Source organism: Podarcis muralis, chromosome 2 (assembly GCF_964188315.1).
Source record: "Podarcis muralis chromosome 2, rPodMur119.hap1.1, whole genome shotgun sequence".
Taxonomy (NCBI): domain Eukaryota; kingdom Metazoa; phylum Chordata; class Lepidosauria; order Squamata; family Lacertidae; genus Podarcis; species Podarcis muralis.
The window spans coordinates 100,906,854-102,002,790 of record NC_135656.1 but is presented as its reverse complement, the minus strand read 5'-3'; the positions used below and the strand labels follow the sequence as shown (position 1 = coordinate 102,002,790).

Here is a 1,095,937-nt window from a genome sequence, read left to right as displayed (position 1 = left end):
TGACAAACTCTCCCCCCCCCCCTTTCACACACACATCCTCAAATAATTGCAAAAACTACTAACACATTTCAGTCATACTACATTTGGGGTCAGGGCTGCCTGGGAGTGGGTCCCAGCAAACAAAATGGCTGGGGCATGTTCCACAGGGGGGGATGCACTGGGACAACCGATCTCAGTGATCATGGGTAGGAGGAGGAGTTACGCTAAGACCAGACCATGTCATTACCGAGGAGGCAGGTTTAGTCGTTGTCTGAGGACTATCCCTGCCTCCAGGTCTGGTCCTGACCGGAAGGATACTGGATTCAGCAAGGGAAACCCACATGACCTGAAAGTGTTGCTGTGCAATGCCAGGTCAATGATGAATAAAACCACTGCCATCCACGACCTGATTGTGGATGGAGGATTTGACCTGGCATGTGTGACAGAGACCTGGTTGGATGAAGCAGATGGGCCTGTCCTTGCCGCTGCTTGCCCACCAGGTTTCTCTTACGCACAGCAACCCAGGTCATGTGGGCGGGGAGGGGGGGTTGCAGTGATTTTTAGGAAGTCATTAGTCTGCACCAGGCGTCCTATTGGGAAGACCCAGTTCTCTGAGTGCATGTTCTGGAAGTTGGGCAATAGGGGCAGTACAGGATTCCTACTGGTGTACCGACCTCCCCGCTGCACCAAGGATTCCCTGCCCGAGCTGCTTCAGGTCGTGGCGGATATGCTCCTGGAGACACCTAGCTTGGTTGTCCTGGGGGATTTTAACATCCATGCCGACACGACCTTACAAGGGGCCGCTCGGGACTTCGTGGAAAGCATGGCCTCCATGGGGCTGTCCCTGAATAAGTTTGGCCCAACTCATAGCCATGGACATGCCTTAGACTTGGTGTTCACCTCTATGGATGTTGGTGATCTGACACTAACTAAAAGCGAAACAAAAGAAGTGCCATGGTCAGATCACTTCCTGGTGCAACTGGACTTCTCCGCAACCCTTCCCCTCTGCAGGGAGGTGGGACCGATTCGGATGGTCCGCCCCCGCCACTTAATGGATCCAATTGGCTTCCAGAGAGTGGTAGGGGATGCTTTATCCCAAGTTGATGGCCTTTCAGCAGATTCCCTGGTGGCACGCTGGAATGCGGAGTTAACCAGGGCTATTGACTGTCTGGCTCCGAAGCGCCCTCTCCGATTGCATGGAGCCCGGACAGCCCCATGGTTTTCCCCGGAGCTGAGGGTGATGAAACAATCGTTGAGACGGCTAGAGCGCCGGTGGCGGAAAACTCATTCTGAATCAGACCGGACACGGGTTAGAGCTCAACGTCGAGCCTACCAAGTGGCAATGGCGACGGCGAAGAGGGCCTTCTTCACCGCCTCCATTGCATCTGCAGAAAACAGCAGCAGGAGACTTTTTAACACTGATTGGGAGCCGCCCAGAGTGGCTGGGGAAACTCAGCCAGATGGGCGGGGTATAAATAATAAATTATTATTATTATTATTATTACATTTCAAAAAAGGGACACCCCATAATGCAGCAGGGCCGTGCGTGTGTGTTTAAACATAGCTTTTCCCTTCTCCCTGCCATTTATCACAAAGAGGGGTGAGAAGTTGATGCAGAAGCTATGAACAATTTGGAGCAACTCTCCCAAACCCCACGAGGCTTTCTGGGGGCGCAGGTGGCTGGGAAAAAAAACTTTCCTTTTGTCAACTTGAGTCTAATTTAACTAGGATTCAAGCCAACGTGTTTAGAATCAGGGTAACGAAACTAAATATGAATGATAACATAAAAATAAATGGCTCGCCTGGAGTCATCAGTTAAAAAAGAGACAATAATAGAGATCAGAAGTTCTGGGCCTCTGTGTCCTGTAAGGCCAAATTGGAAAGCAATAACTTCAACAGGCTTTGGCTCTGGCCCAAACTGCCAATATTAAAGGGAAATGAAGATGAACTAGGATATATTTCTTAATATACTACCGCTGCTATTATTCTGACAGCCAACAAGCCTAAAAACAAGACCTGGCATACGAGTAAAACTCCCAGCAGAGCATCTAGAAGCAAAACCAAGCACTGAACCATGTAAATCTACTTGCAACAAAATGTCTTCACATATAACATGCCCATCAAAATAAACTCTTAGAGGGGAAATAGTCCACCTTTGGGAAACCAGGGTTTGGTGTAAATATGGTTCCATGTATCACAAAGGGCTGCTCTCATTAAAGTGCGAGAACATCCCAGGCCAGCGTAGAATCTCTCAAATCCAAAGAGCTGGAAGAAAGATTGTCTGAAATCACAGGGGTTAGGGCTACCCTTCTGGCAGGAGTCTGTTCCCTTTAAGTGACATGCAAATGCAGGTAGTGAATCACTTTCCCACCTGATGAAAATTATCATCAGAAACCTATAACAATATGCATTTCTGTACTCACAAAAGGTAAAGGTAAAGGACCCCTGGCAGTTAAGTCCAGTCGCAGACGACCCTGGGGTTGCCGCACTCATTTTGCTTTACAGGCCGAGGGAGCTGGCATTTGTCCACAGACAGCTTTCCGGGTGGCCAGTATGACTAATTTGCTTCTGGCACAATGGAACACCGTGATGGAAACCAGAGCACATGGAAATGCCATTTAGCTTCCCACCATAGTGGTACCTATTTATCTACTAGCACTTTTTGGCATGCTTTTGAACTGCTAGGTTGGCAGGAGCCGGGAGCGAGCAATGGGAGCTCACCCCTTCGCAGAGATTCGAACTGTTGACCTTCTGATTGGCAAGCCCAAGAGGCTCAGTGGTTTAGACCACAGCGCCACCCTTTTGTACCCATTACTACACTGGAAAACTAGTGCAATGGGGCCTTTACCTCCTCCTTGCACATACTCAAAACCCACTGTGGGGTTCGGCAGAACCCCAGAACAGCACTGGGGAAGAAGGAGGGATAGTTTGGCCTGAGAAGCAGAAATATTTGCATTGATGGAACAATTGTAACAGGAGGATGCAGAATTCCTTCCCTAGTAGCATTGTTATTGCAGCCTCCTGGTTATTTTGCTTGCTCTTTTCTGTATTTCCACCCCCACCACCAGTTCTACACTATCTTTTTTTGTGACGAGGAGTCTAGAAACATTCCGAGTTTGGAGCACTCTGCAAAGGAATTATACCCCCAGTGTGAATACCATCTGATTATTTCTGAAACTGATAATGAGCACAACTAAGTGAAAGAATTCATTAGGAAGGAATATATCAAACTTGTCTGAACTTGACGGATTCAGCAAGACTATTACTTCTGCTTCAATTTCTGTGGCACCCGGAAGGGCTTGAATGCTGGCTTCATTAACACATTGACTTGAGGAAAGCGGCGATGTTTCACTGCTGGGGGACTCGAGTTCAGGTGCCGCACGGAAAGAAAGATCAAATACAAAATACAGATATTCTAATGATAGAGAGCAGACAGAAGGTTGCTCTCACGCTCAAGTTTCTTAAGAACGTAAGAAGAACCTGCTGCATCAGGCCAGTGGCTCATCGAATCCAGCATACTCTTCTGCAGCCAACAGGGAAGGGAGAACATAGCCATTGCGCCTAGTAGCCATCAATAGCCTTGCCCTCCATGAATTTGCCTAAGGCCCTTTTAAAACCATCCAATTTGGCACCATCACTACTTCTTGTAGGAATATTTTAACTACGGGCTGCTTGAAGAAGCACAGTGGTATCTCGGGTTACATATGCTTCAGGTTACATACGCTTCAGGTTACAGACTCCACTAACCCAGAAATATTACCTCGGGTCAAGAACTTTGCTTCAGGATGGGAACAGAAATCGCGTGGCGGCAGCGGAAAGCCCCATTAGCTAAAGTGGTGCTTCAGGTTAAGAACAGTTTCAGGTGAAGAATGGACCTCCGGAACGAATTAAGTACGTAACCAGAGGTACCACTGTACTTTCTTTTGTCTGTCCTGAATAGTCCAACTGCTCTATGTGACAGTTCCTTGTCATTTTAATCATTCCTTTACAAACCATGTGTTGTTTGTGAAGTTGTTTATTCTATCATAGGCACCATCTATGTGGAGCCGTGGGGGCCTGGGCACCCACAAATTTCCAGCGAAGGGGCCGTCCCCCTCCAAAAAAAATTCTACTCTGCAGCGCGCACATGTTGTGGGGTGTGCACACATCAGCACGCTTCCGAGACATGCGCAAGTGATGTCAGCACGCCAGGGATGTGCCAACGTCACATGCATGCACACCATGGTGATGTCGGCACACCCCGGGCACCCACTGTCATGGGGGCAAGGTTGTGTGCCTGATCTATATCGTACCTTTTCTCCAAAGATTCTCTCCCCTCCCTGTTTGGTCCTCACATCAAACCTTTGTTGGTGTGTGTGTGTGACTGGTGCAAGGGCACCCCGTGAGCATCTTGGCTCCATGGGGGTTTGAACCTGCCTTTCCTAGAGTCCCAGTCCAACACTTTGTTGCGCCACACTGACTGTCATGTGTTAGCATGCAGAACGAGGACAAATGCTATGTTTAAGGATAGACCTTTTCCTCTGACAAACACACAAGTCTTTGTACGGTCATCTAGAGTTGTGCCAAGGCCATATGGCACTTTATCAATAGATGTTTCCTTTCGATAATTCTTTTTGCACATGCATCACTCTGTGAGACACTGCGTACACACAAATGTTTCATCTTCCGAAAGGACAAGCCTAACTACTTTTTGAAAGTTTAATTAGGAGTAAAAGCAAATTTATGTAGTAATAATAAGACATTGTCAGCAAGTAATAAAGACATAAACCTACCATGCATTATCAGCACTTAGGAAAGATAATCTTTCCAATATCACTTACAAAATGCCTAAAGAAACTCTCACACTGTAATGGACGTCATCTCGGAAGATTCTATTTGCTACACCAAGATTGCATTTAACCACTCATTTGGTGGGTAATTCAGAAAATGTCACTTTCATGTTCTTTTTCTTCCTTTCTGGCACATAAGCAAAGTTTGCAGTATATACTAAAATAATTGTATTTGCCCTTAGCAAACATGCTATTTGAGCTTTCAAAGAAAACATAGATATAGGCTGATAAAAAATTACTCCCGCTCAAAATGCATTGACAGATTTCTACAGAAGCTTCTTCAAGTTAAGAAAAGGCTTATTTAAATCTATTTAAATGTTCTAATGTGCAGTGCAGTGCTGTATTATGAAACTCATACAATAGTAAGATTATATAAAATTATGAAAATGGCAATCAACTCACAGGAGAACTGCATCTCCCATAGTTTTTGGGGAGCCTTTTGCCCTAACACAGAACAACCAGGAGACAAAGAGGTAGGAATATGACAGGCCTCTCTCATTCTTCTCTCTCTGTGCATGCAGTTTCAGTTCTGCCTCCACCATGTGCCAGGCAAGGGAAATGGGCAGTGAGGGCTTGGCTTGGTGAGAACAGGCAAGTTCTTCTCTGGCTCAGATTTTAACCTGAGGGGGAGAATAATTTGGGGGGCTTGTAAACCCTACCTCTTTATGAGTCCCTGAAACTTGTATCTAAGCCTAAACTCTGAGTACTTTGCCAGCCATTTCAGTTCCCTGCCTCAGTGTAACTGCTTTGTCTAAACTGATCCCTACGCCTTCCAGTAATCTGTTTAGCAGCTTTAGATTTTTAATGCTAATTACACTCTGATGTGTTATGATGGGATCTCTTGACTGCCTATAAGGACAGCATGAAGTCTGTTTAAAATATTGTTATTAAGGCTTATTAGTCACTTTTGTTTATGAAATATGAAGTCTCAAAGAGACTTGCAATATAAAATTATTCAGGTGACTCACCTTCGCGTTGCCTTCCTACAAAACTTCTCTCTCCCTCCTTCTCCCAAGTTTCACTTTACTTTGCAAGGAAAACCTCTTCATAGCTGTGTCTCTCAGCCTGGCTTGCTTGCTGGCTTTCAAAAACATCAACAGCTTCCAGTCCTGTAAGACTCAGGACTGCAGCCACTTTCTGTTCATCTCTGAATCAAAGACTATTGTGAAGAAGTTAGCAAGCCGCAGAGATGAAGCACTTAAAGATTCCATAGAAATCTAAAGCTCTCATGTACTGTGATGCTTCAGAATCTTCAGAGGACAAATAAAGCTGAGAAATATAAGAAGTTAGCAGATTGATGACGAGAAGGGAGATAAGCAGACGGTTTGATTTGAAGCCGCACTTGGTACTTTAATCCTGGCACCATGTCATGTTCTGCTTAATTCATATTCCTTAAACCAAGGGGCAATCTTCAAATAAAACTAGGTTTATTCTAAGAGAACGCATCTGTTGTGAACCACCTTAACCCTCCCTGTCTCTGCCGGCTAGGACCAACTAGAACGAGCTCTGAGTGTCAGCAGAAAGTGTGCTTCATAAATGGGATGCTTACATTCTCAACAACAACGAAGCGTATCCCTTTTTGTGAAGGATGCAAGAAAGGGAAGGCATGCCCCGTTTCACCTGTTGAAGCAAAATGGGAAGTGTAGCCCTGCCCTGCTGCCATCATACCTGCCGCCACACACTCTGCCGCTGCTGCCACATCTGCAGCTGGCAAAGAAGCGTCGCTGCCATCAGAACCAATTTCAAGTGAGAACATGCCATTTGGGGGCAAAATCTAGGGCTTTGCTTTTCAGCCGGAACTCACAGGAACTCAGTTCCGGCACCTCTCCGGTGAGCACCATTGCCATTACAAGAGAATAAGGGAAGCATTCATGGTGAGTTCCGGCACCTCTTTTTCTAGAAAAATAGCACTGGTGAAATCCCAACCCAAATGGACATGATCCAAATTGGCGGAAAAGGAAGTGTTGCTTCTTCACTGCTGGCGGCAGAGGCGGGACACCCACGGGAGTGCTAACCTGGGGGCTTCTGCCGCCTGAGGCAGTGCTCTCACCTTGCATAATGGCTGGGCCAGCCCTGCTGCAAGGAATTCTAAAAACAGCCACAGAAAAGGGCACGTCAGCCCCTGGTGTTAAAGGCAGAAGCTCTCTGTCATTCAGTTGACATGTTGAATGACATGTGAGCAGAGCCAAGCTAGCTAGCCTCAGTGTCATGTGTACATCACTAACACCCTTCCCCACACAAATGTTTGTCAAGGGGAAGCCTTCAGACATGGAGCTTATGAACATGCAGTTGGTGGGGATGAGGGTGGACAGGTGTTGCGAGATGGAGGAGGTAGTTAGTGTGGCCTCACTTTCCTCTTACGTGTGAAAGCGTAATGCTGGTGGTCAACAAAAGAGGTTTAAAGACTGTCTCAAGGAAAATCTAAAAAAATGTAGTATAAACACTGACAACTGGGAAACACTGGCCTGCGAGCGCTCCAGTTGGAGAACAGCCTTTACCAAAGGTGTCATGGGCTTTGAAAACACTCAAACTCAGGATGCATGGGAGAAACGTGCTAAGAGGAAGGCACACTTGGCAAATCCACACCGTGATCAACTCCCACCTGGAAACCTATGTCCCCACTGTGAAAGGACGTGTGGGTCCAGAATTGGCCTCCACAGTCACTTACGGACTCATTGTTAAAACCATGTTTATGGAAGACAATCTTACTCGGCTACGAGTGATCGCCAAAGAAGAAGAAGAAGAAGAGGAACATAGGAAGCTGCCTTATACTGAGTGACACCATTGGTGCATCTTGCTCAGTATCATCTGCACTGATTGGCTATGGCACTCCAGGACTTTAGACAAGGCTTCTCTCCCAATGCTACCTGGAGAAGCCTGGATTCAAAACTATGACCCTCTGCATGCAAAGTAGCTGCTCTGCTGCAAAGCCAATCAACACAACCCAAAACAGATGACGTCCTTTCCCAAAAGTACACTTGAGGGTGCAGGAGAAGAGTTTAGAAGGCTTTGCAATGAATTCAAACAATGGCCTTAGAATTTATCTTTTCCCCACCACCCTATAATATTATCACAAATCTAAATATCACCTTCAGCCTAAGGGTCCAAGGAGCCAACGAAAACCAACGATATTTTTACATCGGGGTGACACATGAAACTTATCCACAGAGGCCAAATAATTTTTTATGTTCTCCATGGGGCACCTTAGCAACAAAACTACAGAAGGAGTCAATAACTTCCACTTCACTTGAATAAAACATAGTTCAGGATGGAAAGCAAGAGAAAGAAGATCAAGGCACATCAAAGGCAATCACGAAGCTCCACACCAGAGTTAACATGACACTCACAAGGTAGACAGAAAGACTCTTTAATGTTACAAGCCGTTACTTCAGAGGCATACGTAAACGAAACGTATGTTCGCTCTCCATGCAGCGAGCCCAGAAATCTTGGGGGGAATGGAGAAAAGTGGCCAGACACCACTGAATCTTTCCCCCTCCCCTGCACCCCCCATTCATTAAAAGGGATGGAAACGAAAGACGAGGTTATCGTCTTGGAGTGCATTCATATGACCGCCATAGAGCTCAGTGAAGTTGTTCCCAAAACCCAACATGTTTCCCAGTTCCTCCCCTCCCCAGCTGTTCACATCAGCACAGCTTTATTCATGTCAGATTCATTTCTGATTGTGTATACACTAGTGGGGCATTGATAGGGGTGGCAATGCCTTTACCCTACGCAAAGGTGTTGGCAGCTTGGCTAGAGAAGATTAGGAATGGCCCAAGGACTCCAATTGCCACGAAGCTAGTTTGAATGACACTTTAATTCCAAAAACCAAGTTACTTTCTCTGTACAACTTTATTGTACATTGCCGTTTTCTAGCTATATTTGGGGCGCAGGGGGGCAGGTCCCTTATTATTCCTTCTGTTTTGTCTGCTTTTCTGGAAAAAAAAATTCTATCTATTTTAGCTTATTAAGCCAGGAACAATAAACCCAAAAAGGCCCATAATGTCATTCACAAGGCCTTACATTTATTCATAAAGAGAAGATGAGCTGTGGTGCTTTAATTCCTTGCATTTTCACCATTCTTTTCCTCCGGAGTTCTTCCGGTTCCTTGTATAGAACCACAAATGCAATAATGCTTGCATGCGAAACTCCATGTAATGCATGCTTGCATGTACACATTTTGTCAACATCACTGTAAATGATGCCGTTCCCCATCTTACATAATAGGTAACCATTTTGCTCTTAATTTCACTGATGAGCGCTCCTTCTCGTGCTCTCTGTTTCAGTTGCATTAACAAACGAGTTTAAATTAGTCCACGTTGCCTAGTATCAATCTTGATTAATTGGTTCTTATCTTAACAGATGTTAAGGCTAACTCCAGACTGCCTTGCACGAAGTGCATACGTAGTCCTCTGGCTATCCGGCAAGTTCCCTGCATAAAGGCTTGTCTAAAATGATCAGATATCAGAAAAGGCCAATGGCCCTTGAATGGAGGAAATGACAGGGGAGTTTGCTTCTAGGGTTCTTCTGCTGCATGTTCAAAGCACAGAACTCTCATTCATGAGACTGAGCACTTCCCGAATTAAACAAAGGAAAGGGAAATGCCTCTCTCTCAAGATGCCTTGAGATTTTGTGTTTCTGTGGTTCTAAAAGTGCATCTATCCAGCATTGCTCTGGTAACCACTTTGCTAAGGAGCAGAAAAATCAAGAGCTCACCTCTTAACACAGGTATTTCAGAAATGGCTCTTTGTGGACATTATTATGTCTAAAAAAAAGAAAAAGGGGGGGGATGACAGGTATTCTTTATGGGAGATGAGAGGCCTGATGGATTTGGCAAGGTTTTATTAACATGCTAAATTAAACTCCCCTGTTAACATGGGCTGTTTGAAACTGAACAGACGCAAGATTATTGAGGCTTTACAATGAGGGAGCAGCACTTTTAATTCTGTGCATTATCCACAGACAACATCAACATCACCATGGCAACTGCACAGCCATACCATGCGAAGCGTGAATGCGCCGATCGCCAAACGTGAACTTTGCGGAAAGCACTGAGCCTGTCAAAAAGGCACCCACGCGCTCCTGTGGCTGCAGACTTTCCCCCAGACCTGGTGCAAAAGGAGGCCAGTGCTTTTGCAGGCTGCTTGAGATGTGGTAGGAAGGCATCTGCCAATGAGAAACAGCGGGTGAAGCTGACCAAGCCCCCTAAGTGGGTAGAAGGCTGTGGCAGTGCAGGGGAGAGGACTGAGGCTGTAGCTGGGGGTTCCTGTGGTTCTGGAGCCACAAACTGGCAAGAAGCTGGGACAACTCAAGAGATAAACATATCTGAGAGCCAAATTAGACATTATATCAAAGGTCTCGTCCATTTACTTACACATTTTTTAAAAAATGCAGCTGGCATCAGATGGGGTGTGTGTGTGTGTGTGTGTGTGTGTGTGTGTGTGCTGATTATCTGGATCAAAACAGATTTGGAAGGATATTTATTTATTTATTTATTTATTTATGCCCCGCCACTCTGGGCGGCTTACAACATATCTGAAAACGTAATAAAAACATCAATCCTTAAAGACTTCCCTAAACAGGGCTGCCTTCAGATGTCTTCTGAAAGTCAGATAGTTGTCTATTTCCTTGACATCTGACGAGAGGGCGTTCCACAGGGAGGGCGCCACCACCGAGAAGGCCCTCTGCCTGGTTCCCTGTAACTTTGCTTCTCCTCCAATGAGGGAACCACCAGAAGGCCCTCGGCGCTGGACCTCAGTGTCTGGGCTGAGCGATGGGGGTGGAGATGCTCCTTCAGGTATACTGGGCCAAGGCCATATTGGGCTTTAAAGATCATATTTTCTTCCCCTGCTTTGATCAAGAGGAAAATCCCTCTTATGGAGCTAGTATTTGCCTTATGGCCATTGACTGTGCTGGCTCGGGCTGAGGTGACTTGTTGGAGTGCAACACCACCACAATTTAGCTGCCCCTGCTTTAGAGGGAATATATTTGGACTGAACAGGCAGATGATCTATTTGTTTTCTCAGCAAATCCCTTTCCCTCTCACACAGCTCCTTGGCTCTCATAATAATTTGTCTTGGAGGTACTAATTATGCACATGCACATAACCACGGCACATAATTTATTCTGACCACAGATTGTGAATTTCTCTTAGCACAATATCAAAGACGCTGCTTTCAGCAAGAAGTGTGCTTCCTTGATAATCTCTGTCAAACCACCAGGCTGTCAATGGCAACAGGTCCGCCTATCACCTGAAAACAGCACCCTTCATTGTAGGCAAGTCACATCAAAGCCACCTTTGGGAAGTATACCCTTAGCTGATTTTGTGCCCCAGTTCTCAGTGAAGTCTGAATGTTTACAAGGGCAATTTGAGTCTTCTAGGAATACAGCAAACTGCCTCATGCCAGGTCAAGCATTTTGTTAATCCAGTCCAGTATTGCTTACTCCGACTGGCAGAAATTATCACGGTCTTAGGCTTTTCTTGGCACCTGCCACCCCATCCTTCCTCCAGAAACCTCAAGGCAGTTAACTGCAAAGATAAAGCTCTAAATGAACCATTTAAAATACCCCTTGCAGCCTTACTCTAAAACAGCAGCAGGAAATGACAGGGTGTAACAAAAACTGCTATGATGATGACGCACTATTGAAAGCACCGCACCTATTTTCACTAAGAAATACTTTTCTTAATAAGGTAAACTCAAAGCAACTCCCCACCCCAAAAGTTCAAAAGACACAGTAAAACAGCCCAAATCACCTATTTATGGCCCACAAAGCTGAACACAGGGGGACGCGGGTGGCGCTGTGGGTTAAACCACAGAGCCTAGGACTTGCCGATCAGAAGGTCGGCGGTTCGAATCCCCGCGACGGGGTGAGCTCCCGTTGCTCGGTCCCTGCTCCTGCCCACCTAGCAGTTCGAAAGCACGTCAAAGTGCAAGTAGATAAATAGGTACTGCTTTGGCAGGAAGGTAAACAGTGTTTCCATGCGCTGCTCTGGTTCGCCAGAAGCGGCTTAGTCATGCTGGCCACATGACCTGGAAGCTGTATGCCGGCTCCCTCGGCCAATAAAGCGAGATGAGCGCCGCAACCCCAGAGTCGGTCACGACTGGACCTTATGGTCAGGGGTCCCTTTACCTTTTAAGCTGAACACAGGATATATATATAGTGCCCTCTGTGAGCCTGAAACATCCTGTTTTTACTGCAGTGCCCGCAAAAAAAGAGGAACCCCAATAAATCATGGCTGATGGGACTGTGTTTGGCAAGAAGTTGTGTTTGGCAAGAAGTTGTGCTTAGGTTTGGCTTAGGCCCTGCTCCGACTCCTCTTCAGCCTATGCTCCTGAAGAGGAGAGCTGATCTGTACCATGCTTGTGGAACAAGACTCAGCCCACAAGCAAATTTGCTGCTGGGAATCTGTGCCTGGCAAGCAGCTTAAGACCCTGTTGGTGCCAGTCTCTCGAGCTGCCAAAGCCATTGACAAGAAGCCCTCAGGATAGCACACCTATTTTAGCACAATAAGCATTGCATCCTCCTGGGCTGCGTTCCAGCTCTTTAGCTAAGATAAATTTCTGTTGCTTCCTCTGTGAGCCGTTCTAAAGCCAGCTTCTCCCCCTCCCTTGCAAATAAGCGGCAAATTTGCTTCTAAGCCCCCTGCCAAAGGAAAACCCCATCCTAACTCCTTCCCCTAGCAAGATTTATATGAAATATGCTGAGCCACACTTCCATGGGCCGTTTAATGCTTCTCCCTTCAAACCAAAATTACACTCTGTCACAGGAATGTTTGTTACTTCTGAAGTGGGAGAACAGCTTCGGTAAAAGCAACTTCAGCTTAGAGGTCCCCAGCGGTCCTGAGTGTTTCCTGTGCTTTGTCATTCAGTGTTATTCCAAGTGAACATACAAGGTCACTGCCTGGCTATGCAAAAAAAAGGGGGGGCTGAGAAACCAAGAGTTTTGACTGTCCTCAGGGATGCCCCTGTTTATCCAGTCCAGTTATCGGATACCTAGAGAACAGGTAGAAAAGACCTGGAGGAGGAGACTATCCATTTTTCCACAGATGGGATGACTGGATTTGCCCCAAAGACAAGACTGCTGTCCATTAGCAGATGAAGGTGAGAACGAGAGGAATTCTTCACCAATCACAAAAAAGAAAATTGCTGCACTCTTAATATATATATATAGTGTCCATATATTCAGGTTTTTAGCTTCCTGGTGTATAACATTCTTCCCCACTTATTCCTGATGCAGCTCTTCACTCACTCCTTTTCCCATAGTGGAGAGGGAGGCACCTTTTGTGGGTTCACCTCAGGTGCAAAAATGGCTTGGGTTGGTCCTGGGGTAACAGGAAGCAGTGGCTTCAGATAGGAGAGTCCCAAAGAGGGCATCATTTTATCACCAACAACCTCTGTGTGCGATGGAGGAGGAGGAGCAGCAGCTCTGGTGCTGAACAGAGTCACAATTGTAAGTTTTTCCTTAATATCTAAAGCCAGCATGGTTAGCTGCTATCCACACCAGGATTTGCAGAATTCACTTGCAATTTGTGGGTGTCGAGGAAACCTCCCATCTGAAAAGACCCTAACTTGTCGCATGTCTAGAACATTTGATCGTTAAATCTTGCTTCCCTGGTAGGAAATTTGAGGAACTAGATTCTTTTGAGGGAGCAGCAAAAACCTGCAGAGGAACCAAGCTGTTTGCTTGGCTTTGATCTAGCAACTGAGCTCTTGGATGCTTAATTACTAGTAGCAATGTGCAAAACAAAAAACAAAACTGCTGAGGTTAAACGAACCAGAAACAAATGACAAACTAGATTTATCAGCTAGATGAGGTGCAATTTAAAACCTGTACACAAGGCAGGTCTGAATCATGCATAAGTTCTCTGTGTGCTCGCATGTATTTGTGTTTTTAATAACAGGATTAGTGTGTTGTGTTCCAGTCTTCCATTTTATTTAAGTTCTCCCTGACTTCAGTACTTTCTTCCCCTTTTCAGTCATTGGCAAGTACCAATCACTTCTCTGGGCATCTATACAAGAAGCTGTCCTGAAATGACTAAGGTTTGAGAATTTGCCCTAACCGACAACAAAGTGGTCTGCCCTTGAGTAGATCACTCTTTAATCATAGAGCCTATCTAAAAATCCAGAGTAGTTTCTATTCTCTTTTACTTTTTTGCTCTCAGAAGCTATATAAACACACCGAAGCAGGCCTGTTTCACTCCCGTTGCTGGGTAAGCATCTCTATCATGTTCCACTTGTGACATAAAACTACATCCACTACTAATCCCCTTGTAATTTGCTCAAATTAATTCATTGTCTATTTCCTGCCTAATCAACTCCTACTTAGTGCCAAGTGTTAAGTACTGCAGTAAAACATCACCTTCATTCCGTCGCTGTACATTTACGACAGATATCATGTGACTTCCCAACACACTGTCACAACTCTTCCAGTTGCAGAGACTGAAAAGCAGCCACAACGATGTCTTGGCCGTGTCAGCGGCAAAGGTCAAGCTTAAGAGATTTGGAACTCCTTATGCAGAGTGCGTACCTTGGCAGCAATCGCCAGCTGTAGCTGTTCACGTAATAATAGAGAGAACCAGGCAAAAATACTAAGGAATGAGAAAGTACTGTTCTGTGGATGCTAGAAAATGTAGAATATCACCCCCCTTGCCCTATGCAGTGAAAGCTAATATGTCACAGTATTATTATTATTATTATTATTATTATTATTATTATTATTTAGAAATCTCCTGAGTTTTCAAAAGCTTACATTTCAGAGGGCTGGGGTGGTGTGGAATGCGTCCCCAAATCTCACGGTGTGTGTTTCTTCACTCTTTTTGCTACTATTGCTGCATGTGCAGTCACTGCTGTTGGGCACCACTGCTTTGTATTATTAGTATTGCTTCCTGTTTCTGTTTTCACTCTGAGATGGTTTCCGGAGAGGCACCGGAGTGAGTTTCCTGCCTGGAAAGAGCACTAGGGGTTTGGGGACTGCCAAGCAGCAGTGGGGAAAGGATGCTAGCACTGTAGGTAGGCTGTAATCCATCCTTGTTTGCAGTAGGGTTGGGGGGAGAAATTTGGTTCAGTTCATGTTAATGAGAACCAACCTAATCGGCACTTCCCAGGACAGTGCAGAATCCAAAATGCAGCCATTCTTTGAAATTCACCCTTCTCTGAATGTTGTGATTTGTGTGTGTGTGTGTGTGTGTGTGTGAGAGAGAGAGAGAGAGAGAGAGAGAGAGAGAGAGAGAGAGAGAGAGAGAGTATAAGGAGTTGGGGGGAATAACACTAGACAAGAATTTCAAAAAGCATAGGGGAAATGCAGAGAATACTTCACAAAACAGTGCCCTAAAATACATACCTGGACTTGTTTCGATTAATGTCTGCAGGAGACTTTGTGGATATTTAAGTTATAATTAGAAAAATCTTAATAATTATTCATAAAGGAAACAGTTTATAAGAAGTAAATAAGGAAGCCAGATACAGGATAAAGGAAGTCTTTTATTTGGTTGTTTGTATTGTTGTATGTTATGCTCACTGTATGCTATTCTCATGTTTAATGAGGGTGGATTTGTGTACTAGGGGTGGGGGTGGGGTTATGTTATGTTGTAAATAAAATTCCAATTTTAAAAAATGCTTTCTTGCAAAAGGTGTATACTAACAAAGATGTCTATATTAGGAGCAATGTGCACTAAAAAGCTGTCCAAAATGTACGTTTAATTTTAGCGAGGACTGTTTTTTTAAAAAAATAAAATAAAATAATCACCAGCTGATGCAGAAATGTGGATTGGGAAAAGGAGAAATTGAGGGAAACCCAAACTGATGCATTTGCTGATTCCTAGTTACTGAACCTGTCCCAATTTGTCTGTGAATTGGATGGGAAAAAATTGGGGGTGGGGGTGGATGAGCCAACCATAACATGGATTAATTCTTTGGTCATCAAGGTGAGCCGTGTTTTTCAAACAGAATGTAATGAGGCTTAAATCCCCAAACAACTATTTGCTTCTCAGCAGGATCTAACATGAACAGGGATTTCCTTTGCTGGCAAAATCTGGCTTTGGTACAAGGGTGGAGAGAGCAGACCATTCATCTAAAAAGCATGCGCAGGGCACCCACCTGAGGTTCGTCTCTAGGACTCCTCATGTAACCTTTTGTTGCTAAACTAGGATAGAGGAGAGAAGCCTTCAGCAATCACAGCGGGTCCATTGAGCAGACATTGTTTTAGTGATGACGGAGCGGCTCCTTTTCCTATCCATCAATAGAAACTTCCTTCAGCTACCGAATCTCGCTCAAACAGGTAGTTCTCTCTTGGAAGCTTCGCTGTACGCTTTCATTCTCAGAGGGCGCAAGGGGAGATAACAAAAGCAGTACCCTGAAGCAAAACTGCCTGGCTACAGTCAGAAAAATGGCCTCAGGTTACTCTGCAGCTCTTCTTCCTTCTCCCAGGAACAGCACATCTTGCTTTCATTGTTGCGGGGGGAAAGCTGTACTTCTGTTGAATATACGGGGCTGTTTGTTCACCACGGTAATTAGACATCTCTTACAACTAGGACAACTGCAGCTTCCCCCCATAATCCATACACAGCATGCTGGAAATAATATTTTCTCTCCAGTTAGGTGGCTATTTTGAGTGCGATATTTATCAGCACTGGGAAGCGAAAGGAACATGTAACAAAACACTTTAAAACATGCATCAAATAAACTGTGGGTGTTTCTAATCACCCTGGTGTGAAATATTCTAAACTTTAAGGTCGGCCATAGATTAATGTTGCACAATGGAGGCCTCCTTGAGCTTATGCATCGCTTGGGAATGCAGGGCCGCCTTGAGCTTATGCATCGCTTGGGAATGAATCCTCAGGACCACAGAATGCATATCGCACGCAGTTTTAAATGTATCAGTGTCAGAACAGCATTTTCAGGTAATGACCCTCACTTACATGAACTCATACATGGCCTTTCTAACAGCAACCCCTTCATAATATCTGAATATTGATGAAAAGCGAGATAATGGCTTGCATAATGCCACCTAAGTAATTCTGTGGCTGAAGTGATATCTTTCCACGACGCTACAGGTGTTGCCAACTTATTTAAGGCCCATGGACGTATTTTAAGTGAGGGTCACAGGCTCTGTCATCAACCAGGTCAGCCCCACCCCTACAGAGAGGCAGAACAAGAAAAAGGATGTTGTTTTTGTTGTTTTCCGCATTTGGTAGTCGCTTTATTTTTAAAAGGCCTCTAACAGACATAACCAGGTAGAATATAAACAGGTTAGGTGAATTAAAATTCCATTCCAAAGAAACAATAACCCACGTACAATTTGTTGTTGTTTAGTCGTTTAGTCGTGTCCGACTCTTCATGACCCCATGGACCAGAGCACGCCATGTACAATACAAAATGCCTAAATTGCTTGCCCAATGTTACAATAAAAGGACAAGTCTTAACCCACCCTGCTAAGAGATGAGCACCACAGTATTTGCCAATTTAACCACCACAAATGGAGTAAAAATATGTTAGCCTTGTACCTAAAAACTGACAATGATGGTGTTTGACGTGGTTCCCAGGGGAGCAAATTGCACAAATGGGGGAACATGTCACTGAAAAAGCCTGTTTTAATGAAACCATACAAACACACATACACAATCAGAGAGAGAGAGAGAGAGAGAGAGAGAGAGAGAGAGAGAGAGAGACCCCACTTTTACAAGGGATCTGAGTAAACACTGCATCCAGTAGAATTAATGATGAGCCTTGAAAAACACAGAGTTGAAAGAAAAGGAGCATATTCCAACTTCCTCCCTTCAGGTCTAGGTAATTATTGGGGTAGGAAAAAAGGACGCCATGCTCAGTGCCTTGTGACCAAATGGGTGGGTGGGAATCAGAGGCTTAATGTGTGCCAGAAGAAAACCACATGGTTGCCACACTGGAGACGGAAGCTGCATGTAGTATTACAGCCCCTAAACAAGTGTCAAGCTCCACTACTGGAGATCTACAGGGATCTCAAGGGATCTTTCCCTATCTGTCTATAGAGTGGTACCTCGGTTTTCAAATGTAATCCGTTCCGGAAGACCATTTCGAGTTCCAAAATGTTCAAAAACTGAGGCACAAAGGGCGGCCTGCAAATTTAATAGAGAAAACTGAGGGGGGGGGGTGACATATACACTCTGCGGAAGCCATTCAACTTCCGAGGCATGTTTGAAAACAGAAGCATTTACTCCCGGGTTTAAGGCGTTCGAGTTCTGAAACATTTGTCAACAGAGACGTTCGAAAACCGAGGTACCACTGTAACACTATACTAAGAAATTCACCAGCTCACATGGAAGATAACCCATCTGAGTGTTACCATATCAAGAGAGCAGGCAATGCTGTTTTGTTAATCTAGCAGCTCGTATTTTTCACCTGTCACTGTTTGCTATCCGTGTTTCTCACCCACTTACTTACTATTTTTATGCTCCATGCCATGAGGATACAATATATTTTTTTAATAATTTTTTTTAGAAGAGAGAGAAATACCTGTTTCAAAAGTAACGGCCGCTGACAAATATAATGGGCCTGAGAAATCACTCTCACACCAATTGAAGACAAACCGGTCGCTCCATGCAGGATGGGGGGGGCACAAACAACAGTGTAGCGGATGTTTGCAGAAAGGCATTCATGTGAGAAGGCATGATGTAACGTAACATAGCGGGCAGGGATGCACAAATCTACCAATTTCAGTTTCTCTCTGCTTCTCATTTTTGCAATCTTCAGTTCAGCTGTCAACACTTTCACCTCAGTTTGCAAATTTTTTTTAAAGAAAAAGTCTGCATGAAAATTCATATTCCCCTTTAATGCAAATATACAGACCCTTGCATGCAAATTTGCCTCATATGCACATTTTTGCAAAGTGAATTTGCCTAATAACATGCACTTTTGTTTGCTATTTTCATGAATATGTGACTTTATATGCACACTTTACTCTAGCATATGCATTTTTGTATGCATTTCTTGGCTGGGGAACTGCATTGAAAAATTCAGACACATGCAGATTTTGAAGAATGGCTGTGTTCCAGTTTATGCATTGCTTCAGAAAGTGTGAATTAGGTAGGTTCGCCTTCTGAAGAGGAACAGTAAGACTAAAGGGGAACCTGCAGTTCCATGGAGAAAAACCCTGTGCAGCAGACCTATGAAAGCTTAACTGGACCCATTTAAATTTCATATAACATCATTTTTTCTCACTTGTTCCTCGCACCCTATCTTCAGAATTATTGTCTTTCTTAACTAAATACATCCAGCATTTCTGCTGATACTGCTCTAGGAGATGCTGTGAAAAAAGGACTTTGGTCTCTGCACCTGGTTGGTTCTTACAGTCACCCAGACCCTGAAATATATGCAAATTGTTTGGTTTAATTCTGGGGGAGTCAGATCAACGTGGACTTGGCTGGCTGGCTGGGCTGGCTACAACACGCCTGAAAAGCCAATATCATTCTGTCAGATCCCAGACTCCTCTTCTCCCTGGATTTAGTCTGAACATAGTGACACAAAAACATCTCTGTCTCTCACACAACTTTTTGTGGGAATCTTCAAAGGCTCACAAAAGTTGTGCGAGAGACAGAGATATCTCTGTGTCACTCACTATGTTCAGACTGAATCCAGGGAGGAGGGGAGTGGGATTTGACAGAAAGATACAGTGGAACCTCAGTTTTCGAGTGTCTCAGAAGCCAAACATTTCAGAAGCCGAACGCTGAAAACCCGGAAGTAAACGCTCTCGTTTTCAAACGCACCTCGGAAGTTGAATGGCTTCCGCTGTGTGTTTTTCTTTTTTCTCAGTGGATTTTGCCGACTGCCCATTGTTCCTTGGTTTTCGAATGTTTTGGAAGTCAAAGGGTCTTCCGGAATGGATAACATTCGAAAACCGAGGTTCCACTCGGTTCCGACTTTTCCAGCTTGTAGTTAGCCAGCCATGATAGTTGTAGTCGGCCAACTTGTTGTAAACTGACAGCTAAGAAAGCGCTGTACACAAAGGGTGCTTGGAATTGCAACCCAGGAGGATGCAAATAGGCGGTGGACTGCAACCGATCCCACTGGCCTTAAAATGTGCAGGCCTTAAAATGTCAGGAGTCCTTTAGAAAGACATTGTGGAGATTGCTGGACGCTGAGGAGAAATGTGGGGGTGATTGGGGAGCTGGATGACCCAGGAAAGAGTGCTAGCAGGCTGGAGGATGAGAAGCAGGGTCCCCAAGAGGAGTTTGACCCACAGCAGGGGCCCTGTGGGCTGGGAGGCATATATCTAGATCCTTGGGGAGGAGCTTAGTGGGCTATCAAAAAGCACTCAGATCCACTGGATGTCTGAAGTCCAATATACTGCCATATCAGGTACCTTCCGATTTGACGCACCACACCTATACTTGCTAACACCATGGATGGAATTCAAAGTAGTGCTAAGGAGACTGCAAGCATTTTTCTCCCACAAGCTGCTCTGGGGTTATCCCGAACCCCTAGGACTAATTTCGGGGTGCATGGGAGGAGCAAAGGCAGGAAAAGCATTGTTGCTGTAGCAGGACTCATTGTGCTGGCTCCCACTAGTGCAACTTTTCAGTTGAATCAGGTCCTGTTTTGGATACTATATGCTGGCTGAGTTACTACATGGGCCACCTGTGTCCTGAAAGTGTCACTGCTTTCAACATTAATGAGCAGTGACCAAACAGGCAAGGTGGAGGACTGGGTTTCTGTAGGGTAATTTGCATTTCAATATTAGTTTAAATTTCCACACTATACATGAATCTGTGATTAATGCTAATCCATTACTTACATAGCAATCTGCATTCATCATCATTATCACTGGTTATAATACCGCCTTCTTTTAAAGCAACTGTGCTCTCTCTCTCTCTCTCTCTCCCACCCCTTTTTTCCAAATATAAGAACAGGCATAGGCCCTCCAAATGTTTTGGGACTACAACTCCCATCATCCCTAGCTAACAGGACCAGTGGCCAGGGATGGTGGGAGTTGTAGTCCCAAAACATCCAGAGGGCCGAGTTTGCCCATGCCTGGATAAGAATAAGCACCACTGAACTCAAGGCAAACTTATAGATGTCTAGCTAGAAGTTAGTTAGTTGGACAAAATTTCCCACTAAAAATCAATAAAAAGACTAACTTGCCCAGTTGATCATAATGGGGCCTAATTCTGATGAGTCCGAAAACAACCCGCTGGACCTGTGTGTTGTATCCAGAGGTTGCACAAGTGGAAACAGCTCGTGCAACTGACCCCATCTTCCTTTAACCCCCTTCACCCTGACCATGCTTTTCAGAAGTCACCGTTCAAATGGTGTGGAAAGGGGTGCTGTGTCACACAGAGCTGCAGTAAGAGGTGAGAAGTTACCTGAAACTGGGCAGAGGCAGGGCCACTTCACACAGCCCAGTGATCTGGGGAGGGTTTTGGTACAGAAGAAAGCAGTGAGGAGGATGAGAAGAAAAAGATCCCCCCAGTCTTCAAGTTGCTAGAACTCATTGTGTAGGGCTCTGCTGTCACGCCCTGTCCTATCTCCCTCCCCAAATATAAAAGCCTGACGTGATCAGATACAGGATAGTGGAGGAACTGCCGGGTAATCTCCTTGTATCACATATTCTGTCTGCTATGCACTGTGTTACTCTTCTGAGACAGCTTCCCAACTGGAAAGTGTGGTAGCTCAGTGGTAGAGCATCTACTTTGGATGTAGAAGGTTCAATCACCAGTATCTCCAGGTAGGGATGAAATCCTGTCTGAAATCCCAGAGACTGGCTGCCAGTCAGATCGAGATAAACCAATGGTCTGGCTCAGTATAAGGATGCTTCCTCCATTCCTATGACAAGGGTCAAAAGTTTCAGCTCTTGGGGAGGCCCTCTTGGCTATCACAGCTAACAAAACTGAAGAGTTTTCTCCCACTTCCCTTTATTTTCTCAGTACAGTCAAACCTCAGTTGACGAACGTAATCCGTTCCGGAAGACCGTTCGACTTCTGAAACATTCAACAACCGAGGCACAGCTTCCAATTGGCTGCAAGAGCTTCTTGCACCCAAGCGGAAGCCGTGTTGGACGTCCGGGTTCTGAAAAACATTCAAAATCCGGAGATTTACTTCCGGTTTTTTTGGCGTTTGGGAGCTGAAAGGTTCAAAAATGGAGCCGTTCGAGAACCGAGGTTTGACTGTAATGTGGCTATTCAAGCAAAACTGGGCAGATAAAAACCACGAATAAAGCAACGCAGGTTTGGTTGTTCTGTAATAAGAATAAAAGTTTACGGAGCACATGTGCCTTTAAAACAATTAAGCAAAGGAATAGCATTTTACAAGCTCACGAGCAAAGGCGGAAAAGAAAATCGGGAGGGAACAACCCACTGTTTGATGAAGCGGTCTGAAACACTCAAACATGTGAGCTCACTGACATAAATTGATTCGCTTTAACCTTCAGTATGTCTCTAGAAACCAAACGGTATTTCATAATTTATTATATAATCTATTAAAACAGTGAAAGGGGAAAAATCTCTGTCTCTCGCTCGCTCCCTGGCCCAGAGGCTATTTCTAACTTTCAGTTCATTCTCAAGTGGACAAAATTGAGAATTGAAAATAAACAAGACTGAAGGCAATGTGTCTACATTTCCTGGCCATCTATCAGTTTCCTATCATCCACCCAAATTACTTTTAGGCATGATGGCTCTTCCACAGAAATAGAAAAAACCTAATTAATCCCCAGAGAGAAGTACTAATAAGCACTTGGCCTTTCATCTCCAGTGGCCTTGATCGCAGCGTGTCCCTTGGTGAAATCCATCCAATCAGTGGGCATCATGCCACCCATCACCACATCTCCAAGTCTTAGTTCTCAGTGGAGTGAAGGTGCAAGTTAATTGGCGTTCACTCAAACGTCAGACCCCTTTGCTGGAATTGTGGACCATAAGTTAATGAAATTATGCACCAATTCAAAACCTGGCAGGTTTTCAAAATTAAATCTTGGAGATGCAAACTTTCACACGCTGTCAGACACAACTCGGCACGCTCTCTATTTTCTCCATTTCAGAAAAAAGCAGAGAATGGTTGGGCTCTATGCAAAACTAACTGACCCAACTCTTGATGGTAAAAAAAAAAGATTTAAGAAGGTTGAGCCATCCTGCTCTAAAGTCCGCCGAACCTTTTGACATACAAGAGTAGTCACTGATGATCAATCTATTTTTCATCATTCATGTAATGCCAAAGATGTAAAATACTGTGTCATCGAGCATCTCTTTCATTTAAGAGAGAGAGAGAAGACTTTACAAAGCTAAAAGAAGGTAAACAACCCTCCATGAAAGAAGGAATTCACCATGACAGAAACTGACTAAAGGGCAAAGTGGCAAACTGAGCTAGAGGGGCTATTTGCTTCCCACAATTTATTCTTTAATAACTTCTACTGTAATATTTCTGGGGCACATCAAAGGACAATAACAGGCTGATGCTGGTAATCCCTCTCACATATAAAAATTTTCATTACCGAGTGTTAAAGGCATCATTCTGTCTGAGAAATGGGAATTGATAGGGGGCTGCTTTTCTCCCTCCCTATCCTGGGGAAACATCTAAGCCTTTTTCTCATGGTGACACTGAGTGCTCTCGCCAGAATTTGTTCTGAAAGCTGCAGATGTGCAATATGATGAAAAATCTCTTTGATAAATGGGGGGGGGGGGGAGATAGGGGGAAGGGGGGAGGTTCAGTAGATCACTTTTCTGTATCAGGCACAGGAACTGCTTTCCATTCTAATTAACTTTAAATGCTTTTTTTGGTAAACACTTTTCTTTTCTTTTTACGAAGTTGTCAGGAACAATTTTGGTAAATAAGTCTTTTAAGACTTGATGCACTTTCCCTGTGTGTAACTAGAACATGGGGGGGGGGAGAAGAGGAAAGGATGATTTCAAGAAACATAACTAATAGTAAGAGTGACAACGACAACAACAACAACATGTAGGTAAAAGACATTTAGAAACTGGCTAAGCAAGTACAGTGGTACCTCTGGTTATGAACTTAATTCATTCCGGAGGTCTGTTCTTAACCTGAAACCATTCTTAACCCGAGGTACCACTTTAGCTAACGATTTCTCTGTTCTCATCCTCAGGTAAAGTTCTTAACCTACTTCCGGCTTACAGGAGTCTGTAACCCAAAGTGTTTGTAACCCGAGGTACCACTGTATAAATTTCAATTTGAAATACTTTCCTGATCTACTTCCATCCTGAGTCTAACAAATACCTAAAATTTATGCTAGAAAATCATGTATTTCAGATTCTATGCTGGGTTGACTGTATACAGTAAGCTTAAGAATGGCATTGGTTTTGTCACACAAAAGGCAGATATACTATTAACAACATTCTATATTGGACATTCATTTGCCATACAGAATACATCTTATTGCTAGCCTATGCTCTTATAGGCTAGGTGTGGGGAACCTTTGGCCCTCCAGATGTTTCTGAACCACAGCACCCACCAAGCCATAAAACATGGCCAATGGCCTGGCATGATGGGAGTTGTAGTTCTGCAAAATCTATCCTGAAATTACACTCCAGTTCCATGTCAAGCAGGAGACCAGCTCCTGAAAGCTGATGTCTGCCCCAACCCCACTTACAAAAAACCTATTAGATTGTACACAGTCTTTAACACTTGCGAAGACAGGGAATAAATCCAAGGGCTTTATTTATTTTGGAGTACTACGCAAGCTCTGGCTCCAGAGACAAGCAGATCATATCATCACGCATACCACGAGTGACTGGCATCTCCTGTGCAGAAATACAGATAACCCATTTGAAGCTTCCAGATTATACAGAGTGCCATTTAAATTCCAAGTCCTTCTTAGTCGCAATTTGTGAAGCAACCACCATCACTGGGGGCTCGTCCTGTCGACATATAGCATAGGCCGAGCCCCACTGTGCAAAACAACTAGCGTCCATGAGAGAAGAATACAACATCTCCCTATGTTTTATGAAGCAGATTAAAAACTGAGGCAAGACGTAATGTGACCTGGCAGTTTGAGAAACATACACAAATTTCCTCTTTCACTTTATGTCTAATTCCCATTTTAAAATGTCATTTATAACTTCACCGGCCAGTGTATATATTCAATGGTTCTCCTCTTCCTCCCTCTTTCTTGGTAATAATGTCACGGTCATCATTCACTTATAATTGCTGCATCAGAAGTATAACGACAGGGGACACATTTGTCTCTCTTCAGCCCCAGTTTACACAACTCCCAATGATCTCAGCTGAATCTGTCCTGAGTGATGAAACTCTTTGGGCACGATGCAGGCAAGCAAATGCAAGCACTTTTGAGCCCCTTTGGCTTAACGGAAAGAGTAATGCACATGTTTTAGGCTGCAAACCCCACTGAACTCCATGGGACTTACTTCCAAGTAGAAAGATATACAATTACAAGGCAGCACTGCGTCATCAGTACTGGTGTACTTTGACTGGGTTGTGCCCTAGGTATTCCAGAAATCCATTCCTAATAAAACTGTGTATGGGAAGAAACAGAGGGGTTGGGGGTCTTTAACATGTCAGAATATCATTTTCTGCACGCACAACAGCATCTTAGATGTGACATCTGGCTCTGCCTCACTCCAAAAAGGCAGGGCAGGGTGAAAGGGGTAGCTGCTGCTCTATATCATTCACAAATAAGCTGCTCTCTCAGCCCCTCAAAAATAAAAAAGGAACATAATAAACTCTTTAAGAATAAAACACACATCTTCCCTCCCAAGTTGCTAGATAAATAAACAAATGCCTTTCCTTCCAGCCCGTCTTTGTAAGGTCACGGCCTCAAGATCTGTGTTCTTCTGTCTACCTCTGATGTAATCATCAATAATATCTCACTATTTCCTGTCAGTCAACCACCGTGCTGTCTGTCAAAACTATTGTTAGCTTCCTGTGCGGTTCGGTGTCAAAGGCCTCGCAGCTACTCAGACATATTATGTGCGCGATGTCTGCCTTCTCCGCCCACTCAGTGACTATATTGGAAAAGGCTTTCAGGTTTCTTTGACGTGATCTGTATTTTGTAAATCCGTGTTGACTGTAACTCAATAAAGCCCCTCTACTACATATATCTACGGATCAATTCTCTCATTATAGTTCCTAGCATTTCAGCTCCTGTTTCAAGCAGGATCTGAGACTGGCAAGGAATATCCCTACAACAGTTGCAGGGAACCTCTGGACCTCCAGATGTTGCCGAACTACAACTCCCATCATCCCTAACCATTGCCGGTGGTTTCCTGAGCTGATGTAGTTCAGCGGCACCTGGAACACCAAAATGTTCCCCCACCCCTGCCTTCACACCATCCTTCCTGCCCTACGGAAAAGGCAGGATGATCACCACTGCTGTCTTGATGCCAAGCCAAAATTAAATCTCAGGCAAGGAGATGGCAATGGAAGGCTCCTGTATTTTTGACAGTGGTGTAGAACAGGGAATTTTGGTGGCCTCAGGTTGTCATGCATTGGTGAGGAAAGCTACATCCATTGAAATTCTCTCTTCAACACAGCTATTAAAGGTATAGGAAAGAATCCCATCTGCCTTTGCATCTCCAGCTCCAAGAAGGACCCTGGCGAAGGCAGAGGCCTTGCTGTAGCATATTTATCTTACAGTTCCCAGAGCAGAACATGTCCCACCAAGTATCCTTTAATGTAGGAAACAGAATCATGGGGAGAAGCATAGCACAGCCTTGACCATTGTGCCCTCGGCCCCATGCAATTCTCTGCCAAGGAACACCTGTCCGCGACAGAGTCCTCCTGGTTTCTGAGGGAACCTCAATCGATTTCATGATTAATATCACCATTATTAATGATATTAACATATCAAAGTGATTTTGCAATACAATAACTATATATACAAAACAATTGCATCTGAAAAGAACAAGTGAAAGCAAATGCGTATGTACAAATAAATTCAGATACTGAGAGAGACAGAAATCCCCATTTGGATGGTTTGTTGAAAGAGGGGCATCTTAAAAGACAATGGAGATGGCACCTGTCTGGGATGTAATGAGAGGTGCCACCACACAAAAGGCAATGTGGCATTTGCAGAGCACAGTGAACGTTTAGGTATGTATAGATATCCTGGTCCAAACCTATACAGGTCTTTGTATACCGCTACTACAACCTCGAACTTGGCCCAGTCACTAAGTGGCAACCAGTGCAATTCTTTCAGCAGTGGTGTAATATGAGGGTGATATTCTGCCCCCAGGGAGCACTTGAACTGCCACATTCTGCCCTAGCTGCAGCTTGTGGGTCAGCCTCAAGGGCAGCCCCACACAGAGCGCATTGCGGTAACCCAGCCAGGAGCTTACCAGCACATGCACAGCAATGTGCTTTCACTGTGCTTTTAGCGATATTTTAGCGGCATAAAGAATGACTTTAACTGCTTTACTCCATTAATTAATTGTGGTGATTTTATTGTCTCTATTTTTGCTTTAGCAACTGCTATAAAATTTATATTGTGATATATTTCTATTTCGTGAGCTGCCTGGAGCTTTTATAAATAGACACAGTGGATTGTTTTCCCCCGACAACAGTGTAACCTTAACTGCAAGGGGCCAGCTGGCAGGTGAGGGGGAGGGGACTATATATATAATCACCAGATATAAGATCATAGCCTCTTCTGTTATCATTTCCAAGAGCTAGCAATATAAATAAGCCTCTTATATATCTGTCTCCTTAAAGGGGTAATGAAGATGCTGCAAAACAAGGCACACCTATTCCTGGATCCTACCTATTAAAAACCTAACAAAGTTAAAAGACTGGTAGGAGATCACAGAAGTTCTTCTAGTGACTTCCTGGATTTGTTTCCTGATTCTCATTCAAAGCCCATAAGGAGTACATTAAATTCATCTCCTCCCTTTTCCCAACAATACGGGGGAGTTCAGCTGAACTTGACTTCTGGCTTTGCTGCCCGGGGAATTAATGGAAGCAAATGTTATTAAGCCCTCTGTCCTGCGACAAGTTGGAGCCAGCTTCCTATTTTCATTTTTCAATGGGTAGAGATTATTGGACAAAACCCAACGCTAATCATGAATGGCAGAATGTCTACGTTCTCTTTCTAAAAAGCAGTGCCTCAGATGTCATTGATGACGGTGGTTGCTTTCTTAAGATTTTTTTTTTAAAATCCCTTCCCAGCACAAGATACAGTTGGGCAAAGAGAAGGTAACAGATCTGATCTATCGTGACCAGTCTGTGGGGAGGTAGATCCTTTCTGGAGGCTGATCCAATGTCCATTGCACTGCACAGGTTTTTTCCCTTGCTCTGCCTTGACTCCTACTGCTCTTTCATGTTGTTATACCAGTTACCTTCCTTCTCTGTACAATGACACTTACGATGCATGGCCAACAGACCTGCTTTTGTCCTTACCGATCCTACTTGTCCCCATTCCCCTTCTTAATCTTGAGAACCATCTCCGCAGATTTCATTTTTATTGACGTAAATCAAACAAATCAACCCAACAAAACAATAGAAGTACAAACACACACACAAAAGCAGCGTATCTGCAAGAGATTTAAATCAGATAAACAGAGTACTTAAAACCATTAGGAAAGCCGAATTTCACATTGTACCATGGAGAGAGAGCCCTGTGTGTCTATATTGATTGTATACAAGATAAAATCCCAACCAACAGCATAGGCTTTTTCAGGATCCTCTGTGCCTTTATGAGTTGTTTTCTTTTTCAGCTGAGGGTAAACTCCACATATTTTTATACCAAAGCAAAAGTCGCAAGTCCTGTGAGCCTTTCCATGCAGATTTATTAGTCTTATCAGCCCTGCTGCTGAATTCCCTTCACACCCAGGCACTCCATCCTGCCGGCCTTCCCTGCCTCTCACCCTGCAGTCCTCTTGTGAATAACGTGTTGGCCTACTTCCCTTGGCTGACAGACATATTGTGAGATCGTCCTGGGGGAGCAGCACATTGAATGCCCTGTATTCCATGGGAGAATGTGCTCAAACATGAGCCCCAGTTGAAGAAAAGACAGGAAAAATACAGCGACTTCAGATTTACTGACCTGTGGCCCTTAACACAGGCAACACAGTCCCATGAGCTATCAGAGTGGCCACACCTTGTTTTTCTCCATGCCTCAGTACTTTCCAGTGGCATCTGTCATAAGCACCAGACATTTGGTTGAGTCCCAAGAGCAAAGCAACACCCATCAACCCCATAACAGCCGTAAGGAAGCAAACAATAGCAAACAATAACATCTTAGCCTATCAAAAGTCTGGAGGAAAGCTAAGTCCTTACCTGGCACCGAGAAAGCTGTCAACAAAGGCACCAGGCGAACTTTGTTGAGGAGACCATTCCACAGACAGAAAACCACAGCAGAAAAGGCCGCCTTGCTTCTTACCACCCTCTAGGCCTCAAGCGGGAACCCGGAGAAGGGCCCCAGACGAAGATCTAAGAGTCTAGGTAGATTCGTATTGGGAGAGGCATTCCGGAAGATATGGAAGCCCCAAGCCTCTAAGAGTTTTAAGGGCCAAAACCAGCATGTTGATTTGGGCTTGGAAGCATTCAGGCAGCCAGTGTAGTTGGGACAGAGTTAATATCATATGGTCTGTTTGCCTCAGACCTGTCAACAGTCAAGGCAGCCACATTCTGCACTAATTGAATCTTCCAAACCAGTCGCTCATGTAAAGCGTATTGCAATAATCCAACCCTGAGGCTACCAGAGCATAGATTACTATAGCCAATTTACCCCATGGTCTTAATTAGTCCACTAAAGGAGGGAGATGGCTACCCCAGGCCTAGGCTCCCCTCTTTCCTTCTCAAGCAGGCCAGTCTCCCTTCTCCCTCTGGGCTATTTCAGCTCCAGGTGTCTTTCATTATGCACTAGGGGTAGCAGCTGCTCCCTTCCCCATCGGCATTTGCACAGGTGGATTGGGGCCCCTCTTTAAAGGGGCAGTCCTGGTAGAAGCTATTTGGCCTGAGGTGATTCCCTGCTGATCCGACACAGAGACAATGTGACAGTATGTTTGAAATCCATTCAGCCCTATGATAAGTAGATAGCAAATGTTATCCTCTGGATCCTAAACTTGACACTGCATACTTACATATTTCAGTCACAAACAGGTAAAACAGTTTTCCTATATTCAACGTTGGAACAGGCATTATCGATCTGAACAAAGGTACCATACATCTTCCTCTTTCTGCAGCAGACAATGGAAACTCGTGCAGTTCAGGATCGTGACCACAACAAGCTCAGTTTTAATTTCATTTGAAGAGAGGGGTGCCACACTCCCAACTTTAGTCTCTTTGGGTTTGCATTCCTCTGTTTTCGTTTCCTCTTGATTACTACTAAAGGGCGTGTTCAGTATACTCATTAAAAATACGCTGTCTTCTTTTCAAGACAGGATAACCTCATTTGGGGGGGTCACTTGCACATCCCATGATGAATTTACTTACTGGCAATGGCTAAAACAGGATGCTGGCTGAAGCAAGAGGCTGAACCCCACAGGAATTATCTATCATGACCGCACCAAGAGTTGCTGGCATTTCAGCTCTTCCAGTGTGCAGAATGTTCTCATGCCATTCATTCACTTTTCACTATTTCAGCTGAGAGCAATTCCACCACCAACCAGACGTTCCCTTCAGCACTTAACTCAAAGCCACTGCACTTGTTCTTTTTCCCAGAAACAGTGATTGATTTCTGAGTAATTTAAAAACCAACATTTTAAATGGGCCTGTCATTTCTTCCCCATATTTTGAGCCATTCTGCCTTGTCAGACGGTGTACCAGCAGCCAAATTTTGAAACCAAGTGCACAGTACAAAATGCTTTCCACCCCACCCCAGTAAATACTAATATAGGTTTCCCTAACTGGTGCACTCTACACACAGTTATGTTCCAGAGCCCACCAGCAAGGCCAGATTAAGGTGGTTGTGAGTCCTGGTGCAGTTTCCAAAACAGCGTCCCCTTTTCCTAGAAAAGGCCACAGGAAGCAAGGTACCCCCAAAATAAGCTTTGTGCTGTCTTCAATGCTAACAAATGTATTATGGATAGAGAGAAGTTCTTTTCCGTCTATTGTAATACTGGAATTTAGGCACAGCCAATGAAGGTGGATGTTGGAAGATTCAGGAAAGACAAAAGGAAGTACTTCTTCATAGCTAAACTGTGAGATTTGCTTCAGGTAGGTAGCCATGTTGGTCTGACGCAGTCGAAATATATTTAAAAAATAAAAAAAAATGTCCAGTAGCACCTTAGAGACCAACTAAGTTTGTTCTTGGTATAAGCTTTCGTGTGTATGCACAAGGTTTGCCCTGATCTAGCATCACTCTTTTAACGTCCTTATGATGCTGAAATGGATCTCTGACGCACAGAACCATCTTCAGTCCCTCTGAAACTTAACTGTGGCAGTCAATACCAGCTACCAGCTTGGCGCAAGTGAGTACAAAAAAGTGTGTTTTGCAGGGGAGAGGAAATGCTGTGCAAATGCATCATTTAACTGCATGAATCAGAAAATGTTCAGCTGAACAAACAAGGGGTTAAAGTATGAAGAGGCAGGATGTGGTTGCAAACCATGCCCCCAAATGGGCTCTTCTCAGGTATTTGTGGACCAAGGCCTTATTAACACTTCTGCTTTGTCCCCATGGCTAGAAAACATGGGCCCAAGCAGTTCTAAATCGGAACAAATGGCAACACCAGGAAAACCCAACTGACGTTTGCTCCGATTGAGCGCTGAAGAACAGTTTCCCCCAGGAGAAGCCAGTGGAACACCCAGTGCATGAGGCCTGGGTAGCTCAGTTTGCTACAGTGTGGTGCTGATGACACCAAGGTTGCAGGTTCAATCCCCATATGGGACGGCTGCATATTCCTGCACTGAAAGGCATTGGACTAAGATGATCCTCAGGGTCTCTTCCAACTCTATGATTCTATGAAGACCTTACACGGCGTTCCAGCAGGATTGGGAGGAGGCATTGGAATGGGTCTTATGCCACCAACCCCTGTCCCTCTACACACTTTCACCTCTCATGTGTTCTGGCAAACATAAAAGGGGCTAAAGTTCAGCATTCATTGTGTGTGTGTGTTTTTCTGAATGAACATCTAGCTAAGGACAGTTTCCAGCATTTCTCCCATAAACATACATGCATACACATACACCCACTCCTCCAGGAACTCTCTCAAGCTATTGGATAAATCAGCAAAGGATCAGAGTGTCTCTTTGACTCAACTGCGTGTGCTCCGTCTTAACTATCTCTGCATGAATTTGCATCAGAACAGGGTCAGGCTACACATTATTTCTTTCCTTTTTTTATCCCCTCTCCACTAAATTGCAGCATTTAATTTCACCTGTCAACATGCCGAGACCTCACAGACAAGGAAAATTGGAAGCATAATTTAAATTAGGCAGAGTGGCAAAGCATCCAGCTCCTCCTTGAGCAAGCCAACTGTGCTAGCTGAAAAGACTTACTGGCAGCACCGGAAAGGGCAGCCAGCAGCACAACCCCTCCTGCCAAAGGGAGAAAGAGGAGAGAGAGAGAGAGAGAGAGAGAGAGAGAGAGAGAGAGAGAGAAATGAAGGCAGGAGTGAGCGATCAGCTTGAAGGGAGAACGAAGAGCAAGCGACCCGTCTCATCTTAAAACAAATCCATTTCTTCACCTTGGTGATTTTAAATATACATACACACACTCCAATATATTGATCTTCTGAGTGTATGCCAAGCATGGAGATAAAAGCACCAGTTCTTTGAATATTCTGCTGGTAGAAGTCCAGCTCCTTACAATGAGGCTTGCAGAGATAGAAAGTCTTTGAAGGAAGCAGGTTGCAGGTGACTGGGGGGTGGGGAGCAGTGGGGGGGGGGGGAGAGAGAGAAGGGACTGGGAGTCACAGTCGGGTCAGGCTTAAGCTACGAAGCACCAGGATTCTCTATGCCGAAGCAGTGATCAAGGTATTCTGGTGTCCTGGGCGAAATATTACTTTAGATTTATATAGGTCATGCTATGCAAAAAGGGCTCCGGGGTGGCGCAACAGCTACACGTTAAGAGATGAGGCACACAGTGTAGAAGAGAGCACAGTAATGCATTGGAACAGGCAGGCATCCCAGAGCTCAGGGATATGATCTTAAGGCAGATGAAGCAGCCAGCTTGCTGAAGCTAAGCAGGTCTGGGTCTGGTCAGTACCTGGGTGGGTGACAACCCAGAACACTGCATTGGGTTTTGTTTTATCTGTTGACTTATCTAATTTATATACTACCCTCATCCGAGTAAGGGATGAGGGTGGTGCTGTGGTCTAAACCACTGAGCCACTTGGGCTTGCCGATCGGAAGGTTGGCGGTTTGAATCCGCACAACGGAGTGAGCTCCCGTTGCTCGGTCCCAGCTCCTGCCCACCTAGCAGTTCAAAAGCACATCAAGTGCAAGTTGATAAATAGGTACCACTTCAGCGGGAAGGTAAACGGCATTTCTGTGCACTGCTCTGGTTCTCCAGAGCTTAGTCGCTGGCCACATGACACAGAAGCTGTACGCTGGCTCCCTCGGCCAGTAAAGCAAGATGAGCGCCGCAACCCCAGAGTCGTCCGCGACTGGACTTAACAGTCAGGGGTATCTTTACCTTTTTACCCTTATCCAAAGTGCACAATAATGTAAGACAATGAATAAAATCATAGAATCACAGAGTTGGAAGGGACCCTGAGGGTCATCTAGTCCTTCCCCCTGCAATGCAGGAATCTCAACACCCCCACCCGATTTGAAACCATACCAGACCCTGCTTAGCTTTGCAAATGTGCTGGCAGTTTTATTGCTGCACAATGAATCATAGAGTCTTAGAGTTAGAAGGGCCATCTAGTCCAACCCCCTGCAACGCAGGAATCTCAGCTAAAGCATCCATGACAGATGGCCATCTAACCTCTGTTTAAAAACTTCCAAGGAAAGAGAGTCTCCTTCCTCCGTGTGCTCCCTAAATCTGTTCTGGGGCTCACCGGACCCTCTGGGGAAGATCACAGGATGCGTGTGGGGGAAGACAGGGCAGGAGATCCCACTGCACAAACATAAATCCTCGTACTACTGGAACCAGAGCATAGGATTCCACCCAGTGTTTACAAGAAGGGATGTGTTTTTACAGGCAAAGCATTCATATACGGCATTTCCAGCCTGCATCCTGGTAGAAGGGCAGTCTCAGGTGGGTTGCCGTACCTCTGGGTTGCAGTTGTTGCTTTTTCCTGAATGTAAAAATACACTGTTCGTCATGCCTTTCCCTTGGGGTATTTGGAGTGATGTAAGCTGGAGAGGTTCAATTAGGATTTGGGATGGACTTTTCCTAGTTGCATGGCCCTGAGTGGCACAGATAAGAAATAACTTTGTTGCTGGGGGCAGATAGAAAATCCTGCAGTAGAATTTGTCAAGAGCCGGAAGGATTGAGGGAAAGCAGAAACGGGCATATTAGGAGAGGGGAGGGGAAGAAATCAAACGCTCGGAGAATATTGTTTTCTTCAATGTAAACACCAGGTATAAAAAGAGTGCATAAACCCCAACGAAGAGGCTAATTCTCTTTGAGGTAAAGAGGCAAGTTCAAAGGCAAGGCTGTCGGTGCTGTTTGAATTTCAGATGAGATAAAAAGCAGCAGCCTCTTTGGCATCGCAGTGCAAAAGCTTACATGGCTTCTTGTGAAAAGCAATTTATTTTAGATTATGGCACAGCAACTATCATTTAAACTGCTAGGGATTGTAATTGAACTCTGAAGATCCACCCTTTCGCCAAACACCGGCTGAAGTAATAGGTTTCCTCGGGCTTCTTCAAAGCAACAACCACGGAGAGCCCACTTTACGGAGGTGAAGGGAGCTGAGGAATGGCTGGCTGGTGGCATATAGTATTCCCAGGTCCAGCTTGCAGGTTACGCTTAGCATGTTCTCAATTTGGAACTTGGTGAATGCGAGATAAGTTGTCACGCACGCCATCAGTGGTGTTGCAAGGTTAAGAAACAGGGAGACCATAGGTGCTGGCTCCTAGGGGCCAAAGCACTTTCGGGGGGGCATTGGTTTTTTTTTGAGAGGGCTGGGGCCCCTCAATGTTCAGAGGACATTCAGCTCCACCCCTTGGATCCTCACAACATCACACCCGTGATTTCAGGACGTCACGTCGGACCCCCGCAATCTTCTTTAGAAGCTGGCGTCTAATACACCACATACAATATACCAAATAATTTTTCAACTGCTCTCTCTTTGACACTCTTTAGAGAGACCTATTGGTGACTCCTTTGAAGCTTAAAGCATTTATTTGTAAAAAAATAATAATATCTGTAATCCAATATCTGCTGAGGGGTGATATTCTCGAAACTACCGAGATTGTTTCAGGATATTTAGTTGAGATTTTAAAAGTCAAATTTAAAACCAAAATTAATTTTACTTAATGGTGGCTACTGAGTCTTATATGTTTTAAGCGTTTAATATGTCTGGATTATCAATGTTTTATGGATGGGTCTTTTTCTCTCTTTTATGATTTTTATTGTCTAAATTATGCCAATAAAGCCCAAATGAAGGATACAACAGGTGACCAGTATCAGCATTTTCTGGAAACGATTGAGAATATTATTGTTCTGAGAGGCTTTCCCAGCCTGATAAATGGGTCTGTACCAAGAGTGTCCTACTTGTCAACGTTTCGGTCTGCTTTTAAATGTATTTGCTTTTTTTTGTGCTTTTAACTACTTGAAACTATTTTATATTTAAAATGCCTTGAGGTGGTGGTTTAGAAGGTGATTAATATATCAAAGTTGGTGGTAGTACCGTAATAATAATAAATGGGGTTCATAGAATTTGAGGGCTGTAGCCCAATGGTACAGCACTCATTTCAATGGATCTAGGGATCCATCCCTAGAAATCACAGGATATCACAGACCCAGATGAAATCCCTGGACAAAGGGTAGTGTGGCTGATCCCTAAATTAGATGGATAGTCTAACCTTTGTTTTTTTAAAAAAAAAATATTTATATCTTGCTTGCTTGCTGGATTTATTTATTTCATGAAATTTATACACCGCTTTGATTGTAAATAACAACAACCCTCCAAGTGGTTTACGAAAGAAAAAACAGTAGCATCAAGAAAAATATTACAAATCTATAACATTTGAATGTTTGCATGCTAAAATAGATTAAGATTACTTCAACATTGTAAGCATCTGCGAAGGCGTGTACAAAGGAAATCTCCTAGGTAAACTGGTCCCAAGTTGTTAAGGGCTTTATATACCGTATTTTTCCGTGTATAAGACGAGTTTTTTTCACTCTAAAATAATGCTCAAAAACGTGCCTTGTCTTATACATGGATAGTGAATGGGGTGGACCGTTCACAGTGGCAAGTGGGTGCTTGATTGTCAGCTGCCGATGACGGCCATCATCAGTGCTGCAGGTGAGCAATTTTTGGCAATTATCGCCCCCCCCCCCCCAAAAAAGCTGTAAAACTCAGGTCAATCCCCCGCAAAACTCTGGTCAATCCTCCGCAAAAAAGCTCAACAACTCTGAGCCATTTCCTGAAATGTGAGTCCCCAGAAATAGGGGTCAACTTATACATGGGGGCATCTTATAGACAGAAAAGTACGGTACTCATAGTAACACCTTGGACAGTTGGAAATCAGCAACGGGTGCAGATCTCTGCGCTCAGGTATTATATGTTGACAAGGCTTCACTCCTGTTGGCGCTAACCACAGCTTTCGGATCAATCGTGAAGGAAGCCCTTGATCGTGACAGAACTTCAAAGCGTTTTACCATTAAGATGGGTGGCATATAGTTAATAAAATATTATAATTATAATTATTACCAAAATAATAAAATTATCAGCTACAAACAAATATGTAAAACGTTCAAAAAATGAACTAAAATCAATGATAAACCTAAAACCCAGATAAAACAGATTAGCCCTGGCATAAAGCAGCTTCCTGTTTTCCTAAGGGAAATATGGCAGTTTTGTAGACTCAGCTGATGCTGCCCATCCCAAACTCCTGCAGAAGTGTCTGTTTTGTAAACTTTTATGGGTGGGTGTGTTTTAATATCAATACCAGGGAAGATTCTGGAGCAGATCATTAAGCAAACAGTCTGTGAGCACCTAGAAAGGAATGCTGTGATCACCAATAGTCAGCATGGATTTCTGAAAAATAAGTCATGTCAGACTAACCTGATCTCGTTTTTTGACAGAATTACAAGCCTGGTAGATGAAGGGAACTCAGTGGATGTAGCCTACCTTGATTTCAGCAAGGCATTTGACAAGGTGCCCCATGATATTCTTGTAAAGAAGCTGGTAAAATGCGGTCTTGACTATGCTACCACTCAGTGGATTTGTAACTGGCTGACTGACCGAACCCAAAGGGTGCTCATCAATGGTTCCTCTTCATCCTGGAGAAGAGTGACTAGTGGGGTGCCACAGGGTTCTATCTTGGGCCCGGTCTTATTCAACATCTTTATCAACGACTTGGATGATGGACTCAAGGGCATCCTGATCAAATTTGCAGATGACACCAAACTGGGAGGGGTGGCTAACACCCCAGAGGACAGGATCACACTTCAAAATGACCTTGACAGATTAGAGAACTGGGCCAAAACAAACAAGATGAACTTTAACAGGGAGAAATGTAAAGTATTGCACTTGGGCAAAAAAAAATGAGAGGCACAAATACAAGATGGGTGACACCTGGCTTGAGAGCAGTACATGTGAAAAAGATCTAGGAGTCTTGGTTGACCACAAACTTGACATGAGCCAACAGTGTGACGCGGCAGCTAAAAAAGCCAATGCAATTCTGGGCCTCATCAATAGGAGTATAGCATCTAGATCAAGGGAAGTAATAGTGCCACTGTATTCTGCTCTGGTCAGACCTCACCTGGAGTACTGTGTCCAGGTCTGGGCACCACAGTTCAAGAAGGACACTGACAAACTGGAACGTGTCCAGAGGAGGGCAACCAAAATGGTCAAAGGCCTGGAAACGATGCCTTATGAGGAACGGCTAAGGGAGCTGGGCATGTTTAGCCTGGAGAAGAGGAGGTTAAGGGGTGATATGATAGCCATGTTCAAATATCTCAAAGGATGTCATATAGAGGAGGGAGAAAGGTTGTTTTCTGCTGCTCCAGAGAAGCAGACACGGAGCAATGGATCCAAACTACAAGAAAGAAGATTCCACCTAAACATTAGGAAGAACTTCCTGACAGTAAGAGCTGTTTGACAGTGGAATTTGCTGCCAAGGAGTGTGGTGGAGTCTCCTTCTTTGAAGGTCTTTAAGCAGAGGCTTGACAACCATATGTCAGGAGTGCTCTGATGGTGTTTCCTGCCTGGCAGGGGGTTGGACTCGATGGCCCTTGTGGTCTATTCCAACTCTATGATTCTAATATGAGAACTTGTATAAACCCAGTCATTTAAGTGTGAATTCGTATGGTCCTTTCTCTTCATTCTCTGTGAGATGACCTTCACAAACAAGTCTCTGCACTGACTAATTTTGACTTGCACAAACTGATGTATCACTTAAAAAAATAAAGAAAGAAAAAAGTACAGGGAGGGCGAAACAACATCCCCTTAATTCCTTCCTTTTCATGCCAAATCCCATTTGTCGCTTTTAATTTGCATTCTGCTGAATTTGATTTCTGTCTTTTCTTATTATTCAAAAGACACACACACACAAAAAGGCCACCCAACAAACAACAAAAACTTCACCAGATGCTTTCAGAATGAATATGCAAACAAAGTAAGAATATAAATTAGCAGAGAGAAATAGCAGGTTACAAGAATGGGGCATTCACATCTCTTCCCATTACGTTCAAGAGTTAATTGCTGGAATCAGACTTTGCATCTATATGCTGTGACGGAGCCAGGAAGGGGGGGGCGCTCTTTGAAACCTGAACTGGCATCCATTAGATATGAGGGGGCACATCTTTTTCCATGTCACCTTACAAGATAATTTTAGAAGAAAGGCTCCGGAAAAGAACGATGTGTCAAAGCGGGGAAAGCTCGTGACAAAAGATGTTCCTTTGGCATTTCAAAGAGTACGCGTGAGAGTGAATTGTATAAAGTGCACTAGAATCTCTTGTCCTAAACACCTCTGGGATAAACGCACACCCCTGTGTGCCAGGGGGATTGGCCTTTGTTCTCCCCAGGTAACCATTCTGTCCTTTCTGGAGTGGGTGATTGGCTCCAAGTTGCGGCGCGGAGGGAGAATAGCCTTTCTGCCATTAGACAAAGAGCCCTAGCTGGGCTGAGTACTGTCATCTGATAAGTAACTGGCTCAAATCTCTCTCACTCCCTTTATAAGGAAATACCTCCACAGGGAACACTTTGTTACGAGTGAGAACTAAACTAATGTCACTATAGCCAGAAGTCTGGATTTGAAAGTAGGGGTGGAAGGAGCTGTCCGTTTTGATTACCTGCTTCTCGTTTTCTCAATCTTAAATTTGGTTCTGCATTTCTGCAGCAATTGGAGTAAATATATATATACAGTGGTACCTCGGGTTAAGAACTTAATTCGTTCTGGAGGTCCGTTCTTAACCTGAAACTGTTCTTAACCTGAAGCACCACTTTAGCTAATGGGGCCTCCTGCTGCCGCTGTGCCGCTGGTGCACAATTTCTGTTCTTATCCTGGAGCAAAGTACTTAACCAAAGGTACTATTTCTGGGTTAGCAGAGTCAGTAACCTGAAGCTTCTGTAACCCAAGGTACCACTGTATATATTTATGAAAATGTTAGCATTTAAGTGCAAATTTCTCATCAGAAACACATTCTTGTATGCTGTCTTGATTGAGGTGTGAATTTTGGCAAGCAATATTCTCATATCTAAAGCATGTCTGTATGGTATTTCACCAATATATTCATTTCAGGGAAGTTTTTAATGTGTGACATTATAATGTATTTTTAATCATTGTTGGAAGCTGCCCAGAGTGGCTGGGGAAGGTACATATAATAAATTGTTGTTATTGTTGTTATTATTAATGTTATTATTATTATTATTTTATTTTCATGTTAGTCCAATGCCTGCCAGATTCCTTCTCCCTTGTTTCAGTGCCACCTGAGTCTCAGTGTTGCTGAGCAGGGATGAGGATGGAGAGGAAACCAGAATTATTTAACTGCCTGTCCTTGGGTTTGGCTCCACCTGCCATTAACACTGGCTGTGGCTACTGCAGGGCTCCCTGCCTTCTGCCATGTCAGACCATGTGTTCAACTAGCCCGATACTGTGTCCTCTGAGTGGGTAGTTGCTCAGCAGTTCCCTGAGATCCCCTTAACTGGAGATGGCAATCGCAGAACCAGGGGCCTTCTGTGTGCACAGATGCATCAGAGTCATGGCTTCTCCCTTGAGCATGATGAAGCTGTATGGACTCTGCATCCAAAGAAAGCCATTTTCTCTGGTGAACAAACACAACACCCACAGCCTGGCTGCAGGTAATGCATTTGCAGTTCCCTTGTTTCGTTTCCAAAATGATCATTGAAATATATTGTGATGAAAACAAAATCTGCTCCTTTTCCCTTATGGGGTATCCAGGAGCCCGTATAGAGTCCTTAAGTAGGTTCCCTATCGGTAGGAGAAAATAACAGAGGCCAACTAGAGAATATTGAGAAGCAAACCAGCTAGTAAGCCTGATCTTTATTAAACTGTTGCGTCGGGGTCCTCACTCACCACATGCAGGAGGGAGGAGGAACCCAGAACAATGGTGTGCAAGCCCTTATATAGACTTTTGAAATTGCCACCCTGTAGCTCAAGACCATGGGACTCGGGTGGCGCTGTGGGTAAAAGCCTCAGCGCCTAGGGCTTGCCGATCGAAAGCTCGGTGGTTCGAATCCCCGCAGCGGGGTGCGCTCCCGTTGTTCGGTCCCAGCGCCTGCCAACCTAGCAGTTCGAAAGCACCCCCGGGTGCAAGTAGATAAATAGGGACTGCTTACTAGCGGGAAGGTAAACGGCGTTTCCGTGTGCGGCTCTGGCTCCCCAGAGCAGCGATGTCACGCTGGCCACGTGACCCGGAAGTGTCTGCGGACAGCGCTGGCCCCCGGCCTCTTGAGTGAGCGCACAACCCTAGAGTCTGTCAAGACTGGCCCGTACGGGCAGGGGTACCTTTACCTTTAGCTCAAGACCACTTCCCAATACATCATACATGCATCACAGAAGGAGGCAGGCTACAGCAGAAATCCTGTCTGCCAGGATACCTGACAATGGCCAGTGACTGCTTGCTTGGGCAGCCTGGCCATTCTTTTGTGATGGTAAATATAGTGGTACCTCAGGTTACAGATGCTTCAGGTTACAGACGCTTCAGGTTACAGACTCCGCTAACCTGGAAGTAGTACCTCAGGTTAAGAACTTTATCTCAGGATGAGAACAGAAATCATGCGGCGGCAGGGCAGCGGCAGCAGGAGGCCCCATTAGCTAAAGTGGTACCTCAGGTTGAGAACAGTTTCAGGACCTCCAGAACGAATTACGTTCTTAACCCGAGGTACCACTGTACTTTAACTCCTGAATCCAGGCACAGGCTCACCCTATTCATACACAAAGATTCCCTAAAGACAGGTAAGCAAAAGACAATGGAGAGGCTTTCCCATTTCCTTCCTCCTTGCAGAGAAACATTTGAGGTCAATTTGGGAGAGTCAAAATGGTTTCAGGATTGCTCTCCTGTACTATTTCAGACATGTGGTTTATATACTTATGTATGTGTTTGCCTTGTAAATTTATGAACATTTAATTTATATACTTGAGACCTTAAATTATTATAACAATTACATGGCAAGGATTGGCCTACACTGGCTGGGGCGGATGTAGTCCTGAGCACCAGGTTGGAGAAGATGGGTTTAGACTGCAACAGGCTGGGACAGACAGGGCACCTGGAAGATGACGTGGGAGAAGATAATGTGATTTGGAAGGCACTCAAGGGCACAGTGCCCTGTGTACTGAACATTTGGATACTATATCCATTTGATTTGCCTCAGTCTGGCCCCCAAGATACAAGACTTCCATTGCAAACAGGACAGCATCTCCTGTCACAACAAATCAGGTTGCTGCATGGCTTGCTATTTCAATTAACACCAAGGAAGAAAATGCCCTTATGAACTGATCATATGTACTTGAAAGTAAGTCCCATCAAAACCCTACTTGCCCCCCAGTAAATGTGCTTAGGGTTGAATCGCTAGCATGCCTTTTCTGGCTCCACTTTTAAAACAGAAGACCCATATGCACACCCCCTCACATATTTATATTATTTATATTTATATTTATATTTATATTTATATTTATATTTATATTTATATTTATCACGAAGAGTCGGACACGACTAAGCATCTAAACAACAACATTTATATTTATATTTAATGTATAATGACAAGGCACAGAAACGATACACCAATTCTTACATCAATCGGGAGCAGCTTTCACTGTTGAATGAAGCAAATGAAAAAAGGAAGCACATGTTTAGACTTAAAAAAAAATTACAAAAAAACCCCCACAAGCAAAACAATTAATTCATCTATTCGTGAATCTATACTCTGTTGCCCTACTTCATCTTCCTATCGCTATTTATTAAAGTGCTCACATTGTCAGGGATCCGCAAACCTGATCATTAACAAAAGAGACAGATGCTTCAGTTCTGTTCACTGTTTTAAGAAGGCTTTGAAGCCTAAGGTGAAGACAAGTTATCAAGTTTCTTTAATTTAAAAGACAGGAGGAGACAGAACAAAATGGGTGAAAAACACCTCACTATCAGGAAGGCTATCCTTAAATGTCTGTCACCCATCACCTTCCTCCCTCATTGCATAAACTTAACACAGGAAGTCGTCTTAAAATGAACCAGAGCCAGTGATGGATTTACGTATAAGCTAAAAAAGCTATAGCTTAGGGCCCCACTCTCTTGGGAGCCCCCCAAAAAATTAAAGGGGGGAAAAACTGGATGTACATTTCCAAAATACAAGATAAAAAACAAATAAAATAAAACCTACATACAGCAACAGTGTTTGTGTTGTGTAGGCTCCTATGTTGTAAGTAATGGGCCCTGCCTGCTAGCCTGCTCCCTAAAATATCATGGTTTGCTCATTTCTATATCAATTACTTTGATGAAATACATATTTTGTTATGTGCAAATGGTTCTAGATACCTATTAGGTCCATAAATTACCATACAACATATATTCAACACAAAAAACTAGCGGCAATTTTTTGTTGACAAAGGACAGCTGGACATATAAAGGGCCCCATTACCTTCAGTAGCTTAGGGCCTCATCAAACCTAAATCTCGCCCTGATCAGAGGAAAAGTAGCTTTTCAGAGTTTCAGTCAAGTGGCATTCCTATCTTTACCTGGAGATGCCAGGGATCGAACCCGGGGCATTCTGCATGCAAGGCAGAAGTTCTACCAGGGAACCTAAACCCTGCTTTACATAATATAGAAAAGAGAGGAATGACCTAGAGCACAAATAAGGTCCTCACCTCTTCACAAACTTATGTGATGGCACGAGAACCGCTTCAACAAGATTGCAGTCCCATACCACTGAGGTGTATGTGCAAATACAGTCGTACCTTGGAAGTCGAACAGAATCCATTCCAGAAGTCCATTCGACTTCCAAAGCATTCAAAAACCAAAGCGTGGCTTCCGATTGGCTGCAGGAAGCTCCTGCAGCCAATCGGAAGCCACGGAAGCCCTGTTGGACGTTTGGCTTACAAAAGAACATTCGGAAACCAGAACAGTCACTTCCAGGTTTTGATCGGTCAGGAGCAAAAATGTCTGAGAACTAGGCTGTTCGGAAACCAAGGCATGACTGTACCACAACCCTCATGGGCAGAATAATCATGTGAGACTGCATGTGTCAATGTCACACTTTCCACAGTTGTAAGATGGCACCAAACAGTGGTGCAACTTTAGACTCTCTGGACTCTTTAGAAGCTGATGTGCATCGCTTTGCTGTCTTCAAAATACGGCAAGCTATCTCAGCTGCATTGGGGAAGCCTCCTGCTCATTCCACTGAGTGAGACCCTGGACTTCTATCCCCAAACCCAGCATTGGTGGTGCAACTTGACAAACATTTCCAATGCCATCCTTCCCTCACACACTGCTCTTTATATTGCAGCCAGGCAAGCAAGTATGGTGTGTGTGTGTGTGTGTGTGTGTGTGTGTGTGTGTGTGTGTGTAAATGGGGGCCACAACAGAGGGCTGGAGTGAAACAATTTCAAGCCACTTACTTATGTTGTTACTGGGCTAAGGACTGGAACAAAGGCGTCCCAGCGAGAGCCTATTACTAGCACAGTAGCGAGCGGAATTATAAACAGGAAAGGACTGCCATTTAAAAGCTGGCACAAGGAGAAATAAATCACACTGTTGCGAAATATGATGCCTTGTTCTTAGGCCTCTCGCCCCTGCCTGACAATGGAGCTCATTTAACTTCCTTTGAAATCAGGAAATATTGCAGACGTACAAAAGCCATACGAGAATGTGCCAGCATTTGGGGTGCTTTGCAGGGAGCAGCCAGGCTTCTGACGTGCAGAACCTCAAGAAACGTTCGTCAAGGCGCAGTGAATCTGTAATCACAAGCGCACAATGGCTATGACAGAAGCTAAATCATTGTTGTGTTTTCCCCACCGAAGAAAAACAATATGGAATAACGAGCTGTAATCTGATCTGTATTTTCTGTGCCTGTCGCAGGGCAGATGGGAAAGTCAGGCCACATGATCCTTTCCTTTCCGCCCCCCAGCCAACCATCCCATTGTGACTGAAGGATGGAAATTGGTCTGGAAGTGCTGAGTCTATAGAACTACCAAAAGCCTTCAGCACAATCCTTTAACTTCTGCAGAGAACAAACAAAGCCTTCATCAAACTTTCCCCCCAAAATGCTTTCAATGAAAGCATGAAAACCTAAAATTTTGTTAACTCACTACTACATTTTCACATATCATTATTATACTGTTGTGAGTTGGGGGGGGGCTGAGTACCCCCTTCTGACTCTTAGATACAGCAGGGATTCGATTGTTGGGATAGCCAGACCAGCCTGTTAATGGCCCTCTACAAATATGGATCCTTAAGAGAACAAAAGGAGTGGCGAGTGGGTAGACCTCTCTCCCTCAGCAGTCTGTTAGTCAGAAAGACAAAAGGCCAGGGCAGAGAGTTGAGTTATGTGAACTAGAAGCTGGAGGCAAAAAAAGCTGCCGACTTGAAAGTCAGACCTGATGTCTGTTTAAATAACAAAGAGGAATGCAGAGAGAAGCAATGTTGCAGCAGCAGCAGCAGCAGAACCAGACGCCTTCACCTGCCCCAGGTGCAGCAAAACACATCTCTCCCACATTGGTTCTTTATAGCCACAACAAGTGCATGCAACCTTCCAACAATTGGGACTTCACCCTCAAAAGGACACTCCTCCATTGTCACTCGAGACAGATGGATGCCAACTGGTTAACGACTATATTTATATACTGCCACAGCGTAATGAGAGATCGAAGTTGTTTGCAGTGTAGAAAAATTAAAACCAGCTCAGTTGAGCTTGGCTGACATGCCAGCCCTGTCAGATTTCATCTCCCTCAACTGTCACCCCAGAGCAGGCATTGCACCAGACTGCCTCAGTGGGAGAGTTGGGAAGCAGTTGGGATCCATTAGTCCGGCCCAGAGTATCTGCTTTGTTAATCTCCCATTACGTTCTGTTTGTTCTCTGTGATAGCTCTTCTCCTGTTAACGGAAAAATCCGAGGGCTCCCTTGGACAAAAACAAAGACACCAACCAGGATAACTTGGAGCAAAACAGCAGCCTGTAGGCTTGGGCTTTATTGATCTGTTGCAACAGGGTGCTCCCCTCACTTGCAGGAGAGAGGAAGGACCCAGAAAAATGGTGTGCCAGGTCTTATAAAGACTTTTGAAATTGCCACCCTGTAGATCAAGACCACCCCCTGAAACATCATACATACATCACAGAAGGGGTGTAACCTAAGACCACCCCTCAGATACATCACACCTTCATCACAGAAAGGAGGGGTTGAGGGACGAGTTGTGGTGGTACCCTGAGTGTCCTGTCGCCTGGCTGGTTCCCTTTCCCCCTCCCCATGAGTACTTTCCAGGTGACAGAGGGGAGTTTGCAGTTTCCTGCCCCCAGAGGGAAGAGCTGATTATTGTCCTTTGTTCCAGTCCATGCTGAATCCACTCCCATATGCAAGTTCTTTGTGATCTTGATGGTCTTCTGTCTAGGACCATCAGGGTTGGCATAGCAACTGGGCAGGGCTCCTGTGTATGTGCTGGTATGCTCAAGGGATTATGGCTGCCCTATATCAAACCTTCCCCATTTTGTAGTCCTTTCTTCATGGAGTACAATAAAAGTGGAACAGTGCAAATCCGATGTATGGTTGATTTTCTATGAATTTATAACAGAAGTGTAGCGTATGTAGTGTGTGAGTGCGAGTGTGTGTGAAGTTTGTACAAACTGAATGATTGGGGGGGGGGGTTCCTGCGACACTCCCAAGTGATTATCTGAGCATGCAAAAACTGATTTGGCCTGTTTTTTGACATGCAGGCTAACTTCAGCGTGTGGTAGGCCATCCTAATATTCCAAGCGTTGATTCTAACACTTACTAAATCCAGGAATTAGGGGTCTTTTGCCTTCACAAACTCTGGCACCCACAAACTCATAATGTAATAACAGGCTGGCACTATGCCACAAGGGGTCTCAATATGTTTTGTTCTAGACTCGAGGGTCACTTCAGCATAGAGCAAGACACTTGACATCGCCAGTTTTGTGGCATGTGTTTGGGGTGGGCGGGCAAGGTCTCTTCAACATGAGGCTGCTTTATCAGTCGACTCTCATACACAAGTTTCTTAGCATCCCTGCCATAACTCTCTCTTCACAAGCAAGTCTTCAGCATAGATAATACCATTCATTAGGAGAGTAAGGCAGACACAGTGGAGCCCCATCCTTAATCAATTTTCGTTGTTGATGCTTGAGGTTCTTGTTGCAAGGCTTAAAAAAAAGGCATCTGGATGAGCTCATCAGTGGCTCATTATTAGCATTACTTTGTAGGTTGCTATTTGAGAAGCTATTAAAGTGGGTGGTTGAGGCAATGATTACTTGTGCTGCTATATCTCCATCCTTCTGTTTGTTCAAGCGTCAAATCAAAGACACACAACCCAATGCACGTTTGCTCTCCCTTATGTTCAACAGGCCTTACTCCCAGGAAAGCATGCACAGGACTACAGCCTGTTGCTGCTTGGCCTAGCTGTGCATTCCCAAATGTTGTTCATTCATCCAATCAATGTTTGTCCTGGCACATACTTTTAAAAGCCTCAGAGTGGCCTAACGCCTCAGGGCAGCTTGTCCTTATGACAATGAATAAAAACAACATATAGGAAGAACATCAGCCCTAGGGAGTCTTTGACCTGTAAAAGGCACTGTAAACACCTTCAAGGATGGAGTTCAATGGGCCTTGCCCCCAGGCAAGTGGGTACAGGATCACAACCTTTTGGAAAGCAATTCCATCCTACTAGACACAGGGCATTGCTCCAAGAAAATAAGTATACTTGTTCATATGAGAGCAGTGAAGCCACCCCTTTTTACTTATTAACCCTGATAGCAAAGACTGATCAAAGCTTAGAGTCCCTGGGCTTAAAGCATATTTACCAAATTCAATAAATCATTACCATAATAAAAATGGCAACCAGGAACACCTACTCTATGGGGCTCAGGTCTCTACAGTCCCCCATGTCCTCTGGGATGAGGTTCAGCTCCCCAAATCTTGAGGGGCAGAAGAGGCCTGGAAGGAAGTCGTCCCGGACTGCACAGCATCAGGAAGATGCCACACAAACCACCACAGCCTGGCAGGCAAATGTGGTGTCCCGGTGCGACAGTCACACACGTAGCACATGACAACAGCAACAACAATGCCTTTAACAATGTGAAAGTATTGAACCTAGTGAATTGTAAAAAGTTGTTATCCTGTTCTGTGTTTTACTGCTACGCCTGTAGATTGAGCTCATGTCTCTTTTGTCCGGATTTGCTCTTCCAGGCTCAAAAGAGAACACCATAGACTGTTCTTTTCTTGAAATAGTTGAATAGAAAGGACTTATCTATTCTTAGTTATATGGGAAATATATCCATCATTCTCCTTTCCTTCCAGCAGAAGTATTGTCCAAGTTACTTTTATTATCTGGAATCTGAAATTGTTGATTCTTGCACCGATAGATGAATAAAGGCGGTTCCAGAGTGACAGAAAATAGAGAAGAATGATTCTGTCTGCAGGGCAATTTCAAGTTTTATGCTGACTAGTGATTATGTCAAAAGGCTGTCATCAAAAGCAGCAAAAGACCTACTACCCAAAGCAATAATCTAAAATGGAATATATTGTTTCCTTTCATTACTCCGGGGTTTGGGCTCTCTCTCTCTTTTAATTTAAAAGGGCTAAGCGGTATAAATGTACAATCCCTTTGTTCACTCTGGACTCTGGCTTGTTACATGTTGAAGAGATCAATCAGAAGCTGGAGATAAGAAATTCAACAATCTGCCTCAAAATCAATGGTGCCCATCGTACACACGAAGAGAGCTGTGAAATGTCACAAATGGAGCTTTTAATTTTAATTAATAATACCTCTCAATCATCATTTTCTCCTCCCCAACGCCACATAATAGCCATTTGCCCATTACAAACTTGTCTTGTAAACATCAGGCTGCCTTGAGACTTACGACAAACATAAATAAGCAAAGACACGTTGCTTACTTTTTTTGCCAGCCTTCCAGAACCTTCCAGCTCTCTTAATTATGAACTTCTAGACCACAAGTGTGGGAACCTGGTCACTCAGTAGGCATTTTAATGATGTGCATATGAAATATAAACTGTTAGCTCCAATTCTAAACACATTTACTTGGAAACGCAAAAAAACAAAGAAAGAACAAAGCCACATAAAACCTGAGGCAAGAATTAGGAGTGGAGAATCCTTGCCCATCACAGATTGCTTCAGACTCACAAACAGGGCATCCTTTGTTAGGGCAAAGTTGAATAAAGAGGCAGGCAGAGGAAAGATGGGGTTGTTTCCATGCAGACTGCCACATTGCTGGATCATTTCTTAGAATTGTAGATTTGGAAGGGACCACAAGGGCCATCTAGTCCAACTCCTGAAATGCAGGATTTTTTTGCCCCAATGTGGGGCTCAAACCCATGACCCAAGAGTCTCATGCTCTACTGTCTAAGTTATCCCTTGTCACATTGCCACATAAGAGACGACAACACACATCAAGGCTGGAGTTTGGTACAGTGCTGTGCTATGTCAAAAAACATGTAGCATCGTCTCCTGGTTGATATTCTACTGGCTCGCCTTATTTTTCAGTGGGTCAACAGCTGATGCTGACCCTAGATTTGGACCACGTGCAGAAGGTCTCAAGTTCAATTCCTGGCAGCTGCAACAGAAGCATCTCAGGCATCGATCCCTGTATGAGGCCTTGGGGAATCATTGCTCCTCAGAATAAACAATGCTAGAGGGAGCAAAGGTCCACCTCATTGTGGTGCCGTGTTATATTACAGCAGTAACAGGTGCCATAGCATCAAGGTTACAGGAAGAGAGGCACCTGAACCAAGTCCCTCCCAGTGCTGTCATTCTCCCCAACAGATTGACAAAAGCTCATATACTGCAGCTCCTATGGACAGCACTGTTCTGTTAGGGCTGTGAGGAAAGATGCCTCAACTAAGTCCATCTCTTTGTTCTCCACAACACCAACTCAGCATTGCAGTGCTGGTCAAGGTCAAGAGGGTGCACCTATATTGAGTGAGCCTATGTCAGGGGTAGGCAACCTAAGGCCCGGGGGCCAGATGCGGCCTAAATGCCTTCTAAATCTGGCCCGCGGATGGTCCGGGAATCAGCATGTTTTTACATGAGTAGAATGTGTCCTTTTATTTAAAATGCATCTCTGGGTTATTTGTGGGGCCTGCCTGGTGTTTTTACATGAGTAGAATGTGTGCTTTTATTTAAAATGCACCTCTGGGTTATTTGTGGGGAATAGGAATTTGTTCATTTCCACCAAAAAAATATAGTCCAGCCCACCACATGGCCTGAGGGACGGTGGACCTGCCCACGGCTGAAAAAGGTTGCTGACCCCTGGCCTATGTGGTCCATCCAGTGGATCCACATCTTCCTAAGAATTCCAGCACCACAACAGTGATCCGTTTTAGGGGAAGAGAAAGAGATGGGAATAGAGAATTAAAAAGGAAAATGATGGTAACTACAAACCATACTATATTAAGCTTGCAGAGATGAAAAAAACTCCCAACTAATGCACACAAGTACACACACTTCATCTCAATGGTCATATATGCCACTCATAAAAGAAAGGGACTTCAGTCTTTTGAAGGCTGGCTTAAGGTATCTTTATTCTCTTTTCAAAACAAAGTTGGCATTAGGGAGTAGAAAGAACGCTTTGAGGTCCTAGCCATGTGGCTATATTAAAATAATCCACCTAGCTTCTCTTTAATAAATGTGCCAACTGGATAATCAAGTCTCTCACTATGTTTGCCAGCTGCTCAGAATTAATACTTTTTCTTCCCCATTTTTTCACAAGAAGGATGCAGGAGGGTGGGGGAAGAAAGCTATGCGACCAAACTGCTGAGCTGTGAGATATTCTGAGCTTTCAGAACAAGGACATCCGTCTGAAGAAAATGCAGAAAGAACCATCGTTTATGAACCACAAGAGTTTGGGTCCAAGCATTTATGGTAGCAGGCCAAATCTCGGAAATTAGTTCTGACATGTGGCCTCCTCAAACAAAGCAAATGTAAAGGCCAAAGCATTAAGCAGCCTCACCCATGGATGTCTAATAGTTTCTGGCGGAAGGAAGAATAAGGATATTATTTCTACCTCCAGATACTCAGCAGTGGAAAAACAATGGGAAGCCCTTTTTTTAAAACAGGAAAGAGTTTTGCGGCACCTTAGAGACTAACAAATTCACAATGGCATAAGTTTTTGGGGACTACAGTCCACTTCTCCAGATGCATGAAGCATTACATATATGACATACATGTATATGAACATGGTTTGGAGGGGGGATTATAAAGGAGAGATGGAAATGAAATGTAGAATAGTACAGTCAAGTATAGTCGTACAGTGGAAGCTAAACAGCTTAGTTCCCGAACGTTATGGCTCCCAAACATCGCAAACCCGGAAGTGACTATTCCGGTTTTCGAACGTTCTTTTGGAAGCCGAACGTCCAACAGGGCTTCCGCAGCTTCCGATTGGCTCCAGGAGTTTCCTGCAGCCAATCAGAAACCACGCTTTGAATTTCAAACATTTTGGAAGTTGAACGGACTTCTGGAACGGATTCCATTCGACTTCCAAGGTACGACTGCACAGATAGTAAGTACCTTACTAACATTTGAGGGGATGCAAAGAAATGCCTGTGGAATGATCCTCCCAAAACATCAAGCAAGCACTGACTGTGGGGTGTTTCTGACCGCAACTGAAGATATATTTGTTCACTCAGAAGTTCGCTGATCATTAATGCCAATTTATGGGTATTCTTGTGGGACAAAGTTTCCCTGTGTGAAGAAGTTTCGCTCCATAAGACGCACTTTTTTCCTCCTAAAAAGTAAGGGGAAATGTGAGTGCGTCTTATGGAGCAAATGGCGCTGCGCAGAGAGGGAGAGCTGCGCAGAGCCCCTTCAGCGAAGCACCTCTCCTGTGAAGCGGGAGGAGGAACAGAACCCCTTCTGTTCCTCCTCCCGCTTCGCTGAAGGGGCGCTGCGCAGCTCTCCCTCTCTGTGCAGTGCCTCTCCTGTGAAGGAGGCATCCAGAGGCATGCTGCCTCTAATCCTGCACATACCATATAGTGATAATGACTGGTAGCCATTGATAGCCTTATCCTCCTGGAATTTGTCTAATCCCCTTTTGAAGTCACCCAAGCTAGTAGCTGTCGCTCAGTCTTGTAGCAAGTTCTGTCTTTTAACCATACATTGTGCAAAGTTCTTCCTTTTGTCTGTCCTGATCTCCTACCTAGCAGCTACCTTGGATGTGTGTGGGGTGGGGGTGTGATATAAGTATCTTCAAGGTTCAGGGTATCCTGATGAAACCCTTCAGTTGTTTATTAAATAGTTTAGTACAACATTTGATTCAGAATATTTTTTTCTCTTGTTTTCCTCTAAAAACAAGGTGTGTCTTGTGGTCGGGTGCGTCTTATAGAGCGAAAAATACGGTGATTTCTTTCGTCTGTCCAGAGACTTTCAACATCCAGTTTCCTTGGGTGCCCATGAGCTCTCGTGTTAAAAGAGAGGGACAAAACCTTTTCTCTATCCACTTTCATAATTTTACGTCGCCTGTTATATCACCTCTTAACACTTCTTATATCGCCACACAAGGCTTGTGAGTGGGAAGAGTCATTCTGTCATCGATGAAACATTTAATTTTAGCTGGGAACTAGAAGCAGCAACAAATTGTGTTCCATCATGGTTTTCTCTTCTAGATTGCTCCTGTATTTGGCTGATCCTGGGTGCCAGTTCATCTTTTTCACTTCCTTGCATGAGTCTTGTAGTTTGACAAATAATGTAAATTCTTAAGCTGTGGATCTTTGTCCAATGAATCTCAACATTCACAGGGCTTGGCTGTAGAGGATGGATTTTGTGGTGGAAGCCGGAAGCATATAAGTGTATAAAGCGGTCAGTTGTATTCCATCACACAATTGCTCAGTAGTTGTCCAGAAAGTGAATCTCTTGCAGTAGTTGTCCAGAAAGTGAATCTCTTGAGTGTGGTGGAGTCTCCGTCTTTGGAGATCTTTAAGCAGAGGCTTGACAACCATATGTCAGGAGTGCTCTGATGGTGTTTCCTGCTTGGCAGGGGGTTGGACTCGATGGCCCTTGTGGTCTCTTCCAACTCTATGTTTCTATGATTCTATGATTCTATGACAAGTCTAAGCTTTTGGTGGTGGTATGGAAATTATTAAGGGACGCGGGTGGCCCTGTGGGTAAAACCTCAGCGCTTAGGACTTGCCGATCGCATGGTCAGCATTTTGAATCCCCGCAGCGGGGTGCACTCCCATTGCTCGGTCCCAGCGCCTGCTAACCTAGCAGTTCGAAAGCACCCCCAGGTGCAAGTAGATAAATAGGGACCGCTTACTAGCGGGAAGGTAAACGGCGTTTCCGTGTGCAGCTCTGGCTCACCAGAGCAGCTTTGTCACACTGGCCATGTGACCCGGAAGTGTCTGCGGACAGCGCTGGCCCCCGGCCTATAGAGTGAGATGAGCGCACAACCCTAGAGTCTGTCAAGACTGGCCCGTACGGGCAGGGGTACCTTTACCTTTACCTTTATGGAAATTATTCAAGTCCTTGTGTAGCTGCTCAAATATTTCTCCTCCATGAATCCAGACAATAGAAGATTTGTGTGGAATTTATCCACAGGTACTCAGAATAGACAGGAAACTGACATAGCTTAATTGAAGAGACATTTCCTTCCTGTTTAATTAAATACATCAGATTAAGATTTCAGAATACTTTCATGGCAAGTATTGTTACCACTATCTTGTTTCATGAATTCATTAATATCACATTAAAAACAAAGAGATTATCCTTGTTAACAAGATGTACTTCAGCCTGCAAGCAGCTCAAAAGCACCAACACACACACACACACACACACACACACACACACACACGTAAGCGTTAGGGTGTCCCAGAAAAGTAGTGAATGGAATTAGTATTCCACTTTGCATGGATGATTGCTGACATTCTCCAATAAAAGCCTTAATTGATAAACAAGAGCTGGGAACGTGACCATTTGCCCCCCTCTCAGTTATTATGGTCGGTAATGAAAAGGCATTGCTCGATTCAGTTTCCAAAATCTAAACAGAGGATAATGAATGTGATGACAATCTGAAAAGAAGACCACGGGATGCCATGCTGGTAATGGCTTTTATTTGAATGCCAAGAAGAACAAGCCATTAATGTCTGGGACACAAAAGATGCTCACGGCATGATTATGAGAATATTGTGATTTAGCTGAATTATGCCGAGCCGCTGTTCAGGTACTGTTTGCATTTAATGGACAGAGAACCAGCAGGGCTCAATTCTTTTGTATAAAACAGGTATTTGGGGAAAATATCCCTAAGCTGCACTAAGACAATAAACTCCAGCCGTCTTAAGTCGCTGAAGAAAAAGCTTCCGTTGCACTGAAAATGAGAAAGCCCCTTCTGTGCTGAATTAAAAAACAGCAACCCAACAAATTTGGATTTTATTTTTATTAGGGCAGGTATGACCAACCCCTTAATCCCCCCCCTCTGTGTGTGTGTGTGTGTGTGTGTGTGTGTTTGTGTAGCGTACATTTTAGCACTGAATAAAGTTGAGAAGAAGGAATTTATTAAAAGTGGCAATGGACCGCTCCAATGAATACCACCACCCCTTTGTCTTGAACTCCACAAGGGACGATCACTTGACATCCTCTACACACCCTTGTTCTCCCTTCCTTACTGGTCTGGGAAGCCTAGGATATCATGCTCAGGCATCATCAACCAATGATCCATGTGGCTCAGTATATGCTACCCTGGCTGGCAATCGCTCCCCAGGGTTTCAGACAGGGGTCTCTCTAGGGCAGTGTTTCCCAACCTTGTGCCTCCAGCTGTTTTTGAACTACAACTCCCATCATCCCTGACTAGCAAGACCAGTGGCAAGGGATGATGGGAATTGTAGGCCAAAAACAGCTGGAGGCACAAGGTTGGGAAACACTGCTCTAGGGATTGCAGATGGTCCTGAGGTTCCATCCCCACCATCTCCAGGCAGGGCTGGGAAAGATTCCCTGCCTGATACCCTGCAGAGCTGCTGCCAATAGACAATACAGAAGTAGATGGGCCATGGTTTTGACTCAGCTTCTTATGCATACATTCTCTCAGCCCAACCTGAGATATGGGAATAAAACAATGGACAGTGCTATAGGGTTGTTGTTGTTGCTGCTGCTGCTGCTGTATTTCAGCCCAAAAGAGGAAGCTGCCTTGCACTGGGTCAGACCACAGGTCCATATTGCACAGTATTGTCTGCACTGACAGGCAGAAGCTCTCCAGGGTTTGAAGCAAAAGTCTCTCCCAGCCCTATCATGGAGATGCTCAAGATTGAACAGGGGACCTTCTGCATGCAAGGCAGATTCTCTGCCACTGAGCTATAACACTTACCCTCCCTCTGCAATAGGGACCTAATACCTCTAGACAACGCCACCAGGTTGTTGCAAAATCGGAGCCTGACCTTGCGGCTTCCATTTAGAACTGCGGTGCAGGTCTAGTGTAGGACACTCCCTCCCAACCATAGCTCCTTCTAAACTGCAACATGGGGCCAATGAACAACATTTCGTTTGACGTTTGCACTGGCAAGGTTACATAAATGTTTCAGACTAAATAAGAATCGAAGGCAAGCTCTTCCCTGCTATAATCAGCTTTGTACTTTGGGGGGCTTAGGGTGGACACATCTGCCCACTCCCCGCTATGGTTAAATTTTGGATTTCTCCATTCATTGATATGGACAGCTCTCACTTCCGTCCCTTGGGGACATTTAAAAACAGCTTCTCAGTGTGGCACAGGAAAGCACCGACTAGGGTGTCTCTGTCTCTTCCCCCTCCATTTCTTGCTCATTTTTCTCATAACAGGAAGGAAAAGGAGAGAAACGGAGCAAAGGGCAAGAGAGGAAGAGATGCCACAGAGATTTAACCATCCACCTTGCAGTTTCCTCACCTTTTGAACTTCTTGCTTTCTCTTAGTTGAGTCTTGCTTACTCAAGCAGCATCGAAAGCTTCTTGGGCTATTATTGCAACCATGTCTACCTCCCCAGCCTCCACCTCCAGCTAGCTAGCTGATTCCATTCCCCATTCTAGACTTTCTTTGCCAAATGACTTGGTATTCGGCACCTACCTAGAGTGCCCAGTTATCACCAGGCCCAGAATACCCAAGGGGTCGCCTGCTCCCATACTATAAAGTTACCATATTTTTTTCAATGAATCCAGGGACACTTTTCAATTTCCTACTAAATAGATGGATTTTGTCAGGGGACTGCTTGTAAATCTGGAGACTGTCCCCAGGAAAACAGGGACGTCTGGTAACCTTACCATACTATCCAGCCCTCTGCCTTAAATCAGAAGAGGTTCTTTTTCTGTTTACCAAATGGTGGGCAGTCCCACAACACCTATTTGGAAGCCCTTGATTCCCTCCTGGACAACAATAGGAGTATAGCATCTAGATCAAGGGAAGTAATAGTGCCACTGTATTCTGCTCTGGTCAGACCTCACCTGGAGTACTGTGTCCAGTTCTGGGCACCACAGTTCAAGGAGGACACTGACAAACTGGAACGTGTCCAGAGGAGGGCAACCAAAATGGTCAAAGGCCTGGAAACGATGCCTTATGAGGAACGGCTAAGGGAGCTGGGCATGTTTAGCCTGGAGAAGAGGAGGTTAAGGGGTGATATGATAGCCATGTTCAAATATATAAAAGGATGTCATATAGAGGAGGGAGAAAGGTTGTTTTCTGCTGCTCCAGAGAAGCGGACACGGAGCAATGGATCCAAACTACAAGAAAGAAGATTCCACCTAAACATTAGGAAGAACTTCCTGACAGTAAGAGCTGTTCGACAGAGGAATTTGCTGCCAAGGAGTGTGGTGGAGTCCCCTTCTTTGGAGGTCTTTAAGCAGAGGCTTGACAACCATATGTCAGGAGTGCTCTGATGGTGTTTCCTGCTTGGCAGGGGGTTGGACTCGATGGCCCTTGTGGTCTATTCCAACTCTATGATTCTATGAACATTACCGAAAAATATTTATATATATCTTCCTTTTTCTCATTCAGCATGTGCCCTCTGAATACCCATTGATTAGAATTACAGGGGCAAATATATTTTATCTCATTTGTTGTTACTATATAGGGGGGAAGAAAGACGAAAGAATCCTCGATGCGACTTGCTGATAATGACAACTGATTTAGATTTCTTTTTTATCAAAACAACCCTTTCAGCAGCACTGCATTGCTACTAAGTACAAGGTGGTGTTTGATTAAAACAGGCTACCTACGCTTGGAGAAGTTCTTTCAACACGTTCCATTCTGACAGCAAAAGGAAAACAAGAGAGGAGCACAAGGTAGAAAGGACAGCTGTGGAGGTGGCTTTGGTCCCACACACCTGGTCCAATTAGATCATCTGGCTCAAATACAGTTTATAATTACAACGCTGGTGCCAGCAGCAACATGCAGTCTTAAAAAAAAAAATGGGATGGAAAAATTAATTTTGGAATCTAACAAAAATGCCCAAGCCGGAATATAAATATTTTTCGGTGATGTTGTCCAGGAGGGAATCAAGGGCTTCCAAATAGGTGTTGTGGGACTGTCCACCATTTGGTAAACATTTGGTTCTACATCAACACTACACTGTTGCCTTCCTCCTGAATCACACAACCCAACATAGGTAGTCTACCTAGAACATGTCTCAATGCCTCGTGTATCTCCAAAGCTGCCAAACAAAGCTGGCCTAATACGAATTATCCCCAAAGCCATCCTGCAATATAATCTTCTGTACAATAATTCTATTTTATTTTTATTGCAGTGATTGGTGTGTCAACATATCATTGTTGAGTGCCAACTCTGCAGAAACATTATAGGATTGAAGCACGTTGGATAATGTGTCAATAATGGCATTAGTCTCGTCGCATCTTTGGGTTACTCCACTGTTTCCTTAGCTGCGGGATGAGTTTGCCTTGTGTGGTGTGCAACCCCTGAAGAGGAGGGTGCAAAAGAAGAAGGGTTAAGATTCAGACAGATAGAGGTTCCCTTACATACAAGAATGCCCCCTAGTAGAGAGTTGTCATTCATTCACACTGGATTTAGGGAATATTACTAGAATATGGATAATCATAACCAAGCTATCTCTATTAGGACATCATTAGCCTAAAGCTGTACCTGAAAAGACAAGGACTGATGTGGTATCATCTACAAACTATGAAGTTAATCCTTTAGGGAGAGTGTAAACCTATTCAGAAGGGCTGAACACCACTTGCCTAACCAGATGAGCTACTTGCCAACAGTGTCTCCATCTTAGAGTGCCATGCCAAAGCACACCTGCTCCATATCTTGGAAGTATTTATTGCTAAACTGCGCCAACTATACTAGGGAGACAATTATTCATAAGAGGGTCAGTTTGTGTGGCCAAAGACATTTCTGGTATCTTGACTGCTGCCTGGAGAATAGGGATAGTGGACGATTTTATGATAATCAAATGTGAATATGAGTTCTGCAGCTGTTCACTCATTCACCACCCTGCAAGCCATTGCTTTTCCTTGCCAACACTAGCTGTCTTTAAAGATACCAACATTACTCTATTTGTTGTCATTGTTTTGGACTTACCCAACTTAAATGTATATCCCATTGAACTTTCTTTTATTGAGGTGATGGTGGTAGCCATTAACATTCATTGCTACATTTCTTATCTTGTCTCCCTAGTAGTTTTATAAATGCTTTTAACTGCTTGATTTAAGTTAACTCTACTAATGCACTTAGTTGCATACCACGATTTTTAAATATTCCACAAATGTTCCCTACTCCTTAATAAAAGAAAATTTCTCTTGGTTTCTTACCACACCCATTAATTTTGCTATTTTTCATAATCCGTCAACTTAATCAGCCATTCTTCCTTAGTTGGAACAAAATCCTCTGTCCACCTCTGGGCAAATACTATTCATTCTGTGGTTGTAGCATGCATAAACAAATTTCTTAGGTCCCTCAGAATTCTTCTCTATTCACTATCCCTAAAAGAAAAGCTTCTGGTTTTTTACTAAAAGTTATTTAAAACATTTTCTTCAATTCATTATAAATCATTTCCTAGAAAGCTTTTGTTCCCTTACAGAACCACCACATATGGTAGAAGGTACCTGACTATTCTTTACATTTCCTACACAGATTTGATTTTGTTTGATAAGTTTTTGCAAGTCTGCTGGGAGATAAATACTATCCATATATCATTTTCATATCATTTTTTCCCCAATGTATAACATGCTGTCAAGTTTAAATCTACATTCCATAGCTTCTCCCACGCAGCCATTTCAATATTGTGAGCAATATCTCTTGCGCAACAATACAAGCATTCTTTTCTGTGGAGTAGAACAGAGACCATTACAATCCAACCCCATCCACCCACCCACCCAATCAATCAATCAATCAATCATCAGTGATGTTCTGTAATGCAGACATGCTTTGCATTAGCTTGAATGTTTAAAATGTGTATCTTACTAAAATAATAATTATAAAGTTGCATATTTATATTAATAAGTAAGCTTACGCTAAATACAATTTTTAAAAAAAAATATTAAAAAAATTAAAAAATTAAAAAAATTAAAAAATATGATTTTTGCAGTTTGCAAAAAGTGGAAGGGAGGTGAGGAGGTGAGGGAGTGGATTGGATCTATTGTTTTGTTAAAGGATTTTATCCCACAGGGGGTGTCTTGCTGATGATATGTGTCATTAACACACAACAATAATTTAAATCTTTCATTTTTTTGTTTCCTACCCCCTAGAGGGCAGCTGGCTACTTAATGATGGTCAATCAATAGCAGAATAAGAATAAGAATGTAAGAATATAATGGTATCTTCTATGTAAGAAGCAATCACACCATTGTCAGGAGAATAAAAAACAATAACCTGCTTTTTGCAAATCACCATACTAAGCTCAGAAAAAGCAAACCTCCAAGGACAAAGTCTGAGGCAGCACAATGCAATAAAAAGATGAAGAGGTACAGAAGAGAGAACCCCCATCCCTACTGGAGAATAAAGTTGGCCATTCCTGTACTAGTTACTAAGACCAGCATCTTCTAGAGATTGATTAAATGCCTTCGTTAACATAGTAGGGTTACCAAAGTATCCTGCTACTGCTCTGGCCCAAACCAGCCCAGCTTCCCTGATTGCCTCCTCTGAAGATGTCATTGAGGTACCAATCAATGACAAATGCAATGCAAAGTCAGTTCTGTGTTTTTTTCCATTCACTGTCCTCGCTGCTTCCAATTCAGCTCACTTCAGACTGAAGGCCTGCTGTAGTGTGCCAAAGCGAGTGACTAAGCAGATGTCTATCATCACTTTTCCCTCTCTGCTTTTATTACATTCGGTTCCTGCTTAAACCAAGACAAAACTCTCCTTATCGTTCTGTATATACAAATTTTGAACAGTAGAAGGGGAGGCATTCCAGGGAGCAAAGCAATAGATTCCACCCCCTCCCCTTCCCTCCAGTTTCACATTAACATTTATCTCCTTCCATTTCCTCTCCCTGATTAGACAGACTTCCCTGCTGCTGAAACCATTACAAAGCTACTTATGAGTCCATCAGATGAAGGAGGAGGGGTGCAGTGTGACAAAGCACTTTGAAAGAACTGTGCTTTGTTCTTTCAAAGAACAACAGAGGTATTATGCACCCCAAGCAAAATGCTTTCAGGATCAATAAACACTGGACTATGCATGAACTATGTTAGACAATCAAATCATGATGCGTGTGGGATTGAGTTGTTTCACCCAGTTTAAGAGAGACTTCAAACAATTCTGTTATCTCACTGACATTCTACAGACCAGGATGAGTTTCGCATGTCACAACTGGCGTGTCCAGTAAAACAGCCATCAAACCACACCATCTGTTCTATTGACAATTTGGGGAGCCCAGTGACCAATGGTGGTTGTTTTCAAATCAACCATCGTTGTTGTTTAGTCGTTTAGTCATGTCCGACTCTTCGTGACCCCATGGACCAGAGCACACCAGGCACTCCTGTCTTCCACCGCCTCCCGCAGTTTGGTCAGGCTCATGTTGGTAGCTTCAAGAACACTATCCAACCATCTCATCCTCTGTCGTCTCCTTCTCCTTGTGCCCTCCATCTTTCCCAGCATCAGTGTCTTCTCCAGGGAGTCTTCTCTTCTCATGAGGTGGCCAAAGTACTGGAGCCTCAGCTTCACGATCTGTCCTTCCAGTGAGCACTCAGGGCTGATTTCCTTAAGAATGGATAGGTTTGATCTTCTTGCAGTCCATGGGACTCTCAAGAGTCTCCTCCAGCACCATAATTCAAAAGCATCAATTCTTAGGCAATCAGCCTTCTTTATGGTCCAGCTCTCACTTCCATACATCACTACTGGGAAAACCATGGCTTTAACTATACGGACCTTGGTTGGCAAGGTGACGTCTCTACTTCTCAAGATGTTATCTAGGCCTGTCATTGCCCTTCTCCCAAGAAGCAGGCATCTTTTAATTTCGTGGCTGCTGTCACCATCTGCAGTGATCATGGAGCCCAAGAAAGTAAAATCTCTCACTGCCTCCATTTCTTCCCCTTCTATTTGCCAGGAGATGATGGGACCAGTGGCCATGATCTTCGTTTTTTTGATGTTGAGCTTCAGACCATATTTTGCGCTCTCCTCTTTCACCCTCATTAAAAGGTTCTTTAATTCCTCCTCACTTTCTGTCATCAAGGTTGTGTCATCTGCATATCTGAGGTTGTTGATATTTCTTCCGGCAATCTTAATTTCAGTTTGGGATTCATCCAGCCCAGCCTTTCGCATGATGTATTCTGCATATAAATTAAATAAGCAGGGAGACAAAATACAGCCTTGTCGTACTCCTTTCCCAATTTTGAACCAATTAGTTGTTCCATATCCAGTTCTAACTGTAGCTTCTTGTCCCACATAGAGATTTCTCAGGAGACAGATGAGGTGATAAGGCACTCCCATTTCTTTAAGAACTTGCCATAGTTTGCTGTGGTCAACACAGTCAAAGGCTTTTGCATAGTCAATGAAGCAGAAGTAAATCAACCGTCATTGACTGCTTAAATGTCTCTATTATTTGGAAGCTGAAGAGCTTGGGATGGATTGGCTATTCCAAAAGGTATCACATGATCAAACCCTAGGCTGAGTCGCAGCCACCTTGCCTGGGACATAAAGAGAGACAGTCTCAGAACTTGAACAATCTGCTGCTGCTGACCCAAAGAAAGGGGCAGTTATCCTCTCTGTGGTCAACAATGACACAACACCACAGTGCCATCTTCTCACCTGTGTTACTCATGTAGTTGTGAAATGTGGTGACTGGGCAAAAGCTGCTCAAGGAGCATATGGTGTAAATATTTGCTATTGTTACTGGTCATTCACAGCTCTTCATTATCCCACTATTATACTCGGACTTATTTGGTTCATTTCTGTGAACCGACTTTGACCCCAACTTAGATGTAGCTCATAGTGGTCTGCAGATGAAGAATAATCCAGGCACAGGCAAACTCGGCCCTCCAGATGTTTTGCGACTACAACTCCCACCATCCCTAGTTAACAGGACCAGTGGTCAGGGATGATGTGGGTTGTAGTCCCAAAACATCTGGAGGGCCAAGTTTGCCTATGCCTGGAATAATCCTATGGTGAGAGTAACTGAACTGTGGGGAGTGTGTGTGTCAGCAGGCCCTGGTTCCCTGATATAATTTCCTGTCCGTCCTCTATTTGAGGTTAAGGCAAGCACAGCTTTGGACTGGCCTCTGCAAAACCCAACTGGTTCAGCATGAGGGTACAAGTCAAGCCAAAACTAGGATCCTTCTGCCTCTGACTCATTGATCCATATTGCATGCCTCCCCCCCCCCCCCCGGGGGGTGGGACATGAGATCCTTTGTGCATTTACTAGGAAGTTAGTTCTGTTGAAACTAATGGGATTTGTTTCCCAATAAATATGTACAGAATTGAGCTGTGAGGCTGCAAGAAGAGCCAGGTGGATTCCATGGCCCTTTTGTGGCTGAACAACTGCATCTGCCTTATATGGTGCCAGTTAAATTGGTACGATTTGCAAGTGCAGTTTGTTCTAGTCATTTAAATTACTTGACAAATGGAAGGCTCAGAATGACCTATTTTACATTCAGTCTTGAACAAATCTTGTATAGCAGGTGAGTCTTGAATATGCATCAGTCCCCATTGTGGAAGCTCACAGTATCTTCCCTTTAAGCAGAGAAAGGAGAATGCCTCACCAGATAATTTCCCGGTGAAAGGATATAGGATTTCGGGGGAAGGGGGGAAGAGTGAGGGCTTTGCTTTTAAAGGCAATATAGGATGACTAATGCTTGGTTATAACGTTCTGGTCTATTTAGAAGAGATTTGGCCCACCAGGTATGTCAAGAGTGACAACCATTATAACGTTTTGTTAATTAAAAATTCAGACCTATCCACCTATTTGAAGCAAACTACTTAGAAATGGAAGTCCCCGTGGCTGTTAATTTTTACATGCCTACAGCCAGCTCCATCTTGGTACACAAGAGAGTAAACTATAAAAGATAAATGCTTTTCTTTATGCAAGGGGAGCTAACAATGAGTAATAAAGGGATATCAATTATTCACAGGGCTTCCCAACAGCTTAGAATTTCAAGTGAAAAGCCCTTGATAAATAGGTTGTTAGATGAGCTTCAAGTAAAGAATAAGAATTTTCTGGCGTAGGCCGTGCAATGCAAAGAGGGACGAGTAGGTTGCATTGCATATAACAGCATGAAGGAGGAACCAGAGGCAGGTTTGCACACCCTGCTCACACCTTGCCCCTTCCTATTTGACATCTGCCAGTGCTGCATAAAACCTGAAAATAGGAAACTGCTTTGAAATGAGCCAGACTGATGGTGAGAATTCTCAACTGTGAGTGGCAGAAGGGTCTTACGCAGAGGTCTTTCCTGATCTTTTCTGAACCAGAGGTACCTTAGAGCACATATGCTTTCCCATGGATGCCCAGCCCCAGTGGCGTGAAATTGCACGGTTTCTTTCCAACAGCAAACATGGTGCAGCAGGAAACTGGAGAAAACCATGCAACTCCACTCCACTTGCCTTCCTGCCAAAGGGCAGCACCAACCAATGAGCCCAAGGGCCATTCTGACAGGTGTTGAGAAGTGAAACATCTGCTTATGGTTGCCACTGTCACCGCCCTCTCTCTTGGACTCCACCAATGCCACGCAAGCGTGTGGGAGGTATTAGAGGTGTGAAGGACCGGCCGCCCTGGCAAGTTACTGTTATGCAGGCAATAGTTCCTGGGTTCAACAAAATAGTCGCATTCAGTTCTAGCTAGAGTTGGAACCCAATCCTGGGAGCTGCTGCGCTCACACTGTGGTTCATAGGACCAGGTTGTAAGACTTCAGCTTATCTTATTTTATTTGGTTCTTGAAATTGTGTGAAAATTTAAATAAGGAAAAGGTGTGCTGCTTTGAAATGCATCAAAAGTGTACATAGTACATTGTTGTCACTACAGTGGTGCCTCGCAAGACGAAATTTATTCGTTCCGCGAGTTTTGTCGTCTTGCGATTTTTTTCGTCTTGTGAAGCACGGTGTCGGGAAAGTTTTGGAAAAGCTTCAAAAATCACCAGAGTCTTTAAAAACCTCAAAAAAGGCTACCACACCGCGTTCTATGAGTTGCTCCTCGAAGTCAAGTCGCAACTGTATTAACGGTGTTAAGAAAAAGGAAACAAACTTGCAAGACGTTTCCGTCTTGCGAAGCAAGCCCATAGGGAAAATCGTCTTGCGAAGCAGCTCAAAAAACAAAAATCCCTTTCGTCTAGCGAGTTTTTTTGTCTTGCGAGGCATTCGTCTTGCGAGGTACCACTGTACAGAATTATGCTTCTGGGGACTTTTGTTCTAGCCTTATTCTTTTCCCTGCCCTGCTTGCCTGTTCAATGCCTTGCCTTGCATTTCCTGTCTGATTTGCCCCAAGCCTTGTTTGAGGTCTCACACCCTCGTGTGTCTGATTTCACTGTAACCCCCATCTTCTGATCCTTGCTTAGGCCCCGTCTCCTGGCTTTTGATGCTGCCGCTGTCCAAATCCCATCACTAGCTCTGACCTTCCTGGATTGGAGAGCTGTTTCCCACTCTGGCACCCTCACTTTTTGCAAATTTTGGTTTTCTATTTACTGGCTGGACAGTCCTTGGCTGTTGAACATTGCTCCGTTTTCTGTTGTTGGAATTTGCTAAGCAGGCTGGGTATTGCTCATTTATTATTTTGAATCTATACTGCATTTTGCTTGTAGGGGTTATATCTGATCCCCCCCCCCCCCCCCCCGTTAGCAGTCTTGAGTCTCCTTGGAGAAACAGGCAGGGTAGACATTTATTTATTTTTTTACAAAAAGGTATAAATAAACCTTGCATGTAATGCGAAGGCAAGTCTCACCAGACCTCTCTCATTGTGATGAGACTACTAGAAATTCCTCACGTATGCGAGAAAGCTTGCCAAAGTAAGTCCTTGCCATCTGCCAGAATGGTACCTCAATGCCATCAACTGAAAAGTAAGTTCCATTACATTCAATGGGAAAACTTCCTAGTTGAGTCACAGGGCCAATGCAAGCTTTCAGAGAGTCCCACAGTCCTGAGTGGGATCCCTTTCTGAGTAGGCTTAGCTCCACACCACTGCTATCATGGCTGCTCATTCACTTGCTGTCTTCCTCCAAATCTGGGACCAATGGACAGCCTCCCAGAGGCAGAGCAGAAGGTATTCAGAGTATACTGCTCCATCTCCTCACTTTTCTCACTCTTTGAGCCAGTGTGGTGTAGTGGTTAAGAGCGGCAGACTCGTAATCTGGTGAACCAGGTTCGCGTCCCCGCTCCTCCACATATAGCTGCTGGGTGACCTTAGGCTAGTCATGCTTCTCTGAGGCCTCTCAGCCTCACTCACCTCACAGAGTGTTTGTTGTGGGGGAGGAAGGGAAAAGGAGATTGTTAGCCGCTTTGAGACTCCTTCAGGTAGTGATAAAGCGGGATATCAAATCCAAACTACTACTACTACTACTACTACTACTACTACTCTTCTTCTTCTTCTTCTTCTTCTTCTTCTTCTTCTTCTTCTTCTTCTTCTTCTTCTTCTTCTTCTTAGATAAGACAGGCAGCAGCACTGGCAGCCCCTCCTCCCTGCTACCACCCCTTCCTCCTTCCTCTTAATATTGAATTTTTTTGCTGCAGCAATAGTGCTACCAACCTCTCCCCACTGCTCTGGCCGAGGCAGCCCAGGAGCTGGTCTGCAAAGCTCCCACTTAAATCTCAGAGACACATTGCAAGAAAAGTATCTTCAGGACTGCAGCTTTAACTTCTTTCTCCCTGATGAATGAAGTGGAAAACATAGCACGCTTAGTTACTTTTGATCACATTAAACTGAAAACATATTTCCCTTCCGTACTTGCCTTCCTCGCTTAGGAAGTGAAAATATAAAGAAATATGACAAAGAGAAACCAAGGCAAACATATTTCAAAATATTTAATACATCTCCTGAGACAGTAAATATATTCTGACAAATGAAGTAAACCTTTTACAGGAATGCAAGTTAACACATTTTATCCAAAAAGATAAATTTCATCCTTGACACACACAGAAAGCGATCGCACACACACACCTTTTTCTTTCACAAAATTAACCCATTCTGGTTGCAGATGGTGGTTGGGCAAACACTTTACTAACACGATCTGCTCACATAAGTATCTTATGGTACCCTCCCTCCCAGAACTAACAGTCCCCAGATATTATGCCTCTGACAGACAGAGATCAAGCAGTAAACAATTCCCCGTTTAATGAAACTGGACAGAGAAGGAAACTTTCAATGCCTTAGTCCATGTTTTAATCCACAGAAAAACTGAGGGGAAAACTGGAAATCTGGAGGAAGAAAAACATATTTGAATACTGTTCTATGAAAAACTGTTCTACACAATGAAGACCACACTTGCTTCTATTCCAATGTGATGACTGTCCCTTTTAACAGTCTGATAAATACGAGAAAAATCTGTTTTCAGGGGTGTATGAAGTGGGGGGCGGAGGGGGCGGGGCAACCCGGGTGCCACTCGGGGGGGGGGGTGACAAGACAGCCCCTGCCTCCCCTCAGCTGTAGAGTGGCTGAGGTCACGCACAGTCAGTATGGGCGCCGCTCGTGAGGTGTCCATATGGGCTGCAGCTCTCACGCGTCATCCGTACGGGTGTCCGTACAGGCTGCCTCTCACAAGGCAACCATACGGGCTGCCACGTATGCACACTCTGTACAGGATGCCACACATGCACAGTCCATACAGGATGCCGCTCGCATGGCAGCCTGTACGGTAGCCGTGCAAGCAGTGGCCCGTACAGGTACCCCTATGGACGTCACATGCGAGTGGCAGCCCATACAGTGCGCATGTGCGGCATCCCGTATAGAGTGTGCATGCAGAGCAGCCCATGTGGTTGCCATGCGAGTGGCAGGGTGCTGTGCGTGCGCACTCCGTATGGGATGCCACACATGTGCACTCCGTATGGGATGCCGCACATGCACAGTCCGTGCGGGATGCCACTCGTGCGCAGTCCATACAGACGCCACACATGCACCACTGAGCGGTTTGCCTCGCCCCTCGGTGTCCTGCCCCGGGTGCCGGAGAGTGTTCCCCTGCCACTGTCTGTTCTACATTATTCTGAGCTCAAAGTTTGTCAACACCCCCTTCCTGCATCCCCACCAGCAGCCCCCATCTCCCTGCTTTGCTACTGCTACCCCAGAAAGGCGAGGGGAAGATGCCACACTATCCCCGAATGACCCTGGACCCACCCGCTGCTGATTTGCAGGAGCTAGCCTGATGCCAGACTTCTGGGTGGGGAGGTTAAGGGTGAGGAATCTTGGGTCAATGTGAATGATTTTTGGGCAGGCAGTTGAGTTTTTATTTACCTGCTGATTCGTGGGTGGGAGCATTGCTTTGTTTATTGTTTCGAGTATTGCCAACAATTTTTTTATCACTGTTTAGGGGCCTGGTGTCTTTTTGTTTATCCATATGTTGTTTGGAAGATTAACATAGCTTATGACCCTTCTTTTCTCTATATTATAATGTATTTGTGTATACTTTTCTTTAATAGAAGCTACTTGGAGACCTTTGTGTGGCAAGTGACCATGAAGTAAATAAAACAAAAAACAATGACATATACTGAGAGCCAACATGGCGGCAGTCAATTCTTCATTCAAACATCTCTGGATGATATTGGGTAAGTAATTGCCTTTCAGCCTAATGTACCTCACAGGGTTGTTTTGAGGATAAAACTGGGAGAGGGACACTACCACCCAGAACTATTTTGAATAAGGGTAAGATATAACTGTAATGAGAGGGACGCGGGTGGCGCTGTGGGTTAAACCACAGAGCCTAGGACTTGCCGCTCAGAAGGTTGACGGTTCAAATCCCCGCGAAGGGGTGAGCTCCCATTGCTCGGTCCCTGCTCCTGCCAACCTAGCAGTTCGAAAGCACGTCAAAGTGCAAGTAGATAAATAGGTACTGCTTCGGCGGGAAGGTAAACGGCATTTCCGTGTGCTGCTCTGGTTCGCCAGAAGTGGCTTACTCATGCTGACCACATGACCCGGAAGCTGTACGCCGGCTCCCTCGGCCAGTAAAGCGAGATGAGCGCCGCAACCCCAGAGTCGGTCACGACTAGACCTAATGGTCAGGGGTCCCTTTACCTTTTATAACTGTAATGGATAAATACACTTGTAATAGGTATAGCTAGGCAAATGACTATGAATATATTTATATTCAAGAATATTTTGAAAATATTATGCAGCCTGTTTCACATGTAACGCTAAGCCACATCATGGCTTAGCGTGAACGAGCAAACCAGAACTGTAGCCACAGTGCCCCTCCTCCTGTCCTACTGATGTCATGCTAAGCGACGGCTTGATTCTAAATCTGAATAGAACTAGCTGATTTATTAGTACCTTAAGGGTATTGGTATGAGACATAACAGGCTAGACATCCAAGAGACAAAAACAGCAGTGTAGCAATAAAAAGAGGTTTATGGTTTGGTGGTTTGAGAATAAAAGTAAAAAGGTTATGGATACATGGGCATAATCGTTATCCTTGCCCTAGTTTAAGTCAGCAACGACCACTTTTTTTCCTGCGTGTTGCTCACTGTCAAAAGTGTATGAAACTTGAGTTACCAAAGCCCATTTCTGAAGAGAGTCCCTTACGTCAGGAATATTTGAATTCCAAAGACTAAAGAACATAATGACCTTCCATTTGGGTTCCAGTGGTCCTTATCTCATTTCATACATTTTGATTTGGCATCCTGATGTAACACGCAATAGCCACCACGGAAGAATTAATGCTTCATAAAGGCATATGAAGATAGAGAGATGTAGATAATACTTCAAGCTACAGAGGTCTTCTCAAAGAGGTTTGCTGTGTGCTTTGACTTCAGGCTGATAACTTGCATGTGTCAGAGCTAATTTACATCAGAATCTGCAATTTAATCATCTCACCTATCACATATGAAGAATATTAGAAATAAAGGCCTATGCTTTATAACTAAATTAACTCTGAAATTCTGCTATACAAAGTAATATTATTATCTCTAGTCTAATACTTATGTGGCTTGGAAGGAAATTAATTGCTTATTCCCCCCTTCATTGACATTACTGTTATACTTTCACATATCTCTGCATATGCTGAATTAAGCAATATGCAATAAATCCTGTTAGTGATGGGAAAGCCTCATACACCTTAGCTGCTCAGTTCAGAGAGTGACCACCCCAAAAAGAAATTACTTCGGACCCAATTCAAGTCAGGTTCAAACAATGTGTTTAAAGCTCAATCTCATTCCAAGCCAAAGCCCTGTCACAGTCCCAGTGATATCACCAAGGTACAGGGTGGAGCCTACATCTCTCCACCCCAGAAACAATCCTTCTATCCCCTTCTCTTACCTGGTGGCCACAGTGGAGAAGACTTGCCATTAGGTAGCCCCTAACAGAGGGCTCTGCTTTGAGCCTCTTCTACCCCTTCCAGATGAAGGAAGAGAAGGCAAATAGGTGGGGTCAAGTCCATTGCAAATTGAGCCCAAATCTCAAAAGGGTCTAGGACCAAATCATAATGGGCTTTTTTTTAAAAAAAAAATTTTTTATTAACCAACCAATCAAATCAAATCACATCACATAAATTCCGAATTACAAAGCTGAATTTTAAATTTTTGTTGAGGGGACCCATATTTCAAGTTCTGAAGGGGGATTCCAATCATCTTCTTGCTGCTGTGTTAATAACCAAATCAGTCCAAATAAAGTTCATAATTCTGTCCAGTCTTATCTTACTGTTTCCATATCTCATCTTGTTCGTATATTTTTTAATTTTTTTCTCTATGATCTCTTCTGATAATCTCCTTAAACAGATAAACCCCAATTGTAATCCCGTGTGAATTTTTCCGTTCGTCCAATCCTCATATCAAGATGGTTTCCATATATCATTGCTTTCATAAATAACACCGCTCTTTCCATCATTAATCTCGTAGATCTGTCGTTCTTAAGTCCCTCTGAGGAGTCTCACACACAATACAAAAGCAGCTCTATTTCTCCTCCCAGACTCAAGTCCTCCGACAGAGCTTGCCAAGATGGCGACGGTGTTTTTAACTGCGTCATTCCAAAGCTCTTATACATTCCACAGTCTTCTTAAAACATGCTTTGATTAGAAAATTTATCTCCACACAGTCATAAATCCACAGCTTAAGTCATTAAAACGACATTTCTGACTTGTGGGGGGGGGGGATTCTTGTTTAATCACATAGAGAAAAGAAAGGAAAGTTTTTTCCGCCTCCCCCATCAGTCCCTTTGCCATACCGAGTCTTGGCGTATCTTCTGATGATTTATTCTTGTTCCTCCGACTCGTCTTGATTTATCAGAGATCTCTTCTGTTAGCAGTCTTTACTCCCCCTCCTTCCTTGAAATATGTGCATTCGCTTCATCCTAATTGTTTCTTTTGAAGTTCTTGCAGCTAGCGGCGCAGATCAGAGACGGTGTCCAGGAGTGCCGAAATCCCACAGGAGGGCATTGTACCTAGTGCCCCCATCCCCACAAATTTGGGGGTGGTATAGGGCACAGCAGGCAAGGGCAGCCCCCCCCCACAACCTTGGGGGGGGGTAGGGAGGCTATTTTACTCCCATCACAGCCTCCTAATTACCTCGCGTGGGTCAGAGAGATGTTATTGTCAGCCATCTTCCAATGCGCCCCTAGTGGCCCCCCAAATCATAATGGGCTTGGAGGCACAAACCCCTATGTTCACCTTCCTGACCAATGCCAAGATTTCAGAGCCACCATTAACTCCCATTGTTAGACTAATCCATAAAATTCACTACTAGCACATTCAGAAACTGTAGAAAGAACTCTGATGTCCATTAAAATAAACTTACTCCACTCTCCCCATTTACCTGTGCATATAGGATTTCCACATGGTGATAATGTATAAATACCATTGTTGAAGGAACATGAATGGTAGAAAGGGGGGGGGATGACAAACCACAGTTTCCACTTGCTTCTCTGTGGACGTTTCCATTTGTAACCAAAGCAACTGATACATTTCACTAAATTATGTGTTCTGAAGAACAATCAAAGCAAGAATGTGCAAGCATAGCTAAGTTCAATGAATGCCTTACACATTGTTATTCTGCTTGCGCCATTTGCATAAGAGCTATTCAAATCATTTCCATCTATAAAGATGGGAATAATGTGCAATTTCCCCCTCTCTTTCAAAGAACTTTAAAAACAAATTCAAAAACCTTCATTTTAGTTTGTGGGGGGAGGTGTTGCATTGCTCAGAAGATGGCAATTAAGCCCATACAATGTGATCCCGTGATGTTGTGACGCTCATCAGATGAACCAGATCATCACAAGTGATCCAGAAAATAAACGAAAAGCATGGCCTATGTTGTTGTGATGTTAACAACAAGAAGGTGGCTTTCAGGATCAACATGGATATTAAAGATTAAACGCTAAACAGGCTAGTAGACATAGGCAGTCTAGGAGGGGCCTTCCTATGGGTTGAATGCAAATGCTGAATGACAAAATTTGAGGTCATGCCCTCAGACCCTCCAAGTGTCCCTATTTTCCAGGGACTGTCCGGGATTTACAGAAGCTTTCCCAGTTTCTGATTTGATCCCAGAATGTCCCACTTTTCCTTAGGACGTCCCTATTTTCAATGGTGACATGTAGAGGGGTATGGTAGGATGTCCATATTTTTCTCCAAGAAATGTTGGAGGGTATTAAGTTATGCGACCCTCAAGGCAAGGAAATATCTAACTATACAATCTTTAGAAGACATCCAAAGACAGCCCTGTATAGGGAAGTGGCTCATAAAAATGCCTTCTGTGTTCAGCATTCTGAAACAGCCACATGAGACAGTCTCACAGCCCCTTGGTAATGTAGCATTCAATGTGGGCAAACTTACACTTTATCGAGGAGAATCAGCCGCAGATCATGTGCTGGAGAAAAATGTTCAGGTCAGTCTGAGAATTTTGAAGAACATGGCAGGTATAGATGAGGACTGAGTTGAATTATATGTTAATGGCTTGGACCATAATAGTGACATGGATTCTTCATGGTGATTCTAGGCCGTTTCCTCCTTGGACTGACCTTGGCAGTTTACATTTGGATAAACTGCCAAATGCCAAATTAGATACTTATAATATTTCATAGGCTCCAGCTCCTAGGTGCCACCCCAATGTTAAATTTATTAAATGTGTTTCACCGTTACAAAGCTGCTGTGAGGGACTCTATAACATAAAGCCTCAGGTCACACAGTGCGCGCAAACAGTGAGCGTGCGCAACGCCACAAAACAGCATTATCTCCGGAAACCTCCTGAGAAAGAAATCTTGTCACCCAGATGTTCATGCGTAGAAATGCTTGAAAACACCAACACAACTCACATCACACATTGTGCTATCAACAGGGGTGCCAACAAGTTTTTTTTATGTTCCCAGTTTAATGAATATAGATTGGGTCCTCTGCTGCACTCACTAAAGAAGTTGAAAATTTGCATAAAATCAGCATATACGTTGTCACATGCAAATATGTGCCTTTTTTGCAAGTGGGTGGTATGCTGAAAATGAAGCCGAGGCCACACACAAATAATAAGATATGGAACAGACGTAAGTCCAACAGGTAAAACTTCCCTCATAACTATACAGTCGTACCTTGGATCCCGAACGCCTTGGTACTAGGTTTTGGCTCCTGGACGCCGCAAACCTAGAAGTGGTTTGCGAACGTTATTTGGAACCCGAACATCCAACATGGCTTCCGCGGCTTCCGATTGGCTGCAGGAGCTTTCTGCAGCCAATCAGAAGCCGCACTTTGGATTCCAAACATTTTGGAAGTCGAACAGATAGTACACTATAGTTAAAGGCATGAGAGCCACACTCAGCCCTAGTGCCTGCCCTTAACCATGCAAAAAACTCAAGTTTTGTGAGTTGTTAAATGAGTTGCATTACTGTAGGCCTTTCGCCAGCTGGTCTTAGGCTGACAGTTGCCTTGCAGGATATCTGAAGAAAAGATTAAGGAGTAAACTCTACACAAAAGCAGAGTAGCGTCCCTAAGATGGTTGGATGGTGCTTTGTACGCCTCCTTCCAGAAACTCCTGCAGCCAAGCTGATGCCAAATGTTTTGCTCTGCTTTCCTTTGGACCACATCAGTGAGGACAAGAGGAGGGTCATGCTTTCTGGGCAGCACAGGATGCCCACACACACTGCCCAGGCTTGTGCCCCAAACAGGTCACTTTGGTGCAGCTAACACCGTTACTTGACTTCACCCTTGGAGGCACACACACTCCATTTCTCTCTGTTCCTTTTCTTCTTCTCTTTCCCTTTTATCTTTTCTTGCTCTTCTCCCCCCACCCTTTATTGTCTTTTTGATTCTATTTGTTCTAGATACTATTGTATTGTGAAAACTTCAATAAAAATCTTTGGAGGGGGAGGGTGAGAGGAAGATGCCAACAACAAAAAATACTGCATTCAGTCCGAGATCAAATTCAGATGGAGAGGTTCAAAGGTGATTTAAGATTTACAGTGGTACCTCGGGTTACATACGTTTCAGGTTACAGACACTTCAGGTTACAGACTCCGCTAACCCAGAAATAGTACCTCGGGTTAAGAACTTTGCTTCAGGATGAGAACAGAAATCATGCTCTGGCGGTGTGGCGGCAGCGGGAGGCCCCATTAGCTAAAGTGGTGCTTCAGGTTAAGAACAGTTTCAGGTTAAGAACGGACGTCTGGAACGAATTAAGTACTTAACCCGAGGTACCACTGTACACCAATTATGTTCAGATGCTCGTACTCTGTTTAGTATTTAAGGAGTTAAAAAACAGAATCTGCAGAAAATAACTTATAAGGAGTACCTGATCACACAAAAAAGCACAGGGGAGTGAGAAACAGCAGCTTTTTAGAACCCCAGGAATGCCCAGTGTCTGAACAATTGACTCATCCATCACAGCTCTGACTTCACTCATTGGCTAAAAACGTCAAAAGGTCGCAGCAGCCAGGCTGGTTCATCTCACAGATATTGCAGCGGAGGTAAGGGATGGGGCGCTCCTATTTTACTCCATAACTTCCTTTCTAGGAGGCCTGGAGACTTGCCTTTTTAGAAAAACGAAAGCTGACAATTTCGTAACCCTTGTGGGCTATGAGGCCCAACACATCTGTACCCCATAGCTGTCTCTCAGCGGCCCTGACTGTATGCGCCAGCCGCTGAAAGCCAAGCCAAATGTTAGACTGCAGCTGTGTATACTGTCAGCCCAACTGCTGCTTCCACTAGAGGATTTCATTGGTTAAGAGAGGTTGCTAGAGTCAGCTCCTACTCCTTAGTAAGAGAAGAGCTACAGCTCAGTGACAGAACGTCTGCTTTGCATGCAGAAGAATCCCAGGTTAAATCCCCAGCATCTCTAGGTAGAGATGTGAATATCTCTTGCCTGAAAACCCTGCCAGTTAGTGTGGCTATAAAGGGGCTTTCAAACCAGCATGACTTGAACTGGATTGCAATAGTCCACAAATCAGTGTCTGCCAGCCTCAAAAGCTGCTGTTTTGAAGCCAACCAGAAGTTGGCCATGACACATCCAAGGAGATAATTCCTAAAATGTGACCTGCACCAATTGTTGAGAAATCCATTCGAAAATGAGGGGGAGGAAAGATATTATCGCTAATAAAAATACAATGAATAATACTTTGAATTAACGTTGCTCTTTCATCCGTTAATTAATTAACATATAATTTAGCTGGAAAACAAACACATATCTATCTGGAAAAGGATGGGGAAATAGCCATCTAATGCAAAACAAGCTTTTGCAAATTTGTTTTAGATATTCAGACGCTTTAAAGCAATTCCCCTGGAGACTTATGTGTTAATAAAAACACAGAGTTTTTTTATTTTAAAAAAAACACCCTTGTTTGTAGAAACCTCAAGTTTAAAAACGAAAGGGAAGCAAATTTAAAAAGTGTTAATTTCAACATCAACACTTGGAGACAGATACTATGGATAACAGCTGCCAAAATTATAATATATGTAAATTATTTTGACTTGGGATTCTTTTTAATTTTCTGGGTTTATTTTTTTGCAACTTGAAGAAAGTGAAAAATGAATCTCAAACAGCATTTTCAAAATGTATTCCTCTCCCATATTCTCCCCTCTGTGTAGGAATTGTACTTCTTAGGTATAACAACAAAAAATGATTAATGACCCCTGACATTAGAATTTAAAATGTCCTTCGTGCAAATATCCTAGTTCTTCAATCCTTTTGTAATACAATAGGCAGGCAGGAATTAGAATTGCAAAAAAAGAGCTACATGGAAATTACACAGTGAAGTAGTTCCATTGTGATACTGGGGAGCAAAATGAAATGGATATAATGCAGATAACACAGATACAAGAGTGCTGCAGGCCTTTTCCCTAAAACTATCCACTCGTTTACAATTGGGCTCTTTGCAAAAGGGGGAGAGAGAGAGAGAGAGAGAGAGAGAGAGAGAGAGATCAGTTAAAAAGAAAGAGATCAGACGACAGATTTGATCTTCCCACAAGGGCTTCAAAATAGTCAGAAAATGTGATTAATTTTTAATCAAGGAAAAAAAGTGCATCCTTAAAGAGGCAATACCAATTCGATGTGTGGGACCTAATTTACAAGGTATAGAAATACAGCGTTTCCCAGCCAAGAAAGGGGTCTTCTAAGCATTTACTAGGAACATAGGAAACTGCCTTCTACTGAAACCATTGGTCCACCTAGCTCAGTACTCAGGTTTCAGGCAGGAGTCTTTCCTAGCCAGAGGCGCCAACTTGTGAGGGAGATGGGGGGGGGGGTAAACATTGTGTCAGGATCATAGCTGTCAGCAGCCTCACCTGTCCCGGAGACAGTCTACGGGATATCTAACAATCCAGGATAACAGCGGGAAGCAGTGGGAAACGGTGCTGAAATAAGGGAATTTCCCGCAAAAAAAGGGAAGGTTGACAGCTCTGGTCAGGATGCTGGAGTTGCTAGAAATGGCTTCATTGCACTGCTTCAATGGCTGGCGGTGTTTCCTTCACCTCCTCCTGCCACCACCACCAGCAGGGGGCAGCTTTCCCCCTCCTCCCCCTCTGTGGCAGGAAGAGGAGCCAGCCTCCTCTGTGCTTGGCCCTGATTTATTTTTTTGGGGGGGGAGACTGGGGAGCCCCCAAAAGGGTTGGGCCCCCAGGAAATAGCACCCCTGCACCCAGCTATACTTGTGGATTGAACTTGAGAGCTTCTGCATGCAAGGCAGATTCTCTGCCACCGAGCTGAAATCAACTACCGTATTTTTCCATCGATAAGACTCCCCCCATATATAAGCTGCCCCCTATTTTTGTGGCAACAACCGATCGCCGGTCCATCCTTGGCACTATCCATGTATAAGACGCCCCCTAATTTTTGACATTTTTTTCCAGGGGAAAAACCTAGTCTATACACAGAAAAATACAGTAAACCCATTGTTTATCCAAATCAGTGCCTTATCCCAACATTTGACATTCATTTGCATTTATTTGCTAGAGTTACAGCCAACCCTACTTAGAAGGGGTCGCAGCAGCACCATTCACGGAATCAGAGATTTTCTCCACACCAGCACAGAAAAAGAAGATCTACATTGTTATGGGGAATCCATCAGATCCACGTTAGAAAGACCCATTGCATGGAGAAACCAGCCTCTACAAGACAACTGTAATTTTTGTCTTGGCCCCTGGTAGGCAGGTTTTCACAATAAGACCATAGCCAATTTTTCTCTTTCTAAAGCCTCAAGAGAACTGCCATTACAATTTATCTCCAGATGAAGGTCTTTTTACTTCGCCAAAGCAGTAAAATAAAAAAAAGGGGGGGGGAGAGACTCTGTATAAAAGTAAACCCAGCCTGTCTAATTAATTGCTAGGCTTCAGAGAGTGACAAAATATTTATTTTCTTGTATCTGAAGAATAATGAAAAGGATGAATCGTTTTGAAGAAAGTAAGAGCTGGAATAGGCACCTCCAGGCTGAGATCACACGCATGCCATGTTTTAGCCCAAAGCTAAGTTAACTGCTGAGATATAAAATCCTCATAAAAGAGACGTGCGCTTTCACGTCTAATCGTTTCGGTGTTGCACAAAAAGAAACCGTGTCTCGCAACTTGACACCCAAATCCCTTGGTAGGCGATCCCCAGGGGTGGCCAATGTGGTAGTCCAACAACGTTTGGAAGTGTGCCTTTCATCATCCCTGAAGACGAGCCATGCTAGCTGTGGATGGTGGGAGTTTTATTTTATTGAACCAACTTCATATACTGTTTGTAAACAGAACCTCTAAGTGGTTTACACACAAAAAACAACAAGAAAGCATTAAAATTGTCAATATCAAACTAAGTTCAAGAAAAACACTAGGTATATTAAAAATTCAAAATCAACAGGTAAGTTAAAAACTAGACGCGTCAACTTGTGTGTGTCTGAATAGGCTTACCTAAACAAAACTGTTCTTAGCAGGCGCTGAAAAGTCACCTGCCTGATGCCAGGGAACTTTAAAGCATAGGTGCTGCTCATTGTTCTATGCTAAAAATGTCTATGCTACAGATAGATGTCAAAGAGAACAACAACTACCAGACTTTTAGAAGACATCTGAAGGCAGACCTGTTTAGGGAAGCTTTTAATGTTTGATGGACTACTGTATTTTAATATTTTGTTGGAAGCCGCCCAGAGTGGTTGGGGAAACCCAGCCAGATGGATGGGGTATAAATAATAAAATTATTATTATTATTATTATTATTATTATTATTACTACTACTACTACTACTGCTGCTGCTGCTGCTACTACTACATGCCCATTCTCCCTTGGGTAATCTCTTTCCTACCCACCTTGAACACCAAAGTGTTAGCAGAAGAACCACGACATCTCCCACCCCCATGGTAGCAATGGGTGAAGACTTCATCAAGGAATGGACACCCAGGCAGGGTGACGGAGGCACGTCTCCCAGTGCTGCCCCAGTGAAAAACTGTAGGGGAGGCAGGGCAGGAAGTGAGAAGATGCAAAGCTTGTTTGCTGATATTTAAACATAGGCAGGCCAAGGTGGACTCTTCTGTGGCTCCTGACACATTAAGAATGTTAGAACACAGAAAAGGAGGAGGTAGTGAAAACGGGTGAATCCATCACCTTCCCTGTAAGATTCGAAGATCCGAGTGAAAGGCCAGATTCTGTACGAAGGCCGCAATACCTACGTTTTAAAGCTTCTGAAATAGAAGCCTGTCCTAGAATCCAAGAAAGAGATTCTACCGGGGGGCGGGGCACCAAAAATAATGCATTTGGAATTATGATGTGCAAATGCTTTTTTTAAAAAAATGTTTTGAAAAATACATCGAAATCGTCTTAGCTCACTCTCGCCATCTAGTGTCACATTTGTATATTGGAGTTCACAACACAAAATGTTTTATTTGCAGCTGTATAGCTGAGTCCCAGGAGAGTTTCCACGGTATTTAAAATTATTTGGCTATCTTCTTCTTTATACCCACTGCTTATACCATTTACCCACCAAGGGACAAGGTAAATCACCTGAAGTTGTGTTTTGTGCAGCTGGTCCCTTTTGCTCCATGCATGGCCTCAATGTATGCAAAGTAAAACAACTGGTCTTTCTGTTCCATATCATTAGTACCCAGTTAGAAATGTCACACCCACACCGCCACCCATTCTCCTTCTCTCGATGCATGTTTTCTATCAAGACACTTTTTCTAATGTAATGTAATACTAAAGGCAGTCTGTATGCTCATTAGGCTTCCCATCAATTACTTTTAAACACACAGAATTTCCAGAACTGACAGTTTTCCACTGGACGATATGCACTGATGTTCTTGGCTTTGGTACAAACAACATTATCTTGTCAGTTAAATTATTTGGCTGACTTTTCCCACATCTATTCCTTTAATTAGCTTATTATCTCTAATTTACTGGGCAAATTACTATCATCATAGCAAAATTATAACATATGGCAATGGACAGTCTTGTCTGGATCTCCTACACACACACACACACACAGAGAGAGAGAGAGAGAGAGAGAGAGAGAGAGTGTCTCCAAAAATTCCATTACAAACCCTTCTAGCACTTGCTAACCACTCTACAAGGTCTTATATTACAAACCCTACTACCACTTGCTAACCACTCTACAAGGTCTTACATACTTCCCAGTCTTTCTAACACAAGTCCACATTTTGGACCTCTTAAACGACAGCACACCCATTCAACTCAGTCAAACTCCTTTGTGTTGTTTGAAGGTATGGAGGGCAAATCCACAGCTTACATTTAAAGCCCATCCAATTGACACTTAAAGCATGTGACCTCCTTCCAAAGAACCCTGGGAACTGCAGTTTGTTAAAGATGTGGGAATTGTAGTGCTGTGAGGGGGAAACTGCAGTCCCCAGGATTTTATGAAGCAAGTCCTGTGCTTTAAGTGTCCATTGGGTGCGCTGTAAATATATGGTGTGGATCTGCCCGCAATTCCCCCTAAGAAAGCCTATCCTTCGTCTGGCACTAGGCTCCCTGCCATAGCAGAACCAAGCACAGAGGGAGGGGTGCCTTTCTTCCTTCCTCCTGCCCACCAATAGAACATCAGAAGTAAGGTAAATGCCCCAAATAAATTCATACAACCACATAAAGTGATACAACCACCTTATCCTTTAATAATTCTTTTCTGATAATGGGACAAGCCCTCTTTGCTTGTGATTATCAATAGCAAGGTTAAATACTTTTTCTGAATAACTGGTTGCAATTCCTATCTTTTAATGTTTTTCATAGAATCATAGAATCATAGAATCATAGAATCATAGAATCATAGAGTTGGAAGAGACCACAGGGGCCATCGAGTCCAACCCCCTGCCAAGCAGGAAACACCATCAGAGCACTCCTGACATATGGTTGTCAAGCCTCTGCTTAAAGACCTCCAAAGAAGGAGACTCCACCACACTCCTTGGCAGCAAATTCCACTGTCGAACAGCTCTTACTGTCAGGAAGTTCTTCCTAATGTTTAGGTGGAATCTTCTTTCTTGTAGTTTGGATCCATTGCTCCGTGTCCGCTTCTCTGGAGCAGCAGAAAACAGCCTTTCTCCCTCCTCTATGTGACATCCTTTTATATATTTGTACATGGCTATCATATCACCCCGTAACCTCCTCTTCTCCAGGCTAAACATGCCCAGCTCCCTTAGCCGTTCCTCATAAGGCATCGTTTCCAGGCCTTTGACCATTTTGGTTGCCCTCCTCTGGACACGTTCGAGTTTGTCAGTGTCCTTCTTGAACTGTGGTGCCCAGAACTGGACACAGTACTCCAGGTGAGGTCTGACCAGAGCAGAATACAGTGGCACTATTACTTCCCTTGATCTAGATGCTATACTCCTATTGATGAGGCCCAGAATTGCATTGGCTTTTTTAGCTGCTGCGTCACATTGTTGGCTCATGTCAAGTTTGTGGTCAACCAAGACTCCTAGATCCTTTTCACATGTACTGCTCTCAAGCCAGGTGTCCCCCATCTTGTATTTGTGCCTCTCATTTTTTTTGCCCAAGTGCAATACTTTACATTTCTCCCTGTTAAAATTCATCTTGTTTGTTTTGGCCCAGTTCTCTAATCTGTCAAGGTCGTTTTGAAGTGTGATCCTGTCCTCTGGGGTGTTAGTCACCCCTCCCAGTTTGGTGTCATCTGCAAATTTGATCAGGATGCCCTTGAGTCCATCATCCAAGTCGTTGATAAAGATGTTGAATAAGACCGGGCCCAAGACAGAACCCTGTGGCACCCCACTAGTCACTCTTCTCCAGGATGAAGAGGAACCATTGATGAGCACCCTTTGGGTTCGGTCAGTCAGCCAGTTACAAATCCACTGAGTGGTAGCATAGTCAAGACCGCATTTTACCAGCTTCTTTACAAGAATATCATGGGGCACCTTGTCAAATGCCTTGCTGAAATCAAGGTAGACTACATCCACTGTGTTCCCTTCATCTACCAGGCTTGTAATTCTGTCAAAAAACGAGATCAGGTTAGTCTGACATGACTTATTTTTCAGAAATCCATGCTGACTATTGGTGATCACAGCATTCCTTTCTAGGTGCTCACAGACTGTTTGCTTAATGATCTGCTCCAGAATCTTCCCTGGTATTGATGTCAGACTGACTGGGCGGTAATTATTTGGGTCCTCTCTTTTCCCCTTTTTGAAAATAGGGACAACATTTGCCCTCCTCCAGTCTGCGGGGACTTCGCCTGTTCTCCAGGAACAGGTTTTTGTTCTGGAGAATTTTTTTTAGCTGGTACAATCTTGCCATTTTACAATGCGTTCTCCCCTCCACGTTTCCACAGAGAAATAAATAAAAATCCATTACTTTCTGGAGAATGAATGATATCACATTTTAAATCCTGTCAATACATTTCACCGTTCATGACAAAATGAAGTCTTGTTATAGGCCCTATCTCTGCTAGCCAGCATCTTGACACGTTTCTCCTCCTTATTGTGGCAAGCTTTTAACATGCTGTTTTGTTTTCTGCGTGTGACTGCACATAACTCTGCAAACTGTCATTTCTCTCGGTGCAAACTGTTTTATGACATTTCATAGGAACGAAGCTACACACAAATAAATTGTATTTATTGTATAATCACCGGGAAATACATGGCCAACATACTTCATTGCCTAAATAGAAGTTTATGTTTGCATTTTAAAGGCAGAGCTTACTCCTGTTTTCTTCTGGATTAATATTCCTTTATTCCTGCAGTGAATTTGCATAGGTACTAAAGTGCTTGTTTTAGAAATATAGTTTGGTCTCTTGCCAAATAGTTTTGGGAAAGGGGTAGTTTCTTGCATGGAGTTTCTTGCATAGAGTATTAAAAATATGTTAACAGATTCCTCTAAGGAAGGAGAAAACAAATAATTATTATTTTGAGGTTTTAAATTTTAACTAACAGTCACAACAGTTCAATCGAATTATCATCCCAAATGCTGTTAAAAGCTGCCAGATAGATCCAATAATACATAAGGCGGCTTGCCAATTGGTCAGGTGATTCTTCATTCCTGGCAGTGACAAATACATGCTAGGAGTTGTTGCTGTAGAAATCTGTGCATTATAGTAGACACGGCTTTGCAAAAGGAAAGCAGTTCTCGTTAATTCTTCAGAACCATAATCTGATTATATTTAAATCTTTCTGGGCGATCCGTGTTCTGATAGCAACATGATTTTGTAAGGCAGCTGTTAAGCTAGTGACAGTCACCTAGACTCAGGAGACAGGGGGCTAGAGCATGAAAACTAGGCTCTGTGTGAATCTCCCCCGTGTGGTGAGCCAAAGTGTGGGATATAAAGCTGTCAGTCAAGTCCAACATTCCGAGAGGACTAACTGCCTCTATGTGGCAGGCAGTTTTGTCATTTGGTCAGTTGCTGCAAGGAGTGTTAATTGGTAACTGCTTGGATGCAGTCTTCTTATGACTCACTACTATTTAGTGCATGGATAGGGCAAACTAAGGCCCGGGGGCCAGATCCAGCCCAATCGCCTTCTAAATCCAGCCTGTGGACGATCCAGGAATCAGCGTGTTTTTACATGAGTAGAATGTGTCCTTTTTTAAAAAAAATGCATCTCTGGGTTATTTGTGGGGCATAGGAATTCATTCATTATTATCCTTTTTCAAAAAAAAGTCCAGCTCCCCACAAGGCCTGAGGGACAGTGGATCGGCCCCCTGCTGAAAAAGTTTGCTGACCCCTGATCTAGAATATAGTTTATCTGTTATGTAACCTAAGCCTGCCTTCAGGAACAACTCTGTAAACCTGAATGAATCTAATAGTAAAGTAGTTTATGTTAATATGATTCAGATTCATGTGTGTTTTCTTTAGGAGGGACAGAAAGGGATTATCAACCAGGAAGGTATAATTATTGAAAGGACTCAAACGAGTTAGCAACCCGCTTGTCACTGCATAAACTCAAACAGGGGATCGTTTAAACTCTGCTAAATTATATAAACGCTCCCACACAAAGAACTCAGGTTTGGAGCATCTCTCCAGACCATGAACTATGACCAGAGTTTAGATTGTTAAGTTGCGTACGTTTAATATTTGCATTACAATTTTCCAACAACAAATGTTGAGCTCAAAGTGGCTCGCAATGACTGCAATAGCGCTAAAAGACAGCAAACATTGCAATCGCCGAAATATCAAGCACAACAGCATAAAAAGGAAATAACACAATTCTGTGATTCTGTAAACAGAGAACATCTTCATCAAAATGGTTAATACAATTCAGTAAAGTCATAGTAACTCATAGTATAGCTAGGATACTTCCTAATCACACGGAAGCTTACAAAAAAAAAATGGATTAGCAGTTGGCTGGCGTTCCCCACCCGAGGCAGCTATTGTGTTTGTGTTTGGGGTGTGCCTTTGCCAGAGCCACAACAATAATGCACCCGGCTCTGGCATGGTTTAGTGTGTTCTTCAGGGGCATAAAGGAATGGGGTGCATGGCTCCCACTCAATGAAGAACTCAGATTGAGGTGATGGTCTCTACCAAAAGTTTTAATGCTCAGATCAGTGTGATATATAAGCAAAATGTGGGGTTCTGCATTGTGATACTGACTATAGCCTAAGACTCAAATAATTAATCCCTTGAATCGCATATTTACCTACAAATCCCCGTTTGTTTCAGCGTCAACTGAAAAGCCTGTTCAGGGTTTCAAGATGCACATCATGTAAAAAATGAAAGCTGTTCTAAACTCCAGCAGCAACTCAAGGCTGCAGTGCAATAATTCAGTGTTATGGGAAGAATCCTGCTATTATGACCGATTTATGCAGACTCGAGGAGGCATGTTATGCTACACATGGACGTGAGGTCACATGCAACCACTTTACATTTTCCTCAGTAGTACAGAGTCAAAGAGGTCACCAGTGGTAAAGGATCTTTTGGATTAGTCTGTTAAATCAATGCATGAATTAAAGGCAATTTACATATAAATGGCCTAATACACCGGCTTTTAAATTAAATGAATTTTTAAAAGATTAAAGTAACAGCAGAAAAGGTCAGGTAGGCATTAAGTACACATAATATGATTTTTTAAGAATTGCTGGATGGCTGTCTTGAAAGCTGTAGTCATATTGCTGGCTTGTTAATATTTTTGTATTTTTAATTCAGAAACAGCCGGACGTAAGGAGGAGGAGGAAGGGGAAATGATCCGATAACAACAGGACATCAAAGCAACATGATGTGTCGAAGCAAGGATGGGAGCACCTACTCTTAATAGGAACTTTATCTGCATGAACCCCTGCATCTTAATTAATTTTGCCAACATCTGGCCACAATCAAAACTTGAAACATATACGCCTGTGCATCCTGCTACAGGAAATGTAAGAGCAAAACAAGTAAACAACAGACAGTGTCCCGCAAAGATACAATCCATAACACACACGAAAACAAACTGTTCTCAAAAACAATATTGTTGTTGTTTAGTCGTTTAGTCGTGTCCGACTCTTTGTGACCCCATAGACCAGAGCACACCAGGCACTCCTGTCCTCCACTGTCTCCCGCAGTTTGGTCAAACTCATGCTGGTAGCTTTGAGAACACTGTCCAACCATCTCGTCCTCTGTCGTCCCCTTCTCCTTGTACCCTCCATCTTTCCCAACATCAGGGTCTTTTCCAGGGAGTCTTCTCTTCTCATGAGGTGGCCAAAGTATTGGAGCCTCAGCTTCAGGATATGTCCTTCCAGTGAGCACTCAGGGCTGATTTCCTTCAGAATGGATAAGTTTGATCTTCTTGCAGTCCAAGGGACTCTCAAGAGTCTCCTCCAGCACCATAATTCAAAAGCATCAGTTTTTCGGCGATCAGCCTTCTTTATGGTCCAGCTCTCACTTCCATACATCACTACTGGGAAAACCATAGCTTTAACTATACGGACTTTTGTCGGTAACGTGATGTCTCTGATTTTTAAGATGCTGTCTAAGTTTGTCATCGCTCTTATCCCAAGAAGCAGGCGTCTTCTAATTTCGTGACTGCTGTCACCATCTACAGTGATCATGGAGCCCAAGAAAGTAAAATCTTTTACTGCCTCCATTTCTTCTCCTTCTATTTGGAGGAGGTGATGGGACCAGTGGCCATGATCTTAGGTTTATTTATATACATCACCCTAAAAGTGCTACACCTGGAAGATCCCCTAGTAATGGTGGAATGTGTGTTACAGATGGTGTGGATACACATATTTCTGATTAGTCAGTCAAATTATGCATGAGCCCCATGCCCACCCTCTCGGTCCCTTTACAAAGGCTCTTCATTCCTCAGCGCCCGACAACTCAATACATCCTGCATTGCAGCGGGCTGGAACTAAAGCATAGTTAGAAGCGGGGTTCAGATCCTGGTCTGTTCCAATCATGGCAATTCCAAAACCACAAACAAATAACCTGGCTTGTTATACAGTTTGGTGTACAATTTCAAGTCCTTCTGTGGTGCTCTAGTCCTCCTTTCACTGCCCCCCCTCTTCATCATAACTTATGCAGGAGGAAAGATTGTAAAATACTTGGCACACTAAATGTGAGGAGAGGAAAGAGACAGCATACTCCGTGATTCTTGACCAGATAATGGGCAACAGCGATGGTTTACCCCTGCTCCCTGTATGCTTACAGTTCAATAAGAAAGCAGGAAGCTCGCTCACACTGTTAGATTGTTTGTCAGGGTTTACTGGCAGGGTTTACTCTCCAAGGTTTCAGACAGGAGTCTGTTTCCAGTTGAACTTGAAGATGGCAGCGATTGAACCTGGGATGTTTTGCATGCAAATAATGTATGCTACCAAGGGACGCGGGTGTCGCTGTGGGTTAAACCACAGAGCCTAGGACTTGCCGATCAGAAGGTCGAGGTTCGAATCCCCGCGATGGGGTGAGCTTCCATTGCTCGGTCCTTGCTCCTGCCAACCTAGCTGTTTGAAAGCACGTCAAAGTGCAAGTAGATAAATAGGTACCGCTCCAGCAGGAAGGTAAACGGCATTTCCGTGCACTGCTCTGGTTTGCCATAAGCGTCTTAGTCATGTTGGCCACATGACCTGGAAGCTGTACGCCTGCTCCCTCAGCCAATAAAGCGAGGTGAGCGCCGCAACCCCAGAGTCGGCCACGACTGGACCAAATGGTCAGGGGTCCCTTTACCTTAATGTATGCTACCACTGAGCTATGTGAAGCTTCATAAAGCCACATCCTTTGGTATGTCCAACAGAAATGCCAACGATACATTATAGCAGTATAAACCAGAAATATATATATTGCGCCATTTTAAGAGCCTTTTTCCTTTCCTGGAGAATCATAGGTGAGGGAGGAAAGATCTAGCTGGGAGAACTCGCCTTACATTCCTGTGCTGCAAGTGAAGGATAAAACAAAACTAAAACCCATGTAAAAGCAGCATGGAAGAAGAGAGTGACCTGTGTTGATTAAATGCGAGAAAACACCAGATTTTAAATGAAGATATGTTTTCCTTGAGGAGTGGAGTAGTTTTTCATGCATATCCCATGCTCACCTCGTCATAGTTGCAAGAAACCCATCATTTTGAAGAGGTGCGCTGTATCAGATAAGGAGGCAGTGTGCAATATTTCTTCTTTCTATCCTTCTTGCCAGCTAGTTTTACCTTACTGAAATCTTTAGGGTTTCAGTCAAGTCACTAATCCATCTAGCTTGGTAGCGAATGTGTTCTAACCACTGAACTGTGCCTTTCCACAAATATCCATTCACGGATTTCTAGCATGATCCACCAGCATCCAAACTGGACCCCAGCTAAAGCCCATTCCAGCCCGGGCCAAGGCCCAGCAGCCCATTTACCAGGCTTCCTCTCTGATAACCTTCAAGAAGCAACCACAAACGCTTTCCTGTAGGTTTCCATGAGGTTTGGTTGTTCTCACTGTTATCAAACTCAGTGGGCAGATTTTATCAGTTTTACTTTGTTCGATAATATCATCATCACTGTCATCGTCATCCATTTATTATAACATATAATTCAGTATAGAAATATTCAATCAACAGAAATATAACAGGTCTTGTTTGTCACCCTCTAAAACAATGACCCAAAATTTATTTCGTTGGTTTTACATCCTTGTAACGTAAAGTCCACCTAGCAATCCAACCAACATGGCATTGCCTGTGTTTAGTCACCATTTATTGCCCTAGCTGCAACTTGTCTTTTCATATTGACCTTTAAAGCCCTTCATGGCCTAGGACCCTCGTACCTACGGGACTGCCTCTCCCGGTATGCCCCGCGGAGAGCCTCAAGGTCCATAAATAACAACACCCTAGTGGTCCCAGGCCCTAAGGAAGTTAGATTGGCTTCAACCAGAGCCAGGGCCTTTTCAACTCTGGCTCTGGCCTGGTGGAACGCTCTGCCTCATGAGACCAGGGCCCTGCGGGATCTGATTTCTTTCCGCAGGGCCTGTAAGACAGAGTTGTTCCGCCTGGCCTTTGGCTTGGAGCCAATTTGATTCCCTCCCTCTCTTTCTTTTTTCCTTTCCTTCTCCTCCTGCGATGAGGCTACATTTTAATGTTTCAATATTTTAATGTTGTATTTTAATTTTGTTTTTAAGTTGTAATCATTCAACTTGTTTTTATTATTGCTTGTAAGCCACTCTGAGCCCGGCCTTGGCTGGGGAGGGCGGGGTATAAATTATTATTATTATTATTATTATTATTATTATTATTATTATTATTATTATTATTATTAATAATTATTATTATTATTATTATTATTATTATTATTATTATTATTATTAATTATTATTATTATTATTATTATATGAACCCTTAACAGTCTTAACTATGGTTTGCAATAAACCGTAGTTTATCACGGCATTCAAAAGCAGCCAACATTCTCAACTTCTGCTGCTAACGCTGAACGGCCCACTAACTTGCAATGACTGCATAGTTTCAATAAGACTTTTATTCCAGGAAAAAAAATCATACAAACTGTTCATTAACACATGGAAGAAGTTGTTGAACTCCAACAACCATCAGCCTCAGGTGGGAATTGGGAGTTGTAGTGCAGCAACATCTCCAGGGCCCCAGATACCTTGTTCCTGGCCAAATGCCTCTTCACCTCCCCTGCCTTCCTTCTGTGTGCCTTCACCTGCTCCCAGTGCCTCACAACTTCCCTAATCACGACCCCATCTCAACCAGCTGGTGAATATGCATTCTACTGACTTGACTATAGGTACCAGGGCAGATAACAAGAGCTTTGAATAAGGCATGTGATAAAATGGGAACACAGAAATGATGTGGAAAATGAGGAACTGTTATTTTGAAAAAAGAGCCCATATGTATTAAACAAGTCCCAAACATAACCCAGAACAATTAAGGCTGAATTTAAGTGCATAAAACAGCCTTTGTAGAAATACTTGGAAGTGTTTCTTTATTTTTATAATGGTGACAGCAGAAAAGTCATTTTAGCAAGCTCTTTCTACCAGGCAGAAATACTTAAATCCTTTTTGTCTTATTACCTTGCTGAATTAGTATTAATCCAGCCTTTAAAAATTAATCAGTTAAAAAGCTCCCAAGGCACTATAACCCACTTTCCTGAAATCTGATGGTAGAAGTTACGTTTTTCCATTTGACTTCTTCACAACTCAGCCACCCTCATCTATAAGAAATATCAAGAAAATAATTATTTTATTAAAAGATACTCAAGGTTATCACAATGGAAAATTCTCAAGTAATAATCTGATAGTAATCTAGCGTCGAGCATATTAGAGGGGCAGAGAGAGCTGTGCTCAAACACTTGGACCTTTATAATACAGATCTGCTGACTATTGCTATTAAGACTTATCTAAACTTTTACCACTTGTAAGCCTGATCTCCTTGCTGCATTTATCCTGGCTACTTTCTACTAAACTCTTTTAAAATGTTTCACTGAGGTTTCCTATTCAATGTTCTGAGCACCGTACTAAAACACTATACAGTGGTACCTCTAGATACGAACGGGATCTGTTCCGGAGCCCCGTTCGCATCTAGAGGTAAACGTATCTAGCAATGGCACGTCTGCACGCGTGCACGCGTGTCACTTTTTGACGCTTCTGCACATGCGCGTGGCATCATTTTGAGCGCATGCGCATGCGGCGAAACCCGGAAGGAGCGCAACACGAATGCGCTCAACTTGAAGCAAATTTAACCTGAGGTATGACTGTATGAAGGTTATCCTTGATGTTTACATACTTGAACTTGCAAGGTCAAGGCAAATCAACTTTGGGCACCTCTGCAATAATGAACCTGAGTTGCAAGTGCAAAGTTGTGCCCACACAACCACATTGTCCTTGCAGGTGAATTCAAGAAAGCTACATTGCTGAATTCAAAATAAATAAATAAATATCACAGCCTTAAAACCTGAAGCAAAGATCCAGAGCACAGCATGGCCACTTACATGTTGCCATAAGAGTCGAAATTCATTGCCAAGTGGACAAAATATGGCACTGGTCTGAACAAAAGTTGCATATGCTAATTTATATGAATAGATGCAAATCTAGAAATAATTAGCATAGTTTAAAAAAGGAACACTCCCACAGTGGGGAGTACTGTGACCAAGTGATCCTGCTCAGTTTGCTAATCTAGGCATTAACTGTTCATGGGCAACTTCAAAACCACCGCTCTCCGTCACCCTAACAGTGGTCTATCTATAGACGGGACTTGGATCAGACTGTGCTTCAAACTAAGGATTATCCTCTGTAATGCAGCCCTGGATGACTTCAATATCCAAAATTTGGTCTCACTATGGGATGGCAAGATGAAACAGGTGGTTGATGCAAAAAGCCTCATTTTGCAGCTTGCTGACAGATTGTGGATGGTGCAGAGGTTACTGACTCCCACTGCTCATTCCAATGGACCCCAAACTGGGATTACGCCCTGTGACAATTCCAAGCCTTGAATATGCCATGGGCTTATAGCAGCTAGGTCTCCATTCTAAAAGACTAGAAATTAGCTGGTTACATTTCCAAAGCACTGGTTACTATTCCAAGCGAAACAAAACAAAACAAGCGACAAAAGCAAAGGGGGGGGGGAACCAGCACCCCCATATAAAGTTATAGGCAATCGCGTCAGAGAAAAGAAAAAAGAGGGCATGAACTTAAGCGAAGAAAAGGTCATCCATTAAAAGGATTTAGGAGGAAATGCTTTACACAGAGAAGAGTTGTAACAGAAAATAAACCGCCTCAGGCAGCCTTTCCAACTACTGATATAAACTTTAAAAAGGAAACAAGTACTTGAAGGACAGAATTATTGTGCAGAGAGAGGTGACTGGCCTTTGGAAAATAGGATTTTCTAGTCGCGCTCCATCTTGAGAAGAGAGAGAGAGAAATCTTGCACATTTTACTCCTGTGTACAGCCCAGGGCGCCAGACAATATGCAGCTAGTGTAATGCCAATAAAAAGGACCTCTGACACGAAACTGAAATGAAGAGAAGTAATGGGGGGACTCCAGTCAGAGGGCTTACATATATGCCAGTGGTTGCCGATGCTTGCTGCTCTCCAAAGGGTTGACAACACCACGCCTACCAGTGCTGTTCGTGTTACTTCAGGATATGTACTGTTTTGCTAGATTTATACAGCCTTGAGGCTTCAGAACACTCCCTTGACAGACAGAATGAGCAGAGGAATCTGTTTTGGGAATGGGATCTGGAGGTGCACACTGAATAGTAATAATAATAATAATAATAATTTATTATTTGTACCCCGCCCATCTGGCTGGGTTTCCCCAGCCACTCTGGGCGGCTTCTAACAAAGATGAAAAATAAACTAAAATGTCACATATTAAAAACCTCCCTGAATAGGCGTGTCTACTTCCACTTGAGCCAGACCCACATGAGAACAAACCTTTGAAATAGTTTCAAAGCAACTACAGCACAAACCTAGACAGCATCTTAAAAAGCAGAGACATCACCTTACCAACAAAGGTCCATATAGTTCAAGCTATGGCTTTCCCAGTAGTGATGTATGGAAGTGAGAGCTGGACCATAAAGAAGGCTGATCACCGAAGAATTGATGCTTTTGAATTATGGTGTTGGAGGAGACTCTTGAGAGTCCCATGGACTGCAAGAAGATCAAACCTATCCATTCTTAAGGAAATCAGCCCTGAGTGCTCACTGGAAGGGCAGATCGTGAAGCTGAGGCTCCAGTACTTTGGCCACCTCATGAGAAGAGAAGACTCCCTGGGAAAGACCCTGATGTTGGGAAAGATGGGGGGCACAAGGAGAAGGGGACGACAGAGGATGAGATGGTTGGACAGTGTTCTCGAAGCTACCAGCATGAGTTTGACCAAACTGCGGGAGGCAGTGGAAGACAGGAGTGCCTAGCGTGCTCTGGTCCATGGGGTCACGAAGAGTCAGACACGACTAAACGACTAAACAACAACACAGCACCTTTTTTTTCCTTTTTTGCTAGCCTAGATACCACCCAGTTGCCAGAGACCTGCCACATTCCAACTTCCTCATCCCGGAAGATCTATGGTTGGGACTGCACCCATCATCAATTCAAATGCAAACAATTGGGTAAAACAGGAGAAGGGGCCTGTGGTCTTTTAGATGTTGCTGAACTACAGCTCCCATCAGGCTCAGCAAGCTTAGCCAATGGCTAGGGGTGATGGGAGTTGTGGTTCAGCAACATCTGGAGAGCCAAAGGTTCCCCACTTCTGGGCTAGAATTAATCTAATCCGGTGTGAGCCCTGTTTAAAATGCCAAACATTTTATCAGGGAAAGGGATAAAAAGGAATATCCCGCTTACTGATCCCTGAGTTAAATGCTCTACCATTTCAAATAATGTGTCCACCATTAGCTGGCAAAAAGAATAAGGCTGTTACTCTTTCCAAGACACACAGCCTTTTATTTTATCATTCTAAAGTGAATAGACAATGCTGTAGCATGATGCCACTCATTACTAAGCTCACTCACTGCCTGGTGCAGCTCAATCGTTGATTTATAGCCTTCTGGCTGACTTCCCTGCTTTCAGGAATGTAAAGACCCAGGATCTGTGAATAATCAGCTCCCAGGTCTCCCTCTCACATACTCCTCTGTTTGGTAAAAGGAACTGTGGAGTAGATTATGCTTGTGTTTACAGTCTCAGCTGCAGACCTAGAGCTTTGAGATAGCTTTTCGCTCTGGACTGCAAAAGCATTTTATGGATCTGGTGCCAGCCTGAGTTATATGAGGGTCCATTACCAGGCATCAATTGCAATCAAAATCTACCTCACAGTCCTATTTTAAAATGAGTGGCTCTGCGTAGCTACTTCACATTGCAAACCAGTGAGAGGTATTCCTTATTCTGTTCCCATGCCACCCTCCACGACACCTTTTTGCAATTTCATCAATCAACAGCTGCAAAGTAAACACTTCCCACGTTATGGTCATTTAGCTACAACTTCCAGAAGGGGTCGCAGGGCATAGCTTGTTGCTGAAGGTCCACAGTTCAATCCCTGGCATACACCAATTGAGAATCAATCAGGAAAGACCTCCATTTGGGCCCTAGACAGCTGTTCAGCCAAGTGACTTATAAGACAGTTCCATATATTCATGGCTCCCAGTTAGCAAGGCTGCCGAAAGTTCATTACTACATGGTGGAAAACACAGATTTATCCAGCTCGTAATTGTCAACTGTATTGTGGAAACCAAACACCATTTTCCTGAGCCAGCAGTGGGGTAGAATGCTGGAGGGGGGGGGACTCACATCTGGCAACCAATGCACCACTTGGGTTTCAGAAAAGGCTGGGACACAAATTTTCATGGCTCTCTAGCAGCTATGGTAGCCCATTTACCAGAAGTAATGTATTTAGCATTAACTCTGGAAGTGTGTACTCAATTTTGACCAAAGAAGCCTCCTAAACTATACAGCCCTATACCCACAGGTCTCAGGGTGGTTCACAACATAAAAATCACAATATAAAAATACAAAATACATAATAAAAGCAACCCAATAACCCTCCCTCCCCAACACATTTTAAAAGGACATTGGATGTCAATCAGCCAAAGGGCCGGTTAAAGAGGAATGCTTTTGCCTGGCACCTAAAGGTGTATAATGAAGGTGCCAGCCGAACCCTCCACTGGGGAGAACATTCCACAAGCGGGGAACCACTGCAGAAAAGGCCCGTTCTTGTATTTCCACCCTCCAGACCTCTTGAGGAGGAGGCACACAAATAAGAGCCTCAGTAGATGTTCTCAGGGTCTGGGGAAGTTCATATCTAATGGGGTGGTCCTTGAGGTATTGCACTCCTGAGCCATTTAAGGCTTTATAGGTCAACACCATCACTTTGAAGTGGTCCAAAAACTAATTGGTAGCCAGGGCAGTCAGGCCAGGATCAGTGTAATATGCTCAAACTGTCTTGCCCTGGTGAGCGACCTGGCTGCTGAGTTCTGCACTTCAGCTGAAGTTTCCAAACTGTCTTCAGAGGCAGCCCTATGTATAACACATTGCAGTAATCTAACCTCGAGGTTACCAGACTAAGCATCTGAAAGAACTTTCTGATGGTAAGAACTATTTGACAGTGGAACAGACTCCCTCAGGAGATTGTGAACTCTCCTTCACTGGAGGTTTTTAAGGAGAGGTTGGATGGATATCTGTCTTGGATGCTTTAGTTGAGATTCCTGCATTGTGAGGAGTTAAGACTAGATGACCCTCGCGGTCCCTTCCAACTCCACGATTCTATTATTCTGTTTTATGACCACCAGCCCATCCTGTTGCCTTCCTGTCTCTAGCAAAAGCCAGCCGTGGATACCATCAGTGGAAGCATCCAAGAAATAGTTTTGTGCTTGTTACCTTGGGTGCTGATGCAAAGTACCAATATAAATAATCAACTCTAACCATCCTTCCTGATTAAAAGGGAATAACAAGTGCTGGAGTGAGCAGTTCATTACTGTCTCTACAACAAGAGTTTGTGCTAACAAGTTACTCTCCGGTTGCTATCATTCAATCATGCTGCTAATAGGAACACTTTTACAGTAATTGGTGTGTTTCAGACAACATAAGAAGTTGAATGGTTGCTGCATTCATTAATGATTTGTGGCGACTTTCATGGTAAAGATGACAACGTATTAGTTTACCAGATGCCAGATCATGCTATGGGCCATTAACGAGAGGGTGTTCTCTGTATGCTCACAGAACAAATAGCAGCTGGTTTATTCTTCAGCATGCCGACATAATCACATGCATCTCATACCCAATTCACTACAATGCTGTCAGATGCATCATAAATTAACGGCTCCAAATGCTCATTAGCATTGCTTCATGTTAAAGCTGCATACTGGCCTGCAGAGATCAAGAGCACAAAGGCTCTGCTTTTAAAAAAGCAAACGAGGGGTAATACACTATTTCTTTTCAAATCTATGATATATATTTTTTTTCCTCCACAGCCATCTCTATTTACGTAACTTTTCTAACAAGTACACTCAGTCCAGAATTGAGTGCATTCCACGGTTTAGAACAGAATCTCCCCCCACCCACCTGAGAGTCAAGAGTGGTTTGAAAGCAAAGTTTTCTGCAGCGGGCTTAACAGTTTGCATCCAAACTCAACACATTCTTTATTAAAAAAAAAAAAAAGTTTTCAGCATTACTAGTAAATGACAGAACACCAGAAGTAGTTGCAAAATGCACTGCTTCAATGTATCAATCAGTTTCGTTTCCTAGTTTCTGGATTTCTGCTTCAGATTCTGTCTTTCACTTTCACCTATCACCATGCCCATTGGTTGCTTCGTTTTTCAAAACTGTATCTTGATTAAATGAAAAGTTGCATTATGTACTCTAAACTCCATGTATAATTCTTCACCTCTCCTTGCGTGTGACTCCCAGAAAGTGGTATTCAAGAGCTCACTGCCTCTGAAAGTAGAACACAGCCATATTTGCAAAATTCACTTTTGCGAATTTTAGGGTGACATTTGCAGACTGAACCCCTTTGAAGCTAAGTTGTTTGCATTTTGAAGTGCAACTCCAACGATTCCTGAAAATATCTCCTTCAAGGCGATAGGAGAGGGGGAGAGCTTTTTTCAAGTCCTAAATGCAGGCATCCCAATTTCCAAGTAGCTGTTATTAGCTTCTCTCCTCACTAAGTTTAGTGGCCTTTTTGCTCCCAGCAGCAATGGGGGAGGGGGGGGACCCAGCAACACCTGTCCAGGACAGCAGGGGATTTCCTTGCTGATTTTGTCAAGGTATTTGACAAAGAGCCATTTAAAATGGTTCCCGAAGAGCAAGCACCCCAAATGTATCATCTTATTGGCAGTTTTGCTCAAGGGTTGTTATAACTGATCTTAGTTGCTCATACTAAATTTTTATTATATGCATGCTCTGCCTTCTTCCATCATACAACTTGAGGTAGTGTGCCTAGGGTTCTCAGACTGGTCTCCCTCCCGGACAATCAGATCCTGCTTTGGTTAGCCCAATAAATGGCTTTCGCAATACCAAATGCTCTCACTCTCAAAGGCTGTTAACAAAGACACATTCATCCCACATTCCCCTTCTTGGGTTACATGTATGCAATATACACCAATTTGATAGTTTATACCAATTTGATGAGGGACGCGAGTGGCGCTGTGGGTTAAACCAAAGAGCCTAGTATTTGCCGATCAGAAGGTCGGCGGTTCGAATCCCCGCAACGGGGTGAACTTCCATTGCTTGGTCCCAGCTCCTGCCAACCTAGCAGTTCGAAAGCACGTCAAAGTGCAAGTAAATAAATAGGTACCACTCCGGTGGGAAGCTAAACGGCGTTTCTGTGCGCTGCTCTGGTTCACCAGAAGCGGCTTAGTCATGCTGGCCACATGACCCGGAAGCTGTCTGCAGACAAACACCGGCTCCCTCGTCCTATATAGCGAGATGAGTGCGCAACTCCAGAGTCGGTCACGACTGGACCTAATGGTTGGGGTCCCTTTACCTTTACCAATTTGAGAGTGGAAGAAAGAGGGGATGGGGAATATCCAGGTCTGAAATTCTGAAGAGCTGTTCAAATGAGAAGTGTCGGTGACTACCATGACCTTAGGGGAGCAGCCCTCTTCGAAACAGTTTTTTTTAAAAAGTACTCCCAGGATACAGGCATCCCTATGCTGAGAATATTTTTTGCCAAAAGCTCTTTGTCTCCGCTTCAGAAGTAGAACACACACTGAAGCTGCCAGGAGTATTGGCTTTATTATGTCATCTATTTTAGGTGATACCATGAAGGAGCTAGTTTGCTGGCCCGGCCACTTCAGGATCCATTATCGCTGAATGCATGTGAATGGGAAAGGACTGTTAGGGTGCAGGTGCCTGAGGATAATCTGACTTTGTCTCCATATCAACTTTAGAATTCATATAGTCATCTCAGCTGCATAATTCAGCTCGCCAGAGGATAATATTATGCTGACGGAGGGTGAGACTTTGCAGGGAGTGGGCCAGAGGCAGAAAAGCATAAGAAGAGACACAACTCTTTGAGGTATGAGGATTCCCATCACCTACCCAAGCATGTGAAATACAATCACGAACAACACATTCATACAGAGGCCACAAACCTAAGCATTCCACTTAGCAACTGAATGAATCGAACAAGAGAAAACTCACAGTTTGGTTTAGTTGTGCAAAGTTTACACATGTCATTTCTGGCTCAGATCAATTTCATTCTTATTTGTTCGCACAGGGAGATAAATGCGCAGGGAAGGGTGTAAAAGGTAAAGGACCCCTGACAGTTAAGTCCAATCACGAACGACTCTGGGGTGGGGCGCTCATCTCGCTTTACTGGCCGAGGGGCGCGACGTTTGTCCACAGACAGTTTTTCTGGGTCATGTGGCCAGCATGACTAAGCTGCTTCTGGAGAAACCAGAGCAGCACACAGAAACGCCGTTTACCTTCCCGCCGGAGTGGTACCTATTTATCTACTTGCACTTTGACGTGCTTTCAAACTGCTAGGTTGCCAGGAGCTGGGACCAAGCAACGGGAGCTCACCCCATTGCAGGGATTTGAACCACCAACCTTCCAATTGGCAAGCCCAAGAGGCTCAGTGGTTTAGACCACAGCGCCACCCACGTCCCCTCAGGGAAGGGTGTAAGGGGAGCTAAATGATGGGAGTTATTACATGCTTATATTGGGCCCATCCTGCCCCTGTACACACCTGCAAGGTGACTTAGATCATCTGGGAAAATTTTACTCAAGGAACCAGGGTGGTGACCCAAAAATGGAGATTTCCTGTCATCGCCCCTGCATTCCGAAATGCCCTTCCTTCTGCCAAACATGAGGCGCCATCCATCAGTTCCTTCAGACAACTTGTAAAGGCTCTCTCCTCGCTCACCTCCACTTTTCCAAGGCTTTCCCTGATTGGACACTGTTATGACTGTATTCCTGCTTTTATCCATTTTTATAATATGGTTTTGCTAAGGCTTTTTTCTGATTTTGTATCTCTGTTTTTATTATGCTGCTTTAATGTGTTCATGTTATATTTTCATAAGCAGCTGACAGGGAGGGATGTATGTACGCTTAAAGGTAAAGGGACCCCTGACCATTAGGTCCAGTCATGACTGACTCTGGGGTTGCGGCGCTCATCTCGCTTTATTGGCCGAGGGAGCTGGCGTACAGCTTCCGGGTCATGTGGCCAGCATGACTAAGCTGCTTCTGGTGAACCAGAGCAGCACACGGAAACGCCGTTTACCTTCCCACCGGAGCGGTACCTATTTATCTACTTGCACTTTGACGTGCTTTCGAACTGCTAGGTTGGCAGGAGCAGGGACCGAGCAATGGGAGCTCACCCCTTCACAGGGATTCGAACTGCCGACCTTCTGACTGGCAAGTCCTAGGCTATGTGGTTTAACCCACAGCGCCACCCGCATCCCTTTGTATGCTTAGAACCATTTTAAAACAAATAATAAAATACGTCCTGAAGAAAATGTCAGCTCCCTCCTATTGCAATTTAACAGATGGTGGTGATGATGATGATGATGATGATGATGATGATGATGATGATGATTTATACCCCACCCATCTGGCTGGGTTACCCCAGCTACTCTGGGTGGCTTCCAACAATAGTCCATCGAACATTAAAAGCTTCCCTAAACAGGGCTGCCTTCAGATGTCTTCTAAAAGTCTAGTAGTTGTTTTTCTCTTTGACATCTGGTGGGAGGGCATTCCACAGGGCAGGCGCCACTACTGAGAAGGCCCTCCGCCTGGTTCCCTGTCGCTTTGCTTCTCACAGCAAGGGAACCGCCAGAAAGCCCTTGGCGCTGGACTTCAGTGTCCAGGCAAAACGATGGGGGTGGAGACGCTCCTTCAGGTATACCGGACCGAGGCCGTTTAGGGCTTTAAAGTTCAGCACGAACACTTTGAATTGTGCTCTGACTCTGTTTCCTCTTTTGGAAAGAGAGTAAACTACGGAAGGAGACACCTGTGCACATTGCCTGTCTTGTAGGTGTTTAAGGAGTGATGTGTATCTCAGGTCTTGATTAAGGCAGGAATTTTGGCAAAAGTTCCAGCTAAAAGGCCTCCCCCCCACCCCACTTTGGCAGGAGCCTGATGTGGAAAATGCGGCCTGTGCAAAACAGCACTCCCATACATCTATATTTCTGATTACACGGTTGTCATGCCTGCTATTCAGGGCACATGGATGCGCGCTGGACGGATTAGTTTTTCGTTGCATCAAATCGTTTCGGCTCTAGAGAGGTTAGGGAGCTGAGCAGATAGGTAGACGAGGCCTCTAAAAGACACCTCACATGTTGTGCCAAGAATTAAGCAGCAGGGGAGCAAGCCCACGTCTTACATGTGGCATTTAGGATTCACCAGTACAAAGAAAGAAAGGGGAGGATGCCGTCTGCTGAGCCTCTCATGCTTGATAGAGAGAGGGCATCTAATAAGTCACTCAAACAAAAGGGAACCGATAGGAAGGGATGGCAGTTCTCAGAAGGGATTACTTGCTGCACAGCTTTGCTCTCTGAAGTGACGGTAAGCCTACACTTATTATAAAAGGTAAAAGCTGTTGCAGGGGTAATGCAGGAGATGGAACAGAATGCCACAAACATTCAAGCCAACCTGTCTGGCCTACACAAAATATCTGACGGCGCCACATTTAAGCAATGTCCGAACAGGGAATACAATCGGGCCACTTTGTTCTTTGCTCTCCTGGTGGAAATTCGGGGGAGCGGAAAGGGAACATGCTTTTAAACAATGTCCTCCTCAGCCGTCTAAAAGGAATTGGACCAAAAAATGACAACAACCAGAAAATCCCACCATTTGCCCTACAATAAACATAGCCACCTTGCACTTTTCTTTAAGCTTTATAATTTAAAAACGTGGGCACCTTAAGAAATAGGCTGAAGGTCTACTACATATGATTGTCTTTGCTTTCCTCCATTTAAAAAGAAGGCTGTTGTTTTACTCTTTTGCTATTGCTTTTTAAAAGGGGATTTATTCTCAACTTAAAAAAAAATTCCTTGCAAATTCTTTATTAAAAAGTACTGAAGTCTCCCTGCACAAGTTGAGGAGGACATTGGGTAAAAAGCATTTTATCCCTTCTGCCACCCACACCCAGGAAGTACCTCAACGGTTTTCTCAGATTCAGTTCCTACTGTAAATGGGGCTCCATGTTTCTGGTTTGTTTTTTGTTTTGTTTTTTAAACTACTATATATTCCAGCTAAGCAGGAGTCAAGAGCTACCAGACTGTATATACAAGTCATTATATATCATGGGATAAATTTGTGGCTACCATATCCCCACCCTACAGGTGAAGTTGCACAAGACTGGCCTGAAGCCTTTCCCTGAGTACTGTTTAATAGGCAGAGTACACCTGCATTGGCTGCTGTATCCTACAGTTGGTTCCTCTGAGGCAGCAAACTGTTAAGTCACTTAAATAATGCAAATGGGAGTCCTAACCTAGTGACACTTAACTGAGCAAAACTGAACAAAACACAGCGTATAATCTGAGGGGAAAAGAACAGAGATGTTATATATATATATATATTACCTCAAGAAACTTCAGGTGTTTCTTCAGGAGTTTCTTGAAGTATCTTGAAGTAAATAACATCAGACGGTTGGGAGACATTCAACCAAACATACAGAGGAGAAAACTCCCTCAGAACTGCACAGCCAACCAGGGCACCTGTTACCTCAGCAAACATCATGCTTCTCTGCCTGGATGCTAAGCAACATCTCCACGCATCCCCCTCTTGGCTATTTGATGTTAACATTATCACTAGCTGAGTTGCAAACTAAATGATGCCTGCTGTGTACAAGGCCTGAAGAAAGAAAGACAAACTCTCTCCATTTCTTTTGTCTCAGATTATACACTGTGGCTTGTTCAGTTTCCTCAGTTGAGTGTTATAAGGATTTCTTTTCTCTCTGGGCTCGGTCTACATGATCTTACTTTGCTAGCAGGTTGTTCCAACACAAACAGCCTGGATAGTTGGTAAGCTGATGAATACTCCTCATATAAAAGGTTTGGAGTCGCATCCTCATCATCCTCCGAGAGGAATATTATTATGTCTGAATGCAGCTATTGTGTGATTTATTTATTTTTAAATGCCTTGGGCACTAATGCTGCTGCAAAAGGATCTCTCCAGCTCTAGTGCAAATACTTATCTGGCTGAACAATCCATTTGCATGGTGAAGACATGGGAAGAAGCCAAACTTCTATTAACAGGATTCTTCCCCAGAGAGCAAACTCCATGCCCCTTGCCCCTGACCCTTCAGGCCATTGTGTCATAATAATAAGATAATCCCTAATTGCCATTTGATATATATGGCCATGTGACTCAAGGTAAATACAGCCCAGGTAACGGCCATTCTTCAACATATAGGACCTGGGGAAAAGATTTGTCTCCACACACAAAAAGGGGAACTGCAACAAATTTCAAAGCTTTAAGGCATATAATCTGAGAAGAGATACTTAAACAGTAGTAACCTACCAATGCCTGACATCCACACCCACCCCACCACCATAACTTAATGAGATACACACACACACACACACACACACACATATATATATATATACACACACATATACACTGCAACTCATTTCAGATGGGTGGCTGGATTTATTCCAAATTATATTTTGTTTAAGGCTCATTTTGGCTACAAATTACTGTTAATTATTCCGTCTATGTGGGAAGCAGCTTCTTATCTTATTTCAAATACAATATGCTTTGTTCCAGATTCAAACACAAAGGCTCAGAATCAGAAAATGTTGGTCTGTGTGTTCTCTCTTGCTTCCCTTCTCCCCCCCCCTTTTTTTTTTACTAAGTGACTTAATCATTACACATTTGTATTGTAAACCAATGCCTGCAGCTGCCAATGACATATTTGGTCTCCACTGTGTTAATAGCACGTTCAAATCCATAACCAAAATGGGGGAGAAAAAAAGACCTTTGTCTGCCTCAGAGGACTTTTAGGATTTGGACAAAGAACAGCAACAAAGGAACTGGAAAGATGAAATAGGGGGTGAGCTTCATGCATGCCTTTAGCCAGATTATTTTGTGATGAAGGGGCCTAAAAGGATGGGCAATAATTGCAGCATAGCTGGAACGTTAATTACAGCAGCCTAATATGTTGTTTTATTGCATTAAATATTAATAAAAATAAAATTTAATGGGAAATCATTCTGAAACGCGATGGTGATTTTGTTCCCTGGACTATTTTGTTGGACTCTGGGTCTCCTGGCATTTTAACAGTGGGCCTCTTGGCATTTTAATGATAAACAGAACAATAAATATCATTATTACTTTGTTAGCGGACTAGAAAACCCACTCTGTAGAATGCTGCAAAAAGCTGCATGCAAATCTCTGAGAAAGAAATAAGGTCTCATAAAGATCTGCAGACATCTGTCAGGGATGCCAGCTGTTACACATGTGCAGGATACATATAGCAAGGCAACACCTGACACTGCACACGGCCAGAAGGACCAGCCTTGCTCAGAAGAACGACTCACACAATCTATCCACATGTGTAAGACTCTGGGAAATCAGCTCCCCGCCCCCATGGCAGTAGATAAGCAGATCAAAGATAGGAACGTCTTACCAGTTAGAAACTTTAATAATCACAGCAAGAGAACAAAGAATACATTTCCTAGAAATGGCGGTGCTCCCAATTAAGGATCACACCCCCTTCTGTCCCTATTAATCTACGTCACTCCTGCGCCTTGTTAATCTGAGCTTGTACCCTCTGTGCTTTCTGGTTCGACACTTTATGAGCTCTTCTTGACCTTGGGTTGAGCAGAGGGATGCTGTCCAGAGACTGTGAATCTGTTAACCCTCTCTCTTCCAGTGTTTCTTCTCCTAGCTGTTCCCCATCCAGTATTTCCCAGCTTCTGCCTTCTGAACTATGTCCCTCGGCAAACCACTGTTCCAAATCTATACTGTCCTCCTGCTCCTGGGAAGATTCAAGAGTAGGAGCGGGGGGGGGGGGAGGGGAGGCTCCCACCATTCCTCATCTGTGCAGCCCTCCTCAGCACGGTCTCTGACATGTGACTAGTGAGCAGGGCTGCATGGACTAGTCCTGCTCCCAACATCACATGGTCCAACTGCCCTCTGCGCGTATTGCACCATCAACTGCAGGGAAGAAGAGGCTCCCTCTCTGCAGACCTTTATGCTGTACAGGTGGGTGCCAGGAGATGGAATAGTCCGCCCGGCTTCTCTTACACGTTGATACAATAGGTGAGTCAGTCTTCCTAATCAGTCTTCCTAACGGGAAGAGGAGGCACCAGCCTATGGGCTGCACATGCCCCCACAACAACGGATCAAAATAATACAGTGTGATAAAATTGGTCCATTAAAATTGTTGGTTGGTAAAATCAAAAACTTATTAGGAGATTATTTCCCATCTCCCTGAGATGTCAACTGCCTATGGGCCTCCATACGGTTTAATCTGGCACTGTTCCTAATGAGCTCCTGCAATGCTTTCCACCAGGGCCCATGAGGCAAGGTAAGGCGGTTGCCTCAGGGCGGCAGGCTCTGGAAAGCTGGGAAGGGTGGCAGATCTAGCCTCCATGAGGCATTCCCTGTGCTTGTCAGCTGCTGCCGCCACTTCCTCCTCCATGTGTCTGCCTGCCCACCACCACACATGCACCACACAGCAAGGGGAGGCACAGCGGAGCAGGAGGAGGGATCATAGAGGATGCACAGAGGTGGGGCTTTTCTCTGTTGCCTCTAGCAGCAAGACGTCCAGGTCTACTTCACACAAGGGGGGTTGCATTCCCTCACAGGCAAACCTCTGAGTTGGGGCAAATACTGGGTGAGGCCAGAAGCAACACCAGGTGCCGCAACAGATGTGACACTTACCTTTGCATACAAAACACTGCTGAACCTTTTGTTATGTAAATACAATACTGGTAACGGCACACAGGACTTAACAGGCAGTAAGTAACAGTATAACTTCTATTTCAAAAAACAATTCACCATATCATATCACAATATGTAATTCCATAGACCAACTCAGAATATGAGCGGAACATATTCTGAGAGATTAAAGTCCAGCGGATGGATTGGAACATATTCTGAGAGACTTACCTTTTCATAGCAGACTGCATTTAGGCCTTGCAGCAGTGAGGTTTCCACACAGACACAATCCACACAGGCAAGAAAGAGGCATTATCACCGTTCAAGGATACATTCCAGTGAGGCAAAAGCATTTGAGGTAGGTGTGGAGTGAGGTGAGGTTCAAGGCCCAGGGGGCCCTGAGGGCCAGATAGAGAGGGGGGCCCCCAGGCCAGAGGTTCCCCACTCCTGGCCTTAACATGGTTTATTATATATTACAGTGCCCACTTAACCTTCCCTACGGCTCCCAAGCATGTTTACACAGTAGTGCTGAAATCGAATGGGACTCTAACCATCCACAATTTTACAGATGAAAACAAGGACTTGCAGCACTGCTGTTCTCACACCAAGGATCGCTGCCCACCCCACACCTCTCTCGCACACACTGCTGAATGCCTTCCACACACTAAATTTTAATGTATGAATATGCAGTCATTGGGGGGGGGGTGTAAGGATCCGGGTGAAAGAACAGGTGTGTAGTCTGGGAGCACTCCCGGAATCCAATTTGCCACCGGAGTCTCAAGTTGCTTCCATGGCCAAATAGTGCTCATGGCCAATGAAGCGGCTTTAGGCTGCTTCATCTAAAAGAGCGAGTGTGGTGTAGTGGTTAAGAGCGATAGACTCGTAATCTGGGGAACCGGGTTCGTGTCTCCGCTCCTCCACATGCAGCTGCTGGGTGACCTTGAGCCAGTCACACTTCTTTGAGGTCTCTCAGCCTCACTCACCTCACAGAGTGTTAGTTGTGGGGTGAAAGGAAAGGTGAATGTTAGCAGCTTTGAGACTCCTTAGGGTAGTGATAAAGCAGGATATCAAATCCAAACTCCTCTTCTTCTTCACCTGCCATGACTTCTTTCTGTTGTTGTTTTTTAAAATTAATATTTATTAAAATTTTCAAAGTACAGAAAGTAAAGATAGAAGTACATTCAAGACCTTATTTTCATACATCCACTTTCTGGGACTCCCCCCTCCCCCGCCCCTACCATATTCCCCTTTCATATTGTTGGCTCCACAAGCTCTCACATCTAATTTAAAACTTAAATTGTTTACCGCATTATTCAAATTTAAATTTATACAATCCTCATCAATATCCTTAATAAAAATCAAAAGTTCTCTCCCCAAGGCCCACCCCCTTTTCCTTCCACAATTTCCCTTTCTTTTAATAATAAAAACACCCCACAAAATAGAAATATAAGAAATAGAAAGTATAGTAGAAAAAAGAAAACCAATTCAAAGAATAGTTGACAAGCCTTTGGATTCTAATTCTCCCCCCCCCCTCCCCGGTTTAATTTCCCCCTGTCCACCAATCTATGTTGTCTGCCTGGAATTCTTAAATCCATAAATCACATTTTTGCCCCAGCTCCTTGCAGGTTTTTTCTTTTTTAGAATTATTTTTAAAATTATTTTTATGACATTTAACTTCGAATCTCCAATCTAGAAATCTAGAAATGGCCCCATAGGACCTTTAATTCCTTAGTCTTTAATCTTTAAAACTGTAAAGTTCCCCCCATTGCTCTTTCTAAGTTGTAGTCCAGTTCCCTCTTGTTCCGCTGCTAAACCGTTCTAATTCGAAAGTTTAGTAACTCTGCAGGGGTCATTTGTTATTCAGGAACAAAAACTTGCGTTCAGTCCCTCTTCAATAGAAATTTCTATTGTCTTCTTTAATGTGGACACCCTGTAGACAAAATACTGTTTCAGTTTTGCAGCTTTCCCAGAAGATAAGGAGTCCTGTAAAATTCCGAAGGTATTTTTCCACTTACGACCATCTTTGTAATGTCCCGAAACTCCTCTAGGGGGATTGTTGTAACTTTGTTTTCTCTAGTCCAAAAGTCCGATTGTTATCCATGTTTTCGCCATTTTGTATCCAAATCTTAGCAAGTTGTAACAAATTGTATCCAATTTAACCAGCAAAGTCCTCGCAATAAAATCCTCTTTGAATTTCCGACTTTGACAGCTACTTTGACAGCTGTCAAAATCTCCGTCTCTTTTCACCAGGCTCTCTCCTCAATCCTCCCGGTTCCCGGGGGGGGGGGTTACGTTCTCCTTCTCCCTCAATTCTTCCTCCAGCACAGTTCTTGTAATTTCCCATCGTGGAATTCTTGGTTTTAGTCAGAAATACAGTTCTTTTTGGATCTTGGTTTCCCAATCCTTGTTTTAGAATGTTTACAGTAGGGAGGGGAACTGACTTCCTTTTTGGATCCCCCCCCCCCCGCTTGTATCAAATCCGGAAAAAAAATTCTTTTTTTCTCCTTTTGAACCCGGTTTCCAAATTACTCACGGGTTGTTGTTAAAAGTCCGAATTCTCAATGGAAGAAGTCAGCGCTCTCCGCCGGATGCCATGCGGCTTCGCTCAGCAGGGATAGCAGAGGACTCAAAGCACCACGCTTCTCCCCGGCACCCGATCCGTAGCCTTTAAAAAGGCTCCTTCACGAGTCGGGAGGGCGCTAACGGTGCCAGCCGAGTCTCCATGTCCACGGCCTCCGTGGCCGTGGTTTTTAAGGGTCCCCGCGTCGCCGGCGCGGTAGAACCCGAGCCCTGCCGAGCAGGCTCCCTCCGGAGCTCGGAGGGAGTCCGCCATTCGGCGATGGCGCCGACCCGGAAGTCTGCCATGACTTCTTTCTGGACCATTTAACGGCTGCAATCCAGAGATGGCAGGCAGGCAGATGTTTTCATTTTCACTGCCACTTCACCACGCTCTTCCCTCAAACCGCAAGCTGCACTTTCATACACAGGAGACTGAAATATTCCTGGAGTGGAATGGTTGGGAGTCCCTGCTGAAGCACCAGCGTAAGTAAAGGCACCCAGCTGCACAGGGCTCAGTTTAATTGCAGTTTTAATATTACAAACAGGAAAGTCAAGGGAAGCCGGTGTATGATAAAAGGACTAACTGATGGCAGATTAAAGGCTAATGACTAATACCTGAGCATAAATGTCATTATAAGGACAGGCGCTAACTTCATAAAAGTACCACAGCCATCCAGTTAACGGCAGGATTCACAGTGCTTATCCTTATCTTTGCCAAGCATTGTCAACCTAGTCAGTTTTAGAATATTAAAGATCAGGGTTAGGTGTACAGATCAAATAATGTGGGCTTGTTAAAAGGAATTAGCTAAGATGCACCAGGCAGTTTTTAACCTTCCTTAGTTCCTCTCCCCCAAACTGAAGTTCTGTTTTAACAGCAGAGAAATCATTTTTAGTTCCTTTGAGGCAGCCCCCCTCAATCTCTCTCCCTTTGGTTTTGCATTTTTTAATGTCAAGAAATGAAAGCAGAACTGGGTTTGTCTTTTAGATCACTAAAAAAAAATAATGCCAACCAAAACCTACCAGTCAATATATTTGCAGTTCATCCACCTGTGATAGGACAGCATCACAATAAGCAATGTTTGTCATATGGGTCTCCTTTTACTTCTCTTCTTCTTTGGTATCTGGAAGATGAGGGCTGTAGGGAAATCAACTCAGCTGTGTTGCATGTTCTTCAGATGCAGCCTGGGGGACAGGCAGCGTATAGCACTGCACTAAAAACGAGTACGGAAACTACACTCCATGAATTCTAGCACATGTCAATATACTGTTGACATAGCCATCATCTTGTCATGATTATCAGTCTTGCCATAATCCTGTTTTCGTTTGGAAGGAGCTGGTCCATAGCTTCGTGGTGTTTCTGGATCCAACGCGGTCACTGGAAGCTAAAGGCTAGAAAGTGCCTATTTCCGGCTACTGCTGGTTGGTGGTGGTACTCCATGCCCTGGCAATTTCTAGATTGTGGTTATTGCAATCCACTCTACACTGGGCTATCCTTGAAAGCTGATCGGAAACTGCAAATGGTCCAAAATGCAGTTTTTAAAAAAATGCAGTTTTCACCCCTGTTTTAAAACAGCAGCACTGGTTGCCAGTTCATTTCTGGGCCCCATTCAAGTTGCTGGTGTTAGTTGTGTTCCTAAATGTCTTCTTAGGCCTATTATCAGACCTTCCAAGTGTCTCTATTTTCCAGGGACGTCCCTGATTTAGAGAAGCTGTCCTGGTTTCTGATTTGATCCCAGAATGTCCCGCTTTTCCTTAGGACGTCCCTATTTTCATTGCAGAAATGTTGGAGGGTATGGTAGGATGTCCCTATTTTTATTGGAGAAATGTTGGAGAGTATGGAGTTATCTGACCCCCCAAGCCTTCTGAAGGCAATCCTGTATTGGGAAGGTTTTTTAATGTTTAATGTTTTCTTATGCTTTTCTATATGTTGGAAGCTGCCCAGAGTGGTTCGGGCAACCCAGTAAGATGTGTGGGGTACAAATAGTAAAAATATCATTATGGAATGGGACGTCCCTATTTTCATTGGAGAAACATTGGAGGGCAGGAAATATCTGAAAGGCTGCCTCCTTCCCTACACACTCTCTCTGGTGTGAAGTTCAACATAGGGGTACTCTTGGTAGTTCCACCACCCTCAGATGTTCAGTGGGTGGCAGTCCAGGGAAGGGCATTCTCTGTGGCTGCCCCAAAGTTGTAGCACTGCCTGATCACAGAGGTTCATTTGGCACCTTCACTATACCATTTTTGACAGATGCTAAATACATACCTCTTTACCTTGGTAAAGAGTTGCTTGTTTTGCAGTCCCAGGCAATTCGCAAACACATGGAACTTATGAAGTGTTCAGCATTGCTCTAAGGTAAAGGTAAAGGTACCCCTGCCCGTACGGGCCAGTCTTGACAGACTCTAGGGTTGTGCGCCCATCTCACTCAAGAGGCCGGGGGCCAGCGTTGTCCGGAGACACTTCCGGGTCACGTGGCCAGCGTGACATCGCTGCTCTGGCGAGCCAGCGCAGCACACGGAAACACCGTTTACCTTCCCGCTAGTAAGCAGTCCCTGTTTATCTACTTGCACCCGGGAGTGCTTTCGAAATGCTAGGCTGGCAGGAGCAGGGACCGAGCAACGGGAGCGCACCCCGCCGCGGGGATTCGAACCGCCGACCTTTCGATCGGCAAGCCCTAGGCGTTGAGGCTTTTACCCACAGTGCCACCCACGTCCCTCAGCATTGCTCTAGGATGTACTTTAGCAAACACAAACCCTTGAACTGCCATTGGCAGAAAGGTGGGAGGTTTATTTGTTTCCTCAAATGACTGCTGAGTCTTCATCGGTGGTAGCAACAATATGGAATTCTTGCCCCTAAGCCACCCACTTTTCTTACAAATTGTAATGCCTTGCTTACTGAAAGACTGAGTCCATATCCTTAGGCTTGCTCTGAACCTGAGATGGAGGTGAGCAAGAAAGTAGCTGAGAATAATAGCAAGCCGACATTAGTGGAAATTGGCCCAAATGAATTTTATACAGTGAAGCTTCCCCAACACCAATGTAGTGATTTTCTTCCCTCCCCCCAAAGCAAATGGGAGACGTAAAACTTGATCTGAAGATTTGGACGGCTGATGGTAATTCACAAATAACTATCTGAGTAATGTAGCATCTGCCTGGAATTTGTAAATGAAGAAGGTGGTTGAAATAGCCATAGATTTCCTCTCCAAATGCATTTGTAAGACTTTACGTCCTTGCTGATTTCAAAAGTATGGTAGGTCTACTCACTTGGAGAAAACATAATATAATTAATGCAGTCTTTCTTAGATCAGTCTGCCAATTATATGAATGCATTCAAACAAGCCCCTAAACAAACCATGATTTTAGACAATCAGGAACAAGTGCTGTGCGCCGAAATGTTTCCTCTCCCTATGACTTTTCCTTCTTTTGTGTGTAAGGCTTTCGTTCCTTAGTTCATGTTTGCATTAAACCACAGTTTGCCATGATACCTGAAACCAGCAAACTGTGGTTTGGAGCAATCCCTCCAACCCATGGAGAAATTGCTCAAACGAGATTACTGATTTAGACACAGCAGCTAACATGGCTTAATTCAAACAGGACACAAACAGTAACAAAACTCAGAACCTAAGAAAGGTAACTGCATTGTACTCATTGCATATAGCATAAACTACATCAGCGAAGATACAATGAAATGAAATGAAACAATGTTTTGAACTAAGCCCCAGGCATTAAAGGAAGGAAGGGGAGTGAGGAGGAGGAAGGGTTGTGAGCATAGCAGTCCCCCGTGGTTCTCCAGTGCCACGCCTTGAGCATTCAATCGATCGGATGCTCAAACACAAGTCTTTTGTGCTGTCTGCTACGGTATCAAGGCCATCTCTGCCTCTTCTTTCTCCTGCCAGAAGGCGAGGAAACTTACCTCCAGGCAAGCAAACAGAAAGGCAGGCAAAGTGGCAGCTGTGGATGTAGCAGCGGTGGAAGCTCCTTTGAGGTCTTTATTCATATTCACTTGGAATGAGAACAAAGCCTTGCCCCAATTCAGGCATCCCTGAATATAAAAGGAGGTCACATAAAGGACGGAGAAAGGTTGTTTTCTGCTGCTCCAGAGAAGCGGACACGGAGCAATGGATCCAAACTACAAGAAAGAAGATTCCACCTAAACATTAGGAAGAACTTCCTGACAGTAAGAGCTGTTTGACAGTGGAATTTGCTGCCAAGGATCGTGGTGGAGTCTCCTTCTTTGGAGGTCTTTAAGCAGAGGCTTGACAACCATATGTCAGGAATGCTCTGATGGTGTTTCCTGTTTGGCAGGGGGTTGGACTCGATGGCCCTAGTAGTCTCTTCCAACTCTATGATTCTATGATCCCTAGATCTTCCACCATGAGTCTTCCAACCCTTGCCGCACACCGCTGGCTTCCATTAGCTGAGCAGGAAAATGAACCGTGCAAATGACAGAACATGGAGACAATTGTACTAGATGGGGAATTCTGCATATGAGAAGTCCCAGGTTACTTAACATTTTGTTGATGCCCTAAGTGTCAGGGGTGTGGGGGCCATATAGATGGTGCATCATCAGTCTCCTGCGCCTATCAGTTTGCCTCCAGATCTTTCCATCAACTGCTTGCAGGCATTTTTTCATGCAGTTTCACTACAGACACATAGATAACTTTAACACTGTCAGCAGCATTGCTAATATAAAATTAGTTATTCACGAGATCATGTGCTTGCAGAATTCGACACTCCATAGCAATCCCAAATAGCTGTGCTCGCAATTTAGCATGGCCATGATCATGTTCATAATGCATTTTTTAAAGAAGCTTAATGTTTTATTTAATACCAAGGAAAATAATTGTCCCCCACCCCATCCCCAAACAGTTATAAGGCTCAAAAAACATAGCAGGGTTTAAAGGAAAAACTCAATTACATTCACTGAATACCCAAAGGAGCCTTTCCAGATTACTAGGTCCATCATATGTATTTTTTAGAATGTCCTAATTGCATATTTGCATGAAAAGACTATAATGATTCCAACAGAGCTGTTATAAGAGGAATGCACTAAAATATCTTGGAAATCTAAAAATTCAGATTGTGTCGGCTCCAAAGAACTCTGCAGCAATCCACATTAAAAGAAGTTAAAGACAGATAATGTAGTTTAATACTGTGGTATTGAAACCTTAATGTTATTTAAACATTTGTGTATGCGAGGCATTATTAGCTTACAGATGGGCTCCGGATAGGCTGCTGACATTTAAACCAACAGGGTGGAACATAAATGTTATGAATAACAATGTAAATTTACTTTTTTTCGGCTCTCTGTGCATAATTATGAAAATTATTCAATGCATAGGAATTAGACTTTTCAAAGCTACTGCATGGAATCATTTAATTTGTCTAAGTAACTACTTCTAATGCTCTTGCACATTGCAATAAACATTTCTGATTTAGACTGAACAAATGAAGTGTGAGATATTTTCCCATAAATACCACTGGAGGATCACACACATTGCAAAATTGTTCACTGTACAAAGGCTGAAAGTGCTCTGGGGCAGTTCAATTGATCTATAAGAGACAGCAGTATATCTATTATCATTGCCATTATAATTTAAATTGTTATTTCCCATCTTTAGTTTACAGCAGGGGGCTGTAAACCCCCCACCCTCAACTTAAGATAAAAGCTAGATAAGTGCCTCCGATCTTCCTTCAGTATTGCTAACACTGGCCAATGTTGGAGGCACTTTTATACTTTCATACACAAGCTATGCATGGAAGGAAGGGTAGCGCAAACAAGACTCTGGAGTCAGAACGGAAAGGTTTACATACCATAAATGTTCTTATGGCCAGCAAGGAATGGAGCAGACAACAAAAGGTTAACTCCTCCTCAGGAAAAAGGCAGAGAAAAACTTTATGTCCTTCCTGAAGAGGAGGAATTTTCAGGACTTGACCTCAGTTTCAGGACTTGACCTCAGCAAATAAATTGCTTATAAACAAAAAGCCATTAGCAGATTACATTGATCACCAACAGAACAGTAGTAAAGAAGAGAGAGAAAGAGAGAGGAAGGAGGAGTCCAAGAGTATCCCTATCAGAAATGCTGCTAAATAATACAAAAGAGATGCATAAACCACCCCACGTAATCTGGTTGTTCTAATATTGCACATGCAGGCCTGTCTGTTCCACTTCCTGCTGACCAGAAGAACGCTTCATGGCATGCCCAAATTTCTGTTCTCGGACAGCAGGGGGAGTGGAGCAGGCAGCAAAGGGATGTCCAAGAACACTAGGGTCAGAACAAGGTGGGAGGGCATCTCTTTGTCATACTTGCTGCTGGAAAAATAACTTTGCAAAGCAAACCTGGTAATCTTTGGGTACCACATGAAGAGGCTGACCCACTAACCACCTTATGGAAAGCTTTTAGTGGTCCGCTGAGCCTATGGATGAAAGAGGGCTGTCATACCCTTTATGGGGAGATGGTGAGCCTGGGCATAATATGCTTGGCAACATGTTCCCTAGCTCCTCTAATGATTACTGACTACAACTTTCCCCCCCTCTCAATGTGCCTCCACCCCTGCTTCACTCAAACTTTTGCCATTGTTTTAAATCTCCACTGTCCCCCCTCTCTGCCTTCTGTTCCCATTCTTGCTCCCACACCATGGATATTGCTGCAGCGCAACCTGCCTTCTCTTCCTCCCCCCACCCCACCCTGACTTCATACAAACACAGGATAGTGATGCAGCACTACTAATCCTCCAATGGGGGTGTGATGGCCTGGGAATCAGATTCAGAGGCTGAACCTGAGGAATCCCAGCCTGCACAGGAGTCCCTGCCTCCAGGACTGGCTGACCCGGGGCTGGGGCTTGAACCTGAAGGGCCCTCACCTGTACCAGATCCTCAGGAGCAGACACCAGCCGAATCTGCTCTGGCTCCAGAGGTGATCGAGGACCCATTGCCTGCAGGTGCTCCACTCTCAGCCCCGTCAGGGGAAGCTGAGGTTGCCTCTGGGTCCAGTAACCCTCCAGCCTCTCCTGAGCTGCAGAGGCTCAGGGCAGAGAGGCGGAGGGAACTAAGTTTTCGCAGGAGGAGTGCTCGCCTCCAGGCCAGGAGAGGCGAGTCACCTGTGGACCGGGACCGCCCTATGCCTCAGAGGAGATAAAAGCCAGCCAGCCCAGTCCCAAGTTGTGGGAGCAACATTGTTAGTAACCTGTTCCTGCCGGCACCCTGTCCTGCTCTTCTGCCACACCCAACTCCTTGCCTTGGACCCTGCTTCAGCCTTGACGGACAGCCTCCGTACCACACCCTTGACCTCGGACTGGATTTGGACCACATCACACAGTAATCCCCCTGGATCAGCACAGGGGGCTGCTTGATGACACTCCTACAATTTTGTTATACGGAAGACACATATATATTCAGGCGCTAAGGATATTACCAGAATGTCTTGGCCACAGGTCATAATCAGCCCTGTTCCTATCCAGCTTCACTCAAAGACAGGGAAGTGAAAGACCAGGTATGTAAAGTGAGCCTTGCATGCCTTCCTAATGTAACTGCAGATGGTACTGTTCTCAACTCATAATCCATAATGTGCTTAATGGTGTTAATCTGACGCCATGCTAATTTAATTGCTTTTGCCAGCAGTGGTTTTGTAACTTACTGTTTTCCTCATCGGTGTTTCAGGAAAAGTGGTCATACTTTGTAAAAAGAAGTATTTGTAAAAAGAAGTATAGAGCACAGCTCTATAGTTTCCTGAAAACTGGCTCTCTCTTTTTTAATGCCAGCTCCAAATAATCAATGGATTATATCCAACCTCTTTGCAAGAGGAAGGAGAGTTGCACTCACAGAAGGGGCCTTTGCATAAGTGGAAGGAGTCCTTCTGTGAGGAAAACTCTCCTTCTGTCAAAGGAAGCGCCTTCTGTTCAAAGATGCTCAGTATCACCCCTTGTGTCTTCACGTGCTATGGGTAAGAAATAAAGCGTGCTATTGGGGGGAAGCTCACCAAGGAAATCATTAAAGAGGGAGACACAGATAAAACAAAACAAAAAAACCCCCTGGGCTGGTAGAATTCAAAACGAGCACAATTCCTGAAATCACATATACTTATTACAGCAGCATTAAATCACTTGGTATCACGGAGACAGTGTTAGGAAGCAAGAAAGAGATTAGCGTAAACTTATGATCATAGAATAAAATGTTTCCCACTTTGAAAATAAATGTTTCCGCAATGCCTTGGCATTTGCTTAGTGGCAAGAGACCTGTGACAAGATTCCATTCCGGTGGCGACATGAAAAATGGATTAAGATAGATGTCCCAGTGGGGATGTTGAAACCCATTACATCCATCAAGTGCGTTACAAAGACACTTAATACTATTCCTACATTTACATGATCAAATCCTAATGATTGTGGGGGATTTCCCCCCTCTTGAGAACCATTAAGTTTAAACTTATGAAAGCTTGCAGCGCTATATGAATAATATGTGCCTCCTTCTGACAACAATGTCATTATCTGCTAATCGGGCAAATGGATCCTACTGTTTCTCTCTGAAAACATACACGGAAAAATATTCAGTAACGGTTCTGGATATCATTAATGGGGTGCTGTATTTTTTATTTTTTTAAAAGATTCTGCCCCAGAATCTTTAACCCCCTGCAAGAAACAGTATTTGTGTCATATTATCCGCAAAGCTTTGATGGAAGCATCCCATAGGAAGTGTGTGTGCTAGCAAAGCAAGGCAAACTATGAAGATGAAAGAATAACCATAACATTCATTTCCACACTTCCTCTTCCTAATGCTCTTGGCTGTTACTGTTGAAGACACCCACACACAGACACACACAGTCACACACATCCAATACTCAGCTCATTGGGGTTGTGGTCCAACAACATTTAGAGAATATCATGTTGGCTACCCCAATGTAACAGCTGCCTGGAGGCTGAACCCACTCTAGGTATGTATGCTTGGCCTCTCTCTCTCTCTCTCTCTCTCTCTCTCTCTCTCTCTCTCTCTCTCTGACACACACACACACACACACACAGATTCCTGGGTTCTTGCACACATTTTTTCTTATTAAAACCCACCTAAGTACCTTTTCCTAAATGGAAACTTCGACGTTCCAGATTCACATCACCATTTTGTGGCGCCATGAGCAACTGCATGATGTCAGAATCTGGGTATAAAATGCTACACCAAGTGTAAAGGTAAAAGGTAAAGGACCCCTGGATGGTTAAGTCCAGTCAAAGGCGACTATGGGGTTGCGGCGCTCATCTCGCTTTCAGGCCGAGGGAGCCGGTGTTTGTCCACAGACAGCTTTCCAGGTCATGTGGCCAGCATTTTTGTTGTTTAGTTGTTTAGTCATGTCCGACTCTCCGTGACCCCATGGACCAGAGCACGCCAGGCACTCCCGTCTTCCACTGCTTCCTGCAGTTTGGTCAGACTCATGTTTGTAGCTTCAAGAACACTGTCCAACCATCTCGTCCTCTGTCGTCCCCTTCTCCTTGTGCCCTCCATCTTTCCCAACATCAAGGTCTTTTCCAGTGGCCAGCATTACTGAACTGCTTCTGGCACAACGGGACACCATAACGGAAACCAGAGTGCACAGAAATGCTGTTTACCTTCCCGCTGGAGCAGTACCTATTTCTCTACTTGCACTTTCACATGCTTTTGAACTGCTAGGTTGGCAGGAGCTGGGACAGAGCAACGGGAGCTCACCCCGTCGCGGGGATTCCAACTGCTGACTTTCCGATTGGCAAGCCCAAGAGGCTCAGTGGTTTAGACCCACGTCTCCTTACACCAAGTGTATATACACCTGCTATACATATATTGCAAGTGAACACATTCACATGTCCAGGAGAACAGCAGCTGCAATGTTTCTTTTTCTCTGAGTTCAGCTTTCCTCCTAGGAGCTCAAGATGGCTTTTCCTAAATAAAATGCATTTTTGGAGGTTATTTTCACTAATATATGCAAATTTTGCCCCAGTATATGCAATTTTACACACATTACTTCTCTGGAGAGCTGCATTGCAAAATTCAGTGAAATGCAAATTGCAAAGGGTGTTTCGGCTCATGCATTGTTTCAGAAAGTGTGAATTAGGTAAGTTCGCTTTAAAAATGCATTGCAGGGGGGTGGACGAGATGACCCTCAGGTCCCTTCCAACTCTATGATTTCATGATTCTATGAAATGTGAACTGAATCAAATCTCTCCCCCATCCATACTTAGGATAAATCAAAAGGGCAGCGAACAATGAATAAGACTACATTATATAAATTGTTATCAGTTTGGGGGGGTTGGGGCCAACAGTTTAAAGTAAAAAAAAGAGAAGCCTTTTTCATTTCCAATTTTGCCATACTTGAACCTGCCCACTCTGGGAGGAATAATGAAAGCATGTACAAAAAGTGGGCTGCCTCAAGCACTAGAATCCATTTCCACTGACTACGTGGAACACATTATTTCTCTGGGTTTTCTAAGCAGCCCAGTTTTATCAGAAGAAGCAGTGTGTGCCAGTACAAAGTGACTAGATTCTTCCATTAGGGAGATAGGAAGGGAAAGAATAATAATTTCATGCTACTGTGTGAACTTGTCTCCCACTTGCCTTAGGTTTGGTCTGCAGGAGGTAGCAGAACAAACACCAAACCACTTCCGTCTGCAAGTGGTGTTCCCCTATGCAATATGCGCATTTTGAGTGTTCCTCTACACAAAACCTACTCCCTGAAAGTAGAAAACCAAGCTGGGCTGGAATTTTTCTACCTGTAATACTACGGTTTTTAATGGTTTTATTAAAACACTCACTCTCTAATTTTTATTAGTTTTTTTTTAACATCATTTTCAACAGTAATTAAACATACTTTTACATCTTATTCAAATTTTTGACTTCCATCAATCCTGTCTGAAAATTTTCCAATCTAATCTCTCAATATGCATTTCTTCTCTTCCCTGTTACATTTCAAACTCATAACCAATATCTCTATCTTTTTCTGCTTTGTAACACTTCGTATATTTCTCCTTACAAAACGTCTTGTAGTCCTACTAGCGTAATTTGTTGATTACAGTTGCTCTTCAAATAATTCATATACTTCTTCCAATCTTCTGTAAATCTCTGCTCCCGCAGGTTTCGAATCCTTCCTGTCATTTTGTCCAATTCTGCATAGTCCATTAATTTCGTCTGCCATTCTTCTTTTGTCGGAATTTCTTCTTGTTTCCATTTCTGGGCTGACAATACTCTTGCCGTAGTTGTTGCATATAAAAACAATTTAACATCTTGCCTATTAATGTCCTGACCTATAATACCAAGTAAAAATGCTTCTGGTTGGATTTTTTAAAACTCTCGACAGGAACGGGACGTCCCCCTCCCCTGAGTCGAAAGGGCCAGGTTAAAACGTATTTACACAAGGAAGTGCTCTAAAGGTGTAGTCACACCAAGAATAATTGCATGCAATTCTAGGCACCCCTTTCTCAACATGAAAAGTTATAAAAAGAGGTGAAAAAAAGTAACCAAGGCATTTTTATTTATTTAACAAAATTATATATGTCTTGTCCATGATAAAACCTCTACAGCTCTTTAGGAGGTGAGGTGAAACAGCATGCATGAACACAATGGCTAGAAACATGGTTCAGAAGGGCCATGAGTAATTCAACCACAGCCATTTTCATTAAGATTGCCTCCAACGGAAGCGTGCTTGGGTATTGCAGCTTTAACCATTTAAGAAGTTTTGATAATTCACAAGATGTGAATGGTGGGGAGAGAAAGATGGAGAGACATTCACTTGTTCCGTCTTGATTATTACCAGTATGTTCAAATGCAGAGGAGAGGATTTCAGTAACAGAAACAATTGTTGATATCAGCTGGGTAAGTTCAACCTTTACGGCAACAAACAGAGGGGTGAAGAGGGAGCCTGCAAGCGGAAGGTCATGGTCCAAAATCACAAGTGCTTCGTTAGAAGACTGGCATTCCCAGTAATTAGGGAAATGTAAAATACTGTTCCAAACTGATTGTATTTATACCCTGGCAGATGGCGTTTACTCAATTAGCATTACAGCTTTGTTCTTTGAAAGAGATATAGGCCAGAAAGAGACATGGCCTTAAGCAGTGCTTTTTTCCTGGGGGGACGCAGGGGGACGCATACCCCTAAACATTTTGTGAATCTAACAGGAGAAGAAACTAAAAAATGTAAAAAAAATATAAATAGTTTCTTCTCAAGCTCAGTGAATCGTCAGTTCCATTGCTACCCCCGATGGTGGCTTCATTTCCTGTCACGCTGTTTCCTGAGTCTCAGACGGAAGCGAGTGTTTAATATGTGAAGTAGGAGTTGGGCTCTAGCACAGTGATTGGTCAGTTTTGTTGTTACCACCTCCGATGGCAGCTTCATTTCCTTTCCCAGTGTTTCCTGAATCTCAGATGGAAGCATGTTCTTTGTACTTTTGCCCATTTACTCTATTTATTTCCCCCGATTTGAACTGTAAAATGGTGATTTTCTTGAGTCAAAATGAGAGTACCCATAAACATATTTTTTTTGGGGGGGGGGGAGCACTGGCCTTAAGGATTCCTTTCTTTCATCCAAGATGATATAATTTTTCTCCAAAAGTCCTGTGCCACAGTGAAGCATGTGCTCACACCATTGCTCAGTGGCTGCATTCCGACTATGGTTTACCATTATGAGACTAAACCTTGGTGAGCCTCATACGAAGAGCCCCGGTGGAGCAGAACCCTTCCCTGTTCTTAAACTCCTTGCCGAACATCAGATTTGAAGCAGCAGCTTACCATTGGGGGTAGATAAGCTATTCACAATGCGGGAGGTAGTGGAGGACAGAGGTGCCTGGCGTGCTCTGGTCCATGGGGTCACGAAGAGTCGGACACGACTAAACGACTAAACAACAACAACAAAAGCTATTCACAAAAAGTGTAAAAAGCCTTAATAAGGTGCATCAAGTTAATGACCAACTTTTGCCTTTGTTATATTTTGAGAACATGAGTGCCCCAAAATCTTCTACAAAGAAAAAACAAAACCCTGCATTACTTTAGCTTTGCTGTTATTTTCAAATGCAGAAGACACAACCTTTCCCTCTGTCCAGCACCAGTCCCAATTGCCATATACTGATTTCTGCAGAGCAAAAATACTGCATTTTTGTGTGTATAATACACACCCATGTATAAGACACCCCCTATTTTGGGGGGCTCCAAATTAAGAAAATGGGGGGAGATTGCCAAGAGTTGTTGGGCTTTTTTTGGAAGGGATTGCCCAGTTTTTGAGCTTTTGGGGGGGGGATTGCCTAAAATCGCTCACCCACCAGACCAATGCTGACAATAGCGCATGCACCCATGTTCAGCCCACGTCTTCAATGCCTTCATGGGCTGGGCGACGGGAGCACCTTCACCAACCTTCCAAACGCAGGAATGCAGGAACGGCAAAACAGCATTCCCGAGGAATAGGTCCTGGTGCTGTGGACTCACATCTGCTCACGTGAGCACCCAAACGCATTGGAGTAAACGGAAACAAAGCTGTGGAGGTTTTGTAGCATACCTCATTTATTTCTCCTAATTAAACAAATAAAAGAACATAACAAACATGTATGAGAGAAACAGCTCTCATACAGCCATCCTGTCTCTAGACAGATCAAAGGAAAAGTCCTGCAGTACTAGAGACGGAAGTCTCGAAGTGTAGCTTCCGCCCCCTCCTTTCTCACAGACTGAAAGTAAAACAACATGATCAGGTGATCCTTGCAATGGGAGGGATGAAAATACTGACAAAAGTCACCAATTGACTGCCCACTCACTGCTAGCAGCCACCAATCGCCCGCCCAATTGCCGCAACGCCAGCCTACCAACAGCAGCCCTTGATGTGGCCACCAATCACCCGCCCTATCACCGCTGACAATCTCCTGCACGCAGCAGCAACCAATCGCCAGTCCGCCCTCTGCACTCTCTGTATATAAGATGACCCTAAATTTTTTACATAATTTTTAAATTAAAAAAGCTCATCTTATACACGGAAAAAATTGGTAGATTCAACAGGGGTGGGGGGAGCCTCATGGGCTGTTTTAAAAAATTAATCTTTCTGCATTAATGCAATCACAGCAACATCACAAACTGGCACCCAAGAGCAACAATAAAATTTTGAGAGCGTCATAGAATCAAAGACAAAATAAACAGAGAGCATTCTTCCAACTATATTTATTCCATGAGATACTTACATTTCCGGTGTGTTTCCTTGGTCTGAGGGAATTGACAGTGTTTTGCTAGCAATAGAGAGACAAGATATCACGTTGCTAACTGATCTCTTACTAAAACCTAACAGCATAAAGCTTTAGCATAATTTATTAGAACAATTAGAATGCATCCTTGTCTTCTAATTAGATTATACTTTGTAGTGGTAATTACACTAGACAAGAGAGAAGAATAGTTTCAGATTTCCAAAATCATCTGTAGACTACTTGAGGAGTAAATGATCAATAACACTAATCTAGTGGAACACACATTCCCAGAAAGAGATATTTTATCATGATGGATCCACTAAATAATCACCATTGTTTCTCTAAGTCCGTGTAAGTCTCATCCTCTGTAAGAAATGCACAAACACACAGAGGATTACCTCTGAAGCAACTGTCATACATCAAGAACGGCAACATCTGCACTCAGTTTCAACTTAACTGCATTAGTATTATTGTTTCAGCTCAGCTGAAAAGAGTGAGGTCAGTCTGTGTCTATTTCACCACTGAGAATCAACAGCAGAGCTGTAATTCCACTAAAAGTCCTGCATGCTATCACTGCCTAAACAAGACTGGGGTCCCTAAACACAGATTCCTAAGAAAGTTCCTGTATCTGTTCCAAGAGTTGCAGAAGTGGGGCTTATGCTTGATAAACTATAGTTAGCAGCTCTGGACCAAGCAAAGATCTTCACCCCCAGTTTGAAGTTGCCCTTCAAACTACAGTGGTACCTTGGTTTAAGAACAGCTTGGTTTATGAACAACTTGGATTAAGAACGCTGCAAACCTGGAAGCAGGTGTTTTAGTTTGTGAACTTTGCCTTGGTATAAGAACATGTTTCGCTTCCTGTTGAGTGTGTTCCATTTGTAAATTGAGTCCCCCACTGCTATGGGAAAGCAGGCCTTGGTTTAAGAATGCTTTGGTTTAAGAACGGACTTCCGGAACAGATTAAGTTGGTAAACCAAGGTATACCACTGTACCCAGTTTAAGATCACTGTTTGTTCTGAAGCCAATAACCATAGTTTCCCAGTTCAGAAAGAATGGGAAACTATGATTAACAGGAGACTTCTGAATTTCAGTCAGGCAGCTATTATCATCTTAATGCAGACCTCGAGTGGAAAACAAAAGTTGGCCAAATCAGCATGTGGTGCAATCCTCTACAGCACTTTACTCAATCCACTAAGCTTTTACAGACCCCAGTGGAAAGTCAGTTCGAGAGAATCAGATGGAAAGTGGACTCAGAATGTCCAAACCAGAATAGCTACAACGCCCATGTCAGATATTGGAGCTGCTGGTTTTCTGTAGCATCCTTACAGTGGAGACATTATGTCATTTAAGTTAGTATTTAAGATAGTAGGAAAATAACAAAGGATGTTATAGTGAATCATCGCCAGCCAAGCCCGTCCATTTAGGAAAATAATGGATTCATCAGAACAAAATGGGATGAGCACATGTAGGGGAATTAGGAATACACCAAGAGCTCTCTTAAACATTTATGACCTCATCTATTACAGCGGCACGCAGATTTGTGAGAGCCATACTTGGTGCTGGTTCAACCACTTAGCATTCTGATAATCCTGCGCACATCATACAACACTGAATATTAACAGTTAGCATGCAAAGCAGCATTAAGCCACCCAGTACAGATATCTAAAAGCCAAGTTTTTAACCCAGGTTTCCCAAATCCTTGTCCAAGGAGTTGAGCAATTAATTCTCTTTCATTTTGCAATTATTACCATGACCCGTTGAATGATCAGGGCACGAATGAATGTACACTAATATTAATGCCTCTGAAATGAATGAGTGCTTAGGTGCACACAGCCAAAGATGAGGCTAGTGAATTCAAATCAGTATGTGAAACTGATCCTCCCAACTGCATTTTATTTTATTTTATTTTTCTTGGTGGCCTCGCTCTACCCCTTGGCATTCTGCCAGACAACATTCCCACATCCTCCAATGTTCTCTTCTCGCCCATTGCCTAAGAGCTCAATGGTCCACTACCTCGTTCTTGGTCTCTGCACCTTCAGTCCCCTTAACTCTGCCTCTGATCTATAGCTCCCTTTTGTCGACAGGATATGTTCACTTTTTATACGGGGAGCCAGGTTAACAATCCACCTGACGGCCTACCTTTCTCCTGGCTTTTGGTTGCTGGAACAGAAAACGCATTAAAACCTGGAAATTCAATGTGACGTGATGACCAGGTTTCTTGTAAACAGACTATATCATGCGCCCTTATCAACTTTGTGAAATCAGGGAGACATAGCTTAGAAAACCACCCTGCCACATTCCATGATAACAACTGCAGAGAGGAATTCTGCACCAGGTTCCCAGCCGTGGCATAAAGTCAATCTAGGTGCATATCAGAAGGTTGGCTATCACTTGAAGCCCCGGACAGATCCTTTTTTTTTTTTTATAAATTTTTTATTGCGTTTCTTTCCATAATTTTATAGATTACAACCAAATAACATAATTGCAAGAAACAAATTTTCCCTTTTTTTAACAACAAAAACAAACAACTTGGACTTCCCCGCCCCTTCCGATTCTGCGTTATTTAAATTAACAATGTCAGCATTTTGTTACCTTATTTCATGCCTTATTGTAACTTTCAAATGTTATGTACCCAAATTCGATATATTGTATCTCAGTTTCAATGCCTTTAAAATAAACATAACATGTTCGATTCAAATTGTCTCCTTTTCTCTTTTATCACTTATTTTACAATTTACTTAATCATGATTGCAAAAGCATAACTTTTCCTAATCATGCACTATCTTAAGATTCATACAGCTTGTAGTATTTTTGCAAATAGTCTTTAAATTTTTTCCAGTCCTCCTCAATTGTTTCTTTATCCAGATCTCGGATTCTGCCGGTCAGTTCAGCTATCTCCATGTAGTCCATCAACTGCTTCTGCCATTCCTCCAGCGTGGGCAAATCTTGTGTCTTCCAGCTCTTAGCAATGAGTATTCTTGCTGCTGTGCTAGCGTACATAAACAAGGTTCTGTCTTTCTTTGGCAATTTCTGGTCCACCATGCCCAGCAGGAAGGCCTCTGGTTTCTTGGGAAAGGTATACCTAAATACCTTTTTCAATTCATTATAAATCATTTCCCAGAAGGTCTTCACTTTTGGGCAGGTCCACCAGAGATGGAAGAAGGTCCCCTCTGTTTCCTTACACTTCCAACATTTATTGTCAGACAGGTGATGTATCTTAGCTAACTTGACTGGGGTCATGTACCACCGGTATATCATTTTCATAATGTTTTCCTTCAAGGCACTGCATGCCGTGAATTTCATTCCGGTGTTCCATAACCTCTCCCAGTCTTCAAACATAATATTATGTCCAACATCCTGTGCCCATTTTATCATAGCAGATTTAACCAACTCGTCCTGTGTGTTCCACATAAGCAGCAAGTTATACATTCTAGATAAAATCTTGGTCTTTGGTTCTAACAATTCTGTCTCTAGTTTCGATTTCTCCTCCTGGAAACCAACTTTTTTATCCATTTTAAAAACCTCTTGCATTTGAGCATAATGTAACCAATCTCGCACCTTGTTTTTTAGTTTATCCTGGCTCTGCAACTTCCAACTGTCTCCAATTTTTTCAATTAATTCCCAATATTTCGGCCAGTAGGCCTCCATATTGGGTCTTTTTCCAGCCTTGGCCTCCACCGGTGATAGCCACCTCGGTGTTTTACTCTCTAATAAGTCTTTGTATTTCGTCCAGACTGCAAAAATTGCTTTTCTGACAATATGGCTTTTAAACAATTTGTGAACTTTAACCTTGTCATACCATAGGTATGCGTGCCAACCAAAAGCATTATCAAAACCTTCCAGATCTAGGACATCAGTGTTTTCTAACAAAAACCAATCTTTCAGCCAGCAGAAGGCTGCAGCTTCATAATACAACCTCATGTCCGGCAGGGCAAACCCCCCTCTTTCTTTTGAGTCTGTTAATATTTTATACTTTATTCGGGGCTTTTTGCCCTGCCAGACAAACCTAGATATATCCTTCTGCCATTTTCCAAAACATTCCACTCTGTCCACGATCTGTAGGGTTTGAAACAAAAATAACATTTTCGGCAACACATTCATTTTTATTGCTGCAATCCTTCCCAACAAGGAAAGTTTCAATCTTGACCAAATTTCTAAATCCTTCTTAACTTCCGACCAACATTTTTCATAGTTGTCCTTAAATAAATTCAAATTTTTGGAAGACAAATAGATCCCTAGGTATTTCACTTTTTTTACCACATTCAGTTCTGTTTCTCTCTGAAACCCCTCTGTTTCTGTAAGTGTCAAATTCTTGGTCAAAACCTTGGTTTTTTGCTTGTTCAACTTAAAACCCGCCACCCGACCAAACTCAGATATAAGTTCAAGAGCTCTTTTTGTACTGGATTCTGGCTCCTGCAGTGTCAAAACTAGATCATCTGCAAAAGCTTTCAATTTGTATTGTTTCACTCCGACCTCTATCCCTTGTACCAACCGGTCCTTCCTTATCATATTCAATAGCACCTCCAGGACTGAAATGAATAAAAGAGGGGATAGAGGGCACCCTTGTCGTGTCCCTTTTTCAATTTTAAACTCCTCCGTCACCACATTGTTCACTATTAATTTAGCCTTTTGCTCTGAATAAATTGCTCGTAACCCATTTTCAAACCCCCGCCCCACTCCCATCCCTTCCAAGTTTTTCTTCATGAACCTCCAAGATATATTGTCAAATGCTTTCTCCGCATCAATAAAAATTAACACCGCCCTTGTGTTCATGTTGGTTTGTAAAAGTTCCAAAATATCAATGATGTTTCTGGTATTCTCATATAAATGTCTACCAGGGAGAAAGCCTGCTTGGTCTTTGTGAATTACTTCATTTAAGACTTTTTTAAGTCTACTTGCCAAAATGTCTGCAAATATTTTGTAATCCACATTCAGGAGTGAGATGGGGCGGTAGTTCTTGAGCTGAGTCTTTTCAGATTCTGTCTTAGGTATCAATGTGATGAAGGCTTCTTTCCACGTTTCTGGTGCCCTCTTCCCGTCCAAAATCTGGTTGCATACCTCCAACAAAGGTTGTATCAAATAATCCTTCAAGGTCTTGTAGTATTTGGAGGTAAGCCCGTCCGGGCCTGGAGATTTGCCTAGTTGCATGTTCTGAATGGCACCTTCAATTTCCTGAGTAGTTATTGTAGAGTTCAAGATTGATCTTTTATCTTGAGTTATTTTTGATAGTCCATTTATCTTTAAAAATTGATCTATCTCAGATTCTTTCTGAGGCCCCTGTGTATAGAGTTCTTTGAAATATCTGTGGAAGCACTTCCTAATTTCTTCTGGTTTCTGTACCATCCTTCCTTCAATCTCTAGATTTGTTATCGTATTTAGCTTTTGTCTTTTTTTCAGCTGCCAGGCTAGCAGCTTTCCACATTTGTTTGCTGATTCAAAAGATCTTTGCTTCATCTGTTTTATTTTCCATTCAATCTCCTGGTTAATCAATTTTGAATATTCTGCTTGATGGAATTTAATTTCTCTCAGCAGCTCCTTTGACTTTGGTTTGGTTCTCAGTTTTTCCTCTCCCTGGCGTATTTTCTCCAATATTTTATCTTTCTTTCCATTCCAGAGCTTCTTCTTAATTGTATTCTGTTGTATCAGAAACCCTCTCATAACAGCTTTGCTTGCGTCCCAGATTGTTCTTTTTTCTACTGTAGTGTTCAGATTTATCTCAAAGTAGTCCTTTAGTGTTTTTTTGGGCCTTTTTCACAATCTCTTGATCTCTTAGTAGTGTGTCATTCATTCTCCATCTGAAGGAACCGGGTTGAGTTAGTCTGAGTTCTATTTTCAGAGCGTTGTGGTCGGAGCATGTTTTTGGGCAGATTTCCACCTTTTTGGTCTTGGGTGCCAGCCCCCTGGAGGTCCAAATTTGGTCGATCCTTGACCAGGACAGGTGGGCCTCAGAGAAGAAAGTGCCTTCTTTACCTAGGGGGTTCTTTGTCCTCCATATATCAATCAAATCCAGATTGTCAGTCATTTCAAAAAAAGTTTTAGGCAGTCTGCCGTCTGATGTTAAATTTTGGTTGTAAGACTTATCCATATGTGTAGACACCACTCCATTCATGTCTCCCATCATTATGATGTTAGCATAGTCCAGATAGTCCAACAAAGTCTCATGCAGCTTCTTGAAAAATTCTGATTTCCCGTCATTTGGAGCATAAATTCCTAATAACAATATTTTTTCTCCTTGAGTCTGAATTTCAATTGCCAAAATTCTTCCATGTTCATCTTTAAATAGAAATTTAGGTGACAGGCTCTCCTTAGCGTAGATCACCACTCCTCTTTTCTTCACCTTATCTGAAGAGATAAACTCTTGGCCTAGTCTTTTGTTAACCAAAACTTTCCTGTGGAGCCTGGTTACATGGGTTTCTTGTAAACAAATAATGTCCAATTGCTCTTTCTTCAATATATGAAATAGCCTCCTTCTTTTCTCCGGGGAATTTCCGCCATTTATATTCCAACTTAGTAGCTGCAGAGGCATCCTGAACTATTCTGTTACACCTAGAGTGGTGTGTCTTCTTTTTCCTCTGGTTCCGAGGGTATAGGCGTCCCTCCGCCTGCTGGCAGAATGGGTCCTGGTTTAGGTAGAGGCCAATGGGCTGCTGCTTCTTTTTGGAGATCTTCTCCGTGGTCGTGCTGGAACTTTTGTAGGTCCTCTGGCGTTCTTATTTTAACCTTCTTCTGTTTGTAAGTAAATGATAGTCCTTGTGGAAACTCCCACCTATAAGGAATTGTGTTGAGTCTCAACAACTTGGCCAATTCTGAATAGGTGGCTCTCAAATCCAGTAACTGTTTAGGGATGTCTCGGTAAATTTCCACCCTTTTCTCTTGTATCTCAATTGAGTTATTAAAATGTAGGCCTAATATTTTGTCTCTCTCTTCTCTTGATCTCAAAGCTATTAAGCAGTCTCTTGATCTGTCTTTTCTTACCAATCTTCCCAATCGAAAAGCCGATACTATTTTGAAATCACTATCTTCTTTTAGGCCCCAAAACTTTGAAAACTCTGTTGTCAAAAATCCAATCAAATCTCCTTGTTCGATTTCTGGCACCGCCCTCAGCCTGAGGTTAGTCTGGCGATTTTTCAATTCCACCAAGGAAAGGTAGGTTTGTTGGTCCCCTACCTGTTTGTGCAGAGGCTTGACTTCTGCTTTGACTTCCTCAACCTCTTTTTTAGCTGCTGTTGCAATTTGAACGGCTTCCCCTGCCAATTTACGATTCTCTTCTGTTGCTCCTTGCAATTTTTCAATTGCTTGGGTATGTTGGGAAACCTGATCTGTCAGTTTTTGGATCGAGGATGTAGCTTGGTCAATTTTTATTGATTGATTATCAATTTTTTGGTTTAATGCTGATAATTGTTCCAAAACTTGTTTCAGTACTGCCTCTGATCCTCCTGATGCCATATCTTCCTCCTCAGATTTTTCAGGCTTTTCACTTTCTACTTTTTGTATTGCAAGCACAGCTGGAACTGATAGTCTGCGTCCCTGAGTTAAAGTTGTTTGCAAAAGCTGTGCCTGCTTTTTCGCTTTTTCTTTTTCCTTAGCTTCCTTAGCTTTGGCTGCTCTTGTCTTTCCTGTGCCACTCATCAGTCAATGTTCAAGGTCAAATGTTGTAATCCCATGGGAAAGACAAGCCCAAATTTAAAACAATCTGGAGAGAGAAGGTAAACAGAAAAAAACTTTTCCCAGGCCTTTGTTATCCCAATATCCTCTAGGGGGAGTGCCACCAAATTTTAGTAAGAAGAAGGTAACTTTTCCGCCATTAAAGTCCCTTTTGTTCCAATTTTGAAGACAGTTTTAAAAACAAGTTAGTTCCAAAACACTAAAAAGAAAGTCCTGCAGAGCACTTTAAAACACTTAACAAAGTTCCAGCAAGGTGCCTGCAATTGTATCCATTCAAACTAAGTAAGCTCAAAAGTTGCACTTCAGTTACAAAAGTATCTGGAAGTTTGTTACAGTTCCGCAGTTAAGCAACTTCACCCGGCCACCCAAAGATTTGGGGTTAGAGTCTTCCCTCACCCCTTGGGAGACCGCTCCAAGTCAGTTTTTAAGCGATATTTTTGGCTGTATCTTTAGCTGTATTTTTTCTTTAAAGATAGAGTTCAAATGTGCACGAAAGTCCCACTTTAAAGCCTTAAGGCTTCCCTGTTCACAGCGCTTTCCGCTCTTTGAACAGTCTGCTTTGATCTTGAAAGCAGTGCCGGAAGACGGACTTCCTCTTTCTCGTCTCCCGGTTTCAGCCGAATTTCTTCAAATTATTTTAACAAATCTTAAATCCTTACTCACGGGTTTGCAGTTTCAGGCTGGTATTTTTGGAAGAAAGGTCAGCGCTCATCCGTGACAGCCGCGCGGCTTCGCCTCCGCAGAAAGAGCAATGAACTCACAGCACCGCTCCCCCTCCTTCACTCCGGAGCCCCTTACGGGGTCCCTTCTGCGAATTTGGGGTCGCTCCAGGTGCCCGCCGAGTCCCACGGCCACGAACTCACTCTGTCCGTGGTTTATCTTGATGGGTTGCCGCTGCGCCGTAGCGAAACAACCCTTTTCTGCGGTGCCCCTCTTCAGAGCTCGAAGAGGTCCGCCATCACGGTTTCGCGCCGCCTCCGGAAGTCGAAGCCCCGGACAGATCCTGATGTATTTCCTCCGCTACCTCTGGGGCGTCGATTATTAATACATGGACCCTGGTGACATTTGCTAAGGCACTTAGAATCATAGAATCATAGAATCATAGAGTTGGAATAGACCACAAGGGCCATCGAGTCCAACCCCCTGCCAAGCAGGAAACACCATCAGAGCACTCCTGACATATGGTTGTCAAGCCTCTGCTTAAAGACCTCCAAAGAAGGAGACTCCACCACACTCCTTGGCAGCAAATTCCACTGTCAAGCAGCTCTTACTGTCAGGAAGTTCTTCCTAATGTTTAGGTGGAATCTTCTTTCTTGTAGTTTGGATCCATTGCTCCGTGTCCGCTTCTCTGGAGCAGCAGAAAACAACCTTTCTCCCTCCTCTATATGACATCCTTTTATATATTTGAGCATGGCTATCATATCACCCCTTAACCTCCTCTTCTCCAGGCTAAACATGCCCAGCTCCCTTAGCCGTTCCTCATAAGGCATCGTTTCCACTTGGGGGGTCTTCGTCGAAGACAATTCAATCTGTCTCTGTTTGTCTGCGTGTCGCATTTCCCTTGGGAGGAGCGTCACTTGGCGATGGCTGATCAGGTTCCAGCCGGGGTAATGGATGGTGAATTTCAAGATCAACCAAGGGGCTACTGGAGTGTCCTGTCTTTGACTTATCTAGGTTGGGCTGGCGTTCTTTATGTAACTGGCCTTTTTGCTCTAAAGTTTTCCTCTTGAGAGCCAGTGTGGTGTAGTGGTTAAGAGCAGTAGTCTCGTAATCTGGGGAACTGGGTTCGCGTCTCCGCTCCTCCACATGCAGCTGCTGGGTGACCTTGGGCTAGTCACACTTCTCTGAAGTCCCTCAGCCCCACTCACCTCACAGAGTGTTTGTTGTGGGGGAGGAAGGGAAAGGAGAATGTTAGCCGCTTTGAGACTCCTTAAAGGGAGTGAAAGGCGTGATATCAAATCCAAACTCCTCCTCTTCTTCTTCTTCTTCTTCTTCTTCTTCTTCTTCTTCTTCTTCTTCTTCTTCTCCGAGGGAGTGTTACAGCTGGGTGCATCACACGTATCTCCCTTTTGTCCTTGCTTCTCCTCCCACTCAGCTTCCCAGTCTTCACTGGCCTGGTCAGCCCGTGATGCTAAGCCCAAACATGTGTGTGTGTGTGTGTGTGTGTAGGAAAAATCACCGCCACTTTGCTGCTCTCCACTCCTGCTGCCTCAGTGCTACCCAGAACTAACCCATGGTTTGGATTAGTGTTTATGACAAATCTTGAGCTCTTGGTTTGTCTCATTCCAAACAATGAGCTGCAGCCAAGATTTGTTCTTCACTTAGCACTGCATTGCAGAGACTCCTGCACTGCAGAGAGTTGGACTAGATGACTCTTGGGGTCCCTTCCAACTTTACAATTCTATTATTCTATGATCCCTTTCTTCAGTGTGCTTTTTGGCAACCTCCCCCTACTGACAGCTCCCCCCTGTGCAACTAGAATGCTCACAAGATCAAAGATGCTCAGTCAAGGGGATGGGGGACTCGGCAGATTCGAAGATTCCTTTTTTAAAAAATTACATCAAATGCCAGTCTAAAAGGAATGCCTCTACAACAGTCTAATCTCTGCATCTATTCAATTTTTAAACGTATGAACATTTGCCTCTACAGGATAAAACATGACACCCAATTTGTGTTTTGTTTTGCATACAAGGTTGAATGAAAAGGGTGGAAATTTTAATCCTTTCTAATAAAATCAATTGAAGTCTTTCTGCCATACCCAAAGGGATATGGTTTGCAGAAGTATAGAGGGTTGTAAGCAGGGGGGGTGGGGGAGGTTCAGAAAGAATACTAGGATAGATATATTAGGGGGGGAAATCCTGAAATGGTCTCTGACATTGCCAGTTGAAACAAAAAGAAAACACTCTCTCGCATCATGGTTTTTATAATTTATTGCCAGGAGGATGAACTCTTATTCTGGAAGAATTTTTCCTCCGACTTCAAATCTTTCAGTCCTGATTTGCAATTGATGTGCTGGGAAATGCAAGCAAATGGCTTTCAAGTCTCTCCATTGAACTGCACTATACCCACACCTTGATGCTGTGGGATGTGAGCGTTCATAAATGCCAAAACTTCACCTAGGCATTTAGATCTGAAACGTAAAAGACCCACCGATTCTTTTAGTGCAGAGGAAACATCGCGAACAGATGCCTCAAGCATCTCTAACTACTGTCTGTTCTGGTTCTTTTGTTAGAACGATCATTCTTGTTAGAAAACTCTTGAAGATACACACACACACAATGCTTTGAATGCAAATGGCATCTTTTGGTGCGGCAGAGGACTCCATGGAATGTAGGGCCATGCTGTTTAGCTCCTCTGTTGGAACTTTAGCATATCAGGGCAAATACTGGTGATAGGGGAGAATAAAGCCAAGCTGTTGCTCAACTAAACTGGTTTATGGGCTGCTCAACAGTATTCAAGACCTGAAATCTAACATCACACCACGGTTTTGTCCTCCAAATCAACACAACCCTAAAATTACTTTTTTAAAAACCAAAAACCTGAATGGCAGTACCATTAAGAAGCACATTGCAAGTCTTCATTCTGCAACTATGGCAGCTGTTTAATTCAACTTGAAAAGGGATGCTCGCAGCCCCCCAAGGATTAAAATCAAGGACACCTAGAGTGAGGGGAAGAGTGAAAACCTGACTGAGCTATTGATAGCGCAACCCGTTTCCCCAGATGGGCTGCATACAGTTCTTTGAAAGCTTTGTAAAATTCTACATTTGTTTTCAATGGAGCGAAAAGAAAGGCATTCCTGAATTTCCCACGAGGCTAATGCAAAATCTAAAGCCTTCTGCGATAAGCAAATAGAACATGTCACAGACAGTGCAGAGTCAGAGGCAATCATTTAGCCAAAGAAGGTACAGAGAATAACGGTGTCAATTTGTTTATTTATTAAATGAGGTTGTAGAAGCCATGGCGTATTGTACATCGGTGTGATATGCCCGTAGACCCGTAAAACAAACACCCACATAAATCGTACTAATTGCACAGAGATTAATAATAAATTCCTATATCTTTTCTCCGCTCTTTAAGGTCTGCTGTTCAACCTCTGCAGCAAGAAATAGTGTACGTAGCAAAAAAAATAGATCGGCTGGTGAAATCAGAAGCATTATGGTCCATGAGCGAGTGAAGTCATATTGTACGAAATGCAGAGGACAGAGGAGTGATAATGCCAGAGGCAGGCTGCAGGGCAGAGATTCAATCTCACTTCAAGGCTTGATTTGGAGCTTAGCAAAAATGGACTGACACTATGAGGCATCAGTTGGCTAAGCAAAGGACAACTTGCATTGTAACCTGTTGTGTATAGTCTTGAACAAGTTAGCAATTATGGTATATTGAGCAATTGGCATCCTGACCTTACTAGTGACTGACAATTATTAGATCAGTGTTTCCCAACCTTGGGCCTCCAGCTGTTTTTGGACTACAACTCCCATCATCCCTAGCTAGCAAGACCAGTGGTCAGGGATGATGGGAATTGTAGTTCAAAAACAGCTGGAGGCCCAAGGTTGGGAAACACTGTATTAGATGCTAAATTTGCACTGGGTGCACTTCGAGCTACTGTATTGCTTTGCAGCGGTAGACCAATATAGAACCAGCGAGTTTTATGTCCCACTGTGCTCGATGAATGCGGCTTGAGAGCATAGGAAATGGAACACGTACGGCAACATTTTAAGTCACAGACGTATAAGACAACAATGATGAATTGCTATTCTTGTAGAACTGTAAACTGGAAGAGTCTGACAAGACACCAGGATGTAAAAATAGGATGTGGCATCATTAGAACATAAGAGCCCTGCTGGATCAGACCAGTGACTAACCTGATCCAACAACCTGTTCTTACAGTGGCTAACCCATAAGCAGCCCACAGCGTGGTGTAGTGGTTAAGAGCGGTGGACTCGTAATCTGGTGAACTGGGTTCGATTCCCTGCTCCTCCACATGCAGCTGCTGGGTGACCTTGGGCCAGTCACACTTCTCTGAAGTCTCTCAGCCTCACTCACCTCACAGAGTGTTTGTTGTGGGGGAGGAAGGGAAAGGAGATTGTTAGCCGCTTTGAGACTCCTTAGGGTAGTGATAAAGCGGGATATCAAATCCAAACTCAAATCCAAGCAGGACCTGCGTTCAACAGCCACTCTCGCTAAGTAGAACGAGCAATTCTGAAAATTTAAAGGCAATCCTTATGGTTTGTTGGTGCAGTACACCTGAGAGCAGAGAAGTTTCATTTCATTTCATGTGTTTATTTTTGGTAATGCCCGATAAAAACAAAATGAAAACGAAAACCCCTAACGGCTAGGTGTTGTCACACAGACTAGGTTTATGACACTGGGAGTGGGACACAGGACCACACATTTCCTCCCCCTCTTGTCCTTTTCTTCTTGGGAGCAAATTCTAGGCTTCACTGTGAACCGCAATTAAGCATTGTGCTGAAGTCAATGGGCTGGATCCAGAGAAATGCTAGTGGAGTTCCACTCACGTAGAAGGCTTTCACCCCCACCTATTTCCACAATCTGTGCTTCAGTCTGCATCACCACCACCCCCAAAAAAAAAGACCACTCATGAGTGTCTGGGGATCCTCAAGATCAAAACAAGATGTGGACTGGAGGCAGAACTGGTGAGATCCTGGCTCCTATGAGGAGTTAGCTTTAAACATGGTACTCACCCAGTGAGTACCTCTTTTGGGGGGGGAGAAAAAGAGGTGTCAGAACTCACCATGAACGCTTCCCTCGTTCTCTTAGAATGGCAATGGCGCCCACCCTTGAGGGGCCAGAACTGATTTCTGGCAAGTTCCCACTGGGGCAAAAAAATCCCTGTACTCACCTAACATTTGATGGTTGTTAAAACTGGAAATCGGCCCTGAGTGCACACTGGAAGGACAGATTGTGAAGCTGAGGCTCCAATACTTTGGCCACCACAGGAGAAGAGAAGACTCTCTGGAAAGACCCTGATGTTGGGAAAGATTGAGGGCACAAGGAGAAGGGGACGACAGAGGACGAGGTGGTTGGACAGTGTTCTTGAAGCTACCAGCATGAGTTTGACCAAACTGCGGGAGGCAGTGGAAGACAGGAGTGCCTGGTGTGCTCTGGTCCATGGGGTCAAGACAAGTCGGGCATGACTAAACGACTAAACAACAACAACAACCCTTCATCCTGCAACCCACCTTGCTGAGGAGTATGTCCACACCAGGCCAAAGAGGCAGAGTTGCTTGCTTTGCCCCTGCTTTCTTCTTTATTCCTTGCTTTGCTCTTTTCTTTTTCAAGTATTAAAAAAAACAAAACACCCCTCATTGGAACCGTGGCATATTGATTCTCAATAATAACCATCTTAAAAGTGCAAGCAAAAGCCTCTGTCTCCATTGAAATTACACTTATACATTCCCGATGATCTACACAACAAAGCAATAAAGCCATAAAACGCCTGTCAGTTTCTTTATGACCTTATGTATAATCCACATAATGTAAACAGCAGGCTTATGCGCTCTCTTCTTCTGTACATCTTTATTTCAGATTACTTCACTGAAGCATTAAAAATGGGTTAGCTCTTATGTATTTTAATGTATCAATTGCCTCCTTTATGGCTGCTAAATTATTTAAGTGTTTGTATGTACGGCGAAGTTTTTTCTGCTCATTCATCTTTGGGGGAATATAATGGCTAACAATACATGATACATGATCTTATCTAAATGTAACAATTCGAATTCCCATTCAATTTCTTCATGGTTTTCATTAAAAAAAAAGTCAAGTACAGTCATACCTCGAGTTAAATGTGCTTTGGGTTGAACGCGTTCGAGTTGCGCTCCGTGGCAACCCAGAAGTAACGGGGCGCGTTACTTCCGGGTTTCGCCGCTCGCACATGCGCGATGCTCAAAATGGCGCCACACGCATGCACAGAAGCAGCGAAATGCGACCCACGCATGCGCAGACGCGCCGTCGCGTCTTGCGTTCTGTTCCGGATGTGAACGGGGCTCCGGAACGGATCCCGTTCGCATCCCAAGGTACCACTGTACACAGAATAAGGTGTAATGGGCACTATGAGAACGTGGAATAACACTGTTTCAATCGCCTCAACAAAAACACATCAAAATACATTCTCCTGTCATATAAGGTCAACTATTCAGGTCTGGTTGCTTCTCATCTTCAAGGAATGGGCCAAGCAGCTCTCATTCCCTTCCATCCATGCCTATAGCTAGGAAGGGGAAGCCATCAAAATATTGCTTCCAGTCACGGCAACTGAAGCGGACCCACAGAACCAGGCCTCATCCTTCTGAAGCACATTAAGTTCCAAGTAACCATGACTGGGGTATGATTGTTTCATGCTGGGAACGAAACTGCTTCAGTCCTCATGATGCAAACACAATTTTATTTTATTTTTTAATGCACCCTGCCTACAATGGCTTCTGCATCACACAATAAATAGAGGCCCAACTCTTTCGAGCACCTGAAACCAGGCCTTTTCCATCCTTGAAAACATTTTTCTCAGAGCCTTTTTAGCAAATGCACCCAGTGAAAACTTTTATATATCAACTGTGAGATGCAGTCAGACCTCAGGGGCTTCTACAAAAGCCTTTCAATCTTTTTTACAGATGTTTTCCTTCACTGCTTTAACATTTATTTAGATTTACAGCCCATGCTATCTCAAAGGACTACGGATGGGTAGCAGAATTTTTACTTGGGGGGAAAAAAGAGACAGGCTTCTTGTTCAGTCTCCTGTCATAGACATGTTTTAGCTCGATTTTTAAAAGGCTGCAGAACCTGATCTAGTTAGAAGAACAAGCCATCTCAAGACTGTTGTCCTTGTGAGAGACTTTTAAAAGTCTGATTGATCAGGAAGTGAAACTGATCATCTTGAAAGACTTTGGGTACAATCCAGCCAAAGCATCTTCAAGTCCCATTGATTTCTGCAGGAGAGTTAAGCACACAATTAAATTCTCCTGTTTCAATCAATGGGACTTCAAAGTGCTAAACCATGGCTGGATTGCTGCTATTATGTTCCTGAGCACAGTATGACATGCAACAAGCTTGGAACACTCATACAGTTCTTCCCATTTAGGCAACCAATCATTCCTATTGCCCAAGCAATACTATTATCTATTATTCTGTTTATTTTGCTCTCTTCCTCTTTGAATACTAGACCCACATATGGCATACCAAAATCAACCTGTTTGTGTCTGTTGTACAAATGCATTTCTGGAAGCTGTAACTGGCTTGGTAGCCCTAATCTCAGTGGTGATCTTCCTGGGACATTGCACATTTTGTGCATTAAATATTATGTTCCCTTGCCCCATATGCTATTGATTTTCTTTTATTGTTGTTCTGCCGTTTACCCGGCTTTCAGTAACACATTGAATCCCTGATGCAACTGTGTACAATGCTGCCATATCCCTCACATTGAAGATATAAATGACTGCATGCAATTGATGCCATTCATTCCAATTACAAGCCCTTAAGGTTAATAAAGTTTGAAGTATTCACAGGAGAAAATTTACTAAGGTATCCAAATGAAGGGTGTCTGTTGCTGTTTTCTTATAATGAAAGTAGTTTCTTACCGAACAGAAATAAATCATCTGTTTCTCATTACATGCCACAACTTAAGTTTGTTGCAGCTGTTCTTGTTGCTCCAATTTTCCTTCCTGCGGATTCCACTTCATAATTGGAATGCTATTTAAGTTTAAAGAAGGGGATTGCAGGCCCACGAGTAATAGATATAAACAATCCATGCATTTGCCAGACCGGAAAGACTTAACCAGCTACACTGTACAGGGGTCAGTGCAACATCTAGAATGTTCCACATCTTCCATTAATGACGCGGGTGAAGGAGCAGACGATACACTTTTCAATGCTGACGATGTTATAAAACCAAAAGGGACTGCAGACTATTTAAGGGATGAGGCCTTTTGTTTTGTTGTTCAGGTACTAACATGGATAGCAGCGTGGACAGCAGCAAAATGAAATTCATCGAGAAAACGTAAAGCTTTTCACTGGTATAAAACCGATACAAAAAGAACTGATATAAAACTTAGAATAACTAAGTGGTACAATGAGTCCGTAAGTGACTGTGGAGGCCAGTTCTGGATCCACACGTCCTTCCACAGTGGGGACATTGGTTTCCAGGTGGGAGTTGAACACGGTGTGGATTTGCAAAGCATGCCTTCCTCTTAGCACGTTTCTCCCTTGCAACCTGAGTTTGAGTGTTTTCAAAGCCCATGACACCTTTGGTAAAGGCTGTTCTCCAATTGGAGCGCTCGCAGGCCAGTGTTTCCCAGTTGTCAGTGTTTATACTACATTTTTTTAGATGGGCGGAATTGAACTTACACAACAACTTCACAAGCTCATCGAAAAAATCTGGGAAAGAGAAGAGATCTCAGCAGACTTTAGGAATGCCAAAATTATCAATCTCTTTAAAAAACGTGACAGAACTGATTGCGGAAACTATCGAGGCATCTCTCTATTAGCTGCGGCTGGCCAAATTCTTGCAAGAATCACAACAACAGTAAGTGCTGGTCTCCACTGTCTATCCTCCTGTTTATGCCACAGGAGTCAGTGATGGCATTGTTAAAAACAGCCAATCCATATCTACTTGTAGAGATGCAACTCTGAGTTTCGCCACATCCCTCAGAAGATACACAATCACCTTGACACCATGCTTGAAACTACAAAGAACAAGGCTTAGGCATAAGGGCCATCTTGTTTCACCTGCGTTCCCCCACTACTGGATGCAGTCTCTGTCCCCATCATCTAGTGGCGGACCTACATTTGGGGGAGGGGCTGAAGCTTGAACGGTCAAGGGAGCCCCATTGCAACCAGCAATGATGTATGCGTGACCACAGTTATCTTCTTCAACGAGATTGCTCCACAGCAGATCACCACACCTTTACAACGTCTGTCCTACTGCCTGTCAAACTTTGGAATTGTTGAAATCTATATGAAAAATTAATCAGTTTGAGTCTTGCCACTCAGATTAGGTCTACTAGATACAAAGATTTTAAGCAATGTGAAATAAATTTGCCTCTGGGGCCCCTCCAGGATTAGGGACCCTGAAGCTTAAAATTCATTAGTTTCAAAGTAGATCAGCTCCTGTCCCCACCCATGAATATCGGCTTATAATGTGTACCCCTGCCACAGGTGAGCCGTGCAAGGGTTCTTGTGATTCAGTTAGGGTAACCAAACAGAAGAGAAGGGATAGTACATAAGATACAGTATGGTGGTGGCGTGTTTTCTGTAGAATACCACGTATGATTAACCTATGGCCATTGTTCAACATGGCAAGCTCACCTGTCGAGAAAGTCTGAAGTGGGGTAAGTGGGAACAAACAGCAAAGTAATCAAGAACTGAAAACAAAAATATATTCTGGCATCTGCTAAGATTTGAAAATGGCTCTGCTAATTCAGAGGGAAATTCCCAGGTTTAAAAAATACTATTTATGTACGCCCATGTCTTGTTTGCCCCAAAACGGAAAACGAGCGAGGTCCCAACCAAAGAAGAATGGCAACTTAAACTAATATGGAATATGCACAGCTTGCAGACTTAACATATAGAATAAGAGAAGAAGAAGAATGCACGTTTAAAGAAGACTGGAAAATGTTTACTGAATATATGGGTAAAAATTATGTTCCTTTAAAAATGCTGGTAGCATTAGGATAAATTAGGTTTTGATGGATGTAACAATGGATTATTGAATGGTTTAGTTCATGTGAAATACGCAGGGATGTATGGTATTTAAAATCAACCACTGAAGGAGAAGAAGGGAAGTCATTGATTTAAGGATGTTTAAATGAAATGTAATTTAGAAAATTTAATAAAAATTATATATGTCCACTGCATCTACCTCTTCCAGTCCAAATAACTTTATTGCACTAGCCATTGGCCACAACAAATCTGAATCAAAAATAAACATCTACCACTTAGTTTTCATTTTGGCTCCAAAAGTTAGAAAGCAATTGGTTTTATTCTCAAATCCAATAAAATAAGGATTATTCAATGCATTTCCACACGAGTTTATCCTATGGGGATAATGATTCTCAGTGCTTTACTTTTATGGTGAATCTGTTATCAAAAGTTGTATTGTCACATAATAGAAAGGGTCAGGATAATATTGTTTGCTACTAGAAAAGGCTATTTGAGAGACATTGGGTTAAAAAATAATAATTATGATCCATGTTTTAGTATTGGGGGAAATGGGAATCATACCTTTAAAAGGGCATTGAAAATGATGGATGTAGATGGGACATTGAGTTTGCAATGTGATTCACAGTGATGTCACAGGCACTGTCCAAAAGGTACCTGCAATTGTAGTGCACATGCCATTTCCATAGCATTACACTGCAGGTGGACATTTGGCAAGCATCACAGTTTTTCCAACACCTGCCCGTAGCTGTTAAAAGGCTGTCCAACAGCAATCTTCTGACAACAGAAGTGCTTCCTAGGAAGTCATCTGGGTCAATTACTTTTCCCTCTGGGAAAGTTCCAGTGCCTACAAAGGTTATAACTGTGTGCCCTCTCTGACATAAGGCACATTTCTTATTTCCTCAGTCCCTTCTTCTGTTCGGAGTACCCTGAGGTACATTTCATCCGCATTTAGTCTGGAAGGCCTCAGTATGCACTGCCAGAGCTCTAAACAGTGTTATTAATTTTAATTTCCACAATTATGCAAAAAAGTCAGCATAGAAGTCAGCATTCTGAATTAACAAAATATTTTAAAATTCTGAAAACACCCATTCTCAACGTATTCTTTAGAACACCTGCCCAGAATATCAAACATATGTGGCATCTTGAGATTGCATTATTAGAATTATTAACACCAGACACTCAACTCTACATATTACCTTCCTTAATTTGTTTTCATAGTTGTGTCTTGCTGTAAACTCGAGACTACCAAAACAAAATATCTTCTCACCTTATTGCTTAGAACTGCTGAAAGTCTAACGTTAGAGTAATTTACATTTAACACCTACATTGATCAGCTAAATAAGACATATTGGCTTGGCGGCGGGTGGGGGGAGTTCAATACATCTCTGCAGTACTTTTAGTGCCATAGAGAAGGCTGCACACAGAAGTTTAATATGTACAGTGGTACCTCTGGTTACGAACTTTATTCATTCCGGAGGTCCATTCTTAACCTGAAACCATTCTTAACCTGAAGCACCACTTTAGCTAATGGGGCCTCCTGCTGCCACCGCGCCGCCACCACGCAATTTCTGTTCTCACCCTGAGGTAAAGTTCTTAACCTGAGGTACTACTTCCGAGTTAGCGGAGTCTGTAACCCAAAGTGTCTGTACCCCGAGGTGTTTGTAAGCTGAGGTACCACTGTATAACATAATTTAGGATGGCTAGTTGTGTCACTATACTGTACAAAGCCAGTGAAGTTATTCTATATTTATACTATGTTTGATACCACTGATTGAGAAATAGTCATAGATACAGAAATTCGGCTGTATCAAAACCATACTCTCAGAAATGGCATTTTGTACTGATACCAGTATAAAATCGTGTTTTGTAAACATTAGTACATTGTGATTCATTTTCAAATGTCTGTAATCCTCACAAACGACCAATGTCATACTGCAAAAGGGATATAAAGTAGATTTTAACAAGGTGCTATGTGGCTTGAAATGTGAGTATGTAGCTGATTGTTAGAATGCAAAATTCACCTAATACCTTTTTCATATTTATTCCGTCATTGGATACCTGTGCACATGAACAAAATACAAATACCAGATTTGTGCACAGATTATCTAACTCAGCGACAGTAGCCATAGGCCTTTCCAATGTCCATAGGCATTTTTTTGGGGTGGGGGGGTTCGGAAAATGAATGCTCAATTTTTTTAGACCAAACAATAATTAGGAAATGGTAGAAAACTAATAAACTTGAGGGCCAATTTCAGTAGTAATTCAAATAATACCAAGTTCAAGCAAAGTATATGCTCCCTGACATTTTATTTATTTATTTATTTATTTATTTATTTATTTATTTATTTAATTCTTAAAGACCTTGACAAAAGTTGTCATGTGTGTAAGTTTGTCCTGGGCCCATTGTGGTCCAACGTCTTTATAAATGACTTGGATGAAGGAATCGTGGGGATGCTCACCAAATTTGCAGATGGCATCAAACTGGGAGGGATAGCTCTCCAGGATGCAAGCCTGGGCAGTGTGTATGGAGGTCCTGGGCTACCCAGACAACAAGACCCTCCCCCCGCCCCGTTCAGCCTCACTGATGTGGTCCAAAGGAAAGCAGAGCAATATGTTTGATGTCTGTAGGAGTTGCTGGAAGGAGGCAAACAAGGCCTCCTTGTTCAAGAAGGACACTGACAAACTGGAACGTGTCCAGAGGAGGGCAACCAAAATGGTCAAAGGCCTGGAAACGATGCCTTATGAGGAACGGCTAAGGGAGCTGGGCATGTTTAGCCTGGAGAAGAGGAGGTTAAGGGGTGATATGATAGCCATGTTCAAATATATAAAAGGATGTCATATAGAGGAGGGAGAAAGGTTGTTTTCTGCTGCTCCAGAGAAGCGGACACGGAGCAATGGATCCAAACTACAAGAAAGAAGATTCCACCTAAACATTAGGAAGAACTTCCTGACAGGAAGAGCTGTTCGACAGTGGAATTTGCTGCCAAGGAGTGTGGTGGAGTCTCCTTCTTTGGAGGTCTTTAAGCAGAGGCTTGACAACCATATGTCAGGAGTGCTCTGATGGTGTTTCCTGCTTGGCAGGGGGTTGGACTCGATGGCCCTTGTGGTCTATTCCAACTCTATGATTCTAAGGCGCCATCCAACCATTTTAGGGACTAAAATGTGGGGTTTACTCCTTAGCCCTTTCTTCTCCCGAAGGTAACCCCCAAGGCAATGGAGGTCTAGGATCAGTTTTTCCTTCTCCTAGGTGGGCTACCTTTCCAGGTTTAGGAGTCCCATCTACCCCTCACTTCCCTCTACAGCAGTGGTTCTCAACCTGTGGGTACCCAGATGTTGTTGGACTCCAGCTCCCATCATCCCTGACCACTGGTCATGCTGGCTAGGAACGATGGGAGCTGTAGTCCAACAACATCTGGGGACCCACAGGTTGAGAACCACTGCTCTACAGCAAAACCACCTTCCTGACCACTGGACCCACTGTTGGTCTCATCTGCTCCATCTGCTGGAGCCTGCAGGGGAAATCCCTAACTCACCGAAGGTTTGAGACCCACTGACTACCCTCACCTGGTTTAGCCAGCCAGCTGAAGCTGTTCCCGGAGTGTAGCCACTGTTGCATGCTGACAGCTTCTAGGAGCCAACAGGTGAGGGCTAAGTGAAAGGTGGAGGCCCAAAGTGGACAAACGACTGCAGAAGAAGCACAATGTGTCCTCCTCCCCTAACACCCTACACACCCTGAACTATTACTACCCGTACATTTAATATGGTGATCAGATAGGCCTGATTCGGAATATTATTTTCCCTAACACATATCTGATGGCATCCTTGCAGAATGGATGTATCAGGGTGGTCATTAGCCCCAGCCAGAATGGCTAATGGTCAAGCAGGAGTAGTCCAGCAACATCTGGAGGGCACCCCTGGATGAAGGTGGTCAATCATGCAGTTGACTCCAGCATCACCACACTCCTGGCTTGATGAAAAATATGGCAGCCCTGGAACAAATTAAAAGTATTGGCCCCAATCACGTTCTGCTGCAAACCCAGTTGGCTGTGATTACAGTAGCTGGCAAGAAAAGCAGATGAATCAAACCTCAGCTTTCATATTTTCAGCTGTATGACTTTATTGGCTAACACAATAGAGATTCAAGATAATTTTGTACTCAGGTGAAAAGCTTTTTACACCATCACAAAATAGCACCTTTTTTTTTTAACTGAACACTTCAGAGGAGCTTCCTTGCAACACTGACTATTTCCCCCCACAGGGAAATCTCAGTCTTGACAACAGAGTATTTTATTGCAGAACAGAACTGGCTCTTAATCTTTCATTCTTATAGGCAACAGGCTTTGTGGCTTGTTTGCGAGTGGGAGTGCTTCCCTTAAACATTCACAAGGTGAACAGCATCACACAGCAATTAATGTTTACTTTGCAGAAGACAAATGAAGAAGTTTGGGAATAAATCATAGATATGTGCGATTTAATATTTAGTTGTTTTCATAAGAGAAGGCAGTAGGTTCAGAAGAGAATAATAGTTTTTTTTTCCCCAATCCTGTCTAGCAGTGTACTTCAGCTAGATCCTTCATATGAAATCTAACACACACACACACACACACACACACACACACACACACACACTCTCTCTCTCTCTCTCTCTCTCTCTCTCTCTCTCTTCTTCACCCAAAGCAAATTGCTCAGGAATCAATTTGGCAAATAGGATTCTAAAGCATCTGTGCCCAAAGGCACAATCAAAAAAGTTATTTCTGCCTCTTATAAAGGAAAGGAAAGCTCCCAGGCAATAATTTCATGATATGCATAAACCCATTGCATCAAAAGTGCTCCTTTCTATCAGAAAAAAAACAACCTTTCAACATTTCTGCTTTCTTGGCTTAGGAATATTGTGCCACTGTGTACTTCAAACAATTTCAATATAGACTATCACGTACAGGTGGTATATAAATAACAACAGCTACTTTCAATATATTATCCTAATTCTGAAACTTCAGTGCTGCCCCCACCATATTTGTTGAAGCCCCTTACCTTAGTTTCACCTTTCAGGAAAGGTCAGTGATTAGCACCCTGATACTTCAATCCCATGCACACTTATTTCAAAGCTCTGCTGAGATCAGTGAAACTTAATACATGCAGTGCACATTTGTTCTCTTTACATTGGTCAAACCCTCTATTAATAAGTACTGGAAATCTTATAGCAAGAATGGGGAACATGTGGACCTCCAAAAGTCAGTTCCCATCATCCCTAGCCAATATGCTCCGTGGTCAAGGATGAATGGAGCTTCAGCCTGACAACAAATTCTCCATTTATGTTGTGGCCAATGGAGGTTGGAGACAATGCTGCACACTAGCTAAAGGCTTGAGGTTCTTTACACAGTGGGAGGGGAATGCTCAGAGGATGACCATGGTAAAATATCACCACAAAGGGATGGCCATTGGATTAGATCCAGTCCCAGTTAGGTCCTATTGAAATCAACTTTGTTTAGAAGTTTGTTATGACTAACCAAGCCCTATTAATTTCAAAAAGAATTAAGAGCCACCAGGTTGGTCTCGATCCAGCCCAATTTCTTTAGCGCTGTGCCAAAAATGCAAAAAAAAAAAAAAAAAAAGAATTCCATCATAAATCAGCTTCATGTTTCATATATATCAACATGGCATCTCCTCAGCTCAGGTTGCTGGACATATTGCCTGAAATTGCTCCCTTAGTTGCAAAATACTAGTCAGCTTCTGGGTGACTGGAATGTTTAAACAAAAACTTCTGCTTTCTCCTCCTAGTTTTATCTCATTTTTATGACATGTTGAGTATGAATGTGTCATCCTCCTCCTAAGATATTTTTGTGCCAGCTAATTTCTTCTTGTAGGATGATTGGTATTCTATAGCATACTGATTAGGGTGCATATATATATAAGAGTCATGTATATGTCATTCTCCTTTATTACTAACTTTCATTTAATTTCCATTTTATGTAAGATTGTTAAGCAAAATCAATAAAAACCTAAGATCACTCAGCTTTGGGGGAAAATATTGATGTACAAACCTAATCATCGTGAGAGTGAAAAGTTATAATGAGTTAGGATTGGTTTTTTTGCTTATTACCCTATTTCCCTGCATCAGTTCCTCCATGATGTTTTAAAATACATCTTTGCAGCTACGAGGATGAGACACTTAATGGGGGTGGGGCAGGGATGCAAGGTTGAATCTTAGTATGGAGCTTTATCGGGCAGTTAGTTCAGTGTAGTAACAAGCAAAGCCAATCACCAGAGCAGAAATCTACGGCACAAACCCTCAAATCCAGACCTAAGAATGGTTCTGTCCAAAGATCTGCTGAGTCACAGTCAGGTGACTCACAACCAACTGTCCAACTTGACTTTGCCTGCATAAAAGCTTGAGTCCTTTTCGAATCTGAGCCTGGCAAGCCAAGAGCTATGTACAGCAAGATACTGTTGCCCAATATTTGACAGATCCAGAATCATTCTGCTCTGCTCTTAGAGGTTGTCACATTCCTCTGCCAGCTGCTGGAGTGCCCAGCATGACATGAGACAACAGAGCTGTCAGATGCAATAGCTAACACTAGAGTCAAATTAGACAATGCTTTCTGTTACTGCTCCCCGTTGAGGAGCAAACATATGTCTTACTCTCTCTCACCACCAGCCTGCCCAACTTCCAACGCCATTGGCAGTTCAGGCATAAGAGGGACTTAAGATGGGGCGTGCATGACCCAACTTTAGTAGGCTTAATATAAAATGTATTATTGGAGAAATCAACCATGTTAAATGGGCCTACAGTGCATTGGACTGCCTGTGTGTGGGCACCATTAAAATGTTACATTCCTGCATGGTGGGATCAGAAATGGGGCAGGTGTGCCGGCTTGTGAGGAAGCGTAAGGTGTGCTCTTGCTTTCATTCCTGACTACATTATTCGTCCAAGCTGGCCCATAGTACAGACCCAACGCACAGACAAATCTGTATTCAGGCTGTGTTCAAAAACATAGCATCACACTCTCAGAAGACAGTCCTCTTGTAAGGACTACAGCAACATGGCTTCCTGGCACCAAGTTGCTCTCAGTATTATTATATAATTATTATATAATTGTTCTATATGATTTGTGCTGTATTTGTGATGTTCTGTTATGTCATTGTTATTTACTGTTTATAAGCCGCTTTGAGATTCTTCAGAATGAAAAGTGGCACAGAAATATAATAAATCAAATCAAACTACTACTGCTCAGTCACCGGTTAGGTCAAGTACCTAAATGTGCCCATTAGAAAGCCTATTAAATCATGTGTTTGCAAGGGTTAAATGAAGAGGGCACAGTCCATTTGAGTCCTAAAATGTGTCCTTGCCTTTGTCCTTCAGGTGCATGTGAAAACTGTGCCACAAAGCATTTGCCTGCTTAGGAATGTGCAGCCTTGGTGCAGTTTGTTGGTACAAAACATTAAGTCTATTACAAGGGTTTTTATAATGTCTTCAGTCCTCTTGAAGTATCACCCAGCCGTTCTTCCGTCAGGCCTCAAATGATGCAATTCATCAGCCAGTTACTGATGGGGCTTCGAGGAAAGTCCAATTCTGAAATATATATGGGACTGTGAATCTTTCGTTAGGTAATATAAATAAATCTAGTCTCAGAAGTGGTGCCTTCTTAATCATCTTTAAAACACAATAGGGCTGTCACTGCAGCCCATGACTCTGATTTTCTCTGCTGGAAATATGGCAAGGAGAAGCAGCCATTTCCTCGAAGAGAATGTGAAATGTGGAGGAGAAGGAAGAGCAGACTTATTTTGGGAGCAGAAGCAATGTTTACACGTGCACTGGCAGATTCCTCTTCTGTTTACTAATCTGGAGCAAATCACCCACCCAGACAAAACACAAAAAAGTCTAATAAGTGGGGAACAAAATGAGGTAGTTATTTAACCTATATTCATTTTAAAAAAATATTTTCAGGTTGATTTACAAAAACTAAATACACACAGACACAAACTATAAATGAATCAATGCCCAAGCGAATAAAAAGTCAGAAACTCTGTGAATCCATTCAGTTGGATGCACATACGGCTGGGGACAAGCCACCACGATCCAGCTTTTACACATTCACTTCACATGGTTTTACTATGTGAGTACAGTTCAAGTTTACAGAATCAAGTATCAAACACAGAAGCCCTGACGTAGAAGTATCTCAGAATGCAACCAGCTCTCTTTTCACCTTAGCACCTCTCACATATTAACACAACATGGATTCGATGCAACGTCAAAGGCTTCATCTGGCACACCATGGTACATGGACAGACATAGGCTAGATCAGGGGCCAGCAACCTTTTCAGCCGTGGGCCAGTCCACTGTCCCTCAGACCATGTGGTAGGCTGGACTATATTTTTTTGGGGGGGGTGAACGAATTCCTATGGCCCACAAATAACCCAGAGATGCATTTGACTTAAGAGCACACATTCTACTCATGTAAAAACACCAGGGAGGCCCCACAAATAACCCAGAGGTGCATTTTAAATAAAAGGACACATTCTACTCATGTAAAAACACCCTGATTCCTGGACTGTCTGTGGGCCAGATTGAGAAGGCGATTGGGCCGCATCGGCCCACCAGCCTTAGGTTGCCTACCCCTGAGTTTTAGGGCAGCAGCTGAAGAAGGAACAAAAAGGGTTTTCTTGTGTGAGTTTCTTGTGGCTGTTTAGCTGCTCTCTCTGTGCAAAGGTCAGAGGGGGCAGGGCTTCTGTTGAGGTAGGTGATTAGCTGTGGGAGGAGCTTATCAGAGTTTTAGGGCAGCAGCTGAAGAAGGAACAAAAAGGGTTTTCTTGTGTGAGTTTCTTGTGGCTGTTTAGCTGCTCTCTCTGGGCAAAGGTCAGAGGGGGCAGGGCTTCTGTTGAGGTAGGTGATTAGCTGTGGGAGGAGCTTATCAGAGTTTTAGGGCAGCAGCTGAAGAAGGAACAAAAAGGGTTTTCTTGTGTGAGTTTCTTGTGGCTGTTTAGCTGCTCTCTCTGTGCAAAGGTCAGAGGGGGCAGGGCTTCTGTTGAGGTAGGTGATTAGCTGTGGGAGGAGCTTATCAGAGTTTTAGGGCAGCGACGCGCGCCTAGCGGCGCGCGCAGTTTGATCCATATTTTAGATTTAGGGGAGCTAGTCTCAAACATTTGTTGGGGGAGACCTAGGTTTTTTGGGGGGATTTATTTGTCCTGTCTCCACACTTTTAATGATAGAGGACCACTGTAGTCACCCCCAACGACACGTTCTCAAGATGGAGGGTGAGGGAACAGCTGCAGTCGCCTGTGGTTCCTGCGCAATGTTTGCCATCTTGCCAAAGGTTGCAGGCAGCTTTACCTGCAGCAATTGCATGTTGATTGCCCTCTTAAAAGACAAAGTCCAGCAACTGGAGGAACGTGTAGCTACGCTCCAAAGAATTAGAGACCTGGAACTCTTCTTGGAAGCAACAGAGCACACCGTCTCCACCAAGGAAGAGACAGGGGACTCCCCTGAGAAGGTGGCTAGTTCACCAACACAGGAGCCAGATATATGGAGAAACGTGACTCAAAGAAGTAGGAGGCCCAGGGTTCGCTCTGATTGTTTAGAAATACGCAATCGCTTTGAGGTCCTTTCCCCTACCATGGAAGACGAAGAGCAGACTCCATTTGAGGATCTCTCCCTCATTACAGTCGATCAGGTATATGAAGACGAGCAGCAAAGGCAGTCCTCAGGGAATGTCCAGGCGACCTTGGAACGGACAGCTCACAGAAGAACCCCGACCAGACCTAAGAGGAGGCGTGTGGTGGTGATAGGGGATTCCCTACTGAGGGGAACAGAAGCAGTGATCTGTGGGCCTGACAAGATGTCTCGGGAAGTGTGCTGTCTCCCCGGGGCTAAGATCCAAGATGTAACTGAACGACTGCAAGGAATCATAAAACCCACTGACAAATACCCCTTCCTCTTGGTTCATGTGGGAACCAATGACACTGCAAGCAATAGCCTCCAGAAGATCAAAAGAGATTACGAGGCTCTGGGCAGGAAATTGAAGCAATTAAATGCACAAATTGTCATCTCATCTGTCCTCCCAGTTGAACGACGTGGCCCAGGGAGAGAGGGAAAAATAGTGGAAGTGAACAACTGGCTTCGCAAATGGTGTAAACAGGAACGGTTTGGATTCTTAGATCACGGACTGCAGTTTCTTGAAGATGGACTTCTGGCAAGCGATGGGCTGCACCTCACAACGGTTGGGAGGAATGTTTTTGCAAAAAATCTCAGAAACCTCATCAGGAGGGCTTTAAACTGACTAATGTGGGGGAGGGAGACAGTGCTCCTGAAGGTAGGAGTCTATCAATTGATGAAGATGATCATCCAAATGTCATAGACCGAATGGAGCAAAGAGCATGCAGACCTAGTGGTGGGAGGAAAAAATCCTTAAATAAGAGACACGGGGGAATGATTAATGGACTTCAATGTCTGTACACTAATGCGCAAAGCATGGGAAATAAACAAGATGAGCTTGAGCTCCTGGTACAGCAAACTAAATATGACATAATAGGAATCACTGAAACCTGGTGGGATAAATCCCACGATTGGAATGTAATAATGGAGGGATACAATCTATTTCAAAGAAACAGACCAGACAAGAAAGGAGGAGGAGTGGCGTTATATGTCAGGGATGTGTATACCTGTGAAGAGATCCAAGATTTAGAACCTCAAAGCCAAAGTGAGAGCATTTGGGTGAAAATTAAGGGAGAGAAGAATAACAGTGACCTCATTGTGGGAGTTTACTATAGATCCCCAAGCCAAACGGAGGACATAGATGATGCCTTCCTGGAACAGATGGCCAAGCATGCAAAAGGAAGGGAGATAGTAGTAATGGGGGACTTCAATTACCCTGATATTTGTTGGATGTCAAACTCAGCCAAGAGCATAAGGTCAAACAGATTCCTCACTGCCCTTGCAGACAACTTCATTGTCCAGAAAGTGGGAGAAGCAACAAGAGGAACAGCCATTTTAGATCTGGTCCTAACCAATGTTGATGACCTGGTTAGTGGGGTAGAAGTGGAAGGATCATTAGGCGCGAGTGATCATGCTCTTCTGAAGTTTACTATACAGCGGAAAGGAGCAGCCAAGCATACTAGGACTCAATTTCTCGACTTTAAGAAAGCCGACTTCATAAAGCTTAGGGAAGTGCTGGGTGAGATCCCATGGACAGTAATACTAAAAGGAAAGGGAGTTCAAGATGGCTGGGAGTTTGTTAAGAGGGAGATAGTAAAAGCACAACTTCAGGCAATACCAATGAGACGGAAACATGGAAGGTGCCTAAAGAAGCCAGGGTGGCTATCTAAAGAACTTTTAACTGAGTTAAGATTAAAAAAGGATGTGTACAAAAAATGGAAAAGGGGGGAAACCACCAAAGAGGAATTCAAACAAATAGCCAGCATGTGTAGACACAAAGTCAGAAAAGCTAAAGCACAAAATGAACTCAGGCTTGCTAGAGAGGTTAAAAGCAACAAAAAAGGCTTTTATGGGTATGTTCGTAGCAAAAGGAAGAACAAAGAAACCGTGGGGTCACTCAGAGGAGAAGATGGTGAAATGCAAACAGGGGACACAGAAAGGGCTGAACTCCTCAATGCTTTCTTTGCCTCAGTCTTCTCCGATAAAGAAAACAATGCCCGACCTGAAGAATTTGGAGCAAATGATTCAGCAGAGGAAACACAACCCAGAATAACTAAGGAGATAGTACAAGAATACTTGGCTAGTCTAGATGTATTCAAGTCTCCAGGGCCAGATGAACTGCATCCAAGAGTATTAAAAGAACTGGCAGATGTGATTTCAGAACCACTGGCAGTCATCTTTGAGAATTCCTGGAGAACAGGCGAAGTCCCCACAGACTGGAGGAGGGCAAATGTTGTCCCTATTTTCAAAAAGGGGGAAAGAGAGGACCCAAATAATTACCGCCCAGTCAGTCTGACATCAATACCAGGGAAGATTCTGGAGCAGATCATTAAGCAAACAGTCTGTGAGCACCTAGAAAGGAATGCTGTGATCACCAATAGTCAGCATGGATTTCTGAAAAATAAGTCATGTCAGACTAACCTGATCTCGTTTTTTGACAGAATTACAAGCCTGGTAGATGAAGGGAACGCAGTGGATGTAGTCTACCTTGATTTCAGCAAGGCATTTGACAAGGTGCCCCATGATATTCTTGTAAAGAAGCTGGTAAAATGCGGTCTTGACTATGCTACCACTCAGTGGATTTGTAACTGGCTGACTGACCGAACCCAAAGGGTGCTCATCAATGGTTCCTCTTCATCCTGGAGAAGAGTGACTAGTGGGGTGCCACAGGGTTCTGTCTTGGGCCCGGTCTTATTCAACATCTTTATCAACGACTTGGATGATGGACTCAAGGGCATCCTGATCAAATTTGCAGATGACACCAAACTGGGAGGGGTGACTAACACCCCAGAGGACAGGATCACACTTCAAAACGACCTTGACAGATTAGAGAACTGGGCCAAAACAAACAAGATGAATTTTAACAGGGAGAAATGTAAAGTATTGCACTTGGGCAAAAAAAATGAGAGGCACAAATACAAGATGGGGGACACCTGGCTTGAGAGCAGTACATGTGAAAAGGATCTAGGAGTCTTGGTTGACCACAAACTTGACATGAGCCAACAATGTGACGCGGCAGCTAAAAAAGCCAATGCAATTCTGGGCCTCATCAATAGGAGTATAGCATCTAGATCAAGGGAAGTAATAGTGCCACTGTATTCTGCTCTGGTCAGACCTCACCTGGAGTACTGTGTCCAGTTCTGGGCACCACAGTTCAAGAAGGACACTGACAAACTCGAACGTGTCCAGAGGAGGGCAACCAAAATGGTCAAAGGCCTGGAAACGATGCCTTATGAGGAACGGCTAAGGGAGCTGGGCATGTTTAGCCTGGAGAAGAGGAGGTTACGGGGTGATATGATAGCCATGTACAAATATATAAAAGGATGTCACATAGAGGAGGGAGAAAGGCTGTTTTCTGCTGCTCCAGAGAAGCGGACACGGAGCAATGGATCCAAACTACAAGAAAGAAGATTCCACCTAAACATTAGGAAGAACTTCCTGACAGTAAGAGCTGTTCGACAGTGGAATTTGCTGCCAAGGAGTGTGGTGGAGTCTCCTTCTTTGGAGGTCTTTAAGCAGAGGCTTGACAACCATATGTCAGGAGTGCTCTGATGGTGTTTCCTGCTTGGCAGGGGGTTGGACTCGATGGCCCTTGTGGTCTCTTCCAACTCTATGATTCTATGATTCTATGATTCTATGGGCTAGATTATCTGGCTGGACAAATCTTTCATGAGGAATAGGACTGCAAGTTCACCCAACATACATATACAGACTCCTAATAAAAAATAGGGCATGAATCCTCCAGCCATTCGCCTCATTCCCTCGAAAGAGATGGTCAAAGAATGCAATGTCTTGGCCAGCTGCTGCATGCATGAACTTTTACATCGATAATCCACTGCGCTGTGTGTTTGAGGCGAGGGAAGCAAACACGTTCCTCCACCATTTAAATTGTAATAGTGACCCAATAAATGTGTGAATGGTGCCCAAGAGATGACACATGAATTAGAAGAAAAGATGTGATTCCAAGTTATTTGCGTTTTACTTTTTGCCTTTGTTGGCAAAGCCAAAGATCTTTTGAAGCTTCACTTTGGCCTGGTAAATATCTGTTGTGAACTATTTGCGTCTCCCATGAGGTATCACACATTTTTTTACGCAAAGGTCTGTATTTCCTACCTTTTTTTGCTTGTCCTGCCTCAGGGCCTCTTCTAGCACTAGAAAGTCTTGAGAGAGAAAATTTTCTGCTCCTGTTGAGAGAGAAAAAAGAGAGGTAGTGTTGACCCTCAGCTTGTAGTTTTACAAAGAAAACTTTAAAAGAGAGTTGGGGGAGGAGGAAAAGCAGAAGAGAAAAGTCAGTGAAATATGGGGGGGGGGGGGTTGGAACATCATTTTCTGCAGAAGAGAGTTTGTAGTTTTAAAGGGGGGAAACGTCAATACACTTGGAAGACTTTCATATGATAATACACTGTGAGCCAGAGATAACTTTTTAATTTGTGAATGGTGTTGCCTAGTGCTGTTTTTCTAGAAAAAGAGGTTCTGGAACTCAACAAGAATACTACCCTTGTTCTCTTAGAATGGCAATGGCACCCACCTGAGAGGTGCCGGAACTGAGTTCCGTCCAGTTCTGGCTGACCTGGTATTGCCATGGGACACAAGTGGCTCAAAATGACATCTCCCCCACCCCCTACTCAAAGAAACATGCCACCTTTTGATTCCCCTTCACACCTTAAGTAACTTGAGAAGGGGAGCTGTCAATTATCTCTGCTGCTACCAAACCCTTCCTTGACTGTTCCACCTGCCAACATCACCAGCAAAAGCACTATTAATTTTGTGAATGAGACGGCAGTCCGGCATATGTTGCTGAACTACAACTCCCACCATCCATGACCACTGATCATGCTGCCTGGGATCTGGAGTACAGCAACATCTGGAGATCTGCAGCCTCCCCGCAACCCAAAATAAATGAATGCATATTCTTCCCCTGTTGCTCTTATCTCCATTTTCCTCTGCGCTCCTCTGTTGTCTCCCATATTTTGCACCTCAGACAGTTACTCATCTATGGAACTACATTAACAACACGAGCAATTCATGAAGTCTGAAGGGACCCAGATGCAGACTACCTTTAACCTACAACAAAGTCCGTGTTTCTTCCTACTGTTCCTTCCTATTAAATTGACCAGGGAGGGGTGGTAAGAATGGCAAAGGTTAGAAAGAGAGAAGGACAAAACTACAGTCAGCCTTCCTGTATCCTTCTTAGTGATCTTGGGGAGCCTGTCAAAAATTTTCCCTCTCTCATAGACTGACCTAGATACTGAAGTCAGGAAATGTAATAAAAATGAAAATAAAAAAAAATCCCCAATGCAGAATGCAAGACATAAGCTTTTTCTTTGTAAACATCCAGTGAGCACCATCACAAAGCGCAAGAGCCCTCATTATATTTAATAACTCCACGAACTCCAACTTAGCTGCTAGCAATTTCAGGGTGGTGGGATGTTAATGTTCACACACTGGATCAAATGAAATATTCTGCTTTTTACCTGCCTAATTAGCATTAACACAAAGACCTTGGGCGCAGCCAATTTTGTACGCAAAAATCCCCCCTAAACCCAATGCCAGTTCTCAGCAATATACCTTCTGGCTCTAACCGAGGAGAAAACTCATAACCTAGATCCAAACAAATAAGGGTGAAAATCCCCTTGGCCACACAACAAGGCATCCGTATTTGCCTGCAGTGCCGCCTAAAAGGGTTAGTGGCAGTAATGTTCAGTGGTTATGCAACTTTCATAGGTTGACAGCCAACCAAACTTTGACTTAAAGAGTAGGCCCACTGTAATTAATGGACATAACTTAGTCATGTTCATGAATTTCCATGGGTCTCCTCTGAGTAAAACTGAGTTGAATGCCACCCACAGCAGAATAAGCATTTTATTTTCCATACAGTTTTTTGAATCTTAAAATACTATGGATGAAGACTACATTTGGTAAGAAAACCAGCGTATATAATTCCACAATTTAGCTAGGGCTGTCATCAGAGCTCTGTTCAAATCAAGGCTGGGTCAGCTCAAAAGCATATGTCATAGTATACATTTTGATTTCAAAATCATTACCCATACTTGCACCCAAAGACAACTTGGAACTATTCTAGAAAATGCCAAACCCCCCAAAATGCACCATTCCAGTTCATAAAACTGCAAGTCTCTTTATTCCTACTGAGGCTGAAGCAAAACAACCACTGTGTGTTTGAAATCATTTTCATGTTCAACAACGAATATCACAAAATCAGCATAATAATTACACTGGAAGCTGCAAAATAAACAGAAGTCTGATGGAAACACTTCAGTTAATCACCAAATATATTATCTGGACAAATATTAGAAACAGCAGCAATTGTTATTTTAGGGAAGCTACACGAGATCCAACTATGGTTTTCCAAGTGGTAGTCTACACAAAGTGGGCTCAGATAACGGCTAACGAAATCAAAAGCTCCCCTCTTGACTTCCTTGCAAGCCCATCTGGGGATAACCTCTGATTTGTTTACATGAAACAAACAATACTTTGAGGACTGTGTAGGGAGAGAATCAGAGGGGAAAGCAGAATAAAAGCCAACCAACGGCTATGGCAAGATTCAGTAGCAGAAATTGGGCTCTGTGCTGAGGGAAGTTCCATTTTTTAAATAATGCTGTAAACTGAAATAAAGACTTTCTTTGGGGTCCTATGTCTGGGGCCTTCATTAGGGTCCAGAAATTACATACTTGCGGGGGAGGGGATACAGGGTTGATGGAGGACCCTGGGTAAGAGACAGAGAAATGTTGGTCTTCAAGGGTGAGAGGCTGTGAGTGGCAAGGTCCAAGAATTACTTTTAAGAGAGGACTCTGTATTTTAAGTACAGTGGTACCTTGGGTTACATACACTTCAGGTTACATACGCTTCAGGTTACAGACTCCACTAACCCAGAAATATTACCTTGGGTTAAGAACTTTGCTTCAGGATAAGAACAGAAATCACGCAGTGGCAGCGCGGTGGCAGCAGGAGTCCCCATTAGCTAAAGTGGTGCTTCAGGTTAAGAACGGTTTCAGGTTAAGAACAGACCTCCAGAACGAATCAAGTTCTTAACCCGAGGTACCACTGTATTCAATTTGTATCTTCTGTAGCTGCAATTTGTATTATGGGGAAATCTTAATAATAAAGCTTAATAATAAATCTTAAAAACAAAAGGTGCTGTTAACCAAAACAACCAGCAAAGACTAGTGACTGAGATGCCCTCAGCTTCCCTGGCCCAGATAAAGAGTGCTTGTTGTCTCAGCGCTGCTTCATCTCTCAAGATAGCAACAGTCCCAAGGGCCTCCAGCCCAAACCACAGACCTAGCAATATGGCCTGGTGTCTGTCAACACAGGGACCCGTGGGCAGCTGAAGCCCACAAACACTAGCACGTGCCCAGCCTGCCCCTCCATGAGAGGTAGCTGAGTGTGGGAAGCCACCAATTTTAAAAATCCCCACAGTACCCTGGAGCTCCAGACAAGTAGCCTCTTTCATAGGGGAAGAAAAGCTTTGAGAAACTTGGAGGACAAATTTCAGCACAGCACTACTTGGTCAACATGAAGGAGCATTCAAAGGTGACATTCCCCTACTTGTAATTTGAAGTGGTACAACCCACTCCACCAACCTCAGCATTCTACCACCTCGTTCTGTGTAGACCCACTCTCTGACCAGTGGAGGGTGGTCCATTTGGGCTGCCTTCTTACTTCCAACCTTCTTACAACCAATCATGGGGTGTTTCTGACTCCACCTACTGTTGGTCTCCTTTCCTTCTGTCCAGAGACAGCACATCCCGTTTACCACCTGAGGCAAAACAGGAACATGCCGCCGTGCCACCCCACACCACTGAAGCCTTCTTTACTTCCCTTATGTGCAGAAGTGGCAGCAGTTTCCGGTGAGATCTCACCAACAACTGACAGTGCGGCTTCTCCAAGGTGGTTGCTTCACCTCATGAGCAGGCCGGTCCTGCGTCTTTCCTACGAGTCCCATGGGCAACAGCCACCAGTGCCTAGGGACCTGCCTTCTCACTACTCTATGATGAAGGAATTAAACCATCAGTTTTTCCATTGACTTCAGACAGCTTGATGCTTGCCTATACAGTGGTACCTCTGGTTGCGAACGGGATCCATTCCGGAGGCCCGTTCACAACCTGAGCAGAACGCAACCCGCGTCTGCGCATGCACGGGTCGCTATTCACCACTTCTGCGTATGCGCGTAATGTCATTTTGAGCGTCTGCGCATGCGCGAGCAGCGAAACCCAGAAGTAACCCTTTCCGGTACTTCCAGGTCGCCGTGGGACGCAACCTGAAAACGCGCAACCTGAAGCAAACGTAACATGAGGTATGACTGTATTCCTACACATCTGAAATCTTTTTGTTACACTGCCTCACGGAGCCTTTGATTTTAATTCAGCTCTTATTTTCCTTGGAGCTTTCATCAAGGTTTCCTTAACACACAATTTCATCCCTTTCAAGACCTTTACTGTATAGCGCAGAATGTACATGGAGGATTATTTCTGTTTGTAAAGAAAGTTTAATTATTCTATCAAGAAGCTTAGCGGGGCCACCCCACAGAATGAATCTCACAGATTATCAGCTTCCACGATTAAAGCTAAATGTGGTGCTCTCTCTGAGTTCTTTTCCCTCTCTTGTTTGGTGCGATAAGCATCCCCTTAGAGAATTTTACTGGAATTTGGAGCAACACAATGTGACTAAAGGTACAAGTCAGAATGAGCCACACAACAAGCTGCCCATATATGGTGTGCAAAGTCATTCTGAATATTATTTAGGAATCTTAAAACTTAAGCGTCCTTCAGTTCCATTGCAAATCTGTAACTTGATTTGAATGCCTTCCTTAGGGTTTGAATCAAATCACATGGCCACAATCACACAGCACAAAGCACTGCTTGCCTTCCAGTGTGGTACCTGGTGTATCAGTGGCATATTGTGAATGGGGGGGGGGGAGGGGCATACCAGAAAGTTTCTAGTGTTGTGAGGTAAACTTGTAAAAAAACAAAAACCTAAGCAATTTTGCAAAATAACTGCTAGGAATCGATTCTCACCTCCTACCTACTAGGGAATACAAGCCCACCTGAGATTACTTGGACTTCATGGCTCCCTTGAGCTTCAGTTTCCCAACAGTCTCTGTAAGAAGCACCAGAAGAAGGTCACCAGTAGACTTATCAACAGTCCTTTTTTATTTAGACACCTTGGCTATGCTTCATCCCTTTGCTTTGCTCTTCCATGGACTCTTCACTGCACATTTGCCCTTAGTCTGCCCAGTGCTAACTTGATCCCATTTACACCCCACTCTAACAAGCTTTAAGCTTGTGGGGAAATTGCGGAGAGTGATTCCAATAACCAAAACAGGGGACTTTTTATTTCTTAACACCAGCGGACAGAACCAGATATTCTTGGACTCCAACTCTCATCAGTCCCAATCCTCATCAGCATGGTGAGTGGTAAGGGATGTTGGGAGCTGGAGTCTCAGGTGACTTAGAAACTACAACTGATCCAGAATGTGGCAGCTAGGCTGGTGACTGGGGGTGGCTGCCGGGAGCATATAACACTGGTCCTAAAGGATCTTCACTGGCTCCCAGTGTGTTTCCCAAGCACAAGTCAAAGTGTTGGTGCTGACCTTTAAAACCCTAAATGGCCTCAGCCCAGTATACCTGAAGGAGCGTTTCTATCCCCATTGTTCAGCCCACACACTCAGGTTCTCCTCTAAGGGTCTTCACTGCGAGAAGTGAAGTCACAGAGAACCAAGAACAGGGCTTTCTTGGCAGTGGCACCCTCCCTGTGGAACACCCTTCCTTCAGATGTCAAGGAGATAAAGAACTATACTTTTAGAAGACATCTGAAGGCAACCCTGCATCGGGAAGTTTATAATGTTTAATGTTCTATTATGTTTCTATATATGCTGTAAGCTGCCCAGAGTGGCTGGGGAAACCCAGCCAGATGGGTGGGTTATAAATAATAAAAATTATTATTATTATTATTATTATTATTATTATTATTACTATTACATTGTCATTACATTATTTCACACCAGTCATCTCAGTGCAAAGAAAACACAATGCAAATGGTTGTGGAGGAACATAATCAATTACTTATTGCTTGCATACTGAAAGCAGCAGCAGCAAATTCTGTTCCAGAAATGGGATGAATAAGCAAACATCAGCAATTTCCTCACCTGCTTCTGTTTTCATTGGGATTCTCTGACATCCCTACCCCCAATCCTACTTTGCGAGTCTATTCCACACTTTCCCATCCACTGTCTACGAAGATCCCCTAATCCCTGCTTCCTTCTCTTCCCAACCATTGCTACACGTCACAACAGAAGCAATGTACCCAAAACTACCACAAGTGGCCAAAATCACAACCACCTCTGACAATGCCCAGTGGAGACTGTACCTCATAAATCAACTTTGATTGAGTTACTAGATCCAGCAGTCAATTGCTATTTGCCTAAATCAGCGTAATTCCCAGGATTTCTTTTGGTCCTGTGACAATGTTGCAGAACTTGGATTTTTGATTTCCGTGAAACCAATAAGCTTGCTTATAAATGCCTTTATGTAGTCCTCTATTTATATACTAGCCAGAAACATTATTGGTTTCTCTTACAGGAGACCTTGAGTTTAAAGATTTAAGTGCCACTGTATAAGTTTCCCAAGTGTGCAGTCCCTCCCAAAAGTAAATTACCTTCTCCTTCCTTGGCTGTGGCTAAGAGAAGCACCGGCACCAATATTAATCAACCAGGGTCCTTAACTATATTTTGAAGACACGGTGCCAGCATGCCTCATAGTTAAATCAAAAGTTGGAAATTCATTTCATGCAGGAAAAGTAGAGAGCTCTCCCCCACTCCCAACCTATTCTCCCTATGGCGTGTCCATTGTTCCTTAAGATGTTTCTACTAGAAGTAAAGACAACAGTCCTATTCACACAATACAGTGGTATCTCAGGTTACATACGCTTCAGGTTACATACTTCGCTAACCCAGAAATAGTGCTTCAGGTTAAGAACTTTGCTTCAGGTTGAGAACAGAAATTGTGCTCTGGCGGCGCGGCAGCAGCAGGAGGCCCCATTAGCTAAAGTGGTGCTTCAGGTTAAGAACAGTTTCAGGTTAAGTACGGACCTCCGGAACGAATTAAGTACTTAACCCGAGGTACCACTGTATAGGTGTAGACACGAATGCAAGGAGCAAGGAGGCCGTTCCCATTCATGCTACATCATGTGCTACATCAATGGATTTGGATAGGAGTGCAGGAAGCTGAATCTGGTCCATCTGGCTTAGTATTGTTGACAACGGCAGAAGCTCTCTGTTTGTTCCGTGTCCAGGTCCAAATGGTTTCCCCCTTGTCCTGGGCTTTCTCCGCATGGGTCTGAGCAGTTTTACCTTTGCCCTGCTGTCTTACCCAGGAAAATCTGCTCCTTAGCGCTAAATCAAAACAAACAGCAACTCACGGTAAACGCGACTGCCTTCTGTTCTGATTCAGCACTATTCCCAGGGGAAAAGTGGGCCAAACCAAGGTGTGGAATGGATAAGCCCTAAGTTTTCAGTCAGGAGTTCGTTCCCAGCCCTACCTGGAGATTCCAGGGAGAGAATCTAGGATTCAAAGGAATCCATGCAATGAATGTTCTCTGCCACTGACCCCAAAGCCTCTTCCTCTAAAATGTCAAGGCTGGCAATCCGTCCCTCACCCCCATCTGCCACGCGCATTGAGATTCACATCAAACATGATTATAACAAGGTAGTAATAAGATTCAGGAACGTGGATATTTACATATATCTGTGCTCTTGTGGAATTTCCCCCCACTGGTTTAATCCCACCTTTCTATAAAACTTGGCTTTCTAGGGCAAAAGCAAGAAAGCTACAGTTAGAGTGCAACATACACAAATCTGCTCAAGCCTACATTCCACTGAATTCAATTAAGTGGGTATAGGATTGCAGCTGGAGATTTTATTCATTATGAAAGCAGGTGTGTATTTCATCTAAAAATCATACCCCTCTGCCTTTCTGCCTAAACTGAGTAACAAACAGGTAGTGAAGGGTTGGGACTCAGTTCTAGGTTCAAATCCCAACTCAGCCTAGCCTACCTCACAGCGTTGATGTGAGAATAAAGCGAGGACGAAGATGTAGACTACCTTGAGCTCTTGGGTGGAAGGGTGAAATTCAGGCTGAGCAAGACAGCCCCCCCCCCAAAAAAAAGCACTGTGCATGATAAAGAAGAAAAAACTGCCTTTCAGTCACCCATTATCTGAATTTATGTAGGAAATGCTTTTTAAAAAAGATTTTAAAATCCAGAACCACTCAAACTATGACTTGATATCATAACGACTTCTTTGACATTGAAATGTGTGACTTGTTTTAAGACTGCGTTAATTGTCAAAAGCAAATGACAGGTGTCAGTCCCTAGAGAAATGGCACTTCATGCATTTTAAAAGGTAGCATGAGTTAGGCAAAGCAATAGTGAGGGTATTTTCCATGTATTTTTTTTATTTAAAAAAAAATTCAGAATAATCATCAGTTTGTTTTCCACCGACGTGCTATATCACCCGCAGTTCTTTCGTGAGATTGTTACTGGTTTTAGCTCTGAAAATCCACAGATTCCACATTTTGATGGTGATTTGTGATGGCCAGCTGAGGATGTCATAGCAGACACTCTCCAAGAAGCCATACTGAAAAGTACAGGGGAAAGATTGACAGAGAGTGATAGGGAGTTGTGTAGTGATTAAGAGCGGTAGACTCGTAATCTGGTGAACCGGGTTCCATTCCCCGCTCCTCCACATGCAGCTGCTGGGTGACCTTGGGCCAGTCACACTTCTTTGAAGTCTCTCAGCCCCACTCACCTCACAGAGTGTTTGTTGTGGGGGAGAAAGAGAAAGGAGAATGTTAGCCGCTTTGAGACTCCTTAAGGGGAGTGAAAGGCGGGATATCAAATCTAAACTCTTCTAGATATTGTACTGTGAATTAGGAAGAGAAGGAAACTGCCTATAGGAGCAATGGGGGAATCTCAATTCCATGGATCTAATTAGGCCCTCCCAGCCATTTCAGCCATGTAATGTCCACCATCATATATCCATCCATAAACTGAAGTGGTCACCCCATGCCCTTTCAAAATAGCACTCAATGTTGGCCAAGTGCAACATATACGTTTGCCTGCATCTGTATTCCCTTGAAGGATACATGGTAAAGAATAGGGTAATCAGGCTTGCCTCCAGAAAGGTCCACTCTGCCCAATGTTCAGTGGACATGCCCCTCTTCCTTGACCGGGGTTCGTTCCTGCCAGCCCATGTTGTTGATGGTGGCAGCTCTCAGCAGAGCTCCAAAACAGATGCCAGGGGTGAGGTTTGCATCTTTAACATGGCAGTGCTGGTATATTTGAGGATATGACCTGTAGCTCTTCTCAGTGCCACTGCTGGGCCACCCCATCAGTCCCTGTGTGGCCAAGGGCCTGGCAGCAACACCGCACACTCCAGGCACATTCAAAACTTGTCAGCAACTCTGTCTTAATAGTCATTCCAGCCTTGATGTGCCCATGTGGCTGGCTGGCTGTTGTAGCAGCAGCCGCGGCAGTTGCGGCAGGAATGGTGGTGGACCTAACCATAGTGATGCTTACTGAGCCCCAGCACCTGCCCCCAATATGTCATGTGATGATGTCAGATTATATTTAGGCCATGTTTGGAAGTGCATGCAGAAAATCACAGCATGGCTGTTACTTGGTCTCAGCAAATGAATACTAATTCTAAAATATGTTATGGTAGTACTATGGTACCAACAAACTTAGTTGGTCTCTAAGGAGCTACTGGACAATTTTTTAATTTTTTTGTGTATGGTAGATATACAGATAGAACCTTCAACTCCTTTACCACCTATCACATAAATTGAAGGTTGCTAGGAGGGTAGGCTACTTCCATACTGATTGCTGGGATAACCTCTTCTATTTATATCAGAGATCTGGCAAAGGCAATAAAATCCAGCAATTGTAATTCTCAGTAATTCCTGTAAGCGAGGAACCATCATTGTTGTCGCCCTTAACATTGAAAGCTAAACATTAATATACAGCTCAGTTTGAGAAGACGTACTAAGAGTCCTTTTGCATCGCAAAAAGTCACAGACGGTTGCATATCTTGGTTCCACAGTAAACCCACCTGGAGAGAAAGAGGTCAGCTTGCTGCAATGTGTGATGTGATGAGACAGGGGAAAACTCATGAATTAATATTGTTGCTTACAAATAACTGCTCTGCAAGGTCACAGCTCCCTCTTCTAGGCTCACTCCAGCAAGAGGAGGAAACCTGCAGTTACAGGATGAGAGCAAAGTTCCCAGAAGCCAAAGGGGGATTGGAATATGATTATATGGGCAAGCATAAACAGTCCAGCATTAGAAACAAAGGTGAAAACGGTGACACCGAGCAAGACAACCTGGTGTTTTCAAAGTAACCTTGAACAGAACAATAGATTAAAGTCAAAAGGGACAAAAAGGCCCAAACCCTCGATACTGAAGGGGACAAGTATTGCTTCTCTCATGCAGCGAGTGTGGAAGCCTCATACAAACAGAAAGGATGAATTGAGAGAAGTGAAGGATAAAGATCACATTTTAATTAATAACTTGTTCATTAAAACCCCCAGAAAGGTCATTAGATCATTCCAGCAAGCAGCACAACAGATAGGGAATTAAAGGCACATGTTTTGAATATATCTGTTATTGATCACTGTAGTCACTCTATTAATTCCAAACTAAACACTAGCAACTACAATTTAGATGTCTGGAATTAAATCTTCTCGCTTATCGGTACAGAAGATACTATTAACCTTGATATTTCAAGGGCCATTCTACTATGAACGGCTGGATTGGAAGAAACCTAACCTCTTGCTCAAGATCCCAGATCTATATATATATATTTGCAGTCTTATCAGTTTGCTTCCAAGAGAAAGCCTCTGCTTCCTTTTTCATGACTGCTAAAATTGCAAGAGCAAACACACAGAAGCAAACAGCATATTCACTGTTGCAGCCCAAACCTAATTATCCATTAAAATCCTCTCTAGCAGCCATCACTAAACCCACCTACAAGGATTACCTAGTGAGTAAGGACGGAGGGAAAATTTGATTCACCCATAAACCTAATTTGGATCAAATCTTGTGGCTCTTATCAATTGGTTATACTCTTCAATAGTATAGTATCAGCCTTAAAGAAATCTGCAATGCTTTTGTTGTTGCTGCTGCTATTCCTGGGAGATTTTAAGGGCAACAACAGCCATAAAAATTATTTCATTTACATTGTACCTTGGTGATTTATTTAATTGCTGTAAACTATTCTGGGATCCAATCTGAGCTCAAACATGGAGTATAACTATAATAATAAGCAATAAATATAGTTATACACACACACACACACACACACACACACAATCAATACTTTCAAATACCAAACTATTTAATATTATAAATTACATTTCCGTCCTACGCTTCCACCTAACATCTCAGGGTAGCATACATGGTCCCATCATTTTATCCTCATAACATCCCTATGAGGTACAGCAGATTAAGCTGAGAGGTAGTGAGCAACATGTCTCAGTGAAGCTATGAGCCAGTATCTCTCCAGGAGCAATCCACCATTTTAACCACTATCAGGCATTGTGTTAATTATTGATAATTTTGGACATATACACCCCAATTCATTTCTGTTCTATTTCAAGGTGTGTGTTTTTAGGTGTTACTGTTTATGCAAGAGGACTACACAACCATGATCATCTCCACCCCATCTAACCATATCCAGAAGCAGGGCCAACCCAGGATATTTTGGCACCTGAGAGGGACTCCAAAATGGCACCTTCCTCCCTGCCAGGGAAGAAGGGATGAGAGATGAGGGCAGAAGGAATAAGATCTACATCAGGAACAATGGGGGAAGAAAGATCGACATCGAGATCTGCTGCCCCTATGGATCCTGCCGCCCGAGGCAGTCACCTCACCTTGTCTCGTGGGTGTGCTGGAGCATCGTGGGGAGGGGAGGTTGTGTTCTGTCAGCAGCGCCCTCCCCTTTCTTGGGCAAACCCAGTGCCTGGACATCTAAACACTCTTCGCGCAAGATGTTAGAAGTAGTTAACAGTCTTGACCAAAAAACGAGTAAGAAACTTAGCAGAATGCATGTGCTGCTTTTCATGACAAGTGCTTATTAAATTGTATTATTCCAATGGATAGAATATTGTGTTGCTGTTTTCCCTGAAGTTGTTCCCATTTGCATAACTTATGCATGCCGCGAAATGAATACAGCCTTTTGTGCCTTGAACTCAGCTAATACAGCTTGCCATTTTTACCTTTCTAAGATATGAGTAATGCGGTCTGAATGCCCAGAGGCTTCCCATAATGCATGCATATGATTTATTATTTCTGTGTTTGTTTCCCACCCACCCCCTCTCTCATACACATGGACGCATTAAATAAAGATTAATAAGACCTTTCCGGGCACCATCATCAGTACTGCAAATGACAGACGTCATGCTGATGGGGCTCGCATCCCATCAAACGACCCGACTTGTACAACAAAAACCCCCACGTGCACACACACACACACAAAATGGACTGAGTGCGTTTCAAATCAAACAATGCCTTGGAGCACATCACATTTAAGAAGGAAAGTTTTAAGAATCTTTTAAGAATGATGGCTGGAAAATAGATCTTGTGCCCCAGCTCTTTATTATAGTGCCAGCACAAGTCATTCTAACACGATATGCAATATGGAGGACTTCCAAAGGTTTTGCACCATCCGGGGACTCTTTAAATTCAGGACGAGAGTATAGAATAGAATGCCTTGCCACATATGAACCATTCAGCTCTCCCCTTGGCTCACGGCTCCATTCTAATGGTCCATTCAAGCCCTCTGCTACCAGGTGGAGTCCTCTGCATCAGGAGACGGGGAACCTGTGATCCTCCAGATGTTACCAGATGTCAACATCCATCCGTCCCAAGCAGTATAGCCAATGGTGAAGGATGGGGTCCGTTGGGGTCCACCAACATCTGGAGTACCAAAAGATCCCCATCCCTGTTCTGCCTAACGGGGAAAGGCCCCAGTCCACAGAAATGTGTTCCTTGGGGAAAGAAGGCATTCAAAGAAGTAGAAGAGGAGGAGGAGGAGGAGGAGGAGGAGGAGGAGGAGTTTGGACTTGATATCCTGCCTTTCACTCCCCTTAAGGAGTCTCAAAGCGGCTAACATTCTCCTTTCCCTTCCTCCCCCTCAACAAACACTCTGTGAGGTGAGTGAGGCTGAGAGACTTCAGAGAAGTGTGACTGGCCCAAGGTCACCCAGCAGCTGCATGTGGGGGAGCGGGGAATCGAACCCGGTTCACCAGATTACGAGACTACCGCTCTTAACGACTACACCACACTGGCTGAACCTACCATCCAATTCCCCACAGTATTTCACAAGACCGTTAATTGCAATTACATTTGCAAAGGGGGCAACTGAGGTTGAAATACACAAACTTGGTGAGTCCATGGATGATTTATTATTATTATTATTATTATTATTATTATTATTATTATTATTAATTACATTTATACCTCTCTTTTTTTTAGCAGCTCAGAAGAGCACACATCACAGTCTCCACCAGCTATTTTATCTTAACAACAGGTCTGAAAGGTAGGCTAGGCTGAGAGCAGGTGCCTGGTACAAAATCACCTGGTAAGCTTCATGGCATAAGTGGGAATTTGAACCTGGGTTATATCTCCCCCTTCCCACCGCAAGCCTGTTCAAAACTCTTAAGTGAGTAATGGCCATACAAATAATGCTCTTTTTAGAAACGACAAGCAGCCTCCACCCATCTTGGATGGTGGCTAAGGCCTTTTAGGTGAGCTCCTCTCATATCAAAGCGTAAGTCATTTTAGGATTATCTTTAGGTACAAGAGATGCCAGCATGAAAAAGAAGCACTGGAAATATGAATATATAACAATAAGGGAATGTTTGCTTGCATCAATTTTATGGCTGTGAAAGCCATTAAAATTTGAAAGGGAGAAGTCAACGTAGGATGATAGCAGGCAGCTTACAAACAAATGCCTTTTCTGAATGCACCGCTGAATAATTATGTTTATTAAGTTAATCTGGGTTTTTTGCTATTGTTTAAATTATTCTAATTAACAATAACAATGAAAATGAGGACGTTCTTTTAATATAATTCAGGGCATGCTTTAGAATTCTGATTTCCACCCACCCACCCTGTTAGATTTTCAAGGAAAATGTATGAAGTGGCTACATGCTTGAAAGCAGACTCAGTAGGGCAACATGTTTCTGAAACCATGTACAGGGGTGGGGTTAGGCCTGTCTTTTGCACTGTGGCTGGAAAAAGTGCACACATATGAACACATATGGCACATATGAACTCCCAGATACCATGATTACTAGAAAGTTCTGGATACTTTTGGTCTTCTACTTCTTCTTTGGCGATCACTCGTAGCCGAGTAAGATTGTCTTCCATGACACGGTCTTAACAGTAAGTCTGTAAGTGACTGTGGAGGCCAATTCTGGATCCACACATCAGTGGGGCCATAGGTTTCCGGGTGGGAGTTGATCACAGTGAGGGTTTGCCAAGCATGCCTCCTCTTAACATGTTTCTCCCTTTCGTCCTGAGTTCGTCTTCAAAGTCCATGGTAAAGGCTTTGGTAAAGCCTTTGGTAAAGGCTGTTCTCCAATTGGAGCGCTCAAAGGCCAGTGTTTCCCAGTTGTCAATGTTTATACTACATTTTTTTAGATTTGCCTTGAAAGAGTCTTTAAACCTCTTTTGTTGACCACCAGCATGACGCTTTCTATTTTTAAGTTCGGAATAGAGTACAGTGGTACCTCACAAGACGAATGCCTCGCAAGACAAAAAACTCGCTAGACGAAAGGGTTTTTTGTTTTTTGAGCTGCTTCGCAAGACGATTTTCCCTATGGGCTTGCTTCGCAAGACGGAAAAGTCTTGCAAGTTTGTTTCCTTTTTCTTAACACCGTTAATACAGTTGCGACTTGACTTCGAGGAGCAACTCATAGTGTGGTAGCCTTTTTTGAGGTTTTTAAAGACTTTGGTGATTTTTGAAGCTTTTCCAAAACTTTCCCGACACCGTGCTTCGCAAGACGAAAAAAATCGCAAGACGACAAAACTCGCGGAATGAATTAATTTCGTTTTGCGAGGCACCACTGTAGTTGCTTTTTAAGACGATAATCAGGCATCTGAAACAGCATGACCAGTCCAATGAAGTTGATGTTGAAGAATCATTGGTTCAACACTAGTGATCTTTGCTTCTTCCAGTACAGTGGCATGAGTTCGCCTGTCTTCCCAAGTGATGTGTAAAATTTTTCGGAGATACCGTTGATGGAATCTTTTGAGGAGTTGGAGACTGGCTTTATAAGTGGTCCATGTTTCACAAGCATACAGTAAGGTTTCGTAGTGCAGGGTGAGTCTGAGGCCCCGTGGAACATGTGTACTATGTATTCACGGGGCCTCTTTTAAAGGCCTCACCCTGTACAATGGTTTTGCAAGCAAGCATTTTGGTCTCCCCACGAATGTCCCGGTCCTCAAACACTCTTCACTTCAATTGGGAGAAAGCTGCAATTGCAGAGCACAGGCGATCAATGTCGGCCCTTGTGGAAAGATAACTGCCTAGATAGAAGTGATCGACACTTTCCAATATTACACAATTGAGTTGAATTTGTGGTGCTACAGAGGGGTTGTTTTGTGCTTCTTGGTGCAGCACTTTGGCTTTTTGGATGTTGAGTGATAGACCAAGCTTTTTGTAAGCTTCTGCAAATATATTTAGGATGGTTTGGAGGTCATTCTCTGAGTGTGCACACACTCCGTTGTCATCAGCATACTGACACTCTACGATGGAAGTTATGGTAACCTTACTCTATGCTTTCAGCCTACTCAGATTAAAGAGCTTTCCATCTCTTCGATATAGGATTTCTACTCCAGTGGTCAGTTTCCCTTCGACAAAGTGTAGGATCATGGCAATGAAAATAATAAATTGAGTTGGGGCAGTAACACAGCCCTGTTTAACACCTGATCCCACTGTGAATGGTTCATTTTGAGAGCCATTGTTATCTGCGATTGTTGCTGTCATATTATCATGGAGGAGCCGAAGGATGTTCACAAATTTATCTGGGAAGCCAATTTTCAGAAGGATAGTCCATAGGGCATTATGCTTTACAGTGTTGAGGCCTTAGTATGTCAATAAACGCCATATACAGTGGTACCTCGGGTTAAGAACTTAATTCATTTTGGAGATCCATTCTTAACCTGAAACTGTTCTTAACCTGAAGCACCACTTTAGCTAATGGGGCCTCCCACTGCTGCCGTGCCGCCAGAGCACGATTTCTGTTCTCATCCTGAAGCAAAGTTCTTAACCCGAGGTACTATTTCTGGGTTAGCGGAGTCTGTAACCTGAAGTGTATGCAACCCGAGGTACCACTGTACAGGGGTTGGTTTTGCTCTGAATACTTTAGCACCTAACTGTCAGCATTAGTGTATGAAATTTCATTCATAAAAGAGGCAGCATGGGTCAAGCATAGATCTAGCTAAGCTATAATTATCCTGTAGGGCTTCCCTCAACTCCTTCTATTTGAATTTCAGGGAGCACACACTTCTAGTGGTAGAAACATCTGTCCATGCTTGCTGCTGAATGCAAGCTCCATTTCCTATTATATATTATGCATTCCTGCCACTGATTCAATGCCTTAATTTTAAAAAGTTCTCCTCTCCATACCTTCTCTACGCAGATGCATTTACCTTCATAATGTAAGGTGTAACCCCCAGTGTCGCAATGGCTCAGTGTGTCTGGCTGTGGTGGTTCAAGCCCTCTCTAGAACTTCTGGACATCTAATGCAGCTGAATGTTGGAGAATCCAGAAAAACGGAAAGTACTTCTTCACGGACTAAACTACCCAACTCACTCCCATGGGGGGCAGTGATGGCCAGCAGTTTGGATGGCTTCAAAAGAGGGCTGGACAAACGCATGGAGGACAAGGTGATCAGTGGCTACTAGCTATGTTCTGCCTGCATGATCAGAGGCTTCTGGATGCAAGTTCCTTGAAATATACTTGGAGTCAAGAGTGGATTTCATGCTTTTTATTCAGCTCATAGTGGTGAGGAGGAATGGAAGTTCCCCCAGAATGTCTGCTTTATATACATTATTTACACGATGGGCTGCACGTGATTGGCTAATTCCGGGATTCTCCTGTAGGCCAATCAGGTTGCAGATTCACTTCCACCTGGAGCTGGATTGGGTGGCTCCTGTGGACCAATCAGACTGCTGCATTCTGGATCCTATTGTTCTAGGACCAATGAGCCTGCTGCATTCTGAATTCTATTGTTCTAGGACCAATCAGCCTGGTGCATTCTGGATCCTATTCAACTCAGTACATAACATTCTTGGAAGCCACAGGAGGGGAGTGTGCTTGAACCCTGCTTGCAAGTTTTCATAGGCATGTGGCTGGGCCACTATGAGAACAGGATGCTGGACATAGATGCCAACTCCCTGGGGCCCTGGGTGCCCAAGAGCGCACAAAATTCCCCATGAAGGGACCAGGCACCCACAAATTTCGGGGCCAGGGCCATGCACGCCGAATGGCACCCACAGCCCTGGGCACCACGGTCGCAGGGCCAAGTTGGCACTCCTGGTGATGGAATAGATACAGAACTAGCCCAAGATGTTTTGCTGCCATCCTCCTATGGTTCAGAAGGTGACTGCACTGAGAGCTGACTCTAACGTCGATGCTGGCAACAGGTTCACCGCACCTGCCAGCACACCTGAGGGCTGCTGGTTAGTTTAGGGGGTGTCGTGCAGGTCCCCCAGTATACCCACTCCCCAATTAAGGAGAACAGCCTCTGACACCTGAGGGGGCTTCCTCCCTCTGCTGAATGGCCATGTCAGCCCTGACCAGATGAGCCATGGGCCTGGTCCAGCAGGCTCATCTTATCTTCTTGTGGCTTCCAGATGTGAGCAACTATGACAGGCTCATCTTATCTTCTTGTGGCTTCCAGATGTGAGCAACTATGACAAAGCCAAGCTCCTGCAGCTGCTTCTGTCACTTCCACTGGCAAAGCATGAGATTCCAGCCTTCTGTGTGGAGCAGCATTTTGAATTAATGTAGCAAAAAGGAGGATTCAAATAAGTGGAGAAAGGAAATCATATGATTTGGTATTGCGGATGTCATCGAAAAGCACCCTTCTGTACAGCTCCTACCAGGCAACCTTCCTGATATAAAATAGGAAAATAGCAGAAGCAAAAGACATGCTCCCTTTGGAATTAGACCCAAACCCTTAAGATTTTTTAAAGCAGAGTAAAAAGAAATTCTCCACTTCACATTACATCTATCCTTGTTTAACCACTTTTTTATGCTGCACTATGTTAACCATAATAGGGAGCACTTAGAATATAAAGCTAAAAACCAAAGCATTGCAGGACTGCTAAACATTACAACAGTGGCCTAATGGCTAAACTAGGCAGAGATTTCCAACAGAGGACAGGAATAAAGATTGGGATTCATTGTATATTTTGACAATGGCTGGCCCACACTTTTTTCCCCTTTCTTTTTTTACTTCTTCTTATCATCCCCAGATAAAGCAATGGTCAGATCTATTTTAAAATGACACCAGGAAACAGGGGAAGGAAACATATAGCTTGTATTGCGAGAAGTGAGAATGGGCTTTTTCCAACAACAAAAGCCCAGCTCTGTGATGTTCCCATACAGGAAGCAAGGACTGGCAAAGACCAGCTTTCTCCATCATCAGAGACCCAAGTCATGTGTCCTTTCACCTCCACCACAATGGCCTTTGTGGCGTTTCACTGGGGCCTCCTGCTCGGCACAGATGCAACCTTGAACGCAAGCCAAAAACCTGAATATCTGAAACGAGCCTCAGCGTTAAAAGACCTGATGCCTTCTGCTCTCTGGTTTTGGTCGTAAAGGATGGGAGCCAACAACCCACATTTCATAGTGAGGCTCACTTCATGCATGCAAAAGAGAGTTTTCTCAGATTAAGACTTGGCAGGAAACTCTGAGATTTTATCCTTAGGCAGGAAATCCATCCTTACTCAAGAAACATTCAAAGGGCTGTAACACACATTACATCTGGGTGGTGTTCGTACTCAAGTGAATGTGTGGTAAACCTGCAGTAGTTGCAATATGTCCCACATCTCCTAGCTCTATATTACTTACACTGAGTGGCAGTGGACCTCCAGGGTTTCAGACAAAGAATACTCATAGTCTAAGGTTACCAGACATCCCCGTTTCCTGGGGTCAGTCCCTGGATTTACAAATCAGTCCCCTGACAAAATCTATCTACAGTGGTACCTCAGGTTAAGTACTTAATTCGTTCCAGAGGTCCGTTCTTAACCTGAAACTGTTCTTAACCTGAAGCACCACTTTAGCTAATGGGGCCTCCTGCTGCTGCCGCACCGCAGGAGCACGATTTCTGTTCTCATCCTGAAGCAAAGTTCTTAACCTGAAGCACTATTTCTGGGTTAGCGGAGTCTGTAACCTGAAGCGTATGTAACCTGAAGCGTATGTAACCCGAGGTACCACTGTATTTAGTAGGAAATTGAAAAATATCCCCGGATTCATTGAAAAAAAATCTGGTAACCTTATCCCAGTCCTATCCAAAGACACCACAGACTGAACCTTTTGTTACATTTCTCCTAATAATCATTATTAATTTTCCTTACAGACCACCCATTGCTTTTTACAGGCAACTCCCCATTTATGCTCGTTCAAGGCATGTGAGACCACGCACATGCGAATCACCACAAATCCAGAAGTGGCACAAAAGGGACAAAAATGGCACTAAAAAGAATGCAAAAACAGCAGAAAATGGTACAAAAACCACGTCTATCAGTCATGTGAGCCTTTGCAAGTACAATCCTAGGAGCCTTTGCATCGACCTTTGAGGCCTGTGAAGAGCTGGTGTTTAAGAAAGGATGTTTGGAGGGAGCAACGGTGGTGTCTGCAGGCTTCTTCAATTGTGTTCCCAATATAGGCGATTTCATTTAAACATCTGATGCCTCTAAATGTAACCCCTGTGTAAATGGGGAGTTGCCTGTACATATCATTCCAAGGCAATTGTTCCTCATCTATTTCATAGATACACAAAAATTATATAGTCCTGTGAGTTTTCATGTGTGTGGTAAATACCAGCTGCCATCATATGGGAGCCCAGGCACAAGTCATACCTCTACATGAAACTAATATGGTCTTACGTTGACGTGGCAAATCAAATTCAAATATCCTCCCCACATAAGGCAATGAGATTTAGCCTAGGAACTACCCCCTGCTATCTAACTGAAATAAATAGAGCAGAAGCACCATGGATTATAAGCTACAAGTTCAAGCAGCTGAGCAGGCTACAGACAAGGGAGGTTTAAGGCTGAGGTAGTCAGGAGCTTGGACAAAGAAGGCAGGTCACAAGAGGCAAAAAGCTAAACACTGCACCAGAAGCACCAACTGGTTTCCTCAATAAAAGTGAATCGGGAAGAACCTGTTTTGATCTCCAGTTTTCTCTGATCTCTTCTAAAGGTCTGAGCAGCTCTTTTGGAATCTGTGCAAGACTGTGCTCTGGACTTACTTGGTAAATGTATGTTTGGTGGTTCTGCTGAAGGGGAAATTTTCTCTGGGTGGCATGCACCTGGGATGTTGAATGGGTTTGATAAGGCACCCTTTCTCTATAGAATCATTGAATTGCAGAGCTGGAAAGGGCTGCAAAGGTCATCTACCCCCAACCCCCTGCAATGCAGGAATCTTTCACCCAATGTGGGGCTCAAACCCACAAACCTGGGATGTAGAGTCTCATGCTCCACATGAAACATTTTCTTCCTCTGCTGATGGGAATGGTGGATTTCTTAGAATCACTACATACCTAGATTGAAGATGTTGTTGCAAACTTCTGGTGCACCACTGCAATTTCCATGAGCATCTCCTTCCAGACAGTCCCTCTGGATGTGCCACGCGTGACAAGGAGCCTCTGGTATATGCAATCTTGGGGGGGGGGGGGGATGGCTCGTAACAGTCGTCGCCCAAGCAGCCTTTTGCTTACCAAGTCAAGCACACTAATAAAAAAGCAATATTACCATTTTACTTAGATGGAAAGGTTTGCCAAAGTGGTTTCCTACTTGAAGTTAGTCAACTGGCCATTAACCAAAACAGCGAAGGACCTGGAAGCCCCAAAGTAAATATTATTTGGGTGTCTTGAAAACTGTGACTCAGTGGCGTAGCGTGGGTTGTCAGCACCCGGGGCAAGGCAAGTAATTTGCGCCCGCTAACCCGTGGATTTGCACCCCCTAACCCATGGATTTGCGCACCCTAACCCTAATCCCCAGATGTTGCGCCCGGTGCGGCCGGCCCCCCCCTGCACCCCCCACGCTACACCACTGCTGTGACTCCAATCCACAGTGCTTTCCCTGACACTAAGTACATACAGATATGGGTGTCTAAACAACCCCTGAAACTAGGCACTCTTCCTAGAAGGCACAGGTCCAAGAGGTCTTGTCTTTGCCCTGCTGCTTTCTCCTGGAAAACCCATTCTTTAGTGATAAATCAGAACAAATGCCAATCCATGGAATCGCTCCTAATAAATATATTGTTGAAATTCAGCACTAAACTGCAGATTTTCCCTGGGGAGAGTAATGGGGCAAACAGAGCTGTAGGTGAGCCCTAGCAGTGAAGGAAGTATTCCATCCTGACAGGATTTTCAAAGGAGGGGGTGTTATTATTGGTAGGTAGTCAACACAAGCTCAGTATTCCGAACCTTGGCATTGTATCTCAGTTCAGCATCCCATAAGTAAGATGTGGGCCTAGCTACCTGTATCAGAGGAAAGGATTATGAGAATTTTGTTGCTCCTATTCTCTTTTGTGATAATAAACTTGCCTAAACTGTCAAGGGAGTTGGGGAACAAATGAGTTAAATCAATAAAGAAAAGTGTGTGCTTGCAATGATTTCATTTCACTGGTCAATGTACAGTGGAAACAAGAAAAAGGAGACCTTTTTAAGGAAAACATAATCTGTGTTTGATCTAGTTGAGAAGTCTTGGTGTCAGCATTTTAAATATCACAACAAAATGCTGATAGTCATTATGTTAATGTGGAGGTGAGGGATGGGAGAACAAGAAGTCACACTAAATAGGCCAAATTTGTTTTGTGTTTTCATGGTGGCAAAGACTTGGCAACAGAACCTTCAAACGGGGAAAATAATATCATGTTACTGGGTCATACAATCACTGCAATAAGAACCAGATAAGGAACTGATCTTCAGAATTATTTGCAAAACAAAAAATACCTGTAATACATTGGTGGGGAGCATATAAAGGAACTAAATCCTGGGACTGTGTCTTATGGAGAGATTTTAGGACCAGGAATATAATGAGCAAAATATAATCAAATTAAAATAAATTGCTTAAGGTATCAGTCTGTCTTTCCTGGTTTACCTGGCCAGGAAAAGTCTTTAGGGCTGTCTGCACTTAACATGAGACAAATGCTGAGAAAGTGAATACCGTATTTTTTGCACCATAACACTCACTTTTTTCCTCCTAGAAAGTAAGGGGAAATGTCTGTGCGTGTTATGGAGGGAATGCCTACGGGTGGCATGCCTACGGATTTTCCTCCTCTAAAAACTACGTGCGTGTTATGGTCGGGTGCGTGTTATAGAGCGAAAAATACGGTAATTAGAGGTGACTTGTACCACCAATGATAGAAACTTTTGCAAATGATTTCTAGGGCTGAGCCTAAACAGATTCCTCCCCCCACTTTTGCAGCCTTGTTCACAGTTGACAGACAGAGGCCTCCAGTTTTGTAGGTTTTAGATCTTAACCGTAATAACTCACAAGTCATGCTCATTTCAGTGAGGTTAGTGGGCAGTGTTATGGGTCTGGGATAGCAGGACCCACCCCCAATTTTCTCTGCATTCAGTGAAGGGTTAGAATTTGAGCAAAGTCATAAATTCATGAATGAAGCAAGGGCTGGAAATAATTCTTGGCTAGCTTCCTCATGAGGTCAGGCTGGCAACAGCTCATGTGGGGTCATTGAAGAAATAAAAGGATGGCAATGGCCTGGCTTGTTTGATAATGGCAAGCCATTGGCAAAACTAAGACCCTGTGCTCTGTAGCTTTTGGGGTAGGGTAGCAGTGGCTTGATGTAAGCAACTGGGGGAGGGGGCAGGGGCAGAGCAAGGTGGGGGTGGACCCCCGGGTGTCAATACCGAGGGGGAGGACATTTGGCGTGCCACCCACCCGCAACTCTCGCCTACCCCAAGCCGTCGGGGGAAAGTGAGACAGTTGCGCCACTTTTCGCCGCTTCGTTTTGACAGCTCCGCACTCCCGGGCTGCTGGAGGAGGCAGGCAGGCAGGCAAGGAGAGGACAGGAAGTAGGCAGGTGAGCAAACAAGCGGAGGGTGGAGGGAAGGAGAGAAGCAGAAGCTCTCTCAACTCAGGACCCAAACCCAAACCCTGCAACCCTAAAAAAAGCTCAACAACTGGTAATGACAATGGGTAAATCACAGCAAGTCTTTTTATACTGTGAGTAGATCTCTTGGGTCCCTGCGACGGGGTGAGCTCCCATTCCTCAGTCCCTGCTCCTGCCAACCTAGCAGTTCGAAAGCACGTCAAAGTGCAAGTAGATAAATAGACACCACTCTGGCGGGAATGTAAACGGCATTTTCGTGTGCTGCTCTGGTTCGCCAGAAGCGGCTTAGTCATGCTGGCCACATGACCCGGTAGCTGTACGCCGGCTCCCTCGGCCAGTAAAGCGAGATGAGCACCACAAACCCAGAGTCGGTCACGACTGGACCTAACGGTCAGGGGTCCCTTTACCTTTACTAGATCTCTTGGGAGTCCAACAAGATTTCAATGGGGGGGGGTGACAATAACTTTTCTGCACCGGGTACCACCTGACCTTGCTACGCCACTGGGACGGGGATGTGTTTTGCAATGAGCTTGAGAAACAGAGGTTACCGGCGGAGGGAGTGTAGGATGCAGAAGGGAAGGAGTTGCTTCCTGCAAGTTCTGCTAGGAATGAGAATGAGGAAATGGGCAGAACACCATGGAGCGACTGAAGAGAAGAAGCCTGGCTGACTGGCCGGAGCAGGCTGTTAAAGAGAGACGAGATGGTGCTTAGGGTGTCTCGGAATCCAATGCTGTGCTGCTGGGAAGGACAAGCCCCTCTTGAAATGTGAACACTGCAAACTCTCTCCATAAAACTCAGGTGCCAACATGTGTGAATAAATCGTATTTCTTAAAGACTCTGCCGTGCCTCATTCCAAAGGAACAAAAACCCTGGTTAAGTGCCAAGACCTCTGGAATCTCACACCGCTCAGCAGAGATTGGGGTGGCCGGTAAAAGGCAAGTCAGCATGCTTAGGATTTCAGACTGCATCTCTCATGTTCTCCATTCTTCTGCAGCTACACAGACCACACTGACCGAGAGAGGGGCGAAAAGCCACTGCTTTATAAATGGGATATATCTGGGCAGCTGTTAGAAAGGAGGAATTCAGACACAAAGTCTGCAGTGAGCATTGCAGGGTGGGCTCTCGGCTGCCCTGGCACTTGACAGCATCAGGAAATCAGTGATGGGGATGAGGGGGAAGAGTCCTAACCTCAGTTGCGTGTCAGCACATTTATGCATAAAAAAAAAAAAGATTATATCTGATACACTTCTGTCATCAGGCACATAAAAATATATTATCTGGCTTACAGTTGGCAGGACTATATATTCACAACAAAAAGGTTTACGCTAACAAACTTTACTGTGCATGTGTGTGTGTGTGTGTGTGTGTGTGTGTGAGAGAGAGAGAGAGAGAGAGAGAGAGAGAGAACTCTGTAAGCCACTACGAAAAGGTAAGTGAATCTATTTTCCCCCTTCTATTCATTATGAGGAAACTTGCAAGTATTCTTAAGCTAAAGCCTGTAAATTCTACCTCCCTTAGAAAGCTTCTTTTAAAAAAAAAAGTCACAGAGAGGCACTGCTAGCATGCAACTTGTAAATTTTACTCAGCTCTGCAGGAAATTGGCTCCTATTATGTTGGCGTCCCTGAATGTGTCAAACACTTGTTTATTACAGCAGTGCTGTACTCATTGAGTTTTCCTCCAAAAGGCTGAAATCAGTAAGCTGTGGCTTACCGGTTCTTCTTAGTGCTGACTTCCCCACTTTTTCCTATTAAAAAATATGCAATGAATATTTCTCAATAACCCCTACTGCTTTCATCTATAATAAGAGACAGAAATAATTCAAAAATGCTGCCTGGAGGCCTTAAAGTATCGTCGGAGCTGCCCCTCGGTTTATTTTTCCCACTGTAAAGAATTATGCAAGAAGTCCAGAATATGTCAGACTCTGTTCCCATGCAAATCAATGGTAGTGTGAGTCTTCAGAGACCAACAGCAGAACACTCCATTGCTCATACTGATAAAAGCTCAACCTTGAAGATCTTATAGCAGGCGATGGGGAAGCTGTGGTGTACCAGATGTTGTTGGACACCAGTTCCCTTTAGCCCTCAGCCAGCACTGCCCATTATCGGGAATGATGGGAGTTATGGTGCTATAAAAGTGCAAGTAGAAAAATAGGTACCGCTCTGGTGGGAAGGTAAACGGCGTTTCCGTGCGCTGCTCTGGTTCGCCAGAAGTGGCTTAGTCATGCTGGCCCGGAAGCTGTACGCCGGCTCCCTCGGCCAGTAAAGTGAGATGAGCGCCACCACCCCAGAGTCGTCCACCTGCAGAGAATAATAATGCTGCAGAGAAGGTGATCCTAAGGACCTCCATATGTTAGGTAAAGGTCGATCACCTTCTCTGCAGCATTATTATTATTATTATTATTATTATTATTATTATTATTATTACTACTACTACTACTATTATTATTATGTCAGCAAATCTCAAGGCAGATTCAAAACAGATCACAGTATCAGGCATAGGGTGAGTCCTAAAACACACATCTCAAGTTTCAGATGCCAGGGTAAATGGTTTGTTTATCTTCAGCATTCACCGAAAGTTATATAGTGAAGAAGCCAGACACACTTCTGCGGGGAGGGAATTACACAATTTAGGCGTTGTCCCACAGTATGCCCTCCCCCAGGCCAGCTACCCCCAAGCTTCTGAGGATAGTGGAACTACACTCTTAACATCTGGGAGATTTTGTAGGGCAAAAGGCAGTCTTTCAGATATTTGGGGCTTTAAACACCAGTGTGTTTACCTTAAATTACTCCCAGAAACCAACTGACAGCTGTTTCAGAACAAGGGTTATATGAGTTAGTAATCTGTGAGTAATCTTCCAGGGCAACCCCACAGGACTAGTTACAACCATCTAAAAGACAGCAGCAACAGCAACAACAACAACAACAACAACAACAACAACAACAACAACAACAACAACAACAACAAACCAGTTTTAAAACTTACGTTTAAAAATTATGGGAAGTTTAATGCTTGTGAATGCATCAGAAGGGTGGAGCAGAAATTCTCAAATAAATAAAATAATAAACATGGTACTTGTATGTTTTGCCTCGTGGGGCAAAGCTCAAAACCTGCAGGACTGCTTCAAGAAATCTTTCATTTCTCTGTGTCCAGCTTGGATGCTGCCAGCCCAGAACACTAGTTCCTCCTCTCTTTCTTCAATTCTTTCTGCAACGGTTCCCTGATGCTTCCAGACTTCATTCTTGCCCACATCCAGATGGGAAAATTCCTTCAAGTTCCCAGGATGTTCGCTAATTTCTCACTGCTGCCCTTTTCCAGGACAGGACCCTTCTTCAAACCAGTGAAAACCCAGTCCTGGGATCCAGGTCCTAGCACTCTTTGTGCAATTATCAAGCATTTTCTTTCTTTCTTTCTACCTGGCTGATAACTTATGGCTTGGGCATTCTAGTGAGTAATTTGAAGCCTTGGTATTTTCCACCAGCTCCCCTTTATCAAATCTTCAGGCTGAAGGGGATGTTGAATATCCAGCAATATTTAGGTAGGTAATGCAAGTTATACACTTTCGAAATATGAAGGCCAGCTAACTGCAGTGAGGCAAAATTTCAAACCGTGGAATAGATAAGGAGGTGCAAACATAACCTTAAAAAATGCAATAATGTTTCTGAACTGCAAAAAAAAAGGGTGCTATTTCAAGGATAAAAATCAACAGTAAGAAAAGTTCTGCAGCGTAGCAGATTAAGGTTTCACACACAGCAGAAAAGACAAATGGTGTGAGCAGGCACAATGCAGCTGCGAAGCATCTTTCATATTAATATATAGAGCAAAGAGCCAAAACAAGAGAGAAGGCTCCACGTTGGTTTCCTTTGTTAAAGCTCATGAGAAGCACTTCACATAAGACTCACCTTTCTCGTTTCCATCAGATGGAGGAGGTAGAGAGGGACAGGGCCTGGGGTGTGTGTTGTTCACAGTGTGAGCCAGTGTGGTGTAGTGGTTAAGAGCGGTGGACTCGTAATCTGGTGAACCGGGTTCGTATCCCCGCTCCTCCACATGCAGCTGCTGGGTGACCTTGGGCTAGTCACACTTCTCCGAAGTCTCAGCCCCACTCACCTCACAGTTTGTTGTGGGGGAGGAAGGGAAAGGAGAATGTTAGCCGCTTTGAGACTCCTTCGGGTAGTGATAAAGCGGGATATCAAATCCAAACTCTTCTCTTCTTCTTCTTCTCCTTCTTCTTCTCCTTCTTCTTCTTCTTCTTCTTCTCCTCCTCCTCCTCCACTATTCTGTGAGCCCAACTAGATCCATTATTTCTGTAAGCAACCCCAGTGAGTCGTCCTCTTCTATGCAGAGAACACAAGACAGGCCAATCCCCTCTGCAGAAGCCTGCAACTTATGGACAAAACTAAACATGAAATGCAAGGTGGGGGGAACAGATGAGAGGAAGCAATCCCAGCCACCTGGGAAAATTACAGTATATTTCTAAGTGTAAGCAAGAATAGGCGGGGGGGGGAGCAAGTAAGGGAAACAATTACCTTTGAAAGAAACAATGAATGGATGCACTGCAGAACTTTACTCATCTTCATCTCAGGTGCCAGTGTTTATTAAATTATAAGCTACTAAAAAGCCCCCTTTGAAAATGTCATTTTTCCCCTCTTTGGCAGAGAAATAAGAAAAGTAATAAAGACGCATTGGCGATGCACAGCTGTGTAAAAACACAGAATAAATTAAAAGATCCTGTTTACAAGAACTGATGGATGGCCCAGAAGTGAAGGCAATGCCTGAAAATGTCAGAAACCTGATTAAAACGCAGCAGCATTTGATCTTCAGGCTGAACACAGAACTCATATCTTTCATACTCTCCTTACTGCACAGGAGCGAAATCCAGTTAATCCAATTGTTTTGCAGAGGAAATGGCATTGGTGCAGTTACCCGGTGTTGCCTTTGGTTCCTAACAAAGCGTGATTATGCAACGATGGCTATATGTCTATAATTCTGTGCCATTCAGCATTATGGTAACAGAGCTGCCCCTAATGTCAATATCCAAGCTACTTTCCCATGGCCAAATCCAGCCATTCAGAAGACAGGGCCTCCAAGCTCATTTGGGGCAGATGGCCCTTAAAGTATTCTGGATCCAGGTTGTTTCAGGGTTTGAAGACCACACACCATAACAAAAGGTTGTGTGGCCATGTTCCTATAGGCTGTAGGAAAAATTAACGTAGCATCAAAATCCTGGTACAGTTATGTGCCCAGAACACTGCTTACCTTTGTTTTTGGGTTATAAAAAGGAACAAGCATCATTTATAGCTTAAAAAAAATACGGAGAGCTCTCAGCATATGGCTCAGCATGTATGCCCCTTTTTTCTGGTGCTTAACTCTGATTCCAATAGATGCTATACAACAAAATATATACCAAGTCGAGGCAGGTTCCTGAATGAAAAAGGTCTTTAATTCCTTGGTGCATGTTGCCTAAAAGTATGAGCAGAGAGAGCTCAATAACAGTGCGCCCATTGTTTGGTCACTAAAGAAGAGCTACCAGTCCATGGCAGCCTCAGCACAGAAAATACATTTGATATTCAGTATCTCTACTCGCCGACCACTTTATCATGCCAAAACACAGTGCAATAATTGTAATTTAATAATACAGACTGCAGAACCCAGTAACAGTTGAAAACTAGAGAAAACAAATGAGCTTTCCACTCCAAGCCAGATGTCAAGTTCCTCTGAATCCGGCTGTCTCTAGGCACGCACTGATAATAAATAGAAATGAATGGATATTTTTATTAAGGTATAGTGGGTCAGCCTCAAATGCTGAGGCCCTGAAAATGAGAAACTAGAGAGCATTCAAAAAGTGGACATGGCACATTAATTCACAACAGAGACTGCAGACAACAGAGAAACATCTGCATTTTCAACATATGCAGAATAAGGCAAGCTCCACAGTTTTTCAGTGAATCAGCTTGCAAGCTTTAACAGGCGCTGGAAAGGGGTGACCTGACTGCAAAAAGGACTGACTACCTTGTCAACAATGGCTGAGGTCTACAAAATTACTAACTGCGTAGCATTAGCAGCAGGGGACTGTAAACTTAAGATGGAGTGCATTATGCCTGCTCAAGGTGCTTGGATAGCCTTACTTATGGATGTATTGAAAAGAATTATATCCTGTCTTTCAGCTTTAGAGATTTCAAATTCAGTTTGCATTCAACTATACAGCGCCTTCACATTTAAGGAAGCTGTTTATTTTTACAAGTTTTCTACTTGTATGATTTTTAAACCACCCATCATCAAGGACAGGGGTCAGCAAACTTTTTCTGCAGGGGGGGCGGTTCACTGTCCCTCAGAACTTGTGGCGGGCTGGAGAGCGTGTGTGCGCATGCACACACACACCTTCCCTCCCTCCTTCCCTCAGAGATACCTCCACTCACCACGTTCAGATGGAGCAGACTGGGCTGGGCTGGGCTGGGGAGGGGCGCCCTGCCGGCATTGGGTCTCGGCTTGCACTGAGGGGCCGCAGCCACCCCGCCGGGAAGGGCCCCTACTGTGTCCATGACTGTGCTGCTAATGTGCCACCGCCAAGCAGCACAGAGGAGTCCTCCTCCTCCTATTTCTCCTCCTCCTTCTTCCTCACAGGCTCTCTGCTCCCACTTCTTCCCACCCCTTCATTCCTCCTCCCTTCTTGGAGCTAGACATCAACAAGGCGCCCGGCCCTGCGCCTCGCCCCAGTTGGAGCAGCGAGTCTCAGGAAGGGTCCCCCATTGGCCGCCAGCTCGCATCAAGCCGGCCAATGGAATGGAGGCCTGGGGTTGCTAAGGCTTTGGATTGGCCAGCGTCGTGGAAGTCTGAGCAACCTCAGAGCATGTCCAGGGGGGAAATCGCAAAAAAAAAAAAAATGGCGCCTGAAGAAAAAAATGGTGATCGAGCCGATCCAAGCGGCGATTGCAGAACCATTCATGGGCTAATAAGAACTATTTATGAGCCAATAAGAACTAAGCTCCTCCTCTTGATCCCGTCCACCATCACATCTAAGGAAGACTGTTTGAAATCGCTTCTTGTGGACGCAAATCCCCAAATTTCACGTGGGGTGGCAATCTTTATAGTGCAGGCTTTGAAACTCAGGGCTACTCTGACTGGGTAATGTGTCCTAGACCTGGACCTGTTTTAATTCTTTTTATTACCTTTTTAACCTAATGTGCCGAGCCTATTTTGGGCCATTATATGCTTTATATACATCCGCATTTTAGATTCCCGGCGCTGGCAACTAAATCTTTACATTATTGTCTTAGGGTAATTTAAATGTCATAACGCCAGTAATATCGCTTTGAATTTTGTTTGGTTGCTTGTCTCTAGCTTTTTTGTCTTATCCTGCTATGGCTGTATGCTAATGCAATAAAGGTTTGATTGATTGATACCATGGGCCAGATCCAGAGGGCAATTGGGCTGGATCCGGCCTGAAGGCCGTAGTTTGCCGACCCCTGATCAAGGAGATCCCAAAGAAGTTTGTACTTGTATACAATTAAAACATCGAAATGCATAATTAAAACATTGGAATATAAAATGTAAAACCAAACAGAAGTTCAGACTACCAATTTTGGGATGAAGACTCTAACTAGGGAACTCTGCTAGTCCCCAACTCTACATAGTCTCCAACCTTGATTGCCCACCTAAGAACCTGCTCCCAAGGCCCATGGATACATTCAGATCTGGAAACAACTTGCCCTGTCCTACAGAACAGGGGTGGGAAACTGTGTTCCTTCTGATGTTCTTGGATGATAATTCCCATTGGCCATGCTAGCTGGCTCTGATGGGTCAGGAGGACCCATTCACACAGATATTTTTGGCAGAGTGAGATTTCTCTAATAATGGTGCATGAGAATGATGCTTTCATGGGAACCTTAGGCAAACATTCTCAGGAATGGAGTGAAAAAAACAGTAATCTGAAATTAGGCTTGCCTTCCAAGGAATATTAGCACCTGTTTCTTATGCCTGATCAATTTCCCCAGCACAGTTCTGAGGTCATCCCATAACAGGGATAACGTCTGAATGGTCAGTGGGTGGGATCCTGTAGCATTTCCCAAGGCTAGGCAGAGATGCATAGGAGTTCTGGATGAGAAGGCTGAACACCTCCCAATCCATGCTTTTCAAATGTTAAAATATTATTTGTCTCCAAGAAAGGGGGAGGGGGGAGAATCCCACCTAGAATTAAAAGTAACCCTGTGAATTCAATCACTCTTCCCTTTCGAGAAAAATGCCTCCAAGGAGGCCATTTTTCCTGACCTTTGTATGTTTATGCATCGTCATCCATTATGTAAAAATAGAACCTCATAAATTAAAAATGCAGCGTGTCAGAGAAATATTAGTTTTTGAATATTATGCTGTAGACTTGCTATGTGTCTAATTACACTGTAGACACGCTCTGTTTTTCTGAGAAATCATTTCTTCTTTTGTCAAGTTAAGCTATTATCCATTCCAAATCTGATGCCTGGCTGCCAAAGAGTTGGTAGCTTGTATTAAACAATTTCCATTTACTTCACATTAAGTCAGTCACATAAAAAGCTTTGGCTTCCCTCTTTCTGAATAGCTTCGTGAAAAGCTAAACGTGTCTTCCCCTCTTCCCTCTCTCCCTCCCCCTGTTGAAAACCGATTTAAGGAGAATCTTGACAGATAACACAATGCCAAGTTTTATCACTTTTGAAACTAGTAATGAAATGTCATTGGAAACGCCTCATTAAAAAATGTGAAATATACTTTGCATCTTCCCAGTTGGGAGTCAATAACCACACTGTGAAAGGCACTTTTGAAGATGTATAATATATCCAGTTTAAGTCACATTTCTGAATAAAACACAGGTGCTGAACAAGCTTGTGGATGGCAACCGTATTTTATCTTTACACCATAGTCAAGAACTGATTTAACTACTCAAGAATTCAGCTAATGGCATTAATTTGCTAACTGGATACATTATTTGTGTGAGTAGGGGAAATATTTTTCCTGCACATCCCACTCTTCCAAACACACTTTAAGGTGAATTATTAAAACAGTTGGAAGTGAGAGCTGGACCATAAAGAAGGCTGATCGCTGAAGAATTCATGCTTTTGAATTATGGTGCTGGAGGAGACTCTTGAGAGTCCCATGGACTGCAAGAAGATCAAACCTCTCCATTCTGAAGGAAATCAGCCCTGAGTGCTCACTAGAAGGACAGATCCTGAAGCTGAGGCTCTAATATTTTGGCCACCTCATGAGAAGAGAAGACTCCCTGGAAAAGACCCTGATGTTGGGAAAGATGGAAGGCACAAGGAGAAGGGGACAACAGAGGACGAGATGGTTGGATAGTGTTCTCGAAGCTACCAGCATGAGTTTGACTAAACTGCAGGAGGCAGTGGAAGACAGAAGTGCCTGGCGTGCTCTGGTCCATGGGGTCATGAAGAGTCGGACACGACTAAATGACTAAACAAGAACAAATTAAAACAGTTCCAAGTCTAGCTTAGAGGCCATTATCGTTCCAGCTACAAATTTAAACAAATAAATAGAAGAGTACACAGAAATACAACAGACAACCACAAACTGCTCCCGTCTGTTTTTCTAAGAGTTGCTATATGTTAGTCCCTTCTGACCTGGGTTACCCTGAAAATATCTTGATGAGTTTTAATACAATGCAATCCCAATAACATGGGCATAATCAGGGTTTATGTTAGTGGGAGGCAGAACCAAGCCATCTACGATGGGACTGGTCAGTTAGTTATTTTTTTAATTATTTAGGGGGCAGCTGCCCCCCTGCCCACACCTAATCATATTGCTACAAGGCTGACCATGGTACTGTATGGATCCTGCACAGAGTTAAGAGGTTCGCTCTCAGCTTCTGAGCAGCAAAGTATGGTAGAGATCGGAAGCAGCAGAATGGACAGATCCACTTCAGTTTGCAGGGGGAGTGTTATATATGGGTTTTATAAACAAACAAACAAACAAACAAACAAACAAATAAATATTGGCCTACATGAAAGCTCCCTGCAAACAGTAAGGTAGCACAACAAGAAATGAGCTGTACTAAAAACAGTTCTCCTTAGCGTGCAATTTTCACTTGCAGATAGTTGGGGGGGGGGGAGTTAATATGGGAAAGCATTCTAAAAGCTGGTGTCCCTACCGGCAATTTGAAATGGTACTGTCCACTTTAACCCCTTCAGGATTCTTGCCAACTCATTTTGCTGCACCTTTAGACCAGGCCTTACATTACCATTGTGGGATGGAAACCGGTTCTTCCAGGGTGAGATAGCAGGATGTGGTGGAAAGTATCTGTTTACTGGGACTATGTGGGTAAATGCAAACGCCTGGGGCTTTTGTACTCCACCGCTGCCCAGGCAAGGAAAAGAATGACAGACTTTTTCCAATCTGCAATTCAACTTATTTCTGTATCAGTTTGCATTCAGAGAGAGAGAGAGAGAGAGAGACTCCAAAAATTCCATTACAAACCCTTCTAGCACTTGCTAACCACTCTACAAGGTCTTACATACTTCCCAGTCACAAAAATCTGTATTCATTCTCATGTGCATTTCGGCTAATATACACATTTTTGAAAACAGTTGTGCCTAAGATACTTTTTTTTTTTTTTACAGCCCGCCCCCCCCCCCCCAATATAATCCATTTTGTGTGATATTTTTATTGACATCCACTGTCTGTATGCACATTTTCTCCTAATGTCTGCACACATTTTTTGGTTGGCATTGAAAAATTCAGAGGTGCATGAATTTTGAAAAGCAGTTGTGTTTCAGCCTCATCCCTTTTGGTTGAGTGCTGTTATGGGTTGCTTCACCAAGAACTGCAGGATAACATTTTAAGAAAAACAACATCACATTATTCACAATACCTCCAAGGGCACAGAGATTTTGGTACATTTCCTCCATGCTAGGGATTTGACCTCTCACCTCCCTAGCATTTGCAAGGATGAGTTCAACGGTCACCCACATCAGCTGGAGAGAAAGCTTTTCATCAGCAGTTGCATTAACTAATTAATTTGACATTAACTAATTAATCTGCAGACCAGAGAGGGGGAAATGGTACCAGGAAATTATTCGTTTGGAGGTTGAATTAATTAAAACTACTACAGTAGTGACAGGGTTTAAGCTCACATTTCTCACAAGAGCATGGAACAGCTCACAGCTGTAGCAAGGCAAGAGAGACCGTTTCTTCACAGGGAGCAGAATTAATCTGTGTCACTCCTATAAGGACATGAACTTATTCAACGGCGCTGACATTAAAACATGGTCGCAGCTGCAGCAAATCTATACAAGCAAGCAAAATCTGCCATTTGATTTAGTGGGTTTGTACGTGTCCTCCATTTACAGGACACTGATTTAACTTACAAATTTGTATTGGAAATACAGAATAGGTTGGTAAATATTCCTGAGGTGGGTAAGTATCATTTCCAACCATATACAGTCATACCTTGGGTTACAGATGCTACAGGTTGTGTTTTTTTTGGGTTACGGACCCGCTGAAACCTGGAAGTACTGGAAAGGGGTTACTTCATGTGCAGAAGTGCTAAATCGCACTTTGCACATGTGCAGAAATGCAGAATCGCAACCCGCGCATGCACAGACGCGCTGCTCCGGGTTGTGAACGTGCATCCCTCACAGATCACGTTCACAACCCGAACGTCCACTGTAGTCATAAAAACCTTTACATGTTGGAATATAGTCCAGCGGCGCCAGGTTTACGTGGTGAAGGGGTTTTTAGCTCCCTTGGCAGGGGGCACTGCCCCCCCCCAATATTGATACGGCTGCCACCCCCTTCCGCCACCGGGCACCTTCCACGTGTCCCATACTTTGCCCAGCAGCCAGGAAGCGGCTGAGACAAACACAGGCAATCATTGCTTCACTTGTCCCCGTTGCAGCCTGGCTCCTGGGCTAAGGCTGGGATGAACAAACGCAGATGTCAGGGACTGGGCAGAAGAGGAATGGTGGAGATCGCCTCCCCATCCTGACACTTCCAGGGAGGAGGAAGAGGAAGACAATATAAATTTGCAACAGGGGTTTGAGGGAGGTCACAGCTCAGAGGCAGGTGAGGTCAAAAGTTGGGAAATCATGGGAGAGCCAGAACAGCCGGCTGACATGTTGTCATCAGAAAGTATTCCAGACCCACCATCTGCCAGAACCCGGCAAGCCTTAAAAGTAGGAGAGCAAAGAGCTCCAAGACAGAGGGCATGCGGCAGCACCCGTAGAGGACATGATAATGACGAACGAGGAAGTAGGGAAGACGGGGGGGTGGAGATTCACTCGGGACAACGCCATTATCCAAGAGGCTGGTTTCTATAGCCTCTCTCTGTAAAGATTGAAATAAAAAAGGACAGTAAGAAACTTTTCCTTGTCTTTATGTGTCTTTGTTTAGGGAAATTTTTAATGATTGATGTTTTATTGTGTTTTTAATATTCTGTTGGGAGCCTCCCAGAGTAGCTGGGGAAACCCAGCCAGATGGGCGGGGTATAAATAATAAATTTCTTCTTCTTCTTCTTCTTCTTCTTCTTCTTCTTCCTCCTCCTCCTCCTCCTCCTCCTCCTCCTCCTGGGCAACCAGCCAGGAGCTGCTGACAGCAGAGATGGCATCACATGACGCATCACATGACTGTGCCCCCTCAACATAGGGGGCAAGTCTGCGTCCCTAATATAGTCAGAGTGCTGTTTAAAGACATAAAAGTGCCACCTAGGCATGTGCACACCAAGATGGCAGTGAGGGGGGGAGGATGTTGTGGGTATCTGGAAACAATAAGCATGATGGTCCTCTCACTGTGTTCCCCTTAGGATTTTTAAAACCTTTCCCCCCTTCAAATCTCTGGATCCCCCTGAGAATGTTGATACTGCTGTCATATTGCTCAGTGGCTATATGGTCATGGGCACTGACCTCCTGTCTTCGCTATTACACAAAGAATGATGATGTTGTCAGGAATTCAGCCTACACTTGAGTAGGACCCTGGCAGAGGCACATGCCCGACTGGCATGTTCCCTCCCTCCTAGTCGATCGCTCGGGAGCTTCATAAGCTTTCTTTAGCTCGAACATCACAGTGACCGATGCTAACCAGCACCGGCACACTTAGGGATCCACAGAGTTTGCGCACCTTGCATGACAGACCTCAGCAACTCAGCATTTTGGCTAATCTACTTTATTTACACACACATGGAGCACTACAACATGGCTCCCTCTCTCAGACAGCAAAGAGAAAGAACAAAGGACAATAGTCCCACTTCACGGAACACAGTAACACAAACATCCTGTCTTCGTCACTTCCCACTCTGTGGAGTCAAAACATATACCGTCATGAGATAGACAACAATCCCATGACTGCAATCATGGAGCAGGAATTCTAACAGATGTATCCACATGTACCGTTGTACAGTAGCTGGTCTCCTGGAACCACAAAAACCAAACCAGCTACACATCACAGAGGCCTATAGCTGAATTAGAATGGGAAATGCCATGGGGAGGACCATGGCACTGATAGCACTCAGGTCAAAGCTATGCCTTACCGTCATACTATGAGCAAAAGGGAAGGAGACCCCCAAGGTGAGGATGTTTTAGTTCCATCTGTGTGCACTGAGAACAAATTAGAATGGATCCCAAACGTAACCTAGCTATAAAGTAACAACTCGATACAGGGAAAGCTCTGGGGAGAAGGGAATAAACTACTAGAATGCTGAGGAACAGAACTCTAATCATTAGAAAATTATGAACTGGCATATAACTATATTCAGGGTCACAGCTAAATTAAAGTATTGATTTAGATCAAGATTTCCCCTCCCCCTCTCCTTGCCAATGCTTCTAGATTTTTTTAAAAAACACACATCTGTATGTTATAATTTACGGTGAAGATCAATTCTGTTATCAATTGACCCTGCTTAGAAATCTGCACAATCTTAAATTAACTAACTTGAGATGTTTGAAATGGAGAGAAAGTATTCATTCCCCCCTAATATAATCTCATTTTAAATCACAGATATATATATATATATATATATATATATATATATATATATATATGGGTACTACGTATGCCCCCCTTAAAAATAACACAGCAAGGAAAGTCCCATGTTATGCCAAATGAGTAATGTCAGACCCGGGTCTGCTTACCTACTAAAATTTATTGAGATCTTTAAAGAAATCAATGACTTAACCAAAAACCAGTAAATAAAGTGTAGTATAATCAAAGCCTGGGGGATTAAGGTAATGAATCTTCAATTATTAAATCTATACCCTTTAATTACAGGTAGCATCTCTCCTTTTTCTCAAGCCATCTCTAAATCTGTCTTAACACCATATATTTAACATTCCTGGAAGCCTTAGGAACGTAAGATCAAAGGGACATCTCAGATTCTAAGATTTTCTGTTTGCAGCTGCAGCGAGATTGATGCCTTTATAATTTTACAAGCAGGGCACAAAAGAATCAGCACCAGACCTATATAGATACTGGGGAAGCCTATTAGTAACCTTTATTGCACAGGGTATCTATTCATTTCTACCCTCTTCCCCTCCCCTGCTTGGTTAAACCACTGACTTTTTTTTTTGCAAATCATCTTTACAGTATTGGTTTCTTTTAATTTACATTCATAGAATCACATTATAACATCTCAGTTCTCCGATGGCTAAACATGTCTTTCAAAATAATAATAAAGAAAACAAAAACATTTTTTTTTGCTTAATCGCTTGATTCATTCGTACTCCTTTTATACTTGACTTCCCTCCCCTTCTTACTTGGGTCCTCAGTTTTACTTATTTGAATGCCTCTCTTAACACGTTAAAACTTTTCCTGTTTTTCCACTATATTTTAGTATTTTTTTCTTACAGAAGCTATTCCAAACCAGTCAAAATTTCAATTTCCCCATAACAGTCTTTCAAATATTGTTTGAATATGTTCCAATCTTTTTAAATTTTTTGTTTTGTTTGATCGCCCAGTCAACTTGTCCATCTCCACGTACTCCATTAATTTGGTCAACCAATCTTTTTTGGTCAGTAAACATTCCCTTTTCTAGTTCTGTGCAATCACAACTCTTGCTGCAGTGGTGGCGTACATGAATACTTTCTTTAAATCTTTTGGAATCTCATTTCCCACAATCCCCAATAGGAATGCTTCTGGTTTGGGGGGGGGGGGATTAAACCACTGACTAATCCTAAAGAGGACCTGTTCTCTTATCATATGGCTGCTAAATGTATTCCAGAGACTTAGGTGATTTAATTTGCATGCAGCATTCTGAAAATCCAAAATCTTAACCATTGTTTGCTTTTTAATTTTGATGCACACCGCTGAGAAACTTCAGTCATTAAGCAGCATATAAATAGATTAAATAAATAAATATGCAATAGCTGTGCTCCTATTAAACAAGTAGCCTTGCTTTATTCAGCCCAAATGCTCCCTCCTATCTCCTCTCACATTGCTAGGTCAATGTTGGAAGCTATCTCTTTCAGTTTCCTGCTTTGTCTGAACCTCGGATTGTGGTTTAACACTAACTAAGGCCAATTTCAAAGCCAGCCAACTTCAAACAATAGCCATAGTTAGCATAGTTAAACCACATTACCTAATTCAGACAAAATAAGAAGCCACAGTTTGCTAAAAACTGAAAGCAAACCTTCTGAATTCTTTTTGAGATGAAGAGAAGGAAAGGGGAGCCCACAATCTTGTGGCTCACTGTGGTTCTTGTAGACCATAGTTTCTTGTTGCATGCACATATAACCATTGTCTACTGAATCATCTTTGTTTGTTTGTTCAAACTCTCAAAGAATTCTTAAAAGTTAGTGAAGCAGGACTTCCATTACTTTTATTATTTAATTTATTATTTATACGATTCCCATTTTAAAAAATGAAACATGTAAAACAGTCCTGGTGGCAGCACAGACCCTGCAAACAAATTCTCCTAACGGAAGTGCAGATTTCTAAGTCTGCTAAAATTGTACGCACATTTGAATAAATGCAATTAACCTTTTATTTTGTTGCCATAAACAGGATGGATGGCTTTCCACCAAGCAGCCAGCCCTCAAGGAACACAATGATTTTGAATAATTGTTTTTAAAAATCCGTACAGCTTCATTCTGCTATATAGAGAATCCCTGGGAGATCATCTCATCACCTCCGTGTTCTAAGATGACCTTTAAGATAGACACAGGATAAATACGCCACCTTCGCACCAAATCAAGTGCGAGGGTGCGCAGACAGTAGAACTGTGCAAACGTGCCTCAATCCATTTTGAGATTAATTCACACTTTCATCCAGTATTTTCTGTTCAGCTGCAGTTGGTTTATTTTGCTGCTGCAGATATAAACTTCTTTTTTTACGTATATCATAGCAAACTGACTTCCAATGTTGGCGGATACGGTAGATTAATTAGTTTACCATTACCCATCTTTAGGAGGGAGAGGTTGTAAGTCCAATATAGAAATAAATAAAACCCAGGGCATAGTCATGCCATCAGGCACTATGACAACAGGATGCCGGACTAAATTAAGTTTTGGCTTTATCCAGCAGAGCTCTCCTTATGTTCTTGTGGTGATCATTTGCACTTGGTACATAGTTTCCTTAACTATTTTCCAGTTATTATTTCAAAGGTTGTTGTTTTTTGTTTTGATTTTTTAAGTCTGACTAGTGTGGTTAACATATAATTTCACTCTGTTCCTATTGAGCCCAAATACTGTATTTTCCCATTAGACCACAATCAATCCAGGCTGCAATTATCTCCATACACAACAGTTGAAGCGTATGGGGTTTCTTTTCCAAGAATTCATTGTTTTGTGATGTTGACACATAGTTGTAATTTCCAGTAAGGCCTGCACTATATCAAAATGGCTTCACTAGCCTGTCCAGCTGTGGTTGATGAAAATTACTGCAGGGCAAAAGTGGTATCTGAGAAAAAGCAACAGGAACATCATTATAGTGGCCCATTTAGCAGGGTCAGGGATGCAATATCAGTATAAGTCTCTGAATGTGAAGACTGTCAGTGAATTGGATATCCTAAGGGGAAGTCTGGAAGACCTATGATATGAGCCATTTTGGCAAAGCTCTGCAGATCAGAAAATATCAGAGATCAATATTTGATGCTAAATCATCTCTTAGGTGAAGTGATCTACATGCTCACTGACATTTTCTACATACTAATATAACCTCATATCAACTAGATTATTAGTAGAGCATCTAAGCCCTTTCCCACAAGGAGTATAGCATACTAGGCATTTTGCCCCCCCTCCTTTCTCTGCTTGCAGCCATTACATTCACTCTTTTAACATATTTATTTATTATTTATAAAATGTGTTTATAAGCCTTCTGCATAGCCACGCCCTCAGAAAACAGCATGCATAGATACAAGTTACATTAGGTAGATTGGATAGATGTATAATTGCCAAGAGAAAACTGCTGTGAATCACATAAGGCATTAACACTCTTTAGGAAAGGCAAGAGTAAAGGCTTTCAAGGTGCTCTTAAAAGCCAATGTATAAGGGAGGCCCAAACACAAGTCATTTGGAAAGGAGTTCCATAACCATGGGGCCACTAGCAAGAAGACCCTGTATCTCATGCACACCAACCTTATCAATGAACATGCAAATTAGATGTCCAGAGCAGGCACCTCACCTTGGACTTCTAATCTGTTGTGAGGCAGTAGGTCTGCAATCTGGTAAGAATGTACCTATTGCTTGGCCCTATTTATAAATAAGCCAAATATTTTAAAATGCCCTAAGTCTCCAGCGATTTCTCTTTCAAAGGAAAGCAAAACCCAGTTGGTGCTGTCCCTGAAATTTTCCCAACATGGAACCATATTAATACACAGACACACACACCCCACGCTCACCAATGACATCCCCTCCAGGCAGGAGATGGTGGGGGGAGACCTGCCTACTTAAGCCCATCTTCTGGAAACATCTCCAGTTAGTATCTTCTGTGATAACTAGTCACCTGTACCAGTCACCAGTGTGGTGTAGTGGTTAAGAGCGGTGGACTCGTAATCTGGGGAACCGGGTTCGCGTCTCCGCTCCTCCACATGCAGCTGCTGGGTGACCTTGGGCTAGTCACACTTCTCCGAAGTCTTTCAGCCCCACTCACCTCACAGAGTGTTTGTTGTGGGGGAGGAAGGGAAGGGAGAATGTTAGCCGCTTTGAGACTCCTTAGGGTAGTGATAAAGCGGGATATCAAATCCAAACTCTTCTTACTCAATCAAAGAAATACTTTGATTGAATCATTGGTTGACATGGCTTGACCACATAAGAAGTCTCTACAGAATCCCATCTTACAAACACAAACTAATAATAATAATAATAATAATAATAATAATAATAATTTATTTATACCCTGCCCCAGCCACTCTGGGTGATTCCCAAAAGAATATTAAAAACACAATAAAACACCAAACTTTAAAAACTTCCCTAAACAGGGCTGTCTTCAAATGTCTTCTAAAAGTCATATAGTTGTTTATTTCCATCTGATGGGAGGGCGTTCCACAGGGCTGGCGCCACTACCGAGAAGGCCCTCTGCCTGGTTCCCTGCAACCTCACTTCTCGCAGTGAGGGAATTGCCAGAAGGTCCTCGGCGCTGGACCTCAGTTGGCTGAGCGATGGCTGAGCGATGGGGGTGAAGACACTCCTTCAGGTATACTGGGCCAAGAGAGTTTAGGGCTTTGAATTGTGCTCAGAAACGTAATGGGAGTCAATGATAAGCTTGGAGAGGACCCAAAGATATCCTCTAGGCTACCCACTCCAACCTACCTAATCCTGTAACAATATTTTTATGTTGGCATCCAAATGTGACCACACAATAGCTGGGATCCAAAGGACCACTTTTCAGTCACCTTCTTCCTCTTTCCCCATAAAGCTGCTCCTGCGGCTTGCAGACCTTTGGGTACAGCATCCCAGTAAGGGCTTAGAAAAGGGGATCGGAAAACTCCCATGCCCAAAAACAAAAGGGTCTTGGCTAGCATGTCCTAAGAATCAGTTCCGAATGTCTGCTGCTACAATCCAAGTAAAATGATTGCTCACCTTATTCATTCCAAGGAGTTAACCGTTCAGGACACTGAAAAGAGAAGAGGGAATCACTAACTCAGTCATTCAGCTCAAGAATTAATGCAAGCTAAAAATGCTTTTGTAAGCTTAAAACGAAACCAATTTTATTTTCTTTAAGATCATGCATTCGCCAAACGAAAACATAAATCTGATGTAATAACCTACCACAGAAACTTGACACATTTCCCTGTTACCAGATGCAAAACTGAGGAGATCTAAGAATAAAATGCATGTCTTCAAAGTCTTATAATTTTAAACACTGTTATTTGTCTAGTTCCCATTGAACATACGCCTGCTTAACAGAAGAGGTTTAACTGAAAGCTAAGTTAAACTGTATTGGATACAATAGTGGCAATCATATGTAAAACTCATTCCTTGTTAATCAAACAATTAAGTAATTCGTGATCCAAACATCAAGAACACACACCTTAGGTTTCTACAGGATTGTGTATTGTAAGTAGCCTACACATTTTTTACACTCACCACTTCTACCAATTATAATGTTCAAACACAGCATCACATTTTGAGATGGTATCTATTTTAAAATAAGTGTAATGAAGTCGGGGGAGTTTAAGACGCTTACTTAACACCCTGGACAAGACAACTCCATTCCACATTAGTTATATTCTCACAAGGAAGGGACACGGGTGGCGCTGTGGTCTAAACCACTGAGCTTCTTGGGCTTGCCGATCGGAAGGTTGGTGGCTCGAATCCGCACAACGGAGTGAGCTCCCGTTGCTCGGTCCCAGCTTCTGCCAACCTAGCAGTTCGAAAGCACATAAAAGTGCAAGTAGATAAATAGGGACCGCTGTGGTGGGAAGGTAAACGGCGTTTCCGTGCACTATGGCACGATGTCCCATTGCGCCAGAAGTGGTTTAGTCCTGCTGGCCACATGACCTGGAAAGCTGTCTGTGGACAAATGCCAGCTCCCTCGGCCTGAAAAGCGAGATGAGCGCCTCACCCCATAGTCGCCTTTGACTGGACTTAACTGTCCAGGGGTCCTTTACCTTTACCTTACTTTCACAAGTGTCAAAGAATTGAAAAGTCAACTGCTCTTTGTCTCCACTACGTTACCCATACTAAGGCAGGGTATTCACCTAATAAGTCCTATGGTGAAATAACAGTCCACTGGGAGAGGAAAGAGGAGACCATTCTGTATAGTAAGCTGAAATGTTTTTGCAGGCAGACTGATCAGAAGAGCATGACATCCATTTAAAGCACATTCCCCAAGCACCAATGAATCTTGGGATCTGGGAGCTAGGAATTGTAGCTCTGTGAGGGATTAACTACAGTTCCCAGGATTCTTGCAGAGGGAATGGGTTTTAAAGCTATGTTGCGTACACAACGTAAGAAGAATTAAAACAAAAGAACTAGACTTTAAGGCTCTACAGCAGACAGGATTTACAAGCAGTACAAAATAATAGTTTTAACTTAGGTTAGTTTAATGGCAAAGAATCTAATCAACTGTTAAGAAACTTAGCTGACCCTCCTTTGGAGAAAAAAAATAATAATTCAGGAGCAGGTAGCTAAAATGGTGGAATCTCTATATTGTTACTCTATGCAAGGTTTCCCAAACTTGGCTTGCCATCTGTTTTTGGACTACTACAACTCCCATCATTCCAGTGGTCAGGGATGATAGGAACTGTAGTCCAAAAACAGCAATAAACCTAAGTTTGGGAAACTCTGCTCTATTGTATTGCCCTATTAGTCTGGCTCTGAATAAGTCAACCCTAAAAGAGAGGCAAAAGATAGAAAAACATGACTTAAAACTGGATGCAGAATTCTGCTCAAGTTATTACTGGCTGCAAACTAGAAAAGCAGTCAATTTGAATTATTAGCAATGGGAAAGATGGTACATTAAGTTCTATTCATTTCAAACTTTTTTTTAAAAAATGACAATTTAATATGGTGACATTTACCCGAGACACAGCTGTTCACTTAGCTTTGGCTACTTAATACATAGATGTCAATGCTAGAGGCAAGCTCAAAGCTTCCACGGAAATGGGGGAGGACCATTTTGATACAGATTCATTTCTTTCCTGCAATGCAGTGCTTAATTTTGCCAATTAGAAAGCCTGGGGTTAAAGTGTGGTTTAAATCACACATGCTCCCAATTGTTGGCTACATGAAGACAGGTTGTACTACTCGGCAGTGGCGGGGAAACGCAACCTGCAAAAGAAGACTCAAAAAAGTTGGCACAGGTGAGTTAGGAGCAAGCAAATCCCCGCTTCAAATCTGACTTCAGTCTGGAACTCTCCGGATCAGGGGTCACCAAACCAGCACCCATAAAGGCTTTGTGACTTTGACCCAGTATACCTGAAGGAGCGTCTCCACCCTCATCTTTCAGACACTGAGGTCCAGCTCCAAGGGCCTTCTGGCAGTTCCCTCACTGCGAGAAGAGGGCCTTCTCAGCAGTGGCGCCCACCTGGTGGAACGCCCTCCCATCAGATGTCAAGGAAATAAACAACTATCTGACTTTTAGAAAGACATCTGAAGGCAGCCATGTTTAGGGAAGTTTTTAATGTTTGATGTTTTATCGTATTTTTAATACAGTGGTACCTCGGGTTATAGATGCTTCAGTTACAGACGCTTCAGGTTGCAGACTCCACTACCCTGGAAGTAGTACCTCGGGTTAAGAACTTTGCTTCAGGATGAGAACAGAAATCGCGTGGCGGCGGCGCAGTGGCAGCGGGAGGCCCCATTAGCTAAAGTGGTACCTCAGGTTAAGAACAGTTTCAGGTTAAGAACGGACCTCCAGAACAAATTAAGTTATTAACCCGAGGCACTACTGTATTCTGTTGGGAACAGCCCAGAGTGGCTGGGGAAACCCAGCCAGATGGGTGGGGTATAAATATTATTATTATTATTATTATTATTATTATTATTATTATTATTATTATTATTGGCTAATCAGCTGCAGGTGGAGCCACTTGGCCCTCTCCCCCTTCAGGCTGCTGTTCAGCAGGTGAAGCTGACCCTTGGCCCATGACAATTATACCTTGGATGCCATATATCACAATATGACTATAATAAAGTTGGGTACGCACCATACATCTGAAGCACCCCCCGCAAAAGAATCCTCGGAACGCTAGCTTCTTAAGGGTGCCAAGATCTACATCTGTGGGGGGTAAACTAAAACTTCCAGATTATTTGGGTGCATTAATGCACTTTCAGTGTATAGTGGCAACACAGAGACTGAATTGATCTCCATGCCAGCCAACACTCCCAGGGAAGGGAGGGGGCCGGGGAGAGCTCCGTTCTTTCTAGCCGATTCCAAATATAGTTAGATGACATTCATATGGCAGTATACCAATAACCTATGTTTGTACTATAGAAGGTAATTATTTCCTTCTAACTATACAATTACCGTCGAATAAAAATACTAGTGACCTTGATTTAAGCAACGCAGCCCTTGAATATTTCAAGATAAGCTTCCCACATCGGTAAAAGCTGAGAGGAGGGTCACAAGGGAGAAGCATTTAGCCTAAGTGCCAGCATGATTTTACAGCCCCCTTCTAAGATCCTCAAGCCTTTTTAAAGAGCTTTTGTTATTTGGAATATTTCCAGTAAGCACTAAGCATTAAAACAGCACCTGTGCAGCCGCTAAGTTGAATCACCTGTTCGTTGCCCTAGAGAATTAAAAAAAACATTTAATACAATATTATAGAAAGTTGACACAGAGAGAGAGAGACCAGAAGGGAAAAGAGAGGAAGCGGGGTGGGGAAGAACCTGTTTCGCACTTCTAAAAAGAATGTGTTTAATTTGCCACTGGAGGTAAAGCCCACTAATGTGGAAACTGAAAGCAGTATTCTAAACGTGAGGGAAGAGACTTTCCACACGCACCCGGGTTCAGCACCTTTCTGGCTTGTATCACCTTTCTGGCTTCCATCAGTTATGTCCTGCCTTTCTAAATGTGACTAAGGCTACGATCCAAGCTGACTGACTAGGAATAAGACCACTACATATATTAAACTCCTCTGATTAAATATTAACTCTGTTTCTCCCTTCCCTCCCTGCCTCCCAATACTTCTCTCTCTCACTCTCTCTCTCTCACACACACACCCTTGACATGGCTTGTTAAGTGCCAAAAGTGGAAGCAACACAATTTGTTGCCTCCAGTTCCCCGTGTTATTTACTGCAATCCAGAGGATGCAGAGTAATTGGAAAGCTGATAAGCTCCTCCACACATACGTTAAAATGAGATTTAAGTTAGCGCTTCGAAAGAGTCCTGGGGGATTCTAAATGAAAGTTTTATAAGCACTGATATATGCACATATTATTAACTCCAGTCGTAATACCTTATTTAAACAATTAGCCTCCACTCCAAAGAATCGGCCCCACTGAAATTTTGCAGGACGGCTCCTCGGCGCCAGGTCTCATTCTCACAGCCAACCGCAGCAAAACCAGAGCCGGTTATTATTATTATTATTATTATTATTATTATTATTATTATTAGAATTTATATACCGCCCTATACCCGGAGGTCTCAGTTAAGGGAAGGAAGCCACTTACATTCTGCTTGGTAATCCACTTCCCCAGTATTCAAGGCTGCCCCTTCCCCACTTTTTTGCGGGGAGGGGGCAGGGAAAGGAAACAGCACTCCACAGCCACAATCAAGGAGTCTTGTCTGGTGGGAATATAATTAGAATTCCCTGCCAGAGTTTCCCCTTCTGATAAAGGTGTACTCAGCATGTGTGTATACTAAAAAATTCCACATTGCTGTTCTTGGCATTTAATTAGGGGGTAAAGTAAAATGTGCAGGACTGGAATTTTAAGTGTTGGTTTAATAACCTTTATCCAGCTCATTTCTCAATGATTTTCTTCCTCTCTGGAGAGGCTTCTAATGTCAAACTGTGGTATTAAGGTGAGTCATGGTTACTGAAGAGGCACAAGGAAAGTACATGACAGAATTTCTTAATTTTAAGATTGCTGGCGGGCTGGGGAGGGGCGTTGTGCGGAAGAAGCTGAAGTCTTCCCTTCGTTTCAGAAATAACACAGGGAAAGCTTATACCTCATGAGCAGTAGGGGAAATGGGAGGTGGCACTCAAGACTTGAAAACCTAAGAATAGCCTACCTAATCCAGCATCCTGTTCTCACAGTGGCCTAACAAATGCCCTTGGAAAGCTTGCAAGCAGCACAGCTCTCCTCTTCTGTGGCTTCCAACAATTTGTCTTCGCAAGTGTATTGTCTCCCATTGTGGAGGCAGAGTATAGCCATCATGGCCAGTTAGTTATTGTTAACAAGTACGGAATCATAATCTTGCCCACATCAAGGACAAAATGTCGTCCACACCTGCTTTATCCTTTTATTTGTTGAAATTCATAGCTCATCCTAACACAGAAGGTTTGCTACAGTATCAGAAGATTTATAAAACAGAATAATTATTGATACTGGTTTTTTTCAGCTTTTGTTTGAAGATACAGTGGTACCTCGGGTTAAGTACTTAATTCGTTCTGGAGGTCCATACTTAACCTGAAACTGTTCTTAACCTGAAGCACCACTTTAGCTAATGGGGCCTCCCGCTGCCGCCACGCTGCCGGAGCACGATTTCTGTTCTCATCCTGAAGCAAAGTTCTTAACCTGAAGCACTATTTCTGGGTTAGCGGAGTATGTAACCTGAAGCATATGTAACCTGAAGCGTATGTAACCCGAGATACCACTGTAATGTAAAGCAGTCGGACGAGAAGGCAGCTAAAGTATCCCATGCTTCTTATTCTCAGCCTCTGAGGGCTGTATCAACGGTTGGTAAAATGAAGAGAAAACTCAGTTGGTAGCTCCATTCATCGAGTGGAACTTAGTTGAAATTAACAGAAAATGTTTGCTTAAACAAAAAGCCACTTTCACAATGTACTCTGGTCCAGAATTTGATGGCACACTGGAGGAACAGAAGGAGTCCCCAAACTGAAGGACAGTCAAATGTAGTACTTCTTTATACATTTTTCAATGCTCTTAATAAGCGGAGAGTATGCCCAGGATCGGGGACGCGGGTGGCGCTGTGGGTAAAACCTCAGCGCCTAGGACTTGCCGATTGCATGGTCGGTGGTTCGAATCCCCGCGGCGGGGTGCGCTCCCGTCATTCAGTCCCAGCGCCTGCCAACCTAGCAGTTCGAAAGCACCCCCGGGTGCAAGTAGATAAATAGGGACCACTTACCAGCGGGAAGGTAAACGGCGTTCCGTGTGCTGCGCTGGCTTGCCAGATGCAGCTTGTCACGCTGGCCACGGGACCCGGAAGTGTCTGCGGACAGCGCTGGCTCCCGGCCTATAGAGTGAGATGAGCGCACAACCCTAGAGTCTGTCAAGACTGGCCCATACGGGCAGGGGTACCTTTACCTTTACCTTTGCCCAGGATCAGAGTTAGTTACAGAAAGAGTAGATTTCCATGCCAACCAACAGAAAGACCACATTATCCACACATCAACTGACATCCCACACTGGAATGCCAAATAATCCCAAGTGAAGGGATATAGCGACATCCACTTTTTCCTGGGATTTTATGGAGGGGGGTGGGCTTTCCCTGCATGAGTGTTTGCAGCAGTCTGATGGTGCATGGGAGCATGGGAGGGACACAGAGGGAGGGAAGAAGAGCAGCAACACTTTCCCGGTCTTTCTCTTCCCTGAAAGCTGCAGCCATTAGGACAGCAAGCAAGTTAGCCCCGCAAGCGTCCCCTGCAACGTCTGGCGGTTCCATGCGGTGGTAGTTGTTAGGAACCTAAATTACGAATAATTTGTCATGTGTAGGCTCCAAACACAAGAGCAGAGGAGGCAGTTCTCCTGATGCCATGGAGAGGGTGGGGGGTAGATTTAAATCCCAGAACTTCTTTGTGAAACATGTCCACAGTCCAACACTCACTCAGTTTCTGTTTCCCAATCACCTTCTCCATAAAGGCCTTTGTTCTCACTTCTGAGGAAACAAAGCCTAAGGAACCACATTCATTCACTCCCCTCCCCCATTACTGTTACCTTTGTTTTCTTTCTACCCATTGTCTCCCTTTGTTATGGAATCTAATTTTGTGTTCATCTAGGTCGGGAGCTTTTTAAAAAAAGCTTATGCAACTCTGCAAAGTGCCAAGTACACCAATGGCCCTGTTTAAGCAAACAAGTGAGAGCTGGACCATAAAGAAGGCTGGACACCGAAGAATTGATGCTTTTGAATTCTGGTGCTGGAGCAGACTCTTGAGAGTCCCATGGACTGCAAGAAGATCAAACCTATCCATTCTTAAGGAAATCAGCCCTGAGTGCTCACTGGAAGGACAGATCCTGAAGCTGAGGCTCCAATACTTTGGCCACCTCATGAGAAGAGAAGACTCCCTGGAAAAGACCCTGATGTTGGGAAAGATGGAGGGCACAAGGAGAAGGGGACGACAGAGGACGAGATGGTTGGACAGTGTTCTCAAAGCTACCAGCATGAGTCTGACCAAACTGCCAGAGGCAGTGGAAGACAGGAGTGCCATAGGGTCACAAAGAGTCGGACATGACTAAATGACTAAACAACAACAAACAAACAAATCTGAGCATAATAGTTTTGCACACAATCCAACAATGAGATAGGGGAACTTTCTACCTTCCATACTTGATCTCATATGTGAGAAAAGACCAGGAAGAGAAACTTCAATGGCATGCCATGACTTTAATTTCTTTCCTGGCTGCTGCCCCACAGTCGTTGCTTTTCACATCAAGGTCATCGCGGATACCTGCTTGCCAGCCGCATTTCCATCTGCAAACGTCCCATCGGTTAGTCCCATCTTGTTATTCGGAATCCAAGCTCTGCACATCAGGGTAACAAACTGGTAATCACAATGGAGCGATTGTTTTGAGCAACAAACAACAAAAGCTGCTGTTCTTTCTTTGTCACAGTGACAGCTTGAAGAAGGCTCACTCAGCCTTACTCTTCCCTGAGATTTTAACTAAGTCGGGGGATGTTACGGAAGTTCGTCTTACAAAGTTTTCTTTGTATTCTATCTGCTGCCGACATCATCTACAAGCAGCGCACAAAAGAATCGCAGCCCTACAAATCCATTATTGAAGTTGATGAAAGCACAAAGCCAACAGCCTAATCTTTGTAGTCACAAACTGACCCCGCAAAAGGTAAGGGCAGCGAAGAGCATAGCATGTGATACGGCGACAATGCCGTTATGCTTACGATGCCACTCTCCGCCGCAACCCTTGACTTGTTCTTTAAAGCTTCCCTTTTATACCTTTTATTTGTGCGTTGCAACACACCATGCTTATTTTAAGCTTCAAGATGAAACGTACACAAAGCTTGGTTTTAAAAGCCACCGGCTCAGTTGTTGATTATTATTGGACAGAAATACAATTCACAACCTTCTTTTCTGGCAGGTGGAACAAACAAGGTGCATCGAAATGCAGACTGGATGGCTCAGTCAATAGAGCATGAGTCTCTTAATCTCAGGACCATAGGTTTGAGTCCCCACATTTGGGCAAAAATATTCCTGCATTGCAGGGGGTTGGACTAAATCAGTGTTTCCCAACCTTTTTCTGACCACGGCCCCCTTTCAACCTTGTTTCCTTCCTGTGCCCCCCCCCCCCCACGGGCATAGCCAAGAGGGGCAGGGAAGCAGCTGCCCTCACAAAAAGTAAAAATCAATACAAATCTGAGGTTCTGTCCCCACTAACAAAAGCCTGCCCCCCTAACAAAAAGCCTGGTTACACCAATCCCTCCTCCCCTCCGGTCCTCCTGGTAGAAAGGTAGCTATTGAAATGTTTTGTTCGTAAATATAACATTTTTATAATTTATAGAAAATACAGTTACATAAAATGATAGGAACATCATCATTATCATCATCAATTTTAATTATACCCCGCCCTCCCCAGCCAAGACCGGGCTCAGGTATAACACCAGGAATAAAAACAACTGATTAAAATACAACTTAAAAACAACTGATTAAAATACATCTTAAAAACAAGATTAAAATACATTAAAATGCAGCCTCATTTCAGTAGAAACTCAAATAAAAAAACTTTTTTTTTCAGTAGAAACTCAAATAAAAAACTTTTGGGGGATGAAAATGTCAAATCTTCACCAAGGCCAACTATCCAGACTGGGCCAGGAAAAAAGCCAGGGAAGTCCCCAAATACAGTGGTGCCCCGCAAGACGAATGCCTCGCAAGACGAAAAACCCGCTAGACAAAAGGGTTTTCCGTTTTTGAGTTGCTTCGCAAGACGAATTTCCCTATGGGCTTGCTTCACAAGACGAAAACATCTTGCGAGTCTTGCGATTTTTTTCGCTCCCCCCCCCCCTTTTTCTAAGCCGCTAAGCCGCTAATAGCCTTTTAGCTGCTAAGCCACTAAGCCTTTAATAGCCGCTAAGCCACTAAACCGCTAATAGCGCTAAGCCGCTAAGCCGCTAATAGGGTTGCTTCGCAAGACGAAAAAACCGCTAGACGAAGAGACTCGCGGAACGGATTATTTTCGTCTTGCGAGGCACCACTGTAGGAGTTTCATCACAGAAGGAAAAGGAAAGAGGGGGAGGGGATCAGGCTGATTCCCAGCCAAAGGCCAGGCAGAACAACTCTGTCTTACAGGCCCTGTGGAAAGAAATCAGATCCCGCAGGGCCCTGGTCTCATGAGACAGAGTGTTCCACCAGGCCGGAGCCAGTGTTGAAAAGGCCCTGGCTCTGGTTGAGGCTATTCTGACTTCCTTAGGGCCCGGGACCTCTAGAGTGTTGCTATTGATGGACCTTAAGGTTCTCCGCGGGGCATACCAATGAAATATTGTTGAAGCAGAAAAACACATAGAATCATGGAGCTGGAACGGACCCCAAGGGTCATCTTTTTAGTGCAACCCCCTGCAATGTAGGAAACTCAGCTAAAGCATCCATGACAGATGGCGAGCTAACCTCTGCTTAGAAACCTCCAAGGAAGGAGAGTCCAGAACCTCCCAAGGAAGATCCATCTTCCATGTATTATAAAAATTAAACAACACTTATTTGACCCCAGTTATTTGACACAGAGAGGGAAACCTACAGATACAGTCCAAAATGCGCACAGGGAGTTCTGTATATTTGGGAGGATTTTAAAAAGCAAGTGGTCCTCACTGACCTGCTGCAAAAAGATATTGTCATCTGGAGGAGCCCTGGCTGCCCAGGTAAAACATTATAGCCCCCCACACCCTTCCCTGGGAATAAGGCCCGTTGAACTTAGTGTGGCTTTCTTCTCAGTAGACATTTAGTTATTTACTAGATGCAAGTCAGCAGCACCAGACGACTCTGCTTGGCTAGGCGCTGGGGTGGATTGCACCCTGCGCCTTGCAGAGTCAGACCCAGGCAGCCACCAGGCCCAGCACTGGCAGCAGCAATAAGCAGCTCCAGCTCACCCAGCCCTACCCATTGCCACCCCAGCACCACACTTACATGACCTGGGGGTTCTGGATCATGGGCTCTACTGGTCAAAATGGGAGCCTCAGCAATCGCCCTCTCCCGCCGTAAACAAACCAGGACTGCTCCAAGAAAACGCACGTAGCAAAAAGGAGCACTAGGCCCTGATGGGCCGCCCCCTTACCCGCTTGTGATTGGCCAAGCGGATAGCCAGCCAATCAGGATTTTTTTTCTTCACTTCTCACCTCCCTCTGTGGCCCCTCGTCTCTTGCTGTGGCCCCCCATTTATGCATTTTTCACCTGGGTCCCCCTTAGAATCTCCTGGGGGCCCCGGCTGTGAAACACTGGACTAGATTACCTTTGTGGTACTCTATGATGCTATGATGCTATAAAACATTTTAAAGCAACGTAAGAGACAAGTCCAATCCCACCTAAGCAGAAGCAGTTCCTAGGGTAACTAAGATGGCAATCTATGCCATGGATTTTGATGCAGAGCACAGCTTGTTCACATCCTTAAACATTTCTAGATCAATTAATATATTAAAATATAAGGACTTGAGCACAGAAAAGGATGCCATCAGTATACATTCAATTAGGATTTCAGTCCAAGACAACTATAGTACCCGGCAATAAAGACGTTTCCAACAAAGCATGTACAAATTTACAGGAATAGGCCGTTTTCTATTTCACACACAAAAATTTCAAGTTAAGAAACATAGAAAGCTATGTTTCAAAATGCTACAATTGGGTTGTTTGTTTTTATTTCACCTACCTTAGCCAGTCTCGTTTACAGTAGAAAAAGAAACTGAAATACCACCTGTCCCAAAAACCTTCATAAAGAGTTAAGTAAGCTCAACTGATTTCAGTGGCACCTACTTCCAAGTAATTGTGTTTTCTACTGAGCTGAAGACAGTGCCGAGGAAATAAGAGTTCACAGTGACATCCACTGAAGAACTATCTCATTATCTAAAGAGGGGTTTCGGGAGATGACCCTTAGCCCCAAACAAGTTTAAACACTTACAATTAGGGTTAATTTGGTGGCAGTGAAAACCTATTTCTCCCTCTAATGAAAAAGATGACAAAACACACTGTGTGCTAGGTTATTCACACAGAATAGAGGTCACGAGTTTTGTCAAAACACGCCATATGCTTTTTTTTTTTAAGGAGGAAGAGTCGGTTAACAAACATTGTGTGGTTTATGGCAGCATGTAATCCACCTTAGTTCAAAATTGGGAAAGGAGTACGGCAAGGCAGTATATTGTCTCCCTGCTTATTTAACTTATATGCAGAATTCATCATGCGAAAGGCTGGGCTGGATGAATCCCAAGCCGGAATTAAGATCGCCGGAAGAAATATCAACAACCTCAGATATGCAGATGACACAACCTTGATGGCAGAAAGTGAGGAGGAATTAAAGAACCTTTTAATGAGGGTGAAAGAGGAGAGCACAAAATATGGTCTGAAGCTCAACATAAAAAAAAACCCCGAAGATCATGGCCACTGGGCCCATCGCCTCCTGGCAAATAGAAGGGGAAGAAATGGAGGAGTGAGAGATTTTACTTTCTTGGGTTCCATGATCACTGCAGATGGTGACAGCAGTCATGAAATTAAAAGATGCCTGCTCCTTGGAAGAAAGGCGATGGCAAACCTAGACAGCATCTTGCCAACAAAGGTCCATATAGTTAAAGCCATGGTTTTCCCTGTAGTGATGTATGGAAGTGAGAGCTGGACCATAAAGAAGGCTGATCACCGAAGAACTGATGCTTTTGAATTATGGTGCTGGAGGAGACTCTTGAGAGTCCCATGGACTCCAAGAAGATCAAACCTCTCCATTCTTAAGGTAATCAGCTCTGAGTGCTCACTGGAAGGACAGATCCTGAAGCTGAGGCTCCAATAGTTTGGCCACCTCATGAGAAGAGAAGATTCCCTGGGAAAGACTCTGATGTTGGGAAAGATGGAGGGCACAAGGAGAAGGGGACGACAGAGGACAAGATGGTTGGGCAGTGTTCTCGAAGCTACCAGCATGAGTTTGACCAAACTGTGGGAGGCAGTGGAAGACAGGAGTGCTTGGCGTGCTCTGGTCCATGGGGTCACGAAGAGTCGGACACGACTAAACAACAAAGATCCACCTTAGATATCAACAAGACAATTATATTATTTCCAAATGTGGAAGAGACACTGCATACATATGGAACATCTATTCTGCATGTGCAGCAGCATGTGGAATCCCACTGTTTGGGTACAAAAAGTGGGGTGAACAAAAGTGGGATCCCTGCTCTACACAGGCAATGAATGAAGGATGTACTCTGGACAGAAATCTGTTTCAGAATATTGCACCCACAGAAAGGGGAGTAGTGGTCAGGCAGTGTGATTAACCAGTAGGGATATAAGAAGATCTGGTTTTCCGTCCCAGCCTGTATTCATCACACACGGTTCTGTTTCCGTTCTGCTGCAGTTTGTTTTCTGCTAAAAACTATGTTGCCCAGAGGTAAAACTACACAGCTTGTGTAATTAGGTTCTCGTTATGTTATTCCATCCCAACCATTTCAATGCAAGTGAACTGTAATCAGTGCAGACCGAAAGCAACAGCAATAGTGAATACCAAACGGACACGGGCCATTTCCACTCCTGTTTCCGTCAGAATTCTGTGACATCCCTAATAACAAAATCTGTCCTCCGCTCCCTAGACAGGACACTTTTGGTGTTTGGGTGTTTTTGAATTGTGAATAGATTTATCTTATCAATGGATTTTTTCATTAAAAAAAATACTATTGTTACAGTTACCACCAGTGAAAATGCATCACAGTACTGTTACTCTTACCTTTGAATTAAGGCGGGGTGAATGAATCTATTTCGCAAATGACACATTTGCATTTGTTCACCCATGAATCTGTCCCACCCCATTTCTTTGTGAATCTGTGGGTTTTTTAATCTACGTGAAAATTCACATTTAAATGTATATCTCAATATAATGCATTTTAAACATCTGTGTTTTTTTATTTAAAAAATCAGGAACTCTGCTGGAGCACTGGGGAAGTTCCAACTAATTTCTGATCCACACATTAATCCAGGTGGTGTAGATCAGCTCAGGTTGCACCTGACTTTGCAAAGATCAAATCCCCTAAATAGCCCTGCTCATAGCTGTCAACTTTCAGATTTGAAAATAAGGGATCAGCAGCCTCACCTGTCCCGGAGACAGTCTACGGGATATCTAACAATCCGGGATAGCAGCGGGAAGCAGTGGGAAATGGTGCTGGAATAAGGGAATTTCCCGCAAAAAAAGGAAAAGGTTGACAGCTATGGCCCTGCTTTGCATCAAGTGCAAAGCAAGGTAAAAATTAAAGCGTCTGTCAATTTATCTTCCTTACAAAAAATGATGCAACCTTTAATCTTGTATTTTCTCTCGGTAGACATTCGCATTCCACCCTAGACCGCTCAAGTGCTAACAACAACAACAACAACAACAACAACATTATTATTATTATTATTATTATTATTATTATTATTATTATTATTTATTTGTACCCCGCCCATATGGCTGGGTTTCCCCAGCCACTCTGGGCAGCTTCCACAGAGACCAAAAATGCACTAAAATGTCACACATTAAAAACTTCCCTTATGATGTCTTCTGAATGTCAGGTAGTTGTTTATCTCTTTGACATCTGACATTGTTTAGTCATCAGCCAAAAAGCAAACATCATTAGATTGCAACTTTGCACACAATCTTGTACTGTTTGTGTTCCTAGCAAAAGGGGCTCGGGTGCATTTGGGCAATACTTGAAAACCACTTATGGGATTTTAGAACCTCATGGTAAAAAGTTCCTAGTTCATATTACAAAGCAAAGAGCCCCCTGAATTTTGTCCATGTACCATTTCACAACATGGGACATTTTTTTGTTGCCACAGTGTCCCTACTTAGACCAACAGAGGAGAACCAACTGATATCAACAAAGTTGCCACACTTTTTTATACACCATTTTGAGTATTCCTTGGTTAGAATTTAAAAAAAAAATAATGGCAACACAACTTTGACCTCAGAATTTATGGCAAATACCTAGGACATTCACTGAATACTGTCTGGAATAAAGAAAGATGGAAGCCGTGCATTTCTGAATTTTGTAAAATTACACAACTTTGTTTTTAATGAACTATCCAACCAGCAAAAAAATGGAGTTGTTTTTGTGTTTTTTTGAAATTTGGCATTATATTGTTCCCTGTTCTTCCTCTAAGCATTCATTTCTATTGAGAATTTATTTGGATTTAACTCAGCCGCATCTGGTTTCTGCCAAGCTTAAAACATTAATCCACACATTAACAATCCTCGGCTGGCTTAAAACTAAGCCAGATATTGCCTTTGTTAAAGCTACATAGGCTACCATAAATCTCCCTCCCCAAGGGCGAGTGGCCTCCCATTCCCCTTACATTTATTTATACCATGCTGAAGTCACTCAATAAGTTGAACAGAAGGAATATTAATCCATTGCGATGAAGGCTAGGCATGCACGTGATCACATAGACACAAATATAAGGTACGTTCTACAATTGAAGCCAATGGCAAAATTCCTATTGACTAAAGAGATGAGCCCCTTTCAGATGGTTCTCTTCAATATGTTGGCATATGTGTGGAGAAGGGAATAGGAACATGCCAGCAGACTCTTCTCCCAATATCACGTTCGGTGCAGCATCTTCAAAGGGCAGTCTATGTACGTTGAATGCCAATAGGCGTCTCGACAAGTGGGGAGCTCCATCATGCTGAGCTCCCAGCTACATGGAAGCAGACATACATGGGCTCCCATTTTCAGACATCACACGGACTTCAATTCCCTTTCTCGTAACACTAGTGGTCACCCAATGCAGCTGGAGGTGGGAAGGTTCAGGACAGATAAAATAAAGTACTTCTTCACACATTGCATAGCTAAACTATGGCATTTGCTCCCACAGGAGGCAGCAATGGCCACCAACTTGAATGGTTTTATAAGAGGACCAGGCAAATTCACAGAAATGAGGGGTATTGTAGAGACATCACCTTGCCAACAAAGGTCCGTATAGTAAAAGCTATGGTTTTCCCAATAGTGATGTATGGAAGTGAGAGCTGGACCATAAAGAAGGCTGATCGCCAAAGAATTGATGCTTTTGAATTCTGGTGCTGAGGAGACGCTTGAGAGTCCCATGGACTGCAAGATCAAACCTATCCATTCTGAAGGAAATCAGCCCTGAGTGCTCACTGGAAGGACAGATCGTGAAGCTGAGGCTCCAATACTTTGGCCACCTCATGAGAAGAGAAGACTCCCTGGAAAAGACACTGATGTTGGGAAAGATGGAGGGCACAAGGAGAAGGGGATGACAGAGGACGAGATAGTTGGATAGTGTTCTCGAAGCTACTAACATGAGTTTGACCAAACTTCCGGAGGCAGTGGAAGACAGGAGTGCCTGGCGCTCCATGGGGTCACGAAGAGTCGGACACGACTAAACGACTAAACAACAACAACAGCCAATTTGGCTATGCTTTGCCTCCACAGTTGGAGACAGTAATTCTTCTGAATACCAGTTACTGGAAACCACAACATGGGAAACTGTTCTTGTGCTCTGATCTTGCTTGCTGGTTTCCCACAGGCATCTAGTTGGCCACTGTGGGAACAGGATGCTGGACCAGATGGGCCACTGGCCTGATCCCTTCTTATGATCTTAATGGGTAGATACTGGGAGAGGGGCTACCAGAGTGCACAGTGTCCAGAGTGGCTCCAGTTCAACAGCTTTGGCCCCACTTGCTCATACACTAAAGTGTAGAAGACACCACCTGAAGAGTTCTTTCAACACTCTGAAAGCAGAATCTCCATATCAGGGATGGGCAGAAGACAATTTACCATTTCTGCAAGATAACTTTGCTACCCTTGAAAACCACTTCAGCCTCTCTGGGCCAATAAAAGTTAACCGTCCAACTATCTCCACACATTTATGGATTCATAAAAAGAACAAATAAAAGATGAAGACAGAGATAAGATCAGGATGCAATTGCTATTCATCAGCATGTAGTTTCTGCCTGGTTCCCCTGAACCATAGTTCTGTTTTTTTCATGAGCAATATCCATTTTCCCAGGGTTATGAAATGTAATCCACACCTACTCATCTAAGTCATTTTGGCAAGTGACTAGCATTTAATTCACTACTGCTAAAATCTGCACCACCAGGATTACATGGAACTGCTGAATCAGGAGTCAAATCACAGGTATGCAACCAATCACTCAAAGATAGTTGACATCTTGCTTTCAGGCTCACTGTTGAACTACAGATCTAGGACAAGGACACAGAACATCCCGGTGTTGTCGGAGTGCAACTCCCATCATCCCTATCCACTGGCCGTCCAACCATATCTGGAAAGTCATATGTTCATCAACCCTGACCTAGGGCTTTGGTCTTTAGCTGGTTGGCTGGGACCTAAGGTAGAGCTCAACAACAGTGCTACCACCAAACATATACATAATAAAGAAGTCGGCGGAATTAGGATGCAACCGTGAGTTCTAGCTCTGAAAAGTGTGAAGACTGCTGGTCTAGGAGACCTATCATGCATGGGCCTGTGGCATCAAGGACACCACTGGTTAGTTCACTGACTGACTTGTCAGCCAGGCCAATCAATTGAATTTCAGAGCAAAATATGGAAGAGCCTTTCTCTTACTTCAGTTTGTGGACACAAACAGTTCTCATGCTGCAAACGGCAGGGATTTTTTAAAATGAAATTTCACAGCAAACAGTTTTGTTTGTTTTTTAAAGTGGGGATTCTGTGGTTGGCAACTGAGGTGTGGGGCGGGTTAAAAAAACCACAATCATCATCACCTCGCTTCACTGTCTACATACACATTTGTTCTGAAGCCCTGTTAACCAACAAAGGTCCGTATAGTTAAAGCTATGGTTTTCCCAGTAGTGATGTATGGAAGTGAGAGCTGGACCATAAAGAAGGCTGATCGCCGAAGAATTGATGCTTTTGAATTCTGGTGCTGGAGGAGACTCTTGAGAGTCCCATGGACTGCAAGAAGATCAAACCTATCCATTCTGAAGGAAATCAGCCCTGAGTGCTCACTGGAAGGACAGATCGTAAAGCTGAGGCGCCAATGGCCACCTCATGAGAAGAGAAGACTCCCTGGAAAAGACCCTGATGTTGGAAAAGATGGAGGGCACAAGGAGAAGGGGGCAACAGAGGACGAGATGGTTGGATAGTGTTCTCGAGTTTGACCAGCATGAGTTTGACCAAACTGGGGGAGGCAGTGGAAGACAGGAGTGCCTGGCGTGCTCTGATCCATGGGGTCATGAAGAGTCGGACACAACTAAATGACTAAACAACAACAACAACAACAGAGTCAGATTTTTGACCAAAGTTCAGCCACTGTGAGAACAGGAGACTGGACTAGATGAGTCACTGGCATTGTCCAGCAGGCTCAAACTTTAAATTACCACAGTGCTATAAGCTGTAACTTTTAATACTTTTATTTTTATTAGCAATACTTTGATGAAGCAATCATGTTGCCGTGGTTAACTACTCAAGTTCTGAGAAGAAAACATGACTGTGTCCCCAGCATATGGGAAAGGCCAATGGTCTTGACTGGGGGGCGATTGGCCACGGGTAGCACACTCTTACCAGCCACAGCACTCTCCAGGGGCAAACTTCAAATTCCATCTTGGAGCCTCTCGGTTTGCTCACATTGCTCAGAATGTAATTATAGACAGCTTGATTAACAAATATCAGAGATGCCATATGGCCCGATAGCTAGCTGAATCCATAGTTATAGATCACAATCTGTTGCTGAAAGGCATATTCATAACACCCGTGATGTCACAACTATATACTACAGTAAATTCGCTGGTGCTAATTACCATGGAAGCATCCAGATCAATAGGGAGTGCTTTTTAGCTGCAATGGGAAATAAACACTGGGATATTAATAAATGCTGGAGCTTTGTTAGAAGCCTACTCCTGAATCAATATAATATTAAATAGTCATTTTGTTGTAAATGCCTATAAAGCTTAGGTGTTTTGTTTTGTTTTAAGCACTTGATATTAACTGCATGAAGAAGTTTCACTTTGCCGCAGTTGCTGAAACACGTATGGCACATTTTTGTTCCCAATCATTCTATTGCAAACAGAGACGCACTCTTAAAACCAAATCCATCCTTGGTCAAGGGCCACAAGGTGGGAAATCAGCAGGCAATAGCATTAACAATGGCCCATTCAGACACACTGTTGTGCAAATCTGTTCTAAATCTCCATCCAGCACTCTGTATGCTGTTTCAAAGTACCCACCATCTATTGTATTGTCCAGCTGTCCCCACGATATCTTGACTTGGTCTACAGTGGTTGCCCTTTCTGTTCCAGACACACTTTTCCCATCCCAGCAAAGCCAAAATTCAAAAGGCCTTTCTTCTGCCATCCTCCTCCATGTTGAAATGGGAACAATTTCATTCTGAAGTCCTAACCATGCCCTTCCCCTAATAAAATGGGAGCATGAGCGTCTGTATTTGCATCGGGATTGTATTCCAAGCTAGGGAACATTAGCTGCGATCCCCTGTCCTGTCCAACTTGTATGTCCAACTACGAGACTGATGGCCTCAGAGCTACAGCTCAAGTGAAAGGCCATCGGTCAGTGGTGGGAAACAGGTCTTGTGTACAGAATGTCCCAGGCCTTTTGGGTTGCCAATCAGAAGGTCGGCGATTTGAATATGCACAACAGGGTGAGCTCCCAGCTCCTGCCAACCAAAGGACCTGCCAACCAAGCAGTTCGAAAGCACACCAGTGCAAGTAGATAAATAAGTACCATTGTGGCAGGAAGGTAAACAGTGTTTCTGTGCGCTCTGGTTTCTGTCACCGTGTCATGCTGGCCACATGACCCAGAAAACTGTCTGTGGACAAACGCCGGCTCCCTCGGCCTGAAAATGAGATGAACGCCGCAACCCCATAGTCGCCTTTGACTCGACTTTAACGTCCAGGGGTCCTTTACCTTTACCTTTTACCTTACTCCCAGTAAGTGGAGAAAATACTGAACTAGATGAACCAATCGTATAAACTTGATTAATAAATAATAAATGAAAATAAAGAAAGAAATGAAATTGCAATATACTTTTTAGTCAATCTTTTTTTTTTTTTACAAAGGACCTTCCAATTTCCAAACTTCCTCAGCATTTTAAGCTTACCCACAAATTTATATTGTTTAACTAATTTAATTGGAAACCATTTTATTTCCCATCATGTATATGCCACTACAAAATTAGCATTTAATTGGAAGGCTTATTTTGCTTGTCATTTGTTTTAAAATAAATTACAACAGCAGGAGGAAATAGAGCCCGTTGAAAAATAAACAAATCAATAAAATGGCAGATACTCAGCTGTGCTGGCTGAAATAAGCTTCTGGAGATGATGATAGATAGATAGATAGATAGATAGATGATAGATAGATAGATAGATAGATAGATAGATAGATAGATGATATACAGTGGTGCCTCGCAAGACGAAATTAATACGTTCCGCAAGTCTCTTCGTCTTGCGGTTTTTTCATCTTGCGAAGCACGGCTATTAGCGGCTTAGCGGCTATTAACGGCTTAGCGGCTTTAAGAAAAAGGAAACAAACTCGCAAGAACTCACAAGACGTTTCGTCTTGCGAAGCAAGCCCATAGGGAAATTCATCTTACGGAACGACTCAAAAAACGGAAAACCCTTTCATCTAGCGAGTTTTTCGTCTTGCGAGGCATTCGTCTTGCGGGGCACCACTGTAGATAGATAGATAGATAGATAGATATGGATAGATAGATAGATGATAGATGATAGATGGATATGCAATAAGCAGGTTGCCTGGAAGCACCCTGTGATGTGATGCCAGACATTTAGTATTAATAGACATTACAGTGGACTCATGGAGTTGCTGGTCTTGGTAGCAGCCACACATTCTGCATAATATCTAGTCATGGCCTCAGATTCCATGTTCAGTGGTACCTCAAGTTAAGAACTTAATTCGTTCTGGAGGTTCATTCTTAACCTGAAACTGTTCTTAACCTGAGGTACCACTTTAGCTAATGGGATCTCCCACGGCCACCGCTGTGTGATTTCTGTTCTCATCCTGAAGCAAAGTTCTTAACCCAAGATACTATTTCTGGGTTAGCGGAGTCTGTAACCTGAAGTGTCTGTAACCCGAGGTACCACTGTACATGGTGTGCCGGGGGTCAGGGGCAGAGAAGAAGCTTCTAAGAGGGGAGTCCCAAAATTCAGAACTTTGATTCATGTTAGCAACTGCAGCCACTTGCTTCACACATCTGTTAAGCATCATTAGCTGCCTAGTGAGGCTGCACAAAATAGAACAAGTGCAAGTAGTGCACTCCAATAGAATAAATACAGTTGAAATTGGGGAATGTGTGAAACAGAACACACACAAAGATTGCGTGCACACTATACCTTTAAAGCACATTCAAAGAACATTTCCACCTCAAAGAATTCTGGGCACTGTAGTTAGTTAAAGGTTGCTGGGGATTGGAGCTCTGTGAAGAGTGAACTACAGTGCCCAGAATTCTTTGAAGGGGGAAATGTGCTCTAAAGGTATACTGTGATGGTTTCCTTTTTGGTTTCAAAAGAATGGAAAAGGGCTCCCTAGCATGCCAGATGTTTCTGCGTTTGTCTTTAATGTGGATCGACCTTCCAGTGTCAACACAAACATACCAGACATCATGAACACGAAGATGCCAATCTTTATCTAAGTCTTTCTTCTTCTTACCCACTGATGGGAAATGCTCTCATCACTCCTGGCCCAAAGACTTTCTCCCTTGGAGTTGCCTTGGATCCCTCCTTCACCTTCTCCCCACATTCAGATGATCACCAGTTCTGCCATTGCCCCTGCTTTTCAACATGCCAACCCACCTCCCCACTGCAAGGACTGATTTGTGGCCTGGGAAAGAGAAGGAGGGAAACGCCACGGCGGACACAGGAGTCCAAACCTAGCTGGTGCAGCAGCACAGCACTGATCTCCAGGATCAGAGTTGCTGGCAGCAGGTACAAAAACTTCCTGACGATGACGAAAGGGCAAAGGAAACTCCTGCAAAAAACATTTCCCTGAGCAAACTGGAAAACACAATGAACGCATCCCCGAACAATTCAGTAACTGTGTTGGGTTGTGTTTTGGTTTTTTTGGCTTTTTTTAGGAAGTGGTAATAGCCCATCCATAATTAATTTGCTTTATTCTATAAGTACATTTCTCTCTCTCTCTCTCTTTCTCTCTCTCTGTAATAGAGCATTACAAATAGCTGTCGCTGCAGCTTAAACCAAACAAACTCTCTTTGTTATTCTGCTTGTGCACCAAGGAGAGCCATTTTGCCTCTGCTACTATTAAAATCCACAAGCTTCATTGCAAAAAAACCCCAAAAAAACCACATTGTGCAGCTGTGAGACTGTACCCATGGATCGGTGTTAAGTAAGAAGCATACAGAATTATACAGCCAAAAAAAAAAAAAAAGGTAATGAAACAAAGCCAGATTTTGGAAGTTAGGCATCCCTGTTCAAGGAAACCTAATAAGCGATGCTCTTCATTTGCATTATGGAAATCATCTGGCATGCTGTTCACCTTTCATTGCCCCAGTAGGTCTATCTTTATGTCATCCTGCTGCTTATTACAGAGCCGCTGTGACACATTAGCTAACAGCACAGGTTGCTCATTGCTGTGAACGGAAGACCAGAAGAAAAACAATAGAGGCTTTAGAAAGCGCCATCCATTCCACAGAGGGCAGCATTAACTTTGGCGGCTGGTAGTTAATTTTATTGTAGTCACTCCAGTTGAAGCCATGCTGGGAAAATTCAATCTACAGTTTGGGTCAAGAGGACCATGTGAATCTTCATTAAGTATGGAAATAAAATCTTGTGAAGGCAGCAGTCAAAGCTTTGCGCACCAGCGCTGCTCGGAAGCGAACAACACTAAATATTTCGCAGATGGAAGACAAAATTGCATCCTTTCATGTCGCTTCCCCTGTTTTCAGATGTTTATAGCCACTGTTTTATCATTTAAGGGCTGATTTACACATACAAGCACATCAGGATTATTAAGTGCCAAAAGTGGAACGCCGGAACTGACGGCACATAAGAGGATGGCGTTTGAGGAGATGTCCGCTGTTAGGCAAAGCCTATATGACGTGTTAGTTCTGGGGTAGCTCATAAAAATAAGCCATAAATGGTGCCTGGACATGCATGAGCTAGCCTTTTCTCTGATAATATAACTTCCTCGAAAAAGATTTGCTTCACTAAATATTTTCCCCGCCAAGCTTATTTGCATGGGTCTCCAGAAAACCCTCATTTAAAAAAAATATGGAAAACCTTATTCAAGACAAATAAGGATTCTACATCAGAAGGTGGGAAACTAGATGTGTCTGAGATCCTTATCTCCTTCACTCTCCATGGGACAACTTTGGCAGGTGACATCATTGAGTGACATAATGATGTCAGGTGACTGACACCTCTCAAAGTTGAAAGAAGGCTGGTGCAACGGGCCAATCGGCTGATCATCGGTCACAGGGAAACCCCTTTGACATTTCTGCAGAGGGGGGAAACGCTCTCAAAAGGAAGCGGATTCCCTGACGCCATATGTGCCACGCAGAACTGTAATGAAAGAAACCTTTCATTATTCAAAGGGTTGGGGTTTGTTGAAAACACATTTCAACCCTCTCTGTCTTTCAATTATCCTCTTTAAAAAGATAAACAAATCAGAAAATGAAGCTGGCTAATGAGCTTCTATTTAATATAATCAGATACAAGCTCATAACATAAGGTTCTATGTTCAAGGAAACATGAACATTCAGTTGGCATTGCTTGTTGGCCTTAGCGCACAGCCACACATAGCGAAGCACCATGGATGCTCTGTGGTGTTGTTTGTGGTACTGCGTTTCATGAGAAGATGCAAGTCTCTTATCCCACAAGAGAAACACTCCAGGAAACTAGAAGAAGAGTTTGGATTTGATATCCCGCCTTTCACTCCCTTTAAGGAGTCTCAAAGTGGCTAATATTCTCCTTTTCCCTTCCTCCCCCACAACAAACACTCTGTGAGGTGAGTGGGGCTGAGAGACTTCAAAGAAGTGTGACTGGCCCAAGGTCACCCAGCAGCTGCATGTGGAGGAGCAGAGACGCGAACCCGGTTCCCCAGATTACGAGACTACTGCTCTTAACAACTACACCACACTAGCTCTCACCACACTACAGCCAATAAGCAGCATGAAATTCACCGCGCATCCTCTTTACCCTTCACATTCAGCACAGCCGTCACTGGGACACCAGTGAGCGTCATAAGTTTAAAGAATATCTGGATCAAATATCAAAACTTTGGGAGCTCTATTTATCCTGTGCTTAAACTGAAAACATTCACTGGGGTGAATAGGAAAGAAGGAATTGGAGGCCACCCTAACCCAAAGAGCATCATGGCATGGGTTATCTCTGAAATATTCAAGAGGATTCAGAGTAGCTGAAAGTACCAATCTGGAACTTGAATGCAATACTTAGCACACCAATTGGAAAACCCAAGCGCAATAGCGAGCTGAAGTCTCAACAAGGCCGGCCCACCTTTGAGGCAAGGTGAGGTAACCACCTTAGTCGGCAGGGTCTACCCAGGGCAGCAGATTCCAGTGTTGACCTTTATCCCCACCTCTTTTTCCCTGGTGTAGATGTTCCCTGACCCCTTCTTCCCTGGCGGGGGGGGGGGGGGAGGAAGACGCCATTTTGGGGTCTGCCTCAGGTGCCAAAATGTATTGGGCCGGCCCAGAGTCCCAACAATAGAAGCACTGTACACATTAAGAGGCGAAGAGAAGTTGGAGGGAGAAGGGAGTCTAAACTCTTTTGTTCTTTATGTGAGAGGAACAACAGCCTCAAAGAGCCTGGCCAGTAGTGCATTTCTGGCCTGACATTTTGTCTGCCCATTAGGCAGACAAATAGTTCTGAAAGGATGTGACACAAGTCAGGGTTCCGTATTTAGACTCTTACTTTACTTAATTGACTGTAAATTCTGAGAACAACCACAATCCAATAAAATCTATCATCTTGCTGTGTAGGAGTATTTTTGCCTATCCTTTAAAAAAAAAGAAGAAGTCTGCGTTATTAGTACCTATTATTGAAGGAATGTAAAGGAGGGATAGGACTTTAAACCCTCAAGCAGCAAGCAACCAATGTGGTTGTTTAACCAAAGTGAGCTATGAGGTATGAACCACCCAGACTGCTTATTTCCCTATTTTTCCTTTAAACAACTTTATCAGGATACAAGAAGTGCATCATTCTCAACTAACGCTCTTGATGTTCCTGCTATCAACATAGGACCAGCGCTACTTTTCTACAGAAAGAGGCACCAGAACTCACCACAAACACCTCCCTTGTTCTCTTATAATGGAAATGGCACCCACCTCAGAGGTGCCGGTACTGAAAAAAGCCCTATGTAGAACCCTGCCCACCCAGAAACTAGCTGTTTAAGAAATAATAATAATAATAATAATAATAATAATAATAATAATAATAATAATTTATACCCCGCCTATCTGGCTGGGTTTCCCCAGCCACTCTGGGTGGCTCCCAACAGAATATAAAAAATACAATAAAACATTCAACATTAAAAACTTCCCTCAACAAGGCTGCCTTCAGATGTCTTCTTAAGTCAGGTAGTTGTTTATTTCCTTGACATCTGATGGGAGGGCATTCCACAGGGTGGGCACCACTACCAAGAAGGCCCTCTGCCTGGTTCCTTGTAACCTCACTTCTCTCAGGGAAGGAACCGCCAGAAGGCCCTTGGAGGTGGACCTCCGTGTTCGGGCTGAACAATGGGGGTGGAGACGCTCCTTCAGGTATAAAGTCTGCATAATGAGACACACCTCTGCACACATTAATTATTTTCTCTGCACATGTGGAGCTTGTGGAGATGAACAAGGAAACCATAATTTTTGGGAGATGTCATCTTTGGATCCAGTTCCAACCAAACTCAAAGGAAAGGCCGTAAGAGGAAAGTGGAGTTATCATATGGTTCTGGGCCTTGGTTTGATGGCGTCATGATGCAGCAACCTTGCTGAAGCTAATCAGGTCTGGATCTGGTTGGTGCCTTGATGGAAGCTGACCTGTGGACCTCATGTGTGCTACCTTGAGTTCCAGAATGGAAGAAAGGCAGGGCAAAAATGTTGTAAAACTGTAATATAGTGCCTTAAAAGGGAAGGACAGAAAGAACGACCTTGGTGCACTAAGCACAAAGGAAAAGGGAGAAAAAGAACCATTGAAGTGATTTGAGAGAAGCGATACACTCAGACGCTACAGGAGAATTTTCCCTAGGAGCATTCGGATGGACTGCATGCCTAGCATTCCATCATACAGATATTCAGCTAACCATACACTCGGCACATAGGAATTGGCTGCATACTGTCAACATCATACTCAAGGGTCACTGTATGAGATTACATCCACTCAAACAACAGTAAAACTTAAGAATGAAAAATGGCACTGTCATCCAATTTAAATACGCTAGCAGTGTTTCCCTTGCATTGCACTCATGTCTGGTACCACTTGAAAGCGCTCACTGAACTGAGAAGAGGAACACAAATTCAAAGTGACAGAACAAAATACCGTGCATGGCTTACTTAGGAATGTTAACCTTTGAAAGTCTGAATGGCAGAAAACCCAGAAAACAGAAAATCTAAGCCTTTAGATGAAGACGCGCCTAGAATCTGCATTTCAAGAATCTGTTGTTGCCTTGGTTCTTTTCTAAACTCTTCTGATCTCTTTCCAGATCCTATCCATGTGGCGTCTATCCCTAAATTGTTAGATAAATCCTTGATTCAAAACTAGCGAGTCTGAATATTGGACTGCTGCATAAAACTAGGAGTCAGGCCTAGTCACTGCTCAAAATCCATAACGATTTTCTTCCCTCTGCTGCAAAATCGAGTGAACAGATGTTGTATGTGCCCAGAGGGCTGACTAGACAAACAAGACTTGCAAATGACTCATCCTTTGTTAGAAGACCATGGCGCGTGGATCCTTGTGGGGCTGAGTACAAAGCATCAAGGTTTTCCTTGGAATTCTTCTTCTTGAATGACAAGAAACTCTTTCCCACTTGTAGACTTCCTTCTGTCCAAATGAGAAGTGCCAAATGAAGGTCACATCCACACCATACATTATGACTTCCACCAAAGAATTCTGGGAACTGTAGCTTTGTTAAGGGGCAAGCTAGGTGTGATGACCTGGGAATCCGATTCAGAGGATGAACCGGAGGAATCCCAGCCTGCACAGGAGTCCCCGCCTCCAGGGCCGGCTGAACTGGGGCAGGGCCTTGATTCTGAGGCACCTGCACCTGTGCCGGATCCTCAGGAGCAGGCACCAGGTGAACCCATTCTGGCTCCAGAGGTAGTTGAGGACTCAGTGCTTACAGGTGAGCCTCCCCCTGGGCCCAGTAACCCTTCAGCCTCTCCTGAACTGCAGAGGCTCAGGGCAGAGAGGCGGAGGGAACTGGTTTCTCCCAGGAGGAGTGCTCGCCTTAAGGCCAGGAGAGGCGGGTCTCCTGGGGGCCGGGACTGCCCCTGGCCTCAGAGAAGATAAAGGCCAGTCAGCCCGGTCCCAGGTTGTGGGAGCAACGTCATCATTGTAGAGCTGTTTCGGCCAGCATCCAGTCCTGTTCCTCCAGTGTTCCTGTCCTTGCCCGGCTCCTCGCTGTGGACCCCGCTTTGCCCGTGGAGGACTGTCTGCCGACCCTCGACTCAGGTCCTGGACCTCGCCCCACGGTAACCTTCCCCCGGGACCAGCACACTAGGATTCTTTGGGGGAAAGCATGACTGTGCTATAAATGTACAGGTTGGATGTGACCCTAGATAGAAAAACTAGAAGAGCATCCAAAGAGAGAGGGGAGAGAGAGAGAGAGAGAGAGAGAGAGAGAGAGAGATGGCCAGGAGCCCAAGGATAAAAATATTGTTTAGGATATTTGTAGAGGTTTTTAGGGGGGTTAGGTGGCTGAAGGTTGGAGGATGGAATGAGAAACCTTATCTTCATTAGCATCCTTCTGTTCCTTTACCTTAGGATCTAAGCATCTGGAGTTTGCACCTGAGCATTCTTGGTGATGCAGCACATTTACAAAGAATGCATTTAAATCAAGTTAGTAGTAAGGTGAGTTCTGTACGTAAACATATCCCCATACAACATCCTTTCCCTCTAGTAATGAGGCATCCCTACGGAGCAGAGGGGGAAATATACTATTGTCTGATTAGGTGGCCTGAGTCATTACAGATGGGAGCTGCAGTTATTCAGAGTGTCTGTGTGAAACATTACAAGCCGTCTGTTCTGATTTCCTTGAGAATATCCAGCTCACGTAGAAATTGCCCTTGGGGAATCTCTCCTCAATGACCTCCTGTTTAAGGATTTAGTCTCCAAAATGTATGGATTTCTAAAGATGACTGTGCCTATAAAATTCCACTCCCGAGGAGTTTATTCTACACTTAAAAATCATCATAACTGAATAGAGCAGGGGTGGGGAACCTGCGGTTCTCCAGATGTTATTAGATCCAGCTTGTAGCAGCCAGCATGGCTAATAGTCAAAGATTTTTCCTGGTCTCTTCCCACCAGCATCTCCATGGTCCCAGGGACAGGAGCCTTCTCCAGATATGCTACAGCCCCTTTCTTCCCACTCATATGGGTTTGTTCCTAGACCACATCAGTCAACAACAGCAGGATGCTGTCCCGAAAGTGGGCGTCTTTAAGCTTTAATCCCTTAAGCAAAACCACTGAATAATGTTATTGTGATAGGAGCATTGGTTGCACTTCCCCACCCCAAAAAACTAGAAGCCCAGGAGTGGCAGGAAAGGCATTAACAGCATCACGATAGGAAGCAAAATTGGTTGGAGAATAGCAGAGAGCTCTGGTTGCAATCATTGTTTATGCTTTTGGGTACCAAGATTAATTCTGAAACACGAAACGTTCACAAAATGTAGCTGTTTGGCAAAAACAAATAGATAAAATGCGGTATCAGCTCACATTTTCATATTCGCTTTCTGCCTTGTACCTCAAAAACAGCAAAATCATCCTGTTCTCATTATATATATTTAGAAAAGCTAACAGCTTTTCTCCAAAATTCAATTACTGACCTCCCCATCTAAATAAACGGTTTCGCAATGGTCGTGCATGCCAACTGCACCTCACATGAAAATGTAGCAATATATTTTATTTATCTTTTTCATTTTATGAACAGACTATTCTACTCGCATATTTGCAATCAGGGCTTCAGGAAGCAATGCATCAACACATCCATAATTGAGAATATCATCGAGTACACCCTGTGTGAGCACAGGATGCAGAAATGATGCAAAATCCTCTGCATTGTGCCAAATGACAGAGGGGACATTGTGGAATAAAGAGAAGCTACAGGTCCCCATGCCTTCAAAGCATCTGCCCAATTTTGCTGCTGTAACAGGTGCTGAATAAAAAAGAGAGAGAGAGATACTTTCAATAAATCCAGCCTTTGTCATCTGTCGATAGGCTTTGAGTATTAGGAATGTGCTGCTTAACACTCGGAGTTGTATGAACAATCACACAGAGAGACACACACAGATGAATCTCATTCAAATCTCAATGCGTGAAGTTTTCTCTACCCTTTGTTCCCTTTCTGTGTGTCACTAGGCAGAGAGGCAAGCCACATAGCTCACTTTCTCCAAAGACAAAAAAAGAACTGATGAGATATGGGGTCCTTCAGAACCCTCACTTGAAATGTCATTCTCCCTGCAGGGGTGGAATAACAGAACATTCTGCTCTCTTCAACGTTCAGCACTGCCACACAAGAGCAAAATAACGTTGCTCTTTTATAGCTTTAAGGGGCGGGGGGGGGGGATGCTCTGTAAGAAATGGCCTTCAGAGAACAGGTTTGCTTGTTTTTTTGTATATATAACAAATTTCTTAGTTTAATACACCCTTACAAATCAAGAATGCTGAAGAAATCCAAACCTACTTATTTAGAAGCACCACTGTGCTATGAAATTGAAGGAATTACAAAAACGTGTGCTTAGGGTTGAGCTGTATTAAACATACAAAGTAAAAAAACGAGAGTTTCAGAAGACGTATGTGTCTTTAATCAAATTGTCCAAGAGAGTGTTTTGCTGCCAAATTCACAATTATCCCACACACACACACACACACACACACACACACACATTTCTTTCTCCATTTCGTAAGAACACAAGAGCAACCCTGATGGATCAGACATATGGTTAATCTAGTTCATCTTCTTGCAACCCCACAGTCGTCAACTTGCAAAACATGAAGGCAACAGCCCACTCCTGACGCTGGTCCTCAGCAACTGCTGTCAGAAACATACTGCCTCTGAGTGTGAGAGGAACTTATAAGCACCATGGCTAGCAGTCACTGATTGACCACTCCTCTGTGTGTTTTCCATTTACCTTTCAAAGTAATTAAACCCCTGGGTCAAACACATGTTGGAAATGCAAAGAAAAAGAAGGAACTTTTTGTCATATGTGGTGGGAAAGTAGAGAAGTTTAAAAAAATTGGGAAATGATATATAATGAATTGGAAAAAAATGTTTAAAATGACATTTGTAAAAAAAAACAACAAAAAACCAGAAGCATTTTTGTTAGGGATTGTAGGGCAAGACCTGCTGAGAAAAACAAAGAACTTATTTATGTATGCTACAACAGCGGCAAGAGTCTTGATAGCACAAGGATGGAAGAACGAGGAAATCCCAACGAAAGAACAGTGGCAAGAAAAATTGATGAGCTACGCAGAGTTGGCTAAAGTGACATACAAATTGCAGGACAAGGACAACTGTGACTTTAGGAAAGAATGGGAGCTTTTTACAAGGTTATCTAAAAAGACAACAAAATGAATTGGACTCCTTGGCAGGTTTTGAATAAACATATACAAATTTATTAGTAGATAACATGATAGATAGGTAATGTAAGGACTGTTGGTTTCTGCTTTCCTTCACTGTGCAGCGAAAGGGCTTGTCACGAGACAGGTGTTTACATTCCACAGTCTGTACTGTTGGAGTTTCTCACGGGAAAGGGAGACTGGATGTGACGTACACTGGTTTCCTGTTTTTCACTGTGTGTTTCTCTCCAAGCTGTCGAGGAGAGAGGATGCTTTTTCTGCTCCTGCAGAGGCAAGATGTCTTTCTGTAATATATCTGCTTTGAACTGTAAATAAAGCAATATAGAGTATGTAGTACGTACTCCTCATCCTTCCGCTGGGCACGGAACTCTGCTTTACACCAACACGTGGTTATGGGCTCCAGAAGTCGAATCGGAGTGCCGGCAAAGGATCGGAATGCAGAGGGACAGATCGGATTGGAATCTGCTCTGCGCGTAAACATGATTGATGAGGTATGTACTACTGCTCCGGGCAGCCTGCCAGCTTCTAGTTAATGGCTTTATGGCTGGACTTTGAACTTTTAAAGCCGTTTTTGCCGGGAATACGCAAAAGGCTCCCAGGCACAAGTTACTATGCTGGGGAAATCGAAAGTAACTTTTAAAAGCGCCTTTGGAATAAGGCAGCTGCAGCAGTGACGCAGCAAGATTTAAAGCAGCATATATAACGCTGAAGGCTAATGCCAGAGTCATGATGGCCCTTCAGGATGCTTGTAGGATTCCTAAGCTCAACAAGAAAAATTATATGGACTGGGTTCAGTATGCAGAGGCAATTCTGCGGAAAGAGGGTTTGTTTGAGGTGATTACAGAAACCCCCCCAGCTCCAGTTACAGATGCATGGAAAGCTAAGGATTCCAAAGCACGGGGAGCACTTACATTGATAGTATCCCCAGAAGAGCTCTGTCTATTGCGTGATAAGACCTCAGCCAGAGAAATTTGGGAATCTTTGAGAGAGGCTCACTTAAGGACAGAAGCTGGATCTACTATGTTTTACTTTAACAAGCTGCATAATATGGCTCTTGCTGAAGGTGGAGATGTGCGATTACATCTGATGGAGATGCAAAATCTGAGACATGAGCTGCAACAGAGAGGACTCAACTTTCCAGAGGCTGTGTATTCTTTCATGATACTACAATCTTTGGGTTCAGGTTGGGAGTCTGTTGCAACCCAGATTGCTGTGCAGCCAACAGCTCAGCTGACAGTGGACTTTGTTACTGCCGTGATTCAGAATGAAGCAGATCGCCGGGGTGCTAGCTGCATGGGCAAGGGGGAGTCTTCACAGACGTCATCCCATAGTGCAGTGGAACCACCAGATGGCGCCAAAGCTTTGAAGGCAGTGAAATGCTACTCGTGTGGACGTCTAGGCCATATGAAGAGGGAATGCAAATATCCCAGGGCCAAGACAGAGCAGCGCAGCGAAAGCTCATCGCGTGGAAAAGGCCGAGGCAAAGGCAAAGGTTCGGTGTCTAGGACAACGCAGCACAAGGCTATGGTTTCACGCTTCACTCCAAAGGTTGCAGAGGTCCAGAAGACATCTAGATCTTTCTTCGTTGTTGATTCGGCGGCGACCCACCACATGTGCAATGATAAAAGACTGTTTGTGTCTTTTACACCGCAGGAAGGTGCGATTCACCAGGCGGATGACCACACTATTCCCAGTAAAGGCTACGGAACTGTTGTTCTTCACAGTTTGGACTTATCGATACAGAATGTCCTTTACGTGCCAGACGCTAAACATAATCTTCTCAGCGTTGGACAGCTAATTGAGCGGAACATTGACGTGTCCTTCAAGAACAAGAAGTGCATCATCACAAAGAAAAATGACTATGAATTGCATGCTGAATATGTTGATCGTTTGTTTGTTTTGTATTATGATGATGTTGTGCAGGATGACACTTGTTGCATTGCAGGTTCTAACAAAAGTTTGCATGCAGAATGTATTCATGATTTTCATCGAAAATTTGGTCATTTGCATTTTGAGGCAGTATCTAAAATGCCTGCCTTGGTTGAAGGTATGACTATTAAACCCTGCAAGTACCACATGAAGTGCAAAGCATGCGCAGCAAACAAGGTGAAAATGGCTGCGAAAGGTAAGGTGTCTAGTAGGCAAGCTACGGAACCATACCAAATTGTTCATGCTGATTTGGTTGGACCACTATCGCCCTCTTTGGGTGGAAATAGGTACTTCATGGTTCTCATTGACGCATTTTCGAGGTATATTTTTGTGTACAATCTCAAGCAGAAATCAGAGGCTTTTCCTAGGTTCAAGGAATTCTGTGCTTGGTTGGAAAATGTGCATGGTAAGAAGATAAAGACTCTTTTCAGTGATCGCGGGGGAGAATTCACTTCTCAGCAGTTTGAAGCTTTTCTGACTGAGAAAGGAATTCAACACGATTTGTCTAGTCCTCGCTCGCCATGGCAGAATGGACTTGCGGAACGGGCAAATCAGACATTGCTTCAAGGGTTAAAAACCTTGCTGCATGATGCCAATCTTCCAGAGAGTTATTGGGCCGAATCTCTCTCGTGTTTTGTTTACAGTTACAATCGCAGGTTATCTTCAGCGATTGGTTGTACCCCCTATGAGAAGATGTTTGGCAAGAAGCCATACATCAAACACATGAAAATATTTGGTTCTGACATGTGGGTTCATTCACCACAAAACTCCAAGTTAGACAAGCGTGGATTGCATGGTATCTTTCTAGGTTATCAGAAAGGGTCTTACAGAATAATGATGACTGACTCTAAGACAATTAAGCTCACGAGAAGTGTTGAGTACAATGCAAAGTGGGGGGAGAATGTGGGAATTTTCCAATGTTATCCTGATGACGGTGATGAGACTGAGGATAGTCAAAAGCAACCACAACAATCCACACCCACTGATGAAGGTTCTGAGTCTGAATCTGAAACTGAATCAGGTGATTCAGAGGATTTCAAGAGTGCGAAAGCCTCTATGCGACCCTCTGAAAGCTCTGATCAAGAATTGGAGGAACCATTGTTCACAATAGGTCGTTTTTCTCCTAAGAAGGAAGAGGAGAGTGTTGAAGACTTAAGGCTAATTCGTAGGTCACAGAGAGCCACAAAAGGCAGACCTCCAAAGAGATTTGCTGATGAGTTTGCTACGATAGCAGTAACAGCTGTTAAAAGCTCCAAGAAGGTATTTGAACCTTCAAGTTTCCAAGAAATCCAGGGTTTGGAATCAAAGGAAGCTGAGCCATGGTTAAATGCCATGAAGGCTGAGCTTGATTCCTTGGAAAGGAACAAAACATGGGAACTAGTTCCAGTAGTTCCAGGAATGAAACTGCTTGGAAGCAAATGGGTCTTCAAAGCGAAGACAGATCAAAATGGCAAGATAGTCAGACACAAAGCCAGATTGGTAGCCAGAGGTTTTGCACAGGTACCAGGTGAAGACTATCACGAGACCTACTCACCCACAGTGCGGTATGAAAGCATTAGGCTTATGCTCAAGCTAGCTGCAGAAGAAAATCTACACATTAGTCACCATGATATTAATACAGCTTTTCTGTACGGATCTCTAGATGAATCACTTTATATGCTTCCACCTGATGGCGTACAGGTAAAACAGGGATTTGTTTGTGCTCTGAAGAAATCCCTTTATGGTCTCAAACAAAGTGCACGGTGTTGGCACACAAAACTCACTGAAGTATTGTTTTCTCTAGGTTTTAAGCAAGGGAAAGCTGATCCATGTGTATTTGTCAAAGAGGAGGGGCAAAAGAAACTGTACTGTTTGTTTTATGTTGATGATTTATTATTCTTTTGGAAAGATGTCGCAATGTACAATAACGCCCTAGCTCAACTGAAAGAGCACTTTGACATGAAAGATCTTGGTGAGGTAAACAACTACCTATCTCTGGAAATAGAGAGAGATCAAGATGGTAACATTCTAGTACACCAGTCACGGAAAATTGCTGATGTGTTAAGCAAACTAAACCTGATGGATGCTAACCCTGTAGACACACCGATGACAACAGGTTATCAGGTAGATGACACTGAAGAAGCATTTTCTGACACTACACTATACAGAAGTGTGCTAGGCAAGCTAAACTTCATTGCCAGATGTTCAAGACCAGACATTGCTGTTAGCTGTAATTTGCTAAGCAGACAAGTCAACAATCCTAGTGTCAAGGATTGGAAAGCTCTGAAACGCATAGCGCGGTATTTGAAAGGCACTATGCATTACAGACTGAGATTTAACAATCAGAAGTCTGGTGGTCTTGAAATATTTGCAGATGCAAGTTTTGGAAGTGACACTGCAGACAGGAAAAGTACGTCTGGAGTTTGCTACATGTACAATCAAGGTCTGTTTGATTGGTCATGCAAGAAGCAAACAACAGTTAGCTTAAGTACTTGTGAAGCTGAACTGAATGCACTGTCTTATTCACTTAAGGATTGTGAATGGTTGTTACAATTGTGCAAAGATATGAAAATTCCTGTCAAATGTCCAATCCAGGTTTACCAGGACAACAAAGCATGTTTGGCTTTGCTGAAGTCTGAAGGTTGTAAGCAAAGCACGAAGCACTTGCAATTAAAGTTGCAGCATGCTAGGGAATGTATTCAGAAGGGACTTGTAACGGTGTCCTATATGCCAGGTAATGAAATTCCTGCTGATGTATTGTCCAAGATTGTATCAAGGGATCAACACTGTACCTATGTGCAGAAGTTGGGTTTGTACTGATATTGTACGAACACGCTGCCCAGTGATGTTCACAGAAAGGGGGAGGATGTTGGTTTCTGCTTTCCTTCACTGTGCAGCGAAAGGGCTTGTCACGAGACAGGTGTTTACATTCCACAGTCTGTACTGTTGGAGTTTCTCACGGGAAAGGGAGACTGGATGTGACGTACACTGGTTTCCTGTTTTTCACTGTGTGTTTCTCTCCAAGCTGTCGAGGAGAGAGGATGCTTTTTCTGCTCCTGCAGAGGCAAGATGTCTTTCTGTAATATATCTGCTTTGAACTGTAAATAAAGCAATACTGAGTATGTAGTACGTACTCCTCATCCTTCCGCTGGGCACGGAACTCTGCTTTACATCAACAAGGACATGTATAATTTTATAACATGCAGAGAATAATATGGGCTGAGAAATCAGAGAGAGGAGCTGAGGGAATTCTCAGGGGGGTGTTGAAGGGGTGGGGGAAAGGGGGGAATAATGAATATGATATGTTTTGATGATTTGTTATGTGGAATTTGTTAATAAAAACTTTTTTTTAAAAACAACAAAGTAATTAAACCCACCAGCATCAAAACATACAATGAATTCCACAAGCACTTTGTGTAAATAAGTTTACTCTTTAGTCTATTCTGACTGTACTGACAATCAATTTCATTGAAGGACCCGAAATTATAGAGTTATTGGGGGGGGAGTGTCTCCACACACTTTTCCCACACCATGAATAATTTTATAAACCTCTCATCCCTCTCATCTCCCAGTCATCTTTTTATCTGCATATGGAAAAGCTGCAGATCTTTGAACCTCTTCTCACAGGGGAAGTTCTGCAAAGCGTGTTCTCTTTCATAGAGAGCACGTGTTGCGGTGGGGTCTGACAGGCCACTCCTCTGTTGCTGGGAGGGTTAGTATGGATGAGCATCCACAGTGATTGGGCAGTTGGGTTACTGGGCAAATTTTGGTGTTGCCATTTAGGGGGACGGACCAAAGGTTATAAAATCAAGTCACACAACAATGACTGGGATCACCCGCCCACCCTCCCTAATCTAAGGCTATTGCATTGACCTTCCTATGCCTGTCATGGGGTCGTCTGCTTTTAGGGCAGGGGCCTGGTAGGAATTTTGTCCATTTGGCTGATTGGCTGGTGCCATTTGGTTTTTGCCTACTGCGTAGCAAATTGTCACAACTTGTAAGGTTGCGGTTAGGCATTGGTTTAAAAATTGGTTGGTGGAGGGGTAAGGATTGGCGGTGCCTGCCCCTCCAATGCTGCTGCGGAAAGGGAATTCCGTTAAAGGAATCCAGGGGCTTGCCATTCTTTCGTCCGTACCCCTGAATGGGGCTTAGGGCCGCACAAGCCCCCAGGAGCATTGGGGGGGATGAGGGTCTGGTGCCCAGCTCCATGCTCTCCTCAATATTGTTTTCCCTTACTGGCTTTTGCTGGAATCCGGAAGTCAGTTCTGTCCCTGGGCATGGGGACAGAAAGTCATAACCAATGCCTAAGCAACCACTCACATTTATGTATTTTAATAAAGTTGTGGCCAAAATTATGCCAAAAACCTTAAGCAAAAATTATGTGTGAATTGTGAATTATTTAGGGGTGGCTTGGGGGACCTCGACACGCAAACCCATTTTGACTGTCCCCCTTTCCTTTTCCATTTTTGTGTCTTTTGCAGCTCTCCAATACCGTGGAACCTCAGTCGTCAAACATAATCCGTTCCGGAAGACCATTCGACTTCTGAAACGTTTGACAACCGAGGCGCAAGGGGTGGTCAGCAATTTCAATGGAGAAACATGCCTTGGAAGCCGTTCGACTTCCGAGGCGCGTTTGAAAATGGAAGCAATTACTTCCAGGTTTCCGGCATTCAAAAACGAAAACATTAGGCTTCCATGACCCTGGAAAACCAAGATTCCACTGTACCCTTTTTGAGAAAGAATGGCCAGGTATCTACATAGTATTACAAATGTGGATGTAATCTATTTTCTTCCCCTCTTCAGTTTATGCATGGAGTAACTGTAGTCATCATACTGGCATTATATATTTATTATTTATTCATATCCCGCATTTCTTCCAACGTGGAACTCAGTGGACATAAGGGTGCCCCAAAGTTCTCCCCCACTGAGGCACTCACTCCCAGATGCAGATCGACTTAACTTCAGCAAGGCTGCTGTTTTGTGTGCCCTCATCAGCCCACACAACGTGGCAAGAACAGTATTGATTTCATCAACAGGGGAACCTCCGTGCAATAAAAGGAACAGATCGGCGTTTCAACAGTTGTTGCCATAGTTGCATTACAAATTAGGCAGGGACCACTTCAGAAGTTCATGTTCCTCTTAATCTTGAATTTTAATTGCTTCGGTTTGCTAATCCCCCATGCGACTGGTAAGCAAGATGCACTTGTTTTGACCAGCTTCTGTAAATTTAGCTGCATGTTGTAGTAGCCAAGCTACTTGACCTCTGGTAAATAGGGGCAGGATGTATAAATATCCAAAGCTCCCTTCTCCCCCTGGAATACTTGCTGAAGAATCACCTGTCGCATTAAATGTGAGTCCTATGTGAAGCGGATATGGCAACAACCATAACATCGTCAAATTATAACAAAACAATGCAAGATTATTGCTCTGCATTTTATTGCTTTTGATATTTCTTTAGCAATCATCTTTGCAGCCTGTCTAAACAATTCCCAGTGCACTGACATTCACAATAATGTGTTTTCATCACAAAGTTAGGCACTGTCACTAGATTTAGCAAAAGGCTATATTTTTCCGTTCCCAAATATTTCTCACACTTCACTGGGATGGGAAATGCAAGTTTTTACATCTGTCATCTTTAGTTACACTGCCTTGAATGCAAGGATTAATAACAGATTATTAGAATAAAGAGCTGATGAGGTACAATGCAAAACAATATATGCAAACCAAAGCTCAGAAGTTATCCCTGATGAATTCAATGGGTCTTACTCCCAGGTGAGTATACGACTGCAACCTCAATTTATGCAATCCCAGATTGGGAATAGGGATGGGGGAGAGTTAGGCACACTTTCCTGTTATAGGAAAAGGTTTTATTGTTAGTCACAAATTTAGCTTCCACAGAATGTAAACTCGACATTCATACAGTTTTTGTTAATTCATTTCCACTGATTATATATATATATATATATATATATATATATATATATATATATATATATATTGTCCAGTAGCACCTTAGAGACCAACTAAGTTTGTTCTGGGTATAAGCTTTCGTGTGCATGCACACTTCTTCAGGTACACACACAAAAGCTTATACCCAGAACAAACTTAGTTGGTCTCTAAGGTGCTACTGGACAATTTTTAATATATATTTTGACTGCGTCAGACCAACACGGCTACCTATCTGAATCTAGATCTACTGATTAAATTGCTCTGCCCAACCCCATTTTTGGCACCCAATTATTGGGCCAGGAAGAAAGCTAGTTTATAACAATGTTCCTTGTTTCATCATCACCAGAACACATCAAACAGAATTTCTGATTTCTGATATTTGAAACTGGATTTATAATTATTACCCAAACCCTATTTTAACATTGTTATTTATAAAATAAATTTATATATTGCTTTTAAACCAGAAATTACTATAGAAGTTAGAATGTAATATTTTGCAACAACCACTACAGCCCCTCTGGACTGCAAGAATGAAATAGCATTGCAGAAGCACCACAGCTGAGTTTCCTGCATTGCACAATTCTGCATTGCATACGAACTCTGAGGACTGTGTGTTGCTCTAATGAAGTTTGTTAGCAAACCACAGCAATTAAAGTGACCCTGCTCCCCCAGCTGGTTTTCTCTAGAAGAGCTCGAATCAGTATCCACAAGGGCATCTTCCAAAACCACGGGCAACAAGAGATGTTCACAGGGTGACATCAAAATAATAGGCCTTTCCTGTGGTGTCCCCAATCGGCAACTGGGGAATGCTCTCCCCAAGGAGGCTTTCCTGATTCCAGCTTTGTCCCCTTTCTGACAAACACATTTTTATTCTCCTGGGCATTTGGAAGACACCAACTGTCTGTTTTTAAATTATTTTTATTCATGGGGGAGGTTAGTTTATCTCGCTGGGCAACATTTGTGGAGGAACGCTTTCAGTAAATTCGTTTTCTTTCATTGGATTTTTATCGTACACTGTGTTAGTTATGTTATTGCACATTATATTTTTTTGTGTTATCATCCCCGTACAGTGGTGCCTCGCAAGACGAAAAGAATCCGTTCCGCGATTCTTTTCTTCTAGCGGTTTTTTCGTCTTGCGAAGCAACCCCATTGGTGGCTAAGCGGATTAGCGCTATTAGCGATTTAGCGCTATTAGCGGCTTAGCGGGCTTAGCGGCTAAGCTGTTAAAAGGCTATCAACAGCTTAGCGGCTTAGAAAAGGGGGGGGGGAGCGAGAGAAAAATGGCGAGACTCGCAAGACGTTTTCGTCTTGCGAAGCAAGCCCATAGGGAACTTCGTCTTGCGAAGCGCCTCCGCGACGGAAAACCCTTTCGTCTTGCGGGTTTTTCGTCTTGTGAGGCATTCGTCTTGCGGGGCACCACTGTAAATCACTTCGGGGCTCCAGTGTGAAGCGATTCATAAATCAAGCCAAACATTGACTGGAATGGGTCCAGATCAGTGGCCCCAGCAGCCTTGAATTCTGACAATCTCCTCACGTCAGTAACCCCAGAGGTTTGGTGAGTATTTCCCCAGCCCCAACGACCCTGAAATCCCAATTCCTGACTTTAAAACGCAACGGAGCAATGAACAGAGCAGCTCAGTTGTCGCATGGCCTTTACTGACAATGATTCACAAGCGTTATTGAAATGACCACTTGAGGCTGCCTGTCTGACTTTATTCTTTTGTGTGCTGTTACAGTGCATGTTCCCCCGACCCCTTTGCTCATACACTGTCAGGAAGAAATTAAAATAAAATAATAATGAACTCTTGAAAGAGGGAGTGAGAAAGAAACTCGCCACTATTTAAAACGTGTCTTAAGGCTTTTTTTAAAAAAAATAATAATAATATTTTAAAAATCCCCACCGATTAGGTCCCATTGTCTGGCCTAAAAGGGCATTGTGCAGTTCCGCAAGATCTGAAACGCCCGATGGTTTCTCAGAGCCGTCGCTGAGTTCTGCTTCAGGTAAGAGCCGCAGTTGGGAGCTGGTGCCCTCATCAGTGGGTGTCATTGGCATCTCCTGTAATTCCCAAAGTGTTCAAAAGAACAAAAGAAGATTTTGACCCGCTGAGAGAAAAGGCCTTGGCAAGCTGAACATCAAACTAAGAAACAGGCCTTTGATGTCTACCTGATAGCTGTAGTGGTGTTTGCTCTTGCCGCCACACTGCAAAATTCTAATCATGAAAGGAAAGATTCTCACTTAGTCTACATAGTTGGTAATAAGGCCGTCAAGTCAAGTCTGAACTGACTTGGTTGAAAAAAACAGGCTCAGCAATATGAATCTCAAGCATTCAAGAGATCAGGTGTACTATTAACCTGTGCACACACCTGAGAATGAGCAGTGGCAGTTTCAGCCACTTACCCACCCAAAGCACACCTACCGATATGTACAAAGAGATGATAGCCCATGGCCAGCCGCCATGTTGCCTCCAACACCCATCAGCTGCAGGCAGCATGTCAGGAATGATGGGATTTGTACTCCAAAACATCAAAGGTGGCTATAGCCCGCCTTGCACAGAGCACTCTCCAAAGGGTTGGACAGATCTACATTCGAAGATTCAGTACTTCCCTAACATATGAGAAACTGTGGAGGCCTCATTCATAATGCTGTGTGCTCCTGCTGCCCTTGTAGGCAACTTAGGCAACTTTGTTGAATTTGTAATTTTGAGCCAAAAAGAAAGCAATACAGAAAACTTGCTGTTCAGTAAAGGTAAAGGTACCCCTGCTCGTACGGGCCAGTCGTGTCCGACTCTGGGGTTGCGCGCCCATCTCGCTTAAGAGGCCGGGGGCCAGCGCTGTCCGGAGACACTTCCGGATCATGTGGCCAGCATGACGAAGCTGCTCTGGCGAGCCGGCACCAGCGCAGCACATGGAAATGCCATTTACCTTCCCGCTATAAAGCGGTACCTATTTATCTACTTGCACTTAAGGGTGCTTTCGAACTGCTAGGTGGGCAGGAGCTGGGACCGAATGGCGGGAGCTCACCCCGCCGCGGGGATTCAAACCGCCGACCATACGATCGGCAAGTCCTAGGTACTGAGGTTTTACCCACAGCGCCACCCGCGTCCCACTTGCTGTTCAGTAGTTTGACCTAGATAGCACAATGCTTTCTGGCATAATACAACTGCAGGAGGGGGAAGAGTCCTTTCATGGACTCTGGGACTTGAACTAGGAACCCATTGGTCTGAAGCTCATGGCCTGAAGGGCCTAGCTTGGTGAGCTACCCAAACATGTGCACTCAAACCTCAGAGAGCTCGTCAAATACAGAAGAAATAGAACAAAGCCTTAGGATTGGCCAGGCCTGGTAAAAACACTAGGGGAATCATATAAATATGAGGAACCTATCTACCTGCACCTGCCTGGTTACTGGAATAGTTACAACAGGCTTGCTAAGCGTCCAATTGCAGCCCTTTAGCCTCTTTACAGGTTCAGCCCCCAAACGCTGCTTCAAGGACAACCAGCCTGGGCCCCCATTCAAGTCTACTCCTGGCAGTCTCTTTGGGTGATAGGACTGTACTCACAGTCAAGCAACACTGGACTGACTTTATATGACAGCACTGAAGAGTGGGCAATATTCTTGGAAAGTATCGCTTATATCAATCATTATGGATAAAGATTACGGACGTCCCACAAATTCAGCTGCCTTTCCTAAGAATAAAACTTGTCAGTCCTTGGCCCTCAGGTTCCTAGACGCAGTAATGCAAAATGCAGAGAATGCAGATGCTGTTGATTCTTTTGGACAACTCGGTGGCTTTCAACACCATGAGCCATGGTATCCTTCTGAGGTGCTGTCCAAGGTGGGTGTTGCTTTTCAGCAATTCCACTCGTACCTGGATGGCCAATTCCAGAAGGTGGTACTGGAGGACTTCTGCTTCACTCCTTGGCATTTATGCTTTGAGGTCTTGCAGGGTTCTATTTTATTCCCCATGCTTAAACATTGATGGGCAACTGCTGAGTGAAATCATCTGTGGATTTGGAGTGAGGTATGGTTCGCCAGAAGCGGCTTAGTCATGCTGGCCACATGACCCGGAAGCTGTCTGCGGACAAACGCCGGCTCCCTCGGCCTACAGAGCGATATGAGCGCTGCAACCCCAGAGCCGTCTGCGACTGGACATAACAGTCAGGAGTACCTTTACCTTTTACCTTTTTCCTCCATATGTGGAGTGGTGGGAGTACTGAGACAGTCCCAGGAAGTGGCAGTGGATGAGAAAATGAATGGAGACTCAGTCCAGACAACATGCAGGCACTGCCAGTGGCTCATTCACCTGCTCAACTGTGATGTTCAACCTGTTCTAGAGGGGAATGAATTTCCCCTAAAGCTCTAGCCTGTCACCTTGAGGTGCTCATTGAAAGGAAGGAAAAGATAGCTAAACATTCCAGAAACACTATGCCGCCCTATATTTTTATTATATAAGTAAGGTTTTTTAAAAAAACAAAACAAAAAACAAACCCTGCATTTTGAATTTATGGACTGTATTGGAAGGGGGTTCCCTTCGAGAAAAGTGACATGTTTTAAAGTCGAAATAAATTTAAAAATTAATAAATTGTCCAGTAGCACCTTAGAGACCGACTAAGCTTTCGTGTGCATGCACACTTCTTCAAGAAGAAGTGTGCTTGCACACGAAGAAAAAACTTAGTTGGTCTCTAAGGTCTCTTATTTCGACTGTGTCAGACCAACATGGCTACCTACCTGAATGTTTTAAAGTGAGTGTGTGTGTGTGTGTGTGTGTGTGTGTGTGTGTTTGTGTATCTGTCTGTCTGTCCTGAACTATCAATATTATCTCCATTGGAAAAACAAAAGTGCAGGAAAATCCTTTCTGCTTTCTCATATACAAACATTCACAGTGCATAAAGTGCATATATATATACTCTTCACAAATGATGAAATCATGCCATGAGAAGCATGTCAAAAGAAGTTATATACAAAGCTACCTCAAAAACTTTATCTAGATCTCTTTAACAACTTGAAAAAGACTTCATTATTTGGTACACAGAAGCTGTTCTCTGACCTCCCTAACGCAGCAATAAAATATTGAAGCGCTACTCAGAGGGAACTATGCCAAACCAACGTAGCAACCACTCTTACCACAAGAAAGAGAAAACCCCAATAAAAGAATGATGGCCCTTTAAACACAGGGCAATTTCTAAGCCACTGAGGTAAGAGGGAGAAACCTGTTAAAATCAGAGGCCTACACTTACTGGACTGCAGGAATGTCAATCAGCTCACAAGCAAGAATTTCACATGTCTTCACACTGCACTAACTATGGATGGATGGTAACTATTTCACCCCCTCACCTCCGTCTCTGTCCAGTCATGCCTGTGCCGCCTCCACCCCGCATCCTATTGTGAGAACCACAGGTGTGTATAGTTCCCAAAATTAGGGGAGATACTACAAGAATATCTGGTATTTTGTTACTTAAGATATTGGGAATTCCGCAGGCTGGTGCTGATGGGTGCCTACCCTAACAACCACTCAGTAAGACAGTGACTGACCCAATGCCATCCATTAATCTTTGTGGGTTAGGGAAGATTTTAGTTCAGGTTTCCCTGCCCCAACACTCTATATGCTGCATCATCACTATTGGCATACTCTCCTCTTATAGTGCAAGAAACACAGTTTGAAGCACACTGACTTTGCATTCCGCATACTCCATCCCAACTATTGAGAGCTACTGCCTGTGTTCAGTTATCCACTGGCAGAGGCATTACACCATCAAATACCAGCTGTTGGGAATCGCAGCTTGCTTGCAGGTTTCCCAAAGCCATCTGGTCAGCCACTGGCTGGACCATTGACCTGGGACACAGCTAAGGTAAAGGGTAAAGGAACCCCTGACCATTAGGTCCAGTCGTGGCCGACTCTGGGGTTGCGGCGCTCATCTCGCTTTATTGGCCGAGGGAGCCGGTGTACAGCTTCTGGGTCATGTGGCCAGCATGACTAAGCCGCTTCTGGCGAACCAGAGCAGCGCACGGAAACGCCGTTTACCTTCCCGCCAGAGCGGTACCTATTTATCTACTTGCACTTTGACGTGCTTTCGAACTGCTAGGTGGGCAGGATCTGGGACCGAGCAACAGGAACTCACCCCGTCGCGGGGATGTGAGCCGCCGACCTTCTGATCGGCAAGTCCTAGGCTCTGTGGTTTAACCCACAGTGCCACCTGCGTCCCGGGACTCAGCTATACGGCTGCAAATAAAACATTTTAAATGTGTTGCAAAGTGCAATATACAAATGTGACACTAGATGGCGACAGTGAGCTATGCCAAATTCAATGTATTTTTCAAAACATTTCCCCCCCCCCAAAAAGCATTTTCACATCATTTTTTAATATGTGCATAGATTCCCCCTAATCTAGGAAGCTCGTGTTATATGTAAACTGTTTATATGCAGGTGGGGCAGACAAACCCATACAAGCATTTGCATTGTGAAATAAGTAGCAGACAAGAAATATGTCGATTAAAAGGCTTATTCTCAGCTGGGCACAAAGCATGGATTCCAAAACCTTGCTTAAGCTGGTTCAGTAAGTGGTATCAGAATGCCTAGTTTGAATTGGGAGCTGATTGCAATTGGACGATGGCTCTGATGTCAAACACTTGAGGCTGACCCACCCCACCAACACCCCTCCCCTGATGAGCATGAGACCCCTTCAAAAATAAGAAATGTAATCGTTTTCACCATTGACGACACTTGACATTACAAGCTATTGTGGTTAAGTGGAGAGGAAGGCTTCCTTTCCCACAACAATGATCAAAAATATAGACCTTAGCAACCACCTGCTGAATGCATCAGGAAGCAAGGCAGTTTAGTTGGGTATAAAAAAATAATACGCTAACCTGTTCAAAGGGAATATTTGAGCGCTTTATCGTACACAGACAAAAAGGTGAGAGGAAGCTCCGAACATAGATCAGGTACATAAATGGCACCTCTATAATTTAGGGTGGAAAACACAAGGTGCTGGAATTTATTAGCTAATTAAATTCAGCACACTGTGCCATTAAATTCTTACTCACGTTTACTAGTCGTCACAGTGGCAGTACAACAGAAAAAACATCTGCTCCAGTACCAATACAGGCATGATATATGATCCTTCATGCTCTGAATTAATTCCTCAGCTATATGTAAGAAACATTTCCATTAATAATTCACTAAAGGGATTCGGCAAAAATATTTCCAAAGGGTTCCATAAAGTAACAGGCACATGTATGCACACTATATCACCAACAGCTTGAGACAAGGATGACATCCTGAAAAATAAATACGTTATTAAAGAGATAGATACATCGTGTCCTTATTAACCATGTGGATACAAAGCGGTCAGACAACGGATTATCACTGGCATGGGCCAAGAAGAAGAAGGTGACAAGACTGGCTATGAGATTTGTTTATTTGTATGTATGTTTTTTTATCTTAAAACTTAAACCACAATGTGGTTAATAAAAACAGTCGAAAAAAGAAACAGTTTGACACATATGTACCTCTCTGTTCTTTAAGATCCAAGTTAGATAACCTTTTGATGGTGCCATATTTATTGCTATTATTTATTTATTTATTTATTTATTTATTTATACCCCACCCATCTGGCTGGGCTTCCCCAGCCACTCTGGGCAGCTTCCAAAATAAATATTAAAATACTGTAATACATCAAACATTAAAAGCTTCCCTAAACAGGGCTGCCTTCAGATGTTTTTATTATTATTGAATTTCTACACCACCCTTCATCCAAGGAACACAGAGTGGTTTACGATATAAAAGTAGCAAAATGCGTAGTAATAGACAAAAACAGTAATAGACAAAAACTCCTCCACACAGTTTTAAAGGCCACAGATTGCTTAAATAGGCAAAGGCCTGGGAGAAGAGGAATGTTTTTGTTCATTGCCTAAAAGTATGTAACAAAGGCGCCAGGTGAGCCTCCCAGGAGAGAGCATTCCACAAGCAGGGAGCCACCACAGAAAAGTTCCTGTGTTGCCACCCTCTGGATCTCTCGCAAAGGAGTCACACAAAGAAGGGCCGCAGATGATGACTGCAGGGACCAGGTTGGTTCATATGGAGTGAGGTGGTTCTTGAGGTACTGCGGTCCTGAGCCATTTAAAGCTTTATAGGTCAAAACCAGCAGTTTGAATTGGGTACGAAAACTAATTGGCAGCCAGTGCAATCAGGCCCAGATTGGTGTAATATCCTCAAACCGGATTGCCCCAGTGAGCAACTTGGCCACTGAATTCTGCACCAGATGAGGTTTCCAAACCGTCTTCAGAGGCAGCCCTATGTATAATGCATAGCAGTAATCTAACCTCATCTTCAATCAGGTTGGTGGTTGGAAACATTCTCAGTGATGTGTGCCCCCTGCCATTATGGGACCCTGTGCCTTCTGACACCATAAGCATGCATCTAAGTACTATTAAACAAGCTTCAATAGCTGGCCTATTTGGACAGGACTTTAATAAGCCCAGCTGATCTTCATTTGGTTGTTTTAGCTGCGGCTCACTATTCCTTGGGTGCTTTTATTGAACTAGATTCTGTTTTCTTCTACTTGAGGATCTTTTATCAAAATATGAGCAGTACATTGTCTACATATCTGGTAAAGGAAATAAAGAAGCCTAAAATTGTGACCAGTATTACATGATTGGTTTTTTTTTCCCAATAATAATAATAATAATAAGATAGATAGATAGATAGATAGATAGATAGATAGATAGATAGATAAATTTATTGTCATTGTCTGTATATACACAGTATACACAACAACGAAAATCAAACACCCACCCAAAGACCGGGTTCACATACACATTTGCACGTATCTCCAACACTCTCATCCTATTCAGACATAATCTATAAAAACATAACATAATCCAGAATATAACATAACCTATTAAAGGCATAACATAACCTAAAACCTATCTCATTCCTTCCTACTCCCTGCTTGCTATTTCTTGCAACTGGCCCTGAGATCATTATTTAGTGCAATCAGAGCTCTTGGATAGAAACTATTCAGAAGGCGTGTGGTTCGTGTTTTCATTGTCCTATATCTTCTGCCCGAAGGCAACAGTTCAAAGAAGTTGTGAGCAGGATGGGTGGGATCTCTCAGGATATTGTGTGACTTCTTCAAAGTGCGAGACGTGAAGATCTCATCCAGGGTTGGTAGTTGGAGCCCAATAACATTCTGGGCAATTTTAATTATTCTCTGTAAAGCTTTTTTATCCGTTTCAGAGCTGCTCCCATACCACGATAATATACTATAGGTTAAGACACTCTCGATGGTACTGTGATAATAGGACAGAAGTAGGTGCTGAGATAGATTCAGTCCCCTGAGCATTCTCAGGAAATACAACCTCCCCTGCACCTTCCTCACAACCATATTAATATTTGCAGTCCATGAGAGGTCCTCAGAGATATAAATGCCCAGGTATTTAAAACTACCAACCCTCTCCACCTCCTCGCCATTTATGTGCAATGGTAAAAATACACTCTTCTTTCTCCTAAAGTCAATTATGAGTTCTTTGGTTTTTTTGGTGTTAAGCATAAGATTGTTTTCTTTACACCATTGAATTAACCCCTGTACTTCTTTCCTATAAGCAGTCTCATCGTTCTCACTAATGAGCCCCACCACTGTTGTATCATCCGCAAATTTGATGATTGTGTTGGACTTATACAGTGGGGTGCAATCACATGTGTACAGGGAATAGAGAAAGGGACTTAGCACACATCCCTGAGGGGCTCCTGTGCTTAATACTAGAGTAGAAGAATAGTAAGGTCCCATTCTCACTGTCTGCGGCCTATCAGTCAGGAAATTCCTTACCCACAGACAGATCTTCTGATGTATACCCAAATTGGTCATTTTAAGAAATAACCTGTCTGGCAGAATTGTATTGAAGGCAGAACTGTAGTCCACAAACAACAGCCTTGCGTAGGTTCCCTGTCGTTCTAGATGACTCAGTACAGTATGGACAGCGATGGAAATAGCATCATCAGTAGATCTGTTTCTTCTGTATGCAAACTGGAACGGGTCTAGAGTGGATGGAAGACCAGCCTTAATATGATCTAGCACCAATCTCTCAAAACATTTCATAACGACAGATGTTAGGGCTATTGGTCTATAGTCATTGAGAGATACCACCACTGACTGCTTGGGGACTGGCACTATAATCGATGTCTTCAGGCAGGTAGGGACAGAACCCTGCAACAGGGATAGGTTAAAAATGTCCGTAAATACACCAGCTAGTTCTGCAGCGCAGTCCCTAATAACCCGTCCCATGATTCCATCCGGTCCAGCTGCCTTCCTAATGTTAATGCTCCGAAAGGCACGTTGTACGTCACAGGTCTGTAATAAAAGTGGTTGTCTATCAGTAGTAGTTTCTGATGATGTGCTGGTAGCCAATGCTGTAGTGACGGTAGTTCCAGTTCCCTCCTCAAAGCGACTAAAAAATTGATTCAGTTGATCAGCCAGGTGCGCACTGCTGCTAGCCAGTTCGTTTTTAATATTTTGCCCTGTAATTTGTCGCAGGCCTTGCCATACTCGACGAGGGTCGGAGCTCTCAAAATGTTTTTCGATCCTCCGGCAGTACATAGCTTTGGCGTTCCTAATGCCCTTTTTCAATTTGGCTCTGGCTTCTCTATACTGTTGCGCATCACCAGAGTGAAAAGCAGCATTTCTTGCCTTTAACAGAAGATACACATCCCTGTTTAGCCAGGGCTTGTTGTTAGGGAACACCCGTATTTGTTTGGTGGTAGTGACAACATCAATGCAGCTTTTAACGTAGAACAGTACTGTTGAAGCGTATGTGTCCACATTATTCTCCACAAAAAGCGACCACTCGGTGCTCCGAAAGCAATCTTGAAGTTGCTCAGATGCACCTACTGGCCACACTCGTATCTCTCTAGTTGATGGTCTAATTCTGCGTACGAGAGGTCTATATGATGGTATCATAAGTAAAGATATGTGGTCTGACTGCCCCAAATTGGGCAAGGGCTTGGTCTTGTATCCATGCATGATGTTACTATATACTCGGTCCAGGGTATTTCCCCCCCTAGTGGGACAATCAACATACTGGTGGAACTTAGGGAGCACAGTCCTTAAATCGGCTCGGTTAAAATCACCAGCAACCACAAATGCTCCATCCGGGTGGGCCCGCTGCTGTCTGCTAATAGCAGTTAGCAGGTGGCCCATAGCTGTAGTAGTGTTTGCATCGGGAGGTATATACACCGCTGTTATTATAACAACATTAAACTCACGTGGCAAATAAAAAGGGCGGCACTTCACCACTAGGTACTCCAAGTCAGGAGAGCAATGCGTGTCCATTTGTTTAATGTCCAAGCTCCAGTTGTTATTTATATAGACGCAAATTCCTCCTCCTCTGCTCTTCCCGGATTCGGCGGTTCTATCCGCTCTAATTACTGAGCGTCCTTCTAGCTGCAGAAGTCCCTGTGGAAAGGAGGGATCCAGCCACGTCTCTAGAAGGACCATAACACAGCAGTCCCGGATACTTTTCTGCCGAGAGGTAATAAGTTCCAACTCCTCTACCTTGTTGGGTAAGGACCTCACATTTGATACAAGGAGACTTGGCAATGCAGGCTTGTGGGGATTTTTACCTAGCCTCACTCGTAGTCCAGCCCTGCAACCCCTCTTCTGCTTGCGCCCTCTCCGTTTTCTTTTCTTTCTGGCAAGGAGAGCAAGGGGAGTATCCCAAGAATGTGCAAGATATGGAGGCTCTCTGATAAGCTCAGCTGGAATGTTATAGGTTGAGACCTCCTGGCTGCAACCTTCTCCTCTGCCAATACTTAAGAGCTCTTGACGACTATAAATTACTTGTGCCTGAGTATTCACAGTCCATAGCAGCAATAAGTTCACAAATAAAAATAAAACACAAATCACTGAATACCGGTCTTCGGAGTGCCGAGCCGCTGCAAGTGCTTGCGCCGCCATCTTAGCTCCTCATTTGAAGAATAAAAAGTTGTTGGTTCTGTTTTTAAAAAAATGAAAACCAATCATGTAATACTGCTCACAATTTTAGGTTTCTTTCTTTTGAACAACATTTGAGCAACTTCAAATGTAACAAGGGCAGCCCTCACACACTCTCCCGGCTTTTCCTTCAATCACAAGTGTCAAGAGGAGCATGATCTTCAGAGGTTCAGCTTGACCTTTCTGACTGATCATTTCGCTACCTCAATCTCACCTGTGGCTTCATCAGGTGCAACCTGGCTGCCTGTTAGATATTATTTTAGCAAATCTCACACAGCTCAATGCAAGTTTTGCATGAGGAGCTCGTGCTCAGCCTCGACAGCTCAGTTGGTTACAGCGTGGTGCTGATAACACAGAGGTTGCTGGTTCAATTCCCTGATGGGACAGCTGCATAGTCCTGCATTGAAGGGGGTTGGCCTAGATCAGTGTTTCTCAACGTTGGGTCTTCAACTGTTTTTGGACTACAGCTCCCATAATCCCTAGCTAGCAAGACCAGTGGTCAGGATGAGGGGAATTGTAGTTTGAAAACAGCTGGAGACCCAAGGTTGGAAAACACTGGCCTAGATGGTCTTCAGGGTCTTTTCCAACTCTACAATTCTATGATTCTGTGTTGCTGGTTTTAGGCCTCTTCCAGATTGGCACTATATTCTGGGTGGAATTCAACTACGTTGTGGAAAATTCAGGTTGCACAATGAAAGGGGACTGGACGCTCTTATGCAACAAACCTGCTTCCTCTCTCCAAAATGAGACATTTTATAGTTATGGGGTAACAATTGTTTGACGTGATGTCATATGACCTCCCCCAAAGCAAACAGATGCTGTGCAACCTCCATGAAAATTTTGCATGAACGAATAAGAATAAATCCTCAGTAAACCAGTAATCTGGAAGCAACCACAGGTCATGCCAGCACCACATATTTAAAGTGACATGATGCCATTTTAAATGTTATGGCTTCCCTCCATTGAATCCTGGGAACTGTAGCTTACTGAGGGTGCTGGGAGCTGTAGCTTTGTGAGAGGCGTCCTATCAACTCTTTCCTAAAAATTTTGCAGGAGCTGCTTACATATTCTGTTCATATTACAGTTTGCTACTGCACATGCATGTGTTGCTGTTTTGTGGTTGTTTTTTTAAACCTAATTATGTGTCTAGGGCTTGCTGATCAGAAGGTCGGCGGTTCAAATCCCCGTGATGGGGTGAGCTCCCGTTGCTCGGTCCTTGCTTCTGCCAACCTAGCAGTTCGAAAGCACATCAAAGTGCTAGTAAATAAATAGGCAGAAAGGTAAACAGTGTTCCGCACACTGCTCTGGTTCACCAGTAGCAGCTTAGTCCTGCTGGCCACATGACCCGGAAGCTGCCTGCGGACAAATGCAGGCTCCTTCGGCCAGTAAAGCGAGTTGAGCGCCGCAACCCCAGAGTCATCCACGACTGGACTTAATGGTCAGGGGTCCTTTTACCTTTATGTGTGCTCTGAGCAAGATGAAAGACCATTGGGAGACTTAGAGAGAGGGCGGAGGAGGGAAGGCTATGCTATGCTGTTAAAGCATACGAACAAATTGTGCTCAGATTCCTTTTTTTCTCTGCCTGTTTTGTTGAAAGTACATACCTGCTTACTCCTCCATACCTTTAAAGGGGGGAGGGAACCTATCTTAAGGGACATGTTGCCAAGAATCTCTCAAAGTCTCCATTAATCAAGAAAGAAAGGAGCTTTCAGCACTTCACGACTTTCACAGCGGCAAAAAAAAAAAGTCAAGAGATATTTTTTTTAAAAAAAATCCACTCCTCTCCAGAATCTTGAAGCCTATTCAAAGATCTACAAAAGATGATGTTCACAGATAAAAATCACTTTCCCCAAGTCACCGTAGCTCAAAGAACAAAATGGTCCTCAGAAGGCTGACTTGGTGTTCAGATGTCAAAGAGAAATTTAATTTAGTGGTCACAATAGACAAGGCTTGTCAGTGTAAGAACTGGATTCTTTAAAAAAAAAAAAATCTCAAGAACTCCTGAAATGAAATGGTCTTTTTTAAAAAATCAATCAGACTAATAAAATAAATCAAGTTTTGATATCCCCACTGTAAAAAAACTACTGCCCTTCAAAGCAATTATGAAAGCCACCCCAGAATTGTGTGCCTTTCTCTTTCCCTTCGTACATCATTGCTGAAGTATTCTGTCTTTGCAAAAACACCCGAACAGTCTAGCTTATTGGATGTGTTTGTCAGCTTCCCTTCAAACAACAGCTGCCTTGTCACACGCTCTGTGATGCTCCTCTTGTCTGAACCAAACAGGAGCCTGCTAGATGGGCATCCTGTCAGAGATGTTTTCCCTATCACTTGCTGAATTCCAGTTGCTTTAAAAAAAAATGCAGTCAAATGCACTTCAGTGACTACAATATAAATACAGTATTGGAAGTAGCCCAGATGTTGCTCCAGGCAAGAGAAGCGTTTCAATTAACAATTTCAGAAGAGGACGATTTGGGAGACTGACCACGAATGTACACATTCAAATCCCACCCCTGGGCTCATGAAGCGCACTGGGGGTGACCTTGGGGGCCAGTAGCTGCCTTCTTTCTGCCTAGCCTACCTCACAGGATTGTTGTGGAGCTGGGGGGGGGGGGGCCACCTTAAGTCCCTTGGAGGGAAACATGGGATAAAAATATGGCAAACAGAAAATATGTAAAATAAATAAAAAAGATTCCGGGACAGGGGATATGTAGGGACCGTCAGAACGTAGGCCTGGCTTCCCGCCTCCTACTGCTGCCTCTTCACCTTAGCCATGTGGAGCCCTTCCGGCGTTTTCCGACTCTCCAGGGTGGGGGGGGGGCAGGGAGAGAAGGCCAGCTGCCTTTGCTGCCTTAGATTACACCTTTTTTCCAATAGTGTGTGTGTTCAATTCTGACCAATTTAAAACTTGTTCTGAGCCTCCATGCTGAACACCTGAAGGGCATTTCTCCCCACACCACGAACAATGACAACTGGAGAGCCACAGGTTTTCCATACCTGTCGTACAAAATGTCCACAAACAAACTGCTTTCCCGACCTCTCTTTTTGAAAAGCTTTTAGGAATGTCCTCCTGTGGCAACGTACATACCAACTTGCAGCTTTGACTGGAGATTAAAAGCAGAACACTAATTAATGGAATAAGCCATCTGGGCCATTACAAAGGCCCAAGGCACCATCCCTGTTTCCCTTTCCCTCCTCTTGGAACGTGCATTCATTCTTCCCCGACTGTCGCAGAGATCCACTGGAGCAAAAATAGCTGCCTGCCTGGACCCGTTTCTCCAAGGCAGCCCGACACAAGGTGACGTGCGAGCAAGCAGAAACAGCTGATGTTGAGAAAATGAAAAAAGTTCCAGCAAAATGATTTCCCTCAAATTTTAAGTGGTAGTTTTTAAAGCTTCAAGTGTCTAATTTCAGACAGCGGTGTAGGATAGGGGAAAGAAATTGCTTGACAATTTGTACCTCCAAGTGTTGGTTTGCATTTTCACAATTTTCGTTAGCTGTGTTATTGTCAAGGGAATGGAAAGCAGCAGCAATATTCCCACTGATATATCATTTCAGAATTACCTACACATCCTGCCACATCTCCCCTTTATCTTTGTGGTTTCTTCTCTTCAAAAGGTAGAAGTTGTTACCAGCTCTAAGGCTGCAGGATGGAGTGGAATAAAAATAGAAGGACAGAACTAGATGAGAGTTAGATGTGAACATCTAACATGAGCGAGTTTGAGGCTGCTCCCACTGGGGTTACTGGGGCACAGGCCACCCAGTCAAAATGCATAAAAAAACCCTTCAAAATATCAAATGCCACACACATTTTATACTTCTGTTTGAACTCAGGTAAGCTCTGCAAACATTTCTGTCAGTCTCCTGTTCTCTGGCCAATCAGGTTTTTGCACCACTCAGCCATGCCAAAGAGGTCCCTCCCATGTGTTCCGGGGGGGGGGGGGGCAAATCATGTGACTGATCAGACTGCTTGAAATCCAGCACCATGTGGAAGGCTCCTGCAGCATCTCTTGCTATGATGCCCGTTTATGAGCATTGCATAAATTTTCATCCATTGCCCGTAATGATGCAACTTATGAAGTGGTCTGCATCCAGGGCCAGATTTAGGTTTGATGAGGCCCTAAAGCTACTGAAGTCAATGGGGCCCTTTATATGTCCAGCTGTCCTTTGTGAACAACAAATTGTCGCTGTTTTTTTTGTGTTGAATATATGCTATATGGTAATTTATGGACCTAATAGGTATCTAAAGCCATTTGCACATATTGCCCTGCAACCAGTCCATGCAGAATATAGGCACCCTGTATATAGAAATGAGCAAACCAGTGAGATTTTAGGGAGCATGTTAGCAGGCGGGGCCCATTACTTACATCATAGGAGCCTACACAACACAAAACACTGTTGCTGCATGCAGGTTTTATTTTATTTATTTTTTTATCTTCTATTTTGGAAATGTACATCCAGGTTTTTTTCCTTTAAGTTTTTTTGGGGGGCCCAAGAGAGTGGGGCCCTAAGCTATAGCTTGTTTAGCTTATACGTAAATCCGGCACTGGCTGTATCCGAAAAACACGTATGCCATGATAGACAAATGGAGAGACAGAGAGATAGATAGCATTTAGGGTGCTAGTACTGTTCTTCCTGGTTTTTTTGTTTTGTTTTGTTTTTCCTAACATTGTACCACAGTCCACTTTACAGGGTTGCTATAAGGATGTGTTTGCAAATTTAAAATGCTATTATGAAAAGTAAGGTAGCACAAATGAGAGCACAGTGGACAGAGCCTCTGTGTAGTATGGGAGCATGGGTTGCACCCAGCCTGCACACCCCACCGAGATAAGTCTGCCCCTAGTTGTTCAGTCTCTGCTTGTCAGAGGCGGTATGCCTGTCTCTCAGGAAATCACAAGTGCAGCTGCACTCTTGGGGAAAGGACCCAAAAATTCATTTATTTGCAGTAAATAATTTCATTTATCTGCAGTAAATGAAATCTGATCAACAAAGAGTACAAACAAACAAAAGTTCAGGGAGCATGTCCAAAAGGGGGTAAGCTAAGCAAGTCCCCTGCAACTACATAAAATGTAATTATTTCTTTGACTCCTTGTCCTTTATGCTGGATTCACCTCTCCCATGGCAGTTGCTGCTCCCATGTAAAGGAAGATAAAGCCATACATTGTACAGATACAACTTTTCAAATCCAGGCAGGAAAAGAAAATTATGAAAGTGTGAAAAAGCTAATTCGTCTGAGGTGAAAGCATCGTGCTGGCAGAAGCTTTCAGAATTATGTACATATGTTAACAGATTTCTGTGGCTTGGAGGCTGGAAGGTACTAAAAAAAATGTTTCTAAAAAAAACAGATCAGAGCTTTCAGTCAACCAAGGGGGCAGAAGGAAGTATGTTTAGCAATGCCAGCTACAATGAAAATGTACACTTCTACCAAGGCAACGGGTAACTATATTTGTTGGCACTAAGCGTTCCTTGAATTACCAAGTCTTAAAAAGCCTTGCATTACATTATGTCTTGTGACATTAAAGAATTAGCTTTTCATGATCTTCTTAAACCATATATTGTTGACAGTGCGGGAATCATGAAGGATGGTTGTTGTGAAGTACAATATGGATTGCTGAATTTTTACATGAAATTTAAGTGATAGTTTAAGTGATCTGTTCACCCCTCAGCTGGTTACCTGGTTCACAGTGAGGGGTGCAAAAGACGGAAGCTGTAGTCCAAAGCATTTGCAGGGCATCAGATTAGTAAAGACTGACTTAGGAAACAAGCCAGCATCGTAAACTGTGGACTGAGGGCATGATTCATGGTTAAAACTAACCACAGTTTGCCAGGTTCCGGACGTAATAAACTGCAGTTACTTAAAAGCAAAGGCTTCCAACTTATTCCACACAGCTGTGCCAGAGGAGCTGAGAGGTGGGGAAAGCAGACAAACTCAAAATGTGTTCATGTAGGCCATATAGTGCTTCCAATTGTTTTGGAGTACAACACCCATCAGACAAGCCAGTGTTTCCACTGCTCAAAATAGTCCATGTTGGCTACTTCTGTACTAAACCATAATTTTGCATAACATCCAGATGAGAGCGTTATATTATTCTAAAACAATAAACAGAATTTATTTGAACTACCAGTGCTTCATTTCAGTTTCATATTTCAGGTACTTTATATACGTGAGTCTTTCTTTCTTTCTTTCTTTCTTTCTTTCTTTCATTTGTATACTTTATCAGTAAATCTCAGGGCAGTTCACAACATAAAAATACAAGATAGAAAACACAAAATGCATAATAAAAACAAGAACAAAAACAAACCAATAACCCCCTTTACTTATTGTGGCCATTTGCTCTAATTCTATAAATATAAATTTGCTTTATTGCTATGCCCATAATATTTTTGAATTCCCTTTTATTTCTCATCACTGATTCACTTTTTGACTTTTGTTCTTTTGGGACCCCTTTCTTCCTGCTTTTGCTTGGCAGCTAAAAATAGCCAGAGAAAACCAAAGCTGACCCCTTCAAAGTAGCACATATGTAACAAAGAAAACCTCAGGATTCGGACTGGCATTTAGAATAGCCTCTCCCGCGAAGATCACTAGTTAAGCACTGAGGCTGCAGCCCAACAAGGCTAAATGTATGGGGAGAAGACATCTACCTGCAGAACTGGAGGATTATTTGCACTGTGGAAGAAGCAAGCCACTTTTCTGTTCAAATTTATGCTTTTCTTTTCAGCAGTGAGAATAGGTAAAGTGCAAATTTCCAAAAAACTCTTGCCCAACAAGGGTGACATATCATTGTTAGATTGCAAACTAAATCAAGGTGAACAGCAGCAGCGATTATCCAGTGAGAGGGTGGGCATGTTCTGAACATGTGAACCCTGTATCCTTGGGCGGGGTGTGGGCAGGGGTCCTGATGCAATCAGTCTCCATCCTTGTCCATGTTGAATAGGGAAGGTATGCTGGGGACCACTCATTGACACTCACTTGAATGAGAGTAGAACTCTCTATGTCAGGCATGTGCAACCTGTTGATCGCGATCGCGGGGTGTCTGTGGTCAATTGTGGGATCCTGATTGATCGTGTGTGTCCCCCCCCCCCAAAAAAAGCTCAACTCTGGTCAATCCAACGGATAGATCACTGCCAGTTTATTTATAGTGGGAATAGATCACAGTCTCTTGGAAGTTGGATGTGCCTGCTCTATGTGATCAGAGACCCTGATAAAGTAGGGTCTCTGGTCACCTGAACTGTTCTATTTGCATTCAGGCAGACAGGTGAGCTGAATTTCCCTGCAGACCTTCACCACTCCAGACAGGAACTAACTGAATGGGGCTTGCCTGCAGGCCCTTGTCCACAACTTTGGCTTCACATGGTCAGATGAATGTGTGTACCTGCCTAACATGTTTAGTTAGGATGTCAATAAAATGTATGTTATCAGCCTGGTAAAATAATTATTGTAGTGTCACAACATAGGAAATGTATAAAAGTACACGACCTATGAAATTTAATATAAAAAAAAAAACAGAAGTACTTTATGGTTTTCTCATCTTAATACACTGCCTGAATCAAGTGATTTAGAAACCATTTGTAGTGGCTACTTCTCATTAGAGCCCAATAAAAATCAACATTTAAAAAGTTGTTTATTCACTTATTCACACCATCTAAGTAATGTATTCAGCCCTGTCTAAAGCTCTTTCACTAATAATTTAGGTTCAATGGAACACAATTTGCTTTTCCCGTTTAAAAGAATACTTATTTGCATGGTCTTTGTTTCCAATTAATATATATTCGGTGGGAGGGTGTGAATTTCTTCTTCTTTTTAACTAGCAGAGATTGCAGAGTTTTCTGAAGCATAATTTTTTTTTTGTTTAGCCTTCAGTCATTCATAAGATTTTCATCCCCACCCAGACAGTAAAAAATAATGAATGTGAAAATGAGAGAACATTTCAATCAATAGTTCTGAATGATGCACATTCGAGGGAAAAGGATTTCTGAGTAGAGGTGGCTGAAAAGCAGCGATGGGCACACACTTGATTACCGTAATAGCAAAACAATCTTGAAGGTGGCAGCATCAAGAAAAGTATCGCCCTTTGAATATTACAAACAAAGTGGGGAGGGTATGAGTTCAATCACTGATGCTCTTCTAATCCAACACTCAGAAAGGAACCATTGGGCTAGCAATGGAAGGTCATAAACATTTTTATGAGAACATCATAAGGTCACACAGGAGATAGTAAATGGTCCAAAGGATGATCCCACTTCCAAATCAGGAGCAGAGATTTAGGGGGAGTCCCTGCATGTTTAGAGGAGTAGATATTATTGTGCTATGATTCACCTCCATGCCTTCATGAGCTGTAATCAGGCTCAAGGTCATTCCTTAAGGGGTGAATGACAAATCTTTTTGATTATGGGTTAAGTCCCACTGCAATAAAAGACAAGGAAGTAGCAAGAAGCACTGCTCAGTGTGACGCCTCATGCATATTGTCCTTTGCCCACTCTTATCAATGGTGAGCCCATTCTCTGTAGAAATAAATCAGAGAGGAGAAAAGCCGCAGAGAAAACACAACAATTTAACAATTTCAATTTAGTGTTCCTGGTTTTGCCATTTCAAGGATTTCCCCCCCCCCCAAAAAAAAAAAAAAACCCCAAACAAACACTGGTGTAAGAGGAATCTAATTAAATCTGTGAAAGTTTCCAAACTACGAAATTATGCTTGACTGAGGTTGCTACAACACTAAAGGTCTTTATGGCTGCTGAGGGGTTACGTCTCTGCAAGCGGCTGTAAGCTGATCTTTTTTATATAAAAAAATGCTGGCTCTACAACGCTTTCTTGAGAACCATTTTATCAGTTAATAATGTCTTCTTCTCTAATGCTTACTCAGAAGAAAATCCCATTTTTGTAACATTACTTAAAAGCTTCCTGCTTGCAGCTTCTTACCTTTTTATCACTTCCTGGTTTAAAACAGTAGTGAGGTTACATATGAACAGGCTGTTAATCTCCTCTCTTTATTATGTAAAACAGCAGTGGGGGACTTTTTTTGCCACTGAGAATCTCATGCAACAGTTGGTGGGCATTTGGTAGATGGATTCAGCGCACTGGACATGGAGGCATCAGTGAGCATGACCAGAGCTTGAAGGATGGGGCTGTACACACGTGTGAGGAGGGTGTGTACCCTTGCAAATTTTGCTCCTCCAGCTCACCAAACAACACCCTTGCTATCCCAATTGCACTCCCCCCACAATTTATATGTGAGCTTTGGAGAATGGCATTCTCTGGATTATCTGTAAAAGGTATGTGAAAAATGGCAATTCCGCACCAGTGTTAAATGTGTGGTAGCAAGCCAAAATGAATGTAAGGCCATTAGGTTTTGGTGTCCTCGGGTGTCTTCCCGTGTAAAAGATGGGGTGTCTAGGCGACGTTTCGACGAGGTCTCACTCGTCATCTTCAGGCTGGTGCTTTCGGCTTCTTGTTACTGGAACAGAGCAGGATCTCAGTGTTTGAGTTCCTATAAATACTGTTGAGGGGGTGTGTTGTATAGCCTCCAATGTTCTGGGCAGAGAGGAAGTTCCCAGGCTAGTGTGCCTTTTCTTCTTTTGTTCCTTAATTACTTGAGGGATATCTTGAGTGATTTCTTGAGTGATATCCTGAGTACCACTTAGGTGGGTCATTAGGTGTGGATTAGTTGCTAAGGCCTTTGTGTCTTGACCTCTTGAACTTTGTGAAGAGTTTTTCTGAGAAGATGGCTGTACTGAAATTAGTTGTGCTCTGGCTTGGCTTCGTGTATAGGGGCGAGCTGTGGTTTTGTGGCCTGTGCCAGCCAGATCTGTGTAGGGATTGCAGGGGGGTGCAGCATCCGGAGGTGCCACCATGGTTTGGCTACTGGATGGTGTCTGTAATTTATCTGTGGAGAGGGTCTGGGTTTGGATCTGGTGTGGTTGATTGGTGATGGCGTTCTGTGTGCCTCTGGCTCTGGTGTCAGTTTTTGTGGGGAGGGCTAATTTCCAGATGTCTGGCAAGCGGGATGTGTCGTCACGCTTGTTCATGTTGTGAGGGTGTTTCTCTATCTCGATGGCTTCCATGATTATTCTCTTGTGGTGATGTTCCATGTTAAAGAGCAATTTGGAATCTGCAAAATTAATTTCGTGTCCTGTTTCTTTCATGTGTTGGAAAAGAGAGGAAGTTTTTTCTTCTTTTTTGACGGCATTCTTGTGTTCTGCAATACGTGCATTTATTCGTCTGTTTGTTTGTCCAATGTACGTGGCTGGGCAGACTTTGCAGGGTATTTCATAGACCCCTTGGTTTTCCAACTGGATTTTATCCTTGGGGTTTCTGAGGATATTGGCTATATATATATATATATATATATATATATATATATATATATATATATATATATATATATATATATAACAATTTGGTTATAATTGAGCAACATAGCAACTGGCTTTGGGCAAACACTTGGTACTTAATTTTATTTCTTGGGTTTCACTGCTCAGAGTTACTGAGTTTTTAAATAACCTCTCAGATACCTGAAACTGGAAGAAATTGGACTGATTTATTACCTGTGTGACACAACTGTCATACATACCAGTCTCAAGGAAAAAAAGAGCCTATCAAATCATTTAACCATAAATAAAAAGGTGGCACACTTCGCCGATTATGATCAAGAGTCATTTTTGATGCAGTACATTAATGACACCTCCTCTGGCACTGGCACTTATACCAGTTACAACATCTAAAGCAGCTGCGTACTTTTATCAGGAATCCAGTGATGAATGGCCCTGTCCCAATTTAACATGAAAACAACAGTCACCTTCACCTTTTAAAAGAGACCCGGTGAGAGAAGGCAAAGTTTCATTCTTCTGTCCCATGAGAAGGAAGGCACCAAGTAACAGGAAACAGAAAGAGGAATTAGCAAACATCCAGCCATGCCAGAGACAAGTGCTTTCATTACAATTTGTGAGCACGATGGTATTGGGGCAATGATATGCAATCCTGCTTTTAATACTGTATGTGCCTGCAAAAGTTGTGGGGTGGACACACTGCTTTACTTCCAATTGATGCATGTCCCATAACTTTCTGGCGAAATCCTGTAACTTTTTGTATCACAAACCCCTGGGACATGGGGGCAATGGCGCTGTCGTGCTTTCGATGCATTATATTGCAATAGCGCCCCTTTGGATGGCAATGATGCAGCAACACCAGAAGCCTTGTAGAATGGCGCATGGACAGCCCTGTATAAACCCACCACTAAAGCACTATTATAGAATAGAATAGAATAGAATAGATTCTTTATTGTCATTACACAAGTGCAACATTGCACAAGTGCAACGAAATTGGATGCCATCCCTTAAAAACAACAAAAGCAAAACAACAACAACAACCAAACAAACCCCATTCCAGCCACACCCACACCAACACCCATCAAACTCCCAGGTCACACTATCGAGTTACAGCATTCAAAAAGGCCACAGCTCTTGGATAGAAACTGTTTTTCAGTCTATTTGTCCTTGACTTGATGTTTCTATATCTCCTGCCAGAAGGCAGTAGTGCAAACAGACTGTGTCCCGGGTGAGATGAATCCTGCAGGATGTTATTTGCTTTCCTAAGACAACGGGAACCGTACAGTTCTTCCAAAGATGGGAGAGGATGACCAATAATCCTTTGGGCTGTGGTTATGACCTTCTGGAGCACCTTCCTCTCCCTAGCTGTACAACTGGAGAACCAAGCACAAATACAGTATGTAAGAATGCTCTCTATGGAGCCTCGGTAGAAGGACACCAGCAGTCTCTCACTCAGATTGTTCTTCTTTAAAAGTCTGAGGAAATAAATTCTCTGCTGGGCCTTCTTCACCAGAGCAGTGGTATTTGCGCTCCAAGTCATGCCCTGATCGATAGTTACTCCCAAAAACCTGAATTCCGCCACCCTCTCCACCCGTTCCCCGTTGATATACAAGGGCTGAATGTCCGCCTTTTTTTTCCTGTAATCCACCACCAATTCCTTGGTCTTAGCCGTATTAAGAGCCAGATTGTTCTCTCCACACCAAACACAGAGCCGCTCCACCTCGTCCCGATAGGCGGACTCATCCCCTCCTGAAATGAGCCCTACCACCGTAGTGTCATCAGCAAACTTGATGATTTTGTTGCTGGAATAGATGGCTGTACAGTCATACGTATAGAGAGCATAGAGCAGGGGACTCAACACACAACCCTGTGGTGAGCCGGTGTTAAGGCTAAGGGCTGTGGACATATGTGACCCTACTCTAACCCTCTGAGAACGTTCTGACAAAAAATCCAAAACCCAGAGACAGGTGGAGTTGGAGAGTCCAATCGCCTCTAGCTTGGACACCAGTCTATGGGGGAGGATAGTGTTAAAAGCAGAGCTAAAAGTTTTAAAGTTTATTTAAAATAAGTTTAAGTTTATTGTGTCAATGACATGTTGCAAAATACATCCAGCACAAACACAAACTCCACCAACCTTGACAATGGCTCACACAGTCATCCTCCTCCTCCTCCTCTGTTGTGAGTGCTTTAAAACTTAACAAAGTTCCCTGTTATTTCCGAACTTGTTGAAACTCTTGACTAGTTTAAACTGTGGTTGGTTCAAACAAGCCAAGCTCCAACCATGGTTTACGATCCTGACTGGTTGACTAACCTTGGTTAGGGATCTCTTGCTTGTGGACACACTAGAGAAGGAGAGGGGAGGGAGGAGGTCGTAAGCCTGAGCTTTGTCACAGATGTGGAAGGCACACTGTTGGGCTGTGTGTTGTCCTCAGGCAGAGCATATTCACGGCACACTGTACATCCCAACCCAAAGACTCTCCACTCCCACTCTCTTTTCTTGGAACGAGGAGAAAAAGATGCATGCCTCTTTAGAGTCCCATGAGAGAGCTGTATAAAATGTGATTTAGTATACCTGTTACACTCCCCAAACCAGTGAGGAGCCTGAATCACTAGGCAAGACAATATAGGCTGTGTAGGTGGAAAAACTCCATGAAGAAACAGAGCTACTATGTCATTCTGCAACTGCAACACTTCTTAATGCCAAAATGGACATACAGAACAGTTGCTGCCAGTGTCTTGACGTCACCCTCTTCCTACAGGAATCAAGGTATTGAAGAAAGGGACTCGCTACATCCACTCTTACACCTGAGCAACCTTGTTTTTGCTCATTTACACAACAAACAACGTGACACTCCACATTGGCTGTGTACTGCGCAGTGCAGGCATTGTGAGCAAGCTGTGAGGAAGCAGTAATCACACTGTATTGCTTGGGTATTCACCACTATCTTAATTGTTAAATATTAAGAACGCTTTTAGCCAATCTGCACCGAGATTAACAGCAGCGACAACAGCTCGCACAAAAAGGGCAGGGAATAATTAAAAACTACAGTGGCAACACTAGGGATGTGAGGAAGATTTAAACTCCACCCTCGGGGAATAATTGGCTGCTGTTTATTCTACAGATGGATGGTGTGTGTACAACAAAAAGCAGAGCAGATTTATGAGCTTTCCTCCCCTTTTCCCCAATTTTATTTTTCGGTCCTTGACATAGTTGCTGAAGCCTACAGAAGTAGCAAAGAGTTGAGAGGCAACTCAGAAACAAATTGTTGGTACTGCCAGGGCTTAATTTGTGCCAGGCCTCAATCTCACAATTCTCAAGCCTGGCACATGTGGAAGAGATTTTTATCCGATTCAGATGCACAGTGAATTTCTCTTAAACAGAAATTGGGGGGGGGGTACCCCAACATACATTAAGGTTTTCAGCTTAATTTGTTTGTGGCGTTTTGTACTCTCCAGTAGTTCTGTGGAGCATAAAATCTGGCAGCTATTTTGTCCTCACAATAACCGTGTGAGGTAAATTAGGCTGAAAGATAAGGGACTGGCTCAAGACTACCCAGTGAGCTTCATGGGAGTTCAGGGAATTCAACATAGGACTCCCATGTCTCAGCAAAAACACTCCCACCCCCACCCCCTGTGGGATCCCCCAAGCAATACATTGTTGAACCAGCGCAGTCTGTTTGGGGCAGGAGGAGTTTGCAGGCACTAGTGAGAGATGGTGGGCGGGGGAGTTATGAGATCCACTTGCTCTCCCACCTTCCACTGGTGGATTTTAACTAGAAGCCTTTCCCCTTCTGCAACAGAGACCAGAAAAGTGCCCAGAGCCCAGTGGCAGCAGACTATATTTAGCTTTGAGTTGTGTTTTGTAGTAACTCTGTAACCAGGCCTTTGGCTGATTAAACAATCTAGAGCAATGTTTTTCAACCACTGTTCCGCGGCACACTAGTGTGCTGCGAGATGTTGCCTGGTGTGCCGTGGGAAAAATTGAAAAATTCGAAAGATTTAAAAATAAAGTATTTTATAATTTTTCATATTTCTGTTTACTTACTATTTAATAATAAAGTAATTATAAAATACTTTCTTTGTGTTTATTTGATTCCTATTCAAGAGAATTACTTTATATATAGTCAATATAGGCACAGAGTTAATTTTTTTAACATTTTCTAATGGTGGTGTGCCGCGTGATTTTTTTCATGAAACAAGTGTGCCTTTGCCCAAAAAAGGTTGAAAAACACTGATCTAGAGGGTTATTTTTGTTTGTTTGTTATATGTATTTTGAGTTTTCATTTTGAGTTTTTATGCTGTAACCCATCCTGTGGTCTTTGGGTGAAAGGCAGTATACAAATTTAACAACAACAACAACAACAACAACAACAACAGTACTTTAACCACTGCAAAATAGTGATGGCTCTCAGATCAGAAGATCATGTTTCCCGATTGACTTGGAGATCCAGTCCCTGCCTCTCAAATTGTGTAAATAAACAGATGCTGCATAATGCACATAGCTAAGGGACACATGCTCTCGATTACAAGGGGCCATATTCAAGGAAATTGTGCTACTAGAAGAAGCCAGTGCAACGATTCACACGTCCCCTAACCCTTCCCCAACTTTCCTCCCACCACCTTCCCAGTTCTGCTCTACAGAGTTGGGACACACACACACACCCGAAACAACACGCAGAGGGAATAGAGATTGTTCCATCGAGCAAGCAGAAATGCTTGCACTGACTACGGTTTCCTTAACGTTACGTTGAATACAGCCCAATATTTTTCTCCCACCTTTTGGTGGAATGGGTCTCCAAGGTGGCTTACAAACTTAGAAAAAGATAAGACAATAATTAGGGCTGCTCTGATCTTAGGCCAGTCAATCGCATTTCGTGTGGGTTTGTTGTTTTTTTTTTGCGTTTTTGTAAAAAAAATAAATGTCAAAAACTTTGGTGTTTGTCTATAAAAAAGCTCAACCACTTTTGGGGTGTCCTGGCTTTTACTTTTTGAAACATGGCAATCAAACAATAATAAAATTCCATACTGGTCCACCAGTAAAAACCCTAGCAACCTGGTTTCTAACACACAATAGTTCATTCGGTATAGCACGAGACTCTTCATCTCAGGTTATGAGTTTGAGCCCCACGTTGGACAAAAGATGCCTTCATTGCAGGGGGTTGGAGTAGACAAACCCTCGTGGTCCCTTCCAACTCTACAATTCCACGATTCCATGACAGGGAAAACCCCAAGTCTCTCTGAAAAAGCACTGCCTTAGCCAACCACCTAAAAAAGGAAGGGAAAGACACAAGGAGGTTAAAGGGGCTTTCCTGAGAGTCTGCAGAAGTGCCACATTAATCTGATATTTCTGCAATGAGAAAATAGCTTTAAGGTACAAGCCAGTGTAACCTCCTATCCAAAGCAACTGCTAAGGGGGCTTCCAAAGAACAGTTTAGAGTTCTGGTGAACAATAACCTCAATTCAATAATGCAAGGTGTATTATGCTGTGAGGAAAGTGAGATCAAGCTCCGATTTATGAAATCTGCCAACAAATACTGTTTGCATAATGTCACCGTAAACAAAAAAGGCCCCTTCTCCTCCCAAGCAAGCTGACTTTGCCAGTGTCTAGCTTCAGTCATGCCAGATGTTTGCTAATGATGTACAAACAGTAGTCACTTAAAAAATTATTGTTCCAAAAGCTGTACACCTTTTCAGAAGTCTTCATTAATGTGCAGAAGCACAAGATGTGACCTGTATCCATTCAGCAGCTGGAGACAAATGTCAAGTAAATAATTCCAATTAAAGACAGCTATGCTAATTATAAATGAGACCTGGACTCTAGCCAAAACCACTGCTGCATCCCAATGTCGTTTGATTAAGCGGCGGAAATCAATCTTCAATGACACATCTCTCGATTAACAATAAAGAGCGAGGAATGGGGATCTCTTCCAAAGTTTCTCTCAGATGGAAAATGACATAGAGAATCAGACCTGCGGTGGCTGGCTACTCCAGGGTCCGTCACAGCTAACAATGCCAAGAGAAAGGTAGAATAAGCAACGAGGGGATCACCTGGCCAAAGGCTACATTTGTTTTGACTGTCACAGCATGGCTAATGAATGCCTCCTCTGCATGGGAACTTTCCATCACCTGTTAACCATTTTTTACAAGCCTGTGGACAGGGGCGTACAAAGGGGGGTGGGGGCGGTCCACCCCGAGCACCACTCTGGGGGGGTGACAAGATGGCTGAGGGTGCACACGCAGTTAGTATGGGCGCCGCTCACATGGCAACTGTACGGGCTGCCACTCTTGCGCGCCGTCCGCACAAGCGTCCGTTGAGGCTGCCACACGTTTGCAGTCCATACGGGATGCCGCGCATGCATCCTATCCCAGAGAGGGTTCCTTCTCCCACTGCCTGTGGAGAACAAGAAGGGGTAACTGTGACAATACCGATGTGCTATGAGTGTTTCACTGAAACCCAAATTCAGGTTCTCAGAGTGTTCAAGTGGACAGCTTGCAATAGCTGGCTTTTAATTTTCAGACCAGACAGGAGAAGTCATCACCTCCTGACTGCTTTCTGAACTATGCCTTGATTGCATCTTCAGCCTGACAGCGCTTTGTAACACCTGATATCAGAGGATTTGGAGAGATTACGGGACATGGTTACCGCTCGGTGCCACAATGAAGGTTACACCTCAGTTAGTGAAATAAGAAGGAGACATAAACTGATGTTTCATTGCACAACAGAAAGAAACACAGACTACAAGGGATTTGCTTACAAGGCTAGCACAGGAGAAGAATGGTTTGAGGCAACGGAAGCAGGAGATTCCTTTGAATTCTGGCATGATGCTTCAGGCGAAAAAGCATTGCAGAGTTATTGTTCTTTTATAAAAAGGTTTTAAAAGAGTGTCGCACTGATGCACAACAGAGACCAAACGTGTGAACAAGCAAATGGAGGCAAGCAGCACAGGTATTGGTAATTTACTCAAAATATGCATTATAACATCATCTTGTAGACACATCACCTTGCCAACAAAGGACCGTATAGTAAAAGCTATGGTTTTCCCAGCAGTGATGTATGGAAGTGAGAGCTGGACCATAAAGAAGGCTGATCGCCGAAGAATGGATGCTTTTGAATTATGGTGCTGGAGGAGACTCTTGAGAGTCCCATGGACTGCAAGAAGATCAAACCTCTCCATTCTTAAGGAAATCAGCCCTGAGTGCTCACTGGAAGGACAGATCCTGAAGCTGAGGCTCCAATACTATGGCCACCTCATGAGAAGAGAAGACTCTCTGGAAAAGACCCTGATGTTGGGAAAGATGGAGGGCACGAGAAGGGGACGACAGAGGATGAGATGGTTGGATAGTGTTTGCGAAGCTACCAGCATGAGTTTGACCAAACTGCAGGAGGCAGTGGAAGACAGAAGTGCCTGGCGTGCTCTGACTCATGGGGTCATGAAGAGTCGGACACGACTAAACAACAACAACAACATGCATTATAACCTCGGGAGGACAATGTCATTAGAAAACCAAAGTATCCTTCGCTCAGAATCAACGCATGGGGTTTATTCAATGAAGTCATTGCACGAGTGGAATGACTTCCACTTGTGCGATGAAACGGCCATTTCCTCTCTCTCCCCCACCAAAGCAAATCTGCTCCTGGGTTTTTCCCAACCCTTGGGAGAAGATGTGGGGAATGCACAGTGAGAAAAGAGGGAGAACAAGCTCCATTTGCAATGAGAGGAAGTCATTCCACCCACGGAATGACTTTGCTGGCTCCAACCCTGAATACCTAAAGCCTTCCCACACCCTCCTCCCATGGGGATGTTAGTTATTATTCTAAGTTGTCAAAAAAAATTATGCCCTATCAGTAAAAGCAGTGTCAGATGCTTATGGGTAGAAAATGGAGTTAAAGCATTGTGCAAAGGATTAACTGTGGGGGGTTTTGGGTGGGGGACAAAAACATATGATGAAGTGCAAGTGATAAACTGAAATAATAGCAATCCAAAAATGGGGTTACATTATCAAAGTAACAGGAGCTTTAAATGGGGCATCACAAAGGAAAAAACCAAACAATGTCAAGTTGAAGCCCTGCCCCTAGCTCAGTTCGTCCTCCCCCATTTGCCGGCCACATATTTGGCAAAAAGATAAGGGGCCCTTGTGAGCAAAGCATATCAACATTTGAATGTAGAGTTGCTCCACATGAGGAGGAATCTAGAAAATCTGGGGAGAAAAGAGATAGAAAGGAGGAGAAAGTGTTGTTGTTTAGTCTTTTAGTCGTGTCCGACTCTTCGTGACCCCATGGACCAGAGCACGCCAGGCACTCCTGTCTTCCACCGCCTCCCGCAGTTTAGTCAGGCTCATGTTTGTAGCTTCGAGAACACTACCCAACCATCTCATCCTCTGTCGTCCCCTTCTCCTTGTGCCCTCCATCTTTCCCAACATCAGGGTCTTTTCCAGGGAGTCTTCTCTTCTCATGAGGTGGCCAAAGTATTGGAGCCTCAACTTCACGATCTGTCCTTCCAGTGAGCACTCAGGTCTGATTTCCTTAAGAATGGATGCGTTTGATCTTCTTGCAGTCCATGAATTACAATACACAAACTTTACACCAGCGATACCGTTTCTGGAAAATGACAGACCTACTGTCATTTTTACCCAGGTATGGTGTCATTTGCACTATTCTCAATACTGGGAGAAATCCAATGTAGTGCTACAGCAATCATTCTGTCAGTGTGCAAGCTTTTTAGCTTGCCAGAAGGAACCCCCTCTCCTCTCTCCCATGTGGTGTTCTGGAGGTTAACCTCACACACACACACTCACACACACCCGAGCCATTTTTAGGGGAGGAAAGCCCCATTCTGCTGGTGGGCCTTGTTACTTGAAACATATCCGCTCTTGAAGATGGTTTGGAAATCTCTTCTGGTGGCCTTTGACACTAGGAAAAAATTGTCTCTCTTTCTCTATTGTTGTTGTTTAGTCGTTTAGTCGTGTCCGACTCTTCGTGACCCCATGGACCAGAGCACGCCAGGCACTTCTGTCTTCCACTGCCTCCCGCAGTTTGGTCAGACTCTTGTTTGTAGCTTCGAGAACACTGTCCAACCATCTCGTCCTCTGTCATCCCCTTCTTCATATGCCCTCAATCTTTCCCAACATCAGGGTCTTTCCAGGGAGTCTTCTCTTCTCATGAAGTGGCCAAAGTATTGGAGCCTCAGCTTCAGGATCTGTCTTTCCAGTGAGCACTCAGGGCTGATTTCCTTAAGAATGGAGAGGTTTGATCTTCTTGCAGTCCATGGGACTCTCAAGAGTCTCCTCCAGCACCATAATTCAAAAGCATCAATTCTTCGGCGATCAGATTTCTTTATCCTCCAGCTCTCACTTCCATACATCACTACTGGGAAAACCATGGCTTTAACTATACGGACCTTTGTTGGCAAGATGATGTCTCTGCTTTTTAAGATGCTGTCTAGGTTTGCCATCGCCTTTCTCCCAAGGAGCAGGCGTCTTTTAATTTTGTGACTGCTGTCACCACTCTTTCTCCATAGTACCCACCTTGTACTTCTCATTGTAAACTGTGTTCACTTTTGAGCTCTTCCAGCTGAAAGAAACCCAAGTGCAACAGCAACATCCGATGCCCTGACAAATGCAGCAGTAATATGAATGCCAAGGCCATAAATTAAAAGGCATTCAGTGTTGTTCCGCCGAAGAAAATACATATTAAATCAGAAGATCCTCCCAAGCTAGAGGCAGGCAAGAATTTAATTACGTGTAACAATAGAGTGAGTCTAATCAAGCTTTATATCTAGCCCAAGATGCAGAGTTATTAAAACCTGGAGAGATTTTTTAATATTTTTTTTTGCAAGGTTCTTTATTCAAAGCAAGACAATCTCAGGCACGGAAATTGTACGGAATCTACTTTAGAAAAAAAGGAAGAGCAGCGATTTTCAAAGGACAAGCTAAAAGTTAATTCAAGGTAATCAAAAGAAAGTAGCAGCAACTTCCTGATACAAGAGTTTGTTTACTAAGCTGGTGGTGGTTGTTTTTTAGCCTACCTCCATCCCAGGGGCACAAGATCGGAAACGATGGCAAATATTTTAGGATTAATGGCAACATGTTTCCCTAAGCAGAAGAAGTGGTGGTGGCATGTGAGACACTGCCAAGGCAGGCCACAGCAGCAGAAGCAGTAGATTGGGTCCTCCCTTAAAGAGGGCACGTATTGCGGTGAGACCTGGAAACCGACCCCCCTGTGTTGTGGGTAGGTTTGATTGCTCAGCCACAGCACCCAATTGGAGGTCCCTCGATGCTGGGTTCAATCGGGCCAATGGGGCAGAGTCTAAAGGGATCGAGGGACCTATTTATACCCATGCACATGACCCAGAGCTTCCTCTTTCGGCGCATGCATTTGGAACACCCGCCCACCTCTCCCTACTTTTAGAGCTTCCGCACTTGATCTTGCAATGTCGTCGTGTGTCATCCGTCGTTGGGACAGGGGCACGGCAGGAATTTCCCCACTTGGCTGATTGGCTGTTGCCATTTGGGTTTTGTCTGCTGAGTAGCAAATCGTCACAACTTGTAAGGTTGCAGATAGGCTCTGGTTCAGGTGATAGGGATAGGAGAAGCCTGCCACAATTTAAATATCCTATTGAGCATGAAGAAAGTACAAGGCACACAACACGGCACACACCTTAGGCTTCTCAATTTCCTTTGCACAACCACACATGCGTATTTTGACACTGCTGTTGCAGAGCAGTGGAAGGTAGTTTTAGCGAGCTTAGCATTCGGACGTACCTTTTCCTGGGGAGACACAAATCTGAATTCAACGGCTTGAGTCCAGCCACCCTAAAGCCCTTGCAGGAGGGAAAGCCAGTGTTCCTTTAAAAGTCAACCTTGAACTTTTGACAAAAAAAGTTTATGGCCGACTGAAGCACCGAACAGTCTGTGTGATGTGACACAAATTGGACAGAGAATTCCCATTACCATTAATGGAAGCTAGAAGGGTTCGTTGAATGCCCCGGCACAGCGCTGGACGACTGCAATTTGCTAATGTACTTATAATTGAGTAACGTCAACTCAATGCAAAAGCACAAATCTTTGAGAATTCATTTTTCTCTGTGTCGATATAATCTGTAATCCAATGTGATAGGTTGCTCAGAAGATTGCTATAGAGTGCTAATTGAGACTAAATTCAAAAGCATCAGCAACAGCTGTGAATAAAAGGGTTCCATGCACGGCATGCATTTTTAGAAATACCATCCTATATCATTCTACTTAAATGCTGCCAAACCCAATATTTATATCTAACATTATCAACTATCCATGTACCACTTGCCACACCACTTTCTCCCCTGCCCCCAAGCATTTAAGGTGGTGCTTATGTGCTCTATAAAGGTAAAGGTACCTTTAAGGTGGTGCTTATGTGCTCTATAAAGGTAAAGGTGCCCGTGCGGGCCAGTCGTGTCCGACTCTGGGGTTGCGTGCTCATCTCGCTTAAGAGGCCAGGAGCCAGCGCTGTCCGAAGACACTTCCGGGTCACGTGGCCAGCGTGACGAAGCTGCAACTGGCGAGCCAGCACCAGTGCCGCACACAGAAACGCCGTATACCTTCCCGCTATAAAGCGGTACCTATTTATCTACTTGCACTTAGGGGTGCTTTCAAACTGCTAGGTGGGCAGGAGCTGGGACCGAACGACGGGAGCTCACCCCGCCGCGGGGATTCGAACCGCCGACCATACGATCGGCAAGTCCTAGGCACTGAGATTTTACCCACAGCGCCACCCGCGTCCCTATTATGTGCTCTATAGGATCCTATGAATCCACCAGATGCAGCACAACAGTCGGGAAATGATTATCCTTAATAAACGCTGCATATGATGTGCTAAACCCTGCACAAAACAAGCCCCTCACGATGTACGGATCTGTAACTTTTTTATTTATTTGCAAAGCTTCTCACCCCTCTCCTCAAGAAGCAAGTTCCCAGATCAGCTAACAGAATTAAAAGTATGGGGGAGGAGGGGAGGGAAAACGTCAAGAATACAGAATCATAAAAGAACACGAAAAAATAGCAGGAAAGATAATCCCAGCACTAAAACTCATTAGAGCTGACAGCTCTAAAAGGGCTGTGCAAATAAAAAGGTCTTCACTTTGGGGTGTGCATTTGTTTTAAAAAAATGAAAAATGAAATGAATGCACCCACATTTGTTCAAAAGTAAAATGAAAGTAGAAAAATAAAAAAATGAAGATGGAAAACCAACATGAGTACATTCAGTTTTGTTTTCTACATTTTGCTTGCTTGTTTATCACATTTGTTTTGTTCCCTCTGCCCCAAAACAGACAAGATGCCTGCAAATTGCATGCCATTTAGGCAAAAAATGCCAAATATGCAGGGAGCAAAAGACCTGTGTGTGGGTGGGTGTGAGAGAGAGACTCCACAAAGCACCAATCAAAAAACAAGAATGGAAGGAAGAAAATGAAGGTAATCAAAATGAAGGTAAAACAAAAAGAGTGTGGCTTTAACATGAAAACAAAAATGAAATGAATTTGGATCATCATGTGACAGAGAAGCCTATACATCAGGTATAGGCAAACTCGGCCCTCCAGATGTTTTATGGGACTACAATTCCCATCATCCCTGGCCACTGGTCCTGTTAGCTAGGGATGATGGGAGCTGTAGTCCCAAAACATCTGGAGGGCCGAGTTTGCCTGTGCCTCCTATTCATACTCAAACGTTGTCTTCCCTGGTTCCCTAGGCCCAAGTCAAACCAACGTAAACTTCCAAAGGGGCCCTTTTGCCTTGCCTATGGGGAGAGAAAAGGGATTTGGGGGAAAGCAGGGTTTCAACTTCTATGTTTTTTGTCAGGTCAAAGCTTTCTCTTCGCAAGGTCTAGTCAATATTGTTCAATGTGTGGGTGGGGAAGGAGAAAGTCCTTTCATGGTCCTAGAGCAGGGGAGACAATATGGCCAAGTCCATGGCAGGAGCATCAGCTCCCTGGAATCTCATTAGAATAACTACAGCAGCAAAAGAAGACCTCTGGGTTTGGTTCACTTTCCTGCCTACCTACCATATTGGGCCGAATATAAGCCGCACTCCCCCCCCCCAAATTCCAACTGTGAAAAGTTAAAGTGCTGCTTATATTCGGAGCCGAGCGCCGGCACTGGCTTGGGGAGCGGTGCGCCGAGCGCTGGCACTGGCCACCCCTCGTCCCCAGTTCAGGGCGGTAGTGCCGGGAGGTGGACCGCACCCACAAATAAGCCTTGAATTTTAAAGGTGTAGTTTATTTGCAAGTGTGGCTTATAGTCGGGCCAATATGGTATAATGGGATTTCGTTTTGGCTGCGCCAGTTCCACACTGGTTCTGACCTGTAAAGGAAGGAGGACCTCGTATAAAGACATACAAAGCCAAGGTGGACAGTAAGCAGCAAAAAGGAAAAAAGAAAAGGTTGAAAAACAACATTTTCCCCTTCTCCAGGAACGCAATAACTCAAGGGGAAAGATAGTGGTTTTGTACCAGCGACAGGAATCTAGGTACAGCCGGACACAAACTTCCATTACCTAGCCAAACAATAGCATGAAAAGTGGCAGTGTTGTTTTTCTCCCTTAAGATATATCTTCCTGGTCAAAGAAACAGCCTGTTGTCTGTTGAAGATAAAGGAACAGAGTTGGCAAAGTGACTCAGGGGAGGGTCTGATTGATTGAAGGTTTATGAAACTTTTAAGACAACAGCCCACTGAGCTGCCGCCTTGATTCCCACACCATTTGCTTTGAATTACTGGTGCAGCCAGTATCTGATGGTTTGGCTTAAAACTGACTCAGCAATACGTTCGTTACCGCCAAGATACAGGCTGCATCAGTGATCCTTCACTCTCTTTCAAGCACAGTTTACCAGGTGGTAGGTTTAGACATTGGGTTATGAGCTACTCTTGCATTCTGATTCCCAAAGTATACATTATTTAGCAAGCACATTTATTTCCATTTCCTTCTCCAGCAAACAAATGAGAATTTCTCCTGCAGTAACTGAAGTTGCAGCTGGACAAGCATAGCAGCATTCTAATATGACCCTTTTTTAATTGGTGCGTCACCCATGAATCACCTACATCAATTTCAAAAAAGTTTAAATGTGTGTAATACAAGTTTTGCAAAAGACGCAAGAGAGACGGAGGTCCACTCTGTTATATCCCTTACACGAAATTATTATTTACTGGTAGAATTAATAGTTCAGATAAAAATTCAGTAACCAGCAATGAATTTTGTTACAAGCTGGGAAGGAGAAAATGAATAGACAAGTGGATACCTGCAGGAATTCACAGGGGCTAGAAGAGACTGAGAAAAGGAAAGAGATTGTCCATTCTTCTCAGTGTCCTTGGCCCTGCTTGTGAACACATCTGACTTAGCAAGCCAACTACGTCCAGACCATATGTCTATGCAGCTTGGGAGCTACCCATAAGTAATGTCACATCATCTCAGCTCATGACGTAGTGGCTCAAGTTTCAGGGGAAATCAGAGATCAAATCCCCTCTCAGCCATGAATCTCACTGGGTGATGTTTGGGCAGTCACTATCTCTCAGCGTTGTTGTGAAGATAAAATGGACAGGGCCAAACGACACACACGCTGCCATGATCTCCTGGGAGAAAGAGCAGAATAAAACGTTAACAAGCCTTTGTGCAAAGATACTTTTCTTATCAGCGCCAGCTTTAAAGCTACCATCACTGAAGTCCCTGAGATTTTGCCCAGATTCCCCCGGACCGGCGAAATTAGAACAAAAGGGATTTACTGGTAGGAACTGGAAGTAGTCCTGCTGAGCCAAAGGTTAAAGTATCTGTTTCAATTTCTCTCCACATTTGCATTTTGATTAAAAATTCTCTGTAGGGACCAAAGTTCACAATAATCTATCCTTTTTAAGTTTTGGCTTCTTCTGGTTAGACTGCCCATAAAGCAGACCTAACTCTGCCCTTGATATCTCTGCTGTGTCCAATGACAGCACATGCCCTAGATGCTGGGTTATGCAATCGGCAGCTTCGGAAACGTAAATAAGCTTTCCTACCCTATACTAAGGTGAATATTTGCTTATATTTCCCATGGGGTGCGGGAAGAGAGAGTTGCTTACTGAGGAAGCCTCCTCCTCTTCCTGCTACTGCTGTTGCTTCCAGCCCTTTCTGCTCACCTAGCTCCCTCCCTCGGACCAGGCACAAGATTCTTCCTTCTCTATGGACTCCCAGGAGCAACAGCAAAGGAGGACAAGGAGGCCTCAGTAAGCAACTCTCTCTCCTCGCATCCCACTCCCCCCCCAAATGAAGCCATTTCCAGTTAGCATGCCTCAGCAAAGATGGGGAATTCAGGACTCTGCACGAATAAGTGAGAAGCCGTAATGGCCTACAAGTTTTCACGACGGTCCTGGCATTTTCAGGGCAGTTGGAGACCATGAGCTTCTGTACATCTGCCCAATAGTGAAAGACCACATGGCCTTCTAAGGATTCACTCTTCTGCCAGGGGAGTTTTGGAAGGGCATATTAAAATATTTTAAAATATGTATATCTATGTTATATTTATTTTTTATAAAAAATAGTCTCAATCTGGATTAAGGAAGGGTGAAAGGTATGGGCTGGCATTTTGATGAGGGCAGCATTGTGAGGACGCTGAGAAAACCTTCTGAGCATCAGCCCCACAAACTCCACAATAAACTGCTAGGTGGAAACTAGTGCATGCCATGGCAAGTCCTCGCCAATGTATCAGCTGGGTCCTTCAATCAGAGCTCGGATTTACTAGTACTGGAGATTAACACTGGTAGACATGAGGCAAATAGTAGAAGCTCTTGAGACCACCAGGCAGTCCTTTACTTTGAGGTGAAGGGGCATAAGGGGAGCAATGGTCTATCAAGTAGCATTGTTCCATGTTTTTAGGGCTTTTGAAACAATTAGCAACACCTTGAACCTGGCCCAGTAACCTAAAATTAGTCAAGACAACTGCTTCAGCCAAGGTACAACATGTTGACAACATTTAGCTCCAGCAGCAGCCTCATAGCACTAACTGCAGCTTCAAGGGCAGCAATCAAGTCTTGAGATTACCAGTGCATGGACCACAATGGTGAGGTTATCCTGGCCCATGAATGAATGTTGCTAATGTACCAGCCAAATCAAGCTACTTGAGTCACCACTGACAAAGATGAATCAATGAGTATCCCCATAACCTTTTCTGCATATGGTATTGAATCATAAGATGGTATATCCAGCCACAGCAGGAGATTGTTTAACGCAGGCTTCCTCAATCTTGGCCCTCCAGATGTTTTGAGACTATAATTCCCATCATCCCTGACCACTGGTCCCGCTAGCTAGGGATCTTGGGAGCTGTAGGCCAAAAACATCTGGAGGGCAGAGGTTGAGGAAGCCTGGTTTAATGCTTCCATTTTCAGTTGCTCCTATTCCTCAGACTCGCATTTAAAGGATTTGCATCACACATTCTAAAAAGGATAATACTCACTCAATGAAATTAAGAAACAAATCAATATATACTACTCTGCAGAAGGAGTAAATGGACACAAACCTAATATAAATAGATAGAAGTATTCAGAAATCAGTGGGAGAACATTTCCATTCCCCTCCCCTACACACACTACAGCTGTTAAGCACACACCCACACCCCAAATTTTGAAAGAAACCTGTTGCCACCAATTACTACCATTGTAAATGGATGCTGTTGTTACCTTGCATATGTTTGAGCTTTGCTTATCACATTCTTGCATTTCATGGACTTCAAGTCCCAGTATCTGCACTTTCTTTCCTCCATACCTATGTTTGTATTTAGAACTTATATACCTGTCATCTGGGAATAATGTCATGCATCTGATATATGCACCAATCCACAAATGTTTGTGCAAGGAGACACCATATGCTCTGCTGTTTTGATTTCAGTAAAATAACATGGTCAACCATCTGGAATCAAGTATACCTCATATTTGTTGTCTGGTCACAAAACACACACACACACACACACACGAATGATGTATGTAGCCTGTAATAAGATACTGCTTTATTCCAGTCAGCTAATTAATTGGTTAAAAGAAAAAGACACAATAATCTATGAGGTTTTGGCAGTCCTCTATAATAAGTAAATACTATTGTTCTTTCCTCCCTCCCTAAAACAATGCACTTCTGCAATAAAATCCACTAATCTTTTTAAAGCGTTTCCAGTGATATATTCCCTAGTTGCGAGCTAGTTTATTATGCTAACATTAAAATCTGCAGTTTACTTAGGACACTTCCTTTTTAGCTCCAAATTTATCCATGCATCACACACACACACACACACACACACACACACACACACACACAAAATCAAATCAAATATGCTGAGGCAGCCAAATAAACCAAGAAAATTATGTATCTGTAATCTGCATCTGATTTAGCTACAAATGAGGCCATTCAGTGTGAATATCCGGCACACAGGCAACTGAATTTTCAAGGTCATTTGAGTCTGAAATTAAAGGCAGAGTTCCACTTGGAGAACAATGAATTCACAAGCCATGTGCCTAGAAGCCTCCCCACAGCCAAGTCCCCAAGCCATCAGTTTCAAAGAGTGCTTTACAGATTCCCTTTTGAACATTGGAAAAAATGTAATTTGAGCCTATTCCAACGCAGCTCCATTTACACGCTATGAACTACCTTCTTTTAACAAGTTAGATTTGCTTTCATGATATATGTACTCATGAGTGTATTCTTTCTACGTCAAGTATTGTAACACACTCATTTGTTTTCTCACTTTATAAGAGGCATTAAATGCCTCCAGTCAAGTTTCAAACCACGAGCTCAATGTAAAATCTGCATCTTCCCTTTACAGCCTGGTTTTGCATGCCTGCAATAGTGTACCTTTCGTTTCTGCACAATATACTAGTTCTAGTGCACCCCACTAAGTGACCTTATCTGGGCATCCCCACCAAGAGTTACTAGAGTGTAGACCAGGGGTAGGCAACCTAAGGCCGGGGGGCCGGATGCAGCCCAATTGCCTTCTAAATCTAGCCCGCGGATGGTCCAGGAATCAGCATGTTTTTACATGAGTAGAATGTGTCCTTTTATTTAAAATACATCTCTAGGTTATTTGTGGGGCATAGGAATTCGTTCTCCCCCCCCCAAAAAAAAAAAACCATATAGTCCGGCCAACCACATGGTTTGAGGGACGGTGGACCGGCCCACGGCTGAAAAAGGTTGCTGACTCCTGGTCTAAACCAAAGACACAAAATATCGATAAGCCTGGCCAGTGTATGGAACCACCGGTATACCACTTTGAGAGAGATCTCTCGTATATTGACTGAAACTGAAAATGGCTTGGCATACCAGATTTCCACCACCACTCCCAATAAAACTGGGTCTGGTTTCCACCAGCTTTCCCTTCCATATTGCCTTCAGACTTTCAAAAGAGGGTAGTCAGTGTCTCAAAAGTGATTGGTATAAAGCGGAATGGATTCTGAATCCATCCCAAACGTACTCGTTCCTTGCAATGAGGCTCTACAGGACTCACCTTTTGATTAAAAAACATTAGCAGCAATAAAAATGGCATCTACAAAAACATGTATAACGTCTAAGTGAAAGTGAAGATTAGAACTGGGTTTTCATTTATGTTAATGAACAATGATTATTCCAAAGTCCATAGAAACACTTTAACCAAAGTCAATTTATGTCATACTGGGCTCAAAGACTAAATTCCATAACACTGTGTAGAGTTTGTAATTTAATTAAGAAATCCCCTTTAACATTTTAATAGGATGTGAGTGTTTAGTTCTCGCATATTAGAAAACATTTCCTTTCCGTCCGTGCTTCTTGCTATTTTGTGCTGTTCTCTTTGCCCACAGCTGAGATCAGCAATAATGTCCCTAATAATACTGTATAGTTTATAATTTATTTTATTTAAAAGGATTTATAAATTGCTTAATATTTTTTAAAAATTCTAAGCGGTGCACAATATAAAAACAAACAATATCATTGCAACGAAAGTACAAGCCTAAAAGCTAATAAAACAGCAATATAAAAGCATATGTATTTTTTTAAAAAAAAAGGTATTGGGGGTTTCAAAACATATAAACTAGGGTTACATCTTATGGGTCAGGGAAAGTCTAGCTCAAACATATAAATGCCGGGGGGGGGGGGGCACACACAAAATGCAGAAATAACACAGTGGACCAAAATACTTTCAGGGACTTGGAACCAGAAGGAATCTGTAAATACAGGTGGGATGATAGAAGTCTTAAGAGAGGGTGAATAACACAAGCAATTCAAATTGCAATTATATGCACACTTTGTCGGTGGAGTTTTCTTGGCAGGGATACTGGAGTGGCTTGCCGGTTCCTGCTCCAGGTGGATCACATTTGGTCAAAACTCTCCACCATGACCTGTCCATCTTGGGTGGCCCTGTACGGCACAGCTCATAGCTTCTCTGAGTTATTCAAGCCCCTTCGCCACAGTGCTGGAGGAGACTCTTGAGAGTCCCATGGACTACAAGAAGATCAAACCTATCCATTCTGAAGGAAATCAGCCCTGAGTGCTCACTGGAAGGACAGATCATGAAGCTGAGGCTCCAATACTCTGGCCACCTCATGAGAAGAGAAGACTCCCTGGAAAAGACCCTGATGTTGAGAAAGATTGAGGGCACAAGGAGAAGGGGACGACAGAGGACGAATATGGTTGGACAGTGTTCTTGAAGCTACCAACATAAGTTTGACCAAACTGAGGGAGGCAGTGGACAACAGAAGTGCCTGGCGTGCTCTGGTCCATGGGGTCACGAAGAGTCGGACACGACTAACTGACTAAACAACAACAACGCACACTTACCTAGGTGGGTTAAATCTGAGTTGGCATGAATATGATCGCACAGCGAATGAACTCCTGTGAGGTTTCCTTCTTTTTACTACCGCTACATGCCAAGTTCATTGTATAAATCGGGTCCACCTCTTTGTGGGGACGCGTTGTGGAAGAGCTGCCAAGAATCCCCCCTCAGCGTGGGGGGCGGGACTGGGTCCTGCCTTATGCTAGGGAGGCTCGGCCACGCCAGTTAGCCAAGCAACCAGTTTCCTGGATATTGAGGCGCAGGATGCACTGGGAAGTTTTTTGCCGATTGTGAAGGCCAGGGCTGCTTCCTGGGGTGCCTCCCTCAACACTGATTGTGCAGCTGGGCAAGAACGATTTGCCCTTGCAGAAGGGCGCAAACTTGAGATGAAGCATTGAAAAGGACTTTGAGGAGTTGTCAACAACCTTCCCCAAAAATGACACTTTTGTGGTCACAACTCCTGGAAAGACATGTTTGGCGCAACAGTCTTTGCCCAGCTGCCACTAACAAAGCCAGGAAACTCTTGGACTGGGCTGTGACACGGATGGTGTTGGCACTGGGTGGCCGGGTGATTTGCCACCCAGGAATTGCTTACAACAACAAGGTCCTTCACCCTGCAGATGGCGTTCATCTTTCCGACGGCGGAAATGATGTGTGGTTGGCCGATATTATCAAAGGCGTAAGAGGTTGGTTGCAGGTGTGAGGGTATTGGCGGCGAGCGTTGGGCTCATGTGGCGGTTAGGTATTGGAACAGCAATGTGTGGGGGAGGGAAGGTGTGGCCATCACCTGCCCCTCCATGCTTAAGGGTATTCCTTTAAAGGAATCTGGGGGTGTGGATCTCGTCCGAAGCCCAGGGAGGGGCTAGGGCCATGCCATGACCGCTTCGGGAACCCAGGGGGTGATCAAGTCGATCCACTTCAGCAGGACTCCCCCTACTGGTGATTTACCCTTACCAGACTTCCTGCAAGGCGGGCAGGAGTCAGATATAGTCTGTTGATGCCAATGCCTAAGCCAATACTGCTCACATTCTGTAACCAATAAAGTTGTGGCCTAAATTTTGCCCATTAACCTAAAATTATGTGTCCTTGTGTCTTTATTCTCATGGGGGTGGCTTGGGGGCTTTGACACACAGCACGTTTACTGATATCACACACACACACACATTGAGAGAGAGAGAGAGAGAGAGAGAGAGAGAGAGAGAGAGAGAGAGAGAGAGAGAGAGTTCTCCTTCAATTGACTCAGAATAAGTCACCCTATTTAAAAAAAAGGTATCAAGAAATGGCTTAAAGGGATTTATTTTTTTCATTTGTGGTGGGATTGCAAAATTGTTAAGTACTGGGAAATGATTTATAATGGATTGAAGATGTTTAAAATAATTTTTGTTAAAAAAACCAGAAGCTTTCCTACTAGGTATTACTGGAGTGGATATACCAAGACCGCAAAAAGACTTATTTAAGTATGCAACGACAGCCGCACGAATACTATTAGCACAACATTGGAAAGAAGAAGGTGTCCTAGCTAAATAAGATTGGCAAGTGAAATTAATGAAATATGCTGAAATGGCAAAGTTGACTTTGAAATTAAGAGGAAGAGATGACAATGAATTTAAAGAAGATTGGACTTTATTGCATATATACAGAAGCAGTGTACACAAGTTAATACATAAGCAGGATTTTAAAAATACAGTGGTACCTCAGGTTACAAACACCTCGGGTTACAGACTCCGCTAACCCAGAAGCAGTACCTCGGGTTAAGAACTTTACCTCAGGATGAGAACAGAAATCATGTGGCGGCAGTGGGAGGCCCCATTAGCTAAAGTGATACCTCAGGTAAAGAACGGTTTCAGGTTAAGAACAGACCTCCAGAACGAATTAAGTTCATAACCAGAGGTACCACTGTACTTGTAAAGACATTATGGCTGGACAATAAGTAATTTTAATGATTTTATAATTTAAAATTGACATGCGGTATGATGATAAACAATGGAACCAGGGAAGGGAATAGAGGGAACTCAACTCTATTTCATCTATGTTTGAATAGGTCTTGCTGTTTTTGTTTTTGTTTTTTGTTTTTGGAAAATTAATAAAACAATATGTTATTAATTTATTAAAAGATAAATAAATATTATATTATTTATTATATAAATATTATTTATTAAAAGAAAGGAATGGCTTAACATATTATTTCAAGTCATTCTGAGGCAAAACATGGATTTGATACCTTCTCTAATCCCTATCCCCTGCCTCAGATATAAACCCATTTCCTTGACCAGTCCATCCATGTGCTCCCCTTGAGCCACTGTTTCACCAGTGGTGGTGTTGGGGTTTGAGTGTTTTAGGGAGAGGGATCTTCTTCTCCTCCATTGTCTGGCACTGCCAGAGAAACATACCAGGGGTGGTTGGAAATATCATTGTAGACTCCTAGCAGGGAAGTGAGCTGTTGAGACAGATGTCAGAGATGCAGAATTCTGCAGGTGGAATAGGAGATACCTTATTTGAACCAGAAGGCTATGGTTACCATCTTTGGAACAAGCCAGGATCCTAAACCAATCTCAAACTGTGGTTTTTGAATCTTGGCTTGTTCCAAAGCTGAGCTATGATTGTTCAAATCAGGCCACTCTATAAACCTAATATCACATGCAATCTAGCCGGTGCATAAACAGAAAATATGCATAGTATTAACTCAGAAACTAAGGTGTGGGTTAAATGAATGCATAGATGGCAATTTGCCTTATTTTACCTGGTGCCTTGATTGCGTATCTTTAGGCAAGGTGAAAACATCTCTCTATAACTAGACCTTTGTCTGATCAACATTCTGTGGTCTTTTAAATGTGTTTGTGTGAGGGGAATTATTGGTTTGTTTCTGTTTTATTGTGTGTTTTATGTTCTCCTTTTTTTATTTTCATGTTGTGAACTGTGCTGGTATCTTTGAATGAAGGGCATCATCATCATACATGTATTTTGTGCTATACCAAATTTCAGCTTTCTGAAGTTTCAGTAAGCCAACTTTTTAATATTCCATATTTGTGTTTAAAAAATGGTTCTAGAGAAGGGTGGGTTTATAAGTCTGCTCCAAAACATGGGGGGGGGGGAGTAAAATATTTCAATTTTTTGGAATAGACTCAAGCTCTCAGGGCAACTACATGGCATGGTGGTCAACCTTGAGGCCATATTAAACAAACTTACTTGCAGGTAATTTCCACTGACACCAATGGGGCTTGGAATCAATACCCATATAAGCTCAGTCCTCTATTTAACAGAGTCCTCTGTTGGAAGGGATGTGCAAGCCAAGTACAGTTTAAAAACAAATAACTGTAAGAAGGGAGAGCAGGGACTCTGAAGTTACCCACTGACAGTACCTGGGCAGCAGATGGAGCAGGCACACAGGCCACCTGGCCAGTGTCTTCCCTGCTATGATGACATATATTATATTTTTATTTGAAGTATAGGAATTATTTCTGAATTTGCATTTAGACATCTAATTGGTACATGGACATTTTGTGCAAATAAAAAAAACAAACGGTGATGCATTTTCTCTTTTTTTGGCAAAAGTACTCTAGCTGGAATGAACTTTTCAACTTTTTGAATGGTGCAAAGTTTTGTCTATGGGTTTTTGCAATTCTCCATTCATACTTAAAGCCAGCTGGCACATGTTTAAAATGCTGCTGTATGACATGGAAATATCATCAAAAAAAAGTTCAGAGTTTGTGTGGGAGGTGTCATAACCGACATTTACAAATTCTAATAAAAATAACTGGATCCTCTCTGTTATTCTCCCTGTAAAAAAAAAGTCAGTGGACATAAAACACGACAAGACATTTAAAGAAGCAGAAGGAATGTGTATTAAGTGTGAATGTGAACAATGTGAAATGATAATAATGACCCTTTATTTCATATTTTTGTGTTCAAGAGCTGTTTTCTGGAGACAACAGTTCTATTATTTCATTTTATAAACCTGGAACTGAGATTAACAGACCCAACCAGTCAAGAAACCCAAAGCTGAGATTTGAACTCAAGCTTCCCAGATCTACACTCAGTTCTCTCACCGATGAACTGCATTGGTATTTATATCAGCTATGGAAAAACAGAATTATTGCAAGGAGGTTACTTTCTTTTCAGCTACAAGTTTCCCGGAGTACAAGATAAAATGATAGGATGGAAATTAATAATGCTAGCTTAAAAACGGAAAAAAAACCAATTACTTTTTTTAATAATTAGTAATGGTCTTGTATGCTTTGAAAAGATTAATTATCCCAGGGCCAAATGAATGTTCCACAGTACTGTTCTCTAATGAGCAAATTTACATACAATTTTGTAAAATGTGTACAATATCATCTGCAACATAGTTTTATTACCGAAAGGGTTCAACAAAATCCCATTAATTCTCCTTTTGATCAAAGTGAATATTTAGTGTGCTTCATCATGTGCTTACTACTTGCTTACTTGGAAAATAAAAGCACTGAGAACCACTTTCAAAAGACACGGTTTCGGCGATGGATTATTAGGGGCAGCATCCTGAAGATGAGAAGATACAGCTGGTTGGGTATCAGAAAGTTAGGGAGTGTTGTATCTTTGCTTCAGAATGACAACTTCACTGATCAGGGAGTGTGTCACATATATATATATATATATATATATCCCTTGGAGAAGAAACAAACATAGCAACAGTAACATTTCACTGTCTACAGGCTCCACAGAGTCAGTTTCTCATTTAAAATTACCCGTAGACAGCATCCTTGAAAGAAGAGCCATCCTTCCACCCCTGCTGTCAGGTAAAATGCTATATATTTTATTTCCATACTTTATTCCTTAGCATAACAACACATACAAATTAAAAGACAATCCTCCTGGTTAATTTGCACCTGGGATCTAAGGAGAGTTCCATTACTTCCATTTCCTTCATTGATCTCAAGCTCAGAGTTAAGGGCAGTCTAACTGACGCTCCGTTTTCGTGTTAGTGCTGTCCGGTGTATTTACTCTATTTTTTTTTTCAGCGATCAATCAGGATCACACGATAGACCAGGATCCACCAGGGATGCCCCGCGATCGACCGGTAGATTGTGATCGACCGGTTGGACATGCCTGCTCTATTCCATTCTGGGCAGGCGCACAATTAAGTGGTGGATGCGGTCAATGAACCTGCAAGCTTTTCTAAGGGTTCCTTCCATTTTCTTGCTTCCTTCTATTCTCCTAGCTGAGCCTCATCACCTAGGGAAGGCTGACTGAGTCAAAACTTTATTTATTTATTTATTTATTTATTCATTCATTCATTCATTCATTCATTCATTCATTTATTACATTTGCTAGCTGTCCAGTCAACAAAGTCCTTTAGGTTGTTATTCAAACAGGTAGGAGTTTTTGTTTTTTAAAAAATCAAACATTCAATTTCCTGCCTAAAAAACAATAACAAAACAGGAATAAAAATCATAATTAATGAGTGATTCCTTCAGATACCGATTGGTTATGAGCAAAATAGGCTAAATATACACCATACAGTGGTACCTCGGGTTAAGAACTTAATTCGTTCCGGAGGTCCGTTCTTAACCTGAAACTGTTCTTAACCTGAGGTACCACTTTAGCTAATGGGGCCTCCTGCTGCCGCCACATGATTTCTGTTCTCATCCTGAGATAAAGTTCTTAACCCGAGGTACTACGTCCGGGTTAGCGGAGTCTGTAACCTGAAGCGTCTGTAACCTGAAGCGTCTGTAACCTGAGGTACCACTGAATATTTAAACCAAATCCTCCCTCCCAAATAATCCAGGGAGCTCTAGATTACAATTCACAGAGCTACAATTCCCAATACCCCTCACAAACTACAGTTCTCAGGATTCTTGGCAGTGTGTGAAATAAGCATTAAACATATGGTGTGTATGCATTCTGCACCATGTGTCTACTCATTCAAGACCTGCAGAAAGCCATATTCTCTGCATAATAAAGCCCCCTCAAGAAGCATTCATTTCTAACCAAAGTAACTCTGGATAGTCAGCCTGGTTTATCAATTTCCTAAGATGTGACACACAGTCTCCTGACAGACATTAAAGTCTTTGCCCTGCTCTGACACAGCACACCATTTTCCAGCTAAGCTGAGAGACCAAGACTGATGATTCTGACCAGCCTCTTTAAGGAACTGGAGCAGGTGTTGTGGTCTGCAAGATGGCGGACTTCACCTTTGGCAGGTCAATGAGAGAAGAAACTTTGGTGGAGTCTCTTATCTGTCTTCAAGTGGAAACTGGTTATCAAACTTTGTTATGCAGTGAAATCTCATCAGTCTGTTTATAGCTAGTTCCATTTGAACTTTATTTTATTTTCCAGGATAGGCAATATGCATCACAGAAAGCTGTAATGTTTTGTGTATCATTTGCATTGCAACAGGTAAAGGTAAAGGACCTCTGGACGGTTAAGTCCAGTCAAAGGTGACTATGGGGTTCGGCGCTCATCTAGCTTTCAGGCCGAGGAGCCAGCATTTGTCCACAGACAGTGTTCCGGGTCATGTGGCCAGCATGACTAAACTGCTTCTGGCACAATGGAACACGATGACGGAAGCCAGAGCTCACAGAAACGCCATTTACCTTCCCACTGCAGTGGTACCTATTTATCTACTTGCAGTGGTGTCCTTTTGAACTGCTAGGTTGGCAGGAGCTGGGACAGAGCAACGGGAGCTCACCCCTTCGCAGGGATGCCAACCTTCTGAATAGGAAGCCCAAGAGGTTCAGTGGTTAAGACCACAGTGCCACCCGCTCCTTACATTTGTATTGTAGATATATATAAACCTGCAAAATATTTGCATATGGATATTATTTTTCAGACAAAGGTCACAAGATCATTAATGGTCAAATAAGCCCTGTTCAATTTTAATTTCTGCCTTCTTTGCTAACATTTCTCTTTGAATCCTGTTGAAAATACTTCTGTCCCTCATGTTGTCATTCCACTTATATATTTCTCAATTTTAACAGAATGGAGATGTTCATCTTTGTTGCCAACAATTAAAACTAACCCACTTCATAAGAAAACACTAAGCAAAATTATTGTTTTAATTTACTGCAAAACAAGGCAGAACACCTGGCACATCATGTTATTTCATTTTACTGGGTGTGGAATACATGCAAGTGCCATAAATAGGTTTTATTTCCAAACTGTTCTACTGTCATGAAAACTCAAAACCCACACTGCTTAATATTTTTAATTACTTTATTTTCTTTTGAAACAAACACAAAACAAACAGGCACTGGGGCTTAAATCACTTCTGCCAGCCACCCCTTATGCTACTGAAAGTCCTGGCACAAATTAAGTCCTAATGTGGCTCTAAGTTGACCTCGTCATTAGGCAAGAGAGATTAGAGTGTGCTTTTCCTAAAGCATATGGTCTCTGAACAGTTGTCATCAACAGGAGACGTGACTAGATTTTACCAGTCAAGCACGCATGGGCCATTTCTGGACTGTGTACTAGATGATGTGATTACACATTACTACCACTAAGCATCTTCACCTTTGCCATATGTTGCAAGAAACTGCCTGGTAGTTGGTTCTGCCTAGCTGGCTAGTACAAATATCCATCTATCATGTCTGGTAAAATTATGCCACAGTTCAGAAGAATCAGATAGAGAGCTCTCTGCAAAATATGCTAAACATGAAGATTTCTTTTAAGTCAAATTATGGTGATGGTCCGTATAGTAAAAGGTCCATATAGTAAAAGCTATGGTTTTCCCAGTAGTGATGTATGGAAGTGAGAGCTGGACTATAAAGAAGGCTGATCGCCGAAGAATTGATGCTTTTGAATTATGGTGCTGGAGGAGACTCTTGAGAGTCCCATGGACTGCAAGAAGATCAAACCTCTCCATTCTGAAGGATATCAGCCCTGAGTGCTCACTGGAAGGACAGATCGTGAAGCTGAGGCTCCAATACTTTGGCCACCTCATGAGAAGAGAAGACTCCCTGGAAAAGACCCTGATGTTGGGAAAGATGGAGGGCACAAGGAGAAGGGGACGACAGAGGACAAGATGGTTGGATAGTGTCTTCGAAGCTACCAGCATGAGTTTGACCAAACTGCGGGAGGCAGTGGAGGACAGAGGTGCCTGGCGTGCTCTGGTCCATGGGGTCACGAAGAGTCGGACACGACTAAACGACTAAACAACAACATGGTGATGGTGATGGTGATGATGATGATGATGATCCTATCATACTTTACCTTACATAACCAGCTCCAAAGAGGCACAATGCAGCTGGTTCCCTGAGATGGACAAGGTTGACCTAGTATACTTTCTTCACTTTTCTCTGAGGGCCAATACATATAATTTATCCAATAATAAATAACAAAAGTAGCATATTGGGAGAATACACTGAGTGGACACACGCAGAATCTGGTGTGCATGGGAGAAGCAATGAGCTTGTTTCAGTGTATACCCAACTCTGCACATCAATCTGCACCAGCCACACCGTCCCTAAACTGCTGGAAGTTAGGTAAAAGGGCTAAAGTAAAGAGATGGTCAGATTTTGAAGCATTACCGTTGTGCACCAAATGACTGGAGACTGCAACATATTGCCAACTCAAATTACTGAAGGTTGGACTGGTTTATGTTTTGCCTTTTTTGGCAGTTTACTATTTTTGCGTTAATATTGTATTTTATTTTTTATAAATATTTTTATTGATTTTACAATTTTTTATACACAATACAAACAAATAAAAAGACAAACAAACATGTATAATTTCATAACCTTTTTTTCATAAACCTTACTTCTCGGACTCCCCCAAACCTCCCCTTTCTGCATCCAAAATTTAAAAATTATTTCAGCAAATCCTAATTTTAGACTTCTCAAATATATTCCTTCATTATTCTTTTCTTTAACTTAATCTTTTATCGCTGTAATCTCCTTATCTTTCTAAAGAACCTCAACATTTTAACATTCATCAATTTTGTAATATTTCTTAAGATAGATTTTAAATTTCTTCCATTCTTCTTCCGCCGTCTCTTTCCCCTGATCACGGATTCTGCCAGTCATTTCGGCCAATGACATATAGTCCATCACCTTCATCTGCCATTCTTCCAGAGTGGGTAAATCTTGTGTCTTCCAATAGTTAATATTGTATCTCCATGGAAGCGGTTGCAATACCGTAGCTCAGTTAAGTGCATTAATACAAAATATTATGTAAAAGCAGAATTGGCGTGCAACTGGAACTTTGCTGATTTATGGGTTAGGAAAGGAGGAATGCTAACTGGAGAACAGATACGCATGGGGAAACAAAACATACCTCGAGTCTCTTTTATCGCCCATTTGCTTGGCACTGGGAGCTGGGATTTCCAAAATCTAAATGCTCAACTAAAATACGTTAGTGCCTCCCAGGATTTGTTTTTTGTTGCCAAGGGGTTAATATAGGGAAGATGCACTGACTAGCTTGAGTGCAGTTGAACACCCTGAGGGTTATTTTGGCAGCTGTAATGGAAGGCCTCAAACTATACCTGCAAGGAGGCTCTCCTGTTGCAGGAAGGATGAAGCAACATGTCAAAACCTGCTCATAATAATCATGTTTTCCAGCCTCACAAGTATTTCTAGGATGACTGTGCCACAGACAGACTAGTCGCACAGTGACAGTACAGCCAAAGGCTATTCATATTCACCACAGAGGCAGAACTGTATAGGGAATATCAGCATTTTTTAAAATAGATTACCAGATTACAAATGTTAACACATTATCTGTCATGGGCTTCGATTGCTTGAAACCAGCAGCCCTTCAGCAATTGAATTGCAGACCTTTTTCTAACCAGTGCATGTACAGAAGCAAGGATTGACACCCAAAACATACATGTCTATGCAGCAATGACACAATGACAGCTTGTAAACTATATATGGAGCACCAACTCTACTCTGAAACAGCACGATTCACCTCAGTAGCATTGACTGGGCATTGACTGAAAAGAGACAATCGAGATGCAGGAAAGCTTTAATAGAACTGAAAACACAATAAGTATTTTAGCAGAGGGCTTCCTCTTAAACATGCTTGGAAATTTCTAATTAGTACAAAATGCAACTGCTAGGTTAGTGATGGGAACATATCTCTTCAGAACTTAAGCAGCTATACTTTGTTGACGGTCCATTTCCAGGGCCAACTCAAAGAACGGGCGATTAAATATAAAAGGGCTTTGATTGCTTAAGCCAGGCAGCCACTCAGCAATTGAATTTCAGACCTTTCCCCCTCAAATCATATATACAGAAGGACTGTCTCCCAAAACATACAAGTCAGTGCAGCAGCAACACTATTATCATTATTATAACCATCTCCTCTTCCCAGGGGAGCCCAGGGCACAGTTTGTCAACTACAGTGGTACCCCGCAAGACGAACGCCTCGCGAGACGAAAAACTCGCAAAACGAAAGGTTTTTTCGTTTTCGAGTTGCCTCGCAAGACGAATTTCCCTATGGGCTTGCTTCGCAAAACGAAGCTTGCCCCGGGGACAGAGGGTCTTCTCTTTTGAAGCAAGGGGCTGCGGGGAGATCGCTTCTCCCGGTGCTCCGAAGCGGGGTGGGGGGGCGGGAACACCTGCCCCAGCCGCCGGGCTTCGTAGCGCTGCTGCGAAGTCGGGCGGGGGGGCGGGAACACCTGCCCCAGCCACCCCGCTTCAGAACGCTGCTCCGAAGCGGGGTGGGGGGGCGGGAACACTTGCCCCAGCCGCCGGGCTTCGTAGCGCTGCTGCGAAGCCGGGCGGGGGGGCGGGAACACCTGCCCCAGCCACCCCGCTTCGGAACGCTGCTCCGAAGCGGGGTGGGGGGGCGGGAACACTTGCCCCAGCCGCCGGGCTTCGTAGCGCTGCTGCGAAGCCGGGCGGGGGGGCGGGAACACCTGCCCCAGCCACCCCGCTTCGGAACGCTGCTCCGAAGCGGGGTGGGGGGGCGGGAACACCTGCCCCCGCCCCCGGGCTTCGTAGCGCTGCTGCGAAGCCGGGCGGGGGGCGGGAACACCTGCCCCAGCCACCCCGCTTCGGAACGCTGCTCCGAAGCGGGGAGGGGCGGGAACAGCTGCCCCCGCCCCCGGGCTTCGTAGCGCTGCTGCGAAGCCGGGCGGGGGGCGGGAACACCTGCCCCAGCCACCCCGCTTCGGAACGCTGCTCCGAAGCGGGGTGGGGGGCGGGAACAGCTGCCCCCGCCCCCGGGCTTCGTAGCGCTGCTGCGAAGCCGGGGGGGGCGGGAACACCTTCTGAAGGCGGGCGGGGGGCGAAAGTCTTTGTCCCCCCCTGCCTGCCTTCCCAGGGGCTTTTAAATCGCCCCGGACAGCGGAGAAGTCCTCCGCTGTCCCGGGGCGATTTTAAAATGCCGCCCGCCAGCATTTTAAGATCGCCCGGACAGCGGAGAAGTTTTTTAAAATGCTGGGGGTGGGAAGAAAAGCCCTTGTCCCCCCCCCCCAGCCTTCAGAAGAGGTCCGGGGACAGTCTGTCCCCGGACCTGGTCTGAAGGCGGTTTCCCTAGGAACGCATTAATTGATTTTCAATGCATTCCTATGGGAAACCGTGCATCGCAAGACGAAAAAACCGCAAGACGAAGAGACTTGCGGAACGAATTAATTTCGTCTTGCGAGGCACCACTGTATATAAACCCTCCATTGCACACAGAAACTGCACATTGTAGCAACAAAACAAAACCAACCCATAGGGCTGACCCCATAGGTAAATGGGGCAGTCATCTTTCCCCCCCATACAATTCCCGTTACGGTGTACGGTCCCTTCCAGGAAGTATTTTGAAAGGCTTTTTATTGTTATTGCACAGCCGGTAAATACAAAGCTGCTTAAAGCATTTAAAGGGAGGAGGAGGCAACTGTTGGACCAACTCATACGTACGATACAGGCCCACACCTATGCCAATATCTCCAATGAACTAATTGTGATGGTGCAGGAGAACTGGTTGGGGCACTAGACTCTGGCCAAATCCTGAGGTGCTTAACTGAAGGATCACAGATGATTCAAACAGGGAATGCATCAAACCAGGACGTGGCCAGCTGGCAGCTTTCCCAGTGGTGTGAGTGTAATTTCCATCACCCCCAATTGCTGACCATGCGTTGGCCAAGAATGGGGAGTTCAGTAACATCTGAAGGGCCACAGATTACCTCAAATTATAATGTAACTTGAGTAGAATGGGGGGGGGGGTTCCTTTTTGCTTTGACCACCCTAGTTGTGATGGCCTGGGAATCTGATTCAAAGGCTGAACTGGAGGAATCCCAGCCTGCACAGGAGTCCCCGCCTCCAGGACCGGCTGGGCCGGGGCAGAGCCTTGAATCTGAAGGGCCTGCACCTGTGCTGGATCCTCAGGAGCAGACACCAGCTGAATCCACTCTGGCTCCGGGGGTAATTGAGGACCCATTGCCTGCAGGTGCTCCTCTCCCAGCTCTGTCAGGAGAAGGTGAGGCTGCCCCTGGGTTCAGTAACCCTCCAGCCTCTCCGGAGCTGCAGAGGCTCAGGGCAGAGAGGCGGAGGGAACTAGGTTCTCTCAGGAGGAATGCTTGCCTTAAGGCCAGGAGAGGCGAGTCACCTGTGGGCCGGGACCCCCCTAGGCCCCAGAGGAGATAAAGGCCAGTCAGCCCAGTCCCAGGTTGCGGGAGCAATGACATTGGAAACCTGTTTCTGCCAGCACCCAGACCTAGACCTGTTTTTCCGGAGTTCACAACCACGCCCGGCTTCTTGCTTTGGACCCCGCTTCGCCCTTGGTGTACAGTCTCCAGACCCTTGGCCCAGGACCGGACTCTGACCATGCCTCACGGTAACCCCTCCCCCCCCCCCCGGGACCAGCACACTAGTTTTAATATCCCACTGATCATCTTGTGCTTACCACATTGAGCCCCAAAATACCAACAGGCAATAGAAACTCATTCAGTACCGCGTGCATTGAATGTGTTTGGCCCATGCTGTGTCCTTTCAGGAAGGAGTCAAAAGTCTCCATTTTAAAAGGCTTCAAGCAGTACAGGAAACCTACCACACTGCCAAGATAGGCTGCTCAAGTGATGAATTGCCCTCACACTTGCCATCTGATTATGTTAGGTTGTTTACTGAAACCTCCATCTCACCAAGATTACTTTGGGTTGGCAATGAGATTTTCTTCTTCTTCCCAGTTTCCAGCCACACTCTTATTGTAAAGCAAGTTATGAAACTGGAGCTCTAACAGGCCTCAGTCACAACACTAAACAATTACAAGACGTATTACCTCAAGCCTTTTTACTGAACTGTGCAATTCCTAAAAGTCAAGAAAATTGACTTCGGTACGACAATAGCACCCTTGTACGTGTAGTTTAATTTTTTCCACCTACCAGCTAGTTCTTAGGCGCTAGAACCAATTATTGACGAAGTCACCTTGCCTAAAAATTAAGTTTCAGTACTCTCCTGTAGCACTCAAAGCACTTGGAAAACATATTAGCATGATAAAGGACTCAAAATCTGCTAAGCAGCAACTCTGCACAAGGTTTTCTCACTCTTGGATATTTCAGTCTGTTCTCCACTGTCTAAAATTAGGAAAGCATTATCAAGAAGCCTGTTCTTTCAATAGTTGTTGCAAGTTTGCCAGCAAACCAACCAAATATAATATTTCTTTTTTTCCTAAGGAAATGTAAACAGTCTGAACTGATTGCATTGCACAACACTGTGCTCAGAAACAGCTTATTTGTATTAGATGTAACAGCGTATCTAGACTTCTTGTCAGAGGAGAAAATACACCTGAGGACGCTGAGCTTTCCCCAATCTCTTTCTCCCAAATCAGCAGGATAGGCCATTTGCAACTCTCGGTCATAGCTGAAGGTCTTTGTTCATGCCAGCACCGACACTTCACCTTCCATATCCACCCACCCTCTCCTTAGTACATAAACTGGCTTTCTCCCTTATTTTTGTGGTACGGTATCCCCCCCACTCTCACTGCAGAAATGCAAGATATTCCTCTCATAAGAATCACTGTGTATCAGAAACGTAACTAGGGTTTGTTTATTCATGACGGCAGCAGCCCCAGGCTCTCTTGAAACTGCTAATTTAACCAAACTGCAAATTACTCCACTTTTCTTTCTGTTTTTCCCCACGTTGGCTTCCTTATACCGTTCCTTTAAAAACGCAATACTTATACCATGACTGCAGATAGCGTAGGAGCTATTACTTTATCACATTTGTATGGTGCCAGTAGCAACAAATGCGGCGAGGCAGACCTGCTGAGCCACCGTCATGACAAAGGCGCCTCTGGAAGGTCTGTAAAAGTGCAAGAAAAAGCGGGTGTCCGAGGTTGGGGGTGGGGGGACACCCAAAACACCCAAATGGGAACAAAACACGCTCAGTGGTTCTGACTGCTGGGGAAGGGTCAAGGGAAAGGAAAACCAGTGGGGAGGTGGAATGGACTGGTCCTCTTAACATCATGGTCCCAGAGAAAACAAAAGACACAGAGCACATGAGGAAACTGAGGAACTGACAAGAAGCAGAATGGTGGAATAGGAACGTATGACTGCCACAATGCAGAACTAAATTTAGTTAGAATAACAGTACCAAGAATTGGCCCTTTTAAAGTGAATACTTACAAAAGAGGGCCACAGGTTTCTCCATTTATGTTGCATGGGAAACACAGGTTTGAGGCACCCTGCATGTCCCTCACAGCATCCATTTCCACCCTCAGATGCCCTTAAATGTGAAGATGGAGGATCCTTTTTCTGCCTGGAACGTTAGGAGTTTATTATGTGCTTGTAAAGAGCTCTCGCCACAATAACAGCGCTCTTGGAAGAACAGCAGGCTGTGTCACAGTCGTGTGCCTTACACACTGTTGCTGCATTACTGTTAATGGCCAGCCAGAAAGGGAAAGCCAAATGGAATTTTCCTTTAATGCAATAACTTCGGGCCTTGAAACATCATTTGATATAACTGCCAAAAAAAGCAGGGCAGCGGGGTGGAGGAGAGGATCTGTTTTCAAATCAGCCATTTTGGCGTAAAAGTCAAGTGCCGCTAATTAGGAAAATGAGTGATGAATCATAATCCCAGCATCACTCATTAAACAAAACTGCATTTATCTTGGATTTACCAGACTGAGTTTTAATAGTAAAGAATATAAATTAATTCCGCCGCTAAAAATCTCCCAAAGTTTTCCACCATGAAATAACAAGGCTCCACATTACATACTCCTCTTCATCCAGGAACCCACAAACGTTTTATGAATATTAGCCCCATCCTGCAAATGAGGGAAGCATCGCAATTAAGAGGATATTGTCACTCATTCAAATGCGTGCAATAAACCCAAGGCAACACACTCTGGTGCTTCTTGTTCCCAAAACCACTGTTCTGAATACAAAGAAGGAAGGAAGTGCCATGGCAAATCCGAAAGGCAGGCCAGCAAGCTAAAAATTGTACAAGCCCCCTTCAAGCATTCAAGCCTTCTGCCATGTTGGAGGAGAGTGAGGGCAAGCCCTGTTTCCTCCATCACAACCCCACTGCTGGCTCCAATGTTTTCTACCTGTTCAGAAGGAGACTTCTATAGCAGGAAACCTTTCCTCCTCATGTATGTTTCCATGAAATTCAGGGTTCTAGATCGCCCAGGCTGCTCACCTGAAGAATGCTACGGATGTTTCCTTCCCAACAGGTGGAAAGCAATGGAGACAGCGATGAGCTGGTGGACTTGTCTCTCCTCGTGTTGCAAGAAGAATGACTTGGAAGGCTTTAGTCTCATCCTAGCCTGCCACGCAACATCCTTTTAGTGCAATAAGACAAGAACAACATGGTGGTGGGTGGCAGAATAACAACAGAAGGTTTCTCGAGCTTTGAAATAGGTTTCCTCTTCACAAAAAAACACCCTCCCCAGACTCCAACAACACCTAATACCTCATTTAACTCATGAGCACACAGGTGGTTTTTAAGAGTAACTAGAGACTAAGTCACAAGATTGAACTGCACAAATTTAAGGCACTTTCTTGGCTTCACCGGCTCTGGGGATGCTTGCATTGTGCGCCCCAGACGACAACATCCTATATCACAGATTTCTGAGTCGGTAACACAGCAGTTACCCTTATTAAAGCCATTACACGTACCCTGGTCTGCATTCCGGCACTTATTTGATTAAAATGGATGTCACTGGCTACAAGTAAGGATGTCACCCTGGGTTTCTGTTTCTAGTTCTGTCACAGCCTTCCTATGGGACCTTGGAAAGACAATTAACCTACATGTACTCTGCAAAAACAGAGGCAATGGCCCCTTCACAGCAGACTTTAATTCATTCATATCTGTGAAGTGCTTTGTGAAAAACAGATGGAACACAGGAGCCAAGGTATTTTTACAATGTTAAGTAAGCACTGTGGATGGAAGTTGGCTGTTTTGAAAAATATGCTTCTCTCCCTTTCCTTTATTTTAGTAAACCTAACATTTTCCTCAGCTACCAGCTGCATATCAAAACCACAGAAAAACAGAACTGTAGAGTTGAAAGGAACCACGAGGGTCGTCTAGTCAAACCCCCGGAAAAGCAGGAATCTTTTGCTCAACATGGCGCCCAAACCCACCATCCTGAGATTCAGTTTCATGCTCTACCAATTGAGCTATCCAAATTCTGTGGTTTGTGTTTAGCCTCTTTACCTTTGTTTGTTTTAGCTGTTCTTATTTTTATCTGTAAACCACCATGAGCCCAACAGGAGAAATGGTGGGAAATAGATGGATAGATGATAGATAGATAGATAGATAGATAGATAGATAGATAGATAGATGATAGATGATAGATAGATAGATAGATAGATAGATAGATAGATAGATAGATAGATGATAGATAGAGATAGATAGATGATAGATGATAGATAGATAGATAGATAGATAGATAGATAGATAGATAGATAGAGATAGATAGATAGATGATAGATAGATGATAGATAGATAGATGATAGATAGATAGATAGATGATAGATAGATAGATGATAGATAGATGATAGATAGATAGATAGATGATAGATAGATTGACAGATAGATGATAGATAGATAGATGATGATGACAGATGATAGATAGATAGATAGATAGATAGATAGATAGATAGATATAGATGATAGATAGATAGATAGATAGATAGATGATGATAGATAGATAGATAGATAGATATAGATAGATGATGATAGATAGATAGATAGATAGATAGATAGATAGATAGATAGATAGATAGATAGATATAGATAGATAGATGATAGATAGATAGATAGATAGATGATAGATAGATAGATAGATAGATAGATAGATAGATAGATAGATAGATAGATAGATGATAGATAGATAGATGATAGATAGATATAGATAGATGATTGATAGATAGATTAGATAGTAGATAGATATAGATAGATAGATAGATAGATAGATAGATAGATAGATAGATAGATAGATGATAGATAGAGATAGATAGATAGATGATAGATAGATAGATAGATAGATAGATGATAGATAGATAGATAGATAGAGATAGATAGATATAGATAGATAGATAGATAGATAGATAGATAGATAGATAGATGATAGATAGATAGATAGATAGATAGATAGATGATAGATAGATAGATAGATAGATGATAGATAGATAGATAGATCCATTCCTGGCACCACCGGGTAGGGTGATTGTCCCTTGCTTAAAATGCTGGAGGGCCACCCCCAGTCATTATAAACAATACCAAGCAACATGGACCAATGCTCTGACTCAGTAGAAGCAGTCAGTGGGGTGGTGCAGGAAGGGAGGGGTTGCCCACCTGCCTTCATAATCCCAAGCACAGCTGCCAGTTCCTCGCAGTGTGAGCACAATGGCAATACTGTCAGATTCAGGGCCGTCTTACCCATAGACACTAGTGTTGCGGGGCGCCAAGTTCTGGAGGGCGCCAGGCGAGAGTCCGGGAAACAGCGAATGAGCACACTGAGTGAGCAAGGGTCCGTGTGCCGCTCCTGCTGAGCGTCTGCTCGATTTTTTCCCTTTTAGCCTGCAGGTGCCGAGTTTTCGCCCTTGCTCACTCGGCGCAGGCCTGCTCACTTGGTATGCTCACTCGCCCAACAGGGTTGAGGCACAGGAGCACGTGGCGCCCCTCCTGCTAGCCATCTTCGAGCCAGGCATCAGGCGCTGTGGATCTCCACAGGGCCAGCTTCCCTGGCCCGCTCGCTGACCTCACTCACCTCCGCCATGCCACGCCGAAGCAGCACTGCGCCCGGAACCTCCGCCTGCCGTGGCCACTGCAGCACAAAGCAGCCAGCTGAGCCAGGAGGCGCCGCGTCCAGCCTCTGCCTCTTCCCCGTTGGAGGAGCCACCCTCCAGCCGCTGCCCGCCTCCTGCAGCCCCGCAAAGCTGGGCGCATCGCCAGCAGCGCCGTCCCATCCCAAGAGGTTTCCTCCGCCGCTGGTGGTGTTCCCTCCCTTAAAAAAGGTTGACAACTCTGGGAAATTGGGGTGATTGGGGGGACGGGCACTGGAGGGATCTTTGCACCATGGCGCCGGATATGCTTAAAACGGCCCTGGTCAGATTGGCTCTGCCATCATACCTACACTGCGCTGATCTCACTGCCCCTTACACCTCACACCCTCAGGAACCAGCCGACAACACTTGGTGTTGGGGAGACAGTGGAGCAACTCCACCCTGCCTGCACCATGCCACCACCTGAACTGAAAAGTGGTAATAAAACCACCAAATGCAATAGACATTTGACGCCCAAGTTCGTTAAACAACGAATTCAGCTGCACTGTTCTACTATGCCAGCACTTCATTCCGTCCTTTCCCCCGCCTTTCCTGCTTCTCATAATCTGATACCTCTACCTTGCTATTTGCAGAATTACACATAAAAAGACCACTGTGCTGCATGCAGTCTTCCCAGCCCGTGATACAATTGCAAGGCCACCCTCATGCCCAAAATACATTAAGCCGTTTCATATAAAATACTTCTGGCATTCCTGCAGCACATTTTAAAAGGCGACGCTTGACAACAGAATGGAAAGTAATTTAATGGGGAATGATTCACAATAAAAGGAAAGAACCTTTGGGTAAGAGCGGTTATTTCAATAGAAACAGATTTGGTTTTAAAGCTGGGGGGGGGGAAACAAGGAAGAATTTGGGGGCAAAAGCTGTGGGAGCAGGTAACGGCCCCCTCCCACCCCGTTTTATCCTGATAATAAAGATTAAAATACAAGCAGCAATTTCTGTGACAATATTTCAACCACTCTATTGAAAAGTACACATTATTCCAGTTTTAAAACATATATATATATATATATAAACATATATATATATATATGTATACGAAAGCAAATATATATATATATATATATATAATGGAAGATGAAAAACATTACTAAGCTAACTTTCATTTCGTCTTAATGGCAACAACTCCAACGAAGTGCTGGGTTAAACCTTAACTGCAAGCAGTTGGGCTCAAACTACACTATTATTATTTCTCCGCATTTGTCAACCCAAAGCTGGCTGGGTATGCTTGTCTTGCACTCCAAGCTACTTGCGGGGTTTCAGAGCCAAAGGGAAGAATGGAGAAGGAACAAGGATTTCCATAGGCCCAGGTTTGAAACCATAAAATGAAAACAAAGCGGGGGGAAGGGTCAACTTTTAATGTGTGCTTCTTATTGTGTATGTGCTTTTAGCGGGCGGAGGGGTGACTTATGACATGCTTTGAAACCCTGTTATACTTTTCTTCCTAAAAGGTTAGTGATAGTGAATGCTACCTTCCTGAAGGAAGCTGGATTAGATACTCTCCAGTGAACTTTGTGCCCTCTGGTGCTTTAACAATCTCAATCCTCACTGCTTAAATCATAAGCAATCCTATTTCTAGTACAGTTCACCTAGGCAGGGCTCCCTTTTCTATCCCATCAAGCTCACATAATACTGCAGTTATATACAGTATTTCTGGGGAGTAGCAGTTCAACTGGAAAGGCAGCTGTGGAAGACATTGATCAGCTGACCATGTGCAAGGACTGAGGAAAAACACAAAAGGAGAGGCTAAGGACCTCCAAGGAATCCCCAGCTTAATGGTACAAGGACAGCTGGATGAAAGGTAGACCAGGGCCTGTTCATACAATCCATTCACGGGGTAGTAAAGCTGTACAGCAGGACACATATGATGGCTGGATTGCTCCCAGATACTTGAACAGATTCAGCATCATTTATTTGTTTCTAGTCATCAGACCATTGCAAAACAAAGTTTAACACAGGCACAGAGAAAGTAATTCAGACATATAGATAAAACACGGAAAAATGTAGGATGCTGAATTTCCTTGGCAAATCACACCATCACATTTAAAAATGGAAAGATCATTACCCTTAACAAATGCATGAAATAAAACATAAGTTATGCATATCTGAATACAATTATGTAAAGTAAGAATAACCTTAGTATTCAGAATCTCCACAAAACACAGTATACTCTCTTTAAAAAATTCTTCTCTCGTCAATTACCGCCGATAGAAAATGAGCAGTTTTCAACAGCTGTATATATATTCATCTTGCCTACTCAGTATAAAAATTACAGACTCTTGGTCACCCCCATCTCTCCCTAAAATCTGTCCCAAATATTGGTCTTCACAAAGTAAAGGGAAGCAAATAACAACAACCTTCAATCTCAACTAAAATGAAAAACAAAACTTGTGACTAGCAAATAAGATGCCGGAGAAAACATGTTCCACACTGGTCTTTCATTTAACACAATAGGTTTTTAGATTCAGTGACTCTTTACTTATGAGCAGGGCTTTTTTTCTAGGAAAAAAAGGTGCTGGAACTTGATGAGCTTTTTTTAGGAGCGGAGCACCCAGCCCAAGTTGTTGAGCCCCTAAAAAAGCTTCTCTTCTTATGTCGCCACCCTCCACAGCGCCACACTGATCACCGTGCTGCTCATGGCCGCCATCACACAACTCAGATCTATGACTCCACCTAGCTCCTAGCTGCCCCTAGCCATGATAGGTCAAGATGCAGGGCCAATTCATATCTCCCTTTCTTCAATCCCTCTCCCGTGTAGCACCATTGGCCTTTCAGTTTTCCAGCCAGGCCTCTATCATTTCACGCATCGTTTCAGCTGCCCTAACCAACCACCTGAATCTAAGAGAACAAGGGAGGCAGGGGCACATTTATTTGACCTGCACAAGAACAAACCAGCGCAGTGGTAGCCAAACTTGGCCCTCCAGCTCTTTGGGGACTACAACTCCCATCATCCCTAGCTAACAGGATCAGTGGTCAGGGGTGGTGGAAAAACAGCTGGAGGACCGAGTTTGGCCACCACTGAGGGAGACAGCTTGCCGTAGTTTTTAGCACCTCCGCGGCTGGTGTTGTCAAACCAGCATCTGTTCAGGGCTGCCCTGAATCACCCGGCGACTTTACTGTAAGAACTTCACAGTGAGTTCCGGCACCTATTTTCTTGGCAAAAAGCCCTGGTGACATCCAATTACTTCTTTGCCAATTCCACCTCCTCACGTCTGCCCCCAGAGCACCTCAAAAATCTGGACAGATTTCCAGGGGTGTGTACTGGAGGCTGCTGGACAGATGAGGAGCATGCAAATATCATCTCTCCTCTCCTGTGAGTGGAGCCCTTCAAGTGGATTGGACATCACCCTATGGCCGGGATTCAACTAACCCGATGTGATAGCAGAAAGCTGTGCAAGGGCTCACACGAGCCCTACAGGGCTCTCTCCCCTCTCCTTCTGCCACAAACACACCCTGTGCTTCTCCCACATTGCTCTGTCTAGCAATGTGGAACGATCCAAAGAGTGCGATGTTGAATTCCTCCCTCTGTGTTTTAACATTAGATGTAAGCTGAATTTTTGTTTTCAAAGTAATTATGTAGCTTTTGATTCACCATTATATATATTATGCTGAATTACAACTGTTGATTTTTTATTTTTTTACTTATTTACTGTAAACCACCCAGGAGACTTTACGCAGTGGGGCAGCTTACCTATGACATAGAATAAACATACTTTTTCTAAGACTAACAGGACAATTATAGGGCAACAGTTCTCCACTGTTCTGAAATTGGCACCATTACAAACTGCTTTTAAGTTTGCTGCTTTCTGGTATTATTTCAGTGTTGCCCAATGTAATATTAGAAGCAAAGTTCCTAATGCTGGAACAGTGTGAATTGTCAAAGCAGAATGTGGGGAGGGGAATACTAATTTATGTCTTAGGCAGAGGGGAATATTTCGCTCCAAACAAATGTGCTGCTTTATATATTGCTACATACAAATAATTTACTCTAGACTCTTTGCTCTTTACACCTTGCTAATAAATAAAAAGGCATTGGCAAGGTTTATTCCGGCCGAACTGCACCATTTCACAAAGTGTTTGTTTATGAAGTCGTCCTTTGTCTAAATAGAAACAATGCTTTAAAACTGCAGCAGAAAGCGAACATTTTGTGGACCTAAACAGAGGGGTCAGCCGAGATGCTACTATACTATATCAAAAGCATCATTCTGAAGTTCACTAATCTATGGTTCCTTCCAAACATCACATCCCTTCATGACTTTGAATAAACAACATCCTTGATGTCTCAAAGACATATTTAGATAAAAGTATTGATTTTAAAAGCAAAAGAGGGAAAATGCACACCTACCTATGCTTTAATTTCTGGAAGTCTTGGGTTTGGATGGCTGCTACATGGTCACACGGCATCACAACACTAAAGAAAATTAGATTTTGTAGCTAAGATGCCCTAATGCCTCCCTTAAAGGAATTAGCTGCTCAGTTTGATCACACATTTTTAGGGTGTTTTCCCCCTCAAGACAGTTTGGAAGCCAGCAAATGATGATCTGTGAAGCACATGCTTTGCATTAGAAGGATTAAGAAGGAATCTGATTTGGTCCCTAGATACCTAGCAGCAATCCCTAGGGGAGATCAAATGTACCACTGAACCCTAGAGCAGTGTTTCCCAACCTTGTGCCTCCAGCTGTTTTTGGACTACAATTCCCATCATCCCTTGCCACTGGTCTTGCTAGTCAGGGATGATGGGAGTTGTAGTTCAAAAACAGCTGGAGGCACAAGGTTGGGAAACACTGCCCTAGAGCATGACAGTGTCTTGGGACTAAACAGAACGTTACACAGAAGACACCAACACCTACCTACCTACCTACCTACCTACCTACCTATCTTCCTTCCTTCCTTCCTCCCCCTCCTCCTTTTTTTCTTCTCCCCCTCCTCCTCCTTTTAATTGAATGCAACTGTGTGAATGGCGCAAAGAGGGACTGGTTAGCTATTGCCAGTCTAGTCATGCAACTGCTTAAATTCCTGTTCACACCTCGAAAAAGACGTAGTTTTCTACTCGCAGGGGCAATATCTGCTACTGTGCTACTGTGTACAGTATCTATTGTGTTAACATTTAGTTTGGGTCTTTATGTTTTATACTGCGGCTAGAAATACAATCTGATTTAATGCAAAATAAAAATATAAACCATGATTTTCTGGACTTCATTTGCAGCTGCAATAGTGCAGACATGATCAATGACTGTTTACTTAAGGACTAGGTGAAATAATCCAAAAGTTGTATCCAACTAAATTAGAGTCTGAGTGCACCCACAGAAATTAATGAAGCTACTTTTAGTAGGACTAACGTTGAATTCAACTCCAAGGGCTGGATTCAACTGGTCTCACTGGTGCCATGGGGTTCCCTCGCTCCTCCTATCCCTACCCACCCAAATGGCCAAGGGTTGGGAGAACTTATTCCAGGATGCTGGACTAAGATTTGCCACTGGTCTGATCCAGCAGCCTCTTCTTATGTTCTTAACTAACAAAAAGAAAATAAAAGAATGAACAACCAAATACAGTGGTACCTCGGGTTAAATATGCTTCATGTTACATACTGTCAGGGAACTGCCATCAGAGTCTAGAGGAGAGGGAAGTCGCCCCAATGATGCAGGGGAGGGAACTAGCAAGGAGAGAGAGAGAGCTTCCGCTGGGGAAGGAAATCAAGGTGACACCAGGAAGAAAGGGGAGGCTGAGAGTACTTCGGAGGGAAGGCTCCGAGACTCTTCCAGTGAGATCAGCAGGGAGAGCACAGGACCTCCGCTTGGCACACCCACTCTGCGCAGAAAGCTTCCGCGCAGGGAATCTAGGCGGAGACTTGGAGTCAAAGAATTCTTATGTTGGAAGAAGTTTAGGAAACGCCCACTGACGGATTCTGCCAGTGATTGAGACAGTCGCGTTGTAAGGGCTGTCAAACCAGGGAAAGGTTTAGCTATACAACCAGCTTGGAGCAGTCTGGAGTTTACGCACAAGCAACCCCAATTCCCATTACACATACACTTTAGGTTATAGACTCCAGTAACCCAGAAATATTACCTCGGGTTAAGAACTTTGCTTCAGGATGAGAACAGAAATCGTGCAGCGGCAGCACAGCGGCAGAAGGAGGCCCCATAAGCTAAAGTGGTACCTCAGGTTAAGAACAGTTTCAGGTTAAGAACGGACCTCCAGAACGAATTAAGTTCTTAACCTGAGGTACCACTGTAAGTATTCCTGGTTCTGTCTTCATTCACATTAACAAGGTCTGGGTTCTATCTCTTTTTTAATATTATTTTAAAAGCCATGGAACTAAGTTAATACTAGCATAACCTTAATATAGGACAATTGTTCAGTCGTAAAGCAAGAACGTGGCCGTGGCAGGGAGAGAAGACAGACAACAAGCGAGGCTTTTTTGTAAATGTTAGCTGAAAAGAACAAAGCAAAAAAGAACCCCACCTCCTAAGTGTAAGCTATGGGCAAGACACCACATTTTGGTTCATTAAAACAAAAATAAACCAGGTAGCATTTCATTAAAACACCAGGGAACAATGTTACTTTGAAATGTCACTTTCGCCTTTAATTAGTACACTCTAATGATACGTGTGTGTCACTCTTGCCTAATGAAAGTTAGGAGTGCAGGTGGAATCTGGGTCACATTTCACAACTGGGAGCCACGTAGGTAAACACAGAATAAATTATGTTCACTATCAAAAGAGGGAACAATTAAGGCAACACCTTGGTCGCCAGCATTCTGTACAGTATGAGGAACCACCTCACCCGCCCATCGTCACATTGTTCGAGCAACATTTAGAACTACAGAGACATTGAAATGGTCAGGATCACACCGTCGCCGCAGCTATTTTAGCCCCTCTGCGCAAGAGTGGCTTCTGAGGTCTGGCTAAGAAGTTCCGCGTGAACACAAAGCCCCAAACGAATTTTTCCAGCTATATCTCCGAGGTGTGACTTTGAGCAGGGCCACAAAATTTAAAAAAACGCCTGCTTCTTGGGAGAAGGGCAATGACAGGCCTAGACAGCATCTTGAGAAGTAGAGACGTCACCTTGCCAACAAAGGTCCGCATAGTTAAAGCCATGGTTTTCCCAGTAGTGATGTATGGAAGTGAGAGCTGGACCATAAAGAAGGCTGATCGCCGAAGAATTTATGCTTTTGAATTATGGTGCTGGAGGAGACTCTTGAGAGTCCCATGGACTGCAAGAAGATCAAACGCATCCATTCTTAAGGAAATCAGCCCTGAGTGCTCACTGGAAGGACAGATTGTGAAGCTGAGGCTCCAGTACTTTGGCCACCTCATGAGAAGAGAAGACTCCCTGGAGAAGACACTGATGCTGGGAAAGATGGAGGGCACAAGGAGAAGGAGGCGACAGAGGACGAGATGGTTGGATAGTGTTTTCGAGGTTACCAGCATGAGTTTGACCAAACTGCGGGAGGTAGTGGAGGACAGAGGTGCCTGGCATGCTCTGGTCCATGGGGTCACAAAGAGTCGGACACGACTAAACGACTAAACAACAACAACAACAAACCTTCTCAGAGACATATATTTAATAAAAAGTCACAACATGGCCACCTGCTTCCAAAAGGGGGGGGGGTGTCCTATATATCACCAGGTTGCAATCGGAGGAAAGAAGCCCTTGCAGAATAAATCAAACTCTTACAAAATGGACATAGATTCTTTTTTAAAAAGAAAGAAAGCATACACACAAACACAGAGTTGTCATCCTTCAAATAAAAAGTTGTAAATAAATTCTCTTTATTTGAAATACAAGGAAGCTGACAGGAGAAGGGCACAGACACAAAAGATTTAAAAGCTCTTTGTAGCAATGGCAGGAGATAGAAATCCCAGCGCCAAATGGGATGTTCAGGGTGTTTATTTGAATGTCAGAACCCAGGATGCTCTTGCTAACATTTCATGGCAGTTCCGGTGCTTAGGCTTTGAGAAAGACTGGAAGAAAGAAAGAGAGCAGAAACTGAAAATGGTTTTAGAGTGAGCTTTTAATGTACAAGCCATTCCTTTATGAGCACTTTGCATGAAGGATTTTGGGAAGCCTCTCACGGCATTTAGCCTCCTCACCTTTCGTGAATGGGGATTACTTATAGACTTCCACATCTGGACAACCCCCCCTCCCCCGTAATAAGTCTTGAAGAAATGCCAGTAGGGAATTAAACTAAGCCAAAATAAGGCTTTCTCTCTCACATACATACACAGAGAGAAAGCTGTTGGTTTCTTTTTACCTCATGATTACAACAGAAGCAAGATAACTAGAGTAGGAACTGAGCTAGGTATACAGCTTTTCACTTTTTTAAAAAATAGTGTCTAGTCCATCAACAAATATACCCTTTTCTGTGCATACATGTCTATCAAAGCCTACTTCCAATATTACACAGATCTGTTCCTATTTCCTGGTCAAGTACCCTCAAATTATGTTGTTTTAAAAACTCCCCCCAAGTCCTTGTCCTTTCATAATCCAATTTTGATAAGTCTTCCTCATAATGTCAGCTCGTCTTGGATTCTTTTGATGGAAATAAATAAATGATACTTATATATCAGTAAGGTTTGAAGGACATTTAGTAGTATGGTCCATATTATTCTTCCCTACTTCCTGCATAATTCTATGGCTTTGATTATGGCTTTTGTACTTTGTACCCTAAAGGGCCAGTTACTCATATAACAGATAACCCTGCAAGCATGACCAATATTTCATGAATGCTCATGGACTTCAGAATCAGATCTTTAAGAGCATGTCTCTATAATCATAGTTCACTGTTTTAAATTACTTTTATTCACTGTGTTTTATCTTTTCGTGTCACTTTGTGACTTTTTTCTTTTGTTTAAAGCAGCTGACAAAAGCAAATGAATAAATTTTCTATTTTTCTCTCTATAAGCACCCACCCACAAAGGCCAATGCAAGGTCAGTCTTCTTACATGATGTCAGGGCAGGTAAACCAATGATAGCCAGCAGGGCAGGAACTCTTTTGCCAAAACAGGCCCATTATGAGCTCTCAGGTGATCAGATTAAGAATTACAGGACAAGCATAGTGAACTTAGAAGCAGTATACAGTGGTACCTCGGGTTAAGTACTTAATTTGTTCCGGAGGTCCGTACTTAACCTGAAACTGTTCTTAACCTGAAGCACCACTTTAGCTAATGGGGCCTCCTGCTGCTGCTGCGCTGCCGGAGCACGATTTCTGTTCTCATCCTGAAGCAAAGTTCTTAACCTGAAGCACTATTTCTGGGTTAGCGGAGTCTGTAACCTGAAGTGTATGTAACCCGAGGTACCACTGTATAAAGGAGACAAAACACACAAACAGAACAGAAAACCAAAACTGGGCAAGAGTGGAAAAGATCAGTGGCATGGCTTACTTTATGAAATGGCCCCTCGCTAATTATCACATGTATACAGGTAAATTATGAAATGAATAGAAACACTAACAACAAACAATACTACTGTTGTTGATGTCCTTTAGCACAGGCTGTCAGTTCAAGAGCTTGCCATCATAGCACTAGGGATATACCAGTACCAATAAGCCTTTGCCCTTTCAACTTCAATTGCATTTTTCCTTAAAAGTTGTCCTAGAGGCCAACAAACTTCATTGTTATAATGCATCTCCAGTCTTTCACTAATATAGATAGGTTGCATCAATATGTAGCTAATGTTTGTTCACAACAATTTGCTTGCCTTTTTAATGGCACTCCAAGATCAACAAAGGATCATTAGATAGGCAGAAATGTAAAACTCTTCCCCATCCATAAATTCCCCCAGGTCTTGATAGGTTAAAAAAAGAGAGATCAGTCTGGTAGTATAAAACATATGCTTACCAACTGGGCAGCGGGGGACATACTTCTCCCACAATTACCTTGCTAAAATAAACCACGCAAGAATGTTGCAAAAAAAAGTGGATTTTGACATTTCATATTTTGTTGACTGCGATTACTGCACTGGCAATCACTGTCTCTTACATACAAATTAACAGCCTACCATCTGTCAAGTGTTTAGATAATCACAGGGTTTAATGCACAATATGGTTATTAGAATGTGACCCGACAAAAAGAAAAAGAACACAAACCTAATTTGGACTACAAAATCTATGATCTTACTTGCAAAAGACACTTTGACAAGCCATTATTCTACATTTTGGCTCCAACAGTAAGAAAGATCTTATGCATACGTAATTCTGTTAGTCATGCAGCCAAATGCCTGTGACGATCACTTTAAACTATAACATTTGCTTGGTCATACAGTATTTTGAACGGATCCTTACGCAAACATTTGTGCCTTGACTAAGTAATTGAACGTCCCTGTGTTCACAAGATTGAGAAACAGAAACCAAACCACTGGGTCATATATAAAAAAAACCCAGAAAGCTTATTTTGCAATTTGGTGTGCACTATTCTCCAGGACAGATTTTAAGCACCAGCTGTATTAAAGTTGTTAAAAATCATCCACAACGTAGAACCAAAATAAAAAGCTAGCAGATTTTCTGAAAAGTTGACATATGAAAGAGCATTTCTGTATCAAGTCTATTCCATACCAAGCTGTGTTGTATGCTAATGAGCATCATTAATATTGGTCATTTTTTAAGCGTAATGACACTTGTTTGGCACATCCCATATGGAGCACTAGCAATACTCGTTTTTACCAGCTTTTGAGAGGGTGTGTGTGGAGTACTGATAGCCATTTTTAAAGATTATTAAAACACATACACACAACTCTCTTTTGGTAGTATGCAGAAAATCTATCCAGTTTCACGCCTCTTTAATGCTTCCTTTTTCTATACGTCTGAGAAACATTCGTTGATATTCAAGGTTAATAATGCTCAGCGCAGACCCACTGAGATCCATGGACATAACATGACTCTGGTGGGTCACAGCTGCCAAAATTTTTGTGCTGGCTCTGCTATGACCATCAGAAAAGCTGGGATATGAATGATTTAAGAACAATGAGATGGGTTTTCAAAGCTTTACTTACACTACCGAAGAACTATTTCTATAATAGAGATTGTGAATGTCCCCAAGGGACCACAGAGAAAAGGTAAACAAGAGGGTTTACGCAAGGCCCGCAGGCGCTGTAAACGGGAAACGCTATTTACAACTGTATTGAACAGCACATATCCAATAGAGCGAAGCCTCCAACTCTGTATGGTGGCTGCAAGGAGGACAACAGAGTAGGATTAAATGTACAGACCATGCATTTTGCCGCCATTCCATATTTATGGCAGGGAAAGGTTTTTGCCTCTCAAAGGAAGCACGCGTCACTTTAATTATACAGCAGCAATTTTATTGCAGCACCAGAATGTCTATGACCGCTGAATGTTTCGTTGACCACACGGAAAATACATTCAGATACCACCTAGAAAGGAACAGTGATCTCAGAGAGGGAAGGAAAAGGAGAGAAATTTGTCATTGGACCTCTTTGAATACAATTTGTTACAAATCAACTGATAAGTTTGCAACACGAGAAGGCGATGACCACCATAGAAATACTCTAGGCCAGCCACAATGACCCCGTTTGATTATTAGTAGAAAACAAAAAGTATTGAGATATTTTTAAAAAGGAAGAAAGAAATGGAAAACGGCCATGTTCTGCAAAAAACAGAATGTTCAAAATTTAGAGAATCATAAATTGCGATTAAAATAAACTTATTCAAAGCAGAGAGACGATAAAAACAGGGTTTGCCTTTTGCTACATCTCTCATAATGCTACAACCTATAGGCTTCCCACATGTTGGGAAAGGGAAAGCAGGACTAGATGGGCCTTTGTTCTGATCCCAAAGGACTCCTCTTATGTTCGTATGTTATATTCTTGAATTTCTGAAAGAACGTTGCCGTAGATCAGAAGCCTGGTTCCCACCCCCACCTCAAGTTCCCTTCCTCATTTCCTTGAGGGTATGTAACTCATAAGCTGAAAGCAGCCTTTAAAGTCTCAAGCTCCTATAAAAGCGTGGGCGAAATTATTATTTCACTTATCATTTGGCTAAAGAAAAAGAATTCAAACTTTGGTGGGGGAAGGATTAGTGGGAAACTTGCATGCCATACTTCAGAGGGAGGGGTCCATTTACATAAAGCAGAGATTAACACAGAAAGACAAGGCCCACTATACGGGGATATTACACACACACACACACACACACACACACACACACACACACACACACACACACTAGAAAGAGTGATTCCTGCTTCCCTCTTCTATCCGCCCAAACTATGCCAGTATTATTGCCATCTGTACATTTGCTTCTCTGTGATATTCTCATCCCTAACGAGATCAGAGATGATGATTTATTCCACCCCCATCCTTCCTACATTTGAACACCATCCTATGGGACACTAGATTTCTGAATTGCTTTTGGCCATCTGATATTACATTACTGCAGCCTTCCTTAGAATAAACCGAAGGCGGGGGGAGATAGAGAATCCAAAATAATTGCATTCATGCAGGGAATCAAAGTTTATTGACTTTCCCTTGAGCAGTGATACCAAAAAAAGCTGGTTACAAAGGTTGCCAACTTATTTAATGATACTGCCTCCATCTCCCTGTACTTGTCAAAATACCTTTAGAAAACATTTTCAAAAAGAGAGGCGCTTTTTTTAATGCACAGCAATATCGTATCAGTTCGTTTTTTAAAGGCAGCTAGTTTTCATCATCTCTCTTTCTCCACCCCCCCCCCCCCGCGCTCTAGTACATCTGAATATTGAGCCCTTTTTTTATCTCCCTTCTCCCATTCCCAGTTGTCAGAGTTTAAGGAAGCAGATTCTGGTACTGGAAGATACTGTCATCATTTCAAAATCCTCTCTTTAACTAGAGCTTTGGACTGTCACACACTGTGTCACGCAAGCTGATATGCCATTTCCGTGGCTCCAGTGCACTCGTCTATTTTATTTATTTTATTTTATTTTTTTGCAACACCTACACACAAGGGCTAGATTTCAGCGCCACTATTAGCACCACCTGAAATTATAAGCATCCTTCACTCCCAGAACCGTACTCTGGTGGTAACATGGTGTGAAACTTCGCCTTTGCAGGCATGATGAAGTTTTCAGTAGATTAGCAGAAAAGGAACATCACAAAATTTCCTCTGGCCATACAGTGGTACCTCGGGTTAAGTACTTAATTTGTTCCGGAGGTCCGTTCTTAACCTGAAACTGTTCTTAACCTGAAGCACCACTTTAGCTAATGGGGCCTCCTGCTGCCGCCGCGCCGCCGGAGCCCGATTTCTGTTCTCATCCTGAAGCAAAGTTCTTAACCTGAAGCACTATTTTTGGGTTAGCGGAGTGTGTAACCTGAAGCGTATGTAACCCGAGGTACCACTGTATCTACCTATTTTGTATTGGAATAGGACCTTTTCACAGCAAGGAAAAAGAACCAGTAATTTGTTTTACCTGATTTCCCAAAGTTCTGTTGAAACATACCAAACCATTTCCACATTGTCACTAAGGAAGCAAGAAGGCAGTGGTTTCCGTTTTGAGCTCCCCCCCCCCCCCGCAATCAGGGCTGTTGCCATTCTTCAGCAGTTCGGTTTCTGCCAAACGCTATGTTATTCATCTTACTGTCCACTTACTTAACTTAAGTTATGTAAGCTAATATTTACATAACTTGCATTCATTTCAGCGTACAGGAAATGTTAAAACAATGTGGAAAAGTCATTAACTACAGATGGCTTGCGGACTTCAGAACAACAGCATGAACGAATACCGAATATCAAATTCCTCCAGGCTCCATTTGATTGATTTCCATTCCTGACCACAGACGACTAAGTGAACTGCAGCCACATCCATTTAGTTTCATCTGAACTCTCTGACAAAGGCGAAGTTGTCAGCTGACCTAGCGAAGCATCATGTTATAAGGAGAGGGAGAGATGGGACTCTTCATCAGCTCAGCCGAGAAATCAGCAGATTTAGCTGATTCCTTTTAATTGCTTCCACTCCAGCTGGTCATTACTTAGAACCCTTTAAGCAAGAACCAGTGTCTAAGTTTGCCTCCTCCCTCCCAATTCACTTTCCCTTTTGTGTCATGCCTTTTACAATGTAAACCTGGAAACAAGGACTGTCACAGTACTGGTATTCACAAGGCAATCTGGAAGCCTTTTTGTGGTCCAGCTGAAGGTCCGGGTAAAAATCTGTCAAATAAAACAGACAAGTTTTATTCTCCCTCCTTGGAGAAAATGTAAAGGGCAGTTTGGGAATTCCATGCAAGCAACTCCCTGCATGGCACACTCATGCTTCCAGATGGTAGAACAGCAGGTGCACACTTCTTCAATCTATCGTACATCTAATGGGCTCTCGCATGAAGGACCCTCTTTTGCAAGCAGATGGTCCCAGGTTCAATCCCAGGCAACTCTAGGTAGGACTTGGAATATTTTCATCCTGAAACCCTAGGGGGAGCTCCGAGAGACAATGCTGAACTAGACGAAACGGTGTTCTGAATTGGTATAATGTTGCTTGCTATGTGAGGAGGAGATGACATCCCTTACATGTTTGCCCCTATTTAATCCACAGGAGCTGTTTTTCAAAAGCTCTTACTATAGCAACAAAACATCTAACATAGGTTCATTCTGGGGTGAATATCACTATGAATTGAATTTCAAGTTCATTTAATAGCATTTGAAATAGGCTGGAGTCTTGAGCAGCCCATTCAGGTAAAGAGCACACCACTGCTTTAGGTTAATGTTGTAGGTATTGATTTGCAGCTTAACTTTGAAGGGTATAAACAAATCCAAACTGGACATAAGCAAAGCTAGAGGCATATGATGCAATATTTCTAAGTATTTCTGAGGACATTTCTAAAGACACACACACTGTCGAGTAATGCGAACGTATTGAAATTTATTGGGGGTTTTCTAACCGATTACTCACTTGACAGAAAAACAAATGTAAAATTATTTCTTGCTCAGTGAACGTAAGCAAAGGATTGCGAAAGATTTTTGATGTTATCACTGTAACTGCAGCCACACTAAGTGTTATAAAATCTAATTAGACAACTGACCACCTGCCTCCACCAAGAACTGGCACTGGGATATATTCAGGCAAAATACATCATCTACAGCAGCTAATGGATTTGCAGACTTCCTGTGCAATTCTGAGAACTATTCCAACACAAGTTCCATTCGGATGAATGGAAATTGCACAGTAGAACACAATAATTTAAGAATGGCTATTCTAAGTCTTTCCAGACATTGTCCTAACACAGAACTCTTTATCACCAACAGCAGGCAACAGATGATCCATCAAAGGTCACAAACAGAATATGATGTTGAGCAATCCTTGTTTGTTCTGCTATTAGAAGACCTCTCTTCAATGAATTTAACCCAGTGAAATGTGATCTGTAGTAATGGGAACCACAACTCACTTGTGACAGTGACCTTCTGGTAAATTCTGTATTGCCTTTATTTCTTTTTGTTTGTTCTCCACCTGTTGCCATCCATTTCACTGTATGTCCTCAAGATGTAGAATTTAAGGGGAGGTGTAGAATAGTGGTATAGCCAACAGCTCCTTCCAATCTCCCGTTAGGACCACATCAGAATGCAGAAGCTAGACTGGTGACAGGGAGCCGCCACCAGGGCCATATAACACCAGTCCTAAAGGATCTTCACTGGCTCCCAGTACGTAAAGCCTTTTAAAGCCCTAACTTCATAACAGGAGCAAGAAAAACACATATGATAAATATTATTTGTGTGAACAGCTTAGAGAATGAGTGAAACAATTAATAAAAAAACAAAATTCTTTTAAAAGATACTGAATATTCAGAATGGGCTAAGACTTTCAGTATCCTGTTAAAACCTGGTGCAAATTGAAGTAGCTTTAAACACTTCATTTCAAATTTAGGGCTATTCTAGGATGCATTATATAAACCAGATTAATTTTTTTAAAAACACCTTTCCATGACTACACAATGAGATTCTCAATTAAAGGGAACCAGCTTTTTATAACACTAGCACTCTTATGTCAATAGTATAATGTATGAAGAGAACAGACTTGAAAAAGAACTCTTTATTTGATCTGAACAGAAAGGTTAAAACTGCAATTTCTGAAAAGTTTGTTGAAGGCTTTTTTTAACTGATTGGCATATTAGCCTGTTGAGAAACTGTCCATTTGAATTAATTGCATGGTGTCTAGACACAGCAGAAATGAATAGTGTTCCTGGTCCTACTTCTGCCCAAAAGCCCATCAACACGATCCATGTTGATAATTACTATTTCTATATGATTTTTTAAAAATACATGTATGTCAGGATAAAGGAATATGAAACTGGCAACTTGGCTCTTTTCTAACACAGCTCTAACATGGAATAAGAAGTTTAACTACAAATGTTAGAATCGTAATAGATATCGCAACAGAAGGATCATCTTCACCTCCATCGTTCTGCCCGGACACTGAGGTCCAGCGCCAAGGGCCTTCTGGCGGTTCCCTCGCTGCAAGAAGCCAAGTTACAGGGAACCAGGCAGAGGGCCTTCTCGGTAGTGGCACCGGCCCTGTGGAACGCCCTCCCATCAGATGTCAAAGAGAAAAATAACTACCAAACTTTTAGAAGACATCTGAAGGCAGCCCTGTTTAGCGAAGCTTTTAGTGTTTAATAGGTTATTGTATTTTAGTGTTTTGTTGGAAGCCGCCCAGAGTGGCTGGGGAAACCCAGCCAGATGGGTGGGGTATAAACAATTTATTATTATTATTATTATTATTATTATTATTATTATTATTATTACTCATTGAGCTTGGATAAATAAAACTGGGTGTCCCAGCTACAGCAGTATTTTGCATAAGAGCAACCACTTTCTAACAATGTCCCTGGGAGAACCTAGGTTCCTCAGAGGCTTAGCAGGAGTTCCTTAGTGAGAAGACAATAATGGTCAAGGAGCTACCACAAAAGAGAATTTGCCCGGAACTAAAATATGCAGCTGCGCTAGAGTCTGCTGTGTTCTCTTACATGTTCTCCTAAACTGCACAAGGAAACAGTGAGGTGCCAAATACTCCTCCCTGCATGAATTGGGTATTTGTCACAGAGTTTCTTAGAATCGTCCACAACAACTGGTGTATGGAAGGCAAACTGCTAGGAAGCGAAGAGGCTGAAGTTTCCCTTAGAGGTGGGGATGGGAGACCTTTATGTTCCCCCCACCTTGTGGGCTAGCTTTGGCAGGTAGGCAGGGCCATCCACCTGTCAATCATAGCACATCAGGTGACTGCAATGTTGGCTGTCCCAAAGCAGCACCAAGCAGCTCGAGAAAAGGATGGCCAAGCCATCCAAAACTCACACACACCTGCAGATCCATGCTTTGAATAGTTTTTGACTGAGGCAGATTAAAGCAATCTGCATGCCCAACAATACACAAATACAATGCATACATTGCCTTGATGGCTGTGGTACAGTGGTACCTCAGATTAAGTACTTAATTTGTTCCGGAGGTCCGTTCTTAACCTGAAACTGTTCTTAACCTGAAGCACCACTTTAGCTAATGGGGCCTCCTGCTGCTGCTGCGCCACCGGAGCCCGATTTCTGTTCTCATCCTGAAGCAAAGTTCTTAACCTGAAGCACTATTTCTGGGTTAGCGGAGTCTTTAACCTGAAGTGTATGTAACCTGAAGCATATGTAACCTGAGGTACCACTGTATATGTTTGCAAGAAGATCTGAGGCACAAATCTACTAGGACTTACCTAAGGTAACAGTCCCAAATTAAAGCCACTGGAGGGTTGTGCAAGAGGCAAAATATGTTTTCCTGGGCGATGGTGCCCTGAAAAGAAAACCGCCTGTGGAATACTCACCTAGTAGCTGCATCTTTCAGATATACGAATGCCCTGGCTTTGAGCACATTTTGTTGTATATATATTATGCTTTCACCAAGATCGCAAGGCCCTTAAGAGAATATAAAAAGCTTGTTATTTCTGGATATGACTGATATGTTTGTGCCCTTAACGAAAACATCCCAGGCCAAAAATTATTAGAAAAATATCAGCATCCCCAATGGGCTTTGGCGCAATCTAATTAGGCACCCCAACATTCAATTTTGTCAGAAAAGACTCTGACAACCTAATAACCAGATTGTCACCGCATGACATTGAAAAATGATATTGTGTTTTCTGGCGCTGTGTTTTCTAGCATTGTTCTCTGCCAGCCTCCCATAAATCCCATCAAGTTTGCAGCAATATTTAAATCTCCTTTTTTCCCAGCTAACAAAGTTACCCTGGCACTATTCCTGCTTAATTTTCGTCAACATTCCAACTGAAACTTGGAAACACCATGCATCTAATTTCAAGCATAAAATCCTGACACTGCAATGGGCTTTAAGGCAAAGTGTGAATTTTGCTTTTAAAAAAAGCTAACAAGCAACATCTCCAATGGAGATGAAAAGAATGGACATTCATTGTAGAACTTCACTGGTTTACAGCCAGGTGATCCCTGTTAAATAGGTGATAATGAAAGCACTGCATGAATATGGTGTGATTATAGCAGTGCCAAAGTTCTGAAATAATAATGTGTTGATACCATAGGATTAAAAAAAAAGTCACTGGTAGATTAAGAACTGAAACATGTGCAGCACAAACCTATGTATGTCTACTAAAAAGTAAATAACACTTATCCCAACATTTGATTTAAATCTTGATCATTTATAAGTGCGCAGTTCACTCACTAGCTCAGAAGCCACTTATTTCAGAGTCACTGGGAGATTGCTAGTGAGTCTTGGAAGTCCATGATAATTTTATTAGTTATTTTATACTACATGGTTCATTAAAATAATTTTATATATTGTATATTTGACACACCTTTGAGATTACCAATGTTCCAGTTGCCTCCTTCAACCCGCCAGTGAAAATGCGGTGGAAACTGGTCTTCTGACTGCCCACCTGCCATGAATGTATCACCAAGCCAAGGTGGGAGGATATATGAGCAGAGAAGGATGACCCAGATGATCAGGAGTCTTGAAACCAGGGAGTTGGGTATGTTTAGCCTGGAGAAGAGGAGACTGAGAGGAGATGTGATAGCGGTCTTCAAATGTCTTAAGGGCTGTCACACGGAAGATGGACAAAGCTTGTTTTCTCCTGCTCCAAAGGCTTGGACAGAAACCAATGGATTCAAGTTACAAGCAAGGAGATTCTGACTAAACATCAGCAAGAACTTCCTGACAGAGATGAGCGCCGCAACCCCAGGATCGGCCACAACTGGACCTAATGTTCAAGGGTCCCTTTACCTTTTTATAACAGTTAAACTCGTGTAAGAGTGATTGGGATTCTGCAAACTATGGCTGGTGTTGGTAGCCAAGTCAAAATTGTGGTTGCCAGGGTCCTGCCCCTCATCTTATCTTACATTGCATCTCCATGAAAAGCCAGGGGCTTATTCCCAGCTTTCTTACTCACCTCCCAAGTTCAGAGAAGGGTGTGTGGCTTATCTCTGCAGTTACTCTGGGTTTCCTCTCGTAGAATCATAGAATTCTAGACTTGGAAAGCAGCCTGAGGGTCACCTAGCTCAACACCTTGCAATGCAGGAATCCCAACTAATGTATCCTTGACAGATGGCCACCTAACCTCTACTTAAAACTTCCAATGAAGGAGAGTCCACCACCTTACGAGGGAGTCCGTTTCACTGTCAAACAGCTCTTACTGTCCCACTTAACTGTTATGGCTTCCTCCAAATAATCCTAGGATTTAGCAAAGTTTGGATGCTGATAGTTCTCTGGTGGAGAACCCTAGGTATCCCTACCACACAGAGAACTACAATCCCATAGATTCCGTGGGGAATTTAACCAGTTAAAGTCTGTATTGTTGATATGCCCAAAATGTGAACAGGGTTTCCTCTTCTGATTTCCTCTTTCCCTCTTCCCTCCCCTTGCAATGCGTGCTTGGATCCCGTCAGGTCAAGTGCCAATCCTCATGCAATTTAAAAGATGAGAGTCTATGTGCCAGTTGTTGGTGCTGTCAAATCGATAAAACAATTCTTTGTTTTTTCACAAGTCTTTCCTTGCCCAGGAGGCCTTACAGTAAACAAAGTAGACTTATTTGTACTCAGTTCTCGCTTCTTTCTGGAAATCTGCTTGAATTAAGGGCAACAAACAGAAGTACGAAGATTGACAGACACACTATCCGTCTCGTTTTGAACTGAAGAAGCTTTGAGTGCAGTGGTACCTCGGGTTACATATGCTTCAAGTTACAGACGCTTCAGGTTACAGACTCTGCGAACCCAGAAATAGTACCTCGAGTTAAGAACTTTGCTTCAGGATGAGAACAGAAATCGTGCTCTGGCGGCGCAGTGGCAGCAGGAGGCCCCATTAACTAAAGTGGTGCTTCAGGTTAAGAACCGTTTCAGGTTAAGAACGGACCTCCGGAACGAATTAAGTACTTAACCCGAGGTACCACTGTACTGTTTAAAATAACCTAAGGAGCCTTACTAGGGAATAGTTTGGGAACTCTGGTTTTAGGGCAATCGTCATTTGGGAATCATTATTGTGGCTTTCAGGAATTAACAAACGATTTTCTTCCCTCATCTGCTATCTTGGTACAGTTCAAAAAGTAACAATAAGAAAAAGAGTGTACTAAGTGCGCTGCTATACTTTCTCTCCCATCCCCACACTATCACAAACTCTAAGACTAGCCTAATAGCTGCATCCTCAAGACCTCCCTGCTAATGGGAGCTAGAAACCAATATGGCATACAGCTTGAAAATTGCAAACTTCGCTTTCAAGTAGTATAAAGCATTAATCCCTAACCTTACCAATATGAAACGGGCTCCTGAAATCATGTGATAATTACGCTTTCGATGAAGTGGTTACTCTAAAAACCAATACAGGCTTCTAATCATTGAATGTGTAGCAGGGTCAAATGGGGGGGGGGGGTTGGAGAGAAAGCCTGATTTTCCTACCTGGTGGTGACAAATGTCCTGAATTTCACTTGGCCACATGCCCGCTGTTCTACAATGAGCAATGCCAATTGAGCAAAAAGGCTAGAACCCATTTGCTGCACTGTTGTTATTCTGTCTCTCACAGCTACAATAAACCTACCATTAAAATTATGGGCTGGTCATTTCTTCGTCAGAGGGGAAACGGACAAATTTAGCAAGGGATCAAATACTCCCCCCCCTCACTGTACATGTAGGATATGGAACCACACACCTCTCCCATATCTTGAAAAGGCTGGATATTACAAGGCACTGAGCAACCCATGAACTGATGATTTAATGGAATTGAAAAGCCAACAGCAGCCCATATCAGAATACAAAATCCAAGCATAATTCTTGATGCAGAAGAATGTCCATGTTGCCCCATAATCAGCCTGTTTGCCAGAAAGCCTAAACGTGAGTATCCCCCCAGACCTGGCCCTGCTTCACCTGTCCCCACCAATCCATCAGCACATGCTGTCACCCACCTGTTGACGTACTAGAAGATTTAATGAGCCTGCACACTTCTCACAATGACTGTCATTCATAACCAGTGGCATAGCATAGGTTGCCAGTGCCCGGGGCCAAGCAGAGGGAGGAAAAGAAACAGAGCATACCTATGCATTCAACTTCCTAATGGCGTCCGCGACACCCAAGAGAGTGCAGCCACAGAGATAAGAAAAGAAGAGTCATCCCATTGTCTGGAGAGGTCACTTCCTGGTTCACATGGAGAAGCTGTTTTCAATGGATCCCAGCAACGGAAGCGCACAACTGTATTGAAGCAGCCCTGGGTGTTGAAATTTTGCAACCAGCCTTGTAGCCCCCACCACACCATGCCACTGTTCATAACCAACACATGATAGTGCCACCATGCTTCTTTACATCAACAGCAGCCATTTTGAAACCTACATACTTTCACTCAGAAGTCGTAAGGCATTTGTATACTGCCCCTCACTGACATTTATCCCATGGCAGCTTACAATACAACTTCAAAAACCATAAAATATTTTTAACCGTAAAGCAATTAAGTAGCAAGGTGGGAACGCAACAATGGCAGGAGATAACTACCACTGCGGTAGATAGCAGGGGATGGCGGTGAAGAAAGCCGGTTAGCTGGCTCAGAGACCAACAGCAGGCTACACAACCTTCCCCAACCTGGTGCCCTCTAGATGTTCTTGAACTACAACTCCCATCATCCCCGGCTATAGGCCCCACGAGCTGGAGGATGATGGGAAGTTGGGAGTCCAAAATCATCTGGAGGGGTGTGGGAGGCTGATCTAAACAGACCCAAGAAACTAGGTACAAAACAACATCCATTTCGTCCATGTGCAATTGTGGTGAGCAGTGATGAAAGGAAATTGCATGCTTTTCTGAACTCCTAGACCATCTTGTTGGTAGTCTAAGCACAGCAATGAATGTGAAATGGATGAAAATTGTTCTGTATCCAGGTGAACCTGCCCACTTTAATCACCGGCTATAAGCCATCCCAAGCACAAAATATAAAAACAAGTTCCAGAAAATGTTGCCGGTGCTATTACTACATGTGCGGGCAACAAAATGTGGAAGCCAGGAACACGGGAGGTAGGGGAATATTTGCCTATTTATACTACTTAAAATGCACTGCAGATGAAGTACAGGATGTCTTTTCCATCACATCAACAAACTGAATTTCAATGTGTTCCGCACTTCCTTCCATTTTTTAATCACAGGAAGGTGCTTCCTGGGTTGGAGCATCTGAAGAAAAAACCAAGTGGCTGTGGCTGGTTTTCTTAAGATGATGTAATGGATATAAGCCATTGTATCAGGGAGTCTGGCTAAGCCAACCACTTCTAATATTGTTTAATTTCCTTTCTCCCCCCCCCCCCCAGTCCCCAATGTAATGAGGGAAAACCTCTGGGCTGGAAGGAAAAGCATGAAATATTGCTTTCAAGATTTCCGAAGGAACATTTATGGTGGTGAAAATGTGTTTTCCTCCAACTAATCTGATGTTTGAACTATTTCAGATTCCACATACACACAAGCACATAGGATTTCTGTCCAAGTAATTTAGACATATATATTGCCTTTGCTCTTAGACAGCAGACAATGCATCATTGACAGCTATTGGTAACTACGTTGAACAATTGTTGCATATAACTCTTCAATAGCATTCTTCACTACTTGTCAACACTGTCAACAGATCTCAGAGTTGTGGACTCAAGTGCCACATTGGGCAAAAAGATTCCAGCATTGCAGAGGGTTGGACTAGATGATACTCATGGTCCCTTCGGCCCAGTATACCTGAAGGAGCATCTCCACCCCCATCGTTCAGCCCAGACACTGAGGTCCAGCTCCGAGGGCCTTCTGGCGGTTCCTTCACTGTGAGAAGAGAGGTTATAGGGTACCAGGCAGAGAGCCTTCTCGGTAGTGGCACCCATCCTGTGGAACACCCTCCCATCAGATGTCAAGGAAATAAACAAATATCTGACTTTAGAAGGCAGCCCTGTTTAGGGAGGTTTTTAATGTTTGATGTTTTATCGCTTTATTATTAATATTAATATTAACATTCTCTTGGGAGCTGCCCAGAGTGGTTGGGGAGACCCAGCCAGATGGGCGGGGTATAAATAATAAATTAATTATTACTACGACTACTATACAATTCTGTGATCTCTATGAATCTATCAATGCTCTCTCTCACACACACAAACACAGCAGTCCACCTCACACATGTAAAGCCTGATTTTTTAAAAAAACAACTATGTGTCTGCAAATATAAACAGCCTATATTCTGTTCAATATGATTTTAAAATGCACCCTGATAAAGTTAGATTCCCACATTTAAACCTGGCTTTACACCAGAGAGCCAGTGTGCTGTTGGACCATGTATTACTACATCATAGATCAAGGGGCAGGATAGAGAAACGTAGGAAACTTACAAAAACGTGCACCAGGGAAAAGAGGAGGTCATTGGGTAAAAGGAGAGGTTATATAAAGGGGCTTCCTTCTCCATCACAATTATTTACAGGGCATTCATGTGACAGTAAATCTACCAGGGCAGCAAAAAGAAAAATATAAAATATAAAAAATGTTTAAAAGGAATTAAAAATGAGCACAAAAGAAGGACAAGCATAAAATTCAAAAGAGGAGATCAACTCTATTTCAAAATTAGACAATTCATTTTCAGGGCTTAAATGCCTAAACAAACAAACATACATACATACATTAGCTTGATGCCAAAAAAACCCCCACAATGCACTTGGCACTAGGAAACCCAGACTCCCTATTTAGCATGATCGTTATTAGGTACAGACTAGTCATCAGTCTTTCAAAAACATATTTCTGTTCCCAGAAGAAGCTGTATAAAAAGAAGCCTACTGCACGCTACAGGGGTTTCAAACTGGGAATTGTGGTGTCCAGAGCTTTGGGACCACTGGACTTCTTTTTAGCACCGCTAAAGCAGCAGGCTTTAGCTTGTAGGGGTGGATTAATACTTCCATTTTGGTTTCTCTAAGATTCACATTTTTTCCCATTCTCAAGCTGAGTTTCCCACAATTCCTTGCGACTTTACAGAAAACTCACCAGCATTGTAACACAGAGAGGTGTTCTTGATGGGATGGGAGCCCTAATCAGAACAATTTCTCTTGCAAGGCTGAAGGATGTAAGCGAACCTTATTGCCTGCCCATCACCTCCCATGTTTCGCCTTCCCCAACCTGCCAGCACCTACCCAACGCCACCTGGCCTTCCAAGCCCCCAATTACAAAGAGTAAACAGGATGTACAATTCACTTTCCTAGATTTTTGTGGTTGGTACAGCTCATGTTTGTGAATACAAAAAGAGAGAGAAAGAGAAAAAACAAAATCCCTGAAAGTTTTTAATGCACTGCAGCAGTCTGGATGTTTAACCCTACAAGCATAGTATATTAGTAAGAAAGCAAGCTTTGTATAAACCAAAAGGATATGCTTGGAGCAGTATTCTTCTTTTTAAAATAACTTTTTATTGGGTTGTATAAGCAAGGATCAAAGGAATAACATATGGTACAAAGACAGCGGTACCTCGGTTCTCGAACGCCTCTGTTGATGAAAGTTTCGGAACCCGAACGCTGAAAACCTGGAAGTAAATGCTTCTGTTTTCAAACGCGCCTTGGAAGTCAAATGGCTCAATTGAATTTGCAGAAAGCCCTTTGCGCCTCGGTTTTCGAACGTTTCAGAACTCAAACGGTCTTCCAGAATGGATTACGTTCGAGAACCGAGGTACCACTGCAAATAGACCAAAGTCTTCAAATGTCATTGGTATACCACAAAAATAGCATAATAAATTTGCAGTCTACAACATATGGTTCATTATTAGTGGTCAGTGTGTAAGTTCTTTGCTCGTGAATTGGTTTCAACAAAAACAAAGGGGAAACAGGATAGAACAGAGTTAACAGATAACATTCAACAACAGGAGCCCTTGTAGTTGGACTTAGATTAAGTATAAGCAATAGTCATCTTTCCTCTTACGTTAACCAATGAAGCAATATAAAATGATGGACATGAAGATAACAATTTATGTTTAAATGTAAATTCAGATCAACCAGACTGAGTCAAATGCCGATGGGGTGTGTGTGTTCATTTTCTGAAATACTGGCATATGTTATGACAATGCTTTTTTTCTTGAAGAATGTTTAGGGGTACTCTCATTTTGACTAAAGAAAATCACCATTTTATACTGCAAATCGGGGGAAATAAATACAGTAAATGGACAACAGATTCACAAAATGTTTAGGGGTATGCATACGCCTGCGTCCCGTCCCCCCCATCTTTCCTGATCTGACCACATGTCTTTGGAGCAGTATTCCAAATGGATTCGGTAAACACTTGCAATCAGCACACATACTGAGAAAATAAGTGCTGCTTCCTTAAACAGATCTTGGTGCATACATATTTTATTGCTCAAGTCTCTAAACATAGAAAACTGGTTGTTATATAGTTTGATTTCTGGATACAAATAAAAGATTAAGTATGGTTCCGCAGCCGCTGCGCCCCCCCCCCACCGCCCACATTTGTGTGTGTGTGTGTGTAGATGTGTACATAAGCTTGCCTTTTGTAGCATTTTAAAAGATTCTTATGGAGTGAGGGTTAAGCTGGGGCAAAGCAATTTGGCACGCTTGCCTTGGATTTTAACAGGGAAAGCAAAGCAGACCTGAGCTGACCTTAACAAAACTGAGGCGGAGATGCAACTTGTGGCTTGCTGAAAGCAAGCAAAAATTATTCAACAAACAGTTATCTTGTGTGAAATCATTAAGTCCTGTGATTACTGCATTTACAGACCGCCAGCCACATGCCTTTTATGAATACGGCGTGATCAAAAATCAAGCAAAAAACAGGATCCCTAGAGCTACGGACGCTGTACCAGCCCACTGGAATCCTGATTATTGCCTTTGCCTCCTTAAAGCACCTGACCTCAATGTATTCTCATAAATTGCTTTTGCTCTCAGGTTTCCAAAGCAGTTTGCCATGCAGCATGGATCTCTCAGCTCAAAAAAGAAGCATAGATGAGGGACGACTTTCTTCCCTATACCTAATTGGGAGTGTACTCTTAGTAACACTACATAGGGTTGTTCCTGGTAGGTGCCCTGCAACTATGAAATTTTCCTTCCTCTGAAAGGATTGCCCAAGTCTGAATATTATCCAGAAGCAGCACGAGATATGTATATTCTTGTTTCACAATTTGGGAACTAGCAGAAGACTTGTTCTGAATGTCTTCACCAACTCAGTGTCCTCCAGATTTTTGAACTGTAGTCCTAAACGCCAGGAGTGCAACGGCTGGGTTTATTAATCAGGCTTAATCCAGAGAAAAAAATCTGCTACCACAATGGGGATCGTCTGTTTCTTCCCTCCCCACTGAGTCTCTTGTGCCCCCCATCACCACCCACCCAAGTTGACTCTCCCAAACAATGTTGGGAATATGGTGCAGGTGGCAGCAACAAGGGGGCACAAACAGATGTGCTACCCACATAAGGGACCCTCTGGGTCGCAGCCTCTCCGCTGCAGTTCCAGGTTTAGCAACTGCAATACCAATAGCACTTGCTTTCTGGATATAAGGAGCAGAAAAGAGTAAGGGGAGGGGGGAAGGCACTCAGAAAATGGTTACAAGACAATCTAATTTGGAGATAATGAACCAAAGTGCATGTACTCACTCAGGCACAAGCCAGGAGATGCGAGTGACAAGCTATTATTTGTCTAAATGCAATTCCAATGCAAAAGATCATCAGCTTCTAAAGATTTTTTCCCCACCCCCACCCCTCTCTCTCTTAACTAATCAACACATAACTATATATTGGTGATAGATCACTATGAAAGGATTCTGGAAAAACAACACATTACAACAACAAAAGTCGGGGGGGGGGGGAGGATGCTATGAATCAGTCAAAGAAAATGTACTTAGGATGAAGTACAACTTTAAGAAGAGATAGTTTTCCCAAGCAGTGGGCGGGGGACAACAACAGCAACAACAACAACAACAACAACAACAGGAAACCAGATACAATATTTGTAATGCTCTATTTATATACAAGTTACAGGTTAAACAGGTATCACGGGGTTGCTAATTCAAGCCCACATAGGATGTGCCAGATTAAGGCAGCAGTCCCATGGCAAGATCTGCTGGGATGAACAGTTTAGGATGCCAGCAGTCCTCTGGTTCAGCCAGCTGGTTCCTGGCTCCGCTAAATCCTCAATCCCAGCTCAGTTGAAGAAATGCCAGAGTAACTTGCTCATCCTGGGGCTCCACCAGCTGAGCTGAAGCTGGTTGAAGCGAGTCCGGTGTAAATCCTCCCCAAAGGGTTATTTCAGCAGCATGGTGGGTGCTGAATCCGAAGCCCATTCTGCTCAGCCATGTGACCTGGCCTCTTGTTTTTTTCCTGCCAGGCTTAGGTAAAGCAGCAGCAGCAGCAGCCTCACCACTGAAAGAGGTTTGGATCTGGTGTGACTTTACTCCCAGTTAACTTACACCAGCTTGCTTCATGCCAGCTTCTTGTGAAAAGGGTTGCTCCCTTACTGTGGTATATTTTTATATCTTTGGCTATTTTGATCTGCTGCATACCACCTTAAGTGTCTCACACTGAGCCGGGAAGGAACATATAGAAATGTTTTAATAAAATAAACAGAAAGGAAGAAATTCAAAATCCAATTTCAAAGCTGGCGAACTCATGTGTTCCAACTACGCTCCACAGACTGTGTCCAAATACCGTTTCACTTCCTCGCATATTTTGCCCCATCAATAAGTGCTCGAGGATCTGAGATTAACTCTGGTGTCCTTCATCTCTATCTGCAGCCTTGTTATTCGATCAATCAGTCTCACTTTGCTGCATTACTATTATTGTATTATTAAACATGTCTGGGAAATGTAATTGGCGATCAATTCATAGATTGGCAAGAGTTTTCCAGCCAAGTCAAGAGTACAATCATACATCTTTGGGCAGACGTGCTAAGATGACACTTCTTTAATTGTCACGTGTTGAGACACACAGAGAAGTCCTAAGATATGTTGGCTGTTCAGAGCTAGTTGCACATCTCTCTGGATTGGGCCCAAGCACATAAGCAGCTGTTGCTATACAGATGTGCTAGTTTCTTCCTCCAAAGGTTTCCTTTCTAGATACATTTCCAACATACTACAACCTGTTCTTTTTTTGCTTCCGCCCATAGAACAGTCTGACTCTACATATAAACTGTTAAAAAAATCAATTTAGTGAACCATAAAATGCAAATATGCTTAGGGGGAAAAAATAAATACTGCTCACAGAACAAACCATAGCATGGATTTGCTTCCTGTCTATTACATAAATCTGTTGTTTAACCAATGTTTTCAGTCGTTGATCACACTAGTTTACAATTGATGGCATTCCAAGACTAATAACTCACATATCACTGCATAATGTAACAATCTTCAGTTTCTAAATCTGCAATTTATGTTTTAGGCTGCTTTAATTATCTCAGTTCCCAATTCTAACATTTACCTCTTTGGAGACCGAAAAGAAATAAGCTCACCACAGAAACAAAGAACTGTTGCTCAAGCTGAATACGAAATTACAGGATATTTTAGACCACTCTTAGGACTTTTGCCATGAAGAGGTGTCTTGCACATTACATAACAGTTTTAAGGACTCTGATAGCTTTGCATTTCCCCAATTTCCCAAAATACAGTGGTGCCTCGCAAGACGAAATTAATCCGTTCCGCGAGTCTCTTCATCTTGCGGTTTTTTCGTCTTGCGAAGCACAGCTATTAGCGGCTTAGCGGCTTAGCGGCTATTAACGGCTTAGCGGCTTTAAGAAAAAGGAAACAAACTCGCAAGAACTCGCAAGACGTTTTGTCTTGCGAAGCAAGCCCATAGGGAAATTCGTCTTGCGGAACGACTCAAAAAACAGAAAACCCTTTCGTCTAGCGAGCTTTTCGTCTTGCGAGGCATTCGTCTTGCGGGGCACCACTGTATACAACTTAGTGCTGCATTTCTGACAGGGCCGGCCCTATTGTTAGACGAAGTGAGGAGGCTGCCTCAAATAACTAATTTTTGATGTCATGGATGGGAAGCAAACTGTTAGTTGCTTTAAAATACTTGAATACATTCTATCAGAGAAGAGGAGAAGTCTATGTGGGGTGGCTGGGATATTTTTTCAGGTGGGGGGTTTGCCTCCGATGCCAAAGTAACTTGTCTAGCCTTTGGAACTACGCCCGTTGATTGGGAAGGGGCTGCCATTTGCTGCACTGCCTCAGGCAACAAAGTATCTTCAGCTGGCCCTGTTCTCCAGTATTTGTTTATTTGTCCTTTGGTGGCTTACTCCTTCCCATTTTAGAAAATACATCCAGCAATGTGTTCCCGAGCAGAGACGTATAGCAGCAGGACAGCCACCCATAGCTCACCTCCAGCGAAAGTTACTCCTCCTGCTTGTAATGAGTGGGCTGTTGTACGGTAACTCTAAGAAATCTCCCCGATTCGGAGCGCACAGGTTAGCTTGAACGAGTGGTCCGGTTTATTCCGATGCAAAGATAATAAAATTGCAGTCAAAAAACTAACATGCAAATGCTTGCTCCAGGCAACGTAACAGGCAGCTGCACAATCAGAAAGCCAAGACCAAGCCTTGGCTTTCAGATCGTGGATTGTCTAGGGTGAAACAAAGCCACGGTTCAAACATGAGCCAAATATTATGGTTTGCTGCTCCCACTCCCTGGTAGGGAGGCATGAAGTGGGTGAAAGTGGCCCACTCCGATTAAGCCATTAACCATGGGTTACCATGGCGTGCGAACGAGGCCACGGGGTGTGGTATAAGATAAGGGGAAGGAGCTTTTGCTCCAGCATCTATCCACAAATCAGTTTTATGTACTTAATGACCAGCTACAAAGCCAGGAGGACTTTGCAAGCAATAATCCCCCCCCCCTTCCTTTCTGCAGAGCTGTTCGCTATCCGATATTGCCTATCACAATAAATTAAACACAATCAGATTAAAACGCCACTCAGCAGCCCACTTTAAATGCATTATTTTGCCAGCTAGCTTTATTCCACTATTGACCAAGAGCAATACCAGTTCATGCAGGCCCTTTTGTTCTCTATTCTGTAGCATTAATCTTAGCGCGCGCACGGCTACACGGTAATATCTCAGCCACAGAGAACAAAGCGCATGTCAGCTAACAACCCGAAATTTGGCCATCCTCAGCACATCAGCGCATTTTGTTACGCTTTTCCCTCTAACTGCGGCGTGGCATTTTGTGCAAAGAGGGGACAGCCGTGTGGGTAAAAGAAGTTGTCCTGTCTGCTCTGTCATTAATCCGAGTACTTAAATCCCCGAATAAAAGAAAAATCAATGCGGCACGGCAATGTTTGCTAATGCAATGTAATAAACACACTTACCTTAGAGAGTATTCTCAATGGATTTCGCTTCTTTGCTATGTTTCAAGGCTGCAAAAGGATAAGAGAGGAAAAGAGGAAGCATTGAGCCGCCTGCCAATTAAACGGGAACATTTGCTCTATAAATTAGTAGCCACGTTTTAACCTAAGTCCAAGCTGAAGGAGTTTTCGGGGAAACAGAGCTCAGTCTTTCTACTGGTGCTTTTGGGGGAAAAATAAAACCCAAAGCCTATAAGTGCTAAAGAAGGGAACTTGAAACATTCACTGCCACTTTCCAACTCTTTCATCCCATCATCAGAGTGACAGACAATACTGAAGATGAGAGATAGGCAGGTGGAAGTTTGGAGAAAAGGCCCATGCCTATATAAATTTGTGCCAATATTCCACATACAGTGGTACCTCGGGTTAAGTACTTAATTCGTTCCGGAGGTCCGTTCTTAACCTGAAACTGTTCTTAACCTGAAGCACCACTTTAGCTAATGGGGCCTCCTCCTGCTGCCGCCACACGATTTCTGTTCTCATCCTGAAGCAAAGTTCTTAACCCGAGGTACTATTTCTGGGTTAGCAGAGTCTGTAAACTGAAGCGTATATAACCTGAAGCGTATGTAACCCGAGACACCACTGTATGTATAAGACATGCACAGCCGCTGCCCATGCAACAGCTTCACTGCCAGATGTTAACCACAGCATGCGTCACCATGGCCAGATCCAACTTTTCAAGGAACAGCCAAAGCTGGAGTGTTACCCCTGCCTCTCCTTCTTCCTATCTCAAGGCAGAGACAGGTTTCTTTTTTTTCTATAAAGTACAGTGTATATTATAATCAAATCCTCTCTCACTCTTACCATTGCATCAAAATCAGCCATTTAGCTTTGTTTGCAAAATGAAGCCACTGTTCTAAGGTAACAAAAGTGGGAGCTGTAAAGTGTTTGGGTGATAGTACTCTGAGTAGACCCACTGAAATCAAAGGACTTTACTGATTTCACCACTCCAAGTACTAGTGACAGGCACAAGGGAGAAACATTCTTAGCACTCTGCATAGTAGCCATGAATTATTTATGCATCTGAACATCTGAAGGCCAGAGGAGCAAGCAAACAATTACTTAATCGCATCTGCCTTTATTCAGATGCTGGACTATAAAATGGTTTGCATGCCTGAACCTGCTAGCTTCACAAGCCATGGTTTGTTTTTGAGTGGCTGACAAACCTGGATTTGAAGCCGGTTTGCAAACAGCAATTTGGACCAGCTGTGGTTTGCTGTTACGTCAGAAGCCATGGTTATTTATTTATTTATTTATGCATTCATTTTCATTTAATACTTATATGCTGCCTTTCTCGCAAAGTAATACAACCAAACTAGTTAGAAACAATAGTTAAAATGCAATAAAACCCATATAGAACCAGCATTGAAATGCCTAATGCCATGATAGCAGTCCAATGGTCAACATCGTCTGCACCTGGTTTCCAAAAGCCTGCCTGAAGGGGAAGGTCTTAGCCAATCTAACCTCTCTTGGGAGGGAATTCTACAGTATGGGAGCAGACACAGAAAGGACCGTCTCTCGTGTCACCACCTGTCTTTGATGCTTAGGGAACAGAGAGAAGGTGCTCACCCTTCTTAGCGCCTGGGCAGGTTCGTAAAGGGAGACAGGATCTTTCAGGTAACCCAAGCCTGCTGGATCAGACCAGTGACCCATCTACCAGTGGCAGATCTCAAATTTCAGCGGCGCCCTGTGCAACACTAAAATTTGCCCCCCCCCCCCCAGTGAGGATGAACTGGTTGTGCTACCTTAAAACGCCCTTTGAATCTATTCCAGCATCCTGCCAACCAGACAGCCACAACCAGGACTTGAGGCTCAATGATGAACAGATAGAAAATAAAGAGAGACAAGAAGGAACAAAGCATTGTTTGGTTGTTCTGCATTTGAAAGCTCAAGTCAACAATGTGGGCCATGGGTAGGCAAACTAAGGCCCGGGGACTGGATCTGGCCCAATCGCCTTCTAAATCCAGCCCGTGGACGGTCCGGGAATCAGCGTGTTTTTACATGAGTAGAATGTGTGCTTTTATTTAAAATGCATCTCTGGGTTATTTGTGAGGCATAGGAATTCGTTCATTCCCCCCCCCCGCAAAAAAAATATATAGTCCGGCCCCCCAGAAGGTCTGAGGGACAGTAGACCGGCCCCTTGCTGAAAATGTTTGCTGACCCCTGATGTGGGCCCTTAACTATGGTTTGGGCAAATCCTGGTTTGGTCTCCTATCTAAACTGAGTCAGTGGCAGGAAGAAGGGAAGAACAAAAGGTGTGGGATAATATCTGTAGCATATTACATCTAGAGAAAAATGAGGGGAATAAGTGACTTGGTGGCTTTTTATGCCAGCTTCCAGTCAAAGGTTGTCTGAAGTGGAAAGAGGTAGCATCACCGACATGTGAAGTAAAGGAAATAATGTAGATTTCACCATTTTTCTAAAGCCAAGAGATAGTACGAAGAACACTGAAAATCCTCAAGCACAGCCTTAGGCTCATGACCTGCAGGAGCCTTAAGCACTCAAAATATGCCCCCTAAACTCTGTGTTAAACCCTGGAACTTCAATATACACGCAAAAGATTTAAACTCTGGAGTACTGTAGAGTTGCACACCAGCAAGTTCTCATAACAAATAACTCTGCTACAGCCGTATTTGCGGGCTCCAGAGCAATACGGAATTAATGTGTGTTTTGAAGACAGCTGGTGGCAGTGCTGTATACAAGTTTAGTAGGGGTGGCATATTCAATTTGAGCCGTGTCTCATCTGGTTCCCGTTAAGATAAAAATTTGAATGCCTTTCACTGGAGCATCCTCTGATATGCTGGCCGAGTCTCAAATCAAAATATCTATGAGCATTTACCTGCATTCTGTAGCGTATTCACTCTCCTTCACACAGACTTATTGTTCTATTTGATTATGGAAGCATGCACAAAGCCCTTCAGATTCGAAGATGAATGCAGCTAGATAAAAACAGATTTACTCTGAATATTAAGCAGCCAGAGCATCTCAGCCAAGTCTGGGTTAAAGTAATTTAACTTCATTTTCTTCCCTTTTTTATAATATAATTTTTATTCAGAATAACGTGAAACAATGCAAACAACAAATAATGGGTTTTGGCCACCGGGTACAGTCATGCAAAACACAGCCATGACGTGTGTAAGGCAGAAAATAATAGAAGCATGTTAAGTTAAATTACTAAGCCAAAAAGACGTATGAGTTACAGGAGGTCTAGGTTCCTCCAGGCGACAGTTAATAAAAGAAAAAGAATAATAGAATTGTAGAATTGGTAGGGTCCCTGAGGTGTCATCTAGTCCACCCCCCTGAGAGGTGGAAATCTCAACTAAATCATCTGTGAGAGATGGCCACCCAACCTCATCCAAATAAACATAAACCAATCAGAATCTTCTTTTGTTTCTCCACGAATCCCTCTACACTACAGCATTGTGCAAGTTTGCCAGTCAGAGCCAAAGCACCAGACCCGTTCATACTCGTGAGAGCACTTGCGGTTGTCTGAAACCAGCTTGGTCTCAGTTCCTCTCACCGAGTATCAAGCTGTAACTTCATTTTCAAAGGCAACAAGTTCTTTCTGTTTTAATTTCGGGTATAACAACATTCCACTGAAAAATAAGCATGGGGGCTGCATACAAACAATAGGTTTAAAGCACACACAGAGAGACCAGATCCCTGGGCACTGTGGTTTGTTAAGGGTGCTGGGAATTGTAGCTCTGCTACGGGTAAACTACAGTTCCCATTATTCTTTCAGCGAGTGTCTAAAATGTATGGTGTGTATGCAGGCATTGTTGGTGCCGCAACCACAGCCCTATGTCGGATTTTTTTATTTCCATGCCATTCCACAGCATTTCAAGGGCTCGGCTTGGACTAGCTGCCATTCAGTACCTTCCCTCCCAGAACTCTCTAACAAAGCTTATTTTTCTCTTTCCTTATCACACCCTTTTCCATTTGTATTGTCTGTTGCACTATCTGTATCACTATATTAAATGATGAACTGCCTGGAGTGCCTTGTGCGAGATCAGGGGTGGGGAGCTTCCAGCAGCTCTTGTCACCTTTGACTTTTGGCCACGGTCGCTGGGGCTAATGGGGACTTGGGAGTCCAACTGCACCTTGGGACCGCCAGGTTCCCCACCTCTGAGCTAGATAGAAGAAAAGATGCAAATCAACAGCAGGCTGAAAATTTGGGTGGCACCTATTGTGCAGTTCTCATGGGCAAGATGCCTCCTTAGTGGTAAACAACGCAGGCATAAATCTCTGCAGAATCAGACCCCCCTAATTGAACTGATTGCACAAACTTAAGGGCCAATGAGGTAGGCAAATATTGATGTTGCCATATTTAATTTAGGAGGGAAATCAGAGTTAACCAGTTTATTGTTGTAAACAAAGGCATTTGGTTAAATGAAAGTTCCATCAAAGCTTAATAGCCAAATTCAAGTGAACATAAAGTAAAGGCTTATGTACTTTCTGTGGTTTCTATAACGGCTAATCTAATAACTCTAAATGGAGTGTTATTGTTTATTCCTTTGCCTCCATTCCATAAATTAGATAAAGCAATCTGACAGTTACAGTACTTGGGAGTTTTATTCTACTAAGTGATTTTAAAGGCTTCTCATACTCTAACAAAGTCATGACTTGAATGACTACTAGAGCCCCCCCCCCCCTTTTCTTAAAACACACACACCACACGACAAGAAACGAACCTGCGCACACTCCGCCCAGAATTGTCAGAGGATGCTAAAGCGCCGCCTCCTCTGTGAAGGCACAACTATTAATTGTGTTTATAGAAATTTAATTTTCAAAGTACCTCTAAGCATTTCCTGTGCTTTCTTACAAAGTTTTTGTTGTGTACATTTCTTCCTGCTTTAAAAATGATTGCACATTTTTTTATTATGTTCTTTAAAGCACTTGTGAGCTTTCAGTGTACAACCTAACCAAGCAAAAGGAGCTTACAAAAGACAATTGGCTTCGTAGGGATAGCAGGAACATAGTGCTTCCATGTATCTTACAGTACAATCCACCTGCAATGCTTCCAGTCTAGGCCACAATGATTGCTTTTTACCCATCCACCTGCAATCTCCAGTTACAGATAGGTAGCCGTGTTGGTCTGCCATAGTCAAAACAAAAAAAATTCCTTCAAGTAGCACCTTAAAGACCAACTAAGTTAGTTCTTGGTATGAGCTTTCGTGTGCATGCACACCACGAAAGCTCATACCAAGAACTAACTTAGTTGGTCTTTAAGGTGCTACTGGAAGGAATTTTTTTTCCTGGAAGGAATTTTTTTTGTTTTGACCTGCAATCTCGTTCACAATCGTGCTTGTTCAGCAGAATGTGACCTTGGTACCATTTCATAATCTACAGTGGTACTCAGGTTACATACGCTTCAAGTTACAGGCTCCGCTAACCCAGAAATATTACCTCGGGTTAAGAACTTTGCTTCAGGATGAGAACAGAAATCGTGCTCCAGCAGCGCGGCAGCAGCGGGAGGCCCCATTAGCTAAAGTGGTGCTTCAGGTTAAGAACAGTTTCAGGTTAAGTATGGACCTCCGGAACGAATTAAGTACTTAACCCGAGGTACCACTATATGTCCCTTTAAAAAATGCACAAGAACAAAACCAAAGAAAAAAGAAACCTAAAGCGTGGGGAGGGGCAGCTTCATAATTCAGTAGCATGAAATTCGGAAAACTTGCAGAGGGAGGAAACTGAGTGGAAAGGGAAAGAACAGAGCAGCCGGATGAGGAGGAGGGCAGAGGAACAAAGACCCCATCCACACTATACATTTACAGCAGTATCATACCGCTTTTTTAAAAAATCCTGGGAACTGCAGTTTGCTAAGGATGCTGAGGGTTCTTAGGAGATCCCTAACAACTGTGTTTGCCATTATCAGGACCTAGCCTACAATGGATAAACATAGACTGGTCTTTGCAATCCAAGTCGGTGCATTTCAGGGCTCTCCAAAATGTGGTTTGCAATCTTAAGTGGTTTTACCATTCAAGGATGGAATCCGTCATAGAATCATAGAATCATAGAGTTGGAATAGACCACAAGGGCCATCGAGTCCAACCCCCTGCCAAGCAGGAAACACCATCAGAGCACTCCTGATATATGGTTGTCAAGCCTCTGCTTAAAGACCTCCAAAGACGGAGACTCCACCACACTCCTTGGCAGCAAATTCCACTGTCGAACAGCTCTTACTGTCAGGAAGTTCTTCCTAATGTTTAGGTGGAATCTTCTTTCTTGTAGTTTGGATCCATTGCTCCGTGTCCGCTTCTCTGGAGCAGCAGAAAACAACCTTTCTCCCTCCTCTATGTGACATCCTTTTATATATTTGAACATGGCTATCATATCACCCCTTAACCTCCTCTTCTCCAGGCTAAACATGCCCAGCTCCCTTAGCCGTTCCTCATAAGGCATCGTTTCCAGGCCTTTGACCATTTTGGTTGCCCTCCTCTGGACACGTTCCAGTTTGTCAGTGTCCTTCTTGAACTGTGGTGCCCAGAACTGGACCCCACAAGGGCTCTAGTTACAAGTCTCAAGAATCTCAGCCGTCACACCTGTAAATTCTACTGGAATTTGCAGTTCAAGATAAATAACAGGAAACAAAATGTTTCTACAGTCTGTAGGTGGCACTCATCCAAGTTTTTACTCAGAGTAGGCCCGTTGAAAATAATGGCACTAATTTAGACCTGAATACTTAAGTTGTACACCACCTTCTGTTCCCCATCCCTTTTCTCTGTCTGCACTTATTCTGCCTTAGCCTCTTGGATTCCCTCTTACTTTATAGGTTGGCTAAGAGCTTGCAGATAGAACCGCACAGGGCATGTATGCCAGCTTGGCCTCTAGCAGAAGAACACAACCTGCACTCCAACAAAGACAAGCCAGCACTGTGCCCCTAACCTCTCTGGATTTTATCCACCACTTTGTGGTTTGATTTTGCTTGGGTTGTTTTGTTTGTTTTTTAAATATTACTAAGTTGTTCTTTTTTATTTCTTCACTGAGCTTTCATCGCTGTTCCTTAAAAAAATATATTCTTTTTAAAAATCAATAATGCTTCCAAATAATGCAATCTGGATGAATTCAAATTTTGGAACAACGGGTTCTAATTTTGCTTCATTCCATAATTGGCATTTGATCCTGCCACTTTAAAAAAATTGCCTACTTTAAATACACTTCTAATGTAACAGAACGTTTAGATAACTTGGGAAGATGAAAAATTGGAGAAGTACTGATATGCAGTTGAAAATAGAATCAAAAGGACCCATGTGAGGGACGGGGGGAATTCAGGAGATTCAGCGTAATCTCGATATTTGGATTTTATACTGTTTTATGTTTGTACTGTATGTTTATATTTTTGAAAATCAATAAAAAAGATTATAGATATAGATATAGATAACTGCCTAGTTATTTTGTTCCTATCTATTTATGAATTAGTGTCATGGTGTGTGGGAATCTCTGCTGTCCTCGTTTCAAGTATGTGGCAATCATTCAATAAATATGAGAAGTCAGCATCCTTGGCCTCTGTTCAACTGTGTGAGACGCTAACAAGAGCAAGACAAAAGGTGACAGCGTCTCATCTGTCTGCTCAGACAGTGTAAAAATAATCAAGGTCCTTCTCCCCAAATGAGCTTCCTGGGTAGCTCCAAGCCTTCTTTATTAAACCTCACAAAATGCCGAGCTTACTGGAGAAAGGCACACACTTGCATCCCTGAAGCCAAAACAAAATTTCTCAAATGAACTTCTTCTTCTTCCTCCTCTTCCTCCTGCCTATTTTGACTTCCACGCACATACAGTTTCACTGGTAGCCTAGAAAGTGAGCACCGGGGAGACAGAGAGAGAGAAAGAGAGAGAGAGAAAGGGAGGAAGGAACTCCCTGCACATTTCATTCACGTAAGGATCTGCAAGCTGTTCTGTATGACAGCTGAGCACTGCGAGCTAAAGCAACTTGTTCCGCCTGTCAGCATCCGAGAACCTACAGCAATGAGATACAATTGTGATGACACCACTGCAGTAGAACTGGGTCAAACTTACGGTCACTTTAAAGCAGAATGTCAACCGTTCCTTTCTACTTCAGTAATTTGATTCAGTGGCACTTGAAAAACCGTTAGAAACTATTAGCTTCATATCTAGGTTCAAAATCAAACTGTGACAAGTGTTAGAAGAATCCTCCCGTGAGCCCAAGGATTGCAGGAATGGTAATGCCAACATGAGTGGCAGATTCCATAGGTTTTCTCCAGCGATATCAAGTGCTTTTCACTCCAAACAGTTCCCTAGTGGGTCATGACGTCGGGCATCTTCCTTGCATCTGCTATCAGAGTTCTTTTCCACCGCCACCCCCAGCTGCACAGGGCAATTAAACCTTCCACAAGTAAAGATAAACATTATCATCAATAAAATCCAAACCTTATTCCCCCCAATTAGAAATTTGTATCTTTCACCGCAAACAAACTCTTGCAGCAATAGGAGAGATTTCCAAGAAAAGCCATTTCAAACAAGCAAATCTCCCATCTCGGAATTATTATTATTTCCTAACAACGCACAAATGCAATGTAAGGATATCTGAAACATACTCTGTAAAATAAACAGGCAAGTAATGCCGATAAGATTTACTTGGAAAAACACATTTGCTCCAACTGTGCCAGTTAATCTCACAGGTTTTGTTTCCATTATGTTTTGATAGAAGCAAACTCTTGTACCGAATACAACATTTGTACCATGCATCTGTTCACAGCAAGGGTAATTTGATGTAAACAGCTGATCAGTACAATTTATTAAATACTACACCATAGGTCTACATTATAACCTTCAGCCGCGAACACTTAAGAGGATAACTCTTTCCTAGCCGCCCTTAGAGGTGCAGAATACAGAACAGATTCAGTCACCTATTGCTTTGTTTTCAACAATTCTCCCTATCCAAAAATACACACTGGAATTTTCACTCAGAAGAATGCGTGATATACATTTGGAAAGTGCTATATGCCTTCTTCCATCGCTCAGCATGCTTATATATTAAATACACAATATATCCGCGACGTGTGTAGCAAACTGCAGCCTGTTGGCATGCCCTGACAAACATGTTTTGAACTATTTCTCTACAAGTCCAAAAGCACATTGTCAAATTGATGCAGCATACATTTGTTGTTGGGCATCCTCAACGCGGTCACAGATCTGGAATTTCACTTTTCAAAAACAGAAGATCCCGTTCTCATGTACAAGAGAAAGAGAGAAGAAAAACATGGCTTCAATGGGAAATTTATTTCAAATACTTATACAGCCATACCTTGGGTTACGAAGGTATGCGGGTTTCGCATTTCCGTGCCGAACCCAGAAGTACTGGAATGGGTTACTTCTGGGTTTCGGCACTCGCGCATACGCAGAAGCACAAAATGACGTCACACGCATGCGAAGTGCCAAATTGCGTCACGCACGTGCGCAGACATGGCACTTCAGGCTACAAACGCTGCGGGTTGCGAACGTGCCTCCCGCACAGTTCACGTGCGCAACCAGAGATATGACTGTAATCTCCAAGTCTACAAGGTGGCCTGTGGCCAAACTATCTTAAATTGATCTTCTCACATGTGGGGTGTGGGTATGTGCTCTTCAATCCAGAAGAGCAGCATGGCATTGGGGAGGGGGGCAGCAGCACTTACCCATCAGGCCAAGAAAGATCAGTACCCCGATCTGGGAGCTATTTGCTTGATGAGAGAAGCTGCTATCATCAGTAGCACTTTCAGCTGGGAGGGATTTTCATCAAGGCTATGACACAGGTGTAAAAGGTTAACACCACCATCTCTATCTGTGCCATAGTTCCAGGCTACATAAAGGCCATTTAAAAAGAATTCATGCATACATGCAAATCATAGAATTGTAGCATTGGAAGGGACCACGAGTCTCACCGAAAGTAACCTCTACAAGACTTTTCTTTAAAAACAAACAAAAAAAACTATCATACAGATGAAACTGAAAGCACAATGGAGATTTACAGGGGGCATACAAGAACATGGAATTCCCTCCAGGCAAGCGTGAGCGCTGCCAAAAGGAGACACAGAACAATGGGTCTCTCCTTTATCAACCCACTCAGTTTCCATCCTAGCCACAGAGGAAGGGTCTTCCCTCCCTCTACAGCCAGGAGGGATGCCAATGTTGGGAATCTATGTACGTGCAGCTACTCACACAGAGTCAATTAAGGTTTGGCAGACAGCCAGAAGGCAATCTGAAGGAGTAAGTCTGCCTGGTGATAACAGAGGCATGGAGACAGCTCCCTGATTGGTCAAGCTCTCTCAAGGGAGTGATAATTAATGGCCTACTAACTGGAATGTGTTAGTTCGCAAGTTCGTAGTTCAGGAGTTCAGTGTTCAGAGTTCTGTGTGTCAGTGTAGGAGCTGTGAGTCGTGTATGAGAGAGCAAGCTAAAGATCTGTGTTCTGTTCCTGTAAATAGTCCACTGTATATAATAAACACCTAACTACAAGTTCCTGGTTCCTGCTTCATCTAACCTGTCTGCAGCCAAGTCGCCAATTGCTTCCGTGGATTCTGCGTTTACTCTGCTAGATCTGGCTAAGGTCCTGCAACTAGTCAGAAAGTTGTGAAACACCAATAGGTTTTGCCAATAGCCAAGCAGGCTCGTGAACATGAAGCAAAGTACAGTGGTACCTCAGAAGTCGAACGACATCCATTCCAGAAGTCCGTTCAACTTCCCAAATGTTTGGAAACCAAGGTCCGGCTTCCGGTTGGCTGCAGAAGCCATGTCAGACATTCGGGTTCCAAAGAACGTTCAGCAAACCACAACACTCACTTCCAGTTTTACAGCGCTTGGGAACCAAAACGTTTGAGTCGCAAGGCGTTTGACTTCCGAGGTACGACTGTACTTTGTTCCTCTTTTGCCAACCAGCTTGGCTTCCATCCTGGATAGAAAAGAAGGGAAGCCCCTTTCCCCCAGCTTGACTGCAGAGGAATGGAGCAATCTGTGACTCTGGAGCCAGACCACTGTGTTTCTGGGTGTGACGTCCTGTCCTGCACATTTGGCATAGAAATTAAGCAAACGATCAGAGGTGGCAGACAGCATTTCATGCCTCAGGCCACCAACCTATCATGTTTCTAGCCTATCTGCAACATCTTTTTAGTAGTCTGCTTTAGTAAGGCCCCTTCTTATGGGTAAAAAGTGGGCGAATTAAAAAAATAATAATTGCGAGTTAGGTAACTTTGAGGAACCTGTAACAGGGCTATTTTGTCAATCTGTATTCTTAGACAGCGAAGATGGAGCTGATGAAGCTCGGCTAACAGAGGCTTGCTCATCCACACATGGGTGGTTTTGTAGGTAGGAGGATGCAAACAATGACTGAGTACCATAAGAGTTTCCCTCTTCACATATGCCAGATTCCTCCTCCACAGGAAATGTTTTTCCGTGGCAAAACTGGTAGATGATCAAGATCAAGCAGAGTCAAACAAAGACAGAAGACAGCTTGGAGCGTGCAAGGATCTAAGCAAACTCAACATTAGGAAAGCAAAATTTGTTTTGCAGTGTTAGTCATGTGAAAGACCTGCAAGTGACTGTCTGGTTGGACACGAGCAAACAGCAAATACCTAGACATGTGTTTCCCCTGGAGATGAATGACTGGACAATTGAGATGACACAGGCAAGTGCCTCTCTTTCCACTTCCCCCAGTAGTATTGTTTTGTTTATCAGTGAGGCTTACATGCTGCAAAGTGCTGCACAAAATTGTAAGAAACAAAGCTATTTTATGGTGATGTTTCTACAATGCTTATTCTGTGGCTGGCTTTTTAGTTTGTTCTGTTTTGTTGTTGTTAGGACTGCTCTTTTAATTCCAGTTGTGGTTCATATTTTGATTTGTAAGCCATCTTGTCTTTGATTTTTTTATCATAGAAATATGATATATAAATATTCCAACGCACAAGGAAAGAGGGGGTCAAGCTGTTTTAACATTTTACTTGAATGTAAAAACAGAGGTAGGTCAGGCTGAAGGGCATTCTAGTCATATGGTGGGAGCAGGGGGAAGGCAATCTTAAATTTAGTGCCTGTAGAATGAAGGGTATAGGGAGGAGCACACAGCAAAAACAACATAAATATACATAGAGACCATGTAGATAACTGAAATTAAATAAAGGAAGAGAGGGAAAGTCCACCGACAGCATGGTAGAAAAGACTGATGCCTGCCATCTAATTTTTCTCTGCTATGTTGCTCATATATTGTATTATATTTTTAATGTATGTAAGCCACCCTGGGTGACAGCAGCCACGAAATTAAAAGACGCCTGCTTCTTGAGAGAAAAGCAATGACAAACCTAGACAGCATCTTAAAAAGTAGAGACATCACCTTGCCAACAAAGGTCCATATAGTAAAAGCTATGGTTTTCCCAGTAGTGATGTATGGAAGTGAAAGCTGGACCATAAAGAAGGCTGATCGCCGAAGAATTGATGCTTTTGAATTATGGTGCTGGAGGAGACTCTTGAGAGTCCCATGGACTGCAAGAAGATCAAACGCATCCATTCTTAAGGAAATCAGCCCTGAGTGCTCATTGGAAGGACAGACCCTGAAGCTGAGGCTCCAATACTTTGGCCACCTCATGAGAAGAGAAGACTCCCTGGAAAAGACCCTGAAGCTGGGAAAGATGGAGGGCACAAGGAGAAGGGGACGACAGAGGACGAGATGGTTGGACAGTGTTCTCAAAGCTACCAGCATGATTTTGACCAAACTGCGGGAGGCAGTGGAAGACAGAAGTGCCTGGCGTGCTCTGGTCCAGGGGGTCACAAAGAGTCGGACACGACTAAACGACTAAACAACAACAACAACAACAAAGCCACCCTGGTAATTTTTATTTGAAAGGCAGGGTGGAAACCTATTAAACTGCAAAGCTTTAAACAAGCAGAAGCACCTAAGATGGAGGGAATTAAGAGTAGAAAGAGGAAGAGTAACAAGAAGAAAATGGCAATAATCAAGTGTAGGAAGTGAGAGAACACACCAGATGGCTTCCTGCAGATAGCATCTCCTTGGGAGGACCATTCTGTACGATGCAAGATTTGGGCCCTTGGCATGGTGACACATCCTTTTTCCAATTCCATCCCTTTTTGTATCACACAGAAACTGCCTCTACTGCCTTTTCAGTGCCTAATTTCTGAACAAGCCTTTTACACAGAGGTTTTATTCAAGCCTGCATCTGTATTGTTAGATTTGAAATTGTTTTTATATATGAAATTGTGCCCCCCCCCCCAAAAAAAATCATAGAATTGTAGACTTGGAAGGGCCTCTGATGGTCATCCAGTCCAACCCCCTGCAATGTAGGAATCTCAAGTGGCTCATGCATTGCAGATGGCCAGCCAACCGCTGCTTTAAAACCTCAAAGGAAGGAGGTGCCAAGGACTCTTGTGGGTCTGTTCCACTGTTGAACAGCTCTTACTGTTCTTCCTGATGCTCAGTTGAAATCTCCTTTTTCATAACTTGAATCCATTGGAGCAAGAGAAAACAAGCTTACTCCATCTGTAAGCTCCTTATGCAGCCACACTGGTTTCTTTAGGTGCCTCCCACTTTTCTTTCTTATTATAATTGTCTGCCTTTGTGCCTTCAATATTTCACCTTTAAGAAACTCCCATCCATCTTGGGCTCCCTTCCCTTTGAGTATTTCTGACCATGGAACTTCACTCATTCTTAAATAACCTTCTAATGTCTTATAGAAAGCAATTCATAAACTGAATGAGATAAATGAATAAATTAAATAACCACAACACTGGTAGCATCTGTACGAAGGCAAGAGTGAATTCCAGATGTGTCAATCAACTGAATATGTCAAGACTTGAGAAGTCCCCGGACCTAGGGAAAAGAGGAACTGTTATCAAAGTTATCAAAATGTTCCTCAAGCCTTTGAAGCTGAAGAAACAAACGACAAACAAGTATGAATCAAGAACAAGAGAAAGTGATGCTGGAAAACAGCTGAGAAGCAGGAGGCAAACGCAGAAAGTCAGTTGGCAAGAGTTACACCAATCTCTCCATACCTGGAATGGCAAATAGGCACCTTTCCATAAACATCGTATAGAAAGGTATATGCAATAGCTCTGACCTCAGCATGTCAAAAGTTAGTAATGGCCAAGTCCTATTGAAACTTCTAGAAGAAAGTGTGTCAGATACTTATGAATATATGCAACACAAACAACAGATGACTCATTTCAATGCAATTACATCCCCCATAAATGATATTGCCAGTGATCTAAGAAAGTCTGTGTTAGAAATTTCCTGGACTCGAATGATTTCTGTGCTGGAAATGAATATATTGCTTTGGTTGATGTTTATGTTTGTGAATTTAACTACCCCAATCATGTTAGAGTCGTTGGAGAAATTGTGATTTGATCCTTGCATTTTTCTGGGACAATAAACCACGCAGAGTTGTGGCTTCTCTTTTACAGAAATGATACAGTAAAGGTTTTAAAACTTTCTAAAACTCATGCTTCATTATACTGCCACATGTTTGGAAGTAATAACACAGAAGCTTAATGTGAAGGAAGATGCCCATGGTATGTTCTTGAGCCTGACTTCCAAAATACTTTTGGCTTTTTTATTTATTTTTACTTTGTTATATTGTCTCGAAGTTAAAACAAAACCCATCTCTTCTAATCCTACAAACTTTAGGGAAATGCTTCCCAAAATTTTCCTTCACTGCCATCATTTATTTTGGAATCACACTTTTCACTTGCCCGGCGGCTTTAATGTTTATTATTAAAAAAACCTAAACATCAGACTTAAGGTAAAGGTAAAGGTACCCCTGCCCGTACGGGCCAGTCTTGACAGACTCTGGGGTTGTGCGCCCATCTCACTCAAGAGGCCGGGGGCCAGCGCTGTCCGGAGACATTTCCGGGTTACGTGGCCAGCGTGACAAAGCTGCATCTGGCGAGCTAGCGCAGCACACGGAACGCCGTTTACCTTCCCGCTGGTAAGCGGTCCCTATTTACTTGCACCCGGGGGTGCTTTCGAACTGCTAGGTTGGCAGGCGCTGGGACCAAGCAGCGGGAGCGCACCCCGCCGCGGGGATTCGAACCGCCGACCTTTCGATCGGCAAGCCCTAGGCGCTGAGGCTTTTACCCACAGTGCCACCCGCGTCCCTCATCACTAAAAAGAAAAGAAAAGAAAGGCGCCGCTTTGTTTCACTGCCAACACTTATAACATGGAGTTCTAGACTAGGAAAGCTGGACCGAGAGAGGACTTCTTTTGAATAATATCTAAAAGGTGGGAGAATGACTATTAAGAAATTTTGTGTTGCGGGACCTTCGTCTTTTAGTTGATATTGTTCTTCTTTGCTTTTAAAACAGCATCTGTTTTATTTGTGGGGGTTTTTATAACTGGATATTGTGTTGTAATCCACCCTGGGACCGTGTGGTGAAAGGTGGGTAAGAAATCAGGGGAAACGCTGCCGACTGAAGTTCCACAATCTCTTTGGCACAATGCACATTTAGTGGAAGTTTGATGGTAATATAACTGGCACACTTCAACTGAACCTGCTTTGTGTCTTGTTGGGGTTCTTGCAGAGTTCAGTTCCTACATTTTGAGTTGGTATGAAATCTACTAACAGCTGCAAAAAAAAGCAAAAACAACCCTTAATGACTATACAATGACGAGAGTCTGAACAGCTAACGATTCATGAAAGGCTTCAAAAGACTTGGCATTTGGCTCCAGCGGCTGAACTCCGAATTCGTTCATTTGTGAGATGGCAAATGAAAATATGAATTATTTGAAAGGATTTGCGCTTCCTTTGTTTTTACCAGCAAGCACCGCAAGATTTTAAAGGCATTTTCACTCTTGTCTTCAGTTTACTTATAACTGTTTCTATGTATCATATATATATAATGGCGATCTTTTGTGACTATTTCAACTATTATTATTTTTTTAAAAAAAGAAATCAATGGAACAAATTAAGCCACAACTCTGGTAAACTCCAGTTACCCTTGGATCATACAGATCTATTTCAATCAGATTTCAGGTTATATGTTGGAAACTGCCTTGCTCACTCTGTGGGATAACCTTTGTCAGGAGAGAGGAGAAGTGTGACCCTGATGATTCTTCTAGACTTTTATGGTGGTTTTCAATACCATTGGCAGCAGTGTGCTGGACAGGCTCTCTGAAATGGGGTGTTGAAGGCATGCAGTCGCAGTGGCTCCCCTCTTAATTGAGGGCTGATTTTAGAAAGTAGAACTGGGAGATTACTGCTTGATCCCTAGACAGCTGTGCTTCAGGGCCCCACAGGGATCTACTCTTTCTCCGATGAGATTTAGCATCTACATGAAATTGCTGGTAGGGAGAGGTCATTCAGAGATTTAGGATGAGGGGTCACTAGTAGCCAAAGGACAAACAGATGTGAGGCTGTGCACAACCTGCTTGAGCACAACTATGGAACTGATAAGCATGAACAAACTTGAGACTTGATACAACCCCTGTACTGTTGGTGGGTAATTTCCAGCCAGATAAGGTAAAGGTAAAGGGACCCCTGACCATTAGGTCCAGTCGTGACCGACTCTGGGGTTGTGGCGCTCATCTCACATTATTGGCCGAGGGAGCCAGCGTACAGCTTCTGGGTCATGTGGCCAGCATGACTAAGCCACTTCTGGCGAACCAGAGCAGCGCACAGAAACACCGTTTACCTTCCCACCAGAGCGGTACCTATTTATCTACTTGCACTTGATGTGCTTTTGAACTGCTAGGTTGGCAGGAGCAGGGACTGAGCAACGGGAGCTCACCCCGTCATGGGGATTCGAACCGCCGACCTTCTGATTGGCAAGTCCTAGGCTCTGTGGTTTAACCCACAGCGCCACCTGTGTCCTAGCCTGATACACTCCCCCTAAAACAGGAGTCTTAAGGTCTTCTGCACAGATCTTCTCCAAGTACCATCTTTAACAGAGGTATGCTATGTGGATTTAAAGTCGGAAGGGGAGAACTATGTACACCACCTTGAGCTCCTTGTCAAAAAGGTGGGAGATAAATGAAATAAATGGAATTATGCTATTGCGGAGGCACTTCTCTGTGGTGTTGTCCCAACTTTAGAACTCTTCCCTAAAGAGCTACATCCAGTCCCAACATGACTATCTTTCCAGCACCAGGCTGAGATTTCACTGTTTGCATTTTTTATTTAGTTTTGGTGGTAACTGCTTTTCTTACTTAGCTGTGTTGTGCTTCAGCTTCTTTTATAATTTATTTCACCATTTGACTTTTTTTAAAATAAAAAACCATGTATTTGTGTTTTTTGAATTATTTTCAATTTTGTATGCACAACAGAAAACCTGATGACGTGCAGCCAATAAATACTTTAAATAAAAATCAATAAAATGAATATTGTTTTATTTTAAACGGTTGGGTCACCTTGCTCCACAGCACCCTCAGGAGATTCCTGCCCAGCAAGCAGGCAGAAGGAAACTAGAATTCTGCTGTTTCCCTACTTCAAGCAATCTACATGGTGCAGCCCCAGATGGCTCCATATACTACAGTTGCTCAGCAATGAAACTTTACTGGTACAACAGCATCTGGTGAAGCCTCGGCAGTAAGGCGAAGGCATTCAGGATTACTTCTTGCCATGGTGAGTTCGGAATGAATCAGTGAAATTATGTGCTAGCAAAATCTTCATTGTAAGTGGTAATAACTAGTCAGTGCGCAGAGCCTGATGGAGAGGGAATGCAACTGTTGACACAATAAGGCCATATGTGAGAAGCCATAAATGGATTCTCGATGCTCTTAAGAAACGAACAACCTGATCTTAATTACATTTCTTTTTTTTAACTTGGAAGTCAGTCCCATTTTTTTCTGCCAAAGTGTGCTTTGGGATTGTAGCCCAAGAGAGTCACTGGCTTGCCAAAGTGTTAATGATTTTGGTGAATGGATGCGGGGGGGGGGGGGGGAGTTGACTCTATACTCTATACTCTAACTCACTGACTCTATACTCTAACTCTCTCGTACCATCCTCTGCAATGCAACTTTATTCTCTGTCTTCTCCTCTTTATGTTGCCTCTTTCCCCCCAGATTATCCCCTGCTCAGGTCCAGCGCTCTGTGTTTCTCCACACAGAGACACTGAGCATTCAGACTCGAGAAAACCAAGCACTCCAATGGCCGAATGGAGAACAGCTACAGCACAAAGCCAGATTCAAACCATGTTTTAAAGCGCCATTTTCTCTAGACAATCCTGATATGAAATTCTAATCATTTTTCCATTGTACACATGGCAGGAAAAAAGAAAGGCTTTGCCCTATTGGACCTGTGGTTTCCCTTTTTCTAACTTCCGAAAATATTTAATTCAATTTCTAATTTGGGGGGTGGGGGTGGGATAAAGACTAATAGGAAGTAGTTTATGGGGCAGTTTCACTGGCATCACAAAGATCAGCTGAACAATATGGATTATATGAATGCATCCCAGCAAAGGAGGAAGAATGTGGACAACTGATTTTTTAATCCCTCCCCCCCCCCCCCCAGCTAGAAAAAATACCTCAGGAGAGAGGAACATCTAAGGGGTTCTGAACAAAAGTTTGGAAGAGCCAGACAGAAGGAAAGACAGCTTCAAAATGCCAGTCACAGAATATATTTCCGAATGTAACCCATCTGACGGTATTCATTCTAATGAGGGAAAGTGTCATTCCAGCCCAGCTTCCCTTAGCAACATTCTGTTGAAATCTCTGTTTGACGAGAGAAATACCATATCACCAATCGCCACAGTACAACTGCTCTGTCTCATGGTGTTTACAACAGTGACAGCTCCTGATGCTACCTTAAGGAGCACTAACCAGCCCAAATACCTTGCCACACACATTTCCACAGGACGTTAAATTATTTTTAAGAAATAAAAAATGCACTGCACCTGGCTGGATTCCACTTTGGGTGGGTGGGGGGGCTTTAAAAAAAAGGTATTGGTCAGGATTCAACAGAATGGTCATAGGTTTCCAGAAGGAGCCTCTTAAAAATAAATAAATCCCTGAACATCAGGGAGTTTCTGTTGCCGCAATCTGTGAGAGCCTATTTCCAGAAAGAAAAAAACGGCGAAGCACTGTGTATATACACATCTCTTTGGATAGAAGCCATTATATATTGTTGCGCATCATCCCAATCTCTGAATGGAGCAAGAATACAGGCGCTCCAGATGTACTTACCCAGGGTTCGTGTTTCCTTTTCGAAATGAGGCACAGCACAGATTGTGGTGTCTTTATGATATACGGTTTATTTACACATATATACAACCTGAGCCTATGATGGAGGGGTTCACACCACTGACATCCCAAGAGGGACCTATTTCTCCCATAGCTGCAGCCGTGGATTCAAACAGATATCAGCCATGGCTCTGATCCTCTCTCTAGCTTTCCGTCTTCAACAGCCTGCTATCTTTTCCCCCTAGGTCACATCATGGACAACTTAACTCTAAGACTCTACTTTAAACTCTCCTTTTTTGTCTTGAGTTGAGGGAGGGGCCCCTCCATTTGCCATCTGGCACAGAGCTCCGTCTCTTTCCTAATGGTTCATCACCTTCCTTTTGTCCTCCTAATGGCCCATCACCTCAGTTGACTTCCTGGTCAGGAAACTGGCTTATATTTTAACATTTGAATTGACTAAATTCTAACCCCTACTGGACCCAGGAATTTTGGAGAGTCTGGTACAAACTCTTAACAATATATAACTTTGAATAGTGTGAGAACATACTGCAAAACTATGGTTTAGCCATGAAACCCAAGGCCTGTTGCTTCCATTTTTTAGATTAAACCACAGTTCATTGTGTCCAGACAGACTATAGCAAATCTTAATGAAAATGAGCTAGTTCTAAAAGTATTATTTGAAGTTGTTTCATTTCCACTAACCATAATTAAGATTAATCATAGTTTGTCTGGGTTCAAATACCAAAGTCAGTCAGAGCAGGTGGAAGCCTAGATAGGGGAAAACTCATTTTTACCATGCTTCGCCAATGATTATTCTTGCATCCAAGCCCGCCCAAACTAACCATGATCAACTGCTTCCCCTTAGCATTTATAGATATTGAATGTGTATCAAAATAAAGAGACCTACCTAAAGGCTACGACAATCAGATACATCTGCTTTGGAGGCTGTATTGATATAATCTGCTTATCTGAATGCTGTTTTATCAGAATAGCACATCAGCGGGCCATTTTTAGCAGTAGATTGAGGGATTACCGAATCCCTCAAAGTATTTAAAATATTAAAAGTAATCTACCTTGGGGTCAGTGTGTGTGTGTGTGTGTGTGTGTTTGAGTTACATGTTGCCAGGCTATATACCCAACACATCCCTGCTGCCCACTCCTTTCAGTTTTCATTTGTGTCATTATTTCAGAGTTTAGAGTAACAAGAAGTCGAACACTGAGCCGCCTTCACAGATTAAAGATGCCAACCCAATTACAGCCTTGCCCCTTATGTTTTGCAGCATTATATAATTGGTGTTTATTTGCTTTGATTTTTAGATGTTTTCTTTGATGTCAAACATTAATATTCATTGGTCCTCTAATGTTGAACTAATGAGAACCTTAAGTGTTTATAAGGATCCATTTAAATATTATGCTTTGAATGCTCGGGGTTCTTGTGTGTGGAATTGGAGGCGATTTTGATCTGAACCTAGAAGCTGACACGCTATCAGGTTCAACTAGATCGTAGGAGCCGATAACTGTTTGAGTTTGAGGGGGTGTCTTCTGGGCTAACAGAGAATCACTATCCATTGTATTGCGATTAAATCTAAAACTTCACACTGACACGTTTGCACGGATGCCACAACAATAGCTGTGAAAGACTCAGTATTATGAGCCAAGGATCTGGCAGCAACTTTCTATGGCAGCACAGCAAAGGACCAGCAGCCAACACAATATGATCCAGTTACCACCCATAGAAGGTCAACGCTGCTATATTAGCAGGTACACTATGTGTATCACACAGCTAGCCTCACTGGGACTGGGGTTACGAGTCTCTAACGTTGGTGTAAAATTGTATGACCTAAATGCAGTGGCGGAGCTTCATGCTCCAGCACTGGGGGGCAGAGAGCTGGCGTGAAGCCCGCAGGGGTGTAACGTGCGTCCTGGGGGCGTGGCGCACCGCCTGTGGGGGAGTAGCGCCCAGCGCAGGTGGGGCGCAGCCGCAATAGCACTCCACCAGGATCGCACTCCCACGGGCGGGGCGCTCCCCCCACCCCCCTCTTCCTCTGCCAGTGCCTACATGGAAATTGCTAATTAATGCATGGCTCTTTGGGGTTCGTGGTTTTATCTTATTTCCCAGTTATATTACTTACGTTGTTGTAACCCAGCCTGGGAACGTATTATGGCGAAGGGCAGGTAAGAGATCCAAATTAAACAATTTCTAGACTTAATATTAATTATATTTTCATCTGGCACATCCCCAAGGAGCACATCTGTTGCTTTTCAAAATCAGCTTATATAATTTATTTATTTTTTAAAAACCCACACACAGTAAAAGCAGAAGACAGCAGCGCATAATTAAAACTGCCGTATTTTCCCCGTGTATAAGACTATGGTTTTTTCCAAATTTTTAAAGTTTAAAATTGGGGGTCGTCTTATACCTAGAAAGTTGCGATTATTTATTTCTTAATTTTGGGCTCAAAAAATAGGGGTCGTCTTATACATGAGGGCATCTTATACACAGAAAAATATGGCATTTAGAACACAGAGTCTTCTACTGTAGGGTTGGCCATATTTCAGAAAGTGAAAATCTGGACACAAAAGTTGTTCAGCTTTTCTTTTCTTTTCGTAAGAGGTTCTTTAGGTATTTTTTCCGGAATCCACCACTTCTGACATGGGCTCCTGACGGCCAAATCCCGTGAAATTTTAATGGAAAACACAGGCATTTGTTGTTGTTGCCATTATGTAAAGTTATGTAAGTTAGTCTGAAGGCTGCAGTGCTGCCTCTGTTTCTCTAAAAGAGATTCATGTTCTTTTTAAAAATGGGCAATCCAGCTGTAGTGGCTGTAGTGGATTAGTGCATGAGGTTGCCTTGACCCCACATGCTTTGAAAACAGATACAGGAATTCCCACTGGAAGCAATGGGGCTGGTTGGTGCTCCATTGCTAGAAAATACAGTGGTACCTCGGGTTAAGTACTTAATTCGTTCCGGAGGTCTGTTCTTAACCTGAAACTGTTCTTAACCTGAAGCACCACTTTAGCTAATGGGGCCTCCTGCTGCTGCCGCGCCACCGGAGCACAATTTCTGTTCTCATCCTGAAGCAAACTTCTTAACCCGAGGTACTATTTCTGGGTTAGCAGAGTCTGTAACCTGAAGCATCTGTATATAACCCGAGGTACCACTGTACATGTTTTTTGCCCATTCTGTTAATGCTGCAGTACCAAACTGATTTACCTGTGAGTTCAGTACACTTGAACCCAGTGGCACTTGTTCCTGAGCAGACATACATAGGCTTACAGCAAGGGGAGGTAGCAAGCACAGTGCTCTCTGTAAATTGTGGACTGCAACTTCCTTCATCCCTGACCATTGGCCATGCTGGTTGAGACTGATGAGAGCTGAGACTCCAACAACGTTTGGAGCGAGTTACCCCAGGATTACACTAAGTACATGATTTTGTTCCTGGAAGTTCTCTTTCCCGCAGACAAATCTCGGAGGGAGGTGGAGATTTATGTCAATTCTGATCTTGGACAGAAAAAAACAAACGTAATCCACTCATTAGGCTTAACAACAGAAACATCTTTGGAGACCTAACAGAAACATTGCAGAATACATCTGAAGAGCCATTACAGTTTGTCTTTAAGACTCTTCACTCACTTCTGTACCTTGCTTTTAAAACCAAAATCGATGCAAACAGCATCACGGGGGCAAAGGAATGATAACAAAATGCCAATGCAGAATGCAACGCTTATGTAACAGACTCCCTGTTTTTATGGCCAAAAAAATAAAATAAAAAATGCTAAGAGCCTTTCCGATCACAGCCTCTCCCTCCACACAAAATATCGCCAGAAGTATGTATTTAATAGAAACCTAGTTTTGTGCCAATTGTTGGTTGCATGATTGAAAACTGCTGTAATTAGCCATGCTTCACTGACTCATACTTGTATCCTTTTGTGGCTTTATTATTAGACCTCCTGAATTTTAATGAGCATGAATATTACAGTTCTAAGGGAATCTTTGTAATACACACACACACACACACACAACCAAGTTAATCCCAATATCTTCCAAATGAATTATTTTAACTGACTAATATTTTATATACAATGCAGGGCAAGTTACCATAGCTAAGTAATTACCGCAACTTTTGCAAATCCTTTGAAATAACCACTTCGGGCCATCTTTGGAAATAAACCCATCTGGTTCCTTTCACAGTCGAACACGTTATCCAAGAATGGAGTCCTCAACGTGGTGCCAATGGGCACCATAGTGCCCTCAGATGGAACCTGCTGGTGCCCATAAAGCCCTTCCATTTTTTGGTAGTGTTGTATTATTATTAAGGGTGGTTTTGGGGTGACAGAAAATCAAAATGCAAGCTTCTAAGCACCCCACCCTCATACTTCACTTTCACCAGAATACCTTTGAGTATATGGGGTGCTGTGACGCTCCCTGTCAGAAACAACTATGAATTCAGAGGTGCTATGTGCGTGTTGATGTCTAGAAACAATTGCGGGGATGATGTAGGTCATCACTGTGACCACTTGTTTCTTGAACTGGAAATAAATTAAGAATGAGGCACAATGGAAACAAAACTGGAATTTTATTAACAAGCACTCTCTGAAGGATAAGGCTTAGAGGTTTCGCTACTAAAGGCACAGAACGTGGTTTCAGTCACAGTTCCTTTTACAGATGTAATTAAGAACTTTGCTCATAACTTTCCTCTCTGTTTCTAATAAATCCAATTGCTCCTAGAATGGCTATCTGTTTTATTCTGGCTGTAAAATGCTTCTGGCTCCTTCCTGCAATCTATTGCTTTCCCTAAGGAAATTCAAGACATGGTTTGTCCTGCCTAGCAAACACTTAACCGCCCAGCTGCCTCCTTAGCCAGGCCCTATCTGCTACTTAAACGGTCACATTCCACTTCTTCTTCTTTTTTTTTTTTTTCTTTTTTTTTTTTTTTTGCTTGCTGCTCACTCCTGATTGGTTGCTTCATCTGTCCGTCACACAAGCTACATCAGAAGGGAGATTGAAGCACACACAAACAACATGTATCATTGTGCTTTGAGCAGCACTTAAAAACAGGCAGGACTCTTGCACCCCACCCAGTTCAAAACTGGTAACCAATGCTGATCGTTAGACCTTTAAAAAAACTGGTAAATTTTCCAATGCCGCAAGCAACTACAATTCTATCACCGCCACACTTTAAGTAACAACGTGGCACACACAAATAAAGAGAACTGGTTCAACTTAAGCGTTCAACCATCAAAGTCCACCATTGAATCAGATAGCTAGTTTTGACTATTGTTTCAGCTCAATAAAGGTTATTAAGGTATTAAACTGCCTTTCTCTGAATTCTACAAACCAGCTCTCCCCATGACCTTTGCAGAGTTTTAAGATGTATACATATGCAGAATAAACAATATAATCTCTAAGAATATCCACAGAGCGCACCTGACCTTTGAAAACAGCGCAGCTAATTTTAATCAGATTTGTATAGCGTTAACCTCTGTGTCGACCTTTGTCGAGCTTTGTATAAATTCATAAACAACGTAGGAAATAACAAGGAACTAAAAGGAGGGGAGAGATCCATAATCCTTAAGCAAAATCATTTCAAGCAAGCTACCCAAGGAGTCATGTACTCCCTTGGCACTTATGGAACAAGTTGCACAAAGGGTGTGATGTGGCCACATTGCTGCCAGGTTGACTGTCGTTGTTTGTTTGCCTACTAGAAAACCCAATATTACATGGCAAACACATTTGTTAAAAAGTGATGTTGCACCACAGCTGCCTAATCCATTTACAGAATTCTGCCACAATAGCAGGCCTCTTAAATTGCAGTGTTACAAATCTAAATATGAGTATTCAATCAGCACAACTGAATTGGCCTGCTAAGTGCCTTTTGGCTCCTAGGAATGCATCTCACTAGCTGAGGCATAGGCAAACTCAGCCCTCCAGATGTTTTGGGACTACAACTCCAATCATCCCTAGCTAACAGGACCAGTGGTTGGGGATGATGGGAATTGTAGTCTCAAAACATCTGGAGGGCCGAGTTTGCCTCTGCCTGCACTAGTTGGTCTCATAGCCCTGCCCCTAGGTAGTGGTTTGTACAACTGTACAACAACAATTGGGGTTATTGGTTTGTTTTGTTCTGGTTCCTGTTCTGTATTTTATTCTGTATTTTGTGTTTTTATTTTCTGTATTTTTATGCTGGAACCTCCCTGAGATCTACGGATGAAGGGCAGCATACAAATTTAACAACAACAACAATTTATATTCTTCTTGCGCAAATCTCAACTGTATGTACAAATTCATTTTAAGGTGGTTAGTTACCCCTTAGCATTTCATATTCATGAGGGGGAAAAGATGGAACTAAAAAGTTGTCACCCTGGGGTGAATGTGTCTCAAATTAATTTGCGGCGGGGAAAACTGCTACACTCAAGCAACTTCCACATCACAAAGGGTAACACAGGTCAAACAAAGCAGGCTTTAGGCTTAAGCCAGTGGTTCTCAAAGTGTGCTGTGTGCCACACTGGTGCGGCAGGAAAGTATGGCAAGTGTGGTGGGAAGATTCAAGATAAATCAAAGAAACATTTAAACATTTCAGTGTAGTATAATACTGTATAGCATGGTATGGCAGCAAAACATATATTTTTTAGTTGTGTTCTGTTATAAATATTTTGGGAGAAAATATGTTTCTAGAAAATAAGCATCTAACTGCCTATTTCCATGTGGACTTTGTTTTAAATAAACAACAACAACAACAACAACAGATTGATTCAGAAATGGTACAGAATAGACTTATGGATGAACACATGTGAAAGTGATACAGGCCAGAAATAGTTAAGTCTTCCATATGGTATGAGCAATGATCACAAAATACATGGATGTAGCATTACCCCTTGCACAATTCACAGAAAGATGTAGGTACAATCTACCCAGCCACAAGACCAAGAGTACAGTAAGCCACCCTTCTCCAAGATCTACCACACAGTTTATTATAATTTTGTTTGTTTGTGCCCCGCTCATCTAGCTGGGTTTCCCCAGCCACTCTGGGTGGCTCCCAACAGAATATTAAAAACATGCTAAAACATGAAACATTAAAAACTTCCCTAAACAGGGTTGCCTTCAGATGTCTTCTAAAAGTCAAGAAAGTTGTTTGTTTCCTTGACATCTGACGGGAGGGCGTTCCACAGCACAGGTGCCACTACCAAGAAGGCCCTGTAACCTTGCAGTGAGGGAACCGCCAGAAGGCCCTCAGAGCTGGACCTTAGTGCCTAGGATGAATGATGGGAGTGGAGACGCTCCTTCAGGTATACTGCCTTCCTTCAAACCAAGGCAGCAGACCCTTTCCTCCTTCCACTGAAACACGACTCTGAAATCTCACACAAGTGTTTCGTCGAAAGCAGAACAATGTCAATTTCAAAAAAAATATTAGCTGTGGATTTTGAGGACTGAATTCCTAGAGCCAAGCCAATTCATGTTTCCATTATTCAGCATTTCAGAGCGCTGCACCAATGCACAAACACAAAAGCCCAGAGAAAAAGCCTTCATTATCAGTTATTAGTATTAGTAAGGAGATCCACCAGCAAGATGAAAAGCGCAAATGATGAGAAGCAACAAGCTCCCCTCTGTCTCTCTCTCTCTCTCTCTCTCTGGCGCGCACACTTTTCCTTTTGTTACTATGGCAATTCGGAGTTCAGAACATCTGCCTTCATTATCCAAGGCTTTCCAAAAAAAGGTGAGAGTGTGTACTTGAAAATTGGCCTCCTGGCCTATCTTGTTCGAATTCAATTACTGAACAAGGTCGTTCTTAAAGCATTAAGTGAGTAGCCTGAACCTGATGCAGGGGCAAGAAATGCAACTGGAACAGAGATCAAGTATGAATTATTAGTGCGCAGGTGAAGCTATGTTTGGGGGAAGCTATTATTGCCCCAAATTGCTTGTGCTTTCTCATCAGAGGACATGAGCTCAAATTAGCTCCAGATTATGTGATGGTAAGACTGTAACTTATTTGCCTCCACGACACAAAGGATGTTGGCAACAGAGAACTGCCAACACCTCCAGAGGAGCCCTGAGAGAAGTGTAAAAGTAATCATTTAAACCACATTAAAAAAAAAAGTTGTAGCTGTCTCCTTCTCACAAAATTCAATTTTTATATATTGTACGTTTCTTCATTCCAGCAATTTTCACCAGCTTGTAATTTTTTTTTTATTTTTTTTTTAAGAGAATGGCAGTAGTTTTTGGCCCACTTTAAATTGTGGAGCAAGCGAAATAAGCCATTTTGTGAAATGTTCAACCTATTACCAAGTAACACGAAGTTGGATGAAAGCCTTTATTTTCAGAGCTATACCTGCACCTGTCCTATATTTGAACTTTAAATACCGACCCTTCTTCTTTCATTCGTACTCGCCTCCAAGGCAGTGCCAACGAAAACAGAAATGGGGTTATCCATAAGAGTCTTGGGCACAAAGGGAACAGCTACACCTGGCATCCCATCAGTAGCTCTTAAAGATGTTAACAGGAGTTAAAATCACGTATTTTTAGGACACAATTGGGAATCATTTTGCGAAAGCCTGGACCCAGGACTCTTAACATTTTTATTATTATTATCGTAATACAGCACAGTATTATGAAGCCTCTGAAAAACAAGCTTCGGAGCTGAGGGAACATCCATTATCAAGGTGCATTGCTCATTACAACTGTTACTGAACATTTTCCTATATTACAAACAAAAACCAGTACAGTCATACCTCGGGTTACAGATGCTTCAGGTTGCATTTTTTCGGGTTGTGGACCACTGAAACCCGGATGTACCGGAACGGGTTATTTCCAGGTTTTGGTGGTCGTGCATGCTCAGAAGCACTAAATTGCGCTTTGCGCATGCACAGAAGCGCCGGATCACAACCCGCATGTGCGCAGAAGTGCTGCTGTGGGTTGCGTACGTGCATCCCACACAGATCACGTTCGCAACCCGAGCGTCCACTGTATTAGAACAAAATGCACCCACCTTTCCAAAGATGTAAAGTCAGATAACATCAGAATTCGCATCCCTTAAATTGTCATATTCTGGTTGTGTGGCAGTTGCCACAAGCTAACACAGCAACCAATATTTTTATAATGTAGTGTAGGTCCCCCAATCTTCTATTTTGCACTGCACCACAGGATCCAACACCTAGGGGACAAGGTTCCTTCAGCTCCCCCCCCCTAAAATATTTGAGTGGGGTGCCCCCCTCCAAGTTGGTGGGCATTGCCATTCAAATGGTGTGTGTGCGCACCAGGTCATGTGATCAATGTTGAGGGCTGGAGCTTACCTACTTTTATTCAAGTTGGCACCTCTGCACTATACAGAATAAGGCAGGCATCCCCAAACTCGGCCCTCCAGGTGTTTTGGGACTACAATTCCCATCATCCCTGACCACTGGTCCTGTTAGCTAGGGATAATGGGAGTTGTAGTCCCAAAACATCTGGAGGGACGAGTTTGGGGATGCCTGGAATAAGGTATGCCAATCCATCAGAAATGTGTCTTTTCGCTTCATCCCCCCATGCTATTTTTAGTTTAGAAGTTACTTTTTCTATCAGCACTAAATGCCAGATTTTTTTATACCGTGTGGTCAATCTCACGGTCTCCAAGAAGGTCCCGTATGTATCGACTGGTCAGCTTGACGTCGATATCAGGAAAGGTTCTAGAATAGATAATTAAATGGTAAGTCTGTGAGCACATAGGATATGATGCTGTGATTACTAAGACCCAGCATGGGTTTCTCAAAAACAAGCCATGCCAGAAGAATCTCCTTCTGTAGAAGTGTATCTCAATTTCAGTAAGGCTTTGGACAAAGTCCCCCATGATATTCTTGCAGGGAAGCTGGTAAAATGTAGGCTAGATAAGGCGTCTTAGTAGACCACAAGCTTAAATGAATCCACAGTGTGATGCAGAAGTAGAAAATAAGCTAACGCTGTTCTAGGCTGCATCAACAGTAGTGTTCAGATCAAGGGAGGTAACAGTCCCACTCTATTCTGCCATGGTCAGACCCCACCTGGAGTACTGTGTCCAGTTACGGGTGGCACAATTTAAGAAGTATATTGACAAGCTGGAACGTGTGGAGAGGTGGGCAAACAAGATGATCAAGAATCTGGAAAACAACTTTGAGAAAGAGTTGAGGGAACTGGATATGTTTAGCCTGGAAAAGAGAAGAGATATGATAGGAAGAACCTTTTGATGGTAAGAGCTGTTCAACAGTGGAAGGCGCTCCCTTGGAAGGTGGTGGACTCTCCTTCCTTGGAGCTTGGATGGCCATCTGTCATGTTTGTTTTAGTTTAGATTTCTGCATAGTTAGGGGTTAGACTAGATGGCCCTCATGGTCCTTACCAAGTCTATAATTATATGGCTTTAGGTACGATCCCTTTGAATGTAACCACTTCATAAATTGTGGGCTTACTGTATATCAAAATATTGGAAACTAGAACAAACTTGATCAAATCATAGTTTCCCATTACAAATAAAGCAAGCCTAAAAATCTTAAATTCTCAGCAACTGTCTACCACTAGCTGAGTAATATTCTTGCTTTACCAAGTACCTAACTTTAAATTATCAGTGGTTTTAGGGGTAGAGGGGAAGAATGATTTGATTAATAAAAGAAAACAGCCTAAGAATATAACATGTTAGTAATAATTATTCATTATTAAGTAGCTAGGAATCATTAAAAAATATTTTAGAGGTAACGAACAATAAAGCAAGCCAGTTCTTCTGTGGCTTACAACTCTTTAGCTAGACAAGTGACAAAGCTATTGATTTTGATGAGTTAGATAACAAAGCAAAGATAATAATCAAGTAAGTGAATCCAGGACACTAGGAAGGAATACACACCTTTGGATATTTACCTTCAGATTTCATCTGCCCAGATGGAACGATTCCCTCCCCGCATCCTCCTCCCACCATGTGCTGCTCCAGAAGCTCTCCCAATTTCCAAGAGCCAATTCGGGACAAGGGGAGGAAAGCCCATTTGTGCAAGCGTAAGTCCTTGTGCAGGCCTTTCATGGACGGGGCTCATTAGGTGAATCCCACCCAAAAATATTTCCATCCCATATACAGTGGTACCTTGGGTTACATATGCTTCAGGTTACCTACGCTTCAGGTTACAGACTCCGCTAACCCAGAAATAATACCTCAGGTTAAGAACTTTGCTTCAGGATGAGAACAGAAATCGTGCTCTGGCGGCGTGGTGGCAGCAGGAGGCCCCATTAGCTAAAGTGGTGCTTCAGGTTAAGAACAGTTTCAGATTAAGAACGGACCTCCGGAACGAATTAAGTACTTAACCCGAGGTACCACTGTATAAACAAGTGGTCAGGGGATAACTTTTTGTTTTGCTTTTTATCCACCAGTTGAACACAAAGCCGGATTTCTGTCTCTGATCCGGAAGGCACATAACCGTTCCGAGCTGTTTCATAAACACAGAGACGACCTTTCTGCTCCTTAGTCCTGCAGTTGTCAAAGCATAAATTGTTCCTGATTAGGCGCAGGAAGTTGCTCAGGACCACTTCCTCCAGTGTCCCTCCCATCCAACTTATCCTTGTGTTCTGAAAGGGCCAGAAGATGATGCCCAACTCCTCGAATCAGTTCAACATCTCTCTGCATGTCCTCACCTGCTCCCCCTGGTACTTTGTTTACTGAGGTTGTTGTTTCAAAAGCCTGAAGAAACATCACAGCCCCCAGCCCTCTACAGCCCCCTTTTCCTCTTCCTCCAAGCTATAAACAAAATGAAAGCATCACTAGCGAGGAAGCTTCTTTTTAGATACAGTTGTACCTTGGAAGTTGAATGGAATGGAATCCGTTCCAGAAGTCCGTTTGATTTCCAAAACGTTCAAAAACCAAAGTGCAGCTTCTGATTGGCCGCAGGAAGCTCCTGTAGCCAATCAGAAGCTGCGGAAGCCCCGTTGGGACATTCAGCTTCCAAAAGGACGTTTGCAAACCAGAACAATCACTTCCGGTTTTGCAGCATTCGGGAGCCAAAACGTACAAGTTCCCGGGCATTCGACAACCAAGGTACGACTGTATTGCTACAAAAGCGGCATTCCCTTTAAATAAACCAAAACTCACTGGCCCATGTTTTCATTTGACTTCTTTATCTTGGCCCCATACATATTTCAAAACAGAATGCTTTCCAATGGTACTGGCCATTCGGCCTGTTAATTGGTAATTGCTTTAAAACAGCATAAGCAATGTGCAGCTATTAAAACCTCTTCATAAAATCACCTGACAACCTGCAAACAAGAATCAATACTGACTGTTTGGTCTAGCCATGCATGACAATGCATCATTAATTTTTACAGGGAGGCTGCTAACGGTGCTGCAATGCCAACATTACTTTGCAAAATATATGTGTGCAGAGCCAGATACGAACATTAAGATGATCATGATCTACTTAGTCACAGCGCTGGGAGCAAAGTTTGCACATAACCCTGATAACAGAGAAACAGCAGAGCACGTTCACCTGGGGTAAAGTTAGGGGGTGGGAGAAGTCAAGCATTTCAATGAGAAATGTCTTCAGGAGTATAAGCTAGGTTAGAAGAAAGCCAAAGAAATGTCCTCTAGTCTGTTACTTCTCAAAGTGCTCTGCTCTCATATGATGCTTGTGACCCACATTTCTGCTTTGATGCTGCAGTTTTTCATTTGCTTTCCAAAAGCGATGAAAATTCTTGAGACCGAGCGAGGAAATGGTGTGGGCATAAGAAAGAAAGCAGCCAGTGCTGTAGGTCTGTATTACCTCCATCACCACATTTTCCAAAGGCATGTAGCTCCACAAACTATGAACCCACAAATCTGGTTCCCCACACACCAACACCTCTGCCAGAGTTTGGTGCTAGTTTGGGGCTGGTGTTATAAAACAGGATGGTCAAACAATTATGCCTGGAGTTCCTTTGGAGTCCCTAGTGCAGCCCACTACACCTCTCTACACAAATGTAATAAATATAAATTCTATTATTATTATTATTATTATTATTATTATTATTATTATTAAATCATCATCCAAGCCAGAACCTGACACCCTTACTTGGGACAGTGAGGCTGAAGCATCACATGCACTTACATTTTCCTTGCCCCTCGCTTCCGTCCCATGACATTTAAATTAGCAATGAGGGTGGTTCAAGGAGTGTAGTGAGAATGAAATTTGCAACCTGCCAGCATTTGTAGCCAAAGGGGAAGGACGTAGAGTAGGTGGCGGCGGCCTTTGATCAGGCAGAAGGCAGGCTTGGATTTCAGGGGTGGTTAGGGTGACAGCATGGGCTGCTGCTTTCTTTCAAAGCTATTTTGGGAGGGCAAGCAGTGGAATGTGGGGGAAAGGCCTAGGTCAGAGCTTTCCAAACTTTTCGTGTTGGTGGCATACTTTTTAGACACGCATCCTTTCGCAACACAGTAATTCTGTTTTACTAGCAAACCAGAGGTTAAACTTTACAGCCCCTGGAAGAGCACGGGGTCAGTCATCACAACACACAGTTTGGAAAGCTCTGGTAGAGAATTGAAAGCTACAGTGGCGCACTAAGAACCAGAGGGAACAGGCGACTGAGGGTCAGAAGTAGTATTGGTGAAGGGAATTGGGGCAAGTAATGCACACTTTGATGATAGTTTACTGCGTATCCCAAGTATAACTCACCCATGAATTTCCTGTACCAACTCAAGAGCCTGAACTCCATGGGCCTGCTTTGAAGGTCTGCTACAAGGTTTTGACCCTGAAACCACTTCTGCTTCAGTCTAACATGGTTTGTAAACAAGCTTTTCTGAGACTAATCCCTAACCCTGCAAAAATCAGCTTTTTACCCCAGGAATTGGAGCGTCTCAGTAGCCAAAGATCATTAGCCATCTTTCAGGAGCTTGTTGCTTTCGGTACATTTTTTCAACACTTCATGGTCGCAAATGAAGACAGCAGAAATGATTATGTGAAATAAGAGAAGACTCATGTCTGCATGATCACTGAAGTCCCATACAACAGAACCACCACTGCACAAACTCAGTTTCACATATACCCCATTGCTCTTCCAAAGAACACAAAGCACTCGTGCAGCACTGAATACAATTCCTAAGGTCCAGTGTGTGATTTCATTTTTTATAAACCTGATCTAACTAAAAGAGGCTCCTCCAGATGGCCTGTTTATTGCACATTCAACATTATTTCCCTGCACGAAGCTTATGTGAGGTTACACAATGTCTCATCTATACTGAACACTTAGTCCTATTTGCAGGATGGTTATATGACAATGAGCTTTCATTACAATTTCATCTTAATTTGTTTACATGGCTATATGCTTTCGTAATAATCAATAGTTTATTCCTCATTTTTGGTGTATTTCCCTGTCACTTCCCTAACTACAAAAAGTTTTGGGTTTGTTTGTTTTTTAGGCGGAAGTGTTGTGCCAGAGCAACAGACTACTTTAATCCATTTTAATTGCGCAAACCTAAATTTCTGGTATGCAATTGAATCTTTCCCACAAAATACTGAGTTGACCAAAGGATAACCCACCCATCTCTTGCACAATTGGCCACTTCCTACATGGTGGCTCTACATACATACATACATGCATGCATGCATGCATGCATAACTTTATATGTATGTCCCCTTTCCACAGTTCAAAACATGCTCAAGGCAGCTTACAACATAAAAAATACATAACTACAACATAACGAAAGTAGTTATAAATAAATAAAACATTAAAAAATACACAACCAAACACTTTCCACATAAATCACAACAAGATCTAAAATAGATACAAAAAAACAAGAGCAACAACCCCTGTCCCAACAAAAACCCCTAAACAATGCACCATCCCAAGAGCCTGTTCAGTAGCCTCGGCTTTTGTAGCTGGAGTCAGTCAGGGCCCTGCCCACCCAGGCCAGGTGGAAAAGGCAAGCAAGGCAGGGAGCAAGTCTTCCAGGACTCATAGCCAAGATGGCATTTCAGCTGCGAAAAAGAAATATGAGGCTACCGAGAAGGCTGATTGGGAAACTTAAGCTTTCCTTAAAAATGACTAAATACTGGAAGCAACCCATTTTATTTATCTTACTGTATGGTATATCTACAGCATTTAGCAGAAAAATTCCCAAGTGCCTGGCAGAATACAAAAAAACCCCCAAACAAACCCAGACTATGTAATGAATATGCAGAAGAGGATTTGGAAGACAGCAGATGACAAATGGAGCACGAGTTTACAGCAACATAAAACAGCAAATCCTTTCATGTATATACAAGGTTATCACTTGCAAAGCGGCAGGGTAATCCTGCTTGAAGGGAAAGGTTGCAATAGATGACCCAGGTCATCCCCTACCCCGCCAACACCCCAATCCTATCTGCTGTGGGCCTTCTAGCAAGATATGTCAGTAATTCCAGGTAAGAGCTTTCTTAGTGAACTCTGAAAGCTAAACAGCACATGAAGCAATTAACAGCACAATCCTATCCATTCAGAAGCTTGTGTTCAGTAGCGCTTACAACCAGGTAACTGTATATCGGATTTTAGCCAGCATTAACAAAAGCTGCAGTCCTCAGCTCTATTCACACTTCACCATGCACTCACTCAGTTTCCAGGGCTGGGTTCTTAATCTGTGCTTAAACAACATTATCTAAAATGTATATGCATCCTGTATTTTGTTGTGATGCATTGTTTCATATCGATCGGGAGTCCTTAAACCATTCCCAGTTTGTCTCCGGCCGAGGCCTGAACCCCTTTACAGAAGGTGAAGACATCCCTGCCCATGAACATCCACTGGTGTGTACACAGAAACGAACTCGACACTTGGGTGTGCTGCAGGCCCTGCGTTGAGTGCCGCCCGGCATTTTGTCACCCCCCCTCAGTGGTGACACCCAGGGCAGCCCACCCCCACCACACCTTCCTCCACCCCTACACACACACACACACACACACACACACACACAAACACACAATGTCTAACTTCCCACAGGCAACCAGACAAGTGGATAGCCACAAGCCTCTTCTACAACACAGAGAATATTTGTATTTAAAGCAGACATATTAAACCACATTCGCTGAAACTAAGCTGGTTCTGCAAATGCTGTAATCCGTTTTCAGGGCTTTGTAGCTTGCATAGCGTATTTATGATTTCCAAAAGGTGAATGGAGGTTGCTCAGGTTTGCAAGGTAAGGCAGATTTCCTCAGCGTTTCCCAAGATAAACATTGTGAGAAGTGATCACTGCATCTCATCACCACTTCTTAATTTGCCTAGGGCTGCAACCATGCATACATATACTTACTAGGTAGTAAGTCTCAGTGAACTCTGTGGGTCTTACTTCTGAGTAAATATCCTCCAGATATCGTCATGCATATTTTACAACAGTAAAAACAAGGTAATGAATGATACAAAGTGCAGATCAACTTTCGCTGAGAGAACAAGATATTTGTATCCTTTTGTGATGACACACCAGAATCGGCACCACTTTTATATAAATTGATACAAATGGGCGACGGAAAAAAAAAGTGATGCTTTTGTATGAAAAGTGCCTCATAATGTGCTTTAAAAGAAACCGTGAAAATATTTATCCAGATTTATTACTGACAGTCTCTGTAGCTTTTTCTATAATAGACTGCACTTCTAGGGGATATTTGTAGAATGATGGCAGAAAGTGGCAATAGATTGACAACTTCTCCCCCTATGTTAAGCCTAAGATTGCATATGAGAACAAATGCAGATCACAACTAATTCAAGCAAGTTACAAACTCATAACTGGCTGATTCTTAAAGCAGAAGCAACCCAGATTCAACAAGCCATTTTCCAGCTGTTTCCCCCATTTTTCATTCTTCATCCACCTTAGGTCCTTCATAAACCACAAGGGGATGTGCAGAAGGAAGAGGAAGGAGAACAGACCTGGAGGCATCTATATCGATTCCCTTACCAACTTGCTGTTCCATGGGTTAACAGAGCAGTCAAAGTCAGTGTGAACAACCTCCAGAGAATACTCCACCTAGCTTCAGTAATCTCCAAAACCACATGTGAGTGTGTGTGTATACTCAGTGCAAATAGCTCCTGCCTTTGAAGATTGCTCTCTGGAGGCCACAGTGGAATACCTGAGTGAAACAGAAAAGTCTGCAGTTGAGAGTCAACTGCTAACAGATTCTTATTATCTCATGAAGTTTTGTAAGGCAGAGATATCCAGGAAAGACGTCCCAGTGTTTCTAATTCTGTATAATGAAATGTTAGCAACATTGATTCACAATGAAGCTAGGAATATAAAGTACAAGAGCAGGGTAAAAAATGGTAAAAATAGCATCGTATGCAAATGACACATCGCTGCCAGACATATGCAATGCTATAAATAAACTGGACCTCTGAATGATAAAAGCATAGCCAGGATTTCAGATAACACAATAAATAGATCTAGAAGAGAACTTAATACAGATTAGTGTAGTGAGAATTCAACAAGCATAAGAAAGAGTTATTGCTTTCATTAACAAGTTATCTGTAAGACATTCGGAATTATACTTGAGGCTTCCTTCTGGTATATCCTGTTCCACTTTCTCAACATTATACAGAACTCTGCTGTCATAATCAATCACCTCTTGCACACAGCAAGGGACACAATCCTTCAATTCCTTACATTGCCTTTGTCCCAGTCTTTCCCAATCAAGCACCAGCTTGTCCTATCCTATTTCTTTGCCCTTTCCCCAAGGCCTTCCCTCCTCCATGGTGAATTGGCACCTCCATCTTCACCACCTTCAGCCACCAAAATGTCTCCTGTTCCTATTAAAGGCTCCCCCCATATATTCTGTTACAAATTCCAAACTCCTTCTTAGAGCATCTGTGGAACAGTGTTGCCCCTCTCCTACTGCAAAGCGCTCCCCAAACAATTTTTCCACGAAGCAGTTGGCTCAATCCCATTAATCCTCATTTGTAAGGAAGATGAAATTTGTCTTACTGCATTCATAGTACTTGCATTTCTGCCTTTACTCGCCTCTTCTATTCCACTCCTTGCCGCTTTTGTCGTTTGTTCCTGGTGTCCATCTTTTTGAGCAGCTTAAGAAAGCTCTTGGACTTCAGACATGACATGCCACTTTCTTCAATATCAAAAACAATATTGTAGAAAAAAACAAGACACCCAAAAGCCTCATTTATCATTACTGAAAGAATAATTCAGAGTAGACCTACTGACGTTACTAGGCATGCCTAACTTAGATTCACCCATTTCAATGCATCTACTCTAAGTAGAACTTAGTTGGATACAACCCACAGTACAGTGGTACCTCGGGTTAAGTACTTAGTTCGTTCCGGAGGTCCATACTTAACCTGAAACTGTTCTTAACCTGAAGCACCACTTTAGCTAATGGGGCCTCCCACTGCTGCCACGTCACCAGAGCACAATTTCTGTTCTCATCCTGAAGCAAAGTTCTTAACCTGAAGCAATATTTCTGGGTTAGCGGAGTCTGTAACCTGAAGCGTATGTGGCCTGAAGTGTATGTAACCTGAGGTACTACTGTATGAACAAGACCGGCCCAGGACATTTTGCCACATGAAGTGAAACAGAAAATGCCGGGGGGGTGTCCTCTGCTCCCACCGTGACTGCCTGAGGTGACTAGAGGGGGCCTAGGGAAGCCCCACAGCACTGAACATGGTAGGGGAGGGGAGAAAGAGGCAGGAGAAGAAGGGGGCAGCAGCATGGTTGAGGCGGCAGTGGGCAACAAACACAGAAGGCAAGGAGTGGTGAACTCCTGGGCCCCCCATATCTACAGTCCCTCACTGAGCCACATGGGTGGGACAGCCCTGGGCATGAGGTGTGAACTACATCACAGAAAAGACCTAAAGGATTCCCATTTGTTATTAAATTTACATGTTTTTAGATACCTTTAAATGTTTTGAATTATGGCAGGTTATAAATTTAATAAATACGTATCAATAACCGATCAGTTGTGTATACCATACAGGAAAAAAATGTGGGGGAAGGATAACAGTAGACCAGTAGAGGATTGGATACACTGAGGAATTACGTAACAACTGAATGGTAAATCATTATCTCCAGATATACATTTCTTCAATATAAACTAATAATGCACTGGTATCTAACTCCCTAGGAGTTAAAAAAAATGATGTATGGATCACAACAGCGGAAGTGTTGAAGATATAATGGAATACAAAGGGGTTTTCATCCATATCTGATGAACTTGTCTTGCAGTAAAATATATTTTGCTTGGAAGAATGAAGTAAAACTATAGCAGTGATGCTGTACAAATTTCATATGAGAATAACCCCGCCCCCCAGCCCATCAAGCACTGGTGGCCCATTGGAGAAAGTATTCAGGAGGGATTGCTCTAACTGCCACAGCAGTTCAAAAATTCAAAATTCACTTCCTAGATAGATCCTCAGGAGCTGCACCTGTAAATTTCAATTTAAAGTGTAAATTCCACCTTAGTCCAAACATCTGTTTCCTCAAGTTATTTTCCTAATGGCGACCCCCAATTTTAAGTGTTCAGTTTCACTGCATTGTCATGAACATACCGGTACTTGCCTGAAGTGTGCTGTGGCAGTGAAAGGGGATAATAGTAATTATTAAGCAACAGAAGGTTGCTTGATCAGTCTCTGAGGCTTCCACAGTTCAGATCACTTCACCTCCAGAAAAATGTGGCGGACAAAAGATCAATGAAAATGATGAGGCAGATACATTATCTTCCTTATAAAGAAAAGCTGAACCAGCTTAAATAAAAACCAGCTTTCTTGGGAGATAGGGAAGAAGTGTCAGGATAGCAAAAAATAATATTACCAACCCCCCCCCCCAAAAAAAGTGTAATTGGGGTGGGAGGAGTCAGTTTAAGAAAGAATTTTTTCATTTCCTTTCAAAATATAAAAACACTGTTGGTTGATTGACTGATTGCCTGCGCTTCACCCTAAGGTCTCAAGATGGGTGACAACATTAAAAACAATTTAGAACAACTTGTCGTCCCTTGACAATTGTGCGTAAATGGATGTGAGCCCAAGGAATTTCTCAGAACACACAATTAACCTATGGAACGAATAGCCGCAGGAACTTTGTGGTGGGTACTAGTTTAAAATGCTTGTTTAAAATAATCAGATAAAACACAGAGAACACATCTGTTAGGGGCTGCTAGCTGGGGCAGCCAGAGTCACATTAACTATGTTTTAGAGACAACAAGCCTCTGATTACCAGATGTTAAGTACTAACAACAGGGATGGCCATCAATATCAAGCCCAGCTTGTGACTCTCCTTGTGACATCTGGCGGCCCACTCTTAGGAAATGGGAATGCTGAGCTAGATAAACTCTTGGGTGATCCCTGTGCTCTTAAGCTGCAGCTCCACGCAGAAACGTGAAATCAAGAGAGGCAGGGTTGAAAGCTATCATAAACGTGCAAATACATATAATCAGTAGCTATCTAAAATGCTTTCAAAGCATACTTTTCATTTCCACAGTAATATAAATGAAACACTAGCTATGTGACAACATAATTAGCTGTGTCAATAAAGTCAGTGAAACTGGCAAGATTACTTTCCAAATTCTGGAAAATAAGAGCTCTTGAGATTTATGCATGTTAATTCTTACACACTGCCACAAGAATACAACCCATTTGTCTCTGAATGTCTACATTCAATTAGATGCACTTGACAGATGTTTGCTCCTTAACCAGTGATTCATTTAGAAATTTGTAACCATTTCTAGGGTCTACAGTTCTCCAGAACTGCTGTCTATTCATTTAGGACTTGCATAAGATTTAAACAAATTAAAATTACCATTCCCATTTTTTAAGAGAGTTGATTAAGTAATTTAATTAAATCTAATTACTTTTGAATCTCCATTCAACACAATATCAAAGTTTAATGTGGAGTAAAAATCATAATATTCCACAGGGTATTCCCCTGGCCAACTGTCATTTCTTATCTGCTGAGGGGAAAATATACTGGTCAAACTGGGCCAAGTCAAACCAACAACTCAGTACTTCATATTGAAGGGCCACTTAAAACTTATGTACAGTATTTCCCATACAGAAGGGGTTTTTTTGTATAGGAAAAACATCAAAACCTTGAACAAATTTTGATGTGCAGTGATCACTCTTATGTCTATTTTGCTGCATGTACATGCATTGAAGGGGCGAACTGACAAGTTAATTACATTTAGCTTTCATGAGCACTCCGTATCTCCCATTCAGTGTTTTTTTTTTAAGGAAAAAAGGCAATTTAGATGTTCTGTCTCTTTACAGTGCACAGAATGTAACTTTAAAATTAGGAGTACCATTCAGCTGTCATTCAAAGAAGATTTAAAGGTGCTCTGAATATCTTAAAATGCATTGGAGAGGAATATGAAAAGCAGGTTATGCAATCAAGGAAACTAGTATCTGCTGGACATTGCAGACATTCTCCCTGGGGGAGAAAAAAGGTGAAATGCGTAATGCAATTTTTCCATTAAACATTTCAGTGATTCAATTGAAACTTAAGTGGCCAACATCCTACCACATATTTCAGAATGTCTTATTTAAATCACCAACATCAAATATTTGAAAATGACTTACTAGGAGATCTGCCTGGAGGTAGGACATATTGTTAGCAATTATTCTTCCACCTGAACTTTATAAATGCGTGCTTTGGAATGTTATGTTTCAAATTAATTGTACTGCTCTCTTTGTAACTAATTGCAATACATCCTAACTGTATCCCCAGAATGAGTGTTGCATACATCTAGTAATTTAATGTGTTATTTAAAACAAGTCACACCAAGGTCAGAATCATATATATATATATATATATATAACATTTGCCTAATGATACTGTTAATTTACCAAGGAAGGAGAATCGACACTGTACACAGAACGAGGGAAAACTATTGCAAAATATGACCTAGCACTGCCAAAATGTGTCAGCATTGTCATTCAGTTTTTGGCACTTACTCCCTCCAGATTTCTGGCTATTTGTCCCTGTGCAATTCTCATTTAAGAAGTGTATGTAAACAAATAAAACAGTAGGTAGCAAAGATACTCTATAGATTTTTTAATGTTATAATCTGAACATCTTATTCTAGAATATACATCTGGGCCACTTTTGCACATTACACTACAATAAACCATAGCTTAGCACAAACACAGTGGCTCTGGAGTATGTTCTCGGCTACAGATCTTGGTTAAGAAGGAGAGATCTTAAACATGATCCAGGCTTCAGACAACACACTAAGCCAAACCTTGGCTTAACTACCATCCCACACTGAGATGAAATGCCCAGGAAAAAGCAAAGCAGGCACGTGCTCCTCTATGGGAGCCGGCACACTTTTGCAGTTGCAAAATTTTGGCTTACCATGATGTGTGAACCAGGCCATAATGTCAGTGAATCTGAGTGGAAGGTTTAAAATGATCTAACTCAGTGATTCTTAACTAAGGCCATAAGCTCCCCCAGGTAGTGACCTATAAATTTGAGGGGAGCATTCAAGGGAGAACAAATGGAAGACATCAAGACTTTGAGGCAGTCCCTTGAAATGGCTTCTGGCAGCTAGCAGAAGAGAATTAAACCTCCTTTAGGATGAAATCTCATATCCTAGTTGCACATGGTGAAGAGGAATTAAACAAGATTGCTCCCTTCCTGCTAGGGGCTAAAGACCGAAACAAACAAAAATAATCCATCAATTTACAATCATACTAAGAATGGAAAAAGGAGAAACAAGTTATCAGAAAAATGCCAATCAAGCTCAAATAAAGACTGGCTCCTTTTTAAGAATGGAAGAGCCTGCTGGATCAGACCAAAAGCTTATCGAGACACGCATCCTGTTCTCACAGTGGTCAACTAAATGCCTGTGGAAAACCCACAAACAGGACCTGACACTCTCCCATCCTGTGGTTTCCAGCAACTGGTTTTTCCCTTCTCTGCGTACAGGGTGCAAGAAAATACCACCTCATTATTTCCTATTTCCTTACCTCTGCCATCTCTGCATTCCATTGGCCAAGATGAATTACAGGACCATCTATTTAGGCTTACTTGGGGCAGCGGGGGCAGAGAGGGGATTCAGTGATGATGTCATGTATTTTTGGTGGGTGGCAGTAGATTAAAGGCTAAGAACCACTGCTCCAACTTAACCCCTCATGTTGTCACCAATTACAAATTAACCCTATCAAGAAGACTATACAGTTCAACAACTGTTGCGCAGCAACAACAAAGTGACTCAACTTTGGAGGTGTACGCACAGTCCAAAGCACATAATAGTGGTTTGACTGCTTAAGACAGAGATGGGGAACTTGGTAAAAATCAATATAGAACCATTTTGTGCGCACACACACAAAAGTATGTACACACACACACATAATTAGCTACTATGTTATATGATTCCATTTATATTATTTCTATACTGTATCCCATTATACATTTATACCCCACCTGCTAACACAGGCACAGGCAAACTCCAGCCCTCCAGATGTTTGGGACTACAATTCCCATTATCCCTGACCACTGGTCCTGTTATCTAGGGATGATGGGAACTGTAGTCCCAAACATCTGGAGGGCCAGAGTTTGCCTATGCCTGTGCTAACTCAAGGCAATTATAATGGCTTGGATCCTAATTTCTAACGAGCAGAAATCAGCTCATGGAATATATCTGCAAGTGGCAATGGGGATGGGAATTTTTGCCACTTCCTTATTTCCCATACAGTCCTTGTGCCCTCTGGAAATCTGATCCAGAGGATTGGGGGACCCTCACCAGCAACATGGCTGCTAGAAGCTGTCGGAGCAGGGGACAGGAATATGTGGAAACTGTCTCCTTTTAAGCATGCAAGGAAAGAATGACCCACAGTCATTGAGTATTTCTCAAAAAACCGGTATCTGCACTCTGTGGATCAATACATATCTAAAAAAGCTGCCTCTGCCGCCTCCATGAAAATTACCTCCTCCTCCCATTCCAAGCCAATTTTGGTTTGGAGAAGCCAACGCATCTTTGATGCACTGTCTTCCCTCCTTGCCGAAGCCCACTCCTGGGCATCTGTCTCTTTGTCTAATTTGCAGCATGACAGCTAAGAAAGTGACAAAGATAGAACAATCAGATCTGAGCACAACAGCGCAGGATGTGACAAATAAGAAAAATAGGAAGGTAGAAAATGCAACTGTCTCTATACTAATAATGCGAGACCCAAATGGAAGGAAGAATGGGGAATGAAAATAACTTCCGAGCAATGGGTCACAATGAACCTCCACCTCCCCTCCTCATGTCAAACACCGGAGGGGACAAGCGCACCCTCATGCCAATATAAGGAATATTCCTTGCAACTGAGAACAGCACGCAGGCACTGGCCCTCAGCCAGTCACAGCAGGGACCTTATAGCTGAAGGGAGGCAGGAAAACTGCTGTGAAATCTGAGGAACATGTGCTCTGAACTCAATTGCAACCCCCCCCCCAAAAAAAAATAATAATTTTGAAGGCAAGGGAGTAATAGTTGGGACCAGAGGAGCAGAGAGAGGCAAGTGCCCTCCAAGACAAGTAGCTCACTCTGCCTCACCCCCATTGTTGGACCCTTCTCATTACTTAGAAGGAAAGGCACATTTCATATACAAAGTATAAGCATTAGCATACACTAGAAATTCAAAATATCTGAAGCATGATTACTTGAAAGTCAATAGGGATTACTGACAAGAAAATATATTCAGGATGGGAGAGTTAAAGTAATGTATGCCATTATTTCTGTTTCAGAAATCCACCATGTGGGTCACAACTCACCTCACTCCCCGAAATGCATTTTGCCCGTTCTATGCACACGTCAAAAATTTTTTTAAAAAAATTCAGGTGTGGATCACAGTTGCCCTTCATCACCAAAAGGTGGGAAGCAAATTAATTTATCTAAGAGGATGGTTTCCTTTTGGTAAAAAGGTAAAGGTACCCCTGCCCGTACGGGCCAGTCTTGACAGACTCTAGGGTTGTGCGCCCATCTCACTTAAGAGGCCGTGGGCCAGCGCTGTCCGCAGACACTTTCCGGGTCACGTGGCCAGCGTGACAAAGCTGCATCTGGCGAGCCAGCGCAGCACACGGAAACGCCGTTTACCTTCCCGCCAGTAAGCGGTCCCTATTTATCTACTTGCACCCGGGGGTGCTTTCGAACTGCTAGGTTGGCAGGCGCTGGGACTGAGCAACGGGAGCGCACCCCGCCGCGGGGATTCGAACCGCCGACCTTTCGATCGGCAAGCCCTAGGCGCTGAGGCTTTTACCCACAGCGCTACCCGCGTCCCTTCCTTTTGGTAGCAAGCACTAAATTCAGGGACTTAGTTTTTCTATATATATTTACGTTCAGTATTGTTGCACAGTTGTACCATCAAAATCCATTTCCAAAGCAAGTGCAATCGAAAGACGTGAGGATTCGGAATCAAATCATGTTTTTATGAGCAGCTGAGTGCACCTGCAGTCATCTGATTAGAGACCTAGCAGCTACCAGCAAGCAGGTGAGGCATGGACTTCCTTCATATAGATTAACTATACTTAACATATACATATAGATTAACTATATACTGTATTTGCATGACCAGAACTTGGTGATCTCTAATTGAGCAAAAACCCGGAAGGTGCAACCATGTGTGTTTTAAACCAGGACAACTGAAAAACAGGAGGCGCTGCTGTTGTTTCAGGGAAGAATTGGGGCAGTCTGTAGAATAAGTAAAATGAGCAGGCTTTTGAAGAGCCACACTCCCAAGGGAAGGGAAGGGGGACCAAAACTTTAAAAGTGGCAGGTGTCATTTACCATGTCGGGAAGGGGGGGGGGGCAAGTATAGCCACGAGACCACATTCTTCCATCATTATTGTTGTTGTTGTTGTTATTTTAGACAACCAGTCTTTAGACACAGAATGATCAAACCGCGGTAGGCAACCTTTGCAAAGGAAAAAGGGAGAGCTCGGTACTGGAGAGGGGGCGTTATTTATTGCTGGTAAATTAATCCAGAGTGGAAAAATATAAAGCTATTTGTGCAGATTTTCACAGATCCCAGTTCAAGATCATTATGCACCACTCCCCTCCCAGGGAATAACAAATTGCTAAACTAAGGATGCCATCGCACTTGGGGGGCAAGTGCCGCCGAACCCAGCAAGGCTTACTTCCGAGTAACCCTGCAAGGGCTGTGAGGAAAGCATCCGTTCTGTTAACCCTGCTGGTGCATATACTAGACTAGAGTATTGGAAGCGAGTATAGGAAGCTCGCTCGCTCGCTTGCAATGGCCAGCTGCCCCTCCACCAGCCCTCCCATCTCTCCCGAATATCCCCGCCGACCCAGAGGGCGAGCTCCTGCGGCGCGACATATAGGACCCACCCCCTTCTCTCTCCGCCCCGGTTCTCCACAAGGCGCGAGGGATGGGAGGGGGCGGCTAAGAGAGTAGAGAGAGAGGACGGCAAACAAAATGGAGACTTACGCTCACGCTCTGGCAGCTTATTGCGCGTGCGCCATGGAAACGTCAGGTGGGGGCTGGCAAAGAGACAGCGGCGGTTCGCGTTTTGGGCAGCGCAGGCGCACTCACGCTAGAAGAGGACCAGGAAAAAAACCCAAAAACGACCGTCGACCCTTTCTTGCTGCTTCGGCAATGCGCGTGCGCAAAAGCTTGCGCGCGTTTTTGCCTGCTGCCTCCTTGGTCCGTCCCCAAGTGAGAACCGTAATTGATTGATTGTATCTGAAGAAGTGTGCATGCACACGAAAGCTTATACCAAGAACAAACTTAGTTGGTCTCTAAGGTGTTACTGGACTCTCTCTCTCTCTCTCTCTCTCTCTCTCTCTCTCTCTATATATATATATAGATTGAAGAGTGATTTCCCCTCCTTTCTGTTGGTGGTGAACATGATATCATTATAAATAACATTTTTTATTATTATTACATTTATATCCAACCTTTCCCCAAGGAGCTCAAGGTGGTATACATAGTTCTCACAACAACCCTGTGAGGTTGGTTAGGCGGAGAGACTGACTAGCCCAAGGTCAGCCAGGGAGCTTCATGGTCAAGTTAGGAAAAGGAGCCCGATTCCCCAAGTCTTAGTATAGCACTCAATAACTGCTATGCAACACTGCCTCTCCAGTGGATGTATTACAAATGGAGATTGATGACTCCATTGTTTGCAGAAGATACTTCCTGGTTCTTGTTCACATGCACAGACACACACATATCACACATATATAAATGCATGAACAACACACACACAAACACTTCACGGGGTGGAAGTGACAGCAATCTATGAAGATAATACAACTGAAATGTCCATCACTGTAGCTGTGATTGGACAGCAGCCTGTACCTTCCCCTTACCTAGAAAATGCAAATCCAAAGACAGAAGTTTGTATAAATGATATATGTTATTACATAGTACATTTTTAAACATTTTCCTGTCATTCAAAGGCACATACAGTCCCTTGGCATTGTCCACAAGGGAGGGCATGGTTGGGAGACTTTTACAATGGTCCCTGCAATGTAGTCCAGTGCTATTTTCCATGGGGAAGAAGGTGGTGTGGAGAAGCAAATAGAAAGCAAAGCTGTTAAAGAGCAGTGTTAACAACACTAGTGTATTCCAATAGGGAAGGTAGAATAGGAGTGATTATTTGTGTGAGAGAGAGGCCTGTGAAGTCTCTTCAGTTATGGTACTCAAAAAAACAAAAACAAAACATTGGCTCAGAATTCTTTAATTCTAAGCATTTATTTTTATTTTTGCACCTTGCTTCTGTTGGTAAATCTCAGGCTTTGGGTAAAAACAAAGTGGATTCCACAAGCCTGAAGCCTTTCCTCCCTGGTCTGTAGCTTACTTCTGAGTAGACCTGTTAGTCTTTCATCATGGCATGCACACACAAGAGAACAAGAACTAAAATCATTCAGACTCCACACAGTTCTCTCAATTTTCTTAATCATTTAGCCACCCTGCTTATAGAGCAATCATAATCCTATTTAGCTAGATGTAGGAAGATGTGTATTTAGGATTCTAACCAGTCCTTTTTTTCTATTAAAAGAATGTTTAGGGGTACTCTCATTTTGACTCAAGAAAATCACCATTTTATAGTTCAAATCAGGAAAAATAAATGCAGTAAATGGACAAAAGTACAAAGATTCACAAAATGTTTAGGGGTACGCGTACCCCTGCATCCCCCCCAGAAAAAAGCACTGATTCTAACCTTAGAGGCCAGGTGGAACCACTGCAGTGACAGGAATTTTGGGGTGCAGATCCATACAGGTCCCTGCTCACTGCAATTTGCTGGATGGAACAATAATGTCTCTGTCCCTCTGCTTAACCTACCAAGCAACACTGGGTTTTATTTTTGTTATCATATTATATTTTTGCAATAATGTTCTTCAGAATGTTCACTTTGTAAAACCTTTTTTTTTCCATCCCACTCCCCAGAGGTTACATATTGCATAATTTATAACAGATTTGCTAGAAAGGCAGATTAAGGGATGGGATGCTGCTAGAATGGAAGAGTGTGTTTACCGGAGACAAATTTAGTACTCCGCTGTTAAGCAAGGAAAACAAATGCAAACACACGTAGCAAAATATGATGCATATTTACAGAGAATCTGTTCCCAACATTCAGCAGACCACGACAGGATTCTCTGAAACAGAAGCAGAGCAGGGATTTTGGAAGGAACATACTGTTACATACCACTCCAATCTCCGAATGGTGTGAGATTCCAGGGGTTCCAGGGGTCTTGCCTACAGTCCGGGTTTCCTTTTAGAAATGAGGCATGGTGGAGACTGTGGTGTCTTTAGGATATATGGTTTATTTACACAAATATACAACCTGAGCCTATTGGTGGAGGGGTTTGCAGCATTAACACCCCAAGAGGGTCTTGCTTCTCCCATAGGCACAGCTCTGGATTCAATGAGATGTCAGCGAATTCAGCTCTTGACTACTTTAAACTCTCCCTTTATCTAACTCATTCTGAGTTACGGGAGAGGCCCCTCCCATTTGCCGTCTGGCACTGAGCCCTCCTCTCTTCGACTTTCCTCATGGCTCATTACCTTCCCTTTGTTCTCTAAATGGCTCATCTCCCAGGCCATTACCCCATCGGGAAACTGACCAGGCTTATATTTCAACATTTGCCTCGATTAAATTCTGATCCCCCTGCTGGACCCAGAAATGTAGAAGAGTCTGGTACCCACAAACTCATAACAACACTTTCTTAGCTATTAACTGCTGCCATTTTCAGTAGGGTCTAAACACTCCCTCCCCTTCAAAAATATAAAGGATTACAGTGTAATCCTAGGGGTGCCTACTTTGAAATAAGTCCCACTGTGTTTGGAGAGGATGGCAGCCTGGGCTTCCCTTGCTTCTGCCTTCCCTCAAGTCACACAGATCTTTCTTAAACAGGGAAGGTGGGGAAGGGGCCTGCCCCCAACAATTTCTGCAGACTGTTGGTGGTTCTTGTAAGGGAGTTGATGGTTTGGCTTTCTCCTTGTCTGGGCATCCTGGCTTCTACCGTCCCTTAGGTCACACAGATACTTCTTAGGTAGTCCCAGGGAAGGTGGGGAAGGAGCTCCCGCAACAGTCACAGGCTGTGTGGTTCTTTCAGGTGCCACCAATGACTTGCTATTATTTCATTATTGCTACTGTTCACTCATATGTACCCTTTTGACCAACGAAAGGGAAAGTGGCTCAGAAAGGAATAACAAACACTTTCAAGTACAAAAAAGGCAACTTAACAAAAATTTAAAGACAAGGTTGGCGGTTTGAATCCGCACAACGGGGTGAGCTCCCGTTGCTCTGTCCCAGCTTCTGCCAACCTAGCAGTTTAAAAGCACACCAGCACAAGTAGATAAATAGGTACCGCTGCAGCAGGAAGGTAAATGGTGTTTCCGTGCGCTCTGCCTTCAGTCACAGGGTTTTGTTGCACCAGAAGCTGTTTTGTCATGCTGGCCACATGACCTGGAAAGCCGGCTCTCTCGACCTGAAAAGCGTGATGACCGCCGCACCCCATGGTCATCTTTGACTGGACTTAACTGTCCAGGGGTCCTTTACCTTTACCAATATTTCAATAAATCTATGCCCAATGCATTCATGTTCCTGAAAAAAGGCAAAGGGCCAGTCAGAGAGAACAAAATGTAAATCTTTAGGCAGCAGCTCCCAAGTGCACTGAAGGGTGGGGCAAGGCAGGTGGAAAACTTTACCCCTTGATAGTTGCAGCAATATGTGTGCTCTCTGGTCTGGGCATCTCGTCTTTTAACACATTGCCATTCCCCCTGTCCTTGACCTTTCCTTTCCACTGCTTTCTGAAAGTGGGTGGTTTGGGCCACTTGCCCAGTCCAAACCATTTCATCAGTAGTAGCACCAGTTCCCCATCACCGCTCCTTTATGCAGTCATCATTACCAGAGATGCTATACCCCACTCATTTCCCACGAATGTACCCTGAGCGCATCCACAAACGGCTCTGTGTGTGTTCATTAAGAGCACCACTTCCTTTCCCCTCCCCACAAGCTTTCCTCTTCATTTGTTCTGCGGCTGCTGACCACAAAACTGCGGTCTCTCGCTGTAGTCACTCTTCTGTACGCATGGAAATGAATGGTCTCTAAACAACATAGAAGGCAAAAGCAACAGTGTTGGTCTAAAAGAAGAAGAAGAATTCCACAATCCACAGTTCTGCAATATCGTTATAAGATAAAGATAGAATCTTAATTGAATGTTCGTGCTAGAAGGTACTGTATTTTTTTATTAGAACCAACGAAAATATCGCAAAATTGGAAGTGAGTCGACAAGCTGACTTCATGGCTTCAACATCCAATGGTGGTTTTTTTTGGGGTGGGTATTTCTTCTATCATCTATCTATCTAATCTCTCTATCTATCCGTCTGTCTGTCTATATCTCCCAACCCCTCCCCTGTATTGAGTAACATCTTGCCTGATGGAAGAGTTCTGGAGAACTTGAAAGCTGGCAACAATTTTGTGGTCTTTGATCATAATATAACAGGGTCCCACATAATAAGATATTCCCAAGCTGATTTAGATCATTATAGGTATTATATACACATATACAGGACACCAAACTGGCAATAAAATTTCAGTTCTCTCATTGCAGATGCATATCTGAATAAGGGTTTTTGATGAGCTCTAAGTGGAAGAAGCCGTATACATGCATGCATTTTTATTTTTAAAATGTGCTTAAATACAACTCCCAGAAGGGGAATCCAGTTCGCTATATCTGGTTTACATTCTTGAATTTTCATAACATGCTTAATAAAATGAATATATGCAAAGAGACTTTGAGAACGCAGTGATATTGGCAAAGCTCCTCGGTTGTACAGAATCTCATAATGTACACACACAGTGTATAATAATAGCACAGTACAAGGGATATATAAAATAAGGTTTGTTACAGCAATACTCAGGTTGCAAGAAAGAAAAAGGAATTTAAAAAACTAGTCCTGTTCAATGACGTTTTCCACAGCATTTAACAACATCCTTTATATACATCATTAGACATTTTGGTTTGGACTATGAAATCCCATTACGTGTGGACTGATCTTCAACAGCTCCCCAGAAATGTGATATGACAAGGGGTTGTGCTGTTGCTCCCATTGCTCGACAACCCCACCTACCCCCACCAATCTCCAAATTCAGTCAATTCACCTACCCTATCCCACTAGGCCTCTCCAACCTCCTTGTATTCACCACCCCTACCCCTTAAAGTTTGCCAAACCCCTCACCACCTTAAACCTCACGGAACCCACTTAGACATCACCAACCCCCCTTAGACCTTTGTGTTGCCACCCCATGCCACTGCAGCAATGCAGGATGAACATTTGGCCTGGCAGGAGGAGAACCACAGGAAGGCGGTCAGAAGCAGCAGCCAGCCAACCTGAGGATCTGCTGCTGCTACTTTACCTGTGTTGACTCTTCATCTTAATTGACTGTGGGAGCCACAGATTACCAAGTTGGCTGGTCACTGCTTCCTACTTCCTCCGCTCCCCCTCCTCCTTCTTGTTTGGCTATGGCCGTGGCAGTAGGAATAGCGGATCCCCAAGCTCACCAGGGAGGAGGAATTTGGCCAGCAGTGCCACCTACCACCTTAGTAATCTGGAGCCAGGGGACAGGGGCTGCAGACTGTTCTGTCTGTCCACCCATAGCTCACCTGGGCCACCTCTTGTCATGTTGTAGCTCACAGCACCACCTGTCTGTGGCCAAGTGAACTACAGTGCAACAACACACTTACATTTTTATTATATGTACTAGAGGAAGTATCTTCAACCTTTTCAGACCCATGACCCACTTATAACCCAAACATGCATTTAGGAATACATTTCTTAATATTTTACCATATATTTGTATGGTGGTAGTGCTCCTTGGATCAGGCCATGAACCACTACTGGGTTCCAACCCACCAGTTGAAAACCAGTGTTTGGCTGTGTCCCTGCTCACTTAACTTGTCAACTCCACCTATCACCCACCCACCATGCCAAAGCTACCCACCCCATCCCCTTAAAGGTAAAGGGACCCCTGACCATTTGCTCCAGTTGTGACCGACCCTGGGGTTGCGGCGCTCATCTCGCTTTATTGGCCGAGGGAGCCGGCGTACAGCTTCCGGGTCATGTGGCCAGCATGACTAAGCCACTTCTGGTGAACCAGAGCAGTGCACGGAAACGCCGTTTACCTTCCCGCCGGAGCAGTACCTATTTATCTACTTGCACTTTGACGTGCTTTCGAACTGCTAGGTTGGCAGGAGCTGGGACCGAGCAACAGGAGCTCACCCCGTCACGGGGATTCGAACCACCAACCTTCTGATCGGCAAGTCCTAGGCTCTGTGGTTTAACCCACAGCGCCACCCGCATCCCCTTACTTGTTGCCAAAGGCACCCTTTATGCCTCGCCAAAGCTACCCTCTCTGTCACAACCACCCTTTCCCCTTAGAACTTGCCAAATCTCTGTTCGCTGGCCGGGGCTGCCCACCTCACAGATCTGGAATGCCCACTTGTTCCATTGCCAGCTTTGGCTGCCCATTCACTCTCTCACTGATCTCAGTTGGCTACTTGCCTGCCAGCCTTTATCTCTAGTTCCCTTCTCGGCTTCCAATGATGCTGAGATGACCAAGGAGCTCTCAGAGCCCAGTTTATCATTAGGCTACAGTTTGCAGCAGCATCTGCAGCAGCCACACATACTGCAGTGTGACGCCATCCTTAGGAATGTATTTATTAGGAAAAATAGAAATGTATACAAGAAAATCTACTGGGTACGTTATATGATAACAAAAGGGGAAACACCTACAGCCTATCTTTAAATAGAGGAACAATGGGCCATCTACAAGAAAACAGATTCTATCCTCTGAAGATTTTAGAACAGCACATGAAATAGACTTAACATGAAAATATATCTCAGCACAGTCATTTTACTGAATCTGCAGCTAATGGGTGGTATTCAACTCAGAGTAGGCTCACTGAAATTAATAGACCTAAACTTAGTCATGTTCATTAATTTCAATTGTCTACTCAGAGTAAAACTTAGTTGGATACCACCCTTTGTAAAAATTAATCATAATTAGTTAATTTATTATTGTATTCATTTATTTTATCCTGTTCCTCATTAGGAGCAAGATATTCTTTGGACTCAACAACTGTTAGAGAATCTGACATGCCAAGAAAGTTTCCATGTAAATTATATTTACATTGTCATAAAGTACAGTGTAGACATGGAATTCTATTGAGAAATATGTCCCCCACCCACCCATCCCCTTTCAGCCCATAACAGGTGAAAAGGTAAAGGACCCCTGGACAGTTAAGTCCAGTCTAAGGCGACTGTGGGGTGCAGTGCTCATATCGCTTCAGGCCAAGGGAGCCAGCGTTTGTCCACAGACAGCTTTCCAGGTCATGTGGCCAGCATGACTAAACCTCTTCTGGCACAATGGGACACCATGAGGAGTGCCCATAATAGAGGGCAGGGGGCAAGATAAGACCTTGTTGTGCTATTTAATTGGTCCTTGAGAAATGCATATTTGTTATCTAGATGGGTATGGATGAGGGTGGTCAGGTGAAAAGGAGGAGAGGGTTCCTATATCCTTCATCATCGTCCAGAAGAAGGAATTCAGCAGGTATAGACTGTCATGCAAACTACGCCTTCTATGTATCTGCCTCTTGCTATCTCCTTCAAATAGCTTGTTATCAAACAGAAATAGTGTGTTTGTCCCAGCTCCATAATAGTCAAAGTGGTTGTAAGATGTTGTCAAAACATCCCAAGCCATTGGCACCAACCCACGCTGTGCAGCAATCTTCCAGGTGTGTTTGCAATACTAGTGCAATATAATGAATATAATGAAATACGCTTTTCTCAGAGCAGTCTGTCCAGATCAGAGTTCAGGATGAATACTATTAAGTATGTAATCCTATGCACACTTACCTGGCAGTGACTATTTCTGAGTGAACAGACCTAGGATCAAGCTATAGGAGTGCTATATATGTGATAAATGTACACATGCACATGACAAATGCACAGGCTACTTCTCCTTTAGATGTGTTGTGGTATTTGCTGTAGCTAAAATATTCTAAAAAGTCGTTTGCTGCATCCTTACTGGTCTGCAGTTTTCATTTCAGGTGATAAAATGTTCAAACACTGCTGGGAAGCCAATCAGAGGCAAACTTCATGGAGTTCGACAGTGCCTGATAAACAGTTCTAAGGTTTAACAGCCTACTGGGAGAAAGTTCTAATATTGGTACCCAACCCTACCTTTTGAAAAATAGACAAGCTCACAAGGCATCAGTTAAGAATAAATCAAACCAGAAACTTTCAGTCCAAGCTGTTTCTCTCTATATTGGTTTTAAAAATAACTCATAGGAGATTTATTTCTCCTTTAAAAGAGAGAGCAAGAGAAAGCAATGCTGCTCTTTTGCAAATTTGGATCTCTCCCCAAAAAAACCTAATTACCTTTACATTTGGGGAAATACTCCCATTTTGCTTGCTACTATACCAAAATGTTGCATCAAACATCATGGGTAAAGATACAGACTGTATAAGTCACACCTACAAAGTAATTTTCACAACTCCATAATCAAGATTGGAAAACAAAACAAATTGAGACAATAGAGAATTGTTATCGTGGTGGAATAGCCTGCTCCCTTAATTCACCAGGAAAAAAACACGATATTGAAAACAATTATTTTTGCACCTGGAGTGATTGTTTCTCCCCAACATGAATTGTTTCTACATTTAGTGTTTTCATCGTTTAGTTTCAGAGAAAATACAAATCTCTTTGAGATTATAACAATTATCCTACATCAAGGGCTCACCCTATTTACATAGTAATGCACGATTCCTCTTCTAATTCAAATGATAAAAAATAAAATGTACGGGCCAGAGATTTTCAGACGGTCCACTTGCCTTACGCTTCAAACTTTCCCGTTTTTATTATCAACTGTTATCAGAATCCGAGTCAAATTTCCAGTTTCATATCTGCAACTGATTTAACATAGACATGCGTTTTACTTTCAAGCCAATGAATTTTGCAGTGCAAATCAAGACAGCTCTTCCTCCTCCCACCCCCACCCTGCAGAAAACCAAATATATAAAGCAAACTCTAATTACAAAAAATACAGAGACAGTTTCCATTACATATAATTAGCTGAACAGCAGTAGGATACATTCCGAGGGTTACAACTAACCCACAAAAACAGTCATTAAATGCTGGGAAGCAGAAAACTGATGTCATCTTGGTCCAGTCTTCTTAAATGAAAAGCCTGCAGATTATATGACATATTCTCACACCTCAACTTTCCAAACATACTTGTAAATATCACCATCAATTGCATGACCTTCTCTGGAACCGGCAATGCATTCTGGGACTACATTTAGACATCTCTCTTACAGAACAGGGGAGGGTGATTTTACCTCCCCAAACCATGATGTGTGGATTTGTATGTCTCTCTTTTTGGACTGAATGGGTTTTGTTTTTTGTTTTTTTATCAACTGTATACATTACCCAAAATCTGTAAAACTCAAAACGCAATTGAGATAAATAAAAAGCGCGACTGCCTTCGTAAATGCCTTGAAAATGCCTCCTGGGAATATGATAATTCAATTTTTAACAACCCCTTTTTCATATTACTCCTCCTGCCTGCATGAAAAAAATAACAATAATGAAGATGCATTTTAATAGAAAGATTTTATTAGGGGGAAAATGAGTCATCTGGTGTAAGGAGTTCTGAACCTTTGGATCCAGACACAGATTGTTTAGGGCTACTTCTCATATTGCAAAGCTAGAACTTTGGTTTGTCATTCTTTATACTCAATACACAGCCTGCCAGATGTACTCAAGCAATTTTTCCATTGTCCAGATGCGAATCATACCATCATAGAATGACTGAGCTGTGGGGAGGACCTTTGAGAGATCATTGAGACTAAAGCTGCATACACACTATGTATTTAAAGCACACAGACACACAACACCCCACACAAAGAATTATGCAAATCGTTTGTTAACGGTACTGGGAATTTTGTCAGAAGTAAACTGCGGGGCCCAGGATTTTTTTTGCAGGGAGAAGCTTGTGCTTTGAATGTATGCTTTGTACTCCTGACAGTACAGTCATACCTTGGGTTACAGATGCTTCAGGGTGCGCACTGCGCTGAACCTAGAAGTACCTGAACGGGTTACTTCCAGGTTTTGGAGCTTGTGCATGCGCAGAAGCACTAACTCGCGCTTTGCGCATGCGCAGAAGCGCAGAATCGCAACCCCCGCATGCGCAGACGTGGCCCTGCAGGTTGTGAATGCTACGGGTTGCGAACGTGCCTCCCTCACGGATCACGTTCGCAACCCGAGCGTCCACTGTATTTTTATACTAACAGAAAATGCTGGTGCTATCACTAGGGTCAAGGGTGACACTCAATTATGCTCCATGACTTGGAGCATGGAAATCAGATTGAGAGTATATGAGTAACATTTGTAGGAGAGGGGAACAAGAGTGACTTTACCGTGGGTGTCTGCTTTAGACCTCCAAGACAGACTGAGGACTTGGTTGATGCCTTCCTAGAGCAGATTACCAAACATTCAAAAAGGAGAGATGTAGTCATGGGAGACTTCAACCACCCCAATATCTGTTGGAACTCAAACTCTGCCAAGAATGGAAGGTCCAACAAATTCTTCAGTTGCCTCACTATGTATCCAAAATGGTGCCACCGATGAAAAAGAGGGAGGTATCAACATGCCCTGGGCGGGGTTTCTGCAGTAGTAGACAAATTCTTTAAGAGGTGGCATAGTAGGGCCACCAAAACAGACCAACAAGGATTGAGCATGCTGACTGTCTGTTGGAGAGGCGGAAGGACAAAGAAACTTGTGGATGGGGATGGAATAATAATTATTTATTATTTATACCCCGCCCATCTGGCTGGGTTTCCCCAGCCACTCTGGGCGGCTTCCAATAAAAGATTAAAAAAACATTAAAACATCAATCGTTAAAAAATTCCCTAAACAGGATTGCCTTCAGATGTCTTTTAAAAGTCAGTTAGTTGTTTATTTCCTTGACATCTGATGGGAGAGCATTCCACAGGGCAGGCGCCACTACCAATAAGGCCCTCTGCCTGGTTCTCTATAACCTCACTTCTCTCAATGAGGTAACCACCAGAAGGCCCTCAGAGCTGGACCTCAGTGTCCGGGCTGAATGATGGGGGTACCCTGGAAGAGATAATGGCCAACTGGCTTGAATACCTGATCTCACTCCTCACTTGTCATTCACAAACAGCAGGCCTGTCGTGCAGGCTACCCTCTCTCTATGCACAAGCATAGCCTGGTTGTGGGAAGGGCTGTGATGGTCCTACTCATGCTGCAAAATATGAGTAGTCTGTACGGGAAGGGCAGGAGATGTTCTGGTGTTGATGGATGACTGATTGACACACAGACGTCTCCCACCATGTCGTAGAAACTGAAGTCCCATTCATTAGTCACCCAGCAACAAACACCTCAGAGGCATTACTGCTGAACAAGTAAGCTCCACTCACTTAATACCCAGAGTTCTGGCATGCCTTTGTTTTTAACTGTTTTAAAACATTTTAAGTAAGTTTTCATTTTAATTGTATTTTTATTTACTTGAGTGTTTGTTGACCTGGGCTGCGTTGGGAAGAATTTAATAAATAAAGCAAAATAAATGCATGGCATTCCTTCTGAATATCCCAAGGAGTTATATCATCCCATGAATGAAATAATTCATTATCTTTAAGATCCCAATTTAAGCATCATTTCTGACACAACATTTTGTATCTCTGGCTATCTGCACAGGATGAGATCAGTCCTGGATTCCTGTTAGCTCAACGGGACTCAACCTTGATGTACCATGAATTACATACTGTGAGGGAACATGTTCATACTGTTATAAGAATGTAACCTTTTATAAGAGCAGACATTCTAAGATTTTCCAGATTACCTGTTTCTTCAGCATTCATTCTCATTTACATTCATTCTGACCTACTTGTAAGTGTTTATATATTTTCCTGTTAATCATTTGTTCATATCACACTTTTTGGTACATTTCCCTGTCACTTTCCTAGCAGCAGCAAGTCCAAGTATTTATTTATTTACTTACTTACTTACTTACTTACTTACTTACTTACTTATTATTACACTAGGGTGTCAGAGTGCTTTAATCTACTTTAATTGCTCAAACCCCAAGTTGTGGGTGTGCTTCACTGTTTCCTATCTTAATATTTTGATTTTATATAAAACAATACAACTTTATCAGGGCGGGGGTTGTTCTGGTAAGCACTTGAATCACTCCTGCAAAATAGTCTGGCGGCACCCTTTGTGTATAAATTGATACTCTTTGTAACCAGCATGTTAAAATGAAAGACATACTGCAAATGATAGATCACGATACTCTGTTCATCAGTCTTCCCAAATATGTTTTTGTTGGGGGGGGTGGATCTTTCCATTTTGCTCATGGCATAAAAGCAAACAACATAGTCAATCTTAATTTTAATTTCAACTTTGTCTGACCATAGTTTCCCATTGAGGAAAAAACAATTAAATCACAATGTTACGCGAAACAGTAACCGTGCTGACGTCAAAGCAAGCTCACTTAACGTGTTTGAAATAAACTCTGCGTGCTATTGGCTTTGTGTATGAGCCACTCGCAACCCCCCAGCCATCAGAAACGGATTGATGACATTCTTATGTCTCTGGATTTATGGAAAAGAATAGATTGAGCACAGAGCGCCATGCTTTTTGGAAAAGCATCAGACACATTAAACTACTCAAGTTTTGCATCAAATCTTGCCTTAACAATAAACACTGCAGAAGAAAAGCCCATTTTAAGGTGCTAAGGTGGTAAAGAAAAATATTATGTAGAATGGAAGACAGGGAAGCTATAACACAATAGAGCTGTATGAAGCAATAAAAGAGACATGCCAGCAAATGAAACACATACTAAGAGAACCGAAAAAGGATGAAGAGAGAGTGTATAAATACATTTTTGGAAGGGAGGGGTGGGAGGAGCCAAAAGGAGTCCAATGCTCCTTCTAAAATCATGGGGAAGATTGAAATGTTGGCTCTAGAGAAGGCGGTAATACCGAACACCTACTCTTCTTGATATGGAGTACGAAGGCAGCACAAAGCTGAGATAAATATTAATGAGGCTCTGGGAATATCAAGCAGCAGCATTAATAAGGGACAGGTGAAAGAATATTTAGATGATTTAAATATTTATGATTCTGAAGAGCCAGCTCACATCCTCTGAAAGATTTTTTTTTAAAAAAAAGAACTAGTTGAGGAATGTCTGCAACTTGGCTACTCAGCTTTCAAAGCCCTGGTGGGATCAGGCAAAACGTCGGAAGAATTAAGATAGTTTAGCAATACAAAAAAACAAAAAACCCCACGGTTGGAAAAAGAAATAAAAGATGAGTAGTAATATTTGAACTAAGTCTTTTAGACCATTGCACCTACACACAAAGGCTGCACCATAGATCAGCATTGCCCCATACAATTCATGCGTGTTTTCCTTAGAAGTACTGTAAGTCCCATGGTGTTTAATTCAGATTACTCCCACGCAACTGTACAGTTATTTATGCATCTTAAAGTCCTGTATCTCCTGCTTCCAAGCCAGTTTGCAATGGCGTGTGTGCACAAATTGGTGTGATGGGCCATCCCTTTCCTTTCCACTTGGACATCCATCTCTCACTGCGTTCAGTGCAGTTTACTCCCGAGCAAGAGTCCATAGGGTTCTTGCATCCTTTATCTGAAACTGTGTGGCAATGCAAGACTGTGGTCCAAGCTCCACTTTATACATAATACACTTCCCCCTCACTGACAATTGCAGTTGAAGAATGAGTGACAGCAGGAGAGTGTGGTGAAATGATGGGCAGAGGCAGAGTGAGTGACAGTGGAGAAAGTTAGTTGAGAAAGAGGGTGGGAGAGGGAGGACTGAATGAAACTGAACAAGACCAGAAGGAGTTAAGGCACAGAGGAAACTCTGGGAGTCAGGGTAACTCAGCGTTCCCTAAGCTGGGGCCATCCAGATGTTTTGGATTCAGAACCAGCTTACGCATGGGGCAAGATAAGGCAACCGCCTCAGGCGGCAGTAAGTTTGGCCCACGGACGGTCCAGAAATCATTATGTTCTTACATGAGTAGAATGTGTCCCTTTTATTTAAAATGCATCTCTGAGTTATTTGTGGGGCCTGCCTGGTGTTGTTTTTACATGAGTAGAATGTGTGCTTTTATTTAAAATACATCTCTGGGTTATTTGTGCTGCATAGGAATTTCTTCTTCTTCTTTTCAAAATATAGTCCAGCCCACCACATGGTCTAAGGGACAGTGGACCAGCCCATGGCTGAAAAAGGTTGCTGACCCCTGCCTTAGGGCCATGGGTTCACAGAGAACACAGGATCTGAACCTGAAGGTAACAGAAAACAAAGAATGTAGTGTTAGCGCTGCTGGAGTAGACCAAAGGTGTAGCTTACCTGGCATTCCTGTTACACACAAAGACCAACCAAATGCCTATGAAAATACCACAGGCAGGACATAAGGGCAATAGTCCTCTCTCACTGTTTTTCTGTGCCACTTGGTACAGAGAAGTTGTTTTTTAAGCTATAGGAACATGGAGAATGACGACAGTCCTGCTGAGGCCTAGTGAGCCACATAGCCATGCATGAATTGTTGCTGTTTAGTCGTTTAGTCGTGTCCGACTCTTCGTGACCCCATGGACCAGAGCACGCCAGGCACTCCTGTCTTCCACTGCCTCCTGCAGTTTGGTCAAACTCATGCTGGTAGCTTTGAGAACACTGTCCAACCATCTCGTCTTCTGTCGTCCCCTTCTCCTTGTGCCCTCCATCTTGCCCAACATCAGGGTCTTTTCCAGGGAGTCTTCTCTTCTCATGAGGTGGCCAAAGTATTGGAGCCTCAGCTTCACGATCTGTCCTTCCAGTGAGCACTCAGGGCTGATTTCCTTCAGAATGGTTAGGTTTGATCTTCTTGCAGTCCATGGGACTCTTGAGTCTCCTCCAGCACCATAATTCAAAACCATCAATTCGGTGATCAGCCTTCTTTATGGTCCAGCTCTCACTTCCATACATTACTACTGGGAAAACCATAGCTTTAACTATACAGACCTTGCATGAATAGTGAGAACCATTCCCATGTTCATCTAGGGCCTCAAAATCTAAAAGTATAACTTCTAAGATTCATGGATGGGAGGTTTTCGGATCTCCTGCATGCAGACGTGGTGTACTCACGGAAAACACAGCCTTACACCTCTAGCCTAACAATATAAAACAAATGATACATAGGGGTGGAAGGGACAGAGAGGGAGGTGCAAATGAAGCGCTAGTTCTTATAGTGAAATATTAATTATTCTAATGACCAGCCAAAATGGAAATAGTTTGGGCAGGGGGTGACTGATGGATCTGGGCTTTCAGCAGAACTGGTTGAACAAACCCTGTTTCTCATCCAGACTCAGCTAGATATCACAGGCTGCTGATGGGATGATTGTCATCTCTGCCTATTAAATCTCATAGTTTATCTCAGTTATGTACATGTAGTACTTACTTGAATAATTACGGCATAGTTCTTCCATGGTCACCTTGAAAACTACTGTTACGACTTTTTGGAGCGTCCCAATGAAAGCAAGCTTAACTTCTTCTTCTTTTAATTGCTTTGTCTCAAAGGCTGTTATAAATTGGAGCCATCCTGCTTAGCTGCTGTTCCTGGGGTGATGATAGCAACATTCTTTCTATGAAAAATGTAATCAGAGCTGACTGCAGTACTACAGATGGGTCCAGATTTTAAACATTAACAATGGAACATCTTTTGATTAGTATTCTCTGCTTCTGCATTTTCATCCTTTCATTGATGCTTTTCAACTGTCTTTTCCCCCCCTCCTGATATGCTAGGCCGACAATTTCAAGGTCTTTTTGACAATAGCCCTTAAATTTTTTTCTCTTCTGGTCAGTATTCTGCATGACTGATCTTCCGTTTAATAACTACTTTCTAGCATGAGGGGCCTAGCGCAAACAAAAAGAATTTAATTTTAAATTCAGAGTTCCTTTCCTGGTCAGCAGATTAGGACTATTCCCAAAAGGAAGCAGCTGCGTACAAGATCTGGCTATTTCTCCAACCAGATCAGGGATAGCCAATGTGGTGCCCTTCAGAAGTTGTCCAGTGATACAGAGGACACTATGATTACTACCTTGGGCCAGTGTTGTTTATTCTGACTGGCAGCCCTCTTCAGGGTCTTCCCAACACCTGCTGCCTGATTCCCTTTTAACTGGAGGTACTAAGGATAGAGCCTGGGACTTGTGTATTTATTATTAGGTAAAGGTAAAGGACCCCTATGGGATGCGGGTGGCGCTGAGGGTTAAGCCACAGAGCCTAGGACTTGCCGATCAGAAGGTTGGCGGTTCGAATCCCCGCGACGGGGTGAGCTCCCGTTGCTCGGTCCCAGCTCCTGCCCACCTAGCAGTTCGAAAGCACTCTTAAGTGCAAGTAGATAAATAGGGACCGCTTTATAGCGGGAAGGTAAACGGCGTTTCCGTGTGCTGCGCTGGTGCTGGCTCGCCAGCTGCAGCTTCATCACGCTGGCCACGTGACCCGGAAGTGTCTTCGGACGGCGCCGGCTCACAGCCTGTTAAGCACGCAACCCCAGAGTCGGACACGACTGGCCCGTAAGGGCAGGGGTACCTTTACCTAAAGGTAAAGCACCCCTGGACAGTTAAGTTGAGTCAAAGAAGACTGGGGTAGGAGCGCTCATCTTACTTTCAGGCCGAGGGAGCCAGCATTTTTCTGCAGACAGCTTTCCAGGTCATGTGGCCAGCATGACTAAACCACTTCTGGTGCAACAGAACACCATGACGGAAGCCAGAGCTCACGGAAACGCCATTTACCTTCCCGTCACAGAGGTACCTATTCATCTACTTGCACTGGCATGCTTTCGAACTGCTAGGTTGGCAGGAGCTGGGACAGAGCAACAGGAGCTCATTCCATCATGCGGATTCGAACCACCGACCTAGAGGCTCAGTGGTTTAGACCACAGCGCCACCTGCATCCCTACTAATTTATTATTTTATTATTAAGAACATTTTAAACCCAACCTTCCTCAAATGAGCCCAGGATAGGTTGCAATATTATTTTAAAACAACAAAACTCCAGCAAAACTCTTATGTGCCTCCTCTGCAAGTGGTTCAGAGGGTGGCAACATGAGAATGGGCCTTTTCTGCAGTGGCTCCCCATTTCTGGAATACTCTCCCCAGTAGGCTCACCTGGCACCTTCTTTAGGCGCCAGGCAAAAACATTCCTCTTCAACTGGGCCTTGAGCTGATTAAAAAAAAATCTATGACCTTTTAACTGTGGTTTTGTGTGTGTGTGTGTAGCTATTAGGTTAAGTATTTATATATTGTTTTTATTTTGTGTTTTTATGTGATCTTCAAATGAAGGGCAGTATATAAATAATATAATAATAAAAAACGTGATCAGATACAAGTAAAATAACCAATTACAGTAGCAGGCTAGCATCCCATAAATGTCTGAGCAAGTAGATTTTAGCCACAAAACAAAGTACCAGCAATGTCAGTGCCAGTTGTACTTCCGGTGGGAGGGTATTCTATAATCAGGGCACCACCACTAAGAAGCCTCTATCCCATGTCTACACCAAATGTACTTCACTGGTGGTGGGACAATGAGAAGGCACCCCCCACAGCCAAGAACCTGGGCAGGAGGCTCGTACAGTAAGAGATGTCCCTTCGGATTCCTGGTCCCCAAGTCATTCAGGGCTTTATAAGCCACTACTAGCTTCTGCCTACGAAACATGAGCTCTACCATTGAGCTACAATTTCTGAAGGCCGTGTGTTTCAGCATGTATCCTAACTTATCAGAAACCACATGGTGCCTCCCTCGTGCTCTTGTGGTTGCCCAACAGGCAGTGGCGTAGCGTGGGGGGTGCAGGGGGGGCCAGCCGCACCGGGCGCAACATCTGGGGGTTAGGGTTAGGGGGCGCAAATCCACGGGTTAGGGGGCGCAAATTACTTGCCTTGCCCCGGGTGCTGACAACCCACGCTATGCCCCTGCCAACAGGTGGGAAAATCTGGGCACCTGCAATCAGGAAAGGGTAAGAGTTTGTTCCCATAGTTAATTAATAAAGTGAATATCAAAAATTGCATCTCTCTCTTAAAAAATAATAATACAAAACCTTTTAATTGGCCAGTTTCTTGCATCCTGAACATGTTAACCTTAAGTGGTCAATTTCCCCCTAAAGTTTCCAGGTCTCTAGTTACTATAAGACTACATTAACCTCAGCCCTCATGGCCAGTGGTATGATGGGAATTGTAGTCCAAAACACCTGTATGGTATCTTGTCAATGAAATAGGATGCTAGACTGAAGAAAATGGTGGTGCCATTCTGAATGACAATTTCTTTTTGAGACTCTGGGGGTGGGACTGACTGCTTAAGGTTGCAGTCTTACAGCCACTTGTCTAGGAGTAAGAGCTCCATTGAATTCAGTGGGACTTACTTCTGAGTGCAACTGCAGGGGATTCTGCTTCAGGGTTACTGAAGAGGACTGTGGTACCCACTGAGCCAGGGGCGTGGAAGCTTTTTCACCTGAGAGCTGCATTTCCTTATGAGGAGCCTTTCGCAGAGGGGCACAGGCCAGTGGAAGATAGGAGGACCAAAGTCAAAAGTGTGATGTGCAATGGATATGACTATTCCCTTTTTACAGTAGGCTACACTGACGCACTTAAAGGACGTGGGTGGCTCAGTAAACCACTGAGCCTCTTGGGCTTGCCGATCAGAAGGTCGGCGGTTCGAATCCCCATGAGAGGGCAAGCTACCGTTGCTCGGTCCCTGCTCCTGCCAACCTAGCAGTTCGAAAGCACGCCAAAAAATGCAAGTAGATAAATAGTACCACCCCAGTGGGAAGGTAAACGGCATTTCTGTGCGCTGCTCTGGTTTCAGTGTTCCATTGCGCCAGAAGTGGCTTAGTCATGCTGGCCACATGACCTGGAAAAACTGTCTGCGGTCAAACGCTGACTCCCTCGGCCTGTAAAGCGAGATGAGCGCTGCAACCCCTGAGTCGTCTGCGACTGGACTTAACTGTCAGGGGTCCTTTACTTTTTTACATTGACGCACTATGACTACAATTAGGTTGGTGAGTTAGGGTAGCCTTCCGTTTGTTAGTTTCTTGGCTGCTTTTCATAAGCTGAAAGGGGGCTCGGAGTCTCGGGAGAAGGCAGGAATGCAAAGAAGAAGAAGCCCTTCCTTTGTTTGCAAGTGCATCAGACCCTATAAAAGTACATAATCCATGGATCATTGGCACGATCAACCATAATGGCTCCAAAAGAGCCATTGTGCTAATGTGGCTGATGAGCATGTATACGGCTCCTGCATACTAAAAAAACCTCATGAAACTTTTAATACGATGTGCCGCTAATGCAACAAATGGCTATTTTCCCCTCTCTCCCTGTGTTTTTGCAACGGGGAATGCTTAAGGTTTGACTAGGCTGACAAAAAGATTACTTAATACTATGCGAGGTGTAATTGTAAGCAGAGGCTGCTAACTCTGGAAAAACAAGCACGGGGCCAAACCTCCTGTTAAGTAATGCCTATTGTTTTCCTGTTGTCCGCGCAGATCTCTGCAGCCATCTGACTGTCATTCTTCCCTCTACGCCTTGCAGATCACAAGCTGCTGTCCCTGCAATTATCTGGGGACAGCGCCCAGGCATGCATGACAGTTTTTGTGTACATCACAAATTAATTTCCTGCGGGAAATGAACTGAATTACATGTACAGATGGCTCACTTCCGGTGCATCCATAATGCGTCCAGATCAATACTGCATTCAAATTAATTTCATCCTCCAGAAATATGCCCGGTCCTGCTTCTTGTAGGCGGAAGCCCATTTGTAGTTTGTTATTTTTATTCTTTTTCTCTCTCTCTCTGTTACAAGGAAAGGTTTCTGTTGGTTTGTGCTTTTTTTAATGGATTTTTGTGGTTTTAATTGCTGCACTTTTAAACGTTGTGCAATGCTAGTTTCTGCTTTGTAAACCGCCTAGAGAATGTTCTTGGTGGGCAGCCATGGACGCTTAATTAATTAATTAATTAATTAATTTATAATGAGGCAGACATTGGTTATAGTGGGATCACTCTTCACTATCTATTTCTCTACGCTGTCAAGGATGTGTCTTGAATGTGAAGGGGTGAACAAGCTTTATTTGCTTACCTTATGGTGTTCTATTTTTAGCTAGGCCTCCAGGCTATTTAAATACTAGCCAAGCATGCCAATCTCATATTACTGAAATTTGCATAATTTAAAGTAATCATAGTGTTTAAATGGGGAGGGGAAGCAGATTCCAGCGCCTACCTAGCCAGACAGCTAGTCTAATCCTCTGACACACAGAACAGCTTGCAAGTATGGGACAAAGGGATGTGTGTTGTGTACAGCGGTACCTCTGGTTACGAACGCTTCTGGTTACACATGCTTCGAGTTACGAGCTCCGCTAACCCAGAAGTAGTTGCTCCTGGTTTGAACTTTGCCCCAGGATGCAAGCCGAAGTCGCACACCAGAGGCGCGCGCGCATGGGAGGCGCCATTAGCAAAAGCGCGCCTCAGGATAAGAACGGTTTCAGCTTAAGAATGGTCCTCTGGAACGAATTAAATTTGTAACCAGAGGTATCACTGTAATGTACACATAATAATAATAATAATAATAATAATAATAATAATAATAATAATAATTTATTTATACCCCACCCTTCCCGGCCAGAGCCGGGCTCAGGGCAGCTAACACCAATAAAATCGCAGTAAAAACATAATAGGGGGGAAAGGAAAAGAGGGGGGAAAAACACAATTTAAAATACAGGTTAAAATGCAGCCTCATTTTAAAAGTAGTCGATAAATCAAGACCATAAGGGGAGGGAAACCTAAGGGTCAGACTGAGTCCAAACCAAAGGCCAGACGGAACAGCTCTGTCTTGCAGGCCCTGCGGAATGATGTCAAGTCCCGCAGTCCCGGGACTTAAGTGAGAAGGTTTTTAATATGATTAAGACTGCAAAGCAATGCCCACTCACTTAGCATTGAGCCCCTTGATTTCAGTAGGACATCACAGAATCCTAACCATGCCTACTCAGAAGTAAGTCCTTGGAAAGCTAAAGGGTACTATTAACTAGTGCCAGAAACCCGCAAAAACTCAAAATCCATGCACAGTCCATATTCCTGGCTTGGTATACTATGTACATAAGAACATAAGAAGAGCCTGCTGGGTGAGGCCCATCTAGTCCACCATCTTGTTTTCCAGTGGTCATGCTTGTGGGAGACCACAAGAACCCTCTACCTTCTTGTGTTTTCCAGCAACTGGTATTCAGGAACATTGCTACCTCAAACTGTGGAGGCAGAGCACAGCCTGGCTAGTAGCCATTGGTCTTATCCTCCATGAATTTGTCTAATCCTCTTTCAAAGCCATCCAAGTTGGTGGCCATCACTGGCTCCTGTGGCAGTGACTTCCATAGTTTAACTATGTGTTTCATGAAAAACAATGGGGAGGCTTTCCCATTTCCTTTCTCCTTGCAGAGAAATATTTGGGAGAGTCAAAATGACTTCAGGATTGCTCTCCTGTGCTATTTTAGACACGTGGTTTATATACCTATGTATGTGTTTGCCGTGTACATTTATGAACATTTAATTTACCGTATTTTTCGCTCTATAAGATGCACCAGACCATAAGACACACCTAGTTTTTGGAGGAGGAAAACAAGAAAAAAAAAATTTCTGAATCTCAGAAGCCAGAACAGCAAGAGGGATCGCTGCGCAGCGAAAGCAGCAATCCCTCTTGCTGTTCTGGCTTCTGGGATAGCTGCGCAGCCTGCATTCACTCCATAAGACACACACACATTTCCCCTTACTTTTTAGGAGGGAAAAAGTGAGTCTTATAGAGCAAAAAATACGGTATATTTGAGACCTAAGAATTCTTATAAGAGGGGGAAGTTGGTTCCCTGCAGGTTCTCCATGGGGAGTGGCTTTTTAGCTCTCATTGTAAATGTGTGTGGTTCTGTCTATAAATATAATTGTTACTATGATAAAAAAAACAACTCTTTTTGACGTGAGCTCAGAATAAAATTAATGGAACTAAAAAAAACCCCACTATGTGTTGCATGACAATGTACTTTCTTTTATCTGCCCTGAATCTTCCAACACTCAGCTGAGAGAGAAAAACTTTTCCCCATGCTGCGCAAAATTTCATAAGCTTCTATCGTGTCGCCTCCTGCTCTTCTTTTTCTCTAAACTGAAATGCAAATGATAGGGTGCCTTACTCAAGTCTTCTCTGCCTTTATAGTCTCCCTCCCCACCCATTTTCTTTTTAAAAAATAAAATAAAAATAGACTTCATATTAGTCCACTGTGCAGCCCCCATTGTTTTCAAGCGAACCATATCAAAGTCAAAACATTTTTGTCATTACTTTTCCCAAAAAGCCCTCTTGACTTAATTATAAAACTGATGAGTCTGAAGATTTGCCAATAGGTTTTGCAAAGTTAAGACAAGTAGAAGCAACAGTGACATCTTATGAGAAGTGGCACTGCCAGAACTGGTTAGTACAGAGGAGTAGCGTAAGTGCTCTGGAGTTCATTGGCTACGGAACAGTGGCCCGCAGGCCAAACAAGCCCAGCCAGAGCTCCACGTGGCAAATGCCACATGCACACAGTTGCTGCAGTGCGCCAGTCCCCGACAAAGCGTCACAGATGGACTCTCTGGGTTCAAAAATGCACTCCTCTAGTACAAACGTCTGCCCAAATCAGCAGGTGTATATCATGCCTAAAACAGCATATTATGTTTAGGTAGCTGGGAAACTTCTCTGGCTAAGACCCTGGAGAGTGATTGTCAGTCAAAGTAGACAATACAGGGCTAAAAGACTCAGTACAGTGGTACCTCCGGTTACGAACGGGATCCGTTCCAGAGACCCGGCCGCATCCTGAAAACTTTGTAACTGGAGGCGCCCTTCTGCTCACGTGCATGGTGATTGAGCACTTCTGTGCACATGCGTGACACGCAGAGCTCTTCTGCGCAAGCGCGCACGGCGAAACCCAGAAGTATACACTTCCGGGTTTGCTGCGTTCGCAACCCAAAGTTTACATATCCAGAGGGATACGTAAGCAGAGGTGCGGCTGTATTAGGTAGGGCTGCCATACGTCTGGAATTTTCCAGACATAGCCAGGATTTGTCCGTTGAAAATGACGTCCGGGCAGAATGATTAAAACCAGTTAAAATGTCTGGGGGAACCTGGGCATATGGCAGCCTTCAAAACTTCAACAACTTTGCCAAATAGTTTGCCTAAATAAATAAATAAATAAATAACCTAACCTAACCTAACCGATGGCACTCTGGTGCCTAAAGCTGGTGGTAGCTAGAAGGTGTTTTCCTCTTTCTTTCTTTTTGCCAAATGAACTGGAGCTCTGCTGATAACGTTTCACAAGCTGCTACAAAAAACTGCTGGGAAATCTATAAGGGAAAGGCAAGAAGCCAACTGGGAAAGAGGGAGCTTAAGGCAGTTCTAGCCTACAGTAACTTTTTTTAAAACCTCCTGAACATGGGTAGGCAAACTAAGGCCCGGGGGCTGGATCCGGCCCAATCACCTTCTAAATCTGGCCGCAGATGGTCTGGGAATCAGCGTGTTTTTACAGGAGTAGAATGTGTGCTTTTATTTAAAATGCATCTCTGGGTGATTTGTGGGGCATAGGAATTCGTTCTTTTTTTTCCCCCCTTCAAAATATAGCCCAGCCCTCCACAAGGTCTAAGGGACAGTGGACCGGCCCCCTGCTGAAAACGTTTGCTGACCTTTGCTCCTGAATTAATGGCAGGATACCAAAGACTGATTCCACTGCACCATTCATATGACTGAAAGCCCGAGGCTGGTGTGGTGTTTTGTGACACACCCATGTAACAAGCATGCTTCCAGGTCATGCCATCTGAGCATGCTTCCAGCATGCAGAGTTAATAATGTTTTTGTCTCTTTTCATCACATTTCAATTTCAGCTAGATTTCCACTCTCATCCCACCCGCAGCTGGGCTCCTGGTTGCTTAACCCTCTGCTGTGCCCACCAGCCTTCATTGTGCTGCTTAATGCCAGATCAGAACATAGCAAGACCGGTAGATTCGTAATCTGGGGAACCGGGTTCGTGTCTCCACTCCTCCACATGCAGCTGCTGGGTGACCTTGGGCTAGTCACACTTCTCTGAAGTCTCTCAGCCCCACTCACCTCACAGAGTGTTTGTTGTGGGGGAGGAAGGGAAAGGAGAATGAGCCGCTTTGAGACTCCTTCGGGTAGTGATAAAGCGGGATATCAAATCCAAACTACTCTTCTTCTCTTCTTCTTCTTCATCCACAATTTGATCATGAAGTGAAATGCTGATCTGGCATGTATCACTGAATAGCTGTACTGAATAATGTCACAGGGGGAGCCCTGGCAATTCTTTTTCTACACTCCCCCCCCCCCCATCACTGAGCCCTGGAGACGGAGGTTAATTGGGAGAAGGGTGAAGTGAGCAGAGAAGGGCAGACCCCGCATGAGAATCTATGCCGTAATTTACAGTTGGCTGCTGCCAGCCTGAAACTTGCAAGCTGCACAAGTTGTTGTTGTTGTTGTTGGCACTCTAGCCCACCTGGAGATTCCATCTCTTCCACCTGCTACCTGGAGGAGACCAGACAAACCTGAAGACTTCAGGTCACCCCCCGAGGTCTGACAACCCTCTTACAGAGACTCGGTGGGTGAGCTGAGAGTCATTGATATGACCCAGCTGGGCTTGCCTCGATATTCACTTGTAGGATCAGCACAGGCTGCAACAACAAGGGAGGGGAGATCCTGCTACGGTCCACAGGGCTCCCATCTCCATCACCAGGAAACCCCTGAATCTGGGATCTGGCTAGGAGGGCCTGCCGCTGATGTCAGGCCAAGGAAGCAATAAGCTAGGGTTGATGCTACCATCTTCCCTCTTGCCCAGCAGATTTTCTGACTGAACTAGGTGAAGCAGTCTTGGGGCTGTTTGTTTTTACAGGCCTCTAGATTCTACCTCATAACATTGGGGTTGGTTTTTTTACATGTTGTATGCCGCCTTGTACATTTAGAAAGCAGCCTACATTGCAGTGTAAGGCCTAGTTGTTCTTACAGGCCTCTGTAAATTACCATATTTTTTGCACCATAACACTCACTTTTTTCCTCCTAAAAAGTAAGGGGAAATGTCTGTGCGTGTTATGGAGGGAATGCCTATGGGTGGCATGTCTACGGATTTTCCTCCTCTAAAAACTACGTGCGTGTTATGGTCGGGTGCGTGTTATAGAGCAAAAAATACAGTAAATCAAGGGGGGGGGGTTGTCTCTGAGCCATCTGTTGATATTGACTGAGTTTGAGATGTTATTGTTTCCTGCTTTATATTGATGTTGGGAGCACTATCGTTTTTAGTGTTTTACTGTGTCTATAAACCACCTTGAGGGAGAGGAGAGGAACGCTTTAAATCCTTGCATGCTGTCTGTTTTATGTCAGCACTGTGCTACTCACACTGCAAAACACAGGAGGTTCTGTCCAAAGGACTGACAACTTAGCCACAACAGCTGTGTGACCCTTTAAGACCAGATACGCTATCACAGAGCATCTGATCACTACAGAATCATAGAATTGTAGAGTTGGAAGAGACCTCGAGTCTCATCTAGTCCAACCCCCTATAATGCAAGAATCTCAACAAAAGCATACATCGTAACCTCCAGCATTTCTCTGATGAAAATAGGGACTTCCTATTCCATACCCTCCAACATTTCTCCGGTGAAAATAGGGACGTCCTAAGGAAAAGTGGGACATTCCAGGATCAAATCAGAAACCGGAGTGGCTTCTGTAAATCCGGGACTGACCCTGAAAAAAAGGTGCACTTGGAGGGTCTTGTCTCTGCCTAGCACTGAAAAGCTGAAAGCTTAAAGGCTTAACTAACCTTGGGCTGAGTAACACCAGGGTTTGGATTTAGTCTGTATTACCTTGAGCGTAAATTAAATAACAGGGTGCCTGCAGAATAACTTTGCCTACTTCTTTCAGGTTTTACATTTGCACATTCCTCATCCCCCCCTGTGATGTATTGCTTTCTTTCTGTTCCTTCTCTACTGCTACTTTATCTTTCCCCCTCTGTAAAACGTTCCATCTTTCCCTTTTTTTGAAGCAAGCAGTGACTGTCCAGATGGCAGCTTCCCCCACAGCTGCTTTAGTGGTGATTTCTTCTATTCTTTTGTCTTTGTGCATGGTTATTTGGGACTTTTAGAGTGCATAATCCAATAAAACGCTGACTGAGGGGGTTTAGGATTTAGTCGAGCCCTGTTCTACTGGAGGAACACCAGATACGCTGCGGCTGCGGCAGGTATGCCAACAGAACTTCCCCCAATATCCTGGCGGAGCACTCACTCTGCCAGCAGAGCTATTCCGCTGGCAAATATGCCCTTGTGGAGTGGCCAAAACAGGATGGAGACTCAGTACAATTGCCCGGTGCCCTATATTCCAGGGATGAGGTTCCTGTGGTCCTTCAGATGTTGCTGGACTCCAACAGCCCTGACCATTGGGCGTGCCAGCTGGGGATGATGGGCACTGCAGTCTAACAATATATGGAGGGCCACAGGTTCTCCATCTGTGCTGTGTTCCTACAATCAATGAACACAACCCTGTCAACGGTAAAGGTAAAGGGACCCCTGACCGTTAGGTCCAGTCGCGGACGGCTCTGGGGTTGCAGTGCTCATCTCGCTTTACTGGCCGAGGGAGCCGGCGTACAGCTTCCGGGTCATGTGGCCAGCATGACTAAGCTGCTTCTGACAAACCAGAGCAGCGCACGGAAATGCCATTTACATTCCCCCCAGAGCGGTACCTATTTATCTACTTGTACTTTGACGTGCTTTCGAACTGCTAGGTGGGCAGGAGCTGGGACCGAGCAACAGGAGCTCACCTCATCGCGGGGATTCGAACCGCCGACCTTCTGATCGGCAAGCCCTAGGCTCTGTGGTTTAGACCACAGCGCCACCTGCGTCCCCTTTCAACAGTAGGACTGATTTAAAAAGAAGAAGCTACCTTCACATCAACGACTGCCGGTCTATGTTGTCACCCCACCGAGGGATAGGATATGGCGGAATTCAGCATACAATCACAGCATACCCTTTCAGTGTTTTTTTAAAAAACAAGAACAACACTGTTGAAAGGTTGAAAGACTGTGGCAGGCACTAAACTGGAAAGTGAGGGTGGGGTAGTGGGGGGGGCAAAGCAAAAGAAAAGTACCAATCAGCATGGAGGTTTGGGGCTACAGTCACAGCCTGTGGTGGTTCTGTGGATTCCTGCTTTGCCATTTGGACTAGGGGCGATCAGCACAAGGCCTGTTCAAGCTCCCAGCTGCCCATGTGACATACAGATGTCAGGTGTGCTGCATCAGCGCAGCTGACACTTGAATACAGTCTCCGGTCAGAAGAAACTTCCAATTTGCAGAGAGGGCCAAAGAGTAACGGTGTAAAAACCAGGAGATAAAAACAACACTTTTTGTCAAAATGCCTGGTTTTTTCTCTTCCCCCTCCCCTCTTTCCCGTGATTATTTAGTGCCTTTCTAACACAATCCAGAGCTGAGTGATAGGATGTTAATTACGTACAAATTCATTATCACTATGAAATGAATTTTTGAACATATCATATATAAATATAATGTGTAAATGTAGGATTCAGTGATACACATTTTAATAGCCAATTTTTCCCCCAGCCCTATCAGCTAGTAGCATCTCATTATTCATGGTTTCCTGTTTCTTATTTTATTTGTATAAGAGATTTGAACGTATTATTATTCATTATGTGAAAATTGCTTTTTAATTTCACACTATTGTTGTTTGACTACTTTGGTTGCTTACAGTGCAGCAGATTTTTTTTAACAATAAAAAGAAATCAGTCCTCATTTAGTGAGGTTTGGTGCCTGTTATCTTGCTTCTTACTATGGAGGAGCTACAGAGGTGGGGGTGGGGAGAGACAGAGAGTGATGCTGCTTTATACCAGATCAGATCATTGGTTAATCTTAGCCCAGTATTCCTGGTACTGATTTGCAATGGCTTCCCAGGGTTTCAAACCTACCCACAAGCAGTGGAGGCTGGCCAATCGGAGCAAGTGGGGTGTTGCCCCTCCAATTTCAGTCTGTCCTAAGCCAGCCCCCAACAACAACAACAACAACAACAACAATAATAATAATATTTATATCCCGCCCATCTGGCTGAGTTCCCCCAGCCACTCTGGGCGGCTTTCAATCGAGTGTTAAGAACAATACAGCATTAAATATTAAAAACTTCCCTAAACAGGGCTGCCTTCAGATGTCTTTTAAAGAGAAGATAGCTGCTTATTTCCTTCACATCTGAAGGGAGGGCATTCCACAGGGCGGGTGCCACTACCAAGAAGGCCCTCTGTCTGCTTTCTTCTTTATAACCAGTCCAAGGGCACCACAGCCTGCCAGCCTCCTCCCCCTTAGTCCCAGTGTTGTCCTTGTAGACCACATTGAAGAAGAGGATGGGGACAAAACTAGAACTAGTTGGCTCTGGCTGTCACTGGATCCGGCACCATCTACTGTTGCATACCCCACACACAACATTTCTCTGATGAAAATAGGGACGTCCCGTTCCATAATGATGACTTTACTATTTATACCCCACACATCTTACTGGCTTGCTCCAGTCACTCTGGGCAACTTCCAACACCTATAAAAACATAATAAAACATTAAACATTTTTTATAAAAAAAAAACTTCACTATACAGTACAAGATTGCCTTCAGATGGCTCGGGGGTTGGATAACTCCATACCCTCCTTCATTTCTACAATGAAAATAGGGACGTCCTAAGGAAAAGTGGGACTTTCCACGATCAAATCACAAACTGGGACAGCTTCTCTAAATCAGGGACACCCCTGGAAAATAGGGACACTTGGAGGTTCTGCTGTCGGGCTCCATGCCTTCCACCCTACCGGTTCCAGTTGGGCACCAGTTGCCACTGCCCACATTATGCTTCTGTAGGCCAACTAACTGGGTCACATGGGGCCTCACGCTGGCTCCTGTAGACTAAGGTGATCAAGGGCCTAGAAACCAAGCCTTATGAGGAACAGTTGAGGGAGCTGAGCATGTTTAGGCTGGTAAAGAGGAGGCTGAGAGGAGATAAAATAGCCATCTCCATATATCTAAAGAGCTGTCACATGGAAGATGGAGCAAGCTTGTTTTCTCCTGCTCTGGAAGGTAGGCCCTGAGCCAATGGATTCATCTTACAAGAAAGAGATTCCAACTAAACATCAGGAAGAACTTTCATACAGTAAGAGCTGTTTGACAGTGGAACAGGCTCCCACGACAGGTGGTGGACCCTCCTTCCTTGGAGGTTTATAAGCAGGGGTTGTATAGGCATCAGTCATGTATGAACTAGTTGAGATTCCTGCATTGCAGCAGACTGGACTAGATGACTCTTGGGGTCCCTTCCAACTCTTACAATTCCATGATTCTTTTATTCTAATTACTCATCTGACCACATCTTATCAATTGGAATGGGAGAAAAATCTAACTCTAAAGGGGAACAAACAAACAGACAATTAGGCTATCTGGAACTACCAATAATTCAATCATTAAATACACACGGCCCAGGAATAGGCAGGCCTGGATTTGGGCCTCACTGCTTTCTGCTAGCCAGCAAAGCGTAGATGTGTCTGTTCTTATGATGGGGGAGACGAAGCATGCTTAGAACACTCTGCCAGCAACAGTGATGCTAAGGTTTGCTTAGATGCGTAACCCTTGAATTGAAACAGCCTGAGAGTTTGGCAGGCTGGTTCAGAATCTGAAACACCTCCAGCTACACTGTGCATTTGGTTCCAATACTGATACTGGCCAAACCAAAAATCTAGATCCAAGGCACACACAAACACCTTTTTCAATGCCTAGAGGACCAAAAACTTGCCAAGTTCCGTGGCTTTGGAACCTATAAGCCATTAATAGTAGCAATAGTGTTGCTACCATTTGCATTGTTTCATCAGACAATGGGGCAAGTAACAAGAGCTATGCTGTTCTATGGTCTGGTTTCCTGAGTTGCCCCTTCAAGGACATCAGGGGCTTTGAACCAGCAGAGGCTGCTGCTGGCAAAACCTGATGATTTTCACTTTTTTTGGGGGGGGGGGGTTGGCTCTAGAAGGTCCTGAACTTCTAGAACAAATTTTCAGAGGGAACTGGTAGTTGCAGTGGGATTGGGTGAAAATCACCTCCACTCACCTTCTGCCAGAGGCAAGTGACTGGCCCATAATATTTTGCTAGTAGCCAATCTGGTGGGATTGAATTATCTGCTGTGGAAAGGACCACTCAAAAGTGGAAAGTGGTTTGAGGGAAAACAGACCCACTCTGTCCTTCTGTGGCACTCACATCCCTTCCCTTTTAATTCTATTACTGTTTGAGATTTGGACTCATAGACATGGAACCAGTAGCTCTCCAGATGTTGCTGTGATGCAGCTTCCTGGCCATTAGCCATGCTGGCTTGGGCTGATGGGAGTTGTAGTCCAGCAACACCTGGAGCACCACGTTTCCAATCCCTGAGATAGGAGAAAGCCAGACCATTCCGCTCTCGCAACCCCTGCAACTTATCTATTATGAAAGTGGACCTCCTTAGAAAATTTGATGCTGACTATTTGATGCACACATGGAAAATTAGACACACACACCCCCCCCCCCACACACATGGATACAGACATTTATTAACAAATAATTCTGTGAAATTACTTCTTCCTCAGTAACTTGATGTTTTGTAAGCTGGAAAAAGCTAACCATCCACCCCTGAGTATGTAGTCAACAAATATCCACAAGCACCGGGGCAGCTGATCAGGTTTCCAAATAAGCTGGTCTTGTGGATTACGTTTCCTCATTAGGTTTTACCTCATCTAGTTCCTCTACTGTATTTACACACTGAAGCGCTTTGCAGTACATAACTGCCCCAGGCTGCGTGTAACAATGTAATGATTACCGTGATTAATATGAAGTTGACTAGTATCCAAGAAATTTTCTGTAAAATAAATCCAGCTGCCAATTTGTGTGTGTGTGTGTGTGTGTGCTATGAAGAATAGATGCTGCTACTCAAACTAATGTGGCTGGCAATAAATAAATATAAATGAAAACAGGGTTAAAGCCCTTTCAACCTTTCGTACAGCTATCCGTGCTCAATATTCTACTGAGTAGCTTAAATGTTGATGCTGCCAGCAGACCAGCATGCATTTCTAATGTGTTTCGAGCCTTTTTGCCAGAGGATTACATTTTAATGTTCCATTTTAGAGTGACTATTAAGAGGGGGACTTGACACAGATTTGACAATGCAAGTATTTTACAGTTATTCTTGCTCGCAATTGATTGCACCAGGGGAACCCTTGGTTTTACTCAATGTACTTGCTCACAGACTGATATTTGCTTCAGATTGGTTCAATGCGTGGGGGTTGGGGACGAAGGGACTAAATGTCGATACATGTAAAAGCCGTAAATAGTCATGCCAGCCAATATATTGACTAGGTAATGGGTAGAGATGTAACAGCGTGTCCCCATTTGTTTCCAGAAAATTGGAGCGGACCTGGAAAATTGGAGCGGGGGAACCCCCCCTCCCAATTTACCATGGTTTTCCAGGCTTTCACATCTCTAACAACGAATGGGATTTCTCCTCAGTGTGGTCTCTCCCCAGAGTATTTACTAAGTCTAGAAAGGGGAAGGGCCAAGAACATAATCAAAGAAAGACTCAGGGACATTGAAGCCCAAAATGACTTTAATCAACTTCCGATAACTTATAAACTTCTATACAACCCCCAAAGGCCCCATCTAGCAAACTATCTCAAAGTTCTAGACAACGCTAAACACCGATGGGCATTTTCCAGGGCCCGCTTTAACGCTCTCCCTTCAGCTCTTCTAGAGGGAAGATACAATAAAATACCGATCGAACAAAGATTATGTCCCTGTAACAACAACGAAATCGAAACCATTGGGCACGTCATCTTATACTGCCCATTATATCGAGACTCAAGAAAAGAGCTGATCAAACCGATTCTGAGGAAAATACCTCGCAGTACAGACGACACCTATATCAGACACCTCTTAGCTGACAAAGAGCCCAAAATTAACAGGTCCGTGGCAAAGTACTGTTACATTGCAACAAGAATAAGACGAGCAATGATGTCAACAACGGAGTCCAAATTGTAAACATCGAAGGAACGATAATAAACAGTAGTGACACCTGAACTGAATTTTTAAAACCTTAAAAGTCGAAACCTGGCCATAAATATAAGCACCAATTCTGTTAATTGGCCATATTTCTACTGTTATTTGTAGCACAATACTACTTTTAATGTCATATTTCTTTTTATAAATTGCTTTCTGGTCACTGACCGTATTAAAGATATTTGATTTGATTTGATCTCCTCAGTGTGGTGTGGAGGTTAGAGTGTTAAACTAGGACCTGGGAGTCCAAGGTTCAAACTCCCACTCAGTCATAAGGCTCATTGGAAGACCTTGGGCTAGTCATGCATATTGCGTAGGTCTGTTTGCAGTGGTATAGAGCTCATCAAGACAGTAAAAGCAAAAAAGCATGATTTGGCAATGGTTACTGTCATGTTGACCTACAGTAGCATGTCGGACTTGTGGGAGATTGTAATAAAACAAAACTAACAGGTATAGGGCTAAGTAGTGCATGAAGGGGTTAAGACAATAGAGCTGTGTTTTCTAGACTCAGATAGGTCCTGCCCTCTCTTCTCCCTCTGTGAGGGAGGAAGTGAAGCCTTTTCTTCCTGTTCCCTCCCCCCCCCCCCCCCGCACCATGTAACTGACCAAGGAAGACATGTCTAAGCAAGCTGCAGGCTTAGACCATGTGTTTGAAGTTCTCTTTCTGTATTTTCTACCCAAGACTATTATGCCTGTGTTCTCCTTGCTGCTGCTTGGATAAATGCATGAATCTGACCTTTGGAACATTTTGTGCATAAAGTATTGAGAACTTATTTAACAGTGTGCGGTCTGTTCATTGCAAGAGGGGTAGAAAGAGAGGAGCACGGTTCACACGGGATAAAAGGGTCTAACAACTATATAATTAACACTATACTGCTGCTTGGCTTTTGTGTGTTTAAATTCTGGGGGCTCGTGTATGCTGGAGAGTTGAGTTTAGCCCCATGTTTTGAATCCAGGCACCCAGCCAATTCTCTTAGTATTTACCCCACACATGTAGGTCACGAGGATTAATATTTTCCTCCCACAGAACTTTGGCTGGGGAGACTTAGGTTTGAATCCCTGATCAGCCAAGACGTTCACTGAGTGGCTTTGGGCCAGATGTGGTCTGAGCCTGGCCTACCTAAAAATGGAATCATGTTCCAGTGAGGACCCTTCTCCAACCCACCCAGGCTTACAACACTGGTGAACAGGGTTCAACAATAGCCTACTAGCAGGAGTGGTACTGGGAGGGTGAGGCAGCGAGGTCAGGGCTGTACAGACCAATGTGACACTCCTGCTGGTGTGTCTATGTAGGTAGGCCCAACCGCAGTTCACTATCCAGTCCCCACCCTTGACGTAGACAATAACTGCAAACTTTCTGCCTGTCCTTCAGCAGGTCACACCAGTTATGTTTAATTCAGAGCGCCAGCCACAGAATGGGACATGATAGTCTCCTTTTTATCACTTGATTTCCCTTTTGTTCTATCCCTTGTATGCCCTGTTTATATTGTAAGCAAGGAAAAGCCTTTTCCTTGCCTATGTCTTAGTACAAAGGAGCACTTTAATCTCATTCTGGGCTTCTAGACATGACTGCAGTTCAAAGGATGATAAGAATAAAGTTATGCCACCTAGTCGAATGTGCTGCTAAGCCTGAATCTGAATCTAGCAGCTTGTGCCCCCTGGAAATTAGCAATTGTCATACCTTGATAACATTCTTAGAGTGTTTTCCCCCTGTAATCTTATTAACATGATAAGCCTCTCCTTTCAATGACTGAGGCCTGTGTTGCCTCCAAATGAAGATACGATAGCATAGCTACTTCCCTGCATTTCAGCCTTATGGCAGTAGAAAAGAAACAATGAAGCTTCTAGAAGTTTTTGACTGACAGCCTCTGCTGCAAGGTCAGCAGGAATCCTGCACCGATCAGACTCCTGCAACAGAACCCCACATGGAGGGTGTTCACACTGCCCGTTTCCCACAGATTCTCCTGCTGTTTCTGTCAGAATTAGCTCAATTCGCATGCCATCATATGTTCTGTCTCATCTAAGCCTTTTCTTCTGGGTTCTGTTTTTTCCCCTTAAACAGGAATTCCTCACAAAACAATTATAGCGACGGCATTCTACTTCCTTGCCACAGGTATGGGGTCAAGTGCAAACCCTCCAAGTGTCCCTATTTTCCAGAGACAGTCCCGGATTTACAGAAGCTGTCCTGGTTTCTGATTTGATCCTGAAATGTCCCACTTTTCCTTATGACATTTCTATTTTCATCGGAGAAATTTTGGAGGGTATGGAGCTATCCGTTTTATTATGTTTTTATATCTGTTGGAAGCCACCCAGAGTGGCTGGGGCAACCCAGTCAGATAGGCAGGGTATAAATAGTAAAGTTGTTGTTGTGGAATAGGACATGACTAATTCATCGGAGAAATGTTGGAGAGTATGCAAGGTATGTGAGCCAAATGTGGTGTAGTGGTCAAGAGTGGTAGTCTCGTAATCTGGTGAACCAGGTTCGCATCCCCGCTCCTCCACATGCAGCTGCTGAGTGACCTTGGGCTAGTCACACTTCTCTGAAGTCTCTTAGCCTCACTCACCTCATGGAGTGTTTGTTGTGGGGGAGGAAGGGAAAGGAGATTGTTAGCTGTTTTGAGACTCCTTAGGGTGGTGATAAAGTGGGGTATCAAATCCAAACTCCTCCTCCTCCTCCTCCTCCTCCTCCTCTTCTTCTTCTTCTTCTTCTTGTCTTGTAGCCAAAGGGGTTATTTTTCCACTTGCTTCCTCCTTTCCCCTCAGCTTTCTCCTGGAACCCAGACCAATTTTCTACACATCCACATCCCCCCCAGCTCCATGTGCCTCATAAGGACATCTGTTTCTTCCTCCATTTTTCTACTGGTACACATGAAGTATTACCATGAACCTGCACTGATCGTAATAGTTAAACGACAAAGCTGAATAAGACTTGAGAAGCAGTAGCCGACTGTCTTCTCAAGTTCAGAATATATGTTTAAAAAGACAGGCATGTTTCTTCATCTCTTCGCATATTGCTTAGTGATAATAATATATATGTATTTTTTAAAAAACAAACCTCTCCATCTGCCTGCTCCACAGTCCAAAGGGGAGAGAGTAATAAAAGCAGAGCAATGCATAGTAGCTTAAGGGGCAATAGTAATTTGCCACCTACACAACAACTTGCTTTGTCCGGCCTTCTTTGCCATGGTGCAATTTCCTGGGAAAGATCATTTTATGGGGAAGGAATCATTAAATGCATTTAGAGAAAGGTTGGTCACTAAAGAACAATGGGTTGCAGCTCAGCCGCGTGTAACTGAAAATGAATTTCATCAGGGACGGATGCATGTGGGGGTTTGGGGAGCTGGAGAAGGACATAATCAGCCATAAGTGCCACCTCCATCACTAGGCCTTTGTCGGTTTGGTTAATTTAGAAATCAGGAGCTGGGGGGGGGGGGAACAAGGAGAAATCAGCCAGCATGAAGCCATGGTAGGCAGCAAGATTTCAATACAGAGCATTCCAGGTCCAATTTTCAGCATCTCCAGGTTTTGTTTTGTTTTAATGGATCTTAGATAGCAGGACTGGGAAGACCTCTGTCCATCCAGAACCTTGGTTACTTATTAATTGGTGGTTTGGGCTTTAGGGATATATTTTCTTTGCAGCTTCATGGATTCCTAGAAGACCTCCTGGAAAGGGCTCAGTGGTAGAGCATTTGCCTTGCATTCAGAAGCAACTCCAGGTAGGTCTGGGATTTGTCCAAAAACCTGGAGAGCTGCTTCCAGTTAATGTAGACAGTGTGCACCAATGATCCGACTCAGTAGAAGGCAGTTTTCTATGTTCCTGCGAGATCTCTGAGAACTTGTGCCAGGCAAACTACACAACCCTAGGCTAGATGGTCTGATTCCGTATGCGGCAGCTTCCTGGGCTTTTAGTCTCAGGCATTGCATGAAGGCTCTTGGTTAATTTCTTGGAAAGAACAGCACAGTCGTCCAAGCTGGAAGTCATCCCCTCTGGCATAGGAGCTCTGCCTCTTAATCCAAGCAAAGTGATCTGGAATGGAAGGTTGCCGTTTCAGAATATTAAAGAGTAAGTTCAGTGTGTTCAGTGGCTGAACTCTGGCATAGTCATAAAAAATATTCAAATTATATGCATTCGTGGGAGTATTAAATATGGTCTTCTAGGTCGAACCTGTGGTGTGCAATTTGAGTACCTGCTATGGACAGGGATGGGAAAATATGTCAATTTAGGTGACTCTCAATTTTTCTCTCCTTTTTCAATCTTAAGATCAGCTCTCCACATTTCTATATCAGATTGGAATTTTTTCAAAAGTCCTCATCCAGGGCTGCCATATTCAAACAGTGAAAATCTGGACAGAAAAGTTGCTAAGCTGTTTTTGGGGGGCCAAAGTTGTTGAGCAAATTTCCAAAAAATAAATAAATAACATTTTTTGAGCTATTTTAAAGGAAAATCACCAAAAATGACACTGCTGACATGAGTTGCCATATGTCCAGATTTTCCCATACATTTTTAGCGATTTCCACCCAGACACTGCTTTGGGCTCTGGTATTCCAGTCGTATGACAACCCTACCTCATCAGCATTTTAGAGTGAATTTCTCCCAGCATATACATTGTTTGTATGCACTTCTGCAAAATATTCATATGTTTGGAAACTAAAATTCACTGATATAATGAATTTTTGTTCGTTATGTTCACTAATATATGCACTTTTATGTGCACAAGTATATGCAATTTAGTACACACACACACACACCCCGATACAATGATGCATGCTCTGAGGCTATAGCATGTCATCCTCTCTAAATTAATTAATTAATTAATAAAGATCTGCATCTTTTATTCAGTCATACAGCATATTCCAAAAGTCTTGGACTGTCAGACTAGCCTCATAACTAATTTACACTTAGTGGGAACACTAATTGGTATTGGTCTCCCAGGAATCCATGAAGCTGCAGAGAAAATATATCCCCAAAGCCCAGACCACCAATTAATAAGTAACCAAGGTACTAGATGGACATTTTCTCAAAAGAAATTTCATCCAATTTCTGTTTTCTAAAAAATAGATGCCTCAAATGCCTTCTCCCCCACCTTTATCTGAATGATACTATGAAATTATCAAATCATAAATTTGTGAATTTTTTATAGACCCCATGAGGACATGCTGCATGAACTTACAAAACGTCAGCACATCAGCAGAATTTGACACAATGCAGTATTCCTGCAATTAAAAGTGGGTGAAAAAACCTTACAAACTTCTTTTCTTTTATATTACATGGCGAATCTAGCTTGTTCCCATTTAAAGTTAATGGGGATTACGTTGGTAGGAATTGTTTATTTTCTTCTATACACTCTTGTTATTTATCACTCTCCTCGCCACCACTTTGTGTACTGAGAAGCGGGGATGGTATTGTGTTGTGCGTGCTGTTCCACATCAATATATTGTTGGCCTTGATTGATCAATGTACTCAGGGGAAGGATAGTACCTCTGGTGGGGGACACACCTTGCTCCCTTCTGGGGTAGTTTGGTCCCCACCCTGCACTCAGTTCTCACCTGTGGCTCCTAGAAGCTGTCAGCGTGCGGCGGCAGCCACACTGCAAGAACGGCTTTGACAGGCAGCTAAACCAGATGAGGGTAGTTGATGGGTCTCAAACCCTCAGTAAGTTAGGAACTTTCACTGCATGTGAAGACAGGCTCCGGCAGATTGAGCAGACGAGGCCAACAGTTGCTCCAACAGTCAAGAAGGCAGTTTCTGCCTGTGCTGTGAAAGGGCAGATGGGGCTCGTCAACCTACTAGTCCACCTAGGAGAAGGAAAACTCTGATCCTAAACCTCTGCTGCTTTGTGGGATATCTTCAGTAGAAGAAAAGGTTAACACAAATCTGGAGTGGAGTCCCTAAGACAGTTGGATGGCACATTGTACGCCTCCTTCCGGCAACTCCTGCAGCCAAGTGGGCGCCAAATGTATTACTCTGCTTTTCTTTGGTCCAGTTTAACAATGCTGAGAAGGCAGTCCTGTCATCTTGGCTGCCCAGGACCTCCATACACACTGCCCAGGTTCATGCCCTGGTGAAGCTACTTCAGTGCTGCTAATGCAGCAGTTTGACTTGAGCCCCAGAGGCTCACTCTGTTGTCTCTTGAGACAGATGGGTGCCAACATTGGCTGAAATGAAAATGGTCAACAGACTGTAAGCAATCTCTGACAAACAGAAATGCCTACTAGCTCTGGCTATTATACCAACCTCTTAAGGGCTTCTTTAACACAAAGAGCAATCAGAGTTTGCCATCATAGGATCATAGTTATTCTGGGTTTCTAGTGAGATTTCAAACCCCAATTACATATGTCTCGGTGATTTTCAGACTGTGTGCAATAAGAGAGAATGAAGTTTAGTTGGGTGCTTTAGTTGAGATTCCTGCATTGCGGGAGATTAAACTGGATGATCTGCAGGGTCGCTTCCAGCTCTACAATTTAATGATTCTATGATTCTAAAAAAGCAGAGACATCACCTTGCCAACAAAGGTGCATATAGTTAAAGCTATGGTTTTCCCAGTAGTGATGTATGGAAGTGAGAGCTGGACCATAAAGAAGGCTGATTGCCTAAGAATTGATGCTTTTGAATTATGGTGCTGGAGGAGACTATTGAGAGTCCCATGGACTGCAAGAAGATCAAACCTATCCATTCTTAAGGAAATCACTCCTGAGTGCTCACTGGAAGGACAGATCATGAAGCTGAGGCTCCAATACTTTGGCCACCTCATGAGAAGAGAAGACTCCCTGGAAAAGACCCTGATGTTGGGAAAGATGGAGGGCACAAGGAGAAGGGGACGACAGAGGACGAGATGGTTGGACAGTGTTGTCGAAGCTACCAGCATGAGTTTGACCAAACTGCGGCAGGCAGTGGAAGTCAGGAGTGCCTGGCGTGCTCTGGTCCATGGGGTCACAAAGAGTCAGACATGACTAAATGACTAAACAACAACAACAGTGATTCTAAGTACGTCTCAAAAAGCTAAAGACACTAGACCCCTACATCGTCGGTCCTCCCCACGCTTTCTGCCAATAGCGTAGGTGCACCTTCTTGTTTCTTCTCTCTGTGCTCCTCCCAGCAGTCATTCCTCCTCTGGTTATTGTTGTGGACACATGACTTGAGTGTCTGCGGGCACCACAGTCATCTGCAAAGGATTCCCACATGGTGGGGCTGATGTTGCCAGCCTTCATGTCTCCTTTCCAGACATCTTTACAAGGCAGAGTTGGTCTGCCAAGAGGTCTGGTGCCTGAAGCCAGCTCCTTGTAGAGCACGCTGTGGCGATCACACAGGGTCCCCGGATGTTTGACTGTCTATTGATCCCTGTGCCACCACTGTGCTCGCGTCCCCGCTGCCACCAACCCATTACTCTCGGGTACACACTGAGTCCAGACAGTTGTTAAAATTAAACCAAATAAACAAGTTTATTTTATAAGCATTAACAAGTTTATGGTTTCTCAGATAATTTTCTTGTCAGTTTCTTAACCTTAATTTCTTTGCCGGCCTATACCTTCCTAATACCTTCTGACTGATTATATCAACTGTTTGACTGACTCCTCTTAATGGATTCTCTCACTCTCTCACATCAGACTAGCCCAACCCACAGACTTATCCTCCCTCTCTCTTCTCTAACTCCAGACTGACTACTTAACAACTCTAACTCTAACTCCTCCCCTTGGGTTCCTATAGGTTAGTCATTTTACAATTAGTTAACCCTTTCCTTATGGACCCAGTATGATGTCACACACCTAGGAGGGCAAACACCACACACGCCCTTGGGGATCCTGCCATCTTCCATTCTGTGGATATTACCAAGCCAGTGTTGTTTTTTGCTGAGACAGGAGTGCAAACATGCTGGGAATGTGGGCTTAGGACAGCACTTCTTTGTTTGAGACTCTGTCCTGCATTGTGATGCCCAAAATCTTCCTGATGGAAGGCGCTGAGGCCTTGCTCCTGGTGGTTGCAAGTTGCCCATGACTCACTTCCATAAAGTAGCGTGCTCAACACACAAGCCTGGTAGACCTTCATCTTGGTATTCGCCATTAGCATCACATTCTCCCATACCCTTTCGGAGAGGCGAGCCGTTGCCAAAGCTGCCTTGCCAATACGCTTGTCCAGCTCAGTATTGATGGAGAGGTTGCTGGTTATGGTGGAACCCAGGTAGTTCTGCCACCTCAAGCATGTGGTCACCAATGCTGGTGCATGGAGTGCTGGTGATGTCCTGACCCAGATGTTGGTCTTCATCAGGCTAATGGTGAGGCTGAACTCCTTGCAGGCTTGAGCAAGTCATTTGATACGTCTCTGTAGCGCTTCCTCAGAGTATGCCAAATACAGATGCCACCAAAGTCTTATTGTCTTTTGTGGGATTATGTTTGGAAATATTGCTAAGCAAGTATTTTATTTTGGTACCTAACGGCAGCTGCGACCCATATATTATGAGAATTTTTCAAAAAGGCACTATTGCGATTCTAGGATTATCAGCATTAATACAAAAAAAGAAACAAAACAAAAAAACCAGCAGCCTCCATATGGACAGAGTTTTGTGGACCTCCTTTCATGAGAGGATAAAAGGGATTGAAATCATATTGCTAGGAGGCAGTTTAAAAGGCTTACAATGGGGAGTGAGGGGAATCTTATGCAGAAAGGGGAAATTCTCCATCCTTAAGATGATGTGGTGGGATTGCTGCTTATTTTATTTTTTATTTTTAAAAAGGGATGCCAGGACTGGAGCCTTCCTCCCTGCCAGTTTTGTGGCTCCTCCAGGGGACCTGTTTATTGAGCATTCAACCCAACTTGCTTGCATGAAGATTTTGCAGAGGTTAGATTGTGCCCAGCATTTATTGAGCAGTCCTGATTGATTTGCAGAGAGGTTATAAGACAATGAGCATTCATCCTCCGCTAATCCTGATTTGCTTACAGGGTTTTCCTGTGAGTCATTTGCTCACCCCACACTTTTCAGTGCATTTCTCTGCCATGTTCCAAACAGTAAAAAGAATAAGTCTTTTTTTTTCTAACAAAAAATGGATTTGTCGTGCTACAGAATGACAGAGCACTTTTATCCACTTCAGTTGCAGAAACTTAAATTTCCCAATACGCACTTGAATCCCTCCTGCAAAATGCTGACCGTCTCAATGTGCCCTAATAACCATACCTTTAAGAACAGGGAAATGTGTAGGACAGAGACAGTTTTTAGGGTAGCACAACCGGTGCAGCCACACTGGGTGCCATGCTACAGGGGGACCACAACAATGCTGTAGAACGGAGCGAGAGAGGCAAGGGGCACCAGATTTTAGCGTTGCACAGAGTCAGAGTGAGCAGCTTCCAGTGAGATGCAGTTGCGTCATCCGCCTTCATCCCTCCCGAGATTCTGCAAGGCTTCAAGCATTTGTCGTCCTTACATCTCATGGGCAGGCTGGATCACAAAGCCATGAAACAGTGCAGCATTGTTCATTAGCAGGTAGACCAGGGGGCGGCAACCTAAGGCCCATGGGCGCTGGAAATCACATCTGCGCAGACGCAGACACTGGAAATCGTGGGCACGCATGCGATCTGGCCCACAAAGGGATCTCCCCTAGAGTGAACTGGCTCAGGCAAGGTAAACCTTGCCGATCCCTGAGGTAGACACTACCGGTAACCATACAGTGTAAATGCTACAATCTTTTCTGCAGCAGGTTAAAATTGATTACACACACATACACACCTCTGAAGCTCCTACACACACCCCAAATATGATCCAGAGGGCTGGGAGACCCTCTGTAGCAGATTTTGGAGTGGGGGGACAGGGCTGCAGGGAGGTATGAGTGGAGGGGAAAGTCCTGTCACATGAGTGGAAGTCTGGACACATCATCACCCTCAGTTTTCATTGCTTTAGTATTTTGCTTTTATTGTACATTGTTGTTGATGTTTGTTATGACGGTACACTGCACCAGGATCTATTTGGATTAGGGGCAGTTTAGAAATAAATAAATAAACAAACTGATATATAATTTCTAAGATGAAATCTCCCACACTAAATATTCTAGGCCCACACTGTAAACCTCTGTAGCATCTGCACTCTTGTTCTGAAACCAGGCATTTAGACAAAAGGAGAAGGAGTGAAGCCTTCAGCCAATTTGGGATTAGATCCGTTGAAATTTTTATTGTTCTGTCCTCTCAATCATAGTAGTGAATTCTCTTGCTGGCTTAAGCTGAATGGTCCTGTTTTGACCGCATTAGCAGACAACCACTTTGCAGACATATGCCACCAATAATGACATGCTAATGCAAGCTCCCTCTATGAAATTAAGGGGACTGTAATTGCCCAAGAATGCCTTGTAAAATACCAACTCTCAGCCACTTATTATGGGCATTTACTTTTGATTACCAGATCAATGTCTCTTTCATTATCTTACAAACATCTTCGTAGCAGAATTTCTTTGGAAGTGAGCAAGTACGCTGCCTTCCAGATTTTAAGGAAAAGTCTTCAGAAAGTTAGTTAAGTCAGACTTCCGGAGGCGGCGCGATCGGCAATGGCTGCCTTCTCCGAGTAAGGAGAGGGAAGCTCCGCTGGAAACGGGTCGTCCGCTACGGCGAAGCGGAGACCCACTTAGAAAAACCACAGGCAGCAGAAGCCTGTGGTCTCGGGACCCGGCGGGCGCCAGAAGCAGCCCCCGAAACGTTGAAGGGACCCCGTAAGGGGTCGCGGATCGCGGAGGGGGTAGCGGCGCTGTGGGTCGTTGCGCAAACAGCGGAGTGAAGCCGCGTTGCTGTTGCCGGCCAGCGCTGTCCTTTCTTCCTGCAACTTTCTAAACTTGGAAAACTACAACCCGTGAGTAATTTGAACTTTGAGAACTTTCTGAAACTTTTAAAGCTTTTTTTTTAAAAAAAAAGTTAAAATTTGGCTGAAAACGGAGTGAGGATAAGCAGGAAGTCCGTCTCCCGCTACACTGAACTTTAAAGCAAAGAGCAGGAGGAGTGGAGACAAAAAGTGATGTGTTAACCAACTGCTGGCACCCAACTAAAATAGCTTTCTGGGTGAAAAGACTTTAAGTTGTTGTTTTTCTTTGACATTTTGCTAATAGTTTAACATGTTAGCAGTGCAAAGGAAGACACGTATATTATTTATTAAAAAATAAGGGATACAGGTGCATTCTGAGAACCACTCTAAACTCTTTTTTCCCCCCAGTGTAAGGGCAAAACCTAAATATTGGGGTTTTTTAAGCAGAGGTTGGATGGTCATCTGTCATGGATGCTTTAGTTGATATTCCTGCATTTTAGGGGGTTGGACTAGATGATCCTCGGCATCCCTCCCAACTCTACAGTTCTATGATTCTATAACTGATGTGATCATTTGGACTATCTCAGTGATCTTCATTCAGTTTGCTAAGAAAAATACATTCACTTGAATCCTCACTTTCCTTTTGCGAATGGAACAAAGTTCCTGTAAAACCCACCCACCCCGTCCCCTCTGGCAATCCACTCCTGGGGATTGGGGGACCCTTGGGAATATGTGGGAAACGGTGGAGGGGGGCTCAGGGTGGCAGAAATGTCCCCAGGGGACAACTAAGCAGCCCAAGGGTTGTATCTCAATGACTTCCTAAAAATGTTGTCCAAGTGCCTTTGCATCAAGTCGCTTGCTTCTTGGAGCACGTCGCTGTCTCCCTCTGAAATATAGCTGTCCTTCAATTTCATGTGGAAGGATGGATATCAAGGGAGGAAGAGAAACTGCCAAAAGGCAGGCATTTGAATTGTAGCCTGCACAAATCCCGAATTAGCGCATTTCAAATTCACACTGCAAGTATGAACTGCAAAGTGGACAAATTACAGCTTTGAGGCATAAAATAGGAATTCTGGGTAGCCTTGGGAAACCTCCAATAGATATTAGGAGGCTACTACATTTCGATATTTACATGCAACAGATTTATCACTCCAGGTGTCACTAATAGCCAGCCCTCAAGTATGTCCTAAGGTAAAGGTAAAGGGGCCCCTGACCGTTAGGTCCAGTCGTGACCGACTCTGGGGTTGCAGCGCTCATCTCACTTTATTGGCCGAGGGAGCCTGTTTTGATGTAAACTAGGACAAGTATGTCCTAGTTTACATCAAAACAGCGTGCATAATGGTTAGAGTGTTGGACCAGGACCTGGGAGACCAGGGTTCAAATACCCACTCAGCCATGAATCTTACTGGGGGACCAGTAACCATCTCTTGGCCTAACCTACCTCACAAGGTTGTTGTGAGGATGAAATGGAGAGGAGGAGGACCATGTACACCACCTTGAGATCCTTGGAAGATAAAGGTGGTATATAAATGCAATTTTTTAATAATACTGATGGTAATGATGGTAATGTTTTGAAATTCATTATATTACTATTTGTCTGTTTACTCCCACCTCCACGCATTGACACCAGGCTCCACGGCAGATTTACTTCATTCAGATTATTCTGAGGGTCACTTTGTTGTTTTTATTAACTCAAGAGCCTAGGGACTGGTGGTGGGACAATGATGAGAGGTCAGAGGGAAAAACACTGGGAAGACGAGGTGTCAGAAGCTGAAGAGGTAAGAAGTCGTAGTGTGCTGGGGGAGCCTGTGGCAGAGAGAAGTCCAGAATCAGAGGAAGAAACTGAAGCAGAAGGGTGGGAGGAGGGAGGCCAAGAGCCAGAGATGAGTCCAGCTGGTGAAGAATCACATGTGTCTCTCGCTCCTGTTGCAACAAGCTCCCCTCTCCCTTGGTCGCTGAGAACCAGGAGAGGCATGAAAAGAGCAGAGGTGAGGTTGGCTGCACACAGGCGCAGTCTCCGATTGCTTGGGGGAAACCCTGGAGAGAAGGGGACTGAGGCAGCTGTGGTGAGGTGGGACCTTCACTCTCAGCATGGGGGAGGACCTACCAGGGACGAGTTGCTGTGGTAAGTCTGTGCAGTTCGTGCTTTTGCTAATAAAGAGTTAACTGCAGTTTGCACAGTTTGATTTACTTCCAGATCACTCCTAACTCACTGCCTCTAACTGCTCATACTCTTCCCCTTCCTTCAGCCCTGGGTCCTGCCTCACAAGTGGCACAAAACTCCATAAAAATCACTGGCCCTCTCTCCTGGGTCCCCTGCGTCCACCACCCACTTGACAGAGCCCTGCTAGTCCCTGACATCTGCCCAGACAGCCCTTCAAGTGGAGGATAGTCCTCTGTAAAATGGAATACCCTAGAATATACTCCTGTTCACCTATGCCACATAGGTAAAGGTAAAGGGACCCCTGACCATTAGGTCCAGTCGTGGCCAACTCTGGGGTTGCGGCGCTCATCTCGCTTTATTGGCCGAGGGAGCCAGCGTACAGCTTTCGGGTCATGTGGCCAGCATGACTAAGCTGCTTCTGGTGAACCAGAGCAGCACACAGAAACGCCATTTACCTTCCCGCTGGAGCGGTACCTATTTATCTACTTGCACTTTGACGTGCTTTCGAACTGCTAGGTTCCCAGCACTAGCTGGGACCGAACAATGGGAGCTCACCCCGTCGCGGGGATTCGAACCGCCGACCTTTTAATCAGCAAGTCCTAGGCTCTGTGGTTTAACCCACAGCGCCATCCGCGTCCCTATTCATACATACATACTATAACTTTAAAGCATAAAGGATTCTGGGCACTGTAGTTTACCACTCACAGAGACATGATTCCCAACAACCCTTCACAGACTACAGTGCCCAGAATTCTTTGAGGGAAAGAATGTGCTTTGAATGGGTTTTAAAGGTATAGTGTGTCTGCAACCTTAATTTCTAGATGAGGCACAAGACATCCCAGAAAGCACCTATTCAGGACTTGTGGTCCTGGCACCCTTAAAACATGGGTGTGGGGGGGAGGGAGAGGTTACATGTACATATCATAATTCTGTAGTTTTTTACTGAGGATGCTGCTTCTGCACAAAGGGCATGGGCTGTTTTGGTTGCAAGAACCCCCACCCCCGTGAGAACAAATTGGCTATGTTGAGTGATAAAATAGAAAGCTATTCCGGTTGCTCTCAGTGCATTTTAAGAAAGTATTTAATTCAGTAGATGTTCTATTAGTGGCTGGTGGGTGTAGGGAGGGGAGAATACACCCTCACACCCTGAAAAACATGGAGGCCTTAACTAAAAGGAATGCCATTTTTCCATTCACTGAGCCAGATCTTTTCTGTGTGTGAGAGGGGGCAGAAGCTTTCTGTTGTTGTAATATTCATCAAGTGCCTTTGTACATTACAGTGGGTGGGTGAGTGGGTGCTAGGGATAGAAAACTGTCTGGATTGATCTTTACCAGGTTTTCAGTCATTGCCTTTAGGCATGCAACTGAAATTCTCTCTGTTGCTCATTCCACAAAGGCTAGGTGGTTCCTTAGAGATTTGACTCTCCCGAACTGAACTGCATGACAATGACAGAATTGCCGCAGCAAGTTCCAGCAGCATTTCATACTGGCAGGCTTTCAATCCGGCAGACCCGTTGCTTCAGCCGGCCCTGCCATTAGGCAAGGTAAGATGGCCACTTCTGGTGACAGATTCTGGTGGGCAGGGAACAGTGGCTGAGGAGTTGGAAGGCGAGGGCAGTGTTGGCCACTGTGTCAGCTGCCCTGTGGCCCCTAAAGATGTTAACCTGTGAGTCTCAAATCTCTACACCAGGCGTTCCCAAACTCGGCCCTCCAGATGTTTTGGGACCAAAATTCCCATCATCCCTAGCTAACAGGGCCAGTGGTCATGGATGATGGGAGTTGTAGTCCCAAAACATCTGGAGGGCCGAGTTTGGGGGTGCCCACTCTGCGCTGTCTAAGCCTTGTTCAATGGCTCTCTCTCAGCTACACAACAACAATAGTTCCTCTCCCTCAAATAAAAAAGTTACTGAAAATCACATTCTGCAAAAAACCAGAAACATTCCTTTTGGGAATCATGACAATTAATATCCCAAAAGATAAGATTATTCCTTTATGCGACATCAGTGGCAAGGGTCTTGGTGGCTAAATATTGGAAAGAAAATCATATACCTACCAAAGAAGAATGGTTATGCAAGCTGACCAAGTACTTGGAACTTGCAAAGCTAACAGATAAATTAAGACACAAATCTAATACAATAGTTAAGAAAGAATGGGATCATTTAAACAACTACCTGATGAATCAAGATTCAGCACCTAAGATCTGGTTGTGCCTAGAATAGTGTCCTGATACCAAGATGAGGAACCAATTGAAATACAGGAAAGTATCATTACTAAGAACAATGAACTGTTGTGGTATTGGCGGAAGTCTTTATTTGTTGCTTTGCAGGTGGTGCTGTGGTCTAAACCACTGAGCCTCTTGGGCTTGCCGATCAGAAGGTTAGCGGTATGAATCCCCGCGACGGGGTCAGCTCCCGTTGCTCGGTCCAAGCTCCTGCCAACCTAGGAGTTCGAAAGCACGTCAAAGTGCAAGTAGATAAATAGGTACTGCTCCGCCAGGAAGGTAAAAGCTGTTTCTGTGCGCTGCTCTGGTTCACCAGAAGCAGCTTAGTCATGCTGGCCACATGACCCGGAAGCTATACGCTGGCTCCCTCGGCCAGTAAAGCGAGATGAGCACCGCAACCCCAGAGTTGTCTGTGACTGGACCTAACAGTCAGGGGTCCCTTTACCTTTACCTTAGGTAGCTTTGTATGTAGTTCTCTGTGTTTTAATTTAAGAATCTGTTTGTAAAATATTAGTCTAACAATGAATGATTTACTGTTATCACACACACATGTTCTTTTTTTCTCCTTTTCTCCTTTTCTTCTCTTTCATACTTCTCCTTTCTTTTTTCTTCTTCTATATTATAATTTTACTTTTCCTTATTAATTTTTGATTCTTCTTTTATTTACTTAATCTGTTTGATGACTGTAAGTTTTGTTCTTATTGTTTTTGTATGCAACATAATTCAATAATAATAAAAGAAAAAGAAATAGTTCCTCTCCCTCTTCTGGGATCTCCACCAGTTCCTCCTCTGTTGTTGTGCTTCATCAGGGCTTGCCCTAATTATTAATGCAGAACGCACTTGCAGCATCTCTCAACCAAGGACCTAGAACTGCTTATAAGCATTAATGAAGTGAAGCTAACAACACCCCAGAGAGGAAGGAAGGCCCTCTACTATTAAATTCAACAGTGACATGAAGTTAGCAAAGAGTGGAGTTTCATTAAGGATGAACTTAGGGCAGAAAGGACAGAAGGGCAAATGCAAGGACACCCACCTGCCCACCACGAAAGCCCTAGCACTAGGGCCCAAGAGGCTAGATTCCCTTCTTGCCTTGAGTATTTATGTTTATTATAACGTATAAACGAATCACAGGAGAACGTAAGAGTACCAGCTGAATTAGGTCCTGTGGTACGTTTTCATTCCACACGACTAGCTATACATATAGCCTCTGCTCCAAACACAGAAGTCAAGCTGTATGTGGGATACACAAGGAAAAAATAAAAGAAAGCAATCTGTGCCATCTACAGCAGCCAGTAAATGCCTCTCCCATTCCCTTCCCTGTTGTTCAGTTCCCCTGCTTATTAGATGCTCCTCAAATCTACTTTCCTCTTTCTGCTCTCTAGTTGTACTTGGTGGAATGAGAGATTATCCTTCATGGAGATCCTCTTCTTCCATCTCTGCCTCTGAGCTTCCTTAGCAGAGGACTCAATACCTAACCACGTACAAGGCACTGGGAGGATCGTGAGCCAAGGCCTAGCTAGCTCATGCACCAGCTGTGCTCTGCTCCCTCAGCAAACCATGCAGGGAAGCATCTTTGGATCAAGCGTGTCCTCCAGCGGATGGTCCCTTCAGGAGCTGATCAACATGAGCTCCCTGGCTTCATTGGCCTGGGCGTTGTCCCTTCAGCCTCTCCCTCAGGGCACAGAGGCCATAAGTACCCCAGGGAAGGTGGGTGAGGGGCTGTCACAACTGTTCTCTCAGTTCACTGGGACATGTGTCACCAGCTGGTGGCATCTGACAGAAGCTCCAAGTGTCCCTATTTTTCAGGGACTGTCCCAGCTTTACAGAAGCCATCCCGGTTTCTGATATGATCCCAGAATGTCCCGCTTTTCCTTAGGACGTCCCTATTTCATCGAAGACCCCCAAGCCATCCGAAGTATAGGGACATTAATGTCTAATGTTTTATTATGTTTTTATATGTGTTGGAAGCTGCCCAGAATGGCTGCGACAACCCAATCAGACAGGTGGGGAAGAAGAAAAAGATGAAGACGAAGACGAAGAAGAAGAAGAAGAAGAAGAAGAAGAAGAAGAAGAAGAAGAAGAAGAAGAATGGAATAAAGGTAAAGGTAAAGGTACCCCTGCCCGTACAGGCCAGTCTTGACAGACTCTAGGGTTGTGCGCCCATCTCACTTAAGAGGCCGGGGGCCAGCGCTGTCCGGAGACACTTCCGGGTCACGTGGCCAGCGTGACAAAGCTGCATCTGGCGAGCCAGCGCAGCACACGGAAACGCCGTTTACCTTCCCGCTGGTAAGCAGTCCCTATTTATCTACTTGCACCCGGAGGTGCTTTCAAACTGCTAGGTTGGCAGGCGCTGGGACCGAACAACGGGAGCGCACCCCGCCGCGGGGATTCAAACCGCCGACCTTTCGATCGGCAAGCCCTAGGCGCTGAGGCTTTTACCCACAGCGCCACCCGCGTCGAGAATGGAATGGAATAGGATGTCCCTATTCCTATTTTCATCAGAGAAATGTTGGAAGGTATGATTTAAGCTTGTGGATCTTAAGATGCTTAGAACAGATCCACCACCTGCTCTTGCTGGTCCGGGAACTCGCTCATCTAATCATTCATTCATTTATTACATTTGTATCCCAGCTTTCTTCCAAGGAACTCAGGGTGAAATACATGACTTCCCCACCCACAATAACCCTGTGGGATAAGTCAGTCAGAGAGAGAGAGAGAGTGAGAGGGAGAAACCCAAGATTACCCAACAAGTTTTGAAGCTAGGCAGATGGTTGAACCTGGGCAAGCCTGGGTCCTTATTTTACTTCCTTTGTTTCATCGGATGCTAGATTCTGTCAGATACACGATCCTGTTTCATTATCCCAGTGCTTTTTTCTGGGGGGGACGCAGGGGTACACATACCCCTAAACATTTTGTGAATCTAAGTTTGGCCTCATTGAGGGGCAGTATTTAAATATGAGTAGGAAAATGAGAGTACCCCTAAAAGAATTTTTTTTAGAAAAGAAGCATTGCATTCATCGATGGAGTGCATGGTCCGGTCACCCAGAGCAGAAAAGTACATTTCTTTCAAGATCACAGGGCTGGGCTGACCTTTAGACAGTGAGCATTTGTGCCACTCTTTATAACTGCTAAGTTTTTATTACTCATTTCCAGGTTGTAAATGTTGTTACGTGCAGAACTTCTCCCCTGCTTTATTCCTGCTGAATCATTCCACCCGTTAAATACTATCAAACTGCAGCAGCTTTGATTAGTTAAGAATGCAGATTTCTGCATGGGATGGTGGTTGAGTTCTCCGCAGCCCACGTCTTGTTGCCTCGGACGCCAGGATCAGAACCAATTGCCATATTCAGAATAGACCTATTGAAATCAATAGACGTGTGCTAGTCAAGGCCATTCATTTCATAGGATCATAGAATCATAGAGTTGGAATAGACCACAAGGGCCATCGAGTCCAACCCCCTGCCAAGCAGGAAACACCATCAGAGCACTCCTGACATATGGTTGTCAAGCCTCTGCTTAAAGACCTCCAAAGACGGAGACTCCACCACACTCCTTGGCAGCAAATTCCACTGTCGAACAGCTCTTACTGTCAGGAAGTTCTTCCTAATGTTTAGGTGGAATCTTCTTTCTTGTAGTTTGGATCCATTGCTCCGTGTCCGCTTCTCTGGAGCAGCAGAAAACAACCTTTCTCCCTCCTCTATATGACATCCTTTTATATATTTGAACATGGCTATCATATCACCCCTTAACCTCTTCTCCAGGCTAAACATGCCCAGCTCCCTTAGCCGTTCCTCATAAGGCACTGTTTCCAGGCCTTTGACCATTTTGGTTGCCCTCCTCTGGACACGTTCCAGTTTGTCAGTGTCCTTCTTGAACTGTGGTGCCCAGAACTGGACACAGTACTCCAGGTGAGGTCTGACCAGAGCAGAATACAGTGACACTATTACTTCCCTTGATCTAGTTGCTATACTCCTATTGATGCAGCCCAGAATTGCATTGGCTTTTTTAGCTGCCGCGTCACACTGTTGGCTCATGTCAAGTTTGTGGTCAACCAAGACTCCTAGATCCTTTTCACATGTACTGCTCTCAAGCCAGGTGTCCCCCATCTTGTATTTGTGCCTCTCATTTTTTTTGCCCAAGTGCAATACTTTACATTTCTCCCTGTTAAAGTTCATCTTGTTTGTTTTGGCCCAGTTCTCTAATCTGTCAAGGTCGTTTTGAAGTGTGATCCTGTCCTCTGGGGTGTTAGCCACCCCTCCCAGTTTCGTGTCATCTGCAAATTTGATCAGGATGCCCTTGAGTCCATCATCCAAGTCGTTGATAAAGATGTTGAATAAGACCGGGCCCAAGACAGAACCTTGTGGCACCCCACTAGTCACTCTTCTCCAGGATGAAGAGGAACCATTGATGAGCACCCTTGGGGTTCGGTCAGTCAGCCAGTTACGATGGGTCTCCCCTGAAAATATTGGATACGATATCGCAGGCATAGGCAAACTCCGGCCCTCCAGGACAAGGGGTCAGGGATGATTGGAATTGTAGTCTCAAAACATCTGGAGGGCCGGAGTTTGCCTATGCCTGCAATATTGGATCCAACCCAATATTCTTCAATTAGGTGAGGGAACCAAAACTCTAGTGGACATGCTCCCAAAAAATATTGAAATGATTGTCTTTTATTCAGTGAAAGAGCATTTCAGTTATAGATACACATTTCTTTAGTACCGTCAGGGAATAAATTTGATTCCATTTGCACTTGTTAGGGGAACCTACCCAATTCACTCTCCAAAACACTACGAGAATTGAAACAGCCATATTTAAAAACTCACACTTCTCCAAATTTTTCATTACAGTTTTCCAACTAAGCAATGTGTGGAAGACGAATATACTAGGGCAAAACATGCATATTAATTCATGCCATAGTGAAGATATACTAAAATTTGTTACCATTTGGGCAAATGATTTGCAAAAAAATGTGTAAATTCGCACTAGAATGCTAATGAATTTATATGAGGATTTTTGTACTGTATATTGCAAAATTGCAAACTGATGTGGAAATGGGGAGAACTGAATATTGGTAAAAACAAGAAGCTGAAGGAAACTGAAATTGACAGATTCAACCATCCCTTGGTAAAATGAATGTTTTCATCATATACCATGTGCGTTAAGGAAAGTTCCGTGTAGTGCTCAGTTTTGGGGGGTTGTAATCTGGAAAAGGGTTTTAATTTAGTGGTAGAACATATGTTTGCATGCACTGAACCTTAGGTTCTATCTCCAGTTAAAGGATCCTGTGGTACAGGCATGGGGAACCCATAGCCCTCTAGAAGTTGCTGAACTACAACTCCCATCGTCCCTAGCAAACAAGGCCCAGGATTACAACAGTTGCAGATCAGCAACATCTGGAGGGCCACAGCTGCTGTAGCAGGTGCTGGGAAAGACTCTGCCTTAGGTTGTAAAGAGTTTCTGATAGTCATTCTGATGTTGAGCTAGATGGACCCGTAGTCTGACTCAGAATAAGGCAACTTCACATGCAAGGTTAGGGTTAATCTCTCAGTTCAGGTGTAAACTCGCTTAGGAAGTTACCGTACATTCCTCCCTCAGACTCAGTCCTCTTTCTGTAGTAATTGGGAACATTAGCAGACTGCTTTATGAGTCATTGTGAGAATGATTAGGAACTATTACAAAGAGAACAGCCATTACACTGGCCTTTAGAGTCTCTTTCACTGCAACATTTTGTGCTCAGGGGGACCCCTCTTTAAACATGGCACATATGCACACAAATGGAGATGTTACGTGATAATCGGTTGCCCACATAAATTTTCCAGAGCCAAAGCTGTGAGCAGGAGTTGTAAGAATCTCGGATCCTGCCAGAAGTTCCCCACCTGGGGGAAATCACATAGATAATCAACTCCCCTCCAGACTCCTTACTCTTCCAGAGAATAGGCTAAAGAGGTTTAGGGTTGTTATTGTTAGGTCTGGGATTTCATTTTTTTCAGCCAACCATCTTCATATTTTTTCCTCCCAACTTCTTACATCTGATATATTCCCCTGCCAAATAGTCATGAGTCTTCCCTATTTGAAATTGTCCACTGTGTTTCCCTTCTGCCCTTTTCCTAATTTTCTCCTCATTTCCGTTTTCAGCTCTCATTTTGCCTTTTTTAAGAACTTCGGTTGTTTCCAAATTTTATCTTAGACTCTGCGTATTTGCATACTTATTGTCCTATAATCGCCACCATTCCCTGTTCTTCTATTTCTCATTTATTGTTAGGATCACAAGGCTGTAATCATATGCATGCTTACTTGGAAGTAAATCCCACTGATATCAGTGGGAGACTTTCTTCAGAGCAAAAATGGACAGAATTGGGGAGAACATAACCTGGGCTGCATACGTACCATACATTTAAAGCACACCCTCACCAGGAGCTGTAGTTTACCTCTGGATAGAGCTACAGTTCCCAACACCCTTAAACTACAGTTCCCAGCAGGGATGATCTGTCCCATTTCACTGCCTGAGGTGCTACTGCCCTCCCCCCACTCCGCCCCGTTGAGGCCTTACTTACTGGGGTTTTGTGGTGGCAGCTTCAGGCTACATCTTGTGAGATTTTGCAGAGCTCTCGCAAGATCTTATCGGAAGCTGCTGCCACAGCTGTGCAACCCCATTAGTGGGGGGCAGGGCTCCCCCAAGGCAGTTGCTTCAGGCTACCTCATGGGCAGGTTGTCCTGGTTCCCAGATTCTTTTTTGGGGTGTCCTTTAAATGTTATTTAAATGTATTACATGTATATAACCTTTGAGCAAACACCTGGGGATGTATCCAGCTGAACAATTTCACTAGTGCAAGGGCTTTTAGTTACCCAATGAAACTTCCCCACCTTCTGCTCTCCCTCTGTGACACCCCCCCCCCAGTGCTCTCATACCCCTAAACATTTTGTGAATCTAACGGGATAAGAAACTATTTTTTAAAAAAATAAAAATAGTTCCTTCTCTTGCACGGTGAATCGTCAGTTCCATTGAATAGCATGGTGAATTGACAGTTCCTCTGCTACCCCCAATGGCGGCCTCATTTCCTTTCCCAGTGTTTCCTGAGTCTCAGACAGAAGCAGACATTTAATGTGTGAAACAGTGTGGAATATGGATGTGTAGTGTTTATAAATAAATGGTTTTTGAAAGGACGACATCTGAGGTAATGCATGTTCTTTGTACTTTTGTCCATCTACTGTATTTATTTTTCCTGATAAAATGGTGATTCTCTTGAGTCAAAATGAGAGCACCCCAAACATTTTTTTAGGGGGGAAAAGCACTGGTGACCCCTAAATCTGTTCCAAGGGTTCCCCCAACCCTCGGGAGTGCATCTGGTTTAGCAGGGTCAGGTACCAAAAAACGGAAACAGAGAGAGTTGGATTGTATGGAAGGGTTGTTTCAGAATCTGCATTTATGGATAGTGATGTTCACATAGAATAGGTTATTCAAATAGAAAACAGCACTCTGCAAAGGAATGAGTATTGCAAAGGGTTTGGGATGGTCAGCACTGTGGGTTCTGGAAGAACGGGGTTTTTTCTTTTTCTCTGCAATGCTCAATTTCTAAAAATAAGAACGCCACAGCTGTTAAGCTGTATCCATGTCATGGGAGTTCTGCCAAGGATAGTTGTCAACCCTCACCTGTCCAGATCACTCAGGCTTGCACAGTTTGAATGAGTTCATTAGACTTGTGATGAGAAGTGAACCTAAACCAAACTGCTAACAGGACTGTGCCTCTTGGCTAAAACCGACAGTTTCAGGCACTCAGCACCTCAGAGGAGAGATGTAAAGAGAAAGCCATGTCATTCGGCTTCCAGTGATTAATTTTTCATCTTCATTCTGAAATACAGGAAGCCCAGGAATTTTGCACAAGAGATTGGGCATATGTTCAAGTCTTGAGGAGAATGGTCTTTACAAAATACAAATAAAAATTTAGCAAAGTCCTTGTTTTCTCTCTTGTGGCAGAAAATGCCTGTGTTGACACCTAACTGTATGTACTTTGTCTTTACATACATTGCAGTCTTGATGTCACAGATTTAATTTCAGACCCCTTAAGCTAGTGGATGGTACAATGTAAAGTTTGTGAAACGAAGGAATCCACTGCAACAGTTGTGCTAGTGGAAGCTGATTGCACGGCTGATTCTTGTGCAATCTTGTTGCGCAACAGTCTTTGGTAATGCACTTGAGTTTTCTGTTGCATGAAAACTAGCGCAACAAGGATACCACTAAGTGACTTTAACTTACATTGGAAACAACCCTACTTTCCCCCCTCTTACAAACAAAAGTCACTACGAATCTGCTCTGCTTGATCAATATCTATCTCATCCAGCTTTCATTTCCCAGCAACAGCTAGCCAGATGTTTTCACGAAGCTTACAAGCATGGCATGGAAATCAACACTCTCCTGTTTTTCATCCTCTGAATATGGAGTTTTGATTTAGCAGTCATGTAAATTCTAACATCACAAATGAATTCCAATCCCATCTCCAAATATTACCATTTTTCTGAGCCCCCAGCTTCCCACCTCACCAGTGAGTCATAGCATCTTCCCTTCCATTGTTGATACTATATTATCTACCCAGGTAGATCTATCCAGAATTGGCCTCCACAGTCACTGTTAAAACCACATTCATGGAAGACAATTTTATTCAACTACGAGTGATCACCAAATAAGACGAAGATCTACCTAGGTGTTGTAGTGGGGTAGGAGAGCTGAAAAAAATCTCACATGTGGCAACCAATGCACCCCTTTGGTTTCAGATAGTACAAGGGTAGACAAGTCTAAAAATCCTGGGACACAAATTTTCACAGCCCTCTAGTGTCTATGGTGGCTCATTTACCAGAAGTAATGTATTTAGTATTAACTCTGGAAGTGTATACTCAATTCTTACTAAACCAAGCCTCCTGGTGCACGGCCTTTAGAATGACAGCATCTGCCCTTTATACACTTACGTGGCAGTGGACAGTGTAAATTCAACAATAATATTACACTGATAAAATGAGAACAGAACACATCACAAACTGATTGATCAGATTAATATATCAACTTAGCTGGCCTACCCCACACAAAAATCCTGTGTGAAAAGATGAGTGTGTGGTCTTAGTGGGCATATGGCAAATCTCGAGAGCACTACAATGAGTGTATTTTTGGAGGATTAAAGTGTATCTGGTTGTACAATAGGAGGTGCAACCCGGTCCCAAGTTGCTCACGGCTTTATATGTCAACAGCAAGACTTTCAACCTAGTCTAGTAGTACAGTGGCTCATTGCTGTATAGGCTACTTGCTTCTTAAGCTACTGGGTCTCATATTAGGAGCCTCACTTTGGTATGTTTCTGACCTCATCTCCTCATCTCTTCTGGCACCTGGCGTTGGTTGCTTGTTTTAACTTACTCACAGTAGAGCCTGTCACGAACTCCGGTGGGCAGAGGGGGACATAGGTTTACCAAATTCATCATGTCACTATCACTATACATACCTGACAACCTTTGACCATTCAGAATTGTTCAGTGTAAACACTTTCTAGCAGCTTTGATCCCTACATCCCAATTACAACACCTTGGCCTTCTCTGAAAACTAGTTTATTTTTAACATGTACAGTGTTACCTCGGGTTAAGTACTTAATTCGTTCTGGAGGTCTGTTCTTAACCTGAAACTGTTCTTAACCTGAAGCACCACTTTAGCTAATGGGGCCTCCCGCTGCCGCCGCGCCACCGGAGCACGATTTCTGTTCTCATCCTGAAGCAAAGTTCTTAACCCGAGGTACTACTTCTGGGTTAGCGGAGTCTGTAACCTGAAGCGTATGTAACCTGAAGCGTATGTAACCCAAGGTAGCACTGTATTCAGAACATATGTCTAACCAGATTATACTATAACTACATCCTCCCCTTTCTTGGAATGTTTACTATATTTTTCAAAAGGTGGAATTATTTCCAAAACTGCCTTTTCTCCCCCTTTTAACCTTTTCTCTGCATTTAATCTTAAAACATTGACGCCTCTTATTCAGAGAGAGCACCCACTGACCGACATTCATAAATATCACTCATATACTGTAGTAATAAATACTTACTACTTCCTAGATTCTCACCTTTCCTTTGCCCTTTGCTGAGACCATCAATTTTTTAATCCATTTTATTTTCACCATTTTCATTGATTTCCATCACTGGCGTGTTTTATGAACGAGCCAAGCACAGGGTGTGTGGGTAAGGAGAGTAAGGATCATTCCATGTCATGAAATATTACCTAGGAACTTAAAAGCCAGGTGTCTTGTTTGCTGAGCAACCCAAAGATTATCCTTAAACCACAAAATAAGTGCCATTGATCGAGACATGGAGAGATACCCATTCAATAAGAAGTGTTTAGCAAAGTTTCCCATTTGCAGAGACTTCCTGTAAATTAAGGCTCAGCGAGTGTGCGCTGTAAACATGTCGTGTCAAATTGGGTGGCACTTGTGGAAGAAGCTGCTTAATTCCCAAGAGGGAAGAGCCACGGTACTCAAAGGAAATGTGTTAAGCAAAGATATAACAAGGTTTATGGAGTTGCTGAACTCCATAAACATAAGAAGCATAGGAGAGAAAGGGGAGGCTGCCACAGAGCTGGCAGAAGGCTCCAAATCAGTTGATCCGCATCCTTTGCAGAGCTACAACATAGGTCAGATGGAGCAGAAACATTCCAAATAGAAGAAGCGCCGGTGGCATGCAGAGAGCCCGCTGCCCATGGTGCCAGGCTCTCAGCCCCTGCCTGGGCTTATGGACAGATGTACCTAGCCAAGGACCCCTTTAATGGGATACCCTGACTTCTTGGAGGGGGAAGGCAGAGGCTTACAACTCTCCTCCTCCTTCCATGACTACGGATCCGACCCAATGCCTTATCCGCCACCTGAGCCACACCTCTTCTGCTGGCTCACCGCCAAACCACTCGCATATGCAACCAACTCAGGCCATATAGCTGTCAACTTTTCCCTTTTCTTGCGAGGAATCTTATTCGGAATAAGGGAATTTCCCTTACAAAAAGGGAAACGTTGACAGCTATGACTCAGGCCCTTGCAAATGTCCATTAACCATACAGTGGTACCTCGGGTTAAGTATTTAATTCGTTCCGGAGGTCTGTACTTAACCTGAAACTGTTCTTAACCTGAAGCACCACTTTAGCTAATGGGGCCTCCTGCTGCTGCTGCGCCGCCGGAGCATGATTTCTGTTCTCATCCTGAAGCAAAGTTCTTAACCTGAAGCACTATTTCTGGGTTAGCGAAGTCTGTAACCTGAAGCGTATGCAACCCAAGGTACCACTGTACTTCATTTTCCAAAGGTGGCAAGTGAACACCAGCTGGCCTGTATTGGAAGGAGATGCCAGAATCCCAACCGCCTAGCCTTGCAACCTTGCATCGCAATTCCATCATTCATATTCTAAGGGTGAATCGTTGGTGGTACGCGCTGTGCAGATGATCTCAGTAAAGCACTCTTTCCATTTTATGAGCACATAGCTACCTGCAAGATGTATCTGCTTGGCCTGTTATTTCAAGACACATTTTAAACAGTCACAATCATATGAATTGGATCTTACAGATCCCATACTTTGAAATTTGCTTCCCACCCACTACTTTGCAATGTGTGCGTCAGACGAGCACAAGACCGAATTGCAGAAAGAGGATGAGCACGATGGCATGCACATTCACAATCTGGAGCTGTGGAGGTGGCAACATACTGTTATGAATTTGGGGGCGGGGAGCAAGACCCCCTAAACCCAATAAATTAACGAATGTCAGGATCTAGCTAATACAGTGGTACCTCAGGTTAAGCACTTAATTCGTTCCGGAGGTCCATTCTTAACCTGAAACTGTTCTTAACCTGAAGCACCACTAATGGGGCCTCCTGCTGCTGCCGTGCCTCCGGAGCCCGATTTCTGTTCTCATCCTGAAGCAAAGTTCTTAACCTGAAGCACTATTTCTGGGGTAGCGGAGTGTGTAACCTGAAGTGTATGTAACCTGAAGCATATGTAACCCGATGTACCACTGTATTTGGAGTATTGGAGGGGAAATTACAGGGCAGTGGAAAAATACTGGCCAAACTTCCTTCCCAAGCCAGGGCCTCACTGGGATAGAGATGTAACATGACAAAAGGTGTTGATGACCCATCAAAGAGGAATCCTTAGGCCTGGGCAGGCAGAGGTTGCCAAGGAAGGTCTGCTGGGAACAAGAAGGCAGGACAATCTTGGCTAGCTAGCTGAAGGCAGGCAGGGAGAGATGCTTCAGACTCCAGTGGTGCACTGCTGTGTGGAAGAACCCCCCCTCCTGAGATAACCATTCTGTAAGATATGGACTCCCTCCATCCAAACTCAGGTGTAAATATATGAATAAATCATATTTCTTAAAGTTATGACAGCCTCTGCCACATCTTGATTCTCAAAGGAACACAGACCCTAGTTGCCTGGATTGCCCTTGGGATATTGCTACTGCTTGGCAGAGATCGGAGGTGACACCCAACTTTTGTAAGAATTTTGTTGTTGTTGTTTAGTCGTTTAGTCGTGTCCGACTCTTCGTGACCCCATGGACCAGAGCACGCCAGGCACCTCTGTCCTCCACTACCTCCCGCAGTTTGGTCAAACTCATGCTGGTAACCTCGAAAACACTATCCAACCATCTCGTCCTCTGTCGCCCCCTTCGCCTTGTGCCCTCCATGTTTCCCAGCATCAGTGTCTTCTCCAAGGAGTCTTCTCTTCTCATGAGGTGGCCAAAGTACTGGAGCCTCAGCTTCACGATCTGTCCTTCCAGTGAGCACTCAGGGCTGATTTCCTTAAGAATGGATGCGTTTGATCTTCTTGCAGTCCATGGGACTCTCAAGAGTCTTCTCCAGCACCATAATTCAAAAGCATCAATTCTTCGGCGATCAGCCTTCTTTATGGTCCAGCTCTCACTTCCATACATCACTACTGGGAAAACCATGGCTTTAACTATACAGACCTTTGTTGGCAAGGTGACGTCTCTACTTCTCTACTTTGTAAGAATACTATATGCAAAAAGCAATCAAGCCTGGAAAACAAAAGAGGTGAGCATTGTGCTCAGGGGTTATTAAATTAGCCCTCGGGCATACATAGTAACCACGGAACATCCCATTTGAAAGTGACCCAGGTAGTTCTAGGGTGAAATTGAAAACCAGAGGCATTGTCTTTGCAACATTGCATCCTACTGCAGGGGTCAGCAAACTTTTTCACCACTGTCCCTCAGACCTTGTGGGGGGCCGGACTATATTTTGAGGGGGGAAATGAATGAATTCCTATGCCCCACAAATAACCCAGAGATGCATTTTAAATGAAAGCACACATTCTACTCATGTAAAAACACGCTGATTCCCAGACCGTCCGCGGACTGGATTTAGAAGGCGATTGGGCTGGATCCGGCCCCTAGGCCTTAGTTTGCCTTCCCATGTCCTAGTGCTCCAGATTATTTCTCTCTGTGGCTGTGTCTTAAAGGTAAAGGTACCCCTGCCCGTACGGGCCAGTCTTGCCAGACTCTAGGGTTGTGCGCTCATCTCACTCTATAGGCCGCGAGCCAGCGCTGTCCGCAGACACTTCCGGGTCACGTGGCCAGCGTGACAAGCTGCATCTGGCGAGCCAGCGCAGCACACGGAACGCCGTTTACCTTCCCGCTGGTAAGCGGTCCCTATTTATCTACTTGCACCCGGGGGTGCTTTCGAACTGCTAGGTTGGCAGGCGCTGGGACCGAACGACGGGAGCGCACCCCGCTGCGGGGATTCGAACCGCCGACCTTTCGATCGGCAAGTCCTAGGCGCTGAGGCTTTAACCCACAGCGCCACCCGCGTCCCCTGTGGCTGTGTCTTACAGGATGGTAAAACATCAGTGATGAAATTGCATTTATGTACTTAACTTCATTCATGGAAACTAGGGAAGCAGGAAGAACAACACAAGTTCTGCTGGCTGGCTGTAGCTCCTGAGGGGCTTATTTGAAGACTGGGGATACAATTCTATGTACACGAATTTGGAAGAAAGTACCATTCAGGTGGGATTTACTGCTAAATCCACATGTATATGATTGAACTGGAAGGATGTGGATCTGAATGCATTTACTTGGAACTTGAACTCAGTGGAACTTACTTCTGAGTAGATGTGCTTAGGTTTGCACTGTAAGGCTCCCAACTTTCATAGGGCATAGAAGTCATTTCTAATCCTGGTGGTTGTTGGAAAAAAGCCTTGAGAATAGGATGTCAGTGCATGCTGAAGGTTTTAAAAACTGCATGAATTCTTAAAGAAAATGCACCTTTAGGGCAGGATTCAGCTATTGAGTCAGGCCAGTAGAAGCCTGTGCAAAGACTTCCACTAGTACCACCCAGTGGGAGGAGAGGACAAATTGTTCCATCAAGCAAGCAAAACTGGCCTGGTGGAGCAGTCTGCTTAGTGCTACATTGAGTTCCTTCCTATTTGTGCTTTTCCCATTTCCTAGCAAAGCCCATTTTGTAATATTGGAAGGCCCCCTTTAGCTTCTCTTCAAAATGGTGTCCCTGGGAAGAATTCAGGTTTGGAACATTTATTTGTTTCTTGTGAGCCTAATAGTTATTTCTTTAATTGTATGATAAAATATTGGCTGTTTTTGCTTGACCATCTTGTTCGGCTTAAATCGTTCTGGAATTTTTGAAATTATATATCGTGTTCATATTTCAGTTGACTAGAACTGGTAAATATTCCTAACCCATGATTGCATCAATGTCATCCATATTGTGCCAAGCAGCCGGATAGGCAGATATGCTTCTGCCATCTGGGTTCTGATACATTCATAATCTCACCTTTCACATGGAATAAGTTCTCTGCTGTACTTACTTATTTAAACATTGAGTTTCATTAGGAAGAAACCATGAACCAGAGGGACAAAAAATGACCTTAAGCAAAACAGCTCAGGTGCCCTGACAACCCAGGGTGTAGATATGGCGTTACCTGGAACAGAGGTAGATGCCAGTGGAGAAACTTCTCTAATCGGCAAAATACATTGTATAACTGATATACAGCGCTCTCCCAGGAATCACATTTAATGTTCCAAGATGCTGGCAAATGAGAAAGAAATCGGGTTGGTGAAGTGTTCTGATCACATGGGAGAAGCTAATACAAAACTACCTCGATGCAGGTGTCTTTCAGGAGGGACACAATCTACAGAGCCTCAGAGAAGATTTGTAGCGGCAAAATAGTCCCTGTCTTCCATTTTCTAGAAGCCCTTTTCAGGGTTCCCTTGTGGGCAAACTACTTGGGGCTTTGTGCCCAGAGTGGATGAGGCAAGAGGCAAAAGTAGCCTGGGGGATTGAGGTAGGCTACATTCCAGCCACAAATAAACCAAAGGTTCACACACACCTTTTCATCCTCCAAGGAAGCAACGTTGAAGGAAACCTTTCAGCCAGGCCAAAATAGAGAGGGCATGGAGGCAGGGGTGATAAGGGGCCTGGGATTTCTGAGGAAGAGTTCCAAGGGCCAGAGAAAGAGGCTTGGAGGGCCACATTTGGTCCCTGCGCCTAAGGATCTGCACTTTTTTTCCAAAACTAAAAAGAAAGAAAAACAAATGCTTGCAAATGCTTCAGTCACACTGCTGTTCTATTCTGCATGTGATGCTAAGCACCTCACCAAACGTGCATATCGCAAAAGATTACAATTTGGAGCCAGTTCTAATAATTAATACAGTGGTGCCTCGCAAGATGAAATTAATTCATTCCGCGAGTTTTTTCGTCTTGCGATTTTTTTCGTCTTGCGAAGCACGGTTTCGGGAAAGTTTTGGAAAAGCTTCAAAAATCACCAAAGTCTTCAAAAAAGGCTACCACACTATGAGTTGCTCCTCGAAGTCAAGTCGCAACTGTATTAACGGTCTTAAGAGAAAGGAAACAAACTTGCAAGACGTTTCCGTCTTGCGAAGCAAGCCCATAGGGAAAATCGTCTTGCGAAGCAACTCAAAAAACCAAAAACCCTTTCGTCTTGCGAGTTTTTTGTCTTGCGAGGCATTCGTCTTGCGAGGTACCACTGTATAGCATCTCCCAATACATAATGGACTGGAGGACTTCAGACCATCATAATAAGTTGAGCTCAAGGGGAACATATTTTGAGTCCCATGTCGGTTCTCTTTGCTTTGCTACAGCCTGGAGGGGTTTTCTTGCTTAGCAGTAGAAATTCCATGAGGCAGCACCTGTGACTTGAAGTACTCTAGGCCTGCAAATCTAAGACTGGAGATAGAGAGACAGAATGCAGTTCATCTGCCTCATCCAATGCCCTGCTTGCCAGCAGGGTGAAAACAAAGGTGGAGGAACGCTCTCCAAGCTTCCCCTGACTTTTCCACCCCTGAAGGTACCCTCTTCCATTGTCTCCTGAGACAGACAGATGCTTGTCTCACTTGTACTCTGTCACTGAGTATGGCCGCTACCAGCACAATGGACAGGGAAGGTGTAGTACTGCAGGATGAGAGCCAAATACACTTCAGCACCTTGTTTAACTATAACTTGAACAGAACATGCTTATAAATCAAATGATAGAGAAGCTTCAATTCAATTAAACCTGCTTGCCGCTTCTTTAGCAATGATGTCTGGGAGAGGCTTAACAGGTCTATCTGTCAACTGTCAAGAGAAGCTTTCCTCCTTGTTAACAAAGAAGGTGGGTGGGGTGGGGGAGGGGGATAAAGCTGCCCTCCCATACATAGTTATTATGGGTTGTTATTTGTTCCACCATTGTCAAACCTGCATCTTTCACCACCTCAGAATACAAATAGAATGTTTTGTGGGATCAGGATGCCGTAATGCAAGAAGAAATAATCTGTGGTGTGAAAATACTCTGGGTAGACATCTGGTCCGTCAAGTAAAGTATGAGTCCTTGGGAAAGTTGATAAAATATTTTTTTTCTAAGTTTGGCTCGCTGGATTGCTAGTGAGAGACTCGACAAGAAAAATATTAACACTCCTTAATCGCAAAGTTGTATCCGAAAAAGTCATCGGTGCAAGGACTTCCGCCTGCGCATGAAACTTCCTCTCCCTCTCCAAATCCACATGCCCCTGCGTTTCCACCAAATCTGTTCCAGAGGACTGGGAAAACCCCATAACAGATTTGGGGAGGGGGGAGAGAGAAGAAGGAAAGGAAATATTTTTGTGTAGGTAAAGTCCTTGCACTAACTTTGTTGGAAGACACCTTGGAGGTAATCTAATCCAGTGTTTCCCAAACTTGGGTCTCCAGCTGTTTTTGGGCTGGGATTATGGGAACAGTAGTCCGAAAACAGCTGGAGACCCAAGTGCTGGATTTGCAATGTAGGCTGCAACTTTAGCATCCCTGAGAGATGGCCATCAAGCCTCTGTTTAAATAGATCCAGAGAAGAAGAGCTCACCAGTTCCCATGATCATCTGTTCCACCGTCAAGCAAGCAGGTACCATCAAGAAGTGATGCCTACTGTTTAGCTGAAAACTGCTTCCATGCGATTTCCATCTATTGGCTGTAGCCCTGCACCCTGGAGCATCAGAAAAACAGGTCTGTTCCATCTTCCGGATAACAGCCCTTCAGCTGTTTGAAGACCACTATGATGTCTACCTTTAATCTTCTCTTCTCCAGGCTAAACATACCTGGGATAATGACTGAGGATGTTTTCCCTTAATAGCCTGCAATCTTCTCTCTAGCATTCACAGGGTGACACCCTGGAGCACTCTCCTTGTATATTTATAAATATCTCTCTTTTCAGGAGAGCCTCAAAACATACACACACACACACACACACACACACACAGGGTGGATGGATCCAGTCTTTTCCCAGGCCATGTCACTCTCAAATGTGTTTCATTTTGAAGTCCACTCCATCCTGTTTACACATTAATCTGCATTTTTTTTTTAAATCTGCACAAAGCGACATATTTAAATACATGCTTCTAAACCTATTTTTAATGCTTTTTTGAACTGAGAACAGCATTGCAAATTGCACCAAGGAAGCACTTCCTAAAAGTTAAAAAGTAAAGGTAAAGGTACCCCTGCCCGTACGGGCCAGTCTTGACAGACTCTGGGGTTGTGCGCCCATTTCACTCAAGAGGCCGGGGGCCAGCGCTGTCCGGAGACACTTCTGGGTCACGTGGCCAGCGTGACAAAGCTGCATCTGGCGAGCCAGCGCAGCACACGGAACACCGTTTACCTTCCCTCTGGTAAGCGGTCCCTATTTATCTACTTGCACCCAGGGGTGCTTTCGAACTGCTAGGTTGGCAGGCGCTGGGACCGAGCAGCGGGAGCGCACCCTGCCGCGGGGATTCGAACCGCCGACCTTTCGATCGGCAAGCCCTAGGCACTGAGGCTTTTACCCACAGCGCCACCCGTGTCCCTAAAAGTTACTTTCTTTTAAAACTTGTTTCCCATAGATTCATATTATAAATTGATCGGGAATATCTGCTGCTTTCTGGATGTGTAAAATTAGATCTCCATTTAGATGGTGTGCAATCAAATGCATAAAGTGTAACAGGCATCACTCTCCACCTGCTTGCCTGCAACATAAACCTGGTGCTTCTGTTTAGTTTTCTTTTTTGTTGTGTGTCCCCCCCCCCCGCCCCGCCCCATTCACGGTAGCTATTGTGAACGATCCTTCTCCCTCTTCTTCCTAATGTTCCTTCCTGCCATGTACCACAAAGATGGTGCTTTTTCTGCCTCTGTGCCTCAGATGTTGGGTGAAATTTAAGGTTCCTTTTCCTGAAATAAACCGTATGTGGGCAGATGGCTGGACTCACTGATTGTTTATTACAGGATGAGGGACCTAAATGGGCTTGTGCTGTTCAATATGTCAGACAAAGTCTGCCTTCCTAACATAAAATCAATTTGTCTATGAATCATTTCCCATAGCACTGGTCCACCCAAATGCTCGATACATTTGGGTCAATAGGGTTACTGAGACCAAGATCATGGTCTGCAACAACATATTTAGCTTAGGGGATCAAATTAAGCACAAGGGACATTTTAGGGGCACCATAGTTTGAGGGTTTTACCCCTGTGTTTCATCCCATGTGTGATTATTCCTCATGAGTGCCTAGCTCATACTAGGTTACTATTGTTACAAACATGTAAGTGGGTCAGTGTCTTAGGTAACGTAAAGGTAAAGGGACCCCTGACCATTAGGTCCAGTCGTGACTGACTCTGACTCTGGGGTTGCGGTGCTCATCTCACTTTATTGGCCGAGGGAGCCGCGTACAGCTTCCGGGTCATGTGACCAGCATGACTAAGCCACTTCTGGTGAACCAGAGCAGCTCACGTGTTTATATGTGTTGGAAATTACCCAGAGGAGCTGGGGCAACCCAGTCAGATGGGCGGGGCGTTGTTGTTGTTGTTGTTGTTGTTGTTGTTGTTGTTGAATAGGACATCCCGGTTTGCATTGGAGAAATGTGCTATGAGAGCAGGAAGCTAGACTAACAAGCCTTTGACTAGATCCAGCAGGGCTCTTCTTATGTTCTTCCGAAATCTTTGTCGAAAAACAGGAAGAGGAGGTGAAATGAAAAGATAGTCTTTGTTTAAGTGGTGTCTCTTTTCTAATGCTTTAGGTGAAAGCTTATAACCATCCACCTCCAGATGTTTTGCTTGACAGATTCTATCATCCCAGCCAGCACAGCTGGATCACTTCTTTTATTCTTGATGGCCAAAACTGGCTTATATCTTTTTCCTCCTGATAGGTTTAAAATGAACTAGCTTGGCTAGAGTCGGGGTCTCTCTGTTAAGAACTGAGCATTCTTAGTTGCTGTGTGTGTTATGCGTGGGTTTTAATGAAGCGGAACCATGCAGTGTAGCCTCTGTATTCTCACAGCCCATTACTCAGTAAATACAGAATAGAGGAGGCCATCATTAGAAGCAAGCAGTAGCTTCAGGTTTTAAGCAGGAGGAGGAACAAAACAGGACTTGTGCAAAAAAAAGGGGGGGTGAGAAGAAGCCACAAAAGGAACTTGAAAAAGAGCTGTGCCACTGTTTCATAGAGAAACTCGCTGGCGGCAGGGTGTACATGCAGCTGCCAGAGCAACTGGCTCCTTGCAAAGTGGTGGTGCTTACAGCTCAAGGCATCTATCTCACAAACTCAGATGTGAGAAGGCACAGAGCATTTGTTAGGAGAGTGGAAATCCACAGGTAGGTGCACTGGTATAGTGGCAAACAAACAGAAGAGGCTGAGAGGATCCCCATGGAGAAATAAACATGTAGAAGTTGATACAGTTTGCACAAAGGGTGGGGAAAACCAGGGAGTGCCTCAGTCTCTTCTGCCTCCATGGTTGAGGGCAGCAGTGCTTCTGCCTACCAGTTGCTGGAAGCCTCAGGAGAGGAGAGCATACCCTCCAACATTTCTCCAGTGAAAATAGGGACGCCCCATTCCATAACGACAATTTTACTATTTATACCCCCGATTGTGACAAGAACTCAACTCCCACCTAAATTTTGTACTCTGCCATTGCCATTTCACCAAAGCCCCCATGTGGTAGAGTGCATGTACCCTGTTTTATCTATTAGGGAATTACAGACAAGTTGGGATCTCATGTTGCTAAATCTCAACAAGCAGGATTTCCCTCTCATTCACGGCCACCAGTGCTTTTCTTCTAGAAAAAAATGGTGCTGGTACAGCATACCCTTGAGCACCCCCAGAAAAAGAAAAAGAAACTAAAGTGGTACCTCGGGTTACATACGCTTCAGGTTACATACGTTTCAGGTTACAGACACCGCTAACCCAGAAATAGTGCCTCGGATTAAAAACTTTGCTTCAGGATGAGAACAGAAATCATGCAGCAGCAGCAGGAGGCCCCATTAGCTAAAGTGGTGCTTCGGGTTAAGAACAGTTTCAGGTTAAGAATGGACCTCCAGGACGAATTCAGTTCTTAACCCGAGGTACCACTGTACATTTAAAGAAGATTGGAAAATGTTTATTGAAACTGTGTACACTTGAAAACGTTGGCAACTTAATAGAAATTCAGCAGCGTAAATATGTTTTGAGGGATGTAATAATGGAATACTGAATGCTTTAGTTTATGGAAGTATGTAACCACTGTATAGCTTAGTGGTGAGTTCTGTTTTGTTGTATTTCTATAGTTTTTCCTCCCTTTTTAATGGTTTTCTGTTTTATTTTGCATTTCAATTAGTTTCTTATTTTTAGTTTAAGGGGCACGGTATAGACATAACGAAGAGGCAAATAAATAAACATAAATGCTGGCGATGCGTTTCGGCTGAGCTTTTGCCAAACAGAGGGTCACATTTGAGTTACACCTGAAGCCCAAATACAGAAGTGCCCTAGAAAAACAACGGCAAAAGTTTATAGTAGACTAAATTGAAGGCACATCAAGAGTAATTGGCAAAAGAGCATAGGGCTATGGATTATTATAAGCTTAAGTGTTGAGAAGCCAGCATCATGCAAATAACCTCCGGGTAATTTATTTCCTGGAAACGGCTAACTTCCAGGCAGGAGGCACAGCAGTCGCATAGATAAATGCAGCCCTGAACATTCAAAAACCAACAGTAGCACCCTCCGACATGCAAGCTGCTCCTTCATTTATTTATTTGGATATTTATGTGCCATCTTTCTGCGATAAAAAAATCAAAGTCAAATAAAAATATAGACTGAGTAAAAACATACAGATTGAGAGCACATTTGTGCTCTCGCTCTTTGTTACGGTATTGGACATTATTATTAGAGCTCCAGTAGTTTACTGATTTGAATGCTATTAATAAAAACGCACTTTGTAATCTTTCCTTATTCATTCTCACAACAACTTGACAGCCTAGCTATAATTATTATAGCTCCCGTTTTGCAAAAGGGAAACGTAGATGAGAAATACAGTGGAAGGCTCCAAGGCCTGCCTTTGGGCTCAAAGTGCTTGAGTAGAGATTATTATTCTGATTATTTATTAAAGATGTGGACTGCGAGGCCCCGTTTCCGATGTCCTGGGCCGTACTATCTAAAAACAAATATATATCAAAATGAATATTTACTAAAGGCTGGGTAATGCCACAACTCTGTGGAAGAAAACATGGATGAAGTACTGCCATGACCATAGGATTAGAAGAAGAAGAGTTTGGATCTGATATCCCGCTTTATCACTACCCTAAGGAGTCTCAAAGCGGCTAACATTCTCCTTTCCCTTCCTCCCCCACAACAAACACTCTGTGAGGTGAGTGAGGCTGAGAGACTTCAGAGAAGTGTGACTGGCCCAAGGTCACCCAGCAGCTGCATGTGGAGGAGCAGGGAATCGAACCTGGTTCACGAGTCCACCGCTCTTAACCACTACACCATGCTGGCCTAAATTAAACTTATCGACTTTGGGGAATCAGACCACAAATGAATGAAGAATGTGAGACCTTGCAGCCAGACACAATGTCCCTACTGCCCTGGAAGCTCAGGTACAGAATGAGCCTGTTCTTCCAGCACCTTCATGGAGTCAACAGCTGCTGAAGCAGACAAGGCCCATTTAACCAGAGGAGCTTCTCCCAGAGGAGACAGGGGCTGAGGTGATCATTGTTGAAGCAACATTCTTAGCTTTCGCTGTCTTGGGTTTCACATGGAACTATCCAGCCATGACTTGACCAGGTTCTTCCATCTTCCAGGGTCATCTCCTGGAACACAGCAATCTACCGTGGCTCCTACTTGCTTTCCACATATATCTCCGCTGCCATCTTCATCACTTTCACCATGTCCACTTCCTGTTGGATTTTGATGACAGATCCACTTTCTGAGAGTCTTGTTGATCGACAACAGCTTTCCCTGACCACCTAGAGCCTTCCAGATGTTACTGGACTCCCAACTCTTGTCAGCCCTAAGACAGAATGGTCAATAGCCCAGGACGATGGGAGTTGCAGTCCACCGGCATGTGAAGGGCCTGAGCTTTGTGAAGGCTGATCTGCAATGTTTTCTTCTTAGAGCAAGTATGAATGAAGGGGAAGCTATCAAAGTTAGATCAAAGCAGATGGAAATAAATGGCGGGTCTTAGGGCCGCTTTTGCATTTATTTATTTTATTTCTTCAGATTGCGTAGGAGAGCTCATTTCTTTGTTCTAATTAATTAGCAAACGACTGCCAGCTTCATTCATTCCTCAAAAGTTATTTATTTTGTTTCACAACATTTATTTGCACAGTACTACTGTTGTGTACACAGATTACAATTTAATGAAGTTCTGAATACCCTCACTCAGCAGGCATTTCTGTTCAGGCCAGAAAACACAACGTGCCATATATAAGCTTCTGACTAAAATTAATCTCTCCCAGTTTTCCCTCTTTCTTTCTTTCTCTCCCCCCCGCCCTCGCCCCGCTTGATTACTTCTGATGTGTTCTTTCCTTCACTCCCCCATCTTCTTTGGCACATTATTTTTAGGCATTATTCTGACAATTCGTAATGATTAATAGTCATAATCTATTTACAATCCTTTTCACAGCTGTGTTCAAAGCAGTTTGGCCTACCTAATTAAAAATGAGTTTATTCTTCCAAAAAAAATTATAATAATCGAAGTTCTCCAAAATATTTATGTCCTGAGAGCCTCCATTAAGGAAAAACAAGACCTAAAAGCTGGATAATCATGTGAATTCTCAAGGTTCCAAGTAACATAAATCGGTTTACATTATCTTGCACTTTATTATTCCAGTGATATTAATTTCTTACGTTTGATTCTGGTATGGGCATTTCTTCCTATATGATTAGTTCTAGATATGCCCTTCAACTTTTGCTTTATTTTATTTCACATATGTGATTATACTTTTGCTATGTTTTATTATAAATAAATATGTGGGGAAAGCGGGTGGGAGAAATGAAGAATAAGCTCTCAGCAATGACACTGCAGGGGGGGAGATCATGAGAATTATCCTTTATTTGCATTAGTCACTAAGATTTCAGTTTTGAAAGCAAATGTACTGGAGAGGATCCTAACATTTAAAAATAGGACATCTATTTATTTATTCTTAAGTAAAAGAGCTGCAATGAGACAAGTACAGTGGTAATAATTAAAAACCACAGCAAAAAAAAGTACTGTTATAGATTTAGGGGGACTCCCCCCTCTAAACTTTAGAAATTAATAAATGGTGGATTTTGCTTATTTGGTGTGTGAAGGGAGAAATACAAGCTGTAGAGGAATTCCTGAGCTAGCCTATTCAAAATGACCTGGCCAAGCTAGGGCCATTAACAGACCCTCCAAGTGTCCCTTTTGGATAAATGTTGGAGGGTGTGCATTAAGAAACAATATAGGGTCATTGAGGGCAATTGGCATTGCAAGAGAACTTTGCCCTAAGGTGTGAACAGATACTGGGAGTTTGGAAGATTGCCAGGACAACTGGGTGTCACTGGTGCCAACTATAGAAGGCTCTGGGTGCTTGGCACCTACACCACGAGGCCTCCAATGTGACTTCCGGTGCTTCACGAGACCCTAAAAGTCGCAGGGACTCCGAGGTCTCCTCTTGCGAGGTCTCCTCTTGCGAGGCCTCCAACGCAACTTGCAGGAGAAACCAGAAGTCACGTCTAAGTCAAGCAAGAGTCATTGTCAGAGTTCAAGGTCACATTCCAGCCCGGTGAAAACATTCAAGGAGGACATGGAGCAGTCCAATGGGGGAGTGTGGCCTATAGAAAAAGGTTGTGGCTGGGGAGGGGGTGTGGCCTGAGAAAAATCCCAAGGGCTAAGGAACGAGAGGCATGAAGGACTGCATTTGGGCCCTGGGTCAAACATTATTGATTAACTGATTGACTGACTGATTGATTGATTGATTGATTGAATTTATATACTGCCTTATACCTGGAGGTCTCAGGGCAGTTCACAGGAAAAATTCAGAATATCAAACCACAAAGTACATAATCAAAATAAAACAACAACAATCGGATAACCACCACCCCCAAACACATTTTAAAAAGGCTTAGGACGTTCCCAATCCTTGCAATAAGGGAAGTAGGAGATTCTTTTGCCCACCATTTATTTCATTCATATACAGTGGTACCTCAGGTTAAGTACTTAATTTGTTCCGGAGGTCCATTCTTAACCTGAAACTGAAGGGAGAGATGTAAAGTATTGCACTTGGGCAAAAAAAAATGAGAGGCACAAATACAAGATGGGTGACACCTGGCTTGAGAGCAGTACATGTGAAAAGGATCTAGGAGTCTTGGTTGACCACAAACTTGACATGAGCCAACAGTGTGACGCAGCAGCTAAAAAAGCCAATGCAATTCTGGGCTGCATCAATAGGAGTATAGCATCTAGATCAAGGGAAGTAATAGTGCCACTGTATTCTGCTCTGGTCAGACCTCACCTGGAGTACTGTGTCCAGTTCTGGGCACCACAGTTCAAGAAGGACACTGACAAACTGGAACGTGTCCAGAGGAGGGCAACCAAAATGGTCAAAGGCCTGGAAACGATGCCTTATGAGCAGTGGCGTAGCGTGGGTTGTCAGCACCCGGGGCAAGGCAAGTAATTTGCGCCCCCTAACCCGTGGATTTGCGCCCCCTAACCTGTGGATTTGCCCTAACCCCAGATGTTGCGCCCGGTGCGGCCGGCCCCCCCTGCACCCCCCACGCTACGCCACTGCTTATGAGGAACGGCTAAGGGAGCTGGGCATGTTTAGCCTGGAGAAGAGGAGGTTAAGGGGTGATATGATAGCCATGTTCAAATATATAAAAGGATGTCATATAGAGGAGGGAGAAAGGCTGTTTTCTGCTGCTCCAGAGAAGCGGACACGGAGCAATGGATCCAAACTACAAGAAAAAAGATTCCACCTAAACATTAGGAAGAGCTTCCTGACAGTAAGAGCTGTTCGACAGTGGAATTTGCTGCCAAGGAGTGTGGTGGAGTCTCCTTCTTTGGAGGTCTTTAAGCAGAGGCTTGACAACCATATGTCAGGAGTGCTCTGATGGTGTTTCCTGCTTGGCAGGGGGTTGGACTCGATGGCCCTTGTGGTCTCTTCCAACTCTATGATTCTATGATTCTATTCTATGATTCAACCTGAAGCACCACTTTAGCTAATGGGGCCTCCTGCTGCCGCCATGCCGCTGGAGCACGATTTCTGTTCTCATCCTGAAGCAAAGTTCTTAACCCGAGGTACTATTTTTGGGTTAGCAGAGTCTGTAACCTGAAGCGTATGTAACCTGAAGCGTATGTAACCTGAAGCGTATGTAGCCCGAAGTACCACTGTATTCGTGAGTTCACCCACCTCTCAAGTCTCTCTCTCCTGTTAACACAAGTGATGACTGCCCCTTTCTGTGGTAGCCAGCATCCCAAACATACAGATGTGGGCAGCTGCCCTGCTGACAAATGTCAATAATGCCAGCCGTTCCTTGGTTTAAGTGTCTAGGGAGTGGCGGCAGCAGCTGCTGTTGCTGGACGCATTAAAAGCAGCAGCCGCCACCAAAAAAACAAAAAACAAAAAGCACTGTGGTATTTATCTTATTTTATTTACAGTAATAAGGTGCCTCTTGAACAGCCTCTAAGTGCAGTACAGTAAAATCAATAGAGAACATTAAAATCAGAAATAAAAACCAGCCAACCCGAATAGGTTCTCAACCAGAACCCAAATGCACTTAGCACAGGGGCAATTTTTTCAGCTCGGATCTTGACCAGTTAGCTCCATACCTGCCTCTCCGAGATCATAACGGGGCAGCTCCCACTTTACATGGGGCAGATTCTTGAACTCAGTACTCAGAATATTCTCAGCACAGACTGCTGCACTAAGAGAAGCTGGCACACAAAACCGGGACAAGACACTCTCTGTCACCTCACCCAAGGGATGGGGTCATAGCTTAGTAGTAGAGCATCTACTTTGCTTGCAGAAGGTCCCAACTTCAGTCGTAAGGCTGGGAAAACACTCCTGTGGTCTGGCTCAGTAGAAGGCTGTTGCCTATGTACATGTTAGGATCGTCCTACTCTCATGTAGGACCCTGGTAGAGACACATGCCCGACTGGCATGTTCTCTCCCTCCTGGTCAGTCATTTGTGAGCTTCAAAAGCTTTCTCCAGCCTGAGGCATCAGCACACTTATGCTCCTGCAGAATATTAGCAGTTTGCGTAACAGAACTCAGTAGCATAGCATTCTGGCTAATCTACTTTTATTTACATATAATACACTCGGGGCATTCTTCCTTAGCTCCTTCCTCTTTCTCATCAGCCAGCAAAGACAGAAAGAACAAAGGACAATAGTCCCGCTTCACAGAACACAGTAATACCAAAACATCCTTTCTCCATCACTTCCCACACTGTGGAATGAAAACATACACCATCATGTGATAGACAACAATCTCATGACTGCAAACACGGAGCAAGAATCCTAACAATATTTACATGTTCATCTGGGATCAAATCAATAACTAACTGATTTCTTCTTTCTCAAATGGGAATATCTGTTAGGGATATTATAGGTATGGTAGATCTTGAATCTCAAGGGGGGTGAACTTGGTAGGCTTTGGAAGCTCTGGGGCTTCCAAGAACTAAGCCCTAACTTTGGTGTGAGCCCATAGAACTGAATGGGACTTGCCTCTGATCAGAGATGTGGGCAGATGCACTAGGGTCTGGGATACCGAGCAGGTAGTAGTTCTTTGCGGAGCAGCCCTGCCAAGCGTAAACATGCTGAGATGCAGAACTAACTCTATGGCTCCCTAATGCTGCGTTTGCTTTCTTGCCATTTGTTTAAAGATTTCATTCCGTCGTATAAAATGGTCTGAAACATTGTTAAAGCTGGCCGTCGCGATTCCTGTTTTCGTTCCAAATGACCCGCTGTCACACACACCCCCCTTCTCTCTCTCTCCCCCTACACCTCCTCTTTCGCTTTTTCTGTAAAACGGAGTGGTTGATTGCTTTGGCTGCGGTTCAGCTGGCTCCGGCCCTCTAATTCTCAGGACCTTCAGACACAACGCTTGTAAACTCTTTTCGTTCCGTTTCAGCTTGTCTAGTCACAGTTCATTCAGAGGAAGGGGGTGGCAGTCCTTTGATGACTTTTCAGCAGTGACGCCGGCCAACATTCGCCAACAGAACATGCTGTTTCATTGGATCACGTCCCAGCAAAATAGCTGTGGACCACGCTAATATCATACAACAGTGAGCTGGGAGAAGTGAGTCACGCACAAGACGGGAGCAAAGACATCAAAATGGTTGTTGGAGTGCAGCAGCAAAGGCACAGCAGGATATTCAGAGGGATTTTGTTTCCTTTCCCCCCACTAAAACAGATATTTTATGTCTGTCTGTCTGTCATTCTGTCTGTCTGTCTCAGTATGAAACCCTGTTTCATTGCCCTAAAAAGGAAGCTCAAAGATACAAGCCCATATTTCTCTAAAGTGTGAGGAAATTCAGTGCACAAAACTTTTTCTCATCATAATTGCACCCCATCCGTCCGTAGGCGTGTCTCCTTTTCCTCTCCCTTTTGCCTCCCTCCTTCCCATTCTTTCTCTTATTTCTGTCATACCATTTCCTCTTTCCTTCTTTTCCTGTCCTTCCCTCCCCTCCAAATTTGCATACTACAGGGTGCCAGCTGTAATAAAATATTGGGGCAATGGCCCAGGTAAGCCCTGCCCCACATCACTGATCACATGAACATGGCACATGCACACCATTTGCCCGGCCCGCTCAAATATTTTATGGGGGGGACAGGACGAAGGGACCTTGGCCTCAAGGAGTTGACTCCTATCGCATACTACAACCTCCAAATGTCCCTATTTTCCAGGGACAGTCCTGGATTTACAGAAGCTATCCCAGTTTCTGATTTGATCCTGCAATGTCCCGCTTTTCCTTAGGATGTCCCTATTTGCATCAGAGAAATGTTGGTGGGTATGGAGTTATCTGACCCACGAGCCATCCAAAGGCAGTTTTTTAATGTTTAATTATGTTTTTATATCTATTGGAAGTCACCCAGAGTGCCTTGGGCAACCCAGTCAGATGGGTGAGGTATAATAATAATAATAATAATAATAATAATAATAATGGAATAGGATGTCCCTATTTTCATCTGAGAAATGTTAGAGGGCTTGCAACTCCTGATCCCACACATGCCTATATACTGCACATGCACTGTGGCCTTCCAGGTATTGCTGGACCCCAACTTCCATAATCCCCAGCTAGCATGGTCCATGGTCAGGGATGATGGGAGTTGTAGTCCAGCAACTTCTGGGAGGCCACAGGCGCCTCAGGTGATTTCTCAGCAGTTCTTGATTTGAAGGGTTCATGGCACTAAAACCGCCTGTCTTTCACACTAAAAAGTTGGCAATAAACAAATTATAAAACTCTGATTGATATCCCTTCCTCCTGAGACTACTTGCTACAGGGCAAGTAAAGTTAACAAACAGCTTAGTATACAGACTTCCTAATTTTTAATTTTTTTAAAGTTCTAGCATCTCTCTCTCTCTCTTTCTCTCTAATTCAAGCAATAGTATGAATATATATTGTGTCGTTTAATTTTTCTTTGTTTCGCTTGACAGCTGCTGGCAGAGACGAGCTAAAACAGCCGAGAAGAACCAAAGTTGCAAAAAAGAGTGGGGCGGGGTGTTGTTGTTTTAATGTGAAAAGGAGAAACTTCTTCACTCAAGCAGGAACTCCCCCTTGTGGTAGAATCAACGAGGGCTGATGAAGGCTGGTCCTAGCTATAGAGGCATAATAGTCACCCACAGTCCCTTAGCTATATAGAAAACAACAAGAGCCACTGAGTTCAGAAGCATCTACACTCCCGGCTTAAAGTTCTGCCACCTTAAGGATACACACCACGTTTTGTTTGCACAAGAAGTAACCTTTCACTGTTCATGCGCCTCCAGGAACGGTTATGGCATCTCAATATTTCATTGGTGTGAATTAATCTTTTACAACATCATGTTCAATCTCCCTCTTCCCAAATTCTCTTTAATTTGAGAGTTGACACCTTTGACGGATGGAGACACAATTATATTTTCACATTTATCAGCACGTTGTTTTTTTAAAAAAACAAAACAAAGAAACAATGTCTACATATAATTTCACTTTATGTTATTTTGGTTTTTTATAAGTGGCGCCTACATTTAAGGCCCCTCTTCAGCAGAGATTAATTGGGTTTCTCTTTGGGTCGCTTAGCTATGTAAAAAAAGATCTTGACAGTTATGATCAGGTAGGCTGATTGTAAGCCTCAAAGGGACATTTTTCTGTATATCTTTAGGAGAGGAGGACTGGGAACTTGGAACATTCTATAAATAATGGTCTATCGGTGATCAAAGTATGCGGCTGGGGCAGCCCGGCCAGATGGGCGGAGTATAAATAAAATCATCATCATCAGGGCCAGATTTAGGCTTCATGAAGCCCTATGCTACTGAAGGTAATAGGGCCCTTTATATGTCCAACTATCCTTTGTCAACAACAAATTGTTGCTGTTTTTTGCGTTGAATATATGCTATATGGTAATTTATGGACATAATAGGTATCTAAAATCATTTGCACATAACAAATAGGAGCCTACACAACACAAAACACTGTTGCTGTGTGTGGGTTTTATTTGTTTTTTATCTTATATTTTGGAAATGTACATCCAGGTTTTTTTTCTTTAATTTTTTTGGGGGGCCCCAAGAGAGTGGTGCCCTAAAGTATAGCTTGCTTAGCTTATATGTAAATCCGGCACTGACCATCACCATCATCATCATCCAAGTGACCTGCAGCAAAATGTTGCTGTATATTCTCCCACCTGAAGGGTTCCAGGAAAGCAGCAATTGAAGCAGAGTGGATGTTGTTTTTCTGGCATGGAAGGGGGAAGAGCCTTAGCTCAGGGTTTGAGTTTTTTGCTTTGCGCCCAGAATGTCCAGCCCACATTTACCAGCTTCCCTGCAAGAATATCATGGGGGACTTTGTCCAAAGCCTTACTGAAATCAAGATACACTATGTCCACAGCATTGGCAAGCTTGTAACTCTGTAAAAAAGAGAGAAGAAGACAAAGAAATGAGATTTGTCAGGCATGACTTGTTTTTGAGAAACCCATGCTGGGTCCCAGTAATCACAGCATCCTTTTTCAAGCACTCACAGACTGTTGAATTATCCGTTCTAGGATAGGACCTTCCCTGGTATTGCTGTCAAGCTGACCAGGCAGTAGTTACCTGGGTCTTCTTTTCACCCCTTTTTGAAGATGGGGGCATTTGCCCATCCTCGGTCTATAGGGACTTCATTTGTTCTCCAAGGATTCTCAAAGATTGTAGACAGAGGCTCTGAGATCACATCCACATACCCTCCAACATTTCTCCGATGGAAATAGGGACGTCCTATTCCACAACAACAACTTTACTATTTATACCCTGCCCATCTGACAGGGTTGCCCCCAGCTCCTCTGGGCAGCTTCCAACATATATAAAAACATAATAAAACATTAAACCTTTTAAAATTTCCCTATACGGAGCTGCCTTCAGATGGCTCAGGGGCTGGATAACCCTCCAACATGTTCCGCCAGGCCTTTGGTCGGGGTTCAGTCTGATTCTTTTCTTTCTGTATAAGAACAAGCATTGAAGAGGCCTCCTAGCCCACTCACAGGTCTTTTATAAGACCAGTGGTAACAGTTGGCCCTGGAGAATATTAACCCCTCTCAATTGTACCAGTGGGCTGCCATCTGTCCAGATTTTAACTTGCTCGGAACTAATTTTAAGTTATATTTTAATTAACTGATTGCCTGTTTTTATGTTTTTATGTTCTTTGTATACTGTGTTAGTTTTATGATGTTAGCCGCCCTGAGCCCGACTCCGGCCGGGGAGGGCGGGGTACAAATAAAAATTTATTATTATTATTCTCCAGTGAAAATAGGGACATCCTAAGGAAAAGTGAGACACTTTGGGATCAATTCAGAAGCTGGGATGGCTTCTGTAAATCCAGGACTGTTCCTGGAAAATAGGGACACTTGCAGGGTCTGCATCCACAAGCTCTTTGGATGCAGCTCATCAGGTCCTGGAGATTTGATTTCATTTTAAGTATCTAGGTATTCCCTTGCCAGCTTTTTTCCTGTCTTGAGCTGGGCAAGGGAAGGGTGTGGCTTGAGGAGAAAGTTATGGGAGAGTTCTGAAGGCCAGATTACAGGGCCTAGACCTGGGCCTGGGTTTCCTCACCCCCGACTTAGATGCAGCTTCTATGAGGTGACATTCCAAGTGTGGCGAGGACATTCAGTATAAGCACGCATAGGCTTCATTGCTACCCTGCCCTTTTTAAAAAGGACATTTTGGTATAGCAACTGCATATACCTGATCCTGCTGGGTCCCCCAACCCCCTTTAGAAGATTTGATGTAATGTGAGCTCTAGGGATGGAATTATATCATTTCTTAAAACCCTTGTCATTTTTAAGAGGATTTCGCAAGCTAAAGCAGTGCATGTCAACAACAGCAACAAAAAGGGGATAATGCACTAACTGGGAGAAATTCGCAGGAGCCACAATTCTTCTTACAGCAGAGGTGTAAAATCCTAACCATGCACACGACACACTCCACAATAAATGGAGAAATGTGTATGGCAGGCTCTGAATGTGAGGTAGGGAGTGAAACAGAAAAGAGCCTTGGCTCAAAGGTAAGAGAATATGGTGTGCATGCAAAAGTTCCCTGGTGCAGCCCGCAGAACCCCTTCCCCACAAACACTCCCGGGTGTTAGGATCAGCAGAGGGGCCTCTCTTAATATTTTCACTGCCCTCAGAAGTTCAGGGTGGCAGTGGCCCGGGAGAGGGCATTCCCTGTATAGGGTTGCCATATTTCAAACAGTGAAAATCCGGACAGAGCTTTTGGGAAAATATAATAAAATAGTGATGCTTTTGAACTATTTTAAAGGAATAGCTTTCCAACATGGGTTGACATGCATCCAGATTTTCCTGGACATTTTGCCCATTTCTGCCTGGACACTGCTTCCAACTGAGGTATTCCGGATATGTCCAGGAAATTTCAGACATATGGCAACCCTACTGTAGCAGCCCCTAAGTTGTGAAATTTCTTCCCCGCAGATGTGCGTTTGGCTTTTTTGCTATACAGCTTTCAGAGAATGCAGAAGACACACCAGTTTGCACTGGCCTTTGACACTGAGATGTGTGTTTTCAGGGCTCACCCTATTCCTGTGACTGTTGTATGTTATAAATTACTTTAATTGTGCATTTAAAATTGTTGTTACTATTATTATTAATACCTGCAACCAGCACATGGCAGTCTTGGGAAAACGTTGGAGCTTCAGAAGGACTAATACTGGACCTCTACATCACTTATTAACTGAGAGTTGCAAGAAGACAAAGCAAGACTGACAAATCATTTGTGATTTGGTATGATTTTATTCGAATCCCCGCTGCGGGGTGCGCTCCCGTTGCTCGATCCCAGCGCCTGCCAACCTAGCAGTTCGAAAGCACCCCTGGGTGCAAGTAGATAAAATAGGGACCGCTTTCTAGCGGGAAGGTAAACGGCGTTTCCGTGTGCAGCTCTGGCTCGCCAGAGCAGCGATGTCAAGCTGGCCACGTGACCCGGAAGTGTCTTCGGACAGCGCTGGCCCCCGGCCTCTTGAGTGAGATGGGCGCGCAACCCCATAGTCTGGCAAGACTGGCCCGTACGGGCAGGGGTACCTTTACCTTTACCTTTACTTATGATTTTATTAAACATTTTAACGAATATTTTCACAATTTGAACCACTATTTAAATTGGTTAAAAAAACAATTAAATAATGTCTCCCCCCGCCTCCTTTATCTCCCTTTCTCTCTCTTCTGTATACCACTGTCTCACTGTTTATAACACTCTATTTGTTACTGCATAAATACACGCAGTATTATCGAACACAATGCGTCCCTTGGAAACCTTTTGTTAGACAAGTGTTTGCATAACGAGTCCACTGTTTCCATTATTTCCTATGGAAATTGTTCTAATACAGCATTTGTCCACACCCTCCCCCCCCCCTCCATGGTTTCTTCCTGAAATGGCTGTAGCCAATAAACAAAAGAGAAACTAAGGGAAAAGACTGTTTTGTCCAATCTCTTCTGCCCCCTGATTCGTCCACTTTTACTTCTGTGGTTTCTGCCTGAAAATGGCTGCCACCAGCCAACAAAGTGTAAAACCCTCCCCAAGAAAATAAGGAAGTTGGCTGTTCAGATAAGTGAATCTGTGTATAGCAAGGTTTGGGTATACTTCTTTATCAGATTGCGATTGTGCAGATAGCAGGACCTGTGAGTATGCTCTCCATACCCACTAGTTTTTCTCATTTTTTTACATTGTATAAATTTCTAAGAACGTTGTTTCCTATACATGCAAATCAACATGTTTTGTTACAGTATTTTATCTTTAAAAAATTAATTTTAAAAGTTATTTTCTCTCCCTCCCTTTCTCTCTCTCTTTGGCCTCTGTGTCCTTTGTTTGTTTTGCCCAGTGCTGACAAGAAAAGCATTAGAGACAAGTACTGGATTTGGTGCAGCTGCCTTATAAATTTCCCCATAATGCAATGCTGATGATGCACATACATCGCAGACAACACATATTGTGGATAATTTAAATGGCATCCAGAACAGTGACTACTGGTGCACTACACCAAAAAGGGGGGTGGATACAAGTGAGAGAGATTATTTCATATCACCCACCAAGGTCTCAGTGACGCAAGCCCGTCCACTCAAAGTGCTACAATTCTCAGTACTCTTAACAGACAACATTTCCCAGTAACCTTGGGGTGGGTGGGAGACATAGGTGTCAACTTTTCCCTTTTTTTGCGAGGAATCATATTCAGAATAAGGGAATTTCCCTTTAAAAAAGGGAAACGTTGACAGCTATGGTGGGAGAGCCTTAAATGTACTTTAAATGCATACAGTATTGTATACACAGCCTAGAACTCTAGGACTATGAATTTTCGAAGTTGAAGGACACACAAAAGAAAGTACTTCTTCATACAACACATAGTTAAACTATGGGAGGAAAGGTGGGATGTAAATAAATAAATAAATTTATTATTTATACCCTGCCCATCTGGCTGGGTTTCCCCAGCCACTGTGGAAAAATATCTAAAAACATCAAGCGTTAAAAACCTCCCGATACAGGGCTGCCTTCAGATGTCTTCCAAAAGTTGTGTAATTCTTTATCTCATTGACATCTGAAGGGAGGGTGTTCCACACGGAGGGCGCCACTACCGAGAAGACCCTCTGCCTGGTTCCCTGTAACTTCACTGCTTGCAGTGAGGGAACCAGCAGAAGACCATCGGAGGAGGACCTCAGTGTCAGAGTTGAACACTGGGGGTGGAGACGCTCCTTCAGATATAGTGGGTCAAGGCCATTTAGGGCTTTAAAGGTCAACACCAACACTTTGAATTGTGCTTGGAAACGTACTGGGAATCAGTGAAGACCTTATAGGACTGGTGTTATATGGTTCTGGTAGCCACTCCCAGTTCCCAGTCTAGCTGCCGCATTCTGGATTAGTTGTCATTTCCAAGTCACCTTCAAAGGTAGCCCCATGTAGAGCGCATTGCAGTAGTCCAAGCGGGAGATAACTAGAGCATGCACCACTCTGGCAAGACAGTCCGCAGGCAGATAGGGTCTCAGCTCAGATGGAGCTGGTAGACAGCTGCCCTGGACACAGAATTGACCTGCACCTCCATGGACAGCTGTGAGTCCAAAATGACTGCAAGGCTGCGCACCTGGTCCTTCAGAGGCACTATGAATTCACTCTCACAAGAGGCAGTAATGGCCACCAGCCTGCATGGGTTTAAAAGAGGATTAGAAAAAAATCATGGGTCAAGACTATCAATGGCTACTAACCGTGATGGCTGTGTTCTACCTCCACTGTCAGAAGCTGCAAGCTTCTGAATATCAGTTGCAGGAAACTGCAGGAGAAGCAAGTTAAAAAAGGTAAAGGTAAAGGACCCCTGGATGGTTAAGTCCAGTCAAAGGCGACCATAGGGTGCGGCACTCATCTTCCTTCAGGAGCAAGCATTCTGGTGCTGAAGTCCTTTTCGTGGGTTTCCCACAAGCAATCGGTTGGCCACTATGAGAACACAATAGTGGACTAGAGACAGGCCACCAGCTCGACCTAGCAGGCTCAGTTTATGATCTTATGCTCTCTGAATCCTTTCCAACTATTTAACGTTTTCCTGAATGGCCGTGCTGAAATTTAACACATAAAGCGGATACACAACAGCTGTGCATTGACTGCACTTTTATCTATTAACATATTTTTAGTATTAACAGATCTTCCTCTTCCTTCCCCTACCCCCTATGGCCTGAAGTATTCTTCCTCCCTTTTATGCTGATAGTGAACCTTTGAGATGACGAATGTTGCATTGTAATGTTGAATAATATTGCTGCTGCTTGCCCTGAACTCTTTGTTAGCTTAAGCAGAATGTTTTGTGTGTGTGTGTGTGTGTGTGTGTTTCTTTGTTCCTCTCTGTTAAAGAAGCTGATCCAGTTTTTAGTTATATTCCAGCTGCCAGGAAAGCAACAGCAAAAGTTGTATAGTAGCTCCCACTGAAATTAAGTTTAGTCGTTTGTGAATGTATTCCTTTGTTTTATATCCCGCTCTATCCAATGGTTTACAGCCATTTCTTTAAAAAAATCTATATTAATGGCTCCATTGCTATGGGACTGACAATCTAAGGAAATTCAAATGGTTTGCAGGAGGAGATGAAATAACAAAAATATAAAACTCAAAACATAAATACTTGGATTCAGAGTTGCCGTGAGTTGGGGCCTTTCTCCTGTGGGAGGTAGTGGATGGGTGGTATCATGACCTTGAGGTCCAGCAGTGACCAAGACCAAGCGCTTTCAGATTGTTGCTATTTTGGGGAAGGATTTAATCACACACTGGCAGATTCAGGTTCCTCAGCTGAGAGATCCTCCACAACGAACCACTTTCCCCAAAGATTGGATATTTATTTATAATGTTTGTTTGTTTGCATTAAGGAAAGTGATAGGAAAACATATCCAAGCTTCAAGGTCTGCTAATGAGGACACAATGGGGGTGGGAGCTAATTGTTCTTCTGTCCTTGCCTCTTGGTGACAATTTGGTCACATCCACAACCATCCATTTAAAACAAACTAAGTGCACATTTTGAAGCACATGGTTTACCCCAAATAATTCTGTGGACAGTGCAGGATTTACATATAAGCTAAACAAGCTATAGCCTAGGGCCCCACACTCTTGGGGCCCCCCAAAAAATTAAAGGAAAAAAAACCTGGGTGTACATTTCCAAAATATAAGATAAAAAACAAATAAAATAAAACCTACATACAGCAACCGTGTTTTGTGTTGTGTAGGCTCCTATGATGTAAGTAATGGGCCCCGCCTGCTAGCCTGCTCCCTAAAATCTCACTGGTTTGCTCATTTCTATATATAGGGTGCCTACATTCTGCTTGTACTGGTTGCAGGGCAACATGTGCAAATGGCTTTAGATACCTATTAGGTCCATAAATTACCATATAGCATATATTCAACACAAAAAACAACAGCAATTTGTTGTTGACAAAGGATAGCTGGACATATAAAGGGCCCCATTACCTTCAGTAGCTAAGGACCTCATCAAACCTAAATCGGGCCCTGTCTGTGGACTATAGTTTGTTAAAGGTACTGGGAATCGTGACTCTGCAAGAGGTAATCTACAGTTCCCAGAATTCTTTTGGGGGGAACCATATGCTTTAAATGTTTGGTGTGGATGTGACCATAGTTTCCTCTCAGGTGTGTCCCAGATTGCAGCCTATTTTCAGTATCTTAGCAGCACAAAAGGCCCGCTGAACTAGAGCCAGGGCCTACACAGGGACTTTCCCCTGGGCCTGAGAAACTCGTGGTGAGCGAGGAGGAAAGTTTAGTCTCAGTTGTGATGATCCTTTTTAGATGTGGATTTATTTATTTATTTCCTTTTTTGGGTAGCATTTCATATGTGTGCACAAGACTGGTGTAAAAGGCTGTCAAATTAAAGCAGCATCACTTTAGGTACAATTTATATAGGCTTAAATATGCATGCAATGGGAACATTCAGCAATGTTAACTTCCAACAAGGATCTACTAACTAGACAAATAAAAGGAGCTGTTTAATGACTCCTCAGACCTTAACAAAAAAATACTCCATTGATTTCAGTGGGGATTATTTGGGTGGATATCTGCATTGCCACCACAGAAATAGTGGAAATGTGAAAATAACATATATAGCTAAAATCTATTGAGTTAACTTTGAGGTGGGGAAACTGAAATGGAATGGCATACTTTTAAAGCATGGGCTTGTTTAATTATTTCTGAAGCTTAAACTTCATTTCCTTTAACGATGTCATTTTGCAAAGCAAAATGTCTCCTGCCCACTGACAGGAGGGAATTGCTTGGTTTCACAATTTGGAGTTTAAATTGTCCTAACTTTATGCCTCAACTCTGCACTTAATAACGTGTTTTGGTCATTGAATTCTTGTCTAAAGTGCACTCTCCTTCTCATTTTTCAATCCTTTCATCAACTACCTCTTCCACAAAGCCTTGCTCCAAATCTTCCATTTGCCTGTCATGCGGCTAAACTAGTTAATTTGCCCCAAACCCTGATGTGCCTCCATTTTCTCTTCATTCCATCCATTCCCTCACTGCGCTTTGTCGATTCTTGCACTTCAGAACAGGGGCCTCTCGGCTTAAACTTTAAAGTGCAGGTGGCTTCTGGATCAAGTAATGGGAGTTACAGATTTGTCCCCAAGAAAGGCAGGGTTTAAAAAAAGAAAACAAAAGGTTTGTTTCACACATCGCACCATGGGTAGGAGAACTTGTAGCTCTCCAGTTGTTGTTGAACTCCAGCTGCCATTGGCTCCAATCAGCATCACCAATGGTCAGGGATGATGGGAGTTGTAGTCTAGTCAGATCAGGAGGGCCACAAGTTCACCATCCTTCCATTGCAAAGTAGTAAATGCAGGTTTGCCACTGGATATGTGCTCAAATAGGGAGCTGCAGCCAAAATGAATGATTTATATGTGATATGTGTGTTAGAAAAACTCTGTGCATTCACAACTAAATATAGACCTAAACATGTAACAGGGGTCCTTCCTGGACTACTGTAATGCACTCTATATGGGGATGTCCTTGAAGACAGTCCAGAGGCAGCAGCTAGTGCAGAATTCGGCTGTTAGCATGGTAAGTGGGGCAGCCAATATTCTGCCAGGCTTGAAAGCACTGGCTGCCAGTGAGCTACTGGGTCCAATTCAAGGTGTTGGTACAAGAGCAAAAAACCGCACCCAACTACTAAAGCTTAGATATCGGTAATGCCCACTTTCTGGACGTAACACTGTACTGGGAAACTGATCACAATTTATTTGCATGGTTGTGCTGAATTTTGGAAATCTAAACCACTTAGCATTTTGGATTGAAGATTATGTTTGAGAAATAATCTGCCCCAGTGGATAACGTGCCCAATATGCCTTCTGAATTGCAGGAAGATGCAGGGCTTCTTTTCAGCCAGGACTCACCGGAATTCAGTTCTGGCACAGTTCAGGTGGGCGCCATTGCCATTATGAGAGAACAAGGGAGGCGCTCATAGTGAGTTCCAGCACATCTCTTTCTAGAAAAATAGCACTGGGAAGATGTCTCTCTCCAAAAATCTTTGGCAATTACAGTGGATGCTCGGGTTGTGAATGTGATCCGTGCAGGAGGCACGTTCGCAACCCGCAGCGTTCGCAACCCACAGTGCCACATCTGCGCACTCGTAGGTCGCGATTCAGTATGTCTGCGCATGTGCAAAGCGTGATTTAGCGCTTCTGTGCATGCGCGAGCGCCGAAACCCGGAAGTAACCCATTTCAGTACTTCCGGGTTTGGCGCGGTGTGCAACCCGAAAACGGACAACCTGAAGTGTCTGTAACCCGAGGTATGACTGTAGTAGTATCAGAACCCGTGGAAGATGCTTGCTCATCCATTATTTCCTCATTCACTTGTATCAAAGATAACAAATTTGGTAAAGCTTTGCATGCAGACCATCCCAGGTTCAATCCTGGATATGTCCAGGTAAAACTGGGAGACACTCCCTATCTGAAACTCTGGGGATTCACTGCTTGTCAGTGTAGACTGGCCTTCCTCAATCTTGGTTCCCCAGATGTTGTTGGACCACAGTTCCTATCATGTCTGACCATTGGTCCTGCTAGCTAGGAACATCTGGGGACCCAAGGTGGGGAAAGGCTGGTGTAGCCAACACTGAGCTAGGTGGACCAATGGTCTGCCTCTGTCTAAGGCAACTTCATGTGTTCCTGAATCATACCCAGCAAAACAGAGCTGCATTAATATAAACCAGCCAAAGACATGATGCAGCGTCGCAAGGTATAATTGTAACAAGTTGTCCCTTTCCTCTTTATTCTCCCTCCATCCCCATCCAATACATTAACAGGCCTGCTTTAGAAATGATTAATGCCATTAATATCTGTCTACTTCAATAAACCTTCTCATCTTTGAACTCCCTGCAATATTTGCTGCTCTCTTTCCCAGTTTTTAGACTAATTCATACATATGACAAATGTGAATCTGAGTTTCAGTTTCCTATTATTTCCCTTGTCGGATCAGATAAATTAACAGACTTCCATCCCATTCCCAAGAGTGATGTCCATATGCTGTTGGAGGCAGCAGTAAAAGAAACAAAACACTCCCTCAGAGCCGCTTCTACAACTGGGAGGTGGGCCCTGCTGCCTTAGATGCCCGAGGAAGACACACCAGTGGCATTTACCCAAAGCCTGCTCAAACAGGGAAAATAAAATATAAGTTACCACATGTTCTCTTCACCCTTGCTTGGAAGCCATACAGAAAGAGATCCTGGGTTTATTCTGTCCACCTTGATGTTGCCACTGTGCTTCACGGTCAATAATATATCGCAACCTTTGCAACTTTCTCAATCAAGCTTGACTTTATTTTGAAATATTTTAGTTTCCTCTATCCCACCTTTATCTGGAGTTGGAAACTCTTTATTTTAATCTTTGGGAAGACAATTGGCTCACCCCAGCAAGAGACACTCTTCCCAGCTGCACAGCATCAAAGCTGTAAATGGAACATGGCCTTTATACGGCTTTCTCTATTTGGACAGTTAAAGGAACAATTTGTACCTACCTCTTGTTGATAGACAATGTGCCATAGGCAAGGAGATACTGGAAAGGAAACAGCTAACTGCTTAATCTTGTTTGCTTCCATTTGCCAGACCTCTGTCATATATCTTTATGGCTCCTCAACCCAACCAAATTGCTAATGCAAAAAGAAAAATGACTCCCATCATTCCCGATCTCAATCTGATATATGCCAATGATGTAATAATGATTGACCTATGGCTGCAGGGGAAATTGGGTTGTGCATGCTCTGCTCTGAGCCTCTGCACCAAAAGTACGTCTTTCTTAACTATTATGCCTTTCGAAATATTCCATAGATGTTAAAGCCAGAAGGAAAGATTTGATGCAGGTATAACACTTAATCACAGTTAATGCAAGCCTTGGTCTGCAAACATTTTTTCAAACCCTGGTTTTATATCCTGCTTTGTAGCCAATGCATAATTTAGGTTTTGTGGAGGTTTTATTTTTTAATTGTCTGCAATAGGGCTGCTAGGAGAGGCTGGCGCATTCCAAAGAACTCTGATGGCTGCAGCGCCACAAAAGTGGAGCATGAAGTTTCAAAATGTGAACCCAGACCCACAAAGCATTGTCGTGTCTCTCGCAGCGGGTGTGAAATCAAGTGGAAGCATGTGTCGTATAAAAGCCCCCTACATGGATCTGCGGGATCAAAAGGACTCTTCACACTGCTCAGCAAGATAGGATGACCACCTAAGCTTCACAAGATGATTGTGTCCTTCCACAAGAACATGCATGGCACTGTCCAGTATGGCAGTTCATCCTCAGGTGCCTTCCTTCTCTATGAAGAGCGGTGTGAAACAGGGTTATGTTCTTGCTCCAACTCTCTCTGGCATATTCTTCCCCCGGCTGCTCTCCTATGTCTTCAGCTCGACTGAAGACAGTGTGTACAGTACTTCCATTCAAGAAGCGACGGGGGTCTGTTCAACCTGACATGTCTCCACACCAAAACAAAAGTGTGGCAGGTTCTTATCCAAGAAATGTTGTTTGCAGATGATGCAACCTTGGCTGTGCACTTCAAGGAAGCTCTACAGAGACTCAGCAACCATTTTGCCCAAGCCTGCAGGGAGTTCAGCCTGATGACGACCAACATCTGGGTCAAGATGTCGCTAGCACTTGGTCTACCTGGGCTCTACCCTAATCAACAACCTTTCCATTGATGCTGAACTGGACAGACATATTGGCAAAGCAGCCACGGCAATGGCTCACCTCTCCAAAAGGGTTTGGGAGAATGCAATGCTAATGACCGATAATATCAAGATGAAGGTCTACCAGGCTTGTGTGTTCAGCATCCTGCTTTATGGAAGTGAGTTGTGGGCAACTTACAACCATCAGGAGCAATGCCTCTACATCGTCCAGATGTACTGCGTCAGGAAGATTTTGGGCATTACATGGCAGAACAGAGCCTCGAAAAAAGATGTGCTCTTCCAAGCCCACATTCCCACCACATTCGTACATCTTTCTCAGAGACGGCTTGGTCATGTCCACAGACTGGAAGATGGCACATCCCCAAGAACATGCTCTAAAGGGAGCTGGCTTTAGGCACTAAGCCTGTTGGCAGACTGACTCTGCATTACAAAGACATCTGCAAAGGTGACATAAAGGCTTGCATCATTAACCCTACTATATGGGAATCCCTTGCAGATGACCGCAGTGCTTGGAGACAATAAGTCAGATCATATATTAACAGCAGTGACCAGAGAAGAAATGACCACTGGGAGCTCAGAAAGAAGAAACGCCATGTTGCATCTGCAGCAGCACAAGAGGATGCCCTCATCTGCCCCAGCTGCAACAAAACATGTCTCTCCCGCATCGGTCTCTACAGCCACAGCAGGCGCTGTAACTCCAGTAGTTTGACTACACCTCTAAAGGTGCCCTCCTCCATTGTCTCATGAGACAGACAGATGCCAACAACATATTGGCTTACTTCATGAATAAAAAGCCAGGTAGCTTTTTGTCAATGGGACAGCAGTGGAAGAAGTAACACTTTACCAAACTCCTACCTCAGGAACATGGGAACCATGAGGACATAAGAGCTTGCTGGATCAGACCAATGGCCCGTCTAATCTAGCATCCTTTTCTCATAGTGGCCAACCACATACCAAGGAGGACCCTCTGACAAAACATTTCATTGTTCTTTATTTGGGGGCTTAACATGTCAAAATATTGGGGGCTAACATCAAAATATTGTGGACTACAGCTCACAGTTGGTTGGGACCCTCCCAAATAAAGGACATGGATACACCATCAGTTCCTATTCTCTGGGCTTCCAGAAAATAGCACAAATAGGGAGGGGGATGACCTCTAGCCTTCAAAATAAACTTTAAGGTAGTTTAGCCGCTTTGCTTATTTTTCCCCTCTCTAATTGGAGCCATAACAGGAATATCCTCATTTGGAGCATCAGGTCACCAACATGCCATTTCATTTCCCCCTGCCTGCAGCCAATTTGTTTGGGGGTTTTTTTTACACATCAAGGCAGAATTTTTGGACAAGAGAAAAGCACACAGGAAGCTGCTTTGATGGTAGCTTTGTCTGCTTGTCTGGCCTTGAAAATACGATTTTGTGGGAGAAAACACATACAAAGTACAGGTTACAGATGCTTCAGGTTACAGACTCCGCTAACCCAGAAATAGTACCTCGGGTTAAGAATTTTGCTTCAGGGTGAGAACAGAAATTGTACGGTGGAGGTGCAGCAGCAGCGGGAGGCACCATTAGCTAAAGTGGTGCTTCAGGTTAAGAACAGTTTCAGGTTAAGAACGGACCTTCAGAACGAATTAAGTTCTTAACCTGAGGTACCACTGTATAGATTGGGTATGTGAAGGAAGCACATTTTGAGGACGCGGATCACTGCTAATCCAGAACAATTACTTTTATTACCTTTTGGAGAAGTTTCTACATTGAATCGGGCCACAATCACACCATACATTTAACGCATTATGGTTTCACTTTAAACAGTCATGGCTTTCCCCCCAAAGTATTCTGGGAGCTGTAGTTTGTTAAGGGTGCTGTTAGGAGACATTCTATTCCCTACCCAGAGCTAGAGTTCCCAGAGCGCCTTAACAGTCAATCCAGAACAACAAACTGTTTCTCTTCACAGGGAACTTTGTGAGGAAAGTGACAAAAATAGGGGCCTCCTAACAGCTCTCAGCTCCCTCAGAAAACTACAACCCTCAGAATTCTTTGTGGAGAAGACACAACTGTTTAAGGTGGCATCATAAGGCATGGTGTGAACATGGCCTTAGAAGTATTATTTGTGCTAGTCAGCCGCCTGAGGCACAGTTCCAACAGAAATGGTGTGTGTGGTAGACAGGGGTCCATGTCTCTTCTCCTTCCATCACCAGTGTGGTTTTATAGCTACAGTGGTGCCCCGCAAGACGAATGCCTCGCAAGACGAAAAACTCGCTAGATGAAAGGGTTTTCCGTTTTTTGAGTTGTTCCGCAAGACGAATTTCCATATGGGCTTGCTTCGCAAGACGAAACGTCTTGCGAGTTTGTTTCCTTTTTCTTAAAGCCGCTAAGCCGTTAATAGCCGCTAAGCCGTTAATAGCTGCTAAGCCGCTAATAGCCGTGCTTCGCAAGACGAAAAAACCGCAAGACGAAGAGACTCGCGGAACGGATTAATTTCGTCTTGCGAAGCACCACTGTACCGTATTTTTCGCACTATAGGATGCACTTTTTCCCCTCCAAAAATTAAGGGGAAATGTGTGGGCATCCTATAGAGTGAATGCAGGCTCCTTGGCTTCAGCGATAGCAACGCGAAGCCTCCGAAGCGCAGAGGGAGCGCTCCCTCCGCGCTCCGGAGGATTCGCGTTGCTTTCGCTGAAGCCTGGAGAGCGAGAGGGGTCGGTGCGCACCGACCCCTCTCGCTCTCCAGGCTTCAGGGATAGCCGCCTGACGCCTGCGGAGCGTAGCACGAGTTCCCACTGCGCTCCGCAGGCTTCGGGTTCCTTTCACTGAAGCCAGGAGAGCAAGACTCTCCTGGCTTCAACAGAGAGGGAGAGCTGCACAGCACCCCTTCAGCCAAGAGGGAGGAGAAATGGAAGGGGCTCCGTTTCTCCTGCCGCTTCGCTGAAGGGGCGCTGAGCAGAGAGGGGGAGAATTTTTTTTCCTTGTTCTCCCCCTCTAAAACAAGGTGCGTCCTATAGAGCGAAAAATACGATACAAGGTACATCCTATAGAGTGAAAAATACGATATTTAGTGAAGCTGGAATGGTTTGCATCAAGGGAGCAACAGTTGCAGTCCATGTAGTAGGGCAGACCTGCTCTCTTGGCAGTATCACTGCAGCTTACCTGGGTGGGGGGCAGGCCAGTGGTGAGGTCTGGGCTGCACAAGTGCACTGTCAGACCCAACCTAGTGTGCCCACACAGCTCTGGCCTTGCTACCATGCTGTTCCTCCTCTTCCAGGTAATGTCAGCTTATTGGTCAAATAGTCGTACCTCGGTTTTGGAACAGCTTAGTTCCCGAACATTTTGGCTCCTGAACGCCACAAACCCAGAAGTGACTGTTCTGGTTTGCGAACTATTTTTGCAAGCCGAACGTCCAACGGGGCTTCCTGCAGCCAATCAGAAGCCATGCTTTGGTTTCCGAACGCTTTGGACTTCCAGAACGGATTCTGTTCAACTTCCAAGGTGTGACTGTACTAGGTAAAATGAACACATATTTGGCTGACAAAAGCTGGTTGCAGTGTTGCCTTGTCTCTGAGCTCAAGTTATCTTTGTGCATACACAAAATTACTCCTCCTTTCTCTGCCTCTCACAAGCAGTACCATACCACTTCACATAGCCACAGCACCCTGCCAAAAGATCCTTGGAGCTGTTAAGGGTGTTGAGAGTTGTTAAGAGACCCCTATTCACCTCATAGAGCAACATTTCTCAGAGTGGTTTCGCAGTCAATCCCCCTTTCCAGGGATCTCTGAGAATTTCATCGAATCTTAGAATTGTAGAGTTGTAGAGGGATGCGGGTGGCACTGTGGGTAAAAGCCTCAGTGCCTAGGGCTTGCCGATCGAAAGGTCGGTGGTTCGAATCCCCGTGGCAGGGTGAGCTCCCGTCGTTCAGTCCCAGCGCCTGCCAACCTAGCAGTTTGAAAGCACCTCCGGGTGCAAGTAGATAAATAGGGACCGCTTACCAGTGGGAAGGTAAATGGCGTTCCGTGTGCTGCGCTGGCTCGCCAGATGCAGCTTGTCACACTGGCCACGTGACCCGGAAGTGTCTGCGGACAGCGCTGGCCCCCGGCCTCTTGAGTGAGATGGGCGCACAACCCCAGAGTCTGTCAAGACTGGCCCCTACAGGCAGGGGTACCTTTACCTTTAACTTAAGGGGCACAAGGGTCATGTAGCAGGAATCTTTTGCCCAACATGGGGCTTGAACCCATAAGCCCGAGATTAAGAGTCTGACGTTCTACCAAATGACCTATCTGTAACTCTCTGTTGGAGGTATGGGTGAACCCAGAATTAAAAGGCACCAGAATATTAATAGAAAAGTCCTTTCCCATAGCATTTTTTTTGCTGGGGGGGGGGGGAAGGGGGGAGAAATCATTTCTTTTCAGAATGGCATGCCTTTTTATTTTTAAAGCAACATTTCAATCGTAGACCTGTTTACTCACAAGGCAAGCGCCATTCAGTTCAGATGGGTTTTAAGTGGATATAAGTTGGGTGTAAGTGAATGGGAGCAGTACATTCCACAGAGTATGAGAGGTTGTTTCTGAGTGAAGAAGCATATTGTTTTCAATTGTTCTGATTGTAATGCCGCATTTTGCATTGTTGTAACTTGCTCTGGGGCATCATGGTGAAGGGCAGGCAAGAATAATAATAAACCTGAACAATAATAGTGATGATATTCATATGATTGCAAGGCAGCCCTGCATCAAAACACCTTATCCGTATTCTACAATTGACAAATTACCCAGATTGCGGGTTAGGAGCCTTAGACTGAGTGAGACCTGGCAGGAGACATTCTCAGCCCTACCTGGCGTTGCCAGGGATTGAACCTGTGACCTTCTGCATGCAAAGCAGGTGTCCTATCACTGAGCTATGGTTCCTACCCACCCTTGAATAATTTGCTTTACCAAAAATGCATGGGGGTTGGGGTGAGAGACACATTGGCCAGCCATATGCATAATGTTCTGTATGAAGTTATAGAAATGCTCAGAATACATTTGGAACTCTCAAAACTCCAGGTTTTCAGAATTTTTTTTATTTTTTGCACACTTGCTGCAGCTGCATTGCATATACTAATTTTGCATTTAAAATAAATAAATAATAATAATAACAACAACATAACAACAACAACAATACACCAGCGTGTATCGAAGGTGGTATCATAGTACAAGTAGCTTCAAAGAGATACAATTTAGATAAGTGTGGGATGTGGGTTTTTTTTTTCTTTTAAAGAAAAATTACAAATGCCAAATTATCTTGACTCAATTATACATTTTATCCGGCAGGGGTGGGAGGGAGTCTCAGCTCCCAGGCACTAGTTAGGAGCAGCATAAAGGCAAAATACTGCGCTGCTTATAACTAAAACTCGATAAAATCTCCCAGTCTAAAGGAAGGGACAAAACTCATTACAGATAAGGCATTTCCTCCAGAACGCCTCTCCCGGATTGCTTTTTATTTAAACGTATGGGCTAAAAAGGAAATCGCTCCCTCCTATCTTTCCAGAGATCAGCCTAGCCTCTGGGCTCTGCTTCGTTCTGATCACAGCTATAAGGTTCCTTTTAACCTCTCCGCCACTGCTCATATCGCAATGCTGGGATCTTCCAAAAATGTTGTGGGTCTGGCTTTTTAAAAAAACCACACAACCCAACCACCCCCACACAGACGCATATGTCTGCATTATTTTATGATGCTCAATCGGATTAGAACTGTTTAGTAAAAACACACCCAGGTGCTAGCTATTGTATTGCACTTGTTAGAAAAGACCCCGGTGCTAAATGGATCGATATTGCTTTAAGTCCCCCTGCTGTCAGGAAATTGAAAAAATATGCAGCCGGCCTGATTTTGCAAAAGGGGCTGGGGGATGAATCCGCAGGCTTTTGCCATGCAGAAAGACACTCTCTCTCTCTCTCTCTCTCTCTCTCTCTCTCTCTCTCTCTCTCTCTCTCTCTCTCTCTGTGTGTGTGTGTGTGTGTGTCATGTGTAAGAGGGAGCGCGTTCAATATTTGCTTGATATTTGCTACCCCGTCCATTACAGCAAATGTGTATGAGAGAGAGCGTGCGAAGGAATATGGTTCTATGCATCCAGCGGGGATGTGTACATGAAAATAGTTTGTGTGTCTGCATGAGTGCAGGGAGTGTGTGTGTGCGAGGAAGAGAATAGGGGGAAACATTTCTGTGTGTGAAAGAGTGTGTGCCTGGAAGTGCGTGGGAGGGTGTATGTGTGTAAGTAAGTAATGCGTGGAGCGTTCAGCACAAAGAGGCGGCTGCGTGTGCACGCGTGAGAGTGGGAATACAGTACTCGTATGTGTCCGTGAGGCAGAAAGATTGTGTGTATTTGGACGGGGGCGGGGAGAGAGAGATTTCCCTTTTTCTGTTTGGTGGGTGGTTGCACGAGAAACAAAATGAATGTATATAAGGAAGTACCAGTGAAAGAGTATCACAGAATTGTAGAGTTGGGAGGGATCCCCGAGGGTCATCTAGTCCAACCCCTTGAAATTCAGGAATCTCCCGCTAGATCATACGTGACGGGTGGTACATCCAACCTCTGGTTAAAAACCTCCAAGGAAGTAGAGTCCACCGCCTCTCGTGGGAGTCCGTTCCACCGTCGAACAGTGACTTCTTCGTGGTGCACGGAATATTGTGCAATATATTCGCTCGTCTTGGCTTGATCTCTCGAAATACCGCGAATGAGAATATACCCTTTGTGTCTCCAGCGCCGGATGCGAGTGTGCGAAGCCGTCCAGCGTGTGGCAACTGAGGGAACGCGAAAGCGCTGTGTGCGCACGTGCGTGCAAGGACACGTGTAGGAATCCACCGAAGAGGAGTGCGAGAGAAGTTCTTGCAGGCGTGTGCCGCTGCCTGCCTCGTCCCCGGACACTGCCTGCACGTCTGGCAAGGGCGAGAGAGGCGTCAACGACGGCGGCTGCAAGAAACGTCCCTCGCTCGCAGAGAGGCGTGCTGGAGAGCTTTGAGAAACGCGTGCGCGAACGTGGAAACGAAATCCCTCCAGGATTTCCCTTCCCACAAAAGCATCGCTTGCCGGGTGTGTGTGTGTGTGTGTGTGTGTGTGTGTGTGTGTGTGTGTGTGAATGTGCACAGTGGAGACGTGCGCGTGCAAGGAAACGGCGTGTCTCCATACAAGCATTAAAAGGTCTCTCCCCGAAATGCACCCGTTCATTCACACACGCGCGCGTTCTGCCTTCCCTTTCCCTCCTCCGGCTCGCCGGCAGAACTGGAGACGAGAGCGAGGCAAGCGGGCGCTGCCGCTTTAAGAGCCTCGAGTGCGCGCCAAGCCGAGACCCCCCCTTCCCCCCCTCCTCCCCTGCGCGCCCCCGCCTCTCCTCTCCTCTCTCTCTCTCTCTCTCCCTTCCGCTCCCTCTCCCTCTCCGCTTTAAAGTCTCAGCCAGGATCTAGGCTCACATGTTACTTCCTGTATGGAAGAATGGAAAGCTTCCAGCAGCTCCTGCCTGACTGTTCCTCGCCAGCTTGCTCCGGAGCCCCAACTTCTAGCAGCGGGATGGACTAAGAGCTGCTCCGGGCAGCCCGACTCTTCGCCGCCGCCGCCGCTGCTGCTGCTGCAAGCCCTCGATCGCTGGGGCTGGGGAGTGGATTTTGCTACTATCGCCGCCGCCGCCGCTGCTCCGACTGCTGTTTGCAAGAATGCCTCCTTCCCTTTGGCCTTGCACGGTGCTGCCCGCATGAAGGCGAGAGGAGAGAGTCCGAGCCCAGCCGAGGCGCTCGCTAGCCACCGATCCCCGGCGCCGGCGCTGCTGCTGCTGCTGTTTTTGCGGGCTGGAGGGAAGTTGTGAGCTCTCGGCTCCCGAGTCCCGTCCCTCCGCCTCCTCGCCCTGCTGCCAGCATTTGCTCCCGAGGCCTGGAGCGGCGGGTCTGCTGAACTCCGGGACTCTTTTATCTTTGCACACATCCAGAGGCACAAATTCAGGGCAGAGAAGACGGAAAGGAAGAGGCTGCGCGCGCGCGCCAATTTGCTATTATTATTTTTAATAGCGAGGGGCGGGGGGGTTGGTCCATCGCTCCGGCTTCGCTCTTTTTCTTTTTCGGGTTAACCCCCACCCTCCCCCGCTCTTTTATTTTGTTCCAGAGACGGGGCAGGAAAGTGTGCAACTTTTTCAAAAAATACTATTTTCAACAAGTTTCCCACCCCCGCACCTTCTCTCTATCTCTCTCTCTCTCTCACACATTATTATAATTTTTTTGGTGTATGTGGAATCCTCATCCTTCTGAATTTTTAAAAATATACTTAAAGAGAGAACCCCCTTCTGTTTGTTTCGATGTGCGGCTTTGGAGATGCGGAGGCTACTGCAACCGTGTTGCTGGATCTTTTTCTTGAAAATCACCGTCTCCGTGCTCCATTACGTGGTGTGTTTCCCCGGTGAGTGGAAATCTTAATATGGGATGGATATTTTTTTTAAGCGGTTTTTTTTGGTGGGGGGGAAGACGGGGGCAATATATTTTCTCTCTTTCTACCTAACGATCCGTGTGTCTCGTCTTTCCGTTGCGCTTACACGTCCCCTCCAGTCGCCCCCATTTGTGGTGTGTGTGTGCTGTCACTGTGTGGACCAAAAGGGGGGCGGAGGGCGTGCTTCCCCCCCCCCTCAAACCGACCCAGTACATCTATAGATCTACCCGATCCCCCCTCCTCTCTCCCAGGAAGGCGTGTTTGGCTGCTGCTTGTTGGAAAATACGTGTGCGCGTGTGAAACTCGGGATCCGAGGAGAAGAAAAGGAATCTCGCTTTTTGGGGAAGCAATAGGGTACCCCTATTTGGATGGGGAGATTCTGGGCAATGGATGACAAAACCTCAAGCCCATTAGCACCACTCTTCGCAACTTCTCCTGCCGCCGCCACCACCTCTCTCTTTCTCTCCTTCCTCCCTTCTTCCTCCCCCAACTAACAACCAACCTCCGGTTTCTTCCCTCCTTACTCCAGCCCATCACCCGCTCTATACTTGTGGCAAATCAATGAAGGAGCGAGCGAGCGAGCCCGGCGCTCCTCCCGCAGTGCTCAGCGTGTAGCGGCGTAGTGTGATCCCATCCAGCCTTGCCTCGGTGATGAGTGGCTGTGTGTGATTGTGCCCGCCAGCGCTGTTCTCCCTTCCTCGACCGGGTGTGTGTGTGTGTGTTTGTGTGTCTAATAGGACTGCCACTATAATAGTACTGCCGCCTATCCGCTCGCCTTATCTCTACCCTTTTAGCAGCCACATAGAATCTCTCCAACCCCACCACCCGAAAAAACAACAACCCACAAACCCACTCCTGCTCGGTGAATTTCCAGGAGGAGCAGGCAGCCAAACCCCAAAATTCGGGGGTTGCATCCCCTCCCCTTAAACTCCTCCATCGTGATCTCTTTTTTGGGAGGGGGGTTAAGAGAGTGGACATCCCCTCCCCTCCTTTTTACACACACACCTTTCCCCTTTTGTAGTCTTTCCTTCGCTCTGCTGAGATCTCAGATTTGGTGCAGTGCTTCCCTAGGCATCGCAGGGTAGGAATGCCAGCTGTGTGTGTGCGTGTGTGTGTGTCTTTTTTTTGGGGGGGTGCGTTTTCCCTCCTCTGTGCTAAAGGCTGTGTGTGCACAGGCAGTAGGTTCCAGCCATGCCACCTGGGTGAGGAGAGATAACAGCTGGGCGTCAGCCTCTGACAGCGATGCTGGTCCTGATGATAAACCCTTTTCCTTTCCACCTTCCTGACCTCTTCCACCTTTACCTGCAGCCGTTCTGCACACCTTTCAGCCTGATAAGCTGGGCTGGTGTCACATCATTTGACCTTGATGGGGGGGTGAGTGAGGAGGGCGGTGTTAATGAGTTAGAAGTGGAGGAAGGTCAGATCCTGGATAAGGAGGTGCAGGAGAATTGGGGGTTCTGAAAAGCACAGGAGACGCTGGCCTAAAAATCTCTCTCCCCAGGGCGTTTACTTGAGTCCTTTGCCTCCGTGGTGTGTTGTGTTAAATGTGGGCGGGTGGAGGTGGGGGGAAAGATGATTGCATTTGCTGTCTCCCCCCACTTCTTAGGCACAGTGGAAAACCTTGGTTTAAGGAAAGATTCTCCAACAGTTGCAGAACGCAGCAAACTTGCTCCCCCTTCCCCTTCTGCAGGCTTGAGCCTGGAGCTGAGAAAAGTTAAAAATGTCAGGGAAGCTTGGAGGAGAGAGAGAGAGAGAGTTGTTCTCTGCCCCCTCCCCTTTCCCACCATATACAGTAACATAGACGGACCAATAGAGGCACTGCGGAGCTTCAGTCTGTTCTTGGATTTCGTTCAACACATATCCCCAAAGTCTCCCAACATATGCACACAGATCTCCTGAGAAAGAGCTGTTCTTAAATTTAGCATTAACCCTTCCAAGTGCTGTAAAGGTATGATTTTTTTTTAATCACACACCATATCCTTCTGCATTTCATTTCAGCGCAGTGTTGATTGCCACAGCTGGAAATAGGAATACCTGAAACCTGCCTATGTATTACTAACAAAGTGTAAAAAAAACAAACTGCCAATGAATTCATTTCCATGATCAACTTCTTTCTCTTTCTGGTAGGGGCGAGTAGCTAGCAAATTTGCCTGAAGGATGATGCCCCTGTTATACAAGGCATCTCATCACCATCCATATACATACACATACACACACACACACACACACACACACACATATGTGTGTGTATATTGTGGGATGTATATATATGTGTGTGTGTGTATATATGTATGTATGTATATGTGTATATATATACGTACATACATATATATACATACACACACACACACACAAATGCATATACACAATGCTTAAAAGGTTACCTGGTTGACTTGTTCACTTAAAAGAACAATCCTATACATGTCCAAGAGAAACCCAATTCAGATCAACGGAGCAGGCTGCAATTCTGTACCTGCTTAAGTGGGAGAAAGCCCCATTGAACTCCATGGCACTTACTTTATGTGCAGGATTGCTTTGCAGACATGCTCCAGGTAGGTGGGGACCTTCAAACTGGGTAGTAAGGGAACCATGTGAAGCGTGATATAAGGCATCTCTGTTAGGAATTGAAACCCAATTGAATCGAATGGGACATACTCTTAAGTGGGTATGGAATGGGATTGCAGCCTAACTTTAGGAAACCCTACAGTCACTTGATGTGACTCGCATCTACACCCCCTCTCCCACAGCAACTTCCACTATGCTGTGGCTTCTTTTTATTAGGCTTTTAATACTTTTTTTATTATTATTAGCACCTCTTTATAGCTAAGATTAAAAGCAGAAAGTTTTGTGACATTGACCTTTTTGATGCCATCTTTTTATCTTGGATCATTTTATGGGTTGAAATAAAAGTGTAACGGGGTGGGGAAAAGAAAGATGTTTTAAAAAACTGCAATTTTATACATGTGCATGCACACACACAAGCTGAGAGTAATCTCTATTCAGTACAGTGTGGTTAACTTCAAGTAAACATGCGTAGGATTGTGCTGTAAAAGACTAAAACTGGACATCTATAGAAATAGTTCAACTGCATCTGAAATTATCTCTTGAAGTGGGAGTGGGGACTCTTAATCAGCCTTGGCAAGCGTGGAGAGCTGGTCATGGATGAAGGACATCATGCATGGCCATTCAGATCTTGTTGGGCTACAGGTTCCTCATCCTGTTATAGTAGCTCCTTCAATTTGATTCGAAAAAGGTTGTAGAAAGTAGAGAAAGGGGGCTTGAAACTTCTCACTGTTTGAAATTCTGCAGCTCCCGAGAAGAAGCATTTATCTTCTTTATATTGATTTCTTCTCAATCTCGCCTGTACAAGTGAAGCCTTTTTTTCTGATTCTGATATATATTGTGCAGTAATTACATCTGGAAGGCAGGCTTACGGGATCGCTTTAAGAAAACACACATTGATGTAAGTTTCATACAACACCGTTGTAAGGGCTGCAGAATTATAAATGGAATTCGGACTATGTGACTCTTCTCTCATCGCAGACTCATGCAGATCTGTTCTGCTTGCACTCGTGTGTGGGAGATGTGGCTTCTGAGATGTACGGCATATTAACAACATTAATGGATAAAAGAAGGTTCAGTTTTAGGTTTGAGGAATCTTTGTTCAAAGGCAAGCTGTATCTTACGAAGAGTGCTTGTGGTTATGAATTAGAGAGGTTATTGCACATGTTTAGCACACAGATTCGATCCTTGGTTTCTCCAGTTAAGAGGACTTCCACGTGCAGGTCTGAGAAAAATATTTGCTTGAGACTTTGTCCTGGAGAATTGTCTCCAGAAAAGGTATACAGCATTAGTTTAGATAGGACTGTTGGCCTGATTCCTTGTGTGAATCAATTTAATAGGCCTGGTCCTCATATCTCATCAAACCATAGTTAATGTTTAACTACGGTTTAATGTGAATGAACAGTTTGCTGGTGCACACTGCTCAAAAGTCCCCTGCTTCGCTGCTCCCCTGTTCCTAGCTGTGCTGGGAGCAGCAGCGCTGGCTTGTCATGCCATTTGAACCTGGGCATGTAGGGGAAACAAACCACGACTGCAGGTTCTGACAGCACAGCAAACCAAGGTTTGTTGCGCCTGGAGGATCAGAACAGGAACATTTGAGCAGCTTGCACCACCAACAGGCAACTTGTTTGCATTAAATCGTACTTAAACAACCAGAGTGGTTTAACTTGATGTGCAGACTGCCATGAAAGTTAGTGTTTTGCTATTTCTTCAAATACAGTTGTCACACACAGCGGGTCAGGTGTGTTAAAATGGTAGGACGGTTTTCTGCATACCAGGGGCTTACAGATTTACTTGCCACACTTGCGATGGTGAATGTCCTTCCAGCCTCCTGGCAGGTCCTTCTCCGGAGCTCTCTGTGGTCACGTTACACTTTGGAAGTACTGGAAGTTCAATGTGGTGTCGAGGAAGAGACTTCTCCACATTGGTGGAACAACAGTGTCATGAGAGCTACACATTTGGGTGGGTTACCAGGACCAGCCAAAAACTCTGGATTCTGGATGCCACCTTTGTTGAGATGTGGTGCAAGAGGGTTGCTAGAGGCGGTAGCACCTGTGGAATCAAGATGTAGGAGAATGGATGCTGCTGACAGCCCTCAGCCTTAACATGCAAAGAGAGAGGAAGTTGAGGGGTGCATTTGCAAGCATCACTCCAAGGTACCTACATGCTTCATTACCAAGTCCACCAAACACGTACCTTCATTGAATGGGAAGATCTGAAGGTCTAAGCGTGCTGGCTTAATGTGCTTAGAAGCTCTTCCCTTTCAATGCAGGAAGGTTGAGGTTGGACTGAGATGAGCCCCTCCCTAGGGGAAAGGTTTAATTAATGACAATACAAACTTAAGGAATGCGTAATTTAAAATTGACTATGGATGATTTACAGAGAAGCTGAAGGAAGTCCAGAAAAGAGACAATTTGTGAAAAGTTGGATGTGGAATTTTTGCATGTTTTTGTTGTAAATTAATAAAAAATAATTTTTTAAAAAAAGATGAGCCCCTCCCTAGTTTTAGCCATTGGTGTGTTTGGGCTGAACACTTGAGGAGGGCTGATGTCAGGCTTTGAAGTAGCTATTAGTAGGGAATCTCTGGCCAACACAAGTCTCTTTCAGTGTCAGCATATCACAAAAGCAGGTATGTTATAATGTGCTTAGCAGCCCAAATTACAGAGAGAAGGGGTGATTGTTTCTCCTCTTAGCCAAGTTCTTGCGAGATCTAAAATAGCATAACAATGCCTTGTCCTGAAATGAGCACGGCTTTGGTTACTGGGAGGAAGGGAACTACGTGCTCACTTTACCTGATGTACATCGCCTGCAAAACATTTGCATTGGCTCACCTGGTGAAATGTGCTAATGTACCGCAGGAATTGGCAGGTTTTACAAGTGCATGGTAAGGTACGGGGCAGGAAAGGCAATGCAACGTAGAGACACACACACACACTGGTGGGAGATCCCAGAAGTATTTATGGGGCAGGAAATAGGGCAAGCCTGTAAATAAGCAATAGCTTGGTTGCTTGTGATGAGTATGAACTGTATCTGATGATCGCATTGGGAAACAATGTGCAAAACATCCCTCCCCCTATGTCCCTTAGCCTAAAAGCTAAAGGGGGCATACATGAGCCTGTAGGTTGTTTTGTTTTATTTTATTTTATTAGTAGGCTGGTAACTTATTTGCAAGGCTGCATCATGGCAAAGGACTTGTCACCATTTCTACATTCAAGGCTTCAGTTCAGCACACAGCTACCAGGGCTTAAGTCTAGTTGAACTTGGAACGGGGTGGGGGCCTTGTTTCTGAGGATTTATTGTTTAGGACTGTGCCGTAAATCTGTTGCTTAGAAGTTGAACAAATAAATAAACAAACAAACACAAATACTGATAGGCTATTTGTTCTGGCACGCATAACATCCTGGAAGTATATTCCTACCTAAACTATGAATAATAGTTAGGCATTTTAGGCTGTTTTGCAAATAATTTTGCTTTTGAAATTAGACACATACACCCCCCGCTAGTTTAAAAAAGAAGAAGAAGAAGCCATATTTAATGAAAGCTGATGACGCCTTGATGATGTGCATTTCAGCAGACCCCTATGCATGCTTGCACAGAAGTAAGCCTAACTTCGTGTTGGGCTGAAGCACAAGTGTTGTCTATCATGGATCAAATGTATCAGTCAGTGGCGTTCCTTTTCTCTCCCAGAAAGAAGCTACTTGGAGCAATAGTGTTTACTAGCAAGAGGCAAACACTGTTGGAAGTTCATTTTCCCTCTCCCATGTTGCATTCTTTATATAGGGCACTTTGTAGTAGGTACACGAATACCTGCAAAAAATAACTAGCATCGTACAGTGCATGGTGGAGAATGACTAAATTCTCCTGGCATTGGTGGAACATATGTAGTGTCCCGAAGAGAATGGCATATGCTAAGAGATAAGAATTTTTAAAAAGATGCCTGATTTGGACCTCAACCTTGTATATGAAGAAAGGACCTGTTTTTTCAGCAGGCATTCTGTAGCCGTCTGACAATGTTGTATATTCCATAATCCACTGTCATAATCCCATTGAAATCAATAGGCTTAAGTGCTCCTAAGATTGTGATAGATTATAGCCTGTGTCTGCATTTGTAAAATAATATTCATTGGCATGTGTGTGACAAGCAAACCACTTATCATAGTTGTTGTTTTTCTGCCCTGGGCTTTCTGATTTGGGTGCACACAAAATATACTTTGCGGAGCAGATTTATAATCATTTGATAAATCCTGCTTGGTCGGGACATTGTATGGTTTTCATGTCCTCACTGTATCCGTAAGCTTTTGAAAGGCATGATTTTATATCTTGCTTTTCATGTTTCTGAATGAAAACTTATTTTGAGTTTTATATTCTCCTGCTGGGTATTCTTTGGAGCCATAGAAGTGTCTCTCTGTAAATGTGTTTGGAAAACTGGGCTTATTTGCGTTTGTCTACAGCAAGTGTGTGTGTGTGTGTTGTCTCTTAGAAAGTATGGAATGTACAGGAGAGGGCCCTCCAAGACTTGCGTTAACTCCTATCGCCTTATGGAGATGAAACATCTTACATTTTAATGGTGGCTTTCTTTTCGATTGTCTCCCCCGCACCCCCGGCTCCTCGTCATACTTTATATTTCCGGTAGTGCCTAATGAAGTCCTTGCAGATTAAGAATGTCAAATGTCTCTCTTCTTTTTCCCAGGCAGTGGCAGATGAGCTGGCTAGCAGGCTTCAGAGGAAAAAGTGAGAGGAGAGTTTGATATCCACCAGCAGGCTTACAGAAGCTGGTTTTTCAGTTAATGATGCCAGGGTGTAGCTTTTGAAACCTTCAAGCAGTCTTGGAAACTGTGCATCCTTAGGAAATGCAGCGAGGGGGTTTGGAGGGAGGGGAAAATAGAAATTCGGCACATCCAGTGGTGGAATGAAAATAGTACGCTGTCAGTTTCTGGGGGAAATGGAGCATAAGATGTGTAACTGAATACCAGTGTCAGGGCTTTCATTTACATGCCCTCGTTTTGTGCACATTTATTGGGCCACTTAATGTGTGGAACAAAAGTTACGTTTGCATGTATGTATCTGGCTGAAGTGGACTCTGGCCCACAAAATCTTACACCTCAATAACTTAAGTCTTCAGCTTGCCTCTTAGGTGTTTTTGCTGTGCAACAAATTGATTACAGCTGGTCCTCTAGAAACAGAGGTTGCATCCAGCAGTGATGCTCAGCAGATGGAGCAACAGGGAGGGAAGCAGTTTCCAGCTGTTCCACCTCCCCTTTGCAGCCCTCCATGCTTCCCAGTCTGTTCTGGAGTGTCCCTCAACCCTGCAGAGCAGATTGAGAGAGGTGTGTGTAGGGAGGGGGCTGCTGGGGAGAGGGTAGCCAAAAGCTGCTTCCTTCCTGTGATTCTGATTTTTTTAAAAAAAGCATTGCTTTCAGCTGAGCAACACTATCAAATGCAACCCTTAAATGTAGGGACCCGCATGTGGAAATAATAATAAAATGTAAATCAGCTGGGCTGATATAGGATGAGAGTATTAGCAGAATCAGTTCTTTGGGGATGTTTTGGTTAAGTGGTTTTCCTTCTGTGTTTTTGGTAGTTTGTTTTACTGCAGTGAGGTGGGCTAAATCGCTTTCTGCTGCAGATTGGGGTAAGTGAGGGCTTTAAATGTGACATGTGTACATTAAGTAATCTTGCACAAAGTCTTCATGTCAAATGACCATTCTCCTTTGACTCCTGATGTGATGTTTTGACTGGCGCAGATGAAATACCGAGGAAGCTGTGAAGCTCCTCAGAAAGGAAGACATTAGCATCAGGGAGCTTGTTGTGGCATTGTCGACTTCAGAAATGCTTACAAGTCCTTAGATGTTTGGAGTGCCCAAGTTCTATTGCCAGGATTTTATTTAAAAAAAAATATTTCCTTGTACGTTTTTAATCAGAGCTTTTGGCTTTTCTTTGTAACTTGCACAACTTCTAGTCTTGGACTTTGCCTTCAGTTATGAAAAAGAATTTTAAGGCTCCGCACATTGTGATTAGATGGCAGTTTGGAAACTGTTCAGTTCTGATTTTAAGTGGCCTCCTACATTGAAAAGGGTTGCAAATGGCTACTCGGAAGCATCTTGTTCAGAGACACACATATACACACATATTTCAAAACATCTGGCTACCCATATGCCCATATCAATGGCCATGTGAATTTTGCGGACTGAGTTCAGTTGGCTAAATCAGCCTCTCAACCTTGGGTCCCCAGATGTTGTTGGACTACAACTCCCATCATCCCAGAGCTCTGGCCTTGCTAGCTAGGGATGATGGGAGTTGTAGTTCAACAACATCTGGGGACCCAAGGTTGAGAAAGGCTTCTAGTGGGAGACTAGATTGGGCCTTTAGCACCGGCTTGTCAGAGCTTTTTGCGAAAGGGCTATGGAAGGTCTTATTGCTCCTCCTTTCTGGGGTTTGTGCCTAACTTAGAAGAATTAAATTGGTGACTTAATTGAAACAAATGTGCTACTTACCTTCTTTCTTTGGTTCTTGAAGCTTGTAGTTTTGCATCAGGTAAACTATATAATAAAAGCTGGTGGATTTTTTCATGGTTTGGATTGTATTTTTGGGTTGGATTGTATTCTATAAACTAAACTAACTAATGCCTGGTATTCCGTCATTCATGCTATTATTGGGGTGTGTTGCTTTGTAGCAGCTCCAAAAGCACAGGCTATGAAATCCCCAGGCCCACTTGCTTTTGGAGTTCCCATAGGCTTCTGGTTGTCCATTGTGATAACAGGATGTTGGAACACACAGGCCATTTTCCTGACCCAGCAGGGCTCAGCTTATGTTGTTGTGTTAAGCTTTAATATCAATATTCAACATTTATATAGCTCTTTCAAACGATTCACATGCATTTTCTCAGTGTAATCTTACAACAGTCCTGGGAAGTACCGGTAATTCTGATTTATTATCCCACATATTGCAGATCTCAGGACTAAGACAGAATGGCTCAATTATTAAATATTGCCTTTTTAAAAGTTTGTTTTATTTGTAAGTTACCAATGGATACCTACTGATAGCCAGCTATATAAACGCAATAAACAAAGAAGGTGAGATTTTCATCTTCCCAATTGGAAGCTCAGTCTCTTAGTCACTATGGCACACAAGCTCCCTGAGGGTAGATTTCTTGAGTTCTGCACTCGGATATGGAATTCTGCAATTAAAATTAACCATGCGAGTCAAGAAGATCAGTATAGATGTGTTAAATGTCTTTGCTATATAGCTTGGTGTGTCCTCCCCCTTAATTTTAGTTTTGTAGCTGGGACTTGGCATATATGGGTAGCAGTAAGCCTTTAAGAAAGGGACACGGGTGGTGCTGTGGTCTAAACCACAGAGCCTAGTGCTTGCCGATCAGAAGGTCGGTGGTTTGAATCCCCGTGAAGGGGTGAGCTCCGGTTGCTCGGTCCCAGCTCCTGCCCACCTAGCAGTTCGAAAGCACATCAAAGTGCAAGTAGTTAGATAGGTACTGCTCTGGCGGGAAGGTAAACAGCGTTTCCATGCGCTGCTCCGGTTCACCAGAAGCAGTTTAGTTCTGCTGGCCCATGACCCGGAAGCTGTCTGCGGACAAACGCCGGCTCCCTCGGCCTATGGAGTGAGATGAGTGCCGCAACCCCAGAGTTGTCCGCAACTGGACCTAACGGTCAGGGGTACCTTTACCTTTTAAGCCTTTAAGAAGAGAGATAGAAATATGCTCTGTAGATGCTTTCGCTTATTAATTGGATGTGCCCCACCGTGACATTCCCAATCCTGTAAGGCACCACTGAGCTGAAAATGTAATTTGGACAATTTTATAGAAAGAACTACTCGTGTGTGTGTGTGTGTGTGTGTGAGAGAGAGAGAGAGAGAGAGAGAGAGAGAGAGAGAGAGATAGATGCAGGTTCGCTGTCTTAGAGCTACTTCACAAGATTCCTTTTTCCTATAGGTGTGTGCATGTACAGCCCGTGTGTGTGAATTTGACAAACAGGTGTATGCGAATATATGTATTGTACAGACATAGGCATGCCAGGGGTGTCACGATTGACTGTAACAACCTGTTGGTTGTGTATACTCAGTTGCAAGGATCAGCCTAGGATCACCTCTGAGTAATGTGTAAAATGGCCCTCATTTCCTCCTCTGGACTGTGCACATCTGCTTAGAATAAACCACGAACAAACCATGGTTTAACAGGAGAAGCAAACCACAATCTTGGGTTCAGTTGTAATAACAAGGTAAGGCATCATGGCGTATTGTTCCCTTTACTCGAGGGCAAGAGCGAAGTGGGAGTACTGGGGCAGTGCATGCTGGTGCTCTGCTCAATCCCAGTTAAAGGTAAAGGTACCCCTGCCCGTACGGGCCAGTCTTGCCAGACTCTAGGGTTGTGCGCTCATCTCACTCTATAGGCCGGGAGCCAGCGCTGTCCGCAGACACTTCCGGGTCACGTGGCCAGCGTGACGAAGCTACTCTGGCGAGCCAGAGGCGCACACGGAAACGCCGTTTACCTTCCCGCTAGTAAGCGGCCCCTATTTATCTACTTGCACCCAGGGGTGCTTTCGAACTGCTAGGTTGGCAGGCGCTGGGACCGAGCAACGGGAGCGCACCCCGCTGCGGGGATTCGAACCGCCGACCATGCGATCGGCAAGTCCTAGGCGCTGAGGTTTTACCCACACCGCCACCCGCGTCAATCCCAGTACTAATCTGTTAACCATCATTTATTGTTGCATATGTGTATGTTTTCTTAATAAGTGCAAAACCACAATCTGCTTGAGATGGTCAGGATTATGATCCAGATTTTGGATTCCGTCTTAGATGCACACATCCTGAGATCTGGCGCGCAGTTGTTGTTGTTTGGCTGTGCAGACTTCTGAGCCTGGGGTGTAAGTAATAAAGACTTGTCTCTAATATGCTGAAGCCTATAATGGGCGGAATTACGAGGGAGTCTAATTTCTGTTTGCTTTTAAGTTACTACAGTTTTCACTTTATTACTGAGAAATATATTATTAATTGCTGCTATGTTCACACCAAGCTGTGATTCTTTTATGATTATGTATTCCTGCTTGCAAGCTTTTTGTGTGCGTGGTTGGTTTTTTTCTTTTCTTTTTTCCAAGACTTAATTATATAGAGCTTTTAAACTGCAAGCCATGATTTTTTTTTTAAAAAAAACCTTGCCGCCGCTGTTATAAATCTCAGAATAATACAACATACAACACAGTATATAATAAAAAGCTTTGCATCTCTTATGTTTTCACTTCAAAGCTTTTCTAAGCAGCAGGAATATGCAAGATACCAATAACACACATTTCGCACAACATTGTGAAAGCTTGCTCTCAGATGTTATCTTGATGAAATCTTGGCTTCTGATAGCTCACGAATATAGGGCACTCATTTTGAAAAGACGGACCAGGTCTTAGCTTCTCCATCCTCACATAAATCAGTGCTGTAAAATCTAGTTCTGACTTTTCTCGGCACTATTCCACTATAAACTGAGGTTTTTGTTAGTTGTTATTATTTATTAAATTTGCATACCCGTTGATCTCAGGGTCGGTTCACAACATAAAATCACAATATAAAAACACAAAAGACATAATAAAAAAAAGCAAAGGCAACCCAATAACCCCCTTTCCACAACACGTATTAAAAGGGCATCGTATGTCAATCAGCCAAAGGCCTGGTCAAAGAGAAACTTTCTCGTCTGACTGATGCCTCAAGGTGTATACTGTTTTCCAGTTTTTTGAGGCTTAAGTTCCACTCCGTCTTAATCACTAAGTTACTCTTAATATTTCCATTTTCATCTTGCCCTTCCATATAATTTGAGAATCACAAGCTTCTCTCAACAGCGTTATAGTCCCCCCCCCCCAAGACTTTATGTGCTGCTTTTCTCCTAGTTCATTCCCCAAAGGCCTAATGTTACTGCATATTCACTGCCATATAGGACGTCGGGGTATCACACTAGACTCGCAGTACCAGGAAATGGAGGAAAGTGAATTGTACGTTTTACTTAGTCTTAACTAAGTAAGTGGTACCTTGGGTTAAGAACTTAATTCGTTCTGGTGGTCCATTCTTAACCTGAAACTGTTCTTAACCTGAGGTACCACTTTAGCTAAGGGGGCCTCCCGCTGCAGCCTCGCCTGTGTTGCATGATTTCTGTTCTCACCCTGAAGCAAAGTTCTTAACCCGAGATACTATTTCTGGGTTAGCAGAGTCTGTAACCTGAAGCGTCTGTAACCCAAGGTATCACTGTATTACCCTTGATAGTTTTGTCATTTATTTATTTCCCACATTTATGAATTCAATGAAGGTACTTGACATAAACTCCATTCTTGTTGATGTTACTGTTCTGATGGCACTAGTGTATTATCTTGCTAGTGAGTCTGCTCCCAATTAATCAGTTACGTTTGTAATGAGGAGTAGTGTCAAGAAAGCTTTTTTTGTTTTCCTAGTTGTGCCTCTTTATAATGACACTGTTGGATTCTGTGTATTTCCCTTATTAAACTTACCACCCTGAAGACGTTTCCTGTTTAGAAGAAATGTGGAAGTAAAGTGCTTTATTCTCACAGAACTTGCACCCTGATCTTGAACACATGCCTTGAAAGTAAATTGACATTTGCACTACAAGTCAACCAGCAGCTAAATGTTGCGACGCGTCGCAATCCTTTTCACCCTGTAAAATTGCAAGATAGCCACTTCTGTTTATTAAATTTGTATAGCACCCTTCATCCAAAGATCATGGGGAAGTTCACAACATTAAAAATACAAAATGAGAGCACAAGACACATCATAAAAACAAAAAACGAAGCAATAACCCCCCTCCTGCAAGCATATTTAAAAGGCTGTAGAATGTTAATCAGCCAAAGGCCTGGTTGAAGATGAAAGTTTTCACCTGGCAACTAAAGATATGTAATGAAGGCGCTAGGCAGACGTCTCTGGGGAGAGCATTCCACAAATGGGGACCCACTGCAGAAAAGGCCCATTCTCCATCCCTGGTTTTTCATTCCTGTTCCTTCAACCGACACTCAGCTGACCATCATTCTGACCACTGAGCATGCTCAGTCATCACTTGAGTTTTTCCCTACTTTATTTTTTTTTTTTTTTTTTTTGGTACTTCTGTAAATCTTCGGTTTCCCCTCAAGCCTACTGATAACATAACATTTTTTGTGTGGATTGTGCTGTTTTGGCTTGTATTAATTCCAAAGCTGAAAGTAACCTGCTGGGATTTTGTTTTTCTTGTTGGTTTCCTGTCCCTTTCTGACATCTTTCTAATGCAGGTTACTTGCTTTATTGATTGTAGCATTTAGCTGGCTGGTTATTTTTGATGACGGAAGTATATACTGAGGGCTCATAGAATATTGGTGTGGGGCAAAACAACATGTACAGAAAAGCATGAACCACCACTAAGGAGTCGACTGTATAATCTAGTTCAGGGGTCAGCAACCTTTTTCAGCCGTGGGCCGGTCCACCGTCCCTCAGACCATGTGGTAGGTTGGACTATATTTTGGGCAAAAAAGAAGAACGAATTCCTATGCCCCACAAATCACCCAGAGATGCATTTTAAATAAAAGCACACATTCTACTCGTGTAAAAACACCAGGCAGGCCCCACAAATAACCCCGAGATGCATTTTAAAGAAAAGGACACATTCTACTCATGTAAAAACATGCTGATTCCCGGACCGTCTGTGAGCCGGATTGAGAAGGCGATTGGGCCGCATCCGGCCCCCCCCCGGGCCTTAGGTTACCTACCCCTGATCTAGTTGTCTGCTTAGAAGATAAATTGATTTGTGTAGGGAGGGAAAAACCACCTTTGATTTTCAGGAAGGTGCTCCCAAGTAATTGGACATCATGGTTTTTTTAAAAGCTATTTTTAATTCAAGTAATTACAGAAACAGCAGGTGGTAATCATCTTGAGAAACATTAGCATGCACACAGAAGATGGAATGTCTCTCTTAAGATGGTGCCTGCTTCAGCAAATGCATACATCTAAAAACAAGGTCTGTGTTATGTGTGTGTTTTCCCCTTAGTCAGAACTGTTGTTTCACTTGTATGCAAATTTAAAGAAAGCTCATACAATTTATTTAACCCAGTTGCTGATCCTCTTAAAACCAAGGTGGCTCAATGATAAAATGGCAGACATTCCCTTCCATTTCTCTCTATGCTTCTGGGATCTAGTAGAGCTGAGGATATCAAATCCGAGAGATCTGAGCCAACCTGTGTGTGTAGTGTTTTGTATAAACCCTGGAGGACTGATCTGTCCTTTCTCTGATGGGCTTACCACTATATAAAATGATGTGCCACAGAGAGATGTAATATTTCTGCTTAAAGGTGGAAAGGAGCCTAAGATATAGAAGAACAAATGAGGGGAAAGAGACAGATGGTTGGTTGGCACCCAAGTAACTGTAAAACCCATAGAATTATTCTCTGCTTGTATTGAATGGAATAGCCTTGCAGCTATGTAAGTTAGCTGGCTTTCCAATAAAGCAGTAGTCTCCAGGCAAAACCTGGGATATTGTATGATGTTTTGCATGCGTTGCCCGCAACCGGAGAATACATAACCGCTCGGCGCACTTAGCAACCGGATTGTCTGAGTTCTTGAGCGTCACGTAATTGGAATGATGGGCCATTTGATAGAATTAGGAAGTTGGCTGCACCTGCTGTCAACCCTGACGTCTCAGTTGTGGCACGTTGTCCTTTTTTGCATGCGTGTGGCAGTAAATGATGAAGAGGTAGCAGTGTGTGTGTGTGTTTGTATACAATCTGCAAATTGCTTCTGAAATTAAGGTTGCTTTTCATCCGTAGTGTAGGGAACTTGTGCAAAGGAATTGCACAATGTTCAGAGGCTTTTGTGTTTAACCTACCTTTTTTATTTAAAAAAATCATTCTCTGTGCTTGCAGATACTAAATGAAAGAGAGCACAAGCCAAGATGATCTACACTAGTATTTAACAGCAAAATGCTGGGCATTATGTAGTCATGTGGTAGCTGTGTGTATGTGTGTTTTTTAGGCCTTTTTTGTTTGTTTTTTGTTTCCGCCTTTCTCATGAAGAGCATGCCTGTCTTCTTGATATAATGCTTTTAAAAGCCCGTCTTCTGACAGCTTTCCTCTTGGAAACCAGAATCAACTGGCTATCTCACCTTGTTTTTGCAGGCAAAATGAGACATTTGTACAAACCCTCCCTCTCCTCTCTGCACATGCTTTCGGGAAGGAAGAGATGCTGATACAATTCCTTTCACCTCTGATCGGGAGTCCATAGTGTGGCTGCACCTGATCGCACTTCGGCCACATCCGCACCACACATTTAAAGCACTGTGATACCACTTTAAACCATCATGGCTTCCCCCAAAGAATTATGGGAAGTGTGGTTTGTTAAAGGTGCTAAGAGTTGCTAAGAGACCCCTAGGGCCTCCCCTTAGTTGCCAGAGTGATTTAACAATCATTCCCTTTCCCCAGGGAATTCATCAACATAAATATTAACTGTTGGGTTCTTGGCTGCTCTGAAGTCCTAATCTTACAGGAAAAGGACTGGCTTTATCTGATGAGGAAGCTTAACCTCCTTAAGCAACATGGATTTTTGAGAAAATTTTGTTTGGGGCATGGATGGTTTGGAAAGAGTTTGAGCAAAGCATTCTGTCTTGCCTCCAAAGATCTGTTTGCCTAACCCCCACTGCCTATAGCTCCTTGTACCGCCGAAAAACCCATTTCTTAGGTTTAGGAGACCCTCCGAAGTGGCACATTATTGTAATCCCACAGGCAGTGCTTCAACATGGCTTCTTTCCATGCTGTCAGGACAATGTTGTGGAAGCCTAGAGCAGCGTAGACAGGGCCGGTGGGATGGGCCTGTCTGTCTGATTGGCCTCCTTCCTCTTGACGAGTCAGTGCTTGGATGGGCAGTTGCAGTGCGATGGACCCCACATCTGGTTCCAGATGTTAACATTTCCATGTGGGGAGAAGCTACAGCAGAGTGACTGCCACACTAGCCCAAATTAACTTGTTCCCATACCCAGGCACATATGTTCCTATACCTGTTCGCCCTCCCCTTCTCACATATCCCTATATCTGCAGCCTCACTGTGTTGGAAGCTGAAGATCTACAGTAGGGAGTCTGTTACACTGGAGTCCTTACCTGGAGTTGCCAGGTTGGTAGCATCCCAGACCCTGAGAATTCAGGGCCCAAACCTGAGACCCAGGGGTGGCCCTGGGGCAGGCCCTGGATACTGAGGTTAATTGGGAGCGGGGAGGGGGGAGAGAGCAGTTTCAAGCCCTCCACATGCCACCTGGAAGGAGCCAGGTAAACCCAGAGACTGCAAGTTGTACCTGGAGGTCTGTCAACCCTATACACAGCGCAGAACCCTGATCTTCTTTGTTATGTGAGGAGACTTCTCAGATAGGTCTCCTCATTGTTCCTCTTAAAGACTGAGGGTTGTGTCCAACACTAGCTGAAATGAATGGACCTAAGTTAGTCATGCCTGTTAATTTCAGTAGTCTACTGCTCTTGAGTGTGACTGATATTGGATGTAGCGCAGTCCCGAAAGTTGGGATAGAAATATTATTTGTTAACATCTACAATGGGGCTATCAAGCTGTACTTTTTCAGATCCTCTGAAAGTTTGCAGAGCAGAGCAAAGCAAACAAGACCTGTAGCGGGAGTCTTGTCAAGATTCACAAACTCCTGAAGACTGCCTCTGTTTGTATGGTGAAAGAGCATATTCTGTGTGTTCTCAATTAAAAATGAAAACGATAGAAAGAGCCCCTAGCTGGGCAGCTTGGTTCTTAAAAATTCCAACTGGAGCTTTTGAAACGATAACCTGAACATACCTGTTGATAGGCGTTGCATCATATTCTATGGAGTCCTCGGGATTCTAAAATTAGTTGTTTATTTTTCTTCAGTGCCCAAGGGTCTTACATCAGATTATATGGGTTATGTATGTCTGTTTGTATTCCACTGCAACACCTTTTGTGATTCTTTAACTATTTAAGTAAGTGTTAAGTGTGCGAGCTCAGTGACAGCGCTTTCAGAAACTGTGATTTGTCTTGGAATTGTTTCTTACTACATTGTTTATGCAGGGAAGAAGTGTTCCTCTTTTGTTTACTGTGAATAAATGCGCTGTTACCTTTGTGAAAACCTGGTTGCAAGATGTGTAATCCTGTTTGTTCTTTGGTGCTTTTGTCATCTGGGGCATGCGGTTGGGGAAAAAATTGTTTTGTGTTGAAATGCAGGACCAAAAAAAATCCATAACTTTCCACGTGTTAAAAATGACTAAGTATTTTGAGCCTTTTAAATTTTAGAAGTCCCAAATAAGCCTGCCATCCTTACAGAAGTGAATTTTCATAGCTTTGCCTTTGACATGTTCTCTATAACATAATCCTATGCACACTTAAAGGTAAAGGTAAAGGGACCCCTGACCATTAGGTCCAGTCGTGACCGACTCTGTGGTTGCGGCGCTCATCTCGCTTTATTGGCCGAGGGAGCCGGTGTACAGTTTCCGGGTCATGTGGCCAGCATGACTAAGCCGCTTCTGGCAAACTAGAGCTGCACACAGAAATGCCGTTTACCTTCCCGCCGGAGCGGTACCTATTTATCTACTTGCACTTTGACGTGCTTTCGAACTGCTAGGTTGGCAGGAGCAGGGACCGAGCAACGGGAGCTCACCCCGTCACGGGGATTCAAACCGCCGACCTTCTGATCGGCAAGTCCTAGGCTCTGTGGTTTAACCCACAGCGCCACCCGCGTCCCTTTACCTGGGAGTAAAGCCCCATTTTTCTCAGTGAAGCTTATTTGCACAGGATTGCACCACAGGTTGGATTCGTCGGAAACAGAAATCCAAGATAGTATTGGCAAGAGCACCTGGCCCCTACAAACAGTGACATGGGTTTTCTGGATAATTTTTGGGGAAATTTGCATAGGGTAGTTTGCATCAGGAAATTTCCCGGTGCACTAGACTGCAAGTGATTTAATTAAGCAGCTTTACTTTACTTGTATTTAGTAAACAAAAGCAGAAAACAATGAAGCTTGTCTTAATTTTATTTGCAGTTGGCAACCACCCATTCTTACTATTCATCCTACGTAATGCAAAAAAACCTCACAGAAAGTAAAGCCCCATATCACTGCCTACAATTCCACATACAGTCATACCTCGGTTTGAATGTGCTTCAGGTTGAGCGCTTTCGGGTTGCGCTCCGCGGCAACCCGGAAGTAACGGAGTGCATTACTTCTGGGTTTCGCCGCTCATGCATGTGCAGACGCTCAAAATGACATCACACGCATGCGCAGAAGCGGCAAAACACGACCTGTGCACACGCAGACGCACTGTCACGTCTTACGTTCCATTCAGGATGAGAATGGGGCTCCGGAACAGATCCCATTCGCATCCCGCGGTACCACTGTAGTTACGTGAAGGAGAGGAGGGTTTCATATGATTCCCACACATGCTGAAAGATGTTGCACTGCTGTGATCCCATCCCAAAACACAATGATAGCGGCTCTTACTTTTAAGTAAGGAAGATAACTTTTCCCAGGCTAATAGCAATACAGACTCAGCAGCAAGCACAATGCTTAACCATACTTTAGTGTTACAGCAATGAGCTGCAGTGAGCTTTGGGCTCACATGCTCCCACTTTTTATGGAGTTGCGAGGGCAGTCAGAAGCTTTTGCTTCTGTTTTAAAATAGCAGCAGTTTAGTGTGTTGCCCAAACTCTACATTGTGACTTAATGTTAAGTACGGTTAGTGAAAACAAACCAGCATCATAACCTGTAGTTTCAAGTTTGCTTGTTTCCATTCAGCATAGTTAATACCAACCATAATTTGCCTGGATGTCACAACAAGCTTACAGCTACAGCTTCTCCAGATGACATATTTATTCAGCACCAATCTTGATTTGCTTGCGCAAAGCTTATACACTGGTTAAACTATGCCTGGTCTTTATTGAGCGTTTGCGCTAATTAATTTACAGGGTGGTTATATTACGATGAGAATTGCAGGGCTTTCCTGTTAATTGTTTCACGTGTTCCCCACAATTTCCAGGACCTTTCACCATTACTTACGAAACCTCAAACCCCAAATGGATCCGCTGCCCAGAATTTTGCCTTAACCCACTTAAATCATGCAAACTTTATATTCTGGTGTGTGCTGCTTGAATCCTTCCTGTGAAACAGTGACAGCTCGGAGCACCCTCAGTCTGCTGTTCTGAAGTCTCCTAATGGTTGTGGGCAGCAGAAGAGTAAGTTGTATGTAAGCTTGAGGCTCACTGCAACAAACCCTCATAATGCTAAACCGCGGGTTGTCGTGTGTTTGTGTGCAGCCCCTCTGGGTCTTTTTGCTCTGCGTAGTGCCGCACATATCCCGCATTTTGGGTGGCTGCTTGTCATTTTGAAAGGTTGCCTCTGATGTGGTGGCATACTGTGTCTGTTTGACACCTCATGTTTTCCTTGTTGACAGTTGTTTATACAGCTGGGCTTTGTGTTAGGGGTTCCCCCTCCCTTTTAGTAGTGGTTTTTTTTGAAAGGATGTCTATTTTACCCAGAGGAAAGCAAGGTTCTAGCTGTTTTTCTTTCTTTAGAAGAAAGAGGCCTCTCTGAGGCAAAAAGTAGATTGTGAAATTGAATATATTGTTGTTCTTTGGTTTAACTGTGAAGGGGGCGGCATGTCTGCAGGTGTGTTGAGGAGTGTGGTCTTCAATTAAGAAGCCTTCCTCTTTTGATTTCAGGAACGAAATACTTGAAAGTACAAAGGCAATTTAATATGATTAATAATCCGGCACAACTCTACCTTCGTCTCAAGGGTGTTTCTATAGGTCTGCAACTGATTCAGTCCCTGCCCACCCCACGTCCCCATGTAGTGTTGCCTACAAGGCACCTATAACGCCGTCTGTTACGACTTTCTGCAACACAAAGCCTAAGAGTAATGGTAATGAAACGGCAATTCAATTTGTAAGCCAGTCGCCTGTGTCAAGACTGGACTCCTTCAGTTCCTGTCGTGTGCATGCATGCGTAGCGGTGTTGGTGCCACTCGAGGAGAACATGCTGATAGCACTTTAACATTTAATTGCTTCTCTTGATTCTGTTTGTAAATTAGAGCCTAAAATAATCCCAAAGAAGAACTACCGCAGCTTCTCAGTTGTGTGGATTGAAATATATGAGCAGAGACCCAAAAGCTTGCGCCGGCGGGAGCACGCAAAACTTCACGTTAACCCAGGCATGTGAAATGGCTTATCGCTTAAAAGCCCACCTGTTTTTGAGAGCCATCTCCATTTCTAGCGCTGCTGACCCCCACACCCCTCCAACCAAAGTTAAAACCAGTGAGAAGATCAATGTGAAGAAAATTCACTGTCATTTTATTGCAAATTTATCCTAATGTACAATTCTTCTTTTTACAACTTTGCATACTATATATGTATTTTTCCAAACTGGTTCTGCCCAAAATAATACAATTTTTCCCCTATGTTATTTTCACTAATATAGTCATTTTTTTTTTTGCACATTATATGGCTGCAGAAATGCACTGCAAAATTTGGAGAAGTGTGAATTTCAAAGGATGGCTGGCTGTGTTTTGGTTTACATATTGTGTAATTTGAATTTAAAGGCAACCTTACCCAAACTGAATTAAATTTCTCCCCCATCCCTACAATCCACCCCCCCTCCCAGTGCAAACAGTCTCATACCAGAGGTTTGAGAAAACAATCTATAAATAACATAACTGCTCTCTTCCCCCAGATTTCCTGCCTTGGAGGGGGTTGGACTAGATAACTCTTGGGGTCCCTTCCAACTCTATGATTCTATGATTCTGCCCAAAGTGTTCTGAAAGGGGCAAGGGAACACTGGTGTGAGGAGATCCCATGTTATAGAAGCTGATCAGAGGAGGAAAAGCGTAAACAGAGCTTAAATGAGCCTACTAGCTGCAGTCCCAATGGGGAAGGATCCTGGGGGAGTGAAGAAGCTTGTGGAAAAATAAATTGTAGTTTGAGTAGTCTGGTAAACTCAAGGCTTGTAGCACCTATTTGAAAGAGAACGATGGAGGGTTTGTATGCTGACCCCTGTCAGAAAGCATCGTTTGAGAAGGCTCTCTTCACATCTTAAAGGCCATCTGGACAAATTATAATTATTCAAGAGTATTGTTATGTATAACTTAATAATTGTTACAGTACTCTTCTAAATTCTGGTTCCCATTCTTTAGTTAAACAACTAAGGATGAAGGAAACAGACTTGCCGACAGACACCCTATAATGAGCGCAAGGCTAGGCTAGAATTTGAACATGTGTGCAAGTCTGCAGTTTTGTTCTGTGCATCACAGCAGCTGATTCAAGAGCCCCTTGCCATCAGCTGCAAACGTATTATAATTTTAGGTGCAGCGGTTTCACTGCCAAGGCCAGCTATTGGCCAGCAAAGATTCTGAACCTTTTTAAAAATGGCATCCTAGACCCACTGAGCAACAAAGGTCCATTCCGCATTGTGTGGTGAAGTAAACTTCCTATATCTAACCTCTCCGCTAATATCACACAGGTCTCCATTTAGTTCCTCTTGGAACTAAAGTTTGATAGAACCCTGGGATTAACAAGGAAAGGGTTTTTGTGTGTGTGTTTTAAAAGAAGTCCTTGTGAAAATATTCCCAGGCCTACTGGCAGAGCTGTGAGCATATCTGTGAAAGCTTAATGCTGTATCACCTCTGCGGATCAGTAGAGCCGTGTCTCTTGGGTTGCAGAGCCAACACTTTTAATGAGCTTCTTGTCTCACACTTAAAACACAAACTTGTTTTTGTTGTCCTTTTAGGGCTGCCACAGTTTAGGACTGTCTATGATCCACACTTCCTTTTTTAAAAAAGGAAGGAAAGACCGTGTGTGTGTGTGTGTGTGTGTGTGTTTGTTTGTGTGTGTTGTTTTGAACTAAAAAATAGTAATAGAAAAAGACAAAGCTTTGAATCCCAGAGTAAAGGTAAAGGGACCCCTGACCATTAGGTCCAGGTGCGGACGACTCTGGGGTTGCGGCGCTCATCTTGCTTTATTGGCCGCGGGAGCCAGCGTACAGCTTCTGGGTCATTTGGCCAGCAGGACTAAGCCGCTTCTGGCGAACCAGAGCAGCACACAGAAACGCCGTTTACCTTCCCGCCGGAGCCGTGCCTATTTATCTACTTGCACTTTGACGTGCTTTTGAACTGCTAGGTGGGCAGGTGCAGGGACCGAGCAACGGGAGCTCACCCCATCGCGGGGACTCGAACCGCCGACCTTCCAGTCAGCAAGTCCTAGGCTCAGTGGTTTAACCCACAGCGCCACCTGCATCCCAGGTGTAGATCTATTTAAATTAATAGGCATGACCAACACTGGCCCATTAATTTCACTGGGTCTACTTTGAATTTTACTTAATTGGATACAACTCCCAAGTTCAGCTGCTTTGGTTTAATAGCTGTTAGGGTTTCATTTCCTTGTTGCACTTGATTGGCTCCCAGTAATATTTCAGGAATGCTAATGGGAAGAGGGAGAGCAAGGAAGGGTCAAAGTGCAATATAAGATATTTTTCCACCCAAGTAATCAAAGTGGGTGTGCCTGTTTTCACCTACACATAAACTGAAAGCTGATTTCACCTTTCTTGCTAAAAGCAAGTGGTTTATAATGGGTTTGTAGTAGTACTAGTACTAGTACTAGTAATAATAATAATAATAATAATAATAATAATAATAATAGTAATATTTATTTATTCATACATACATACATACATACATACATACCCTGCCCATCTGGCTGGGTTTCCCCAGCCACTCTGGGCAGCTCCCTACAGAATATTAAAAACACAATAAAACATTAAAAACTTCCCTAAACAGGGCTGTTTTTAGATGTCTTCTATAAGTCAGATACAGTGGTACCTCTGGTTATGAACGCTTCTGGTTACGAACGCGTCAGGTTATGAGCTCTGCTAACCCGGAAGTAGCTGCTCCTGGTTGTGAACTTTGCCCCAGCTTTCGAACGGAAATTGTGTGCCGGAGGCCCTGTTAGCAAAAGTGTGCCTCAGGATAAGAACAGTTTCAGCTTAGGAATAGACTTTTGGAATGAATTAAGTTTGTAACCAGAGGTACCACTGTAGTTGTTTATTTCCTTGACATCTGATGGGAGGGCGTTCCACAGGGCGGGGGCCACTACCGAGAAGGCATTCTGCCTGGTTCCCTTTAACCTCACTTCTCGCAGTGAGGGAATCACCAGAAGGCCTTCGGACCTGGACTTCAGTGTCCAGGCTGAACGATGGGGGTGGAGACACTCCTTCAGGTATCCTTTAGAAATTCTTTAAGAATGTAAGAAATACCTGCTAGGTCAGGCCAATGGCCCATGTATTCCAGCATCCTCTTCTCACAACATCCTCTCCCACCAGATACCTGTGAGGAAAACCTTCATCTGAGCAAGTGAGCGCTTTGGTTTCCCACAACTGGTGTTCTGCCTCCAGCTGCTTTCCTTTCCTCTTGTTAAATCAGGAATGGCAAGCCAGTGGACCACCAGATTTTGCTGCTCTCCCAACTCCCCCCAGCCGGTATAGCAACAACATTAGGACATTATCCCATATGCCTCAAAAAGCCCCTGTTAATCTGGTTCTTAAAATGGAATGCCAGCCTCCTTCAGGAGCTGTGAGTAGTTTGCTGAGGGGCGGAGACGTTTAAGAATCCCACTTGGTTCTTGATCCCTTATTTAACTTCACACCAGGGAGATATCAATGCAGTTTGCAACATGGGAACAATGCCCTGGGTAACTCCCTCTTATCCTGTGTAGAGCTGAGGTTGTTTTGTTGTTGCCTTGCCTTCTTTCTTAAGGGTGCTTCTGTTAGGGATACTAAACGGCTGCATGCATTTTGAGCAAAGATGCGCAGCTTCTTGGAGCTGAAGTGACCAAAACATTCCTGCATGATCTCTCCCTTCCCGCAAAAGAAGGCTCTGGTTTTTTTTTTGGGGGGGGGGACTTTTCACTAAAGGAAAGTGTGTTCTCCTGTTGTGCGCATACATAATAACTCACTGCTCCAGCTTATCTCGTTTGGGCTCTATTAGTGTCAAGTTCACTTGCTAAAACAACCCTATAGTGCTAATCTTTAATTTTTTTAATTTGTCTGTCAATTGGGCCTCCTGCAGAATTGATAACCACTTGGAAGTGCTCAGCCATGTTAAAAAGGTGTTTGCTCTCTTTCCTTCCCAAAGACAAGTGTGTGCAACAGCCTCCGCTGAGCCGGAGAGCAATTTTCTCTGTTTATGTGTGTGGCGGATGCCGAACGTAAGGCTGCGTTTGAAATTTGCCACTTGCCACTCTGCACCCAGAAGACGTGTTGTTGGGATCTATCCATAGAGAGTTGTCTCATCTTTCCGATAAGCTAGAAATGAATTATGCTGCTTTTGCCAGCAGCCTCGATCCTCCTCTTCGCAGTATGGACCTCTTGATCCAGCGTACCATATAATGTATAGCAAAGCAGAGAATCAATAAAGCCATTAGCCAGCTCTCTGTCTTGCTAGAAACATTGACGAATCAGTCCATATTTCCCCCTGGGTCTATTTAGTGACTTATGTCAGTGGAGAAATAAGTAGTATAAACAAAGCCTGACCCATTTCAGTTGGCTGTCCTCCAGACTGTGATACACAAAGCAGATCAACGCGCAACGTTAGTTTTCACACCCTGGTTCTCTCTGCAAAGTGCAGAACTGCATGACTCTGTTCCTCTCTTCTTTGTGGTCCCTGGGTTACCTTTACCATAGTATTCCCCACCCCCCACCCCCCAAAAAACCCCAACAGTGACTGACTAAAGAAGTACAGTGGTACCTCAGGTTACAGACTCCGCTAACCCAGAAATAGTACCTCAGGTTAAGAACTTTGCTTCAGGATGAGAACAGAAATCGTGCTCTGGCAGTGCGGCGGCAGCAGGGAGGCCCAATTAGCTAAAGTGGTGCTTCAGGTTAAGAACAGTTTCAGGTTAAGAACAGACCTCCAGAACGAATTACCATATTTTTTGCTCTATAAGACTCACTTTTTCCCTCCTAAAAAGTAAGGGGAAATGTGTGTGCGTCTTATGGAGCGAATGCAGGCTGCGCAGCTATCCCAGAAGCCAGAACAGCAAGAGGGATTGCTGCTTTCACTGCGCAGCGATCTCTCTTGCTGTTCTGGCTTCTGAGATTCAGAATATTTTTTTTCTTGTTTTCCTCCTCAAAAAACTAGGTGCGTCTTGTGGTCTGGTGCGTCTTATAGAGCGAAAAATACGGTAAGTACTTAACCCGAGGTACCACTGTAAGTGGTATGTGCGTGTGTTTATATATGTATAAAACAAGTCAATATCTGAAACCGCAGACTAATCTTAGTTAGTTCTCACTAAGCATAGTTTAATAAACCAGCGACATCATGGGGAACTGTGCGTAGTTGAAAACCGAAGCTTTTGATCTTCTCTACTGTCATTGAGTTTGGGTGGGGGAGCATGTGAAACTGAAGCTCATTCACATAGTGGGAAACCATGGTTTCCTGTTATGTCTGAACCGGACCAGTGCCTCTCAGCTCTCTTTCAAGTGTGTACATGGGGCGGGGAGAAGAACGAAGCTTAACTTCATATTATGAAGTTGCAATGTAGACTCTCGGAGGACTCCTGGGACATCGGGGGCTGAGAAGTTAGTTTTTAGGAGGGTCATTGTGCCAACGCTTGTCAGTCTGCTTCTATAGCACTAAAACATAGTGTGCTAGTTAATTAAAGCCTTCAGAAGCCTTTGCTTTAGGGTAGCTATTTGTTGTCGTCGTCGTCATGTTAGGCTGCATGTTTTGTTTTTATGAAAAAGAATCTGAATTAATGTCATTTGAGCTCAGATCTGGGAATTACTTTTCTGTGTATACTGGCATCCCATTGATTTCAGTGTTCCTTCTTTCTCTGAATAATTTGTAAGTGCCTATTCAGCAGGTCTGGTTGAATGTATTACCACTTCACCACTGCTTCAGTAGTTAACTTGTTGTGAAGTCTTTTTAGGTTGGGGCAGTAATCTTTAAATACACCAGGGAGTAAGTAAGCCCTATTGCACACAGTGATCCTTGCTTCTGTGTAAATATGCATAGGGTTGCATTGTGAATAATCCTTTTTTTAGGCTGGAAAAATTAAGGTTGTTAAATAAAATGCCCTTTTAGCGCCATCAGCAGTACGCTTGCTTCATAGATTTACCGGTATATCTTTTCAAAACAAATATTGGATTAAATTTCCATTCTCCATGTTAAAACTATGCCAATGGGTGAAGTTGCTTAGAACAGGCTAGAATTTTATTCTCTTGAAAACAAAAGCACACACTCTTAGGCCACGTGAACTCCCTATTGTCTGTGTTACCGCAATTGTATGGAGTCTGTAAGTAATGCTGATGCAAGAATATGTGGGATTTTTTTTCTTTTAATCAACCTCTATGTATGAAAGGGCCAGTGGTTACAAGCAAAAGACAGCAAAATATCGAGCAAAATAATACTGTGAAATCAATGGTACTCAGAAGAAGTGAGTGACGCCTGGAAAGTTGGAAGGAGAAATAGCTTTCAGCAGCGGCAGGAGTAGGGTGTGTTGAGCTCATCACAAAGGGAGAGAAAGTACTGGATACAGTTGGAGAAACTTTGGGGTGCTTTTTATAGCATGGGCTAAAGCTATTTTGTCTCAGCTGCGTGACCGTTACTTTACCTCTGTTTCTTGCCTATAGCACAAGCACAGCTGATAAATCTTTCTGAACAGAGGCATGCAAAAGCAGGCTTTAATTTCTCAGAGTTGGTGAACAGCCATTGTTTATTTAACCCAGGTGTGTAACTTGATACCTGTAGCACCTGAGAGACAGGGATTTATGCAGCCTGCAGTCTCCATCTGTGAACTGAGACTGCAAGCTGAACTCCATGGCTACACCATCAGCCCAAGTTTTGTTTTTTCTTTGCTCGCTTCTCTCTTGCTCTGCCTTGTGTAACGTCTTCCCAGATGAAGAATGCTGGAGGAACCCTAAAGCTTGCCATACTTTTGTGACGTTTTGATTGATGCTAGTAAAGGTATTGTCCAACTCTGGATTTTAAAGGAGAGAGAGAGTGTGTATTTGCACACCATCCGAATCTCTGAGCAGTGTGACATTCCAAGGGTTCCAGGTGGCTTATACCCAGTCTGTGTTCCTTTCGGTTTACGTACACATATATACAACCTGAGCCTATAATGGAGGGGTTCACAGCATTTACACCCCAAGAGGATTTTGCTTCTCCCATAGCCGCAGCCTTGGATGGAAGCAGAAATCAGCCATGGCTTTTTCTCGTGCCTTTCCAGTCTGCAACTTTTTCTTCTAGACCAGAGATGTCCAACTGGTCTATCGGGATCCACTGGTTGATCCCTGGGAGATTTTGGTAGACCACGGTAGACAGCTGGCTAGAACAGAAGACGGAGTTTTCGCAGCGAAGCTGACTGCCTCCTTAGCGATCTATCACTTAGCGCCTTTTTTCATTTATTAGAGCCCCCAAAACGGGATGTTCCTCCCTAAAAAACAGCTCAACAAATTTGACCTGAACCCCCCCCCAAGGGGTAGATCACTGCCAGATTTTAATCGTGTGAGTAGATCGCAGTCTCTTGGAAGTTGGACGTCGCTGCTCTAGACTTTGAACTCTGGCTTTTGTTCTTCTCACTATCTCAGAGCTGGAGAAGGGGCCTCGCCCAATTGGTATCTGGCACAGAGCCCCCTCTCCTTGGCTTCCTTAATGGCCCATTACCTTTCCTTTGTTTTCTTAATGGCTCATCTCCCAGGTGATTTACCTCATGAGGAAGCTAGCCTGGCTAGATCCAGGGCTTGATTAAATTCTAGCACTTACTGGTTCCAGGAATTTAGGAATGTCTAGCACCCACAATCATGGCCACTGGTCCCATCACCTCCTGGCAAATAGAAGGGGAAGAAATGGAGGCAGTGAGAGATTTTACTTTCTTGGGCGCCATGATCACTGCAGATGGTGACAGCAGCCACGAAATTAAAAGACGCCTGCTTCTTGGGAGAAGGGCAATGACAGGCCTAGACAGCATCTTGAGAAGTAGAGATGTCACCTTGCCAACAAAGGTCCGTATAGTTAAAGCCATGGTCTTCCCAGTAGTGATGTATGGAAGTGAGAGCTGGACCATAAAGAAGGCTGATCGCCGAAGAATTGATGCTTTTGAATTATGGTGCTGGAGAAGACTCTTGAGAGTCCCATGGACGGCAAGAAGATCAAATGCATCCATTCTTAAGGAAATCAGACCTGAGTGCTCACTGGAAGGACAGATCGTGAAGCTGAGGCTCCAGTACTTTGGCCACCTCATGAGAAGAGAAGACTCCCTGGAGAAGACACTGATGCTGGGAAAGATGGAGGGCACAAGGAGAAGGGGGCGACAGAGGACGAGATGGTTGGATAGCGTTTTTGAGGTTACCAGCATGAGTTTGACCAAACTGCGGGAGGTAGTGGAGGACAGAGGTGCCTGGCGTGCTCTGGTCCATGGGGTCACGAAGAGTCGGACACGACTAAACGACTAAACAACAACAACAACAACAACAACAACAACAACAACAACAACAAAGCACCCACAAACTCATGTTATAGACATACACTTGTATAGAACACAGAGCAGAATAGATTCAAACAATAAGTGATTGAAGTTAGTGAAAATGTTAAAAGTGCATTGGATTTTAAAGTTTTCGCAAGCTCTCTAGCCCCCACTGCCAGTGTTAGGGAGCCTGTTCCTTAGTGACCAGAACGACCCTGAGAAGGGCAGACTATGCTCTCGCTGCAGCTTGGAATTGACAGAAGTGGAAATGGAGATCATTAAGCCTACGCTTTTCCTTGGCACCTAGTTTTCTAGGCTCAAGGAATTTGTTTTTACTGGGAAAGGCTTAAGTTATATGAGCCCCACACTGCAGTGTTACATGAAACAGGTCAGCAGAGACATACCACCTCAGGCCTAAATCTTAGTTGTGAGGCCCTTGATCCAGTCATGCTCTGCTAGCAACATTATTACCGTGACAACCACCTCGCTCATTATAAAGGCATCTTTCTGGATTTCAGGTGATATAATTAGTGCTGGGGGATTCCGGAACCCTGCCATATAACGCTGGAATTATTTGTCCTCAGAAGGCTGCATTGAGTCCTTTTGGCAATGTGGCATGCAAAATATTTCTCTCCCTTAGTTCAAATCTCGATTGGCTCGCTAAATAAGGAAGGAGAAGAAGCTGTGACGGCTCTAGGCCAACTCTAGGCCCAGCCCTGGGAGCGAGGCCATTTTGTTGCTCAGGCTCCTAGCAATTGCATGGCGGTGCCTAGGAATGTGGGAAATTTCTGGAGCCCCGTATAGAGCTGGAGTCTAAAAAGAAAACTAATCTTGATCCCCCCCCCCCCCCAAACTAAGTGGAAATCAGCACAGAGGGATATGAATGACTTCCTTAACTGGCTTGGAGAATTATTGAGTAAATTAAAAAAAAAAAATGGTTTAACTTTTTGATGTAACCAGAGATGCAAGAGAGGAAAGGGCACAATTGCCCACATTTGGGTGGGGATGTCTTTGAGTAAAAAGAAATTAGATATGCTTATGTTGGGGATAACTCAGTCGATAGGGTTGTGGGTTCGAGCCCCATGTTGGGCAAAAGATTCCTGCATTGCAGGGGGTTGGACTAGATGACCCTCGTGCTCCCTTCCAACTCTACAATTCTATTGATTCTCAGTGGCATTAAGGACAAATGTTTTAGATACTTATTTCTGCAAGCCTATCCAGTCACACAATTCCGTTATGTGTAGCTGTTTTTAAACTCTGTCTGTTGATCTTTATCTGTACATTATGGATAATTATTTCATTGTTTTTATGTACACCGCTTAGATATTTTCTTTGGATTAAGCGGTTCACTTCATAAATAAATAAATGAGAGATTTATATGAATCCCCAAATTCTATTATTGTACTGGGAGAAGCCAGGAGTACTTGCTATTAATCATAAATATGTGGATTATAGCATGCATTTTGCATGCTCTTTCCCCATGCACAATACCATATTTATAAGCCATGATCTTCTAAACATGTTCGGGAAGGAAGAAATAGCTCGGTAAAGATCTTTCTGGAAAACTAGTCTCCATATTTGCACTTTCGAATAGATATAGATAACTTTCTTTAGGGCCATTTTAACGATCTGATGTGGGGGTAAGTTTTCCCCCCTTTCTACTTTTGTAAAATGTGATACGAAGCCAAGAAATGTGAACTTGAGTGTAAATTCTTTTCGTTTCTCATGAAAATGATTTGATTTTGGTTGTGCTTTGAAAATAACAGTCTTTTAAAAAGCTTTTTGGTGTAACCTACATTTAAAGCACGTTCGTCTAAACTGATGGCTCTGAGGCAACTTAGAAGAAGCAGAAGCGTATTACGGCTTTGCAGAAGATGTGGGGGTGATGGATTTTCTTTCTAGTCATGGTGTTCCTTTCACGTTAATTGGATATCGCATAGAGAAAATAAAAGATAATCTGTGAGTGTTTCAGGCATAATGGCAAGGAGTGAAATGCAAATATTGGTATGCCCACGCAGTAACAAATCCCTCTAATTCATTATTTAGTGATCTAAAAAGAACCCCACGGTCCCTCCGGGGGCCCTTTGCTTTGTGCAAAGCAAAATATTCGCAGGCAAAGGAAAGTATTAATACCCTGCCAAGCAGGAAGAGCCAGTCCCCTGTATACTAAGTTTTCATTTTTTAAATAGGCACCATGAGGTGTTAAATATTTAGGTATTAATATTCCCCCAAGTCCTGATCAGCAATTTGAAATGAATTATCTGGCTCCTCCTTTGTCACAATTAAGAGCAAGGCATGCTGAGGCTGAAAAGGGATTGCCCAAGTTTCATGGCTAGCAAGAAGAGGTGCTTTGTGCATTAAAATTCTTATTGAAAACCATTCCAGCTACCAAACCAGGTAGATTTTGGGAGAGGAGAAAAACAGGCAGAGAGAAAAACAGGAGTAGATATGGGAGAGGGGGAAAGTAGGTCTTGAAGCAAAAAATACTACATTTTTCCGTGTATAAGACTAGGTTGTTGTTGTTTTTTAAAAAAAAAGGTTTAAAATTGGGGCTTGTCTTATACACAGGTGTTTTCTTAATTTTGAGTCCCCCAAAATAGGGGGCAGCTTATACATGAAAAAATACGGTAAGTCAAATGAGGATTTAGGTAGCATAGCTTCTCTTTCCAGCATACATGTCTACTCTTCATTTATGGTCTCTGGTTATATCCTCTTACCTTCATCGCCCTGCAAATGCTTATATCTCCCCTCCTTGGCGCCTTGCTGGAGAATTTCAGCTTTCTTGGTTCTCTGACTTTGAGGGAGAGACCATTGCTCAGCTGGTACAGCATCATGGTTAAGAGACTGTGCTATGGATCAGAAACACACACCCCCATTCACATGTTACCTGTGCTATGAACTCTCCAGGTGGCCGTAGGCAAGCCATGCCCTCTCAGCCTCATTCATCCCCAGCCCTCCGCAATGTAGGCCATAACGCTATTAAGTTGCCTTACGTCTTTCCTTTCCAACATGGCGCCCTCATTGTGTTGCTGGCCTACAACTCCCATCACCACCAGCCAGCAAGGATGATGGAGCTGTAGTCCAAGGACATCTGGAGGGCAAAAAAATTGGCTATCTCTTCCCTACAGGGTGGTTGTGAGGATTATAACTAGATAGTGCCTGTGAAGTTATTTGAATACCTGATAGAACTATAGCATGTCATATTAAATTATTGACACCCCTAGTTTAAAGGATCGGGCAGCAGATAACATTAAACACCTCTGCCAGAGATTGTGGAGAGCTGCTATCAGTCAGAGTGAACTAGATTGAGGGTTCACATGTGTATATTCTTCTTTCCCGCTGTATATCCAAGAAATTTATTTTTCCCCTTTTATGCGAAAGAGGAAGAGAGCTCTGTTTTGCAAAGCACACTGGTTGTGGATCCAGTATCTTCTGCTAAAAGGCTTGGGTATTCCAGAGCTTAGTTGTTGGCAGACTAGACAATTCAAATGTTTATCGCTAGAATCTAACGGACTATGTTCACACATGTAGAGGAACTAGTGTTTTTAATCAAAGTTGCTGGTGTATATCAAGAGCAGACACTTTGCTAAAATTAGATAAGCAGAATATGACAGTATAAAAAGAGACTCACTGAATAAAAGGCCATTAAACTACCCAGTAAAGTCAATACACATCTGTAAAAATTGAGTGCTGTTAGGACATTTAATCTAAGCCATTTCCCCACTTTATTACTATTACGAAGACGCCTTTCTTTGCCTTTGAAGATAAATAGTCTTTGTGTAATTTGACTTCAAGGTATGCACATGGTAATGCTGGAGATCTCATCCTGATACATTATCTGCTTTTCCAGTGCCCAATATTGACACAGTTTAATGTGCTTTTATGAGTATTATGGGTTCAGATTGCAGCCTTGTGCTGTCCTCCCAATCTTGAGGAATTCACCTTCGGGTCCATAATGATGATCGCTCTATAGATCTTGTCAGTGAGACAGGATCGCCTCTTTTCACTCGCTTCTTGTCAAGATGTACACAGTTAATTGCTCAGCAAAGGCTTCTCTCTTTCTCCTTTTTCGCAAGCTTACTTGTCTGCTGCAAAGACTGCTTGTCCGCTGTCATTTTTTAAAAAGATATAAGCTTGCCACAGGCCTTGATATAATGGAGAATCCAGAATATAGCTAGTTTAGCTTGATCTGAGAGAGGTTTTCTGGATTCTCTGAAGAACCATAGTTTTGCATAAACGGCATTTTACTGCTTTGGTAGGCCGAAAGCATGATTCTAGAATTCTGTAAATGCTAAATGTTGGGAATAATGCTACAGTATTTCATAACTGCTGTTATATTAAGGGTGAAGAATTTGAGGCTCTGCTTCTGCAGAGTTGATGTTCAATTTACTCGGTAGCTTTCCTACTTTATTTATTTGCCATAGTTGAACTGTTGCCCCCACCCCCCTTTTACCACCATGATAAAACCAGGGTGAATTTATATTGTACAGGAAGAGTGTGGTAGTTTGCAGTACATGCAGAGAGCAGCAGAAGAAGAAACAACTGCCGGAGTATTAAATTGCTCCTGCAAAGCTGACATCAATTAAAATGATATTGCTTGAAAATTGACGTGGAACTTAAAATGGGAGCCATATCTCGAAACCTGAATCTGAAGGATGCACTGAGCAAAGTCCATGTGAATGTTATGATTGTGGCTGTGTGTACTTGTCACAGAATCCAGTGTTTTGTGTTTGGTTTTTTAAAAAAGTATACACAAAGTAACACAGATTACCTACAAAGAAAAACAGGATTCTGCAACTTGTGTTAAGACAAATTAAGCAAAACCTTGTCCTCCATACAAAGATTATACCATGAAGTGCAGAATGAGACCTGTACCACTCAGTGCGGGAAAATGTGAGTTTACTATTGCATCCTCTTCCTTAAGAGTGCATAAAAAGTGCCAACTTTAATCTGCTAATGTTCTTTCAGCTTATTTTATGGGTTCCCATACTGCCCTTCAGTAAACATTTCCACAGTGGCTCAGAACAAGGTATTGTTGGGGGGGGGGTGAGGTATTGTTTGGGGTTTATTGTTGGGGGTTGTTGTTTTGTATCTTTATTTTAGAATTTGTTGTGATTTATGTGGAAATGGTTCAGTTTGGTTTTGTGTTTTTAATGTTTAATTTATTGTTTATGACTCCTGTACTTTTGTTATGTTGTTATACATTTTTTTCGTGTTGCAAACAGCCTTGAACATGGTTTGAACTGTGGAAAGGCAGCATACAAATGAAATGATGTGTGTATGTATGTAAGAAAGAAAACTGAAAAATAAAATCTTGACACACACACCCCATACCCAAAGTTCACTAAAACAGCTGGTAAAAATAACAGCCTTAAAAAATTCTGTGGATAATTAAAAGATTGATAGATGTTTAAAAGTATCCAGCTGTAGGTCTGTTTCAGGTCTCCTGTGTAATGTGTAGCTGTGCCCTTTGTGAAGTCTCAACTATTCAGCTACTGTGTTAGATCAATGTATTCATTTGGGTTTGTCAAATAAATGAAATTGCAAATATCCGTAAGTGTTCAATTATATAACTATTGCATTGTAAAAATGTTACTGTTAGCTTTATTTTCAGCGTAACTTTGGCTAACAGTCAGGGCTTTTTCGGCTGTGGGTCCAATCTGGTGGAATGCTCTGTCACAAGAGACTAGGGCCCTGCGGGACTTGACATCTTTCTGCAGGGCCTGCAAGACAGAGCTGTTCTGCCAGGCCTTTGGTCGGGGTTCAGTCTGACTCCCTCTCCCCTTTCATAAGAACTTGCATGAAAGTGGCCTCCCAATTTTTCTCACAGGCCCATATAAGTTCAGCACAAACAGTTGGGCCTGGTGAGCATTTAAGGTCCCCAACCCTAATCTGTGGGTTGCCATCTGATTGGATTTTATTCTGATCCTATTCTGATTTGAGGATGTATTTTAATTGATTGTCTGATTTTATGTTAATATGTTATACATTTGATGTTAGCCGCTCTGAGCCCGACTTCGGCTGGGGAGGGCGGGATATAAATAAAAAAATTTTATTATTATTATTATTATTATTATTATTATTATTATTATCATCATCATCATCATCATCATCATCAAAATATTTATTACCTTTTTCTGAGAAGAGAGTGCAGTATTTTTTGCCCCTTATGGATTTTGGTCTTCTGGGCTTTTTGGCGGTGAAAGAGATGCACGCCACACTCTTAAAAACACCTCCTCCATGCAAATGGGCTTTTCACTTGAGGGAAGCTGTTTAATTATTATTCATCGGATTATAAGGTAGGGAAAACATAGTTTTAAAAGCTTTGTTACAAACAGTCTCTCACTTAGCCATTTGGAGAGGCAGCAAACTTGGGGAAGCCTGAGCTTCTGCTAAATGTTTTTGAAAAGAGTGAATTGCAAGGGAGGCTTTGCTGTGTGGAAAATAGTTTTTCCACAGACACTCAGTGGCATTAATGAAAGGTTTCTAATTAGCCCTGCTAAGAATTATCTGTGTACACCTCTGAGAACGGACCCTCTGAATGATTGGCAGGCTCTGCCCCTGGAGGCCTCTCTATGCCTTGAAGAACCATAATCCAGAAATCATCTCTTTTGATCTTTTTATTTATCCTACCTGTTTTGCTGCGGATTGTTCTGTTACATTTTGTCACTGGACATAACGTTTGACAGGCCGACTTAATCGGCACAAGGCAGCTTATGCCTGGAAAATTGCATAAGGGTCTGAGTGCATAATGCTTTTAAAAATATACTCTGGTTTTGCAGGGTAATCTTTCGCTAAGCCTTGCTGACAAACATTACCCCACTATGGAAGTCTCTCTTATTTTCCCAACCCAACTCCAGCCGCCGATAATATGAAATGGCTCACCACTGATGCTTTCCACACCAGAGGTTGCATTATGTGGAGAAAGCGAGAAGCGAATTGTGGAAGATTCAGGGCCGTGAAGAACTATGGCCGCTTCACACATGGGTGATTAAACTGTGGCGTTTGCTACCACAAGAGTGGTGTCATGATCATATGTTTAAAATGGGGCTGGACAAATTCATGGATGACCAAATTATATATTGTGTCACAACTGTCTCAGGCTCACTTTCTATGCATAGGTATTGGGCCTTTTCTGTAGTGGCTCCCTGTCGATGGAATGAATGCTCTCCCCAGGGAGGTTTGGCCGGCGCCTTCACATTATACACTTTTAGGTGCCAGGTGAAAAAACGTTCCTATTTGACCAGGCCTTGGGCTGATTGTCACACAAATGCCCTTTTAAGATGTGTTGTGGGAGAGGGGATTATCGGGTTGCCTTTGTTTTTGTTTTTTATTATTAAGTATTCTGTTTTTTTTTATTATTGTGATTTTATGTTGTGAACCCCCCTAAGATCTATGGGTAAAAAGTGGTATACAAATGTAATAAATAATAAAACAACAACAACAACAAATTTCCTTTCAGAAATATGTTTGTCACAATCTCCCTCTCCCCTGTTTCCATTGCTTTGTTGACCCCTTTAAGAAGTATCTCACAATTTCACATGCTCAACTGCAGCTTACCTTGGTGAATTTCTTGCTAATGAAGACTAATGGAATATCACAGCTTAGTTTTTAACTTGTGGTGGGGAAATGGCTCAGAAAGCTTCAGGAACAGTGAAATGATGTTTAGCAGGGCTGTGAAAGGATTTGCTTGAGTGATGGCTTGCTTGATTTTTCCACACATCCTTTTCCCAGGTCCGTGAGTTCTGATAGACAGCACTGCAATGTCACTGGGGTAATATATAGTTGATAGCGGTGCCTTCATTTGCATTTCCTCCTCGCCCGTCCGCCTGAACCCTGTGTTGGGAATTGAAAATGCAGTTTGACTATTATACGTTGGCAGTAATCTTTCACATTTCTTTTTTCTTTTTCTTTTTTTACCCTCATAAAAAATGAGGCAGCAAACGTGAGCAGCCAGTGATGTATTGGGCTATAGATGGGAATTGAATTTGCAAAGGGAAAATGGGATTTGGTTGCAGTCTGAACTGATAATGATGGGAACCAAATGGATTTGTGATGGTCATTCATTCAGTCGTTGTTTTCTCCTACTGGGTGGCTTGGCAAAAGGGGAAAAAAATAAGAATATATGGACGCAGGTGACTGTGGAAGCAGAATAGCCTAGCTTGGTGAGTGCGAGTTAATGGCTAATAGCAAGTAATAGGTATGCAAACAATAGGCTTCAGCCTAGTCCCACTGACTTATATTAGACTCGGCGCAGGATTAAATGACTCACTCACACAGGGGGCATTTCAGAGGAGGCGGCTGCAGTTGAGGTGAGAGCAGACTGCTGTTTGCTAAGCCACACACAATCTTCCCGACAGAATGCAAATACATCTTTGCAGGCATTTCAAGAAACCACAGATCTGTTGTGTATGTCTTTATTTCTATTTAAATTTTATTTATTACATTTTATGTCCCTCCTTCCCACCAACTTCAGGTGGTGTACATGGTCCTTCTCCCCATTTTACCCTCACAACAATCCAGCAGGATATTAAGTCTGTTCACAACAATCCTGGGAGATGGGTTAGACTAAGAGACTGTAACTGGCCAAGGTTACCCGTAGGGCTGGGTGATAATCTGGTTTTCAATATCACGATACATCACTGACCATACATATCCTCAGTGGCGGAGAAGAGCCTCCCCATGCCTCCCCACAGAAGCAGAGCTTTGCTGGGCATCCCTGCAATGGAGGGCCTCCCTTTCAACTAATTTAATAATAGTTCAAGTGATTTCCTAGTCAAGTTGCAACTGCTTCCCCACTCAGAGCTCTGAGTGGAATCTGTGCATGCATAAGCCCCACGGAGTTCAACTAAACTTACTTCTGCTTTCCTGGGAGTAAGGCCCATTGAATTAAGTAGGGGCAGCCTCTGCGTTCTGCCACAACAATTCAACTGAACAAGTCTCAATCAAGGCGAGTGAGTGTTGACCCAGTTGCCATGCGAACAGGAATGTGTTGTTCTGACACCTGGCTCCTTTCTGAACAGTTTTGTACCGATTCACAAAGAGATGTGAGAGATCTCTGAAAGGAAAAGAAGCATGTTGGAGGCAGGCAAAAGTGTTGAGAAGGCTCTCTGCTTGGGTTCAGCGCTTGAATAAATGTATACTTAACTATTTGCAGTTAAGGTAACATCCATTTCTGCTTTTATCCTGGGTAGCTAGAGAACTTTCCTCCAGCCTTTCAAAGACTCTAAAAGTTGCATTACCCAGGGAATGTATAAAGTTCATTATTGAGAAGGATATTGGCCCAAGCTTGCACACAGGTATTGGTGGTGAGGGAATCATTGCAGTTTTCCTGCTGCTCACGTTGGTATATGTTTTTCATCGGATAACATTGCTGGAGATAACATAATTTTAAAAATATTTATCGTCAACGTTGTATTTCATCTACAGTGGTACCTCAGGTTACATACGCTTCAGGTTACAGACTCCGCTAACCCAGAAATAGTGCTTCAGGTTAAGAACTTTGCTTCAGGATGAGAACAGAAATTGCAGGGTGGCGGCAGTGGGAGGCCTCATTAGCTAAAGTGGTACCTCAGGTTAAGAACAGTTTCAGGTTAAGAATGGACCTCCAGAACGAATTAAGTTCTTAACCCGAGGTACCACTGTAGTGACCTAAAGAAAAGATATAACGAGGTTGCAAATTAATTTGCACTGGCAACATTTGTATATCTCAGAACTCTGCCCAACAGTGGTGTAGTGGGTCTATGTTTCTGCCTGTTAAGCAGAAAGTTGGTGGTTTGAGCCCACCCAGGGATGGCTATGGGAAGGATTCTTGCATTGTAGCGGGTTGGACTAAATGACCCTTGTGAGTCCCTTCCAACTCTACAATTCTCTGTTTCTGTGATTCTACTGGTCATCTGAGGAGATGGATGGGACTACATTTATCTTCTGTGGGGGGAGGCTTGTACTTCTGTGTGCATTCAGAAATGCTGCAGAAATACTTCGTTTTTTGTCTGACCCAGGAAACTGTAACCTCCAGTTTCAGAACAAAGCAGGATATTAAGTCTGTTCCAAAATTGCTAATCATAGTCTCCCAGTTCAGATGAAATTGAAAACTGTACTTAGAGGTTCCCTGACGTAATTGCAGGTCGATTAAATGAGATAATGATTGGCCAGACCAGCTCTGTATGTCGGAAAACACCAGGTTTTTCAAACTGGCTGACCCTCATCATTCGCCGAGATGCATCAAAGGGTGTTTTGTAAGGAGAAACAAAATCTTGCATACAGGATACTCAAGACCTGGAAGCCCATTTTGATTTGCAGAAACCTGCTTTGCCACCACTGCCTATCTTGATTGAAACTCTGTTTCTCCCAAAATGTTTAAGTCATGTGTTTGAAGTGCGTGTGCATCAAAGTGCAAGTTCCGTTTCCCCTTTCTCCGTCCCTTCACTGAACTCGACCCCCTCCCCCCAGGTAAGTGATCTGCACTTTCAAAGCGGAAAGTACTGACCATCTGTTCAGCGACCGAGGTCCGTATGCCAGCAGTGAGTCCAACAAGTCCAAGAAGTCATAAAATTCTCTCTCCATGTCATATAAAAGATCAGAACTGTTAGTATAAATAAAACAAAAATTGATTCTCACTCCACCCTGTCCCAATCTTTTATTTGTCTCGGTCCACTTCTATCTCTTTCTTCCCCAGAACATTGCTTACAAACTGGTATCGGGTCATTCCAGTGCATTCATTAAGACCAGCGAACTGCTCCAGTAATAACTTGAGTAGGATTGTACTACTTGGCTAGAGCCATTTTAGCAAAATGTGCATCTGTTACTTCACTAATTTCCTGCACAAGGCACCCCATATGTTCATGAGCATACTGTGAGGGGAAGATGTTCGCTCTCATCTAAACAAATTTTGCTTGCAAAGATCACTCTCTCTGTTGCACCCCCCCCCTCCCACCACTCCCTGAAGCTATTCGGTTGCTCCATTGAGGAAAAAGTTAACAAGGCAGTATGTATATACACAAAATCATAACCATTTTATTTTGTGCTGATATTTTTACACTTTTTAAGGGGGTGAAGCCTATCTTTTTGTGCCTGTTCCTTTAGCACCTGCATTAAACATGGGAGTTAATTAAACATTTATGGGGGCAATCCATTATGGGGAATACAAAAGCTTTGGGACAAAAGGGAGCCACCACAGTGTTTTGTTCAAATTAACCCCATTCTCCAGCTGTTCTGTATGCTCTGCTGCCATTTGTGATTGGAAAGTCTAAAAGGTCCCCGCGATGCCACGCCTGATACCTTTTGTGTGCGGAGCAGCTTGGAAGCAATCTTGAGTCAACAGGAAAGCAATATTTTCTTAAAGCTTGTGACTTATATTACTTTTGTGATCTCAGGTAGGAAGGAGATAAAAAGGGCAAGGGGTTTAGTGTAGATTCTCTGGAAGGCATGTAGAGTTCTTGAAGTAGTAATAACCGGCAGATTAAAATTGATCTTGGTGAGACTTCTGATGTTAACTGATGATAGGAAAGTAAATAATTTTAGCTTTTGGGCTGCTTGGTCAAACAGGTCAGGTTGCATTTTGCTGTCAAGAAAACCTGAAGTCTAGCAATATTTTGAAAAACCCATTCTGGGGGATTCCCAGGCTGATTTGCCCCTTGTTAGGGCATCTCCCTTTAATTTTGTTGGTTTGTTTAGGCTCTCACTGGGCATGGATGCAGATTGCGGCAGAGGGGGCTTTTCTCTTGGAAATTATACAATCTTGGTATGTGAATAAACCTCGCCCACCTCCTTTGCACATGCACAAGTTCTCCTTTAGATGTTGGAACAGAAGCAGAAGCCATTTGAACACTTCCTTGGCGTCTTTAGATTCAGACACACTGTCACTCGTCCAGTACTGCTTCCCCCACACATGCAGAATGCCAGATAACAAATATGAGTGTTGTGCGTGCTGAATCATGCATGTTCATCGCTTTTTAAATAGAACATGAAGCGAGAGTCCTTTGATGTCTGAGGTAGCCACCACAGATCAAACAGATCTTTCATATCACCTAATACAGGGAGGGAGGAACCATTTTCAGCCAGAGGGTGGAACCAACAAGAGCAAAACTGAATGGGGGTAACCATTGTAAATTTTACTGTTGTACAGTAGACCGGTATCTCCACACACCCATGCGTCCCTCTCTCTCTTCTATCCAGCAAGCAAAAGGCATTATTGGCGTTTAAGGACACAGGGTGTGAAGGACGGCCAATGAGGGGGTGTATCCTGTGATTAGTTTTCACTGTGGTTAGCCTGATCATGTCAACTTCCAGTTGTGGTTTACTGTGCTGGCTTGTTCAGATAAACCATAGTGGAAGCTAACAACAAATCTCACCTTGGACATAATGACAAAATGTGGTTAGTTAAAAATGAATACATCTACAATGGTACCTCGGGTTAAGTACTTAATTCGTTCTGGAGGTCCGTTCTTAACCTGAAACTGTTCTTAACCTGAAGCACCACTTTAGCTAATGGGGCCTCCTGCTGCTGCCGCGCTGCTGGAGCAGGATTTCTGTTCTCACCCTGAAGCAAAGTTCTTAACCTGAGGTACTATTTCTGGGTTAGCGGAGTCTGTAACCTGAAGATTCTGTTACCTTAAGTGTATGTAACCCGAGGTACCACTGTACCTCTGATCTTCTCCTCTTGGCCGTGCCAGCGAAGAAGGGGCAAGGATAAGGCTTATGAATGTAACACTGAATTATGGAATTGTTTTACAGGAGCTAAACCAGGACAGTAAGAAAACAATGACTTTTAAAAGATGCAGCCAATGCTCACAGTACAGGGTGTGACCTTTCACATTTTTATGTGTTCTGTAGCATGAAAACTGATTGTGTCTAAAACTAAACTCAATGGCTTTTTTTTTACTGACCGTGTTGAGTTTGGTTGTGACCATATGGCTATCTGCTTTCGATGTACCAACTGGTGTGAATTTGTCCTAGGGCTATGATTTACAGGGAGAAATTCAAAACAAAGTTTCTCAAACACTTGTGACAAGAAAAAAGATTAAGTTTTTGTCGTCGTTAAAACTGGAAGCTTTTACCACTATTCACACCACCGTGGCAAACAATGAAATCCATCTGGAAGTGTGGCAAAAGCAAAATAAAATATATTTGGACACTGGAAAGATTATAGTACATGAATTTAAAATGGAAACAAGAAATATGTGTGTAAAGCCAAAGCTTTCTAGTGCTCTATGAATGCAGATTGCTCTTACAAATCCTATTTGCCAGTGTTAGAAGCAGCAGCAGACGTTACTGCATCAGCAGAAAGAGTTAGCAAGAAGTCACATCTCCCTCCTCCTCTCTCTTATTTATTTCAGAAGCATCAGACTATTTCATCCTGAGGGACCCATCATATATTTAAGTACTGTCAGTCCTTCAGAGTTGGGTCAGAGAAGTTCGTTATTTTGGCCTCAGAAATCCATCTTTTGTTTTATTTATTTGTCTGCTGCCATTTCTAAGATTTCAGGTTTTGATGTTATAGACATTCCTTCATACTTAAAGCGCAACTCAGCTTATTTTATTTATTTGTTTGCTTTTGGGGCAAAGCCCGCGCAAGGTGGTTCACAAATATAATAAAAATACAAGGAGTACAAAACCGAGTTCTTAACAAAGGCTTGTTAAAACAATAAGCAGAGTCTAATAGAAGCAGAGTCTAATAGAAGAACTTGACAAAAATATATGTTCTGTAATATAACGTGAACATCCAAGGCTCTGCAGGACTTATGGGTTCTTGATAAACCTGAAAAAAAGGTTTCTGGCATTCTTGCCTTCTTCTGAGAGGAAGCGCAAGCAGGGCAGGACTGTGGATTCCCCAAGTGAAGGGGTTTGTGCATTGGAATTTTTGAGTAACTTCAGTGGTACTTTTTCATACATCTTCAGGTTGTGAGTTGAGAATGTGCACCTCTGAAAGGAGCACTTCCTAGCCTCCTATTCTTCTAGGCTTTCGCTTAGCTAAGTATTGATCTAGCACAAGAAAATAGGAGCCCTGCTGAATCAGGCCAAAATCCATGTAGGCCAGCATTCTGACCTCACATTGCCCAACCGGATGTCCGTAAGCAGGGCCTGGGCGCAAGAGCAGCGCTCCCCACTTGTGGTTACCAGCAGATTATTCAGAGGCATTCTTCTGCCTTTGACAGTGAAGATGGAACATAACCATTGTGGCTAGAAGTCACAATGGGCCAGTCTGGTACGGTTCCTATTTTCCTTAACAAACTGGGACATAGTCTCCATGCTTCCAAGCGGTCTGCCAGGTTTCAAAAGAAGGGTGAGCACACCACTGCTTGCCTTGGCGTACTACAAGATCAAAACCTGCAGCATAGTTTGTTTGTAAGAATGTTGATCTTGGATGCTTGAACCTGTGACTGCCCCTCAACCACATAACTGAGAGCCTCCTAATATCTGGAAGCCTCTATTGTTTTGTGACTTTCTCTGAAAGTGTGTGAGAGCCATCTCCAATTTGATGTAAAAACTTCTTAATCTTAGAATCATAGAATTGGAAGGGACCATGGGGGTCATCTAGTCCAACCCCCTGCCATGTAGGAATCTTTTGCCCAATGTAGGGCTCATACCTACCGACTGAGCTACAGTGCTACCTCTGGTTACGTACTTAATTCGTTCCGGAGGTCCGTTCTTAACCTGAAACTGTTCTTAACCTGAAGCACCACTTTAGCTAATGGGGCCTCCTGCTGCTGCCGTGCCACCGGAGCACGATTTCTGTTCTCATCCTGAAGCAAAGTTCTTAACCTGAGGTACTATTTCTGGGTTAGCGGAGTCTGTAACCTGAAGTGTATGTAACCCGAAGTACCACTGTATCTCCGTTAACCAAGTATTGTACCCTCACAAAATACTTCTCAACTGAGGCATTTCACAAATTTGCCACGAGTCAGCAAGGGATGGGAGACCACGTGATCAAAATGCACGTGTCAGCCAGCTTTCAGATGTACATACAACTTTCTGAATGCCAGTCCTTGCCTGCTGAGCTCAAAGCTTCCCATTTTGTTCTGTGGTCACTGAATGTTTCGGCAGCTTTTGTGGAAACCAGCAAACAAATGTGGCAGTGCAAAGTGGCAGTACTCAAAGCTAAATGAAACTTAGTAAAGGTAAAGGGACCCCTGACCATTAGGTCCAGTCGTGGCCGACTGGGGTTGCAGCGCTCATCTTGCTTTATTGGCCGATGGAGCTGGCGAACAGCTTCCGGGTCATGTGGCCAGCATGACTAAGCCGCTTCTGGCGAACCAGAGCAGCGCACGGAAACACCGTTTACCTTCCTGCCGGAGCGGTACCTATCTATCTACTTGCACTTTGATGGTCTTTTGAACTGCTTGGTTGGCAGGAGCAGGGACCGAGCAGCGGGAGCTCACCCCGATTCAAACCGCCGACCTTCTGATCGGCAAGTCCTAGCCTCTGTGGTTTAACACACAGCGCCACCCGCATCCCATAAACGAAACCTCCCCCTCCCCAAACTCAACTACTTTAATATCACATACATATGCTTTTATATTTAGCCTTTTGACTGTCAGGTCTCCATAGCTGCACGGTGCATGGCCTGTATCTTTTTGCCACTGAGTTGATAACATTTCATCAGTTTCCCACAACATTAGATTATCTCTGTGTGTGCTGACAGCTAAGCTGTAATAGCATGCATCTGTGTATGCTTATCTTAACATGATATCCACCTGGCTGTTTAGTAACCATAGAGAATAATGGGACTTTGACGGTTCATGTTGATACTAGCACAAATAGGGTAGCAAATAGATCAGTTCACCCTTTTCTTGAAGTAACAGAGAATTCATCTGTTTCTTGCATGCAAAGTTGATGCTTTCTTGAGCAGTACAGAGGGTTTTGTTTTTGTTTGTTATTTACCTTTTGTTTTTTAAAAATGTACTGGCCTCCATGGACTTTAATCAGAATGTCAACGATACACGATCCGTAAAGGAAACTTTTTCTAGCCCTCCTGTTTGCTGTAGAAAACAAATTGATTTGAGGGGTGTGTTGATTTTTTTTTTTTACAATCAAGTGGTATATAAACTATATGAAAAAATAAATAAATAAATAAATAAATAAATAGATAGATAGATAGATAGATAGATAGAGAGGTGGCCTTGTCAGGAAGTTGGCTTATTTCTAGTAATGTACTCATTGGACCCTGCCACCCCACTAAAAAGTCCAACCGTGCAACTCCCAAACCCTTTGATTTCTAAGTGAGCCAGTGAACTTTTCACTCCTGAGTCTAGCTTACTTAGAGGCAGCATCCATTGAGAACAAATAAATATAAAGAGAGAAGCCAAACAGCTAATTCCGCTTGCAGTAGATTGCTGTTTATTCTGCCGCCTTTGTCAACTCAGTAAATCCACCAAGACCATATACATACAAATGTTATCTAGTATGCACAAGCAAAAGAGATTATTAGGAGGAAATGGAATTGAAATTCCTAATATCAGGCATTCAGCCTTGGGAAACGAAAGGAATAAATTCATATTTTCAGGACTTGAAGATGCGGGAGCAATAGTGCTTTGTGTCAGTACTTTTTAATATTTTGGTCTTATACCTCTTTATATGTTCTGAAGGTCTTTGCAGTTATGTGTGAGTGGCAGTTCGGCAGGGACACACCTGTCACTGTGAATCTATGGGGCACCCTGGAACTGTTTTTCATTATCTCAATTCAGATACCTCACCAAAATATGGAGTCAGAATCGTGGAGTTATTTAGTTCAATCCTCTGCCATGCAGGAATCGCAGCAAAGCAGTTTGGCTGTGGTTTGCAATGGTGCTGAATTGACAAACCATGGTTGCAAACAACCCACAAACCAGAACGTGTGCCACAGTTTTCAGACATTGCTAACTAACTTCCTACCGGAAATCAAACTCTGCACTTGACAGAAAACAATTACCACTTTCAAAGAAGTCAGCTGTGTGAAAGTAAGTAAATTACCCACATTCCCTAATAGAATCCAGACTTCCCATTCTACCATAATAAAGCACTCACATTTAAACCCAAATTATCTGAGGCAGATTAGAAGGAACACTTCCACTCTCAGCTAGCAGTTAAATGCCTTTAGATAGGTGGCACATGAAAACCTAATTTAAAAAAAATTAAAATTGTCCAGTAGCACCTTAGAGACCAACTAACTTTGTTTTGTGCGCATGCACACTTCTTCAGATACACTGAAACATAAAAAAAGGTTTCTGTGGTTCCAGTATTTACCAGCAGCTTTCGTTCATAACTCGTAATGACAGAATCTAACCCTGGTCGAGTCAACTTTGTATTTAATCACAAAATAAAGTGAGGTTTGGGTGATAAAAATCATCCAGTCAACCTTTCCAAGCGTGTTCCTTACAGAACAGTCTGATTTGGGTGCCATTCAAGAGAACAGTGTAAATTAATCATCCCTTAAGAGGCATTCATTATCTTGTCATTCACCCCTTTTTATCATTCTTCAACAACCTTGACCTTTCCCCCCAACCCTTATGTTATATAACACTGAGCAACCTGTGGACTGAGTGTAGCTCTTTGCAGCCCCTTAAATTTTGCCACAACCAGCTTTTTAACCTTGCTGTTTGGTCCCCAGTGTGGAGCCCACTACCCAACCAGTTATACTCCTCCAGAAGGTAGATGGCTGCTTTTTATTGGTTAAACCTCCCCACCCTACCCGACGGCTACCGGGATCCTGTACATAACGATTATGACTGGTAGATATCTGTAGAGTTCAGAAGCACTGTCCCATGGAAGATGGAGCAAGCTTGCTTTCTTCTGCTCCGGAAAGTAGGACTTGAACCAACGTCCAGCTAAACATCAGGAAGAACTTTCTGATGGTAAGAGCTGTTTGAGAGTGGAACGGACTCTCATGAGAGGAAGTAGATTCTCCTTCCTCGGAGGTTTTGAAGCAGAGGTTGGATGGCCATCTGTCACGGATGCCTTCGCTGAAGGGGGTTGGACTGGATGGCAGTTGACGTCCCTTCCAGCTCTATAATTCTATGGTTTTGTGATTTTATGAAAATTGTATGGAAAATCTTATGGAAAAGTAGAGCACTGAATATACAAGGAGGAGGTAGGGATGCACGTCTGAGTGCCTGTTCAACAAAAACACATATGGGGATGGAATCTATAAAGTGGCAAGCATGGAGGTCATGACTTCTAGACTTGGACTATCCATGATGAAGGAGGAATCTCTTGCGGATAAATATTTTGGAGAAAATCTAAACTATGATTGCAGAATTCCCTTTTGCTCTCCCCCTTCCTCCCTTTCTGATCTGTTCTTTACTTAGTGATCATTGGTAGCTGAAATAGGGCTTCTTTACTATTAAGCGTCAGGCTTTCTGACCTTTCTGGCCCGGCCCTTGAGCATCCTGTTCACGTGGAAGAAGAAAAGTTGCCCAAATTGCTCGTAATTGCCGAAGCTCATGTTTGTTTTCTCCCTCTTTTCTGCCACATGGGACAATGAACTGTTTGTGCTTGTGACCTCTATGAAATTCCTGCCACTGGAGAGGGCAAATAAGCTAAATTAGAACTCTAGGGAAGCTCCTAACCACTTGAAAATAATTATTTGAATTAAAGCCACGTCGCTCTGTAAGAGTTTTACCTTGCAGTAGGATTTGTTCTTGTTAAAAGGGGCGATTGGCAATGCACTGCCTATATTCTCCACAAAAAAGCAGTTCATTTATCTTGCCCCATCTATAGAATTTCCAAGAGCTTGGCAAATCACAATGAAATATGCTTAAACATTGTTGTCAAACCCGTATGCTTAAATATTATCAAACCCTTCCTCTGACACTTGTGAAAGTGTCTCTGCGTTTCAGTGATGTTTACCAGTGCCTGATTTTGAAAGAAGGGTTCCTGTGCCTTTAATAAATGCGTGGATGTAGTGGGAAGATTTTTTTCTGTACAGCACAGCAATGGGTGAAGCCTTTTCCAAACCAAACAGCTCTTCAAAGGTGTTGCTGGTCAGGAGGTAGGAGCCTTAATGCGAGCGCCGCAGGTCTCAGTGATATAGGGTAGCCTGTAGTCTTGCACAGTGATGAAACACCAGATCAGTGCCTAGGGATTCCTTAAAGCTTTTCAGAGTTGTGGAGGCTTAAATAGGAGAGTTCTGGTGTGTGTGTTTGTGTGCTTTTAGTGCATGCTTCAAGGAAAGAAAAATAGGGTCTGTGTTTTACAAGGGTTCTGCGTGGCTGTGAACCTCATCTATTATAAACACTGGCTTTTAGATATATTCTCACTTTGAGATAGCGTGTGCAGTTGACTATTTGCAGGGCAAACAAATGCAATCAAATGCTGAAGCTTCAAGGAGATTAGAGAGCTGCCAAGGTCTGAACTATATCAACAGCTTGGAATTGGCTCACTCAACAAAGCTTTGACAGTATTACACTGGCAAAACAAACACACCACTGCTACGCTCACCACATATGGCACCATGTATTCCAGTAAACTCTTTTTGCAAGTTTCTGGGGCTTCACGTGCATGTGAATTATGAAGGCATTTCAGAAGGGGCAGCTGATGTAAAAAGCAAATGCTTTCAAATGCTGCATAACTTGGGCTGGGACTGCTGAACGTTTTCTCAGGAATTGTAAACCACAGGAACCTCTTATATACAGGAATAAATTTTAGATTTGCAAGTGAATAAAAGTAGCAGGGTGCTTCCAGGAGGGTGTTTATTGTGGGATTGATGTTCCTCACAGTGGCAAGGTTTTGTTTTCGTTTTTGCTGTATCCACATGATGTCATGGATATAAAAATGGAAGCTTGTATTCCGCCCCGCCCCGCCCCCTTAATCTGGATTTACCCTTTCCAAGGAAAATCCAGTAAGGGCGGGGGAGTCCTCTTACCCTCTCCTCCATTATGGTACAGTGGTGCCCCGCAAGACGAATGCCTCGCAAGACGAAAAACTCGCTAGATGAAAGGGTTTTCCGTTTTTTGAGTCGTTCCGCAAGACGAATTTCCCTATGGGCTTGCTTTGCAAGACGAAACGTCTTGTGAGTTCTTGCGAGTTTGTTTCCTTTTTCTTAAAGCCGCTAAGCCGTTAATAGCCGCTAAACCGCTAATAGCCCCTAAGCCGCTAATAGCCGTGCTTCGCAAGACGAAAAAACCGCAAGACGAAGAGACTCGTGGAACGGATTAATTTCGTCTTGCGAGGCACCACTGTATCTGAACAACCCATTTGCAAATGAAGCTTCCCACTCCCACTGTACAATCCTGAGCATATCTACTTGGAATCAAGACATACTGTGTTCAGTGGGGCTTACTCCCAGGTAAGTGTGCTTTGAGTTACAGTCTAAGAAGGCATGCCTTGAACTCATCTCCATCCACACTTTCCTTTTGCCCTGTACAGTGGTACCTAGGGTTAAGAACTTAATTCGTTCCGGAGGTCCATTCTTAACCTGAAACTGTTCTTAACCTGAAGCACCACTTTAGCTAATGGGGCCTCCTGCTGCCGCCGCGCCGCCGGAGCCCAATTTCTGTTCTCATCCTGAAGCAAAGTTCTTAACCTGAAGCACTATTTCTCGGTTAGCGGAATCTGTAACCTGAAGCGTATGTAACCCGAGGTACCACTGTACTTTCTTGGTATGTGTCCAAACACTTTCCCACCCCAACTTCCATTCCCCCCAGAAAATTGTGCCTAGAAAATGCAGAAAACAGGTAAGTGTGGATGAGCCCTGCTTAGTACATTAGCTTTTCAGGCATTTTCCCTGTTGTCAGAAGGCAATCAGTGATGTGAAGCATTAATCCAGAAAACACATTTAAATAAAACCTACTTATTTCTTCCAAGGTGCAAGATCATTTCTTGACAGTTCAGCATTGACTATGAACCACTTTTCTTTCAAACCTAATAACTGAAAAGTGCCGAATTATTCCAAAATCCATATTAGGGCAACACCATTCTTTTAGGCTAAGCAAAATGTCACAAAACAGTGTGCACGTTTTTTGAGTTCTCTAGAGCAGTGTTTCCCAGCCTTGTTTTTGGACTACAATTCCCACCACCCCGACCACTGGTCTTACTAGCTAGGGATGATGGGAGTTGTAGTCCAAAAAAAACTGCTGGAGACATAAGGTTGGGAAACACTGCTCTAGAATGCTTCATCAGTCTAGGGGGTGGCAAATAAAGCAGTGAGAAGGGCCAGAGGGGCGTAGAGAGGGAAGACTGGCTGGTGGCAAAACCCTGAGCCTGCATCTTGTACATGGGAAGAGGAAGCAGACATGCAAATGAAGCTCTGTAGGTGCTATGCAGATATTAAGTTGCACCAATATCCTTTAAAATGAGGGAAGGTACCAAATCCCCATCACTGGAAATAGAAAATTTGGCTGTAACCCCTGGTTTCTGTCCATTCCAAATGGATGGCAAATAGGTGGTAGGTGGAAAACTGGAATCAAGAGAAATTAGGCGTATAGTTAAAGCTATGGTTTTCCCAGTAGTGATGTATGGAAGTGAGAGCTGGACCATAAAGAAGGCTGATCGCCGAAGAATGGATGCTTTTGAATTCTGGTGCTGGAGGAGACTCTTGAGAGTCCCATGGACTGCAAGATCAAACCTATCCATTCTGAAGGAAATCAGCCCTGAGTGCTCACTGGAAGGACAGATCCTGAAGCTGAAGCTCCAATACTTTGGCCACCTCATGAGAAGAGAAGACATCCTGGAAAGACCCTGATGTTGGGAAAGATGGAGGGCACAAGGAGAAGGGGGCGACAGAGGACGAGATGGTTGGATAGTGTTTTCGAGGTTACCAGCATGAGTTTGACCAAACTGTGGGAGGCAGTGGAAGACAGGAGTGCCTGGCGTGCTCTGGTCCATGGGGTCACGAAGAGTCGGACACAACTAAATGACTAAACAACAACAAAGGCAGCTCTATTGCTTTCTCTTTACCTTCTTGTATGTAAAGTGAACCTTAGCACTTCCTGACAATTGGTTGTGGGTGGGTCGCTTTTTGTATCGGCTTGTTCACATGTTATATTGAGCAGTTAAATTAGCTGCACGTATACTATTATTTGTGTGAAAATACCTGTGTTGATGTGTACTATCGTGTACACAGGCTGTGCATCCATTGAAAGTAGCATGTGAATAACTGTGCATCTCAGCTATTTTGTACAGTGTACAGGAACACAGATTTTACTCTTGTTGAAGGTAATTTGTGAATACCCCTGCTGCTTTGGGTTTTCTTCCTTCCAATCAGGAAGTGAATCTTTGGATGAGCTCGGCTGAGTGTGCATCATTCTTACTCTAAAAGCGAACTGTTTTGTGGGGGTCCAAGACTGATGCTTCGTGGTTTAATTTGGGAGAGGGTGAAAATGTGGTTCTGCTGTTAGATTTTTAGGGAAAAACCTCTCTTGGAGCAATCATTTGGATAAACTTTTCAAGCCTATTGCTGCATGATCGCACTGGTACATTTACATGTGTGTGTAGTCTAATGAACTGTTGCTGATAAACAAGGGCAATTGCCAATCAGCAAGACTGAGTTTGAGTCCTGAGGTTGTATGCTTGCTGGAGTGCCTGTGCAGTGCATTTCTGAAGGCCTCGGTAACTTGTCAGGAAAGTTTAAGATTAAAGAACCAGTTTCCCAGTGACACACTTTCAGGAGCAGGAGTCTTCCTCACTTGAATGATTAGGTTTAGTTGCACCCTGCTGTGACGAGGTCAGAAGGAGAGGGTGACATAGATGTAACGCTTTCAGGCCCTAGGGGATTTCGATTCGCAAACACAACACATGTCTGTGTCTCGGTTTACATGGCTGATTTCAAGCAAATCACTCCTCTCTCTGGGAGTGAATGAAGTAAAACGCTTTCAATCCCAGTCAGGTAAACATCAATTTAGGCAGCAATCTATATACTGTTAAAGGTACCCCTGCCCGTACTGGCCAGTCTTGCCAGACTCTAGGGTTGTGTGCCCATCTCACTTAAGAGGCCGGGGGCCAGCACTGTCCGAAGACACTTCCGGGTCACGTGGCCAGCGTGACAAGCTGCATCTGGCGAGCCAGCGCAGCACACGGAAACGCCGTTTACCTTCCTGCCAGTAAGCGGTCCCTATTTATCTACTTGCACCCGGGGGTGCTTTCGAACTGCTAGGCTGGCAGGCGCTGGGACCGAGCAACGGGAGCGCACCCTGCCGCGGGGATTCGAACCGCCAACCTTTCGATCGGCAAGCCCTAGGCGCTGAGGCTTTTACCCACAGCGCCACCCGCGTCCCTAATATACTGTTACTTGGGAGTAATCCGAATAGAACTCAGTGGGACTTAACTCTGAGTTGATATGCATAGGACTGCAGATGGAGTATCACTGGGTTGCTAAGTCCCTCACAAAGCACTCATATTCCCAAATGATCACACAAGGAAATGGCTGGGTTTTAATCTTTAGAATACAAAAAGTATCTGCCATTCTGTAGTTTACAAAAAAAAGGTCTCAGTTTCTTGAAGTCCTTTAACAATCTAGTTCCTGAATAATCTTCTTGATTGGAGATTACTCATAGCCAAGTAAGATTGTCTTCCATGAACATGGTCTGAACAAATAAAAAAAAATGTCCAGTAGCACCTTAGAGACCAACTAAGTTTGTTCTGGGTATAAGCTTCCGTGTGTATACAGACTTCTTCAGATACCTTGAAGCGGTCTGAACAGTGAGTCTGTAAGTGACTGCATTCACATGTTCTTCCACAGTGGGGACATAGGTTTCCAGGCAGAAGTGACTGTTTGCCAAATGTGCCTTCCTCTTAGCTCATTTTCCCCTTTCATTCTGAGTTTGAGGATCTTCAAAGTTTGTGACACCTTTGGAGTGTTCGCAGGCCAGTGATTTCCAGTTATCAGTGTTGATGTTACTTTTTTTAGATTTGCCTTGAGAGCGTCTTTAAATCTCTTTTTCTTGTCCACCGGTATTTCGCTTTCAATTCTTGAGTAGTTGCTTTGGAAGACGATAAACAGGTATCCGAACAACATGACCAGTCCAATGAAGTTGATGTTGAAGAATCATTGCTTCGGCAATCTTTGCTTCATTCAGTACAGTGGTACCTCTGGATGAGAACGGGATCCGTTCCAGAGCCCCATTCGCATCCTGAAGTGAACGCAACCTGCGTCTGCACGTGTGCGGGTCACGATTTGCCACTTCTGCGCATGCACGTGACGTCATTTTGAGCGTCTGCGAATGCGTGAGCGACGAAACCCGAAAGTAACGCCGCGGAGCGCAACCCGAAAACGCTCAAACTGAAGCAACCTGAGGTGTGACTGTGCACTGACATTAATTCACCTGCCTTCCCAAGTGATGTGTAATTTTTTTTGGAGAAACAGTTGATGGAATCTTTCAAGGAGTTGGAGATGGCGTTTGTGAGTGGTCCATGTTTCACAAGTTGAAACATGTACAAGTAGGTAGTACAATAGCTTTCTAAACAAGCATTTTGGTTTCCCTGCCAATGTCCCGGTCCTCAAACACCCTGCACTTCAATCGGGAGAAAGCTGCACTTGCAGAGCCCAGGCAAAGCTGGATTTCGGCATCAGTGTTGGCCCTTGTGGAAAGATAGCTGCCCAGGTAGGAAAAGTGATTGACACTTTCCAACTAGTTCTGCCCCCTGGATAATAGGTTTCACATTAGTCTTAGTTTTATTTCCTAGTAGCTAACAATGGATGTGACACTAACGGTTCAATCCTATACATATATACCTAGAGGACTACTGCGTCCAATGGATCTTACTTCTAGGTAAGCAGGCATACGCAGGCTTGCAGCCCCTCCCAATCTACATACCCTAATAAAATAAAACTTTCCATTCCACAGTATGAAGGCACTAAAAATAAACCCAGTCACTGTCTGAGGCGGAGAAGGAAGCTATCACATACTAACTCAGCTATCAAACACTTCCAAGTAGTTAAAACACAAAAACAACCTATTATCATATTATGTAAGATGCTTACAATAGGGAGCATACTTTGTACATAGAAGGTCATTCCTCAGCATCTGCACTTAAAATACGGGTTACCAACCTCTTTAGGTGTGTTGGATTTTTGAGCAAATTCCGTGGGCACCACCCTGTTTGCACGCTTTCTCTCTCCCTGACATGAGAGAGAGAAAGCGTACAGACATTTTACTTTTCCAAGGGATCTGGGTAAAAGTCTGATTCAGTAGAATGAACCTGAGCCTTGAAAAACATAGAGCTAAAAGAGGAAGTGGGAAGAGCGTCACTCTTCCAACTTCCTCCTTCAGCTCTGTGCTTTTCAAGGGGTGGGGAAGGTATCTTATGACTAAGGGGGCAATTACTGGTAGGGTAGGGTAGCAACCATCCCACTCCTCCCCCCATTTTTTTTTGCAAGCAGCCATGAGAGAAGACAGCTGCATGACATTATATGTTTATGTTGGGAAGCTGGAATCTTATCAGGAAGCCTGGATTATAGTGCAGATTTCAGTCTTCACAGTTATCCTTCTAGTCATCAGTATTGGTATGTTGAATTCCACAGGCAATCGCCCACTTGGTTACACATGCAGTTGAAAGATATGTGGAGACCAGCGGCTGCAGACGAGAGAAAGCTCTTTGTAATTGCCAAGCACTGATCTGCAATTGCTAAAAAATATTTCATGTCTCTTCTGTTTTAGACTATGCACATTTTCATAACAGGATTAGGGATGTTTGCAGATGGGATAGAGGTCGCATCAGAACAGTGGAGTGGTTCCATCGCTTGCCTGAAGGCGTTGCTGGCTATAGCTGCCTCTGAGATTTGGCAGTCTGAGACTTGTGTGTGCGCATGCTTTTCCATGAGCCGTAATCCAGCGATAACACGCCAGAGCAAGAGAGAAGTCCACCAACTGTTAATAAATTTAATTATCTCCTCCGCACATAAACCTGTCTAGACTCTGTAAGAGATTAAGGAAGATCTCCCTCCCCTTCTCTTCTTGATATATTTGCACGAGAAACGAATTTTCTGTCAGTGTGGGATCAGGAAGATGGAATCAGCAGCTGGTTGCTCATGTCATCACCAGAATCCTAGTTGTGAAAAACACTGTGGGTCCCACTGTTGCTGCACTTGGTTGAATAAAACCCTTCTTTCGTATAGTGCCATTTCAGGGGTGAGGAATCTTTTTCACCCCAAGGGCCACATTCCTCTGGGAGAGACCTCCTAGGGGCCACATAAAAGTACAATTGGGGCAGTGGTGAAAAGTGGGGAAAGAAATGTGATTCTTTCCATTGTACAGTAGCCATGTAAATATAAGAAGGTTATTATTTGTATTTTTGTTGTTGTCATGTTTTACTGATTTCGTTAGCTGCCGGGGGGGGGGGTGCTTTTAAAGGACAAAACGGTGTGATATAATTTTTTTTTTACAGTAATAGTCATAATAACAATGCTTCTGAACATGAGAGTTCCATTTAGTAATCTTTCATGAATTTGTCTCAGGCCTGGCCCTTCGCTCCCCCAGCACATGGGTTTGTCTGCTGCCATTAATGAAATTCTGCATCCCCATTTTACTTCAATTATCTAATATTTCATGGCCAAACCAGGTCCAGCAACTACTAGCCTGGGAGCTATAGACCAGGGATTTCACACAGGCATGGAATTGTTTCTCACGTGAGTTGGTTGGCAGAGGAAGGATGGAGTACTCTGTCCTTTTTCTGCACCTAACACAGAAATCAAACTCCCCTTCCTCCTGGCCCTGTTTGGAAATGCAGCTCTTCATCCCTGTGCCTTCCCTTTACAAAGTTAGATTCAATATTGGTTCATCTACTTCAATCTAGTCTACTTCAGAGATAGAGCCAACAGGTGTTGATGCACTCCAGCTCCCATCATCCCTGACAGTGGGGACTGGGACTGGGACTTGATGCAAAGTCCCTGTTACTGATGACTGAACAGTTGACTTTATTTAAGTAAAAAAATATGTTCTTCCACTAGGTTGTGGGCCCTCTCCTTTATGCAAGGTGGGTGGAGCTAGGTACCCAAGTGATCCTTTCCATTTTGCATTCCAAATTTCTTGTTTCCTCTTAAGTAGCTCGTGCTTCTTGGCAGGGATGATGGAGAATACATTTTTCATGGACTGGGCACAATGCTTTAACTTGCTAACTTGGCCCACATTGTTTTTGAGATTCTGTCACTTCACTATAGTTCTTTCTTAGTCGGCATTGAAATGTAGAAGTATAAAGCTGTGTGCTATTTCCCCTTTTCGCTTCAGAATGTTGTTTTGAATAGCCGGTTAGTATATTCTTGCTTTACAGTGCCAGGCCGCCACAATGAAATGCATGGTCAACTTCCCATCTGTGATGGGAAAGAGTCTCGTTTATATTCCTGCACATATGGCCTGAAATAATACCAATTGTCGCTTTCAGCATGACAAAGATGTTCTATTCTTTCCAGAGTGTGTAGCTTGAAATGCATATTAATGTTGATGGAGTTGTGCTAGTATGTGAGATCACATATATTTAAGATGCTAGTGAAATCTTAATCAAGTGAGGCCTGGTTGCTCATGTTTGGTGAGGTAGAGTTGAAGTCCAGGATACAGAGAGAAGAAATGGAATTTACCTGACCATCACTTTGTAGCTGGACCCACTGCTGAAATTGTAAGCTATCTCTGGAAAGGGAAGATGCTGTTTGCGTCTTTAGCAAAAGGAACTGTTTGGGCTGGGGGTGGGGAGCCAAAAAAGTAAACATTAACTCTGTGCCTAAGCAAGAAATGTGTCCCTTTTAGGGGGATCCTGAGCTCTCTATATAAGGGTTGAGGGTCAGCGACTGGGAATTTGGGGTTCAAAACTGCCCTGCCTCCTATTGACAACCTCAGCACAAATAGGTGGTATTTGCGGCAACAGAACTTGCCGGCGGGCAGTTTTGCAGAATGGGAAACCTGTTGCTGATCTGTGGGCTGATAGGTGAAAAGTGCAGCGTTAAAGAAGCATTCACTTGTTCTTTCTGCAATACTAATGAAAAGTAATGTAGCTTCCAACACTTCCTCGGTTTTATTGACTTGCAGAATTAAAAAGAGTTGAGAGGAGAAAGCTAAATATCAAACAGATGTTGCAGTGTGTTTGGCCACCAACGATGGGCAAACAAAGAGATGGATGCAGCAACCTTATCATCATTAAGAAGGATTTTCTGTACTGGGTGCCAAAAATTAAGTAATTTTTTTATTATATTTTAAAATCCTATTTGTTTGGGATTATGCTGAATAATTATGCATATGTTCAAATATTATAAGTAATACATCCTTCTGGAAGTCTGTAGACATATGTTCAAATATTGCACCATTTACTCTGTTTCCTTCATTCGTTTTTCGAAAACGTTTTGGAAAAGGAATGGAAGAATAAAAGGACGGAAAGGTTGTTAACATTTGAGTAGGTAGGTGAGCTTGTAGGGGCACAGGCTTGCCCATACAGTGGTACCTCGGGTTAAGTACTTAATTCGTTCCGGAGGTCCGTTCTTAACCTGAAACTGTTCTTAACCTGAAGACCATTTTAGCTAATGGGGCCTCCTGCTGCTGCCGCGCCGCCGGAGCACGATTTCTGTTCTCATCCTGAAGCAAAGTTCTTAACCTGAAGCACTATTTCTGGGTTAGCGGAATCTGTAACCTGAAGTGTATGTAACCTGAAGTGTATGTAACCTGAAGCATATGTAACCCGAGGTACCACTGTATTAGTAGTGATTGAAGGGACAGAAAGTTGCTAGATAACTCCATTGAAATCCCAATGAAATCTTTCCTTCTCTGGAATGCAGGACAGTGTCAGTCTGTTTACCTCCAGCAAGGTAGGTGCGTTACATGCGTTGGACAATGGAACCTGACCATGGTTAGTTCTGCCCAGCCCCTTCACCAGCCACCACATTTCCCCCCACTGTAAGTTTCTAAAGTTAAAGTTCTAGTGGTATTAAATACAATGCACTGGTTCATCCGTCCCACATAGGCATGTATTTTGAATTCTGGTCTGGAGATCTTAAATAAGGCTCGCTGCAGTCTGGTGTTTCCAAGGTGTTAATATCGGTGCATAATACCTGTCTAAGGTCTAGAAAACATTAAAGTGTGTTCTACCACCTAATTTTAAAAGGGAAAATGTGCATGTTTAGAAGGCAGAGATGGCATACCAGTAAGTTGTTTGATGACATTTAATAGAGGAATTCGTTTCCAACAGAGAAGCATTGCATGAAGATGCCTTGCACAGAAATTTTATATATTTGTAACTAGAAATAAAAAAATTACCATGTTTAGAGCATTAAATGGATATTTATGTTATATTTATATAATTTTTAACTTCTGCCAGATGTCAATGCTGCTATGTTGCAGAAAGCATTGAAAGCTGAGGATAAAAGGCTGGATACCAGGGTGAACAGTGTCTTAGAGCAGCACAGTGTTGCGGACCCTCACATGGAATTAAGTCCTGCTGAATTTAATGCAGCTTATTTCATGGTGTTCAAAGGACTGCAACCTAGGCTAAATTAGTGTTGGAGGGAGGACATAGCTAAAGTTTAGCATGGCTTCACTGTTTTATGATTAGTGCAATGTTTAAGCAGTGTAAGATTGTGATTACACACACACTTGCTTAAGAGCAAGTTCTGCTGAGTTCTTTGAGACTTACTTCTGAGTAAGTGTGTTGGGATTGAGCTAGACTATGCCCTTCCGCTTTCCTGCATTTTGCAAAATGCAGGTTGTAGGTCCCAACCACAAGCAAGGCACAAAAATTGCACTTGGCCAAGAACAGTGAATCAGCAAACTTCATTTGTAAGTTGTAAGGATTTCTGGAAAATGCTGATTTCTTCCCGGATGTGCATAATTTGTGATTGTGTGTGTGTAGAGGATGTTCTAAAATTAACCTGGAGCCTCACTAGATACATTAATTAGATTTTCTAGCAGTATAATGCCCCTTTTTAAGTGTGTTTAAAAACCACAATGATTGCTAATATTATTATGGGATGTAGTACACAGTACTATACATATACAGTGGTACCTTGGGTAAAGTACTTAATTCGTTCCGGAGGTCCATTCTTAACCTGAAACTGTTCTTAACCTGAAGCACCACTTTAGCTAATGGGGCTTCCTGCTGCCGCTGTGCCACCGGAGCATGATTTCTGTTCTCATCCTGAAGCAAAGTTCTTAACCTGAAGCACTATTTCTGGGTTAGCAGAGTCTGTAACCTGAAGTGTATGTAACCTGAGGTACCACTGTACAGTATTTGAAGTTTTATGATGAAGGAAGCAAACACATTAGAGAGTAGAATGCTGTTCTTCTGTCTTTGGGACAGCTGGGCTTTGTATGGCTTTGCCTAGTGAGTCTTCTGATTCCATCTAGTACCTTAACAGACCAGTCAGGGTAGGATTTGGAGAAGTAATTCCATACACAGAAATGCAGGAAGCCCATAGCCCCACCCTTATTTAAGGTGAACAAAGGCAGGCACTTAAGATTTACCTCGCTTTCCGTTCTAACATTGGAACTGGGACTATAGAAGTCATCACTGATTATCCAAAACAATCACACACTCCATGGCAGCCTTCCTTGTGTTGCATACTACTTCTGCTAGAGGTGCTGATCATCAGCTGTCTCTCACTAGAAGTTAAAATAAATACTGTTTCGTGCTCTGTTAGTCTATGCAACTGCAGCTCGTATGTGTGGGTTGCCACTTCACTATATTTTTTTTGAGCATGTTGCCGTTTCTTGACTAAGTGTGACAGCAATTTGGCTCTCAAATCCTGCATTAGCGTCTCTCTCTCTCTCTCTCTCTCTCTCTCTCTCTCTCTCTCTCTCTCTCTCCCCTCCCCCTCCCCCTATGCTAGATTTGCAGAGCTCCCTGTTGTCTTTGTGTAACGGGGAGTGACCATTTCTATGCCTATCATGTGGATCTCATGCCCGCAGGAAACGGCAGAATCTGGGGTGCTGCTAGCAATTCTACGCCATCCATAATGCATGAAGCGGATAAAGCACTGTTTGCTCGGAAACGTTATCTACCTTCCTGTGGTTGCCTCTCCCCCCCCCCCCTTTCATTTTGATCAAATCAAGCCTTCTGCAAAAAAACGTTTCCCTGGAAATGTGTGTTGTAGACTTTCAGTGGTACGTAAACGTGGGCATCAACCTACAATCAATGGTAAATGTAACTGCGCGCCCTAAGTGCGCAGAGCGGCAAACACTTAACAGGCTAAAAGCCCTCTCAAATCCTATGCTATTGTGTGTGAGGGATATTTATGGCTTCTCTGGGTGTGAGAACAATATGCGGCACATTAGTGCCAGGCGGCATGGAATCCCTTAGGGTCACCTAATGTGGTATATGAAGGTTGAAGCAGCTGCATTGTATGGGACTCTCAGCAGTGTGCAGAGCTTCTGTACTTAAACCCTGTGGAAAGTCAGATGAGGCCATAATTATAATTATATTTTGATCTCGTACCTGCAGAATGAAGGGCACTTTAGTTTCACCCAGTAATGTCTTCCATTGTTCATTCAGTCTAATTCAGATACTTGCCATTTATCATTACGGATTCACAGGGGCTCTTCAGATAATGTTTTCTCTCTTAGGCATCCCTGTCTTCCCCTTCTATCTCTAGTTGTTCTCTTAGTGCAGGGAAGGGGAATCTGTGGTCCTCCATGTCTTGTTAAATTCCATCTCCCATCAACCCCAGCCAGAATGATCAGGGATCAGGAGTGATGGGAGATGGTGTCTGGATTCCCCAACTGTTGAGAGAGGCCCCACCCATTTTAATGGATTGATTAATTTCAGATCAATTAATTGATTACTCTTAGATTCCCCACCCATTTCAGTGGCTCCCTCTGCTGCCTAAGATTCCATGAGACCAGCTTATATTTGTAGTCACCAAAAAAATCTTAGCTGATTCTAGAAACTACCTATGATTGGTCCACTGCCGCCATTCCTTCCCTGCCACTGCTCACATCGTCCTAATACTACTCGTGTTTTATAGTGGTGATGATGAGTGAAGACAAATACAGTTTATGACATGGCAGACTCTCTTTCCACTGGGTGGGGGAAGAAAGAGAGGATGGTTTTCAACTTAAGTTTTACTCTGAGTAGGCACACTGAAATTAATAAACGCAACTAAGTTAGTTGCAGGTAGGTAGCCATGTTGGGTTGCCGTAGTCAAAATAAAAATAAAAATTTATAACTAATTTTTTTATAACTAAGTTAGGTCCATTAATTTCAACGGAGTAAAACTTCATTGAATACTATGCAGTGTGTTTGTGTGTTGTACACAGTACTGTTGTGTGATCTCACCCTCAGTTGCCAATTGGTTTCTGGGTTTCATTTGAGGAGCTCACATTGGTGTTTAAAGTCCTAAATGATGTAGGACATTCCAAATATTGGAGAGAACACCTCCTTCGCTAAGGACCTTCCTGGGTAATACGATTGGCAGAGGGGGGTCCTCTGGTTGTTCTCCTCTCTCAAAAGTTTGAGGGGCGGCAGGACTAATCACATTTTTCTCTACATCATAAGGTTTTTAAAAACAGGTGTCCACCCATTTCAAAGTACATTTGAAGCACTGAGCAGTGAACTTAATCTATCCAAGTATTTGTAGTTAATTAGTTTAACTGCTCTAGGTTAATTGATCTGGAGGAATAAAGCTTTGGATTAACACAGGATTGGGAGAAAGTTTACAAAGACACATGGGGGAGGGGAGAGTGGGATATTTTATTGTGCTTTTACCTTCACTTTCATTAAAACAAAGAGGTGCATTAAGTGCCTGCAAACTAGTTAACCTTTCTCCTTCGAATGCAGTTGGATGATGGTAATGTGCTTTGAAGATGGAGTTCTGAACTGAACGAGTACAGAACTGAACTGCAACTGGCATACAAGCTGTGAGTTGCATCCAAGAAACTTTGTGCAAGTGGAACAACTTCTGCTTGCACCATGGAACCTCTCCTCCTCCCATGCATCCCCTTATACCTGAATCTGCTCCGAAGGTTTCCCTACCCAGCCAGTGCATTTTTTTGGGGGGGGGGGGGATTAGGGGGCATTCAGAGGGAGGGGGGAATTCCATTTCATGAGGGGATGTTCTGCTCTTGCAATGATTTTGTTGAGTCCATACCTTGTCTTCTGCTCATGGTGGATTTGATTTAAATCACTAGTCAGTAAGACTTGATTTAAATTTATTTTTTTACAGAAAGACTCATTTTTGCTGGTAGAATCTTAATATTTACAACCAGACGAAGTTTCATTTTAGAAATAATAAATTTTCAGAGTAGTTTTTACAGTTATATCAGAAATTAATGATTTGGTTATACTGTTAGAAATACATCGACAGATAATTATACATTTATTGTGAAGTTTAATAAGTTAACTGTTTATATTTGGACAACTTTTTTGCTGTACTTTATTGGAAGGAGAAAAATAATCATTTTCTTAATAACAATTTAAACAATTTATTTAGATAAAACAATAACATTATAGCATATGTATACATGTTTGTTAACTGATGTGGTTAAAAGGCTTTAAAAAAACAACAACCTTAAACTGAGTTTTAGCACGCATGAAAAACTTAAAACAAATCCTTATTTCCTGATGAATAGCCTTTGGACTATAATGTAACTTAAGCAGAAAACAATCTTTAAAAAGATTTTTCCTCCAAAAGCATTTTATTTTAAAAATCCAATTTAAATTAAAAAAAATCTGATTTAAATTCTTAAAAAATCTGATTTTTTTATTTGTTTTTTTTTATCATTGATTTTTTATCCACCCTACTTCTGCTGCATGACATATACTAATCGTAACTTGTTCTGGGGTGACGCATGAAATGTACATAGTGAAGTAAGGCTGATCTCTTGTGTTGATACCTTATTCTACAGCATTTTGATAGTATTTCCCCTGGGTCACAGCCAATAGAAGGAAAACCCAATATGAGAGGGTTTGCTAAATGCATAAATATTGGTCCATTAAAAAAAAAAAAGACGACCAAACCATGACAGAATACATGGACAGAACAGAGTGTGGGGGTTTAATCTAGGTGAACTGGTAAAAAATAAGTGATCTGTATCTGAGGGCAAAGAGGAGTAATGCTAAAGCCAGGTTTGGACAAAAGGTGGAGTAGCATTTGAAAGGGAAGCATTAACAGGTAGACAGAAAGAGAAGCATTAACAAGACACAGTTCCTGCTTTTCACAGAGCTCAGAAACATTTGAAATTTATGTGTACAATCTGGAAGACCTTTTACCTATAGCCCCACCTGTGTGATTTCCTGCCATTTAGTGTCATGGAAAAGATCCTCTGTATGTGCTCAGAAGCACTACTTATTCGTACTCTCACATTACTTCGTTGAAAATTTAAAATAGATTCTGGGGCTAAGCTGGTGTGGTGGTCTACACGAAGGAAAGGGGTTTTCGTCTGGGGGGGGGGGGAGGGATTATCTAGGAAGCCGAAGTAGCAGCAATCACACTTGTTAGTCTTTTGGCACGACAGCTGATCAGCCCTGAATTGTTATATTGACCTATTTGTAATTAGGCAGCTAAGCCATTAGACAAAGACTGGGTAAAAATGAAAATGTAAAAATGACTAGTTCAGGCTGCATTGGTCGTGGTGGTACCATTTTCGCCTGCCACACAAAAATCCAGGGTTTGGTTCCTGACCAATGCAACTCAGATTTTGGAGAAGGGGTGTATCCCAGTGGATTCAATCCACTGATTCAATCACCAGCATCTCCAGGTAGGGCTGTGCAAGTCTGCCTCTGCAGCCCTGGAGAGCTGCTGTCAATCAGAACTGAGCTTGATGGACCAATGTTTTGACTTGGTACAAGGCATCTTCCTGCGTTCTTATCATGTGCAGTCCATCTCATTCAGCATCATTCTTCCTGTTATAGTCAACCGGTTGCTCCCAGGAAGTCCTCAGGCAAGATGAAAGGTAATAGCTCGCCCCTGCTATCCTTCCCTGCAACAGATACTCAATAGCACACCGCTACTAATCTTGGGAGGTGGCACTGAACCATCATATTTTATAGCCATTGATGGACAGAGTCTCCATAAATTTGTCTTAATCCCCCTTTAAGCTATCTAGAGCCTTATTTGGGTGTTGTTATAAGGCAGCAACTATGTACAGTGCAAATGTCTGAAACGGAAGAGTCTTTGTGTTCCTTTTCCAACAAGCCTTTTGAGTGGATATTTTTACCCTGGTCCAGATCGGACTCGGAATTGTTTCGATATGTGTTTTTATCATTGTTGTTGTTCCATTGTTAAATCTCTTCAGGATGTTTTGTGGGAAGCCCTTCATGAGCGAAATAAACACGCAATAAAATATAATGTGCACATAGATCTTGGCTTCCATTCAGAAAAGGCATAAGAGAGCTTTTTCTGTCCAGGGACCACATTCACATCTGGGCAATCTTCTGAGATTCTCATACCCGGTGATTGGTGGGTGGGACAGAGGCAGAATTGGGCAACGCAATGGAAGTAAATGTTACTTTGTGCAGAAATCTAGTTGTTGTACTTGCACACCCCTTTTCAGACAAGCAGGAGGCGTTATCAAAGTACATGGACAAATTTCAGCCAGGCAGGAACACTTAGGATATGAAGATGGTGTGTGGCTTGGGGACAGTTCTCAGGACCAGAAAGCATTCAAGGGCCACATTCAGGCCCTATGTTCTGCACCCCTGGTTTGAGGTATCACCTGATCTTGTATCAGCGGATCTCACAAATTAACGATGAGCTGTACAAAGAGAGAGAAGAGGGAATGCATCACGAATATCAGATCACCTTTTTTCCTTTTTTCTTTTTTTTAAAGCAATTTAGTAAAGGCTTAGTACACTCTGACCGAGGGATAATCCGTCCTGGGGATTGGGTGGACTATAGAAAGCGGTGAGTTTCAAATAATGGCTGCACAATCTCATAACATTTGTGTACCCCGTATTCAGTAGTGGGCTGTGCTGTTGACTTGACCTGCCCTCCCTGCCAATGTTGTGGTCCACAGTACTGGGAGTGGCCTAGCCAGGCCTCCATGTGCTCCTGCCACTGTCACTGCCTCCACCACCAATGTTGGGCTTTAGATGAAGGGAAGCAGAAGGGTGGAGGGTTGGCAATGTTTGTTTGTTTGTTTGTTTGCGGATAGACGGGTTGGGAGAACAACAGGAACAGAGGCAGCAACCCCCAGTATCCTTATATGTGATGGGGGAACACTCTCATGAAAATAAAACTTTCGTCATTCCCCAGTTTGCTTCTTCTTTTTTTGAGGAGAACATTATTTATTTTTATTTTATCTGTTTCCGGGGGAAAAACCCCAAACCCAAACATAAACCTCTTCACTGCTTTTTTAATTAGTTAAGCCGCATAGTTCCAAACTTTCTAGGTTTATACACAAACGAGAAAATAACTTGAATAGAATGATGGTGCACATTTTCTGCAACGCTACCGCCAGATTAGATTATTTGCCGTATCAGAGTTCTTATTCCCTTCGGAACAGTAGCTAGAAGAGAGTTTGGAGGAAGTGGCAGAATGGTCTCTTAATCTGAAGTTTTATCACTATGCAACAGGTTGCTTTCATTTTTATCATTTCCTGGGTTGACAGCACCCCATGATAGCAAAGAATATTGCTTTGCTTTCTTTAATTATTTTTGTTTAATGTAGAAAGGGGAACGACTTCATTTTTCCTTTTCCTTTTTCATAAAAATCAAATGATGAAATTTAAAAAATAAATAAATAAGAGGAACCTTAATTGGTTTTATCACCGTTCCCCAAAGGTTACTCTGTGAATATTGCTCAGTACTGCTTGTCATACTTTCTTGCTTGACACTTAATGAGATCTCAGAAGAAAATCACAGAAAAAATGTGCCTCTGAAGTATTTTCAAGATGTTTGCTATCTTGAAGTAAAAATATGTTGCACTACTCCAATCATTTATTAGCTGGATTCACTCCACCACACAAGCTTTTTATCTGAAATTGCTATAAGCTGTAATGTAAAGCATGTTACTTGCACATCTCTAATTGGCAGAATATTTATTTGGTGCATATTAAACTCAAGACGGGCCTGGTTTTGAAGGAATATTTATTGCTTTGAATCTTGGTACTTTCAAAATGTAAGGGTTGCTGTTTTATATATGTATACATAGACACACACACCCCACCCCTACCTTTCATTCCCTTGCTGGGGCTAATCAAAAATGCACCTGTTTGTTGCTTTATTATTAAAACTCCTTCCAAGTGTTGCTAATCAAAGTGCATACGGCAGTGAGGTATTATAAATCAGGAATGTTAGCAAAGCTGAGCCTTCAGTATAAATTATAGTTTGGTACAGAAAATGAAAATGGAATTTTCATTAGTCAGGCTTAACATTTTACTGTTTCAATGTCGCTGGAAGTCTTGTTGTACTGTGTAGATGCAGGAACTTTTCCACAATGAGAACGAGCTAGACTGAGTCTTTTTCTTTCTTTTCTTTAAGAGATGTCATTGTTTTGCCATGTCCAGGGATGCAGCTACTCACAAGCTTTTGTTTTAGAGTGTAAGACCTACCACAGTTAGTTTAATGTTCTCCTTGTGCCACGTCTGAACAGTGGGAATACGTATAGAGGTGTTCGTGGTAGGTGCTCTCAGCTTTACTCCTCAATTCCTCTTCCACAGGGCCCAAACCACAGTATATTTGGCAGAGACTTGGATGTAATGCTATGTATACTTATTTGTGAGTTGCCAGAAACCACAGGAGGGGAGACTTCTGTTGTGCTTCAGCCATACTTGTAGACTTGGCCACTGTGAGAACAGGATGCTAGACTAGATGGGTTGCTTGCTTATTGGTGTAAGCCCCATTGATCTGAATGGGATTTAGTTCCAAGTAAGCAATGCTCAGACAGTGAGGTTTCACAGAAAACAATTCTGGCTAAACACGCAGATACACACACTGATGCCACACACTTGTCTTAAATATCTGTAAAGATGAAAATATCTTGATTGCTGCAGCTGTTCTTTAAATTGCAGCTGTATTAAGGAAGTTAGTCTTAATTCCCAAGCTGAATGTGCTGTTTGCTTTCTTCATTTACACTAAATGTAAATTGGAAATGAATCCTGTGAATGCCTTGGACTTGCGTTGCATAATAAGCATGAGTAATACCACTCTAGAACCCCCCAAGGATGCCTGCAGGGTCCTGTTGCTCAGCCAATGTACATACGCATGCTCAGTCCACAAGTGTTGCCTGTGTCTTGTTTGTTTCTGCACAAAATTTCACCACATGGCACATTGTGTGTCACAGTGACAGCAGAAAGTGTGTATTTGAGTTGTCCTGGATTCCTGTCCTTGTTTGCTCTTAGTGCCATTGATGGTTATGCTTCGATGTCACCATGACCTTGGGCTGCCCATCAGCAATGTCACAATCGCACTGTTTTCTGTTGGCTTAGTTCTTTCGATCTTACAGGGAAGCTTGGGACATGTGCAATTCCGTATCTTTCAAGTCCAGGCCTCTGTGTATCAAATGGGGATGATAGCGATATCACTAAGACATTGAAGTTTGACCCGGTTTAGTTTCAGTGCTAATGGGCATGCAAGAATTTGTTCAATATGCAGTTACACACAAACATTTGTGCAGGTGTCAGTTTTGGTCTGGGATTCAGAATTCAGCTTTCTGGGCCTCACCCCATAATCATGTACAACTTTATAACTCGCACTGCTGTGGAGATAGGCTTGGAAAGTGTGTGGGCTCTTTCTAATTACAGTGGTACCTCGGGTTAAGTACTTAATTCGTTCCGGAGGTCTGTTCTTAACCTGAAACTGTTCTTAACCTGAAGCACCACTTTAGCTAATGGGGCCTTCTGCTGCTGCCATGCTGCCGTAGCACGATTTCTGTTCTCATCCTGAAGCAAAGTTCTTAACCCGAGGTACTATTTCTGGGTTAGCGGAGTCTGTAACCTGAAGCGTCTGTAACCCAAGGAACCACTGTAATGCCTATCATAGGCTCTGACTATCCCTGAGGAAATGTTCCTTTTGACAGAAAGGCAGAGGCGGGTCCTTAATCACTAGCTGAAGACCACTGGAAATCTCAAACAATTGCTTTTGGTATAAATTATGTAGTAGGCAATGCCTTGCATTTTTCAAAGCATTACCTTAAAGTGTGTTCAACTATCTAACCTTTCCTTTACTGCAAAAGTGTAACGTTTTTATATAAAAAAAGTCTGGTGCCAATTGTTCTTCTGAAAAACCTTCTTCTCCCCCGTGAATATTCTCTAGCATTCGTTTAAAGTGAATCACAGCCACCTTAGTGTTGCCACAAGAGCTGGGGTGCACATTGTCAACTTAATGCAAGTGAAACATTCTTTTTTTCCTTCCTTCTGACAAATAAATGAAGTAATAATCATCGCTTCCTTTCCCTCGAAGTTTCTGCGCTCTCTGTTAAAACTTCATTTTTAGCCCAGGCTGCCAAAACAGGAGGCAAGTCTTGCCTATTTTTAGTCGACTTTGGGCGGACGCTAGACAGGAAGGAAAGACAGGAACAGTAGAGCCACTTTAAAAAGCCTTGAAATAACATCTGGTCATCCAAGCCGGAAACTTAGAATGACTAGCCCTGAGCAATCAGAAAATCCTGACTGTGTCCTCAGGATGGCTGATCTTGGTTTAGGGACCTCTTCTGTGCATTTTCATGCAGTTTCCCATGGCTGGCTATCCTTACGGTTTGTTTTTTAAAAAATTACAGACAGGGGTTATTTATATGAATGTGCTGTATTAAGAGGTCGGACCTCTGGTATTGCCCATATTGTTACTGCTCATTGGAAGTGTTAAGTTGTGGGTGAACATATCAGACGACACAGCGATTCTTCAAACAGCTCTTGTTTATTCAGAGGCCAGAACAGAACTGAACTGAAGGGTTCAGTCAGCCTGCTTATATAGAGCTCCAGTACACATAATTGTAACAACTTTCTAAAACTATCCAATCACTGAACGTCACTTTCGATCCCTTATTTGCATAACCATCTACAGTATCCCCCTGCTGGCCCAGGGTGAGAACTTCAGTACATAACAGGAAGGAGCCTCTTAAACTTGAGTGGCCATGGATTGAACATGGGACATAAGAACATTACATGAGCTCTGCTGACTCAGGCCAGTTACCCACCTAGTCCAGCATCCTGTTCTCACAGTGGCCAACCAAAGGCACATAACAGTAATATAATAATAATAATTTATTATTTATACCCCGCCCATCTGGCTGGGTTTCCCCAGCCACTCTGGGCGGCTTCCAACAGAACACTAAAATGCAATAACCTATTAAACTTTAAAAGCTTCTCTAAACATAGGAAACCAGCAAGCCGGGCATCACAGAATCCGAGTCCTAGAGCTGGAAGGGACCACAAGTGCCATCTAGTCAACCCCCCCCCCCTGCAATGCTGGAATCTTTTTGCCCAACAAGGGGCTTGAACCCATTGTCCCAAGATTAAGAGTCACATGCTGTACCTGTGGTGGTCAGTGCCGGTGCAGAAAACATTTTGTTCCTTGTGGTGGTATCAGGGTTAAACTACAGGAGGGGAAGGGGGAGCAGGGAAATCTGAGATGTTGTGTGGTATGCCCTCACCCACCCATACTGGCTTGTAGTGTACTCCATGCAGTGCAGACAAGACTTGCTGCAGATGATTGCTGTTGATCCGAGGTAGACAAATGTTGCACCCTCCAGATGTTGCTGGACACTTAACTCCCATCTGCCCCAGCCAATATGGCAGAACGTCAGGGATGATGGGAGTTGTGGCCCAAGAACAGCTGAAGGGTGCCATATTGCCTGCAGGTGCCTGTTACAAATGCACCACGAAATCATAGAGTTGGAAGGGACCGTGAAAGTCATCTAGTTCAACCCCCTGCAATATGAGAAGAGGCTCCTTCATCCCAGAATTATCTCCTGTTAAGCTTTTCCACTTGGGTGCTTGACAGGGAGAGATGAGACAGAGAGGCCCCCTTCATTGGCCTGGCTGGTTCCTTCCCTCCCAGAACTTTGTCATACTGAGGCTCTATCATCTCAGATTACTTATATCTCATCCACCACCTCCTTTCCCCCCCTTTCCATTTCCCCATTTTTGTTACATGGCCATTGAACCGCAAGCCAGTTATTTACATCTGTGTGTTGGCAAAAAGGCTGTATGTAAATGTAGCAAGTGAAAAGATAAATAAGATAAAATAAGACCTATCACAACCTGAAGATATATCCAGTGAATATATAGCCTGTGGACTGTTTTCCATTTGGCTGGGTTAGCAGCTGACTTAGGCACATGTACAAATCCCATTGTACAGCATGTGATGGGCAGGGGAGTGACCCAGACTATTGTCTTCCATTGGGTCCTTGTCTGAAGGAGGCCATGTCATGCTACCCAACAGAAGGGCAGATAAGTAAGGGAGATTTGCAGACACAGGGATGATTGTGCAAGGTGGCTTTAATGGTGAAAAAGAGGAAAAGGGTGTGCATTGAGTGGCACCATCAAGGCAGGAATTTGGGGCAGAAGGCAAACTCCTCACTTGCGGAAAATGAGCAGAAGGGCCACCCCAACACAGCAGGGCTGGCCGAGGACATTTTGAACTGCATCACAATGTGAATTGGTGCTTTCAGTTCAACTGCCTCCACGTTGCAGTTCTGCTGAGGTTGGTACTTAGGTGAGTTATGGAGCTTTTATAGACCCACAGATGTCCTAGGCAAGCAGAGCTGTTGGACATGGATTTCTTTTTATAACCACCTTTCCTTTCCTGTAGGCAGTTATGCTCTGCATTAGGGATCTGTTGCCGCTTAGCAATTCATCTGCTCCTCCTATTACATATTCCTCGCACACTTGCAATCATTTCATTTGCAGTGACATAATCTTATTTATTTATATTTATTTACTTTATGAGCTTTTATAGCATCTGCTTCGCTTGCCATCCAAGCGCGACTGTAAACAGGATGTTGCAAATACAAGCCAGACAGACGCTGCCGACCAAATTCATTGAGATCTGCTAGCGGTTGTTTTTGTTTTTGAAAACCTTTCCATGGCCAAAATCTCACAGCCTGGTACCGCAGAGGAATAGGATTTCCCAGGGAAAAAAAGCAACCGGAGCATCTGAACTGTGGAGCAGCAAGCTTCCAGTTTATATGCAAATATTTGAGAAAAACAGATATGTATTAATAGCCCTGCCTCTGCAGCAAAACCATCTCATAATCCCACCCCCCAGTGTTCCTTGGGGCTTCAGCGGCATTTTTATGCAACTTGAGTTGAACTTCTAAATACCATGGTCCTGGGGTTGCTTTTTCTAAAGGGGCTGATTGGCAACCATGATGCTGAGTGGGCTTTTGTGAATTTTCTGGATATATATTTTCTGTTGCCCAGATCTGATAAACATGTTCAAAACTGAGCCCAGAGACAAAAGTACATCAGAGCTGCATAGAAACTAATTGGCCCTTTCCCCATAGTTACCATTTCAGCAGATAGTTACTGTTTGCCACAGTGTTTTAAGTCCTTTGCATGAATTGTCTGTAATAAATCCAGGGTTGCCTTTTTGTGCAATTTTCAAGGTGCAATTAGAAATCAGAGGCTGTTAGAAATCAACATGCATTGCTGTTTTAAATGTGTGTTTCGTTGAAACGATATATTATACATTTATTACGGTTTAATTGAATGGATGTATTGTACTTTTATGTTTTGCTTTATGTATCTGCCCTGGGGTACCTATTTGGATGACGTGTATGTTTAAAATACTTTAAACAAACAAGCAATAATGTATCCCAACATGGGAGGGAGACTAGAAATATTTCAAATAAGTTTTTTTTTTAAAAAAGAAATTATTTCATTACTGTTTTCAAGATGGTTTACTTAGCTAAGTGGAAACCACTGGTGTAGAAAGAGTCTACAGTATTCCTACAGAATCTATTCCACTGGGGGTGGGAACCCCATGGCCTCCCCAGAAGTTGTTGGACCCCAACTCCCATCAGTAGTCAGGGATGCTGGGAGTTGGATCTGGGAACTGAATACTTTGGGAGTTTCCACAGTAGTGGAAAATAGCTACTAGCTTAATTCTAAAGACATGGGGGGATAGGCTATGGAACAAGGAGAAAGTAACAAAGCATCTTAGAGCACCAAGGAACACAAAGACCAAGTATGATGTTGAAACTCTGTGGTATGTGTTTATTCAGTACACCGGAAAGGACAGTGCTGTCCCCTTTCCACCGCAGCTGTCCATGGCAATCTGTTAAAATGGAAAGTAGAAGATACTTAACTGATATAATCTAAACTATAGTACAAACCTGCTTAATGTTTGACAATATTATGTAATGTTTCTTGGAAGAGTATATGGGAATTGCTTTGCAATAAAATTTTTGAGAAGCTAAAAAATAAAGTTTAAAAAATCCACCACTCTCCAGCAAAAAACAAAACAAACCCAAATTATTATTATTAGTATTATTATTAAAATCCATAAGATAAAATATATGCTACAGACAAATATTACGATTGTATTTTCAAATTTTCTGCTCATAGGCCAAATGCCGATGAAAAGTGTGTGCTCCTCAATATTTGTCTATTTTATCTTCTAGTATATATATATATGAGTGTGTGTGTGTGTGTGTTTGTAAATCACAGTTGAATATTTCACCTTAATACTGCCCACCCCTACAGTACAGCAACCAAGGGTGTGCATGAGCCAGTAGCATGAAATAGCAAGAGTGATGCAAGAAAGTCAGGATGAAATTCATACTGGACCAAGTTCATTGGATGGGCTTGGCCGTGTCTCCCCCTCCCAGCCTAGCCTACGTAGCTGTGTTTTTTGTAAGGGTCAAGCATCATTCTGATCTGAGCTCCCTTGAGGAAGGGTGTGATACAAGTATAATAAATCTCCTTCTCCGATTATTGTTCAGATAGAAATTACCTGCTTCCTTTTCGTGTGTTCGCTGATAGCCCCGCTCTGCCAGCGTGGAAGCAGGGAGTTTCCGTTAGTCAGGAACCAGATGGGACAAAAGGCTGCATTTGTAGAGTTGTGGTTGCCGTGTCTGTGAATAGCTCCATTGTGGCGAGATGGTCAAGGCTATTTCCCCAGGAATGCACTCCTGGCCAGGTTTATAGTTCACAACCTGCTATTTTTAGTGTGAAGAATCTTAGTGGAGCAACTGCAGTGCTAGTGACCATCTGTGGAAAAGAGCAATGAGTTTTGTGTTGTTTTTGGTGGTGGTGAAGTCGGATGGAGGATTTGCTTTTGTTCTGAGAAGAATAAGAACCTATAGTTTAGTATTGGGAGAGATGATTCTTGCTCCCAAATGTTTGCGAGCAATGCCAGACTAGGAGGACAAAAAGCAGGTTTCTTTTAGTTTCTGACTCCCTGAAACTCAGAAAAAAAATTATTTCCTCTCTATTGTCCTCGGTTTTGCCATTCTGAAAATACCGATCATGTTCCTTCCTTGCACACTGTGTCCTGAAATCTATTTACTGACTTAATTATTTCATTTGCATCCTGCCTCTACACTGAAAGGTTCAAAGCAGGGTGCCCCCATTTATCCTCCCAGAACCCTCTGCAGTAGGCTGGGATCACATACAGTGATTGGTCCAAGGCCACCCAGTTAACTTTACAGCTGAATGGATAAATTAAAGATGGATTTCCCTGGTCCTAATTTGAGGTCCTCTAACCTCTACACGACACTAACTCTCAAATGTCTCGATAATGAGCAATATATGCACCTTGGCAAAAAATACTTTTGATTTATATGTGTTCGCTGGTTGGTGTTTTTTAAATCTATAAATCTGTTTAGGAACTTTTGACAGAAGGCATTAGCTTGCTGGAATTCAAATGAACAGCTTCTCTCTCTAATATGTTTATAAGAACCTTTCTGTGAGACTAAAGCTGGATGCGCTTAGCTCTCTATTACGCGACAAATGAGAGCATTAGGAAAACATTTTCAAGGTATTTTATATTAATATGCAGCCATATGTACTGCTATCTGGCAAATCAATTTGTAAAGTGTCTTTGCAAAATGAGACAGCTTAACTTTCCCATCTCTGATTAAATAAAATAAAACAAAACATACTGCACTCACCAAAACCTTGAAGCTGTCAGCTTAGGTGCATATTGGGAAGGGATTTGACAGAAGTAGATAATGGAGACCAATAATATCTACAAGACTCTGTGTTCTTTGTACTTGGAATGGCCCCAGCAAAGGACATGGCGATGCCATGAGAGCTTTAACCCTGCCCCTCTGCTTCAGTCTTAGATATTTGTTTTTCTACACACCTGGTACAAGTTTGTCTTGTGTGCTTAAGATAGGGAAGAGAAATAAAAGATGATGGAAAGAAGACATAGCCTTGTAAGAGACATAGGCCTGTTTGAGACATACTTGATATCTGACTAACGCTAAGAATGAGCATTGTGCCTGTGTGTTCCTTCATCCTTCCTCCCCTGTTTCATATTGCATGTCACAGTTTAAGAGATTGGGGACTTGTTAAACCACAGTTTCCTGGTTTGGATGTAACTGGAAACTGTAGTTCCATAGTTTTCAGTTGTGGAACAAAAGAAGGGGAGTGGCAGAAGAGAAGTGCACAGGAACAACACATATTCTTATCTAATAAACCATGGTTTAGACCAGGGGTCAGCAAACTTTTTCAGCAGGGGGCCAGTCCACTGTCCCTCAGACCTTGTGGGGGGCCAGACTATATTTTGAAAAAAGGAAGAACGAATTCCTATGCCCCACAAAAACCCAGAGATTCATTTTAAATAAAAGCACACAATCTACTCATGTGAAAACACCAGGCAGGCCCCACAAATAACCCAGAAATGCAATTTAAATAAAAGGACACATTCTACTCATGTAAAAACACGCTGATTCCCGGACTGTCCGTGGGCCGGATTGAGAAGGCAATTGGGCCAGATCCACCCTCCGGGCCTTAGTTTGCATACCCATGGCTTAGACTGATAATTGTTTTTATTATTTATAATCCCACCTTTCTTCTAATGAGCTGAAGGTGGCATATATTTTTCTCCTTTATCCTCCTCTTTCTTGCCCCCAGCAAGAACCCTATGAGGAAAGCTAGGCTTAGAGATAGTCACTGGCCCAAAAAGTACTAAGTGAGCTAAATGGGGATTTTTAGTCCCAACACAAGAATCACAACACCATATTGTTTGAATCCAAGGCAGACATGAGAGAAGGGAGTCAGTTTGGGCTGGCGAGACTTTTATTTTTACTAGCTGAAAGTCAACATGGTCATAGCAGGAGCCAGTTCCAGTCTGTTGAGTGTACCACAAGTCCCCCTCGTTGTGTGTGGAAAGCAGTATTTGAGTCAGGCTGCATCACATTTATATGCGTGGGGTGGTTTTCCAGCTAACAAAACCCTTATTTTCTGATGGGGAAGGAGAAAGGGTCCAGTGGTCCTGTGTACAGATCAAAGTGGCACAGCTTCTAGTCTCAGTTTGTAGGGGAGCACTTAGAACATCTGCTTTGCTTTGCAGGATGTCCCAGGTTTGGTCCCTGGTGTCTTCAGGGAATGCCCCCAATCTGAAACCCTGGAGAGCCACTGCCAGTCCGTGTTGCCAGCACTGATCTAGATTAGACAGACCAACAGGTTGACTTAGTACAGTGGTACCTCGGGTTACATACGCTTCAGGTTACATACGCTTCAGGTTACAGACTCCGCTAACCCAGAAATAGTACCTCGGGTTAAGAACTTTGCTTCAGGATGAGAACAGCAATCGTGCTCCGGCAACGCGGTGGCAGCAGGAGGCCCCATTAGCTAAAGCGATACCTCAGGTTAAGAACAGTTTCAGGTTAAGAACGGACCTCCGGAACAAATTAAGTACGTAAACAGAGGTACCACTGTATGCTATTTTGTGACATTTTGGTTGGCCTGCTAATCATATTGTTCTAATACAGATTTTGGAATTTTCCTTATGGGAAGACACAGCTACCTTTTGCTTTTTGTGTTTCCCCTATTTAATGTCATTAATTAACGGGTTTCTTATGCATGTTGCGCTCGACCCATTTTTTCTTGGAAGCAGAAGAAGACCAGGAGTGGGGATTTATTTATTTATTTCACTCTTCTTTAATTTAGATCCTGTGGATTGTGGGTGCTTGTCCTTGTGTTTAGAACCAGCATATTTAGTCAAGTAGAAAGGTGCTTTTTGTGTGTGTGTGTGTGGAAACAGACTTTCACTTCCAAGATGATAGTTGCAGTGCTTTAAATTGTCTGCCAAGCATCATAATAGAGTTTTACTACTGTAGGGAAATAAAAAGCACAAAGATAAGCCCAAGTCATTGGAATTTGAACAACAACTGAAAGAGAGGGAGAGAGAGTACAAAGGGAGAAATCATCAGCACAGCCAAGAAACATAGCAGAAGGCAGCCCAGGGATGAGGAGCAAATTCTATAGGAGTTAACTGCTTGAAAAGGGTTCTAAAAATAAGGCTAAAGCAAAACAACAACAAAAACGCTTAAGTTGTAGGTGGTAGTTGTTCTTGTTTTTTCTTTGTTTCTCTCTTTTCATTTCTTTTTTTTTTAAAAACTTTCTCTTTCATCATACATTTCTCATTCCGATAGATATTATTTTCTATAACAACAACCAGAGGCAACATGTGTGAACTCTGCAGAGCTGTGCCTGAATCACGTTGGAAGAGAATAGTTCAAGGCTTCAGAATGGTCTAAGGATTGCTTTATTCATGTGCCTCTATAATATTGATTGTTAATTATTAATTTATATATTGCTTAACGCCAAAATAGGCTCCTACGTGGTTTAGAAAGTATGAAACACAGTAACACAAACACTAGAATATAAACACCCATAATTAAAACACAGTGAACCAGTCTTCAGAAAACCCCACAGAATTCCAGTACAGGTGGGGTAATTACATTTCTTACTGTTTTACAACTTTGCTGATTATTTAGTAAGGCAGCCAAGCTGAGAAGAGCTATGTAGCCACCGTCTTTTGCTTTAACTTTGCTATAAGTTACATGGGATTCGTTTTTCTGTTCAGTATTTAGGCATGTCTTTCCATTTCTCGCTCTTATTTCTCTTCATTCCCCTCTCCCCAGTCTCCCTTCTTAATTCATTAATGAGCTTACATTTATAACCCATCTTTCTTATGTCACTGGACCCAAGTGCTTCCCAGGAGTTCTCCCAGGCATTGACCAGACCTTCTAAGCTTCAGCAAGGCGATGACATCATATGCCTTCTCTTTCCATTTCCACCTCCCCCATAGGAATCAATCAGTTCTATGAGGTCATCAGATGAAGCCCTTCTGGGTGTCCAGAAGTGGACACCAGTAGAGATGCACAAGAGAGTGTTTCCTGTTGTGGCCTCCAGTATATGAAACTTCCTATCCTGGGAAGTCAAGTTGTCTCCCACTTTGGAAAAGTTTTGCTGCTGCTTCCAGGTGTTTATTTTCCAGCAGGCCTTTAATTAATTAATTAGTTTTTTGGTTTTGCTGCTGTTCTGGCTTTTTCTTAACTTTTAAGACTTGAGATTTACTGCTGCTTCTGTTTTCATTCATTCGTTTATTATTATTACTTATTGGATTTATATACTGCCCTATACCTGGAGGTATAGAAAAGACCCTGATGCTGGGAAAGATGGAGGGCACAAGGAGAAGGGGACAACAGAGGACGAGATGGTTGGACAGTGTTCTCGAAGCTGTCAACATGAGTTTGACAAAACTGCGGGAGGCAGTGGAAGACAGGAGTGCCTGGCGTGCTCTGGTCCAAGGGGTCACAAAGAGTCGGACACGACTAAACGACAAAACAACAACATATCTGGATGTCATAGGGCAGTTCACAGAAAAAAATTATTCTGTTTATTTATTTGATAGTAGGGTTTTTATGTTTTGGCTGTGGTCTTTTCGATGTATGCTGCCTTGGGGGCCTCCATGTTGGAAGAGAAAGCGGGTTGCCCATTTGAGTGGAATATAGTGGGTTGTGAATTTGGGGTTAGTAAACCTAGAGCTCTTCCTTAGGGCCAAACTAGTTAGCCCCAGGGTTCAAGATGTTGTTTTATCTCATTTTTAAATAGCTAGTGTCTGGCAGGGGCTGAGCTAGACAGGGATTATGGTATGGAGCCCTATCGTGGTCCTGATCAGATTCTGCTCTCCCACATGTGCCTACACTTTGCAATGAGGGGAAAGCTCCATTAGATGGGTGACCAAGATTCCATTCTCAACTGCGTCCACTAAAAAGTTAAGTCCTATTTCATTGTCAGGCAATCCTATGGCAAAATCCAGTAGGATAAGCATCTTAGGATGCAGCCGCTCAGCTGAAATTATGTCCCTCGACATTGGTGTAAACTTGCTCAGTCAAAGCTAGCTGAGCCAAAAGGGGCATTCTAGGGCTGTGGTGTGGATGGGACCACAGAGAGGGGGAGGGTCTTAGGTTGGATCCTAAGCCTGTCAAGCTTGGTTCTGTGACCCAGCAACCTGGGGGAAATACTATTTGAAAGGCTTGCTTACTGTCCACTGGGTCTAGGCAGAGCAGCAGTAGCAGCAGCCCTGCTGCTGAATGGCATTTGGATCTGGTGTAAATTTATGCTGGATTAATTTACACCAGTTTGCATTGCACCAGTTTCTTGTGCAGAGGATTGTTCCCTAAACGGGGCTTGGATTTCAACCTAATATTGTATTTGTATGTGGAGTTTCCCATGTGTACAAAATGAGTATCAACGCCCGCCCGCCCCCTCCCGACTTCACATTGTTTGGGAAGCTTTCCTGTGAAATAAAAAAAAAGTGGAAGATAATCAACTCGGTAAGAAAAACTAAAACCCACAAACAGAAGTCTGCTAATGAAACAGCTTTTTTCGTGCATGTAATCCCCACTGAAGGCAATGCGATTTTTCTTTCTTTCTCCCCTGTGCAAGCAGATTAGCTGATTGGAGCTCTTGTTTGGAATATGTTGTACATTAATATAATCCTGGTTATATGGATGTTTTTGTAAATTCATGGGATGGGATCTTAACAGTGCAGTTCATTAAAGTGGCAAGTCAGAATCTGCAGGCCTATTAAGTCTGCTAACACAGTGTGTTGCAGTGAATTTATGGAGGGAATGCAAACACTTCCTGTTTCACAGAATAAACTGTTTTCATTTGTCTGGAAGGCAGCTCAAAGAGCAGTCCTAACTCTGCCCCCTAACTGTGCTCTGCTTTGCCGGCACCAATTGTAATCCCACCCTGCCCAAAGGTACCTGTGTCCTTCTACCTGCCCCCAGAGGCAGGTAGTTTCTGGTAGTACCAGTTTCTGGAAACAGCAGGAGGGGAAAGTGCTCTTGAGTTTGGGTCCTGCTGCTGGGTTTCCCATCAGCATGTGGTTGGCCACTGGCCTGATCCAGCAGGCAACTCTTGTGTTCTTACCTTGCTTTATTTCTTCCAGCATCATTTGTGTCCGTGTATTTGAAGTCAGTTCTCCCCCCACCCCCAGTTTATTTGAAGACAGCTCTTTGTTTTTTATTACTACAGTTGTACCTTGGAAGCTGAACGCCTTTGCTCCTGAACGATTGAAACACGGAAGTGAGTGTTTTCGAAGGATTTTTGGAAGCTGAACGTTCGACGCAGCTTCCACAGCTTCTGATTGGCTTCAGGACGCTCCTGCAGCCAATCAGAAGCCACGCTTTTGTTTTCAAATGGTTCCGGGAGTCGAACGGACTTCCGGAACGCATTCTGTTCGAAAACCAAGGTACCACTGTATTATTGGATGACCTATGAAATGTTATGTATGTGGTTTGCAGGCATGAAAATTGCATGCTGTTTATATCCCGGAAGAAGGATATTTAAAGGCAACTTAGGCTTTAACGGAGACAAGATTTCAGTCATTCTTGTGATGATAAGGATGAAAGCTTTCCAGTTTAGTGACAGAGAGTCCTAGCGTCTAATGACCTTCGGTAATTAGAAATATGCCAGTGTAAGCTCAGGCACCTAATGAATAATCTATAGGCATACATGCTGTACCGTTTAGGAGCTGCTGTTCTCTCCATCACACCCTTTGCTCTGTTCACAGCCAGCTACATATTTTCCTACTGTGTGCCCCTAGCAAGCTCTATCCTCACACCATATGGTTGCCTTCCTCTAGCGATTAATAAGATTTCAGACAAAGCCCTTAGATCTGTTGGGGGGATGATACTTATTTATTTGGAGGGCTCATGAGAGCATGCAGAACTCCAACATGAGATTTTGCACTTAAGTCATCCAAACAGTTGCAAATAATGATGGATTTGTCCTAGAATCTCTTTTTTAAAAAAAATCACACGTGGCTAACTTGGACCAAAAATAAAAATGCTGTTTTCCTAAGCTGTTGATTTTTTTTTTTTTTTTAATGCACATTGTTTGATTTCATGGCTGGGTGCAAGTTTCATGGATGCATAAAATCAGCTTCTTGGCAAACATATCTGCAAGCCAATTGTTATTAGTGTGTTTTATCTTTGCAGGGAAGCAAAGATATACGGTCCAAGGGACTGGGGGGCATGAGTGTCCACTGATCACATTTCAAGAATTTTATTTATTTATACGTTTTATAGGCTGGTCTATTAACAGAGTTCCCTGGGTAGCTTGCAGATATTAAGCTAAGTAAAATTACAGTTTTACAACAAACAGACCCCTGTACACCACCACTATAAAAATCGCAAATCACTTTTAACCAGAGAATAGTGGACAACTTTGCAACAACAAATTAATTTTGAAAATTGAGGGCAGATGAGCAGAACCCACAGAGCTAGGACAGTATAAAACCATAATTTTAAATGTCTGGGGAAATAAAAAGTTATCTACTTAGTGTCAAAAACTTTCTGGTTGTTTGTTATATTTCTAAACCAACCCCCCTCCCAGAGTGGTGAAGGATATGTAATGGATACAACAATGTGTGATATGTATTAGAATCACAGACAATAAAACCATAAATAGCACAGTTAAAAGTCATGACTGACAAACAATTGCTCAGTTAAGAAGTATGCCCAGACTTCCACTGCTCTGACTAATGGATGTGAAAGAGCCGATATGATCTTGTCTGAATGTGCTGAGAATTTCCCCCCTTTTAAAAAATACAAAAAACACCCCAAAATCCATTATAATTTATAGCCCAAAGTAGTTCAAAGTTAAGATAGAATTACATGCTTACATTTTGGTGATGTTGCATTGACTTAGAAGGCTCCCTTTGAAATTATCCGTAATGCCTCCACCCATTAATGGTTTGATGGGAGTCATTTGATTTCATGCAACTCTTTTCCACAGTAAAACCAGCCGTGCAGCTGTATCTCACATAAATGTTCCTTCCTTGCTTAGGTGGTAGCAGCAGGAGATTATACTAAATGCTGTAGTTTGTAGGTAGGGGTTGAGGGCGGAATAGGAAAAGCAAAGTCCTAATATAATGCATGATAATGAAAGGGTGGGACACGGGTGGCGCTGTGGTGTAAACAGCCTAGGGCTTGCCAAACAGAAGGTCGGCGGTTCGAATCCCCGCGACGGGGTGAGCTCCAGTTGTTCAGTCCCAGCTCCTGCCAACCTAGGAGTTCAAAAGCAAGTCAAAGTGCAAGTAGATAAATAGGTACTGCTCCAGCAAGAAAGTAAACGGCGTTTCCGTGCGCTGCTCTGGTTTCGCCAGAAGTGACTCAGTCATGCTGGCCACATGACCCGGAAAAAACTGTCTGCAGACAAACGTTGGCTCCCTCGGCCAGTAAAGCAAGATGAGCGCCACAACTCCAGAGTCGTTCACGACTGGACTTAATTGTAAGGTGTCCTTTACCTTTTTAATGAAAGGGTATCTGCGGCTTTTTGCAAAACCATTAGAAGCAAGCGTGTGATGGTGCAGAGCACTGAATCTCCCCTCCCTCCCCACATACTTTGAATCATAAGTGCTAGAAATTTTGTTATTTATTTATTTATTTATTTATTTATTTAATGAAAGCTATAATTCTTAGTAGGCCAAATTCTGCACTAGTGCCAGAATTACTAAAAAAAAATTTTGTGCATATGCATGGGCAGAGCTATGGAAGCTGCGCTGCTCCCAGTTCAAAATGTTGAGCTCTACTGGTGGTGTAAATGGGCAGGTGGAATCTGATATTTCTTTCAGCTGAGCTTAGTCACATGTGGCAGCCTCTATCCATGATACATCCAGATTTTCATCTCAGTGATGCCTGTGGCAGTTGCTCCCCTGGATCAGTACCTATCAGGTTGCTTTCCAAAGATGCAAAAAAAATGCCACAGGTGTCTTTAATGGCAAACACCTGTCTTATTCTCTCCCTCCCGCCCCATTTTACCTTATGCCTTTTCTGCAAGGCTCAGAGATTTGTGTGTACTCACAGCCGTCTTTGAATATTGCTTTAAAAGGGTGACATTTGCACCGCTCACCTTTCTAGGTGACTCCTCAGTTTGTTGTAGCGCATCTGTTCCAGTCTCCATCATACTCTTCACTATGTTAACAGAGGCTAGAATCTAGGCACTTACAGTATACCACAGCTTGGCTAATAAAAGCCCTTTTCTTGTTGTCATTAGCTAGGGTGCTTGAAGAACAGCAGGATTCAATAGCCTTTGCACAAAATTCTCCTAGTAGCATCTTGCAAGTGGTTCCGTACAAAATGGAAATGATTGGAAACCCAAGCTGAACTGAAACATCTCTGTTCACATTTTCTTCAAGGCATTTGCAGCCTTCCTTGGAAGGCAACTTCTTAAGTCCTGAGTATCTTAGAAGTAGATTTGCTTGTAAGTGTCTTTAAGCCCCATAAGGCTTTGGCCACTGCCATCTGGTCATTTCTGAATTTGTGATATGTAACAACATTAAACTAGCTAGAAGTTCTGTGTACTTAACACCAGTGTCAAAGCATTAACATCTGTTTGCCACCTGGTTTAAATAAATTTGCAGCTGTGAACCCCCACCACTTTAATTGAAAGTAGGCAGTAATATGTGCCTCTGTATTCTGATGAAGTGTAGTGAATGTTCCTTCTGGAAAACAAATCCAGTATACAGTGGTGCCTCGCAAGACGAAATTAATCCATTCCGCGAGTCTCTTCGCCTTGCGGTTTTTTCGTCTTACGAAGCATGGCTATTAGTGGCTTAGCGGCTATTAGCGGCTTAGCGGCTATTAATGGCTTAGCGGCTTAGCAGCTATTAATGGCTTAGCAGCTATTAATGGCTTAGCGGCTTAGCGCCTTTAAGAAAAAGGAAACAAACTCGCAAGAACTCGCAAGACGTTTCGTCTTGTGGAGCAAGCCCACAGGGAAACTCGTCTTGCGGAACGACTCAAAAAACGGAAAACCCTTTCGTCTAGCAAGTTTTTCGTCTTGCGAGGCATTCGTCTTGCGGGGCACCACTGTATTAGCAAGTTGGTATGTCTGTGTGTGGACATCCAGTATGCCTAACAGGGCTGGGTGAGTGAGGAGGAGGTGGATAGGATGCAAAGAGTGTTTCTTCCATGATGGAGATACTCTACCCTTGAATTTCTAAAACAAATGTGTGCCAGCAGCTACATGCAGAATGCTGCTGAGGAGATCTGCAATAGGAAATTGTGAACCTCTGATCACATGGGACTGGGATTTAAACAGGCTGAAGACAACCAAATGGCTTGCCACTTACTTCCCCTCATCACAGCTCATGGATAGGGGAAAATTCAGGCCTGGCGGCCTTACACAGCCCTTAAGGCCTCACTTGTGGCCCTTGGAACTTTCCCTAGGCCACACCTCCTCTTCCCAGGCCACACCCCTAACTAGCCTTCTTTTCACTCCAAGCATTTTTGCTTGGGCAGGATGTGCCTTTGGAACTCTGATAGCGCCTTCTGCTTTCCTGAATGCAAGTTTGAGAGGGCGCGTGCAACTGTGTGTAGAAACTAGTTCGCTGTACAAAGGTATGCTTTATATTCATTGCTCCCACTTTTGCTCCTAGCCCTGTCCACCCCTAGCATCTAGCCCTTGCAAGGTTGCCTGAAAGGGAATGTGGCCCCCGTTTTCCCTCTTATCAGTTTGTGGGAATGGGTGGTTGGCCTCCGAGGATGTCTGTTGTTGTTTAGTCATTTAGTTGTGTCCGACTCTTCGTGACCCCATGGACCAGAGCGCTCCAGGCACTCCCGTCTTCCACTGCCTCCCACAGTTTGGTCAAACTCATGTTTGTAGCTTCGAGAACACTGTCCAACCATCTCGTCCTCTGTCGTCCCCTTCTCCTTGTGCCCTCCATCTTTCCCAACATCAGGGTCTTTTCCACGGAGTCTTCTCTTCTCATAAGGTGGCCAAAGTATTAGAGCCTCAGCTTCAGGATCTGTCCTTCCAGTGAGCTGAGGGCTGAGGATGCCTAATACCCCTTTATTTACCTGTGAAATTTTCACAGGTCCACCCCCCGACTGTTAAACACAAGTGTATAGCAAAGTATGTATTACTCACCTTGATTAAGAATAATTAAACATAATTAAATATAGAAAACCACTAGCTCGTGTCGGTGATAAACAGAGGAAATGTTGCTGGGGGCAATTTGAAAGGAGCCCATCTGTTTAGGTACCATTTTCTCGCAACGCAGCAAATGCTGTCCAATCTTAACATTGGGACATGGAATGCTTGTCAGGGGAGCTGTTTGCATTGTCACAGATGGATTATTAGTATTTATTCCCTGCTGTCCCAATAGAAGACCTCACGTGGATTATGGAAAGCTGGCCAGAGACAACTCTGTGTTTGCCATCTCTGTTGTGGCTCCAGTTTTGCTCTTCGGTGTCCAATAAATGTCCAAACAATCTGGGAGCTGTAATGCAGTAGCCCGAGGCAAAGGATGCCATTTCAGGATATGCAGATGGCTAAAAATGTTCAGTTCCATGCTGTTGAATTGGTGGGTGGCTGTTCCACTGCTACCCCATAGGCTCCAAAATTGTTCACATATTAGCTGTTACTTAATATAAGAGTTTTGCTGCATTTTTAAAATCTCCTCTACCAATACAGGTCTAGATTCTTAGCTTTGAGTGCCAATAGGGAAGCTTCTTGTAAATATGTAGGCTTAATGTTTCTTTCACAATTTCCAGAGAGGAAATTTAGTCTTCTGCAGCTAAAAGAACTAAGCATTTTTTGGCGTTTTGAAGAGAAACAAAGTTATTAACAGCATAAGCTTTTGTGGACTACAGTCTACTATATCAGATGCAGGAACTGTTATCGTGAGTTACAAATATATGAACACACAATTGGGGTGTATGTTTGTAAATAGTGATGTCGGAAGGAAAGGAACTGCAAAAAGCATGGTGGTTTGCATTTGCTTAGAAATTTTATTTTATTTTCTGTATCTGGGCGACTTTCTTCATGAGATTGATAGATTTCCACTCCATATAGCTATATTTTGTGGCTTACATAACATCAGTTTCCAGTGCAGTAGCTACATTTTGCCACAAAAATGATTGTGTCTTAGGCCACCCATTAACAGTAAAAAATTTATAGCACATTGGCTTTATCATAAATTTGTTAGCCTCTTAGGTGCAATAAGACTCTTGTTGTTTCTTTCACAGTTAACCTGTTGCTAGACTGTCTGATACAAAAGCACTGGAAAAAAACGATTTTGTAAATGTGTCGCTCAGCCCAGTATAGTATAGGAAAAAACAGAGTAAAATGAGGGTCTCTGAAAATGGATCTTTTTGTTTCCTTTTGGATGGTTTCTTAAGAGGTTCAAAGGCATCTCTTGCCCTCCATTTTTTTTAAACTTAAGGAGATTGTATTGATTTTATGCTTTTGTTGTGCTTCTGTGAACTTAAGCCATGGTTTGGTTTAGCATTGTGTCCAAACTTGGGCTTGTACTGCAGCCAAGGTTTGTTCTATGGCTTATTGCTTGTGGTTTGTCTGAGAAAGTTTAACCATTAAAGACTCACTTTATCGATCCAGAACAAACCCTTAGCATCCCAGCAAATCTGTCTGCGATACACCTGCCCCCCACCCTGCATTCCCTGAGTCGCTGTGCTAGTGCAGGTTTCACTGCACCCAGATTTAATTCCAGAGAAAAGCATGACTTCAGATCAGTCTGCAAATGTAAAAGCTGATGAAACAAAGAAAATAACTCCATTATGTGTATCTGAAGAAGTGTGCATGCATATGAAAGTTTATACCCAGAACAAACTTAGTTGGTCTCTAAGGAGCTACTGGACAATTTTTTTATTTATTCCTTTTAAGTGGAGTTATTTTCTTTGTTTCAGTTTGTTCTGGGTACAGTATAAGCTATGGTTATTCAGTACCTGGCTTACAGTTTGGGCCTCTGGTTAAATCTGAAAACGTTGCCCCATCTGCATTCTGCATTTAAAGCACTATGATATCACTTTAAACAGCAATACAGCATCCTCAGGAAAATGCTGGGTACTGTGGTTTATGGGAGCTGAAAGTTGGAAGGAGTTGCTGTATTCCTCTCACAGAACTACAGTTCCCAGAGTTCCTTGTTGTAGTGGAATGATAGTTAAACCATTCTAGGAATTGGCTAGTGACCTGGGGAGGGGCTGGAATGTGGACAGAGTCCCAAGGGCCATGTTGAGAGACCTGGAGGGGCCAATTTCAGGCCTTGGGACCTCAGGTTTCCTATTCCTACTCTATAGTGCTAGGCCTTGTGCATGTTCTTGCTGCTTACAGTTTGCTTTGGAAAATTCTGTGCATTGGGCATGTAGAAATGGGAAGGCCATAGTTTGAAGTCCTTGTTCTGTTTTGAGCAAGACAAAGTCTTAGTTATGTGCCTGAAGTTCACCTGGGAGGATTAATCTTTGGAGGGAGTTCCACAGACTTGGGTGCCGTGCACTGAATTTATGGCCTTCTTGTCATTACGAGACATGCATCTGAGCCTTGGGGAACCCCCAACAGAGATGCCTCCCCAATATCTCAGTGATTGGGCCGAGATATAAGGGACCAGGCAGTCCTTAATATGTGGGCACCTTGCAAACTGCTGTTCCAGAAGGATGGCTCAAGTCATCTGCTGCTAAAGTTGGTTCTGCCTGTTGTAATTCATACGCATTTCTGGTATGATTATTTTTATAAGACCGCTCAGTGCTTCACATTGGACTGAGTTAAATTATGGCCCATATAAATCTTGCTCAATGTGTTAAACTTTAAAAAGATTTCATACGTGGACATTTATGCCTGCACTCGGGAGGAGGGACGATGGGTGGCGGGGGGAAGGCGACATGCAGGAGAGGGAATATGAGAGTTGTTTTCAGGCAATGGTTATATAGTACAATAGATATAATTAAATGTATATTGATTTAGAAGCCTTTGTCTGGAGCAGAATGGTTTGCTGATGGCATGGTTTATCTTCGCTTGTTTAAAGCCAGGCTTGCAGGAAATAACGCTAACCAAAAGTTATGAGCAGGTCAAAAACGGGCAGCTAAAAGGTTTTAATTAAAAAGTCTACAGACATTTCTTTTGATAAAATATACTTGTAAAAGGCAGCTCCACAACATAGATACCAACAGTGATCTCAATCCAGGCACTAGAGCAGTGTTTCTCAAACTTAGGACCCCAGCTGCTGTTGGACTACAAATCCCATCATCCCTGACCACTGGTCCTGCTAGCTAGGGTTGATGGGAGTTGTAGTCCAACAACAGCTGGTGTCCTAAGTTTGAGAAACGCTACACTAGAGGATCCATAAAGAAGGCTGATCGCCGAAGAATTGATGCTTTTGAATTATGGTGCTGGAGGAGACTCCTGAGAGTCCCATGGACTGCAAGAAGATCAAATGTATCCATTCTTAAGGAAATCAGCCCTGAGTGCTCACTGGAAGGACAGATCGTGAAGCTGAGGCTCCAATACTTTGGCCACCTCATGAGAAGAGAAGACTCCCTGGAAAAGACCCCAATGTTGGGAAAGATGGAGGGCACAAGGAGAAGGGGACGACAGAGGATGAGATGGTTGGACAGCGTTCTCGAAGCTACAAACATGAGTTTGACCAAACTGCGGGAGGGAGTGAAAGACAGGAGTGCCTGGCGTGCTCTGGTCCATGGGGTCACGAAGAGTCAGACACGACTAAACAACAACAACAACAACAACAACAACAACACCACTAGAGGATAGGGCACACTAAAGCATTTTGGTTGCAGTTCCACCTGTGTTTACCTGATGTTCATTTTTTTAAAGGAAAGGGGAAAGGCCACAGCACAGTCGTAGCAAACATACTTTTCACAGAGATGTCCCCAGGTTCAGTCACTGGAACCAACAATTTAAAAGGGTCTCAGGAAGCAAGGCTCATCAAGACCTTGAAAATCATTGGCACTCAAAGTAGACGGTATTAGATGGAGCAGTGGCCTGATGGAGCTGCCCATGTGTATGTTATATATTCCAGGCCTATTCTATGCACACTTCTTGTGGGTGCACTAAAGATTATGCAAACCATTTACTTCATGTGCCAGGAAAAGCATGTTTCTGAATAAACCAGGGTTGTGTGTTATTGATGTCTGTAAGGTGTTTATGGGGGAAGCAGTTGTTCTAAGGTGACTAGGGATGTGGAATAAGTGTGTGTGTGTGTGTGTGTGTGTGTGTGTGTGTGTGTGTGTGTGTGTGTCTCATTATTGATGGATTGTCTCCTGTGAAGCTACAGTTGTTAACTTTCTAAGCAGAATTATTTGTAACCAGGAATTGTCATCTAGGACATATGCGGGAGGATCCTGCACTGTCTTAATGGCACAAACAAGCTTGAAATGGAACTCTACAGGAAAATTACAGGGACAGTAGATTGCATTCTTCGGTTTATCTAAAGTAGTGTGTGTGGATGGTTTTTTTGTGTTTGCGTTCTTAAATTGCTAAGAGAAGTTAATTTTATTTGCTAGGCAAAACATTTTTTTTTAAAAAAATGTAATAAAATTTGGAAGCATTCTTGTACAGACTAGTAAAATGCGCATGGTTTGATGCTGCGGGCTAAACAGTCGCAGATGTTTCTAAGGCAGGCCAAATTCCATTATCAGTCCTTGCGCTTGCCACAAACCCATGAAGGACTGTGCTCAATTAGGGCAGCCACCACTCTAGCTTTCGCAGAGTTCAATTTCCCAACAGTCGGTCATTAGCCATTGGCTGATCGCTGACCTGTGCGAACATCTTTGGTGACATTGGAAGGTCAACGGGACGTGAGTTTGCCAGCACTGGTGAAAGAATGGAGTGTTTAACCCTATGCTGACTCTCTTCCCACCCAAATCAGGAGGAGCTGCATTGTTTGTGTTAGCAGACGTAAATTAAAAAACAAAATCAAGCGACTGGTGCAACTGACCTTTATTTTCCGACTTTCAGCAACAAGTTCATAGTATGTTGGGTGTTCTTCTACTCAGGGCTGACTGTGTGCCTTTAAGGTGGAGCTCTTAAAGGTGCCCCAGGACGATAGATCCTTTCCTTCTCCTCTAATGAAGCTAGCGAAAATAACTGCAGACTAAAATACCGTATTTTTTGCTCTATAAGACTCACTTTTTCCCTCCTAAAAAGTAAGGGGAAATGTGTGTGCATCTAATGGAGCGAATGCAGGCTGCACAGCTATCCCAGAAGCCAGAACAGCAAGAGGGATTGCTGCTTTCACTGCGCAGCGATCCGTCTTGCCGTTCTGGCTTCTGAGATTCAGAATATTTTTTTTCTTGTTTTCCTCCTCCAAAAACTAGGTGCGTCTTATGGTCTCGTGCGTCTTATAGAGCGAAAAATACAGTATATATGTGCAGAACTGTGAACAGATGGTGAGTAGAAAAAGTGCAAGTGTGATTCTCAGAAGGCAGCTGCAATTGGGGCCAAGCCTTTCCCACAATCTCTGGTGATTCTAGTTTTGTGGGGAAGGAGGGAAAGGGCTGGTCTTTCCCTCTCCCAACATGTCCTGCTGCTGCCTGTTCACTTGGAGCCATAAAACTCAATAGAAAAAATATTGACAATAGAGACTACAGTGGTACCTTGATTCTTGAACTTAATCTGTTCCAGGAGTCCATTTGACTCCCAAAACCATTTGAAAACCAAGGTGTGGCTAATAATAATAATAATAATAATAATAATAATAAAAAATTTTATTTGTACCCCGCCCTCCCCGGCCGGAGCCGGGCTAAAGGCAGCTAACATCATGAAACTAGGACAGTATTCAAAGAATACATAAAAACAGGCAATCAATTAATTAAAATACATCTTAAAATTAGTTCAGAGCAAATTAAAATCTGGACAGATGGCAGTCCACGGGTAAAATTGAGAGTGGTTAATATTCTCCAGGGCCAACTGTTAACACTTGTCTTATAAAGGATCTGTGAGCGTGTTAGGATGCCTCTTTAATGGTTGTTCTTATACAGAAAGAAAAGAATCAGACTGAACCCCGACCAAAGGCCTGGTGGAACAGCTCCGTCTTGCAGGCCCTGTGGAAAGATGTCAAATCCCACAGGGTCCTAGTCTCTTGTGAAAGAGCGTTCCACCAGGCTGGTGCCACAGCCCAAAAGGCCCTGGCTCTGGTCCAGGCCAGTCTAATCTCCCTGGGGCTGTGTTCGGCTTCCGAGAAATGTTCTCAAACTGGAATGCTTACTTCTGGGGTTGCGGGAGCCAATTTGTTCAGGAGCCAAGCCGTTTGAGAACCAAGGTACCACTCTATCATCTATCTATCTATCTATCTATCTATCTATCTATCTATCTATCTATCTATCTATCTATCTATCATCATCTATCTATCATTTATCTATCTGGCATTGTCTTGTCACTTTACTCCATAGTCCCATCTTGGGCTTCTTTCTTTGTTATGCCAGACTGTTGCAAAGAAAAAGAAAATATTTGGAACTTGCTATTTTATATAGAAATGTTGTGTGATTATGTTAACGGATTGGTGCCTTCCTGTGCATGGCCAAATATACAAATGCTAAATAAAAGTCATTGTGCGAGTTTTGTGCAACAACCCCATGGTTCTCACTCAGATAGCATTTCAAAAGTTTGATGTCTTTAATTTTGGGCCAGGCACTGCTATGTTCATGGGAGGGGGCAGAATGTGGTGGGGCATTTTTTAACCAACAAACTAACTAGGACCTATCTGGGCAGCTGTATTGGGGTGGGAAGTATGCATAATATTTGTGGGGGAATGAGAGCTTTTGGGGGGGAGAGCTTTTACCATTTGAATGCAATGGAGCTATTGGCTAAGTTTAATCTGCCACTTTATTTTTGGGTTTTTTTGTGGACAGATGGTTCATCACTGCATTAATCCTACTTTCTTTTCAGCATAATCGGATATTGTTGTTACTAAATAATGGGCTAATTGTTTTGGCCTAGTAGTAAAATGAATATCCTGCAATTGCAGTATGCTAATTAAATTGAGATTATTATTGAAATAATGGCATATTATTATTTTACTATAGGCATTTTATTGCCTTTTGAATATTAAACTGTATTCCATTTGCTGCTGTGGCTTTGCAGCAGCAATGGAGTAACCTCTACTGTTAAATTATCGACATTCTAAGGCTTAATTGGGTGGACGTGGGAGATAATTTCCCCGTACAAGATCTTTGCTTTGTGATTTATTAGAAATAGCCTTTAGGTGTAGAATTTTTATTTAGTAAGTTCCCCTCACTCTTCCACTATCTTCTCAAGAGAGTTCCAAGAAGATCACCAGAAGCTTACTTTGGCTTAATTAGGAGGGAATTTCTTTGAGTTACGGAATTTATATTGGTGCCCTCCAGCATCCTGTCTTTCTCAGTCTTGCTTGCTTCATCTGAGGTTCTGAAAGGCCAGTATTCATTCCCTTCTCTTCAAATGAGCTGAAAACACTCTGTAGGGTATGGTTGCTCAATATCATTAGCAAACTATTTTGGTATTGATTTCTTTTGCTTTAGTATTTTATCCGTTTGCAATCATTAGAAATCCCCTCAGAAACAAAACAGCAAAACAGAACCTGAAATAACCTCGCAACAGTAGCAGCATAGGAAACTGCCTTGCGCTGGGTCAAAGCATGGGTCTACCTATTGCTTACAGTGAATGGTAGAAGCTCTCCAGAGTCTGAGACAGGAGCTCTCTCCAGCTCTTAACAGGAGACTTGAGGGATTGGACCAAGACCCAGGACTCTACCACTGAGCCTTCTCCAAGCAATGCTCTGGTTCACAAAAGGGAAGTGTTAAAGATGGCTTCCTGTTCCCACTCAAAATGGGCTATCTGTGTGACATCATATAGCCAGTCAGATTATGCAGCACTACAGAGCCAGGTCAGAATGAGGGAAATGCTTTGCCCTCACTCTGCATGGGCGACAGGATGCCTGCCCATACTTCCACCCTGTTTAAAGCTGTCCTGAAAAAACCACTGCTTTTTTCCTCTCAGGTGTATGTGTGAAAGTGTTGCGAAAAGCACCTATCTCTGCTTTGGCTCAGCCCTAATACTGTAGTGTCGGTTGTTTTTGTATTAATTCATTGATCATGTTTTTCTGAAAAATCCATTTATATTGTCAGGCGTGCTAGATATTAGAATCTTGAAATCTGGTCACATTCCTGCAGCCATTTAGGAATGGGGAGTGCTAGACATGGTAATGTTGGGCTTTCTGTATGGCAATGATCTACTACAGGCAACTATTTCTCTAGAATGTTTGATCTGTCATGCAAAGATATTTAAGCACTCAGTGCAATTAGTTCAGATCTCCTTTTCCTTATAGCAGGAGTGCCATCTGTGGACCAGTGTCCAGGACCAGTCCTCTCTTTGTGATGGACACCCACCCCGAATTGATGGTGTTTCTTGAAATTTGTTGCAGTAGATCTAGAATAGTATCTTGACAATTTATGCATGGCACATGTTTGCCAATATTCAGCACCATTTGCAGCAAGGACTGAACCCATCCCTTTGCTATCCCTTGTCCTGTGAGACCCAAGGGATTGGACCCCAGCCAGCATGGCCAATGGTCAAGATGATGGGAGATGTTGTCTGACAACATCTAGTTAGGAACAGCTGATGAGCTAGACGAACCAGTCATCTGAAGGTTGCTTCCCATGTTTCTGCACCTCACCATCTGAAAGGGTATTTCTTAGCTTTAATGCTAATTTCGGAGGAGGTGCACTGTCTACAGGTAGGCTCACAACATGACCAGGAGGCAAACTGTGAAGAGCATGAGGGCAGGCATAACGTGAAACAGAAAATATTTTTCATCACCTTCCCCATTTGTGGGGCAGAATGCAAATTAAAATAGAAAAGATGGAGGAAGGAATCCACCAAAGGTTTTTTTATGTTGCTTTTGGGTATAAGGCTCAGTCAAAGCCCCTGCAAAATATTGTGCTGGGAATTGCAAGTGTTCTAATGTTTTCACCATATGATCTCCTTTTTACCCTGGCACTTCCCCTCCCCAACTCCCCTCTCCTCCAACAGCAAGCTGTTATCTGTCCCTGGAGAGTGATGAACTCTCTGGTTCCAGCAAACATAGAGTAATTTCACACCTGGTCACTTAAGCCTTATCTCCTCTGGTTGTGCTGTGTATGATAGATACTCTCTCAAGGGAACAAACTGTTCTTTTGCATACCTTGTATATACAGTACTGGTTGCATAACACTTCACTTGGCACAATGTTATTTAAGGGAAGTACAGAGCAGAGGCTGTTATTGACTTGACCACAGGGTTGAGAATTAACCTTGCTTAGGTCAAGTGCCATTTTGCTTCCCTGGTGCATTTCAACTATTTTAAAAATCAGTTTCTAATCAAACCGCTCTTGTCCAATGCAAACCAGGCTGGTGCTAGGTAAACAGTCGGAGTGAGCCACAGGTGTTACCTTGGTCGCCTCTGGAGAAGATTGAACTGTCAGGAGCTTTCGCTGCATCTCGTCGCAGGAAAGCAGGGTTTCTTTTACTGAGGACCGAAAGAGAAGCTGAATTCAAGGTTGCAGCGTTGAAGTGGAATTGGCTTCATTCAGCTTATTTGCAAAATATAGACGGCGAGGTTAAAAATAACATGCACAAATAATTGAGCTACTACTTCCCATTCCAGTCTGAGGCTGAGACATAGCTCTGTGTGCAGAATGCTAGGGCAACAGAAAGTATAAAAATCTGCTCAATGGCTAGAAAGCTAAAAACAAGTAGAGGGAGAAGGAAGGAAGCAGTGTTTGGCATTGCATGCTTCTGCTGAGAAGTCTCCTCCTGCAATTATGCCTGAAAAATGAAATAAAAGAAATGGTGAAAATGTCGGTTTTTACTTGTATTTATATAATTCAGTCGCTGCGTGATCCTATGCATGTCTTGTCAGAAGTAAGAATCTCTCAATTCAGCGGGGCTTACTCCCTCGAAAATGGATATAGGATTGCAGCCTTCTACTCCTCCTTTTATCGTTGAAACCCCTCCAAAGGCAGCGAATGAGTTAGGAGACAACAACACTGATTTATTTCAAGAAATCCTGCTTTTTGAAACGGAATGGTGTTTTACAAGAACCATGCTGATGGCTTTGACGTTTAAAGCTGCTTTCTTTTTGCCGTATTGGGGGGGGGGGGACCTGAGTAGGTTTCCTGTAGGATCTTTTTATTATTATTAGAAAAATATAGTGCTGTAGGGAGTGAATAGAACCTATTTATAGTAGGCACGCTAGATGCAGAGTGGTAAAGGAATAGTGTTACATTGCACAATGAAACGGGAAGAACAACTGCAGAAGCAGAAACCGTAATGCCTGAAAAGAAAGGGGGTGGGGAAGGAAAATTTGGGGGTTCTGCTAAGCTTTGCCCAGCTTTTAAAAAGCCTAGTATACATGATGCACATTGCAATGGCCACCCATTACTGAAGCCCCAGAAACTGCCTGTTTGGAACAGCCAGGTCCCTTTTGCCAGCTGAGTAGGCCATGCCAGTCTTCAGAGCAAGTTACCATATTTTTTGCTCTATAAGACTCACTTTTTTCCTTCGTAAAAAGTAAGGGGAAATGTGTGTGCATCTTATGTAGCGAATGCTGCTTTCACTGCGCAGCGATCCCTCTTGCTGTTCTGGCGTCTGAGATTCAGAATATTTTTTTTCTTGTTTTCCTCCTCCAAAAACTAGGTGCGTCTTGTGGTCTGGTGCATCTTATAGAGCGAAAAATACAGTATATAATGGAGACTTTCCAAGGGTAGCAGAGTACATTTGGGATGCTTTTTTCACTCAGGTGTGGGTGTGGGCGGGTATTGTGCAAAGTCCTGCTATAATTAAAACTCCAGCCCCAATCGCCTTTCGAAAGGAGAAGCCCACTATTGTTGACAGACTTGCTTGGCAGTGTTCCTGGCCGAGGGCTTTGGTGTGTGCAAAACCCCCGTTTATGTACAGCTATTTAACTGAACAGCAGCTCTGTGTTGGGCAAGAGTGAATGAGGCCTGAGGAGAGCCTGGCTGCTTCATTTAAGAAAGATGTGACTTGCACATCAAGCACGGAGGTTGTTGTGCGGGGGGCACGCAGTTCGTTAGCGCTATTTTGCAAAGTGAATTAAATGTTTGTAGCAACAACCAGATTATTAGCATTGGGGGGGCGGAACCCTTCTCTTTCGCTTTCCTGCAGAATAAAAGCTGCAAAAGGCTGGAGGAATGTTGCACCCTGCCAAGGAAATGAGCCAGCCTTCCCCAAACTACTGCCCTCAGGGTGATATTGGGCTCTGAGATGTTGTTGGACTCCTTCCACTCCCAGTTAGCACTGCCATTGGCTAGGGATGACGGGAGTTGTGGCCAGAAACATCTGGAGGTTGCCTGACCTAAACTTTGTGTCTCCCTCTTTCTTTCCCTCCTTCCCCGCCTCCTGACACTTTGGGAAAGGAGGAGGAGAGTGTTGTGTGTGTGTTTGTGGAAATTATGCAGGAAGCCACTGGAGGGCCACAGGTTCCCCATCCCAGCACTAGATCCCATTATTCCTTTACCTGTCTGGCTGAAAATGTACATGAATGAAGCAAGATGTGGTTTACTTGGTAGAATTAAAGAGAATGCAGGGTTTGAATTTTCTCCCTCTGATTTAAAGTGGTAGATCAGAGCATATAAATGAGAGAGTGCCTAGAACATACCCTCCAACATTTCTCCCATGAAAATAGGGATGTCCCATTCCATAATGATACTTTTATTATTTACACCCCACACATCTTACTGGGTTGCCCCAGCCACATTTGTCCTGTGCTTCATGCAACTTCTAACAACTCTTACAGTTCCCAGGATTCTTGTGCGGGCAGGAGGACCGTGTGCTTGAAATGTGTGATGTGTATTCAGCCTGGTTTCATTGATTTTATGAATTCTCAGAATTCATAAAAAGCATCATAATAGAATTCATGATGATCTTTACCTCTCTCTCTTCCCTGACCCCAGAGGTTCCAAAGTTGTTGTTCCGTTCAAACTCTTTCTGCACACCATTCTGACACTCGCTGTAATTTCTTTTTTCCTAGCGTTAAAAGCTTCCTAAGTAGCAATTTTCCATTTTATATCTACGCTGATGATTATTCCTCCCCAGACACGTAGCCTTGCATTTCTCTGTATTATACAAACTCACTCACATTTGCCCGATTCTCTGAGTGTGCCAAATGGTTATACATTTCTGATGCCTTCTATTCCTCCCCAGAGCCCACTATACCTCTTGATTTTGGCATCTTCCGCAGTTTTTAACGAACACGAAACAAATACTGGCCCCCATACCATGGTTGAACGTATAGAAAGAAACAGCCCACGTCTTCCCGACAGATGGCAGCGAGCATCCAATAATGGTCACCTTTCCACAAATTCTGTTGCTGACTGTCACACAGTGTATATATCTAACGTCAAAGCAGTTACTGTTGTTGCCTTTGCTCAGTGAGTTCTTCCAAGGCCATTTTTTGTTTTGTCCTTTATGTCCCTACTGCCAGAGGCAACATATCAAGCAGAATTAGCTTCAAGCCAGTTTCCATTGTCTGCCACAAAGACTGTTGTTGAGTAAGGACACTCCCAACTGTGTGTGACTTTCTGGTGGAGAGTTCCTTGAGTTCCCTTGGTTCTAGCCAAGGTTTTTACATAATGGAGCGTCAGCTAGATAGTGATGCTGCGGGCTTGTTTCATTAGGAGTGTAGGAATCTGCCTTATACCAAGTTAGACTAAAAAAAAAGTAGAGACATCACCTTGCCAACAAAGGTCCGTATAGTGAAAGCTATGATTTTCCCAGTAGTGATGTATGGAAGTGAAAGTTGGACCATAAAGAAAGCTGATCACTGAAGAATTGATGCTTTTGAATTATGGTGCTGGAGGAGACTCTTGAGAGTCCCATGGACTGCAAGAAGATCAAACCTATCCATTCTGAAGGAAATCAGCCCTGAGTGCTCACTGGAAGGACAGATTGTGAAGCTGAGGCTCCAATACTTTGGCCACTTCATGAGAAGAGAAGACTCCCTGGAAAAGACCCTGGTGTTGGGAAAGATGGAGGGCACAAGGGGAAGGGGACGACAGAGGACGAGATGGTTGGATAGTGTTCTCGAAGCTACCAGCATGAGTTTGACCAAACTGCAGGAGGCAGTGGAAGACAGAAGTGCCCGGCGTGCTCTGGTCCAAGGAGTCACGAAGAGTCGGACACGACTAAACGACTAAACAACAAGAAGTGTTAGACTGTGTTTGTCTACCTAGCTCAGTATTGTCTCTACATTGCACGGCAGTTCTGAGGGTAAGTTGCAGTCATTTTGCTACCAAAGAGTAGACCGCGACACATACCTGGCTGCATAGTGATTGAAATGCCTTTAGGATAGATTTGAGGTGAGTCGTGACTGGTCCTGCTCTTATCTTGCACTCTTGCTTGACAACACAGTTAACATCTGTCAAAGATGGCTTTTCTGCAGTACCAAATTCGTCCTGCTGCTGCTACTACTCATATTAACACGGGGAGTTTTGTTGACGCATACACTGGTTGTTTCTGTGTTGGATTTAAAATCGTCTTTTCTATATGTAGCTGTGTTTAATAGTTGCTCTTGTTGGTGTTTTTACTGTCATATAGATTCAAGATAATATGATGGAATCAAATAAATGCATAAATCAAATACAATGCGTCAAGTCCAGTACTATGCCTGTGATTGTTGCTTGTCATGGCACTAGCACAGGGATTGGAAAGGTTTACCGGACATGGGCTGGATCACTCCTGTGGGCCAGACCGGCGCAGCGAGATGCAAGAAATCACATCTGCACATGCCCAGATGTGATTTCTGACATCTGGGCATGCGCAGAAGCGATTTCAGGAGCTGCGGAAGAGAGTCCCCGCCTCGTGCTGCGCTGGTTTAGCTCAGCATGCAGGGACTCACTGAGCAGGAAGCTCGGTTCAGGGCCGGCTCGTGGGTCGGTTAAACGGCTGTTGTGGGCCGCAGGTTGGGGACCCCTGCACTGGCGCATAGCCTCTGGGCTTTCCTTTCACCGGCTGGCATCTGCTGTCTGGGGCCTCAGACTGGATTCTCTCCCAGTCTCAGGAATGCCTTGTCCGGAGGAGTGGAGCTGTAGCAGTAGGCTCTGGGCAGTGGCATCGCTGCCACTTACTTGGAGGGGGAGAAACAGTGGCAAATCAATGGCAAATTTGGGGTTGTGTGGTGGGTGGGCTCTGCTGGTGCACCTGTATATCCCCACCTGCCACTCTGTCTCCTGGTAAGTGGCAGTGAGCTGCTGCTGCCCAGTCTTTTCCAGATAAGCCAGGATTTGAACCTGGAACCTTTTGCATGCATAGTATGCAACTGTTACTGAGCTTCAGCCAATCAAACAAACCTCATGAAATTGAATTTGTATGTATCTAAATGCACTCATGCAGCGAATCGGTGGCAGCTTTATTTTTTACACGGGTGGTGGTAACCCCAAAATACTCCAATAAGATAGTGTTGGGAAAACTAAAGTGAATTCCCTAGGTCTTATTTACTCTTAATGGTGCAAAGGAAAGGGCAAAGAAAGTATGTTAAGGGTTAATTAGCAGGCAGTAAGCGATTTTGCAAATTGCAAGTCTGCAGAGTGTCTAAAAAGAAAACGAAGCAAGCATAAAATAGTTGTTTGTTTAAGGAATCTGGAGTAAACAAGGGGCATTTTGTGAATCTCCTAATAGTGAAAGAATGGGCCCATTCTGGAGCCTGTAGTATTTATCACTCCATTGGTATCTCTGGAGCTAGTCCCAATTTATATTGTATAAGCAACTTCCCTCTTGACATTTACGATTGCAAAATATATAAGCTCTATTTTGCTTGCTTGTCGAATAGTTCGGCTACAGTCTTAGCACCACAGATAAGAGGAAGGCTTTTGGCTAAGCACGATAATGTGATGTCAGGTTAATTTCTCATATCTCTTGTACTGGATGAAACTAATGATGTGTCCTTCCAAGAAGACATACGCGCAGAGTCTCTGGAGCCATTTCTTTTTATAATGTCCTTTTTATAATGGTTCAGGTCATAACTTTTAAGTATTAATGTAAGTTTTAGTGATGTCTTAAATTCTATGAGAGGAAGAGGGGTAACTCTATCCAGGGAGCTCTGAACATCTGGAGACTTGAGTGGGAGGGAGAAAGAACCGCTGGATCTCTCCCCAAAGACCCATGATCTCCTTGCAGTCTCGCTCTAGGAGGGGAGAGAGACCCTGTGCTTGTCTTGGGGTGGGGGGTTTCACTACCCTCAACCTTTGCTAGGAGGCAGCTCTTGGAGGAACTGGAAGAGGGATTGTGGAGTGCAGCTTTGAAATTTGAGGATGCTGAATGTTGTCATTTGACCTTTGGAGCCTTTCCCATCCTAGTGACCCCCAGAAGTTTCGAATTACATGTCCTCTTATTCCTGAATGTCGGCTGTGCTTGCTGAGGCTCATGGGAATTGGAGTCCCATTACACCTGGAGTGCATCAGGTTGGGGAAGACTTGCCTATGATATGTGTTATGCTCACTTCTTTTTTTACGTGGGAGGGGTGTTATTGTTTTCTTTTTGTTTTAACTATTTACCGTATTTTTTGCTCTATAAGACTCACTTTTTCCCTCCTAAAAAGTAAGGGGAAATGTGTGTGCGTCTTATGGAGCGAATGCAGGCTGCGCAGCTATCCCAGAAGCCAGAACAGTAAGAGGGATTTGTGTTTTCACTGTGGAGTAATCCCTCTTGCTGTTCTGGCTTCTGAGATTCAGAATTTTTTCTCTCTTGTTTTCCTCCTCCAAAAACTAGGTGCGTCTTTTGGTCTGGTGCGTCTTATAGAGCGAAAAATCCGGTATTTTGTGCTTTTATCCTGTATTTTAGACTTGTGAGCTGTCCTGAGATCTTCGGATGAAGGGTGGTATATAAATTTTAATAATAGTAATAATAATAATAATTTAAATGAATTGTTAATTTGTCAAACTGCTCATGTTTTGCTGCAGTGATGTGATAGATTTCGTTACATAATGTGATTACGTACTGTTTTTGTAGACTTACTCTCTGTGGACTTCTTTGAGTGCAATTGCATTTGTAGAAAGTGCAATGCACAAATATACTGACAGTGACTGAAGTTCCTGCCAGCATCACCACCATTACTGCTGCTGACGTAGCTCAGTTGGTAGAGCATGAGATTCCTAATCCCAGGGTTGTGGGTTCAATCCCCACGTTGGGTGAATGATTCCTGCATTATAGGGACTTGGACTGGATTAGCCTTGGGGTCTCTTCTAATTCTGTGGTTCTATGTTTCTATGATTGCTTTCTATTTGGCACATGAAGGGCCCAGCCCTTTCTAATCCTACAAAAGTTTAGTTAAATAATTTAAGGCTGGTTTCAGTAGTGCTCATGGCTCCCAACCAAGCCTGTGATGCAGTATCTGTGAAATGGACGTTTGTAGTAGAAGGTCGGTGGTTCGAATCCCTGCAAAGGAGTGAGCTCCCGTTGCTCTGTCCCAGCTCCTGCCAACCTAGCAGTTTGAAAGCACACTAGTGCAAGTAGATAAATAGGTACTGCTGTGGCAGGAAGGTAAACGGTGTTTCCATGCACTCTGGTTTCCATCACGGTGTTCCGTTCTGCCAGAAGCGGTTTAGTCATGCTTGCCACATGACCCGGAAAGCTGTCTGTGGACAAATGCCGGCTCCCTTGGCCTAAAGGGAGATGAGCGCTGCAACCCCAGAGTACCCTTGGACTGGACTTAACTGTCCAGGGGTCCTTTACCTTTACCTTTTGTAGTAGAGGGAGCCTGCTGAATTGGACAAACTATTCTCTACATAAGACAATGGCTTTAGCTCCCCAGCTAAGTACCCCCAATGGATGTTCCTCTTACATTTGTACAGCAGGCTGCATTCCAGCCCTGCAAATGGAAGGCATCATCACAGTTTGAGTCCACATTCCAGCCAGACAGAGGAACTCTGGGAAGGGCGCAGAGCAGAGCTGGTAAGGGGGTGGGGTCCGGGGCGTGTCTCAAGGGCCAGACAGGAAGGTTCCTTACACCTGATTTCCTGTGGCAGCATCCACACTTCCACCTTCCCTGGGTATGGAGCCTTAATATCCGTAGAGCATAATGCGATGTTCCTTCATTTCAGAACATTGCCTTGATCGTAAGCGTCCCTGGGACCTCCTTTGTGAAATATTTATCTGGTATTCTAATTTGGGCACTTGCGTGGCTGAGAGGTACGCCGTGATCACTGAAAACATCCCCAGCCACCTCTCTTTCTCTGTCCACCCCCTCAGACGCAGAATCTCTTCATTACATGTGGAGAACTGTACAAGAAGAAGTGATGCTGTATTCCGGGGTTCTCTGTGTTTGTGTGTGTTTGTGTGCGTTATTAGCTTTGTAGATTAAGTGAAGTGAGAAGAAGCTCCATTTTTGCAGTGCACAGAAAAGCGTAAATTGAAGCCACAGCAAACCCCATTAAGGTCACATTATTTTCTCTTCAGAGGTTGACTAGCGGTACCATATGCCGCACCACCTAATTACAGCAGGGTGAACTGAGGACAGAGGCCATGCTACCAGTTGGAGCTTGAGAATTCCTTTGCTTGGGCGCATTTGTGAAACTTCTAAGGTTGTGTGTGTGGGAAGGTAGAGGGGGCAGGGGGGCTGACCCTTTCAATACAGCCACTAATTTACTTACTTCGTCTGTTTGCTTCCACCCCCCAACTGCTGCCCCCTCCCCCTGACTCTGCTTGGAATTGGAGGAGACAGAAAGCTCCCTGCGCTTTACCTGCTGAGAAATAATTCTGTAGTGGCATTAGGCCGTTGCCAGGAAAAATTAATAATGGGTAACAGAAGATTCTCTTGCAGATGGCAATGTGAGATAACATATCACAGCAAGGTCATTAAGAAGTGATTTGATGCTTTTTCTCCTTCGAAAAGCCATATAAAGGAAGGCTTTTCCTTAACGCAGTTTTGACTTTATTTCCAAAGGGGTGGAGGTGGTCAAAAGGCGATGGAGCTTCTTTAAAAATGTTCAGCTAAGCATGCAGAATGTTCAACTAAGCATGCAGAATGACTAGTTTGGGATATTTTAAATTGTGTCGAATTACGAGGAATACATATTTGGGCCTGTTTGATAAATATAATAGTAGTAGTAATAGTTACAGATGGGTAGCCGTGTTGGTCTGCCATAGTCAAAACAAAAAAAATTCCTTCCAGTAGCACCTTAAAGACCAACTAAGTTAGTTCTTGGTATGAGCTTTCGTGTGCATGCACACTTCTTCAGATACACATCTGAAGAAGTGTGCATCTGAAGAAGTGTGTATCTGAAGAAGTGTGCATGCACACGAAAGCTCATACCAAGAACTAACTTAGTTGGTCTTTAAGGTGCTACTGGAAGGAATTTTTTTTGTTTTGAGTAGTAGTAATAATAATAGTAATAATATGAAAAGATGTCAGATGGGTATAAATACTTTCTTTACAGGATTCATATCAGTTTTCTTCGAGGTGAGTTATATTTAGAGGGCTAACTTTTTGGTCCAAGAGTTTAGATACCAACCTCTTCTCATTGTCGTTAGGCAAAAGGGATGATGAAACATGGTGGTGGAAGGTCAGAAACACGAAAGCCATAGTCACATTTGTAAATGCAATATTTTAGCACTGTAATAAAGCAGGTGTGATCTCCCTTGTGGGGATTGTAGCTTCCCTGGAACATGTTAATATTGTTGTTTTACTAAATTGTTGTTATTAGTTATTGAATTTGCATCCTGTCCTTCTTCCTCAAGGAGCGCAAATCTACCTTCTGTCTTACCCAGGGGTGCCATCTTGAATAAAATATTGGGTGGGAGGAGGTAAGCCCCGCCCCACATAATTGATCATAAGACACGGCACATGTGCACCATTTGAATGACAACGCCCATCAACTTTAGGGGGATCCAGACGCCTCAAAGTTGGGGGGGGGGAGGAGGCCAGAGGGACCTTGGCCCCTAAGGTCTTGCTCTATCCAGTGTCCTTTCCGCTGCAATGGGTGATTATGGGTGACAAGATACGTAAATTATCGCACAGCCAGGAGACCTTTCACAAATGCACATGGGCAGGTTTTATTTTATTTTTGAATCAGAACACAGTCAGGCTGGGGCATTCTTACATAGTTCAAATTTATGTGGTTACTTAATTGTTCTAAGTTTCCTACCATCACGTTTCCTACCTTCACTTTTTTAGTCTTCTGTAGACAGTAATTCCTTTATTATTATTAAAAAACAAAACAAAGGTTGGGGCCTCTGTTATGTAAAGATCCAGACAGAGTGGTTTATATAGAGCTTATCTGCAAGTGTCTGTTTTTATGGCTGCTCAGCATCTAATTTCAAAAATAGTAAACGTATGAATTTCAGAATTCAGTTCAAACTCACAGGTAAAATAGGGAATATTGACCTAGGCAAATAGGTGTTAGCTAGTAAGCGCCTTCCCTCTGAACAAATCAACTGTATACTTAATAAGATAGTAACTTATTACAGCTGTTGAGGTGGTACTGGGGATACTTTGTTCCTTTGGACAAACACTTGTATTATTGGGCTGCCATGGCTGAGAATCTGTTTTATAAACAGCAGCAAGTTTCAGATAACCACAAGGTGGAGGTGTAAAAGACCTTGTTAATGGTTTGATAAATCTGGGAAATCTTGATAATGATTAGAATTTATTCACAAAATGACTCTCGGTCCCCCACATTCTGGGGGAAAAGGGGGTGTTTTCCAACTAAACAGTTTCTACTAGCGCAAGCACTTTTGGAGCGTTCTTCCCTTCACGCTCCCTAAATATGTTCTGTGGGTTCCTTCAACGCTCTGGAGCAGATTTAGCAGGGATGAGAGGAGAGGGAGAGGAAGTTCCTTTGCACAGCCGAAAGTGGAACTGTTTTGTTGGATGCCGCCTACAACGAAAAATTATAAAATGCAGTTAAGGGGAGCAATGTGCAATGAGTTACAACAGAAAACATGTAAATTCCATCTCTCTCTCTCTCTCTCTCTCTCTCTCTCTCTCTCTCTCATAATTGAGGTTTAGAATGTGTGTTTTAAACTGGGCTGACTTATGTGTTTGACCTTGGAAAGCGGTACTCACTCAAACACCTCACAGCCCCTTCAATTTCTCTGTCAGAAACCTGCCAAAGGCTGTATTTTCCTTACATTGAAGGACATTTGAGAGAAATGCTTTCTAGGGAAGGCACTATTATGTAACTTACCAAGGTCCACTTCCAGCCTTCTTGTTCTGCCCCTTGTTAACATGGCAGCACAGTGCAGAGGGGATAGCTAAGACCTGCTAATGGGCTCCTGTCTATTCAGCAGGCAGTGGTTTGCCACACAACTTTGTACCTGTTTAGGTTTGTATAAGAATAGGGAGAGAAGCCTGCACATACCGTACTTTTTTGTCTATAAGACTCCCCTATGTATAAGACGCCCCCTATTTTGGGGGACTCAAATTTAAGAAAATGGGGGGAGATGGCACAGAGTTGTTTAGCTTTTTTGCGGAGGATTACCCAGGGTTGTTGAGCTTGGGGGGGGGGGGGATTGCTGAAAATCGCTCACCCACGCACATTGCTAAATCCACCTCCCGTCTGTCCCATCGCCAGCAGAAGATGCCAATTGCCCGCACAACTGCCAGAGCATCAGCCAATCAACTCCACCCATTGACACAGCAACCAATAACATGCACAATAGCCGCTGACAGCCTCAGCAGCAACCAATCAAACGTCCACCCTAGGCACTACTCATGTATAAGACAACCCCCACTTTTTAGGAAAAGTACAGCTTGTACATGTGCTGGGAAAGGATGGTTCCCTTGTAATGGTGTGCGAAGATTTTATAGGTTTTTAAAAAAACCAGAAGACAGGAAACCCCAACAAACCCTAGGTTTTCTCAGTTTTATGCTTAGGGAGTAGCAGATTTAGGCTCTTTGTTAATTGCAATATGTAGACTGTCAGGCCTCTGCCTGCCTGCCTTGGGAAGTAGGAGCACTGAGAGGTGCCTCTTTCACACATGCTCTTGACCCTAATGTGTACTAACTGATTTGAATGTCGCGTTCTTAAATTCTTCTAACAAGCTCTAGATGATGGTCATTTAATATGATTGTTGGAGATTCAAGAGCAAAGTTGCATTGAAAGAAAACAAACAGTGTTTTCTAACAAGCCGTTATGCTGGATTGAGATCCAGAAATCAGTTCCAGCGACTTACGAGGACCTGTATTTCTTAGCATGCCAACAGCGTGGGCTCAGTTTGGGCAGGAATTGACAGAGCTTTTGTTCAAAACTAGTTGTTTTTATGTTCTGGGATGTCTTGGGGTGGGGGGTGAGGGGGCTAGCATGGGGGAAAGCCAGTCACTATCCATTCAAACAAAAGCCTGAATTTCTCAGGTTTCGCATATTCACAGAATAGTGATACTTGCAAAGTGCTTATCTTAGGGAAGAAACTTGAGAGATTTATTTGATTATTATCTTGCCATTTCGATACAGAATATGGAATTATTCTGTATCGAAATGGCAAGATAATAATCAAATAAATTACTCTTGAATTGTTAGGATTCTTTTAAAACCCTTCCAATATTATTAGTTTTACAGTTAAAACTTTATTGTGAAATTAAGTTGAATGTAGTGGAGCAGCCTTGGAAAAAATCCTTAGCACTGATGTAGCTTACACTGACTATTTCTTAAACATTCAGTTTTGTCTTCAAAATTCAGGAGGGAGAATTGCTCATGCAGAGAACTGCGTGTCTTACCAAGGCATCTCCAGACTTTGTTGAGTGCTGGCTTTCAATGCTTTCTCAAGCTCCTAGCCTTAACCCCAATTCTTGGTTTCTTACTTCTTCCAAAGTTAGAATGTGGGCAAAATTGGCGGCTACGTTGAGCAAGTATATTGGTTATATTGAGCAGGGCCTTTCCTACATCTGATTTTGAAGCTTCTCTTTTGAAATTGTTGGCTTTCCATTTTTGCCTTGAATTTGGACTTCTGGTTTCCATGGATGTGAAACACTGGGTGAGTTTTCTCTGCTTTTTTACAGCAGCTTGTAACATATGATTCACAAATGCATCCTCTACATCAGTGTTTTTCAATTTTTGGGGGGCAAAGGCACACTTGTTTCATGAAAAAAATCACGCGGCACACCACCATTAGAAAATGTTAAAAAATTTAACTCTGTGCCTATATTGACTATATATAAAGTAATTCTCTTGAATAGGAATCAAATGAACACAAAGAAAGGAGTTTATAATTACTTTATTATGAAATAGTAAGTAAACAGAAATATGAAAAATTATAAAATACTTTATTTTTAAATCTTTCGAATTTTTCAATTTTCCCCACGGCACACCAGGCAACATCTCGCTGCACACTAGTGTGCCGCGGAACAGTGGTTGAAAAACACTGCTCTACATAGTACCCCACATGTAGAGAACTAGGTTGTGGCTGGATAAGCCCTCTATAATCTCGCCAGCCATGCCCCTTTCCAAGCTCATTGGCTTGTCGTGAAGAAGGCTGTATCTGCTGGCAGTGCCAGTGTTTTGGCCAACTGCAGACGTCTGCATTATTGGACTGCTTAGCAGGATAAGACTGGCCTTGATGTTCTTGAAATGGAGTCTTGACATCAGTCCAAGACTCCAAAGACAGTTCCGCCAGCTTTGAAGCCTCCTTTGGCACTTTTTGGTTCTCTAGACCATCATCTGTCACATCCTTTTGCTCAGTCTCTACTTCAAACACTATTTGGAACAAACTGAACCAATTCCCAGGAGGGCCAGAAGAAACCTCAGTTGATCTGCCAAAATTAGATTTTCTTATGGCGGACCTGTTACATCAGTGTTCAGTTATAGTTCTAAGAAGGATGACATCACAAGAGGCACAGTGTGCAGGCAGGTTGGTTGGCCAGTGAAATTGTCTTGATCTGGGGCAGCGAAGTCACAGGGAGCATTTCCTCAGCCTGAACAAAATTTAGACAAGTGCACCCTTCATATAAGGAGCTCAAAGGGTAGACGATGAGTCCAAATTCAGTTCTTAGACACTACTTCTTCCTCTCCATTTATGTGAACAGGGTCTCTTGCCTCAAATGCTGGACTACTATCCTAAGTACAAATCAAAACAGGATTCCAACCTCCCTATCATTTTGAAGCATTCTAGTCACCAGCAATCTAGCCCTTGTGATTTTTCTGTTCATGTCAGTGAGAGTCAAAACATTTCAATATAAAAATTGGGTGATGCCACCACGACGGATAAAACACATTTTTTTAAAAGCAAAAATGATTTTTATTAAAATGAGGTTTTAACATTTTCCTATTTAATGCATGCTCTTTAAAAATAGCCTGATTTAAAGTGAAACCTAAGTCTCTGCTCTCTTAAACTGAATCCTTCACCCCCAAACTCTGTCTAAAATTAAAAAAAATGAGCCATGGAACAAAATGCCTTGTTTTTTGTGGTCCAGTATTTATGAATATATATTATGTACGTGTAGGTTACAAAAAGCATTTATTATTATGAACTTCAAAATGGAACTAGGCACTGGAACTTCCTCTCCTCTTCCTGGACCCTGCTGTGCTCCTTCAATGAGCTGGGTGAGGGGCCCTTATCCTGAACCACATTCTGGGACTTCATACCCTGCACTGACCCTTTTGCCATTACTTATGCACACCGTTTGATAAAGACAAACGCATGGGGTCTGTTTAAACCCCATGCCTGCATGGTGAGATCAGAAGCAGCCTTCTGCTTTTCACACTCTGTCTCCTATCATATCCCCTTTTCCCTTTCCTCTAACGGTGAGTAGATGGTAGCAAACAAAGCGGGGCAATCCTACTTTTATGTGGATCAGGGAGAGGCCCAGCTCCTGATAGCCTCCTGAGTAAAATATTGGGGGTAATGAACAAGCTATTTTCCTGCCTCTTCAGAGGTGGCACTGTCTTTTTAACGTAAGGATGGCTCTCTTACGTTAATGTTAACTGTAGGGTTTAAAAAATAGTTCAGAGCAGAGAACAAGACTGGCACACATTTCACAGTGGGACATGCCAGATATTTCAACTGCATAAGGGGGTCCCAATTTGGCCAAATCCCGACTTTGATTTAAAAGAAGATGGGTTGTTGTTTCCCTGTTCCAGGAGATACAATTTGATCTCTCTTTGAAGCAGTTTTCAGAATCACATACACAAATAAGTGATTTCTGTGAGCCAAGCTAAAGTAAGGGTGTTAAAACCACTTACATGCCCAGATACTATTGGTGATAAAATGTGCCTCTAGCAAAAGCACACATCTTGTGTATGTTTATTTAAAGAGTAGTTGCAAGGGTGGTAAGTCTGAAATTATATGCTGTGCCATAAATATGGGTGTGGGGCAGAAATTAAATACTTTATGCAATTATGCTGATGCTACTCTGATCTAAGTGCCAACCACAATTGGTGTTTATGCTGGTAAATTCAGTTACGTTATGCAGGTTTAATTCATAATGACATGTAAGGTTACTGGTGCTAGAGGTGTGTGCAGAGACCAGTGATTTAACTGGTGCAAAATGCCTGTGTTACGTTTCTAAATTGGCTTAAGAATCTATTTAATTCTATCAGTGCAATTATTCTAAGTAAGGTATCATTTCAAGTACAGTTTGGCAGGAATTGTAGGTGGGAGTGAATCTAACATCAAGAATGAATTGTGAAATCATTTAACAGTAAAGGTTGAGTGATCAGCTTGAGGTTTTATTTTGCCTTTACACTAATGAGTAATTGATAGTGTTTGAATAACAACATCTAAAATATCAGACATGCAGATTTTTTTTGTTTATATGCAGAATAGATGTGCGTGGAGAAACCAATTTCTGAATATGTTTTTTTTCAGCAGGAACTCCAAATGTCAGCAAAGATATTCAGGGAGGAATTGCCTTATTGTACCTTTGAGGGCCACTTATCAAATGCATTTGATTGAAAATGTTAATATGAGATGAAGCAAATGGGAAGCCAATTAGAATGTTAAATAAACAGTGCAAAATTCCACCGCTTCTGCTGACTATAGACGTGTGACATGAGACAGAGTCATTTTAGACGGTGTGTTGGATCTGACATTTAATGTTGATTAGAATAAGGGGAAATTGGGCATGAGAAAAATACTTCAGCCTTTGAAATGTGAGGGGATCTATTGTTCCACATAAGCTTCAGTACAATATTTCCAGTATTCCAGTGCAGCTGGGTGTCCCCTTCTGTAAGTGCTTGGAAAAGAGAAGTGATTGGCCCGTGCAGTTCCTCAGCGGTGCTCTTGGACGTGGGAGGTGTGTTGCTATAATTGCGAGGGTTGCGCATACCAACACAGTCGCAGCACTCGTCCCACAATGTGCCCAGACACTACATGCGCTCCTTGCAACAGGAACAGTTCCCATCAACAGGCTGGCATTGACACAGCTCCTGTATTAAGCACTTGCTGACATCACTTGCACAGAGAGCGTTGTTGCAGCACATTGAGGATGGGATCCAGAAGAATGGCAGACTAATAAGTGCAGTACCACAACCTCATCTTTCTTGAAAGTGGGAGATTTCTGGAACTTTCAGACAGCACCCACAGCCAGGGCAGCAGCAGCGGCCCCTCGCCGTCGTCCTCCTCGCCTCCGCTCGGTTGCGCAGGGCCAGGCGGTGGCGGGCAGCGTGAGGCGACTTAAAGGGCCCCTGCCTGCCTGCCTTGCTGTGTGCCTGGCACTCCAGACCCGGCTGTGAGAGGGAGAAGGTGGCGGGAAAAGGAATGGCCGCCTCCGCCTCTTCTTCCTCCTCCTCCCTGCCATTCACATACATGCCTCACCGCAAGGCGCCTGAGGAGAATTCTCCTCAGGATCGGGCCTGAAGGGAAAGGCCTCGCCCTTTCTCACGGGCGGCACCAGCAGGGCGAAGGAACTGCCCTCGGCGTCGCTGTGGATGTTTGTGTGTGATGCCAATAAAAGGTTTGATGATGATGATGAATATTTCCAGTAGAGAGTTTTCGGAAAGGATGGTAATTGATAAATGTGGGTGTATTTGATGGAAGTGGAAGCATCTGACAGAAGAGACAGTGGCCTGGTTCGCACAAAACTCAGCAGTGAGCTGCTTGGCTACATAATATATACATTTTGTTGAACACTTATAGAAAATGCATTAGAAGAAAATTCCAGCCTGCCCCACCAGTCCGGTAGTGTTGTGTGTGTGTGTGTGTGTGTGTGTGAGAGAGAGAGAGAGAGAGAGAGAGAGAGCACGCGCACCCTTTGGCAGTATAGCATCCTTGTGTATTACAGCTGCTTACCTGTTATAAACTTAGATTTATTGTTGTTACAGGAGTCTATGGTAGAGGAGAGTGAAACTGCACATTTTCAGAAGAGCGTCAAATTTTTAATTGCATAAATAAGATGCTGACTTAAGCAAGTGCTCAATTTCACACCACTAAAGTAAAGGATTCATAAAGGCCTGGATTTGCATAATTTAATTTTCTGCACAGAAGATACTGGAAATCAATAGCATGATTCATAGCCATACCATAGAATTGCCATGCTGCCATTCTTTGACTACTCAGGCTCCCGAGTACAAAGGATTTTACAATTGATTAAATTTTGAGTGCTGACGGGAGTGTTTTCTCCTCAGAATCTATAAACTGTTTAAACCTGTTCTCTTTACCCTTGTGCCACTGAAATGTCTTTTGGAGGGCCTGTGACTAAGGAATTATTAGCAGCTGCATTTCCCCTTTCTCCGAAAAGTGGCAGCCATTTTACATGCCAGGTTGCGTCGTTTTCCTTTTGTTGGTGTGACAGGAGCATGTTCACGTCACATTCCTTGGTAGTTTGCTTGAATTTGATGTGGAGATGACGAGGCAGAGGGGAGATAAAGCTTGCCTACCTGTAAACCATTGCCCTGCCTTTGCCTCATATCTCCAGTTTATAGGAACATGAGAAGGCAGACCATATGGAGGGAAAATGTCCTACCCAGGCAGGCAGCTGCACCAGGAGGCAAGCAGGGAGTCAAGCTGCTGGCCCATCAAGGAACTTAGAGGGTGTATTTAAACAACTTATACTGGGGGTGGGGAGAGCTCCTAGCCATAGGAATCTACTTCTGTTTCCCCTTTCTTCAGTCCCCCCCCTCTCCCAGCACCTCTACACAACACATACCTGCTTAGCTAACAGAGGTAGTGATTGATTCTGAGTAGGACTTTGTCCACCCTGGTCCTTCTTTAATGCATTGATAATTCTCTGTTCCTGTTCATTAAAAACAACAACACACATTTCAGTTCATTTTGTTTGCACAATTCAGCCTTGGATGTGTGTTTCTCTCTCTCTCTCTCTGTGTGTGTGTGTGTGTGTGTGTGTGTGTGCGTGTGTGTGCGCCTGCTTATTGTGAGAGGGAGCTGCGTTCTGTTTTCAAGCCGGGATTCTGCCTTTTCAGAAGCCCGACACCTCTAGTTTTGTTCAGCCAAGTGTATAGAAGCAATAAACAAAGATTTGCATGCCTAAAGCAGCTCCACAAATGTGGGGTTCTAATTTAAAAGAAAATAAAACATGCTAAGTTTTAAACAAAAAGCCCAAGGAAACTGCAGTGAAGCACAGAAGGAACAATGCACCAAGTTTCCCCCACCCCTTAGTTTATTTTTTGTTACCGATGAATCCGGTTTATTTAATTCTTGAAGGCAAACTTGCCCTTTGTTTTTTTAAGAAGGTCTCAGAAATCTTGTCAAGGAACAGAAGCAAATCAGCAACAGAATGCCTCATTTAAAAAAAAAAACACAACCCACTAAAAGTGGGAAAATATCCACCTTTCTATAATGGCTAGCACTTGGGGCTTGCTGTTCCATCCTCCTTGATAGATTATATTTTATAAACTCTTTCTCACTTTTAAACCGCAAGTAGTTCTAAATGTGTGTTCATGTAAATGAATGAGTATATAAAAATTCACCATAGCTTCCCTTTAATAGGGGAGGCTTATAGGATTTTAGCTGTGGAGGACACACTGCAAGACTATTTATTGGGTTTGCCCTTCTGATCAGTCGCTGTAGGGAATGCTACCATCCTTATGCTCTTGTCTGTTTCTTTCCCTAAACCTAACACAGTGCAGGCCTCTTTTCCCTTTAATCCTATGGGGTTGGCCGTAGCAGACAATCCCTCAGTGCCCCATTAACCCTGCTGGTGATGTCCTTCGAAAAACTGGACCCTGCAGACTGATTTGGAGAGGAGGAATGGGAAGAAAACCGATTATGCTTTTGCAGTGGTGGTGGTGTGACTTTGCAGCAGACTGTCCTGTAGATAGTACTGTACAGGGTCTGTGCAAGGTTCCACATGTCTCCAAAGTGCAGATCAAGTTGGCATTGGGTCAGAGGACACAGAAATGCTCTTCCTAAAGTTATAGGAGTTTGCTATCCAGAGAGGTCAGCTTCCTAAAGTTATAGGAGGTTGCTGTCCAGCTGCCACAACCACGTCGTGTCCCCACATATACTTGGGGTCTACTGCCTGTGTGAGATGGAGTGGCATTCATGTTGACTCACACAAAGTCACTTTGCTTAAGAGTAGCTTTTCCTTCTCTTCTTTTTCCTTTTTGGTATTCGTCAGGAGAGTGGCTTTATTGCTAGTGGGTTATTCATCCTGCTGTGTCAAGGCGATCTGCGGAAGGTATCATGTCTGCCAGTAAGTTTTGTCTGGCGAGGGGCAGGCAGGGAAAGGAGCTCTGTCACATGATGATTAATTCATCATCGTAATAACTGTGCCTTGAGTTCTGTTATTTTCAGCTGTACAGAGGCTGTTGATCTGATGATCTAATGATTCCAATAATCCCTAAATGATTTAATTTTCAGTCAGTGGCTGTCACTTGGCTAATAGCTTGTGCTTCTTCCTTTCCCCCCTCAGCTTTGACTGAAGGTTATGACGGCTCCCTGCATGAAAGCAGACATGGCAGCTCAGTGCAAATCCGGCGGCGAAAGGCATCCGGGGATCTTTATTGGGCATATTCAGGTGAGTAGGGCCGGATAAGAGAAAAAGAACGTTGCCTACCTCATGCAAGGTAACGTGCCGAACCGTAAAATTTGCCAGTATCTAAGGAGGAACACGCTCTTTCGGGTGGAGACCCATGCATGCAGACTCGTTTTCTGTTGCATCCATTTTCCAGTGCCACAGAGACATGCTGGTTGCTTAAAAAGCAGCAAACGGCTCTGGCAGTGTGTGAAGATTGGTGGCGTGTGGGCCTTTGGAGGAAATCAGCTGATGCTATTTAATGCTTCAGGGTTTTGTTTGTCTGCCCTGCTGTATTTTATTAATGGTTGGTTTTAAGTGTTCTGTTTTATTATGGCTTGATGTTCAATGGAATGTATTATGTCAGGAACCAACCCTGTGATAAACGATGGCTTGGCAAATTTGGCATGACACAGGCATAACCTTTCATGTTTCTTCTTTTGATTCTGGTTCTGGCCATTGTGCCTCAATGAGTAATATTTCTGCAAACTAGGACTTGCCTTGGATGCAACCCATTGGAAGGAATTCAGTGCAGCGCTAAGATTGCTCCATTATCCATTGCTTGTCTGATGAAGCGATCTCGCCTCCCCCCTGCATCCTGTTCTGGGGGTTCTTCCAGCCCCTCCCCCAGACAATTTGGAGTGTGGGGGGGGGGGAGAGATATTGTGAGAGGAAGAGCTCTTTGTGGAAGCTTCTGCTAGCAGGACTGGTTAGTTGAATCCCACCCTTTGTCTCACCAGTGATCATACACTTCCATCAGGCCCAATCATCCTTCCTCTTGCCAGTTCCACCCATTAAAGGGATTCCTGGTACCCAAGTTTTTCTCTGTCTGTTTATAAGCCTGATCATCGAAACAAAGTAGGCTTCAGTGCAATTTGTCAACCAATTAGCTTCCACTTGAATCTGAAGCTAGTTTTAGTAAATGATTGCAGACAATCCAACTCACACTTGTTATACTTTGATTCTATGAAAACCAACGTGATTTAAATTAACTCCACTGTTTTCTGGAATTGTGCCCATTGTCATGATAAATCTACTTCACATCTTAAATGTATTTTGCTTTTCTAATAAAATACTGTGCAGCAATAGTTGAGATTTAAGTTCATAAACAGATGAAATGGATAGTATTTTTCTACCTTTTTTTGTCTTACTAGAATTAAAATGGAATCTTAAGTGATGAATGGGATATTTATTTAGCTTTTATTACTGAAAATGTGTTGGAAGATTCACTTCATCCTTTTATAGGGGAAAAAAGGGCTTAAAGAAAGCATTTAGCCACATATTTCAAAAGTCTTTTAAGTAGTATTTCACTTCTGGATGTTTTATTGCTAACTGGCAATGCATATTATGCAGCTTTGTGTGTGGCAGTTCTCTAGCAGACGCTCAACTCTTTTTTGTTTTGATGAAGCTACTCCTGCCCGCCACCAAACTCATTCATACACAGAAAGGAGGTCAGTTTTTATCGTCAAGTGAGACAGGGCCTTTCAGTTGTGGCCTCACAGTTTTGGAACGTCGTCTCTCGGCAAATACGATTGACAGATTGAACCCCTTCTTACTGTCTTTTAGGTGGGCCTTGAAACATTTTTCTTCCATTTTTCTTTTGTTGGCATCTGTCTCGAGAGACAGTGGGAGTGCATACCCAGAGGTGAAGTCAAACCACTGCGTTAGCAGCACTGAAGTAACCTCCTGGGGTGCAAGCCTGGAGGTTCTGGGCTCCCCAGATGACAAGACCTGCTACTCAGCCTTGCTGATGGGATCCAAAAGAAATCAGAGTAATATGTTTGGCAGCAGCTTGGCTGCAGGATTTGCCAGAAGGAGGCACCATCCAACTGCCTTAGAGGCTCCACTCTGGATTTATGTAGGGTTTACTCCTCAGCCTTTTCTTCTCCCAAAGATATCTCACAAGGCTAGACGGGCGATCTTTCCAGGTTGATGAGCCCCATCTGCTCCTACGTCTCTTTTAGATTATGTATTATTTTCTACTGAGTGGCCTGCTATAGCCTCTAGGTTGAGTGACTTGCTGAAATTGATGGTGTGCATTCACTCCTGCTTATTATCGCATGCTGCATTATTGAGATATTGTATATGTTTTTAGCTGATTTCATCAGATCTTGCAAGCTGCCTTTGGGTAGGACGGCATTTCGAAAGGCATCTAACAGATTTATTGAGTAAATAATAAATACACAAGTCCAACAAAATAATAACAGCCTCTTGTCGGTTATGCCTTTCCTGTACATGCCTAATCAGTAATTACAGTTTATTTGTTGGGCTTGGTAGATACACCCCCATTCTGTGATGATTTTTTTTGTCCATTGACTTAATCTCTAGATTCTACTGAGCAGAAAAGCGAAGAGAGGGAAGGCCAATCTTTCTTTGTTTCATATAGAACCGGTAGCAATTTCTCCGTTTTCAATCAAATGCAATTCCACCTGATTAGTGCAATCTATCTGAAATTCCTTTATGTCACAATTGTTGGTTGAAATAAGGAGTGAACGGGCGGGGGTGTGTGGAAGCAGGCGAGAGACACTGACTGGCTCTTGCCAAGGAACTGAGAGGATTTATTGCCAAGTTGTCCTCGTTGTGTCAGGTAAGAGCGGCAGCTTGGAATGGCCTTCTGTTATTTGGTTGATGGCTTTGCAATAATAATAGCATTAGAACAGCACGGCCTGTAACTTAATTCCAATGGAAACGCTTTCAACAATTGTCGGAAGACATGCTGGATGCTGTCCAGCTAGCACAGTGGACAGCTACTTCAGAGCCACTTAGTGGTGGCATATGAGGTAGGGCTGGATGAAGGCAAAGTGTGAACTGTGATTCCCAGCAGGAGTTGTTGTTTCCAGTTCAGCTGTTGAGCAGCTGCTGGCGTTTGCATCTACGAGAGAGACTGCAAATTTATTTGTTAATGTACGTTGATATCCTAGCCTCCACCCCCCCCCCACAGGACCTTAGTGTGGAGTGCTCAGGGTTCCCTAGCAATTTTCCATCCAAATGTTGGCTATGTAGTAAACATAGGAAAATAAAAAGTTGTCTTATGCTGAGTTAGGCCATTGCTTGCACTGACTGGCAGCATTTCTCCAGGGCTCCAGACACACGTCTGGTAATTTCAGTGGGTCTACTCTGAGTAGGACCAGCAATGGTTACAGCCCAATGTGTCATTGGTGGCAAATTAGAAAGAAGGCATATTGTTCCTAAACATTCTTTAGAAAAACACTGTTTAGAAAATTTAATGCTATAATATCTGCTGCCTGGGGCCTTTACATGCAGAAGGTCCAAGATTCAGCCACACCCATAGACACACTAGGTAAAGTAAAGGGTAAAGGGACCCCTGACCATTAGGTCCAGTCATGACCGACTCTGGGGTTGCAGCGCTCATCTCGCTTTATTGGCCAAGGGAGCCGGGGTACAGCTTCCGGGTCATGTGGCCAGCATGACTAAACCGCTTCTGGTGAACCAGAGCAGCACACGGAAACACCGTTTACCTTGCCGCTGAAGCGGTACCTATTTATCTACTTGCATTTTGACGTGCTTTCAAACTGCTAGGTTGGCAGGAGCAGGGACCGAGCAACGGGAGCTCACCCCGTCGCAGAGATTTGAACCGCCGACCTTCTGATCAGCAAGTCCTAGGCTCTGTGGTTTAACCCACAGTGCCACCCTACCCTTCCCCATACACCTTCATACAGATTCACAATTTCCTTTTGTCCACAGGCAAAATCGTTATCTGTGAGAACAAAGAGGTATCTGAAGGGGTCATTAATTCATGCCAGTCTTTTTTTTTTTTTACCATGTCCTCTAAGCTAATATATGGCTTGATTCCATGAAGGAAGAAAAAAAACGTTATAAAGACAAAGGTTAGGAGAAAGATACTATTTTGGCATTAAAACAGATTCTTCTCCCCTGTCTATCCCTCTCCTTGCTCCCAGTTTACATGAGAAATCTTTGATAAGATTTGTCTGTCATCCTTTGCCCATGCAGCAACTGGGACTAGATTTCCCATTAAGTTTCTCCCCCCCCCCCCCCATGTTGTGATGAAGAGGGCAGATGCTGGATGTATCTTTATTTGGAGCACAGGACAATGAGATGAAGTTGGCAGTTCTCTCTCTTCTGTCTTCTCAGTGATATTTTTGGGTACGTCCTCAGGCGGGACCTTCCTCGTCTTTTCTTAGCTTGTGTACTTATTAAGACTATCTTTAGAAAGTTTCGTGGAACATAGTGGTGACATTATTAGTATTTGTGTGTGTGTGTGTGTGTGTGTGTGTGTGTGTGAGAGAGAGAGAGAGAGAGAGAGAGAGAGAGAGAGAGAGAGAGAGAGAGAGTGTGATGGGCAGGACTGGATTTAGGTTTGATGAGGCACTAAGCTCCTGAAGGTAATATGTCCAGCTGTCCTTTGTCAACAACAAATGGTTGCTGTTTTTTGTGTTGAATATATGCTATATGGTAATTTATGGACCTAATAGGTATCTAAAGCCATTTGCACATGTTGCCCTGCAACCAGTCCATGCAGAATGTAGGCACCCTATATATAGAAATGAGCAAACCAGTGATATTTTCGGGAGCAGGCTAGCGGTCGGGGCCCCTTACTTACATCATAGGAGCCTACACAACACAAAACACTGTTGCTGTATTATCTTATATTTTGGAAATGTACATCCAGTTTTTTTTTCTATTTGGAGGGGGCCAAGAGAGTGAGGCCCTAAGCTATAGCTTGTTCAGCTTATATGTAAATCCGGCACTGGTGACGGGGGCTGTTTTCAGATATCATATATGTGAGGGATTCACCAACGTTTTCTATGAGAGTGTCACAAGATGCTCTCCCTTCAATTTGTGGCCACAGAATACACCCGAGGCCATGACTGCAGATTGCTGACATGGAGGAATGATGGTGTCATGCAGATATCTCCTCTTAATACAGTATAGCAGCTGCAGGCAAGAGAGAGCAATCAAATATCTCTAATCACTTTTACACCAGTCACTAAGCATCTGTGCATTATTGGGAGCAGCAAAGGAGACATATGTCCTGGGCAAATGGGGAACTGCTGGTCAAGAAAGTTTTCTGCTTCCACTGAGGACAGTAGTCTGTAGCACTCTGCCCTTTCTGGAGTACTAAGCCAAACAAGGCATGGGTGGAGACTGAACACTTCAAACGACTCTCCTGGATTGATTATTTTATTTTTATTTTTTATTTTTTTATATCCCACCTTTTTCTCCAAGGAGTTCAAGGTGGCATGCATGACTTTCCCCGCTCTCCATATCATCTCCGGGACAACTCAGTGAAAGATGGTGGCTGGCCCAAGGTCACCCAGAGAGCTTGATGGCTGATATGAACCCTGGTCTCCCAAGTCCTAGTTCAACTCCCTAATCATTACACCACATTGGCTCTCTTGGTTGCTAGAGAAAGGGACTGTGGAGGCATAGACAGATTTGATTATTATTAATTTCATTTCTATATCAATTATATGTGATTTCTTGTCAAGTGTAGTGTGTGAAAGGAGAACCCATGGGCCAAAATGTTGTTTGAATCGGTAGCTGTATGAATACTAGATTGTAAAATATGATTTCAATATTAATTCAACATAATGTCAGTAATAAAGATCTCTCACTCCCCAAAATAGGTCTTTCAGCAAATTATCAAAGTCTGCTTTTAAGACCGCATCAACCCAGAGCCATTTGGGGGAAAAGAATCCTCTGTTTTCTTTTAATGAGCTGTAATACTTTTATGGTGTTAGTGTTAATTGATTTGGTGTGTTGCTTGGACAGGAAATGGCGGCTAAATTATATAAACATATAAAAGGAATAAGAGGTGGTGCTTTTGCTTAAGGAACATGTGGCATACCACATGACTAAAGAATAAAGAATCAGTGAACAAACCAACCAAGAATAATTGGCCTGAGACTTGGGATGCTGTGAAACATAGCTGGATATTGTAGAGACCAGCGGCAGTTGCGGCATGGAGGTTTGAACTGTGTTATTGTAAAAATGTGAAAACTGAAGTCATAGTAGTGGGGGTTGCATTTAGAATTCAAAAACTCCCTTTGGGATGATGTGCACTTGCAGAAAATCAGGTTATATTTGTTGGTCTGGAAGAAAAACAGATGAAATCAGGGGAACTTGTGTACCTGCCTGGCATATTTTAAAAAAACAATAATTTAACAAACCTCATATTTTAAAAAACAAATAACATTCCAAAACAACATATACAACACAAACACATCCAAACAATGTAACCACACATCACAGTGCATGAGAACTTCAAATCCCAGGTGCAAGTGAAGAGAAGGATTTTTGTTATTATATTTTTGCATTTCTCTTAACATTCAGTCATCCTGGGAGCTATGAGCAGGATTCAGCTAATGATCCCCACTACCAGAAGCCTGCACAATAATTTCTGCTAGCGCAGTTGGGTTCCCCCGCTCACCCCTGCTGTTCCCCCAACTGGCGCAGGGAGGGGGTGTCAGGAGAATAGCACACAGTGGAAGGAGAGGAGAGATTGTTCCATCGGGCAAGCAGAGTTCTTCCCTATCCTTACAAGTTTCACCTCCCGACTCTGGCATACTGTTTACAAATCCAAATGAACGTTTTATGAGTTCCATATCTGTGTATACACCTGGCTGGAACGTAAGTTTCACCATCTTCCCAATTAACAAAATAAATAAAACCACTGCAAGTTGTTAGGAATCAATCTGTTGCCTTTGGGGTTTGTGGTGCCTTGTGGTAGCGTGCTAGGTTCTCTCCCACGACATATTTAATGATCTGAAGGGTCAACCAGAGGACCCACATTATTCACAAATCTGTAGAAATATGTATGCTTGTACCTATAGCGCATGGCGGGTAAAGGGCAGCAATATACATATAGGTGAGAAATTAGTGGCTTTCTTTTGAAGGCTCCAGTCACAGAGGAAGTGTGTCAGGCTATCCTTCAAAACAATTGATTTCTTCCAAGATGCTCTTCTCAAAACAAACATTGGATGGAAATTGAAGGCTTAGTAATTTTTTAAGAATGCATACATAATGGCAACAGCAGTCGTAGTTCTGTTAATATAACTCACATTTAAGCCCTATGTGGAAAGACAAGGCTTATCTCAGGGCTTGACTACTGTATTTGACTGCTTTGATTGTTTTATAACAAGAGATAAGAGACATCTTGGTCTTAATTCAATAGCTAGGAGGAGGAATTGTTAGCAGCACTACTAGCATGACCTTGTGCACATTTCAAAGCTTTGAAACATCTTTCTATTACAAATAGGCCTATTGGAGTGGATGGGAGTTAACCATAGAAATAGACGTTAACTTCAACCCTGAAGGTCAGCTGTTTGTCTGCTTGCATAAAACTGCTGAACTGGTGCTTAAATATGAATAGGAGAATACATGTTCAGGTTTTTGCCACAAGTGCATGCACTTCCTGGGGAGAGTTATGCTGTTAGATGAGGAATAGCCAACATGCTGCACTTCGGGTGTTGTTGCACGACAGTTCCTGTGAACACTAGCATGGCTAGTGGTCAGGGATTATCTGAATTGCAGTCCAGCAATATCTGGTGGGCATCTTGTTGGCTGTGCCTGTGTTGAACATTTAGCTCCAGAGCTTTCCTGACATGGATCCATCTGCCTTGTAGGATCAGTTTTGATCAGCTATGCTGTCTGACTTCTTTCTTTGGCGATCACTCATAGCCGAGTAAGATTGTCTTCCATAAACATGGTTTTAACAGTGAGTCCGTAAGTGACCGTGGAGGCCAATTCTGCATCCACACGTCCTTCCACAGTGGGGATATTGGTTTCCGAGCGGGAGTTAATCATGATGAGGGTTTGCCAAGTATGCCTTCCTCTTAGCATGTTTCTCCCTTGCGTCCTGAGTTTGAGCGTCTTCAAAGCCCATGACACCTTTGGTAAAGGCTGTTCTCCAATTGGAGCGCTCGCAGGACAGTGTTTCCCAATTGTTGGTGTTTATACTACATTTTTTAAGATTTGCCTTGAGACAGTCTTTAAACCTCTTTTGTTGACCACCAGCGTTACACTTTCCATTTTAAAATTCGGAATAGAGTAGTTGCTTTGGAAGACCATCATCAGGCATCTGCACAACATGACCAGTCCAACAAAGTTGATGTTGAAGAATCATTGCTTCAACACTGGTGATCTTTGCTTCTTCCACTACACTGGTGTCTGTATGGGGCAAGTGAATGGTGTTCTTGGTAAAATATACCCACTTGCCCAGTAAGATGTAAAGTGGTAATAAAGGTGGAGGTACCTTTGAGAAGGTATACTTGAGAGGGTGTTCATCGCTCAGAGAGAGGCCTGGTTGGGATTAAAGATTGCTTGTTGGAGAAAGGTCAGCAAGGAACTTGTAAATGTTCAGGGTTCCGTTCAAATAGACCTGTTAGCTTTCTTTGTCTGTAAGGAGGATGAGGCCACATGCACCGATGAAGCACATCTCTAAAGCCAGCCGCATCTCCAGAGCACAGGCTCAACCTCAGCTACAAATACATAGATGCTGACACAAATACAAAGGCAAGGCTGCAAGTTCAAGTAAACATTTTCAGAATCATAGAGTTGGAAGGGACCCCAACAGTCATCTAGTCCAACCCCCTGCAAATACAGGTTATAGTTAAGGGTGTCATACTTTCATTTTTTTTATTTATTGAATCCTGCCAAAGAGCCCAGGGTGGCACATAAAGAATCTGAAACAATTAGGTAAAGAAATCTTGGATTCCTGACCCTATACCTCTACAATTATATGATTCTGTGTTGTGGTTCCTGCGTTGCAGGCAATTGGACTAAATGACCCTTGGGATCCCTTCCAACTATGTGATTCTATGATTCTATCTTCAAGTTATGGGGCTGTTATCCATGCAACCACATAGATGTCAAATTGGGAGCTGAAAAGTGGAGGCTAGGGATTCAAAGATGTAATCCTGACTTCAGTGCCTGAGATGCTAGTAGAACATGTCAAATAATCTATTGCACCTGGAGGGAAAAGGAGGAGTTACTGGTATTCATTGAGGAATGATTAAGGACCACACTTGAATGAATCAAGCACTTCGCCCAGTCTGTAATATAAAAATAGCAATGAAGTTAATACTTAGCTCTGTCAGCTGAATAACGTTTTTAAAGTCTATGAACATCCTTGCATTTAATGGATTAATTAACCAATTAAATATTATATGATCTCAACAAAGATTAATTCTGGGATATGAATTGTGCTTTTACCTTGGCTGTACAACTAGGGGAAAGCGCATATTATTTGGGAATCTTAGAAGTCACTTTTACCAATGTGGAGAAGCACTAGGGAACAACCGCTTGTACAACTTGAAAGGTGTTGATGGGGCTACTATTTGGAGAAAGGAGACACACACTTCGTTCCGTAAGACAAATGTAACAGGATGTGCTGTGCCCATTATCTGAATCTAAAGGGCTCATATCACTTAGACTGACCTTCTGTATTTTTATATTTCCAATAAATATATTAATTGCAACAATTAAGCAGTGCTTTCAGCCTTCACGGCGATAACCTTCCTTCCTTTTTTTGTCAAGGTAACTACTTTATTCTGTCGGCCTATCTGCTTGATCTACCTAATTAGTCAACGACACGTATGTGGCTGTTATTAACTAAAGTGTCTAAATGCCTTAAATCTTTAAAGCTGTTCTCATCAAAGGTTCTTTTGAGGTAGGACGGTATTGCCTTCTGCATTCTAACTAACTGAACTCAGAAGAATTTATTTAGTCGCCTAAGGTCACATATGAAGGGTGTGACCAATTTTCCTTGGGAGCATTTTGGTCTTAGAGTGTATACCAAATCTTTGGACTTCCAGGTGTTGCAGGCCTACAAATACCACCATCCCTTATCCTTGGCTAGGCTGGTGAGGGCTGATGGAAACCAGCAACACCCAAAGGGTTACAGGTTCCTTAGCCCTGGCCTATAGAGACTACGAAGCTTCCACCCTCAGCATCTTGGTAGCCTCTGTCAAGCTAAGAACATAAGAAAAGCCAATGGCCCTTCGAGTTCAGCATCAAGTTCTCAAGGTGGTTGAGCAGATGGCTGTGGGCAGTGCTAAAAAAAAATATGTTTAGAGGTACTGTCTTTTTGACTCAAGAAAGTCACCATTTTATAGTTCAAATCGGGGGGAAATAAATACAGTAAATGGACAAAAGTACAAAGAACATGCATTACGTCATTTTATACAGCTACTTCACACATTAAACGCTCACTTCTGTCTGAGACTCCGGAAACACTGTGAAAGGAAATGAGGCCGCCATTGGGGGTAGCAACGGAACTGGAGATTCACAGTGATAGAGAAGAAACTTGTTTTTTAATTTTTTTAAATAGTTACTTCTTCTGTTAGATTCACAAAATGTTTAAGGGTTTGTGTACCCCTGTGGCCCCCCAGAAAAAAAAGCACTGGCTATGGGAAGCCTGAAGAAAGACAGGATCTGAGCACAACAGCCTCTTTCCACTTGTGATTCCCAGAAATTGGGAATCCTACCAATTGGATGGAGGGGTTTTACTACATATTAGAAGTAGATGGATGGACCATGCTTGGTAAAATGACCACTTGCGCTCAGCCTTTTTGTTGCTGTTTCCTTTTTGTTTGTTTGTTTAATCTTTAGCAGACTGTAATCCTTTAGGATTACCAACCCCCTCTGGACTGGCCCTGCTCTCAAGCTTTTAAATAGCAGCCTGGTGCACATAATTTTTTTAAGGCAAAGGGAACAGTCCAGTAAGAAGTTAGTACCCATCATTTCCTCTAAGTATGTGTAAACTGTGAGATGTTCAGGATTTGGTTTGGGCACCATCATACTTCTTGTCAGTTCTAAATGATGGATTATAGAAACTATTAGCAACCAGGATTTCTCAGTCTGGCCAAAATAATTTGTGTTTTGCTTAGTGGTGGGGAAATGGAGTTGAGTGTTCTGTTCTAAAATACAGTATACTTATTTAGAAGTGCATTCTGTCTAGAGTTGCTGTTCCACTCCTTCAATGGCTTTTGATCCAGTCAAAGTCTTCAAGAATGCAAGAGTAAGAAAGACATTTTTTGTTGATTCCCCTTTCCTGCTGCAAGCATCCTCCAGAGCAGTGTGGAAACAGAATAAGAATAAATGGCTCTGTCCCTGTTGGCTGTCCCTGTTAATAGAGGTGTCTGCTGTGGGCAGGTGGGGAACCATTCACAAACAGAATGGCAGCATTGAGCCCCCCTCATTGATTTAAATGGAAGTTGTTAAATCATGTAGGTGCACATTCCAATCTTAAATATATGGACTCACGTCTGTTCTGCTGTTGCTGCAACTGTCCATGTCTGGTTGAAGGTGCTTCCGGACTGCAGCTGGTTTCAGTCCTTGGCTTATTCGTCTTTCAAGAAATGGACAACCCAATCCGTAAATCCAGTCAATGGTTTCATTCTAGTTTAGTTCCAATACGTTTAGTGGAAACATGCAGGCTTAATGATTCTGGCTTTCCTGTCCCAATGATAAAAATCCAAATGTTAGAAAGATTTAACACCTTTTGTAAGACTGGGGAAATGAAACAAAACCATTGGCAGCTGGATCTTCTCTTCCATGACTATTTCACATATTCTTGATACTAGAATCCCTTGTGTCCTCTCAGTTTAAGCCTCGGTAAAAATGCTCCTTTTTAACCAAACTTCTCCCTTAAATCTTTTAGTGTTTTCTCATCCTATTGGCAAAAATGTCATACTGGTTTTTAAATCTGTGGCCTTATTAGAAAAATAAGTATTCACGCCTTGCAGTGTAGTCCTGTAACTTTTACTCTGATGTAAGTCCCATTCCATGTAGCGGGCTTACTCCCAGGTAAGCATGTTTTGGATTGGAGTCTTAACAAATTATAGTGTGAGGAGCAGCTATTTAGGGTCATTGCCCCCTTGATAAGTTTGGTAAGTAAGCATAGACTTACAATTTCTGCTGTAACTTAATACAGATGAAATATAGCATAAGCCTTTACATGTCTATTCAGACATAAGTCCCACTAAATTCAGAGGTGCTTACACCCAGGCATAGGATTGCTGCCTCAATATGTGGGTACAGGATTGCAGCCCTAATAATTGAGCCGTGAGTGTCAAGTGCCACAAAAGAAAAGAAAAAACCAACAGAGGTTTCACTTGCCTATGCAGTGACCGTAAAGGTAGCAAGCGAGCTTGGTAGCAGCACTATTACAATAGCCAAAATGTTAAATAATAATAAAAACTTAATAGAATCTTATTTGCACCAGAACTCTTGGGCCATATAAATACACTGAAAGAAGACAGCTCTGAAATAATTGAAGGTGTAAAATAATTGTCCTCATTTTGGGGACTAAAGCCTATCACTGTGTTACATCTCTGATGCACATTGAAACCTGCTAGATACTAATCTTATAAAGATGTGACTGGAATTGATTTTTCAATGCAGTTCTTTTCCTTCAACAGCAGAATCCCTATGGAAAAATACCTGCCAGAGTCGAAAATGCCCAGTAGGACTGGGCGATGTATCACTTCATCACCCAAAATCAGTTTGAAGTCTACATTTTGATAACAGTTTCATAATGTTTGACATTATCAATATATCTTGAATCACATTGTGTGTGTGTGTGTGTGATGTAAAAAACAGTGATATGGGAAAAACTGTGAAGCCGGTCATGACTTCTCTCATGATACCTGCTGCCCTTGTTGATCTAGACCCCTAAGTAGTAGCAGTTGCTAGGTAGGACATTACCTCATTCGCCTCTACATAGTTACATCCTTATTTCAGACATCATGATATATCAGTATATCGTGATATTTAGCCGATTATATATCATGATGTTGAAACCAGATATTGCCCAGCCCTAATGCCCAGTTAGCATTTAAAACCATATCAATATCTTTTGCATTCTACTTTTCCACAACAATGCTCAAAGCGGCTCTTGAAAATTTCCTTCTCTTGTGTAGGAATTTAACATATAAGTGAGCATTACATGTGAAAGAAAGCCGTGTGGATTTAGAAGGCAAGAGCTATAACTAGATAGATTTAGAAGGAAAGAGAGTCTTCCCCTCTCGGGTTTTGCCTGCAAATGTACCTGAATTTTGGATTCAGGTTTTAATGGGTATTCCTACATAGGTGATTATGACCCAGTTGGTCATTCCTGTTCTGCAAATTAGACAGATTCACTATTACTATTGCTATGAGCTTTGACTCTTCTTGGCCAGGTTAGTGGCTTGGAAAAGGGAACTGTTTCAAGAGCAGTTCTTAAGATAAGCAGGGTGGGGGGAATCAGTCATGCTGTTCTACTTTCAAGACTAACAAAGCCATCTTCTTGTCAGGTGACAATATTTTTAGATGTTTGATGTAGTTCTCAAAAGGTGGGTGGAACTGTCAGGCTGCTTTTAAAAGTGAACGGTGCATGCCTTTCAGATCCAGAGAGACAGAATTTACAAATGTTGCATGATAATGCCGCGCGCATTAGTCCTGGTTACCTTGGTGATTGCCACTTAAATGATAAGAGACTCGACTTAACAGTCTCTGTGACTAGGATGGGGAGCAGGGAGAATCCTTCAAATAATTTGAAGAAAAATGCATTTGTTGTGTTAGGGTGGATAAGTGAGATTGGGTTAATGTCCAGGTAATACAGCTGTATCTTCAGTGGGGGTGGCGTAGAAGCCAGAGAGCACAGAAAGGGATATCTAGGAAGATTCTCCCTATTTGACATTTTAAGCAGTTCAATCCTTCAAAACTGTTGTGTCCCAAACTACTACTACTACTACTACTACTACTACTACTACTACTACTACTTCCCACTGATTTTTCAATCACCTTCTAAAACACTGTCTCAAGGCTTTTTATATGGGGCCTACCTGGAGATGCTGAGGATTGAACCTGAGACCTTTTGCATACAGAGCAGCAGCTCTACCACTGAGCTACTTCAATGCATTTCAGGACTAGATGGCCCTTTGGTGTCCCTTCCAAGTCTACAATTCTGTGATTCCCCTAGGTTGTGGCCTTTCTCCTAAAGATTGAAGTTGCAAACCAGCCCTTATAATCTCAGTGTCAGAATGCTCAGCTTCGGAGTGTTCCTTTTTTAAACTGGTAAGTGCAGGTCACGTCCACACCGTACATTTAAAGCACGACGATACCACTTTAAGCAGTTATGGCTTCCATCTAAGGATTTGGGGGGGAAGAACCGTAGCTCAGTGGTAGAGTTTCTGCCTTGCATGCAGAAGACCCCAGGTTCTGCACCCAGGGCAGCTATCTACCAGCTCCATCTGGTACGCAGGCTGAGACCCTACCTGCCCGTGGACTGTCTCGCCAGAGTGATGCATGCTCTAGTTATCTCCCGCTTGGACTACTGCAACGTACTCTGTGTGGGGCTACCTTTGAAGGTGACCTGGAAACTGCAACTAATCCAGAATGCGGCAGCTAGACTGGTGACTGGGAGCAGGCGCCAAGACCATACAACACCGTCCTGAAAGACCTACATTGGCTCCCAGTATGCTTCCAGGCACAAAGTGTTGGTGCTGATCTTTAAAGACCTGAAGGCAGCCCTGTTTAGGGAAGCTTTTAATATTTGATTAATTATTGTATTTTAATATTTTGCTGGAAGCCACCCAGAGTGGCTGGGGAAACAAATAACTTCTTCTTCTTCTTCTTCTTCTTCTTCTTCTTCTTCTTCTTCTTCTTCTTCTTCTTCTTCTTCTTCTTCATGTCCCCATCATCTCCAGGTATGTCTAAGACAGCTCCTGCTGTATAAGTATAAGGCAGTTTCTTAGGTTCCTGTATCCTCAGAGCTGTAGTCCATTAATGGTGCTGAAAGTTGTTAGGAAGCTCCTATTCCCCTCCCAGAGTTACAATTCCCAGAGTTCCCTTTGAGGAGGGATTGATTGTTAAGCCACCATGAAAAGTGCAGTTCTGTGACACATGCACACCTAAGATACGTTTATCAGTTAGAGCTGACTGAACCATTGCCATAATTTTGACATCTAAACTGTTTTTCTTCATTGGAGGGCTACCCCTGCCGTGACCATTTCCTGTATTTTCCCTCCTTCCACCGACAGGTGGAGACTTTCTTGTTCCAACCGGCATTTGGGAAGTGGCTGCTTTTACTGAAAGGGCTGGTGCTATGCTGTTATTTATTATTGTAATTATTTGTATGGTTTTAACAGAGGATAGATAGATAGTTTTATTAGTTTTTATTGTATCAACATTTAATTGGTTTTTTAAATAATTGTTTCCTACCTGTTTTTAGTTGTTCTTACTCTTATCTATAAGATGCCTTGAGTCCTTGTCCGGGAAAAATGTGAGGTATAAATACATACATAATCATAATGATGATAATATGGTTTGAAAGCACATGAGGTTACCACCTTGCTGAAGTGAAGCAGGTCTGGATCTGGTCTCTGGCTCGATGTACGACTGTCTAGTAAATATATGATGGAAGAATGGAGGATATATATATATATATATATATATATATGGAGGATATATATATATGGAGGATATATGGAGCTCTGTTCCAGTAACAAGAAGCCGAAAGCACCAGCCTGAAGATGACGAGTGAGACCTCGTCGAAACGTCGCCTAGACACCCCAACTTTTACACGGGAAGACACCCGAGGACACCAAAACCTGCATACCTATACCCGTGAAAATCTACGAAAGCAAATATATATATATATATATATATATGTCAGAAAATAAGTAACCCCCCTCCCCCAGGCCTGTTTAAAACTTTAAAATCTTTTAAACTTTAAAATATGTTTAATCCTTGTTTTTTTTAAATATGTGCCTTGAGATTATTGTTATACCTCTTTCATGCTCCGCTGCTTATATTGTATCATATCCTTCATTTTTATGGGTTACAGCTGTATTGTAATGTCCTTTTCGTTGCTGTAAGCTGCCCGTGGAACTCTGTCATCGGGAGGCATCTCAATATTGCAAATAAATAAATAAAATGCCCCTTCTGACCATGTACACAGAGTTGATATCCTTAGCGTATATTTGTCTGTTGCCAGAGGAACGAATGGCACGTGGGAAAGGTCGGCCCTTTGGAGAGGGCAGAGTGTGGCTCGTGCTGATGGTGAGCATATTAGCCTCAAATACAAAAAAGTAGGTTACAGCCGCTCAGAAGTTCTCATATCACATCACATTTTGTGTGAGCATCTTCGTGTTTTTGGCGTCTTGCTTTTCTTTTCTGCTGCTGAGCTCGGGTTGCAGCTGGGTTCTTTCACGCCCTTGGGATGTGAAAAGTGACTCTGCTGTCCAGAAAATAATCTGTTGTTAAACAGAGGTGACATTATTTCCCCAAATGCTACCTAGTTGCAGGTTTTCACAACTCATAAGACTTTTCACGGTCTCTTTCTCTCTCTATTGATATTGATTTTTCCCCCCTTTCCGTAGGAAGACTTGAAATCAAGACACTTACCAGGGAGAATGTTACATTATGCTTTTCTTCCATAATAACGGTTTCCAAGGAGAATAGGTTTGTTCTCCTGTAAGATGAACCTCCTACTTGCGATGTCAGTCTCTGAAATTTGAGGCACTATTGAAGACTTGAGAGTGTGAGGCCGGTATTTCGGTTGTATCTTGTGATGCCTCAGGGTAGGCCCAGGCAACTGATGGTTGTAACAATGGCATTAGGAGGAGACCCTAATCCAGGCATAGGCAAACTTGGCCCTCCAGAAGTTTTGGGACTACAACTCCCATCATCCCTAGCTAACAGGACCAGTGGTCAGGGATGATGGGAATTGTAGCCTCAAAACATCTGGAGGGCCGAGTTTGCCTATGCCTGCCCTAATCCTTCAAAATAAACATATTCCATAAACTCCATATATGCTCCCTCTTTTCATGTGTTTGGATTTCTTGTTTCTTATTCCAGTTTACAGAACTGTAGTTTGTTGTGATGGCCAAATCAGACAAACCATTATCACCACTAACTAGGATTATCACCGCTGATCATGGCTTGCAGACTCCCTTCAAACACATATGAATTATCTGAAATTAAGGAAATATTACCCTAGAGAAAAGGTACTTGCCTCTCATTAGAGCTTTCTCTGAAAGAGAGGTACATATTTGAACATTTCTTGCTTTTAAATAACTTGATTTTTAAAAAATTCAGTAAGTACTTGAAACTTTTCATGTAATAGCAGGGGGGAGTTTTTTTTTTACATTCAAATGCACTTTGCTAGATTATTCAGTGGGTTTTTTTTTAAAATAAAAAAAATGTAAGTATGCATTAAAGTTTAAAATCAAATACTGTATTTTGAAACTTTCTCAAGGAAGAGGTTTTTAATAGGGTATGGATCTATGAATTGGGGCATGAAATGCTATGATTAGAAATGTAGCAAGTGATGGATGATAGCTTGTGTCTGCCATTGTGTGAAATATGGGTGTGTAAATACTTCATGCTTATCATCCCAGAAAGGTAATCAAGGGGTGGACAGTTTCTTAATGCATTGTCAGTCTGGGTAGAGAATCCAACATTGCAAAGTTTAATTTTGCTAAATCATAACTCACGCATCTGGGTATGCCACAGTGCATAGTCTGTAAGAAATGCTCTAGGTTTTTGAGCCACAATTTCCAAATGTATTTCCTATGTGCCTGCCTCATTTCAGTATCTCACTGTGCTTTGCACATATACCTACAAACACCTGAGGATATACAGCTGGGATATATTTAGTACTAAAAATCACTGGGCTGGTTTTGACAACCCTATCTCTAGCCCTAAAGTAGTAAACTAATATGAATTCTCCCCTTAGTAATCTTTAATGTTACAGTAGTCCTAAAACCTTTTCTATAAGCCTCATAAGCATCCATGCTCATGTAAGAGACTGGTAAGTAGAATCTGGGCATGCCATGGGATTCTTTCATTTGTCCATTTAAAAAATAAAATAAAAAGTGATGTGTGTGCACATGATCCAGATTTCTACCTGCTACTGGTTGTACTGCAAAGATGTAGGTACAATATACTGTTTCCTCTATCTGACCCTAAAACAACTTGAGTCAACTATTACTATTTAATAGTACAGGCAAGGGAAAGTGAGTCTACAGATTGCGTACTGGGAAACGTTCATCACCATTTTCACTCAAATTATTCCCACACTGGAAATTGTTGAGTTTATGCACAATTTTTAATCTGTAGTAGTTTTGGCCTTGGCCCTGGCCTGGTGGAACACTCTGCCACAAGAAATCAGGACCCTGCGGGATTTGATATCTTTCTGCAGGGCCTGCAAGATGGAGTTGTTCCGCCCGGCCTTTGGTCAGGGTTCAGCCTGACTCCCCTTTTCTTTTTGTATAAGAACTAACATGAAAGAGGCCTCCCAGCATTCTCGCAGGCCCATATAAGATCAGCGTAAACAATTGAGCTGATGAGCACTTATTGTTCCCAGCCCTAACCCTGCGGAAAGCCATCTAATTAGACTTTAATTTGATTTTGACCTGTTTTAGGAGGTAATTTAATTATTTTTTTATTTTATACTAATGTTATATATTTGATGTTAGCCACCCTAAGCCCGACTTCGGCCGGGGAGGGCGGGATATAAATAGAAAGTTTATTATTATTATTACTATTACTATTACTATTATTACTATTATAAATGGGATTTTTCTGTGGTGTGTGGCAGAAGCTATCAAAATGTGAACTTCCTTATATTTGTTAGAGGCAACATGAATGACAAGCATGCTATAGCAGGATGCAATGTTTTGAGTTAAAACAATGGATTATGTATTGCCTCAAATGGTGTCTAAACTCTTATTAATGAAAATTTAACAATCTCTGTGTTTAGCTTAAGAGAGGTTTTGTAATAAAGTCGTGACTGTGTGCAGTTTAGCAAACATTAGGTTCTCCATCAAAAGGAAAATTATTCAGTCAATAAGAGTTAATGCTTTGTTTTAACACCAATCTTTATCTGTTTTAGCATCAAATACGCCTTTTGGGAACAGGAAAGATGAGCAAATAAAGCTAATTGTAATGGAGATTTGATACATTACCCAAACACAATTCTTAGTTAACTATCAATGAAAACACTCCATAACACCTGCACATAACCCCATTCTGATTATAAGGGAGTAAAGAGCACTTGAATGGATGACTTTATTTATGCTTTGCCTGAGGATTTCAAACATGGCAAAGCCCTTGTCCAGATAAAGTATTGCATCTTGACACATTGCTTCCATTTGGACAAGTACATTCATTGGCTGTGGCTTGGAGACCACAAAATCTTGTCAGTATGCTTTATCATGCCTTTTAAAAGAGAGATAACCTTCAAGTTGGATGAAACAGGAGGGCAAAGGGATATGGGTCCGGGAGCAAATACGAACCAAGTGGAGAGTTCCTTGATAGTACTTCTGTATAGGTATTGGGACTGAAGTAGTTTGTACAGGTGACCTATTCCTATGTTTTTTGAGGTATAAACCTCCACAGTTTTAAATTACTATCAAAAAGTTGGGTCTGTCTCCTGTCCCTCAAAATTGGCAAAAAGTGAGAGGAGCCACACAATCCATTATTAATAATAATAATAATAATATAATAATTTATTATTCATACCCCGCCTATCTGGCCGGGCCTCCTCAGCCACTCTGGGCAGCTCCCAACAGAATATTTAAAACACGATAAAACATCACACACTAAAAACTTCCCTAAACAGGATTGCCTTCAGATGTCTTCTAAAAGTCATATAGTTATTTATTTCCTTAACGTCTGATGGGAGGGCGTTCCACAGGGCGGGCACCACAACCGAGAAGCCCCCCTGCCTGGTTCCCTGTAACCTCACTTATTGCAGGGAGGGGACCACTAGAAGGCCTTCAAAGGTGGAGATGTTCCTTCAGGTATACTGGGCCGAGGCCATTTAGGGCTTTAAAGATCAGTGCCAACACTCTGAATTGTGCTCAGAAACATACTGGGAGCCAATGTAGGTCTTTCAGGGCCAGTGGTATATGTTCTTGGTGGCCACTCTCTGTCACTAATCTAGCCGTCACATTCTGGATTAGTTGTAGTTTTTGGGTCACCTTCAAAGGTAGCCCCATTGTGTTCCACAGAAAGAAAAGAGTTGGGAGGGCTGAGGGGGAAGATATATTGGTATACATCTTCCAATACTGTATATGGGCTGTCTTGCTTGTGTTGTTGAAACTCACAACTGTGGTTTTGATCAGCTGTAATTGGTGCAAGATTAAGTATTGCACCAGGGCAATTATTCTAGAGCAGCCTTTCCTAACTCTGGGTCTCCAGATGTCGTTGGACTATATATCCCATCGTCCTTGACCACTGGCCCTGCTGGCTAGGGATAATGGGAGTTGTAGTTTCAATAACCTCTGAGAACCCAAGAATGGGAAATGCTGCAGATGGTTGTAAAAAGGATGAACCATCTTTAAGTCCATCCAGGTATGTCTAAAGTCTTGCTAGGCACATTAGTTCAGCCCCACTTACTCTGATGTGACACAATTTCTTTTGTTGTGGAGGTTCGTTATGGAGTCTATAAATACCTTACCAAAAAACAGGTCATTGTAACACGGAGTCTTGAGAAACGATGTAATTTTTCACATTGGGTTGTATTTCTTTAAGAAAAGATGTTGACTGAAGTTGATGTTTACTTGAACTGAAGTTTGGATGTTCTTCCAGAACTCTCTTGTCCCTTACCCTTCTCTCCCCTATTTCAAGAGGTAATGGAAATCCTTACTAGATAAAAAACAGTGGCATGGTGTTATTGATTCAGCGCTAAGACAACAGATAACTTGATTAGGATCCTGCCAATAAAGCTTGCCTCTAGTTAGATTAAGAAAAAAAGAGAGTAAAACACCCTGCAAAATCCACAGTTAGGGGAGTACGTTTATTCGGGCCAGCCAAAATATCACGAAGTAGTGCCAACCTTCAAGTTCTGTAGAACTTTACACTGGGGAAAGTATTAAACAAAACGGGGAGGGGTGTGAGAGAAAGACAAGGGAAAAATTAAAAGCACAAAAATTAGGCATTTGCTTAAGGCATGAGAAACATCTGGGAAACAGCTGGCCATCTTGTAGTCATTGCTTCTTAGTTGCAGAATTCTAGGTTTGTAACCTGATACATGTAGTAGGGTTGCCATATGTCCGTAATCTGGCCGCCCATGTCGGGAGTGTAGATTTTTGTGAATTTTCTTAACAACTTCAAAACTTTTGTGTCTCAATTTTCACTTTTTGAAATATGGCGACCCTAACATGTAGTATCTATCACAGACCTATCAAGTCTGAAAACTCCATCTTGGAACTGAGACTAAAAGCTGACCTCATGGCTATAACACCCACCCTAATTTTTAACTTTTTTGACTTTTTATTTTTCCTTGTTTCTTCTCACCCTCTGCTTTTTCTCATCCCTTTGCCTGATGAAGAACTCTGAAGAACTAGAACTATTATTGTGACACTTTGGTAATAAAATTATTTTCCAAGTGTGGATTTTGCAGTTGCTTTGTTTCTTATGAACCAGCTCGCACTTTTAAAGAAAGTAAAAGTAGAATATTTTCAAGCAAAAGCCACTTGCACATTACACTGAAGGCTTTAAAAGAGGGTTGAAATGTAAGGATATTAGCTCTGTCTCCATAGAGGCAGGTAGGTAGCCGTGTTGGTCTGACACAGTCGGAAAAAAAAAAGTCAAAAAATCATAAACACGGCTACCTACCTGAACCTAGAATCATTGAAGGCATCACTTTGAGCCGCATGAAATGGAAGTCCACCAACCACACAAGGTATCTGAAGAAGTGTGCATGCACACGAAAGCTTATACCCAGAACAAACTTAGTTGGTCTCATCGAAAGGTCGGCGGTTCGAATCCCCGCGGCGGGGTGCGCTCCCGTTGCTCGGTCCCAGCGCCTGCCAACCTAGCAGTTCGAAAGCACCCCCGGGTGCAAGTAGATAAATAGGGACCGCTTTCTAGCAGGAAGGTAAACGGCGTTTCCGTGTGCGGCTCTGGCTCGCCAGAGCAGCGATGTCACGCTGGCCACGTGACCCGGAAGTGTCTTCGGACAGCGCTGGCCCCCGGCCTCTTGAGTGAGATGGGCGCACAACCCCAGAGTCTGGCAAGACTGGCCCGTAGGGGCAGGGGTACCTTTACCTTTACCTTTTAAGGTGCTACTGGACAATTTTTTAATTAATTCATTTATTTCCATAGAGGCAGTTATGCTTCTGAATGCCAGTTGCTAAAAGCCACAGGAGGGGACAGGGCTCTTGTGTTTGGGCCCTGCTTGCGGGTTTCCCATATTGACAAAAAGATAATGGAATAGATGGGCCACTGTCCTGTTCCAGAAGACTCTTCTTATGGTCTTGCAAGTCTACCACTTGTATGAAATGTCATTTCCTGTACACATGCAAGCCAAGTATGTGTGGACATGATCAAGCCCAATTTTGTTATGTCTATGGAGCTGTGACAAAGGTGTTGACAGAGGACTGAGTGGAAGAAGGAATGGAGGAGTGCAGAGATTGTGTGAAAGCCATTCTTCACAGTGAAGTGAAGAAATAATCAGCTCATTTTAGTTTTGTAACGGTTGAAAGATAGCATTTTATATACCTCAAAAGTGACATTGGATGCTCCCAGGACAAGGGTCCTGGGACTTGTTTAGTCAAAGAACATAGTTCCCCACTGAAGAGGAAACTGACAAAAGAATATTTAGTTTAGAATTTAATTTTCATTTCATTGTTAGCTGCTCATGAAGCTGGTGAGCAAACGTTCTTGAATATAAAACTGTCTGGCTTATGCCCTACATGTTAATGTTTCAAGCAAAAAATCCAATATTTGTTTTAAGGTGCTTATTCCACAATATCAATAAGGAAAGTTAATTGAGAATTCTAATGTGATTCTCACTTTCTCTCCTCCTTGGTTTCTTCTGAATATGAATATTGTAGCAAAGCCAATTGCATGCACCCTTTTCCCTTTAAAGAAAAGATTAAGTGGGTTTCATGCCGTGGATAACTTAAGAAGGGTCTTTCAAGATCTTACACTTTAAACGAATTGGCCAGACTTGAAGATTCTTTTTATTGCTCGCTTAATCCAAAGCGGTGCCAATATCTCTTGTGGAAAACGATAATGTGGAAAGGATGTATGGGACTTCACTAGCAGGAACATGAATCTGAATGAATAAATGCAAGTGAAAGGGGAAGTTAGAGAAATCTTAATAGAAATCTTCAATTAGATAAATGGAGTGGGTGCATGTGACAAGACACAATGTCACTTGCTAGCTGTTGAATGTTGCATGAGTTGTTAAAAATACCGAATACAAAATGTAGCATATAGCAAAACAGGCAGTAGTAAAAACAGACCAAAATTTGGGACTTCAGAAAGGTTCTGGGGGTAATTGAATGTGGTTGCTCAGATGATGGCTGATTCGGAATATATAAAGTGTACTAGTCTGTTTTAAATTATCTTCTTAGATAAAAGGTTCAAGGAAGACCCCAGTTTGTGGTGCATGGGTACACTTTTGGAGATATGTGCCAACATGATTCAAACCATATCAGAATATGTTTGTGAAAATATTCGTTTGCAATGCTCTGCTCAAATGTCTCTTATTCTGTCTAATTTTGTGGGGTTGGCCCTCAAATAGTGTACAGTCTCTTGGTACTTCAGCTGTGTTTAACTGCTTTTACTCAGTTTTATTCCTTTCTGGGCTTGCAATCTTTTTAAAAAAATTTTAATTAACTTTGCTTCAGTTCAGTCAGGTGATACGTTGACCCCTTTTGTAACCTAAAGATGGAAGCTAAGTACCAGAATAGCTCAAGTTAAGCTCAAATATGCATCCCAGCAAGGCCAGAAACATTGTTAAAAAACAAAAATCTATGCAAGGCTTTTGTCCATCATGCAGACCATGGACCAATTACCATAGGACTAAGTGTGCAGGGTTTTGTTTTGTTTTTTAAAATGTAATGCTCTCTCCTTCCATTCAGACTAAAGATTCTAACCCAGGCATCCCCAACCTGCGGCCCTCCAGACGTTTTGGCCTACAATTCCCATGATCCCTAGCTAACAGGGCCAGTGGTCAGGGATGATGGGGATTGTAGTCCAAAACATCTGGAGGGCCAAAGGTTGGGGATGCCTGTTGTAACCTGCCACTTGGTGGTCCCATTCTTAATTGAATCAAACGGCTCTGCTCTCTAGGAATCTATTAATTGTATGTTGGTATGAGGGTGTACAAGGAAGGATGAGAGAGATTTAGGGAGCTGCCAATTTCGAGAGGCGACAATTTCCCTCAATAGTTTTTGAGAGGGAGGCTCACTCCCCCCCTTTTTTGGTTAGACACTTCCCATTTAGAACATAATCTTAAAGGACAGCACTCTGTCAATGGGGAGACTGACACTCAGCTGTTCCAAAATTGCCTTTAAGTCACATTTGGGAGATTTAAAGTTGTTGTGTGTTGCTTACTCAGAAGCGAAGTGTATCAGTGTACCTCTATTTTTCAAGTGTGTGAGGGGTTTTTTGCACCCACTTTGATGAAATACCCTTGTAGGAATGCTCCACAGAGGAAGCTTCACTAGTTTGCAGACTAGTTTACAGAACACAAAGAATACAGAGGGTCCATAGGATATCTAGCAAGTAAATCTTACAGGCCCTCAGCCAAGTTTTCTCACAATTCAACTGCTTTTTAGAGTGAAATGAAAAGCTGCAAAAAGTGCAGTGAGGTGGGGAGAATGCGATGAGATCATTAATTTTGTTTTGCATTGAAATATTAAAACTGCAAACAAACAAAGCCAACCACCCTTTTCTGATTTCTTTTAAAGGAGTACATGGAAATTATACCTTTCCTCGCTATAGTTAAAAAAAACCCCATTGCTTTATTTAATAATTAGAAGATCTAGTATATGAGATGTACCTTTATAGCAAGGAGATTTGATACGGCATTTCATATTTAAGGCGGGATGAAAAATACGTGTGGAAGTAATTTGAAGAAAATTGAAAATTCTCCAATTTGCCAGCAGCTTAAATATTGGATGATTAGTCATAGGAATAGGGATGGCACTAAAGTGAAACTAGTTCATTCATTGCTACACAGAGAATTTTATAACTACTGTACCTAATTTTAATGCATTAAAATGCCTCCCCCCCCCTTATTACTGTTCCCCCCTCCCCTTGTAAGATGTCAGCTACAGGATGCACTAATTCTCCAGCTGTGCTCTGTGAACCGTGTTCTAAGTTGGTTGAAGAACCACTTCTATAACAATTGAGCCATGACTATTAGTGGTGACCCATACTGCTCTTTGTGTTCCCCATGGATGGCCAGTGCTGGATTTCAGTGGTCTGTTTCAAAGTCCAGCTGAGCACAAAGCAGAGCACTGCGAACATTTCCACAAGCCTTTATTTAGTTGAAGCAAATGTAGTGATACAAACTTCATGGCTGATATGGGGCAAGTATCTCGGAAAATCTGAATCCAAAGAAAGGATGCATAGTTTCTAATTTCTTTCCAGGGCTGGATCTAGACACATCAAATAAGCGATTCGGTTAAACACGTTGTAAAAGTTAAATCTCATACGGGGAATTCCCGTTGGGGAAAAACAGGACTCCCCTCCGCCATCTGGTGTCACGGTGTTATAAGGCATATAAAGCGTTTTTCATCTTTGCGAATGTAGCTGAGTCCCAGGCCCAATGTGAAATGCTGGTTTTGACATGTGGTGATAAACTTTATTTATATAAATTCCAAAATAGGCATTGATGTCATTTTTAAGTATAGAAACCAATTGCACATGGGTTAAGGTATAAGCATTCATAGTTAAAATGCACAGTTAGCAGAGAGGCCACTCCCCGCAAGGCTCTTTCCACCTGGCCTAGGGGCCGAGGCCCACACTCACCAGCCCTACTGAAGAGGGTCCTCATGAGGTTGGAGTAACATAGCCCGGCTACTGTTTTATTGTTTTATTGATTTAATATGCTGTAAACTGCTTTGAGATTTTTAATTAAAAATATAAAGCAGTATATAAATGTAATAAATAAATAAATATCCCATTTTAAAATTGAGAAATAGTCTCTCTAGCACAATAGCAACTAATGGGTGTCTCATTTTAGAACACCTTAGATCCACAGTACAGTACAAGAGGCTGGAGGTATCATATCCACCTTCACTGAAAAAATTGATCAGGTTACCTGTGTAGTATTTCTCATGTATTCCCTGCAATGCATTTACCTGTTGCTGTTTAATCACTGCGGTCAACTTTTTAAAGTAGAGGCATCTGTTTTTTAAAAATGCAGCTGAAAAATGATGCAACCATTTCTTGGACATTACAGAGTCCGCTCCTTTTTTATCGTTGGTGCTTGGCTTAGAACCCAAAGCATTTTTAAAAATTGATTAAAAAAAGGAGCATCGTATAGTATGGTTTCTTTCTTACATGAATGCTGCTACAGATTTACTGTCACTCTCGGATTCTTCCTCACTTGAAACATAGGCTGATAATTTATATGGAAGCAAGTACCTCCACTTGATAACTCAGAACCATTTCGGTGAACAGAAAAAGTGTTCAAACCTTTGGGGCCAATTAGCACTCCTCTTAACAGTGCTGCGAAGTCTCTGAAGCACTTAGAACTGTAGCTTGTGGAGGGTGGGCAGATCTTGACAGTGATCAACATGTTCCTTTGGATGTATGATCTTGAGGCATTGCATCAGGCTCAAGGAACTGTTTGGCAGTTGCATTTTTTTCATGTGATATATGCTTGGCAGAAGAACCCCAATTACATATTATTTGTATGCTGATCCTTGTTTCGGACCCACATACACACATTGGCGGAGAGCACTTAAGCCCTTTCCGCCCCTTTTCATGATGTCTTTATGACGTTTTGGAGCTACTTCCAGGTTTGGCGCCATGTGTGCATGTGCTATCATGCATCATTCAGACACTCCTAAACTGGGAGTTGCTTGTATTAGCGTAGCATAGCCTTCTGGTGTTTTGGAGAGTGCTGTTGTGCTTAGGTTTTTGCCCGTGGACTTACCATAGACCTCTGTTGGCCATTGTGAGAATAGAATGCTAGACTAAATGGGTCTTTGGCCTAAGCCAGCAAGGCTCTTCCTATGGAGTATTGCTTCCATCAGAGTACTGCTTCTATTAGCCATGCTGGCTGGGGCTGCTGCAAGTTGTAGTCCAAAATACCTTGAGGTTGGGAAAGGCCAGTATACTCTATATACAAAGAACCTTTGTTGGAGGGGAGTGATTGTCTAGACCTACTTCAGACTGGCCTGGGCCCCTGGTCTTGTACTCAATGGCCTTGGTCCCCCTGACAAATGATCTCCTCTGGGAGAGAGACAGGCAGGGTGAGGTTGTGTTCGTTATCCTATTGTCTTAGCAGCCTTTGATACCATTGACCTTGGTACCTTACTAGACAGCTCTGCAGGTTGGGAGTCAGAGGTATGGTGGTTCTGCTCCTGCTTGCAGAGATGATTCCAGAAAATGGCATTGGGGGGTTGGCTAAATCTAGTTCCCAAATGATGTGTTCGGGGTTACAGCAAGGTACAGAACCCATCTGCTTAATTCATTTATTTCCTTTTCTAATGTGCACAGCCACCCCTTTTAGAGATTTTCAGCTGTGCTGGAATATAGAATTTATAGGTCGAACCTTTAAAAAGAAGAGCAATATTCTAAAATAACGTAGAGCAACTCATCTATAAAAGTTGTGTTTTAATATAAAAAAAACTTTAATGGAAAAATATTTTTAAAAATCTAATAGAACTGGGTTTCCTTCAAATAATATTTAAACAGAAAACCTTATTGTTTTTTCTCTTGTTTGGAGTGCTTTTAAGTTAACGCTCTTGTCTGTTTTCCCCATCCTGCTCTTTGACAGGTGCTTGGAGAAGTCATCAAATGCCTGTCATTTTTAATTGTTCAACAGCAGCAGAGGGGAAATTGTTGTTATGCCTCTGTGTCAAAGCTAACTCTAGTATGAAGTTTACTGTGCTTATATTAATCTAATGTGTAAAAATGCTGCATATATTTTGTATTCAATTATGAGATCATGGAAAGAAAGGTCTTTAAAGCTTAGGCTTGGTTTGCACATGACATGAAGCCAAACTGTACAAGCATGTCTGGGAGCATGCGGGCTCCCAGAGAGGAGGTTTGGCTTAGCATGTCGTCCAAACCTGGGACAAGCCATGAGTGGGAATTTATTAGTTCAGATTCATAAGTTTACTGTTCTAGCCAAAAGTCATGACAAACTTGCATTAGTCAATAGTATTAATAAAATAATACAGAACAAACATCCTTAATATAAAAACCCGTATTATAAAAAAAGACTTTGCCAGGATCCTGAGCATTAAAAAACACAGTTTCCCTTGTGCATCTCTGACAACTCCAATTCTAATATTATTTTACCTTTTTAAAATCCAATTTGCCAACATCCATGGTGTAAGAGAGGGAGGTTACCAGAGACACCAACAGAGACCCAGGAGCGGGAAGTTGTAGAACAAACCTTGGTTATAGCTCTTAACCAGCCAGATGGGCGGCGTATAAATAATAATAATAATGATGATGATGATGATGATGATGATGTCTGGAGCAAGATTTTGGCAAGACCCATTTAGGCTTTGGGCTATGATCATGCAAAAACGTCTGCTGTGTTGATTGATTTTTCTTGTTTAGTTCATATTTTTTATTTATTTAATCTTTTTATGTGCTGCTTTGGAACCCTGTGGTCAAAAAAGTGACATGAAGAAGTTTGAGGCTGCAATCCTAGGCATTCTTACCTGGGAGTAAGTCCCATTGAATTCAAGGAAGCTTACTTCTGAGTAGACACATGCAGAGTGGTCTGCCACTTAGTAGGCAGTGGAACTCTGTAGCCCAGTGTTTCCCAACCGGTGTTCCGCGGCACACTAGTGTGCCGCGAGACGTTACCTGGTGTGCCGTGGGAGGGAGGCGGGCGCTTTCTCGTTCGCGCCCTGCAGCGAGAAGGGCAGCGCAGCGCCGCAGAAGAGGCCCAGGAGGCAGCAGGCGCCCAGCGCGCGCCCGAGTCCCGCCCAGCTCGCCATGTCCGCCCGCAGCATTGGCGACCCGAGCCAGGCTCCGCGCGCGATGCCCGTCTTATGGCGCGCGCCTCTGCCGAACGCTCAGCCCCGGCGCGAGCGGCTTAGCAACACCGTCCAATCAGGGCGCATCTCGGCTGGGCGGCCGCGGCATTCTGGGAAATGTAGTCCTCGGGCAGCAGCGGCATTCTGAGAAGGCGCGCTTCTTCGCCGCTGCGCCTTTTCTTCCTCATTCCTTCTTTGCTGGCAACGCAAAAAGAGGCGGAGGAGGAAGAGCTGCTGGAAATGCCTGCGTGGGCATCGGTGCGCGCAGGAGATTTAGGCCGGGTGGGGTTGTTAGAGTCAAGATTTTATTTTGTTTATGTCCATCTTGCTGTTCGTGATACTAAACTACTCTTTATAGATCTCGTTATAACTTGTGTGGGGATTGCTTAATTTCGTTGTGGGCACTTTGATACGGTTTCTTATGAGTGCATTTGGGTAATTATGTAAATATTGCCATGTCGTAAGCCGCCTCGAGCATGGTTTTTAACTATGGAAACAGCATGCAAATGACGATGATATCTAGGGAGGTTTCAAAGGCTTTGTAAGCAGAGTGAAGGAAAGAAATCCAGATGTGATTGTTACGCATTGTTTTTTGCACCGTGAGGCCCTCGTAGCCAAGACTTTACCAGCAGACCTAGTTCATGTGTTGGATGATGTTGTGCGCATGGTAAACAGGCCCAGGTTGCGCACTGAATAAAGTATTTTATAATTTTTCATATTTCTGTTTACTTACTATTTCATAATAAAGTAATTATAAAATACTATCTTTGTGTTTATTTGATTGCTATTAAAGAGAGTTACTTTATATATAGTCAATATAGGCACAGAGTTAATTTTTTAAACATTTTCTAATGGTGGTGTGCCTCGAGATTTTTTTCATGAAACAAGTGTGCCTTTGCCCAAAAAAGGTTGGGAAACACTGCTGTAGCCATCCCTTTGCGAAACGGGCAGTGTGCTGAAATAGTAGCCTCTGGACTTAAAAACAATTTGGCAATATATGCTGAAATACAACACTCCAGATAAGAGGATGCCACAACAGACCACTTTCTTTCATGTAATTTCTCCCACCCACCCCACTTTCCCCCCAGAGTAAATAACACCTTATTGAGCCGTGTTGAAGTATGTCGACTTATCCTTGCTAAGGTGGTTGTGAAGTTGTTAATTACTGTGAAGAAGCTTAGATATTAATGGAATTTTACGTGCTTATCATTAGCTGGTGATGAGGATTTTAAGAGAGGGGAGAAGAGTTAATTTAATACGTTATTATTCATTCTCTCCTCTCTCTCTCTTTTTCTGGAGTTTGTGAAGAACTTCCATTCTCCCTTTCACTCTTTATTAGAAAGTGGGGGGGGGGGGATATGAAGGAAGGGTAGGGCATCTGCAGTGCAGGCCCAGGTTCAGCCCTCAGATGCTACCAGGCAGAGCTGGGAACACGCTCTGCGTGAAACCCTGGAAAACCCTGCCAGTCAGTGAGAACCATACTGAGCTACATGAGTTCTGACTTGGTGTAATATATTCCATTATATTTTTAGAAAGAGCCCTTGAGAGAGACCATAGCTCAGTAGCAGAGCATATGCTTTGCACACAAATATTTACACACTCTATATCCCTGGCCTGCCCGTTTAAGCACCCCCTTTGCTATTGCTGGGAAAACAACCTCTGCCTGAAGAGAGGGATCTCCAGATCCACACGGCCTTCAGATGCCCGCCCAGGAACCGTAGGATCACACCCTCCACCGAGCCATTATTGTACCTTCTTTTCATTTTATGTGTTAAATGCCTTGAGCAATGTAGTGGAAAATCAGTTATATAAATCTTTTTTCAAAAAAATAATAATCAAAAATAAATAAGCGTCTACTGGGAGGCCTAGAGCAGTGTATAATTGCATTCAAGGGTATTCCTAAATAAAAACTATTAACAGTGCATTCCCATTATGTTTAACTCACAATGTACCCACCATGCTTTAAAGTGTTCCATATGGTGCATCTGTTTACAAAGGGAGCCATTCACTTGCAGCAACTCACCATGCCGATTGGGCAGGGTTTTTTTTGCAGAGCTCTGCATATGGGTGAAAAAGTAAAAGAAGGCATCTGTAGCATATACGCTAGCTCTTAGACATAAGAGTTTTAGGAAACACTGTGGAATTAAAGTATTTTTCAGTGGATTTTGGATGCTGACTTCTATTTTTAGAAAATATCTGCTATCTTGACTGTGTGCCTTGATAATGCTCACGGCAACTATTTTTTTATTTTTTTATCACGGCGGCTGTGCCAGGTGAACAATAAAAGCGTAGCTTCTATCACTCAGGATCATCTTTCGAAATGGCTTTTATTGACTTATAAGCCATGTAAATAGACACCACTGCCCACTATAGAATCTTCTTGACAGTCAGAATAAAGAGCACCTGAGAACATCTCATAAGATTATCTTGTTCTTCACTGTCACCTTTATTTTTGTATTGATTGAATTATCTGGTCAGCAGATAAGTCTGAATAAGCTATTATTTATTGACTCAGGCAGAAAGGTGAGAGATTTGCTGAAACATCTCTCTCTCCTCTCCCCACTTCCCTCTGCCAGTTCAGATAATTTAAGTTAAAATCCCTTTTTCATCCCAGCACAATGATGTACAGCTTTATTAAGAATGTGAATACCATTTTTTTGTTGTTGCACAAATTAGTTTTAGATTTCCCTGTCCTATCACAGTGGCTGCGATGAAAGGCACTGCAGGTAATATTTTAAGTCTTCTATTTTATGTCTGTGGGTACAGCTTCGTGAGTTCAATTATAGATATGAGCAATTTAGGATGTATTTGAATGGAATCCATCTGCTCTTGCTTTCTCATAAGACTTCAGGATTCTGCACTAAAATTACATTTCCGATATAGCAAAAGGAAACCAAGAGAAACATTCAATGTGCTATTTATGTCTCATGAGTAGCATATGTTTGGAATGTTCTTTCGAGTGATGTTTCATTCAATTTATTTTTAATTTTTATTTTTTTAAACACTTTCTGCTCTAAAAGTGGTTCAAAGCCAGCACAAAAACTGATAGTTCATTTCTTTTCCCATTTTTCTCTTGGGACAGTTTCTTGAGGATGTTTTCTGTTCGTTTGTGATATTCACGCCGAGCAGCATGGTCTAGCCGTATACCTAACCTTCCTAGCTATTTCTTTATATTGTCATGTTAATCTCTTCTGCTGTGGGTTTTCAAAATGCTGCGTCCCCATCTTTTGATAGTTTTAAGTCCACAGTGTTCCGTTTACTGAAAGCTTTTTTACAAGGACACACGTTTGTGTTGCTCGAGAAGGTTTGTGCAGAAAGTGCTCTAAAATGGATTCAGAGCTATAAAGGCTAGTTTACTTCTGAAATTTGTGCTGGAACGAAAGCTGTAAAAAATTCTGTTGAATCCAGAGTTTGCTACCCCATGAGCAGAGCCGGGAGTCAGGGGAGAGATTTTTGCTGACTTCCCTTTTCCTTTGCAGCTGTCAGTATACCCTACTGTGCTTTTCTGGGGCAGATGTTTTTTGGAGCATAGCGGACTGCAGAGGTGGGGTGGAGAAATGCTGGTAGAATTCCTCCACCGCATCAGGAGCCTTCCATGGATGCATAATCTGTATCTAACCCAGTGTTTTTATAGTAAGGTAAAGATAGCTCCCTTGGCCAATAAAGCGAGATGAGCGCAGCAACCCCAGAGTCGGTCAAGACTGGACCTAATGGTCAGGGGTCCCTTTACCTTTACTTTAAAGATAAATGACCCCTGGACGGTTAAGTTCAGTCAAAGGTGACTAGGGGTTGCGGCGCTCATCTTGCTTTCAGGCCAAGGGAGCCGGCGTTTGTCCACAGACAGCTTTCTGGGTCATGTGGCCAGCATGACTAAACCGCTTCTGGCACAACTGTGACGGAAACCAGAGCGCACGGAAACTCAGATTACCTTCCCGCCAGAGCGGCACCTATTTATCTACTTGCGCTTTTGGTGTGCTTTTGAACTGCTAGGTTGACAGGAGCTGGGACAGAGCAACGGGAGCTCACCCCATTGCGAGGATTCAAACTGCTGACCTTCTGATTGGCAAGCCCAAGAGGCTCAGTGGTTTAGACCACAGCGCCACCTGTGTCCCTGTTTTTATAGTACTGATACATATAGGTAAGGGTACTGCAGTGGTCAATCCAGTGAATCATATGAAGCGTGGGTCTGCCTGTTTTTTATTTTTTTCAAATAACAAATTCTTCTTATGTTCTCTGGATTTGGACTACAGTTTAAAAGGTAGAAATGAGAAATATATTGTATGAAAAGTTTGTATACACACAGATGTTGCATATCATGGTGGCATATGCCACAATGGGACCATTTAGTGGAAAACTAAAACTTTCAGAACTTCCCAGAAACTTTCAGAACTTCCCAGAAGGACTTTGAGTAGGGCTGCCATATGAGGATTTCAAAGGCGGGATTTCAGAAGCTCAACAATTTGGGGCTCTAAAGAAAAGCTCAACAGGAAGTGTGCAGGAAGTGCACATAGGTGACTCAGAGCATGTGGCCCACAATCCCAACACCAAGCATGCCACAAACAGAAATGAGCTGTATGCAGGGTAGGCAGTTCCAGATGAAAAATTCCAGATACATTACATATTTCACTGAAGTTGTAGTTGTTCCCTTAGGAAGATCCTGATGCCATCTTGTCAAGTTGGATAAACACACTTAGCACTTGCTCAGATAAAATGGAATTAAACCAGCATTTTGTCAAGGTTACATTTGAATTTTCACTTAAGCACTAACAGACCGTACAGCTATTGCAATAGCCACTTCAACTGGCATTACAAATATTGCATTTAGCCACTTTATCAAGGTGCTATTGGCAGTTATGCTTGGGCACTTTAACAGAACATTGCAGATATTGCATTTAGCCACTTTGTGCATTTAATGATATCCCCAGAAAGTGTTGTACTTAGCCACTTCGTCACGATCTCTCTCTCTATCTCTCTTTTTTAAATAATTGCAGTTTGTCATTTTAGCTGACTGCTGGTGTTTCAGAGCCGCTTTATGTGGCTGCTGTGAAGGCGACCATTTCTTTCCACGTTGCAAGTGTTGTGCTTAACCAGTTTATCAGCAGAATATGGAGATATTGCACATACCGGTTGTATCTAGCTACCGTTTTGGAGCTAGAGTGGTGTAGTGGTTAGGAGCATTGGACTAGGACTTGGGAGATCTGGGTTCAAATCCCTATATAGCTAGGAACCTCACTTGGATGGCTTATTGTAACCCACATCACAGGGTTGTCATGAGGATGAAATGGATGAAAGGATGAAAGACGGAGAGCTATTTATGCCTCCTTGAACTCCTTGGAGGGAAGGTGGGATATAAATGTAATAGTATATAAAAAAATAAAAAAATAATAAATGGTGAGTGCAGCTCATTTGGCTACTTGATCCTGCAACCTTACACACTTTGTGCTAAACGCTTAACCCATAAACAAGGCACCAGCTTCTGTTAAAAAAAAAAAGCACCCTGATTTTTCTTTTTAGTCATTTTAAGAAACCCAAGTACAAATTGCGCTGAGGTGCCGTGTAAGTGATTTCAGCTGATTACTTTATCGGAGAGTGAAGACTTTGGGTTGCGACATGAGGTTAAGTTAACACAGCTTATAAACCTCTTCATATCCATATTAGATGTGTCCAGCGCTATTTTTCTAGAAAAAGAGGTGCCGGAACTCGCCATGAACGTCGCTCTCTTAGAATGGCAATGGCGCCCACCTGAGAGGGGCCGGAAGTTTCAATGAGTTCCAGCTGGGGGGAAAAAAGCCCTGGTAATGTCCATAGAGCATTCTACATGGATGAAACTGCTTTATACCAAGTCACTGGTACGTCCAGCTTGGTATTGTCTACACTGAGTGGCAATGACTGTCCAGGATTTCTGACAGGCTTCCTTCCCACCTCTACTTAGTCTCTGGGAGCTTCTGCATTCAAAGCTGTTGCTCTGCTGCTCAAAACCTCTTTGCCGCGTGTCTTTTTCTCATAAACAAAAACACATTTAAACAGGCTAAACCAAATCTTAGCATGTCTGACTGACAGGTGGTTAAGCCACACCAAAAATACTCTGCATCCCTTCTTGAAGAGGGTCCAGCTGTGAATAAGAGAGTTGAAAATAAGACTGGACTGGCTCCCTCGTGTGGGCTTCAGAAGGAAAACAAGTGGAACTTTGCCTAGCAAGTGATGCCCAAACGTTGGAGTTAGGGTAATACAGCAAGCATATCACAGTACTTAATTTGTACACACACAGTGGTGACACAGCAGTTATATCCTGCAAAAAACACACGTTTTAAAATTCGAAATTTCTTTTTTGCAGCGTTAGGTGCTTTCAAAATTGAGGCATGCAAGGGCTCTGCTGTTCAGTAAAGCGCAGTAGTGTTGCTGTTTGTAAACTGAGCCTTTTCTCTCCGACTGGAATTGTCCATAATCCCCACCGAGACTTCACTTGATGTGGCACTTAATGAGGGAAGTCTGTTTCTCCAGGGTAAAGCAAAAGAAGAGTGGCCCTTTCCTGTTCTGCTTAAGGGGATGGTTTTGTAAGATGATGCACTGTGCTAACCCAATTAAAGGTTTCTGCCCTGTTCCTGAGGAGGCTGCAACATATTGATGCCATATTGTTCCTTTTAGAGTACATTTGTGTTGACTTGGCTAGTGAGGGATATATATGCTTTGTTGGTGTTTTCATCCCCCCACCCCACATTCACCATCACATTCACGTTCCCCCCATGTATTGTTTGTCGTAAATAATCCACACACATTAATTGCTAAAACAAAAAAAATTCCTTCCAGTAGCACCTTAAAGACCAACTAAGTTAGTTCTTGGTATGAGCTTTCGTGTGCATGCACACTTCTTCAGATACCAGCATAGGATTATAGTTATAGTCTGGTATCTGAAGAAGTGTGCATGCACACGAAAGCTCATACCAAGAACTAACTTAGTTGGTCTTTAAGGTGCTACTGGAAGGAATTTTTTTTGTTTTGACTATGGCAGACCAACACGGCTACCTATCTGTAACATTAATTGTTGTTACAGCCATTAGGTGTTGTCTACACGTAGGTTGAAAATACACCATTATTTAGAGCTTGTTCACATATATAGGAAGCTGCCTTACACTTGTTGAGACCATGTGGTTCATCTAGCTCAATGCGGTCTACACTGACTGGCAGCAGCTTCTGTGTTTCAAACAGAGGCCTTTTCCAGCCTTACCTGTCAATGCTAAGGGTTGAACTTGAGACCTTCTGCATGCAAAGCAGATGTTGTACTGCTGACCTATGGCCTCACAGTGTGCTTCACCTTAAACAGCCAGCAGGAACATTTTGGAAACAAGTTGGGGTAGGTCGCGGGACAGACGTCAGCACCCTTGCTGTGTGGACTCAGATTTCAAGCAACCTTTATGTGGTAGCTGTTTATGCATAGTAGACCTAGATAAGTTGAATGGTACAAAGGTGAAAGGAGAAGATACATCTTGAGAAGGAACGAAGGGTTGGTGGTCACTTGACCACCATGTAGTGCTGTGGTATGGAAAAGTTTTTCAGAAGTCTTTTAGGTGAGACTTGAAGGGAATCAGAGATGGGAAAGTATGTGACTTGATGGATAAAAATGAGAACGTGTTCTATGCACTGATGTTGTTGTGGTGGAAGGTATATAGCTAGGAGTGAATGGCGGGAACATGGGGTTAGTGAATGGCAGACTTCATCAGCCAGGTGGCACAACTTTGTTAACTGGGGCTGATGGGCATTGTAGTCCAAAAAATATATTTATGTAATTTAGCAATATTTATATACCATGTATCTCACCTCTAAGCGGTTTTCATAAATGGTATGCATTTTTCATTTGAAAATAGACTTTAAAACAGACTTTAAAAACTGTAAACATAAGAGAAGCATCAAAATGTAGATAACTCAACAGATGTTGAAAAGCAAATGCACAAGATGAAACTACATTTCCGGGTAACCAAAAATGTTCAGAGTGTGTGTTGAAAACAGTACAACGAAGGCACCTGTGTAACAGAGGGCATGTGGTTGTCAAAGGCTGGTTCAGTAAATGGATTTTAAAAAAAATGTTTGAAAGTTGTTGTCCCAGAAAAAGAAAATTAGCAATTTGGAGGCAACACAGTATAATCATTCTGACTCCCTGGATTTGTATCTGAGAGAGAAAGCAGCGCAGCATTACAAGCCCCTTCTACTGAGAATGAGAAATCTTCCCTACTTTTCAGCTTGGTGTCTCTAGAGAGTAATGAGACAATGCAATTATATTGTGCATACTTGATTGAATGATATTAGAATGGAAGGTAGGGTGGTGGCTCATGGAAAAGTCAGCTTACACAAGCTAAACACTCTCTTATATTTTGGGCAACATTTCACATCAGACTGCTGTCAGCACAATCACCCACTGAGTCAAATTGATACTGAATGCTAAAAAAAGGAGACTTGTTCTTGCAGTTTAGAATTCAGCTACCTCTGTGAGCGGGTGAGATCGTCTAATTCCGCATAACAAACATGTGGTTGATGGACAGCTCTTAATCACTGCGCCTGTAATTGTTTTCCTTCCAAGGTGCAATTAGGGAATCACATGATGCGACCTTGTGAAAATGAAAATAAGCCATGTTGAATAACAGCAGGGGAAGTACTGGGCTTTTTTTTCCGGTGGTTGTTGTTTATATTATTATTAAGGGGCTGCAGAAGAAGCTAAGATCTCAGCAGGACTGATAGAGGGATGCCTCAGAAGTCATGAAAAGGTCTCTGTGTTGCCTGAAGACGTAGGCAGCCAGAACCAGTGTTGTGATGTTTAGACCGAATACCTATGGAAAAGATGATGAATTAAATATATCCACCATTCCATCACTCAACTGCTACCTTGTTTGCTGAAGTAATGTGTTGGAAAAATAGCCCAAGGAGGCTCCATTGTGTAATGCATGGTGCATGTAAACAGAGTGTGTGTGAAGGGTTTGGGCAGGAAAGCCTGGCTCAATAAAATGTAGTGATCTCATTTAATTTTACATAGCAGCATACACATTCTCTTTCTTCAGGCATCACAATAAGGGGAGCATGAAAACAAGGTGAGGATCAATGTGGGATGAGTGCCCCTGCTTCTGAGTCTCTGCCCTTGTTGCCTGGAAGAGATATCAGTGGCAGATCCCTGGGCATTTTAGAGCCCTGGAAAATCAAGATTCTAAAATGAACTGTGAGCCTCCATCGGTAGAAAAAGATCCCCATGGCAGAGTTGGAAGGCAGTGGGAACAGTGAGTAAGGAGAGCATTAGGGATGCATGTTCACTGTCAGTGCCCTCCTTACATGTTTAGGTTTAGCTCAGTGGCAGAGCATCAGCTTTCCATACACAAGGTCCCAGGTCCAGTCTCCATCATCTCCAGATAGGACTGAGAGAGACTCCAGTCTCAAAGCCTGTAGAGCTACCGCGAGTCAGTGTAGAAAATACTGAGCTAGATGGACCAATGGTATGACTCAGCATGAGGCTGCTTCCTATGCTTCTCTTGTATTGTAATACACTAAAGCAGCCCATAGGCTCTGTCATAGAATCATAGAATTGTAGAGTTGGAAGAGACCCTGAGGATCATCTAGCCCAACCCTCTACAAAGCAGCTGCCCCATACAGGGGTCGAACCTGCAACCTTGCTTTCATCAGCACCACCTTCTAACCAACTGAGCTAAAGTCTTGGTTGGCAGTAGCAGCCTGTGAAGTGGTGGGGTGGGGGTAGTAATCGGCTTCCACCTCTGAATGAGGGCTGGGGGTTATTTTTCAGCCCAAGGGCCACATCACCTCGCTGAAAACCTTCCAGGGGCCATGTACCCACATTTGGCAGGGCAGAAGCAAAAATGCACGCAGCAGTGCATGAGAGTCTTTTCTTTTTACGATAAGCTGCATTGCAGCCATGCAAAAGTTAGAGGTGTGTATACATGGACTCTCCACTCCACACACACCTTTCCACCCTCTTTCCAGGCAAGCAGGAGGTGTTATCCAGCACAGTTCATGGATGCATTCTAGCCAAGTCAAAGCACTTGTGGAGGGCGCAGAGCAGGGATGGTTAGGGGGTTTGATCTGGGGAGGGGAAGGTCCAAGGAGAATCTAAAGGGCTAGACAGAGTCTCCTGGAGGGTCACATTTGGCCCCTAGATCTGAGGTTCCATATCTTTAGTCAAAGACCTGTCCCAGTGGAAGGGGCCTCTCAGTCCTCCGCAGCAGAAGCTGGGTACAGCTCCGTCAGCCTGTATGGCGTTTAACTTAGCTGCTACCCCACAATCCACACTATTAAGGAACACTTATCTAGCTTGATCTGTGACGGCGCTCCCACCACCACCACATACTTCCTTCTGACCTGCTCTGCAAGATCTCACCCTAAATGGATGCAATCTTGCCCAAAATTGGTGGTGATGGCCACGACCCTTCTCTCCCACTGGCAGAGGAGGCAGGGCATGCGAGGCACTCACAGGCATGCTGCCTGGGAGGCTTCTGTCACATGAGGCCATAGCCTCACCCTGCCTAATGGCTGGGCCGGATCTGAACTTGGAAGTTGCAGAAAGCCCCCAAAAGAAGTCCCTTTTCTACAAAAGAGGCACAACTTTTAAATTAACTTCAATTAAAAAAGAGTGTTTTGATGTTTTTAAGTGTGTTCCTTTGGGATGTGGAACCTGAAAACATGAAGCTTTCTAGATTTAAAAAAGGCCTTCAAGGAAAAGCAAATAGCAAGAGCCCCAACATATTAAGCTTTTAAAATATTACTTCTGAGCCTATATCCCATTTTTTAAAGTCACAGTTTTGAATATTAAAGGGGCCAGCGTTATTCTTGGAAGGCTTAGCTAGTGAGTCAAAATGTGTCTGAAACTAGGGGTTTGATGTCTGTGTTGTGCATCTTGGAGTGAGCTGGAGAGAGGGAGGGGGAGTTGTGAAGTGCAAAGACATCTTCATTTCATGCATGGAAATGATGTTGTTTTATGTGCAGGCTAAATCGTTGAAGCTCACAGGTCAGGCAGCATTTCCAGTATGACCCCAAGTGCTGAGCATTAGCGTACCCTTTTCTGAACAGTTCCATATTTAATTGAGCAGACTCGGACCAATTAATTTCAATGCTTGATTAAATGTTTGTATAGGTTGTTTGCCTCATGCATAAAATGCATGGGGAAAGTGTTCTGTATTCCGTAAAAAAACCCCCACCAAACTGCAAAGTGCTGTGTAATTGTCAGCAACCCCAGTGCTTATTTGTAGAGCATGGAAAACATACCACAGTCGGCCAACACAAATACACAGGAAATTTAATGGTTTGCTGGAGAATAATAATAAAAAAAATGATCACACCGTTGAGAACATAGTGAGGGCTCTACAAATGTAATCAAGATCATAAATTGAGAATGCCTATTTAAAATAGGTTTGTCTTACTGAATTGCTCTCAGTATATTTTAGAATGGCATACACTGTTAATAGAATATTGTGTTCGGGGTAGAAGACCTGGATTTCCCAGGTACACTTTAGTAATCTAATTCCCAGTGACCTATGCTTGCATTGGCTCTGTTTGTGTGCATGATAGTGGCTCTTTCAAGCAGCTTTTCATTCTTTGATAGAGAAGAAATTGTTAAAATGATTAAATTAATTGCTTTACACATGGAAATGACTCAGTGGAACTTATAAACACAATAGAAAATCTAAAACCAATTACAATAAACACAATCAATAAAAAAACCTAAAACAAAATACGCAGCTCTACAAATAAAAGAAAGGTCTAGCAGATCTGCCCTGCCAAAACAGGCCACACATACTTTAAAACACATCAAAAAGTGAGGGGAAAGTTTGCCTGGCCCTAAACTAGACAAAGATAGAGCCGGGCGAGTCCTTGGGAAGAGCATCCCACAAGTGGGGAGCCACCACTAAAAAGTCCTATTCTCAGCCCTCCCAAAATCACCCTCTTCTTTAGCGCTCAACTGTCCAAGCAACCCTATCTTCAAAAAGGAGAAAAAGGAGACCGGTGACATTGATACAAGGAAAGGCCCTAGAACAGATAATTCCACAGTCGGTCCGTAAGCATTTAGAAAAGGATGCTGTGGTTACTAAAAACCCAGCCTAGGTTGGTTTCTCAAAAATAAGTCATGGCAGACCAATCTGATTTCTTTTTTTGATGGAATTACAAACTTGGTGGATCAGGGAGATGCTGTGGACATAGTGTATCTTGATTTCAGTAAGGCTTTTGACAAAGTCCCCCATGATATTATCACAAGGAAGCTGGTATAATGTGAGTTGAACAAGGTAACTGTTAGGTGGATTTGTAGCTGGGTTGACTGACCGAACCTAAAGAGTACTCATTTATGGTTCCTTGTCATTCTGGAAAAGGCTGCATCAACAAAAGTATGGTGTCCGGATCAAGAGAAGTAATAGTACTACTCTATTCTGACTTAGTCAGACCACACTTGGAATACTGTGTCCAATTCTGGGCACCACAATTTAAGAAGGATGTTGGCAAACTGGAACGTGTGCAGAGGAGGGCAACCAAGATGATCAAGGGTCTGGAAACAGACTTACGAGGAGCGCTTGAAGGAGTTGGGTATGTTTAGCCTGGAAAAGAGGAGACAGAGGAGATATGACAGCCATCTTAAAATATCTTAAGGGTTGTCACATGGAGGAGGGAGCATGCTTGTTTTCTCCTGCTCTGGAGCATGAACCACTGGCTTCAAATCGCAAGAAAGGAGATTCCGACTAAACATTTGGAAAAACTTTCTGACAGTAAGAGCTGTTCAGCAGTGGACCAGACTCCCATGAGACCTGGTAGACTCTCCTTCCTTGGAGGTTTTTAAACAGATGTTGGATTGCTGTCTGTCATGGATGCTTTAGTTGAGATTCCTGCATTGCATCCCTCCCAACTCTAAGATTCTATGATTCTATTATTTATTAAGTAGAACTTTGCACATAAGATCTTCTGTTTGATGTACTACATGGGAATGTTTGTCAAATAGTTCTCAGATTTATTTATTTTTAAGAACCACATTGCTGCGAAAATTCATTACGCCCCCAGGGAACCTACTTTTCAAGGTGATAACTTCTGTTTTTCTGTCATGCCATTTCAAACACTAGCTTCTCTCTAAAAAAAGATATTTGCTTCTGACAGATTTTTTTGGTAATTGTACTCTGGGCAAAGTCATCCTCCCCCCCCCCCCCCCCCCCGGTATCAGAAATCTGTGCTACAGTAGCTCCTGCTATCTGTGCCCCACCGGAGCAAACTCCCGCTGTGCAGCCTTCGCTGTGGCACTGCAGTTAATTTCCCCTTGTGGCCATTTGACTAATCCTCTGATAGAGAAGAGGGAGAGGTTCATGTGAACAACAAGAAAAGTGCAGGAGAAATGCTTTGACTCAGACATTTTGACTTGCAGCTCCCCACAAACTTGAAAAATATGCCTTTTGGAAAAGGTTGGCTTTTTTTGTGTGTGTGTGTGTGTCTCCCCACCCACAGTCTGTACAGCCCAGAATGTGAAATACAGGCCGTTTTAGATGGCTGGGAGACAAGCCTTGCGGGAAATGCATTAAGGAGCTCTAATATTACAGCAACATGGTGACTGCATGCTTTATTTTGAAAATACCATGAATGTAATGCCAGCTTCCTTCTTATGTCTATTGAAATGGAGACAAGTGATGGCAGACATAGTTGTGTGCCTTTTCGAGGGGAGAAGCATATTGTCTGAGATACACTCACATATTTCAGTATATTCATGTATCCTGTTTACTCTCACCAGACGTCAACAGCTCACACAGCACATACGGTATAAGGGGGTCCACACATAGAGCAAGGAGTGGGGCGGTATCCAAAGTTGTGTTGCCAGGCTAGCCCTGCCACTAATGTTCAGACACCGAGCATGGTCCTTTTTTCTTGATGAATCCAATTAGCACGCAGTCACTACTCATGAGCACCGTGTGTGGCCTCACATAGATGGTCTGTGTAAACCCCAAGGGAGAATGATTCTAGGTTAGTTTTCTCCTCAATTTGCTATTTTTTAAGGCTAGAAATTCCCTTTTTTTATTGGAGAGCATTCCATCATGTGAACCCCTTAGCTTTTAGCCTGAAGGTTCAGTCACATATTCAATGATCTCAGACAATGTTTGTGAGAACGAGACTCTCTCTTGGAGGAGGAGATATTGCTTTGATGATGCGAGGGAAAACAGCAGCTACAAGAATACTTTCACAAGCATTATAAGTTTGCAAATGTACTTCATGCTGTGATTTACTTTTTTTTTTAAGTGCATAGGAGATGTGCTTTATTTTTAAGACCTGTAATGACGTTTCAGCATGTTTTAAATGAATAGCACAGGAAACACAGAATAATTGTTGCTGCCTCCCAGCAGTTCGAAAGCACGTCAAAGTGCAAGTAGATAAATAGGTACCATTCCAGCGGGAAGGTAAACGGCATTTCCGTGTGCTGCTCTGGTTTCACCAGAAGCGGCTTAGTCATGCTGGCCACATGACCCGGAAAAACTGTCTGTGGACAAACGTTGGCTCCTTCAGCCAGTAAAGCGAGATGAGCGCCATAACCCCAGAGTTGTTCGCGACTGGACTTAACTGTCAGGGATCCTTTACCTTTACCTATGCTACAGGGACTTGCAGAAGGTGCTTTAGCATTTCCTTGTTTTTTCAACCACAATTTCTGCTTAATAAAATGACCTTTTAGAACAACATAATGACAAAGGAATTGAAGATAATCTGTACTGTTTATTGTGGTCCAAATTCTATTGTTCTGCAATCAAGAGGGACATAGATACCTGAATTTTGTGAAACTAGGGTGGCCAACTGTCCTACTTTAGAGAGGACAACCTTCTGTTGTGAAGGGTTATCAGAGAACAGCCTTCTATTAGAAAGCATCCTTTGTTTGAAGTCCAAGTTTCCCTAACCACTCTGGGTGACTTAAAAACATATATTAAAACATTAAAAAACTCAAACATTATAAACTTCCCGAAACAGGGCTGCCTTCAGGTATCTTCTAAAAGTTGTATCGTTATTTATCTCCTTGACACCTGAAGGGAGGGTGTTCCACAGGGAGGGTGCCACTACCGAGAAGGCCCTGTAACCTCGCTTCTCGCAGTGAGGGAACCGCCAGAAGGCCCTCGGAGCTGGACCTCATTGTCCGGGCTGAACGATGGGGGTGGAGTATATCCTTCAGGTACACTGGGCCAAGGCCATTTACGGCTTTAAAGGTCAGCACCTACACTTTGAATTGTGCTCGGAAACGCACTGGGAACCAGTAAAGATCCTTTAGGACCGGTGTTATATGGTCTTGGCAGCCACTCCTGGTCACCAGTCTAGCTTTGAGTGTCATAAATTCATAAATTATATTTTAATAACTCCTTACACTTCCATTTTAATAGGAAAGCTTGTGTTTATGGGACCTAAAAGAGTTTCTAAAAAAATCACGTTTGTATCGGATGTAATTTGCATCCCATTTCTTTTAAACGGGCAGTGGTGGAATAAGTATAAAGGAAGGAAGAATTAAACTTTACCTATGGCTATACATTTTAGTTTTTTGTGTTTCTTTTTAAAGGGGGAAAATATCTGTGCCTTGTAATGAAAAATAGCAGCTTTGAAAAAAGAGGAAAGATTCTGTGTATCCTCCAAGGAAAGCTTCGCATCTTTTCAAAGACAAACCAGACAAGAAATATAAATCATATATTTAAGGGAAAGGAGATAGTTCAGGAGCAGTGTCCTTCAGGGTATTCTGTATTTCACTTATGCTGTTAGGTCTAATGGAGCAGAGACTTTGATCTTAATTTTAGACAAAGAGTACGTTTCCAACTACTATAACTTGCCCTTTCTTTATAACCCCTCATGTGGCAAAATATTTGATGGCCTTTCCATACTGACCCTTTTCTGGTAAGAAAAACACTTCACTGGTGTTCAACATGCAACACTATTTTCTCTCGATTTCTGTCTCAGATTTTTATAAGATGGTTAAAAAAAGAATTCTTGGCAAATATAAATTTCATGTTTCACAGTGACAACTTGCTCAGGTTAGTAGCATATTTTTGGCACAAGATGTATTCACATTTGAAAGAGCGAATTGCTTTCTAAAGAAAATACTCTGGTAGATGGATAACTCCCTAGGTGGTATTCAGTAGCATGACACTGATGCAAATTCTGGGCTGTTTTCTCTTAGTGTAGCAGAGACTAACAGCACAATTCTGAACAAGTTATGCAGGAGTAAAACCCACTGACTTCTGTGACTGTTACTCCATAGTAAATGTGTATAGGATTACAGCCTCAATCAAATTTTGCAACCACATCTATTTCCTAATATGCAGTGAATTTAAAAATGTGGAACCATATTGCTTTATGCACTTCTTTCTGTGAATAGTGGGTATTTAGGGGAAAAAATCACAAGGTCCATTTCTTTTTAATCAGTGTGGGAGCTATTTTAGAGAACATCAGCATCCCAAAATACTCAAATCTGTCCCTACAAAGTACAGTACTTATTTCTTTTTTTTATGTCTGTAGCTCAAAATTAAAAACTAGATTCCACACACCCCAAAGCAAACACATACACACAAACTAACATGTGAGAAACATTCCAAGGCTTAGAATACCAAAAAGTCTCTAAAGGACTATTAATTAGGCACCTTTTAAGTACCAAGTTACACAAAAACCTAGAAGGGATGCTTTCTGTTTATATAACACAATGAAATAGTATCTCTGTAAGAAATGGAATGTGAAACCTGCTTTCTAGGTAGAGGCAAAATGCACATACCAATGTCTCCAGAATTCTTTAGTGGCTAAGATTGCAATCCTGTCCCCATTTACCTGGGAATAAGCCTGATTGAACTCAGTAGGATTTACTTCTGAGTGCAGATGGAAGTGGCTTGTTCACATCATTTGTTCTCCACTACTTTTCCAGATAATGGAAGTAAGTGCCCCTATTTTTAATCTGACAATTCTTGAAGGATATGATACACAGTATGTGAGTGTCTTAAAATAGCACTGAAGATACTTGCAGGCGAGGAAATCCATCTTTTGATGGAATCTTCTGCATGAATTGTTTGGTATCTGTGGAGACTTTTTTTAAGGTGGCAAAATATGTCTTATAACTTTGCAGATGTTAATTCAGTTGGCTAGAACCGGTTCTAAATTATGAATTATTAGGAGATATCTGTGTGTCTCACGATGGATTTGTGTTATAATCCAGATAAGACCAGTGTTTAGGTTGCTGGCAAATATAAAATGAAGCAACAATCTTATAGAGCATAATGGACCTTCTTCCTGTCATATGCCTCTGCTTTATGACCCTGCTCCCCTTCCAGTTGGTCTAAGCTGAATTTGAGACGGGGAGCCAAATCGCATTGCTGCCTCTCCTGCACAAGTCCGCCCCCCCCCCCCCCCCAATTTCACCTTGGAATGATGACAATGTGATTCTTTGAATACATCAACCTTCAAGTTTAACTGAAGGGAATATATTGGGATACAACAACAACAAAAATTATTTATACCCCACCCATCTGGCTGCGTTTCCCCAGCCACTCTGGGCGGCTTCCAACAAAATATTAAAATACAATAGTCCATCAAACATTAAAAGCTTCCCTAACCAGGGCTGCTTTCAGATGTCTTCTAAAAGTCTGGTAGTTGTTGTTCTCTTTGACATCTGGTGGGAGGGTGTTCCACAAGGCCGGTGCCACTACCGAGAAGGCCCTCTGCCTGTTTCCCTGTAACTTGGCTTCTCGCAGTGAGGGAATACATATTAGTAGTATTGCATTCAACCTTAAAACCTAAGGGAAAGAAATAAAACCCTACGCCCCATCCCAGCCCAGAAAAGTCGACATAGAATTGTAGAGTTGGAAGGGACCCTGAGGATCATCTGGTCCAACCCCCGGCAACTCAGGAATATGCAACATATGGGGAAGTAATTCAAGACACAAAGGAGTAAATGTACAGTGGAGACAAAATGTGAATGACAAGAACAGTGACGATGTAATACCACAGATAAGATTGCCTCAATAAAAAAGTCAGAAGGATAATATGGGAATTTGGCAATGCATATATGTAAAAAGTATACAGAGAGTAAAATAAAAGTCATATATTCCAACTTCTAGTGAAATGAGAGGCGGGTTGTTGATTGTGTTCCTCTTTGTTGACATATGTCATAAATGAATAAAGGTAAAGGGACCCCTGTCCATTAGGTCCAGTCGTGACCGACTCTGGGGTTGCGGCGCTCATCTCGCTTTATTGGCCGAGGGAGCCGGTGTACAGCTTCCGGGTCATGTGGCCAGCATGACGAAGCCGCTTCTGGCGAACCAGAGCAGCGCACGGAAACGCCGTTTACCTTCCCGCTGGAGCGGTACCTATTTATCTACCTGCACTTTGACGTGCTTTCGAACTGCTAGGTGGGCAGGAGCTGGGATTGAGCAATGGGAACTCACCCCGTTGCGGGGATTCGAACCGCCAACCTTCTGATCGGCAAGTCCTAGGCTCTGTGGTTTAACGCACAGCGCCACCCACGTCCCACCATAAATGAATACCACGTGATAAATAAACACATTTGTTTCTAAAATCCCCCGGAGGACTTTCAATTTGTGTATCATTTCATTTCATCAAAGCTAGATACCATACTTTATGAACTCAAGCAAGTGCCATTCTGTGGTTGATTCTCCTGCTTTTTTAAGCAGCTAGAATGTTAATCCCTCACAGGCCAGGGCATCCTTACTGGGTGGCTGCTGCTGTCTTTCACAGCCCCATGCATTCTGTGAGGTAGTTGGGCAACCTTGAAATTCTTGATATTAGAATGTCTAAGCGTCATTTGCTAGTCAAGGAAAACGTCCTTCTCCCAAGCGACAAGCTGCTGACGCTCTACTTATAAACAGTGGAGCCAGCAACAATCTTTGGCCCATTAGATGGAACATGACCAAATGATCAATCTTCATACTGAGGCTCAATTACAGTGTTGTCATCTTTTGCAAATGGTGGCCCTACACAGTTCATCAAGTGTTGAGTTGCAGATAGTCACATTATTGTGAGATAATCCCATCCCATGTAGCTTAGCATCATAAAGTTTTTAAAGTGCTTGTGCGTGTTCTCGTTTCCATTAGGCCATAATGCCTTAAACCGTTTTGAAAGAAATCCAAACAACATCTAGTTAGAGAAGACCCTAAAACAGATTTATAGGGCCTGTTCAGAACTTCCATCTATACAACAGTGGCTCTATTGTTATTCAAATGAGCTAGCTGATAGTGACACTAGGTTTCTAAAGGTTGTTGGTTGACAGTATCTTTCTGTTAAAGGAATCTGCTCAGCAAACTTTGCCCTTAAAAATGGAATTTGCAAAAGGACAGGGTGCTGTTTTTCATCAGTGTTTGAACCTACACAGACCCCTTCAAAGTTAATGTGGCTGCTATATCTGACACTTTATGGTTTGTGTTCAGAGGGGTGGTTGTGTTAAATTTGTTGCAGCAAAAACAATAGCCCTTCGGCATTTTAAAGACCAACAAATTTATTATGGCACACGTTTTCATGGATTACATTACAATCTCTGTTATTGGATGCATACAGTCCCCCCGCCCCCCGAATACGTACACTTGAATGAAACACAACTTTTATTTAAAAATCATACTATGTGTGTCAGTTCAGTGTCAGGACAGCTACAACTGCTTATAAATAGCTACTATTACGGTAATTACATAATTATCTCTATCTGTGCACTTCATTTCCCTCTGACCTCACTGTTTACAATCCCCGCCCCCACCCCACAACTATTCCTTGATACCTTGAAGTCTGCATAATCTGATCAAGTGTATTGTAGTCCAATAAAGCAATCATATTATTTTCCATAATAAATTTGTTAGTCATCAAGGTGTCGCAACAAACTTCATTGTTTTTTATTGCTCATCTAACTACTTTGCGTTATCACAGCACTTGTCCTTACTTAGGCATGATGTAGGATATGCAGAGCTGAATATCTCTAACCTCGAGCAAGTCTTGTTGACAGTTGCTGTTGTGTATTTCACAAAGCCAGATAGCAGTATAATATAAGCAGTTTGCTTCCAGTTGTCCTGACTTGCCACCTTAAAGCAGAAGAATCCATTAGAAAGGGTGTTGGAATGGTACTGAAAATAGCCCAGTGTCCAGCTCTCCCCTTCCTCCTCGTAACATGTATTTCAACCTATCTGGTATCCTGGTGGCCTTTTAAGGTGTGCTGCTCAGCTCCCGACACTCAGTTTTGTGGCATTCCTCCCAAGTATTTTTCTTGCTTACCCTGTGGGTGGGTAGGTTGGGTAACACATATACATACAGTGGTGCCTTGGTTTAAGAACAGCTTAGATTATGAACAACTTGGATTAAGAACGCTGCAAACCCGGAAGCAGGTGTTTTGCTTTGTGAACTTTGCCTTGGAAGCAGAACATGTTTCACTTCCTGTTGAGCGTGTGCCATTTGTAAATTGAGTCCCCCGCTGCTATGGGGAAGCATGCCTTGGTTTAAGAACACTTTGGTTTAAGAACGGACTTCTGGAACGGATTAAGTTCGTAAACCAAGGTACCACTGTATTGGGGGAAGAAGGGCAATCTTGATAAAGCACACTCCTTGCTTTTCCCAGTAAGAATTGAATATGAATGTACGTGTGTGTGTGTGTGTGTGTGTGTGTGTACGCTCATACACCCATACCCAAGTCTTGATAGCATATAAACTGAAACAGATCCCACAAGGTGTCTGGTTGGCCATTGTGGTAACTAGATTGTGAGAACTAGATGTGCCTGTGATGAAACAGGGCTCTTCCGTTTCGTTCTTAAAAGGCAGGCTGCATAAATGAGATGTTTTTCCAAGCTCTGCTAAAGGTGGAATACAGCTAATATCACGCTCACATTCATGGAGCAGGAATGCCCCGTGTGCATTGTAATTCTGTAATGACTGTTATTTATCACAAATCTGCCACATGTTTGTTCACCCTGACTAATGAATGACCTTTGCATTCCTACAAGCAAACCTGCACAGGCCCTTGGTTGCTGAAGTTGTAGAGTGATGGCTATTTGTCATGCTTCACTTATATTAATCACTGACTCAAGCCACCCCGGCAGGGAAAATATCTTGACCTTGTGTTATGATGCCCATGTGCTCGCAGCACACACAAAGTCAAGCTTTTTCATGGGTTACCGTATCAGAAAAGCTGCTTTTTCTGTCCTTAGTTCCAGTGATTCGGAGCTGACTTTGCTACTGTTTGAATCAAATTGCTGCCAATATTGTCATAGCAAATTTATCAGCCGAGGAATTGTTTACAATGTCTTAGCAATGCCTGGACTGATTTGTTGACTGTTTCGGTGATTCCTTTGTAAAGCTTCAATTTCTTAAATTGATAAATGAGATGGAATGCACAAATGAATAACAGCAGCAAAAAGATAAGTTTTCTTACAAAAAAAAGAAGCTCACCTAGCATTCAAACAAAGAAAAGGCAGAAAAGCACAAGGTTCTTTGATGCACTTTAACTTTTTTTAAGAAAAGAAAGAGGTGTATTGAAGGCTGCCATTGAATGACACCAAGTGCAGCTTAATTCAGTGACATGGGCAGGATTGGGCTATAAATGCCATGATGTAGTTTCTGGGCTCTTGAAAGGCACTGAATTCTCCTTATTCAGTTCTAGATTTGGTCAGTGCTGTAGTGGTAAGTTTTGAAGTGCAGGATCTTGTCATGTAAGCTACACCTTCTAAAGCAGCTTTTCTCAAACTTGGGTCCCCAGATGATGTCAGACTACAGTTTCCATCATCCCTAGCTAGCAGCACCAGTGGCCAGGGATGGTGAGAGTTGTTGTCCAACAACATATCGGGAGTCAAAGTTGAGAAAGTTTGCCTTAGAGAATCCTTAGCAAAAATATAAAAAAGACAAGCAGCTGACTATATACACATTCCCTAGCAGGGTAGAGGGAAGGGTGGTAGCTCAGTGGTAGACCGCATGTTTTGGATGCCAAATGGTTCAGTCTCCAGCATCTCCTGATAGGGCTGGGAAAGAGTCCCTTGTCTGGAACCCTGAAGATCCACTGCCAGTCATTGTTGATGATACTTAGCTATGGACTGTTGGTCTGACTCAGTATAAGGTACCTCCCTATATTCCTATGTTCTCATTTTATTAGAATCAGCTGACAGTCACAACCACTAGTGATTAGGATGACTGACTAGTTCACCTTGAGCCTGTCAATGTCTAATCATAGACTATCTAACAAAGGTCAAACCATCCTCCAACAACTTTACTCCACCCCCACAAGCTTAATAGGTCCAATCGTTGATGCCATTGCTCCTGCTGTAGAAAAAGTACCAGAGCTGGGCTCCCCTGTTTTCCTTCTCTACTACAATACTAGATGAAGTCCTCCAAATCATCTTACCATAATATGTCCATCCTTTTGATGCTCAGTCAGAAATCAGCAACATCTCACACACCATCTTTCTAGAATTCCAGAACTGTGTCCATCAGTACCAAATAAATTGCTCACCTCTAGCCTTCTGACCCCTTTCTTCTTCACCCCTGCAGTGAGGTGAGAATGCAAAATGCATCCTTAATGCTCGTGGGGGGACATGCGGCTGTTGTGAAGAATGCTGAATGCCATTAATTTATATAACAATGCTGTCATCCTGCTGTTTTACAAGCCAATAACTTAGTCCTTTGCTCATCCTAGCTGTTTATTTCCGTGAGGGAAGTGGATTATTACCTTGTAAACGGCACAATGGGATTAGGCTATGCTACTGGTGTGGCAAACATTATCACATTATCATCATCATCTCTACTAGTGTGTTTCCTAGTGCTTCATATGAAAAGTATAAGTTGCTGGGCTGGGAGGCTCAACTCTGTCTACAAGCCATGTCCTCTGACCTGGGATTCCTTACCCCATAGACAGAACATTGGCCATGGTGGTTAAGTGGTCCAGGAAAGTTGCACTGCTTATATTCAGAGGCAATCTCATTTATCCTATAAAGCGGCCTTATCCTGAATCAGGTCACTGGTCCATCCATGCCAAGATTGTCTATTCAATTACAAGTTGCTCTCTGAGACCTCAGACACATAAACACAATTCCTGACTCTGCTGCCTGAGATGGTGGGAATAGAATCTTGGATCTTAGATAGGTAAAAACCATGGACTTTGCTACCGAGTTATGGATGTCCCCCTAATATTGCTTTATGTTTATCCAGCATTGAAAATGAATTCTGGGACTGAAATCTGGTCCTTCCACTATGTTAGGGCAGTAGCTCCAAGGAGAGACATCATCCCAAGTGCTTTACATTTCTCTGGAGGCCACACTTGATGCAACAATATGGCTCATCCAAAAGGTCAGACTGTAGGCGTAAGGAGAGCTGTGTTTATTTTCCCATTTTCATTTCTATTGGAGGAGAAAGGCATCTGTTCTAGCATAGACCCCAGTATCCATGCATTATTTTGTTTCTTTCTATTCTTCCTAGGATGATGCAATATATATCCTGGCGTCATTCCAGTCAATTAATTAACCAGTTTAACAAAATTTGTATATCACTTGATTGTAATACAACCTCTAAGTGGTTTATAAGTTATGGAGCATTTATTCTCTAATTATTCTATTTATTACCAATGCTTGGGCTACCATAGCTAACTTAGGCCAGTCCAGGAATGACCATAGTTGGTTGCACCAACCAAAGCTGGAAGAAGACGCTCCTAGCCACTAAAGGCATTTGGACCACCCAATGTGTGTACCAATTGATGTGAACAGAGATGCATGCAATCATTCTGACAATGCAGTTTCACTGGTGTCTCATAAAAAGTACAGTGAAAAAATATACTTCCTGTTAGGTTCATCAGTTTCTTGAGTGATTATGGTGAATACAGTGGTGCCTCGCAAGACGAAAAGAATCCGTTCCGCGAAGCAACCCCATTGGCGGCTAAGCGGATTAGCGCTATTAGCGATTTAGCGCTATTAGCGGCTTAGCGGGCTTAGCGGCTAAGCTGTTAAAAGGCTATTAACAGCTTAGCGGCTTTGAAAAAGGGGGGGGGGCGGGGAAAAACGGCGAGACTCACAAGACGTTTTCGTCTTGCGAAGCAAGCCCATAGGGAACTTCGTCTTGTGAAGCGCCTCCGCGATGGAAAACCCTTTCGTCTAGCGGGTTTTCCGTCTTGCGAGGCATTCGTCTTGCGGGGCACCACTGTACAGTCGTACCTCCGTTTACGTATCCCTCTGGATACGTAAGCTTCAGGATGTGAACGTGGCAAACCCGGAAGTATTTTTCCAGGTTTTGCCACATGTGCAGAAGCGCTAGACTGCATCACGCGCAGAAGCTGTCCTCTGATTGTGAATTCCTTGGGATGCAGCTGGTCCTCCGGAACAGATCCTGTTCGCAACTGGAGGTACCACTGTATTACAATGCACACCACACAATTGAGTGAATTCTGATTTTTCTATAGTGGTGATTTGTAAAATGACACTGACTGATTGCAGAAAATAGTGACTTTGAAATGTTACTGACTGCTTGGAAAGTTATTTGCTTCAACAAATCTGGGGAACATGGCAAAGTCAGGAATGGGGTGTTGACAGGACTGGCACACACTGCGTCTACACACATTCTTCGGATACATCAATAGGATTTTAGGCCCACTAGTTTTGTTATTATAGGTTTTCAAAACCTCTGAACTACAGCATTCATTCATGTGAGGAAATCCATAAAATAAACAAGAAAGGAACAGAACTTTTTGGGATGGACCTTTGGCTCCATCAGTTTCCTTTCCACTGTTTTCTCTTTTTTCAGCAGTAAGTAATCATGTGGAGTTCAAGAAAACGGCCAGCAACCTGCCATGTTGCGTCTCCCAGGAAAACTTCCTTGTCCAACCCAATTGGCAAAGCTCTTTCTGTATACCAGGTGCTCACTGATTAGGGTAGGCCAATTACGGAAGTCTAATTGAGCTGAAGCTGCTGTAGTCAGTCAATACTGGATCAAACCTATCAAATTCCTCTTGCTTCAGATACAAGTGCCATTTAATCTAACTCTGAGCTCCCAGTTGAGACAATTTAGCACGATCTACCTAGATTCTTTCTTAAGAACCTCACATTGTCTGCTTGTTTGTTTCTTCCACCACAACAAGAAGCATTTGAGGTTTGAGCAAATCTAAGTAGTGTTTTTGCAGCTTTGTTTAGAATCCTTTTAATTGTTCTTTTCACAATTTGAAACAGATGACATCTACCTTCTTTTGATCTTGTGAATGTCTCTGCGGTAAGAGCTTTTCCGTAAGCACCCTTTACTGTGTTCTGGAAGGAGAAGTGGTGAGACAGTGCCATTCGATTTCTCCAACCTCAATTATTCAAACACCCCTGTTATCTGAAACAGGGTCATATTCTTTGACATCAGCTAATTGCATTGAAAATTGTGTTGATTGTCCACAATTCCTATTATCTTAACTAATTTGATGCTATGTGACATTTGGATAATCAAGGTCATTTTCTGAAATTCTGAGAGGCTGAGATCAATCTTTAGAAATTGAAGGGGCAAAACCCAGTGCTCATTTTCACCCATTTCATGTGTCCCATGACTCTCATCTCCTATCTTTCCCTTTTTTTTTATGTGGACTGTAAAAACAACAACAACAACACAACATCATGATAATAAAACATAGTGTCACTTATGCACGTGTGGTAATGTAAGGCATAAAACATCAATTTAAGCTGAATCAGCTTCTGTCCCGAAGTAGTGGAAAACATGAAGCATTGCCATAATTTTGCAAATGTGTAACAGCAATGCAGAGTTCGTACCTGCCAACAGAACCCTTCGCTAGCAATATGTGAACCCAGTTCTACCATGTATATATATAAACCCGGCAGCTTCCATTATTACTAACAGTTTCAGTGAGGCCGTGTCCCATTAATTGCCTCGGAGCAGTTGAATACTAATTGTGTGTGAACGAAGTCGAACCATTACAGTACTACTGTTCTTAGGTCATTCTGATTGATAGGCCTCCTGGCTACAGCTGCATTATTCATTCGTGTTTAGAAGCATATTTCTGTGATCTGGTATTTGGTAATGAGAAGGGGACAGTTTCAACAGAGTGTATAGGTGCCAGATTACAGGGCACCAGGGGAGGAACTGAGAGACCTGAGGCACTCAGAATAAGCAGCATGTCCTAAGAGTTCGGAAACGAAAATAAAAAAGGGAGGTTGACCAGTTTCAGACAGATGGCGTTCCATGATAAAAGTGGGTGGCCTGATCTGACTATCTGAACTGCGTATCTTACCATTGCCAAATTTAAAAGCATTGTAGGTATCTGTGGCATGGATTCAGCTTACGCACACACATACCCCTACACTCTAGCTCTCTTTTGTACTCAATATTTCAGCCCGCCTGGTTTCAGTGAGCTTCAGGGGAAGTGTTTGTCATGGCCTGGCCAATGGGTGTGGGCTATTCTATGGTGCTGCAGAATATGGAACAGGTGATGCCTTGCAATCAAGTCAAATCAAAAGGCGTATTTGCTTGGTGCATGGCAAATAGCTCTTTATCTGCAGCTGGCCCATGTACACTTAGGTCTGCTTATAAATAATTAGCACTGTACAGCGGTACCTTGGGTTACATACGCTTCAGGTTACATATGCTTCAGGTTACAGACTCCGCTAACTCAGAAATAGTACCTCAGGTTAAGAACTTTGTTTCAGGATGAGAACAGAAATCGCGCTCCTGCGGTGCAGCAGCAGCAGGAGGCCCCATTAGCTAAAGTGGTGCTTCAGGTTAAGAACAGTTTCAGGTTAAGAACAGACCTCCAGAACGAATTAAGTACTTAACCTGAGGTACCACTGTAGTTTTTTTAGGCTTTATATTGCTAGTTTAACGAAATGTCCTCAACAAGTGCCCTGCATGTGTATCTTAGATTACTATTTTAAAGCTACAAACAAGTAAATACTGTGGAAGTAATTTCAGAAACCCTCTTGTGCTGTATTCAAACATGGTTATTTCTGTCCCTAAAATCATATGCAAAGTGTTCACTATAATCAAAAGTGTTTTATCTGTTATCAGATTGCCATTAAACGGGCAAGGAACATTGTGTTTCTTTTTATCCAAAATAGTATATATACAGTGGTACCTCTGGTTACGTACTTAATTCGTTCCGGAGGTCTGTACTTAACCTGAAACTGTTCTTAACCTGAAGAACTTTAGCTAATGGGGCCTCCTGCTGCCGCCGTGCTGCAGCCGTGCAATTTCTGTTCTCATCCTGAAGCAAAGTTCTTAACCCGAGGTACTATTTCTGGGTTAGGGGAGTCTGTAATCTGAAGCGTCTGTAACCCAAGGTACCCCTGTATTTCAATTATTGCTTTTGGAGTATGGGCAGAAAGAAATAATGGTGGGTAATAAATCTGTAGGTGTAATGACAATCTAATCAGTCCTTAATGTGGGCCAGCCTTTGAAGTGCACACATCCCTAAATATTTTAATTTGGAATGCTTGTTCCTGAGGAAACAGCCTCTTTTGCAAGGAAATTGATTTTTTGAGAGCAAGTTCTAAAGCGTGATCCGTAAACAAGTTTGCTTATACAGTATAGCAGGTGGTACTGCAGTTCTCAGTGGGCATAAATTAGGAGCATCAATTCACTGATCCACTAAAAAAAAGATCTAGTTGTATATATCGTTGGGAAATGGCAATATCATATTGGTAGAACATCTGCTTTGCATATAGAACATCATAGGTTCAAATTACTGGCATCTTTGCTTTCTGTCTTAGTAGAAGGCTGGTTCCTATATTCCTATCTGCTGCTGATCCAGGAACTTTCAGAAGTTACTGTGATGGCAAATGTTCCTGTTCTCCCCCTTCCCCATCTCCCATTATACTTTTTAGCAGGGGCTTAAAAAAACAAGACAGCCAAGGAAGGAAAAGGTTGGAACCCACAGATGGGCTGTTTGAGTAAAGTGGAGATTATTAATTAATCTGCTTGTGAGTTCATACTGGGGGCATCTGTTGACCTAGGATAAGATACAGAAGACCTAAGGGTGACATGATAACCAAATGTAGGAGCTACTGGTACTGTGCCTTCATGTGGTGTGGAGGGAGGGAGGGAAGAATATTTTGCAGGCATTAACACAGGTTTTCTTAGGTTTGAAATCATCTCTTCCCATCCCTGCTTTGATGTTCAGAAACAATTTTCCAAGCAAGTCAATTAAGGACAGAAGCATGAGAAGCTCTCTGCTAGTGAAACCTTGAATGAAGTGCAGACAAGAGTTTAGAGTGCAATTAAAACCAACAAGAATTTTTTTTTTTTACTGTGAATATCAAGGAAAAGAAAAAATTAATTGCTGCTTGCATGCATAATGAGGCAAGCCCAGGACTGGGTTAAGACAGTGTGAAATCTTAAAGCTTTAAACAAAGTTAATTCATATCCTTCTAATAAAAATGTCTTGCAAACTGCTATATATATCTAGCTCTTGCTTCAATATTTATTGGGGCTGTTTTGAGCAACTAATAAAATATTGGTTTTTGTTACGGTGATCGTAATTAGCAGAAATCGTGTTTTACACAGACTTGGCATTTTGGAAGGTATACAGATTAATGGGTTAAATCTAGAGGGGTGCTAATAACATTTTGGCTTCCATCCATTATTCCCCCTGATTTCTGCACACACAGAAAAACTTGCAGACAAGAAGCTATTAAATGGCCTAATGGGGCATCGAACTAACCTAAGGCATTTTGTGTAGGGAACTGCTTCCTCCTTAACTTCTTATTAGAACTCCCTCAAGTATAACGCAAGGATGGAGGAAACCAAACTGAAAATGCAAACAAAATGTGCTGCACTTGGTTCTTGTATTGAATGGAAGGAGAAAAATAAACATCCATATTGTTAAATAGTGTTACTATGATTGCAGAATTTAAAACAGCAGGAAAACAATTGGGGATTGTACAGATTTGAGTCTATCGATTGTTATACCGGCATGAAAAAGTGAAATTTGCCAGCATTATAATGATCTCAGAGTGTTATTCCAATATACAATCATACTTGTTTTTATACTTGTAAACCACTTAGATACCTATTTTGGCACTAAGCTGTATGTAAATTAATAAATAATGATGACAGTTATAGCTGTAGAAGCCATTATGACAGTGATTTTGATGATCAGGGCTCTGGCATGAGGGCAATGGGAAAAGGTTTAGCTTTCCATTCACATCTGTTGCAGTTCTGTTGTGGTTTTGATGAGAGGATATCTATCATCTATCTATCAGATATAGATATAGATATAGATATAGATCCAAATATAGATACAGATACAGATACAGATACAGTGGTACCTCAGGTTAAGTACTTACTGTAATTCCACTTTAGCTAATGGGGCCTCCCGCTGCTGCTGCACCGCCGGAGCACGATCTCTGTTCTCATCTTGAAGCAAAGTTCTTAACCTGAAGCACTATTTCTGGGTTAGTGGAGTCTGTAACCTGAAGCGTATGTAACCTGAGGTACCACTGTATAGATATAGATATAGATATAGCTTTTTTTCTTTTAAAAAATGTTTAGGGGTACTCTCATTTTCCTACTCATATTGAAATACTGTCCCTCAATGAGACCAAACTTAGATTCACAAAATGTTTAGTGGTATGCGTACGCCTGCGTCCACCCAGAACAAAGCACTGGGGGGAGAGAGAGAGAGAGAAACTATGTAGATAGATGAAAGATATAGATAGATAGATGATAGATATAGATAGATAGATAGATGATAGATAGATAGATAGATAGATAGATAGATAGATAGATAGATAGATAGATAGTTTTATTGATATAATACAGTGCATTTTCTACCTCTGAGCATTTATTTTACACCTAGCATCTTCCAATATAATCAAAACAATCCAATATGTTCCTGTGTTCAACTCAGTTGTTTTTTTTAAAAAGTGAACACCTAAAAATGTAAAATGCAATGCAACAGATAATTTGCAAATGCATGTTTTACAGAGGTACACTAGTCAGAGAGCCACGAGCCATTTCTGCAGCTTTCTGCCAGCACAGTTCTGCTGGTGTGCTATAGGTAAAATGGCTCTTTAGAATGATGCTAGTCGGCTCAGTGACAATGTTTGCAGGAAGGATTGCAGCGAAAGCACTTAAGCTTGCTTAGGACTGGGAGGTTCACTGCCCAAATACACACAATGGCATATGAATGTCAAATCAGAAACCTGGAACACAGGGACAGAAAAATAATTACCATGACAAATGCATTTGATAAAAGGCCTAACAGAAGTACTGGTTGTGTGCTGCTACCCTGGAATTCCTGTTGTTTCCTCTCATTAGCCTAGAGAGCATTTGCTTCTTGTAGTTAGAGCCCTGCTTCCCACTTCTTTAACCTCTTTTTGAGCTTTCAGGTCAACAGCCATTCAAAACATTTGGCAGTAATGCCCACCAAAGTTCTTCCCATCATTTAGTCACTTGGCAGATACTGTCGAAAGCTCCAGAACTAACCCTGTTGTTGGTGTTAAATCAACCAAGAAACAGATACTTCCTCAGATGTCAAAAGGGCTGCATTCGGTTGTTGCCTGGTATACGGAGTGAGAGACATCACACTTCATTAATTGAAGGTGGGCGGAGGGAGTTGTTGTTGTTTAGTCGTTTAGTCATGTCCGACTCTTTATGACCCCATGGACCAGAGCACTCCAGGCACCCCTGTCTTCCACTGCCTCCTGCAGTTTGGTCAAACTCATGCTGGTAGCTTCGAGAACACTGACCAACCATCTCGTCCTCTATTGTCCCATTCTCCTTGTGCCCTCCATCTTTCTCAACATCTTTTCCAAGGAGTCTTCTCTTCTCATGAGGTGGCCAAAGTATTGGAGCCTCAGCTTCAGGATCTGTCCTTCCAGTGAGCACTCAGGGCTGATTTCCTTCAGAATGGATAGGTTTGATCTTCTTGCAGTCCATGGGACTCTCAAGAGGGAGAGGCATGGCTAATTTGGAAAAAGAGACACAAAACTGAATGCGCATCTGTCAGGGGTTCAGGAGCAGAGGCAAGGGCAAGGGAGGAAACAGAGAGCGAAGGGGAGGAGGCAGAAGAAAGGATGAGCGATGACGACGACCCGAGATCTCCGAGTCTCTCCAGTGAGTCGGAGGATTCACAGAAAGGAGCACCAGTGGCCAAGGCAAGGGGGGAGTTTAGGGGGGCACCCCAGGGAGATAGAGCCAGAGGGGAATCAGAGGAGAGCAGTTGGAGATCGGGTCCAGCGTCACCGCCAGAGAACAGGGAAGAGGAAAGGAGCCAGGGGGCAAGCGCTGGCAGCTCACAGCAGGAGGGAGGGCACGAGTCAGGGGTGGCCACACCTCCATCTGGGAGCGAAGAAACGGTTAGACGGAAGGTGGAAGGTTGGGCGCGCGCGCCAAGTTCAAATGCACAGGAAGGAGGCGCAGTAGGCAGCCCGGAAAGAGAGCCGGGTCCTAAAGCCCGGCGCAAGGAGACAGGAGAGTCCGGGGGGTCAGCGTCCGAAGAATCCCGGAAGGAAGAGACCCAGGGGGGCAGAGGGACCCAGAGAAGAACAGTCAGGCGGAAAAGGTGGAGCAGGGCTAGGATATTAAGTTGGTGTACGAGGGGCGGAGATTCAGACGGAGCTTCGCCGATCTAGCTACTAGACGTAGGGTTGCACGCAGCAGCTTGAGAATGGAAACTGTAACTCAATAAAGACTTTTACTTAATGACCGTTGGCTAGCGTGATCCTCTGTGAGCTAGGATCTTGAAGCAACCCTGACAGTAAGCTCCGTCACCTGTATTGTGGGCATCTACAGCCTCGAGGAGAGGAGAGAAGCAGGTGCCTACTAGTGAGCTCACGAACGGCAGCCGACATGACGGCTGAACAGCAGATAGCGGAACTCAGAGAAGCAGTGTCACAGCTGAATGCCGAGGCTCTCGCATCCAGGAAGAGAGAGGAGGACGCAGCTGCCGCCTACAGGGATCTCCAGGTCAGGTTGGAAGTGCTTACGAAGCAAGGGCAACAGACACCCAAACCAGAGGGGATTGGGTTGGGGAGACGCACAGGCGGTCTGGTCTCTCACTTCGATGGGAACCTGCAACAGTATCCCAATTTTAAAGCAGACGTACTGTGTGCACTGCAGCTGCTGAGTAAAGATTTTAGAGATGAGCAAGAGAAAGTGGGATTCATCATGTCTTATCTGCATGGGGATGCCAGAGCATGGCTGCGCAATTTATGGAGGGATAACGATCCGGCGCTCCAAAATGCGAATGCCTTTATTAAAGCGATGGATGCGTGTTTTTTATCAAGCATTGACGTGGATCTTGCTCGGCAACAGATTCATGGACTGAAGCAGGGAAGGGCCAGCGTACGGCAGTACCATGCCCGCTTTTTCGCCTTGGCCAGTGCCCTAGAATGGGACAGAGATGCGACCCCTGTAAGAGACCTTTTCTGGGAGGGACTAAACAGCTCTGTAAAAGATGAGATTGCGAGGGGGGAGAGACCCCGGACCACCCAGGAGGTCGTGCAGAGGGCGCTGGCAGTGGGGGTACGGCTGGAAGGACGTCCGTGGAGCAGGGACGAGGGGCGTGGAGGGCGCGAACCAGCCAGGGGCTCCTCCTTCTTTCCCAGAGAAGCAGCACGTACGCAATCCACGCCTCCGCCAGGGGGAGGAGCTGAACCGATGGAGGTTGGAGGTGCCAGGGCTCAGTCAGCAACCAGAGCCCTAGCACCAGCAGCAGTGAAAGCGAAGCCTCCTAGAGGGAACAGGAAGTGTTACGTCTGTGAGGAGCCAGGGCATATGGCGAAAGAGTGTCCCCAGAGGCTCCACAAGCTCACTGCAGCCTCAGCAATGGCGACTGCAGCAACGCAGCAAGGAGAACCACAGCAGGGAAACGACGCTGTCTGGCTGGAGGAAGAGGCACTGGGGCCCAGCCAGACGTATTAATGATGCAGTCCCCAGAGATTTTACAGCCCGTGAACCCCCTCCCGCCCAAACCAGTGGTGAGGCTCACCGCGTCGCTCCAGCTGCCCAATGGCATCACCATGGACGTGCCAATCACCATTGACTCAGGCAGCAATGCGGACTTTATGGGGCAGGACTTTGTCAACCAGCATGCTATACAGTTGCTGCCGGCCACACTGCCCCTGCAGGTGGTCACGGTGGATGGCAGGGAGCTGCTAGGAGGGCAAGTGGTGCAGCAGACGCCACCGATGGTGATGCGACTTGGGAATCACCAAGAAGTCATCAGCTTCAACGTCACTCAATTGTCGGACACGCCCATTGTGTTGGGCATGAGTTGGCTGGACAAACACAGCCCAACGCTGGCTTGGTACCAGAGGCAGCTGACCTTCGGCTCTTCCTTTTGTGCTGAACACTGCATCGTGCCCAGGCAGGAAGGAGAGGAAGAGGAGTCACAGCTACTGCTAGGCACGCTGCAAGCGATTCCCCACAAGTACGCAGAATTTTTGGAAGTTTTCTGCGAGAAGGAGGCAGACAGGCTACCCCCTCACAGGCCATATGACTGCAAGATTGACCTGCTGCCAGGGGCGGCGCTGCCTAAGGGGAGACTGTATTCCATGTCAGAGGACGAGCTGCAAGAACTCAAGGAGTTCATAGATCATAATTTGGAGCGCGGTTTCATCCGAGAGTCCAAGGCGGTGGGAGGCAGCCCGGTGTTCTTCGTTAAGAAGCGGGATACGCCCCAAAAGAGGCTCGTAGTGGATTACAGGATCTTGAACAGTGTGACTAAGCCGTCGGACTTCCCCATGCCCCGAATTGACGACCTCCTCGCAAAGGTGCGGAAGGGCAGAGTGTTCACCAAATTGGATCTGCGAGGTGCGTACAACCTCATTCGCATGCGGGAGGGAGACGAGTGGAAAACAGCCATGTTCACGCCACTGGGGACCTACGAATATAGAGTTATGCCTTTTGGATTGCAAAATGGCTCCCACGTTTTTCAAGCATTCATGCATCACGTGTTGGCGGGACTTCTCTACAAGACGTGCGTCTGTTTCTTAGATGACATCCTGATCTTTTCGGAGTCGCAACAGGAGCATGACAAACACGTCAAGGAAGTACTGAACAGGCTGAAGCACCATAGGCTCTACGCCAAGCTGGAGAAGTGCCAATTTGACGTGACGGAGGTGGATTTTCTGGGCTACAAGCTGTCTGACAAGGGGCTCGCCATGGACAGCGCCAAGGTTCGAGCGGTGTTGGATTGGAAGAGCCCGCGCAACCGGAAGGAGGTCCAACGGTTTGTCGGCTTTGCGAACTTCTATCGCAAGTTTATCAAGGGCTTCGCTATGCAGACGGCGGCCATCACTGACACGCTTAGCTCCAAGAAGAAGAAGTTCATTTGGACAGAGCAGGCGGAACAGTCCTTTCAGGCACTCAAGCGTCTCTTCGCGTCGGAAGAGCAGCTGCTTCATGTCAACCCCAGCAAGCCGATGAGGGTGGAGACTGACGCCTCGGACAGAGCCGTGGGGGCGGTCCTGCTGCAGAAAGACCCGCAGGGGGTGTGGCGACCGGGAGCGTTTTACTCCAGGAAGCTCAGCAAGTCCGAGCAGAACTACACCATATGGGACAGGGAGTTGCTGGCCATTCATGCAGCGTTCAAGGCGTGGAGGCACTTTCTGATCGGCGCCAAGCACACGGTGCAGGTTTGCACGGACCACAAGAACCTAGAGCACTGGCGCACGGCACAGTTCCTGAACCAAAGGCAGATACGTTGGGCTGAGTTCTTTGCGAACTTCGACTTCCGAATAGAGTATGTCCCGGGGGACACCAACATCATGGCGGACGCTCTCTCCCGCAAGCCACAATATCTGGAGGAAGCAACGCCAGCGGCCGCCATGCACATCTTCGCACCAACAGTGTGGGCGTGCGCCGCGGCAACCGTGGATCTGGAGGCGGTGCGACGAGCGTTGCAGGGGGACTCCTTCGCGCAAGCAAAGATCTCAGAGGTGCAAAGGGGCAAAGCAGCGGCCGACGGTTTCCAGCTAAGAGATGGATTGCTCATCCGTAAAGGGGCCATCTACGTGCCGGGAGACGAACTTCGCGCCAAGGTGCTGCAGCAGCTGCACGACGCGCCCACTGCAGGGCACTTCGGCAAGGAGAAGACGGTGGAACTAGTAGCCAGGGATTTCTGGTGGCCTGGAATGAGAAGGGAGGTCGCGGACTACGTGGCGAGGTGTGACACCTGCCAGAGGGCGAAGCCAGTACTTAGACCGCCGGCCGGACTGTTGGAACCGCTGCAAACTCCGGCCGAACCTTGGGAGAGAGTGGCCCTGGACTTTGTCACGGATCTGCCCAGCTCGAGGGGCAAGACGGCAGTGCTGGTGGTGGTGGACTTGTTCTCCAAGATGGCACATTTCATTCCGTGTGCGAAGGTGGCCACGGCGGAACAAACCGCCAAACTGTTCATAGACCACGTGTTCAAGGTTCACGGTCTGCCACGGTCTATTCTGTCCGACCGGGGGCGGCAGTTCATCTCAAATTTCTGGCAGCGGCTGATGGGCTTCCTGAACGTCAAGATCAACCTGGCGTCGGCGAGACACCCGCAAACCAACGGGCAAGCAGAGCGGGTCAATGCCATCATGCAGCAGTACTTGAGGTGTTATGCAAATCAACAGCCTGCGACGTGGGTGGATTACCTGCCGCTCGCCGAGTTTGCTTACAACAACACGAAGCACGTGTCCACGGGGGTCACACCGTTCTTCGCCAACAACGGGAGGCACCCCAGAACCTTCCCGGGACTGGAAAGGCAGGGGGAAGGGGAGCCGCAGACGGCAGATGCGTTCGCGTCGGAACTGCAGGAAGTCCACGATCAGCTGAGGCGCCACCTGGAGCTGGCCAAGCACGCATACAAGGTACAAGCGGACAAACGCAGAAGGGTTGGCGAAGAGCTACACGTGGGGGACTGGGTCTGGTTAGCAGCCCACGCAGTGCCGGCCAGGTCGTTGGCCAAGAAGAAACTAGGGCATAAGCAACTGGGGCCCTATCAAGTCGAAGAGCAGGTCAACCCGGTGGCCTTCAGGCTGGCGCTTCCGGAGGGTTCCAGAATGCATCCGGTATTCCACAGATCGGTGCTCACTCCCTACAAGGCACCGCACAGGTTTCAGGAACCCGGAACGGCGCAGAGTCCGGCCAGAGACAGAACAGGGCACGCAGGAGTGGCACAGAAGGAGCGCATCAACGAAGTCACAGAGATTTTGGATTCCAGATGGGGGGAAGAAGGGGTAGAATACTTTCTCGCCAGGGAGGGCACCCCGGCCAGTGCGAACAGTTGGGTGCCGGACTACGCCTTGGACGAACCTCTGCTCAAAGACGAGTTTCATGCCCTCTTCCCACATAGACCGATGCCAGCAGACTTTTTCGACGACTGGCTTTTCACACCCACGCTTTCGGGCAGCACGTTCCGGGGGTTCGACTCGGACGAGGACCCGATACGAGACGTCCGTTCCCCGGAGGGGTCGCCCTCGGGATCTGCCTCAGAACCCTCGTATTGGTGGGACGACAAACCAGAGGAACAGTGGCGCAGGAAGTGGCAAGAAGGTCCAGGCCGAGCAACGCCGCCTGGAGGAAGCGAGGGAGAGACGGACATGGACATTTTCGGGGACGATCCAGGTTTCGAGCACGGCGGCACAGAGATGGAAGCAGAGGTGACCGTCGTCGACGAGAGAAGGGAGGAAGAACCGGAAGACTTCGGAGGGAGGCCCGCTACGGGAACCGAACGGTACCCGACATTCGTCTCCTTGACGCAGAAGCACCCAGCTCCAGCACCGGAAGGAGGGGAAGGGGGAGTGGGGGGCTTCGAGGGGGGGATGGATGTCAGGGGTTCAGGAGCAGAGGCAAGGGCAAGGGAGGAAACAGAGAGCGAAGGGGAGGAGGCAGAAGAAAGGATGAGCGATGACGACGACCCGAGATCTCCGAGTCTCTCCAGTGAGTCGGAGGATTCACAGAAAGGAGCACCAGTGGCCAAGGCAAGGGGGGAGTTTAGGGGGGCACCCCAGGGAGATAGAGCCAGAGGGGAATCAGAGGAGAGCAGTTGGAGATCGGGTCCAGCGTCACCGCCAGAGAACAGGGAAGAGGAAAGGAGCCAGGGGGCAAGCGCTGGCAGCTCACAGCAGGAGGGAGGGCACGAGTCAGGGGTGGCCACACCTCCATCTGGGAGCGAAGAAACGGTTAGACGGAAGGTGGAAGGTTGGGCGCGCGCGCCAAGTTCAAATGCACAGGAAGGAGGCGCAGTAGGCAGCCCGGAAAGAGAGCCGGGTCCTAAAGCCCGGCGCAAGGAGACAGGAGAGTCCGGGGGGTCAGCGTCCGAAGAATCCCGGAAGGAAGAGACCCAGGGGGGCAGAGGGACCCAGAGAAGAACAGTCAGGCGGAAAAGGTGGAGCAGGGCTAGGATATTAAGTTGGTGTACGAGGGGCGGAGATTCAGACGGAGCTTCGCCGATCTAGCTACTAGACGTAGGGTTGCACGCAGCAGCTTGAGAATGGAAACTGTAACTCAATAAAGACTTTTACTTAATGACCGTTGGCTAGCGTGATCCTCTGTGAGCTAGGATCTTGAAGCAACCCTGACAGCATCCAAATTATTTCCAGGGAACAAGGGGGAGTTGGTGTTCTTATGATACCAGTGTAATTCAGAGCATCTACCTGAAGGTCTGGAGTTCAAGTTAATTCCTTTAAATATTTTAATATTAATTTAAACCTTTTGGGAATAGTGTTTTGCCATCTTCTTTGGATTGCCTTATGGAATTTGATTTAATATTGAAAGCATGATTACTACATGGTTAAAGCAAATAAAAAATGGGGAGGGGAGAGAAATAAAATCCAAAAATTCCCAACACTATCTCTTCCCTCCAGGGCCTACTGCAAGCCTTTTTAGCTTGTCTTGTCCCTTAGCAGTGAATTTTGAGTTGGCTACAATCAAATTTGTGGGTGTTTTGTCTGTTCATAGTGTTTAGGAAAGGGAAAAAACAACAACCTTATCACGGCTTTTCAGTAGATTTAGCATATAATTGTAGAGTTAACTAATTTTCCTAAGATCTTAACGTACTTGAAAATATGCCCTTGGGAACAATCTTGCCATAGCAGGAAATGCAGAAGATGAATGAACAGGTTCCTGCTGTCTCTTTGATTTCCACAGTCCCTTTTATAATGGCCTCTCTCCCCATGAGATTGCCCAAAATTCTGAAATATTAGTCACTTGGTTTTGTTTACTTATATTCTTCTCATACAGTTGGAAAAAATAAGAGTTGAAAATTGCTTAGGTTATTTTGTGTGTGTGTGTGTGTGTGTGTGTGTGTGTGAGAGAGAGAGAGAGAGAGAGAGAGAGAGAGAATATCCAGGAAGAGGGTTGTAGGGAGGCCAGGATGTAAACATATTCAACATTCTTGTGTGCCTCTTAGAGTATGGGTTGATGTAAAAATCCAGGTTTATTGTGGTTGGAGTGTTGGATTGGACCAGGAAATCTAGATTCAAAACCTTATTGGCCATTAAGCTCACTTCACTGAGTGACCTTGGCCCAGTCACATCCCATGGCTTAACACATCCCTATCATGATTGGGTTCTGCACCTGTAGCATCTTCCCCACTTGTGAAGTCCTTCTGCCTATCAAGCCACGGGGAGGTGTGCAGATTATGGGCCCTGCTTTTCTTTCCTGCTGTTGTTTGCATAAACTCAGATAGTCTGAAAGGATACTTTGGGAACTAGTGGCACTCCTGCTAGTAATGGACTCCAACTCCCACCAGTCCCAGTCAGCACTATGAATTCTCAGGGATGATTGGAGCTGTAGTCCAACAACTTTTGAAAGGACTCAGGGTTTCCCATCCATGATGGAGTCCAATTCCCTGCTCAGTGCAGCATGAGACCTAAGGTTCCCTGTCTTGCTTAAATATCTCCTGTGAAGGAGAGCCCACCAACTCCTCAGACAGCTTCTTACTGCCAATACTTACTTACTTACAGTCTCTTACTGCCAAGCAGCTCTTACTATTAGGACGTTTCTGTTCCTTACTTGGTCCTGCAGGCCTTTCCTTGGTTTATACTTCTACCCAGTGCTATTTTTCTGGAAAAAGGTTCTAGAACTCAGCATGAACGCCTCCCTTGTTCTCTTATAATGGCAGTGGCAGCTACCTGAGAGGTGCCGTAACTGAGTTCCAGTGAGTTCTGGCTGAAAAAAGCCCTGAAACTCAAGGCAGTGTCTGTAGAGGCCCCAGGTATGCTAACCAGCCCTATACTTGCTGATGTTTAAAAGGTAAAGGTACCCCTGACCTTTATAGGTCCAGTCGTGGACGACTCTGGGGTTGCGGTGCTCATCTCGCTTTATAGGCCAAGGGAGCTGGCATACAGCTTCTGGGTCATGTGGCCAGCATGACTAAGCCGCTTCTGGCGAACCAGAGCAGTGCACGGAAACACCGTTTACCTTCCCGCCGGAGCAGTGCCTATTTATCTGCTTGCACTTTGACGTGCTTTCGAACTGCTAGGTGGGCAAGAGCTGGGACTGAACAACGGGAGCTGACCCCGTCGCGGGGATTCGAACTGCCGACCTTCTGATTAGCAAGCCCTAGGCTCAGTGGTTTAGACCACAGCGCCAGCACACCCTTATCCCTATTTGCCTGCCCTCCATGGATTCTGCCCTTGGTCCCACCGATGCTCCTCATTTTGCCCTGTTCGTTCAGGTACCCTCACTAGAAGGGACTTGCCTGATTCACAAAATTGCCTTTGTTGGTATGGCTGGCTACTTAACCTCTCAAGCTACTCTTGGTGCGAAAAGGGACTGCTCAGCCTGTACTCATTTACAACAGGCTTCCCCAACCTTGTGCCCTCTCATCAGCCGCAGCGGCATGGTCTAGGTTGGAGACGGCCGCACTGCAAAATTAGCTGTCAGCCATACGTGATGAAACAGACAACCCTAATATCCAGAGCTTTAGATGCCTCCTGTCATTCATTTGCTACGTACCCAGTTCTTCTGCAGTACACTTTGGTAACATATGTTTGTCAAACCAGGCAGAGGAAACGGTTTGAAAACACTCCAATAATATATCACAGTTAGGGGTGGGGGAGACTGAGCTGCGGCAAACATGAAACAATTCTCCCGTCTAGCAGACTTCTTTCGTGTGTTGTGCTTGCCTTCAAACCATGGGAAAAGCATTTGTATTCTGTGCATATAAAACAAAAGTGTGATTTTATCGCTAAAGATTTAGTTGTTATTCTGGAAATATTCATTGTTTTATTTAAAACAGGACTTTCCTTTCTTTACAACTATATAATAAACTAATTGCTTCATTTCAGCTCTGATTTAAACAAGTTTTATTCAATGCAGGCAGTACACTTAAAGCTAATTTATTGCATCTAGATTAAAAAAAACCCTGTCATTTAGTTTTATGGCACTTCCTAAAAGAAAACAAATTTTAAGTTGTTTTGGTTGTTTAGATCCTTTGAGGAATAAAGAGGGCTACAGTTCAGACAAGTCCATTTCCTTCTGTAATGGGAAATATTCCAAGCATTTCTCTTCAAACAAAACCCAAAAGATTATCTTTACAGACTTCTGTTTAGGAGATTTTTGGACAACACCCTAGAACAGGAAGCCACAGTTTTCCCCAAATTTATACAGGATGGAAATAGATAATATTTCCATTATGAAAACACCCAGCTGCGACTAATGATTTCAGATTTTATAATGGAAGTTTTTGGCACACACTCTTTGGCTGTACCTGAAAGTTTAAATTTAGTCAACAATTCAACATAACGGGTGGAATCCAATTTGTAATTCTAAGCACTGTACCTCCAAAGATTAGTCAATAATTTAACAGTGGGTGAAATCCAGTTGGTTAGAGGAGGCAGGGAGATGACTTTGGCTGATTACCATTTCCACCATGCAACTCCCAATGCATTTGGAGAAGTGCGAATTTCAAGGTTTCCGGACACATCTTGTTTCAGAAAGTGGGAATTAGGTTTGCCTTGTAATGTGGACAGAATCAAATTCTCCCCCGTTCCTATGCAAAGCAGAAGGGTGTGTGTGTGTGTGTGTGTGTGTGTGTGTGTGTGTGTGTGTGAGAGAGAGAGAGAGAGAGAGAGAGAGAGAGAGAGAGAGAGAGTGTGTTTTGAGTTGAAAACCAGCAGAGTAGTGGTTGCTTAATCCTTACCCAATACAGTGGTACCTCAGGTTAAGTATTTACCTAATTCGTTTCAGAGGTCCGTTCTTAACCTGAAACTGTTCTTAACCTGAAGCACCACTTTAGCTAATGGGACCTCCTGCTGCTGCCGCGCCACTGGAGCACGATTTCTGTTCTCATCCTGAAGCAAAGTTCTTAACCCGAGGTACTATTTCTGGGTTAGCGGAGTCTGTAACCTGAAGCATATGTAACCTGAAGCTTATGTAACCCGAGGTACCACTGTATGTCACTAAATTTGCATAGCTTTGCCTAATACGTTGCCACATAGATTAGTCAATTATGTCAACCAGTTTGGGGAAAGTTGAACCCCACGTGGGGCAGGCATTCACCAAAGTCCAAGCGAGGAGGCAGAGGAGAATTTTGACAAAGAAATGTTGCCTCTGTGTTAGTTCCTTCTTCTGCCTATGGAATTAGTTTGGCCAACGTATATATAAAGGTTTTTTGAGCAGAAATGGTTGGCCGGGGGGGGGGGGGGAGCAAGCAAGTAAAATCCACTGACATTAATGGAACTTAACCTTTTAACACCTAACATTTTCTCCATGTGCGTCTTCAAATGGCATTCTAGGAAAGTAAACGATCTTGTTTAATATCTGAGGCCTTCTGTGAATGTGAAACAGTTAGACTAAAAATGTCCTTATTGTTATAATAAATATCTGGTTTACGCTGATAAGAATTGAGAGGGTTCATGTAGTGCCAGGCGAAAAAGCCAAAAGAATCAGTTTAATTGAATCTTCTTACTTAGAATGTCACAGTTCTACAGAATAGAGGTCTGGGGAATTGTGGCAAAACGCTGCCTTGGCACCTTCTTATTGGCTGCGTGGTTCCATTGTATTATTGCTTCTGGTCCCACTGAAACCAATTGTAGGCAAGTTGTTTTTTTATAGCAGACAAAATGTGTCTTTTGAGCTAACCTTGACTGTATAAATATATGGTTCAGGTTATATATCACTGAATTTATTGGGTCAAATAAGGGGAAATACATATAAAAAAGTTTGAAGCAATGGGAGATTTATTTCTTAATGCCTCTGTTTTCTTATTTTATTACGTTCTCAGAACTTGCATGCTTTGCATGGATGCGCCACTTATTTTATCTCTGACCTTGCGCGGTGCTTGGGAACACAATTTAAAAACAAAACCAAACGTTCTAAAAATAGTGCCATTCCATTTTTCACCAGACGCTCTTTAAAATGGTGTTTGTCTGAGAGTCATGTCTACAATCATGGGAACCACAAGCACTGGGGTCATCACAACTGTTAGGGCCTTGGCCCTAAAACAATTCTCCCATTTACCCACAATATCTGCCTCTGAACCCATAAGTTGAGCATCTGTTTTTAGTTTGTCTGGTTTGCTTCCTTGCCACGTCTGGAACTATTGGATCTGTTCTCTGATTACAGGGCATTTGTGTTATCTGGAATATGCGGGCTGATTTGTGAGACATTGGTGGATGTATGGGCATCCCATTTCATTATGTATTCTTTACTTTTATATCCCGACTTTCTCCCAAGGAGCCCAAGATGGTGTACATAGTTCTCTCTTCCCTGTTTTATTTTCCCAGCTGATGAGCTTAGGTTGAGACACAGTGAGTGGCTCAAGGTCACCCAGTGAACTGCAAGGCTAACTGGGGATTTGAACTCTTAAGTCTCCCAGGTAGCAGCCAAACGCTCTAACCATTGTGCCACACTGCTTCTCAGTGGCATGGGCTAGGATATGCTGACCCCTTCCTTTTCTGTGGTTCCATGACTTTTCTATTATCCCATTTTAGACTTTTTTTTTTTTGCCATTTACAGGATAGCTTTGTTCACTGTAGCCACTGAGAAAATTAGAAATATGCTGATTTGACTAATGTCCTATGACTCGGTGATAATTTGATATAAATTTACATTGAGCTTCCACTTCTAGATCAATGCTCCTTATTTCTCCCCCCCTAATAATAATAGCAATATTAATAGTTACTTTATTTTGATCTAAATTTTTATACATCACTGTGCTGTGGATGTCTCAGACTGACTGATTTCAAGAAAGATTAGGATAGTGTCTAATTTTGTGATCACTGACTCACTGGAGAATATCCACTACCTGCTCCATCCTGACCTTTCCATGGCCTTAATTCCTCAGCATCGGCAAATTAGGATTCTAAGGTCTCTGTTGCTTTAAGGCACACATGGGCAACTCGTGTTGCCTCTTCAGTGGCACAACAACCCCTGGGGATCCCCGCCTGATCAGCTGGCAGCTGGGGAGAAGTGACACTGCCTGCACTGATACTCCTAGAACAGGAACCCTGATCTTGACTGTATCGAGTGTCTTGCGCTGCAACAGGTCAAAGCCTCACCTTGTATTATCTCAATATTGCCAAACTCCACAGTTCCTGCGCTGCTCATTACTGTGCAGAGGCAGCAATCACAGCAACTTCGGGTCACTAGGAGGCATGGGAATAAAGGCCCCCTCCCCTCCCCAGCAATTTTAAAAGGTTTTAAACAGTTCTAATTTTGGTTCCTCTGTTTTGTTTTTGTGGGGTTGGTGTTGGTTAAATGTTTAGTTGGGGTTGGGGGTTATTTTAGTTTGGATATAACTACAAGCTTTTTATTGTTGTTGTTGTTGTTCTTATTGGTTTCTATTGATTTATTGGTTTGTTTGTTGCTTGTATAGGATATTTTGGTTTTTTTAATGTTTTGCTGTGTTTTTATATATGTTGTAAGCCACCCAGAGTGCCTGGGGAAACCCAGAATGTTGGAAGGGGTATAAATTGAAAATAATAATAATAATAATAATAATAATAATAATAATAATAATAATAATTACAGATGCAGCCTCATGCGAGTATGTGTGTCCATGGGGGTATGAATAAGAACATAAGTGCCTAAGCTCAGTGGTAGAACACATCCTTTGCATGGAAAAGATCCCAGATTCAAATGCTGGTATCTTCAATAAGGCTGGGAAAGACTCCTGCCTGAAACCGTAGAGAGCTGCTGACAGTCTGCATATATTCTGCAGATAAACCTTGCTAAATTCAACCAAACTCTGTAGTAGTGTTTTGTTCTCACACTGGCCAGATCGAAGCCCCTGGGAAGCCCACAACCAATAGCATGCTCTCCAGCCGCTAGCATTAAAAGGCATACAGATACTGGAGGCAACTTAGCCATCATGATTAAAATCCATTTGTTGCCTTATCTTACATAAATGGTCTAATCTTCTTTTAAAGCCATCCAAAGTGCTGGCCATTGCCACATCTTGTAATAGATTCCATATTTTGACTAGGAGTGTGTGTAATGAATGTATGTTAATGGAGTCATCAAGTGCTGGGATAGACCACCAGATATATTCGCTGCATGCAAACACCCAGCGCCAAATTTAACCCTGGGAGTAATTATTATTTTTATTTGTTTTGCCAATGGCCCCGCTTTAAGGAATATCCCTTGGAGTGCATCCATGTGCTATGTGTTAGAAGATCTGCGATATCTCAGGAGAAACTGGCCACTCTCCAGGCACCCGGCATGATCTCCTGGTGACCTCCCTGTCTGCATTCCCGGCAGATGCAGGCAAGGTCTCGATCGGCGATCCTCCTCAAACGTGAGAAGAACACACCACTCTTCCCTGCTATCCACAGGCAGGGGAAAGAGATAGACAGAAATGTATTTACATGCCTTTATTTCTGTCTTTGCAGCGTTACAGAGAAACACGTCTGCTCTCATCAGACTCTATCAATAGAGAGACAAAACTCCTCCTCCTGTGCTTCCTGTATAGGTCACTCTGAGCTATTTCCGGTGCTTTGCACTGAAAATAGACCCTCCCTCTGTTCCCACGGAACAGTTCCAACATTCCCATTATGTTTTGCTTTCAAGCCACCTGCTGCTCGCGGTCGCATTGCATCCATATCGTAACACTATGAACTTAAGATAAGAGCATAAGAACATAACATAAGAAGAGCCTGCTGGATCAGGCCAATGGCCCATCTAGTGTGGGAAACCAGCAAGCAGGATTTGAGCACTAGAGCAACCTTTTGTGGACTCGTATTCTGAACTGGTATTGAGAAGAGTTGCCCTCAATAGCCCTCTCTTTCATGAATTTGTCTAATGTATTAAAGCCATCCAAGTTAGTGAATGGCTCTTCTTTCTTTTCTTTCTTTTCTTTTTTCTTTTCTTTTAAAAATATTCTTTATTACATAAAAAACATTTTGCATCAAACATATACAAGCACAGTGAACAACATAAACAAACAATAGACACCAAATAACAACATGTGTTTTTTGACATTACACACACTCTAACTTCCGACTCACCTCATTGTACTTTTTACACTCTGTTATTCTATAGGCACTTCATTATGATTATTCTTTTCCGTTACTTATCAAAATAAATTTTTGCTATTAAGGTTTCCTTACCCTTCAAGATTCAATCTGAGTCTGTCAGGAGCATTGCATTATCTCAATATTTTTTAAGATATTTTTTGAATATCCAGTCTTTAATAACTTTCTGATTTGATTTTCCTCTTATTCTCCTAGTCATTTTCATAAGCTCAAGGTATTCTATCATTTTCACTTGCCAATCAGTTTTTGTGGGGATCAGATCACTTTTCCAATTTTTAGCTATTAAAATCCTAGCCGCTGTGGTTGCATACATAAACAGGGTTCTGAGGTTTTTCTGTATTTCCATGGACATAATGCCTAACAAAAAGGCTTCAGTTGTTTTTTTAAGGACAGTTTGAAGATCTTTTTGAGTTCATTATATATTGTATCCCAGAATTCTCTTATCTTTAGGCATTCCCACCATATGTGCATGAAGGTACCTACCCCATTTTTACATCTCCAACATACATCTGAGCTATTCTTATACATCTTGGCCAATTTGGTTGGTGTCAGGTACCATTGGTACAACATTTTCATTGCATTTTCTCTCAAATTGTAGCATGCGGTGAACTTTATGTCTTCTCTCCAAAGCCTTTCCCATTCATTCATATATATTTTGTATTCAGTGTCCTGAGCCCTGGACATTGAATGGCTCTTCTTTCACATACTGTATTTCCTTACTGTAGCCCAGTCTGGGTATTCAAAACACACACAATGCTAATCTACAACAGCCCCACTTGTTTGGGGAGGGGCTAGTGCAAGGTGTGACTGTGTGCCTCCCCCCATGTGATTCTATTTGCTTGTATTTGAATGTCTGAACAACCCTCTGCATTTTTCTCATGTATATATGTGTTCTGTTCCCCCTTGGAAATGCAGACTTGTATTTGTGGTTCTTTTTCTCATATGCATAAAATCCTCTTTCTCATAAAAAAAAACTTTGTAAAAGAAATATTATCATCTTCTATCTATCTATCTAATTTTCAAGTTTGGCTGATAATATTGAAAAATATGGAAGATATTAAATACAAACTGGATCTTTGACATGCAAACTTGTTTTCCTTGTTTGTTTGAAAACATTCAGTTAAGGAGCTTAGTAAAAGTTTTGTGTAAAACTTGTAAATGAGTTCCAAGAAAAGCAATATGGTCTGTGAAAACTGGAATGATTACTTGGTAGGAAATTGAAATGTGTAAAATAATAGGAACAGAAGCATGCTGTGTACAAAGTAGAGAGGCATAATACTGCCTCAGGGTATGCTGGGAGTTAAAATATACATGTTGAAAGCAGGCTAGAGCAGTAAGGAAGTCTTGCCTTTAAAAATAATAATAATAACCATTCAGACATGCCATATTTCACCTTTATTTTCCCTACATTTTTGGCTCTGTCGGATTTGACTTTTCTGTATTTTAAAAAATAAAAAGTATGAGAAACAAGTCCATAGCTTATAAAATGTGTTGTTTTATAAGCCCTCAACATGGCCACTGAGTCTTAGGGATTGTGTGATAGAGGGAGTGTATCTTTATCTGATACCTTAAGAATGAAAAAAAGCTTTAAAAACTCTTCTAAAAAGCAAAGAGCTGAGCATGTTGTAGTAGTGTAATGTGCTGTGTCAAATGGTTGGAGCGGATGTTAAGTTTTACCCTGTGACAGCTTTGCCCTCAAGTGTCGTTCCTAGACTGGGCTTTGAGTCTCGGGACTGTCAATAAAAACGGAGAGAAGCGATTTCTCAGTATGATGCTTGCCACAAGAGTGAGTTGATGCTGGATGGAAGAGGGACAAAAGAAGCAAAAACTTGCCTTGAGGCGCATACAGGCCTGCTTGTCTTAGCTTTGCAGTTTTTGCATTTGGCTGTTGTTTGTGAAGTCCGGTCCTTTTGCATCCCTCAAATATTGGTCAGCTGTGTGCCATAAAAAAGAAAAGTGGAGGTTTGGCTTCCCCCTGCCTCCCCTGTTTTTCTCTTGTAATAAAGTGGTGTGCCATTGGCTGAGTAATTTTCAGCTCCAAATGAGACGAGATCAGTCACAGTGGTTTTCACAGGATGGATGTAAAGGATGGATGGTGGTGCCACTTAATCAGAGATGGAGAGAATATGTGTCTGCAAACTCATTGAGTGTAACATTTCCTAAATAAGAGAACAGTGCTGCTGCCCAGACTTGCTATGGTGTGTGTGTGTTTTTAAATAAAAAACAAACAAACAAACAAACAAACAAAAACACAGATCTTTAGTTTAAATCATGGGTAGGCAAACTAAGGCCCCGGAGCCGGATGCGGCCCAATCGCCTTCTAAATCAGCGTGTTTTTACATGAGTATAATGTGTCCTTTTATTTAAAATGCATCTCTGGGTTATTTGTGGGGCCTGCCTGGTGTTTGTACATGAGTAGAATGTGTGCTTTTATTTAAAATGCATCTCTGGGTTATTGTGGGGCATGGGTATTTGTTCATCCCCCCCCCCCCAATATAGTCCAGCCCACCACATGGTCTGAGGGATGGTGGACTGGCCCACGGCTGAAAAAAGTTGCTGACGCCTGCTCTATCCGGTATAGCTCCTTGGGATTCCCCTCTACTAGCCCATCTCCACAAATTCCATATTTGTCTAGTTCTTTTGCTCCCAGCCTTCTTTTTCTGCAGTGACACTGCTCAAAGAACTTTCGCAATTTGAAATGTCTTTCCCTGATTCACGCTGCTTGTTTCACTCTGGACTTGATATCTTTTGAGATTGATCCACATGAATTTTGACCCTTAGATGGGATTAGCCACAATTTAAACATATGTGAACATTTTGGTAAAACTGTTGCCCTACAGCAGTAATGAATGGAATGCATTGGAGTCTTGTCTTTTGAAGGAAGTAATCTGCCAGATGATATGGGGGGGGTGGCGGGAGAGATAGAGGCAATTTTTAGTTAGAATCATAGAAGCATAGAGTGGGAATAGACCCTAAGGATCATCTAGTCTACCCCCTGCAATGCAGGAAAATACAGTTGGCCCTTATGGGGCTCAAACCCATGACCTTGGTATTACCAGCACCACGCTCTAACCAACTGAGCTAAGTGATGGTTCCTCCCCCTCCAGCTCCCTTGCAGTCTGTACTGTGGGTCTCCCCAACTCACCAGAGCATTCAGGGAAGGCAGGAAGATTTATTTGAGGGAGGGCAAATCATACTCCCAAATCTCCCCCTGTTCTGCTGTCAGATTCCATCCTTCAACACACAGACACCATTTGGGTACTACCCAGTGGATGTTATTCTAAAATGTGAGGCTTATGCGGGTTTATTCCCAATTTTTTTGGTAAGAAATCTCTTCTCATGTTTCAATTACTTACTTCAAATAAAATTATTACCCTTAAGCCATCAGTGCTGAAAAACAAAAGTTGCTCTGCATATTGAAGTCTTTGAAAATAAACTGATTTTAGTGGCTTTCATTTTATCCATAATTGCAGTTTGCTTTGGCACAGCTGTTTGAGTAAACCTGCAAAATGAATTAGAAATGGATTGATGAAGCTGTAAAACAAAATACGGAGGGATATGGTTAAGCGGTTTTCAAGAAAAAGCACACTTCATTCGATTGTCAGTATGTAATGGCTTTATTTTGAAAGCAAAACGAAATGAAACAATAGGTCCAATTTCTGTATTAACAACAAAGGCATAATTTTCTTACAAGCTTCTGAAGTATTTTAAATCCATATAATTATCTTTCAGTCGGCAGATTTTGTTCTTGTCATTTATAGGATAAGTACATCCATTGGCCTTTTTACGACGCTACAATCTAAAAGCATAAAGAACATGAGGGTAAGCTCAACATACTCACATAACTCCAAACATTGATACGGCATGGCAGATTCTATTATTTACAGTGCTCTGGCAATCGCTGCTGAAAGCTAATTGGGTTTCATTTATTTATTTACTGTTAATACTTTTATTGATTTTTTTAAAAAAAATCAAATTTAACAAATAAGGAAATAGAAGCAAAAAATAGAGAGGGAAAGAAAAGGGGGGGGGTGACAGAAAAAAACTCTTGTCAGCTCACAATAAGAATACTATAGCCATAAATACATCCAGCTCAATTGGGTTCTATTTATAATGGCATATTGAGCTGACGCTCCTCTTACCAAGGCAGCACTACATGTGGAAAAGTTTCCCACAGCCACTATTGGGAGTTCTAGCTGGTGAACCATTTTCCTGCTTGCACTCATCAGATAATTAAGGGCTGCAGCTCTCATCATCTCTGGCCATTGACCCTGCTGGTTTTGTTGTCCCAAACATCAGGAGGGCACCATATTGTCTACCCCTGCCTTATGCGATGGTCTTGGCAATTATAGAAAGCCACTCCTGTGAAGTTGCTTTTTGAGATGAGGGGATAAAGGAGACAAGGAAATCACTGCCATAGTTAGGACCGCTTTCATGCAGGCAACCTGAGACCAGTTTGCCTATGAAATCGCCTTATCCCACATGTTCCCAATCCACCGCTTCAATCGGCGGAATTGGCACTGCTACATAATACTCGTTCCACATTTGTAAGAACTCAGTTATTTAGTGTGGCAGCACCTGCACTTTGGAATTCCCTGCCTACTGAGATCAAGCAGGCACCTTCACTGTACTTTTTTCGGTGCCTGCTCAAAATATTATTGTTTAGACAAGGTTACCCAGATGCTTATGGCGTTTCCAAGATGCTTACAGCGTTTCTATGCGCTGCTCTGGTTCGCCAGAAGCGGCTTAGTCATGCTGGCCACATGACCCAGAAGCTGTACGCCGGCTCCCTCGGCCAGTAAAGCGAGATGAGTGCCGCAACCCCAGAGTCGGTCACGACTGGACCTAATGGTCAGGGGTCCCTTTACCTTTATCCAGATGCTTAGAAAGTTGAAGAAATTTTAATCTGTTTTAGTATGTTAACTTTGTATGTTTTGAAGTACAGTGGTACCTTGGTTGTCGAACTTAACCCGTTCCGGGAGTCCATTCGACTCCCATAATGGTTTGAAATCCAATCGGAAGCCACAGAAGCTGCGTCAGATGTTTGGCTTCCAAAAAACGTTCGCAACCAGAACACTCACTTCCGGGTTTGTGGCATTTGGGAGCCGATTTGTTCGGGAGCCATGCCATTCGACAACCAAGGTACCACTGTATGTGATTTCTTTCTCCGTTATATTGTTTTATCTTTTTGTAAAATGCTTTGTGGTTGTTGTTGTTTTGACAAACAAGAGGTTTATAAATTTTATCTGCCACTGAGATAGGGTCCCTTCCCTTGTTGCCTGAGGCCATACAGGTTAACAATATTAAGTTTAGATGTAGCCTCCAACACCTTTGCCTGTTGTGTTGGTCTGAGTGTTATTTATCCACTTGAGCAAAAAATAGAAGTATTGCACTCTCTTGCATTAAAATCATGACTCAGAAATCATTTTGTTACCTTTTTTATGCGTTTTGTGATATATGAATCAAATAAAACTGCTCAGAGACACACATATCTTAGATTTGGTGCACATATTCCATTTGTATATATATATCACAAAGATAGTCTTCCTTTCCTTCATGGAACTCAAGACAGAAAGGATAGTCTTCCCAATTAGTTTCCCATAGAGACACTGACCGGACACCAGACCTTCTCAGTTTCAGCACAGTTGGGGGGACAGGCCCTAATGGCAACACAAAATCAAATTGTATGTTCATCTTAACTGGAATCTGAAGGATTTTTGTAAGCTTAAATGTGAACAGGATTCTGGACAAAAGATTTTTAATTGTGTGACTCTCAAGTCATTGCTAAGCAATGGCATACTTTCCTTTTTCTGATATGCCTGTTCTCTTTCACACCTCATCTTGCCTCCTGTTTGTTTTTGCTCCTTTTCTGTTTGAGAAATGTAATCTATACCAATTAACTGTGTATCTGATTTCAAGGGATGGCATCACTCCTTTCCTAAAACCACTGGGGTTACCAATTAAGCAACATCCTGGCTACTTGGTTAGCATTTAATCAACCTTCACTTGGATTTTTCCTATTTCTTTACTTGGAATCACCCTCCCCTTCTATTTGGCTAAGGCTATCTGAATCATTAGCTCACTGAGCAGGGAGACAAATCAAATTGTTAAAGGTAGATGACTGAAAATTCATTTAACTCTTTTAATTACCTAGCCCGAAACAAGTGTAATGGTTTGGGAGGAGGCAGAGTTTCTTGTCCCTGCCCTCTGATTAAGAGCAATTTGTTACAGAGGAAGCCCTTCATTTGCATGAAATAGGTTGACCTCAATCTGAGTTGTTGAATAATTATGTTTAACTATAAAAACTCCATATTGGCATATACGTTTGGGACTTGGACTGCACTGGGATTGCAGTGGTTAAGCTGGTGATTGATGCTGGGTGTGTGCAATTGGACCCTGTTTTATCACTGATTCATACCCACTATTTATTATCTATCCAAATTGTACCAACTGCTAATATGACTGGAATTTTCTCTACTCGTCCCCCTTCCAACTTCTCTATCCCAGTACTTGGGTTGCAGCTTTGCTATCTGTTTCTCTTGCAGCTAATCATAATATTTACAGATTAAAACCTCGGGAATCCCTATCACTGATATATAGGTCAAACCTAGAAGGCAATAAGGGACTAAATTGTAGATACCTTATGTCCATTAAATATTTCTGTCAAATGTGTCTGCCCCGCTGTTAGAGCAACTGAGAAACTTACAGCTCAGTCTGTCAACATCACCCTTGCAAAATTAAGAAAACACATTTTATTCCTGTAAAGAAGTCCCACTTAATCACATGTCCTCCAGAATGCTAGATAGATGGAATAGTGTGGTTCCAACAGTCTCAGCAGATGAGATACCACTCTGGAGAGGTAGCACAGCTAACACTTTATCTAGGGTCACACACTTCTTTGACCAATCAGGGCTCTGGAGAACTCACTGTCCTTAAAAATGTGTGTATGTATGTATGTATGTATGTATGTATGTATGTTGTGTTAGAAAGACAAGGTTTTAGTGAAAAGGCAAGGTGTATCTTAGTATGTGATCTGTTTCTGTTCTAATTTCCAATTCATAGAAATGTGTGGTTGTGTTTGCAAAGGCAAGCTAGGCTTGTTGGTTTATCATAGTGCTTTGTGCATGAGCACTGTGGTGGTGGAATGGAAGAAACAAAACAGAAACGTGCAATTCATTTTGGCTTCCCCTGACATCCAAACCCAGGATTCTGCTCCTGGACTATCTTGAATTGCTAGCCAGCTGTAAACCATGGTTTGCCATTGGCTTACGAAGCCTGGCTTGTTAGGGAGCACCAAACCACAATTCCAGATTCAGATGGAAGAGAAAATCAAGCTAAATTGTGGCTTCCTGGTTTGTTCCTCCCACTTGCGCCCAGGGAGGAGTTGAGGAAGAGCAACTGGGAACAATAAACTGCAGTGAGAGGGCAACTTTAGCTTATTGTGACGTGCAGATGTGCCCAATTATTCCAATAGGGATGCCCCTTGGACATTCCTGATTTGTTGTCAGCAAACATCTGTGGGACGTTTCAGAGCTACTGCTCATATTTATTATTATCATTAACTTCGCTCCACGATGTAATTTAGAATTATAATACGGGGCATTTATTTTAAAGTTCTAGTTTGGATGTCGGCAAAGTGATTTGGGATCAACATATCTTAAAATTAACCTTCCTGCTTGAAAAGAACAGCTAAATACATGACTACAGAGAGGATATGCACTCTTTTGTATAATGACAAAAGACTCAGAAAAAATTAAAGAAGACATATGTTAATATAGCAGGCTAGGGAGCTACTAAATTAGCCTTCAGGGGTCACAGATTGAAATAATCATATGTAAAATACAAGAGGAGGAAGCCAAACCATTAGAGTATATATTACACAGCCAGTGAACAAAAAATGAAATACCAATCATATAAGAGATCTCATTGTTATAATACTCAACAAGGAGGTCAGAATCTATTCTGCGAAATGTCAGGGAATAAAGGGCTACCTTTTACTGAAGTGTGAGCATAATGAATAGAGGTGCAGATAAAACATGAAAGATTCTTTTGTCAGATTAACGAATAAAAGGCTCAAGATGCACTTAGTGAGCTTTTGAAGGGATTGGAAAAGGCTACTAACACTCATCAAAAGTTAATAGAAATTAATATGCTTTAACTTATGTGTATCGTCAGCCTTTTTTCCAAGCTGAGAGTAGAAAATCATTTACCAATAGTATTATCTATACTGAAAGAAGAAATCAGAAAGTTAGAAGTTAGCTGATTCCTTTCAAAGAATTCCTGAGGCATGTTGCTGAAGGCAAAGTGTGATATTTGATGGCGTTGCACTTGGTTTTTGGGGGCTTTTCCTCAAAAGGAAAATAGCATGGTTTATATTGGCATTCAGCTGCATATGTGACTGGAAAAGTCTATCCTTGGTCATTCCAATTTCTTCATGATCTCTTTGGCTGTGTACGTGTATATATACATACCCACCCCCCAAAAATACCACTGGAACATCCGTTGCATCCTCTTTCTTTATTGACTGAACTTTGAGGATCTTCTGAGTGACTTAATTCATAGGAATCAAGCAGCTTTGGTTGCCAGTAAGGTTAATTAATGAAATAGAGTGCCTTTGGTAGCCATTAAATAATGTTCTCTGCTGTGCTCACTCTATAGCTAGAGCTGTCAGTGTGACTTTATTCTGGAAGTGTAAGGTGAGCTTCTTACAGGATGTGTTGATAGCAGAGTATAGGCTGGCTCCATACTATGCAGCTAGCTACTATCCACGATGGGATGCGGGTGGTGCTGTGGGTTAAACCACAGAGCCTAGGGCTTGCCGATCAGAAGGTCGGCGGTTCGAATCCCCGTGACAGGGTGAGCTCCCATTGCTCGGTCCCTGCTCCTGCCAACCTAGGAGTTCGAAAGCACGTCAAAGTGCAAGTAGATAAATAGGTACCGCTCCGGCGGGAAGGTAAACAGCGTTTCTGTGCGCTGCTCTCGTTCGCCAGAAGTGGCTTAGTCATGCTGGCCACATGACCCGGAAGCTTGGCCAATAAAGCGAGATGAGCGCCTCAACCCCAGAGTTGGCCATGACTGGACCTAATGGTCAGGGGTACCTTTACCTCACCTTCCACGATAAGGAGAACTGCATAAATAGTGTGGTGTGCCCCCCCCAACCTTCCTTCAGAAGTAATTCACATGGTTCCTGATAAACCAGGGTAGCCTGTAACTTCACGTGACACACATTTGATGATGGTGACTCCACCAGTGATAGTTATATGCCATGGTTCAGAAACATGGACTGCTATATAAGGCAACCCTTCATTCCAGCTCTGTTTATGTTGATATACACTCGATCTGCAACTTGCACCTGATTCACCTATGTGATTGCAGCTTTGTGCAGGTGGTGGGGAAATGAATGAATGAATGAATGAATGAATGGGGAGCAGGGGGAAACAGCTGGAAGGGGCCGTCTGAGATTTTGTGAGATCTCACAAAGGCTCTGTGAGATCTCACACAACCTTCCCAGAATCTGGTAAGCAAGATGGAAGACTTAAAAAGCTCTTTCTGCACTGGGTTTTTATGCTGTGGGAATTCTTGAATCATTTCATCAGTTTTCAGGTTTTAATCACTACTGTGGAAGTACAGAAATCAGTCATTGGCCACAGATAATATCACACGCCAGATTGATTGTTGTGGTAGCAGTGTTGCGTTATGAATTCATGTTGGAGTTAGCATCAAACAATATTATTCCATTTTGAATTGTGGTAAACTTACAGGACATGTAATATCCCTTCCGATAGTTTACATCAGCATCCAGAACTAAGAGGTCTTGTTCAGTGAAATGGTGGTTTGGCCTGTGTGAATGGTCTTCAGGGTTGCACACTTACTTTATTGGCCCTAATATGCTTTGAGGCTTGTTCTGACTTCGTAGTTTGAATAAACCATAGTTTTATGCATTACATTGGAATTGGTAAACTGTAGTCTGCATTTCCCTCCAAACCAGAACTACTCTTTCCCCAAATTATAGGGCTTTCTCAGGAAATCAGGGAGAGAATCCAATTGTGTGATGGGAGTGGGGAGTGTTTGAGCCCATGACTTGCTGGCCAAATCTTGATTTGTTGATTATATCTGAAACTGTCTACAGTATGTAAGGAAAATAAGATCACTAGGATCAAGTTGCATTGGTTATATAGTGTGCATTAGCAGTCCACACATGAAAGGGAAGGGTATTCAGGAATGGAAAAGGATACTGGTGAAAAAAATACCACAGTTGTTAATTACTACATCAAGTGAACAGAAGTTCCAAGGTCATTCCTTCCACAGTGAAAAGAAACGAGGATTTACTATTTAATTGCCTCTCAGGAAGGGGAAAAATGCTAGGAAGTCCATGTTGAGTTCCAGCCTTGAACATTTTTATTTAGTGGGAACTGTGACAAAAAAGACCACATGTAATAGTAATAATTCGATATTGTGAATGCAAAGGGAACTGATGAATTTGCACAGTATTCCAGAAAGGAAGTCCAGGTTGTGCGCACGCACGCACGCACACACACACACTCTCTCTCTCTCTCTCTCTCTCTCTCTCTCTCTCTCTTCTTAAAATTGGATTAGCTGTGGCATCTTTCAATATTATGAAATACAAGTTGTATTCTTCAGGACTGAGAGCTGTTCTAATTGCTAGAAATACAGTAAATGTCCCCATCACTCTCTGGGTTTAATCTTAGCATAATTAGCTCCTTGCACAATAGAGTGCTTAATTTGAATGGCTGACAGGGCTCATTAACTTACAGAAGTGATTCCTGAGATTTTTTTTTGGTGGTTAAAATTGGGATTTCCGCCTGGGAGAATTTCAGGAAGTATCACATAGTTCGTTCCAATATTTCAGAATTAAGTTTTGAACATAAAGCTAGACATTTAAAAGTTAAAGATACAGTGATGAAGCCTTCTCCTCAGTGGTAGGAGACGAGCACTACAACTTAATCAGAAATTTACGCATGGCTTCTACAAAGCCATAAGGAATTCAGACAATAAGTGATTATTTGCTTTTGCAGCCAAATAAGTCTATCTCCCAGGGATGGTGGATGCACATATTTGTGTATTGTTTATCTCTTTTCTGCAGTACATACAAGGATAGCAGAAAATTGCTTGCATCCACATGATTAATTGCATGGAACATATCTATCTGTAAGGATGACATTTTTCTGCACTTCATTCTTCACTCCTAGTGCTACTAATTTCCTTGAATCTGATTAGCTATGTTGCAAAGTTTATAGGTGTGTTCTTTTGGTGGTGTTCTTTTGTGTGTGTGTGCTTTCTTTTTTGGAAAACATTATTGAAGCATTGCTATTTTGCTGCATAGTGCTATTCATCCAAGGAGTGCCCCAGCTTGAAAATAGGTCTTGACACATTGTTTTTAGAAGTCTCTTTCACAGTTATGAATACCAGTTTAACTTACGGCATTTTAACTTCTTTTTCAGTTAATATATAAATTCAGATGACGCAATTATTTATAAATGCAGCTTGGTCCACGTAGTGGCTATGTAAGTGCCTAACAGATAAAGAGTTTGCTTCCAACTTCATATAAGATGCAAGGGTTTAAATGATTATTGACTGGCCAGTAGTTTTAATGATTGTTTTGTATTTTTCTAATGGTGTTTTATTGTATGCACATTGTAGTGCACTGACCTGGTATTTTATGATAAATATATACTTTAATAGACAAACAAATGCCCCTGAACTCAGTATGTTCAATAAAGGCCTATTGTCCCCTCTCTCCCATCCTTCATATGCTTATTTTTCTGCTAAGTGCTGAATGTTAAAATGAGCTTTGTGTTGTTGTTGTTTTAAAAAATCAACCCCACTTTCTGCGTGTTGAATTTTTTCGTTTAGGAATCCATTGGCCATGGACTTTCTATTTGTGCTGTAAGGTCTGTGCATAAAAGGTTTAGAGAAATAGTGTGCCCATTTGTTCATTGCTAGACTGACATTTCAAAGTACGACACGAAATGACTGCACATATATACCTTGTCATTTATTTGTACTGAATTTCCCATCTTCTGAGATTTCACACTGCCAGCCTGAGACGAATGGTAACAGTTTCCATTTAAATAGCCTGACACATCTTGGAGCAACTTGCCTGTTTATTTCAATTTTACATTATATATAGGCAGGTAAGGAGATGGATATTTTAGATAGTTTAAATAGTATTAGACTCCTTCAAAGAGAGAGTGCCTTTCGCATCACGGGTGTCGCAGATTGAAGCGTTTGCTTTTAGATCAGTTCACTTCCCCCCAACCCCATAAATAAGCTGATGGAGGGAAATGCAGAGATAGGGATTCAGAATTCTGGTCTTCATTGGGTGGGTCAGGACCCATTGGTGGGGCATAGACTGCCTTAAGGTGTGGGTTGCAACAACTGCACTCTCACCAAATGCTTATCCAAATGCATGCTTGGGCAAAATATGGGTCCAGTGTTTGAAAACATTGGAAACAACTGTCCATCTAGGACCTGTATTTACTTGCATCAGTAGCCCAGCTGGCGGTAGAGCTTGCAAGTTCAATTTCTGGTTTCTGAGTGTAGGGCTGGGAATGTCCCTTTGAGAAATCCTGGAGAACCTCTGGCAATCAGTGTGTAGAGAATGCTGAAAAGGCAGCTTCCTTGCCACCTGCAGTCTGAATGGGTACACACTCCACTCTACTGCCTCATTAGGGTTCATTATGTAGTACAGTGTGGGATGCGGGTGGCGCTTTGGTCTAAACCACTGAGCCTTGGGCTTGCCGATCAGAAGGTTGGCAGTTCAAATCCCTGTGACAGGTGAGCTCCTGTTGTTTGGTCCCTTCTCCTGCCAACCTAGCAGTTCAAAAGGACATCAAAGTGCAAGTAGATAAATTGGTACTGCTCCGGTGGAAAGGTAAATGGTGTTTCCGTGCGCTGCTCTGGTTTCACCAGAAGTAGCTTAGTCATGCTGGCCACATGACCCAGAAAAACTGTCTGCAAACAAACGTCGGCTCCCTCGGCCAGTAAAGCAAGATGAGCCTCGCAACCCCAGAGTCATTCACGACTGGACGTAACTGTCAGGGGTCCTTTAACTTTACCTTTATTTAGTTCAGTTCCAAACTGAAGTTCTTAAGGCACCATTCTTAAAATGTGCATAACCACAGGCAATTTTATCAGTAAGGTGAAGCTTGTACATAGCTTCTGTAGAGTCATTCAACATTTTAAAAAACAAACAAACAATAGTTCATTCAACTCAGCAGCTCAGTTTGAATGTCCAAGCAAACTAAGCGTTGCTAGAACCCAAAATTCAGTTTCACGTTCCACACATATTTTAGCGCGTTATTGGAGGACTGTGGATTTTAAAAAGGGTATGCTTAAGAGTAGCTTGTGTGCTTTTCAGTCCTTGCATTTTGATAGGGCAGTGGCTCAAGTGAAGGCTGTAAGTATGATTTGCCAAGCTGGAGGTTGCTAAACTGTACTTAAGCTTTACAATCATGGTCTGGTTGTCATCCGAATTGAGCCGATGTTTCGCTTAACCATAGACGTGGAACTAATTACAAATCTTCTAATCTATCCACATCATTATAAGATGTTGGAGTAATTGAGGTTGACATACTGTAATGTCTTTTCACATCATTTCACACATTACTTGTGCAGCAACTGATATTAACTGGTGGGCTGAAGTTATGTTTGTATTTTGTGTATAGGGGTGGAGACTTCTCAACTTTTGCTGTTTTTGTTTATTTGTCTGTAGTTGTGGAATCTGCCAAATTTTGACTAGCTAACACTGTCTCTTTAAAGGTCCCCTTGGTGGATTCATATATATCATCTTGGATTAGCTCCATACTTTAGGGGGATGTGCATTAGCTGCTGAATACTGATTCAATTGGCTCAGTACTGTCTACACAGACTAGCTGCACCTTTCCAGGGTTCCATATTTTGGTAGCTCAGTCAGTAGAACATGAGACTATCTCAGGGTGGTGGGTTCAAGCCCCATAGAATCATAGAGTTGTAGAGTTGGAAGGGACCACAAGGATCTTCTAGTCCAACCACCTCCAATGCAGGAATCTTTTCCCCAAACCCACGACCACGGCTCAAATCCATGATCCAGGAGATTAAGAGTCTCATGTTCTACCAACTGAGCTAGTTTGGGGAAAAGATTTCTGCATTGCAGGGGGTTGAACTAGATCAGGGGTCTGCAACCTTTAAGACAAAAAGAGCCACTTGGACCCGTTTCCGAAGGAAAAAAAACTGGGAGCCGCAAAACTCGTCATTATAAAAATAACTTCTTTGTCACTTTTTTATTATTTCTTAGTTTGACCCCTCAGAATTACTCCTCCTCATAGAAATAAACGTTAAATTAACAAGTTACCTTTTTGTGTGTGTGTGTGTGTTCTTCACTCCCCTTCAAAACAGTGACCAGCGTACATGCCCCCTTTCAATGCAGTGACCAGCGTACATGCCCCTTACAATGTAGCGGGCAGGCGGGCGGGAAGGTGACGCCGGGACGGTGCGTGACTAACGCACGCACCGCCCCCATGCGACGTCACAGCCAGTACAGCGCCCGCCACAGTGGGGGAGTGTCGGGCCGGACAATGCGCCTCCTCCCCTCGCTAGTATCCGCCCCGGAGCCGCGGCAAAGGTGTAAAAGAGCCACATGCAGCTCCGGAGCCGCGGGTTGCAGACCCCTGAACTAGATGATCCTCAAGGTCCCTTCCAACACATCAATTATATGATTCTTTATAGGAGTCTTTCCAAGTACAGTGGTACCTTGGTTCTCAAACTTAATCCGTTCCGGAAGTCCGTTCCAAAACCAAAGTTTTCCAAAACCAAGGCACACTTTCCCATAGAAAGTAATGCAAAATGGATTAATCCGTTCCAGACTTTTAAAAACAACCCCTAAAACAGCAATTTAACTATCTTAACGAGACCCTTGATCCATCAAATGAAAGCAATAATTGATGTACTGTACTATAAAATAAATAAGACAGTATTGTAGATGATAAAAATTAAAATTGTTATTTTTTCTTACCTACACTGATGATAGTCATTGTTAGGATGGGGGGCTTTTATCCATTTCCGCAGTCACACAATCAATCAAGCAATCAATCAATCAATCAATCCATCCATCAGAAGCTGAACTGGGTTCCACACAGTCACAAAAACAAATTAACCAAAAAAGCCTCAAAAACAAAAACGCAAAATAAATAACAAAAACAAAAGCGCCAAACTTAATCCGTTCCGGAAGTCTGTTCTACGTCCGAAATGTTTGAAAACTAAGGCGCCGCTTCTGATTGGTGCAGGTGCACCGGAAACCATAGCCAACAGCTGCATCAGATGTTTGGCTTCCAAAAAATGTTGGAAAACGGGAACACTCACTTTTCGGCGTTTGATTACCAAGGTGTTTGAGAACCAAGGTACCACTATACTACGCTGACATGGGACCTTCTACATTCAGAGCATGCAGTAATGCCTCCTTGATTGACATTTATTTGTGTTTTCATAACCGTTCATGCCTTTGTTTTGTTTTTTCAGTACAGTGGTACCTCGGGTTAAGTACTTAATTCGTTCCGGAGGTCCGTTCTTAACCTGAAACTGTTCTTAACCTGAAGCACCACTTTAGCTAATGGGGCCTCCTGTTTCTGCCGCGCCGCCGGAGCACGATTTCTGTTCTCATCCTGAAGCAAAGTTCTTAACCTGAAGCACTATTTCTGGGTTAGCGGAGTCTGTAACCTGAAGCGTCTGTAACCTGAGGTACCACTGTATTTGTGAACACATCTGTCTTATGCAGAGACCTTGTCCCTGATTTGTTCCGTTTGATGTTGGGAAACCAGCTAGACCACCTAGTAGTACCTGTCCTTTCAAAATTGCTTTGCACGAGCATGCTGCTGAGCAGTTCCTTGCTATGCCCCAGTGTATTTCTTCCAGTTTCATCTGCATCCTTTCATTTCGGCAATTCGCGCTAATCTGCAATATGAAAAAGCAAAGCCTCAGAAGCAACACAGGCATGCCTTGCTTTCAGCAGAGGCACATTAAAGTGATAGGGAAGCATATGTACTTTTAGAATACGATTAGAGATGAGGAAATAAGGAGTCTGTATTTAGCAGCATACTCACTACAGTGAAGTGCCATAGAAATGCCTCAGAGCATCAGTGCTGCCCAGTTTTAGCACGGATTTCAACCACCACAGTTCCCAATAAGGGAGGTTGGGGAAGGGGGAGATAGTGGAGTAAAATTATTCACCGTGGAATAGGTTTCAGTGTGAGGAGGTGGGATAGTGTAAACTAGCTCTTGCTTCACTTCCTCCTCCTCCTCCATGCTAAAAGACTGAATGTTCCCGTACTGTTGTGATTCACACCTACTTCCGCTTTGCAATTGCCGTTCTCTGCTGGAGGCAGCCTGCATTCGCACTATCATTCTCTGTGGTGTGAAGATGGAGGATAACTTAACATGCTTGCCTCCTCCTTGAGTCACGGCGAACGAAACTGCAGGTTTAACATCCTGCTGGCTTTGGTAGGAAGCTGAGGAGCCACGGCTGGTTTTTCTCTGAAGATTACTTTCCCTCCTTTTGGCTGGCAGAACCAAAGTGGACAAGAGCAGAATATAGGTTAGCTTACATGCTAGGTTAGCATATATGTCAGGTTAGTTTGAAGCCAGTTCCATCATCACGTTCCTCCACTGTGGAGTAATACTCATGGATAGCACTGTGTCTCGTGAGTTGATTTCTGCTTGCTTCTTCTAATTGTGAATCAAGGCCCATAGCGGGAAGTGCAGATGCACAACTCCTCTCCTAATTTCCTGCAGGGATGCACTTTATCTAGCAGCCAGAAAGAGCTGCACATTAACTTTGCTCTCCACTTGGTTTCCCTGAAGTGATGGCAGGAATCTAGCTATGCAGTTTAATTATGGTGTCAACCTTGCCATGTAAAAGCGAAGATATGATCCCATCCTTCTGCTAGAACACGGCAGTCCTGAGTGAATAAGGTCCTGCTGTTTCAGGCGCTAAGGACTAGATTCAGACCTCATCACATTTGAATCTAATGAAGTTGGCACATTTCAACCTTACTGTGTTGCTAGCACTATATGCCCTTTAGATCAGGAGTGGAGAACCTGTGGCCCTCCGGAAATTGCTGGACTACAACTCCCATCCTTCCTGACCATTGGCTTTTCTGGCTGGAGCTCATAGAAGTTAGAGAAATCAAACAACGTTGGGAGGGCCACAGGTTCTCCATCCCTTCTTGGGATAGGTATAAGTAACAAACTAAGCTAAGGGACCATCAGTACAAGGGGTCATGTATGCCATCACAGTTGAACACAGCTCCATTGACTTGTGTGGGAAGGGAGAAGGATATAAAATCATGGACATGAATGAGTAGAGGAAGGGTCTCCTTGCTTCTGCCTTGCTATCCATGATTCATCTGCTGCTTCTCTCTCCTACAGCATCCAACCTCCATTGTTCCTGCTGGTTCACCAGTTTCCACCACTTTGTTCTAACTTTGTTCTTCCCTTCTTCCTCCTGGCTCTGTGTCTCCTGCATCAAATGACCCAGGAGCCCTTCAGATGACATTGGACTACAATCCCCACCACCCCGATCCTTGGCTATTTACCCTTGGACTGAGGAGAACTGTAGTACAACATTATCCGGATGTTGGCTACCTCTGCTCTGAATATTTCAAATATTATGAGTTCAATTTTTTCTCTGCAGGGATGTGATTTTTTGATTTTTTTTTTTAAATGAAATGTTATCACAGCTGTGTTGATACTACTAACAGTGCAGTTCATGTGGTGTCAATTCAGGAGTTCCCAGAAAATTTGAAGTGCTCTCTGAATCATAAGACCTAATTAATAGTTTGAATTTTCTGTTTAAACACCTAGAAAATTCAAACTATTAATTAGGTCATAAGACCTAATTAATAGTTTGAATTTTCTGTTTAAACACCTAGAAACATGCTGTTTATATTTTTTATTTTTTATTATTCATTGTTTTTTGTTTTTAAATTGAGTTGTCAATTCCAAGTTGATGTGAAGTTATTTGAGAAACTGGGTAAATCCAAGATTTACTGTGGCCTAATTACCAGGGGTCTGTGTAGAAAAGATTACGCATGCATTATGAGGCGTACATCTCTGGATACTGTGGTATTGCCTTGGCTATGTGCCACAATCGTCCAAAAGGGATTACATTTACTTGCCATTCATTCAGGCCTTGCAACAAGATTTATGTAAGGGTTGGAGCTTATTTGCGGTGTGAGGGAAAGAAGCTAATTGAGAAAAATACTGATAATCTAAATAATCTTAAATTATTTAGATTTCAACAGCTGAAGGAAGGAAGAGTGTTGTGTACCATCCAGTGAGTAGCAGAGGAAGTTTGCTTCTTCACCATAATCATTTAGAGGAGCATTGAGCATTTACTTAGCACACATTCAGATATTTTGAGAGGTCCTGTGCACCTCAGCCTAGGATAGAGGCCCAATGTATGCCTTTACACATGCCCCTCCTTCCAATAAGCATTCCTTTGAAGTTGGCATTACCTACCACAATGGTGGACCAGGTTGAAGAAAGAGGAAGCACCCAGCTTCCTATTTGCTGTCTCTTCAGATTGCTTCCAGAAGCAACTAGATGGTGTAGCATTGGTTTATTTATTGCATTTCTATCCCACCTGTTTTCCTGCTCCTCATTTTATTCCCACAGCCACCCTTGAGGTAGGTTAGGCGAGAGGCAGGTCACTTTCCAGTGAACTTCATAGCTGAACGGGGATTTGGACCAGGATCTCCCCAGCCCTAGACGGATGACTAGTTAAAGTTACAGAAGAGCATTAGTTCAGGTTTTGTAAATTGCAAGGGTGCTTTTGGTTGACACGTTGTCACTAGAAAGCATTCCAAACACCCCTCTATTGGAAAGTAGGAGAGCAAAGGGCTCGGAGACAAATGTCCCTAAGTGGCCACCGTAAGGTGGGTAGTGCTGGTGATGATTGAGGAGAGAAGGGCGTGGAGGTTATTTGAAGCAATGCCATTACTCCAAGCGGCTGCATTTCTATGCCTCTCTCTGTGAAGATTGAATAAAAGACATTGGTAAGAACTTGTTGATCTATTCCTGGCAGCCTACCATGGGGAGGGGGGGTCGGATTCCCTGACACCTGACAACAGCTGCCTTATACTATATTTTCCTGGACATTTCAGTGATTTCTGTCTGGACACTGTTTCCAATGGCGGGACATACGGCAACCCATGTCGTCAGTGTTTTTGGTGATTTTCCAAATCACTTTTTGAAATATGGCATCCCTACCTTATACTAAGACATAGACATTAGTCTATCTTGCTCAGCGGCTGGCAGAAGCTCTCCAGGATTTCAGACAGGAGTCTCTGCCAACTCTGCCTGAAGATGCCAGTGGGGACTGAACCTCTGCTTGCAAGGCAGAGATGCTCTGCACTGAGCTATGGCCCTTCCCATTGAATTCACTTTAATTGAACAACCGATATCTGTTTGAATCCCTCCAGCTGAATACCCAGAAATTCCAGAGGCAATCTTGGCGTTTTACAGCCTATTTCTCTTTACATTGAAGAAGTGGTAGGGCTCAGCAATACAGCCCTGTGTTGCGTTGCGTTGCTGCACTACTCATCTTGTGCTGTTTGCGCTTTCTGAAACTTCATAATAGCGAAGGGGTAGGCGCAGGGTCAATAAATCCGGGGCTGCTGAAGTTGCATCACTTGGGGACAGTTTAAAACAAGGTTGAACTTCAAATATACCAAAGGGAATGGTCCCCTGACGGAAATGCACAAAAGCAAGTGACCTGTCAGAGCTATTCTGCCTCTGGCTAATGCAAAAAACCGTGGGATGGCTGAGGCTATCCATCTCTAGCTTCCATCTCTAGGCTCATCTCCATTTAAATAAGACATTATGTTTCTCTGTGATGATAGCAAAGTGGTGGGGAAGTGAGAAAAATGTTTTGCTAGGTAGGCAGTAGATTGTTTTAAATTGGAACAGGCTCATAACAGCCTCAAATAGAAAGCACAGACCAGGCACAGAATATCCGGCAAATGGATTTATATAATCGTGGTACCTGATACTAATACCCAAAATTCAATTAGGAGCTTTGAAAATTAAAATGATCACATTGCCGCATTGAAGAATGTTCTCCAGAAATGTAATCCACCACGTATAAAATATTGGGCTGCGCCGCTATATTTACATTATAAAGGTGAGCCTGAAACACACTCTTAGTCCAATTATTTGCAGCTCTTTGACCTGAGACTGTGCATTTGGTTTCGCAAACCTTCAGTGGGAGAATTCATTAGAGCTGCACTTTAGAATTACACGAGAGAGAATGTTATTAATTCTCTGTGAAATACGACTTTACATGGAGAAAAAAAATTCTTTTCTCTGCTTTGTGCCCACATGGAAACACTTAACTTCATAGGAGCAATTTTTATATCATCCCAAGTGCTTGGAAATGACCTTATGGGTTAATGTTGGCTAATAGCGGAACAGAAGGTGTAACAGGGTAATTAAAAGTAAAATTTGATGTGTTCAAAAACTATGCTCCCAGTTTCCTAACACAGGAATGTAACAGATGTTATTACAGCATCCAGACTGTTATCTTGATAGGTGACACGTCATTATCAACAACTGTTGATGAAGTTGCTTACTCAGTGCCCTGGGGACATGCTGCGGTAGAGGTGAAGAAGCTCTAATTGGAACACACTTGCATCTCTCTGTGTTAAAATCTGTTTTTTAAAAAGAGCCCTTATCTGGGTTATTGGAACTAGTATATTTTGGGAAAGTGAATAGTTTTCCACTCACTGAAATCTTCAGTGTTAGAAAATATTATGTAGTGATAGCTGCTCTAGGCAAGCTTGGCAAAGAATCAAATCCTGCAACCCCCCCCCCCCCCCGCGTGAGACATTGTGTTTGTTCACAAGTTGAACTAAACGTGAGAAATATTCACATGGTTTCCTTCCTCATGTGTTTATTCCTCTTTCAGCCACTAAATTTATGACCCGATCCTAAACATCTGTACCATGTTTGTGCTATCAAAATATTATCCCTGCTAGGTTGATGATTAACATCATGGTTTGTGAGGCTCCACTGATGGAGAGGAACAGCCAATATTTTAAGGAAACATTTTCCAGTAAAAATAATCAAATTGGGCATTTATTCACTTAGTAAAACTGTTTATTGCCCTTCAACATAAGCTACAATGCTGGCATATATTCAAGGGCATACCTAGGGGTTGGCCAACGCCAAGAGCATAGGCTCAAGAGGGTGCAAAAATCATGCCTCTTCACTCTGGCTTGGAGCAGCCAGGAGCCCACCGATAAATTCTCTGGGCACCTTGGCAAAGGAGTCCAATCCCTGGCGTCAACTGTTGCTACAGTCTTGCTGTGGGCCAGCAGCGCTATTACAAGTGTGAGCTGAGGGGTGATAGATGGAGAGAGCTGGGAGAGTTGCAGGGCCAGGGGAGGGAGAGAGGCAGAAAGGCAGGCAGATGATGGAGATGGTGATAGAGGAGGAGGAGGAGGAGAGGCGGAGCAGAAGAGACCCGACCCCAATGGCCGTGAAGGAAGTCACTGGCAGAGTGTGAAAGGCAATGAAGTGTGTGTGTGTGTGTGTGTGTGTGTGTGTGTGTTTCTGGTCCATGGTTTCTCCTGGCTTTGCAGGTGTCAATACATCTCCTTGCCAAGGCACAATGGACTGGGTTGGGGGGGGCGGTGCTGATACAGCTTGCGAATGGCACAAGAGTGCCTAGGTATGCCTCTGCATAGATCTGAAAGGCAAGGAGAGAAAAACCGCAGAGAAACAGCAATGTCAATGAGAAAACTGGGCCAAACTCTAAGAACTATTAAAACCAGTTATAAGAGAAGCTGGGATGTCTGGGCAAATAAACAGTTTTTAAGAAAGATGTTTTCCTTGAGCCTGAGAAGCATCAAAGTGGCCTCAGATGAAGATTGAAAGGTATGGGAAGATTCATCTGGTAGAAGGCTGCCCTACCATATGTGGTGGGTGGTAGAATGGGGCAGGGGAGGACACCTGTCTATACACACACACTTTTGCCAGTCCAGATTAATTCCCTTTGAATAATAATAATAATAATTTATTATTTATACCCCACCCATCTGGCTGGGTTTCCCCAGCCACTCTGGGCGGCTTCCAACAAAACACTTAAATACAATAACCTATTAAACATTAAAAGCTTCCCTAAACAGGGCTGCCTTCAGATGTCTTCTAAAAGTTTGGTAGTTATTTTTCTCTTTTACATCTGATGGGAGGGTGTTCCACAGAGCCACTACTGAGAAGGCCCTCTGCCTGGTTCCCTGTAACTTGGCTTCTCACAGCGAGGGAACTGCCAGAAGGCCCTCGGCATTGGACCTCAGTGTCCGGGCAGAACGATGGGGGTGGAGAAGCTCCTTCAGGTATACTGGACCGAGGCCGTTTAGGGCTTTAAGGTCAGCACCAACACTTTGAATTGTGCTTGGAAACGTACTGGGAGCCAATGTAGGTCTTTCATGACCGGTGTTATATGGTCTCGGTGGCTGCTCCCAGTCACCAGTCTAGCTGCCGCATTCTGGATTAGTTGTAGTTTCCGGGTCACCTTCAAAGGTGGCCCCACGTGGACAGTAGGACCTGGGTAACTCACAGCTAAGCCTCATTCCATTACTTTCATCTCATTACTTGCGACTAACAATTGCTGGACTCTGGCTATAATATATATATTATTTCCTCTTACAGGTATAGCCTGTGATATAGCATGACCATTTGTGTGCCTGCAAAACAAGTATCCCCTCCCCCATTTTGACAACAGTGCACTGCTCTTGCACACATGACTGATCTACCTACGCAGAACTGACCTATGTGCTTCACTGGACAGTGGTGGACCTTAGCGTCTCAAATTTCAGTGGCACCCTGTGTGACACCAAACTCCGGTGCCCCCTGCCCTTCGCCTTCCATTGGATGTCACAGTCGAGGTGCCCCAGAAGCTTCATGCTTGGTGCAGCCACACTGGTCGTGTTCCCTTAGATCCGTCTTTGAAGTGGATTATGGCTCATAGCAGATCATGCTGCGGTGCATCATCACTGCAGCCTCCCTGAGGTTTTCTATATTCTATATAGTATTTCACCTCAATTATAACTTAATCCAAGGCAAAACTACTTCAGTCTACTGAGCGTGTTGAATATACTTTATTTAAGCAGCTGAATTCACTTTGATGGAAATTCTACATAGCCTGCTGCTGGCAGAAAAAATAATGGTTAGTAATTTTTCTTTTCGTTTTAAATGTTACATTTCTTGTCAAGTTCAATTTGTGCCTCGTGGCAAGTCCTCGGCGGAGCAGTTGAGATAGTTGGATGCAGAGGCCATCCAGGGAAGTCCTTAGGAGAAAAATGATATACTCTTGTGATTAATGAAACGGGTCTTGTTCCTCCTGCTTTTAATCACATAAAATGCAGTGTGTGTCGTCAGCGGTTCACATTTTGTAGAGTGTATCATGATGTTGAACTTTCCTTATGTCGATTGTGGATTTTTGCTTGGTTAGGACATTTAGGAAAGTAATATACTGCATGGCTCTTCACTATAAATTCAAATAAACCTTCATTCGAGCAATTTGGGGATAGAGATAAAGACATATTGAGGAGTAGAGCTGTGTTACACACTTAAGAATTGTGCCCAGATGCCTTCAAAGTAAGGTTTCATTTAAAGTAAGAAAATCACAGGAAACTCTAGTGTTTAAAGTTACAATTAGGGGCAATAAATCTAAATCCTCATGGATGCTCCATAATCCTGTTCTAGGGTCCTATGCTTAGAGATAAAATTCAGCCACACCTTTTATGAATCTAGTGTGGAAGACAGAAGGTTAGCCTTTTTTAAAAAAACAAATAAACACGTGTTCTTATTTTTATTCAGACAAACAAAGTCCAAGCAGTAACAATATCAATTGTGTAGGAGAGTATGCACTTGATAGTCCTGCCTCATGGGGCTCTTTTGGAATAAATCCTCCTATGGGGGCACTGCAAAATATGCATATGCACAAAGGAAATGGGATAGTGACGTATATTCCTCAATAAATTTGAAAACTTAATTTCAAATTACTTACGATAAAAAACTGCTTATGAAAACAAATGTACAAAAGTTTTTATTTATTTATTAAATTGGTATCACGTCGATCCATAGATCTCAGGGTCTTTCACAACACAAACAAAAGTTGTTTGCAACAAATGAAACTAAAAGCAGAGCAAACGTCTGAAAACCCAGCAACGCCTAACACTTGACTAATAAGGCCCAAAGGAGTTTAAAACTCCTTTCAAATATATAATGTGGTGTCTATATGGTAGTCATTTAACCAGATATCTGTATATGCAGTTGTGCATGAACATGAGCAAATAATACAGATTGTTTTGTATTGCAATTTCTATCAAGTGCATAAACCACATGCCACCCCAAATGCTGGCAGGCTTTAATGACCCCTACCCGGTCTATGATTTTGTAGCGCTTCTTGCCCCTGAATTTCAAGGGCCTTGTTAAAAGCAGCTCCTCTTCTGATCATCAGGGGAGTAATGATCCCATAATTCAGAACTCTATTACCTGTATTTCACAACAAGAGACCCTCCCTTAACCTCCCTATATCCTGTGTGCATCTTCAAAGGCAGGGATGCTGTTGAAACATAGCTTGCAGGATGGAACACAAGTGCCCTGATTATGCTATTGAAAATGGGACAAATGTTGTGGGTGAGGAGAGATGGGGATGCTTCTATCTTCATAGGATAGTAATTTTGTTCGGGCTACGCAGCCCTTCAGAGAGAATAGGAATCCCATTTTTTTGTACAAAGGGAGTTCTTTCCCTCACCATCCGCCCCAGTAATCTTGAAAGATCTCAAGATGGAACTTAGCGCTTCGTATTTCCACCTAACCAAAAGTGTGACCAGCAAACAGTTTTCTCTTGTCCTAGTTCTCTGATGCTCAGAACAGGCTGTTAAAACTCACTAACAGGAAATCATTGAATTCCAGTTTTTCCTTTATAGTTTTCCATATCCGTCACTCTGAACGATGCCAATTCCTGGCAGAATACCTTTAAACTTGTCAGGTTAGAGTGATGAATCTTGCTCGTGTCTTTTGGCAGTGAGGCCGGCTTCTGTAAATAGCTGTTCTGACATCTGCTTGAGGTTCTCTTTGCCTGCAGTTCAGGAGTATCCAGCAAACATAGGAGCAGTTGCAGCTGGAGAGCTTTCCATCTGCTTTGTCACCGCTTCTGTGATCGCTGTTGCCCTTCAGCTAGCTGAAACCTCTGGGCCACTGGTGCTTTCCTGACTTGAATACAGGTTGCCAAAACCCTCTCCTTCAACTAAGCCCATGGTAGTATAACTTGTAAGATTTATCTATACAAGGGGTAGCCAATGTGGTGACTTCCACATGTTGCTGGTGTTCAGCTCCCATCCTCCTTGACTATCAGCCATGCTGGCTGGAGCTGATGGGAGTTAGAGTCAAACATCCAGTGGCATCGCAACGGGGGTGCTGGGGGTGCGGTGCACCCCGGGTGCCGTGTCTGGGGGGATGACAAGAAGGAACCCCACGGGGGCTTGCCCCGCCATGGCAGCGCAAGCAGCCATCACACCACTGCAGCTGCATGTGGAAGATCCTCCATTTGCAGCTGCAGCTACAAACAGAGGATCCCGGCGCCGGCGGCAAACCGCTATGTAGAGCGCATGTGCGGCATCACACACATGCACTGTATTTAACGAGACCGCACATGCGCTGTACATAGCGGTTTACCGCCGGCGCTGCTCAAGTGCCGTACAGACGGTGGTGGGATCCCTCCCATCGCCGCTACAGCCACATGTAGAGGATTCTCCGTTCGCGGCTGAAGCTGCGAGCAGAGGATCCCGGCACCACTGGCAAACCGTTATGTACAGCACATGTGCGGTGTTCCTACGTACGTCGCATGCGTCATACGTAGCGATGCCGCACATGCGCCCTACATAGCAATGCCCTGCCCTGGGTGTCACAACGCCTTTGTTCTCCCCTGCCAACATCATCTGGGTTGCATTACATTAATGGATGTAAGCGACTGCTGAGATCTAACTGTTTTAAGATGTTTGTGTTTTGCTTTTGCTAAGAAGCCATTGGCTGGGACTGGGAAAAGGAGGGTGGTCTCTTTTTGCTTCCTTGGGGACAGTATGTAAACCTACTGGCCAACTCACCTTTTTGTTTTTTGTTTTTTTGCTTTGTTGTTCATATTTACCCTCTATTCTTTTATGGGCCTGTGGGTGAAAGCAAATTAGTTTCAGAGTTGTTTTAATAGGGGGTGGCATTCTGTTTTTGAAAACATGGTCACACTAATGAGCTTTCATCATATATTACAAACAGCTGCCTGGTATCAGACCCTGACCCTAGGTTTAAGATGAAGGCGAAATAATAAAAGTGAAGGAAAGTAGCAGAAATAGCACCTCACTGGAAGAGTAAATTGGGACTGTCCCAGAGAAGATGACTCAATGGGAACTGGTGTGTAGCACTATCTGAAATATTCCCTTACTGTAACAGAGTGATCCATGGCACTTCAAAGCTGGATCACTTTGAATATGTTTGAGTCCCGTTCATATCTTATTTCAACAGTAAGTCAAGTCCTCTGTCCCATGAGACATTTAGTGCTTCTTTAGTTAGTCTTCCTTTTCATGACACAGTTCAGAAATTAGCCCTGAGCACAAATCAGATATAGAGCAAATAGGAATCAATTATGTTTTATGAGGTTAAATGGACCATAATGGAAAGTCTGTTGATAATGGCACGTATTTATTCTCATTAATCTACATAAAAATGAACGATGCTGATGTAAAAATAATGTTAGCTATATCGATGTGACTTGAATCCTCAAATCCCAGTTGTAGACCAGGGCATGAAATTCTGTCTGCTTATCCTTTTTTGGTGGGATGAAGAACTGAACTGGTGTAAGCAAGGAAATGTAAAAGCATGTTTCAGAAATTCCCTTTTGTCATGAGTTCTAGCAAGCACGTTGATATTTACAAAGCAGGAAGACTAAAAGAAACCACAGATTAACAAGCTACAGTTGATAGAAATATCTACTTCAAAGCAGATTGCTTTGTACACCAGCATGCCTTAGATATTGTTTGTAATTTGCTATGAAAGTCCTTGGAACAGCAATAAATTGTAATAAAGAAAATTTAATAAACGTTAGAATGCCCACTCCACAGCAGTAAGGATTAGGGCTTTTCGTGTGGCTCCCTCTGTTCTGCGGAATAGCATTCTTGTTGAGATATGACAAGAACCTCACTATCTTACTCTCCAAAAGCAATCAAATTCATTTTTATTTGGACAGGCTTTCCTCACTGGAGAAGTAGGTCTTTGCTGTGTCTGTTTTGTATGATTTTTGCATGGTTTTTAATGTACTTTCTGTTTCTGTGTTTAACTGGGTTTTTTTAATTGTTGATCACCCTGAGATAATTGTATGTTGGTTGTTGATATCTGTCTACCCCTCCCTTAACACCACATAAAGGTAAAGGTACCCCTGCCCATACAGGCCAGTCTTGACAGACTCTAGGGTTGTGCGCCCATCTCACTTAAGAGGCCAGGGGCCAGCGCTGTCCGCAGACACTTCCGGGTCACGTGGCCAGCGTGACATCGCTGCTCTGGCTAGCCAGAGCCGCACACGGAAACGCCGTTTACCTTCCCGCTAGAAAGCGGTCCCTATTTATCTACTTGCACCCAAAGGTGCTTTCGAACTGCTAGGTTGGCAGGCGCTGGGACCGAGCAACGGGAGCGCACCCCGCCGCGGGGATTCGAACCCGCCGACCTTTCGATTGGCAAGCCCTTGGCGCTGAGGCTTTTACCCACAGCGCCACCCGCGTCCCTTACACCACATACACCTTGATAATTATATAGAAGGTGATTAATAAGAATACCTGATCCTTTTAACTGGTGATTCCAGTGAATGAAACTACCACCTTCCTATACTCTGACACTGAGCTATGGATATTCCTTCTTTGCTAGATGAAGACATTTTCAAGGATGGTTATTTTTATAATATAACAAGGGGCAGAAAAAGGCAGAATTTTCAAACCGGCGGTGCGCTAACTGCTTTCTTGGTAATGATTTTATTTAAGCATAATTGTGGCTACAGTAGAAGCAATTATAAATATTTAATTTTCTTTGTTTAAAACAATATTCATCTGAGAGGCAATTGACGTGCTGTACACAGTTTTTGCTAGCTTTTGGTTTTTAAATTAAAATTTAATTATGAATTAATGTACCGCAGTGGATGGCATATTTTAGAATTAGGTTTTGCTTACTGGTCTGAAGTTACATAGCTTGCTTACAGTACAGTCCTGCACATGTCTGCTCAGAAGTAAAGTCCCATTGAGTTCAGGTCGGCTTCTTGCCAGGTAAGTGAGCATAGGAGAGCGTCTTTAAGCTCACAGATCATGTATCCGCTTAATGTTAAACTAGTTAAGGTCTTGTAAGTATAAGGGGTCATGATGAGAGTAATCTTACATCTCTCCATGGTGCTGCACTCCTGTATACATAGGTTGAAATAAATGTAATTCTTCAATCCTAATACTAGAAAGGAATCACGCTGTGCTGTTTCAGCTGTCTTTTCTGATGCAGTTTTCTTATACCACCTGGACAGACCCTAGGGTTAAAGTGGAGCAGTAGCAAACTCTTGTTCTGTAGGGCCTCTCCTATCCCTCTCCACAACCTCGCAACCAAGGTTTGTCTTCAAGTTTACAGCTTGTTTGTTTTTTATGACATGCTAAGACAAACTGGCAACAGCAAAATGACCGGGGAGGAGTGAAGGTTGCTGCAATCTCCTCTTCTGAAGCCTGAACGCAGTTATAAAAAGACTTCAACCCCACTGAAAAGAACGAGGAGTGATGCTGCAGTGGTGTCCCACTCTGGATGTCACTCAGCCAGTAGGCTACCCCTGCTCCCGATGTTCTCACATTGAACATTGATATCTGAAGAGGAACCCTGGCACATGATCGAGGGCTTAGAGGAACTCTGTTATATGGGAAAGTTACAGCATTTGGGGCTTTTTAGTTTGGCGAAAAGTCAAGTAAGAAGGAGACATGACTTCATAGGCATCCATCTGTCTCGAGAGACAATAAAATGTGCCTCTGGGGGTGAAGGCAGACCGCGGTGTTAGCATCACCAAAGTGACCTCCCTGGGGCACAAGCCTGGGCAGTGTGTATGGAGGTCCTGGGCTTGCCAAACGACAAGACACCCCTCTCGACCTCGCTGATATGGTCCAAAGGAAAGCAGAGCAATATATTTGGCACCAATTTGGCTGCAGGAGTTGCTGGAAGGAGGTGTACAAGGTGCCATCCATCCGTCATAGGGACTCCACCCTGGATTTCTGTATAAAATTATACATGGTGTGGAGAACGTGGATAGAGAGCAGTCCCCACCCCACCCACCCCGTCTCATAATACTTGAACCCAGATTCATACAGTGAAGTTGAATGGCACAAGGAAGTTGTTCTTCACCCAGCACCTAGTTAAACTATGGGCTTTGCCATCACAAAAGGTAGTGATGTCCCCTAACATGGAAAGCTTGACAAATACAAATTTCTGGGAGATAAGGCTGACCACAACAGCCTCCAGTAGTTGCTGGAAATAACAAGTGAGGAGAACAATCATGTCCTGTTGGGGGGCTTCCCATAGGCATTTAGTTGACTGCTGTAGGAACAGGATGCTGAATGAGAAGGGACTTCTTTCTGATCTAGCAGGGCTCTTATTCCATTCTTGGGCTTAACTAGGTGTGGCATTTGCCTCCTAGGTGGGTCATAAGGAAAGGGTTAAATGAGTGAGAATGTGATTGGCCAGTGGGAATGCAAGGGGGGAGTAAAAGTTAGAGTGGGAGGTTTTGAAAGTCAGTTGAGGTTTGGGAGTTGAAGAAGGAAGAGGGAGGATTAGGTGTGGGTTGGTAGAGTTGTATTGTGAGAGAGTGAGAGGAATTGTCAGGTGGAGTCAGATAGATAGTTGGGAATAATCAGTTTGGAGTTGTTAGGAACTAAGATTTAAGAAACTGACAAGAAAAAATTAACTGTAACCATAAGCTTGTTCCTGCGTTTAAAGAATAAACTTGATTATTTGTTAATGTTAACAAGTGACTGGACTCCATGTGTCCCCGTGAGATACGGGGTGGTGGCAGCGGAAAAAGCAATCGCAGTGGTGGCACAGGGTCAATAGACCGTCAAACGTCCAGGGGCCCTGTGTGACTGCCACACTAGGCATTAACAATTGCAGGCTCTGTGCCTTAGAATGTGAGTCTGGGGTGTACATCCTACGCCTAAGGCATGTGCATCTTTACCTGAGAATAGGGCTTGCCCTTTGAACAACTGTAGCCAGTGGGCCTCAGAGTCTAGCTAAAAAGAAAGCAGGTTGCGAGGATAAAGCAAAGGGCAGGGAAAGAGTCCAGCACACCCACTTGCCCCTGGTTTGATAACTGCTCACACAGAGGCACAAGTCTTCTGATGAACCCGTACTTTGAAGCTATAAAGCTCAGCGGGCTGCAAAGTTTGCAAGTCAGGAGGAATTTTTGTGGCCGTACATCTCAGCAAAGCAGTTGTTCCCTTTCAGTCCCTGTTGTTTCAAGTAGGTTCGCATCTGCATGGCCGGTTGCTGAGGGACCACGGTGCTGAATGCTTTTGGGTTCCTTGCTGTGATGGAAGGAGCGATGCACTTGTGCTTCTCTCTCAGTAGCATAGGGGTAGCTTCTGGGCAATTCAGGGCTTGGGGATTTTGCCATTCCGGAGAGCTATTATTTATTTCCAGCCTTCTTGTTTGTTTTGGTGCCAGAGCGCTCTTCCTGCTGTTGAGCTGGATAACTGATGCAGCAGGAACCAGAGAGTTGCAGAAGAGGGATTTATTGTGCCTGTTTTGGAGCTCCAATCTGGCTCGGCTACAAGAATTCCTTCAGGGCGCATCATACCCTCCAAATGCCTGCCCTTTTCTCTCCCTGCAGCTTTACAGTATATTGCTCAGTTTGGATTTAAGACTGGGTTGAGTCAAAGAGACCAAAGCATCTGTACAGAAAGATATTGTTTATATTCCAGATATAAGATGCCGCTGCTTCTTAGAATGCCCAGCCTGCCTGCTGCATGGCTCTGCCTCCTCAACATGCTCATTTCATCTCCATCTTCCCTGGTCCTTTGCATCTCGCTGGAGAAATGGGCTGCACAATATTGCTTTGGGAGCTCAGGCATGGAGAGGAAAGGCTGTTATTTGGGGCATCACTTCACAGGTTCCAGCTTTCCTCGTTCTAATCAGCAGCAGCCCTTTTCCTGTTTGATTTTTAAACAAAGCAACAGCGAGTTAAAAGCAAGTTGTAGAAGCAGTGAAAGCTTTATGGGAAGCGTTAGATTCCATTGGCATAATGATAAGAGCAGAAAATCACTGTACGGAAGGGAATAAGAAGCGGCCATCCAGGCATGCAGCACTGACTTGCATTTTATCTGCTATTAAAAAACCTAGACTGGCCCATTAAGCAGTAAGCTTTCATTTGTGTAAAACCACCCAGTTCTAATTTTTACTCCAGGAGTGAAGATTCAGCTTGTGGTGGCTGACACCTCAAACCATTTTTACATCCTTGATAAGTGTAGACCATTAAACTAGAACTATTTAGAATGAAGATTGTAAGTAGTATTTGTCCCTTGGGCATCCTGGATTTGTCCCTGTGCAGGACATGGCACGATAAGCTTTGATACCTTGGTGATATTACTGATCAACTGTGTGCTATGTTAGCTGTGTCGCTGTGTCTTTAAGTCTTAGTTCGCTTACACAAATTGCCAGTGTTGACAGGCCAGATTTGGACTTGGGACCCTTGCAGGTGGAGGGGGGGGGGGCTATAACCACTTTCTCCTTTCCATATTCGCCATCCAGGTTGACCTCACACTTCTGCAGTTTGAATGGTGGGGGGGAATCTTGTTGGGAGTGCAAATTGCAGCTGTGTGACTCTTGATCCAGATTGGTACCACAGTGTGTGCATGTGCTAAAGGATGAAAGGCCCTTATCCTCCCTGCTAGGATAGCCCAGGACCTCCATGCTTACTGTCCAGGCTTGCACTCCGGGGAGGTCACTTCTGTGCTGCTAATGCAGTGGTTTGATTTCACCCCCAACTCTGACTAGAACTTACTTGGTTCCAGCCTATAGGGTGTGATTCACCTAACCTCTCTGGTCAAGAGGGCTTTCACCCCTCTTCTCTTACCATGCGCCCCATGAGATTGTGGATGTCAGGAGAATCTTCAGAACAGCAATGCAGGGGGAGAGCTATCTTTCCCTCTGGCAAGTCGATATGCTAGTGCAGACGGAATGCTTGTAATAACAGGATATTTAATTCTGCACACAGTAAGTGTGGAGCTGCTGTTTTATAGATGGGTGTCTTGTACGTTGTTTGAATTTCACCAAAAAAGGGGGTAAGCTGTAGTGGGTAAGCTGCTTTGAGTGAATTTTCCCCACTTCTGAATATTTCAGCTCAGCCTTAGATTTACAATGGTCCCTTGTTTGGAGTCCGGGATCCGTTCCGGAGCCCCGGACGCTCGACGAAAGGGGCGCTTCACAAAGTGCCGCTCTACGCACACAGAGCAGATTGGTTTGCACTTCTGCGCATGCGCGAAGAGCAAAACCGGAAGTAACCCGTTCCAGTACTTCTGGGTTTGCCGTGGACGTTCGCTGAAATGGACAGTTGATGGGGTGGATGTCCATGGAGGTATTACTATAGCTTGTAGGAATGTGGAAATGAAAACCCTTCATAGCCAGACGTGCAATGCACACATTCCTAACTACCCAAACCCTCCCCTTGGATCCATTGCTGCCTTTTCACCCATAGCTCCTAGCATCCTTGATTACCCTTTTATGACAATTGAAAACCTGGATTTGCCAGTTATGGGGAAATAGCCTTTATTTTCCTTTGCTGCTTATTCATAAAAAGAAAAACGTACACAGTGTTTCATTAAAAATAATAATTTGATGAAGCATGCTGCACTTCTATTCAGGCAAGCTGACAAATAATTAATTATTCTAATCCCATTGTTTAGTGCCCCAATTCTTCTTTGCATTGAAAAAGAGATGGATACCTGATTATGTGGGCATTATAGCTTCATAGCTCTTTTGCAGAGTTCCTTGTAGATTGTGATTGTGTAAGACAAAAATGGATGATTTACCTTGTGGTTACATTTGTCCTGAGCAGAACTCACAAGCAATAACTATTGTGTTCTAACTTTGGCTCTGACTCATCTTTCTCCTGGGAAGATCAGCCTTTGTCTGACAAACAGCTTTAATATTGATCCTGCAAATAATCCATTTAAAGGAAGACACGCATCTGCATTACTTATATAAGAATAAACAGAAACCCATTACTTTTATACTCAGGAGGGCAGAGTTCACCTTAATTTAGGCTTTCCTGCCTTCTGAGTTCTCAAGTAATTCTAAGCAATAAAGAGGGCTCATGCTTACAAATGTTTTCAAGCCTGAAAGCTGTGGGATTTGGGGAGAGCAGAGCAGGAGATGTTTACTAAATAGAACAAAGGTTTTGGGGTTTTTTTTTAATTATATAGATTTTGCAGCTCTTGTGCTAGAGGTGAACATATTAAAACCTTGCTAATCTTGCTTTAGAAATTGTGTACTGAGCTTCAGAGGAAAGATGTGCAATAGGGGCATCCTTTGTTTATAGTTATAATGAATGGAGTAAATATATTTATTATTTGTTGTCTGACTATTTTAAGCTCTGTCATGTCAAAATAATCTAATTTTCAGACTTAATGCTGAAATAATACACATAATGCTAAGACAGACAGTTTGTTGTTGTTTAGTCGTTTAGTCATGTCTGACTCTTCGTGACCCCATGGACCAGAGCACGCCAGGCACTCCTCTCTTTCACTGCCTCCCGCAGTTTGGTGACCAAGACAGACCATGGTTTAGTGCAGATATATGGGTTCCTGGGGAGATCACAGTTGCTGTGGTCCTCGGTTATCCTGCTCCCAGGGGTTTGGCTTAGCTGAGTATATATCTGTACCTTGGTTCATTGTTTGTCATGTTCCAAACAAACCATGAGTTATAACTAAGGTTTGTTCTTGTTATACAATTTGTGGTTTGGTTGGAGTGAGACAAACCGTGAACCCTGGTTCAAATGGTATGCTAAGCTAAGCCAAGCTGTGGTTCCGTCCCAGGTAGCGCAGCAGCAGGACAACCAGGGAAGAAGAATGTCACCTTTCTAGCAGTCTGCACACTTTCACATTCACTCCAAGCCATGTTTGACTTCACATTATGTGCAAACTGAGCGACCGGCTGCAGTCTTCCTTGCTCCGCAGAAGATTGCAGGGTGGCTCCCCCAGAGTTCCAGTATCACTCAGTCCTCCCAGACCAGGTGCTTGCACACACGACACACATCATTATTCCCTCCAATGTGATGCAACCTTGGGAGGCTTCTCAAGGGCAGCTCAGGCTCTCCTCCACTTTACCTAAAAGAATCCCATTGTTTCCTTTTCCCAAGACCCCTTCTCTTGGGAGTAAAAAGGTAAAGGACCCCTGACAGTTAAGTCCAGTCGCGAACGACTCTGGGGTTGCGGCGCTCATCTCACTTTACTGGCCGAGGGACCCGATGTTTATCCACAGTCAGTTTTTTCTAGGTCATTGGCCAGCATGACTAAGCCGCTTCTGGCGAAACCAGAGCAGCGCAAGGAAACACTGTTTACCTTCCCGCCAGAGCGGTACCTATTTATCTACTTGCACTTTGATGTGCTTTTGAACTGCTAGGTTGGCAGGAGCTGGGACCGAGCAATGGGAGGTCACCCCATCACGGGGATTCGAACCGCCGACCTTCCGATTGGCAAGCCCTAGGTTCAGTGGTTTAGACCACAGCGCCACCCGCGTCCCACACTCTCTTGGGAGTAGCAGGGTTCCACTGTGTGCTCTTCATTTAACATACACCAGGTACATTGGTAACTACAGAGGACCTTTAACAGAATAATAATAATAATAATAATAATAATAATTATTATTATTACAGAGGACCTTTAACAGAATCCCTCGGCAAGCTCTGTATAACCAGTGCTTCTATTTATTGCTATGTTTTGAATGTCCTGGGTGCCATTTTAAAAAGTGTTGCACAATGTATGAAATTAACTTGTTTTCAAATATGCAGATATCAAACAAAATAATTACGTTTCACAGGAACATGGAAGTAAGAAAAAAGCTTGTGTGTTCTTTCAGCTCATAAACGGGCTTAAGAACAACAACACAACCCCTTGTTTATTAAACCAGTGAACTATACTGATGTTCATAGCGCCTACTGTACAGATTGGCCAACAAGCTACATGACCTTGGTGTATAACTAATAATAATAATATTTTACCAGGTTTGTCCCCCACACCCATTTCATGTCAGCAGAGTTGTGGCAAACAGAGTGCAGTTGGTCCTCTTGCAAGAAGTTGTTTCCACACGTGGATTGTATCCCCTGGATAGATTTGGTGGACTTTCAGAAATGCTATATTCGCACATTTTAAAGCAGAGATTTCCCAACTTTTAGTGTTGGTTGCACACTCTTTAGACATGCATCATTTTGCGACACAGTAATTCAGTTTTACTAGCAAACCGGAGGTTAAACTAATCCCTTTCCAGCCCCGGGAGGAATGCTGGGACCATTCACTTGACATACCTACACACTGCAGCTGACACACTAATGTGTCGCGACACACAGTTTGGAAAGCTCTGTTTTAAAGCAACTGTGAACCATGTAGAGATGGAGAGCCCCCTGACAGGCCTTTCCTTGTAACTTAGTTGCTTTTGCCTGGCCGGAGTGTATCCTTTAACTGCGCTAATGACTCTTGTTTGTATAGGTCAAGGAAGGGTGTGTGTGTGTGTGTGTGTGTGTGTGTGTGTGTGTGTGTAGAAACTAGCTTATTGTACAAAGCAAAAGTTTGCTTGTATTGATTTGCCCTGGCACCAGCAATATGGCTTCAGCCCAGAAGACAGTGCGACCCCGGCTGAAAAAGATTTTGGTGGTTCATGCTTGCAGATGACAAAAGCATAAAAAAACACTTCCCTATAAACTTAAGAGTATCCTTATCAGATGTGCCCTGAATCCGTAAAGTAATTACATTCTAGCCCCTTTAAGCCAATAAAGGCAGCAACATGGAGCCGAAAGGTGGTGTGTTTATCCTTTAATCAGGTGTGTTGGCCGCTAGTACTTGCATTCCAGAATATTACCTAATGCTTTGTGGGCATATTGCAGCTGTTACTTCAAAAATGAATTTGGGTTAGTGGACTCGTGCCAAAGGAAGATGTGCATTGCCTTATTATGTTTCAAGCTTTCAACGAGCCTTCTGCCCTGCAGTGGTTCAGATCATTGCATTGCTATGTCATGCTGAATAATTCGCAGCATTTAGCACTTAAATTGGCTCATTGCAGACAATCCAATTAGAATAAAGTCTATTATCATTTTGGTACCTAGGAATAAAACCGAGTGTTTAAGTGATGAGCATACCGTGTGGACGCTGAAGTTGGGCAAGTTGTGGGGTGTGTGGGTGGCAGAACGTCTTGGGGTCTTGTTGGTTTCGTATCTTGAGTAGCAGCTGGACTTCGTATTAACAGAGTCTTTTCAGCGTGCAGAAGGAAGGAATGCAGTATCGGCACAGCAAGATGCTGTTGGTTTCCAATACAAGCTGTCTTTTCATCTTCACATATGTGGAAAGGCTATGAGAGATAAGAACTTTATTTTCTTCTCCCCCCCCCTTCTCCCCCCCCACACCCGACATTGATATTGACACGTACACTTTTGCTAAAGCATTAATCAAGGTCAGGAGCGTGCCAGTGCCTTAGAGTCTGAATCAAGGTGATTTATGTGGCTTAAACAGACTACTGGCAGCCTTTAAACATGGCTTCTGCTCTTACTTGAGTGTATGACTCGGACAATTCGACTCTGAAAGGAAAGGTGTTGAGTTATCTGTTGGTCAGGGTTGATCCTTGGGGAAAGGCTCTGCAAGGCATTAGATACTGAAACACCTTGTAAGACGAAACCAACATTTTCACTTGCGTTTACCTACTTGTGCAGCAAATTCCAGCATCTTACAGCCTCACATGCTTCCTTATAATTTTTGATCAAATTCCATGTGCTCTGTAAATTGCTTGCATGTTGTTATACCTGCATGAGTGTTTTGAGCCTGGAACACTTCAAATGGCCAGCTGTTCTTATTTTCTTTAGCTCACTTAAGTTTAGATCTTTTGAACAGGTTTTTGCATGTTACTAACATGACAACATGACAACATGAGCTCCAACTGATACGGTTACTCCCATTTTTATTTCTGCCCACCTAAATTCAATGGGTAGGCACCTTTTTCTTCTTCTTTTTTGGTTGAAGGGCATATTCATGTGTAGTATTCTGTTGGGAGACATATGCTGGACAGAGCCAGAGATCAGTTCTGTGGATTAAGTAGTTCTAAATACAGTCTTCCTTGCTTCATTTTTTACCACGGCTGCCTCAGATTAACATTCCCAATTCTGTGGAAGTCTCCTCAGAAGTCAGCCCCACTGAGTGCGATTGGGGTACTCTCAAGCACACAGAGGATTTTTAATTTATATTTAGTACCACAAACCAATGCAGCTATTGTTCTGGAAAGTAAGTGAAAGTAATTCCTTTCAAGCTTTAGTGTGCTACGCACACATATATGCACGGACATGAAAGATGCCAACCAAGTTTTCTTAGATAGCTAACTGAAAAGGCTTATTTTCCTCAAGCTATACAACCAGCAAAACACACACACACACACACACACACACAATTTTTTAAAAATAAATAAATTACTGACATTTCCTGTTGTTCCGAAACTACATAGAAAGAGGAGTAAAGTACTTTTGAAAGCGCCAAGAATAAAGAGGTTGTGATAATTTATTTTTTACGGAGTTAAAATTATCTGAATGAGAGGGTACAATTGTGATTGGGCTGAGTTGCATTGCTCTTAGCAGGGGGCATTCAAAGCCCTTCAGCAGAGACACTTAAAAACTTTAATTTATCAACAGAAACAGATCCTTGATATATTATGAATGATTTTAAAAAAAAATATGAAAGCATTTTTGCAGTGCCTGTCTGCAATGCCCGCGATAGCTTTCCTTTAATTATAATATTTTTATGACTATGCATTGGGTGCGAGGCAATAGAAACTGAAGCAAATAATGGTTAATATAATCCTGGATACCCGGCGGAAAAATATGCTGAGTAAATAAGCTCTTTTAAAATGCTGCTGCTGTGTAGTTACTTTGTACTGTGACAGGTTGTGGCTGGTCCTGTTCACATACAGATACATTCCTCGTGTCTTTGGGCTGATTTATATGTTAGCTGAGCAACCTTTAAGAATTGGGATGGCTGTTCTTTTTTCGTTCTGTTCATTTTTCATTGATAACCTGGTCATCTCCTATGAGGGAAATGCTGTTTATTATCATCTAGTTGCCCATGTGTCAGAACAAAACAGACGAGAACGTTTCCAACACTGTGTGAGAGGGAGGAAAAGTTGTGTTCATGTCTCCTCCACCCCCGGCACAGTAACCACCCAAAAAAGACTATTTTGGAGGCCATGGAAATCCATTATACATTGTGGGCCATGCCATTTGGCACAGGAGGTGGGTGGAATTATCCAACATTGGTTAGAGATACCATTGGTGCAAGACTGATCTGCCTCGTTCTGAATAAACCCTTCCCTGCCACTGCAGACCTGGGCCCTCTGAATAAGCTTTTTTTGGCAGGGGGAGAGGGGGGTACAGTGGGCTTCCATTCATGCAGCCTTGGATGCAACTCATTATTTTCTTCTTCCACTCACCCATTTCCTCCTCTCGTACGGAATAAGACCATTAAAGGCATATGCGTAAAGAACTCTTTGGATCAAACCAAAAAAGAGAGCGAGAAAAGGCTTAGCATTCAAGTGTGAGCTCAACTCTTAACTTCACACAGCTACCGCAAAGCCATAATGATGTCTCGGTAGCCGGCGCCGATGCAGTAGGTAATGAATCTTCAGTTGGGTATGAACTTTATTATCGAGCATGGGGTTTTCACTTTGAGCTTGCTTCTGCTTGTCACAAGAGCAGCATTTGCATAATTAAATAAATGATCTTAAAACTGTCTTTTCCAGTGGGGCTGTGAAATACAACACTTCTTCCTGTCAGAACTCAAGCTCACAGCCATGGATTATTGGAAAATACATCACAGAAAATTAGCATCAAACCTCTGCTTTCTGCAGCGCACGCAGGAAGCAGATGACTGTACTGAACAACTGGGTTCTGAGTTCTATTTCTCTTGTCTCGTGTAAATTGATCTTTTGCCCCATCATTCCACTGGAGAGACAGAAGCACAAAGGAGATCTTGTTTGCTCCCTCACTGGCTGAATAAATGTTTAAGTTGTAAATAAGACTATTGATAATAGTTTGCAGCATGTGATGATAAGATGAGACAGTCCTGAATTTTTGTCACGTCCAGGTCTTCCATCCAGCAGATCTTTTTGATGTTTATTGGAAAATTTAAACATGAAAAGCCTTCTTGGGGAATACATTGCCTCTGTTCCATTCCTGAATATATATATTTTATTTTGTTATACTTTTGCATTGCCAAATGAAATAACTTCTTGATAAAAGCGCTTAGCAACAGAGGACTAACAGGAAATGTTGTCACAATTCAGGCATATTGCAAAGGGATTAGCAAAAATAACATACTTGTGCTCTCTTCTTCCCATGCATAAAGAGCTGTGCGTATTGGCTACAGAGATCATTTTAAGGTGGGAGCAAATATTATACAGTGTTATGTGAAAACAACCTTAAATTTTCATCACCTGCTTTGTTGGTAGTGATTAATTTTAATTATTTATTTTATTACACATACTTACTAGACACCTATTGAAAATAATTCTCTAGGCATCTTACAATGAATTTAAAAACATAACAATGTAAAGTAAAAATGCACAATAGGACGTAAAATCCCAAGGCAGCACAAATCCCTCCACCCCTTTGCAAAGCCACAACTAAAATGCAATATAAATCAGAGGAGCTGAAACCGAGAATGAGAAACAACTAGCAAAGATATACTTGTTTATTATTCCATTTATGAATTGCTTCCTGTGAAACATCTCAACGTGAATTAGCCATACAAATACCAACAACAAAATCTTTGTGAAACATTTTCATACACACACACACACACACACAAACACACACACACAAAAAATAAAATAATAATTTTATGTATCAATACACTCATTTGCTCCTCCGATACTGGGGGGAAGGAAAAGCAGAGGGAGAATCACAAAATGTTAAAAGGATCAGGGCAGACCAGGCTTTGCAACCTTTCCTGTGTTAGGATGTGGACAAGTGGGCGTCGCAACCCACCTGACAATCAAGTGAGATCACAGTTATGCCATGTGAGTAACGTGGCTTGCCTTGCCCCCACCTGTCAATGTTGGCCCACATGGTGGGAGCCCAAAATGTTTCCCATTTCAGTCTTAATGGGTTAGTTGGGGAGGTTGACAAACGGTTGGGGTTGCAGTAGGGGCAAAGTTGTAGGTATGGTTGCCGAGCAGGGATGTGGCCCCTTCTGCCTATATATGTTGACCATCTCATTCATGTGAGTTTGTCAGCATTCCCTGGGTTTGGGGAACATTCAGAAGAAAATGTAGTCCTTTGATTGCCACAGGAATATTGATTCTCTTGACTTTCTTGCAAACAGACCCATTTTTAGGAATGGGTGGATGTATAGTCAGGTCTTCATGGAATTCTCTGACGCGGTAGTGTAATGAAGTACAAAGTAATAACAATCATTTAATGAAGCAGTATGCCCCCAAATAGCAGCCTAATAGATCATTTGTATGTACAGTTGACGCTTCAGGTTACAGAAATAACCCAGAAATAGTACCTTGGGTTAAGAACTTTGCTTCAGGATGAGAACAGAAATCGCGTGGCGGCAGTGGGAGGCCCCATTAGCTAAAGTGGTACCTCAGGTTAAGAACAGTTTTGGATTAAGAACGGACCTCCAGAACGAATTAAGTTCTAAACCCGAGGTACCACTGTAAAAAGAAAAGGGAGCCCATAGAAATATACTTTAACAGTATGCTTACAATTTGAGAATGTCCTGAAAGTGGCTTCACTGTATTTTCAGTCGTCTTGATATGCTGGGAGTTTTTTGTCCCCTTGCTTTAGATTAAAATGCACTTTAACCTATCCGTTCACTATTTCACTTCTTGTTGTAGAAGGGATTAGTCAGTTAAGTAGATGATTTTCATGGGCTTGCCAGCTGGCTGGCCCAGAACCAGCCTAACCCTGGGATATTGGCAGGGTTAACCTTCCAATTTTATTTTTTTTAAAAAATCTCTATGGTAAAGTTGCATGAATGTGAGTTTGTAAATAGTCCTCCTCTTCCATCACTTCTACACCTCTGGGGAAGGGCTGCAGCTCAGTGGTAGATCACCTGCAATGCAAGCAGAAGATTTCATGTTCAATCCTTGGCATTTCAGGTAGGGCTGGAATAGACCCCTGCCTGAAAACCTGGAGAGCTGCTGCCAGGTAGACAGTACTGAGCTAGACGGACCCAGCAGTCTGAAACAGTACAGTGGTACCTTGGTTTACGAACTTAGTCCGTTCCAGAAGTCCGTTCTTAAACCATAGTGTTCTTAAACCAAGGCGTGCTTTCCCATAGCAGCGGGGGACTCAATCTGCAAATGGAACACACTCAACAGGAAGCAGAACATGTTCTTATTCCAAGGCAAAGTTCACAAATCAAAACACCTACTTCCAGGTTTGTAGCGTTCTTAATCTAAGTTGTTCATAAACTGAGCTGTTCTTAAACCAAGGTACCACTGTAATGTACAGTGGTACCTCGGGTTACATACACTTCAGGTTACATATGCTTCAGGTTACAGACTCCACTAACCTAGAAATAGTACCTCGGGTTAAGAACTTTGCTTCAGGATGAGAACAGAAATCGTGCGGCGGCAGCAGGAGGCCCCATTAGCTAAAGTGGTGCTTCAGGTTAAGAACAGTTTCAGGTTAAGAACGGACCTCCGGAATGAATTAAGTATTTAACCCGAGGTACCACTGTATAAGATATCTTCCCAAAGAAATGTTGAATTGTTGCTGGCTACATTAACATGCAACATTAAGCTGGAAAAAACTGTGATTTATTGCGAATTACCAGCTTGCTGGTTCATGCTTCCTGAGTGCTCCCACTTTGCTGTTTCCCTATGGAGCAGGATAAACAAAGCAGGAGGCCTTAGCCTCCTGTGACATTTGAACAAGGCATCATGGTTGCTCCATAAGAAGCCTGGATAGCTCAGTTGGTTAGAGCATGGTGCTGATGATGCCAAGGTTGCAGGTTCGATCCCCGTATGGGACAGCTGCATATTCCTGCATTGCAGGCGGTTGGACAAGATCAGGGGTCAGAAAACTTTTTCAGCAGGGGGCCGGTCCACTGTCCCTCAGACCTTGTGGGGGGCTGGAGTATTATTTTTTTTGGGGGGGGGGATGAATAAATTCCTCTGCCCCACAAATAACCCAGAGATGCATTTTAAATAAAAGCACACATTATACTCCTGTAAAAACACGCTGATTCCCAGACCGTCCGCGGGCCGGATTTAGAAGGCAATTGGGCTGGATCCGGCCCCCAGGCCTTAGTTTGCCGACCCATGGACTAGATGATTCTCAGGATCCCTTCCTATCTCTACAGTTCTATGAACCTGCAGTTCATAAGCCAGCCTTAAGACATGATTTGCTCTTCATTTGCTGATGGTGCCTTCCTAGAGACCAACAAACTGTAAACCCTTATTTGTACAGAATGGACTTCCCGTTTTGTTTTTCTAGCTCACATGAAAGGAAGAGCAAGGCTTGCATCGGCATTCTGCTTTCTTGAAAACCTTGAAGCCAGAAAGTCTCGCCCGCTATTACATGTAAACACAGCCACAGGCTTCTCTTCAGTTTTCAACAGTCATGCAAGAACCTTGATTTCTAGGAAAACTCTACTTCTAAGGCATGTTATGCAACCAAATGCATTATTAGAATGAAAGAGTGGCACGGCTAGGGCAGCGCACAGTTGTGAAATCTGATTGCAGCGCTGGCTTCCAGTCTTCCCGTAGATGAAGTGAGACAACAAAGTTCAACAAAACTGTGGTTAACCTTCTTGATTACTGGAGCATTCATCCTGTTTTTGTGCAGGAAGCTGCTGCTGACCAGCTAATTAAGTTTGCTGTTGTAAAGCAGTTCTATAAAAAGCAAAGTTTAAATACTTGTTTTGTTTGTTTAAAGTCTCTCAGGAGGTGATGGTGCCTTGAAACAGGTGCACATTGGATTTAAAATACACTGGTCCCACGACCATGACCTGTTTATCACTTCTTGCATTTTGTGGGGAGAGTGTGGCTAATGTCGCCATTATACCAGCATTGCAGGGACATGAGTGATTGCCCTGGCACAAATGTTTAAGATTAATGTGTCCGATGAGTCTAATTTTAATAGTAGTGCTTTCGACTTTGGACTTAATTTTCTTATGCCCCCACCCCTTTAGATGGTAATGTGTAATTGTTCATTTATTTCATAATATAGCTGCATTTGGGGGGGTATTGCGCCCAGGAGTGGTACTATTGAGTCTGAAGTATGCAGAAACATGTGACTTTCCTTGAGAAGCAACATCTCTCACAGGGGAGTTGGCAGTAAAAAGGCCTTCTCACTGGTGTGTGGGGAGGCGAGCTTGAGATTTCAGAGAAGCAAACTCACACCATAAACGGCATGCTCCTCCCTTGAAATACTACGTAAGAATTTGAAGGCATCTGTCTCAGGAGACAATGGAGGAGGGCGCCTCTGGGGCGAATTCAAACTGTTGGAAGGTTACAGCAGCTGCTGTGGCTGTAGAGACTGAAATGGGAGAGACATGTTTTGTTGCAGCTGGGGCAGATGAAGGCATCCGGTTGTGCTGCTGCAGAAGCACCATGGCATTTCTTCTCTCTGCTCTCCTTCCCAGCAGTCATTCCTCCTCTGGTTGTTCTCACTGGTGGCGGGTGTGTGGAGGGACAAGCTTGAGCTTTCAGAGAAGATCAGGAGAATTACAATATAAACAGCATGAAACTCCCTTGAAACACTATATAAGGATTTGGAGGCAGTATTCTATTTTTATTTGTATTTTATTAGCTTTGCCCTACTGAAATTCGAGGGGCTGATAAATGCTTCACATTGGCTGCATTATGTCCTGTTTTAAAATAAGAAAGAAATACACATTTGAAAGTTAAGTTTTCAAAAAAATTCTTTTAGCGGGACAGGCAAGTTGCCAGGAACCATTACGTCTGTTGATTTTGTTTGAAACTCTGGTTTGGTGCACGTGCCTGTGGAACTACCTTCTCACTCGAGGCATAATGTAAAGCAGTATGTCACGCTAAAGTATATTGTAAAAGAACGTGAAATGGAGATGGAATGTAGGTTTGAGTCCTCTGCAAGCGTTTGATTTTGATGGAATGCGTGTGGACCTATTACATCCAGTTAGGCAGAATGGTTCTTTAGCTCGGTCAAAAGAGAGACACATATCTTTTGTTCGACAGGCCTCTAGCGTGACTGCCAAGATGAAGAGTGGTGTTTAATAAACCAAGATTCATTTAGAAACGGCAACGCTACCGTGTGTTTCAGTTGCTCACGGAGATTCCCCCCTCACCCTGCCTCGTCTTTGCAGGGAAATAAGTCACCAACCTATGGGGAACCTGGCTGAAATGGTCTCATGCCTGCTTTTGTGATAGGGCATATAGATGAGGTCACAAAAGCTACACCGCCTAGGGTTTTGTTTTTTGTTGTTAGCTTTGAGAGCCTCTGCACTTGGTAGAAGCCTTTTTCCTCCCCAGCTAGTGTGCATAGCTAACCCTATTTCCTTCACTTTATAGCCCCCACCCCCCTGAATCATGTAACAATCGCAGTGTGGGTTACAACATAAAACACACACAATAAAGAATCATTGGACAGTTAAGTCCAGGCAAAGGCGACTATGGGGTTGCGGCGCTCATCTTGCTTTCAGGCCCAGGGAGCCGCGTTTGCCCACAGACAGCTTTCCAGGTCATGCGACCAGCATGGCTAAACCGCTTCTGGAGCAACGGGACACCGTGATGGAAGCCAGAGCACACGGAAACAGCATTTACCTTCCTGCTGCAACACTACCTATTTATCTACTTGCGCTGGTGTGCTTTCGAACTGCTAGATTGGTAGAAGCTGGGATAGAGCAACTGGAGCTCACCCTGTCGCACGGATTCGGACTGCCGACCTTCAGGTACCCCTGCCCGTACGGGCCAGTCGTGACCAACTCTGGGGTTGCGTGCTCATCTCGCTTAAGAGGCCGGGAACCAGCGCTGTCCGAAGACACTTCCGGGTCACGTGGCCAGTGTGACGAAGCTGCTCTGGCGAGCCAGCACCAGCGCCGTGCACGGAAACGCTGTTTACCTTCCCGCTATAAAGCGCCTGCCAACCTAGCAGTTCAAAAGCACTCCCAGGTGCAAGTAGATAAATAGGGACCGCTTACTAGCGGGAAGGTAAACGGTGTTTCCGTGTGCGGCTCTGGCTCGCCAAAGCAGCGATGTCACGCTGGCCACGTGACCCGGAAGTGTCTCCGGACAGCGCTGGCCCCCGGCCTCTTGAGTGAGATGGGCGCACAACCCTAGAGTCTGTCAAGACTGGCCCGTATGGGCAGGGGTACCTTTACCTTTTATAAAGCGGTACCTATTCATCTACTTGCACTTAGGGGTGCTTTCGAACTGCTAGGTGGGCAGGAGCTGGGACCGAAGACGGGAGCTCACCCTGCCGCGGGGATTCGAACCGCCGACCATACGATCGGCAAGTCCTAGGCACTGAGGTTTTACCCACAGCGCCACCCGCGTCCCATGACCTCATTAGGCCTGACTAAATCAACAGATTCCAAAAGCCTGGGTGGAGAGGTACATTTCCAGCTTGTGCCTCAAGGTACACATTGTCAATGCCAGCCATGTCTCAAGGAATTCCATAAATGGGGCACCACCACTGAGAAGGTGTGTGTGTGTGCAGTGGAAATCAGCCAGTGACAGGACATTTAGAAGGGCCTCCCCTGCTGATCTTAAGACCTGGCTGTGTTGGTATAGGGATAGGTCTTCCTTCAAGTGTTTGGGTCCCCAAGCCATGTAAGGCTTTATATGTCAGCATTAATAGCTTGGATTAGGCTCAGTAATGCCAGTGCAAATTATTCAGAAGAGGTGTTAGGTGGCTGTGGCTGGCTGCACCACACAACACCCTAGAAGTTACATTCTAGACTAATTGTCGTTTCTGAATTGCCTTCAACAGCAGCCCCACAAAGAGCCCCTTGCAGCAATCTAATTGTGGCGTTACCAGAGCATGATTCAACATGGCAATGCTATTTCTAGTCAGGAACAGCTACAGCTGGCGAACCAGGTGGAGCTGGAAATAGGCACTCCATGCCGCTGTCTCACTACCTGGGCTTTAAGTGACAAGGCTGGATCATGAACCTGCAAGCTATACACCTGGCCATTCAAAGGAAATTATGCAATTCCAGAATGGGCCATTTACCCATTCCCAGATTCAGGAAGCACCAACTGGCACTGCATCTCTATCTTGGCAGAGGCCCATCAGTGCAAATGTCAATCCATACCGATCACCTTTTGCTAATCTCCATGTCTAGTCGAGCTGCCTTCGCCTGTCATGCTTTTCTAGTTTGCCTGGTTAATTTGCTCTCAACACATACTGGACGTTGCTTAGGTGCTCTGTTGTCACCACATGCCTTGCATAAGTCCTAAAGAGTTATTTTAGGCAGTATAATGTTGAGGTCCTTAGATGTACCATCGGAAATTAAGCCCCTTTGTCTATGGCAGTATGCTATGGGTTTTTGAACGCCACTTTGTGTAGGGGACGCGGGTGGCACTATGGTCTAAACCACTGAGCCTAGGGCTTGCCGATCAGAAGGTTCGCAGTTTGAATCCCTGCGACGGGGTGAGCTCCCGTTGCTCAGTCACAGCTCCTGCTAACCTAGCAGTTTAAAAGCACGTCAAAGTGCAAGTAGATAAATAGGTACCGCTCCGGCGGGAAGGTAAACGGTGCTTCCGTGCGCTGCTCTGGTTTCGCCAGAAACGGCTTAGTCATGCTGGCCACATGACCTGGAAAAACTGTCTGTGGACAAACGTCTGCTTCCTCGGCCAGTAAAGTGAGATGAGCACTGCAACCCCACAATCGTTCGTGACTGGACTTAACTGTCAGAGGTCCTTTACCTTTACCTGTGTAGGTAAATTGCTTGAGCAGTTTAATACTTTTAATCAGAAAGAGGCAGACATCATTTTCCCAGCTGAGACAAAGGAAATAGAGGGGTATGATTCTATGGCAAGACCTCGAACTAACTTGGGCATGTAAGAAGGACTTCTGGTTAGCATCAGGTGAGGTGCTGAGTCATAAGTCTTTTCTCAGGAGCACTGTCACTTCCCATAATAAAGAAGAAGAAGAAATGTTGAAATGCCATATATGTTTTCAAGCTTTATAAGTTTCTGTAAAGATATCAGCTGTACCATGACATTTTCCAGATATAATAAAATGTCACAGTTCTGCCCAAAACCCTATGATTGATTGCCAGCATAATCAAAGTCAATGTACACTCCTGTACACCTTCGCTCTTAAACTATTTTTGCCTTCACGCTCTCGCTTGTTTAACCTGACATTTCCTATTACCATATCTAGACACCTAAATATGTCAAATGTTTATAGCGTGTAAAGAGCGCTATTCTCTGGAAATAACACAAATCAAATGTGAATCTTGCATAAAAGGAATATCAGCCAGGTGATTCACCACTGTTGGGCATAATCCCCTATTTGGGGGGGGGGGGACTGCAATTTTATGTGAAATATATTGCCTCTGAAAGAGAAAGAGACCTGATTTATAATAGCAATCCAATCCCCTTTTAATCCTCTCTTTTTTATATTCAGCACCAATTTGATTCTAAAGTTATTTCCCTGGATAGAGGAACACACACTTATTTGCAAAGTGAGCAGCTTACCCTATTTCTGTATGTTTTTTAATTGTTTGTAGTCCTTTGAGGGAAGATCTTTAATTGAGAGAAATCGCCCTTTGCGCAGTTTATTTATTTAGTCCTTTGTGTGAATTAGCAGCCTGAAAGGTGATGATTTCAATGTTGAAAGCTCCTGTTTTGATGGCTGGCAAAGAAGCTTGTTTTCAAAACAGAGGATGAGTCAGCCAGAGTCTCAGGCGCAAACCTCCACTCCATACCTGTCTTATTTGAAATCGTTAGCAACAAGCATCTCTCTGGAATGCTTTCCCTTTCCCTTAGCCTTAAATGGGTGCAGCATCAGTGTTGGAATCATCAATGCATCAAAAGTCATTTAGTGCACCTGTTATGTTTTGCTGATCACCCCCCCCCCCATTTTTAATTATTATTTTTATTTTTGATTCCTATTAACGCGGCAGGGAGTGTGCCAGCAACAAACGGGAGCATCCACTAGGCATTCTGACTGCCAGCAAGGCTCTGGCTTTGAGTTGCAATAAAGCAATAATGAAATACAAGGGAATAATTAAATTTAAAGCCCTTAGTGAGTCTTGCTTCTTTGTTCTCATTTTATGCATCAACAGAACTTTATTGAAGAGACCAGGCGCAGTGTTTGCGTTCACTCGGTTTTAAGACTGTCAGTGGATGAAATGAGAAGAATTGGAGCATGCTGTGTGGGAGTATTTAATGGGTTATGCTTACAAATGTTCAGGCTGGGCTGACCAGACCAGAAGTGTTGCAGACATGCCTGAAATAATAAGCATTTTGATGCTCTGATGCAAATGTTTCATTCAGTTTCAGGTCCATTTGTAAAATATGTGGTGGTGTCCTTTTATTTACGTGTTCCAGTAATCTCACATTATGGGCCATCTTGCCAATAGGCTCCCTTAAAGAACTAAGCATTTTACTGCAAACATCAATGGCTTTGCTGCTCATTTTACAGCTCTATAGTGACCTAAGAAGCAGCAGAAGCAGCAGATCTGGGGGCTGCAGTTACTGTTAAAATGAAAATCAAGATCTCCTTATCTCATTTGAAAGAATGGCAGGTGGGATGGGAGACACTTTCTGGAGGAAGTTTAGTTTGTTCTGTTTTACGGACACTTTTCCAGTTGTTACCTCTTTCTTGGTCCTCTGCCATTGTAAGATAGTGTAGAAATATGGTGTTAGTTAAATTATTTTCAGGATTTTGTATCCCACTTCCCTGCATGAAATAACAAAGATCCATACAAATTAAAGCTTGAAAGCCTGACCTCACTTACTTGAGAGTAAGTCCCAATGAATTCAGTAGACACGGCTCAGATTGCCTTGTAAATTAAAACAGCGAGAAAAATCAAGGTCAGAATAAAAACAGCAGCAAGGAAGCCGCTGGGGGAAAAACACATTGGGGTCAAGGGCAAGGGGAACCCATTGTCTTGACTGCTCATTGAAAGGATGGTTAACAACGGGACCAGAAATGCTTCCCTTGGTGGCTGATTCCGCTCTCTGGGTGCCACCGCCACAGAACAGCCCTGTCTCTTGTCCCCACCTGCCATTCTTCAGATGACTGCAATATGGGCAAATATGTTGGATAGCGTATGAGAGGCTCTCTTAGCTTTTGCTGTTGTTTTTATCCCAACCAGGAGTGCTTTGCTGCAGAAGGCCCAATTCTAGTTTTGCATCCCACTGCCTCAGCAGCTCTGGGAGTAGGGTAGGTTGCCTACATAAAAGGTAAAGGTAAATGTACCCCTGCCCGTACGGGCCAGTCTTGACAGACTCTGGGGTTGTGCGCCCATCTCACTTAAGAGGCCAGGGGCCAGCGCTGTCCGGAGACACTTCCGGGTCACGTGGCCAGCGTGACAAAGCTGCATCTGGCGAGCCAGCGCAGCACACGGAAACGCTGTTTACCTTCCCGCCAGTAAGCGGTCCCTATTTATCTACTTGCTCCTGGGGGTGCTTTCGAACTGCTAGGTTGGCAGGCGCTGGGACAGAGCGACGGGAGCGCACCCCGCCTCGGGGATTCGAACCGCCGACCTTTCGATCAGCAACCCTAGGCGCTGAGGCTTTTACCCACAGCGCCACCCGCGTCCCTTAGGTTGCCTACATACAAGCTGCCAAAAAGTGGGAAATGCACATAGAGGACACAGGTTTGCATAAAAACTGGTGTGGGTGTGTGTTGCAGCTCACCACAATGGGGAATGGGAAGACTATGACCTGGAGAACTGTGTGCCTGCTCACCCTGCTGTCCAAGTGCTTATGGTTGTTGGACAACTTTGGGGCTCCTGCTTAGTTTTCCTATGGTTCTTTCCAGGGTGGATAAAAATCAATGATTTAAAAAAAAATCAGATTTTTTTATTTACCAGTAAATCAGATTTTTTTTTATTATTTAAATTGGATTTTAAAAATAAAATGCTTTTGGAGGAAAAATCTTTCTAAAGATAGTTTTCTATTTAAGTTACATTATAGCCCAGAGGTGATTCATCAGGAAAAAAGGATTTGTTTTAGGTTTTTCATGTGTACAAAAACCCAGTTTAAGGTTTTTTGTTTTGTTTTATAAATCGTTAAACCACATCTGTTAACAAACATGGATACATATGCTATAATGTTATTGTTTTAGTTAAATAAATTGTTTAAATTGTTATTAAGGAAATGATTATTTTTCTCCTTCCAATAAAGTACATCAGAAAAGTTGTCCAAATATAAACAGTTAGCTTATTAAACCTCACAATAATTTCATAATTATCTGTCAATGTATTTCTAATAGTATAACCAAATCAGTAATTTTTTATATAACTGTAAAAACTATTCAGAAAATTTATTATTCAAAAAATGAAACCTTTATCTGGTTGTAAATATTAAGATTATACCAGCAAGAATGAGTCTTTATGTAAAAAAGAAGAAGAAGAAGATTTAATTCAAGTCTTACTGACTAGTGCATGGGTAGGCAAACTAAGGCCTGGGGGCCGGATCCAGCCCAATCGCTTTCTAAATCCAGCCCGTGGACGGTCCGGGAATCAGCATGTTTTTACATGAGTAGAATGTGTCCTTTTATTTAAAATGCATCTCTGGGTTATTTGTGGGGCCTGCCTTTTGTTTTTACATGAGTAGAATGTGTCCTTTTATTTAAAATGCATCTCCGGGTTATTTGTGGGGCATAGGAATTCGTTCATTTCCCCCTCCCCCTCCCCCAAAAATATATAGTCCGGCCCCCCACAAGGTCTGAGGGACAGTGGACCGGCCCCCTGCTGAAAAAGTTTGCTGACCCTTGGACTAGTGATTTAAATCAAGTCTTACTGACTAGTAATTTAAATCAATTTGATTTAAATCAAATCAACCCTGCTTCTTTCTCTTTCAATGAGACTTGAAGTTGATAGCCCTTCCAACAGAAGACTGTTCCCTGACAGGAGAAGAAGTCTGCATGCACACGAAAACTCGTACCAATAACAAACTTAGTTGGTCTCTAAGGTGCTTCTGGAAGGAATTTTTTTTTTTATTTTGCCCTGACAGTCCGTCAAAATACAGGACTGTCCCTGTCCACTGTCAAAGCAGGACACATGGCTACCCTACTACCCATTTGAAAAATCCTCTTCTCAGCATATCTAGATGGATCGTGGGCTGCTTCTCTCTCCTGATGCTTCTGAGTAAATTCAGTGGAGTAAAAGATAGGATATATATATATATATATATATATATATATATATATATCTCCTAAGAGCAGATGGTAGGGTCAGCTGAGGAATGACCCAAGAATCAGAGAGCCCTACTCCTCTAAAGTAGGCAATGTGTGAGGAGCCAGCTGATATGCCAGGCATCATTACTGCTGAAGTGAGAAGGAGAAAGAGACTGGCAGCTATGCTGCTCCCAGCCACTTTTTTGAATTGGGTTGTGGGAGGGAAAGTGTGTGTTTTTTTTGGGGGGGGGGGGTTGCCAGTGTCTAACGTCTAAGAGGGGAATTTCTCTTTCTCCCTTCCCCATAAGATCTCTCCCCAAGACACCTTAGGATTTTGAGGCTGTGTGATAAGGAGTTCATTCTCCTTGGTGATCTTGCTGCTTTGAGTGAATCTGAGGAAAGGCTGGCCATGGCTGAGGTAAAAAGCTGAACATTGCAGCTGGTTTTGTAGGCAGGCAAATGCGGGACTGGGGGGGGGGGCAGGGAGAGGAAGCAAAAGCCTGGAAACCCAAGGCGAGAAATAATCAGGGTCTGTGAGAGAGAGTTTCTAACGGTGAGAAGGAAGATGAACAGATGGATGCTGGCGATAACCCAGCAGGATTTGGTGACCCTGTCGGTGCTCCGGATTGGGGAGAGGATGCAGTTTTCTGACATGCCGTGATGGCTTTTATGTAGGGCAACCTCCGGACCCAGTGATAATGCTAGTGCCATTTGATATTGAGCTTGTGTAAATAGATTAGAAGGTCTTTGCTAGGTCGCAGGAACCGAAACAAATCTGAAAGAGAGAGGTCCTTCGTGTCTCGCCATGGTAATCTCCTTTTTCGAATGGGGTGGCGTTGAGGGGGAAGGAACCTCTTGCCTGCAGGTGAAATTTAACTGCCACCTCTCTTTTTATGTTCCATCTGGGCCATTGTGGCTCTCCCTGGCTTCCTTTCGGTAGGACCCAGCCAAATGTATCTTTACACGTTTATTGAAATACAAATAGCAGCTGCTCTGCATGTGGATGGGTGAGATAGATACATAGATGATAGATCAATCAATCAATCAATCAATCATTAGATAGATAGATAGATGATAAATAGATAGATGTACACACACTGCTTTTCAGGTAAAAATTATAAAATTAAAAACAATAAACATCAGTTAATATACTAAAACAGCAAAGGCAGGTTTCAAGACATATTTTTATTTTACAGTATTTTTTAAAAAGGGCTTGTCTCTCTCCTGGGCAAGATCATCCTTAGACATCACTATGGTGGCAGTTGTGGAAGGGAGAGGCTACTTCTTCTGGAACACCAGGAGCTGGATCAGCCAAATTGCTGCCCTCCGGATGTCATTGGATTACAACACCTATCATCCTTGACCATTTGCCATTCAACATCTGGAGGGCACTGTGTTGTAGCCAAGCCCTGGGTTAGGTGGTGGGCCACTCTCCAGGGTGTTCCCTCATCTTTCTCTTCCCCAGAAGGCAACATGGTCATTGAATAGCCCTGTGATGGCAGTTGGAGTGGGAAGAGGCCGCCAAAGCTAGATGGCAGACAGCTCTCATTTGTGATCCTCACTGAAGCTGCTATTTGCAGTGGGAATAAATAAGTCAGTGGCAATGGGTGCTATTTACTCTTTTTAAAATTAAGCTGTGCACTTAAATTGCCAAACACATTTAACAACATATCCCTTTAATTTTATCCTTTACAAGCCATTCAACCAGGATTGGGATTTCAACAAGACATAGGAGCTAGCTGAAGATAATTTTTGAGGAGGTGGTCCCAAAGTTCATTTTTGTTCTCTTTAGTCAGTATCTTCTGAAAGAGTATGTGTGTCCACACATGCTTTTCTGATATTTGCACTCACATTTTGAAATATAAGATGGTGTCTGGCTAACATGTCCTGCCAGCACAAGGATTTCGACTTGTGCAATGGAAATCCCCGCCCCCTACTCTCCCAGTGCGCCCTCAAAATCTGTTCTAGGAGTTCCCCCAACCCTCTGAAACAGATCTGATGCATGTGGAGGAGGGAAGGAGAAGGGAAATGTTCTGTTGTACATGTGGAAATCCTTGGGCTGATGGGACATGTAACTTGAACCCATACTTTTTGCAACTATTTTTCTCCTGCAGTGGGAAAATCAAAGCTAGGATTTTGGCAAATGAGAAATGTATTTAAAGTGTGTTGAAGGTTTCGAGTAGCTTGTAGGCCATGTATTGCCTATTACACTGAATTTTATTCACTACAGTACTGTGCCACTTCTTTTACTTAACTTAGCTACACAATGAACCTTGGTGAAGATTTAAAAAAAAAAAATGAAGGGTAGATTCCTTGTGTTGCAGATAGTAAAAAAATAATAATCTCATTCCAGGACACAGGAGCTGTGTCTACATCATTTTTTACTATCTCATCTTCATAACTCTAAAAAATAAAAATAAATGATGTTTGCACAGGATATATGAAATCAAACAGGTGCCTTGACTGCACTATTTTCAGTGCCTGCTAAAAGCGTTCCTGTTTAGACAAGCCTACACAGATGCTTAGAAAGTTGGGCTAATTTTAAATGAGGGTTCTAGGGTTGCCATATGTCCTCTTTTTCCAGGACATGTCCTCATTTTCATGGGTGTGTAAAAAGAGAGTCATCATCCATTGTGAAAAGGAGAATTCTGCAAAGGTGTCCTCTTTTTGGCTCTTCAAAACATGTCAAACCTAGTTGTACCTTTTTCTTGATTTTAGTGTTTTATCTTTCGTAAACTGCTTTGAGGGCTTTTTCTTTTACAACCAAACCGTGTTTAAATTTTATTAAATAAGTAAGTAAGTTTCAGTTTAGGCTTTTCTGAATGTAGCTAGCACCAGTGGTTTGATGTGGTTAACTGTAGCCCACTTCATTGTCTTTCCCTTGTTTGTAGGGAAACCATTTGTGCGTCATATTTTAAATGTGTAAGATTAATTCAAAAAAGATATTGTCTTTGCCTCCCATAGCTGACTGTTGCGCAGATATATAATATTCTCATGCGCCCAGCTTGTTAGTAATTGATTAAAATAAGGTATATTAGCTTCAGCATAAGAGCCCCTTAAATCAATACCAAGAAGCCAGATTATTTCTGGCACTACTATGAGGTGGCTGAATATCAAGATGGATTGCTCAGGGAACTTCTCTAAAGCTATGATAGCTCTACTTTAATGCTACTGAAATTCTCAGAAGCAAAATAACTTTGGGGATCTGAAGCAATTTGTTTACTGCTTCTTGCATTCCTTACCATCTTCACTTTTTGCTTGGTCTGATAGCTGGTAGAGCTTCTGAGTTCATTCTATTTTATCATAATTTAGTTGTTTTTCCCAAAGAAATGGGACCCGGAGGATCATCTAGTCCAACCCCTTGCAATGAAGAAATATGCAGCTGGATCAAACCTGCAACCTTGGCATTATCAGCACTACACTCTAACCAACTGAGCTATCCTGGTGAATGGTTGCTTATTATGACAGAGTTGTATCTAACTAAGAGCCGCTGTGGTGTGGTGGATAGAATGAGGGTGACTAACCTATGGCCCTCCATATACTGTTAACCTATGATTCTCAAAATCCCTGACTGCTGAAGTTTGGAAGGCTGAAAGTTAGCCTTTCCTGAGGAAGAGTGTTGGAGTTTGGCCAGGGAGATATGGATTCAATTCCCTACGGAGCCATAAAACCAATCACCATATCTTAGCCTCACTTACTTTATTGGAAAGGTGAAATTGATGGACCATATATGTAATGAGTGGAGAAATTTTGGCCCTCCAGTAGTTGCTGAACTACAGCTCCCATCAGCTGTAGCAAGCATAGCCAATGACCAGGAATGATGGGAGTTGTAGTTCAGGAATACTTGGAAGGCCAAAGCTTATGTCCACATGAGGTCCCTGGGGAAAGGGTGGGTTAAGAATGTCACACATACATTAAATGTTGTGTCTAAAATGTTTGGGGTAGCCCCACACCCCATGCTTCATCCCTTCCCTCCTCTTTGGACATAGCTTCGGATAACTGGGATTCAGCTCTATTAATTCATGTTCCTGACAATGCCTGAACATCTGCATTTCCTTTTCACTAACCAAAGACGTGCAGCCATTCAACTCCCCGTGCCCCCACCAGGCATAGCCCATTGGAGCATTAAAACCACTTTGCTTTTGGAAGCAGCGTGCTGTGAGTCTAGAGTGCAGCATTTGAACTTCAGTGTGTAATGGACTTCATCTTTGTTTAATGTCTCCCACTGGCTCATCTTCCACTGCTACTGTTAGGTGAGCATTCAGATCATGCACAGCTGCATGTGCACCCAAGACCATCTGCTGAGATCTGCTCCATTTAATGTAGCAGCTTACAAATCCTCTTTGTTTATGTTTGTTTGGGCCCAGAATTTCTTTCTTGCAGAGTTAACAGTCCTATCCATCAGTCATGCCTGCATGCAGGTGTATATACCTCAAGGCCCCCTGTTGCTGCCTGTTATGCTGATTTGGCAGCAGAATTAAATGGGGTGGGGGACTTTAACTCCTACAAGCTCCAGTCTTTTAATTATAAAATCAAAGATCCTTTTTCTAGGAGTCAGCTCACTGCAGGTGGATCTGGAGAATTTATTCAAAAAGCTTCTGAAATCCCCTCCTTCTCTGCCACTGTTGATCTGTTTATACCACGCACATTGATATACCGGTATATTTTTTGTACTTTTCACAGTTCCAAGTGCACCTATCCTGTGTTGCTTTGTGCCATTTATGACCTATGCAAAGCTTTCTGCTTTAGTGTTTGCATACATTTCCACGTTCTACTTTTGCGAGAAGCTCATCTGATAACTGATACAATTCCTGAAGGCTGTGAATTAAACCTTTTCTCAGGACCATGGCAGGGTTCAGCGCCAAACTTATTTGTCAGCTTTATTCTCGCAGTAGAATTTGTTAAATTATGCATTCAGCTCCCTAACGTGGAAGAGATAAAATTGCTGTTTATATCTGATTCAGAACTTCAGGTCCCATTCAATCACTAGACAATCGTGCCTTGTAAGTTTCAATTGTAAAGCCAGTGTGAAAAATTTCCACACACAAGAATCTTCTGTATAGCAATTGCTGCAGGAAGAGTCAATTCGATACAAATAACAGTAGACAGCTGATCACATTCTTGCTTGTTTGTGGCCGTGCTGTCTTGGAAAGAATTTTCCTCTTCTTAGCTTGCCAGTATCCATGTTAGGAGTCTCTAATGCCATTCCAATTACCCATTAAGGACATGTTTTCATCTTTACAAATGTTAAGAAGCTTTTAGGCAATGCAATAAAATCACAAAAGAAAACACTCTTGATCTTAATTTTGGTCAAGGACTGAGGATTCTTTGCAACAAGTGATTTAGGATATGATTAATATGTAAGATTGCTGCTTGCCTTCCCTTATTACTTTCCTACTTAAATAAGGATATTGTATACTGCAATTATTTATCAGATGGTGTTTTACATAATGATTTCTAATGCTTCAGTTCTTTGTTTCACTGTGTACTTGATTCACGGTACACTTTGCCCGCAGTGAATTTTCTTGGACTGTTTTCCAGGGCAGATTTGAGAGTTAGAGCCAAATTGTGTAATAATCTTCTGTGTAGACAGAAAAGCTGTACGCAACACATGCAGAGGGTGGCATTTGCAGATCCCTAACAATGGGCAACCAGCAACTGAAAGTTGGCACCCCATTTCCTGAAGTGTTGCAAAGAATGGGAAGCGTCCAAAGTTTTAGGTGCTGTCATACCAATGAAATTTGGTGTTGAAAATCTTATGAGAAGGTTCAATTCCATCAGTAGAGGCCAGGAGGGATGCACTGCTCCCTTGCCTTCCAAACACACTGGCTTCCTGTCACTTACCTGAAACAGAGACGGGCAAGGCAGTGGAAGCTTAGTGCAGTGCAGGGACGGTATCAGATTGCAGATTTTTTTTTTTTTTATCTTCTTGGTATTATGCAGGGGTCAGCAAGCTTTTTCAGCTGTGGGCTGGTCCACCGTCCCTCAGACCATGTGGTGGGCTGGACTATATTTTTTGCGGGGGAAATGAACGAATCGGGCCCACGGGCCTTAGGTTGCCTACCACTGGTATTATGTATTTTGTGTTTTTATCTTGTATACTTATGTCATGAACTGCCCTGAGATCTACAGATGAAGGGTGGCATGTAAAAGTAAGTACCATATTTTTTGCTCTATAAGATTCACTTTTTCCCTCCTAAAAAGTAAGGGGAAATGTCTGTGCATCTTATGGAGTGAATGCAGGCTGCACAGCTATCCCAGAAGCCAAAACAGCAAGAAGGATCGCTGCTTTCGCTGTGTAGCGATCCCTCTTGTTGTTCTGGCTTCTGAGATTCAGAATATTTTTTTTCTTGTTTTCCTCCTCCAAAAACTAGGTGCGTCTTGTGGTCTGGTGCGTCTTATAGAGCGAAAAATACGTAAGTAAGTAAGGCCGTAGAATGTAAATCAGCCAAAAGCCTGGTTATAGAGAACAAAGGCACCAGGCGAGCCTCTCTGGGGAGAGCATTCCATAAATGGGGCGCCACCTAAGAAATGGCCTGTTCCTGTGTTGCCACCCTCCAGACCTCTCGTGGAGGAGTGACATGAAGAAGGTCCTCTCTTATGGGGAGAGGCAGTCCTTGAGGTATTGCAGTCCTCAACCATTTAAGACTATTATAAGTCAAAAACAGCACTTAGGGACAGAAATTAACTGGTAGCCAGTGTGGTCGGGCTAGTATAGGCATAATATGTTCAAACCTAGTGAGCAACCTGGTCACTGAATTCTGCATTAAAGTGTGGAATATGTCTTCTTTTATCACTTTCTCTTGTGACTGAAACATTGGGCAACTGTTTTACAACACTTTGATTGAAAATTTATAATGCTGCCAAGAGCTAGAGAAAAATTTCCTTGGTGGTCACATTCAATGCCAGTTGGCCATTCTTGGAGCAGACCAATTTGTATTGCTTCTGAGTCATTTTGATAATAATGGTTTTGGAAGTAATTCCTCCCACAGCAGAACTGATCTCATCAGTGGCTGGTTGACCAATAAGAGTGGTGAACTCTCTTAGGAGTGGTGGACTCTGTTGTTTTGACTCTTTGGTATTCTTAAGTGTTTCGCGATATGATCACCATCCAGAAAGTCAGCCAGTTCATCCAGGAATATACAATGGCCTTACCTGCCTTTGCTCACTATCTTCTAGTGTACTGTATTATATAACAGATAGGTAAAGGTAAAGGTACCCCTGACCATACAGGCCAGTCTTGCCAGACTCTGGGGTTGTGCGCCCATCTCACTCAAGAGGCCAGGGGCCAGTGCTGTCCGGAGACACTTCCGGGTCACGTGGCCAGCGTGACATCGCTGCTCTGGCGAGCCAGAGCCGCACACGGAAACGCCGTTTACCTTCCCGCTAGAAAGCGGTCCCTATTTATCTACTTGCACCCGGGGGTGCTTTCGAAATGCTAGGTTGGCAGGCGCTGGGACCGAGTAACGGGAGCGCACCCCGCCGCGGGGATTCGAACCGCCGACCTTTCGATCGGCAAGTCCTAGGCGCTGAGGCTTTTACCCACAGCGCCACCCGCGTCCCTCATATAACAGATAGCTCTTTACATAATCTAATATGTCTTTCAGAAACATCATTTTGTAGAAAAGAGAAGAGCTGGTATAGAAGAGGGTTGGCAGTTTGCTTAGGGGTGCAAACTAGGACTAGTGCCATAGTGATAAATACACATTCAGTAGCAGGCAATAGTTTCAAGGTTCTAGTATTCATCTACCTTGTCCTTTGTGGCTTGACTCATGGATAAGTGAGGCTCATCTCACTGTCATTGCTGAATTGATGAGTGAGGATGAGTCTGCGGTGCGGCAGTTTTTGTGTGTGTGTCAGTGGTGCTCTATGTCAGAGGGAGTGGACTATTTACTGAAGAGCCTTTGGCTCATAATTACTTTCCCTTGTTGGTTTGGCGGTGGCTGAATCCTTTGACATCAGGACAGAGTGCCAGGATCATATATCATTCGGGCTGGTACTCTCCAAGGTGATTGAAGAGATTGTGATCAACTGTAATCTGAGTTAGAAGTCTGTTTGATTTTAGTGGGGTAGGAAAGCTGAAAATAATGCCAATCTATTTCACATCTGGCAAGCAATGCGGCCCTTTGGCTTCAGATAGTACATGGGTAGACAAGTCTAAAAAGCCCAGGACACAAAATTTCATGGCCCTCTAGCAGCTATTGTGTCTCATTTACCAGAAATTGTGTATTTAACGTTAACTCTGGAAGTGTATACTCTATTCTGACCAAACCAAGCCTCGTGATGTATATTTTGCGCTGTTTAGGGAAGTTTTTAATATTTAATGCTGTATTGTTTTTAACACTCGATTGAGAGCTGCCCAGAGTGGCTGGGGAAACTCAGCCAGATGGGTGAGGTATGTATAAATGAATGAATGAATGAATATTATTATGAGACTTATGGCCAATGGTCATGGGTGATGGGAACTGAAGTCCAACAACATCTGGAGGGCCACAGGTTTTCCCTACACCAAACCATGGTTTAGTGTTAAATAATTGGATGCACCAGGGAGATGACATAACACAGACTGCATGGAAAGATTGCTGTGTTGTTTGCAGCTTGGATGCACCTAATTTTTCACTACCCTATCTTTAGTTGCATTTTAATTTCTCTAGGCAGCAAAGACAAATGAAACTTAGACATTTCCTTTAAATGAAAGTCATTAAACTGCCTTGGGCCGATGTGGGATGGGTTTTTGTTGTTGTTGTCCTTTTTGTATTTGGCATTCTTTAAAAGATGGATATATTCTATAAAATTATTATGTTTGTGGTTTCTTTTTATTTTGAAAATAAGGACTAAGTGGCTTACGTTTTCTTGTCAAAGGGTAGTCTGCTCTTTATGGATAAAGAAACAGATACATTACATCAGGAAAGGAAGCAGCCTGCTGTAACCTACAACACATGTTGTTATGAAGTCACAGTAGGCTTTTAGGTAACTGGAGTTATTCACACAAATTAGGCAGTGGGACATTCTTTGGGGAGCAATTCACCAGGCATTACTACTGTTCTGCCACAGTTATTTCATTGCGGTTTACATAGGGGGCCTTGTGGAAAGCTTGCAGAAGTGAAAGGTAGCTGGACAGCAGCTGCAGAGACTGGTGGCCTGAATCCCCTCAGTTAAGAAAATTCTCCTCCTTACATATATATTCACATAAAAAATAAACCAGTGTATAAAACAGAGAGAAATAACATCCACCATACCATTGTAAACAATGATAACTTACAAAAGCATAATTATGTACTTGAAACCCCTTTGTTTTTGTTGTTTTACTATGTCTTGGAGCAAAACGTTTACAGGAGGAAATCATTTTTTAATTGCCAGTTATTTCTGCCTGCATATTGTTACAGGTGCCTGCTGGCCAGCAGGCAGGCAAGTAACTGGACTTCACAGCGGACTTCCACCCCCAAGGCACCCCCTTTTATGTTATTCCAGGAACATAGGAAGCTGCAACATTCCAAGTCAAGCCGTTGGCCACTGAGTTCAAATATTGCCTACAATGACTGGCAATGGCTTCCCAGGATTCTTGGCAATGGCTTTCCCAGGCCTACCTAGAGAGGTTAGATGTTGAACCTGAGACCCTCTGCATGCAAAGCAGGTGCTCTCCCCTTGAACTAGGGCTATACCTGGAGGGCAAGCAGTAATGAGCAGAGACGCTCAGCTGTCTTCCACCCCCAGCTGCCAGCATCCAGATCATCTATTTAGAGCAAGGATATATAGCAGTGCAACGTTTGAGAAACGATAATGTATAGGGAGGAAGCTGCTATTAAGATGCTAATGACAAAGTGCATCAAGATCAGTTAAAACAGACTGTACCCTAGAGAGAAATATTCAAGAACTAAAAAAGAGAGGATATAATTAAATTTATGGAAGGCTTTAACATGTTTTTGGTTCTGCAGCAGACACTATAAACACTTTTATGGGGTTAATAAACACAATCAGTATTCAGTTTCTTCATACCTTGAAGGAACACGTTGAATTATGGACATGGTAATAATCTACTGCAGTTTTCCCCAACCCGGTGCCCTCCAGATATTTGTTCCCCTCAGACTCAGCCAGCATGGCCAATGGTCAGGTATTATACTAGGGCTGGAGATACATTGATGCTTCACCAGTGAAATAGCCACCACGGGTCCCTCCCGTATGTGCTCAGGAGAGGACAGGAGAAGGAAACACAACAGGAAGGGAATATTTTTTAATGTCAACCATGCTTACAATATCCTTGATAAGATGTTCACTGCCCAGCAATTTCAGGATGTGGTGGAGTATAATAAATATATATTATATACAAAACTTAAAACACATAATAAAATTCAAAACAGAGATTAAAACACTGAAAGCTAAGTAAGGTCCATGACTCTACCCAGTTCTAGCTGTTTTGCTAACAGAGGGTTCCATATGTGCAGTGATGTATTGTCATCACAGCATCGTATCTGTCATATGCCCTCAAAGCAAGGCTTCTATAAAATCCTAAAACCCCTCAGTCAGTGTAACATTTATGTTATTACGTCTTAAAAACCACACACACATACTATGACACCACCTTGATTAACAGGACAGAAATAGAACAAACAAAGATTCAACAGATGCCTGTCATGCATCAGACCAACAGCCCACCTAGCACAGTAACGTCAGTCCTGTCTACATCAGAAATCCATTTCTCCAAGGTCTCTGGCCCCAAATCTGACATGCTGTAATGAACGATTTCTTGATCATCAAGCCAGGGGCCTTGTACATGGGAAGCATGCCGTTTATCACTAGGCTATGGTCCCAAGACAGGTAGAGCAATGCGTTTTTCATGTCCAGGATGTGAAGCAGGTGGCCTGGTGAGCAAAATGTGTTATATACTACCTTCAATTGGGGCATTGGGTGTTAGGACTACTATGCACCAGATCATCAGCTTTTAGGAGAAGTTATTCTAGAAATTGTTACTCACTAGAATAATACAATTTAGAGTTGGAAGGGACCCCAAGGGTCTCCTAGTCCAATTCCCTGCAATGCAGGAAACTCAACTAAAGCATCCATGACAGATGGCCATCCAACCTCTGCTTTAAAATCTCCTAAGAAAGGAGAATCCACAACCTCCCAAGGGAGACCATTCCACTGTCGAACTTCTCTTACTGTCAGAAATTTTTCCCTGATGTCCAGTCAGAGTCTCCTTTCTTAGAGCTTGAAGCCATTGGTTTGAGTCCTACCTTGCAGAGCAGGAGAAAACAAGCTTTGGGTTACGTTTTAGAAAAGAACCTTCAGGCTATGTTTTGGAAATCCACTTTTTAAGGACTAAGGAATGTGGAGTGATGTCACCAAAAGTATCTTACAGCATAAAAGTAAAAGAATATCAGTACAGTATTGTAGTCCTATGAGATTGCTCTCGTTGTGATCAGTTGGCATGACTATACTTCTATTGTGCTGGGACCCGTTTACTAAATTTCTGTTTCTATTAGATGGCATTTCATGACTTGGTCTATATATAAGAGAAGGGACTCTTGATAGGACAGGACATGTGCTCTGCATTATAGAGGACAGTCCTCAGTGAACAGTCCTCTCTCTTGGAAAGTGTTCTCTACTGGAAGAGCTGCCTACTTCAAGTCTTGTTTAAAGAGAGAGAACCATAAGAAGGGTGAACAGTCAGGTCTAATTGGTGTCAGACAAGGAGCAAGTGAATTCCAACTCTGAACCCCAAATTGGCAAGAAGTCTTCCACCACCACCCCTCAATTCAAAACTTTTCAGGCTTCCTCCAAAGCAAACCGTGTTCAAGGACAAAGATTTAAAAAGTCCTTCCTACTGCATAGAGTAAGAAATGAAGACATCTCTCGGCTCTTGTGGTCTCTAGCTCGAATAAAAAAACATGTCAGGAGGGAGACTGCGAAGTGAATCCTGATGCCTGTTGACAAGGTGGAGAATCTGGCATCAAACAACATTACAGTAGCACATCTCTGTGTTCTGAAATGACAGTATCCTCCCCTAGGGGATATCTAAAGTTCTCTCACAACTATAAACCATACTGGCTCAAGGTCTTCTCGGTTCAGTTCTGCTCTCAGGGTGACTTCCCCTTCTTCCCCATCTCTTTGGCAGGAGGGCAATCAAGTTCAGGGTAGGCCGATGTTAGGGTTATGGGATCTACTTTGTCTTTTAATACAGCCTCCATCAGATGCAACAACTTAACTCAGGAGTAGATGAGTGGGTGGGTGAAGAGACCTACTCTTTACCATTAAAAAACGAGAGTGCCTCTGAGCATATGCTCAACCCAGGAATTTGTTCTCAGTACCAGAACTGAATTCACTAATTTTCTAACACACAAGAAAACTAGATAATGACATGTTTCAATTATCTATCCTGAATGTTGCTGTCGGAATGAAAGAAAGGTATCTGAACGGGCCGGATGAGAGAAAATCCTTTTTCCTGGCATGCTGGCTAAGCGGGAAGTGTTTTTGCATATATGCAGCTTAATGAGAGCCTGTAGGTTGTATTTGTTTTATTCAACTGTAATTTTAAATTTCTGACAGTTGCAGCTGTCAGAGAGCAACTGGGGTATGGATTTTTCAGTGCTTTCCAGAGCATTATGTCTCTGCATGTGCAGAACTAAATAGCCACTGTAAAAGCAGACTCCAGCGGAATAATTAAAAGCGATTCATTCAATACTCTCTTAAGCACTAAAATAAGCTCTAACAATTGCCCAATGAATAACCTGCAGTGAAATCTGATAGCCCTGAGGGGGAAAGTGTAGAAGGATTGAAAGCACAGGAGAGCAGCAGTCAGCAAGATGTGGGCTCCGCAGGTACTTAACAAATCAGGTGGGAAAGGGAAGCTTTGAAAAGAAATCAATTGGAGTGAAAAGAATGCATTTATCAATGGTTTGATTAAACAATGCAAACATGTCATGGGGAGGATTGGAAACTTTCCTAATAGCTCAGTGAATCAGCCTGCTATAACCTGTGGTCACCACAACATGCTTCCTACTAAAAGGATGAAGGGAACAAAGATGCTGAGCCCTGCTCCCTCCTGAACCTTGCTTGAGTAAGATAAGGCATAGCGTTTGAAGTTGAGGGTTGATTCCTTTCATTTTTGTGCTCAGGTGTGTATACTTTCACTCGTAGCAGCCCATGTGGTGGGGCTGCGGGGCCCATGCCGCTGGCACACCTGGCCAGACCAGACCTTGCCGCCAACCTGTCCCAGACCCAGGCAGGCAAGCCTCAGCTCTGGATACCTGAAGGAACCCCTCCACCTCCGTCATTCAGCCCAGACACTGAGATCTAGTTCTGAGGGCCTTCTGGCAGTTCCCTCACTGCGAGGCTACAGGGAACCTGGCAGAGAGCCTTCTCGGTAGTGGTGCCCACCCTGTGGAACACCCTCCCATGTCAAGGAGATAAGTAACTATGCAAACTTTAGAAGGCATCTGAAAACAGCCCTGTATAGGCATGTTCTTAATGTTTGAAGTTTTACAGTGGTACCTCGGGTTACATACGCTTCAGGTTACATACGCTTCAGGTTACAGACTCCGCTAACCCAGAAATAGTGCTTCAGGTTAAGAACTTTGCTTAGGTTCAGTTGAAGATAGACAAGGAAGGTGATGATGGGAAAGATCTCTCCCTGAGACTCCAGAGAGCCGTTTTTCTATAAGAGTAGACAACACTGGACTTGATTACAAGAGATACGGCCGGCTTCATATGAGGACCTGGTATGTGTTGCTCTGTGTTAAAAGTATGGTGAGAATTGGCTCTGAGGATATAAAGTACTATCCCTCTGTCATTGTTTCCTGAAACATTCTATTCATTACTGTCTTCTTCTTCTTCCTCTTCTTCTGCTTTTAAAAAAAATATAGCATTAGTATCTGAGAGAATATGCTAGATTGGATTTTCATTTGTTTTGTGACCTTGGGTGTGCATTACTCTTGCCTTTTCTCACTTTTATGTGCAGCAAATGTTAAATAAATTGAATTTTAATGTTTATCATCGCCTATTAGGAAGATCAGGCCATTAGCTAATGACTACCATGATGAACGTATTTGGAATAGTAAGCACCTTTTAAAATAAATAGAAAAATAGAAGCATGACTTAGGAATGCCTGATGAGTATGCTGCAAATCCTAATACAGCTGATTTTGCCTAGATGAGAGTTTAGATTCTGATAGTGACACAGACCTAGCTAGAGAACAAGAGAATCTGGTTAATTTAATTGGGAATGTCAGTTGTTATAGGGCTGTGTTTTCCTGCCACACCCCCTTTTAAGAATTTCAGCAATAGAATGATTCATAATTCAGATCTATACTCTGGGAACCAACTTTCTTACAGCTTACCCCATTCAATCTTTTCCCACATAAAAGGAGAAGGCTATGGGTGTCGTGTTCTACAGTGAACAGTAGTTATGCATTTTTAATATGTTGTTATAACAATGAGGCTTCGTGTTTCTGTTTTTAAAAATTAATTCTACATATGCTGCCTTAGACGTACACCACTATGGATTTGTGCGTGTTTTTTAAAGGAAATGAAACAGCCCAGTGATACTGCAGCATCTGCTATTAAGCCAACTTTTAGGGAAATGCACCCTCGTCAGAGTGCTGAAATCTGTAGTCAACCTTTCTTCCTGCATACAGGAATACAGAGTTAGAACTTGGAATTTCAGGAAAGTACTGGAGACACCTGTCCGGAGCCCTTGCAATGATAACGTCCGGCCTCTTGCACTTTCAAGTGTGAAATGAGAAGCAGTTAGTAGTTAGCCACTAAACTCATCTGCTCGCATGATGTGAGATCCGACCCCTCGCAGAGCAGTCACCACAGGCCCTCTTCGGCTCTACTCAAATTGCATTTAAATCCTTAATAGGCGACATAATTGGAACATAAGGCCTGGATCAGGCCAATGCCCTACCGTCGGCTTCACCCAGCACGCAGAGAGGAGACACTGCCAGGACACACTTATATAGGTCATAGTAATAATAATAGTAATAACTGAGACTGCTTTCACAAGAGTGAAATAAACGTTTAAAACAATATACAAAAACAGCTTATAGATTAAAATTAAAATAGTCGCATGAACACGAAAAGACCTAAGGTTAAACTAACATATAGGTCATAGTCACCATCTTATCAAGCCTCCTGTATGGGGGCTTTTGTTTGTTTTTTAAAGGTGTCCTTTCTCACATGGACAAATTTTAAACTTTTGCCATTTGCAAGCTTCTGTTGTATAGAAAGTGCTTGTAGTTCATCACAAGTGAAGAAATGTGGCTCGTTTCTACCTGCAAAGGTCGCAGGTTGAATTAGTTGACTGCTGACAGAGGTTGTCTTGTCCCATACATTTGAGTTTACTGTTTAGCAGAGACAGATTCATAGTCAGACACTGGGGACTCTTGAGTTAATTTGTTCCAGGAAGATCAACAATATATGCACCTTAAACTTCTCAATAAAGTCACAACGATGGCAAATCACTCATTAGCTGTGGTTGCATCGTAACGTCTTCATTCAGGCAAGCATACACGTATGCACATTGCAAATGTCACAACTTACTACTGACCTTCGAGCGGCATGATGATGGTTAGGAGCAGATAAACCCAGTTAGAGAACTTGGCAAGGTTTACATAGGGAGACATTCAGCCACAGGTTGAATGGGGTTGTGGATCTGTAAGCAATGGCTGCAGGGCCCAGCAGCATGGAAGTCCAGAATTGCTTCTGTCACATTGACTGCCTTCACTGCTGTACCCAGCTGCTTAAGCAACGCAGGCATTTTAGGGGTGCCTACAAAATAACGTTTTGTTGAAGAACCACGTCTCATCATGCTCTGTGGTCATGCAAAGGATCCTTCAGTAAGGTAACATGCTTAAGGTAACATGACTGATTTTCTTTATAGTTTTGCAGCTCCTGTTGCTATATCAGCAACCCCATCCCTCTTTATTCTCATAACTGTTAGGCAATAGGAGGTACTGTAGTCCTCCGGCAAGGCAAACCCTTGGGGTGGTTTGTTCCCTAAGTTTTCATTAGATTTCTATTTCTTTATTATTGCCAGGTTCCTAGGCCAAACCCTTTGACCCTTCTGTGCAGTGCTTCCTGCAGTGATCTTTGGCCCTCCTGTGCAGAACTGCCCCCTGTGTACTTTTTGTCACCATGTGAACTTTTGCCTTTCCTGTGCGGAAGAGCCGCTAAAAATCAAAAGCAACCATTTTACAACCCCAAGTTTTACAATCCAGAACTGAGCACAAAATGGCTGAAAGTCATATTTCTTCACAGTTGGCATGTCTACCACATTAAAGAATATTTATTACTCCCTCTTATATTGCCTTTGCCATCTTTGCAAAGGAGAAACTGGTCAGTGTCAGACTGCACTCCTCATGGCTTTGATGAATAACGCAAAAAGCTTCAGTCAAAAACACAAAAGCAGGCAACGGAAAGAAATCAAGGCCAGGGATTGCCGGGTAGTCCACATCCTGAAGTATTTTCTCAAAGCAGCAAATGCCTAAAGAAAATGGTGACAGTCTATTTGCTCAAGCGTTTAAAGAGTTACTCTGGTGCCTAAGCTACAAAGAAAAGCTCTTCCCTCTTAGCACTTCTGTGCGGGATTTATTCATAAGGTGAATCACACTGGTCCCTTCTGGTTCAAAAATCTGTGAATTATTGATTCCTACATTGTAGGGGTTTGTGTTCAAACGTGTCTGCAACCATTAACATGTGCTTCAATATCACTAAAATATGCAGAAATGTTAGCTGTCATCCAGGAATTGATGAACTGCCGTTTAAGTTAGATCACATCATCTCTTAAGCTGCGAGAAAGCAGCCTGCATGGGGATATTGCTGTTCTGTAAACGTTTGAAAAATCTGGCAAGTCAAGCTCTGGCTGTTCAACTGTAAGGAGTTTAAAGTTAATTCTAAATTAAAATATTGCCATACAGATTAGAACGGGAAAATGCACCGCTGCCAGCTTCTAATACCTTTCCTATGAATGTTGAATAATAATTATTTTATGACGATTGTGTGTTGCAAGTACTTACAAGCAAGGGAAATTAAAACCCATGCATCCACTTTGATGGATTTGGCTATTCATTCCAAGACTAGTTTCCAGAATCTCTGCACTGAGTATTTTCCTTTACTGTAATCAATATTTTGCTTCCCTTTCTTATTCTGGTATCTTAAGTTAAATATTACATTTTGGGAGCTTTGTTTGCAAAAGGGCTGATATTTATTGTGCTTGTGAAAGTCACATTTCCATGATGCACACAAAACAAACTATACAATATTTCAATATAGATTTTTCTTGTCAAAATAGTTACTGCCTCATTGCCAATTGCAAGAGCAATTAGGCATCAACTAATAGTTTTGTGTGTTAGATTTTATTCTGACCTGTTTTAAAAGTGCTTATCACATTAAATAGCTTCCTTCAATCAGAAATGTCTAAATTCATTCCTCAATTTATAAGTCCGGGCAAGAAATTTCTAATCCTTTCATCTTGGAGTGGGTTTCTTCATTTTTAGGTATATGTGTTTGTGAAAAGTCAAACCTGTAGTCAACCACAGTGTACAGCATTGGTATACCTGAAGACCAGAGATTCATCTGAAACTGGTACTTGTATTGCTTGGCCAGGGTGTCTTAAGAACATGAGGATAGGCTGCTGAATCAGGCCAGTGGCCCATCTAGTCCAGCATCCTGGTCTCACAGTGGCCAACCAGATGCCTGTTGGAAACCAGTGAGCAGAACATGAGCATTCCCATCAACTGGTATTTGGAAGCATAACCTTGTGGGGGACTTGTGCCCTCCAGATGTTACTGAACTACAGCTCCCACCATCCATTGGCCACCCTTGGTGGGGCTGATGGGAGTTGGGGTTCCTCAACATTTGGAGGTTCCCTGCCCCAAGTTTTTTGTTTTTTTAAAAAAATAAGGTTAAGTGTGCATTCAATTCCCGGTTTCTTAATCATCTAAACAGAAAACCAGCTGAGCTTCCCTGAGAGCAATCCCTGTTTTGGAAGGCATTCTTTGGTATTTTCTTCTTACCTCTTTGTTCCTTGATCAGATGACAAGTTTGCTAACAATGCAGAAGTGCAGACATGGTTGGAAACCAATATAACATGGCTGCTTGCAAATATATACTTTTAAAGCCTCCCGAAGCTGGTTTTTATTCTATCAAACCTTGGGTTGTTTCCAACTAAATCTTTTTCTGCTCTCTGAATGCCTTCTGCAGAACTTCCCTTTATTCCTCTCCCTGCAACCCCATGCAACACACCAAAATCTGTTCCTGGAGGTTGGGGAAACAGCAATCGTTTTCAGTTTAAATGTATCCTACATAAAGAAGGATGATCGTCAAAGAACTGATGCTTTTGAATTATGGTGTTGGAGGAGACTCTTATGGTGTTGGAGGAGACTTGTTATTCCAACCCAACACTTGAGAGTCCCATGGACTGCAAGAAGATCCAACCTATCCATCCTGAAGGAAATCAGCCCTGAGTGCTCACTGGAAGGACAGATCCTGAAGCTGAGTCTCCACTACTTTGGCCACCTCATGAGAAGAGAAGACTCCCTGGAAAAGACCCTGATGTTGGGAAAGATTGAGGGCACAAGGAGAAGGGGATGACAGAGGAGGACGAATATGGTTGGACAGTGTTCTCGAAGCTACTAACATGAGTCTGACCAAACTGCGGGAGGCAGTGGAAGACAGGAGTGCCTGGCGTGCTCTGGTCCATAGGGTCACGAAGAGTAGGACACGACTAAACGACTAAATAACAACACAGGAAGGGGAAATTTCTTTTTAGCTTGCTGACGCACATGCGTGCGCACACACAAACACACTATATCTACAGTATAGCTATATCTATATGTGGAATTAAAAGATTTTGATTCTTGACATTAGCCTGGAGGTGCTGCTCCTGGCAATGAAGCTGCCTTGCAGGCTCTGCTCCTTCCTGGCCTTGCGCTTAACAGAGCACTTGCTTCTTGCCAGCATTGTGCCAACGGGCACTGCTATTGCTGCCAGGGTCTAGCAGCCTTTTTTTGAAGCAGGTGAGAGCTAAAGGAATACCGGCACCAGTACATTTAGGGGCATCCTGGGCATGGTCAGATACTAATTCATTTCCACCCTGTTCCCTTCCTTCAGTGTGCATGATAAACAGGGACGGTTGCGGCATGCACCATTTCCTAAATTCTATCTCTCCAACATAGTCTGAGCATGACATGCTTTGAGCGTGACAAAGAGAATGAATGAATATCAAATTTGTTTTTGTTTACGTGCACCTCCAAGTGCCCTGTATGTTATCAGCACAGACTGGAAAAAACAACAACAGCAAACTCCTGGAAACAGGGTAATCATAGGCACACTATTCCACTCTCTGCACGAAGTTGCACACAGATAATCCAACTACAGAAGGCCTCTCATTTGACCGGGATCTACTCTAAAGCACTTTCACCTAGTAGTTCATTGTATGGCTCCATAGACTCCTGTTATTATAGGCTGCATGCATGCAGTAGTGTACAACATGTACAACACTTCCATTATGTGCACATATTTTCAATTTCAAGACTGCAACAAGATCAAGGAGCGGGAGCGGGCCTGTGAGATGCATGTTTAAGGTGTTCACTTTGATAACTCTGGGGGCAAGGTGATGTCGATATATTTCTTAGCAGCAAGCAATCTAATAAGCTGTGATTACTGATTTTCAAACTTGCCTGATATACCATTATATTAAAAGAATACAAGTCTGAAGCTGCAGACCCATTCCCTTTATAATGAAACTTCTTTTTTTTAAAAAAAACACACAAATCATTTCTTATTTAACTGATGTGGAAAAACAAATAAGCAATGAGCACTTACATTATCTTGCCTTATCTATCATGTTTCCTTTGGTACAGTGAGCTTTATTTCAAAATAATCTGTGTTGAATCAGGGTGGTGTTAAGAAACTATACAGTGAGTATTATTCTGGGAAGCTGGGGCAGATTATACCAAGGCTACAGCCATGGGGTATGGGATGGGTCAGCGTTTCATCTATCCATGGGAATATCTGAGTGTAACCAGTGGAGATTGCTGTGGCTGAAGAACTCACCTTGAAAATAATAGCAACTTGCCAACTATCTGGCAAGGGGACGAGAACCTCAGTTTATGCAATGCACTTCTCTGTGTTACACCAGAAACATTCCACAACTTCTCTGTTTGAAATCCTTCTGTTAAGAAGAATATTTGCTCAGGCTCTGTAAAAACCACATTTTACAAAAATGCCCCTCTGCTATTTTACACGGTATAGTATATTTGAGGTGTCACTTGGGATAATGGCACAGAGCAGGTTGAAATTTAATGAACTGGAGTGCCTCAGTTACTGAGACCCTTGGAACAGAGGGTCTGATCCAGCAGAAAATACCTAAAGTGGTTTGAACAGCAGATAGTAGTTGACATTCAGGGCATGGTATAAATTTCTTCTATTTGTTCAGGCTTTAGTCTGTGGTCTGCGTACCAAGCCTTTTATTTTATTTTTTAAGGGTACAGGCTTCTACTCAGCCTTTGTAAATAAAGTTATGTTTGATTTCTCTTCCCCCGGCTGCCCTCAGTACATGTGCTTTGTGGCTGATGTGCTTTGTAAAACTTTGAGTGAATTAATCTTGGCACATATGTCTGGAGAAGAAAACCAACCAACAAACCTGGAAAAACACCACTGGCAGAAGAAAAAAAAGGAAGAAACTCCACATGTGTGTAGGAAGGTGCGTTTTTTTCGTGCCTAACACGTTTCAGGAAAATACTTTGTTGGGGGCACATTTTGAATAGCAGTTCTCATCAAATGTAGAAGATTCTATACTCCTGGGGTTTCTTCCTATTTTCCATTCACATCTAGAAAAAAAAAGTGGAAGGAAAACCCATGGACCCATGAGGGCCCTGTGTATGCTTGCTTTGGAGTCACAAACCAGGTGATGTGTCAACTGATAAGATGCTGGGCAATTTGCAGTGGAACTGTTCGTGCTTTGGCTCAGGGAGAAGGAATCTGTGGCCCTCCAGAAGTTGTTGGAGCACAATTTCTATCATCCCTGACCATTGGCAGTGATGGGTGGGAGCTGATGGGAGCTGGAGTCTAGCAACCTCCAGAGGGGCAGAGGTTCCCCACTCAATTGCCCTGCTCCAAAGTAGATATACAAATGATACAACATACAATTTAGAAAAAAAATAGTTGAAGAAAGTGGAAACATTGATTCAAAGTCTGTTGTGAGGTCTGCGAAAACAAGCCAAAGCAGCTTGCATATATCCTAGCAAATCAATTCCTTAGCAGCTCTAAAACTATCCTCACAAAAAATTGTACTATAACAAAAGTCAGGATAGTTGCAGACCTTTCAAAGCTGGATGTCTTCAAATGGAAACAGATACAGTGGTGCCCCGCAAGACGAATGCCTCGCAAGACGAAAAACCCGCAAGACGAAAGGGTTTTCCGTCGCGGAGGCGCTTCGCAAGATGAAGTTCCCTATGGGCTTGCTTCGCAAGACGAAAACGTCTTGCGAGTCTCGCCATTCCCCCCGCTCCCACCCCTTTTTCAAAGCCGCTAAGCTGTTAATAGCCTTTTAACAGCTTAGCCGCTAAGCCCGCTAAGCCGCTAATAGTGCTAAATCGCTAATAGCGCTAATCCGCTTAGCCGCCAATGGGGTTGCTTCGCAAGACGAAAAAACCGCTAGACGAAGAGAATCGCGGAACGAATTCTTTTCGTCTTGCGAGGCACCACTGTATGTGTTCTGGCGCAGGGAAGAAACACAAGGCTTCCTTAACATAGTCAAGGAACTTCTACCCTAGAGATGCCCTAGTTCATACTGAGATAAAAACAAGTCTGAGCTCATTAATTTAGGTTGCCTGTGACATGTTTTTTGAAATCTTGTTTTCAACAAGGTTCTTACCTCTAAGAAAAATAAAAGAAATATGCCAAATAATGACAGCACTGTGCCTTTGTATTAACTAATTTATTTGCCTACACTCTTATAATATGTCAAGTTTTTCTGACTTTCAAACTAAAGAAAGTGGGACTACAAGGCACTGAAGCTCAAAGTCACAAGTGATCAATGCCTGCCAGGGAAAACTTTCGCCCATGGGCTAGGGAAAGGTGAAGCGGATAGTCTTTGGGGCAGAAGGAGATAGAGACTCGGAATATAAACCAATCTGGTGAGTGGGGCTCAATCTAATACCGGCAAGTACCAGTTGCACAATTACAGTTGATTGTGACTTCCCGGGTAACAAACCCGTTTCTGCAAAATATTGGAAATTGACCGGGAAAATGCACTGGAAAGGGTGAGATGTCATGTAACCTCCCTGCAAGCAGACAGAATGAATGCTCATTAAATAGCCAACATTGTCTAATCTTCCTACAAACAAATCTGGATGAATGCTCAACAAGCAAGTCATCTGGAAGCAGCTTTGGTGATAGATAACCTCTATTCCTTAAAAACTGCTGGTGCAAATGTGCCTAATTAAGGAATTTTCTGTAGAAGCACTGAAAAGGATGAACTTCAGAAGTAGTACAGTGGTACCTCAGGTTACAGACGCTTCAGGTTACAGACTCCGCTAACCCAGAAATAGTACCTTGGCTTAAGAACTTCGCTTCAGGATGAGAACAGAAATTGCGTAGCGGCAGCAGGAGGCCCCATTAGCTAGAATGGTACCTCAGGTTAAGAACAGTTTCAGGTTAAGAACGGACCTTCAGAACGAATTAAGTTCTTAACCCGAGGTACCACTGTATATTAGTTATTGGAATTAGTGAGTGAAATATTAACAGTTGTGCACAAGTGTGTGTGTCTGTGTGTGTTGTCTATTTCAGCTTTTGAGGACAGGGAATAGGGAGAAAGTTTTAGTGGCAATCAAAAGTCATGTTATTTTGCATTAATGGGTCTGATATCTCAAACTGCACTTTTCCTTTCAATAAGCATGGAGACTCCACATTCTTCAGAAGCCAAGGAAGTCCATAATCCTGGCTCAGGTGTGCACCCCTTGTCTGTTTTGCTTTTATACATCTGTCCCCCTTCACACATTGACCTCAAGGGTATATCTCTTATGCCTTGTCCTTATTATGTACCTATTCGTTTGTGTACCTTATTTTGCCTTATAGTCTATATTCATTCTTTCACTGACAGCTCTCGGTATATTCACACATTACACTTAAAAAATCCCCCACCAACCCCCAAACAGGCTTCTTGTGTTTTGAGTAAATTTGTGAGGTGTTGATTAAAATAAAACGCTTGATCGTCTTCCTGGAGCTATGTGGTGCTAACTTGTGCTGTTGTGTTGTTTCTCTTGCGATTATAAGTGTTTCTTAAAGTTGCAGCTGTTAAGATGATTTTAATAGGAGTGTTTTTCCCATTGTTTCTAGCCCTCGTGTGGTCACAAAGCAAAATTTTGGAGCAATGACTGCAGTGTAGGCACAAGGGCTTAAATCTGCCCTGAACCAAATTAGGGCTTATATGTACCTTAAAATGCGGCACCCGTGTGGTTAGTAAAACTGGGTTCCTTCCGCCAGCATTCAGGGCTGCACATTATATTCTGGCAACTGATTTAGGACCATGCATGTGAGGCAGTTTTGATAACATAAATCCTCTGTTTTGGGAAGGAGGAACAAATCCACACACACAAACGAAAACACCCTTCAGCAGGCAAAATATGCTGTTAAAGTTGACAGTGCCAAACATCTGGCGGGTTGGTTTTTATAAAGATCTTTGGGTTAAGTCCCATGTCTGTGCAAATGTAGAAGGCCCCTTTTCCGTGTAGCAAGTTGTCTAGTACTAAATGTCCTACCCCAGGGGTGATGATTTTTTTCTCTTCATTAAAGCTCTAGATGGTCTTCCTCAAATTACATTATTATTTTCTGGGCTGTTTGCCCAGAAGTTGTCATTCATAGCAACTTGCTCCACAGCTTAAATGACAGCTTGCCACAAAGCAATATTGCCACATTGGGAAGGAAAAGAAAACAGGGTTTTGTTTTTTAACCCAGAAAGGATACATCGTTGCTTTATGGACATCCAAGGAACCAGAATTTGCCTTACCACAAACACTATACAGTACTCATACAAAAATGTGCTATACTCTCATAGAAATGTGCTGTTCTCACGCAAAAATGAGCAACATAACAGAACAATGATCTAAAACAAGGAATTTCAAGTAACAGAAGTTTTCCAGTAAAGAGAAAAAGCTAGAATACCCAACTGCTTATAAACACATTTTCTTCCAGCAAGTTCTCCACTCACCCATCCCCCATGCATTGGGAATGTAGATGTTCATACAACCATCAGACCAAGACTATGTCTCACAATGCTTTTGGGATATTATTAATATTATTAATTAATTTATGTAGCATTGGGTTCCAAAATAGTCTTCTAAGTGGTTTTTTAAAAAGATAAAGGACCCCTGACAGTTAAGTCCAGTTGCGGACGACTCTGGGGTTGCGGCGCTCATTTCGCTTTACTGGCCGAGGGAGCCAACGTTTGTCCACAGACAGTTTTTTGGGGTCATATGGCCAGCATGACTAAGCCGCTTGTAGCGAAACCAGAGCAGCGCACAGAAATGCCATTTACCTTCCCTCTGGAGCAGTACCTGTTTATCTACTTGCACTTTGACGTGCTTTTGAAGTGCTAGGTTGGCAGGAGCTGGGACCAAGCAACAGGAGCTCACCCCATCGCGGGAATTCAAACCGCCAACCTTCTGATCGGCAAGCCCAAGTTTCAGTGGTTTACACCCCATCGCCACCCGCGTCCCTTCTTAGTGGTTTACAAACATTAAATATAAACCCCCACGCTTGAAATCCAGTAGACCTGCGACTTATGTGCATTTAACTTGTGCGCATCCAGGTTTACGTGCTTGGCAATTAAAAAGAAAAGCTAAAGGGCTGTCACATGGAGGATGGAGCAAGCTTGTTTTCTCCTGCTCTGGAAGGTAGGTCCCGAACCAATGGTTTCAAGTTACAAGAAAGGAAATTCTGAGATCAGGAAGAACTTTCTGACATTGAGAGCTGTTCAACAGTGGAACAGACTCCCACAAGAGGTTGTGGACTCTCCTTCCTTGTAGGTTTTAAGGCAGAGGTTGAGTGGCCTTCTGTCATGGGTGCTTTAGTTGAGATTCCTGCACTGCAGAGGGTTGAACTAGGATACCCTTTGTGGGGTCCATTCCAACTCTACAATTCTATGAGGGTTTTGTACTTGGTGGGATCTTTGAACAGGGCTGTTCTTATTGTTTAGTTTAGTGTCGCCTACATTGTCTGCCATCAGCTGTCCAGAGCTCCAGGCAGGCGACTTTCCCAGCCCAACCTCAAGATGGAGGGATTGAACCTGGGTCTTTCCAATGCCACTTAAGGCATTTCTAAAGCACCATATATAAATGTTAAGTTTTGCTATTTAAAGCTCCTGCAAGTCCTGACTGGCTGCATCAATATGGAGCTACCACCACCCCCACCCCCCACCCCCCCCGTCCCCAAAAGCAAATGCTTTCCTGGTGAAGTAAGTTTGTTTGATTGGAAACAGGGCTGCATACTTAACTACCTGGCTGTGGATTTTTCTGTGCCAAGTAATGTGTCAGAAGCTAGTGGAGCATGGTAAGTTAATTACTTGTGTGCACAGTGAGAGGCAACAACAAACAGCACGGCACCAGTGATAGGAAGAATGAGACTTCATTTCAGTCACCAGAGATTGGGTTGTTAATGAATCCACTCAGTCAGCTGGGAATTGGTAATGCAGATAAGGCCAGGTATGGCTGTGTACTGATGTGAAGATTAGCCTCTCAACCAAAACATTGCTGTAGCTTTCTGTTCTTTCTTCTTCTTCTTCTTCTTCTTCTTCTTCTTCTTCTTCTTCTTCTTCTAGTAAAGGCTTCCTAACAACAAATTAAAGCTGTGTTTCTCTTGCTTCTCGAAGAGCCCTGATGTGTAGGGGCGGTTTTTTGTTTTTAGAAAGAGGTTGAATCATTATGTCTGTCTGAAGGAAACATGATGGCAAAGGCAATCTTCTAATGTGTCCCGCAAACACCCTGTAAATCTAATAGGTTTAACTAAGTAGCCAGCAGAGCGTGGACTTGTACGGCTTGCTGGGAACACACTGAGCATAAGTCATAGGAGCAGCTTGCGTGAGGCTGGCAGCCAATTTTGTAGGCGCCAGAGCTGCCCAGGTCATTGATATTGTGCCAGAGGATGTATCCTTGGCGGCGAGACAGGAATTAGCTGAGGGATGCTGCCAGGCCTCTCCTGCTGTAGACCTGTGCTTCTCTGCAGCTGCACACCAAATGAGGAGGGGGAAGAAGTCAGGCAGCGCTCCTGGTGACTAAGGGAAGCCTTGGTCATGAGTTTCCCCGTTCCTGCTCTGTGCCACTGCTAGACTGGCCCTCCAGGACCCATCCATGTATGCCACCACTTCTGCTGCTGGTACCCTTTGTGGTGAATGTGCTGCAGATAAGCCACAAGAAGATAACCTGAGCTTATTAGCTTTATGCTGTGGGACTGGATGTTCCTTGGTTCCTCAGTGGTTTCTTAGTTATAGCTGGTATGAAGAGAAGGTAGTAGAGTTTCAGTTGTTTGCAGATTTGGGGAGAGCCATGTAGGAATCTCCAGCGTGGGGGAACCTACATTGTAGTCTTAAAAGAACAAGAATAGCTTGGTATTTGAATTAGCCAAATCCAAGCATTGTGTGTGTGTCCCCTCAAAAGGTCACAGCCAGGCATACATATGGAAAGATACTGACCTACATTTATTATGGCAGCTATTTCTTCATCCACCCCCCTCCTCACCAGTTGCCTCCCTACTCACTGTGCTATTTTTAGAATCCACTTTACCCACCATGGAAGAGGAGAATCTCAAACAAGCTAATTAGAAAAGGGAAGCAAGAGCTCCAGTACAGTTTTAATGTCAGCAGCAGGGCTCTGGATTGCAGAGAGAGAGAGAGAGAGAGAGAGAGAGAGAGAAGTCAGCTTGTTGCAGAGAACACTTCGATTTACTACTCTGACCTTAAAGACTCCCTCTGTGTTTGACTTTGATTTGCCCTTCTGTTAAAGTGATTTTGGAACACTTGTGTCTGAGATGGAGGAGCCGTTCAGAATCCAGAGAAGAGTCTGCAAATAAGTAATATTATATGGTCTCTTTGTTTAAACTCACCCTATTTTGGGAGGTGCCAGTTTAAGAAAATGGGGGGGGGGGGGACTATCCGTGTATAAAACAAGCCCAGATTTTGAACATCATTTTAGAGTAAAAAAACCATAGTCTTATACAAGAAGGTGTCTCTAAGTTGCAAGCTACTCTGGAAAACTCTGGTTCTTTTTCCAGTAAAATAGGTCAAGGGGGAAAACTTAAAATCCATCAGATTTGGTAATATGAAAAAAAAGAGAGTTCATATTATTTTATTGCCATCGATTTATTAATCGCCTTCTAAACAACTGCCTCAAGGCGATGTTCACTGAAGAGGATTAAAAACAGATAAAAACACAAAAAGCAGCACATACATTTAAAATGAAACTAAAACCATAAAAAGTGGACACCCATATATAAAAACAATTTCTAAATCCATTATAGATACAGATTCTATGCTGAAAAGGCTTGTTGAAAAAGGAAGGTCTTTAATATGCACCAAAGAGACAGCAGAGTGGATGCCTGTCTTGATATCTAACAGGAAGGAGTTCCAGAGAGTATGTGCTTGTCTCCCTGAAGGCCTGAGTCCACTACACTGTACGGAATGGACCACTGTACGGAACGGACGTCCTCTTCATAAAATGAAAAAAGGATAAATCTTTTCAGAGAGAGAAACCTTTTTTGTCTCCATCCATCCGCATGTTGGAGACCAACATATTGCTTCCAATATCTTGAGAGTTAGAGGGGGTGGGGAAATAGGTTTAAAATTATGCTAAGAGTGACCACATTAGGTATTGCTACTGTTGCATCTACTGTGGACCTTAAAGGAGTCAAAAATAAAGAACTGGAGTTATCCATGTGCTGTTTAGCATATTATTTGCTCTGGTTCCTGCTGCTTTCGCATTAATGGCAGGGCTGTGGAAGGAATGCTAATGAAAGGCTGGCTTAGGGAGTATTAAGTGTCATTAAATAAGAGCTGGCAATTGCTTGTAAAACATCTTGGGAACTATTACATTTCTGAATATTAGAGTGAGGGACAGTTGGACTGAATAATCTGTTGTCACATCGACACTGTTTAGAGCCCACAAGCTGGAATGAAAGCTCCCTCCCCACCCCGCTTAAAACTATCTGCTCGCAGTCAGGTCAATATTTGGCAAATGCTAATTGCTCAGGTGTTGCTTGTGATCTGTCTCAGCAATAACAGCCTCCAGTTGTCTGTTTTGTGCTACTTTGTTGATCTGAATAAAGACCAGCTGGAGAACTGCATGAGACAAGGCAAGCAGTTAACAACTAAGTGATCATTAGTTTGTTCCTTTTAAGAGAGAAACACCCGGCTTTCTGAAATGTTAAGAAGCTGCCATGCTAATAACTTCTTGATTTGCGCCCCCCCCCCCGAATTTGAAAGTATATCCAAGTGTTACTCTGTTTTGTCGCTTTGGTTTTTTATAATATCGCTTTGGAAACATCCATCAAATTGGTTGTTGCTTTTAAAGTGTGTATTAACAGATGGACCTACCGATTTAGGAAATGTAAGATAGCCAGGTATTAATAGAAACTGAATGACAACATATTCTGCATATGTTCAGAATTGGTTGCATATCCATTTAAAAAGGTAAAGGACCCCTGACAGTTAACTCCAGTCCCGAACGACTTTACTGGCCGAGGGAGCCGACGTTTGTCCTCAGACAGTTTTTCAGAGTCATGTGGCCAGCATGACTAAGCCGCTTGTGGCGAAACCAGAGCAGCACACGGAAACGCCGTTTACCTTCCCACCGGAGCGGTACCTATTTATCTACTTGCACTTTGACGTGCTTTCGAACTGCTAGGTTGGCAGGAGCTGGGACCAAGCAATGGGAGCTTACCCTATCGTGGGGATTCGAGCTGCCGACCTTCCGATTGGCAAGCTCCAGGCTCAGTGGTTTAGACCACAGCACCACCCACGTCCCCTCTGCATATCCATTTAGGTTAACAGAGAGGGGAAATAACAAAATGGTAGTATGATTTATTACAGAGTAGCTTTACTACCACTTTGCAATATTATTTGTCGTCTCTTGGAGATGAGAACATGGTGGATTGAAGACGAGTGTTAGGAAATTTGAAAGTGAAGGATGCCACAAATTTAGATTACTTACAGGAGCATTACAAAGATGTCTCTAAATGTAGCATGAAGGCTGGCATATTCAACCTCACCATGTAGGAATCTCTTACAGATGACTGTGGCACATGGATACAGGCAGTCAGGTCATATATCTACAGCAGTGACTAGAGAACAAATAACCACAGGGAGGAGTGCAGAAAGAAGGAACACCATGGTACATCATCAGCACAAGCGGATGCCTTCATCTGCCCCAGCTGCAACAAAACATATCTCTCCCATATCAGGCTGTACAGCCACAGCAGGCGTTGCAACTCTCCAGTGGTTTGACTTCACCCCCAAAGCTGCCCTCCTCCATTGTCTCCCAAGGCAGACGGATGCCTGCCTCCCAACCAACCAACCAATCAACAAATCTGCATTCAGAGCACTTTTACATGACATGAACTCCCATTGCTTTCTCAGAAAAAACTCTGTGGTTTTGCTTTGCTTTTTGGTATTTTATTTTTAAAGTCCTGGTACCTTTATTAAGAAATGCAGAGGGGTGGGAAATTGCACAGACACACCTCAAGAGACAGCTAGGAAATAACTCTGGTGAAATAATCGGGTTTGTATGTTTTTGCAAAAATGCAGGAAATTATGAAAAATAGATGCCGTAAATTGCTTTAGTCACAGTAAGTTGCTACTGATGTTCCTATTTGATGCAATAACTTATTCTCCTATTCGCAAAGTTCTGCTTATTAATTTTATTGCTACTTCTATGCAAGCATCGTTCAAATATGTGCACGCTCTGTGAAGCACAGACACCAGCTTCCATCTTTTTCATTGTTTAACGTTTGTGATACCCAAATCCACCACATTTCACTCAACTGATAATTATACAGCTTACCAGTGACCAGTGCTGGAGGATTTTACACTGAGGCAGGAACAGAACCAGTACATTTTTACTCCGCTTATATTTATGCTCCTCATAACTTTCCATCTTCCTTTGTTTGCCTCTATGGCTGGCTGATATAAGCACCAGAGAAGTATCATAGTATTTCCAAGACTTAAGCACATGGTCAGCTGCTTTGCATGACACGGTAAGCCCAGCTATGGTTTACAAGTACTGTCTGAATGTCCAGGCTCCTAGAGAAGAGCTTGCAGCTGCATTGCTTCTCACTAGTCTTCTTAATATTTTTTTATTTTAAAATGTGACACTAGACTGACCTAAACCAAACCAAACCAAGCCAACCTGAGCTCATGGTTAAGCTTTCTCCCCACTAACCATGAGCTGTGGCCAAGTATAAACTCTGCCAAGAATCTTGCTGCAATGGGATAAAAAACAACAACTGGGAGAAGCAAAGCAACTCCCTCTCTGGTAGCCAACACATTTAGGCAGCTTTGGAAAGCTATAATAAAAAGTGTGCAGCGCATCCCACTTTCTTGGGAACTGTATGATGCAAAGGTGCTATTGGCTTATGGAACTCACGTGACCTTTTTCTTTTAATTCAGTTGGAGAAGTATGCAAGCATAATAAAAGTGGAAAGTAATTATGATACAGTAAAACCCTCAATGGCATTTGTGGTTTTTAAAAATATTTTATCAGGAAAGCCATATATTCAGAGCTGGCTGCCTGGGAAGTAGGCTTCTCAAATAAGCATCAATGGCTTCTGTTTATCAAATCTGTTCTGCCTTGGGAGGCTTTGGGGACACACTCGTCAGGAGGCAAGGCTCTCAAAAAAGAGCCATATGATAGCAGGAAAGTCCTGGTTCCATAATAGTTTAACCAAGTCCAGTGCAGTCTAGCGGGCAAACTATATAAAAACACTACAGCCACACATTTTGTCTCCTAGACAGTAGGATCCTTATGCAAAGATCACGCCTGCTTTTCTGAACTTCTGGTTGTCACTAGAATCAGATGATTTGGATGGGTGAAGATATGAACTTAATTTGTTCCGGAGGTCCGTTCTTAACCTGAAACCGTTCTTAACCTGGTACCACTTTAGCTAATGGGGTCTCCCGCTGCCGCCGTGCGATTTCTGTTCTCATCCTGAGGTAACGTTCTTAACCCGAGGTACTACTTCCGGGTTAGCAGAGTCTGTAACCCAAAGTGTTTGTAACCCGAGGTACCCCTGGATACCCGAGGAATCCCAAAAGGGTAGTCTCTTTGATAATATTTGAAGTCTAAAAGAATTTTACATGCATGTTAGGAATTTTTATCCTTAGATTTAACTAATATAGCATTACTTGGCCTAGAGCAAGGTACTGATGTATCGAAATAAAGTTCAGATTTCAAGCGTGGTGAGCAATATAGCACAACCATCTCTGTTAAGATACTCTGAATGTGGTAGTAAGTAGATAACAAAGGGTGTGTGTGTGTGTGTGTGTGCCCAGGACAACCCACAGTGACTTACAATAAAACAAATAAATAGACAATAAACCCCACATGCATACATTAAAACCAAAAGGTAAGAGAAATAAATTGAAAACATCCCACCCACTTCTAAAAGGCCACAGATAGTTAAAGGTCAAAGGCCTGGGTATGGAGGAAAGTTTTTGGCTGGTGATATATATATATATATATATATATATATATATATATATATATATATTTGCTTTCGTAGATTTTCACGGGTATAGGTATGCAGGTTTTGGTGTCCTCGGGTGTCTTCCCGTGTAAAAGTTGGGGTGTCTAGGCGACGTTTCGACGAGGTCTCACTCGTCATCTTCAGGCTGGTGCTTTCGGCTTCTTGTTACTGGAACAGAGCAGGATCTCAGTGTTTGAGTTCCTATAAATACTGTTGAGGGGTGTGGTGTATAGCCTCCAATGTTCTGGGCCGAGAGGAAGTTCCCAGGCTAGTGTGCCTTTTCTTCTTTTGTTCCTTAGTTGCTTGAGGGATATCTTCAAAGTCAAAGGCTTTAGCAACTAACCCACACCTAATGACCCACCTAAGTGGTACTCAGGATATCACTCAAGAAATCACTCAAGATATCCCTCAAGCAACTAAGGAACAAAAGAAGAAAAGGCACACTAGCCTGGGAACTTCCTCTCGGCCCAGAACATTGGAGGCTATACACCACACCCCTCAACAGTATTTATAGGAACTCAAACACTGAGATCCTGCTCTGTTCCAGTAACAAGAAGCCGAAAGCACCAGCCTGAAGATGACAAGTGAGACCTCGTCGAAACGTCGCCTAGACACCCCAACTTTTACACGGGAAGACACCCGAGGACACCAAAACCTGCATATATATATATATATATATATATACGCGGGTGGCGCTGTGGGTTAAACCACAGAGCCTAGGACTTGCCGATCAGAAGGTCGGCGGTTCAAATCCCCGCGACGGGGTGAGCTCCCGTTGCTCGGTCCCTGTTCCTGCCAACCTAGCAGTTCGAAAGCACGTCAAAGTGCAAGTAGATAAATAGGTACCGCTCCGGCAGGAAGGTAAATGGCGTTTCTGTGTGCTGCTCTGGTTTGCCAGAAGCAGCTTAGTCATGCTGGCCATGTGACCCAGAAGCTGTACGCTGGCTCCCTCGGCCAATAAAGCGAGATGAGCGCCGCAACCCCAGAGTCGGTCACAACTGGACCTAATGGTCAGGGGTCCCTTTACCTTTATATATATATGTGTGTGTGTGTGTGTGTGTGTGTGAGAGAGAGAGAGAGAGAGAGAGTGAAGCGGGGGAGAGGGAGAGAAATTTACATAAAACCTTTCTTATGGTAACAAAACAAGTTTTGAAATGCAGTAGCAATACTTGGCTCTGGACAGTGGTCTGTTTGAATCCTGCTGCCACTTAATGATGAAAAGTGCCACATTTTGAGGCCTAGAAATAAGAGTTTTGTAAATTTGATAAATTCTAATGATTTTTTTAAATTAAAAATTGCCAGTGATCACTTTAACAGCATGCTTAAGTTGTACTTCCATGGTGGCACTTTAATGCTGCTGCTACTGTTGCTGTTGTTTTGATGCCACTCTGTAGAACTTCCCAACATGCAAAATGTTGGTATCAAAAGTGAAGACATTTGATTTTCTCATACTATTTGAAACCGCATGTTCATGGATATATTGCCAGAGTCACTGTCAGTCAAAAATTTTTGTAAACTGATATGAACATCTGACTTTTTAAACAGACCAAAAAAATGGCATTGCTGTTTCAGTGGGGGTTCTATCCACCCCCCCACCCCCCGGTAAATGGTACTGAGTATCTTTATGGTGTGACAGATCTGGCAGATACGTGGTAGATTATCTCAGCGGCCCAGATGGAGCGTCTGCCGCTTTATCAAGCAAAATGGTTGGACAGTTGCAAAGTTATGTGAAAGAAGGCTGCCATTTTACCATCCTGTTCTGCCAAACTAGCAACTGTACGTCCCCAGCTCTTGGCTTCCTCTAGACAGAGCCTTAAGGCCTGGTTGTCTGTGGATGCGCATTAGTGCAGCGGCACTGCCAAATTGAAACTTCAAAAATGAGAGGAATTACCGGACTGTGGTGTCCTCTATTGCTGAGCCTGCAGGGTGATGTGGAATTAGGCATGACCCTACAGCTGCAACCAAGCCACCTCCTGACAGCCTCCAGCTAGTTTTGATAGAGTTGTCCTTGCTGGTACTGCCATCTGGGTTCTAAGCAGCAGCACAATAAACCCATCTCCAAATGACACAGAGAGAGAACCAAAGGAGAAATAACTTGCAGTTCTTTTGTAGGGATGTTCAGGAGGCTTAAGGTAAAGGTAAAGGTACTCCTGCCCGTACGGGCCAGTCGTGTCCGACTCTGGAGTTGCGCGCTCATCTCGCTCTATAGGCCAGGAGCCGGCGCTGTCCGGAGACACTTCCGGGTCACGTGGCCAATGTGACTAAGCTGCGCTGGCGAGCCAGCACCAGCGCCGCGCACGGAAACGCCGTTTACCTTCCCGCTTAGGTAAGCGGTCCCTATTTATCTACTTGCACTTAGGGGTGCTTTCGAACTGTTAGGTGGGCAGGAGCTGGGACCGAATGGTGGGAGCTCACCCCGCCGCGGGGATTCGAACTGCCGACCTTACGATCAGCAAGTCTAGGCACTGAGGTTTTACCCACAGCGCCACCCGCGTCCCATTCAGGAGGCTTAGTGAGTATGAAATATGTTGCCGTTTTAGTCCAATTTTGTGATCCCGATTTATATTACTCCGATCTGTACTGCTTGCCCTAAGGACAGGCTCCCACTCCCACTTCCACTGGTTTGGCTTCCCCTAATGTAATAATTGTTCTTTAACTGTAGTGGTTGGCATAAAACGATAGGGCCATTTTGCCAATGCTACCGTTGTAAGCTGTTGTTCAATGTACAAGTGATTGAGTTATCCCGTTTCTAATGAGATCAGCATAAAAGGAGGAGAGAGAGTGGTCATCAGAACACCATGGTATTTAGAGCAACATTGTTTGTGCAAGCGTGCAAGTTAAATGGGAAAGAAATGCCGTTTCTGGGACTGCTTCCATTGGCAAATCTACGATCCACATTAGAAAGCTCGTGAGAAGTAAAAGATACCCAGTCACTTGGGAAATGAAGAGCTGCTGTTGTGTAAAGAAATGTTCAAGAGAAGAAACATTTTATATAAATACAAACAGATAATTAGAAAGATAATGGAAATGAAGAAAATACAAGTGTCTGGGTGGTAATGCTACTTTTAAAATTTATATATTTAATCTACAAGTTTTGGGGGAAAATATTTGACTAGGATGTCTAAAAAAAGCTCCTCAAAGGTTTATATTAGCTTTAATTAGATCTAGACAGAATTCATTATTTTTAATGGCTTTTCATCAGTGAGCTGAAGTCATTGTTTGAAATGTACATTAGCAAGTAGCAAAACAAGCTAATTTTTTTTGTGGGGGGGGGGGGGCTTCTATTTAAAGTCAGCCTATGTATTAAAGAAGCTATTATTAAGACTACAGTTAGAAAGATGATTTTATCTGAACTATGAACACTGGAGTTGAAGGTCTAAGCAAGGATTTTTCCCTCTCCTCCATATGGAGGGAAGCAGTATTTTTTTAAATAAGGAAAGAAAAACAGAAAAACAAAAGTTTGAAAAGAGTTTACAGAGGACTTGGAAAAGAAGAACAGCCTTGGTATATTAGGCCAATGGCTCATTGAGTGAGCTTGCTGCCTCCAGCCGCTGGCTGTGTGCTAGACCAGCCTATATTGAGGACGTGATCTGGAAACACATTTTTTGAAGCATAGCATGGGGACTAACAGAAGGACAACAAAAATGGATTTCACTGGCCGTTACGGTCGCTAAGAGACTTAATGCTTCGAGCCTGGAAGGATAAATACTCACCAACTATTACTCAATGGTCTGAAGTCCTTAGTGCCCTTGCTATATTTGAACATATTCTCTGTAAACACCAACTTCATTTGGATACCTATCCGGACTATATCAATCTGTATGTGTAAATTAAGGTGGATGCATTGATGCTTATAGTATTCGTAATGTGAGCTGACAATGTGAGCAGTGGGATATTTGAAATTCATTTCTCCTGCTGCTTTTTAAATGCTTTATTATTTTCCCATTCCCAGCTCCATGTCAGCAGAATGAGTTGATGGCTCCACCCCTTGATTTAAGGCAGGAGCAGAACCACTTTATTATTAAGGTTTTATTACTTTATCTATTACTTAACTTATAAACTGCCTTTAAGAGCGCAATTGCCCACCCAAGGCAGTGTACAAAATTCCATAAACATATAATAATATACAGAACCTTCAGTTTAAAGCCACTTTACACATACCCTTAACATTGAGCAATAGCAATGACCATTCATTAAATGAATAAAGGTGGGTTGAAATAAAAATGTTTAAAAGATTTCTCATGATATTGACAAAGATGGAAACACACAGGTTTCCTGGGGGTGTTTTAATGCTTTTCTTTTTTAAAAAATAATAATTATCAGAGTGATATTTACATACCTTCCAATGTCCCAATTTTCCAGGGACAGTCCTAGAATTACAGAAGCCATCCTGGTTTCTGATTTGATCCTGGAATGTAATGATTTCCTTTTTCCCTCCCTTCCATGTCTCAGAGAACAATTAAAAGTGCTGTGTGTGCGTGTGTGCTGTTTTTAACATTTTGAATACCCACTATTAATTTTCAAGAGCAAATGATTGGCAGTGTCATCCTGTGTACTTTCTCAAGTGTCTAATGCTGAAGAAATATATATATAGTGTAGAATGGCAATCGTACTTTGATGTAGGGAATAGGCAATCAATACCTGCAAACTAGAAAAAGCATTCTATTTCCTCCCCTAATGATATAGGGCTGTTGTTGTTTGGCAAGACAATGGTGTTTGGAGCATGAGACACTTAAAAAAAGAATTAATTTGAAATCTGTAGCAGAAGATCAGTTTCAATTAAAACTTCACTTGAGTGTTCATGGACAGAAAAGCTAGCCGTTAGCTCTAAACCTTCTAGCACTTAGCAGTGAATACATGGATTCCATTGCAACCAAATGTCTTGATTACAAACTTAATAAAATATCTATATTTATTGCTGTTATATAGTTTTGAAACAACAACAAACATTTAAAATTAAAATGAAGTCCCAAGTATTCCCCCCCCCCCTTATTTTTGACTCTTGATGGCGGGGGGGGGGCGGGATTCAACATAGCGCTGAGGAGATTGCTCTGTCAGTGCAAACATTTATGCATTTATGATTGAAAGGTTTTCCCTCTCCCGTGTGTTGTTCTTGGGGTTATCCGGACAAACCCCCAAGTCAGTTGAGGGGGCATGCAGAGGGAGGAGAGAGGGAAAGCCCCATTGCACCAGCAGATATCCCTATGTGGGCTTCTGCTTGCTGGACTAGTTAGTTGATTCCGCCCCTTAATATTTGTTAGCTGTAACAAAATGTCTGCTCATCAGTTGGATTTGTAAATGGCTTTGGTTCTGATCTCCATCAGTAGGCATATTTTTGGCTTTCTGTGGGATAAAAGTTTTAAACTAATTAAGAAGTGGTGGTGGAATGTTCTTAGAAGCGAAATTCCAATAATGATACAAAGTATATTAACAGCTGGAGAATACCTTTGTAAATACGGTGATAATTTATGTCGTGTGTTCGTTTCATAACTCAACTTTACCATCTTGGCTGAGCCGTCACTACAAAGTGTCCTTCCTCTTTTGAAACAGGTGCATATGGTCCTGAGCACTGGGTCACTTCAAACGTGGATTGCGGAAGAACTCAGCAGTCTCCCATAGATATCGTAGATCATCAGGCACATGTTGGAGAAGAATATCAAGAAATACACCTGGTTGGTTTTGATAATGAATCCTCTAACAAGACATGGATGAAAAATACCGGGAAAACTGGTGAGGACTGCATGATTACTTTCTTATGGTTGATTATTTGCATTTTCATTCATAGTTAATTATAAAGGCCATAATTATATGGCCAGCCATTCATCCACATGGCTAAGAACTGCATGGAGAATGAACGTGTGGCTATGCCTGCTGGCCCCACTCCATCAGCTTTGCCTTACTGGGCTTGACTCCCATCACCATTCACACATTGGGAAAAGGACATGTACCGGGCGAATCCCGTGCTGTGTGTTTGTGTGTGTGTTACGCATGATGTGGAAGAAGAAGAAGAGGAGTTTGGACTTTATACCCCACCTTTCACTCCCCTTAAGGAGTCTCAAAGCGGCTAACAATCTCCTTTTCCCTTCCTCCCCCACAACAAACACTCTGTGAGGTGAGTGAGGCTGAGAGACTTCAGAGAAGTGTGACTAGCCCAAGGTCACCCAGCAGCTGCATGTGGAGGAGTGGGGAAGCGAACCTGGTTCCCCAGATTACGAGTCCACCTCTCTTAATCTCTACACCACACTGGCTCCCTATGGGAGCATTGGAACCCTATGGAAGGCTCTCTTTTTACAGAGGTTTCCCTCCAACAAAGGGATGGGGTCAGCAAGTGTGGCTCTACTGTCTTGCTCTATGCAGTTCTTAATTGCAGGAGTGAACATCAGAATAGGAGTTATGAAGATCTCCTTTTCTTGTTTTTCTCTAGTTGATTCTCAATATGATGCCCAATCTCTACTGTAAATATATCCCTAGTTAGGTTGCTAATCTTTATATCATATAAGGACCTGGGGGAAAGACTATGCAACCCAATATCAAAGAGTGTAAGACAATGAAAAGACCAAAGATGTTCTGAAAGTTGGGGGTGGTTGTCAAAATAACTGTCTATAGTTGTGAAATCTTAAGGGATTTAAAAAACCAAAAACAGGCAGAAATAATATCCCTGTGCTTTTTAAAGATAGCATTGTTATTGCTTGCTTCTTTCATTGTTATATTCATAGGTTTTCGTCATAGTGCTTCAGTCGCACTCAGTTTCCTGTGCTGTCAGGTGTAAAACCTTTAATACAAGATGCTTCTGGCCTTGTTAGTGACCCACAAGGGGCTTAAGCCATGTGGCAAAATACTCTTGTGTCGCCCATACTATTGCCTGGAGAAAGCAGTGGCTTTTAGGAATACAGAGATAGGTTGGTCAAACAATTAAAAAAGTCACTATCCTGAGTTAGTATTTTTTTTAAACAGAGGTTTTATGTTTATTTATTATTAAAGCTACTCTTAAATGGCTAAATCTGAAAAAAAGATTTTCACATTAGATGCAACAGCTGCTTAGTTGTTTATACTAAAAACTGCAGTGAAATCCCATACCTGTCTCTGCAGAAATAAGTCCCATTGAGATAAATGAGGTTTACTCCCAGGTGGGTGGATGCTGGATAACATACCCCATTGAACTCAGCAGTAGGCTCAGTAGACAGGTATAGAATTGCACCATTAAGCACACGGAACCAAAGTATACTTTGTAGGAATTGTATACACTGAATTGCAGTGAAAGGGAGAAAACTTTAATGTGGGTCGTTAAATCTTTTTTTATTATTATTTCGTTCTACTTTATTGATTACTGCTAACTATACTTGTGAAAAGAGAAAAGCTTTAGTTGTTAAAATAAATATCTCATTTTTTCATGATAAAATTCAAGGTCACTTCCTGTTCTGCTTATTTAACAGAAGACCAACGAAGTAAGTTTCATGAGAGAAGAATTATGTATAGGGGAAAAGTTGTGAGTATAAGAGTGTGGCTGATACAGAAATAAATAACTGGAAGACAGTATGGACTCCTTATCAATGGAAGCTTTTTCTCCAGTCCCAAAACATTCAGCATTCTGTGGCCACTGATATGCTCAGTTCTCATTGGGCAGTTTTTGAAGTCTTAGCCCCCCCCCCAAAAAAAACCCCCAAGCCTCCTGGTACTAATGTGTGTGCATTAGTTCTGTATTAGAATATAGGATATGCATGTGTCGTCGTCCCTCCGTTGCCCCCACTTTCATTCCTCATAACTATGTTGTGTGAATAGAACTATGTGGAACAATTCTCTTTGGGTCTGTTCGTAAGCAAGTTCTGCTGAGTTCAGTGAAACTTCCCCCTATGTATTTGCGCATAAGATTATAGCTGTAGATTTCCACTCCTAAGGTCTGTAATGCTTTAGATCTTTTTGCTTGCACTTCCGGTCTCCAAGCAAAGCCCTGAGCTTCCTTTCCATATAGAGCTTGTAGGCTCAAAATGTTTGCATGCTCCCCACCCCCCGCTTTTGTAATTACAGAAACTGCTATTTGGATGTAGTGTGTGCTTCTAAATATTTATAGAAACTTCTGCATTAATAAAAATCCAACTAAATAGTTTACTGCTACGTGCCAGAAGAGTTTGCATCTGTATTGGCGAGAGTCCTTTTTTGCAGCAAAATTTTCTGCAGTGGAATTTTAATAGGCAGTCCAACATCCATTTATACAAGGGTGAGAGGGCAAAGAGAATATTTAGTGAAGCCACATGGGGCTTTCTGGAATCCCAAGGCATCAAGAATGTGAGAACTGAGCTAAGGAAGGTGCTTACCCTTATCGAGTGTTTCAGGTATTGCAGGACTGTGGTCAATGCAGCAGGTTTTTCTTAGCCCCTAAGCAATGTGAAATGAAGTCCATGTCCCTGCTGTGTGCATTGAGCAATACTGGCTTGGACATAACTGGCAATTATTCTACCCCCCCCCCCAATTGATCTGATGGTTCAGTGATTTCACTGCAGCAGTACCAAGTTGGCACTTTGATTTTATTTTTAACTTGTCCTCACTGCCTTTTGAATCATAAAAGAGTTGGAACAGACCACAAGGGTCATCTAGTCCAACCCACCATGGGGCTTGAACCCGTGACCTTGAGATTAATAGCAGGGGTAGGCAACCTAAGGCCTAGGGGCCGGATGCTGCCCAGTTGCCTTCTAAATCCGCCCCGCAGACGGTCCAGGAATCAGTGTGTTTTTACATGACTAGAATGTGTCCTTTTATTTAAAATACATCTCTGGGTTATTTGTGGGGCCTGCCTGGTGTTTTTACATGAGTAGAATGTGTGCTTTTATTTAAAATGCATCTCTGGGTTATTTGTGGGGCATAAGAATTCATTCCCCCCCCCCAAAAAAAAAATAGTCTGGCCCACCGCATGGTCTGAGGGACTGTGGACCAGCCCACGGCTGAAAAAGGTTGCTGATCCCTGCCTTAGGGCCTCATCAAACCTAAATCCGGCCCTGATCAGGAGATGAGGTGAGGAGGTTGGTGCAGTGTTAATGCTCCCGCAGGAGCACCAGATTGGCTCCACTGGTGCGTTTGTACCTCACCAGCCTAACTTCTCCTGGCAAGCAACAACAACATTACCACAGGTCCAGTGAGCTGTAGCACAGCAACATGCCATTTGCTGCTGCATTTCAGCAATGTAGTTATGTGCTTCTCCTTGCCAGAGGATAAGGGCTTGGATCTGATGTTAGGGAATACAGCCATAATAGAACTCTAAATTAAAACCACTAATAATGAAGGTGCACTGGAGTAAGATTGCTTATTATGTTGTTACCCTAAACGTATTTACTTTGAAATAAGTTCAAATTAAATCAATGGGACTCAATTCCATATGCAGGCATACAGACTTGGGGGTTAGGGTATGACAAAAGAGTTAGAACTTTAAGATAGTAATGTTAGCATGGATGGAAAAAGAAGGTCTTAAAAAATATTGGCAGGCTTTGCCCAGACACATAAAAAAACTGGAACAAATCTCTTTTCTAAGGTGGTAGGTTGATGAAGTTTGAAAATTCCAGGTTTGAAAGGTTGTCATGTAAACATGTTTAAATAGGGAATTCCAAAGCCTGGTAAAATTTCCATACAATAACAACGACAAGAAGAAAAATAACTTAAACGGGGGAAAGGAGACATGGATTCTCATTTCTAAGTTCAGTATAAGGTGGGCTCATGGCTAAGTGCCTTCAAGTGTGGGGGCCTGATATCAGTGTCCCCTCCATAGTGGTTAAGAGCAGCAACAGGACCATCTGCAGCAAATGCCTATGAACCACCCACCTTTTTTATCCTCCACAACCACAGAGCATCGTGGAACCATCAAAACAGCTGTTTTCCAACTGTCCACTGATGCTGTCCTGTAAATCAAAGCATGAGGACACGTAAGGGAGGGAAGGCCTGGTACAGGGTGGGTGTCCCCAGGTGGCCTTGTAGACACTCAAGAAAGTTGGGTGCGGACACCAGCTCTCCTTTTTTCCAGACCCTCTAAGGCAGGGGTCAGCAAACTTTTTTCAGCAGGGTGCCAGTCCACTGTCCCTCAGACCTTGTGGGGGGCCGGACTATATTTTGAAGGGGGGGGGGAGAACAAATTCCTATGTCCCACAAATAACCCAGAGATGCATTTTAAATAAAAGGACACATTCTACTCATGTAAAAAGCATGCTGATCATCCACAGGCCAGGTTTAGAAGGCAATTGGACCGGATCTGACCCCTGGGCCTAAGTTTGCCTACTCATGCCCTAAGCTACTGAAGGTAATGGGGCCCTTTATATGTCCAGCTGTCCTTTGTCGGCAACAAATTGTCGCTGTTTTCTTTGTTGAATATATGCTGCAGTGGTACCTCGAGTTACAAACGCCTCAGGTTACAAACGCCTCAGGTTACAAACTCTGCTAACCTGGAAGAGTTACCTCAAGTTGAGAACTTTGCTCCAGAATGAGAACGGAAATTGTGTGCCAGCGGCGCAGCGGCAACAAGAGGCCCTATTAGCAAAAGCACGCCTCTAATTAAGAACAGTTTCAGGTTAAGAACGGACCTCCGAAACGAATTAAGTTCGTAACTAGAGGTACCACTGTATATGATAATTTATGGATGTAATAGGTATCTAAAGCCATTTGCCACTGTTGCTGTGTTGTTGTTTAGTCGTTTAGTCGTGTCCGACTCTTCGTGACCCCATGGACCAGAGCACGCCAGGCACTTCTGTCTTCACTGTTGCTGTATGTAGGTTTTATTTTATTTGTTTTTTATTTATATTTTGGAAATGTACATCCAGGGGTTTTTTTCTTTAAATTTTTTTGGGGCCCCCAAGAGAGTGGGGCCCTAAGCTCTAGCTTGTTTTGCTTATATGTAAATCCAGCACTGCTCCTGATAAGTTCCAGCAATGCAGCTGACCAGCAGTCAGATGAGCAGCCACGCCATCTGTGACTGTTTAAATGACCATAGTACAAATAAGGTGTAATAGTAATAATTAAAGCTATCTTTCTAGCTTTGATATCGGAAACATTTCCTGATTATATACTTGCAAAGCTTTGTGGTTTTCTTCACTAACTAAAGAACAAAATGTGAGGAGGATCCTTGCCAAATGCTTCCATGGACTGGTTGTAGGTTCACTCTACATATCATAGGAATGGAAGCTTAGTGCTTTGGCAAGGATCCACTCGCTTTACAGCTAAGCGGAAACAATGTTTAAATACTTTGATTTTTCCCTTTCATTAGGAAATACCTACGGTCTTTGCCGTGTTTGCAACAGCCAGCATGTTTTATAGGTCATCATTTTTAAAGTAAAAAAGTTTCAAGGTAATTTTAAAAGATATTAGTGGTTAAATCTTGACAAAATTAACTAGCATTCAGTTTTTACTAATCAGAATTCAAGCCGTTCTTGCTGGGGGTGAGATTTTGATTGAATTATGGATATGCAAATTTGCAGCTTAAATTTTAGATATTAACTATCAAGTCAGATTTTTTTTATATTCAATGTTTTGTTAAATAGAGAGATAGTGTGTAAACTTTACAAATTTTCTTATGTCCATTTTATTTTACCAATTATTGTAAAACATATATCCCACACTCTTCAGCTAAAGGAAACTCACATTGCAACTTATGTAAGACCAGTACCAGGGCAGTAGTTGCCTTTGGACGTCACACCAAACCATAGTTTAGTGTGATGCAAACGAGCCCAGGTAAGACCTGGCGCACACACACATCAAAATGATACATAGCGCGTGGATATTCGGCATTAGATCATAACCATGGCTGCTCCAGAAGAGTTTCATGACCTTAAAACTGTTGGGATAGAGTTACTGGAAAAGGGAGAAGTAGGTTTGTGTGTGCATGCCTGTGTGTTTTTGAGATCTTGCACAGCCTAGTAAGAGACACTGTAAAATGAACAATTAGATGAACATTTCAGATTGTACATCCTCCTAATTATCCTTTTAATTATTAATCCAAAGCAAGTAAAATGACCCCTGACAGAGCCATAAATGATTTAGATACCATCAAATATTTATACAATGCAGCTGAATCCCGCCGTGCTTTGTAACAGATTCACGGGAGCCTGCTTTCTTGTGGGACAGCCCATAAAACATGTCACCTTTTAAAAAACCTCTTTAGCTGCCTTCCCTATTGCACAGACCATCGTGCTTGTACAAATTCCCCCTCCTGATTTTTCACCTAATATTGGTACCACACATTCCTTTTTTTAAAAAGTATGTCGCATCAATCCTGACCCATTCCCAGATGGCGTATTTCATAGAATCATGGCATTGGAGTGGGCCCTGTAGATCATCTCATCCAGGGCAGAGGAACCTTTGCCCCTCTGGATGTTGCTGCTGATCTACAGCTCTCACCAGGTCCAGCAAGCATGGCCAATGAACAGTAATGGCAGGAGTTTGTAGTTTGGCAGCATTCAGAGGGCCACTGGTTCTTCACACCTGATCTAGTTCAATCCTCTGCTCTGCGCAGAAAATCCAGAGTTTGAGCAGCCCCAACAAGTAGCCTCTCTAGGCTTGAAGACCTCCAGAACAGGAAAGCTCTTGGAAATTGGTTCAGTTGCAGTATCCATTTGGCGGACCGTTCTGTTATTTATTGTTATTATTTATTTTAATATGAAAATTTATACATTGCTTTTTCATTTAAAAAATGTTTAAGCGGTGAACAAGAAATCTGAAGACCATCATGAAAAAGACAATGCTGAACAACATGCAGCATTCCTTCGTCTACCAGGCAAAACTAACAATGGTTAGCAAAAGCCTTGTTGAATAGAGAGGTATTGGGCAGTCTCTGAGACAGAACATACAGTTGAAGGCGCCACTGCAAGCGCAATGAAATCAGTTTTGCTCGTAGTTATATGCCTGCCACGCGGCGGCACCAAGAATTTTTTTAAAAAATTCCTTAAAAATTTCATTCCTTTGCTATACACCGTGAGATATCTTTTGGTTTTTACACATAGAAACGTCCCTGAAAGTGACATTGAGGAGAATTGTTTACCCATTGCTAATCCAAAAACCCATGGCTGTTAAGGCAGAATGGGGTGGTTAAAGCTGCAAGCTTTACTGGTTACCAATAGTAATAATAATTTGTTAGTGCATTGAAGGGAATGCAGGTACCCAAACAAAATGTTAGCACTATGAGATATAACCACTGCGAATGAACAGTCTTCCTGGAGGTGTATCAATGAGCTGCTGCTGCTACCCATTGGAAGTTCAATATCCCTGGGGGCCAAAAAGCCTTTCTGGACATTGTTTGTCACTGGAGATTCATACATCTGAGAAAAAACAAAAAAAATTCCTTCCAGTAGCACCTTAAAGACCAACATCTGAGAAAGTTCTACATAGGTAAACCTTCCTGTGCCTCTCGCTACCCACTCACCTTTACTCAGATTTGTTCATGTCTAATGAACCCACCAATTAGGATAGTAAACCAAACACAGTCCCAAAACTTGGTATGGGTGCATTCATTTTATTGGGGCTGACGCAAGTGCTGGGTTGCGTCCTTTTGGCACATCACCACTGCACCTTGCAAATGGACTGGTGGATTAAGTTTGTAAAGAGAAACCGTGTATGTGTGGGTGAGAGAGATAGAAAATGTGTGTTTGTGTGGTTTTGTGCAATCATTTTATTCCTAAAGCCCTTGGCCAATGCATACTCACAGGCACGTATATTTGTTGATTATGCAGCTGGAAAGCTCAAATATAGGAAAAGATCCCTTTGAATTAAGAGTGGTGGAGTTTCATGCAAAGTGCCCTTTGATATAGCCAAGCAGGCTCCAGCTTTTTATCTCTGCTTGTTAATGCAGCTAGCTGCTATTAATGAAAATTGACTCGTTCACTGGAGAGATAAAACCATGTGAAAATCATGTTTGCAAACGGATGAAATAGACTCATTTTGCACTGTAGCCCCGATGCAGGAATGCAGTTTGAGCTCCTTAGTAGTCCTGCTCTTAGCCAACATACCTGCTTGCTAAGTTCTACTTTTTGCAACACTGGCGGGACCAGGCATAGGAGTCATAACAACAAATGATTGACCTGGGATTTCTGTGTTGCGTGAATCTATGCATCTGCTTGCAACTGTAATTTCTAATCTGCCCCTGCTCATAGCCCTTGTAAAGAATTACCTAAATACGGCATTTCCGTGTGTTGCTCTGGTTCGCCAGAAGCGGCTTAGTCATGCTGGCCACATGACCCGGAAGCTGTACGCTGGCTCCCTCGGCCAATAAAGCGAGATGAGCGCCGCAACCCCAGAATCAGCCTCGACTGGACCTAATGGTCAGGGGTCCCTTTACCTTTACCTTTTAAGACACTCTTGGATCCTTTTCTGGCTGAATAGCAGGGTGAAAAAGACACTTGATTAATTAATTGCTAGTATAGATTCTATAGATTCTACCCTCTGGAAACCAAGTATTGAAGCAAACACAGAGATTGACTCTGAAACCCAAGGCTTTTTTTCAGCTGGAACTTGCTGGAACTCAGTTCTGGCACCTCTCAGGTGGGCGCTATTGCCATTATAAGAGAACAAGGGAGGTGTTCATGGTGAGTTCCGGCACCTCTTTTTCTAGAAAAATAGCACTGCTGAAATCCCAGGGAGAAGGTCTGGCTAAGCACTGTGGGACTTCTGAGGAAAGGATTCTGCGACACAACTTTTAACATAAGGAACTTCAGCAACAGCTGGATCCTATGGGTGTGTGTTCAAAAATAACACCTGGGTCCTGCAACAAAACATTGCAGTGTGGATTGCTTCCTGTTTGGGTTTCCAGTCAGCCACCCATGCCATCTTCCAGGACACTCCATTCCATCTCCTTCCAGCAGTCAGTAAGCATTTTCTGGTCACTCAGCACGCCTAGTCCTCATTGGGCTGTTTTGCTTTGTTTGATGCTTCCCTCTTTAATGTTTTCTGGTTCACCGGAACCAAGAATATTTAAGCTTGAGGATTTCTAATGCTGAAATGTTTCTAGTATGTTAGGTGCTTTTTAAATGATAATAATGTAATATACAGTCAAAATAAATTTAATAAATAACAATGTAATATGCAGTCAAATTTTAACACAGCATAGACTGGCTACTAGTAATGACAGCTGTATATTACCTCCAGCATTGGAGGGAGATATACCTCTGAGTATCAGGTGCTGGGTAACACAAGTGGGAGAGAGTGCTGTTGTGCTTATGTCCTGCTTGCAGGCTTTCCATGGGCTTCTGGTTAGCCAGTGTGAGAGCAGGATAGTGGACTTGACAGCCCTGACCTAGTAGGGCTTTTGAACATCAGCTTCATCAAATAAGATGATGCCAGATAACCAGATATTCTTTCTAGACCATTTGGATTTCATTACTGTGCCACTTGGTACAGTACTAGTGACCATGCAGTCTAGAAAATACAGGCACAAAAAGCAAATTTTTTGGTTGCAGGAGTTTAGCTTCACTCCCATATTTATGCAGCTCCCTCCCAACCTGCCAAGTTGAGGGATAACCAGGGCTGGCGCAAGACATTTTGGCACCTGAGGCAAACCACAAAATGGCATCCTCCTACCTGCCAGGGAAGAAGTGGGAAGTAAAAGTCCACATCAGGAACAAGGTGGAGTGGGAAGGTTATTCTAGAAATGGAGGCGCCCTGTGGATTGAGAACGCTGGGCAATCAGGATTCTAAATCACATGGGAAGCCTACCTGTGTAGGACATGCTCCCTGCTTCACATGTCATACCCTAACTCTGAAGGGGAAGGAGCAGCCCAGATGACTATAGGAGGGGGACTAAACTGCAGCCCCTTTTACTAGCCTTGACCGCTTCACGTGAGTAACACCAGAAGGCTTGTAAGATGAGTAATTATATGACTAGCTCCAGGGGAAGAAAGTGTTGAAGGGCTGTGATAAACACTAAATTTTCACACTAAAGGAAGAGAATTTGTTAGGATTCTTCAGTAGCAATAATGAGATGTGTGTATATTGATCTTCCACTTTGATTAAATATGTGGATGAAATCTGCCAGTGGTGCCAACCTAGGAGGCGTTATCAATAGATATCTGTATTGGACAGTTATATGGGTGGCACTAAATGACCTAACATACTGGAGTTACAGAAATGCCATTTTGTCGAATATCATTGAGCATAAGGTCATGGATCTGTGGTTTAATAAAAACTTTGATATCTGTTGAGGTCTCGAGAAGGAAAGTCTCATTGAAAGCTCTGCCATGTAGCTGCTTGAAAGCCAAGTACAGTTTTGGAAGGCATTAGATGAGGTGATGAGGCGGTCAGTAGAAATGCAGAAATACTTGTCATCTTTTATTTCATTGATTGTCTTTAAAAAAAACATTTGAACATTTTAATAAAAGGAAGAAAAGAAATCGTGTTAAGTGGTATCCATAAAACAATATAAAATTATCATCGATAATGCACAGATAAAATCAGCAGATATTAAAAACAAGTATACATAACTAAATTATGTGCCTGGATAGACTTACTGAAATAAATAGCTTTTTAGCAAGAGTCTAAAAGCCTACCTAATGCAAATAATCAGGGAGTTCCAAATCTGTGATTACATAAGTAAAATAAGCATAATATGCTAATTACCTATACTTTATAAGAAACTGCACACCTGAGCCTTTAAGCCTGAATTCTTGATAGTGTGTTTATTTGGGTGCATATGCAAGCCTGAAGGATGTGGTCAGAGTCGTGCCACTGACCACAACCTCAATGTGTTCAAAGCTCCCATTTTCATGGAGCCTACATGTGAAAACACTTGTTTTGAAAGCACGTTTTCTAGGGGCCTGTTTGAACATATGAGACCCTTCAGCTCTTTGGACCCATGTGTTTAGGCTGCTTACCAACATTACCCTATGAATGAACAGGGGCCAGAACCTGCAGCTGTGACCTCTATGAGTTCCCTCCATGCATTCATCTGTACCCCAAAGAATTCCTGAACCAGGGACATAGCTGCCATGTAAACAACTGCAGACGTATGGTTGACATCAATGGCAGAAGTGTTTTCAATTTTGTTCTCTCCTTTCCCCCCTTTTCTTCTACTTTCAGTTGCTATCCTCTTAAAGGATGATTATTTCATCAGCGGTGCTGGGCTACCAGGCAGATTTAAAGCCGAGAAAGTTGAGTTTCACTGGGGTCAAAGCAATGGATCAGCCGGCTCGGAGCACAGCATCAATGGAAGGAGATTCCCAGTTGAGGTTGGTTGAAACCAAGTGCACTCGCATTTTAATGAAAAGTGTATTGTTTTAATATGAGACTTGTCAGAGGTGGAATTGTCAGAAGTGGAATTTGCAGATTGTATTAACTTGCTCTTTTCCCCATGAGTTTCCTTCTGGTGTTTTGCTGTTGCATTTTCGCTGAAGGTTTCATTTGCTGTTCTGAAGTTACAATTTAAAATAAACAGGAGATATATGGGATTATTTGGTCGGCAGTTGACTCAAAGTCTTATGCCCAGCATAGTGGCTGCTCCACAGCTGATGCCTATATATACTAATAGTAGAGAACCTCTGGCCCATGAGCCTCTTGCTTCAGCCCTCAAGGCTTTCTTTTTTCTTTTTGCTAAGCCACTTCTATCTGTCCTAAAGGTTGATATGCAACAAGTGGCATTTGCAGCAGTGCATGCTCAGATTTCATCAAGCCATTTGGGTTTCTTGTATATTTGTTCTTGCAATTTATAAGTGTGTGTATACATACATGTATGTTTGTGTTCATGTGTTTGTATCTGAGCAGAACCTGGAATATGCAGAAACTTCTATGTTGCTTGTGGATAGCCCCATTTTGCCACACTTATAGGTACAATGCTACTAAATTCTCTATTGATGATGCTGATGATGGTTTCAGCAAGTTTTAGTGCCTGTTTTTTGTGTCAGTGATCACCAGGCAGCACTCATTTTCTACCTAGACTAGAATTACAACCCTGCGATTTTCCCTCTTGTCATATTTGTGTAACAAGGCTGATACTGTATTCAAGTTGAGCTTTTAGGCCCTCAACTTTCTAAGGTACTGAGAGATGATTACTGAGCCACATTTTTCCTTTGCTTGACAGTATATTCTTTGAGGGAATGGTTTTGCATAAGCAGAGAGCATCATTGATGGTTTGTCATGAAACACTGACGTTTGGCTTTGCTTAGATAATTAGCAGAATCACTGGTGTGGGTTGACTTGCTCACAATTATGTATTCCTCTTGAAAACTTGGTTCGTTAATGATGTTTTCTCTTCTTTTTGAACTAGGATTATATGTTTCTTTTGAAAACGGGAGGGATTCTGTTCAGTTCAGTAATTTTAAGAAAAGTATACTCTGACAGTCCTCCGAGGGGGGGGGGTGAGGAGAACCCATTCACAGGCTTCTCTCCTTGCTGCTCTCCTTCCGCACAGCTAGGATGCAAACATGTCACTTATGCGAGGATTAATTGTCAGAGTGCATTACATAAACGAGTATGTGAGACTAAAGAAAAAACAGTACCTAGCATACATAAAGGTAAAGGGACCCCTGACCATTAGGTCCAGTCGTGGCCAACTCTGGGGTTGCGGCGCTCATCTCGCTTTACTGGCCGAGGGGGCATGTGGCCAGCATGACTAAGCTGCTTCTGGCGAAACCAAAGCAGCACACGGAAACACCGTTTACCTTTTCGCTGGAGCAGTACCTATTTATATACTTGCACTTTGTGCTTTCAAACAGCTAGGTTGGCAGGAGACCTAGCATGCATAGTTGAGGTAAAACAGTTACATGGATAGAGAAAAATAGTTTCATTTCACCATCCAAGAAACAACTTTTGAGAACAACTCTTTAAGAAGTTTGTGCTGTGCTCTTTAGGCTACTCCCTCAACACCTCCCAGAGCCAGGCCCCCAACGCATTATGTAGAAGAACTGCCTTTGTGTACTTCCAGCATTTTTGCCTAATTGTAGTTCAGCTTGCAGGGACTTGTTGCAGCGCTAATTACCTGACAGTGAAAATTCCCTGCCAAATAGGGTCTTGCCTCATGCTAGGGGCTGCATTTCTAGGAAACCCATAAAAGAAAACAAGAGCAGCCGTGATGGCTTGCTGATCTGTGGTGGCCCATAGACACAGGTCAAACATTTGTGAAGTGCCCACAAGTACTTTGTCCTCCAGGTTTGGCACCGTTCTGCTGCCGGAGCACTTGGAAGCAAAATGTGATCTGAACCTAATTGAGAAACCAGATGTGGACGGTATGCAGTGTGCATTAGTTCCAAGGATTGCCCCACTGGGGGATGCAGACAAATCTGCTTCATCCGCAGAGTTTGCTCTGTAAACACGGAGTTTGTATGTGCATTTGCTGGAAAACAAAATGCTTGTTGTTAAGGCTGTTCGTGGAGGGTTGGGGGAGAGCTCACAGAATAACAAAACTAATTGGAAATGTCAGATGTAAGACAGAACCTTATTGTTTGACCATGTTGTTTGTATTTTTATTATCACAGCTAATGTGTCAGATGGTAAGGCAGTGTGAGTTAATTGGTTTCCTTCATTGGAGCCCATCTGGATCATATTTTTGTGAGTGATTTATATGTTAAATTAGGGGATAGGATATACAAGAACATCCTTTTCATTACGTTCTCTAAAGAGAAATTGGATCAAAGGCAGTGCATTTATCTGACTGTTGTTACCCTTCTTTTAAAAAAATTAAAGCGTCAGTCTCATACACATGTTTGATTATGCTTTGTTTTCAGAAGGAAAGGGATTTAAGCAAAAAAGTTAACACCCTTCCTTCCAGTCCTATTCCTCTGTGGAATCAAGAGCAACATCCTTTTTCGAACAGACGAGCAGCCAAATTGCGGGGTGGGTGTGCTTCCGAAAAGCTACAGACAACTTCCCTTTCGAAATACCCTCCCTAACCTTTTCCTGAAGTCTGCCTTGGTGTCTAGCTCCAGATCCTTGCATCTTCTCACTCCACCTTCCCCACCCCACCCCAAGTTCAGTTAAAGATGAAGACCTATTGCCAGGGCTGGCCCAAGACATTTTGGCACCTGAGGTGAACCACAGAATAGTGCTTCCCTGCTGCCAGGGTAGAAGGGTTGAGTCAAGCTCTACATAAAGAACCAGGGCAGGGGAGTGAAGATCTAAATCAGGAGCGGAGGGGTGGGGATTCAAATCAACCTTGATGGTTGAAGTAGGAATCAAAAGTCATTGTGAGCGTGCCGCAGCTGTTGCTGTCATGGTGGCGGTGGCAGCAGCAGCAGGCAATGTATTCCTTGGAGGCTAGAACTGCTGCCGCAGTGGTCCTATCACCTGAGGTGGCTGCATCACCATGCCTGATGGGTGGGCTGACCCTGGCTGTGGCTCGCTAGTAAAACACTTGCTTTGTCCGCAAGGGTTCCAAGATTCAATCTCTTGGAGAGAGATCCCTTCCAGAAAACTTGGAACACTGCTGCCATTAAGTGTAGATAATACCGAACCAGATGGACCCAACGGTCTGATTCGGGATAATGCTGTTTCCAATAATATGATGATTTGCAAGGTTATAAGATTCTATTTAAAACTTTCATATTTGATTGTTTTCCCTTCGGGTTTTACCAAGGAGTTCTTTGCAAAGTCATAAAAGGCATGGGGATTTGGGGAGCATGGAATGTCAGCGAAGGGTTGGTAAAAAATTGATGCTACACTTTGCCTAAGCAGAAGCGCTTGCACAAAGCCACCATGGTATACCACCCAAGGACTTTAGCCACGTATGAAGGCTGCCGAAGTGTACTTCCATCTTGTGGCACACAAATGTGCTGTGTTTAACAACTCATTCTAATGTCTGTCTGGCAGCACACGGTGTCTTCAAGTGAAGTGGTCCAAGTTAAGAGGAGTTTGGAAAGTACTAGTTTGACATTTGATGGGAGACATCAATGTTGTATTCAGTATAAGGTTGGGGGAGAATCTGCAACCATAATTTGGTTGACAGCACATGAAATTTGACATGTGCCTTTCCCCCCTCTTTAGAGCCACCAGCAGATGCATATAGTTGAAAGAGGTCTGCTGTAAATAGTGTATTAAACCAACTTCTGGTAAGCTAATGCAGAATGCAGAGTTCCCTCATTAGAAAACCTGTTGATACTTATGAGACTCTTGAGAGTAGCAACTTGTGCGATAACTAATACGTTGCCCGCTGTTGCTGCAGAAGAACATTTGCACAGAAAGGACACAGTGTGTTCAACAGTCATAATGTAGGCTGGATCATGTACCTCTCTATTAGCAGAGCCCCCCCCCCCACCTCTGCCATTTTGCTCACTGGCTGCGATTTTGCTCATTGCCTATTCATTTCTATGCAAGATGCTGATTATGTCTGTGAAGAGCAGAAATCAGAAGAGTGATTTCAATCATGACTGTGTTAATTTGATGTGAGCTTTCAGCTGTTTATGAGCTTTCGTCTTAATGGTTCTAATTGTCAGTTATAATGTGAACACCATTATACAATAATGTACAGTAATTTACTTAGTAAATGAGAATCTTGTTCCAAGGACCATACTGCAGCATGCCATGGAGACCTAATCCCTGCAAATTAGCGTGCTTACAGTGGCTAGGGCTTGATTCTCTGACAAGGGCCTCTCTTGAAATGGCTTCTGAATTTCACCCAGGCAAGTTAGTGCACTTTCCCAGTCCTTTTTCTGCATGATGTTATTAACTTAGTTAGTAATAACAAAAACAATGCAATACAGAATTGCATGGTAACTCTTTGCTGCTTTGGCAGAATCCATATGCACAGAAAGGCCATGCTGGGCTGGTTCACGTGTAGCACCAAGACATAGAATCGTAGAATTGTAGATTTGGAAGGGACCACAACGGTCAGGAACATTTTGCCCAATGTGGGGCTCGAACCCACAACCCTGAAATTATGAGCCTCATGCTCTGCCAACTGAGCTGGATATGGCAGTACCTGAGCAAGCCTTGGACTTGCATATGTCCTCACCCACTCTCATTCAAGTACAGTGGTACCTTGGTTTACAACCCTAATCCGTTCCAGAGGTCCGGTTGTAAACCAAAACAAGTTGTAACCCAAGGCGCGCTTTCGCCAATGGGGCCTCCCCCCCAAAATAGGTTGTAATCCGAAAAAAGGGACACACACTTCTGAGTTTGACGTGGTTGTAATCCAAAACGGTTGCAATCCAAAGCAGTTGCAAACCAAGGTACCACTGTAGTTGCTTCCTCTTTAGTGCAAACCGTAGACAACTGTTGTAGCTGGAGTGCCAAACTGGCTAATTACTGGTTAAATTTATATCCTGCAGTTCTTCCATCATGGAACTCAAGGCAGCGTTCATGGGGTTCCTTAGGTGGTCTCCCATCCAGACGCTAACTAGACCTAAACCTGCTTAGCTTCAGCAGTGTGGCTTTCTCGTGTACTGTTAGACCAATCTGGGGGGTTTGTATGTGCCTTCCAAACAAGAATTGCAAGCCACTGCTTCAAAGCGTGATAGGAGGGCAAATAAAAAGGGACAGGTACACAAAGCTCTTCTCTGTAGCAAGGAACCAAAAGAGCATTGTGCCCAAAAGGGCTTTAGTGCTGTTTTCTTTCATGGAAGCCAGAGGTGCTGGATGAAGAGCAGCTGTTGAAATGGAGGGCAATTTCAATAGCAGTTTGTGACACTGTTTTTGAAAGACAAAAACAGCCAGATATCGCAGTAGGGGAGTGCAAGCCCTTGGGCAACAGTAAAAAAGCTCTTTGGATCTCGGCATGTTTTTTGAGTCTCACAAGCCTCACAAAGTTTCCAAGGGACAAAGATATGAACAGCGGCGGGTGGTGGTGCTCACCTGATCACCTGACGGCTGAGTTGCTGCTGCTGCTTACTGGGACATGGGGGCAGTGGAAACATGCCTGGCAGAACCAATCTTGCACTCAGCCAACCTCCACACTGCATCACCTCTCCCCCTCTCCTTCCCGGTAAGCAGCAGTGACTCAGCTGCCAGGAGGTCATGCAAACACCACCACTCTGACCACTACTAGATATGGGTTCTGCATTGGCTTATGGCAAACTAATTCAATGCAATGATGCGGATTTTGATTGCATTTTACAAGGAAAATGGAGTTTGTCAGTGGGACCTTAATCCTGCATTATCCAGAAGGTTACATGTGCAATACCTACGGGGATTTTATAGATCTACTCTTGAAATACTTGTATTCTCTTCTGGTTTCCAAATAAGATGCACTCTGGACCAAGGGACATGACTTTACACTAAAAAATAAAAAATAAATCTGGATCCGATCCAATATATCTTCAGTATAAAATAAACATTCTCATAATTCGGGTCAGTAAATAATAAATCAGCTAATTTCTGCTCAGTAGGCTTCAAGGATATTATTAGTTTCCAGCCATCAAGAGGTTGTTCTGGCAAAAGCACAGGTGAAATTGTGCAAATCTTAGTTTAAAGGGTGTTTGGTGAATGGAATATCTAAGTTTATTTTTATTTTATTCATTTATTAAACTTAACTACTGCTCTTCATCTGAGGACCTGTTTTATGGAGGGTTTCGTGTTTTGTGGAGTTTATATTTCAGGTACAACTTGACTGGTGATATACGCCAAGCCATGTTAGATGTATCACTCACTAGTTTGGCTTTCATTGTACTGTAAAGAGAAAATGTTTGTTGACTGGAGAGAAAACAGTTCAGTGATCCTTCAGACTTAATTTTCTGATGATTAGCAGTTTTATGCATTCATCCAGTTATACACGTCATATAATGTGTTAATCTAACGATGTGTTTTATTACGTGGCTCGGCCTACTGGTAAATCCTACACTCGCTAATAAGCCTTTGAGCAAGAGATGATAATCTTGTCTCCTTAGAGTTCCTCTACTGACTCATTCATTCCCCTGTACTCTGCCTCTGCTTGGAAGAACATCTTGGGATTGTCTTCATGAAGTATTCAGCGTGGTCTAATTTTAAGGAAGAAGGATGGCTATAATTCTTATGAAAGCTTGCCTTGTCTGGGCTTCTCTTCCGTCCAAGACGGTTGTCAGTTACAGCTTGTGTTCATGTAATTGTCTGAGCTGATGCACTTACTCTGTTGTGATTGTCTCTTGTGTTTCCCATCTTGTGACTAGGGAATTGGATATGTCTTTAATTAATGATTTTCTTGCAATAAAGTCTCCATTTTACAGCAGAATGCTTCATCTTCCAGTAGTGAAATATTTAATCTCCATCTGGCTGATCTTTTCTGCGAATGCCCTGTGATAATTAAGAGGAAATTGGGAGAGGAAGGTCTGAAATTAAAATGTGTTCTGCAGATGTATGGATGGTCTGCAGGAATGGTTTTGCATAGTCTAAGAAAAGAAGCTGTGGAGTAGAACAGCACAGTCTTATTTTATGGTATTGTCATCTTGCTGTCTGCCAGAGGCAACTAGCTTTCAATCATTCAAATGTCAGAGTGCATGCGGAATTTCAGTTTGAAGGATCCATCCATTGGGCACAGCACCATTAGACATTGATGAGAGCCTGATGGCAGCGTTTTCTTTTCCCCTGAGGTTCACCTCTAGGATGTGTCAGTGCTGCTTCACTGTAATTATGATATAATGATAGACTAAAAGTTAGGCATCTTATCTCAACATAATTCCAATTTTCTACAAGTTTAATCAGAGTCTTGTGGGGCAGGGTGGGTGTGTGCTGTTGAGATCAGGAGAGATTTGTTGGAGGTGATGATGTTAGATAAGACTGACAGCAAGTTCCTAGTAGAAAGAAGTTATTTTGAATTGGAGAAAAAAATCAATAAAGAGGTTGGAGAATTTGACAGAGTTAATGAGACCCATTTAATGGAAGGCAACAGATACAGTGATGCTAATGCTTTAAAAATTACCGTAGATTCTCCAGCTCTAGAAAGCTAGAAGTGGACAAAGACCCCCCCTTTAATTTTTTAATTTTTTTTAAAGACACATATCAGACACTAGGGAAATGTTTTTACCGTCTGAGTTTCTTTTTAAAAAGGTTATAAATAGTAACTAGGGTCGGCTAATAAAAGAGGCCGGATTGGGTTTTGAAATCATACCAAATGGATAGTTTTAAGATTCACATGAAATTGTGTGTACTTTTATAAAGTAAAATTGTGGCATGAATTGGCCGCTATTTCTTCACTCATATGCTGCCTACTGCTGTTAAATCTATAGGTTTTACAGCTAAAACTCCATATGGTTTTTCTTGCAGCATACAAACTCTTGCAGATTAGTCAACCCTTCAGAATTACCTACCCTAGACTAATCTTCAGGTGTATGGGTGTGACCTAACTTTGACATTCATTGATTACAGCAGCCCTAGGCTTATTATCTGTTTAATTGGGAGAGCTGTCAGCTGATTAAATACTTTTTAGTTTATTAATCACCTGGTGTATTTAAAACTGATCAATCAATCACATTTAAATAAACCTAGATATTACGAAATCTTAATTGGGGGGGGGGGAGAGAAATGAAGATTTGATTTTTCAACTCTATCATTCACTGGAGAGAAGGAAAGGCTACCCCAAATAAATCTTCCTTTTAAACTTAATTTAATTTCTATTTTGATATTCCATTGTTGTCTAGCTTTTTCATTGGTTTCCTGTCTAGATTGCTGACCTATACAAGATATATTCAGAAAGGTCGCATCTTCAGGTACTGACAGACCTGAAATAGTCACTGGAAAGACTATTTTAAATATATATTTTTCATTTGCTAGTATATTAAAGCGCCAGGAACAAAGAGCCTCAAAAATCAATAGGTGTGTCTTTTACCTACAGTCCCACTTCACCAATTAAAATCAAGTAAAGTTTTGTAAATTCAATCTACTGATTAAATCAGGGTTGGTGAACTTTTTTATTATGTGAATAGTAACTAGGTGTCATCCTCATCATCTCAAAAGATTTTATGGGGTGCAGCCTTTTAATCATTGATTCTAAATATGATTGTGTATGTGTGTGTGACCAGCTCCTCAAAGCCGTACAGATTTATTCACACCCACAATTACTGCAGCTTTTTCTGGCTCCCTACTAGTTCCAAATTCTGTCAAGACTGGCCCGTACGGGCAGGGGTACCTTTACCTTTACCTTACTAGGGACGCGGGTGGCGCTGTGGGTAAAAGCCTCAGCGCCTAGGGCTTGCTGATCGAAAGGTCGGCGGTTCGAATCCCCGAGGCGGGGTGCGCTCCCGTCCTTCGGTCCCAGCACCTGCCAACCTAGCAGTTCGAAAGCACCTCCAGGTGCAAGTAGATAAATAGGGACTGCTTACTAGCGGGAAGGTAAACGGCGTTTCCGTGTGCTGCACTGGCTCGCCAGATGCAGCTTTGTCACGCTGGCCACGTGACCCGGAAGTGTCTGCGGACAGCGCTGGCCCCCGGCCTATAGAGTGAGATGGGCGCACAACCCCAGAGTCTGTCAAGACTGGCCCGTACGGGCAGGGGTACCTTTACCTTTACCTTACTAGTTCCAAATTCTTGTCCCCATAGCCACTTCCTTTTCTTCCCATGGGCTTGAGTGAGCAGTCACAAGCACAGCCCCTCGACTGTTTGGAAAAGAGAGATTTTCTTCCCATGACAGATAAGAACGTACATTCATAGGGAGTTTATTGATCATTCATTTGTCACCCATCTGACTACGTTGCCCCAGCTACTCTGGGAGACTTCTAGCAAATTATAAAACCACAGTAAAACATCACACATTAAAAGCTTCCCTGAGGGCTGCCTTCAGATTTCTTCTAAAAGTCAGATAGTTGTCTCCTGAGAACGACCTCTGTTTGGTTCCCTGTAACCTCATTTCTTGCAATGAGGGAACCACCAGAAGGCCATTGGTGCTGGATAGCTGGACAATGGAGATGCTCCTTCGGGTATACAGGGCCAAGTAGGTCTAGGTAGTGTTCATGGTTCTCTGTCTCCCCATTTTATCCTCAAATCAACCCTGTGAGACAGCTTACACTGAGAGATAGTGGCTGGTCCAAGGTCACCCCTTGAGCTTCAGGACTGGGTTGGTACTTGGACCTTGGCTTCCCAGGTCCTAGTCCAACATTCTAAACACTATGCCACAGTTATCACTGCCATTACAAGATTTCCTTATATCTCAAGACAAGGACTTGAAAACCACCACAGCTACTAGTATGCTTGCTGTAGAAATCCATTCACTGTATACCACTATCCTAGGATACACCTTTCTTTCCTGCAGCTTAAGGTTGAGCTTTATGCTAGTTTAACACAGCATGAGTACATTTTAGCCTCTCTAATGTTTGGGAAGGAGAAAGTTATAATTCCTCCTTTCCCCCCTTTTTTTTCTTTTTGCAAGTGGTTACACGCAATAATCAAGTTGTCTCTTAACCTCATTGCCTAAAACTGATTTCATATAATTAAGCATATTAGGAATATTTGTTTCTTGGATGATTCTGCACAGGGCACTTCAAAATACCTCTAAAATAACTAACCCCGATTATCATTATAGAGAGTCATATGCACGTGTAGCAATTAGTAATTAAAGGCTTTCTCTGTTTACTATCCTAGCCCTTTTAGAGACTGGAATAATAACGCACATTCAGAATGATCTTGGGATGGCGAATCAAAACAGAAGGGCCTGTCACCTCACATCTCTTGCTTGTAATCTCAGAGGAACATCTCCAACAGTTCCTTCACATGTGATTGAGACAGCTGGTAGGGAAAAGTTATGGTGGAGTGAATTTGCAAATGTGGCTATGATTCAAAATCAGATAAACTGACTGTATTTGCTTATAATTAGTAAGGATAATTGTCAGAACTTATTGCCCTGCCATATCTTTATCTCAGCAAAGAGAGCTTTACCTGACAATCAGAGATAGCCATCGGATAATAGTGCTTAAAAATCAATTTGCTGATGCCTTATCCCTGAAATCGTGTTCTGTTCTCTGGCTAATTTTTATGTGTTTCGGCGGAGTGATATTAACAGTCCAAGATCCCAGAGATTGCCTTCGCTGTTCCATTATCCAAGCAAGCAGAACACCTTTTCTGTATTCCACCTCCTTATTTAATGTATCCAACTTCCAATTTGATGTTTCGCTGAGTGAGATTTATCTATGTGTTCTCTGTTTATAAAAGGATGATGATTAAAAGATTGAAATGAGTACCAGGTGTAATATAAAATATACTTGAATCAGTGATGCTTGCAGCAGCATGAAGTTAAAATGAAGAGAAGGTACCAACCTCATAAGATATCTAATTTGTTTACTTGGCAAGACCTAGAGCAGGTTGTACAGGCTGGGTTTGTACAGTGGCTATGTACATTACGTTTTTGCCCGAAATAGAACCTCTTCTCTTTTCTGCTTCTTATTTTTTATTTAATCATCAAAGAGATTATAAAATATTCGTTAAAATACTGATATAATTGTATGTTAAAAACAAGCTGACCTAAAAAATATTCAATCTATAAGTAAAACCAGCAGTTCAGTAAATAAAAATTGCATGTTAAAATTACATGTATTGAAATTTATTTATATAAAAGGATTTGTAGGCTACTTAATACTTCTTAGCTGAAACACTGGTCAGTGCTATGGCAATCTCCTGGCTTGGCTGCCCAGTGCTTGTGTAATATCATTCATCATTTTTCACACGTGGCACACCCTTTGTCCTTTTGAAGCTGTTCACCCACACCCTGCCATGCCCTTCTCACATCACAACATAAACTTGCCCACGATTGCTGCTTCTCCAGCTGCACAAGTGGCTTGCCAGGCCGGGCAGAGCCACTGTGCCATCTTTCCAGCAGGTGGGTCACCGTTGCTTTCTTTGGGGAGGAGGTTGGCATGGTGCAAGCACACCAGCAGGAGCACGGAATTGGCTCCACCGATGCATGTATACCACATTGGCTTCCCCACTCCCTTGCACCTTCCGTTCTCTCAAGAAGCAGCCTTGACTCACCTAGCATGGCGGCTCCATCTCACCTGGCAAGCTGCTTCTCTCCGGATTTAGGAGTCACACAGGGCACCATTGAAAGTTTAGACACCAAGGAGGTCGTCCCTAGTGCTGAATTCTGCATAGCAGTTGTGGATTCCCAAAGCATTGTCGGCAATTCTTTAATTCTACTCAGTCTGGGACAGTCTTTGGGGTTTCCGCCAGATGTTGTTGGACTACAGCTTTCATCCCTTCCAATTGGGCTGCCTAACAACTTTTCGGGAGAGGGTGATACCACATTGGTCGCAGAGGCAGATTTAGGGTAGCGCAACCAGTTTGCTCACACTGGGTGCGAAACTGAGTGAGTTGCACAGGGGGCACTGTAACAATGATGAGCGATGGAAGGTGGGAAGTGTTGGGATGCCAAATTTTGGTGTTGCACAGGTGCCGCTGAAATGTTAAAGTCCAAAGTCTGCCACTGATGGTTACCCCTTTGTTTTGTATTACAGTTTTGTAATCCCAGCACAGTAGTAGCTTGCCTCTTTGAAATACGTGTTCATTTAGATATACCCATTTATGATGCATGTTGTACATGACATCCCCCTTCCCCAAAAGTGCCACCCAAAAAGGGATATTTCTAATGAATCCAAATGTTCAAACAGTTCCGTTTTATAATTAAATGCTATGGACCTCAGGAAATTGTGACCAGCTAGATGTGACTTGTTTAACTTGCGTTTTTACTCTATATCTGATTACAAAAACAAGCCTGCTTTACAGTTGTGGGTGGGCAGGTGGGAATTCAGCCCCAGGTAGAGGAATAAAAATCTGGCCTGGCAGGTTGTCTACAGAATACCTTAGAAAGACAGCCCATCCCCCACCTGTCTCCCCTCTCCATTATTGATGGGCACTTTGCTGAGACATGCAAACTGACAGATATGATCCCCCTGCAGGCTTTACTGGAAGGTGGAAGGTTCAGCATTTCTTCCCTAGCAGGGTTTTCTTCAATTTAAGCAGATTATGGTGTGAAAGATGGAATGAGAGATCAGAGTTGGCAGGAAGCTGTGATTTGAATAGGACCTTCAATTTCTTTGACAAGAGTAATGTTCTTATGAATGGAGATGGACCCCTGGTCTGTGATGATAGGTAGGAGGATTGCCTTTAGGAATGATAGGCATTTTGGACAATGAGCAAATTGATTCGCTAAAAGCAGGTGTGGCACACCTTCCTTGGAATTAGAGTCACCTAGCTGCAACTTCTGTTTAACATGCTGGTAAGGCAGTGTAGTTTCTTGTTGTTCATTCTCGTTGAAGAAAAAGGTCGACGTGGATATAAAGTGGGTAAATATATTAAAAGCTCTGGTTTTCTACTGGTCTTATATATGATGCAAGCAGGACCAATTTACAGGCTTTCTCTGCAGCGGGAAGCAATTTGGGGGTTTCCCAGCAAGGACCACAATAAGTAAATAAAACTGTAGATTAAAAGTGTACGTGTTTTTCAGGTCTTTGCCTGCAAAGTATTAATTGCATCACTTTTACCAGAATTACATGTACGTTTTTGTATTTCACATGGCTGTTCAGAAGGATTTAGTTTTAGTTATGTCGAGACAGTAGCTGTAGGATATAGCAGTATAGCATTATTTTTATGAATGAATAAAAATAAATAAATATGTAGTGCCTATGAGCAGTGAGAGACAGGGTCCCCCACCACCTCTGGGTCCCCCAGCTACTACTCCTTGATCCAACCCAGTGTGTTCAGACTGGATATTACTATTCTGTAGCGCCCTCGTGTATACAATTCATATTTGAATGGGACATTAGATGACAGAGTTAGAAGGAACTTCAAAGGTAATCTAGCAAAAAGGTCATCTAGCAGCTGGTGCAGGAACCTCACTGCTAAAAAAAAGCCTCTGTCATCCAGTTCTTGGGCACCATGTGACTAGGGGTGGGGTGGGCATGCCAGGAAAGTGAGCTGGTTGGAGCTATGCTAGATGTTGTACCATCTACATAGGGCTGTAGTGGTGATCTGCATTTTCTTCAAATCACCCTTGCATGTGCCAGTGGTGTACAGAACTGGAAGCGCATATGGAAGGAGCAGCAAATGGACATTTTAGCTTTGTACACACACACACCCTTTCTCTAGCTCCGGGTCTCCAGCTGTTTTTGGACTAAAACTCCCATTGTCCCTAGCTAGCTAGCTAGCAGGACCAGTAGTCTTTTTGCCTGGGCAGCCCAACTCCTCCATTCACACTGCTCCATACTCCAGTTGGTTGTTATCAGGTTCATGTAAACAAGCAAAGTAGATCCTCAAGCCTGTACACCTGGCCTTGATTTAAAAGCAAGAGCACAGGAACAAAACATGTGATGGTGTTTTCGCCTGGCTGCCTCGCTGTCCTAATGTTCTCTCATCATAGAAGCATTGAGTTGGAAGGGACTATGAGGGTCATCTGGTCCAACCATCTGCAGTGCATGACTCTTTCACCCAACATGAGGCTCAAACCCACAACCCTGAGATTAAGAGTCTCATGCTCCACCAACTGAGCTATCCATCAGACGGTTGCCCTTGCGTAAGAGGTTTTCAACCTTTTTGAGTCCACGGCTCCCTTGACGAACTACATTCAATCTGCAGCACCCCTGGGGGGGTGGGTTCAGGAGCCCAATTATGTCAACCAATGCCCGCTTGCTTGCTTACTCCGAGGCACCCCAGGACCAGCCCCAGAGGCTCCATTCGCCTGGAGAGCTTGTAGCCAGGGCTGCTACAACAAACAGCTATGCAAGCCTGTGGGAGGCAGAGATGGAAGAGGGCATCAGAGGAAAGGAGGGAAGGAAAGAAAGAGGGACAGAGGCCAGTGTTGCCCGTGGCACCCCTAACCAAATTCCTATCCTACAGGTGTGGCAAGGAACATCATCTGAACAAGAAGCAGAAATGTCACAGTTTCTTTGCCTGCCTCCTTCTCTTTCCTATTTCTGCACACTGACCTATAAAGGAAACTGTGTTCGCAGCCTATTTCTGATTCACGGAGCATCTTGCAATGTCTTAAGTCTGAGACTTGCGGGCTTTTCATTCCAATCCTGTGGTGTGTGTGGTTTTTTCCTTATTAATATCAGTCCTAAGAACTGAGGGTTGTAGGCTGTGCAATGTATTTTTTTGGGATCAGAAGAAAAGGGTGTCCCCTCTGCAAGCCCTGGAATTCTGGAAGCTGTTACAGAAGCCTGGGAGTAAAGCTCTTCTTTTGTTTCAAAAATAAATAAATGTAAAAACTAACCTCTTTATATAACAGAATACAGGCAAGTGCTTCCCATCATAAGGGTGAGAAGCTAGGGAAGGAAGTGATTTATGGCCAAGAAATAGGGACATAAGATCAGTACAAATTCAAACCAGGTCATGGCTTCACCTCTGATTGAGTTTGAGATTATATAACCATAGTGATAAGATAGTGACAAGTATTCCAACAAGACTCCATTTTTCTGGGTTTCTTTGAAGGGAGTGATGAGTTTAGCTAATAAAGCATCAGTTTCTAGGTGAATCCTGAAAAGTAGCAGAAAGGTGTAGCTATAAAGTCAGTCATTGTTGACAAAACTCTCTCTGCTTCAAGCAACTGGATAATTTTTAGGTGCCTTGTTATTTAGATACGGGTTTTTTCTTTGCTGTCCTATGCAGGTTGAGGGCTGAGGGAAGGAAGAATTAAGTGGCTGTCAGGTTGTTGTTTTTTGCTGTATCCAATGGAGTTGGGCATACGTAGCATACATTCCTCACCAATGTGGTTTTCAAAACAAAGTTCTGAAGTTTTCAAAACAGGCAGGACCTCCTTTGCCATCACAAACACAAAATGATGTAGCAGAATTTGGACTGTGCAGTTCAAGCAATTGGGTGTCTGGGACGATCAGGATGATGGCAGTTTTTCTCCACTGCACTGGAAAATGAAATAAATACTGTACAAAATTCTGTCCACTGTTTCCAGATGCCCATGAAGTGTGGTTCTCCCCCCCCCCATGGTATTTAATATAACTGAAAGAACTATACTTTTCTCTAAATACTGTAAGCATTTCCATATTTTTCTCTTATACATATTGGTGCTGCTTTGGAAACGATATTGTAAATAAATACGACTCCTCCATTGTTGCTATGACGCTCAAACAATTTCCTAACCAATAAGGTTACCTATTGTTTGGGATAATCAATGCATTTAAGTAAACACTTACCTGTTTTAGAGATGCTTGTTCAATACAATAATATGTCCTTGTGTATTATAAATCAGTAACTCTGTAAAGATTGTCATGGTGGCATTGCTATTTGAGATGAAAGTAATATTTGGAAAGGAATGGTACTTGACAATGTATGGGATCTTGCCTTTCAGACTTACATTTAAAAGTCTCGTGTATTGACTATTTTTTAGCTCTGATGCAGCAAGGTTTTTATAACTCAGGTTTTTTAGGGGGGAAGACGTCAGAGATGAATATGAAGGATGGATTTCAATGGGCTTAAGCGTGTTTAACTGTTGAATTGTGGCCCAGTGTTTGCTTCAGGAGACAGCCGAAAATCTGATTACATTTGATTTATGCCTGAACAGGATAAAAACAGAGTGCAAACTCTTGGCGGGTGGGTATGGGTGTGTTTGAGCATGCAAGCACGAGCATGTGCATGTATCTATGTGGGGGTGGGGGGACTGCTTCTTTTATTTATACGACCCCTGTGCTGCAGAGAGCAATCCTCCCAGTCTATAAAGTGTGCCATGTTGGGCACCAATATCAGCAAACCTCCTTTTACAGTGCACAGACGCAATAACTTTCCGTCAAAAAAATTATCTCGCTTGCTCGGCTGCAGTGTCAGTTATTTAAGCCCCCCAGGCTCTCCTGTGAATATTGCAGGTGGGTTGCCAGCGTACAGGAGTGCAATAGAAGCTCAGGTGGGAGAAGTTTATCTGTTTACGTACGTCCTGCTGGGTCATATTCTTGCATTTCAGTGTTATGCCTTACTTTTGAAGGGGAGAAAGATTTTTTCTGGACAGCGAGCCAAGCTACATGCCCCAGTCCCTCAACGTATATTAGTAAAATAAATCTAAACTGAATGAGCATGCTAAGTATAAAGGGCTGGTGGGCTGAAACTTAACTTTGCAGGCGTTAGAGAAGTCCTTCTAAAGCAGGGGGGCAAGGGAACCTCCAGGCCCTTCATTCTGCCCCCTTCCTTGTTTCCCAAGTGCCTTTCCCTAGGCTTCACCACCCGCTTCAAGTGCCTTGAAGTATGACAGTGCTTCTTGCATGCCTGCCCATATGCAGGATGGAGAGAGGTGTGTGTAGGAAGTTCTGGTTTTTATGTGGCTGGAATATTGTACAAAGCTGAGTCACTGCTGCTTACTAGGAGGGGAACAGGGAGGCAACATGGAGGTCAGCGCAGTGTAGACGCATCAGCGAGAGTGCCAGATTGGCTCCGCCAGTGTGTTTGCAGCACACCAAACTCCTTGCCACCTCCCTGCTCCTTCCTAGTAAGCAGCAATAGCTCAACTGTTTGGGACATCTGATGAGCGTTGTCCAGCCACACTGTCCACTACTGGCTATTCCTCATGCCAACTCTCAGTCTCTGCCCCCTGGAATGTACAAGTGCCAGGAACAGGCAGTGCCTGGAGAAAGCAGCTTGCCTAGGGCAGTAGAGCGAGTTCAAATTTGAGCTGGGACATTTTCATTCACAGCTTAATCTTTTAACCAGAACTCCATTCCAGCTCTCTAGGCTTTGAGTTCATGTCTCTTGTGGGGAGTATTTGCTAGTGCATAAGACTCATACAGACACAAAGTGTGTGAGATAGAGAACCTAGCAATGGAAACATTGGTATTTAAGTAAAGGAAAAGTGTGAGTCCCAAGTATTATTCAGCTGATAACAATTACCTGCGTGCCAGGTGGGATTCACATTCTTTTGTGCATGTGGCACTTAGGTCAGGGGGAAAAATGGTGCTTAAATATTTTCACAGTTGCCTACTGTTTTATCTCGAGCAAGTTAATTACTGCCTGACACCATACAAAAGGTGCTGTATAATAGCAGCTCTGCCTAATTGTAATAGAATATTTTGCATTGCTAGGAAAGATCTGAAGACCACAGTGTGTATGTCACAAACATTATTAATGAGCTCCTTCTGATACAGGCAGGTGTGTTCTCATTCATTTTGGGTTCACTTACCCCCAATCCCATAAATTTGGAAGCACGTTTTCTTTATTAGTTCATCTTTTCCAGGTTTGAACTCTAGCAGTGAAAACAGATTCCACAATATGCATTGCCCCTGGAGGTGGTGGTTATTTGCATTCAGTGGTTGTTTTGTTTGTGGTGGTACTGTTACCACCTGACAATTTGCTACTGAACAGTTAGAATATTTATGAACATTCACAACATGACAAGCAGACCATCTAACGGGGAAGTTGCCATTATTATTATTATTATTATTATTATTATTATTATTAAAATGGAATAGCAGCCTACAAATTTAACAGTAAGTACATTTACATAATAATAATGACATCTTCCCCTGTTAGATGGTTTGCTTGTAAACCAAACAATACAAAACATAACATAACATAACATAACATAACATAACATAACATAACATAACATAACATAACATTATTTTAAAGACTCAAATAGTTGCTTAATTAGAATTAAAATCCATATCTCAAGTACTCTCTCAAAACCTGGAGGATTGAGGACCAAAAAAATTAACCAACTGCCTAAAAATGTCATTGAAGCAGATCAGTAATGCTGTTCCAGACTATCAGAGATCAAAAAACTAATTTCCGACAGTGCTGCCACCCAGGTTTCTGTGATACCAGAGTGTTCACACAGCAGCCCTGAATTTGGCACTATAATGTTGATATTAGTTTGTGTTCTGATGAGAAGAATTCTGGAACAGTCTTTGTTAAGGTAGAAGAGGAAACTGCTCTAAAAAGGAGTTGAATAAATATTTGATTGGTCAACTAGGATAAACTTTAGTGCTTCCTAGATAAACTTGTTCTTTTCAAGGTATCAGAAGTGGCTATGGGCAGATTTGGCATAAAAGGGCTCAAGTTACAGTATGTGGATCGTGATAGGAGATTTCAGGACTTGTTGAAGACTATGTTTTGGAATTGTGAATTCAAGTGAAGGCTTTTTGAAGAGGTCATCTGTGGAAGAAGTTGGAAAATTGCCAGATTTAAGAACTCGGAGAACTATCACTTGTAGCATTTCTGCAAGCAGTTGAACTAAGGACTTGGCTGTGGACTTTAAACACAGCAATGACTTTGAAGCAAATAATCCTCTCTGGGTTCAGAGAGGGAAGACCACTTGCAACATATGTAAAGTGTGTGTATATGTACGTGTGTATGTTGGTGTTGTCCTAGTAAAGACAGCTCTGCTAAACAGCTGTTTTCTCTGGTGAGCTTAACTGCTTGACTGAGTTTCCACAGCGCATACTAAAAGATTCAATCCGCCTCTCTTTTTTCATTTTCTATCTGTCTTTGATTTCTTGAGAAAATATTGCAGCTGCCTTTTGAGAGGCTGAAGGTAAAGCTTGTTTTCTTTAATTATATGATTGAAAATCATATGAAACCACCAGTCTGTTGCTTATTATTTGTATTTTGATGTGCTGTAATCATTTGCTTGGTACCTCATTGCACATCACCTAGAACTTTATATCACATAAGGCAACTGATGAATATAAACAACAATAGCAACAACATTTTAAAAATTGATTTGAATCTTTTTTCTAGAATGACATTCTACTGTGACTGTTTTCATAGTAATGTATGTGGAATACATTTCTGGAATAAAGACTATATATAATGCCTTACCTAGACCTGCTTTAATGATTGTAAGAGAAATAGTATTTCACTGTGGCCTGATTTGCACATCATGGGAAGGTAGAATATGAAAGAAGCCTTGGCTACAGGTCATGGTTAAGGACCACTTAATCACTATCTTGGGTTCAAATGACATACTAAGTCAAACCTTGGCTTAGCTGCCGTGCTGTATGGAGCTAAAGTACTGGACGGCACAATGCAGTGTGATATTTCCTCCCTGAGAGCTAGCACATTTGCTTCAAGCGATAGTTTGGCTTAGTATTACGTGTGAATGTGGCCTGTGTGTTATGTTTCCACTGGTTGGAAGAGGAATTGCCGTTCATTTTCTGCTCCTGGTGGTTTGTTCAACTTTCCCTGGAAACAGCCACTGGGAATAAAGGCTGAGGGTATCAAAGACGCTGTTGCAGAATACAGTGGTACCTCGTGTTAAGTACTTAATTCATTCTGGAGGTCCGTTCTTAACCTGAAACTGTTCTTAACCTGAAGCACCACTTTAGCTAATGGGGCCTCCTGCTGCTGCCGCGCCGCAGGAGCCCGATTTCTGTTCTTATCCTGAAGCAAAGTTCTTAACCTGAAGCACTATTTCTGGATTAGCAGGGTCTGTAACCTGAAGCATATGTAACCTGAAGCATATGTAACCCAAGGTACCACTGTATCTTGATGTCCTTTCATATTTTAAGCAATATTAATGTAGCCTACTTGGGGGGCCACCTAGCTCCCATTTTTTATGAAAGTGAAAGGGGGTTTGACAGATACATCAGTGTCCTGCACAGAAGTAGCCCATCGGAGAAGACTCCCGAGTGCTGAGAAGTTTCATATCAAAGCCGAACCATTGCATTGAAGGCGGATTCCTAATTTCTCTCTCCTAGTTGTTAGAACCAGCGTTGATCTTTCCAAGTGATCCCTTGCTAGTGTCTCGTGTGTTTTGTTAGGAGTGCTCCCTCCCCGCTCCCCAAATTCTGTCAGTGATAAACTAATTACACGCCATACATTTTTAATGCTTTAATCTCCCATCATTTTCCTAGAGAGGAGTAATCCCCTTTCCAAACAAATGCCATGCATGGCCAGGCACTCATTGTGAAATGTATGGTTTTCATTAAGCCCCCATTGTTAATAAGAAACTTAATGGATGTTTCAGATAGAAATGGAAGGGCAGGCAAGGCAGTGCAAGCAGCATGCTGAACGATTGCAGCAATAATACTGCACTACCAGTACAGTGCCAGTAGCAACATTTCACTAGTATTATGTGTGTGTTCGTTCATCTTAGACTTGGAAGGGACCCGTGGGTCATCTAGTCCAACCCCCTGCAATGCAGGAATCCCAGCTAAAGCATCCATGACAGATGGCCATCCAACCTCTGCTTAAACACCTCCAAGGAGGGAGAGCCCACCACCTCCTGTGGGAGTCTGTTCCACTGTCAAACAGCTCTTACCGTCAGAATGATTTTCCTGATGTTTAGTCGGAATCACCTTTCTTGTAACTTGAAGCCATTAGTTCGAGTCCTCCCCTCCAGAGCAGAAGAAAGCAAGCATGCTCCCTCCTCCATGTGACAGCCCTTAAGATATTTGAAGATGGACTCGTGACTGCAGTTGGTGGGGCCAGAGAAGTGACACAAACTCGTGCGCTCACTCACTTTTTTTTCTCTTACAGACAAATCCCTAACCCTCCCCTACACACACACACACACACACACACACACACCCCACCACATATCCTCTTTCTGTCTTCCCAACCACAGGACACAGGTTTTGTTTTATACTTTAAAATTGTTATGGGTTGTATCTAGCCTTAGTCATTTTTCACAGTAGACCCATTGCAATGAATAGACCTGACTCACTCAGGTCCCTCGACTGAGCAACGGTCTTTCGCCTTTCCTCCACGCCTGACCAGGCCCTCATTCCCAAGCAAACTGTTCCAGCTGAGGAGGCCTCCCTCAAGGGAACCAGACACCTAGGGCAGCAGACTGCTAGGTGGAGTTCCTGTTTCCCATGCCATTCCCTTCCTTCCTTAGCCTTTCATCCCTGCCCTTTCATGGACAGTGTCCCCACATGAAAAGTCTTTGGTGAGGTGAACATACCAAAATACCATATTTTTCAGTGTATAACACGCCCCCACATTTAAGGGGGGGGGTTTGCTCTGAGTTGTTGAGCTTTTTTTGGGACAGGGGATTGTCGACAATCACTCACCTGCCTGACCACACGCCTCACACCCGTCCCCCCGTGTATAAGTCGACTACCAATTTTGAACATTTTATTAAAATAAAAAAAAACCCATCGTCTTATACACGGAGAAATACGGTATATGGAAATATGTCCTTAGTATGGAAGTGAACCACTCAGTGAAAGGATAAAGCATAAGTGGCCATGGAGAGAAGCACAGTATAAATAAACTGTTTTTCAGTATACCTGATATTTACAGTAACATCTTCTGCTCTACCTTAGAAGGAGAGGGATAAAAGGGTACAGTACCTTGGGAGATGAAAGCCAATCAGAAAGGCCGCTTGTTAAACTCAGTGAAAAATGAACTCTGAAAAAGGCAGGTTGGTGATCCTTTGAGGACATTTTGGAATAATTGTACCAATAATGCATTAAAATGTCACCAGGGGAACTGATTAATTGGTGTTGCCTTCATTTTTCTCTTCCATTTGCTTGCATTCTTGTCCTGACGGCTTCCTAATAAAAAATAAAAATAGCGATGTTTGGCCCCACCACTATATATGAAGTCTTTTATTACTGCAGAATGACATATGTGAAACCTTGCAACTGACATTCATAGACTTAAATGCCTACTCCCTCAATTGCTTTATTAATGCATTGGCTTTCAGTGTAAAAACAAACGCACCGAAACCCTTGAAAAATTCCGATTATGACTGTGACATTTATCATTTTATAATAGAAGCATTAGTAGCTTCTGGACTGAATGTTGGCTCACACATTTTCTGCAATAGAAATCTCAACTTTCATTTATTAACTTAATGTTAACTACAGGTCTGTTTTCACAAGAAAAGCATGCCTCACTTTTCCATCATATAAAACTGATGCCACCTTAACGAAGGTGGCTGAACATGGGGCGCACTGCCTTGCTGCCCAACGACGTCATATGTTACAGCTTGTAATTATTTTCCATAAATGACAGTGACTGAGGTCTGCCTTTCCATTGGTCAGAGGGCCCTCAAGTAGTTAATTTTCAGTGACATGAAAGGGAAGCAAATGGTTCACTGTTTAATTTATTGTGGTGGTATTTTGACCAATGAGGGAACATGCTTGTGAGATTTTCTGTCCCATGTGCCAAAGGGCCTTGGGTACTATATACATTGACTTGGAGGTGGGGTGGGGAACCCAGTTTGCTGCTCTGCCTTGGGCAACAAAATGATTTGCAGCAGTTCTTCCAGTGGTGGTGGGCTGCTTCTCACAGCTGGCTTGCTTCTTCTGTGTATTCTTAGGATGCTTGTCAGGGACGCGGGTGGCACTGTGGGTTAAACCACTGAGCCTAGGACTTGCCGGTCAGAAGGTTGGCGGTTCGAATCCCTGTGATGGGGTGAGCCCCGTTGCTCGGTCCCTGCTCCTGCCAACCTAGCAGTTCGAAAGCAAGTGCCAGTAGATAAATAGGTACTGCTCCGGTGGGAAGGTAAACGGCATTTCCGTGCACTGCTCTGGTTTGCCAGAAGCGGCTTAGTCATGCTGGCCACATGAAGCTGTAAGCTGGCTCCCTCGGCCAATAAAGCGAGATGAGCGCCGCAACCCCAGAGTCGGTCACGACTGGACCTAATGGTCAGGGGTCCCTTTACCCTTTACCTTTAGGATGCTTGTAAAGAAGCAGGAGAAATGTTTGCATCTATGTAATTGTGTGAATAGTCAGTTGCATATCTGGTGGGAACAAAGGCCCACCCAGAAAGTAGTTGGAGTATGAAAGCAGGCAGGTCACCAAGCCATTCAGCAAGTGAACAAACGGGTTGGGCAGTTTTGAGCACAGCTTGGCCTAAGGAATCAGGCCACAGTCTGAAGCTTCATAGGAGGACCAAGTGGAGCCCTATTATCTTATTGACTCCCCTGCAGAGATGGTAGCCATGCTAACACTCTCTGGCATTCTGCAGCAGATGATGATCATATACCCTCCAACATTTCTCCAATGAAAATAGGGATGTCAATAATAATAATAATACCCCGTCCATCTGACTGGGTTCCCCCCAATCACTCTGGGTGGTTTCCAACATATATAAAAACATAATAAAACATTGAACATTAAAAAAACTTTCCCATACATGGCTGTCTTCAGATGTCTTCTAAAGGTTGTATAGTTTCTTATCCCCTTGGCTCTGGGGGTCACATAACTCCATACCCTCCAAAATTTCTCCAATGAAAATAGGGACATCTAATGAAACTGAAACTAATGGGGCAAGTTAGTCATAGCGAATTTTAGTCCCATTGATTTCTGTTAACATAGTCTGGGTCTGAAACTATGGCCTGGTTCTCATGGTGAAGTAGGCTGGACTGTGGTTCACTGAGACAGTACAAATGGGCCTGGCTCCCAGAGAGGAGCTCACAGCCATTTTGCTCCTCCCTGGCCCTTTTTTTCCGCTGTGCTTTGCCGAGCTAAGCCAAGGTTTGGCTCAGAGTGTCGTTGGAACCCAGGCTCATGGTTGAGCTCTCCTCATTAATCACAAGCAGTAGCCAAGAACCTTCTGGGTCAGACCTGCAGTGCATAATAAGTTTTAAAACCTACCTTTAAGTTTTCAGAAGGGAAATGCTTGTGACATCTCTGAATCATGGCCTCTGGGTATGGCACTTCTCTACTCCATCGGAAAACCTAGGAGTGATAGAAATACCCCCAAGAAGGCATGGTAGAAATAAGTAATCTGCTTGTTGCTTTGGGATGCATTTTTACTCATTTTACTTTGTCATTCACTTGATTCACTGAACTGATTCCATTATAATGGTTCACTTATGTATGCAACTACCTGGGAAAAATAAAGATAAAAATCCCCCTAAAGCATTTTATTGAGTTCTCGGTCCAGAAACAGGATAATAAATAAGCAGAAGCCCAAATGCAACTGTGTGATTGAAGAAGAAGGAAAGAAAAACTGTGGACTGAAGGGAAGGCAAGGAACATCACCAGCAAAATGGAAGGTCAAAAATAGCACCTGCGATCAAAGATCCAATTCAGTGTGTTTTGTCTTGTGTGTTATACAGGAGACAGTGTTTCTACCTGTCTTTATTATTATTCTTTAGTCTGTTGGGTTTTTTTTTCCAAGAAGCAATTTTGTGAATGAATAGTTTTGGAAGTGCAAGTAATTTCATCTACCTTTTGCCAAACAAACAGGCAATGTTAGCCGCAGGGAAAATTACATAGCCTAAGAATATTGCACAATAAATATGTTGTGTCACATAGACACCATCTGTAAATTATTCTGATAGACAGAACAGCTTGCCTGCCAAATTCTGAAACATGGTTTTGCATAGTACAGAAGTGTGGTAAAATAGCTCAGGGGGATTCTGGATCAGGTTGCATGAATTAAATGTTGACCTTGAACTTGCGTACATCACCTGCAAGATTGAGCAGAGTGCTTTGCCTTTCAGGTGGCAATTGGTAGACTGTTAACTCTTTGTTTTCTTTTGTGGATACATTTTTAAATGTTAAAAAAAAATCAAGCATAGAAATATATAGCTCAGATATTTCAGTTGTGAGGCTGTGCCAGTACACTTCAGTATATTAAATATTCTACGGGGTAAGGATAGCTAAAAGTGATAAGAGAGAGCATTGGCAATGGAGCTGAAGACATTTAGCACTCTAAAGAAATGTCTGACATCTCTTTGTGTCACTCCCCTGTGAAACAGATGATCAATCAAGGCATGCTATTTTTTCTCGTGCTGTGCTTTTTGCACCTTTAAGTGTATACTGATTTATTTAGACCCACTGAGTATTTGCATTTAGGAATTTCTTCCAGTCTTGACTCCGGTACTGCTATGTACTTTATAGATGAATCTTTGTACTTTATAGATGAATCTTTGGTACCCCATTTCAGTAACATGGAAAGGCCACTAATTTAAAAGCATCTGATTTTTTTGGTCTAGTCTTTGGTAAAAGCATGGAGTTTGCTCTCTCATGATCCAAAGGTGGTCATAGCTTTCTCTCCAGATGATTTGGTGAACAACATGATTGGCCATTGCTGCAACCTCGTTCTGTTGCACCAGCAGAGTTGGTTCTGTCATTTCCAGATGACAGGACTGGATAATTAAGGAAAATTCATTTCCATACATGACAGTATAGCCCCAGAGATCAAGCTGTAAGTGATTGACAGCTACCATGGGGCAAAATCACTAATTAAGAAGCTTGACCAGTTGAAGACAGTGTTGATGGGTGTCATGTCACGCTCCAATATTGTAAATAAAGATCTAGAGGAGGCTGGAACTATGTTGTGTGCTCTGTCATTAATTTGTATAATGGTGTTTTATCACACTTTAGTAGCACCCGGAATAAATTTCATGTGTTGGAGGCCATGGCAAAGTACATACACCATCCAATTGCACCAGATATCTTCAGCCTTTTCAAATCCAGGACCCACATTTAACCCAAACATGGAGGGGGTGCTGCTGTTTTGGCTCATCTTGGAACAGGCCCTGATCCACTAATGGGTCCTGATCTGCCAGTGGAAGACCAGTGAGCTACACAACATAAAGTGTTGGTGTTGACCTTCAAAGCCCTAAACGGCCTCGGCCCAGTATACCTGAAGGTGCGTCTCCACCCCCATCGTTCTGCCCGGACGCTGAGGTCCAGCGCTGAGGGCCTTCTGGCAGTTCCCTCATTGCAAGAAGCAAAGCTACAGGGAACCAGGCAGAGGGCCTTCTCGGTAGTGGCGCCCACCCTGTGGAACGCCCTCCCATCAAATGTCAAAGAGATAAACAACTACAGTGGTGCCTCGCAAGACGAAATTAATTCGTTCTGCGAGTTTTTTCATCTTGCGAATTTTTTGTCTTGCGAAGCACGGTTTCAAAAGAAGTTTTGGAAAAGCTTCAAAAATCACCAAAGTCTTCAAAAACCTCAAAAAAGGCTACCACACCGCGTGCAACTGCACCTCTTCAAGCAATGCACCCTGGGTATTAACGGTTTTAAGAAAAAGGAAACAAACTTGCAAGACGTTTCCGTCTTGCGAAGCAAGCCCATAGGGAAATTCGTCTTGCGAAGCAACTCAAAAAACCAAAAACCCTTTCGTCTTGCGAGTTTTTCGTCTTGCGAGGCATTCGTCTTGCGAGGTACCACTGTACCTGGCATTCAGAAGACATCTTAAGGCTGCCCTGTTCAGGGAAGTTTTTAATGTGTGACATCTTAGTGTATTTTTGGTCTTTGTGGAAGCCGCCCAGAGTGGCTGCGGAAACCCAGCCAGATGGGCGGGGTACAAATAAATTATTATTATTATTATTATTATTATTATTATTATTATTATTATTATTATTATTATTAACAACTGAGAAACCCCACTCCCTTTTAAAATGAAGTTGGCATGGATAACCCTCTCTTGGATTTGAGTGCCAGTGGATTAATCTGTCATAGAGATGGGAAGCAGCTTGCACTGAAGGAAAGGCTCTGTCTTCCTGTGGATAGGTCCATGCCCAGTGATTAAGTGACCCCTAGAGTAAGGGCAGTAATATATACCTATCCACAGGGTTGTTTTTCAGCCAGAACTCACCAGAACTCAGTCCCGGCACCTCTCAGGTGGGTGCCATTGCCGTTATAAGAGAACAAGGGAGGCATTCATGGTGGGTTCCAGCACCTCTTTTTCCAGAAAAATAGCACTGCCTCTCCATCAGCTTTCAAACATGCTTTCATGTTATTCTAACATGTATATATGCAGACAGGAAATTTATGGCCAAAATGATCATTACCCAAATAATGATCAAGTTGGTAACATGCTTTCCAAATGTCAGCATTGCTTTTTGAAAGTTATCTTGCCATTTTTGAAACAAATAGTAAAGAGGAGCACTTTCTTTCATGCTTGAAACACAGAAAGAACTATCTTAGGTCAACCATGGGACAGAAAATGGCTGTATTCATTTGCACTACTCTCGACTGAGAATGAGTGCTTTTGAAATATTTTAAGATATATTCCCAGTAGCATAAAAATACCATCATGCATTATGTAAAGACATTACGTGTTGTGTATATAAATAACTTCACCCTTTATCCTTTGCTGCCTCTTATCCCTGGAATTGCCTCCCAGAACATCTGTTTGAGGCCACCTCTCTTACTTATTTTCAAATCCATCCCCAAAGCCCATTTTTCAAGCATTTTTTTTTTAAGTGCCATCTTTGAAACAACCACAAAGTCCCCATCCCTGTGCTGTTTTCATGGGACTGTTTTAGTGCATATTTTAAATATTGATGTTTATATTTTCATGTTTTAATCAGGTTGTTTTAATCATGGATGTTTATAGTTTAAAGTATGTGTCATTAGTTTTTGTACTTGTAAACTGCTTAGAAGCCTATTTTGGAATTGTTGTTGTTGTTGTTGTTGTTGTTTAGTCGTTTAGTCATGTCCAACTCTTTGTGACCCCATGGACCACAGCACGCCAGGCACTCCTATCTTCCACTGCCTCCCGCAGTTTGGTCAAACTCATGCTGGTAGCTTCGAGAACACTGTCCAACCATCTCGTCCTCTGTCGTTCCCTTCTCCTTGTGCCCTTCATCTTTCCCAACATCAGGGTCTTTTCCAGGGAGTCTTCTCTTCTCATGTGGTGGCCAAAGTATTGGAGCCTCAGCTTCAGGATCTGTCCTTCCAGTGAGCAATATGGGCTGATTTCCATAAGAATGGATAGGTTTGTTCTTCTTGCAGTCCATGGGACTCTCAAGAGTCTCCTCCAGCATCATAATTCAAAAGTATCAGTTCTTCGGCAATCAGCCTTCTTTATGGTCCAACTCTCACTTCCATACATCATTATTGGGAAAACCATAGCTTTAACTATATGGACCTTTGTCGGCAAGCTGACCTTTGTCTCTGCTTTTTAAGATGCTGTCTAGGTTTGTTTTTGGAATTAAGCAATGTATTAATTATATCTACTGTAGCTAATGGTTGAATTTGTGTAATTGAAATTAACGTGTGTTCTCCCCCTGTTTCAATCCTACTTACAACTGTTGCTTTTGTCTCCTCTGTCCTGATTTCTAGACTGCAAAATCTGTCCTCTTTTACTATGTAAAATTCATGGTGATGTGTACATTGAAATATACAAAGAGAAAGCTGGTTTCTAAAATCTAACACCTAGTCAGTGGCAGCTGAACGAACAACAGCAACAACAACAACAACCAAAAACAACATATGGTATTGGTTTTTCAACATAGGGGATAGCTTACAAATTCACACAGTAATCATATACTGTACATGCCTACGCAGGAATAGTGAGAGTTACTCCTACAGGGTTTTATACATAGGATTATTAGACTTTAGTCCCCTGTTTCCTCAAAGTGATTTATCAGTTGCTGTCCCTTTAGTCAACATAAAGCCCTCCTTTGTCCTTGACACCCAGATGAACCACTGATAATGCTTGCATGAGTCCTGATGCATCTTTGTAGAATCACTGTGGATAACATTTGATTGATTCAGAGTGAGGTTAGATAGCACATTCTTATCTCCATTACTTCTACTATTGACGAGCATTCAGAAATCATGCTAGTGAAAGGAAACTGTTAAGAATTGCCACTGGGCTCTTCAAAATATGGAAGGTTTTCTGTGTCTGAAGAGAACTGTGGAAACAGATTACTGGAATACAGCTGTGGCTTTTCTATCACTGGAATGGGTGATAGCCAACTAAGTCATCCTTACAAGTAGACCCTTTGATATTATAACCATCAGAAAACCAATACAGTACTGTGTTTAGTGTGATGAAAGATGCCTAATTTAGGTATCTAGATCATCCTTCCTAGATTAAGGTACATCTCTGAGGGTTTCTTGCTTGGCATGATTGATTTTAGCGGATCTGCTTTGATAAAAACTTAGATACCACCCTTTGTGTTTAAAGAAGCCTTTTAGTCCTGTGCACATTTACTAAGGAGTAAGCATCACTGAAAGGGATGTGGGTGGCGCTGTGGTCTAAACCACAGAGCCTAGGGCTTGCCGATCAGAAGGTCGGCGGTTCGAATCCCCGTGACAGGGTGAACTCCTGTTGCTCGGTCCCTGCTCCTGCCAGCCTAGCTGTTCAAAAGCACGTCAAGTGCAAGTAGATAAACAGGTACCACTCCGGCAGGAAGGTAAATGGGAAGGTAAACGCCAGAAGCGACTTTGTCATGCTGGCCACATGACTCGGAAGCTGTACGCTGGCTGCCTCGGCCAGTAAAGCAAGTTGAGCTCTGCAACCCCAGAGTTGTCCACGACTGGACCTAATGGCCAGGGGTCCCTTTACTCTTTACCTTTAAGCATTACTGAACTTCATGAGACTTACTTCTGAATAAACATATTTAGGATTGTGCTACCCGCACAAATGTTTCCTTTATGTGTAAGGATACTTTAGGATCATAGGATTGTAGGGTTGGAAGGTATTCCAAGGGTCATTTAGTCAAACCCTTTGCAATGCAGGAGTCTCAACTAAAGTTCTTCCTGAAGTTTATTCAGAATCTCCTTTTAATTTGGTGTATCTGCCAGCAGACATGCCAGGTAAGATGCAGCATTCAGAGAAAAAATAGCTAAATGTTGGGACACACGAGGATTGTCTCCAGCGTATCATATTGTGTGGAGGGAAGCAGGTGGTAGAACTGAGAGACACCGCCACCCACCCAGCAAAAACAATAAGTAAGAAAGCTAGAAGAAAATGGTACATAACAAGTCTTTCTTAAGTGAGCAAGATTGTTCACCATTTTGCTTAAACTTACACTTATGTAGGACATTAATTTGTGTGGGACGCGGGTGGCGCTGTGGGTTAAACCACAGAGCCTAGGACTTGCCGATCAGAAGGTCAGCGGTTCGAATCCCCGCAACGGGGTGAGCTCCCATTGCTCGGTCCCTGCTCCTGCCAACCTAGCAGTTCGAAAGAACGTCAAAGTGCAAGTTGATAAATAGGTCGGGAAGGTAAACGGCGTTTCTGTGCGCTGCCAGAAGCGGCTTAGTCATGCTGGCCACATGACCCAGAAGCTGTACACCGGCTCCCTCGGCCAATACAGCGAGATGAGTGCCGCAACCCCAGAGTCAGTCACGACTGGACCTAATGGTCAGGAGTCCTTTACCTTTACTTAGGACATTAAAACCTTGCCAGATTATTACTTTAGATACTTCTGTTCCCATTTCTATGCTATAAACCTAGTGTGCAAGTGTGAAAGCATGTGTGTAGTTGTAATCATCACCATCATCATCTGTATCCAACACTGCCATTCCACTTCTGCCTGCACAATAGAACTTCTCCCTTATCCCCTGCAACTGCCCATCCCACTATGCCCCTTTGCCCTAGAGGGTTGGGGGAGCCTCCAAAACAGATTTTGGGGGTGTATGGGGAGAGGAGGAATGTCCTGTAGTGTGAGTGGAACCCCATTTGTGCAGTGTTGGATAAAGCCTAGTATTATTATCAGTGGGGGTACTCAAGGGTACGCAGTACCTTTCCATTCCCCGATGTCAAAAGTGTGGCCCTTGATGTAACAACTTCACGGTGAGTACCAGCACCTTTCCCCCTAAAAATTATTATTAATTCTATGGCGTTTTCAAAACAAAGTATGGTGCGGTACTTAAGATTAGGGACAGTCCTATATGCAGGCTTGCAGTTGAATAGACAAAGACAAATAGAGAAGGGATGCAGCTGGAGAGGAGCTGCTTCCAGTCACAAGTTTGTCCATGCGCATGTTGTCTAAGCAAACGAATCTCCTTAGGTCCTGATTAATGCACATGTCCAAGAAGGAGTCATTTAGTAGGAAGAACTGTCTCTTTTGCAGCAGATGCTCCCATTTGAAAACATTGCATTTTACCCATCCTGCAGGAACACACTATAACAAGAACTCTCATTAAGTGTGCAACTATATGTTGACAGTTGCCTAGTAATAATACAGTGGTACCTCAGGTTACATATGCTTCAGGTTACATACGCTTCAGGTTACAGACTCCGCTAACCCAGAAATAGAGCTTCAGGTTAAGAACTTTGCTTCAGGATGAGAACAGAAATCGTGCTCTGGCGGCGCGGCAGCAGCAGGAGGCCCCATTAGCTAAAGTGGTGCTTCAGGTTAAGAACAGTTTCAGGTTAAGTACAGACCTCCGGAACAAATTAAGTACTTAACCTGAGGTACCACTGTAATTATTATTATTATTATTATTATTATTATTATTATTATTATTAATACCCCAGCCACTCTGGATGGCTTCCAACAAAATATTAAAATACTGTAGTCTGTTAAACACAAGTTCCCCTTACTCCAGTGGGGCTTCCTCCTAGATTAGTGTGCATAGATTTATAACCTAAAGATGTGTTTGACTGGGTTTTTGGGAGCAGGGAGAACTATGGACTAATTCTAACAGTATGTAGTTAGTTATGGGATTTCAGTGCCACCCTTCATTTTTTTAAAAAATCCCAGGGCAGTTTACATAAAAATTCAATTAAAAATGTAAAATGCATTCAGCATACAACACAAAACACAAATTCAAAAAGCAGACAAGGGGTGGGTGAGTTGCAAGATTTTAGGATAGGATTTGTATAATCTGGGCCATACTAGATGTGACAGAGGCAGGTCGGATCTGCCCCAATCAAGCAGAAAATAGGAGGGGTATGTGGTCTATTTTAAGAAATAAAAGAAACACATGGGTCAGGATTGCAGTTTACTATTTTATAGCCCTCTTACAAAGTACCTGTATTCTGTTCCTGGGAACACACTTCTGTTTTACAGCTTTTTTAATATCAGCATTGGGCAGTGTGGGAAAGTAATCTTTGGAGAAGTCTCTGCAGTTTTCAACCATGCGTCCTTTTTGCTATTGATGGTTGACCCTTCAAACCACTTTCTATCTACATGATTAGGGCAGGTGTGTGTTTACACATAGGGAATCTGCTTTCATCATGTCCAGTGTTGCCCTAACTAGATATTAGTTTTTTATTTGTTTTGGAATTTTGCAAGGCACCATGTGAATTTATATTGAGGACAAGATCTAATTCCCAGAAATAGATAAGTAAATGAAGGCATCCTAGGTGTTCAGGCACAAGACGACCCAGGTTTGCAACTTCAAGAGACTTCAGAAATTAGATGGAACTGAATCTGTTGTTCTAGCACTGCACCCAGTCTCTGCACAACGGCTATTGGCGCTGGCAGCTCATTTTGCAGAGAGATAAATAGGGTGGGTTTTCTTCCTTTCTTTTTAAAGCCTGGAATTGTTTATTTTAGAGTCTGCATTTAAAAAGTGTAGTCCTCAGTTCCAAACTTACCACTTGATATCCAGGAGGCATAGTGAGACAGCAGAACTCATTTCCATTGTCTGTTTGATTTGATCCAGCAAAAAATGGAAAGAAAAAAAAGACAGAGAACACAAGCAAGCATAATATATTCTTCAATTATACTTTTTATATACGGTATATATATTGTATTGCAGATGGAGTGAAACTGCGTCCGATTTATTCTTTGCATTCCTCCCTCCCCCTTTTTAATAAAACGTTTGCGTGAAACTAGACATTGTGGAGGAGGAGGAGTGGCTGCCACCCAAAACAGCATCTCTGTGTCTTCTTGTTCATTCTCTCTCGCATAGCCTAGAAATATAAAATGGGTAGCATGTCATCGACTCACTCCAAGCCTCCCTTCCCTTCCACTCCACTTTATTGGAGAAAACTCTGTAGGTGCAATGATCGGCGTCCATGTTATTGCCAGGAAAAACAGGGAGAATGAGATAGTAGGAAGGAGCCACATTATCTCAGTAGCAAGTTTTCAGCAGCAGCTACAGCATGGTGGCCTCCAGACTCAGCCGCCATGGCCGTAGGTAAGGAGTGAGAGGAGATGTAACACGCCAACGGTGAGTCCCGTGTTGGCTCCTCCTGAGCTACACAAACTTGTGACCTTTGTGTGGGTTTTGAATATAAGTTTTCCCCCCAATAGAGTATCCTTTTACATATATACTGCAAACCAATTGGGGTTCTTTTGAGGAGTTTCAACCCTTTCTCTTACTGTGCTTCACTGCTGGTAACTAAGTTCGTAGAAAAACACACTGTAAATTTGTTTCTGCCAAAATTTGTTGGGCTGCATTTCTTGGATTGCAATACAGTGGTACCTCGGGTTACATACACTTCAGGTTACATACGCTTCAGGTTACAGACTCCGCTAACCCAGAAATAGTACCTCGGGTTAAGAACTTTCCTTCAGGATGAGAACAGAAATTGTGCTGCGGCGACAGCAGGAGGCCCCATTAGCTAAAGTAGTGCTTCAGGTTAAGAACAGTTTCAGGTTAAGAACGGACCTCCAGAATGAATTAAGTACTTAACCCGAGGTACCACTGTATAGGGATTTTAGCATGCCCTATTTGCAGGGCCTGTCCCTGGTGTTTGTTTCTGGTCCTTTGTAAAGCAGTGTCCTGGTTGTGCTTTTTGTAGAGATGCGGGCAATGCCTTCTATAATAAATGTTGTGACTAAGCACTGGAGCTCTTGCGGTTTCAGGTCCTTCTTCAGATATAAAGAAGACCTGATGGGAGGTCTTCTTAATCCTCTGACTTGGCCTGTGCCCTAAAAGAAGAGCATAACTGAATGGCAGTGTGCTGTAATTTTTAGATCAAGAGCCAGAAGACCCAGGTTCAAATCACCACTCAGCCACAGAGGTTACCGGGTCAGTCGCTCTCAGCCTAACATTCACCACAGGATAGTTGTGAGCATAATTAGATAAATGGGTTAATTGCCGCTGCTATTAATAATTTGCTGTTTAGTGAAAATTTAGAAAACTGTGGTATCTCCTGTGGAGAGAATGTCCAGGGGCAGAATTGTGTCCCCTTTCTCTTTGGGACACAAGCAGTGGCCCTTTGTGTGAGCACAGAGGTATTAGAAACATAGAAAAGTATCCTCGGTTTTTTATGGGGAACATGAAATTGTTTATTGGCCTCAGAGCCAAAGGATTCTGAGACAGATCGATTGAGTGTAGTTACTCTGGGAGAAGTTAAGTTGGATTAGAGTTCAGCCAGAAGTATTTACAATGAATTTGGTTGGCTGTTCCAATTTATAGTCCCTTCTACCACTTCAGAGACTACTGTATCTCTTCCCAGTAAGCATAATAAACATTCTTACTTTCAGTTAGCCTTGACGTTTCAGCTTTCCAGTGCAGGGAAGGCTTTTGTTTTGTTTTATCGCAGAGAAGGTCTAAATACATTGCCCCTAATTTCACACTTAAATGGTAGATCCCAGAAAGGAAGTTCCATATGTCTTTTTTAAATACTTGAATGCAGTTGTTTGTCCTGATCATATAATCCCATTTATATGATTTATATAGGAACAAGGAACTGTATTCATAGGAGCCAACTCCTAGGGGCTGAGGTCCCTTAGGCCCCTGAATAAAATATTTGAGTGGGCCAGGCTCCCCCAAGTTGATGGGCATAGCCATTTAAATTGTGTGTATGGTATTGCATCTTGTGATCGGTTATGCGGGGCAGGGCTTACCTTCCCTCCCCCAATATTTTATTCAAGTTGGCATCCCTGACTGTATTCATTGATCTATAGCAATGAAAGGTTTTTGTGACTAGGGATAAATTCTCCTGATTTCAGTTTAGAAATGGGAAAGGTCAGAGCAATGTTCTGTACGTTTTTTGATGGCCATTCCTTGGGTTGCACTTTCAATAGTGCTATGCACACACACACACACACACACACACACTCAAATCCAGCATAAAGGCAAGAGAAATTTGGGGTAAACCATAAAAGTTATGGGTGTAGCTTTTAAGTATGTGCTTTAAAAATGCCAATGATCAACACAGCTTCCAGTAAATGAATATTCATTTTAAAGCCATTCAGATTCTAGAGCTAATAATTAAATTTGAACTTTTCCCAAGTGTTATGCCTGAATAGGGAAAGCCAATGTGTGTAAGGGCTATATCGGCCCTGACCCCAGACAGGAAGAACTTTCTGATGGTAAGAGTTGTTTGACAGTGGAACGGACTCCCTTGGGAGGTGGTGGGCTCTCCTTCGTTAGAGATTTTTAAGCAGAGGTTGGGTGACCATCTGCCATGGATGCTTTAGTTGAGATTCCTTGTAAGCGGTTGGACTAGATATCCTCTGGGTCCCTTCCAGCACTATAATTCTATGATTTTATGACCTCAACCTTAGATGGCCCTGCAATTTCTTTGGCAAACTGCTTAGAGATTGTTTATATTAAGCAGTATATAAACCAGTATGCCTGTTGTCTTTCTCCATGGAGTTTTCTTGGCAGGGATACTGGAGTGGCTTGCCGGTTCCTGCTCCAGGTGGATCACGTTTGGTCAAAACTCTCCACTATGATCTGTCCATCTTGGGTGGCCCTGCACGGCATAGCTCATAGCTTCTCTGAGTTATTCAAGCCCCTTCGCCATGGCAAGGCAGTGATCCATGAAAGGGAGAAAAGTGATAATAAACCTAGACAGCATCTTAAAAAGCAGAGACATCACCTTGCCAACCAAGGCCCATATAGTTAAAGCTATGGTTTTCCCAGTAGTGATGTATGGAAGTGAGAGCTGGACCATAAAGAAGGCTGATCGCCAAAGAATTGATGCTTTTGAATTATGGTGCTGGAGGAGACTCTTGAGAGTCCCATGATCCCTGCATCCCTTCCCCACTGGAGGCAGGGCTTCCTTCCTCGCCAGAGGAAGAGCTGCTTCGCATGATCTTCAGAGGCTCCCTGTAACACAACTGCCCTTCCACCTCTCACCTCTGAGCTGATGGCAGTTCCCTGACATAAACAAACAAACAAACTGAGCAGGAAAATCTGAAGGGGGAAACTAAAGACATTCAGCTGAAAGTATGTAGAGGCCTCCACGATTTTGTTACTGGTCATCCACAGGGAATGTCAGGATTGGGCCAGTCAATGTTCACCCTACTGACATTGGCATTCCTTAACTATGCTTAACCGCTGAGCAGGGCTAGTATCCGTTACATTTTGGTTTAGAGGTTTGTTTTGTTTTCCCCTCAGTTCTGGAGGAGGCTTACCAGATGGAAAGATGTGAATTACTTATGCAGTGCTTAATTCAGAACTTACTCCCCATCTCAACCAATTAATGTTATTCCATTCCATTAAAAAAATGTATAGCGTTTTCTCAATTGGGAAATCACTCATGTAAGGAAAATTTAAATGAGTCCACAACTTGTGGGTTCCGACACTACTGTCAATTCTGATAGCTACACATTGAGCTGTAGAAGGCAGAAGGGCCTGGCGGGAAGCTTTCTTCCTTGGTCAGGGAAGAAAGCTTATTAACTGCTGTTGATTTGTTCAGTTTTCCTTTGTCTTCCCCAACCCCATCCCTCACCCAGGATTTGTGCTCTGGAAAAGCACTCAGCTGCTTAAATTTTGCAGTCCTTGTTTAATAATTCTTATCATTCCCTCCAGTGGTGAGCTTGGGTGGTTGAGTCTGCAATTTAGCCACCCAAAATAAAGTAGTGTGTGTGTGTGTGTGTGTGTGTGTGTGTGTGTATTGCCAAAGGTATGCAGAAGTACTTAATTCTGTGATGAAAAGAGAGAATACGAGACTGATTTCCCCATTGTCAAAAGTCTGAGCTTGCAAGTTCACAGTGAACGCTAAAGGCACGAACTCCTTCCTTTGTGTCTAGCTTTTTAGCATGCTGGTGGTGGGACACCTCCACCCAGCCAAAGGTACACTACCAGGGGCACCATTTTGTGATGCTTTGGAGCATGTGCCGCTGGTCTTTTGAACCATGTCCTAGTTCCAGGCTTTGCGGGGAAGTCAAACATAGGTGCCAGCCATCATCTCTGTGCCAGGATGTAGGAGGAGAAGTGTCTTACACCATACGCATGGGTACTGTTGCCACCATTCTGCCTCAAATGCCCCCTGGGAAACTCATTTCAATGTCCAAGGGCCTTGTTTCCAGAGGGGCAGATGTTTTCCCACACAACACCCCTGTTTCTCCACACAATGGAAACAAAAGTGATTGTTTTCCAGCAGGATGAGGTTTTGAATCTTGTTGCGCAGGAGTAGGTGCCGGGCCACTGTTTTAAAAGCAACAAGAAGAGTTTACCCAGGAGTGGAGAGCTGAAAGCAGGAAGAGCGCTTGCTGCTTTGCCACCCTCTGGGTACCTCCTCCTCGTGGTTAATAAAATCTAGGATTCTAGGGCTTGACCAGGTGGGTCCAGGGTGTGGTTAATGTATCTTTGCACAAGCAGTGGTGCCCAGTACCCTGAAAGAAGCAGTTGTGTGGCCACTGCTAAAGGACCCCCTCCCCCAGGACCAATAAACCTGTGATAGCTGCTATCTGCTTGCAAATACATTGTATTGGTTGATTCAGAGGTTGATGGTGGAGCAGCTGCAGCTATTATTGAGTGAAAATGATTACCTAGTCCCAGACCTATTCCAGTATAGGCTCAGACCTGGTTTTGAGACTGAAGTGGCCTCTAGTGTGGGTAATGATAAACTGTGGCCATTTCCCCACACCCATCATTACCTGTCTGTCTGACTAATTAATTGAAGGCAAGTGGGAGTTCTATACTGGTACGAAACTGAAAGGGAAAAAAAGGGGTAGATTGGGCCTAGGGCTGGGGCTGCAGTCTCCCCTGATATTGTAGAAACTTGTTTCTGGAGTTGGTTATATACTGTATTTCCATGTGTAAGATGCCCCATGTATAAGATGCCCTCCTTTTTTTTGAACCCAAAATTAAGAAATTAATACTTTAAACATCAAACAGAACAACTTTGAGCTTTTTAGGAGGGGGGGAGGTTGCCCATATTAGGGTTGCCCTATTTCAAGAGTCTGAGCCACCACAGTTTGGGCCCGGGCCCAAGCCCCATACATTTATAAGACGACCCCCAATTTTTGACTAATTTTTTTAAGCAGAAAGCATTGTCTTATACACAGAAAAATATGGAACACACAACTACAGTGGTACCTCGGGTTACATACGCTTCAGGTTACATACGCTTCAGGTTACAGACTCCGCTAACCCAGAAATAGTACCTCAGGTTAAGAACTTTGCTTAAGGATGACAACAGAAATCGCGCAGTGGCGGCGCAACGGCAGCAGGAGTCCCCATTAGCTAAAGTGGTGCTTCAGGTTAAGAACAGTTTCAGGTTAAGAACGGACCTCCGGAACGTATTAAGTTCTTAGCCAGAGGTACCACTGTACTAAAATGCACTATTGTAGTCCTCTTTATTTCTGAAAGCATGCCTTTATTATCAACTGTGGCATGGTCTGGGATCCAGTAGGAAGAGCTACATTGAATAAATCTAACAATTCATTTTTCATTAACCAGGATAAAAGGGCTCCCAGGCTTTTATTATGCAATTTATATTTGGAGCTGATAGAATTATAGTATGTCAGTTCTTTTATGTAGCAGGGAAAATGCAACATTACTCCTACTGATCGCATAGCCATGTTTATTCCAAAGGATTGGAGAGCTGATAACTGTAAAGTTGTCACTTTTCTTGCACAAGCCAACAGCCCATAGATACAACGCAGTCCCGCATCCACTTCTGCACAGCAGTTGGTAACATTTTTACTTGGTAAAACTGTTAATTGGCTGCAATTTTTTATCTTGCTGCTTTTATCACAATAGGATTAGTACAGCACTTATTTAGGAAAGTGTCCCGTGTGCAGAGTGCCATGGTATCGTCCTCTCTATCTCCCCTTCCAACCCCCACCCCGATTATCCCGATTATCCATTATTCTCTGTACATCAAAATGTCAAAACTCTTCTTTAGAAAGTAAGCCTTACCACATGACATATGTTTTTGAATTTATGCATTCATTGTGCCTGCACATCCATTACGGAAAAACCCCGACCCTACACACACACAAAATATTTTAAATTGTGAGGACAACTTGCTTCCCGTTGCATGTCATTTTTGTCTCACCCAAAATCAATTTAACTATTTGTTTTCCGAAACATTTTTTTCTTGAAGTTAAAAGAACAGAGTATTCCAACCAATACACACACACACACACACACACACACACACACACACACACACACACAAAGTTTGCAGTCAGAACCTATTTGCAATGTATGGTTCAGTTCTAAAAAATGTGACGTAATAATATTTGCTCATGTGCAGAGTTCAAAACACCCTCTTGCTTCTCTGGGCTTCAGAGAAACAGCTTTGGCTCAGAACCAGTACCTTAGTCTGATAAGTTAATATGACAACAGCAGGCTGTTTCTGAGGCAGTCCTTGACTCCTCCTGCATCTGCTATGAGTGGCTGTGCTGGACAGGCCTCACACAACAATGGCATGAAGCGCTTTCCTACAGGGACTAACTTTATAATTTGCATAGTTTTTCTGCTTAGAGAAACATGGGAGGGACTTCTTTGTCGTAGCTGCAGAGAGCTGATCGGCCAGAAAACAGTAGGTTGACAGAAATGTTTGCAGACCTTCTCTGAATTCAAATAGAATCATAGGATAGGAAACTTTTGCTTCAGCAACTTGAATAGGTGAATTGGAAACTAAGTTATAAGAAAAATGAGGTGGACAATATGAAATAACTATACTATGTTTATTTTTAAGGTACAAATAACGGAGATACAGTATTTTGAATTTAGAAACATAGTATTTGAAAGATACAGTAAGATATGAAACAAGGTAACAAATTGCTGATGTTTTAATTACAAAGAACGCAGGGTTCGGAAGATGTGGGGAAGTCCGGTTGGAATGGTAAAAATATTCTGGAAAGTTGGTTTTTATGTATTTCTTTTTCTTTTTATCTTCATTCTTTATTCTGTAAATTTCTGACTGTTTGAAAGTAAACTTAATAAAAATATTTTATAAAAACAAACAAACAAATAGAATCATAGGATAGTTGAGTTGGATGGGACCAGTATGGGGCAGAAATATAAAAGTTGGTGGGACAGGAAAGGCCACATGGCTTTGAGCATTTTAAAAATAAATAAATGCCCCAGAAGAAATGTACAGTGGTACCTCGCAAGATGAATGCCTCGCAAGACAAAAAACTCGCTAGACGAAAGGGTTTTTTGTTTTTTGAGCTGCTTCGCAAGACGATTTCCCCTATGGGCTTGCTTCGCAAGACGGAAACGTATTGCAAGTTTGTTTCCTTTTTCTTAACACCGTTAATACAGTTGCGACTTGACTTCGAGGAGCAACTCATAGAACGCGGTGTGGTAGCCTTTTTTGAGGTTTTTGAAGACTTTGGTGATTTTTGAAGCTTTTCCAAAGCTTTCCCGACACCGTGCTTCGCAAGACGAAAAAAATCGCAAGACGACAAAACTCGCGGAACGAATTAATTTTGTCTTGCGAGGCACCACTGTAAGGCCAAATATCAGGTTCTTTGGTCTTCCTTCCTTGCAATTCCCAAGCCTACAAGTAACCAGCTCTTATTTTGTATAGGTTTATAGACCTCCACCCTACTTTTCTGATTTTTGTTTTAAACTGTTCTTAATGTTTTGTTTTCAATTGTTGCACTCTGCCCTGGGACCTTAGGGTGAAGGGCAGATAATTAAGAACCAGCAATAATAAGCCACAACCCACTCACCATTTGAAATGCTTTCTTTGTGGCGCAAGGTAGGATTCAGTAGGCAGAACCAACATTGCTGACCCCACACACATTTGCTCAATTCAGAATGTAACCATTTTTATTTTGGGAAAAAATAATTGCCTTAGGTTGAGGTTCAAAGCACCATTCCATCTTCTCTTCCTGCACATGCCCTAACCCCGAAAAACTAATATTTATGCTCTGCTGCCGCAACACATAAACATGTTTAGGCATCTCAGGGCTGATCACTCCCTCTAAATAGCAAACACAGGTGATGAATTCCTACAGCATGGAGCCAGAAGAAAAAAGAGAAGGCATCCACATGTTTTGTTTTGTTTATTTAATTTATTTATATTTCTTTGCCGCCCTTCATCGAAAGATCTCAGGGCGGTTCATAAGATAAAGACACAAGATAAATGCACAAATAAATAGTTAGAACAAAAGCAAAGCAAAACAGTAAACCCATCCCACCCCAGCCAAACACATTTAAAAGGCTGTAGAATATTAATCCGCCAAAGGTCTGGTTGAAGAGGAAAGTTTTTGCCTAAAGATGTATAATGAAGACGCCAGAGCATTTCACAGATGGGAACCACTGCATAAAAGGCCCGTTCTCGTGTTGCCATCCTCCGAACCGAAGGGCCTCATATGTATATGAGGCACATATACATATGAGGCACTATCATCCCTAGCTAACAGGACCAGTGGTCAGGGATGATGGGAATTGTAGTCCCAAACTTCTGGAGCGCTGGAGTTTGCCTATGCCTGGTTTAGCCCATGTGTGTAGAATGCTGACAGGTGACTTAATCTGGTTTTTAGCTTATTGTCGATTTTATTTTTTGAATGTTTAAAATAGTTTCTAACTGAGAATGTCACTGTTCTTTTTGTAAACAGCTTTGGGGCTTTATTGCAGTCAAGCAGTATATAAATCCAGTGGAATATATAGCCAAATAAATATACGCATTGGGGAATATTCATGCGTGCGTCTTTGAAACAATTTGTTCCCAAAGTATTAAAGCAGAAACTAGCATAAAATGTACACAGGCATGATTCAAATGCACAAGTCTGTTTTGTGCTTGGCTTTTGTACCTCACGGAGCAGCACTTAATTTACACGCTCTCTGTGGAAAATCATAAAGAAGCCTATCACTTTGGCCTTGGCTATAGGTAGAAAAATGGCTACAAAGGTAGCCAAGCTCTACATGACAGAGGGGAAGTTTTATTTTGGAGTTTGCTTTTACCTACCAAGTAACTCTTTAGGTTTTCTACGCACAACTAACTTTGTGCATCTAATAACTGACAGCTCAGCCTAGCTGAAATGTTTGCTTTGGCTCAGCGCTAATGACTGCAGAAACGATACACCTAGCTTGAACTTTCTTCCAACATGCCTCACGCAACCAGAACCTACTTTATCGGAGTAATCAGGAAAGCAGCTTGCATACCTAATCGCCAGTCCTTTCAGCATCTGAAGCTGCTTACACTCAGCCTATAATGTCTACCAAGAGGAAGCCGCTGTATTTCATGTTTACTTTAGACAAGTACAAAAAGAAAGGATCAAGGGCCCGAGGAGCCAAACTCCTGAGGTGTCAACAGAGTGCCCTGAATAATACATAAAGCAGCTATGCTCTTATCCCTAAAACCACAGGTGTGAACCAGATGTCATGCTTATCTCCTCTTGAGATTACAGCAAGCAAAATTCGTGTCTGCTGCATACAAATTGAACTGTGGTTCAGGAAAGCCTGAAATACATTAAAAGCCTGGCACCGAAGTTCACAACGCAGGTAATGACTAACATATTGCCAGGCTCTTTGGAAAGTGTGAGAATGTGTATTTGATATCAAAGTTGGTGGTTTGGGGATTTCTTTTTTTAACTCCTTTTTAACTGCATTTCCACAGATTTGTTTGTTTCTAGATAGACGTCTCAGAATAGTTCTCCAGCTTTTGAAAAAAGCAGTGTAAAATAGTAAAAATGTGGGCGGGGGGACAATTAAAAGACCATTTAAAAACTCGAGATTTTTATTTTGAAAACATGGGGTAGGGAATAGGAGAGGAAATAAGTTTCCTGTGTAAATCCCAACTAGATCATGACTTACCTTTATGCCGTAAAGTGGGGGGGGGTGTGTGGACCCTACGGATGTTGCAGGAGCAACAAACAATTACCCACATCCCTAACCACTAGCCATGCTGGCTGAGGCTGATGGAAGTTGGAATGCAGCAACAGAAGGGCCATAGTTCAGTGGGAGAGTGCTAGGTTCCCCATCCCAGTCATACAGGTAAGACCAATAGGGGATCTTATATTTAGGATATGCACAGCATCTTCCTGCATCTTTGGGTGTTTCCCCAGTAAAAAAAGAAAACAAAGGGTGCTTAATGAAGCAGCCTGGCATTTGGAGTTCTAGACAGCTCTTGCATCCTGAAGGGGCATCCATGAGGTCGTTCAGCAGACATCATGAGCAACAACACCTGCTATATATGGCATGGGGCTGGAGTTTGTAGGTCTGTGTGCCTTTGCCACTTGGCTCCTGCTCTTCCCTACTCTGGATCATGTCTCCTTCTTTCCTTCTGCCATTTGCTCATTCAGAGGGCTATTATCATGAATTGTTGAGCTCCTCAAAGGGTGGACTGTGCACTCTATGCAGTGACTGTATGTGTCAGTTTCGGCGTCAACAGGCTCACCAGGTCCTCTCCAAATTAGATAGTCAGCGATGATTCCTGCCAAAAGGACTCGAACCAGAAAAGAGAGACGCAGCCAAGGATTCTATACAGCTGGCAGTAGTCCGTAATTGCAGCTACACAGTTTTTCAGCTCCTTTTTGTTGTTGTTCTAATAGCAATATCAGTCCCATACATCTCCAAGCTTCTGCGTATTTAGTAATAAGGTGATGACAATGTTTTACCATCTCGTCCCTGTGATTAATGTGCATCCAAGTTAAAGGTGATTTCAAGTGACCAGGCGACCAAACGAACAAATAAAAAGCACAGAGTCCTGTGAATCCATGCTAATTTCCCTGCTGTCCCTGGACTTCCTCCAGGTCTCTAATCCACTTAGCACAATGCTCTGAAAGCATTTCCAGCTAGGAGTCTGCTTTCCCAAATGGGGGATGTCCTTGTAAGAGAGAGGTTATTTTATGGGGTCCCCCCCCCCTCATGTTATACCCAACGCTGTTCTGCTGGCATAAAACTCTATTCTCAGGTTATAAAGATCTCCCCATAGTTGCTTCTTGTTGGGAAAGCCACCAGAAAAACCATCTGCTTCATTTGTTCCCAGAAACTTTGTAGCTGTAGTCAAATGACCCACGCTCATAGGCTGACATCAAAAGCAACATAAATGAGGTTCCCATATGCCTTTGGCAGAAGTATTTAGCCTTTGGTAAAGATGCATCTGTGCAGTGACTTTTGGGGCTATGGGCTCAGTGACCATGCATGGAACTAGAAGTGCAGGAAACTGGCTGAGAGTGCTTCCAGGCGTGTGTGTATTGTGGGATGGGTGCTTTTCATACATGCAAGGTTGCATTTTACACACAGCATTGTTGGCATCAAAACGCCAGCACATTCTCTCTTCCCCGCCCCACCATTTCAAAGTAAAATCTTGTTAAATAAACAACAACAACAAAAACGAAACTGTTGCCACCCACCCATTTGTGATATCTCAGGGACCTTTGCCAATGAAGCTGCTGCCTGGAAGAACCCTAAACACCTTTTGCTTTTTTATCATTCTACGTCTGTGAGCTGCCCAGTGAAGTGTACTATTGCTCATCCAGTATGAATAATAACGACATAAGCAAATAAAATTAGCACTGCTGTCTGAAGCCAGTGGAATAGTGTGCTTGGTGGAGTAGAATGTAAGCAACTTCCTTTTTGGTTTTTTCCAGTTGTGTTTCCCTGCTGATGGCAGGCTCTTTGATCTAGAGGAAGTTTCCCTGAGTGAAAAGGATGGGAGGGGGCCCTAGTTGGTTCCCCCTTGACTCTGCAAGCCTCTGCCTCCCATCTGTTCCAGAATGTTGCAGACCCTCCAAAACATTGTAGAAGTTTGTTGAGGAGAAGAGGTGCCGGGAGCAAGAGGCATTTGCAAAAGTTATCTCCTCTTCCTCCCATCTGCTCATGTTGGATCAAAGAGCTTTCCACCTTGCAATCCTTTGTGATTGGGTGCAAGATTTCATAAATTAGGGTACCTTGCATTTCTAACTAGGAAGCTTGTCTCATACCACTTTGAGACCTAGAGGAGGTGAAAGACAGCGTGTAAATTTTATAAATAAAATACCAAGTCAGATCTTTGGTCTCTCTTGCCCAGCATTGTTGACACTGTCTAGCAATGGCTTTCTAGGCAACCTTCCCTGCCCACACCTGAAGATTGAACCTGGTATCTTCTGCATATATTTATGTTGTGAACTGCCCTGTGATCTTCAGATGGAGGGCGGTATACAATGATAGATAGATAGATATAGATAAATGATAGATGATAGATAGATAGATGATAGATAGATATAGATAGATAGATAGATAGATAGATAGATAGATAGATAGATAGATGATGATAGATAGATAGATAGATGATAGATAGATAGATAGATAGATAGATAGATAGATAGATAGATAGATAGATGATAGATAGATAGATAGATGATAGATAGATAGATAGATAGATAGATAGATAGATAGATAGATGATAGATAGATAGATGATAGATAGATAGATAGATAGATAGATAGATAGATAGATAGATAGACGATAGATGCAAAGCAGATGCTGTACCACTGAGCTATAGCCCCGCCCCAACAATTTTTAGAGGAGAAGTAATCATGTCACAAGAAGTCTGAAGCCACTTCCAACTTACTGTGGAATGTTAAGAAGCTTGAGGCATGCCTCATATCAGTTCAGTGTTGACATGCATTAGATCATGTCCATTCCCAGCAAAAGCAAGAAGAGGTCAGAAGACTAGTTGCTGTTGTCTCTAATCATTTGTTTCCTGTCATGTCCACCCACCTGTAGCACAAAGGCATACCCAGAACAGGGTTTCAGCAACGTCTCACTTCAGCATATAAAGGCAGGCTTGGGCTTTCCTAAAATTTGAAACTTTTGGCGAACTGTTCAAGATGTTTTCCCTGCTTGTTGGCTTACCGGGCACATGACACATTCATTTCCCCACAGTCAGTAGAGCTGACACTAATAGGTGCTGAGCAGCACAGTCCCTCGAGTCACTTAGACGGTGCGGAGGCAGGGACTTAAACATGAACAGTTATTAAGGGAAATGCACAATAATGTTAAATATCGTAATATGGGAGCTTTCATCACTAGGCCTCTTAGTGCTTAAATACTTCATGTGCTGAAGACATTTATACAACAAGGAGGAGATGAATTTTCAAATACATGCTTTTGAGTAATAACCCTCTCGAGACAGCACCAAATGCTAAATATTGCCTCGGTTTAATAGCACATAGCTCTTAAGAAATGATTTTTTTTTTAGGCCTATTAAATCACTCACAAATGTAACAAAGATTATGAGAAATATCACAGCCTAGACTTTAGTACTTCAGTGCAAAAAAGGAATAGAGTCATCTTTTCTCACTTGTTATCAGACATTTCATAAAGCCATGCTCCAGAGAGAATTTCAGAGGCGGAACTCTGGGAAGCTTCTTCTACTTAACTGACAGGATGGGAACAACAACAGTTTTTTTCTTGAACGAATGGTGCCACACTATCGTCTTAGGACTGGGGTGGGGAATGCCCTCTAAATGTTGGGCTCTGCAAACCTCTCTCTCTCCATTTCTGGACCAGCAACATCCGGGCGGCTGTGGTTGCATACATATTTTTTTTTCCTGGTCCATAAGGACCTGCAAACTGATATTGATGGCCCTCAGCATTCTAGAGGCCTCCAGACAGGAAGCTGGGCATAATATGACTGTGAACATTCCTGGCTGTGCTATACCCACCTTCTTCCAGAAAGCCATGGGTTCTAAGTTCAAGACTTCATCTCCAACAGAAGCCATAATTCCAGCCCATATTTTGGTTGTGAATCATCCCTACGTTTAGACAGTCCGAGAAGCAGCAATATAGAATGGGCCACCATGGCACTGAGATTATATGGGAACTAGTTCTTCATACCCAAAGTTTACAGCGAGAGAAATTATGTGTGCCATTTTTGGACTTCTGCAATAAACAGAATGTCTTGGGTCCATGTGACCCACTTTAAGCTTTCTCTGTGATGTGAAAGTACCTGGCTGTGAATGAGTGGAGTTACCGAGGTTCATGTCTCTTAAATACGTATGGCACTTAGCAGCTTGAATTGCTTAAAGGACGAATGATGTGTTTCTGATCGCCATAAACCAGTGTTGGGCTCACCATTACAAACCTTCCTGAAATCGGTTGAACTGAATTATGGTTTCTGCTCCTGGCAACTCACATGACCCACTTGCCTCAGCTTCCATGTAGCCTGGATGCTGGAAAAATGAAAGTCAGCCAAGTACATATTGGCTGTACAGTTTGATCCAGAGGGAAGAGAGAATAAAAGTTGGGAAGTATGTGCTCTTTAAAAATTTGCTCTCAAACATATGATTCTCTCCAGCCTTCCGAAGATGCCTCTGCCCACTATAGAGAGAGAGTCTCTTCTTTGACTCTAGAAAGCAGAGAGCACAAAAAAGAACTAGAAATAGGTGATGTTTGGCTTCACAGCCTTCCTTGGGGTTTATGAACTTGGAAGCTTGCCTATTTCTGTGTGAACTTGAAAGCTTGAGATTCTGCTACTTCCACTTCCAGCATGCTGCTCCTTATATGAAACTAACACAGCAAAAAAACACCACCCTGAATTACTATGAAGTTGTGAAATCATTTACATTGTTGGCTAACTCACGGGCAATTCACAGAAAACATCCCTCCATGCAGTTGAATCTTTGCCTGGGTAAGGGCAAACTTTATGTGTGAACAGGGCAGTGATGGATTCAGTCAGCAGTGGCTTCCCCATTTCCAAAGTGACTTGGATGCCAGTTCAGCTACAGCTTAATTCAAAGATGCACACAGTTACTGAGGTCCAAGAATATGATGAAGGTGGTTGGAAGAGTGCAGCCTGTTATTCATATTGTCACCCTTGCCCTTAAATTCTAGCAGGAGAGGAACAACTGTCAAAGTACAGGAAATAAATATGTCCTGCACAGCTCAAGGGAATAGTCACCATTTTGCCCTTTGGGGGCACATTACTGGAATGGGTGGTTTTTGCATAGCTCCAGACATTCTTGGATAACACACCAATTCTCTGGATCCCTTTCAGTTTGTTCAGAATCAGAGTAGCCTGCTACACTTACGATGTTTCATTTATGTCACACAAAGAAGAGAGAGGAAGGCTATCCTATTAATTCTCCTGCACTTCTCAGCAGCTTTTGATACAGTAGATTGTGCTATCCTTCTGAAGGAGCTGTCAAGATTGAGAATCAACCACACTATGTGCTAGCTTCTAACTTGACATCTGAAGTAGCACTGGGAAATTGTTGCTGGGCCCCATAGCAGTTATGTTATAATATGCCCCAAGGCTATGTTTGGACTCCCCCATGCTGTTCAACTTCTACACGAAACTACTGAGTGAGAGCATATCAGGCTCAGTGATGTGGGGTGAAAAATATTTCCCCAAAATCTGTTTTCTTAAGTTCATCAGAAACAATGAATGAATGCCAACTCCAAATACAATATTAGGAAAGCTTTGCGATTTCAACATTTTTAGCTTTGTTTACTGGATATGCGTGAAACAAATATGCCAAATTAGATCACTCTGTGGGACATCAGAAAATTTGCCTGCACAAATTAGCTTTCCATAGAATGTTACAATCCCCCCCCCCCAAATCCCACATCACTGCTAGGGATTTGAAATCACCCAACTCTGTGTATACTTTTCATCAAATTAAAGTGAGGCTGATTACCCTGTTTATGGAGTCAGTAATAGATGGAGATTCTGATGAAGAGTGTTTCTTTTTTATTTTGGAGGTGGTATTCAAACTTTTCTGGTTAGGGTTGCCTATAAATGACTTAGCTTGCACCTCATGGATATTCTTAGATGCGGCCCTATTGTTTGAGACTGTGGTGGCTCTCTGTGGGATTTTATCTATTTACTTGTACTTATATCCCACTCTTTCTCCCAGTGGAAACACAAGGTAATTAATAATACAAAATATAGCATTAAAATATTGTATCAGATCCAGGTATAAAAACAAAATCAAACTACTATACAACAATAGAATCAGTGCAATTGTTAGTTACACCCAAAAGGCCTGAACAAATAGAAGAGTTTGCTTTTTATCCCCACATGGGCTATACTGCTGGGTAAGAGATTCCATATGCGTTCCATTCCCCCAAATTGGTCAATGTCAGCTGTACATAACTGGCATATAGGGTCTGGGGTTTGGGTGGGTGGTTAGCATATATATTCATGGGGCCTGTCCCAAACTTCCTTGTGGGTATGTCCCACATATTCTAGTGGAAGAAGTAGCATTGGATTAGACCAGGGGTTGTCAACCTGGTCCCTACTTCCCACAAGTGGGCGTTACAGGATTCTAGGTGGGCAGTAGGGGGTTCTATGGCACAAGCTGAATCCTCCTTCCATCGAGCACTGGTGGGCAGTAAGGGAATTTTACCATAAAGAAAGGTGCATTAGTGGGCAGTAGGTATAAAAAGGTTGACTACCCCTGGATTAGACAAATGGTAGGGAGAGTGCTGCTCCTCTCACTCCCTGTTTGTGGACTTACTATAGCTATCTGGTTGGTCACTGTAGGAAACAAGAGTGCTAGATTAGATAGGCCTTTGGAAGATCCAACAGAGATCTTCTACTCTGAGGCAGAGAGAACATTTCTTGCCAGACTTTTCTTATCTATTCTTTTAAAAAAAACACAACTTCACTTAGGCAGGGGATCAAAACAAATACAATGGCCATTGTGGCTATATGGAGCCTCTAGTTTCATAGATCAGAGATGGGAAACCTTTGGCCCTCCAGATGTTGTTGGACTCCATCTCCCACCAGCCCCAGCCAGCATCACCAATGCACAGGGATGATGGGAGTTTTAATCCATCAACATATTGAAAGCCACAGGTTCATCATATCTGTCATTGGCTGTATGCCATTGAATACATTTGCTGTGTGTGGGGAGCAATAGCTTGGGTGGTCCGCGGTCTTCATATCCTGTTTGTGGGCTCCCCAAAGATGTATTTTTGGCCAATGCGGATCCTGGAAGTGATGGATCTTTAATCTAATCTGTCACAGTTCTTCTTATATTATTCTCCAACATGGACTGCTCAGTGTTCTGCGATTCAGCATTGCATACTCAGTAAGTATGAGGCAAATGATTCAATATTTTGGCAAATGACATTTTTCATTGTGCTTGATTTCTTCTTTTTTTTAAGACGTAGATAAAATCTGCAACCGAAAATAAATAAATGAATGAATGAATAAACACATCGGAAAGTGTCAGATATTAAACATTTAAGGCAGGATTTAAGAACTAAAGATGGTAAGGCATCACAAGTACTTTTAGGTGCGATAAAACACAGCGCTTTAACATATATACATGTTGCTTCAGCTTCAGATTGCAATGCATTTCCATTAATATCTCCTACGGACAGGAAGCCCAGCAGAATATTAAGCAGCGCTGCTTCTTTTCCTTCCAAGGAGTTCTGCCATATTAAGCAATACTTAGGCTGCTTGAACCCCTTTTGAACAACTAATGAATGAGAGGGAGGGTCACAGATGCTCAGTCACCATGTGCAGGAAAACTCTGCCATCATCATGCACGTTAAAAGTGTCAGGAGGCACAAACATGGAGCAGCATTAAAATGTGTTTCCCAACACATTTGCAACTGTCTTTGCAGCAACAACATTATTTTCATTCCATGGTGATTTTAGTGTATTCTGTGCTATTGTTTTACTCATTTTCATGTTAACACCCGCAAGATACAAACAACAACAAATTATTCTCTGCTGTGTGTGTGTGTGTGTGTGTGTGTGTGTGTGCATGCTGGATGGAGCCTTCCCGTACGAATCTGTTTCATAGGTTCAGAAAGCTGTCATAATCCAACAAGAAAACAGCAGCAACACGAAATACGTAGAAGTCACATAAAGTGGTAATTTTCTTTGATACAGTTAATGTTTTGTGATCTGTACAATAACAAACTGTCAAACCTGGAAAAGCAGCACTCTATTTAGTTTTGTGAATGGTTGCTTCACACGTGGTATTTTTCCTCTCTGTCTTGGCCTCTCAGTCTCAGGGTGGGGGGAGGAATCTACAGCAGCATCAGTGATGTACATTAATCTACTTTGCCAATGAACAGCGAGGGAAGAGTTGCCACCATCATGGGATAAGTGAGCCGTACATACTTGACCTCACTCCCTTGCCTCAAGGGTCCTTAGTGGGTTCTGCTGCCTAGTAGGCAGGGGCCAAAGAATAACATATTAGATGAGAGCAGGAAATGCTTCCTGGATCATTCTGGCACTGTGTGGATACCATGGCTATTTCTGTTTCCGAATGTGACAATACCGTTGAATTTTTGCCAACTTTTTAAAATGTAAGGCCAGACGCAATGTATTTGTCAACCATTTAAGAGTAAACTGAATTTTAGTGCATTGCAATGCTTGATTTCAGAGAATCAACCAGCCAACCTTCTTGTTAACTTTTTCCAGGTGTACATCCAGTTAGCTTTTTTCGAGTTAACTTTACAGTGGGGGGCAGTGAGGGAAAAGCTTTTCTGCACCATTCTAGTTCATCAGTTCATGAAATGGCATGGCTCTGCGTGGAGATTTCATCACAGGTGTGCTGTGCAGTATGGATTATGGCAGGGACTCAACACTCCACAGATGTTGAGTCACAGCCATAATTTATACTGCATATGTCTGTAATGAATTCTCTGTGCAGAGTCATGTCATTTCATGAACTGATGAACTAGAACAGTGCGGGAAAATATTTTTGTCAACTTTCTCTGCTTCGAAAGTGTTTGGTCTGCATGGCCCTCAACAAAACCTAGTTTCTGGAAGTGCTCATTATAAACTGAAGTGCTTATGACAGAATTCAGAGCCAAGCCAAACAGAGCAGTCCCCCTAAAACCAGTAGGATTTATTCTCAGCCGCTAACAAATTGTGATTTTTAAGAAAAAAGAAAAGTGAGGGACTCTACAAGAGCTGGAGAACCATCAGGAAGTCCTTGCACCATAGACTTAAAAACCATTTTTGTGTGCCATGAGTGTTCATAGACAAGAGTTACAATCTGCATCATGCCTCAGATGAACTAAGGTTCTTGTCTACACAGGCGTATTCCTCATTAAAATGTGTTAAACATGCTGCAAGATTTGTGTTGAAGGGTGAAAAATCTCCAGTGAGAACTACACGTTCAAATGACATGCAGTTGACATACAGACATTCGCAAGTCTGTCCCCTACATATTTCAATCTGGCACATTTAATAATGGCTAGTGGCTGCCACAAAAAAAGTTAGCAGAGCGTAACAGTTGACTCTTCAGTCTTGCCCATCACCTGGTATCTGTTCTTTTCAACTGAAGATGGCAGGAATTGAAGATGGCATTCCTTGCATGGAAAACACTTGTTTTGTCATTGATAGGATGACCCTGTGACCTACTCTGTAGAACACTGTTTGAAGGACTGCCCTGAATCTGGTATAAAGATGAGGCATAAGAAGAGAGAGCAAAGGGTTGGCCATCCAGAGTTCGCACCTGGACAGCAGATTGAGCTGGCACCGAGGTCACAGCCTTGTCCACTTTAGAGCAGTTGTGCTCTTTTTCTATTTCATTAGAGGAATCATTTCTAAATGTGTATCTGTACATATATATTAACATATATTGTGCACATTGGCGTATATTGTGCACATTCTTGGGAAATCAGGGGGGAAGGGAGCTTGTCGCAGCCAGAGAGGGAGACCTTCCTGGGATTCTTCAGCAGTCTCTTGACACTGCCCCCCTCTGCTTCAGCCTTCCAAGTCTGAACTGCTCTCTGTCTCAGTTTCCTTCTGTTCATTAAACCCTCTTGTCCCATCAGTATCCACCATCTCTTCCCAAGCTTCCCCCTCTGACCTCTCTTCAGTGCCCCACCACCAATCCCCAGGCTCTGAGCCTTCCTCCCCTGGGATCTCCCTTGTGGGGTTCCCTAGCTGGTACCTCCTTGCCTAGCCAGTCCCTGACACCATATCTCCATATGCATAGAGCAGTGTTTCCCAACCGGTGTTCCGCGGCACACTAATGTGCCGCGAGCTGTTGCCTGGTGTGCCGCGAGCGAGTCCAAAAAAGGTTGGGAAACACTGGTTTCTCTTTCAAAAAGGAAACGTGGGTTAAAGCGGCGCCGCCGCCTCCCACTCACTTTCCTGCTCTGGCTTCCCTAACAGTTTTCCGAGTTGCGTCACTGGATCCAGCCCCCTTTTCCACATGTGACACGGGAAAGGCAAAGGCCTTTGAGGCACCAGCGCGAGAGGCTGCAGCCTGGGAATTCCCTCGCCCTGCCCAAGGGAAAGGCAATGGCCGGCCCCACCAGGGAAGCACAGGAACTCTGGGCTCGCTTTCGTTTGGCCCGCCTGGCTGGGCCCTTCTTTGCTCCTCCCTACCACAGAGACGAAACCGCTTCTCGCTCGGTATTCGGGCCAGCCATAGAGGTGCCGAGGGGCAGAGCGCCCGGGCCAATGGCGCTGTCTTATTGACCGGAACTTCCGAGGTGAGCGTGCGGTTGGCCGCTCTAGGCTTTCCCCGCCCCTTCTCTCTCGGCGGCGCCTGGACTTGCGAGGAGAAGCCGGAAGCCGCAGGACTCGGGGCCACTCGGGTCTCCGTCTCCCTCGCCTGCCTCCTCTCCATGGCACCGGGCAGCGGGGGACCCGCCAGTCCCCGGAGCCGCCTCCGCAGCGGGACGGCAGCAGCGGCGACGGCGGAGCGGAGGCGGCGCCGAGGAGAGCGGTGACGCCGCCTCTGGCGCTCCCGCCGCTGCGCCTCCTCAGGCCCGGCCTGGGCGCCCTCCGCCATGGGCTCCCTCTTCCGCAGCGAGGCGATGTGCCTGGCGCAGCTCTTCCTCCAGGCGGGCTCGGCCTACGAGTGTCTCAGCGCCCTGGGCGAGCGCGGCCTCGCCCACTTCCGAGACGTGAGTTGAGACGCGCCTGCATTTGGTGCTTCATGGAATTGATACGCTGCTTGATTGTCGGGTGGGGGGGGGCGTGCCGAGAAGGAACCCTTCAAAGCGGTTTACAAAAAAAACAGAACAATGAAATTATCACTTTTTAAAAAACAACTATAACTTTCTCTTCTTCCCCAACCCTTGTCGTTGGAGGAGTCCCTCAGTCCCTCGCTTTGCTGCCTCCTCCCCCCCCCCCTAAAGCTTGGAGGTTCCCCGGCAAGGGGGAGGGAAAAAAATTGAAAGTTACACTTTCGTGCGTCCCTCCCGGCGTGACGCTGCGCGCTGACGTCACGGGGCTGTAATGGTGGTGTGCCTCGAGATTTTTTTCATCAAACAAGTGTGCCTTTGCCCAAAAAAGGTTGGGAAACACTGGCATAGAGAATAAACCATTTTCCAAAATATATGCTAGATAAAATAATAATAATAATAATAATAATAATAATAATAATAATAATAATAATAATATCCTGCCCTCCCCAGCCGAAGCTGGGCTCAGAGCAGCTAACAACAGTAAAATAATACAGCATTCTAAAATCAATTCATTATAAAATCATTTCAAATCAAATTGATAGCAACCATTGGGCTAGATTTCTGTGAAGAAATTACCAAAGGAGGGGGTCAGGCTGTGCCTTGGCCAAAGGCCTGGTGGAACAGCTCTGTCTTGCAGGCCCTGCGGAAAGATTTCAAGTCCCGCAGGGCCCTAGTTTCTTGTGACAGAGCGTTCCACCAGATCGGGGCCACAGCTGAAAAAGCCCTGGCTCTGGTTGAGGCCTAACCTCTCTGTGACCTGGGACCTCCAAGGTGTTTTTGTTTGCAGACCGTAAGGTCCTCCGTGGGACATACCAGGAGAGGCGGTCCCGTAGGTATGAGGGTCCTAGGCCGTATAGGGCTTTAAAGTTTAAAAGCAGTACCTTAAACCTGATCCTGTACTCCACCGGGAGCCAGTGCAGCTGGTATAGCACTGGGTGAACATGATCCCGCAGCGAGGACCCCGTAAGTGCGCACAAACACACACACTTTATACACCTATATTTAACATATATACACTCTCACACTCTCTCTGTGTGTGTGCCCTATCTGTTTATGCTAAAAAACAAAAGTGTGGTTTTAACAAGCCTTTTGTTTTATGTTACATCAATATAATTTTAAGGAAGGGGGAAATTCTTTATTTTCAGGAGCGTTTTATGGTTTTGACTGTGGCAGGTCTCAGGAAACTTTCAGTGCTTTGTCCCCTTTTGACATTTAGGGAATTGGTGTGTCCTTCAAAGACGAGCCACTTAATGCTGAGCAAAGTTTGGCATGTAAGTTTGAAAGGAGTGTGAACAGTTCCAGGTCACTTTCTGCTGACATTTCTGACACCGAAGCTGAGTTCTATCAAGCGCTGTGACTCCCAGGTCCTCTCGGAATCCTTCAGTTCACCAGCCTCCTTCCTCATTGGCAATGTGCTTTTTTTTTTCTTAAATCAAAATACTTGCGGTGCTTTGCCATGTGGCATGAACTGGCTTTTCCTCAGGAAGGCAATTATCCTTTGAGGGTTTGGCTGGCCTGAAAAATATTTTGTTTCCAGGCAGGAAGGCTTTCATGCAGTTCCAAAGCCCGAGAAGTGTGCTTTGGGAAGTTTGTGGAGGATAGCTTTAACAATTGCTTTCCGAAAAGACGAGGTTGTGGGAAGTCAGTCTTAATGATTTGTTTATTTTGACTGCCGCACCACACCCTAGGTTGGGGCAGGTTGAAGTATGAGAACACAGAAAAGGCGCCTGTTCAAACACTGAGGTGCACAACAATTCAAGATCAGATTCCCCGGGGAACATGAATTTCCATAATTGTGGAACAACCACTGAGAACACCATGCTCTGTGCCCCTGTTGCCTCAATTTAGTGCATGGGTGATATGACTAAGAAGGCTGCAGGCAGGGTCCAAAGTGCCCTTTAATTCTGTGCAGATGTTTACATACACACATGGGGCTTTACATGGATGTTTTGACAGCAGTTTCTCGCACAGGTCTGGCTGAAGCTTTGCTGAGATTCAGTTGTCTAACAAGGGTTAGACACCAGTAAGGGAGTGTGCCTTAGTTTAAATTCCCCATTAAATTATGTGTAGTTTAAATTCCAAGAATACTTTACTCACCTGGTGACCTGTTTTTCTGACCCATGAAAACCTATCCCAAAACATATTTGGGTTTTTTAAAACAAACAAACAAACAACTAGACTAAGTAAATTCTTTTTATTCTGCAGAACTTAGTCCGGCAAATGAATTATACCTAATTTATTTCTACTACTCTGCATTTCAACTGAGACAGTTATTATATACAATCAAAGGGGAACCAAATAATCACTGGGTAGAAATTAAAATCAAGCTTCCTAACATCACTTGCCACAAGGTCTTCTGTTTAAGAATGTTAAACACAATCCATTCAACTCTATAATAAATCCATTTACTAATTGTGCTATTTGGATATGGAAAACCTGGCAACCTAAACTTGCAGTTTAATTTCTCTATTAATCCCACCATCATATCATTTAGCTTTTTTCCGGCAATGGAGCGATAAGCAATTTGAACACTGGGAATACAAAAGTTTATACACTATGAGATTTCCGTACCAATAATCAACCTATATCTATTAACAAAATGGAAAAACTCCTTAAAATTATTGCACACGCCTGTCAAATTCTGATGATTGGATAAAGTTTATATTCTTTACTTCGCCATTGTTATATTAACTTATGTGTCACTGCTCATTCTATGTACCTATTTTGCAGTTTTCTTTTTCCTCTTTAAATTTTTGTCTGTTGTTCTAATTGTTATCTCTGTTTTATATACATTATAAAACATATGCACCAGCTCCTAGGGACTGAGGTAGTCCCCCCCACCCCACCCCTGGCTCCTCGCGACGTTGCATCTGGCCCCCTCAATCAATTCGAAAAGATGGCGTCTCAGTTATAAAGTGAATTAACAAAAATAAATTTTTAAAAGAACAACAACACATATTTGTTAGTCCTGGAAGGTTGCACAATACAGTTTCTTCTATCAGTGTTGTCTGAATTTAGAAGAACTATTGTAGGACAAACACAAAACCTGTAAAGGTGGTGGAAGGGGTAAAAATGCAAATTTCAAGTGAGTTAATAGCCACAACACTATAATTCACAGCTCTTGCATGTTTTGAAATAGAAGACTTATTGCAGATTTCTTGTTGGTTTTGAATGATTTATAAGGCTTTACTTGTGGCACAGTGTTGCAATCTAAGTTGTCATGGAAATTCTATTGAATTTATAGTTCCATTTATCCAAAACGATTTTCCAGACTTCATTTCATGGTGAATCATATGGTTGTTACTCTGAGTACAAAGCAATTTCGGGGGGTGCTGGCGGGGGGAGAAGTTTCACATTATAGAAAACATAGACACGATAGCAGTTAGTTGCCTTATCAAAATACAAATGAATGTAACATGCATCTTTTCCCCCCTACTGAATCCACAGCAGCACCTCGTGTGTGCTGAAAATTATAGCTTAAGTTTTTTGTATACACATGCATGAAGTTGTCCTTACGTGGAGGCTACTAGGGCAGCTGTCTTAACTAAAGTTTACTATTTCTCCATCCGGCAAACTTGGACATGATATTGACCCAATTTTGTTGCAGATAAATGGCCTCGAGCTGAGAAATGCCTTGGTTCATGTAGCTTCCTACTCAGTCTTTCCTCGCCTAGTGTTTTGCCAAAACTTTCTCCTGCTTTTTTTCTTTGCTTTTAAACCATTCTCCACCAATTTTTGAGGGAGGAAAATTAGGCACTTGAAAATTATGAAAGGGGAGGGGAGAAAAATCAGAGATATTATCATGTGTGGGCAGGGCCGGATTTAGGTTTGATGAGGCCCTAAGCTATTGAAGGTAATGGGGCCCTTTATATGTCCAGCTGTCCTTTGTCAACAACAAATTGCCACTGTTTCTTGTGTTGAATATATGCTATATGATGATTTGTGGACCTGATAGGTATCTAAAGCCATTTGCACATAACAAAATAGGAGCCTACACAACACAAAACACTGTTGCTGTATGTAGGTTTTATTTTATTAGTTTTTTATCTTATATTTTGGAAATGTACATCCAATTTTTTTTCCTTTAAATTTTTGGGAGGCCCCCCAAGAGAGTGGGGCCCTAAGCTATAGCTTGTTTAGCTTATACGTAAATCTGTGTAGGGTGTGTGCATGGCTTTTGTGGTGCTTATCGTCTGGTCCAGGGTGTTCAGTGGGCGACTGTGAGTGTCCTTTCTTTCATCTACAGATCATTCCATTTGGTCTGGATTTCCCTTAAAATCAGTGACTACACCAATCTCAGGTGCTTGGTAGCTAGCCTCCCTGGCATTCACAAGCACGAGCAGACAGTGGGGTGGAGCAGTGGTGCTTCCCTGGGTCACTGCTGCTTAGTAGAAGGTGGCAGGGAGGCCAGCACTGTTCTAACACACCGCCAGGAGTGTCATATCGACTCCTCCTATGGGTAACATAATGTTTTGGAGCACAATCCTACAACGGGCCATGAATTCTTAACTGTAGCTGCAATATTAAAGACTAGCGGCATGCATCAGAGTCGAAAGGGGACTAAAAGATTATAAAACCCAGCCCCGTATAACAATGCACGGTTATCTAGGCAACACCTTCCCCATCCTTGATCACAGTGTGTACCCTGCTGTCACCTGCCTGTAGAACAGATAGCATTGAATTAATCAATGTAATTAATCTGTCAGTTCTGCATGATTGGAAAGGGCAAAATATAAAGTCACTTATGAACACATTTTGTTCTCCCATTAACATGTCATTACGGAAGCTGTTCTAATACCTGCCCCACCTGTGACACTCTCATCACATAGGAAGAACTGGGCCATGAGAGGGGAGCCCACGACTTGGTTCATTCCTGTATCAGCATTCCCAGGATGGTCATTCTCAAGATGAGTGGCGCTGGTATGGAATGAATGACCAATTTTGTATGGCATGTAAGGTCTAAGATACTGCCCCGACTCTTCTGAGATGAAAGAAAGTTCCTTCAGATGCTCAGGATGGGCTTTGTCTGAACCCACATGTGAACAAATCCCACCCAATGACAACAGGTAATGTGTTCCACCATCCCACCTGGCTACATCAGAGGTGATACATTAAAAAGTAAGTCTAGTCTACTAACCCAGGTGGCGTCAACTGCCCTTTAGCGTCCTCAGCTTCAAAAATGCCATCTTTAGTAGCTATTCCACCTGATCATTATTACAATTATGTAACATTATGTAAGAATTTGCTTGCTTGCTTCTTTCCTCCCTATCCATATTTCATTTTCTACCTATGCCATTATTTTTAAATTGCAGATTGCCCAGAGTGCATTAGCAGAAAGGTAAAACATAGTAATAAATAAAAACACGTTAAAAGGTGTAGAAAATAACTACTAAAACAATGAAACAACAAAAGTGACGAAAAAAAATTCTTATTTTGGAATGATAAATGATGGGGTAATCCTAACCATTACTCTGATCGCTGTTGGAAGTTGTGATTTGATGGCAGTCTTCTTCCACTGGATTCTGCTGCAATAGGGACCCTCACTGTCCCTGGTGAAAGTATGGTGCTGTACATGCTAGAGAAGGGCAGAAGAAATACCTTTAACATTGCTCCTTCCTGTGCACATCTGGTAGGATATAAAAATTAGCAACTCTCCCTGCCAATTTCTGAAACCACTGAAGTTTCTGTTCCTCCAAATTTTAGAATGTTATCACTAAGCCCACTAATTTAAAAACCAATGAAGTGTCTGGTCCTCCAGATTTTAGCATTTTATTACTAATAATAGAAGTCACAATACCACAGTGCTAAAGATACTTCAATCCACTAAAATCCAACAAAGTAACAGTGGAAGCAGAATGACCTACGCAAGGGAATTTCCCCTTCCTCTCCTTCCTCCCATGTGCCTCCCACATGCTCCAAATCTACTCTGGAGGGTTGGACGAAGACCCAGAAGAGAGCTGAGGCTGTGGTCCCATTCCACTTGTGCAGTGACTTCATTGGGGGAAAAACTGGTGGATTTGAGCATGCTGAACTCTGTGGGATTGTGCCTGCAAATCCCGCAAGCTCTAATGCAGTTGGCAGATGAGGGTATTCCAACAACCTTTTTTAATTTATTTCAGAAATGGGAGTCAGGTTGCAAAGTCATGCTGGTGTTTGTTTGTTTTTCTCACAAGAACAAGTAATCAAATGCACCGTGATAAAACTCTGAATTCCCCAAATATTTTTGCCATGCTTAAAACCTCACAAAGAAATTAGTTACGTGGATATAGAAGCTTTGCATACAATTTGGTTCCAAGCAAGAGATTTCACATCCAGCAGCAAATGGTGGTTGAGAATAATTCCTTCCTACATTGCAGCTGGGAGAGGTAATAATAATTAAAGATTAGTCTGTTCAATAGTTAGCTCCACTGAATCAAAGCAAATCGTTCAGACTACTTTCTTCAGTATTCTGAACTTGGAGTCCTTTTTTTAGCCCTGTATTCTTCCCAAAATATTTTGGCTTTCCAACAGCCTCTTTAATTATTGCCTCTGCAGTTAGCTGACTGATTCATTATAACGTTGGCTGTCTTAGAAGTCTTGCAGCTTTTTAAAACTTAAATTATATGATACCCCTGGATATGTAATAGTGATAATGGCAGACTCCCTATAGCTGAAGTACATTTGAATTCCCTTATTCCATGTAGATGTTTTCATATTTGGTCAGATAAGGAGAAGGCATATAAAACACAGTATAGCACTTTGCGTTCCTCACTTCCCTGAGTTCTGGAAGGTTCCAGGGTGATCCTTTAGAGTTTCCTTATGAGAAGCAAAAACTGAACAGTTATGTTGCTCGTTTATTAAATTACTTATTTGCCGGTATGTTGAGCAAGGATAGAAGGCTGGCACTAGAAATGGCAAGTCCAGAAAGAGTGAGAGACAACATTTTTGTCTAGGCCTTCAACTCTCTAGCCTAGTAGCCACCAGGTACCTCTAACCTTATCACAGTATCAGTCTCCCTCAGTGTGATGCAACAGCATTTGAATGAGGAGCTGGTGGTCCAGAATGTCTGGCCATGAGGCAAGGACGATTTACCATGCCACTGTGACTCCAAATTTCTAGCCAATGCTAAAGTAAGCCTCATGTCGGCTGGTGCAGTCTACAAGTCAGGATATGAAACCACCTCTTAATGTTCCTATGCTTGGAGGGGTGAGTGAATGATAACCTTAAATCAACAGTTATGAGGGCCAGTGCTAAAAAACCTAAAATATAACCCTTTGGGTTGTATTCAGTTCCAGTCCTACTCAGAGTAGAACTCTTGGAATTCATGCCCATGACTAACCAAGATAGATTAATTTCAACAGGCCTACTCTGTGTATTCTGGTTGGATACAACCCATAGCATATTACACTGGTAAAAAAAAATGGCTCTCAATCAATGCCCCTTTCCTCACTTACCCAAAAGAATATTGCAAAAATTAATTTCCTTCTAACGTTACGAGCAAAGATGGTCTAGAATGCTTTTGGCATCCTACAGACTACGCCAAGCTTACTGAATATTGTTTTCTTCCACATATTGTTTTCTTCTGCATAATATTACAAATATTTTAGACATTTTAGACACTTTATTTGAGAATTGTTGTGTTTTAGTTTTCTCTGAATGGGAAGTTAAAATGTAGTTTATGGTCATTACTTGGGATTTTGATTTGTTTCATATAAATGGAGCTCAAGTAATCCAACCTGAAACCAAATTGTTTTGAATTTGAATATCAGTGCATGAATGTATCATGTTGAAAATTGAGTGTTGTCCAAACCTGGAGGCTGTTAATTTGTAAGAGATTGCCAGGGATCTATGAGGTTGGGGATATGAAGGCAAAACAATTAAAATTTATCCTCCAGCTCTTCCAGGCAAATGTATTTTCTGCTGAATTCCCATTGGTGCTTGTCAGGAGATATAAATATAAGGATGGCCCAAGAACGTAGCACAAATTTTTGGTTAGCTAGCAATTCCCTGCCAGTACCATTTTCAGAATCGTGAGTATCTTTGCTGAAACAATGCACACCTCTGGTTTTCGTAGTTACAGCCCAGCATGTGACCTTACCCTGAGGAAGACGGTTGAAATAAAATCTAATTAAAACCCATTAAGTGGGTTATTTTGAAATATTAGGAAGTGAACAATGTGCTGGTAAGGTTATTGGAAATGATGCTATGATTGTTAAAGTTAACTGAACATGCCTCTTTTTTCATGGGGAGGCTCCAGAGGAGGATTGAGATAGAATATGGCAGCTGTGAAACATTGCAGTGCTCCTGTTTTGTGTGTAGTTCAAGAAGTTGAGTTTGAACTCCTGTTCTGGCCTAGATTTGCTGCAGACCAACAGGGGCATTTAGGTATTTAGTACTGGAACTTGCCAAAATGTGTGGCATCTCTTATCAAAGTACCAGAAGAAAAGGAATATGAATGAAGCTCTCTTATGTGGATAGAGGAATGGTATGGAACTGCAGGTGTTGCTCACACTCAAAGCAAGTCAATGCACAGGTGTTGGTTATATAGCACAGAAGGCCAGCCACATGTTGCCACCTATATGTACGGCCCTAATTTGCAGTGCATTTCTCTTAATAAATTAGGATGGCTCCTGCAGGAGAGCAGATGGAGGAAAGCTGTTTCTTGATTGCTTTCATATTTGCGTAAGCAATACATCACCATAGCTCAGCAGTGTGGCTCCATGACAACTAATCTGGCTGGTTTCAGTTTTTACTTGAACATACCGCCTTGTTTTATGTGTGTGTCTTCTGTGTACATAAAAGACATGGAAGAAAAATACGTGATGCCCAGCCGTCTGCAGAGAGCCAATGATCAGGTGCTTGTAAGAGCGGCAGGTATCTTCAAATAGAAGCTTTATTTTTTGAAACCTTGAGGTGTTCTTTTCATAGCCATACTATGCTGATGCATACTTGGATCAGAGGAGGCTGCACATGTCTCTCCCCTGGGGAGCATTCCTCATGTTGCTCAACCAGCGATCATGAGCATGACAGAATATAGAGACTGCAAAATAGAGGCTGCGGTGTTCTAAGCAGTCGCGTGATTCCACCATCTTTAACCTGGTTTCATATGACAGCATGATTAGATGCTACAGTTTACCAGCAAAGAGAGACTTTATGAGTAACTTCGTTGCATACAAGTTGAAACTACTTTTTAAATTGTGTGTGTGTGTGTGTGTGTGAGAGAGAGAGAGAGAGAAGAGAGAAGAGGGAGGGAGGGAGTGAGATCCAGACCTTTCAATTCTGAAAGAGAGAATTTTCTCAAGGTTAACCCAGTGGAATTGTAACGCTTAGTATGGTTCGCGTATCATGGAAAGCCAGCGACTGTTTAGATTACAGCTGAACAGCAAGAAAACCATGCCACACTGGGTCAGGTGTTCATGAATTAATCAGTTTATAGCAATAAGCAGCAATAAAAGCATATTCAGAGCAAATTATACCTCATGCGCTGCCCATCTGCGTTAAACCAGGCGGTCAGTCCTACCCCAGTAGCAGAGAACCAAGGTGGATCAACATCTCAGATCTCTGTTGTTGAAGAACAAGGATTCTTTCCAAAGGTGTTAATGTTTAAATCAGTGTGATACATATGAAAATGTAATTGGAGGCACAGCGAGCAATGCACATTGTTAACCCAAGGCATGGATACACAAGCAGGGCATGTGATCCATCTAAGATGTTGATCCAACACCAACACCTTGCTATCCTATATAAAGGAATGGGGCGGAAAGTCCAGCACTCTGCCTAGAAGGTGGGATCTGCTCCATCTGTTTACACCTCTTTGGTAGCTACAGGACCTTGGTGATAGGGGAGGTGTCTCTGCCCCCTGAGGGACAAAACACCCCCCTCTGGAAAGGCAGGCCTAGACTCTGGGGTAGGTGGTACAATAGGTGCTGTGGGTGTGTCAGAGATAGTATCTGATGGCTGTGGAGAGGGAGGCAGGGTGAGGCGACAGGTTAGGCAAGAGAGCAGATTGAGGGAATCCTCCCCTCACACACACACTTGGACACTTCCCAGGATACTCAGTAATAGGCTTCCCCGGGGCAAGCAGAGACAAGCAGGATCCCTCCTCCAGGTCCCTGGCAAACCATCTACCTGCATCGTCCTGACTTGGCCCCCAATGACTATCAGGTCTCCTCAGACACACATGGTCATGCCTGCTCTTTGGTTCTATAGCAATGAAGAGAATGGAGCCAACCTTATTTGGATTATTATTGTTTAAAAAATGCTTATCTCTATGCTTATCTGGCTTCCTGAATCTCTGACCTGACTCCAGTTCAGCCTGGTTTTAAGAGGCAAAACATCCCATGCGGTCCAAATTAAGTGTGTGTAATGGTCAACAGCAATTTGCCCTATTAACAGGAGAAGTTGCTTTCACAGATTTCAGAAGTCATTTTGAGCAAATCATCTTGGTAGGTTTAATAATAATAATAATAATAATAATAATAATAATAATAATAATAATAATTTATATCCCGCCCTCCCCAGCCGAAGCCGGGCTCAGGGCAGCTAACAACAATAAAACAGTGCAAAAGTACAGCACAAACAACACTCTAAAATCATTCCTTATAAATTAATTCAAATCAAGCCACTGGCAACCATTGGGCCAGAGCTCCGCGAAGATTGCTGAGGGAGGGAGTCAGGCTGTGCCCTGGCCAAAGGCCTGGTGGAACAGCTCTGTTTTGCAGGCCCTGCGGAAAGATGTCAAGTCCCGCAGGGCCCTAGTCTCTTGTGACAGAGTGTTCCACCAGATCGGAGCCACAGCTGAAAAAGCCCTGGCTCTAGTTGAGGCCAGCCTAACTTCTCTGTGGCCTGGGACCTTCAAGATGTTTTTATTTGATGACCGTAAGTTTCTCTGTGGGACATACCAGGAGAGGCGGTCCCGTAGGTACGAGGGTCCTAGGCCGTATAGGGCTTTAAAGGTTAAAACCAGCACCTTAAACCTGATCCTCTGCTCCACTGGGAGCCAGTGCAGCTGGTATAGCACCGGGTGAATGTGATCTCGCAGCGAAGACCCCGTAAGGAGTCTCGCTGCAGCATTCTGCACCCGCTGGAGTTTCTGGGTCAGTCTCAAGGGCAGCCCCATGTAGAGCAAGTTACAATAATCCAGTCTGGAGGTGACCGTCGCGTGGATCACAGTGGCTAGGTCAGGGCGAGAGAGGTAAGGAGCCAACTGCTTAGCTTGGCGGAGATGGAAAAATGCCGCCTTTGTTATAGCTGCAATCTGCGCCTCCATGGAAAGGGAGGTGTCGAAGATTACACCCAAACTCTTAACGGACGGTGCTGGCACTAATTGCACCCTCGCAAGAGATGGGAGTTGCCCCCCCCCCCAATCCCATATCGTCCCGTCCCAGCCACAGGACCTCTGTCTTCGAAGGATTTAGCTTCAACCGGCTCCCACGTAACCATCCAGCCACAGCTTCCAAACATCTGGTCAGTGTGTCTGGGGCCGAGTCAGGATGGCCATCCATCAACAGATAGAGTTGGGTGTCATCGGCATACTGATGGCAACCCAGCCCAAAACTCCGGACAAGCTGGGCGAGGGGGCGCATAAAGATGCTGAAAAGCATCGGGGAGAGTATCGCACCCTGAGGCACTCCACACACCAAGGAGTGGCACTCCACACACCAAGCGCCACCCTCTTTTAGCCATCTTAGTCGCCCCAGATATGAGCTTGGCACACTTATTTGCATTTTCTGTATGTTGCAACAAATATAACTATCTTTTATGCATTTGCAAAATCGTCCTGAGTTGTGGCTAGTTACTTAATTCCTGCTGAGGCACCGCAAGAAAATGGCCATTGTGCCCTTGACCACAAATTAGTCAATTTATTCTTACTTTACTGTCTTACCTGAAATCCAGCATGTAGACCATCTTCCAAGACATGGAGGTTTTCCATTCCCAACCTTCCTCTGACTTTGCCTTTCCCACTTACATCCATGCTCTCTCACCCTAGGAACTTGTTCCAGCCATCGGGGTTGGGGATTCAGACATCACAGAGCCAAAGATTTCATCTTGGTCCTCCCTGGTCTACACACAACGCATTATTCATTGTCCCACCCTGGAGTCAATTTTGCAGCAAAATAAAATTCTTTCCATTTTTCCACAGATGCAGATTTATTTCTACAATCCTGATGATTTTGACAGCTTTGGGACAGCGGTCCAAGAGAAAAGAATAATAGGAGCCATGGCTGTGTTTTTTCAGGTAAGTTGCTCATTGACCCAAACTCTGTGAAGCCAAGAGGTGGCAAAGTTTTCCCTCCCCACACCTCCTTTCTTTATCATTACTGTTGTTGTTGTTATTCATTGAATTGGTTCTGCTTTAATGGATGCATCTGTTTTCTCATTCACACCTGTCTAAATGAAGGATATTTTCTATTGTCTGCTGTGTGATTTAAAATGTAAATAAGTGTGTTTAGAAACATAATGGAAATCTTTGCATGAATTATTCTGATTTTTATAGCTGCTTGACTGGTGCACAGATTGGAGAACACATTTATCATAGAACTTACCTTGCTATTGAAGCATGTTGCTCAGGTTCTTGAAATATTAACGGGCCTCTTAGGCTGGAAGAAAACTTTAAATTCAGATGCAACTTGCCAGCATATTAATCAATATCCTCAGTTTTCCTGTCCTCCCTCCCTCCCTCCCCAATCTCTCTCTCTCTCTCTCTCTCTCTCTCTCTCTCTCTCTCTCTCTCTCTACTGTAGTAGCATCTTATTATAAATTGTCATGGCAACTAAATATCTCAAGGAAATCAGGTTTTCCAAGTCAGTGGATTTATGGAGCCCCTTTTTATAAAATGCTTTTTGAAAGAATGTGAATGTTCAGTTAGCTCATTTACAGGTTCAGCACACCTGAGGACTTGCGGTACTTTACAGGGGCCGCTGCTTATGATGGCTGACAGGTCAAGTCAAATTGAAGGGCTGTTCAGCTTCTTTGTCTCATTATATAGGAGAAATGGTTTTCCTTTTCTGAGTAAAGGATAAATTAAGGTGAAAGTGACAGTACAACCTTCTTCCGATAGGCTATCGCAAATTCAGGTGCACATAAGCTATGCCTTTCAGTGGAACACGTCTCAAACACTACTCAAACTTTTGGGGAAAACACCGGTCTTTTCTTAGTCATTGTATTTGTTTTTACATTCTGCACTGCCTTAAGGGCTTGATTTCTTTTTACCACAATTGATAAAATACCAACATCTAGCCCAAATCAGTAAATATTCTTGATAGAAATAATTTTCTAAAAGTTCTTCTGTTTTATATGGCAAGATGGTTTTCTGCTGAAAGATCATTGGAAGATCAGCCATTAAGGGCATCTTTCTCTGCTTGTCAGTGTTTTCACTGCTGTGGCTTGACCTACCTTGGAGATTGTAGTGGCATAGTAGGAAAGAGACTTTCTTTCTTAGGAGCATAGGGTTAAGTCTAACCCTTAGAGTGAGCTCTTCTCATGCAATGGAACCCCACCCCATATGCCCTCTGCACCACCACCAAATCTGCTCCAGATGATTGCAGGGAACCCAGAGCAGATTTGAATAAGGTATGTGGGGGAAGGAGATGTAGGGGATGTTCTGATACATGACCAAAAGTTGGATACAACCTATAGGTAACACTATAAGTTACACTAGGAATGGGATTGTATTTTTTGTCAGTTGTGCTATGAAGCTAAACAAAAATCACTTTTATTACTGCTTTTTGAACCGGGCATTATTTTACTTTTGTAGGTGTGCTTTCTGTCTCTGACTTGATACTCACTTTGGTTATAATGTTGTTTTCTATTCATTTCCATTCATTTGGAAAAAGATAGTTTTAAAAATAAACCACTTGACATTAAACCAAGTGTTTCAACAGCTAGGAAGGTAATTGGACAAATTAATTCAGTCAGAGATACCAGAGACAGAAAGGTGAAAATATTGTACTTTGTGAAACTTGCCTCCACAGTTATATATGTCTATAGACATTTATAAGGTGTAAAAAAACAACAACACACGTAGCAACAGAGATTTCATGGAGTCAGTTTGTGATGGCAGGTGGTTAAGAGATTTTCATATTTGTTATCTTCTGCCACCTGATATACATGTAGCGTCTATTTTATTTCCAGAAGAAGTTTTCTTTTATTTAAAGTCACGAATGTGTCTTTTAAAGACACAATTGAACTGTGTTTTCATCTTAATAGATCTTAGGAGCAATAATAAAAAGGAGCAGTGCTCTAAAATGTGTTGTAGGAAAAGATTTGTTGTGAGTCTTGGTCGATATAAATTGATTAGACACATGAACTCAGGTAGGGTGTGTTTTTGCTACTGCTGGTTTTATTCGTGTTTGATCATTTCCCCTTGTGTTCTGTTGTATTTTAATATATTTTTTGACGTACAATGCCTCAGGAGAGTTTGCTTTTAAAGGTGTCCTGTATCACTGTTAAATAGATAGCAGAAGTTGTGGGTGGGGGCTGGAGAATGCTGTGCCCCCTTGCATAGTGATGGGGCAGGGTGAGGCACATAGTCAATGGAGTTCCAGATTGGTGGCATTGGTTTTCCTGATGCTTCCACCATCAACGTGGAGTATCACCATCTTCTTTCACCACAGCACCATCCTGGTGAACCGCAGAACCTTAATCAATGGAAAAATCCACCTGGAAAGCGTAGGTTTCTAAGTTCAGTAAAACCATAAAGGTTATTTGTAGCACGCCTTTCAGCAATGTCAGGCCTTGTTATACCGTGGTTTAGTTGCAGATCCAAAGATCTTACCCATCCATATGTGTGAGCCCTATAAATAAGTAAGCATGAACTATATTTTGTTTCTATAGTCCCCTCCACATTCTGTGTGTGTGTGTGTGTGTGTGTGTGTGTGTGTGAGAGAGAGAGAGAGAGAGAGAGAGAGAGAGAGAGAGAGAGAGAGAGAGGTGGGGTTCTGCTTTGAGCTAGCTTTCTGCTGATAGGAAGAATAAACAAGAATTAAAAAAAAAAGAGAGGATACTCATGTATTTTGTTTACTGTTTATTTTATGTATAGCCCATATGTACAAATAAACAGTTTAATAAAAACAATAGTCAACAAAACTGGAGTAGTGAGATGCAGTGGGTTTTTCTGAGGGGGACGCAGGGGGACGCATACCCCTAAACATTTTGTGAATCTAAGTTTGGCCTCATTGAGGGGCAGTATTTCAATATGAGTAGGAAAATGAGAGTACCCCTAAACATTTTTTAGGGAAGAGGGAAAAAAGCACTGGCGAGATGCACTATTATACCTTCTTTCCCAGTCTCTATACATACACACTCGTCTTCTGATGGATTTATCTGTAAGCCACTGTAAGACCCAATCTTGGCTGAAAAGCACATCCACCAACTGTGGATCATGGAGTGGATAGGAGACTTTGAATATTACTATCGTATCTAGGCTACCAACAGAGGATATCAAGATCCATGTACTATGCACCAATTGGCTAAGGTGCATGCCTGAGACTTACAACATAGGAAATGATGACGGAGAATAGAATAGTTCTGGAAATCTGGGAAACAAATTATAGTCGCCTCAGCTATGGGGCAATTCTGGTCTCAGTGTTCTATTGTTGGAGACGCTATTCTGTGTGTCATATTAGCCAGACATAGCCAACTTCTCGTTCCTCCCACTTGCCAGAATTGGAGTTTTGGGAGGTCAGGATTTGGCCTAGTGGCTGGATCCACTTCTACACTCCTACCTCTCACTACTATGAAAAGGCTGCTTTATGGACTTGGATTTGCACTGTTCTACTTTCACAATACCCACACAGCATGTGAATATCCTCCTCATCACCTGTCTACTGAGTCTATGGATATATGATTCCATATCACTGCTCTGTTTTACTACTTGGCTTAAAAGTTTAGTTTGGTTGGGTTTTTTTAAAAGTAAAAACTAGTGGAAACTAAATCTGCAAAGTGGGGGTGGGGTGGGGGAATTAAGTGACCGGTGTTTAGAGTTTCAAATATCACAAAGCTTTGAAAGTCATGCTGAATATCATAATATATTTCCCTGAGTTCCTGTAGGCTATTTCTATGCTCCATTTGGTTTCCATTGTGGTTGTAATCTCTGCTGCATATTGCATGCTGAAGCATCTCACTGTGAGTGGGAGTTAGTGAACCATGTCTTAGGAAGACCTCATGAAATAAAAAGGTTTCTCCCTAAGCTATTACAGGTTGAATGCTCCTTTTAACCTTGTTTTATGCAGCATTACGGAAATATTCTTACTATTATTGAGATTTCACTGTAATCTCTGCCTGGACACTTCTAAATTAAAAAAGAAGCCCCCCTCACCCTACCCCGTGGACTTGCTGCTTTTATACCCCTTTGCATACAAAAATACAAGACATCGGAGCACCAGTAATTCAGAGCTATTAATAACAATTAGTGCCAGACATAGTTTACCCTGTACATTTTTTTAAACATGTCATTGTGAGACCTTGTTAATACAGTGGCCTCTTACACATCACCGAAAAGGACATTGATTAGCATAGTATCTGCATATGCTAATTTATACATATCGATACAGGTGCTGAAATAATCATTAGAATTTAAAGAGGAATGCAGTTTATTTCTTTCCATACTGAGGAAGATTACCAGGTGCTGTTGATGGGCAATTGCAAGGCTTCTGCTCTCCTTTGAGTTTTTTTACCTTTAATCTTGGACAACACAGCTCTTCAAAAAGAAGGTTCCTTCAGATAAGAATTGTTCTCTGTAAAATAGGACACTACACTGCTACCTAAGGTTAAGTACTTAATTTGTTCCAGAGGTCCGTTCTTAACCTGAAACTGTTCTTAACCTGAAGCACCACTTTAGCTAATGGGGCCTCCCGCTGCTGCTGCACCGCCGGAGCATGATTTCTGTTCTCATCCTGAAGCAAAGTTCTTAACCTGAAGCACTATTTCTGGGTTAGCGGAGTCTGTAACCTGAAGCGTATGTAACCCGAGGTACCACTGTATAGCCTCCCCACAGATTGCCATTCAGCCTTAGGCAGAAGAGCTGCAGAAAGGGGATCCCTTCTAAGGAATAGGTTCTACTGTACAACTGCTCTTACTGTCGAAATACTTCTCCTAATGCTCAAGCAGAATTTTACCCACTTGTAACTTGAGCCAACTTTAGACCTGCCCCCTTGAGCAGCAGAGAACGTTATCTTAGCAATTGTTAACAGTGTCATTTAAGTGGCACTGCATGGCAAGAGAGAAGGCCGAGGCAGAGAAAAAAGTGCCTTGCCTAAACCCACGTTCTTTGCCACTACTGCTCTCTCTCAACTCTTTAGCAATTGCTGCAAATCTTTTCTTTATATTTGTATTCTATATTTAGTGTTACATTGTACCATGTAATTATTGGTGGCACTTTTAAAAATTAAGAACCCTCAGGGTTGGTTTTTTTGTTGGTTTTTGTTGGGTCTTGTTTAATAATTTAGCGTTAGCTATATTAAAGTCTTCTTACTCAGTTCATTAGGTTTCAAGGACAATTGGCAACAGCCAGTACATTGGGATTGAAATGAGTGAAATAAAAATATATTATTGCACCCTTATTTTGTTAGCAATGAGTGCATATCCCACCGTTCAGCCCTTAGAAGGGCCTGTGAGGTGGCTTGCAGTTTTATAAAGAAAGGCAGACGTTGATATTTAAAATTACAATTTAAAAAAACAGAGCCATGAAACGTATGGGCAATCAGAGAGCTTTGCGGCACATTAAAAGAGTCAGCCATTTTGTTATGGCAGAATTTTGTTCAGTTGGTCCCTTCATGGTTTGTCTGCCTGCTTGTGTGAAGGGAAGAGGAAAGCAGGGGTGTTCAGGCTGCATACACTAGCACACAACTAATTCACATTGTGGCTCACTAAACCATACTTTAAGGCTTAGTGCTACATGCAAATGGTGGCGATACTGGGCAAGATATCTTGTAGGACCCCTGGTATAAGGCAGGTTCCTAGGTTCCCCCAATTAGTTTTGTAAAAAAAGAGAAGAAGCTCTTATACTAGTTTCCAAGCTGCTTTTAGAATTTGAGAGGCATGCAAACAGTCGCTTCGGGGGTTCTGAGTGGCAAGTTCTTGGGTAAAATTCAATTGTGGATTGTGACTGTGGACTATATTTTTAAATGTTCTCCGAATATTCCACTCAGAAATGTCACTTCCAGCAGCTGTCAGTACCGCTGACCTGATGAATGAATAAAATTACAAGGTTAAATATAAAGAAAAATCTGTACAGCTGCAAGCTGCATGTGTCCGTAGGTGCTTAGCTTACTTTGTTTCAGAATGTGGTTACACACTCCAAGCGGCAATTTTGTGAAAATAGCTCTGCAGGGGCTTCGCTGCTTCTCCTCAAGGATTCCAGCCAACCTTCTTTTTCAGCTTGGAAGTAAAAGAATGTTTTGATCTCAAATCCTGTGAACTATGAACAAGGTGTAAATATTAAAATTTACATCACATATGAATTTTGTTATTTAACGGCCATTTCTACAACACATTTAGGCTTATGTTTAATATTCAGGCCAAGCTCAGGTAGGTGGCTGTTCAACTGGAGTTCGATTCGTTGTCTTCTTCTTCTTTGGCGATCACTCGTAGCCAGGATTGTCTTCCATAAACACGGTTTTAATAGTGAGTCTGTAAGTGACTGTGGAGGCCAATTTTGGATCCACACGCCCTTCCACAGTGGGGACATTGTAGTTCAGGCTAGACAAGGCAGATTGGAATTTGGCTCGTAAGTGAGGTCACACAAACCCCTCCATGCAGTTGGGCAGAGTCTCTTTCACTGAGGAGCTCCACCCATGTACATCTATATTGGCTTAGAACTTCTTCCAAAGCCCGTTGAATCTATGGATGTTGGGAAAGTGTGGTGGCAGTGGGTTGGGCTAGATTACACAGTGCACTCCACACATTCTTTCAACATGTGGATGCGATCTTGTGAACCCTTCTTCTACAAGTGATTTGTTCATTAATACGGTTGCACATGTTTCATCACCTCAAGTGTTTTCAAGTTCTTCTCATTTATCTTCACAGCACATTTGTTGTCACGTAGGAGTCTGCAGCCTGAATCAGTCTTGACAACATTGAGCTTGGTGGACTAGTGGTCTGGTGTGCTATAAGACAAGTCTCTTGTTCTTTTATTCCTTCCTCACTCAGGTGGAAAGGCAGAGACTTAACCATGGCCAAGCTAAGGCTAAACAAGCAACAGAGGTGTTGTTTTAAATAAAGGAGCCATGGTTTTAAAGAGAATTAAGCAGGAAGCAGCTTTGTAGCAAAATTTCATTTCAAATATGAAGCCTTAGAGAAGAACATTCACCTCAGAGGAATGTACAGATAGAAGAGCCTTCTTGACACTGTTTACTAAACTTTTTAATAGCTTTACTGACTTTCTCTTGTCACAATTCCCTTTTACGCTTACAGGATTCTAGACTGTAAGTTTCCATATTTTGCCCTCAGTTTAGGCCAGGGTTTCCCAAACTTGGGTCTCCAGCTGTTTTTGGACTACAGCTACCATCATCCCTAGCTAGCAGGACCAGTGGTCAGGGATGATGGGAACTGTAGTTCGAAAACAGCTGGACACCCAAGTTTGAGAAACGCTGGTTTAGGCCATTATAAACCCCACGTAGGCATGTCTAAGTCTGATAATATCTTTATCTGCTGTCACCATAAAGTCTTGAACCTGTGTCCTTTAGCTGAGAGTGTGGTTCTGTGGTGTTTGGGGATGGGAATTTCTATACCATGCAGCATTTCAAAGTGGCAGGGCTCAACAAGGTCTTTTTCAACCATTCTCCTAAAAATTGTACCACTCTACCTACTTTTTTTGGGACGCGGGTGGCACTGTGGTCTAAACCACAGATCCTAGGACTTGCCAATCAGAAGGTTGGCGGTTCGAATCCCCGCAACGGGGTGAGCTCCCGTTGCTCGGTCCCTGCTCCTGCCCACCTAGCAGTTCGAAAGCATGTCAAAGTGCAAATAGATAAATAGGTACCACTCCGGCAGAAAGGTAAACGGCATTTCCGTGCGCTGCTCTGGTTCACCAGAAGCGGCTTAGTCATGCTGGCCACATGACCCGGAAGCTGTACGCTGGCTCCCTTGGCCTATAGAGCGAGATGAGCGCCGCAACTTCAGAGTCGGCCATGACTGGACCTAATGGTCAGGGGTCCCTTTATCTTTACCTTTACCTGCTTTTGGGAAGACAGGAGTGCCTGGTGTGCTCAGGTCCGTGGGGTCACGAAGAGTCGGAAACGACTAAACAACAACAACAACCTACTTTTATCCTGCTGAGGAATTTATGCAGTTGCCATGATCAGATAGTCCAGTAAGCATCTGGAAATACATGACCCAGGACAGAGTAGAAACAGAGAGGAATGAATAAATATTAGGAAAGGGGTGTTGGGTTAGGCAGAGTTCAAAATCAAAGCATAGAAGGCATAATGGAGGGAAGCAAGCGGACTGCAGCCACAATATCAGTAACTGATTGCTGATATCAGGAAACCATGAAGTTTATTTAGGGCAGCGTTCTCCAACCTGGAGCCCTCCAAATATTTTGAAATCTAGGGCATCCATTCCAACTGGCTGTAGAAGATTGACCAAAGGACTACTGTAGAAAATGCTACTTGTAACAAAATGCTACCTTGGAAGAAAAGAGGGCTGTGTTGACCCTTTCCTTTCTAACCTGATGGACAGATGCTTTAGCCTGAGGATGGACCTGCATGTGACATGTAGTTTCATGATTTTGAGGTGGGGGCTTGTTTATGCAATGCTGCCCCTGCGGCTGTAGTTTGACCTTGAAAACCAGAACAGAGTGAGAAGGGCTTTTGAACTCTCCCTCCCTTCCTGAAAATTACAGCAAAGGGAAAGAGTGAGTAAGTGAGTGAGTGAGAAAGAGATGCTTTAACACCTTCTAGGTAAAATGTACCAGTACTGTACACATATCTCTTTCTAATGCACTTTAGCAGTCTCCTGACCTCAAACCATGACTTAGTTCAGTGGCATCCAGTATCGAGACTCCAGAGAAGTGGTTGGTGATGGAACATTGTTGACATATATAAGAATTATGTTTGTGTAGTTATGCAAGCAAGAGTGCTGAGTGGTGTCTGAGATAACTTGAGTTGCTAGTTTGATCGTGTGTGTGTGTGTGTGTGTGTGTGTGTGTGCGCACACACACCTTGTTTTGTTTATTCTTTTCTGCCTGTGCTCTGCCAGCAGGCATTCGGAGTCCTTGGATCATGATGGCAGCAACCTGCTGTGTTCTGAACTTTTCTATCCACAGGTTGACTGTGTGGTGTAAGAAGATAACATTCTATAAGTGCACATTTAGAGCTCCCTTTTGTGGTATGAACAGTTGCATGGTAAATTTCAGTACGGCACGGGAACATGAAAACTCAGACCTTGGCTGCGTTGTCTCCAAAATGTAATATCATGATTTGAAATCCCGTTGTGGAGTGAGACTCTTAATGCCTGTTGAATTACAGCATGCACAATATCAGAACACACACCTGTGCAGTGTCGATGGAGATTTATCATAATGTCAGTTCTTTCCTTTCATTGGGTTATTTAATAAATTTATATATCCTCCCCTTTCATCCAAAAGCCACGGGACAGTTTACAACATACAATATAATGAAACAATATAATGTTTTATAACAGAATGCTCATTAAATGCAAAAAAATTAAAACTGTTATGTAGATACAATTCATAATAATAAGCATAAGCAATACATAATGAACAGCAATGTGTCAACCCAGCAATGAAGTTTGCAACTCAGCCCCTGAAAAATACAAGATAAATAGTGTAAGTTATTGTCTCCTCATCTCAGGTACAACTATAAAACATTTAATAACAGCAGCATGATGAAAAATATCGGGGGGGGGGGCAGCGGCACCATACCTAAAGTGTAGAAATAGTGCACAAAGTGCAAATACTTCTCTCCCTCTACAACATTAGTTCTTAATCCTACCTGACCACAGAAAATGACAGACCCTCTCATCTCTCATCTGGGTGCTTTCTTTTCTTCTCAGTCTCTCTCTTTCACCCTGGGAGATGTCCACTTCTGCACTTTTCTCTCGTGGTCCTGTCGCCATCTATCTGCCACTTTCAGGGGTTTGCATGTTAGAGAATCACCAATTCATTCATATATATATATATGTGTGTGTGTGTGTGTGTTTTTTGAAGAGAACATTTATGTTTTTATAAAAACCTTAGCCAAATCTGCCCATTATTTTTTCAGTGTTGCTTTGGGGGGATGGCTGTGTGTGTGTGTAGGGGGTATATCTAAAAAAGTGGCCCTAACATTATTTTTCTACAAATCTGTCTTTCAAACGTAGGAACCAGGTGCATCAGAGCTCAGTAAGTGCTTCAAAATGGTGTTTCAAAAGTGGGGTCAGAACAAAAATACGCTATAGATTATCCCATTGAAGGTAAAATCATGTGTACAATGCTATGCTGGAACTGGTTCTTATAGCTTTTTTGTTTTTGTATTCAATTACCAATCAAATCAATTCAGATCAGCTTATTTTCTGCCACGTTCCATGAAGATGTTGTGTAAGATACTGAAATTCAAAACAAATTCCCTTGTGTTGCATTTGCAAGCCTATATGCAAAATTGTTCTATTTTAGGGAGTAATTTTTATTCGTGCCATCTTTTCTAGAATTCAAGCCCTTTTTGTAACATTAAAGCTTGCATTTCAACTTATTCAGTTCATGAATAGCTAGCCAAGCAATATAAAAGAACATGAAGCTCTCAAACCCCTAGAAAGTCACAAGGGAGAGAGAAAGAAGGTTTCCATAATGGAGAAATTTGTGATACGCTGGTTTCAGCTGTGAAGTCCCCAGAAAGTTTATTGTGTAGCTGGTTCCTGGGCACTGTCATTGTTTTGTATGGAGATATGTGTGAGGTATCCAGTCCTTTTTGAGAGGTGATGGGATATTCCATTAGAAAATAAGTGGCAGTCATTGATTAAAATAATTCTTCCTGTTAATGCCTTGGTTTGCACATAACACTAAGCCAAACCATGACTTGGCAAACGTGTAGCTCCTGGACAGGGGTTTGCAGCTGCTGTGCTCTTCCCTGGTCATTTTGGTCCCGAGCTCCACTGAGCTAAGCCATGGTTCGGCTGAGTGTGTTATTTGAACCTGGGCCTGTGGTTTAGTTCTTGCAGACAAATTATGAGCTGTAAACCATAGGGCAAACCTTGGTAGCAGCTCTCAAGGAGCCTGCTGTAACGTTTGCTCATTCACACTCAGCCATGGTTTGGTTTGTGTGAACCAGTCCAATGTTTCACATGGCCCACCCAAGAGATGGGGTGAAGCACCTCAGGTGGTAGAAACACAAGAGCTGATGCCCCGACCACCCTACCGCTTCCATCATCAGTGAAATTTTGGTGAGAGGAAGACATTCCAGCGAACAGCATTGCTACTTCTCTTCCCTGCCCCGTGTCAGAGAAGATGAACCCCAAGGCCTTGCAGAATGCCCCCACTCTCTCCAACTTTTGGTGAGAGGGGTGCATTTCACTGGTGGTGCAAATGGGGCAGGTGGGCGGTAGGTGGCACATTCCCATTTTGCTTCAGGCGGTGAAACGCGTTGGGCTGTATTGTTGGGGGCAGTATGCTTCTGAATTCCAGCTGCTGGAAGCCGCTGGAATCAGGCCCTGCTTGAGGGCTTCCCATAGGGAGAGTGCAGTTCTCATCGACATCTGGTTGGCCACTTTGGGAACCGGATGCTGGAGGAGATAGGTCACTGTCCTGATCTGGCAGGCTGTTCTTATGTGCATGCAGTTTAAAACTTTGCCACACGTTTAGCTATGGGGCCTTTGTGGTGAGGGTGCAAGGTGTCTTCAAAGTGTTGGTGCTGACCTTTAAAGCCCTAAACGGCCTCGGCCCAGTGTACCTGAAGGAGCATCTCCACCCCCATCGTTCTGCCCGGACACTGAGGTCCAGCGCTGAGGGCCTTCTGGCGGTTCCCTCACTGTGAGAAGCAAAGTTACAGGGAATCAGGCAGAGGCTTTCTCGGTGGTGGCACCCGCCCTGTGGAATGCCTTCCTATCAGATGTCAAAGAAATAAACAACTATCTGACTTTTAGAAGAAATCTGAAGGCAGCTCTGTTATGGAAGTTTTAAATGTTTGATGAATTATTGTATTAATATTTTGTTGGAAGCCACTCAGAGTGGCTGGGGAAACCCAGTCAGATGGGCGGGGTATAAATAATAATTTTGTTGTTGTTGTTTTTACTTGGCACAACAACAAAAATGCTTTTGAACAGCAAGTCTCTAACATAAGAAGAGACTGCTGGAACAGTGGCCCATCTGGTTGAGCACCCTGTTCTCACAGTGGCCAACCATTAGCCCATGGCAAACCCAAAATAAGTACCTGAACACAACAGCCATCCTGCCCATTTATGATTCCCAGAAGCTGATATTCAGCAGCACAAGTTGGTATTTGTTTATACTGGCATGTGTTCTTGTAGCTCATGCACATTTGCTCTTGGTTTGCCATGGATTAAAATGGCCCTTGTGCTGCTCCATAGCTGTTTTTTCTGTGCTTCTACTTGTTATACATTTCAAACAGAAAGTGACATAATAAGTCTTTCGCCGAGCAACTGAACAGCAGCATATTTTGCCTCCAGCTCACTTTGAGACCATTGCCTCATTTTCCTTGCGTACAAAAGAGAGAAAGCCCATAGTCATTAGGAGGCTTCTTTCCTTGGTTGGCTCTGTGTGTTTTGTGCATATGAAAGAGTGGAATTAACTGTAGGGTTTTTCTTGTTCGTTAAATTGGAGTTACTAGGATAATGCAATTGTTTTTGTAGCATTTGGGGACCATCTCACAAAAGTCGTCCTTTTGGTGAAAGTGTGTGACATATGTGAATATTTGTATTTGTGTTGTTTAGGTTGCCAAAAGCAGGACTACCCAACTGCTCCGCCTTCCAGACATTGTTGGACTTCCATCCCCCATCATAATCTTTGACGGTTGGCCATGCTGGCTGGGGCTAATGGAAGTTGGTGTCCAGCATAAACCCTTAGTCTAAGATGAAATATTTCCAGATAATCTGTTTTTCTAAATGTTTTTCATGCATGATTGCATTTGCTATTTAGAGAGCATACATACTAGCATGCCAAAAATACATTTAGTAGACATTAATTAGTTAGAAAATTGCACCGGTGTCCTTTTACATCCTTAACCCTCTTCCTTTCCTCTTTCTTTTTTTAAAAGTGTTTTTCATTGTTCGTTGTAAATTTACAATTTCTCTTATTGAATGACCCTTTTTTATTTTCTAATGCTGGGAAGTGAAGCTAGCATAGGAATATTTATAGACCCTATTAATGTCTGCGTTTGAAATACAGTCGTTTGTTACCTTGTGAATTAAATCTCATGCGTCTTTAATAGAAATTACTTTTGTGGCCGTACAGCAAAAGATATTCAATTTGATAGCCTATACTTTAGGAGTGCGTTTCATTAGCAGAGTTTCACAAACAATACTTGGCTGTCTAATATGTACAAATTACAGTAGTCAGTCACAGCAGTCATATTATCTTCACCCCAGTGTGATTTGGGAGATGATTGATAACTAGGATGCCTGCTGATTATAATGATTAGAATAAAAGAAATTAGTTAGACATTCCCTAACTGTAGTAATTCTTGGCGCTTTTTGCATTTTATGCTTTACCACATATCATGGGCCCTGACAGTTTAAGCATTTTTAGCTTGGTAAAAGAGACCCGCTTTTTATTTCACTATTTAAAAAATGCTTTTAAGATACATGCATAAAGCAAAATCCAAGAAGGGTAGATGGACCCTGCATAGAGAGAGTCAGATTAAGTGCATAATAGAGCCTGGTATCTTGGCATGTCAGCTTCCTGCAAGCTTGCAGAGGCGGGTGAGGCTCCAACAAGGTGCATTGGTTTCCCCCGGTGCTTTGACCCCCCCCCCCAAACCACCCACCACTTTAATTAGCCACAATACCCTCCAGTGCCCTGGGGCACTGTGGGGAAATTATTATTTTCATTTATATACTGCCCATGTGTCAAAATTAAAAAGGTGTGCAGCTCACAGCTGCCCACTGCTGCTGCAGGAAACAGGAAGGGAAACAATACCTAGAAGAAATAACCAAAGGGAGATGAGCTTGTCTGCTTTTGGATTTCCACTGCTGCAACTTCAAGGCCCGAAACTCTTCCAACTAGCTGTGTATGGGAACTGCTCTATACCAATTGGGTTCCCCAGAAACTGACATGCAGAGACATACCCCCTCCAATTCTGGGGGTGGTATAGAGCCATCATAGGTAGTTGCCTTTGAGGGACTTCTTCTCCCTGAATATGGTCCAATCCCCTTTAAAAGCCATCCAAGTTAGCAGCGGTCACTGCAGGAATGCATAGATGTTATAAGATGCCAAGTGTTAAACGAGCTTTGGAAGAACACAACTGCCACTTCCATACCCTCCAAGTGTCTGTATTTTCCAGGGACAGTCCGGGAATTACGAAAACCATCCCCAGAATGTCCCGTTGACCTGCTTGTCCTGAGCAGCAGCGACGGCAAGGGAGCACCCCATTTTTCTTTCTATAAATCTACCAAATAATAAAATGAAATTGGGATTGAGGGGTGAGGTGGGGTGCTGTGTCCTGTTGGTGCAGCCGTGCTGGTACTCCCCCTTCTTCTGATAAGAAATGCTGTGCAGGGTGGATGACAAAAAACGGGGGGTCGAGGAGGGTTGGTGGGCGAAGGGAGTGAGATACGTCTCTGTTTTCATCTGAGAAACGTTGGAGGGTATGCACTTTCATCACCAGAATTAACATTCCGATCCAAAAGCTAACTTTGTTTAAAACTGATGCTGTTTCATTAGAAAAAGAAAGATGAAATCCTGGAGCAAAGCCATGGCTTAAAAGAAGAAATGTGCTGAGGCACAAAGATTAGAAGACAGCGGCTAGGACTTTGTAGGGGAAATGTTTTAATTTTTTTATTTTTTTTACTTTATTCTCTCTCTCCCTGCTAGTTCATTGTCGTTTGCCCTTTAGAAGACAGCTTTGTTCTCCTGTACAGTCTATCTCATTCTTGGGGTGGGGAGGGAATCGTTATTTTCTCTAATCAAGGCCATCGTTTTTTTGCCTTTTGTTGGAAGTACAAGATCATGCTGTGTGCTCACTGGAAGCTCTTGCCCTGCTCTGCCCACACCAAGCCAGAGCAAGCCAAAGGGCAGAAGCATTAGGAGATGAAACCCAGTTCCTTCAAATGCAAACCACCAGCACCTCCTCGGTGGCTTGGCTGGCATACGACATTCACCTTCGGCATAGCTATACAAGAATGAGACTGAGTAAGCCATAGACTTGTGTGCCCTCGCTGTCTCCTCCTTCTCCAGAACAAAACAATGCATGCAAACTAAGGAGATGTGTTGTAATTCAAATCATTTATTTCATTACTTGGGATGCTCTAGCTGAGATTCCTGCATTGCAGGGTTTTGGACTAGATTAGCCTTGGGGTCCCTTCTATGATTCTATTCAGAGTGCCAGATTTGGGGTACTAGGTATTTGGGTTTTGCTTTTTGCTTCTGGTGTAAGAGGCCAAAAAACCCTACTGAAATTTTTTGAAAGCCTTATATTATACTGAAGTGGCTATGCAAGAGTCCCCTAAGATGGCAAAGTGGGTAGAAATCAAGAGTGTCATATGTAACGTTAAATGGCAAACTGTTGCTAGCCATGCTAGTGGACAAGCCATGATCTTGTCCACTATCAGTTTATATCAGTTGTTTAAACCAACCAGAGTTTAAACCACCAGTCTCACCTAAGTCCTCTACTGTCTAAATACAGTGGTACCTCGGGTCAAGTACTTAATTCGTTCCAGAGGTCCGTTCTTAACCTGAAACTGTTCTTAACCTGAAGCACCACTTTAGCTAATGGGGCCTCCCGCTGCCGCCGTGCCGCTGGAGCACGATTTCTGTTCTCATCCTGAAGCAAAGTTCTTAACCCGAGGTACTATTTCGGGGTTAGCGGAGTTTGTAACCTGAAGCGTATGTAACCTGAAGCGTATGTAACCCGAGGTGCCACTGTAAAGGCTAAACCACAGTGTTTATGGCATGGGTAGGCAAACTAAGGCCCGGGGGCCCAATCGCCTTCTAAATCCGGCCCGCGGACGGTCTGGGAATCAGCGTATTTTTACATGAGTAGAATGTGTCCTTTTATTTAAAATGCATCTCTGGGTTATTTGTGGGGCCTGCCTGGTGTTTTTACAGTCGCAGAATGTGTACACTTATTTAAAATGCATCTCTGGGTTATTTGTGGGGCATAGGAATTTGTTCATTCACCCCCCCCTCCCCGCAAAAAAAAATAGTCCGGCCCCCCACAAGGTGTGAGGGACAGTGGACCGTCCCCCTGCTGAAAAAAGTTTGCTGACCCCTGGTTTATGTGCTACAGGCACCGTAGCTGTAGACATATCGACAATTCTGGGGCAGAACTGTGGAGCTTCCATACATCAATATAACAAGTTGAGAGACCATTGGCCCATCTAGCTTAGTACTGTCTCCACTGACTGGCAGTGTCTCTCTGGGGTTTCAGACAAGGGTTTGATCCACCCCAGCCTTATGATGCTGGGGAGTGGACCTGGGACCTCCTACATGGACGGCTGAGCTGCGGCCTGGCCCCTTATGGTGATGAGTCATAGTGGTGAGAAAAGATGACTAGATCCTCACGGGCCACTGCAGTTCTTCCCACTAGCAACAGCTCATGAAATCAGGGTGTTTACTAAATTTAAGCTGAAGAAATAACGTTACAACTCTCACAGACCCAAAGTTGCCCAGTTTCTGCTGGTATTGCTTCTAATAAACAATGCAAGCAACAGACAGAACTGCTTGGATAGCATACCAAAACATCTAAAATCATATCCTGGACAGCAGGGTATGCATTTTTAATGCCTATAAAGCACCATTCTAAGATTGTGTTTTAGAGTTTTCCACGTCTGATTCTTAAGGAATAAAAGATGTATAGAAAATACATTATTTATGAATTAACCAAAGTTATCCCTTAGGCAGAGAGTACTTTCACCAACTGCATTTTAGCAAGGCATGAAAATCAGCTGCAGCTGAAACATTTTCCCCACAAGCTATAATTTATTGACATCCTGCAGGAGCATGACCTCATATGTGATATCAATCAATCAAGCAAGCAAGCATCTATCTATCTATCTATCTATCTATCTATCTATCTATCTATCTATCTATCATCTATTTATTTATTTCGCAATTAAATATTTCAATCTAAAATTGCTACTTTTATAGAGACCTGATGCCCCCTTTTGGCATAATCTAGAGGACTGCACTGATAAGACTGCTGATAGTCATTTCTTACGGTGGCCAAGTCTTTTTCAAAAACAGAGAACTGGACTTAATTTTAAACAACAACACCATTGATTGATTGATTGATTGATTGATTGATTGATTGATTGCATACAGCTAGATTCCCCACCTTTTTCTCCAAGGAGCTCAAGGTGGTGTAGATGGTTCTTTCCCATCTCATTTATTCCCCACAACGAATTCGTCAGATAGGTTAGGCTGAAAGGCAGCGACTGGCCCAAGGTCACCCAGTGAGTTTCATGGCTGAGTGGGGATTCGAACCCTGGTCTCCCAGGTCCTAGTCCAGTACTCTAACCACTATACCACACTGGCTCTAAGAACTGGACTTAATTGATGGTTGGGAAGCACCCAGAGTTAAAGAACTGCCTAGATGTATCTTAACCGTTGTTTCCGTTCCTCTTCCCTCTTTCTTTCTTGCAGCTTTGTGCACCACAAAAATGTGAAATTTGTGTTGTGTTGTGGTGACATGCCCTTAGTCCATAAGTTTGAAAAAGTTAATTAATAACTATTGTGGGTTTTTTAAACAATATCCACAATTGCTTTATTAAACTTAGAAACAAACCTGTTAAAAACTTCCAAGTGCTAAATGTTCCTGTTTATTTACAATCTGTTTTATATTCAGCTGTCCTTTTCCGGCTGTTAAAACATGTTGCCAGATTATTTGGGCCAGGGTGAGAGGTATTTTGCATTAATTTTGTGATGTGTGAGAGCAATTGTTCCTCAGTAAATAAGCCATCACTTGTACAAACAAGTGTAAATGTATCTTGATAAGATTGGGCGTCACTGCTGGTTTATTTACATATCTGAAGTGTATGCTCCCCCCCCCCCCCCAATCATAGGTAATCAAGGGTTAGTGGAAAACAAAGTAGGGGAAGGGATGTGACAGGGATGGGGAACAGATATTATTGGACTTAAGCCCTCATCATCACCCGTCACCCTGGCCCCAATGGTAAGGGATGGTGGATATGGAAGTTCAACTGTATTAGGACCACAGCTTTCTCATCTCCAGGATATAAGCTGAAAGCCTGACAGGAAAGCTAGACACTGAGTACTGCCTATATAACCAAGTTCTCATATTTGAAATCCTCAGTATGAAAAAGGCCTCAAAACACATCACCTGTAAGGCAGATAGTAAATTCGTAACAACACCTGGCAGTCACCAGCAGGGTTCTCCTGTGACATGCTACCTTCCACCCTTTCCATCCTTTGGACTCATGGGGAGAGGTCCTGTGCTTCAAATTACAGTGGAGGAGGGAAGATTTCAGGGGTAGGTTGTAGCTGGAGAGGGAAGAACTGCCCCTTCCCAACTACCCCCCTCCAAAAACACCCAGTCCGCTGCAATTGTGGTTATGTGCTGCAGGGTGCCCACAACAGTGTCCCTAGTTTTCAAGTGTGCCCACTAGCCGCGGTTGCTAGATAGTGGGTAGAATCATGTTGTTTCATGAAAAGGAAGGAAACCAGCCAAAGTTTAGAAGATACCTAAAAGATTGTTGCAAGAAAACTATATTTAACACACCACAAATAGTTTAGCAAAGTGTTGATTAGAATGCAACAGTGAATTCAGTGAATGTTTTGTCAGATGCGCGCGAGTGCGCGCGCGCACACACACACACGTATGTATGTATGTACACCAGCATGGAGTAAACCTGTTCTTAAGTGTTTTTAACCACAAATGAAGTTCCACCTTGCCACTTAAGAAGAGTCCGCCATGATACTTGAAAGCTATCCAAGCATCTACCATACACATGTAGTCTTAATAATGTAATACATACCTCAGGTTACATATGCTTCAGGTTACATACGCTTCAGGTTACAGACTCCGCTAACCCAGAAATAGTGCTTCAGGTTAAGAACTTTGCTTCAGGATAAGAACAGAAATCGTGCTCCAGCGGCGCGGCGACAGCAGGAGGCCCCATTAGCTAAAGTGGTGCTTCAGGTTAAGAACAGTTTCAGGTTAAGAACGGACCTCCGGAACGAATTAAGTACTTAACCTGAGGTACCACTGTATGCTGTTACCGTAAAGTTAACATATTTTATTGGTGGTTGCTAAATAGCTGACATTCCTGCATCTCTCCTCTTTCTCTCTCATACCCTTGATCACAGTTCCGTGTCTAGGCTAGTCTTGTTAGCTATGCACTTCCTGTACATCTAGAACAAATTAAACATTAGGTTAGCGGTTATTTATTTAATTTTACCTTCTTTTTAGTACTGAGCTTCTGCCAATTTATTGCCCGTGATCTGGCTAAGCAAACAATTGCCTTCTGCTACCCCACATTTCTACAAAAATTTAGCACAGCTCAAATAATGCTTTCATTTTAAATAATACTCCATCACCACACTAAAAGGTTAGGTTTAAGCAGGCCTAACCCCAAACTGGCTTAGACTGAATGTGATCAACATTGTGGCTCGTTTTGTAATCCTCCCAAAAGAGTCTGTTGCCTGGACAGGATTCGTTTTTATGGGTAAAAAGACTTGTCAGGCTCAGCTGTAAAACTGTTTACCCTCCAGTCACGTTCTTATGTAGTGCCCAATCCAAATTCATTTTATGTCTGATCAGGCAATAGAAAAAAGAGTTACGTTGACTATCTTCCAAGAATCTTGGAGATGATACATCGCAGTCGTATAGGTAGCTGGAAATTTGGACACAACCTGGAGCTCACACTCTATTTATTTCCTTGAATCTATGCATATTTCTTACTATATGTGACCAATTCTTGTTTGTTTCATGCAGGTGATGTGGTAGGGGAGCCCAGAGGGTGAGAAGGAGGGTGGAAGTGGGTTAAGGGTTGTGGGCGAGCGAAGCTGTAAGGCTCAAAAGAAAACACTTCTTCATGCAATGTATAGGTAAGCTATGAAATTCATTCTCACAAGAGGCTGTAGAGTCCATCAACCTAAGTGCCTTTAAATTGAGGATAAGGCTATCAATAGCCACAAACCATGTTGGCTATGCTCTGAATACCAGTGGCTGGCAACTGCAGGAGGGAAGAGTGCTCTTGTGCTGAGGTCCTGCTTGCGTGCTTCTTAAAGGCACCTGGCTGGCCAGTTTGAGACCAGGTTGCCGCCCTTGTTCCAGCACACTCTCCTTGTCTGCGCACTGCCTTGCCAGAGTGGTACATGCCCTGGTATCTGCTGCTTGGACTACTGCAATGTGCTCTACACAGGGCTGCCTTTGAGGGTGACTCAGAATCTACCAACTAATCCAGAATGTGGCAGCTAGACTGGTGACTAAGAGTAGCTGCTGGGACCATATAACACCGGTCCCGAAAGACCTACATTGGCTCTCAGTACGTTTCCGAGCACAATTCAAAGTGTTGGTGCTGACCTTTAAAGCCCTAAACGGCCTCGGCCCAGTATACCTGAAGGAGCGTTTCCACCCCCATTGTTCAGCCCGGACACTGAGGTCCCGCTCCAAGGGCCTTCTGGAGGTTCCCTCACTGTGAGAAGTGAGGTTACGGGAAACCAGGCAGAGGGCCTTCTCGGTAGTGGCAGCCACCCTGTGGAATGCCCTCCCAAGGAGATAAATAACTATACAACGTTTAGAAGACGTTTTAATGTGGTGGGGAACGGGTGCTTCACTTGCTTGGCTCTGGCCCCAGCCACTGTTTGCATGTGGCCCCCAAGAGATTACTGTCAACGAAATATGGTCCTCATCAGAAGAAAGCCCCATCCCTGTTCATGGCCGATAGCCTTGCACCTTTTTACCAAGGGCATCAAGTTGTCTACCTAGCAGCATGTAAGGCAATTGTCCTGTGGCCCCCTTGAAAATAGCAGCATCACTCTATCCCCCTTGCCAACTCAAACTTCACTGCTTTTAGTAATCTAATGATTTATTTGGCTTCCCTTGTGTTTATCTTTTTTTAATGCACGCAGTTAGCATTACTGCAAAGCTTAAGTATCTGTAAGGATCAAGGAATTAATCTCTTAATCCCTTCGTGATGCAAAGATCCCAAAAAGCAATATAAAGTGGGGAGGGGGTTAGGCTGTGGTTGTTAATGTGCTATAAATTCAAGATGAACTCCCTCCAGAATAGCTCCACTCTTGCCTAAACATTATGCAGATATGTTTGGTTCTGTTCTAAACCAGTTCCCCTACCCCTGCTCACCTGCATTTTCCCTCTTGGTTTTGAATCCAAGATCATTATTGAAACATTGTTCTGGAAGGGGATGTTGCTTTCAGGGCCCCAGAGAACAGCAGTTGGCGAATATATAATAGCTAACTTTGCAAGCTTTGAGCAGGCAACTTCCTGAGAAATTTTCTGAATCCTGACAACTCGGTTGCTGCTAACAGGTGTGTAGAGAGAGACTGTAGCAGGAATGGCACGGAGTACCGTAAATACCGGTGTTTTACAATTGTTTGTTAAATACCATGGCCCTCTTAAGAGTGACTTGGATTGAATTAAGTGGTTCTCAAATAGATCAACTCATTCTGAAATGGAGATGTGCTTTAGATAAATGAGTGTCATGACTGCTTGCATGCTTCTTTGTGCTGTTTTAGAAAACATGCGGGTTTCCTGCACTTTTCATTCACTCATCTTTAAATGCCCTTTGCTGGGACAATTATTTCCCTATTTGTTTTTAAATACAAACTGCAGAACTCACTGGAAATGCCTGTGAGAAAGATGGAACAAATTGTTAGGTAACTTAAAGCAAGAACACTTGAACAGCTTGACCCGTAGGCCTTTCCTTTGTATGCAACATTGCACCAGCAGAGGACAAGTATTTTCAATACACAGGAGAGACAACAACCGTACATTTGCACTGCAGTAGGATGTGAAGATCTTGTAAAGCAGCTGTGGTGAATTTGTAGAGGATGCCATCTGAATTGATATATAAAAATGGAACCCTCTGGATAATTTTTTTCTGAATTCTTTTTGAGTGTTTTGTGAGGGGCATTCCAATGCACACTGGTTTTTGCATCTCAAGTAGATTAAAGTGCTTTGTTGCCCTAGCTCATCCATTTCTGAAAAAAACTATTTAGCAATTTGGAAAGTAATGGGGAAGTGCATTGAAAAGTATGGGAAGAATGAATGACTGATGGAAAGCTGTGTTAACACTCCACAAGCAAATCAGAAAGAATGCTCATTATTGTATAATAGCCCCATAAATGTGTGTGTGTGTGTGTGTGTGTGTGTGTGTGTGTGTGTGTGTGTGTGTTTGGATCTATATTTTAAGGACCAACAGAGAGCATCTTGCTTGAAGTCCTCCAAATACTGGGAACCAGCACTGAAAATACATTGGACGGCTCTTTGAGACCTTTGTTTCCATTTCAGCCACATTGAACAGGTCATTTTGCCTAAAAGTTGAACAGATTCTTTAGCCTAAAAGTTAACTGGGGGGGTGCCTCACGTTTTGTTTTGCCTGGCTAGGAGGTGTGTCACTATTTAGGACTTTTTAATAATCCAGATTCCCTCATGAAAGCAGCAGGCTGTCTTTTTCACCCCTCTCTGAAGATAACTTCTACTTCACCCTCCAAAGAATCTCAATGAAGCAGTGGTGGGCTCCTAACTGGACCCACCAGGCTATTTCCCCCAAGCCATGCCCACCTGCCCTAAACATGACATCATATCTGGCATCCAGTTTGGGGCAGGTAAAGCTGTGGCACCTGGTTCCTTTGCTTGTGTGGTTTGACTTTAGACCCCCACAAGGAAAGGAAATGGAATTTGTAGGCACCCCCAGTCAGCTGACGTTTCCCTTTGCCTTGTGAGCTTGCCCTGCCTTCTCCACCCTCAACCTTCCCATGTTGAGTGGGAAGTTCTTAAAGGAACTTGGTAAGTGCATGTGACTGAACACACTTACAAGCCTTCCTACAACTGGAAACCCTGTTCAATTGGGGTCTCAGATTGTGGATACATTGTAAGTGCATTTAACTGAACATGCTTACACACAATCACAAACACCCTCAGACGTTCCTGCTTGATGTGGGAAAGTGTGTGGCGGGGTTTAGAACTAGCATATGTCTCCTACATGGGGCGTCCACATGTAATCTTTGGACAAGTGGGTTTTTTTGGGTATTTTAATGCAGCTGTAACAGGCTATCAGAATACCAATTTTATCAGCAGCATTCACCCAACAAGCATATTTCATTTTATGATATGGAGGCCACAATCTGTCCCCCCCCCCCGCCCCCCGCTGCACACACTTTATATATCACAGAAATGTACCTGCTGTGCTCTGCAAATTGTTGTTCTTATTATGCGGTTTTTCGAGTTGCAAAAATATGCTTCTTCTCCGAGGTGTAGATGCAAGAGCCCATTTTCAGCCTTAACATCAAACTTTGCCTTTTCAAATGTTCAGACAAAGAACTGCAATTTGTCCCCACCCCCCGCTCCCCTGAAACATTTTCCTTTTCCTTCCTCATTTTGAGAGAAATAGTTCTTCTCATACTTGGTCTTTATCTTCGTTAAATTAGACAGGTTGCGGTGACACTAAAGCACGGATCCATGTGACTCCACCCCCACCCCACCCCTCCAAGTATTGAGAGCTCCATGTATCGCTGATGGCAGTTTTTATAAAATAGGCTTCATCCTGATAAAATGTTACCCCCTGGTGTGCAATTTTTCCAGCTGAACTGCTGGTGGTATTGAGAGATGTTGCACACTGCTGCTTAAATAAGTAGACTGCATGCTGTAAGGAGGGGGAGGGAGCCATATTATTTTCTCGAAGGAAAGCAAGCAAGCACAGAAAACCAGAATTGCTCTGAATAAACTTTCAGCTTCCCACCCCCTCCCCCTCCCCCCTGTGCTTAGCTGCAAGGAACACGTTCTATCAGTCAAATCTGGGATTGATCATTCCACCACTGTGGTGTTTCGTTGCCCCAGTTCAAACTATCATAAGCTATGAAGTCATGGAGCAGCACCAAGTGCTCCTAACTTCACCCACTCACCCCATCACATGCTGGCATCAAGAATTGGCTTGACTGGGCATCTGTTGAGGGCCCACACCCTAGCAGGGCACCCACTGGCAAGCTCAGCCCCAAGCAGTGGTGGTGATGAGAAGGAAGAGCAGGAGATGCTACTGCCTGATTGCTGTTTGGTTCTCCACCTAGCATACAAGCCAGCAGTAGCAACGATGAGACAGACAAGGAAAAGTAGGTGCAGCTGGTGATTATGGCAGTGAGGAGCTAGGTTCCTTGAGGCGGTAGCGGCATAGAGCGTGAGTCTTGGAGCTGGCAATACACGCCGGTAGAAAAAGGCTTGCAAAGCAGGTGTTCCAGAATGGCCCCTGGACTTTTCAGCAGTCTCGGCGTTTGTAGCTGGAGTCAGTCCTCCCAGACCAGGTGCGAAAAGGCCCGCAGGATAGTTAAGATCACCTACAGGTTTGGGTTTGAACACAACTCTGAACGATAGTTCATCAAAAGCAGAAGGGAGTGTTGGTGCCCTGAGGCTCACCCATGTAAATTTTTTGGGGTAGAAAGAGGTTAGGTTTAAAAGAATAAAAGGAAAAAGGAATAATTCAAACATATGAACCCCCACCTAAACTCAGGACAGCAGAAGCTGTACCATCTGATGCTCCAATTGTGCATTTTGGCTCTGAGTCTGGGAGGAGGGAGTGACCACCTGCCACAGTGGAATGTTCTTCTGATGATATTCCATGAGAAGCTGTGAAATGCCATGATTCATTCCACACATGCTTGAGGGCTGTCAGAGAACTTGATGTGCGTAAGGCCTCTCTAAATTATATTAAATGAGCTCAGTGGCTTTTAAAACCATTTTAGCATAACCTGCAAAATAATTGCAACCTTCTCTTTGGCATTGCTAGTTAATATCTCACGTTAAATACTTTTCCTAATGCTGTGATGGTGAATTAAGTTAATACATCACAGCAAAAGCTCTCACTCAGGATGATGTATTATTTGAAGTGGAATTAGCTGGAAGGATCGATGCATACCCATTATTCTATTTAACATAATCATTGGAAGACCCATTAGGTTTTTCTCCTACCTTTGCAAACACAGAAGAACAGTCCATAAAACAGGGAGGACATTTGAATGAAAATTCCTGTGAAACTATGGGAGCCTGGGACTTCTCAACCTTTCTCTCTCTCATCCTTGATTGTATTCTTTGCTGAGAGCAGGATTGTTAATACCTAAATGTTGAAGAAGCACATTTGATGCCTTGCGGCATTCGCTTTTGAGGCACTGAACCTGAAACATGTTACAATGGGACTGGGTTAACTCACCTCAATATGTTGGTGTTTTGTATTGTTTGAAAGCCAAGGTCATGGCAGTATTTGTTGAAAACAGATTGTGGTTCAAAGTCCAGTGGTGCCTCTCCCTTCCCTCCCCTCCCTTTCTTCTCCATCTTTCTTCAAAACAAGCCATAACCATTTAGTTGTTGCAGCCATTGCTTTGCCCTCAGGAAACACCAGGGGGAAAACTTGCTGGTTCTCTATCTGTCATGGTTTTGTGTCATTGGAATTGAGTTTCCATATTCAGGTTTAGAAGTAGTCAAGAGTAGGTGATAAAAAGTGCCCTTTTAAAAAAAATATTCTCGATGGCTGTATAAGAGAAATAATATTCTCTGTAATTTTGTAAATGAATATTGACTTGTGACAAGAGGTTTTTTGTTTTCTTTTTTAAAGAGGGTCTCTGGCATTAAAATCTCAGCTAGTGCACTTTTAACTGGCCATTTCCCTCCAGGGTAAGGGTGGTTAAAAGGGGTTATATAATTTATTTCTGTATGTTTCATTGGTGTGTTACATTTATAGCCTTCCTTTGCCTCCTAAAGGCACCTTTCATGATCCCCTCCCCTTTTTATATTCACAATGACCCTGTGAGGTAAGTAGGTAAAAGGGTAAATGACCCCTGGACGGTTAAGTCCAGTCAAAGGCGACTATGGGGCGCAGCGCTCATCTCGCTTTCAGGCTGACAGCTTCCCAGGTCATGTGGCCAGCATGACTAAACCACTTCTGGTGCAATGGAACACTGTGAAGGAAGCCAGAATACCTTCCTGCTGCAGCTGTACCTATTTATCTCCTTGCACTGGTGTGCTTTCGAACTGCTAGGTTGGCAGGAGCTGGGACAGAGCAACGGGAGCTCACCCTGTCGCACGGATTCGGACTGCTGACTTTCTGATCAGCAAGCCCAAGAGGCTCAGTGGTTTAGACCACAACGCCACCCGCATCCCACCCTGAGACAGAGACAGGGAGAGAGTGACTGCAATGCAGCATTCTCTAGCGTGCTTTGCTCAGTACAAGAGAATATGGAACAGTAATGTATTTTCTCAGCAGCATGAAAGCAATACAGAGTAGAAGTTGATATGCTCCATGCACTCCAGTCAGCTCCATAACACAACCTCCCCCAACCTGGTGCCTACCAGAAGTTCTGAACTACATGGCCACCTGTCATGGATGCTTTAGTTGAGATTCCTGCATTGCAGGGGGTTGGACTCTACAGTTCTAAAATTCTATGATAACTCCCTGCAGCCCCAGGCAGCACATCCATGCTGGCTGAGGTGGATGGGAACTGTAGTCTATAAGACATGTGGCAGGCACTATGGCTGGGGAACTTTGCTACAGCAGAAGCTCTTAAATTGTAGTTCACGAGTTCTGTTCAGGTGACTCATGAGAAGGTTGCAGAGCAATCAAGAATATGTGTACGTGGACCTGCCCTTGAGACCATTTTGATCAGGGCTGGGTTATCAGGCTAACAATTTTCATAATTTTGTGCTGGCTTCGGTGATTATGTCATTGTGGAAGGGCAGTGGTGGGAGTTGTTTTTTATTTTAAAAATATTCTTATTTAATCCCAAAGCACATCCGTTGCATTGGTAAGGCAAAAAGGTTATTAAAATATGAGTCATGTATGTGCTTTGAATTGTAGAGCAACAATAAAAAAGTTTATTAAGTGGTCTGCCAAGACCTCCAGTAATTTTCAAGTGTTCCATGGGAAAAATAGTTTGAGAACTGCTGCTGTGTAATGGTACTGGAGAAAAAGTCCTGCTTTGCCTAACCCCCCCCCCCCCCCGGTAATATACAGCTCCTATTTTGTCCTGTTTTTCCTTAAAGCAGAAGTGTTTTCGTATTATTTTTTTCATTTACAGAAAGATAGCTTAATCAAAGAAATACATTATCAAATATTTATGATACTGATAAAATCAAGAGTTTAAGAACAAGGATACGTATTAAATGACGCAATCTGGGTAGGCTTGCCGAAACAAAACACTTTTTTAACAGGCGTCAAAAACAGTACATTGAAGGTGCCTCCTGATACTAATCGTTATGAGTGTGAGTTGCCATTCTGCAAACCTCAAGTTTTTTGCAGGGTTAACATCGTACCAACGCAAAATGGCCATAATTAAAAGCCAAAGGCCTGATTTAAAAGGAATGATTCTCCCCCACACACACACACCTTTGATCACCTGTTGTTTTTTTTACTCCCATTCAAATACAGACAATACCAGGGCTTAGAAGGAAAGAGGTTATATAGGATTTGGGATTTGTAAACCTTTGACAGCACAAGAGGTTGGTATACAAGACTCTTCCACACTTCTGCTTGTCCTGAGCTTAGAAAGCACGAGTCTGAGTGGTTTTCTGTTCGTCCCATGCTTTCTAAGCACGAGTCTCAGCAGTTTTGCCCTTGTCCTGTTGCTTTCCCCTGGAAAACTCGCTCTTTAGTGCTAAATTGGAGCAAATTGCAATGTGCAGACGGGTGTATTATCGACAAGTGGTATAATAGGGTGTGGTGCTGGCTTTGACTGGTGAACTTGCGCAATACTGTGGAGTGATGCGTGGAGAAACAAAAAAAAGATATTTTCAAAGCAGATTGGTTTCTTTTCTTTTCTTTTCTTTTCTTTTCTTATGTCGTCTGGACGAATCTAGACCCCCTGTAGCTCATGTATCTTTTTGGCTTGGTTATTTAACTTAACATGCTGCTATTACTTTCCACCTCTCACACATCATGACTATATATATATATATATATATATATATATATATATATATATGAGACTGTTTTCGCCTGGTTCCTAAAGATAATGTAATGATGGTACCAGGCAAGCCTCCCTGGGGAGAGCATTCCATAAGCAGGGAGCCACCACATTCTCATGTTGCATGTATAGTGCACATGTATAGTGTAAAATGCACACGAACTCTCAGGCTGCAGTCCTAACCTCCCTTTATCTGGGAGTGAGCCCCATTGAAATTTACGGTCTGCAAATAAAAACATCCTAAAGATCCCAGGCCACAGAGAGGTCAGGCTGGCCTCAACGAGAGCCAGGGCTTTCTCGGCCGCGGCTCCAATCTGGTGGAACGTTCTGTCACAAGAGACTAGGGCCCTTCAGGACCTGACATCCTTCCGCAGGGCCTGCAAGACAGAGCTGTTCCACCAGGCCTTTGGTTAGGGCGCAGCCTGACCCCCTCCTCTGGCAATCTGCACAGAATTTTGCTTGATGGTTGCCATTAATTTGATTTTAATTTGATCTAATTAATTTTATAATGAATGTTTTTAGAATGTTGGATTATTTTGTTTGTTGTTAGCCGCCCTGAGCCCAGCTTCGGCTGGGGAGGGCGGGATATAAATAAAAAAAAATATTATTATTATTATTGAATTCAGTAGAACTAACTTCTGAGTGGCTAGGATTGCAATGTGGCACATATCCTGCCATTTCTGTGAAACCTCCAATGAGGTTAATTCTGATCTGCTGATAACATGTTTAGACAGGGCAGCTAGTTTTCTAGGATATCTATATCCCCAAACAACAAACTTTGCTTTTTAAATGGATGCAGGCGTGTCTGTTGGAGAATGAATGAATACAGCAAGGGGAGAAGGACCTTCAGTACAATGTGGTTGGGGAAGAGGTCCTTAGGCAGCGATAAGAGTCTTTATGCAAGAAGGGTATTGAAAGTATATATGTACCTTGTTTTCACTGGGGAAACACTGAAGCGTATGGAATACCAGTGGTTTTGACCTGAATTAGCAGTGTGAAAAGCACTTGTAAAGTACTTTAATACTGAAGTTAATGTTGGAGTAAATTACTTCTGTTAGACTGTGTGTGTAAATGTGCTCCCTTTTACAACCATCCTGTTTGCTGTAGATAAGTTGACCTTTATTAAGCCTTAACCACTCTTATTCATATAAACTGTAGAGAGGTAATTCAATTATGTGTTGGTAGATATGGAAGGAGAACTGACAAGTTATATTTTGAGCTGTTAATATATTACAAGTGGAGTTTGATATGGCAGTCCTCTGGATGGGGTTGATAATGTTTAAGAATGAGGGCCACACAGTCTTACAGAACTTCTCCCCAAAGAGATTCATCTGACACCTGCCCTTACGACCTTTTTGGGGGCACAGAGCATAGTCCTCTTCTTTCCCCTCTCAAGCTTTTTAGGTACAACTTTCTTTTTCCTCTGCTTCTTTTTTGATAGTGCATTGGTTTATTTTGCTTGTATTTGCATTTTATTTTTTGTATTCATATAAGCCGTCTTGGGAATATGATTGAAGGTAAAAAAATACTTATAAATCAGAGGTGGGGAACTTTCCTTTCAGCCCAAGGGCTGTGTTCCCTCATGGGCAACATTCCAGGACACACATGAGAGTGGCTTTTACCAGGTCAGAGGAAGAAAGATGGTGGGGAAATGGACATCAGTTTCTTTTACATTTGTACAGTAAGCGACCTTCCAGCAGAGAATTCACACATACACGGATCTCTCCATCCACACAAGCAAAAGGCAATTCAAGGATGCATTCTAGTCTGGGAAAAGCTTTTGAGAAGGGCACAGAGCAGGGTTGGTGGGGTGTGTGGCCTAAGGTTGATTGTGGCCTTAGGGAGAGTCCTGATCACTGGAGAAAGAGAAAGGCCTGGAAGCTCCGCCAAGCACACTGCGAATCAATCAATCAATACCTATAAATCAATTGTAGTTCAGCTCCTGCCGTGCTGGATAATCTAAGAGTCTAGTACAGGTATTGCTGTACTACAAGTACCACAATCCCTGGCCATGGGTCGTGTTGCTGGGACTGATGGGAGATGTAGTTCAGCAACATCTGGAGGCCCCAATGTTCCCCACATCTGGTCTTCTATATGAGGAGGGTATCCTGTAGGGTGCTGAAAAATTGAGGCTAGCATCAAAGGAGTGACTATTTTGGCTCCAAGACTTTGCATCCAATTTGTTCATGCATTAATTGAATCTCCATTTTCCATAGCTCACTGCTTCATGTCGCAATCCTCGATGTGAATCTGGAACAGAAACCTTATGTGGCCAAAGGTCTAGAGTCTTCATTGTGAATGTAGCTCTTAAGATGTGGCTTCACATCCCTGTTGTGCTATAATATTCCTAGATGGCCAGCTGGGCAAGTTGTGACTTCTTCTCAGTCCCATCTATTGTGACTCTAAATCACAGAGCTGAACTCCTTGGAGGAAAGGTGAAGTGCAGGCTTAAATGAACAAGCAAATAAATATATTGGGTATGTTTTAAATTGCTTCCACAGGAAAATATCAAGTAAGCCCAGGGTTCTCGAAGGATAGTCACTGAGTATTAGCGCTATGATACTGCAGAAGCAGCTGGCTTCATCCAATTCCTGGCATGCCAGTTGTCTTGGCTGTTATACTTAGCAGATGGGTAAGACTTGAAAGATTGAAGATTATTGGTTTCCACGTCAAGGGCCAAATGTTGCATAGGGAGTAAATTATAATTCACTTCTGAGAAGAAAGGCTTAAGTAAAAGCATTACAGAACTGTAGCCATTCATTTTCTGGTGCAGAATGCACGCCATTTCAGATTTCGATAGACTAGGTGACAGCGAATTACTTGCCTCTTTTGAAATGCTTTGTAATGCAGTACCGGAGCCCATTTAATGAGATTGAAAGCAATTGCTTCAGATTAATGGCTCTGAAAGCAGCCAGAATCTTTTGGGTGAGAATGGGAGAGAAGTATGTATCTCATGTCCAACCAGCGAAGAACCTGGTTTGTCATAGGCTCTCGCCATCCTTTTTTTCAGCTGGAACTCAGTTCCGGCACCTCACCTCAGAGAGCCAGTGTGGTGTAGTGGTTAAGTACTCGTGATCTGGGTAACCGGGTTCGCGTCTCCGCTCCTCCACATGCAGCTGCTGGCTGACCTTGGGCCAGTCACAATTCTCTGAAGTCTCTCAGCCCCACTCACCTCACAGAGTGTTTGTTGTGGGGGAGGAAGGGAAAGGAGAATGTGAGCCGTTTTGAGACGCCTTCGGGTAGCGATAAAGCGGGATATCAAATCCAAACTCTTCTTCTTCTCAAGTAGGCGCCATTGCCATTATAAGAGAACATTATAAGAGAACGATGGGAGGCATTTGTCGTGAATTCCAGCACCTCTTTTTCTAGAAAAATAGCACTGCTGTGAACCAAGCAGTTCCCACAACTATGGGGAACTGGGAGGAGGAGATTGGATGTAGTTCCTAAAGCCTGTTGTTGTTGTTGTTTAGCCGTTTAGTCGTGTCAGACTCTTCATGACCCCATGGACCAGAGCACGCCAGGCACTCCTGTCTTCCACTGCCTCCCGCGGTTTGGTCAAACTCAACTAAAGCCTACACTCAACTAGTTCCCAGTGTAATTAGAATGCAGGTGCAGCTCCAAAAATGGCAGTCTCTTTCAGCCTTAGAGTCAAGGGACCACAGTAGCCCCTGCCGTGTGTTCAGCTCCTTATGATTCCAGTGGAATTAGGGGAAGGGCTAAAGCTGAGGGGCACAGCATCTGCTTTGCATGCAGAAGGTCCCAGGTTCAATCCTCAACATTTTCAGGTAGGTATGATAGAGACTTCCTCTGTCAACTCCTGGAGAGTCAATGCCAGTCGGTGTAAATAGTACTGAACTAGATGGAACAATGGTCTGATTCTGTATAAGGCAGCTTCCTATGTTGGTGTGAGGTGGAGAGCGGAACCATGCTCACTGGCCCTGCCACCTCCGTTGCGTCCCCCTCCATTGTGTCCCTCTTGCCACATTGTAATTCACTGAGTGAATTTCTATTGTTTCCCAATAAACACAACACAAAACACTAATAACTTCTGAAGCAGAGAGCCTGCTCTATGCATGGAGGCTCCCTGTGTGACGTGGGACCTTGAGCCCTAGTGACCAGTGTGGCAACAGGGCCCCTCGCTCTTGAGGACTGCAACGGGCCTTTTGCCGTTATTGGCATCCAGAATGCCAGTGTGCTAGCACTACCTTTGAAGGCTCTTGTTGCAGTTTTGGAGTTCCTTTTCTTGCATCATCTGGAAGGCTGTAACATTTCTCCCTTTCCTTGCAGAGCATTTCACCAACAGAAAGGCTGGGTGAGGAGTCATCTCTTACTTCCTGAGTCCTTCTCCTTGTCTCTCTTAAATCGCCCAGTTTCCAAGACTGCTCCTGGCTTTACTCCAAAGCAAGAGATCTGGGTGTGTTTTTTTAAGGCCCATGCATCCTCAGTAACTCCTTCTCTTCCAGCTGGCATGGGAAGAAACTCAAGATCTGTTTTGCAGCTCTTAAGATTGCTTCCCTTTCCAAAACCGAGTTATTGAAAGAAGCAGCTCACATGTAACTCTTCTTTCTCCCCCTCCATTCTCAAAAAGACAGAACATGCTCTTTTGAATGTTATGTTACTTGGTAGAACACCGCGTTTTGGTAGACCAGAGTCAACTGGTGCTTCCTGCCAGAACCAGGATATTCATTTGTCCCTCCTTTACGGAGTATACAGGGACAGGTGTTCTCCATTCTGGCATTCAGTGTTGGCATATGAGCACCAGGCCCACTAATTAATGGCTTTTCATTATCAGGAAAAACCCTGGCCTTTCCATGAAGCTTTCCTGCGCTTGCTTTGAATGGCTGTGTTGTTTTTAAACTATGGCATGTTTAGCACTCGAGCGAAAAAGGCCTGTGATTCTAATCCCAGTGGGGCAGCCACTGAATTGGAGCTATCCTTCCTGCCCCATGATTGCGGCGCCTCAAATGAAACCCAAGTGTGCTGTGTCCTGCGATCCATGTCAAATGCACATTGCGATAATCTTACCCTACCTTTTGAGTTCCCCAAAGCATCTCTCCCAAATTATGCATCGTGACCTCCGTTGCAGTGTATTATAATGTGGCCAGTTAAGCTCATAATAAGGTACGGCAGTTGTGAGTTGTAAATTGTGTGCTGTTTGTAGTCAGCACATTAAACGCTAGCCGCTCACTCTGCCTACGACAGTGTGTTCATTGGGGAACAGAAATAGCACAGGGGAAGTGATAAACAAAGAGATTTTACTGGTTTGATTTACCTTTGTACCATTTACCCTAAGGTGAGAAAGTCTTATTAGCATTGGAAATAGCACAATAGTACACTGAAACTGCAAGGCTGTGTTTATTTTTTCCCACTGTACTGAGCGTGGTAGTTCCTTACTTGTCTCCATCAAGGAGGATTACAGGCACTGTTCAATTATAAATGATACATGCAATGTTCTGCCCAGTCTTTCCAGAGAATCTTTTTCTTTTCTTTTCAAATGCTAAAAGCCGTGCTCTTGTGGATAGCTGGATGGTTGCAGTTCCACCTTTGAGCAGATCTGCTGAGCAAGGAGTAACGCTCAGAGTATGAATGATCTTTTTATCTGTGATGGCTACTGCATATGTCAAATGTGCAGTTGGCTCCTTGTAGTGATGAGTGAATATGAAACAAGTAATGGATCAAGAAGAAGAAAAGCTTTGTGTTATAATAGTTTTTTAATGTATTCTTTATTGAACTGGGGGGGGGGGGAAATCACAGCTGCCTTCTCCACACAAGCTCTCTCAGAACTGGAGATGGATGGATCAGTCTGTTTCCAGTCTGTGTCAGTTTTCCACATGTGTTTATTCATAAGTCTGTTCTGCATTAATTTTCAAAACTTTTCAAAAAGTGAGTACAGTACAAAAATTAGTATTTAAAGATCCATTCTTAAATGTGTATTTTATCACGAAATGCATAATTAAATACCTATCATATTGTTATTATATTTATTTATAGCCCACCTTTTCTTCAAACTGGGACTCAAGGCGGCTTACAGATAAAAATACAAACCACAGATAAAATAGAGAAAAACTAAAAACTTATAGCAGATCATCATTAAAAAGTAATTAAACCCGGATAGAATCAAAACAATATAAAAATAAATTGAAAACGAAAGCAACAAATTCATCACAGCACCATATAAAGCCCTTTCCAGTCAGTTCCCAAAGGCCTGTTGAAAATAAAACGGTCTTCTGTCTGCAGAAGAACAACAAGGAGGACAACTTCAAAATGTGGACCAAACAAAATTATTTTCTACCCATACCTAGAGCTATGATGGTTTACTGGCTGTTATGGCATTGCAGTTAAAAGCAAAAGCACTAAATGTGACAACTGATGCAGGCAAAACTGGCTTCTGCAATATTTCCTGGCTACGAGGAATCATAATGTGTGTGCACCAGCATTCTGCAAAAAGCCTCCTGCTATCTAGTGCAGCTGTAATCATGGCACTCACTCACAGTGTGATTCTATATCAACTGTTAAGATGTTGGTCCTGCACCCAAAACGCAAGCCTACCTCTTACTTTCAGTAGATTTATTTGCAACTCACCCAGCTGTGGTTATTCATTTCTCTCTGACTTCATTCCCATGCCTTTTCTTTTGTATAGGTCTGGCACACATCAGAAGTGCGAAAAACACTTTTTGGAGGCAGGAAAGTGAGTGTGAGAGCCACAAAAAGTCACTAGGCCAGTTGCGAGCTGTGCCCGAGACTAGCTCTAATTCCCTTTTCTGCCATCTGCCATGGACATAATGAGGAAGAATCAGTAAAATCAGTGGCATCCTTGAACATCCAGTATGTTACAGGCCACCCGCAATCTCTACTGAGCAATGTCAAGATTCCAGGGTGTTTCAGGCATTCACCCAGGGCTTGTGTTTCCTTTGGAATGAAGCACAACAGAGACTATGGTGTCTTTATTATAAATGGTTTTATTTACACATTTATACAGCCTGAGTCTACATGGAGGGATTTCCAGCATGCACATCTCAATGAGATTCTTTGCTTCTCTCTTAGGAACAGTAGGCTTAGGTCTGCAAACAGAGAAACCACCCATGCTCCTGTCCCTTTGTTGCAGCCTGCTCCAGCCAGCCTACATGACTTCTGCCCGCCTCCTCCTCCTTCCCAGAAACCTTTGCCAAATGCAACTTCCCCTTCCGCTTACATCATCGCCCACTGTAATGCTGGCAACCTCCTGCTCTGTGCCCAGCAGGAACTTCTGCCTTATGGGTGGCCTCTATTGATGGGTTACCAACTGGCCATTTCAGCTTTGTTTCTTAATGGCTTAGCCCCAGCCAGATACGTCAAGCTGGGCTGGTATGTTATTCTAACCTCAATCAAACCTTGATTAATCCGAACTTTTACTAATTCCATGAATTATGGGTGCCCCATAAACTCTGGCGCCTGGAAACATAACAAGTAGTTAGCGTACAAGTCCTTGTGGCTGAGCTACATATTACACATACAGTGGTACCTCGGGTTAAGTACTTAATTCGTTCCGGAGGTCTGTTCTTAACCTGAAGCACCACTTTAGCTAATGGGGCCTCCTGCTGCCGCCGCACTGCCAGAGCACGATTTCTGTTCTCATCTGAAGCAAAGTTCTTAACCCGAGGTACTATTTCTGGATTAGCGGAGTCTGTAACCTGAAGCGTATGTAACCTGAAGCGTATGTAACCTGAGGTACCACTGTATTATGCACATCAAAATTTCTGGAACCAGGGTATAACCATTGCCTCACCCACAATTGTCCATTATTTGGCTCTCCTTCAAGGCACATAACTATTGTATGTTTCCAGGACCACTGAGTCAGACCTTTGGCTCATCTAGCTCATTGTTGAGCATACCAGTTGGCAGCAGCTCTCCATGGTTTCAGGCAGGGAGTCTCTCCCGGAGATGCCAGGGATTGAACCAGGGACCTTCTGCATGTATGCAAAGCAGATGTTCTACAGCTGATCTACAGCCCCCCTCTTAACCTAGGTCTGGATTCCCTTAGGGAGAGGAACAACTTCAAGAGGGTACAAGTTATTGTGAGAAAGCAAAAGGGTGGATCATGGGTTCAAAACTCCTGCTCCTGAAGGCGCTTAGTTGCAGACACGTTTTTGCACTATTTATTTGACCCACTGTGGCTAATACATTCTGTGGAAGGTCAGCTCAGGCTCCTCTGAACCCTTTCTGAAAGTAAAGCGAGTACAATTATTTCGATTTATCCAGTTTGCATTATCATAATTGTGTTAATTTTTATCCGGCTTGCATCAGTTTGTCATAATTGTGTTAATTTTTAATTAACCCACCAGCAGCCCTGAGTGCCTTCCCATAGTGTGTACATACAAGAAGCATTCCCCCCCCCCCAAGGAATCTCCTGTAGAATGCTAATGAGTCCGCGGAAGGAGGAGAGGAAAACAGGGTTTCTAAGTAAAAACCAGTTTTTCCCCAATGTGAGCACAATGTATCCACAAATCCCTTTGTGTACACGAGCAATCCCCTCAACTGAAATGAATGAGAATTCCTGTTTGTATGGGAACTTGCTTGGGGGGTCATCCTATAGATTGGAGTTTGGCCTAAGGCACCTTTTCAGTTTTGACCATTAACGCATATATCCAAATCATTGGATTTCTTGAAAGATGCACGTGCTAACGGGCATTTTTCACATGTACCTCCTGGGGGCATTTGGCAAACATTGTAGTTGAAATGTGAAATAAGATGGTCTTATAGTTTGGATGCAAAGGTGTAGGAACCTTTTCTGTGAGGTTTACAACACCATCGCCGCTGGCCACGGACTGGTCGTTGACATTTGCAAGTGCAGAGCGATATATGTAAACCCTCTGCTACAAAAAACATAAGTAGAAATTAATTGTCTCTGAAATTGACATGTTGCAGATGATTCTTAGACCTTTTTCTAGGCATTCATCTGCCCCAGTCAGATTATCCCCTCCACCCCACAGGGCCAGCAGACACCACCTGCCCTCTGGGAAGAAAGATGAGAAATAGGGAGGGAGGCAAAGACAACATCAGGGCCTGCCTCAGTTGAACTGTCCCTTCTCTAACTTTACAGGGCTAGCTTGACTCTTTATGGCATTTATTTGTTTTAGTAATTTAACCTTGTAAACAGCCTTGGGCACCTGGGCACAAAGGTGGCATATAAATGACATAATAAAATCTGCAGAAGATGAAGTAAATAAAAGTTTTCCGTTCTATCAAGGACTAGTCCACCTCACTTGCAATTCAGAAGAACTTCGTTGTCTTCAGTTGACCTCCATGTTTTATGCCTTTAAGTCTCTTGCCTGGAAAAAAGTGGCTGCTCTTTGATCACTTGATATTTCTATATTTATCTAAGACATTTTTATCTGTGGCAGTGAAAGAAGCAAGTGTAGAGCTATCAACTATTCGTTCCTCCCACCCCCTTCCCAGGTTATGATGATATTTCTAATGTGTTAATGCCTTCTGAAGACTTTCTTGTGATTTAGTCTCTGTCACCTATTTTATTATATTATAAATCTTAAGTCCTCATTGTTTGGTGAAGACCTGTTTTAAATATAAAGACTAAGCAGCTTCCTAGATAGCATCTTTCCTCTCCTTTAGAAGATTAAATTGAGACTCTTCTTCTGCCTGATGCCAGAATAGATTTAACCAATCATGTATTATTTACATGTAGGTCAATCAGAGGGACAATCCCGCACTGGAGCCTATTATCCACGGGTTGAAGGGTGTCGTACATCATGGTAAGTAGCTGCTTAAATTTACCTTTTGCTGGGAAGAGTAGAAGGCCTGGAATATTGCCCTTAATGGAATGGGTCACCCTTTCAAAGGACATGTTGAGGTGTATATTTTTCATCCCCTGATGTTTAAGGGCACTGAAGCTATTATTTGGTTTGTATGAAGCCCAAAGTCATTTGTTACCTGGAAATAGGTTTGGACTGACATCCTTTTCTTAAAAAAGTGTCTTTTTTTAGTTGGAACTTTGGAATATGTTTATCATAAATCGTTCTTTAAAAGCAAGCCAGTCAATAGATAGGCGTATTACTACTTTGGTTGTCGTTTTATTCTTGCAGCTAATTTTCTGTTTGCTTTGAAATTCATTCCCCCTCTAAAAGTTTTCTGTTTGTTTATAAATTGTTTGTCTTTCAAATTTAGGGAGATGATAATGAAACAGAAAATTAACTATCTGTGAAAATTAATTAAAGTTTGCAGCAAGAGAACGTCTTCTATCACTGACATAAATGTGATCGTTCAGCTATTCTGATGCACATAAACCTATTATCCTTGAATTTATAACGGGGTAGTGAAATAAATAAATCTTAAATTTTTGAAGAAGTTTTTATTGAGAAATTTTTCCAAAGCCTTATCACCAGTAATGCACCATTAGCAATTACAGAGAAGCGGTCTAATTTCAAAAGCAGCCATGTCAGATTTTTAATGTAATGATTTGTAAAAGTTTTAATAATCTCATTATAATTCACAAGGCATCTGCAGAAACAGAGTTAGGTACCCTAATAAATCTCTGTTCAGTCTATAAAACATCTTCACACCTTTTTCTAGGGGATTGTCTTTAGACATTAGCTAGAGCTGTGGAGCTTAACAAACATTTTTTTTCTCTTGACTGGAAACCTAAAACCAGTTGACAGTGTTAGATTAAAACAAATAGGATTCTGGATTAATTGCTCTGCTTTCAGAGTCATTTAATGTTGCAGCTGTGAATGCCAATAAATCTAGAGAAAGTGAAAAATAGGGGTTAAACAATAACACACCACGAAGTCCTTCATTTAAGGAATTTTCCATACGCTTGTTGCCATTTATAAATTGTAGTCTTCAGCTGTGAAGTAAAAACTACACACTGAGATGAAAACCATGTTGTTTTCTGCAGAAATAGATGTTATTATCTAGTTCCCACTGGGCAACAGAAGACTCTGGCGCACCAAAAAAAAGAAAGAAAGAACGAACGAAAGAGTGAATTGGGCTATTGTGGTGATTACGTAATTTGACACTGCAGTCAAACCTAGCATTTAAGTGACCTGGAATATTTTGTAGTCTTTCATCCCACCCGCTCTGTATTTCAAGGTCTCAACCCCCTCAAAGATGATTGAAACTATCCCATTCCATTTCCATCTGCTGCTGGAATACCTGCTGGCGCCTAATCATACTTGTATCTTGCAGGTATACTTCATCCCCTCAAAAATAGAATATTGTCTGGTACATAGCGATATCATTCCCTGGCATGCCTTTCCCTCCCCACATAATAATGATTTTTCAGTCCTGCACACCGCACAATCTAGGTGGGCAAGAGATGTATATTTTGCTTCCTTCTCAACAGGGGTTCACATTTCAAGTGGGGGAAATGAGCAGGTGTGTTGGGGGAAACCTGCCTCCTCATAAGAACCTGAAAATGAGAAAGAATGAAATTCTCAATTTCGTCCACCATAACAGGGGTGTTGAAGGCTTTTGGGAGGGTGGAGGTATAAACAGGGCAAGATGCATCCCTGTTTGCCAAAGCAAAAAATCTTTGTTCCTTCCCTTGGGTGATGGTGGAGCTCTGTGATACAGTGATCAGCTGTTGCTCAAACAAGTTCTATAATAAATGGATAAGCTTGCAGCTAAGGTGTTGGTTAGTTAGCTCAAAGCAGCATGGGAAATTCAGCTCCCCTTGCTGCGCCAATCTCTTGCTTCTTGGCCTTACTTCTCACCTTAGTTGCCAGGTTACCATTTTGTGGTGACAGTAGAAACCACAGCTGTCAAAAACTCTCTTCCCCAAACATCTTAAACTTTAAAGAACCTGTGACCCTCCAGTTGCTACATCTACCATCATCCCTACCATTGAGCATTTTGACTGGTGCTGATGGGAGTTGGACTCTGAACTACATTTGGTGGGCCACAGGTTTCGCAAGTCTGGAATAAACAGCCTCATCCATCTGCTGTTTATATAGCATGCCTTTAATCAGAACATGCATGAAACCCTTGTCGGTACCAGCAGATGGTGAAAATCTTGCAGCCATCTCCTCATGTCAAAGTTTTCTCACTTTCCCATGTCCTTCCAGTGATTAGCAAAGATGTGTAATGTCAGAAACAACATTCTGCAGGAGTATAAACTATCTAGGCTGGAGATATCGTCAGGGATTTGAATTACAGGCTAATTTGATGGAACATAAATAATTGTGCCCTTCACACTGTCACCAGCTTAGTAATGATGATAGAGAAATGTCAACATAAAAAATCAATGCAGAATTTGCTGCTGTTGGTTATTTTCTTTTTTCTTCGTCTCCAAGAATTAGTTTCCTAGAATCCTAATGTTGCAGAAAGTTTTCTTTTACCAGAAGTACTATAGAAAATGCTATTGAAGAAAAATACACTGTATGCCAAACATCCTAGCAGTGTTGGGATAAAGAGGAACGCTTGCAAGGTTTCTTCCATGTTTTCCTGCCCTCAGGCATGTACTGCAGCTACTTCCAGTTCTAAGCAATTTATCCCCATAAAACAAAAGGGGTGGAGGGGGGGAGAGAAGCAGCTTCTGATTTCAGACTTCTTTACATCTGAATGGCCTTCCTTCTTCAACACTGTCTTATCAGCTTCTCTGTGTTCTGCTTCTGCACTGTACACCTACTGTTTGTACACTGATAATCGCTGTGGTGAATGCCATAAAACAAAAGTAATCAGACTCCAGATGTTGTTGGACTACAACTCCTAGCATCCCTGACCATTGGCCATGTTGGCTACAGCTGACGGGAGTTGCAGTTCAACAACATCTGGAAGGCATCACAAAGTATTGAAGTTGCCCGCATGTGGTATATGCATAGCAGTGAGATGTGGTCAATTGCAGATCTCCAGTGTGTGTCATCATCTGTCAATGTCAACACATCTTTATGTCTTCCCAATCACACTTTGCAGTGTTCACCAGGAGGTTCAGTGTGCCAGAATCGGCATGAGCAACTATGATAAAAAGGCAGCAGGATTCATCTGAGTCACTTTTATGCTTTTTACAATATCTGCGTCCGAATAAATCATGCTGCCACTGCTTGATCAGCCCTGGGCAGCTCTTCTAGAAAAGTGTAGAACAGTTAATATATCAAGTTGCTGTTCAGATGCAAAATTCTGACCTAGTTAAGCCCAACATTTAGTATGGACAGGGCTGACCAAGGTCAGTATCACATCACTGGAAGGCAACCGGATTTGCATAGCAGAAGGTGTCAACTTTTGCTGCATCTCCTGACCATCTCCTTTGTGTGAATTTTGCCATGCTTCCATGTCACTACTGGAAGGGCAGGCCCACAGGGTGGTAAAATCCCTAGCCATTTTCATAGCCCATGGTTCAGTGCCACAATAAACCACATTGAGGTTGATCTGGTTGACTGCATTGCAGAAGGATCCCATAAGGTGGGCATGAGGAACCATTCTCCTCCACAGGGGTCAGGTTGTCTCAAGACGAGAGTAGAGAGGGGACACATACTGGCAGTGGGCAGCCAAAATCCAAAGTGGGTAGGATCAGAATACATAAACACACATTGCACACAAATAATTCACATGCACACCCATTCAGCTTGGCTTCCTCTTTGTGGCACTAGGGAAGGGTAGCCCCTTTATCAACACGCAAAGAGGAAACACAGCAAGCTGGTTATGCACAAATTGATCTCAGGCCCACCACCGTGGCTCCTTTTCTTTAGAAAAGAAAACCTTTGTATGACTCCCAAAGCACTCTCATGGTAGGCACAGAAACACTTGGCAGAGCAAGCAAGTGTGATCTCTGATCCAAGTAGCAGATGTGAAAGGAGTTTGACCCACCTGAGTCTTTTTAACCTGCATATCTCAGGAGTCCCTTTATTGTTGTTTTTTCCCCCAAACCCCCATGACTGGCTTAAGATTAAATGCTCTCCTTATCGAAGAGTTTCCCCCTTTCCCCCCGATATTTATTTCTGCCAACATGCCTTTGAAAAGGTATTTGGATGTAACACATGAGAAATAAGTTTTGAAATGTAATCAAGCTCTTGTGGTTCGTGCCAAAGCTGGTGTTTAGGACTGCCTTGAAGGCCCCATTTAGAACAGAAAGATGGGGTACAAATATTGAAGTAAAGAAATAGCTTGTTGGTAGGGCTGACTGGCTAATAGGTTGTTCTCCCATCCAGCCCCAACTTAGAAACCATGTAGCTTCACAAGTGCATAGAGTTCATGCTATTAGTATAATGCTGAGAGACAAATATGTATGGTAAAATGGGCCTGCTTCCTGTAACATTCCAGCTGATTATTGTGTAGGCTAGAATCATAGAATCGTGTAGGTGGAAGCGTCATCTAGTCCAACCCCCTGCAATGACAAATGGCCATTCAACCTCTGCTTAAAAACCTGTGCACCACCAGTTATGGGAGTCTATTCCACTGTTGGAATTCCACAGCTCTTACTACTGTCAGAAAGGGCTACATGAAGTACTTGGGAGAACATCCTGTAAATGGGGAATGAGATACAACTGAGAAAGCCCATTGTCTTTCTGCTACTCTTCGAACTTCTGTCAGAGTGGGTATTTGGAGGAGGGCCTCAAATGATGACCTCAGGATCTTGGAAGACACATCCCCAGTCTATAGAACACTATGGATTTCCTTTGCTTGAGAGTATTGAAGATCTGCCCAGAAACTAAACTTAGCTCCAAATCTTCTGTCTGTGAGACCAGTTGCTTTAAAAATTATATCCTGTCAGTTCAGGAAACATTCTTTATTACAAATGCATAACATAATAATTTATTCAGTGAAAATTAGAAGTTTACAGCACAATCCTAACAATGGAGTTAATAGAGTTTGCTCCTGGGCAAGTGGGGTTAAGATTGCTCCCCAGGTTTTCTAAATGTATTAATTTCCTTTAAGCAGACAAAGGAGATCCAAAGGTGATGATGATGATGATAATCATGATGATGATGATAATTTATTTGTACCCCACCCATCTGGCTGGGTTTCCCCAGCCACTCTGGGCGGCTTCCAATAAAGATTAAAAATACATGTATCAAGTTGGTTGGGTGCAACCTGCCATGGGCATTATTGGGTGCTTAACTGCGGTCTTGCTGCTGCTGCAGATACATTTTATTTATAGCTCACCCCATCCAAGTTATAGCTTGCCTAGATCCACCTTGCACAATCCCTTGCCAACCAAATGCCAATTTGAGTAAAAAGGCTTTCTATGTCATAGACTAGGTGGACCCAGAAGAATGGTGGGAGGAACCAGCTGGGGGAACCACCAAGGGAAGACAGCTCAGAGCCTGGGGAGTGGTGGTGGAATGACAATGGGTGGTCAGAGGGAGAAGATGGGCAAGAGGAGGTGTTGGAAGCTGAAAGGGGTAACAGGGCTTCATGAGCTGGGATAGCCTGTGGCAGAGAAATGTCAAGAATCAGAAGCTGAAGCTGGTGAGTGGGAGGAGGGAGGCCACGAGGCAGAGATGGGTCAGGCTGGTGAAGAGTCACAGGTGTCTCCTCCTGCTGCAACAAGTTCCCCTCTCCGCTGTCTCCCAGAACCAGGAGAGGCATGAAAAAGGCAGAGGAGAGATTGGTTGCATGCTGGTGCATTCTCCAATTGCTTGAGGAAAACCCTGGAGAGGAGACAGACTGCTGTGGGGAGGCAGGAACCTTCAATCTTGGCAACTGATTTCATTGAATAAGACCCACTGGGAATGAGCTGCTGTGCTCCGTAGGCCTGACACGCAGCCAAATCTGTGGAGATTGTGATCTTGCTAATAAAAAGTTAACTCCAACTTTGGACTGTGTGATTACCGACCAGCATGATCTGTGGCGTTATACCACATTCAGAACATATCTCTAGGCCAGAATTTCAGAGTAGCCACTGAGGTCCAAAATAGAGTTTTCATTTGCACAAGGGTCTCATTCTTTAATACATAACAGACCTGAGGAGGCCTGAGGCAGATTGTGTCTCGGTCCAGTTTACAGGCGGTTGAAGTCCTGGCGGAGGACGTTGGGACCGGGGGCAAGACGGTGGGGTGGGAGCAAGAACGGGAGTTTGGAAGCCAGGAGTCACGAAGTCAAGGGTCCAAGGATCAAGAAACAGGGAGTCAGGAAGCCAAGGTCCGAGGATCAGGAAGCAAGAAGCCACATGCAGCAAGGCAGGCAACATGTTGCTGTGACAAAGAAAAGAGCCGAAGGGAAATGCTGACCTTATATCCCTTCCCGGCTCTTGCCACCAGGTGCAGTGAGTTACCAAGCGGCCATGCCTTGCCTCTCCAGAACAAACTTAGGAAGACCCCAGTCCTGCGAAGCCCTACTGGTCACAGGGTCTAGCTCCTGCATGCACTCCTGACAGATTGGCCCAACCCACCATGTTCTCTGATCAGAATCACCCCTCTCCTTGAAACCTGCCCGCTTGCAGTGGGGGTCCAGCCATGTCCCTTTTGGCCCTGAGAACATTTTGAGAACATAGCCTTCCACAACCTGCTCTTTGCCAACATCTCCCATCAGCCTCAGCCCGTATAGCTAGATGGTTAAAGACAATGGGAGTTGTAGTACAGAGATGATGGAAGTGGTTGTGCAGCAAATTCTGAAGGGTACCAGGTTAGAGAAGGTTGACTTAGCTAGCTTTGCACCAGGTCTTTCAGAGCCTTGTGGGTCACTGCTGCCATCTTGAACAAATCAGTTCAGACACTGGAGCACCAATGTGACATGCCTCTGACAACACACCCTGTCACAAGGTGGACCACAGCATTAAGTGGTTTCCATAGGTAGTAGCAGTAACTATGAGAAGTGGGAGTGTGAGAGAGAATTAATTTGCTTCTAGGCTCCAGTTTCTTTTTCTTTTTCTGGCTAATTCTCTTGCTCATCCAGCAAAAACAATGATGCATATGACCCCCTTGTCTTTGTATATTTCTCTTCTCCTGTTAATTAAACTCCTTGAGCACTGTGCTTGAAAAAGATACCAAAAGGTGGATATTAATGTTGTGTGCTTTGTTTTGTTTTTTAAATTCTTGCTTACTAATGCCCCACCTTGAAGTTAAGTACAGATGCTGTAGGTCATGCTAGTTGCTTGTGCTTCTGAGGACAAGAGCTAAAATAACAGCTTAGTCCACTTACACTGGAAGTGTCTCTGTAATTTTATTGTCACATTTTCCTATTTGCTAATGATGCCTCTGCGATACTTATTAATTTTCCTTTAGAAACATTAAAGAAGGCACTTGAAAATAATGCAAGCTTCAGTGCTTTTTGCAAATAACCACAGTTGTGCTAATTAGTAAAAATAAACAGAGGAGAACAAATTCGCACTTGCATTTCAGTGTCCTGATTTTGTGTGGTGCCTTAGTCATGTGCACATATACCAAAAGCTGACTTCCCAAAACCAGTTCTTGCTCTGGGGTTATTTGCACCCATTAGCAGCACTCATACTCTTAATTTTTCACTACTATGTGTTTTCTATGCATGTCTACTCAGAAGTTTCATTGAGTTCAATGTACCCATGTAAACGTGTACAGTGGTACCTCAGGTTACATACACTTCAGGTTACAGACTCCGCTAACACAGAAATAGTGCTTCATGTTAAGAACTTTGCTTCAGGATGAGAACAGAAATTGTACTCCGGCGGTGCGGCAGCAGCAGGAGGCCCCATTAGCTAAAGTGGTGCTTCAGGTTAAGAACAGTTTCAGGTTAAGTACGGACCTCCGGAACAAATTAAGTACTTAACCCGGGGTACCACTGTATAGGATTGCAGACCAGGGTCGCAACCCTCAGGACACTTACTAAATGGGATCCAGTCCCATTTCACTCTGGGGAGCCTGCATTCTAATAGAAGTAAGCAATTTGAGATGATGTGTGATGAAGGAAGAAGAGGAGTGTGGGAAACGGCCAAGATGATCCATGTTTCTCCAATATGTGGAAACTTAAGGAGTAGTTCAATGGAAAACTGGGAGATGGATATAGAATTTTGTGTTACATCCATTGTGGAAAGTTAATTTTTAAAAGGAATTAGTTCTACCTCCATTTCACCTATTCCAAAAAGGAACTAATTCTGTTCCAGTTCAATTCATAATTCATTCACATGGTCCTTGGCATCCCTCCCCCCCCCCTCTGGTCCTTAGAATTTTACAAACTGCTTTGCTAAAATGTAAAATATACTTAAGAAGCCTAGGAAAACATCAAAGCACACAAACAGTATAATATTTCTCCCAGCAGTTAAGATCTTTAATCTTAAACAGCAGATTCACTTTTCCGATGGTAAATGTTATTTATTAATTTTATTCAACATCATTTATATACGGCTTGATTGCAAGAAAACCTCTAAGTGGTTTATAAAGGGCAGTGGCCACAATCAATCCCAGAGTTAAGTGCAATGAAAGCCCAAAATATATACTTTATTGAATTAAAATTAAAATGGAATTGAATTAACAACCACCCAAAGTTCCACCAGAAAATAAACTTAATTCATGTTCAGTTCACCTGGAAATTATGGGAACTACCTTGAGGCGCAACAGAGATTTTTGAATTAATGCAGTTAGTTCATTCCAAGCATTGCTACACATCTGAGCACATATAAGTAAACCCCTCCCCCAAAACAAAACAAAAACGCTTTCAAAAGGGAAACTTGGGGTACTCTGGTAGCAGTCTTTCTTGAAACAATTCTCATACCAAAACCCCATATCTGCTTTTTACACTTGCGGCAGATTAAGTAGTACTTTTGTTGCTCTGTGTGGGCAGCAGCTGAGGTGGCATCTCTAAGAAGGATTCATGAGCATCAAAGGATGCAGAATGTGTCTTTTCTGGATCATGGCCCTTATGGCAAATTCCATATAGCTGCCTGCTATATTCAGGAGATGGAGAAATAGGCATAGTTCTACTCTCAGTGACTTTCTTGGAAGATTAAGGAGATGAGAATTATTCAAATATATGAAGCTGCTGTATCAGAGCATTTACCAAGACAAGAAATCATCCATTTAAAAACGTATTTTAAGTATGGTATACTTTGACTGGCAGCATCTCTTTAATGTCTGTTGTGAATGCCCTTTTCAGCCCTGCTATCTGAATATTCAGCATACCGGGGGCTGGACCGGGAACACTTGCATGTAAAAGCTGTCTAGCGTGTTGAACTATGGTCTCTTCGCCCAAATTTCTTTCAGCGTTTATTTAAATTAATTAGCAGGAAACTTCTAGCCCTCATTATTGTATAAAGTTTGAATCTGGCACAGAAATTAATTGTTTTAAGTAATTAGCAGGAAACTTCTAGCCCTCGTTATTGTATAAAACTTGAACCTGGCCCAGAAAAGTGGAGTAAGACTGTTATGAGGCTTTCAAGTATTATTCAAGCAGCAAAAGCTTTCACCTTTAACACACATTTGTTTGTTTGATAAAATTTATACACTGCTTGATTTTAGGGGGAAACCCCAAAGCAGTTTACAAAAAAACTAAAGCAATAAAATTACTGCTTTAAAAATTACAACTGTGATTTAAAACATAAAGTAAAGGTAAAGGTAAAGGTACCCCTGCCCGTACGGGCCAGTCTTGACAGACTCTGGGGTTGTGCGCCCATCTCACTCAAGAGGCCGGGGGCCAGCGCTGTCCAGAGACACTTCCGGGTCACGTCGCCAGCGTGACAAAGCTGCATCTGGCGAGCCAGAGCCGCACACGGAAATGCCGTTTACCTTCCCGCTAGTAAGCGGTCCCTATTTATCTACTTGCACCCGGGGGTGCTTTCGAACTGCTAGGTTGGCAGGCGCTGGGACCGAGCAGCGGGAGCGCACCCCGCCGCGGGGATTCAAACCGCCGACCTTTCGATCGGCAAGCCCTAGGCACTGAGGCTTTTACCCACAGCGCCACCCGCGTCCCGATTTAAAACATACAGGAAGGTTAAAAACACCATAAAATAGACCGGAACAAATTAAAACTCCCACAAATTTTACGTTTTGACGTACTTACCTTTCCTCCTTTAGTACAGTGGTACCTCGGGTTAAGAACTTAATTCATTCTGGAGGTCTGTTCTTAACCTGAAACCATTCTTAACCTGAGGTACCAACTTAGCTAATGGGGCTCCCCCTTCTGCGCAATTTCCATTCTCCTCCTGAGGTAAAGTTCTTAACCCGAGGTACTATTTCTGGGTTAGCAGAGTCTGTAACCTGAAGCGTCTATAACCCGAGGTACCACTGTATCTCTTGCAACTGTACCTTCAAAATGTTTGCATGGTGTGAGGTTGTGATTATGCCATCTGGCTGTGCTCCTGGTGTAACCAACCTCAACCCTTTGGAGGGAATGCCAGTATAGTGGCCTTCACCCATAGATCCCAAACACATGAATTGCACATCTATTCCCCCCCCCCCCCCCGTGTACGAATTGTGGGGGTTCAGGTTACGCATTTAGGGTTCTATAGCTATGCAGGCATGCCCACCAAAGCATGGAAACTGAGTGTGCCAGAGGTGCAGATCCTGCCCCTCCCAATCAGTATTCCCCCCCATATATACGCAGATCCCAATTACCAAACAAATGCATTCCATGGAAACAATTCGTTAGTCCATGATTTCCATTATTTCCTATGGAAATATTTATAATCAAGAGATTTGCTTGATCTCTTTCCCCATGGTTTCTTCCTGAAATGGCTGCAGCCAACCAGCAAAAGAGAGTCGGGGGGGGGGGGATATTTGTCCAATCTCTTCTGCTCTCTGATTCATCCAATCTCCCTCCTTCCCTGTGTGGTTTCTGTTCACAAATGGCTGCTGCCGATCAGCAAAGCACAAACAGGCAAGGAAATAAGGAAATGGGCAAACGACTAGTCTTTGGATATCTGAATCGGCTGTGTTAATAACGAGGTTTGGGTATAATTATTTACGTGTAGAGAAGTGAATTTTCGCATAGCGAGCGAACGGATAGCAGGACCTGTGTGCGTGCACTTTGAATGTCTGCGCAGGATCTGTACTTCCACTTTCAGGCATTCACTTCTAGTTTACAACAAGTGCTCCAGAAAGCCGATTGTTTAAGCAGTGTCATCAAAACGTCCTCCTGACAGACTGAACATTGCTTTTCAGCTGTCAGAATGTGACCCAGTCACAAAATGGTACCGGTAAGGGATTAATAACCTCCCGAGCAGGAAAAAGGAATGAATTTAACATGTCATTCACTTTCGGGGGTTTTCTTTTTGCCAGAAAGTTATGAACCGAAGCTAGCTGAATCAGAAACCATTTTGAATGTAGGATGAAATATTATCCAGAATAAGCAGGAATGAGGAAAGTGGCAAACTGCTGGATTGTAGGTAGTTGAGCATTAAGGCACAGAGCTTCTTTGTTCCTCTGCCATTTAGCAGTCTCTGCTGCATCTGCTAAGAGGAGTCATCCTAGGGGTACTTGTCTTCCTGATCTGCGCCTTTTGTGCAGAGGAAACTGGCCAGAGTCCATCCTCATCTGTAACCAACCAGCAGCCTTGTGGTTTCTCTACAGTTGGCACAGCTTTCAGAGAGCAGTTGCCTTGGAAGGAAAAGGCTCCATGTTCCATTAGCAGTCCCAGGACCAATCTTGTCATGAAACATTATTGTAATGGATGCACATGAGAGCTAAGGGATGGGACGCCCACAGACAGGCATTGCTTCTCAAAGTGTAACTTCGTGGCCTTGACCTTATATGAAGTTGATTCGTCAGCAGTCGTGGCTTTCTCTTGCAAAGGGCAATTCACCGATGTGAGAGATTTGTGTTAAGTTTGGCAGGCACGCACATTGTGCGCACCATCATGCGAAAGCCATTAGCAGCACATTAGCCGATTGTCTTGGAGTGCATTAATGAATGCTGTGTCACCAGCATCTATAATAGGTGAGGAACAAGGATGTTAATGCCCTGCGCTGCGTTGGTCAAGCTACTCCCAAGTTTATGAGTTCTAACTAAGGAATGACCTTTTTGCATTTATGAAGTTGCCTCATACTGAGGCCAAATCAGTGATCCAGATAGCCCAACATTGCAGCTCTCAAAGACCTCATGTGCAGGCGTTTCTCGGGCATGATACCCAAACAAAGCCATTAAACTGGCCATAGCTCAGTTGTAGAACATCAGTTTGGTATTCAGAAAGTCTCAGGTTCCACCCCATTCGCTCTGCCAAAGGCAAGGGGGGTAACAAAACAGAGCAACAGCTAGAACACCTGAATACATCAATAGCAGTGTTCGTTGTCACAAGAAAGCTGGAAGGTACCAGCTGATTACCAGCAATCTAGGGCAGTGTTTCCCAACCGGTGTTCCGCGGCACACTACTGTGCCGTGAGACATCGGCTGGTGTGCCGTGGGAGGGAGGCGGGCGAGTCGGGCGGCGAGACGCGGGGCGGCGGCGGCGAGCAGCGGCTGCCCAGCGCGGGGCTCTCGCCGTCTGCCTGCCTGGCTGCCTGCCTGACGCGCAAACCCCCGGCGCAGGCGCCCCGCTTGTTGACACGGGAGGGGAGGGGGGAGAGGAAACGCTGCTGGTGTCGCTGCTCCTCGGCGGCGGCTCCTCCTCTCAGCCCGCCCTGCCTATATTTGCACCAATCCCCGCCCACTAAAGCATTCGCGCCTCCCAATGGGAAGCCTTGCCGGGCGGCGGGTGCTGCTGCCTGAGAGTTCTGAAGCCAAGCCCACTTTCCCAGAGACTGGCGGTTCTGAGGGATCCAGGGCAGGGCCGGCGCGCGCGCGCTTCTTGCTGCCCGGGCGCTTGCTCTAATCCCGCCTTCCCTGGGAGGGAGGGATGGCGGTGGCCGCGAGCGTCCGGGGTGGGGCGCGCGCTGGCTCTCCCTGGCGGCCCCCGTGCCTGGCGTTCTATCAGTGCGCCTCCTCTCTCTTTCCCCACCCATCCTCCACGTGCTGCGCTCTAACCCGGAGTTAGAAGCAAATTAGAACACGCCCCCCGTGTGTGGTGTGTTTTTTGTGCTGCTCCTCTTTTTTTAGGGCTTTTTGGCGGCTTTTGGGACGGCGTCGAGGGGTGGCCGCCTCAGCTGCCGCCGTCCCTCAGTCCCTCGCTCTGCTGCCTCCTCCCACCCCGGCAAGGGGGAGGGAAAAAACTTTCACTTTTGTGCGTCCCTCCCGGCGTGACGCTGCGCGCTGACGTCACGGGGCGGGGCTTTAATGGTGGTGTGCCGCGAGATTTTTTTCCGGTAAACAGGTGTGCCGTTGCCCAAAAACGTTTGGGAAACACTGATCTAGGGCATATATTATGAAACAGCCAAAATCTCTGCGTGAGCTAAGTGGACTGAACAAACAACTATGCCTGTGATGTTGTGTTATTTGCTTTTGCAATACCTGGTAGAGGCAGCCGTCCAAAACGGCCTACTTGTCAAGCATTTGAGCACACGGGCAGAAAGTCTATTTAACTGCAATCATAAGCCTGCCTTCTTCCCTCCCCCAAGAGGTGCTGCCTTCTGCAACTGACTTTGTCTTCCCAGACACTTAAAATAAATTCCACCTAATTGATAACCAAAATTTAATCATAGCAGGATACTTCAAGTTTGCATTCAAATAAGGCTGTCTTTTGTCTAAATAAGTTTCCCTGGGTTGATAATTCATATTTCAGTTCAAAATGTTTAAAAATGGAAGACAGGCAGGGCTGGATGAAATGTAGACTACGTATTACAGTGTGTATTTAATATAAAAGTCATGCATTATTCATTTTTGCAATCTGAATAACTTTGAATTTAGCATTCCTGCTCATCTTTCCTTTGATGAACGATTAATTATTAAAATATAATATTGTCAGCATATGGTACAAAAAATCCTTGGAAGTGGAATATGAGCTTCATTCTACTGCTAGTCTTAGATTAAAAGGAAATATATATTCTCCGTGGTCCAGTTCTGCGGTCCAGTATTTAAAATCACAATGTATAATTTTAAGTACTGAGCACAAATTAGCAGTTATACTGATTTTTAGACAGGAACACAAAGAGTTTAACTTACATGCAAACAAAGAGTTACTAGGTGTTAATGAGAATAAAGTATTAGAATGCAAAAAGCGACTGCCAAAGACCTCAGGGAATTCCAGCACAACTGAGTGTTTTTGTTGTTCTTCAATAAATGTATCTTTGTGTCTCATTTTCAGTACAGTCTACACAACTTCACTCAAGATAGTGTTTCTGTTAGCGATCAAATAACACTCGGGCTCAAATATTTTTTATTTTGCTTAAGAAAATGCTATTCTTCTGTAAACGGAACATTCAAGGCTCTGTAGTATTTTGTTAGTGATTGTGTCACTGCAGAGTGTGTCAGGGCTACTGCAGAGGATAGAAATTGTGGGTAGCTAATCTGCGTTCCTCTGATGTTATTGGAATCCAATTCCCATCAGCCCCAGCCAGTATAGCCAGTGATCAAGGATGATGGGAGTTGTAGTTTATCTGGTTAGTCGCTGGTTAGCCACTTCTGATGTAAAGGGTTATACACAAAGAGAGGACCTATGCAAGGATGTGTTGTTGCCACTGTTGGGTTAGGTGAGCCAAAGTGCATGCAAGGAACATCCTGTGGGATTATAGGAAGCTGAAAAGCATGGGAAACATCTTGTTAGGCTCTAGGCAATTAAGGCATCTAATGCAGAAGTGGGGAACCTGCAGCTCAAGGATGAAATTCCATGTGGTTGGGTGGAGGGGAGCCTGGGTGGGCTGTAGGAGTGCAGGAAGTCAAAAAAATGGGGAGATGTAGGCTTGCCATATTTCCAGACACCCCCAAAATTGTTGAGCTTTTTCAAGGAAAACACTGAAAAATATGACCCCACGTAAGAAGGCCACCCGAGAGCCCAATACCCGCCTTGGATCCCCTGCCTTGTCACTTCCCTTGGTCTCTCCGGCTCCCCTTCAAACCTGCTTTCCCTTCCCACTGCTGCCTGCAAGGAGCACAGCCTGTTACGATATGGATGCAATGCGACCGCGAGCAGCAGGTGGCTTGAATGCAAAACATAATGGGAATGTTGGAACTGTTCCGTGGGAACAGAGGGAGGGTCTATTTTCAGTGCAAAGCACCGGAAATAATTCAGAGTGACCTGTACAGGAAGTACAGGAGGAGGAGTTTTGTCTCTCTTCTGTTGGACTCTGATGAGAGCAGACGTGTTTCTCTGTAATGCTGCAAAGACATAAATAAAGGCATGTAAATACATTTCTGTCTCTCTCTTTCCCCCTGCCTGGGGAGGGGGAAGAGCGGTGTGTTCTCTCTCATGTTGAGGAGGATCGCCGATCGAGACCTTGCCTGCATCTGCCGGGGAATACAGACAGGGAGGTCACCAGGAGATCATGCCGGGTGCCTGGAGAGTGGCCAGTTTCTCCTGATTAAGATATGGCAGATTTCCTAACACAGCCAACCTCCTGCAACCATAGAGTTGCCTCAGGCCAGGAGTGGAGGATGGGGGGGGGAGCTCATTCCGCTAGGGCTACAGGCCACCCAACCTCCTTGGATCACAGAGTTCATGGAGAGTGAAAGCGATTCTCTCGCTTCCAGTTTCCGGAATAACACACTTGCAGTCCCACACTGCCTCCCTTTTACCTGCAGGAGACAGTAGTGGGAGCCATCGGACAGGAGCGCTCTCACCTTGTGGCTGGGCAGGCAGGCTCGGAGATGTAAATGGCGGGTCCAGGCCCCTGGGAAAGACACACCAGGTGCTGGCACTGTGGCCGTGGCACTGCGCCGCCGCCAGGTGCTGAAGCACCGCTGCAGCCTAGCATGCCACCTGCACCTTGAAGAAGCAGTTGCCCGACGGGGTGGCTGCACACGGCCAAGCGAGGAAGGCAGTAGCCAGCACCAATAGCAGCGGTGCCAATGGGCAGCTGGAGCCCTCACCATGCGCCCCATTTTAGGCATCCAATTTCTGTACATGTCTGGAATCCAATCCCCATTTTACATGTACATGTCTGGAATCCAATCCCCATTTTAGGCATCCAATTTCTGTACATGTCTGGAATTTTCTGGATGTATGGCAAGCCTAGAGAGATGGAGAGAGATGGAGCCAAAATGCATCAAAGAGGGAAGGGAGAAAAACCCTCTTCCACCCTCTGGCAAAGTGACCTCTTCCTCACCCAGCAGGGAATAATGAGAGAGAAGAGGGGGTATCAGAAATTGAGAGAGAAAGAAAAGGGGATGGTAGGGAGAGAGAAAAGGGGTGCCCACCGCTGTCTCTGGCCTTACCCAACATTAGCATGTGAGTCCTTTCAGATTACCCCAAGGCAATGCCCTTGGCATTAAAAAAAGTTTCCCACAGCCCTGATCTCGTCTCAAGGCAAACTTTCCCCTCTCCCCATCCTCAAATTTCATATATATATATTATATTGCGTTAGTTTTTCATCAAGGTGGCAGTGGTTCTTCTTCATCAGTGGTTCTTCCCTGCACAGTCCCCGTCACTTGCCTAATGTCCAAGCCAGCAGCAACCTTGACCACAGCTCTGAGTGACCACAGCTCTTGTTCTCTGCGAGGAGTATAGCTGGGCGGTTTACCACCTTTAAAAATAAAAGAAGATTCAATATGCAGGCCCGGTAAGAGAAAGGGTGTACAGAACCTACAAAGATTCCAGGACGCTTTCCTTAACTTCTGCTTACCTCACTTAAATGATCTATTTTATGTCCCTCCCTACAGATAGCCTATATGATATATCATAAGGGTGTTTGCATGCTACATTCAACAAGCACACAGTCTTTGTGGCGGTGTACACAAATAGTTTGAGCTTTACAGTTGTGCATTCATTCACATGTAACATCCACTGAGTATACAGTCTTATGCAGCTGTGTACAGATATTTCACACAAGCTCCTATAGATGCACAGAGACAGTGTCTACCTACACTCAGCATAATGTGTGAGCAAGCCTCGTACAATGACAGAGAGGGGCAGGAAGAGGAACCCCGACCTCGTGGGAAAAGCCATGGGAGAGTGAAGGTGTATGATTAATTTAGAACATTTAAAATGCTGAAATAATAAAATCCATACACGTCTTGGTACTACATAAGAAACTAGTCTAGGGCCTCCTTGTAGTGGGGTAAAGATAGAGGTGAGAGCTGCAATCATAGGGAGAGGCAGCAGGAGAAATCCTTCAATAATTTGACCTTGTTTTAGGGAAGGAGGCTGCAGAGGGGAAGCGAAACACCAATAACTGAATAGCAGCTGATTGACTCAGTCATTGGGGCTGTCCTCGGTTTTGTGCAAATAAGAAGGCAATTCTGTGTCTCGTTTTGGGCATCTTGTTTTGAAGCTAGGAGGAGAGTTTATTCTGCCCTCATATCCCCAGAGCAATTCCTTAGCCTGGATTTAATTCAGACATATGCTAACTGCACACTTCTGATTTTATTCCCCCTTTTTAATGATCTCGGTTTGGCAAGATTTGTATGTATACCAATTAGCAGCCTATTTTGAAAATGAAATGAAGGATGAAAAGCACTCGTGCTGCATTTTGCACATTGGGTAAGCACGTCTCCTACATGGAGATTATCTCTCTATAGGAAAACTTTTAATGTGTGAAGTGCCCCTGGGCCACAAGAAGAGAAACGGTACTTTCAGAAGAACCACCTGCATTAGTTACACCTGGGGAGGCTTGAATTTCCTCCCCTTTCCCTTGGCCTAAGCCAAGGAAGCGATGAGAACCATGATGAAAAGATGAATCGCACTAACTCAAAGTGTCCATTCAAATCGAGAAGGCTATAGACACTCAGCAATCAGACACGAAGTGCCTCTGAATAAGGTGATTTCATCTTTAGTTGTCATCTTACTTACTGCCACTGATATAGCCGTTCTACAGGAATTTGCCTAATGGAGGGATGGAATTCTCAAGAAGAAAGAAAGTCCCCACAGTTGATATGAGACAGCAGACACAGTACAGGTGGGGGCCATTTTAGGCATGTCCAATTTATGTGCGACCACTGATAGGCAGGTCCTTTTGGACCTGGAAGAGGGAGAAATGGGGGTGGAACAGGGAGGAGCCAGAATAGGCTTATGCATGCTCCACCAACACACAAGGGGGCCAGGAATGGAACCCCTGCACATCATCTAGTGCAAACCCAGGCCAAGAGGTAAGTGAAACAATCATACACCAACAACACACCTGAGGGTTCTGGAGCCAGCTTTTGGGATAGTGTGTGGATAGTTAATGTTAAGCAGGCACCTTTGCTGTATTATTTTTGATGTCTGCCAAAAAAACGTTTTTGTGTAGGCAAGCCTACCCAGAATTATAATTTTATTATGTATCTTTGTTTGATGCTTTTGAATTCTGGTGCTGGGGGAGCCTCTTGAGAGTCCCATGGACTGCAAGAAGATCCAACCTCTCCATTCTTAAGTAAATCAGCCCTGAGTGCTCACTGGAAGGACAGATCCTGAAGCTGAGGCTCCAAGACTTTGGCCACCTCATGAGAAGAGAAGACTCCCTGGAAAAGACCCTGATGTTGGGAAAGATTGAGGGCGCAAGGAGAAGGGGATGACAGAGGACGCGATGGTTGGAAAGTGTTCTCGAGTCTGACCAAACTGCGGGAGGCAGTGGAAGACAGGAGTGCCTGGCGTGCTCTGTTCCATGGGGTCATGAAGAGTCGGACACGACTAAATGACTAAACAACAATCTTTGTTTTTAATTTGTTGGTTTTATCTATATTTGATAAATTTCATTATGGTTTTAAAGTTTGGTTTTTAAAAATCATTTTCTTGCAAACATTTGTTCAAGAAATATATAACGCACAGAGCCTGAAATTGTTGGAATTTGTATAATTTATATATTCTTCACCGGAGTGTTCTGGACATACCTAAGGATCAATATACTTATCTGAACAAATTGAGCAGTGCTATTCAAGAGACACTATATAGTAATCATCTGAGGAGCTTGCATCAGCTTTTTATGAGCAAGTCTCCACATCCTGTTGATGTCTTCCCCAAATTGTCACAGAACTCATGTCCTGTTTGATAACTTCTACAATCACCAAGTACACACAATCAACACATATTGGCTGGTTTGACAAAGTGGCTAAAATGTTCTGGTTTAGGCAATTAGGAATTTGCATAAGAATCCACCAGGGGAATCAATGAAAAATTTGATCAAACATAGATAGGAATACAAAAAAGTCTTTTAAAAATAAATGTCTGCTCGAAAACAATAAAGCTTGAATATATGAAAAACCAGTGGCAGGAATTAGAACTAGCAGTAATGAAACAGAAGGAAGACAAGTTCTGGGAACTGATGGCTTGGGGTTTAAATGTAGTAAGATCATCACAGGAAGCCTCAATTCATCCCTCTGATTCAATTAAATATTTCTCCAATACATTTGATGGTCATTCTGGACAATCAAATGTACCAAGATTGTATAACTTACCTGGATGGCAACCAGTCTCCTGCAATGAGATAAAAGCCCTTATTTCCTACCCGAAATTTTAAAAAAGCTCCTGGAGAAGATATTCTTCCATCAAAGCTCTATAAGGAATACAGTCTCAAACGCCTTGGCTCCCAAACAAATCAGCTCCCAAACGATCAAAAACCCAGAAGTGAGTGTTCTGGGTTTCAAACATTCTTTTGGAAGCCGAACGTCCGACGGGGCTTCCACGGCTTCCTGCAGCCAATCAGAAACTTTGGTTTCCGAATGTTTCAGAAGTCGAACAGACTTCCGGAACGGATTCCGTTCAACTTTCAAGGTACAACTGTACATAGAATGGTGGGTGCCTATCCTGGCTGGTTTGTTGTTGTTGTTTAGTCGTTTAGTCGTGTCCGACTCTTCGTGACCCCATGGACCAGAGCACGCCAGACACCTCTGTCCTCCACTACTTCCCGCAGTTTGGTCAAACTCATGCTGGTAACCTCGAAAACACTATCCAACCATCTCGTCCTCTGTCGCCCCCTTCTCCTTGTGCCCTCCATCTTTCCCAGCATCAGTGTCTTCTCCAGGGAGTCTTCTCTTCTCATGAGGTGGCCAAAGTACTGGAGCCTCAGCTTCACGATCTGTCCTTCCAGTGAGCACTCAGGGCTGATTTCCTTAAGAATGGATGCGTTTGATCTTCTTGCAGTCCATGGGACTCTCAAGAGTCTTCTCCAGCACCATAATTCAAAAGCATCAATTCTTCGGCGATCAGCCTTCTTTATGGTCCAGCTCTCACTTCCATACATCACTACTGGGAAAACCATGGCTTTAACTAGACGGACCTTTGTTGGCATCCTGGCTGGTTTATTTACCACCTAAACAACATGGGCCAAATGCCCTCTAGATGGAAAATGGGTATCATTTTTCCAATTTATAAAAAAAGGAATAGTTTTTGGCTCCTTCCTATCAACCAGTTAGGTTGTTAGACATTTGCTCAAAGCTATATTCTTGACACATATACTTGATATATCCTTTAAAAATTATCAGACTGGTTGCAAAATAACAGCCTTATTCATGACAAACAAGCGGAATTCAGCGGACACAGTACCATTGATTAATGTTTTACTCCGAACCATATTATAAGGAAATATACAAAGAACATTAAGAATAATCTTTCTGCCGCCTTTATTGATCCTTCTGCTGCATTCCTCTCTGTTAATCAAAACAGACTGTGGGAGAAATTTCAAGTTGCTAACATTGACTGCAGACTTCTGCTATTGATCCAATAATTATGCAGCAATACAGAAATGAGGGTCAGAATAGGTTTAGATGGTGGTGTGACTGATGCTTTTAAAATGTCACGAGGAGTGAAGCCAGGTTGTATTCTGGCTCTCACTCTTTTTAACATTTATATTAATGATTTGGTGCCATATTGTGCCAGTGCAAACTCCCCCTGTCCAGTAATTAGGAACAGAAAGATATCAGTATTGATGTATGCAGATAATTTAGTGCTCTTCTCTTGTTTTCCAAATTGGGCCTCAAAAATCTTATGGGAGGTCTTTCAGTACATACAGTAAACAGGAAAGCCTATCTATAAATTACTCTTAAAACCAAGTTATGGAACAAACTCACTCTTACAGATACCTGGATGTACTCAGGTGAGACTATTGGAAACTTCATATGGAGGCAGTTAAAGTCAAGGCACAAAAAACCATAGGGGCATTGATGAAGTTCTATTACAATAATTGAATCTGCCCGAAAGGTATTTGGTGGCAAAGTGCTTACTCAAATGCTCTATGGTACTCTGTGCTGTTGATATTCCTGATGGTAGAGATCATAGCTTCCCAAAAATGGTGTTGAAATCTGGGGCTCTGATCTAAGCTCCATTAAAGTTTTAGAAACTGTGCAGAGTATATATATTTTCAGAAGCTATACTCTCTACCATCCGGAATATCAGCAAGAACAGACAGCACGCGGTTATTTTAAAAATTGCTACTATGCCTATTGAGCGTATTCCTGTACTGTGCTATATGGAATTGGGTGATAACCAACTCAGGAAAGCAAGTCAAGATGTATTAGACTATTATTGTTTTCCAAAACCGAGCTCTGCTTTGATCTTGAGTAAGTGTCAACTAAGGATCGAATCCAGAAGGGACCTACAACTAATTAGAAATACCGGATTTTCCCCTTGGTATCCTGAGAACAGAGCATTTTAGAGCTTGTTATCTGACCAAACTTTCACTGGTTTTCTTAAGAAATGCCTTTACTGAGCTGCGTTTCCAAGATACCTTCTGCGGTCTTAGATGGTTTTCCCAACAAGGCCAACCTTCCTGTTGATTTTTGTGGTCAACCTCAGGTGGAATAGGTCACTCGTTATCTGTTAGCCTGCCCCTTATACATATTGGCCCGAAAATAAGCCACACCCGGATATAAGACGCACCTTTAAAATTGGAGGGGGGAGAGGGAAAAAAGAGAAAATGCCTGAATATAAGCCACTCCATTCCTTGCTGCATACTTTGGGGGGGGGAGCCACGCTGCGTTGCCGGCGGCCTTTCCCCTTCCTCTCTCTCTCCCATCCTGGCCATGGGTGAGGACGGGGGACCACACACGGGGTGGGCGCTGTTTTGCCGCGCTTCTGGCGCTGTTTGCCCCGCACTCCTGGCTGCGTACCATAAGGTTGTGAATATAAGCCACACTTCAACATTTCACAGTTGGAATTTGGGGGGAAACTGAGGCTTATATTCAGGCCAATACAGTATAGAGGTCCAAGAGATCGCCTTCTGAAATCTTTTTTCACACAAGTAGGCAGGCACACCCTGACAGAAATGGTGACAGTAGTAGCTCTGTAACACATGTGGCCCACTGTGTACCAGCTGCAAAACATATCAGAAAAAGGAGTCAGATTATATCACTATACAGTGGTGCTTCAGGTTACATACGCTTCAGGTTACAGACTCTGCTAACCCAGAAATAGTCCTTCAGGTTAAGAACTTTGCTTCAGGATGAGAACAGAGATCGTGCTCCAGCGGCGCGGCAGCAGCAGGAGGCCCCATTAGCTAAAGTGGTGCTTCAGGTTAAGAACAGTTTCAGGTTGAGAACAGATCTCCGGAACGAATTAAGTACTTAACCTGAGGTACGACTGTAAATTGTTGTAGTGGTGCAGAGGTTTAATCTGAAATCAAGCTGGATTTGTGTTTGTTGATGTCTTCCTCTTATATCATGGATGTTGGCAAATTGAATTTTAAAAAGGCAAAATAGTATTAGAATTGGATCTGTCAGAGGTGCACAAGGGAAACTGTTTTAATGCTCAGAAACTTGGCAAAGTCTTTTTTTTTATATTATGAAATTTTATATTAAGGGTTTATGTTCTGTATTAATTTATGAACTATTTGTTACAGTTTTTTGCAAACCCTTTGGAGGTTTTCCTGATTATGCAGCATATAAATCTTGTTAAATAAATAATCTTTCAGTAAACTGAAAGTTAATTTTCAATAGATAATTACATCTATTGCTTTCCGTTAACACAGGGACCCCAAGGTAATAGCTTGGTAGGTTGAGGCTACCCTTTAAAATGACTAGGTAGCCCTGAATTCCTTTCCACCATGGCTTAATCCTTTTTGAAGCCATTGCGCTAGTGATCATCATGCATTGCACGAAGGAAGACTTAGATTCATCCATTTTTTAACTTGGAAATCTTCCTACAGTATATGCTTCCTAAAGCCTGCTGAACATATTTGATGTTACACTACCTGGAAGAAGAAGAGAAGAAGAAAAAAAGGGGGGGGGAATCTGAAGATTTCATTACACAGGAGGTCAAACAAGATTATCTTGTTGCTCCTTATCTGACTAAATATATAAAAACATCTCCAGAAAGAATCCAGTGAAAGCAGCAAGGCAAAGGAAATAAGCTTGCACAGCATGGGAGAAGTTCCATTGTTGCGAGTCGGAACCAACTCTAGGCATAAAGCACTTAATAAGAACCTTGCTGTTACCTTTTTCATAGCAATAGTAGGGGATTTGGCCAGTTAATCGCAAGAACCGCAGGGGATGCCGGTGAAAGAACAGTGGAGATCTGTTATTGCCAGTGACTGTTCCTTCCCCTTTTTTTTTTTTTTTTTTTTTTTCTTCTGGGTTTTCCAAAATGTAGATTTTAGCAAAGTTGATGAACGTCAGCAGATTTCACTTTGCTGACTAAAGTGCTTATCTGAAAATGAAATTACGTCCCTTTTCCTCTAAGGTGTGGTCTGTAGAATCTAAGAAGAGGAGTGTAACACATTAATCCCCAAACTGGTGGCAGTATGTTTCATGTGGAGTTTGTGAGCTGTTTTAATTTAAAGGGGCCTTGCCCAATTTTGTAAGTGTCAGCTCCAAGATAAGATTTGATGGTAGTATTTGCAGTGGAGTCCTTGTAGTCCAAGGATTGTGGTGGCATGACCTCAGGCCAAGGATGTGGCTGTATGATGAGCCTATAGGTTCGACCTGCTCCAGAGGAAGCTCTTTGTGGAAGTAATGTAAGCAGGGAGGGTTATCAGGAGCCTGCATTGCAGATGACATCTTTCAACAATTCACCCTTATCCCCCGATTGTGGGGTGTCATGTGTGTGTGGAAATAACATAACAAAGCACCTTGCTCACAAATTCTGTAGATTAGAGAAGCCACAGAAGAGAGATACTTTTCCATCCTTTCTCCCTTTGGCTATAACAAGGCTGTAACTAGCATCTCTCTCTACCTTGCTTGGCAGACCTGAATAAGTCTCTCCTCCTCTGAAGGCTGTACAAATTCTGCAGTTTGCTGAAGAACAAAATGGCTGCTCAAGCCATGATGTTTCCCTCCTCCTTCCTGTAACATGACTTGCCAGGCCCAGGCAGCCCTTTAAACATCCGTGTTTGTGAGCTGCTTCTTCTTCATGCTCTGTGTGGTCTTTTCTCAACGCTGAGAGAAGAATATCCTGTAGCCAGGTTGCATGCAGTCTACCTGTATGTCTCTCATAGATCTCAGTGCATCTGAAACCCTCACCTTCACCCTCACCATGGCTGAGGACAGTGCTGTTTTTCTAGAAAAAGAGGCGCCAGAACTCACCAAGAGCATCTTCCTCATTTTCTTAGAATGGCCAATGGTGCCCACCTGAGAGGTGCCGGTACTGAGTTCTGGTGGGTTCCAGCCGAAAACAAGTCCTGGCTGAGGCGACCTCTTTATTTGCCAGCTCTGAGAAGAGGAGGGTGTGAAACTTAAGAGATTTCTTTTCTAAGAGTTCTAACACTAACTGTTGTCATGTCAGTTGTGCGTGGCCCACTCCAGCACCAAAACCTGTGAATTATCATTTGCTATCGTGGGTAAGGTCTTTGTGTTGCCTTATGTTCCTTAAAGCTGCTCATATTATTTCCTAAAGTTAAAGAAAAAGGCAGGTAGGAAGGAAAGGTGAATCTGATACCCCTGTTTTCATGATGAGGGATGGACACCGTAATATTTCATGGACTTCATACCACACTTGACAGCATGTTTTCTATGAAGTAAGTCCCTCTGCATTTAATGAGGCTTGCTCGAGTGTAGGTGGGTATAGGCCCTCACATTGTTTTCTTTTCCCTTTAATATTGGAATGTTTTCAAAGCATCCTCCAAATTCTTACAGTCATAGAGGAATGTTTGACAAAGGTATGGCAGGACTGCTGAAAGGTAGCCCAAAAAGATTGGTTGTGTTTATTCGTTTGTTGTTCCCTCAGTTGCTATATATATTTTTTATATCTGCGCATTTCAAATGGGTTCACCCCTGTTTGTCACATTTGAGTTGTTTCACTTGTAACAGGAAGGTTGTTTCAGAGGAATAATTTTTCAGCATATGTGCAACTGATCTACCAGTTCTAGCTGGGCACGCACCAAGTTTGTGAAAACAGTATGTATATTATGTTAATTACTTGCACTTGAAATATGCAATTTGGTGCGACTTCTGGCTTGTGATACATATCTGATGTAGAAATATCGTTCCAGTGCTGAACAAGTTGCTCACCTCTGCTCCACATGAAATAAATCATATTTGGCACTTGCTTTAGCTATCAGTCTAGTCCAGCTGATGAAGATTTGATCTGGACTTGGCAGACCTGATCTGAATACCAAACACACTGAATTTATAGTCACACTCTCTGAGCCGTACTTGTCAGGGTGGATGAACTGACCATTATAGAAAATGGTTTGCATGCTAAAGGGGTTAGAAAGATGTTAGAATTTTGGCAAATATGACACCTGGTGGAATCAAGTGTCTAGAGTGCCAAGAGGTCTGAATTCAAATCCATGTTCAATTCATGAATCCATTGGGCCATCTTGAACAGAGAACGGCCTTGCCGTCTATTTCTTATATAAATATTGGGCAGTCCCACTGGGGGAGGAGAGCTGTATGAAGAGTCTGTCTATGTAACATACTTTAAAATGTTAAGAATACTAAAGAGTGTGGAACATTTGAGATCTTCTAACATTTTTGTGTAGAATCATAAAATCATAGAATTGTAGATGTGGAAGGAACCCCAAAGGTCAATAAAGCCAACCCCCCTTAATGCAGAAGTCTCACCTAAATCATACATTACAAGTGGCCATCCAACCTCTGCTTGAAAGCCTCCAGAGAAGGAAAGTCCACCACCTCTGGCAGAAGTCTGTTCCACTGCTGAACAGCGTTTACTGCCCAGCATTGGCTAGATCCTGATTTGGCTTGGAGAGCTACACTGGGAAAGGGTGGAGTGAGTAAGGCATCAATACACACATCAGCAACGGGTTCTGCAAGGTTCTGCAGCTGCCCAAGGATGCCGGTTCCTGATGCTGGTCCTAAGTGTGCCAATGCACTAAGAATGAAAGAAGAATCTGCTGGATCAAGCCAAAGGCCCATTTGGTCCAGCATCCTGTTATCACAGTGGCCAATCAGGAGAAGCCTGCAAGCACTTTCTCCATTTGTGATATTCAGAGACTTGTCGCCTCCCACAGAGGAAGTAGAACCAAGCCATCGTGGCTAGTAGCCCATGTGTTTAAGGAGCTTTCTTTAAGTAGCAGGAAACCAAAATCACAGGAGGCGTGTAAAATAGATTCTGACTAATTCGTGTTGCCCATCACTTTAAAGTCACACCATTTTGCTTCTGCTTTTATTTTTACAGAGAAAGAGACCTTCTTGGACCCTTTCGTCTTGAGGGAAGTCCTGCCAGCATCTCTGGGAAGTTATTATCGGTATACAGGGTCACTGACCACCCCTCCGTGCAGTGAGATTGTGGAATGGATTGTTTTTCGCATGCCTGTTCCTATCTCTTATCGCCAGGTAGGTTTGAATCCACAAAGAGTTTGCCTGGTTCATTGTTTTTTTTACTCCTTGCTCTTTTCCACCCAGTCCCTGATACTTAAGCTGCATCTAGATTTCCGATCCTTTTCATTTTGGGCATGGCCCATAAAATTGAATTTTTAGGAGGAGGAATGCACACAAAAATATTGTTGATGGAAAAGGAAGTTGGCTAATTTTGTTTTATTGTTCTCTGAGCATGAGCCGCTCGACACGAGAAGATAATAGAACATGACATTCTATTTCCTTCCAAATGATCTTAGCTATTATCATTCTGTTCAGATACATTTGAACTGTGGTCTAAATATTTACACAGAATCCTTTCTTCTTTCACTCTCTTCATGTTTCTTCCGTGACACTCAGCTAAGTACACAGACACAGATTTAGTAGTTTGGGCTAATTACGGAAGGAAAGTAATGCTTTAGTTAATTTACCAACTTTGTCTGTTGTTGTTTTTACAACATCACAAAGCTGCCATTAGTGTGCCTCTGGAACGAGAACCTCAAAATGAATGCATAGGAGGCCTTGCTGTAGATCAAGGCAGTGAGTGGCATTTTCATTGAGAGACATCCCTGAGTAATAACGTGGAAATATGCAGCTAAATGTTTAACAATTAAAAAGGCTTTGACATTTAAAACCTTTGTTTTCAAAATGTCTCCTTGCTAAAGTCTACCCTGCCTTTTATTTGCTTGTGTTAATACACCTCATTGCAACAGAGGCATCTGAGAGGGAACTGCTCATGTAAAAAGTCACTTGATCTTACCGAATGAATGAGTGTAAATATTCAATAGCTCCCCCTTGACAGAGGTAGATAAACGCAACAAGCCAACAGTGAAGTCCATTGCTTCTCAGTTGTTTTACTCAGAGGACACTCCAAATCATTTACCTTTTCCCAGTTTTTTTGCCCTAACCTGTCTCCAGAATCCATGGCTGTCAAGAAATGGATTAGATCTAATCAACAGGTGTATTTTCTGTTTGGTGCTGGAGTTCAGAGTTTTGGATACTGGGCATTTTTGATCACTTCTAAAACTGAATAATCTTGTGCTGCCTGTATAGATGAACACCAGTTTCAATCTACTCATGCTCATATTAAATGCCAGCAAACTTTGGCTTCTGTATCACCAGTGAGTCAAAGCTATAACAATTCAGTAGCTCAGTTCATAAATGTCATATAATCTGCTAGACCCCACCAACCCTTGTCAAATAATCTCTGTTTAATTTGGGAAGTATACAGATAGTAAAACATAGGTAGCAAAAGGTCTAAGCTGCCACATAGTGGGCATTTTGGAGACTCATAGATATACTATTTGCTCCACCACCATCCCACTTTGCTAAGTCAATAGGTGAGATGAATAGGGGAAGGAATAATAATAATAATAATAATAATAATAATAATAATAATAATAATAATTTTATTATTCATACCCCACCCATCTGGGTGGCTTACAGAATATATAAAACATAATAAAGCATCAGACGTTAAAAACTTCCCGATACAGGGCTGCCTTCAGATGTCTTCTAAAAGTTGTATAGTTCTTTATCTCCTTGACATCTGAAGGGAAGGTGTTCCACAGGGAGGGTGCCACTACCGAGAAAGCCCTTAGTAGATTAACATATATTTAAAAATAAATAAATCCTGAGTTTGTCCCTTGTAGCATATATCTCAAAGCGTGTTTCTCTCGTTATGATGAACTCATCATTTTTAATCTACTTGTACTTTTCAAAGCTGCATTCATAAGATTTTTAGTAGCTTTCAGCTGCCTGGCTTAAGTTGAGATCACTAAAGGCTTGGCGTTCTTCTTTGGAGAGAGCACTCCACAACTGGGGTACCATCTCCATATACCCTCTCTTTTATGGGAACAAATCACCCCACTCCAGAGCAGGAGGTACATAAAGAAGGACACCAGCTAAGTATCTTAACTTCCTGGCAGGTTGGTATGGCAGAAGATGTTCCTTCAAGTTCTCCACCTCCAAGCCTTTTAGCTAATATGCAGCTGTCCCATTTTCATACCTTACTTTCCTGGCTACTACAATGAGTCCCTCTTCTCATAATCTAAAACTGATTGAAGCATTATTCAGGGAACTCACAGAGCCCAGCCTTACTAGCTGCAGCCAGGAATACATCTTTGCTTGAAAAATGTAAGCTGCTGCCACTGTTATTATTCATTCCATTAGTTTTCCTCTGAATTTTTTTTTCCATATTCACCACAGCCCACTTCAGGAAAGTGTTTACACACTTTTATACCTCTGTGGGTTACAGGTTGTCGGCGTTTTAATGAAATGTTTGACTTGACAGAGTTTGCCAACGCAAATACATAAAAATGCAGTCTACATATGCAATCGCATTATACATCCTGGAAAATATATTGCCATTTTTATAGGTTGGTTCTGGAAATGTATTAGAAACAAATATGGTTTGATCTTGAACAACCTGGTGCTTTCAAGGGCCTGGACATTTTGGGTGAAAATCAAAATTGCTTCATCAGTTTCACTCATGAAGGTAGTTCTTCAAGCAATGGAAAATAAATGAATTTTTAAAGTGTTTGTCAAAAACAATTTGCAAGCTTGGTGTGTGTGTGTGTGTGTGTGTGTGTGTGCGTGCACACACATACACACATGCTTTTCACTGCACATGGCCTTCTTTTGCCCAGTTTTCTATGACTTGTAATTGGACCTAAGTGCAGACGATCTTTTCTCTTAGAGTACTTTAGAGATGAAAACTGGCGCTGCAAAGAGCTGTGTCAGACATGTGGTTCAGTGCCTTTGCCAGCTTGAGGCTCTTGTTGCTTTGGATTATTATTACCCTAAGGTCCCAGGGTGGGTTACGACAGCTAAAAGACAATATTAAAAAACAGTTTAAAACCACTTATAGTCTAAGAAATAAGTTGGGTCCTAAAAATATACATCTCACATGTGAAAAGCCAAGGTAAAGAAGTGCATCTTCTCCATCTTCCGAAAACTGTGTTATGAAGTTACGCTATGCACCTCTGTGGTGAGGGAGTTCCACAACTTACAACTCCAGCACAACCTCCTGGCTGGCTGATGCTGATGAGAGTTGTCATCCAAAACAGCTGGAGGGCACCAGGTTGGCAAACGCTGAAGTGGAGCATCAGGGAGCTTGAAAGGAGCAAGATCCATTTCCAGCTTTGCTCCTATCTTTAGAGCAGTAATCGTCCCCCTCAATCCCTCTTTTTAGCCCCTTCCTCATTCTGTCCATCTAGCGCTAAGTTTGTTATCTCTGTGTGGCAGGGCCAAGCTTTTATAGTATCTACAGCTTGCAGCACAATAGGTCCCTCTACTCTAGCAACCGCTGGCCCTTCTAGATACTGCTGTAAACACAAATAATGGAAAGATGGAATGGCTGTGTGCTGAGCTGTGATTTGTGTATTGAATGTGTGCCCCTCTTCTGCAGGATAATAGTAAAACACACATACACAATGCCTTATAAAACAAAAGAGGGGGCTGTATATATCTGTAAGTACATACAGTACAGAGAGGCTAGGAAAGAATATTTTTTCTTGCCTCCTCCAGACACTAACTTTGTAGAGGGTTTCTAAAGTGTTTGCTCGCTTGGCAGGCTAAAAATGGGGCTAGATAAAGCTGTTGGCAGTGATTTCAGCGGGCAGCCTGGTTTCCTGTTTGATTTATCAGTCTTGGCATCAGTACTTCCTGCCATTTTGCATTCTTATCAGCTGCCCAGATTTTGCCACATTGGTTTTCCCCCCCTAATTAATGCCCCCCTTCCCCCCTCCTTTTTCTTTCCCTTCATGCTGGTTTGCTACATTCAGCTGGAAGCGTTCTATTCCATATTTACCACGGAACAGCAAGACCACGTCAAGTCTGTGGAATACCTGAGGAATAACTTCCGGCCTCAGCAGAGCCTCAACAACAGGGTAGTTTCCAAGTCTGCTGTGAAGGACGCTTGGAGCCAAATTACAACCAGCAGCTTCGAAAACCCACTTGGCACGGAAGCCTCCAAAGGTACAATGTGGTACACCATTTAAAACAAGGGGAAATGTTGTGCCTTTAGCTCTTTGGGGTTTTTTCTTCACACGAGCTATTCAGGGCTGCATAAATATACTGTTGCACTTTTCTGCGAATATGTATTTGTTTAAAAAGCACATCTCCAACATGCCTGCCCTCCAGATGAACCACTGTTGTGAGCCCGTCAGACGTGTCCAGGAAATAAGACTTGTACTGCCACAATCTAAAGCAGGAGGTTAGGTTGAGGGTAGGGTATTAAGGAACCTCAGCAAGATGAGAGGCTCTCCCAGACCGTTGCATTAATAATCTGAATTATTGGACTTGGACACCACTCTCAGCAATGCTGTGACATTTCACGCTGCTTTGGTATATACAGAAGGATCTGCTGGTGAACCTAGCTCTTGATTTCACAGACAAAAATGTGATGTTCCTAACATGGGAGACTTGCGTCCCCCCATTTTATTTTATTTTAATAATTGTGATCTGATGGGATGCCAACTTTATCGGTCATAGACAAAGGTCATCACAGCTTAAAACAAACACAAGACAATCGTTCTGTTCCTGGGGTAGTAGTAGCTCCTGCCACTTCCAATGCGTACACTGATATTTCAGGCTTTACAGAGGGCCCACGTTTTGCTAAGCATTTATTTCCGTAAAAGTGCTGAAAAGCAGAAACCTTAAATGAAGCACACTTTCTGCTTAAGTTGCTTTTTAGATTTTCCATGTCTCTGGGATGCTGTCACACTGATCGTCCCGCTGGCTTCAGGAGGCAGTTTTGTTTCGTAATGAAAATTATTGAGGTTTCCTGAGGAATCCCTCATTTAATTAGCAAATCAATCAATGAATGAATTATATTGTTTCTCAAAGCTGCTGAAATTCAAAATCCCATAAAAGGTAGTATATTGTTGCTACAAAAAAAATTCCTTCCAGTAGCACCTTAAAGACCAACTAAGTTAGTTCTTGGTATGAGCTTTCGTGTGCATGCACACTTCTTCAGATACATTGTTATATTGTTAGGATATATTGTTGCTGTTATTATTCATTTCTCTACTGCTTTATAGTTTTAAGGGGGGGAAATCTCAAAGTGACTTACTGCATTAAAAGATCAAATAGAACAATCCAGAATAAAACATTCAAGCTAAAAGTGTACATTCAATGCAACACATTTAACAGGAAGCTAAAATATTATCTTAAAATATTTCAAAATAAAACGTTACAAAGGAGGTCGACTACAGAATGCACATTTAATGCAGCAAAGTGAACAAAAGAAAAACCCTAAACATTTCAAAAGAAAACACTACTAAAGGAAGTCAGATGTAAAATGCACATTTAAAGCAACATAGTTGGGAAGAAAATAAAATGTTACCATAAGCATTGAACCTATCTGCTGCTGTTACTGCCAATTCTGCCAATCATGGTGAGTGGCGGCTGTGGAAGCTCAGGCTCGATGACCTGGGTCTGGACTAAGAGTCAGCCAAGATGGCCTCTGGCCTCTTCAGCAGCCTCAGCTTTTGTAGCTGGAGTCACTGAGGGTCCTGTCTTTCCAGGCCAGGTGGAAAAAGGCCTACAAGGCAGGGAACAAGTCTTTCAGGACTCACAACCATGATGGTCCCTATTGATATACATAGCTCAATCTGCTATGTAGATAGATACACCTATCCTGTACTAACTCACGCACTTGCTGAGGCACATTGACCCAATGTATCATGGAACACACCCCATGTGAGGTCAGTATGCAAACTGGCCTCACATGCTTTGTGGCATGTCCTGAAAAGGCATGCAGCCTGCCTCATGGAGATCAGACATAAACAAAGCAAGCAGGCTCTGTGAGCCTTCCTTTCCCCCAGGGAACCCAGATAGCGAGGGGCTGTGGAGAGTTGTTATTCACTCCACATGCACCGACACGTACCTATGTGCACATAAACAAAGCTTTGGGGAAAGCGATCGAGATCACAAGTGAGCTGAAAAATATGGTTAATCAAAAAATGTAGCATGCTCAGGCCTAATAATGACACTCCGGTTATGAGTGTTTGGAGCCGGTGTTGTATCATTGTCAGGAAGCATTAATATTTATTGGCTGTGGGTTGCTCACCTCAGGGGCACTAATGAAAGGTAATAGCTTGCATTATAAGAAAGTGACAAAATGGGCTTCTTTTTGTTTTGAGAGCAGCCCCGGTGCCTTGGTAACATGTTGCACAGTATTTGAGAAGCTTTACCACTTGGGGTGAATGCCTGGATAGTGTTCATCTTGATCGATGGTGTGGAAATGATGAAACAGCCGTATCATCAAGTGCTCAGTGCTTCTGGCCACACTGCCTCCTTCTGGCTCCACACTCGTTTCCAGGCTGAAAACAGCTCTATAGTGCTAGGGGTGGTTACATCCATAAAGGGTTCAGAACAGGGCTGGGGACCCATGGTACACTAGATGCAGCAGTTCCCATCAGCCCCAGCCAGCAGGGCCAGTAGTCCAGGAGAATAGGAACTGCAGTTGAGGAAGGCCTATGTCAGGAGGACCATAGGTTCCCCAATCCCTGGCGTGGACAGAGTCCACATACAGCTACTGCAGTACTGAAATGATGCTCTTTCTCCAGATGAGAAGTGTGTGACAAACCCGGAACTTTTAAATCTGTGCTATGCTGCCTCATATTGAGGCACCGAGAGCTGTAGGTAGATGGTTCCTCAGGCTATGATACCTCCTCAGGCTCCAGAGTGACTCCACCCAGACTCTTCTGTGTCAGGCTAAGTCTTTGCCTGGGTAACAGTCAACATGGTTAGCATTGAAACTCGTATCTATAAGTGTTCCTCAATTACAGGTCTTCCTGTTTGCTTAGATCTTCCCTCAGATCCTTGTCCCAGGGGCTCAGGTCTGTTGTTTTCCATCTGTCCAGCTCTCTAAATCTGTATAATGCCCACCATCAGAGAAGAGGGTGGTGTTGCTACTGAAACGACCCATTTTCTCTTCTAACTTTAACGCACCAAAGAAGCAACTGTCATAGTGTCATAACTCTTCCCAGCCTGGGAATTTGCTGTGATGGATAAGGAGCTACGGAGGCTGCTTTTTGCAGGAGATGCTAATTATATGCCATTTATGGTTAAAATATGCTTGGGGTTAAAATATATTTGTGGTTAACATACGCTTGCCCAATACAGGAAGCCAATTTGCCAAGGGGTTGAGGTGAAGAAGTCTTACCCCAGTTTTTACCACATGCTAAAATGCATGGTAGGAGAGAAAAATCCCACCGTGTGTCCATTAATCCATTTGACAAAGCAGAGGCATGTTAGACATCTTTGCCACTTGGTAAGCTCATCATCTGTACTTCATTGCTGAGCATGGATGTGAACTTGGGTCTCCACAATGCTGATCCTTTAAACCAAAACTACTGATTTGCATCATAAAGTGCCTGGTCAAAGGCTCTTGAAATCTTGGACGAGGTGCATCACATTGATTCATATTCTCCATGCATAGAACATTAAGTAGCTGACTGATTCCATTCTGGGCAAAGGTGTCTCTGAGGTCTGATTCACACAAAATGTTTTTGCATGGTTTATGTCATTGACCCAACTGAATTACTACAGTGATACTGTGACATTTATAGTCGCAAGCACAGCACATGTAGCTTCCCATGTGATTTGTGTGGCTCTGCCTAAACTAGGAAACTTTCTGCAGCGCATATTCTGTTTATTTTATATTTATCTTATTTTATAGCTTTCTGTCCCAGCCTTCCTCCAAAATGAAGCACAGGGTATTTCCCCCCCAGTCTTCAGAAGAAAAAGGCCCCCAGAGCAGCTTGCCAAATGTCACCGATAAGACAGCCCCTGCCCCCAAGCTTATCATCTTAAAGACACAACACAAAAGGAAAAGAGGTTGTGGGGGAAGGAGGGGAGGTATAGCAAACTTGGGTACTGTTTCTTAGCTACATAACTCTTGTCATGAGCAACTGGAATTAAAAGATTTCAAAGAGAGGATCCTAAAGTTGCAGTTCTCCCTGCACAGTTGAAGGAGAGGCCCTGCAGTTCCATCATTCTCCCTGTCTTATATTAGAGCCACATGGAATGGCTTCTGTAGATGATGGTGCTAGAAGGATCTTCGGTAGGTAGCAGTGCTAGGCAAAAGTGCCTTAATGAACCCTTGGCAATCAGAATAAACAATACTGGGCTGGGTAGATCAATAGTCTGCATAAGGCAGATTCTTTGGTAATCTCAAACATATGCTGGAGATGTTTCACTAGTTATGTCTAATACAGGCTTCCTCAAACTTGGTCCTCCAGCTGTTTTTGGCCTACAACTCCCATGATCCCTAGCTAGCAGGACCAGTGGTCAGGGATGATGGGAATTGTAGTCTCAAAAACATCTGGAAGGCTGAGTTTGAGCAAGCCTGGTCTAGTACAACATGACAAAGATCACCATGTCAAAATGATCTGTGAATTCAGGTCGCCAAGACCAAATGGGAGCTAGGATTTGAGCCCAGATCTCCAGGTGTCTTGGCGACGGCTGTTGGCGTTTTGCTCCATCTTAGTGTTGGTTTCTGCTTTCCTTCACTGTGCAGCGAAAGGGCTTGTCACGAGACAGGTGTTTACATTCCACAGTCTGTACTGTTGGAGTTTCTCACGGGAAAGGGAGACTGGATGTGACGTACACTGGTTTCCTGTTTTTCACTGTGTGATTCTCTCCAAGCTGTCGAGGAGAGAGGATGCATTTTCTGCTCCGGCAGAGGCAAGATGTCTTTCTGTAATATACCAGCTTTGAACTGTAAATAAAGCAATATAGAGTATGTAGTACGTACTCCTCATCCTTCCGCTGGGCACGGAACTCTGCTTTACACCAACACGTGGTTATGGGCCCAGAAGTCGAATCGGAGTGCCGGCAAAGCATCGGAATGCAGAGGGACAGATCGGATTGGAATCTGCTCTGCGCGTAAACATGATTGATGAGGTATGTACTCCTGCTCCGGGCAGCCTGCCAGCTTCCAGTTAATGGCTTTATGGCTGGACTTTGAACTTTTAAAGCCGTTTTGCCGGGAATAGGCAAAAGGCTCCCAGGCACAAGTTACTATGCTGGGGAAATCGAAAGTAACTTTTAAAAGCGCTTTTGGACTAAAGCAGCTGCAGCAGTGACGCAGCAAGATTTAAAGCAGCATATATAACGCTGAAGGCTAATGCCAGAGTCATGATGGCCCTTCAGGATGCTTGTAGGATTCCTAAGCTCAACAAGAAAAATTATGCGGACTGGGTTTTGTATGCAGAGGCAATTCTGCGGAAAGAGGGTTTGTTTGAGGTGATTACAGAAACCCCCCCAGCTCCAGTTACAGATGCATGGAAAGCTAAGGATTCCAAAGCACGGGGAACTCTTACATTGATAGTATCCCCAGAAGAGCTCTGTCTATTGCGTGATAAGACCTCAGCCAGAGAAATTTGGGACTCTTTGAGAGAGGCTCACTTAAGGACAGAAGCTGGATCTACTATGTTTTACTTTAACAAGCTGCATAATATGGCTCTTGCTGAAGGTGGAGATGTGCGTTTACATCTGTTGGAGATGCAAAATCTGAGACATGAGCTGCAACAGAGAGGACTCAACTTTCCAGAGGCTGTGTATTCTTTCATGATACTACAATCTTTGGGTTCAGGTTGGGAGTCTGTTGCAACCCAGATTGCTGTGCAGCCAACAGCTCAGCTGACAGTGGACTATGTTACTGCCGTGGTGTTAAATGAAGCAGATCGCCGGGGTGCTAGCTGCATGGGCAAGGGGGAGTCTTCACAGACGTCGTCCCATAGTGCAGTGGAACCACCAGATGGCGCCAAAGCTTTGAAGGCAGTGAAATGCTACTCATGTGGACGTCTAGGCCATATGAAGAGGGAATGCAGATATCCCAAGGCCAAGACAGAGCAGCGCAGCGAAAGCTCATCGCGTGGAAAAGGCCGAGGCAAAGGCAAAGGTCCGGTGTCTAGGACAACGCAGCACAAGGCTATGGTTTCACGCTTCACTCCAAAGGTTGCAGAGGTCCAGAAGACGTCTAGATCTTTCTTCGTTGTTGATTCAGCGGCAACCCACCACATGTGCAATGATAAGAGACTGTTTGTGTCTTTTACACCGCAGGAAGGTGCGATTCACCAGGCGGATGACCACACTATTCCTAGTAAAGGCTACGGAACTGTTGTTCTTCAGAGTTTGGACTTATCGATACAGAATGTCCTTTACGTGCCAGATTCCAAACATAATCTTCTCAGCGTTGGACAGCTAATTGAGCGGAACATTGACGTGTCCTTCAAGAACAAGAAGTGCATCATCACAAAGAAAAATGACTATGAATTGCATGCTGAATATGTTGATCGTTTGTTTGTTTTGTATTATGATGATGTTGTGCAGGATGACACTTGTTGCATTGCAGGTTCTAACAAAAGTTTGCATGCAGAATGTATTCATGATTTTCATCGAAAATTTGGTCATTTGCATTTTGAGGCAGTATCTAAAATGCCTGCCTTGGTTGAAGGTATGACTATTAAACCCTGCAGGTACCACATGAAGTGCAAAGCATGCGCAGCAAACAAGGTGAAAATGGCTGCGAAAGGTAAGGTGTCTAGTAGGCAAGCTACGGAACCATACCAGGTTGTTCATGCTGATTTGGTTGGACCACTATCGCCCTCTTTGGGTGGAAATAGGTACTTCATGGTTCTGGTTGACGCATTTTCTAGATATATTTTTGTGTACAATCTCAAGCAGAAATCAGAGGCTTTTCCTAGGTTCAAGGAATTCTGTGCTTGGTTGGAAAATGTGCATGGTAAGAAGATAAAGACTCTTTTCAGTGATCGCGGGGGAGAATTCACTTCTCAGCAGTTTGAAGCTTTTCTGACTAAGAAAGGAATTCAACACGATTTGTCTAGTCCTCGCTCGCCATGGCAGAATGGACTTGCGGAACGGGCAAATCAGACATTGCTTCAAGGGTTAAAAACCTTGCTGCATGATGCCAATCTTCCAGAGAGTTATTGGGCCGAATCTCTCTCGTGTTTTGTTTACAGTTACAATCGCAGGTTATCTTCAGCGATTGGTTGTACCCCCTATGAGAAGATGTTTGGCAAGAAGCCATACATCAAACACATGAAAATATTTGGTTCTGACATGTGGGTTCATTCACCACAAAACTCCAAGTTAGACAAGCGTGGATTGCATGGTATCTTTCTAGGTTATCAGAAAGGGTCTTACAGAATAATGATGACTGACTCTAAGACAATTAAGCTCACGAGAAGTGTTGAGTACAATGCAAAGTGGGGGGAGAATGTGGGAATTTTCCAATGTTATCCTGATGACGGTGATGAGACTGAGGATAGTCAAAAGCAACCACAACAACCCACTGATGAAGGTTCTGAGTCTGAATCTGAAACTGAATCGGGTGATTCAGAGGATTTCAAGAGTGCGAAAGCCTCTATGCGACCCTCTGAAAGCTCTGATCAAGAATTGGAGGAACCATTGTTCACAATAGGTCGCTTTTCTCCTAAGAAGGAAGAGGAGAGTGTTGAAGACTTAAGGCTCATTCGTAGGTCACAGAGAGCCACAAAAGGCAGACCTCCAAAGAGATTTGCTGATGAGTTTGCTACGATAGCAGTAACAGCTGTTAAAAGCTCCAAGAAGGTATTTGAACCTTCAAGTTTCCAAGAAATCCAGGGTTTGGATTCAAAGGAAGCTGAGCCATGGTTAAATGCCATGAAGGCTGAGCTTGATTCCTTAGAAAGGAACAAAACATGGGAGCTAGTTCCAGTAGTTCCAGGAATGAAACTGCTTGGAAGCAAATGGGTCTTCAAAGCGAAGACAGATCAAAATGGCAAGATAGTCAGACACAAAGCCAGATTGGTAGCCAGAGGTTTTGCACAGGTACCAGGTGAAGACTATCACGAGACATACTCACCCACAGTGAGGTATGAAAGCATTAGGCTTATGCTCAAGCTAGCTGCAGAGCAAAATCTACACATTAGTCACCATGATATTAATACAGCTTTTCTGTACGGATCTCTAGATGAATCACTTTATATGCTTCCACCTGATGGCGTACAGGTAAAACAGGGATTTGTTTGTGCTCTGAAGAAATCCCTTTATGGTCTCAAACAAAGTGCACGGTGTTGGCACACAAAACTCACTGAAGTATTGTTTTCTCTAGGTTTTAAGCAAGGGAAAGCTGATCCATGTGTATTTGTCAAAGAGGAGGGGCAAAAGAAACTGTACTGTTTGTTTTATGTTGATGATTTATTATTCTTTTGGAAAGATGTCGCAATGTACAATAACGCCCTAGCTCAACTGAAAGAGCACTTTGACATGAAAGATCTTGGTGAGGTAAACAACTACCTATCTCTAGAAATAGAGAGAGATCAAGATGGTAACATTCTAGTACACCAGTCACGGAAAATTGCTGATGTGTTAAGCAAACTAAACCTGATGGATGCTAACCCCGTAGACACACCGATCACAACAGGTTATCAGGTAGATGACACTGAAGAAGCATTTTCTGACACTACACTGTACAGAAGTGTGCTAGGCAAGCTAAACTTCATTGCCAGATGTTCAAGACCAGACATTGCTGTTAGCTGTAATTTGCTAAGCAGACAAGTCAACAATCCTAGTGTCAAGGATTGGAAAGCTCTGAAACGCATAGCGCGGTATTTGAAAGGCACTATGCATTACAGACTGAGACTTAACAATCAGAAGTCTGGTGGTCTTGAGATATTTGCAGATGCAAGTTTTGGAAGTGACACTACAGACAGGAAAAGTACGTCTGGAGTTTGCTACATGTACAATCAGGGTCTGTTTGATTGGTCATGCAAGAAGCAAACAACAGTTAGCTTAAGTACTTGTGAAGCTGAACTGAATGCACTGTCTTATTCACTTAAGGATTGTGAATGGTTGATACAATTGTGCAAAGATATGAAAATTCCTGTCAAATGTCCAATCCAAGTTTACCAGGACAACAAAGCATGTTTGGCTTTGCTGAAGTCTGAAGGTTGTAAGCAAAGCACGAAACACTTGCAATTAAAGTTGCAGCATGCTAGGGAATGTATTCAGAAGGGACTCGTAATGGTGTCCTATATGCCAGGTAATGAAATTCCTGCTGATGTATTGTCCAAGGTTGTATCAAGGGATCAACACTGTACCTATGTGCAGAAGTTGGGTTTGTACTGATATTGTACGAACACGCTGCCCAGTGATGTTCACAGAAAGGGGGAGGATGTTGGTTTCTGCTTTCCTTCACTGTGCAGCGAAAGGGCTTGTCACGAGACAGGTGTTTACATTCCACAGTCTGTACTGTTGGAGTTTCTCACGGGAAAGGGAGACTGGATGTGACGTACACTGGTTTCCTGTTTTTCACTGTGTGATTCTCTCCAAGCTGTCGAGGAGAGAGGATGCATTTTCTGCTCCGGCAGAGGCAAGATGTCTTTCTGTAATATACCAGCTTTGAACTGTAAATAAAGCAATATAGAGTATGTAGTACGTACTCCTCATCCTTCCGCTGGGCACGGAACTCTGCTTTACACCAACACTTAGACTGAGCAGCTATTTGAGCTCTTCACCCCTATGCCTTGTGAATTATGCCAGCGCAGATTTCTGTCCTCTCTCTGCCCACCAGTAGTGGACTGGCAGAGCTGTTATATGAAACCACACACTCTGGAATAGTTCTGTTTCCTGGGTGGCTGGGCGATTTCTCCCAGGGACACCCCTATTCTGTCCTTTAGTGGGGCACATGGGGTGATGATTGCTCCTTTCAGGCCAGCTTGTCCTTGAGTGGCTGCTTGTGGTTAAGACACTGTCTGCAGTGACAAATGGGATGCAGTTCTCTCAGGCTTGGTTGGCGTGCTAAGTGGACAACAAGCTCTAGGTGCATTTTTGCAAACTTGGAGAAAAGAAATACGCTCTCCCAGGGTTTCCAGTCTGAAATGAATTGTCATGCCTCCCTCTGAAGGTGACAGGGCTGGCTTGTATTTGTTGCTGAGAGACAGCAATGTGACTCTCCTGCAGCCTTTGCCTCAGCAAAGGTGAGGGAGGAAACGAAATGGCTGATCTGCTGCACATCCCGAGCTGCTGACATATAAATGAAATGACTTGAAGTCAAAATCCATGAGCAGAAGAAGCTCAGCTTGTTTATTCAACTCCTAACATCACTACATCCCTCTGTGGTGTCATCCATTCACAAAAGCACTGCGGACATAGATTATTATTTTTTTACTGGCAAACAAAAATAGAAGAGCTTTGGTCACACGCTGACTAACATCCTTGTTGATGGTGTCAGAGAATAACAGCAAAAGTATCAGAGTGCATTTGCACTGGTGTGTGTGTGTGTGTGTGTGTGTGTGTGTGTGTGTGTGTGTGTAGAAACTGCACTTGTTGTTTCTGGGATTGAGCACCCCGTTCTCACAGTGGCCATCCAGTGCCTGTGGAAACTGGCTAGCAGGATCTGAGCACAAGAGCCCTTTCCCCTCCTGTGGCTTCCAGCAACTGGTGTTCAGAAGCATCACTGCCTCCGACAGTGGAAGCAGTGCAAAGCCGTAACGTTTTTTTAGCACTCCCTGTTCAGATTTCACCTAAGTCATGAACTCACTGCATGCCCTTAGGCCCTGGAGAGCTGCAACCGGTCAGAGCAGAACAGTCTTCCCCAAACTAGTCCACTCCAGATATCATTGGACTACTGCAACTCCCGTGTCCGACTGGGGATGATGGGAGTTGTAGTCCAACAACATCTGGAAAGCACTAGGTTGAGGAAGGTTGGAGCAGACAGTGCTGATCTCAATGGATCAATAGTCTATGAGACAGCTTCCTATGTTTTGGATGTCTGCTTTTCTGAAGCATTTATTCATGTCTCTTGTGGAAGTACCCTTATCATTTGTGACCTGTACCAGATCCGGATTCTTATCTTCCTGCCCTTTTTCTGAACTCTTTCAAGTACTCCATGCTCCAGCCAAGATCCTTGCCTCCTTCCCAGCCTCCTAGTTCCCTTAGTCTTGGTCCAATTGCACCCTTATCTTTCCCCACAACTGAGTCGCCGCTTTCTGTTCTCGCATGTCTGGAGATAGGAATTCTGGTTTGGCGAGACAGTGTTTTCATTCAGACTTGGAATATTCAGGAATATCTTTCACAGCAGATGAAATGCAGACCCACCTGCTTACATTTTTGCCGGAAGAAGTGATTTTGTCACCACTGTGCTACAGTTAACAAAGAAAGCTTAGCCCCTTCCCAGAGATAGTATGTCAACAGGTACAGGGATGGTGCTTAGCAGCCATTTCTGCTGTTTTGAATTGCTATGAGTTTGTATTGAATTTTATTACTTGTTGGATGAAATGATTTGTTTATTGCCTTATTTATATGCTGTTGTGGTTTTTATATGATTATAGTGATTATAATGTTGCTTTTTAATGTTATTGTTGTTATTGTGAGACGGTTTGAGCTTAGCATTGTTGTTGGAAAAGCAGCATATAGATATTCCAATCTGACCAATAAAAATCAAGAAGGCTATGAAAGGGTCCTTAGCAGTTTGATCAGTTGGTTTCCCAGACTTTTATGGTTCTTACTGTGAGTCTACAGTAAGCCTTTTTTTATTTTCCAGAGCATGTTGTTTTATTTTCTTTCTCCTGTCACTGTAAATCAAGACTGACTCTTAAAATTGTCAACAAGGTGAAAACGTGACTTCTTTGCAGCATTTTAGATCTGAAAGTGATGTGCAAATCTGATCTGGCAGTCAGAATAACCTGAACTTGTATATGATTTATTGATCCTGGACTGACAAGTAGTAAATAAAGCCACACATCCCATATTAAGTAATGGAGAATGGCCACAACCCACTTTAGTGCCATAGACTTTTATTTTCTTTTTATGGCACTACTCCAGAGTAAGTGGGCTGTGGATTACAGACAGGCACTCTTGCTTTTCAACATTTATTAGTGTCTGTCAATGAAACCAGCATAATGTTGCTCATAATAATGCCAGCAAATCATCACTGCACTGTCAGAGGTGTGATTCAACTCCAGGGCCAAGGTCTGGAGGTATTCCTGCTGTTGACCTAGATATCCCCAACAATGCATGCCCATCAGTGGGGAATCTAAATGCAAAACATAGTAGGTGCCCATAAACTGGCAGAAGCTAGGCGCCTCTAGGAATAAATGTCTGCAAAAGCAGCCCTTTCCTTCTGAAAATCAGAGAGTAATTTGCTCTGCACGTGAGGATTTGCGCTTTTGGAGGTGCTTTTGGGGAGCAGTGCCAGCTCCAGGTTTCCAGGGCTTTAAAAAGGTATTTTTTTTCTTTTTTAAGGTCTTGCCTTTAGAAATATAAGCAGGGCCTACTTGTTCTATCTTCCCAGTCTCAAATGTTTTGCAGCAAAAGGGACAATTTGGGGAGGATATAGACATGCAGTGAGGCATTCTTGTACTGCCTTGACAATTTATGGTTATTCAAATCCATTTTGTAGCAAAGGGGATTAGGGTCACACTGTAAACTTTGGTTGAGGCTGAGCTGTATCTAATTTGTGTACTTCCTTTAAGGCCTTTGCTCAGCTGGAAGTGAGGTGTTGGAGGGTTTGATGGATAGACACTCAAATTCAAGCAAACTGCTCCACCACAGCTGCATCTGGTCTGTGGAATAGAGTGGATACTTCAGTTTGAATTACAGTGGTACCTCGGGTTACATACGCTTCAGGTTACAGACTCCACTAACCCAGAAATATTACCTCAGGTTAAGAACTTTGCTTCAGGATGAGAACAGAAATCGTGCTCCGGTGGCGCAGCGGCAGCAGGAGGCCCCATTAGCTAAAGTGGTGCTTCAGGTTAAGAACAGTTTCAGGTTAAGAACAGACCTCCAGAACGAATTAAGTACTTAACCCGAGGTAGCACTGTATTAGACTCCTAAGAATCTCAAACCCTTTGCACACATCAGTTAAGGTGCATCATGAATGTGTAATGGGGGGGCAGCAAGATCGTGGCCCACCTGACCCTGGGGAGGGGGCAGCTCACTTAATTGGATTCAATGTATGGTGTGGTGGTGATGCCAAAAGTAAAGGTAAAGGTGACCCTTAGGTCCAGTCACGGACAACTTTGGGGTTGCGGCACTCATCTCGCTTTACTGGCCGAGGGAGCCGGCGTCCAGCTTCCGGGTCATGTGGGCAGCATGACTAAACCTCTTCTGGCGAAACCAGAGCAGCACACGGAAATGCTGTTCACCTTCCCACCAGAGCGGTAGCTATTTATCTACTTGCACTTTGATGTGCTTTCGAACTGCTAGGTGGGCAGGATCTGGGACTGAGTAACGGGAGCTCACCCGTCTTGGGGATTCGAACCGCCAACCTTCTGATCAGCAACCCTTCGCTCTGTGGTTTAGACCACAGCGCCACCTGCGTCCCTGATGCCCTATGTACACATACCTAATTGTGGCTGTTTCTTACTAAGCAAAATGAGGCATAAGAAGTGCAGGTTCTTGAGCCTTCACATGTTGGCATCTAAAGTGGAGAGGCAAACTAGACCCAGGGTGTCTTTAAAAGAAATAATATAAAAAAAATCACACACATATGATTGAGAATTAGGAATTCTTCATCCCTCTGTAGATCTTTTCCTTCAGTATCTCTGATTTAGGGTGATAAATTGTTGTTTATAGAAGTATATTTGTTATATCATTTCCAAAGCTTTGGGGCTCATTAACTGTGCTGTTGCAAGCTTCACAACACTTACCCGAGCGTCCCCCGAGGGGTCCTCTTGACATCAGAGTTCTCCGGCGCAGATGCCTGATTGCCTCCCCAAAGGTGCCAGATTGCCCTTCGCCAGAGCCTCGCATGGCGCTGCTTGTCACCCATGGGGATTTGCCTTCAAGTGCCACCTTTAATTGTGATCCTAGACTTAGTTAATGAACAGTTATAGTTTTACTACATTAGCACCTACCAAGTGGCGTTGACTCTAAATCGGCATCTGTGATATTTCTCAAGTATTCCACACAAATTCTCTCTTCTCCCCCTTCAGTATTTACATCCTCGTCACATGCTTCCTTTTCATAATGTACCTTGCATCGTGTTGGCACATCAGTAAGATTCTAATCACATCTTTCAGTGTGGTCCCTTTGGATTTTTCCATTATTATTATTATTATTATTATTATTATTATTATTATTATTATTAATTTTAAGGTACATCATGTGTGGATTTCAGATTTCTGCCACCTTGTCATCTATTTTTCCTTCTCACCATTTCCTTCATTGGTACAGTTTCATTGACGTGTCAACCTGAGAACAGGGCCTGGTGTCGTCATTTTCTATATATAGTTTTTTGTTAATTGCGTGACAGCTAAGTATCTTGTGTGATAATGCGCCCACATCTCTGCAAGTCTGTCTGTCCTTGTTCTCCTTCTAAATCACTTACCTCTGAAACTTGAGAGGTAAAAGGAAGCTACAATGTATGTGTACGAAATCTGTCAGCATTTCCTATAAGTACTACAGGTACTACAAAGGGGGAATTGGTAGCCATTGGTGACTTCGTGATACCAGCAGCCACTCTTATTTTTAAAACATAGCAAGTTCATGGTTAGCCCATTCTACAAAAAAGGTATGATACGTGTGTTAGTTGTGGTTTGCGTGCTATGGCTTATTGAACCTACCAAGGTACAAAAATGACAATAATTCACTTTGAATGGTTGGTGACCCTTTTCTGTGGCACTTAATGCCATTTTTGGACCTTCTTTTGAAAGAGACAAAAATTAGCTTATTTTGATACCAAAATAAGCCCAATTGGTTGAAAAATAAGCAAAACAGAGGTTTTTTTCTAAACTGATGCAGAAATTGCATTCACTTAAATTGCGCAGAAATCAGAATTTTGAAAAATTTCTCCTGCGCCCAATTTTGGACCCAAAAAATCTTTAACAATTAATCTGAGGTTATCTCATAGGTATCTACACATTAAAAAAATAGAAGAAAATCTGAGTCATGAGAGCACATGGCACCAGGTGATTCGGCGTTGAATGACCACCCCCAGTAATTTAACAAGGAGGAAAGATGTTTTTCTGTGGCGGAGTGTGTGCCTGGAAGATTTGTGTGAGAATGTCAGGTGGGCTGGCCACACCTACTTTTGTCCAAACCCACCTCTGGCAGGCAGCACACATCCCCGAAGCTTGGTGAAAGGTAAATATGGTCCTTAGGCCAAAAGAGGTTAGCCATCTCTGCCTTACAATAATGAAGAAATGCCTTCCATTAAGGGGAGTTTACTCTGGTGGCCAGTCACTCTCTTCCCTAAGCTTGGGAGTCCAGTCTTGTGGCCACATGTCTATGCACATGTGTGGTTGGTGGGCATATTGCTTGTAATTTAATAACAAAGATTCCCTCCCCTACCCATCCTCTAAAGGGACACAGGTGGCGCTGTGGTTTAAACCATTGAGCCTAGGGCTTGCCGATCGGAAGGTCGGCGGTTCAAATCCCTGCAAAGGGGTGAGCTCCCGTTGTTGGCAGTGAGATATTTTACTTTCTTGGGTTCCATGATCACTGCAGATGGCGACAGCAGTCACAAAATTAAAAGATGCCTGCTTCTTGGGAGAAAAGCAATGACAAACCTAGACAGAGTCTTAAAAAGCAGAGACATCACCTTGCCAACAAAGAAGGCTGATCGCCAAAGAATTGATGCTTTTGAATTATGGTGGTGGAGGAGTCCCATGGACTGCAAGATCAAACCTATCCATTCTGAAGGAAATCAGCCCTGAGTGCTCACTGGAAGGACAGATCCTGAAGCTGAGGCTCCAATACTTTGGCCACCTCCAATACTTTGGCCACCTCATGGGAAAGACCCTGGGAAAGATTGAGGGCACAAGAAGAAGGGGACGAGAGAGGACAATGAGATGGTTGGACAGTGTTCTCAAAGCTACCAACATGAGTTTGACAAACTGCGGGAGGCAGTGGAAGACAGGAGTGCCTGGCATGCTCTGGTCCATGGGGTCACGAAGAGTCGGACACGACTAAACGACTAAATAACAACATAGCAGGGATGGGGAACTTGTGGCCTTGCAGATGTTGTGGGCCTCCAACTCCTGTTAGAGCCAGCCAGCATGAGAAATGCTCAGAGCTGTTGGGAATTGTATTCCAGCAACATCGCAGGTTAGTCACTGCTACTCTGTAGGCCTCAGTTAGCAAGCTGTAATACCAAGAGTATATAGACATAGACATGAATAACAGGAAACTGAAAGTCTCTGGAAGAATGTCTTCATTCAGTTTCCAAATTCTTGTTTTATAGTGTGTCATATACAATGTGTTATAGCAGGTTGAGAAGGTCTGGATGTGACCCTTGCATGAAATATGAGCAAGATATTTCCCATAGTTATGGGAGCTACAAGAGGGAGAAGACCACCTGAGGTTCTTTTAAGCAGAACGTTTGTTTCAACAGTAGACACAATCTGTCATAGAGAACAAAACAGTGACAGATCCCAGTTTTTTAAAAGGGAAGAATTTGGATGGATTTCAAGAGAACCAAGAGAAAATCTTGAAGGGGGAAAAAGCAAACAGAAATGAAACTTGTGGACTGGCTTGGTGCATGTGCTATAAAAGCACGTGCATTTTTAAATGGCCTCTTTTAGCAACACCCTTTTGTTCCTCTTGCTCGTATTTCCTAATCCCCAAATGCAATCCAAATGTGTAAGTGCATTCAGTCACAATGTCGTTTTTTGTTTCCTATAGTTTGCCCGTTCCTAACCCCTCAGAGTAACTTACTGCTGTAGTAACTGTACTATAGCCGTAGTAAAAATAATTTACTGTTGCTGTTTTTGTTGTTGCTATTCCTGCTGTGGTGGTTGTTGTTGATGATGATAATGATGATGAGGTATCACCAAAGGGTGCAATCCCAGAACCTGTTAGGTCAGGGGTCAGCAAACTTTTTCAGCAGGGGGCCGGTCCACTGTCCCTCAGACCTTGTGGGGGGGACAGACTATATTTTTTTGGGGGGGGGAGGGAATGAACGAATTCCTATGCCCCACAAATAACCCAGAGATGCATTTTAAATAAAAGGACACATTCTACTCATGTAAAAACATGCTGATTCCCGGACTGTCCGCGGCCGGATTTAGAAGGCGATTGGGCCGGCTCCGGCCCCTGGGCCTTAGTTTGCCTACCCATGTGTTAGGTCAATGTTAACATTAGTGGAATTGATGTCCTTTACCTGTTGTTCTTGGGTTTGTTTGTTTTTTCATTTTGTTGATGACGCATGGAGGTGTAAATGGAGACAAGAACCTAATGGCGTATCAGCCCCCTGCCCCGCCACTCTGGGATCTCCTGCTCAAATTGTCTTCGTAAGCTGGCCTTGTGCTATGTAACAGCAGAGAAGAAATGCCCATAAACCAGGTTTCCACCATTCACCAATCCCTACCCTCCATAAGCAGCCTCAACTCACATTGTCTTTCTTTCCCATATCTGCAATGGAGCGATAGACTTCAGAGCAAGATCTTAACTCAGTGGTCGGGCTTCTGCCTTTCTCGTAGAAGGTCCCAGGTTCAGTATTCTGCATCTCCAAGTAGGACTGAGAGAGATTCCTGCCCCAAACCCTGGAGAGCCCCTGTCAACCAGTTTAGACAGTACTGAGCTAGATGGGTGGACCAGTGTTCTGACTCAATGTAAAGTGACTTCCTATTTTCCTAAACTCAGTTGCATGTTGTGTTACAGAAGTTAAGCATTCGCTGTAGTCTTCCTGTTCAGAGGGAAAAGGCAACATGGGCACAACAGGGTTTCAGGGCTTTGTGTTTAGCCTCGCCCCTGAGATCACATTAACTACCTCCGACCCACCTACAGTGAGTGGGAAGAGCCTTTGGTATTCATGGAGGCTCCCTGTGTGATGGTGAAGATCTGGGCTTTCAGTTGCAGAGGGAGTTTCCATGGATATGCAATGCTCCCTGCTAAAGAAGTCCCCCTCCCCTCATAACAAGAGCTGGGAGAATCTTTTGACCTTGGGATGTGCATGAAATGCTCAGCTCTGTTGCCTCTTCCGTCCGGAATGATATGAACATTTGGCTTCCCTCAGGAAGGAAAAGTGGGACAGAAACAATAAATGGAGTGAATAAAATCTGGGCAATGCTGTTCCTCCCATTAGCTCCTTCACCCTTGCTTGCTTTCTGCGGGAGAAATTTGGTGGAATTGGCATCATAAAACCCACATAAAAATGGGTGGGTAGCAAAGCTTTCTACCCTTTTGATCATAGAATAATGAACAAAGTGGGAACGGTGACACAGAAAGATGCAGATTCTATAGACTGCCAAATTGCTGTGAACTTTGTGTTTCTTTCTTTCTTTCTTTCTTTCTTTCTTTCTTTCTTTCTTTCTTTCTTTCTTTCTTTCTTTCAGGGGTTAGCTGCATTATTAGCTACTTTATTATGTAGCACCTTAATTAAATCATGGGCTGGAATGATCAGATCAAGTGTTTTTGGTTCTATTGTGTCTTCAGCAGCTTTTACCTATATTCATTAAGCAAATGCCTCGTTTTATAAACAGGGAGGAAAATTATTTTTGCTCACTCGTCAACTGAAGTATTCTAGTTAGTGCTTATCATGGTATGCGGTTCCCCTGTGCCTTAGAATAATTGGGGGCTGGGGGTGTAGGTGGTGGGGAGGGGAGGGGAGGGGGCTGAATAAATCAGCTAGTTAGTGAAGGTTTCTCACTGTGAAATAGCTTCACTCTGAAGTTCATAGTCCTTTTAGCAAGACGAGGCTGAATCAGGGTGCCCAGATGCCGCCTTCCATCTTTGGAGGCATCTCCTGCTATCAGCCCCAGAATGCCATGCTGCAGTATTCCACACCAACCTAGCACTGGGCATGCTCCCATGGCAGCATGCATTACTCCATGTCACCAGGATCATACTGCCCAGGTTTGAACAAAGCAGCCTGTGCAAGAACTGCCTGCAGATTCCTTCAAGGGCTGCCTTTTCCCATGAAGCCTTTGATACACAAATCTTCTTTCCCCCATGTCTGTCCCTGCCCCACTTTCCCTCCCCTTGTCTGTTGTCTCTCCCCTGTGTCTGTTTCTAGATAGCAAGCCACTTGGGGCAGAGACCTGTCCTCTCATTCTTTGTAAGGTGTGTGGGAGGGATCAAGGTGGTCCGATATTAAATTAGAAATTAAATTCAAATGGGACCCTGACTTTTCTGCAAACATCTGGTTCATGAATACGAGAGGACTGTAAACAAACTTGAACCTCACTATTCAGGATACAGCTTGTCTATTCTCAACCATAAACCTGCATCTCTCTGCCACTCCACAGATTAGCTTTCAGCTCAGCTCAGCTTGGCTCCTCCTTCCACAGCAAAACTTTAGGTTGACTACAAAAGCAGGCTTTTGCAGTGGATGGGTGGGGCTCCTGATCATAGCCGGGGTGGGGCAGAAGGGCATTGTGATTGGCCCAGCCTCTTCCAGGGTTCTTGCCATTTATAGGTGTTCATGGGTGGTGCTGTAGAAATGAATCAAATGAACAGAGCAGGGGGCGAAATCCCTTCAGTGCTGGTAGTCTGTCCTAAGGCAAAATGTCTGACCGTGATGCAAGATGCATCCGCGAGACCTTCTTCAGATTTAGTGGAATAATAGTTACACTTCTGAAAGTTAAATTAATTAAAAAGAATGATGCAGTTGTAGGAGAGGTGTTATTTTTGTTGCACAGGTGTTGATGAAATTTTCATTGTGAATAATTGATGTGGCTATTTAATATGAAAGAATATATTTGAGGAAAATAGCACTTGCCATTTATAGGTGTCTGTGTGGGCTTGTTGCAGACCTATCGTTAAAAGTCTTTGACATTCCAGATTAGCTTAACTGTGGACATAGGAAGCAGGTGGAGACATAGCTGACGGTTACCTATGGAATAAGGGATCAAAAGCAAGCATGGGGGAGAAATTGGTTTGGTCCCCATTTTTCAGCAAACAGGTCTAATTTGCAGTGTTTTGACTAAAACATTTTCAAAAATGCAGGCATCAAGTAGGATTGCAAACCTCTGCAAATTTGCAATGCAGTTTCAGTTCAAAACGGTGTGTAAAAAAGGTGTAGTTTTTTTTGGGGGGGGTGTCCAACTATGTATTTAGAATAAAATGGATGCAATAATGCTTGTTTTAGGGGAAATTCATACAGTATAAATGTGATTTATGTGGGTGTGTTTAATCTGCAGAATTGGGATAGAATGGACACCTTGATTGAAAATATGTGAAACTGACACAGAATGGAAATACAGTGGTACCTCAGGTTAACAACTTAATTCATTCTGGAGGTCTGTTCTTAACCTGAAACTGTTCTTAACCTGAGGTACCACTTTAGCTAATGGGCCTGCCGCCGCACTGCCAGCGCACGATTTCTGTTCTCATCCTGAAGCAAAGTTCTTAACCCAAGGTACTACTTCCGGGTTAGCGGAGTCTGTAACCTGAAGCGTCTGTAACCTGAAGCGTCTGTAACCCAAGGTACCACTGCAGTCGAACTCTATTGGCATGCAGAGAAAATGTGCACCCATTATTTAAGAGTGGGCCACAAAATCATGAACATCTACCCTCTCTCATTCACAAATTCCCTCAAGCTTCCTGTATCATAGATCAACATGGCAGGTAACACTGCCTGGTTGAAAGACTTCAGTTCAGGACTCTACTGGGCATTTCCATGCCCTTCTCACAACCCATAAACTGCGGTTATGCATTACATCTGCCCCAGCCCATGAGGTAGCACCATTACAGTGTTTCACCATGACCTCTGAATGCAATATAGGCGATAGGAATAGGCGGCTTAATTGAAGAGACTTTGGCAAGGATCACTGGGAAGTGTACTGAATGCGTGAAAGGCACTCTGCGTATGCGGCAGGATGGCGAGTGAAATCTTGAACTCCCACTGTCAGCAAATACACCCCATTATCTGGCATTCTCTGGGACTCTGAGGTTAAAATTTGGCAAGAACGTTTGCGGACCTGTCCTGATGTTATGTTCATGAATCACGGTTTCCTAAGCTTAAAAATAACTCTCTTTATTGCACAGCATTTTATCAATAGCCTATTAGTGCCACCTAGTGTTCTCCATTTCCTTTACACTGTTGCTGCTGCTTAAGAAAAAAAATTGATTCAGCCATTATAAATCGGCAGACTTCTTATTTCACACAAAAGGCATGCACTAATTTGCTGTCCAGCTGGAGCACGGATAGGTTTGCCCTCAGGTTTCCTTATTTCATCATGATCACTGTCTCTAGTTCCTTCCTCACTCGCAGAAATCATTTGCTATTGCTGTGCAGGCTTTCAGCACTTGTAAGCAGCATAGCTCTGCATAAAGTCCTGTATTATCGTTTATCAATGCTTTCATTTGTTAATGTATTTATTTGTGCACAGGGGATCCAGACACATCGCTGTGCTAGTGCCATGCTGTTTCAAGAACGCTGAACTGTTTACTCTCTACTAACCTTAAGCAGAGCTGGACATCCAAAGCAGGGATGACTCACACACCCCACCCCACCCCACCCATTCTTGGGACATGATCCAGCCTCCCCACAAGCAAATTTTTGCTCACCTCCTAAGACCTCACCGATTTTGCCAGTGGCAGCAAAAAGAAAAACTCAAGTGAACATTACCTGATGGGAATGCAAATTGCACCCTCCCCAGTCATCAGAGCAATCTTTTGACGAGCAGAAAAGGGTTGATAACTCCTTTCCTTGGCTGAGCTGCACAGATAAGCGGAGAAGAGAGGGCAGCTGTGTGTCTCATGCATGTGTGCGGTATCTGCAGACGAGAGAGTATGGGCTGCCTGGCCAAACCCATTTTTAGTTGCACTCACCAATGCCATAGAGTCCATGGGAGATTAGCTAAGGGTGAATATAGACCCTGGGCCAAAAAAAAAAAGACTAGTCCCTTCTGCTCCAGACAGACACTCTTAAAAGTGAGCTGCCGGGGATGAGCAAGAGGAGTTAAAAATAATAATGAGTCTCTTGGTTCTTATCAGGAACCACAACACCAAAGACATGTATGCAGTTCCGGTTCAATTACAGTATTTGGCATATGCACTGAAAACATGTAGAAAGGGTTTGCTCTTGCAGGCTCTCAGTAATTGGTGTGTATAAACTACCCAAAGCAACGAACCATACAGGCTCTCTTCTCTGTCTTGTAGTTTCTTCTGGTGAGCTAATTTTAGAAGCCTTGGCCCTGACAGGTGCAGTTCGTACGTTACAAGCCTCCCTGAATCCCCAGCGTCAGTGATGCTTTCCTGTCCCTTGTTGTGGGACCAAGATGTGGACTCGCTGTCATGGTTTGAAAAGTCCCTAGAGAAGGAGGGAGGTAGAAAAGAAAGCAAGAGAGGTTGCAGCAATAACTGCTTATAGTGGTAGCGAAGTGTTTTCCACTCAAGATTAGACCGGGCTTCTAAATTAATGCTTAAGAGACTTTTATTTCTCCCGACGCTTTAGAGGCATGGCATATTTATTTGTTCCCCTTTTTGCTTAGTTTGCAGTACTCCGCCTGTCAACATGAAAGTGCAGCCGGTGAACAGAACCGCCTTGCTGGTGACGTGGAATCAACCGGAGATGATCTACCACCCTCCCATTATGAACTATATGATTTCCTACAGCTGGGCTAAAAACGAAGATGAGAAGGAAAAAACCTTCACCAAGGACAGCGACAAGGACCTGGTAAAAACCACAGCATCGGAAGTTGCCATAAGCGTTCAGATAGCCTTACTGTGTGTTTCCTCAGTAGACGGCTGGGGGATGAATCTCTTGGGTCTTAAGCTGAATGGATGCTTTCTGCCTAACTCCTTTTAACACACATATGGTGTTTGTTGGTATCTGTGCGCTGTTCCACAACTTCAAAACATCTGAATCTGATTCTTGGTTTGTATAGGTATAGGAGGAATGGCCAAACACCTTTGTCTTCTTGTATTGCACTTATACCTCTATGGGGAAGGACCGTAGGGTCAGGGATAGAGCATCCGCTTTGCATTCAGAAGGTCCCAAGTTCAACCCTGCCATCTCCAGGACCAGAAGAGAACCCTGCCAGAAACCCTGGAGAGCCACTGACTGTCAGTGTAGACAATACTAAATGGATCAGTGATCTGATGCATTATGAAGCAGCTTCCTAACCCTTCAGCTTGGAAACAAGTTAAGCTTGATGATGGAAGGAACTTGCTTCCCTGCATGTTGCTTCATACTAAGGGATATGTGACCCTTTGGATGTTGCTGGACTCCAACTCCCACCACCCCTGACCATTGGCTGTGCTGGCTGAGGGTGATGGGAGTTGGAGTCCAACAACATCTGAATGCCCATAGATTCTCCATCCTGCTTTATGGCAGAAGTTGCAAATCCCTCTAATGGTCCTTATTGTGAATAGGAGATGAGCTATATTCTGAGGTTGTTCATGTTAGCACATCCATTGCTCGTTCACAGGATTTGGCCTTTGGAGCCGGCTATACATGTAGTATATGTACCTTTGTAACGGGGGGCTTAAATTTGAGAAGAGACATAAGCCCAAATCGGGGCAGTCTATATTGGCCTAGCACTTAAGGTGGGATCTACTTGGCATTCAACTTGCTGCCCAAGCAGAGGCAAGCGATAACTGTACAAGCCTTTAAAATTCCATGTGTCTAGAATGAAAGTGACATATTCCATTTTGAAAGGGCTCGGTTTATTGTTAATCAAAGCAAGCTTCTGGAATAATGAAATCAGTAATTGTATATGCACATAAAAATGCAGCCGCAATGAGTGAAATTTCTAATGGCAGTTATCTTTTCTCCTCCTTTGCAACTACACACTCCTTGGGTACCATTCAATCAGTTTATAGAATAATACATGTCTTATTCTCCCTTAGATTGAGGTTCTTTTACTTAATTTCCATTTATATTTTCAATTTCCCCCCACTAGAAGTTGTTATCTGGGTCACGTTAGGGAGTGATGTGCTTCATGAAATCAGAAAGCAATCTTCTGAAAGGTGCCCAAGGTTAGGGCTGTATTATAATCTCAAACTTGTCATCATTTCGCACTCTTAAGGGAGATTATTCCCCCACCCTCCTACCCCCATTTCTAATTAGTAAAAAGAACAGAGTGCATTAATCAGGAAAAAATATCTAGTTACAAACATAGGGTGTAGTCCCCCAGGAATGGCTGTTGCACAATTTCCATTCATTTTCATTGCTTTAGAATTGATTGCTTAGCTATTACAGATGCTATAATAATTGGCACTTTAGAATCATGATTTCCAGCCAGCATCAGTCTGTGGCCAAGAGGATGGCTCCCTAACTGGACGGTGGTGGTTTTGTTTGTTTACCCCCCTGCGCTTCTCAGCTGCTACTCCATGTGTATTTTCCTCCCTGTGCCTTCTCAGTCTTGTACTTCTAGAACTATTTGGTGGGCTGGAAATGGGGGTGGAGAGAATGATTTACATGGGGAGAAAGGCACACACACACACTCTCTCCACCAGCTTACCCTATGAAAATGTCTGCCCAAACAATCCACAACACAATTGCATGGGAGATGGATAAGTGGTTTGTTTTTGAAACTTTCTGGGAGGCAAGAAGTAATGGAGCCTTGAAAAGGAAAGGATTTATTTTATGCCTGCCCATCCGCAGGAGCAAATAGGTTTTCTCCCTACCCTTGGGTCTTTGGGGCAGATTAGAAAATGGTATAATATTCAGCCATGACTAAAGTAGCAGTGATAAAAGAGTACCTAACCAGGAGTCTTCCTGGGGACGCAGGTGGCGCTGTGGGTTAAACCACAGAACCTAGGACTTGCCGATCAGAGGGTTGGCGGTTCGAATCCCCGTGACGGGGTGAGCTCCCGTTGCTCGGTCCCAGCTCCTGCCAACCTAGCAGTTCGAAAGCACGTCAAAGTGCAAGTAGATAAATAGGTACTGCTCTGGCGGGAAGGTAAATGGCGTTTTCGTGCGCTGCTCAAGTTCGCCAGAAGCGGCTTAGTCATGCTGGCCACATGACCCGGAAGCTGTACGCCGGCTCCCTTGGCCAATAAAGCGAGATGAGCGCCGCAACCCCAGAGTCGGTCATGACTGGACCTAATGGTCAGAGGTCCCTTTACCTTTAACCAGGAGTCTTCCTGTAGATGAGGAAAATGAGGAACTTGGCAGGCAGGGAATTTCATGGGGAAGTGGGGGGGGGCTTCAGCTCTTGTGTTCTGAGGGTCTTCTGACCTTCCAAAGCGACCTGACATGATGTGTGAACGAAGGATCCAGTGAAAAGGTCCTCAATTTTTTTTAACTAGCTTAAAGACTAGTTTTAGGGAATATTCTAGTTTTCACATGGTCCGTCTCCAGGTAAACCTCTGATGAGTGCATGACCCAAAGAAAGCCTTCTGATTTCTTGACAAAAAGAAATTCTGCAAGAGCAACTAGAATAATCTTTCCATTGTGCCTAGCGAAAGCAAACTTTGTGTACACCCAGCACACGTCAGCTTTTTCTGATGAGGCCTGTCCTGGCTTTTGAGTCACGTTGAGGCTAGCCAAGTCAGAAGGTCACACAGACCTTTAGTAGCTGATACATTATGACAATATGGCAAAGGGACAGAAAACTGGAGCCTCCCTCCATGCTTTGAAAATTCTGTTTACCAGCTTGCTTTTATCGTTTTATTTTTGGAATATTTGTAAATCATTTGCTGTATTTGACTAAAAGCCATTACAAATCCAGTTACAAATCCAGTTAGGGCAGGGATGGGCTAGGGAACCTGTGGTCTTCAACATGTTTGTTAGACTCTAGCTCCCATTATCTGTGACAAGTAGTTGTGGTGGCCTGGGGCTGATGGGAAGTGGAATCCAACAACAGTTGGAGGTCTAGTCCAGGCCTGGTGGTCACATCCAGCTCTTCAAGCCTCTCTTTCTGACCCTCAGGAATCTCTGCAAGGCCAGACCTCGTCCCCACCCACATCCCCTATTGGAGCTGCTTTGAATGTTTTTGCCTGGCTGGAATATGTTCTTGAATTTAACAGTGTGGGAAGGTTGTCCAGAAGGAAATAATGACCCCTGGCCTTAAAAGGGTTCCCCACCCTGGAACAGAATGATTGAACTTGGTGCATTCCTTGTGCGTTCCTTCCAGTGACCCAGAAATTTGTATTCTGGGCTTGAGTCACACTCCCCTGTGGCGTCTCTGCTTCACAAAGGCAACTGCTAAATGGTAGCTGATCTTTGCCACTGCCTCTTCCTGTGCAGACAGATGCTCCTCTAACACTCTGAAGTCAGGCATGGCTGGGTATATGATTCCACAGATCCCCTCATCGCTAGTTTCATCTGGTGCCCACTGCTTATTGTAAACAAAGGCTGGTGTTTGCTTCTGCCCCCAAAATTGCATAAATCCTGCAGAATTTGTATGTTCCCCTATGCCTTTTGGCGTTTCTCCTCAACGCAGATCCTGCTCCAGGGGGTGGGTTTCTCTCTGATAAGCTTGCCCCTCGTGTAAACTCTCTTCTAAGTTTTCTTTTTGTTTTACAGACTGATCGTTCAGAATCCAGTTGGGAGGGATAAAACTGAATAATATCTATTTTTTTTAAACAGAAAGCCATCATTAGCCATGTCTCACCTGACATCCTTTATCTGTTCAGAGTTCAAGCAGTGTGCCGAAATGACATGCGCAGTGATTTTAGCCAGACAATGCTCTTTAAAGGTAAAAACCATGCAATTACCCTGTTCTCTTGTAATGTTCCCTTGGCCAGGGAAAAGTGTGCAGAGTTTAAAGTCGGGGGGGAGGGGCGGTCAAGCTGGCATGGTATTTAGGAACAGTGCTTTTATAAAATCGCATAAAGTGGAAACGCAATTGAAAGAGAAAATTTTGCTGACATGATTCACAGTATGACAAACCACTGAGTTCATTTCCATCGTCCCAAATTGGGAGAGAGAACTGACCCTTGGCCAGCGCTATTGTTGCAGATCCAGCATGCTTCAGATGCTATATGAATCCCGAGAAAAATAATGGAGTGGGCTAAAAAGTACTTTTAAAAGTTCTTTAAATGTTCTAAAAAAAAACTCTGGAAGAGCAAATTTTGCAAAATTGTTACTCCTCTTCCTATGGCTAATGCTTGCTGTCATATACCAACCCCAACTATACCAGCTATGTATTGTTCTGGGTTTGACATTTGCAAATGGGAGCAAAAGAGAAAAAAAAAGACCACTGGCATTCACAACAGTGGTCTTGTTCTTATGACCCCATGCTCAGGTTTAGTGACGTGTTCTCACATCTCCTGTGTTTGAAATGTGTTACAATCCCCTTTAAAAGAAAAAAGAAAACACTGGTAGCTATCAGAGAGTATATATGCCTCTTTGTATTCAAGCAGATCAAGTCATGGGGAGAGCTTAAATATTTTTAAATCATATACACCTCTCAGGAAGGAGAGTTTGATGCTCAAAAATGTCTGCCTGTCTGAAGCTGCAGACACAGAAACACAGCTGGGTATTCAGCCACTCCTATGATATAATCCTGACAACGTTTCTACTGACACAGATGCAGATCCAACTTGAGGCAATTGTGTCAGGAGTAATAATGGAACTTTTAATTCCAGAAACAGAAGCTTGCCTCCCTCGCACAAGGCCGGACTGGGCCCTCAACGACCATTTTATATTTACACAAGGCATACTATCATTTGTGGTGGCATCTCCACACATGCCCAGTTACAAGTGTTGACCCCTGACTGCCTAAAGACTGAGGTAGCAGAACTGGGGGGTGGGGAGGGGATAAGAGATGGTTTGACAGGAAAAGCAGGAAAAATATAACGATAGGAAATTCATTTCATAATCTTGCAGTATGCGTTGCTGGCTTGTGGGAATGCAGAGCAAGGGTAGGGGACAGTATTTAGAAGTCTCAATTCTCATTCCAAGGAATAAGCTTGTTTATAGTTCCCCTCTGCCTCAATACAAGCTATTGAAAAAAACAATTGATTGGAAAACAGCCATTTCTTTATCTTTGAATCCAGACTATTGGAGCCTTTAAAAAAATTTTTTTACTGTAACACCCTGGGATCGTTAGGCTAGAAACTGAAATGATAAAAACATAAAATTATAGTGTTTAATGTTGTTTGAAGCTTAATTCACTTAAAGATTATTATTACTTTTTCCTTCCCCAGCTAATACTACTCGAATTTTTGAAGGGACCAGGATAGTGAAAACAGGAGTGGTAAGTGACATGAGTTATTGAATTGAATAGAAAAGCATTTTTTTAAAAAAATACTTCAATGTTCTCTCCAGCAGGTGGCAGCGTTATATAGTAAATGTCCTGATTTAAGTCCTGATATAAACGTCCTGATTAAAATTCAAAGAATCAAATGATTTTGATGCAGAGTTCTTTTTTTTCCTTTTTTTTCTTTCTTCATTGGTTATAACTCAATATTACTTATGATCCTAGGTCTATGCTGATATGTTTGAATGTGTTAAATTAAGGCAAGTTAGTGAAACTGGATTTTGAAAATAAATAAATTGGGAAGGTGTTTTTACACTGAATAATACACCAAAGAGCATTGTAATTAATTGAGGGGAACCTGCTGATGTGAATCAAAAGAGTGAGAACATAGTATCACCATTTTATTTTTGGTTTTGTTTAGTCCTGTTTGGAACTGGCTTTTGATAGCAGCCGCACAATCAGCAGTAAAAAGTAAAAAATTCTAAACATCAATGATATGTGCTAGAATGATGTTCTATTGCAAGCATAAGATTAATGAAAACTGGGTGAAGCTTTATAATAGGATGAAACTATCAGGGAAGTAAAACTTGTAGGTCTAATCAAACTAACTGATATTTAAATTAATATTTCTTTTTTAAAAAAAATCCACAAACCCTTCTCATACCTTTTTCCTTTTCTGCTTGATCTGTTAGACTGTATTCCATTATTTAAAACTGAGGAGTGGGTTAGCAGAAAGGTCATATCCTTTTTTTCTTTAAAAGAAGTAGGTAAGGATGTGCCACCAAGCTAAACATAATAACATTTTACTATGTGCTAAACATAATGAAAATTACATCCAAACAAAATTATAATGGAGCAGTAAAATATAGCAAATGCACTACACGGCCCTATGTTTTACTTATTATTTCATATTGGTTGGAGCTGAGTAAAAATGTCTTGACAAAATGGGATTCAAGTGGAAATTCCCCAGAGATGCAGAAAAACAATATAGCATTATTTTAAAGTTTTTAAACGTGTCTATGCAAGCCACCTAGAATTATTTTTCAAAATCCCATTTATTTCAGATTCACACAGTGAATCTCTGTGTTGTTTAAGCCTCTGTTGCTTTAACTCACCTACTGAAAGCAATTGGATTTAGAATAGTTTAACTCTTGAGTAGATCATACCTGCATGCGGGGGGTTGGGAGGGAATAAACCCAAATGCCACTGTGAAATTGATTGCTATGCCTTCCTTGATCTTAAAGGAAGAAACTATAACTCTGGCTCTGATTTGAGCTGGGCCTCAGTCGTAACATAGTTGTCTTCAGCCTTCTGTTTTCTTTGTCTTGTGAATCTCTGTGTTGTTTTGCCGGCTAGCTTTAACCACAATTGTTTAAATATACTTGTCTTATTTAAACAGAATAATGGGCAGAATGGAGTGTTTGGAAAGAAAAGGAAATCAAAAGGAAAAAAGAGCCGAGGTAGCATGTCAGGTACCTCTACTGATGCTCTCTCTGCTGTGTTTTCTTCTCTTGTTCCCCCTGGTGATTTCTTCAAGCCTACAGCTTCTCCTGCACCATCAGCCGACATGGCTCCCATCAGTTCTGGATCTTCTACTTGGACTTCCTCAGGCCTCCCCTTTTCCTTTGTATCCATGGCAACTGGAATGGGGCCTTCCTCCAGTGGGAGCCAGGCAACGGTGGCCTCTGTGGTCACCAGCACTTTGCTTGCAGGCCTTGGGTTTAGCAGTAGTGGTATTTCCTCTTTTCCTAGCACCGTTTGGCCAACTCGCCTCCCGACATCTGCCTCGACCAATAAACAGTCGGCGAGGCCCGTCCTCACTACCACCGAGGCTTTATCTTCCTCTCCAGCCCCGGAAAGCGATTCCGCCCTCACAAAAGACAATGAAGGCGCAGAGGATGGGGAAAAGGATGAGAAAAGCGAGAGCGAGGATGGGGAGAGAGAGCATGAAGAAGAGAGAGAAAAGGATTCGGAAAAAAAGGAGAAAAATGCCACGACTGAGGCTGCCGAGGTACAGGATAACACTGAAGCTACAGACACCACTCTTGCTCCCAACAGGACTACGGAGGGAGGGAATAAAACCATACCTGATCAAGGGCAAAGCCAAAACATTTTCCCAACAGGTAGGAGCCCCGGACAAGAAGGAGATACGGAAACAGACTCTCAATACGAAACAGTCCCTTCCACCCAAGTGCCACCAGAATACACAAATGAACAATACACTCGAGAAATTCCAATAAGACCAGAGACAGCATCAACGACACCCTTACCAAAAGACAACAGATTTATTACCATTAATCCAGGTGAGTTAACTGTGTAGGTACCAGGGAGGGGAAAGCATGGGGTCAGGGGACTGGGAGTGTGTCAGAAATTGTTCATTGCAACAAAATGTCACTGATGCTTTTCGGCTGCTTTTGAAGTGTTGTAGCACCAATACTTGGGTTCATGCTTTCAGGAAACCTCATTACACGTTCTAGCAAACCCTTTTGTAATTACTGTGCTCATGATTGTTTCGTACATTAAATTTTTCAACATGGAACCTAGCATCCAGATCTGGGGCGGCAAAAGGAAGGGTAGATGTCATAAACCCTGAATGGAAATAAATAGTTTTTGTGTAGGAGTGTCTGTGTCTTGTGACAATTCTCCACACCTTCCTAAGAAGATTCATCTTGCTTGCATTAGAAGCATCACCCCAAATGTTGCTGGAGAATGGCATAATTGCAATAGGTGTAGGCATACTTTGAACCACATTCAACTGGTTGATTCCACCCATACACCTCCAAAGTTTCTTTTCATTTGTGTGTCTTTTATAGAAGCCTGAGTTCATGACTTCACACAACACCCCCTTGCCCTGTCCACTTTAATCAGTGTTTGGGTTACTGTAGACAGTTTCTGTTTGGCGAACAAGACAAGCAGTCCTCTAGTGCTATTGTACCTAGTTTCAGAGCTCAAAATTCACTCAGTATATGGGCAAATCTACTATGTGAGAAGCTGGGGATGACACCTTCCTCCTGTTGGCTAATTTTAAACTAGGTATCCTGTTTCTCAATTTACTTGCATGCCTGAATTTCTCTCTGTGTAGGTGTGAGTTTGGGTGTGCACCAGTGTTATGTTTATTGAGCTCAGAGGCTGGTAGATTTCTTCCCACCAATCTACTTATGAAGTCTTAATGTAAATTACTGCACTTTTTCTCTCCTGTTTTCTTCCACCCTCTTTTGTCCTTTTCCTTTTTTGCTGTTTTTATTCACAGGCAATATCGTTAAATAAAATCATATTAAACAATAGTGGGTTGGGAAGGCACAGAAGCTAATAAAAGAGTAGAAGCCATCCTTTAAAAAGCGGAAGTGCAATCCAAGTCAGTTTGGGGAAAACTCAAGAACATAATTTCTGCCAGGTGTATTGTATGTACAACAAAGGGATATTGGGTACAACGGGGTAAAAAAATGTTTTAAAACCCTACAATTTTGTTTCTCAAATACATTGTATAGAGGAGGCCTGCCGAAGGAGCAGTAGGGCCACTGGACCACCACTGTGTAAAAGGAGCACTCAAGGATGACAGGATAAATGAGTTCTTTGCATCTGTCTCCACAAAGAGGGTATAGGAAAGAGGCCACACTCCAACAATTCTTCTTGGATGGTGAATTGGAAGAAAAAGTTCCACAGAAGAGATTTTGGTGCAAATTCATTGGTTTTGGGAGGGGTGATTCAACCAGATAAGATGGCTTTCGGCCAGGAGTTCTAAAAGAGCTCACATTCAAAAATGAAATACTGACTTGGGCACCCAGTACTGACTTGGGGCACCCAATGTCTCTTTTCTGACATTATCCTCCATAGAGCATTTGAAAAGGACTAATGAAGGGCCAGTTTTGCATACATGTACACAAACACACCTCCACGTATGATCCTGGAAGCTACATAGTCAGCTAAATGTGACTTGAATTATTGGTCTATTAGTAATATTTTTAAAAATGTTAAAAATGGATTGTTTAAATACAGTGGTACCTCGCAAGACGAATGCCTCGCAAGACAAAAAACTCGCTAAACGAAAGGGTTTTTTGTTTTTTGAGCTGCTTTGCAAGACGATTTTCCCTATGGGCTTGCTTCACAAGATGGAAACGTCTTGCAAGTTTGTTTCCTTTTTCTTAACACCATTAATACAGTTGCGACTTGACTTCAAGGAGCAACTCATAGAACGCGGTGTGGTAGCCTTTTTTGAGGTTTTTAAAGACTTTGGTATTTTTGAAGCTTTTCCAAAACTTTCCCGACACCGTGCTTCGCAAGACGAAAAAAATCGCAAGATGACAAAACTCGCGAAATAAATTAATTTCGTCTTGCGAGGCACCACTGTACTTGGTTGTTAGAGGAGAAGTAATAATCATCCAGTGTGTTCCTGCCACTGGGAAGAACTCAGTCCCATTTGATTGAATACCTGAGAATCTATGGGGAAACCCCAGAGTCCCCCAGAATGGGAAAGGAGCAAATATACTGCCAGATTTTACCACCCACCATGGCCTTATAACTTAGTCCTGTTTGGAAGTTGGCAGTAGGAGTATATCGAAGAAAAATTGCATCCATTGAAGAAATTAATGGAAGGAATTGTTCAGAAGGCATCACCAAATGATGCCATTCTTTTTATTGGTTGTTAAAGAAAAAAAGCAGACAATCAGCCCACTACCCTGATGAAGGTATAAATGTCCCCTTCCCCAGTCATAAAGTCAATCATTGGACGAATGGTGATGGGATGATGACCCTCAGATGATCTGTATATCTCAACTGAGATTGGGGAGTTTTGTGGTTATGTCCTCTGTGTGTGGGAGCGTGTTTATGCATCCAAAAAAATGCATGTGACAGTGTGGGGTGGTCAAACTCATCACTGACACATGCCCACCAGAAGGTTGGCTGGGAGTGAAAATAGCCCATCAACCAAAAAAGGTTAGCTGCCTCCAGAACAGTTGCAGTTTCCTATAGACTCACAGAGGGGAGACCAGCTTTTCCGGGATAAAGTGACAGTGGTGTTATCCGTTTTTTCCTTCCTCTTCTCTACTCATTCAGTAGAAAAGTCAGGAGCTACTTTTTGACAGCTTAGGTTTGTTGATTTACTTGAAGTTTGTTTTAAAATATTTTCCAACATTCAAGGCATTGTGCAATATTTAAAAACAGCTCAGTGAGATGAAATCACAAAGCAAGTGGCAAGCGATAATGATACAAACATCCCCAAAGTCAACAAAACACCTTCCGCAAAGACAAAATCGTACACATTAGAGCAGAGAATCTTACCTGTGGCCCCTCAGATGTTGCTGGATTTTGACTCCCATCAACCTTAGCCAGAAGTCTGGGATGCTGGGAGTTGTAGTCCTGCAAAATCTGGAGGGCCACATAGGAGCCCCAAATCTCAACCCGATATAGTGCCCTTTTCCCTCTTCCTTAACTCTTTGTCCTTCAAACCCTAAACCACAACAATTATTTTTTTAATTTAATTTAATAATTAAATTATTTAATTAATTAAAGAATAATTAATTAGCAATTAATTTTTATTATTTATATGCCACCCATCTGCCAGGAGTTTTGAACAGGGGCTTGGGGTACAAGGCAACACTTAGTGCTCCTTTCTCAGCTCACTTCTTTGCTTTCACATACCATCTTGTCTAACTTGAATTATGTCTATCCTGTACCTACATCTTTTCTGCGTACTGTGTTGCTTTCCTTCCTGCTAAATAAACGTTTAGCAATTGTCATACTATTTGTGTGTCTTGTGTTTATTACTTACAAATCTGTCTTCCAAGCATTCAGTTTCTCAGGCTGGTGAAAGCACTGGTGGTTCAGTAGCTGCTTGGGGCCTTCTCACACTATAAGACTACCGTAAACCTCTGTGCGATTGAACCGTGCACACTGCCGATAGGAACGATTGGTGGTGGTGTGGAAAAAAACCCCATGGTGAGAGCTGACTACATGGAGTGATGAGCTGGTGGCTAGGAAATGGCTCACTGTATGAAGCAGCAACCATCTGGAGGCCATTTTAAGAGGGTTTTTTTGCTTGGTGAAGCCCATTGCCAGTAACCCCATTTGCATGTATAAGCTAAACTATGGATTAGTATAAGCAAATGTGCAGGTTCCCAGAGGGAAGAGCACAGCCACTTTGTTCCTTCTCTAGTTCTGCTGCTCTGAACTGAGCCATAGTTTGGCCTTGTGTTGAATCATGGTTTCTTTCACTCCAGACAAACCATAAACTGTAGCCAAGATTTGTTCTATGGCTCATGGATTTGTCTGGAGAAATAAACCAGGAGTCCAGGGGGAAAGGAGCAAAGCAGCTGCAATTGTCAAAACCAAGAGGATTCCCATGTTTGATTTCCAGGTGTACATCAGGAACAGATCACCGTAATGTAGCCAGATTCTCCCCTCCCTATACTCTGCAGGGATTAAACCATGGGTCGGTAAACTAAGGCCCGTGGGCCGGATTAGGCCCAGTTGCCTTCTGGATCCGGCCCGCAGACGGTCCGGGAATCGCCACGTGGGATTCCAGTGCGCACATTCTTTCCCTCTTCCTCTCCCTCACGTGGCGGCGGCACCCCCCCCCTCCCTCCCTCCCTCCTCCTGGCTTCTCCCCGCCCTGCCTAGAGGAGGAAGTGGGTTGGGCTTCGTTGGTGCCAGCAGCAGCAGCACTTGAGCGGCTGCCATTTAAAGCAGCCCTTCTCCAGGGCCCTTTTGTGCGCCACTCATCGTCCCTCCGCTGCTGCTGCTGCCAGCCCCTGCCGCTTGCAAGACACAGGTAAGCAGCCACCAGGGCTTGTAGTGCTCTTGTGTCTTTTTTTTTTTTCCTCTTCAAAATATAGTCCGGCCCCCCACAAGGTCTGAGGGACAGTGGACCAGCCCCTTGCTGAAAAAGTTTGCTGACCCCTGGATTAAACCAATAGCCTAATTGGAGTACTGCCACCTCCCTCCCTTTCTCCCCTGTTTACCCTGATATGCTCTGATCTTCTCCCTTCAATATGCATGGTCACCAAGCCAATCCTTTGTGTGTTGAGGCTCATTTAGCCTCTGTACGCCTAGGCCTTCAGTGTTGCTGTCTGAATTTCAGTTGTACAGAATTTTTTTAAAAAACAAGCTTGAGGTTGTGCAAAAGCCTTTGGGAATAACCTCATTAGGATAATTAAGCATCTGTGTGGGTTCCCTCTCCCCCCCATTCTCCATATGTGGCAAGAATTATTAAGTTATAATTTCTTGTGATTCGTGAATGTTTTGCACTGCCGCGTGTAGGAGCCTGCAATCACTAAGACAGTTTGCATGCAGATAAACAAAAGAAAATCAGACCAGATTTTGCTGGCAGACTGTGTATACACAATATGACACTGTAGAAAAGTGTTGCCAGTCTCAACAGAAAAAAAGGACATACTAAGGTGTAGAGGGAAGCGAGAGAAATACCTGCAACTAAATGGAAAGTAGCGTATGCTGCTGTTTCCTCTCACGTTACAGTGAGTAAATTGCTTTAGCTAGTCAGTTACTGGTTTTTAAAGCTGTCCAGTGTCAGCTACTTATACTTGAATGGCTTGTACTGTGCTGGAAACTGTGTGCATTGATCCATTTGCACACAGGGTTTCATGCTCCCATAGGCTCATGAGTGTCTTCCAGTTGAATGGATGGGTGTTCAGTCCATGGTGGAATTCTGGTAATACAGTGGTACCTCGGGTTAAGTACTTAATTCGTTCCAGAGGTCCGTACTTAACCTGAAACTGTTCTTAACCTGAAGCACCGCTTTAGCTAATGGGGCCTCCTGCTGCCGCCACGCCGCCGGAGCACGATTTCTGTTCTCATCCTGAAGCAAAGTTCTTAACCTGAAGCACTATTTCTGGGTTAGCGGAGTCTGTAACCTGAAGCATATGTAACCTGAAGCGTTTGTAACCCGAGGTACCACTGTACTGTGTTCTGTGGCGTCTTCCTGTATGCTACTAGAAGAATGAGAAATAAAATGCCTAAAAAGTAAGGGAGAGAAGTTCCATTCTGGTGCAGAGAAAGGTGACTTCATCACATGTATCATCTGTTATGTTATGCTAACCAAGTGTCCATTCTCAAGAGCCCATTAGGGTGGCCAGACAAACAGAAGTTAATATGCTTATCCGGTGCCCCTGCCCCGATCCCTGTAATATCTTGCCTTAACAGTTTCATATATCTCTCCTGGCCCAGATTCTGAAATGGATGAAAACTGCTGAATGAGGCTTTCCTCGGGAAAGCAATTGTTATGGAATAAGCTACACATTTCAGTTTGTGGAGAAATGGCTTTTAAAGTGCCGGTGATCATGTTAGGTAGGACTCCCTGAAGCAGATACGCTATAATAATTTTTATTCCTTCCTACTGGGATGCATTCCAAGCCAGTAAAAGGCAAACTGAATTAATTCAGCGGTGACATATGCCACAGGAAAGTGTTTGCATTTCTTAGCAAAACTGGAGTTTCCTCACCCCTACCAAAAAAAAAAAAAAATGGGCAAAGCTACAAAAGGGATACATTATATTTGTCTATTGCTGCTGAGCTGCCTTTGTTTAAAACGGAAAGCTGAAAATGCTGGGTGGTGGTTGTTGTTTTTGTTGTCGGGATGCAGGGAACCAGAACCGTCTGTGTCATTCTGTTTAACGTACATTTTCTTTCAGTATTACTCAGCAGGCCACATTTTTATAGGCTTCTCAGTGCTGGACCCCTGCTGGTAGCCCAGATGTACTGCGGACCGTCTGCTAGCACTGAGCACCACCAGTTACTTTTGCTGGTACTTTTGAATACTCCCTTTATATTTGCTGTAAAATACTTTCAAGATTTGCTTTTAAAAAGCAAATGTTCAAATGTGGATTTCTATTCAAATGTACTATTATGCTTCCACCTCTCCTGGTGCTCTGGGACAGCTCTCTCTCTCCCCTTCCTCTTTTTGTAGATCCAAATTGTTGGTTAAAATGGAATATTTCTTCCAAACTAATTATGTATAATAATATGTCAGTAGTACCAGCTACTATAGTCTCAAGCTAGACACCTTTTCCTCTGTTGCCACTGGCTGTTGCTATCACATAAGAAGAGACCAGACCAAAAGGCAGGCTCGTCCGGTGCATTATCCATGCATGCAATGCAGGACACCTAATTAGGCCTTGGTGTTGGACTTGGAACTGAAATTTGCTGGTTTGAATGCCTGCTCATCCATGAACTTTCTAGGTAATCATGATCAAGCCACTGTATTCCAGTGTCTGTTGCCCATATTGCAAGAATTATTCCTGCTTTCATGTTGCAGTAATTACGCCCAATCACATAAGACAAATGTGCTAAAAATCTGTAAAGCATTCTAGAAGTGCTGTGTAAATGTATAAAGAGACATGGGTTTACCAGTATCACTGTTCCCAGTTTAATCTTGTGAAGTGCTCCAAGTGGTCCGCTGTGTAGCCTTCTTGGGCCTCCAGCTGTTTTTGGACTACAACTCCCATCATCCCTAGCTAGCAAGACCAGTGGTCAGGGATGATGGGAATTGTAGTTCAAAAACAGCTGGAGGCCCAAGTTTGGGAAACACTAATCTAACACACACAAAATAAGAATGTCCTGTATGCAGGTTTCCATCTCATTGGCCAGGAGCCCAAGATGCTAAGTGGTGCCACAAACTTGACAGTGATCACTTCTGCTGCTTATGGTGGCTTGTTTATAGTCCTTTTGATGCATTTGCTTATTCTGATTGTGTCCATTCAATAGATCTTGAGGGACATCTTGACACTGGCTGTTTGGACATAATACTGGCCATAACCAAATTAGCTTCTGCACATCCCCGCTTCACTTCTCCCTTCCTGCAGTAAGGAGACAATTCATTGAGTGTTGGCTTAGTGTTGTGTCCAAACTAAGGCTCACATTATTGACCCTTGGGTCCCTTCCAATTCTATGATTCTATGAGGTTTTCTCTCCTCCCAAACAAACTACAGTCAGGAATCCAAGAACAAATTTTGCCTTCCCAATTAGGATTTGTTTAGGAAACTGGTCTAGCTAACTGGCTTAACTATGTTTTATGGCCAGTGTTAAGTGCCATTGTGCCATGCTGGTTGGGGCTGATGGAGTTTGTAGTCCAACAGTATATGGAGAGCCACAGGGTCCCCATCGCAGTATTAGAGCATCACACTTAAAGACTTTCTGTATGTATTAACAGAGGACCAGCTCGGTAATCCAGATTCTGCATCATTGCAAGAGACCCTAACTCTGTGATCATAAAATAGAATAAAAAACTTTATGCTTTGCTGAAGACTAATGAAAGTTCAGTCACACCATAGATTTGCGTAATGGTGTTATGATATCAGCAGTTTAATTTTCAATTCCTTTCTTAATGATCCCTAGCATAGAAATTGCCTTTTTTCGCAGCTGCCACATACTGATCAACATCTTCATCAAGCTATTCACTACAACCCCAAGGTCTTGTTCCTGGTCGGTCACTGCTGGTTCAGACCCCATGAGCATATATGTGAAATTAAAATGTTTTCCCCATTAAGATGTTTTGTACACTTGTTTACATTGAATTGTGTTTGCTATTTTACCACCCATTCACTCAGTTCTAGAGAGATCCTTCTGGAGTTCTTTTTTAAAAAACCACGCTGAACAATTTTGTATCTGCAAACTTGACTTCCTCACTGCTTACCCCAAACTCTAGATAGTTTATGGAACAAGCACAGGTCCTAATACTGATCCTTGAGGGACCCCACTTTCTTCTTCTCTCCATTGAGAGAACTGTCCATTTTTTCATCCTGTCTGCTTTCTGTTACTTAACCAGTTCCTGATACATAAGAGGGCCTCTCTTCTTGTTCTGTGACTGCTAAGCTTACTCAGCAATCTTGGGTGAGATACTTCGTTGAAAACTTTTTGAAAGTCCAAGTACACGATGTCAACTATATATCACCTCTATCTCCATGCTCTCAAAGATCTCTAATGGGTTAGTGAGACAGGACTTACTTTTGCAGAAGCTATGCTGGTTTGGATAACATAATTCAAACTATGAGCAGAGATACAAAATATGAACATTGGTAAAATCTTTGCTTTAAGCCATGTAGAAACCTCAGTTGAACTGTGACATATAGGAGAAACTATATGAGGACCCTGTTAGTTCATTCATTTAAATATGTGCAACTGTTTCCCCATTATTAGCCTTGTTTAAAGATTTTAGAAATTGTCGACATTGATCTGTGTACTCTCCACATTGTCTTCCATGAAGTTACCCAAAATGTCTCGCTTTGAGGCATATATGAACTCAGGTTTGTATCTTTCTACAATAATCTATTGTGAGAATCCAGCAATTTACATCTTCAGAGACATTTCAAACTTCACAGTGAGAAACGCTGCAGTCAATGATTGTTTCTACAGTACAATGTTGAAATGTTGGGAGGGAGTAGAGGATGAAAACAGTCATGGGCAAAAACTGGGAAAACTGAAAAAAATATTCATGCACCCAATTCCTATGACCATTTGAAGTTGGAACCTAAAGAATGTTTCGTGATAGCAAAACATTCCTATGTAACGCAGCTAAGGTTTTGTGTTTCCAGTGTAATTCCTTCCTTCATAAAACACTCATCTTTGTTTTGAAGTCTGGTCTTCACTCATGTGAAAAGAAGTACCATTTTCACTTTGGACCATTTTATACATTACATTTCCAGGTGTACACAAGAAATGTATTGCACCCACACCAAAAAAGGAAATTGAAAGCAACAAAGATATGTTCACTGTTAGAAGTACCATACTTGTCAGGGAGCCGTAATTGGCTGTAGCTCCTTGCCAAGTGCATGCTTGATGGCAAACTCAGGTTTGCCTCTGTGTAATGTGCACAATGGCCTGCTGTTCAAACTATTTTGTAGCCGTTCAGTTTCTTCTTGCAGTTACTGATTTTGTTGTTATTTGCCATGCAGCAGACAAGAATATTTCCAGTATGGCAACCAGACCTGCTACTGGCAAAATGGAATGGATCATTCCCCTCATTGTAGTCTCAGCCTTGACGTTTGTGTGCCTCATACTCCTTATTGCTGTTCTTGTCTACTGGAGGTGAGCCTTTTTAAAGCATTTTTAAACTCAATGATTGTATGCACTTTTGTGACTGCATTGTGATTTCTCTGCATTCATTTAGCTGTGGTTCTTGCAATGCAGGAGATTGGCCTCAATGACTCTTTGGATTCCTTCCAATTCTATGATTCTATTGTTTTTATTATTTTCATCAAGCTAATCCGATGACAAATACACTAAATACACCTTTGACAATTGATACTTGTTTCCAGATTTGTGCCATGTAAATAAGCATGGGAATGGGAAGGGCACATGTATGCTGAAAGTTCTGGTTCACTTAAAGAATTTCAGGTAAAGGGAATGAGAAAGACCTCTCCTGAAACCTTGGATCGGGGTAGGCAAAGTGGTGACACCTGGGTCTTGCCAGACTTCAGCTCCCTTCAGACCCAGGCAGCATGGCCAGTAGTCATGCAGGATGGGATTTATATTCCTGCAACATCTGGAGGATCACACATTGGCTGCCCTTGGCTTATCCCAGTACAGATTTATTTGTTCTGTGCTTGGCGAACTCAGTATATTGTCTGACTAAGTACAAGACAGTTTCATATGTTTAGGCAAATTTGCTGTGAACTGCCGCAGGTACTTCTTGCACTGTGGACCGTGCGCATCTTAAAATAGCAAATATGGGTTCAAGTTGGCTTGTTCTAATAAACCATAGTGAATATTGTCCAGGTTTTGACATCACCAGAAGCTGCTTGTGTTTACTTGGATGTAAGTCCCATATGAGGAGGTTTTTCAGTTATGTGTAGTCAGTGCTTAGCAACAGATACTACTGCTACAACAACAACAATCCAGGAAGAAATATACTGGTGATAAATGAGTACATTAGAAATACTATGGCAAATCAAGTGAAATATGGGGAAATACAATAATAAAAGATACAGTGGTATAAAAATCAAATCTACTTTGCTTTCAAAAATATACCAAGGGTTGTATCCACAGGGTAGATTCATTGTAATAGGCATGAGTAAATTAGGTTCATTCATTTCACTGGGTCTACTCTGAATAGAACTTAGTTGGCTACGATCCTTGAATCCCTGTATTGTGATACTGATTTATGTGTTTTCTCCCCTCTTGCAGCCAAGTATATTCTGTTAATTTCTACCATATTCCATGTTGTAGCTAGCCATTGTTTTAGCCAGTTCATGTTCCAGCTTCAGCAGTTACCAGCAGTAAGAAGTTTGGTCTTTGTCAAAAGGTTCCAAACTAACTAATAATGATTTGCATGAACCGTTCCTTCCAATTAACGCTTCAATTCAAACAAAGGGCTTATGGAGACTGTATATTCAATCATTAAACCAACAGCATAGAAATCATTTTCCGAAACAAGACCACCACCCAACGGAACCACCAGGTGTGCCAAAATTCAGACATGGCCCCAAAACTTTAGTTTGCCTTTGGAGTGAATTCCTCAACTTTTCAAGTTTTTTGTGCACAAGAAAGCAATCTTTCACATACAAGCCTTGTGCAGTTCTTACTACAAGCCAGTGTTGATTTTTAATGTTGGTGGCAATGAGGTGAAATAACAAGAGTCCAAACTCACCCTTTGGCTTGGGAGCATTCAGCCTGGAAACGGAATAGATAGAGGCAAAGTTTGGTTTTTATTTTCCTTTGCTGACTGAGTCATTGCTCCCTCTGGCTGCTACTAGGGTGATGTCAACATGGCCTGCTCACACCTCCTTGAGCTGCACGGTGGGTCAACATGACATGTAGCCCACAGCTTGAAAATGTAACAGTGTGTCTTTGTGTTCTAAGCACTGTGCTTTTAATTTCTAAGAACTGTGCGCAATCAATAATGATTCTGTCTCACAGCACCTTTTGCTGCCCAGTCATTCCTTTCTTCTTCACACAAACACTCCCCTCAGCAACTTCAAGCTTTGAATACCTGTTTACCTTTCTATATAGCAAAGAAAAAATATGCCTTCCTTTCCCTTTTTAATAATCCTAGGCTACAAACCTATGCTTGTAAGTGGGGATTCATTCCGCAGGAAAAAAAACTTGTATAGGATTCGGCTGCAATTACTCATATGCCATTGCAGTGGTTAGCACTGCAGGGAACATCTTTCTTTTTATAAGCTAAGGCTTTGATAGTCGGCGCTCAGGCCCAGTTCACACTGTTCTGCCAATCGCTGTTTGTTTTCTGCCTGGATTGCATGAAGCTTGTGGGAATGGTGGGTCTGAATCACTTGCCCTGAGCACAAATCACAGTTCTTTATGCTACCTCTCAACCAACATTTGGAAATTCGCAGCTGAGGGCAACATACAGAACTGTGGTCCCAATCCGTTATTTGATTGGTTGCCAGAAGCTCCAGCTTGTCTTCCAGCCGCCGCCATGCTTTCCGTGGAGTCAGGTGCTAATATTGAAAGGCTGTGAAGGTACGCATGGGCTTGCGGCCCCAAATAAACCACAGTGCATGCGCAGAAGGCCACATATAGCCCTTTGGATCTGCTGAGTGGATTTGAACATTCCCCACCCCCTATTGTTTAGTGATAAAAAGAATAAACAAATTAGTTTCCTCATTCTTTTAAGATTGGGTTGCAGCTCGGAGCATCTGCTTTGCATGCAGAAAGTCTGAGGTTTGATCTCAGGCACCTCCAGGTAGGGTTGGGGAAATTTTTTGCCTGAAACCCTGAGCCAGATTTAGCTAAGTAGTTGTGCTATCGGAAGCCAGTGCAATGAGTCCCATTAGTGCAAAAGGATTTCCACCCCCTTTCCTCCTGCTGCCCCCTCCATGAGCTCCAGAGGTCCTTGAAAACCACCAGAACAGCAGACAAAGATCATTCCATCAGGCAAGCTGAAAAGCCCAAAAATTGTCAATGTAGTACTAAGCAAATGTTGAGTGTTACATCCAAAGGAAGCCACCCCGGGGACCCAAATTAGGGAACTTACCAACTCCTAAGGGACGCTGGTGGCGCTGTGGGTTAAACCACAGAGCCTAGGACTTGCTGATCAGAAGGTCGCCAGTTTGAATCCCCGCGATGGGGTGAGCTCCTGTTGCTCAGTCCCTGCTCCTGCCAACCTAGCAGTTCAAAAGCATGTCAAAGTGCAAGTTTTTTACCAGCTCCTAAATGCTATTCAACTAAACAAATGTACAAGTTTTGCTAAGATACATGTTTTGAAAGTAACTATAATTGAAAACAAGACTTAAAAAGGAATAAATGTTCCATAGTATTCTATAATATATGAATCCTTTTCCAAATATGTCTATGTGAAAATCATTACTATCTACTATAATTTCTTTTTGAAAAAACCCTCTCTAATATCCTTTTTTTAAAAAAATAGTTATTTTTCTTTAGCATTGCTAATGTAATTTGCATCTGTGAGCTAAATCTAATTTAACTTTGGTAATATTTAATTTAATATTAAAAAGCCTTTTGTCAGGAAAAACAATTGTATCTCCATTAGAATCAATCCTAACACAAAAGAAGCATTAAAAAGTTTTTAAAAAGGTGAATGAATAAAGATTAATGATTCATTTTTCTTACAAGATTTGAGATACAATTTCCATTTTCCAAAGGAAAACATTGTAATTAGAGAAATCTGCAAATTGAAATTAGCTTGCCTCTTCATTTTTGCCATTAAATAGAGTATTTAATTAGCATTTATAGTATTCAGGTTCTGAATTTAAATATAAACTAGAAAAGGACTTGAGTCACACTATTGTTTACATGCAAAATACCTAAATTGAATCTGCTGACAATGTGAATTAATTTTTTTCCTAACGATGCAAAGCACATTTTCTGAAATGATGAGTGAAAAATCTTACTTTAAAAAACCCTTTTCCTAATTTGCATACATATTAATCCCTGTTTAAAAGATACATTAATTCTCTTCATTAAGCACTAGTAAATGTATTTTGAACTTCTGATAATCAAGTTTGGAAACTATGGCCCTGTTTTCAGTGCAACATTTAGCATCACTGAGCTTTCTTCTGGATAATGCTTGTCTACTGTTTGTGTCACGAGGGTAAATCCCATTTGCCTTTTTAAAAATTACAATGATTGCAAGCTCTTGTGATTAAGGAGCTAGCACTCATCCCCTAGAGTCTCCTCTGAAACAACTGGGTACTTCAGAGACCACTTAATCCAGGATGTTAAAAATACCAATTTTGGTTTGCTGGAAAAGGTAATCAAGATCAAATCCTAATGCAAAAGATGGAGTGCTTTGAGGTTTTTCCCATTTATTTAGATATGTAGAGGTGATTGGAATGTGTTAAGTATGATCAGTATAATGAGTAGTTGAGATTGTTGGAAATCCTATGCCTAATTTCAAAATTCTGTATTAGAAGAGATACATAAGGGTGAAAAGTTATGTGGGTAGATTAATAGGTTTGGTTGGTTATTTTTTTAATGATTCTATTCAGATGTTCCATTGAGATCAATAAGGCTTACTCCTGTGTAAAGTAGGTATAAGTTTGACTTTCTCTTAGTCTCATAATTGCATCGACACCTCCCATCTACCCAGATGTAAACTGGTCGCTAATCCAGACTGGTGCAATCAGTTGAACTGGAATGTTTCCTAAGTAGTAGTATGCCAGTTGCTTGTTAACATGCCTGCATCGATGCATATGGTGGCCATATGGCTAGAAAGCTCTACAGTTGTTCATCTTAGCTGTAACTGTGTTAAACGTGGTTGTAAGAATTTGCCTAAGAGAAAGGTGTAACCATGTGCACACTCATTTCAGTCACTGGATAGCTGGATTGGGCTACTTCACAGCTCTTTAATACTTCTGGGATTATAATACTGCACAATAAACTAGAAGTGGAGTTACAACTGTGATCAAGACCACTTTATTGGCACGACTACAGGTGCCACATAATACCCATTCTGCATTAAAGGTAAAGGTAAAGGGACCCCTGACCATTAGGTCCAGTCGTGACCGACTCTGCTCTGGGGTTGCGGCACTCATCTTGCTTTATTGGCCAAGGGAGCCAGCATACAGCTTCCGGGTCATGTGGCCAGCATGACTAAGCCGCTTCTGGCGAACCAGAGCAGCGCACAGAAACACCGTTTACCTTCCCGCTGGAGCAGTACCTTTTTATCTACTTGCACTTTGACGTGCTTTCGAACTGCTAGGTTGGCAGGAGCAGGGACCAATGTATTAAATTGCATTTTGTTGTAGGCCTGAGCCTCCTACCATCACCCCCATTTCAGATTCTGTATTTGGCCACAATGAAAAGTTAAATTGTTTGATTGTGTGCACATATTAGGATGCTCATATATCTATTAAAATTAGAATTTTGTTTTTCGTCATATTTTGTGTAAGCTCTATTTAAATTAGTTTGTTGCAGAACAGAGTTGCTTGATGGGTAAATTGGTGGATCAGATTCAATGTTAACAAGTTACTTGTCTGGTATATTGTATATTGTATTAGGCATAGTTTTGTTCAGATGTCACACTGAACACAGGTACAAGCTGTCTTCTCATGTACAAATATTTGTGCGAAAGAGTGAAGACATGTTGATTTGTACAGATTAACTCTTGTGTACACAGGTACCCAAACTATACACTCACTGAATGGTACCTGTGAATAACTGCATGAGCATACAACTCAATGTGCACACTTTCACAGATTGTATGTTTGTTGAATGTAACATGAACATCCCTCATGTGGCTGTGTTTTGCAACCAGGCTGATATAAATGGCCCCTCCTTTTGTTGCAAACACCATAGCGTAGTTCTCGCTGATTCAGTTGTGAAAATAAACGTTAATGCAATGGTCGTTGATCGTATCTCATGCACAAAAAATGGGGGCGGGAGTGTTTTGTTTTCTCCTCTTTTAAAAAACAATAATTTAATATCCATTTAAGTGGCTTCAGCAGAAAGCAGCATGTAAACTGACAAGCATCGCATCAGGCTCTCCATTCCAGAATTCCAATTAGGTGTTTGAGCGGCAGATTGTCAGTACACTGGTTATCAGCCTTGTGTGATTGTAGTATATTGGGGACTAATTTGGAGTCAGGAGCCTATTGCACCCCCACCCGCCAAACACTTTCTAAATTTCATACACCATCATTTAGATTCTGTATTACTCTAACGGAGTATGCATTGTCTCCCCTACAAATTTTGCCTCTCCTTGGTGTATTGACAACAGGGAGGAGGTATTACAGAGGGGTTGGGGGAAGCAAACCCTGTTCCAAAGCTAGAAAGGGGATGTTAATTAAACACTGTATATTCCCCCACACGCCTCGCTGAAATATAAATGACTCATTTGTTAGTCAACTGAAATTATCTTGCCCTGAACATCTTGTGCTCCTGTGACAAGGTTTGCCTGCGCATGGAAAATCACTTGGCGCTGGCCATTTTCCGAGTTTTCTAAACTGCTGTGTTGCTTTGACATGTTGTTCAAACGAATTGTATTTTCTGCTAGTCTGAGGGAGGAGGGAGAGGAAGGAACTTAGCTATTTCAGGCCACAATCCTGTATTGCCAGATAATTTAGGTTTTAGGTGGCTTCGTATCTTAAAAGCTACGTTTTCTGAACTTAAAACTTCTTTCCGAGTCACGTTTGAAGACTCCCCTGTCCACACACATTTGTCCATAGTTGCTGCAAGCAATTCATATGCAGAGAGTCATGTTTGAAATCATTTTCCTGCATGCTTGTCCACTCATGTGTTAGTGTTACTTGGGGTGGTAGCTTGGGGTGCTGGTGATGTCATATTCATGTGGCATGTACGTGGGATGCTGGTGATGTCATATTAAGGTGACATGCAGTGGAGTGGCACACAGGAAGGAATGTCACCCTCTTCACATGGGTCACCACTACAAATGGTATATTTAAATTGGCCCAAAACATATGCTCTTCTGAAATCAAGTTTTCCTTTGCCTTGATATTCTATCAGTGTTAGGCATCTTCTACATATGTATCAGGGCAGGTGGGCATAACCATATTTTCACATCTCATAAAAGATAGGAAAATCAGAAGCTGGGTTATAGCAAGTCAGGCCGTTGGTACATCTAGCTCACTTTTGTCTACTCCGACTGGCAGTGGTTCTCCAGGGTTTCAGACAGAAGGCTTTTCCCAGTCCTGAGATGCTTGGACCTTTTGCATGCAAATCACAGGTACCTTCAGTGAGCTACAGCCTCTTCCTCATGCTAATTCCTCAGGCTAAGAAGCTTAGCTCTCTTTGTTCCTATAATTTCAGTCATTACTCCTGTTTGAATTTAAAAGTCTCCTTTATTCTAATGCTCTAGTCTAGAACTTTGCTGCCTAATTAGGAGCTCCTGCAAATTCCTAATTCTAACGCTTCAGATGTTTCGATATGCCTTGATTTTGCAGACATTATGCATAACAAATGTTTTCCCCTCAACAGTCTGACTTGCTGTATTTTGGGACTGGGTTTGAAACTTCAAAGGTGTCATTGATTATTCCTGCCCACCCCTCTTCTCTCTCTCCCTCTCTCATTTTTCTCTTTTGCAAATACTTTGCACAAAGGTTATTTGACTTGGTCTCTCTTTTGGTCCGATACATTTTATGACCTCTTACAAAGTTTGTATAATCATCAGTTGAGAAACTGCGCCAAGCTGTTCTTTCTTACTCCATTTGGAATTTGTAGTATGTGTTTTTTCTCTGCTTAAAAATACTGAACAAGTGCCTCATCTAGCCTATGACTTCCAGGCTGATTTCATGGATCTCAGTGGATGGAATAACAGAAGGAGCCTAGACTATCTGCCTCCTGCCCTTAAATAGCACATCTGGTATCTACATGGCCCTTGTAATGATAGGGAGATAGGGTGTTTGTAATTCATTATGGGTTATGTGCAGAGTTGGAAGACAGGCCTGCGGCCAGAAATGTTGTGTACCTAAGCATACCTTGGGGGGAATGGGGATCATTTCTCAATGCAAATCAGCAGAAACCTAACCATAAATAGTGGAATTTAATTCTAAATTGAACTGATGTATTACATTTTTTTTTTTTAATACCACCAGATGCCCTAGTGTTTCTCAGCTGCCCCAGTACTTTGCCACTTGCTGGTTAAAAAAAATGGAAGCCAGGAGCATAATTCTAGTGACACATTGGATACTGTGCTGACTGCGCATTTTCCCTCTGCAGGGAAGCTGCCGGGAACTCCCCCAAAGGCAGCAGACATCTCCACACACAACTCTGGGACAGTGTTGTGGATAGTATTAATGTTGTTATAAAAGCCAGGCTCCTGTCCCTCTCTCCGCCAAGCCATGGCAAGAGCACATGGGATCTCAGACACACACACAGGGTCTGTGTCCCTTTGGAAAACAGAAGACACAGTGGAGGCTGTCGTGCTTTAAGAAATACGGTTTTATTCACATAGTTACACCTTCAGTTTGCATGGAGGGAGTCCAGATCTTACAGCATGACCCAAAGCATTGCAGGCAGTCCTTCCTTGCCCCTCACCAAGATGGATCTCACCCTTTCTTCTTCCCAGAAGCCCCTTGCCCTCCTCCCAGAGCAGTTACCCTGGCAACCTTCCAAATCTCCAGTCTCTGGTCACACCTGGTGCTAGAAGTTTGGCCAAGCTACCCTGGAATTCCTTTGCAGCTTATATTCTGCCTTCATATTACCAATAACCCCAAAGCCTAGCATTTATTAATTTTAGTGTTTAGGGGATGCCCCACCCCCACAGTTCTGCGCCCCACCATGCAGAACTGTCATAAACAAGATTTAGGATATGCATTCAAAATAAAGCACCTTCATTCATTAAATAACTCCGTTCCATTTGGACAACATCCAACATTATGTGAGTGGACTTCCCATTCCTCTTGTCTGCACCCCTCCAAAAGGTCCCACATGGGGGTCATGGAAGGGGGGGAACAGAAGCCTCCTCCTACAAACAGAAGTCCTTTCTGCTAGTGAATGGACTCCACTGGATTTCACCAGTTGTGTTTTAGGTCAGGCATGCTAACTCCTTTTAAATGGTTTTAAATTGGAGCATAAACATTTAAAAGTTTTTAAAAGAAATCCCACCTTCTTGGTTAATTTGTAGCCCATAGAGCACATCCTCTTCCTCCTTTTTCTTCGTTTTCATAAATCCCTTATGTCAAAAGCTTTTCACTCACCACTGAGTGTAACCTGCACAGATGTTCCAAGTATTGATTAAATACATGGAGGGGGGGAAGCCTCACTTGTTCCAGCCCTGCCAGAGGTCACAGAGAGAATAATTACTCTTAGAGGACCTTGTGTGTCATCCCAAATAAGGTTTCACAATTTCCTTTGCCATTCTCAGGGGATGGTGTTGGCAAGATGGAGGAAAGAGCTGTGTGCTGGATTTATCCCACTATTAATTTGTAGTCAGAGAGCCATGTAAATGCATTATGGCACTGGCCACCTGAGCATTCATTTGGTTCTACAGTGGCAGACTTAAGTATCACCCTCCCTCCAAGAATCCTGATTTAGCCCGCTCAGCCAGGCTCTTTAATGGGAAAAACTTTACACTGCAAGAGCCTTGATTTTAAAGAAGTGGTTCTGCTTGTTTTGCAATGCCTATGTATATATTAGCTAAAGTTGCGGCTCTGATGATAAATAGAACATGGAAGTGCATCACATGCTTGTACTCAATTCATCTTGAATAACCAACTCTCTCTGATTCCATACTCCCAGTTGGTCATCACCTTTCCCCCCACTCTTAGCCACTCTAATGGTGAGTACAGCAAGGGCAGTTGATTTGCATTCAGAGTTATGAATATGTACCACTTATGTAAAGAGGCTTTTAATCTGCATTACTGTACTGCATACTATGGAAACAGGAAGCTGTTTTGATTAATTGATGTGGGGCATGTGATCCTGTGTCTATAGCATTACACTCTATGCCATTGAATCTACAGAGTGAGGTATACTGAAGATCACTTATCCCAGATTAATTACTCTTAAATACATGTTCCCTGCACGTTTGTACAGCTAGTCAGGGTGAAAAAGAACACTAAAAGTATGGCTTTGTGACATTTTAGCCTGATTGCTCAGAATCCACTTGAGTTTTAGACCTGCCCATGAAATAAACTTCCTATGCTCCCAGAGTACTCTGTCAAGCCAATAAAATGTATGTGAAATATATACAAGAGTATGGTAGATTGTAGAACCCACAACCCTGAGATTAAGAGTCTCATGCTCTACCAAGTGAGGTAGTCAGAGTAGGAGGGCTGTCAGCCGTGCCATAAGTGCAACTATACCAACATACATGATATATGAACTGCTTTGGCACTTCATTGCACAATAGTATTCCCATTCTAATGTCCTTCTGCTGCCTGCTGGATCTTCCTTCTGGAAGCATTCAGCTAGACCCTTGCAGCAAAAGCCTGTCAAAAAAAGGTGATATTTTCATCCCCATTGTGTCCTCTGCGAAGGAGATGCTCACAGATGCTCTCTCACATGAGTGCAATATCACACAGGCAGGCTGAAAGTTCATGAATATTCAGTAGATTGGTTGTTCATGTGGGCTTTCTTTTTGTGGGCTTCATAATTGCCCGAGCCCACATGATTTGCTCATAAAAGTCAGTGACTGATGACCCTAACTAATGCTTTGCAGACTGCTGGCAGGTGTCGTCCTGAGATGAACTTCACCAATCATTGCTTCTCTATAGCCCCCATTTACTTCAGTGAGGCTCACACATGCTGGTCTTTTGGTCATTTTGGAGTTGGCCTTGATCTGCCCCAGTTGCACTTCCAGGATGCAAATACTTCCTGAGAAGTTGCTGCCTGTCTGTTGTTGTTGTTGTTGTTGTTGTTGTTGTTGTTGTTGTTGTCTCTTCTATGACTGTGGGTGGAGCAGATGTTTTAAAAATGCAAAGTTATCTGCTTCATGTGGCCACATCTGTACATCCATAGCACATGTTGTTAATGAAGCCATGGATTAGCAGGCAGTTTATTTCAGAATCCAAGAGTGGCTTGCCCTGCATGCTGCAATTTCAGCAGGTAAAGTTTCGTACAGCTCCCTCGGGCCAATACTGGGGCCCTACTGCTGATGCCCAATGTATAATTTGGCCGTTCACTGCGGCAAGGTGTGGCAATTATTGCTTTCTAGTTTTTATATACCATTTTTCATTAAAAGCAAAAGACAAATCACAAAGCAGCTTACAAGGCAATCCAAGAAAAAATGAAAAACACCATATAAAAACAATAAAACGTCAAAGTCCACGAAATAGGATTCCACTCAGTACCCTTCCACTCACTCAGCACCCACACAGATGAATTCAACCTATACATGCACATATTCACCCACGCTTAAAGCACCCACCTACAAACGCAGTCTCCCTCGCTCTCAACAATGGCCATTAAAGGTAAAGGTAAAGGTACCCCTGCCCGTACGGGCCAGTCTTGACAGACTCTGGGGTTGTGCGCCCATCTCACTCAAGAGGCCGGGGGCCAGCGCTGTCCGGAGACACTTCCGGGTCACGTGGCCAGCGTGACATCGCTGCTCTGGCGAGCCAGAGCCACACACGGAAACGCCGTTTACCTTCCCGCTGGTAAGCGGTCCCTATTTATCTACTTGCACCCGGGGGTGCTTTCGAACTGCTAGGTTGGCAGGCGCTGGGACCGAGCAACGGGAGCGCACCCCGCCGCGGGGATTCGAACTGCCGACCTTTCGATCGGCAAGCCCTAGGCGCTGAGGCTTTTACCCACAGCGCCACCCGCGTCCCAACAATGGCCATTAGATGCCGTTAAAAGGCAGTTAGGCAAATTCAGGGACAGCAGTTATGAGTCATAATAACTAAACTTAACATGCATATTCAGAAGCAATGAGCCTCTGAATACTAGCTGCTCTGAAGCAACAGCGGGAGCATAGGAAGTCCATCGAGCCACCCAACTGGTGGAGAAGTGCACCCCTGGTTTTTCTACATATCCCATATCCCTTTTATTTATTGGCAATATTTTATTGTTTTTCTGCTTGCCAATGAGTTGGTACCTGAGGAGGAGTTTCCATTTGTAAGCATACACTGCTCTCTAAAGTCAGGAAATTCAGTGAAGTCGTCGTCGTCTTCTTCTTCTTCTTCTTCTTCTTCTTCTTCTTCTTCTTCTTCTTCTTCTTCTTCTTCTTCCTTGAATTTACATACCGCCCTATACCTGGAATATGGGTATATGCACATGCCCTTTTAAACCTTATTCACATCTGTAGTACTCCGACAGAACACTTGGCAATACTCAATGTTGTAAATTGGTTAATGTCATTGAGTTAAAACAACAACAACCACCATTTAGTGATGGAGGATCTTCCCTCAAAGACTTTTGGTGGTAGTCCCACCCACCCACAATTCCCTTTTGCCCATACCCGCAATTCCTTTTCACAATGGCCTGTCTGATGTCTGAGATCTCACACAGTGATTGTTCCCTGAGGAAAGCCAGCCACAAAATAAAGCATATGGGGTTTAGGAAGGCTGTGCTGAGAGAATAGTGGGACTGCTTCACTGAGCACACTAGTCTCTTTCAAAGACAACAGAGTTCTCAGTAATTTGCAGAAAACATGTGTGGGCTGCCTGGATTGTCCTGGAATTGGAAAGGAGAATGGATACCATTTCAGCTATGAGATTGTGGAATTCTTTCTTGAAGCCTAAAAGTATTTCACTCGGTTTGGAACTGTATACTTCTGTTCCACGTGGATTTGGGTGCTTGTTCAAATGCAGTCATTGAAAATGTCATTCTGACTTCTGAGGAGATACCTCAAGTATCTTGAGCTCACAGTAATAAAGAGATTATTAGGACTCATTGGCAGAGTAGGCAATAGGCCCAATTTAAGTTCTTCTAATACCAAATGGACTTGATTTCAAACTATATTATATTAGTATTGCAAGGTTGTTGTTTGTGCTTATTATTTAATACCCTCGGTTAACCACCATCACCACCAAAGCAAAACAAAACTGGATGCTAGAGAAGGAATGAAGGAAGCAGGAATCAAAATGGGTCTTGGGTGTCAAGAGGCAAGGCTTCAGGAGGGTAAGGAGGGAGGGCTTTGGAGGACACCTCCCAGTGAGTTCATGAACAAAGAACAGCTCAGCCCACACCCTGAGGAGCTGGCCTTGGGCCTGTTGAGGCAGCCATGTCTTTGTGTGTGGCTCCTTCCTCTCTGAGCCCCTGCATAGACTTTGTTGTAGAGTTGAAACGATACAACACTCTACTGAAATCTGCTGTGTTGAGATATTCTGCTAATGAAATTAAGGGTTACTGATTTTTTTTGTTAAGATTTTTTATTAACAAAGCCAGATGGGCAGGGTATAAATAATTATTAATTAAGCCAGATGGGCGGGGTATGAATAATAAATTATTATTATTATTATTATTATTATTATTATTATTATTATTATTATTATTTCACTTTAAAATGCATATGAAACAGAGAGCACAATTACAGCAACAGACAAAAATTAAAAGATGAAAAACAAAACTATAAAATAGGCACGTAGAATGAGTTAAAATAGCAAAACCCAAGTAAAGACTATTGATGCTATCAGCTCATCAAGTTTAGTTCCAGATTTGCCAGGCTTGTGACAAGGTTTGTCTTCAAAGCTTCGGTTCTGCTATTATATATGTCATAAAAGAAAGCCAAATCATATAAAAAGTGTCTGGAGGGTCTAGTCCTTGTCAAAATCTCAAATTATGTGTAATTTTATCCATTATAGATATATTCCAGCGTGAGTGGTACAAAGTTTCCAGTGTCAGACTGTGGGCTGTTTTTGAGTTGAAATTACTTTTAAGGGTTGCTGATTTGAGACTCATTTTGAGCTTGAATCTGTCCTGTCTTTACTATCTGCCACTACATTTTGAGCATATCTGAATGGAGCACTTGGGAAGGAGGAGGGTGGGTGGAGATTTGCTGAGAAGCATTTCCAATCCCATGTATGGGGAACCTTTGTCCTTCCAGATGTTTCTGAAATCCCCTCAGCCCCAGCAAGCATGGCCAATGGCCAGGGATGATGGGAGTTGTAGTTCAGCAACATCTGGAGGGCCAAAGGTTCCCCACACATGCCGTACCATATATGGCACTCATCATCATGGTATGATGTTAGCTTATTGCAGTACTAGCAAGAAAGACACCATTAATGTACCTGCTGGAACAAGTTCTGTGCAGTTTCTCATGGACCTGCACCCACACCTGCATGATTGGGTGAAGGGACTAATTGGAAATCTTCTAGTGCAAATGTTCTTCATCACACTGTTCACATGTCACATGTTCGTCACATGTTCAGAAACCTGAGTTTCCATATAGGTAAAGGTAAAGGACCCCTGGATGGTTAAGTCCAGTCAAAGGCGACTATGGGGTTGCGGTGCTTATCTCGCCTCAGGCCGAGGGAGCCAGTGTTTGTCCACAGACAGCTTTCCGGGTCATGTGGCCAGCATGACTAAACGGCTTCTGGCAGAACGGAACACTGTGATGGAAACCAGAGTGCATGGAAACACCGTTTACCTTCCTGCCACAGCAGTACCTATTTATCTACTTGCACTAGGGTGCTTTCAAACTGCTAGGTCGGCAGGAGCTGGGACAGAGCAATGGGAGCTCACTTCGTTGCAGGGATTCGAACCGCTGACCTTCCGATCAGCAAGCCCAAGAGGCTCAGTGGTTTAGACCACAGCACCACCTGGGTCATTGGACAGCAATAAAATATTTTTCATAGATCCTGACATATGCTCTTAAACTCTGTAGCATTAAAAAAGGTAGGATCAGGCCCCTCCTGATAGATAGCTTTCAGCTGACAATTTCCAGATTTTGCAATAAACTAAAGCCTCAATTTCCTGTGGTCTTAGCAAGTTCTTTGCTATTATGCTGTGCTATAAGCAAGTGCATAAGTATGTGTTCAAATAGTGATCTGCCCACACGTAGGGGACTGCCTTTGTTTAAAGGAACAGAAGTTGTGGCTGGGGGAGGCATTGAGATCACGTACATCACGATCCCAAGCCTGTTTATTCTACTGTGAGCCCTGCTGATTTTAGCGTGAGGGAATCCCAGATACTGCTACACAGACCCTCCAGTCTTGGCACTAATATTTTTAAGAAGTTATTCCTAGAAAATACACCAGTGGCTGGTGTAGATGTAACACTGCGAGATCAATTAAATGTCGCTAAGCAATGAGGGGCGTTTTTCGGGGTCTTCACCCACCCTTCTCCCCACTTCTTTGTCCTCCACCTCCCCAGTTATTGATATCCAGTCTTTCCTACAGGGCAGATGGCCCTGTAGGAAGAAAGAAGGGAGAGTCTAGCTGGAAGATGCTCTGAGGCAGTCTTCGCTTGCCTACTTTACTCTCCTGGAATCCTTCCCACAGGGTAGCTGGTGACAGATGGCTGCCACAGAGAAAATGTTGGCGTACATAGAAAACTAACCATTGTTGCCTTCAAAATTTAGAGAGCAGTGTCTGCACTGGGTAATAGGTATGTGTTGGCGGGGGGCAGAAATCCAAAAGTTCAGGGGCTGCTGGTTGCTCAACCACAGCTAGGCAATAGGGTATCATTATGTCTGTACTGAATGAGCCAATGGAATGACTGTTACAGCCATTCAAGGCTTTGACAAAGCTACAGTGCTATGTATTTGTTTGAAAGAATTCCATAGCACATCCAGCTATGAAGCTAGGCGAAAGGCTGATTCATGTGACAATTTTTGTCATCGCTTTGTATCGTCACCTGGTCGATATCATCAGGGAACCCTCTGTGCTGAACAAACACCTGAGTGTAGGTTAACATAATTGTGTAAATATCCTCAGATGTTATATGGCCATAAATCAGTTACTCCTCCGTGTACACATGGTCTCTGTCATACATCTTTTCTTTTTAAGATTCATTTTTGTGATGCTACTTCCCAACATGTGGCAGATGGTAGGTTTTTGTCTTACATGCTGTTCTTCTGATCAATAATATCAGAAGCCTAGTTACAGCTAAACTTAGAATTGCTCAAAACTGGACGATGGACATGTCAGCGTTTAAAAGACAATGGTTCAAACTATTTTGGTCCTGTTTAGATCAGGATAAGCCAAAATCAGGCTAACCTGGTGGAATGTTTGTTAACCTGGCCATTTTTTCTTAGTTACACTGGACCTTCAAACAAGGTTCAGCGTTAAACATAAGTTGATCAATTTGTATCAGACTAGCTTTGTTATTAATAAATATGACTCTTACACAGAACAACTGGAGGGATGGAAGCGGTGTGGGATTATTACTTTTTTCCTTCTTGTTGTCGTTCGGGGGGGGCGGGAGGAATATAAGAAACACTAAAATGAAGAGCATGATATCAAAAGCCATCCTCCATGGATTTTGCTGAATATTTGACTCAAAGGAGAAAATCCTAAACGCTTCAAACACATGCACGTTCTACCTGATCCATATTCATAGGCCTTCCCTTGCTGTGACTGATTTATTCCCCTTTGTGCCCCCAGGGTGTTCATAGTCTATAGTAAAGGCAGCCTGAGTAGAAACCAAGTCTATCTTTACTTACAATCAGGAGGAGAAAGAGCAGTCAGGATATTAAGGGAAGAAACAAACTGATTTGTGAAGGAATATTTCATTATACGTCACATATGTCACAATGTTTGGTCATACGCCACACATATTTGATCATATGTCACACACCTTGGATTCCCAGGTATCATTTCACTACAAAGTAATGTTCCCAGAAAAGTACAGCTGTTAGGAGATGGTCTGTGTGGAAGCAGCTGCCTGCTTGTGAGTAAAAGGATGCTATAGAATGTGTTCTTTGGTGGCGGCATATTGTTTCAGTGGCCCTATGAATTTAGCTGCCATTGCTTTCGTTATTCATCAAGAGCACAGTTGTTTGGGGGCTGCCAGATGTCCCTATTATGGTATCCCCGAGAGCCAGTGAAAAAAGGGTCAGACTGGAACTTGGGTTCAGATCCTCACTCAGCCGTGACACAAAGTGGGTGGCCTTCACCCAGCCGCAATCTCTCAACCTATAATCTACATCACAGGATTGTTGTGGTGAGCAGGGGGGAAATAGGATAACGTTCAAGTACACTGTCTTGAGCTGCTTGGAGGTAGGGCAGGATAAAATGTGTGTTTGGGTGTTAGATTAGCCAGCTTTGTGGTTTTTGCTGATCCTATTGTTTCAGTGGTTTTCTAAGTGTTAATTGTTGTGGATTCTGTGGTTTTATGCATCCTGTATTTCATACCCAACCCTGGATTCCACTTGGATGAAAAATAGGCTATAAACAGTTTATATTGTGTGCATGTTGTGTGTGTGTTCGGCTATGTGCATGCCCCATAACATTTTATCACAGCTCCACTGACCATGACCCTTAGTTTCAAACAGTTCAACTCACTAGTTTCATGCCTGGAGGGGACTCAAATTTCTAGGAAGGGATTGTGTTCTGGAGCCTATGTACACCCATCATTCTAGATCCAGAGAGGCTGAATGCCCCCTGCAGAGGACCCTGCCCTATCCTCCTTGGATTTATTATGGAGTCACTGCACCCTCCTTACACCATCATCCCAAAGTGATTTTGAGATTATGTGAGCTTGGAGAAATGTTTCTCCCCCCCCCCCTAAAAAAAAAAAATCCCTTGTGCATACTTTCAGGAGCAAGGAAGTCAGAAAGTGTGTTGTCTTTTCCTCTTCAGATTTCAGTCTGGGCATTGTTGGGCCAGTCCCACAGATCCTTCCATGGGGCACTAGGCTGTTTGCAGGCAACGGGTTCAGTTGGGTTAATTGAATGTATGTATTACTTAAAAATCTTAAAGCAATTTGGAACAAGAATAAATACAATAAAAACATTTTAAAAATTGTCCAGTAGCACCTTAGAGAACAACTAAGTTTGTTCTGGGTATAAGCTTTCGTGTGCATGCACACTCCACAATAAAAATGCATAAGTGTAATGAAAGCATAATCAAAATTATAAAAATCCAGCCATTGTTGCTGGCTGCCCAGCTCCCTGCCACACACACACACACACACACACACACACACACACACACACACACAGACCTTTGCCACTGAATGAATGAAAAGGTAGGTGCCAGGTAGGACTTCCAGGGGAAAGTATTCTGTTTCATAGGCTAGAAAGAAAAGGCTTGTTCTTTCTGCACACTACCATATCTCCATATGCTCAGCTAGTTGGCTTTGGGTTCAAGGGACAGCAGAGTGGGGTGGTCATGCTCAAAACATTTGAGAAATACTGCCACGGCTTCATCAATCTCCTTATTCTGAGCATTTCGATCCGACAGCCCTAGCTTTGATTGTTAGCAGAATTCAGAAATTGAGGGCCTGCTGCATGCGTTTGGCCAACTTCTTGCAAGAGATTTGCTTGGCCTTTGAAAGCTGTGTGAGTTGCACTGCCTTTTTTCTCTCCCCCCGCACCCCACCCCAAAGCCCTCTGCTATGTACCTCTGTTCTGGAAACAATGGCACTACAAATTGCTTTGACAGTGTCAGCAAAGCTGGCGGGATGGAGTGGGCTATTCTGCTTGGCCGTAATTCCAGAAGCCGTGCTGTGCGGCAGAGAGACCGCTGCAAACCTTTACAAGCAGAGGCAGTCGGTTGCGTGCCGGGGAAGCTAATCGCGGCGGAGGCGGAGGCGTTCAGGAGCCCGCACAGGTGTTGAGGAGCAGCAGTTCATTAAGGGAGGCAGGAAGAGGGCTCTCTCTCTCTCTCTGCTCTGTCCAGGCTATTGTTAAGAGCTCCTGACAGCTGAGAGCAGCCCCTTTGCTTGTCACAATAGCTGCTCACGCTGAGCAAGGCTCATTAAATATTCAGTCCCAGCCTCAAGCAGCTCATTAAGGCAGCAATGAGCAGTGACGTGGCTGCTGGAAAGCCCTGCCTTGCTTAGCATCACCATGCACAGGCTCATTGGACCTCTGGATGCTCTCCTCCTCAGTGCCTTCTCTGTGATGACCAGCTTGTGCTCCCTGATTTGCATTAAGTACAGGTAAAAAGAGCAGCAATTACAATGTGTTCAGGGAAGCAGATTCAAGTCTTTAAATTTGGCTGGCGGGAGCATCGGTGGGCTGCATCTGAGTTGCCCTCTGGCCTTTTCAGCGTTGCTTTCAGCGGAGGGGTAGGGGGGGTCGCAGAGGGAGGAAGCCGAGTTGACATCTACCACAGGCTTTTCCTTAGCAGCATGTGTGCTTCTCACTGTTTTCCAGGAGAAGCCTGCAAAGGGGATTTGCACAGCCAGCACAGAGTTGAATGAGGCAAACTTTTTTTCCTGTTGAGATTGCAACTTCCCTAAGGAAGTAGTGTGATTGTGATGTGTGTTCTGCTCTAGGTGCTGCTCATTAAGTGGCAAGGTTCTACGCGTTTCCAACACTAGTGTGGTTATGATTGTTTTAGTTTTCTTTTAAGAAGGGCTGTTATTGAGCTGCAATAATTGACACCCAAAAGTTTCCTTTTTAAGTGAATGCATGCACTCTCCGCTGCTAAACTTCCTAGACTGTTTGTTTAATAAGAGGTAAGAAACTGGAGGCTCCTAAATGAAATGATGGTTTATGGTGACTGGTAGCAGCACATTTTAGCGTTCACTTGAGAGACACTGGCATGACAAAATCAGAAATAAAACTTTGCGTGTGATTGTCCATGTGTGTGATACAAATGCTTAGCATGGACAGAAATGTCAGAGAGCCCTGAGAGTGCTGATGATGTTTCTCTTCCATTCACAGAAAATGTTTTCAGACAGCTCATTTCTATGTGGAAGACAGCAGTTCGCCTCGAGTGGTGCCAAACGAAACCATTCCCGTTATTCCCATCCCAGGTAAGGAAGGTCTGACATCATGACTTAACTCATTCATACTTTGGGCTCCTTACAAATCACAGTTTGTACTGTATGTTCTGTATCAGTCAATCCACTTCCCACATTGGCTGACTTCTTTATGCATCTGGAGCATCCCGCAGTTTGTAGTAATATTTCTGTAAATCTTCATTAAAATGAGGGGGAAACACAGAGTTTGGATTAGTGCATTCGTATCTGGATAAGGCACAAACAGCACTGATGGTATCATAGTGGGGAGTCCCCATGTGTCTTCTACTTTTCTGGCTCTGCCGTTTTGCCATTAATCACATACTCCATCCTTCTTGTTCACTGATGTTCGTAGTCTGCACCTTCTCTGGCCTCCAGCTGTGCAGGACAATCTTATGAATGTCTACACAGAAATCCTGACATTCACTGAGACTTACTCCCAGGTAATGTTGGATTGCAGTGCAAGTGGAACTCCAGTTGCCAGGTCTCTGTAATGAAGACTTTTGCTTGCCAGGCTGCCTGTGACCTTTCGAGGGCAGGGGGAGATCCCACCTACGCAGTACTGTTTTATAGGAAAACTCTAATTTAAATATAAGTGGCCAAATAAGATGCATAGGTTTTGCTTGAGGCAAAGTTGTACCAGTTTAGTCCTAAATACAGTCCTAAATACACTTACTGAAAAGTAAGCAGTGGGATTTACTTCTCAGTAAAGAGAAGATTGCTGTTAGAGTAGCTGCAGACTTGGTCCTAATGCTTATTTACTGGTTAATTAAAAATATCAAAGCACATGCCTACTATTTTACAATCTGTCAAGTGACTTGAAGTAATTATATATATGGAATGGTTCTCAGCAGAAATTTGTGAGCCAAAGCCAGACAGATGTGAAGATTTGCATATTGTCTGTTGTATACAGCTCTTTATTGCCTTGAAACACAGATAGCTATTTTGGTGCTGTCCAGATGTTGTGAACTACAACTCCCATCCTTCCCAGCCAGTAGGATCAATAGTCAGGGATGATGGGGTTTGTAGTCCAGCAACAACTGACGGGCCAAAGTTTCCCTACTCTTGCCTTAGAGCAATGAAAACTCAAAGCTTTTTTCAAAGGCATGTTGGAGTTGTCACGGTTTTTCCTGAGGTAGTGGGTTGGCTGCTGGTTGGCCACTGGTTTGAGCATTACAGTTATCTTTCAGTTATTGGGAACATAGGAAGTTGGAATCCCTAAAAAGGCGGCGGACTCTCCTTCTTTGGAGGTTTTTAAGCAGAGGGTAGATAGCCATCTGCCATGGATGCTTTAGTTGAGATTCCCCTATTGCAGGGGGTTGGACTAGATGACCCTTCTGTGATTCTATGATTCAGATGCTCTACCACTGAGAGAATTGTGCACTGCACTTATCCCCCCCCCCCCTCCAGATATTTTGAAAGCCATGTGACAAATAACTGTTTTAGACTGAGATTCTTTGCAAGGCATACGTATAAGTTAAATATTGCTATGTACAATATAGATAAGATAACATTGGAGTTCTTTGTATGGCCTTGAGGCTTTTGTCGGAAGTGTGATTACCTTGTCAGACAAACCTCTGATGCTCATGTGGTGATTTTGTTTTTTATGGGATCTCCTGAGCAAGCATGCAAATACATAGGAAATTCACTTGGAATGCTTTCTATGTCACTTTTCCAAGGTTTGATCCCATTAGCTGAATTCCAAATTGGGTTTGGATCTGCTTTATGGGATTGTCTTCAGAAAGGGGCTGTGGATAACCCATTCTGACAGAGCCTTTGTTCACATACTCTTATCCAATTAGCAGCAAATCATGTCAGAAATGTGTACAACTCTGCATGCTGTGATTATTTTCCCCTATTACCAGTGTGCACAGTGCTACAAACCAGAAGTCCTTCATATAACCAAAACCTTTGCCTTAAGATTTGTCTAAAATCTTTTAAAAACAAAATATCTCCCCATCTTCTTGTCATGTGTAAGCAAAATTGTATTATTTGACCATATAGAATGCCTCACCCCCAAATGCTACTAATTCCATTAGTTCTGTGGTATTTCCCCACACCATCGCAGGAGGTGCAAAGTATTCAGGAGAATAGCTACAAAGCTTAAGTGGGAGTTGTAAAATCAAGAATTTCAGAGCTGAGCAGGAGAAAAGTTCTAGTCTAGTATTTTACCTCATGTGGTTTTTCATTACTACAAATACATGTTGTTGGTTTTAATCAGATAAATAAGAGGGAACATTAAAAACAACAACAACCAAGTCACCACCTTTTGTCTTAAACAATAGAAGAAAACCTCTGTTGGTTGAACATGTATACAGTGGTACCTCGGGTTACATACGCTTCAGGTTACATACGCTTCAGGTTACAGACTCTGCTAACCCAGAAATAGTGCTTCAGGTTAAGAACTTTGCTTCAGGATAAGAACAGAAATCGTGCTCCGGTGGCGCGGCAGCAGCAGGAGGCCCCATTAGCTAAAGTGGTGCTTCAGGTTAAGAACAGTTTCAGGTTAAGTACGGACCTCCGGAACGAATTAAGTACTTAACCAGAGGTACCACTGTATCAGGGTCGCCCTCTAGATGTTGTTGGCCTCCAGCTCTCACAGCATGGCCAGTGGTTAGGGATGGTGGGAGGTGCAGTCTAGCAACATTTGGAGATAGACATGTTCCTGATCTCTGGTGTAGGTCATTTATTAGTCTCTCTAAAAGGTGGAGGCAAAAGCTCCTTCTATTGGAGCTTCACTCTAATATAAGTTCTAAATACACTTTTAATACTAAGTTGTCTGAAGGACAAGAAACTGGGGGGGGATCTGGGGGGGGGGGACATACTCAGTGGTCACATAATGCTGCTTGACTGTTGTGAGCAAAATGGGAAACGGGTAGGAGGGGAAAGTGACTGGAGGTCCCATTTATACATCAATAGCTGTTTTCTTCTTGCAGACAAAGAGGAAGCATCCATATCATTACAACCTACCAACTAATGTATGTAGTTGAAACCAAGCCCAATTTTAGTTTGATTAATCAAAATAATGTGCGAAATAGCTAAAATGTTTAAATGGGCTCCCCAGATCTTCAAGCATTGGTCTGCAGAAGTGGGGCTTTGAGATCCAGGATAAAGTTTTCATCTTTTCTATTGAAAAAAAGGCGGAGGGTTATAGTGGCTCTTGATTTGAATGAATATTCTCAGTGTGTTTTCACACTAGAGGGAAGATTTTTAATTTTCTAAAAAGTGGGAGTGTGCCCATAAGTCCAAAAAGAAAATGAGAAAATGGTTGCTTTTCATCAGTACTATTGAATTGTTCCAGGAGTGCCAAACCGGAACCTAGAATAGAATGATAGACAGTGGAATAGTAAAAAAAATAAATAAAAAAATTCCTTCCAGTAGCACCCTGTGTATCTGAAGAAGTGTGCATGCACACGAAAGCTCATACCAAGAACTAACTTAGTTGGTCTTTAAGGTGCTACTGGAAGGAAATTTTTTTTTTTGTTTTGACTATGGCAGACCAACACGGCTACCTATCTATAAGTGGAATAGTAGTTTAACCTAAATACTTTTAGATATTATTAAAATACTGTTTTTCCTCTGAAGGTGGAAAGCCATATTACAAATGTAACATAAAAACAAAGATGAAATTTTCTGCATTATTCTGTGTAATAGGAAATATTAGGCCTCTTTTTTAGTGGTGATAGGTCTAACTATGACCAAGGTCTAACTATGGAAATAAGAGCACCTTTTTGCATGCATTCTGAAGCAGCAACCTTTGTGGAACTTTTGCAGTTTCTTGTACATAGCTGTTGAGTTTTAGGTATATGATACCATGACAATATTGCGCCTTAATGCTGGGAACTCAAAAGCTCAATTCAAGCATTCAGGGCCGGTGGTCAAAGTGTGTGAAGGGCCCAGGTGGGCTAGCAAGGCACGTACCAGCTGCATAACCCCAGCCAATGCCCCGTTGTCATCAGTCTGAAGAGGGCTCTTTTTGTGCTCATAAGACAGATGTCACCAGTAAGATGTCCCATAGATGTTGTTGAACTATAACTCCCTGACCATTGGCCATACTGGCTGGGGACTTGGTAGTCCAACAACATCCAGAGGGTACCACATTGACTACCCCTTGAATTGGGTATCCTCCCTGGGGATGGGGAACCCTGAGTGAACAAATTTAACAATGTTTACTTCCTTTTCCTATAAACCCTATGCAAATAGAAGCAGATTGTGAGTCTGTTGGCAAGTCAGCTGGGGTCATGGCTGACACACATGATGTCATCAAGGTGGGACAGCTCTATCCCCTCGTGTTCCTGCTGGTCCCATCATGTATTCAGTATCCATAGAAACCAGATGCCTGAGTAGAACTAAAGGTGTGCATAAATGTAGAAATAATTCTAAAAGTGGGGGGAACCCGTTCTTAGTCTGTTTGAATGGGTCCAATTAACCTCATCCTGATGCCCATTCCGCACTTCCCCACCACACCAGAAAAGGCTTCAAATTCCATTCCCCAGAGCAATCTGCTAAGTGCTGTTTCACACCTTCCTGTCAGTTATAACTCCTTATACAGCCGTTTTTGCTGAAAAGCCTTTAAAGGTTAAATGGAAAATTCTTCCTTTTGATTCACTCATATGGTTGATAAAATGATACCTCTTCTAAACTTTTTCTTCCCCTTTAGAAACAGCCAGGGAGCATGAGAAAATCTCCCAAGCTGTATTGATTCTGGAAGTAAAGTATAAATGACATTTTAACAAACGCCAGGTCCTTAAAGTAATCTTTATTTGCTAGCGATACCCCAGGCAGTAGTTATAAATGGATAGTTAAATATGTCCCTGTGGATCTGCACATCTATTTAACCGGGCTGGGTGGACCAATTTTCATTCTCAGTTTCAGTCATATGATCACAATGGAAGCAGTTTTGACCATGAATATCTAAAAATGTGAAACTCCTCTGTATTCCTTTTTTAAAACAACAAAAACACATTCTGTGGCAGCTTTAAAGGTGCCTGACAGCTCCAAAACACATGGTGCTAATGATTGATGGTATAATAGAATTTTGCTGTTCTGCAACTGCAGCATTATTAGATACCTAGCTTTCCACAGAAAAAATTTACTTCATTTTCGACCATGAAACTGAATAGCATATAGGCATGTACTAATCTATGCCCATTCTGTCCTGAAGCCCAGAGTTCTCATTACAATTCATAATTAACTCTACCGAGCAGTCTAGAGAACCACAGAACACCGACAGGATCATTAGCTCAGTTGCCCCTACAGCTATTACCCACTTAATATAAATCAAAAAGCATTGGTCTCATCTGGGATCATGCCCTTAAGGGGAGAGCAACTGCGCCTGGATGGCAGACTTATTAAACATTATTAAATATGCTAGCCCATTCTGTTCCCCACAGACACACTTGCCATTGCTTCATTTTCTGTTTCTTAGCACAGTTCATTTTGGGTGCCTCCTAGTGATTTTTTCATGGAACTCTTTATCACTAATCTGTAGTCATAGGTTGGGTGTGTGTGGATCTTGTCTGGTGCCTATCAGCCCTCGCCACCAAATAAAAGTTGACCAGAGAATCATAAAACTTGCATTAAAAAGAGAAATATATATATATTGCCGGTGTTGTCATTAATGTACATCTCCCAGGTTCAGCCCCATATGAATCAAGGGTAACCATTGCATCTGAGAGTGAATCAATATGCTGTTTTTCCTCCAAAATGCTTATGAAGAGATGTCCCATTCTGCCCCTGCATGCAGAATTTTCTAATTTGTGGAGCAAATAGCAGAGTGATTGGCCTGGAAGGAGGGCCATGTTCAGAATGTATGAGAAATATTAACCCAATTTCTTCCATTTGATATTGGCTTGCCTTCTTTTCCCCACTTCTTTTCAACAACAGTTTGAGTCATATTGGGGGGGGGGGGGACTCAACAGCTGCTGAACCTCTGACTTAGCACCAGTCAAGAAATTTCTACAACTTTCTCTTAATTTTGCAAACCAGTACTCTGATGTTTCCATTATCAATGTATGTCACCATGTTCCTTGCTAAGGAGAAGGACGCCAACATGTACTCAGTTCCTTTTCATATCGGGTACTTTTTGCAAGACACAACATTCTCCCCAGTGAATGTAAATAGTTCTCATTTGGGTTATTCAGGAATGACTCTCATTTCTTCCTTGCAGACTTAAAGGAGGTGGACTGAATGTCACTTTCATTTATTATTTAAAGGCGGATGTGTGCATGTGGCTTATAAATTCAGATTTCATTCAATGTGCATAATATTTGTAACTGACACATCCCTTAATAGTTGCTCTTGGCATGATGCTATATTAGATTACACCTTGATTGAAATAGTGTCATTAATACTCACTCAGTCACAAGCACATGGTCTCTTTTCTTTCTTTCTTTTTTGTCTGCCTAAGAGTCAATTACTGCTCATGTAGAACTCTGGATCGGGACCAGTGAGAGCTCTTAATGGCACTTAAAATATTAAATTATGTGCTGAAATCTCATTGTTTTTCAATGGGATTTAGGCATAATTCGCTTTCTCTAGAATAGACTCAGTACAGTGACTGCAATCCAGTGCACAGCTACATGTGCTCATCCTACTTAAATTGGGTGCAATTTAAATTCATTTCACAGTTTGCTGGCTTCCAACCAATAACAATATAGTCTTTCTCTCAACCAGTAGGTTCAATGTTGTTCAAAGGTTAGTTATGGGAATACACTGTCTGCACACTCTGCAGTGTGTTGTTATAATCTTGTAAAATGAATAAAATAAAGAACATTCATAAGGGCAGTGGTCTGTCCCTTTACTGAGATTGGCTAAATTTGGGTGTTTGGAATGGAATAAAGGATTCATGAAAGCTCCCATAATGCATCAGTTAGGCATTATGCATACAGGCACACAGAAGTAATTGCAGGCTTGTAGCCTGTCTGAAAAGTAGTAGAATCATATAATAGTTGTAGAGTTGGAAGAGATCCCAAGCGTAGTCTAGTCCAATTCCCTGCAATGCAGGAATATCAGCTAAACCATCCATGACAGTAGATCCACCATTGTTCATGATTGTAGCCAATGGAACCTGAGTTCAGAGGAACTTACTCCGCATTGTGTACACTGGATTGCACAGCCTCAGACTAGTCCAAAGCAAGCACTTGGGGTTGTAAGCAACTGGTTTACTCAGAGTTGACCAGTTGAAATTGTGGGCCTATGTTAGTCATGCTTATTAATTTCAGTGTGCCTACTCTGAATAGGACTTACACTTTCTGCAAAGTGTCTGCAGCAGTTTCAGTTGACACTGCATGCATGATTTTTAGTAAGATCCAGTCTCTCATACACTGCTCAAATGGCATTGTTGTTAATGTCTTTTTTGCATCACCAGCAAATCCCTAAACTATCACTTTCCCTTGACACTAGAATAGCTTCTTCAATCATCCACTTAACTTCTTTTAACATGCTGTATCCCTGATCCTCCAAGCTTCTGTATTTTCTTAGCCCTCTCCGCTCCTTCCCATAGCTCTTTGGTAGAGCACATGCTTTGGCCCTGGGGCCTTTTGTTTGCAACCATTGGAATCTCCAGTGAAAAGGATGTGGTAGCAAGTTGTGCAGAAGGGGCACTTTAAACATTGCCCAGATGCAGCAGAGAATGTGCATCACAAGACCTATACATATGGAAAGGGAATGTGAAAGTCACTCATGGTACCCATCTTTTAGCTTAGCCTTCTTTACAAAAGTCAGGGGCAAAATAAAATGACACTGAATGGATTGTGTGTGTGTGGTAAAAGTAATCACTGTTGTAAACCACCTTCTTTGCACTGCACATATTTACTAAACACAAGTGTCATTATCTATTTTTGTTTATTTTATTTTTTAAGTAAGATTTATATACTGGTGTTCATCAAAAGATCTCAGGGATGTTCACAAGATTAAAATGCAATATAAAAGCACAACTAATTTGTTAAAGCTGAAACAACAAAACAATAGCCCCCCTCCCACACACATTTAAAAGGCTGTAGAATATTATCAGACAAAGGCCTGGTGAAAGAGGAAAGCTTTTGCCTGGCACCTAAAAATATATAATGAAGGTGCCAGACGAATCTCCATGGGGAGAGCATTCCACAAATGAGAGCTACTGTGCAGAAAAGGCTCATTCTCGTGTTGTCACACCCTCTGGACCTCATGTGAAGGAGGCACACAAAGAAGGGCCTCAGATGATGAATACAGAGTCCAGGTCGGTTTATATGGGGAGATGCGGTCCTTGAGGTATTGTGGTCCTGGGTCAATTAAACTGAGCAGTTTAATGTAGCCTTAATGTGGGTAAGAAAGTAACCCAAGATGTCTGCTTATATAATCCACATGCTGATTGCATTATAATATATTCCACCTGTGTTTAAGGTTTTATTGGGGCTCTTCCATGGAGGGTTCTGTTTACACTCAAAAAGGAATATAAACCCCTTGCAAATCTTACCCTCTCAAAATGTGGGGGCTGGGAACTCATCAGGTGAGACAACATATACAAGGATACGAGAGAGAGAGCTTGTCTGCATGGCCCAATCCAGAGATTCTGTTTTGCATGTTCAGGCAAATACCTGAACATACCTAGAGACTGGGACAAATGTACAATTATAATATAATCCTATATATGTGTACTCAGAAGAAAGTCCCTTTGGGTTCAATGGGACTTACTCCCCAGGTAAGTGAATATAGCAAGCAAGTCTTGCTCAAGACTAGCAAGCAAGGCCACTTGCTGGAAGGCTATGTAAAGCCTTGATTTTTAACACGGCAGAATGTTTTCCCATGCGTAGATGAGGAGAGGCAGGCTAGTCTTTAACATATTGGTAAGTAATTTAGATCTACTGAAACAAGAGAACCTTCTTAATTTTTAAAATACTTATTTATCCATACTGACATAACATAAAGATGTATAAGCCTCTGAGACAGAATGAGGAAGAATCAAAATAAATAAAATAAAAAGTATGAACAATGGTTATTAACACAAAATATATCCTCCCATTTATTGAATGTTGGGACAAGAAGGTTTTTTCCACTGTGACACTAATGAATGCTGCCCGGTTTTAGGCAAGGAGAAAGCTAATTGCCCAAATGGGACTATGCACTGAGCAACTGTTAGGTTTCCTAATTAGCCTTTATAGGATTTCATTAATCTCTTCAGTAGACTAAAAGAGGTATGGTCTCTGAAGTAAATTTTCCTGAAATGGAAAAGAAGCTTATCAGTAGCCACTAGATAAGAGGTACCTGAAAGAAGCATGTTCCTCATATGCATTAGCCGATTTTATTTGAGGAGGCATTTAGAGTGCATGAGCAAAGAATGCAGTGGAATTTTCGAACAATGACTGCATTTTTGGAATGTAGAACTTTCAAACTCTACTTCTGGCTGACTATATATTTTCCTTCAAAAGAATGCTCCTGATATTTGCAGACTGTATGGAATAGTTGTGCAGAGAGTCCTAAACTGACGAATCACAGTGCCTCAGATTACTTTAATCTCTGGCTTTTTGAGGCAAGGGAAAAAAGATAAAATGAATATGAATTGGCAGTATGTTTGCCTCAGCTGGACCTTCTGTAAGTCAGAATAAGTCATTCTGCCCCGCTGCTCCCAGTCCATTTGAAATATCAGGATCTTTTAATTCTGGGCATTGTGGAGTTGACCTGAAGATTATCTGAGTTACTCGTATCAGCACTGAATCACAGAAACTCTTAAGAGATCAGCTTGTTTCAAAGTGAAAGCTTTCAAACACTGAAAAATTTAGCTCCTGCCATGCTGCGCTCTCTGGTCTACTGACAGCTTGGTAAAGATGGAAGTGGAGGTGGGATCTTCCCATCATGATGCTAAGTAGCTTCCTCCGCAAGTGTTAACTTTTTCTCTGCTGGACAATTTAACCAGAAAGAATGGGAAACTTCAGAACAAAATACCTATATGGAGATGTTATTTGCTGTTCATTTAAAGAAGAGGGAAGTGAAGAAGAGATAGAGCAAGATAGGATAGACCAAGGTGGGGATGGGAAAGAGGGAGGAAGCGAGCAAGAAGAACAGGAAGAAGAAATGCTCAATCAGGGAAACTCAACAGTGATTGAATACCTTTCAGACACAGAAGATCCATATAATTTGTCACCAGGTGATGGCTTGATTGATTCATTGTTTCATTAAATAGAGGTTGTAGTCTACCTTTGACTTTAGTTCATCCTTTTCACTGATATACCAAAACATCTGGGAAGTGTCTTAAATGTCCCAAAGTAGAGATAGTTGCTGGACTCTTCAAAGTTGGATTTATTCCCATTCCAATAGTTTCCAAGCCTTCAGTTAAACAAGTTTTTCTTGGTATTCCTGCATGCTCTACACCAAGTGCAAAAGATTATTATGTGCTCATTCCCCCAAGGAAGGGTCACAACTCTGTAGTCTAAGCAGACAGAATAAAAATGGCATACTGCGAGAGCCAGTCATCCTCCTTGTTTTAACATATGTAATTTATCTCATTAATTAGATACATTGCAACACTATAATTTAGAGTTAGATATGCTAAAACAAGGGTACACAGAAAGGGATGTGTTACTGGTTTTGACTGTAGATTGGGACTCAATACTATAACTGATCTCAGGAATTTTTTTGGGGGGGGATTATTCACTGTGTCAGAAATTTAACTTCTCATGAAAGTAGCATAGGAATTCATTCACTTTCAGAGACATTAGTTGCATTGGAAAATATATTATTACAACCTACCTGTGGTTGAGAGTTAATTCTTCTGCTAAGCATACAGTCGTACCTCAGAAATTGAACAGAATCCGTTCTGGAAGTCTGTTTGGCTTCCGAAACGTTCGACTTCCAAAGCACAGCTTCTAATTGGCTGAAGGAAGCTCCTGCAGCCAATTGGAAGCCCCGTCGGATGTTCGGCTTCCAAAAGAATGTTCGAAAACCAGAACACTCACTTCTGGTTTTCAATCATTCAGGAGCCGGAACATTCAACTCCCAAGGCGTTAGGCAGCCGTGGTACAACTGTATTCACATTACTATATCGTAATAAACACTATACTAGAGGGAGAGACTTGCTGTCAGGTTTAACCTCAAAAATTCCCTGGATTTTGCAACGGTATTCTATTAGCATATCTAGAGAAAATTCAAGAAGTTACCATGAAGTGCGGGCCAGGCAAAAGTAAGCATAAATGTACATTTTGCATGGATCATTGTTGTTGTTGTTGTTTAGTCATTTAGTCGTGTCCGACTCTTCGTGACCCCATGGACCAGAGCACGCCAGGCACTCCTGTCTTCCACTGCCTCCCGCAGTTTGGTCAGACTCATGTTTGTAGCTTCGAGAACATTGGCATGGATCATACCAATCTATAAATTGTTGACTTATCCTTAATACAACCACAGAACACAGTCAACCAAAATGTTTCCATGGGCAAACCTTTTTGGCTGTTCCATGTATCACAGTAGCAGAAGTCAGAGGTAGTAGAACTGATAACAATAATAGTTTAGAATTCAGAGCCCTCTTTATTGTTTGTCAGTATATTTTCATATTGCAAAGTGTTAAGCTATACCAAATACATACATAAATGTGTGTGTAAAAATACCTATGACATAGAGCCAAAGCAAGGTAATTTGCCCTGCCCATAATTTGCATTATCTGTGATCAGGCACACAGCAAAGATAATAGATATGCTGTGATTTCTCAGCTATTCTGCAGTTAAGCCCATCCACTACAAATATATTCCTGGAGCACAATTCAGCTCAAACTCCCCATTTATGTTCCAAGGTACTGCACGTTTGAAATTGTGTATAGTGGGAATACCATTGAAAAAGCCTGAAAAAACCCTCTATCTAACCCTTTGGAAACCTTTTAAAAAACCAAAAATCCACCAGACACCATAAATGGGGAGTTGCCTGTAGTTTGTCCATCAGCAACGTGCCCCAGGTCACTTTGTTTCCCGTGCATCCATGGATGTTCTTTATTCATAAAATGGAAATAAAGCAACCATTTCTGGTCAGTAGGATCAATTAAATGAAAACTTGACTAAACAGCAGCAACATGGTGGTCACCTAGTGCTGGATGAAAGTGATAATACAGAAATTGAGCATTAAGTTTGCACCAACATCAGTGGGGCCAGTATCAGCTGTGAAGGCAGTGAAACCATCATCACAAACTGTTTATTAGCATCTAGGTAGAGATGTTATTGCCTAACTTTATAGGACAATTGTTATTGTTATAAAATATTAATTGTAGAGCTGAGTATCTTTTTCATTTTTCAGATGACATGGAAGCTATTCCTGTCAAACAGTTCGTTAAGCATATCAGTGAACTGTATGCCAACAACCAGCATGGATTCTCAGAAGACTTTGAGGTACGTGCTTACAGCCTTAAGCGCTGGAAGTTTCTCTGTGGTGTTTAATTTAAATGTCTCAAGCAGCCTTGGAAGAGCGAAGGTCCAACTGCACTCGAGTGATGCTCTGAATAGAAGGGACCACACAAGAGATAGGGATATTTTTACTATAACGAGAAGTCCTAATGCCTGTGAGCATCTGCTGATTGGGAAGGAGGAAGAATGGAAGAGAAAGCAGCCTGAAGTCTGTAATGAACGGTTGGATGTGGGATGGAGGCTGCACCAAGTTTGGTGGGGTTTCTTGAACCTTGCAGCTGCTAGCCTCATAGTAGACAAGCAAGGAGGAAAGTGACAGTGACTGCAATGCCCACAGACTCGTTTTGGTGGGATTCACCTAATGGGCCCTCTCAGCCTTGTGCTAGGACTTCCATTTGCACAGCAGGTCTTTACAGATGATTCAGAAACACTAAAGGAATGACTCCTTGCAAATTCAGAACAAACATTGCATGGCACCTGTAGAAGTGGAAGTTCCGCGTATCGAAGTGATTGTAAGGGGTAACTTGTTTTGTGAATATAAACAAATTCCCCCGTTTTTATTATTATATCGTTGTAACCTGTCCTGGGACCTTATGGTGAAGGCTGGGTAAGAAATCTTATAAATATAAAAACTGTGTTAACAGTAAAATAGAGAGCTCGGTATTAGGGACTGAAACAGAAATAATGGCAGTGGAAGAAGACATTTAAATACAGGAATGCTGATAGCTGTGCAGCTGTGTGTGCAACCAACTCACAGTCGCGGGTACTCTGTGGGTTTACAGACCCGTGTGGCTTACATAAACACAGTTTCATGCTTAATGATGGTGGCAGACTCAGGCTCTAATAAGCTAAAACAGTTATTCCAAAAGCCAGTATTAACCGTTCTGCTTCCCCGCATTCCTTTCATCCTGATCACAGTGGAGCTTTGAAAGTACTGTCAGAAAGGAGGGCTCTCCCAGCCCTCTCAGCCAAAAATAGTGTGCAGCTGTTGTGCCATCTCGCCAGGGTGAGAGGAGAGAAATATGGTTTGGGGGCCATGACATGCTTTAGCAACCAAGTGTTAAAAATGTCATGACTGAGTCATAAAAGGCAGCTGTATTTACTAATAAGATATTGGCACAAAATGGCTGCTTTGATGCTGAACACCCTTTTCCTCAGTGTAACAAAGCTAAGACTGCAGCCGTTTTCTTCAGCATGGCCCTTTCAAGCATCTTATTGCTGCCCTTTGGTAATAGCCTTTGCAATGAGGCGCACTGTCTGATAATTCAAAAACCGAACCAAAATAAAGGGGGGGGACCCTATTGTGCCAATCATAAGCATTTCGTATTCATGAGGACAGCGGCTGTGCGAGGTGTTAAAAGTGATTTAGTTAAATTGACTGTTGGCTGGATGACTGAACAGGGATATTGAGGCATTTAACAATGTTGATGGTATTCAGGACAAACATTTATCCTCGGGAGAGCAGAATTTGATGGGAATGATCAAATGCAATGCCGTCTCCTCAATTATTTATGAATTGAGACCCCAGTGCTATTCATCACAGCTGGTTTTGACACCATTTAATTATTCAAAATAATCAGCTACACATCTGTAAACTTGCACTGACTTAAAGTAGGCTTTGGTTCATCTGTCTCTGAAATCGCTGCCATTAACAAAAAGCAAGGCAGCTTCTGTCTGCATTGTGCAGCAGAGGGATATATTCTTGAAATAGCCTTTCAGAATGCTTCAGGGTGCCCTTGTTGACTCTTACTTACCCGGTAAATATTGTTTTGCCTATTAGTTTTGATTTCTGAAGTTGGATATCTCTTTTAAAGGAAGTATAATAATTTTTAAACTGCTATTTCAAAGCCAAAATCTCTTCACTCCCACAAAGTATATGTGGAATTAACCCATAAGGGATTTGCATAAGCCAATGTGGTGCCCTCCATATGTTGTTGTGCTACAACTCCCATCATTCCTGATCATTGGCCGTACTGGCTAGGGCTGCTGGGACATGCTGGCTATCCTTCACATAGGCCACTATTTTTAGGCTTCCCCATGACAGACATGGGACACCATATGATTTCTATACCTTTGCCACATTCCTAATTGCTCCTCACCAAGGTAACCCCTCTTGGAACAGTCACAATTGAAAATCAGCTGTGAATTTTCCCTTCGTTTGATATTCAAGTTGTCAAGGGGACGTGTATAAAAAGTCAGAGATCCGGTTGCCCAAGGTAGTAGGGAGTCTGTCCATTAAGGAGTAATGCAGAATACAGGAAGCTTAGATGTTGCTTCAGTGTTGGGTAGCCCCAAATGAGTAGCTTCATAGCTGGTGTTTCTCTCCCACCCTTTCCTGGACCCTGATATTGTACATGTGAGGAATCTGGATCCTACTTCATGGGTGGCTCTCAGGAATAGTTGACTTCATCCTGCCAGATAAGCACTGCACCTCCAGTTCTGGGTTTCTACTCGGACATGCTGCCATCTTTCTTCATGGGTGTGATCTTCTTGGGGGGGGGGGAGTATATCAGTCAGGTTGCATTGTTTCCTCCAAACCTGCCACCTTATTAGGTGAAGTACCTTCCATGAGGGACGCGGGTGGCGCTGTGGGTAAAAGCCTCAGCGCCTAGGGCTTGCTGATTGAAAGGTCGGCGGTTCGAATCCCCGCGGCAGGGTGCGCTCCCGTTGCTCGGTCCCAGCGCCTGCCAACCTAGCAGTTCGAAAGCACCCCTGGGTGCAAGTAGATAAATAGGGACCGCTTTCTAGCGGGAAGGTAAATGGCGTTTCTGTGTGCGGCTCTGGCTCGCCAGAGCAGCGATGTCATGCTGGCCATGTGACCCGGAAGTGTCTTTGGACAGCGCTGGCCCCCGGCCTATAGAGTGAGATGGGCGCGCAACCCCAGAGTCTGGCAAGACTGGCCCGTATGGGCAGGGGTACCTTTACCTTTACCTTTTTACCTTCCATGAAGGTGGTCTTGGAATGGTTATTCATATCTGCTGACTTCTTTTTGACCCCCTGAGAACTAGGGACCAGCAACAGATACCTGTACTTTTTCTGAAGTCCTGCCCAATTCTGGGCTGCCTCTGCCAGGACAATGTGAGACATGACAAGGGATACCTTACCTCAGTCCAGAACAGTAGTTCTGTCAGCAATAGATGAGGCTTGGTAATGCATTATAGCAGTGTTTCCCAACCGGTGTTCCGCGGCACACTAGTGTGCCGCGAGACGTTGCCTGGTGTGCCGTGGGAGGGAGGCGGGCGAGTCGGGCGGCGAGAGGCGGGGCGGCGGCGGCGAGGAGAGGCCGCCCAGCGCGGGGCTCTCACCGTCTGGCTGCCTGGCTGCCTGCGTGGCGCTGACGTCACGGGGCTGTAATGTGCCCCACATAGGCACACGCGGGGCGGCGAGCGAGCTCCCTCCCACATCCCATCGCCGCTCGCTTCGGCCGGCCTACTGGGCTGTCGCAGGCGGAAGGCCTGCGCATGCGCGAGGTTTTCGCGCCTTCGGGATTCCCTTCACGCCTTCCTCCTCCCGGGTCCTTGAGAGCGCGGGAAGCGGCAGCGCGAGAGCGGCCTTGAGCCTGGTAGGTATTGCGCTTGCCAAGGCAGTCATTTGGGAAATGAAAACTTGCAAAGCAAGCAACCAGTTCAATCTGAAGTACGTGTATGCTTAATATCCTGTATCTGAAACCTGTTCTGCCCCCTCCCCCACACTTGGTGCCATTTTCATCTACACATGCAGCAGAGTAAGTTGACCCAGAATAGTACCAATTCACATGGCAGATGGGAGAATGACAGTGCTGAATGCTTTCCCATGTAGAACAGTCCCTGCAAATAAAAACCCTGCATATTTGGAAGAGGGCCTAACCATTACCTTCTATGCTGTTACTATTTTTTTATTTTATTTTTACATAAGTAAAAGTTTATATATAGTCAATATAGGCACAGAGTTAATTTTTTAAACATTTTCTAATGGTGGTGTGCCTCGAGATTTTTTTCATGAAACAAGTGTGCCTTTGCCCAAAAAAGGTTGGGAAACACTGCATTATAGCACGGAGCTATTCTCATTCAAGGGACGCGGGTGGCGTTGTGGGTTAAGCCACAGAGCCTAGGACTTGCCGATCAGAAGGTCGGCGGTTCGAATCCCCACAATGGGGTGAGCTCCCATTGCTCGGTCCCTGCTCCTGCCAACCTAGCAGTTCAAAAGCACGTCAAAGTGCAAGTAGATAAATAGGTACCGCTCCGGCGGGAAGGTAAACGGTGTTTCCGTGCGCTGCTCTGGTTCACCAGAAGCGGCTTAGTCATGCTGGCCACATGACCCGGAAGCTGTACACCTGCTCCCTCGGCCAATAAAGCGAGATGAGCGCCGCAACCCCAGAGTCGGTCACGACTGGACCTAATGGTCAGGGGTCCCTTTACCTTTACCTCATTCAAACTCTGTTTGCAAAATAACCTTAAGACACCTTGCCTGATTGTTAAAGCTTAGGTGCTTTCCCCCTTAGATGGAATTCTTGTCTGTATATGCCCTCCCATAATTATTGCCTTGGAAATCAGATGACAAGAACCACTGATAACCTTTCTGTCTACCCCATTCACATATCTTCATCAAGTCTGATGACATCTCTGGGACATTGATTTAGGCATGGAGTGCTGGAACTGGGCTATAGTAGATCTGTGCTTTATAAGTTGCCTACATGGAAACCCCCTTAAACAAAAATTAAGGGGTTGGTGTTCAGGACCGAAATAGGAAAAAAGGAGGAAATTGGAAGGGGAAAAACATGGCATGGATGGTTCTATAATCATGCAAACTTGTGTCTCCTCCTGGGATCATTTGGCAGATTTCTCCTTCTTCTTCATAAAGCGTGATAGAAGAAGAAAAAGCACAATAGAATGTTCTGTGTCCTAGATTTACTCTCAAAAGCTTAAAACTTAACAGGGTAGTGGTAGAATGTTTGTCTTTATTTGGGGCTCCACTGCTTCTCTTGCTCTCTAACTTAGAAGTTATCTTTTCTGCCTGCATTTTGGCAACCTTGTAGAGGATTTGGGCAATCATGCCATTAGGGAGTTTAAATGTAAGAAGACTCTTCAACCCACTGAATGTAGATCCCTCTCCCCATCTTCCCCTTTGGGAACTTTAAGCAGGCTTTTACTTGAATATTGGGAGGAGGAGGTTGTTCTTAGTTCTGTCCTTCACGTCTCATGAAAGAGGATTAAGCAAGGAAATCCCCAAAGTGCTGGCATGGAATGTTTATAATAGCATAATATGTATTGGATTTTGGAACCCATACAATTTTGTTTGCCTCAAATTCATTAGTGGGTTGGGCATCTTTGCTGCTAGAAAGATTAGCAGTGGTGAATATAATCTCCCTAGCCTTGTCTGTTGCCTGTGGAAGCACAAGGGTTGTGATCCAGCCCCCAACTTGGAATTTGACCCAAAAACAAGCAATGCAGCTATCCCCCCACATACATTCAAAAAACTTCAATTTCTCCCCCCCCCCCAAAAAAAAAAATGCTAAGAAAACAGCCATAAGTCCACAAAATCTGGTGGACGAATTCTGCACTTGATAGCTTCCACAGGAGCAATAGTTTTGTGGCTCACTAATTCTTTTTTTAAAATAATACCAGGATCCTTACAGATTATCCATAAAGAGTGGTGGCTAAAAGATAATGCTGCTCATAAGCATGCCCATAGTGCTTCAGAAAAGAGTTGGAAAACCTCTAGCACTCTCAATGTTGTTGAACTTCAACTCCCATCAGCCCCAGCCAGCCCAGCCAAAGGTCAAGGATAAGACAGTGGCAGTACAGCAACTTTTGGAGGGCACTAGGTGCCCTACCCCTTCTTCAGACCATTAAAAATCCTTCACATACATTATCTCAGCACTCCTTGCAACATCCCTGTAAGTTAGCATTAGTATCTCCTCCACATTGTAGTGAGGGAAGAATGTGATAAAGCTGAGAGATTAGACAACTTCATTTTAAAAATGAGTTTATGGAAGACTTTTAACTGCTATTGTTAAAATGGAATCTATAAACAGGATGTATACCTCTGATTATGAGGTGTTTTGTACAAAGGGATGGGGACTGTCTCCATCTATCCCTCTGTTTGTTTCACAAGGGCATCTGGATGGTATTCTACTGAAAACATAGGCTGGACAAAACAGACTTCAGTCTGATCCAACAAGGTGTGGATGTCATTAAATACCCTTACCCATCTTCATCATTCGCACTCTCCCAAACCCAGCTTGCTTAGCTGTAACATTATTCCAACTGCACTCACTTGCTACTTGCATTGTAGAGTCATTGTTGTCTTATTTTCTACAGACAACATGGAGGTGTTACAAATTCTGGAAAAGAGCTGTGTGTGTGTGTGTGTGTGTGTGTGTGTGTGTGTGTGTGTGTGTGTAGCAGAAAGGGCAAGTGTGCCAGTTTTGCCCTCCCTCCAGCATGGTTTCCATTGCCTACCAACTTAGGAGAGGCAACTGTCTACAGCAGGGAGCTTTTTGTATTCATGGGTGCTTCCTGGGCGTTTGGAAACCCCAATTTCCCAAAACATGCAAGAAGCCCCCATAGATATAAGAAACTCCCTGCTGCAGTCAGTCACCCTCCACACGTTGGAAGGCAAGAAAAACAGTGATGGGGGAGGGCACTCTCACACACCTCTCACATTCTTACTTCCCAGGATTTGTAAAACCTGCACAGAGCTACAATTGTCCCTAAGTATCAGACAGAAAATAAAGCCCTATGAGAAGCTAGCTCTCACCTGGGCTGGGCATGATTACTTTTGCTAATCCACCCTAGTTTAGCTCCAACCCTTTCTTTTCTTTGCCATTAAACTTGCTGCACCTTTACAAGCTTGGCTTTAGTTTGAATTAGGTCTTGCTGGGCCACCGAGGCCTGTAGAAGAGACTCTTGCACTTTGCATCTATTTATTGAGTGGTTTCTGAAATTTCCAAATAGCCTTTCTACAGTTCAGTGCACAAGGAAGCAAACAGAACCTTGTTGCATAGCTACAAATTGGAGAGGGAAGCATTTGCATGTTCTTACAAGTATAGATTTTACTGCTTTTTTTTTTTGGTCTCAGAGTTCTTTTCAATTGACAGGAAAACCATATTATGATGTTGCTCTCAGGGTCGTAACTTGTTCACTTGTCTGAAGTTATATCAGAATGTCTATGCAATCAGCCATTCCGGAGCAATTTCTAGCTCATTATGTTGGATTATCAGACGTGTAGCAATTGGATTTTACACATAAATTTAGCGAAAGAATATTTGAAGTTTATAAAACTAATCAGCAACTTGTTTCAGAGGGACACTGAAAATGAATGAGTCATTAAACCTGGATGTATTAAATCCCAATCGGTAGCACGGACAATATAATTAAAAGCTAAATTAGCCATAATGACACAGAAGAGTTTTAACTGTGACTAAAGGTTGATTAAAACCAAGTGTGTTGGATTCCAGAGTTGACGACAATACATTCCAGTGGACAAAATAATAAGAACCGTAACCGTTCATCTTTAAACAAAATTAACGTTTTGGGAAGTTAAATGCTGAGAATGTCATATGAACCAGTGAGACAAAAAAATTGAATAAGGAAAAAGAATGACCTAGCGCTTATACAGCAGTCCTGCCAGAAAGCTTTCCCTTCAGAATCCTAAAATAGACAATCCATTGTTGCTTTATACTCCCGTGGTCCTCCATTTGAACGGTTAGAAATTTGGGATGATGGGAATATTTCTATATATTTTTAAGAATCAGTAAGGTAATCACAGCACATGGTAATGTAACCTGCTTAGACATTTTTGCTGATCAAATGGTATATAAATATTACTAAATAGATAACTAAATGTAATCTCCTTAGATACTGGCTTTAAACCAGGGGTGGCTCAGCCTGTGGTCCTCCAAATGTTGCTGAACTGTGACTTCTATCAGCTCAGGCCAGTGTGGCCAGTGGCCAGGGATTATGGAAGTTCAGCATCATCTGGAGGTCACAGGTTAACAACTCCTGCTTTTACCTAAGCTAGAGCACAGCTAACATTTAAAATCACCTGGAGTGCAGCTTCAATTTTAAAAATATATAAAAAACCTTTGAGTCTCAAATCCAAAATGCAAAATCCACTGGATTGTGATTTCTGTCATATTTATTCCAGTTATTTAAATATGGGAAAGGTTAAATAAACATAGCATGTTTCTGCTTCATCTGACATCTTAAAATGTTTATGTCAGGACAGATATAAAAGGGGTACCTGGTTCCTTAGGGTCTGAGCTGTAGTTGCTAACCGAGTACCATAAGGATTTCCTCCTTATGTAAGAACAAACACATAGGAAAGCAAGCCAAGACATAGATTCAGGTTGTATAAATTAAGCATGACAATGCAAGCTCTTTCATGTTTCTAGAATGCATACAGTTCTTACTCAAACATAAGCCAAGCAACCAAGAGTATTTGCTAGTTCCCTTCTCCTGGTTATTTCCTGAAAGCTCACAAATGTATTTTTAATATGTGACCTAGCAGCTGACTCTTGTCTTCTGAACTAGGATATAAGCTCATTGTGTGTTGGCCCAAATCATCTATAAATGAAACGGCAGTTCAAAGTGAAGAAGCAACTTTCCTTACTTTCCTAACTTTGTCAGATCCAAATGGAAGGCATTCCTAGAGTGGTATGACATCTACTAGAGGGATCAGACAGGGTCTTCTCAAGCCTTTTGACTCCTCTTAAGCTGGAGAAGTCAGCCCTCTCACCGGACCAAGCCTATCTGTTGGCGGTGAGGGCTAATGCTTTCAGCCTGTTTCTCTTCTCAAAATCACTCTTTCCCCCAGCTTGTTTCCTCTTTGTACAAGTGTTTAGTTTTGAACATCCTCCTCTCCTGTCTTGTTGCTTTTTCCTGTCAGTGTATGTATTTTTCTCCTTCCCTCCCTTGATCTGTGCTGTTCCTTTCCTCTGTTCCTTCATTTGTATGGTGGGGGTAGGATCTCCAGGTTATTGGGGACTACCCCTTGGCTACTGAATTACCTCTTTGACTTGAGGAAGATGTTTGTAGTAGTGGAGAATTGGCACATCCTGCCCAGAACCACAACATGCAGGAGTGCTATTTTTATCCTTTTCCCTCAACTACATTGAGCAGAGGTTTTCTCCACATGCTTCTCATCCTGATGGGCCATGATAACCAACCAGTGGGACGATCAGTGCTGAACTCTCCCATTTCATATGGTCAGTCTTGGACTGGTCATCACTGGTGTTAGGCAGCCAGCGATTCCAGCTTCCCATTCAGTGGGTATGCTAATGCTTGATGGGTCAAGTATTGCACTCCTTGATGTTCTGCCGCAGTTTCCCGCCTTTTTCCTCTGACCCTTCTGGATACGGCTTGCTTGATAGCAAAGGCCTCTTTGCCTGTATTGGAGGCAGGCGGGTGGAACTTCCAAGCCATAGCAAAACTTTGGACTCAGATTGACTGAGTGGTGCAGAAAACTGATTAGCCAAAGAACGGGAGATTGGCAGAAATGTCTCCCTTCTCCTTCTACATACAAATGGATTGTGGAAGGGTGTATGGGACAGGAAAATGTATAGCTTTGAGCTTCTGAGGAAAACTTTTTTTTAAAAAATTGCTTGACATTTAACTTCATAGGACTAAGCCCTGGTCGTTCTAATGAACCAACCTCAACTGACCTTAATCAAGGAGTAGGGAAATGAAGAATGAGGGAAATGCAACAAACTAAGCTACTAGAATTCAACAATGACCGTTCACTTTTTGTAGTTGTTTCAGAGGTATCTGCTCAGTTAACAATGTATACTGATAACTTACAGGGTCCTCATCTGCACGGGGCCATTCTGTGCACACTGCACATACATATAAATCTGCCACTGAACTGAGGCTGCAGTACAGCGGACAAAACCATAAACCCTAAGCATCAGTGAGGTTAATTAAAGTTACTGACCTTAGAAACCAGTCCCACCTGAAAGGTCCTTCAAGATGTAATGGCAACTGATCCAATTTATGTGCATTATGTAAATTTATGGGAGGTCATTCAATAACAGTGACTGAATTCTATTTCTAATATGCTAGCATGTGTTTTTTACAGCAAGTTTGAATCCTCACTGGCTTCATTCATGTTTCTTTTACGGTACACGCTAAGATAAAGTTGGATCACTATTTTTTTCATAGAATGTCATTCAATTGTACTGGAGACTTTCATTTTAAGTCTGTAAAGCAGGGTAGCCAATGTGGTGCCCTCCAGATGTTGTTGAACAGCACTCCCATCAACCCCAGCTTCTGAGGATAATGGGAGTCATAGTCCAACATCCGGACAACACTGTGTTGGTTAGTCCTGCTGTAAAGTGTCACACACATTTGATGGTGCTCTTTTGATGGTGTTCTTTCTGAATCTGCAGACCTTACAGAACCATGTAAAAAGTGGGAGGGTAGGGAAACAGCACAGTGATTAATGGTTGATAATTAAAAATATCCTTTGGATTAAATCACTGAATCCTTTCTCTGCTGAACTACTGGTGTGAAAACACTGTTCTAGAATACATAATCAGTGACATTAGTGTCAATTATTCCATGTAAGGATTAGACCTGATACCCCGTTCAGCTTCTTTGTTTGTTCTTTATTTCTTCTGGACAACTATGGCGATTTGCTTACCATAAAAAAGCAAATGCCATTGCTTTATGAGTCTAAATGCCTCTAATTATATTTGGACTTGTGATATTTTGGATTTCCAAAGAATGTAAATGTTTTGGGGCTAGATAGGAGGGAGGGCAATGTAATGAATTGGCTTGTCACTTCTTTATGACAGTTTTGTATTAATCCTGCACTCTGGCTACATCTGCAGTTTCACTAACATTTCTCGTGATAATTTTCTCTGTCACTTAGCTCCTACTCCATCATTGCAGCAGCTGTGCTGTACTAATGACTTCCCTTATTAGGATGCTCTTGTATTAACACGTGAAGCCTGGGGTATGAAACAGTGTGGCATCTTGTAACCCTTGGGAGGACAGGGGAAACGGGTGGCACTGACGGCACCCTGCAGAAGTAGCTTTTGGATCAAATTCAGCTAAATACATTGAGGAAATGCCCTAGAAAGAAGCAACAATGTTACATTGTTATAAAAAGATCTTTAAAATGTAATTAGGACACTTAAAATAAACGGCAGAACTGACATTTCTGACTAAGAGGAACGTAGGACAGTGTAATCACTTAACACTTTTTGATATTATTTGATATTATTTAATATCAAAAAGTTAACATATTTTAATTATTGTTTAAAGTTACAAAAAACCATTGAAGACAGACAGTGCCTACAAAGTAAACACTGACTTCAGTGTGGAATGTGATAAACAAGAAATCACTCAAATCTTAAGGGGGGAAATGAAACTAACACGTGTGTGTGTGTGTGTGTGTGTGTGTGTGTGTGTGTGTTGGCATATGTCTGTCTAGAGACAATGGAGGAGTACGCCTTTGGAGATGAAGTCAAACTGTTAGAAGGTTACTGTGCCTGCTGTGGCTATATACCGGTATATTTGAGTTGTCACAATTTAGGTGGTTTAATTATGTTGATGTGCTGATTTTGATTATTTTGCATTATTCACTTCACTTTACACGCTTTGTTGTCTATTTTGGTGACTAACTCTAATGATACATTGGGACCCTTGTTCACATTGGGCCCCTGTGAAACACTGTAAATTCAGTCTCTTCTACACTGCAAGTACTTCTTCAATACAGTCACTCCGCAGCTTATGTGCATTTAACTTGTGCATTCAGCTTTACGTGCTTGGCAAACAATTTTTTTACAAAAATTAAAAAGGGTCAAAAAGTGAACGGGCAACTGGGGGAAAAGACTTCTGCAATCCTACTTGCCATTGCACCCAATGTGTTTTGACTATTCAGATTTTTGGCGATTCCCCAGAATGTAACCCCCCTATAAGTTGTGGGCTTACTGTACTGCTTTGTATTTCCTAGGTAGGCACTCACTCCTCTACCAGACCTAGGGAGTTATGACTGTGAGTTGCTATATGGCATAAAACTTGCTCAGACCCCTTTTTTATTTAAGAGCAGAGTTGCTATTTTGGCTGTTTTTCCTGCTTCTGAAAGTGCTCTAATTACAATTAAGCCTTGGGCAAATGGCTAGCAAAAGGCCTGTGACCACATTGGTATGGCTTTCTGGCTGCTATTAAGGGAGCTCTAGATAGATGGGAAAGCGGTGGGTGGGTGGGAGGTTGCACCACAATGAATTGTAATCACCATGGACTTATATCAGATACTGGGAACCAGGCAATATCCTTAATAGAACTAGGATATGTTTAAGCAGTGTTATGCTGAAAGAATTCTCATGGGCGAAGAGAATCAATTACACCCACCATATCAATGTGTTCTGAATGAGCTGCTTGCAAAATGAGACAGACAAAATGTTTTGCACTCATCTGCCTTTTTCAATGTAATTGTTTTCTTAACAGGAAGTGCAGCGTTGTACATCCGACATGAACATCACCGCTGAACATTCCAATCACCCCGACAACAAGCACAAAAACAGATACATCAACATTTTAGCATGTGAGTAGTAAAGACCTTAAGAGACAACAGCAACCAAAAGTGTCCACTTTATACTACTGGCGTAAGAATGCCTGTCTGCTCAGCATGAGGTTAGTCTGAGTGACAAAAGTTTGTTTTCATCCAAGGGACAAGATGCCCCTGTTAGGTATGCTTTCTGAGAGGACTGATGTTGACAGTCTGACATTAGATATTGACATTGTGGATTTTGGTTAGAAAGTAGCAATCCTGCCTAAAGATTTCACAGCTGAATGTTTCAGCCTAAATTACTGTCTGATCTAGGTATGCTAATCTCTGAAAAGCGACTTAAGGGAAGTACATATTTGACAATCCTTGCTAGTTCCATTCTCTCCCAAACTTGCTAATGGGTTTGTCACATTTCCAAGTGCTCTGGAAAGAAACAAACCCAGAACTTTTTGATCCCTTAGCTGACCATTTCTGTCATTTTTTTTTCTGGACAGCAAATTATTTTACTGGTGCAGTTGAGAATGGAAGAAGTTTTGTGATCTTCAAATGAAGGGCAGCATATAAATTTAATAAGTAGTAATAAGAATCTTTAGGGAAAGAATGCTTTAGCCCCGAAAGAGCCAATGAAGGTTTCCTCCAGATGCTGGACTCCCAGCAGCCCTGGACATTTGCCATCCATGCTAGTTGGAGCTGATGGGAGTTGTGCTTATTCGTTTTCTGGTTAGGGAATTGTCCTTTTAAGAAATCCATAGTTTTAATCTCCTAATATGTTTTCCTGTTTTGTGCCTGTTTGTTATCTTTCCTGAAGATGATCACAGTAGAGTGAAGCTAAGACCTTTGCCGGGAAAAGACTCGAAGCACAGTGACTACATTAATGCCAATTATGTTGATGTAAGTTGTTTTTTGCTCTCATCTCTCTTTTGAGAAACACTGTCCTACAGTAGAAATAGAAACCATTAGTACTTGTAGAAGGGTTTTTTTGCTGTTGTTTTGTTGACTAACTTTAGCTCCAGACTCCTCAAACGTTCAGCAGGAAAGGCATTTCACACTGCAATATATACATTATTAATATGACTGCCATGCAGATACTTTATCTTGCTTTGCCTTATGGTTTTCTTTGAAGGGTTACAACAAAGCGAAAGCCTACATTGCCACCCAAGGACCTTTAAAGTCTACATTTGAAGATTTCTGGAGAATGATTTGGGAGCAAAACACTGGAATTATCATCATGATTACAAACCTTGTGGAAAAAGGAAGAGTAAGGGCAATGCAGTTTTTCACTAGCTACTTTTCTCGCCTTGATTATGTGGTCTGTAAGTCTAAGGGGATAGGTGTGGTGGTAGTGATGCTTAAAGCCTTGCTCCTAGCAGTGATAGGCTGAGCTCTCCTAAGGTCACAGAAGGTCTGGGGAAGCAGAAGGCTGACACTGGCTGAGCTGATCGTGCCCTAGAGAAAGAGGAGTCAAAGAAGGTTCCTGAGAAGGCAGCATACCACTGAACAAAGGAGGGCCTAGGAAACCAAGTTTGGAAGAGAGAGAGCACCAGAAGAATAATCTGTCAGCAGTAATACCATAATTATATGTATGCTGTGATTCCATAAAAATTATTCTCAGAGCAGTTTCAAATGAACATAGCGAAGTTAAACAAAAATAATAGCAACAATATATAAAAATGCAACATCAATACAAATTAAAATACGCTATCAAAAATACATACCAAACAGTATATCAGACAGTCAATACAATAAACATAACAGTATTTGGTACAAAAAGAACAGTATTTGGTACATAATAACCTAACCATCAATTGAATAGATACAGGAACCTGTAGATAAGCACCATTTCCTTAATATAACAGTATAAAAATTCACAACATCCAGCTGAACACAGCTTCAGCACCCCTAAGTGGTAGCCAAAAGTACACAAATGCCCAGTACCTTGGTGAACTTACTCTCACAGTCAACATACCAGAGCACAGGCAAATAGCAAAAAACAAAACAAAAAAACCACCTCAAAACCGCTTAGAGCAATCTGAGGGTTCTTTTTTAAAAATGCAAAAAATGAGCCAGATCCAGAACATTCTAAAAAGACCAATCTTCGTGCTACAAGCCAGGCAAGAGACTGAAATGAGGTCAACATTAGCACTCATGCTATCAGCAGTAAGAAAAGGTATCATGGCCCAAGCATTATTTTAGGGAGCCCAGTACAAACTTGCAGTGCAGACCCCCTGCCACATACATACTACGATCCCAACCCGTACATAGAATAGCATGTTACCAAGGAAAAGTTTCCATTTTAATTTAATTAAACTTTCTGCCTCTCTGAAATTATACCATGCCAGAGCATTTGGCTGCCCGGGGTAAAGAACAATTCCATGTACAGAAGCCAGCCAGATTGACAGTTGACTCTTACCTCAACACTGGTAATTGGTCAGCATTCCTCATTGCGTCAGAGGACAGCAGGCTAATTTAGGGGTGCAGGGCAAGCTGTGTGGCACAAATAACTCCGTTTTCCAACACCCCGCCATCACTTCTTATAACCCCACATCTGCCACCTGAGGTAACTGCCTGACAGAGCACAGTCCACACTAGGACCTTTTTACTAAGACCCAAATATATATACACACTATTTGCCATTGTTGGTAGCAGAAGAGTTATTTGAAGCTTGCTGGTTATTTTGTAACTTTTTGGTTGATCGTAATGAAGTTGCTATCCTATTCATGTTTTGATTTTTTTTTTATTTTTTATTTTTTTGTTTTTTAGAAGACTAACACAGCTGCAAATGTTTCATAAATAGATCAATTCACTTTAGAGATTTATTTTTCTGGCCCTTTTCATTGAGAAATCATGAATTATCTCACCCAAGCCAATTTACCTTGCAAGTTTGCACACAATAGACAAAATAATTAGGTAGCTTAATGTTCTTGCCCAGGGCAACAAACACTGCACCAAAAGTTAGCTGCTTTTTTTGGTAAATCTAATTTAGTTAGAGGTCGCACACACTCTTCCCAAAGTAGATTTTTTGAGATGCGGTGTTTCACAAGGAAAGTTCTAAGGAAGATCTGTAGGATACTTATGAAGTAGACATTTACTCACATATATTTTGGGCCTGCAAATCCTACATATAGCACTGACTTCCTCTAGCCCTAGGATCAATAACCCTATTCTGCTTTGTCCTCCCAATCAACTCTCCATCCTTCCTTCCTCTGCAGAAGGAACTTTGAGACTGATGGTTCTTCAGTGAGCAGGTCACATAGCAAAAGCACAAATCTCTCCCTCAAACTGCAAGTTCTCTTTTAACTGCACGAGCACAGTCTCTCTGGGCTGCAACGTAGCCTCAGTTGTTGTTCTTCTGGTAATGACATTGCAGCCTGGGTTGCCCCCACCTTGTAGTTCTCCAGGCCCCAGTAAAATGTACCCTCCCTCCCTCCACACCTGCCCATGTTTGGGCATTGCAGGCAATGATAATTTCCAAAGAACCATCAAAACCAAATGTGCTCTTGCAACCTAAGTTCAGCAAAAGGCCAAGAAAATGAGAAGCACTCACTTTTGCAATTCCACGAAGAGATGGCACAAAGGGGAGGCAACTTTTAGGTGCAGCTTTCCACGCCAGCTGCTGATGGAATATGGCTCTGCTGTTCTGCCTTTCACACTCACTCCCTGTGTGGCAGAAAAGGTAACTGGGGCCAGGGCACTCCAGATGACAACTGCTTCCCTGCGTTCTCAACTGGCCCATCAGCTGAGAAGCTGCAGCTGATACTGGTTTCAGGCCAGAGTCATCTGAGAAAGGAGGGAAGACTTTTCTAGCATGTTGCTGGTCTTGTGTTCTCTAGCATGCTTCAAAATCTAATATCCTATGCTACTCTGTCTTTTCTCAGAGAAAATGTGACCAATACTGGCCATCAGAAAACAGTGAAGAATATGGCAATATCATTGTCACGTTGAAGAGCACAAAAATACATGCTTGCTATACAGTCCGCCGCTTCACAGTCAGGAATGCAAAAATGAAAAAGGTGAGAAGTGTTATTGCATTGTGGTTTGGACAAAGGATGGACACTAGGAATATGCTATTGGGTGTGATATACACAGCTGCTGTATATCTCTTTGATGAAATATCTGGACCCAGCCAGTCAAATGCACTCTCATAGATTTAATAAGGCAGGGGGGATGAGGGACAAGAGGACACATGGACGGGTATGTAGCCACCAGCACCCTGTCTACATCAGCTGTTTACACTGCATAAGCTGAAACCAATCCCACAACACATAACCAACACTTTACATTGGATATTTCTTCTGCAACTGAAACAACTTTCTTCTGCAACTGAAACAAGTTCACTCCAGCGTTGTGCAACTTTATATTGTGTAACCAGTCAGTCGCAGTAGGTCCTCAAATGTTCCAGGGGCCCCACCCCAGAGGCAGATTTAGGGGGGCACAACTGGTTTGGTCACACTGAATATGGAGCCTCGGGCATGTCACAACTATGCTTTAGAATGGACCACAAGAGGCTGGGGTGCCAAATTTTGGCATTGCACAGGGCCCCACTGAAATTTGAGACCCCAAGGTCCAAAGCCCGCAGTGCCACAATGGCATCCTGTCATAAAATGGAAGAGCTTTCATTCTGGCATGGGATGATATCTCTACTAGTAAATTGGTTCTGGGGATGCTCAACTACCCTACGTGCACAAAGAAAGGTCACAGAGGCAGGTATTTGAATAATGGCTGTGCTTGTAGAATGAGAGTCATTGCTAGGCAGTTGTTTTGCCTATGTAATCCTGTTTTTCAGCTCAAGCATGTAGAGTTCAATCCTGCTTTTTGCAGGGATCAGCTGCACTAGCAGCCAATCCAGCTATGTCTCCACCTGCCCACACCTACACCAAACATGTCAGGTGTGGGGCACATGGGCATGGAAAACCAAGAAAGGCCAGTGATTTAGTTGTTGTAGAAAAGTATTGTGATTTTATGTATATATTTTTGCAGCAAGTCAAAAGAAGAAATTGAGAAACTCACCGGAAGAATAAGAAATCAAGAAGAGAGACTTTTTAAAATAGAATGGGGGAAAATTATTGACTATTTGAAGATACACTGTACACAAATCAAAACATTAGTGGGACTGATATAAACATGCGCTATAAGAGATACTGAAGGGGAAGATAAGGGATAATTAGTAAATATATTTGAATTAGATATGTAGTAATAAAAATATATAAAATAAATAACCCCAGAAAGGAGGGAAGTCAAGGGGAAGTTAAATTTCACTTGCGAAGATTTTGTTTCTCTTGTTAAAATATTTGTAAAAGATGAAAATGAAATTATTATTTTTTTAAATTAGAAGAATAGGCATTGGTTAAAGCTGATCTCACACCTGAACATGGTACAGTTCAATCCCCAACTAATATATTTTCCTCCTGTATGTGTTTCATATATTCTGGCTCACTAGGGGAACCCTAAAGGACGACAGAATGAAAGGACGGTCATTCAGTATCACTACACACAGTGGCCCGACATGGGTGTGCCCGAATATGCACTGCCAGTGCTGACGTTTGTAAGAAGATCCTCTGCAGCCAGGACTGCTGAGATGGGCCCAGTGGTTGTGCACTGCAGGTACAGCTGAGCAAGTTCAGTCTAATTTTGCATTCAACATGTTGTAGAGTAATATACAACTGAAGTAGAGCATAACAGTATTTCCCATATGTATCGTGCACTTTACAATCAATTATATCCATTTTGCAACAGTGAGATTGTGATTTACCAACACCATTCACTGAATCATTGGCTGAACCAGTTTGAACTTCAATTTCTCTGGTCCAATACAAGTTTATTCACTGTCCCGCACAGCACAGCACATTACTGGGTGAAATTCTCTTATACAGAGCGGTAGTCTCGTAATCTGGGGAACCGGGTTCGCGTCTCCGCTCCTCCACATGCAGCTGCTGGGTGACCTTGGGCCAGTCACACACTTCTCTGAAGTCCCTCAGCCCCACTCACCTCACAGAGTGTTTGTTGTGGGGGAGGAAGGGAAAGGAGATTGTTAGCCGCTTTGAGACTTCTGAAGGGGAATGAAAGGCGGGATATCAAATCCAAACTCTTCTTCTTCTTCTTCTTCATTTTGTCCCCACAACAACCCTGTGAAGTAGGTTAGGCAGAGAGGCTGTGACTGGCCCAAGTTGAGCTTCATGGCTGAGCGGGGATTTGCACCCCAGTTTCCCAGGTCCTTGTCCAACACACTAACCGCTACACCACCCCGGCTCAAGTTGCACATAGTCTTGTTTCTCTCAAACCTGGAGAGTATCACCAGCTGAAAATGAATCTTACCAGCTGACCTGTCTTTAAATGCTGAGCAAGACTGGCCAACCTTTTTTTTGGCCCAGAAGCTGCATTCACTGGGAGCTAAGGTTCCTTGTGCAAGGATTCAAAGAAACACCTAAGATCCCAGCAATTACAAGCAAAGTGAAAGTTGGCCATTGCATATTATAGAAAATTCTAAAGAGCAAGACTTTGTGGATGTAAAGAAGCATATACTGTATATCAATATTAGCATGGTGCTGCAATTCTTTATTAGTGTTTAACTAGCCTTTCTCTTGAAACTTCTGTTTTGTCAGCGCTGGTGTTGGCAGGACTGGTACCTACATTGTTATAGACAGTATGCTGCAACAGATAAAAGACAAAAGCACAGTTAACGCCCTGGGTTTCCTGAAACACATCAGGACACAGCGCAACTACCTCGTCCAGACAGAGGTAAAACACAGAGACACATTTATTTTTACTGCAGCAAGCTATTGTTGCCAATTAAATATTGCAAGAGGGTCTGCCAAGTGTAATTTCCACTGGAATATCTCCATAGGTTACATACTGCATTTCTTATGTTTTTCTGTGAATTCAGTTTGCAAATGCATGTAGTTGTCATATTATTATTTAGCAATTGTGTCGCTTTTAAAATAAACCAAGCACTTCACAGAGAATTTTCAAAACGCTAGAAGCAAAAGCTTACGGTCTTTAGTATCCACAAGGCATTTAGTATGCCAAGGTAATGTATATTTTATAACGCAGAGAACTTTTGTAAAGGTGAACAGCAATTGATTAAAGTCGATGCAAGTCTCACTACCACCACCACTTTCCTTTTTTGTAAAAGTAAAGGAGAAAATAGTCTCAGAAAAAGAAGGGAACTGAGGCGTACAGGAGGAAAAGGGAAATTCAATACATAGCTATGGGGGAAATCTGAAAAGTTATCTAAGCAGTATTTTTATTTAGTTGGTTCATTTTTAACTTGCCCTTCATTAAGCAAGTGGTCCAGGTTGGGGTACACTGAACATAAAATCAAACTAGCGATGCAACAGTTCCAATGTGAACAATTGGAAATATTTTAAAAATCCATCAGTATAACCTCTACACCTTACTCAAAAAATCAGTGTCCTAATACATCTGGCTAAAGAGGCAAGCTTTCAGCTGGCACCAAAACCAACCAAAATTGGTGCCAACCAGATTTCAAGAGGGGAAGACATTCCAAAGTTAGGAGGCCAGCACTAAGAAGGCCCTTCTGAGAGCTGTAGATGTACAAACCTCCCTCGGAGGTGAACTAGCGCTTTTCACACAGTCGGATTGTTGCAAATATAATAGTTGCCTTTAAAGAAGCTATGCTCCACTTACTATGGGCTTGCTTCTTCATTCTTTATTTGCTTCCTGCCATTCTAGGAGCAGTATGTTTTTATTCATGATGCCTTGTTGGAAGCCATTCTTGGGAAAGAGACTGAAGTTTCTGCTAACCAGCTACATAGCTATGTTAATAGCATTCTCATACCTGGAATTGGAGGAAAGACTCGGCTAGAGAAACAGTTCAAGGTAAGCTTCATTCTTAGCTTGTTCAGCCCTGCTGCCTTTACTAGGGGGATAAAGTGATCAGACCAAAACTGTACTGTTTCAATGCAGATGGGTGGGAGGAATGGTCTGATGAAAAGGCTTTTGGTTACACCTCTGAAGTTGTCTTAATGTGTAAGGCAAGTTCACCTAGGAGTAGATGGGCATTTAAATATCCCAGTCCTATGCCATTTAGGACATCATAATCATCCTTCAATTCAGAGCCTGGAAATGGATCAGAGGCTATCCCAACCTGATAGATGGTGCTGAAAGCTGCTGATAGGTCCAGCAGAACCAGCAAGGATACACTCCCTTGTGAGCTTCTGGAAAAGGTCAGCCACAAAAGTGACCATGGCCATCTCCATCCTATATCTTGCCTAAAGTGGGACTGAAATGGATCATGATAATCTGTGTCATTGAAGAGATCCTGCAGGTTTATCACCATTGCACCCTCAAGCACCTTTCCTAAGAATGAAATATTACAGACTGGGTGGAATTTTAAACGCATTTAAAACATATATCTAAAACACATCAGCATCTACGTGCCATTATAGGCTTGGCTAAAGAAACATGTTTTAAACAAGTGACAAAAGGTGTACAGCAAAAACACCTTCCTGATGTCAATAAGCAGAGAATTCCAAAGTAGAGGTGCCGCCACACTGAAAGATTGATTTGTGACAACTGTGGTATGAGTATTGTGTGTCATCTGTAACGGTGCCTATTCTGCAGATTGAAGCGATTGAGAGCGCACGTGTAACGTAAGGCGATCTCACAAGTAAACTGGTCTCAAGCTGTTAAGGGCTCTCTGTACTAAAAGTAACACCTTGATCTCGTCCACATCTTCAGTGACACAAGGGAAAAACTATCCATAAAAAGTAGATCAAGTAGGACCCAGGTTTACACTTATTGAACCTGCATTAACTGTGGCTAGTGATGTGAGGTGAGAATATTCTCTGCTAGAAAATTCTCTGGAGAATATTCTCCACATTCAATGGTATAAGGTTCCATTTACCAGAGATTGACATTATATTATATAATGATAACATATTTAATGTTAATGGCTTCTTTTTTATATGTACGCATATAGTTATGTTTATCAAGCTGTGTTTTAGTCACCAAAACAGTTATTAAGTGTTAGAGCTATTAGGAGCACAAGATAGACTATTACTGAATTTACTTGTATCAAACCTTAACATGCCAATTGTATTTTTTGACATGTCCTGTAATACGTACATGTTCTAATGGAAGAATAAAATATGATTTAACTACTGAGTTTTCTTATACCAAACCTTAGCATGACAATTACTAGTGCCATCACCTTAGAATGATTTAACTTTAACTATAAAACATGTTTTACTTTTTTATTTGATACTTGCTAGTGACAAGTAGGCTTGTGCTTATATATTTTCACTGTGGTTCCTTTACTAAATATACGGTTAGTGGTGAGTCATTCACGTTGAATTTTCAATTTCAAGTTTGGTGCAAAAAAATCAAAGAATGTAAATTCACGTTATTGAATAAAAGTATCTGTACAATTTTTGGTTGCCATCTGAACAAGTTTACCCATTAATAAACATGTGTATTAACAAATTATATCATTCTGAATGCATTAAATTATATCATTTTCAATGCATTAGAATGAATATTCTATTTTAAATGAAAATTTTCTAATACTCTCAATACTTAGTCAAGAATATTCTCAAGAATATTCTCCAAAAGATTATTCTTGAGAATTTAACATCACTAACGGTGGCGTCCAAGTGGGAACAAAATATCTGATGATTTTGTCTGTGAAGTATCTTGAGAAGCAGTCACAGTAAGCTCACTTTTTACCATGAAAGTATCACAGTCAACTTGGCAGGCAAAATAGGCAAGCCCAGGAATAACTGATCTCAGCTGCAGCATTCAGGTTCACAATAGCAGCAAGGAGGAAAAATTCCTTAGGCGTAGTCTTGTTTTGATGTTTTATAAAAGAACAGAGAGAGCTTTTTTTGTTTCCTGAGACCTGTTCTGACCTACATATATCTTTGGGGCTTTGCAATATGTCTTCAGCAGAACTCAAATCGACATTGTCAAACCAGGTTGGAATGGAATTTCATTCACCCTGCGTGATATAAATGAGACCTATACAAACTTGAGGGCCCAATATGTGTTTGTATAAGTACCTTTCTTTAGGCAGAAAGTTCAGTTCATCTTGGCATTTTGAATGCTTTTAGCATATTTTAGTTTAGTCTTCCAGAGATGCACTTTTTTCCAGAAATAAGAAATATTTGTGTGTGAGAAAGAGAAAGAACGGCAAAGGACTTAATCACTCTTGCTTATTTTTTTAGCTGGTTATGCAATGCAATGCTAAGTATGTGGAGTGCTTCAGTGCTCAGAAGGACTGCAACAAAGAAAAGAACAGGAACTCATCAGTTGTGCCATGTAAGATCACATCTTAAAGTCTGATTGTTGTGCTGAATAATTTCCTTGTGCTAAATTCTGAATTGTGTTTGCATGAAGTGATGTGGGCCCTCAATTGGATTGTTTTGTGCTATTGGGTCAGAGTTCTTTTTAAATATAAATCTGATTTGTGGCTCCTGATGCTGGATGCATGTTAATGCATTCCAGTGCATAAATACAAATAAGTTTTGAACCAAGTGAAAGTATAAGAGTTTAATATAGTGAGGAAGTATTTTCAGATATTTTCAGGGAACTTAATGCAGCTTCCAGGAATTTTCAGTTCTCTTTTCCTGCAGAAATTCAATTATCAGCACTTTCAGAAGTGCAAAATAATTTTAGGGAAGAAAAAATCCTAAGGGAAAAGACACCCCCCCCCCCCGGCGAACAGCTCAATGCATTCTGCCCATGCTCAGTAGCCATATAATGCTGTTTGTTGGTGGGGAGATGAAAAACGAGGTAGGCGTGGGAATGGAACAGAGTATATTGTGAAGGAGAGCATGGCTGGCTGGGACACTGAACAGGAGGACTACACGCTGCAGCTTTTTGTTGCAGGACCCAAATATTTATGGCATTGGTTTTCAAAGTGTTGTGATTCACCCCAATTCTTCATGCCAATGGGTGAATAAATCTAAATAAGTAAATGGGGTATGCATCATTAAGGATGATGTGTCCGTGTTAGTCCTACAATAAAAATATTACATCTGAAATATTAAGTTGATCCTTAGAAGCACTTCAGTGGCTGGGAGGCAAAACTGATCTGGGGTCATTGACACCAGTGGCCTAAATCAGCTGAAATCCAAGTATTTTTGTTTATCTGCTTTGCTGAATTTTTTTATGCTCACTCCTCAAAAGAATTGCTAAGCATGGCTACCTCTGCAGTCATTGGTATCCAAACCTTTTTCAAAGAGGGCCAGATTTGATGAAGTGAAGGGCCGTGAGGGCCGACCAAAGTTGTTGACCTTTTTTTAGGATTTTACCCCAAAGTTCTTGAGCATTTTAGCATTTCTTAGGGTTGAAGTTCTTGAGCATTTTTAGGGGGTTGAATTTAGAATTGATGAGTTTTTTTAGGATTTTACCCCAGGAAATAAACTACCACGGGGGCTGGATTAAACCAACCAGCGGGCCAGATTAGGCCCTCGAAACAGACTTTGGACATGCCTGGTCTAGATACATCCACTGCTGTGTGTGTGCATTCTGTGGTAGTTAACTTCAATTAACGTGGTTCTCAGAGGATAGCTGCTGACTTGCCCTGAAGTTAGGGAAGTGGCTGTTGCTGTCGCTACTTTTGGGAAGGGATGAGAGCAGCAAAAATAAATCAAATGTTGTTGTGTGCAGTTGCTCATAAATGATCTGATCGTCATCAAATCTTTATTTCATTTATTACATTTTCATCCTCTGCCCTTTCTCCAAGGAGCTCAAGGCACATAGTCCTGACTCTCTTTATCCTCACAACAAACTTGTGATGTAAATTAGGCTGGGAGTATCTGGCCCAAGGCCCTGGGTGAATTTCAGAGTGGAGAGGGAATTCGCTATTAACTATTATTTGGCATCTGGGGATAGCAGAAAGTAGTAAAATTTTATTGCTGAAATTATATCCTTGTGCAAACATTTCATTTTATCATTTTTATAGCTTTATCTCCTGCATGAGCTCAGCAAATTTTATGATACTGGGTCTGGCCCTAGGAGAAATAGGAGTTGTGTTATGATAGCTGTGCTAAGATTGTGAGTTTTGTTTGATAGGGGCTTTTTGTCTCTTCATTTGTTTGTTTACAGCTGAACGAGCAAGGGTGGGACTGGCACCATTACCTGGAATGAAAGGAACTGATTACATTAATGCCTCTTATATTATGGTAAGAAAATCAACAGAAAGTAACTGAATATAAAATTGTTCAGTTGGTTTTATCTATTGTTGCAAATAGCTCTTGTGTTTCTTTTTTCAATGAGGTGATTCTTTTTTTCAAAGAACAGCCACTGTGTGCAACAAACGTTATACAGTGCTGCTTAGAATTAAAAGAAATTCATTTTTTATAACTTAGGGAATTAGGGACACAATTCATCCTCTCCTGCATGCACAGCTCATGGGATGAGATCACCACAGAGCTTCAACTGAGTCTTCTAACTCTGATTCCCTTGCCAGCCCTTGACTGGGCAGATGTTCGCTAAAGCATGCCAGCTATTATGTAGAATGAGAGGAGCCCAGCACATCTCCCATTCCAGGTGATAACCAGCATGCTGCAATGGATCTATGTCCCAGCCAAGGACTACGGTGTAGTTAAAAGGCTCATTCAGTCCTGTGGAGATCCTGCCCTGCTTGCACTGCTCTGTGAGCTGCTGTGCAGGAGGGATGGGCCATGCCCTACATTGGCCAATCATAGTCTTCATAGTTGCATATTGTGTGCCATTTGCATATTTTGTCATTGGCAATGTCATTCTACTGGAGGAATTTTTAAAAAACATCTGAAGTGACATTTGCTGTACCAGAAACTAGAACAAGTGGCATCACAGAAGGAAGGCAATATATCTAATAACTGTGCTGAATCCATTATTTTTAATTAGGGTAAACAAATATTAGTTGCAGCTCATCTTAGTTGTTTCCACTGTGGTCCTCTACACTCAGTGGGTTGCCGTTCCTGGTGGAAACTATTCAGTTAAGTGAAACATGTTTATAGAGATTATTTTTCGTTTATATATTCTCCAGTATTGTTTTAGGATAAATTAACACAGCAGGGAGCTTTGAAAATTTAGCAATCTAATAAACTTGTATTGTCTGCTCTCATCCATGAAGTTTCCAAACTACTCTATGCACTGAGTAACTGCTGCATTTGGTTCTTGCTTTAAAAGGGTTACTATCGGAGCAACGAGTTCATCATTACACAGCATCCCCTGCCACACACGACTAAAGATTTCTGGAGAATGATCTGGGATCACAACGCACAGATCATTGTCATGCTTCCGGATAACCAGAGCTTTGTAAGTTATTTAACTCCACATACTTTATATTAATGATGTATCACAGCAGGGAGCAAGAACTGGGCCACTTAACTACATATTATGGCTGTATTTCAATGCAAAGCATAGTTGATGTCTCCTTTAACAGCTCTATAATCCACAGTATCCAAAGACGCCTGGGAAAGAAGTTGGGGGCAGACAGTGGGAGGGAGGAAACCTGTTGTGTTATGTCAGCATCACTGCAAAATGTCCCAGTTCTGTGCTGCCCTACTGTGAAGGCAAAGTCTATCCAGTGAGCTTTTTCGAAAGGAAAGGAAAACTTTAGCGCTTTTGCACCAGTCACCCCTCAGGGATATCAACCTCCATTTGTGACCTCTCTTTCTCAAATGCCAATGAGAAATAATATCTGCCTGCCCTTCTCTTCTTGAACAACAGAACATGTAAAATTACTTGGTTTACTGTTGCAGTGGAGCTCTATAGATGGGCATCTTACAAAACAGCTGAGCAGTATGTTGTCATTTCCATTAAATTACTGCAGGTGCCTAATCAGTTGTTATCCTAGTTGATTGGTTGTGTAGAAAGACAGAAACACACAGTGAGTTGTTGGCATACTGGTTCTTAGTGAGCAGTGAAGTGGCAGTCATAATTTATCTGCACCTTCCCATAATATCTAATGGATTTGAGGCACAGGAATAGAATCTGTATTCTTCCCATGACTCTGGTGGTATTTCTCCTGGAACTGTGGGCTTCTGGTATATGAACTCCAAAACTGATTAGAAGAACAAGAGAGCGAGCCCAGGTTTCCATCTGCTCCAGGGCTCTTTCTCTGCCAGCATTTGTCACTGGTTGGGACACAATGTCATCTTCTAAGGCAGGAGTAGGCAACATGGTGCCATCCAGATATTGTAGACTGCAACCTCCATCATTTCTGACCACTGGCCATTCTGTCTATGGCTGATGGAAATTCTCATTCGCAACATCTGAAGAGTACCAGGTTGGCTACCCCTGTTCTAACAGGGGTATTCACACTGAATCAGGGTAAGATGTAGACCCTAACAGTTATGTGCCCTTAACTAAGTGTGTGCTGTCCTAAGCAGGTTCTGTTTTGGTTGGATTTCCCAAACCAGAATCAGGTTATCTGGATCAATGCTGTTAAGAATGAGGGGTGCGTGTATATGTGTGGTGTTATGTTTTTAATGTATTGATTTTAAAAATTAAATATAAGCAGAATATTTAAGGAAAATTCATTTTTATTCTTCAAAATTCATTGTGAACTTACAATACTTTAAAAATATATAGCATGAAGTACAACTGTAGTGTGTGTGTGTGTGTGTGCCCGTGTGTGTGATACACATATAGTACAGTGGTGCCTCGCAAGACGAAATTAATTCGTTCCGCAAGTTTTTTCTTCTTGCGAGTTTTTCGTCTTGCGATGCACGGTTTCCCATAGGAATGCATTGAAAATCAATTAATGCGTTCCTATGGAAACCGACTTCAGACCAGGTCCGGGGACAATCTGTCCCCCGACCTCTTCTGAAGGCTGGGGGGGGTGAAAGTCTTTGCTCCCCCCCCCCCACGGCAGCATTTTAAAATCGCCCCGGACAGCGGAGGACTTCTCCGCTGTCCGGGGCGATTTAAAAGCCCTCCCGGGAAGGCAGCCAGGGGGGACATAGATTTTCGCCCCCCGCCAGCCTTCAGAAGAGGTCCAGGACCTCTTCTGAAGGCTGGCGGGGGGCGAAAATCTTTGTCCCCCCTGCCTGCCTGCCTTTAAAAGCCCTCCCGGGAGAGCGGAGAAACGCAGCGCGTTTCTCCGCTCCCCCGGGAGGGCTTTTAAAGGCAGGCAGGCAGGCAGGCAGGGGGGACAAAGATTTTCGCCCCCCGCCAGCCTTCCCCTCTTTTGAAGCAAGGGGCGGCAACGGGGAGAAAATCGCTTCTCCCCTTTGCCGCCCCTTGCTTCAAAAGGGGTCCGGGGGGAGAGAGAGGAAGGCGCGCGCCTTTCCCTCTGTCCCCTCTTTTGAAGCAAGGGGCGGCAACGGGGAGAAGATCGCTTCTCCCCTTTGCCGCCCCTTGCTTCAAAAGGGGTCCGGGGGGAGAGAGAGGAAGGCGCGCGCCTTTCCCTCTGTCCCCTCTTTTGAAGCAAGGGGCGGCAACGGGGAGAAGATCTCTTCTCCGCGTTGCCGCCCCTTGCTTCAAAAGAGGTCCGGGGAGAAAGGGGAAGACGCCAGCATTTTAAAAAACCTCGGGACAGCGGGGGACTTCTCCGCTGTCCGGGGCGAATTTAAAATGCTGGCGGGCGGCAGCGAAGCCTTCGCTGCCGCCCGCCAGCATTTTAAAAAACCTCGGGACAAAGGAGAAGTCCCCCGCTGTCCCGGGGTATTTTTAAATGCTGCTGGGCGGCAGCGCTGCCGCCCGCCAGCATTTTAAAATCGCCCCGGACAGCGGAGAAGTCCTCCGCTGTCCCGGGGTTTTTAAAAAACCTCTCCGCCCCCCGCCAGGCTTCGGAGCAGCCTTCCGAAGCCTGGCGGCGGGAGGAGGTCCGAGGACAGTGGGCAAGACGCCCTGTCCCGGAGATTTCCCTATGGGCTTTCGTCTTGCGAAGGAAGCCCATAGGGAAATTCGTTTTGCGAAGCGTCTCCAAAACGAAAAACCTTTCGTCTAGCGGGTTTTCCGTCTTGCGAGGCGTTCGTCTTGCGGGGTACCACTGTATCTCTGTATGTCCTGAAGTTACTATTATAAAAGGGAATTTTGAGGCTTTGAATCAAATCCTAAAGGGCTCTATGGATAGCAAATAAAGGAAATAACATGTCAATATCTAATGACCTTTGTGGCTTCGAGCAGGTGCTTACCTTAAGACATGAAAAACTACATTATAAAATGTTATTGTATTTCTGCGAAATCTGTTCCTCTCTATAAATTTTTAATTTTATAAATGTTCTAAAATATGCAGTTCCCTGTGAAACCAATTAAATACCAAACTTGCCCTGATTGGGAAGCTCAGAGTATCCCTGTGATATTCATACTGTTGTTTTAACAGGATACATTTTGTAAAAAGAAAGATCAATTTGTATTTCTTCCTATTAAACCAAGTTTTGATTCTTTGAATTTTGCTCATGTAGAAAGTAAATAAATATACAAAAAAGGTCTGATTCATTTTGTCTTTAGGCAGAGGATGAATTTGTGTACTGGCCAAGTCGAGAAGAATCCATGAACTGTGAGGCATTTACTGTGACCCTTATCAGCAAAGACAGACTGTGCCTCTCTAATGAGGAGCAGATCATCATCCATGACTTTATCCTTGAGGCTACCCAGGTATATAAAACATCCTCCAGAGGTGAATCTGGAGTCTGCTTGGCATTCAGAGTACTGCTGCTGTCAGTTAACAATTGATATGCATGCTTTTCAGTGGGATTGGTTTAATGTCTTTGTTTGGTCATAGTGGACTTATCAGTTTCCCTCATTTCTTCCCAGAGGTCTTCTCCTGTCACATACCAGTTTTGTTTTCAGTATACCATTTCCACAGAAGGGCATAACATTTCAGCTTTTATCTGATCCAAAGGTGGAAGTTCCTCAGACAGGAATCACACCAAGGGCTTGGTTTTGTTTTATTTTCATTTTTAAGAAGAATGTACTAAGGGTGCATGTTCATTAGCTATTTCTCTGGATGCATCACTGCTATTGAAAGCAGCTTTTGCGGGCCTCACAAGTGGAGTTGGTTATTAGGTATCAATATCTAGATTTTGTTTGGGGCAAGTGATTCCCTCTTAAGGCAAGAGTGGGGGGTCGTTTTTGTGTTGTGGGCTGTATTCCCTTGGGTGTAATCTGTTGGTGGCCACACCTAGCAGTGTGTGGGACCAAAGCAGGTAGAGTTTTGAAACTGGGCTGCAGGTTCCCCACTCAGCTTTATGCGGTGTTACCTTCTCTGCAATGTTCTGTGCAATTTCTGGACAAATGGCACCTGCAAGTAGGTTACTCCTGCGTAAGGAGATCAGTTATTCTTTATATAGCAAGTTGCAACTTCTAAATGCAAGTGGGCGTGCCAGAGAGCTAGTTGACCCCATCATGCCTTTTCTCTATTCTTATACTCTTTTGTGAGCATATGCACTGCAAGTCCGTAGCGAGCACCATGGAGACGGATGAGAAATGATCAGTGCAGGAGCAGCCAAGGCCCCACAAGTGGGGCACTGTTGCTCTCCAAGCTTTCCAACACAGCAGGTTGCTGTGGAAGAGGGTAAGAGTGCAGGGAGTTTGGCCCAGTGCAGTGCATGGCAGCAGGAGCATCAGATTGCCTGCACACTGTGACTCACAATGGGCCAGATTCCCCAGAAATCACTTCTCCCCTCTCCATGCCAACAACCTAGTCTGTTGGGAAGCCAGGAGAGCAAAAATGCCCCACCCATGCTGCCTCATGAACCGCTAACAAACATATGTAACTTTTCCTCCACCTCTGATGAGCCTCCATATCCTGAGAACTGGAAAGTAGCCACCATTTTTTAAAAGAGATCGCAGGAGTGGGGTGTCCTGGAAATTACAGGCCAGTTAGCTTAACGTCTGTCCTGGCAAAACTGGTGCATAGCACTGTTAACAAATAAAAAAACTACACCAAGCATATAGAAGAACAAGCATTGCTGAACAGAGTCAGTACGGCTTCTAACAGGTTAAATCCTGACTCATGAACCTATTAGAGTTATTTGATAGTCAACAAGTATATAGATGTGATCTGGTTGATGTAGCAGACTTGCACTTTTAAAAAGCTTTAGACAAAAGTTCCTCACCAAAGATGGCCACATAAGCTTAGTTGTCATAAATTAAGAGAAGAGGTCCTCTTGTAGGTTAAGTAGCAGAAAGCAGAGAGGAGGAATAAATGGTCAGTTCTCCAAATTGAGAGACATAGAAAATGCAGTCCTGCAAGGATCAATATTGGGACCTGTGCTTTTTAACTTGTTCATAAATGATTGAGAGTTAAGGGTGAGCAGTGAAGTGGTCAAGTTTGCTGATGGTGCTAAATTGTTCAGGGTTGTTAAAACAAACAAAAAACTATTGTGAAGAGTTCCAAAATGACCTCTCTAGACTGAGTGAATGGGTAGTAGAATAGAAAATGCAATTTAGTGTAAACAAGTAAAAAGTGATGCATGTTGGTGCAAAAAAACATCTTTCACATAGACACCCATGGGGTCTGACTAGTGGCAAGTGACCAGGACCAAGACCTTGGATTGTATAGTTTGATGAAGATGTCAGCCCAGTGCGTGGCAGCTGTTGTAAGCTTCCCACGGGCATCTGGTTAGCCACTCTGAGGACAGGACACTGGGCTAGATGGGCCATTGATCTAATTCAGCAAGGACTTCTTTTGTTCTTAAATAAAAATGAAGGTTACCACATGGCACTTGCAGAAAGAGAGTGACTGCTTGTATGGGCAGGATACAAGGCATGCTTCCTCATAGCAATCCAAGGTTGGATTAACTTCTTTTTAGCTAGAGGTGATCAGTGAATCTATTTGAATGTTAGAAGTGCATTTTTAAACATAAAAGTGGATTTAAAACGATTAACTGTTGGGTTGGTTTTCGTTTCAGGATGACTATGTTTTGGAAGTACGCCATTTTCAGTGTCCCAAATGGCCAAACCCAGATGCCCCAATCAGCAGTACCTTTGAGCTTATCAATGTAATCAAGGAAGAGGCCTTAACAAGAGATGGCCCTACCATTGTTCACGATGAGTATGTATATCCATCAAATCATTCATTTTATAGATTGGATAAGAAAGATTACAATAAATATGGAAGCTTATTTGGCCTTTCATCTGAGTAGTGGAAAGGGGGGCACAAATATTTTATTTGTTTGTTTATAAAACAAGTCTGTACCACCTATTGGCTCTAAAAAAGAGCCTCCAACATGGTTTATAACAATAGTAACACAATTAAAAAGAGCATACAGTATAAAGCCAAAATTGCACACGGAAGCAAAACTATAACTAGGTAAAATTTAAGACACATTAAAAGCCTGACAGAACAAAAATACCTAAATCACTCACATAAAGACTAGCAGAGAAAGGGCCAGTCTAATCTAGTTCACAGTTAGGGTGCTGCCAGTGAAAAGGACCTACCCTTCCAAAAAAATTTCACCTTGCAGAGCAGGGCTTTGGAAGTTGATGGAGATTGATTAGCAGGTTCATGCAGAAATAGACCTTCCTTTAAATATCCAGGTCCCAAGCCATTTCAGGATCTTAGATTGGGCCTTTAAAAGAATTGGAAGCCAGTAATTCATGCACCAGGGACGTGGGTGGCGCTGTGGGTAAAAGCCTCAGCGCCTAGGGCTTGCCGATCGAAAGGTCGGCGGTTCGAATCCCCGCGGTGGGGTGCGCTCCCGCTGCTCGGTCCCAGCGCCTGCCAACCTAGCAGTTCGAAAGCACCCCCGGGTGCAAGTAGATAAATAGGGACCGCTTACTGGCGGGAAGGTAAACGGCGTTTCCGTGTGCTGCGCTGGCTCACCAGATGCAGCTTTGTCACGGAAGTGTCTCCGGACAGCGCTGGCCTCCGGCCTCTTGAGTGAGATGGGCGCACAACCCTAGAGTCTGTCAAGACTGGCCCGTACGGGCAGGGGTACCTTTACCTTTTTTTTAATTCATGCACCAAGGCAATCGAAGTCATTTCTGTCCTCAAGCTGGGCTTCAACCCAGATCAGAAAGGATCTAAATAATAAGAGTCTTGTCCAAGAAAGCTTGGGTTTGAGCTGCCACCATTGCGGAGAAAGCTTTTCAATAAAGGTCTCACAACTAATTTCTCATTCAAGGAAGAATTCAGAGTTCCAACCACCCACTTGGCCAGCCTCCCATCTGGCATTCTTAATCGGCCGCAATGGACACGGACCAAAATACAAGCGGTTGGCCTCAGGCTGAACAAGCTAAAATTTATTCTTCAAAACAGTACAAGCAGTAACCTCAAACAAAGCCATAGATTCCTGCTTCCAGTGCAGAGTTTAAGCTGGAATGCATGCAAGTGAATTCATCAGCAAAGTGTTTTGCAAAGTGGTCAAAGCAGGCTGCCAAGGGTTCCTCCTCGCTAACTTGTGGACTAGCATGCAACCATCTCCTCATCACTTGGAACAGCTCCACTGACTGACCCATGTCAATGCACTGGTGATTAAGAAGTATAATTTCTTCGGTGCCATCATCACCATAGAGTAGGTCTTGGAATGAATTTCAACACATTTTTATAGACCACACTTTCATAAAAAAATAGAGCAAGGCAGTATACAACACACAAAATATAATAAATACATCTTGAGTATTTTCCACTGTCACTCTGGCTACCCAGCCAGTCATTGCATCACCCTAGGTTTTTCAGAAAACCAATGAGCCTGAGTTCTACCCATGAGACAGGGTGCTCGGCAGTGATTGTATCAATGCTAATGGCATTTCCTATTCTGGAGGTCAGCCAGGTTCAACAGCCATATTGGTAGGAGAATCCCCTAGAACACTCATGTGTCCATCAGGAACGATTATTCACCAAGAGTGCTACATCATAATAGGCTCCCCAAGACCTTTTCAGCCAGTGACTTGTCCATGCCAGTGGTGTTATTTCAACCCTGCACCCTTACACAGAACACTTCTTTACTGCCAAGCAACCACCAAGATTGTGTCCTGCGGAATGTGTAGGACTAGATATTGAGATAGGTCCATGGTTGTTATGGAGACCATGAAATCCTGGTCTACTAAGCAAATTGCTGAAAAATCAAGTGCTTTCTCCGTGTACCTTGGGTTCATTCTCCAAATCAGAACAAAATGTGCGGAAGAGACATTCAGTCAGGAAGCTACCCAGCCCAACACAGCAATCAACTGTCTTTTAAATACTTTCTTACTTAGTTATCTTTGTCCCTCTCCTTAGGAAATGGTGGCTGGATGTGTGGTGTATTATCATCATGCACAGATGGGTCTGAAAAGAACAATTAAGGGCTCTATATATGACTTTTCTTTCATATCTTGACTTGCTAAAGTGCGTTATAAAATACAGATGCTTTAGCCAAAACAATATTAAGTCATTGCTACTTTTAATGCTCACCTAGATTCTGAATACTTTTGCTGCTCTTGCAATATTCAAAATTAAGACAGTTATTGATCTGGGCATTTCATGAGACAAAAAATATCAAACCTCTGTTTCTAACAGTGCTGAGTCATTTCTTTTGTAAATTGCTTTTTGGGTTATTTGTTATATTCACTGATTTTTATTTTTATGCCTTCATACATAATATATGTTCCACTTTTAACTGCATTCTGAGGAAATGTAGCTGAAAATGAAAATTTTCCTTCTGTGCACTTGACCACATCATCACTTATTTTATTCATTAATACAACAGCAAACTAATCCCAAGTATAGGTACACCTATCTGGCAGAGATTATAGGTGCAATTCAAAGAAAACTAAAGCTGATACACAGACATCAGATTTTCATTGCTGCTTGACAGGGGGCTTTATGATTCACCTATGAGCATCTGAACGCAACTGTTCTGTGGGTTTGCAGGTATGGAGCAGTGGCGGCTGGAACATTATGTGCCCTTACCACTCTGTCCCAGCAGCTGGAGAATGAAAATGCTGTTGACGTTTTCCAGGTGGCAAAGATGATCAATCTGATGAGGCCTGGAGTATTTACAGACATTGTAAGTCTTTAAAAAGGAGATAAAGTTGTTTACAAGGTAGTTTCTAAACAGGAAAATGTCCAATTAAAATCTATGCACATGTTTGGCATACTGTCCCATGCCCCTGTGCCCGTGAAGTCAGATGGCTAAAAGACTCCTCTTCCACATATACTCATAGAGTCTCCACCAGTTTTGCTGCCAGATATCCTGCACAACTAAGAACCACAGTGCAGCAATAAGCACCATCTTAGACCCTGACCTTTATTTATCTAGGGTCGGAATTCCCTTTCCTTCTTAGATCCAACAAACAGAGTTTGTTCCAGGATGGAGAATATCCATGGAGTCAGCGCTACCATTCAGCTACTTTTGAACTTGTTATATTCCTTCAGGGTTTGGGGTTTTTAGACTATAGTTCATTACAGTTTTAACAATATTGCAACAAAACAATGCAGTACCTTATTCCCTCTTTTCCCTCCCGGCTTCCCCACCAACCTCTGTCTCCATGCTCCTTTATTTACTTCAAAACATTTTCGCTTCTAATACGTAGTCATTAAGTACGTTACACAGTGTTCAGACTTGCATGCTCAGATAAGGGTTAAGATGAATGAGTGGCAGTGCTCTGCTTTGGTCCCAGATGAACATCTGTTAAATTAGAGATGTTTCCGTCCCTGCACTGTGCCTGTAGGGTTCACAGGAAGCACGGGACTTGTATGCCCTAATTCTTTAGACTAGATCAGAGCAGAAAGGAGGTGCACGTAATATTAAAAGAAGGCGAGTAAACAAACCTTTATTGAAGATGTAGCTTGTGAGAGGTGACTGAAAAAAAGATGAGAGTGAATCTATTGCAATAATTGGGCAGGGGTCCAGCTGTAACGCACAACCAACAAAACTGATTGAAGAGGCAAGTCTTTTGGTTGAATCTGTGTTACTGCCCTTTGTAAATAGTTATTTGTGAATGTTCTCTCAACTTTGTAATTATTCAACAAATTGGCCACATAACTTAATTTTGTTTCATTGGTACTGTACCTGGCTTTGGGATTATTTTCTAATGCAAGGTTGGTAACCATGTTTATATTGTGGGTTATCAGAGTATGGGAGAGCTACAAGGTTAAAGGTGTCAGGCTAGGGCACAGCAAGCAATACTGATCCCCCCTAGAAAACGCAAACTGAACATTTTACTTCCTTGAATGTTAGGTTGTTTTAAATGTTCTGATCTTTCTATTCCAGGAGCAGTACCAATTTCTTTACAAAGCAATGCTAAGCCTGGTCAGCACTAAGGAAAACGGAAATGGCCCCATGGCACTGGACAAAAATGGTGCTGTTATGGCCAACGACGAATCAGATCCTGCAGAAAGCATGGAGTCTCTTGTCTAATTGGAATATTGAAAAGGCACTTAATTTGTGGAATTTCTGAAGACTGAGTAAACTTTTTTGAGGCCTTTTTTGCCAGACTCTAGGTTATACAATAACCCAATTACTTTTTTACACTGATAAAAGTTTTGATATTTATTTTTGCCATTTTATGTCTTAATGGTATCCTACTGAGCATTTGCACCTCTTGTTTATTTCACACAGTGAAACGCAATTTTATCTAGTTTGCACTATATGATCAGTGTTAACTGCCTATAAAGTTGTAATACAAAAACAAGCAAGCAAACGAACCCTGATGTGACATTCCATGACAACAAACATGCTACTTTTTAGTTGAAATGCCATGAAGTTTTGTTAATTACTACGAGCCTTGACTCTAAAGTCTTGAATGCTAGACCAGAAGGGTTCTTTTTGTTTTACAAGAACAGTGCTGTACTCTAAACATACTCCAATGTTTATTAATTTTCATATAACTTTGGTAATCATTATAGGTCTTCTGTATTCCAGTAACATGGATGAGTGTTGTTTTTTTTCTTCTTGTTTGACAAAGTGGTGTGGTGATCACTAGCTACACTGAAGTGCAGTAGCATCAAGAGGTTGAATAGCTAGTCTGCATTGTTTGAATTGCTCCGCTCGGCTGCATGGAAGCCTAGGAATTGCTTTCCATGTCACGTACTAAATTACATTCCCAAAACACTGAGCGACTCAAATCTTGAGCTTTGACCTCAGTCTTTGGTTGTACAACTTCACTGATTCCCCAGATTTTCACAATGGCATTTCAGTATGGGAAAATATTTTGATCATATTGCCACCACAGACAATTTAGTAATCAACAATATACTACCAGATCATTTTATTCCAAAAGCATTTAGGTCACAATTTCCCAATTAGTATTCACCATTTTAAACATATATTTCCTTCATTCTTCTGGAACAGGATTTCTATCTTGACAATATGTTGCAGGATGGCAAAAGGAATTTCTTAATTTCATAGCTGTTAGATGCCGTTTTTACAGGTGTGTAATTTTCATACTTTACTGCTAAAACGTACTGATCCATATTACTGGTGAAACGATCTAATAAAAAAAACTACCTATAAGATTACACTCTTCCTCCTTTTTTTTTTTTTTTGAACCAAATTAATTATTTAGCATACATCTCCTTAGTTCATTGATCCATTCCTATATATTATACATTATACTACACTGTCCCTGTTACTTCAGGCAGCCACTTAATCTATTTCAAACTTAAGAAAACCCATTTCCACCCCTTAGCTTTACATTTAAGCCTCTGTTTTGAATAACTTAAAACTGCTCTGCTTTCCAAACCACTTTTCTGTGCAGCTCATTTAAGCATGGATGGTCCCCTTGCACTGCTTTTTATCTACACTGTAAGAATGGGGAAATGAATTAAATTCTGATGAGGTGCTTGGTTACATGGCCCATACCATCTGTGGTCATTGTAAATAAGCAGCGAATGCCCACAGGAGGAAGATTACAGAGTGGACCTCGCTAGTATAAAATTCAGTATAATTGGCAAACTGGTTTTAATGGCTAAAATGTATAACTTAGGTTATAGCTACCCAAATTACTTTATTGTGCTCTTGTGCTCTTGGTTTGTCCTTGAATCAGTTTGTTTAAAATGATCCCTTCTTGTCTGAATTTACTTTACTATGCCTCCAATTCAAAATAGTGAGAAGAATGTGCCTACATGTAAAAACAGGTTCCTGCTAGTTATATCTGCACTAGCTGTCAAGGGTAGAAGTGGCTGTGTGTATGTATGAGGGAATCCAGGGTAAGCCAACAGAGACACTGGTCTACTTGTCGTTAAGATGGTAAATTGAATAGTCCCCCAGGCAAAAAAGCCATGCCAATAGAAAATTAGATGTCAGGTTGAAGTGTTCTAGCTTAGTCTCCTCCTTGACATCTAGTTCTGCATCTGCAGGGGATTTCCCCACCACAATAGTGTGAACCACACATTTGATAGGTTTGCTACCTTGGTGAGAATTCACTGTGTGCTAGGGCTTCATAGCACCACCTTTACTAGCTCCTCTATTTAAAAAGCCACTGAAAATTCTTACATTTGGTAGGAACCAAAAGGTACCAGTTCTATATATGTAGCCAAAACTGAGCCCCACTGAGTCTAATGGGACTTACTCCTTGGTATGCATATAGGATTGTAGCTTTAAGTAATTATTTGCATGCAACAGTCACTACTACAAATGTAAGAGTTGCTATTGCAAATATTTGGTATTTGCAATGTACAGCTAGGCTAAAACTGGTGCCTCAATACTGCAGGGCAAAACCACTTCTTTCTTTGAATGATGATTTCCAGCGCTTTCTCTACAAATGTATGGGAAAGTAAATTAGGGCATTAAATATTTATTCCAAGTAAAACGTACAAACATTTAGGAAACAGCTTATAATGTTGACAGAATGTCCTATTGTTTCATAGATTTCTTCATCCATAGAAAAGAGAGAAATCTAGTTTGTTCCAGCTACACATTCAAAACACTTTACCACTAAACTTAAAATAATCTGGATGACCCTAACCCTTAAGTCGAAGAGTTTGCAGTGGTTTTTATTGACACAGGTTGATGCAGGTGTATCTGTCTCCTACTTTGGCAGCAAACTAATTCAAGTATCATATTCTTAAACAAATGCCTATTTATTTATAATATTGTCTCCTAAATGTAAAGGCCTCCTAAAAGGGTGTGAAAATAAATGTCCAGCAAAGCAGGAAAAACTATCCAGCGATGCAACAACTGCTCCGAAATTCATCCATGAAGCTGTTGTTTGTAATTGCTCGTGAACACACAATTAAGTGCCTCTCACACGTTGCTGCCCATTTCAAATTTGCAGTTGAAATTATTAATGTGGCATTAGAGAAAGTAGGGTCCAAAACCACCGCAAGATCCTGGTGGTAATTGCATTGAGGAGCCTCCTCTGTTACGGAGATGGATGAGGCAGCACCCTCTTGCACTGAGCTCCATGCACATATCAGAACCATCCATGCACTCTCGAGCTGCTGGAAAAGGACTCCGGGTTCCGCAGTAAATAAACTACATTAAGTGAAGCTCACCAGAGAGGGGCCTAAGTTGTCCACTGCATTGTGTAGATTTAAGACTATCCAGAAGCTGCACTTCACTTTAAAAACCCATTTCAAGTTACACCATCTGTACTGCTTCTGCTTTGACCAAGAGGCACACTGCTTGCATTGGCATCAGGGACTGCAGTGCTTCCATTGCTGGCAATGGGCACTGCTTCAGGAAATTACAACTTTTGAGCATGAGACGAACTTTGATCACTTCACATCCAAAATTTTGTGGCAAGAAATGACTGGTTCAAAAAGTAAGAGGTGTGTGGTGTGTATGTATCCCGCCCCCCAGGTTTAGTTGGATTTGTTGGTAGCTTTTCATTTGAGTCTGAATTTGTGGAGGAGATACTACAGAGGGATATGAATGTGTTTTGGCAAGACTGCCTGGCAGCACTTAAGCCAGTTCCTTAAAATGTGTACCAAGTTGTACAAGTGTGTTTTTCGGTGTGGATTTTAAGACAAAATTAGACCAGTATAGCTGAAGTTGGATTGTTTGCAAAGCCAATTCCATGTGAATTCCAGCTCTTCTTTAATATTTTCAGGATTTTGTCCACAGGTGTATAACTCGATTTAATGATCAATTGCTTTGTTTTAATTAGTTCACATGGGAATCAGGGTGTATTCTTAATGCTGCAGTCAGCAGGTAAAGAGGGGGATAACAAGATACGTTTGGGGAGAAGGGTTTGATGTTTCATGTGAAGTTCAAGTTACAAAGTGTAAATTTGCTGTGACATGAAAAGCTGCAATTTTGAGTTTGCAGCTCTCATTTTGTTCTGAAACAATCCTATTGACATGAGCCCCAACTCAGAGGACGCTTGGGCCACACTAGATGTGACATTGATTGCATGAATGCAATCAACATATTGTTTTTATTATGCAAATACCAACAACCAAGGAGAAACCTAAGCAGCCGTCAGACCTTATGGGGTGGGAAGGAGGAATTCAACTTTTTCTCTCCCTGCCAAAGTCATATGAGCAGCAGTTGGCGCAGCAGTTTATGAGAAGTTAATTTTTGTCAGAACCGTGGGAGGGAGAGAGTTAAACTCTCCATTCCCATCACCCCCTCCCAGGTTTAGATGCTATTTACTCTTCTCGTTGGCTGCAACAAAAATGTGCACATTACTTGTATTACTGCAATTAATTCAGTAGTTTGGCCCTTAATCAGGACTTACATCCCAGTGAATTATTTGGAACAAGTTAGTCATTTGTGTCCTATTTATGTTCTGCCTTTCTACCCTGCTTAAGGCAATGGGTCTTGCATCTGTTTATCCAAGGAATATTTGTAGTATTGCTTATCAGTGTAAGCTCTGAATTTATATTAACAGATCAGTGGGCTCAGCAGTTTAATGAAATACTGCCATTGGTCTTTTCTGTTAGACTCACATTGACTATACTTCACTGTTGAGGGGAGGATATCCCTCTGATGATACCTGAATTTTGATTAATTTATAAACATTAGTCATTTTCAATATTAGCATTTTGAAAGAAATGCACTTGTAAAAGACTGATGCTTGTATAACCTGTCTTTGCTAATGTGGTCTGGAAACAAAGAGAACATGGGATTGTAATATGGATACTCTGAAACAAATTGCTTCGTATGTTTGGGCCATGAAAATCAATGCGTATTTATGTATCGAACCCTCATCTAAAGGAAGGGTAGCGCCGTTGGCATTCCCAGTCTACAGCCTTAGTACTGCAAATACATGCTTTGCTTTGTACTTCTTGAGTATGATAGTTGATATGAAAAGTCACTTTGCATAGATTAAGTTCATCACACATGAATAGTGCAGGAGGTAAACCAAAACTTTTATTTTGAAACAAATTATCCTTTAGCATTTCAGTGTGTCTGATCAAACTCTGAATGCAAACTATAAGGAGGCAAAAGATGTGGGTGCATGTAGGCACATGTGCACACCTCTGTGTAAGAAATACAGGCTTTTAAAGTCCATTGTAGAGCTAGTGGAGTTGCAATCAGATGAGCAAGGTTTTAATTGAAAGATTCATTGGAACGCTACCAAAATGCTATCCCTTTTTAATGACATAGCACAATGACCTTGTTATAAGTATGATTTCTTGTAAACTGCTATTGTATTTTAAAGTAGAGATATCAATTTTACCAAAGAAACATAATACTAAATATTAGCAAAAATAATGGAAAAATTGAAGAAGAAGAAGAAATAAGGAAAGTATAGTTGCGTTGCAGGGCAATTGTATGCATGTTTGGTTGGAAGTCAATCCCATTGTGTTCAATGGGGCTTAGTTCCAGGTAATGTGTGTATAGGATTGCACTGTTAATGACTTAGCAGTCATTCTCTCAAATTCATTCTCTTCTGCCACCCACTCCTGTGATACATGGTTATGTTCAAATAGTGCCAGTGAATTTTATATGAAGGGGAAATGCCTCATTGCTTATCCACTGCATTTCTTTTCTTTTTGAGATGTAATTCTCCATCCTTACATGTCAATCCTTGAGCTTTCTCTCTTGATTGTCATTATAAGTAATGCATTCTACATTAGCTTTGCTTATCTGTATGGGGAAGGCATGCAAAACAAACAGGGAGAGTACACAGAGAAACTAATGAAAAGACTTGGCCGCGACATTGTCTTAGCTGTTCAACTGTTTTTAGTATTTTTGTTAGATATTTGCAAAGGGAAGCCTTTTCTACAGAGGATAATTAATTTCAAGAAAAATGTCTTGAGTTTTAAGAATAAACATGTCTCCAAAAGAGGAGATAGTCAATTTTATAAAATGTCACAACTCTCCAACATTTGGGGTAGTGACCTTTCTTTCTTTTGTTAGAACCTTTGAAACTAGCAAGCAGCCATTGTTTCTAAAGAACTAAGTATTCATCTCTATCCATTATTTTCATTTCCTTCATTTTTAAATAGCAGAAATCATTAAAACTGTAAATATTTTGTTGCTTGAATAAGCATCTTCTGGGAACTTTGTATCTATGGTATATAATCATAGAATTTTATATTTTCATATAAAGCTAATTTTTTTCTAGTTTCAACTTCTTCATGGTTTTTTTTCCTTTTGTGGTGGATATGTGAATACATACTTTATGTGTATTGAAGTAGTGAAATGCCATCACATTCCAAAAAGAATTCAACACATGTTATTTCTTTGGGACAGTGATTGTTGATGCTGGATTTTCTTTAAATTCCATTGTCAGTGTGTGCAATAGGAATTAGACTTAACCAGTCACTGGATAAGTTTGTCTCATTGACCCATTGGGGAAATGTGGTGTTTGGTTTGGGGGGAGTTATTAATTTTTTTGTTTTCTGTTCTTCCTTTTTGTAACTTGAAGAATTTCCTTTTTGTTATGTTTTAAAAGTATATCAAATCATTCTATTATAGTGTTATTTAATATGTAAATTGTATTGCTATACATAAAATAAAGTATGGTTTTTGATGTATTTACAATAGTTGGTTGATATTTTCACTATATTAATGTACACCATGGCTAACCTATGCCCCTTCTATTTCAGTGCACCTACTCTAACGCTCAATCCAACCCTACATGTAAATTGAAACAGGCTTTTGTCCAAATGCAGCCTGAAAGAGAGAGAAACCTGCATGGAGATAGACCACAGTATGGTCACAGACTCTATACATCAGTCACAAGAGCCTGTTGTTGGATAGAGTGGTGGGGTATACCTTTTAAAATAAACAAGATCACATTGAATACTGATAAAAGGCACCCCGATGTGACCTCCATCCATAATTCACAGGCTGGAAAGATGAGGATACAGCATCCTTCCTTCTTTGTGAAGCAGACTAGGATATGTATCTCATCTGCTATTTTAGGGTATGAGTTGAACAGAACAATTTATTTAATGAGGCTTATTTGAGCCTTTACATTTGAAGAGAAAGATACTAAAAAAGCTCAGCTCTGCAGTCCCTGTTCCAATTAAACTGCTGCACCATGGAATGAGGAATAGGGGTACATCCTTTGGACATTTGAGAGCTTAACTTGGTTCAAAACATCGACTGGCATACCTAGACAAAGCAGCTTTCTCACAAAGCCTTTTTTATGTCTGTCGGGTGCAAGTATATTACCTGGGCATACAGAAGTGTTTGGAACACTGATGGGCAATCCACAGCCCTTCACTTCCTTTCAGGTCCCGTCCCCCCCAAGCTTGAAGAGAGAGAATGAACAGAACAGAATGAATGAATGAATGAATGAATGAATGAATGAATGAATGAAGGGGAGACTGTGTGTGGATGATTTGTGTATACAGATGTGTGAGAGAGAAAATGAAAGGAAGATGGGTAGATAAAGAACAGGAAGGGCAAAAAAAGAGAAGGGGTCTCCCACCCATTTTTGCTTTGGTCATCAGCATGAGTATGTGGCCCTGAACTCTGAAAGTGTGGTCTTCTTGATTTAAAGGGTATTGAGTTATTGATAAAATATTGGGTCTGGAGGGAGAAAATCCAGGTTCATCTTTTTGTTCACATATGAATATCCTGGGGTGGCCCATCAAGTCAAGATGTTCCAGGATACTCAACTTACCCAGGGTTTTGCAAGAAATATAAATAATATTCCATACCATCACCAGTCTGTTTGCTTTCAATACATTTATGACATCAGCAACTCCAATGCTAATCCCCACTCTAAGTCAAACCTAGCTTGTTTCCAGCAACCAGCATAATTCACAGTAAGAAATAGGCAACGGCTGTCATGCTTAACAAGTCAGGGAACCAACTGTCAGCAATGAATGTGGATGCACAGAAGTGAGCAACAACCAGCTCTTTGAAAAGCAATAGTATATATTCCCCAATGTATGGGGCAAATAAAAATAAGCTGCTTATTTTATGCAAGAATTCACACATCTCATAGTTTAATCTCAAAGTATGTTCCCACAATTCACTGGACATCATGCTGGCAATAATGAGTCCTGCTTGATCAGATGAAAAGCCCATCTGCTCCAGCATCCTGTTTTCACAGTGGCCAGCAAAATGCCTATGGGAAGCCCACAAGCAAGACCTGAGTGCAACAGCACTCTCCCTACTTGTGATTTCTGGCAACTGGTCTTCAGAAGCATACTGCCTTTGGGATTGGAGGTACAACATTGCAATCATAGCTAGTAGCTACTGAGTGCCTTATCCTCCATGACTCTGTCTGATCCTCTTTTATTGCTATCCAGTAATAAAATAAAAGCTTAAAGTACTTCATTTAACAGTAGCTTGCTATGAGAAACAATATGCTCATGCACTTCCCATGGGAGTTCTGCAGCAGGCATACATGTTCAGGGGCACCATCTGCATCAGCAATCATGGGACACTGAACTTGCAGGTCTCTCTTTCTGAACTGAGGTAGCTAGTTATAAATCCAGACAACTGTGAAATACATGGTATCCTTGAAAGGACTGTGTAGAAAATAAATACCTAAAACTTTTTAATATTAAAGTCAGTGGGGCTGCTGCCCTGTTATTGCTGCTTCACGTGTAATTAGAAAAGCTACAGTATAATTAACTGTTCCCAGCACTTCCCACTAGTGGCGATAAGGCTCAGTTAACTAACTAACTGCATCAGGAAATCCCAACATTGTAGGTAACAACAGCTAATGACTTTAAGATTCCAGACTCTGCTAATAGTCATATTTAATTATAAGTAACCATGCCATTTGTATGCAGTGGGTTTAAATGTCATAAGCTGCTTCTTCAGGAAACTATTGACTTAGTTTTTTAAAAAAAATCAATGCTGTTGTGTTAGGCAGCCAGCTTCTGACAATGTTTCCTGTGCTTAGATTAACTCAGTCTTTATTGATCACCCCTGATTTATGTTTTGTCTTCGCTGCCAATCAATGGCTTTTGTGATGATGCTTTTGTGAATTAAAAAGGGAAGCATCAAGGCTTCCGGTCCCACCTGCCTTAATGGAGGCAGCCCCCACGACAATGGGGGATCATCAGCAAACTAAAAACAGGGATGATTGAGGGTAAATCATCCTTGCAAAAGGGCTTTACTTGCAGTTCATCTCAGTACCTGGTTCTCACTCCAGCATGGAATGTGGGAGGCAAAAGCACTCCGCCTGGCAAAAATCCTCCAACGCTGCCATTAAGAAGCACAGGTTCTCTGTTTAATTGGATCTTTAATTGGCTTTAAGTACCGGTGCATGATAGAAAAGGCTTACAACAGGGGTCTGCAACCCGCGGCTCCGGAGCCGCATGTGGCTCTTTTACACCTTTGCTGCGGCTCCGGGGTGGATACTAGCGAGGGGAGGAGGCGCATTGTGCACCCCGACACTCCCCACTGTGGCGGGCACTGTACTGGCTGTGACGTCGCATGGGGGCGGTGCGTGCGTTAGTCACGCACCGTCCCGACGTCACCTTCCCGTCCGCTGTCAGATCGCGGCTCCAGAGATATATTTGTTTTAAATGTCGCAATGGTTTTGCGGCTCCCAGTGTTTTTTTTTCTTCGGAAACGGGTCCAAGTGGCTCTTTTTGTCTTAAAGGTTGCAGACCCCTGGCTTACAACATACTGTTGAATATACCAGCTACATGGATCAAAGGTTTGAATTGAAATAAGATTTTCTTCAGCGTAAGAGTCGGTTGGGAAGAGGGAAGCCCATGGTTTGTTTATTCTAAGCTTCTTTTATATATTTATGATTCGGCAGTCCTCTCCAGAATATAAGATAAAATTATATTTACAAGTGAGGAAGGGACGTTGGAGTAATATTGATATTAACAAGCAAAAATGGAAACTGTGTGATCTGAAATGAAAAAAGGAGGGGGGAAGCTCAAGTATGACTGTTTTGGAAAGACAGAGTAATTCCCCTCACTTCTGTTTAAAAACAACAGGAAAAAGAGACTGAGATTTGTGTGTACTACTGACGGAATGTAATTTAAGATAAAGTTTAATTGGGCCATAAATCTCTTGCTGGAAAGAAAAGAATTTGGGGACTGTGATAAGAACGCTGCAGAGATTCTGGGAATTGGAAAGGAGTATTAAATCTTCAGCACGTTCAAAAACTGCCCACCTTTTCCTAGGCTGAGGGGGAAATGGCGAAGATCTGTGACATGTTTTACTAGTAGTAGTAGTAGTAGTAGTAATAATAATAATAATAATAATAATAATAATAATAATAATAATAATTTTATTTATATCCCGCCCTCCCCAGTCGAAGCCGGGCTCAGGGCGGCTAACAACAATAAATAATCCAACATTCTAAAAACATTTCATTATAAAAATTAATTAAAATCAAATTGATGGCAACCGTTAAGCAAAATTCTGTGCAGATTGCCAGAGGAGGGAGTCAGGCTGCACCCTGACCAAAGGCCTGGTGGAACAGCTCTGTCTTGCAGGCCCTGCGGAAAGATGTCAGGTCCCGCAGGGCCCTAGTCTCTTGTGACAGAACGTTCCACCAGATTGGAGCCGCAGCCGAGAAAGCCCTGGCTCTAGTTGAGGCCAGCCTAACATCTTTGTGGCCTGGGACCTTCAGGATGTTTTTATTTGCAGACTGTAGGTTCCTCTGTGGGACATACCAGGAGAGGCGGTCCCGTAGGTACGAGGGTCCTAGGCCGTATAGGGCTTTAAAGGTTAAAACCAGCACCTTAAACCTGATCTTGTACTCCACCGGGAGCCAGTGCAGCTGGTATAGTACCGGATAAATGTGATCTCGCAGCGAAGACCCCATAAGGTTTCTGGGTCAGTCTCAAGGGCAGCCCCACGTAGAGCGAGTTACAATAATCCAGTCTGGAGGTGACCGTCGAGTGGATCACAGTGGCTAGGTCAGGGCGAGAGAGATAAGGAGCCAACTGCTTAGCTTGGCGGAGATGAAAAAATGCCGCCTTTGTTATAGCTGTAATCTGCGCCTCCATAGAGAGGGAGGTATTGAAGATTACACCCAAACTCTTAAGGGACGGTGCTGGCACTAATTGCACCACCGCAAGAGATGGGAGTTGCCCCCTCAATCCCATATCGTCCCGTCCCAGCCAGAGGACCTCTATCTTCGAAGGATTTAACTTCAACCGGCTCCCACGTAACCATCCAGCCACAGCTTCCAGACATCTGGTCAGTGTGTCTGGGGCCGAGTCAGGATGGCCATCCATCAACAGATAGAGTTGGGTGTCATCAGCATACTGATGGCAACCCAGCCCAAAACTCCAGACAAGCTGGGCGAGGGGGCGCATAAAGATGTTAAAAGCAGACAGAATGGTTTCTAGTAGACTGTCACCTGTTCTGAGACATCAAAACAAGAGATGGAGATATAAAACCTCTGAGAAACTTTGAGATTCAGTTCCACCCCAAGTCACGATGGGAGGAAACAACAGCTGGGAAGTGAAAGAGACAACACCATATATGGACAGAAGGAATCTCCGGGGATATAACAGTTTTCACATGCAGGACAGAATAAAGATAATAGTTTGAGTTCCTCATTTGAAGCTTTATAAATTTATATATTGTAACATCATGAATGGAAATCATTAATTATGTAGCTGTTGACTAAGGGATTATTATTATAACTGAAATGTAACTGAAATTGATTAAGCTTATGGAACGCAGTAATGTAAGATTAGAAATGCACTCAAACCATCATGTGGGGAGCCTTTTTAACTAAAATGTATTAATTGGAAGCTGGTTGGCACTTTGATAATGGTATAATTTGGGAATTAATTACTGTTATATTTTGGCTATTATTGGGGGTATGTTGGAAAACTAATAATTTTTTAATAATAAAAATACAAACGGAAGCATCAAAATCCAGTTGTCGTTTGTTCAATTACTCTCCCTAGCAGTGTGCTATTCTTTTGAAATCAAACTAAAGGGCATCCTGATCAAATTTGCAGATGACACCAAACTGGGAGGGTGGGGGTGGCTAACACCCCAGAGGACAGGATCACACTTCAAAACGACCTTGACAGATTAGAGAACTGGGCCAAAACAAACAAGATGAACTTTAACAGGGAGAAATGTAAAGTATTGCACTTGGGCAAAAAAAATGAGAGGCACAAATACAAGATGGGGGACACCTGGCTTGAGAGCAGTACATGTGAAAAGGATCTAGGAGTCTTGGTTGACCACAAACTTGACATGAGCCAACAGTGTGACGCGGCAGCTAAAAAAGCCAATGCAATTCTGGGCTGCATCAATAGGAGTATAGCATCTAGATCAAGGGAAGTAATAGTGCCACTGTATTCTGCTCTGGTCAGACCTCACCTGGAGTACTGTGTCCAGTTCTGGGCACCACAGTTCAAGAAGGACACTGACAAACTGGAACGTGTCCAGAGGAGGGCAACCAAAATGGTCAAAGGCCTGGAAACGATGCCTTATGAGGAACGGCTAAGGGAGCTGGGCATGTTTAGCATGGAGAAGAGGAGGTTAAGGGGTGATATGATAGCCATGTTCAAATATATAAAAGGATGTCACATAGAGGAGGGAGAAAGGTTGTTTTCTGCTGCTCCAGAGAAGCGGACACGGTGCAATGGATCCGAACTACAAGAAAGAAGATTCCACCTAAACATTAGGAAGAACTTCCTGACAGTAAGAGCTGTTCGACAGTGGAATTTGCTGCCAAGGAGTGTGGTGGAGTCTCCTTCTTTGGAGGTCTTTAAGCAGAGGCTTGACAACCATATGTCAGGAGTGTTCTGATGGTGTTTCCTGCTTGGCAGGGGGTTGGACTCGATGGCCCTTGTGGTCTCTTCCAACTCTATGATTCTATGATTTTTTGTTTTTGTTTTTCATTAAAAGAACATGGATGGATGAAGATGGTATATTTTCTGGGATTAAAATCTAAAAAATTAAGAACTATTTTCAGGACTTTGAATTTTTCACCGTTTTATGAGACACACAGGTGTTGAGAGCAGATTTTTGTTTAACTTTATTAGATTCTTCTGTCTGATCTCCCAACAGTTGTGCCATCTGTTCACTCTGAAAATGAGAGATGACTCTGGTCTTGACTTGTTAATTGGAGATACAAAGCCCTTTAGGAACAGTAGAAGTTTTAGGTTTGCTATTTCTTGTTATCTACTTCTATCTGAGTTTCATTGAACTATTCTACAAGAACACAGAAAACCATTTTATATTAAATAAAAGAGAGATTAGACTCTCCGGGCAAGTTCTGCACTCCAAAGCTGATCTTGATTGTAAACTCAATTAATTATCTGGGAATGACAGCCAGTTCTACTTTATTTCCTGTAATATTAACTATAGTCTTTCACAGATACTATATGCTTCAGCCTCAAATCCAGCCTGAGCGAAATACGATTACTCAAAAGACCCACTATGTTCAGCAGAGCTTATTCCCGAGTAAGCATGCATAGGATTGCAGCTCAAGTTGGCTCTGCACAAAGCATTGTGGATTTTGGGCCTACTAATGTTATAGCTTGGTCTGCATCTTGAATGGACATAGGGTGCCCCATTCAAAGCCAAATTTAAAAATATATAATACGTAGGAGCACAAGAAATAAGATAGGCAGATACGGGTCCACAGCATTGTGGGGGACACTTCAATATTTAGGAGCACTCTCTTTCCATCCCTCATTACTGCCAACTGCTGGAGGGCGTAGAAAGTTACACAATGTAATATAAGCACTACCTGAGGGAAGTTATCCTACCTCAACAGGAAGGAGCTGTTTTGAGCACATTCCTATATTATGCCTAAAAAGAAATTCCACTATAACTCTGTATACTCCATACACTATAACTCCATATAAATTTTGTTGTTGTTTAGTCATTTAGTCGTGTCCGACTCTTCGTGACCCCATGGACCAGAGCACGCCAGGCACCTCTGTCCTCCACTACCTCCCACAGTTTGGTCAAACTCATGCTGGTAACCTCGAAAACACTATCCAACCATCTCGTCCTCTGTCACCCCCTTCTCCTTGTGCCCTCCATCTTTCCCAGCATCAGTGTCTTCTCCAGGGAGTCTTCTCACTCTAAACACAGATCAAATGCACTCTGTCCTCTCATAAACAGATTCCTTGATTAAAAATGCAACAAAACAAGGGAACTGACAGAAAAAGCCATATTTAACAGTACTCGGCTAAATATGAAACACACTGTACCAATTGCTCACCTTTTCATTTATCGAGTGCAAAGCATGGTTAAGACTATTTTCTGCTCTGTGAGTCCTACAAGCCTCTTACACAAAGGCATCATTAACCTTTTGAAATTAGATGTCTTCAGTACAGTGGTACCTTGGTTTAAGAACAGTCCGGTTTAAGAACGATTTGGTTTACAAACTCCGCAAAACTGGAAATAGTGTCTTGGTTTGAGAACTTTACCTCGGTCTATGAATGGAAGCCGAATAGTGGAAGGGTACCGGGAGCAGGAGGCCTCATTAGGAAAAGCACGCCTCGAATTAAGAACGGTTTTGGTTTTGGTTCAGGAACAGATTAAGTCTGTAAACCAAGGTACCACTGTACTATTATTTCAGATCCCGCCTGTCCTACAGAGGGAGAGATCTATACTGATTTTTTAACATTTACACTGTGGTATTCCTTGTCAGTGTGATGTATCAACTTTTCATGTAATAAAGAATCCTTGCTTGGCTTCTTGCTCCAAAATGCATGCATGTTAATGTTAATGAAACATCCAGGCACAAATTGTGTCTTAATGCAGTGTTAACATTTTGCATTGCCTGCTTCCAATAGTTTTTAAATAGTACTTTTATATGATCATTACAAAATAGGTATTCAGAGGTGAAGACCTTTGCCTTTTACAGAAAGCTAAACTCTTTGAACTGACTCCCTCAATACAGGCATTAGAAGTCTTTCTTTACCTAGGTTCAGGATTTTAAAACTAATTTTAAACCCAGTGCAAGAATTTCATTGGTTGAAATCCTAATCTTGGTTGCTGATTGGAATAATTGCTCTTCAAAAAGGTTCTCTGACATTTGTTTCTTAGAACTTTTGCCAATAAAGTAAAAATCTGATTGTACTCTAGGTATCCTAAAGGTTTATTTGGGATGTGGAGAAGGGACTCTCCATGACAAAATAAGGGGGCGGGGGTTACAGCTAAGTGGGTGTGACAGGCACAGCAATCATGAGAGAGAAGATAGATGACAACTCAGGACAGGAAGGAGCCAACCCTGATTTCCCTTCTGTTGCTTCCCTCAACCTTCTCCTGGGGCTCTCCCTTCCTTCCCCATCCTACTTACAGCTGCCTCTTCCACTCAACCACCATGTCCATTTGGACATCAGAGGCAGTCTGTAGCTAATGGCAACTACTGGGGAGGCATCAGCACAAGCCCCCTAGGCCTGAAAATTGTGGGGGCACCTCAGCAGTGATTTTTCATTTAAAAATATACAGCCCATGCTTCATACAGGGGCGGGGGCGGGGTCACACCATAAACTTTGGTATTTGACCTTCCATTATCTGTGAAGGAAAAGACAGAACAGACAATACACATGGCTGTATTCGGGGAGTGGGATTTAGAAATATAAACTGGTTTGCACAAGTTCTCTTCATTGCTTTCACCAGAGTTGGGGTGGTGTTCTGGCTCGGACATCCATGGAAGCAAAAAACAGGCCATAAAGAAGATGGGTACCATCTGATCGCATTACCCAGGACTTCCACCAGCTTCTGCCTAGCAACTTCATCCACTAACTTCAGCCCACCGACTTCCCAGGGTTTCATCTATTCATGAATATCCACCAGTTTCCTTTCACACATCACATTCACATATGTACACTCTTTGCTTTCACCACATTCAAACACTTCCACTCACAACACAAGCATATGCCAGCCAACCTCCATGAAGAACAGCAATCATTCATCTTTCACTGTACCTTCATTCACATTCTTGTCCCGGCTGCAGCTCAGATTTCCGCCGACTTCTGTTGACTGGCTTCCGAAGTAGGGTTGTCTAAGGGGTGTGTAACTGACAGGAAGAACCAAGGTATTAAGCGGCAACAGCTGTGCAACAACTGAGAAAGAACTGAAGTGAAATAACATACTCTGAAGAATCTTATGTTTTACCTACTTTGTGTCATAAACTTCCTTTGTCTAATAAAATCAATCCTGTTTATTTGATCAAATCCTGCCTGAGACTCCAAATTATTAAATTTGCCCTCACACAAGTCCCCCACTGGATAATCTGGGGTAGTTTGTAGGAATATGTGGAATTGGTGTTCTGTGAGGTGGGTGCACTATATTTAAGTGAGGGCAGGGCCAATGGCACCAAGGGGAAAATTGTTGTTGTGCCGTTGCACCTTCAAGCCACAATCCTGCTCAGCAAGTGAACTTGCCTTATTATCACTCCATAGCATACCATAGCCAGATGATCGCGTCTGTCCAATTGTCAATGTTTCCTCCCAAGTGCAGGAAGACTGGGCAATGTTGAATGTCAGTTGTTTCCTGCTGCGTTCTGTTGAAGAAAGATACAAAGGTCCACCTTTATATCCACTCAGCTGCCATGTACTTTTCTGATGTCACAGGTAGTCTGTAGCCAATGGCAGCAACTGGGGATGCATCATTATAATCTCCTCAGGCCTCACAATTATGGGTGCACCTCAGCATGATTTATTTGTGTGCTTGTTTATTGTTAAATTGTTGGTAAAAATATTATAGGCCAACCTTCATTTGTGGAGATGCACACCATAAAAATGCTGTAGACCTTTTTCACCATATTCAATTAAATGCATATCCTCCTTTTGCTTTGGCCACAGTTTATATGGTGATTGGCAATGGTGGGCAAGATATGCTTTGTGGGAAATTGTTCACTGTTGCTAATATCACTGGGGATCAATCCTCAGAAGAGGAGCTGGAGTCCTCCAAACCAGCAGCATCCCAAGCCAATGGTCCAGGAAGAGCCCTTAGGAGAATTGCTGTGGTTACCTTCAGAGGCAGAAACAGAATGAACCCCCAAGCCCAAAAAAGTGATGTTGTCTCAAAAGGCGGGCCAGGAGTCTCATGCTCAGGAGTGCCCATTTACAGAAAATAACTCTGTAAGGCCAACTACACCCCACAATGTAAAGTACCACAACATACACAAAAAATAAGTGTGGTCTGACTGACTCCACTTGCTTTAAAACATAAATATATATTGTGCCAGTAACACACATATAACAGTTACCCAAAAATAATAATGTGTTGTGAATTACTGGAATAACAAATCTCACAAATCCTGCAACTATAGTGCAAGCTACCTGAGCAGCCTATGCACAATCATATTTGCATCACTCCACATCCTATAGATGTGGAGATCATTTGGTCACAGGTGTCCATACTAGTTGTAGTTTTAATATAATAAAAATGAACTCTGGCTTGGAATTCAGATTTTGAATTGTGGTCTGAGATTCCTGCATTGTTATGTGTTGAACCAAGAAGAATCACGGTCCTGCTTCTGATGGGATTTCCAATGTGGCAACCAGAGTAAAAATTTCTCAATGAATCCCTTTGCTTGTAGCACATTGCTGAAGAAGTTTGCAATTGTCGTATTCCATCCAGAACCCTGTGGTTAGTACCTCAACCACTATCAAGCCTAGGTTTCAAGCTGCTGGGATATTTACTTCTTTCCCAATATATACAGTGAAGTGTGCCTGCCTGTCTGCCTGTCTCATTATTGACTATAAGGAGGAATTTAAAAACATTATTGTTTATCCATGCATATGATTGCTTAAACATTGTGATGACACTAAATTTGATGCCTAAAAGAAACCTTGAAAAGGAAATTGTAGAGTTAGAAAAGCTTTTAAAAAGGGTCAATCAGAATGATCAAGGGGATGGAACAGCTCCCCTATGAAGAAGGTTTCTCAACATTAGAACCTCTGGACATCCAATGAAGCTGAATGTTGGAAGATTCAGAACAGATAAAAGAAAGCTATGTAACTCACTCCCACAGAAGTCAGTGATGGCCACCAACTTGGATGCCTTTAAAAGAGGGCAGGGAAATTCATGGAGAATAGGGCAATCCATGGCTACTAGCCATGACGGTTGTGCTCTGCCTCCACAGTTGGAGGCAGTAATACACTTGTGTTTATTTTGACATCTGAACTAGGTTGATGCTGTAGTTGACGTCCATCTGTCTAGGGAGACAATGGAAGAGTATGCCTTCAGGGGTCAACCCGTTTCAATATTTATTGTACTTATTTATTGATTATACTTAGTGTTGCTTATATAAGAAGGAGAAGCAGAAACAGTTAAATAGTTGCTGGGAAGGAAGAAATAATGGCTAGGAAGGCATGCCAAATAGACACACATACCTTCCTTAGGAAACTCAAAGCAACTTCCAATGATTTCCTGTGCTTAGGTTCAACAGTCATACAAAAACCATGTACTCTCAGACCATTCATTAGATTATACATACAAGTGGCTGAAACATGAAGTTGCCAAGGGCATATATAATATTTTCAGTTCTGTACATTAGTGGTTTAACTGATACTCCTTGAAAATGAGATGCCTTTTGTTTCAATTTATTGGAGACCAACTCAGAACTCACTCTACAAAACAAACCTATTAGAAGCCCTTTTGTTTTTTTAAAGTGGCATATGGCACCAATTGGCATTGATAAATGAAAGCACATAACAATAAAATGCTCTGTGCTAAATGCTAGTAAAAATGACAAGCTAAAATATTACCAACATAAAAAGTAGTAGGTGCCATATTACTATCCAAAATAATATATTGCACATTGTATACTTAAGGATTTCATTTTACTTTCCTGTAATTATTTGTATATATCTGATAATATCAGTCCATGACATCTTTTGGGGAATATAATTAATAGCAAGCTGGATGAGAATGTTTTTAAAAAATTGTGCTGTGATTATTTTTAAGCAATTTCTGACTTTGTTAGTTGTGTTTAACTGCCACCTAGTGTTAAAATTAACAAATGTCTTTTCATAAGACATTAAAGCTGTAGTTATGTCAGTGAGGCAATTTCCAGTTTATAATATTTTGGAGGTCAATGCTCTTCAATTGTTCTCTATTTTTAAATAGAGGCCAATGCTCTATATTTTTAAAATCTAATGATTTGTTTTTTAAAAAATTGCTACCACATGCCCTGTAGGACAGGGACAAGGATCCTCCTGCCTGCAGGCCTAATTAAGCCCACCAGGTATCAGATATAGGCCTATCAGGTAATTTGGGGCATACCATGCCCACCTTTCCTGCCTCTGAGGTCATATATATGTCCATCAGTTATTCACCCCTGCTTTACAGTAAAGGTCTAAAATGTGTATCAGGCCACAAACATGATCAACCAAAATTCATCAGCTCTTGCCCCTGCTCTGTGTCCCTTTGGTGATGACCCAGCAACAGCCCACACCTGCACCAACTTTATGAGCCCAAACAAAGAAGGTCCTACTACCAGGTCTGATGCATAGGGCCATGCGCATTGCTTCAGCTGTTGGTCAGCTGCTGTTGTGGCCACTGCTTGGAGGCAAAGGGGGAATGATGTTTCTGGTTAGTTCATCCTTGACCTCCAAAAGAGCAGACATTCCTTTTTAGGCAAGCTTCCAGGATTTGCCAACTGTGGCTGAAGCCAGAGACAAAAGTGGGCACAGCAAAGAATATGAATTTTACCTTTGCACAGTATGTAGTTTCTACACCCACACCCACCCACCTCAATCCTCCATTCAGGCAAGCAAGAATCAAAGTTCAAGGACACACTGCAGTGCAGCAAAAAAAACTCAAGGAATGTGCAAATCTAGTGTGGGATGTGGCCTGGAGAAGAGTTTGAGAAGATAGAAAGGTCTGGAGAGCCACATACCACCTTGGTTTTCCATCCCTGCTAATGAAGTTCCTCTATTCATGAATGAACAGAATACATGTAAACTTTCAGTGTAGAACATGTACGGTAACTAACTTGTTAAGCCACAAATAAAAAAGGTCATGGTCTCTCAAATAGAGCACCCACCTATAGTGACAATTCCAACTGCAGAATTTGAGCCTATTTCCCACAATGATGCTTCCAAGAGGTTATCCACCATGGATAAAACAATGTGTAAGTCATCTTCAGATCCCCCCCCCCATTAATCCTAACAATATTACTTTATAAGGTAGCCAGCCAAATATCAGCAGATGGTATGCCAAAGTGCTGAGTGGCATTCCTTTCATTTCTACTTGATCAATGTGTCTTTTGTTATGGCAGTAGCTTAAACTGTGCTTTAATGAGTTATTTAAAGCTTATTTGCCATTACTGCATGAAAGCACAGTCAGGAATATTCCACCGTTTTTGGCCTGGAGGCAAGAATGTCATACTGCTAAAGGAGGGAAAGACATGAGAAGTCATTTCTTATTCCCTTTTAGGAGCAATCATATCTCTGATAATGATATTATTGAAGCACCAGATCTAACTGCGGCTAGGGATTGGTAGAGCAGCTTACAAGTCAAACCAGTAAAACAGTAGCCCAAACACCTGATCTGCAACGCTAGAGGTGTCCTTCTGCACAGCTTTGTCTGACTCTGTCATTGGAGGGAAAGCTCTGTGGGCAAGCACAAACATTGGGCAGGTGGAAGATACCATCACCTCCCTTGTCAGAAGTAGCCATCCTCTTCACTGCACCAGCACAGCACCAGAGTTTTCCCTCCATCCTGGCTGGCACAAGTGGCAAAGTTGTAAAAGTGAGTGGTACAAACTTTGGTCCATCAATCCCTGCCACTTGCTGACCAGAGATTTCACTTGACCCCCAAGATGTAACAATTCAGCAGGATCCTTCCTATAGGGTAGTTTGAGTTGGCATGTTTATAAAGTATTTAACATGCTATAAATTGTGAACAGCAGGGGGAGAAATGCCTTCCCACATCACTTATGAGGGAGTAAATCACGCTGAACACAGTGGGACTTGCTCCTGACGAGACCTGCATAAGGTTGCACTTGTTGCTTACTTATGAGGTTGGCAGTTTTTAAGCACAAACATAAGTATGTCTACTCAGACGTATGTCCCAATAAGCTGCTGATTCTGTTGGGCAAGAAAAGAGAGACCCAAGACTAGAGATGGAGAAGTGTAAATGGCAATTCTTGGTTGGGGGACGAGTGGAATTTATATGAAACTTATAAAAGAAAATATTGAGCTATAAAGTACCATTACATATGGTAAACACACCTTTTCGACACCTTTTTTTTTTTTTTTTTGCCTCCTAAGCAAGAAACCTGACGTACTGGGTTCTCTCACCGAAGGAGAAAGAAGAAAACAGAGCGGGGGAAAGCAACCTCCTCCTCCTCCATCACCTCAGAGTAACCTGCCCCTCCTCCCACCCTGGTTTCCCCAACGGTTTTCTTCCCCACAGCCGCTAACGACTTGCTCCGCCCCCTTTCTTCGTCCGCTTACGACAGCGACCACGCGCCGAGTGCGGGAAAGGGCCAGTTCTGTGCACTACTTGCGTAGCCGCGCCCTTTTCAGAGGAAGACGGCCAATCAAACGGTTTCAACCGTCGCCCTCTTTTACTGCTCCCCCTCCCGCGCTCGCTTTTTTTTTAATGGTATCGCGATAACAGCTAGTCGAGCGGAACGGTTGTTGGGCGTCTCCTAACGGCAGCAATGGACTGAGAAGAAAAGTTAAGAGAGAGGGAGAGGAAAAGATTGCGGCTAGCTGTATTCGGGTCGCGATGGAGGTAGCTTCCTTTCACCTCACAGCTTTCTTAAGGCTTTTTTTTTACGCTTCACGCTGTGGTACGGTCTCATTGCTCACTTTGTTAGATATGACCCCTCTTTCCTTCATTTAGTGGTACTGTCCACAAGCTCCCCCCTCCAAGCTCCCATGCTTGGGTTCTTCCGCCCTGGTCCCCACTCCCTTCCTCCTCCTCCAGCCCCCCTCCCCATTCCCTCTCTGGTACTGTAGTTCATTCCTCCTGGAATGAACATTCTCTTCACCCCTCCGCTCGCATAATGGTGCATTCTCCGCACAGAGCTTGAAAGGGCGGGAGTTGAAAGGACGCAGTTCAGATTTCTGAGGCAGGGGTGGTGAAGGAACCAAAGTTCGATGGAGCAAGGATTTCAAGGAGCTCCAGGGACACGCATGCAACCAATAACTCTTGCTCTCATATCAAGGGTCGTTGACTCAGCTCCCAAGGTGCATTGCCTGAGGACTGCTGTGTGCTGCATTGCATTGCAGAGATAGCCAACGTGGTGCCCTTCAGGAGTTTTGAGACTCCCAGCTCCCATTATCCTTGGCCACTAGCTGCACTGGCCAGGGTTGATGGGAACTGGAGCGCCAAACATCTGGAAGGTACACATATATCATGTGTATGGCTTTGGTATAAATTGCGGGTGGCGCTGTGGGTTAAACCACAGAGCCTAGGACTTGCCGATCAGAAGGTCGGTGGTTCGAATCCCCGCGACGGGGTGAGCTCCCATTGCTTGGTGCCAGCTCCTGCCCACCTAGCAGTTCAAAAGCATGTCAAAGTGCAAGTAGATAAATAGGTACCGCTCCGGCGGGAAGGTAAATGGCGTTTCCGTGCGCTGCTCTGGTTCGCCAGAAGCAGCTTAGTCATGCTGGCCACATGACCTGGAAGCTGTACACCGGCTCCCTTGGCCAATAAAGCGAGATGAGCGCCGCAACCCCAGAGCCGGTCACGACTGGACCTAATGGTCAGGGGTCCCTTTACCTTTACCAGACACAGACATGCTTAGCGTCAGCAAGGTTGCAGCAGCAGCATCTGCTTTCATAACAGCACAAGGTTGTAAATAAGCCAAAAGGCCATGCAGTGCAAGAGATTCAGGCTTGCCATCCCTATGCAAAGCTCAGAAGTGTTACAAGAGTAGCACAGTGACCGTTCACAACAGGGTGGTGAATACATCTTGTTAGGTTTCTTTGTCTCTGTGCGTATAAATGTTATATCCAGTTAGTTAAGTCAAACATTAATATATATCCTAAGCCTAAGTTGAAGTGAGAACTTTGCTGGTGATATACTTTACATCTGCATTCCTCCTCTATCCTCAGTATGAAGCGAAGTCCTGTTCTTGCCCATTACAGTGAGAAAGAGAGAAGGGAGCACGAGGAGGGGCTGCGCTGGAGAAATTGCTGTTGGAATGTCTCCTTAACCAATGAAAGTGAGTGAGCTCTAAAGCCCCATTTTGACAAGACTGGGAGCAGAAAAATTAACATCCACGTTTCGTGCGAGATAGGTCTCTAAACATCAGAGAAGAAAGTGGAACCTACAACAAAATGTTGCATTGTGGTCTGTTTTTATTTTCTCTCTCATACAATTCATTTTCCCTTTTCCCTCACCAAAGAAAAACAGGTCAGTCAGCATTACATACTCAGACCTCATTTTTGGCTGCTTTAGGGTTTCTCCCCTCCCCCGGGAGTCCCCCCTATTCATTCATTCATTCAGTAAACCTTTGGGTTCCCCCAAGCCTACTTATAACTTCACCTTGTGTGTAGATGGTGCTACTTTGACTATGTAAGGAAACTAAGATCACTATTAATATATTATTTATTCATTTGTTGAAATTCTGTACTGTCTTTCTGCCAAGGCATCCAATTAAAATTTAAAATATTAACGAATGGTACAAATATTCTGAACAGATATTGTGAGGCTGACTTCAGGAGCTGCTGCCACCAGCTCCCTGGCCTGGATTTCCTCACTTCTGCTTTCCTTCAGGACATACAGGCCTTAAGTTGTTCAAGAGAATATGGGGCTGATGGTTGATGGAGCTGTTGATGGTTTCTTCAGCTGGTGGTTATATGCTCCATGCCAACATTCTATGTTATGATCTAGTCTCATAAACTGAGGCAGAAAGGACAAGGGATCAGAAAAAGTCTTCTGCTATATTCAGGCATGCTCCAGAATTACCTAGACTGCTCCAGGATTGAATGACTTGCACTGAAATAGTTTAAGTGCATTCAAGCATGTGCATGACATTAACATTGCCACACTCATGTACATACCCAAATGAACTCAACATGTTCAGGCATGCAGCAAAGCGATGTTGACATGCTTTCTTTGCTTCTCCAAAGTAAATACAGGTTTTTTTAAAAAAAAATCTGATAAATGACTGTATGTTGAGTCTGCTGTTCAGAATAGAGACATCTCAGGTTAACTATGTTATGAAATAACACCATTAAATTAAGACACTTTTTTTAAAAAATGCACAGCATATATATCTGAGGAACCATGCATTACTAACTAATAGTCACCTGGTCCACGTGTCACATTCAAGCACAGTTTAAAACAAACTATGGGTTTTGTAAGAGTTCCTGGGGTGTCCCTCCTCTGCTTCTGCCATGCCACAGACAAAGCAATACAGATTCTTGTTTGTCAGAATGTACATCAATATGAATGCTCTTATCTGTGCTGCATTGATTTGATAGGAAGTACATATGAATGTGCATGCCTATTTGTTCGGGTGCAACTAATCATAAGTAAATTCCTTTTTTTTAAAAAATGCCGTTACAGTTGGATTGGGGTGCATGTCCCAAGTGTGTTACAGGTTTTCTGCAGGACTTCCATAATATTATGTTCATATATAACAAGGAGGATATCTTGCTGTGGAGGTAACATCTGTGCTTCTCTTTTTCTTTTTGCCCACCCCCAAACCTCAAAAAGTGAAGGAGAGAGAGAAAGCTTCTCTAAAAATGAAAGGTGCATTTTAAAAAGTCTTGTCTATACATTGTGAGTGGGATTGAAGTAAGTTGCAAAAGATCAAAGCTTGGGTTAATGCCCAGTTTCAGATGTGTTTGTTTTTTGGAATTCATAAGAGCTACCTAAACATCCTTCCCATAAAAGCTACCACTACCTGAACAAGGAACACTTATTGATGTTTGCCTTTCAAACAAACAAGCGAAGGCTGTATGAGTGTTCCTGCCCAGGAGTTATGTCGTGGAGGAGTGCACAGTTTTCAAAAAGGAAACATTGTGGGACAATGGCTAGAATACTGGACTTGGATCAGAAAGGCCCAGGTTCAAATTCCTCATTTACTCAAGGTCAAAGCTCTATTTCCCTGTTGTACACCTGGGAGGGAACATAGGATGTGAAACATTAAATATAATTATGTGGGTGTGAGGAGAGTTGAGCACCTGATTATCACAGAAACAGAATAGTAGACTTGGGAGAGACCTAAGGGTCATCTAGTCCAACCCCCTGTAATGCAGGAATCTCTACCAGATCATACATGACAGATGACCATCCAACCTCTGCTTTAAAACATCAAAGGAATGAGAGTCAACCTCTTCTCATGGGGGGTCTGTTCCACTAAATTGTTAATAGTAAACTTGGTGCCCGTTCCAACATCTGAAACATTTGTTCAACAAGTCCAGTTTTGCTGAAGTGGTTAGCAATATGTGCCTTTAACATAAATACAGTCCAGCAGTATTGTTGTTGACGTCTGTCTGTTTCAAGACAATGGAGTTCACTTTCTGGGGTGAAGTCAAACTGCTGCATTAGCATCACCGAAGTGACTTCCCTGGGGCACAAGTCTGTGCAGTATGTATGGAGGGATTGGGTGGGCTGCCCAGACAACAAGACACACACACCCCTCAGCCTCATAGATGTGATCCAAAGGAAAGTGATATTTTTGGCACCAGCTTGGCTGCAGCCGTTGCCAGATGGAGGCATACAAGGTGCCATCCAACCATCTTAGGGACTCCACTCTGGATTTGTATAGTGTTTACTCCTTGGCCTTGTCTTCTACCAAAGATATCCCACAAGGCAGCGGGGGTTTAGGATCATAGTTTTCTTTCTCTTAGATGGGCTTCCCAGGTTGACAAGCCCCCTCTGCAGCACATACAGAAACTGCCTTCTTGACCACTGGAACTACTCTTGGTCTCTTCCACCCAATCTGTCAGAGCCTGTATTTGCATGCAGGGGAAGTCCCTAATTCGCCAAGGGTTTGAGACCCACTACCCTCACTTAGTTTAGCTGGCCAGTCAAAGCTGTTTCCAGGGTGTGGTCGCAGTCGCATGCTGAGAGCTTCTAGGACCCAACAGGTGAGAGCTGAATGTAGGGTGGTGACCAAAGGTGGACAAACTACCTGAGAAGGACCTTAATGAGGAGCTAACCCTCCCCTAACACCCCATACACCATGACAATATGATCCTGAGAATTTTCATGAATCAGATTTCTCTTTTTAAAAGGCAGTTATGTAGCCACTAATTCTGTGTTATATTTAGCTTTAGCACTGTATTTCAATAGATTTCCCTAGAAGTATCTCTCTGTATATTTAAAGAAACAATTTTAGCTTCTTTTTCTTCATTGACAGAGTGGTAAAACTGAGGCATTAGTCATATGACTAAAGATGGCATCCTATTTAGCACAAGAAGTTCAACTTGCTAAAAGACATGAAGAAATGTAAGTATTTATTTCAGACAAAATCCTGCCTCTTAGGAGTTAGAAAAAAGAGGAAAAACACCAAAAAGTTTGACACGTGTGGCTAAGAATCTGAAATCATTTCCTAGGCTTTTTTACATTTATACCGGTTTGTGATCTTATTTACCAGGCTAAGAGTAACTGGGCTTTTTTCTGTATGGAAGACTTTTGCTACTATGTAAATACTCCAGAAAAAGTAACCTGTCTCTTAGAACAGTATCATTTTCCCCCAACTGAGCTTCTTGGAAGTTGTAACAATAGAAAACTAAAAAGATTGCCTCAAGGGGGTGCTGTGATGCCAGTGCTGCTCCTCTGATGAAAAATGCCAAATGAAACCCTGACTATTAATATTGAATATTCTACTTAAATTCTAGCTAAACCTGAGCAATTGGATTCAGCCTTCTTAAATTCAGTCTGAGGCCTCATTTCAGTCCTGTACAGTATTTTGTCTTCATATGGAAACTAAAATTTCAGCATATATATCACTAAAACATAAAACATTTATGTTTGAATTAATAACAATGTTTTACTATGCTTTGAATAATTAAGTTCTTTCATTCAAAAAGTGAAATGTAAAATTGTGAATTGTAGTGCTTTTTAAAACTGTGACAAAAAAAAATCTTCCAGCTTCCAGCTGCTCTGATGTGAATCAAAAGGTGCTGTGGGCCAAGGTGCTAGGTACAGATTATTCAGGTGTGGCATTTTCTGAACCTAGGTTAAGACAATGTGGTGTTAATTAAGGTGACATGCCTTACTGAGGAGTTTCCCCATTTCCATTGTTTCTGGATCTGACGGCATCTTTATTTCAATGACTGATGCATCAGAGAGGCTGTGATCATCTGAAGTGCTTTTTAACTGATTGTGGATTTATGGTTCCAAAAACGTGCTTAGACCCATTGTACACAAGTACTGAGCATGACAACCTGGGTGTTTGCAGCTAGTGATGTAAATTACATTACAGGACCTGCAAATGATATTTTATTTGATATAGGTTTCTGCTAGTCATTCTGGTCTTGAAGGTAACCTGAAAAGGCAGAGCAACTGAAGAAGGCAGAAACAGTTTGCTTTAAAACTTTAGTTACTAACTTCTTGTTTTGAACCTCGTATGTTAATTTAATGCCTATTCGCTCAGTTTGGAAAGATCTTTTTGGAGCTCTTCACATTCCTGTTTTGTTTTCAGCACCCTCAGTAATTTGGTATGTCTGTACACTTTACTGGCTCACTGCTTGCTTCTAAGTTCAGATCATTTATGAACAAGGTATAAAGTACAGTTCTCAATACTGCTCCTTGGGGGGGGGGGATCCTCACTATTCACATCCCTCCATTGTGAGAAATGGCAATTTATTCCTGATCTCCGCTTCCTCTTATTTACCGTATTTTTCGCTCTATAACACGCACCTGACCATAACACGCACATCGTTTTTAGAGGAGGAAAACAAGGGAAAAAACATTCTGAATGAAACAGTGGATGTATCATTTTTGTGCTTCATGCTGTGGCCACAGACATGTGATCTGATGGTGAATTTGGGGTGACCCAATGCAAAAATCCTGAGAATTCCTGTGGATCCATGCTTTGTAACCACGTTTTTGCACCATTGCAGCCCCAGGCAACAGTGGGTGCGTGATTTTTTGGGTGCAGGCTGTAGCCATGGACATGCTATGTGATCTGATGGTGAATTTGGGGTGACCCAATGCAAAGATCCTGAGGATCCATGTGGATCCATGCTTTTTAACCACGTTTTTGCACCATTGCAGCCCCAGGCAACAGTGGGTGCGTGATTTTTTTGGTGCAGGCTGTAGCCATGGACATGCTATGTGATCTGATGGTGAATTTGGGGTGATCCAATGCAAAGATCCTGAGGATCCATGTGGATCTATGCTTTGTAACCACATTTTAAGTGGGGAGCGAAGGAAAAACAAAGAAGGGACATGAGAGGGGTGTGCAGAGAAGCAGCTGGCTAAGAATGCTGGAGAGGGATTTGGGGTGGGAGGAAAGAAAGGCAAAAGTTCCCCCCCAAGCCAGCCATCTCTCTCTCTCTCTCTCTCTCTCCCTCCCTCCCTCCCTCCCTCCCCCCTCTCTCTCCCTCCCCCCCCTCTCCCTCCCCCCCTCTCCCTCTCCCTCCCCCACTCTCTCTCCCTCTCCCCCAGCAGCACCGGAGCACAGAGAGGAATTAGAAAGAACTACACTCTGCTTGCCTGGAGGGGAGGGGCTTTCCCTGCTCTTTGTTCCGTTTCAGCAATCACAGCAACGAAACAGAGGAGGGTGGGCAGTAAGACCCTGAGGCAGAATGCAGGAAAGCTGCCACTTCCTCTTTTCAGGTTTCCCTTCTCCGTGACTCGCGGTTTGACTTTTGCTTGATTTTTTGGCTCCAGGGACCACACATTCGCTCTATAACACGCACAGACATTTCCCCTTCCTTTTTAGGAGAAAAAATCTGCGTGTTATAGAGCGAAAAATACGGTAACCAGCTGTTGATCCATCCTCTTATCCTGTGTCTATTAAATTTACAGAGGAGCCTTTGGTTGAAGGACTTAATCAAAATATTATTGGAAGATTAAATATATAATGTATTCTAGATAACCCTTATATACGTGCTTTGCAACACTCTCAAAGAACTCCAAAAGTCTAGTCAAGCCATTTTTTTAGAAGCCATGATGGTTCTCCTCAACAAGACTTATTCTTCTATAAGATTAATCATTTTGTCTTTAAAAAAGCAACCCCAAACTCGACCCCCCCAGCTGTTTTGGGACTACAACTTCCATCATCCCTGGCCACTGGTCCTGTTAGCTAGGGATGATGGGAGTTGTAGTCCCAAAACAGCTGGAGGGTCCAGTTTGGGAATGCCTGCCATATAATATAGCAGAACTTCTGTTTCTGTGGTATGAGAATCACTGACAGGCTTGACACTGCCTCATTGTGCTTCAGCAGCTGAAACGGCAGGGAGAATTTAGGAAAGGGTAAAAAGAGTATAAAAGTTGTCATAAGCTTAGTACCAAAATCTGTGAAAACTCTTATGTGCATTTCTGACTATCACTTCTCAGAGAGGAAAAAGCAAATCTTGCAAAGTACAACAAGGGCAATACAAATAGTGGTGGGTGTAATAAGAAGTGGAGACTTAATAGGACTAGACTGAATTAATTAAGAAAAGAAATAATCACTGAGGCAATGTTCTTTGACATATGGAGTCTTAGAATGGTTTACAGGAAATTGAATGTAAGTGATATTTACTGATATTTTTCTTCTTCAGAAGAAATACTTTCTGAGCTTTAGGGCAGTGGTGTAGGGCCTGTGGATCTCCACATATTAGATTCCATCAGCTCCAGCCACCATAGCCAATGGTCAAGGATGATGGGAGGTGTTGTCCAGCAACATGTAAAGCACTACCGGTTCCAACTCCTGCTTTAGGATGGGGACCACAGCTCAGCTGTAGAGCTCATGCTTTGAATGAAGAAAATTCTAGGTTCAGTCCTGGTATCAACAGTTGAAAAAATGGATAATGTAGCAGGTAAAGGGAGAGAGAGACTTCTGCCTAAGACCCTACCACCATTATGACGTTCTGAAAGATTTACACTTTCATCCTTATGATGTGTAATCCCAAAGCAGATGCATCACAGCTTTTGTTGGCTTTCCCCATCAAAGTATTTTTTAAGATGCTCTGCAACCTTTTTGATAGGCTCCAGAAATTTGCTTCCATTCTGGTTCAAGAGGGGCCTGTCTCTTTTTGTACAAATGTGATTTACCCCAAAAGTTTTACAATGCAAATCTAAAGCATTCCTCCCATTAGCCACCTTAACCATGCATTGAGATCCCACAACCCTGTCTGCAGGCCCAGCATATAAATCAGGTAGCATTCTACCATGCAGGCCCTGAACTTGAACATGTTACCTAGGAGTCTAAATTTGGCTTCCACGGCCTCATGTCAATATTTCCCAACACCCCTGGTGCTAGCATGTACCAAAACTAGTGATTGACTTTATCAGGACAATGCATGATGTTTGCAACCTTCACACCAGGCAGGCATACACCATACCATCATCAAGTTTGACACCAATCCATTTCTCTGTTCCTGATCATCAAATCTTCCACTACTGGTTGCTCTGTGGGAGATTATAGCCAAGGATGCAGAATTATCCTTATCCGCAGGTAGGGAAAAAACAGCCAGAGAGCCTTTGATCTGAAGCCTATTGATTAGTTTGGGATGTAGAAAGAACCTTGTTGTACAGTTGGAAATGAAGTGGAACTTTGGGGGGGAAAACTTTGTAGAAGGGAATATTGAAAAGATCATCTATTTCAGGAAACGCATACCTGATTATTTACAAATTTTGATTCTGAGGAAGATAAATGGATATTCCTTTAAATGACAGCCTTCCTTTTGCATATGAACATGGGCTATGTACAATAGCAGAACCCAGTTAACCCATATTATTACTAATGGTACAGTTAGTTATTATTCCTAACTCTGCTTTACACACGTCTCTTCGGCGGTGTTCAGTGCTGGGTGTCTCATTTGTTCACAGAGCCTGCTTGTTGTACAACATGGTGGTTGCTTTCTCCACAGGAGCACATCACGTAAGGGACTTCCTGTGCTTTTCCCCCTCCTTCAGTGCACCCACGCTGTATTCAACATAATTGGAGAAGAAATGGGTGAGGGTAAAAGGTGGCTGTTTTTCTTGCTGTTGTGCAGAAAGAATGGTCTGCCCACTTATCAGAATGTTTCCCTTTTGTAGACTGTCTCAGAGAATGGTGTTGCTTCAGCAGATGGAGAGTCATCTAGGAGACAAAGAAGCTGAGAAGACATGGCAAATACAAGAAGCTGATGCAGCTCGTAAAAGAAATGTAGCACTTTTAAATGTAAGTTTTCATCACTTTTAACCAGTAGCTGAATAGTGAAATTTCCATATGGCATTTAAAAGACACTGTTTTCCACTGTGTTAATTCCATTACATTTTATTACATTTATATCCCACCTTTCCCTTCAAGGAGCTCAAGGTGGCACGCATGGTTCTCCACCCCAGTGACAGTGCCTGCTTCAGGGTCACCCAGCATGCTCCCTGGCTGAGCATTTGAACCCTGGTCTCCCAGGTCCTAGTCATTACTCTAGTTACTACACCACACTGGCATTCAGATAGTGATAAATTTGTTCAGGACCATATGCAGAAGGAAGCAGAGGTGCTTAACACTGAAGTGTGATCAGCTATTCTTTACAACTGTTCATTTCAGACTGCTGGGGCTTACCTTTTAAAGTCCTGAACAGCTTGGGACTCAAATACCTGCAGCAACCTGCCCAAGTCTTAAGATGTTCAGAGGAGGCTCTTCTCCATGTCCAGGGGAAGTTAATTATGTAGCAACAAAGGAGGGGAAAAAGACTCTTGCTCTTTGGTGGCACTTCATCTTTGGAATTTCCTCTCTGTCCCTGCTAGCAATATTACAATCATTTCGGCGTTGTGTCAAAACTTATTTATTTGTCCAGGCATTTTTAAGCTGATTTACTGTACGTCTTCTCTGCTTGTTTTAGCTCTGTCTGCATGCTTCTAATTGTGGTGTTTTATTTACTTTTGGCGTTATTTCTTGTTCTGTCTCTCCAATCCATCTGAAGCAGGAGTGGCTGTGCAGGTGCTATGCCAGTGACTAGAAGTAGTGATTAGTTAGATGAGGATCAGTGGACAGGAATCAGTGAACCTGAATTCTGATAAGTCCATGCAGTGAGATTGAGAGAGGAGATCCTACTCATGATCCCACCAGGGCAGGGAGTGCCATTTATTTGTTTGTTTATTTCACAAAATTCATATACCACTAGATTGTAAGGGGGAAATATACATAACCTTTTGGTGACCAGACTGTGATCATGGTTCTAAAAAAACCCAAACACCTCTACCTAAAGCTAAAACGCAGGTGGTGAATGACTAGGTTTGTTAATAACTAAAATGTGTGTTTAGGTTAATATTGCTCTTTCCAGGATGCTGGCTTTGAATCTTCATTAAACTTAATTGAAATAATTGATAGAATCAGTAATGTTGCAAGCTCTTTTTAAAATTAACTCTCATCCCAATTACTGCAACCTTCTCTCTAGTCTTCCATTGCCCTACCTCAGTCCCCTAACCAATATCCAGTATTCTGCAGCCAAAACTATTCACCTCTGTTGTCACTCTGATTATATGGGCCTGTTCTTTCTCCCTTGCTTCTCCTTTGTCTCCTGGAATATGTGGTACCATGTTGAGTAATGGATTGTAAGCTTCCAAATTGGGTCTTGTAATTGTTTATGGTTTTGTTTCTTGGGTCTCTTACTGTTGTTTTTCTTTCTCCTTCCAAGATAGCTAGGACTGATCCAGAATGTGGAAAAATAATTTCTGGTTTCTTGACTCTCACCCAAAGATAAAGGATAATTTAAAGCGATCTATTTGTGCTGTGCTGAGAGAATCTGGTCTCGGGTTCATTTGGTTCTCAGCATGGTCCTTAGCCCTCAAATGCTTACCAGCATGTTGGTTAATATCAGGTATTTTTTATTCTTCCTATCAGTATGACAACTAAGGTGTTTATGGAGGGGATGGTTCTATATTGGGAGGATGGGAACCCTGTGAGATGCAGTGGTAGAAACCATGTGCACAGGAACACATCCCTCCCCACCAAAAAGCAGGTTCCCTGTGGACAGTGTGGTCCTTCATGTTTTTCTCCTTTTGAGAACAAAGATGGAGTCTAGAGTGAAACAGTCTCAGGAGTTGGATGTCACCATTTTATTTGTTGCAAAAGTCTTCTGCTTCTTCTAGCAGTAATTTTAGCTTGCGATGTCTGAAGCATTTAACAGTGAGGTGCAGAAATACTGTGTCTGCTCCAGGCTACGAAGACTTATCTACTCACTCTCATACAGAACATTCTGCAAAGCTAAATCAGTCCTCTGGGCACTTCTGCAGTCCTTCCGAGGAAGGTGATATGAGCTCATGATATTTCTTTCGCACTTGCTTGCCCATTCCAGCAAAGGCCATCTCCACAAATTTTATGACAAAACATTGCTCTAGGAGTGAGCCAAGACATGAGAAATCTTACCGTCTCTTTCTTGGTCTGGCTCAAATTCAGCAGGTTCGACTGTCTCTAAGGAAACCATTTCCAACTGGCTGATTGCTGACTCTTCCCTTTAGGCAAGCATAAACACAAGATTGCTTTTGGATATAAAGGATTTTTTTTCTGTTGTGAAATAGCTTATAGTTTTTTTCCAAAGAAATAGCTAGTCCACTGACTGTAGCCCACCATGTCTTTGTTAACCACTATGGTTATATTGGGCCTAGCAACTTTCCTAACTCCTCGTTGTGATGCCCCTGATTTTGTGGGGCATTTCTTTCCCATCCCCCACTTAAAAGAAATATGTACTTGCTTTATCTCTCACGGACATACATATATATTTGCAACTATCCCTTAACATTCACCTGGTTGCTCTTCTAGTGCATGTTGTGGTGTCATGTTTTGTGACAGTGTGTCTTTGTTTTACTTTTCTAGAGACATCCCTGGGGCAGTACAGTCTCAAAAGAGTGGGGATGTGTCACCTCTTTCTTTGGGAAATGGGAAATTACTTCCCTTTAATTGCTTTGTTCTAAACATGTTATGACAGATCACCCACTCATCCACTCTGCTCTTTTTGGAGCTGAGGGTTCTGTAACCTTCTTGTGCATATTTTCAGTTCAGTGCTTATGAAATTATTTCTGTCAGGAGCAGAAAGGGAAATTTGCACATGATGGGACTCCTAGTTCTTCACAAGAACTGGCATTTGGCTACATTTTGATAGAATGAGCAGTTTAGAGCTTGGAGAAGTCCCAATAAGATATTTTAAAAGAAAAAAACAGGGGAAGATGAAGGTTTGTTTGGGGTGGGGAAGGGTTGCCATGGCCGACCATCTGTGGCAGACCATGTATCACATAAAGCTAAGTATATCAGATGCACAAAGACATCATAAAACAGTGACCACTCACCTCATGCATACCAATATATAGATGTCTGCCCTGTTTCCACATCTGATATATATAGAAGGCCACCCTATGGGTAGATCAGGATATGTATGCTACTTCAACAATGTGAAGCAGGGACCAATGATGAAATTGCTGCTCTGTGATGAATACCAGGTTGATCCTATAGCTCATGGGTAGGCAACCTATTTTTTTATTTTTTTTGAAAATAATATTTATTACTTTTCCAACAATTTAAACACTACACACACACAAAAGAACAATATAATACAATACAGAAACACTACATAACACTAACACATTAAACTAACAAAACAAAACAAAAACAGTTTAAAACACATCAAACAATTTCAGTATCTTATCTTTCATTCACCTATTTCAACGACCTCCTCACACCTCCCTTTTTGTATTCCACTTCTGTTAATTATTTCAGCAATTCCTTTCCATCTTCCTCTGTTTTCTATCCTATAATTATCTTAACACATTCTAACCTTATTTTTTCCTTTAATATTCTATTAATCTATTTATACTTAATTCCTTATAACATTTCTACTAAAGCCATATAACTTCATTCCAACATTCTTCTAGCATTCATTAATTTTACAGTATTTCTGTAAATAGTCTTTAAACTTTTTCCAGTCTTCTTCCACCGACTCTTCTCCCTGGTCTCGGATTCTGCCAGTCATTTCCGCCAGTTCCATATAGTCCATCAACTTCATCTGCCATTCTTCCCGGGTGGGTAAATCTTGTGTCTTCCAATACTTCGCGATGAGTATTCTTGCTGCTGTTGTTGCATACATAAAAAAAGTTCTATCCTTCTTTAGCACCAATTGGCCGACCATGCCCAGGAGAAAGGCCTCTGGTTTCTTCAGGAAGGTATATTTGAATACCTTTTTCATTTCGTTATAAATCATCTCCCAGAATGTCTTAATCCTTGGGCAACCTAAGGCCCGGGGGCCAAATCGCCTTCTCATTTTGGCCCACAGACGGTCCAGGAATCAGCATGTTTTTACATGAGTAGAATGTGTCCTTTTATTTAATATGCATCTCTGGGTTATTTGTGGGGCATAGGAATTCATTCCGCCGCCCCCCAAAAAATAGTCCAGCCCCCCACATGGTCTGAGGGATGGTGGACCGGCCCACGGCTGAAAAAGGTTGCTGACCCCTGCTATTGTTTATATATTTTGTATTTCACATTGGTGAAGAAAGAACACACTTAATCCAACTTGCTGAAACCATGTACATATTTCAAAAAAAGTTTTACATATAACAATTCCTATGCAACTGACGTTTTTGGGGACGGTGATAGCCAGTGTTAGTCATACTGAGAGAAGACCCATTGAAATAAATGGACGTGTTCATTAATTTTGGTGGGTTTACTTTGAATACGATTTAGTTGAATATCACCCTATATATGTATTTTTAGCCCCCAGGTATACAGATGAAAACAATTGCTTACAGTGAGATGATAATAGTAGTCTGTTGATACCTGTAGGTAAAATATTTTAAGCTCTTTTAAGTTAGTGCAGAATATTTGCTGTTTACCATCACAGTGCGCTGAATAATTTCTCTCAAGTGTCAAAAATGTTAGAACATTTGAGGAAGGAATAAAAGCATATGTATGACCATCAAAACAAATTGTCTGGCAGGAAAATGCAACTTTAGTGAGTTTAGATGTATTAATTTTATTCTGGCTTTAACAGGCATGCAGCACTGCAGATGCTTTCTGATAACAAAATAAAACAGGAATGAGATCCATGCAGAATATTATATTAGAACCTTGAAAATAAGGTTCAGATTTATGTGCCAACTTTTAAAAATTATTCCCGATAGCAGGCATTGTACATTTCACAGTTACCATGTGGAGAGTTGTTAATTTGGCTTTCTCAGAAATACACCGATGCCATGATGAGGTGTCATTGTATTTGCCTGCATTCAAATGAAATTGAGTAAAATTACTTCTGTTATGCTTTTAGCTATGAAAAGAGTTATTACTGCTCTCTTGGTTACAACTAGAATTTTGTACTTCCAAATCAGAAATGGCTGAAACACAAGTATTAAAAATTGGCTTGTTCTGTTGGTTTTATTAAAGGGAGGAGAATTTAAAAACTGAAATAAATTGATTCTTTGACATTCAAAGGCATTTGGGTTGCAATCCTATGTACACATATTTGAGAGTGGGTCGCTGGGACCTGTTTCTACTTAAGGATTGATCAATTAATCCAGTATTTTTGAATGCTAGGATAATACGTCCCTCTTGGCTAAGTTTTGCCGAGATCTTTAAAGCTGAATCTAAAGTTGTCTGGTTTATTTAGTGGTGGCTATCTAGTCTTTTATATATTGTATGTATTTGGATTATCAATGTATTTGGATGGCTTTGTATGATTTTATAATTTTACTGTTTTAACTTATGCCAATAAAGGCTAGTAGTAATAGCAATAGCAATAGCAATAGCAATAGTAATAGTAATAGTAATAGTACTTCCTTCTCTCACACACAATTCCTTAAGATGGGTACTACTAGATTAAAATTAAAATTATTGTGAAATAATTATAAATACCAAAACTGATTAATTAACTCCACCCACAGCCAGGAAATACATCTATGACTGACAAAAGAGCAGCAAGTAAGTGTCTGATACAATATTGCTGTAGAAATTAGGCAATCGGTCAGATGTGCTCTCAAACCTTACCATACTCTCTTTAAGATATGGAATGAGAATTAGTACTATAGATTCTGAATGTGGAATTTGTATTTTATTTCTTCTTTTGCTTCCTCCTTGTTGGGGTATGTAAACCACTTAGAGATTTCTGCTGAAGTACAAAGTGGTATATAAATGAACTAAACAAATATAAATAAAAATATATAAATAAGACAGAGGAGGGTGGTATCACTAACAAAGCTGGTGATACCTCTTGAACACCATAAGCATCATTTGCAACTTTTAAGCTTCCAAATTAGATTCCATCTTCCCAAGACAGATTATTTTCTAATATTAGAAACCTTATTTTGCCTTCCCATCTGCACTTCTGGTTAAATAGCATAGAAATCAATGAATGGAGTTATTTATGTTCTTCAGCTAGATGCTCCTTATTTCTTAAAATGCCTGATAGTATGCTACCCAGTTCACAAACTTCATTAAAACGTACTCGGGGATGCTCTTCTTTAATTTATCGAGCCCAAGATACAAGTGCTCACTGTTCTGTCCTATCACAAACTGAAATAATTTCCCCAGTGCAGATCAGGTGAGATCTTTTCCTCATCGTGTGCATACCACCTAATCAATAAATGTTCTTCAAAAGCTAACTGCCACCCACTATGCAACAGTGTTTGCTCTCTTGATGGCACCTCTGTATCAGATAATGTGCAGGAACTGTTAACATATGAATTCAGTCTGTTCCCACCTTTGATTCTACTTCACTATTTTGCTAAAGATTCAATTTCATTAGAGCCATCTGAATCATTTATGTGAATCATTTATGACAGGACTGTGAATCATTTATGAATCATTTATGACAGGACTGTGGTGGTTAGGAAGGCCGATACAAAAGATAGGCCCTTTGTTCTTAGTCAAATTCCTTCCCTTTCTCAGTGGAACACCTTCCCCCTATTGGTACGATTGGCTCCCTTGCTGTTCTCTTTTAGATAATCCCTGAAGATGTTTCATTTCAGTCTGCTTTTAATTAAGAGGGTAGGTTAATATATTTGTTATTGTATGTTTTTCAGTGGCTCTGAGTTAGGACTCTATAAATTTTTGACGGGCTTGAAATAAAATGGTTTATACGACTGATTTAATATTCGAATGGTCAATTTTGATATTGATATAAAGGCCAGGACTAGCCGCCTGAGAAACAGTTTCTATGCAAATGCAATTCTGGTTCTAAACGCAGCATAAGGGGTTTCTACAGTATAGTGTATTTTAAAATAGGGTTTTAGAGTTTTTAGGGGTTTTTGAATGTTTTATGTAGTTTTATGTAGTTTTGTGGTAGTTTTATGTAGTTTTGCAATTTCATTGTCCTGCATGGGACAATGACAATAAAGATATATCTATCTATATCTATCTGTTTTTCAGTGATTTATTCTGCATCACTTTGGGGAAACAGTTACCTTTTCAGAGGCTACCAAGGAGTTAAGTTTCTTAAACAAATTAAAAATGGTCTTACAAAGCTAAGAATGCACCACACTCAGGACCGCATAAGTCCATCATTGTTTAGCAGAAATCACATCAATGCCATCTGAGGAGAGGGATTGGCTAATTGATAATGTACTGTCTCATTTTATTACATGGCACAGAATATAAAGCAGTGAATTGTTTAATACTAAATGGAGCCCGTGTGGAAGACAGAATGCTGGATGTGGACTGAGAATGTTTAGATTCAAATCCTTTCTGAACTTCACTGAACTTCACCTCATAACAATCACTCTCTCTCTCTCAGCCTAGCCTACCTCACAGGGTTGTCATAATTATTAAATGGGAAGATGTGTGAGAAACAGATGTGATAAGTAAAGCAAGCTTTTAGAAGTATAGGCAGTGCTGAATCTTTTCTGAAGGTATTTTGAAGCACTGTTCCTGAAGCAGCATTGTAGATTTGTAGTATTTTCCCTCATCACCTGAAGCTAGTGGTATTTAGTAGAGTTCCAAGGGGCTGTATGTGGCCTTTACTTGTCACCTTCTCTGTTCCCTTTACTCTCAGCTGCCTTTTGAAACTTTTAAAAACCCAAAATGTTTTATATCGCAGTATCCAAAAAAACTGCACTTGATATGCCAAAGGCATATTATATTACTGCTGACTTTTTAAAATATTGAAAAGGTTTGCCAAAAGCAAACCCTGTTGCCAAACCTTAAAGGGAAAAGACACATACAAAAGACATGGTTGCCTTTAGCTATCAGCAGCATGCAAAGGTGCCATCTAATCTTTCAGAGACATCATCCCACCCCCAAGGCACATTTCAGCTCCCAGCAACAAATTCTGTCAGTTCCTGTCATTAAATCAGTGTTCTGGATGACAATAGACTTCAAAATATGCTAAAACTGGATAGGAGCAACAAAAAGACACATCTGGTATGTAGGCTGTGCCAAAGTGCCCTTCTCAACTAAAATCAAGCGAGCCAGAGCTATTTTCTCTTGCCCCAAAGTACTGTACTTTACTTTCCTACCATCATATATATATATATTTGAAACAAAGTAGCCGCTGAATTGATTTTGGACAGGATTGCGTAATGCTGTGGAAATCTTCCTAAGAGCAGTGCTGTGGATTGGAGCGTGTTGCAGTAAGAATACTTTGCCATACAACACCCTAGAAAACCAGGGTTAAAGGGAGTCTGAGGTGTCTTGCTATCATGACAGTTGATCTCTTCAGGCCAAGGAGAAAACGTTTTGATAGGTGTCGTAAGAGTCTGCATTTCATGGTGCATCTGTTCTGTCATTTAATCTCTGGAGCTGTTAGTCCGACATTGTGAACCACCCCTTTTAGCAAAATCGGGAGGGTCTTACACTTCTATAAATGCACGAGTGTGGGAAGGAGGAAAGGTTATCTTGCATTTCCTCCCCTGTCTCATCATGTTCACAATCGCTCACTTTGTCATTCCTTTTCCATTGCTGCCTGCAATAAATTGGGTCTAGATCTCACAAGCCCTGCTTAGGCTGGTTTTAATTTAACGGTGATATTCCAAGTGGCTCCTCCGCTCCTGGCGAGCGTCTCTTTGTTTTGATCCCGTTGCACCAGGATCCCTATTCTTCTGAGCTGCCATGTTTTGGGAATGATGGGAAGTCCCTTTGGGGAATTTCCTCCTTTTTTTAACTTAATTTTTAAAAAATGCCTTACTCTTCACACTCACTCTCTGCTCCCGACGATGCCATCTGCTATGCTCTCTCCTTCCATCTCTGTTCAGCACTGGCTCCTTCACACCCCACTCCCACGCCCCTTCCCATCTCTCTTAATTTGCCCAAAAGGCCTGCGCTTGATCTCTTTAATGTTTGTGTATGAAAGCCCACAAAAAAGAGGGGGGTGTCACAGCTTCGAGGAGGTGCTTCCCCCTCCCGCCCCCAGATTGAGTCTAGTTCTCTGTGAACCCAACACATGGAAAGTGGAAGCCCATGTGCAAATTTCCTCAGAAAAGCTAATAGAGGTGAGTTTTCATTGGAGTTTGAATGTCTGGTGAACAGCTTGCTGCCTTTCTACATCTTTGTGCACATGTTATGCATGCATATTAGCAAGTCATCTTTGTCTTGAGCAGGGAAGAGCTTCAGCAAAATTGCTGTCTGTCTTTGCAGCTCCGTTACTTTGTGGCTTTCTTTCGGAAAGAATATTGGCTTCATCACATGCTTTCGCTCCAAATGGTGAATCATCTTAACTGTAAATTACCCCCAGCGCATAAAGTTCAAATCATGCAGTCAGCGCTCTCAGTAAAAAGTACCTCAGTAATAAAAACAACTCTCCAAGTCTGAAGGGTGTTTGTCAGGGTACAGCTGATTCATTTAAAATCTCTGTCATGTTGCATACCTTATTCCTCAAAGTTCCTTCCTTGAAGGATTTGTCTTCACTTTCTAAGACAACCGCGTTTGAGAGATTTAGATGGTTCCAGGGAGGTAGGGATGCAACATTGCCGGGTATAACGTGTTTTTGAACACCCATTGCCATGAGTGAGAGCTATCTCATATACAGTAAGAAAAGGAGGTAGGAAATGAAACGGCCCATGGGTACCAGGAAGAGCTGCAGAAGAACGTTCATCCTCAGGACACCCACAGCAGAGATCCTTTCCAGCCAACATACAGGTGCACATTTGTGTCTTGCGACTTGTAAAGAGCTTTTGAAGCTTTGACTCTTTTTGGTCATTAGTTGACTCTGTGACCAAGTACTGTGACCAAGAGACAAAGGAAACTATTTAAGAACAAGAGCGGATTCAAGGAACTAGAATGGAAGAAGCTGGTTTCAGTGGTGACACGTTTCAAGAAATCTAATACCCCAACCCTACTTTTTTTTTATAAAAAAATGCTAGCCACAAAATGCTGGTTCACTAATGAACTTAATTCTGGGATTTCTTTTTACTTTCCCCAAATCCCTTGAAAATAATAAAAGTTATAAATATAAAAGGGGCCCGTGAGGAGCACTGGAATGTCTGTCTTCATTGGTGGCATATCCACAATGCTAGTATAACAACAGTTGTGATATTGTTCTGGCTACACACCCATTCTTAAGCACTTAACTTATTCAATGGATCAGCAGAGCCTTCAATTCCAATAAAATTGTAACTTATTTGATAAACTGTTTCGATAGTTGTTTTTTCTTCTTGCTCAGTCACGCACAAACCACTTTCCTGTGCAGTGTCTTCCTCTTGTTGATATAATAGCTTTGTTGAAGTATGTGAAACAGCTGATCCCTGTATGCAAAGCCCCTCCTGAATGGGAAAATCAGTTGCTGGAGAATAGCAAAAAAAATGCTTTTCATAAGATTATTGGAACTAACACACCAGTAAAGATACTCATCCAAATTGTTGCTGGGTTTTTTAGGACATTTTTAGGGTTTGTACATTTTCTCAAAACTTTACAATTTCTGTGAAGTGTCTTGCTTACCAAGTATAATAAAATCAGACACTGGTCGGATGGAGTTTTGCCAAAATCAAAGAAGGTATTTAGTGGGAGACGTAGTGAGGCAAATTTATCTTTTTGGGCAGGGATACACTAACCGAGTGCATCCTCTCTTGTGAGTCCCTCTTATGCATCCTGGTCTTTCTGGAGATGTCAGTCCTTATGCACCATGGTCCTAAGCATTTTAGGATTTTAAAGGTGTTAACTAGAATCTTGAACTAAGCTTGGAAACATACACGAAGCCAATGGTGCTGATATAAAAAGAGTATTATGATTTACAAAGCCCTTATTCTTCATATTCTCTTTAGATTGTATATCACTTGGGACAGTGATCTGTGATCTTTTTATGCCTCTTCTGTTCAGGTACCATGTACATTGATATCCCTTATTGTCAGGATGCTGTGAGAGGCTCCCGGCTGGTTGCCCAGGAAAGTATAAAGACAAGTTTCTTACCATCCTATTTTATTTCAATCTTTGCAGAGAGGGCTATAGAACTCAGCCTCTTGGATAATGGCGTTGTCCTGAGTGAATCTCCATCCCACTCCCCATCTCTCCCACTTCCTCATTCGTCACTCTCATCGTCTTTTCTACTCATGCTGCCACATGCCCTCTGTCTTTGAGCTCTTTTCTCTCCTACTTTTAAGGCTCATGCCTTCTGTCTTTGAGCTCTTTTCTCTCCTACTTTTAAGGCTCTCCAGGTTCTGGGAGATGGAAAAGTCCATGTATGGAAAAGTCAGAGATTTCCACGCACATGTATCTCTCCATCTTTTATCCAACAAGCAAAAGTAATTATTGCAGTCCACGGACCCATTCTAGCCAGACCAAAGCCTTTGAGGACGACGTGGAATAGGGCTGGTGCAGGGTGTGGCCTGAGGGAAAAGCATGTTGCCACAGGAGTGGCCCAGAGAGAGTTCTGAGGGCCAGATAAAAGAGATCTGGGGGGGCCCATTTGGCCTCCAGACCTGACATTCCTCGCCCCAGTATATAATATTGCTGCTTTGTTGCATGTGTGTGAATTCTGGTGCTTCATGTGTTGCAGGATATAAAAACAGCAGGGAAAAACCTACAGTTGAGAGACCACTTACTTCTGCACCCTGACATTGTTAACCTTGAGGTAAGCCTAAGGCCAAACTCCCAGCTTTCCATAGTCTTTAATGTAAACTTTTAAGCCAAAGATTGCCAACATAGTGACCTCCAGATGTCATTGTGCTTTCATTCTTGACCATTGGTCATGATGGCTGGGGCTGAAGGATGAGCCCATCTGGAGGGCACCACATTGGCTACTGCTACCTTAAGCTCTTCATGAGGTGGCTAAATGATAACATGGTTTTAAAATGCAATCACTGCTGTGCCCCTGGTGCTCTGCAGCCTCTTCAGATGATTTCATTATATTTAAGATTCTTTGTTGGAATAGAAATGCAGCCTCTAATACTCCATTAGTTGGACGTTAAATTCTATGTTATGTCACAGTTTCCGTTTCCAATACATTGTATACTGCTGTTTTCATAATCCAGAACATATTGGGATTCATGAGGTTCAAAGCTGTATTTCCATTATCACTTGATTCATATTTTGGCATTTTCTCAGTAGAGTTTCAACATTGTCCCCTCAGCCGCACTGTGTTGTATTTCAAAAGTTCTCCAAACTTAAAGGAGTACATCCAAGACACAGTATGACTGAGGGAACAATCCTCTGCCTTCTTCCTAACATCCAGGTTTCTCAGAGGTGGTCAAATAAACTAAGCAGTATAGAGACAAGCACCAGACTTCCTCCTGAGAGTTGGCTGTGCACTTTGCAGGCTCTATGACACCCAGAGACAAGGCTCTACTCCTCTCACTCTGGGTCTTAGTGACTATAAATTCGGATGGCTAAAGCCAGAACAACTTTGCAAGCCCTAGACATTTTCAGTTTTGTTCTGAACCATGTTGCCATTACTTTGTTTGGTGTTGTGGCTTTATAACACATAAAACATCCTCAAACTATTTGAACCCGATTACCTCAAAATCCTTTAAAATCCTTGTATTTATGCACATGCCAAACCTTTCTAGCAACTACATAGTTAAAATGTTTTAGATAAGGACTTTATTGTTAAGAATTCTGGGAATAACCTTGTGATTCTGAAAAAATATAACTCCTGCGTATAAATGAAGGAAACAATTATAATGTTCAAGGATTACTATTCTAATACATTATTCACCACAAGAGGGCACATCCAATCATTGCAAATTTACTCCAGGCATTGAAATACTTCCAGCCTCCATTATATTGTATAATTGAGGGATTTGAGAATTAGCACCAAAGTAGTTTGGCCTTTTCTAAATTACTTCACACATAAAACAGGCTTTAATGACACATTTTATGTTTGGATTGTTTTGTGATGGGCTGGTAAACAAAGCAGATTATGTTGTGAAGCCAAGTTAAATTTCATATTGTGTTATGTCTTTTATAGACTCTTTACTGGGCAAAAGTAGAAGAATCCATCCCTAAGTGGGAGCCATTTTTTTTAGGAAGAACGCAAGCCCCTATTGGAGTTAGAAAAAGCAAGCCAACAAAGCAAAACACAGGCCCCCCCAAGAGATAAACAAAAATCAGGTCTGTGGGAAGGATTTGCTCATTCTTCCAAATGGTGGGTTATTAAATGGTTCTTTAAATTTTTGTTGGATAAGCTACATGAATTCTGAATCGACAATGAAGACTTCTCCCTCATCAGCCTGTTTATATACAGGAGAATGACCTTTGTATCAAACATGGAAGACATCAGACATCAAGATGAAAACTCAGCCGTTCAACTGTTTAGTCAAGATGAGCAAATATGGAATCTTATCCTTCACTTTTATGAAGGAGAAGCATCTTTTCCCAATAAAAGTGGAAGCACATGCCAATCCGACTGCCCCATGAGAAGATTTGTTTCATGAGTAAGGCATGCATTTCCCATAATTTCGGCAAGCTGGATTTAGCTGGTGGCTGGGGACTTAAACAGAACCCTGAGTGACAGAGGCTGAAGAAGAAACCCAAGGAATTTTAACATTCCCACATAATTTAACCATGCCCACCTCCCCAGTCATGTTTGGTCTATAGGCATATCTTATGTGGCTAAATATTGCTCCTCTCTCATACTGTATTTCAGTTTGGATCCAGCTGATGTAACAGGATTTAACTACGGGATTTTAGAATTTTCCAGCACTGAACTCAGCTTTGTGTTTGAGATAGAAGTATATAGCAATAGAAGGCCATATTAAACTATATTTTATGTGGACATATTTTGTCAACTTAAAATTGTTGAACGAACGCATCTATAATATGTCATACCTTGATCTTAATAGTAAATTAACCCCTCATTTTGTATTATTCGGCAGCTCTGAGCCGTGGAGTATAACTAACAGGTTAAGATCTATTTGTGCCTTTTGCACTTTACTGTTAAGGACCTTGGTTTCTTATAAATCACAAGTGGTTCACGGTGAGAGGCATGGAGATCCTCAGAGCTAAAATGCAAGGAGTAAAATTAGTTTCATTTTGAACTAGAGGTTTAATAGACAGTTATGCCATCCATCTATGAGATCCATGCACAGACAAAGATATACCAGAAATGGTTGAGAATGTCTTTTAATATTTTGTTGGAAGCCTCCCAGAGTGGCTGGGGAAGCCCAGCCAGATAGGCGGGGCATAAATAATAAATAAATTATTATTATTATTATTATTATTATTATTATTATTATTGCAGCAAAGCTATTTCTTCTTCCTAAGTGTGTGTGTGTGTGTGTGTGTGTGTGTGTGTGTGTGTAAAACTACATTTCAGGCATTATATATATATATATATATATATATATATATACATATATACATATATATATATATATATATATATATGCAGGTTTTGGTGTCCTCGGGTGTCTTCCCGTGTAAAAGTTGGGGTGTCTAGGCGACGTTTCGACGAGGTCTCACTCGTCATCTTCAGGCTGGTGCTTTCGGCTTCTTGTTACTGGAACAGTAACAAGAAGCCGAAAGCACCAGCCTGAAGATGACGAGTGAGACCTCGTCGAAACGTCGCCTAGACACCCCAACTTTTACACGGGAAGACACCCGAGGACACCAAAACCTGCATTCCTGTACCCGTGAAAATCTACGAAAGCAAATATATATATATATATATATATTCTGCATGACATGTAGTTACTACCACCAGTAAACTAGCAACAATCAAATGCAAGAGTAGCGTGTCACTACTATTAATTAAGCACTGTAAATACTTTTAATATGGTGATGACAACAATAGTGCTTGGCTATGGAGGTACTAAGAGGCTATCATGGGATTTTTCATTTTTTGAATTATTATTTTCTAGTAAGTTAGTTTTTCATCTGCGTATATATCATTACCTGCAGCAAGACTTCAGGACTGAGTAAGCTACTGTGGGATTTCACCAGTGTAAAAAAACCAAAAAACAGTCATGTACATAGGATAAGATGAATTCACAAGATAAGCTTCTGATAGCCCATAGCTGAAAATACCATCCCTTCTTTTATCCTCACAACAACCATTTCAGGTAGTTAAATCTAATGAGATTGACAATCCAAAAGCCACCCAGTAAACTGTTTGCCTGAGATTTGCAACCCGCATTTCCCTGGTCTTTGTGCAATACACCACACACTGACTGCCAGTGTAAACTTGAAAGTACTTGGCTTCTGACTGAGTCGACCTCACCACTTTGGGTGGAATTCAACATAGTGCTAAGGAGATCTTTCCATCAGTGCAAGCATTTCTGCTTGCTCCATGGAACATACCCCCTTTCCTCCCCCCATGTTGTGTTCTGGGGGTTCTCTCAATCCTCTGGAACAGACTTTGGGCAGCCACTGGAGAGGAGAGGAAGGGAAAGCCCTGTTGCACTAGTGGGAGTCTTTATGTTAGCTTCCTCTGGAACTTGTTAGTTGAATCTAGCCCAGATGGAGCCTTCCAACGTTCATTGAAAATGATTCTTATTTTTAGAATTGTACACTCTTGCATTTGCCTGATGAATGCAATTTAACTTCTGCTACTCCATAGGTATCCAATAACAAACACGCGGACCAATTTTGGACAAGGGGCAGAATTGAGGTAAACATACATAGCAGAAGTAACGAGTGCTTTCCACTGTCCCTTTCAGGGGTGCCAACTTGAATAAAATATTGTGGGGGCCCAGGTAAGCCCCACCCCACATGACGCAGTGCACACACAAACACCATTTGAATGGGAATCCCCATCAACTTTGTGGGGGCCGAAGCCCCCATGGCCCCTAGGAATTGGCTCCTATGGTCCCTTTAGTGAAGTATGTTTGTCCTTTGTTTCCTAGTGATATAGCTAGCTTGCCCCATGATGCTTCAGTTGAGAGTTTCCTCTCACCAAGTGGACTGTTTCCTTTAGTTCTTGGGCTGTGAAGAGCAAGGTGCACCACCAGCAGCAGATGATTGTGGGATAGTGGTAGCTAGACTTACAAAATTCCATGGAGGGATAATGAGAGCAGGAGGCAGGAATGAATGTTCCAAGGAGGCAATTAGCAGGGTGTATGGCCAGCAGAGGGAGCAGACACACTGCTGCCACATGTTTTGCTAAAAGATTTGAAACCTGGGGAGGTTGGGGGAAAAGATGTATAAACATAACTTCAGGGAGTAACCTGGATAGCTAAATTTAAATTACTTTAAAATGTACCAACCAATAATCACTTCTAAATTGCCATTCCATAAATGTTTCCATTTTAAAATAAGGTGGCTAGAAGTTTGCTGTCAACTTTTTACCCCCTTTGCTACTGAAGTGTCCATTAAACTAATCAGGTTTTCTTTAAAAAAAAAAAATTAACAGAAACTGCCGTCTTAGAACTATCCTGTTGAGTGGGTGTTGGTGTTTGTAACAATAACGTTGTTTTCATAATATGTGATGGCAGATTAGCACGCTTCTCTGCAGTGTTGTTAACAGTTGTAATTAAGGAATAAACAGTAAAGGGTGTCAGTCCGATGACAATTTCATCTATAGTGTCACAATACAAAATGTCACAAAATATTACTGTTATATAACTACAAAAATATCAAATTAGGCTTTCATCTTAGAAGCGGAGAGGTTGTTTTTTTAAAAAAAGAAAGAAAAAAAGAAACAACAACACACAGAAAACAAAACCTGGCATAGAGACCATCGCAATTTTATACCTACTCAGTGTTCTGTCATGAAGACAAGTTGGTAATGTTTTCTTCTGTAAAATTTGGTTCTTTGCCATGCAGTTGAATTAAGAGAAAATATAAAGAGCTGATCCACAGCTTGGGTTTTACGAACACCACTGCATGTAGGAGGATAGAGACGATGCAACAATTACAGCTTGTTATGAAAGATTTCTCAAAAATACATAAACTAGACTTCCATGTGTGTCTTCAGACAATTTCCGCAAGCCTTCCCTAAAATATGTTTTAAAAATTAATTCACTTTAATTCAGGAGAAAATGAAAAGAACTGAGAGTATACTTGGAACTCATTCCATGGTTCTCAAAAGGGTGAGGTGGGTTTCTCTTGGAAGGGACAGTCGGTCACTAGGGGAAGCGTGTGAAGGTTGGAAAAAGGAAAAAGGCAAAAAGTAAGAAATATTCCTACTTTTGAAGGCACACTTAAAAAATAATAATCTGAAATTTATAGACTGCCCTTTGGCCCCAACAAATGCTGCTAATAACTTCTTCATATTGCACCTTCTACATATAGTCAGGTATTTACTGCTGTATAAATTGGTGCTGGAGACGCAGGCTTGCATATGGTGAACTCATGAATGGATGTTTATTTCAGGTTTTAAAATAATCATCTCTTTATCCTTGTTTTCCTTAATTTTCAAGAACTAGTACACACAGCGTTCAGACATTACAATAAGCCAAGACTTATGGTGACAAGAATGAGCCAAACCTCCTCTCTCTTCCACTGTTTGTGAAGGGAGGCAATGGCAGCTTTCATCTCAGTTTTTTTTATTCATTGTGGCTTGTGTTCTTCAAACAAATTGTAGTATTCTAACTACGATTTGTTCAAAACAAGCCAACTTCAAACCATGAAGCTGTTTTTTTCAGACAAATCATAGTTAAGGTTAACCATAGTTTAGGGTACAAGAGCGTGCCAAATTGCAGTTAATCTAAAATGGAAGCAAAAGCTCCCAATCTGGAGGAGATGAGAGAGGTATGTGTGAGCCTGAGAAGAGACTAGGTTTGTTCTCATCATTATAAACTTTGTAATGATGCTTGAACTTTGCCAATTACTTTCGCTTTCTTTGATCTTAGTCAAGCCCCTGGCTTCTTACACTTTTGCTTTGTGGATTGAGATGTAGAATTTAGTTGATCCTACAGCTCACTGTATATCAAAGCAACTTTCCATAAAACAGAATGTGCACAGCATTTCTTGCATTTTTTAAAAATAGTTTTCTAACAAGATTGTTGTGGGCTACATTCAACATTGCACAACTGGGCTTCCTGCTTCTTTCCTCCCACTACAGCCCCCACCTCAATCTGTTGTGGAAGGTTCCCTAAACCCTCTGGAGAAAACTTCTGGGTGTTTCAGGAGGATAGGAAGACTGTGTGGCTGGCGTTGGTTTCCACCCATGTTTTGTAAAGAGCAGAGTTCATTTGTCAAAAATGCAGCACTGAAAGCAGCACTGAGAAGAGACTGGTTGCCTTCTTTTTCATGTCTTCTAAGGCAATCCCCTTGACAAAATTCACCAGGACTGATATGCTATGCATCCATGCAGATCTACAGTAATCCCATGGACACAATCCAACACTGCATTCAATATACCTGAAAGACTAAGCAGCTTTTAAATGCTAATAAGTAAATAGTGGCTGCTATGCACATACCTCTTTCTGAAGGACAGATAGTGCCCTGGAAATGTTGAATAAATCTTAGGAGTGCAAAGGGGGATGTGCACTGAAACACCCTTGTCTGAGAAAACAGAAATATCACTGCTTATTCTTAATATCATGTTTCCTTGTCTGCACATAAAGGTAAAGGGACCCCTGACCATTAGGTCCAGTCGTGGCCGACTCTGGGTTTGCAGGCGCTCATCTTGCTTTATTGCCTGAGGGAGCCGGCGTACAGCTTCCAGGTCATGTGACCAGCATGACTAAGGCGCTTCTGGCGAACCAGAGCAGCGCACGGAAATGCCGTTTTACCTTCCTGCCGGAGCGGTACCTATTTATCTACTTGCACTTTGACGTGCTTTCGAACTGCTAGGTTGGCAGGAGCAGGGACCGAGCAATGGGAGCTCACCCTGTTGCAGGGATTCGAACCGCCGACCTTCTGATCGGCAAGCCCAAGAGGTTCAGTGGTTTAACCCACAGCACCACCCGCGTCCCTTTGTCTGCACATAGGGTACTGCAAAACACACTTTCTGACTCTAAATTGGCCCTGGAGTCAAGGGGCAGGGATGGAGGGGAAAGGTCATGGAAAATCAGGCTACCTCCCAGAATGTGGGGATACCTAATAACAAGGATGTGGGGCACGAAAATGTCCCATGTTTAATTGCTGGCATTTCTGGGTAGGGCTGAGAGAGATCTGTTCTGAAATCCTAGAGAACTGCTGCCAATCTAGGTAGACAGTACTAAGCTAGGTGGACTAATACGAGTTAGTATAAGGCAGATTCCTGTGTACAGGAAAAAATCATGACACCATTTACTAGACCAAAGTGTGTTTTTGTGCTCCTTTATTTGCTTTTTATTCGGGCAATAAATTTCAGGTAATTTGAAAGAGCGTGGTTATTATTATTTAGACAAATGCAATAAATAATAATAAATAATATGTTTTTGCAAATCACCTAAATAAAAAGCAATTCATCAGTATCACTGAGAACCATTTCACAGTCCATGATTCTGCATAAAATCCAGTTTATATGTCAGTCGTATCCTGCTCTTCCGCTGGTGTTTAAATAGAATAATAATCTCAGTGCTAGGAGGTTTCAAACATATGTTTGAATGGTATCCCCAAAAAAAGACTTCTCTAGAGAATATTAATGTAGAATAATAATGTGTAACTAGCCTTGTTTCGAACACAGACTATAAGCAGGTATGATACTATACAATGCCCTGTTCTGAATTTAAGCATAAAAATCAGCATGCTAAAGATTGATCCCCAATGGGCCAGGATTTTGTCCGTCACCTATCTATCTCACTAACTGGTTCTTGGATTCCCTCTCCCTTGTAGCCTCCCATATAAATGAAAGGCTGTCATTCACTTCTATGGAGAAGAGTTCATTGTTGCCCTTGGAGATAATGCTGTGATCAGGCCCAAACCTGCGTCTCTCTGACACTGAATGATTCAGCCTCCATCATAGGGACCACTGAATCACAGAGTCACATTCTATGTCAATGGGTTGCTGAAATATTGATAATCTATAACAAGTCGTTTCAGAGGGACGGGGCGGGCAGGTGTGGAGGACTCCCTGGTCCTGAACGGGGTAACTGTGCCCCTGAAGGACCAGGTGCACAGCCTGGGAGTCATTTTGGAGTCACAGCTGTCCATGGAGGCGCAGATCAATTCTGTGTCGAGGGCAGCTGTCTACCAGCTCCATCTGGTATGCAGGCTGAGACCCTACCTGCCCACAGACTGTCTTGCAAGAGTATTGCATGCTCTGGTTATCTCCTGCTTGGACTACTGCAATGCACTCTACCTGGGGCTACCTTTGAAGGTGACCCGGAAACTACAACTAAACCAGAATGCGGCAGCTAGACTGGTGACTGGTTGTGACCGCTGAGACCACATAACACTGGTCTTGAAAGACCTACATTGGCTCCCAGTACGTTTCTGAGCACAATTCAAAGTGTTGGTGCTGACCTTTAAAGCCCTAAATGGCCTCGGCCCAGTATACCTGAAGGAGCTTCTCGACCCCATTGTTCAGCCCGGATATTGAGGTCTAGTACCAAGGGTATAAATAATAAAGTAGTAGTAGTAGTAGTAGTAGTAGTAGTAGTAGTATGAGGAAAATATGTCCATCCAGCACCCATCATGCCTTACCCCCGAGGCTGTTAGGACATGAAATCCCATCCCTGCTCTATAAAGACCCCACCTCTCATTACAATGGGCATATATGTAGAATAGAAACAAAGTTCATGTGCAAACAACTGCATGCCATAACTGCATTAACACACTTAGAAAAAATTAAGATGCTGTCTTCCCTGACTGTGGCTGTGCTGATCTTCAGTACCCCTTCCATTGATGATCTTTGATGTCCCTTCCATAAACTATGAGTAAATATGCATAAGATTGCACAGTTTGTGGCATTTTATTGGAGGGAAGGTAAAAAGAAGCTAAATCCTTGATAAAATGGCTATAAGAAAAATGCATGTATTGCAGGCTGTCTTTAAAGGCCCAATAGCTGCTTCGCTTCTAAATTGCATAGCCATGAAGGCTCATTTTCCATTTCATATTAATTCATCATAACTGATTGATAATGTACAGTTAGCATGTATCTGTCCAAGATAACAAGTCAATTTTTTTAGTTCCCAAGTTCCCTACTACTATGTCACCAATAACACCTTCCCTCCAAAAACGGACAGGTTTCTTTTAAACTCTGTCTTACCCACCTGCCCAGTTAAATTATTTCTCTCGCGGTTTTGCAGACATAAACCTGAAACTGTATGCCAGATAATGAGAGAGAGAGAGAGACCCAAGAGGTATTGTATATTCTTAATCACTTAATAGCAATGACAACTCAAAGGAAACGAGAGATCAGCTAGCCTTTGTGCTTCCTTGGAAGGAGGAGAAAAATACCCATAGGAAAAAAAACTGTGTGAGACCTAATCTCTCAAAACTGGTTTGGTGCTTGAATGAAGTGAAGTCTGTCACTGTTCCTCTGTGTCGTCTATGAACTGTATTTAGAATGTGCTTGAAGAGCCAGCGCTGACCCACACTGTTCTGATTTCCAGACGCTTTCTCTTCCCCCGTCCTCACCCCCAAGTATTTGATTGCCAAGTCACTCATTGGGTACAATTGTGATTTTTTGCCTGCAGTCAGCCTCCTCTTTCTCCTTGTGCTGGATGCCTTCAGCGATGGCACAATCCAGGCTAGTGACATCCCCAGTTTGTTAACAAAATGAATCAGAAGGAAGAGGCTGGTTAGACATGAAAAGCTATTTCTGCAGAACGGCTTGACGACTGCCAAAAAGCAGGCAGGGAAGGAAGTGGAAAGAGTCATCTTGGCAGTTCACGAGATTTTATTTTTTAAAAATAATATGACACCAAAGGGTCTCTGGTGCCCTCCTTCCTGTATCAGTTGGCTTTAAGAAGCCACATGGTGCCCTCACTTCCAATTATACTAGCAAAATTATTTCCAATATCATGGGTGGAGTTGGGCGGGGGGGGGAGGGCTTGCATATTGCCAGGACCCCTGCAGGGTTCAATATGTGTCTCTGCTGCACAAAGGGATGCATTGCACCCTCTCCGTGAATCCCGGGACCCAGTGTCCCATTGGGAGCGATAGGGCAGAAGGCATGGAACCCAACAGTAGGTGACAGCACAGCCAGTGACAGGCGGAGCCAGCAAATTCCAGCTTCGTCCCTATCTTCCTCCCTGCTGGACGCTACAAGGGCAACACTGAAAGGATGAAGATGGCAACCAGTACCACTCTCTAGGCCAGTGTGAGGGCGAGGTTGGTGGGACAGTGCCCGCTTTGCCCTAATTGGCTGGCCTCCACTGGAGAGGAGGCAGGCTTTCCCGTCACCGGAACGGTGCCTGCAAATCCAGTGCATAAGAAAAATTAGCAGCCAGTCACTTGTATGGACAGCAGCCAAAGGGTCACAGTTAAGGATGGCTTGCTTCCTGCCCAAGATGTGCTTGGGCTGTTTTTGGTGCTCCGCACTTAATTTTTCTTCTGAAGAATATCCTCCTACAAACCTTAAGGCTCTCTTGCCCCTGCTGAAAGAGGGTGGCCTTTCACTTCAGGCAATGTGCAGAAGGAAATGTGATGTAGAACTAGAAGCACAACTCCACTCCATAGTCATCATAGTAATGACCACATGAACAATATGTGAATAGGGCTAAAATGTGGCGGTGTAGCATCCTCATGATCTGTGTTCTACCCACTTAGCCACACCTTCTTTCAGGATACCCCCTTTCCTTTTACCACCTTTCCTCCCCCACCCAATAGACAGAATTCAGTGCCCACTGACTTTGCTCAGTCCTCACTGGAGGGTGGACCAACCTCAATCTGTCCCCAGCCAGTCCCCTCCTGCCTACCTGCTTACTTCAACTAGTCCCAGGGACGCGGACTTATAAAAAATATTGGGGGGGCCCGGGAAAGCTCATGAATAATAAATAAGCTCATGAATATGCAAATAAAGTGGCTCCGGCCCTAAATAGGGCAAGCCACGCCCCCCAGCCAGCCAATCGGCTGGCTGGGAGGTGTGGCCAGTCGGGATTCCCCTGTTCTCGCGGGGGCCAGGAGGAAGGAAATTCCCCCCGGCAGTGCCTTGGCAGTGGCGGTGGTGCTGCGAAGCAGCGAGGCAGGAGCCCCCGCCCCCGGGGATTCCCTAATCTCGCGGGGGACGGCCGGGGCTCTCCGACTAGGGCGCGCGGCTGGCTGGCTGGCTGGCTGGCGAGGGAGCAGGTGGGGAGGAGGCGGGGGACGGCGGCGGCGCTCTGCTGGAAGGGCGCCCGAGATTATTGGGGGGGCTGAGCCCCCCCAAAAAATTTTTTGAGGGGGCTCGAGCCCCCTCAGGCCCCATGGAGTCGGCGCCTATGACTAGTCCATATGGCAGCACTTCTAGTCTTCTTCATCCTCCTCCTTAGTCTCAGTGTTGCCCTTTGTAGAACTCAGCAGAGAGGAGGATGGGGACAAAACTAGAATTCTTTGGCTCTGCCTGTTGCTGGCACTGGCTCCATATAAGGTTGGTCTCCCTGCCTTCAGCCCCACCAATAACCAATGGGTACCAGATACCACCAGCAATATATCTATGTGTGAGCGCCCTCTTCAGCCATCAACCCAGAGAGCTCTTGTGTTCCTTGATGTGGCCATGCAGGATATGATCCTCCCTCTCATCTCAGTTGGAAGAAGAAGGTAGAACCCCAGGTCACCCTGTATTTGATTTCTCCTATCCAGCATTACTGACTAAAGGAGCATCAACCTTTGGAGCTGGGGATATGGAGAGGAGCCATAGCTCTGTAGGAGAGGCTGTCCTTTGAATCCATTAAGTTCCCAGTTAAATCCCTGACATCCTCCTCTAAGGATCTTTGGTACCATGATGGTAAAGTTGTCAGTCTGAGACTTTGGAGTAGTCCGGGGATGGGAAACATGTGACACACAAACTTGGTGGTGTTGTCCTTTAACTCCCATCCACCCCAGTCGAAATAGTCAACAGTGAAGGATAATGGGAGTCCAACAACCTTTGGGGGACCACAGGGTCCCATCCCTGCAATGGACTATACTGGGCCAGATAGACCAACTGGTCTAGCTCAGTATAACATAATTTCCCATGTGGATATATGTAGCTTGTGTGTTCTCATTCTGAGTGGCAGCATTTGTTTTGTTTTGTTTCATTTCAATTATGCTATGGCTGCCTACTGTGAAATACTGTCCACATTTTTATTTTTATTCCATGCATACCTATTCACACACCCTAGGATAAAAGGGTGGTTTTGCGTTATATTTTTAAACTCTTTGGAAAAAGATGCACCGAGTACCCGCATATGTGCTCACAAGTGCAGGTGCCACTTGCCTCTGTGTACGTATCCCCAAGTCTGCATTTTTTAAAAAAAGTATTGTTGTTGTAGATTTTCTTATCATCAAAACTGGCAAGTGGGAGAATTTGGATTGACACCAGCATTGCTGCCATCTCCACCCCCACCCCAATCTACTAATCCACAGAACTATAGGTACGCCAAACAGGAATCCATACCACAGTGATGAGCAGTATGATAGTGCTTTCAGGGATATGTATTAACAAGTCCAGCACTATCAGATTAAGGAGAATGCAGGAGGCCAACGAGGAAAAAAATGGAACAAATAATATGAAGGTGGAATAAACTGGCAAAACCATTCCATTTCCAAGTATAAAATAAATACCAATGTCAGAACATTCTCTAGGGGAAACTGGACAGGTACAGAGTCTTCTGCTGTACAAAGCACTCCTGGACTCTTCATAGTACACATTCTACTATGGTCACAACAGGAGGTGGAACAATGGGTGCTGTGATGTCATACAGTTGTTGTAGAGAAAATCTGCAATGAGACGAAGCAACCAATCTTCCTTTTTTATTAGGGATTAATCCATAATGATCATAGAATCATAGAATCATAGAGTTGGAATAGACCACAAGGGCCATCGAGTCCAACCCCCTGCCAAGCAGGAAACACCATCAGAGCACTCCTGACATATGGTTGTCAAGCCTCTGCTTAAAGACCTCCAAAGAAGGAGACTCCACCACACTCCTTGGTGATCTGAGAGGTAAGAAGAAATCTGTCCCTATATGATGTGACAGGAGATTTTATGCCTTTGTTTGGAGCCAGTGACGAGGCTCCTTGCTTCAACCCTTCACTGTCTATATAGGTTGCCTTCCCCTTCCTTCCTTCTTTTTAGACCCTTCTCTACATTTGTTCTGGGCACATACTGAATTGATTTGTGCTTGTAGCTGTGCTTTGGGAACATACAGAGACCTGCATCAGGGTCAGGTAGCATTCACAAGGAGCTGCTATTGGGAACGTGTGTGCACCTGCTCACTCATCCAGCATTGCAGATCCTAGGTTAGCAAAGGAGTGACTAGGGAGCTCACCCATGTTTCAGATGTGTACCAACAGCTACTCATAGCTATGCCTTTGCGGATGAAGATCTGAAGAGTTCAGGAGAAATCCCCATTGGCCCTTGGTAATTTTCACCATGAGATGATTTTACCTTGTCAGTTTCATGTGGCAGGTGCGTGTGTGTCTCTCTGTGTATATATACACACACACTCCTCCCCCACATTCATACCTGGTGACAGATGGTGTTTACCACTGCAGTGGGAAAGCTTGAGAACAAACAGGCTCCCTGATGTGGTAAATACCAGCTTTTCGGTACATGGGGGTGCGTTGATGAGAAAGTCATTGTGGTCCATGGGAAATTACGGCACTTGAAAGAGACACCATTCGGATGGCTAGCTTTGGCCTTGCCTGCTCCAGGGGGCAATAAAGAAAGAGCTGGAAGATCCATAGAAGGACCTTGTTTGGGCACCCACACCAGTCATAATCCTCACCCAGGTGCCTGGGGGAGGAGGAGACCCTGGTCATTCTTTAGGGGCTACCAGGAATTACCAGGAATTACACAGGGTGCGGAACTTGTGGCCTTCCAGATGTTGGCATTCATCAACCCCAGCCAGCATGGTCATGAGAGCTGCAGCCCCAACATCTGGAGACTGACAGATTCTCCTCACCCCTGCTGAATCACTATAGATAGCTGTAGGTCTTCAAAAAACTGGGGGAGTTTTTATTGCTGTCAAGAGTATCCAACAGCAAAGCCAGAGTCAATGCAGGTACAGTCCACAAACAGAGCAAATGGCGCTTCAGACTCCAGACCATGGTTTGGCAAACTAAGGCCGGGGGTCAGGATCCGGCCCAATCGCCTTCTCAATCCGGCCCACGTGTTTTTACATGAGTAGAATGCGTCCTTTTATTTAAAATGCATCTCTGGGTCATTTGTGGAGCCTGCCTGGTGTTTTTACATGAGTAGAATGTGTGCTTTTATTTAAAATGCATCTCTGGGTTATTTGTGGGGCATAGAAATTCTTTCATTTTCCCCTCAAAAATATAGTCCAGCCCCCCCCCCCCCAAGTCTGAGGGACTTCAGCCCCCGGCTGAAAAATGTTTGCTGACCCCTGCTCCAGACCGACTAGGTGAAGAAGGATGGCAAAGTGGCCCTTTTCCTTTCCCTGTCCCTGAAATAAACAGTGCCTACCTGTTCAAATTTTTTTTACCTGTTAATCCAACCCTACCAGACCCAAGATGCCCACCACCTTCCTGGGGCTTAAGAGGAATCTAGCAGCGGTAAATGATGGGGAAACCTTGCCCCTCCTGAAGACCTCACCCTAATCTCCAACACTTAGGGACGGTTTTAAAAAACAGTGTATGAATTTTATTATCTCTCCCCAAAATGCAGTGGGTCCGCAAATCCCCATTCATACCCTAATTGGAAAGCTTTGGAGTGCATTGCTCAGGACAGGGGAGTGGAGCTTAAGGATGGGCCGTTCAGCAATTGGGGTGGGGGGTGAGGGGGCAGGGGCAGGACATGCCAATGCATTTCCCATCCTGATTTGGGGGGGGGGCAGTTGAGGGCTGCACTCCATCCCCACAGCGGGGGCTTTTCTCTTCTTTCTCCCCACCAGCTTTGAGCAGGCCTGTTTCAGATTGGCCTTTTTATGTTTGATCTAAAGAATAGTTGTTGGCCAATTCCATCTTTTCATCACTGTTCTGCCAGGCCTAGATCCAAGCGGCTTGTCAGATGCTCATTAACTCCCCCTTTGGCTCTTTGCAGTGTGTCTCCTAAGCTCATTGTGCCAAGAACTCGCGCTTCTTTCTCTCCCTTTCTCTACTCCATCAGGGAGACAAATTACTTTCCAAAAAGGGGGATCGCCAGGGATGGTTTAATGAGAATTTCTGCGGGGCTGGGACTGGTGGAAAAAGCGATGTAGTTAACATTCGGTGGACTTAATTGGACTTTTCTCTTCTACCTCCTTCAAAAAAAAACTCCGAAGCTATCCTGTTAATCTCTCATTTGTAATCAATTGTGTTGACTCAACAAAAGTCTAGGTCGTCCTTTCTTCCTGTCCCAGACAATCCTTTGTTGCCTCTAAATGCCTCATTCTTGAGTGCTCCTGGTCTTGTAGATGGGCTCGATTGTTGACAGTTCATTATTGCGCTTTTGTCCATTTAATCTCCCTCGCTGTGTTTTGCATGTGCATGCCTTAATGAGCTCCGTTGGCAATTAACATGTTTCTCGCAGCAAACTGGTTGCTCAGACGTTTGGAGGAGTGGAGTGCAGGAAAAGGGCAACGCAGCTGCCTTGCAAGGCTCCCCGCTTTCCCAGCCCCGGCACACATCTCTCTCTCTCTCTCTCTCTCTCTCTCTCTCTCTCTCTCTCTCCTCCAGGCAGAAAACTTGCCTCCCTTGTCGATCCACCTGGGACAACCTCCCTCCGCCACCAAGGAAAGAAAGGGGGGAGGCCGTTGATTGGGCTGCGAGCGGAGGCCTCCAACGCTCAGCCAGGCAAATGGAGTTTACACCCAAAGGGTGTTTGTGTGTTATTTGTTGTTTTTTTAATAAAATAAAAAAAATTCTGCACGCCTGCAAAATCCTGGCAAGTTTTTAAGTGTCATTCTTTACATAGAGGAACCTCTAACCCCCCCTTAGGCACTAGGCCTGTTCAAGCTGTTGTGTTCATGCCTGTGGCTTTGGAAAAGGGTTTTCTTTTTTAAAAAAAAATACATTATTTGAAGCTTGCTGGCAAGATTGCTGAAGTGTGAGCAGTCATGGACAGAAGAAACATCTTGTGGTGGAAAAGATAATTGGAGGCGTGTGTGTGTGTGTGTGTGTGTGTGTGTGTGACAGAATTACCCTCCCCCTCAATTTTAGCATTTTAATGCTATGAGTAGCATAGGCTAGAATAATGAATCGCCCACCTTGTTTTAGAGAGATGCTTGAGAGGGGGGATTGGGATCACAAACTGCACGTCATACATGCCCCAAAAGGAAAGGTTCCCCCCTCCACTGTGATACATATATATCACAATATATATCAATATATGATATATTGTTATTGTGCTTATTCATTATTCTTCTCCGCTAGTGGTTTGGTGCTCACATCCGCAGAAGCCAATACATATACGTTCCACATTTATTTACTTATATTTATATTGATTTCAAACACATTTGTAGCCTGCTATTTGGACCTTTAAAAGGGTGTGTGTGTCAGAATGGCTTACAATAAAATGCACTGTTAGGTATTTGGTTTTGCTGTAAGAAAATGTTCCAGTGTGGAGGATTTCTGTTCAGGATTTCTGCCAGCCATGCCCTTCCCTACGATACTCCATTCCCAGTTCCCTTGTTTTCCCATTCTCCCGCCCAATAGACAGTGTTTTTCACCCTTAGGAGATGCTTGATCTAGAATGAATGGGGTTTTTTTAGGTTGAGGGTTTATGATCCCAGTCTACCTGTGCTTCTTCAAATCTTGTGATTCCCCCCAAGCTCACTAGCATATCCCTCTTGGACTTGCTTCTAAAGTCAGGGTTTGGACTAGGGGCTTTGTGTATGCAACAGGTGCTCTTTTTCTAAGCAGTACCAGCGGAGCTATTAATGCCTATAAATGACACATTTGTTTATTTTCTTATACTCCTCCTTTTCTCCAAGCCCAAAGTGGCATGCATGGTCCTCCGCCTGTCAATTTTATTCTCATGGCATCCCTGTGAGGTAGGGTTAAGCTAAGAGAAAGTGACTTGCCCAATGAGCTTCATAGCTTAGTGCGGATTTGAACCTTTGTGTCCCAGGCCCTTGTTTGATACTCTAACCTTTGCATCAAACTATGCCAACCCTTACTGGAGTGATTAAGGTACAGGCACAGATTTTCAGGATATCATAGTCCCCAACTGGTGTAGTGTTTTAGGTAGACTTGTGGAGACATGTGTCTGATCCCTTCCTTTCCATGAAGCTAACAAAGTGGTTTTGGCTCAGTCAATCTTTAGTTAGGATAAATGGGATGACCTAATAACAGAGAGATGGGACGCAGGTGGCACTATGGTCTAAACCACAGAGCCTAGGTCTTGCCGATCAGAAGGTCAGTGGTTCGAATCCCCGCGACGGTGTGAGCTCCTGTTGCTCGGTCCCAGCTTCTGCCCACCTAGCAGTTTGAAAGCACGTCAAAGTGCAAGTAGATAAATAGGTACCACTCTGGCGGGAAGGTAAACGGTGTTTCCATGTGCTGCTCTGGTTTGTCAGTAGCAGCTTAGTCATGCTGGTCACATGACCTGGTAGAACTGTCTGCGGACAAATGCCAGCTCCCTCGGCCTATAGAGCGAGATGAGCGCGCAACCCCAGAGTCGTCCGCTCCTGGACCTAACGGCCAGGGGTACCTTTACCTTTACTTTAATAACAGAGAGTTGTGCTGGAGCAGGCCATAGGCCTAGCATCCTGTTCTCACAGTGGCCAACCAGCTGCCTATAACCTGCATGGCTGCTGCCTTTAATTCCTTGGAGGAAGGATGAGTGTGTAAATGTGAGAAATATGCAAATAAAATAGTGTAAGACAGTTCTAAAGGAAGAGCACCAGAAGCATGAATCAATATTGTGAGTGTTGCACTAAGGGTGGGAGAGTGTCATTAAAACTAGTGGTAACCTACTAACATATCTGCTTCTGTGCAGCAACTTGCTTCTAAAGCAGAAATGGTCAACCCTTAGACTCTGGCTTGCATATGGTCCTCAGGCTAATTTCAAAAGCCATCTGCAAAGTTTAATGTGTTTACTCAAATGTAACGTGCCCCTTTTGGGGGCCAAATCACATTGCAAAAATGAAGGGGTGCATTATACTTGATGGTGCCAGCAATTATTATTATTTTTGTTTACAAGGTTTTGAAAATTGAGGTGTGCATTAGATTCAATGGTGCATTAAATTTGTGTAAATACAATATTTTTAGGGTCACCCTATTTTTGTGATTGTAAATTGTTTCAATTTGTTTTTAAATGTTGTGTTTTGCTGTAACCTGCCCTGGGACCTTAGTGTGAAGGGAAGGTAATAAATCAAATTGTTCATCACCATCTCTTGCCAGAGTGATCTGTCCCTCCCCTTACGGCCCACTGGGTTGGGAAGGGGGGGGGGAGAGAAGAGGTGTGACCCCAACCACTTTATTCCTATCAGGCTGCAGCAAGGTCTCTTGGGAACAAATGGCATTAACCATGGCTGCTTCCTCATCACTGAAAGTACAAACGTTGGCTTTACCCCAGGTCTGTCTCCATCCCTTAGGCTAGTGGTTCCCAATTGATGATCCATGGACCCAAGGGGTCTATGTAACTCACCTAGGGTGTCTGTGGAACCATTCACATAACAAAAAACTACCATAGACATATCAATATTTTTCAGAAGTAGGGGATCCATGGCTTGGCTTTTGAAAAATGGGGTCCACAGTACTTAGCTAATTAGGAAGCACTGCCATAGGCAAGTTCGCTGACAGGCTGAATCAGGAGAAACTAGGCCATGCTTCTATTAGCAAAGCAACAAAACTGATTTTAGATGGTGTGCTATCCTATTTTAGCACCTGATATGGAAAATCATAGAATTGTAGAGTTGGAAGGGAGCCTGAGGGTCATCTAGTCCAGTGTTCCCCAACCTTGGGCCTCCAGCTGCTTTTGGACTACAATTCCCGTCATCCTTGACCACTGGTCTTGCTAGCGAGGGATGATGGGAGTTGTAGTCCAAAAACAGCTGGAGGCCCAAGGTTGGGGAACACTGATCTAGTCCAACACCCTGCAATGCAGGTATCTCAGCTTACAGCACCCATGACAGATGGTCAACCAGCCTCTCTTTAAAAAGCTCCTAGGAATAAGAGTCCACCATCTCCTGAGGGAGTCCATTCCACAAGTACCGCTGCCTTTTCATCACATCCTAAATATGCTTCCTCACTCTGCCCTAATAGTAGAGTTGCTCCTGTCTAGGAGAAGCTGCCGCCTGAGGCTTTGAAGAGCTCTTGCCTATGTGGGCAGAGGGCCCACCGCAAACCTTTGGGGCACAGGGGTGTGTTTGAAAATCTGAGAAGCTCTCATGAGCATCACTAAATACCTACATCACATAATAAAATTTGCAAAAAACACACACCAAAACAGCATCCCTCCCCCAAAGCAGGCAAACCCTCCCACACCTTGCCGAACAACAACAAACTCCACATATTTTTTTGTAAAAGTTGGAAGGGGAGAGGGCCTTGGCAGGCACTATGGGGGATTTCTGAGGCTGCCCCATCACCATACTAGTGCAAGGACATGTCAATGGCTAACAAGTCCTCTCCTGTGTCCGAGGGTGCCATCTCTGCAAGGAGTGTGTGACATCACATGCACAGTGTGCAATGTTGCCTCGTGGTTTTTTTTTGGGGGGGGACTCCTCTTCCTCCTCCTCCTCCTCCTCCTCCTCCTCCTCCTCCTCCTCCTCTCTGCAGCCAGCAAGGTACCCTTTTCCATGGGGAGGACTCAGAGGCATAAAGCCCCCCATCTCCTGAAAAGGGTGTCTCGCTCGCTGGCTGCTTCTCTCTCTCGGAGGCAGCGGCGCCACAGAGGCTGGCTGCCTCTTTCTGGCTTTGCTCGTTGCCTTTGTGGGTGCCTGGCCCCCACAATTATATTATGATGGGAGCCCAAGCACCCACAGGTGGAGCGGTTTCCTATGCCTGTGTCATGGAACAGTCAAGCACTAGCACTGGAACACACATAGTTAAAATGCCAGACTCTCTCCAGCTGCTGCTCAGCAGGGATGAGGCAGGCACTGCTGCCTGATCTCCCCTATTGTGATTGAAGTGTCTGCATTTAGTTTGAGTTTCTGCAATTACAGCCCCATGTGAAATATCACCTTCCCAGGTGTAACAGAGACGAGGACTCGGCGTCAAAAAATACAGAACTGAGCGATCCCTTTTCAGACCTGCACGGAGACAGAAAATGCTGGAGGAGCACCTCTTGAAACCCTAAAAGGCTTCTCCCTGGGCTTCCAAACTGCCGGCCAAGTTTCCAGGTGCAAAATCCTGGCCACGTGGCAGTTAATGGGAATGTTGCCACTGACTTCAACAAGAGCTAAGATCATTGCCATGTTTAAAAAGCAACAACCAAGAACCTCACAAACAGTTATGTAGAGGAACTTCAAGGAAACCCCTGCTTTATCCCTTAAGTAGTTTGGGGTGAAAGTGATAATTTGTTTTGCAAAGTCGGTGTTGCAAATGCATAGGTTTTTTGGGAAAACCCTGCATCACCCTTCTTATTCCTCTGCCCTGAAACACCTGAAACTTTAACGCCTATATTTCCATCACAGCAGTTCTTCTGATTGTTGTGGTCATTCTGATCCTGCCATGTTCAGGGAACCATCCTAAACACAAGAAGCTTCCATAAAGCAAGCCAGTGTAAATTGAGCCAGCCTAATGTTGCACCAGATCCAAACTCTGCAGCCTGAGCCGGCCTAAGCTCTGCAGAGGAAAAACAAGCCTTTAAAACTGTTTTAGTTATGCCACCCTTTTTGCCATCTTAACTTATGCTGGGTTGTGTGGTCACATAACAGAGCTGAAACGGCTTGGTATCCAGCCTAAGTCTACCCTCTCTAGTTCCATCCCTGGGATACTCCTTTTTCAGGGTTTAAAGGTAAAGGGACCCCTGACCATTAGGTCCAGTTGCTGACGACTCTGGGGTTGCGGCGCTCATCTCACTTTATTGGCCGAGGGAGCCGGCGTACAGCTTCTGGGTCATGTGGCCAGCATGACTAAGCCGCTTCTGGAGAACCAGAGCAGCGCAGAAACGCCATTTACCTTCCCGCCAGAGCGGTACCTATTTATCTACTTGCACTTTGACGTGCTTTTGAACTGCTAGGTGGGCAGGAGCTGGGACTGAGCAACAGGAGCTCACCCCATCGCAGGGATTCAAACCGCCAACCTTCTGATTGACAAGCCCTAGGCTCTGTGGTTTAACCCACAGCGCCACCCGTGTTCAGGGTTTACTCCACCTGAAAACCTGCCGGGCTTGACTCAGCTGACTCCTTCAAGGCTCAGCCTGGAAGGGGGAGATGCTCTGGTGAATCTCCAGCTGAGCTGGGGATGAGGGAGTTAAGGCAATGTAGCTTGGCTGTGCTGGGAATCTCCCAGCTCAGCCGGAGATCCACTGGATCCTAACCCAGTCATCCAGGTAGATATCACTATTGGATTGCTCCCGAAGTCTTTTCTGAATTCTGTAGAGCATTTGCAGTCCTCTCAGTTTAAAATGTCACTGAGCATTTCACTTGTTTATATACAGAAGGGAATATGTGATGCAATATTAATATATTTTAAATTACTTTCTCTCTGCATCCAGCTCAGGCCTCCTCTTTCCCTTCACTTCAGTTACCATAGCGTGTGCACCATCTTCTGTAGAGGCTTTTTTGAAAGCCCTTCGGAGATAGCTGTGTAAATCTAGAGTTCTCGATTCAGTGCTGTTGGAGCGAAATAAATGTTACTTAGCAGCAACAGCAAATATTTCCTATAAAGCTACATAATCATACAATCTGGTGAGGGCCAGTGAAGTATGCCTCTAAAGTCAAATGTAGACTTCTCATCATGTAAAGAACTGAGCGTTGAGGAGAGGCATTATTTTGATGGGGCAAAGAGGAGAGCAGCAGAAGATTAGCAGACTGAAAGCTGCCTGACATTATAATTTAGCCAGTAAGCACATTGCACCATAGCAGTGGTTTTCAACCTGTGTCCCATGGCACCTGGGGTGCCTTGAATGATGACCAGGGGTGCTGTGAAGCAGCCCTGACTATAAGCTCCACAGATGAATGGTGCCTCTGGCAGGCACCTCTCTTTGGGGCGGGGGCGGGGGGCAGCTCAGAGACCAGGCATGGCAGCAGTAGCTGCCTGGAGGACTCCCAAGGAGAGGGGAATGGAGAGGAGGCTGAGGGTGTTCAGAAAGGGGTGAGGGGCTGCTGGCTCTGCAGACAAGGGGTGACATAACTGGGCTCCTGAGTAGTTGGTTAAGGGAACCGTGGACTGAAAAAGGTTGAAAACCTCTGCATTATAACATGACACCGTACACAACACCATCTGAATGGCAATGCCCATCAACTTTGGGGGGGTACCTCAAATATTTTATTGGGGGGCAAATGAACCTTGGCCCCTAGGAGTTGGCTCCTATGGTGTGTGTACACACAAACAGAGCTTTGACAAGAGATACAATGAGAAATGTATTATTGATTGTCCCTGGTACAAAGGTGTGCATTGATTCCGCCACCGGCATGGAATGAGGGAGGATTTGAAGCCTGTTGGTGCTCAATAAATCAGCAGTGTTAAGCAATCTTACTATGGCATAAAGCTTCCTTTTGAGTAAACATGCCTAGAATCACACAGCACATCTGTTGCAGAAGTGATATAATACAAAGTATTACATACGGTCCCTATATCCTTAAGCATATTGTTCCAAAGACTTAATGCACAAATCTGCTTTTGTCAGGAAATTCTTCTTTCTTCCTACTCCATATTAGTATCCATTTAAAACACACGTGGCGTGTGCTCTTGGTGGGCTTCAACTCCTATCAGTCCTGGTCATTGGCCAGGCTGGGAGGGGGGCGGTTGATGGGAGCTGGAGCAAAACAGCCTCTGGAGGACCCCAGCTCCCCCACCCCACATTTAAAGCTACCGGGGTGGCGGCAGATACTTTTAATGAAAAATGTTCCAGTAAGCTGATGTCACTGACAAACTTCTGTTGCATTGTATAAGATCCCCAACCTCTTTTCTGCAAACTGCTTTTCAAAAGCCACAAAACTTTGCCACTATGTAGAGATCCAAGCGTAGATACAGACGCATTCTGCATCAGCCGACTCTCAGTCGTCCTCTAGGAAAGTGAAAAGCAGGGCACAATGCAGAACAATTGCTACTCACTTTCTCTACAGTTGCCCACTCTCAGTTGCCATGTGACAGCCGTTTCCAGCATGGCCAGAGAACACCTGCAACAACAGAATCAGCCCCAGAGCAGGCCTAATAAGCCTTGGAGATACCCATAGCCCAGGGCAGAGACACATGCCTTGCATCTAGAAAGTCCTTGCACCTGCCATAAAAAACTCTGTTAAGAAGAGCTAGGGAAGACCTCTCCCAGGGAATACTGGGCTGGGCAGACTGTCAGTACAAGGCAACTTGGATGCCACCACTTGGCTGATAAAGGGGGCAGAGGGGGGGATCCCTAAAGCTGGTGCTTTGGAAAGTTCTGCTGGCCGGCCATTTTAATATTTCAATCAGAAAATGATATATAAGCTTACCAAATCCAAGAACACAGAGCACACTGATTGTCAGCCATATAGTTTCACACCAGCATTAGGTCACATTAATGGCAGCATGTTCTGCTGCGGCAGAACTTTCCCCAAACCCAGCAGGAAAAGCAAATGATTGGAAAAACTTGGCAGGAACAATTCCTCTCTCTCCTCCCCCCCCATCCGTCCTCCCCCTTGCTAGGGTGTTATTTTGGGCTGCATGAAGAGCTTGGGCTTGGTTGCCTGCAAAAGGCAAATTAAGGTGAAAGCTTGGTTCATGGAGAACAAGCTGATACTGGGACTGCGGGGAAGGAGGATAGGAAAGCTGACGGAAAGAAAACATGAACGACCATTTTGTCTTATTGCAGTGCTTCCAATGTTCAAAATGTAGGCATTAGCCCAAGATCTAGGTGTGTGGGGGGGGGACGACGACCCTGTTTCCTGATCGAGGCTGTGGTACTATACCCACTTACTTGGGAGTAAAGCCCTGTTGCTCCTGAGCAGGCAGGTATAGGATTGCCGTGTAAATATCGACATGGCTATTTTACTTTGATCTGTGTGGGCATCGTTTCCTGACAGCGCCTTCCTGCCGGTGTGTGCTCAGAAGTCAGCCGCCTCCGGTACAATTTCTAGGTAAGCGTGCACAGGAGTTTTGGAGCTTTAAAGAAATTTCACGAGCACTCGTGGGGTTTTATTTCCAACAGCGAGGGTTCGCCCTTCAACGCTCATCTTCGATACCTGGGAAATTAAAGGGACGCTGGTATAGATTATCTGAAATAAGCTTGTCACCTTCCTGCCCTGAATGTAGGAAACAACTTAAGGGGAGTCACGCGAGCCCTGCATTAGGAATAACTGAGGTGGACTCGTCGGCTGGGAGCTCTGCGCGAAACTTGCTCGCTTTTCAGCATTTAACCACTCAATTAACCAGAGGAAAGGTGAACTCCCGACGAAGCTGTCCCCAGACGATGGCGAGGTCCTGCTTAATTCTGCCTTTCATTGGCAAGCGTGGATTGAGCAGCACGCACATGGGCGGGCTCGCAGGATTTCCTTGGCTCCGCCGTAATAATATTGTGGGCAGAATTGATATTGCCACATTAGAAGGCTGGGGAGGGGAGGCTGAGCTAGAGTGCTCCTTAATCCAGGCCCTTGATTATCCATATTCCGATTTATTTTTTAAAAGGGGTTCTGGGGCCTGCTGTGGATGATTACACGATTAATGTAATGCGGTTTGAAGGGTCTGTGTGCTTTCCCTCTTAATTTGGGTCATTACTCAGAAGGCAAGCGTGAGATCGTTTCACCAGCATTGGGGAGGGGGGAATATTTTTTTACAAAACAATAATAGTAACAACAACAACAACAGTATAAAAAGACGCAAGGATAGTCATTCAAGAAATAACTTTAAAACATCTCAAGTGATGGAACACACACACGCGCACACCCCGCTAGAAAAGTGGCAGGTTACAGCTGAAAGAGGTGCAGCCTAAACTTCCAATGTCGACACTTTTTAAAGGAATCATCGGCATCTAATTTTGTCTTTCTCCTCTAGGGATGGAAAGGAGCCATCGAGATCGGAAGCTGATCTCTCTCTCCCCCCTCCCCCCCCCCATCTCTTAGTTGTGGAGAGGGGGAGAGAAACCAAAAACAGAACACATACACACAAAAAACCCTCGAAGGAACTGGCGGTGTGGGTGTTGTCAGTGGCAGACGCCTGGTTGCGCGCGAGGGGGGAGAGGGAGGGCCCCCCGAGTTTGCGCTTGTTTGTTACCGTCGATCGTCTGCCTCGATATAGTGTTTTGTTTGTCTGTTCCCAGAATCCCTTCCTTCCTTTTCCCCCTTTAAAACGAATAAAATGAAATGAAAAAGAACCGGGCGGTTTTTCTCTCCGCTTCCCCGCGCCCCCAGCATAACCTGCACAGGCTGTGCTTCGCAGTGGAAAGAGAAGGCGCAGACAGGCGCTGCGAACTCCGGAGTCACTCCAGACGCGCACCTTGCACAAACGCTCCTGGACTAACAAATAAACGAAAAGATGTCCTTATCTGGAATAGCTTGCTCTGAGAGTCCCTTACTTTTGGGAAGGGATGGAAAACCAGCAGCAACAACAAAAACACACCAAAAACTGACGGAAGGCTCGTTTTAGCAAAAGAAATCCCTTTCTCCTTTACCTCCTCTCTTAGCCCGAATGTGGATTTCTCGTTGTTGTCTTTTGCTTATTGAAACGGCGATCCTAAGCCCCGTTCCGTGTAGGATGTATATCCCGTTTCAATAAGCAGACCTGGAGGAACTACAGACTAGACTCCCAATCATTTTTAAAAAATAAATAAACACATTTTTAAAAAACGGTCCTGGGGACTAGAGTCATTCCACATGTTTGCCACACGCGTGTCCAATAAGGAACCAAGTAGACTTTCCAAATCCCATTCACTTGCTCTGTTCCCCTCCTCTCCAGGGCAGGCGCGGAAGTCTGGCTTGCGCGTGGGAATCGAATTCACGCCATTTTCCCGGAGTAGCAACAACTCCAGAGCCCAGCAAAAGTTGATGACCCCCCCAGGCCGAAACTTCCCAGCTCCGCATTGAAATGGGACGGGGAAATCGCCCCATTTCAAAGGGGGTTGTCAAAGTAGTGGATTGAAACCCTTGTAAGCAGTGGCCTGATTCTTCCCCAACATCGCAGACAAATAATAATAACGATAACGATAATGATAATGATAGACCGGAATTGAGTTTATTTTTGTTTTTTGTTTTAAAAAAAATGTGTTTGGGGGAGCTGGAAATAAGACTCCTATTAAGCGACTTTTTATTGCCTCGTAGATGATAGATTCCTTAGTTATTTTGGTGTACATTAAAATTTAAATTTTTCAGTCATATATATTTATATATTTATATCTATATACATATATAGAATGATTGGCCAGGCCTATTTTTTTTTTTTTATATATATATATTTTTACAGTCCTGCCAGGCCTCCGAAGAAATGTTGCCTTCAGTCCAATCAAAGATCCGCCACTATTCCCGTAATTCAATCCGCAGCAGCAACGGAATTTTAAATAAGTTTCTTCCTTTTGGCGTGTCTATATATATATATATAGACACGCCAAAAGTGATTGTCTCTCTTCGGCTTGTGTTTGTGTGTGTGAGAGGGGGGGAGGACAGATCCGAGGGGCTTTTCCCCCTTCCCAGGCTCCCCCCCCCCCCTTTTGTAAAGGGCCCTAGATCTTTGGAAGTCTCTGAACGCGTCGCTTTGACCACCGTGCAAAGACGTCTCTTGCTTCGCTGAACAGGCTCGCCTCGCTTCTGCCTTATTGTTGCTTTGTGTGAGTGTGCGTGTGTTTTAGCTTTGCACGGTCCTAGGAAGTTCTTTCCCGCAAGGCGCGGCTGTGGCGGCGGCAGCAGCGGCGGCGGCGGTGTCGTGCAGTTTCCTCACGTGCTTCTTCAAGTCAAAGTTCCTGCAGAAGCCCTTGCCGCAGGTGACGCAGGTGAAAGGCTTCTTGTCGTTGTGCGTGTGCATGTGGAAGGTCAGGTTGTAGATCTGGTGGAAAGCTTTGTTGCAGATGGTGCACTTGTACTGCTTCTCGCCGCTGTGGGTCAGTTTGTGGTTTTTATAATTCCCTGTTCAGAGAGAAGGAGGAGGAGAAGAAAATTATGGGATTGCGGGGGGGGGGGGAGTACGTTAGTTTCAAGGGGAATCGTTCCCTGCCATCGACACGCACGCAGGCACACATACACACACACCAAACACACACATATTTTTTTCTCTCTCTCTCCAGATACACCCCCCCACCTCACTGGAGCAACAAGAGTTTCTGCGGCGGGGCTTCATTAGGAAGCGTCCTGCAAGGGGCAGTCAAGAAGTTGTCAAACTCAGTCTCCGTCAAGGCAGAGCAGCATGCAACGGACGAATTAAAAAATTAGAGGCAGGGTCAGCGTCCTGACCCGGAGCAAATGGGAGAACCTGGATTAGGAAACCCCCACCACCACAAAAAATAGAGGGTAAGGGGGTAGAAGGCCGGTTCTAATTTAAAGTTGGAATTTTCTAGGCAGGGGAGAATCGGCCCAGGCTCTTCCGAAACTTTATTTCCCCGTTTTGAGAAAATACCGTGGTCCCCCCCTCACCTCAAAGGCAAAGGCCCACCTGCCCAGCACAAGTTAAGCGCTTTTAAAGCGCCGTGGATTTCCAACGGTAGATCGTGAAGAAAGCTCTCCGGTTAGCAATCAGCGGGAGTTTTCGTTTAAAGTGCTTTCGTTTCGGCTGGATCGCGCCCTAAGTGGGCTGAATTCATTTTAATCGCTGTTAATAACAAGTGACGGGTTTGAGCTAGTCTTTCGTGGCAGCCCCAGGGCAAAGCCCCCTAAGGACGTTTAAGGGAGGGAGGGAAGGGGTCATCTCCTAGCAGCAGCCTCTAAATACGATAAATACGGCGGTTACTTTTTCTTTTCTTTTGGAACGCGAGAGAACCGCAAGATTCCACTTGGAACCTTCACAACTTTCTGTTTGGAACCTTCGCAACGTTCTGTCTGGAGCCTCATGCTCCGCGGGGAGCAGAAATTGACCAGACGCCTTGAAACCGGCGGGTAATTCTTATATTTCGTCTATCCACCACCACACGTGCTGTTTCCAAATTGTGCTTCCAAATAAAAAATAAAATAAAAATATTTTCCTCCTTAATTCGAAATAACATTATACTTCGAATAATAACGAAACCAGTTTCCTCATCCGGAAACAGAAGTATCCTTATACCCCTGCTTTTTCATTATTTATTTTTAGCAATCATTAATAATTTTCATATCCACACAACTTCTCCCCCACTCTCCCCCCGCCACCAGCAGAAAAGCCAGAAACAAAAGCCACCGGTTTTTTTATCCCAGATACCTTTTTGATGAAATCCTTTGCCGCAAAATTCACACACAAAAGGTTTGTAGCCAGCGTGGATCCTAATGTGAGTGTTTAACGTGGAACTTCTGTTGAACGCTTTCCCGCACTGGTTGCACTTGTGAGGTTTTTCCTGTTGGGCCGGGGAGAGGACATTTTAAAAGAGAGAAAGAATCAAGGGTGGGTGGTTTTTTAAAAAAAGAAATAAAATTTTATTTTGGTGCCGAGCGCATAAACACACAGATCTGACCCTCAGGTCTTTCCCCCCTGCCCCCGTACCTGCGTGTGGATGATTTTGTGTCTGCAGAGAGTGCTGGCTTGGCGGAAGCCCTTCCCGCAGACTTTGCACACGAAGGGCCGGGCTCCCGTGTGCACCGGCATGTGGCGGGTGAGGTTATAATGGGCGTTGAACACCTACGAGGGAACACAAAACACGCAACTTTGGTCAGCCGCAGGAGAGCTTACCGGCGCGCCTCCTCCTCGCCTGGTCGCCCTTCATCCGGAGTGGCCAAAACACGGATCCAAAGGGGACGAGGAGAGAGAGTTTCGTTCTGAATATACAGTTTATACACACAGTTTAAACGACCCTCGGTTAAACTATAGTTCTGCGGCTGCCTGGGTAAACCCATTGGATCCTGACTACCTACCGCTCAGCCTCGGCGCCACCGCGCAAACACACGTACCCACAATCTGTAAAGTGTGAACAAAACTCACGAGCGTTTCATTTTGTGCTATTTTTAAAGCGCGTCAGGTGCACCAGTGATAGGCGATGTACGGGGCACCGTAGCGACACTATGGCTCTCTTCCGCAGGTGGTTTTTACACATCGTACATCCGCTATGAACCGGGAGACCCGTTTCCGTTCTCAGCTCTGCCACAGATTTACCGGATCCCCCCCCCCCCCGCCGTGACTTTGGTAAACTTAATCACAGTAGCCTGGTTCTCTAATGGTGATTATGAAGTGTCTGGGAGGCATGGAGCAATTGGGAAGGAGCTAACCCCTCCCTTTCAAGATTATTAAAATGCGCTGAACTTTTTAAAAGAAAAAATATTATTATTAGAGTGAGCTGAGAGAAGCGTTCTAGGAATGAGGGCTCCCTCCTGGCGCGCGCAAAGAGCCGGAGCGGGTTTTTTATAGCGGGCGCAGCCCTGTCCTGGCTGCCCCCACGGGTTCTAGAGCTAAGAGCGCGCCCCCTAGCGCGAGCACCTTGCTCCTGCATACCTTGCCGCACACCTCGCAGGTAAAGTTCTTGGGCTTCCCGTCGGCCGCGCCGCCCCCTCCAGCGCCTGAGACGCCGCCACCGACGCCGACGCCCGCTTTGCCGTGGTGATGTCCCTTGGCGCCGTTCCTTTCCCCGGCCAGGCCCGTGTTCTCCTTCATCACTTGGTCCAGCTGCCCGGGGAGGCGCTCCTTGTGCGGGTATTGCGCGTTGGGGAACTTCTCCGACGGGGCCAAGGAGGCCAGCTTGGCGTTATCCAACAGGAAGAGTTTCTGGTGAGCCGAGAGGGCGGCTGCGGCGGCGGCTGCGGCTGCAGCGGCCGCGGCGGCGGGGCTTTGGGAATGGAGCAGGCTGGAGGTGAAGAGCTGCCCGTGGAGGATCTCCGACGGGTGGTACGGCGAGGAATCCAGGTAGTTGAAGTAGTAGAGGCTAGATCCGTTGGCCGGCATGGCCAGCGCCTGGTTGATCACCTGCGGCTTGATCACGCGCGTCGTGGCGGGCAAGGAGGCCTGGCCCAGGGTGCTGCTGCTGCTGCTGTTGTGATGGTGGTGATGGTGGTGGTGGTGATGGAGGTCCCCCTTGCAGCACAAGCCGCAGCCGCCTTTGCAGAAGCCGCCGGCCGTCGAAGCTGCGCCGCCCGCCAGAGCCGAGCCGCAGTTCCTCAAGCTACTTTTCCACAGCTCGGAGTAGTTGAGCAGCGCCTTGGGCGAGGGCGCCTCGTACCCGGGCAGAGGCTGCATGGGCGCGATCACGCACGGGATGGGCGAGCAGAGGCTCAGCAGCTTCTTGCCCGGAGACTCGCTGCGACGCGCCTCGAAGGCGGCGGCGGCGGGTTTGTGGTGCTGCTGCTGCTGCTGCTGCGGCTGGTGCGGTTCGGAGCTCTTGGCCATGATTCTCTCTATGGAGAAGGCGAGCGTCTTGGCCGGGTTGGCCGCGCCGTTGCGGACGCAGGCGGGAGGCATGACCGTCTCCAGCGGAGCCGAGGAGGCCATCTCGGGTGGGGGAGGGAAGGAGACCCGAACTGGAGATGAGCAGCCGGATCTCGCCCATAAAATAGATCTATAGATATAGATATATATATAAATAAAATGATAACAACAATTAAATTTTTGTTGTTGTTTTTTTAAAAAAAAAACAAGGAGAAAAGGTGGGAAGAAGGCGCGCGTCAAATCACAGTTTCTGCCGAGTTCCTCCTCCAGCTCAGCATTCCAGAAAAGCCAGGAGACAAATCAATTTAATAAGCACCTCTCTCCCCCTCTCTCTCGTCTCCCCCCCCACCCCATCCTAGCATCTCCTCCCCCATTTACATTCAAATGAACACAAGAACAACTGCGCGCGGGGAGACCAGATTGCTGCTCATTAAGCGAGGAAGAAAGAGAGCGAGAAAGTAGCAGGCAAACTCCCCGTCCCTTGCGGAGTGGGCCTGCATTTGAGAAGAGACGCGAGGGAGGGGAGTAGCGAGGCAGGGAGGGGGGCAGAGAAAACCCCAAGCGCAGCCCCAGCCCCTGCGGATCTTTCTTTCGGGTCCCACTAGGGTGTGTGGGGGGGGGGTGAGAGAGAGGGGGGGGAGAGGAAGGAGGTGGGCAGCCTGGCCTGGGAAGAGTTACCTTTTCCCCCCTTTGCCCGACGCCGCCGAGGAGACGCATCCAAGCACCGCGGTGCGGCCGCGCTGTCAGATTTGGATAGCCAGCATCTTCGCGAGCGTCAGATCGCTGTCTCTTACATTTAAAGCTGACATCACATGAAGTCACTTGGAGCAGAATGACATGGGATTTGGGCCACCAAGGGGGGGGGGGAGGAGAGAGCGAGAGGGAGAGAGAGAATTTCTTTTCCCAGCCAAACGTTCAGCAAAGGTCTGGACTGAAAGAGGGGGGGGGGTGAGGAAGGAGGAGGATGAGAAATGTATCCCCCTCTCTCCTCCAATTTAAGACACACCCTTGGTTTTCCTTGCGCAAGAGAGAGAGAGAGAGAGAGAGAGAGAGAGAGAGAGAGAGAGAGAGAGAGAGAACCCTTCCAAGCGGGAAGGAGGGATAGAAGATTTGGGGAGGGGGAGTAACTTGCCAAAGGAGAGAAAGAGAGAGAGAGAGAGAGAGAGAGAGAGAGAGAGAGAGAGGAGTCGTTTTGCATGTGGCAAATTAAGAAAGGGAAGTGAGATTCGCAAGTTGGGTGCAACGCAAGCGTGCAGTTAGAAAAGCCACCCCGAGAAAGCAGAGTTGTATTTAATTTAACAAAAGTGTGCGCGCGGGGTGGGGAGCTGGGCAGGGAGAGAAAGAGAGAAGAGGAATTTTTAAAATGATGATTCAGCTCTTCCCCCCCCCTCTCTCTCAACCCGCCGCCACCCCCCAACCCCCGGCTCCAATTTAGGCAACCCGTCCACAATCAGATCCCTTGCAAAAGCGAGCCGGGAAGATCAAGTGACAATTTATGAAAGATCAGCCCACCCCACCCCCAGCCGCAAGAGCGCGCATCCGATGAATAGCGGGTCTATTAATGAGGTCCTGGCGGCCTTAATGCGAATTAAAACTTAGTTGAATGCTGCTGGCGCTCAGATTCCCTAGACCGGCCGCCGGGCTCCTGCCAAAAGCCGAATATCGCCATTCAGATAAACAAACAAGCAAACAAACCAATTCACAAACAAACAGAAATCGTTCACTTGTGAGATGTGATTTATTTATTATATATATATGGACAAAATCCCCTTTCTGCGAAGGTGGTTGTTTTTGTAGAAACGAAGCGGAGTGAATTCTGTTTTTCTCCACCTCCCTTGACTGGTTGTTGTTGTTAATTGGTTTATTTCCCACCCTGAGATTTTGAACAAATCGCGATGGCAATTTAACTTTCTGTCATGGAGTTTGCAAGGATCAAAGGAGGAAGAGAATTTGGGGCAGTGGCGGTGGTGGAGAGTCTCAAGCAACTCCGGAATCCGACCTCCAGGTGTCCGGAGCTTGCCTAATACGGAGTGTGTGCGTGTTTGTTTGGTAAGAGAAGGAGAGAGAAATTTTGTCCATTTCCCACCTGGTTCCTGAGGGCAGCTCCGGCTGCTGCTCTGGCCGAGCTCCCGAGCGATGGAGAGCCTGCCTCGAGGCTGCTTGAATAGGGAGAGACACTATAGCGCTGCGTGGCACCTGATTTTCTGTTCCTAAAATAAAGAGAAGGGATTATTTGGAGGGGGCGAGAGAGAGGGAGGGAGGGAGGATGACAAGAGGGGTTTGCAAAGTAGGTAAAGCAAAGCATGAAAGGCATCTCTCTCTCTCTCTCTCTCTCTCTCTCTCTCTCTCTCTCTCTCTCTCTCTGTGTGTGTGTGTGTGTGTGTGTGCGCGCGCGCGCGCGCAGTTCTTTAAACAAAACTCACTACCCCAACTTGGGAGGAATTCCGCTTTTTGTGTGGTGCTAACAAAGGGCCCCAGAAAAAGAGAGAGAGAGAGCCAGAACGCAGCCGCCGCCCCTCTTTGCGGCGTGGGTTGGGGCTTTTTTTTTGGGGGGGGGGTCTGTTTTCAGATCCGCTGTTTTCACCTGCGAAGCACAACAAGCCCTTCTCAAGGAGTCCCGGAGCACAACACCCAACTGGCCGAGCTGATGGAGGCCGCGGGGAGAAAAGGGGGGAAGGAGGGGGGGGGGAAAACGAGGGTCAGACAAGGAGTAGCAAGTTGGAGGGAGCGGGGGAAAGGCAACGCTTTTTCACACAGCGTTTTTGTCCCGCAGACCTGGCCTCCTTCTTAAGCAGCGCTTTTGCTCTCTTGCCGGAGAGATAAAAGGCAGAGCGCAATCCATCCAGGACTCCTTTCTCCCGCTCGGCTTCGCCCTTCTGTTTACACGTCCCCCCCTCTCCCCCCCCCCGCACTCCAGCAGCTATATCGAAGGAAATGATGGACGCAATTATGTTAGAGAGTGGGGAAAGTACTGCTGTCGTTGGACTTGGGTCAGCCACAGGATCACTCCCCCTTTCCCCTTGCTCTCCTGAATTCGTGTTCCTCCCGGACACGTGGAGCGCTCGGCCGCGTGGCCCCTTCCTTGCGCTTCCACGTTTCTAGTCCTCAAGAACTACGCGCTGGGTCAAGCGGGAGAAACATGCCTGAGGCCCTTCCAAAGCTAAGCGGCTGCAAACGGATCGCACCACGCGCGCGAGACAAAAGTGTAGGCTTCTTACGTGGGAGGACGCCGGATAGATCCACGAGACTTGCTTCCAGAGAAGCGTATTGCGATCGGAGTGCAAAATCGAGGACCTCCCCGGAAACATAGGCAGAGAAAATTATTTAATTAATTACAGAAGATCAATGGACAATTGGAGCTTAGTTCCAATTGCATGTGTCCTGGATGAAGACGGAGGCCTAAGGGCGCCTTTTTATTTTATCGTATAATTTTATTTTATTTTATTTCATTTTATATTATTTTATTTTCGAAACCGCAAGGCAGCAACGCGTCTGGTCTCTAGTGTAAGATGCTCGCTGTCTAAATTCGTAGAAACTGGGGTGGAGGCGAGCTCGCTTTTCGCGAAAGCCACCAGACCAAGCGAGGTCATCATATTAGGGAATAGTTAGCACGATCCCTGATGCGGAGTTTGCGATTGCCAGCGAAGACACCAAAGCTGAAATCTTCTGAGCCGCCCTCGACATAGTGACCTGGCAGTAAGCTCGGTTTTGAATAGCAAAAATAGAGGAAATATTTGCGGACTTCTAACTGTGGATCGCTGTGACGACTCTCATTTTACGTACTCATAAAAAAGAGGACGTGTCCTGGAAAAAAGAGGACATCTGACAACCCTAGTAGACACCTGCAGGATTGCAACGGGAAATCTAATGCTATTTAAGTAATAAATCTGCATAGAACTGTGCTGTACTATTCCTTTCCGAGGTCAACTTGGAGTGTGTGTGCTTGTGCGAGCGAGAAAGCGAATATGGCAGTCTCAGTACTTCTGCCTGTAGTATGGGCGTATTCACGGAAGAAGATCCCAGCTGGTTCAGGCCAGCGACCCATCTAGTCCAGCCTCCTCTTCTTCTCACAGTTGGCCAACCCATGGAAGACCTGAAAGCACCCACACAGGAGCGCTCCCCCCATAGACAACTCCTGGAAACTGGTACTGTATTCGGAAGAAGTCTCTCCCAGTGGAACTGGAACAGAGTCATAGCGGCCAGTGGCTTTGCCTGCTTTCATTTGCTCACCTAACCGCAGCCTCATCTCTGGATATTTATTTGTTCTTTGCATTTGCATGCCGCCTTTCTGCTAAGGCACCCAAGGCGGTTTGCAAGTTTATGTAAATATGTGACAAAGCGATTCACGGAAACAGTGAGGACCATCATCACTTACACTAGCGTGGTTGGCTCGTTCTCTTTCTCTCCCACCCGCCACTCTTACTAGCCAGTTCCCAAAGGGCTCCACCTGTTCCGGCCTGGGCCCCTGCGACCTCCGCTTTAACCACCCGCTCCCCTGCGACGAAGCTTTGAATTCGAAAAGCCCCAGCCCCAACTTTTGGCTGCCAAAGCAGCTCCTTGGCTTCCGCCAGAGGATTTAATTAGCCTCCCAAACTTCTCTGTCTCTCTCTCTCTTTCTCTCACTCACTTTCTCTCTCTCTCTCTCTCCGCCCGCCTTTAACTTCGCCCGCCGATTCTACCGAGCGGAGGGGTTGGGAACTCTTTTACACCTTGCCACTCACATGTTAATTAATCTCTATCTAACCCTAATTGCAGCTTATTCAAGCACCGCTCAACAGCTCACCCACACAATAAACACGGCGCGTACTTTTATCCGTCTTACTCCACGCTAACACGTTGAGTAATTAACTCCAGTACCAACTAATAGTGCAAACAAATATTTTCTGTAAACGAGATGATTTGAGGCAGGAGGGAAGCGGGCGGCGGAGACGGCGAGGCGAGGTGCGACTGCTGTGCCGGGTCACCGGCGCTAAATCCCCCCCCCCCAGCCTCCCCAAAGCCTCCCTTCTCGTCAGCGATCACTTCCCTCCCAGGCGCGAGAGTCTCTTCTCCCCACCATTTCCAGGCACCGTTCTTTTTCTTCTCTGTTCCCTCTTTTCTTTCCACCACTTTTCTGGTCTGCATCCCTCCTTCTTCGCCTCTCTCCGTCTTTTGCTTAATTTTTCGTTTCTTTCTCTCCTATTCCTGGTCAGCCTCTCTCCCTCCCTCCCTCCCTCCCTCCCTCCCTCCCTCCCTCCTTCCTTCCTTCCTTCCTTCCTTCCTTCCTTCCTTCCTTCCTTCCTTCCTTCCTTCCTTCCTTCCTCTTTCTTTCTACCCTTTCTCCATTCCTTCTGGGTTTGTACTTGGCTAGGATCGATACCTTCTGCATTAGCTCCAGACTTTTATTCAACAGGGTTCAGATAGAAACGCGCACACACACTCTCTCTGTCTCCCATCCCGCTCAGTAACGCGCAGCCGTCTCTAATCCCGATATTCTCCAGCGAGAAAACTTCTCCTAGGACTAGGAGAGGATCGCGCGCGGGGGATCCGCCTGCGCCCTGCTGCCGGAGCACACGCACCGCGCAGTCCCTGCCCACCCGCGTCCGTGGGGCGCTCTGCTCTCTCCGCGTCCGCGATCTCGGGTGGGGGATCAGTTTCCTCCTCCTCTCGCCTTGCGCTGGCGTATGGTGGCGCCGCCGGTAACTGCACCGCGCAAAGCATTCCTCCGAAGAGCTGGCCAGGCCTCGGCCCGCAAAACGAGACGGGATGGTGCCACGCCGCGCTTTCTTCTGTCCTCTAAACGCGCACCACGCTATTTTTACGCGCTCTGCTGGCTGCTACGGCAGCAGGACAGCGTGGGAAGCAGCCAGCGACAGGCTCCGTTTTTCCGGCCTGGCTCGCGGTGGCTGATCCGCTTTCCTGATCTCCGATGGGAGCGTGGAACCGCCGCTTTCCAACCGGACCAGGCGGCCCCAGAAGCGCCTCCGCGCGCGGTCGAGGAGGCTCCTGCGCGCGGCTGGCGGTGAGCGAGGTTTGCCCCTCGGGCCTTCTCGGGTGGAGGTCGGGGCTTGGATCCTGGCTTCAGCCCACCCACTCCAGGCAGACACAGGGACCATCTCTCCCCGATCCTCCTCCCCAGCCCTTGATTCGGAGCGAGGAGCTGCCTCTCGGCGTGGCCTCCTCTCTCCGTCTCTTCCTCTCTCCCTCCCTCGCAGGCTACCTGGGATCCGGTTTGAGGGACTACCCGTTCACGTAATGTCAGAGGAGCCCTGCTAGGTCGGGCAGGTCCATCTAGTCCAGCGCCCTGTTCTCACAGTGGCCAACAAGATGCTCCTCTCCGCTTGTGATCCTCCCCAGCATACTGCCTCTGACAGAGGCGGCGGCGGAGGAACCGTGCCTTGCCCCCAAGTGAGAAGCGCCAGCCCGATCTCCAAGCTTGTTGTGGGGGAAGAGAACGGCATGACCTCCCCCATGAAGGGGAACGAGGCATTTAAATTGCTCCAGTGTGGGCATGAATAATAGAATCAAAGAATTGTCAAATAATTGACCACGACGGTCGTGTACTTCAACTGCCTGCAGTGCAGGGATCTTTTGCCCAACGTGAGGCTCGAACCCACGACCCTGAACTGGAGCCTGAACTGGGATAAGGGTAGTGACTGACCAGATATGACCAGATAATAAAGCAGTTTGGGAAACGCATTTTTAAATAGCTTAGCAGAACAGCCGAGCTATTGACTACCTGAAGGAGAGGGTGTCTCTGACCACGGGCAGATTGCGGCCCAGTCCCCACCCGCAGCTGACTAGTCACAGTCCGCACAGTCCACATAACCGGGAGGAGGAGGAGGAGGAGTTAGGGGGCGCGGGAGAGAAGGATTTGGTGTTAGAAAAAGGGGAGATGGGTGGGAGCTTTTCTTCTTGACGTCCCACAACGTTTCGCTTTTCTCCCGCAGATAGGGACTAAGTTCCCTGAATGAATAGCTCCCGCCCCGCCCCAGTTTTGGTCCTTGGTACAAAACCGGTACAGAGTAGACCACTGAGAATCGCAGAGAGGCCTGGTTTTTGCCTTGCATTTTTGCGGTTGTTCTGTACCTCAATATTTGTAATTAAATAAAACGCCTGTGCAGGAATAGGACCGCAGACAGCTGCCTTATACAGTGGTACCTCGGGTTACATATGCTTCAGGTTACATACGCTTCAGGTTACAGACTCCGCTAACCCAGAAATAGTACCTCGGGTTAAGAACTTTGCTTCAGGATGAGAACAGAAATTGTGATCCGGCGGCGCGGAGGCAGCAGGAGGCCCCATTAGCTAAAGTGGTGCTTCAGGTTAAGAACAGTTTCAGGTTAAGAACGGACCTCCGGAACCAATTAAGTACTTAACCCGAGGTACCACTGGGTCAGACCACTGGGTCCAGCTAGCAAAAGCGTCAAGATAGAAGATGTTGGATTTCAGCTCGCCTAGCTCCCTGGGGCTGATGGGAGTTAGAGCCCAAAATCTTAGCGGAAGAGCATTTCCCCCATCCCTGCAGCGAGGCAAACCACCGCCACCACCAAACCAACTCTTATCCAGCGTTTTGCAGCAGGGCTATCTATATTCTGGAAACAATAAAATAAATGGCACGGCGCCATTTCACCACCTCCACGTATAGAATCCTTAGCATTTATAAAGAGCCGAATTCTGTGCAACGTTGGAAGCATTTCCACAAATCCTTGCGACAATCCCGCGAGGTAGACTAGTGTCCCCACCCCTCTCCTCGCTTCTTCGAACTGCAGCTGGGAAACCTGAGAGATAGCGGCTTGTTTAAGGCCACCGAGAGAGTCTGAGCCAGAAACCTCATTTCTTCTAAACACCTTCCTTAGCCCTGGCAGGAGCGCGCGCCTGTGTGTTTCCATCTCAGCAGAACGCGTTGCTATGGTCGCTTGGAGAGGGAAACCACCAAACCATAGGAGCTAACTCCTAGGGGCAGAGGTCCCTTAGCCCCTCCCCAATAATTATGGAAGGGGCCGAGCCCTCCCCCCCCCCAGTTGATGGCCATTGCCATTCAAACGGTGTGGGTAAGCCCCGTCATGTGATCCATTATGTGGGGAGGGGCTTTCCTGGCACCCCAATATTTTATTCAAGTTTGCACCCCTGCACTAAACGAAGGCGCACCACAGACAATGAACACCAGGAGCTTCTTTACCCAGAGCCTGTATTGTCTACACGGACTGGCAGCAGCCCCCCAGCATTTTCAGGCCGCCGAACCAGTGGCCTTGCTCACAGGGTGATGCGCGCCTCGCAGAATACAGAATAGGACAGGCATAGGCAAACTCCGGCCCTCCAGATGTTTGGGACTACAATTCCCATCATCCCTAGCTAACAGGACCGATGGTCAGGGATGATGGGAATTGTAGTCCCAAACATCTGGAGGACTGGAGTTTGCCTATGCCTGGAATAGGAGAAAACAGTGATGACGACTCACAGCGAAACAGCTTCTCCAAGGAATTGCACACACGTGTGTGAATGTGAATCCTGGAGTCGCCCTCTTCACCTCCCCCCGCTCTCTCCAACGAGCCTCCCCAGCCACCCGCGCTCACCCCGGAGTCCCCCAAAGTCTAAAGACACGATCAGCCCTTTGGGTAGCATCGGATTCCACCGGAACCTTCGGGGCCCAGAGGGATGCGCAAGGTGCAGGGGGCGGATGGGCTCCTCGTGCCACAGAAGCGGCCCCATTGACAGAGGAAGGCGCAGAGGCTTCGCCTCGCGTGGAAAAGGAGATCCCACGTTTATCCTCTGAGGGAAGTGAGGGGCCTTCAGACTCAATGAGCCCGCACCCAAAAGAGGACCTTCTTCTCCCAGCCCCTCCTAAGATTCAAGCAGTTGGGCGAGGCAGGAATCAAGATTCAATCCGGCTTGGCATTTGGACAGGTCCGGCTCTCAGCTGCCTTAAACCGGCCATCAAACCCACTTGAAACAGAAATAAAAGTTTTTTTCTCTCCATCCCACCAGCAAAAGTGTGTTATATGTTGCCTTAAAAGCTCCCTCCCCTTCTCTCTCTGCGATATCCAGACAGAGCCAGTGCCCACTCGGTTCAATGGGGACTTATTCCCGAGTGGGCGAAGCTACTTCGGAGCGAGTCCGGTTGAGCGGGACTCCTCCCTTCGGAATAAGCAGGCGCTTGGTCGCGCGGCTAGGACTTTGCGGGATGCTGCTCGTCTGGCCTTGAGTCTGGACCGCCTAGAATGGAAACCAAACCCCTCCAGCGCAACCAACTTTGTGCGCATAGGTCTTCCTATTAGTAAATCCCATCGAGCTCAACACGGCTGACTCCAAACTCCAGGTTGCAGCCTTCACTATTTGCGCCTGACCAAGGATGCGCCTAGGCGCGCGCCCGCGCTTTCCTGCGCCCTCGTCCTTCTTCATCCTCTTCCTTCACCTTTGCCAGGTATCCCGCAGTTTAAACTGCTCTCCCTTGCTTCAGCCGAAGGCCTCTTTGTCTGTCACAGGGGCTGTCTTCTCGACATAGAATAACAACGCATTATTCTTTTCTGACACTCTTTTGCGCACATATAATTATCACCCTCTGATTCCGACACCCCGCTTCCTAGTAGTTGTAGCAAATGCTACAACAACACCAGGCACTACTACTACTACTACTACTACTACTACTACTACTACTACTACGAAAGTCGACATTTAGTTCCTCCGTTCCCTGGCTTTCCGATTCCAAAGCAAGCACTTGGCCGGTGCAAGGCGCTAGTCCCTGCGGTTCTTTCCCAGTGGGCAATTATCGATTGGCTCCAGCCCGGGAGACCTGGGTTCCAGCGACCCACGCCTTTCCCCGTCGGGGCGCTTTTGAGTCCGGTGCCCACGTCCAGTCCAAGCCGGGGGAAAGTAAATAAAGCCCACCCCCAAATTTAGCCTCGCCGGTCGTTACCATCACGACCTTCACGCCTAGGGAGTGCGCTCAGCAGGTCTGCCTTTGAGATCGCTGACCCGCCAGGCTCCCGCGCCCTCCAGCTCAGAGAGGGAAGCCGGGCCGCCGCCTCCAGGGAGAGGCGATGGTGGGAGAAACATTCTTTCCGGAGCAGCGATGGGGTTTGCTTCTGAGCAAATGGCCTTTGAGGAGTGCCACCCCGACCTGCGCAACATACTAGGCAGCCCGATCCTATTCATGTTTACTCAGGAGTAAGTCCCACCGAGCGCACTCCTATAAGTGAAAACACAGAAAATTCTCGCCAACGTTCTGCAGAGCAATAAAGCATTTTTTTTAATGCCCAGTGTTAATTGGAGAGGGCGCGGGAGGGCTAATTGCTTAGTATGCTCCAATTTAGGATTTATTTTTTTTAAAAAAGTCTGCAATCCTAAATACACTTAACAGTGAGAACTCATTCCGGGTAAAGACGAGTTGAATCGGGAAGCAAATTCTCCCGACACATTTAATATAAACCAGAAATGAATGAATGTAGATGAGGAAAAAGTGTTTATCCAAACGAGTGAAAAAGAAGCTTGCATTAATTTTGGCGAATTTTGCAAATCTAACCATTTCGCACACCATTGAAGAGAAGTATATAAACAACTTTACATTTTGATGGGGATTTTATTTTTATTGTGAACATGCTTTTATTTCTTCAGCCCACAGATGAAGTAAAGGCGAATCTCTGCTTCCCAAAGTTCAGTTTTCTAAGAAAAATGTTAGCTTCTCCTGATCGGTGGACTTTAAATAAACTTCTTTTGCGCGGAGATTACTTTTATCAACGGTTCTGGGTGGAGAAGGTGGCTGCAAGTAAATATTATCTCAATAATACCCTGCAAGAGCTGGGCCGGCGAAGGCTAGCAATGGGAGGGAGGACCAAAGGGTGTCGGAGCGTAGGAATATAGATAGGAAAAGAGAGGGGAATGGGAAGGTTGAAGCTGCAGCCTTCTGCTGATTTACGGGGCTTGTTTATAAATACACAAACAAAGGATCAAGCTATAAAGGACATTACAGGGGTTTAAAAAAAAACAGCTAAAAAGAAAGATAAAAGAACATGAAATAATTGGAGGGGGAGAAAATGGAGGGGATCGAAGAGGTGGGGACGCAGAGAAGCTATAGTGATGACAATGGACGCTGGAAGAAAAACACACACACACACACGCTGGTGGTATTCTTCTTCTTGGCTTGGAAAAAAAAGTTGGGAAATATCTGGAGGGGAAGAGGACAAAAGGCTTTTAATTGCATGTCGGCTGGCAACCGGGGTGTGTTTAATCCAGTGTGGTGGAGTATATTCAGCATTTACACCCGGGGCAGAGTAAGAAGTCAGAGGCGTGTGTCTTCTTGTAATTGCTTCCCCAACAGGATTTTTCTTGGAAACCTCCGTCGAGCTGGTTCCCCGCTTCCCCGTCATTTTATTTCTCTTTCTCCCCCCCCCCCCCCAGCCGGCCCTTCTCTCCTCTCTCGGGAGCCAGCCCCTCCATAGGATGCAGTTTACTGGCTGCGAACTTCAGGGCCCCCCTTTTGGGACATCTCCCCAGCGCACCTTTCAAACTGGACCCCTGGACTCGTCCTCCCTTCTCATCGCCGCCCCACACCCGATCATATATATATGTATGTATTTCTGCTAGACTGATAAAGATAAGTTATCGGATCTTCCTGGTTAATTAACTTGGCAGCTGTTTAAACTCCGCAGTGGAAGCTGCCCGAAGTTATTAGCATTAAGCTGGCCGAAAGGAAGGACAAAAATCTCCTGCAAAGGATTGCTCGTTGGAGAGGGGCTTGTTGTGTCTCCTCCCTCCTTCACGGCACAAGGCAAGGGTTACGCAAGGGGCAACGGAACAGCGCGGGACTAATGTCTCCCGAATGGGAAGTGACATCCTCTTGCAAACTAAAGATATAAATGTGCCAGGCAAACGGTTACGGCACGCGTTGCAAACGGCAGCCTTTTCTCGCTTGGAAAGGCGGGGTCCGCGGTGAGAGTGAGCGGGAGGTGGGTTGCGGGAAGCCTCTAAAGTAGGCACAGACCGCGCAGGGAAGTGATCTCCAGCGAGGAAGGCGCCCCCTTGTTGTTGTTGTTTAGTCGTTTAGTCGTGTCCGACTCTTCGTGACCCCATGGACCAGAGCACGCCAGGCACTCCTGTCTTCTACTGCCTCCCTCAGTTTGGTCAAACTCATGCTGGTAGCTTCGAGAACACTGTCCAACCATCTCGTTCTCTGTCGTCCCCTTCTCCTTGTGCCCTCCATCTTTCCCAACATCAGGGTCTTTTCCAGGGAGTCTTCTCTTCTCATGAGGTGGCCAAAGTATTGGAGCCTCAGCTTCAGGATGTGTCCTTCCAGTGAGCACTCATTCCTTCAGAATGGATAGGTTTGATCTTCTTGCAGTCCATGGGACTCTCAAGAGTCTCCTCCAGCACCATAATTCAAAAGCATCAATTCTTCAGCGATCAGCCTTCTTTATGGTCCAGCTCTCACTTCCATACATCACTACTGGGAAAACCATAGCTTGAACTATACGGACCTTTGTTGGCAAGGTGATGTCTCTGCTCCCCCTAGGTCAGTGAAAAGGACTTGCAACTGCCCCCGAATAAAGTGCAGATAATTCGTAGGCTTGAATTCGTTGGGACGGACTCCCGAGTAAATTCTCGCAGGGTCGCAACTCTATACCACCTTTGAAACACTCCCTCCACGCCCAGTGCTCGATTTCACACGTGTTGACATCGGAAGCAACTTATTGCCTACTCAGAAGCAAACACCACCCAGATGAATGGAGTTTACTCACTTCCCCCGGTGCGTCTGTATAGGTTGCAACCATTCAAGTCCCTTGATCGCAGGATGACTAAGACGCAGCCAAGCCCCGCCCCGGATATGCCCACTTCGACCCCTTAGTTTGATAGTTTCGAGAAAGGCTTGATTTAAGGTAAACAGCCTCTTAAATATTTCCATAGGTAAATCCGGATCTCTTCGATTTAGGGGGTGGGAAATGTATACACGATTAATCCTCAACCTTCTTTAGTTTGCCCTCCTCCGATACGCTTACCCATTTCGTGAAAGGTTCATTCAACGGGAGATTGGAAGCCTCAACAATCAGTTCAGTATTAATTAATGGGAGAAAGCGAAGGAAAAGGCCATTGACAAACCCAGCCACCATATTCTTCGTAAAAATGTACCACCACATTATGTAATCTCTTCCTCTCTCTAACGCTAGGTCCACGGTTATCATCCTTTGGGGAATTTATTTACTTGGACTTTTTAAAACAGCCCGTATCTGCAAAAGGAGCTGGTACGGTCATTCCGAATAACTTGCGCATTACAATCCCCGTTTTTCTCAACATCCACCCACCCGCCTGCCTGCCCAGAGATCGCTTTGGGCATGGGGATCCTTTGCGAGAATAATTGCCCAATATCCGCACGTCCCACGTGGGTGGGACCACCTTCTCAAAGGGGCCTTTTTTTGGATTAGCGCGGGCGCCCTGCGGGCCACTCAGGCGGCCGGGACAGAATACGAATTCTCTTTCTGAGCACGTGCCAGATTCTCGAGGGTCACGTGGGAGGGTCGCTGCGGGGGAGTGAGGAGCAGCGGTCCCTAAATATTGCGACGTTCCATTTGCTCAGGGCGTTCCACGACTTCCTGTCGCCCAGTAGTGCAAGGCCCGGAAACGAGGCGCCTGGTCTGTGCAAAACAGGCTAATATCGCGCTAGTTCCTTTGCGATTACCTTCTCCCTTCCAGCTGCGAATGGTGCAAGGCGCGGACAAGTGATGACCTTGGGAAATCACTTGGGAATCCTCCTTCTTGGGTCTTGAGCCCTGCACTTCTTCACTGAGCAGCCAATTAGAAACAGCCCCTGTCCTCAATCTGGAGGCCGGATGAGAGCTCCAGGGCAATAGCTTAAACACCCTATAGCTTTCCATTTAGAAGTTACCCGCAAGGAGTATATAACTCCCTTAAAGGTGGCAGCTTTATAGTCACCCATGTTCTGAAAGCCTCGGACTATCACCAACACTGTCACAGACCCTCCAAGTGTCCCTATTTTCCCAGGGACAGTCCTAGATTTACAGAAGCTGTCCCGGTTTCTGATTTGATCCTGGAATGTCCTACTTTTCCTTAGGATGCCCCTGTTTTCAATGGAGAAATGTTGGAGGGTGTGGAGTTATCTGACTCCCAAGCCCTTTGAAGGCAGCACTGCATAGGGAAGTTTTTTTAAAAAAATGTTTAATGTTTTATTATGTTTTTATATATGTTGGAAGCTGCCCAGAGTAGGCAACCCAGTAAGATGTGTGAGGTATAAGTAGTAAAATTATCATTATGGAATGGAGTGTCCCATGTATTTATCAGAGAAATGTCGGAGGGTATGCCGTCAGCTGATCTTCTTCCTTTGTTCACGCTCGATCCTCCGTTGCACAACTTGCTGCAGTGCGAACCTGCAATGTTCTTGTTTTTCCTTCCAAATATTTTTTTGCCTCTGGATGCTGCCGCTCCCTGCTCTTGTAAGGAAGATTCAACCACCATACAGTGGTACCTCGGGTTACATACGCTTCAGGTTACAGACTCCGCTAACCCAGAAATAGTACCTCGGGTTAAGACCTTTGCTTCAGGATGAGAACAGAAATCGTGCTCCGGCGGCACAGCGGCAGCAGGAGGCCCCATTAGCTAAAGTGGTACCTCAGGTTAAGGACGGTTTCAGGTTAAGAACAGACCTCCGGAACGAATTAAGTACTTAACCTGAGGTACCACTGTATTCTGAATGGAAGGCAACTGACAAAGAGTTCAGTGGAAAGATCAGAATGCTCCTCCCCTTGTAGATAGAGCATAGTTTCCGGTTTGACTGGGTATTGCTCCAAAGTAGTGTAATGGTTAGAGCATTGGATTAGGGCTTCGGAGACCAGGGTTCAAATTCCCACTCAGCCATGAAGCTCATTGGATGCTTTAGCTGAGATTCCTGCATTGCAGGGCGTTGGACTAGATGGCCTTGGGGTCGTCTCCAACTCTCCAACTCTATGCTTCTATGACCTTGGGACAGTCTCCATTTCTTAGCCTAACCTACCTCACAAGGTTGTTGTAAGGATGAACTGGGGAGGAAGAGAACCCCGTGTACCACCTTGAGCTCCTTCGAAGATAAAGGAGGTATATAAATGTCATAAACAAACAATAAAATAAATAACTCCCACCAGAGCTTGCCATTGGCCATGCTTGCGGGGGCTGATTGGAATTGTCCTTCAGCAATATCTGGAGGGCCAAATGTTCCCCACGCTTGTTCTAGAGTTTATTTGGCATATTGATCAATCCAGCCTGGTCCAGGAGGCAGTGGCTTTTATTTGTTTTCATTGTTCTGTTGGCATCAGGAAAAGTGTGGTGTGGTTAGGAGTGCTGAATGAGGACGAAGGAGACCCAGATTTAACGGCACTGGGCCATGAAGCTCACTGAGGTGACCTGTAGCCAGTCACTATCTCCCAGCATAATTTATTAAGGAAATCAGCCCTGAGTGCTCACTGGAAGGACAGATCCTGAAGCTGAGACTCCAGTACTTTGGCCACCTCATGAGAAGAGAAGACTCCCTGGAAAAGACTCTGATGTTGGGAAAGATGGAGGGCACAAGGAGAAGGGGATGACAGAGGAGGACGAGATGGTTGGATAGTGTTCTCGAAGCTACCAGCATGAGTTTGACCAAACTGCGGGAGGCAGTGGAAGGCAGGAGTGCCTGGTGTGCTCTGGTCCAGGGGGTCACGAAGAGTCGGACATGACTAAACGACTAAACAACATCTCCCAGCATAATTTATTTCACAGGGCTGTTTTTCAGGATAAAATGGAGTTGTGGGAGAACAAGGACTTGAGCGCCTTAGGAAATAAATGTAGTAAAATAAGTAAGCAGCATTCTATTTCCCCAGACATTTAACATTATTTTAGTCCTGTTGGTTGTTTTTATCAGGCTCTTAAAATCCTGCTGCCTTTTTTAGTTTGTGTGTGTGATTGTATGGTTTTTTAAAATTTTAATTTTTACTTCAATTTTTACTTTTCTTACATTAACTGCCCAGGACGTTTTGTTTATTGAAGGGTGCATGAAAATAACTGTAATACGGTTGCTGAATGTAGATATAGTTGGTTCATTATGAGAAAGATTATTGAGAGTTGGAAATGGAAGGGTTACAGCCTTTTAAGAAATCAAGAGGAATTGATCAAGAGATCCTTCTGCTAAGGTTTGAGTTAGTCATATTGTAAGTACTAGGTTGATTGCTTATGGTCTTTGTTCTGTAGTTTGTAGTTTGTGAAGATTAATGATATTTCTGTATGTTATTATTTGGAGCTGTTCCTTTTAAGATTAGAGAATATGGATGTTTTTATGTTTCTTTTCTTTTAATAAAAAACGATATTTACTATGTGAATCATTTTCAAAGTCACATAGAGCGAGCTTCTGTCCTTGCACTCTTCTAGACCTGCTTAGGATCAGCGCGTCTGCCATATCACGCCTTTCCAGATCAGGTCCTGGTAGGTGGACCATGATTGTTCGAAGAGGCTGCATCTTCTCTTCCTGAAGCTGTGCTATTTGACATGGATTCTAGTCTTAAGGAAGAATGATCGTGAGCTTGGAAAGCTACTGCATGAAGCAAGTAAGGGGGTGGATAAGCCTTGGCACCAGTTCCAGGCACTCTTGTTTTGGTGTTAGCCAGACATCTCCATCTGCTTGGTTATACACTTGTGGTATCGTATGTGTTCGCTATCCTGGATTCAGCACCAAAGTGAAACTTTGCTAGTCCTCCCCCCACTTCTGCGTCGAGGGTGGGGAACATTTTGCAGCTTGAGGGCCACATTCCCTCATGGGCGACCTTCCAGGGGCCATATTCTGGTGATGGGCACGGCCAGAGGGAAAAGGTGTAATAGGTGTGACTTTTACCATTGCAGAGTAGGCTATATTCTGGCTGCACAGGAGCCAGAAGTTTCTATTCTGTGCATACCCACCCAGGCAAGCAAGAGGCCATTACCACAATCTAAGGCTACATTTCAGCCAGGCAAAAGCATGTGGAGATGGCAGGGAACGTGCCCAGTGAGAGGCATGGCCTGGAAAGTGTCCCAAGGGCCAGGTAGAGAAGGGAGGAGGGCCATATTTGGGCCCCCTGAGGTCTCCCAGCCCTCCTCTGTCTTAAAAGTCACTTGAACGTGAGGACTCCAGCGCATCTAAGTCTGCTGTGCCCTCCAAGGTTTAGTTGACCTTATCCATGGTGCTGTGGAACTGAAAGTCTCCTGCTATTTAAACCAAGTCCAGGACAATGTTGCACAGATACGATGCTTGTAAGGCCTGCAGACACTGCTGCTGCTAACAGGGGCTCCAGATGTCAACAGGACGATGCTGTTCTGACGTTGACACCCACAGTTCATGCTGTGGCTGCTGTGTCAAACAAGGCGAAGAAGAGAGCCAGCACGAGAGGCATAGGCCCTGCCACAAAGAGAGCAGTTCCCTGCAGATTGTTGTCTTCTGCCTCCATCATCACCTTTGAAACGTGTTTGAAGCTTTTCGTTCCTTCTTCTTCTTCTTAATCCACTGCAGGTGCATTTAGGAAACCCACGATTGGTTCCCTCTAGTAAATCACTTCTCTGGCCCTTTTGTTTTCACCCTTTTACAAAAATGATTCATTGGTTTTTTGTTGTGTCTGTATATGGGCATTAAAAACAAAGTGCTTTGACAACCTTCTACGGAGTTTTACTGTGATTTGTTTAAAAGGCGAGAGCCAGTTGTGGCAGCCGGCTAGTGCAAAACCCATCTGCTAGAGCTCCAGCCAGAATGAGCAACTTTGAGAAATTATGGGACTTGTAGGGACTCTCTTTCCCCACCTGTGTCTTAAACTAAACAGGAACAGTCAGGAAACATTGGCACAACACCCCTAGACAGGGCCGGCTCAGCCATGAGGCAAGGGGAGGCGACCCCCTCAGACGGTAGGTTCCACAGGGACAGCAGATCCCAGTGTAGACCTTTCTTCCCCTCTTGTTTCTGATGTAGATCTTCACTCATCCCTCCTTCTTCCCTGGTGGGGAGTGGGAAGCCATTTTGTGGGTCGCCTCAGGTGCCAGAATGTCTTGGGTCGGCCCTGCGCCTAGAACAGGGGTAGCCAACATGGTGCCCTTCAGTTGTTGGGACTCTGTGTCCCCAACCAGCGTGGCCAATGATCAGGGAATATGGGAGTTGTAGCCTTGTTGCTGTGTGGTCCTATCAGGATATATGCAGACTGCAGTGACGGTAGGTAGCACATGAATGGTCTCTGCAGGCTCAGGATTGCACCGTATATTCCAGCCTATTCTGAACACACAGCAAAGGATCAGCGATAAACTTTGCCTATTAAAAAAAGCAACCACCAACCTTCTTGTCAATCGGATCCAATCCGACCACCTGGCTTGTCTTCCAGGCAGACAAATAAGTCATAACATGTTTGTTTATTTCAATAACTGTCTTTGTTGCATAGCAAATGAGCCAATATGTCTGTGATGGGCCCAGCAAAAATGAACGTCGTGTTTTGCGATTGTCTTGCCCATCTCTCAGCTTCCGATGTCTTCCCAAGTAACCACAATCTTATTTTTGTACTTCTGGCACCTGTTATTGACTTAATCTTCTTAAGTATTCGCGTTATTCCAGGGTTCTGCCCCCTCCCTTCCCCAGGCCCTCCGCTCTTTGCTGCATGTATTAATTTTAATCGGTTTGATCTCCATATTAGCTGCTGCCTGGGACTAATTTGTTGCTCAGTGTTTTTCTTTGTTTTGACCCGCAAGCCACTTTCATCATGCCAGCAGATTGCTTGTAATCTCTGCGTTTCATTCCCTGCCTCCCCAGCCCATAATTTGCATTGTTACAGTAAATGCAGATTTAGAGTCTCATTAAAAAAAAAATCCATATCATAAAAAGAAAAGTGGAGGATAGGAATGATTATTGCCTATCTGGATAATAAAGGATCTAAACTCCATAGAAGCACAAAAGATTGACGGCTGTTTTCCTAAAGTGGTGTTCATCTACCCAGCGTAAATAAATCATAACCATCATCTTATATATGAGACAAGAAGTATAAGATGAAGAACTGAAACACCTCCAGATCAGAAATGCAAAAGATGTGGTAAGGGTTACAGATTTCTTTTAATCTGCCTACAATTTATGCAGCCAGGAAGTTCATATTCTGCAAAGGGAATACACAGTTTGAGGTAAGTAGGTTGCCTTATCTTCGGCAAGTGAGGAACTTCTAGGGCTTCAGATGTTCCCTTCTAACTTCCATCACCTAACCATTGGCCATGCTGGCTGAGGCTAATGGGACATGGAGTCCAATGATAGCTAGAGGGCCAGAGGTTTCCCATCCTTGTCTTAGGAAAAGCAGAGATTTGCATGGCTCCAGCTGTGGTGGCACCCTGCCTTTCATCCTCCCTAGGCAAATGTATTACCTGTTCACTGGTGTACGCTGGTCATTCGTAGGATCTGTTTACTATGGGCTACCCCACCAAACTTGGCTTGGGGCAGAATTTAGAGACCAGCAGCCTCTGAAGAAGTTACCTGCTGCTGTTGCCAACCCCTGAGAACCTGCTTCTTCTGTGAACCTGTCACCCACGTACCCTTTTAAACACGCCTCCTCCTACATGGGAACCCACATTTCCTAAGCAGAACACGTTGTGGAGCACACATCTGCAATAACAGTTATTTGACTCTTGCCCCACCAGCGAGGCGGGCTAGACTGAGAGACAGGAGTGGTCTCAAGGGTGGTCTCAGGGAGCTGCACGGCTGAGCATCATTTCCAGGTTGCCATTTTCAGTTCCCATCAAGTAACGTTTGTCAGCAGCAAAGTCATTTTTTACTATTCATGGGAGAGCAAGAACTGTTGCACGTGGAGTGATTGTGCAAGGCTATGGTTCCACAGGTGGTGCAGAGTATGCCCTGTTTTGTAAGGGAGTAGGGAGAATGGCTCAGAAAATGGGAGAGCCGATGGTTCATGGAGGGATGCTATAAATCAGTAAGTGAAAACCTCCCTCTGGCAAGAGAGCCCTGCTCAGTCTGTGAACGTTCACAAGCCCTTGTAGGCTCATATTGGACAACCTCACAGCCACTCATGGGGAGGCATTGAAGACATGAGGCCATCAGGCTACTCAAATGCTTCACATAGAGAGTCCTTGCTATAGGGAAGCTGCGGAACACACTGCCTCCTTGGTAACTTTAATATGTGTTCAAGAAGAGATGAGGAGAACCTCAGGCCCAGCTTCTCTGTCTGGTCCTCAGGACTCTCTTTAGCCCTGTCCCCAAGCTAAACCCCTCACTGGCCCTGCTTCACATACTGCTTGAGAGTTTTTGCCTGGCTCGAATGTGTCATTGATAAAACCTCTTGAATGTCTGGATAGAGGAGAGAGAAAGAGTGGTGTGTGTGTGTGTGTATAGAATCTAGCTCACTGTACAGAGGTAAAATTTACATGTGTTGCCCAGCCCACTTCTGCCTCTGGAGCCTCTGCAAGGTTGCCTAGAAGGAAATGTGGCTCTCAAACTGAAAAAGGTCCCTCACTCCTGCCTTGGGAGGTCAATAGATGTCTACACCATGGTCTGCTAGCTGGAGGAAGAGGATTCTGTGCTCTATACAGCTCCGTGTTACCTCTTCATCCCCATGCCTCCTGTTCTGTAGCCTCCTAAAGTCTACCCTTGTCTAGATTCTATGATCACCCGCTCTTCTATCCCCATTGCTCTATCCTGCTTTAACAAGACCAGATATTCAGGAAGAAAGAATGCAACATTTTGGCAGGCTCCCAAGAAGCTCAGGGTGACATATAGAGGGTTATTTCATTTGATCTTTTCAGTACCCTTGTGAAGTAGGCTAGCTTGAGAGAGAAACTGTCCCAGGGACATCCAGGAAGCTTTGTGACTGGCCACAAATTCAAGTCTAAAGAGTCTACCGACCATACCAGGAGTGGGCATCTTGTGGCCTTCCGCCTAATTTTACATCCACTGTCTCCAGAGTTCTGTGACATGCTCCTCCGCACCTGGGAAAACCAGGGCTCTCCTTTTACAAAGGGGTGGGAAGCAAGAGACAGGGCACAAGTTGTGGCACTGCACACTATTCTGCCTCCTTAAGAAAACAACAGTCACCTTCTAAATGGGAAGCCATGGGGTTTGTGGAAGAAAGAACCAAGGTAGCAGGAGAGTGAGCGGCTTTCTGCAGCTCCCTTCAGGCCAGGAAACACACTTTGCAGCAGGGCGGAAGCCAACTGCTGGAATTTGAAACAAATTGGATTAATAGGTGGTGACATGTGTCCATTTGCTTGCATTGCCCGTCTCCATGCCCCATGAATTAACGCTGCCAAAGAAGGAGAGCTTAGCTGGACTTCTAGAAGATGAGAGAGGATTTGACGTGGCCAGGCATGGTGCTATTAGGGTTGGTGTGAGGCTGGATTCCCTTCCAAATGAAGCAAGGCTTTAAAGCAGAAGCCCTCCAGTCTCCCATTACCAAGGAGAGAACAAGTCTTTGCCATAAGTCTACCCCCCCCCCCAACTCCACCTGTTGACAACAAAACTCAGAACAAGCCAGATATCTGCTCCAAGGTGTTCAAAACTATTTTGTGAATACATCTTTCTTTTCTGCTTATTTTCTTTGAGGATTACTCTGGATGTTTCCATACACCTCTTGACTTGGGTGGAAGAGCACAGGGGAGAGCGAGTGCTGCTCCTTGGAAGTGCTCCAGGGAAGCACAGGAATGAGATGATGGTTCAGTTGTTGTTGTTGTTGTTTAGTCGTGTCTGACTCTTCGTGACCCCATGGACCAGAGCACGCCAGGCACTCCTGTCTTCCACTGCCTCCCGCAGTTTGGTCAAACTCATGCTGGTAGCTTCGAGAACACTATCCAACCATCTCGTCCTCTGTCGTCCCCTTCTCCTTGTGCCCTCCATCTTTCCCAACATCAGGGTCTTTTCCAGGGAGTCTTCTCTTCTCATGAGCTGGCCAAAGTATTGGAGTCTCAACTTCACGATCTGTCCTTCCAGTGAGCACTCAGGGCTGATATCCTTCAGAATGGATAGGTTTGATCTTCTTGCAGTCCATGGGACTCTCAAGAGTCTCCCCCAGCACCATAATTCAAAAGCATCAATTCTTCGGCGATTGGCCTTCTTTATGGTCCAGCTCCCACTTCTATACATCACTACTGGGAAAACCACTATAGCCTAGTGCTCTTGTCCGCTGAAAGTGTATGATCAGAGGGTTTGTTCTCAATGGGAGGGCATGAAGAGGGATCCTGGTTTAATCAAGTAGCAGTTGATGAGGAAGAGTGCTTCCTGAAATTCTGCTGTCACCAATAATCGTGGCGGAAAGCGCTGGGCTAAAGGGACAAATAGTCTCACATGGTATAAACAGGTTCCTAGATCTTGGATGCTCCTGCCATCAGGGCAGCGGGCTAAATACTTTTTCTCTCCTGCTGAAGGTTGCATTCCCTTGGGGATAATCTGTTGGGTGATGCTGAAGCCAGCGGCATGCAACAATATGCATGGCAAGCCAGGAGTTTTCCAGGAATCGGAAGATGTATTCCTTGGTTACTGGAGTTCTCAGAGTACATTTTGTTTTCTGAGTCAGCAGATATTACTGACGCATCTAAAACATTTTGTTGCCACCGTGAGGCCTAGCTACATGCTTTCATTCTCTGAAAAAATAAAAGTTCCTCACGAAAGCTAAATTTGCTCCCTATTTCAGATTTTGCAGAGTGCATGGAATCTGGCCATGACCTATGCTGTGGAAGAAAACTGCCCCAGCTCAATGCTACTGGTGGTTCATATTGTCTCCTGCTGTTGAGCTGATTCCTAGTCGGTTAGCATCAAATCAAACCCATTATTCCATTCCAATCAATGCAAATCAAGCTCTGCCTAATGAAATGGAGTGAGGGTATCAGGCGCGTGTGCAGCCACCTTTGCCCCTGTAGCCCCCAGGACCTTACTGTAAGTACAGATCCCGATGAGATGGCTGAGGTTGGAAATGACCACAGACATGCTACCCAGCTGTGAGTGCCCAACAGCAGCAGACATTGCAGTGCCTCAACTCAGCTGTTGCTTCTTCCTTTTTTAAGCTTTCACTCTTTTCATTCTAAATGTTTTAACACATTCTGCGGCTTCAAGCATACCTTCCTCTGCCCCCACCCCCCTGTTTCAGAGAGAGACGCAATAATATCACCACTGATTAGACACTACTTTTATTCTGTTTGTGTCATTAATCCCTAGTCCATCTCATTTGAGTTAGGGCTGCATTTAGTTTAATTGGTTATGTGCATCAGTTTAAAAACTTTTAGGCTGTAACTATACATATGCTTTCCTGGGAGTAGATACCATTGAACTCAGTGGGGCTTGTTTCTGAGTAGGTACGTATAGGATCGCAGCATTAATTGACTGAATGAAGTCCCTGCTTAATCAAGGACAAGATTGTGTCAGTTCATGTATGTCTATGTATATACAGCATATGTATATATGTATATATCACTGCAAATGGCATTTTTAATTTTTAAAAAGAGGTTTTATTTCCCCCCCTCCCTCTCAGTGGTATGCCACATATGAGATGCTGCTTTCTGAAATATACAGTATACGCTTATGGGAATCTTTAAAAAAAGCCCAAAGAAAGCATGCTTCTTGTTTCAGTAACACTGTTTCAAGCATATACAAATTTGTACAAGTTGAAACAACAGCATAACCAATTAAGCAACTAAAACAGTTATGATTAGTGGTCTAAATTTATTTAACTGGGTTGCAACCCTCACTTTAATGGGATTTTAAAAAATCATTATCCACCTTCCTTTAGCCATGATGTTGTCCACCCCTGCCATCTTTTCAGTTTTCTTTTTCTGTTATTTATTTGTATCATAAAATTTATACGCCCCCTCAACTGTAAAAACAAAAACCGAAACCCCAACAACCTCAAAGCAGTTTATATAAAAATAGGTAACGTGATTTTAAAGGAGGACCCATTCAGGTGTAACTCTTTTTGACAGGAGACAAATTGGACCGTTTATTGACTTGGGGTTTGCTGAGAATGACTCATGGGTCTTATGAGTTTAGAGGGTCTTCGCAGTAGGTGTCATGCTGTACAGTTTGGATTCTAGTTAAATGGCATTTTAACTTTGGTTAGCAGATCCTGTAGATAAAACAACCGGACAGGGCTGTCGTCTTCATGCCCCGTTTGTGGGCTTCCTGGAAGTATCTGTCTGGCTTCTATTTCAAACAGGATCACGCTCTACGTGGACCCTTGTTCTGACCCAGCCAGGCATCTCCTGTGTTCTTTGTACTGTATTCACTGCAGTTCAAAATCATTTCCCATATTAAACTCAACCCTCCATCTGTGGGTACCCAAATGCTCTTTGGTGTTCACTAGTACACCTCTTTCTTTCTGCTGCCTATCCCACCCATTCTGTGCTGGCATCCACCATAAACGTGCACCTCATTTTGCTTGTTTTTTAACCAAAGAAAGTTTGTACGGTGCCTAGAATCTCCAGCTAAAATCTGTCAAAGACTCCAGACTAAAAGCTTGGAAAGTCCCTGCCAATCAGACGAAGACACAGCAGCTGCATACGTCCCTTCCCTGTTTCCTCTCCTCTAGTAATTTTTCGCCACTCTGCCCCCGCTGTCAATGAAATAAAATATCTACAACACTCGGTACTGAAATCAGGAATTTGTATGTGAATTACCATAGCTTAGTGTGCATAATTTATTCCAATCAAAGTTTGTTTTATTTTTAACCCAGAATTCTAAGCCCTCTCTGTAAAAACGTTTCACGATAGAGGGGGAAAATCCCTCCCATCTGTCCCTTATTAACAAACCTGGGTTATACCTGCACATGCCTTTTTCAGACCAGCTAATGATGCTTCTACTTCTGTGCCAACAACAGTACAGTGGTACCTCGGTTTACGAACTTTATCCATTCTGGAAGTCCATTCTTAAACCAAAACCGTTCTTAAACTGAGGCGCGCTTTCCCTAATGAGACCTCCTGTCACTGGTGCCCTTCTACAGTTTGGATTCTGTTCATAGACCAAGGTAAAG

At 43.3% G+C, this 1,095,937-nt stretch overlaps 4 protein-coding genes, 2 long non-coding RNA genes and 1 pseudogene across 19 annotated transcripts in view; 3 read left to right on the top strand and 4 right to left on the bottom strand.

Moving 5' to 3' along the window:
• Positions 1-368,820, bottom strand: part of FHIT (fragile histidine triad diadenosine triphosphatase) — a 1,046,096-nt gene extending 677,276 nt beyond the window's left edge. The window contains exons 1-4 of one of the 3 annotated variants that reach the window (XM_028719572.2): positions 368,702-368,820; positions 323,219-323,266; positions 194,131-194,164; positions 151,875-151,945 (exon numbers count right to left, since the gene is read on the bottom strand). The gene's annotated coding sequence lies outside the window, so the exon portion shown is untranslated. Of the gene's footprint in view, positions 1-151,874; positions 151,946-172,612; positions 172,707-194,130; positions 194,165-323,218; positions 323,267-368,701 lie in introns of those variants that run through there. The other 2 variants (XM_077925099.1, XM_077925100.1) reach the window with 2 other exon arrangements.
• A 96,731-nt stretch (positions 368,821-465,551) lies between these two features.
• Positions 465,552-1,003,716, top strand: PTPRG (protein tyrosine phosphatase receptor type G). 4 transcript variants are annotated; one of them, XM_028719555.2, is made up of 29 exons: positions 465,552-466,604; positions 579,491-579,595; positions 742,830-743,009; positions 754,314-754,462; positions 820,750-820,845; positions 858,539-858,605; positions 885,199-885,356; positions 889,163-889,355; positions 911,774-911,958; positions 915,820-915,928; positions 917,382-917,431; positions 918,972-919,737; positions 929,334-929,466; positions 949,037-949,128; positions 961,366-961,457; positions 973,904-974,000; positions 974,773-974,855; positions 975,088-975,222; positions 977,840-977,974; positions 979,402-979,565; positions 980,564-980,699; positions 981,654-981,800; positions 984,146-984,239; positions 986,031-986,107; positions 987,099-987,227; positions 990,369-990,515; positions 992,774-992,916; positions 995,716-995,851; positions 997,058-1,003,716. In XM_028719555.2, the coding sequence occupies exons 1-29, from the start codon at positions 466,520-466,522 to the stop codon at positions 997,202-997,204; spliced, it is 4,230 nt and encodes a 1,409-aa protein (XP_028575388.2). In that variant the 5' UTR covers positions 465,552-466,519; the 3' UTR covers positions 997,205-1,003,716. The 4 variants fall into 4 exon arrangements, with proteins under 4 accessions (XP_028575388.2, XP_077781218.1, XP_077781216.1 ...); XM_077925092.1 differs by having other exon boundaries at positions 918,834-919,737; positions 929,337-929,466; XM_077925090.1 differs by having other exon boundaries at positions 918,834-919,737.
• LOC144327058 (uncharacterized) lies at positions 575,712-576,418 on the bottom strand (annotated as a pseudogene).
• On the bottom strand, positions 980,506-1,018,436 carry LOC114591882 (uncharacterized). 2 transcript variants are annotated; one of them, XR_013392012.1, is made up of 5 exons: positions 1,018,347-1,018,436; positions 1,013,514-1,013,609; positions 995,057-995,130; positions 981,609-981,759; positions 980,506-980,609 (listed from the first exon to the last, which is right to left on the bottom strand). It is a non-coding gene; the product is annotated as an uncharacterized LOC114591882 (long non-coding RNA). The 2 variants fall into 2 exon arrangements; XR_013392011.1 differs by lacking the exon at positions 995,057-995,130.
• Positions 1,018,437-1,018,622: 186 nt separating this feature from the next.
• Positions 1,018,623-1,041,916, top strand: CEP15 (centrosomal protein 15). 8 transcript variants are annotated; one of them, XM_077925093.1, is made up of 7 exons: positions 1,018,623-1,018,798; positions 1,020,127-1,020,236; positions 1,023,387-1,023,475; positions 1,028,222-1,028,345; positions 1,040,074-1,040,148; positions 1,041,484-1,041,660; positions 1,041,760-1,041,916. In XM_077925093.1, the coding sequence occupies exons 3-6, from the start codon at positions 1,023,423-1,023,425 to the stop codon at positions 1,041,613-1,041,615; spliced, it is 384 nt and encodes a 127-aa protein (XP_077781219.1). In that variant the 5' UTR covers positions 1,018,623-1,018,798; positions 1,020,127-1,020,236; positions 1,023,387-1,023,422; the 3' UTR covers positions 1,041,616-1,041,660; positions 1,041,760-1,041,916. The 8 variants fall into 8 exon arrangements, with proteins under 8 accessions (XP_077781219.1, XP_028575397.2, XP_077781220.1 ...); XM_077925094.1 differs by lacking the exon at positions 1,041,760-1,041,916 and having other exon boundaries at positions 1,018,624-1,018,798; positions 1,020,160-1,020,236; positions 1,041,484-1,041,753; XM_028719560.2 differs by lacking the exon at positions 1,041,760-1,041,916 and having other exon boundaries at positions 1,018,624-1,018,856; positions 1,041,484-1,041,753.
• A 1,135-nt stretch (positions 1,041,917-1,043,051) lies between these two features.
• On the top strand, positions 1,043,052-1,058,630 carry LOC144327034 (uncharacterized). Its single transcript, XR_013392013.1, has 3 exons — positions 1,043,052-1,047,205; positions 1,053,268-1,053,453; positions 1,056,126-1,058,630. It is a non-coding gene; the product is annotated as an uncharacterized LOC144327034 (long non-coding RNA).
• An 8,048-nt stretch (positions 1,058,631-1,066,678) lies between these two features.
• Positions 1,066,679-1,073,221, bottom strand: FEZF2 (FEZ family zinc finger 2). Its single transcript, XM_028719545.2, has 5 exons — positions 1,073,080-1,073,221; positions 1,070,067-1,071,123; positions 1,069,125-1,069,259; positions 1,068,846-1,068,978; positions 1,066,679-1,067,584 (listed from the first exon to the last, which is right to left on the bottom strand). The coding sequence occupies exons 2-5, from the start codon at positions 1,071,054-1,071,056 to the stop codon at positions 1,067,307-1,067,309; spliced, it is 1,536 nt and encodes a 511-aa protein (XP_028575378.2). The 5' UTR covers positions 1,071,057-1,071,123; positions 1,073,080-1,073,221; the 3' UTR covers positions 1,066,679-1,067,306.
• Between the last annotated feature and the right edge of the window lie 22,716 nt (positions 1,073,222-1,095,937).

What these genes read in the sequence shown, in the direction of transcription:
- CEP15 (XM_077925093.1), top strand. Translation starts at nt 1,023,423, where the DNA reads ATGGCATCCTATTTAGCACAAGAAGTTCAACTTGCTAAAAGACATGAA. An exon ending in GAAATGTAGCACTTTTAAAT is followed by an intron (nt 1,028,346 to 1,040,073) that starts GTAAGTTTTCAT and finishes CATGTGTTGCAG; the next exon opens with GATATAAAAACAGCAGGGAA. An exon ending in CTGACATTGTTAACCTTGAG is followed by an intron (nt 1,040,149 to 1,041,483) that starts GTAAGCCTAAGG and finishes TGTCTTTTATAG; the next exon opens with ACTCTTTACTGGGCAAAAGT.
- FEZF2 (XM_028719545.2), bottom strand. Translation starts at nt 1,071,056, where the DNA reads ATGGCCTCCTCGGCTCCGCTGGAGACGGTCATGCCTCCCGCCTGCGTC. An exon ending in ACAAAATCATCCACACGCAG is followed by an intron (nt 1,068,979 to 1,069,124) that starts GTACGGGGGCAG and finishes CCGGCCCAACAG; the next exon opens with GAAAAACCTCACAAGTGCAA. An exon ending in CAAAGGATTTCATCAAAAAG is followed by an intron (nt 1,067,585 to 1,068,845) that starts GTATCTGGGATA and finishes CTCTCTGAACAG; the next exon opens with GGAATTATAAAAACCACAAA.
- PTPRG (XM_077925090.1), top strand. Translation starts at nt 466,520, where the DNA reads ATGCGGAGGCTACTGCAACCGTGTTGCTGGATCTTTTTCTTGAAAATC. An exon ending in GAAGGGTGTCGTACATCATG is followed by an intron (nt 858,606 to 885,198) that starts GTAAGTAGCTGC and finishes TTATTTTTACAG; the next exon opens with AGAAAGAGACCTTCTTGGAC. An exon ending in TTCCTATCTCTTATCGCCAG is followed by an intron (nt 885,357 to 889,162) that starts GTAGGTTTGAAT and finishes TGCTACATTCAG; the next exon opens with CTGGAAGCGTTCTATTCCAT.